Source organism: Episyrphus balteatus, chromosome 1 (genome assembly GCF_945859705.1).
Source record: "Episyrphus balteatus chromosome 1, idEpiBalt1.1, whole genome shotgun sequence".
In the NCBI taxonomy this organism is placed as follows: Eukaryota; Metazoa; Arthropoda; class Insecta; order Diptera; family Syrphidae; genus Episyrphus; species Episyrphus balteatus.
Genome location: NC_079134.1, coordinates 43,007,859 through 43,902,366, shown reverse-complemented (window position 1 = coordinate 43,902,366; position 894,508 = coordinate 43,007,859). Strand labels below are relative to the sequence as shown.

The 894,508-nt window shown below is 31.1% G+C and overlaps 27 protein-coding genes and 2 long non-coding RNA genes across 56 annotated transcripts; 12 read left to right on the top strand and 17 right to left on the bottom strand.

Annotated features, from left to right (window-relative positions):
- Positions 1 to 4,455: 4,455 nt before the first annotated feature.
- On the bottom strand, positions 4,456 to 26,590 carry LOC129918645 (nidogen-like). Its single transcript, XM_055999308.1, has 8 exons — positions 26,571 to 26,590; positions 26,329 to 26,492; positions 26,033 to 26,266; positions 25,766 to 25,946; positions 24,413 to 24,706; positions 24,199 to 24,345; positions 6,825 to 7,097; positions 4,456 to 4,477 (listed from the first exon to the last, which is right to left on the bottom strand). The coding sequence occupies exons 1-8, from the start codon at positions 26,588 to 26,590 to the stop codon at positions 4,456 to 4,458; spliced, it is 1,335 nt and encodes a 444-aa protein (XP_055855283.1).
- LOC129905840 (nidogen-like) lies at positions 24,587 to 35,318 on the bottom strand. 2 transcript variants are annotated; one of them, XM_055981440.1, is made up of 9 exons: positions 34,945 to 35,318; positions 34,393 to 34,640; positions 28,258 to 28,554; positions 28,016 to 28,192; positions 26,555 to 27,958; positions 26,329 to 26,492; positions 26,033 to 26,266; positions 25,766 to 25,946; positions 24,587 to 24,706 (listed from the first exon to the last, which is right to left on the bottom strand). In XM_055981440.1, exons 2-5 carry the CDS (start codon positions 34,618 to 34,620, stop codon positions 26,705 to 26,707), a joined length of 1,956 nt encoding a protein of 651 aa, XP_055837415.1. In that variant the 5' UTR covers positions 34,621 to 34,640; positions 34,945 to 35,318; the 3' UTR covers positions 24,587 to 24,706; positions 25,766 to 25,946; positions 26,033 to 26,266; positions 26,329 to 26,492; positions 26,555 to 26,704. The 2 variants fall into 2 exon arrangements, with proteins under 2 accessions (XP_055837415.1, XP_055837416.1); XM_055981441.1 differs by lacking the exon at positions 24,587 to 24,706 and having other exon boundaries at positions 25,274 to 25,943.
- Positions 35,319 to 65,793: 30,475 nt separating this feature from the next.
- On the bottom strand, positions 65,794 to 503,877 carry LOC129905836 (mitogen-activated protein kinase-binding protein 1). 10 transcript variants are annotated; one of them, XM_055981427.1, is made up of 19 exons: positions 503,668 to 503,877; positions 503,427 to 503,533; positions 199,374 to 199,858; positions 97,165 to 97,256; positions 82,594 to 82,837; positions 82,320 to 82,529; positions 79,998 to 82,255; positions 79,643 to 79,935; positions 79,459 to 79,583; positions 78,926 to 78,976; positions 74,926 to 75,025; positions 72,178 to 74,796; positions 68,973 to 69,074; positions 68,737 to 68,903; positions 68,586 to 68,667; positions 68,444 to 68,524; positions 68,172 to 68,375; positions 67,924 to 68,110; positions 65,795 to 66,079 (listed from the first exon to the last, which is right to left on the bottom strand). In XM_055981427.1, the coding sequence occupies exons 3-19, from the start codon at positions 199,440 to 199,442 to the stop codon at positions 65,920 to 65,922; spliced, it is 7,044 nt and encodes a 2,347-aa protein (XP_055837402.1). In that variant the 5' UTR covers positions 199,443 to 199,858; positions 503,427 to 503,533; positions 503,668 to 503,877; the 3' UTR covers positions 65,795 to 65,919. The 10 variants fall into 10 exon arrangements, with proteins under 10 accessions (XP_055837406.1, XP_055837402.1, XP_055837403.1 ...); XM_055981430.1 differs by having other exon boundaries at positions 65,796 to 66,079; positions 79,998 to 82,252; XM_055981428.1 differs by lacking the exons at positions 503,427 to 503,533; positions 503,668 to 503,877 and adding an exon at positions 495,995 to 496,203.
- LOC129905837 (60S ribosomal protein L15-like) lies at positions 91,741 to 92,468 on the bottom strand. Its single transcript, XM_055981437.1, has one exon. It carries the CDS (start codon positions 92,380 to 92,382, stop codon positions 91,768 to 91,770), a length of 615 nt encoding a protein of 204 aa, XP_055837412.1. The 5' UTR covers positions 92,383 to 92,468; the 3' UTR covers positions 91,741 to 91,767.
- LOC129918553 (nidogen-like) lies at positions 201,756 to 212,308 on the top strand. Its single transcript, XM_055999198.1, has 9 exons — positions 201,756 to 201,779; positions 205,265 to 205,555; positions 205,619 to 205,795; positions 205,853 to 207,070; positions 211,396 to 211,442; positions 211,503 to 211,663; positions 211,726 to 211,956; positions 212,122 to 212,224; positions 212,305 to 212,308. The coding sequence occupies exons 1-9, from the start codon at positions 201,756 to 201,758 to the stop codon at positions 212,306 to 212,308; spliced, it is 2,256 nt and encodes a 751-aa protein (XP_055855173.1).
- LOC129905838 (nidogen-like) lies at positions 218,335 to 220,634 on the top strand. The gene is made up of 2 exons (XM_055981438.1): positions 218,335 to 218,684; positions 218,751 to 220,634. Exons 1-2 carry the CDS (start codon positions 218,437 to 218,439, stop codon positions 218,968 to 218,970), a joined length of 468 nt encoding a protein of 155 aa, XP_055837413.1. The 5' UTR covers positions 218,335 to 218,436; the 3' UTR covers positions 218,971 to 220,634.
- Positions 304,942 to 305,605, top strand: LOC129905839 (nidogen-like). The gene is made up of 2 exons (XM_055981439.1): positions 304,942 to 305,272; positions 305,351 to 305,605. Exons 1-2 carry the CDS (start codon positions 305,031 to 305,033, stop codon positions 305,568 to 305,570), a joined length of 462 nt encoding a protein of 153 aa, XP_055837414.1. The 5' UTR covers positions 304,942 to 305,030; the 3' UTR covers positions 305,571 to 305,605.
- LOC129918409 (nidogen-like) lies at positions 343,628 to 365,938 on the top strand. The gene is made up of 7 exons (XM_055998959.1): positions 343,628 to 343,852; positions 348,368 to 348,664; positions 348,729 to 348,905; positions 348,962 to 350,158; positions 364,906 to 364,952; positions 365,021 to 365,184; positions 365,805 to 365,938. Exons 1-7 carry the CDS (start codon positions 343,628 to 343,630, stop codon positions 365,936 to 365,938), a joined length of 2,241 nt encoding a protein of 746 aa, XP_055854934.1.
- LOC129918326 (uncharacterized) lies at positions 371,981 to 379,474 on the top strand. The gene is made up of 6 exons (XM_055998840.1): positions 371,981 to 372,194; positions 375,891 to 376,021; positions 376,357 to 376,515; positions 377,068 to 377,625; positions 377,691 to 377,853; positions 377,920 to 379,474. Exons 1-6 carry the CDS (start codon positions 371,981 to 371,983, stop codon positions 378,396 to 378,398), a joined length of 1,704 nt encoding a protein of 567 aa, XP_055854815.1. The 3' UTR covers positions 378,399 to 379,474.
- Positions 503,878 to 509,367: 5,490 nt separating the features above from the next.
- Positions 509,368 to 530,834, bottom strand: LOC129905835 (uncharacterized). Its single transcript, XM_055981426.1, has 3 exons — positions 529,874 to 530,834; positions 510,278 to 510,358; positions 509,368 to 510,221 (listed from the first exon to the last, which is right to left on the bottom strand). Exons 1-3 carry the CDS (start codon positions 529,923 to 529,925, stop codon positions 509,626 to 509,628), a joined length of 729 nt encoding a protein of 242 aa, XP_055837401.1. The 5' UTR covers positions 529,926 to 530,834; the 3' UTR covers positions 509,368 to 509,625.
- Positions 530,835 to 535,696: 4,862 nt separating this feature from the next.
- LOC129905832 (P protein) lies at positions 535,697 to 615,694 on the bottom strand. Of its 4 annotated transcripts, none has more exons than XM_055981422.1 (12): positions 551,795 to 551,903; positions 551,337 to 551,440; positions 546,139 to 546,298; positions 545,994 to 546,063; positions 545,794 to 545,932; positions 542,280 to 542,962; positions 541,965 to 542,219; positions 541,580 to 541,909; positions 541,171 to 541,518; positions 540,960 to 541,107; positions 540,805 to 540,913; positions 535,697 to 536,183 (listed from the first exon to the last, which is right to left on the bottom strand). In XM_055981422.1, the coding sequence occupies exons 1-12, from the start codon at positions 551,860 to 551,862 to the stop codon at positions 536,099 to 536,101; spliced, it is 2,499 nt and encodes an 832-aa protein (XP_055837397.1). In that variant the 5' UTR covers positions 551,863 to 551,903; the 3' UTR covers positions 535,697 to 536,098. The 4 variants fall into 4 exon arrangements, with proteins under 4 accessions (XP_055837397.1, XP_055837396.1, XP_055837399.1 ...); XM_055981421.1 differs by lacking the exon at positions 551,795 to 551,903 and adding an exon at positions 614,184 to 615,694 and having other exon boundaries at positions 535,698 to 536,183; XM_055981424.1 differs by lacking the exon at positions 551,795 to 551,903 and adding an exon at positions 561,753 to 562,249 and having other exon boundaries at positions 535,702 to 536,183.
- On the top strand, positions 551,320 to 552,152 carry LOC129905834 (uncharacterized). The gene is made up of 3 exons (XR_008770665.1): positions 551,320 to 551,684; positions 551,752 to 551,977; positions 552,042 to 552,152. It is a non-coding gene; the product is annotated as an uncharacterized LOC129905834 (long non-coding RNA).
- A 14,453-nt stretch (positions 615,695 to 630,147) lies between the features above and the next one.
- Positions 630,148 to 645,047, bottom strand: LOC129905831 (P protein). The gene is made up of 10 exons (XM_055981420.1): positions 644,373 to 645,047; positions 636,712 to 636,862; positions 636,431 to 636,642; positions 635,948 to 636,375; positions 635,683 to 635,886; positions 631,611 to 631,726; positions 631,086 to 631,551; positions 630,538 to 631,033; positions 630,387 to 630,480; positions 630,148 to 630,320 (listed from the first exon to the last, which is right to left on the bottom strand). Exons 1-10 carry the CDS (start codon positions 644,566 to 644,568, stop codon positions 630,236 to 630,238), a joined length of 2,448 nt encoding a protein of 815 aa, XP_055837395.1. The 5' UTR covers positions 644,569 to 645,047; the 3' UTR covers positions 630,148 to 630,235.
- A 9,112-nt stretch (positions 645,048 to 654,159) lies between these two features.
- Positions 654,160 to 658,959, top strand: LOC129905828 (uncharacterized). Its single transcript, XM_055981417.1, has 6 exons — positions 654,160 to 654,377; positions 654,446 to 654,700; positions 654,761 to 654,968; positions 655,030 to 655,222; positions 658,471 to 658,656; positions 658,711 to 658,959. The coding sequence occupies exons 1-6, from the start codon at positions 654,306 to 654,308 to the stop codon at positions 658,901 to 658,903; spliced, it is 1,107 nt and encodes a 368-aa protein (XP_055837392.1). The 5' UTR covers positions 654,160 to 654,305; the 3' UTR covers positions 658,904 to 658,959.
- Positions 658,901 to 665,702, bottom strand: LOC129905830 (probable 39S ribosomal protein L24, mitochondrial). Its single transcript, XM_055981419.1, has 4 exons — positions 665,520 to 665,702; positions 665,292 to 665,448; positions 659,148 to 659,537; positions 658,901 to 659,084 (listed from the first exon to the last, which is right to left on the bottom strand). Exons 1-4 carry the CDS (start codon positions 665,601 to 665,603, stop codon positions 658,969 to 658,971), a joined length of 747 nt encoding a protein of 248 aa, XP_055837394.1. The 5' UTR covers positions 665,604 to 665,702; the 3' UTR covers positions 658,901 to 658,968.
- A 756-nt stretch (positions 665,703 to 666,458) lies between these two features.
- LOC129905829 (F-box/LRR-repeat protein 15) lies at positions 666,459 to 673,297 on the top strand. Its single transcript, XM_055981418.1, has 2 exons — positions 666,459 to 667,324; positions 672,946 to 673,297. The coding sequence occupies exons 1-2, from the start codon at positions 666,630 to 666,632 to the stop codon at positions 673,109 to 673,111; spliced, it is 861 nt and encodes a 286-aa protein (XP_055837393.1). The 5' UTR covers positions 666,459 to 666,629; the 3' UTR covers positions 673,112 to 673,297.
- On the bottom strand, positions 673,175 to 680,171 carry LOC129905827 (geranylgeranyl transferase type-1 subunit beta). Its single transcript, XM_055981416.1, has 7 exons — positions 679,802 to 680,171; positions 679,565 to 679,715; positions 676,533 to 676,692; positions 676,311 to 676,474; positions 673,900 to 674,052; positions 673,726 to 673,844; positions 673,175 to 673,666 (listed from the first exon to the last, which is right to left on the bottom strand). Exons 1-7 carry the CDS (start codon positions 679,924 to 679,926, stop codon positions 673,429 to 673,431), a joined length of 1,110 nt encoding a protein of 369 aa, XP_055837391.1. The 5' UTR covers positions 679,927 to 680,171; the 3' UTR covers positions 673,175 to 673,428.
- Positions 680,172 to 689,612: 9,441 nt separating this feature from the next.
- LOC129905826 (uncharacterized) lies at positions 689,613 to 690,522 on the bottom strand. Its single transcript, XR_008770664.1, has 4 exons — positions 690,403 to 690,522; positions 690,068 to 690,264; positions 689,789 to 690,006; positions 689,613 to 689,727 (listed from the first exon to the last, which is right to left on the bottom strand). It is a non-coding gene; the product is annotated as an uncharacterized LOC129905826 (long non-coding RNA).
- Positions 690,523 to 691,762: 1,240 nt separating this feature from the next.
- Positions 691,763 to 699,766, top strand: LOC129905825 (SWI/SNF-related matrix-associated actin-dependent regulator of chromatin subfamily A-like protein 1). The gene is made up of 9 exons (XM_055981414.1): positions 691,763 to 692,406; positions 692,467 to 692,818; positions 695,990 to 696,345; positions 696,407 to 696,557; positions 698,461 to 698,625; positions 698,691 to 698,841; positions 698,912 to 699,043; positions 699,101 to 699,295; positions 699,366 to 699,766. The coding sequence occupies exons 1-9, from the start codon at positions 691,866 to 691,868 to the stop codon at positions 699,564 to 699,566; spliced, it is 2,244 nt and encodes a 747-aa protein (XP_055837389.1). The 5' UTR covers positions 691,763 to 691,865; the 3' UTR covers positions 699,567 to 699,766.
- Positions 699,767 to 701,971: 2,205 nt separating this feature from the next.
- LOC129905824 (uncharacterized) lies at positions 701,972 to 703,105 on the bottom strand. The gene is made up of 2 exons (XM_055981413.1): positions 702,987 to 703,105; positions 701,972 to 702,876 (listed from the first exon to the last, which is right to left on the bottom strand). The coding sequence occupies exons 1-2, from the start codon at positions 703,026 to 703,028 to the stop codon at positions 702,142 to 702,144; spliced, it is 777 nt and encodes a 258-aa protein (XP_055837388.1). The 5' UTR covers positions 703,029 to 703,105; the 3' UTR covers positions 701,972 to 702,141.
- Positions 703,106 to 706,428: 3,323 nt separating this feature from the next.
- Positions 706,429 to 708,316, top strand: LOC129905823 (cryptochrome-2). Its single transcript, XM_055981412.1, has one exon. The coding sequence runs from the start codon at positions 706,646 to 706,648 to the stop codon at positions 708,233 to 708,235; it is 1,590 nt and encodes a 529-aa protein (XP_055837387.1). The 5' UTR covers positions 706,429 to 706,645; the 3' UTR covers positions 708,236 to 708,316.
- A 6,278-nt stretch (positions 708,317 to 714,594) lies between these two features.
- LOC129905816 (serine/threonine-protein phosphatase 2A activator) lies at positions 714,595 to 719,455 on the bottom strand. The gene is made up of 6 exons (XM_055981407.1): positions 719,345 to 719,455; positions 718,974 to 719,254; positions 715,310 to 715,652; positions 715,147 to 715,247; positions 714,981 to 715,088; positions 714,595 to 714,924 (listed from the first exon to the last, which is right to left on the bottom strand). The coding sequence occupies exons 1-6, from the start codon at positions 719,376 to 719,378 to the stop codon at positions 714,760 to 714,762; spliced, it is 1,032 nt and encodes a 343-aa protein (XP_055837382.1). The 5' UTR covers positions 719,379 to 719,455; the 3' UTR covers positions 714,595 to 714,759.
- Positions 719,456 to 721,051: 1,596 nt separating this feature from the next.
- Positions 721,052 to 726,907, top strand: LOC129905818 (thioredoxin reductase-like selenoprotein T homolog CG3887). Its single transcript, XM_055981409.1, has 3 exons — positions 721,052 to 721,384; positions 721,466 to 721,754; positions 726,487 to 726,907. The coding sequence occupies exons 1-3, from the start codon at positions 721,227 to 721,229 to the stop codon at positions 726,646 to 726,648; spliced, it is 609 nt and encodes a 202-aa protein (XP_055837384.1). The 5' UTR covers positions 721,052 to 721,226; the 3' UTR covers positions 726,649 to 726,907.
- Positions 726,908 to 728,789: 1,882 nt separating this feature from the next.
- Positions 728,790 to 737,707, bottom strand: LOC129905803 (collagen alpha-1(IV) chain-like). Its single transcript, XM_055981382.1, has 6 exons — positions 737,353 to 737,707; positions 734,391 to 734,439; positions 733,360 to 734,328; positions 732,805 to 733,301; positions 729,182 to 732,746; positions 728,790 to 729,125 (listed from the first exon to the last, which is right to left on the bottom strand). Exons 1-6 carry the CDS (start codon positions 737,370 to 737,372, stop codon positions 728,865 to 728,867), a joined length of 5,361 nt encoding a protein of 1,786 aa, XP_055837357.1. The 5' UTR covers positions 737,373 to 737,707; the 3' UTR covers positions 728,790 to 728,864.
- Positions 737,708 to 749,875: 12,168 nt separating this feature from the next.
- On the bottom strand, positions 749,876 to 762,788 carry LOC129905804 (collagen alpha-1(IV) chain). Its single transcript, XM_055981383.1, has 7 exons — positions 762,620 to 762,788; positions 762,171 to 762,438; positions 756,044 to 756,092; positions 755,016 to 755,972; positions 754,462 to 754,958; positions 750,841 to 754,405; positions 749,876 to 750,783 (listed from the first exon to the last, which is right to left on the bottom strand). The coding sequence occupies exons 2-7, from the start codon at positions 762,197 to 762,199 to the stop codon at positions 750,523 to 750,525; spliced, it is 5,358 nt and encodes a 1,785-aa protein (XP_055837358.1). The 5' UTR covers positions 762,200 to 762,438; positions 762,620 to 762,788; the 3' UTR covers positions 749,876 to 750,522.
- Positions 762,789 to 763,605: 817 nt separating this feature from the next.
- LOC129905802 (collagen alpha-1(I) chain) lies at positions 763,606 to 800,605 on the top strand. Its single transcript, XM_055981381.1, has 9 exons — positions 763,606 to 763,801; positions 763,932 to 764,126; positions 794,661 to 794,843; positions 794,907 to 794,951; positions 795,016 to 796,778; positions 796,838 to 799,600; positions 799,653 to 799,767; positions 799,828 to 800,051; positions 800,126 to 800,605. Exons 2-9 carry the CDS (start codon positions 764,001 to 764,003, stop codon positions 800,328 to 800,330), a joined length of 5,424 nt encoding a protein of 1,807 aa, XP_055837356.1. The 5' UTR covers positions 763,606 to 763,801; positions 763,932 to 764,000; the 3' UTR covers positions 800,331 to 800,605.
- A 4,392-nt stretch (positions 800,606 to 804,997) lies between these two features.
- On the bottom strand, positions 804,998 to 805,996 carry LOC129905819 (uncharacterized). Of its 2 annotated transcripts, XR_008770661.1 has the most exons (3): positions 805,928 to 805,996; positions 805,298 to 805,867; positions 804,998 to 805,205 (listed from the first exon to the last, which is right to left on the bottom strand). XR_008770661.1 is itself a non-coding variant. In XM_055981410.1 (2 exons), exons 1-2 carry the CDS (start codon positions 805,974 to 805,976, stop codon positions 805,578 to 805,580), a joined length of 339 nt encoding a protein of 112 aa, XP_055837385.1. In that variant the 5' UTR covers positions 805,977 to 805,990; the 3' UTR covers positions 805,227 to 805,577. The 2 variants fall into 2 exon arrangements, 1 of the variants encoding a protein (XP_055837385.1); XM_055981410.1 differs by lacking the exon at positions 804,998 to 805,205 and having other exon boundaries at positions 805,227 to 805,867; positions 805,928 to 805,990.
- Positions 805,997 to 819,138: 13,142 nt separating this feature from the next.
- On the bottom strand, positions 819,139 to 819,600 carry LOC129905820 (uncharacterized). Its single transcript, XM_055981411.1, has 2 exons — positions 819,538 to 819,600; positions 819,139 to 819,477 (listed from the first exon to the last, which is right to left on the bottom strand). Exons 1-2 carry the CDS (start codon positions 819,584 to 819,586, stop codon positions 819,188 to 819,190), a joined length of 339 nt encoding a protein of 112 aa, XP_055837386.1. The 5' UTR covers positions 819,587 to 819,600; the 3' UTR covers positions 819,139 to 819,187.
- An 8,152-nt stretch (positions 819,601 to 827,752) lies between these two features.
- Positions 827,753 to 887,362, bottom strand: LOC129905801 (bridge-like lipid transfer protein family member 1). 14 transcript variants are annotated; one of them, XM_055981373.1, is made up of 50 exons: positions 886,932 to 887,361; positions 867,049 to 867,184; positions 866,831 to 866,974; positions 866,642 to 866,769; positions 866,208 to 866,584; positions 864,528 to 866,151; positions 864,272 to 864,466; positions 864,086 to 864,205; positions 861,720 to 861,968; positions 861,497 to 861,653; positions 861,154 to 861,433; positions 860,905 to 861,096; positions 860,515 to 860,847; positions 860,243 to 860,447; positions 859,906 to 860,171; positions 859,616 to 859,742; positions 859,114 to 859,209; positions 855,246 to 855,835; positions 851,301 to 851,439; positions 851,050 to 851,247; positions 850,251 to 850,980; positions 849,982 to 850,189; positions 848,165 to 848,345; positions 847,933 to 848,097; positions 847,613 to 847,862; positions 846,707 to 846,800; positions 846,479 to 846,582; positions 846,273 to 846,421; positions 843,846 to 844,340; positions 843,649 to 843,781; positions 843,461 to 843,587; positions 843,274 to 843,401; positions 842,948 to 843,209; positions 842,656 to 842,896; positions 842,458 to 842,597; positions 842,213 to 842,396; positions 841,814 to 842,149; positions 839,491 to 839,577; positions 838,721 to 839,419; positions 838,458 to 838,659; positions 837,556 to 838,399; positions 835,161 to 835,317; positions 834,326 to 835,089; positions 833,566 to 834,265; positions 830,697 to 831,263; positions 830,413 to 830,637; positions 830,099 to 830,354; positions 829,838 to 830,038; positions 829,648 to 829,775; positions 827,753 to 828,444 (listed from the first exon to the last, which is right to left on the bottom strand). In XM_055981373.1, exons 1-50 carry the CDS (start codon positions 887,049 to 887,051, stop codon positions 827,971 to 827,973), a joined length of 14,907 nt encoding a protein of 4,968 aa, XP_055837348.1. In that variant the 5' UTR covers positions 887,052 to 887,361; the 3' UTR covers positions 827,753 to 827,970. The 14 variants fall into 14 exon arrangements, with proteins under 14 accessions (XP_055837348.1, XP_055837349.1, XP_055837354.1 ...); XM_055981374.1 differs by having other exon boundaries at positions 855,246 to 855,823; XM_055981379.1 differs by having other exon boundaries at positions 842,656 to 842,884; positions 855,246 to 855,823.
- Between the last annotated feature and the right edge of the window lie 7,146 nt (positions 887,363 to 894,508).

The window sequence follows — 894,508 nt, the reverse complement described above, 5'->3', positions numbered from 1 at the left end:
CACTTCTCTTTCCAGAACCGGTGTTTTTCTTTGGAAAGTTTGAAATCATTTCGATTGTTCTTTAAAATTCTTGTTTTTCAACCAACCTTTCGCTATCAGTTTTACTATCTTTTGATCGATTTGCTGCACTTTTTTAACGGGTGATGTACCAAATTAAATGTAATTTAATCAGCAGCAGTACATTCAATTTACCTTGTTTTCACTAGGAAGAATTTTTGGCACAGTTGCTATTGTTCACTGCAATGTGAATTCAGAGGGAGTCTTGTTTTTATGTGACGATTGAGATTTCTATTTGATCTTCCAGTTATTCTATTGAAATTTTCACATTGAGTAAAATGATATACTATTGCAGAATCACAAATTGACTGAACTTTATCTACTTTTTTTCATTATATACAAATACATCATAAAAAAAGTTGATCCTATTAAAGAACAAAACCTTTAATTGTTTTACATTCAAAGAAAATTAAAATTCAAAAGGCTCTTTCACACCTTCTGGCATACATAATTTATGCATTAAGCGGGTGCAATCAATTCATTCAGAAGCATGTCTTTTTTCATAAAAAAAAATATTAAAATCGTTTCATCCATTGATTGGTTATCAAAACCAAATAACCATCCATCATTCAGTCGTAACATTATCCCAATAAATGCATCGCCCTCAATACTCCAACATTAATTTATTACCCTTTGATTGGTGTTTTTGTAGGCGATAATCGAACCCAATTGAATGACAATGCAATCGTTAACCTTTCAACAAAGGCCGAACCTACTATAAAAATGTAGGCTTTTAAGATAAAAATACCAAAAAAAAGTGTTAAATGGCTCTCACCTAATCATCATCACACTAGACAGTAGACATAGAGGACCAGTTGGTTTTTTTTTTTGTAAAGTCAAAATAGTTTTCTTCTTCATTGGTAGATAGGTACGTTTACATTGGATAAGCTTACTAGGTTACGTTCTTGGAATTTGCTTAACCCTTTTGGAATTTTTTCATCTAAAAAAATGCTTCTCATTTTTTATTTATTTCAAATCTAAAGAACTAAAGAATACCCTTTTTTTGTGTGATTTATCCTTAAGAAATTAATGTCTTATTGACAGAATGAGATATTGGTGAAATCTCTTGAATTTGTTTATTCATATTTTCTTTTCGATTTGGTTAAGTTTGTCTATTCTATATAACGTCTTGAGTCTTCAGTCTTGATAGAGGTTATTTTTAAGCTCATCTACAATATTATAAGGTTTGTCGGAGAGAATCAAAAGTGATAAATTAGGGCTGGGTGGTTTACTGGAAATGAGAGATACCATGTTGCCTAATTAATTTATTCGATTTTGATGAAGGAAATGATTAATAAATCGAAATGCTAATGAATATGTTAACATGGATCAAAGCGAAAATGTCAAGAGGTGAGTTTTATTTAAAGAAGGAATTTTAGGCACACCAGGTACCTACTATTTAACCTCTCAGGAGGGAGAAGATTTTAAAATGAAAGATATTGAATATAATAGTACATGACGGTAATCTCTTAATATACTTTGTTTCGATAACGATAGGCAGTATTATACAAAGTCAAGTGGACCATCTTGAACTGACTTGAATTTGGTATAAATTTTTGCATACCTATATTACTCCAGTCAAAGCGTCATTTGACCTTGCGCAGAGAGGCACTGTCAGTTTTTATTTCATGGATCGATAGGGGTATATTTAAAAGGCTTAAACCCAATTTCTCACCACCTGATCATTCTTTTTAGCGGAGTTATTCACAAAAATGCATTTTTTGGGATATTTTACTTCTAAGCTAATATCTTTGCTCCAGATTGTCGTAGACCAAAAAATAAACATACATTCTCTTCCTTATACTATTTTCTATAGTTGTATGTAATTTCATTGTATTTGAATGAGTAAATACAAAATGGCAGTTATTTAAAGTCAAATTCTTGCTGTTAAAAAACACATTTTTGTCATTATTTCGAAAAAAGCTTATATCACGATTGACATTTTTCCAATTTATTTTGTAGCCCTATTCATGTCCTGCATTTTACAGAAGAAATCAGCTCTTTATCACCAAAGATGGCCGAGCAATTGATAAATGAACGCATGCAAAACCGGTGCGAAAACACCCAAAAATTGGGAATAACTCGGCTTCAGAGTGTCCTACGACAAAAAATAAAGCTATTAATTGTTCGTTACAACATTTTCTATCGATTTGGTGCACATTATTTTTGTTGAAACAAATAAAAAATAAGTTATATTAAGTCAAAGACGTTTTTTTGTTTAGCAAACTTTTGCCTTATTATTTTATAAACAGTGCAAGTATTGGCTAACAAAATAAAATATTGTTGTAGCCCTTTAAATTATCTACAATTTAAAAAAAAAATTAGCTCTCTACGACCCACACGAGCCGAGAAATTAATTTTTTTAAAAAGTTCCAAATGCCCAACGAAAAACATGAGACAAATCCTCTTATAACAAGAAACAATGAAAACAACCCCTCTCACTGAGAACTATTATTCGACTTATAAACAAGGGACATATTTTTTAAATTTTCTTACGGAATGATGCTTTCTTAAAATTATAATAACTCGGCTCGTGTGGATCGTAGAGAGCTAAAATTGTAGATAATTTAAAGGGGTACAACAGTATTTTATTTTGTTAGCCATTACTTGCACTGTTTATAAAATAATAAGGCAAAAGTTTGCTAAACAAAAAAACGTCTTTGACTTAATATAACTTATTTTTTATTTGTTTCAACAAAAATAATGTGCACCAAATCGATAGAAAATGTTGTAACGAACAATTAATAGCTTTATTTTTTGTCGTAAGACACTCTGAAGCCGAGTTATTTCCAAAAAAACGATATTTTTGGGTGTTTTCGCACCGGTTTTGCATGCGTTCATTTATCAATTGCTCGGCCATTTTTGGTGATAAAGAGCTGATTTTTTCTGTAAAATGCAGGACATGAATCGGGCTACAAAATAAATTGGAAAAATGTCAATCATGATATAAGCTTTTTTCGAAATAATGACAAAAATGTGTTTTTTAACAGCAAGAATTTGACTTTAAATAACTGCCATTTTGTATTTACTCACTCAAATACAATGAAATTACATACAACGATAGAAAATAGTATAAGGAAGAGAATGTATGTTTATTTTTTGGTCTACGACAATCTGGAGCAAAGATATTAGCTTAGAAGTAAAATATCCCAAAAAATGCATTTTTGTGAATAACTCCGCTAAAAAGAATGATCAGGTGGTGAGAAATTGGGTTTAAGCCTTTTAAATATACCCCTATCGATCCATGAAATAAAAACTGACAGTGCTTCTCTGCGCAAGGTGAGGCCCTTTCTTTCGTCGCGACGCTTTGACTGGAGTATATCGGAAGATTTATATGTTTAAAAATAATATCTTAAAGTATTTTTGTAAAATTTCAATTTTGTGAAAAGTTATAGACAAATGAAATTTTGTACGTCTTTTTGTAAAAGAAGGAATGAAAAAATAAAAATTAATTAAATTTGGTACACCAACACTGTGTAGGCTACACACAATACTAAATGTACACACAACAATTTACAAAACAAAATGTTTAAAAAAATGCATTTATAAATAATTGAGTTTGTAAAAAAACACTTGAATTTTTACTAATTTCTAGGGTATGTGGGACAACCATTTTTCGAAATTCGAAATTTTATAAACTTTCATTATCTGAAAGAAAGTTTTATTGCAAATCATAAGAAACAAAATGATGCATGTTTAAACGTTGCCGCAAATTTATTTTCAATGGTACGATTATTTGCATATTTTTATAATTTGACATTTGTTATCGCTAGAAAAAAATTTAGAAACTAGAATTTTTTCATCAAATGGCTTATAGCTCTGAAATTGTCGGGTGCCTTTAATGGTCTTAGAAGAAAAATACCGTTGTTCCAACTCAGCTTTTTGATTTTTTTTATTCACTAACTAAATTTGAAGTGAATTTTTTTGAAATAATTCCCAACCCACTCGAAAAGTTTTTGCTACTAAGCCTCCTGGCTAGAATTTTGTGGAACTGTCTTATTATCACTGAGAGACAGAGCGATTGGCCTGAAGTCTCCATTTTGGCGACTGTAAGCTGGCTGCTAGTGACATCTTGTTCTTGGCTGTTGTGTAGTAAGTGTTGTAGAAATTCGAGGATGGTTCTTCGGCTTCGTCTTCACTCTTCAGCGATGACTTCGTTGGTGGTATTGGATTCCACAGAGGATTATGATGCTGCTTTGGTATCGAAGGATCCGACGAGTACCTTGTTGCTCTGTTTTTTGACGAGCTTTCTTTGTTTGTGAAATATTTATGCAGTTCTATATTCATGAAACGAACGTTGAGTTTATTGAGTTCCGCTTCTTTCTTGGCAAGCATATTTATTTCTTAACATCAAGATGTGTACGCTGTTCATTGAACTCCACTGGGTGAGCTCTCCTTTTATGGATTCCTTAGCCATTTGCTGTGGTAAAGGTCCTCGAACAAAATTGGTAAGAATTGGTTGCTTTGATTTTTGAAGCGGGGATTGTAGAAATTGGTTTTCGGGGTTAGTGGACCCAGAGTTATTGTGTATCCGAGGCTGTGTGTTATTATTTGGACCAACTAGTTAAGGATCAAGGGGGTGATAGCCCCAGAGATCCCCCTAGGCTAGGGATTACCCAAGGTAGTAATTTCATAACCTAGCTGTTATATCTGATTTTAAGAGGGCACGTTCAGTGAACTCAAAATAGTATTCAATTTGAATAACTGGCAATTCGGACGCGACCTGCAATTTCGAATCATTTTTGAAAATGTAAAAAAATTGTCAACTTAAGTTACTCGAGCGCTTCACATTAATCTGACAATTATGTTACGGAATATTGCTAATTTGACAATTAAAAAAAAAAATAATGAGTAAGTTTTTGAATAAAACAATCTTTTTCTTTTTGTTATTACGATATTCCAAAATAGTCATACATTTTTTTAATGTTTCTGGTGTAATTTTTTTGATTTTTCCACAAGTTTCTTTTTCACAAATACACTCATGATTGTAATGAATATAAAGCTTATTTCATAAAATTCACAAAAATATTTGAGAACCTAATAAACAAATCAAAGCGTGTCGTCCAACTTCAAAAACGAGCCCGATATTGTGATCAGCTGAGATGGCGAAATGTGATATCAGACGCTAGAGTGGGAACTGTTCTAGAAAGTGAGAGACTGGGAAAGAGTGAGATGGAAATCCTTTCTCCCCATAGGATTTTCTAACGCAATTGAGTAACGCGCGAAATCCCTTCCTGGGCTCCCCTACTATTTAAAAAACTACTTCCAAGAATTCGTCAAGCATCTTCGCTATTCATTTTCAGTTAGTCATCTTACGTTGTTAAAAAAGATAAGTCATCGAATTAATGTCCAATTAATTTAAATTTACTTGATTCTATTGAAGCGTTTATAACTACTGAACGCACAGCTAAGAAAAAAACATTCAAAAGCCACGCGCCAATCCGGTCTTATCTGAAATAGAGATTCGCGCATGATAAAATGCCATACTGCAACAAATCACTTCTCAGAAGAAGTAAGAACAGAAGTACTTCTCAGATTATGTGCTTCCACACACACACAGGAGGAATAGAAGTACATAGTTTTAAACAAATCTGGTTGTACCAAGATATTATTCTTGGGTCTTATCATCTATAATCCTCTTATCAAACACTTACCTTTACTTATTTTCCTGTAATTTTAGCTCTTTTTTCCCCTTTCAACTTTGATTTTATACCTCCTAAAGTCTGATATCATGAACTGCGAACAGTCATAATCTCCATCACCACCGTGCTTCGTTGTCATTATTGCGTCCACATGGAATGCCCTTCTTGCATGAAAAATCAATTTTCAACTTTGAATAATGGACCCGAGGCACTCATAAATAAGTGCTTTTTTTCACGCGGATGATTTCGTAAGTTGGAACTATATGAATCTACACATTGAGATTATTATGATGATTATTATTATGGCATTTGGGCAGCCAGGGAGAGAGAGATTGCTCTCCCTCCTCCTTCATCATATTATTATATCTGTCTATACTTTTTTACTAAGGTAGTTTCAGCAGTCCTCCCTATAGTGTCGGGAAAAAAGGACAGATACGAAGGTCGTCGTTCAGTGCATAGAAGAGGTAAACCAACACGAAAGATATCCATCGGATTTCTCAATTTTCATACCCCGCAATACAAAGTTGGCATACAAGAGTGGTGCTTGAAATACACCTTCTACAGTGGGTCGAACGGAGTGAAAGACGCTTATGTCAATATTTGTGCCCCAAAAGGTTTTTCTCTCTATGAAAAAGCTGGGTGAATCTGGGATAAAAAACAAACGACGACGGAGGTAAAGATAGACGACCGACGAAGCTGATGGAGGCCATGAGTCTTCTTGAAATAACTAAAAAAAAAATATATATAAATAAAATCAGAGAGGTGGTAAATTTTAGGCTGCCCAGACGAGTTTTTTTTTGTTTTCTTTTAATAAGAAAAATTTGTAATGCTTAGTTTTCAAAGGCTGAGGTAAGCTCGCCAGAAATCAAAGTTCGCGCTGAGGAAAGAAAATTAAAACTCAGAGAGAAATAAAAAGACCGAATTCTTTAAATTATATTAATGCTTTTTTATTCAGAAAACCAATTAACTATTTTTCTTAATTTTATATTATATGTACGCTCTAGTTTTTTGGCACATTACTCCTGAATCACCCTGTATAATAGATAATATTTATAATTTATGGTTATGGGGCGTTTCGGTGGCGGTAAGTTGGTGGACGATTGGGGTGATATGGGTATAGCGTACCACTTATACTCGGCAGGGTTGATCTTGGCATTGGCTCTTGGCGGTAACATTATACCGCCGCTTGCGGCGCTGCTGATTGCTGCCGAAACGGCTGTTAGGACGGGTGGCAGGTTCTGCGGAAGTGGCGCATTTCTTTGGCGATTTCGCCATGCTTCCTCGGCTACCTGACGCCGAATTCGGGCGTTTGTCATTTCGATGGTCGTCGGTGGCTTTGGTATTATAGGCTGCGATGCAGCCTTTTTATGAGTTTCCACTACTGTCTTCGTTTTTACCCTGAAGGTGAGAAATGGGAAAAAATCTGAAAAAGTTGTGGCGTTAAGAACATCTTTGAGAACTTTTACCCTCTTTTGATGTTTCATTTCCTTCTGTTCTTCTTGAACTTTTTTTCATCCTTTCCTGTATACTGTTTCGCGTTACTGACCTTCGACCGATGCACGGCGGCGATATTTGGGTGTAAATATAGGATCACCATGTTTTTGGTTCGCCGATAGTTTGATCTGTTTGTTCTCTTGTACTTGGAGAGCTTGCTAGTGAAGTGTCGTTTGAAACTGTAGAATCACTTAAATCTACAGCAACATGTTTCATTTCCAACGTTCTAATTATTATTTTTTGTTTTAATTTTTCCTGCTGATACCAATTTATTTATTAAGATATGTATTTATATTTTACACAGTTAGAGTGGAACACAAGACAATTTAACAACAATTAAACAAATATGACTCTATATTTCCTTTATCTGCATTCAGTGCATTGTTGTCTTGTTGTATATAAAAGTTTCAATGGTATCAAGCTTTCTACCATCTGAGACACTTACTAACAGGCGAAAATCCGATTACCGATTTCTTTGAATCGTTGTTTTTGAAGTTATACATCTTTTGGGACGTTGGAGTATGAAATTTCACATTAAAGTTATTTTAAACACACTGGTCACCTTGTTTAATAGATAAGAACTCATAGACATACAAATTGCATTGCAAACGAACCCAATTCTTATTGCATTGGCATTTAAGAGATGGCTCGTAAATTCAACTTAGCCTCGAAGAAGTATTTTTTTTTTTTTTGAAATAAAACAAAATGTGTGTCAGTTGAATCTTTTTATCTATTTATCTTTAATCGTACAAATTCAAATATAACTGGGGACTGACTGGGGTGGATAGAAAAAAAATGAAAAAATAAATAATTGCGTGGGAAAGTGTGATGAGATATTATTTTTCTCTCGACGACGGATTGGTCTCACGCAAAATCAAAGTTAGATTCGGACACTTCTGTTAATAACTTAAATTCTTCCGTGCTCAATTTTATATAGATGTTGTAGCTAGAAGGTATGGGATTTGTTAATTGATAGTCATTATGGTGTGCGTAAAAGCTTCTTCTTTAGCTGTTGGTTTTTTTTAAGAAAAAAGAAAAAATGATAGTTGTTCTGATGATAGAGATGATGGAAAAATAATTACATCAATTACGCCAGTGAAAGCCGTTTAACACGAAAATAATATACTTTCTATTTTTCTAGTAGTTTGGTTTTTATGAAAGGGTTTATATTATATTGCTATGGAAGTGGTTAAGAAATTAAAAAAAAAAAGAATATTGAAAACAAGACCTCAGTTGAAGTGACTCTTGAAACATGTTTTTCAGTGAATTTTGATCCCGAGCTAATGCAACATCTTTATCCGGAGAGATAACTCAAGATCAATTTGAGTATACCTAATATAAAAAAAACATAAATAACAATAAAATAATTGCTATCGCATATCGTTTTTAATATATGATTAACTATTTCAGCCTCGACCAATTTCGAATATGGTATAGCTTAACCTTTCGAATTTCTTTATGCCTAGCTTCTAATGCTTTTTCTGAAAGGTCACAACTCACAAATATGCAAATGAAAATACAAAAAATTATATCTTCCGCATGGACAAGAACCTTATGAACGCTGCTAGGTATGTGGTACAAACTGTATTTGGAAAGATACATAGTTTTCGAATCTTCCCATAATTTCATGAATCTTTTCAATTGTTGTGATTTTCTTTTCTCTTGAATATTATCGCGAAGCTGCGTAAAAATTCGTTGCCAATCCATATTATCTCCGAACTCAATTTAGGATCTGAAAAAAATCTGCGGGCCGTATTTCCGTCATTGATTGTACCATAAACAGGTTTATCCTAAAATTGTCTTGAATAGCGGGCGTAAAAGGTAATCTGTAGGAAATATGCATCAAGCAGTCGAAACGTTTGATCCACGAATATAGCGATGAAAGTGAAAGGTCCAACTTCTTATCTGCTAATAATGGCACAAGAGACAAAACTGCTTTTAATACAACATAAAAGTTTGTATTTACAAATACAAACGTTTTCTTATAATTTCTGTATTCGGATTTGCCATCAAAGCCCTATGAGCCAGTGTTGTAAAAGGATGCAATCTCTTGGGAAAGCATTCTTTGCAATGTTTTTTTTTTTTTGTAGTTCGCATTCTTGACCTTACTATTTAAATTTAAAAAAAATTCTCAAATCGATTAACAAGAGCTCCATACGAATTTGAAAGCAATGTTTAATTGAATTACTTCTTCTTAATTTCCTTAATTTCTTTCTTATAGTATCATTCCATTTTTGCGCTGCGTTGCAAGAAATCTAAGGCCCCAGATATTTTCACATAATCTGCCAAATACTCAAAATTCGCATCAAACAATTTAAGCACTTATAATTGTTTACAAAGTTTGGCAAGTTTACTTTGGTGATTATGTCTTAGTCTTATCGAATTTTATAATGAATTCTGACACTTAGTTGTGGGATATTTGAAGTGTGATCGCAAGTATTAGCTTTAAGAGCAAAAAATTTTTTTGTTCTTAAATTGTTGACGCGATTATATTCCACTCTCAATTTTTTCTTCAGATGAATTTATATCGTGGCTCTTAAAATTGGTTTCCTTCTTATCTAAACTCTGAAAGCTCTTACGAAATTCGACCCCTTGTATGTGACTGTAGCGCTTATGTTTCCACAATTTAAGCCATACATAGAATGCATTTCCTGAATTAAGTCATTAATTCGATTGTATGAGTGTGTTCCATCGAAACGCTTACAAGCTAAGGCAATCAACTATATTTCAAAGTTTGCATGAAGCCAGTGATATGGCGTGAATCCTAAAAACCTACGATCTTTTCTGAACAGTAATAAAAAAAGTAAAGGGCCTAAATTGCTACCTTGTGGTATTCGGGAATTAACAAAGAATTAGTTTGATTTAAAACCGTTAGAAAGCAGTTAGTAGGATCTATTCAATAGATAAGATTGAAGCCATGTTATAAGTCTTTCACTAAATCCAAGGGCTCGTAAATACACTGGAAGACAATAAAAAAAGAGCAAATTAAAAGGTGACAAAAATTGATTAAAACTTTTTTTTTTAATGAGGTCTTAAGAGCTGATTACTTAAATAACTCCCATTCCTTGAATATATATCTTTCAACCAAACAAAACCAACCTTATTTTACTTGAATATGCTCTTACCTTTTTTTAACTAATGAACCTCATTTTTAGTCACTCTTCAACTCAATGTCCAATCAAATGAAAAATCCTTGTGAAAACCTGATGCCATTAAAAGACAACTTATGGTCTAGGATTTAACATTTGCATCAGGTTTCCCACAGCTTTTTGCATCTTTTCTATCCATCATCATCATCATTGCCATCGTCTGCAACTAATTACGAATGCAAATTGAAATGCAAAGTATGAAATTATCTAGGTCAAGGCTTTTATTGTGTCTATTTTCAAATGTCCCGCAATGTCTTATACATTAGCCTGCTCCTCTTCTGTCTACAATGGCCATTCTTATTACACAACCAACCATACAAATACCATAATACTATCCATCAGTTAAACATTCTTATGACGCTTTTGTGATGGCTCTTATCTTACGTCCTTATAGACACACCGGGAGACCTTGCGGGATACTGACTTAATTAAGACCTAATGATGGTCTTCTGGTCACAGTAGAGAAGTTGTTAAACGATGGTTATTTTTGAATCTATCCTTATATGCGTGTTTGTGTGTTTTTAGGTGTACGAAGACGTGTCAGCGTGGGTTGAAAACACCTTTTCGATATGGCAGCCAGGGAACGACACATGGGAATTTATATTTGTAACTTTCTGGGTGATGTCGTTCTTGGTTAATTAACTCGATGATCAACGAAGTCAACAATTTAAAAGGCAAATGTGTGCTACCTCACCATCAATCAGGCCTCAACATCAACTGTCCTGAGTTTGGAGTATAGTGTGGGCTGTGGGGGTATAGATATGGTGTGTTGTGGTTCGTGGATGGAAGAACGTTTAAATTTAAAACTGTGAATATTGAAGTCAAATTTATGCAAAAGAAATTTTTATTTAATCACTTTCAGCTGACAAGCGTTGGAAAATTAAGATATTCTTCATTTTCGCAGAAATTGTTGTGTATATTTTGAGAACAGTATGCGTTGCAGGATTGTGAAGAAGAAAATAAATGTTATTAAAAACTAAAGTTTCTTTTACTTACTCATAAGTTATAACTAAAGCCTAGTACGCAGATGGGGAAAAATTTTATTTCGCATACAGATTTTTTTTCGGAAAAATTTTGTCCTGAATATTTTTTCATCTATTTAAATCAAAAAATAATATTCTGTTTTTAATAGTGGAAGATTGCTAGACAACTTGGAAGTCGTCCAGATTGAAATATGGAAGTGGTCCAACTTCGGTCGGTGCCGATGAAGAACATCTCTCCGATGAACAAGGCGTGAACTGGGAATTTTCCGAAAATCTGTTATTCCTTGGTTCGATTTCCGAGAAGAGTTTATCGTTATGAGGAGATCGGAAGCACCATCACAGCAGCCCCTGGAAAACTACACCCTTCTAGCAAATCTAGATAGAGTTTTTAAGCAACATGGTTCCACATCAAAACCTAATTCTGCAGGAATTCAACACAAGACAGCAAGGAATGATTTTTATTTTTGTTTATCCTTACAAGTATGATATTTTTTTAGCAAGTAAAATTTTTAAGTTAAAAATTAAAAAAAATTAGTATAATTGAGAGTACAAATGAAAAAAAATGTTTAAACAAATTTATTCTATCTAATAAAAATATGTTCCATGAAATTTATACAGATTTAAAAAAAATGTACACAGTACACGTACTCCATTCTCCATAGCAACTGCAAACTTTTGTAATGGACTTGTGTGCTGTAATGAATGGCCTAGTCCCTAGTGTCTTTATTGGGAATCAAAAAAGGGTTCCACAAATTTAAAAATGTTGCCAAAAAAAGATTCAAGATTCAATCTCTTTCAAATATAGAATTAAAAAAAACAAATTTGCCCGACTAAGAAACGAACACGAACAAATAGGTCGTAATAAAACAACGACCAAAATTGTCGTATTTTGTACTCTGTAAATTACAATTGCTCAGATTTAGAAATTATAAGGTCGAATATTAAGCCTAGTTTATTAATTAAATAATAAAATTATATTTCATTCAATTATCTTCATTTTCTTTTTCTTATGTTGCAGGTTCCAATCCCTACTATAGGAACTTGATTTTTTTTTTGGTGCTCCTGTGGATATGTTTTTGCCTTTTTTGTTTACATTACAATGGCAAAATAGGATAAATTGCTAATTTTTTTACCTTTACAACATAAATTATTTTTTTCTTTTTTCTGTATGCTATTTTAATTTTCAATTTTAGAATTAAGTTAGATTTAAAGCAATTAAGTATTTTATCTAAAATAAAAACAAGATATTTCATGATTTTATTTTATGATGTGGTTGAACATGCTCCCCTCGTAGAACGGTCATGTTCAATGATTCTTGGTTTTATTTTTTCTATGCCACGACAATGATGATGGTGAAATACGACCTTTTCGGCTTTATTCACGTTTACTTTGAGCTGATATCTGTCAGGTAAATTCACAGGAAATTTCTTTTACTGTTTTGGATTTTCTCAAAATCGATATAAGTCAGGGATCTCGGTTAATAAAAAGTTCTTCGCCTTCGCGGGTTATACATTTTTGGTAATCATTGTTGAGCCTCATTTTTATCTCTTGGATGGTGTTCGATGGTCGAAACCGATCCAATAAGTGTATTGTGGAGCTATCGGAATCGGAAGGCCTTCACTTTCATGAATTTTTATTCTGTCATCTATGAGATTTTCGTAAGCTGGTATGAAATCTAATTCCGTTTCCACCTCAGACGACCATCTTAAGTTTTCTTGGAGTTGTTCTACTAATAGGGTCGAAATTGTAGGTGGTGGAAAACGGACCGGTGGTGGGGTGTTTTTTATCCTTTATAAGGACCACATCCCAATTTTTTTTTTATAATTTGGGGATGCCACGCGACCCACACTTTGAAAAACACTGATCTAAATATTCGACTAGAAATTCCCTATTTCATTTCTTACAGCGTGGAAACAGAAGACAAGCATTATTTCCCTTTTTAAATTATGCGGAAATTTTTTGAAATAAGTACTAGATGTAAGTTATAATTTAGCGGGTGATCTGCGTACTGCCAGGATAAAAATCCTCGCTAAAATTTATCTTTTAAGGAAATGTCTATGAAAGATAAATTTTATCGTGATCTGCGTACTAGGCCTTAACAATAAAATTAATTATAAATGTTGAATAGCTAATTAATTAGTTATAAATTATAATTATGATCAAACATTGTCAAAATGGACCGATTAATGGATAATAAAGTGTTGAAAAGTACGAGTTTCTATTAAGGGGCCTTACTTCAAGATGAAACAACTTTCAATTTGGTAAAAAAAAAAAATATCGAATAAAATATTTTAGTAATCGAACAATGAAGAACAAACTGCGAACAACGAATTAGAATTTAAAATAATTGAAAATCCAAAAACAAAAATTGGAGTCATTCCATCTTAAAGGCCAAGTCCAACTTAAGACAGCCATCCGTATACTATAGTCAACAGATAAGTGTTCTAAAAAGTGTAAAGTTGAAAGATTTGTCTTTTTCAAAAGATCTGGAATTAGAATATTATTTGTCCTTGCAAATAATTTTTTAAATTTCTTATGATGTTATCACGTAAAATTATCTTTCGTTAACCGTCCTAACAGACAACCAATTTTGTTTCCATCACTGCTTTTTCAATTTAAAAATTAAAAAAAAAAAAACAGTTGAATTTAAGCAATTACAAAAGAAAAAACCGGGTATTCATTTATAAAATGTTGCAAGAAGATGCCATTTTCCAGATTCGGCAATTTAACTTTATCCCGCAAAAAACTCGCATTGCTTCTTAGCAAAAACGTCCACTCGCACGCATAACAAATCATACCTAAAATTTCATTTTAAAATGTTGAAATTGCTCTCCACTAGGGCACAAGTTGGTGGGATCCTACCATATCCAACCCTGTCGCGAATGACGGAGGACCACATTGGAATGCATTCCTATCTTTCAGTAGCCTCTTTGCCAAATTAGGTAAGAAAAATGCATTGAAACGGTCACCTTTTGTGCATAAAGCGCCCTTTGCCTTGTCATTGATATGAGACGACCAATTTTTCTTTATATTCCAGCTACCCAACCCTTGTTCGAGATCAATTGTGGTTCGAAGGCGCCTTCTTCATTGGATTACTGATGCAAGCATAAATGATCGTACTCCCCGGCTTAGGTCTTTTGCGTACATTTTCATGAAATGCGCGTTGTCAGTTCTAAGGGTTTTTATCATAGCATTAGTTGACATATTGATCAATGCTCATGAAACCAGTGAATGCTCTGAAAATTCCTGTTATAACTAAGGGCTTTAGATGAATCACTGATAGCTTCTAAGGTAATTGGAGCTTGGAGCTTTTAACTTATGCCAATTGGGTAGTCAATATTAAATAAATTGTGCAGGTATTTTGACTCTCAGAACGCATTTGCGACACAGAGAACTGCTCTTGCTCGTAATTCACTTTGCAGGCGTAAGAAAAAATTAAGCTAGTTCTAGTAGCATCTGGTGTTATAAGCTTTTTTACTACACATCCTGTTGCATCAATGCAAACTAATACGGGACCTTTTCATAACATGAAAACATATTGATGGTTTTTATTTGTCCAAAAGTGACAATACCTCGAGAGCAATCTTAGGATCGACATGCATTCTCTCACATACTTGCTCTCTTTTCTTCTCTCTTCAATGATGGGTTCTCCTAAATATTTTCCTCTTCTCCTTCTTCAGAAATTTCTTCAGAAGTTTCATTCTGGGAAAATTCTTTTCCTTTATTCCTTTCTCCAACGTTTAATTGGGAAGGGTCTTTACAGCCGGAGAGTATTTCCCTTAATTTGTATCTATTGCAAGCAACCATTGAGTATAATCTAAGTGGCTTTAATTTCGAGCCCAAGTTTTCCGATACTATTTCCCATCCATGGGGGTAAGCCTTGTTGTGTCGGATGGGCTTACGGTGACTAGTACTATGAAGCTTAGAGCTATGCGATCGCGAAGCTTGTTTTCGCAGAAGGGCCTCCCATGGTCGACAGATCGAAGCGGAGTAGGCTGTTGCTACTAATTACCCCCCCCCCCCCCCCCCCTTTCAACAAACGACGGTAGCGGAAGAATTCTATTAAGAATCAACGCTAGCGTCACCAGTTCCAGTAAGGCCGAACTATTTGGTGAACACCTTATACGAGCTACTCAGACATATTCAGAGCACAGGTCTATAAGGAGCGGCTTAGCCAACCTCTCGTCATTCGAGTCATCAAAGGGCCTGGCCCTCCAGGTTGGGGGCTTCTGCCGTGTCGGGGTAACTGCCCGACCAGACGTAGGATGTAGTTATGGATTGACGAAAAGCCTCGGAAACGGACGGATTTACTTATGATGACCCTAGCAAACGTATTAAGGACTATTTCCCACACATTCGATTTTTTTGAAACTGGTTTTCCATTAGGTTTAAGTTCGGTTTTAAACTTAATCAAAGGCTTCAAAAACGTAACTAGTGGTTTTTTTTTATTGGTCTACCAATCTTGTAAGACATTTTTTAAAAATTTTCATAAAGAAACGAACAGAGCTGCAATCACAAAAAATTTTAAAAGCACATTTGATTTTCGTATGTGCTTCCAAATGTTTTAGCAAATTAGGTCCTGCCTCGGATTCTAAAACTTTGTTTTACAGTCTTTTACCTTATGTGTCTTTTCTCTTGTACAATATTTAGCACTCAAAATGTTTTCGAAATGCTGCTTTTCAATATTTGTTGGTAAATTTGATAAGCATATCGATGAAATGAAATTTTTGAAATACCTGAGTCATTCTACTGTTATTCAAAAAGAAGGTGCATTGAACGCTTAAGAACTTCACACACAGAAGTAATATAGCTTGTTACACACTAATTTGTACCTGGAATAGTTCCTCCAGTTTCTTATCCTAACCCCTGAGACAAAATACATTGTTTATTGTATAATTCCAACGAAACCATTATTCATTTTAAAATAACCAAATTATATCCCCGATCAAGAACCCTTTGGGATTAATATTCCCAAAGACAAAATGAGGTAACCCAACCTTTCACCATATAATCATCATAAGCATAGTGAAACACCCACTTTGGAACTTGAATTCTCGTTATTATATCTCCCATCCAATATTTGTCCATCTGTTTGGTATTTAATTCTAGCTTTTTTGCTAGTTTGATATTAATTAAAAACCTATTTATTACATTTAATAACAGTTGTTTGTGTATTTTAAGCCGACATGCTTTGTTCAACAGACTGTAGTTGTAAATTAAAAGAAGGTTAACTCGACTTCAATGCATAAATTATCTTATATATTTACCTGACACCTCTCTGCCCTGACTTGACGAAGGTGTTGATAGTTAAATGATGCCTCTCTGAGGCAAAAAAAAAAAAAACTGAGGCGACACAGACAATATAATTCCGAGTATGAAATTCCATTAACATTTTTGACAGCAATGCAGCACAGCAACTTTTTAAATGCAGGAGCCCACAAAACCATCATGATGGGATGAGAATGGAGATTGCTATCGACACGTACAATTGTTGTGCATCAGAGAAATGAAATAACAGCGCGTATAGTCTCCACAAGCCATGACTTTTTCGGCATCAAAAAGGGTAGAGGGAGAATGCATCATCATAATTTTTTGGACTCCACCAAAATGGGGCTACACAGATGCTGTGACCTATCATCATCCTCTTGTCTTAAAGGTTTGGTCGGTTTTTAGTGGGGACGGAGCCTCTTAACACATAAACACGTTCCGCGTAAGGTAATGTTGAAATCCCATAAGGATAAGAATCTCTGTTTGGAGCTCAGGTAGAATGTAATTATAAGCGGCCGCTCTTTTGCAGTTCATTTTTGTTTATGATCACCTCATTGGGAAAAGACTGTAATCAGTTTCAGGTCAGCACCTCAAGCCCAAGACGACCAAAGATTCCCATCCCATTTCCCATTATGTATGGTTGATGTGGAGCAGACTTCATTCTTCGATGGCGGTTGAGTAAATATATCACAGTCACCTAGTAGTTATCCTCGTTCGTGTATGTAAGTGTGTAAACTGTGGACGAAGCGTGCGTTGGAAATTAATCGCACCCGCCATTTAACCGGCTTTTGCCTGGTAAAATTGATTGAAATTAATTTGTTGTCGACCGAGTTGAATGCGGTTCCAAAGTGTCTGGCGTCTGGTTGGGAAAAATTATGAACTTAACCAGCCTAGTGGTTTAGCTTTGCAAAAAATGAATTTAAGTGGTGGACTTAAATTTTAAAAATTAACTGTCATGAGTAGGTACTTATTATTGGAAGTTGAGGGTACTTTTTTTATAGATTTATTTTCTGGATTTAGAAAAGTGTGTTAATTTGAGACTTTCGAAAAGTAAGCGATATATTTTTTTTTGAATTTGTTACATAACCCTGCCTATTTACTTTTATTTTCATTCGAAAAGTGATCGTCAATAAAGATCTTCTATAGAAGCGGAAGCCGATAAAATAAACCCAATTAATATTGAAATTGCAGTTATGCCAAAATTATTTTAAGCCTCCAAGTAATTGAGGGATGCTAAACTGGATGAGGTTTTAAAAAATATTCAATTTAACGTAAAATAAATATTTTTTAACCCACAAAAAACAATAATTTATTTGTTTAAGATATGTATTCAGTGCCGGTTTAAGCAATACCGGCGCCCCTGGGCAAGATTGCAAGTGGCGCCTCTAAAAAAAATTCATCTAAAACAATTTTTTCAAATATTTTGTTTTTTTCACTAGGAGAATAAAAAACTTGCAGCAAGCTTCTTAATGATTCCAGGCGCTTCCGGACGGCCAATCGAAAACGAAATACCTTTATAAATATTAGGTTTGTTCGTTGTGAGCTCTAGGGCACTCTGGGTCGCTCCGAATTTGCTGTCAAGCGTTTTTTGTAGCTCCTTTTTCAACCAGAGTTATTTCCTCTGTGTTCGATGTTCGCTGATGAAACTAAAGCTCTGAGGTGTTCGATGTAAAATGAAAACCCGAGAAACTTTGATTTTTTTCACAGTTAATTGACATGACTTAGAGTGCCCTGGAGGGGGGAACAACGAACAGACCTATTTTTTTATTCTCACACACCAACGTAGTTTTTATGAGAAATGGAGAAGCTGTCAATTTTTGGCATTTCTGGATTTTGGGTTTTCGGGATTTTGTGTTTTTGGGTTTTCATTCTTCAAAAAGTTAAGGACAAACAATACGAGCGCCGTTGAAAATGTAAAATAGAAAAAAATTGGGGCGCCTTTGTGAAAGTAAAAATAAATAAAACGTCGATTGGAAAGACTTCGTTATTTATATAACATTTGTAAAAGTTCGGGGCGCCTGCGGCGTCCCTCAATTCTTGCGCCCCTGGGCGACGGCCCAGGCTGCCCCCCCCCCCTAAAACCGGCCCTGTATGTATCAACATGAAAAATAATTCCTCCTTCCATCCTTGGAAGTTATACTGCAGCCATTTATGTTAAACTGTTAAGGAAGAAGTTGCTCTGGTCATTCTTGGGGATTCTTTTTCAAGGCTTATGTTTACCACCCTTGAAACGGTATTCGGTATGGTTCAAAAAAAAATCCTCGGCGGCGGTTTTGTAAATTTTCCCTAAGAGGGATCGAGTAAAACGGACTTCGGATTAGCATAGTCGCATCTCCAGGTTAGAAACTTTTTTTCTGCTTGCCCAAAAATACCCTGTCACAAGCAAAAAATAAAAAGAGCTGCCCTGAGGGTGCGACTGAATTCCAAGTCCATTTCGTTCACGTAAGGTTTTCTAGATAAACTCGAAAAGAGATCACAGACAAGCTGACTCAAACATATTTTTTGAGGTTATCTCGAAAACCTGACGTAATAGGGCAAAATAGACTTCGAATCTGGTTTCAGCGACCCGAAAAAACATGTCATTAACATAGTCGCAACCCCCAGGACAAAACTTTTTATTTCATCAGTTATGTAGAATAATTTGGAAATCAGAAAAAGACATACCATCTTGATGCATTATGTTTCAGCGAAAATTTTCTGCGCAATGAAAAAGATGAAAACAAAAGTGTTAAACAATTTAATTGACAGTTCCCGAATTAAACAGATTTCGAAAAATAGAAAAATAGGATAGCAAAAAATAGGCAAAACATAACGCCTATCATCGAAGCAATCGCTTTCCTAGGGCGACAGGAGTTAGCTTTACGTGGGTATCGTGATAGTGTGCCAATAGTTATGCAAAACAACTTCACTGGACCGAACGAAGGAAATTTTAGAGCTAATTTTAGATTTAAATGGTAAACCCGAAGAAAAACTTGAAGCCACATTGCAACTTGTCCGACAGGCATGTGACGCATCCATGCTCCGAAAGACCTTTTTCAACGGAAAATGAAATATGTACTATAGTGGACGAATGAAATTGCCGATGTTAGTACCATTTGTCACCAAGTTTGTTGTCCCTAAAATTAAAAGAACTTTTGCGGTCTTCTTAAAGAAATGTACCAGGACACTGAGGTGACAAAATAAGGGCACTCATAATTTGTTGGCGCTGTTCTTATCAGGACGGAATTAAAAAAGTTTTACTTAAAGGAAAGTTAATATTTTATACAAATATAATAAATTTTAAGCTAATTTTTCTTTTAGCAACAAACCAATCAACATTTTTGTCATAAAATTCAAGAGGAACCTGATGACAACGAAATTTTTACACGGAAATGGAATATTTCCTATGCAACAAGACTATAACAACACATTTACATAACAAATCATTAATACAACCTGCACCAACACAATCGACTTCCACACATACACATAGTACATCAACACAAAGCACAGCAACAAATACCACAACACATAGTACACCAACAAATACACAAAACTCATCAATACCTGAAACACAAACACAATCTACGATAACACACAGTACACCGAAGAAAAAAAAAAAACGGGTGTATATTGAAATGCACTTTTTACGAATCACTACGAGATTTTTTGCGTATACATATTTTAAAAAGACCTAGTCATATTCTAAAATGAGTCTTTTATTTTTTAAATCAAAATTTCAAAAGATTTAAAATGTTTTTTTCAAGACTCTAGAATTTATTAATATTTAAAATTGAAGAAAGCATCCATTTTAAAATAATTCTTGAAATTAAATAAATTGAATTCTAGTCCCGAAGAAGAATATAAACATTTTCGAAACGTCGAAGAAGACTTAAAAAACATTAAAAACTGACCTAAAGCCCACCTATGCACAGTGTAAAAACAACATACATGAATGTAAACAAAAACCAGTTTCTCTTTAAGCCTAACCCTCCCCCTAAATGACTGTGCACATTTTTATGAGTTGGTACTAAGCACAACAACAAAATTTGCCTTAGAAATTAACTTTTGTATAATTTTTTTTTGTGGAACCAAAAAGTGTTTTGTCTTTTTGCGCACAGGTGCGACACTCATACAAAATTTTTCGTATTCTAGGATGCCAACCGAAATTAGGAAAAAACAAATTTTTTATATTTGGATTTACAAAATCAAAATTAAGCGCTTCGATGCTGTGTTTTCCTTCGTTATGGATAATTTGAATAATTTTTCATTTTCTGAAGAGGCAATTAAGTCAATAAAGGGAACCATCAAAACTTTATGTTTGAGGTTGAAAAAATGGCCAAATGTGGTCGTCATAGAGAACGCTTTGAAAGCAATAACACGGTGTTACAAAAATGAGGTTTCAAAATATACGCGGGCGGAGACCTATCAGGTTTTGTAGAGCTAGTCGCACTGATTACGAAACGGTATTTGAAAATCCCCTAACACCCCCAAAATCTGGAGTTACGGGCAAAAAACGGTTTTTTGGACCTTCACCCATTGAAAAAATTCTAGCTTCGACAATTTTTACCCATTTTCGATTTTTTTTACAGTTTCTGATAGAAGATAAATATACCTTTTTTAACAATGCATAAAACATGTAACTCGGTTAAACCACTTAGAATTTATAAGCTGTCAAAGTTCAAAAATTCCATTTTTTTCGTCATTTGCCCAACTTCGGCATCAATTTAAAGTATATGTTTTCAAAAGTACATGCTATTTAAAAAATATATTCTAAAACTATATCTATTTCCCAATCAATCGAGATATTTTTTATGAAAATGTAAAAAAATCGAAAATGAGTAAAAAATTGTCGAAGCTAGAATTTTTTCATCTACAACATCTTCGTCACAAACCTGCTACATTTGCGCAGCAAAACCATCTGAAATGAACATTCAGCCGAACTTTTGCAAAAGGAAGTGGACCAACAAGCAATGTCCTTTGGGTTAAGTCCGCTACACTCTTGGATCCGGTTTATGGAATGTATCCTACACATCGCTTATAGACTAGATGTTAGATGGCAACACGGCCAGAAGATTTTTCAGAGATGAAGAAAAAACTGCTGAAATTACAGGAATCGATATTGAAATCATAAAAATGTTTCACATTATTTTAGAGAAACGAGGGAGCTATCAGAAACTATAGCTGGTTTTATATGCCAGCAAGTATTCATAAAGTTAAATATTAAAAACCATTTTTGATAGTGGCACTGTAAAAGCCAAGGTTATGGAAAAAATAGCCAAAAAATAAAAATCTAATAAGAAAGTAGTTTCCTTATTTTTCAATTTTCTCAAAAACTAGAAGGCATAGGAACATATGGTTTTTAGTGTTTGATAAAGAGTGAATTGAAGCAGTTGGATTTATAAATCAATCTTGTATTGATATCCACAGTCTTTTAAAAAATAGTGTTCTATGTGTTTTTTAAAACTTTTTTTTCCAAAATTTTGACTTTGAAATGGGTTATTTCAAAAACTATTTATTAAAATAACTTGATTTAAAAATAAGAATTCAGTATAAAATGTTGGCTTTTGAAAAAGGTATCATTCATAACTGTAAGTGTTGCCATCGTTTTTAAATATTTTTTTCTTAATTTTAAGTAATTTTTTAGAAAATTGCCCCTTCCTCTTAAACGGGGGGAAATTGACCCCCTCTCCTGTAGTAAAAATTGCTTGTATTTACCTCCTCTATAAGAATTCGTTAAAATTCCTCACCTTATGAGTTATCGTACTTTTGCCCATAAATGACCCCCATTAAACCTCTTTTGGTTAAAAATATGAAAGAATATTAATAAAATCGTTGTTTCATTTCATTTTGTATATATTTGATATAAATTCTATAAAAAAAAATCCTCGAAAAGTTATAGGTAATCTGTGAGCGTTATTAATTAATGACCTGGCAAGTTTAACCTTATATGAATCAAAGTTAGTTAAATAGAAGATACAAAACCTACCAAAGATAACTTAAATTTCTCATCTGCAACGAGTACCTCAGTTATTCAAAAAACCACAAAATGCAAATTTGAATACGTACCTATATGTATTTTTACATGCATACATCAAAAAACAATTTATAAATCAAAAATATTCACCAAAAAAAAAAAATAAATGTTATGATATTTATATTTGTAAATAAAATGCAAGGTTTGGTATTGCCTCAGTTCACGGTCTCGGTTGTGCGTTTGCGGAAATATTTCATTGTACTACGTATAATTATAACTCATACACCTTCCGCTTTTGCTGAGGCATCATACAGCTGGTTTTTGGTGGTACATATTCATATATTGTTTCCTGTCTAGGTCCGGATTTCAGAACGGAAACCGGAATATTACAAAATGTATTTTCTTTTGTTTTCGGTGTGATAAAGGATTAGCACGACACAATATTATTAATTATGTTTTGCTGTGGTCAGTTGGAAAAAGTTGCTCCCAACTTTGTTAGAGCTTATAGCTCATACCAGCTTTGCATTTAATGGAAAAGAGAAAAAAAAAATATCAACGAAATGCCTTTTTAGACTTATAACAGCATTTCCTGTGATTTATTTTGCTCTCGTTATGCTGTGTTACACGAGAAACAACTAGAAATTTAATTAAAATGAATAGTAAATTGCGGGATATGTAGAATTGTAGATATGTACATATCTTTTCATGTAACATGTAAACTACGGATGATACAGAAACAGAAAGTGACACATTAGCTTGCATTTGTAAAACCAGAAATACCTTTTGATGGATTTTATCTTTTTTTTAATAACTTTTGTTTTTAATAAATTTGTGCAGCCTTTTAAGATGGGACTGCTCATCAGGGTCTGGAAATTTATGCAAAGAGAAAGTCCTAACAGCCCTGACTTTTTTCTCATGTTATCAGGGAGTTTATAATATTATCTGCTGTAACTGACATCAAGGAAGAATTTAGAATAGATTTTGTGGTGGCAACCTCGCACACCGGAAACTGAATAGCCATCAATGAACTGGCCAAGGAATCAGCTGATGATATTGTCCAGGATCCTTCAAAATTGAGAGAGTACCAATTTTCTTGACATTTTCCACAGATTTTAGAAGTCCTCTTTTTACCAACGTAAGACTGTGCCCCCATTGCAAAAGTCAAAAATGCCCCGTAAGAGCCTCATAATTATTAGGTTCAGAAATCGCTTATACATACCGGTGGCCAAAAATTAGATCAGAAATACAGAAAACAAGTGGTACTCCACGAAATTTCACAAAGTTTCTTTAAATCAAACTAAGCTTCTTTCTCCATCCAATCTTTTCCTTAATAAGGCCACGATCATACCGAAAAACGCATATTCAAATGTGCCCCAGTGTCAAATGTACCCCCGCTTACCTTACATATAATAATTATTTGTGTGCTGATTTACTAAGGAAATATTTTTATAAAAAATTTGTATATATATTTGTTACATTATAATTTATTTTTTATATAATTGTTTATTAGTTAATAGGAAATAAAAATTATAAAATTTCTCAAAGATTTCCACAAAACGAAATAAAATATTTAAAACTATATTAACTTTATTTGTTTACAACTTTTTTCAGATGATGAACTTCGATTTGGCAAACAAATACTCCCCAACGGACATTCACCATTATTCATTTGACATGGATTGATGCCTTGAGGACAATAGTTTTCTAAAGCAATTAATTTATTCACGTAACCTCCTGGCTCACAATGTACACTTGGATGGCGCCTTCCATCAGAATCAATACCTTCTATTGTCTTGCTATTAAGATTTTATTTTAAAGAAACAAAATTATAAGAATCGTTTTAATTAAAAAAAATCAACATACCTGCCGCCATCATACCAATATATACTATCGTTGGTGGCAGTTATTCTATCTATGCGTAATGACGTTACCGTAATATTTCTAACCTCCTTCGAATGAAAATCTATGCACATAAGTTTAGATCCTTGTTTACGATCATAACAATTAAAGCATAAATCCCCACTGTTGGGAAGCACGGCCAACGTTTGGGCATCTAGTCCGGATGGTAATGTGAAAAGAATCTCACGAGCGGTACCGTCCAGTTCAGACATTTCAATTTTTGATGAAAATCGATTGTTCAGTATCCAATAAAGTTTCCTAAAAGAAAAGCATTAAGTTATTTAACTTATTAACACCTTTTTTCATCAATATTAAGACACAAACTTGAATACATTTTTCAAGATTATTCAGTAAACAGAAACAAGATATACATTAGGATGGGTAAAAAAAAAATCGAAATTCGAAGGTCCTCCGTTTCGCAATTTTCCATTTTTACATCAAGCTTCTACGAAAAAAAAATCATTTTTTTGACTTTTTAGCAAATTTTTTTACATATTCTTGTAGAAAATTGAACGCTCTACAAAAAAGTCCTTATAAATTTTTTTCAATCATCTAACCGTTTAGTAGATATGTATTTGAGGTCCAAAAATCGAGAAAATCTTTAAAAATTAGTTGTTTGTTCTTAATTTTGTAACAAATTGAAAAATTATAATAATTAAACGCGCATGAAATATTCTTGTAGGAAACAGATTGCTCCACAAAAATGGTCTTATTATTTTTTTCATTAATCTAACCATTCTAAAGATATTCGAGGTGAAAGTTAAAAAAAATTTTAAAAATACTTTTAAAAATTTTCCAATTGACTGAAACTTCATTATTTTCAAGTTAACAAGATGTATTCTTGCAAAAGCTCAAACGGTTAAAGCATCACATTGATTGCTTTAACCGTTTAGAAGATATTCGTATCCAAACCAATGCCCACTGATTTCAATAGTTTTCTTATGACCATGCGTTGCGATTTGGATACGAATATCTTCTAAACGGTTAAAGCAATCAATTTGATGCCAATGAATTTTTTGTAGAACGTTTAAGCCCCTACAAGAATACCGAAGTAGCTTAAATTTTGTTGGTCTTATTAACTAATCTTATTACGTAAATACGGAAAATAAATCCTTAATCACCCTGTGCAGGTACCAATTTATTATTTCTACCAATAATTGAAAAGAAATTTCTAAATTAATGTTGTTTTAATAAAACAACTGCCATCTCAATAATTTTAACCCATCAAAAAATCTATTTTTTAAAGGTCACAGTGAATAAATTAATAACGGAAGTAAGTAGATATGTGAGTTGAAGAATCAAGAAATGTGTACTTACCCTCTGATTGGGTCAACAGCAATGTTTCTAAGAAAACGCAAACTTTCGTCGGCCACCAATACAGTTCTCATCATTGGATTGTTTAAACTGGCGACTTCTATTGCGCTCTTTTTATAAGAATGCCAATAAACAAGTCTAGATATTGAATCAATTGCAAGTCCTTGTAAGTCACTGATATCTTCTGAAAAGAGGTTAAATCAAACGCATCAAGATAATGTTTTTTTATGAAAATAATTTTTTATTCAAGATTTCATTGGAGAAACTTACCTTCAGTTATAAATGAACGACTATCTGTACCATCATAAAAAGCGCTTAAGATTTTACGAAACTTATAATAGTAGACTCGCCCTTCAATGCAATCTATGTCAAATTGCAGGCCATAATTGATTAATTCAACAACAGTTTTAAGTTTTCCATCAAAAAATATTCGCTGTATTCCATTAAATTCAACTGAAAGAAGAAATTCAGTTTTTATGCATGTAGTTCCGTTGCCGTGATATCCTGGGGAAAAACAGGAAATTATGTTTATTCTATAATTCACGTGTTAGAAAAAAGATACTTACCAGTCTTGCAAACGCAGGTATTTGTACCATTAATCGAGTGACAGTTAGCATTTAGATGACACAAAGATGGGTTTTTTTGACAGTTCTCTTTCTCACAAACATTTCTATTGTTATCGCTACTGTAGAAACCAGGATTGCATATGCACTCAAATGACGCTCGATTACTGGAAAAAAAATTACAATGATATTAAAAATTCTAGTCTGGAAGAAGAAAGAATAAACTCACGTTTTAGATCGTATACATGAAGCATGATCGCCACATAAATTTGGATTCTGTAAAATGTATTTTTGAATAGTTTAATTTTTGTTGATATTGCTAACAATAATAATATTATTAATAATCCTTTATTGTTGATGAGTCAAAAATTTATAAGTGTTAATTAAAAAATATAAATATATAGGCACTTACGTCATAACAATCTTCTCTTTGTTCAGTGGCAGAACTAAAATCATCATCCTCAAATTTACGGACGCAATCGTACTCATCTTGGTTATTACAAAAACATTCATATCCACCAAAAACATTAACACAGTAACCATCGTCACTACACGGTTTTAATTCGTTTTGGCATTCGTCAATGTCGACGCACTCGACACCATCTTCCGTCACATTCTCCTTCAATCCAATCGCACAAACGCATTTATATGATTCTTCATCTGGAACACAGCTACTAAATTTCCAGCAGTTTGCTAAGCCACTAAAACAAGGGTTCAATATATCGTCATCACCAATTTTTGTAATCATCTTAGTACTACGTAGAGAATAATCATCTCGATTGTAGTTCAAAGAAGTTCTAGAAACTTTTTCGAGAGAAGTTCTTTCATCGGGATGAATATCGTATTTGTAACATGTGTAGCATGATTCAAAGGATATGTTTTGACTTAACTGAAATTTAATAGTTTTGTTCTTCGAAGGAATCTCAACATAATGTTCTACTGTTGATGAAATTGTATTGCGGGATGAAAATTTTAATTCTTTGGTATAACCCGGAATTTCAATTTCTTCGTCATACTCGATCTTCGGTACAAATCCATTTATATCGATTTTAACTGTCTGCGTACGATCATTAACTTCAAATGTTTGATTGATGTGCAGGATCTCACCAGACTCGAAAATCAATTCAGAACTGTGAACGAACTTACCACCGGTCCACTGGTAGCCATTCATAAATTTCGGTGATAGTGGTTTTGCAAACAGCCAGCCAATAGAACTAAAAACTGGCAAAGCCAACTTTAACTGATCCCCCAATACGTAATTGATTGAATTGATGACAGTTGTACTATTGCCTGTTTCTATATTTATGATTGATAAAAAACGCTCAGATTTGTCAATGGTACCATTGTTAATTTTTCCACTTAGCAATCCAGATATGCTGATGTTCTTTGTATTTCTGATGCATGAATGTCCATTTCCGTAGAATCCTGGAAAACACTGGCAATAAAATCCTTTAAATTTATCGATACAAGAAGCTGAGGAATGACATGTTCCACGACCAGCTTTGGCACAAGACATTTTGATAATTTTATGAGTATCTTCATCGGATATATTTGAATCAAAATCTAGCAGACCAACACGATATAAGAAAACTCCATTGATTCCAACATTCGACGTCTTACTAAAATTCCTAGCCTTTGAAACGAAAATAAATTATTACAGGACAACATAAATAAATTAATGAATTCTAACATTATCAGTTCCAGATCCATTTATCATGAAGTGTCTTCCATCAGCCGAAACAAAACCCGCTTGAGCTGGAAAATCTAGAGGGCCACTTTGTCCCGATTCACCCTGCAACCAATTGATACCATCTTCCGGGTAAATAAACTGAACATAGGATTCATCTGAGTTGCAAATTATCACAACCTTAATTTAATAAAATTTTAATCTTTGTTAATACTTCATTAATGTTAAAGTAAGTTAAAATTTACCTGGAAAGTATTCAACCTATCTGTTTTAGCATTATAATATCCAACATTCTCCCAAGTAGCCACGTATAAAATTGTGGCTTCAAAGTTGTTGGAATATTTTCTGCGAACTAGACTATTAGCCTTTTGTAGTTTCTCATGATTCTGTGATTTGAAGAGACTGATAATGGTTGAGTTACTTGGAACCGATGTATCTACGTTTGCAAAAAATGGTGCAATTGATGGATTTCTCCCTGGATATTCCAGATTAATGAATTCTGGGAATTCTTTATCAAACGTTAGAATTCCATTTGTGTTGATCTGAAAAGAAATTAATGTTAGAGAAAATATCCAAAGTACGAGTATGTATTTGTTTTGAAATCACCTAACAAAAATATTGATACAAATCAAGCAAGTAGGTACCTAACCTATTATCTCCTAGTGGATTAAAGAATTTCAACTTTTTCATGGAGTATTGAGAGGAAACTAATAGCAACCAACTTTGAAAACTTTGGGATACTATTAAATTTAGGAGAAATGTAGAACTGTCGCAAGAAAAGAGGGGACGTATGAGCACTTGAGGGGGATTTCACGCTCCATATATCGCCATTGATCCAGAATTGGATAGCCTGGGGATAGATATTGAGATCCCCGGTGCTTTGTGAATAGTGAAACACTTGCAGATGGATCTCTCGCTAGTTGAGGATACCTTTATTCTAGATGATAAGACCCATTTGCCAGATAAAGCCAAAATAAGTCATGAAGGCGACTTTGGATCGCTTAAACCCTAAAAAATTGACGAGGATGAGACATCCTCCTTCAGTGAAGATGTACGTATGTATTAACATTATCATAACTTGATTTCAGGAAAGAAACGGGCATATGAAGAGCTCGATATGCGAAAGGAAAGAGTCAATCTTTTCCTTAAGTATGATCGTGAACTCCACGTAAAGAAACTAACGGAGCAAAATCTAAAAATAAAAATAATAGAGGAGGAACTAGATATAATGTGGAATCGAAAACGGTACGAAGAAGAAGAACATGCTCTTAAAGTGAAAAAAATTCGTCAAGATATCGAGCAGGCAGAAGTTTTGTTTAAGATTTATTTAAATCTTATCCCTATACAATGTTAAATTTTCTTAAAAATTAAAAACTGTCGTTCTCAAAAAATGTATTTTTTTATTCATAGGTTTACAAATTTCAATTAGTGAAATGTCTTTGAATAAAAATGTCTTTGAGGAAAAACTTCAATGGGCTGTGGATCTTCAATTCCATCATCCCAAGGATCCGATTCTAGTCCAATGTTATATAAGATAGCACATGCTGGAATTATTCGGAGATAGTTTTGTCTGACACTCAAAATAAAGGCACGGAAATCGTCTCTTCAACTTTCCAATGGACATTTCAACGCCACTCCTCGTTTTCTTATGAACTTTATTATATTTCTTTTGTGGTTCATTAATTGGATTAAGGATTGGTGTATAAATGTAATTTTTCTGACCATAACCACTGTCACCGAGTAAATGGCCTATACGTCGGTAGTTTTGCTCAGGATTTACTCTAATGGCATTGCTTTCAAATATTCTCGAATCATGACCGGAGCCAGGCCATTGACAAATTATGTCAAAAATTTCATTCTATGGTCCACTAACTATTTGCAAGTTGATCGAGAAGTATCCCTTTAGGTTCCTAAAAACCGCAGCATTGTTTCCTCCTGGACTTAAAATTGGAATATGGGTGCCATCAATCAAGACTATGATTCCGGGGAATCCAGCTTTTCCATCAAAAATAGTTAACAATTTTTTGAATCAGATCAGAACTTTATTAGTGCACATTCAGCGATGAAATATCGAACACAACTTGGAATTTGAAGTGAGCTGTCAAAAAGCAATCCGTCATTCGACGTATTCTATGGGTCACCCCTTTCTGTTCTATCCGTCAACTTCTACGGATTGATTGACAAACGGATTTTGTGGGTTTGGGGATTGGGCCTTTATGTATTGTGAATATTTTAAAAACACACCCTTGTTGAATGAGTTTCAGTCTGTCTCTGTCACGTCACCGATCTTGTGGCAGATAGGTCATAGGGGGATGTACGTCGTTTAATAAAGAAATTACAACAACGATGTCATGGCACGTCGTCTGTGGTTTTCTTATGTATTTCAGGGGCATTTGTAGTTTTGTGAAATCGTTTGGTCCCACTGATTTGAAAAAACCTCTACCATAAGACCTGTTCTGACAATTTTTGTTGGACAGATTATAATCACTTTTTTATGAGCAAAATCAAATTATTTTGAGTTTATTTGAACATTTTATCAATAAATACCTTTTAATTTTAAATAAACCAAAGAAAATTAAAATTTTTCAAAAAAAAAAAAATTCATACCAACCGTTTTTGGGCACGAGTACGATAACTTAGGCGACAATAATTGATAACGATATTTTGTAGAGGAGTTCAATACAATCATTTTTCACTATGGGAAAGGGGGTCTATATCCCCCCATTTAGGCGGGAGGGGCAATTTTCTAAAATATAACGTAAAATACAAAAACAAATATTAAAAAATAACGGCAACACTTACTTTTATGAATGATACCTTTTTCAAAAGCCAGAATTTTATACTTAATTCCAGTTTTTAAATCAAATTATTTCAATTAATTTTTCTTGAAATAATCAATTTCAAAGTCAAAATTTGGGCAAAAAAAAACACATTAAATACTACTTTTACCAAGACTCTGAATTTAAATACAAAATTAATCAATGAAATAATCCTATAATAAAAAATGATTGTATTAAACTCTTCTACAAAATACCGTTATCAATTCTTGTCGAATAAGTTATCGTACTCTCCCCGTTTTTGGATATTTTTCCATTTTTGAAAATTTTTTAATTTTCTTTGGTTTATCTAAAATTTAAACGGTATTTATTTTTAAAATGTTCAAATAAACTTAAAAGAATTTGATTTTGCTCATAAAAAAGTGATTCGAAGTAAGCGATTTACAGTTGCAAAAATGTGGTCTTTTATTTCATTTAAAAAGTTCAAACCCTTACATCAGAAAAACAGTTTGATGAATAAATCTGAAACCTTGCAGATTAATTTCAGGTCTATTAAGTTTCAATAAAATCAAGCTTGAGTTTAGTCTTATCACCCATAGTTATAAAAAAGCGGCACATTTTCAAAAAAAAACCGTAAAAAGGCCTATTTTGATAGCTTTTCTAAATTGATCTCAAATGTAAGAAAACATTTTTTTTTTAACAAAGTAAACTTTAATTCTTTGTAGAGAATTAAATGAAATTTTCAAATGTATCCTTAAATTTTCTTTACAGTGATCTGTTGTTGAGATATTGATAAGTCAAAAGTATGGTTTTTGGTTTGATGACTGATATTGCACCCTAAAAAAAAAATCGTATAAGTTTGAAACAAAAAGAATCTAAAAGCCAAAATGTTTTTGAAAAGTAAAAAAAGCATTTACAGTAAAACCCGGATAAGTACCTCACCTTAAATGCCCCGTTTTGATAGGCACTAAAACGGGTCAGGTACTAACAAGAACCCGCTTAAGTGCTCATAGGCACTTATCTCTTTATTTATTCAATAATAAAAAATAACATGTTTGATAACTAAAAATATATTCTTCACAAACAAAATTTACTTTGAAAGTTTAAAATAGCTAACAAGTTAGTTTCTACCTTTAGTAAAATTTTTGAATTTCAGAGCGCTATAGCCAACAAAGTTTTTCTTATTGTTGAAACTTGTTTCAAATGTGTACTTTAAAGAAATTTCTGCAAGTAAATTCAATTATAAGTATTTGAAATAGGAAGTAATTAAACGGGGAAGGTAGATAAGCGAAAGGTACTCAAGAGATGAGTTGTATATGAAAAAATCCTTAAAATTTTGGTTCTAAAAAAACAAAGCTACTTATGCGGGTAAGGCACTTAAGCGAGAGGCACTTATCCGGGTTTTACTGTAAACAATTCCAAAGATTCAGCTATTTTACCATTAGAAACATTATCTTTCACGTACTTTTTATTTACTCATGATACGACCATTTTTTAACTGAGATACAGAAAGTCACTTAAAGAATCACAATTTGTGTTTGTTCCCTTAATTTTTTTGACTAGTGTAGTTATCATACATTCATGGACTTGGACAGTATTTTCGTATTAATTTATATTAAAATTGACAAAAAAAATATGTATTTATGTATTGGAAATTCTTTTTCTGAATGTTGCGTGATTTACCATGGAATTCCCCATTTGTATAATTTCTCTTGTCTGTGCTCTTAGTCAAAGAATATTAAAACAAGAGCAAGTCAGTATTGAAAATTTGTCAACACGTTTCACCAAAATGTCCCTACTTTTTACTTGCGATGTAGGTACTATAATAGGGCAAGTTTAGGATTCGTAAAAAAAAAATCGAACTCGAGATAACAATCTTACGTGACATTACGATGATGGAGAATTCCAAAAAAGGTGGATGCGGCAATTCTGTCTGTCTGTGTGTCTGTCAATTTTGGGTGATTCCCTAGAGGGGAAATTGAAATTTTATTTTTATGACCGAAACGGTACCTGCCATATAACGGAAATAGAAAAGTTAATTTTTTCAAAAACGATATTGATTAAAATTTTTGTGTGTAGTATTACACATAAGAGCCAACTTTTGAAATAAAAAAAATATATATAATATACGGTTTTTTTGATTTATGAATATCTCGTACAAGACCAACCCGCTTTCAAAGAAAATTTTTTTAAAATTTTCAAAAAGCAAACTTTTGGATTTTTAAAAAATATTTCAAAATTTTTTTTCGAAAAATCAATTTTTTGAAAGCGGGTTGACGAAAACTTTTTAATTTCGTTTTTATGCGTAAATTAATTATTTCTTCAAAATGGCATACCAATTTTTTATATATAAAAAATTATTTTATTAAAAAGCGGCTATAACGATTTTCGAAAATTTTTTTCTAAAAATATTTTTTTTTATGCAAGAAATAAAATGGCATACTTGGTTTTTTGTAAAGGATCATTTAAAACGGTGTTTTATTTTATTATAAAAACAGATTTAATTTTTACTTGCTCTATATAGGGCAAGTATTGGTTTCGTGTAGAAAAAATAAATTCTAAGTTTTAATCAAAACCAACATTACGATGATGGAGAAGATCAAAAAAGTGGTTTTCGTCATGTCGTCCGTCGGTCTGTGCGTCTGTTCGTCCATCTGTACATCGAGCTAGGGCCTAAACGGATGGATGGATTTACTTGAAATTTGGTACAGATGATTTTTGCGTAATTTCCTAGGTTCCTTTTTTTTAAGTTTTTCAATATCTCCTTTTTAATGCATACCTCCCATATACCGTTTTCGAGGTATTGCAATTTACTCGAAAACGGGTCTTACGATTTTCATTAAATTTGGTGAACGTAATAATCTTATAGATTCTAACAAAAGCGTTTTTAGTTTTTCTCAAAAAATTCGGAGAACGGAAAAATGGCGTTGCCGTATTTCCAAAATTGAATTATTTTTTAAGTTCATATATTTCATCAAAGCACAAGTCAATCAATATTCAAAGTTTACAGACATCATTTTGAAGTATAAAATGTAAAAAAAAAATTAAAAAAGTTTTTTGTTTTAATTTTTGAATTTTTTGAACTTTCGATTTTTTTAATTTTTTTTTTTTCTTGGCACTAAACAAAATCTTTAATTTCCAATAGATATTTAAGATAAAGATACTTTGAACTACAAGAGGAAGTACCTGCGACCCAGTCGTGCATTTTATTTTATACTACTTATGAAATTTCTTCAAAATATAAAATTTTAAATTTTTTTTAATAAAAAGCTTTAACATTAGAGGTACTTTAAGCATAAGAGCAAGTACGTGCGACCCAAGTCGTGCAATTTATTTTTAAAGATCTGTGATCTGCTGATACTGGTTTTTTATCTTCAAAATTATGTGTCACAGTATGTGAATGATGGGAAAATATTCACACGTAGCGACAGTATTGTGAAATGTGTGATACTTTTAGACTAACTATTTTTCAGACTATAAGAACCTTTAATAGTTACACCTTACTTTAGAAGAAGAAAACCCCTTAAAATTATAACTTTGTTTCACTTAAGTATTTAAATATTTTATTTAAAAAAAAAAATGCTGCAGCTATCATAAACTTACATAAATTTGATGATATCTTTTACTATAAAAACTGATAGGTATATCTAATTCCATCAAACTGTATTCACTATCGCCTGGCTCAAGCACCTTTATCTCAGGCTCATCGGTATACCGGTAAAGCTGCTTAAAATTCAACAAGTCGTTTGGATGTTGTGTTTGAACTTGGTTCAAAATTTGTAGCACAATCATTATGCACAATAACTTTTCAAATTTATAATATCTCGTCATTTTGCTATGAAAACTTTAAGCTATGTATTTTTTAAGTATAAATTCAAACTCAATATTAGTTTGAATTTATAATTAAAAAATACATAGTTTAAAGTTTTCATAGCAAAATGACGAGTTATTATAAATTTGCAAAGTTATTGTGCATTATGAATGATTGTCATCATCATTATTGTGCATTGTGATGATGACAATCATTCATAATGCAGAATAACTTTGCAAATTTATAATACTCGTAATTTTGCTATGAAAACTTTAAACTATGTATTTTTTAATTATAAATTCAAAATAATTCTTAGTTTGAATATAAAATTAAAAAATACATACACATTACACGGGTATTATGTTTATTTGGTTTGCAAGAAACTGTGAAACTATTGTTTTTTTTTTTGTCTGTAATTTTTATCCAATTGGTATTGAGGTTATAAAAATTTTTTAAAAAAATGTAGATTAAATAAAGAAGCAAACACACAAAATATAAATTTCACTGATTAAAGAAACACCGAATCAAAAGATGTGCGATCTATGTTTCTACACTTTGTCAAATGATTTTAATAAAATCAAATCTTCTTTTAAATGACCGCTGCAAGAACCAGACCCGGTTAGTCATGATCAGGTCGAGTGACTAGAAAACTGGTATACGTGACATTCAAAAGAACTCGTAACAACAATTTGACGGATTTTATGTTCAAAATTAAAAAATAAGACAAACAACGCACATAGGAGTATTTCGATCAAAAACCTGAACAAAATTATTTTTTGAAGTAAAACTAATAATTTTTGCTAAAAATTATTATTTATGGACGGAAATAATTTTTTTCAGCAAAACTTTAAAAACGCTTGTGAGAAGAAAAACTAAAAAAAATAGTATGAAATTTAATACACCCAAAATGTGAAAAAATTAAATATCTAAAATATTAGACCTTCTAGAATGGAACCATTGTGATTTTTAGGTTAAGTGAATCCAAATGCATTAATATCAATAAACAAATTTCTGGAAAATGTTAACAACCAGTTAAAATTAAACGTAGGGCGTATGAGTGATTTTTCTAAAAGTGAAAATTTCACTCGCAAATTATTTTGTTAATCGCAAAAAATCGCACCCAATTTTTTGATATTAAATTTAAAGAATAGTCAAAGTTATCATAAATCTATGTATCGAAGCAGAATAGGAGGGAATACATACTATAACAAAACACTTAGACTTTAAAAAAAAGTAATAAAAATATCTATATGTGGCAGACTCTTTTCCCACTGTCATTTACTCAAACAAAAAAAATTTAATATTTCCATAACTACTCTTTAATTATTATTCAATACCTGCAATTGTATTTTTCATATGAAAATTTAATGTTTAAAAGCACACTTGCTCACAATCAATCTCTAAATATACTCACCAAATCAGCAAAAATTACAAAAAAAAATTCCAGAAAATAAACAGCTGACTTTGAACTTGTTTTGACAAACCAAACACTTTACCACAAAAAAAAAAGTGCATCATATGATCCCATGTATATTTAGCATCCGCTTTGTAAAAACTTTAATTCAAAATTTTGATTTTTAGAAAATCGACTTTTGTCCAGCTTTTCGACCAGAATACTCCTATGTGCAACGCATAAATTTTGGTTGCAATATTTTGGTTAATAATGTGATTCCGTTGAATTGGTTTTAATTTTAGAAATGAAGTTATTTGTTCATAAACTTATAAATCACTTTAATTTATAAAGACTCAAATTGTAACAAAGTACTCTTAGAAGATATATGAGATAGAATTATTAAAAACAATATAAATTCAATACAAACTTAACAAAAGATAAAAAATAGGTTATTTTTTGGTAGAATTATAAAATAAAACTGGATGATGACGCTGATTGTTTGCTATCATATCGTTGAATCACCACTTGTTTTTGGATTTTCCAATCGGAGTCTAACCTGTTTTAAAGGAATTAATATTGATCAACGATATACAGGGTGTTCCGGATTATGATGAGGGCATTTCAAGGGGTGATTTTGAGGTATATTATACACTGCTAATCATCAGGTTAGCACACCTACTATTAGTTTTATATATTGGATTGTGTTTTAATTCTTGTAGCTTATTTTATGAACGCTATTTTTCTCATCTTTATTTCAGAAAATATTGAAAAAAAAGTCTTTCGGTAAATAGGCTCTTATTTAAAATTAAATGCGTCAAAAATACAAAAAATTTTATTTTGCTGGAAAAATTTAGGAAAAGTTAAAAGGTAAGTTCTAACCAAGTTTTGTTAAAATCCAACTATTTTTGTAGAATATAAAAACCTAAACATTTATTTTTACATTTTTCTCATTGTTTATGAGGTTAAAAAAAAACAATTTGAGTAAAAGGTGTCCACATTTTTTGAATATGACGATTTTCGATAACTCTTCTCTTGCCACAAATTGTTAAAAACCAAGAATTAATGGGCTTTAAATGCAATCTATGGTTGTCTGCGAGTGGGCGATGCATAGCCAGGGTTTTTCTTCCAGGCATTTTACCTTTTAATTTTTCATCGTTTTTACGTTGGAGCACCTACTTCAAAGCTACTTTGCAGTTGTCCCCTTTCTGCAGGTTACATAATTTATATCAGTACAAGAATTAAATTATTATTATAAAACTTGGCCTAATTGTCAATTTTGGCGGATTCTTGTCTTGAGTTGTATACAATATCAATCATTGAATGAAATGGAGCATTCCCCAAATCAAAAAAGATGTTGTTTTGAAGTTCATATCCTAACAAAGATATAACTTCGGTCTGTACTATTGGAATTAAATATTTACTGTAGGTCACGCAAGTAATTCTATCAGAATAGTTTCGTACCGAGTCATTTTCGTTATCACTAATAGGAAATTATGAATTTTGATGTCATTCAATCGATGGCTCTTTCCTCGAAATGCCAGATTACACGCATTATATTGACATCTAAAACTCGTTTTATTACTTTTCATTAAAATTTTTTTTCATCGCTCAAAGACTCTTTTAAGCTTTTGATGGGACAAATATTCTAGTGACTAGTTTTGAATTCCATAGGCTACATTTTCTAGCCTTTTTTAAAATTTTTTTTCTCTGCCTCTCTCTCTCTCTCTTTTAGTATGAAGGAAAATGGCAGAACAGATTAACTTCAAATTTTAGAATCCTCCCAGAAAATTAAAAATGTTTAACCACATAAAAATAAAATAATTTCCAATCGAATATTTGCATCACTGCTAATAGCCAGAGCCTATTTAATATTTTCTCATTTCCATCAAGCTCATATTTCCATTTGGTGCATTTGCAAAACAGCAATCGATTCAATTTTATTGCATTATCGGCAATTAAAACGCTGAATAGACTGAAAAACATCACAAATGGCGCGACTTGTGCATTTCTAAAACATGCAATTCTGCAGACTAACCTAAAATAAACACCACCATCGACGACTAAACCACATCCATTTGACTGACTCCCCCTATCTTGTGATTGTGGGCAGGGGCAGACATTAACTAACATTGAAGAGAATATAATTTTATAATTACAGCTGCTAGTTATTTGAAGTGCAATGATCCATGTAGAGCATTTGGTTAAATTCGCTATTTCACCCAGAGGAGTGTGGACTCTGGAGGACTTTTATTTTTATTTTTTTTGTTTTAGAGGAAACGAGAAAAGGCTACTCAACATTTTGAACCTTGGCGTTGTGCCAATGAATTGAAGTGTCTTCAGGCGGACAACGACGACGGACGAAAGCCAATTGTATTGCACACATCATCATGCATAAGCATAAGATACTAAAAGTGTTTATATCTGCGAAGTGGCAAAGTGTAGTATGCTGTGCTGACCTCAATGTAAGGTTCATGCAAGCTTTTATTGAAATAAGTTAGGGAGCATGCATGCATATATGACTGCAGGGCTCCTACTACCTCTATTTTGTTTGCTAGACGAAGAAGAAATATTTTTCCATCAAGGTCTGCACATACATGCATACATACTTCAGACAACATTTTCAATATAAAGGTCAGCAGCCTAGTTTTTTTGGGTCTGTTTTGATATTTTGAACAAGCTGATTGCTTTCAAAGTTCATGTTTTCGATTAGATGGATTTTTGTTGTTCAATTTTCAAAGTCAAAACAAAGGATAATTGCCAAGAATTTGAATAAAATTTGCAATTTTTTTTTAATGCCAACCAACTATGAGGATATGAGAGCATCCTCAATAATTCTGTAAAAAAAAACCTAGATTTCACTGTTTCTTCGAGCTAAGAATAGGTATAAGCAAATAAGACTTCTCTCAAAAAAACCAAGAAGGCCCTGTTCTCTTAATAGATTCTGTTTCTTGTTTCTTTGTTCAGTGTTAAAAAAAATCTATACAAATTAATAATAGTTTGGTAGATTTTAAAAAGATATACCCAAAATGCCTGGATGTTCTTAACCTGAAAAGCATCTCACTCGTGTGACACTCATCCGTTCATATGTTTAATGAACGGATGAGATGGCGATTCCTAAGAACTTGCAATAGGACTGATTTTTCCTCTAAGGAGAAGGATCTTACACTTGTTAAGGAAGCATTTCATTCCTAATACCATTAAGAAGTCGAAATTTTTGGGTTTACGACGGATACCCTGCAAATATGGCTGTGGACAAACATTTTGGAGGCTCTTTCGAAAACTTTGAGCCAAGCTATTAAGAACACAGAAAATGATTTCTACAATTCAATATTCCTTGAATCGTACCACTGCTTCAAGCTAGTGAGAGACTGAGACATACTTGGGGTTCAAAAAATGTTTTGGAGAAGGCAAACAAATTTATTGGCAATATTGGGAGAAATTGGTTGCCTATCAGTATCAGGAGGAGCTTAGACTTCAGACCCCATAGGGCTTCAAAAATCGCAAAAACCGTAACTGACTCACTGATTCACTGACAGATCATCAAAATTATGGAGAACTTCCCGATATCGTAGAAACTTGAAGTTTTACACGGTGATAGGACTTCTGGTGTATACAAAGGAAAAAAAATTGAGATTTTCAATTCAGGGGGCGTGGCAACCGCCCATTTCCGCTGAATTTTCATAAAATATTATAGAGCACTTCTGATTATCGTAGAATCTTGAAATTTGGTAGAACGGTAGAGCTGGTAGTTTATACAAAGTCAAAGTATTGAGATGTAAAAGTGTACCAAGTTCTAAAGTTTGGGTTCAAATTCGTATCAATAAAATTTTGATTGTTTACTTGGCAATTTTTGAAATAACTTTCAAAATCGGTAACTAAAAGAAAAATTGTGAAGAGATACGAATTTGGACCCAAACTTTAGAACATGGTACACTTTTACATCTCAATACTTTTTGTGCCAGTGTTAAAGTTCTTTCGATGACGTTTTATTGAAACAACCGTTTAGTTTAATGGTTGCAATCGGACTCTCTGCAGTTCCATAGACCAACCTGGAACTTCTTTAAGAACTTCCAAAATGCATTACTCAGCTTTGACCTACTGAGTTGCATTCTGGAAGTTGGCTTGGCCCACTGAGCGTTGCGTCACATTAAGTGTGACACACAACTGCCATTCTGCATAGTTAGTATGCAGTAGGAACAGTGGGTTAGGTTGTAAGGTAATGTGGGCATAACACCAGCATAATTTCAACATAGGAGAAGGCTCATTTTTTAACTGTAATGTTTTTGTTGTGATTCCTTTTGCTTGAAAAATTGGAAAAGTACAATTATTTGAGGCCTGCCGCACGTTTTCGATTGTTTAAATAAAAAATCCAAATCGGCTTTGGAAACAAAAGAATCCATAAAAGATTCAAAAGAACTAAAATATAAACTCGATGATCAAAACTGAATTTATAGGCTTTATTGGAGATATGAAAAATCTTAGAAGTATTAACTTCAGAAAAAATTTCAATTTCTTATCTTAAAACAACAACTACAAAAGCTTTTCAAACAAAGCTTTAAATATTTAGAAAGAACTGAGTTAAGTTTTAAACAGTTTTTAAAAATGTTTCGAATCAGACAGCGAAATAATGTCACATCAAAATTTCAGCACATTCTTATCCAAGATTTAAAAATAAATGGTTTCCATGAATCAAATTAGCTTCAAACAAAGAGCTATCTGAAAATCAATTAAACCAATAAGATCAGAAATACAACAAAGAGAACCTTGAGGATAGGAAAGGTGACTAAAAGCAACCAATTAACTTTAGGAAACAAGGTTGACCTGAAAATAAAAAACTTTTTTACGGAAAAAGTCGCGAAATATCTCTTTTGCACCGTAATCCTGAGATAAAAAGTTTTAAGCTCGAACTTGGACATTTAAGGCAATAATTAAAAAACCAGAAATCATTGTCGAAGCACCAGCCTTCGAACTGAAAATTAAAATTGGGAAAGAGTTTAAAAAAAACTTCGGATATATTTTTGTCAGTGTAGGTATACCAGAGTGTTGACAAAATAAAGCATCTCAACAATTTCGGTATTATTGCATTGTTTTCACGCAACATGAATAGCCTTACGTACAGACGCTTTCTATGGAACATGTTTCAAAGTATGATGAAATAAAATTATAAAAATATAGGAAAGGTAGGAATATATCTATTTATCCATTTGTGAAATAGGTACTGAGTTAATAATGAATTGTTTTTAGGAATTTGTTTGCAAGTGAAAAATTATCAAACTCTCCTATAAATTGGCTTGAAAGTTGGAGGACAACGAACAATGTGCATTTTGTTATTATGCGCATGTTCGTAATTTTCATAAGTTCAATTTGATTTGATTTTATTCTTTCTTCAATGAAACCGAATAAAGCAATTTACCTATACATATATTGCTAAATATTTAATTTATAACTGTCAATACTTTTCTTCATCCAAGGATTTTTTGTCTACAGCTATTTCAATTGATATGTACTTGTTTTGGAGAGGTATTAAACATTATTTTGAAATTCTATTCACAAAAATAAAACCTTTTAGTTAAGCCCTGAATTCTTAAAATGCTTGACATAAATAAAAAATGTCAATTTATAGCACATTTCCTGAGCTCGAAATAGGTTCAAGAACTAAAAAGCACACACATTGAAGAGCTTTTCTAGAATTTCACCACAAAACTCTCAACTTGTTGGAAAAAAATTGCACGAGAGCAATGAGAGATAGACTTGCATTGAGAAACATCCCAGTTTTTCTCTTAAAGTGTTATTATTTTCGGGCAGTTTTTCGTTAAAACTGATAATAAAATATTCATTTCTCCTTCTACTATCATTGTAGAGTTATTTTGAGGGATTCGTATAAATATTAATGAAAAAAGTACCTACACTAAAATTTGTGCGATGCCTAACATTTTATTTTATTGTATGAAAGGTGGTTCTTGTTACAGAAATTGAACACGAAAAAAACATTAATATTTGCTAGGTGCCTTCAAGTCTTTGATAAACATGGAAGATTCATAAATTCAATTGCAGAATACAGGTCTAAAAGCAAAAACAGTTTTAGCATTTGACATTGACAGTTTGTTCCATTGTTCAGATGGAAAAGTAAAACGAAACGAAAAGGAATGAAACAGAGTTACGTTTGTTTTAATAATATTGTGTTGATGTGTTTATAAGACACATTACATAGAAAAGATCTGTTTCATTAGTTAATATTTTAAGCCTTCAAAGTCGTAAACTATTTGAGCTTGATTTGAAGAGCTTGAATAGTCGAAACTGACTAAAATACATGAATTGCTTTCAGAGTTTCCTTTTCAATTTTTTTTTTCAGTTTTATTCATTGCAACAAAAAAGAGCAATAATTCCTTACATATCTGAATTTCTCTGTTGAGTTTTCGAAAGCATTGTACAACTGCATTTTCTTCGGTTTGTTCATGATCGCTTCTATTACTTTCCAAACTGGTGCTTTGCGCAGAGGAGCTATTTACAATGTTAATTGGATTCCATACCGTACTGCCTTTTCATACCAAATTTCTGGATCTTCCTTCGCACCGCTTGCGCAAAATGAAAAAAGCTGCCATGAATAATATCGGAATAAATTCTGCTCCTCTTCCTTATCGAATGCAATTAAGAAAAATTCCGGCTGCATATTTTCCATTCCCGCAGCTCTGCGAATAAGTTCCAAAGCACGTTGGCAGATGGCACTAGACTTGTTTGGGAGCAGGCGGTACAAACACTGACGGACCCGATTTGATAAAAATACATGGATTACCTATAGTTAGCAAAACAGTGCAGGCTGTAGGACCAAACTCTGTTGCTGTTGCTGGTCAACCTATTGCGGTGGGACTGAGAACCGAATATAATTATTCGGTCCTCGTCATCCATGCCCTTGTAGGCGAGCAGCAAGTTTTCCGGGTTAGCAGTTTTGGTCATTAGAAGGTCTCCCGGAATGTCTATATTAGCTCAAATTTTAGGAACCGCCAACGTCTGATGACGACGCTTGCATTTCCTCGCCACAACCTTTCGAAGGGAAGGTCTTGGCAGACATCTTTCATGGCCCTTAATGGTAGTGTTCTAGATGTTTCGGTAAATGTAGAGACTGACATTACTCGAGGTATTTCGGAAAGTATCGGAGAAAAGTCTATTTTTCAAAAGAGGAAAAATCTAAGTATGAAATGTATGAAGATCAATACAAATGATCTGGTTTTGATTAAGCGAAGCTCTGAAAATATCGATGTTAGGCAAACAGGGTCTTTTCTATTACATCCGGATTTTTTTCAACAATATAATTGCATCATTTCTTTTTTATAAAAAGCGGGCACTAAAGAGATAAGTCTACCCTTAATATAGTGAACACAGTACGAGCATTAGGAAAAAAGGGAGGGGTTTGAAAGGAGATGCCGATGAACATTAGTTTTGAAGTTCGAGTTTTGAAATGCGATGGAAAACAGAGACGGGTAATGCGTTCCACATTCGTGTAGTGCGGTTGAAGAAAGAATTTCTGTATGAGCATTCCTTGAAGCGCGAGTATTACGGTTTAATTGTTTGAGGGGAGGAATGCAGCTAGCTATTTCTTCTGAACATTGCTTATAAAAATAACGATAGAACAACGTGAGACATGATACGTTACGACGCACGGTGCGGTGCTCAAGAGACGTAATTGTATCAGTTATTGACCTATCACTTATCATTTTTATAGCTCTATTTTGTGTTCTATCCAAGAAACTGAACGACGTTATTGGAGCACCTGCCCAGATGTCGGAGTTATACTCGAGCTTTGGACGAATTATAAATAATTTCTAGATCAGACGGGGAGAAAAATTTCTTGCATCTTCGAAGGAAACCTAAACATTTCGCACCCTATTTAGCGGTGTCAAATATGTGTTCATTCCACAGAAGGTCGTTTGTAATGCACATACCGAGAACTGAAAGCTGTTTGGTTTCCTCGATGCAAGTACCACTCATGGAAAGTGGCATGGAAGGAAGGTTTCGCTTTAATGAAAGTAAACACCATTGTGTTTCTGAAGCATTAAATTCTACGCGATTTTTTATTCCTCATTGGACAATGCTATCGAGATCAGAATTTAATGAGCTTATCATATTAAGCCGTTCAAGATCCACATCCGAAGAACACGGGCGAGAATCAGGAAATGAATATGAAAAACTGAGGGTACTTTCATCAGAAAAACAGTTGAGTGGGTTAGAATTAGCAGACAGGATATCATTTATAAAAATGAGAAAGAGAGTCGGAGACAAAATGGAGCCCTGAGGCACACCAGCATTTATTTTGTGGGTTTCAGACATGAATCCATCCAATACAACTTGTATTGAACGGTTCGCAAGGTAATTTCTAATCCAACGAAGCAGAGATTCATCGACGCCAAAAGCACGCATTTTCGAAAGAAGAGCTTGATGCCAAACTCTATCAAATGCCTTTGAAGTATCAAATGCAACAATCTTACTTTCTCCAAAACGATGTAAAGATTTGTTCCACTGCTCGTTGAGATAAAACTATCAGATCACCAGTGGACCTGTTGCTACGAAAGCCGTACTGCCGGTCATTAAGAAGCTTTCGTTCCTCAAGATATTTCTTAAGTTGGAAATTAATCAACGTTTCTATGATCTTGGAAAGAAGGGACGTAAGTGCGATCGGTCGTTAGTTTGAGGGTGAGGAAGATTCACCTTTTTTAGGGACAGGCTGGACAAATGCTGTTTTCCATCCACTCGGGAAGAAACCAGTAGAATAGGACAGATGAAAAAGCTTACGCAGTGGTTTTGCCAGCGTGGAAGAACACCTCTTCAGAACGATGGGGGGATACTATCCAGTCCAGCGGATTTGTGTATGTCAAGATCTTTAAGAACTCTTGCTACTGTACGAGTGCGAAAGAAGATTCGTCCCATGAATTCGTTTACGCGCTCAAGTCCAAAATAGGCTTTTTCAGGGTTACGAGGTATTAGGACTACAGCCACGATATACCAAAATATAATAAAAATTGCTTTGAAAACATATTTCTTGTCTTAATAAAATAATTGATAATATAGACAAACAATTTCAATATGATTCGAGAAATTGTATGTTAACACATTAAATAAGTGTGCTACATTTATACAGATACATAAATTAAGATCTCATTCACGGTTAAGATAGACATCAGGGAAACATTTTAGTGATGAAGAATATTGTTTTAATTTCGATTTACAATACGCATCAGCCGAATAGGTATGTATGTATGTACCGCATAAGTACATAAGGTATCTTCAGCTTTCCTTTAAGAAGGTGTATATTACCAGGCGACACCTGTGGAGTCTGTACTTTTTCCGTGGGTAATAGTCCCAGAACCTTAACAAATTTTATGGCCATTGTTTAACGCCTATATTGATTAATTTATTGATATACATTTTATACTAACCAATGTTTTTTGATAACTTCCGCAAACTGGCTGGTTTAAAATGCAAATCATAAATGCATTGACACTTTGCATAAAACTCAACATTTTCACCCTTAAAATAACAGTTTTAATTCCTTCCTTAAAGGAAAGTTGAGCTCGAATATTTAACAGTAAACCTATCATAAAGACCTAGAGTTTAATACTTTTGATAATCTATAACTTTTGCTTTTATCAAATAAAGAAATTCTTAGTGTGTGGTAATTTCACCTTCGTTTTTCTGTACTCCCGGTTGCAGTCGTCTATATTATATTTCCCATTCTTCTCTTCTGCCACATTCTTGCTGTGATGCCAATCGAAATGTTTTTATATCACAATTTTTCACTTAACTTTATTATCATATCACTTAAGGGACATTTTGATATCATTTGCATTTTACCGTTTGACTATTATGATAAGAAAAAAAAATATATATATATAAATGAACAAATGAAAGCAATAACTTTGGCTTTAGAGCCCATCAGAGATTTAACTTTTGCTCTCTTTGGCTTTTCTGTGTCAGCTTATGTTGTCTGCAGTGTTGCCAACCCGTTCAGTCAAAATTATGCCTCACTTGGAAAAAAATTATGCCTTTTCAAATAAATTATGCCTCAATTTAGATTTTTTAGCTTATGTTTAAGAAATTATTCATAAAAAGTGCAAGTACACAAAACGAAATGTTTAATTAACTAATTTATACATTAAGGCAACTTATTTGTCACAAAACGGCAGCTTATTTTCTTTGAAAGGAATCTTTCAAGACATTGCTTTTCATAATTGGAAGCAATTAGCAATCAATTTTTTTCATCAACAAGAAAAAATCGCGGTTTAGACCTTTTCATAGCAAAAAAATTACTATTTCCAGATTATTTTTTAGTAAAATTGATAAGTGTCGACAAAATTCTTCGAAAAATTAAACACTATCATGTGTTAGGTAAATGGTAAAAAAAAATTCTGTAAATAAAATTTCAAACACCTTTATTTAAAAAATATAGAATATATTGATTTTTAGTCATTTTTTATCAAAATATTGGAATGAAAAAAATTATGCCTTTTTGGCAAAAAATAAGCCTCAATGCCTTAGCTAATAAAATTATGCCTAAAAGGCATAATTATGCCTCAGTTGGCATCGCTGGTTGTCTGTACTGTGCCACATCAGTTTTATTTTTAAGAGCGTTGACGAGGTTAAATGGCACCACCAACCAACACAATACAAGAAGTGTAAGCCCATCAAAATGATTTGTAGCTCTTTTGTATGCAAACACAGATTCGATATCGTTCTGCAATCATCACATCAACTTAAGGTTTTAGCAATTGTGATTGTGAGTATTAAATGGAGATTTCAACTGTAACGGCCATATTATTCACTAGTTTAAAAAATACATCTGGATGAAAACAATGTCAAATGTCAAAAATAAATCCAATTCCATAATATTCACTAATTAAATACAATCTTAAATCCAATTTTTCAAATCCAATCTCGTTAAATCCAAACAAATTTAAACTGCTCTCTGGAGGTCTGTTTAACTTTATAAATCCAGATGTAAAATTCATTTTCACAGTGTTCAGTTGTTTTTTCAAGTATTTTGTGAAGAAAAAATAAAGATTAATGCAAATCACACAACATTTATTGAATAATCACTTAATTTTTTTTGAGTGAATAATATGAACAAAAAATTAAATCCTTGGATTTATGAAATTCAGATTTAATGGATTGGATTTAAAACTAACTTTAATCCAAACTAAATCCAGAGTGAATAATATGGCCGTAAGAATGTATTTTTGTGTAGTAAAATCAGTGAAGGGATTTAGGGTTGGGCGTAGCAAGCTCTAAACGAAGCTTGTCACTTATTTCTTAACAGTCTTCAGGTATTATTCCATTTCAAACATCAAAACTAGACATATACTCGTAAAGGCTTAACTACATTCACCACTTTTTGAAAAAGTACAAAACTGAAAATATTTTTTTTCTCGCTAGCGGGATATTTTTGTAAAAAAGAGTTTACAAATTGATTGTTGGACGGAAAAATAAGCATTCTGCATCATTTATTTTAATTTTCTAGCCCGAAAAACCATACAAAAATGCGTTTGAAAATTTTCACTTTTGTACTTTTTCACTTTTTGAGCCAATGTAGTTAAGGCTTAATGCTTTGAGGTATGAGTGTGTGATTTCTTCTTCATGCCAGCAGCGCCGTTGTGATGGAGGAGTCGGTTTTCTTAAAAGCATTCAAAAGTTGAAAAAAAAACCCCATAAAGAGTTTCAATTAGTGTTTTTTTAATTCTTGAAAACCCAGAAGTCAACATCAATACAAAACACAGAGGTCACTGTCACCATGCACCACAGGATGCGAAATACGACTTCTATACTAGACTCCTGCTTTGATCTAACCTATAACAAGTCGAAACAACTTCTTCCCCGATGCTGATGCTATGCGATGGCTCTGATGGTGGTTAAGTAAAAAGTTTATGGTCGTCACGGTCACGGTAGTGGTTTTGTCTATGTTTTGAATGACTGCGGAGAGAAGTGTACGTCGACGTGTTCAATTAATCGGTTGCTGTTACCGCTGTTTATATGACTTTTGGCAGTTAAAGTGATTGTAATTAATTGGTTGGTAATTGTGGTCTACACCTCGGATGACCATACCTACTCAAAGCATCACCATCATCATCATCATCATCATGTCCTGCTGATTGGGTTGAGTGGTTGATAGACATTGATGTTGTGCAATCAGCACTATGTGCAGTGTGAATTGTTTCGAATAGAAAATTTGGCTTTGAATTATTTTAAGATAAATTGCATGTTTAGTAACTTTACTTAATTAAATTGAAGTTTTGCATTTAGTTTGTTTTTTGTCTTAGAGTGAAAATCCGCAACCACCAAAAATTAAAAGGACGGTAGCATTAACGAAGGGTTAATTGACACACCTCTCAAGGACTCTAGAGTGTGGGAGATTATTTGCGGGGAAATGGCTATGTACATCTTTTCACCAACTCAAGCCAAAAATCGGTTTTATAATCTAAAGCGAGCATATGGAAAGAAAAAAGATGAATTAAAAGTAACAGGGTCCGCGTGAATAAGATTCGATATTCGACTAATGGAAAAAGTTTGAAGAACTCTTCGCAAGATACACAGCATAACTTTCATCAGGAAAACGTCGAACTTCGGCGGAGAGAGAAGACGCTGAAGTCGAAAACGTTACCATAGTCAGCTAGCCCGAAACTCCTACCTTAGTTGTTAGCCGATAGAGTGCAGCAGAGCTCGAAAATATAGACGAAATCCAAAAAATAGAAAAGAGGAAAGGGATAACTAATAAGCCTGCATGAAGCACGAGAGGGAAGGCAGTTGTTTCAAATTTGAATGGAGAAACTGTAACTTTTTCAATGTAAGGCTTCCATTTAACAGTTTTCAAAAAGGTATAAAACATCTTACATATTATTTAAAATTAATTTTAGCTGAGTTAATTTAAGATTGTCGCAAGTACATCAGCATTAACAAGAAAATCATGACAAAAACAGCAACAGCGTTACAAAAGCAGACGAACTATTTAGAAGAAAATGGCTTAAAGAACTTGGCGGCACAATAGTATCAAATTAATTTAGCATTACGAAAAGGCATCTGTAAAACATGTATGATGATGAATTAGCTGTGGACAATTCTGAAGAATTAACATGTTTTCAAGTCCAGTTCTAATTCGCAAATCTATACAAAGTAGAGTAGAGGCACTTTTCAAATGAAAGTCTTGGGAAAGATTTAAATTTTTTTAACTTCGCTTCAATCCGCGAAAAGAATTGAAAAGCTGACGAGATTACAAAGCCAATATCCCTATAACATTTAGCCAAAACTTCGAATCGGTAGAGTGACCTCGGGTATTATAAAGCGTAGGTACAAATAAATAGGTCAAACCTCTCGCTCGCTCAAGAAGAGGGTTAGAGATCATGAAATAGATGTTCACTCAGTCCAAAGTTATGCGGTAACAAACATAAAAAAAAAAAAAAAAAAATACAGACGAATTACCTCCTCCTTTTTGGAAGTCGGTAAAAATGATACAAATTGACTTAAGCTCTATTAACTTATTGGCACCGATGTAAAAGTAATAATACAAAGTACTTCCTCAAATTATTATTCATCTTGAAAAATTAAAAATGTACGAATTGGTTGTTTGTTTTTTATTTTTTATATATATGTATATATTCTATTTTGTTGGCAGCTGGTTATCTATTATTTAGTTTTCAAAGACTAAATAACAAATGTCTTTTTGATCGTAAGGAAGTGGAAAATTACACTGTTCAAGTTTTTTCAAAAAAAATTTTGAGACAAGTTTTGAGACTTGTTCGAAGTCGTACCGATAAATCGAAAAACTAATGATGCCAAATGATTTCTCAGGTCCGAAATAGGGGGAAACAGTCAATAGCGCACTTGTCAAAGATTTCGACTTGCACAGTGTTATCGATCAAAATAAAAAAAAAGTATGTGAAATTGAGAATTTCTTACATATTTATACTAGAATATTTAACTTTATATATTTTCAGCTGGGTTTTGTTATAAAAAATAATTAATTGAATATAAGAAAAATCATTTTCAATCAAAATAGTGGCAGTAAAAAGTCCCATTTAACACATTTAAACCTGATTCGTACAGCAATAAAATAAATTTGATCCCTTTTACTCCAGTCAAAGCGTCATTTGACCTTGCGCTGAGAGTAGGGTTGCCAACTTTTTTAAGAAAGAATAGAGTATATTTGATTTTAGAGACGAAAAAAGAGTACATTTGAAAAAAGAAGAGTACCTTTTATTTCAAGTCTTGAAAATGTATTTTTTTGTTCTTCTTGCCGTACATAAAATTTTTTTGTTGTTTTTAACATTATGTGTTGTGTATGACTCCAAAATTTCAAATTCAAAATTCATATTTTTTTATTTAATATCAAGCAGGCCTAGGCTAGATTCAAAACGTTCAAAAAATGTATTGTCTCTAAGCAGGTTTCATATCATCTCTGTCATAGGTGTCTTAACAGGATACTGCCTCAAAGGTAGACACGCCATAAGACTTGGCGTACCTAGTCTCTAACGACTTCTGTAGCAGTTGCCTTGATGAGGAAGAAGAAAAAACAATCCAACATCTTCTCTGCTCATGTCCTGGCTTTCCAGTTGACGTAAAAAATACTTGGAAAAATATTTCTTAGAAGATACTAGTGAATTAATTAATACTGACATCTTCAACCTTCACCGCTTCATTAAAAGCTCCAACTGGTTTAATTAGTCAGGAGTTTCCTTGCAAAATCATGGTATCACAAAGGACCAATAAGTGGTCTAAGTGTGTCAGTCGTTTTCCTTACCGCCATTTCTACCTAACCTTATTTATTATCTAAAACCTTAAGATTTTCTTTGGTAAAAAATCAAGGTATTAATATTTGAGCTTTTTATTTCTTTTTATTTCGATGAATTAACATTGCAAGGTCAAGAAAATTGCATCAGTTGCGATTCATTTTTTCGATTAAAAAAAAAACAATGTTTAAGTTTTTCAAAATATGTAGCTTTACTCCTTAGAATTAGCAAAAAAAATAAAATTTTAAATCTGACTAAGAAACAAACACAAAACAAATAGGTCGTACTAAAACAACGACCAAAATTATTTTGATTTGTACTCTCTAAATTACAATTGTTGAAATTTAGAAATTATAATTTCGAATATTTTAAGCCTTGTTTTTTTAAACTTACGGCCATATTATTCACTAGTTTAAAAAATACATCTGGATGTAAGGAAATTGAAATGTCAAAAAAATCCAAATCCATAATACTATCATACAGAGAAAAGTCATTTTTAACTATTTTCATAGTTAAAATCGGGATAACTATTTTGGATTTGGATTTATTTTTGACATTTGACAATTTTACATTAAGATGTATTTTTTAAACTAGTGAATAATATGGCCGTTAATAATACAAATTTATGTGGTGGTACACACAGTCTTAAGTAAAAAAAGAGTATTTTGACGTACTCTATCAGAGTTATAGATTATAGAGTACACATACTTGAAATAGAGCACAATACTCTTTTTTAGAGTACGGTTGGCAACCCTAGCTGAGAGGCACTGTCTGTTTTTATTTCATGGATCGATGGGGGTATATTTAAAAGGCTTAAACCCAATTTCTCACCACCTGATCATTCTTTTTAGCGGAGTTATTCACAAAAATGCATTTTTTGGGATATTTTACTTCTAAGCTAATATCTTTGCTCCAGATTGTCGTAGACCAAAAAATAAACATACATTTTCTTCCTTATAATATTTTCTATCGTTGTATGTAATTTGATTGTATTTGAGTGAGTAAATATAAAATGGGAGCCATTTAAAGTCAAATTCTTGTTGTTAAAAAACACATTTTTGTCATTATTTCGAAAAAAGCTTATATCATGATTGACATTTTTCTAACCTATTTTGTAGCCCTGTTCATGTCCTGCATTTTAAAGAAAAAATGAGCTTTTTATCACCAAAGATGGCCGAGCTATTGATAAATGAACGCATGCAAAACCGGTTCGAAAACACCCAAAAATATCGTTTTTTGGGAATAACTCGACTTCAGAATGTCCTACGGCAAAAAATAAAGCAATGAATTGTTCGTTACAACATTTTCTATCAATTTAGTGCAGATTATTTTTGTTGAAACAAATAAAAAATTAGTAATATTAAGTCCAAGTCGTTTTTTTGTTTAGCAAACTCTTGCCTTATTATTTTCCAAACGGTGCAAGTATTGGCTATTAAAATAAAATATTATTGTAGTCCTTTAAATTATCTACAATAAAAAAAAAATTAGCTCTCTACGACCCACACGAGCCGAGAAATTAATTTTTTAAAAAGGTCCAAATGATCAACGAAAAAACATAAGACACATTCTCTTACAACAAGAAACAATGAAAACAACCCCTCTCACTGAGAACTAGTATTCGAATCATAAACAAGGGAAATTTTTTTGAATTTTCGTACGGATTAATGCTTTCTTAAAATTATAATAACTCGGCTCCCGTGGGTCGTAGAAAGCTAAATTTTTTTTTGAATTGTAGATAATTTAAAGGACTACAATAATATTTTATTTTCTTAGCCAATACTTGCACCGTTTGGAAAATAATAAGGCAAGAGTTTGCTAAACAAAAAAACAACTTTGACTTAATATTACTAATTTTTTATTTGTTTCAACAAAAGTAATCTGCACTAAATTGATAGAAAATGCTGTAACGAACAATTCATTGCTTTATTTTTTGCCGTAGGACATTCTGAAGTCGAGTTATTCCCAAAAAACGATATTTTTGGGTGTTTTCGCACCGGTTTTGCATGCGTTCATTTATCAATAGCTCGGTCATCTTTGGTGATAAAGAGCTCATTTTTTCTTTAAAATGCATGACATGAACAGGGCTACAAAATAGGTTAGAAAAATGTCAATCATGATATAAGCTTTTTTCGAAATAATGACAAAAATGTGTTTTTTAACAACAAGAATTTGACTTTAAATGGCTCCCATTTTATATTTACTCACTCAAATACAATCAAATTACATACAACGATAGAAAATATTATAAGGAAGAAAATGTATGTTTATTTTTTGGTCTACGACAATCTGGAGCAAAGATATTAGCTTAGAAGTAAAATATCCCAAAAAATGCATTTTTGTGAATAACTCCGCTAAAAAGAATGATCAGGTGGTGAGAAATTGGGTTTAAGCCTTTTAAATATACCCCCATCGATCCATGAAATAAAAACTGACAGTGCCTCTCTGCGCAAGGTGAGGCCCTTTTTTCCGACGCTTTGACTGGAGTATTTATTGAACCAAACGTCAAAATTTAATCGTGGTGGAAAATTTAACCGACATTTTAACGCAATTCGCACACAGCCTTGAAAAAGATTAGAACATTATTTATATTTTTTAACAGAAATCTAACTAAATTTTATCATACGTTCGAAGCGTTAGGGAATTGTTTTCTGCGGTTATTTACTTGTTGCAAAATATATTGCTGCTGGTTTTCAACTCTAGTAATTTCATTTTTATTTAATCTTCCACTTGAAAGACTATCACTATTCTATACGACTAAGTTCTATATCAGTGACAGCGCAAAATTCCTCTCTTCATTAGAGCGAATGATAACTCTAGAAATGTTTGGTGAAAATATCTCAGGACCAAGACTTCCAAGACTCTTTTGGTAAGGAGACGTTTCTTTTGATGTCTCACTCGATGAATTTGGGGAAAATTTTTAAAAATGCATTTTTTTCGGCAAGGGGTTAACCTTGATTTTTTGTCGAAAACGTGAAAAAATAAATTTGTAATTTTTTCATCTAAATGCATAGGCCTGTTCAATGTGAACTAATAACTGTAAACCAAAACTTGTTTCGAGACTTTAATCAAAAGATGTTTGCCTCCTAATGTAGGAAAAAATATGTTCGGATTCAAATAACTCAGCAACCAGACCTAAAAAAAACTTTTGGTTTTCAGTTATGAATATGGCTTTAGAAGACCTTTCTTTTGATGTCTTACTCGATGAATTTGGGGGAAATTTTTAAAAATGCATTTTTTTCGGCAAGGGGTTAACCTTGATTTTTTGTCGAAAACGTGAAAAAATAAATTTGTAATTTTTTCATCTAAATGCATAGGCCTGTTCAATGTGAACTAATAACTGTAAACCAAAACTTGTTTCGAGACTTTAATCAAAAGATATTTGCCTCCGAATGTAGGAAAAAATATATTTAGATGCAAATAAGTCAGCAACCAGACCTCAAAAAAACTTTTGGTTTTCAGTTATGAATAGAGCTTAAGAAGACCTTTCTTTTGATGTCTTACTCGATGAATTTTAGGGAAATTTTTAAAAATGCATTTTTTTCGGCAAGGGGTTAACCTTGATTTTTTGTCGAAAACGTGAAAAAATAAATTTGTAATTTTTTCATCTAAATGCATAGGCCTGTTCAATGTGAACTAATAACTGTAAACCAAAACTTGTTTCGAGACTTTAATCAAAAGATATTTGCCTCCGAATGTAGGAAAAAATATATTTAGATGCAAATAAGTCAGCAACCAGACCTCAAAAAAACTTTTGGTTTTCAGTTATGAATAGAGCTTAAGAAGACCTTTCTTTTGATGTCTTACTCGATGAATTTTAGGGAAATTTTTAAAAATGCATTTTTTTCGGCAAGGGGTTAACCTTGATTTTTTGTCGAAAACGTGAAAAAATAAATTTGTAATTTTTTCATCTAAATGCATAGGCCTGTTCAATGTGAACTAATAACTGTAAACCAAAACTTGTTTCGAGACTTTAATCAAAAGATATTTGCCTCCGAATGTAGGAAAAAATATATTTAGATGCAAATAAGTCAGCAACCAGACCTCAAAAAAACTTTTGGTTTTCAGTTATGAATAGAGCTTAAGAAGACCTTTCTTTTGATGTCTTACTCGATGAATTTTAGGGAAATTTTTAAAAATGCATTTTTTTCGGCAAGGGGTTAACCTTGATTTTTTGTCGAAAACGTGAAAAAATAAATTTGTAATTTTTTCATCTAAATGCATAGGCCTGTTCAATGTGCACTAATAACTGTAAACCAAAACTTGTTTCGAGACTTTAATCAAAAGATATTTGCCTCCGAATGTAGGAAAAAATATATTTAGATGCAAATAAGTCAGCAACCAGACCTCAAAAAAACTTTTGGTTTTCAGTTATGAATAGAGCTTAAGAAGACCTTTCTTTTGATGTCTTACTCGATGAATTTTAGGGAAATTTTTAAAAATGCATTTTTTTCGGCAAGGGGTTAACCTTGATTTTTTGTCGAAAACGTGAAAAAATAAATTTGTAATTTTTTCATCTAAATGCATAGGCCTGTTCAATGTGAACTAATAACTGTAAACCAAAACTTGTTTCGAGACTTTAATCAAAAGATATTTGCCTCCGAATGTAGGAAAAAATATATTTAGATGCAAATAAGTCAGCAACCAGACCTCAAAAAAACTTTTGGTTTTCAGTTATGAATAGAGCTTAAGAAGACCTTTCTTTTGATGTCTTACTCGATGAATTTTAGGGAAATTTTTAAAAATGCATTTTTTTCGGCAAGGGGTTAACCTTGATTTTTTGTCGAAAACGTGAAAAAATAAATTTGTAATTTTTTCATCTAAATGCATAGGCCTGTTCAATGTGAACTAATAACTGTAAACCAAAACTTGTTTCGAGACTTTAATCAAAAGATATTTGCCTCCGAATGTAGGAAAAAATATATTTAGATGCAAATAAGTCAGCAACCAGACCTCAAAAAAACTTTTGGTTTTCAGTTATGAATAGAGCTTAAGAAGACCTTTCTTTTGATGTCTTACTCGATGAATTTTAGGGAAATTTTTAAAAATGCATTTTTTTCGGCAAGGGGTTAACCTTGATTTTTTGTCGAAAACGTGAAAAAATAAATTTGTAATTTTTTCATCTAAATGCATAGGCCTGTTCAATGTGAACTAATAACTGTAAACCAAAACTTGTTTCGAGACTTTAATCAAAAGATATTTGCCTCCGAATGTAGGAAAAAATATATTTAGATGCAAATAAGTCAGCAACCAGACCTCAAAAAAACTTTTGGTTTTCAGTTATGAATAGATCTTAAGAAGACCTTTCTCTTGATGTTTCACTCGATGAAATTTGGAGGAAATTTTTAAAAATGCATTTTTTTCGGCAAGGGGTTAAGCTTGATTTTTTCTCGAAAATGTGAAAAAAATAAATTTGTAATTTTTTCACCTAAATGCATAGGCCTGTTCAATGTGAACTCATATCTGTGAACCAAAACTTGTTTCGAGACTTTAATCAAAAGATATTTGCCTCCGAATGTAGGAAAAAAAATATTTGGATGCAAATAACTCAGCAACCAGACCTTCAAAAAAACTTTTGGTTTTCAGTTATGAATAGAGCTTAAGAAGACCTTTCTTTTGATGTCTCACTCGATGAATTTTAGGGAAATTTTTAAAAATGCATTTTTTTCGGCAAGGGGTTAACCTTGATTTTTTGTCGAAAACGTGAAAAAAGTAAATTTGTAATTTTTTCAACTTAATGCGTAGGCCTGTTCAATGTGAACTCATATCTGTAAACCAAAACTTGTTTCGAGACTTTAATCAAAAGATATTTGCCTCCGAATGTAGGAAAAAATATATTTAGATGCAAATAACTCAGCAACCAGACCACAAAAAAACTTTTGGTTTTCAGTTATGAATAGAGTTCAAGAAGACCTTTCTTTTGATGCCTCATTCGAAAATTTTCAAAAACATTTTTTTCGTTAAGGGGTTAACCTTGATTTTTTGTCGAAAACGTGAAAAAAATAAATTTGTAATTTGTTCACCTTAATGCGTAGGCCTGTTCAATGTGAACTCATAACTGTAAACCAAAACTTGTTTCGAGACTTTAATCAAAAGATATTTGCCTCCGATATTTGCCTCCGGAAAAAATATATTTGGATGCAAATAACTCAGCAACCAGACCTCAAAAAAACTTTTGGTTTTCAGTTATGAATAGAGCTTAAGAAGACCTTTCTTTTGATGTCTCACTCGATGAATTTGGGGGAAATTTTTAAAAATGCATTTTTTTTTTCGGCAAGGGGTTAACCTTGATTTTTTCTCGAAAATCTGGAAAAATAAGTTTTTAATTTTTTCACCTTAATGCGTAGGCCTGTTCATGTGAACTCATATCTGTAAACCAAAACTTGTTTCGAAACTTTTGACAAGAATATCTGCCTCCGAATGTAAGAAAAAATATATTTGGATGCAAATAACTCAGCAACCAGACTTTAAAAAAACTTTTGGTTTTCGGTTATGAATAGAACCTTAGAACCCCTTCCTTTTGATGTCTCCCTCGATGAATTTGGGGGAAATTTAAAAAAATGCATTTTTTTTCGGCAAGGGGTTAACCTTGATTTTTTCTCGAAAATCTGGAAAAATAAATTTGTAATTTTAATTGTTCAATGTGAACTCATATCTGTAAACCAAAACTTGTTTCGAGACTTTAATCAAAAGATAGGGTGTTTTCATAAACGTCTGCCTAACTTAGGCCTGCGTTAGTCGTTCATAAAGTCAGATCTGCGATCGGACTAACATAGTCCAACTGCAGTTCTGCTGTTCATAAACGTCAGCATGTCGTCAACATCGCGCAGATTGCGCAGCCAAAATTTTATTGCTGCAGAACTCAAAAAGAAATTTATTTGACTCTTGATTCGATTTTTTTTTGTTAATAAATGTAAATATTGTTAAAAAAAAATGTGGTGCAAAAAATGTTTCTTTTTTCATTTTTCGAAAAATTTAAATTTTAGAAAATTTCGAAATCGTGTTTTTTGAGAAAAGGAGTTTATATTAATTTTTTTCTTATTAGGGTGGCTCTAAAAAATGTTATCTTCTACAAATGAATTATCCAAAAAAAATCAACGTGGATATTGTTTTGACCAAATTATCGAAGAAAAAAAAATTTTTCCATTAGGGTGGTTCAAAAATTTTTTTTTTAATTAATTACAAAAAAAATTATTTTTCACTGCAGAGAAAGTTTGTAGAACATGGTTTATGAAATATAATGTAAAATTGGGGTAGGTATTTTCGAAATAGGGGGATCAGAAAAATGGTATAGGTATTTAACATTTACGCTTGGAATTCAACCAAATTCAATTTAATTAATTTGGCATGAATTTAATATTACTATAGCAAAAACGCACTTAACAAATTTTCTGTGCACTAAAAATCATTTTTTTTTTCAAACGCATTAAAAACTTTCTTGAACACCCTAATTTAAAATATTTTTTCCATAGATAATTTGTTTTAAATGTGAACTACTCGGTGTTTTTAATATTTTTTTTTAGAAGAAAGTATTTTTTTTATTAGCCACCCTTATGTAACACGGTTTACAAATTTTTCGTGTTATTAAAAACAATATTTTCGGGAACTGAAAAAGAAATTTTTTTCGCTTAAACAAAACTCATTCTATGGTAATTTTATTATATTTTTTTTCTGACGTTTATGAACACTCATCAGTGACTGCTGAAAATTGTACAAACGCAGGCCTGCAATTATTCTGCAGAATTGGTGTGTTCATTAATGCAGCAAAGCAGAAAGACGATTGGACCGACGCAGATTTCCGACGTTTATGAAAACACCCATATTTGCCTCCGAATGTAGGAAAAAATATATTTGGATGCAAATAACTCAGCAACCAGACCTCAAAAAAACTTTTGGTTTTCAGCTATGAATAGAGCTTAAGAAGACCTTTCTTTTGATGTCTCACTCGATGAATTTGGGGGAAATTTTTAAAAATGCATTTTTTTCGTTAAGGGGTTAACCTTGATTTTTTCTCGAAAATATGAAAAAATAAATTTGTAATTTTTTCAACTAAATTCAAAGGCCTGTTCAATGTGAACTCATATCTGTAAACAAAAACTTGTTTCGAGACTTTGATAAAAAGATATCTGCTTCGCTATGTAAAAAAATGTATGGTTGGAAATATATTGGTTTGTATTATGAATATAGCTTAAAGAGATCTTTCCTGCCAACTGCAACATTTTCAATTTTATTGTTTTGGGCAGATAACATTTAATTTTTTTTTCCGATAGATTCATAGTAGATCGGGAATATAACTCTAACCGTTCGCGTACACTAAAACCGAATTATCGGCCGACATCGGGTCGGAACTACTCGGACGACTTTCTCGGACGATCGTCTGCATACACTGCTTCCGATCTAGAACGGCGCTGCCGGTCTATAGTCTGGCTTTGTGAAACTTGAAGTGCATATAATAATTGTTTTCAATGGAATATTTTGAAGAAATTAATATTTTTCAAAGTTTATACCGCCAATTTTAGCAAAGAAAAGGCTTTTAACAATATCTCTGTATAAATCAACCCGACAACGGACGAAAAATCCAAACAAGTTCGGATTATGCCGGTTGATCGGTTATAATCGGGTGTCATCGTGCGTCAACGGACGATATCGCTTTCAGTGGTGTACGCACTCTCTTTTCTTTCTATGTGTTTGGTTCGATCGGCCGAGTTCGGCCGACAACGTCAGATCATACTTCGGCCGATGACGGATTTGGTGTACGCGAGCCGTAAGGACCAATTTATACACAGTGCATTAAATTTAAAGTCTCCTATAAATTTTAAAATTTGTATTTTTAATTATTTTTTATGGGGGTTTTAAATATAATGGAGAGTGAATAAATCGGGCCTAAGTAATTTGTATTTCTCGCATAAAACTACTAAATAACCCTCAGACTCCTTTTAAAAAAAATCCATTGATTTCAATGAAAAGAATAAAAAAAACCAACAAAATTTCATTAAAATATTTATTTTTCTTGTTATAAATATTCTTATTAAATGTCATTAAAGTTAAATTGTTTACCAATAATTTATACAATGTAATCGTAAAAATATTTTTATGTATAATAATAATTATAATATTAATAATTATACACATTATAAATGGTATTGAATCAAAACTTCTTAGTTTTAGTTTTATTTTATTTTATTTTTTTAGAAATATCGGTTACATTTGATTTAATGTTAATCATATTTGAAAAAAAAAAAAACAAATGATTTTTGTTATATGAATTCATTTTATCATAATATTATGATAACTATTATGAAACTAAATGAATCATTATAAGTTTTTTTGTATGTATATAATGTAAATGGAAAATATATTACAATTGATTAATATTTTATTACTAATGTAATTTACGAATCAGTATTTGAAGACAATCATTAATGTTTTATTTGTTTTTTTTTTTTTTTTAATTCACAACACAAAATAAACACCCATTGTATAACACAATAGTTCACATAAATCGTTATACACAACAAAATATGCATACACAAATCATTACTTTTTTTTTTTGTTCTTTTAAGTTTAAATATTTGATTTAAAATGTATATAACTACTTTCATAAGTATATTAATTTTTATTTTGCGTTACTTTAATGAAATATTAATTCTTTATTAGTAACTCATTACCAGTCATTTGTTTTATCTATTAATTAATTTAATTATTATTATTAAAAATAAAAATAAAAACAAAGATTATGTTTTTTTGTTTTTATTTTTTACCCAAATCAATCCCTGATTCCCGCCAAAGTCATAAGTATTTTTTTTTTTATTTTGGCACAATTATAACACAAAATAAAACATTAACAAATTCAAAAAAATGTGCATTAAAATATATATAATAAAAAATTAACTTTATTTGTAATTATTTTTATTAAAAACCTATTAAATTGCATTAAAACTAAACAACAACTTTAAAAATGTATTTAAAACAAAGGAAACAAAACACAACTTGATTGATTTTTTTTTTATTTGGAAACAATTTTTTAAAAAAGATTTTTATTATTGGACGGATGTGCTGTGCATCTTTTTTTTTTGCTTTTTTGTATATTTAATTTAAAATATATATTTTTTTAATGAAATAAAAGTTCAAGTCCATTAATAGTTTAACACAATAAAAAAGGACGAAACTTATTTCAACATATCATTTATAATGAATATTTTTATTTAAAAAATAAAAGATATTTAAGGGATATGTTTGGAAAATATTTTTTGTTAGGACAGTGATGTCTTTTGCTCTCTATTTGCTATAAAAACACAAACGACAGAGTACATCAATTAAAAAGTTTTTAAGGAAAGAAAACTTGGTACGTGCTCGTGCAGTAGCTGCTATCAGTTTGGATCGAATCAATTTAATTAACTTATGTGTGCCTTTGGTAAACCAATTCATTTGTTGGCTTTTGAAAAACTTTGATTTTTGTGTATGGTTTTGAAAAATCATTCACTAAAGATAACTAAATAAGAACCTTTAAATGCCTAAAGATCGAACCATTTTAGAAATTTTCAGATGCAAATTTTTTTTCATCTGAACTGAAAGCACTTAACGTACCCCTTTTAAAAAAATTTTTATAACATTGCAAAAAACACAACCATTTTACTAGAGGAAAAGTTAAAAATTGTATATTCTATTAAAATTATTATTTAAAAAAAAAAAACATTTTTACTAACATTGGTATATTTAGTTTATTTCAGGGAATAGAAATTTAAAATTAAGCTGAAAGGGTTATTTCAGATTACATATATTTTATTTAAAATCTTGTCTTGCCTTCTTATTTGGCTAGTTTAATTGCGTACTCAAATCCTGCATTACTATGAAGCGGAAGAGAAGTCTCCAATTTAAAACTGATTGTGTTAAAAAGGGTAGAGTACAGATTCCCCAGAACCGGACCTAAACAATCCACAAACAAATAAGGTCACAAGAATTATGTTATCAAATCGGCTTAAAATTAGCGGTAAGTGGGCTTTTCTTAGCATGTGCTCTAGCGGCTGCCTTTTCTACCTTCCTGTAATTCGCCTACCATTTCTTGAATTAAAAACAAAATATATCACATTATGATCTCGATGTGCCTCAGATTGACCAAAGAAGGCGGCGCAAACTTCTCGGTTTTTTATTGCTGCATTTTTTTGGGCCAATAGAATGCTGGTGTTTTCACGACAAAGAGCGACTATGTAAAAAGAGAAAGTTGTTTGGCCAAACTAAACTGAAAAAAATATTTTTTTTAGGCTCACATGAATTCTACCAGCAAAAGGAATAATATTATGACAGATAAACAGAAAGGAAAGTTAAACGATAGGTAAATGGCAGTCGTAAAGATTAACGAGGATCGTTGAAGTAAAACGATTATCGTAAAACGTAGTCGCATTTCAACGATAATCGTTTTACAAAATAGGGCCCCAGGTTTCTCAGTGCCTCTCCAACTAAAACATAAAACCCTAATTGAAGTAAGCTTTAGATTTAATATAGAGAACAAGCTCGAAAAAAGTGATAGTTGCCTAAAAAGTCGCTCTTTAGAATGGAATCAAGGAATTCATGGATTCTACACTATGGGCCCTATTATGTCTCGCGACACGGAAAACACTCATGCAGTCGTTTTCCAGAACTACGACGTTCCGATAATGCGGTCAAAATTAATTAAATTATGTGCCAATATCATTTTTAAAACGCTAAATCGCTTTTTAAAGGGTCAATATCATTCATTCGCCAAACTTTTCTAGCGATTCCCAATTCGCGAGCCATAATAGGGCCCCCTTTTTATTTTTTGTAGATAAGGTGATACCTGTTGAAGTTTCAAACACACTTCATTGAAAAAACTTAAATTTGAAAGCATCTACTTCTACATTCAGTCCTATTGTGAATATTTTTGTTCGCCCGGAATTTTAACAGCTATCAAGAATTTCACCCGAAAGGAATTTACATTCTCAGCTAATCTAGTTTCTTGTTCGGCACCAAAATTCAAACGAGAGGAGAGCTGTCGGATACCTCGCAAATTACCTGAAAAAAGGTTGAAATTAAAGGGAGATGTCCGAACGTGAACAACTTTTCGCCCGGAACTCACAATAGTAGAAAAGTGAAATTAAATTTTGCCGGGTGGAATCTTGATCACGTGAAACTCACAATAGAGCTGATTATGTATTTTCTATAAAGAATATCTTGTTCACAAAATTATGAGAGAATGACAGAAATCGTTCTTCCATAATTTTAATTTTCAATGTTCATGAATAGAATCTTTGAGAAATATAACTTTATTTGTTTCTACTTTTATTTCTTTGGACTTTCTATTAAAACAATACCAACGCTGATGTATTTATCGTACTTAAGAGATTTCATTCATTCAGGTTAGTATTGAGGAAAATCCAAACTTATTGATTCGAAAATGTTCACAGTTTGGTATTTGACCATTAATTTTGACGAATATTAAAAATAAAGAGTTCCTTAAAAATCTATTGTTCAATGTTAAAGTCCCAATGGATGTGCATGGATCCAAAATGGACTGACAATGTAATTGAGTTTACTTTTAAATTCACTTCTGCATCAATACGCATGTAAGTAAATTAAAATTGTTGGAAGTGAGATGATCAAAAAGACATCACATCTCCAAGAAATGCATGATGATGAATACGTGAAGTCATAAGGCCACAGATGCTAAACGATCGGAATCTAACTTTCTTTCTCAGATTAAATTGATCGTGTCCTCAGTGAAAGCAAGGCTTATAATAATTATGCCAGTGTTAAATTGATTTAACACAAATAAAAGGTTATTAGATGAAAATTCATCATATGTTTAAAACGAAAGTAAAGAAAAAGCTCAAAGGGATCAAAAAAGCGAGTTTTGTTATTCTAAAATCTAGCATATTCTCTGGCAGAAAAAGGCCAATTCTTAAGATTTTGAATTTATTTAAGTGCAAACATTTTTTTATCTGACATTTCTATCAGATAACACAAAAATTAAAGTACACGAAATTAATTGATTGAGCTGACCACTACTAAAAACAAAATTAAAACTTCAACAGTGCCAATTATTTCTATCAAACCAACAAGTTCCGATCGATAATTTCAAACTGAAAATATTTTGTGATATAAACAATAAAATTGGAAGACCTTGGAATAAATATTCCAACTTTCGTAACAGACAATAAACCATTTCAAGATAGTTGAAATTGTCAGCACAATGGCAACTATTGTTTGACAGATCTGAAAATATTGTAAAATCTTGCTATCTTTTATACTAAGCTTTATACCCCGATTCTGCCCCCATAGTCACAACTTGTGAGAGTCGCAAAAAGAATGTTTTCTTCGTTAAGTTGCTGTAAGATGTGATATGCTCCATAGGAGATCACACTTTGAAAATTTTTGGGACTTTGGGGAGAATAGTGTCAATCTACGACATGTGACTATTACAACTACCACTATAACGTTAGTCGTTTGTACTAAAACCACAAGAAGATGACTTGCTCTAGGAGCGCCAATTTGTGTTAAATTAGAAAATTATGTAACTTCGCAGTTAACTCAGGGCTCTTCGCCCTTCTTCAGTATGACACGATAATTGCTATACTCAAGCCTCAATTAGTAGTTTAAGTACAAACGACTAACGTGATAGGAGTCAAAAGCTTGATTATATTAAAAAACTTAATAATTTAATAATTGTCTGATTGTGGCCAATAAATCATTTTGCCTAACTTCATAATTGCATTTATTTTGGCCTAAGTATGTAGTTCAATAAATTTAAACGTAAATTAAAAATTTACTTCAGTTAACTGATCACGTAATGCAGGTTCAAGTAGAACAAATCTTTCACTAATATGCAGTGGATATTTTGAAAATAAAAGAAAAGCTTTAAATATTTCTATAAACTTTGCAAATTTGCAGGATAACTTTTAAAGATTTTTAATAAGATGTAAAGTGAGAATAATAAATTCAAATACATATAAAATTTGATTATATTAATTACGTAGGGCATTTGGCTTCGTTCATACTTATTTTGTTTTCTTCTTTGATATAATACACATACATAGTATTTTTTTTGTTATTTGAAAAACAAATTAATAAATGTTGTTGTTAATGATCTTTAAATTCTATTTTATTTCGCATTATGATTTTTTGTTTTTTTATTTTTTTTTGTTATAATAAATACAAATACACTTATTATCCAGTTCAATGTGAATTTTTTTTTAATAATAATAAATATTGCATTTTTTTACTTTGAAAATGTTTTCATTTTTATTTTTGTGTTTTATTTAAATAATTTGCTTATAGAAATATATATTAAGAGCATTTATTTGTTAACATTTTAGTAAGTTTTCTTTGTGTGTTATTTCTTTTTGTTTTGTTTTAGTTATTATTTGGAAAGCCACATGAATTAATATATTTTCTTAAGCAATATAAGATTTTTGTTTATTGAATAAAATTTAATTAATTAATTTGCCACATTGTTTACTTTTATAATTTTTTTTTTTTAATTTTTTGAATAAAAATTGCAGTTCTCTTTGATGGAAGCATGCTTTTAATAGATTTTCTTAATTTTGTTTAAATCTAATAGTTGCCTTGAAAACACATTTAATCGCTAAAAAAGCGATGGCAAAAGAGAATTTTTTAAAAAAATGTTTTGTTTTTATTTATTTTTAAAAGCTTATCGTGCAATATTTGGCTTTGCTTTTTTTTTATAATCGCCAACAAAAGGGCGATATATGCATTTTGCATTAAAATTTATTTAATTATTATTAATTTTTATTTCTTGTTAATGACACAACTTGAAAAGCTTATTTTCGATATAATTTTTCTATACTTTCTCTCACATGAAATTGTAATTTCTTTTTTTTTTTTTCTTTCATCTCTCTTTGTCTTATACAATTTATATAAATAAGAAATTAATTTTATTACAGTATTTTTCTTAATAAATATGAATTTTCTGTTTTTTTTTTCTAACGAAACGAAAATCAAACATTATACAGAACTAGAAAATAAGTTTAGTACAATGTAAAAAAAAAATAAAACAGAAAAAAAATTATATTAGTTTAGTTAACTAGGTATACTGTATTCTATTATTATTATTTAATTTATTTAATGTTTTTTTTTTTTTAATTTTTAATTATTTTACTTATTAAGTCTTAAGTTTATTTTACACACTAGGAGTTATTCTCACAGTCATCGGGTTTGTGCTTACTTCGGACATTGCTCAGTAAATCGGCGCAATTATTTACCATTGTTAGAAAATCACCATTTTCTAGGTTTACTTCATTGCCGGAAAATGATGACGAAAGGGTTTGCGATGAGTTTTTATCGTTTCTAAAAAAGAAGAGATTTCATTATTTAAGTTAAAACAAAAAATATTTAAATTGATAGGTTATGCTTTTTTATAATCGAACTTCTCTTTACTTTGGAGGAGATGAAATATAAAAATGGACGTAAACGGTACTGGCCATAAGGGAAGAGGTTATTTTTTTTTAAACGGCTCTCATATATTTTATACATCATTGAAAAGTTCTTAATATCTTCTTTCTAAAATAGTCGAGAAATCTAAAATGGGTGAAAATTTGACGACTCTAGATTTTTTGCAATGGCTGAAGGTCTAAAAAACCGTTTTTTGGCCCTAAGTACAAATTTTAGGGGTGTAACGGAATTTTTAAACACCGTTTTATAATCAGTGTAACAAGCTTTACTATACATGATAGGTAAAGTACGCGTATTTTTAGTTTCACACAATTTATCCGTACCATTATAAAAAAATGAAATTTTGCAACGTTTAAAAATCCATAACTATTTTTCTTGTGCACTGTAACTGTACTAAGGTACTAAGAGTTTATACAATTTCAAATCGAATATAAGGGTCCGGTTATAGCGATCAGGAAAATGAATCAGGAAAACATTTCAAATAGATATTTTGTAATGTATTTATTTGTTTTCCTGATGCAAATTCATTTTTCATGCCAGCTGATTGACATTTCACACAAATTTTTTCCTGTTCCAATGCATACGAAAGAATTTTTCGTGTGTATTTCAATCAGGAAAAAAAAAGAGTAGGTAGATTTTGTATGTGTCAACTGACATAAGTTTTCCTGATCGCTATAAACGAGCATCAGGAAAAAATATTCAATATCAATTTTATACTGTTTTTTTTTTTCCTGAAGCATTTACTTGATCGCTATAAAAGGTGCGGCGCCTAAGAAAAATGGTTGTCCTACATAACCCAAAAATTAGCAAAAAATTCAATTAAAAATCAATTAATAATAAATAATTTGTTATTTTTTGAATTTTTTTTTTTGTAATTTGTTTTGTGTACATGTGGTAATAAATTTCATTAATTTTATTTTTCATTATTGAGATAGTCATTTTAACAAAAAGACGTAAGAAATTTCATTTGTTTATAACTTTTAACACAATTTAAGTTCTTCAAAAATACTTTGGTATATTATTTTTAACATAATATAAATCTTGCGATATATGTGTGAAAAATAAAGTATCAAATTTAAGAAAGTCGGTGGCCCACTTTAGAAAATTTGACTCTTAGCAAAAACTAGAGATAAAAAAAGAAGGATTTCTTCGCTTCGGTTTAAAATCAAGTATTCTTCAGTGATGCGAATTTATACCGTCTGGGGTAAAAAATGCCTGAATAAACATCCAGCCACCCAGAACAGAAGCAATTACTTTCGAAATTAGAGAACTAATTAAACGACAAGTTTAATGTGAGGCCACACAATTATAAATACTGCCTGTAATCTTAAGGGCTGCACGCAGCCTTTACCATTCATCATATATTCCAAGTTTTAAACTAAAACAATTGTATAAAGGGGCAAAGTATATTATCCTCTTACTGGAACAAGAATCTTCATGAAGTTACAACAGTGGTGAAGAGAGAAACTGATAGTATGGTTGAAGATTATAACATCGTTAAAAACAAAATGATCAGTCATGGAACCAATTCATCTGTTCAAGCAAAACTATTTTGTAACTGCCTTATAGGTAAGGTAAAATCTGTTTTCAGAAGGCTCTCAAAAATATAACGAAGGGAATTCTTTTTGTTTAACAATTGTCCATCCCAGTACTAAGCAAGGTTTATGAAAGCATATTTTTTGTTATACAAAGACTAATAACTGAATATGTGGCAGTTCATTTACAACAATCACACTTACTTATTCGTTATGTTGGTTAACATTTGTTGCGTCATAATCACAGCATTTTCCAATTCCTTTAGCATTAAATTATTATTGCCAGTACTCGTTGGTGAGTCTTCGCAATTTTTTAATTTTGCATGCAGCTGCATAGCAGCAGTAGTTGTAGTGTATAATTTATTTATGATATTATACACTTGTGATTTTGCTAAAAATATAAAAAAATTTAATATTTTATAAACAAAACTAAACAAATTATATTAACTTACGATCAGATTGATCTATATCGCGGGAAGGGAAATCTACTGGTTCAAAATTACCACGTGATTTCACCACATTTGGACTATTCATGACAGTTTTCTTATGATCTAGAGATAAATTTCTAGGACGAGGAGGCACAACAGGTTTGCTACCATGCGTCGAAGAGCTACCTGGTGTTTCTTCTGAACTTGAATCATCTTGTTGGCCAGATCCTATAGGAATACAATGAAATAGATTAAAAAACAGTACAATACAAAAAAATTAAATTCTAGTTCTATACCATTGTTAAATGAACTTTGAAGACCTTTGCGTCGACTAGACGTGATTGTTGTTGCTTTGTTGTTATACTGTCTTGATGCAGCTGAAAAGGAGATACAAAATGTTTAATTGGATATCAGAAAATGGATTGTATTTGAAATTACCAATTGGACCATTCGATCTACTTTGACTTTGGGGTGATGGCCTGGATCCGCCTCTGAGTGCCTCTTCAGGCTCCGAATCGCTCTTTAAATATAAATACAAATGAATTACTGCATTTTTGTTTAAAGAATTAATTTAAAAACAAGAACTTACTGCATTGTTTAGGACATTCATTGAACCACTTTGTGTTGCCAAACTAGTTCCTGGTGACTTAGGTCCTTGAAGGCTGTTACGTTTGCTAACCGAACGTGAAACTGGACTGGGCCTATGATTTGTTCCGGTCTTTTGAAGCTGTGCAGGTGTTCCGTTGGACTTGGGGCCTAAGATAAATACAAAAAACAAAAGTATTAATGACAAAAATTAACTGATTTAGTCAAATTAAAACTCACTCTTGCCCATATTTCCCATATGAAGGTCACTCAATGAGCATGCACGACGTATTGAAGAATCCTCAATTTGAACTGGCATAAGGTTCTTATTATTATTGGATCCTATAAAATATTAATAATATATATTTAGTCAAAATAATATACAAATAATTAATATTTAAAATATAATTTTGAAATTCATAACGATGTGCTTTTAAATTTATTTAACAACAATTTTCAATTTGAAAGACGAAATAAATACATAACTCAACTGATTCACAACAAAATTAGAATAAAAATAATACAATATTTTTAACTGAATAGGTGTTTCGTTGTGTTTGAATGATCATTTAAAGATGACCACATCAAACAAGGTAGGTACCTACTATGAATAAATTAATCAACTACGATCGTTCTGTTTAGAGAAATTCAAGTAATTACGAAAATTTCATTGTTGGTTGAATATACCTACATAAAGCTAAATCTGTATAGCTTGAAAATGAATAGAGCGTGGAAGACTTCATTAAATATAGAACAAATTTGGATAAGTGTTCAATGTTCATAATATATGAATTGCATGATCAAAGGTAATACGAGAACAATGTTTAATACGACTTAAGTCATCGATTTATAAAATGCAAGGGAGTTATACGGTTCAGATTGTATTGTTAGTTTGAATAAGTATTTAAGAGTAGGTCATAATAGGCTATAATTAACTTGAAAAAAAAATCAATCAGAAAAGCAGCTCAAATGATGTCACAATAGCGTAGGAGGATATAAGTATAAGTGTAGGTGTGATAATATCACCTTCTTAGTTATTTCTTCAATTCAATATAGGTATTGGTCATATGCTAATTTTTAGATATACAGGCAAAACACTAGACGGACAGTCCGGATGACAAAGATTTTTCGCCTAAGAATCTTAAAATTAAAATTATAGAAATCAAATCTACATACGCGTAGTCTAGTTAAAAAAATTTCCACAGTTTTCAAATTTGTATGTATTTATCTGAAACATTTTTGTCAATTCAGGAAAAGCGTTATAAATAATGCTAAAATTTACGCATTAAGAAGTTAGAGGGAATGTTCCTTGAGTTTATTCAGCATTTTCAATAGTTTGGTGAGGTATCAGCAATGAAAGTGCCAAAAAAAGTAAGGAATCTCTTAAATGATGGTTTAATCGTAGAAAATCTAGAAAAACTAGAGATCCATTCTTGCAAACTAATTACACGCACACAAGAATGGTTGAGAGATGTAAGTCATTAGGTCTTGCTCATTCATTGGGTGGTCATGGCACAAACTGTATTTATTTTTACACTCAAGGAGCTAGACTTCCCTTAACGCATCGACAATAATACAAATAGGGAGCGACTTTAAAGGGATATTTATGTCCGAATTACAACGCGTTCCAGATTTGTGTTGGCTTTGATGGAGCGACCGAAAAGTAAGCTTATGAGCATTCCTTGAAGTGCAATTATTACGGTTGATTTTTTGAAGGAAGGAATGCAACGATAAGTCTATTTTTTCGATGTACTAAAGTAGGAAGTCTATTACATTGTTTAGAGAAAACTGACTTAGAAACTAAAAATAGGTAACAAAATAGATATTTTAATGCAAAATTCGAGAAAACTTTTTTTTTTTCATTTATACGACACACGCCAGAAGAAATTTTTCGGACTAAAGTTTTCAGCAATGGTATTTTTTTAGACCTTCTGTTAGTGTTTTCTTTTACAGTAAAACAACACAACTTTTGACCGGGATCATTGTTCTGTAACTTTTATCACGGTGCGGCGATAAAAATCCATTTCATTCAAAAATGGTTACATAAGGTTACAAAACAGTGGTACAGGGTTAGGTTAAGTATAAGTGGCTGACAACTGTGAGGTGTTCACACCAAAGCCAGAATCTATCAACTCTTGCTACTCGTCGAATCATTTTCAGCTTTAAATGAAACGAACACGCCAAGCGTGCCTGCCTACACGGTAGTGACCTTTACGAGACATATTAGTTATTAAGTTTACGTTCTTGGATCAAACAAGACGTTAGAGGCGTATATGTTTATTCAACAGGTATAATGCTGAAAAGATAGAGGATATTCTTAAGGGTCCTAAGTCACATACAAAATTCAAGTTATACCTTGATTACAAATGTTTTTCGGGTGAGTATCTCTGTTGTTTATCACTCGAAAGCTATCTTTTTCTTAGACCTGCAGGTGCAAAGGCTCCAAGCAACTATTGATATAAGGTATAATAGCTCTGTAGGTGGTTTGGATATCCTTCAGCAGGGTTTCATGAATGTTTTTATTGTCCGACAGCGAACAGAGAATCAGACTAAGAATTACCCAAAATTAACTATATTTAGATGTTTCAGACTGAGTGTGGAACAGACCTCATACAGGGTTCCACAATCGACGCCATAGATAAAAACCATGGGTTAGTGAAAGTTTTTGCTTCGCATTCGGGTTATGTTTTTAAAAGTCGTCTTGTAGGTTTTAAAAATTTTAATTTTATTCAAACAAAAATTAATAACTATTTGCATTTGTTCCACAACTTTTTCCTTTTCGTCTTAGGGTTTCAGGTCTCATAGTTTCCCAGTGTACCATGCTAATGGTTTTTTTTTCTGCATAAAATTAAAATATTAATCCAGTTGCAACCAGATGGAAAAACAAGTTACACAAGATGACTAATTCGGACTTAAAAATACTAATTTCGACGCCTCAAGACCGTGTAATTTTAAGCTCTTAGTATTATATTTTTGAGATTCTTAAATTATCATATTTATTTACAAAAAGAATCCTCAAGCTTGAACAATTGAAACCATTGTTGGTAAAGCCGTGACCCAAAAAGCAAAGAACAAACAAAAATTGCATATTTAAAGCCTTTTCAAAAATATTTTTAACAGTCCAAATAATAATTAAAGAATTAATACCTTATTTATATTTCGTATTAATACAAATAAATTTGTTTTGAATGAAAAAAAAAAGAAAAACTTATACAGAAATAAATAATGTCCGAAAGTCTAATCCAATCCAATTCATTTCCAATTGTTTCTAGTAACAAAAAAGTATTAAAAACAACAACAACAAGAACACAGTGCCAAATAATATTTCACTCATAATTGAACCGAAGAAAGAAACTCATCAAATGTGAAGTAACCGAAACAATCAAAAACAACCAAAAGAAGAACAACACTCGAATCTATCTATTTTTTATAGATTGCTTCAAACCTTTGTCCTTGCCACCGCAATCAATTCGAATTTTCTCACTCTCATGTTCATTATCTGTGCTCGTTATAAAATTGTAAGCTTGCAATTTAACACTTTCTAAAACATCTGGAAGACTTATGTTCCTTGTCATTTTACTATATTCACTACTACCATCACTACCACAACCAACACGATTCTGTTCAGTCTCAATATCTCGCTCGATTCCACGAGCCAATTTGTCAAAATTCATAGTCAAACTTTTGACATAGCCTTTTTCCTTGGAATTACACTCGAATGGCTTCATACGGTTCTCAGTAGCCAAACGAATCTGTTCGAGCTTCTTTTCTTCCATTTCAATCAGTTTATTTATAATATCTATCTTTTTGGCAATATTTCTACACTGATTGCTAGTGTTATTGTCCAGCGATGGCTGAAGCACATAAGTCTTTTCATTTTGGGAATTCTTCTTGCTTTTGTCATCTTGAACTTCATCCATCAACGGTGCAGGTTTAGTATAAAGCTTCAGACTATCCATATTGTTATCCCTTTCGTTACCATGTTCGGAAATGTACATCTCAAAAGACTTTTCTTCGTAGTCAGTTCGATTTTCACTCGATCTGCTGCTACTGCAGGACGAGGATCGCTTATCACATGGCGTGTACTTGATTTGGCTCACAGTATTGAACCGAACTGATATCTTCGGTCGACTGCGAGATCTCATACTCGAAGCCCGACGAGATGCTCCACCATCGGTATTCAATGATTTCTGACTGGACTTCAAACAACTCCCAGTGGAACTAAGAGCACCACTGCTAGCACTGGTTCGCATGCTCTGTTGTTGCTTTTCACGTTCAAATTTTGCCAAGTTCCGTTCGAACTTACGTACTACACTTGCCGTTCGAGAAGGAACTTTCATATCCTTTATGTCCACATCAAAACTACAGGATTTCTTCACCGAGGTTGGGGGTGCACTTACTTGCGGTGTCGTCGTTGTTGTGGCTGGAGGAGGAGCTCCTCCTCCACTGAGAACCGAGGAAATCAGACTTTGTGGCTTTGCCGGGACAGGAGGCTTTTCGCCAACCGGCTTTTTAGTGAACATATAATCATCATACTCCTCGTTTGTTAGAGGATTTCTTTTCTGCCTCTCAGAGGCAAATTCTTTGCTCAAGCTTTTATTCACTCCAGAGTTATACTGAGCGTTTTTGTATTTCATTGTTGGAATATCATCATCATTTGTGGGAGATTTTGGGGGCAGACAATCGGACAGACGGGGATAAGTTTCAGATGAATGTATGGTGGGGATGCTTGTTGGTTGATTTGACGATGTTCGAGGCTTTTCAGAGAATTCATTCAGACCATAGCCGGAGACATCAAAAGCTTCATATGTGGTATTTACAGATTTTTGTTGCATGTAAAAGTCTAAGGAACTATAAGTATTCGGACTAGAGCCATATGACTTTGACACATTGTCCATTACTCTTTCGTGCAACAAATGAGTGCATGGATTTCGGAGGCGTTTTTTATCGAATAGCATTTCGAGAGGAGCACTCTTGCAATCTGATTCGTCTGACAAAATACTCTCCATGCTGTTGTAGTAGCTGACATCTCCAAACTCATCGGATAAAAGACTCTCCTGACTCTTCTTATCTGGATACTGGGTAAGGAAAAAGCTGGCACTTGAATGCCGTTGTGTTTCAAGGAACTTCGCCTCTTCCAGATGATCTTCATTTGGTTTCTGGCTTGTTGGATCATCGTTAAGGATATCTGACAACGAGACATTTCGGTGAATCGACTGATCGTAGAATTCCTTGTAGATGAAATATTCGCTAACAGATCGCTTCGGTATCGTTGTAGCTTTTTTCTGATGTTTTTTGCAGACCTTCTTCTTTCGCCCATTGCAGTGATTCTTTTCATAGTCTAGGTCAAGACTGCAATTCTCTAGAGAATCTGAGCTAAAGTTACCTTCTTCATCCTTGGGAGAGTCCTTGTCTTTCTTTTTTGCAGCTCCACCGCCATGATTATGTGGCAGAGGGAGACTTCTGGTATTACTCAAGCTGTGCGGTACCGATGCTGAGGTAGATAGTACATTCGTTAGAGGTTCATCAAGATCACCATACTTTTTGGTGATCTCTTGAATCATTCTTTCAGTATCTGTGTGGATCATATCGAGGATTGTCCTAGCATCGTCGGAATATACCGAATGTCGTTTCGGTTCGGTAAAGATTATGTTCTTATTGTTGCTCGGAAGATTCCGCCAGTCGATTTCTTCGTGTACCGGTGAAACGGGACATGATTTATAATTTTTCAAAATACTTTGACTCTTGCGAGACTGAGACGATGACTTTGATTGGCTAGTATTATTATTATAGTTGGAAGAAGAATCAACTGATTCATGATTGGTGGAGGATTTTGTCGACGATGATTTAGATCGTGGACATGTGGAGGAATTAGATTTTTGTTTTGCTTCTATTTGAACAGATGATGGTGTTAAAGTGGTGGTAGCTGTGTAGACGCCAATATGGCGTGGATACGGAGGATAATTTTGATGTAATTGACGCATTACATTGCAGTTCTGTGTGAGAACTGCTTTCGAGGCAGCACAATTAAAGAAGAAATTGGAAGAAGTTTGTGTTTTGTATCCTAAGTTTTGGATTTGTATTTGAATACCATAAAAGCGCAGCATGTTTATAGAGGAATATACATAAATTGGTGTTGAAAAATTTTAGGACGAAAGATGTTTTTATATTTAATATGAGAAATATTACTCACCTGCTTTTATATAACGATTTGGTGTTCTAGGGGTTTCTGAGCTTGCAGCTAAACTAAGATCTGATATGCTGTGACTTCCACGTAACGGCCGATAACCAACCTTAAAAATATATTTCAAAAAAGTTAGTAATAAGATAAAAACATCAACTGAAATTGTAAATATGAAAATTAACAGGCAATGAGAACACGAGGTAATGACAAATAAAAATGGTTTATGGCAAAACAATTAAAAAAAATTCAAATAGTGGGTTAGGTATATGCAATTCCAGTAATAGCAGCATTCGTTAAACTTTAGTCAGTCAAAATAATTGGTTTAAGTTTTGTTTTATTGAATATTTTTAAAAATTTTGTTTTTTTAGTTTAGTTGAAGGCTTCAGCGAATTATTAGATTTATTTATAGGCTGTTTTATTCATGCTTTGGCTTGTTAAATTTTTGTTGTTAATCATTGTTTTGAAACAACAAAGTTTTTAATTTAGAAAAAGAATTTCTGTTCCTAAAAGAAATTTCCTCTTTCATAACCAACATTATTCAACGATTGTATTATAGTCCAGTAATTTGATATCGCGTCCGCGTTATCAGTTATAGAGGTCAAAAGGTCACTAAAATCAGTTTTTCGCATATATCGTCGGTGAAACCAGAAAAGTGTGTAACTCCAAATTTTATAAAAATTAGATTTGAATGCCATCTGTTAGACACACCTAATATCTACCGTTCCTTAAACTGAGAATCCCCTTAAAGTTCATAGTTTTTATTTTATTAGCAAATTAGAAAATGAAAACGCATACAAATGCCTTCAAACGATTTTGTTTTTTTCTCTCCTATAAAATTTGCTAAAATGGAGTTACACACTTTTCTGGTTTCACCGACGATATGTCGTGACCTGTTGCTCGGAGGTCAATACTGGTCTATGGAAAATCTGTTCGTCATAAAATTATCTACAAATATTGCCTTATGCATTTTTCTGTAAATCCAATCGTTTTCGGAATAGAGCTGTTTCAAGCGCAGGCATAATATATGATACGTAATAATAGGTTTGTTTTATTTAAGAGTGAATAATTCAGTATTTGAATACTGAAAAATACATGTGTAATCTCTTTTGCTTTTTATTAATTCGTTTTTATAAGTTTCACTTGTGACCGATATTCAAACTAACTTACTAACTAACTAACTAAGTTACTTAGCTACTAACTAACTATTTAATAAAATCTTAGCAATTAATTTGGACCCTCAGGTCAAAATTACCTACCCTGAGACGTTTTGGTCTTAGGGTAAAAACATTTGAGGGTCAAAACAACCCAAATCAATCTAAGGCTACTTCTAAGAGTAATATCGTAACTTTGAACAAATTTATGTAGTTTGAATGACTACGTTATAATATAGTCCGAAATCGGTTGGATTTACAGAAAAATGCATAAGGCAATTATTGTAGATAATTTTATGACGAACAGATTTTCCATAGACCAGTATTGACCTCCGAGCAACAGGTCACGAGATAAATGCGAAAAAAAAATTTTCGTGACCTTTTGACCTCTATAACTTCTAACGCGGACGCGATATCAATGTATCAATGTCGATTTTTCACATCTTCAGTGAAGGCCAGTAGGAATTTTTCTGCAGATTGGGGTAAAAAATGCCATAAATTACTGGGCTATTATGTGACACGTCAGTAAGTCAATTTTCAAAGCTTAAACAACTGAAAGCAAGTAAATATTAATTGTTTTTAAATATAAGATTATAAATGCACGATTTCAACTTTTATCTCTTGCCTTCGTGAAATAACTCCCAAATGAAAAAAAATTATCTAGAGCATAAGATCTGGACATACATATACTTCGCTCTTTCTTCATCAGGTTCCGCGTTAAAATTGTGATCTTTGCTATAGCCGCTTCAAATCCCGTCAGGAGAGGAAGGCTTTGAACTATGATTTACATGGAAAAGGTTGTGTTTTTGAGTTTGGAATTTTATAACTTTTTAACGGTTCATCTAGTATAAAAATGAACGCTCTACAAAAAAGCTCTTAATAATTTTTTTGATAAACTGCCCCGTTTCGAAGTTATTCAACTTTAAAATAAAAAATGCAATTTTTTCTTCATTTTTTTTAATTTTTTTGACGAAACTTTTAGGTTTTTCAAAAAATTTGGCAAACTTTTCTAATATTTGTATTCTATGTTGTGTTTTGGTTTCACAGATCCTTTTATATAACTCTCAAACCCCTAATACTGTTAAATTAGAATTTTTCAATAAATTCGAATTATTCATTTTTTCAACTAAAAATTATTTTAATTAATTTTTCGCGTCGGTTTTTTTTAAATTTAATAAATGCAATTTTGTAGAGCGTTCAATTTTATACAAGAAAATGATTAAATCTAGCCTTTTTGATGAACCGTTAAAAGGTTATTAAATTCCAAACTCAAAAACACAATCTTTCTCATGTAAATCATATGGGATATAGAAATTTGCGATGCGGCGGTATTTTATGTTAATATCAAGGGCTGAAACTTTTACAGTGATTTCTTTTCGTCATTTCCAACAATATTTTCGGTATAACTTTGAACAAAAAAATAATTTTTTTTTTGAATCAGCCTAATGTAGATATATCGCACCCTCAGTGCAAAAGAGCGATAAGTCAAAAAATGACATTTTTGAGATAATGATGAGGAAATGTTGCTTTTTAAATTTGAAGGGCTTGTTGTTAACGTAAACGGAAAATTCGAAAGATTATGACTGCTTTTATCCAATTCCTACTATATTAAAGTCAAACTCAATTTAAACAATTTTAAAAAATAAATTTATTAAAACTACAAAATAAACATAATGGTACTTGTAATAGAGCTTTGACTTTTTGGAAATTGCTGTCCCATGGAAAATTATAGGGGAAAGTTTAGAGTCAGTATGTAATTTGCAGAAGCGTTTTCTCGAAATTAACTTTTTTGAGTTCTCGCTCTTTTGCACTGAGGGTGCGATATGTAAATGAAGGTTCTTAGTATGTGGATACTGATTTTCAAGCAAAGTCCAAGTTTTAGAATTGACCTAAAAGATCCCTCTCTAAACCATTCCATTCAAGTATAATTCATGTGAATCGGTTAATTTTGTGCAAGAGATCTGCGCAAACCCATTTGCTGAAAAGAAACTTAAATATTTAAGTAGAACATACAATCTTATTCCCTACTTTTTCCTCTGCGTAAATTGTCACATAAGGATTTATGTAGAACTTAAATGTTTAAGTTTCGATTCAGCAAACGGTTCTCAGAGCTCTTAGTCTATGTATGTCACAATGTTTGAAATTTTTGAACTGACATTAATATCAAAAGCAAAATTATCTTTTAAATATGTTTTGGCTGATACTGTATAACAATTAATGCTGCAAATTTTGAAAGATGATGATGCGAAATAATGACGAAAATATTCCAATGGACCCTTAACGATGCGATGGTATATGAATGTATTGTGTTTTTACAAAGTGTTTTTGTTTTATGATTTTAACAGAGTGTTTGTCAGGAATAAAATACTGATTTATTTTTTGTTAAAATTTCTTTCTCAGGGATTAGAATCGAAAGTAGAATCGAATAACATATCAGAACTTCAGCTGTTTCCGTCTTTGCTAATATCAGTTCTTATTTTCTAACATTTCATCCGATTTGAGTTGAATTTCTTTTATGCATTGAAGTTATGTGTCACATCTATTCCTCATGATTTAATTTATGTTGACGAAAATGATTGGCAAAACTATGTAGGAAATAACTTCCCGGCAAACACCCTGTACTAAAAATTTCTATTTCAATGAGATTGCATTGTTGATTTTTTGTGCATGCAAAATTCTAATGCAATTCAATTTAAAACATTCATAACGAATTATTGTTTAAATTTAAAGTTATTAATCTGTTAAAAAAATCAATATTCAGTAAAAAAAAATGCAAAGCTGTTAGAATTCTGCTTTTTTTTTAGAGAAATAACTCTCCATATTTTGATTTAATACTCAAAAGTATTATCGTCTCTCACCTCTGGTATTGCATTATTTTTTATAATTCCATTTTTGAAATTTCTTTGACCCTAAAAACAATAATTGTAAATAAAAAAAAAGAAATAAATGAAAAAAATAAAGACAACACAAAGACAAAATACAAGAAATAAATAAAAAATAAATATGTAAGATGACTTAGAAATGAAACACTAAAGTACATCTAAATTACGAATTTAGGAAATGAAGTTGATTATTCAAGATGAGAATGTTACTATCTTGAACATTCTTACAACTGAGAACTCCAGCAATTTATGACTTTGCTCAGCCAAAATCCAAGAAAACATATGGTCGCTTCTTATCACAGAATCGAAATCTTAAAAAAATCAAAGGAAAACACGTAGGGTTCCAATTTATTAGTCCAATTTTGAAAAAGGGAATTAGTCTCTAGTGTTGGACCCTTCAATTTTGTCCAAATCTAATGCCTATAAGCTAATTCGAGTTTCGATTTCAATTGATTCCGTGATAAGAGTAGACCATTTGAGTTTATTAAAACAAAATTCTGAAAACTTACATTTTCTAGCTTTTGTTTGGCTTCGCTTATGACCTTAAGAAGTTCCTCCTTCTTTGTACTTGTATATGACTTTGTTATTGATGGTGATTTTTCTGTATTATGTTTGGCACTTATACTTCGGCGAGCTGTAAACAAAAATGTTAATATGAATACAATTCTTTAATTTCATTATAAATGGACAAACTTCTATCTCCTCGTTCTGGGAATCCACCGGGTCCATCTAAAGCTTGTTGCAGGAAACTGGATGAAACTTGTGGAATATTTTCCGTACTACCACCTAATGTTGATGCTATTGATCTGTCGGCATTTTCTCCACTCGGTGTAGATCCTTCATCTTCTGTATCCGAGGTTCCGGTTCCAGTTCCTGTACTGGCAGTATGTGATCCACCACTGAGATTAAGTCCAACTTTTTCAAAGTTTTTCCGTCGCATTGATTTGCGAAGTTCTTCTTCATTCATGGCATTGACTTTGAATTCACTGAAAAATAGACACAAGCATTTAAAAAATTGAACTTGTACAAGAAAATCAACAGAACTTACGTTGGTGTTCCTGGGGAAATAGTTGGATAGAATAATCCATGATCTGAGCTAGTTCTCTCGCCATCGGATATATCCTCAACATCACCATCATGGTCATTATTCGACTCAAATCGCAATGATGGCGCAACTGTTGTTGATGTTTTCTTTTTTTCCGGCACCGGTCTCATGTTACCATTTCCAGTCACTCCGGCAAATTTAATCTCCCGCCTTGTCTCCATGCCACTATCAATCGAACTATCTTCACTCAGATACGTTTGATTGTACATAATATCCTTCGAACTGGCACTATTGTAATCCGAAGTTTGTGTATTACCAACCATTCCTCCACTATACGGTGGCGCTCCCAATGGACTCTCCGAATTACTTCGCAAATCCAATGTATCCGAGTCAATTTGACCACGTTGAGCCCATCGACCTCGCGGTTTGGGAACCCCTACAACTTGACTAGGACTGGAACTTAAACTTGGCGGTGCATTTGTTGGCTCTTCGGTTGTTGATGTTTTTCGTTTCGCCCATTGAGGTAGTTGGCCAACATCGGAGAATTTATAACCAGGAGTTAGAGGAATGTCATCCATGAACATACGACCAGGTGACATGCCGAATTTCTCCTCCTCTGGAATTGGAGATTCTACGATGATCTCTGATATTGGACGTGCCAAAGGTGGGTGACCGGATCGTAGTCTTTGTTGCGAAAGTCTCGCTTGCATTGTAACAATCATATCGTGTGGAATCTGCCACACGAATACACAACCATCGCCACTGGCCGAGATGAGATATTTACAGTCATTGGTGAAGGCAAGTCCTGTTACCAGTTCACTGTGACCATACATCCGAGCCATGCACTCATTCGAATAGTAGTCATAGACAGACAGAGTCTTATCTGTAGACGATGTGGCAAGGTAGATGCCACTCGGATCTAGACTCAGTTTGATCAGACTTCCATCTTCCGAATGAGACCCTTTGAAGGTCTTCGTGTGTTTCTGACTCTGGGTACTGTAGACTCTGATATTTCGATCTTGACATGCAGTCATAATGTGTTTGCTATTACTATCCACTTCCATGTCATAAAGAGTCGTCTTCCCTGAGCAGTTAGTACCCCGAAGGAATTGACCATTCTGGTATGTTCGGAACATAATCGATTTATCACATCCACATGAAATCATTTGGAAGGTCAAACCACTGCCGACAAACTTCACCGAAGTAATACTGCTCGAATGATCGTCCAGCGTCTGGAGAATCACATAACCCTGATTAACATCAAAGACATGAATCAAACGATCTCGACTTGCACTGGCCAGTAGTTTCCTATCGATCTTGTCATTACTGTACTCCAGGCACAGTACTTCAGAGTCATGAGCCTCTATAATCGTCAGCATTTTCAAATTTGCCAAATTGTAAATTCGTATGTTGCCACTTCGGTCACCGGTAGCCAAATGACTCAATTCAGGGCTAATTTTCATGCAACGCACACCATTTCGGGAATCATAACTCGACTTGTCTGTAGCCATTACCGAGTTATAACAATCCCTTATGAAATTCAGTTCTTCATCGATGTACACAACTTTTAAAAGATCCTTACTGTAGATATTCTTACGATAGATCTCATTGTTGGAACAATTCTCAAGACCCCAAACCCTAATTGTGTCATCTGAAGAGCATGTTAAAAAGCACTCCTCAGGTAGAGTTTGAGAGGTCTCCCGTTCTAAATTGTATGGCACAGTTTCGACGCCCCAAATGCACGTCGAATGATACAAAAACGAATGACTCTTGCCAACTCGCTTAATATCCCTCATATCCCAGATGTATAAACTGTGATCATTATACACACAACTAACTTTGGCTCGTGATGCATCATAGACCATTGCAACACAGTCTGGATATTTGGCATTATGTGGCACATTCATTATGTGATTGATATGTACTCCAGCAGCCACATCGACACCCAAATAATGGGTTCTTGGCAATGTGGTGACATATTCTAATGTGCTGGCATTAAAAATTCTTATTATAGATTCGGCACAACCGACCAGTATGAACTGGGCATTAACACAAATGCAATTAGCACTTGTCGTTCGACAGGCTACCCATTTGTCAAGTAAGCGGCGGGAATTGAATTCAACCAAATGACCTTGGCGAGTTATAGCATAGGTGCTATCAAAGAATTCACCTTTGCCACAGGCTACAGCGCAAAAGTCATTGTTACGTAGTTCACCTAGAATGGCACTTCGGCCCATTAACGGCACTGGATCTTTGTACTGCTGGGAAAGAAAACAAATTCATTAAATAAAATTCAATATGGGAGGGATTTTGTGATTTCCATACCTTTCGTCCTCCATCAAGATACCAATATTTGACGTGTCTATTGCCTACAGTTACAAAGTAGCTACCGTCTTCGCTAAAGCTTACCGCTGATACTTTGGCACTAACTTTGTTTGAGGCCATCTTGAGATTGGACTTCCAATCGAAGACATTGACTATCATGTCAAGTTGTGATCCAACTGATACCAGGTACTTGCCTGTTGGTGAGAAGGCCTATAGAAAGAAAAAGTTATAAATGTGCGTTTGAGTGGTTTCATATATAAATTTTTGTGCTTACCACACAACTGACTGCTTGTTTGTGACCAACAAACTCAGCAACCACATTGCCACCAGTTGTGTCCTCCAAATTACCATTGGGTGAATCTAGTTCCCATACTTTGATGGCAGGATTTAGGCCACATTCACCTGTTGCCAGATAACGACCACATCGTGAAAATGCGACAGCGGTGATCGCTTTTCTTGATGTGTTCACAAGGTAAGCTTGAGTTTGCTTTTTGGCATTGAACAATATTACGGTGCACCTGGGAAATAAAAGAAAAAATAAAATAAAATATGTCCTCACAACGTTTTTTAAGAAAAAGAAAGAAAAAAATAAATCAAAAAAACAAAAGGAAATTCAAATGGCAAAGAGGAAGTCCTTGATGGTGGTGTGCCTGTGTGGCTGCTTGTTCGCGCGTAAGCTATTAAGGAAGCTTTTTGCTGAGAAACGAACGAATACAAATACGAATGAATGAATGAACTCTTTCTTCCCTCCAACAAGGACGAAGTTTTATATTTTTGTTTTTTTTTTTTCGTTTTGTTGTATCAAGCAAAAGATTCAAGGAATGGATTAACTTTTGTGATGAGTTTTTGCTCTGGCACAACGGATACCAACAAAACTGTGTTTATTCCGGTTTTGAGGTAAATCTTATTTTAAATAAATGCTGCTTCTTGGTTCTTGGCATGGCGGCGAAAGGGTGGGTTTAAAAAAAAAAAGATTAAGTGCTCATGATGGAAACATATATTTAAAAAGAAAAGAGTAAGAGTCGTTATAAATTAATGTCTGTTTGTGTGGAACGACATGATGATGATGATGGTTGCAAAGGTAGACAAATTATGTTGTAATTAAAGTTGAACATCGTTTTATAAACGAGTGTGATTGCAATGAAATTGATTTGACTTCATTTTTTTTTTTTATAAAAACGAGTTATTAATAGGTTGATAAGGTGAGTTATTATTTTTTGCATAAAGGAACAACTCAAATTTTTTAAGGAGATGAATGCAACTAGCTACCTACTTCATTAGAGCACTGATTAAAAAAAAGCGATAAAAAATAGGCAGGTTACATTCCGACATCTTCGAAAGAATCTATTGATTCAGTAATTGAACTATTTCCAATCAGTTTTAATGCTCTGTTTTGTACTCTATCTAGTAGGAGCAAAAATGTTTGGGATGCGCTTGACCAGATATATTAATTATAGTCTAGCTTAGGACGGCTTTATAAACAGAAGCCAAATCAGAAGAGGTAAAGAGTTTCCCGCATCTTTTGAGGGAACCTTAGAAATTAATTTTTGGCAACTTAAAATATATGGTGCATTTAAAGTTTTGAATAAGAGGTCAATTATGAGTGTAAGAAAGAGTCAGAGACAGAATGGAACCCTGGGGCGTACCAGCATTTAAGTTGTGAATATCAGATTTAAAAACATCCAACAAAACATCTATTGAACAACCAGAAAGGTAAATACTCCAAAGGTGAAGGCATTCATCGATAGAAAAGCAAGCATTTTAAAAGAGCTTGATGCCTATCAAACGCTGTGGAAATAACAAGCGAAATATTCTTAAATCCTCCAAATTCTTTTTCACTTTTCGCTGGGATAATCTGTCACCTGTGAACCTCTTGCTACGAAGCAGAACTGGCGGTCATTAAGGACATTTTTCTCTTCGACTTATTTCATGAGTTGGTGAACAATCAACTTTTCAATGACATTAGAAAGAAGAGAAAAGGAGGAAAATTCACATTTTTAAGGGAAAAGTTGGAAAGATGCAGTTTTCTACTACTCGGGAAAAGTGCAGAAGAATGAGATAGATGGAAAAATTGTTTGAATTGGAATTCAGAACCTTGATACTATATAGATCAGCAGATTTGTGTGCATTCAGATTTTTAAGAGTTCTCGCTACCAAATGCGTGTGCAATAAAAATATGTGCTTCTTGGTAAAGTTTACAATCTCGAGTTGAAGCCAAGTTGCTATTTGTAGGGGAAGAATTGGCGGTTAAACTGTGCTCCTAGTAAGTTGGCTTTGTGTAGAGAATTCAATTGGAATATCGTTGAAAACGATCGTTGGGATGGGACCGATTAAATGTGTCAAGCGAGAGTACTTGGCCAATGCACATGCAGGCTTACGAGGGAATTTATGTTCCCGGGAAAATAATTTTTGAAATTTTGTTTTATTAAAGTGTAATTGGTGTCATTGTCTTTTAGGGTTATGAATAATTTATTGTCTAAATAATCTACCTCCAAATAATACTTCAAAGACTCTTTGATGTCCAACTATTTCAATCCAACTATGCATTCCTCTCAATTTGATGATGTCCTTAAGTTGAATTTAAAAGTAAAAACTACAAATCGGATAACTTAGGAATTAAAACGAAGATAAATGACAATTCATTAAACTTTCCCTTCTAAATGCTCTTAAGCGGTATTAAAATATTATATTTTATGACCATGAATTGACTTATATTTGTGTTCAGATCGACACATAATCATCATCATCATCGTCATACATGTTCAACAATACAAAATAGCACTTCATGGATGAGAGCACTGCAGAGTATAAATAAATAATTCCCAATGGCTTCTTCCGGCAGAATATCAAAAATGGACGGTATTCAATTTCACTTCATCAACCACAATACCATCATCCACCATTCATATATACTATATATATACCTCCGTTGAGGATCCCAAACCATTTTAAGTCAACCGAAAACTCACGTACACGTCGCGTCTCATCTCTTCCGCGTCTGTCCGTCTGTCGTGCCAGTCAACTTTTCGAATGAGAGGGTTCTCTTGCATTTTGGAAATTGCACACACCATGTCAATGGGTTATGACATCCCATCCATGCATAAAGATACATATTTTCAGCATTTTTGGTCGATATTATGACGGCTTTGGAGAGAGTGGAGGCATGTTGCGGTACAAGGAGAGGTTCAATGCAGAACCTCCTATACCTATACGATTTTGATGCCTCTTGGTTATGGTTTATTTTGGGTTCACTCGAGAGTTGAGCCTTATACCCAACCAATAACAACAACCCGAAACCCACTGCGGCAGAGATTATTGAATTGGGGACAATTTTCTCGTCGATTTTTCGCTTGAAGAATCTTTTACCTGTGGAAATGGATTTTCGCCACCTACAATGTTGGGCATCAACCGGAAGCCAAACAGGAGGTTTAGTCCTTGGAAATATTGTCAAATATTATCCACAGATTAAATGTTTCCAGGTAACGATTCAATTTGCTTCGCTAACATTGCAACGTTAACGTCAACTTCAACGGTGTAAGTCGTTGCTGTGTCGATGTCGTCGGTCGTGCAAGATGTCGAAATAGTTTTTACTTAAAAATTTCCCACAAGATGCTGGGTTAAAAGGTTTAAATGTGGGGGCGTGTATATTATTTTTTTTCTTACTTTTTTTTGGCCAATTTCTTTTTAAATCTCTCTAGAGATTTTTACCTGATTTATGTTCTTGTGGCGCTACGTGAGGTATCGCATAAGAACACCATTTTTGTGGGTAAGTGCTAAATTTAAGGTGAGTAACTGTTACAATATATTAAAGGTATCTACACGTTAAGTGCAGTAGGTACCTAAATCAAAAATGAAAGGTCGAATTTTTATTAAACGCTTTAATACTTCGAAGTGAAAGTTTTGATAAAGATTTTATGGTTGCAAGTGGACCAAACTATACTCAAATTTGTTTTAGAAAAAATCAGTTTCGGAAATTCTGCTCTCTAGGAAAGTGTTTAAACAGGTTTTTGAATATTAGCCGAAGTATTGTTATGAAACACTTCTCAAGGCCCAACACAACATATTGTGCTTAACGAAAGTTATAGTTAGCAAGTCCCATAAGACTGTGTGTTTACGCTTACTTTAAGCCCATGCGAGCTCGTGCTCACTCCCTTTGGCAGTGATTACATAGCTAGGAGTGACACTTTTTGAATTTTGGAAAACGACATTATATTAACATCTTTTTGAGCACTTATAATTCACACCCAGTAAATATAAAAAGATTTATACCAGCCAAGCAAACGAAAAGCACGCTCAACCAAAACAGGATAAATAATCTCAATCTGTAAAATGAAACACACGGGCTAGCAGCCGGTGAATCCAAGTACTTGGGAACGAAGCCAAGTTCAATTGTTTGGACATTTATTAAAGGATTTTATGTCAAGCTTGTTTCCAATTAGATGATGATAAATTGTTCGCTGAGTGAACAAGTGAATGGGAGATGGGAGCCAAAAAACGGTTATGGACAAAATGAATTTTCGGGCAATGATAAGGTTGTTGACTTAGGCAGATTAAGCTAAATATTTTGGAAGATATGTCAACTATTTATGGGGTCGGGGACTCTTATCCTAGGAAAACAATGGTTTAATAGTGGAATTGTGATTTTGCACGTCGATTACAAAGAAGAAAGTATCAATATTACTGGCGGACACTACGCAAACATTCTGCATAATTAAAAAGAAGCCATCAAACTATAAAAGGAGAGAAAAATGAAAAAAAAAGTTTTCTGCTTTTGCTCAGTGGAAAAAATATTTTTTTTAGGACTTAAAAAACTTTTTGACCGATGTAAAAAGTGCATTATACTTAAGGGAGAGTAAATAGAAAACGAATTAATGAGTCTTGGCGACGAGGCTCAGTAAGCTCTCAGATAGCAAGCTGCGGTTCCTTCAAGACAGCCAAAATTGATAGAACTGTCTAACAGCTCGAATTAAAAAAAATTCTTATACCAAACAACTTAGGAGAAGAATATAAGGCCATTTTTTCCGCACAAAGTAGAAGCTATAGTCAGTGGATACTTTATCACTCAGGAAATTAATAAAAAGTAAACAAGAGGAAATCAATCCTAACCGGATTGCTCCAGGAAAATTGAAAGTCGTTTTATATTGACGAATCTCAGAATGAGAATTGTGAATCTGACAGCTGAAAGGGGGGGTGAAGAGGGGAAATAGTGGTAAAATCTCAGATTTCATGATCTATTTGCGTCTTGAGATTCAAAAAAATGACAAAAAAATGAATCTGAGATTCAAGAATCTGAATCTCGATTTTTATCAAGATTCACGCATACAAGCACACGCACTTTCACACACACTCCTCTGTTTGACATTTGTCTGAACATTTCACACACACTCCTCTGTTTGACATTTGTCTGAACATTTGTTGTTGTTTTATTTTTTTATACACATAGATTTCGTACACAATTACAAAACTAGATTTCATATTCTATTTGCAGTGGAAAATCTGAAATTTTTACACAAAAATCTCAAAAGTCAATAGAAAACGACATAACATGATTACACTGGTCGGCAAAAAACACAAAAAAGTCGGGAGCAAGAACTTTGTAAGTTGATTTTAATTAACTTTAGTGTGCTTAATTCAAAACTGTTTACAGATTTATTCTATCACGTCTAGTTTTTGAGCTACACTCATCACTATTTTCGCTATAAACTCCCAAAAACTAATTTCCAATTTAGTTCTTTTTGATGTTTAGTCAAAAATATATATATTTTCCCGTAATATGTTGCTTTTTTTAAGTCAAAAACAGAAGACGCAAACTGGAATTTGGTTCAAAAACCATTCATTACTTTGGAAAAAAAGAAGCAAGATTTGGAGATATTTATCATAAATTTCTTTTTTCAATATCTTCGAGAAAAAAAATAATTTTGAAAAAAAATAAGTAACTTAAGGACTTTTTAATATGGCGTTTCGAAATTGCATAAGTAGTTTTGGAAAAAAATAACTTAACGGTTATGTAATGTGACGTCAAATGTACCCAAAAAACGTGTTTTTGACCTGTTAATATTCAAGTATTTCGAAAACGTGACGTGCTAGTGAAATTTTGACTTCGGATTCGGACTCAGCACACAAAAATCCTTTAGAAAAGTAGGGTTTGCTTCCTGATCTATTTTCGTTGCCGACCAGTGTTATTGGAATATGGTAAACTATCAACTTCATAGCATGGAAGTTTGAGTTATCTCGGGAGAGTTTCACCGTACCTGTGAGCTCACTTCTCCGAGAAGTAAGTGGAGCAATTAGTAACATTTGAATAACTGAGAAGCACAAAAGTCACTCCAATCACTATTTCTTTCATCCACGAAATTTAGTCCAGTGCATTTATAATTTGACCCAGCAGTTTGTACCACCCCCAAATTTTGTTTGCTCATTCGATAGAGCATTGGCTGAATATCATTACCCTGATTTTTCGCACTCGCGAAATTCACCTTTCGGCGGCCATCTTGGATTTTAGTTTTTGTTGAATATTTCGATTTCTATTTATCCTACATAAAAGTTATGTATACAAGAAACGTAGGCAATTCGCGTCTTTTATGTTAAGAACAATTTTTCGATATTCTGAATATTAAAAAAGTTACAAGCCAACAAAGTAAAAAAACCAGAAAAAAGTGACAATTTTAAAGTTTTGAGCAATTTTTATCAAAATGATATTCAGCCAATGCTCTATCGAATGAGCAAACAAATTTGGGGGTGGTACAAACTGCTGGGTCGCCCATATGTGCCCTTAATTATGAAAGTGGACTAAGTCACTGCTAAAAATGGCATCAAATCTAGCCTAAAAAGAATTATTATTTAAGAGGTAAAGTTTATTTGAAAGCAAAATTGCAGTAAATAAACTTCTTTAATGCCCCTCTAGTGATTTCATAAAAGAAATATAATTAAATCGTTATAAGAAAATTATTATGTAAGTAAGTTATGTAAGTACTTCAAACAATGCAAAAAGTGACTTAGTCCACTTTCATAATCATGGGCACATATATGAACATCATAAATGCACTGGACTAATTAACTCAGCCAAAAGTCTAAGATTCGCTTTTCGGAGTGATCGAAGACCAGTTCTTTTAGTCGATTGTTCTGTTTAGTTCGTCATATCTTCATCATGAATGAAGCGTTGTACTCTTAATCAATAAGATGTGGAGAATTTTTTTTAAGACTTTATTGTTCCTAACCTCCTCGCAAATATGGACCTATGCTTGTTTTTTTTTTTTTTTTTTTTTTTTCAACTTTTTTTTTTTTTTATTATACTACCACTATCAAGCAGCGTTACCGTTAAGCGACTTTAGTCGCTATTAGCGACCTTTTTGAAGCCTTAGCGACCAAGCGACGACTTCTTATTTAAAGCGACTTTTTCACTAATTTCATAATAGCGACTTTTTTTTTTCTTTCTAAAAATTGTATTTCTTTTTTAATTTTGAACATTTAGAGCTTCAAATTTGTGTTTCTTTTTTCGTTCTGAGTTTTTTATTTTTATTCAACCCTTTTGGACCCAGCGTTACTCTCATGTAACATATTTTTAAAAATTCGTAAAAAATATTCCATTAAATATTTTTTTTAGGTTTCGATGGCTTAATTGAAAGATAATAATGCCTATTTATTTATTTAATATGTTAAATGGTTACATTAGAAATAAACTTAAATACTAACAATGGAATTATTAAACTACTGGATTATTACAAAAATTTAGTCAAATATCATACCTTTAATTTTTGTTAATCGAAAAAGGGACTGATATTCACATTTTTTTCTTTTTTTTGCAAACATTTTTTTATATATGGTCATAGTTTTGAAAAAAGATATAGAAAATGTTAATGCAATGAAAAAAAATGTTAATTTTCAATGAAAAAATTTAGTGAGCACAGCATTTTGAAGGCAATTTAATCTTCTTTTTTTCTTTGGAGCAATGTTTATGTCTATCTCAACCCAAAAAAAATGTATAACTAAAAAAACAAAAAAACTCAAAAATTCGATTTTTTTGATATTTTTTTTATGATTGTTTCGACTACTGTGGTATGGAATTTTTTTCAATTTTCAATTTTTTCAATTTTTAAAAAACATTATTCCAATAGGAAATTTAATTCTCTATAAAAAATTTTATATGCAATATATCAAAATTTTGCTTGGTTTACGAGGTATATTGAAAAAACCAAAAAGGGGGCTTTTGCACCCCTATCTTCAGTTTCCACCCTCTCATTTAATAGCACTCCGCAATTTTATCTTCTTTTATAACTACGGTGACCATCCATCCCGGTTTACCCGGGACTGTCCCGTATTTCTACAGCTTGTCCCGGGTTTTTATTTAAGAAACCCGGGACGTATAAGTGTCCCGTATTTTGTAATTTGTCCCGTGATTGTCCCGTATTTGCACATGCTCTGATTTTTGTATTCAATATTTTAAAAACTTTGTACGGAAAACAAGAACAAGAAAACAGTGGTTGGAAATTAACATTTATCTAATTTTTCGGATAAAGCATTAAGCCTAGTACGCTGCTGAAGCAAAACGAAAATTTTTCTAAGTCTCCTAAGTCAAAAAACTTTTGCTGCAAGAAAAATTGCTAGGACAAATAAATGGATAAGAATTTCGTTGCCTAAGCTCCTCCGTATTGTGAAACGAAAAGCAAAATTTTGTTAATGATTTCGTTGTGTTGGTTTTGTATGAAAATTTTCGTTTCGCCTCTAGACTAGGCTATAGTTTTTTTAAATGTTCGTCAATTATTTAGTTCTAGTTTCTGTTTGTCTGGTTGCTACACCAGCTCTCCCGATTTTGATTAAATATTGATTTTTTAGAAGTTATTAACAGACATTATTATAAAACCATTTTCTTGATTTCTGATTTCGTAAACGACTTAAATGATTTCAACGAAAACGCTCCCAAAAAATCATTCTTGATATCAAAATAAGGAGAAAAATTATTTATTTAAAAAATATTGAATTTTTTTTGGAAAAATCAATATTTTCAAAACGATCCAATGAATTTTGTATGTGTCCCGGGTTTGGCTTCCAGAAATATGGTCACCGTATTTATAACCCATTCAACGATTCCTGCAATAAAAACCCGTGAACGTCTTAGTTCCTTTCTAAACTACATAATCAATAGCCTATTAAGATCCTAAAATGAAGACTGCTTTTTTTTTAGTTTCTAATTTCGTTATTGTTAATGAAAACTTTGTTTCAAGACAACTTATGTTTATTTTTCTATGTAAAAACATATGAAAACGATTTAGCGACTTTTTTTTTTTAAATAGCGACTTTTTCGACAAAAAAGCGACTTTTTTTCAATTTTTCAGGTTAGCGACCTTTTTTTTCTAAAAGCGACTTTTTTAGCGACCTTTCAAAAATTTTCGACGGTAACGCTGCTATCAAGAGGTAAAAATATAAAACACCAATTTCATCATCAAACAGCTTATCGCTTCCTGCGCAAGTGAGGACGATTCTTGCGCTTCCAGGCAGCGCGACGTGAACCACCAATGGTCTGAGAGTACCTGTAGCCTTTTCCAATGCCACGGGAGCTCTTGCCAGCTGAAGTAAGTCCACGCAATTCACGATGCTTGTGCACGTGCTTGCAGATCCAGTTGATTTTAGGATCACGACGAAGGGCATTGTGATGGGTATCGATCAAGATGACTTCGAAATATTTGTACGAAGCATCTTGAGCGATCCAGTAAGAGTTGAGTACTCTCAATCCACCGAGTCTGCGACCAACACGTTCCTCAGCAATAGATTGCAAGCAACGAGTAGGCTTCAATTCGTTAACACCATGGCTCTTGGGTTTACCATAAGTGCAACCCTTTGGCACTGGACGTTTACGACCTCCACGACGAACACGGATACGGTAGATGACGAATCCTTGTTTGTTCTTGTAGCCCAAACGACGTGCCTTATCTGGGCGAGTTGACCTCGGCGAGCGGTGCAATTTAGTCAATTGACGATATTGCCACACGCGAATACGGAGCAAGTAGCGCATAACATCGCTCTGCTTCTTGCGATAAAGTTCTTGCATATAACGATACGCACCCATTTTTGCGACCTTTCACGACGGCGATAGACCTCTTGGGAAAATTCGCCTTCACTCCACAAAGTTAAAGTGAAAAAGCATGAACTGACTTCTGCTAGTTCATGCTGTATTTTTTGTATCTACGAAAGTTTAACTTCAAGCTGGAACGAAAATTCAGTTTGTTACTTTTAATCAAATTAGAAAATGCTGGTTGCTTGCATTGGTAAATATTTAATCAAAGTAAATGAGTTAAATGCCTGATAAGACCACCATTGAAATAATTTTCGTTCATTCACTTCACACTTGGTAAATGGGAACACAATGAAGTAAAACTTTATATTTTACTTTTAGTTTTACCGCAAAATTGAATGGAAATAAACGGACTTTGGAAAACGTTTCCAAACCCCACACTTTTCTTCTTTTTTTTTTGTGATAACATACTTTCCTCTAATACATTTGAAATAGAGTGGGTGAATTTTATGGGTACGAGGACGTTTAAAGAAAGAAAAAAAAAAAAAAAAAACTCCAAGAAAATTGCCTGGAACCATGCCATTGAATTGGCACAAGTACACTTTCTGTTCTAATGGAATACAACCGCACTGATGAGGAGAACCACACCAAACTTCATTCAACGAAAAAAACAGAAAACAAAAAATAATAATAAAACGAACGAGGCCACTTTTGTTCCAAACTAAAAACTATAATGTACTTGGGATTCCATTGATTGCAGCATTGAAACGGATCAGTGTACTCAGTTTGTCTGCGTTTTTTTTCTTCTTATCTCTTGCCACAACTTAGCTACCACCTTCACATTTTCAAGAGGGAAAACAAAAATTTTTGAAGAAATTTTTAAAAACTATTTTTCGTGGAAGTGAACACATTGTTTGGAATAATTTTATGAAGTACTTTGGCCAGTACTTGAGAAATGATTTGTTAATGAGGTTTCAAGACAATAAAATGCTACAGGTACCACAGTAGTGCAATATTGTTTTGAATTATTATTATCAAAACAAGTATTTTTAAAATTTAATAGTAGTAGCTTATAAAATAAATGTCTGAGTGTTTAGGAGTTTGTTGTTGTTTGAATAAAAAAGCTACGTTTTTAGTGACTGTAAGAGTTTTTTGTCAAAATTCAATTTCAAAGTTAATTTTTGTTTTAGAAGCAATATTGAAATGTGGATTCCTTTTTTGAAATAAATATTTCCTCCTGCCAGATGCTCTTCAGCATTGAGACACCATCAAGGAGGTAGCGGAAACCATCATAGACAACAAGCTATTCTAGGAAACAAAGAACTTGTTAAGATGATGATGCCAGATAGCGCAAATGATGCAGTACAAAACAAGAAATTATAGAAAATTTTACACTCTACAAAGTAAAAATTAAAGAGCTCTTCAATGCTAAAACAAGTCTATTTAAGCATTGTCATATTACCACATATTTGAATTTGTTTATCACTTAGGAAATATTAATTTTAAGTTCATTGTCATCGTAGAAAAGATTCTTTGTAAAAAGTAAGAAGGAATAATGGTAGAATTCGGATAAGAACCGAGAGCTTTAAGATTTCTTTGGTTAAAAGGTGTTTTTTCGTGGAGGGTGTTTTTAAATAAGTGCCAAAATGCCAATAAGGGTATTCATGTAACGATAGAATTCCCACAAGAAATATTTGCGTAAACGTGGAAAACAAATAGCTGTTTGTTAAACGTCAAATTGAACTTATAAAATTTGTTCAATTAAAAAAATAAAGTCAAGCTAATTTTGCAAATACTATGCATTAATAAAAAAAATGTTATTTGCTCAAATAAAATAATATTCTCTTTGCAATATTACCATATTTTATTTGTGGTTATCTGAATAATAAGACATCAATCGCGTTCAAAAAGATATTCCAGATACGGGTATGCCAGATGGCCTATCCGATAGGTGATTGAACTCACCCAAAGTTTATCAGATTTTTTTCTATGGTTTCTGCTTCAAATTTGTGAGATAAAATTCAATGATTTGCAGAATATTGTTCCCATACAAATTTTGACAGCTCATTTCTACCGGTTTCTAATGGGTTTTCCGCGTTTACGTGAATACCTTTAATGATTCTTTAGCGTATTAGAGTTTTATTTGTCATGGGAGCCAATAGAAAAATGAGCCTTTGGTAAAAAGGTTTTATTTATTTTTTGAGTCAGTGAGGGAAACATAAGTAATATGATTATTATGTCCTCAACTCCATATGCGTTACGCCTAGGTATGATATGTGGGCTAATCAGTTAGATGCTGGCATGCCCTTGCTAAGATATACCTCATATCTGGGCGAAATGCATATGAATTGAGTTGAGGTCAATTGAACTTTTTAATAGGTGCGTCCCACCAAGGGAGATCTCTGAGCGCTCAGAGATTTTTTAAGTAAGACAAAAAATCTCAGCTGAGCGCTCCCTTTTTTTTCTGAGATTTCTGAGACGAAAATTTTTTGGATTCAATTTCTCTTACTTTATTTTTTTTTGTTATTGTTTTGATTTTTTTTTTGTGGTATGCAGTTATAAAAATGCTAAAAACATGAAAAATGTAATAAAAATTTGAAGAAAATGTTATTATTTTGAGCTTTCTTCACGAAATAACTTATTTTGAAATAATTTTGTATCACAAAAGTTGCAGTTGTGTGAAGTGGCGGTTGAAGTGTTGGATTTGAAAATTGGATTCATGTGAGAAACTTGTCCCACAAAATTGTTTTACTCTCTTCCAAAATGAAATTGAGCCCTCAGAGATCTCTTCTTGGTGGGACGCGCCTAATATAATTAATTCCAATCACTCGACTTAAAAATAAAAATAATTTTCATTATTTTTTTCCTTTGTTTTACATAAGTAATATGGCAAAATTCAGTTTGAAAATTGGTACCCGATTGATATCTTGTAATATTGTTAAGGGAAGGAACAAAGAATCTAGGAAGGCCAAGGGAGAAAAATGAAGAGATTTTGAACTGAAATCTTATTCGGATGTATTTTTGAGACTTATTATCATCTTTTTCGACAGATTTCCTATACTATTAGGGAATTGAAACCCATTAAGGATAAAAATTTACGCATAATGAGAATCAATTGTTTTTTAAAAATATTTTTTTCCTAGCTTTTACATTGACATAAAAAAGGAGTAGAAATTAAACTCTTGTAAATGGTTTGATGGATCGGTTTTAAAAATTAAATTCACTATTGAAGATACGTTAAGATGTAGGTAAAAGAAACTTGGAAGTTATGTATGTACTTTGATTTGAATAGTACGATAAGTCCCAATTATGGTAGTAGAGTCGAAAGCGATGCTGTGAATTTTGGAGAAATCACCACTGCAATTTTATAAAGCCAGATTGCACGATTCAACGTTGACGATGATAGCCAACATTTCCGACCCTCAACTTGTGTCATATCTAAACTTAGGTTCAATAAAGAAGCTGGAGCTGACTCCCTCACTGAAGTGATATTTAAAGCATCAGGCAATATCAAGGACCTTTTTTGAAAAATTAAAAAATGTTCTTATAAATTTATTTAACTTTGACCTCGGATATCTTTCAAATGGTGAGATTAATAAAACAAGTTTATGAGACGTGTTTTGTGGTGCAATATGTTTCCAACAAGAATATGTCTTGTCCGTTTGATTACTATATGTTTTCAATTTGTTATAAAATTAAGAACAAAAAACGAATTTTTAAATGAATATCTTTTAAACTTTTTTTGTAGAGCGTTCAAGAAAATGTAAAGAAATTCGCTAAAAAGTTGATTGATAAACAAATGATTTTTTTTTATGAGATTGATGTAAAAATGGAAAACTGCAAAGCAGAGGATCTGCTCATTAATATTAAGAGCTCATATTTCATGAGTATGTTCTAGAGGTGTATAACAATCGAATTTTCGGCCACCCTAATGGACAGTCATAACTTGGATTTAGTAAAAGGACTTCCTCTATCCAGACTCTGCAGACAACCATACCACCGCTGAAATCAATATAGGGATTACTACTGCTAACCTCTGCTACTTTGATTTGAGAATGCAACTGACCAGCAAAGCCCTCGTTCGAGCAACTTAAGTGTCACTATGAAAGACTCTTATCATAATGGTGCAGAGGCATGGGCTTTGACGAAGGCGGCTGAAAACTCCTTGGATTATTTCGAGAGAAAAAGTTCTTCGGCCGATTTTTGGGTTCGTCTGCATTGATGATAAAAGGACACTACACCCGAACAAGTAAAGGTGCTGGGTCACCGGTGGTGGCTAGGACATGTGGAGCGCATGGAAAACAATGCTCCAACCCGGACAATTTTCGACTCCAACCGAGAGTGACGGCGCAGTAGAAGAAGACCTCTCTTTAGGAGGTGCACGAAAGTAAATCAACTTGGGGTGGGCGAAAGTGGAACCAGCTGTCTAAGGACAAAGCTGGCTGGAGAAGCTTGTTAGTTGAGGCCCGAGTTCACAATGGATTGTAGCGCTGCGTCACCTTTATGTGCTCGTCACATATAGTAAGTAAGCAAGTAAGTACCTCTATACTTCTTAAGTATGCTTCAGGTCTAAAAGGCTATCTGGCGAACCATGTATTAATTTTGTCTCACTCAAAGTATCCTTCAATGACATTGGATTTCAGAGACTAGGAAAACTAACTCAATGTCACTTTAATATGACAACGCCTGTTTTTGTATACAGGTACTCTGCATTTCAACATACAAAATACAAAATACATCGGGTTAACATTTTTTCTATTGGCAGGAATAGATGCTTGAAATCTTTCCATTTTTTTTTATTTTTAAAATTAATCAAATAATTTGTTTGAAACTCACCCAGCTGGATAAGCTAAGAGCCCGCTTATTGGTGAAACATCTAACGCTGCATTGCTGCATACTGTTAGTCCAAGGACTTTTTTCAGTTTTATCTAGAAATATAAAAAGAAAAATTATATAATGTTTGTGACATACTTAAAATAAAGTGATTATTAAATTTTATTCAAAATTATTACGCTTTAAATTCTTTCAGAAAAAAAAAATACCAAAAACAAGTTATCCTATTAAAGATCCTTTAGGGATCTATTAATCTATTTATTTTTAAATGATTGGCCTAAAGGTAGTTAATTATAAAAAGGATTCCTTTTGTCCATCTTTGAAATTCAACTAAATTATTCAAAGAAATATCATAGAATTATACCTCAGGGGAATACTCTGGGGAATAACAATATTCACAAAGTTAAATTATAGTCCAGACAAAATAAAAATAAAAAAGGGCAAACCCAGAAATAATTCGCATAGAGCGGAAAATTGGTACAGAGCATTTATATGTCGATTAAAGTTACATGTCAAAAATCCCCAAAAGTCACATGTGTGCATAAAAAGTTATTCAAGTTTTAATGTCGAAAATTTAGGTTTTTCATATATAACATTGAAACGGGAGAAGCTATCAAAAAAAAAAAAAAAAAAAATATAGCTATGGATGACTTGTAGGTTTTGTAATTCCCTAAAAAAAATGTTATGACACTTTTTTTTCTATGAGATAGCTATCGTGTTTTTAAAACGTGTTTTTAAAACGTGTCAAATGTCGAAAAAATCGGTTTTTTGCCTATTACTCTTGAACGATGAGTCCTATCGAAAATATATGAAAAATCTAAATTTTCGACATTAAAACTTGAATAACTTTTTATGCAGACATGGGACTTTTGGGGATTTTGGACATTTTATTTTAATCGGCATTTGAATGCTCTGTACAAATTTTCAGCTCTATGCGAATTATTTCTGGGTTGAATGGCTATTTTGTCTGGACTATTAAGTCCCAAGAGTGTATAATGTTTAATTTACAAGACAAACTTTATGCATCCGGTCATTTAAAAACTACCTCATAAACGACAAATAAAAAACATTAATAAAATTACAAGTTTAATTATCAAATGTCAGTACCTATCAATTTTTTCCAATTACACAACAAAAACCTGCTGACGCCTTCTTCATTCATACAAACGTGTCCATTAAAGACACAAACAAAAACATTAAAAATCTTAACTTAAAATCACTTCATTCATTGGAATAATAATACAAAAAAACAAGAGCCAGCCTACTACCTACATACTTCAGATTGTGGGGCACAATTGAAGCTCGAAGCGATACATTAAACACACAAACAACAGAAAATACGAAACAGGTGTTGTTGCAAATGCGTCAGAGACCCCCTAAACTGTTTTTTTTTCCACCACGGGGCTGTGAGATGCGCCCAAAGTCACAAGTGTATAAAGCTTCAAGCCTTGAGACCATAAACATTAAAAACCACACACAGGCGTTGTATAGGCTTAAAAAAATTATATGCCTCACCCAAAAAGCACTTGACGCGCGGCTTAATTTAATAATAAGTCGCATCGATTACCTAAGAATTTTTCGTTATTCTGTCGGCGAAATTGAATCATATAAAATGGGAATGCAGTTAATTTAGTTTTATTACCAAAATCGGTTCAGTTGTTTATATAGTAGATTAGATATGTCTTTGATTAACAAAAGAAACAAACCGTTTAAACTTGTCTGCTGCACTGTTGTTGGAATGAACTTTTTTCTAGGCCAACAAAATCAAATCAAAATAATCAACTTGCTTGGCTTTAGTGCAGACAGAATATGCTTCGAGGCATTCAAAAATCTGAACGAAGAGCTCTGTAGACATGTTGGGGATTTGTTGATTTTTTTTTCTTCTTCTTATTTTGAATACCTTTTTGTTGATTTTTTTGTTTCGTGTTTGTTGTAGTTGAAGCAGCAGATAATAGCGTGTGTGGGCTTGGTGCTTGTTGTTTTTATGGCGAGCGATTTTTTTTTTTTTTTGTATTTGAACACATCTGGGTGAATTTTAAATTCCTGCGTGCAAATTCGATCAATGGTTATTTGGTGATGATGATGATGATCAGCAGCAGCGGCAGCATGATAATGATGCCACATGAATAAATTCATAGAGAGCCATTAAATTGTAATGTGGGAATCGCAAAAAAAAAAAAACATGCTTTGACTTAGACCTTGACTTGAAGGTCGTTTTTTGAGAGAGAGAAAAAACAACAATAGACAACAAAATAAATTGAATTATAAAATTGATAGACGGGTGTAAGTTAACGAGGTCTTGATATGAATTTAGGATAATGAAATGGAAATTTTGAAGCGATTAATAGTGACGAGGGTTGAAAGAAAAAATGGATAAGAAGTTCTAATAAAAACAAATTATATTTTTTATTAGTTTTGATGGTTGAACACTTTTAAATCATGTTAAGTTTGAGGGCATTTAAAATGTGTTATTTTGTGAAAGGGTTTTTTTTTATTACCTTTAACCTTTATAAGGACTGAATATTTTGAAAATGTTACTGGTAACAGTGAAAATATTCGAAAACACAATTCCATTTTATTTTTATTTTTTGATTAGGCTTCAAGTGTTGGAACTTTGAATTCGAGTGCAGCCTTTATCACTAACATATAAATCCTTTCAGAATGTAGAAGTATTTATGATCAAGTTCGTTTTAATATGTGTTCAAATAAAATGCTCCTTCTCGTCAAAATGTAGGCAGGAATGCATGGGAGTGTGAGTGTAAGTTAAAATAACCTGGGGTTCTAACGAGCTGTTGTGAAAATTTGTTTTGTCTGTTAGTGAAAGGATGCCAGGTTATATGAACTGCATATAATGATTAAAAAAAATTCTTCGAATTTTTCAGTTTTTTCATTTTCTGAGAAAATTAATTATAATGTAATATATAAGTAATGTATATTTTTTTTAAACCATCAGAAAGTAGAGATTTTAACGATTGTCAACCGCTTTTAAAAAAAAAAAACTGATATTTTGACACGAGAATTTTCGACTGCAAATTAGGGTGTTTTTTTTATATTAAGTCAAAATAAGGTGAAAAAATAAATATTTTAAATCAAATAAATTACAGTGTATTTGGGACAAAATAAGGTAGTTTTTCACCTAATTTCGTAGAAAAACAATTTTTTTGAAAAAAAGATAAAAAAAACTTAAAAACTTGGTGAATTTTTAACATAGGTAAATTCACTAGTTTACAAAAAAATTAAAATTTTTTGGACACCAAGTGCCATTATACTTTTCGTATAGATTTGAGGAAACTCGAAAATCTTATCTAAAAAAATATTTATGTATTGGTTTTCGAGATATAATTTTTCAAAGTGCCGAAAGGCATTGGCATCGTTTCGGCTCCAGTTTTTTAGAAGTTCTTGAATATTGACTGATATTAAGGATTGTTACTTCTTGCCTCGTTTATTGTTCTCTTATTTTTATTTCATGCAAAGTAACTAACAATTTTAATAGACAAAATTTTCCTTTTGATCATAAATAATTTCCTGGACGTGGGCTAGGCATTGCACGGCACAAACTCAATGCGTCAATTTTGAAGGGCAGCCGCCATTTTGTTATTTTTTTTACTTAAAAAAAATTGTTTCAATACTTCATAATATAATCATTGGAAAATGGCTTCTGTAAATGAATAAATTTGTTATTATGAAAAAAAAAACTAAGACATAATTAGTGATGTGCCTCTGGTATATACCAATCGGGTGGGTATTTATAAATGGGTATTTACCGGGTTTATACCGGGTAAATACCAAAACGGCGGGTATATACCCAAAATGAGGGTATTTACGATTTACGGACGAAAATGAAACATCCTACTAGGGGGAGGAGTGATGTCAGGTAATAATTTTTGCATAGAGTCCATTACATGCCCCTTAGAACGTTTTTAATCAATACTTTTTTTTTTTAATAAGCTTTTACTAACTTCACTTGTAACAAACAAACTAACTAGCAATTAAATAAAATCGAAGAATGATTTCCCAAAACCAGAATGTTTGAGCTTTATCTTTTTTAAAATTTTGGAATTTTTCATTTGATCCGTTAATTTTTTCCGCTAGTGTCTTTAATTAAATAAAACTTTTTTATATATAGACCCGTTTTCAAGAAACCAAACAATAATAAAAGTGGGCGTGGCAGTGGGCGGATTTTGCTTAAATTACTTTTAAATTTTTTATCTTGCTCATAACTCTGAAAATTTCATTTAAACCTATACAGGGTGTCCCAAAAGTTAACGTCGAAACGATAACGGTAGATAGAATAGGTGGTGAAAGTTATCAGAAAAATAATAAAAAAAATCGCAGCCATATATTTTGTGAGTTATGGGCATTTGAAAAAAGTCGAAAAAATGGTCACCCTGTGAGGGTTTTTCATGTGCCGTGACTACAAATCTTAATTTTTCTCATTTCTTTCTTTTGCTACGCAACCTTTAATGCTACCAAATGCATTCAAAAATTTTAACTCAGTTGCATCAGCTTTAAAGCAAATATTACTTATTTGCCCAACTAAGTACTAACAAATTTTACATGGCTCTAATTCAACCGTAGTGTAAAAAAAATGCTCTACGATGTTTCGGCAAGTTACCTTAAAAGTTGGTGTGTTCAATTCTCTTTTCAAAATGGTATAACATTGTTGACAATACTCCATAAATAACCGAGATAAAATTTTTTTTCTTAAGAAATCTGACTTTTTTATTAGGTAATTTTCCCATATTATTTAAGTTTTTGTGTTCTGAAAGGTTCTGAAAGGGTTACTTGCGTATAATAAGGCCTTAAAGAAGTTGTTGAAGGTGTTGTAGAAAATGTTGAATTTATGCATACAAAAAAAGAATTTATTGAATTTTATTTAATTTTTTTTATTTTCTTTTGATTTTTTCTGTTTTGCATTTTCTACATATTATTTTATTTATAGCTTGTCGAATCGAACAAAATGGACCTTATGCAAGTAAAATTGTTACTTGGGCTTTAATGTTTATATAATATACCTATGGGGCCTATTGCAGAGCTTACTACATTGTTTACATCAATGACTTTAAACATTAATTGCGGCGGCACGTTGGACTTCCCGAAGCATTTTTTGAACATTTGCACTTTTTAAGCCATTAGATATATTTCCCGAATTTCAATCTGATTCAATTATTGTTTGAGGTTGCTGATATAGTTGATGTAGTAACTCTGAAACAGGGACCTGATGACAAATCGAATTTGTAGCGATTATGAGTAAATACCCGTATTTACCCTCGTTTTGGTAAATACCCGGTATACACCCAGGGTATAAACCCACAAATGGTATATACCGGGTATTTGCCCATCACTAGACATAATATTAGATAACTATTCAACTACTTAAAAGCAGCAACAAAAGTTTATTTTTCGCGCAATTGCTCAATCATGCGAAAACGTGATGCAAAATTGTATCAGAAGAAAAATGAAATGAAGCGAATATTTGGCAGATATTGGTTTTCTTTTTACTTTCCACAACTTCTTGCATCCTTTCCAGATACTTTCATTAAAAAGTCAACGAGGTACCAGGAAGATGCAAAATTGTATCATCAATGCCTTTGAGTAGTGATATACATTTCCTAAAAATATTCGTTACCATGTCATGTATTTCCCCGAAATGAACCATTTGTTTTTGCAGTCACCATTTCTTCGTATAACTCATTCAAACATGAAACAAGTTGTGACATTTTGAAATTAAATTATTTAAATTATTTTGATTCAAAGAAACACACTTATTTTTTTATTTTCTTGTTATTGATTTCTTCAATCAAAATTGTGACATCATTTTGCATAATTTCAGTGTTCAATTTATTTGAGATCTATGTCAAACATTAGATATCTCCACCACTTCAAAGCTCTTGAACACTGACCCACGCGACTTTAAAGTATAAATAATAAAATTATCTTATTTACACGTTCCACATTCACATTCACAATTGTGTCATTAAAATTATTATAATGAATGACAATTTTTCAAAATTGCCCTCCTAGGGTTAAAGTATTGGTTTCTTGGAAATTCAAAACATTTTTTATAGATACAAAAAAAAGATAGAAATATACATTTGTTGTATTTGATTTACTTTTTCAATTTGTTCTCGAAAACTCCTTTCTGGATTTTGCTAATATTTTATTGAATAAAAAATAAAGGTCAAGTTTGTGCGACCCCTTGGTTAGCATTAATCCTTCTCTAATGAATACTGAGAGAAGTAAATATAATTGTATATCTCTGTGGTGTGATGATGATATCACTTTGAGTAAATAGATATTTTTTATTTGCTTTTTTTTTTCTCTTGCATGTACCACTGTACTGACTGTAGATAAAAATGACGTTTGACAGTAAGCACCAACACTATAAGTGTGGATTTGTGTATTTTAATTCATAATTCATTTTCATAATAAAATAAAAAAAAAATCTTGTTTTTATGTCAATAAATTAACGTGCTAAATGTGTAAACTTACAAGTTTTAAACAAATTGTTTATTTATTCTACATATGTAATGTACTATGCAATATGTTGCTAATCAGTGAGGGAGGACAAGCGCAATGTTTTATTTATAAACAAACTTGGAGAATGAACAAATAGCGATAGATACGCCATTTGACTATCAATATCATGTCAGTTGAGTTAGATTATTTGATCATAAATTAACATAGAATTTCATTTTTCACGTGAAAAATATGTTTTGGTTTTCGATTTTATTGAATTGAAAAATTTCAGATTGGTTTGCTCATGTTTTTTTTAAGAGGCCAAAATAACGAACAGTTATTTGCACCAGTGTTGTGGTGAAATTCGCCGACACGTGGCTAAGTTAATGACATTTTTGGTTTCAAACTTGACGTTTTGCACCTGGAAAAAAATTGAAATGATATTCATCATTGTGCTGGAAAATCGAAGTTCAGTTCTGTTCAGTTCTCATTAGAATTGAAACCGGAAGTCAATCTTTTGTGTCGATACTTTGATGAATTGATTAAAAATCAACATAATCTTAATCTAAAAATTCTTTTGAGCTCAATATATGCAAAGATAATAAACAGAGATCAGAAATAAATCTCAACCTTTTGAAAGGTTCCTTAATAACTCTTATTTGTCGCCATTTTCAATAAAGGTCATAAAATAACCTTTATTTTTAAAAAAGAAAAATTTCGTCAAGGCCTGAGAGAAACCTTTATTTTGTATTTTTGTATGTTTCGGCCAACCAGTAAGATTTATCGCTGAGAGAAAAAAATAAATCTCATCTGCAAATGTATCAATTCCAAGAGACATGGGAGTGGTCCCATATTCTCAGTTACACGATAGTGGTATAATCCGGTTTTTGGATTTTTTTTTTTCAAAATTCCGAGAAAACCGCGTTTGAAAGTTGGGGTAAAATTTATTTTTCGAAAAATCCCCGAATCTTTGAACGCTCCTGGAAGCTAAACCGCTTGAGAGCAATTTTTGGGAATGATGCCAAATGAGAGCTTGTGTCATGGGCCTACGCTTTGCACATTGTCAGATTTTTAAAAAATCATCTTCCATGATAAACCGCCACATCATGCCTATTTTTTCAGAATCGGACTTAACTTTTTTTTTACCTTTAAGTTCTTCCGGTTTGAGAACGCGTGCACCTACAGGGATGAGAGTTGTACCCAAATGTAGGTCAGAGTCCCCGCTACCTTTTGGCATCAAAAATTTTGTTTCAAAATTCCGAGATATAGCCATTTGAAGTTGGGCTGGCGAAAACGCTTCTGGAAGTTGAACGCTTTAACCTAGATATTAGAACATCGGTCTCCTGAAATATTAGAAATTGCATTGATTGTGCTTGTCGTCCCAGCAACTCAAATCAGAGTTGAAAACACATTTTCGTCTTTAGATTTTACTTTAAACGAAAAGAGATATAATCTTGGGTCTAAAGAACTTTGAGAGTCTATTTAGTTCATACATTATTTAATACATAAACTTAGAAAAACCATCCTTTTCATACTTATTTTTGCAATATAAAGACATTCTTGACATATTCGACATTTTATTTTGAATTGACCATTTTTGATTTATTTTCAGAGAAAACGGTTAAAGGTTGACCTGTTCCATTTATTTTTTTGTAAAAATCTCAACCATTGAGAGATATTTAAAAAAATAAAAAATAAATCTCAACCGATAACCTTTATTTTTAAAAATAAATCTCAGACCTTAACCGAAACTATTTAAAGTAATGTGGTAACTCTCAGAGAGAAACCGATTGAAAATAAAGGTTGACTGTTATTTCTGGTCTCTGATAATAAACATAAGATGATGCATTTAAAATAAAATGCACGACTGGGTCACACGTACTTTCTCTTAGAATTCAAATTGCCGAATATATTTAAGACTTTTTTTAAAAATTATTTCTATCTTCGTGACCTTTTTTAATATACAATATTAACTCCTAAGTGGGCTTGAGGTCAATTTTGTTTATCCTAATATTTAAATATTAGGATAAACAAAATTGACCTCAATCCCACTTAGGAGTTAATATTGTACTTTTTTAAAAGTTATAACTTTTTAATGAAATGTAGCTCTTAGCTTGAAAAACAGTATGTATTTTTAGAAAAATATTTTCAAAATCAAACAGCCATTTTGTAAAAAAAATTATTCTTGAAAAAAAAAATTAAATAAAGTTGGTACTTGGTAGGTATGTCATTTTATTGGAATAATAAATCAACACATTAAACTAAAATTAAAAAAAAAATTCGATGTCCCATTTTAGAAATTAGATTTTTCAAAAAATTAATTTTCAATTTTAGTTTAAAATCAAAAATTATTTTTTTTATCAAAATTGTATTTTGGACTTATATTTTGTATTTTGGACCTATAAAAGTGATTACCTATAAAAGTGATTACAACACATACAAATTTTCCAGAGTGTTGTTTATCATGTCTTACTAAATTCTAAATGCTGATTCCGAAAACAACATTAGTTTTTTTCTAGCAACTCTAGTTCTTGAGTTATTCATACATGAAAGGGCATAGAAATTCATACAAATTTTTTTTGTTAAAATTTTGTATTATGTAAAAATTTTTTTTTATATTTTTATTTACTTACTGAACCAAAATACAATACATTCAAAGTAAATTTTTCCAGCAAAACTTTAAAAACGCTTGTAATAATAAAATCTTAAAAAAAAAAATAGTATAAAAAAACTAGAGCTCCTAGAAAGCAACCAGTGTGATTTTTAAACTTAGTCCAAATGCAATAGGTTCAACAAAAAATTTTCTGGAAAATAATTTTTAAAAATACAAAAAAATTTTTTTTTGAAAACTACGATTATTTTGAAGCTTTTTTTTACTGAATTTATGTTAAAATTATAAAAGTTATTTGCAAGATATTCCCAAAAACGAATTAATCGTTAATATCGTTCAAATTAGATTATCATTAAATTATTTAATTAACATTAAATTAATTATTATGTATAAAATTTTGTAATCCTTTTCCCCGAAATAAAACTGTCTTAACTTGTACTTAAAAGGATCAGGAATTTCAACATTATCTTGTCATTTGGCCTTGAGTGAGACAAAGAAGATCTAGAACGTTTCGTTCAAAAATCTATATTTTGAACAGAAATGTTCCAAATATGGTTTCTCTTTTTATAATTTTACCAAATAATATTTTGCTTCCTGACTTCATTGTTAAGTTTTTAGTAAGGTACATTAAAAAAATGAATATATGTATGTATCAAAATAAAGATCTCAACAAAATTCAACACATTAAATAACAATTTTTTTTTCATATTGTTATTGTTTTCATGCTTGAATTAATATTTATAAAACAACTCACATATTTTTATGAGTCTATATTTAAATTTTTTCTAGTAAAATCAAAAACAATATCAAAACCAAAATAAATCCAAAAAAGACCTTGAACTTTTGAATAATAAGTTCAAAAGCCCTTGTGTCTACCTTCCATCAAGTTATCTAACTTTATCGGCCTGTCAACCTCATACTACACGAAACGTGTTTAGCTTTATTAAAAGTATCCAAATAAATTATGATTTTACGACAATGCTTAAAGTTAACTTTTACTGTCAGACAACACGCGTTGCTACTACCAACCAAAAAATAAAAAAAAAAAACAAATACCAACCAATGATGTAACATCCACAATTTATGTCCAACCAAGCGCAGACATGGCTTTGCAATTTAATTATTATTAACAATATAAATTCGTTCATCATTCGATTCGCAAAATAAACGTCAACAATACATTATTGGTTTGCAAAAATTGATAATAATTATTATGTCTCCAACCAACAACGAGTTTGCCAAAATTATATTTAAAGCAAAATAACAACCATAAAAGGTTATCCGGCAACGCGCGGTAGAAGCAGTAAAGTACTTCCCTAATTAAAGCGGAAGCCATTGTCACTAAAAAGGTAGAGGGGTTCAACTTCCACGTGATTTTATCGTAAAAGTTTGAAAAATAATTCTTTTATATTCATCAAAAGGGTTTAAAAGTTTACGGTTAAGTTAACATCAGTGACGCTGATTTTAGAGAGTGAGAGGGTACCTACTTTATTTTGTGATGAACGTGTTGACCATTCTCGTGCTTGTTATTATTTTTTTTTTTAATTTATTCATGTTAATGGTATAGTAGTGTAGTCAGAGAATTTAATGAATTTTAACACATAAAAATGGCTCGTTTGTGAAGAGGAAAATTGATTTTAAAAATAATATCTAATTTAAATTAGTGAGAAATAAACTTTTTTTGAAATAAAGAAGCATAAATTTACTAACAAGGCGTCCAAAAATAAAATTAAGGAGAAGATTTTTAATTATGTGAAATATTTTAAGGTACTTTATTATGAAATTAAACAATAACACAACAAACTTGAAAAGCATCCAAAACTTGAGATTTTTTTACGAAAGTGGCGTGGATAATTGTCTCCATTTTAAACAGTCGATGTTTTTGTTGAAATTGATATTGAACTATAGTTTCTTTATTTTTATACGTTCCTACTATACGGTACTTGATAAGTTAAACTAATTTGGCGTAGTGAGCGTTTAAATTAAGAAAGAAAATCATAACTAAAATTTTGTTAGACTCTGTAGAAAGACTGGACAAAAGTATCGAACGCATTAGTGTAAAAATGCATTATATGTGAGTAAAAAATGCATTATATGTGAGTAAATTTTTAGTCTTTGGTGATACTTAAAGACTAGTTGAAGCAGAACATGTTTCTTTTAAATAATAAATCTAAACAATATTTAATTTCAAATCCAACGATGTATTTTTTGTGAAATCCGGTTGAAAATTGGCAGAGAAAAAAGTGTAAAAAGCTTCAACTAAGAAATTGTTTTATACATCGCACAGTGCGGTATTTTGACCTAAAACGTGATCATAAATAAAATTTCTTAATTTTGCCCCCCCAGGATTAAACCTATGTCCCATAAAAGGTAGAACCAGGCTACTTTTTAGTTCCATGGAAGGTAAATCTATCTATAAATTGGTCAACCCAGTTCGCGACACCATCAGTTGCAAGTTGCAATAATGGGTAAACACGATTTTTTCTGCGATTTTTATAAAAAAAGTGAATTTTCTAAGTATTTTGTTTTTTTTTTTTTACTTAAAAGTGATTTTACTGAAAAATTTTGATATGGACATTGAAAATCAAGGTATTAATTGTACCTATTCTAAAAAAAATTTAATTGTGTATGCAACTCTATTTTATCATACGAAGGGGTTGAAGTACACACTTAAAAAATTTGCACTTTTTTTGTTGTTTTTTTTTTTTAACATTAGTGTTTTGAAATAGCGCAACACGCCGCAACATGTTCTTAACCTATATATTAATAAACTGCTAGATATGCAGAACAATTTTGCATTTCAAAAGATTGCCCAAGTTTGCCACCCCGGAAATAAGGGCTCTTTGAAAAAAAATCCTCAAAAAAGAACCTTACTAATAGATTTTTATATTATTCCATTGAATGTATTATATAAATGAGAAAATTTCTACAGGGATACCTTTAGAAATTCAGAAATAGTATTTCAAATTTCAACAGAAACAGTGCAGTAGTTTTGAAGTTATGAGGTTTGAAAACGTTATTTGTGAGGAGAACGATTTAAAGTTTTGAACTCTGGAATAAAACATTCGTAGGCGAAGTATTAAAATACTCATAACTTGGTCAATTTGGCTCCAATCGTCCTAAAATAATATTCTTGAGATATAATGCATTCAGATAAAAATTTTAAAAAAATGCAAACAAAAAATTTTAATGCAAATAAAAAAACAGAGTTTTCCAGGAAAAAAGTATGTTCCAGTTTTATTTTTTATTTTTTTAGGATCATTGTTATTTATAAAAATGAATTCTTTAGTATTTGGCATAAAACTACATCATTAAATAATGATAAAAAAAGCTCCATGATATTGCTAAATTTTATACAGAATCAAGTAATTAACGAAAAAAGTTTTTTTTTTCTAAATTTCATCTTTAAAACTTAATTTCTCAAAAACTACTTAATGAAACAACTTGAGTCAAAAAACAAAATAAAGAATAAACTACTAGCTTTAAAAAAAGTTATAGCACAGGACTTTACGTGCATTTTTTCGATTTTTAATAAGCAAAAAAATTTTCCTTCTAAATAACTTTTTAGTCATTTGGTACCTATTTGATGTGAAAAATGTGCCCAAATATTTTTGGCCAGGTTTTAGACCAAAATACCATAAAAATAAAATAAAAAGATCTGAATGTCTTTTGTTTTACTAGAAAAAAAAAATAGTTTGAAAATTAAGAAGTCATTTATGCAAGAATTAAGAATGCGGACTAGTTACTGGTATTTATTGAAAAAAACAATCTCAAAAATGTTTTTTTTTTATTGTTTTGATTTTTAGACAGATTTTTCTTGATAGCAGCTGTGTTTTTCTACACCTTATTAAAGTGCAAGTCCATCAAAAAATTGCTGGAAAGGAATATTTAAATATCGAAAATTTGTTCATCATTTTTTGGCTTTATATTAATTGAGAATAAGTTGAGAAAGGAAAATTCCTGCACTAAAACAGAAATTACCGAAAACAGCACTTTATTTTTACCTTTGAAAAAGGTAAGGTACTATTAAAAATTGATCTTTTCTGGGCGTGCATATGCAAACCAAAAAAAATATTAATTTTTACATTTGAAAAAATGTTTATGAAGAAAGAAATAAAAAAAAATCGCTTGAGCCATAGCTTATGCTGGGCAGTGGCGTACGTTGAGTCACCAAGACTAAATTTTGGGGCCCCATTCATATTTCGGGGCCCCTTAGTTACAAAAAAAGTACGTATACGCCATAAATTTTTGTTGTTGTATGGTTTATTTATTTTTAGGTTTATTTTAATATGTTCGTAATGCACTTTGCTATATTTATTTAAAATTTCAATCATAAAAGTAGTAAATACTTGTACTAGGGGCCAACAAAATTAAATATTTAGAGACCCCTAAAATAAAATTTTATTTAGCTTAGAATTAATAGTTCTTGGGGCCTCTTTTCTGAAGTAATATGCACATGTATATATTTGATTTTCCATCATCAAACATATTTTTTTTTATTGTGGGGCCCCTGAAAAATTAATTTTGGCGCCCCCAAAATTAAATATTTAGAGGCCCTTAAAATAAAAATGTTTGAAGCTTAGAATTGATAGTTCTTGGGGCACATATTTGATTTTCCATCATCAGACATAATTTTTTTTTTTAATTTGGGCCCCTGAAAAATTAATTTTGAGGGCCCCAAAATTTAATACTTAGAGGCCCATAAAATATTTTTTTTTTAGCTTAGAATTGATAGTTCTTGGGACCTCTGTTCTGAAGTAATATGTACACATTTGATTTTCCATCATTAAACATAGTTTATTTCTTTTGGGGGCCCTGAAAAATTATTTTTGGGGCCTCAAAATTAAGTGCTTAGAGGTCCCTAAAATATAATAAAGTTTTTTTGGAGCCAAGAATTAATAGGTATTGGGGCCTCTGTTCTGAAGTAATATTCGGAATGCCACCAATACCGTAATATTTTTATTTTGGGCCCTGATGTATTTATGTTGGGGCCCCTGAATTGATATTTAATTTTCCATTTGATTATTTTGAGCCACTGAAGTAATAGCTTTTGAGGATCCTCATATAATATTTGTCATGCCATCAGAAAATTTGATGAATATTTTTGGGCTCCTTAGTAATAGATTTTGGGGCCCCTAAATTAATATTTGATTGCCTCTCAACTAACGGGGTTCCTGAAAAAATATTTTTTGGGACCCTTCATATAATATTTTTGGAGCCCCGAAGTCATATTTTTTGGGGCTATTAAAGTAATATTTAGTTATCCATCAACAAATGTAATTTAATTAAAAAAAAAAACAAAACAATTTTTTTTAATTTAATTTTTTTTGAGGCCCTGAAATAAAGGCTTTTGGGGCCCCTGGCCTGAAGTTGTTTTTTTTTTTGCTTTTTTGGGGCCCCTAATGTATTATTTGTGGTTGCAAAGATTTTTCAAGTAATAGTTTTTGGGGTCCTAAGATAAAATTATAATTTTTCTTTTAAAAAAGCTGTTTATTTTTTTTGGGGCCCCTGGGTTAATTTGTCTCCCTTGTATTTCAAATACATTTTAATTTACTTCGTAACTCAATTTATGCTAACAGTTTCCTTCTCTGCATTGTCTCCAGTGGGAGCCCTGGGGTCGGTCGGGGGCCCCGGGGCGCCGCCGCTCCGCTTGCCCCAAGGGAGTGTACGTCCATGATGCTGGGATATAACGAAAATAATTGATCTTGATCTTGGGTTAACTATGGGCAAACGAACCACGCTGGTTTGCTAAAAAAAATTGCATCTGGGGCGCCTTGTTTCAAACTGCAGTAAGTTGCATTTATTAAATAAAATTATATTATTTCATGATAATTTATTTTTTTTTAAATACTTACTGTCTTAGCTTTCGTAAACTTAAGTGTTAACTGTTAAACTGACCCTTAACCTGCTTTTTCTTCGCGCAATTCTACACAACACCTTCATAATACTGTTTTTAAGTAATTAAAATATCTGTCATGATGTCACTATACTTGTTGAATTAAAAAATTAAACAAAAAAAAAAAAAACTAAAAACCTGGCTGAATGTCAAGTTGAGTGTATATGGTTAACTACTTAATGTATCTTGGCGGTAAAATCAAGCCAATAGCAAACAACCGCAACCACAACAAAAAGAGTGGCAGTTGCAGTGGCATAACATTTACGACAAGAAAAAAAAAAAAAAGAGTTACAAGAAAAAAATACCGTCAGTACGGGTGGATGCGTTCATTAACCTTATTATTACCATAATGTTGATGTTATTTGGCAATTGGCTGCTGGTATTAGTAGTAGGAAATATCCAATCAGAACCTAGAACGTATCTAATTTATTATTATTATTCTTATTGTGAGAGTGTTCAATTTTATATAAGCTTATTATATAGAAAAAATATTTATGTATTTTTATTATTGGCAAGCCACTAGATTATAACCACTATTCAAACAAACAACCGTATCTATAGTCTCTTGAAAATGACAGACAGGATAGATAGATAGCCATAGACAAAAAAAAACTCACACCAAAGTTGACTTTCCCATTAGGCTGGTTCTGGTGTGCCTTTGGTCTGTGCATTTTCAGTTCATTTTGATGGGTGAGTCGAGTCTGAGTATATTAATGTACTTTCAGGCCAAAAAACATAAAATGGAAACTGCAGTTTGTTGTTTTTCATTATTTTTTTTTTTTTTTTGTTTTTGTGAGGTTGTGTATACTACATCATTACCGTTAGTCATTTTTGCCAAGTTTTATGGTTCTTTTGTTTGTATTTGTTGGGGGAAAATAGAACAAAAACTTTAAATAGTACAAAAAGCGATGTAAGTGTGTGTTTGTCATATAGAGAGTATTATGTGGATGAAAAAAAAAAAGGATGACAAATTATGGGGTCATTATCGTTTTATTTTAAGTCTTTTTAGTTTGTTTGTTTATGTTAAATGAATAGCACCTACCTACTTTCTTAAATGATAGACAAAGAAGCTTAATGGCAATGAAATGTCTACATCAGACAGAGACTCGACAAGACTGCAGTGGGCAAAATTTATTACACAATGTCAAGATGGCAATAGCTATTTGAGAAGAGGTAAAATGAAGAACTATGTAATTTGTGTATGTGTTTTTGGTTAAAAGTCTTGTCAATCTAGAGGACACTTTAGGTTAAAAATTTTTGGAAACACATTAAGGATTTTGTGGTCTTTTGTATGTGGATTTTGTTATTGTTACCTTTTTTGAAATATGTTTAAATGATGAATTTTTCGAATTGTAAAAAAATAGATAAAGAAGATAAGTCTAGTAAATCTGACACAAGTTTTAAAGTTATTTTCTTTATAATATGTTCAATGAATAGTAAAGTCTATTAGAAAAAGTTGGATGGAATGGTGTTATTTCGCGGACAAAGCTCAAGCGGGTGAAGCTCAAAAATATAGTGAAAAAAATTGTTTGTGAAATATCATCATATGACACATGTTTCTAAGGTATATTTTTGATCAATACGATTGCTGGGTGGCTTGTTTTTTTTACCTCAACAGGTAAAATATAACCGAAACCCATGGGAAAAACATGCTACACTGATGAAATTCGGGATGAAGGTCTTAGATAAAGCAGGGACAAAGGATTCAAAAAGTTTTTAAAATTTTTTTTGGTGATAGGGTGTTTTTTTTTATGGGTTGAGTTATGTGTGAGAAAGGTATCATAACAGCTGACTTATATCTTATTTATTTTTAAAACTTGGTGAATAAGTTTTGGTTGGTAAAAGAATTAAGAATCTATAAAGTGTACAATATTATCTTGAGTGAAAGGGTGTTTTTTTTTAAGAAATTATGAAATTCGGAATAAGTACCACAAAACCTGGGAAAAAATTGTAACACCAATGAAAATTGGTACAAATGTTTGATTTATAACAGAAACCAAGAATCTAAGTAGTCTATAAAAATATTTTAGGGTAAAGATTGTTTTTTTTGAAATAGGGAAAATCCGCGATAAGTCCGATAAAATCAATGGTATAAAAGTTAATCTTACGAAATTTATTCAAAATGTTGTCTTTTCCATGGGAATTACGAATAAAGTAAAACTATAAATTTTATTCATGTGAGAGAGTGTTTTTTAAGGTGTAGAGAAAATATGGGTATATTTGAAAAAGTTTATAATACTAGAGTAATATTAGTGGTACACTATTGAAATTCAGGAATTATGTTTAAGATTAGAAACACGAATCTAAAGTGTCTATAAAAATATCATGGTTAAAAGGGTGTTTTTTTTGAGTGAAAACAAAAATGATGGGTGACCCTAATGAAATTTGGTGAAAACATTGAATTTGAGACAGAAAAAAAATTTAGGTGAAAGGGTGTTTTTTTCGAATAGACATTAAAATCGGTAATGGTCCCAAAAAATAATTAATTTTAGTTTTGGTTTTGATGACAATTTTAACGTTTATACTTAAGTTCTTAGACGTTTTACATGAATTATTGGCTTTTTGGGACCAATTACAGATTTTACTGTCTATTCGAAAAAAAACACCCTTTCACCTAAATTTTTTTTATAGACTTTTTTTAATCCTTGGTTCTTATCCCAAAAGCAAACTTTTTGCCAAGTTTCATGAGTGTAACAATTTTTTTTTATTTGTTGATATTATGTATGTATACTATTTACTTGTACTAGAAAGTAAAATTATAAAAATCGGAATAACCTGAAAAAGTTAAAGCCATTAAAGTACATATTACCTAAAATTCTTTTAAAAAATTTGTACATGGATAAAATTTCACACGAGTCAAGAGAATTCAAAATTAAATTCGAAACGAAAAAAGTGTCAACTTGGTTTGGGAGATTCAAACGGAGGATCCTACTTTAAAAGGCCTAAACATTTTTTTTTTAGATTTTTTTAGCACAGAAAAAATAAACGTATTTGAACGCAACCAATTTACATGATTTGTACAAAATCTTATAAATTGCAGTCTTTAATAATTAAGTTCAAAAGTCCCAAAGTGAACTCTTCTGTAATTGATCGTTGGTTAACATAGGACTTTAACGATTTTTAATTCGCTTTTATTAGCCTTGCTTGTAACTAACTAACAATGTAATAAAATCTTTTAACTAAATTTTGACCCACTTCCACTTATCTTATCGAACTGAAACTTTGTACATATATGTAGTTCCGATGACAACACAATATTTTGGTAGTCCGGATCCTGGGGAAGGGCATTGGGGGTCTAAACACCCCAAATCAATTTTAGCCTACTTCCAATTGTCGTATCGAAATGAAACTTTGTACATATAGGTATATAACTCATATGACTGCACAGTGTTTTAGTAGAGGGAGGGGCATTCGGGGGTCGAAACACCACAAATCAACATTAGCTTGCTTCCAATTATCTCAGATAAGAGTAAAATGTAAAAAATAAAATGTATAGTTTAATAAACTAAAAATACACTTTTATCACGCACTAAAAACTATAAAATAATTTAATTGACTTATAGGAAATGGTTCGATCAAAAAGCGTAGAGCGCATTTTTGTTGCGTGTAATTTTATAAAGTTTGAACAAAGCGCTCGACGCTTTTCGATAAAACCATTTCCAAGAAGTCAATTAAATTATTTTATAGTTTTTAGTGCGTGTTTTTAGTTTTTTAAACTTTATATTTTATTTAACTTTAAGTTTTGTATTGTTTTTTTTTTTTCGTGCAAACGATATACAATAAAAAGTAGCGTATTAAAGGGGATTAAGGAATTGAGTTTGATTCACAGACTTTATCACATTTTGCTTATCTTTGCAAAAAATGAAAAAAAAAAAAAAATAGAGACTAAAAACCTTTTATAAAATTGGTCACTTTTTGAAAAAGTAAAAATATTTTTTTTATTCACAAGCGTTGAATGTTTGCTAAAACAGGAGTCGAATTTTTTAACTTATTATGTTTTCGCTTTGTAAAAAAATCAATTTATTAATTCTGATATAAATACAATTAAATTTTTCCTTCACACACATGTTTATTTTCATCGTAATCGCATCCGGAAAAAATACAACTAGATTTTTATATTCGGTATAAAGACGCATAGAAAAATTTAAGTTTAAAAAATTTGTTATTCTTATACTTCTACTCCCAAAACTAGTTCCCTCTTTAAGTGCACCTGTTTTACTTACGATTTTGTTAAAAATTTTTGTTTGCTTACCTGAAAAGAAACAAAAATAAAAAAATTATTAGATTTATTTTGTTATACATTTTAGTAAATTTTAAATTTCACAATTTAATTTGTTTTAATGGTAGCTAGGTTTTTAGTTAATTTTTGGTGCACCAATCTTAAATTTAAACACATAGTAAAAAAAAACATTAATATATTTAATTTTTTTTAAATTTGAATTAGAATTTTCAAATAATATTTTTACTTGCTATATAGGGCAAGTATTGGTTTCGTGTAGAAAAAAAAAATCGAGGTTTTAATCAAAACCAACATTACGATGATGGAGAAGATCAAAAAAGTGGTTTTCGTCATGCCGTCCGTCGCACATAGGAGTATTTGCAGTAAAAACCTGGTCATAAGTTGATTTTGTGAAAATCAAAATTGACACCAAAAAGTTTGGCAAAGTGGGTGCAAAATAAACATGTGTCAATATGCTGCACTGATTTTTTTGTTTTTCGATCGTGTCTTGTAAAAAAAAAGTGAACTGTTACATCTACCTCATTTTTAGTTGAATGCGAAGTATTTTTTTAAGTGTTATTCTATATGCGATATCGAAGTGTTGTGATAGAAATCTAAAAAAAATTAAATGGAGAATTCTTCTGCAGTTATTTATTAACGATATTAATAAAGTTTTGAAAATGTTAGATGGTTTTTTCTATTTTAATTCGGGCTTAGAAGTAGTATCTAAAAACTTGATATTTTTGGTAAGTTATTATTTAAACTTTAATGATTTTGTTTTAGTATACCCCGTTATTCTGCAATTAATTGAAACTTATGAGTTAGTTTATATATTCTTTAACACAATGCAACAAAAATTGGGTGCTCTTAGGTGCCCTTTAGAGAATCGAGGGTCAATTAGTTTTTTACTTTCTCATAGAAAATACTCCTTACTTTATGCAACTTGTTTTATTTTTAAATTAAATTTACCGATGTTATTAGTGTATTTTATTTTGGGTGATCTTAATTAAGTTTGGGGAAGAGAGAAAAGAAACTGAGAATTGCGTATTAGGGATGACGAAAAAAATTTGAGAAAAATAATGTCGACAGGCGGAGTACAGGCCATTAATCAATTTTTTTAGTTTTTGGTAAAAAAATAAAAATAACAAAAACTAGGTTTATATTGTATTTTCTTGTAGGAATACTCATTTTAAACAGAAATAATAACAAAAACCACGAAAAATAATTATGGCCAGGTTTTTGATGAAAATACTCCTATGTGCGTCGGTCTGTGCGTGTGTGCGTCTGTGCGTCCATCTGTACATAGAGCTAGGGCCTAAACGGACGGATGAATTTGCTTGAAACTTGGTATAGATGGTTTTTGCGTAATTTCCTAGGTTCGTTTTTTTTTTAGTTTTTTTAATATCTTTTTTTAACGCATATCTCCCATAAACCGTTTTCGAGGTATTGCAATTTTCTCGAAAATTTCGATTGAATTTGGTGTACGCAATACTCTTATTGATTCTAACAAAACTGGGTTTTTAGTTTTTCTCCAAAAATTCGGAGAACGGAAAAAAATTAACATATTTTTTAAGTTCATATATTTCTTCAAAGTATAAGTCAATTTTATTCAAAATTTTTAGAAATCATTTGTAAAATGTAAAAAAAAAATTTTTAAAAGTTTTTGAAAAAAAAAAAAATTTTAATTTAATTTTTTTAACGTTCGATTTAAAAAAAAATTTTTTTTCTCGACACTAAACAAAATCTTAAATTTCCAATAGATATCAAAGATACAGATACTTTGAACTACAAAATTTCTAAAATGGAATTGACGTTTAAATTTTACTTTAAATTACTTAACAAACAAACAAGTACACTGCGACGTATACGCACTATTTTGTGGAAAAAAATTAATTCGATTCTAAATTTATAATACAAACGCCTTTATAAAACAAAGAAAGCACTATTAAAAAAAGTTGTTAACTTATTTATCGGCAATGTACTATATCAAGGAAACAGCAAAATCTTAAACAAAGAGCTTACGTAAAAAAAAGTATGAAGAATTAACTAATAAAAGCAAAACCTGAGATTTATTTCCTTTAGTTATTTAAAAAGACACATGCTTGCATAATTTTAGTACCAATTATGATAATCTTGGGTTAATCTCCGATTCCACTTAACTCATATTTTAACCAGTTCAAAAATCTTAAACAATAATGAATAATTCTTTCGAATCAATGACAAATTTTGGAAAAGGTTGAATGAATATATTGTTTATTATTAAACAATACGGTCAGCGCACTCTAACTGTTGGGATTAACTGTTTTTTTTTTTTTTTTGAATTCAACATCGACACAAGAATAACAAAAACAAAAAAAAAAACTACCAATATACAAGTTTGTCAAGTATAGTCATAATGTATTTTCTCGTTCTAATTCCGTTCCAATAAAAAAACCGGTAGATTTGTCAATGCTATCTTAATAGTCTGAGAAGTAGCGTTGGAAACATTTTTTTTCTTCTGCGAAGTTTGAACTTCTTCATTTCCTATTTATTGAATAAAGAATATAAGTATAAAGTGCGCAAAGACAAGTTCGACTTAAAAGTTCCAATTTCCTGTAATATACAAGACTTGGATTTTTTAGCAATAACCATAGATAGAATGTGATAACCATTTGCAACGTGGTTTCCTCAAACTATAAAGCTTACTATGACACAATTTTCTTCACGATGACAGAAAAACTGGTTGTCGACATTCATTTCTAAGTGGCGCAGATCATAAAAAGTAGACTATTGAAGATTCACGTGGCTGCTAAGCAAGTATATTCCGTACTTAAAAAAAAGTTTCAATCGAATCGCAATTTTTGTTGTAATTCTGAAATGATTACGAATCACGCGGAGCAAATAGACAAAACAATCAAATTTAATTGACAAAACCTGAACGCATTAGAGCAGATAGATAATAGTAATTTACAAAAGGGATGCCATAAACGATCAAATAGTTTATACAAAAATCTTAAGTTTTTTCACGACTACGCATCAATGTTATAGTATTTGTTCGTGTGTAGTGAGTTACTTTTACACGAGAGAAAATTAACGAAACGTGCAATGGATTTGAAATGAAATATTTAAGTAGGTATCTTTATCTAGTAGATATTTCGTATGAGAAAAAGATTACTTCTCTCAGATAAAAAAAAAAAAAAAACATTTCACTTTTGTTTTCACTTTGTTCAACGACCATGATAGAAACACAAAATAATAAAAAAAAAAAAAAAAACATTTTGTAGAAATAAAAGAAAAAAATATATAAAAAATAGAGTAAATAAATTGTGGGAACACCAAGTTTGCATTTCGTGCTCAGTGATACAATGATTCAATTAATTATGTTATACAAGATAAATAAAGATTAAATTGATTATGACGATTCCATGATGGAAATGATGATGCATTATAACATCTGGCTATAGCATTTGCGTGTGAATTATTTTATTATTCGTTTAACATCGGATATCCGGATGACAGATTTTTACTCAGCATGATTTGATTTAATTATTATTTTTAATTCGATTGATGAACGTGACATTTGATTTAATATTTTTTTTCGATTTTTATCAGATTTATCAGGATAACAGTTATGTTTGCGAAATATCAGCAATAGCTTGCATTTGAACCCAGATATTTTTGACTTACAGTCTAAACAATTTTATGGCTTTTGTTTTAAGCAAGCAGAAATAAAAATAGGAACCTACTTTTTTCTGCAAAATCTGAGTTGATAGGATTATATTGATTTCATATGTAAATTTTTTTAGTCATTTCCAAATGCATCGTGCAAAATCTTTAAGGCTAAACATTAAGAGGGTCGTTCTAACTGGGAAATAGCTACAGAAGCAGAAAGGCTGAATTGTGTAATTGATCATTGGCTGTTGGCCAACGAGCGAGTCAAAAGTGACATAAAAAAACATACTTCGTGAAAATTTGACAACATGAAAAGTTATTGAATAAATGAATTTTGGAAATAGGAGTACGACAAGTGCAGCAAAAAATGAAGGTGGACTTAGGCCATTCTTACGAAGGTAAATGTGGACAACCTGCGCTCTCGCCTTCGCTTCGTGAAAAGAATGGAAAAAAACTTTATGTTCAACGATGAGAAAAAGTTTCATTTGAATTGTCTAGGCGGTTTTCCAATTTTTCTTTTCTTAGAACCAAAAAAAAACACTGGACTACAAAAATTAAATTGAGTATAAGTGATTTTGAAAGGATTCTGACTTGAAATCACGGAGAGAATTTTTCTTCTCATAAGCGTTCTACCTGTCTTTTTCGTGCGAATAAAACACTTTTGCACTTTGAATAACTCGTAGACATAGAGTAAAACAATTCAAATGGTTGTTTGATTCGGCTGAAATTTTAAGGACTTGGGTATTCTACGAAATAATGGCTTGCACCAAATATGATTCTGTTCATTAATTTTTACGCGCTTTTTGGGTGATTTTATCAAATAAAAAGTAAAATTTCAATATTTACAATTTGTCAGGTAAAGATTTTTAAAGAAAATGCGTTCTAAAAAACGAAAGATTATATCAAACAAAATTAAGATTTTCAAAAATTATTTTAAAAATTATTTTATCAGATTTTTCTTTTTTCAAAATATTTTTTGTTTTTATTTTTCAATTTTCTCAAAAACTAGAAGACATAGAAACATATAAATTTTCACTGTTCGATAAGGAATCAATTGAGGCAGTTTTCTGTGTGAGTAATTTTTTTTTATTAAAATTAACAGTCTGGAGTTTTTAAACATTTTTTTTTCGTCTATTTTTAACTTTGAAATCGATTATTTCAAAAACTATTGGTTATAATATATTGATTTAAAAATTAGAATTAAATGTACAATTTTGTCTTTCGGAAATGGTATCAATTATTACTGTAAGTGTTGTCGTTGTTTTTTAATAATTTTTTTTTATTTTGATAAATTTTTTTTAGAAAACTTCTCCTCCCACCTAAACGGGGGGAGATAAATTCCTTTCCAAAGAAAAAAAAATGTTTGTATTGAACTCCTTTACAAAAACCCGTTTTCAAATCCTGGCGCCCAAGTTATCCTACTACGTGCCAAAATAACATTTTTGTTCTATACCTAAAACTTCGAATTTTTGTATCTGGGTTAAAATCGTACAATTTTTTTTTTCTAAGCCAATTTTGAACTGATTTTCATAAAAAATACCTCGTTTGATTTGGAAATAAATATTATTTTAGAATATATTTTTAAAACAGCATGTTGTTATAAAAACATATACTTTAATTTGATGTCGAAGTTGGGCAAATGACGGAAAAAAAATTTAATTTTTGAACTTTGTTAGCTTATAAATTCTAGGTGGTTTAACCGAGTTACATGTTTTATACATTGTTCAAAAGGTATATTTATATCCCATCAGAAACTGTAAAAAAATCGAAGCTAGATTGTTTTTCAATGGGTGAAGGTAAAAAACCGTTTTTTGCCCCTAACTCCAGATTTTAGGGGTGTTAGAGACTTTTTAAATACCGTTTCGTAATCAGTGCGACTAGCTCTACAAAATGTATATACTTTAAAACCTCATTTTTGTAACACCGTGTAATTTTATGACGAACAATTTTTCTATAGACCCCTATCGACCTCCGAGCAACAGGTATGCGAACAACAGATTTTCGTGACTTTTTGACTTCTATAACTTCTAACGCCGGCACGATATCAATGTCAATTTTTTACATCTTCATAACAACGAGCGCCGCGCCGTAACGAAGGTGTATACCAAAATCCAGCCCAATAGGAATTTTTCTGCAGATTGGGATTAAAAATGCCTAAAATACTGGACTACTGTTTGTAATGTCATTCTAGTTAAAAGTTCGTGTTAAGTTATTTCTCAAAGAAAAAAAAAACAAACAAACGGAAATATGGCTTTGCCGTGTTTTGGGAGAAACTGACATTTTGGTTATACTCGCGTCTTTAAAAGCGGAACATTATGATGATGATGATCAAAAAGAAAAAGTCATAAAACAAGAAATTTTCGAATTTCAAGCTCCCATGAAAAAGTATTGTTCTGTCTTGAGCTTCTAAGAGAGGTTAAAAACTCCTGAACTCAATTTTGTGCAATTAGGTGGGTTAGAAGATCCGAAACAAAAAATTAAAATTTAGGACACAGCAATGGAAGTTTTACCCTTTATCAAAAAATAAGCCTTTGTGTTCTTGTTTAAAGTGTTCTTAGGGAAAATGTTCAAATTTGGTTTTTTGTAACTTTTTGAAAATGTCATAAGGTCGAAAAACAAAACAAAAAGCAATCTGTTTTATGAAAATTTTCGCAGAGTTTTTCGGAAGTAAATAACCAAAATTGACAAGTGGCACAACAAAACCTTTTGGTATTTCGTAACATAGCATATAAAGTGCTTGAAAAAACCGACAACTGCAGTATAACGAAAACACAACCGATCAATCTGGTGGTAATAAGTATTCTCATTTATTCAAGTAAATCTATTCTACTCTATAGCTATGTATGTCTTATATCTATTTTACAAATATAAATGTATTTGTCTTAATCTACTTAAATTACCTTATCTCTAGTTTTCTTAAAATCCTAAAATAACAATAAATGTAAATATAAGATAGCGACGCAAGATACAATACATCCTCAATCACAACCATATTGCTCACAGATGTATGTCATAAAACACAATCTCTGAGCAATTACGGTTATGTTTGAAAGGGATCGACATGACCTAGCGTCGCTATTTATTTGTTCGTTTAATTCTCTACAGATAATTGAACATACTCCCGCCATTGGCATCATTGAAAATGTGTCAATTTAATGATTTTAGGGTAATGCTGATCTTCAGGAACGTCGTCGTTGGAAATTGGTAGAATTATTGTGGTGAAGATGCTGTATGTAGCAAGTGATGATTCTGCAAAGTATATATCAACTGGATACAACGATTTGAAATTATTCACCAGTGTCTTGAAGAGTTGTACAATGCACATCAGACGTTGTGTCATACCATTTTAATTTAACATCGAGGAGGAACCTTTGATGTCTTCATATGATGTCTTCTTGTGAGAATCCTAGACTCCATATGCAAGAACCAGTGTCAGAATTTTCTTCTTTCAGAACTCACTTATTCCGTTTGGTAAGATTTGCAAGTTTTAACATCTGGTTGCAAATGCTTCATGGATTGGGATTTGAATAGTCGATAAATATGACCCTTGTCATTATTTAAATCCAACCTTTTTATCTTCGTTTATTGACCATCTTACTTGTCATTATATTGATCAAGTGTGTTTAAGTCATCTAAGAAAGTGTGGTGTTACTGGCAAATTCGGTGCACACCAAGGTAATCATCTTTCGAATATATATACGTTTTTACTGAACTCGAATTTTGTCAACTATGTTAATCCTAGATGATTTTATCAAACACTCCACTGCATTCACTGGTAATATCATATCAGGATACAATTTTACTGAATCAACCACTTAACTCTTCTAGTTTTACCAATTCCATTGTTGTTGTTGTTTCCTGGTCGGTCCAATGCTTCCTTCGGTTCGAGATAAATTTACTTGTTATTCTAAGATAATGTTATCATATTTTTGCTTAGTGAAAATGCTCGTAAATAATTTTTACAATATTTTAATTCAAGCAATTTTTAAATATAGTAAATAAATTCTTTAATTATTCGAGATATTACAATGAATTAAGCCGATTTTTTTACATTTTGAACTTGTATGGAGCATGTACTTAGGTATAACAAATACTTATAATATTTTATAAAAACACGAAATCAATGAATTTATTGTTCTGAACACGTACTACATCAATTGAATCATAAACAAGATATTTTTCTTAAACATAAAATGTTATACAAATTTAAATGTTTATTTGACATATATTGTAATTTCTTTTTCAAATAACTATACAATTTTTGATAATTAAATTGAATATTTTATTGTTCAGTTAATTTATGTTAACAATATTTACTACAATTAAATTCAAATTATAACTGCGAGATATATTTTTTCAGTTATAAATATATTACTTGTTTTGTATCCTTGCTAGGAAAAGGACGAGCAATGTACTCGAATTTGTCGAAGTCCCATTGCTTGTCCTTGCGTCTAGTGTGGGATAGAGGCCAATTTAGCCAAAGATATTCTTTGATTCCCTGCCCCCTTCCACGGCTATAGGGGTATAATTTCTTTTTAAATATTATATTTTGAAATAAAATGAGCAACAAGATGTCATTGGCAACACGAAAATTATTTCTTCTTTTTGAAGCTTTTGCAATAAAAAATAACCATCTTGTTTCCGTATTGTAAATATTACAATTTTTTAAATGGTTTGAAACTGCAAATATTACCGTTACTTTGCCAAATCCAGAACTTCTTGACAGTACTTGAGAACCTGAAATATAGAGCTTTCGATTAATAATTTTCTTTAAATAACATATAACCATGCTGCGAAAATAAGTATAGATAGTAATCAATGCTTTGGTAATTAATAAAACATCTTCCAGGAACATTTCAAGTTTATTTTCGGCCCATACGACTACTTCTCTGTTCCCTTTATTACTACAATATTTGCGAAATACTAAAGGCGATTTTAGCATCATCATAGGGGGTGATTCTTCATATAAACCCAAAACAAACAAGTAAGAGTTTTCATTCAACAATAATTTCAATTCCATTTTGATATCCTTTGATATATCAAATAGTTTGAAAAAATACTTTTGCAAAAAATCTTCATTTATATTCCAATAATAAAGGTTAGTGGAAGAAAGAACTTTTAAACAAAATTTCGAAACACCAACTGTTACGAAATTGGAAAACTCTATGTTCATTTGATGTTTTAAATTTATTTTAAAATGAAATTGAAGTTTTTGATCAATATTATCAAAACCTGTTGAAATTGGAACACTTACGGTTTCCTTAACTTCTTGTTCCGCGGAATCCTTGCATTCCTTTAACATACAACTATTTAGGGAATTAAAAAGTATTCCCATTAATTTTAGAGTTTGAGTTTTCGTTGGAACATTAACTATAAAATCTTGTTCATCAGAACTTAAGCAACTAGAACCTATTTCTACTGCTGATGGGTAAGCAATCCCATCAAGTTCTTTTTCATTATATATCAGATTTAATTCTGACATTTGTAGATCTTGAGTGTCACTTGTATTACCAAAGATCATACTTTGTTCTGTTTTAGAACAAATCAATAGAGAATCTACCCTTTCGACTTCTTCAATTTCTTCCTTATCGGAATCTTCATAGTTCAAAATTGGTAGAACTTTAATTTCGATTGGATCACTAAGGATCCTGTTTACTTCTTTACTGAAAATTGGCGTTTCATTCACCAAAGGACCATCAAGGGTCACATCATGTTCCTCCGCTTTGGAAGATACAAGTTTTTTATTAGTTTGAAGATTCACGTCATGTTGTTCTTCGTAAGAACATGCTTCGCTCGAAAATAAGTGCTCTGCTTCAACTGACGAATCACTAAGGATAATCTCAGTTTCGGTACTAGGAATCTTTTTTTCTGCATGAAGCAAAGTATTGTGATTGCCATTGCAAATATCACAGGAACCTTCGCCACAACTTTTGCTTAAATGTTTGCCTTTCAAACATTTAAAACAAAGTTTATTTGCGATTAACTTCTTCAACTTTTTCTTGTAGCTCAATTTAATAAATTTGGCACATTGATGAGTGAAATGAAAGGAATCACATCCCATAGCGCAATTATCGATTGAAGGTAAAGATGCCTTTAAAATAGGCTTTTTTTCTTGATGGGCTTTTAAAACTTGAGATAAGCTATCCTCCAAAGGAACCTTTTTCCTTTGAACTTCTGCAATATTTGAGAGCTTGGTTTGGCGGGTTTCGAAAACAAAACGCTTTTCTTCTGTAGCTTTTTCAGGATTTTTCAAGTCAAAATCATTTTCTACTGACTCTTGAGAAGAACACTCTACAAGGGGTTTCCACAACATACACTCTTCTCGAACATTCGAGAGTTGCGTTTTGGAACCAAACGTAAAGTTTGTATTTTCACACTCTTCATTTGAAGCTGTGTCAGAAGTTTCTATAGAAGGGCAATTGGATGTAAAGTTCCCGCTTCTTTTACCAAAGGTACAGTTCCTCAGTAATGGCCCTTGAGGTGCAATTTCCTCTAAAGGAATTAGTTTCCTTTTTTCTTCTCGCATATATGAGAGATATGTATCTGAAATACTTAGGATGTTTCTAAAAGAAGAATAATCCCCAACTGAATTAGTAAGAACTCTTTCGGATTTTTTAATTAATAATTTGAGGTGTTCTGTTGTCTCATCCTCCGATCCAGTTTCTGACACATATTCATCAGATAACTGTTCGGCGCAATCTCTTGCCCTAAGAAGAGAACTTAAGCCTTCAGTGCCTGTTAGGAAGTCCTCCAAAACTTTCTCAAAGTTTTTAATGGCTCGTTTGAACCTACTAATCACTTTGCTCGACACCTTACTTAATTTTGAAGCCTCATTTAATTTACTCCAAAGGTTCTTACCCGATTGTATATTGTTTCTTACCTTTGCAGCGCAGTCCGTCCTAAGGTATTGCATGTTACCACTGGCTCGTAAGTCTGAGTCGGTTTCCTCAAACAGCCAATCCCAGTGGTCCAGTTGTAGTTTCCATTCAGTTAATTGCTTCCTTCTCTCCTCAAGGCTGGCCTCAAGCATTTCCCTTTTTAAGCTTAAAATATGTTGCCCGATAATATATTGGAGTTTTACAAGAGACATATTTTTAATTTATACGCGGAACACTTAGAGAAGAAAGAAACAAAACACGAACTTATAAGGACTTGTTCCTTATTAAACTTTGACTACACGCACTTTAGAACATTTTTTTTTTTTTTTTATTAATATTGTGTGCTCGATAAAACACTAGGGGTCACCATGAAAAAACCGACAACTGCAGTATAACGAAAACACAACCGATCAATCTGGTGGTAATAAGTATTCTCATTTATTCAAGTAAATCTATTCTACTCTATAGCTATGTATGTCTTATATCTATTTTACAAATATAAATGTATTTGTCTTAATCTACTTAAATTACCTTATCTCTAGTTTTCTTAAAATCCTAAAATAACAATAAATGTAAATATAAGATAGCGACGCAAGATACAATACATCCTCAATCACAACCATATTGCTCACAGATGTATGTCATAAAACACAATCTCTGAGCAATTACGGTTATGTTTGAAAGGGATCGACATGACCTAGCGTCGCTATTTATTTGTTCGTTTAATTCTCTACAGATAATTGAACAGTGCTGAAAAACTTATAAAAAAATATAAAAGTTGTAAAGATCTAATAAGACGGCTTATTTGATGAAAGAAATTGATTGGTTCAACTAAATTGGCTTCTTATTTTAAAGCAAAATCCAGAAAGTTAAAGTACTAGGTACATATTTATTCAATAACACACAATAAAACAAAGCATTACAATTTTTTGTATCTACTCAAAGATACAAAAGAATGCAAAAAAATTACATTGAAAACAATTAACTACTTGTATGAATCAGTTTTGTTTTAATGAATTAAATCATCCATTTTCTTATAAAGGTAAATTAAATCTATTAAAAAATAGTTTATTTGATATTATATTAAGTATTTTCTTCTGTTGTTGAAATGAAAAGTGGAATGACAGCAACTTTTAATTTTAATTGAATACTAGTTTCAAAAGTCCAATATTTTGAACTATAATGAAGTAATATATGTAAGCACATATTAATTTATATTATTTTTTTTTATGTGAAAGAATAAAATCGAACCTTATTTAACAGAGATACTTAATGGATTTTTCAAAAAACAAATAAAAAGGTCATACATACAATTATTCAATGTCAGATTAAATCGAAGACGAATTATTGAAACCCATGAAATCACCAGAATCTTCAACATAAAACAAATGATATCATTGTGGGTGTGTGATCAATCTTCGCGGATTTTTTTTTTTAACTTTTATTCGAATACAAAAAATCAATTTTTGCCTTAAAATACTGTCTCGCATTTTTACCTGCTTCGATAAAATTTATCAAAACAGCTGGATTTTTTGTGTGTTGCGAATTAATTTTTCAATGCTTAATATAGTTTGTTATAAGCAAGGTGAAGGTCGGTCTCGAAGGTGTGATATAATTGAGATGCTATTCAAGTCGAAAAACTAGTCAGGGTAAAGCTTGTAGAAATATAAATATCTTTTACAAATTTCGCAGCAGGTAGAAAACAGTTTTACGGTTAAAATCTTTTCCAGATCAAAATTTTTATATCTTTGACAAATCATGGGCTCCGTTTTCAATTTTTGGCTAAAATTGACAATTTTTGACGAAAATTTAATAAGAAAAATACGTGTTGAATCCAAAATAGAACAGCTAAAGTTCTACTTTTCGATTGATGCAATTTTTGCAATCATTTTTGGTCTAAGCAATAAATTTTACGATGCCGAGAAAAGTGGATAGGCACGCGTGGATGGAAACGCGTTCTGCTTCGAGACACAATTTTAGATTGTATTACATTAAAAATTAAAATTCCAAAAATAAAAAATAATGACCGCAATATTTGACCACCTACTGTGATTTTAATTTACGTAAAGACTTCAGAAAATTAGGCTTCCGAAAAATTTGCAAAAAATTGTGCGAAAAATTTCTTCAATTGTTGTTTTAATGATTGCTAAAATGCTCCATTAAACAACCAACATCATAGATAGAGATCTGGTTTTTGTTCTTTTGTGTTTAAATAAACTTAATTAAATTTAATCATCCATTGTTTGCAGTTGAACATATATAACAAAAAAAATAATAAAAATAATTCTATTCATATTCTTAAATCTCTCACTCTTTCATGTCCAACTTATAAAATTAGATAGATGATGTAGTGCTTTATCTATGTTATTAAGTCAGCATTAAAGCTTTTTTTCATTTTTAATTTTTTTTTTAAGTAGGTGTATCCTCCATAACAAGCAGAGAGCCAATTTTTTAAATCTAATTAAAATAATCCTTCAACTCTCATTCATAAACCAACTGTCGGATACCATCAACATGATTATAACACCCAATTTGGAACCTGAAAAATCTCACATAACAAAATTCCCGTCCATATAAATAATGGTAGAGTGTTTTTTTTTGTATCTAACATTTTTTTTCATTGAAAGTTCATTGTTCATGTTAAGATAATTGAATCGTGCTTCCACTTTATTTAATCAATGTTGCCATTTGATTCATTTGAGATCGAGAAAAAAAAATGAATTTTGATAAAATCTACGTTGTTTGAGTTTAGAAAATCTTAAAAAAAACATCAAGTTTAAAGACGATTCTATGCGAAAAATGCAGTCTATTTTATAAACTATATAGAAAAATGATCACTGTGGCGTATACGTAATAAATTTATATGTCAATGAAAATATTTTTTTCGATTCAATTTTTATATGTTTTTATTTTTATTTTTGCAAAGTACCTATTCTTCTTTTTTTCAACGATTGTTATGATCTCGTATCGGACAATAACTTTACTTCTTTACATTGAATGATGGTTCAAACTCGTTGATTTGTTGCAAATTTTTGCAAAATTGCAAAGGGTCAAACGATGTTTGTATGTTTGTTTGTAGATCAAACGTTAAACGTTCGATATAATTTATTCAACGGGGGTGTAAAGTATTAATTTTTAATTGAATTCTAAGTAATTTGTATTAAACTGGAGGAAATTTGACGAAATTATGAGTTTTTTTTTTAATTTTATTTATGAACGTTTTATAGTAGTTCTCAAAAGTTCAAAGAGTTTTCCCCACAACTCATGTTTTCAAAGTTGGTGCTCGTTATAACTTAAAAATTACTACACCGATCCTTTTGAAACTTTAGTCACTTTTTCTGTACGAGTTAACGCTGGAGTGCTTTTTCTTCGTTATTAACACATATTTATTTCGCTATTAGTTTCCCACACTAGAAAAACTAATATTTAAAGAATATTCAAGTGAAATAATAAAAAAAAATCCTCTAATTTTTTTAGATCTTTATTTTGACACTAGATGGCGCCCCAAGAGGGTTTAAGTTTTTTTTATCATTTGAAATAGGTACATATGTGTTGACTTATGAAACCATTTTTTTGATATAGACTTGTCTACATTAAACAACGTTTTCAAAAAGGTATAAACAATTTTTCTAGGACCAGGGATTTAGTCAGGACATGCATGAATTTTTTGGTTGTATTTTACTTTTCATGCTATTTAGTACAGGTAAAATAGTAGGTACATAAAATCAAGACATAAAAAAAAAATTATTACACTCATGAAACTTGGCAAAAATTTTGCTTTTGGGATTAGAACCAAGTACAAAAAAAGTTTATAAAAAAAATTTGGGTGGAAGAGTGTTTTTTCGCGGACAAGAGGGAGGAGGTGAAGGTCAAAAATATATTGTTTGTCGATTTTTTGATGCTGAATCTAATGACATAAAAATAAAGTCAATACGATTGCTCTAAGAAAAGTTATTGCCGATTAAAAACAAGGGTGCTTGTTTTTTGACTTCAACAAGTAAAATATAACCGGAACCCATGTGAAAAACATGCTACACTGATGAAATTCGGGATGAATTTTTTAGATAAAATAGGGACAAAGGATTCATAAAGTTCTTAAAATTATTTTTGGCGAAAGGGTGTTTTTTTGATGGGTAAAGTTGTGTGTAAGGAAGGTATCATAACAGCTGACTTAAATTTTATTAATTTTTAAAACTAGGTGTATGGTGTAAATGTTTTGAAGAATCTATAAAGGGTACAAAATTATCTTGAGTGAAAGGGTGTTTTTTTTTACGAAATGATGAAATTCGGAATTAGTACCACAAAAACTAGGAAAAAATTGTTACACCAATGAAAATTGGTAAAATTTTTTCATTTATAACAGAAACCAAGAACCCGAACAGTCTATACAAATATTTTAGGTTAAAGGGTGTTTTTTTTGGGAAATAGGGAAAAATCCGCGACAAGACCGATAAAATCAATGGTATAAATGGTACCCTTACAAAATTCATTAAATATGTTCTCTTTCGCATGGGAATTACGAATAATGTAAGTCTATACATTTTTTTTATGTGAAAGGGTATTTTTTAAGTAAAGAAAATAGAACTATATTTGAAAAAGTGTGTAACACTTGAGTAATATTAGTGGTACCCTATTGAAATTTAGTAATTATGTTACTTTTAAGATAAGAAACAAATATAATGGTTAAAAGGGTGTTTTTTTTTGAGTGAAAACAAAAGTGATGGGTAACCCTAATGAAATTTGGTAAAAACATTGATTTTGGGAAAGAAAGCAAGAATAAAGAGTTTTTATAAAAAAATTTTGGTGAAAGTGTGTTTTTTTCGAAGAGGCAGTAAAATCTGCAATTGGTCCCAAAAAGCCAATGATTCGTGTAAAACGTGTAAGAACTTATCTATAAACATTATGAATAATATGCCTTAAATGTTCCAATATGTTTTTCTGCAATTTTATTTTATTATTTTTTTTTTGTAAACTTTTTATTATTTAAACTGTTATTTGAGAATTCATTTTTAGGTAATTTCAAAATATAAAGAAAAAAACTTGAAATTCGTCTCTTGAAGGGATTTCTCCCGAATAGTACCTACTTTAAAAAAAAATTTCGATCTTAGTTCCGATTATGTTTTAATTAAATTAGCTGCTTTAATTTGTCTTGTGATTACAATTATTTTGTACACATATTTTTTTAGGTTTTGAAAACTATCTAAGTGGTAACCCTACAATAATTCTATCAACTCCACTTAAATGAAAAAATAATAAATTAAATAAAAAAAAAAAAAACAACTTTAAAACAAACAAATATGAGGTCATATTTATATTTGCATATCGTCACCATGCCCCATTCTATTTGAAAACGATCAAAACGAGCTTGTTAATTAAAATTTTGTTATTCTATTTAACTTGTATAGTTCAATGATTATATTGAAATACAAAAACAAAAATTTGAAAAAAAAAACATTTCTACGAAATACTAATGACTGCAATATCCGTAAGATACATTTTTAAGTTCATCATCATCATCATCATTATTTCATACCTGATATGCTGCTACATCTTCGTTGCTATACAAAGGTACAGGTGATGAATTTCTTGGTGCAAACATTTTGTATTAAAAAAAATAATAAATTCTTCAATTGAATAGATTTTTTTGTTGTATGTATCTATTTTATATTCAACACTTTTAGGAAATTATTCACATAACTTTTCCACAATGAATAAGTTTTTTTTTTTAAACAATTTAAGGACACACATGCAAAAAAAAAACGTTGCAAATTATTTATTTTTTTTTTCACTTTCAAATGCAACAACAAACACAATTATACTGCCTTCAGGGCTAATTTGAAACAACTTTCTTCGCTAGGATGATTTTTTTGCCGCATATTTACATAGAGAAGATACATACGACGATAATGATAATAAAGACGATGATGAATATTTTTTTTTTTTTTTAAGATATTGTGCATTAACTTATTGCATTTTACCATCCAGATAATTTCAGATAAAAGCAAAAAAAAAAAACACAAATAGCGAATGCCGTAGAATAATACAAAAAAAAAACACGAAGAAAATTACTTTTTTTTTAATCTTTCTCTTCTTTTCTTTTAAACAAATAACTTTTCCTTTTTTTTTCGAATGAATGTTGCACCACCACCACACTATTTGGGATGTGTATCTTCAAGATGATAATCAGGTTTGTTTTCTTATTTCTTTTAGGTTGCTGCAACTAAAAAACAATGCCACCATCACCACCGCCAACATCGTCTCAGCATACCACCATAAAAAGTAGCTGCAACTCGGTTGCAATCATCATCATCGTCTGTCGCACCACACCGAGATGTGCAAGGTGTTATTTTGGCCGCCCGAAGAGAAAGATATGAAAACTTTCATTTGTATCTTATTTTCGTTGTTGTCTCGATTAAGATATTATTTATGTTGATTTTTTTTTTTGACGTGACAAACAACAACAACAACAAAACTTTCTTGTTAAACTTGGTGGAAATTGTGTGATGGCAGATCTGTAGCGGGTATCTTTTTGAGCAATTCCGACTTTAATTAATTATATTTTAATCAAGAAGACAAGGTAGGAGAGTAAGGGTGAACAGGAGGGAACCACTCTTTCACTTAAAGATACTTTTCTCGTGACACTTAAGATACTTTTCGTGACATATAAATTACAAAAAAAAAAATCAAATTCTATGTATTTTCGTTAAAATTCGTTAAAACTGAGATTTAGATACTTTTGTATCTATGAGATACATTTGTATCTATGAGATACTTTTTGTATCTAATGCAGTAAATTCAATAAAATTTCGATTCGACAGTAGCCTGACGCAATTAACATGCCGCTCGATTGATTTTTTTTTTCCTTTTCTCAAGACACGGGTAATCATCGAACGCACGGTCAGAGACGATTATATTATTTTTATATTAAAGCGAAGCTTACGATTAATTTCACGACTTCTTTCAAACTGAATACCAGGTTTGACTTAAGACAGTGAGCGAGCTGCTGCTGCTGCCCAAGCCCAATCCAATCTCAATCCGAAGACGGAGGCAGGTATTTTTTTTTCTTGGGGTTTTTTTTTTGTTGTCTCTCTGTTGTTTTGTTAAGTTTGTAGGTAGTTTTTAAAGTTATTTATTATTCAATTTTTGTATTTATTTTATTTTTTTTTCATTTTTGTTGCTTTCTGTTCGAATATTTTTCAAATCACGTAGAAAGGTGTGTTATTTTTTTGTTGTTGTTAGAGTTGGAAGTTGATTCTTAGCAAGCACATGCAGCACAGGTGAGCTGCTCTCTCAGTAATACATAAAAGCAGTGTTGACAGGCCTATGTGGAGTTTGGAAGTTGGAAAGGAAGAATTAAAAATCATGACAGCGCGACGTGCGTCGTCGTCGGACAATGACGACGACGACGACGATTTTTGTCGACAACAACGCACGACGACGAAGCACACAAGCGAGGGAGGAGATGAATTGCAAGCAGACTTTTTGTATCTTTTTATCTTCAAATCAAGTTTGGTCATAATATAATTATTATAATTTTCAAGCTCTAAAGGTGAATTTGTTGTATATACTTTTCATTTTGGAATTTCTTTTAATAGATATTATTGACAGGGTTTTCGTTTCGTTGTCGTCGTTGTCCGTCGTTAATTCGTCGCCATTCAATTGAGTTAAAAGTGAGTTGTTTGTTTATTTTGTCGTTTAATTTGTCAATGAAAAAAAAAAAACCGTTCTCTATCTACACTCTGCTAGAGTTTAATGAGGAAAAACAGCAGGTGAAGAAAAGGTTGGTGTTCAACACCAAGAAAAAGGAAAAAAAAAATAAATTAAGAAAAGTTGTTTTTTAGTTATTATTTTTTATTTTTTTCTAACATTTCTTTGTCGTTTTGACTAATGTGGCGATTAATTACTGCATTTTATAAAGATGGAAAGATTTCGAAAGTAGTATATCTACTAAATAAAAAGAGACAAGATTTTTTTGATTTTAATACATTGTAGGTAGGTATTATTGAAGCAATACAATTTATGATGATTTTATTAATGGAGAGGAAAATTTATTGTCTAAGTTGAGAATGAAACAAAGCATAAAAGTTGAAGAAGTAGCGTTTTGTTGAATAAAAAATGTAATGAAGACATTTTACGCTTTGTGGATTTTGTATAGCGATTTATATTAGATGTCATTATAGTTGGATACGAATTAATTTTTACGAGTTGTAGCCTTTTATTTTTTTGTATCTTTTCTTAATTCTTTAAAATTAAATCGTTACTCCTCAAAGATTATAAGTTTAAAATTTTGAGATTATTATTATTTTTTTTTTCATTTTAATCTTCAGAAAAAGTTATTATAAAATTATATTATGAACCTTTAAAATGTGTTATAATTTTGAGTGCAAAGACGAATGAACTTTCCTTGAATATAATTTGGTTCTCAATTTTTCATGCAATATTTTTTAAATAAATTAATGAATATTAACTTGACGAAAAAAGCACGTGGTTATGTGAAGTAGAGCTGAAGCAAATCATATACAGTCGACTCCTTCTAAGTCAAACATTTACGGGATGTCATAGGTAATTAGTTCGAGTTAGAGGGAGTTTTTAAAAAAATCGAGTTAGAGGGATAATGACTAATACTTTTGGCCAAGGCTGTAGATTATGGAAAAAAAACCAGACGCTGATCGAGAATTTTTTTTAAGTGGATAACTAAATTTCACATGAAAAGTGAAAGGCATCTGGTTCTGGCAAAAACTGTGAGTCCTTTATTTTAATAAATATAGAAACATTAATTTTTTAGACCGATAAAACATTGAAAACAAACAAAAAATTGTTCAGGATGTATTGCAAAAAAAAAGTCATGTGTGCAATTCACACTTGGTAGAAGTGAACCTTAAAAAATCATTTTTCTTGAAAAAAAAAAACGAAAAAATCAATCTTTTTTTGCTACGATCACCTTAAAGTCGATTATTTTATATGACAACCTATAATTAATTTTATATCATCTGCTTATTATTTAAGCTTAAATATACAGGGTGTCCCAAAAGTAATGGATCAAACAAAATATGCTGATAGGCCAACTTTAGGGCTCTCAGAATTTGGTAACTTCTTCATCCCAAATCCTTACGGTTTTCGATTTAATGCAGTTTTTGTGAAATTTCGAAAAATCCCGACTTTGCAACAGTATTTTGCTTCCTCCACTCATAATTGATTTTTGTTTTTTACAATTCTTTCACTAAAACATTGCCTGATAATATGAAATAATTAATTAATCAAAATATTTCGCATTTCATACGCCATTTTGCTGCAAATTAATTAACAGTTCCATGTTTTATAAAAACTCAATTTCTTTCTTTTCTTTCAGAGCAACACCCTGAAAAAAATTTGTATGGTGTGGCACTGGTTTATTATTTTGAAAACTTGCCGTGTTATTGCAGTTTTCAAAAATGTATAAAAGTTTCCAAAGTTGAAGTTAGAACTGAAGATATTACAATTTAAAAGCAACAAAACAGAGCTTTTCAGAGAAAAATAACAAAGACAAATAAACACATTTTCTCGACTGTTGTTTGTTTATTTCTTTTTGAACAAAAGCCTCGATTTTTGTTTGTTATTTTTCTCTGAAAACGTCTGTTTTTTTGCATTCAAATTGTAATATCTTTCGTTCTAATTTCAACTTTGGGAATTTTTATACATTTTTGAAAACTGCAATAACACGACAAGTTTTCAAAATAATAAACCAGTGCCACACCATACAATTTTTTTTCAGGGTGTTGCTCTGAAATAAAAGAAAGAAATTGAGTTTTTATAAAACATGGAACTGTTAATTAATTTGCAACAAAATGGAGTATGAAATGTGAAATATTTTGATTAATAAATTATTTCTTATTATAAGGCAATCTTTTAGTGAAAGAATTTTAAAAAACAAAAATCAATTATGAGCGGAGGAAGCAAAATACTGTTGTAAAGTCGGGATTTTTCGAAATTTCACGAAAACTGCATTAAATCGAAAACCGTAAGGATTTGGGATGAACAAGTTACCAAATTCTGAGAGCCCTAAAGTTGGCCTATCAGCATATTTTTTTTGATCCATTACTTGTGAGACACCCTGTATAAGATGTTTCAATCATATTTGTATGACATCTAGAAAAAAGTTACAATTTTTTTAAAGCCAACCATGTAGAAATTTCAAACTGAGATTACGGTACCTACTACCTACACTGGTTGCTGGTCATTGGCAATTAATAGATCTCAACATGTGTTTTGAGGTATTTTTCAAGTTTTTTTTAAATTTAATATTGAGTAACTTGTAGATCAAATGAAAGATTATACTATCAGCATGATTTATAAAGTTAAATTATTTTTTTCCGCATCCATTATGTGCTCTAGATCAAAAGATATAACGTGTCTAGAAAAAGAACATCTTTTCACCGCTATCTCGGAATTTGGAGTATGAAATTAATTGAAATTTTGTACAATTATGATTTACTTAATTAACTATCTACAGTATAAATTTCATTAATGTATCTATTAAAACAAAAAAGTTATAATCAATTGATTTTTCCTGTCGCTTTTTCGTTTCATCTTGTTTCAAATCACTACGGTACTAAAGAAGTTATCGCTTCAAAAAGTTATGGAATGCGAACAGCGATACGACAAAGGAAATGAGAGCTTTTGAAAAACCGACACAAATCGGTAATAGGCATGCAAATTCGCTGGAGTATTCAATCCTTTATAAAATTACTTTATTTTAAAAAGGCTGAAAATAGTCCAAGAATCTAAAGAATTTGTTCGAGTTAAAAGGGAATTTTGACTTAGGCTACGGCCACGTCCTGAGCGGCTGAGCGTCTGAGCGGCGATCCTGAGCGGCAATTTCAAAACCCTAGAGGTGCAAAATATTCGATGAGTATTCGGCTCGCACGCGGGAGTCCCAGGTTCGATTCCTAGAAGTGCCTATTTTTTTTTATTTTATAATTCTAAATAAATTAAAGTTGGTATGCAGTATTGTAGTTAATATAGATCAACGCCTTAAACCAAAATTTCAAAAGAATCTAATGACCTGTTTTCGAAAATTTAATTTTTTAACAAAAAAAAAAAATTCAACATTTTTTCAAAAATTTAAAAATGCATTTCTTCAAAATTGTATTTTTGATTTATACTATGATTATATACCTAAATGCTTTTGTATAAAAAATTTTAATAAAATTTAATAAGTCGTTTGAGGGAAATTTAGAGTTAAAAAAAAAAAACAGTTCAATGACAGGTACCGTTGCATTAAAAAAAAAAGTTAAATTACTTTTTTATAGCCACTATTCAAAGGTTATAATTTTTTTTTATGGTTATGTATTAGAAGAATTATTTTAAAATATGACTGATCAAAAAAACTGATGGAATCCATGCATTTGTCGCAGCAATGTGAAAAAAAAACTTAAGATTATACAGTTAAAATAATTTATTAAATTAATGGGCTTTTTTGCACTTTAATACCAATAACTTCCTAGTAACTCTAGATTTGATAAAAACTGTTACCATTCTGCAATCCCCTTTGGACGCGCATATTTTTAAAAAAGTTAACCACCTACGTTCCTATAGATTTTTTTTATACCACAGGTGTTTAAAATTTTTCATAAAATATTTTTTTTTTTTTTTTTCATTTTGCATCGAAAAACGAATTTCAATATTTTTTTCAAAGAAATTTTTAAGTGCTTATGGTTTTAGTCAATTATTGTAGAAAATTATAAAAAAAAAGAAATTAAAAAAAATTCATTCATTCTTGGCTGTGGTGAACGAAAACATAAGATGATGAAATTTAAAATACACTGAACGAAAACAAGCTAATATTTTCTAAATTGGTTGCGATAGAAATTTTTTCTATAAAAATGCTAATAGCTACATATATCTTTAACATTTTAATCATAATGGATTCTCAATTCGTTTTTTGCTATAGGTTTTTTTGTTTCGCTCAAATATTTCAAAATTTAATTAAAAAAATGTTTTGAAAAATTTTTTTTTATTTCGTATCCCATTTTGCTGCAAATTAATTAACAGTTTCAAATTATTTAAAAACTCAATTTCTTATACTTTTATTTCAGAGTAACACGCCGAAAAAAATTTGTACGGTGTAACACTGGTTTATTATTTTAAAAAAATTATCTTGATATTGCAGTTTTCAAAAAGGTATAAAAATTTGCAAAGTTGAAGTTAGATTGAAAAATATTACAATTTGAATTTAACAAAACAGGGTTTTTTTCAAAGCAAAATAAAAAATAAACACATTTTTTCGAACTATTCTTTGTTTATTTCTCTTTGACTTCAAAAAAAAAAAGACTAGGACTTTATTTAATGGAAACGAAAAGTAAAGAGAAATGAACCGTTCAAAAAATAATTCTAATATATCTATTCATCAAAGGTCAGTTTTTTAAATAAAAAGATTTTCCCGAAAAATAAATTCGCATCTAAGCATTTTGAGTAATTAGTGTTTGAGATTTTTATAACTTCAAACATTAGACGTGCCCTTATAAATATGGCTTCTAACGCACGAAAAACACTAACTGCTAGATTAATAAATAATTTCTCCCAAGTTTTGTTTTAAATGAAATTAAATATTATCTATTTTTAAAATGCTAAACACGACTAAACTAGACATGCAACAACTTATTTCAACCTTTAACAATGCCCTATCAAGTTTCAAACATCTGAAACAATTCTCAACACCTTCCCATGCAACAATGGTCTTTTTGTTTGCATCCAAATTCAATTTTTGCCTCCTGCATTACAGAAACAATATACCTACCTACAAAAAAAAAAAAAAGGAACTTAATCGTCAAGATTTTCTACTTCACCGCCATCACTACTGTCTGGCTGCGACCCGACCATACGGCCATATAATACCGCTACGCCCCGAGTCGGTCTCTGCGATCTTTAATCCGCAAGACAGTCGGAACAAATCCATCCAAAAAATACAAAAAGTTTGAAATTATTTCAGTCACGTCAGTGTCTGAAGCTATTTGAAGTTACAAAAAAAAAAAAAAAAAAAAAAATCTACCAAAACTGCGGTAAGGCAAAGAATAGATAAAATGTTTTATCTGACAGACATACCGAAGGAGGTGAACAAGTGACTTGTGGATGTGAGCGGTAAGTATATCGCTATCCGCCCGCCTGTCAACATTTTTTTTGTTTTTGTTTTCATTCGACTTCAGAGACATCTAGTCGTTGGAAATGTACAATAATTTTTTCCGGTTGAGCTCAACTCAGCTCGAGAGTATATCTCTTTTTTGGATACAAAACAATAAACACTTCAAGTAACAACTTACAGCGAGAAGAGATAAATGTAGTGTTGTTTTTCTTATTATTCTATGCTTGTATAGAAAAAAAAACTGACTTTTATATCTTTTTTCTATTTAATATAATACAACTACTGTGTCGGTGGCGGCATGGCGTTCAGTTTCCAGTTCATGGAAAATTCAAAGACGGAAATTAACATGCAACTTGTATCTAGCCGAACGGGCCAAAAGTTTAACCCCCGAACCAAAAACGGCTCTGAATGTGGAGATTGTGCTTGACTTGAACAAACCGCCATTAGCAGTAGTAGTTGTTGCTGTTGTTGCTGCTGCCACTGAACGCCACTTTACAGACATATGAATGTTTAAATTTTATTCTTAACGAATGCTTGCCTTCGAAACTTGTCTACTATCCATTCAATGCAGTGCAGATACTTTTTTTTTTATCTAAACGATACATTTTTGCTATTGTGGGTTTCTCAAATGTTGTAAGTTTCATTTTTCTTTCGATACTCAGGTGTAAAAGTTTACTCATAGCTTGAAACTCGTATTATGAAAAACTTGACGAAAAATTCACAGATTTTAAGATACTACTCATGTTGCAGAACAAAAAAGGCAAAGTCACAAGCCCAAGCCTTTGTTAGGCTTACAAAAACATGCAAAACAAACTTCTTATACTTGGAATCAATAAAGGATCTTGAAAATTTGCAAATAGCCCCTACCGCAGCGCATCAACCCAACATATCATCATAAGACAACAACAAGGAAATAAATAAAATAAAATAAAATAAAATAAAATAAAATAAAATAAAATAAAATAAAATAAAATAAAATAAAATAAAATAAAATAAAATAAAATAAAATAAAATAAAATAAAATAAAATAAAAAATAAAATAAAATAAAATAAAATAAAATAAAATAAAACAAAATAAAATAAAAAATAAAATAAAATAAAATAAAATAAAATAAAATAAAATAAAATAAAATAAAATAAAATAAAATAAAATAAAATAAAATAAAATAAAATAAAATAAAATATAATAAAATATAATAAAATAAAATAAAATAAAATAAAATAAAATAAAATAAATAAAATAAAATAAAATATAATAAAATAAAATAAAATAAAATAAAATAAAATAAAATAAAATAAAAAATAAAATAAAATAAAATAAAATAAAATAAAATAAAATAAAATAAAATAAAAAATAAAATAAAATAAAAAATAAAATAAAATAAAATAAAATAAAATAAAATGAAAATAAAATAAAATAAAATAAAATAAAATAAAATAAAATAACATAAAATAAAATAAAATAAAATAAAATAAAATAAAATAAAATAAAATAAATATAAAATATATAAAATATCTGAGGATTCAGAAGAACAAATATACAAGCTAATAGTGAAAATAGCCAACCAACCATCTGCACTCTTGACAAATAAGCCAATTGGCTGAATGAATGAACGCAGGAAGTACTGAATATTGATTCAGAACATTCACAAGATCGATTAAAAGCGTCTGGTTTGCATTAAGAGTCCAAGGGAAATAAGTAAATTAACCAAAATATAAGTACGCAGTCTTAGCCATACTATCGAAATAAAAGGTTTGACAACTCTTACTTTGTGCTTTATACGGTTTTGGGAGGGTTAAATAACGTAGGTTTTCCAGTTAAGGTGAATGGGCTAAATGTACACTATTTAAAATTATAAATATAAAAAGCAGATGCTCTACCATTTTTCCAAAATCTGGACATTATTTCTTATTTTTTAAATCAAAAAAGTTTAATGCATATGTACAAAGAGACCTTACTTCCATTGGGTGGTTTTCTTTACACCTGAGTGTAAATCGTCACTTGCACATATTTACCGTTTAAGTGTGAAAAGTGAAACTTTTCAAAAGCAAACCATAGAAAAGCTTGCATTCACTTGAATTTCTGTATATTTTTTTTCCTCTACTGATCATTAAATCACCAAAATTGGTTGCATCGTTGAATGTTAAAGCTATTTGCAACATTTTATGGATAAAAGATTAACACGGTTGTTTCTATTTTAATTTATATTTTCTATTAAAATGCATTCAAGTTGTTGAATCGACTTCCTTTTGTGAAAAAAAAACTGAAAAAAAAATTGTGACAGTTTAGAGCTTTAGGAATGCTGCAGTACAATAATAAGATATTTTCCCTTTTCAGGCATTTTTTTTGTATTGTTTTGTTTGGCTTATTGAAAAGGAAAAAGAAGCAAAAACTTGCGTGACCTATTTGTGTGACATGACAATAGGGAACATATTGTCCTAACAAGATGTTAAAACTGTTCTGTCATCATCTAAGAAAAAATAAAAAGATGAATAGTTTTTTCTTCTTTCAGAGATGAAAATTGAAAGAAAAAAATGCTTTTCATTGTATTAGTTTACTTACTATAAGGAAAAAACTAAAACGCAGCAATTGCTTATAGTTCTATGGTTTTTTGTTTCAAAGTAACAAAGATTTTGACGTTTTTGCTATTCGAGGATTCTTTAAGAAATACACAAAAAAAAAGAAAAAAAAAACGAACCTATTGTTCTCTTACTGGAAGGATTTTTTTCTCTTTCATAATAATTTTCATTCAAAAAAAATAGAACGAAAATGCTTTAAATTAAAACAAAAACTCTGAAAGCTCTTAATGCCGCAGGGTAATTTCAAGGAAGGTCTTATATTTGTGCAGGAATGTGATGTAGGTATATTTTTTTAAACGTAAAACTTGGACTTTTAATGTTAACCATGAATATTACCAGAGGCTAATTCTGCGGTTGGTAGAAAAACATGCTGTATGACATTGTGTATAGGAACAATTTTTTTTTTTAACATTTTGTTTTCATAACCTGGGAAAATTAACTTTTTCAGCGCGTGGCAGCACAGCATTTTTAATTAGCATACAAAAGTTAAACTGTTCCTACAATGCTCGTAGGAGAATATTGCTTTTCATAATCGTGAATAATCGTATACACTGAAAAATTTTTTTTTTTATTTTACATAGGTAAATACATGATATACAAACATAGGTATTTTCTCTAGAGCAATTTAATTTAAATCCGTAAAGTTATTTAAATATTTCAATAACATTTTAGGCTTAAATATTTGTTTTCTAGAAGAACGTCTCATTTTCTAAAATTGTATGTTTTGAAAAGCTAATTTTTTTACCCATTATAGATTTGATTCAAAATTGCAGGAAGAGGTAAGAACAGCTGGCATTGAGACTTATGAGAGCTGAAGCCGGCGCACAGTGTGACAAATTGCTCATCTAGCGATTTTCTAAAAAATTATTTAAAATTAAGAAAAAAATATTTAAAAACGATGGCAACACTTACAGTTATGAATGATACCTTTTTCAAAAGCCAAAATTTTGTATAGAATTCTTATTTTTAAATCAAGTTATTTTAATAAATAGTTTTTGAAATAACGGATTTCAAAGTCAAAATTTGGGAAAAAAAGGTTTCAAAAAACACATAGAACACTATTTTTTTTAAGACTGTGGATGTCGATACAAAATTGAATAATAAATCTAACTGTCTCAATTCATTCATTATCAAACACAAAAAACCATATGTTCCTGTGCCTTCTAGCTTTTGAGAAAATTAAAAAATTAAGGAAACTACTTTCTTATTAGATTATTATTTTTTGGCTATTCTCGATAACCTTGGCTTTAACAGTGCCACTATCAAAAATGGTCTTTGATATTTAACACATAGAGTTGGTTGGGAGTTTAATGTGTCTGAAAACAAAAATGAGATGGCCCTGTAAGCATTAAGTTAGCATTTGGTGGTGCAGGGAATTAAATTTTAAATTTAGACACCTAAACATCAAAAATTTGCTGTCTTAAAATCTCGAAAATAGTTTTTAAAAAACCGGAATAAAGTTTATTTAATAATCCTGTTAATGGCAACAAATCGACACAAAAGACGCTTCAAATTAACATTACAATCCTTATAATTTTGTTTTTGATTATTTCCATAGTGGTTATTTTTCTGGGAAGCTTGTTCGAAAATTGAAAAAAAAATTATGGTTGTCGCACCTATGCGCAGCCACTTAAAATGTAAAAAGAAAGCTAATATATCAAGCCTTAAAATACATACAGTCTTCCATTGGAATAATGCGGAATAATTTTAAATTTTCCCCTCTTAATGTAAAAATTAACAAAAAAAAAACACGATTTTTCAACTTTTAAGCACAATAGCAAAGCATTGAACATCATATGAATTGAGATTTTACTTAAATGTATATGCTCCTATATTATATTTAATAAAAATAACACAAAATCTTCAATAACAATTTAAAATACACTAATCACAACGGAGTAGCCAAAGCACCTTTAAGACTCAATTTCACCTCAATTGATCACAAAATCCAACTTTGAGATCAGTTATTTTTTTTTGTTTGCATTATCCTCACCCAAAAATTTATTCATACTTGCTTAGTACATGGTATTAGCTGCACAAAAAACCGGTGTTTGCCTAAAGTCTTGCTAGTGAGTTTTTTTTTAAAAAAATTATAATTATAGAGGTATTTCAACAATCTAAGTAGCCAAAATTATTTTTTTAGTTTTTTTTTTTATTTTATAACATGCAAATTACTAAAATCAGTTGTTTTTGTTAGAAAAAAATTTTTTTACGAAATAAATTTTTTTACAAAAAAAAATTTTTTTTTCAATGCCCAATATACAAAACTAGTTGATTTCGGGAGAAAAAAGTCTGATTATAATTTTTTTAATATTAATTATGCAAATATATTAAATTTTCTATGTGCTGAAAATTCGCGCAACTGCAGTATTCTGCAGCTGAACTGTTAAGAACTTGTTAGGTAAGGCGTTCAAATTTCATATAAATAACAATAATTGCGGGATCTAGCAGGATACACAAAGAAATGTCTTTTCATATATAAAATTCTTAAAAAAATTATCTTTATTTTGGCCTCTTTTTGCCCATCACTAAAAAAATATTAAGGTAAAACAAATTTCATAAAATGAATTGCATTTGAAATGTCTTATACCAAATTATTCTTACTTCGTGACCTTTGTTGAATTAAATATTTAATCCTATGTGGGCTTGAGGTCTTTACTTAGCTTTATCTAATTTATAAATCCGACGTTTCGAGTGTGTTTACACTCTTCTTCAGGGCTAAAAATTTTTTTAAAATCAATTAAAAATGCTTATTACAACAAAAATCCAATTTACTTACATTCTATTTAATCTAAAGAAATTAATCTTAAGATCTTCTTAATCTTTGTTTTGTTTTTTGGTTTTTTTTGCTTAAATATTTCAAAATTCAAAAATTAAAAGTCTTGAAAAAGACGTTTTTAATCATTGAAATTTCAAAATATAAAAAATTTTCAAATCAATTTGATAAGAAATTCAAAATTTCTTATCTAATATAATCTACAAAATCAAGTTAAGTTTAAAAACTAAACCTAAATTTAAATTTACCATTAAATAATACTTAAGCTAAATTTATCCTTTGAACAAACTGACTATAAATATTACTAAGTCCTTCACAATCAGATCTTCTATTTGCCCTGAAGAAGAGTGTAAACACACTCGAAACGTCGGATTTATAAATTAGATAAAGCTAAGTAAAGACCTCAAGCCCACATAGGATTAAATATTTAATGTCTTATACCTGTAGTTTCTATATCCATCGCTATTTTCACCAGAAATAGTTTAAACACCGGAATTTTAATAAATAGCTAATACTGTCCCAAGACCGCGCAAATCAGTCCTGCCTAAAAAATGTTCAATGATTAAGTTCCGAATAATTTTTTTTTGGTTTCCCACATTTTGAGAAGAGTGGGGTTTCAGGATTAAATATCAATTCCACAAATGACACTTATCGGCAAAGAGGAGAGTTCTTTTGGAAAATGTGTCAGTACAACCTTATAAATGGGCAACTGGGAAACAAGTTAAAAAGCCGAATAAATGCTGAATATTTTCGAAAAATGGTGGTTGGAATGGATTTTGGCTTTAATATTTTGCTATTTGTGTATAAGAAACTCTTTGAATTGCACAGAGTTTTCTAGGGAGAATGGACGAAAGGCTCTAAACAAAGAGATTTTCGAATCCCAGCCCGAAAGTTCAAGACAAAAAGAATACCGAAACTCTATTGATATATGTTTAACGTTCTTAAGTTAAGATTTCTCAGACTTTATCCAGCAATTGCAGTTTTCGTTGGAATATTGTTTTTTTTATAAACTTGAAATATTCAATTCATCGACAAAATGGAATTATTTCTGGAAAATGTTCGCTACATGATTTTTTATGACCTTATAGAGTGGTCTCCGGACCGACAAAGAGATCATAACATCGTTAAAAAAAAGAAAGAAGAAGGAATTCAAGCTGTGACGGGTTCACTCAAAAGCGAGCCACCTAGAGGTCGCTCAAAAACAGTCTTGTGAGAGTAAACCTTAATACTGTGCAAAACCTGATAGAAAAAGATCTTCACGTGAAATATAGCAAAAACAAGACATGACTATGTAAGGGTTAGTAAGACTAGCTTATATTCACATAAATTTGTAGACGCTGAAAAAATTCGTTACTATTGTTGTCGGTAAATGGTAAAAAAAATTGATCAGAAGTGCTTATACTAGTTATGTTCCAAACTTGCATTGGCTCATTTAAATTTCCTGTTTTCAAAAAATCAATGATTGGTTACATAAAAAATAATTTCCATCATCTGAAAAAGCGGTTGGGCCACGTTTCAAACCTGTCAACTTCGGACTATTCGAAAACCTTTAACAAGTGGTTTTAGTTCAGCGAATGCACAAGTTCAAACCTATCAAGCGCAAGTATTTTGAAAAGCAATTAAGTTATTTCTGTTCAAACATTTCCGTTTTTAATTACCATTTCCCAAAACTAGCTAAAGTTAGACCAATGCAGACTTAACAAGGTGAAAGAGAACTGCTATGTCAGTATTAATCATTCGAAAAGCATTAGTTAAAGAAAAAAAGAAAAGAAAAAACAAGACTATTCTTTGTTGCATATTGCATTGTTAAATTTATTGCCAATGGTCATATATGTTCAAAGGTATTCCATCATTTTAAAATATTCTCTGCACACAAAGCACTACTAAACATCTACAGTTTATATAGAAAAAAAGGCTTTCTCTGAAAATGGTAAAAGAATCTATAACAAGAAATTACCTAACAAAACGTTTAAAAAATATTTAACTTATGTACAATGCACGTTACAATAATAATAATAATTATGTATATTATTCTTTTCCTTTAAAAAAAAGTACATATCTCCAACCTAAAGCTATTGCTAGTTGGATGTACATTTATGTCAATTATAATAATTAATCACTTTGACCATATGCCACAAACGTGCCAACAACAATGGCTATTCTGACAGCAAATAAATGCTCTTATAGTTGCTTTTGCTAGATATAGCAAAATTGTCACAATTGACGATTTATGTAAATTGTCTTTACCAAGCCCATAATAGCCATTAAACATACTTACTACCAACCTAAAAGATGAAAAAAAAAAAAAAATAGACATTTCCCTGAACAATAATAAATTTTAAAATGGCTATAACCACTCTAAGTACAAATGACGAGAAATTCTTTTTCGTTTCGTTTGCATTGCATTTGGTTGGAGGAGATTTTTCAAAACAAACAAAAGTCAAACATGTTAAAAATCACAAAACGCGCAATTTGTGTTAAGTTAAAATTCACAACACACGATTTGAGCAATCAACTATCCAAGAGAATTGGAATTGGTATTCCACAAAATAGAGACAGATACGAGAGGAATTTGACAAAATATTTCATGGTGTGAATGTGAAGCTAAAAACACACCCATTTATTGTCGTATCCTGTCAAGGACACATTGTATTTGATTTCACATGGTTTAGTCATGTAGATAGACCATTACCACCCAAAGTTTTGGATACTTTTTTGTTGCAAATCAAAATAAAAACACAAACAGTGATGCCCAAGGGGGTCTTTTAGTTTCTTTGATGGTAAAATCTAGTCTACTTTGCTGACGACTGTGTTTCTTTTTATATTTTTTTTTTGAGAAGAGAATTATTATTATTATTTCTTTGGTCATTTTGATTGGTCTGACATAGTGACAATGGAATTTGATAGTTTTTTTCTTCTTCTTTTTATTTTTCTTTATGGTAAATCTTTTACCATAACTCTGTGAAATTAACAATATTTGTGTGTTTGGAAATGTCGCCTGATTTTATTATTACTTTATGTTTATATAGATAGTTTTTTGTCGCGTCAGCATTTTTTTTGTCGTCCTTGTATCATAATATTTTATATAATTTAATGAAACTTGAAGACGATAGTCGAGCCAAATAAGACAAAAAAACTTTTAATTGATGGTTTTTATACTATACAGATTCTTTAAGTGGGATAGATGATGCTTGAAAGAGATATGATATCATTCTTTAATGATGATGACCGAAGACTACTGATATTTGGGATTTAATTTTGGAGTTTTACTTACGATATTGTTTTTTTGAATGAAATTGTTTTTTTTTTTCGCTTACCTGAAATGAAACAAAAATAAATAAACACATTATAAGATTTATTTTTATTAAAAGTTTGAAAATTTAAAAATTAAGGAATTAATTTTTAGGTTTTGAAATAAATATCTGTTTTTCAGAACATGTAGCCCAAAATCATTAAGGTGAAACATTTTTTACTCAAACATAAACAAGCAGGTAATAATCTTGAACAGCTATTTTACCGCTGAAAATCTAAAATATTAATACTACTAAAATCATAGAGAGTATTCCCGGAATGACTTCTTGACCATTATAATAGTTCTTATTTTTTACTTGCTCTATAGGGCAAGTATTGGTTTCGTGTAGAAAAAAAAATCGAGGTTTTAATCAAAACCAACATTACGATGATGGAGAAGATCAAAAAAGTGGTTTTCGTAATGCCGTCCGTCGGTCTGTGCGTCTGTGTGTCCACCTGTACATCGAGCTAGGGCCTAAACGGATGGATGGATTTACTTGAAACTTGGTACAGATGATTTTTGCGTAATACCCTAGGTCCGTCTTTTTAGTTTTTTAATATCTCTTTTTAAACGCATACCTCCCATATACCGTTTTCGAGGTATTGCAATTTTCTCGAAAACGGCTCTTACGATTTCGATTAAATTTGGTGTACGTTATTATTGATTCTAACAAAACTACGTTTTTAGTTTTTCTCAAAAAATTCGGAGAACGGCGTTGCCGTTTTTCAAAAATTGACATTTTTTAAGTTCATATACATATTTGATCAAAGCACAAGTCAATTTTATTCAAAATTTTAACACATCATTTTGAAGTGTAAAATGTAAAAAAAAAATTTAAAAAAAGTTTTTGAAAATTTTTTTTTTTTTAATTTTGGATTTTTTTTAACTTTCGATTTTTTTTAAATTTTTTTTCTCGACACTGAACAAAATCTTTAATTTCCAATAGATATAGTGTATAGTGAAGGCTTCAGATAATAATACTATTTTGATCAACGAACAGCCAAATTAAATGTAGGTATATCTAAATTTATTATAAAACACTTAATGAATTTTAATAACACTAATTTACTTTTTTTTATCCATAACAATAGATATGTATGTATATGCAATTGATACGACAACTCAACTTATAACTTCAAACAATACAAAATGCACGATTTTCAATATTACCTCAATGTTTAAAACCTTTTATATTTTTACTAAATCTTATACAAAGATTTAAAAAAATATAAAATTCGTTCTTCGTAATAAAAAATAAACAGAGTCTTAAAAAAATTAGAGCTCCAAAAAAAGTACGCAATTAGATTTCTTTTATTAAAATGCATTTTTAGAAAAAAACATTTCAAAATCGTCGGAGCCCCGTTTTCAAAGACATGATTTTCAAAAAAAAAAAAACAAATTTCAAATATTTTTATAAATCCAAAAATTATTATTCAAAATTTAATTTTACTATAGATTTACATTAAAAAGCTAAATATACAGGGTGTCCCAAAATTTAACGTCAACACAAAAATGGTAGATAGGGTGACAGTTACCAGAAAAATAATAAAAAAAATCGCAGCAGTATATTTTGTGGGTTATGGGCATTCGAAAATAAAACACCCTGTGACGGTTTTTCAAGTGCCGTGATTACAAATATTTAGTTTTCTCAATATTTTCTTTTTCTACGGGACCTCAAAATGAACCGTTGTGTAAAAAAAAATGCACTACGATGTTTCGGCAAGTTACCTTAAAAGTTGGTGAGTTCAATTTTCTTTTCAAAATGATACAACATTGTTGAGAATATTCCATAAATAACGGAGATAAAAATTTTTTTCTTAAGAAATCCGACCTTTTTTATTAGGTAATTTTTCCATATTTTTCAATTTTTGTATCCTTTCAGAACTGAATTTGTATTTTTAAAAGTAGAAAAGTGCTGATTTTTTAAAATATAAAAGAAGTTTAATTAATTTTCTTAAAATAATAGTTGGTAGACTACGTTTTAGCAAAGGTTTATGAATGAAAATAGTAGAAAAATCGATCCTTTTGGTGTTTTGACCGGAAATGGCGACCGTTAAACACTGTGTACCCAAAGAAGGTTAATGTACATAGAACCTTATTGTACTAAATTTAACTATCGCATGGTTGAGCAATGAAGTCCTATATCATTTTTAAAGTCAAATTTAAGGGTTAAAAATGCGTTTTTATTAGTTTTTTTAAGCTAAAATCTTAAATATTTCGAATTAACTAATCGAATTATAAACAAAAAAATCAAACTTTACAAACATTTTGTTTGATGGTGATTTTTTTTTGCATTCTCTTTTGATTTTCTGAATCACCTATAGTTACGGTGACCATATTTCTAGAAGCGAAACCCGGGACAGATACAAAATTCCTTGAATCGTTTTGAAAATATTGATTTTTCAAAAAAAAAAAAAATAATAAAAATTGAATTTTTTTAAAATGAGTTTTCATATTTTTTATTTTTTTTGATATCATGATTTCTACAACGATTTGATGGGAGCATTTTCGTTGAAATCATTTAAGCTGTTTACGAAATTAAATCGAAAAAAAATATTTTTTTAATCAAAATCGGGAGAGCTGTTTTTTAGCATTTTATTTTTTTAAATGATTTTGAAATTGTATCATCATCATTAAACTTTTAACATGTGCTTAAAAGTTTTTAAATTTAGCTGGGTTCTTTACTCTAACATATGTTGTTCATTATTCAAAAAAACTTTTCCTGATAAAGCTTTTCAACTTTAAAAATACAAGCTGACACTAAATAATTGGCACAAAATTTTAAAAACTAAACCCCCTAGTCTTGAGGTGAAACGAAAATTTTCATATAAAACCAGCACAAGGAAATACAAAAATTTAGTTTTTCTTTGCGCATTTACGCAGCTTAACCAACAAAATTCTTAACTGTGTTAGAATATTTGGAGAGTCTTCAATCGTTTGTTAGTGACATTTAAATGTCCAAGTATCTAATTTTTTTTGCCAAAAGAGTTTTTTGCCTTGAGACTTTTTTTCGTTTTGCTTCAGCAGCGTACTAAGCTTAATGCTTTTATTGGAAAAATTAGAAAAACTTTTAATTTAAACCAACCAACCACTGTTTTTTCTTGATTGCCGTTAAAAGTTTTTAAAATTTTGAATAAGAAAATCAGAAAATGTGCAAATACCGGGACAAATTTTAAAATACGGGACACTTATACGTCCCGGGTTGCTTAAATAAAAACCCCGGACAAGCTCTTGAAATACGGGACAGTCCCGGGTAAACCGGGACGGATGGTCACCGTACCTATAGTTTCTATTCTATTGCATAAAAAACTGTAAGACATAAACTAACCTTATTTAAAGAAAAGGTTTAAAAACATACATTTTGAAGTTCTTTTTTTGAAAGACCCATTGGTAAAACATGACAATTTTTTCCCATGTCTTTTTTTGACACGATTTCGTCAGTTTGTTCTAGGATTTTTACAAGTTTCAGAAAAAGTCCTCCGGTGAACTTATGCTTTAGCGGTCACTTTTTCTGCTACAGTCAAAAATTTATCCATGCGCAAATAAGTTTATTATCCAGTCGACTTCTTTTATTTTTCATCTTTCATTTATTTTATTTTAATTTAATTTAATTTTTTTTTCTAAAATAAATTCTAAAATTTTGTGAAAAATATGTTTTTCCTATTTTGACGAAAATCAAACAAAAAAATTCTTTTAAATTATCTTGAGGGATTCAAAAGATTACAATGAAAATATTTTTCTTTTTTACGATCAAGGCAATAAATGTCACCTAATAAATGCGCATTTACCAACTTTTATTTTTGAAAAATTTTATGAGTTGTTTTTCTCTTTCAACAAATGAATTCCCCAGAGAATGTAATACAGTGGGCGTCTTATATCGCTACAACCTTGGGTTGAAAGTGCAAAATCAAACAAAACTAAAACTAAAACCAACAAAAAATACAATCAAACAAGTTTTTACGACTATTAGGATGCGGTATCTTTGTAGCAACATTTTTTTGTGTGTTGAATCAACAACATTTCCCAAAAGTCGATCATAATTTTTTGTGGAATGAAAACAAAACAAAACAAACAAAAAAAAAAATGCGTCATGTGGGAGTCTAAATGGTGCCTTAAATATTATAATTTAAAACGCAGAGCACAGATGTTGTCATGAAATATTCAAGCATTAAGGTGTGAAATTGGTGAACACACCGGATATTTTTTTTTCTTTATAGATCGTAATCTAAATGTGAAATTCTGATTTTAAGTGGTCAACATTTTGTGATAATTCTATGGCCGATTGTGTGTGGGGGGAAGCCACTCACTGTCAGATACAAATTTGTAGCTTTCTTGTTTTGAGATTAAGATTATAAAGTGCAATAGAAACCTTCCAAACACCAGATAGATACTTCATCACACCAAATCGCGCCACAGATATCTTTTTTTCTAGTTGGTACTTTTTTGTGGGCGTTTACAACCTCTCTGTGGCTTTGTTTGAAATCAAATACTCGTTACATTTGCTATACAAATGAAATTACGATAAATTATCCCCGCAAATTATAAAAATGAGATACCTACTTTCTTTAGTGGTTGGTGTTGTTTTTTTTTTTTGTTTTTTTATTATGGAAAAACATCAGCAAGCTGGAATTTATTTTGGGGGCGGATAAACTTAATTTATTTAGATTTTATTTCATTTTTTTTGTATTTTGTAAGTTTTTTTGTTGTTGTTTTTTTTTTTTTTTTAATTGCACGAGACTTTAAAGTGTGTTGTTATTTTTTTTTTTTTTTGCTTTTTTCTGTGGAGGTGGTCATTATTACTCGAGGCTAAAGTTATCTTGATTGAGTTGTTCAATTAAGAAATAGAGTAAAGTGTGGCCCCTCCTTATGATGGCACTTGAAACAAATTTAAAAATTTATTTTTTGTTTGTTTGTATGTCTGCAAAATGAATAAGACACTGTTGTTTGTTTTAATGGTGATTTCATTTTGATAATTTTTACAATGTTTGCTGAAGAATTGTAATTGCATTATTACGTTTGAGTACTAAAAAATAGAAAGAAAAATATAACGACCATTTTTATTTTTAATTTTTAAGTAGACTAAATGTAACGAATAGTAACCAAATAATAATGAAAAAATCATGCTCAAATGTCTACTTGAGCTATCATTAAGTTGAATGAACAAGAATAGACATAGAACAAAAAAATGTATTTCTTAATTTACCGGAAAAAACCCAAAATAGTAGGTACTAAGACGAAAGTTCACCGAAATATTGGTGATCACCTCAAAACAATTGATGACGTCTAGAAATAATATTAATTTAATTGATGCATTGTTATATCGTAGTTTAAGGACCAATTTCTACAAAAAAATTGTTTTATGCATGAAAGAATTAGTGATGGGAACTATCGAATGATTTGAACTATCGATAGTTAGTAACGGAATGATTTGAACTATCGAATAGTTCATTCATTCATTCATTCATTCATTCATTCATTCATTCATTCATTCATTCATTCATTCATTCATTCATTTATTCATTCATTCATTCATTCATTCATTCATTCATTCATTCATTCATTCATTCATTCATTCATTCATTCATTCATTCATTCATTCATTCATTCATTCATTCATTCATTCATTCATTCATTCATTCATTCATTCATTCATTCATTCATTCATTCATTCATTCATTCATTCATTCATTCATTCATTCATTCATTCATTCATTCATTCATTCATTCATTCATTCATTCATTCATTCATTCATTCATTCATTCATTCATTCATTCATTCATTCATTCATTCATTCATTCATTCATTCATTCATTCATTCATTCATTTGAATACAAACTATCGAATAAAAACCATCGAATGAACTATCGAATCAAAAAAAATATTCGAATAAAAAAACTATCGTTTAAAGCCCATTTGCTTATACGACTCCATACGTATTTATGTATAACATAAAACCCTATGTTCCACAAAATGCAAACTACGTCCTAAATCCCACTAAGTTGAATATAAGTGGTAAGTATAATAATAAGGGGGAAGAAATAGTAGAACATAATCTGTTATGTTCTACTTAAGCACTTTTATTTTATGAAAAAAAGCATGAATGTCGCTTAAAAAATTGTTCTCGGTACTAAAAAAGGACATGAATTGTCAATTCAATAAAAATAAACTTACATTCATTAACTTTAACCATCCCCAGATGTTACAATTTACATCACAGTTTTTTGTATGACGTTCATTATTTTGTTTTCATATTTGTTTGATTAATTTTGACACACCAGCACATTTACACACACACACAGGAATAATTTTTGTTTAACCAACTAACCCTTTCGAACCCAAGCTATGAAAATCAATATTAAAAAATGTTTTTTCAGTATTATCGTGCCAAAAACATCACAAACATATGAATAGCAAAATATTATGTTCCAAAATAATAAATAGCAAAACTAATGTGTTATTTTCATGCTACATGAAAGTAACATGCACTGCCTATGACCACCAAAAAAAGTCGGACATGTGAGAAAATAATTTTTTATAGAACAATAATGTATGCTACTTCTTCCAAGCAAAAAAACAAAACACTTTCTGGATTAACATTTTTTATATCTTTTTTTTTTCAAAATTATGACCATACATAAAAAAAAAATTTTTTGCAAAAAAAAAAAAAAAAAATATGAATTTCAGTCCCTTTTTCGATAAAAAAAAATTAAAAGTATGATATTTGACTATTTTCTTATACTATTCCATTAACTAGGCATTATTATCTTTCATTTAAGCCATCGAAACCAAAAAAAATTATTTGAAGGAATATTTTTTACGAATTTTTAAAGATATGTTACATGAAAGTAACGCTGGTACCGAAAGGATTAACACATATTTTTGCATCAAATATACAGTTGAAACTCGATTAACCGGGATGGTCGGGACCGAGCTCATTACGGATAATCCAAAAACCCGGATAATAGAACTTTTTTTTCAAGAAAAAATTTATATGTATTTAAGTTTTAATTAAAAAAAAATATATCAACAACTAGAAAACAAACAGAAAATTATTCCATAATGCCTAACAATTAATTTTTTTGTTTGAATACCTATATAAATCGTGGGCAAAAGCCAAAACCATGAATCTTGAAAGTTGTAGTTTTTAGAAAAAGTCTTCAAAGTTTTGGAAACTCAAGCAATATTTACTCCAGTCAAAGCGTCGGAAAAAAGGGCCTAACCTTGCGCACAGAGGCACTGTCAGTTTTTATTTCATGGATCGATAGGGGTATATTTAAAAGGCTACAAAATAGGTTAGAAAAATGTCAATCACGATATAAGCTTTTTTCGAAATAATGACAAAAATGTATTTTTTAACAACAAGAATTTGACTTTAAATGGCTGCCATTTTGTATTTACTCACTCAAATACAATGAAATTACATACAACGATAGAAAATATTATAAGGAAGAGAATGCATGTTTATTTTTTGGTCTACGACAATCTGGAGCAAAGATATTAGCTTAGAAGTAAAATACCTATCCCAAAAAATGCATTTTTGTGAATAACTCCGCTAAAAAGAATGATCAGGTGGTGAGAAATTGGGTTTGAGCCTTTTAAGTATACCCCTATCGATCCATGAAATAAAAACTAACAGTGCCTCTGTGCGCAAGGTCAAATGACGCTTTGACTGGAGTAATTATGGAATCTCGTGCAAAGGAAATTGATAGTTTAAGCTTCTAGGCAACAAATGGAGGATTGGGATGGATAAAGGGAATAGAGGGATCGATAAAAGTTAAATGATGCAATAAAAGGAAAATGTCAAAAAATGCGGTTTTGGCATTGTGCCGAAGAATGTTATGAACTTTAAAGAAAATTAAAAAATTGTTGCATTATTGTGTGACTGGGGTCTTACCCAATGTTTTTCTTCGATTTAATTGAAGTAAATGCGGTGAAATAGCATATATCCTGATATGTTTTCCAGGAAAATTCTACTTCCAAAAAACAACTAAGTAAAAAAAAAGACCCTCTACAAAAAAAAAAAAAAAAAAATTGAAAATCTTTTCTTTATTTTTGACTGCCCATTTTGTATATTTTAGCAAAGTTTTCATGGGCACACTACTTTTATTAAGTTAATTTGTCAAATCCATTTTGTTTTGTATTGATAAAACTTTACGTGATCTTTTATTTGCCCTTAACAAAAAAAAACTTGACTTGCTTGACTTACGGTTTTCCAACTGAAGCCAAACATTATCCAATACAAACCTAGATACAAAACAAAACATGCGTGTCTGTAAGATTTAATAGATACGAAATTCCGTTAGTTTGGAGAAGTGAAGGATCTTCCTCTGTCCTCATGTAACGGATAGTAGAGTTTATTACGGATAATACAGTTTAAATAAATACATTTTCTTTATTGTTGAGAAAGAATGTTAAATAATTTCATCACGGATAATAGAGCGTCCCGGTTAATCGAATCCCGGATAATCGAGTTTCAACGTACTTTTTTACACTTTTCTTCACCAAGATAAAGATACAAATATTAATATTTAACAACAATGTTATATTTTAATTGCTAAATTGCTCAAAATCAATTTAAATTAGTTGACGTTTCTTCTGTTTTGACTTTTGTTTTTGAAGTTCTCAGCGATTTCTATCATGAAAGTAAATCCTTGTTAAGTTCAAAATAAGTATTTTTTAGAAATGTAGAATAAACTAAAGAACTATGCTCGACCTAGCTAAGATTCAAATTTAGGGTCCGTATGAGCAAATGGGCCTAAGAAAACTATTTGAATGAAAAAAACTATGCGAATGAAAAAACTTTCGAATACAAAACTATCGAATGAAAAATCTATTCGAATGAAAATAGTAATTAAATGAATGACTGATTTCAAACTATCGAATGAATGAATATTTTACAACTATCGATATTTTGATAGTTTTTATTCGCCAATAGTTGAGTCCGATTGAACGTCGGAAAATACCATGCCGCCGCAATTAGTGTTCAAAGTCTGATGTAAACAATGTAGTAAGCTCTGAAATAGGCCCCTGAAATCGTAGTCGATACGAAGTCTACTTTTAGACCGCTGAAAACCCTTTTTTGTTGAAAACTCATAAATGTATGAAAAACTTTACTTTACTTATACTTGTTTTCTGTTTTTATTAGCGTTAAACAAAACACATTTTGAAGATTTTTTTGTTTTTTTTTAAATAAAATCCCTTTTAGAAAAACCATAATCCATTTTGAAATTTTATGAGCCAGTTGCTAAAACGAAACATATATTTTTGCATAAAATGTCATATAAAAGCAGACAACGCTAAACAATTTGTTAAAAAAAAAATTATAATGTTACTACAAATGTCATCAATCATATAAGTGTGATTGGTAGTATGTGTTTGTGTTGACAAAAATTATTCTCAACTCACCAACACATACTTTTTTCTAAACTCAAAAAGCTTTTTTCTTTGAAAAAAAAAAAAATATATATATATAAAAAAAATCAAAAACTAAACATCTCGAATAATATTTGATAATAAACAAAAATTTGTATCGCTGTAAATACATAGTTGACCTTCAAACTATTTCAACGAACCTATATTCACTTTTTGCGTGTATCTATCTATTAGTTATCTGATATACAATTCAGATTATTGTTTGTTGACACATTTGACATGAAATAATTGTTTTAACATGATATAGAAGAAGCTTCTATATGCTTTGAAAGCCTCCAAACTTATCTATTGCTATACCTACATTTTTTCTATTTTTTTTTTTTTCAGTAAATAAATTCGAATGATGTGTGTTTGTTGATAAACAATAAACACACATGTATAAAAAAAAAACTATATTTTTTGTTTTTCTTTTTCTTTTCTAATTAACATTCAAATGATTTTTCACACACGAGCTATACAAAAATGAGTTTATTTATTTGCTATCACTATAGGCGTACTCTTTCGAAAGGTTAATCGTTGTTTTGAAAAAATTTTTTTTTTTTTAAAGAGAATACTTTATACACACGAATCTATAAATGAAAACGCTTCATAAAGAGTCTGACCTTTTTTTGATTACAGCAGTGTGTGTTTATATAATGTAAAAAGCATCAAGTTGCGAACTTTGGTTTAATTTAAATGTTCATTATACACGCAAATGATAGACATGAAATGCATCAAAGATGTAAAGAAAAGGGAATTATTAATTTGCAGTTCTTAAAAGATTCTGTTTTACAAAAAAAAAAAAAATAATAAATAAATAAAATGTAGAAAAGCATCGTGCAGAAGAAAAAATGAATAAGTCGCAAGATTTTGCTTTTTAAAATTTTAAAATCAAAGTATTGGGGGACTGTAGAAAAACACAGATCTGTAATTAAAATAACCACACCTGGGACTAATGAATAGAATGCCAGATTAAAAAAAAAAAACGGAAGGGGGCTAATGTAACCTGTTTTTTGAAAAAGAAAATGTTTTTTCGTTGATTTTCTAATTTTTCAGTATATCCTTGTCACAGTTTTAAAAATATGTATGGGAAAAAAAATTCCTTTGAAATTAAAAAAAAATATTTATTGCAACTGAAAAAAATTGCATGAAAAAAAAATTTATTGCAACTAAAAAATATTTGCATTAAAATAAATATTTATTGGAAAAATAAAAAAATTTTGCATTAAAAAAAAATATTAGGTATTGCAACTGAAAATTTTTTTATTGCAAATAAATAGTTTTGTGCAATGATTTTTTTTTCAATGCAGAAATTTTTTTTTAATGCAAAATAATTCTATTTACCTACAGTAAAAATTTTATTTTTAACTGAAAAATTTTTTTTAATGCAAAATATTTTTATTTAGAGTAAACATTTTATTTTACAATAAAATTTTTACTGTAAATAAAAATATCGCATTAAAAAAAATGTCTGCATTAAAAAAAATCAATCATTGATTTTTTTTTCAATGCAGAAATTTTTTTTTATGCAAAATATTTTTATTTAGAGTAAACATTTTATTTAACAATAAAATTTTTACTGTAATTAAAAATATTGCATTAAAAAAAATTTCTGCATTAAAAAAAAATCAATGCACAAAATTATTTATTTGCAATAAAAAAAAATTTTTTTAATGCAAATGTTTTTCAGTTGCAATAACATTTTTTTAATGCAAATTTGTTTTATTTCCAATAAATATTTTATTTTAATGCAAATATTGTTCAGTTGCAATACAATTTTTTTTTCAGTTGCAATAAATATTTTTTTTTTTTTAATTTTTAATGCATTAAAAAAAATAATTTCTTACAACCCTGATCCTTGAACGTTTCATTTTCTTTAGCAATTAGTTTTTGGGTCAAAATAAAACTTCATAAACTTTTCTTAAACTTATAGGTTAAAGTAATTTGACGTTGCCCATTAAGCTAAACCTTTTTTATACCACCGTACCCACTCAATTTTTTATTTTAATTTTTTTTTTTTTTATAAATTTTTACGACTACAACATTTAACCTTTAGTTCTCTTCTTACATCCAAGTAGCAAGTAAAAGTTACATAAAGAAGATTCTTCAAAAAAAAAAAAAAAATCACTCATACGCCAGAGTGCACATTTTTTTATGCAACTGATGGAATAATAAATGTAAAATTATTTTTACTTGACAAATTAAAAATACTTGTGAAGGTTCTTCTTTTTAAAGAATCACTTCACAATTACAAATCTTAACATAGAATAGTCTTTCAAACCATTAGTATAAAGTTTTTTTTTCTATTTGTGTGTTGTGTAAAACTATTATAAATATTTAAACAAGGTTGTGAATTGAATATAGCGCCTTTACGTCATTAAAAATGCATTCACTCTGTCAAAGTAGTACAAATTAAATAGATAGATAAATACAATATTATACAAAAATAATGAATATTTATAACCTGCTGAATGTAGCACACTCAAAATGTATCTCATACTCAATTAAATTCAGTTATTTATTTTTTTTTTTTTTTAATTTTGTTAAAACTGTCATGTTCCACATCAATACAAATTCCACAACTAATCTACATCTACGTTGTGACTTAAACAAAACGAAAAAATTAAACTAATCCTCAATAATCATTTAACATCGTTTTTCCACTTTTTTTTCATAATTATATTTATTTTTTTTTTTGTGTTTAAATTTCAATTAAGGAAATATATTCTGAATAAATAATAAACTTTAACTAGCTTAACATATGAATTAAAGTCTCTCACAGTAGCTTGAACAAAATTTTTATAGGAAAATACAAAAATCTATTTCGTAATTTAATCGTTAGACCCGTTTGTCACATTTTTTTTTTTTAATGAATGAAAAATCTATACTCTACGTACACACATTAAAACGGATTATGTAAATTCAAATTTATTTATTTTTTTTTTCATTTTTAAGTGAACATAAATATTTGAAACTATAAAATCCAGTTTATATTGTAGGTAGTAAAAAAATAATTTTCATTTCCAGAAATCGAGAAAAACGACTTTATAACGTGCTCTCGATACAAATTGATATTTATTTATGTTTGTTCTGTTATTTTTTTAGTAGTAAAATTGTATCAACGAAAAGATATAATAATAAAAAAAAAAGATTTGTAAATAATAATAATTATTATTTACATTCACAACACGTTTTCGGAAACAAAAAAAAAAATTTGTCTCTCATATCGAATATGAAAACGATTACACTTAGAAAAAAAAAATCTGTTTTTAAAAAAGTATTACTTTCGTTTATAAATAAAATCAAGTAGTATTGACAGTATTACAATTAATATCGGGTAGGTAATTATTTTTTCGTTATTTAAGATGCTCTTAAAAAAAAATACATGCAAATTCATCCAGTTTGCTTGAAAGATTACATTTCACACAAGAAAACATTTTAGTTTATATACAGGGTGTCCCCCTACAGTAACTCTCTATCTGCAAAGTTGATACCTTTAGCGATGATTTAAGAAAACGCTTACTTTGGTATGCCTTTACTCATGTTAATGTTAATAACTCCGTTAACACTTATGATAAAAACTTCATTAATGTCTTGATTTATAGAAGAAATGCTATTCTTTGTACAAAAATTAAAAAAATGTTATTACTTTTTTTTATTGCTCAGATATTAATTTTTTAGTGGAATTATTTTTTTCTTACCCATGATAATTTTTGACTTTGGGGCCGATTTTCTTCGATAAATGTATTATAACCATAGTGTTTTATAAATTTATTCTTATGAAGAAAACAATAATGAATAAAAATGTTGTTCACAAGTTCGCCAGAAAGCTCATAGATATTTGAGAAAACCTGCACCAGGTAAAATCTCAAAAAAATGTGTTTTTTTTGCTTTAGTCAAAAATGGGTACGAATTAAAAATTTATTTTGACTTGTGAAAAATAATTTAGCTGCAACACCGGAGGAAGGGCTTTGCACTTCCGCAACCTAGTAAAATTATGTGAGAAATGTTACAAGATCGGCAACACTGTACAGTGGCAACACTTTTTGTGTTGAGCTAGAAAATTTTTTAAGTCAAAAATAGTCCGTCAATTTCATTTTTCTAACACTTTTACTCAATAGAATTTCAAGTTCAATCAATTCACCGAAATGGTCAGTAGCTTTTTTTATATATATAATTTTATTGATTACAAATAAAAAAAAATTGAAAAAATAAAAATCTGATAAGAAAGTTGTTTTCTTATTTTTCAATTTTCTTAAAAAGGCATGGAAACATATAGTTTTCATTGTTCGATAAGTAATAAATTGAGCCTATTTTTTAAAAAATCAGTCAATTTTGTATAAAAATTCGCAGTCTGGACAAAAATAAAATTCAGTAAGTTTTTTAAATTTTTTTTTTTGTCTATTTTTAACTTTCGATTATCGATTATTTAAAAAACAATTGATTGAAATATATTGATTTTAACATTAATTTTTAGCCGATTTTAACAAAAAAACACCTTGTTTGGTTTGGAAAGAAATATTATTTTAGAATATATATTTAAAACAGCATATTATTTTGAAAACATATATGTACTTTAAATTGTCAGCTTATAAATTCAAGGTGGTTTAACCGAACTACATGTTTTATACATTGTTAAAAAGGTCTAAATGTCTTCTATCTAAAACTGTAAATAAATCTAAAATGAGTACAAATTTGACGAAGCTAGATTTTTTTTTTATCTTCCAATGAATTTTAATATTATTAATTCGAATGTATGTAAGATAGAAAAAAGTTATGTTGTAACGTTTCGAAGATAGAAAATTTTCAAAGGTCTGAAAACTCAAAAACGTTACGTCATAGATTTTGTTTGACTTCGGATTCGAATTTAGAATATTACAAAAAATTCTTTTCAAACGCTTATGCTTGCTTCTACATGAGCCGCCATTTTGAATAAAAAAAAAGTTGGCAGCTTTTTCTTACTATTTTCTTGAATTCTTGTCAAGAAATGATTTTTGATGCCAGAAAGTACCAAAGCTACACTGAAACAACAGCTAACAGATTTTCATAATTATGGGGAAACCCCCATTTCCGTTAAATCTGTATATATTTTCACTCAAAACTTAACCCTGTTTTCATTAAAAAAAGAAAACGAAACAATTTAAGTTATTAAATAAAAAGTGTACTAAAGTAAGGAAAATTTTTTCTAAGTGTACACATAAATAATATACGATTTAACGTTTGGCTACATCTTTTACGCAACACAAAATTCTATGACCTCGTTGAAAAAGCTTCTTTTTTTTTACATTTTGACAAAATAAAAAAAGATTAAAAATATTATAAAATTATTTACATAAGACTTTTTAGAAGACTCATTTAATCAATAAATCAATAGAATAGCGGCTGGCATAGAATTTTATGTTAAAAAGAAAAAAAAAAAAAAAAAATATGCAGATTTTATTTTTTAACACAGTGTGATAGAAAACCCCAGACAAGGAGTGTTAAAAAACATAACAATGAGATGAGAACTAGGGTTTTGTTTTTATTTATTTTTTCTGTAGCTGTCTCCATGTGTCAAATACCATGTCAATGACTTGCTCCACATATAAAAGACTGCTCTTCGCAAAACATGGGAAAATTGGAATAGTGGCGATTGTTTAAGTGAATGACAGGTCGTTCGGTCGGTCGGTAGATCTAAGTTGAGTAACAAAAGCCATTTGTTTCATGAAATACCTGTTCTAGGTTGAAGTAGTTTTTTTTTTTCTATTATTTTTTTTTTGTTTAAATTTTGTATGTTAGCTGGAAAAAAAAATCATTGAGTGAGAAAAACCATTGTCAGGGTGATAAAATTGACACCAGCTAGGTTGGCTTTGTATAGTTTTTGTTTTTTTTTTTTGTATTTTTTCTGTTACGAGTTTCATGTCTCGTTAATTGGTTGCTTTTGTTTCGGCAAGTTTTCTTTTGGGGGAAATATATACATACCTACTCTGAATGAGAATGTCCGGCAAGGGAATATGAAACTATATGAAACGAAATCTGCTAAGTGAATAATGAGCTTTTTTATGTCATTTTCTTTGGTTACTTTGTTATTTGAAGCAAAAGCAAATGAAATGACACATGGTTTGGTGTTGGCATAATTAATTAGAACATATTGTAGTAGGTCTTTTATATAAGCTGTTATTGTTGGAATCTTATTAAATGAAGCTTTTGAAGATTCTTTTGATTATGACATGACCTTTGTTTTTTGTGTTTTTTTTTATAATAGTTTTGATGACCTCAGTTGCCTTTTAAAACAAAAAAAGATGTGAGAAAGAAATTTTCATATTTTTACGTAGCTGATTTTTGTTCATCTTTATAAAGGTGAATGAAAACAATACGTGAACTAGCGTATTGTTATATATAACACCCTATTTCGACAAAGATTCTACTTTCTAAGAAAATGACGACTCAATAATGCTTGAGAATTTTGGAAAATTTTTGACATGATAACGCTTTTTAAATTGATGAACCATGGCAGCATCCACGAAAAGATTTTTAAATATTCAATAATTAAATAGGGTAAATAGGGGTAAAATAAAATTCCAAAAAAATTGGCTATTTTCTAAACACGATGTTGTAAAAAGGTTTTGAAAAAATTCTAGAAAAAAAACCAAGTTATAAATGGTTTTTTAAAACTTAAACATTTGGTAGACCTTTGACAAAATAGATGTTATAGATAAGGGAAATTTTTTTTTGACAATTTGAAAAATTGCCACTAAAAGATAAAATTAAAAAAAATTGGGGTCTAATGCGGATTTTTTTTTTAAATCTCGAAATATGATTTCTTGAAAAACACCTACTTTTTTAGGTGTATTTTTGGGTGGTTTTTTATTTTTATTTTTTCGGAGCTTTCAAAAATTTCAAACTTATAGGACACATAAGTTATGGCCATGCGCATGGAATTTGTATTCTAAGATGATTTTTGACTAAAAAAAGGGAGAAAAAAGTTTTTCTGCCCCAAGTTTTTTTGGACGTTTTTAACATTTTTTTTTTATCTTTTTTTCGTGAACAGATGGATAAATGAAATTTATACTGTAGATAGATAATAAGCAGAAGTATATTTCTACGAAATTTTTATCAATTTTTGTAAGTTCTATTTTTCAAGACGTTCTATTTTTTGATATAGAGCCAATAAACATTTGATGCTGTTAATATAACCTTTCATATGATACCTATATCACACAAAACGGTACATTTATTGCAAGCTACACAATGTAAGATTAAAAAAAAATTAAACTTCAGAAAAACCTCAAAAGACCTTTGGAGTAATCTCACTTTGAAATTTCGACATGGTTGGCTTTAAAAAATTCTTACTTTTTTTGTAGGCATCGTAGAAATATGAAGCGTCATATAAAAGGTGAAATAATAAGCTTTCAGATAATATAAAATTTATTGTAGGGTTTGGTATAAAAAAATAGAGTTAATGGTGTTAGAAGAAAAAAAAGTTTGATTTTTTCACTTTTTTTTTAGATAATTTCTTTGTTTTAACAAAATCATCGTCGTATTTCATTTTGAAACATATTCATATTCGGGTGTTTCAAAAGAAACCAAAAGTTCATAAAGATTTCTATTTGGTATTGATCCTGCGAAGAAAAAACTCTTATTCAATTTTCTACTGGTTTAGGTTCGGTCACTATCTTGGTTCAATTTTATCACATTTATCACAATATATGTAATTTTCTATTATAAATTCTATTTAAAAATCTAATAAATAACAATAATTCTTTGATTTATTATTATCAGCCCATTTGACTATTGTTCGGACCCATAAGCAAATACAATAGAAACAAACATCACCCACACAAAATAAAAAAAAAAGAGAAAAAATTATAACCTTACCAACTATAAATTGCAAATTATTTCATTCAACTTGTCACGAAATGCAAAAAAAAAAAATGAGATTCTACCTACCTACCTATCTGATGTACGAGTATTTGAAGTGTTTTTTTTTTCTGTTTTCATCTTTAAATATAGTTAAGTGAATAATTACATGCAAAATGTTAGTTAAAAACAGAAAATACAAATCTAATCACGTCACACATCTTGAGTTGGTTAGAGAGATTCTTATTCAGATACAAAACTTATAAAGCTAAAAAAAAATCAATAAATCAAATTGTTATATTGCTTTTTCTGGAATACTCAAATATACTATTAAAGGTTTGATTTATTTACAAAAACAAAAAGTTAGTTGAAATTTATTGGATGGTGCTGACTTTGGGTGATGATTCCATAAACGATTTGTAAATTTATTATACAGAATGTTGGTTTTGTCAAGGTTAAAATAGAACTTCCAGTTTTGACATATAAAGTCAATTTAATTTTTGTGTTAGTTTAAGGTAAAAGAGGAAGTTTGTTGTTTTAATTGAGGTATTTGTTTAGAATAAAGCCATATTTTATTATTTATTAAGTGGTTCCTTATTGGATTTTATAAGAATTAGTAAGTTTTTTTTTTAATTGAATGCAAATTAGATCCAAAAAAATGTAAATAAATACGAAAATTGGTGTTTTTTTTACTTTCATCTATTTTGAATTCATATTTATTCCGAATAATATTTGTAATCGTTTAAAAAATTGACATTTATATCTTTGAATAAATTGAAGATCGAACTAATAACACTGTGTTACAAAATAAAAATCATGTCAATTACTTTGGAAATGACCTAGCAAAGGTTGTAGGAGAAGGTATTACTGAGCACATCATATTTCGGCACTTGAAATTTTTCATAGATCCTCCAAATTTTTCACCGTTTTTTAGAGTTCGGAGACCGTTTAAAGCTTCATTTTGTATTCAAAAAAAAAAAAAAAAATATTTTATAAACAGTTTAATTGTTCTATTTATGTTGAATAAAAAAAGTTTTAATTCATCAAAATTAGTTAGACATTGTGAAAGTTGTGATTTTTTTACTCGAGATAGAAATTTCAATTTTTTGGGACAATGAAAGAAATGAAAAATTAATTTCTCTGTTCATAATAATGGTAGAACATTTTTTATGGTTTTAATTTTTAGAAAAAATATTATTTTTTGTAACTACGTTTAAAAAATTTTGATATCGATTTTGGTTGCTCAGATATATATTTTAAATACTGTTCATTTTTTCTTGCCCATTATAACACTAGCAAAAAAAAAAGTGTCAATACTTTTGACCGGACCTGCCTATCTTTATGTATTTTGAAGTGCTGAATCCGAATCCGAAGTCAATTTTGCCCAAACAACCTCAAAATATTGATAAAATTTCAAAAAATCATGAAAATTGGGGTTTTTTGCAATAAATTGAAATTTCTTTCTCGAGTAAAAAAACCATAACTTCCACAAATTCTGACTTTTTTTAATGAGTAAAAGCTTTCTTGATTTATAAATAGAACAATTAAACAGTTTATAAAAAAAACACAAAATGTAGCTTAAAACGGTCTCCGAACTCTAAAAAACTGTGAAAAAATGTTGTACTTTTAGATTCAGCCCATAAAATCTACACCCAATTAGGTGCTTGAGCATAATACAAAAATATTTTCAAAAAGAACAAGTACTCCTCTGTTTAGAATTGCAAAAAAATCTGAAATTGACCGAAAAATGGTTGAGTAAATATCGTTGAAATCTGTAAATTATTGAAAAACGGTTTATTGAAGATAACCTGCTATTTTGAGGGTCTATGAAATATTTCAAGTGCCGAAATATGATTTACTCAGTAATACCTACAACCTCTGCTAGGTCATTTCCAAAGTAATTGACATGATTTTTATTTTGTAACACAATGTAATTCAATCAAAATTTTATTTGGTCTGTGCCCTCAGAAACACTGTGGCCAATTGACAGAGAAGCTTTTGAAAAAATTACTAAAAGAATTATGCAATATTTTTCAAATCAAAAACTTTTGTATTGCCATGCAACGGGTTTCTGTAGTTCGGTTCAACAGGATATGGAATGCAGTCAGAAATGTATTGCACTTTTCGTGGATTTATAAAAGTTGATACACTGAGGGAAAAAACATATTAAAATCAACGAAAACCACGTTGATTCAACTATTTTTCGGAATGATTTTGCGTTGAAGACGAAAATTTTAAAATCAAAGTAGAACATGGTTAGTTTAAAGTAGTTTGCCGTTATAAAACATTTTTAAATCAAAGTTGTTTCAACTTTGAAAAAAAGCATCAATTTATTAAAAAAAAAGAAAAAATTGGCAGCCGCTGCACAGTGGGACGAATGTATGGAAAAATCGGCATTTCTAATATCTTATGTTTTAGTGACTGAAACTACGCAAAGTTGCAGTAAGACGTCTATTTACACCTAAATCTATGAATTAAACATGAAAACCAGATAAATGGAAACGTTTTAGCCAGGAAATTCATTTTTATTTAATTAAAAGAGTTGAGCAGCGAACTTTTTTTTAGGATTTTCTTTTTATTATTATTTTTTCTTTTCTTTTAAATAATTTTAATTTATGTAAAATAGAACTAATAATAGTATAGATAATAAAACACTATAATGTGAATATTCAAACAAATAAGAAAATAACAAAATGAAGAAACAAAACATTTTATTCATTGTCGATTTCGGAGGTATGACTTAAGTCGTCCGGGTTAAATTCTAGGGGAAAACTAAGATCTCTATAATTTTTTGATGAATATTGGTATATATCTCGATCATAATTTGATATATGTGAACTTTTTGACCGGAAATTTGACAACTGCTAAAAATTTTTGCATTTTTATAGAATTTGATCCCATCATTTTTGATTAAAATGGTAAAATGTTATAAATAATATTGGTTTAAACAGCATTTTTTTGTTTTAAATTGATGTTATATTCAGACTAGAATTCAGCCATTATTCGTTAGCGCTTATGAACCGATTCAGTCTTCTAGAAGACTGCTCCATCTTCTACTTTACTTTGAGGCAATAAAATTTAGTTACTTCCTGTATTTGAGCTTCTACATCTCCTGTTGACTCCTCTAAGCCAAGAAGTTGTTGAATTTTCAAACAGAACCCATCAAATCGTCTGTTTTCGCACTATCCAGTCAAGTTTTTAAATTTTGGCCATTTTTGATATAGGGGGTCGAACCTAAAAAACGCGATTATAAGTACTTGGGGCAAATTGGGGCAAGTTTTTTTTCTTGATTCCTTTAGAGGACACTTTCCTGAGTATAAAACCATAAAAACCCCAGAGAGCCTTTTAGGTGTAAAAAAGAAAATCTTACTCAAAGTCAAAAAATTTTTTTTTTCTACCAACACTTGGAAAATCACTAATAAAAACAAAACTCAACAAAACAAAACATTTTTTATAGTAAAATATTAATTAATATACCTTGATAAGTGTTATTATCCATAATTAAATTAATTTTTTACCGCACAAAAAATTTTGGGAGTAAGACAAATTACAACCTGATTTTTCACCACCAAAAAAAAATTAAACTAGACAATGTTTAGCACTCTATAACTTTTGCACTAATTGGACAACGCAAATAATTTTGATGCAGTTAGAACCTAAATATATTTGGGATGACATACCAATCACTCAAAAGTACCGCAATAATATTCGATTTTTTTATTTATTGCTATGGGTCGTCCCACTGTGCGCTGGGGATCGAACCTACAACTCTTGGATCTCTAGGCAAATGCTTTACCAACGTGCTATCTCACTGTAGAAAATAAGAGTGATAAAATGCAACAAAAACTGAAGTCCGAAAAAAATAAAAAACATTCTTACGTTGTTTCAATTTTATTTTAAAGATGTTTCATGTTAGTTTTTTCAACATTAAATCAACGTTGAAAATATTACATTTTACGTTGCGTTTTTTCCCTCAGTTAACCACAATTTTATTTTTTGAAAAAGCTACAAAATTCGGCTAGAATCTTTCTTAAGTAATCGAAGTCAATGGATACTAACGTACGAGTACCTCAACGATCAGCCCTTGGTCCCATTCTTTTTTTGAAGTGAAAACTTCTTTAGTATCGTAGTGAAACAGGATGAAACGAAAAAGCGACACGAAAAATCAATTGATCATAACTTTTTTGTTTTAATAGATAGATGAATGAAATTTATACTGTAGATAGGTAATAGAATAAAGTTTACTTGTGCAAAATTTTAATTAATTTCATATTCAAAATCCTGAGATAACGGTAAAAAGATGTTCTTTTTCTAAACACGTTATATATTTTGATCCAGAGCACATACAAATTTGAAAAACAAAATTTAGTACGCATGCTGATAATATTACCTTTCATTTGATATGTCACACATAACGGTACGTGCTCTATAAGTTACACAAAAAACTTGTAAACAAATTCTTTTTTTTGTAGGCATGGCAAAAATATGATTGAAGCGTCATATAAAAGGTGAAATAATAAGCTCTCAGATGATATAAAAATTTTTTTATAGGTTATCATTAAAAAAAAACGGATTTAATGGTGTAAGAAGAGCAAAAAAAAATTAATTTTTTTTCTTTTTTGATAAAAAGTGATTGGGTTAAAAAAATTCTAGCTTTTTTGTAGATGTTGTATAGCCATGGTCGATATAAATTTATTGCGCTGAAACAAAAAGCTTTCAGGTGATATAAAATTTGTTATAGGTTGTCATATAAAAAACATGGTTTTAAAGGTGATGGAATAAAAAAAAGCAGATTTTTTTTGCAATACAAATTATTTTTTAAGGTTTCGCTTCCACCACGTGTGAATTGCAGACATAATTTTTTTGTTTTTTTTTTGGTTTACTCTATATTTTTAAGAAATGTTAATGCTTTCACTGATGACTTAGCAAAAGGTTAGAATGTTGATATAAATTAAAATGCGTCTTTACAATGGTTGTGCTTTGCAAACCATAATCTGGTCGTTAGTAACAAAACCAAATTAATGCTTTTTGGTTAAGATTCAAATATGTTAGCTGATATCGAGGCTCTATTGCAAGTAAAATCTTCTAAGAGTTTCTGTACCTATATTAAATCAAGAATTACTTAGATCAAACTCATGTCCTATATTTCATTCTGTTTAAGCTTGTAATAGTGCATGTTTTTGTACAGAAATATGATAATAAGAAAAAAATAAAAAACTTTCCACAAGATTGATTTTTTTTTAAGGTACATTTTCTTTTGCTTGAAGAGAAACAAATTTCTTTGGAGCCAAATTACATTTGAAATTTTAAATTAATACTCGTACAAAAGAACCTACTTTCATAGACTAAGACGTGCAATTTATTTCTCCCGTGAAAAATTGTAAGTCACTCCAAAAGTATCAAGTCGTGTCGTATCAAAAGTAAAAGTATTAAGTTGGAGTCTAAAGAAATTTGAAAGGTTTCTTCAATTTTTGTAAACTTATTACACTGGTCTGCAAAAAATCTTTTTTTTTCCTCCTTCAAATAATTTTTTGAAATTATGAAAGATTAGACTTAATACCTTACCTTACCTTAATCTAAATCTGGTTTTAGAAAAATTCTAGCACGTACCATTTTTTAAAAAATGATTTTAGAAAAATATGAGTACTTTGTAGAAAATAACCCTTTTAAATTCGGTTGAACTAATACAAATATAAAACTAATATTCGTATTGAGCTCAAATTTGGAGAACTTATTTCACATAACATGATCTCTCATATGACACGAAATTTGTATTTATTAATTAAAGTTTAGACACATTTTAATATACTCATTGACAAAAATAGCAAACATATTGAAATCCTGCAGTTTTTAATAAATCCCACATGAACAAAAACACCCTAATTAAGGAAAATGTAAAAACTCAAAGCCCGTTATGTAAAAAAAATAAAAATATGTAAAGAAAACTATAATAAAATACATTTAAACTAATTTATACGTGTTTTGTAATTCTATATACTATTATTCCATCAAAAATAAATTATCTGTGATAAACCATTTGATACACTGCCTTCTAAAGCTTCAAATTTGTTTCTCCTAGGAACAAAAGTATACTTTTCTTACGGTTTTTGAATCGAACCCGAATTACACAAAAATCTAGCACGTCAGAATTTTGAGATATACGCGTTAGACAATCACAAAATCAAGTTTTTGTTTAGAAAATCACAAAAAAAAAACTACTGTATCTCATAAAGCTGATCCAAATTTTTTGAATTCGGATTCAAAGTCAGTATACTAAAATCTATTACAACAGTATACTTGGAAGAACAGTTCTTGGAAGAAAGAAATAAATAGTGACAAGTTTAGTTGAAAAAATTTACATTACACCAACAAATTGTATAAAAAAAAATTGCTTCGAAAGCAGCTAAAAAATGGGTTTTTGAGATTTTTTAACGGGAATATCTAAAAAAAACGTGACGTGCTAGACCAATTTTTACTTTTGGATTCAGAATCAGCACACAAAAATCCTTTAGAAAAGTATAGTTTTATTAAAAGGTGGATTTCCTCGCAGACCAGTGTTATAGGCGGTTGAGAGCTTTAAGGTGACAGTCTTGTTTCTTCGTGAATTCGTCAAAAATCAGAAACTCTTTGACTAAGGTCTAATAAAATTTTCAATTTTCTATGTTAAAATCCTAAATATCTAATGTTATTTGAAGAGTTTCTAAAGACCATCTTTAAGCTCTACCTAATGACACCTCTGACCTAAAATACCTGTTACTGACATTTGAGTTGTTGATAGACCTAAATATCACAGCTGTTTGAAAAGTTCACGTTTCGACTTATCAAGTAGCTATCAATGCAAAGTGACGATAGAATTATCATAACAAAAAATTCCGTATCAATTAAACGTACACCTCACTGTCAAGTAACAATTGCATCAATATTAATTTTTTTGTTGTTATTCTATTTTCTTGACGCCTCCATTTCTATCAACCTATTTAATAGTCAACCAGCAGAAATATCTAGAAGAGTTAAAAAACGATCTATAAACTAAAGAACATGATCAGCAATCATTATTATCATTGTGGTGCCGCTGCCAGTTTGACATGCATTTTAAAGTTTTTCGTTTTTGTGTTTTTTTTTTGTTACACAAATGCATTGTTGTATGCATTCAAATGCGTTTAAAGTAGTATACAAGTGGCGTCATAATCCGAATGCGACTGAATCGTCGTCGGGTACGTCGACACAGACTTGATCTAAAGCCCAACCCAATTCGATGTAAGAATACCAAATAAAAAAAAGGATCATGACACAATTCAAGGGTTGAATTAAAAATACCCAACTATCTACTATTTACCTTCCTAGACTATGAATTATGATGGCGGACTTTGGGAGAAAATAAAAAAAAAAAAAAAAAGAATCTAATTTAGTTGCACCCGCATAATTGCCTCCAGAGAGGTTTATTCCAATTTTATTATTACCCGTGCGAAAAACTATTCGTTTTACGTATGGTGCAAGGTAAGGCAAGGCAAAACAAGGCGCCCCACTGCATAATGAGGCTTTAAATTTAATTTAACTCAGGGAATTGGTATTAACTTGTCATGCCAGAAGGCTGCTTCGGGGGCCTATATCTACACTTTATATAAAACGCCATATAGAATGTACAATTTCATTAGGTATACGATGTGAGACTGAGAGTGCTGCTGTGTGTATACCTGGTGTACATAAATAGTTCTTGCCATTAAATTGTGTGCACCTCATGAACATTCATTTGCAATTTAAACTTTGTCTGTACAACTTGCAATAGGTTTAGAAGAGTGCACATGAGCTGATTTGATACAACAGACTAAAGCATCCAGGCACTGGAGAGAACATTTTTAGATAGTGCTGAAGCTGCTATTAAGATAACTGTTTTCAATCACTCTGTCTGCTTTTCCACTGAGCAGATAAAAGCTGTGATTGCTCTTCAATATCGCTGCTCACTGCTCACAATCACGCATTACAAAAGTCCAACCCAATCAAATTTGATCCGTTATATTTATTTTAGAATGATGAAAATGACACGCTCAAGTCAACAGAGGAAGAAGAGTAAAAATGTTTTATGCTCTTTAAAATTTTATAAGTTGCTCTCTGTTCTAGCTAGAATTTTTTGAACTCGATCAAATTTCATTAAAAAAAGCAAAAAAAAAAAACATTTATTTTTATGTTCTCAGGCTATGGACTCAGTTTTTTTGTTTGACAACCTATGTTAAACTGCAAAACCTCGTAAGTCTAAAAATTCGAAAAAATATTATTAATGCAAACAATTCAGAAAATTCAGAGCTATCTTTTAGTATATTCAGCTTAACAATGTTGTTCTGAACATTTTTCAGAAATGACAAAATTCAAACACTCGTATTGATAGATCCCATACAAAAACAAGAAACACAACATTTTGTTTTTTGATTTCTGAAAAACTTGCAAAAACGACTTACGAGGTTTTGTAGTTTAACCGTCGATATGAAAGCTTATTATTTCACCTTTCATATGAAGTATCAATCTCATTTCAAAGATGCCTACAAGAGAAGTTAGAATTTTTTAAAGTCAACCATGTCGAATTTCCAGACTGAGATTACGATACTTCCCACACTGATGGCTGTTCATGATCAACAGATCTCCACTGGTGTTTTGAGGTTTTTCGCAAGTTTCTTGATTTAACATTGTGTAGCTTGTAGTTAGTCTACCGTTATGTGTGATATACCAAATGAAAGGTAATTGTATCAGAATGCTCATAAAAGTTTAATAAAATTTCTATCTGCTCTTGGTCAAAAGTTATAACCTGTTGAATTCTAAAATTTTATTTAACCGTTATCTCAAAATTTTGTTTACTAAAATGATTGAAACTTCGCACACATATAGTCGTAGTCATAATCTATCATTACTCCATATATTTTATTCCTGTATCTATTACAGAAAAAAAGATAAAAATAAAAAAAACGATGAAAATCGGTTAAAAACGGTCAAAAAACGTGTTTTTTAAAAACTTGTTTCTTCCGTTATTTAGTCAAAACTCAATAAACGATTCCAAGTTTTTGCACATGTATGCATAAGGCGAAAACCTACATATCCTATAAGATTTGAACGCTCCAAAAAAAAGCTAAAAATCAAGAACTACCCAAAAAATACCCCTAAAAAACAAGGTTTTTTCAAAAATTCATATTTCGAAACGCAGAGTGTTGGAAAAAAATTCGTATCAGACGCTTAATTTTTTTGTCCCTCATTTTTAACCTGGCATCTTTAGAATTGTCAAAAAAATTTTCTTTACCCAAAATCATCATTTTGTCATAGCCCCAACACGTGTACAATGTTCAAACAAAACCTTATAGCTTAGTTTCAAAATTTTTTTAGAATTTTTTCTTAAATGCAGTTGTTCTTAAATTAGTCTCATCTATCTATAACAAAAAAAATTAACTCTCTACAACTTTGCGTTTAGATTTTAGCCCAAATTTCATCTTTCCGTTTTACCCCTGTTTACCCTATTAAATGACGGAATTTTTAAAAATCCTTCATTTGGATTAAGCTTTAGGTTATTATCTATTAAATAAGCTATAGAAGATTTTTGTATCTCTATTACATAGTTTATTTTTAATTTTGAATTGAAATTTTTTGCCGCACTGCGGAAGTGCGAGAGTCTAACGTTAGAAAATGGCGTCACTTTTTTGTGGTGGCTGCCATTGTTCATCGATTTATAAGACGTTATCACGTCAAAAGTGATTAAAAATAGCAGCTATTAATAACTGTTTTTTATATGCTGTTCACTGCTATCACTGCTCTTTAAAAATCGCTCTATTTTTAAAATCTCAAAATCAGATGACTGAAATGTCAAAATATTAAAGCACCGCCCAAACAAATTTTTCACACTTTGATATTCGTACGAGCCGTTATTTTACCCTCTCCTGATTGACCAACTTGAACCTTTGAAAATTATTTAATCAACTTCGGAAACGGATATTGCTTTTTGCACCTCGTAAGGCAGTCTCTTTCGCTCCTTGATCAAACTTTCTTCTTGTTTATCATTCCTTGAAGATCCGATCCGCCCCTGGGTAGCTCTTTAAACATAGGTTATTTATATTTTTTTTTTATTTTATAACATGGTTAAAAATGAAAGTGCCTTCAATTTTCCAAAGCATAGATAACTTGGTACTTTCGAAAGGTCTTTCGTTTTTCTTTTTTTTTTCTGCTTTATCTTTGTAAAGAATCCGCCAAAGTTACAGCGCCGCCACATATCGCTTGGGGTCTGAACTCCTGTGGCCTTATGAGTCTGGGCTGGTGCTGGCAGTTTGTTAGCGGAATATCAAAAAAGCAAATAACAAAACACCCACTCGAGAGGATTGGAAAGAGAATGCGAGCCTAGATCCATGTCTTGATTTATAGCTTGAATGTCAAGTAAAATGGTACAAAGCGGCTGCGGCGGTGATGGTTGTGATGGTGGCTAGGAGATCTATTCTCATAACAACAAATAAAAAAAAGTAAAAAAAATCCAAAGATAGATAAAAGCTTGAATATATGGTGTAGAGCATGCTCCAATCGGAAACAGGTATATCATCAAACAATCGCGTTTACCGTTAGATTTACCTGCATATATGAATGTGTATATGTGAAATATACTGAACACAATATTGATGTTCGCTTCATCAACACTGAATCGTGTCAGCTCACAGGGTCTGGCTTTTGTGAAGCAAAGAAAAAAAAAAAATAGCACCATTCAACAACGTGTGTCCTCAAATGGATAACTGCATATGGATTGGTTAAGGAGATAAAGAAAGTCTCTCTATACAAAGCATCGCACACACAGAATCTATAGAGCGCGCCTCGGGATGGAAAATTCGTATTTCATTTGAAAAAAAAAGGAGTTAGATTCACAAAAACGGATAGTTGATAGCTGATTTATATGGAAAAAGTGAAGAAATATAAAATTGAACGACTTCTGGTTGGCGGTCGGCGCAACGACAGCGGCGGCGGCAACAACGACTGAGTTGGGCTATATAACGAAAGTGGCTGACGGACTACATTTTCTTTTATATGGAATTTTATTGCCTCAGGGCAATAAATCTGTGTTTTTTTTTTGATAATCTAGAAATTGATTGAATCCTATTCGGGTATTGTTATTAAATGGTGACGGTGAAAGTGGAGGTGGTTTGACTTTTTTTTTGTGTATTTCACAGAACAGTTTTTTTTTAAGTGCTAATGTGAAATCATATATATATTAAATAGGGTAATTTCCTAACAAAAATGTATTGAAAAAAAAAATTCTAAAAAAAAGCCTCAACAATATCTTAGAATTAAAATTGAATAAAACTAAAAGCAAATCCAGCTTATTTCAAATGAAATTCTGTAGAAAAACAATTTCAATGAATTTTTTGGATAAATTTCTATATATATTTAAATATATTTCTATATATTTAATAGACCGGAGCTCCAGAGCAAAAATAGAACAAATTCGTTCAAGAGCTTTTATTGCTGATTATGATTCCTTGGCATAAAAGAATACTCCAGCCAAAAGTGCTACTAAATCCATTGGTGCATTTTTGAGAAAACGGCAACACTGGTCGGTTTTCAGTTTTTTGGATTTAACTCGAAAACCAAGCTTAACCTTCCGAAGGCAAGGCTTTTTTTCTACGTGAATAACATCATCATTGTACATAATTATTATTTTTTTGATGAATTAAAAAATAAAAACTTTCAACAACATTTAGACAAATTAACTAACTGACTTCAATATAATTCAGTTCTAGAACTTTCGATAGAAAATTACAAAAACAGAACCAAAAGAATATACCCTTTCACAAGAGGTGGGGTGATGGGTAACCCCACTTGCCTTCGGAAGGTTAACTTTGAAATGGTTCAAAGATACTTTTCATAGCAAATTAAATTTTCTGTCAAGTTAAGATGGTTAAAAAATTTTAAAAATTATTTCTTACTAAAATTCTAACCTAAAATCAAAGAAAAAAAAAGAGAAAAAATTGACTACTTTATTTTTTTTTACTAAATCAAGGGGCATTTTGTGTATGTAGCCGGTACGTCCAAACTTTGTACTAATGAAATAAAGAAGAAGTAAAATCCTTTCATAATATGCAATTTTTAAAAATTTGCACTTTTTCTAAATTTTTGACTTTTTTAGTTAAAAGCAAGTTTTTAAAACTCGATAAAATCGTATTAATTGGTAACTTTTAGACTTTTAAAGTAAACATACTTCAAGGGATTGATTTAATATAAACTAAATATGACAAACAAAAAAATCTATTTGCATCCTTATGGCCTTGTGTACAATTTTTTATAAATACGGATCGAATGGATGGACGGAGAGCCATTAGCTTTGGTCTATTGCAAAGAAGAACATTTAATACCAACTCTTTTACTGTTTTCAATGGCCAGAAAAACAATTCTTGTAAAATCAGCGACCAACGAAAAGTTTCTCTTGAAAAACGAAAAAAATACTCAAATGAGCTTTAAACAAAATAGCCCAGGTAAATTAGTAACTCAAATTTCGCGGACAAATAAAATGAGGCCTTTATCGTAAATGTAACCATCCCATTTATCTGGATCAGTTAAAACTAAATAAAATAATAGAAGATTTTATTTGATCCCAAAGAAACAAAAAAAAAAAAAACATGATGAAAAAGCCAACGTCACAAGTCCCAAAACTTTTTTTATCTGCGGACAAATCAATTCTCTACGATGTCGCGTTTAGATTTTAGCCAAAACTTCACCTTTCCGTTTTACCCCTGTTTACCCTATTAAATGACGGAATTTTTAAAAATTCTTCATTTAGATTAAGCTTTAGATTTATTATCTTTCAAATTAGCTGTAGGAGATTTTTGTATCTCTAATAGTTTATTTTTAATTTTGAATTGAATTTTTTTGCCGCACTGCGAAAGTGCGAGAGTGTAACGCTAGAAAATGGCATCACTTTTTTGTGGTGGCTGCCATGGTTCATCGATTTATAAGACGTTATTAGCAGTTCGTACCGACTCTTTTGCATTACAAAACAAATGTTTCTGTTAAATTTGGCCAAATTTTTGCTTTTTTTTGTATTAAATACAGTTATTTTACTTGTAATTATTACAAAAAAAATAACAAATATTGAAATTTAGAAAATATGCCGAAGATAGTCTCTAGCGGAATGGCCCTTTTGATTAAAATTTTTTGTTTGAAAATCATTATTAATGGTGCCTGCCATAGAACCGCTTTTTTCAATTTGATTTCAACAAAATTTCAACTAAAATTACAATTAAATTAAAAATTGCATTTATATAAGTTTAATAAAAATCAGAAGTTAAGTAATTTTTGGATTTTTAAAAAAGTTTTGATTTTTTTTTTTTTTTTTTGAAAATCAAATTTTCGAAAACGGTTCTAGATGTTGATTAGTGATTTCTACAAAATGGCATATATAACAATTTTATTTTTAAACATTTTTTCTAAAAAATTATTTATAAAAAAATAGTTTTTAAAAAAACGGCTCTAACGATTTTGAATTTTTTTTTTCTAAAAATGTATCTTAAGATATCAAATAAAACTGCATACTTGTTTTGGAGGGCAATTTGATTTCAGATTTTGTTTTATTCAGAATTTTTTTTTTTACTTTTTTTTTAAATTTAAAATGTAAAAAAGAATTAAAAATTTATTAAAAAAAAAAATAATTAAAAAAAAAAATTATTAAAAAAAACTAAATTTTTTAATCTAAAAATAAAAAAATAGTTAGATTATTTCTATTAGGAACCGTTCTATGTACGTAGCTTTTTTTTCAAAAATTTTCAAAATTTTTTAAAAATAAAAAAAAAATTGGTATGCTTTTCTTAAGAAATAATTGTTCGACATATAAAACGAAAAAAAAAAAATAATTAACCTGTTAAAAAAAATGATTTTTCAGAAAGAAAAAAAATTCAACAAAAAGGGTTTTGAAATTTTGTATACATTTATGTTGCATGCCAACATTTTGGTCCTAAAAATTAAATTTCAATTCAACAATCGTCGAAAACACATAACTACCAAATTTGAACTAGATCGATTCAGTGGTTTGGGCTATAACCTTTTTTTTAGGTGAGACTAGTATACGAACCCAGACCTCTGACGTCATAGTAAATCACACTTATCATTGCACCACGAAGTACTACTGGTTCAATAGGACAGTGCTAATTAAAATTCTTTGGTTTCAAAGTTTTTTTACTTGCTCTATAGGGCAAGTATTGGTTTCGTGTAGAAAAAAAAAGTTGAGGTTTTAATCAAAACCAACATTACGATAATGGAGAAGATCAAAAAAGTGGTTTTCGTCATGCCGTCCGTCGGTCTGTGCGTCTGTGCGTCTGTACGTCCATCTGTACATCGAGCTAGGGCCTAAACGGATGGATGGATTTGCTTGAAACTTGGTACAGATGACTTTTACGTAATTCCCTAGACCCGTTTTTTTTATTTATTTAATATCTCCGTTTTAACGCATATCTCCCATATAACGTTTTCGAGGTATTGCAAATTTCTCGAAAACGGCTCTAACGATTTTGATTAAATTTAGTGTACGTAATACTATTACTGATTCTAACAAAACTGCGTTTTTAGTTTTTCTCAAAAAATGCGGAGAACGGAAATATGGCGTTGCCGTTTTTCAAAAATTGACATATTTTTAAAGTTCATAAATTTCATCAAAGCATACGTCAATTTTATTCAAAATTTATAGACATAATTTTGAACTGGCGAATGTAAAAAAAATTGAAAAGAAGTTTTTGAAAAAAAATTTTTAAAAGGTTTTTGAAAAAAATAAATTTAAATGTAATTTTTTTAACTTTCATTTTTTTTTTTGTATTTTTTCTCGACACTAAACAAAATCTTAAATTTCCAATAGATATTTAAGATAACGATGCTTTGAACTACAAGAGCAAGTACGTGCGACCCAGTCGTGCATTTTATTTTTTCTGATGAACTTTAACTTATGCAACAATATTTACAGAACTTACATAAAAAATCAAAACTAATCTAGACTTCTAATAAAGACAATTTCTTATTCATAAAGGTAAGAATAGAATACAAAATTTGAACTATAAACTGGACTAAAAATAGACAGCAATGCGGAGTTTATTCAAAAAAATATTCTCCAATTTGTTTGTCACGAAATCTTTGTTTTTATGCAGACCCTTTGTTTTTATAAGAACCCTTTATTCACTCAACTATTGAATATTTAGATAGTTTTTCAGGAATTTCTTCATTGGTAATGTTTTTCAGGACAGAAAAAAAAATTGTTTTAAATTGTGAAATAAACTCTCAAAAAAAAAAATAAGAAAAAAATACAACGAACAATTTGTATTTCTCCAAATTCAAAACAAAAAAACAAAATCACAAGAATGAATTTATGTTAATTGGACAATTTGATTGCAAAGTCAATAAAATTAAATAAAATAAAAAACAAAAACATCGAACCAATCACATTAAAAGAAATAAAAGCAAATGAAGAAATAAACAAATCACGATTTTTTAAAATAGATCAAACTAAATACAATCATGTCCCTTGTTCAAGAAAAAGAAGAAAAAAAAAAAAACAAACCAACCTTCTAAAAGGCACCCATTGAATAACATAGAAAAGGTATCTAAATCTATATCTTTGTATCTGGTTGCAATAAAGTAAGATACGAATGCAGTAAATTTCTTCTTAAAGAAGAATACACTTCAACAGATGACTGACAACTAAAAAAAAAATGAAAAAAAAAAAAAAAAAAACAGGTTAAAGATAGATTCAATACAAGGTAAACTTAAAAGAAGAAGAAGAAAAAAAATCTCATCAAAAATGGGTCAATCTCAATGATATCCTCTTTTCTAAGACTCGTATAAGAGTTCCACATCATTTGGTCTTTTCTATCACATTTCAATGAATTTTTTATCTATCTATCTGTATCCAACATGTGGTAAAAAAGTGTATCAAATGTATTATCTACTATTACAAAACTTCAAGTATCATCTTCAATTTGTAAAAGTAATTAGAATCTCAATGTAAAAAATAAAAAAATAACTACATCCTCATTTTTCACAAAAAAAAAAAAAAATCATAGGTAACCACATAGCTATATGAATAAAGTATCTATAGATACAAGTTTTATACTTTTTGAAATTTATACGGAAAACGGAACAATCCGCCCTAGATAACAATGATAGAAAAAAAATGGAAAACCACAATATTTTTTGGGATGCTTTCAAAGTTTGTTTTTTTTTTTTTTGTTTATTTTTATTTTTATTTATGCAAAAACAATTGCAAATAGCCTTGAACTTTTAAGAGGATCTCAATATTTTAGGTGACCATCTGTATTTAATATCGATGGAAAATATAGACCAGTGCCGAAGCCTTCAAAAACATTAAAAAGTAAGAAAAAATCATAGTAGGATGAAATCCGATGGAAAAGGAGGTGAATATGATAAAAATGAAAGGTAAAATAAATTACGGGCGAGCCGAGTTCGGGAAGTGGATGGGTTGAGTTTTTCATGGTACAAAATGGTATAAATCTCGATTTCCGGCAAAACTACAAGCCGTATGAAAAAAAGTTGTATAGCAAAGTTGTAGGTGATAAAAAGATCTACAACTTTTATGCTAACAATTTTTTCACATATCCCCAAAATTTATGTGAAAAATTCAAAAAACCAAATTTTTGGTTTTTTATTTTTATCTTTTTCAAAAAATGTTTTTTTTTTTATACGAAATTTGGTGAAAACCAACCGTGTTGTGTCCCAAACACAAAGTAATTTAATTGATTTAAAATATTTATTTTTTAACCTTATTATAACTTAATATAAAAAAAAAACACCCTAATTTTCAATCGAAAACTCACGTGTCAAAAAAATCGGTAGGCAATTTGTTTATTAAAATCTCTATTTTCTTATGATTTAAACAAAAATTTAAATTAGTATACCATAGTGCATGTTCTCGGAAAATGAAAAAAATGAAAAAAGCTAAAATTCAAAATTTTTTTATCATTATGTACAATTTTGGCCGATTTGTTAAAATTTACACGTTTATCACTCAAAAACTGTAAGATTTTATGTAACATTGATAAATGTTACGGTTTTTGAGTAATTAAAGTGTAAATGTTAACAAATCGGCCAAAACTGTAAAAAATAATTTAAAAAAAATTCGAATTTAAGTTTTTTGTATTTATTGAGCACTATCTGATGGTATCCTTTTTTTTACAAAACAAATTTAAGCCTTGGTGAAAAAATAAATAAATTGTGTGGTTTAAGTACTAAGTTGTATGGAGAACAAAATTTAAAAATGCATTTTTCTCGGAATGAATGGACTTGTGCTATTTTTCCCCTGGACCCTTCATTTTCTTTTCGTATTGACACAAGTGTACACACAATTTTAATATGTTGCCGAAAAGCATCGATAAATTCATGTCAATGTCAGTTGTATTGGCACTAGTAGAGTTGAACGGTTAAAAGGTATTGAAACTTTTCGTTTTTAATATTTTCCAACAATGAAGTCAAACTGATAATGTGAATGAAAATGCAAATAAAAGGAAATAAAATAAAAATAAATAAACAGGGGGAACAGTAAAGGAAGAGTATAGGTAGAGCCAGGAGGAAGAAATGAAAAAGATATTCTTCGGAAGTAATTTAAAACATTTTCTAAAGTAGAGGTAGTGAAGATCCAACGAAGATTTACGATGGGAAATTGCCGTTAATTTGGATTGGGACAAAAAAATGCTTTCAAAACATTTTGAAGTCCTATTTTAAGCTTGCCTTCATAACATTTCAACTTAGTCAAAAATTAAAACTGCCGAATTATTTGACTGACCATCTTCCTCTACAAAATCGACAAGATTTTTGGATCCAGGTGTCATACATAAATTAATTTGACCTGATAACAGTTAAGCACAGTTGAATTGTCCAACTTTAGATAGTGAAACAACAGTAATTTTAAATTTCCAATTTTGTATAATTAGGAAATCTAGAACACATTTCACAAATTAGAACCTCAGGTTTTTATTTTTTTAAACTAACCAAATTGTTCCCATATTGAGAGACAAATTTAACAATAAAAACACCAACAAGCGACTTAAAAAGCTTATATCGTAGGTCTCATAAGGAAACCTCGTAACTCCACTTTTTTTCAAAAATGACTTTTGAATGCCATTCTTTAGAAAATATGTCAGCGGAGAAACCCAGAAAATTTGGGGTCATTCCAAACACTCTAAATAGACTTAAGTTCAAATTTTGCACAGCGCGTTTCTTCCCAACAAGTCTGTTGTTTGTTTACTCTTTCGTCTCTCCTGTAAAATTTTGATTTTGGGAGTTACGAGGAGTTAGGAGAACTAGACCTTGTTGAAATATCAAAAATATCAGGAATGATTAAAACATCGTTTGGTTCCAAAAAGCACTCAAAAACAAATTCGAGTCCGTGATCAAGATGTTGGGTTAGAATTTGCCAGAATAGATAAGTAGCCTTTCTGATACAAAATTTCCAAAAAAAAAAACTACCACAGTGTCCACATAATTCAAAGAAAAATTTAAGGGAAATAAATTAATTCGCTTTGAGATCATTGAAATTTCAAAAAAAAAAAAAAAAAATAAATTTAAAAAAAAAATCCAAAAATTATAAGTTTAGGTACCTACTTAAAATTTTTGGTACAAATTTTTTTGTGAAATCGGCTGATTGGTTTACGAGAAAGTCAGAAATCAAAAAACTGTTTTTATGGCGGGTTTCGAAAAAAATATATTTTTTTTTCCAAAGTAGGACTTTATATCGTTGCTGTTAAAGAAAACCAGCATAACTAAAAAATCCAGTTTTTTTTAGTTGTTAATTCCAGTATACTGCGAACAATACATTCTTAAAGGATTTGCATCCTATCATGCAGCTGATAAATAGTTAAGATAGGGTAAGTATTTTAGTTTCGTGTCAAAAATATTTTCAAAGTTTTGGTCCAAATTAATATTACTATGATAAAGACGTCCGAAAGAGTGGTTTGGGTACACATGATTTTTATAGAATTTTGAAAGTTGTTTTGTTTTTGTGCTTTTATATTTTTTTGAAATTAACCGATTTTGATTTAATTTTACACATTTAATATTGAAAGCAATTGGAATAAAACTTCATTTTCATATTTTTTGTTTTGTTTTAAAATCAAATAACAAAAAAACCATTAGAGATGTTTTTGAGAAAATTTTTTTCCACTTTTTTCGATTTCTCTATTTTTATAATGTTATGCACCATTGTTATCTAAAGTTTGATTTTATATCAAATCCCAAACTTGCCCCCTATAATACCTATATGCTTTGGTGTGATGGCCTCTCACGACAGAAGTTTTTTTCAGGGGCACTGCTTTTTACGGGAAAATGACAAGCAAAGTTCGGAGTTGGCAGACAATTTTAGACAACCTTGCATTTTTGCAAACTTTTTGCACTCACACAGAAATGGTTGAGTGAACATTGTCCCTTCATTGAAAATAAATATTAATGATTGCAACGAATAAAAATCAATTGTTGAATTTTGTTTGAATTCATAAATATAAGAAATATTTATCACGATAGCTTTTCCGTCCACAAATTTGCTTGGTCGAATTGCAACACGAAAAATGACCACTTATATCAAATTTGAAATAAATTTTCTTCATCTTCAATTCGTTTAGGTAATCAAATTCTCCTATTTGAAAATCATCAAAAACTATTTAACTTATGAAGAAATTTTTACGATTATCAGTATTGCAACAGAAATAACAAATATATTTCCTAGGTTCATTTGAATATGTTTAATGCAGCTGAACTGAAAAAAAAAAAACAACAAGAAAATGCAAGAAGTTGAAAGAGGAAGCTTTAGCTATGTTAAGCAAACGAATTATGAAAAAAAAAAAAACAACGTTAAATTATGGTCCTACCTATTTCCTACTGAATCCAACAGAAATTGATGAAAAATGTCAATAAAAAACTCCCAAGACAATAACACAGACATTTTGAATGTAATTTGGCTCTAAGACATTGTTTACATCAACTGTTAATGCCAATCAATTGTCTTGTTTATTATATTTCTGTCTTTCTTTGGCTAAATGTCAAAAGTGCACAATGGTCACCCTATCTATCTCATCTGATTTGACAATTTCCCCTTATCCCTCTCTTTTTACCCTTCTCCATCTTTGAATTGAAGAACAACACAATAAAAAAAAAAAAAAGTAAACAAAAACGTTGAAACAAATATATCGACAGTTCGAAAGCTTTTTTTTTTAATTTTTTTTTTATGATTTAATGTGAGAGAAAAAACTTACCTTTTCACATCTGACATACTTGGCATCGGTGGCAATGACTCTTGTTGCCCTCATCCGTGTAGATGTCATAATAATAATAAAAAAAATCAAAGAAAAATTGAGGTTATTCCAATAAATAACAAGAAACTATAGAACAACTATCACTTCATTTATCTATCATTTAGATAAAATTTATAAAATCAGCACTTATTGAGACTGCGAATAGGTATAATTATTTTCTCAAAAAAAAAAAAAAGACAAATAATTCAATTTTATTTATCAAAGAACAAACATTTTGATGATGGCGATAATTATTATGATGACACAATAAAACCGTTTGTCTTATCTTATTTTTTTTTTTTTTTTATAATTTTTATTTCTTTTCTATGCAACTTTGATTCACTGCCAAAAATGAATAACAACACAAATAAGGGTTGTTTTTTGACACTACCCTAATTCAGATGTCAATTTTGACAAATTGAAAACCTTTAATTTCCATTTCATTTCGAATTTTTCAAATAAGAAGAAGATAAATAAAAAAAAAAAAACAACGACAATCATTAAAATGAAACCAAATTTGTATTTTGTACACACGATCTGAATACGGAAAGAGCCGGCTTTTAAAAATGGCTAAATACGCCACTCCAAGTAGCAAACCATCGGACAAAACTAACTAAATGCGCGGAGAAATTACAATTCATTCGGCGGAATACAGAATAGGGAACGTTTAAGTTTTTTTTCTGTTTTTTTTTTTAGTATGGTTTTTCTTTCGAATTCGAATGGAATTAAACTTTCATGTTGTTGTTGTTGTTTTTGTTGTTGGTGATAGTAGTAGTTGTTGAGTTAAGTTAAGTGTTGGTGAACATAGAGAAAGAAGCAGATCACTAAATACAAAAAATACTAAAAACAGAAAGAGGTTTCAAGTGAGAGGCGCATTGCGCCCAACAAATCGCGTTTGCGTTCTCAACAAATGCGATCAATTGCCAAAGAAGAGGTAAAATTGTTATGCGCAACCCGCAAAAAAGTTTTTCCATTCAATTCGTGTATTTTTCTCTCTCTCTCTTTTACTATTTGTGTCTGTCTCTGATGAAAATGTCAGTACAGTACTGTGTAAAGATTGACCGCATTTTAAAATCTTGTTCTTAAAACCTCGCATCTTAAAATCTCGCATTATGAAATCTTTTTTATCGAAATCTCGCAATTTCAAAATCTCGTTTACCAAAATCTCGCAACATTAAAATCTCGCAAACTAAAATCTCGAAATTTATAATCTCGCATTGAAATAAAATATTTATTAATTCGCGCGCGCGACATGATATTGCTAGCTTAGGAAAGCCCAGAATCTACCTCTTCTGTTTTTTCGTTTTGTTTTGAAGAGATAAATAGAAAAGGAAAAGGTTTGTTAACTGTCAGGCGCCTATGCCAGTTTTTTTATAGTGTTTAGGGTCAACTGTAAAATGTTGGAGTCAAAAGGACTTAATGCATATGAATTTGTTGTATTCGACCTTCTCTTTTCATTTAATCTGTTGCTTATACATTTTGCTGCAAAAAAAGCAATTTAAATTTAAGATACTTTACGCTCTAAACTAATTCTTCTAATGCGAGATTTTGATATAGCAAGAATTTAATGAACTTGCGAGATTTTTTCTAAAATGCGAGATTTTAATATGCAGGATTTTGAAAATGCGAGATTTTGTTATGTGAGATGTTAAAACTGCGAAATTTTGCTTTGGGTTTTAAGGTATCTAGGGGAAGTAAATAAGTCTTTTGAAAATTAATTTGCGAAATATGGTGCAGTTTTTTAACAAACAAGAAATTTCTTAAAACGTTCAGTTTCATCTTCAACACAATCAAATTACACTGGCTTAAAACTGATAATGTTTTCAAAATTGGAATTTCATCAAAATTCCTTCGAAAGACGATTGTTTATTATTGTGCCGCTGTCTTGCTTTAGCCAGAAAGATTACTTTGAAACACTTCTTTAATAACATTAACGAAATTTCAGTTTCGACGATGAACTTGGTTTTGTTTCACATGAATACAATTTGTATCGGCAATTAATTTTGCAGAGGAATTAAAGCTGAAACACAATCACGCTTTGCCGTCGATTTCAACTATAGGAAATCTGTGTATCCTCACAATGACGCTTTTCTTACGTACGCTTTTTTTGACAAACGTAAGGAAACGTAAGAAAGCGAGCAAAAGTTCAACCAGACTGAACTTTTGCTCGCTTTCTGACATTAAACAGACATAGTTACAGTCACCCACATTATTATTGCGCCAAATGTGAATAAAATAAATTGCACGACTGGGGTCGCACGTACTTGCTCTCATGCTTAAAGTAACTATAATGTTAAAGCTTTTTATTCAAGAAATTTAAAATTTGATATTTTGAAGAAATTTCATAAGTAGTATAAAAAAATTAAATCGGTTTTTATAATTAATTAAACTCCGTCATACATTATCTTAAAAAAAAAAAAAACAAATATGCCATTTTATTTCTTGTATAAAAAGGTATTTTTAGAAAAAAATTTTCGAAAATTGTAGGAGCCGTTTTTTAAAAAAATAATTTTTTATATATAAAAATGTTTTAACATTTTTCAAAAAAAAAGTTGGTATGCCATTTTGAAGAAATAATTAATTTACACATAAAAACTAAATTTCAAAATTTTTCATTGATCCGTTTTCAAAAAATTGATTTTTCAAAAAAAATTTTGAAATATTTTTTAAAAAACCAAAAATGCGTTTTTTGAAAATTTTCTAAAATTTTAATATTATCTTTAGTTACACACTTTTGTATAAAAATTTTCATTTAAATCGGGTTAATTTTGTACGAGATATTCAGAAACGAAAAAAAACCGTTCTATGACAGGTACCGTTAATAACGGTACAAAAAATATTTTTTTCAAAAAATTTTAATCAAAATCGTTAGAGCCGTTTTTGAAAAAAATTAACTTTTCTATTTCCGTTATATGGCAGGTACCGTTAGTTTTGGTCATAAAAAAAAAATTTCAATTTCCCCTCTAGGGAATCACCAAAAACTGCTAACTACCAAGTTTGAAGAAAATCACTTCACTCGTTTAGGCTGCAGCTCCAGATAGAGACAGACACACAGACAGACAGACAGACAGACAGACAGACAGACAGACAGACAGACAGACAGACAGACAGACAGACAGACAGACAGACAGACAGACAGACAGACAGACAGACAGACAGACAGACAGACAGACAGACAGACAGACAGACAGACAGACAGACAGACAGACAGACAGACAGACAGACAGACAGACAGACAGACAGACAGACAGACAGACAGACAGACAGACAGACAGACAGACAGACAGACAGACAGACAGACAGACAGACAGACAGACAGACAGACAGACAGACAGACAGACAGACAGACAGACAGACAGACAGACAGACAGACAGACAGACAGACAGACAGACAGACAGACAGACAGACAGACAGACAGACAGACAGACAGACAGACAGACAGAATTGCCGGACCCACTTTTTTGGCATTCTCCATCATCGTAATGTCATGTAAAATTGTTATCTCGAGTTCGATTTTTTTTACGAATCCTAAACTTGCCCTAAACGCAAGTAAAAAAATAAATTATATTCAGAATATCGAAAAAGTGTTTATAGGACCTTGTCACAAATGTGACAAATGACGCATTTAATTTATTTTGAATTCTTTCACTTTTAAATTACCGACGAAAATGCCCAATAAACGGATGAACGACAAGAAGCATAAAGAAAATTTGTTATTTTTAAATTAGTATTTTTTTCAAATGACATTTTATAAAATAAAACAAAAACAAATTTCCTGTTTAATATGTTTCAAATACATTAATTAAAAACTCAAAACTTTGAGCTTAACATTTTTGCACGAGGAGGAACTTCCTGACAAAGTTTGAGCAAAATCTAAAATGAGACAACAATTTCGATTGAACGATTTCATACGGAATGACATATTTTTCATTCCAAAAATATTCATTTTGTTTTTCATATTATCGTTCTGATCGCTAATTCGATGGTTAATGTTACAATGTATTTATATGAAAAAATATCGTTTCTGTGTAAGGTTGGAAATATTTCAATATAACCTTTTAAACGGGCCTTGTCAGCTAGATGATTTTGTTTATGTTGTAAAGTAACACGTGCAACAGCTATATGTTCAAAACAAGTGATATTGAATCAAAATTAAAATGGAATTTGTATTGATTTCAATTTTATATAAAGAGAAAATGAATTGTGGAATGTTGGCATCTTAATGGATCCGTAAAATATTCTAAAAAAATGTAAGAACTAGATGAGTTTTAAAAAGCTATTCGTTAATTTTTTTTTCACAGCACTGTAACAACTCTGGTGTATACTTTTATGTGTTTTTTTTTTCTTGTTATCATGGTTGATTCTCAGTTCTCTTGTACATTTTTCGTGGTTTAAATGGCCCGTTTTTCGTTGTAGTTAAGTCTTTGCTGCTCGTCTGCTTTCTCACAGAATATTAAAATAAAAAAAAATAAAAACATCAAGAAAAGAGAGAGAAAGAGAAATGATCATTAGATTGCAACAATAACAAAAAAATAAACCAACAAAAACAACGATTGAAATGGAAATTTGTGACGAACGATGACAGCAGTGTTTCCTTTTAACCAGGAAAAAGGTTGTAACTTTTTTTTAGTTAAGGGGCATTTTTGTAGAAGGTCTCTCAATACTCAAATCTACCAAACTCTGTAAACTGAACTCTATAATTTTCGAACGATCATAGTTCGACTCGTGAATCGTGTTCATGTTGGTAGAACGGCAAAGAGTTTGCTTTGCAACAAACGAAAAGAGGGGCGGCGAGTACTGAAATAACGAATGTCTAGTTATTTGTAACGCTTTTTTTTTCGATGCTGAAATGGGGTCCGCATGGCTGGGTGTTTTAATGAACCTCTTGTCGCGCAATATTAAGTTAGTTTACTTTTTTAAAGCTTTTTTTTTTTTGAATTTTTCATTGAAAGGTTTATGGAGTTGGTGTAATCTAATGGGTCTATTATAAAAAATAAGAGAGAGAGACAGGGAGTAACGAATTAACTCAAAAAAAAAAAAAAAGAAAAAAAACTTGATTGCGGAAAATATGCAAATTTACAGAAAAGTTGATTGCGTTGCCATCACTTGCCATAACCAAGAGTGTTTAACAAAGCAATTTGATGAGTAAAGTTATCATCGGTTTGTGATTTATGACTTTAAAGAGCTTTTTGATGGAAATGTTTGAAGCAATTTAATTTTTTTTTAGTTCAAAATTAAAAAAAAAAATTTACTCGAATTTTAGAAACTGAAAAATAAATAAAATGCACGACTGGGGTCTCACAGACTTGCTCTTAAGGTAAAAGTAACTCTAATTGAACAAAATTAGTTTTAATAATTAATTAAAAACCGTTTTAAATTATTTTTTCACAAAACTAAGTATGCCATTTGAATTCTTGTATATAAGAGAATTTTTAGAAAAAAAAAAAAATTTCGAAAATTTTTAGAGCCGTTTTCAATATTTTTCAAAAATAAAGTTGGAACGCCATTTTTAAGAAAATATTATTTAATACATAAAAACTTAGTTTCAATAAAATTCATCAACCCATTTTCAAAAAATTGATTTTTCAAAAAAAAAAAAAAAAATTGAAATATTTTTTAAAAATCCAAAAATGTGTTTTTTGGAACAGACAGACAGAATTGCCGGACCCACTTTTTTGGCATTCTTTATCATCATAATGTCATGTAAAATTGTTATTTGGAGTTCGATTTTTTTTGCGAATCATCGTAGTAAAAATTGGATTCCCCAATATTATCGACTTCCTGGCAACGCTGCTGATTGCAAGTCACTTTTTCCTTTAACCGGATAAGAGAACTAAAAACACAAACAAAAAAAAAAAATAACAAGGATCGCGTGCAACTTGAGACAATCTTATATAGTCACATGCTAATGTGATGCGGGTCAAAGTAAAACCAGTTAAATAGGTGAACGTTAAATGATGATGATGATAAGTAGGTCATTTTGAGAGTTCGATTTATTATTATCTGATACTAGAATTGTGGATTCTTATATATACCTAGAATATCTTTTGTCTTTTTAATTGAAAGGGGAAACTAAGATTGTGGGATTGCGGAAATAGATATGAATGTTTAAGTTAATATGTATCTTTTGCGTCATATTGATTTCTTTGGTTTGACATTTTTATTGTTATTAAAAAACAATGAATAGGTAAATAGCAATATTGGTTAGTTAAATTTGTTTAAAATGAAATTTAAAACTTTGAACTTATAGGTAATATGTATACATTTTGTGTGGTCGAGTTCGATAGTAATAATGTTTCTATTTTTTTATTCGTGGGCATTTTTTTTTTGTTTTTTTGTTTTGTTTTTTTGTTTTTTTGCTGTTATGAAAATGAAAGACTATTTTTTATTGTTCGATATTGTAACAATTAAGTTGCGTTGTATTCATTGAAAAAAGTTCTGAATTTGGTTAAATTGAACCACTACGCTAGCTCAGTAAACTTTAAATTTTTGGAACTAAATTAGCATCGGAAAAACCGATCCAGTTTTTATCCGCTTTTTCTTATCCGCTGCGTATAAAAATCGTGTAATCTAACGAGCCTCGATGTTAAAGCAATGTTGGAAAAAAAACACAATTACATATATGTGGTCCATAACAGATAACACTGTGTTACAAAAATGAGGTTTTAAAATATACGCGAGCGGAGACCTATCACGTTTTGTAGAGCTAGTCGCACTGATTACGAAACTGTATTTAAAAAGTCCCAAACACCCCCAAAATCTGGAGTTAGGGGCAAAAAACGGTTTTTTTTAACTTCACCCATTGAAACAAATCTAGCTTCGTCAAATTTTTACCCATTTTTGATATTTTTTTTCAGTTTCTGTTAGGGATAAATATAAATTTTCAACAATGTATAAAACATGTAACTCGGTTAAACCACCTAGAATTTATAAGCTGTCAAAGTTCAAAAATTCCATTTTTTTCGTCATTTATCCAATTTCGACTTCAAATTAAAGTATATATTTTCACAACAACATGCTGCTTTAAAACTATATTGGCTTAGAAAAAAAAATTTTACGATTTCAACCCAGATACAGAAATTCGAACTTTTAGGTATAGAACAAAAATGTTGTTTTGGCACGTAGTAGGATAACTTGGGCGCCAGGATTTGATAACGGGTTTTTGTAGAGGAGTTCAATACAAACATTTTTTTCTTTGAAAGGGGGGTCTATCTCCCCCCGTTTAGGTGGGAGGGGCAGTTTTCTAAAAAAAAAATTATCAAAATAATAAAAAATTATTCAAAAACAACGGCAACACTTACAGTAATAATTGATACCATTTCCGAAAGGCAAAATTGTACATTTAGTTCTAATTTTTAAATCAATATATTACAACCAATAGTTTTTGAAATAATCAATTTCAAAGTTAAAGATATGCGCAAAAAAAAATTTTTTTAAACTCATTTTATACTATTTTTGTCCAGACTGTGAATTTTAATTAAAAAAATTACTCACACAGAAAACTGCCTCAATTGATTCCTTATCGAACAGTGAAAACTTTATGTTTCTATGTCTCCTAGTTTTTGAGAAAAATTTTTTTGCCCCTAACTCCAGATTTTGGGGGTGTTAGGGACTTTTTAAATACGGTTTCGTAATCAGTGCGACTAGCTCTACAAAACGTAAAAGGTCTCCGCCCGCGTATATTTTGAGTGTTACACCGTGTAATTGATAATAATTTAATTTGGCGGAGGATCTCGAAATTCTGTAATTTGAAATTCGAACTGACCTAATTTGCGAAATTATCTCATTTAGGCTATACTTAAAACAGGCTTAATACAAAAAAAACTACTATATTTTGACCCAAGAAGAATGGGCGGTTTCGTCTCATCGCACAGTTGTGCTTTTGATGCCTTTTGGCGTCAAAACTTTTTAACGGCAATTTTCTGACGAAAAATTATAAAATTTGTTACCTACACGAGAAAACGAAAAAATTTCCAACTTCGTTTTATTAAAAAATGGAGCACAAAAAAAGCGTTTAAATAGAATTTTATTTTTCAAAATAGTAGATTATATAAACTAAGCATTTTAAATTTATGTCAAAAAGAAGCTCGATCTTGGATCTTTCAAAACTTAAAAAAGTTTTAAGATTAAACAAAATCCAAAAAATGCCAAATTAATAAAAAGTTATTTCTTGGATTTTTTTAATAAGCATAATTTTAACATCTCCTGTATTTATCGTCAAACAAAAATTGAATGTAAACAGGGGCGTAAAGTCCCTTAGGGCAAACGGGGCAGCGTCCCGGGGCCCAGGCCGACCCCAGGGCCCCAAATGGAGACAATGCAGAGAAGGAAACTGTTAGCTTGAATTGAGTTACGAAGTAAATTAAAATGAATTTGAATCACTTCGGATATCTACAAGAAAGACAAATTATGTCATTCAGTGTAATGTAAAATGCATTGGTAGCCACACAATATATATTGATTTGATAAAAAGGTTACCCCAGGGGCCCCAAAAAAATAAACTGCTTTTTTAAAAGAAAAAATTATAATTTTATCTTAGGGCCCCAAAAATATTACTTGAAAAATCTTTCCAACCACAAATAATGCATTAGGGGCCCCAAAAAAGCAAAAAACAACTTTAGACCAGGGAGGCCCCTTTGCTTCGGGGCGTCAAAAAAAAAATTAAATTAAAGAAAATTGTTTTTTAAAATAAATTACATTTGTTGATGGATTACTAAATATTAGGAGCCCCAACAAATATGACTTCGGGGCTCCAAGAATATTATATGAAGGGTCCCAAAAAATAATTTTTCAGGAACCCCGTTACTTGAGAGCCAATCAAATATTAATTTGGGGGCCTCAAAATCTATTACTAAGGAGTCCAAAAATATTTATCAAATTTTCTGATGGCATGACAAATATTATTTGAGGATCCTCAAAAGCTATTACTTCAGTGGTTCAAAACAATCAAATGGAAAATTAAATATCAATTCAGGGGCCCCAACATAAATACACCAGGGCCCAAAATAAAAACATTACGTTATTGGTGGCATTCCGAATATTACTTCAGAACAGAGGCCCAAATACCTATTAATTCTTGGCTCCAAAAAAATTATATTATATTTTAGGGGCCTCTAAGCACTTTATTTTGAGGCCCCAAAAATAATTTTTCAGGGGCCCCAAAATAAAAAAATTACGTCTGATAATGGAAAATCAAATACCTATGTATTTATTACTTCAGAACAGAGGCCCCAAGAACTATCAATTCTAAGCTAAAATTTTTTTTATTTAAGGGGTCTCTAAATATTTAATTTTGGGGGCCCCTAGTACAAGTATTTGCTACTTTTATAATAGTAATTTTAAGTAAGTATAGCAAAGTGCATTACGAACATATTAAAACATTAAAATAAACCTAAAAATAAATAAGCCATACAAAAAAAATATATGGCGTATACGTACTTTTGTTTTTGTATCTAAGCGGCCCCCAAATATCAAAGGAGCCCCAAAATTTAGTCTTGCCCCGGGGCCCCGGCGATTCAACGTACGTCACTGAATGTAAATATAATATATACAATATACTTTGCTAAAAGATTTTAATATATAGGTAAATTCCAATCCGAAGTAAAATAAAAAATCTATGACTTCATGCATTTGCGATTATATTTTTCCTTTCTTTAATTTTTCTTAAGTGCATAAGTATCTCGTGCAGCGAAAACTCTATTAGTTAGTTTTAGTATTTCTATACATATATAATTTTATATAATTTTACTAAGTAAGAAACTTTTTATTTCAATTTTTTTTTTCTAAAATTGTAAAAATCAATGTAAGATACTTCTACGTACAAAATATTAAAAACATATTTAAAAAAAAAAAATTTTTTTTCAATTAAATTTTTTAAGAGGCATTTTTGCTAATTTACTAATTTTTAATATGGCTTGAAATTTTGTGAAAAAAAAAATATACATTTAGATTTTTTTTTTGTTTAGATTACAATTTCAATAATTTTTTTATGAAGAAAATAACTTTCTGACCTTTTTTCTAGATTCACCTTTGTTAACCCTACTTTTTAAATTTAATAATATTTTTTTTTACACCTCAAAAGCCTTGCCAAAATTAAGGGTTTAAGTGTGGCAAACAAATTTTGCTTCAAATAACTAAATATTTAATTGCGGTGTTTTGTAGTAAAATTGTCAAAACTTCTTTAAATGACCCGCATAAGAGTTCGATTTTTTAAAACTTTCTTGTTAAGGGGGGAAATCCCTCTGGAAATCTTTATTTTTGCATTAATTTTTTTTACCTAATTAATTCATTTATCAACCAAAGAAACTATTTTGAGTGGTCTAAGCTTTGAATGAAGCCTCAAAAGCTCTTAGAAGTCCCGAAATCCATGGCCTCCGAACCTACCACAGTACGAAAACGAAAACTTTAAACGCTTTTTCCTCGAAACGCGTTTTTTTCCGCGCCGTGCAACGTAACTCAAAAACTAATGAAGCTATCGACTTGAAGTTCAATAAAATTTTTACAATAAATATTTTTTTTTAATAATTTGTTTATAAAAAAACATTGAGTTTTTTCGTTTTTTTGGTATCTAATTTTTATTTTACAATTTTTTTTATAATAAATTCTATATTGGAACCGAAAATTAAAAAATTTTGAATTATTTTCGGAAATGTTAAGTATTAAAAACCTTTTCTTAATATTTTAAAATTTATTCATTTATAAAACAAAATTTAATATGCATTCAAAGAATGACAAATTACTAAGGTATGTAATCAAATAATTTTTCAAGAAGATGATTTTACAGAATTAAAAAAATTAAAAAAGGATTTGCAAAGCGCGCGCTTTTTAACATTTTCCAAACTCTTTTTTAATTTTTTGCAGAATTTTGAAAAACAGAATTATGAAAAGCAGAATTTTTAAAAACAGAATTTTGAAAAACAGAATTTTGAAAAGCAGAATTTTGAAAGCAGAATTTTGTAAAGTAGAGTTTTGAAAGCAGAATTTTGACAAAAGAATTTCGACCCCAACCCAAAAAAATATCTTTTTTGATTAGAGCCGCCATTTTTTTTTTTGTACTTCAAAAAAATTGTATCAATACTTCATAGTGTCAATAATATCACATACTTTTCCAAATTTCAATAAATGCTTTCAGTTTTCCAAAAAAAATTATTGAAGTAAAAATTTTGTTTTTTTTTTTTTTTTAGTTCAAATTAAAAAAGAATTGAATATTCCATAAATATTGTAAGCATAGAAATTATTCAAATCGTTTAAATAATTTTTGTTTGTCTTTCCATAATTTAAGAGACCAATTCATATTTCCTCCTCATTCTTTCGTCCAATCAAAATTTAATAATTGTCCAAATGATTGCCCACATTACCAGAAGAACACAAAAAGTCTACAAACATTGACAATACTGATGGTGTTGATAATTAAATAATGCTGAGCATACAACGAATAAATTAGGTATTCCCTTTTTTTTTTGTCATCTCTTCAACATCATCACATTGCATGAAATGATAAAAATTTGTATATTTCTATCCTTCGCTGAAAAAATCTCAGAGGAATTTATTTTGCAAATGAATCTCTCAAATAAATTTGTATCTTAAGGATGTGTTAATGTCCCTGCAGGCTAACGAAGAAGTATCTTTTCATTTCTTTCTTTCTCTCACTCTCTCTCTCGCTCTCTCCAGCATGACAAAAATATCATGGAAACTTTAACAAATCATCGTGAAAATCATCATCATCATCCACAGCAGCCAGTGAAGGCATCCATTTAGAAAAAAAAGAAGAAAAAATAAAACAAGACACGAAAAATAATTACTCAGGATGGCTAAAATTGCCTTTGGAATTAGGGTTAACGAGCAAAAGTAAAAGTTAAAAGTTCGTGCACTATGGCGGCGGGCCGCGGCGCTCGCTGGCGTTGCTAAGATAAATCTTTGGATTTCATATGACGTGTGTGCTCGTTCAGTTGAAACAGCATCAGGAAGGAGTTTCTACATTTCCCATATAACTATGCCAACTCACAAAGGGAACAAAAAATATTATAACATAGAAAGAAAGAAATGAACATTATGGAAATGTTACTTGCGAGTGCAAGAGCGGATCTATAGGGACTTGAGGTGGATTCGTGTCTTTTTGAAAACATGAACTACATTAATAGCCTTGGACGTAATACGAGCACCGACTGTAAGTTTTGGTGCCTCAAGACCAGAGTTGTACAAATATCCATTGAAAAACAATGCATTTGATATAAAAAAAAAAATATTTATTACAACTGAAAAAAAATTACATTAAAAAAAAACGAAAAAATTATTGCAAGTAAAAAAAATGTATTGCTAATAAAAAAATTTCTCCATTAAAAAAAAAAAAAAAAAATAAATGCAAAATGTTTTCATGAAATATTTTTTTTTAATATTCGTCGAATTTCTTATTAATTTTGACTATTTGGCCTTACATTCGGTTCAATATTACATATAGTTGAAATAGCTTATGTAAGGCCAAAATAGTCAAAATTGAAAAGAAATTTGACGAATATAAAAAGAAAAAATATTAATAATGAATACATTCATTTTGCATTGAATTTTTTTTTTCAGTGCAGAAAATTTTTTATTTGCAATAATTTTTTTTTGTAATGCAAAATATTTTTCAGTTGCAATAACATTTTTTTTTTAATTTTTTTTTTTTTTTTTTAATGCAAATTTTTTTTTCAGTTGCAAAAGTTTGTTTTTTTTTTTTTATTTGCAATGAAAAACAAACGCATAAAAAAAATGTTTGTTTTACATTACTGCTCAAGATAAGAGTCGTCCTCCAATTGTTTGGAATATCACAATTATCTCATTTCCCCTCCTCAATTTAACTCACAAAATCCGTCCCTGACTTAAAGGATGCTCATTCATCCGGTCGACAACGTTCTTTCATTTCTTTAGATACTTTCTATTTAAAACTGTACCTGCAACGGAAATGCAAAACTTTCTGTGTCTCTACTTCTGTAATAAATCTACTTCTGCAACTATGATAAATAACGGCAACTTGCAATAACAAAAAAAAAATAATAATAAAACAAAAGAAAAGAAAACCAACAAAGTTCATGTAATATGAAAAGTTGCAATGTAGCATCATGTAAGGTACTCTGCTCATATTTCTATTCTCATTCCATTCAAATATATTTTTAAATTAACAACAAAACAAAAAAAAAAAAATAATTTAAACTTACCCGGCCATACAGTTGTTCATCGTTGCGAGCTCGCCTGCGAGTAGGCGCACGAATTACTGCCGACTCCATACTATTCCTTATTTGTTGTTGTTTTTTTTTTTTTTTTTTGGTTGTTGTCTATGCTATACGATCCAAAACATTTGCGATGACAAAATAAGATCCACAAAGAGGAGGTAAACAAAAAATTACGATCTGTTGTTTTGAATTTACGATATTACTTTTACGTTGTGGAAGTTATATGTATTTTAACCGTCAAATGTATTGCATATTTTTATGAGTTTTTATTTTGTTGTTTACATTTAGGCATAATTTCATCTTATTATTCTAGTGATTGTGACAGTTACAATAATTATCATTTTGAATTTTAGTTATACATTATATGCAATTTTTGTTGTTGTTGTTTAATTTTTAGGCAGAATACATATTTTTTTTTTTTACAAATGTGTGCGTTGTGTTACAATTAAGGCATCTTAGTTAATTGATATCTGAAATGAGATAAAAATAAAAATAAGCTTACTTCCAGTCATTAAAAAAAAATGCCTTCTAAATGTTTTCAGAAAAATCCTTTAAGTTTACAGCCAAAACCAAAAAGTTATAATTCGGAAGTATTTTTATTCTTTCATTAAAAATCTTTTCAACCAAAGGCTTTTTTTATATTTGTTCCTTTTAAGGGGGAAAACCCTCTGGATTTTTTTTATTTTTGCATTATAAGTTTTTTGCCTAAAAAAAATGATTTATCAACCGAAGAAACTATTTTAGTGGTCTTAGCCTTAAATGAAGCCTCAAAAGTCTCCAGATAGTCCTGAAACCCAAGCGTTCCGAGCCTACCACAGTACAAAAATGAAAACTTTAAACGAATTTTTCTCGAAACACGTTTTTTTCCGCGCCGTGCAACGTAACTCAAGATCTAATGAAGCTATCGACTTGAAATAAAATGCAAATTACTCGTTAACTCATTGGTCATTGCATGAACCTAAAAGTTTAATATAATTTTCAGAATAAATATTTTTTTTACAATTTGTTTATAAAAAAACATTGTGTTTTTTCGTTTTTTTGGTCTCTAATTTTTATTTTACACTTTTTTTTTGCTAAATTTAGGTTCATGCAATGCATATAAATATGTTTAATTGGAAAAAAGTTTCTCTTTTGATTATAAATAATTTACTTGACCTGGGCATTGCACGGCTCAAACGCGAGGCATCAACTTAAACGGCTGTAGAGCCGTTTTTTTATTACTTCATGTATGTATGTATTTTTCCAAATTTTAATTATTGCTTTCAGTTTTCCAAACAAAATTCTTGAAAAACTCGTCATCCAGAGGGATTTCCCCCCTTAAAATAAATTTTTAAAAATGTTTATATAAAAATTACATGAGTAATATAATAAGCTTTCGAGAATCTGGAATTTTTTATCCATTCGATAGAAAAAAAATTAAGCTAAACTGAAAAAAAACTGATTCAAGAACACCTGAAGATATTATTTCCAACAAAATGATGACTCTTAGCGATTCAATATCAGCGCCAGTGTTGCCAGAAAATTTTAGAGGCCGAGCGTCTTAAAACAGTCTCCCAATGTACCAGAAACTGAGGATGCCACTGAAGAAATGTGCACTAATAAACCTGGTTCATCAAAAATATATCCCAACCGGAAGCCAAGACGACGCACAGTGGTTCTTTTTGTGTTTTATTGGCGTCAAAATTCATTTGCACGGCCATTTCTTGACGAAATGTCATGCAATTTGGTACACTGAAGGATATTAGTATGGAGAATACGAAAAAGTTGCCAACTTATTTTTATTCGAAATGGCGGCCAGAATATGCCTTTAAATGGAATTTTCATTTGCAAAATATTATATTGGCTAAATTCATGTCAAAAAGATGTTATATATTAGATTAAGAACTCAAATATTCATATTCCATGAAAAACAATCAGAAAATTTTGATAACAAAGTCCAAAAAGTGCCAAATTAGTAAAGCACACTTCTAGACCTCTTATTACGATATTTCAAGGATTTATTTTTTAAATTAGCACAATTTTGACATCTCTTCTATTTACATATCATAAAAATTAAAAAAAATTGGGGTTATACAATTGCCAACTATGATTTTTAAGAAAATTTGAGAAAACATGATATCATGAAAAATTTCAATGTTCAATAAAACTGAGAATTAATTTTTTCGGTGAACCAAAATATACTTTTCTAATACATTTTAATATTCTTAATTTAAATCCGAAGTCGAAAAAAATCTATGACGACACGGTAACTTCATTTTGTATAACTATGAGGGTATTTTGTCCTACAGCGGTATCTACCACTACCAACTTTTTTCTAAAGTTGTTGACAAACCCATTTATTTTTTTATAACTCCATCAACAATAACTATGATACTTATTTATAAGGTACCGGTAATTTTTATATCGAGTAAACTGTTATAACAATTAATAGCTTATAACAGCGGTGGTAACAGCAGTTTCCAATGTATTTATCTTCCATCGCTACCAATTCCTTTAAAACAACATTAGGTATGTACCTCGATTGGAAAATCCAAGAACGAGTGGTGATACGACGATATGACAGCAAACAATCAGCGTCATCATCCAGTTTTATTTTATATAATTCTACCAAAAAATAACCTATTTTTTATCTTTCGTTAAGTATGTCTTGAATTAATATTGTTTTAAATAGTTCTGTCTCATATATCTTCTAAGAGTACTTTGTTACAATTTGAGTCTTTATAAATTGAAGTTTGTATATAAGTTATGAAAAAATAACTTCGTTTAACGGAATCAAATTATTAACCAAAATATTGCAACCAAAATTTATGCGTTGATTGTCTTTTTTTTTTTAAATTTTGAACATAAAATCCGTCAAATTATTGTTCTTGTTTTATTAAATCGAGTTCTTTTGAATGTCAAGTATACCACTTTCCTAGTCACTCGACCTGATCATGATTAACCGAGTCTGGTTCTTGCAGCGGTCATTTAAAATAAGATTTGATTTTGTTAAAAATCAGTTGACAAAGTGTAGACCCATGGATCGCACATCTTATGATTCGGTGTTTTTTTAACCAGTGAAATAATTATTTTGTGTGTTTGCTTCTTTAGTGTCTTATCTTAGCTTAAAATTTGATTTCAACTATTTATTCTACCTTTTTTTTCTTTTTAATTTTTTTTTTTAAATTAAAGAAAAAAAAATAATAGTTTCACAGTTGCTTGTTTAACCAAATAAACATAAGACTCGTGTATGTATTATATAAGTCTTAGTTTGAATTTATAATTAAAAAATACATATTTTAAATTTTTCGTAGCAAAATGACCACTTATTATAAATTTGGAAAGTTATTGGGCATTATGATTGTGCTAGAAATTCTGAACAAAGTTTAAACACAACATCCAAACGACTTGAATTTTAAACAGCTTTACCGGTATACCGATGAGCCCGAGATAAATGTGATTAAGCTGGGAGATATTGAATACAACTTCATGGAATTAGATATCCCTATCAGTTTATATAGTGAAACATACAATCGAATTTATGTAAGTTTATGAAAGAACAACATTTTCTTTATATATGTAGGTTTAAAAAAAAGGAATAATTTTTTGAAAACAATTATATTTTTCAAGAAAAAGCGAAAAAAATATGTCATTTTGTAAATAAAAAGTTGGAAAAAAAATTATACCCTCTAAAAGCCTAATATTTTTTTCTAAGGAATAATTTTTAATATTTACCACAGTTATGTCAGTACGACACCTACAAAAAGAACTGGAATTTTTCGAATTTAATCAGTTTTCATAAAAAAAGTTTAATCCAATACTGTGTCACTTTATTGTAATCCTCATTCAATTATGAATTAAAAAAAATTAGAAAAAAGGTTAATACATATCTCATAAAATAATTTACCAACAAATCCAGCCAAGGAAAAATTTAAATAAAGAGGTTTCTTAGAGAAAAAAATTGTTCTTTTTTTATTTTTCGAAATAAATGAATGAATAAATTTCATTGGTTCATTCATTTCGAGAAATAAAAAAAAAAAAAAAAACAAAAAATAGCATTGAATTTTGGAAACTAAAAGTACAATAATACATACAATTTTGAAAAAAAATATTTCGAGTTTATGTTTCCGATTTTTTTTTTATTTAAATTTTGATTGATCATGAAACTTTTTCATAAAACAGCTTTATTTAAAAAAAAAATAAAAGGTTTTTACTACACAAAGGTATAGCACGTTATTGTAGCTGGAATCATTGATTGCTTTGACCAAAAATAACGGTACCGGAAAAGTTTAGTCTTATCGAAAACAGCTCAAATGATATTTTTAAATAAATCAAATATTAGTTTGAAGACAAGGTCTTATCTTTTAATGACATTTTATTTTTTCGTAAATCGTTACTTAGATCCGTTTTTGTTTTATTTTTTTTTAATCTGATTTTCTCCTAAACGACTAATTCAATATCAACGATTTTTTTATAAATAAAAAAAACATTTATACAAATTAAATACAAAATTAAATTTATATAAAAATATTTAATTTTTTTTTTGAAATATCAATTTTCGAAAACGTGACATTGGGTGGTATGCGAAATGCTTTGTCTCAGTCTCAAATCTCATTATTTTGAGCTTTTGCTAGCTAGCATTCGTATGCAAAATTGTTTTGATACAAATCTCACAAAAATGAGATCTATCTCATTTGAGATGTTTCCGTAGGCAGAAAAAAAGCTTTGTCTCATTCAAATGAGCTTAAGATCGTAAAATGTTGAGAGTTGAGACTGGAAATTAGCTCTCTCAGGAATAACAATGGCTGAGTATTTAAATGTTTTTGCTCCTTTTGTGTCAATAGGAAATTATTAAATGCTATAGGTTTACCCACACTCAAATTGAGGCCTTAACAAATTATTTTTTTTTTTTTCAAAACAGTGATACTTTTCGGGTGGTGGTTTAACTAAGTAATAAAACCAGAATGATAATATTTTTTAATTTGTTGCTGTTTTCAAAGCGGAATTGCTGAAGATTTCAAAATCGATCGAAGTTCAGTTTCAAGTTTCCCGTTGTATTGCGGTCATATTATTTTTCCTTTAAGCCTTAACTACATTGACCCAAAAAGTGCAAAAGTGAAAATTTTCAATCAACTTTAGTATATTTTTTTCGGGCTGGAAAATTAAAAGAAATGATGCAGAAAGCTTGGTCTAAAAACAATTTGCATACTCTTTTTTTACAGACGAATTCCGCTAGCGAGAAAAAACTCCGATTTGAATGCTATTAAAGTGTTTTTTTTTTTTTTAAGGACAGGATTTTGACTTTTTGCCAAAAAAGTGTATTTTGTTTTAATAAAATTCACAAAAAATATTGGTATCATCGTTTTTTGTTGTAGAGTTATCACAAACACTGCTTTCGCTTGAAGAAAACATTTTTACAATGAAATGTTTTTTGACACTGAGATAGTGAGATGAGACAAACCTCTTGCATACCAAATTGAGCTTTGTCTCATTGCAAATGCTCTATCTCACTATCTGTAGCTCATTCTCAGAGATCAATCTCATAAGACTGAGACAATGCTTTCTGCATACCACCCATTGAATTTTTTTGGAAAGTTTGATTTAAGTTACTGATTAGTAATTGCAACAAAACGGTGTGTATCAATTTTATTTAAAAAATTGTAACTCGAAAAATTATTTATAAAGAATTTTGTAGTTTAAAAAAAAAACGGATCTAACGATTTTGAAAATCCCTTTTCTAAAATTTCATCTTAATAAAAACAAATTAAACTGCATACATTTTTGGAGCTCAATTTTATTCAAACGGTTGTTTTTCATTTCAAGAATGATTATAATGTTTTTTTTTGGGGCGTTCTCCTTTATATACTTTGAAAGTTTAATTTTAAATTTGTTTTCAGATCAACAAAAATGGAATTTTAACGTTTGATAAAGAATTCCCAAAATTCTTTAGTGTAGAATATCCAGGGAAAATTCCATCAATTGCGCCATTTTTTGCAAATGTGGATATAAGAGTGCGTAATAATTCAATCAGTCTCTTTAAATCACAAGATAATGAGAAACTACAAAAGGCTAATAGTCTTGTTCGAAGAAAATATTCCAAAAACTTTGAAGCCACAATCTTATACGTGGCTACTTGGGAGAATGTTGGATATTATATTGATCAAATAGAAAGGTTCAATACTTTCCAGGTAAACCTACTTTAACATTATTGACGTATGTATTAACAAAGATGAACACTGTATTCAATTTAGGCTGTCATAATTTGCAACTCGGATGAAACCTATGTCCAATTTATTTACCCAGATGAGGGTATCAATTGGTTTAATAGTGATTCTGTGGAGTTTGGCGTTCGAGATGTTCTAGCTCAAGCGGGTTTTGTTTCGGATGATGGAAGATACTTCATGATAAATGGATCTGGAACTGAAAACGTTAGAATTTTTCATTTGTCAATGTTATAAAGTAACAATTTATTTTAAAATTCAAAGGTTGCGAATTTGAGTAAGATGTCGAATATTGGAATCAATGGAGTCTTCTTATATCGTGTTGGTCTGCTAGGCTTTGATTCAAATATTTCCGATGAAGATAATAATGGAATTATCAATGAAAATGTTTCCTTAATGTCGTGTGCCGAAACTGGTCGTGCAACATGTCATTCCTCAGCTTCCTGCAACGATAAAACTAAAGGATTTTATTGCAAGTGCTTTGATGGATTCTACGGAAACGGGCTTTCATGCATCGAAAATACAAGGATCATCAGAATTTCTGGATCGCTAAGTGGCCAAATTAATAATCTTACTATTGATAGGGATGTGAAAGTTGTATCAATAATAAGTATGGAAAAAGGTGTTAGTGAAACTGCCATCACACCAATCAGTCACATATTGGAGGGCCAGTTAAAGCTGGCTGTACCAGTTTTCAGTTCTTTTGGCTGGCTGGTTGCAAAACCACTATCCCCGAAATTTATGAATGGCTACCAGTGGACCGGTGGTAAGTTCGTTCACAGCTCTGAATTGATTTTCGAGTCTGGTGAGATCCTACACATCAATCAAACATTTGAAGTTAATGATCGTACGCAGACAGTTAAAATCGATATAAATGGATTCGTACCGAAGATCGAGTATGACGAAGAAATTGAAATTCCGGGTTATACCAAAGAATTAAAATTTGCATCCCCGAATAAAATTTCATCAACAGTAGAACATTATGTTGAGATTCCTTCGAAGAACAAAACTATTAAATTTCAGTTAAGTCAAAACAGTTCCTTTGAATCCTGCAACTCATGTTACAGCAACGAAATCGATGTCACGAAAATGACTTCTCTTGAAAAAGTTTCTAGAACTTCTTTGAAATTAATTTCAGTTCTGTATACTTATTCTCTACGTAGTACTAAGATGATTACAAAAATTGGTGATGACGATATATTGAACCCTTGTAGCTTAGCAAACTGCTGGAAATTTAGTAGCTGTGTTCCAGAGGAAGATTCTTATAAATGCGTTTGTGTAATTGGATTGGAGGAGAATGTAACGGAAGATGGTGTCGAGTGCGTCGATATTGACGAATGCCAAACCGGATTAGATCGGTGTAGGGATGATGGTTACTGTGTTAATTTGTTTGGTGGATATGTATGTAATTGTAATAACGAAGACGAGTCTGATTGCGTCCGTGAATTTGAGGATGATGAACAAGGAGAAGATTGTTATGACGTAAGTACCTATATTTTTCTAATTTTTTTTTAATAACAAAAACATTTAGAAACCAAATTATTATCACCAAAAGATTTCCTAAACTTAAAAAGGTTCGAGTACCTTAAGCCTCCTAATATAATATTAATTGTATGTATATGCAATCGTTATCAGTGTAACATGACAAATAAATACTGATCCCCGGTTTCTCACTCAAGTCTGCTTGAACTCCAGAAGTAATCAAAATATGGTAATTTATTACAATTATAACAGTTACCTATAACACTTAAAACAGTGTCGCAAAGGACCACAAAGTTTGCAAGTTTTTCTTAACGTGTTGCGTCGCACACCGGGTCAAAACTACCATTTTTGTGGCATTAAATCAGCCGGTAGAGTAATAAGCCTGAAACTTTTTGAAAAATATCGTAAGACCATTGGCTTAATATATTCCAACCAGAAATTGACCACGCCCCCAAAAAAACACTTACTTTGAAATCAATTCTAAAACAATTGATTGAAACAACTCGATTTAAAAATTAAAACTGTAAAAATTGCCGTTGATTTTTAACATTTTTTTTTTTTTTATTTTTTTGTTATTTTTTAGAAAGTTGCCCCTCTCGCCTTAAGGGGGGGGGGGCATCTTGAGTTATCGTACTCTTGCCTTGAATAAATATGAATATTTTACGAAAAAAAAACATCTTTACGTGGATATATGGAAAACATCTAACATCTTATCCGATAATTTTCAAAAAAGAAGTTGATGGAAACATTGACATAGGCATAGAAAATGAAAGACCGTTTCTTTTTCTTGCTGGCCCAAACAGCTGCGACAATTCCCGTATCGGCCAATGTCCTGTGCACACCGCAACTATTCTGCTAATGTCTTTACTGGGTCTGGAGATCAAATCATTGGTTTTGGATTTATTATAGTTTAGTGTCCAAAATGACGCCGTTAAGCTGAGGTAGAGGAAAGGCAGGGTTTTTGGTTTTAGTTGTAAATAGCATCAATTTCGTTTTACTTTGATAAACTCCTAGACCACAGCTCGTAGCCCAGTTGCTAACTTTTCTCAAAGCCTTGTCAGTGATTTCACTGATCAAGGGTAGAAATTTTCCTGATACTAGAATGACCAGGTCATCCGCATATGCCACTGCCTTCACTTCACTTCTCTCAAGCTTTACGAGCATATTTTTCATGACTACAAGTCATAAAAGGGGGGAAAGAACGCCACCCTGAGGTGTACCACTGTTGACGCATTTAGAACAGTGTGAATTTCCTAAACTTGTTTGAATTCTTCTCTCTTTTAAAATGGATCGTGTTCTCAATTGTTGGAACGACTTCATGGAGGGCTGTTTCCGTAGATTTGCCATGTATAGTCCAGTAATTTTAGGCATTTTTTACCCCAATCTACGGAAAAATTCCTACTGGGCTCAATTTTGGTATAGACCTTCGTTACGGCGTTGTTATGAAGATGTGAAAAATCGACATTGATATCGCATCCGCGTTAGAAGTTATAGAGGTCAAAAGGTCACGAAAATCAGTTTTTCGCATATATCTCGTGACCTGTTGCTCGGAGGTCAATAGGGGTCTATGGAAAATATGTTCGTCATAAAATTATCTACAAATATTGCCTAATGCATTTTTCTGTAAATCCAACCCTGTATTTTAGTAAAGACTGTGGATTTCAATACGAAGTTCATCGATAAAGTAAACAGCCTCAGTTATTTTTTTGATCAAACTCTGAAAAACATTATGTTCCTATCCCTTCTTGTTTTCCTAGAAAATTGAAAAATAAAAAAGCTACTTTCTTTCCCGATTAAAAACAGAAATTGAATTTTTAAAGAAAAAAATCATGAGCGCCGCAGCACCGCTGCACCACCGCCGCACAGTGTGCAATTTTCGCAATCTAGCTGTACTTTAATGAAAAATATATGTCTCCCAAATCCAACAAAATTGGTATCAATGGAAAGGTAAAACCTCAGACAATAGAATGGCAAAAAAAAACAACAAGAAAACAACTGTATTTACCGTTCCACAGAATCACAAACATCAGCTTGGTTTAAGAGAAAAAAAATTTAAAGGTCATTGCTTTTCTTGTGTCACTTTGATAAGAGCGTGGTGAAGTAAAATAAAAGTTGTGTAAATTAAATTTATTTTTTTTATTTTAAGTAACATTTAAGAAATATTTAAAGTAAGTTAACTTTTGTGTGCACTAAAAAATAAAAAAATAAAAAATTATTTGTGCGAAGACCTAAAGAGTGTTGTTTTTTTTGTGTTCTTTAACTTTGTGAAGCGTTTTAAAAATGTATCCTCGTGTATCCGTCCTGTTTTTGGGCTTAAATTTTCCGTTGATGTATTCTGTGTTAGAATTCGTTGACTTTTCTTGCGTCAGGAGTGCGAAACCATTAATTTTTTTTTTTTTTTGTTCAGGTACATAGGCCAAAAACCAATTTTTTGATCTTTTGAAAAATCGTACATCCCATTTTTACAAATTGAAAATTATTTTTTTAGATTCTTGTTGGCAAAATAAGACAAAAATATTAAATGAAATTTTTCGATATTTTGCTTCGTTTTCGAAATAGAGACAGTTTAAGAACCAACTCCCAAAATCGTTTGCTCGATGTCGGCTCTTCCCCACCCATTGTGGTACATTTTGTACTCGTATACCACATATTGGACATATAGTTAGATATATAATTTTGAAAATCAATAAAACCCTTGTAGAAATATAATACTTAACCAAATTAAGCTGGTTTGCATCAAAAAAATTAAGTTTACTTTGAATTAGAATTAAGTACCGCTAGATTGGCAAAATTGCACACTGTGCGCCGTTTGCAGGAATTTTCCCCGCACCCACCGCCGCACCACGACTGCAGCACGTCCGCACTATTTCATTTTGAATGAAAAATTCGGTGCACGACCGCCGCACCACGACTGCAGCACGTCAGCACTATTTCATTTTGTATGAAAAATTCGCCGCACCATGATACATAATTTTGGAATTTTGAAAAATAAAAAAAAAACTACCGACGAGAAGGAGATTCGAACTCGAGCACTTTCAATTAGAAGTCCAACGCTTTAATGACTCGACCACCAAGTCATGTTTGCATGAACTGGCAATTTGTTACTTGAGGCAAAATAACATTGAAGACTTAAACATTTGTATGAGTACGAGAATATAATTTTTTTCATACAAAATGAAATAGTGCCGTCGTGCTGCAGTCGTGGTGCGGCGGCGCGCGTTGGTACAGCAAATTTTTTTCATATTTTTCATTTTTTCAAATTGAAACGGTGCGGACGTGCTTTAGCGGTGGTGCGGCGGTTTAGAAATTTTTGATCATAGTGCGGACTTGCTGCAGCGTAGGTGCGGCGGTCAAAAATTGCTGCGGACGTGGTGCAGCGGTGGTGCTGCGGAATTCCATTTTTACTCGGGTTACCAGGCTCACTCATTTATTTTGAAAACAATTGATGGAAATAACTTTGCTAAAAAAATTTAATGAAGTGTATAATTTTAGCTTTCGGAAAAAGTATTGTTCATAAATGTAAGTGTTGCCGTTGTTTTTTAATAAAATTTTTTGATTTGAAGTATTTTTTTCAGAAAATTACCCCTCCCGCCTAAACGGGGGAAGATAGACACCCCTTCCCATGATAAAAAATGATTGTATTTAACCCTTCTACAAAAAACCGCTATCAATTCTTGGTTGTTAAGTTATCGTATTTTCCCCTCAAATGTTTCTTTTTTACATGAGAAAAACTGAAACTGCGAAAAAAAATAAATTCAAATGGCCATATTTCGGTTAATTTTCAATGAAAAAAATGAATAAGACCAGCATTTTAAAGAAAATTTAATCTTCTATCTTTTATTAAAACAATGTTAATGCTTATCTCAGCCGAAATAAGAGACACAATAAAAACAGTAAAAAAAATCGATTTTTTTTATTTTGTTTGTGTTTGTTTTGTTTTGGTAAAAAAAATTTTTTTATAAATTTATAATTGTTATGGGAAATTTAATACTCTACAAAATGTGTTAAGTGCAATATCTCAAAATTTTGCTTTGATTATGAGATATATTGAAAAAATCAAAAAGGCGCTTTTGCGCCCCTATCTTCAGTTTCCACCCTCTCATTTAATAGCACTCCGCGGTTTTATCTTCTTTTCTAACCCATTGAACGATTCTTGCAATAAAACCCGTGAACGTCTTAGTTCCTTATTACCCTGTTTTTTTCGACATAATCAATAGCCTAATTCAAGTTATCAAGTAATAATTTATTATTTTTAACTTGCATATTATTATTGTTAGCTAAAAATATCAACAAAAATTACACTGTACAATAAATACATTTTACAGAATCCAAAACTATGCAGCGATCATGGTTCCTGTATACGATCAAATATGTGAGTTTATTCTTTCTTCTTCCATACTAGAATTTTTAGATCAATGTAATTTTTTTCCAGTGATCGAGCGTTATTTGAGTGCAAATGCAATCCTGGTTACAGCAGCGATAACAACAGAAATGTTTGCGAGAAAGACACCTGTAAACAAAACCCATCTTTGTGTCATCAAAATGCTAACTGTCTCTCGATTAATGGTACAAATACCTGCGTTTGCAAGACTGGTAAGTATCTTTTTTCTAACACGTGCATTATAGAATGAACATAATTTTCTGTTTTTCACCAGGATATCAAGGCAGTGGAACTACATGCATAAAAACTGAATTTCTTCTTTCAGTTGATCATAGTGGTATACAGCGATTATCTTTTGATGGAAAACTTATATCTGTTGTTGAAAATATTGATGTCAATGGATTAGACATAGATTGCATTAAAGGGCGAGTCTACTATTATAAGGCATGTGATATCTTTAGCGCTAATTATGATGGTACAGATAGTCGTTTATTTATAACTGAAGGTAAGTTTCTCCTTCGAAATTTTTAATGCAAAATTATAATCATGAACATATCTTGATGCATTTGATTCAACCTCTTTCCGATAATGGAAGATACCTGTTCCTCTTTCGGACTTGCAATCGATTCAATAACTAGACTTATTTATTGGTATTCTTATAAAAGTAAAGCAATAGAAGTCGCCAGTTTAAACAATCCAAAGATGAGAACTGTATTGGTGGCCGACGAAAGTTTGGATTCGTTTAAAAACTTTGTTATCGACCCAATTAGAGGGTAAGTGCACATTTCTTGATTTTTCAACTCACATACTAACTTCCGTTATTAATTGATTCACTATGACCTTTAAAAATTAGATAATTTTTATGGGTCAAAATCATGGAGATGGCAGTTTTTTTTATCAAAACAACATTAATTAAGAATTTTCTTTTCATTTATTGATAGAAATAATAAATTGGTACCTACACTGCCGTCCTAAGCAAAAAGGGCGCATATCCATTTTTGTAGTTTTGAGATAAATGCATTTTACTGACAAGGGAAAAGGTTGAGAATTGTAAGTGGGCTCAATTTCAAAAATGATTTTAAGCAACTTGTAGTATGAAAATTATAATTTTTAGCTTGCACAATAATTATATATTGTTCAAGCTTCCCAAATACGTATCTAAATTTTTTTTTTAATTTTAGAGTTAGTAATAAATGCATTTTTCTATTTAGGAATACAGCGGAGTAATATTGTTGAGCTCATCTTCATTGACTAATTTGAGCCACTTGGAATTGGAAATGCGCTGTTTTTAGTTTACATATAAATGAGGCATTGTTTCAGGATGTCAAATATGCCTTTAACTCAATTTTGGATTTTTGGCTCATGCGCCCTTTTTGCTTAGTACGGCAGTACATATACAGGGTGCTTCAGGAGTTATGTGCCAAAAAGCTAGAGCGTGTAGGTTGAGTCGGGACAAGAAAAAATGGTATGGGAGACCGTCTATTCCCCCTCGTTTAGCGGGGAGGGGCAATTTAAAAAAAATCGATTTAATTTGGAAAAAAATTACTTAAAATCAACGGTTACACGATTGTTTAAAAACAAATAAGAGCATTCGAATTTTAATATTTAATATTTTGACTTTATTACTAGCAAGTAGATTATGAAGGAAACAACTAAACTCAACACGTCCGTTCATCAAAATTCCTTCGACTAGACGACTCTTTTTCTCGTTCTTTTTCTTATCCATGTTTCTCTTCGGCAGTCTTGCCGTGTAACATTCGGCTATTCTGCTTCGGTGACGTCTCGGCACTACAGTTCACATTTATGGAAGTTGTATCAGTTTCTATTTAGCAATCAGCTCCATCTTTTGGTAGACTTAACCATTTCCGCATTCTATTAGCCCAGTCGGGATGTACAAAAAATTAAGCTGAAATGGAAATAATTAGATCGTGCAATTTTTTTTCATAGGAAGGTAGAGGGGATCATTGAGAGCTTAAAACCAGTTTTTCGGGAAAATCGACCTTGTGCTTAAGCCGCCATCTTGGATTAAAGGTAAAACACGTTTTAGTGAATAACTCGGCCATTTTTGATTTTTGACAAAAATTATATATGTAATACTTGATTGACTTAATTGATGCCTAGCAAGACAATTAAGTCTTTCAATTTTTCAAATCGCTTCATTAATGCCTGAGATATGACCAATTGTTTATAACTCACTCTCTCTTTTAAGCTTTTATTATAAACAATTGGTCATATCTCAGGCATTAATGAAGCGATTTGAAAAATTCAAAGACTTAATTGTCTTGCTAGACATCAATTATAATATTTACTAATTTTGTATAAAACGAAACTTACCGATTTTGAGATAGTTCCTTTTGTTTATAAAATTTCAGAAATTTGCAAAAACTAACATTGCAGCTAGATTTATCATCCCCAAAAACATATGAAAACACTCCCATATTGCGTGGATCTATGAAACTATAATCAAAGCGGGTATAAAGTTTAAGCTGAGTAGGGGTATAGTTTTTTCAAATTAACTGGAAAAATATGGGTCATATAGAAAAATTTATTAAGATAAAAGTTATAGAAAATAAAATTTTTTACAAGTATTACATATATAATTTTTGTCAAAAATCAAAAATGGCCGGGTTATTCACTAAAACGTGTTTTATCTTTAATCCAAGATGGCGGCTTAAGCACAAGGTCGATTTTCCCGAAAAACTGGTTTTAAGCTCTCAGTGATCCCCTCTACCGTCCTATGAAAAAAAAATGCACGATCTAATTTTTTCCATTTGAAATGTTTAATTCGACTGGGCTATATCTGATGCAAACACAGAACGAAACTTTTTCTGAGTTCGTTGGGCCTCTGGTATTAGAGCTGTAGGAAACCGTATGTATTCGTTACTTAAATGCGGGTATTCACTTCAGTAACGAGTAACGAAACGTTACTGCCCAAATAATTTCGTTACTCGTATGTTTCGTTACTAGTACTGAACAAGTAACGAAACATGCGAAACATACGAAACGTGCGAAACATGCGAAACATACGAAAAATACGGAACATACGAGTAACGACGATACTCCAATTCCAATACCAATTTGGATTGGATATACGAAATGCGAAACGAAAACAAAATGGTACACTGCATTTGTCGTGTGCGCATTATTTCGCATCTCGTATCGGTTCGGTATCATCATTTATGTATTTTACGATTTTGTTGTTCTGTTTTTGTGTATGTATATCAAAAGGAGTAAATAAGAATTCTGTTTCTTTCTCTTTCGTACCTGTTTTTTATGGACATGTGGGAGTGATATATGTGAAAGTGTGTTTGAGTGTAGTGTAGATACATTCCAATTAGAATACCAATTTGGATAGGTATACGAAATGTGAAACAAAAACAAAATGGTACACTGCATCTGTTGAGGCGTAGCCGTACTTGTATTCTGTTTTCTCCTTTTGTAATTAATAAAAAGAATTTTTCTTTTCCTTTGTTTGATTTGTTTAATTTATTTTATTCTTTAGTTTGATTCAAACAAATAATTACAATTTTGATTTTATTCGTGGTTTTAAGTTTTTGTTTTTTTTTTCTTTTGATTTCAAGTAGGTACTACTTTCTTGCTTGTGTGTGGTGAGGTGGTGTCTGGCATGAGTGACGACAACTTTGAATGAGAATATGGAATGAATTTGACTGAATGAAATGATTGAATGGTTTTTTATTTTAGGTTGGCTGCAATGACAATTTTTAAGTTTGGACCGGGAGGAAACGAAACATGGGCGTGGTCGGGAATGAGGATAATTTGCGTTCCGCAATTTTCCCTAAAACTGAGTACGCTTTTTACGTATTCGTTTGCGGTTCCCCTTGGTAGAACATTCTGAATTGAACAGCATTTATCGCATCTCGTATCGGTTCGATATCGGTATCATCACTTCATCACCACGACGCAACCAATCTGTTTATGGCCTTTGTGTTAATAGTTGATATTTAGCTTAAGAATGTACAAAAGTTTTTTGGTTTTTCAAAAAATTAGTTTATTTTCGGTGCAAAATTTTCAACACAAAAAAAGCAGAGAAAACGAGGTTTGAAAATCACTCTCAATAGAAAAAATAAATGAAAAATTGTTCGACATGGTTGTATTGAAGTGTTAATATTTCGAGATCTGCGCGTTGCACTTTTGAAATAAAGGTCTCTAAAGAATTGTGATAAGATTACTGAAAGAATATAAACAAAAAATTACCCAAGTTTTGTCTAAAAATTTGGAAAAAAATCAAAAAAGTTTCCACGTTTGATTAAAAAAAAAACGAAAAAAATTCAATATAGCTACCTTTAAACTCTTATTACATGAGAATGCCGCAACTAATTTAAATGTTTATGACCTTAAAATGTAGCTTAGATTATAGATATTGTTTTTGGTTTTTTTCAAAAAAAAAAAATTTTACACCCTTATACCAATGTACGAAACATACTTAAAATACCAAACATACCAAACGTATCAAAGACATGAAATATACGAAATGTACGAATTACACGAAGCATGCGAAAGTAACGAAAGTAACGAAACATGCGAAACACCCGAAACACCCGAAACATACGAAAGTAACGAGTAACGATATTATTGATGCGGGTACTAGTATCAAAAGTAACGTATACATGCGGGTACTCATTTTGTCGTTACTTTTACAGCCCTATCTGGTATATCTTCAATTAGATATCTGTCATAACCAAGTGATCTTGTTACTAAATATGGACCTCTCCAACGTGCGTCTAACTTACGTATCGGTGGCTTGAATAGCATTGAGGACTAGCACCATATTTCCACAAGACTACTGTGGCCTAATTATGGAATACGATGCCGATCGATTTGGGATCGAATTTGAAGTTTTGTATTATTGTTTTCGCTTTCGATCGTATCGTTGTTTTACCTTCCCATCGATTTACGACACCTTTTTCTTGGCGGATTTTTTGTTTCGACCGACGAAAGATATTTTTGCTGGTACTTTTAATAAAATGCTTTCAGTTGTTTATTTTTGTAAACATAGGTATATTAACATCGCAAAATAGTGGTGATATTATTTTTTCTATTATAGGTGATATATGTAATTGTTTTGTTATTTTTCCCCAAACTATGTGAAGTAAAATCTTATTGCCGATCAAATTTTCTCAGTAAATCATACATTTTACTTCGAAAAAACACAAAGCGCCTTTAAGTTAGTAGGTACACATTAAGAATTTTTTATTTAATATTTTTCAATAATTTGGAATGAGAAATTGATATGAAAAAATGATAATAAAATATCAAAAAAATTTCCAAAATGTGACATTTAAATATCATCCTGATAATAAAAATATTGTTTTAACATTTTAAGTATCATAAAACACATTTTATAGAGCATTTTTGGCTGATATTTTAAAAATGTTAATTTGATATTTGAAAAATGTTAAATTGACATTGTTTTTTTTTTCGGTGTACATTTTATATTATTTTGAAGCTAAAGAAAAGAAATTCGTGTCCACAGGCATTACAAAACAAATCTAATAAAACCAGCAGTCATTTGGCTGGAAAATTGGAAATATTCGCTTTCGAATTCCATAATTAAGATTCATAGACAAAAGAAATACCTTTCATTTGATAAAAATATTATTTCTGTATATCCATTATTACGCATTCTACGATTAATTGTGCGAAAAAATAGTTGAAATTTTGATTTTGAAATCCGAAACTTCAAACTTAAATATCTCCAAAACCACAGTAACGAATTGCCCACATAATGTGCTTATCGTCACCTTTCATTTGATACCAATTTCGTTAGTGCACACACTGGGCCCAAAAATGTGACATCTCCTTTGATACTCTCAAGTGGGTAAGAAGTTTTTTTCTCAATATAATTGTGTTTAGACATTTAATTTCAGAAGCAAAACTTGATGGATGGAAAACAAAGAAGAAAATGAAAAAATAAAATGTAATAGGTACCACAAAAAAAAAAAAAATAAAAATGAAAAAAAAAAATATTTTTTTTTAATACCTCGTTTAGACTTTCACAATCCTTTGACAAGTCTGCTCAGAGCTTCTAAATAAATTAAAAGCCTGCAACAATAATACACATTTTCAAATTTTGAATGTTGCTTGTTTCTATGAGCCATTAAAGACATGTTATGAGTCTCTCTAATCAACCTGCAAATGACTCTTCTAAGGCCTATCAAGCTTCTCGGGTGGACCAGATGGGCTTCTCTATGGTCGTATACAAGCAATATTTCTAAAATCGAAACAGCTTCATTAGACCCTTGTGGAAGTAAAATTGTTAGTTGGGACGTTTAAGCCTGTTTTCACTACAGTATCCAAATGAGATAATTTCGCAAATAAGGTCAGTTCAGATTTCAAATTAAATTTGTTTTCTATACAATTTGACATTCGAAATGACATAATTTGCGAAATTATATCAACTGGGAGACTAAACTAAACAAAAATCCCCAAAAATTACAGATTTTTTTTTCAGTATTTAGAACTGATTGAGGTCCATCCACGGTGGAATTTCGTAAAAACAAAACAATATAAGGACCACCCTAATGTGCGTATTCTTAAATTTTCCGTTCTTGACGAATTGAAAGTCAAAAGTATAGTTTTTGCTTTTAATGATTGTACGATCATATTCACTTTAATGCGAAAAATAGCTGATATCTTCAAATCAATTTCAAAAAGATCAAGGGGCAATTTTTAAATAGTCAGATAAACCTCAGTTAGAGGTTATTCCTAGGAATATTATATCTATTTTTCTTATATTGACTTTATTAATTTGATAGTCTAACTGATGATTGAAAAATCAGGGACAATAAATTATTTTGTTTCTGTTTACTGGATAGTCTTGAAAAATTTATTCAAGTTGGTGTTTTAATATTGATGAAAAAAGGTGTTAAAAAGTTTAATTAGATGACCTCAATGCTTTTCTTTTAGGAAACTTTATTGGTTAGTGGGCATTAGGAATTCTTATAAAGTCCAATCAAAAATTGAGATGTCTGAACTGGACGGTACCGCTCGTGAGATTCTTTTCACATTACCATTCGGACTAGATGCCTATACGTTAGCAGTGTTTCCAAACAGTGGGGATTTATGCTTTAATTGTTATGATCGTGGAAATGGATCTAAACTAATGTGCATGGATTTGCATTCAAAGGAGGTTAGAAATATTGCAGTAACGTTATCACGCATAGGTGGAATAACTGCCACGAACGATAGTATATATTGGTATGATAGCGGCAGGTATGTTGATGTTTTTAATTAAAACTATTGTTATAATTTTGTTTCTTTAAAATAAAATCTTGATAGCACGACAATAGAAGGTATTGATTCTAATGGAAGGCGCCATCCAAGTTTACATTGTGACCCGGGAGATAACGTGGGGAAATTAATTGCTTTGGAAAACTATTGTCCTCAAGGCATCAATCCATGCCAAATGAATAATGGTGGATGTCCGTTGGGGAGTATTTGTTTGCCAAATCGAAGTTCATCATCTAAAAAAAGTTGTAAACAAATAAAGTTAAAATAGTTTTAAATATTTTATTTCGTTTTGTGGAAATCTTTGAGAAATTTTATAATTTGTACACTGCCGCTCATCTGAATAGGTTCACATTTTAGTTCATTTTACATTTGGCCTGTCTTGGTATTTAATGCAATGGCACATCTTTTTTATGTATGTAACGAGAGAACATCTTTATGCGCTTAGTTTAGGAGAAAAAAAATGGTCTTGGGGCCTACCGTTCTTCTCACACGGTAGCTAGACCAAATCTAGTCATAAAATCAAGCATATTTTTTGGCTCATCTGAATAGGTTCTAAAGCAAAAATGTTAATAAATGATGAGTTGCATCGGTCTGTTGGACTCAAAATTGTGTCTGTCAATAAATCTGATTGTGTATAACCTGTAAGGATGAAAACGGGTCGTGAAAAATCTTTAGGCGCGGAAAAAATGTGGAAAATAAAAGAAGCCTTTGAATTAGACTGAAATCAACGATGCATTGGGACAAAAATTAACACAAGTTAAAATTTAGTATGCAGTTATTTGCGCAATATCCAAGGGTATAGAAACAACATTTACAATCGAAGTTGCTTAGCCACAACATTGGCCGATAGGTGTGAAATGATCTGAACAGCATGACTTCGCGCTAAAAATTAAGCTGAAAACCGGTATGAAATGCAGTTTAACGACGGCAAAACGGGTTGTCAGAATTGGTAAACATTTGAGGAGAACAAAACCTCGCAAAAATTATCACTTTACAAACCACGAACAGAAACTCACCTCCAATAAAAAAAAAAAATTGTCGTGAAAGTCGAATTTGCTATTTCCTCATACAAAACTTTTTATCTGCAATATCAAACAGAGTTTTTTTTACTATTGGAGGTGAGTTTCTGTTCGTGGTTTGTAAAGTGGTAATTTTTGCGAGGTTTTGTTCTCCTCAAATGTTTACCACTTCTGACAACCCGTTTTGCCGTCGTTAAACTGCATTTTATACCGGTTTTCAGCTTAATTTTTAGCTCGAAGTCATGCTATTCTGATCATTGCACATCTATCGGCCCATGTTGTGACTGAGTTACATCGACTTTTAATGTTGTTTCTATACCCTTGGATATTGCGCAAATAACTGCTTACTAAATTTTAACTTGTGTTTGTTTTTGTCCCAATGCATTGTTGGTTTCAGTCTAATTCAAATTATTCTTTTATTTTCCACATTTTTTCCGCGCCTTAAGATTTTTCACGACCCGTTTTCATCCTTACAGGTTATACACAATCAGATTTATTGACAGACACAATTTTGAGTCCAACAGACCCATGCAACTCATCATTTATTAACATTTTTGCTTTTGAACCTATTCAGATGAGCCAAAAAATATGCTTGATTTTATGACTAGATTTGGTCTAGCTACCGTGTGAGAAGAACGGTAGGCCCCAAAACATTTTTTTTCTCCTAAACTAAGCGCATAAAGATGTTCTCTCGTTACATACATAAAAAAGATGTGCCATTGCATTAAATACCAAGACAGGCCAAATGTAAAATGAACTAAAATGTGAACCTATTCAGATGAGCGGCAGTGTATTCACTATGTATTTCGTTTTCGAAGATTTTTTTTATTTTTATTCATTCAATAGCCCTTATAGTCCGGTCAAATTAAACTAAAATAAGGGGGTGAGGTAACATAAATTTCCAGCAAGCTGAAAGTTGGTAGAATTGTTGGAAACACCATCATAAATTAAATCTAAAAAGTCCTCATCAATCCGAGACCCGGAAAAAAATTTGCTTGGGGTCAAAGGTCATAAAAACGGTAAGTCTTATCAAAAAATTTTCAATGCGAGAATTGTAGACCAGATTATTATCATATATAAAAAGTGTCTTGACACTTTGACAATAACTGCTTACTCAATTTTAACTTGTGTTTGTTTTTGTCCCAATGCATCGTTGGTTTCGGTCTAATTCAGAGGCTTCTTTTATTTTAAACATTTTTTCCGCGCCTTATGATTTTTCACGACCCGTTTTCATCCTTACAGGTTATACACAATCAGATTTATTGACAGACACAATTTTGAGTCCAACAGACCCATGCAACTCATTATTTATTAACATTTTTGCTTTAGAACCTATTCAGATGAGCCAAAAAATATGCTTGATTTTATGACTAGATTTGGTCTAGCTACCGTGTGAGAAGAACGGTAGGCCCCAAGACAATTTTTTTTCTCCTAAACTAAGCGCATAAAGATGTTCTCTCATTACATACATAAAAAAGATGTGCCATTGCATTAAATACCAAGACAGGCCAAATGTAAAATGAACTAAAATGTGAACCTATTCAGATGAGCGGCAGTGTATTTTTAAAACAGCATGTTGTTGTGCAAATATATTAGACTGATTCAAAAAAAAATTTTTTTTTGTTCAAAGCATTGTTAAAAATATTGTTGGAAATGACAAAAAAAAATACTGTAAAAGTTTCATGTTAACATTTATTACCGCCGCATCGCAGATTTCTATTTCCCACACGATTTGTATGGGAAAGATAGTGTATTTGTGTTTTTATCTTTTGAATGGTTCATCCAAAAGGCTTGACAAAATCATTTTCTTTTATAAAATTGTCCGCTCCACACAGGTAAATTTTCCCAAATTCATGGCCAAAACTACAAAAAAAAAATTTGCGATTTGTTGTTTTTTTTTAATGCCATGTTGTTTACAAATAACATAAGCTTAGAACCTGATTGATCATGCGATGCAAATTGTAACTGTTTAATCAGTAGATGCTTTCAAAGTAGAACATTTTAATTAACGAGTGCAGTAGCAAGGTTGGTTTCTTATAAGAAGTAGTTTGCTTTATTTTTTATTTAATTTTTTTTGGCGATTTTTAAAATAATTAACATGGATTCTGTTGCTAGTGGTATGTTAAAAAAAGATAATGACAAAGATAATCCAAAATTTTAAGTCTAAAGTAAATTTTAAAGCTTTTTAATATAATGTGTTTGAGCAGTAAAAACAAACAAATTTTTTTTCTTTGATAATGAAGAAGTTAAGTTGATTTGCGTTTTTCTGTACTGAAAATAGTGTTGAAAAATAGTTAAATGTTTCCTTTATGGGAAACAATCCTAAAACATTGCGGTTTTTTGCGACTTTTTATAATATTGGCTTCAAAAGGTGTTGGGGACGGTGATTTTTTTTTTTTTTTTTTTAATTAGATTTTTCTTTTTTGACACAGGATCGTAATTAACTTTCATTTTTCTTTCAAGAAATAAGCTTTCTGAATTTTTAAAAAGCTGTTCGTCACGTGACATTACAGTAAAAATTTATTTTTTTGGTACCAAAGGTTGAAATATTGAAATTTCGGAGCAAATAGAGAAAAATTTTTGATTTTGCATATATGAACATAGAATAAGATGGCTGAGTGCCTCCAGAAATAACAACACCTTCTTAAAACAAAATATAAATTGGTTGCAATATGAAATATCGTTTCCATGCTGAGCCCATGGCTTTGTTGGACGGCCTCAAATGGATTTTTCAGACCTAAGCGAACGGTCAAAGAGACGTAAAACAGAAGATTTACGTTCTAACTATAATGCCGAAGAATTAAGCTATGCTGCGCCATGCAACTGTGAGAAAAAGGGAAACTCGTTCATCAAATGTAATGAAAAATTAATATTTTCAACTCCTTCACGTGCTGAAAAATATCAAAAGCTTTGAAAAAAATTGACCAGAAAATTATTCCATATACAGCAGAAGAAGCACTTTCAATAGTTGTTGAAGGAAAATTAACTTAGTTTCATAATAACCATATGTATCCAAACTTAAGCCTCAATAAAATTTATTCATTCATTGGACAGCTCGGCGAAGAAGCCCAAGAATCACGAAACAAAGATATAAAGCGTTTCGAGAAAGTTTCCCAAGAAAATTTTCGAGGCAGCAAAATATGGAAGATGTGTTTTATAATCTCTTGGTCTCTTCTGACCCATTAATAAGTGGTTTGAGAAAACTAAATCCTAAAACAAAAAATGCGTTTCCCTCTGAAATACTTCAGTTTCTAATAGAACCAGAGATCGAGCAAGCAGACTTATAGTTACAGTTTCACAACTCACAACTCACAAGTCATTGAATGATATACACACACACAAACTCACACTCATGTTTATTTATGTATATAGTTGTTATCTATGCCTGCATTATTTATTTATTTATAATAACGACTGTTCAACTGTTTTTTTCAATCTATTGAATGTATAAATATTGTATTATTAAATGTCAAATGAAAGAAACCCTATGGCGTAAAGTAAAAAAAAACGACTTTTTTCATTTTTTGCTTCTTTTTTGTGAATTTTCGTGTAAATTTACTTAAAAATGGTGAATTTTATGGAAATTATCTTATTTTGATATAATCATGCAATAATAAATTGAATAAACACAAAAAATAATTTTGGCCATGTTTTTGGGAAAATTTACCTGTGTGCGCTCTACAAAAAAGCTCTTATTAATTTTTTTGGTTTACTCCCGCGTTTCGTAGTTATTCAACTTTAAAATACAAAAAGTAATTTTTTCTCATTTTTTTACGATTTTTTGACGAAATTTTTAGGTATTATCAAAAAATTTGGCAAACTTTTCGAATATTTGTATTCTATGTTGTGTTTTGGTTTCACAGATCCTTTTATATAACTCTCAAACTCTAATACTATCATATTAGATTTCTTCAATAAATTCGAATTATTCATTTTTTCAACTAAAAATTACTTTAATTAATTTTTCGCGTCCGTTTTTTTTTTTTTAATTTTATAAATGCAATTTTGCGTTCAATTTTATACAACAAAATGATTAAATCTAGCTTTTTTGAAAAGATAAAAAATTCTAAACACAAATACCTACACAATCTTTCCCATACAAATGGTATGGGAAATAGAAATTTGCGATGCGGCGGTACTAAATGTTAACAGTAAGGGCTGAAACTTTTACAGTATTTTTTTTTCGTCATTTCCAACAATATTTTCAACAATGCTTTGAACAAAAAAAAAAATTTTTTTTTTGAATCAGTCTAAAATATATACTTTAATTTGATGTCCAAGTTGGGTAAATGACGAAAAAATGGAATTTTTGAACTTTGACAGCTTATAAATTCTAGGTGGTTTAACCGAGTTACATGTTTTATACATTGTTGAAAAGGTATGTTTATCCTATGTATGTTTTATGTTTTATTTAAACAAGCATATTAAAAGCATGAAAAATAAAATAAAATCCAACAAAGCCATGCATGCCCTGACTAAACCCCTGGTCCTAGAAAAATGATCTATACCTTTTTGAAAACGTTGTTTAACGTAGACAAGGACCTCATCAAAAAATTTTGATTGAAAAAAATACAACAAAATCTGAAATCAAATTACCGTCCTAAACAAGTATGCAGTTTTGATTGATATATTAACCCTCTGTAATCACACCTCTTTTTTGCGAATTTTGTTTATACTTTTTCATGTCTTTAGAACTTTTTTCGGTCTCACTATTTTATAGAGAATCATATATGAAATTGATGTAGAATATTCCGAGGAATTTGATCATTGTTTTTATTAGCTTTACAACAAAAGCAGGATTTTGTTTTGTTATTGTTTCGCAAATAAATCAATGATCTGATCTGGATCACGAGGAAAATAAAACACAGCTATTGTATTCACAATTCAAAAAAATTTATTTTCACCCTTATAAAGACACTTCTTTGTGACCACTTTTAATTTTTGTCCTGCCAAATTCGCACCCGTGTGCCGACAGAGGGTTAAGATGCATTTTAATAAAAAAAAATTTCAATATCGTTAGAGCCGTTTTTTATAGAACTAATTTTTTATAAATAATTTTTTGGAAAAAAATAAATAAAATAAAATTGGTATGCCATTTTGTAGAAATTACAAATCAACATCTAAAAAACAAATTTTCAAAAAAATATAATGTCCCGTTTTCGAAAAATTTATTTTTCAAAAAAAAAATTTCAAATTTTTTTTAAAAAATCCCAAAATAATTTTTTTCGGAATTTTATTTTTGGCTTATATTTGAGTTATTTAAGTGCTTCTTCACAAAAAAGTCACAGAATTAAAAAAAAAAAACTTACTTCCAAAATAATCAAAAAAAAAAAAAAGTCAAGCGCTCAAAATATTATGCTAAATTTTAGCTAATAGGTATATAAAATTCTATCCAAAATCTTGGATCAAATGTATTTGCGAGAGGATTTTGTTTCGGAGCTTGAATAAAGCTCAATACTCTACAATCAGGCATGTCAAGCTCAATGGTTACGAGGGGCCAAAACAGCGAGATCAAAATTTGTATGGGCCGCAGATAAAAACTAAAACAAAGTTTTTTATAAAACGACATAAAAAAAAAGAAAGATTATTGTTTTTCATTTACAATTTTTTTCTCAGACCTAGTTGACTGAAGTAACTATGCTCGCATCGACATGTGCTGTACTCTGTACATACCTTGCGCCTACTTTGAAAATAGAAATTGAAATTATATGGCAGTTTTCAAATTAATAAAATCGGGCATACCAACTTCAACGAATTTGGAACTTACACCGGAGTCACACTAGAAATTGCTCGCCGCCATTTCCATATTATTCGGCATTTATTCTATGTTATGGAAAAAAAAAACAAGAAAATCATGAGAACTTTTCTTTCAAAGAGATAATAAAGTTTGGATTTTTTCGCGGAGTATTTTTGATACAGCCGACGACGACGAAACACACGACGCAAATTTACCTAAATTTGACATATTACATGTAGGAAAGTCAAATTCTCGTTTTTCTTCTGATGTCCCAGAAGAGCTATCTAATAAAGTTTCATTTGAATGCTATAACTTGGTCACACGTTCGAAATATTATGAATTTCCCTTACAGTTTTAAGTTTTCCTACATCTAGGTATAGTGGAGTAACTAAAGCTCAAAAATTGGCAATATTAGGGAACCCGGCCGAACAGCTTAGATTTTGATGGTTTTTTTTTTCAAACGTCAGTAATTAAAAATGCTTTAAAGTCTATAGATTAAAAATTGCCGGTGTTGCCGTTTTGATTTTTTAAATTTAATTGAAGATTTTTGTGAACAAAAACAAATTTTTTTCAAAAATTTTTCTTAAATTTCATAAATTAATTGATGCCAAAAGATTGTCTAGGAAATTCAAGGAAAAAAAATATATGGGAGTGAGGGACAATCTTTCATCGTTCAAGCGATAGATGCAATTTTCTTATTAATTGACTTCAAACACAAAAAAAAATATTTGAACACAACGGCAACACCTACAATTTTTAAATGTACATTTTTAAAAAGCTAGAAGCTTAGTCGTATTTGTAAAATTAAAACTAAGTTAATTGAATTAAGGACTTTTGAAAGAATGATAACTCAACTCAGATTTTTGAAAAAAAAAAATTATTGAAAACATTTTAACATGTGGTTTTTAAAACTTTTTCGTAATATAAAATGCATTTTTTTTCAATTTTTTTTTGGCCACATTTATTATGATTTTAAATTATAAAAGGAAATGTCAATATGTATTGCGGTTTATGAAAAAAATTAAAAAGTATTTCATTTTCGAAGAACTTTTTTGAATAGAAGTTTTGGAAAAAAATTTAACTTATTTTTTTTTTTAAGTTCAACTTCTAAATATAAAATTATTTTTTATTAATTTAATAACCCTTACTGTTGAAAGCTAAATAGCAAAAAATTTAAAGTTCTTATTTACCAAAGTCTTTGAGAAAATCAATTATTTCAATGCAAAAATTCAGTTTTTATCAAAAAAACCCATTGAAATTGAAGTAATTTTTAATTTTTTTTTTAACTGTAATATACAGGGTGTCCCAAAAGTAATGGATCAAACGAAGTATGCTAATAGGGGATCTTAAGGGCTCTCAGAATTTGGTAACTTGTTCATCCCAAATCCTTACGGTTTTCGATTTAATGCAATTCTTGTGAAATTTCGAAAAATCTCGACTTTGCAACAGTATTTTGCTTCCTGCTGCCATTATTGATTTTTGTTTTTTACAATTCTTTTACTAAAACATTGACAAATAATTATTAACAATTAATTAATCAAAATATTTTTTATTCCATAAGCCATTTCAATGCAAATTAACTAACAGTTTCAAGTTTTATAAAAAATCAATTTTTTACTTTTATTTGAGAGCAACACCGCAAAAAAAATGTCTATGGTGTGAGAATGGTTTATTATTTTAAAAAGTTGCCCTGTTATTGTAGTTTTCCAAAATGTATAAAAGTTTCCAAAGTTGCAGTTAGATCGCAAAATATTACAATTTGAATTCAACAAAACAGGGTTTTTCAAAGCAAAAATACAAACGAAAATAGAGGCTTTTGTTCAAAGAAAAATAAACAAATAACAGTTCGAGAAAATGTGTTTGTTTTGGTTGTTTTTTGCTCTGAAAACCCCTGTTTTGTTGAATTCAAATTGTAATATTTTGCGATCTAACTGCAACTTTGGAAACTTTTATACATTTTTGAAAACTACAATAACAGGGCAACTTTTTAAAATAATAAACCATTCTCACACCATAGAAATTTGTTTTGCGGTGTTGCTCTCAAAAAAAAGTAAAAAATTGATTTTTTAAAAAACTTGAAACTGTTAGTTAATTTGCATCGAAATGCCTTATGGAATAAAAAATATTTTGATTAATTAATTGTTCCTAATTATTTGTCAATGTTTTAGTAAAAGAATTGTAAAAAACAAAGATCAATTATGGCAACAGGAAGCAAAATACTGTTGCAAAGTCGAGATTTTTCGAAATTTCACAAGAAATGCATTAAATCGAAAACCGTAAGGATTTGGGATGAACAAGTTACCAAATTCTGAGAGCCCTTAAGATCCCCTATTAACATACTTCGTTTGATCCATTACTTTTGGGACACCCTGTATATTACCTTTGCCTCTTCGGAATTCAACTGATAATATTTATGGCCAAAAATTTTTTTAAAATAAATTCATATTTTATTAGAAAAAGTTAGGAAAAATGTCATTTAAAATTTTTTTTTTAAATTCGGAGTTTGAGGACCATTTTTTCAAAAGCTCTTCATTAAATTTAGTGGATTTAAATTTAAGAGATAAGAATGAGCTTCTGGCTTTTTAAAAATGTATTTTAAGATATTGTAGGTGTTGCCGTTGTTTTCAAAATATTTTTTTTGTGATTGAAGTCAGATTATGAGAAAATTCCATTTTTCGCTTAAACCATGGAAGATTGTCCCTTACTTCTTATACTTTTTTTCCTCAAATATCCTAGAGAACGTTTTGCTATCATTTGTTTTATGAAATTTAAGCAAAAAAAAATGGTTTTGTTCAAAAAAAATTTAATTTTAATTTTAAAAAACAATACGGCAACATCGGCAATTTTTAATCTATAGACTTTAAAGTATTTTTAATAACCTACGTTTGAAAAAAAAAAAAATCGTCAAAATCAGAGCTGTTGTTATGTTATTCAAGTTTTATACCCTTTCAGAAAAATGGAAAAAAAAGTATTTTCAATACAGTATTTTTAAAGAAATTTCCTTTGATAAAAAAAGACACATAATACTAGCTTTAAATATAATTATTGACAATAGAGTTGTAGTTTTATACAAACATAATTATTAAAGTAAAAAAGTAAATCAATTCTAGGAACACAAATCAAACTTTTCTTAAACATACAAAATACATTTTACAAAAATTTTCAAAATCAATATAAATTTAATTTTTTTTGCAATCCGTTTTAGGTACGCAACATGGTTTAAATCAGATTGTTTATTCAATAAGTGTAGAGTTTTGTCTTCTCTCTCCTTTTTCCGTAGCTCCTAATAAGGTTTCTAGATTAATCAGCATTAGAAGGTTGACTCTTTATTAAGTTGATCTTTTAGAAATTCATAGTAAAACCTCTTTTAAATAAATCTGTATTTTAAAGTTCTGTACAGAATTTTGATGTACAGAATTTTGACTTTCAGAATTTTGTTCGTACAGCATTTTGCATATACAGAATTTTGACAAACAGTATTTTGGCATAGGTACAGTATTTTGAATACAGAATTTTGCAACATACAGAATTTCGACCCCAACCCGATATATTCTTTTGAAAAAGTGTATTATTTTATTGCATTCATGATTTTATTACTATGTTGTGTATTTTAAGAGAAAATGGACATACGCCCTTTTTGCTTAGTAAAACACATAAGATGTGCAATGCCGTGCTAAGCAAAAAGGGCGCATATCCACTTTTGTGGTTTTTATTAAATTGAATTTTATTGTTTCTGGTTTTTGCACCTTTAAAATAAGTATTTTTAAAAATTTTAAAATATTATGGAGAAACCTACGCCCTTTTTTAATAAGTAAAATACATAAAGAGTGCAAATGTGCTCTTTTGGATAAATGAAAAGAATCGGAAAAATTGCCATAATTTTGTATTTAACTTAATCCAATAAAATAAAAGATGTTTCATAACATTTCATAAGCAAAAATAGACATTAATTCATAATTCAAAAAAATAAAATAATATAAAAAAAAAAACAAACAAAAAAAACATCAAAAATAACACTAGTTTACAAGAATTTTGTTGCCAAAACAAAAATATATTTTTCTGAAGGTTTTTGGTGTGCTGAACTCGAATCCGAAGTCGGCAACAAAAAAAAAGTTTAATTTTGTTAACGAGTGTAATAATTCAACATGAAACATACTAAGTAACTTACTAAAAATGGTTTAGCATTTTACTAAATAGTTTAAATTTTTTCGCTAATGTATCTCAGTCATTTTCCAAACAAAACGGGACGTGTTTTCGAGATATTAAGCCAGTTTTCTGGTAAAATCTGGCTTATGTTTTTCTGGTTAACGAGATACCTCGGGGAATTTGTTTCGCGACAGGCATTTCGATCCCATATTTTATGACATTTGCTTTCAGAAAACTTAATTCGGTATTACGCACATAATACTTGGGTTTTACCACCAAGGGCAAAATGTTTTTTTATGGGATGCTTCAAATCATGACTTGTTTTTCTGCTTTACTTTTACAGTCGCAAAATTTGTCATTAAATCTTTTTTTTTGTGCTTTCTTATCACTTTCATTCGAGAAGTAAATATGTATTTCAAATGGTTTAAGGAACTTGTCACTTCACTATCAATACTTGGCGGAAACTTATTTGCCTGAGGACTGACACATTTGCGAACAACATAGCTAGTGACAAAATTGTTACATATTTGTATATTTTTCTATCAAACAAAAAGATTGCCACAACAAATTTTTCGCGAAATTTGTGACAAATTTTTAAAAAACTCCTGACAATTCATTGTCATTACAATTTTTTTAATGATACCACAACTTGACATTTCTAAAAAATATTTGTATGACACAGAATTTACACAATTGTCAAGTGGTCATTTACAAAATTGAAATAGGTACCTGATGGTAAAAAGATTCGGCCGAAATAAATATTATTATATTTTATCGTTTATTTTACAAACATATATTAAATCCAAAAAAAGTATTCAAAGTTTCTTCTGAAATAACGAAAACTACTTTTTAAATGGTTTTTATATCCTTTTTTTTTGAAGATTGTTTAAGTCGTTTTTTTTTTCTTTATAATATTTAGTGTGTAGAAATTTTCAAAATTTTTCAAAAACGAATTAATCTACACATTTAAACAAAATTTTACCCCTTTTGATTTTCAAAAAAAAAAAATTGAAATTAAAACAAAAAATCCGAAATTAATATTTTTGAAAATTTTTCTTAATTTTTAAACTAAAGTTACTGATTTTAAGTAAAAAGGTGTATGAACCAACAAAGTTGTTAGATACTAAATAAAAATGGACACATACGCAAAGAACTATGGCTTATGTGCCTTTTTTGCTTAGTAAATGGTTCATACGTCCTTTTTGCACAGTATCATGATAGAAAATGGATATGCGCCCTTTTTCGTTTGCGTTTTTGAGCTATTTCAAGTTGGAAATGCGATTTTTTTATCTCCCCCAAAACTAAAGTGCTGCTTAACGTTTTCAAATATGCCACAAACTCAATTTTTTGATTTTTGGCTCATACGCCCTTTTTGCTTAGCATGGCAGAATATTGCAAATAAGGAGACTTGTACTTAGAATAAAATCAAAAAGTGATTCACCTCTTTCATTTACGTCAGTACTCCCCCATACTGTGTGATGAGCATTAGCATCACTACCAATTAGGAGATCTACTTTTTGGCTCGCTGCTGCTGCGATCATTCGCCCAAGTGTCTCTCCTGGAGGCGAAATTTTCCATACAAAATTTCGTTAACGAAATCCTGAACGGAAAATTCTCTTTGCTTTTCGTTTTTCAGTACGCAGCTCTAGCGAAAAATTGGAGAGTTTTCACTCATTTGTCACTTACTTTTTACTATCCTGTGTATTTTTCTTGATTCCAAGAGCAGTGACGGTTTTTTCACTTTTAATTCATTTATTTCTTGCTTTAAAAATTACTTTCTGTTGATTTTTCTTGATTTTAAATTAATTTTGAATTTTTTTATTTTGACTTTGACAGAATACTCGATGATATTTTTTCGTTGGCATTTTCGTTAACGACATGAAATTTTTTCGTTTCGCATCAGCAGCGTACTAGGCTTTAATCCAAAAAAATTAATTTTTCTATATTAAATTTTTAATTGATACAACTAAAGCTTTTGTTAAAAAAAACTGTTGAAATTTTTGAGGTTGTCATTTTAAACAAAGTTATTAGTTAATAACCGTTCAACACTGTGTTATAATAAACGTAAACCACTTTTATTTAACTAATTTCCGGAATGATTTTACATTGAAATTTATTTTTTTTTTTCAAAATTGAATCAACGTTGACTAGTGATGGGAACTATCGAATGATTTGAACTATCGATAGTTAGAAACTGAATGATTTGAACTATCGAATAGTTCATTCATTCATTTATTCATTCGAATAAAAACTATCGAATAAAAACTATCGAACAAACTATCAAATTAAAACTATAGTATAAAAAAACTATTCAAATGAAAAAACTATCGATTAAGAAAACTATTTGAATGAAAAAACTATCGTATAAAAAAACTATTCGAATGAAAATAGTAACTAAACTATCGAATGAAAAAACTATTGGAAGGGAAATAGTAACTAAATGAATGAATGATTTAAAACTATCAAATGAATGAATATTTTACAACTATCGATAGTTTGATAGTTTTTATTCGATAGTTCTCATCACTTACGTTGACCATACTACATTTTACATTGCGATTGCAGTTGAATGTTTTTATCAAAATCGCAGGGACCGGTTTGGAGAAAATTACCTTCCTATATTTTTAAAGAAAATTCTTACATGGGAGGTACCTAAATGTATGGTTCAACTGTACTACTATTACTAAAAGTACGAAAAGTAGGATGAAATAAATTTGCGTCACACAGGTTTGTTACAAATAAAAGCGTATTTCTTCTAAAAACAAAATATGAAATTAAAAGCAGAAACACAATCACGCTTTGCCAAACGCGTTTCGTTGCGTTACGTTGAGAAATCCTCAAAGCGCGCTTCTGTCACTTTGACTTTGAACAGCTGATTGAAACATAAAAACAGCTGTCAAATAAAAAAAAAAACACAGTCACTCACAAAACTATTGGGCCAAGTTTTTAACTTAATTTAAATGTTGGAAAATGAAGAAAGAAATATTATTGTATTGAAAAATACATAAAAATTGTTTTATTCCTTAATCCTATAGTTATAAATGCAATACCAATCAAAATATATTCTTTTTTAAAAAGAACTTATAATAAAACTCAGTCTACCACATCAGGGGTCGAATTACGGCATACGTTCGTTAACGTATGGTTGCTATGTGTCCCTATCTTTTTATACTAAATAAATAGAGACACAAATAGCAAAAACGTTAACGAATGATCGTAATCGTGTGCGGTAATTCGACACCAGCTTTTAAAAGTTTTCATTAAAAAAATGTGTAAGAAATCAAAAAAAAATGTTCATGGCCTTATTATATTTACCACTAAAAACGACTTCTTACTAATATGCCCATGAATCAATTCCTTAAGCATAGTCCATAACAGTAAAGAAACCCTTCATTTGGTTAAAAAGCTAGTTTCCACCTTTTTGCCTTATAATTTTCTGTCAGGAGGGCAATTTCATAATAAAAATTGTCTTACCTTTCAAAAAAATTTACTAAAAATCAACGGTTACACCTATTTTAACATGTTATATTTTTTTGTAAAGCCAAAAACCTTTTCTTTTATACTATTTTTAATTAAACATGTTTTTAAGATGTTTTAATTGAAAGATGAATGACATTTATACTGTAAATAGGTAATTTAATAAACTATAATTGTGCAAAATTGCAACTAATTTAATATTCAAATTCCTGAGATAACGGTAAAAAGATGTTCTTTTTCTAAGAACTTTATATCTTTTGATCTAGAGCACATACAAATTTTATTTATGCTTAATACGCATGCTGGTGATATTAATTTTCATTTAATATATCACACATAACGGTACGTGCTCTACAAGTTACACAATCTTAAATTTAAAAACTTGAAAAATACCTCAAAACAAAAAAATTCTTACTTATTTTGTAGGCATGGTAGAAACATGATTGAAAAGTCATATAAAAGGTGAAATAATACGCTTTCAGATGACATAAAATTAATTATAGGTTTTCATATAAAAGATATGGATTTAAAGGTGATGGAATAAAAACAAAGCTAGATTTTTTCGATTTTTATTTTTTGCAAGAAAAATAATTTTTTAAGGTTTTACTTCTACCACGTGTGAATTGCACACATGATTTTTTTTTTACTTGCGCATCCTTGTGGTTGGTTCGAATATTCATGTTTCATTTTCTGTTAGACTAACAAAGTTTTATGTAAAAATAAATGGAAAAAATACATTTTAAATTGATTAAGATTTATTTTGTATAATAATTTATTTTGGTGTACCAGAGAATTGAACAATTATAAACAAAATCGTAATCCTATTAAGGGGCTTTGTTTCCAGCCATTTCACATTCTTGGCGGTGTTGGGCAGAAATTTATCATACTAAATCTTTTTTTATAATATTTTAAATAAGTTTATTTGATAAAATAACAAAATTTATAAAAGTTTTGTGAAACACAAAAATGAATTCACTTAACTTTAATTAAAAGTTTTTTTCTTTTTTAAGAAATTTCAAATTTGCGGACGTAAATTGAGAAAGGAAAGTGAGTTTACGTCCGAAAACAAAACTGAACGAAACTGAATAATTAAGTACTTATTATTCAAAATTCAGTGCTGTTATGTTTTTTCAAACAACAGAAAACCGGATGCAAAAGAGTCTTGGTTTTCTTTTTTTGTTTGAAAACACATAACAGCATTGAATTTTGAAAACTTAATTAGTACTTAATTATATAAAATTTTGAAAAAAATTAGTTTGAAATTTTTCTTTGTATTTTTTTTCAGTCTTTATTTCGAAAATTATTTTTCAAAAGCTATTTTATAAAACAGGTTTAATTAAAAATATTATAAAAGAAAAGGTTTTTGGCACGTTAAAATAGGTGTAACCGTCTGATTTTGATTGAAGTAAAAAAAAAATAAAATAAACATAAAAGTACGAAAATAAATTGTTACCTTTTTTTTGTGAAACCATTGCAGCAGCTTGAGATAAAGGAAATCTGCAAAATGAGCACATCAAATTGTTGGAAATTAAATGATCTTTAAAAATTGTCATTAGTTTTTTTTTCAATTAAAGTTGTAGAAAAAAAAGCTATGGCCCTTCAAAGAATTTTTTCTTGAAAATGTACATCTATTTTCAAGTATAACTTTCTTATTTTCAATTTAACAGAAAAAAGTACCTTAATCAAAATTGTAGGTAAATGAAATATCTACAAAATGATAAATAAATAAATAAATAAGCTTTCCTGCGACATAATCGATTGATTTTTTCCTGTCGCTTTTTCGTTTCACCTTGTTTCAAATCACTACGATACTAAAGAAGTTTTCACTTCAAAATTGACAAAGGCTTGTTTGATTACCTACCAGAGAACCAAACGAGTCGAGTATTGTTTACGAACATCGAGTACTTACTCGAAAAAAACGATCTCGAACAAACAGAATCTAGACAACTCAAATATGTTCGAGCTTTCCTGTTTTACGAGTATGATGACTCGTAAGTAACCTTACATTTCAAACGAGTTCAAACGATCATTTTTCTGTTCGAGTAATATCGAGTAAAATGATCGTGAACAAAATGTTCATGATCAATGTGATCGAAGAGAAGAGAATCAGTTTGGTACACAAAAGCAAGTCACATTTGTTTTATTAAAATTAATTAATTTGAAAAGATAATGAAATGAAGAAAAATATATTAGAATAAAAAAAAAAAAAATGGAACCTGACTGTCAGTCGAGCACCTTACCCCTACCCTCTAGTTCAGTCTTTTATAAAAATAATAATGCAAAAGGAATTTTTTTAGTTTTATGTTGTAATTTTTTTTCTCTGTGTAACGTCATTTAAATTTGTATTAATTGAAAAGGGGAAAAAAGGGGAAAAAACGGCGCTATTATTTCGAAAGGAAGGACAGTATTCTTCATTTGAGAACTAAAATTGTAGAGGGCACTCGAAGGCAAACCAACTAAATCTTCAATTTAATGAAAACTAAGCTAAATAAAAATGATTAAAATTGCTTCGCTAACGAGCCCCATTACAATTAGCCTTAATGTTATTTAACAATATAATTTATGTTTTTAGGAAGTATTAACCTTCTCGTTTAATATCCATAACAATTTAATACTGTTCACAATTTTTTAACACCCGCTATCACTATCGCAAGTTCACACCTTATAACTGCAGCGATAAGAAAACTGTACCTTTTTTTATATACCGATTTTGAATGGCTATTAAGAAATGAAAAAAGGGGTAACCGTCAAATTTTTTTTGGTTTTGGTTCGATGGGAGATTGTAGAACGTTGTTTAATCATTGGATTTAAAAAAAAACTGACATTTATTATTATTAGTATTATTAGAAATGCCCAATATTTACAACAAGACAATAGTCGGTTTCGAATCCAAAATGTATAAATTTATTTATCAAAAATAAATAGGTCTTGATTACTTGATTTTCCATTTTATAATAATTTTTCAAGTCCAGTTTTGAAACAGTTTTTCTATCAGCTACTATTTTGTTTGTTTGTTTATAAAGTAATAATATTCCTCAAATAAAACCCCTTGTGGTTTTATGCCAGTTATTCCTCTTCATTTGAATAGATGTATCTAACAGTATTTACCACCGATTTTAATACACTCTTTAACAAATGCCTGCATTCCAGAGCCTTCTACAGTAACCCTTTCATGCAGATTTGTAATTTCCCCAATATACCTACCCGAAAAAATAGTAATTTGTTTTTAAATTAAAATAACCTGCTTTAATTGCAGTTGTACCGCAAACAACTGCTAATACTAATACCTATTCAAATTTCTTATAGGAGTTCTTTTTTGTTCTAAAAATTGATATAGGTACGTAAAAAGAAGTTTTTTATAACAGTGTTTTTCTTGAATGCGAGTTTCTTATATACGATTGCTTTCAAAGTTTAATAAAAGGAAAAGACATCGTGTTTTTGATTGTGTTTCTTATAACCAAGTTTTTCTTATATAAATAATTCTTATATCCGTAAAATACTGTAACTAGTTTTTTTTTTATGAAAATTTTTATGTAACAAAAAAAATTAATAGTTAATTTAAAAAAAAAAACATGTTTTTAAAGATTTTTCCTGGTGCAGGTTTTTCCAATCATCATAAAATGTATGTACAAGTTCTATGGAAAATTTGTAAATGACTTTTTTGTTCATTATTGTTTTCTTCATTAGAATAAATTAATACAACACTATATTTAACACACCATTTATCGAAGAAAATTCGCCTCAAAGTCAAAAGAAGTATATATGGAATTTCCTTTGACAACCTACTTAGATTTCGAACTCTTGTCACGGTCTTTAAAATTATCTGTACGCGCCAGCCTTCATACCTTTATGATACATTCCAGTTCTCGCTTTTAAGACGAATAAATCAAATCATTATTCCTCGCTTCTCATGCCTTACGTCCGAGCGACAGTTTCTTGTTAATGCAGCTCGTTTATGGAATTCCCTTCCAACACATGTTAAGAATGTGGACACAGTACGGAAATTTAAGAAAAACTTATTTTTATATTACTCTATGTCCTAGATGGGGCCCCAGTTTAATGATTGCTATTGATGTTGCTGCTGTTCTGTTAACTTGTTTTCTTTTGCTATTAACTTTGTTCATGTAATTTTTAGGGGATGTAAATATTATAAATTGCTTCTATTATTTCTTTTAACTTTTATTTATATTTTTTTTTTTTTTAATTTAATTGAAGATGCCTTTTGTAATTTTCCTTAATTAGCACTTAATTATAAATAAGAAGTAAATCTTAAAATTAAGTTGATTTAATAAAATAAAATGAAAATGAAATGAAACTATCACGGGTAAAAAAAAAAATGAACTGCATCTGAGTAATCAAAAAAGATATTAACATTTATAGCAGTTTCAAAGAATAACATTTTTCCTAATAGTCAAGATGTTAGCGAAGTTTCTATTTTTAATATTGACGGGAAATCAACATTAAGATTAGTAAAAGCACATCAAATAAAGCTTTTTCTTAAAAAATCGCTTAATCAACTTTGCAGATTGAGAGTTTATTTAGAACCATTTTTTTTTTTCATATAATATACCCCCCAAAATCACGTCTTGAAATCCCCTCATCATAAACCAGAACACCCTGTATATCGTCCTTCAATATCAATTACTTTAAAACAACATCACCTCAAAAGATCATGTTAGACTCCGATTGGAAAATCCAAGAACAAGTGGTGATTCAACGATAGGACAGCAAATAATCAGCGTCATCATCCAGTTTTATTTTATATAATTCTACCAAAAAATAAGCTATTTTTTATATTTTGTTAAGTATGTATTGAATTAATATTGTTTTAAATAGTTCTTCTAAGAGTACTTTGTAACAATTTGAGAAGTTTGTATATAAGTTATGAAAAAATAACTTCGTTTAACGGAATCAAATTATTAACCAAAATATTGCAACCAAAATTTATGCGTTGATTGTCTTTTTTTTTTAAATTTTGAACATAAAATCCGTCAAATTATTGTTCTTGTTTTATTAAATCGAGTTCTTTTGAATGTCAAGTATACCACTTTCCTAGTCACTCGACCTGATCATGATTAACCGAGTCTGGTTCTTGCAGCGGTCATTTAAAATAAGATTTGATTTTGTTAAAAATCAGTTGACAAAGTGTAGACCCATGGATCGCACATCTTATGATTCGGTGTTTCTTTAACCAGTGAAATAATTATTTTGTGTGTTTGCTTCTTTAGTGTCTTATCTTAGCTTAAAATTTGATTTCAACTATTTATTCTACCTTTTTTTTCTTTTTAATTTTTTTTTTAATTAAAGAAAAAAAAATAATAGTTTCACAGTTTCTTGTTTAACCAAATAAATATAAAACTCGTGTATGTATTATATAAGTCTAAGTTTGAATTTATAATTAAAAAATACATATTTTAAATTTTTCGTAGCAAAATGACCACTTATTATAAATTTGGAAAGTTATTGGGCATTATGATTGTGCTAGAAATTCTGAACAAAGTTCAAACACAACATCCAAACGACTTGAATTTTAAACAGCTTTACCGGTATACCGATGAGCCCGAGATAAATGTGATTAAGCTGGGAGATATTGAATACAACTTCATGGAATTAGATATCCCTATCAGTTTATATAGTGAAACATACAATCGAATTTATGTAAGTTTTTGAAAAATCAAAATTTTATTTATACATATATGTAGGTTTAAAAAAAAAAGGAATAATTTTTTGAAAACAATTATATTTTTCAAGAAAAAGCGAAAAAAATATGTCATTTTGTAAATAAAAAGTTGGAAAAAAAATTATACCCTCTAAAAGCCTAATATTTTTTTCTAAGGAATAATTTTTAATATTTACCACAGTTATGTCAGTACGACACCTACAAAAAGAACTGGAATTTTTCGAATTTAATCATTTTTCATAAAAAAAGTTTAATCCAATACTGTGTCACTTTATTGTAATCCTCATTCAATTATGAATTAAAAAAAAATTAGAAAAAAGGTTAATACATATCTCATAAAATAATTTACCAACAAATCCAGCCAAGGAAAAATTTAAATAAAGAGGTTTCTTAGAGAAAAAAATTGTTCTTTTTTTATTTTTTGAAATGAATGAATGAATAAATTTCATTGGTTCATTTCGAGAAATAAAAAAAAAAAAAACAAAAAATAGCATTGAATTTTGGAAACTAAAAGTACATTAATACATAAAATTTTGAAAAAAAATATTTCGAGTTTATGTTTCCGATTTTTTTTTTATTTAAATTTTGATTGATCATAAAACTTTTTCATAAAACAGCTTTATTAAAAAACAAAATAAAAGGTTTTTACTACACAAAGGTATAGCACGTTATTGTAGCTGGAATCATTGATTTCTTTGACCAAAAATAACGGTACCGGAAAAGTTTAGTCTTATCGAAAACAGCTCAAATGATATTTTTAAATAAATCAAATATTAGTTTGCAGACAAGGGGTTATCTTTTAATGACATTTTATTTTTTCGTAAATCGTAGATCCGTTTTTGTTTTATTTTTTTTTTTAATCTGATTTTCTCCTAAATGACTAATTTAATATCAGCGATTTTTTTTATAAATAAAAAAAAAACATTTATACAAATTAAACAAAAAATAAAATATTTTTAAATAAATCAAATATTAGTTTGCAGACAAGGGGTTATCTTTTAATGACATTTTATTTTTTCGTAAATCGTAGATCCGTTTTTGTTTTATTTTTTTTTTTTAATCTGATTTTCTCCTAAATGACTAATTTAATATCAACGATTTTTTTTATAAATAAAAAAAAAACATTTATACAAATTAAACAAAAAATAAAATTTTTATAAAAATATTTGGATTCACCTTTAGTTATAGTGTTTTTATCTGTTTTTCCTGGTTTTTATCAAGTTAAAAAAAAAAATAAATAAAACATTAAAAGTGAAATTTTAAAGTTGGAATTTTGTTTTAAAAAACAATTTCTGCTTAGCTATTCATTTTTTGGTGTTAAGTTGTGATTTTCACATTGTGTTGTTCCAGAAAATTAATTGTAATTCTTTGTTTTCTGCAAACTAAATTTTAAAAAATAGTATTGCATAAACACAAACATGCCGATTTCAATTGCATAGTTTTAGGTTATTATTTATTTAAATTTGAATTATAACGGCTGCTAAAATGAATTCATTATCGGTAAAGAAATTATTGGCGATGGAGAAAGAATGTGTTTTTGTTGGTTATGTGATGGATTTGCCCATATGAAATGTGCTGGTCTTAATGTCAAAATAATTGAAGGTCTTCTTTAAATTGGTAATGGTTTACGCTGGTTCTGTAAGAACTGCAACTGCAAAAAAACCACTGATTTGTTTCAAGTCCTAAAAAAAACTTTTAATGATATTTCAAATGATTTGAAAAAAATACAAAAAAGTTGTCGGATTATGAATTGCTTTTCAACGACATGAATTTCGAAGACAAGGATTTATCGCCAAAACGTAAGAAGACAGAAAATAACGTTATCTGCGTTAAAACAGGGTCGAGACTATTTCTCGCAGCTCCTTCGCTCAACACCAATAATTGAAGAAATCCCTAATTCTCGCAAAAAAGATCTTCTTCGGGTGATAAAACTGCTAGCTCGCAAACCGTCGCACACTGGGGCAGCTCCATAGAGATCAGTGCGCAAAAGGTCACTTTTAAATGTTGTCAAAAGAAGAAAAAACTTTTTCTTTTCTGAAAGTATACAGTATTTATGATATGAACACGCGATCAAAGTTGACAAGTTCGTTGTGAAATTTGCAATTGGGAAAAAGTACATAAATGAGTTCCTTTTGTTTTTTTAATAACTTTGTTATTTATTGTGCCATTTAAAATATGTTCATGGAAGGTACAGATGTGAAGATTTCTTTTTTTATTTTAAAAATGAAAAAAAGAATTCTTGTTAAGGGATATGAAGAGCGAGGGTTTTTTTAGACGTTGTTTTAGTTTTTGTACAATATCTTCCGTGGCGGAAAAAGTTTAGCAAACCTAATAATTGGCGAAGACTAAGACATACTTCTTTAGTAAGAATGTGAAAGCAGAAGTGCTTAACTTCTGCCGCCTATTCTTTTTTTTTTCATTTTAGAAAAATAGTGTTCGCGATGGGGAAAATACGATAATTTAGGCGACAAGAATTGATAACGGTATTTTGTAGAAGAGTTCAATACAATCATTTTTTACTTAGGCGAGAGGGGCAATTTTCTAAAATATGACGAAAAATTAAAAAAAATTATTAAAAAACAACGGCAACACCTACAGTTATGAACGATACCTTTTTCAAAAGCCAGAATTATACACTTAATTCCAATTTTTAAATCAAATTATTTAAATTAATTGTTCTCTAAATAATCAACTATAAAGTCAAAATTTGAGAAAAAAAATTAAAAAAAAAAAACACATTCAATACTATTTTTACCAAGACTGAATTTAAATATGAAATTAATCAATGAAATAATCTGCCTCAATTAATTTCTTATCAAATTCTGAAAACCATATGCTTCTATGACTCCTAGTTTTTGAGAAAATTGAAAATTAAAAAACTACCTTTTTACATAAACATAATGTTTGCAAGCAGTATGTCCCGTAGCAACGCCCCTACTTAGGCTCACTATTATAGTATTACGGGTGGGTGCGATTTTGGCTGTACGCAAATTTTCTTTAAAATTTAAGTTTTTCGAATCCAAAAGAAATTTTTGTACATAACCAACCTTGCCCCCACCCTAAATCTTTTATTGTGCTCAAGCAGGGGGGTTGCAGAGGGATAGCATGCGGGACAAAGAGGGTCCCAAAATTAGTTGAGGCAGTTTATTTCATCGATTAATTTCATATTTAAAGTCACAGTCTTGATTAAAATAGTATTCAATTTGTTTTTTCAAATTTTTTTTCACAAATTTTGACTTTGAAATCGATAATTTCAAAAACAATTGATTGAAATAACTTGATTTAAAAAATTTTAAAACTCAAAGTAAGTGTACAGTTTCTGCTTTTGAAAAAGGTATCATTTATACCTGTAAGTGTTGCCGTTGTTTTTTAAATAATTTTTTTTTTTAATTTTTCGTCATATTTTAGAAAATTGCCCCTCCCTCCTAAACGGGGGGAGATAGACCCCTCCCCCTCCCATAGTAAAATATAATTGTATTGAACTCTTCTACAAAATACTGTTATCAATTCTTTTCCCCTAAGTTATCGTACTCGTGCTTTTTTCCTGTGTAAACACGCAAGTTTATGTTTAAGCAACTTTGTCTTTTCTTAGTAAAAATTAAATTTGAGCTCATTTTTACTATTTTACATAACTATTAAACACAAAAAGTCACTTTAGACTCTTCAAAATAATTTATCGCACAAAACCATTACTTTTGCCCCACTGTGCGTCGGCCCAATAGCTTCCGAAATGGATGAGGGTGTTAGTTGTTGTTGAGAAGTCTATCAAAAATGCAGTTTTCGTATGAACGTCGTATTTCATCGTTTAAATTATTTGCTTCTGATCCTACTATTAATCTTATGTTGTTTCCTGATTCCTGGCCAAAATTTACAATTGCTCATGAATTCAAGAACAACCCTAGAAAAGAAAACGTTGGTAGATTCCCAGTTTTTGATAATAACCCATCCAAGGTTCAATATACAAATTTATCATCAAATTTCTTCAAACATTATTGCTGAACCTAACTAAGACCATGACTTTAATTTTAGTAAAATCGATTTAGTAAAGTTAGAACAATTTTTTATTCGATTTTGAATGGGCAAGTGTCTTAAGTATAAATGATGTCTATGCATGTGTTGAAAACTTTTATGCTGTTTTAAGTAATTGTATTCATATTTTTGTGTTCCTGTTATAAGAAAAAAAAAACAAATCCTCCATCAGTAAATTGGTTAAATAAGGATCTTAGACGCTTACGAAACTTTAAAAACGCATGTCCCAAAAAATGGAAAAGAACGAGTTGCATCTAGTTTTAAATACGTTACTTACACTATCGCAAGCTAAAAACACAAGTTTAAAAACATCTTGCAAAGCCTACATTTATAAAATTAAGTGCAATTTATCAGGTAATCCGAAATCATTTTGAAAATATGTTAACTCCAAACGAAAAAGTTCAACATATCCGTCAACCGTGCAATATAAAGATAACATTTCTAGCTGTGATAAAGAAATTAGTAACATATTTGCAGATTTCTTCCAACAGACATATACCTCGAGCAATCCTAATTACTGTGATTATATACATTTAAGTTTTCCAACCTGTGATATACCTTTTATAAGATTGACTGAAGCGAAAGTAGTGCAATATATTGACGAATTAAAAAGTAACTGTTTGTCCGGTCCCGATAATATTCCGTCCATATTTGTCAAAGCAAGCAAGTCCTATATATGTTCTGTAATTACGTATATATATAATTGTTCACTGTCAACTGGTGTTTTCCCTGAGCTGTGGAAATCCTCATTTATCTTCCCTCTTCATAAGAGTGGAAATAAGAATAACGTTGAAAACTATCGAGGAATTGCGAAACTCTCATGCTTACCAAAATTATATGAGAAAATAGTCTGCAAACATATTCAATTTTACTGCCAAGGATTAATTTCTCCTGAGTAGCATGGATAGATAGATAGATAGATAGATAGATATTTATTCAATATAATAATTTTTTACATAAAGTCATTGAGAAAAAAACTTGAATATTTAAAGGCATGACATATCTGTCGTCTGCCCGAGTGGCAAAATTGCTTGAATCTTTTACAGTTTTTTTTTTTTTTTTTTTTTTTTTTTTTTTTTTTTTACTTTAAGTGTTAATAGGACTTTTAGTTTAGTTAAAACAAAATTTATATATAATTTGTATGCATCATAGTAGATTAATAGGACTTTTAGTTTAGTTAAAACAAAATTTAGAGATACTTTTTAGCTTGCCAGGATTGATTTTAAATTGATTTTTACTATTTTAAAAGACTTCATTAATTATTTTGGATCTGTAAGTGCTGGCTTCCGTGTAATAATCAAAAAGTAGCTTCCAATCATCACCATTCAGAAATTCACGCACCTCTTCCCTCTCTAAAACATTTTTTCCGAAGTAGACTCGCCTTATTTCCTTTAAAATTGGACAGATGCCGATGAAATGATACACATCTTCCCGTGCTTGTAGGTTACACAAGTTGCAAAGACCTGGGCCATCGTTTCGGTGCGGCATGGCATTCAGCTTGATCAGCTCACCTCTGATTTTGAAAATCGTCCCAATGACATAGCATGGGTTCTGCTTGCAGAAGTCAACTTCAACAAACCTATTGGAGTTTGCTAACAATGTTAACATCAATCTGCAAAATGGCCTCCAAACTGATGTTTTCTACGCTGATCTTAGCAAAGCTTTTGATAGAGTATGCCACTCCATACTATTTATTAAATTGGCGGTTTTCCTGAATGGTTTCTTGACTGGATAAAAGCACTAACACAGTTTGTCATCTTTAAGAAAAGTATATCTAAGCAAATTGATGTCTTATACGTAGTTCCACAAGGTAGCCATATTGGGCCACTTTTATTTATCCTTTTTCTCAATGATATTTCTAAGGATATTTCGTATTGTAAAATCCTCAAATTTGCTGACGACTTCAAAATTTTTTACGGTTATACGAACCCAAATGGCTATTTGTTTCTACAACACGATATTGACTGAATATTTGAATGGTGCAATACAAATGGAATGGAACTTAACAAAAAAAAAGTGCAAAGTAATGTCTTATTCCAGGAGCAGGAACCCCTATTTATCTTACTACTCTGTTGAAGAATACATGATCGAAAAAGTTGAACATTTCAATGACTTAGGAGTCTTATTTGATACAAAGCTGTCGTTCAACCCTCATATTGACATCATCACAAGCAAGGCAAGTTCTCAAAAGAATTCAATGATCCTCATATTCTAAATGTTCTCTATTGTGCTCTCGTCCGTCCCATCGTTGAATATTGAAGCTGTGTATTAGACTGGGCCAAAAAAATAAAATATTTTTTTTTTGAAAGTTACTTCGAAAATCTTGTTGAGGATGATGAAAAAAAATTTGGTGAAAATTTGAGCCGTTAAAAATAATTTTAAGAAGTCTATCATCGGTGTTTTTTATTTTTATACATGATATAATGTGTTACAACAGAACTGCTAGACGATCAAAGTAAAAAAAAATTCTGTTCATTTTTTCTTATATAAAATTAAATTTCCTACAAAAGCTTCTTGGACTATCGAAGTGTTTTTTCAATTTGACTGTTTCACTTTGGAATTTTGTGATGAGCAAATAAGTGAATAGAATAATAAAACCACGACAGATTCAAATAGGAAATTTAATTCTCTACAAAAAAGGTCTCTTAGTAATTTTCCCTAAATTGAGTTCTGAAGAAGTTATTCACGATTTAAAAATTGATTTTTTAATTTTTTTTCTCGATTTAAATCGTGAATAACTTCTTCAGAACTCAATTTAGGGAAAATTACTAAGAGACCTTTTTTGTAGAGAATTAAATTTCCTATAAAAATCTGTCGTGGTTTTATTATTCTATTCACTTATTTGCTCATCACAAAATTCCAAAGTGAAACAGTCAAATTGAAAAAACACTTCGATAGTCCAAGAAGCTTTTGTAGGAAATTTAATTTTATATAAGAAAAAATGAACAGAATTTTTTTTTACTTTGATCGTCTAGCAGTTCTGTTGTAACACATCATATCATGTATAAAAATAAAAAACACCGATGATAGACTTCTTAAAATTATTTTTAACGGCTCAAATTTTCACCAAATTTTTTTTTTCATCATCCTGAACAAGATTTTCGAAGTAACTTTCAAAAAAAAAAAATTTTATTTTTTTGGCCCAGTCTACTGTGTATGGTGTCCTAGCTACGACGTAGCCATAAATAAAATTTGAAAGTGTTCAAAAACGCTTTTTACTTTTTGCTCTTCGACATCTCCCTTGGGACCCGAAGCTAAATCTTCCGACTTATGAAAATCGCTTAAAGCTTCTTGGACTATCGACACTTAAGAAACGGAGAGAAGTCACCAATGTTCTTTTTATCTACCAATTTATATCCGGATCAATCAATTCACCTTCTATCCTCAGCATGCTGAACACCAACACTCGCCCAAGACTTACTCGCAACCCTTCATTTTTACTTGCGATATAGGTACTATAGGGCAAGTTTAGGATTCGTAAAAAAATTCGAACTCGAGATAACAATTTTACATGACATTACGATGATGGAGAATGCCAAAAAAGTGGGTCCGGCAATTCTGTCTGTCTGTCTGTCTGTCTGTCTGTAAGAACCTCGAGCTACAGCCTAGGCTACTGAAGCGATTTTCTTCAAACTCGGTAGTTAACAGTTTTGAGTGATTCCCTAGAGGAGAAATTGAAGTTTTTTTTAGGACCAAAACTAACGGTACCTGTCATACAACGGAAACAGAAAAGTTGATTTATTTCAAAAACGGCTCTAACGATTTTGAGTAAAATTTTTCTGCTTACTGTTACAGATAAGAGCCTCCTTTTACAGTAAAAAAAATATTTTTTGTACCGTTATTAACGGTACCTGCCATAGAACGGTTTTTTTGATTTATGAATTTCTCATAAACGACAAAACAGATTTCGACCAAATTTTTAATACAGAAACGTTTGAACAATCATTATTTTAAAAAAATTAAAATTTTTCAAAAAACACATTTTTGGATTTTTAAAAAATATTTCAAAATTTTTTTTTGAAAAATCAATTTTTTGGAAACGAGTTGGTGAAAAAATTTGAAATTTTGTTTTTATGTGTAAATTAATTATTTATTCAAAATTGCATATCAATTTTTTTTTTGAAAAATGCTAGAAAATTTTTATATATAAAAAATTATTTTTTTAAAAAACGGCTCTAACGATTTTCGAAAAAATTTTTCTAAAAATTCCTTTTTATACTAGAAATAAAATGGCATACTTTGTTTTTTTGTAAAAGATCATTTAAAACGGTATTTAATTATTTATAAAAACGGATATTATTTTTTTTTTTTGTACCACTAACGAAATTCCGTGAAAATATCAAATTTTAAATTTTCCCTTATTTCGTTCAATGAAAAACTTTAACATTAGAGTAACTTTTACCATAAGAGCAAGTACGTGCGATCCCAGTCGTGCAATTTATTGTATACGGCTTCATCCAGAGTTAACTATGGAATTAATGAGCCTGTTAATATTATGTGCATGAACTTTAATCAATACTATCAAAACATAGATTTTAATATATCAAAAAATATTTTGAATTGTTAATTATGATTTCTTAAATTTTGTACAATAACTATTGTTACTATTTTAACAACTTAGACACTTAGTCTGTAGTTGAAAAAATAAATAAATAAAGGGTAAAATATACATAAGAAAAAATATTTAATTTTTTTTTGAAATATCAATTTTCGAAAACGTGACATTGAATTTTTTTTGAAAGTTTGATTTAAGTTACCGATTAGTAATTGCAACAAAACGGTGTGTATCAATTTTATTTAAAAAATTGTAAATCGAAAAATTATTTATAAAGAATTTTGTAGTTTAAAAAAAAAAACGGATCTAACGACTTTGAAAATCCTTTTTCTAAAATTTCATCTTAATAAAAACAAATCAAACTGCATACATTTTTGGAGCTCAATTTTATTTAAACGGTTGTTTTTCATTTGAAGAATGATTTTAATGTTCTTTTTATGTATGTTCTTTCGGCAAAAAATATTTTTTTTTCCCAAAACCTATCCTTCCGTTAAAGATTGTTACCTTCGATTGATGCCCTTTCAACTATTAAGTCATGTAGGTCTCATATTAAACGGTGCTGGGGCGTTCTCCTTTATATACTTTGAAAGTTTAATTTTAAATTTGTTTTCAGATCAACAAAAATGGAATTTTAACGTTTGATAAAGAATTCCCAAAATTCTTTAGTGAAGAATATCCAGGGAAAAATCCATCAATTGCGCCATTTTTTGCAAATGTGGATATAAGGGTGCGTAATAATTCAATCAGTCTCTTTAAATCACAAGATAATGAGAAACTACAAAAGGCTAATAGTCTTGTTCGAAGAAAATATTCCAAAAACTTTGAAGCCACAATCTTATACGTGGCTACTTGGAAGAATGTTGGATACAATATTGATCAAAGAGAAAGGTTCAATACTTTCCAGGTAAACCTACTTTAACATTATTGACGTATGTATTAACAAACATGAACACTGTATTCAATTTAGGCTGTCATAATTTGCAGCTCGGATGAAACCTATGTCCAATTTATTTACCCAGATGAGGGTATCAATTGGTTTAATAGTGATTCTGTGGAGTTTGGCGTTCGAGATGTTCTAGCTCAAGCGGGTTTTGTTTCGGATGATGGAAGATACTTCATGATAAATGGATCTGGAACTGAAAACGTTAGAATTTTTCATTTGTCAATGTTATAAAGTAACAATTTATTTTTAATTCAAAGGTTGCGAATTTGAGTAAGATGTCGAATATTGGAATCAATGGAGTCTTCTTATATCGTGTTGGTCTGCTAGATTTTGATTTAAATATTTCCGATGAAGATAATAATGCAATTATCAATGAAAATGTTTCTCCAATGTCTTGTGCCGGAGCTGGTCGTGTAACATGTCATTCCTCAGCTGCCTGCATCGATAAAACTAAAGGATTTTATTGCAAGTGCTTTGAAGGATTCTACGGAAACGGGCTTTCATGCATAAAAAATACAAGGATCATCAGAATTTCTGGATCGCTAAGTGGCCAAATTAATAATCGTACTATTGATAGGGATGCGAAAGTTGTATCAATCATTAGTATGGAAAAAGGTGTTAGTGAAACTATCATCAAACCAATCAGTGACATATTGGAAGGCCAGTTAAAGTTGGCTCAGCCAGTTTTCAGTTCTTTTGGCTGGCTGTTTGCAAAACCACTTTCCCCCAAATTTATGAATGGCTACCAGTGGACCGGTGGTAAGTTCGTTCATAGCTCTGAATTGATTTTCGAGTCTGGCGAGATCCTAAACATCAATCAAACATTTGATATTAATAATCGTACGCAGACAGTTAAAATCGATATAAAAGGATCCGTACCGCAGATCGGATATAACGAAACAATCCAAATTCCGGGTAACAAAAAAGAATTAAAATTTGCATCCCCGAATACAATTTCATCAACAGTAAAACATTATGTTGAGATTCCTTCGAAGAACATAACTATTAAATTTCAGTTAAGTCAAAACATTTCCTATGAATCATGCAACTCATGTTACAGTAACGAAATAAATGTCACGGAAATAACGTATCTCGAAAAAGTTTCTAGAACTTCTTTGAACTACAATCCAGATCAATATTCTCTACGTAGTACTAAGATGATTACAAAAATTGGTGATGACGATACATTGAACCCTTGTAGCTTAGCAAACTGCTGGAAATTTAGTAGCTGTGTTCCAGAGGAAGATTCTTATAAATGCGTTTGTGCGGCTGGATTGGAGGAGATTGTGACGGAAGATGGTGTCGAGTGCGTCGATATTGACGAGTGCCAAAACGAATTAAGTCCGTGTAGGGATGATGGTTACTGTGTTAATGTTTTGGGTGGATATTCATGTTTTTGCAAAGACCCAAACGAGTCCAATTGCGTCCGTAAAATTGAGGCTGATGATTTAAGTTATGCCAATGAACAAAGAGAAGATTGCTATGACGTAAGTGCCTATGTTTTTTAATTTTTTTTTAATAACAGAAAAATTTAGAAACCAATTATTATCACCAAAAAATTATCTAAAATTAAAAAGGTACGAGTACCTTAAGCCTGCTAAACATTTATAATGTTTATGGTATATGCAATCGTTATCAGTGTAACATGACAAATAAATACTGATTCCCGATTTCTCACTTAAGTCTGCTTGAACTTCAGAAGTAATCAAAATATGGCAATATATAGTAGACTGATTCAAAAAAATTTTTTTTTTGTTCAAAGCATTGTTGAAAATATTGTTGGAAATGACGAAAAAAAAATACTGTGAAAGTTTCAGCCATTAATGTTAACATTTAGTACCGCCGCATCGCAAATTTCTATTTCCCATACGATTTGTATGGGAAAGATTGTGTATTTGTGTTTAGAATTTTTTATCTATTTATGCTAAACTATCAGATGCTAAACTATATTGTGTTCAATTTAAATTTTCAGTACTGACCTCAAAAAAGAGCTGAGGTGCAAACTCTGTTAACAATGAAACTTTCTATGTTATAGATTGATGTAAGGTGTCTAATCGAAATGCTTCTCGTATAATTTTAACTACAATAGATAGGGTTCCCCCGACCAAATTTCGAAAATCGATTTCTTGCGGTCACCCTAATTTGTAGATTATGTGTTTTTTTTTACATAATTCAATGCAGTTTTTATTTCTCAGAGGTGTAATTGAAATTTTTTTTTTAATTTGGACAAAAATCAAAAATAACAGTTTTTTATACTTAACTCCTCTAAAATGTAGTTTTTGAAATACATTTTAAATTTATTTTATAGCCCATGATGTTGCACATCTTAATATTTTTTATGGAAAACATCATGGCCAGAGATACCCAGAAGGAGATGGGAAAATTCTGACGTCATACTAGTTTGCTTACAAGCTTTGTCGTACGCTTTTGGCTAAGTATGCGTGAAAAATCGTACACTTTTGGCTAAGTATGCGTGAAAACACTGTGGTTACATTGTGTGTGTTTTTTACATTTATTCACGAATACAAAAAAATGACAACAACACGAAATAAACAAGTGGGTTTTGGGTGGTAAACCGTCCCATCTCCTTTGGGTATCTCTGATCATGGGCTATCGCTATAAAATCAATTTCAAAAAATACATTTTATAGGAGTTAAAGTTAATCTTCTTCGTTGGCTAAAGGTCTTGTTTGGATTCTATCTTTTCTTCTGTGTCGACGTTTCACGTGTGCCAAAGAAGAAGATTAACTTTATTTAAAAAGAAAGGTCACGGAATAAGGAAGTATTTTTTATAAGAGTTAATTGATTTTGGTCTAAATTAAAAACAAAAATTAATTACAGCTCTGAGAAATAAAAACTGCATTGAATTATTAAAAAAAAAAAAAAAACACTTAATCTACAAATGCTATGAAAATTTGTTTAGATAACAAAGACCATTTGACGAAAATAGACAAAAAACAACAATATTTTCTATATACATATATCTACCACTCTTTTGAGCGCACTACCTTTGAAACGATAAGTGTTACTAAAATATATCTTCAGCTATTTTGTGGAAAACGTTATTATCTATGATATGAGTTAAAAATATATGTCAAAAAAACTCATATTTTAGAAGCTAGGTAAAAAAGTTCGCAATTTTTGAATTTTGACAAAATAAAAAAAAAAAAATTCTTTTTTAACGACTACTTTAACTAAACAAAAAACGTAGTTATATAAAGACAACTTTTCGATAGGACTCATCGTTTAAGAGTAATAGGCAAAAAAACGATATTTTCGACATTTGACACATTTTAAAATCAAGATATCTTCCTAACGATATCTCGTAAGAAAAGAAGTGTCATAACATTTTTTTAGGGAATTACAAAACCTATAAGTCATCTATATACTTTTTTATAGCTTCTACAGTTTCAAACTTGAATAACTTTTTATGCACACATGGGAATTTTGGGGACTTTTGAAATTTTACTTTAATCGACATAATAATGCTCTGTACCAATTTTCAGCTCTTTGCAAATTATTTCTGGGTTTGCCTTTTCTTATGTTTATTTTGTGTGGACTATAATTACAATTATAACAGTTACCTCAAACACTTAAAAATAGTGCCACAATGGTTAGTCACAGGTCCCGTGATCACAAAATTTGCAAGTTTGTCTAAGCGTGTCGCGTCGCAAACTGGGGCAAAACTACCATTTTTGTGGCATTAAATCAGCCGGTAGAGTAATAAGCCTGTCCTGAAAGCGGACATGAGATTTTTTTAGATTTTTGAGGGTAGTTAAAGAATATCCAAACAAAGATTAAAATGAAAAAAATTAGCCTATTACCATTTATCGCTAAGATGAACAAGAAGCTTCTTTAGTGCATATCCTAAAATTTGCCCCTCCATAGAAAAATACCATTATTTCGTAGGTATATATATTTTTTGTAATGGATTGTTCTGATTTTTAATAATGATGGATTCTAAAATCTTCATGCAAAATTTGGTTCATCTACCATAATTTTTAAGGGTTTTTCGGCAGTAAGTTTGCAACTGTTATAATAATATGAGTTGACAGATGAAAAACAGGTATAACTTTTTTCAGAGACGTCGGATTGTCTTGATTTTAGATTTTAGATTGGAATCAGCATTTAGAATTTTCTAGACTCCATATGAGCTGGAAAAATGAGTGACGCAAAGTGGTTTTTTTCCATTTGAAAAAGGTCAATTTTGATGGCCCCGATGACTTCAATTATGAATCCATCAAAATTGAACTTTTTCAAATGAGAAAAACCACTTTGCGTCACTCATTTTTCCAGCTCATATGGAGTCTAGAAAATTCTAAACGAATACCTTTTTGTTGCTTGTTTAAAGTTGGTTTCTTTTGGACTTTTAATGGGTTAAAATGATCCGTGCTGTTAATTACTCTGCGAAGTGTTGAAACACTTGCAGAAACACCAGCTTTTTGTTTGATTTTTGCCCCAGCAGAGCCAAATGAATTGGAGGCAGATCTCAAAATTTCTCATCGATTAACTGCTATTTTTGCCGTTTTTTACCTTAATTCATATTTTTCCTGCGAACATTTCAACCTTTGATTTGCGAAGATATTGACCTTGAAAGACCGTGTGTCTATTCAGTTGACGCAATAAAAAACTGCATTTTTCCATATGGGACGCTTTGTAAGAGAACACGAAAAAAAATAGCGGTACTTTGAGAATTATTCTTTCTGATTTGGTTTCTCAACATCGCAAGCTAACTGTAAACATCATCAAATGTTGCATGAAAGCTCAATCTTAGGAAAAATTGGACAAAATACCTTTGAAAATTTGTGTGCTTATTCAGTTGAAGCGTAGTGTACCAAAAGTTGAAGGCTCCATATTTAGATTTTTTATTTTACAATTTTTTACTTCACAATTGGCAAATTATAAACACCTTACAAAATTTCAGACACCAAACAATTCTACCTAGCAAAATTCACCCTTCAAATTCACCAATCAGGCTCGTTCATTCGTGATTTTTTTATAAAAGAAATTCATTTTTATAAATTTGTAAATTTTTTAAAGATTTGACCTTGTCCAACAAAAGTTGAAAATTTTTATGGTTAGCAAAAATTAGCATGAAAACTTTGCATTTCCGCAAAGTACAATAATAATACAGTGTAACTGCACTAAAAATGTTCCTATAATTTACTAAACTTATTTTATAAACATAGGAAAAATCGCAAAAAAAGCAGTTTTTTATGCATTGCTTTTCTACCTCGGATCAAGATTTATGTAAAAAATTCTCACTTTTTTTCTTGAACCACTTTATGTGGTAGTTGCGAGTTCTAAGCAAACTAATTCAAAATAAACTTAATAACTTCATCTTCTCCCCTGTTTTTGCCAAAACAAATCCACCTTTCATAAAGTTCTTCATTTTATATGGTCTGACTTTGCCCTACAAAAAGTCAAATATTTTGAAGGTTAGCAATGAAACTAAACGTGTTCTCAAAGAACAATAGAAACACAAGATAATGCCTTAAATCATTAGCCCTGTTCCATTGGAGGTGGTAGTTTACTACTAGTAGATGTTTAGGTTAATCTAGTACTATCATCTACTCATGCTCTTCTTCCCGAGTAGATACGATTTGTATTGAATTTGTTGAAAGTGCTTTCCATTGAAAATCGCTAGTAAACTACTAGTAGTACTTTGCCACCTCCAAAAGGAACGTGCTATTGTGCTACAATTTGCTACTATAACTATAACAGGGTGAAATTTTTTTTTTTTGTCCACTAGCACTGGTCAACAAAATTTAACTTTTTTTTTGCCACAAGAACCAAAATATACTTTTCTAGTAGTTTTTGGGGTGCTGAATCCGAATCTGAAGTCAGAAAAATTTGATTGGCCTCCGTTTTTGAAATATTACCGTTATAAAATGCTAAAAAACGTCATTTTGGCTGTTTTCGAGGTTCTGTTTTAATGTGGGGTAATTCATTACAAACAAATTTGTAAAGGTGATTATAAGAACAGATATTCTTCTTTCAAAAACTGTTTAAATCTTTCCGATATCTCTTTTATTGCTCGAGATATCTTAAGTTTCAGTTAAAAAGCTAAAGAGAAACTAAATTTAATCTAAAGTTTAAGTCACTGGTCACAGAATTTTTGCCACAAGAACCAAAATATACTTTTCTAGTAGTTTTCGGGGTGCTTAACTCGAATCCGCAATCAGAAAAATTCTATTAGCCTTCGTTCTTGAAATATAACCGTTATAAAAAAACTTTTTTTTGTATTTTATAACGGTAATATTTCAAAAACGAAGGCTAACAGAATTTTTCTGATTGCGGATTCGAGTTTAGCACCCCGAAAACTACTAGAAAAGTATATTTTGGTTCTTGTGGCAAAAAAATTTTGATTTGGTTGGCCAGTGTTGTTTCTGATTCAAAGACCGCTACTTAAATTCTAAATATCTCGGGCATTAAAAGAGATATCGGAAAGATTTAAACAGTTTTTGAAAGAAGAATATCTGTTCTTATAATCACCTTTACAAATTTGTTTGTAATGAATTACCCCACATTAAAACAGAACCTCGAAAACAGCCAAAATGACGTTTTTTAGCATTTTATAACGGTAATATTTCAAAAACGGAGGCCAATAACAATTTTCTGACTTCAGATTCGAGTTCAGCACATCAAAAACTACTAGAAAAGTATATTTTGGTTCTTGTGGCAAAAACCTTGTTGACCAGTGTAGTCAGTCAACGCACTGTGTGACTTGTTGCTGTGATTGACGATAAAACTAACGTATAATAAAGTAGGCGTTGTGGTTCCTCAAGATAGTTGGCTGTTTTTTTTTTTTAATTTGTTTGTATGAAATGGCTCTGCAGGCAGGATGGGGTACTCATAACCCATCTTGCCCCCAATGGGAATAATTTAGTTCTTATTTTAATCTTTGAACAACAACAACATCTTGAAGGTGCTACCACCAAGTGTTTTTATGGCTAGAGTTACAGTACTGTTTCACGGACGCCAATCCGATCATCAGACTCCTTTATTCCATTTTGTATGTGGTGCTTAGTCTAGTAATTTTTCATTTAATTTGAAAAACTTTTTCCGTCACACTTGAGTATTGAACCTAGACCAAGCGAGTTCAGAAGCCAGTACACTACGCACTGCGCTACCTCTCCCACATGATTAGCTTCACCCAATTGTAGGCTTTATAGTTTATCAACATTCAAAATGAATAGACTTAGCATTTTTACTAGCTCTTTCAAGTATGTATATTGTTATTCGGCTCTTTCATGTTTTTCTCCATACACTTAGGCATAGCAACAATTCGTTGCATATACGAAAGGAGGAAAGTAATTAGAAAGATTTTAGTTCTTATTTGTTTTCCGTAAAAATGAGTGTTTAATTTAATATTCAAGAATAACCAATGAACGAAAACAGCAAAACGACGAAGAGTCTCATCATTAGAGATGAAAGTGAAGAAGATGAAGGGTGGATATTTTACTCATGATGTGCAAGATGGGTTCATAATAGCTGTGCAGTAATATATGATGATGATGAAGAAGTCACCCATGTCTGCGAGTTCTGCCAGCTCAGATAATCGTCATTCTCTGTGATTATTCTCATCACCACATCTTACCTCGGGGGACATTTTTTTTTACTTTAATTTTTTTCCCCTAAATCTGTTACCAAAAGTTCCTTATGACACCAGATATTAGAATAATAATAATTAATTGTTAATTAAAAATAAATTTGATTGTTTCACTATGTAAAATTTTATATTGTTAACGTTTCAAGCTTAAATACCCCATTTCTCCCCCACTTCCGCTACTTCATTATTTTGAACTTTCATATATTATTGTTAGTTAAAAATATCAACACAAATTACACTGTACAATAAATACATTTTACAGAATCCAAAACTATGTAGCGATAATGCTTCCTGTATACGATCTAAAACGTGAGTTTATTCTTTCTTCTTCCATACTAGAATTTTAAAGATCATTCTAATTTTTCTTTTTATTCCAGTAATCGAGAGTTTGAGTGCATATGCAATCCTGGTTTCTACAGCAGCGATAACAATCGAAATGTTTGTGAGGAAGAGACCTGTCAAAAAATCCCATCTTTGTGTCATCTAAATGCTAACTGTCACTCGATTAATGGTAGAAATACCTGCGTTTGCAAGACTGGTAAGTATCTTTTTTCTAACACGTACATTATAAAATGAACATAATTTCCTGTTTTTCACTAGGATATCACGGCAACGGAACTACATGCATAAAAACTGAATTTTTTCTTTCAGTTAAATTTAATGGTATACAGCAATTATCTTTTGATGGAAAACTTACAACTGTTGTTGAAATTAACAGTTATGGGGTGGAATTTGACATAGATTGTATTGAAGGGCGAGTCTACTATTTTAAGTTAGGTAAAATCTTTAGCGCTAATTATGATGGTACAGATAGTCGTTCATTTATAACTGAAGGTAAGTTTCTCCTACGAAATTTTGAATACGAAATTATTTTCATAAACAAACATTATCTTGATGCGTTTGATTTAACCTCTTTTTTATAATGGAAGATATCAGTAACTTAGGAGGACTTGCAATTGATTCAATATCTAGACTTATTTATTGGTATTCTCATAAAAATGCAGCAATAGAAGTCGCCAGTTTAAACGATCCAAAGATGAGAGCTGTATTGGTGGCCGACGAAAGTTTGGATTGGTTTAGAAACATTGCTGTCGACCCAATCAGAGGGTAAGTGCACAGTTCTTGATTCTTCAACTGAAATACAAAATTCCGTAATTAATTTTTTTCACTATGACTTTTCAAAATGAAATCTTTTTTATGGATCAAAATCATGGAGATATCAGATTTGAGTTCCAGGCCCTTTTTTTTTATCAAAACAACATTATTAGGTGATATGCATAAAAAGGTAGTACTTACTTAAAATAAAAGGTGAAAGTAAATACTATGAATTCTAGTAAAATGTAAAATTCATATTAGGTATTAACTTAATTTCGTATGCATAAAATAAGTACCTGCTAGCAGGCAAATACTTTTAGTAGAAACTAAGAGCCATTTTCTTCACTATTGCTCAACTTGAAGCAAACTTGAGAGTTGACTTCAACTCGAAGGTTGAAACAAAAGATGAACATTTTGTTTTCTTCACTTATTTTTCTCAACTCTCGAGTTTGAAAAACAGAATTTGGCCAACTTCCAGTTTGAAAAATATCTCTGGGATATTTGTGACAGTTTATACAAATGCTGTCAGTTTCAAATTTAAAAAGCAATCGAGTAAGTCATTAAAATTGAAGTTCTGTATTGTATTGCAATTTTTTTTTGTCAAAATGTCAAATTCATTTTAGTAATAAATTTAAATGCATTTTGCTTTGTTTTTTTTTTTTTTTTGTTAAAATAAATTTCAAACGAATAATTTCTTGTGTTAATGTGTATGTGTGCGCAATGTTGACGGGATGTAAAAAAAATCGACGGAAAATGTGAAGGATAATTTTTTGATGAATAATATTTTGCAATTGGAAAATATGTTTCCATAAGTTTAATTCTTAATTTGTCCATGAAAACAGGAAAAAAGAATTTTCGCCACGATTTAGCATTAAAAAAGAAGAACAAAATATGACATTTCACAGAAAACTCTCATGTTTGCTCCCACAACTTCTGGTTTTGCTCTACTTCCGAAGTTGAGCAAAACCAGAAGTTGACCAACTCGAGAGTTGAGAACCAAAAGTTGAAACTGTCAAATTTGAGTGAAGAAAACCAAAATCACAAGTTGAGAATAAAAACCCTTAACTTTTAGTGAAGAAAGCGGCTCTAATTTCATCCAATACTAGAATTCACCCAAAAATGATAGTAAATACTTTTTTTTTTAGATGATTGGTACCTATTCGTTTCGTATTTAACCCTAGAAGGTATGCTGCTGAAGCGAAACGAAAATTTTCTTACAAAACAAGCACAACGAAATTGTAAAGGAAACATTTTTTTTTCAGCTTGGCCTACGAAATTCTTACCTATCGCCGAAGGCGCCCCGAACTTTTACAAAAGTCTATATAAATAACGAAATCTTCTGAATGATCCCAGACGCTTCCGTAGAGCCAATCGAAAACGGCATTAAATAATTAAACGTCAAACTAATTCTCCTATGTCGTTTCCGATTGGTTTCACTCACGGATTCACTCATTCTGAAATCGAATGGAAAAGGTCAAATCGCTTCCACTCAATTCTGTATTTTGTGTTTGTGTTAGTTTTTATGTGAAATTTCAAATATTAATTATTTTTTTTTTTTCTTCAAACGAAATATTATAAACTAATTTTCAAAAATGGTAATATTCAACCAATTAATGGTTTGCAAATTATTTTAAGTAAGTATATAATGCATTTATTTGTTTAATTACAGAAAACAATAGCAATTTGAATGAAAACCAAAAAAAAAATACTGATTGAGTGATTATTTTGACTTTTGAATATTCATGTATTACTGATTCTTGATACTGATTTTAAATCGAGAAAAGAATTTCTCTTCTGAGTTGTCAATTTCAATTCAATAAAACGGCTTCAAAAGACTTCCAAATGCTTCCGAACGCTTCTGGACGTCCAATCGAAAACGACACTAGTGAAAAAACAAAAACATTTTTTTTTTTGATTTTTCACCAAACAGAATTGAATGGAAGCGATTCAAACTTTTTTTTATTGGATTTCAGAATGAGTGAATCATTGATTGATTCCATTCGAAAACGACATTCATGTAGTTGAAAAAGATTTTGAAAAAATATAAAAATCATCTGTACCAAATTTAAAGAAATTCCATCCACCCGTTAATGCTGTGGAAATGTGTACAGATGGACGCACAGACGCACGGACGGAAATGCGAGACCCACTTTTTTGGAAATCTCCATCATCGTAATGTTGGTTTTGATTAAAACCTGAAATTTTTTTCTCGACACGAAACCAATACTTGCCCTTTACAGCAAGTAAAAACTTGTTGTAAAAAATTTACTATTCATTTACAATAATGACTTACGAATAAATTGTTTACTTAACCAATCCACATTTTTCCTTTCATATTGATAAAGTTGTTTAAAATTTCACTCTGAGTCCGATAAGCGATTTTTATAAATTTTTTGGTAATTGATACATAAAAACGCTGGCATTTCGACAAATATTAATAACCATCCATTTTTAAAGAAATACCATGAATCGATTGCGTCAAAATATGACAGAAGACTGCTATTCATAAGTTTCATGGCTTCATAATTGCGATTTTAAAACAAAAAAGTATATACATACTATCAATTTTACAAGTTGGTATTTTGTAACTTTGAAAAAATTAGTAATTACTGAAGAAAAAATGTACTTACTAATTTTTATGCATACGGAATAAAGTATTTCTGAAAAAGTCCATCCTAAAAAGTAGTTACTATGATAGCAAATACTTAATTTTCAGCATTTACTTGATTTGTATGCATACCAAAAATAGTATATACTTAAAAATTCTCTAGTAAGAGCATTTCCTGTTTTTTATGCATATCACTCATTAATTAAGAATTTTCTTTTCATTTATCGATAGAAGGTTAGGTAGAAATGGCTGTCAGGAAAACGGCTGACACACTTAGACCACTTATTGGTCCGTTGTGATACCATGATTTTGCAAGGAAATTCCTCACTAATTAAACCAGTTGGAGCTTTTGATGAAGCGGTGAAGATTGAAGATGTCAGTATTAATTAATTCACTTGTATCTTCTAAGAAATATTTTTCCAAGTATTTTTTACGACCACTGGAAAGGGCAGGACATGAGCAGAGAAGATGTTGGATTGTGTCTTATAGCGTGTCTAACTTTGAGGCAGTGTCCTGTTAGGACACCTATTACAGAGCTGATATGTAATCTGCTTAGAGACAATACATTTTTTGAACGTTTTGGATCTAGCCTAGGTCAGATCTCCTTGGTCGTTTGGCATGTTATAATGTTTGACCATCTTGTGTTTGTTGCCTCTATAGCTTCTTGTTTCAGCATAAGTTTGCACGTTGCGATTGGTATACCAATACTTGCCTTGTTGGGTAAAATTGGTATTAGAGTTCCATTTGTTGCGAGTTCATCTGCTTCGCAGTTTCCCAAAATATCTAAATCTATAACTTAAAAATAAAATATTTCTAACACAGTAGATTTTATTTATTTTGTAGAGAATTAAATGGAAATTTAATTTAAATGCATTAGTCCTTATTCGTTAAATTCTGTTGGATAGCCGCCATTCGGTTGGAAATGTTCAGAAACAATTTCCCTATATTTTTTTTTTTAGTTTTTTATTTGACCTCCTTCCTTTCCCGTATATAACGTGAAATTTACATGCAAAACGTATCCTTTGATTTGTATATATGTAGATAGTTTTATATGGGATGTCCCATTGAATTCGCGGATTCAACTGGTAGACTAAGCAGTTGAAACAAAAGTCCCCAAAAATTAGGTATACAATTTTTTTTCGGTATTTGGAACTAATTGAGGTCCATCCATCGTTGAAAGTAGCCGACGAAAGACAAAAAAACTTTGGCAGCGGATATCTAAGAAACAAGAGTCAAAAATTGATTTCTTTAAATGGAGATTTGTTGTCATTTTGATTTTGAATATGTGTCAATTCAAAAAAAAAAAAAAAAAATTTCGGCAATATCTAAAATTTTTCAGTAAAAATAAAACTTGGGCAAGCTCTGTGGGCTCTCGAATGGACATTTTTAAATGAAATTGAATCAGTATGCTTAATTTTCAAAACTCTTAATGTGCTGTCTCTTAGTTTTTCGATTTTTTGTTTAGATCATTTGGCAGCGTTTTTTTAAATCATCGCTAAAGGGTATCAACTTTGCAGATAGAGAGTTACTATAGAACAATTTTTTTTTCTTAGAATATACCCTAGAACCATCTCCCAAAATCCCCTTATTTCATTCCGAAACACCCTGTACATATGTATATGTATGTATATTAGTATCAATATAGTGTCAGTTTGATTCTTTTGTTTCAGGAGTTAAGTCTAAAAAAGCACAAATGTTGAATCTGGAAAAATATCCATATTTTTTTTGTTTTTTAATACCTAATATTTTTAAAATTAAGTTTTTTTTTTGCATAAAATCTCTTCTTCGTCATCTCTTAAATAATTTAAGTTTTTTTTTTATTTAAAATTTACTAACTCAAAATTTAAAAATCTAAAAAAAACAAATACATGTACATATATTGTTTTAATTTTTTTTAAATAATCTTGGATTTTACATCCGCGGCCAATCGTCGCCCGAGAGTTGTTTTGTCGTAAACGCCAAAATGCACTTTTTTAAACTGGATATGTAGTAATAGGTTTTAGAACGTTCTCTTTTCATTTCTGTTATCAGATTTGTCCTATCGTTTACCGTTACTGAGATAAATAGTGTGCATTTTGTCGTATATCCACAAAATAAGCATCGGATTAGCGTTGGTTTGTCGTAAGCGCCAACTTTTGGCGTTTACGACAAAAATTCTATGTATTTTTCAGCTTTTTTTTCTTCAGTATTGGTTTGTCGTACGTCGTACAAAACAGATAGGGTAGAAAATTTCGATCTTGTTTTGTCTTACATGTATGTAGGTATATGACCCAAATAGAATATAAACAAATATAATAAACCTACTAGAAAAGTATTTATTGAAAATAAGGACTTCATGTGCTATAAGGACAATGAATTTAAAAACTAAGGGCTGCATTAAGCTTTGCGCTACTTGAGGTTTTGCACTATTCCTAGAGGTGCAAGGAAGAAAAATGTGCATCTGAGAGACATCTCAATATTTGTATTTAATTTTGTCATGGTTCTTGTCGTTTGTTCCTGCCGCTAGATACTTGACCTCATCCTCGGTCACAAGTTCAATTCAATTTCACAAGTACCGCTTATAAATATGTACACTTGTTGATCTTCTATCGAACACAAGATCAAGAAGTCGACCGTCGGTCGCGGGCGCCGCTTCGTTCAAGCGCGTTGTCTTGAGCGAAGTGAAAAAAGGTGGCAGTTTTATTGTTTTATTGTTGTACACTTATTGATCTTGTCACTTCGTTCGCGCGCACTGTCTTCAACGAAGTAAAGTGAAAAAAGGTTGCTGTTTTATTGCTGTATACTTATTGATCTTGTATCGAACACACAAGTTCAACAAGTCGACTGTAGTCGTGGGCGCCGAGCCCGTGGCGCCTCTTCGTTCACGCGTGTTGCCGTGAACGAAGCGAAAAAGGGTTGCTGTGAGTTTTGTTATTGCACCCGCTCGCAAAAACACCTGCTGGTCGAAAATTATTTTTTTAAGGCGCCATTGTTCTTCGCTAAATTTGCGTTATTGTTTTGCAAATTGATGATACTGATGATACTTTTACACTATTTTATAAAGCGAGCGGTAGAAAAGTGGAATATAAAAGCTCATCAATATTTAAAACATATAAAAAGTCTACCATAGCAACTCCTGTAAATTTATTCAGCCAATGTCTTCAAATTACTAAAAAATCTAACTCGATAACTAAGGATAAGATTATTGATATTAAAAGCCTTTTCATATTTATGCCTAAATCAGACCAAGAATATTATAAAGCGTCAAATCAAAATATTAGAATAAATTCTTTAGTTTGATATTTATTTAATTTACCTACTTTTATTTATGACCATATATTAATTTATTAATTTAACCAAATTTGGTTTATTTTTATTTTATTTCTTTCATATTTCATAGCCATGGGATGACTTTTATTTTTTGTTAAGACATTTTTTAAATTTTTTTATGTTTATGGTCATATTTTTTGGTTTTTCTTTATTTTAGATATATTTATTTTAATAATTGAGCCTCTAAGTCAAACCAATACTACTTCTATGTAATAAGAAACTATTTTTTAAATATTTAATTAATAAATAAAAACGAACTGTGAAATTTTTTTTATTTATTTCGTACGTGCGCCTACTTTGTCGTACGTGTACGGGATGGAAAAAAAAGTTGATTTTGGTGGCGTTTACGACAAACTGATTTTGGATAAAAACCTTGATAATTTGAAAACTAAAATAGATGTGACAATTTTGACAACATAAATATAAAGAAGATATCGCACAAAATATTCTATTAAAAATTGAAAAGAATCTATCGGCCAGTTTTTTTTTTATAAAAGCTCAAACCTTAAAATGCGATTTCCCAAAATTCCAAAATTGGCGTAGGTATACGACAAAACAATTCTCAGGCGACGCAATATTTTCAAAACTTGTTTTTTTTTTTTTAATTTAAAAATCTAAAAAATAGCACAACACGTAGAGTCGTAGATCATTCAAAATACTTTATGTATATTTTGTATTAACTCAAAAAAAAAAAAAACATTTTTGAGGAATTTATAAGCTGCCAAATGATCTAAGCAAAAAATCGGAAAACTAAGAGATAACACATTTACAGTTTTGAAAAGTAAATATAATAATAATAATAATTTTAACTATATGCCTGTAATACCTAAGGTCTTTTAAATGCATAGCACGGCACTAGTTAGAAGGAATAGAAAAATAGGAAAGAATTTTTTGTTGGTGCAGTGAATTGAGAATAAGATGATTATTATCTCATAAAATCCCACGGGTGGCTGCCAAGCTGGAGGATAAAGAAAAGAATGCTGCCTGAGGTAGGGCCCAACCCACACCTCTAGGCCACCCGCAATGATTCAATTTCATTAATAAATGTCCATTCGTTAGCCCAGGAGAGCTTGCAAAAGTCTTATTTTTATTGTAAAATTTTACACATTGTCGAATTTTTTTTTTATTTACACATATTCTAAATCATAATGACTAAAATCTGCATTTAGAGAAATCCATTTTTTATTCTTGTTTCTTAGATATCAGCTGCCAAAGATTTTTTTTGTCTGTTGTCCGCTACTTTCAGGGTCATCCTTAATGTGCATATTCTTAAATTTTCTGTAAAGTGAAATTTAAGAGTATAGTTTTTGCTTTGATGACTGACATTGCAGTCTAAAAAATATTGTAGAAGGGCCAAACAAAAGTAACTTGAACCTTAATATAAAAAAAAATAGAAAATTTTGGTTTTGGGGTATTTTTAATGATTGTGCGGTTATACAATTTCATGGGAAAAATAGCTGATATCTTCAAATCAAATTTCAAACTGATTAAGAAAATAAATTATTTTGTTTCTGTTTACTGGATTATCTTGAAAAATTTATTCAAGTTTGTATCTTAATATTGATGAAAAAAGGTATTGAAAAGTTTAATTAGATGCCTTCAATGCTTTTCTTTTAGGAAACTTTATTGGGCATTGCGCATGAGCCTGTCGAGTGAGGGTCCATCCCAATCGAAAATTGAAATGTCTGAACTGGACGGTACCGCTCGTAAGATTCTTTTCACATTACCATTCGGACAATTTGCCCAAACGTTGGCCGTGCTTCCAAACAATGGAGATTTATGCTTTAATTGTTATGATCCTAAACAAGGATCTAAACTTATGTGCATAGATTTTCATTCGAAGGAGGTTAGAAATGTTGCAGTACCACCATTACGCATAGATAGAATAACTGCCGCGAACGATAGTATCTATTGGTATAATGACGAAAGGTATGTTGATTTTTTTTTTAAATAAAACTATTGTTATAATTTTTGTCTTTAAAATAAAATCTTAATAGAAAGACATTAGAAGGTATTTATTTTGATGGAACACGCCATTTAAGTAAACATTGTAACCCGGGACAAGTGGTGGATAAATTAATTGCTTTGGAAGACTATTGTCCTCAAGGCATCAATCCATGCCAAATGAATAATGGTGGATGTCCGTTGGGGACTATTTGTTTGCCAAATCGAAGCTCATCATCTGGAATAAGTTGTAAACAAATAAAGCTTACATAGTTTTAAATATTTAATTTTGTTTTGCTTATGAATTTCTGTGAAATTTAATTTTTTTAATAATTTCATTAAAATAAAATATTATAATAATTTTTCATGTTAAGAATAAATGTAATTTAAACTATATAATTTTATTATTCTAAAGGCTTAACTACATTCACCACTTTTTGAAAAAGTACAAAAGTGAAAATATTTTTTTTCTCGCTAGCGGGATTTTTTTGTAAAAAAGAGTTTACAAATTGATTTTTGGGCGGAAAAATAAGCATTCTGCATCATTTATTTTAATTTTCTAGCCCGAAAAACCATACAAAAATGCGTTTGAAAATTTTCACTTTTGTACTTTTTCACTTTATGAGCCAATGTAGTTAAGGCTTAAGTCTTTATTGTTTGTTTGTTTTTTATATTCGATTTTTTCAGTGTGACTATTTTATAAATTCATCTTTTTCGTACCAACAATTGGAACAAAAAAGAAAAGGATTTCGCCTGAGAAACAGTCGTAGCTTGTCATAAGTCAATGACTGGGGTAAAACATGTGCTTGTTCCTTATATGGCATCCAGGGAAAACGAATCGCTGGTAAAATATCATCAGAACAGAAAAAAAAACAAAACAAAACTTAGGTGATTCAAATTGAGTTTTATTTGATTTGCCATACTGTTCTCTTATTTATTTTATGTGTTACTTTGTGTCTGGAAATGATCATCATTAGTCAGCTTGTCTTAATTTTAATTTTTTTTTCTCAAAGAAAGGACTTCCGCTTTGGTATGGAGTAGAAAATAAAAGATATTTTTTCGTTTTGAACTGACTGACGTATGAGATATGAGAATCGAATGCAAAAATATTCAATAAAATTCTTAAAAAAGCGGGAACTTCCAAATAAAGATCTTTCATAAGAATCGAGAAAAAAAAAAACAAAACAATTTATGAGTAATGTGGATATTTTATTTATTTTGTTGTTTAATTGTTTTGTGTAAATTTGTATTGAAACTCTGGTGTGTTTGACCTTAATTAATATCTATGTCAATTTGTGGCAATTTCAGTTCAACAACATAGACCGAGAGCCCAGAGCAGATTTTGGGAGTTTTTGGATAACCGAAAATGAGTCATATGTATGTGTAGGTAATAGCGTCCTGATGAAGAATTCGAAAGTCTGGCAGGTTTATTTCACGGCATTCTATGGTTTATGGGGAGTTGAAAAATGCATTTTTTCCGATTTTTGTGTCGAGTATATAACCACTTTAATTCATATAGAGCCGATAGAGGGCGATACCTTGATTGCAAAAAGTTCGGTCCCAGACGTTTTATTCGCGGAATTACCCCCGCCAGACGTCCTTGAAGATTCGCGAAATGGCGATTTTCATACAAAAGTCAGAATATTATTTTTTGCAAGATATATAATCGTCTGGTGGTACCTATTAAAAAATCACCACTACCCCCTGATAGAAAATAAATTAGTGCCAGACGTTTTAACCACGGCATTACCCCCGCCAGACGTCCTTGAAGATTCGCGAAATGGCGATTTTCATACAAAAGTCAGAATATTATTTTTTGCAAGATATATAACCGTCTGGTGGTACCTATTAAAAAATAACCACTAGCCCTTGATAGAAAATAAATTAGTGCCAGACGTTTTAACCACGGCATTACCCCCACCAGACGTCCTTGAAGAGTCCTGAAATAGCGATTTTCATACAAAAGTCAGAATATTATTTTTTGCAAGATATATAACCGTCTGGTGGTACCTATTAAAAAATAACCACTAGCCCTTGATAGAAAATAAATTAGTGCCAGACGTTTTAACCACGGCATTACCCCCACCAGACGTCCTTGAAGAGTCCTGAAATAGCGATTTTCATACAAAAGTCAGAATATTATTTTTTGCAAGATATATAACCGTCTGGTGGTACCTATTAAAAAATAACCACTAACCCTTGATAGAAAATAAATTAGTGCCAGACGTTTTAACCACGGCATTACCCCCGCTAGACGTCCTTGAAGAGTCCTGAAATAGCGATTTTCATACAAAAGTCAGAATATTATTTTTTGCAAGATATATAACCGTCTGGTGGTACCTATTAAAAAATAACCACTAACCCTTGATAGAAAATAACTTAGTGCCAGACGTTTTAACCACGGCATTACCCCCACCAGACGTCCTTGAAGAGTCCTGAAATAGCGATTTTCATACAAAAGTCAGAATATTATTTTTTGCAAGATATATAACCGTCTGGTGGTACCTATTAAAAAATCACCACTACCCTCAGATAGAAAATAAATTAGTGCCAGACGTTTTAACCACGGCATTACCCCCACCAGACGTCCTTGAAGAGTCCTGAAATAGCGATTTTCATACAAAAGTCAGAATATTATTTTTTGCAAGATATATAACCGTCTGGTGGTACCTATTAAAAAATAACCACTAACCCTTGATAGAAAATAAATTAGTGCCAGACGTTTTAACCACGGCATTACCCCCACCAGACGTCCTTGAAGAGTCCTGAAATAGCGATTTTCATACAAAAGTCAGAATATTATTTTTTGCAAGATATATAACCGTCTGGTGGTACCTATTAAAAAATAACCACTAACCCTTGATAGAAAATAAATTAGTGCCAGACGTTTTAACAACGGCATTACCCCCACCAGACGTCCTTGAAGAGTCCTGAAATAGCGATTTTCATACAAAAGTCAGAATATTATTTTTTGCAAGATATATAACCGTCTGGTGGTACCTATTAAAAAATAACCACTAGCCCTTGATAGAAAATAAATTAGTGCCAGACGTTTTAACCACGGCATTACCCCCACCAGACGTCCTTGAAGAGTCCTGAAATAGCGATTTTCATACAAAAGTCAGAATATTATTTTTTGCAAGATATATAACCGTCTGGTGGTACCTATTAAAAAATAACCACTAGCCCTTGATAGAAAATAAATTAGTGCCAGACGTTTTAACCACGGCATTACCCCCACCAGACGTCCTTGAAGAGTCCTGAAATAGCGATTTTCATACAAAAGTCAGAATATTATTTTTTGCAAGATATATAACCGTCTGGTGGTACCTATTAAAAAATAACCACTAGCCCTTGATAGAAAATAAATTAGTGCCAGACGTTTTAACCACGGCATTACCCCCACCAGACGTCCTTGAAGAGTCCTGAAATAGCGATTTTCATACAAAAGTCAGAATATTATTTTTTGCAAGATATATAACCGTCTGGTGGTACCTATTAAAAAATAACCACTAGCCCTTGATAGAAAATAAATTAGTGCCAGACGTTTTAACAACGGCATTACCCCCACCAGACGTCCTTGAAGAGTCCTGAAATAGCGATTTTCATACAAAAGTCAGAATATTATTTTTTGCAAGATATATAACCGTCTGGTGGTACCTATTAAAAAATAACCACTAACCCTTGATAGAAAATAAATTAGTGCCAGACGTTTTAACCACGGCATTACCCCCGCCAGACGTCCTTGAAGTCGTTATTTCGGGACTTTTCAAGGACGTCTGGCGGGGGTAATGCCGTGGTTAAAACGTCTGGCACTAATTTATTTTCTATCAGGGGGTAGTGGTGATTTTTTAATAGGTACCACCAGACGATTATATATCTTGCAAAAAATAATATTCTGACTTTTGTATGAAAATCGCCATTTCGCGAATCTTCAAGGACGTCTGGCGGGGGTAATGCCGCGAATAAAACGTCTGGGACCGAACTTTTTGCAATCAAGGTATAGCCCTCTATCGGCTCTATATGAATTAAAGTGGTTATATACTCGACACAAAAATCGGAAAAAATGCATTTTTCAACTCCCCATAAACCATAGAATGCCGTGAAATAAACCTGCCAGACTTTCGAATTCTTCATCAGGACGCTATTACCTACACATACATAATGACCCATTTTCGGTTATCCAAAAACTCCCAAAATCTGCTCTGGGCTCTTAGACTAACAGCTTTTTACGGTTTTTTAAACGTAATGTTTTTTGTAAACCACTGAGTTTGTCGTTTTTTTTAACGGTGTTGCAATTGAGATAAGCCTATTTACACTTACCTCAATTTGTTTGTTTTATCAGTTTAAGAATTTTATAATGGTTTAATAGTCAATGAGGTGTATATCGAAAGTCGATCGAACCACAATTTTATATACGAATTCATTTAAAATATATTTAAGTAGATTGTAGTAGCTTCGGATGAAAAGAAACTACTTCTTTGAATTCTTAAATAGAACTGATTTAATTTTATTTTTTAAGCACTATTTATATCAAAAAGTTTGTTTACATTCGATAAACAAACTTTGCACAGAATAGGTGATTAATATAAAATTTGTTCTTAAAGTAAATTAATATTTGAAAATGATTTTAAAACTAAGTGGATTTTATGAATTTCATGAATCGCCACAGTACTCGCCCTCTAGTGACAACGATATCTGTCTGGAATATGAACACGTCTACCGCTTCTTGTAGTCTGAGTGGTTGGTATCTGAGGTGGAGTAGGTGTTAGATTTCTTTCTTCGATTTGGTGTTGATCATTTAAAAGAAATGCTGGTTTAAGGCGATCAATGGAGATGTTTTTCTGATGTCCTTTGATTTCTAGTGTGAAGTATTTGCTTGTTTTTGATTTCACTAGATATGGGCCATCATAAGGTTGTTGTAGTGGTTTTTTTACTGCATCGTTACGAACAAAAACATGACTTGAATGTTGAAGGTTCTTATCGATGAAAATTTTGGTTGAACCATGACGTTCAGGTTGAATAGGCTTAATATTTTGCATATTATCTCGAAATTTGTTGAGAAAATCATGGCTTGATGAAGAGTCAGTTGCAATAAACATATCGCCTGGGAGTCTCAATGTTGTTCCATAGACAAGTTCAGCTAAAGTTGCTTTAAAGTCTTCTTGTAGGGATGATCTTAGGCCGAGCAGAACAATTGGGAGTTTGGCAACCCAATCTTCTGTTTCATGGCATTTGATTGCTGCCTTCAGAGTCCGGTGGAATCGTTCTATCATTCCATTTGCCTGGGGATGATAAGGCGATGAACGGTGTCTTTTGATGCCCAGAAGTTTTGACAGTTCATTGAAAAGAGAGGATTCAAACTGTCTTCCTTGGTCCGTCACGATTTCTTTAGGGATTCCAAACCTGGAAATCCATCCAGAAAGAAATGCTGTTGCCACTGTTTCGGCGGTGATGTCTGGTATAGGAATAACTTCTGGCCATCTTGTGAAACGATCAATACAGGTTAGGGCATACGAGTTTCCGGCTGAGTATGGTAAGGGTCCAATAAGATCAAGATGAACATGATGAAATCTTTCTTCGGGAGGTGAAAAATTTGCAATTGGAGATCGGATATGATGTTGAATCTTGCTTTTTTGGCAGCTTAGGCACGTTTGAGACCATTTGCGACAATTCTTCTTCAAGTCAGGCCATATGTATCGTTCTTTTATCATCTGGGTAGTTTTCTTAACACTGGGATGTGACATGTTGTGGATTGTATTGAAAACTTGACGTCGTAGATCTGATGGAATGTATGGTCGTGCTTTGCCTGTTGAAATATCACAAAAGATTTGGTGATTTGTATCTGGTAGAGTGATTTGCTTCAACTGTAGAGACGAAGAAGTAGAGTTGAGGAGGTTCTTGAGTTCTTCATCGGTTTGTTGCTTATGAGATACATCGTTGTAATCGATTGAGGATGGTGAAGAAATGGCGTTAAGTCTGGATAAAGCATCAGCGACTACGTTGTCTTTGCCGCTGATGTGAACTATATCAGTTGTAAACTGTCCGATGAAGTCCAAATGTCTGAGTTGACGAGGGCTTGATTTCTCTGGCTTTTGTTGAAAAGCGAAAGTAAGAGGTTTGTGGTCAGTGTAGAGAACGAACTTTCTTCCTTCCACCATATGCTGGAAATGCTTGATTGCCATGTAAGCACTTAGCAGCTCTCGGTCATAGGCACTATATTTCCTTTGTGTAGGTGAAAACTTTTTTGAGAAGAAGCCAAGAGGTTGCCAATGGTTAGAAACAAGCTGTTGAACAACGGCACCTGAAGCAGTATCGGTTGCATCTGTCATGATTGACAATGGAGCGTCAGAATCTGGATGTGCTAGGAGAGTTGAGTTGGCTAGAGCTTCTTTACAGGCTTGAAAAGCATTTTCTAGTTCGGCCGTCCAATTGATAGGTGTGTTATCATTTTTCTTGTTGCCACATGGATATGCATGAAGTGGAGCTTGGATTTGAGCAGCATTTGGAATAAAACGTCTGTAGAAGTTAAGCATGCCCAAAAATCTTCGGAGCTCTTGGACTGTTGATGGTTTCTTGTATGACATGATGTTTTCAACTTTGGATGGCAATGGTTTGAGTCCTTCTTCAGTGACAAGATAACCCAAGAAGCTTACGGATGATGATTGGAAAGTGCATTTGGAAGGATTGATGGTAAGACCAAATTCTCGAAAACGTTGGAAAAGCTGTTTGAGATGATTTTGGTGCTCTTCAGATGAGTTTGATGCGATTAGGAAGTCATCAATGTAAGGAAAACAGAAATCAAGGCCCCTGGTCACTTCATGAACGAATCGTTGAAAAGTTTGTGCAGCGTTGCACAGACCAAAAGTCATCACCATGAACTCGAACAGTCCAAAAGGAGTGATGATAGCTGTTTTTGGGATATCTTCTGGTTCCACAGGGATCTGATGGTAGGCACGAGTCAGATCTATGACGCTGAAGACTTTCTTACCCTTCAGATGATGAGCAAAATCTCCAATGGGAGGCATGGGATAGCGATCTGAGATGGTTATAGCATTGAGTCTTCTATAGTCGCCACATGGACGCCAGTCACCATTTTTTTTCTTGACCATGTGAAGAGGACTCGCCCAGCTGCTCTTTGATGGTCGACAAATCCCTTGGTTGATCATGAACTCAAATTCTTGTTTGGCTGTCTTTAGCTGTTCCGGAGATAGACGCCTTGCTTTTGAAAACACAGGAGGTCCTTTTGTTTGGATGTGGTGTGTCACATTGTGCTTGGTTTTAGCCAACAGATTCGTCTTGGTGATGTCTTGAAATTCATTCAATAAATCGTAAATGAATGACGAAGGATTTATTGTTTGGATGTTTGCGGCACTTGAAGATGTTGTTGCGCCAAAGCCATGTGTTTGAAGACTTGTTTTTCGATCAATTAGTTTCTTGTTTTTAACATCCACTAAAAGATCGAAAAAGGACAGGAAATCGGAACCAATGATTGGCTCGGTGACTTGGGCAATGATGAAAGGCCAGGTGAAGTTTCTTCGAAGACCAAGGTTGAGGGACATCAAACGCTCTCCATAAGTTGGAATTTCAGTGCCATTTGCTGCATAGAGAACACGGTTCGATTGATTGTTCCGCTTTTCTATGCTTGATGGTGGAATGACGGAAATTGTGGCTCCAGTGTCAATGAGAAAACATTTATTTGAAGATTTCTCATTGACATAAAGGCGACTTATGGTGTCTGCGGGCTGGCTAGTCGCTGATTGCTGTCCGCAAATTAGTTTCCCGTCTGAAACTGGCAAGGTTCTTGGCACTTTCTTGCTTGTTTGCCAAATCGACGGTGGTAGTAGCACATTTTTTGATTTCTTGACTTTGATTTATTCCGGATAAAATTTTTGGAACGTGAATTGCTTCGGCTTCTGGATACTTTAAGTTGCTCAATATCCTTTTGAAGAGAAGCAATCTGATTTTTTAACTCAGAAATTTCAGAAACATTGGAGGGCTTTGAGACAGAAGCAACATCTGAATTGGAATAAACGTCAGAAATTTTATCTGCCATTTCTGCCAAAGTCTTGAGGTCTTGGTTGGCACTACACGACAGGATGGACTGGGTGGTGTTCGGCAGCTGCTTCATCCATAAGGTTCTTAGGATGTCTTCAGAAATAGTGGATGACGCAAGCTCTCTCATCTTAGAAAGCAGCTGAGTTGGTCGTCTTCCATCGAGAGTAATGCCACTGAGAAGGGTCTGGAGTCTTTTCTGCTCAGATTCTTGAAACGCTGCTAGAAGTCGATTCTTCAGACCATTGTATTTTTCTGTAGCAGGAGGGCTGGTGACTACATCTCGAACTTCGGTCAGGACATCTGCTTCAAGGTTTCCAACAAGAGTGAAATACTTTGTGACATCAGATGTGATTGCACTGGTGTGGAGCTGGGCTTCAAGCTGGAGGAACCACAGGTCAGGGCTCCGCTTCCAGAATGGTGGCACTTTGATGGAAACTCTGCCAATAACCTCTTCTTGGACCTTGTCTACGGTGTCAGGCATTGTGTTGGTGTCAACTGTCGTATGGGTTAATGATGGCACCTTACCGTTGGTCGGGGGATACCTTCTTAACTGTGTGTGAATGTTTTGTGTGAGGCACCTTACCGTGGGTCGGGGGATACCTTGTAAATTGAGTGTGGTACCTTACCGTTGGTCGGGGGATACCTATTAGAGTGTTTACTCGGGGTCACCAATGTAGTAGCTTCGGATGAAAAGAAACTACTTCTTTGAATTCTTAAATAGAACTGATTTAATTTTATTTTTTAAGCACTATTTATATCAAAAAGTTTGTTTACATTCGATAAACAAACTTTGCACAGAATAGGTGATTAATATAAAATTTGTTCTTAAAGTAAATTAATATTTGAAAATGATTTTAAAACTAAGTGGATTTTATGAATTTCATGAATCGCCACAAGATAATGAAACTGGTGTTGAGGTGATAGCAAATAGGAATGCCTGTAGGATATTTAGAAAACCAAGCAATATCATCTAACAACAATATACTTGCAATGAAGCCATTTTCATTGATAGCACTGGTCGGCTTGAACCAAATCATATTTTTCTAAAGGATTTTTATGTACTGACTCCAAAGACAAAATTTCAGTGGCATGTCATGGTTTTGAAATGTTAATATTACAAGGTCTTTTTTTTGGCTCCGTGAAGCCAGAACTGCGACCTCAAAATTTTTGAACCAAATTTGTCTAATTCGTTTGTCCACCGTTTGTCCATGTTTGTCCACCCAAAATTTTCGTTTGTCCACCATTCAAAAAAATTTTAGAGCAAATTCTTTTTTTTTATAGGAAGTCTGAAAAATGAAAAATCGTCTAAAACGCTCAAATTTTGAGATAGACGTATAAAACCAACTGCAATCGTTTGTCCACCTCGAGTTCTATGTACACACCAAATATTATCGTTTTTCCACCCCCCGTTTAGGAGCAATTCCAAAAACAAATTTTGCACTGAAAAATTGAAATTCCCCTAAAATCCCCAAAAATCAATTTTCATCAAAAATTCAAACTGCTGTCGTTTGTCCACCTCGAGTTCTTTACGTATACCAAAAATCATCGTTTGTCCACCCTCCGTTTAGGAGATATTCCAAAAAGAATTTTTTTATAGCAACTCAAAAAAAAGTACGCATACACCACAGTGTACCTCTACTGAAAATTAAAAAGTCCTCAAAAATTATTATTTTTTGAAAATTCAAACGGCAATCGTTTGTCCACCTCGAGAAATGGATACAAACAAAAAATCATCGTTTGTCCACCCCCCGTTTAGGTGATATTCAAAAAACAAATTTTGTACTGAAAAATTCAAAGTCCCAAAAAATCTCCAAAAATTGACTTTTTTCAAAATTTCAAATTTCTGTCGTTTGTCCACCTCGAGTTCTACACGTATACTAAAAATCGTCGTTTGTCCACCCTACGTTTAAAAGATATTCAAAAAACAAAATTTGTACTGAAAATTTCAAAGTCCCAAAAAATCTCCAAAAATTGACTTTTTTCAAAATTTCAAATTTCTGTCGTTTGTCCACCTCGAGTTCTACACGTATACTAAAAATCGTCGTTTGTCCACCCTACGTTTAAAAGATATTCAAAAAACAAAATTTGTACTGAAAATTTCAAAGTCCCAAAAAATCTCCAAAAATTGACTTTTTTCAAAATTTCAAATTTCTGTCGTTTGTCCACCTCGAGTTCTACACGTATACTAAAAATCGTCGTTTGTCCACCCTACGTTTAAAAGATATTCAAAAAACAAAATTTGTACTGAAAATTTCAAAGTCCCAAAAAATCTCCAAAAATTGACTTTTTTCAAAATTTCAAATTTCTGTCGTTTGTCCACCTCGAGTTCTACACGTATACTAAAAATCGTCGTTTGTCCACCCTACGTTTAAAAGATATTCAAAAAACAAATTTTGTACTGAAAAATTCAAAGTCCCAAAAAATCTCCAAAAATTGACTTTTTTCAAAATTTCAAATTTCTGTCGTTTGTCCACCTCGAGTTCTACACGTATACTAAAAATCGTCGTTTGTCCACCCTACGTTTAAAAGATATTCAAAAAACAAAATTTGTACTGAAAATTTCAAAGTCCCAAAAAATCTCCAAAAATTGACTTTTTTCAAAATTTCAAATTTCTGTCGTTTGTCCACCTCGAGTTCTACACGTATACCAAAAATCGTCGTTTGTCCACCCTATGTTTAGAAAATATTCATAAAACAATTTTTTTATAGCAATATAGAGGGCATATATTAAAATTTGTTCGTATAGCCTACACTAGAATATCGGCAAACGACTAAGGCCATGCTTAAATGAATCAAATATTAAACTTTAACTATGTAAATAATTAATTAATGAACAAATAAATACCATAATAGTAAATAAATAAATAATAACAATATACACCAGAATATGAAAAAAAAATAACTGAAAACTTACAAAGAATATGCCAGATAGTATTGTTGTTTACCGACTTTCCATTTTACAAAATAAATCGCTCAAGATTCTGTAAGAATACATACATACATATATATATTAGAGACAATCTTGACCTGTTTAATGATGGATACCTTTATCGATTTTATGCATACAAAGTCTGAAGTGAATTTCCACATGCAACCTCTACACAGTTAAAACTGTTTACACATTTATTATCTTTAATATTTTTTCTTAAATTCCACTTTTTATGTTTAACCATTTCATATTTCATAAAACAAGACTATTATTGTACATTCGAACTCTTTACAAAATGTGATATACTTTTTTCGCTTTGATAAATATTCTTTTGCTACAACATAAACGAACAACACCATCTGCACTAAAATAACAACGAACATATACTGACTTTGCATAGCAACAGACACTTGCTGCTTTCGATCGTGATTCTGTGGCTAACAGGACCATCACGCCACCAAAGTGTAGTTGTTCTGTTGACAGTGGCATTATGAATTAATTATGGGACTTTATTTTATTTATTTTTTACTTTATTTTATTTTATTTTATTTTATTTTATTTTATTTTATTTTATTTTATTTTATTTTATTTTATTTTATTTTATTTTATTTTATTTTATTTTATTTTATTTTATTTTATTTTATTTTATTTTATTTTATTTTATTTTATTTTATTTTATTTTATTTTATTTTATTTTATTTTATTTTATTTTATTTTATTTTATTTTATAATTATTATATTTTATTTTATTTTTTCACTTTTGTTCGAAACGTCGATCAATACGTATGCACGTTTAGTTGTGTCTTTTTGTAATTCTGTTTACTTATATATCGTTTGTGAGTTCGTTTACGTACTTTGTTTATTTTTTCAATATTATAACTGTTTAGTGTGTTTGCACTGTTTTTAATTTGTTAATACTTTGTCAATAACATAAAAATAAATAAAAATACAATTAAATATGCCGGCTCAATCTAGAACTACTTCCGATTTCTTGTTTGAAATTTTAAAACGCTACCAACTCTTTGATAAGGACCAAAACTTGAAACCAAGGTCTGACGTTGTGTGGAAAGAAGCGTCCATTGAGTTGAAGGTTTACTCTGGGGAAACCCTTAATTGTATGGTAAGAAACAACCGCTGGGATCTTCAAACCAAACTCAGGCGTTTTTTCGGTTTTCCCCAATATGAAAAAATTGATGATGTCGACTCTCCGGACCAATCAATGGAAGGTTCTGAGTACCTGCCAATTGAAAAATTGAAAAATGATGGTAACTTCGGGTGTCCAAATATGTTTTTAAATTTGGATTTGCCGGCCGAACAATGGAATGATATTAGTCCAAAATTGAAATTTTATAAAGGCAGGGCATGCAGGGTACTTCAAGTTGGTTGGACTGATGTTTTAAGTAAGGCAATTTATTTAAAAACTAAAATTCCCTGTGCTTTCAGCTTTTCATCGGCGAAAGTTTGCGATTCTTCAGAGAGCAGTAAATACTTAGAAATAAGTGGATCGTGCCATGAATGTGAATCGAAAATAAAAGCTTATTGCCTTACTAAACCACCTTCAGACCAGGGTATAACCTTGAGAGTTCATATGGTGGACACAAGTGGAATTCCCCATACCGGTAAAAGAAAAATAACGGGTACGTACCGCAAAGAAATTGGCGAGGAGTTGATGGGAATGAAAGCCAGACAATGGCAGTTAAAAGCTGCGGAGGACTATGCTTTCGGTGATCCTGAGCCACCATATATGCCCCGGAAGGAAACTTTAAGAAAGATCAAAGAAGAAACGATGAACAAAAATTTGGGAATAGATCAAAATACGACAGCAATTGAATCCATATTAAACCTGAAGCACACCATATATTCAGGTATTATTCGGGATGTAGGTATTGATCGCTTTCATTGTTTTTATTGGACAACTTTGCAAATGACAATGTATAAGGATCTTATAAAAACAACAAACAAAATTGAAATTGATGCCACGGGTCAGTTAGTGAAGTCGATTAAAAAGAAAAATGGCGAATTGCTTCACATCTTTCTGTACCAAATTGTACTTAAGGGTATTCAGGGTATTCAACCTGTGTTTCAAATGCTTTCGGAAAAACACGATACTAATTTCATTTGCTATTGGTTGCGGGAAGTTTTAAGGGACGGAGCACCCATTCCACCTGAAGTCGATTGTGACTACTCCATGGCCCTTCTTAATGCTACTTGTTTAGCTTTCAATGAGTGTAAACTGGCCATATACATCTCAGATTGCTTTTTGTATCTGACCGGTAGAGCTCTGCAACACTCTCTGAAATGCTATATACGAATTGACATCGCGCATTTAATTAAAATTATTTGCAAAGAAAAGGTCTTTCAGGGAAAGCTTTATAAGGTGAAAGACTTTTTCGTTCGTTCCGTAGGAGTCATGACAAACTGTACACAAATTAATGACTTTAACGAACTTCTGGGTGCAATATTGATAGTGGCTTATAGTGAGTATACGGGCAAAAATGATCTTGGAATAAGCTCATTATGTCAAGAGCGGCAAGACTTTTTGCTCGATAGAATCGAAAAATGTTCCATCGCCGAAATAGATGAGAACACTGAACGGGATTATGGTGGGTTAGAAGAGGAAAATATGGATATTGTTAACTATTTTGAAACTCTTCACAGCACCGTCAAAGAAAAGTTGAAGGCAACTAAGAAAACGTCTTTTTTAAATGCATTTTATTGTCCGGAAATTGTTCCGCATTTGCTGAAATTCGCAAAACATTTTCCTTTATGGACAAATGTCATGGGTCAATATTTTCCCAAAGCTTCTGGTGTAGCTTCATCAGCTCGTTGCGAAGCATATTTTAAGGATTTGCAACACTCAGATTTGGGGGGAAGTTATCAAGCCTTACGTGTTGACAAATTCTTGGTGAAGCATATAAGGTCAATCGATAGCATATCGAAGCTAGAATGCGCAGCTCGAAAACGTAAAGTGGAAATTGCTGCCCTTGATCAAAGTGCAGCAAAACCAAAAATTAAAAAAAAATTAGATCACTCGAATGAATTAGACAATTCGGGTGAAAACGAGCATTTAAATGCGCAAGAAAATTGGTTTGGTCTTAACCCAGACGCAAAAATAAAAAAAAATGTTTCAGAAAGTGCGGAAATAATTTGTGATGATCAAAAAAGAGGAAAGTTTGTTAGAGCTTGTCCGGACATAAGACTAACATATAATCGGCCGGTACTTAGGAAAAACAGCGGAATTCTTTTGAATGGAAACTTGTGTAGTTCAGTCATTTTGAACGGCACCAAAATTTTTCCGCGAAACACTTGTGCTCTTGATTCACTACTCGAAATCTTAGCAAGCTTATATAGATGCTATCCTGCTGCAAAAACGATAATGGATGAGAATGCAGACAATATTGTTTTTTCCTTCATTATAAAATATGCTAACGAAGGGGTTTCTCCAAGCTTGTATGAGGATAGAACAGTTATTGCACTCACGTGTTTTGATCTCAAAAACAATATTCTCGACTGTTTTACAGCGCTCGGACCGTTTTTGGAGAAAGCGCTAATAAACATCCCAACTGCGATTATTGAAAGCAAATGTATGGGTTGCGGGCAACTAAACACTTCTCCACAAACACTTTTTGAGCTTTCTGAAAATGATTTTGAACTCAACTTCCATGATTCTTTTCTGGCGTTTATAGGAGAATGTTTTAATGTTCAAGATGCGAAATGCGGCTTGTGTAAATCGACTATACATGTCAGCAAAACGACTCAACAGTTTTTATTTTTCGAAGTCGATTTATTCTTTGAGTTGCGAAAAAAATTGATCGTTAAGACAATAACATTAGAAGAAATTCCTATAAAAATTGTAATTAACGATCAAAATTATGTATTAGGAGGTGTTATTTCGCATGTTCCCGGGCATTTTACTGCATTTTGTAGAGAAACATCAGGATCTTGGTCAGAATATGATGACAGGTACCGCACAAAGCGCAAAACCGTACAAAATGCAAGGAACACCTTCTACACAAATTTTGTTTTTTGAATATCTTTTAAACGTAGGGTGGACAAACGACGATTTTTAGTATACGTGTAGAACTCGAGGTGGACAAACGACAGAAATTTGAAATTTTGAAAAAAGTCAATTTTTGGAGATTTTTTGGGACTTTGAAATTTTCAGTACAAATTTTGTTTTTTGAATATCTTTTAAACGTAGGGTGGACAAACGACGATTTTTAGTATACGTGTAGAACTCGAGGTGGACAAACGACAGAAATTTGAAATTTTGAAAAAAGTCAATTTTTGGAGATTTTTTGGGACTTTGAAATTTTCAGTACAAATTTTGTTTTTTGAATATCTTTTAAACGTAGGGTGGACAAACGACGATTTTTAGTATACGTGTAGAACTCGAGGTGGACAAACGACAGAAATTTGAAATTTTGAAAAAAGTCAATTTTTGGAGATTTTTTGGGACTTTGAAATTTTCAGTACAAATTTTGTTTTTTGAATATCTTTTAAACGTAGGGTGGACAAACGACGATTTTTAGTATACGTGTAGAACTCGAGGTGGACAAACGACAAAAATTTGAAATTTTGAAAAAAGTCAATTTTTGGAGATTTTTTGGGACTTTGAAATTTTCAGTACAAATTTTGTTTTTTGAATATCTTTTAAACGTAGGGTGGACAAACGACGATTTTTAGTATACGTGTAGAACTCGAGGTGGACAAACGACAGAAATTTGAAATTTTGAAAAAAGTCAATTTTTGGAGATTTTTTGGGACTTTGAAATTTTCAGTACAAATTTTGTTTTTTGAATATCTTTTAAACGTAGGGTGGACAAACGACGATTTTTAGTATACGTGTAGAACTCGAGGTGGACAAACGACAGAAATTTGAAATTTTGAAAAAAGTCAATTTTTGGAGATTTTTTGGGACTTTGAAATTTTCAGTATAAATTTTGTTTTTTGAATATCTTTTAAACGTAGGGTGGACAAACGACGATTTTTAGTATACGTGTAGAACTCGAGGTGGACAAACGACAGAAATTTGAAATTTTGAAAAAAGTCAATTTTTGGAGATTTTTTGGGACTTTGAATTTTTCAGTACAAAATTTGTTTTTTGAATATCACCTAAACGGGGGGTGGACAAACGATGATTTTTTGTTTGTATCCATTTCTCGAGGTGGACAAACGATTGCCGTTTGAATTTTCAAAAAATAATAATTTTTGAGGACTTTTTAATTTTCAGTAGAGGTACACTGTGGTGTATGCGTACTTTTTTTTGAGTTGCTATAAAAAAATTCTTTTTGGAATATCTCCTAAACGGAGGGTGGACAAACGATGATTTTTGGTATACGTAAAGAACTCGAGGTGGACAAACGACAGCAGTTTGAATTTTTGATGAAAATTGATTTTTGGGGATTTTAGGGGAATTTCAATTTTTCAGTGCAAAATTTGTTTTTGGAATTGCTCCTAAACGGGGGGTGGAAAAACGATAATATTTGGTGTGTACATAGAACTCGAGGTGGACAAACGATTGCAGTTGGTTTTATACGTCTATCTCAAAATTTGAGCGTTTTAGACGATTTTTCATTTTTCAGACTTCCTATAAAAAAAAAGAATTTGCTCTAAAATTTTTTTGAAGGGTGGACAAACGAAAATTTTGGGTGGACAAACATGGACAAACGGTGGACAAACGAATTAGACAAATTTGGTTCAAAAATTTTGAGGTCGCAGTTCTGGCTTCACGGAGCCCTTTTTTTTGGTATTTTTGGCGTCAAATTACATCGATATAGGTAATATAGGGCAAGTTTAAGATTCGTCCAGACATGACATAACGATGATAGAGAATGTCAAAAAGTGGTGTTCCGATCTGTTTGTCTGTCTCTATCTTGAGCTACATCTCGAAAAATGTGTTATTTTTTTACCAAAATTAACAGTTCCAAAATGCACCAAAATGGAAAATCTGTTTTTTTTTTTTCAAAAAGCTGTAATGATTTTTATTTATTAGTTATTATTGAATTTTCCGTTGCAAAATGCAGTTTTTTTAAATCCATAACATAACATCTTAAATGTTAGTTATGGAGTTACTTACTTATTTTTGTACTTAACGAAACTTTAACAAAACTTTTGTAGTCATTCACTTACCTGAAAATAAAAATAAGAGGATTTTTTTTAGATAATTGCATTTTATCAAAGTAGTTAAAAATGTTAAAATAGTTTTTAGTTTTAGTTTTTAAATTATTGTTCTATATGCATAATTTCTGTAAATAAAATCACTGTGACGTATGCGTAATATAGATATTTGGCAATAAAAAAACTTCAACAATTTCAAATTAAAAAAAAAAATTTTTTTTTGTTCATAATATTATCGAAATGTTGTTGGAAATGATGAAAAATGATGCCCTTAACATTAACGTCTCTTACTTTGGTAGACACTTTGTGGCGGATTAAAAATCATGTAGTTCGCATGGTTTTAAAGCTATTGAATTTTCCGGGGTATATTTAAAAGGCTTAAACCCAATTTCTCACCACATGATCATTCTTTTTAGCGGAGTTATTCACAAAAATGCATTTTTTGGATGTTTTACTTCTAAGCTAATATCTTTGCTCCAGTATGTCGTAGACCGAAAAGTGAACATACATTCTCTTCCTTATAATATCTTCTATCGTTTAAAGGTAATTTCATTGTATTCAAGTAAGTAACTACAAAATGGCAGCCAGTTTAAGTAAAAATTCTAATTGTTAAAAAACAGATTTTCGTTTTTATTTCGAAAAAAGCACATATAATTTGTCTAACCTATTTTGTAGCCCTCTTAATTTCTTGCATTTTAACTAAAAAACTCTTTATCACCAAAGATGGCCGAGCAATTGATAAATGAACGCAAGTAAAACCGGTCCGATGACACCCAAAAATATCGTTTTTTTGGGAATAACTCGGCTTTTTTCTTACAACATTTTCTATCAATTGCACATTTTTTTGTAATATTAAGTCGAAATCGTTTTTATTATGCACACTCTAGCCTTATTATTTTGCAAACGGTGTAATTATTGGCTAACAAAATATAATACTATTTAAGACCTTTAAATTATCTATAATTAAAAAAAATAAGCTCTCTACGACCCACACGAGCCAAGAAATTAATTTAATAAAACACGAGTTAAATCCTCTTATAACAAGAAACAATGAAAATAACCCCTTCTCACTGAGAACTATTATTCGACTTACAAACAGGGAAATTTTTTGAAATTTTCTTAAGGTTTAATGCTTTCTTAAAATCATAATAACTCGGCTACCGTGGGTCGTAGAGAGCTATTTTTTTTAAATTATAGATAATCTTTTAGCTCTGATTTTCAAACGTCGGTAATTATAAATACTTAAACCTCTATAGATCAAAAATTACCGCTGTTGACGTTGAAGATTTTTGTGAACAAAAAATTTTTTTTCAAACATTTTGCTTAAATTTCATTAATTAACATATGCCAAAAGATTGTCAAGGCAATTAAACGAAAACAACTATGTAGGAGTAAAGGACAATCTTCCATCGTTTAGGTGATAAATACAATTTTCTCACAAATTGACTTCAAACACAAAAAAAAAATATTTGAACACAACGGCAACACCTACAATATTTAAAAATACATTTTTAAAAAGCTAGAAGCTTATTCATATGCATAAAATTAAAATTAAGTCAATTGAATGACGGGTTTATGAAAAAATGGTAATTAAACTCAGATTTTTGAAAAAAAAAAAGTTATTGAAAAAATTTTAACATGTCGTTCTTTAAACTTTTTCGTAATATATAATGCATTTATTTTTGAAATTTGTCTGGCCACATTTAATAATATGATTTGAAATTATAAAAGGAAATGTCAATATGTAATACAGTTTATGAAAAAAATTTAAAAGTATTTCATTTTCAAAGACCTTTTTTAATAGAAGTTTTGTAAAAATATTTAACTTATTTTTTTTTTAAAGTTCAACGTTTAAAAATAAAGTTTTTTTTCATTCAATATCCCTTATTGTTGAAAGTTCAATAGCAAACATTTTAGTTCTTATTTGCCAAAGTCTTTGAGAAAATCAATTATTTCAATGCAAAAATTCAGTTTTTATCAAAAAAAAAAATCAAATGAAATTGAAACAATTTTTAAGTTTTTTTTTTTTTTCAAAACTGTAATATATATATTACCTTTTCCTCTTTGGAATTCAACTGATACCCATTTAAATCTTGATTGTTTACTTGGCAATTTTTTAAATAACTTTAAAAATCGGCAATCAAAAGAAAAATTGTCAAGAGAACAATCAAAATTTTATTGATACGAATTTGAACCCAAACTTTAGAACTTGGTACACTTTTACATCTCCATACTTTTTGTGCCAGCATAATTTCAACATAGGAGAACTTGGCTCTTTTTTAACAGTAATGTTTTTGTTGTGATTTCACTACTTTTTGCAAGGTATGGATGTAGAATTGAAAATCTCTATATTTGATGAAAATTCAGTGAAAATGGGCGGTTGCCACGCCCCCTGGCTAAAATTTTCAAATTTAAAATTGTTTCAATCAATCCCTCGAAGTATGTTTACTTTAAAAGTCTAAAAGCTGAAACACAATCACGCTTTGACGTCGATTTTGACAACTGCAAAAAGTTCAACTATAGGAAATCTGTGTAACCTCACACAATGACGCATTTCTTACGTACGCTTTTTTTGACAAACGTAAGGAAACGTTAGAAAGCGAGCAAAAGTTCAACCAGACTGAACTTTTGCTCGCTTTCTGACATTTAACAGACATAGTTACAGTCACCCACATTATTATTGCGCCAAATGTGAATACAAAAAATAAATTATTGCAAAACTATGTGTGTTTTTTAATTTCTCTTTATAGATTTTGCACAAAAAAACGACATCGAGATATTTTAAATCAAAACAATTTACGTATTAAAAACAAAAAAAAATTAATGATGTTTTAGACTGAGTTTTATTGTTAAAAACAATATAAATTGATTGGTTTTGTTTTTATAACTATAGGATTAAAGAATAAACAAATTTCTATGCATTTTTTAAACACATTAATATGCTTTTTCATTTTTCCACAATTAAATCAAGATAAAGACTTGGCCCAATAATTTTGTGAGTGACTGTGTTTTTTTTTATTTGACACCAGATTTTATGTTGCAATCAGCTGTTCAAAGTCAAAGTGACAGAAGCGCGCTTTGAGGATTTCTGAACGTAACGCGACGACGCGTCTGGCAAAGCGTGATTGTGTTTCAGCTTTAAAAGTTACCAAATAATACGATTTCAAAATTTAGAAAAAGTGCTAATTTTGGAATAGGTAGATTTAAGTTGTTTATTGACAAAAAAAATATTATCAAAGGATTTTACCTCTACTTTATTTCATTAGTACCTACAAAGTTTGGACGTTCCGGCTACATATACAAAATGCCCCTTGATTTAGCAAAAAAAAAATAAAATCGTCAATTTTTTAACTTTTTACTTGCGATATAGGTACTATATATCAAGTTATGTATTCGTACAAAAAAAAAAGTTGAGATAACATTTTTCCATGACATTACGATGGTAGACAGTGCCAAAAAAGTGGGTCCCGGAAGTCCGTCTGTCTGTCTGTATAAGGAGCTATAGCCTAAACGGATGGACCGATTAATGTCAAACTTGGTATGTAGCGTTATTTGGCGACTCTCCAGAGGGGTTTTTGGAATTAATTTTTTTGGACCAAAAATAACGGTACTTGTCATATACCGATTTTAGTAAAATTGAAATATCTCGAAAACGGCTCCAACGATTTTGTTTAAAAAATTCAAATGTTAGTTTTAAGCTAAGGTCTATCTTTCAATGAAAAAAAATTTTTTTTGAAAATCATTATTAACGGTACATGCCATAGAACCCTTTTTTTCAAATCCGATTATCTCCGAAACCGCTTATTCGATTTCAACGAAACTTTTTGTGAGAAAGCATTTATATAATCTTAATATAAGCCAAAAATAAAATTTAAAAAAAAAAATATTTTTGGATTTTTAAAAAAATTTTGAAATTTTTTTTTTGAAAAATCAAATTTTCGAAAACGGGACATTGAATTTTTTTGAAATTTTGTTTTTAGATGTTGATTAGTGATTTCTACAAAATGGCATACCAATTTTATTTTAAAACTTTTTTTCCAAAAAATTATTTATAAAAAATTAATTTTTTAGAAAACGGCTCTAACGATTTTGAAAATTTTTTTTCTAAAAATGCATGTTAATATATCAATCAAAACTGCATACTTGTTTTGGAGGGCAATTTAATTTCAGATTTTTTTTCATTTTTTTTAAAAAACGAATTTTATTTTTTTTTTTTCAAATTTCTATATAAAAAGTCTTAAAAATTTAAGCAACTTTAACTCTAAGAGCAAGTTCGTGCGACCCAGTCGTGCATTTTATTTTCTTTGATTTTAGGTTAGAATTTTAGTCAAATATAATTTTTAAAATTTTTTAACCATCTTAACTTGACAGAAAATTTAATTTGCTATGAAAAGTGTCTTTGAACCATTTCAAAGTTAAGCTTGGTTTTCGAGTTAAATCCAAAACACTGAAAACCGACCAGTGTTGCCGTTTTCTCAGAAATGCACCAATGAATTTAGCAGCACTTTTGGCTGGAGTATTCTTTTATGTCAAGGAATCATAAATCAGCAATAAAAACTCTTGAACGAATTTGTTCCATTCAAAAGGGTCTATTCAATAGACTAATATCTTGTTGAAAAATTGATTTTTTCTCTTTCTGGGGAATAAGTACTACTCGTAACTGACTATTTAACTGACCATTGAAAAATTGGCCCTAAAAAATGAATTTCTTCCCCTTTTATGACTAAACAAAAAAAACAACATATTTTTAAAGATTTTTCTTGGTGCTGGTTTGTACAAGCATCATAAGAACAAATTAATACTATATTTAACACACATTTATCGAAGAAAATTCGCCTCAAAGTCAAAAATTATCATAGTTAAGAAAAAAATTAACTGCATATAAAAATTAATATATCTGAGTAATAAGAAAAGATATTAACATTTTTAAAATGCAGTTTCAAAGAATAACATTTCTTTTTAAAATCAAGATCTTGGCGAAGTTTTTATCATTTGTATTAACAGAGAAATTATCATTAACATAAGTAGAGGAATACCAAAGTAAGCTTTTTCTTAAATCTTCGCTTAGTTTTTTTTTCAACGGACAACGGAATTTACTGTAGAGCAATTTTCTTCATAGAAAATACCCCAAAATCACCCCTTGAAATGCCCTTATCATAATCCGGAACACCCTGTATTTCGTCCATCAATATCAATTCCTTTAAAACAACATCACTTCAAAAGATCACGTTAGACTCCGATTGGAAATCCAAGAACAAGTATTGATTCAACGACATGACAGCAAACAATCAGCGTCATCATCAGTTTTATTTTATAATTCTACCAAAATATAACCTATTTTTTATCTTTTGTTAAGTGATTTATAAGTTTATGATAAAATAACTTAAAACAAATTTAACGGAATCGCATTATTAACCATAATAATGCAACCAAAATGTATGCATTGATTGTCTTTTTTTTTTATTTTGAACATAAAATCCGTCAAATTATGTATTGTTCTTGTTTTATTAAATCGAGTTCTTTTGAATGTCAAGTATACCACTTTCCTAGTCACTCGACCTGATCATGATTAACCGGGTCTGGTTCTTGCAGCGGTCATTTAAAATAAGATTTCATTTTATTAAAATCAGTTGACAAAGTGTAGTGTACATGGATTGCACATCTTTTGATTCGGTGTTTCTTTAACCAGTGATATAAATATTTTGTGTGTTTGCTTCTTTAGTGTCTTATCTGTTTATTTCAAACAAGCTTTAAATTTGATTTCAACTATTTATTCTACTTTTTTTTCTTTTTAATATTTTATATCCTCAATAGCAATTGGAAAAAAATTACAGAAAAAAAATAATAGTTTCACAGTTACTTTCACTTTAACCCAATAAACATACAACCCGTGTATGTATTACTATTACATAAGTCTTAGTTTAAATTAATAATTAAAAAATACATTTATTTTAAATTTTTCATAGCAAAATGACCAGTTATTATAAATTTGGAAAGTTATTGGGCATTATGATTGTGCTACAAATTCTGAACAAAGTTCAAACACAACATCCAAACGACTTGAATTTTAAGCAGCTTTACCGGTATACCGATGAGCCTATGATAAATGTGCTTAAGCCAGGAAGTAATGAATACAGTTTTATGGAATTAGAGATACCTATCAGTTTTTATAGTAAAACATATCATCGAATTTATGTAAGTTTATGATAGCTGCAGCAATTTTTTTTTTTTAAATAAAATATTTAAATACTTAAGTGAAACAAAGTTATAAACTTTAGGGGTTTTTTTTCCACAAAAGTAAGGTGTGCCAATGAAAAGTTCTTATAGCCTGAAAAATAGTTAGTCTAAAAGTCGCACACATTTCACAATACTGAATATTTTCCCATCATTCACATACTGTGACTCATAATTTTGAAGATGGAAAACCAGTATCAGCATATCACAGTAATCTTAAAAAAAAAGTAATGACATTTTCGTGAAACGTTTTGACCAATTTTCGATTCTGACTTGCTGTTGTTTTTTTAATTTTCTCTGACAACAGAATGTACAGATGGGGAATTCCATGGTAAATCACGTAACATTCAGAAAAATGTCTAATACATGAATAGATTTTTTTTGTCAATTTTAATATAAATTAATACGAAAATACTGCCCAAGAGAAGTAAGCCATTTACAGCTGCAAAAATGTGGTGTTTTATTTCATTTAAAAATTCATATCCTCACAACAGAAAAACTGTTTGAAGAATACTTTCATAATTATGTAAAACATTTTTCTTTATTTTTAGCAATATCATTTTAACATCTTTAAAAATCAAATTAAATATCTTTTATATCAATTCAGCAAAAAATTCTGTAAAATGTGTTTTATGACAGTTAAAATATCAAAACAATATTTTCATTATGTATTATTTTCATTATGTAAAATGTATGCATTACTGAGAAAATTTGATCGGCAATAAGATTTTATTTCACATATTTCGGGAAGAAAATAATAAAACAATAACATCACGTACAGCTGAGAGCAAAAAAATAGCAGCGCTTTGAAAAATATTTTGAATAAAGCATTAAACATTAAAAGAGCTTTGATTTTGGATTTTTTTTTTAAAGAAAAACTACTTTAACTTCATTAAAATTTAAGTTCTAGTAAGAATGGAATTTAATTTATTTCTAATAAGCGAAGAAATAATCCAAACACAAAATAAACCTCAAATTAAAGCGAGCAAAATAATAGCAGTGATTTTCTTTTTCTATTAAATTTAAATAAAACAAGGGCGAAAAATATTCATTTAAACGGTATTTTATTAGAGGAAAGGTATTATTCCCCCCCCGCTATGACCGTTATTTTTAATTAACGCTTCGCAACGACCATCCACGAAGTCGTAAAGTCCCTGAGATCTTTGAGGTGTTATAGATCACCAAACCTGTTCAACAACGGTTCATAACTCCCGTTATTTTAAGTTTTGGCTTCAAACACATCTTCAAAGACTGAGTAGGTCACTTCATGGCCTCAATCTTCACAAAACTTGATTAGTACTTCATGACATAAAATTTTGAAAAAAATTAGTTATTCTCTTGAATGTTCTCTATGCTGATGAGAGCAAATTGGTTCTTTATGGTGATTTAGGGTCTCGGCAATTTGTGCGACGACCACGGAAAAATAAATTCAACCCTAGATACTTTACAAAAAAATGACAAGATATTTTTGGATCCGGTTTTCTGTTTTAGTTAAAAAACAAGTTAGAGCATCGAATTCACAAATCTAAATTATTACTTAAATACTTACAATTTAAAACAAAAAATTAGTTTGAATTTTTTTTTTCAAAATTTTGATTTTGAAAATTAATTTTTTAAAAACTATTGCATAAAATGGCTTATAATTTTTGTAAAAGATGAGGTTTTTTGCTTTACAAAAAAGTATAACACATTATTGTAGGTGTAACCATTGATTTTTAATCATTTTTTTCTTAATTAAGTCAATTTTTTTTTTAAATTGCCCCTCCCGACTAAACGAGGGGGAATAGTCCCCAGCTCCTACACGATTTTTTTCTTGTCTCAACCCAACCTACATGCTCTAGTTTTTCGGCACATTGCTCCTGAATCACCCTGTATAAATATTCCAAATAATATGAAATTGAATATAAACAAAAATTTATTTTTTGCAACTAAAAAAATTTATTGCTAGTAAAAAACTACTTTGCACAAAAAAAAAATTTATTACAAATTAAAAATGTTCTGCACGAAAAAAAATCATGCAAATGAGAGCTTTAATTTTTTTTTTTTCAATGCAGAACATTTTGTAGTTACTATTTTCAGTGCAACAAGTACATATATTCAGAAAACAAAGTTCCAATTATGGTTCAGGGATAAAATTCGGCATGAAAGTTTCATTTGTAATGAGAGCCAAGAACCAAAAGAGTGCATCGAAATATTTTGGGTGAAAGGATGTTTTTTTCTATTAAATTAAAATAAGAATGATAGCTATTAGTATCCGGGGAACCAATTACCCTTAAAGACCTCTCAACACTCCATGAAAAAGTTAAAGTTCTTCAATCCACTAGCAGATAATAGGTTACAGTTTCTTAGGTACCTACTTGCTTGATTTTTTATCAATATTTTTGTTAAGTGATTCGAAAACAAGTACATACTCGTAGTTTGGATATTTTCTCTAACATAAATTTGTTTTCAGATCAACACAAATGGAATACTCACGTTTGATAAAAAAATACCATATTTCTCAGATCGACAATTTTCAAGCAAAATTCCATTAATTGCGCCATTTTTTGCGAATGTGGATACATCGGATTCAGGAAACTCAACCATTATCAGTCTCTTCAGATCACAGAACCATGAGAAACTACATAAGGCTAATAGTCTTGTTCGCAAAAAATATTCCAACAACTTTGAAGCCACAATTTTATACGTGGCTACTTGGGAGAATGTTGGATATTATCATGCTAAAACAGATAAGTTGAACACATTCCAGGTAAACTTTAACCTACTTTAACATTAATGACGTATTAACAAAGATTAAAATTGTATTCAATTAAGGCTATCATAATTTGCAACTCGGATGAATCTTATGTTCAGTTTATTTACCCGGAAGAGGGTATAAATTGGTTACAGGCTGAATCTGGACAAAGTGGAAATCTAGATTTTCCAGCTCAAGCGGGTTTTGCTTCGGATGATAGAAGATACTTCATGATAAATGGATCTGGAACTGAAAAAGTTAGAATTTTTCATTTGTCAATGTTGTCTAGTAACAATTTATTTTTAATTCAAAGGTTGCGAATTTGAGTAAGATGTCGAATATTGGAATCAATGGAGTCTTCTTATATCGTGTTGGTCTGCTAGATTTCGATTCAAATATATCCGATGAAGATAATAATGGAACTATCAATGAAAATGTTTCTCCAATGTCTTGTGCCGGAGCTGGTCGTTTAACATGTCATTCCTCAGCTTCCTGCATCGATAAAACTAAAGGATTTTATTGCAAGTGCTTTGAAGGATTCTACGGAAACGGGCATTCATGCATCAGAAATACAAAGACCATCAGCATTTATGGATCGCTAAATGGCCAAATTAATAATCGTTCTATTGAAAGGGATGCGAAAATTGAATCAATCATTAGTATGGACAAAGGTGTTAGTGAAACTGCCATCAGACCAATTAGTGGCATATTGGAGGGCCAGTTAAAGCTGGCTGTACCAGTTTTCAGTTCTTTTGGCTGGCTGGTTGCAAAACCACTATCCCCGAAATTTATGAATGGCTACCAGTGGACCGGTGGTAAGTTCGTCCACAGTTCTGAATTGACTTTTGAGTCTGGTGAGATCCTACACATCAATCAAACATTTGAAGTAAATGATCGTCAGCAGACAGTTAAAATCGATATAAATGGATTCGTACCGAAGATCGGGTATGACGAAGAAATTGAAATTCCGGGTTATACCAAAGAATTAAAATTTGCATCCCCGAATACAATTTCATCAACAGTAGAACATTATGTTGAGATTCCTTCGAAGAACAAAACTATTAAATTTCAGTTAAGTCAAAACATTTCCTTTGAATCCTGCAACTCATGTTACAGCAACGAAATCAATGTCACGGATATAACTTCTCTCGAAAGAGTTTCTAGAACTTCTTTGAAATTAACTCCAGTTCCATATTCTCTACGTAGTACTAAGATGATTGCAAAAATTGGTGATGAGGATACATTAAATCCTTGTTTTATAGCAAACTGCTGGAAATTTAGTTACTGTGTTCCAGATGAAGAATCATATAAATGCGTTTGTGCGATTGGATTGAAGGAAAATGTGACGGAAGATGGTGTCGAGTGCGTCGATATTGACGAATGCCAAAACGAATTAAGTCCGTGTAATGATGATGGTTACTGTGTTAATGTTTTGGGTGGATATTCATGTTTTTGCAATGACCCAAACGAGTCCGATTGCGTCCGTAAAATTGAGGCTGATGATTTAAGTTATTCCACTGAACAAAGAGAAGATTGTTATGACGTAAGTACCTATATTTTTTAATTTTTTTTAATAACAGAAATATTTAGAAACCAAATTATTATCACCAAAAGATTTCCTAAACTTAAAAAGGTACAAGTACCTTAAGCCTGCTAATATAATATTTATTGTATGTATATGCAATCGTTATCAGTGTAACATGACAAATAAATACTGATTCCCGATTTCTCACTCAATTCTGCTTGAACTCCAGAAGTAATCAAAATATGGTTGTTTATTACAATTATAACAGTTACCTATAACTCTTAAAACAGTGTCACAAAGGACCACAAAGTTTGCAAGTTTTTCTTAACGTGTCGCCCCGCACACTGGGTCAAAACTACCATTTTCGTTGCATTAAATCAGCCGGTAGAGTAATAAGCCTGAAACTTTTTGAAAAATATCGTAAGACCATTGTTTAATATACTTCAACCTAAAATTGAATACGCCTCCAAAAAACGCTTTTTTGAAATCAATTCTAAAACAATTGATTAAAATAACTCGATTTAAAAATTAAAATTAAGTAAAGAATGTCGGCTTTTGAAAAAGTATAATTTTAAGTTAATTTTTTAAAAAGTTGCCCCTCTCGCCTGAACGGGGGGAGGGGCAACTTAAGTTATCGTACTCGTGCCTTGCATTGATCTAAATAATTTACGAATTTAATTTAAAAAAAAAATGAAGTGCAATTCATTGGCAGACAACGCTTATTCTATCGGAAAGGAAAAAAGACGTCCCTTACTTTGTTGGACACTTTGTGGCGGAGTCAAAAATAATTAATCTCATCAATTGTAGCTACTTTAATGATAATTTGTTGCGCAAAAACTTATTTTGTAGCTTAACTTAAAATTTCAGAAGTGCACTTCCGGTTTGTAGAGACATTTTTTAAAAATCACATTTTTAAATTTTGTATTGCCTTTTTAAACTTCAAAATGAAATAGAAAACGACTGAGAGGAGCTACAAAATTAATTTTTGCGCAACAAATTTTGTTTTGCAAAGCTAGCCGAAAACAATTATTTCACCAACGAACTATCGGCTGAAGCTATAAGCTACATTTTTAGAGCACGGGTTGAAATGCTTAGCCTCAACTGTATGCCTCATCGCCCTGATCTCTCACAAATTTGTGGTTTGTGTAACAGAAGAGAAGCTGAAGACACTCTCCACTTTATTGCGGTTTGTCCAATACTTCAAGAGATAAGAAGATTACATTTAGATGAGAGCTTTATTTCCCCAATTCGTTTGCGCGAAATACTTAACGGTGCCCAAGGGTGGTCTAACCTATACAAATATTGTAAACATGCGTTGACTTTTCGGAATAGTTACTTATGAGAAATTCTAAAGTTATCCCAGCTATTGCAGTTTAAATTATGTTATTTTTTTTTTGTGTTTCAAATCACTTGAAAATTGATAACATGTTTAAAGTTTTTATAAATTTTGAAAAAATGTATTTTGTGTTTCAAATCACTTCAAAATTGTTACTTATATTTTCAACTAATTGTTAAATTTTTCCTTATTTAATAAGTTTTTATTATTTTATTGAATTTTGTTCATTAGCCAATTTTTATAAATTATTTCAATATTTTCTATATATTTTTTTCTTTCTTTATTATGAAATATCATATCAGGCAGACGGCAGAATTGCCACGTCCTTATTCTTAGGAATAAATATTGTAAACCATGTTTTATGAAATAAAGAATTTTATCTATCTATCTATCAAAGCTAGCCGAAAATTCAATACATAATTCAAAAACTATGCGAGCTACAAATTTTTGGTTTACGCAATAAATTAGCACTTAATTAGCTACAGTAAATGAGATTAATTTTTTTTTTACTCCGCTCTCCGCTACAAAGTGTCCGCCAAAGTAAGGGACGTCTTTTTTCCTTTACGATAGAATAAGCGTTGTCTGCCAATGAATTGCACTTCATTTTGTTCAATGTTAAATTTTCCAGATAATTTAATTTAATTGCAAGAATATGAAGGACCTACAGTTTTTGGTCTGCTAAGCAGAGATGCAATGTCCCCAAAAGTAAGGGACGTGAAAAAAAGAATGAAATTGAAACAGAGAATATCTGGAAAATCTAACATTAAAAAAAATTAAGTGCAATTTATTAATAGATAGCGCTTACACTATCGTATGCATTTTTATGTTCTTACCAACAATTCAAAGTAAAAATACAAGCTTTAAAATGAGACCATGAGACTTTGAATACAAATATTTTGTTCACTGCAATTTTTGTTTTTAATATATATAATTTAAACTTATTATTGTAAGCTAAAAATATCACCAAAAATTACACTGTACAATAAATACATTTTACAGAATCCAAAACTATGTAGCGATCATGCTTCCTGTATACGATCTAAAATGTGAGTATATTCTTTCTTCTTCCATACTAGAATTTTTAAGATCATTGTAATTTTTCTTTTTATTACAGTGATCGAGTGTTTGAGTGCATATGCAATCCTGGTTTCTACAGCAGCGATAACAGCAGAAATGTTTGCAAGGAAGAGACCTGTAAACAAAACCCATCTTTGTGTCATCCAAATGCTAACTGTCACTCGATTTATGGTACAAATACCTGCGTTTGCAAGACTGGTAAGTATCTTTTTTCTAACACGTGCATTATAAAATGAACATAATTTCCTGTTTTTCACTAGGATATCACGGCAACGGAACTACATGCATAAAAACTGATTTTTTTCTTTCAGCTAATCATAAAATACAGAAATTATTTTTTGATGGAAAACTTATAACTGTTGTTGAAAATGAGGATGCCAAAGGTATAGACATAGATTGCATTGAAGGGCGAGTCTACTATTTTAAGTTAGGTAAAATCCTTAGCGCTAATTATGATGGTACAGATAGTCGTTCATTTATAACTGAAGGTAAGTTTCTCCTATGAAATTTTGAATAAAAATTATATTCATGCACTTATCTGTAATGAAAGATATCAGTGACTCTCACGGACTTGCAATCGATTCAATATCTAGACTTATTTATTGGATTTCTTCTGCTAAAAGAGCAATAGAAGTCGCCAGTTTAAACAATCCAAAGATGAAAACTGCATTGGAGACCGACGAAAGTTTGGGTTGGTTAAGAAACATTGCTGTCGACCCAATCAGAGGGTAAGTACACATTTCTTGATTCTTCAACTCACATACAAACTTCCGTTATTAATTTATTCACTATGACCTTTAAAAATTAGATATTTTTTATGGGTCAAAATTATGGAGATGACAGTTATTTTTTTCTAAACAACATTAATTTAAAATTTTCTTTTCCTTTATCGATAGAAATAATTGGTATCTACATATGAATCAGTGATTGTTAAAACAACATAAGTGACAAATTTTTTAAAACCACATTTATAACTGTTTTGCATTGCTTATGGGTAGAACTAGCGTTGAGAGCAAAATCAACATGATTTGATATTTGGATCATATAAAATTTCGAGGTTAAAATACGCATTGATTTTAGATCTAGAGCATATAGATATTTGCCTGGTGTCCGAAACTCATTTCTCCAATGGGCAAAGTCTAGATAATGTAATAGAAAACTATTCATGTTACCACGCTCCACATCCAGCTGACAAGGCAAGAGGTGGATCGGCGATTCTTATAAAAGAAAGCTTAAAACATTATGAAGAAACCAAGCTTACTAATGAAAATATGCAAGTAACAACTATTAGTATTGGTATGAAAAAAGAGTTTAAGATAGCAGCTATATACTGCCCACCAAGGGGCTCCCCGACAGAAGATGACTATACAGATCTATTAAATCTTCTTGGGCATAACTTTTTTGTTGGTGGAGACTTCAATGCGAAACACACCCATTGGGGTTCAAGACTTATATCAACAAAAGGCAAACGACTTTTCCAAGCAGGCCGTAAATACAATTGCGAATTCTATTCCTCCAGGTCGCCAACTTACTGGCCTTCCGATACTAACAAAATACCAGACCTTATTGACTTTTTCGTAGCTAAAGGAATCAAACGAAATCACATTAGTGTCGAAGGAAATTATGACCTGTCATCAGATCATACTCCAGTGATTCTATCACTAAGTGAATCGGAAGTAATAGAAAAAAGTAATCCGAAGCTTGTAAATAAGAAAACAAACTGGAGTGATTTTAGAGAAAGGCTTTTAAGTTTTATAAATTTAAGATCTCCCATGGATACAATCGAGCAAATTGACCATGAAGTGGAACAATTTATTGCTGATGTACAACAGGCCGCTGAAGAAAGTTCTCCAACATTTTCTAATAGAAGACAAAATGAAATAAAATATCCTTTAGAGATAAGAGAGTTGATAATAGATAAAAGAAGAGCTCGAAGAAAATGGCAAAATACTAGATTTCCAGATGATAAATCAACGTTTAACCGTATAAGCAACAATCTTAAAAAACAAATTTATAAATTCAAAAATGATTCACTCAGTACATTCCTAAAGAATTTAATGACTGATGCTTCAACCGATTTTTCGTTATGGAAAGCAGCCAAGCGCCTGAAAAGACCGCATTTACAAAACTCGCCCTTGAAATCTCAAGATGGGAAATGGATCGGTAACCCAAAAGAAAAAGCTAACCTTTTCGCGGAGAATCTTGCGAATGTTTTTAAGCCATACCCAACAAACGCGGCTGAAAATAGCTTACAGTTTGTTGATAAGAAAGATGAAAGTGAAATACTAATTGTAAGATTAAAAGAAATAAAAAGTATGTGTTTACATCAACTATCGAATAAAAAAATCACCAGGTTACGATCTAATTACTGCCCAGGTTATGAAAGAAATGCCATTGAAAGCCTTCATAAAACTCCAATATATAATAAATGCATGCACGGTATGTCCCACACCATTGGAAAATTGCTGAAGTTATTGTCATACCCAAGCAAGGTAAGCCACCTACAGAAGTGACGTCTTACAGACCAATATCGCTTAAACCAATTATAGCAAAAGTTTTTGAAAAACTGCTTCTGAAGAGACTTAGCAAAATTATAGAAGAAAGAAGGGTAATCCCAATTCATCAGTTTGGCTTTAGAAATAAACATTCCACGATAGACCAAGTTCATAGAATAACGGGTGTAATAGAAAAAGCATTAGAAGAAAAACAAGTATGTTCAGCTATTTTCTCAGATGTTGCTGAAGCCTTTGACAAGGTTTAGCATGAGGGACTTGAGTTACAAACTGCAAAGGGATCTTCCCAGACAGTACTATGAAATATTAAAATCCTACATCTCAGACCGATTGTTTAGAGTAAGGTACGATCAAGAATATTCGGAATTGAAGAAAATAGAAGCCGGTGTACCACAAGGAAGTGTCCTAGGTCCTACCCTGTATTTACTATACACAAGGGATATCCCAGTTGGTAATCACACCATAATGGCTACTTTTGCAGATGATACCGCAATTTTGTTACCCGACAAATGTGTCTCTAAGGCAGCAGTAAAACTACAAAATGCCGTCGACACAGTCAGAGATTGGACCGAAAAATGGCGTATCAAACTCAATGAAACAAAATCTTCACATACCTATAAACTTTACAAAAATTCCAATATTCATTAATAATCAAGCTGTACCTTACGCCATTACGGCCAAATACCTTGGAATGACTTTGGATGCAAGGCAAAAGTGGAAAGAGCACATCAAAAAGAAAAGAACTAAACTTGAATAATATAAAAATGTACTGGTTACTTGGTAACAACTCTGATTTATCAACCCAAAACAAAATAATGCTGTATATCGCATAATCAGAGACTGCAAAGTCATACCAATTCTGAAATGGTGTCCGTCTTGAATACAAGAAACCATGTTCGGAGATTAAGAAGAACCAAGCCTCATAAGCTTATGGTCTAAAAACACATGGGAAAGTATTAAAAGTTTAAATTTTCCCCAAAGTGATTTTACAAAGTTAAGAAAGAAAAATCTGATGTCGATCTCTCAAGATTGGTCCTGATAAAGAGGTGGTTTTAGTGGTTAAGAGTCCCACTCGAATACTGCCAAGTGTCTTTTAAATGGAATTGTATCTTTCAAAATGTTCTTGTTAATAAATTAAGTTTTACTATGAATTTTTCTCTGCATTTAGATTAGGTATGAATCTAAGATAGTGCAATATTATTATTGGTAATGCATCTTGCAATGTGTGAAGGATATTGAATTTAATTTTTATTTTGAATATAAAATTCGACATTTTGTTCTAGAGTTTTCAAGCTATTAATACCAGCAAAGAATTGAAAATGCAAACTATAAAAAAAATCGTAAGTCTTGTCTTAAAAGGCTTCTAGTTTGGGTTCTATTGGTTTGATATTCAAGATCAAGGTCTTCAAACTCATCGAAAATTACAAACCATGATATTTTGCACTTCAAATAAACATTAAAATTTTGACAACATTGAGGCAATCAATAAAAAGTGTAAAATGCAAAAATGCATTTTATCCGTTTTTGAAGTACGTCTAAAGAATAAAACTTTTGGACAGTATTAATAAGACTTATTCATTGCTGGGTCGCGGAACGTCCACGCTCAATTTGGATTTTTGTTTTATGTTCTTGGATTTTATATATTATATATACCATTTTCGAATTTCGAAAATCTAATGATGCAGTTAATTGTCGTGAATTTGTCGTAAATTTGTCGTGAAAGAAAAAAATTTTTCGCGCCCGTTTTTTTAAAAATAACCCCTGGTAGTGCTAACTCGACAATCAAGTTAGCATTACCACCCCTCAAAAATCTTAATACGAGCTTTAAATGGAAAAAAAAGTATGCCAATAACTGTCGTGTTTTTGTCGTAGACAGATGGCATGAAAAAAAATTTTTTTTTTCAAAATGCTTAATTGCTATAAATTTTTCCATAATCTACTGTCCCTCGATGATTTTTAATAGATTATGCACAATAAAAATTTTTCCCACCCTTATTTTGTAAATAATGCCCAATTAAGTGAATTACCCATATGAATTTCCATATGAAAAATGAAATACCAAAACCTAGCACTACCATATTAAAACTTTTTGTTTATGGCACTTTTTGATGAAAATTTGTTATACACAATTGTCGTAAGACGTCTACTATCAAATTCAGTCGCGTCCTTACTTTAGCAAGCTGAATTAATAATGCATTTTTATTCATTTCTTTTTTTTCTAATATTTTGGATGTAATATGACTGTCACAACAACATATCTTCAAGTAATTAAGTGATTTTGACTCCCAACAAAACGTTGGGTGTTAAAACAACATATAAAATACATTTATTTTTGTAAAAATCTCCTTTGATAAAGATATTTTTAAAAATTTTTTAGCTAGTTACAACTCTCAGCACTACCTCTAAACCAATTTTAAAACTTAAATTGTCAATGCAGCTTCGTCGTCAAAAGTACAGAGTTTTTTGTCTCTCCTAAAAAAAAAATAAAAATGTTACTTATGGTGTTTTAACAATCACCGATTCATAAAAAGGGTGATGTACAAAAAAGCTAGAGCGTATAGGTTGGGACTAGGCAAGAAAAAAATAGCATGGGAGGGGGGGGGGGTTGATTTCTATTCCCCTTCGTTTAGCGGGGAGGGGCGATTTAAAAAAAATTTACTTAATTTGGAAAAAAATTATTTAAAATGAACGGTTACACCCATAGCCGTAGCTAGGGTTTCGTTTCGGGGGAGAGGGGGGGGGGGGGGGGTAGCTCAGACTAAACAAAATTTTTTTTTAGAAATCACAATACTTTGTATCAACTATATGTAACTGCAGTCGATTCTAAATCCCGCTAAATCAAATACTCATTTGAATTGTGTCGAAGCGAAAAATTTGCCAATATCCTTTTTAAGTATTTTTTTTAGGAGAGGAATTCGTAGTTAAAAGTTTAAAAAAGCCCTGCTTACGGTAAACGAATTTAAAAATGGCCGAATATTCAGCGGCATCTCTAGTTTTGTAGGTACAAAGAGTGATAAGTTGGTTGATATAAATTGCGAGCGTTAGCGAGCAAGAAAATTTTTTTTAAGAAACAAATTTTAACCATTCTAAGGCTTTATAAAAAAAAATTATTTCGTACAATTTAATATATAAAACATTGAAAAATGGACTTTTTCTTGCACTGAAATTTCGTAGGCCGTAAATACAATTGCGAATTCTATTCCTCCATTTCGCCAACTTACTGGCCTTCCGATACTAACAAAATACCAGACCTTATTGACTTTTTCGTAGCTAAAGGAATCAAACGAAATCACATTAGTGTCGAAGGAAATTATGACCTGTCATCAGATCATACTCCAGTGATTCTATCACTAAGTGAATCGGAAGTAATAGAAAAAAGTAATCCGAAGCTTGTAAATAAGAAAACAAACTGGAGTGATTTTAGAGAAAGGCTTTTAAGTTTTATAAATTTAAGATCTCCCATGGATACAATCGAGCAAATTGACCATGAAGTGGAACAATTTATTGCTGATGTGCAACAGGCCGCTGAAGAAAGTACTCCAACATTTTCTAATAGTAGACAAAATGAAATAAAATATCCTTTAGAGATAAGAGAGTTGATAATAGAGAAAAGAAGAGCTCGAAGAAAATGGCAAAATACTAGATTTCCAGATGATAAAACAACGTTTAACCGTATAAGCAACAATCTTAAAAAACAAATTTATAAATTCAAAAATGATTCACTCAGTACATTCCTAAAGAATTTAATGACTGATGCTTCAACCGATTTTTCGTTATGGAAAGCAGCCAAGCGCCTGAAAAGACCGCAGTTACAAAACTCGCCCTTGAAATCTCAAGATGGGAAATGGATCGGTAATCCAAAAGAAAAAGCTAACCTTTTCGCGGAGAATCTTGCGAATGTTTTTAAGCCATACCCAACAAACGCGGCTGAAAATAGCTTACAGTTTGTTGATAAGAAAGATGAAAGTGAAATACTAATTGTAAGATTAAAAGAAATAAAAAGTATGTGTTTACATCAACTATCGAATAAAAAAATCACCAGGTTACGATCTAATTACTGCCCAGGTTATGAAAGAAATGCCATTGAAAGCCTTCATAAAACTCCAATATATAATAAATGCATGCACGGTATGTCCCACACCATTGGAAAATTGCTGAAGTTATTGTCATACCCAAGCAAGGTAAGCCACCTACAGAAGTGACGTCTTACAGACCAATATCGCTTAAACCAATTATAGCAAAAGTTTTTGAAAAACTGCTTCTGAAGAGACTTAGCAAAATTATAGAAGAAAGAAGGGTAATCCCAATTCATCAGTTTGGCTTTAGAAATAAACATTCCACGATAGACCAAGTTCATAGAATAACGGGTGTAATAGAAAAAGCATTAGAAGAAAAACAAGTATGTTCAGCTATTTTCTCAGATGTTGCTGAAGCCTTTGACAAGGTTTAGCATGAGGGACTTGAGTTACAAACTGCAAAGGGATCTTCCCAGACAGTACTATGAAATATTAAAATCCTACATCTCAGACCGATTGTTTAGAGTAAGGTACGATCAAGAATATTCGGAATTGAAGAAAATAGAAGCCGGTGTACCACAAGGAAGTGTCCTAGGTCCTACCCTGTATTTACTATACACAAGGGATATCCCAGTTGGTAATCACACCATAATGGCTACTTTTGCAGATGATACCGCAATTTTGTTACCCGACAAATGTGTCTCTAAGGCAGCAGTAAAACTACAAAATGCCGTCGACACAGTCAGAGATTGGACCGAAAAATGGCGTATCAAACTCAATGAAACAAAATCTTCACATACCTATAAACTTTACAAAAATTCCAATATTCATTAATAATCAAGCTGTACCTTACGCCATTACGGCCAAATACCTTGGAATGACTTTGGATGCAAGGCAAAAGTGGAAAGAGCACATCAAAAAGAAAAGAACTAAACTTGAATAATATAAAAATGTACTGGTTACTTGGTAACAACTCTGATTTATCAACCCAAAACAAAATAATGCTGTATATCGCATAATCAGAGACTGCAAAGTCATACCAATTCTGAAATGGTGTCCGTCTTGAATACAAGAAACCATGTTCGGAGATTAAGAAGAACCAAGCCTCATAAGCTTATGGTCTAAAAACACATGGGAAAGTATTAAAAGTTTAAATTTTCCCCAAAGTGATTTTACAAAGTTAAGAAAGAAAAATCTGATGTCGATCTCTCAAGATTGGTCCTGATAAAGAGGTGGTTTTAGTGGTTAAGAGTCCCACTCGAATACTGCCAAGTGTCTTTTAAATGGAATTGTATCTTTCAAAATGTTCTTGTTAATAAATTAAGTTTTACTATGAATTTTTCTCTGCATTTAGATTAGGTATGAATCTAAGATAGTGCAATATTATTATTGGTAATGCATCTTGCAATGTGTGAAGGATATTGAATTTAATTTTTATTTTGAATATAAAATTCGACATTTTGTTCTAGAGTTTTCAAGCTATTAATACCAGCAAAGAATTGAAAATGCAAACTATAAAAAAAATCGTAAGTCTTGTCTTAAAAGGCTTCTAGTTTGGGTTCTATTGGTTTGATATTCAAGATCAAGGTCTTCAAACTCATCGAAAATTACAAACCATGATATTTTGCACTTCAAATAAACATTAAAATTTTGACAACATTGAGGCAATCAATAAAAAGTGTAAAATGCAAAAATGCATTTTATCCGTTTTTGAAGTACGTCTAAAGAATAAAACTTTTGGACAGTATTAATAAGACTTATTCATTGCTGGGTCGCGGAACGTCCACGCTCAATTTGGATTTTTGTTTTATGTTCTTGGATTTTATATATTATATATACCATTTTCGAATTTCGAAAATCTAATGATGCAGTTAATTGTCGTGAATTTGTCGTAAATTTGTCGTGAAAGAAAAAAATTTTTCGCGCCCGTTTTTTTAAAAATAACCCCTGGTAGTGCTAACTCGACAATCAAGTTAGCATTACCACCCCTCAAAAATCTTAATACGAGCTTTAAATGGAAAAAAAAGTATGCCAATAACTGTCGTGTTTTTGTCGTAGACAGATGGCATGAAAAAAAATTTTTTTTTTCAAAATGCTTAATTGCTATAAATTTTTCCATAATCTACTGTCCCTCGATGATTTTTAATAGATTATGCACAATAAAAATTTTTCCCACCCTTATTTTGTAAATAATGCCCAATTAAGTGAATTACCCATATGAATTTCCATATGAAAAATGAAATACCAAAACCTAGCACTACCATATTAAAACTTTTTGTTTATGGCACTTTTTGATGAAAATTTGTTATACACAATTGTCGTAAGACGTCTACTATCAAATTCAGTCGCGTCCTTACTTTAGCAAGCTGAATTAATAATGCATTTTTATTCATTTCTTTTTTTTTCTAATATTTTGGATGTAATATGACTGTCACAACAACATATCTTCAAGTAATTAAGTGATTTTGACTCCCAACAAAACGTTGGGTGTTAAAACAACATATAAAATACATTTATTTTTGTAAAAATCTCCTTTGATAAAGATATTTTCAGACTAAACAAAATTTTTTTTTAGAAATCACAATACTTTGTATCAACTATATGTAACTGCAGTCGATTCTAAATCCCGCTAAATCAAATAGTCATTTGAATTGTGTCGAAGCGAAAAATTTGCCAATATCCTTTTTAAGTATTTTTTTTAGGAGAGGAATTCGTAGTTAAAAGTTTAAAAAAGCCCTGCTTACGGTAAACGAATTTAAAAATGGCCGAATATTCAGCGGCATCTCTAGTTTTGTAGGTACAAAGAGTGATAAGTTGGTTGATATAAATTGCGAGCGTTAGCGAGCAAGAAAATTTTTTTTAAGAAACAAATTTTAACCATTCTAAGGCTTTATAAAAAAAAATTATTTCGTACAATTTAATATATAAAACATTGAAAAATGGACTTTTTCTTGCACTGAAATTTCGTAGCAGAAAATTGACAGGTACTTTCTATCTATTGAGTTCTAAATGAAATTAGTAATTCTTAAAAACCAAAATTTTAAATAATCCAAGTTGTTTCACATGAGCTAATTACACTGGTCAACAAGATTTTTGTTACAGAAACCAGGGTATACTTTTCTATAGGCTGAGCTCGAATCCGAGGTCAGAAAAATTCTATCACATCACGTTTTGGAGATATTCCCGTATATTCAATATATATTTCAAAGTTATTTTTTAGCGTTTACTTATTTTTAAATTAAATTTGTAACAGTTTCTACAAGAATTGTGTCAAAATTTGAAAGCGATTGGTACAGAACTTTTCGATATTTGCTATTAAAAGCAAATAAATATGAGATGCCCCAAACACTTTGATTTTAAGTTATGATTTCTCGAGGAAGAAAATAGATATTTAAAAGATTTAAACGGATTTAGAGAGACAAAACTTAATTCTTTTAGAAACTGTTACAAATTCAATTTAAAAAAAAATGAGTAAACGCTAAAAAATAACCCTGAAAACTGGTAAAAAGCGGCATTTTCGATTTTTTAACGGGAATATCTCAAAAACGTGATGTGATCGAATTTTTCTGGCCTCAATGCTTTTCTTTTAGGAAACTTTATTGGTTAACGCGCTTTTTTAATACAACAATTAAAATGTCTGAACTGGACGGTACCGCTCGTGAGATTCTTTTCACAATACCAGAGGACCTAAATATCCAATCGATGGCCGTTCTTCTCAACAGTGGGGATTTATGCTTTAATGGTTATGATGGTGAATTTAAGCTAATGTGCATAGATTTTCATTCGAAGGAGGTTAGAAATATTGCAGTAACGTCATCTAGCATAGATAGAATAACTGCCACGAACAATAGTATCTATTGGCATAATTACGACAGGTATGTTGATTTTCTTAATTAAAACTATCGTTATAATTTTGTTTTTTTTTTTTTTTTTTTTTTATAAAATCTTAATAGCAAGGCGTTTGAAGGTGTTTATTCTGATGGAACACGCCATCCAAGTATACATTTTGACCCGGGATATTACGTGGATAAATTAATTGCTTTGGAAGACTATTGTCCTCAAGGCATCAATCCATGCCAAATGAATAATGGTGGATGTCCGTTGGATACTATTTGTTTGCCAAATCGAAGCTCATCATCTGGAAAAAGTTGTAAACAAATAAAGCTAACATAGTTTTAAATATTTCCTTTTGTTTTGAATTTCTGTGAAATTTAATTTTTTTAATAATAATAATTAAAAAAAGAAAAATATAATAAATACTATAATGATTTTTCATACTAAGTTATACTTAGTATTTGAATAAAGCTCATTGGAATGAAAAAAATAAACAAATAAAGCTAACATAGTTTTAAATATTTCCTTTTGTTTTGAATTTCTGTGAAATTTAATTTTTTTAATAATAATAATTAAAAAAAGAAAAATATAATAAATACTATAATGATTTTTCATACTAAGTTATACTTAGTATTTGAATAAAGCTCATTGGAATGAATAAATGTAATTTAAACTAAGTCTTTATTGTTTGTTTGTTTTTTTTTTTTTTTGTTATATTCGATTTTTTTAGTGTGACTATTTTATAAATGCATCTTTCTCGTACCAACAATTGGAACAAAAAAGAAAAGGATTTCGCCTGAGAAACAATCGTAGCTTGTCATAAGTCAATGATTGGGGTTAAACATGTGCTTATTCCTTATATGGCATCCAGGTAAAACGAATAGCTGGATAATGTCTTGGTAAAATACCATCAGAACACAAAAAAAAAAAAAATAAAAAAAAATTAGGTGATTCAGGTTGAATTTTATTTCATTTGCAATTCTGAAGTTCTCTTAGTTCTATTATGTGTTACTTTTTGTCTGGAAATGATCATCATTAGTCAGCTTGTCTTAATTTTCATTTTTTTTTCTCAAAGAAAGGACTTCCGCTTTGGTATGGAATAGAAAAAAACAAATATTTTTGTTTCGTTTTAAACTGACGTATGAGATATGAGAATCGAATGTATAATTATTTAATAAAATTCTTAAAAAAGCGGGAACTTCCAAATAAAGATCTTTCATAAGAATCGAGAAAAAAAACAAAACAATGTATGAGTAATTTTGTTTTATTTATTTATTTTGTTGTTTAATTGTTTTGTGTAAATTTGTATTGAAACTCTGGCGTGTTTGACCTAAATTAATATCTACAACAGTCGGAAAAAGTATTTTGACAAGATGAACATTTTTCTAACTGATGAGAATAATCTGTAACGGTTAAACATAAAATAAGGAAGTTGACGGTTATTTATTAAGTATATTATGGTGAATCGCGATAAAGTGAATTCTTCAAAATGCTTCAATTTTTTTTAGTGCATTTTTTTCATTTTTTGTCCATTTGTGGTAAATTTTGAATAGTATAATAACATTTTTGTGTTTGTATATTTGGTAATTTTTAGTTTCCCGCGATAAATTCAGTTCTCCACAGATTTTTTAACAGACACACAGAAGTTATGACTTGCAACAGAAGATGCACTAATTTCAATGTTAAGTTCCGCCGTTTTGCCCAATTTTTTACAAATCGGGGCCTTAACAAGTCTATCAGTAGTATACGTGCTTGAAACACGTAAATGCATTGCCTTACCTTACCAACGTTGGAAAAAAACGTTTGTCAAAATACTTTTTTCCCTCAAAAATTAATACTTTTTATACAAAAAATGCAACCACGAAGCATAATACCAACTATATGACTGACATTGACCATCGTGAGATTCACCATAATATACTTAATAAATAACCGACAACTTCCTTATTTTATGTTTAACCGTTACAGATTATTCTCATCAGTTAGAAAAATGTTCATTTTGTCAAAATACTTTTTCCGACCATTGTATGTCAATTTGTGGCAATTTCAATTCAACAACAGCTTTTTACGTATTTTTTTTAACCGCTGAGTTTGTCCTTTTTTTTTAAACCGTGTTGCAATTGAGATAAGCCTATTTACACTTACCTCAATTTGTTTGTTTTATCAGTTTAAGAATTTTATAATGGAAACAGTTAATACATTTTATCGAATATACACCCCCCCTAATAAAATGGTTTAATAGTCAATGAGGTGTATATCGAAAGTCGATCGAACCACAATTTTATATACGAATTCATTTAAAATATATTTAAGTAGATAATGAAACTGGTGTTGAGGTGATAGCAAATAGGAATGCCTGTAGGATATTTAGAAAACCAAGCAATATCATCTAACAACAATATACTTGCAATGAAGCCATTTTCATTGATAGCACTGGTCGGCTTGAACCAAATCATACTTTTCTAAAGGATTTTTATGTACTGAATCCGAAGACAAAATTTCAGTGGCATGTCACGGTTTTGAAATTTGTATATTAAGAGGTCAAAAACACCTCTTTTGTTGGTATTTTTGGCGTCAAATTACATCGATATAGGTTAGGTAATATAAGGCAAGTTTAATAATTCGTCCAGACATGACATAACGATGATAGAGAATGTCAAAAAGTGGGGTTCCGATCTGTTTGTCTGTCTCTATCTTGAGCTACATCTCTAAACACTGAAGCAATTTAGTTCAATCTTTTTGATAATGTGTTATTTTTTGTACCAAAATTAACAGTTCCAAAATGCACCAAAATGGAAAATCTGGTTTTTTTTTTCAAAAAGCTGTAATGATTTTTATTTATTAGTTATTATTGAATTTTCCATTGCAAAATGCAGTTTTTTTTCTTAAACCATAACATAACATCTAAAATGTTTGTACAAAAATATTGAACTGTAAAAACTAGTTTAAATATTTTATTGGCCATTCCTAGGTTCAAGTAAATAATAGCAAAAGTGTTTTTGTTTCTATTTAACTTAGCTTATATTGGAGTTAGTTATGGAGTTAGTTATGGAGTTACTTACTTATTTTTGTACTTAACGAAACTTGAACAAAACTTTTCTAGTCACTTACCTGAAAATAAAAAAAGGATTTTTTTTAGATAATTGCATTTTATGAAAGTAGTTAAAAATGTTAAAATAGTTTTTTAGTTTTAGTTTTTAAATAATTGTTCTATATGCATAATTTCTGTAAATAAAATCACTGTGACGTATGCATAATATATTTGGCTATAAAAAAACTTCAACAATTTCAAATTAAAAAAAAATTTTTTTTTGTTCATAATATTATCGAAATGTTGTTGGAAATGATGAAAAATGATGCCCTTAACATTAACATCTCTTACTTTGGTAGACACTTTGTGGGGGAATCAAAAATCATGTAGTTCGCATTGTTTTAAAGCTATTGAATTTTCCGGGGTATATTTAAAAGGCTTAAACCCAATTTCTCACCACATGATCATTCTTTTTAGCGGAGTTATTCACAAAAATGCATTTTTTGGGATATTTTACTTTTAAGCTAATGTCTTTGCTCCAGTATGTCTAGACCGAAAAATTAACATACATTCTCTTCCTTATAATATTTTCTATCGTTTAAATGTAATTTCATTGTATTCAAGTAAGTAACTACAAAATGGCAGCCAGTTTAAGTAAAAATTCTAATTGTTAAAAAACAGATTTTCGTTTTTATTTCGAAAAAAGCACATATAATTTTTCTAACCTATTTTGCAGCCCTCTTAATTTCCTGCATTTAAAAAAAAAAACTCTATCACCAAAGATGGCCGAGCAATTGATAAATGAACGCAAGTAAAACCGGTCCGTTGACACCCAAAAATATCGTTTTTTAGGAATAACTCGGCTTTTTTCTTACAACATTTTCTATCAATTGTACTTTTTTTTTTTGTAATATTAAGTTGAAATCGGTTTTTTGTTAAGCAAAACTTTGCCTTATTATTTTGCAAACGGTGCAGTTATTGGCTAACAAAATAATATACCTACTTTTAGTCCTTTAAATTTTCTATACCTAGTCAAAAAAAAAAAAAAAGCTCTATATGACCCACACGAGCCGAGAAATTAATTTAATACAACATGAGACAAATCCTCTTATAACAAGAAACAATGAAAACAACCCCTCTCACTGAGAACTATTATTCGACTTATAAACAGGGAATTTTTTTGAAATTTTTTTTACGGTTTAATGCTTTCTTAAAATTATAATAACTCGGCTACCGTGGGTCGTAAAAGGCTATTTTTTTTTTATTATATATAATCTTTTAGCTCTGATTTTCAAACGTCGGTAATTATAAATACTTAAACCTCTATAGATTAAAAATTACCGCTGTTGACGTTGAAGATTTTTGTGAACAAAAAATTTTTTTTCAAACATTTTTCTTAAATTTCATTAATTAACATATGCCAAAAGATTGTCAAGCGATTAAACGAAAACAACTATGTAGGAGTAAAGGACAATCTTCCATCGTTTAGGCGATAAATGCAATTTTCTCACAAATTGACTTCAAACACAAAAAAAATTTGAACACAACGGCAACACCTACAATATTTAAAAATACATTTTAAAAAAGCTTGAAGCTTATTCATATGCATAAAATTAAAATTAAGTCAATTGAATGACGGGTTTTTGAAAACTCAGATTTTTGAAAAAAAAAAAATTATTGATAAAATTTTAACATGTCGTTCTTTAAACTTTTTCGTAATTTGGCCGCATTTAATATGATTTGAAATTATAAAAGGAAATGTCAATATTTTATACAGTTTATGAAAAAAATTAAAAAGTATTTCATTTTCGAAGAACTTTTTTTTAAATAGAAGTTTTGAAAAAATATTTAACTAATTTTTTTTTTATTTTAAAGTTCAACATTTAAATAAAAAGTTATTTTTTATTCATTCAATATCTCTAATTGTTAAAAGATAAATAGCAAAAGTTAAGCATTCTATTTGCAAGGTCATTGAGAAAATCAATTATTTCAATGCAAAAATTCAGCTTTTATCAACACAAAATCCAATGAAATTGAAGTAATTTTGAATTTTTTTGTTTTTCAAAACTGATTACCTTTTCCTCTTTGGAATTCAACTGAATGTATTTATGGCCAAAAATTTTTTGACGTGATAACGTCTTATAAATCGATGAACCATGGCAGCCACCACAAAAAAGTGACGCCATTTTCTAACGTTACACTCTCGCACTTTCGCAGTGCGGCAAAAAATTTTAATTAAAAATAAACTATTAGAGATACAAAAATTTTCTATAGCTTATTTAAAAGATAGTAACCTAAAGCTTAATCCCAATGAAGGATTTTTTAAAATTCCGTCATTTAATAGGGTAAACAGGGGTAAAACGGAAAGATGAAATTTCAAATTCAAAATTAAACGTCATTTTTATTCATTATTGTTTTTGTTTTCTTGTGTTCCGCTGTAAATTGTATCTCAATTTTTTTCAAACATCTTTGACAATTGACAATTGATTTTTTCCCTATCTAAGGAATAAGTACTAACTGACTGTTAAACTGAGTATTGAAAAATTGGCCCTAAAAAAATTAAATAATTATTATCCTCCCCTTTTATGACTATTTAATAGGGTAAACAGGGGTAAACGGAGAGATGAAATTTGGGCTTAAATCTAAACGCGAAGTCGTAGAGATTTTTTTTCTATAGATAGATGAGATTAATTTAAGAATAACTGCATTTAAGAAAAAATTCTTAAAAAAAATTTAAACTAAGCTATAACGTTTTGTTTGAACGTTGTACACGTGTTGGAGCAATGACAAAATGATGATTTTGAGTAAAGGACATTTTTTTTTCAATTCTAAAGATGCCAGGTGAAAGATAAGGGGAACAAAAATTAGGCGTTTGATACGGATTTTTTTCCAACACTCTGCGTTTCGAAATATGAATTTTTTGAAAAACACCTTGTTTTTTAGGGGTATTTTTGGGTAATTTTTGATTTTTAGCTTTTTTTGAAGGGTTCAAAAAATCTCAAACTTATGTGCAAGAACTTGGAATCGTTTAGTGAGTTTTGACTGAATAACGGAAGAAACAAGTTTTTAAAAAACACGTTTTTTGACCGTTTTTAACCGATTTTCATCGTTTTTTATTTTTATCTTTTTTTCTTTAATGGATACAGGAATAAAGTATATGGAGTAATGATAGACCATGACTACAACTATATGTGTGCGATGTTTCAATCATTTTCGTTAACATAATTTTGAGATAACGGTAAAATAAAATTTTAGAACTCAACAGGTTATAACTTTTGACCAAGAGCAGATAGAAAACTTATTAAACTTTTTTGAGCATATTGATACAATTACCTTTCATTTGGTATATCACACATAACGGTAGACAAACTACAAGCTACACAATGTTAAATCAAGAAACTTGCGAAAAACCTCAAAACACCAGTGGAGATCTGTTGCCCCCCGAACAGCCACCAGTGTGGGAAGTACCGTAATCTCAGTCTGCAGATTCGACATGGTTGACTTTAAAAAATTCTAACTTCTCTTGTAGGCATCTTTGAAATGAGAAATTGATTCCATAGCCTGAGAACATAAAAATAAATGTTTTTTTGCTTTTTTTTAATGAAATTTGATCGAGTTCAAAAAATTCTAGCTCTTTTCGGAGATTCATTGACTCATTTTAAAAGCACACAACCTGTTTTCTTACGACGTTATCACGTAAAATCATCGTCCGTAAACCGGTTTTACAGATAACCTCTTTTTAAACATAAATTTGTATTTAACTTCGAAAATGTTTAAAAAAAGACATTTAAAACTTTTTAATAACTTTTTTTTTTCAAAAATTTTGAGTTAATGACCCTTCTTTCAAAAACTCTTGAATAAATTTAGTGAATTTAAATTTTACAGATAGATATCATGTAATATTGTAAGTGTTGCCATTCTGTTCAAAATATTTTTTCTTGTGATTGAAGTCAGTTTGTGAGAAAATTGCATTTATCGCTTAAACAATGGAAGACTGTCCCTTACTCAAAAAAACAATACGGCAATATCTGCAATTTTTAACCTATAAGGGTTAAAGTATGTATTTTTAATAAATCGACGTATGAAAATAAAAGATCATCAAAATTGGAGCTGTTCGGCAGGGTTCCCTAATAATTTGCTTTAGTTTCTCCAATTTTAAGTGTGAGTATTGTACTAATGCATTTTTCATAAAATGTATGTATAAGTTTTATGGAAAATTTGTAAATCACTTTTGTTTATTATTGTTTTCTTCATTAGAATAAATTAGTACAAGACTTTATTTAACACACATTTATCAAAGAAAATTCGCCTCAAAGTCAAAAATTATCATGGGTAAGAAAAGATGAACTTCCTTTAAAATTTAATAACTGAGTTATCAAAAAAGATATTAACATTTAACAAAGGCAGTTTCAAAGAATAACATTTATGCTAAAAAACAAGATCTCGGAGAAGTTTCTATCATTAATATTGACGGAGAAATTATCATTAACATAAGTAGAGGCATACCAAAGTAAGCTTTTTCTTAAATCTTCGCTAAGTCTTTTCAACGGACAACGGAGAGTTGCTGTGGAGCAATATTCTTCATAGAATATACCCCAAAATCACCCCTCTGAAATGCCCTTATCATAATCCGGAACACCCTGTATTTCGTCCATCAATATCAATTCCTTTAAAACCACATCACCTCAAAAGATCACGTTAGGCTCCGATTGGAAAATCCAAGAACAAGTGGTGATTCAACGATATGACAGCAAACAATCAGCGTCATCATCAATTTTATTTTATAATTCTACCAAAAAATAACCTATTTTTTATTTTTTGTTAAGTAGGTATGTATTGAATGAAGTTCTGTCTCATATATGTATCTTCTAAGAGTACTTTATGAAAATTTGAGTCTTTATAAATTCAAGTGATTTATAAATTTATGATAAAATAACTTAAAACCAATTTAACGGAATCGCATTATTAACCAAAATTTATGCATTGATTGTCTTTTTTTTATTTTGAACATAAAATCTGTCAAATTATTCTTCCTGTTTTAGTTCTTTGGAAAACAATACCGAATGTCAAGTATACCACTTTCCTAGTCACTCGACCTGATCATGATTAAACGGGTCTGGTTCTTGCAGCGGTCATTTAAAATAAGATTTTATTTTGTTAAAAATCAGTTGACAAAGTGTAGACACATGGATCGCACATCTTTTGATTCGGTGTTTCTTTAACCAGTGAAATAAATATTTTGTGTGGTTGCTTCTTTAGTGTCTTATCTGTGTATTTCAAACAAGACTAAAACTTCACAGTTTCTTTCAGTTTAACCAAATAAACATACAACCCGTGTATGTATTACTATTACATAAGTCTTAGTTTAAATTAATAATTAAAAAATACATATTTTAAATTTTTCATAGCAAAATGACCAATAATTATAAATTTGGAAAGTTATTGTTTATTATGATTGTGCTACAAATTCTGAACAAAGTTCAAACACAACATCCAAACGACTTGAATTTTAAGCAGCTTTACCGGTATACCGATGAGCCCGAGATAAATGTCCTTGAGCCAGGATATAATAAATACAGTTTGATGGAATTAGAGATACCTATCAGTTTTTATAGTAAAACATATCATCGAATTTATGTAAGTTTATGATAGCCGCTGCAAATTTTTTTTTAAATAAAATATTTAAATAAATATACACATTTTTTGCGTATCATGAACTGTTTTCGAGATATCGATAAAAAAAAGTCAAAAATTTAGGACATGCCATTTGTTTTTTGACATTATCTATTTTTTGGTGAGGAATATCCAAAAAATTATAAAATCAAATTTGTAGACCCTGTTTATAAACAATATAAACAAAAAATATGAATCAATCATTCATTATACTTTATTGTTTTCTACACATTTGCATTTTTTTTGCTTGGCTAAAAACGCATATTTATGTAAACCTTTGACCAAATAATTGTTTTTGAGTAAAATATTCCACAAATTGACTCTGTTTAGTGAAAATAAAACAGTTTCAATTTTGTATGCCAAATTTGGTAGTTTAACGATGTAAAATAACTTAGTTCTTGTTGAAAACTTTAAAGCTCTTTCGTACATACATACAAATCTTGGATATGTAAAGTTATGTTTTTTTTCAAAGAAGTTTAATGAGTTAGGGTTTGCAATTTGTATAAATAAAATAATATAAGGATTGAAGCAAATTACAAAGTGCACACTCAATACAAAAAGCCAGTATACTGCATTTACAAAATTTGGGTTAATAAAAATTGGGTAAAAAAAACCATTACGAATTTCTTCTCATTATTTATTAAATAAATACATACATATGTATGTGTTACTTATATTGTAATATAAACGTTAAAAAAAAAAACATGAATGATTGTTTTTTTCACAACCGAAAGAGCGGCTTGCTTAGCGGTGAACGCGGACAAACCGACTTTGCGGCCGGCTGGAAGTCGTAATTACTGTCAAAAAAAAAAAATAATAATATAAATACGAAATTGTAGGTCTACAGGGTCTTAAAATTTGATATTAATAATTTTTTTGGATATTCATCACCAAAAAATAGATAATGTCAAAAAACAAATGGCATATCCTAAATTTTTGACTTTTTTTTTATCGATATCTCGAAAACGGTTCATAATACGCAACAAATGTGTACACATAAAGACACAAAAAAGCACTTGTAAAATGTTCGTATCTCGTCGGATAGTCGAGTTATTGTCGAAAAAACAATTTTATCCTTTTTTTTCAAAATGGCGGAAAAAGCTCATAGGAAATCTTGGTCGAAAACTTCAAGTTTTTAAGCATCCCCTACAAGCCAACAATATATCCAAAATTAAGCTTTCTCGGTCATTTTGCATTTCTATGCCGTTTTTTTCCGACGAAATGACTGGCCTACAAAGTTATAAGCTTAAGGGGTTTACTTCTACTAAAGTAAGGTGTGCCAATGAATAATTCTTATAGCCTGAAAAATAGTTAGTCTAAAATTCACACACATTTCACAATTCTGTCGCTACGTGTGAATATTTTCCCATCATTCACATACTGTAACTCATAATTTTGAAGATGGAAAACCAGTATCAGCAGATCACAGTAATCTTAAAAAAAAAGACTTGTGTCACTCGAGGACTGCCGAGGTAAAGCTATTGCATTGCATTTTTTATCGACTTATGCAATTGTAATTTATTTACCTACACTATCTACACAAAACCAATGATTATGTTTTTTTTTTTATCTACCTATCAATTCATATACAACAACAAGGTCACATTTGAAAACATGCATACACACAATCTCATGTCATAAACTTCTCCAGACAAAAAAAAAAAAAAAATAAGAAAACACAAGAATACTTTTTCTCTTCTGATTTAATATCGCAAGCGCAATGCAACGCTTTACTCGTTCACAAATCACAAGAAGTTGAACAAGAAACAGAAGAATGGGAAGAGAAAAGAAAATACAGATAATTTTTTTTGCTCCTGATTTATTCTGCAGACACAGCATTTATGGTCTTCTTCCTTACTCCTCTCTTTGTTGTCTAACACAATTTTTATAACCCTCTCTGTCTGACTTAAGGAAGTTGAACAAGAATCAAAAGAAAATAATAAAATACATACACACCATACCATTAAGACTAAGGAAGATCCTCTCCAAAACAATCACTCCTATAGGCTCCCTAAAAGGGCCTGATAACCAATGGACTGAATCTTGTCAAGACAGCTTAAAACTCCTGGTGCAAGCTCACTTCCCAGGTAGTAACTCTGAATTGGAAAATGTTTCCACAAACTCTTTGCACTCATTTTGTGAAATTCCTAGAGAAATTATTACGAAAGAAAAGTTGATCTGGGCCATCAACTCCTTCTCTCCTTATAAATCTCCAGGCCTGGACGGCGTCTTCCCCTTGATGCTGCAAAAAAGTAGTGAATTCATTATTCCATACCTGATCTCAATATTCCAAAATAGCCTACAACTGGGATATGTCCCTAAAACATGGCGTGAAGTCAAAGTTGTCTTTATACCTAAAGCTGGTAAATCCAGTTACACAGAACCAAAAGATTTCAGACCTATCAGTCTAACTTCTTTTACACTCAAAACTCTTGAAAGATTAATCGATATACATATCCGCAGTTATTTAAGACCGTAGACTATATCACCCTTTCAGCATGCATACACAAAAGGTAGAAGTGTAGAAACAGCCTTACATTGTGCAGTCAGAACAATAGAAAAGTCACTTGTGGTTAAAGAATATACCCTCGCAGCATTTCTAGACATAGAAGGAGCATTCAATAATGTTCATAATAGTGCAATTGAAAAAGCACTCACTGATCTTAAAATAGAAGACACGGTCATAAAATGGATCGTGTGCATGTTGAAAAACAGACAAATAAATAGTGAATTAGGTGGGTCACATATAAAAATGTACGCATCTAGAGGAACTCCGCAAGGCGGTATTTTATCACCTCTTCTTTGGATTTTGGTGATGAATGAGATTCTCATCAAACTGAATAACAGCGGTGTCAAGGTTATAGCCTACGCAGACGATCTAGCTCTTCTAGCGACAGGTAAATACCTAACCACTGTAAGCGAACAATTAGAAAGCGCATTATCTAAGGTCAGTAACTGGACCAGGAGATGCGGTCTCAAAGTAAACCCCCTTAAAACAAAAATGGTACTTTTCACAAACAGAAGGAAAATTCCTCCTTTTGCAGTGCCAAAAATTGATGGCACCCCACTTAAGATTTCGGATAAAGCGAAATATCTCGGAGTGATCTTGGATAAGAAACTTAACTGGGGTCCAAACATTCAAGAAAGATATAAGAAAGCCACGTTTGCACTTTACTCATGCAATCAAATTCTTGGCAGAAACTGGGGACCAAATCCTAAAATAATCATGTGGATGTATACCGCCATTGTCAGACCCATTCTGACTTATGGCAGCTTAGTCTGGTGGCAAGCTCTGGAGAAATCCACGAACTTGAAGACCCTAATCAAAGTACAGAGAACAGCATGCATTAGCACTACGGGGGTGATGAGGTCCACTCCAACCGCAGGGCTGGAAGCAATCCTTAATCTCACTCCCTTAGATCTATTTGTACAAGAATTAGCAGCAAACAGCGCCCTACGACTCAGTCAAACCAACATTTGGAATACTAGTCAAAACGGCCACACTACGATCCTTTCTAACTACGTTGGCAACAACGTAAGTACAGATTACATGACCCCTTACTTAGACTTCAACAAGTCTTTTAATGTCAGTTTCCCAAACAGACAAGATTGGGAAAACAGTGTACCTTTCTCAAATGAGTCGACTATCGCCATCTTTACTGATGGTTCGAAAATGAATACTGGGGTTGGTGCAAGTTTTTACTCAGAAAACCTTAACCTTGCCAGTTCTTTCAGGCTCCCCGATCACAGCAGTGTCTTCCAAGCCGAGATATTGGCAGTGAAAAATGCTGCTAAACAAATATACATGATGGCGATATCACCTGCTGACATCACCTTTTTCATTGATAGCCAAGCGGCAATAAAAGCGATTTCTGCCACCTTAATCAAGTCAAAGCTTGTTTCTTGCTGTCGCGAAGAGCTTAGGGTTCTTGGTATGCAGCATAATGTAAGACTCTGCTGGGTTCCCGGCCACAGTGATGTGTTCGGCAACGAAAAAGCGGATGAGCTTGCAAGGGAGGGCTCAGTTCTTGATCCCTCTCTCATAGACCATAACATCAGAATCCCACAATGTGAAATAAAACGAAATATTGTCAATAATATTTCACAAAAAACAAATGAAAGATGGAACCTCCTAGAATCCTGCGGTCACACCAGGAAACTATGGCCGAACTTCGACGAGAAAAAATCAAACAAGATCTTACTACTTAGTAAACCTTCCTTAAGATCCCTAATAGGCATCTTAACGGGACATAACCTACTAGGATACCACAAAAAGAAAATGGGGCTTAGTACGGATGATCTATGCAGAGGCTGCGGTAATGAGGACGAACAGGAAAACACTGTTCACTTCCTCTGTCACTGCCCAGCACTCTGTCGCACTAGGAAAAAATTCTTAGGAAACTACTTCTTTAATGAATTAGAAGAACTTTCGGAACTTTCAGGCAATAGCCTACTGAACTTTGTAAAGTCCTCCAAATGGCTCGAACAACCATAGCATTCATAGGTTATCACTTTTTCATGAAGTTACAATACTTCAGGGTATCACAAGGGATCTACATTGATCTAAGTGTGACGGTAACAAGATCAACTGTCAGCCCATTTAACCTAACCTAACCTAACCTATTATACACGTATAGCGAATTTTATCTATGTGTGGGATTTAATAATTTTTCGTTACGAAATTTCTTGGTTAGCTCCCCATGCCAGGCCTGCGTTAAAATCTATGCAATAGCTTAAAAGTAATGACATTTTCGTGAAACGTTTTGACAAATTTTCGATACTGACTTGCTGTTTTTTTTTTTTATTTTCTCTGACTAAGAGCACAGACAAGAGAATGTACAGATGGGGAATTCCATGGTAAATCACGTAACATTTAGAAAAATGTCTAATACATAAATAGATAATAGACAGAATGACAGACTGACAGACAAATAGACTGACAGACTGACAGAATGACAGACTGACAGACAGACAGACAGACAGACAGACAGACAGACAGACAGACAGACAGACAGACAGACAGACAGACAGACAGACAGACAGACAGACAGACAGACAGACAGACAGACAGACAGACAGACAGACAGACAGACAGACAGACAGACAGACAGACAGACAGACAGACAGACAGACAGACAGACAGACAGACAGACAGACAGACAGACAGACAGACAGACAGACAGACAGACAGACAGACAGACAGACAGACAGACAGACAGACAGACAGACAGACAGACAGACAGACAGACAGACAGACAGACAGACTGACAGACTGACAGACTGACAGACTGACAGACTGACAGACTGACAGACTGACAGACTGACAGACTGACAGACTGACAGACTGACAGACTGACAGACTGACAGACTGACAGACTGACAGACTGACAGACTGACAGACTGACAGACTGACAGACTGACAGACTGACAGACTGACAGACTGACAGACTGACAGACTGACAGACTGACAGACTGACAGACTGACAGACTGATCAAATGTTAATTTGATAGTTATCATCAATATTTTTTTTTTCGTTGTTGGTGTCCCACGTTATTAATCGGACACAAGTTTTAAGAGTCCGACAGTTTGAAGTTTTTTGTTGTGAAATTTAGAAAGTTAATTTGTTCCATAAATAAAAAATTATAAGTTTTAAAAATTAGAGATAAAGCCAAACATTTGCTCAATATTTTGAGGAAAAATTTGAAAATATTTAGGTAACAAACAGTGCCATTTATTGTTGCAAAAATAAAGAATAGATGCATGCTTAAATGTTAATTTATTTATTTTAGCAATCACAGTGGGATATTGTTCTCGTCTCTATTACTCCAGTCAAAGCGTCATTTGACCTTGCGCATAGAGGCACTGTCAGTTTCTATTTCATTGATCGATAGGGGTATATTTAAATGGCTTAAACCCAATTCCTCACCAACTGATCATTCGTTTTAGAGGAGTTATTCACAAAAATGCATTTTTTGGGATATTTTACTTCCAAGCTAATATCTTTGCTACAGTATGTCGTAGACCAAAAACTGAACATACATTCTCTTCCTTATTATATTTTCTATCGTTGTATGAAATTTCATTGTATTAAAATGAGTTACTACAAAATGGCAGCCCCTATCGATCCATGAAATAAAAACTGACAGTGCCTCTGGCGCAAGGTTAGGCCCTTTTTTCCGACGCTTTGACTGGAGTAATGTTATAGAATGCCAAAACGAAGATATTGAGCAAAAAAAATTTCTATTAGCATTCATTCCGAGGTTTACCCTTTTTTTCACCTTATTTGACTGTATTAAAGTTAGAGCATCGAATTCACAAAACTAAATTATTACTATTATTAAATTATTATTATTATTTTGAAAAAAATTTTTTTTTTTCAAAATTTTGATTTTGATAATTCATTTTTCAAAAACTATGGCATAAAATGGCTTAGGTTATAATTTTTGTAAAAGATGAGGTTTTTTGCTTTCAAAAAAGTATAACACATTATTGTAGGTTAGGGTGGGCCAAAAAAATCGAAAATTTTTTTTTTGATTTGGTACTCCGAAAAATCGATTGCTAGACCCCTCTAGAATATACACACCAAATATGAGCTCTTTATATTAATGGGAAGGTCCTCCGCTTTGCAATTTTCCATTTTTACATCAAGCTTCTACTAAAAAAAAATTATTTTTTTATTAATTGACTTTTTAGCAAATTTCTTTTCATATTCTTGTAGGAAATTGAACGCTCTACAAAAAAGGCCTTATACACTTTTTTCGTTTATCTAACCGTTGAATAGATATTTGAGGTCCAAAAATCGAGAAAATCTTTAAAAATTCGTTTTTTGTTCTTAATTTTGTAACAAATTGAAAAATTATAATGATCAAACGCGCAAGACATATTCTTGTTGGAAATTGATTGCTCCACAAAAAAGGTCTTAATAACTTTTTTCATTAATCTAACCATTCTAAAGATATTCGAGGTCAAATTTTAAAAAAAATATAAAAACATATTTTATTTTTAAAAAATTTCTAATTCACTAAAACTTCATTATTTTCAAATTAGCAAGATATATTCTTGTAGGGGCTTAAACGTTCTACAAAAAATTCCTTGGAATGAAATTGATTGCTTTAACCGTTTAGAAGATATTCGTATCCAAATCGCAATGCTTACGGGTCATAAGAAAACTATTGAAATCAGTGAGCATTGGTTTGGATACGAATATCTTTTAAACGGTTAAAGCAATCAATTTCATTCCAAGGAATTTTTTGTAGAACGTTTAAGCCCCTACAAGAATATATCTTGCTAATTTGAAAATAATGAAGTTTTAGTGAATTAGAAATTTTTTAAAAATAAAATATGTTTTTATATTTTTTTTAAAATTTGACCTCGAATATCTTTAGAATGGTTAGATTAATGAAAAAAGTTATTAAGACCTTTTTTGTGGAGCAATCAATTTCCAACAAGAATATGTCTTGCGCGTTTGATCATTATAATTTTTCAATTTGTTACAAAATTAAGAACAAAAAACGAATTTTTAAAGATTTTCTCGATTTTTGGACCTCAAATATCTATTCAACGGTTAGATAAACGAAAAAAGTGTATAAGGCCTTTTTTGTAGAGCGTTCAATTTCCTACAAGAATATGAAAAGAAATTTGCTAAAAAGTCAATTAATAAAAAAATAATTTTTTTTTAGTAGAAGCTTGATGTAAAAATGGAAAATTGCAAAGCGGAGGACCTTCCCATTAATATAAAGAGCTCATATTTGGTGTGTATATTCTAGAGGGGTCTAGCAATCGATTTTTCGGAGTACCAATTCAAAAAAAAGAATTTCGATTTTTTTGACCCACCCTATTGTAGGTGTAACCGTTGATTTTTAATCATTTTTTTCTTAATTAAGTCAATTTTTTTTTGTAATTGCCCCTCCCGACTAAACGAGGGGGAATAGTGCCCCCCCTCCCATACGATTTTTTTCTTTTTCTTTTTCTTTTTTTTTTGTTCAACCCAACCTACATGCTCTAGCTTTTTGGCACATTGCTCCTGAATCACCCTGTATAAATATTCCAAATAATATAAAATTGAATATAAACAAAAATTTATTTTTTGCAACTAAAAAAATTTATTGCTAGTAAAAAACTATTTTGCACAAAAAAAAAATTTATTACAAATTAAAAATGTTCTGCACGAAAAAAAATCATGCAAAATGAGAGCTTTAATGTAGTTACTATTTTCAGTGCAACAGGTACATATTTTCAGAAAACAAAGTTCCAATTATGGTTCAGGGATAAAATTCGGCATGAAAGTTTCATTTGTAATGAGAGCCAAGAACCAAAAGAGTGCATCGAAATATTTTGGGTGAAAGGATGTTTGTTCTATTAAATTAAAATAAGAATGATAGCTATTAGTATCCGGGGAACCAATTACCCTTAAAGACCTCTCAACACTCCATGAAAAAGTTAAAGTTCTTCAATCCACTAGCAAATAATAGGTTACAGTTTCTTAGGTACCTACTCGCTTGATTTTTATCAATATTTTTGTTAGGTGATTTCAAAACAAATACATACTCGTAGTTTGGATATTTTCTCTAACATTAATTTGTTTTCAGATCAACACAAATGGAATTCTAACGTTTGATAAAGAATTCCCAGGATCCCAAGTAGTCTTAAATCCACAAAATTGGCTCAGAATTCCATTAATTGCGCCATTTTTTGCAAATGTGGATACATCGGATTCAGGAAACACAACCATTATCAGTCTCTTCAAATCACAGAATCATGAGAAACTACATAAGGCTAATAGTCTTGTTCGCAAAAAATATTCCAACAACTTTGAAGCCACAATTTTATACGTGGCTACTTGGGAGAATGTTGGATATTATCATGCTAAAACAGATAAGTTCAACACATTCCAGGTAAACTTAGCTTATTTTAACATTAATGACGTATTAAAAAAGATTAAAATTGTATTCAATTAAGGCTATCATAATTTGCAATTCGGATCAATCCTATGTTCAGTTTATTTACCCGGAAGAGGGTATCAATTGGTTTTATATTTTTTTTAGAGTAATTCCAGCTCAAGCGGGTTTTGTTTCGGATGATGGAAGATACTTCATGATAAATGGATCTGGAACTGAAAACGTTAGAATTTTTCATTTGTCTATGTTGTCTAGTAACAATTTATTTTTAATTCAAAGGTTGCGAATTTGAGTAAGATGTCGAATATTGGAATCAATGGAGTTTTCTTATATCGTATTGGTCTGCTAGATTTTGATTCAAATATTTCCGATGAAGATAATAATGAAATTATCAGTGAAAATCTTTCTCCAATGTCTTGTGCCAAAGCTGGTCGTGCAACATGTCATTCCTCAGCTTCCTGCATCGATAAAACTAAAGGATTTTATTGCAAGTGCTTTAAAGGATTCTACGGAAACGGGCTTTCATGCATCAGCAATACAAGGACCATCAGCATTTCTGGATCGCTAAGTGGCCAAATTAATAATCGTACTATTGATAGCGATGCGGAAGTTGTATCAATAATAAGTATGGAAAAAGGTGTTAGTGAAACTGCCATCAGACCAATCAATGACATTTTGGAGGGTCAGTTAAAGCTGGCTGTACCAGTTTTCAGTTCTTTTGGCTGGCTGTTTGCAAAACCACTATCCCCGAAATTTATGAATGGCTACCAGTGGACCGGTGGTAAGTTCGTCCACAGTTCTGAATTGACTTTTGAGTCTGGTGAGATCCTACACATCAATCAAACATTTGAAGTAAATGATCGTCAGCAGAAAGTTAAAATCGATGTAAATGGATTCGTACCGATGATCGAGTATGACGAAGAAATTGAAATTCCGGGTTATACCAAAGAATTAAAATTTGCATCCCCGAATACAATTTCATCAACAGTAGAACATTATGTTGAGATTCCTTCGAAGAACAAAAATATAAAATTTCAGTTAAGTCAAAACATTTCCTTTGAATCCTGCAACTCATGTTACAGCAACGAAATCGATGTCACGGAAATAAATTCTCTCGAAAAAATTTCAAGAACTTCTTTGAAATTAATTCCAGTTCCGTATTCTCTACGTAGTACTAAAATGATTACAAATATTGGTGATGACGATATATTGAAGCCTTGTGACTTAGGAAACTGCTGGAAATTTAGTAGCTGTGTTCCAGACCAAGAATCTTATAAATGCGTTTGTCCGGCTGGATTGGAGGAGATTGTGACGGAAGATGGTGTCGAGTGCGTCGACATTGACGAATGCCAAAACGAATTAAATCCGTGTAGTGATGATGGTTACTGTGTTAATGCTTTGGGTGGATATGAATGTTTTTGCAAAGACCCAAACGAGTCCGATTGCGTCCGTAAATTTGAGGTTGATGAACAAAGACAAGATTGTAATGACGTAAGTACCTATATTTTTTAATTTTTTTAATAACAGTAATATTTAGAAACCAAATTATTATCACCAAAAGATTTTCTAAACTTAAAAAGGTACATGTACCTTAAGCCTGCTAATATAATATTTATTGTATATGCAATCGTTATCAGTGTAACATGACAAATAAATGCTGATCCCCGACTTCTCACTCAAGTCTGCTTGAACTCCAGAAGTAATCAAAATATGACAATTTATTACAATTATAACAGTTACCTATAACACTTTAAACAGTGTCACAAAGGACCACAAAGTTTGCAAGTTTTTCTTAACGTGTCGTGTCGCACACTGGGTCAAAACTACCATTTTTGTGGCATTAAATCAGCCGGTAGAGTAATAAGCCTGAAACTTTTTGAAAAATATCGTAAGACCATTGTTTAATATATTCCAACCTAAAATTGAACACGCCTCCAAAAAACGCCTCCTAAAACAATTGATTAAAATAACTCGATTTAAAAATTAAAATTAAGTAAAGAATGCCGGCTTTTGAAAAAGTATAATTTTAAGTTAATTTTTTAAAAAGTTGCCCCTCTCGCCTGAACGGGGGGAGGGGCAACTTAAGTTATCGTACTCGTGCCTTGCATTGATCTGAATAATTTACGAATTTAATTTAAAAAAAATGAAGTGCAATTCATTGACAGACAAAGCTTATTCTATCGTAAAGGAAAAAAGACGTCCCTTACTTTAGCGGACACTTTGTGGCGGAGTCAAAAATAATTAATCTCATCAATTGTAGCTACTTTAATGATAATTTGTTGCGCAAAAACTTATTTTGTAGCTTCACCCAGTCATTTTTTATTTCAACTTAAAGTTTCAGAAGTGCACTTCCGGTTTTAGAGACATTTTTTAAAAATCACTTTTTTAAATTTTGTATTGCCTTTTTAAACTTCAAAATGAAATAGAAAATGACTGAGATGAGCTACAAAATTAATATTTGCGCAACAAATTTTGTTTTGCAAAGCTAGCCGAAAATTCAATACATAATTCAAAAACTATGCGAGCTACAAATTTTTGGTTTACGCAATAAATTAGCACTTCATTAGCTACAGTAAATGAGATTATTTTTTTTTTTGACTCCGCTCTCCGCCACAAAGTGTCCGCCAAAGTAAGGGACGTCTCTTTTCCTTACGATAGAATAAGCTTTGTCTGTCAATGAATTGCACTTCATTATGTTTTATGTTAAATTTTTCAGATAATATAATTTAATTGCAAGAATATTATAAAGGACCTACAGTTTTTCGTCTGCTAAGCAGAAATGCAGTGTCCCCAAAAGTAAGGAACGTAAAAAAAAAATGAAATTGAAATAGAGAATGTGGAAAATCTAACATTAAAGAAAAAATGAAGTGCAATTTATTAACAGATAGCGCTAACGCTATCGTATGCATTTGTATGTTCTTACCAACAATTCAAAGTAAAAAGTACTTTTTACTTTACTTTTTACTTTAAAATGAGATCATGAGACTTTGAATACAAATATTTTATTCATTGCAATTTTTGTTTTTAATATATATAATTTATTTGATTCCGTTTTTTTGCTCCTAAGTGTATTATTGTAAGCTAAAAATATCACCAAAAATTACACTGTACAATAAACACATTTTACAGAATCCAAAACTATGTAGCGATCATGCTTCCTGTATACGATCTAAAACGTGAGTTTATTCTTTCTTCTTCCATACTAGAATTTTTAAGATGATTGTTATTTTTCCTTTTATTCCAGTGATCGAGCGTTATTTGAGTGCGTTTGCAATCCTGGTTTCTACAGCAGCGATAACAACAGAAATGTTTGCGAGGAAGAGACCTGTAAACAAAATTTATCTTTGTGTCATCCAAATGCTAATTGTCACTCGATTAATGGTACAAATACCTGCGTTTGCAAGCATGGTAAGTATCTTTTTTCTAACACGTGCATTATAAAATAAACATAATTTCCTGTTTTTCACCAGGATATCACGGCAACGGAACAACATGCATAAAAACTAAATTTATTTTTTCACATCAATATAACTATTACATAAAGCGATTATCTTTTGATGGAAAACTTACAGTTGTTGTTGAAAAACTGTATCCCACACATATAGCCATAGATTGCATTGAAGGGCGAGTCTACTATTATAAGAAAGATAAAATCTTTAGCGCTAATTATGATGGTACAGATAGTCGTTTATTTATAACTGAAGGTAAGTTTCTCCTATGAAATTTTGAATAAACAATTATATTCATGAACAAACATTATCTTTATGCATTTGATTCAACCTCCTTTCGATATATAGATAAAGATATCAGTAACTCAGAAGGATTTGCAATCGATTCAATATCTAGACTTATTTATTATCTTCCTTCTCATGAGAGAGCAATAAAAGTCGAAAGTTTAAACAATCCAAAAATGAGAACGATATTGGTGGCCGACGAAAGTTTGGGTTGGTTTAGTGACATTGCTGTCGACCCAATCAGAGGGTAAGTGCACATTTCTTGATTCTTCAACTCAAATACAAACTTCCGTCATCAATTTATTCACTATGACCTTTTAAAAATTAAATCTTTTTTTATGGGTCAAAATCATGGAGATGGCAGTTTTTTACTTCTGATATAGGTACTATATAGTCGTCCTAGTATTGAAGTGCCGTATACGCCATTTTTACATTTTTGGGAAATCGCATTTAAATGTTCGGAAGATAATTGCGAAAGAACTAACCGCTGGTATTTTTTGATATTTTAGTATGATATATAATTAAAATGTGTCTTTTATATACATGCTATTGGACATCTGCAATTCGTTTTGTTTTCAAAATAATTAAATTTTTGTCCAAAATGAGTTTGCCGTATACCTACGCCATGAAAATCAGAAGTTTCTTTTATTCATATACACGTACGTCAAAGAAAAACATAACGTACGTCAAAACAATTCTCAAAATTTTCTTGCATTGCATGAAAAATTTGACGTAAATGCCAAAATTTCTTGTTTTTGTCAAAACAATAGTGAATATCTCGGCAACGAAAAAAGATAGAAATAAAATGCACGACTGGGGTCGCACGTACTTGCTCTTGCAGTTCAAAGCACTTTTATGTTAGTCTACTTGTAGATATTAAAAGCTGCCTCTAAATTAAAAAAAAAAAAATGATATTGGGGAAGAGCCGACATTTAGGGCAAAAATTTTGTGAAATGAAAAAAATTTTTTTTGTTATTTGACTTTTTTGAGAAAAAATAAAAATGCAGTTTTATTGCCACTGCACTAAATATTACGTATACAAAGTTTAATCAAAATCGTTAGAGCCGTTTTCGAGAAATTTGCAATATCGTATTTTTTTGTATGGGAGGTATACGTTCTAAACGAGATAGAAAAAAACAAAAAAAAACCAACTTTCAGAATTTCATAAAAATCATCTGTACCAAATTTGAAGAAAATCCGTCCACCCGTTTAGGCTGTGGAAATGTGTACAGATGGACGCACAGACGCACAGACGCACAGACGCACAGACGCACGGACGGAATTGCGAGACCCACTTTTTCGGAATTCTCCATCATCGTAATGTTGGTTTTGATTAAAACCTCAATTTTTTTTTTCGACACGAAACCAATACTTGCCCTATAGAGCAAGTAAAAAAAAACGGATAGCAGATTTGAAAAGAGCAACTCCGAAAACATACGATTGCATACCTAGTTCAAAAAATGCAATTTGGCGTATACGGCACTCCAATAGTAGGGCGACGATATGTATATCAAGTTATGCATTCGTATAAAAAAAAAGTTGAGATAACATTTTTCCATGACATTACGATGATAGAAATGCCAAAAAAGTGGGTCCCGGAAGTCCGTCTGTCAGTCTGTCTATCTGTATGTATAAGGAGCTTCAGCCTAAACGGATGGACCGATTGACTTCAAACTTGATATGTATGAAGGTAGGTAGGTTAGGTACCTACTTGTCATATATCGATTTTAATAAAGTTGAAAATGCTTAAAAACGGCTCCAAAGATTTTATTTGAAAAATTCAAATGTAAGTTTTAAGACATGGTCTATCTTTATACAGGGTGATTCAGGAGTAAAGTGCCAAAAAGCTACAGCGTGTAGGATGGGTCGAGACAAGAAAAAATCGTATGGGGGGGGGGGGGGGGGTGTATTCCCCCTCGAGGGGCAATTTAAAAAAAGTTGACTTAATTTGGAAAAAAAAAATTATTAAAAATCAACGACTATACCTACAATATGGTGTTATACCTTTTTTAGAGCCAAAAACCTAGTCTTTTACAAAAATTTTAAATGAAGCCATTTTATTGCATAGTTTTTGAAAAATTAATTTTCAAAGTTAAAATTTTGAAAAAAAATGAAAAAATATTTTTCAAATGGCGTAATTGCAAAATTATTTGAAAATCCCAAATCCAAAATTTTCAAATTTTTATTTAGTTTTATTTTCATTCATAAGAAAGTGGGAAATTTTTGTTTGATAAAATAATTTATTATTTTTAGAAGTGCTATTTACTATTCTATTTATCGAATTAGTAACGATGAAACGCAAAACTATGATACGCACGACTATGATACGTGTAACGATGTTACGAATTCAAATAATACGAACTTTTTTTGTGTGTTGTTTTTGATCTGGCAACAGTAAGGAACGTTGTGAAATAATGACAATAATGAAACACAAGATGTCGTCGGTTTAAAGGAAAAACTCACTAAGGTCCAATTTATTCACACTCCATTAAATTTAAAGTCGCCATTAAAAAAGGGAAATTTTAAAATTTGTATGCGATTTGACAGTTTTATAATTTTTAATGGAGCCTTTAAAAATAATGGAGAGTGAATAAATTGGGCCTAAGTGCTACTGAAATCCTATGTAGTTAGTGAGTTTTTCCTTTGGACCGACGATGTGTAATCAGATTGGTCAAACATTAATAAATAAACCAAGCAGAAGATGGGATTGCTTGAAATTTTTTTGATGAGGTTTCAGAGAATATGTATGAATACGAAAAAGAGGTCTCAGGTCAGATGTATATGTACATGGGTTTGACAACTCATGTTTGTAGGAATAATTTTAGAGAAGAAAAGAAATAAAACTGGAGGGATATGCTTCCCTTTGAGGCAACTAAACTGGTACAAAATAATGTACATTTGGGCTTTTGTGGACCTTGAAGGTTCTGATATTATGTGGAAATTTTTTTTCGAGATTTAGGTAGGTACTGTCCGTGCATCTGTGGGGTTGAAATTTTTGAAGGAGTTTTATGTGAGTTTACATTTTTTTAATGTAAATACCCCGCATCAGTAGATGTACTTCAAACTTGAAACTTTATGAGACGTTGTATGGGTTTTTTTTTAACAAAAAAAATATGTAGAATTCTTTTTTCCCGTAAAATATTCTACATGCCGCACACAGGTAAATTTTCCCAAATTCATGGCCAAAACTACAAAAAAAAAATTTGCGATTTGTTGTTTTTTTTTAATGCCAAGTTGTTTACAAATAACATAAGCTTAGAACCTGATTGATCATGCGATGCAAATTGTAACTGTTTAATCAGTAGATGCTTTCAAAGTAGAACATTTTAATTTACGAGTGAAGTAGCAAGGTTGGTTTCTTATAAGAAGTAGTTTGCTTTATTTTTTATTTAATTTTTTTTTGGCGATTTTTAAAATAATTAACATGGATTCTGTTGCTAGTGGGATGTTAAAAAAAGATAATGACAAAGTAAATTTTAAAGCTTTTTAAGATAATGTGTTTGAGCAGTAAAAACAAACAAATTTTTTTTCTTTGATAATGAAAAAGTTAAGTTGATTTGCGTTTTTCTGTACTGAAAATAGTGTTGAAAAATAGTTAAATGTTTCCTTTATGGGAAAAATCCTAAAACATTGCGGTTTTTTGCGACTTTTTATAATATTGGCTTCAAAAGGTGTTGGGGACGGTGATTTTTTTTTTTTTTTTTTAATTATATTTTTCTTTTTTGACACAGGATCGTAATTAACTTTCATTTTTCTTTCAAGAAATAAGCTTTCTGAATTTTTAAAAAGCTGTTCGTCACGTGACATTACAGAAAAAATTAATTTTTTTTGGTACCAAAGGTTGAAATATTGAAATTTCGGAGCAAATAGAGAAAAATTTAACGGATTTTGATTTTGCATATATGAACATAGAAGAAGATTGCTGAGTGCCTCCAGAAATAATAACACCTTCTTAAAACAAAATATAAATTGGTTGCAATATGAAATATCGTTTCCATGCTGAGCCCATGGCTTTGTTGGACGGCCTCAAATGGATTTTTCAGACCTAAGCGTACGGTCAAAGAGACGTAAAACAGAAGATTTACGTTCTAACTATAATGCCGAAGAATTAAGCTATGCTGCGCCATGCAACTGCGAGAAAAAGGGAAACTTGTTCATCAAATGTAATGAAAAATATAATATTTTCAACTCCTTCACGTGCTGAAAAATATCAAAAGCTTTGAAAAAAATTGACCAGAAAATTATTCCATATACAGCAGAAGAAGCACTTTCAATAGTTGTTGAAGGAAAATTAACTTAGTTTCATAATAACCATATGTATCCAAACTTAAGCCTCAATAAAATTTATTCATTCATTGGACAGCTCGGCGAAGAAGCCCAAGAATCACGAAACAAAGATATAAAGCGTTTCGATAAAGTTTCCCAAGAAAATTTTCGAGGCAGCAAAATATGGAAGATGTGTTTTATAATCTCTTGGTCTCTTCTGACCCATTAATAAGTGGTTTGAGAAAACTAAATCCTAAAACAAAAAATGCGTTTCCCTCTGAAATACTTCAGTTTCTAATAGAACCAGAGATCGACCAAGCAGACTTATAGTTACAGTTTCACAACTCACAAGTCATTGAATGATATACACACATACAAACTCACACTCATGTTTATTTATGTATATAGTTGTTATCTATGCCTGCATTATTTATTTATTTATAATAACGACTGTTCCACTGTTTTTTTCAATCTATTGAATGTATAAATATTGTATTATTAAATGTCAAATGAAAGAAACCCTATGGCGTAAAGTAAAAAAAACGACTTTTTTCATTTTTGCTTCCTTTTTGTGAATTTTCGTGTAAATTTACTTAAAAATGGTGAATTTTATGGAAATTATCTTATTTTGATATAATCATGCAATAATAAATTGAATAAACACAAAAAATAATTTTGGCCATGTTTTTGGGAAAATTTACCTGTGTGTGCCGGTAAAATAATTATTGGTATATAAATGAAGCTAATTGCAATAGGTATTGCTGTGATTGAATGGACTCTCGGTCTAACAATAAAAGCACGCATTCGCCCGAGTGTATCTTCTAGGTTCCTGCTATGGAATTATGTAGGTACCTACAAAAAACGTTTTATAACATCATAACATGATTTCTTAGCGCAATAAGTTCGAGATGTTAAAGGACAACGGCAAATTGAAGGTGCTACCACCAAGCCTTATATGTGGAGCTAAAGGTATTCCACGGGTCGCAACGCAACCCGCTACCGCTCTGACAACCCACCTTTTTTTGTTTAAAAAAATTCTTAAAACTTCTCATGTAAGTTTTTAAACTATCAAGCAAGATTTTAAGTCAAAAGTAATTCTACCAATCTAATAACTTGACATATTACAGTACCTACTTAAGAAAAAAAGAAGCAGCACCACCCCTAGCTAAAGAGGTCAGAGACATACTAAAAATTATTTAAAAAAAAATAAACAAATTTGTATTTCAGTTTCAGTTGTTTCAATTTGGTGCGGGAGTTTCATTTTTGTTATTAATTTATCGAAGCAATCACCAATAAGAAATTTGAATTTTTTTTTTGTAGGTCCGAACATTTTTAAATATGTATTTGAAAAGTAATTTCTATTGGCTGGTTATTTTTATTTATTTAAATTTAAAGAAAGCCCCCACCTTGCGGAATCTACCGAAATGTGAACATTTGTTTCTTTAGTTTGTTTTTTTTTAGTGAGGAACTAACCTCCTTACAGAAAGGGTCTGCATATTTTTTCGTTATAAATAAAATCCGCGAATGGGTCGCATGTATTTGCTCCCAAAGCAAATGTATCCTTTATTTTATTCAGGACATTGTAAAATTATTTTTTTTTAGAAGTAAGTAGGTACATATATAAGAAATACTTATTATCATTTTAAATGGTCTGAGGATAAGAATTAGTTGCTTTGAGAAAAATCACAAGAAAAAGTTTAAGGAGCCTTAGAGCCACTTCTTAATTTGTTTAAGAAGTAAATATGTAAAAGGTAGATACATATATTATACAAGGTGATTCAGGAGGAATCGAGGAATGTGCCCAAAAGCTAGAGCGTGTGGATTAGGTCGGGACTAGAAAAATATCGTACGGAAGGGGAGGGTTTATTTCGTCTCGTTTAGCGGGAAGGAGCAAATTAAAAAAAAAAAAATGACTTAATTTGAAAAATAAATTAGACCAACAAAAATGTGCTATACTGTTTTGTAAAGCCAAAACCCTAGTTTTAAAAAAAAAATTTTAATAAAGCCATTTTATGGTATTGTTTTTTAAAAATAATTCTCAAAATCAAAATTTTCAAAAAAATTCGAAAAAAAGTTTTAACTAATTTTTTTTCAAATTTTAGTTAATTAAGTACTAATTTAGTTTTTCAAATTTAATTGTCTTGTTTTAAGACAAAAATAGAAAACTGAATTCAAAACTATTTTGTCATTTTGGAGAAATTAACAAAAAAAAAAACAAAACTACTTTAAAAAAAAACCTCTTTACTTTTGGTTTTTAAGTGGCTGGACTTGTTGAAAAATTAATTTACTAAGCATATACGATACCTTTCGTCTATTATTTTTTTAAACATTCAGACTTGGATTAGCCCTGAATTGATCAACATTTTTCATTGGATAACACCTGAAAACTTACCTGAGAATTTTTCTTACTACTTCGGGGGCTACCACCGCTCATGGATTCTTGCTGTAAGGGCCTTAAGTGAATAAAACCGCAATTTTTTAATGAAAAACGAACAACAAATAATAATGTATGTACATCCCAAAAATAAATTAATGACAAGAAAATACAAATACGAAAGAAGAGAATTCAAATACTATCTAATGGTATAATTCTCTTGAAACCTTTAAAAATCACAGAATACCTATGATTTAAAAACCTTTTTTATTACACTGTGCAAGTCGAAATCCTTGACAGGCGCGCGAATAACTGTTTCGCCCTATTTCGGACCCGAGAAATCCATTGGCATCATTAGTTTTTCGATTTATCGGTACGACTTCGAACAAAATTTTTTATGAAAGTTTTTTCAATTATTTTGAGAGTTTCCCACTGTTTTTAGTCATTTTTCAACCAAAAACAATATTTATATTGCTAATAATTCTGCTCAAACGTTATTAACTGCCAGTAGAAAGACATTATAAACAATTTTGAACAATTTATTTGAAAATTTAGTGATTTTTTTGAAAAAATTTAAAAAAATCGAAATATTTTACATTGTTAATCGTTTTTTTCGCTGTTTTTGTTCTCTTTTGCACAAATACATTGCATGTTTTCCATTAAAAATTAATTTAACTGTTAATTTAGCGTTGGTTAAACTTCGACAGTCTATCGATAGCATCGATAACAAAAAAATATCGAGTATATCGATACTTCACAAAACTATCGATAGTTTCAATACTTCCAAATTATTTTACCACAAGGCTACCGATATTATCGATAGCTTTGAAATTAATTAAACACAATTTGAACTACAAGTTGAGTTTTCGTTTGACATTGGATAAAAACAACGAATTAACATAGTGTTTGGTAGATATCGATAGTTTCCATTATCGATTGTATCGATAGTTTTGAGAAAAAACTATCGATAATATCGGTAGCCTTGTGGTAAGATAATTTGGAAGTATTGAAACTATCGATAGTGTTGTGAAGTATCGATATACTCGATATTTTTTTGGTTATCGATGCTATCGATAGACTGTCGAAGTTTAACCAACACTAAATTAACAGTTAAATTAATTTTTAATGGAAAACATGCAATGTATTTGTGCAAAAGAGAACAAAAACAGCGAAAAAAACGATTAACAAGTAAAAAATTTCGATTTTTTAAAATTTTTTCAAAAAAAAACACTAAATTTTCAAATAAATTATTCAAAATTGTTTATAATGTCTTTCTACTAATAGCAAATAACGTTTGAGCAGAATTATTAACAATATAAATATTGTTTTTGGATGAAAAATGACTAAAAAAAGTGAAAAATTCTCAAAATAATTGAAAATCTTTCAAAAAAAATTTTGTTCGAAGTCGTACCGATAAATCGAAAAACTAATGACGCCAATCGATTTCTCGGGTCCGAAATAGGGCGAAACAGTTAATCGCGCACCTGTCTCAAAAAAAATTTTCAAAAAACTTGCACAGTGTTATAAACTGCTTGCTTTATTGTTTTTTCATTAAAATAAAATAATTTTATTGAGTTAATGCCCTTACAGCACGTTATTAACAAATTAAGTCATTTTTTTTTAAATTTGCTCCTCCCCGCTAAACGAGACGAAATAAACCCTCCCCTTCCGTACGATATTTTTCTTGTCCCGACCTAATCCACACGCTCTAGCTTTTTGGCACATTCCTCGATTCCTCCTGAATCACCTTGTATACAGGGTGTCCCACAGTCACCGCCCCAAACGAAAACCATGGATTCCTGAGGTCATTTTAAGTCGAAAAACTTAAGAGGTAATTTTCTCGTTTTCGTCCCGTTTTCGAGTTACCACGGTTTTTATGATTTTTGTTCTCTTTTCCCTTATCTGGCTTTATCTTTGCCAAACTACGTTTGATTTGAAAAATTTTTTTTACAACCAATCAAGAATTTATTACAGTTTTAGTTTGTCTCAAAACTTTTTTTTCTGCGGACAACCGTTTCTCCACAATTTTGCATCAAACACAATTTTCTTCGTTTTTTAAGTTGTTTTTTACACTTTCATATCATTTAAGTCAAAAAAACACGTTAATGAGTATTAATTTTTTGTGCTTTTTATTAAAGCCCAGTTTATTTTCATAAAAAAAAAATAAGTTTTATTTCATAAAAAAGGCTACTGAAATTAATTAAAAAAAATAAACAAACTGAGTGAATTAAAAAAAAAATAATTTTTAAATACAAAATTTATTTAAATGAATTAAAACTTTTTCTGAGCTTTATTTATTTGTTCTTTTCTTAACCACAATAGCTCAGAAAAAGTTTTTAATTCATTTAAATTAATTTTTTATTTAAAAATTATTTTTTTTTTAATTCACTCAGTTTGTTTATTTTTTTTAATTAATTTCAGTAGCCTTTTTTATGAAATAAAACTTATTTTTTTTTATGAAAATAAACTGGGCTTTAATAAAAAGCACAAAAAATTAATACTCATTAACGTGTTTTTTTGACTTAAATGATATGAAAGTGTAAAAAACAACTTAAAAAACGAAGAAAATTGTGTTTGATGCAAAATTGTGGAGAAACGGTTGTCCGCAGAAAAAAAAGTTTTGAGACAAACTAAAACTGTAATAAATTCTTGATTGGTTGTAAAAAAAATTTTTCAAATCAAACGTAGTTTGGCAAAGATAAAGCCAGATAAGGGAAAAGAGAACAAAAATCATAAAAACCGTGGTAACTCGAAAACGGGACGAAAACGAGAAAATTACCTTTTAAGTTTTTCGACTTAAAATGACCTCAGGAATCCATGGTTTTCGTTTGGGGCGGTGACTGTGGGACACCCTGTATATATGTATCTACCTTTTACATATTTACTTCTTAAACAAATTAAGAAGTGGCTCTAAGTCAAAGTGAAGAGTATAGTTTTTGCTTTGATGCATTCTAAAAAATATTGTAGGAGGGCCAAACAAAAAGTAACTTGAACATTAATATAAAAAAAAAAATAAAAAAAAATTTGAAAATTTTGGTTTTGGGATATTTTTAATGACTGTGCGATTATATTCATTTTCATGCGACAAATAGCTAATATCTTCAAATCAAATTGATTTAGAAAATAAATTATTTTGATTCTGTTTCCAGGATTATCTTGAAAAATGCATTCTTTGTCTTAATATTAGATGGTCTCAATGCTTTTCTTTTAGGAAACTTTATTGGATATTGATGATGAACCCAAAACATCCATCCCAATCAAAAATTGAAATGTCTGAACTGGACGGTACCGATCGTGAGATTCTTTTAACATTACCATTCACTGCTTTAAAGTTGGCCGTGCTTCCAAATAGTGGGGATTTATGCTTTTATGATGGTGGATTTAAACTAATGTGCATAGATTTTCATTCGAAGGAGGTTAGAAATATTGCATTACCACCATTACGCATAGATAGAATAACTGCCACGAACGATAGTATCTATTGGTATAATGACGACAGGTATGTTGATTTTTTTTAAAATAAAACTATTGTTATAATTTTTGTCTTTAAAATAAAATCTTAATAGAAAGACATTAGAAGGTATTTATTTTGATGGAACATGCTATTTAAGTAAACATTGTAACCCGGGACAAGTGGTGGATAAATTAATTGCTTTGGACGACTATTGTCCTCAAGGCATCAATCCATGCCAAATGAATAATGGTGGATGTCCGTTGGATACTATTTGTTTGCCAAATCGAAGCTCATCATCTGGAATAAGTTGTAAACAAATAAAGCTAACATAGTTTTAAATATTTCCTTTTGTTTTGAATTTCTGTGAAATTTAATTTTTTGTAATAATCTCATTAAATAAATAAAAAAAAGAAAAATATAATAAATACTATAATGATTTTTCATATTAAGTTATACTTAGTATTTTACATTACATTACATATTAAACTAATCTGAAGATAAATCTCCAGACTAGAGACACTGCAGCTTCGGAATCTAGGTCCATTTTGCTGATACAACACGAGACATTAATACAACACAGAAAGACAAAGAGAGAAAGAACGAGAGAAGAACATACAACACTGAACTACGTGGCACAGAGGATGAGACATAGTTGAAAATTGTCTCATGTTATCGCACAGGTGGCTTCAGTTAAGCTGGCGATTTAGAAAAAACTTCTGAGCCGACCGCTGGGTTTGAACCCACGATGTCTGGCTCTGAAGTCATCTATCGATTCCTCTGTGCCATGGCCACCTGCGACTTAGTATTTTAATAAAGCTCATTGGAATGAATAAATGTAATTTAAATAATTTTATTATTATAAGACTTTATTGTTTGTTTGTTTTTTTTTTTTTATATATTCAATTTTTCAGTTCGACTATTTTATAAATGCATCTTTCTCCTACCAACAATTGGAACAAAAAAGAAAAGGATTTCGCCTGAGAAACAGTCGTAGCTTGTCAATGATTGGGGTTAAACATGTGCTTATTCCTTATATGGCATCCAAATAAAACGAATCGCTGGATAATGTCTTGGTAAAATATCATCAGAACACAAAAAAAAAAATTTAAAAAAATTAGGTGATTCAGGTTGAATTTTATTTGATTTGCCATTCTGAAGTTCTCTTAGTTCTTTTATGTGTTACTTTGTGTCTGGAAATGATCATCATTAGTCAGTTTGTCTTAATTTTCATTTTTTTTTCTCAAAGAAAGGACTTCCGTTTTGGTATGGAATAGAAAAAAAACAAATATTTTTGTTTCGTTTTAAACTGACGTATGAGATATGAGAATCGAATGTATAAATATTCAATAAAATTCTTAAAAAAGCGGGAACTTCCAAATAAAGATCTTTCATAAGAATCGAGAAAAAAAAAAAACAATTTATGAGTAATGTGGATATTATATTTATTTGTTTTGTTTAGTTGTTTTGTGTAAGTTTGTATTGAAACTCTGGTGTGTTTGACCTTAATTGATATCTATGTCAAGTTGTGGCAATTTCATTTCAACAACAGCTTTTTACGTTTTTTTAAACGTAATTTTTGTTTGTAGTTTTTTTAACCGTGTTGCAATTGAAATAAGCCTATTTGCACTTACCTCAATTTGTTTGTTTTATCAATTTGAAAACCTCATAATGGAAACAGTAAAAACATTTTATCGATTTACGCCCTTAATAAAATGGTTTAATAGTCAATGTCAAATTATAACTGAACTTATTTAAAATGTATTAAAGTAGATAATGAAACTGGTGTTGAGGTGATAGCAACTAGAGATGCCTGTAGGATATTTAGAAAACCAAGCAATACTCTTGCAATGTAGCCATTGGTCGGCAACGAAAATAGAGCTTGAACCAAACCATACTTTTTTAAAGGATTTTTATGTACTGCATCCGAAGACAAAATTTTTACTCGCATGTCAAGTTTTTAAAATATGTGAATATTAAAAGGTCAAAAACGCGTTTTTTTGGTACTTTTGGCGTCTAATTCTTTCACCGTTAAATTTTTTTTGTAAAAAGGGGAAGGGGACCTCATTGAACTTGGTGTGCGAAACTCAAAGCAGCTAAGTGAGGATAGAGCTAGCTGGAGAAGATTTCTGGTTGAGAACCGAAAGGTATAGCTAGTTTTTTTTTACATGTTATATAGGCAGGTAATATGAATCAAGTTTAAGATTCGTCCAGACATGACATAAAGATGATAGAGAATGTCAAAAAGTGGGGTTCCGCTCTGTTTGTCTGTCTGTATCTATCTTGAGCTACATCTCGAAACACTGAAGCAATTTAGTTCAAACTTGTTAGTAATGTGTTATTTTTTGTACCAAAATTAACAGTTCCAAAATGCACCAAAATGGAAAATCTGTTTTTTTTTTTTTCAAAAAGCTGTAATGATTTTCATTTATTAGTTATTATTGAATTTTCCGTTGCAAAATGCAGTTTTTTTTTTAAACTATAGCATAACATCTAAAATGTCTGTACAAAAATATTGAACTATAAAAACTAGTTGAAATATTTTATTGGCCTAGGTTCAAGTAAATAATAGCAAAAGAATTTTTGTTTCTATTTAACTTAGCTTATACTCGTATTGGAGTTAGTTATGTTTTGTACTTAACGAAACTTGAACAAAACTTTTCTAGTCACTTACCTGAAAATAAAAAAAAAGAATTTTTTTTAGATAATTGCATTTTATGAAAGTAGTTAAAAATGTTAAAATAGTTTTTTAGTTTTAGTTTTTAAATAATTGTTCTATATGCATTATTTCTGTAAATAAAGTCACTGGTGACATATGCGTAATATATTTGGCTATAAAAAAAAACTTCAACAATTTCAAATTAAAAAAAAACATTTTTTTTTGTTCATAATATTATCGAAATGTTGTTGGAAATGATGAAAAATGATTAAAAATGATGCCCTTAACATTAACGTCTCTTACTTTGGTAGACACTTTGTGGCGGAATCAAAAATCATGTAGTTCGCATGGTTTTAAAGCTATTGAATTTTCCGGGGTATATTTAAAAGGCTTAAACCCAATTTCTCACCTCATGATCATATTTTTTAGCGGAGTTATTCACAAAAATGCATTTTTTGGGATATTTTACTTCTAAGTTAATATCTTTGCTCCAATATGTCGTAGACCGAAAAGTGAACATACATTCTCTTCCTTATAATATTTTCTATCGTTTAAATGTAATTTCATTGTATTAAAGTAAGTAACTACAAAATGGCAGCCAGTTTAAATCAAAATTCTAGTTGTTAAAAAACAGATTTTCGTTTTTATTTCGAAAAAAGCTCATATTATGGTTAACAGTTTTCTAACCTATTTTGTAGCAATTTTAATTTCCTGCTTTTAAAGAAAAAATCAACTCTTTATCATCAAAAATGGCCGAGCAATTGATAAATGAACGCTAGTTAAATCGGTGCGATCACACCCAAAAATAGTTTCTCCAATTTTAAGTGTGAGTATTGTATTAATGCATTTTTGTTCAAACAGACCCACCTCAAGAAGCCGTGTTTAGAAAAAAATGTTTTTTATGCATACAAATACAAAAAAAATAAATGACAATTTTTTGAAAAAAAATCGAAACACTATTTTTTGAAATCGGGCGGAGAAACTATCTGGTTTTGTACAGTTTCTCACCCTGATTACGAAAGGCTATGTAAGAATCTGGATTAAGGGGTAAAAGGACGGTGCTTTGGAACTTCAGAAGATGAATAAATAAGCTGATGAAGATAGGTCAAATCGTTTTATTAACACGCCTTTGAGCTAAAGTTTGCATCTGAAGAAGTTGGATACCTTGTTCATACAGTGGCAAATTGAAAGGATCGGTCCAAGGAAGACCTTTAAGAGCAAAGCGTACAAAATTATCTAGAAATTCGATTCGGTTTTTAGAAACTTCGTTAAAAGGACTCCATACTGGTGAAGCGTATTCAAGATGGGATGGTATAAAGATAAAGTAACAAATGGATCTTCAAACTCCTTTGATCAACGCAACGTTTAAATAACACCAAGCATTGAGCTCGCTTTATAAGCAATGAAATCCAAAAAACGCGCTCTATCATACCTACAAAACCAAGAAGTACACTTTAAATAATTGATGTAACTAGATTTTATATGAAAATTATCTTTAACTAAGAGCCGATTTTTCAATCTTCTAATACACAGTCAGTTAACTGTTCGACAAAAAAAGTTGTTAGGCTCATAAACAGCCAGAAAATAACATTGAATTTTTCAATCAAGACAAATTTATTCTAAAGAATAACTAAAAAAAATTGTGAAATTCAAAAATATTCAAAATTAAACGTCATTTTTATTCATTATTAGTTTTGTTTTCTTTTGTGCCACTGTATTTTTTATCAAAATTCTTTCAAAATAGCTTTGACAATTGACACAATAATTTTGTTAAGATTATTCCTTAGAATAATTTTCATTCGTCTCTGAAAGAAGTAGATAGTTTTATTCCTAGGAATAAGCTATATAGTCTATTTAATAGACCGGAGCTCCAGAGCAAAAATAGAACAAATTCGTTCAAGAGTTTTTATTGCTGATTATAATTCCTTGGCATAAAAGAATACTCCAGCCAAAAGTGCTACTAAATCCATTGGTGCATTTCTGAGAAAACGGCAACACTGGTCGGTTTTCAGTTTTTTTTTTTATTCAACTCGAAAACCAAGCCTAACTTTGAAATGGTTCAAAGACACTTCGCTGGCTGATAATTATAGGGTTGTATGTCAACTCCCCTTTGTTTTCAGAAAATCGATTTCAAAGTTTTTAAGGCTGGTTTTTGGATAAAGTAGTTACATAGCAGTAAAGCATTGATGCAATCTTATAAAAGACCTTAACTAACTCACGGAACTCATTTGTATAGCATTTTTTAGATAATCTCATTGTGAATAAGTCTGTCGTTGGAATTTTTGGTTTACAAGAGTAAAAATGGAATTATGAAATAAAAACGGCACCGACCTCTTTTCCAAGATGGCGGCTGTTCCCGATGTCCTATCATCCCAAAAAATTCACTTTTACGATAAGGACATACAACCAAATACGTTCCATGAAAAAATGCAATTTGATTTACTTATTTGCTTGGGCTATTTTGTTTAAAACTCATTTGAGTATTTTTTTCGTTTTTCAAGAGAAATTTTTCGTTGGTCGCTGATTTTACAAGAATTGTTTTTCAGACTATTGAGAACAGTAAAAGAGTTGGTATTAAATGTTCTTCTATGCAATAGACCAAAGCTAATGGCTCTCCGTCCATTCATTCGATCCGTATTTATAAAAATGCACATACACAAAATTGCACACAAGGCCATAAGGATGCAAATACATTTTTTTGTTTGTCATATTTAGTTTATATTAAATCAATCCCTTGAAGTCTGTTTACTTTAAAAGTCTAAAAGTTACCAATTATTACGTACGATTTTATCGAGTTTCAAAAACTTGCTTTTAACTAAAAAAGTAAAAAATTTAGAAAAAGTGCTAATTTTTGAATAGGTACATTTAAGATGTTTCTTGACAAAAAAAAAATTAAAAATTGCAGATTATCAAGGAATTTTACCCCTACTTTATTTCATTTGTACAAAGTTTGGACGTACCGGCTACATATACAAAATGCCCCTTGATTTAGTAAAAAAAATAAAATCGTCAATTTTTTAACTTTTTTTTCTTTGATTTTAGGTTAGAATTTTAGTCCAAAATAATTTTTAAAATTTTTTAATTTTTTAAAGTCAAAAATTATCATAGTTAAGAAAAAAATGAACTGCATATAAAAATTTATATATCTGAGTAATAAGAAAAGATATTAACATTTTTAAAATGCAGTTTCAAAGAATAACATTTCTTTTTAAAATCAAGATCTTGGCGAAGTTTTTATCATTTGTATTAACAGAGAAATTATCATTAACATAAGTAGAGGCATACCAAAGTAAGCGTTTTCTTAAATCTTCGCTAAGTTTTTTTCAACGGACAACGGAGAGTTACTGTAGAACAATTTTCTTCATAGAAAATACCCCAAAATCACCCCTTGAAATGCCCTTATCATAATCCGGAACACCCTGTATTTCGTCCATCAATATCAATTCCTTTAAAACAACATCAACTCAAAAGATCACGTTAGACTCCGATTGGAAAATCCAAGAACAAGTGGTGATTCAACGATACGACAGCAAACAATCATTGTCATCATCAATTTTATTTTATAATTTTACCAAAAAATAACCTATTTTTTATCTTTTGTTAAGTATGTATTGAATTAATATATTTTTAAATAGTTCTGTCTCATATTTCTTCTAAGAGTACCTACTTTGTTACAATTTGAGTCTCTATAAATTAAAGTGATTCATAAGTTTATGAAAAAATAACTTAAAACCAATTTAACGGAATCACATTATTAACCAAAATATTGCAACCAAAATTTATGCATTGATTGTCTTGTTTTTTATTTTGAACATAAAATCTTTCAAATTATTGTTCCTGTTTTAGTTCTTTAGAAAGCAATACCGAATGTCACGTAAACCACTTTCCTAGTCACTCGACCTGATCATGATTAACCGGGTCTGGTTCTTGCAGCGGTCATTTAAAATAAGATTTGATTTTATTAAAATCAGTTGACAAAGTTTAGACACATGGATCGCACATCTTTTGATTCGGTGTTTCTTTAACCAGTGAAATAAATATTTTGTGTGTTTGCTTCTTTAGTGTCTGATCTGTTTATTTCAAACAAGCTTAAAATTTGATTTCAACTATTTTTTGTACTTTTTTTTTCTTTTTAATTTTTTATATCCTCAATAGCAATTGGAAAAAAATTACAGAAAAAAAAATAATAGTTTCACAGTTACTTTCACTTTAACCCAATAAACATACAACCCGTGTATGTATTACTATTACATAAGTCTTAGTTTAAATTAATAGTTAAAAAATACATATTTTAATTTTTTCATAGCAAAATGACCAGTTATTGTACATTTGGAAAGTTATTAGGCATTATGATTGTGCTACAAATTCTGAACAAAGTTCAAACACAACATCCAAACGACTTGAATTTTAAGGAGCTTTACCGGTATACCGATGAGCCCGAGATAAATGTGGTTAAGACAAGAGTTACTGACTACAGTTTGATGGAATTAGAGATACCTATCAGTTTTTATAGTAAAACATATCATCAAATTTATGTAAGTTTATGATAGCTGCAGCAATTTTTTTTTTTAAATAAAATATTTAAATACTTAAGTGAAACAAAGTTATAAGCTTTAGGGGTTTTTTTCTACAAAAGTAAGGTGTGCCAATGAAAAGTTCTTATAGCCTGAAAAAAAGATAGTCTAAAAGTCCCACACATTTCACAATACTGAATATTTTCCCATCATTCACATACTGTGACTCATAATTTTGAAGATGGAAAACCAGTATCAGCAGATCACAGTAATCTTAAAAAAAAAGTAATGACATTTTCGTGAAACGTTTTGACAAATTTTCGATACTGACTTGCTGTTTTTTTTTTAATTTTCTCTGACTAAAAGCACAGACAAGAGAATGTACAGATGGGGAATTCCATGGTAAATCACATAACATTCAGAAAAATGTTTAATACATACATAGATTTTTTTTTGTCAATTTTAATATAAATTAATACGAAAATACTGCCCAAGTCCATGAATGTATGATAACCTTCACTAGTCCAAAAAATTAAGGGAACAAAAACAAATTGTGATTTTTTGAGTGATTTTCGATAGGCTGTATCTCAGTAAAAAATGGTTATATCATGACTAAATAAAAAGCATGTGCAAGCTACATTCCTCTAGTTTTAGGATTTGAGAATTAAATATTTTGTTCTAATGGTAAAATGGCTAAATCTTTGGAATTGTTCAAATGCCAAAATTTTTCAAATATTTTTTGTTTTTACTTTTCTATAAAAAAAGTGGGAACATTTTGGCTGCAAGATTCTTTTTGTTTCAAAGTTTTATGATTTTTTGAAGTGAAAACTTCTTTAGTATCGTAGTATTTTGAAACAAGATGAAACGAAAGAGCGACAGGACAAATCAATTGGTTATAACTTTTTTGTTTTAATAGATAGAAGAATGAAATTTATACTGTAGACAGGTAACACCGGCACACAAAAAAAAAAGTGTCATGTATCAGGAACCAGACCTATCTTTCTATATGTTTTTGGACCCGCTGAATTTAAATTTCAAGTCCGTTTTGTCCGAACCCCCTCCAGTTTTGAGAAAAATGCAAAAAACTCCAAAAAAGTCAAAAAAATTCAAACAAAATGCAGTCACAGCTCAAAACTGGAGGGTGACCGGGCCAAACGGACTTGAAATTTGGATTCAGCGTGCCCAAAAACATATAGAAAGATAGGTCTGGTTCCTGGTACATGACACTTTTTTTTTGTGTGCCGGTGTAATTAAATAAACTATAAATGTACAAAATTTCAATCAATTTAATATTTAAAATTCTGAGATAACGGTAAAAAATGTTCCTTTTCTAAACACCTTATATCTTTTGATCTAGAGCACATACAAATTTTATTTAACTTTAATACGCATGCTGATACTGATACCATTCATTTGATATATAACACATAATGGTGCGTACTCTACAAATTACACAATCAATTGAAAAACGTGAAAAATACCTCAAAATACCTGTGGAGATCTGTTGCCGATGACCATCCACCAGTGTAGGAATAGGAAGTAGTGATGGGAACTATCGAATGATAGTTAGTTACTGATTGATTTGAACTATCGAATAGTTCATTCATTCATTAATTTATTCATTCGAATAAAAACTATCGAACAAACTATTGAATAAACTATCGAAAAACTATCGTTTAAAAAAAAAACTATTCAAATAAAAAAACTATCGTTTAAGAAAATTATTTGAATGAAAAAACTAACGTATAAAAAAATTATTGGAATGAAAAAAAATATCGTGTAAAAAATATCGAATGAAAATAGTAACTAAACTATGTGCAAAAATGGAAGGAGCTACGATATACATCACTGAGCCAAAAAACAACGTAAAATCAATGGAAACCACTTTGAATCAATGCAAAATCAGTACATTTTTAGCCTAAAGTGGAAAATGATTGAATCAAAGTAGCACACTTTAAATCTAAGTTGTGTACACATTAAAAAAAATAAAAAAAAAAAGTAAAACTGGCATCCGCTGGGGATCCAACCTGCTACACCTGGGTTGACAAGCTTGTGCTTTACCACTGTGCCATCTCACTTATAAAAATTGATGTGACAAACTGTAACTTAAGCATAGGACGCTTTTTAGAAAATTAATGAACATATTTTTCAACATTGATTCAATGTAGAACGTATTAAAAATTACTATGAGTTTTTTTTTATGGGTGTACATAAGAGATACATACAAACTAGCCAGGGTTGTAAAAATATCTATTGAAAAAAAAATTTATTTAAATTAAAAAAAAAAAATATAAATATTGCAAATAACATAAACTTGCATAAATAAAATTTTTTGCGAGTAAAAATATTTTGCATACAAAAAAAAATTGGTATTACAAATTAAAAATGTTCTGCAAAAAAAAAAAATCAATGCAAAATTTGAGCAGAAAATGTTTTATTTGCCTAGTAATTTTTTGTAAAGAAAAATATTTTTATTTGCAATTGATATTTTTCAATGCAGAAAATTTTTTATTTGCCTAGTAATTTTTGTAATGAAAAATATTTTTATTTGCAATTGAAATTTTTCAATGCAGACAATTTTTTATTTGCCTAGTAATTTTTTGTAATGAAAAATATTTTTATTTGCAATTGAAATTTTTCAATGCAGACAATTTTTTATTTGCCTAGTAATTTTTTGTAATGAAAAATATTTTTATTTGCAATTGAAATTTTTCAATGCAGACAATTTTTTATTTGCCTAGTAATTTTTGTAATGAAAAATATTTTTATTTGCAATTGAAATTTTTTTCAGTTACAATAAATATTTTTTTTAATGCAAAAATATTTTATTTGCAATAAATATTTTTTTTAAAAATGCAACGTAAAATGTAATAAGGTCAACGTTGAAATATTAAGAGGCCCAATATCTTAAAATGAGGGTTACATATTGTACTAACAATGCTAAAAATTTGATCCTTTTATCACAAACTGCACAATTATTTTTCATACTTTTACTCTTGCACCTCACTCCTCCAAAACATTAATTTGTATGAAAATTTAATAAAAAATAAAAGCAAGTAATTTAAGTTTTGCATGAAAATTCAGTATTCCATGGTAAATATAATTCATTTTTTGATTCTCATACGATGTATAGAATATATATGCGGTTCAAAAAAATGCAAAAATTTTCCATGTGGTGCAATTGTACCATTTCAAATGTGTTTTTTCTCACTAAAAAAACACCCTTTAACATGAAATATTTTGATGGACATATTTTATTATTTTTTCTATGGTATATGAAACGTCCACACAAAATTTTAACAACCTACCACTTTTTTTCAAGGAGTACTAGGAAATATTCTGACTCTTGCTCTTTGAGTAAAAGACAATTCATTAAGAGTTCAATAACTTTTTATATGATGGTCGAGACATTTTGGTAATGATTTTATTCAATCGGGCGTTAGAAAATACCTCGAAATCATGTATAATATAAATATAAAGGTTTCATTGCCTATAGGTACTATGATAAGCAACAAATCGAGTGCAACACAGAAAAAGTCTTGTATCTACCCTTCCGGATGGAATACAAGGTGGCCCAATATCTCAAAATAACTCTTATATTGAGTACTACCAACGATGTTAATTTCATGCTTTTATCACAAAGTGCACGATTGAACTTTTTTTTAATGCTAAGCCGCCTCACTACATGAAAAATCTTTAAATTAAAATTGAAACAACGTAAGAATTTTTTTTATTTTTGTCAGACTTCAGCTTTTGTTGCATTTTATCACCCTTATTTCCAACAGTGAGATAGCACGTTGGTAAAGCATTCGCCTAGTGACTCAAGAGTTGTAGGTTCATTCCCCAGTGGATGCCAATTTTTTATTTTTTTCCAAGTTGAAACATCTTTGATTTAAAGATGTTTTATAATGGCAAACCAGTTTAAACTAACGATTAAAATTTTCGTCTTCAACGCAAAATCATTTCGAAAAATAGTTGAATTAACTTGGTTTTAGTTGATTTTAAGTTGTTTTTTAATTCAGTGTAATTCACATAGCCAAAGTCCCAACGAATCCCATTTGCATCTGCAACAATAATGCAGTTTTAGGTTGAGAAGTCATTTAAAAGCAAAAACAAGCTTATTTGTATGCTGAATCAAAAAAAAAATTAAAAACAAATTTAAACGACTAGGTACTTCAAGTGACTAAACAGACACACGTTCTCTTAATGTAGTTACTATTTTCAGTGCAACAGGTACATATTTTCTTAAAACAAAGTTCCTCATAAATGGTTCAGGGATAAAATTCGGCATGAACGTTTCATTTCATAAAGATGATAGCTATTAGAATCCGGGGAACCAATTACTCTTAAAGACCTCTCAACACTCCATGAAAAAGTTAAAGTTCTTCAATCCACTAGCAGATAATAGGTTATAGTTTCTTAGGTACCTACTTGCTTGATTTTTTATCAATATTTTTGTTAGGTGATTTCAAAATAAATACATACGAGTACATACTCTTAGTTTGGATATTTTCTCTAACATACATTTGTTTTCAGATCAACACAAATGGAATTCTAACGTTTGATAAAGAATTATCAGAATTCATTAATCTGGAATATCCAGGGAAAAATCCATCAATTGCGCCATTTTATGCAAATGTGGATACATCGGATTCAGGAAACTCAACCATTATCAGTCTTTTCAAATCACAGAATCATGAGAAACTACATAAGGCTAATAGTCTTGTTCGCAGAAAATATTCCAACAATTTTGAAGCCACAATTTTATACGTGGCTACTTGGGAGAATGTTGGATATTATCATGCTAAAACAGATAAGTTCAACACATTCCAGGTAAACTTAACTTACTTTAACATTAATGACGTATTAACAAACATTAAAATTGTATTGAATAAAGGCTATCATAATTTGCAACTCGGATGAATCCTATGTTCAGTTTATTTACCCGGAAGAGGGTATAAATTGGTTACAGGCTGAATCTGGACAAAGTGGAAATCTAGATTTTCCAGCTCAAGCGGGTTTTGCTTCGGATGATGGAAGATACTTCATGATAAATGGATCTGGAACTGAAAATGTTAGAATTTTTCATTTGTCAATGTTGTCCAGTAACAATTTATTTTTAATTCAAAGGTTGCGAATTTGAGTAAGATGTCGAATATTGGAATCAATGGAGTCTTCTTATATCGTGTTGGTCTGCTAGATTTTGATTCAAATATTTCCGATGAAGATAATAAAATTGTTTCACCAATGTCTTGTGCCGAAGCTGGTCGTGTAACATGTCATTCCTCAGCTGCCTGCATCGATAAAACTGAAGGATTTTATTGCAAGTGCTTTGAAGGATTCTACGGAAACGGGCTTTCATGTATCAAAAATACAACGATCATCAGCATTTCTGGATCGCTAAGTGGCCAAATTAATAATCGTACTATTGATATGGATGCGGAAGTTGTATCAATAATAAGTATGGAAAAAGGTGTTAGTCAAACTGTCATCACACCAATCAGTAGCATATTGGAGGGCCAGTTAAAGCTGGCTGTACCAGTTTTCAGTTCTTTTGGCTGGCTGTTTGCAAAACCACTATCCCCGGAATTTATGAATGGCTACCAGTGGACCGGTGGTAAGTTCGTTCACAGCTCTGAATTGATTTTCGAGTCTGGTGAGATCCTACACATCAATCAAACATTTGAAGTAAATGATCGTACGCAGACAGTTAAAATCGATATTAATGGATTCGTAGCGAAGATCGAGTATGACGAAGAAATTGAAATTCCGAGTTATACCAAAGAATTAAAATTTGCATCCCCGAATACAATTTCATCAACAGTAGAACATTATGTTAAGATTCCTTCGGAGAACAAAACTATTGCATTTCAGTTAAGTCAAAACATTTCCTTTGAATCCTGCAACTCATGTTACAGCAACGAAATCGATGTCACGGAAATAACTTCTCTCGAAAAAATTTCTAGAACTTCTTTGAAATTAATTCCAATTCCGTATTCTCTACGTAGTACTGAGATGATTACAAAAATTGGTGATGACGATTCATTGAATCCTTGTTTTAAAGCAAACTGCTGGAAATTTAGTAGCTGTGTTCCAGACGAATATTCTTATAAATGCGTTTGTCCGGCTGGATTGGAGGAGAATGTGACGGAAGATGGTGTCGAGTGCGTCGATATTGACGAGTGCCAAAACGAATTAAGTCCGTGTAGGGATGATGGTTACTGTGTTAATGTTTTTGGTGGATATGAATGTTTTTGCAAAGACCCAAACGAGTATGATTGCGTCCGTAAATTAGAGGATGATGAACAAGAAGAAGATTGTTATGACGTAAGTGCCTATATTTTTTAATTTTTTTTTAATAACAGAAAAATTAGGAAACCAAATTATTATCATTAAAAGATATCCTAAACTTAAAAAGGTACATGTACCTTAAGCCTGCTAATATAATATTTATTGTAGAGTTATAAGCCTGAAACTTTTTGAAAATTATTGTAAGACCATTGATTTAGGGCCATTTTTTTCACTCGGAGTTGAACATAACTTGAGATTTTTTATATTAAAAATTCTCAAGTTTTGTTCAACTCCGAGTGAAAAAAATGGCCCTTAATATATTCCAAGCTGAAATCAATTCTAAAACAATTGATTGAAACAATTCGATTTAAAAATTAAAATTATGAAAAGGATTCCGGCTTTTGAAAAAGTATAATTTTAAGTTATTTTTTTATAAAGTTGCCCCTCTAGTCTGAACGGGGGGGGGGGGGGGGGGGAGGCAACTTAAGTTATCGTATTCGTGCCTTGAATATTTTACAATAAAAAAACTTTTACGGGGATATATGGAAAAACATCTAATCTGATTTTTGTAAAAAAGGGATAATTTTCAAAAAAAAAAGTTGATGAAAACCGCAAATATCCCAACCCTTTTTTTGCAGTTCCATAACAGACAACCTTAGCTTCATGGTTGCATATAAATTTTGCCTTGGAAAGCTTTGGAACACAATTAAATCGATTAAGGTTTGCAAGGCAAAAAAAAAAACAATAATTAAGCATTAAGTATATATTGATAATTGGGCTTATTTATATGTTATATTTTATGGCATTAATAAAAACAAATTAATCCATTTTTAAAACATTTAACTGACATGACGGCGACGTTTTGTAGGTTATTTTCAAACTTTGGTAAATAGTCTGTGATACTGTAGTTTTTTAATTTATTTAATTGTTTAGTTTTTCCGTTTAATGAATAATTATAAAAGTGCAATATAAAAGTTAAATTACTAAATTGTAAATGTCCCAAAAGGATTTCGTATAAATCAAAAATGTAAACAGCTTAGTCCAATAAAAAATTACCCTTAAAAAAGTTGGAAACGTCGGGAAAGTTTTTAACAATACTTAAGTGTTTTTTCATAATTTTTTTTTTGTATGACCAAGAACAATTTTAAAAATTAAAAAAAAAAACTTAATAGGTTCTCACATACCAGAAGATGAAGGTACCATATTTAGATTTTTTATTTCAAATTAAAAAAATTGGCAAAAAATACAAACTTTCAGACACCAAAGAATAGTTTTCAGAAAAAAAGGAGCTCCCTTAATCGGCTTAAAACTTTAACAATAATAAAGGTGGGGTATTTAATTAAAAATAATAAATAACTTCGAACCCATACGAGCATTTTAATTTTTGGTCGTATTTTTTTTTTTTTTATTTTTTAATTAATATTATAAAACTTCAAGAATATTATTTTCATGAAAAAGTGCCACAGTGATCCTGAACAAGTTTAAGGTTGACGTATAATGACGACAAAAACTAAAAATGAGGCTTTGTTCTTGAAGGCCTCAGCAATTAAAATCATCAATTATACCTAATTCACGAAAAATACACGTTTATGGAGGATATAAGCTAATCCGCTTTTGGTAAAAACGGCTTATAATTGCTGAGGCCTTAAGGAACAAAGCGTCATTTTTAGTTTTTGTCGTCATTATACGTCAACCTTAAACTTGTTCAGGATCACTGTGGCACTTTTTCATGAAAATAATATTCTTGAAGTTTTATAATATTAATTAAAAAATAAAAAAAAAAAAAAAATACGACCAAAAATTAAAATGCTCATTTTTTATTTCAACTTAAAGTTTCAGAAGTGCACTTCCGGTTTGATCAGGCCTGTAGAACCATTTAAAAAAATCACATATTTAAGTTTTGTATTGCCTTTTTAAACTTCAAAATGAAATAGAAAATGACTGAGAGGGGCTACAAAATTATTATTTGCGCAACAAATTGGTGCCGTGAAATAAAGCCGAGCGAAATAGCTCCGAATTAACAAATTCGGCGTTATTTCACTTTACAAAAGCGAAATAATGCCGAATTTCAATATTCGGTCTTATTGCACTTTGTCAAAGTGAAATAACGCCGAGTCCCAACTGAGAAATAAGGCCAAATGTTAAAAAAGTGAGCATAAAAGCAGACGCAAGTTAACCGGTATGTTCCCCTTTTTCTTATTTTCAAAGGCAATACCAATTTGGGACTTATGTCCATCCCATCGAGGTAAAGGTTCCAAAAAGTTTTGGCTCGTATGTGCCTCTTAATTTTTCATTAACGTAGATTAGTTTCAAAATGTGATAAAAACGTGGCGCAGGGACATAAGGCCCAGGGACATAACGCCCACTTTTTATTTATGGGGACCCAAACGCGAAGCGGAAAAAAAATTTTGACCACGGGAGTATCAATTTTGCGGTGTGAAAATAAAAATTCGCGCTTCGCGTTTGGGTTCCAAAAATTAAATAGATTCTCATGTGGGTAAGCAAATTTTTTTCCGCTTCGCGGTTGCCAAGTTATAACACAAACATATATTTGTTGTTTGGTATACCTACACTTAAATACAATAATAATACCCAGTACTACACTCCTGCTCAAATTTAACGCACATCATATTTATTTTACAGAAAATTCCTACTATTACTTTGTCTCACAGTATCGTGGTTATTTTCTCAAATAAGACAGGAGTGATCTTAAATTGAAGGTATGGAGTAAAATGTTTGTGGGGAAGATTTGGAGAGATATGCTGAAGTCTATCTGTCAACCCGCTAACCTTTTAGAGATGAGTCATAAATTTTCATGAAGTAAACTCTGCTTTACAACACCTACGGAGTTAGTGAGCTCTCCTAGACCTACTTTAAATACCCAAAAATACTTGACTGATATCCTCGAACACCATGCGGTTCCAATCACCCCTAGATTTGGTCCACAGTTCAGTCTGATGCACGATAATGCATGCTAGAGTGGTTTGAAAATATCTTCAAGATTAAAATATGCCACCCTTGAATTGACCACACAGATATTCGGATTTGAATTCAATAGAACATGTCTAGGAAATGTTGAAAAAAGTGCATTTGCGGGCGAAATCCACCTCCAAGCATTCTTGATCCACAGAAAATTGGAGTGAAAGAAAAGTTACAATAAAACCTTCAAATGTTAATTCGTGGAATGAATAGATGACTCCAAGTTGTCATAAGCGCTAGAGTAGACAATGCCAAGTATTGAATAAAATTATTGGAAAGAACTGTCACGTGCTTCCATTTAAAAAAAATTTTTTTCTTAAAAAACAAAAATTATTTTAATATCAGTTTTCAGACCTTAAATTGCTAAATTTGGTTCATCTTTTTTTTGGTTGATAATACTGTTGCAGTTTAGCATTTTTCTGACTTGCTTAATAATAACCAAACACAAAAAAATACAACAAATAATTTAAAAGCCATTTTAAATAAGATGTAAGGGCATGACTAAAGAAGAAAAAAGTGTGCGTTAATTTTGAGCAGGAGTGTATAATAGGGCGTATAAACAGTTAAGTATGTTTGGAGGCTGGGGACATGTTGCCCTGTTTTGGATACACTATAGGGTAGGCGTATGTGCCAATAGGGTGGGTCTTATGTCCAACCTGAGTTTGACATAAGCCCCACAATTAGTTTGGAAATTATGTCTCACTTAAGTGGGACTTAAGTTCCCACAAATATAAAGTAGCTGTTATGTCCAAGGGCCTTATGTCCCTTTGCCAAGAATATGGCATTTCAAAGCAAGCTGACGGCGTTATTTCACGGCACCCAACAAATTTTGTTTTTCAAAGCTAGCCGAAAGTTCATAATATACCGTAACATGGGGTTACTTTGCTCCGTTTTTTGCACTATTTTTAGAAAACCTCTTAAAAATGGCAGAGACATTTTTTTATCTATTTGTTTTTTTCTTTTAATTCATTGATAAGACATGAAATAATGCATTAATTCTAAAAAAAGCATTCAAATAACAGTAAAAATATTTTGTTTTTTAAGTTGAAAAGTGGGGCAAAGTAGTCCAAGGGACGGGGTTACTTTGCTCCACCTGAAGTTTTTAACTATACAACTTGTATTTAAAGAGCTGGAGCAAAATTAGTATTGTATTTTAAAAGCCCTGGATCAAAGCTTCAAATCAGTCAGAAAAAAAATTTGTAGGTACACACACAACTCTTTTTTTTACAAAAAACAAAACAGCCTCTTTTATTTCATTAATTGATTATAAATAAATACGAATTTAAAGAAAAAAACAGAAAACTTCATTAATTTAACCAAAAATAGTTTAAAATAAACATTAATAACAATTTACAAACGAAAAAATTGTTCACTTTTAAAAACAATAAAAACATACATAGAATTAAAAACACATTTAATTATAAAAATAAATTGCTTCTGGGGCAAAGTAACCCCAAAACAAAAAAAAAACTGCTTAGTCACATAAAAAAAATGCAATAATTATTATTTATTAATTAAACAAACAAATGACAAGCGCAGAGTAATAACAAAATAATATCATAGCTAGAATATTTGTACTTACTTTGTAAATTATCACACAACTGGTTTTATACACCAAATTTTTCACCTAAAAAAAAACACGAATTTCCTACCTCAAATTCACAGGTCAACTGCTTCTTAAAAACTGCCGGCAGATGGTCCGTTGCAACACGTGGCAGATGTATATATGTGTGTGTGTATATTACAGTAGCTTCGATATAGAGAATCTAACATTTCTGAGCGTGAATCAAGAAACTAACTTTTTTCGTCAGTGGCGCAAAGTTACCCCCGCCGGGGCAAAGTAACCCCATGTTACGGTAATTCAAAAACTATGCGAGCTACAAATTTTTGGTTTGCGCAACAAATTAGCATTTAATTAGCTACAGTAAATGAGATAGGTAATTTTTTTTTTTTTTGACTCCGCCACAAAGTGTCCTCCAAAGTAAGGGACGTGAATTTAATTGCAAGAACATAAAGGACCTACAGTTTTTGGTCTGCTAAGCAGAGATGCATAGTGTCCCCAAAAGTAAGGGACGTGAAAAAAAGAATAAAATTGAAACAGAGAATATCTGGAAAATCTAACATTAAAGAAATAATGAAGTGCAATTTATTAACAGATAGCGCTAACGCTATCGTATGTTGGTATGTTCTTACCAACAATTCAAAGTAAAAAGTACAAGCATTTAAATGATGTCTCTCAAGTTAGCAGAGCAAGGTCAGCAGAACATATGTTTTGTTATTGGATCTTTTAGTGCTTATTAAGTGCTAATTAAGTGCCCCAAAATTAAATTAAGTGCTCCACTACTTTTGGAGAAAATTAATGTTCTGCTAACTTGATTTAAAGTTAGCAGAGCAATTACCCGAAAATGCCCTAAACTGCTCGTAGAAAAATCGGGTTTGGTATAATATTTAGGTGCTAATTAAGTGCTCTACGAATCCCAAAAAAAATTTCCAAAAAAAATTTTTTTTCCAAAAATAATTTTTTTTCTGTTATTTTCGAAAAAAAATTTTTTTTTTTTTTTTCAAACTCTCTCAAATAATTAAGTGCTTAACTAATATAAGTTAAGTACCCCATTTTCCGAAGAATTTTCCGAGATTTTTCATTAAAAAAAAATATTTTAATTTTTCATACAAATTCGTGTTCTGCTAACTTGAATTTTGATTTTCTCAAAAAATAAATTTTTTTTTGACAAAATTCAAATGGAGTAATTAAGTGCTCGACTAATTTGAATTAAGTACCCCATTTTCGGAAGAATTTTCCGAGATTTTTCATTAAAAAAAAATATTTGCATTTTCCATACAAATTCGTGTTCTGCTAACTTGAATTTTGATTTTCTCAAAAAATAAATTTTTTTTTGACAAAATTCAAATGGAGTAATTAAGTGCTCGACTAATTTGAATTAAGTACCCCATTTTCCGAAGAATTTTCCGAGATTTTCCATTAAAAAAAAAATATTTTAATTTTTCATACAAATTCGTGTTCTGCTAACTTGAATTTTGATTTTCTCAAAAAATAAATTTTTTTTTGACAAAATTCAAATGGAGTAATTAAGTGCTCGACTAATTTGAATTAAGTACCCCATTTTCCGAAGAATTTTCCGAGATTTTCCATTAAAAAAAAAATATTTTAATTTTTCATACAAATTCGTGTTCTGCTAACTTGAATTTTGATTTTCTCAAAAAATAAATTTTTTTTTGACAAAATTCAAATTAAGTAATTAAGTGCTCGACTTATTTGAATTAAGTACCCCATTTTCCGAAGAATTTTCCGAGATTTTTCATTAAAAAAAAATATTTGCATTTTCCATACAAATTCGTGTTCTGCTAACTTGAATTTTGATTTTTTCAAAAAATTCCACTTTTTTCGACAAAATTCGAATTGAATAATTAAGTGCTCGACTAATTTGAATTAAGTGCTCCATTTTCCGAAGAATTTTCCGAGATTAAAAAAAAAAAAAAATTGTCATTTTCCATACAAATTCGTGTTCTGCTAACTTAAATTTTGATTTTCTCAAAAAATAAATTTTTTTTTGACAAAATTCAAATGGAGTAATTAAGTGCTCGACTAATTTGAATTAAGTACCCCATTTTCGGAAGAATTTTCCGAGATTTTTCATTAAAAAAAAATATTTGCATTTTCCATACAAATTCGTGTTCTGCTAACTTGAATTTTGATTTTTTCAAAAAATTCCACTTTTTTCGACAAAATTCGAATTGAATAATTAAGTGCTCGACTAATTTGAATTAAGTGCTCCATTTTCCGAAGAATTTTCCGAGATTAAAAAAAAAAAAAAATTGTCATTTTCCATACAAATTCGTGTTCTGCTAACTTAAATTTTGATTTTCTCAAAAAATAAATTTTTTTTTGACAAAATTCAAATGGAGTAATTAAGTGCTCGACTAATTTGAATTAAGTACCCCATTTTCGGAAGAATTTTCCGAGATTTTTCATTAAAAAAAAATATTTGCATTTTCCATACAAATTCGTGTTCTGCTAACTTGAATTTTGATTTTTTCAAAAAATTCCACTTTTTTCGACAAAATTCGAATTGAATAATTAAGTGCTCGACTAATTTGAATTAAGTACCCCATTTTCCGAAGAATTTTCCGAGATTTTCCATTAAAAAAAAATATTTGCATTTTCCATACAAATTCGTGTTCTGCTAACTTGAATTTTGATTTTCTCAAAAAATAAATTTTTTTTTGACAAAATTCAAATGGAGTAATTAAGTGCTCGACTAATTTGAATTAAGTACCCCATTTTCGGAAGAATTTTCCGAGATTTTTCATTAAAAAAAAATATTTTAATTTTTCATACAAATTCGTGTTCTGCTAACTTGAATTTTGATTTTCTCAAAAACTAAATTTTTTTTTGACAAAATTCAAATTAAGTAATTAAGTGCTCGACTTATTTGAATTAAGTACCCCATTTTCCGAAGAATTTTCCGAAATTTTCCATTAAAAAAAAATATTTTCATTTTTCATACAAATTCGTGTTCTGCTAACTTGAATTTTGATTTTTTCAAAAAATTCCACTTTTTTCGACAAAATTCGACTTAAATAATTGACTAATTTGAATAAAGTGCTCCATTTTCCGAAGAATTATACGAGATTTAAAAAAAAAATAAATTTTCATATTCATACAAAGAATGTTCTGCTAACTTAAATATCATTTTTCTGAAAAATATCCTGCTCTGAAAGACTCTATGTTCATTTTACTTTATTAGACAAATCAGTTGTGTGGTGGGTCTGGTAGTAGAGTACCCAGACGGGAACTTATCAGCACCAGGTTCGATTCCTGTGTTTTCAGTAGTTTTGTTTTTTTTTTTAGCAGAACACGAATTTGTATGAAAAATTAAAATATTAAAATGGGGTACTTAATTCAAATTAGTCGAGCACTTAATTACTTCATTTGAATTTTGTCAAAAAAAAATTTATTTTTTGAGAAAATCAAAATTCAAGTTAGCAGAACACGAATTTGTATGGAAAATGACAATTTTTTTTTTTTTTTTTAATCTCGGAAAATTCTTCGGAAAATGGAGCACTTAATTCAAATTAGTGGAGCACTTAATTATTCAATTCGAATTTTGTCGAAAAAAGTGGAATTTTTTGAAAAAATCAAAATTCAAGTTAGCAGAACATGAATTTGTATGGAAAATGAAAATATTTTTTTTTAATGGAAAATCTCGGAAAATTCTTCGGAAAATGGGGTACTTAATTCAAATTAGTCGAGCACTTAATTACTCCATTTGAATTTTGTCAAAAAAAAATTTATTTTTTGAGAAAATCAAAATTCAAGTTAGCAGAACACGAATTTGTATGAAAAATTAAAATATTTTTTTTTTAATGGAAAATCTCGGAAAATTCTTCGGAAAATGGGGTACTTAATTCAAATTAGTCGAGCACTTAATTACTCCATTTGAATTTTGTCAAAAAAAAATTTATTTTTTGAGAAAATCAAAATTCAAGTTAGCAGAACACGAATTTGTATGAAAAATTAAAATATTTTTTTTTTAATGGAAAATCTCGGAAAATTCTTCGGAAAATGGGGTACTTAATTCAAATTAGTCGAGCACTTAATTACTCCATTTGAATTTTGTCAAAAAAAAATTTATTTTTTGAGAAAATCAAAATTTAAGTTAGCAGAACACGAATTTGTATGGAAAATGACAATTTTTTTTTTAATGAAAAATCTCGGAAAATTCTTCGGAAAATGGGGTACTTAATTCAAATTAGTCGAGCACTTAATTAATCCATTTGAATTTTGTCAAAAAAAAATTTATTTTTTGAGAAAATCAAAATTCAAGTTAGCAGAACACGAATTTGTATGGAAAATGCAAATATTTTTTTTTAATGAAAAATCTCGGAAAATTCTTCCGAAAATGGGGTACTTAATTCAAATTAGTCGAGCACTTAATTACTCCATTTGAATTTTGTCAAAAAAAAATTTATTTTTTGAGAAAATCAAAATTCAAGTTAGCAGAACACGAATTTGTATGAAAAATTAAAATATTTTTTTTTTAATGGAAAATCTCGGAAAATTCTTCGGAAAATGGGGTACTTAATTCAAATTAGTCGAGCACTTAATTACTCCATTTGAATTTTGTCAAAAAAAAATTTATTTTTTGAGAAAATCAAAATTCAAGTTAGCAGAACACGAATTTGTATGGAAAATGCAAATATTTTTTTTTAATGAAAAATCTCGGAAAATTCTTCCGAAAATGGGGTACTTAATTCAAATTAGTCGAGCACTTAATTACTCCATTTGAATTTTGTCAAAAAAAAATTTATTTTTTGAGAAAATCAAAATTCAAGTTAGCAGAACACGAATTTGTATGAAAAATTAAAATATTTTTTTTTTAATGGAAAATCTCGGAAAATTCTTCGGAAAATGGGGTACTTAATTCAAATTAGTCGAGCACTTAATTACTCCATTTGAATTTTGTCAAAAAAAAATTTATTTTTTGAGAAAATCAAAATTCAAGTTAGCAGAACACGAATTTGTATGGAAAATGCAAATATTTTTTTTTAATGAAAAATCTCGGAAAATTCTTCCGAAAATGGGGTACTTAATTCAAATTAGTCGAGCACTTAATTACTCCATTTGAATTTTGTCAAAAAAAAATTTATTTTTTGAGAAAATCAAAATTTAAGTTAGCAGAACACGAATTTGTATGGAAAATGACAATTTTTTTTTTTTTAATCTCGGAAAATTCTTCGGAAAATGGAGCACTTAATTCAAATTAGTCGAGCACTTAATTATTCAATTCGAATTTTGTCGAAAAAAGTGGAATTTTTTGAAAAAATCAAAATTCAAGTTAGCAGAACATGAATTTGTATGGAAAATGAAAATATTTTTTTTTAATGGAAAATCTCGGAAAATTCTTCGGAAAATGGGGTACTTAATTCAAATTAGTCGAGCACTTAATTACTCCATTTGAATTTTGTCAAAAAAAAATTTATTTTTTGAGAAAATCAAAATTCAAGTTAGCAGAACACGAATTTGTATGAAAAATTAAAATATTTTTTTTTTAATGGAAAATCTCGGAAAATTCTTCGGAAAATGGGGTACTTAATTCAAATTAGTCGAGCACTTAATTACTCCATTTGAATTTTGTCAAAAAAAAATTTATTTTTTGAGAAAATCAAAATTTAAGTTAGCAGAACACGAATTTGTATGGAAAATGACAATTTTTTTTTTTTTTTAATCTCGGAAAATTCTTCGGAAAATGGAGCACTTAATTCAAATTAGTGGAGCACTTAATTATTCAATTCGAATTTTGTCGAAAAAAGTGGAATTTTTTGAAAAAATCAAAATTCAAGTTAGCAGAACATGAATTTGTATGGAAAATGAAAATATTTTTTTTTAATGGAAAATCTCGGAAAATTCTTCGGAAAATGGGGTACTTAATTCAAATTAGTCGAGCACTTAATTACTTCATTTGAATTTTGTCAAAATAAAATTTATTTTTTGAGAAAATCAAAATTCAAGTTAGCAGAACACGAATTTGTATGAAAAATTAAAATATTAAAATGGGGTACTTAATTCAAATTAGTCGAGCACTTAATTACTTCATTTGAATTTTGTCAAAAAAAAATTTATTTTTTGAGAAAATCAAAATTCAAGTTAGCAGAACACGAATTTGTATGGAAAATGACAATTTTTTTTTTTTTTTTTAATCTCGGAAAATTCTTCGGAAAATGGAGCACTTAATTCAAATTAGTGGAGCACTTAATTATTCAATTCGAATTTTGTCGAAAAAAGTGGAATTTTTTGAAAAAATCAAAATTCAAGTTAGCAGAACATGAATTTGTATGGAAAATGAAAATATTTTTTTTTAATGGAAAATCTCGGAAAATTCTTCGGAAAATGGGGTACTTAATTCAAATTAGTCGAGCACTTAATTACTCCATTTGAATTTTGTCAAAAAAAAATTTATTTTTTGAGAAAATCAAAATTCAAGTTAGCAGAACACGAATTTGTATGGAAAATGCAAATATTTTTTTTTAATGAAAAATCTCGGAAAATTCTTCGGAAAATGGGGTACTTAATTCAAATTAGTCGAGCACTTAATTACTCCATTTGAATTTTGTCAAAAAAAAATTTATTTTTTGAGAAAATCAAAATTCAAGTTAGCAGAACACGAATTTGTATGAAAAATTAAAATATTTTTTTTTTAATGGAAAATCTCGGAAAATTCTTCGGAAAATGGGGTACTTAATTCAAATTAGTCGAGCACTTAATTACTCCATTTGAATTTTGTCAAAAAAAAATTTATTTTTTGAGAAAATCAAAATTCAAGTTAGCAGAACACGAATTTGTATGAAAAATTAAAATATTTTTTTTTTAATGGAAAATCTCGGAAAATTCTTCGGAAAATGGGGTACTTAATTCAAATTAGTCGAGCACTTAATTACTCCATTTGAATTTTGTCAAAAAAAAATTTATTTTTTGAGAAAATCAAAATTCAAGTTAGCAGAACACGAATTTGTATGGAAAATGCAAATATTTTTTTTTAATGAAAAATCTCGGAAAATTCTTCCGAAAATGGGGTACTTAATTCAAATTAGTCGAGCACTTAATTACTCCATTTGAATTTTGTCAAAAAAAAATTTATTTTTTGAGAAAATCAAAATTCAAGTTAGCAGAACACGAATTTGTATGAAAAATTAAAATATTTTTTTTTTAATGGAAAATCTCGGAAAATTCTTCGGAAAATGGGGTACTTAATTCAAATTAGTCGAGCACTTAATTACTCCATTTGAATTTTGTCAAAAAAAAATTTATTTTTTGAGAAAATCAAAATTCAAGTTAGCAGAACACGAATTTGTATGGAAAATGCAAATATTTTTTTTTAATGAAAAATCTCGGAAAATTCTTCCGAAAATGGGGTACTTAATTCAAATTAGTCGAGCACTTAATTACTCCATTTGAATTTTGTCAAAAAAAAATTTATTTTTTGAGAAAATCAAAATTTAAGTTAGCAGAACACGAATTTGTATGGAAAATGACAATTTTTTTTTTTTTAATCTCGGAAAATTCTTCGGAAAATGGAGCACTTAATTCAAATTAGTGGAGCACTTAATTATTCAATTCGAATTTTGTCGAAAAAAGTGGAATTTTTTGAAAAAATCAAAATTCAAGTTAGCAGAACATGAATTTGTATGGAAAATGAAAATATTTTTTTTTAATGGAAAATCTCGGAAAATTCTTCGGAAAATGGGGTACTTAATTCAAATTAGTCGAGCACTTAATTACTCCATTTGAATTTTGTCAAAAAAAAATTTATTTTTTGAGAAAATCAAAATTCAAGTTAGCAGAACACGAATTTGTATGAAAAATTAAAATATTTTTTTTTTAATGGAAAATCTCGGAAAATTCTTCGGAAAATGGGGTACTTAATTCAAATCGAGCACTTAATTACTCCATTTGAATTTTGTCAAAAAAAAATTTATTTTTTGAGAAAATCAAAATTTAAGTTAGCAGAACACGAATTTGTATGGAAAATGACAATTTTTTTTTTTTTTTAATCTCGGAAAATTCTTCGGAAAATGGAGCACTTAATTCAAATTAGTGGAGCACTTAATTATTCAATTCGAATTTTGTCGAAAAAAGTGGAATTTTTTGAAAAAATCAAAATTCAAGTTAGCAGAACATGAATTTGTATGGAAAATGAAAATATTTTTTTTTAATGGAAAATCTCGGAAAATTCTTCGGAAAATGGGGTACTTAATTCAAATTAGTCGAGCACTTAATTACTTCATTTGAATTTTGTCAAAATAAAATTTATTTTTTGAGAAAATCAAAATTCAAGTTAGCAGAACACGAATTTGTATGAAAAATTAAAATATTAAAATGGGGTACTTAATTCAAATTAGTCGAGCACTTAATTACTTCATTTGAATTTTGTCAAAAAAAAATTTATTTTTTGAGAAAATCAAAATTCAAGTTAGCAGAACACGAATTTGTATGAAAAATTAAAATATTTTTTTTTTAATGGAAAATCTCGGAAAATTCTTCGGAAAATGGGGTACTTAATTCAAATTAGTCGAGCACTTAATTACTCCATTTGAATTTTGTCAAAAAAAAATTTATTTTTTGAGAAAATCAAAATTTAAGTTAGCAGAACACGAATTTGTATGGAAAATGACAATTTTTTTTTTTTTTTTTAATCTCGGAAAATTCTTCGGAAAATGGAGCACTTAATTCAAATTAGTGGAGCACTTAATTATTCAATTCGAATTTTGTCGAAAAAAGTGGAATTTTTTGAAAAAATCAAAATTCAAGTTAGCAGAACATGAATTTGTATGGAAAATGAAAATATTTTTTTTTAATGGAAAATCTCGGAAAATTCTTCGGAAAATGGGGTACTTAATTCAAATTAGTCGAGCACTTAATTACTCCATTTGAATTTTGTCAAAAAAAAATTTATTTTTTGAGAAAATCAAAATTCAAGTTAGCAGAACACGAATTTGTATGAAAAATTAAAATATTTTTTTTTTAATGGAAAATCTCGGAAAATTCTTCGGAAAATGGGGTACTTAATTCAAATTAGTCGAGCACTTAATTACTCCATTTGAATTTTGTCAAAAAAAAATTTATTTTTTGAGAAAATCAAAATTCAAGTTAGCAGAACACGAATTTGTATGGAAAATGCAAATATTTTTTTTTAATGAAAAATCTCGGAAAATTCTTCCGAAAATGGGGTACTTAATTCAAATTAGCCGAGCACTTAATTACTCCATTTGAATTTTGTCAAAAAAAAATTTATTTTTTGAGAAAATCAAAATTTAAGTTAGCAGAACACGAATTTGTATGGAAAATGACAATTTTTTTTTTAATGAAAAATCTCGGAAAATTCTTCGGAAAATGGGGTACTTAATTCAAATTAGTCGAGCACTTAATTACTCCATTTGAATTTTGTCAAAAAAAAATTTATTTTTTGAGAAAATCAAAATTCAAGTTAGCAGAACACGAATTTGTATGGAAAATGCAAATATTTTTTTTTAATGAAAAATCTCGGAAAATTCTTCCGAAAATGGGGTACTTAATTCAAATTAGTCGAGCACTTAATTACTCCATTTGAATTTTGTCAAAAAAAAATTTATTTTTTGAGAAAATCAAAATTCAAGTTAGCAGAACACGAATTTGTATGAAAAATTAAAATATTTTTTTTTAATGAAAAATCTCGGAAAATTCTTCGGAAAATGGGGTACTTAACTTATATTAGTTAAGCACTTAATTATTTGAGAGAGTTTGAAAAAAAAAAAAAAAAATTTTTTTTCGAAAATAACAGAAAAAAAATTATTTTTGGAAAAAAAATTTTTTTTGGAAATTTTTTTTGGGATTCGTAGAGCACTTAATTAGCACCTAAATATTATACCAAACCCGATTTTTCTACGAGCAGTTTAGGGCATTTTCGGGTAATTGCTCTGCTAACTTTAAATCAAGTTAGCAGAACATTAATTTTCTCCAAAAGTAGTGGAGCACTTAATTTAATTTTGGGGCACTTAATTAGCACTTAATAAGCACTAAAAGATCCAATAACAAAACATATGTTCTGCTGACCTTGCTCTGCTAACTTGAGAGACATATTTAAATGAGATCATGAGACTTTGAATACAAATATTTTATTTCATTCATTTCATTCATTTTGTTTTTAATATATATAATTTATTTGATTCCGTTTTTTTTGCTCCTAAGTGTATTATTGTAAGCTAAAAATATCACCAAAAATTCCACTGTACAATAAATACATTTACAGAATCCAAAACTATGTAGCGATCATGCTTCCTGTGAACGATCTAAAACGTGAGTTTATTCTTTCTTCTTCCATACAAGAATTTTTAAGATGATTGTTATTTTTCCTTTTATTCCAGTGATCAAGCGTTATTTGAGTGCATATGCAATCCTGGTTTCTACAGCATCGAGAGCAATAGAAATGTTTGTGAGGAAGAGACCTGTAAACAAAACCCATCTTTGTGTCATCTAAATGCTAACTGTCACTCGATTAATGGTACAAATACCTGCGTTTGCAAGCATGGTAAGTATCTTTTTCTAACACGTGCATTATAGAATAAAAATAATTTTCTGTTTTTCACCAGGATATCACGGCAACGGAACAACATGCAAAAAAAACTGAATTTCTTCTTTTAGAACACGTTATTTTAAGACAAAAATCAAAACTGTAGACGGGAGTTAAAATGTACTGAAAAGAAAAAAATATTGAAACTGTAAAAAAAATAATAGCCACAATGATTAATGTTTATCGTATATTTTTAAAATTAAAAAATCTTTCAATTTAATGTAAACTTAAATTAATTTTCACAATATTTAAAGAAAAATATGTACATAAAAGGGTTATATTAGTGTATTTTAGATGTTTAGTTTCACTAACAGTAAATTTTCCAGCGTTTTTGGAGCAAGGTTATATCTTTTTTCACTTAAAATTAAAGAAGAGAAAGCCCTCTCTACAGTCACTTGTGTTGCAGGAACTCCAAATACAACTAGCCCCAGCTCAAAAATTAAAAGAGATTTCAATTTAACTTGCTGGAAAAATACAAGAATATTGGTTTCTAATGGCAAACGAGGGTAGACCAATTCGAAATTTTCAATATCTGCATAAAGTTTTGGTAATATTTCACTGTTGAGTTCAACGTTTAGATTTGCAGTTTGCTCATGTTCCTCAATACTATTTAAATATAAATTTAACAATGATTCGTCGGAACTTCTTGCTTGACGTGAAGAACTTGGAAGTTCATCGTTTTGTTGAGGAACTGAGACAGTTCTCTGTATAAAAAAGAAACAGATTAATTTCAAACAAATTTTACTTGAATCAGGGACAAAACAAACAAAAAATAAAATGCACGACTGGGTCGCACGAACTTGCTCTTAGAGTTGCTTGAATTTTTAAGACTTTTTATATAGAAATTTAGAAAAAAAAAATAAAATTCGTTTTTTAAAAAAATTAAAATAAAATCTGAAATTAAATTGCCCACCAAAAAAAGTATGCAGTTTTGATTGATATATTAACATGCATTTTTTAGAAAAAAAAATTTCAAAATCGTTAGAGCCGTTTTTTAAAAAATTAATTTTTTATAAATAATTTTTTGGAAAAAAAGTTTTAAAATAAAATTGGTATGCCATTTTGTAGAAATCACTAATCAACATCTAAAAACAAAATTTCAAAAACATTCAATGTCCCGTTTTCGAAAATTTGATTTTTCAAAAAAAAAATTTTCAAATTTTTTTTTTTAAATCCAAAAATTATTTTTTTGGAAATTTTATTTTTGGTTTATATTTAATATTATCTTATATATAAAAAAGAGTTCATTTAGTGTGTGTGGCCGATAAACTCGCGTTTGGCTGGTCCGATTTTGTTAATTTTTTTTTTGTTTGAAAGATATTAATGTAGATGGTTTGTATCAAAAAAAAAATAATACCTTTTCTCGCATCTTTACATAGCTGTCAATTTGTACGAATAAAAAAACACTCTCGCTTTTTAAAAATTTTAACTAAGCTTAATTTGTAAAGCTTTCAAAATAATTAAAAAAAGCCTGATTTGAGTGAAACAAATAATTATTCGTCTTGAGACATTAAATCCACATATCGTGAAACCAGAAAAGTGTGTGTGTATGATGACACCATCAATCAGAGTTATGGTTTGTATCTATTATATATATTTCTCCTGTGCGTTTGTTTGTGACCTTACTCCTAAACGACTAGACAGATTCTTCTGAAATTTTGTGTAAAAATGTATGTGAAAGGGTCCATCCGAAACAGGTTTTATTTTATAATTGAACCCGGTAGGTGGCTCTGCTGTCAAGTTATAGGCAAATTCCAAATTTGGGGTCGAATAACTGGACAGATTTTTGTGAAATTTTGTGTTATAACAAGGTTCACTCGGGACAAGTTTTGTTTCATGATTGGACCCAAGTTGGGACTGTTATCAAGTTTTAGGAAAATTGCATATTTTGAACGAGCGACTGGACAGATTTTTGTGAAATTTTTTGTGTCTGATAAAATTCATTCGAAACATGTTTTGTTTCATAAATTGGACCCGGTAGGTGGCGCTGTTGCCGAAGTATGTAGAGACAAATTTCATATTTGGAGTCCAAAAGACAGATTTTTGTGAAAGTTCGTTTGTGTGATAAGGTCCATCCATGTTTTGTAAATTATAATTGTATGCGGTAGGTGGCGCTATTGTCAAATTATAGGCAAATATTCGATATTTGGAGTTCGAAAGACTCGACGCTGTTGTTAAGTTATAGTTAAATTACATATTTGGAGTCCGACGGCTGTATAGACTTTTATGAAATTTTTTGCGTTTGATAACAGGGGCCGAATTACGGCACACGATTACGATCATACGATAATGTTTTGACTATTTATGTCTCTATTTAATTATAAGAAAACGAAAGGGACACATAGCAACCATTCGTTAACGAACGTATGCCGTAATTTGACCCCAGGTTTTGTTTTATAGTTGGACCTGTTACATGGCGCTGCTGTCAAGTTATGAGCAAATTCAATATTTGGGGTTCAAAGAGCTTATATTCAAGGCTAACAAAACAAACATGATTTAACTTTTTAAAATGTTATTTCCTCAAATAAAATTGTTTACCACTAAGCTATCTCACAGTTGAAAATTGGTATGATAAACTGAAACTTAAAATTTGTTTAAGTTGTTTCAACTACCAATTTATTAATACAATTTCCGCATTAATTTAAAATGATTTAATCTTTTTAAGAAAATGTTTAAATATTTAGACGTATGTATAGAATTAAGACGGAATTTTTTCATTTTAAGTGGGTTTTTTTTTAATTTACAAAGAAAGATCGCTACTTTTTGAATTTCCTAAATAGCCAAAAAATATCAAATTTTAGTAGCGATTGCAAGTGATTGAAAGGATTTCGAGGCACATAAGATTTTGTTTTTAAAAACATTTTTTTTTACTATTTGACGCAAAAAAACCCTTGCCAATAACAGAAAAAAACAGTGGCATGCATACAACATACATATCGCCTGGGAAAGCAAAACTATTCTAACTCAATAGGATCTTTTAAGGACATAGATTTTGCTTTCCCATGAAGATTTATGTTGTTATACCTTAATAATAATATTAATGAAACTTCGTACACATTCCAATTAAAATTATAATAGCTGTCAAACAAACGGTTTGCTTTTTTAATACTTCATACAATTTTATGTTTGTGCTCCATATATCAAGTTGTGGCCCGATTCTTTTGTATTGGAAAAGGTTAACACATTACAAAGCCAAAAATTGGAAATAAATACTAAAAAATGCGGAACGAAGTCCGTCGGGTGAGCTAGTTTATTATATAAATGCTTCTTCACAAAAAGTTTCGTTGAAATCGAATAAGCCGTTTCGGAGATAATCGGATTTGAAAAAAAAAAAACGGTTCTATGGCAGGTACCGTTAATAATGATTTTCAAAAAAAAATTTTTTCATTGAAAGATAGACCTTAGCTTAAAACTAACATTTGAATTTTTTAAACAAAATCGTTGGAGCCGTTTTTGAGATATTTCAATTTTACTAAAATCGGTATATGACAAGTACCTCTGGAGAGTCGCCAAATAACGCTGCATACCAAGTTTGACATTAATCGGTCCATCTGTTTAGGCTGTAGCTCCTTATACAGACAGACAGACTGACAGACTGACAGACTGACAGACTGACAGACTGACAGACTGACAGACTGACAGACTGACAGACTGACAGACAGACAGACGGACTTCCGGGACCCACTTTTTTGGCATTGTCTACCATCGTAATGTCATGGAAAAATGTTATCTCATTTTTTTTTTTTGTACGAATGCATAACTTGATATATAGTACCTATATCGCAAGTAAAAACATACAAGACAAGAAGGAAAATCGATTTCCTGTTTTAATTTTGTACCTGTTTTATACTTAATAAATTCTTAGCAATTTTTTTTTAAGTGTGTTTAAGCCAATGTTTTTTGATTATTGTTTAATATTAAATTAAGTCTCGGGTCCAAAAAAATTGCACTAAGCATTGAGACATTTTCCAATACCAGACTTTCCCGTTCATTGAAATCAGTGGGCATTGGTTTGGATGCGAATATCTTCTAAACGGTTAAAGCAACCAATTTGAGGCCCAGGACTTTTTTGTAGAACATTTAAGCCCCTACAATAATCCATCTTACTAATTTAATAATAATGACTTTTCAGTGAATAAGAAAATTTTGAAAAGTAAAAAAGTTTTTATATTTTTGTTTAACTTTGACCTCGAATATCTTTCAAATGGTTAGATTAATAAGAAAAGTTAATAAGACCTTTTTTGTGGAGCAATCTGTTTCCTACAAGAATATTTCATGCGCGTTTGATTATTATAATTTTTCAATTTGTTACAAAATTAAGAACAAAAAACGAATTTTTAAAGATTTTCTCGATTTTTGGACCTCAAATATCTACTAAACGGTTAGGCAATTCAAAAAAGTGTATTTAACCTTATTTGTAGAGAGTTCAATTTTCTACAAGAATATGTAAAAAAATATTGAAAAGCGGAAGACCTTCACATTAAGATAAAGAGCTCATATTTGGTGGGTATATTCTAGAGGTGTCTAGCAATCGAGTTTTCGAGGTACCAAATCAAAAAAACGAATTTTGATTTTTTTGACCCACCCTACTATACAACTTTCATCATCCTATCTCTCTCTATAAACGTGACGTCACACATAGGAGTATTCTGGTCGAAAAGCTGGACAAAAGTCGATTTTCTAGAAATCAAAATTTTGAATTAAAGTTTTTATAAAGCGGATGCTAAATATACATGGGATCATATGATGCACTTCTTTTTTTGTGGTAAAGAGTTAGGTGTGTCAAAACAAGTTCAAAGTCAGCTGTTTATTTTCTGGAATTTTTTCGTAATTTTTGGTGATTTTATGAGTATTGTTAGGAAATTGATTGTGAGCAAGTGTGCTTTTAAACATTAAATTTTTCATATGAAAAATACAATTGCAGGTATTGAATAATAATTAAAGAGTAGTTATAGAAATATTAAATTTTTTTTGTTTGAGTAAATGACAGTGGGAAAAGAGTCTGCCGCATATAGATATTTTTATTGCTTTTTTTTAAAGTCTAAGTGTTTTGTTATAGTATTCCCTCCTATTCTGCTTCGATACATAGATTTATGATAACTTTGACTATTCTTTAAATTTAATATCAAAAAATTGGGTGCGATTTTTTGCGATTAGCAAAATAATTTGCGAGTGAAATTTTTACTTTTAGTAAAATCACTCATACGCCCTACGTTTTATTTTAACTGGTTCTTAACATTTTCCAGAAATTTTATTTATTGAATTTAATGCATTTGGATTCACTAAGCCTAAAAATCACAATGGTTCCATTCTAGAAGCTCTAATATTTTAGATATTTTATTTTTTCACATTTTGAGTGTATGAAATTTCATACTATTTTTTTTTAGTTTTTCTTCTCACAAGCGTTTTTAAAGTTTTCCTGAAAAAAATTATTTCCTTGCATAAATAATAATTTCTAGCAAAAATAATTAGTTTTACTTCAAAAAATAATTTTGTCCAGGTTTTTGATCGAAATACTCCTATGTGCGTCACCTAAATTTAACTTTAGTTTTTTTCTTTTACTGACATTTTTTTATTCTCTTACATTTGAAATGTGTCTCGCTTTCACCTTATAAAATTGACCATCTTGAACAGTTTCCAACATTGACAAAGCAACAACAATGCAAGAAAATCAAATTCAGATGACGTCAACAATATGCCGGGTGTATATTATAGCGTAAATTTGTAAATCTTGGTTGTTAGTAACCAAAAGACTTTTATTTTTTTCTCTCAGCGATAAAAGTCACCAAAAGACTTTTATTTTTTTCTCTCAGCGATAAAAGTCATCTGTTGACCAAAACCTAAAAAAAAAAGAAAATAAAAGTTTCCCACTGACGGAAACCAAAAAAAACACTTTTGTGAGTGAACCGGTTATTAAGGGATCGTAAATAAAAATCTCAATAAATGTGTGTTATTTAAAGACCTGCGAAAAAGTTGACTTTTACTTTCGATCTCTGGAAAATGGTATAAAGCGATTATCTTTTGATGGAAAACTTATAACTGGTGTTGAACATAATGATTTTCGCCCGGGTTTTGACATAGATTGCATTGAAGGGCGAGTCTACTATATTAGACGTGATATTTTTAGCGCTAATTATGATGGTACAGATAGACGTTCATTTATAACTGGGGGTACCTTGTAACGGATTTCGATGGGCTTATTCAATGAAGAGCGATGACATGCTTTGCTGCAGCTATCTTAGGACCACAGGTTCCCTAAAATCAACCACAACACACTAAATAAGATGTCTAGCTAGCAAATTACGGCTCGGCATGCACCGAAAAAAAAAACCAATATCAATTTAACATTTTTTAAATATCAAATTAACATTTTTCAAATATCAGCAAAAAATGCTCTATAAAATGTGTTTCATGATAATTAAAATATCAAAACAATATTTTTATTATCAGGATGATATTTAAATATCACATTTTTGAAATTTTTTTTGATATTTTATTATCATTTTTTCATATCAGTTTTTCATCTGTTTCAAATTCCAATTATGTTTTTCAATACCACTTTCATAATGATATTTTTATTGTCAACTTCATACAGAAAATACATTTTTACCATTTTTTTGATATTTTAAAATATCAATCGGTGAAAAACTTAACGGGATATTTCTTGGAATGGAACTATTAGTTTTGTTCTCATCTCATTGCAAATCACTGACTTGTGCGAGCACGTTGTAAATTAATCGGGAAAAAAATAAAAATGGAAAAAAAAAGTAGTGAATGTGACGATTTGTCTAAAAATGACAGTGAAAATATTGTCACTTACAGTGACTGTATTGTATTAAGCGAAGATGAAGTTAAAACACTTTATTTAAATGCTAAAAAGAAAGAAGAATCTGAAGCCGAGGCTGCAGGAGACCTACAAAATTTGTTAAAAGAGTGGGATTTAACAGAAACCTATGATGAGTTAAAATGTAAGTACCTACTTAACTTCTTAATTCTATTTGTTTTTTATAAAATTATTAAATTTGTTTCTGCAAAACACAAATATGTTATATTCATATACATTAGGGTGGGTCAAAAAAATCGAAATTTTTTTTTTTGATTTGGTACTCCGAAAAATCGATTGCTAGACCCCTCTAGAATATACACACCAAATATGAGCTCTTTATATTAATGGGAAGGTCCTCCGCTTTGCAATTTTCCATTTTTACATCAAGCTTCTACTAAAAAAAAATATTTTTTTTATTAATTGACTTTTTAGCAAATTTCTTTTCAGATTCTTGTAGGAAATTGAACGCTCTACAAAAAAGGCCTTATACACTTTTTTCGTTTATCTAACCGTTGAATAGATATTTGAGGTAAACAAATCGAGAAAATCTTTAAAAATTCGTTTTTTGGTCTTAATTTTGTAACAAACTGAAAAATTATAATCATCAAACGCGCAAGACATATTCTTGTTGGAAATTGACTGCTCCACAAAAAAGGTCTCGTTAACTTTTTTCATTAATCTAACCATTCTAAAGATATTCGAGGTCAAAGTTAAAAAAAATTATAAAAACATTTTATATTTTAAAAAATTTTCCAGTTCACTGAAAATTCATTGTTTTCAATTTAACAAGACGTATTCTTGTAGGGGCTTAAACGTTCTACAAAAAATTCCTTGGCATCAAATTGATTGCTTTAACCGTTTAGAAGATATTCGTATCCAAATCGCAATGCATACGGGTCATAAGAAAACTATTGAAATCAGTGAGCATTGGTTTGGATACGAATATCTTCTAAACGGTTAAAGCAATCAATTTGATGCCAAGGAATTTTTTGTAGAACGTTTAAGCCCCTACAAGAATATTTCTTGCTAATTTGAAAATAATGAAGTTTCAGTGAATTGGAATTTTTATAAAAATATAAAAAGTTTTTATATTTTTTTTAACTTTGACCTCTAATATCTTTAGAATGGTTAGATTAATGAAAAAAGTTAACAAGACCTTTTTTGTGGAGCAGTCAATTTCCAACAAGAATATGTCTTGCGCGTTTGATGATTATAATTTTTCAGTTTGTTACAAAATTAAGACCAAAAAACGAATTTTTAAAGATTTTCTCGATTTGTTTACCTCAAATATCTATTCAACGGTTAGATAAACGAAAAAAGTGTATAAGGCCTTTTTTGTAGAGCGTTCAATTTCCTACAAGAATCTGAAAAGAAATTTGCTAAAAAGTCAATTAATAAAAAAAATATTTTTTTTTAGTAGAAGCTTGATGTAAAAATGGAAAATTGCAAAGCGGAGGACCTTCCCATTAATATAAAGAGCTCATATTTGGTGTGTATATTCTAGAGGGGTCTAGCAATCGATTTTTCGGAGTACCAAATCAAAAAAAAGAATTTCGATTTTTTTGACCCACCCTAATATACATATATACATACATCGATATATTTTGTAACAGTAAATCTACATTTTGTGGTACCCAGTTCGCACATAAGTTGTTTATTTTGATATTTTGTAATATCAATTGTACATTTTAGCTTTCAGAAAAAATGTGGAATTGATATTAAAAAATATCAAAATAAAGAATTCATGTGCGAACGGTACTCAGCTGTCACATAAGTTGTTTATTTTGATATTTTGTAATATCAATTGTACATTTTAGCTTTCAGAAAAAATGTAGAATTGATATTAAAAAATATCAAAGTAAAGAATTCATGTGACAGCTGAGTACCGTTCGCACATGAATTCTTTATTTTGATATTTTTTAATATCAATTCCACATTTTTACTGAAAGCTAAGATGTACAATTGATATTACAAAATATCAAAATAAACAACTTATGTGCGAACTGGGTACCACAAAATGTAGATTTACTGTTACAAAATATATCGATGTATGTATATATATTAAAGTAATAAAAATTAATAGTTTTCAAGAATAATTATTCTTGTTTGTATTATAAAAAAAATCTGAGTTTGTTAGGTATACAACAATTGGATTCCAAGTCAGGTATGAATAAACAAATGTTTTTGTTAAAAAAGGTACAAAAACATGGTCTTCCATTTTTTTAAAATTAATATTACAAAATTAAAAATTTTTTGGACACCAAATGCAATTATACTTTTTATATAGATTTAAACGCAGAGAACTCGAAAATCTTATTTAAAAAAAAAATGTTTGTGGATAGGTTTTCTTGATATGATTTTTTAAAATTTTTTATGGTTGGTTTTCCAAGCATAATTAGTGTTCGCGCTATATCTTGAGTCATAAATGAGCAATCTCACCACAAAGACCGGCACTTGAAACTGAATAAATAAGGAAAAAGAAGGTACTCGGGTCTCTGGGTCACTTCAGATGAAGGTATTAGTGCAATGAATCTAAAAATTAAAAAAAAAATCAATTTTTTAAAGGAAATTTTAACAAAAAAAATTCTTTCTGAAAATAAAAAATTCAAAATCTTTCGAACCGTCGCAGTTTTTTTTCAAAGGTCAACATTCAAATATATTATTATTTTGTCTCCATTCGAAACTTTTTTTGTTGAAGGTTAAATAGAAAAAAATTGAAGATCTTGTTTGTCAAAGTCTTAAAAAACAATTATTTCAATACAAACATTCAGTTTTCATCTAAAAAAAAATATAAGTAGTTTTTATATTTTCAAAACTATAATACATACATTTTCCTCTTCTGAATTAAACACCAAACTTTTCTTTAAGATTAATTCATATTTTATTACGAAAAGTATGAAAAAAGTCCTCTAAAGTTTATTATATTATTTTTTTTTTATTCTGTGATTGAGGACGCGTTGGGGTCAAAATTCTGCCGGGGTAAAAATTCTTTTTTTTAAACTCTGCTTTTCGTAATTCTTTTTTTCATAATTCTGCTTTTTTCAAGAAAATTCTGTTTTTCAAAATTCTGCTTTTTTTATATTGTCTTTCAAAATTCCGCTTTTTAAAATTCTGCTTTTTAAAATTTTGTTTTTCAAAATTTTGCTTTTCATAATTCTGTTTTTTTTTTTTTTTTTAATTCTGTCTTTAAAGTTCTGTTTTCCAAAGTTCTGATTTTCATAATTCTGTTATACAAAATTCTGAAAAAATAGAAAAAAGCGCGCGCTTTTTAACATTTTCCAAGCCCGGAATTTTGTAAAACAAAATTATGAAAAGCAAAATTTTGAAAAACAAAATTTTAAAAAGCAGAATTTTGAAAACCAGAATTTCGAAGCCAGAATTTTCACCCGCTCCTATTGAGGACCATTTCTTCAAATGGTTATTTGAATTAAATTTATCAAAAATTAAAGTTATTCGATTTAAATTTAACATATAGTGCAAGTGCTGTTCCTTCTGTTGAAATTGGTCATTTATGACTCGATATTTAGCCCGAATACTAATTATGCTTGAATAACAAAAAACAAAAAACTTTGAAAAATCATATCTCGAAAATGTACCTATCCTTGCAATTTTTTTCAATGTGACTTTCGAGTCTCTGAGGTCAATGTACGTTTGAAAAAAATAGTGGTATTGAGTGTCCATTTTGGCTGTCAACAAGTGTAATTTTCTTTAGTTTAATAAATGTTAACATCATTTTTCGTCGGACTTGTGCACATTTATGTATCATAAAAACCTTATTCAAATAATAATCACATTACCTTATATTTTTATGTTGTAATACTAAATCTTCTTTTAACAGTTTGCGGAATCACGTTTGAAAGACTCCGATACCTCAGTAAGGAAGATATAGATAAAATTTTTCCTGGGAGAGAAAATATAGGTCTTCAGGTGGAATTCAAACATAAGCTGTTTTCATGGAAACTTAAAAATGTAATTACTTAATTGCAATATTTATGGGATATATTTTTTTAATGCAAACTCGGTGTGTCAGGTTTTATGGAAATATTTTTGAATGTTTAAAGTCTAACTGTAAATAATCATAATAATAAGCGTAATATTCAAAATAAACGCATTTGAATTTTCGAAATATATTCATGTCTGCACAGTTCCATTTTTTTTTTAAGAATTGGGATAAGGAATACATGTATTTTCTGTTTAAATTTTGACATATCGGGTTTGTGTATTATCACAGATTTTTAAGTCTTGTCTTAGTACCTATTTACTTTTTTTAAAATCTGTTTTTTTTTTTTTTGTAATAAAATTAGTTCCCCGAAGAAATACCAACAGCAACCACAATATCCTGTCATTCAAATGTTTGCAGTTGGCTAAAAAAAAATGAGACTGGGCCTAGTAGCAGTAGTGCTCCACAGTCCAGCTATTCAATAACATCGAACAGCTCCGAACTTTTAATAAAGCAAATCACGGTACATACATTCATTTATCCAAACTTATTTAGATTCACGTTGAAATGGGTAGTTTCACAAAAAAAAAAGTTTGACCTCGAAATGTTCAAAGCTATATTTCGTTCCGTTTCTGCGTGAACCACGTATCTACACAGAAAATTTTGTTCAGTTCTTAAAAGAAATATACATTTTTCTTTAAATTAAAAATATAAATTGAACAAAAGGAAATGAAGTTGTGTTTAAGACATATTGATTGAGTTGTTTCTTAACTAAAACCCTTGTATCTATTCTTTCTGTAAGTTTGAGAGCAATGTTTAAGAGAAAAAACAAATCTTTAAAAAAATGTATTTACGAGGTTCAAGCAGAAACGGGACGATTTGTTCCTTTTTTTGAAAAATTCACCATCAAAATGTTACTAAGATATGCTTTTTTTAAATAATAAAAAAGTGATGAGAGTTGTTCCCAAATTCAATTATAAAATACAGCTTTGTGTTGTGATATTATCCATTTCAAAGTGCGGTGCGAAAGATACATAATATGATGTCTCTATTTAAATATAAATTTTTACATTAGCATCTACGGGAAATTCTAACAGCATCATTTGCTGGACAGGGCTTACTGGCTTTCTACAAAAAACATAATAAACTGGAAAAAGAAAACAGAAAAATTCTTGTGAATACCATCGTTGAGTTTTTTTATGACTCCACAAAAGATATATATAATGCCCCAGGATCGAAACATTTAGACAAAATAGCCGATCAAATAGTTGAATTATTCCCAACCGAAAAGAAGGATATTTACTTCATTGCAAGACAGCCGCACGAAAAACCAAATCCAAGCGGGCTTCTGTTCAACAGGTTTAATAATATTAACCGGAACAAACGAAAGCGTCCGGTAGACCAAACATTGGATACAAAAATTTTAAAAGTTGACACAGAAGAATTTAAACCTGAGATTCAAAATGTTTCATTAAAAAATAAAATGAAAATAATGCAAAATTATGAGGACGAAGCACTCGAATATTGGAAGAAAACGTACGCTTACCGGCGCTCAGAAATATTAAAACTCAAGAATATATCTGAGATATTTGAGGAATACCCCTTTTTTAAGCAGGCCGGGGGAGAAAAATTTGTAAGATTTTAAAAATTATTAAAGATTCGATTTTTGTTTTTGAATTCTAACAATCCTATTTATAGATTGACTTTGACTTCGAAACTTTGTATCCATCCCATCAGTTCGACCTCATAAATATTTGGAGTGAGATTGAAAAATCTCTAAATACGTTCTACGGAAAACACATTAAGGACAAGCAGTATAAATTATTATATGAAAAATTATCTTTCAAAGATATTGATAAAAGTAAATTTAAAAAATATCTTTACTCAAATTCATACAAATCAAAATAATTAATTTAAATAATTTCAGACTCCAAGGATTGCATTATGGTTATGCTGTTGAACACCGTCTTAAAGCCGACGTCGAGAATTACAATAAAAAATCAGGCAAGTACATCCGTTAAAAAAACAACTATCAGTGATGCAATAAATAGTTGCATAGTGCATATTCATACACTCAATGACCTACAAAGAACACGCGAGGAAAAACTTAAATTTTATATGGAAACAAAAGGGACAATCCAACCATATATGATCGTAATTGGTGAGGATATAACTAAGTTGGCTGAGTTTTATGTAGTAATTGGAGAATCAATTTTAAAATTTACATCTTTTATTGCTGCTTTCGACATTTGCTTTAAGGCGTTTCACGTTTTTGAATTGTGCTATCCAAAGGAGTCTCAGTTGCTTTGGCTTTTTGTTCAAAAATTTATTTTTAAAATTAAAACAGTTCATGATTTTAAAAGTTCAGTATTAAGTGAATTTTTAGAAACCTTTAAAAATTATTAAAATGTTATGTTTCAAATGTCTATTTGATTTCGAGACGTTGGCAGGCCTTGTTACACATTTTAGATTAATTCATGGGTTAAATTCAACAGATATTTATTCATGTATATATGACAATTGCAATCAATTATTTTCAAACTTATCAGCTTTTAAAAAACATACAAAAACAATTCATTTAAAAATTAAAAATCCAGTTAAACTCCCAACTTTAAATTCAATCAATCATTCTCATTATGTTTTAGAAACCGTAGAAGGCAATAGTGAGCCAATAATTGCACCGTCAACATCATCTGTGCAATCTCACATAAGCTTTTCTCCAATTATTCCTGAGTATTCATCTCTTAAAAAATCAATATCTTCTTGCTGTGAAGAATTTTCCTTAAATTTGCACACAAACAATAATTTTACCAGGAAAGATGTTATTCAAATACAGGAAGGCATTACTAAAATTACTTTAAATATAATCAATAGTATTAAAACTAAGATTATGAATTATATTCCAGACAAAGAAATGGATGATCTTATAGAGTTTTTCGATTTTTGTGGAGAACCGTTTTCAGATATGAAATCTGAGTATAAACTTTTCCAGCGAATTCTGGATTCTAACAAATTTGCAAAACCCCAAATGTTTACTATCAATAACGAAGTATCTGAAATAATCTTACAGGGAAAACCAACACTAGATGCAAGTAATGTACAAGGTTGTATAATGCCAATTGAATTTCAGTTTCGTAAGTTTTTTGAGCTTCCTGGTGTTTTGAATCAAACACTTAACAATTTAAATTTATTATTAGCTGAAAGTGATATAACACATTTAGTGAATTCATCTTGTTTCAAAAATACGGCTGTTATCTATGCTGGTAAAACTATTATACCATTTTTCTTATACTTGGATGATTTTGAGATAAATAACCCATTAGGTAGCCATGCTACTGTCGATTCAATTTGTGGTGTATATTACAGTTTCCCTACGTTACCCCAACATCTTCTCTCGAATTTAAAATATATTTTTGTAGCAGCTTATTTTAAGACTAAAGAAAAAAAAATATACGGCAATGATCCATTTCTTCGGCCTTTGATAGAAGTTTTTAAATCATTAGAACAAAATGGTACAGTAAAACCCGCTTAAGAGAAACCCTCTTAAGAGAAAAATCCGCTTATCGGAAACACTTTTGTCATCCCCAAAAATCCTTTTTCAATTAAAAGAGGTTCGTTTAAGAGAAAAACCCGCTTAAGTAAAAGAGAAATTGTGAAATTTTGCCGTTTCACTTAAGCGGGTTTGACTGTATAGTTGTTCAAAATGAAACTGGTTCTCATCAGATTTTTTTCGTTTTATCTGCAGTTCTTGGCGATAATTTAGGCCTTAATGATATTCTTGGATTCACAAGTTCATTTAACTCAAACTATTACTGTCGTTTTTGCATAAGAGAAAAGAGTGAAATGAAACTTGACTGTGTAGAATATCCTGAATGCTTAAGAACTGAAGAAAATTATAATGAAGGGTTGAGAAAAAATGATGTTAAGCAAACAGCCATAGTGGCTAACAGTTTATTCAACGACTTACCAACTTTTCATATAACACAGAATTTCGCTGTAGACATCGTTCACGATTTGTTTGAGGGCGTTTGTAGGTATGATCTCTGTGAAATATTATTAAATTTTATTTTGGAACGTAAATTTTTTTCTTTAGAAGTATTCAACTACAGAAAACAAATGTTTGTCTATGGTGAAACTGAGATAGGAAATTTATCTCCTCCTATTGAATTAAACCATTTGAAAACCAACAAATTAAAAATGTCTGCTAGGGAAATGATGACATTTACGCATTTTCTTCCATTATTAATTGGGGATTTGATTCCTGCAGAAAACGAAGTCTGGAATTTTTTCGTAATTCTGTTGAAAATAATTGATTTGCTATTATTGAGCCGATTTGATTCAAATATTCTTAAAACCCTTGCAGAACTAATTGAAATGCATAATACAAAATATTTGACCCTTTTTAAGAAAAACCTTAAGCCAAAATTTCATTTTTTAAATCATTACTCTAGAATTATTAAAAAAACTGGTCCTTTGAAATATATATGGAGTTATAGATATGAGTCCAAGCATAAAGAAGCTAAAATGTATGCCAGAAATATATCGTCGAGGAAAAATATTTCTTATTCGCTTAGTATAAAATCATCGCTTAAATTTTGTAATTTCCTATCAGAACATGAACAAGGCCTGCCGCATGAAATCAAATACGATAAATCTATTTCTTTCAATATCAATAAAACAGTTTATAATATAATAAATTTGGAACAAGTCAAATCTGAATTTTCAAAAGCATTATTGATTAAATCCGTCAATTTTAAAGGAACAATTTACAAAGAAGGATATTTCCTTACTATAACACAAAAACACAAAACAGAATTGTTTGAAATAAAACAAATTATTTTGGATAACATGGAAAACCCTCATGTTATAGGGGAACAGTACGAAATACAAATGTTTTCTGAACATTACCAGTCGTATTTTGTTGGCCCGAAACTTAATGTATATAAATTAATGAATTTAAAAGTTTTTAGTGGTCCGCCAATTCATTTATATTGTATAAATGATGGTTCTCTTGTAATAAGAAATAAATTATTTTAAGTAAATGTATGTAGGTACATCACTCAGAGAAAAACATAACTATGTTAATAGTTAACACCGGGATAACTATTTTAAATAGTCGTTATTGACTATTTAAATAGTCACGTACGACTATTTTAATAGTTATATATGAATATATAATAGTCAATAATGACTATTGAAATAGTTATTCCGGTTTTAACTATTAAAATAATTATGTTTTTCTCTGAGTGTAATTTATAACAATCGATGTAAAGTGAATTGAATTTTATTTTTAAAAATTGAACTATTATTTTTTATTTTTAAAAATTGAATTAAATGTTAATTTTAAGAAATCAAATTAAATAAACAAAGTTATTTTTATTTTTTTGTGTTATCAGTTCAAAGTTCAAAGGCATACAATAAAAAAAAAAAAAAACAAAAAAAAAGTTTATCCTTTTTTACACCTTAGGTACAATGGCAGAGATAAATCGTAATAGATAGGTAAGTACATATGTATAATAGCTGCGTTCTTTTGGGAATTTTTCATCTACTGCTTAGTACTTACAGCTCTTTTAAAATACTTTTTCAATAGAGCAAAAGTATTTCAAATTAGATTTAAGTACTAAGCGGTAGATAAACGTTCCTAAAGGAACGCAGCTAATGCTAAGTTAACAATATTTAATATCAATTTGATATTTTTAATATTATATTAACATTTTAAAATATTGATTTTTACATTAAAAATGTTAAAAATCATATCATTTTAACATTTTAATTATCAATATTACATTAAAATTTTTAAATCATAATTGATATTAAAAATGTAAAATTGCAATTTTAATTTTCAACCTACAATAAAAAAATGTCAAAATGATATTTTTATCATATCAAAATTGATATTTTAAATGTTGGACGACTTTTGTCACTGAAAAATGTTAATTTGATAGCTGTTATTATCAAATTTTTTTTTCGGTGTGCTTGCTTCCACCAAAGGCCAGCTCGTCGGTGGGGTAGGTTCTTGCACCTGCCGCTAGACTACCGCACATTATTTATCATGCCGATACAAAAATAATAAAATTCCTAATTTCAATACGCAACGAAAATTATTCTTCAAAATCTCTCTAAGTCGGATCCCTTGGTGTTAATGGGGACCCCGAGTGTAACCCTCCCCTCGTCCCTTTGAAACCAAAGAAACACCTTGGTTATTGATCCACTCTTAATTTAATGTCAATAACCCCTAATTTAAAATGATAAAATTCTTACGAAACTATCATTACATCATCTTGTTGCAGCATCACTAATGCCCTTCTCTTGCCCCTAGCACAAAATTATGTTTACTCCATAATGAATCAATTGAGAGCCAAACAAACAAAATAGTCAACTGACTTATTTAAATTCATAAATGTAAATAATGTTTATTCAATCCAAAAAGAAAATTATATAAATTCAAAATATTTTAAAAACTTGTCTACTCATCGCAAATTTATTATTAAGAAAATGAAATTAATAAAGAAAATCGTATATATAAAAAAAAATTTAAATTCCATAAAGTTCGAATACTTTAAAGTTTAAATTAATAAAATTCATTTGATTTCAAATGAGTGAACCCTGTACCTATGTGAGTTGAGTGAAAACAACAAAATACAGCAAAAATTTTAGAAAAAAAAAATGCACGATCAACTTTACTTCACGCTTTATATTCAAGAATGCTTTAATTTAAGATCCACAGTTTATTAGAGAAAGCTCGCTCTCTCTCTCTTGGATTGTTATTAGAGTTTTTTTTAATCTGTATGTTTCTATTTTTTTTATACACGATTATCTCTCTCTCATTTTTTTTTTATTGTTTTCACTTACGCTCATGCTCATTAAACACACACTTTCATAAAAAAGGATTCACTTTTGTACTTAGTAATTTTATATATATTAAGATAGAAATTAAGATATTTTAAATGTTTAAGTTAGAAATTAAGTTTTAAAAATTCTCATCATAAAATGTCGTTCAATTTGATACAAAAAAATAAACAAAAATGACTTACCCGCTCTCCAAAGATGATGTGCACAGCATCCCCGTAGTTGTCGGAGCGCTAATTTTTTTTTTTTATATGCGCAGCTAATTGATGCTCTATGTTGGATATAAACACAATGCACAAGTTGAACGATAATTTGAATTATGATTTGATGAGAGACACAATAAGTTATTGATAAATTATAAGGTTTGATTGAAGTTTAGGATGAACGATAACGATAATAATAATGTTGTTTTTATGATGGAGTTGACGAGTTTGTTGGTTTTTGATAGTTGGATTGTTGAGTATGGATGTGTTGTACAAATTCTGATTTTGTATCAGATTTATATAAAATCTTGGTGTCGCTTAGACTAAGTTTAGATGAAAACGATTTTAAGTATTTTAGCTTATAGTTGTATTCTTGATTTTTTTTCTCTTTTTGTTGTTGTAAGATCGAGTGTATGATCTTGCAGGTGGTTTGTTGACTGTAGAAACGAGTCACGTAAGCTTGTGATGCTCTTATCGCTTGAGTTTTGATCATCCAAACTTACTTTTATTAATCTTGATCGTTTAATTGGTTTGAAGCGATAAATTTTGAAGATCTGTTGTTATGTTTTCTATATATTTAAAATGTTTTTTGAGCAAAATGTTAATTTTTGGATTTTTGACGAATTAAATTCGAAAAAATAGCCTATTTTTTAATCAAAAAAGTTACCGAAAAAATTTTGGAATTTTGAAAAGTTTGGAATGCAATTAGTTATATTAAAACCTGTTTTTTAAGATTGTGTGGAAAAACTATACTTTTGTTTTAATAAATATTGAGAAAAATTGAAAAAAAAAAAACAAAAAAACGATTTTTAAGATTGATTTTTCCGTAAATGACAGTAATATTGAGGAGAAATAATTTTCCATAGAAATCAAATTATACTTTTCTAATGGCCTTTGATCTTCTTAATTTGAATCTAGCAATAGAATAGCTCTAACGTGCAAAGTTTTTGAGATATTGAATTTTGAACGTCGAAAACACTATTTTTGTGATGTTTTGGCATGGTAATATCTCAAAAACGTGATGTGATATAATTTTTTTGATTTCGGATTCGAGTTCAGCGCACAAAAAACCATTAGAAAAATATACTTTGATCTCTATAATTTTTTTGACTAGTGAACCGAACAGGACAGAAAAAATCGACTGCCTTGTTCGGTTTCACTAGTCAAACCGAACAGGACAGAAAAAATCGACTGCCTTGTTCGGTTTCACTAGTCAAAATTTTTTTTTATAGAGTTGCCCTGTTATTGTAGTTTTCAAAAAAGTATACAAGTTTCCAAAGTTGCAGTTAGATCGCTAAATATTACAATTTGAATTCAATAAAACAGGGTTTTTCAGAGAAAAAATACAAACAAAAATAGACGCTTTTGTTCAAAGAAAAATAAACAAATAACAGTTCGAGAAAATGTGTTTATTTTTGGTTGTTTTTTGTTCTGAAAAACCCTGTTTTGTTGAATTCAAATTGTAATATTTAGCGATCTAACTGCAACTTTGGAAACTTTTATAATTTTTTGAAAACTACAATAAAAGGGCAACTTTTTAAAATAATAAACCATCCGCACACCGTACAAATTTTTTTTGCGGTGTTGCTCTCAAATAAAAGTTAGAAATTGATTTGCAGTGAAATGGTGTAAGGAATAAAAAATATTTTGATTAAATAATTGTTCCTAATTATTTGGCAATGTTTTTGTTAAAGAATTTAAAAAAACAAAAATCAAAGATGGCCGCAGGAAGCAAAATACTCTTGCAAAGTAGGGATTTTTCGAAATTTCACAAGAATTGCATTAAATCGAAAACCGTAAGGATTTGGGATAAACAAGTTACCAAATTCTGAGAGCCCTTAAAAAGGCCTATCAGCATATTTCGTTTGATCCATTACTTTTGGGACACCCTGTATAAACATATGATATATAATTTCAAGGTATTTTTTAATGCTGATTCCAAAAAATCTAAAATCAAGGCAATCTGACGTCTCTGAAAAAAGTAATACCTGTTTTTCATCTGTCAACTCATATTATTTTAACAGTTGCTAACTTACTAAAATTATATGTATTACGTTACATTAAGAATAAAAAGAATGCAATGCAAAAAGCATTCATATCTATGACAAAATGGTATTTTTTGAGAAAAGGGGAAATTTTGGGATAAGCACTAAATAATAAATCTTGGAATTAGTGCTAATAGGCAAATTTTTTTAGTTTCTATCTTTGTTTGGATGTTCTATAACTTATTTCAAAATCTAAAAAAAATCTCATGCCCGCAAGTCCTAATTTTCCTGGTTTGAAGATAAGGTGCAGATTTTAAAAATTGAAAAACCACACTTTAGATATTTGTGTCAGACCAACATGAATAAGGTACATTACTTTTCAGAGATGGTCAGATTGTTTTGTTTATGGGTTTTGTTGGAATCAGCTTTAAAAAATACCTTGAAATCATATGGGTTATGTTGGTACATATAAGAATCTAAAGTTTTTTTTATTATTTTTTTTAAATCTGCACCTAACTTTAGTTTAACCTGGAAAACTAGGATTTGCTTGGTGAAAAATAAAAACCATTAAAATATTAGTATTAAAATAGTTATAAGGCCGAAAGTCATTAGAATTAAGAAAAATGAAGTATAACTTAGAGTGCCTGTATAGGGCCAGTAAGTTAGTTGTAAGTAATTGATAAGTAGGCTAGTTTTTATGAATTTTTGTCTATCTTTAAGATAGTTTTAAGTTGATGAATAATAAAAATGAATTTAAAATGAAAAATGGCGGTTGCCTTTTTCTCAATCTGCGTAGGTTCAGGTTTCAAATCCGGGTGTAGTTAAGAAAGTTTTTTTTAAATAGTTTTTTTGTTTTTAATTAATAATTTAAATTATTTTTTACAAGAATATTCGGTAATAAATAAATAATTTATCAATAATGGGTAAGAATTAAAAATGTATTTTTGTAGTTTAAGTTTATTTCTGTTTAAGACCTAGTTACAACAATTATTTAAAAAGTTCTTCTTGATTTTGTGTGCTTGATAGAGCCCGTTTTTTAGATTTTATTGCTAATGATGGAGGTTCTCCAATATGATTACCAGATTCAATCTTGGCTAGGATATTTCACTGATTCAACTAGCTACTTCATGTTACGAACAAGATGACGCTCCAGCCGAGCCCCCACGAATTTTAAAATTGGCTGATGAAGAGTACGGTGATCATTGGACTGGAAGAAATGAACTAGTTCAATGATTTGCAAGATCTCCGAACTGCAAAGTATTGGCTTTTTTTATGAATAGGAGTGATAGCTTAGTCGCATGCCTGAGCTATGACCAATTACACTGGTCAACAAAATTTAACTGTTTTTTTGTTACAGAAACCGAGGTATACTTTTCTATAGGTTTTTGGTGTGCTGAGCTCGAATCTGAAGTCAGAAAAACTCTATCACATCAAGTTATACGGAGATAATCTCGTTAGAAAATCGAAAAAGCCGCTTTTTACCAGTTTTCGAGATTAATACTTAGCGTTTGCTTATTTGTTTTAGATAAATTTGTAACGGTTTCTAAAAAAAACTAAATTTTATCTTTCTAAATCTGTTTAAGTCTCTTAAATATATCTTTTCTTCTTCGATAAATCTTAAGTTGAAATCAAAGTGTTTGGTATATCTCAGGTATATTTGCTTTTAATAGCAAATCTCGAAAAGTTCTTTGCCAATCGCTTTCAAATTTTGACACAACGTTGCATTTACATTCCTGTAAATTCCTTTATTGTTTTTAACAAGAAAAAAAATTATATTTTTCTCACAAGTAATTATTTATTATAACTATCTAACACGGCAACGCTTATAAGAACTTACTAACGCAGTCAATTAATCTATCGTCCATCTCATATGCTCTTCCTAAAAAACAAGTTCCGGAACTGGATTGCCCCATAGAACTTGATGAGATATCTTCTGTTATATCCTTCTCAAAAGATCTTAAAACTCCTGGTTTGGACGGAATACCTTATGAGTTCTATAAAAATGCGAGCCAGTCACTGGTTGTTAAAATACATAAGCTATTTACCGAAATTTTTGAAACTGCAACAATACCATCGTCTTTCAAAAAGTCAATTATATATCCGCTTTTTAAGAAAGGAGATTCTAATGTGGTGTCTAACTATAGAGGACTGTCTTTTCTGGACACACTTTATAAGTTATTTACTACTGTTCTCCTAAATAGATTGACGTCTTGGCTGGAAAAAAACAATATCATAAATGAGTTTCAAGCAGCTTACAGGAGTAACTACTCTACTGTGGACCAAGTTTACAACCTTTCTTGTATTATACAGCTTCAACTCAGTCAAAAAAGAAAGCTCTATGCATTTTTCATCGATCTAAAGGCTGCTTTTGATAACGTGGATAGAAATGCCTTATTTTACAAATTATCGAATATAGGAATCTCTTCGAAGATGATTGCCATTATACAGTCTCTTTATCTAAATACTGCTGCTGCTGTTTGGGATGGTATGGGTTTGTCGGATTTCTTCTCCACTAACAAAGGTGTTCGACAGGGTTGTGTACTTAGCTCTCTGCTCTTTGTTCTCTTTTTAAATGATCTGAATGCCAAACTACCTATTGGTTTAATTGTAGATGGTCTTCAAATTAATGCCCTTTTGTACGCTGATGACATTGTCCTCTTATCGGATAATCCTTCCAGTTAACAACAACTTATCAATGACTTCATAACATACTGCAATATGTGAAACCTTGAAGTTAATCTTGGCAAATCTGAAGTTGTAATCTTTCAAAATGGAGGTAGAAGAGCAGCTTGTGAAAAATGGTTCTTCAATGGTACTGAAATAACTGTGTCAAACCAATATAAATATCTAGGCGTAGTTTTCAATTATAATATGTCTTGGAATGAGCACTTAAATAACAGATTAGGATCATCCAAAAACTCCATCAATGCGACATGGTCAAAGCTACTGATTGATACATCTGTGCAACATTCCACTAAGTTTAAAATATATGATGCTGCTTCCAGAGCTATAATATTGTTCTGTGCACAGATATGGGGATATCGTGAATACAACCAAGTTGAAAAGCTGCAACGATTTATTATAAAAAGATGTTTCCTGCTACCAGATAACACACCTAATTATGCTTTACATATCGAAACTTGTCTACCTAAAGCTTTTCTAACGTCTTTTAAGATACACTTTTGGTACATAAGAAGAACCTTATCTCTTCCAAATGGTATATTACCTAGAATCTTATCTGAATCTGTTATTGCCAAAAAAATCTTCTGGGCTAAAGAATGGTTGGATATTTTTCATGGAGTGTCGATGGATTTTTCTTTTGACATAAGTCTACATGAATGGCATGGACTGCATAGTATTCTTCTTTCAAAGCTGAAAGAAAAACACTGGAACGAATTTACCACCAGTGCCATACATTCTCAATTCCATGATGAATACTGCAACTTATTGTACTCGGAGGTTCCAAACTATTTTGAAGACTTCATCTTCAAAGCCCGTTGTAGTCTTCTTAATATTAATGGAAAAGCGTTCCAGAGAGATAATGATGGAATGTGCACACTTTGTAATATGGATGCATCGGAAAATACCTTTCACTTCGTCGGAACCTGTCCAATTTTCAAAGGGTACAGAAAAAAATTTTTTGGTAGTCACGTACTCTCCAGATCTCAGTTTCTCAACGTTCTAAATGGCAACTGCTACTCAAACCTCTACAATTTTTTAAAAGCTGCTACTAAATATCGCACTCCAGATTCAGTCAATTTCGCCCTAACACGTTAGGTTTCTTAGATATATCTTCAAAAAAAAGTCAAAACAAAAAAAAACAAAAGTTCTTATCTGGAGTTGCGACTAGGTTTTTCATATAGTTTTTGGGTCGCTGAAACCGAATCCGAAGTCCGTTTTGCCCCATCACGTCAGGTTTTCGAGATAACCTCAAAAAAAATTTCTCTGATCTGGATGTGCGAATATGTTAATCATATAGTTTTTGGATCTCCGAATCCAGATTCAGAGTCAATTTCGCCCTAACACGTTAGGTTTCTTAGATATCTTCAAAAAAAAGTCAAAACAAAAAAAAACAAAAGTTCTTATCTGGAGTTGCGACTAGGTTTTTCATATAGTTTTTGGGTCGCTAAAACCGAATCCGGAGTTTGTTTTGCCTTATCACGTCAGGTTTTTGAAATATCCTCAAAAAATGTGTAAACTAAGAAAAAAAAGTTCTTATCTGACATTTTTTGGGGATATCTCAAAAACCTGACGTGATACGGCAAAATAGACTTCGGATCTGGATTCAACGATCCAAAAACTATATGATTGACATATTCGCACACCCAGATCAGAGAAAAAAAAATTTTTCTGTTAAATCTTAAATTTAAAAAGTCATAGTTTCGAAAAGATCTACTATGGACATTTATGTTGATTTAACACAGTAATTCACTTGAGTTAACTTTATTTGTCAATAAATTAAACACAAAAAGGACATTTATAATGGTTTTTCTTTTATTTAAAGTTTCAAGATTTTTCGTGATATTTTTTTAGGTTATCTCGAAAACCTGACGTGATGGGGAAAAACGGACTTCGGTTTCAGCGACCCAAAAAATATATGAAAAACATAGTCGCAACCCCAGGTCTGGACTTGTATTTTTTTTTGTGTGGCTGTGTAATTGTTGTAAACAGAAATAAACTTAAACTACAAAAAAAATTTTTAATTCTAACCCATTTTTGACTAAAGCAAAAAAAAAAACAATTTTTTTAGAGATTTTACCTGGTGCAGGTTTTTTCCTAAATATCATAAAATCTATGAGTTTTCTGGCAAACTTGTAAATTACTTTTTTATTCATTATTGTTTTCTTCGTAAGTTTATATTTATAAAACACTTTGGGACATATTCATAGTTAAACTAAGCTCCGGGAGACCCTGTATGCATACATCTAAAAATAGTTTTTTTTTTTTGGGTTAGAAAAGTGTTCTTTTCCATTTCATCAAATATACGATATACCAAAAAATGCGTTGCCGGAAAATGTCCATAATTTAAAATCTTCAATTAAATGACATTGAAATCAATATTCTTCAAGTATTTCTAAGTATTTCCGAGAACGCTCTAGGATTAAAAATGAGCTGATTTTTTTTTATAGTTTTACGATTTTAGTAAAAAATATTTATCAAATGGTGTAATCCCAATATCATTTGAAAAATACTAAATCCAAAATTTTCAAATTTTTATTTAGTTTTATTTTCATTCATAAGAAAGTGGGAAAGTTTTGTTTGATAAATAACACGGTGTAACACTCAAAAAATACGCGGGCGGAGACCTATCAGGTTTTGTAGAGCTAGTCGCACTGAATACGAAACGGTATTTGAAAATCCCCTAACACCCCCAAAATCTGGAGTTACGGGCAAAAAACGGTTTTTTGGACCTTCACCCATTGAAAAAATTCTAGCTTCGACAATTTTTTACCCATTTTCGATTTTTTTACAGTTTCTGATAGAAGACAAATATACCTTTTTAACAATGTATAAAACATGTAACTCGGTTAAACCACTTAGAATTTATAAGATGTCAAAGTTCAAAAATTCAATTTTTTTTGTCATTTGCCCAACTTCGGCATCAATTTAAAGTATATGTTTTCAAAACAACATGCTATTTAAAAAATATATTCTAAAACTATATCTATTTCCCAATCGATCGAGGTATTTTTTATGAAAATCACTTCAAAATTGGCTTAGAAAAAAAAATTTTTCGATTTCAACCCAGATACAGAAATTCGAACTTTTAGGTATAGAACAAAAATGTTGTTTCGGCACGTAGTAAGATAAGTTGGGCGCCAGGATTTGATTAAAGGTTTTTGTAGAGGAGCTCAATACAAACATTTTTTTTCTTTGGGAGGGGGGTCTATCTCCCCCCGTTTAGGTGGGAGGGGCATTTTTCTAAAAAAAATTATCAAAATAAAAAAAAATTATTAAAAAACAACGGCAACACTTACAGTAATAAATGATACCATTTCCAAAAGGCAAAATTGTGCATTTGGTTCTAATTTCTAAATCAATATAATATTACCAATAGTTTTTGAAATAATCGATTTCAAAGTTAAAAATAGGCGAAAAAAAATTTGTAAAAACTCATTTTATACTATTTTTGCCCAGACTGTGAATTTTAGTAAATAATTACTTAGACAGAAAACTGCCTCAATTAATTCCTTATCAAACAGTGAAAACTATATGTTTCTATGTCTTCTAGTTTTTGAGAAAATTGAAAAATAAAAACAAATAAAAACAAAAAATATTTTGAAAAAAGAAAAATCTGATAAAATAATTTTTCAATTTTCTCAAAAACTAGAAGACATAGAAACATATAGTTTTCACGGTTCGATAAGGAATTAATTGAGGCAGTTTTCTGTGTGAGTAATTTTTTTTATTAAAATTCGCAGTCTGAACAAAAAAATATAAAATGAGTTTTAAAAAAAAATGTTTCCCCTATTTTTAACTTTGAAATCGATTATTTCAAAAACCATTGGTAATATTATATTGATTTAGAAATTAGAACCAAATGCACAATTTTGCCTTTTGGAAATGGTATCATTTATTACTGTAAGTGTTGCCGTTGTTTTTTAATAATTTTTTTTTATTTTGATAATTTTTTTTAGAAAAATGCCCCTCCCACCTAAACGGGGGGAGATAGACCCCCCTCCCAAAGAAAAAAAATGTTTGTATTGAGCTCCTCTACAAAAACCTTTAATCAAATCCTGGCGCCCAACTTATCTTACTACGTGCCGAAACAACATTTTTGTTCTATACCTAAAAGTTCGAATTTCTGTATCTGGGTTGAAATCGAAAAATTTTTTTTTCTAAGCCAATTTTGAAGTGATTTTCATAAAAAATACCTCGATCGATTGGGAAATAGATATAGTTTTAGAATATATTTTTTAAATAGCATGTTGTTCTGAAAACATATACTTTAAATTGATGCCGAAGTTGGGCAAATGACAAAAAAAAATTGAATTTTTGAACTTTGACATCTTATAAATTCTAAGTGGTTTAACCGAGTTACATGTTTTATACATTGTTAAAAAGGTATATTTGTCTTCTATCAGAAACTGTAAAAAAATCGAAAATGGGTAAAAAATTGTCGAAGCTAGAATTTTTTCAATGGGTGAAGGTCCAAAAAACCGTTTTTTGCCCGTAACTCCAGATTTTGGGGGTGTTAGGGGATTTTCAAATACCGTTTCGTATTCAGTGCGACTAGCTCTACAAAACCTGATAGGTCTCCGCCCGCGTATATTTTAAAACCTCATTTTTGTAACACCGTGTAATTTATTATTTTTAGAAGTAGTATTTACTATTCTATTTATCCATTAATTAACTCAAGAGAATTCTATTTTGCTCATGTATAAGTGATTATACGTAAGTCATTAACATCTGCAAAAATGTGATGTTTTATTTCACCTCAAAAGTTCGACTTCAGAACAGAAAAACTTTTTGATAAATAGATATGTAAATTTTCAAATTTATTTCAAGTATATTAAGCTTCAATAATCAAGCCTCATTTTAATCTTATCGTCCATAGTTACAAAAAAAAAAACGGTACAATTATTAAAATACCTCAATAAGCTTTTTTTAGGCTAAGTTAATATTATTTAACAATAATTTTTTTTGTTTTTTTAATTACAGAATTTTTTTTCGGTATTTGGAACTAATTGAGGTCCATCCACCGTGGAATTTCGTAAAAAAAAAAAAAAAAAAACAATATAGATCAGCACCTTAATGTGCATATTCTATAATTTTCCGTTGTTGATGTATTGAAAGTCAAAGTAAAGAGTATAGTTTCTGCTTTGATGACTGTCATTGCAGTTTTAAAAATATTTTAGAAGGGCCAAACCAAAAGTAACTTCAACCTTAATATAAAAAATTAGAAAATTTTGGTTTTGGGATATTTTTAATGATTGTGCGATTATATTCTCTTTCATGCGACAAATACCTGATATCTTCAAATCAAATTTCAAATTGATTAAAAAAATAAATTATTTTGATTCTTTTTACTGGATTATCTTGAAAAACGTATTCAAGTTTGTGTCTTAATATTGTTGAAAAAAGGTGTTGAAAAGTTTAATTAGATGGTCTCAATGTTTTTCTTTTAGAAAACTTTATTGGAAATCCAGCATTCCGAGTATTGGAAGTCAAGTAAAAATTGAAATGTCTGAACTGGACGGTACTGCTCGTGAGATTCTTTTGACAATACCATTGAAAGAAGATGTCATATCGTTGGCCGTGCTTCCAAAAAGTGGGGATTTATGCGTAGTTGTTCTTAATCCTTTATGGGAACGTAAACTAATGTGCGTAGATTTTCATTCGAAGGAGGTTAGAAATATTGCAGTAAAGTTACCACGCACGTATGGAATAACTGCCACGAACGATACTATCTATTGGCATAATTCCGACGGGTATGTTGATTTTCCTAATTAAAACTATTGTTAAAATTTTGTTTTTTTTTTTTTAATAAAATCTTAATAGCTTGACAATAGAAGGTGTTTATTCTGATGGAACGCGCCATCCAAGTATACATTGTGACCCGGGACTTTTCGTGGATAAATTAATTGCTTTAGAAGACTATTGTCCTCACGGCATCAATCCATGCCAAATGAATAATGGTGGATGTCCGTTGGATACTATTTGTTTGCCAAATCGAAGCTCATCATCTGGAAAAAGTTGTAAACAAATAAAGCTAACATAGTTTTAAATATTTCCTTTTATTTTGAATTTCTGTGAAATTTAATTTTTTTTAATAATCCCATTAAATAAATAAAAAAAGAAAAATATAATAAATACTATAATAATTTTTCATGTTAAGTTATACTTAGTATTTTAATAAAGCTCATTGGAATGAATAAATGTAATTTAAACTATATTATTTTATTATTCTAAGGGCAAATTTTTCAATAGTCAGATAAACCTCAGATAGAGCTCATTACTAGGAATAAAAGTTTTTTTTATATTGACATTTATTCTTCTGATAGTCTAACTGACGATAGAAAAAACAGGGCTAAGTCTTTATTGTTTGTTTTTTTTTTTTTTTATATTCGATTTTTTCAGTGTGACTATTTTATGAATGCATCTTTCTCCTACCAACAATTGGAACAAAAAAGAAAAGGATTTCGCCTGAGAAACAGTCGTAGCTTGTCATAAGTCAATGACTGGGGTACAACATGTGTTTGTTCCTTATATGGCATCCAGGTAAAACGAATCGCTGGATAATGTCTGGGTAAAATATCATCAGAACACAAAACAAAAAAAAAAAAGACACAAATTAGGTGATTCAGGTTGAATTTTATTTCATTTGCAATTCTGAAGTTCTCTTAGTTCTATTATGTGTTACTTTGTGTCTGGAAATGATCATCATTAGTCAGCTTGTCTTAATTTTCATTTTTTTTTTCTCAAAGAAAGGACTTCCGTTTTGGTATGGAATAGAAAAAAAAAACAAATATTTTTGTTTCGTTTTAAACTGACGTATGAGATATGAGAATCGAATGTATAAATATTCAATAAAATTCTTAAAAAAGCGGGAACTTCCAAATAAAGATCTTTCATAAGAATCGAGAAAAAAAAAACAAAACAATTTATGAGTACCTAATGTGGATATTTTATTTATTTATTTTGTTTAATTGTTTTGTGTAAATTTGTATTGAAACTCTGGTGTGTTTGACCTTAATTGATATCTATGTCAAGTTGTGGCAATTTCAATTCAACAACAGCTTTTTACGTTGTTTAAAACGTAATATTTTTTGTAAACCGCTGAGTTTGTCTTTTTTTTTTTTAACCGTGTTGCAGTTATTGAGATAAGCCTATATACACTTCCCTCAATTTATTTGTTTTATCAGTTTGAAAACCTTAAAATGGAAACAGTAAATACATTTTATCGATTTACGCCCTAAATAAAATGGTTTAATAGTCAATGTCAAATTATAACTGAATTCAGTATCATAATGAAACTGGTGTTGAGGTGATAGCAACTAGAGATGCCTGTAGGATATTTAGAAAACCAAGCAATATTCTTGCAATGTAGCCATTTTCATTGATAGCACTGGTCGGCAACGAAAATCGAGCTTGAACCAAACCATACTTTTTTAAAGGATTTTTATGTACGTTTTTGAAATATGTGAATATTAAGAGGTCAAAAATGCGTTTTTTTGGTACTTTTGGTGTCTAACTATTTCACCGTTAAATTATTTTTTTGTAAAAAGGGGAAGGAATAAGGCAACCTCATTGAACTTGCTGTGCAAAAATAAAAGCAGCTAAGTGAGGATAGAGCTAGCTGAAGAAGCTTTTTGGTTGAGAACCGAAAGGTATATGATTACAGAATAGAAAAAAATTCTGGCTTTGAAAATTCTGCTTTTCAAAATTCTGCCAACTAATATGTACAAAACAAAAAGGTTCTGCTGAGTCGGTTTAATTTTTCATAGCATATATGCGATTACTAAACAAAAATACACCTCATTAATGTAATTCAAGTTTAGTACTTTCCGAACTGTTTCAAAATACTTTACATGTATTCAAATAAGGTGCGATAAAAAATATTTCTTTTATTATTCAATTTTTTGAATATTCGTTTTTATTTGATAAATTAATAAATTTTTAACTATTTTTAAAAAAATATTTATCATTAAAATCCTATGCTTAATATTTTCAAATTTATTGATTTATCTAAACCAAATAAATATCAAAAAAATTAACAAATTAAGTAAAGTATAAGTAATCAAATGATCAGCAAAAATTTTTCAATTCAAATTTTTTGCACAATTTTGAAATCAGAATTATGAAAAACAGAATTTTCAAAAGCAGAATTCTTAAAAAATAAACTTTATTTTGAAAATTTAAATTAAAAAATTGTATTTTTTAAAACAGTTCCTACAATTTCAAAACAAAACAAAAATATCTTTGTTATACAAGTAATTGAATGGTATTCTTTGTTTTGTTTTCTTTATTTTAAAAACAAATTTTAATACTTTTTTTTTACATTTAAATTAAATTTTTGTTTTATTAAATGTTACAATTTTCCAAGCAACTTTTATTTTTTGTCCTTTTTTTGTTATATGCTTATATCCTACTTCTGAGTACCAATTTTAATGGAAATCTCCTTTTTCTATGAAATAGTCTCCCAAAATATAGAATATTCATAGAAATTTACGTCATTAGAAGATTTGCTTGGTAAACAAGCATATGCCAATAAGAATAACAATGCTTCATTTCCGGGTAAAATTCTTGTGGAAAAGTTAAATGGAGAAATGAGTCTTTCGCTTTCAGTTCATAACTCATTTCTGTTGAACTGTTTTCTTGGTTAAAGGAAATATTTGTAGGTAGGTACAGGTTTGTGTAGAAAAATTCTGAGAAATATTTTCAGAGCCTGGCGAAATTAATTTATTTTCAAAAATTGAAATCAGCTGCAAACCATAATCGATTTGTTCATGATTATGAACAATGAAGGAAATACAATACATACCTAGCTTGGATTCTTCTAAAGCTATGTTCTTTGGTACTATTAACTAGGTGTCACCTTTTTTGATTACACAGCCACACAAAAAAATATAAAAGTTCTGGTCTGGGGTTGCGACCAGGTTCATATAGTTTTGGGGTCGCTGAAACCGAATCCGAAGTCCGTTTTGCCCTATCACGTCAGGTTTTCGAGATAACCTCAAAAAATGTCACGAAAACAAAAATATTTTTTCTCTGATCTGGATGTGCGAATATGTTAATCATATAGTTTTTGGATCGCTGAATCCAGATTCGAAGTCAATTTTGCCCTATCACGTCAGGTTTCTGAGATATCCTCAAAAAAATGTCAAAACTAACAAAACAAAATTTCTTATCTGGAGTTGCGACTAGGTTTTTCATATAGTTTTTGGGTTGCTAAAACCGAATCCAAAGTCTATTTTGCCATATCACGTCAGGTTTTTGAGATATCCTCAAAAAATGTCAGATAAGAACTTTTTTTTTGAGTTTAGACATTTTTTGAGGATATTTCAAAAACCTGACGTGTACGGCAAAATAGACTTCGGATTCGGTTTAAGCAACCCAAAAACTATATGAAAAATCTAGTCGCAACTCCAGATAAGAAATTTTGTTTTTTTGGTTTTGACATTTTTTTGAGGATATCTCAGAAACCTGACGTGATAGGGCAAAATTGACTTCGTATCTGGATTCAGCGATCCAAAAACTATATGAATAACATATTCGCACATCCAGATCAGAGAAAACAAATTTTTGTTTTCGTGACAATTTTTGAGGTTATGTCGAAAACCTGACGTGATGGGGCAAAACGGACTTCGGATTCGGTTTCAGCGACCCCAAAACTATATGAAAAACTTGGTCGCAACCCCAGACCAGAACTTTTATATTTTTTTGTGTGGCTGTGTTATCCTTCGTATCAGGACATTTTCTCAAGGTTTTTAGCCACATTTACATCTTTCCTTCAATTTCTGTTTACGAAATTCAAAGGAACTATTTACAACCTGCTAATGAACTCAAATCTTAATTGACTGAAAACAAAAATCTGTTGTTCTAGTTCGAATTCCCATTCAAAATTTTCTAAGTTTTGAAACAACATCTTTTTCTGAAAATTTAATAACAATTATTATCGATTCGTAATCAACTTCTCAAAATACAATCTACATCACTTCCCTTAGGACTTTATTTAAATAAACTTCAAATTGTGCAAGTAAACTATTAAGGTTCTCACAAAACAAAATTAACGCATTTATTATCCATTTGACCTGAAAACGTGTTCAATAAAAAAAAAAAAAAATGTATCATATTTCTAGGAGAACTATATAACTACATTACCTTAAACTAAAATATCAGGCAAATAACTCTCACTTTGCTAAAAGGAAATTCCCAGGTGGTAACTTGATTCAGGTTTTTTTTATTCAGTCTTTTTTAATTAAAGAAAAAATACAAATAACCAAAATGAAACTAAAAACGAGACTTTCAAGGCTGTTTCCCATTCCATGACGGCGGTGGCGTACAGTGGGACGACCCATAGCAATAAATAAAAAATTCGAATATTATTGCTGTACTTTTGAGTGATTGGTATGACATCCAAAATTTTAGGTACTAACTGTATCAAAATTATTTGCATTGGCCAATTAGTGCAAAAGTTATAGAGCGCCAAACATTGTCAAGTTTGATTTTATTTTTTCGTGCTGCAAAATCAGGTTGTAATTTGTATTACTCTCAAAATTGTTTGTGCGATAAAAAATTAATTTAATAATGGATAAGGTATTTAAATTAATATTTAATAACAAACAAATTTTTGGTTTTGTTGTTTTTTTATTCGTGATTTTCCAAGTGTGGATAGAAAAAATTTTTTTTTTACTTTAAGTAAGATTTTCTTTTTACACCTAAAAAGCTTTCTGGGATTTTTTTGGTTTTATACTCAGTAAAGTGTCCTGTAAATGAAACAAGAAAAAAATCTTGCGGCAATTTTGCGCCAAGTACTTAAAATCGCGTTTTTTAGGTTCAACTCTTTGTATCAAAAATGTTCTTGCTAAAACGTTTCCATTTATTTGGTTTTCATGTTTAATTCATAGATTTAGGTATAAATAGACGTCTTAATACAACTTTGATTAGTTTCAGTCACTTAAACACAATATATTAGAAATGCCAATTTTTCCATACATTCGTCCCACTGTGCGGCGGCGACGGCGGTGCAACATAAATATTTGCAAATTGGGACCACATTATTCCCACCATAATCTATACACCGCGCATACCGGTCGCAGCAAATATGCATGCAAGCGCGTGTGCAAAACATTCCTCACTGCTCCACATTGACTTTTAAGGTGCAAAATGGAAATCTCACAATCCACATCCTATAGAATGACCATTTGCAGATCACAAAACTACTTTTGCTAGCTCTTTTCCCTTTCGGTGCTCCCGATAAATGGACGAAATGATTGCTTTTAGAATAAAATTGAAGAAATACTTAGTTGCTATGTGCATACAATTTTCATAATAATTGTTTTCTTGGAAGTGATTTAAAAAAATAAAAAAAAAAACTGCCAAATTCATATCACGTAACATTGGCGGTCGGTTGATCCGCTCGCTTGTTGCCGGCCGGTTGAAATGACAAATCGAGAAACTTGCAGGTAAGTTTCTTGTCTAAAAGGCTTCCTTCCCTTTTGCGTATTGTCGTCACTCGTTGGTCGTGGTCGACGATCTTTACACTCCAGCTGAATTTATTTGCACTGTATATCGATTGGAAAAGTGCATTCTACTTTACAGTATTGGCAAGATAATTTGAATTGAGGTTGGTAGTTTTGGCTTAAAAGTAAGTATTTTTAGCACTTTTAGCATTTGCGGAGGGTTGCCGAGTACTTGCACGTATTTTAGGGATAACACTCGATATTTTTCACATAGAAGCTAAAGCTTGGTGTTAAATTAAGTTTTTTTGTTTAGTTTAGTGTTTTTTTTTTTTAATTTAAATAGGGTTGCCACATTTGTAGGCCTACTTTTTTTAATATTATTTTCATATTTTTTTTACCTTATAAAAGCTTTTGTTTGGCCTTTTTTTTCAATCAAAAAAAAATGTTTACATTAAAAATTTCCTTTAAATCATCGTGCCCCTCTGTAATTTTACATTTTTTTTTATTTTAAGAACAATTTTTACTTGATTGAACATATTCAAACTCGGTTATGATGGAACAGTCAAACTAGATGAAAATTGGAAAAAAAAGACGTCACAAATTTTTTTGATTAATTTTTTTTTTCAAAATTCTTAGTTTTGATGACTTCTTTCCCGGTTCTATATGATAAAATATTTAAGTGATAAATTTAAAACAATTAAATTTAAATTATCAAAACTTTATTCAGGGTTGTAAAATTATCAATTAAAAAATAAGTGGATTTGATATAAAAGTAAAAATATTTGTTGCAATAAAAAAATTTTGCATTAAATATAAATTTTATTGCAACTGAAAAATATTTGGATTGAAAATAAAATTTGTATTGCAAATAAAAAATTTTATGAATTTAAATAAAATTCCATGCAAAATATATTTTTTTAATAGTTGTCGAATTTCTCAGAATTTCGACTGTTTGACCATACATAAACGATTATAATATTGAAAGCTATGTAAGGTCAAATAATCAAAATTGAAAGAAATTCGACTAATAATAAAAAAAAAAAAATATTTAATGTACACATTTTGCATTGAATTTTTTTTTCCTCAATTCAGAAAATTTTTTATTAGCAATAATTTTTTATTAATTCAAAAATATTTGTATTTGAAATAAAAATTTTATTTTCAATTCCAATATTTTTCAGTTCCTATAACATTTTTTAAATGCAAATTTTTTTTATTTGCAATAAATATTTTTTTGTAATGCTAATATTTTCCAGTTGAATACAAATTTCTTTAAATGCAAATTTTTTCAGTTGCAATAAATATTTTTGTAATGCAATTTTTTCTTATTTGATATATGTAAATATTTTTTTTTAATTTGTAATGGAAAACAAATGCATCGAAAAAAATAAATGATTTTTTACAGTCCCCCAGTCCTCAAAAGGACTTCTTTCAATTTTTTTTTTTTTTTATTTTAAAGATGGGAACAAAATTCTGGCTTTTTAAAAATGTGTATTCTGAATATTGACGGTGTTACGTACTGTTAAAATTATTGTTTGTAGTCAATTTGGGAAAAATTGCTTTAACCGTTTATAAACAGTGGAAAATTGTCCCACGCTCCTAATATTTTGTTCCTCAAATAACTCAAGCAGTCTTGTGATATCATTTTATTTATGAAAAAAAAAAAAACAGAAAACTAAGGATCTTTGTTTAGGCAAAATTAGGTGCACACAACTCTGTCAAAATTTGAACTATCAAATTTGACGCCTTCCTCCACATAATCAACAAGTTTATATGGGCTTTTACTAGTAAACTGGCAAATCTCTTTACCAGACGAGTTTTTCCGAACACAATTTTGTGTTTCTGATAAGAAAGAAATGAGTCCTAAACAATAAACATAGGTGAAAACTACTCAGGCGAGGCGATAGAATCTTAAATTCAAAATTTGTAACCGTTTCTAGCAACATTTTTTACTTATGTTTTGTTCAAAGACCAAAAACTGTCACTGAGTTTTATTTTACCTGAAAGTACCTTATTTTTGTATAATTTATATTTACTGATTTGTTCTTCTTGTACGTGCAGCTCCATGTGGTGGAAACAAAAAAAATGTTTTCACCATCATAATTATTCACCTAAGGAAGTTTTCACTGTATTTATCTTGTCAGCATAAAAACTTTGATAATTCAATCTGTTTATAACAAAAAATAACAACTTTAAGGTTAATTTTTCAAAACGCCAATTTGACTTTTGACACAAAGTCATTTCATAAATAAATCATTTGACAAAAAACCGACATTTCAAGGATTACATCTTATTCCGTAAAACCTTACATCATTTTATTCATTATTATTTATCCATAAAAGGAATTTTCGTGTGGCATAAATATTGCTTCCGTTTTCGTTGTTTTAACAAAAAAAAATTCTAACATTCGACCGACAAAACACAAATTAAATTCAACATTGAACCTATCCTCCGCACCATATATGCGGATGAAATTGAGAAAACAAAAAATAAAAATATAAAGTTTGTTTGACAACTTTTTTTTCTGGTTTTGCTTGCTTTTGAATGTGCGTCAACAAAAAGATAAAAACAAGCAGCACATGAGCTCAAGTTCTAACAGTTGCAATACAAACAAAAGAAAAAAAAAAAAATAAGAAGATAAAAGTAAGAATATAAACAAAAAACATAAGACAAGTATCTCACGTAAATATTTACACTAATTAAGTTCACTTTTCGCTCAGCGCACAAGGTGAGTGTACCAGCTATAAAGTCGAGAACGTAGGGTTGTAAATAACGAAATTAGAAAGAACTGTTTTGGCAGAGTATTCAAATATACAAACACCCTTTTTTTCCTATTATTAAGGTCTTATCTCAAAAACGTGATATTGCTTTCGATATCTTCAAGTTTTAAGGAGTTCTAAGGTTCCGCAATGCAAAAGCTCAGGACTTTTAAATACTCTTATGCATACTAGGCTAGAAGATTAAGTTTCCTCATTCTTAAATTCAATATCATAAATTGTATTTATTTATTTTATTTTATTTTATTTTATTTTATTTTGTTTTATTTTTATTTTATTGTAAACAATGTTTTTATCAAATTCAACTTATTCTCCCCGACTATTCCATTTGCTCTTGACATCGAGGTGGAAACGTTATATTAGAGTGGTAAACAAAAAAAAAAACAAATAGCACTTGGTACTATACTAGGAGCTCTAAAAGTTCTTTGGCTTGGTACCTCAAATTCAAAACCCTTATTTGTTGATTGGGTTGACACTATTTTTTTTTTTTTTTTTTGCTTTTAAAAAGAGTTACATAAATGACTTAAGCGGTGCATGCTGTTGATTTTCTTCTCTTTTTTTTCTATAAATACTGTTGCTGCGTTTAAATAAAAGCAAAGCAAAAAACACTATTATTTTCACATTTCGTTATTTATTTATTTTTTTTTTGAATCTTTTAGTTTTTTTTTTTTTTTTGTTTTTTAATTTGTGCAGCGTTCCAAAAAGCACCAACAAACTATATGTTGAAGTACATTGGAAACATTATATAAAAACCAAAGAAAGACTAATGGAATACGAGAACGGATACAAATAGAAAACACACATTATTGTTGATTCACGACCGTGAAACATCGAATACACGAGTGACAAATGGCAAATATACATCTCTCAGTGATATCTAGTTTCGTCACATATTCGAAAAAATTTCGCCATTAACAGAGTTTTTTATCTGTAAATAAGGTTTTTAATTGAATGGAGATTTAGTGGATATTTGCTTTTGGCGTCAAAAATCATTTGCACGGTGATTTCTAGATGAAAAGTCCTGAAATTTGGTACGCAAAAACATACAAGTATGGAGAAAACAAACATGGAAGCTCCAAAAATGGCGAACAGAATAAGTTTTGAAATAGAATTTTCTCTAAAAAAAAAGTTCCTATAAAAGCTAGAAATTTAGCTACATTCATGTCGAAAGGGTGTTCAACTTTAAATTTAAGTATAATGAAGAAAAATCAAACATTTGGAAAACAAATTTCAAGAAAATACAAATTTTTAAGTTTGAAATCGATTATTTCAAAAACAATTGGTTGAAATATATTGATTTAAAAATTCGAAGTTAATTTACAATTCTGCCTTTCGGAAATGGTATCACTTATAACTGTAAGTCAAAAATGGAATTTTTGAACTTTGACAGCTTATAAATTCTAGGTGGTTTAACTGAATCACATGTTTTATACATTTTTGTCAAGGTATAATTATCTTCTATCAGAAACTATAAAAAAATTTTGACGAAGCTAGAATTTTTTCAATGGGTGAAGGTCCAAAAAACCGTTTTTTTGCCCCTAACTCTAGATTTTGGGGGTGTTAGGGACTTTTTAAATACCATTTCGTAATCAGTGCGACTAGCTCTGCAAAACGTGATAGGTCTGCGCTCGCGTATATTTTGAGTGTTACACAGTGTTATTTTATTTTTCTTTTAACCGAAATATATTTTTCTAACTTTAATGTTCTTTATTCGAATCCAAAGTAAAAGAATTTTCAAAAGACAAAAATAATCTTGAAGTTCTCATGTCCCAAAAACGTCATCATAGGGTTTTTTAGAGTTCTAATTCGAATTTAGAATATTATTAAATAACGTAAACAAATTAATATTTTAAATCAAATAAATTACAGTGTATTTGGGACATAATAAGGTAAGTTTTCACCAAATTTCGTAGAAAAATTTTTGTTTTTGAAAAAGATAAAAATAAAAAACCAAAAACTCGGTTTTTTGAATTTTTCACATGAATTTTGAGGTTATGTGAAAAAATTGTTGATACAAAAGTTGTAGATCTTTTCATTACCTACAACTTTGCCATACAACTTTTTTCTATAGGATTTGTAGTTTTGCCGGAAATCGAGATAACCATTTTTTACCATTAAAAACTCAACCCACCCACTTCCCGAACTCGACTCGCCCGTAATTTATTTTTCCTTTAATTTTCACCGTATTCACCTCCTTTTCCAATGGGTTTCATTCTACTATGATTTTTTTTGGTTTAAAAATTATCGACCCTGGTCTATTAAGGAAGGTAGATAGTTATAACTCAACTTCTATATTTGAAGCATCTGAAAAGGCACATCGGAGTTAGAATTTACGTTATAATTACATTTTTTAATGACTTTAAGACTGCACTTTGCTTCTTCTCCATAAAACTGAGTAAAGCAACATAGACGCAGTAACTTTTGGGGGAACTCGTCGACCAATTTTAAGGCAAGGTCAACAATTTTATCATGACTTAAGCCTAGTACAAATTTGTAAAGCAAGTCGTAAATCCATAAAAATTTGTATTTTGTGTTCAACCGTGAACGTTCCTGTGAACCTTCATGAGCGATGAAGTAGTTCACGTGCAAAATGTACAAGAATCTTTTTCACACAGATGAATTCTTAAAATTTTGAATTATAGTACGAGTTTCTATGTCTTCTTTATATTTTTTCGAACAAATGAATTTGAAAATTGAAGAATAAAAAGAATATGGGTATTTTGTTGATTGGATGCGTATTGATGAGATCAATAAACTTGAAGTGAGTACCAGCAAGTGGAGATGTGTTCCTAGTCACTTCACCAGAAGTTTTGTATACCATGCTTTACAGAAACTAAATGGAGTAATTCAAATAAGTTAGAAGTATTTCGAATGCTTTCAACTTAAGTTTAAGCTTCCCTATAAGATTAATTTTTGTTAGTCTTTGGCTTATAGGTAAGCTTAAACTTTAGATATCTCAGTTAATAAAAGAGTTATCGGAAAGATTTAAACAGTTTTTGGAAGAAGAAAAGTTCTTACAGAAAGCATTTCAAAAAATTCTGAAATAAATTGCTACACATTATAGCTCAATCTCAAAAACTATAAAAATAACATTTTTTTGCGTTTTATAACGGTAATATTTCAAAAACTAAGGCCAATACATTTTTTCTGACTTCGGATTCAAAATCAGCACCCCAAAAACATTCAAAAAAGTATATTTTGGTTCTTATGCAAAAAACAAAAAGTTGAATTTTTTTCACCAGAATTATCATTGTAGCCAACCAAAATATTGATTTCATCAGGTTATAACTGAAATATTATTGGACGTAGAAGAAAACTTAATATACCAAAATGTAGGAAATTTAGAGTTGTATCAATGTTATTATGAGAACTATTTCGCTTAGATGAACCTAAACTGAAGAAAAGTGTAAAAATCACGATAATCACCGAAAATTTTACATATTTTCGTCAATAACTTTGTATAAAGAAATTTTACAAAAAAAAATTATTGAATACAAAAATTTAAGAATACAATCTTCTACAAAACAAGACAAAAAAATCCATTCTACTATAAACAGAAGCCGAGAAAATCACAAAAACGCATTTTTCAAAATGGCGGCCAGACCACACGTTTTTGAGACAAAAAAAAATATATTTTTATTATTTTGTAAAATCAAAATTTTTCTTTGATATTTAATTTTTCGATGAATTTTCTTAAAAATTTAGTTTTGTGTCCACTAATAAATGGCTTTCAGTGAAAAACACCTAACTCCCCATTTACACTCCCTGTATCTCCTTTTACTCTGTGTAATGAAAGATACAAAACTATTAATGGTGAAATTCTTCAAGCTTTTCGAAGGCATAAGTAAATTTCACAGCCATCTATTGCTCTTAACTCAATGTTGCCTTTTTTAAGGTCTATTTTTGAGTTTGCATTACTTTTGTTGTTGTTTTTTTATTTTGTATTGCGTTGAGTGAAGGATAAGTACTTGAACTTGCAGCGATTTCTTAGCAGCAGCGCTGCTTTTGCAATGGATGATAAATTCAAAAATAATTCTCTATGCAAATAGTTTGACAACGTTCTTTTGCTTGTCAAAGATTGCAATGGATCTTGTTTGTGCATCTGCTGGAATGCAACCTCATCTATACTAACAACTTTTGATTTGATAATGTTAGTTAGTTGGTTGTGTTCATCATCATAATGCAGCAGTGATAGCAATTAGAGCCAAAGTAAAATAAAGAAATCTAAATGGATATTTACTTCAAGAATTTTGCAAGGAATAAAAAAAAAAAGATTAAGAGTATGGAATCCCCCCATCAAAGATTTAAATGGTTTTGAGAAAAGAAAAGAAGAAGTGGATATCAAAAGGATTTAAATCATTAAATTCCACAGAGATTTTAGTTTGAAGAGTTTTATTGAGGACTTGCGAGGATACACTTCATTAGTGTGTCAGTTAGAAAATGAACAGCACATTTTTTTTTATCAAGGTTTGAGTGAAGAGGTGAGTGTAAATGAAAAAAAAAAAAAAACAAAATATATTAAATGACATGACTAAGGTTGTATTTTATTGAAAGCAAGAAAAAATTAGCAGGTATAGGATTTTGTATGCACCTAAAATGTAATAAAATAAGTAATTTTATAAAAATCAATTTTTCTTTAAAACAATAAAAAAAAATTTAATTTAATTTATATTTTTAAACCTAGAAAGAAAACCCCGGTGATATTGTGAAATATATTCTTCTACACAAACTAATAGCTCAATTTATTAATTTTTGGTTTCATGCAAATGGCATGGAAATCTAATCCCTAAAAATAAGAATAAAATATAAAAGTTCATTTGTATTCACGTCAGAAATGAACAGTAGATTTAAAATTAGTTATTTGAAATGTATTGATTTTGAAACCTATTAAAATGTATTTTTTTTGTTATCAAAATATATATTTATTTATTGTATTTAGTTAGTTTTGGAGTTACTAACTTGTTTTTATACTTTTTGAAACTTAATCAAAATTTGTCCAGTCATTCACATACCTGAAAATAAAAAAAATGGATTTTCTGTTAGATAAATACATTTTATTAAAGTGATTAAAAATGTTAAAATATTTTTAAGTTTTTCTTTAAATAATAAACATATAATTTTTGTAAATTAAGTCACTGTGTCGTATGTGTAATATTTTTGCCAGTAGAAATATATTGATTAGACTAATTTGTAGCTTTTTAAATGCTTAAATGCCTGAACAGTTTTTTTGTTTTTCAAAAATCAGCTTAAACAAGACTGAATTTAGCGGACGAAAATGCGAAAATTATTATTTTTTTGCTGTCCAAAATTGTTGCTAATCTTTTAAAACTTTTAATTGAAATAAAAAATTACTGGGATGAGCTCCAAAACCGAATCCGAAGTCTATTTTGCCGTATCACGTCAGGTTTTTAAGATATCCTTACAAAAATTCCAAATAAGAACTTTTTTTTTTTAGTTTAGATATTTTTTGAGGATATTTAAAAAACCTGACGAGATACGGGAAAATAGACTTCGTATTAGGTTTTAGCGACCCAAAAACTATATGAAGAACCTAAACGCAACCCCAGATAAGAACTTTTGTTTTTTTGTTTTTGACATTTTTTTGAGGAAATCTCCGAAACCTGACGTGATAGGGCGAAATTGACTTCGAATCTGGATTAAGCGATCCAAAAACTATATAATTGACATATTTGCACATCCAGGTCAGAGAAAAAAATTTTTTTTTTTCGTGACATTTTTTGAGGTTATCTCGAAAACCTGACGTGATGGGGCAAAACGGATTCAGCGACCCAAAAACTATATGAAAAACCTAGTCGCAACCCCAGGTCAGAACTTTTAAATTTTTTTGTGGTGGCTGTGTAATTGTCGTATTTTCGTCCACTTACTTCAGTTCAGTTTTCAGTATTATAGCGGAATTATTTTTTGATAAACCGACACGAAAAATTATATTCTTATTAATAGTAAAAGAAATTTGGCAGTTAAATAAAAGGGTCTGTGAGAGCAAAAAAAAAAATTAGAATACTATAAAATTGAAAGATTTGAGAAATTTTTTTGATAAACTTAATAATTTCGTCAAAAAATCGGAAAAAAATGAGAAAATATAATGTTTTAAATTTTAAAGTTAAATAACTTCGAAACGTACAGGTTTTTAAAAAAAAACTTAAACTTTTGTAGAGCGTAAATTTTTTCTTCTAGCTTAATAAGGCTAGAGTCATAAAAGAGTTATAAAATTCATTATCAATAAAAACTAATTGTTTTTAGCAAATTTCAATGCAATTTTGCCCACTTTTCGTCTGTTCTAATCAGCAAACATTTATTTTTCTACTTTAAATTTTGTTATTTTTTTTATATTAGCTTCTTATTAAAACGGTGCCGGTGGTGTGACAAACTTTTCAAATATACTGATTTACGTTTCAAGCTAAATTTAAGCCATAACAGATACTTTCTGCTATGAATAAAAATAACTTTGCATATTCTTTCATCAATATGTTCTGTTTAAACCGCAAAGTCCATAAATTACATAACTGTTTTATATCCAATTCAAGAAAGATTAACAAAGAGATTAAGAATAAATTAATTGCATAATTATAGACATTCAGCAAAAAAAAAAGGTCAATAAAACGTACAACTAAAGCAAAACATATAAACAGTTTATGCATAATAAGTTACAACCTAAAAGACTAAAAAAAACAAAGAAATAAAACCTCAAACAGATGCTGGTAGGTACTTTTCAGTTCAGCTTTGTAAATGACTCATGTACCGTTAAACCTCGATCGTTTGTCACTCATCATAATTTATGTTTTTTTTTTTTTACTTGAAAACTATGTAGTCATTTGTCACTATTGTGGCATAAATATTCAACCATTTTAAACGGGGCTATTGGACTAAAATTGTACTTTTTTTTTTTGTTAAAATATCAAAGCCTCAAGAATGAAGTTTAAGTATACTATTTACCAGTACCTGGAAGAAAGAAAAAATGTCATTCAGCGGACAATTTGCGATTGTAACGACAAAGTGATGATGTTGACCATCATTCATTTCTCATTCAAAGTCTTTGTTTATGAATAGAAAAAAAAAAAAGTGAAGTTATCTTAAAGATACTTTTTTCAAGTTGAAATTTAGCACCGACTTTACCGGCAGCGAAGCGGCCAACCGGCTTATAGAAACGGACAAGCAGTCACCATACCGTGAAATGATTTCCGAGATTGTTTCGGAATTTCTTACAGCTGCTGCGAGTGCTGCTGTAATTTCCTTGTTCTCTTGTGTAGCTGGCTTCATTTTTTATTTTCTTAATTTTTTTTATTTTTTGCGGTTCCACCTGTGGAGCTCTATTTCAGCTCAAGAAAAGCTGAGATCATCATCATCATCATCATGTTCTGCTTCTCGACTTTAAAGAAGAAGAAAAAATCAACTTAACCAACAAAAACCAAGAGATCCAGTACCTAGTGGCGATGATGTTTGGTGGTGGTAGTGGTTTTCTTGCAAAATGAGTTTCAGTTTGTTGAAAATTAATTGCATTTGCCACCGAAGAAGGACGGACGGACAGGCGAGATGATGATGACGATGATGTTGGCTAATGTATATATAACACTCTTGCGGATGTGAAAGAACAGCACAACAAGAGTACAACCAGCTCTTTGCCACTTCTTGAGTTGAAAATTGACTCATTTAAAGTCAGACTTGACTTGGCAGTTTAAAAGACAAAAGAAGAAGAATTGTCTGTGAAAAATTATGCAAATTGAAGAGAGAGAGAGGTGGAGTTCAACGACTTTCGTGACATTCAGCTGAAGTTTTTAATGTCTCCCGGGCGACCGACCAAGTTTGTGAGTATCCAGCACAAGAGTGCCCGGGCGCCACCTTCACATCATCATAATCATTCTCATCGTGGCACAACAACACTTATTTATATCGCTTCTTTTACTTTTTTTGTTTTGTTTTATTTTTAATAATTCGAGCAAAAGAGGTGTCGTCTGATGGTTGAGGACTTTTCTTTATAAGAGTATATGAGCACTTTTTTTGTGAATGGTACCTACACACGTACTTTTGTCAATATGACATTTAATTTTTTGCATCCATTTTTATTACATATATGTGAGCTGTTGCTGGTATTGTATCTTAAAATTGAAGTGCAACCAAGTAACTTGAAACATTATGGTGCTTACATTTCCGCCTTTCAATTTCACTCAGCTGTCACTCTTGTCAAATATTATGATGATGGTGATTCCGGAAGCTAAGTGATTAATTGTGTTTTTTTTTTTTTTTTTTTTTTTAAATTATAAAATATTTTGAATACCGTTATTATATTAATGCGTGAAGACGAAAATGAAAAGGCATTAAAAGAAGTAGGTATTTGTGAATCAAATTAATTGAATGCTTTCATACTTGAGTATAATTTTTAAGTTTTTTTTTTTTTTTTTTTTTGAACAATCATCGCAAATTACTGCGAGCATAAATTGGGTCAGAAGAAATTTAGAATTTTTTGTTTTAAAAATATGGAAAAAGTTAACGACCTTATAGCGGTTAGCCTTGGGTTAAAAAAAAATTATAAAATGAAAAGAGAACAATAAGTTATTTAAATGATTAAAAATGAAACAATAAATTTCGCATCCGGCAGGTTCAATGTTTTGATGTACATATTTAACGGTTCTAGAATTTTAGGTATTTGAGAGGAGACTGGGAGGTTTTTTCTAGCAAATTGATAAAAATCAACTCCAGAAGTTTAGAAGTAATTAATTATTATAAATAAAAATCGTTGCTTTGCATTTTGAGAAAGATGGGTCGGTATATATATCTTGTTATTTTCAAATCAAAAAATATTTAGAAATAATAAAATAGAAAGCACGACTGGGTCACACCTACTTGCTTTTAAGTTAAAAGTTGATTGGAATATTTACCTTTTTTTTTAAAGAGATTTTTTTAAGAAATTTAAAAATAATATATTTCCTTAAATGTTTTTGGCCTCAAAATTAAGTATGCCATTTAATTTCTTGTATATCAAACAGTTTTTTGAATTTTATTTTTTGTAAATCGTTAATTTTTTTCACAAAGAAATTTAAAAAATAAAAATTGTTATTCTATTAAAAACTAAACTTTAATTGACACGTAAAAACAAAGTTTCAATTTAATTAATTCGTTCGTTTTCAAAAAATTGATTTTTCCAAATATAAATTTCAAAAATATTTTTTTTTAATTTTTTATCATTTTAACATTGAGTCTACAACACGGTCTTTGCAAAAAAATTTTCGTTGAAATCGTTGAAGTCGGTTATCAGAAAGTCAGAAATTGAAAAACTTTCGTACCCTGAATAACGGTCTAAAAAATATTTTTTAATTTTAAAAGTCCATATGACGTTAAAGAATCAAAGTTCAAAACGACCAGATTTTGAAAGCCCATATTTTATCCAATTTTAGCCACATTCAATTTTTGTGACCATCATATTAAAAGTTAAAGTATTTTCTTTTCTCCTTCAAATGTTCAATATCGTCGGACTCATGGGAAAACCTCGTAACTCCCAAAATCAAAATTTTACAGGAGAGACGAAAGAATAAACAAACAACGGAGTAGTTGGGAAGAAACGCGCTGTGCAAAATTTGAATTTAAATCGATTTAGAGTTTTTGGAATGATCTTCAATTTTCTGGGTTGCTCTGCTGACATATTTTCTAAAGAATGGCATTCAAAAGCCATTTTTGAAAAAAAGTAAAAAAGTGGAGTTACGAGGTTTTCTTATGAGACCGACGATATTTATAAATGCTCAAAGTGCAAAAATAAACTGATAAGTAAAAACTTCAAAAATTTCGGTTTTTTTCTCTCTTTAAAAATAATTTTTTTTTAAATTTTTTAATATACATATTTTATTTTTTTTTTTTAATTACACCGGCACACAAAAAAAAAAGTGTCATGAACCAGAAACCAGACCTATCTTTCTATATGTTTTTGGGCACGCTGAATCCGAATTTCAAGTCCGTTTTGCCCGGTCACCCTCCAGTTTTGAGAAAAGTGTAAAAAAGACCCCAAAAACTACCTTTTTTTGAGTTTTTTGCATATTACTCAAAACTGGAGGGTGACAGGGCCAAACGGACTTGAAATTCGGATTCAGCGGGTCCAAAAACATATAGAAAGATAGGTCTGGTTTCTGGTTCATGACACTTTTTTTTTTTGTGTGCCGGTGTTATTAAAAGGATGCATATCGATAGGTAATTTTATTTTCTACAAAAAGTTAGTAAATACAAATTTTCAAATTCGGCTTGGTTTTCAAGTTATAGACAAAAACTCGAAAATTAATCAAGAGAATCGAATCTTTATAAATTATCCATAAATTTTAAGAAAAAGTATCTTTTAATCTTTGTCAGGAATCAGACTACATATATAAAGTTTAAAACTACAAGAATTCGAAAGATTTTGAATTTTTATTTGAGTAAGAAATTTGTTTTGTAAAAAAATCGATTTTTTTTTAATGTTTTGATTCATCGCACTTAAACATAAAGTGACCCATCAAAATTATTCTTGTGTTTGTTTCCTTTTTATTTATTAAGCTTTTTTTTTTATTGGTCATTTATTACTCAACATATACTAAGTATGCATCGAAAACGACAAAAATTTTTGAAAAATCATATCTCGAAAACGTACCATTGGAATTTTTTTTAAATGTGATTTCCGAGTCCTTGAAGTCAAAATACGTCCATTTTGTCTATAAACCAGTGTAATTAATAGCCTCATAGAGGGAATAAAATACCACTCTGAGGAGCACCTCTATTGACACAGTTGGTCTTGTTTGTTCCTAAATCTGTTTTTTTTTTTTTTACTTCTTGGGCCCCTACTTATTGTAGCCTTAAAGTAACTACATTATTTCCATATTAGCATATACAGCCATGGACAGAGAAATAGCACACTGTTGAGAAAAACCATGCGAATCGAATTTTAAATATTAGGAATGCTTTTTATAATTTTTTTTCTTTTTGTATATTATCGAAATAAAGTGATGGAGACAAAAATATCTTAAAAGTACCGTTATTTTCTATATTTATTTGCACTAGCAATATAATGCTATTTCTGTCTCTTTCGCTAGTGGACACAGAAATAGCACACATTTGTTTAACCGTTAAATTTTTATTCCGCGTTCAAAATTTGTAGACGAAAATGCATTTATTTTATTGCTTCTATTTAATTAACAAGTATTTTTGAAAAAAATAGGCAGAAAAAATTATTAAACTGCGAAAAAAGGGAGAATTACTTTCGATCTTCATAGTCAAGGGAAAAATCCTTCTCAATTAGCTTAAACTCTAAATTTTCGAATAAATGATGGATAAAGCCATTTAGTTAGAAAGAGCAAATATAAATTTAAACTCTGAAATTAAATTGCGTTTACTTCTTCCCCGCAAAACTTCCATACGAGTGGATAGAGCGATCACAAAGAAACGCAAATGTAGCCCTTTTAAGTCATCTCGCACTATTTTGCCCGAAGTAAATATAGAATTCGGTGAAAAAAGTGTCAAGCTGACTTTTAAGAAGGATACTTAATGATGCTGAGTTGTATAGACAAGTAAGCAAGAAAAATCCAATGATATAAAAAGACACATGTAAGATCACTTTACATTAGCTAAAAAACATCTGAGTAAAAACATGCAGTTTTGAATGAGAGTCTTTTGGAGTGATGAAATAAAGGTTAACCGCATTGGAACCGATGACAAAACATTTGTCCATCACCCAAAATGTTAAAAGGACAAGCCAAAGTATTATCTCAAGACGATGAAACTAGGATGATAGGATTTGATGGTCTGGGACGGATTTTCCTGGCATGGTAAGGGCCCATTGGTTAGGTGGATGGCAGAATTGATAAATTCTTTTGTGTTAGTATTACATTAGAATACCAAAGAACCATATTTCTCGCCAGTTAATTAGATATTCATAAATGACAATGGCCCAAACATGCATCAAAAATAGTACAAGATAGGTTTTCGGACGAAAAAATCGATATTTATACCTAGACATCTCAAATTCACGATCTTTACCCCATAGAAAATTTATAAATTGATGTCAAGGTTAAGTTTGAGGAGAGAAAATTCGAAAATTCAAACGATCTTTGGGCCAGAATCAAAGAAGCGTGGTACCGTACCCCACAAAGTGGATACCAGACGTTAGTTGAAAGTTTACCAAAGAGGTGCGAAGGAACTTTGAAAAACTGTGGTCTACTAACAAGTTACTAACTTAGTAGTATCGAATTTATTGGAAATTGTAAGAATTTTTGCTTAGAAATGATTATTTTTATGATTTTCGGAATGTGTGCTATTTCTTTGTCCACAAGAAAAAGGGTATTCTCTACAAATTATAATTTTTAAAAATTAAATTGAAATTAAATAATTTATAATTATTAATTGTATGAATCCCCACAAGCTAATGCATGCCCTGATATAAAAATTATAATATATAAGTTAAAAGGTCCCAAATAAATCTAATTTTTGTAAGAAAAATCAAAAGTGTGCTATTTCTTTGTCCATAGCTGTAGCTTTTAGCTCAACTTTAAGAATGGGCTAAAAAAAAGTTACCAAGCTGAATACTAATATTCTCCTACTGCAAACATAATAAAAAAAAAAAATGAAACATATATTCTGTCCTAAAATGATTGGTGCCAAGGGAACACATTATTGGCATAACCTTGACGAGTGTTTTAACAAAAAAAAAAATTCTCAAAAGAGGGAATACATATTTGCAAAGTGCGATTGTGTGGTTTTGGTTCTGGTATGTGATTCTGTTGAAATTTCGTTCTTTTTTTTTTGTAATACTTAATGCATAAAGTTAAAAGCTTGTGAACTGGTGTGGAATATAGATCAACTGAAGTGTGCCTCTGCCCTATTTTTTTTTCATCCCTTTGGAATCGATGTAAATTAAAAAAGAAAATATTTATAAAAAGATTATATTATGATATATTTACTCTGTTTTTCATGACTTTATCAGGAATTTAAGTTAAAGAAAACGACAATCAATTTATTTATACCTACATTATTTTGCCTCATAAATAAACACGATACACATTTAGATTACAAAGTTCTTAAATCATTTTCGTCCTGTTGCTTTCGAACAGATACGCTACCCTTTTATGTTTTTAAAAAAGAAATAAAATAAAAAAAAAAAATAAAAACAAAGAAGAAATAATTTTAATTTTTCAACTTGTTCATACAACTTATTTGAATAAAAGAAATTATCTCATAGAAAAAGTTTTTGATTCACAATTTGTTTGGCTGCTTGTGGTAGGAAAATTTATTATTATAAATTTTATTTTTGTCTTTAAATTGAAAACTTAATTTTACTTTCAAACAAAAAAGAATCAACTAGAAGGCGAAGCATAAATTTGGCTTGGTAATAAAGTTTTTTTTTTAGTTCTTAAACGAAAAAGAAGGAAGGACTTTTCAAAAGAAAGAAATTGTGAATACCACAATAGTAAAATGTTGTTGATGATTTTGTTTAAAATTTAAATATTTAAGTGAATGTTATCCTGTTGAAAAAAAAAAAACTTGAGAACGGAGATATACATATAAGTTGTTGAAACTTACTTTTTCAAGTTCTTACATTAATTACCTACAAAATATTTTTTTTTTTTTTTTTCAAGTGTGTACCAAATTTTCTTTTTGGCTTTGGGTAGTTCTTGCCCAAGGTTCTTCTTAAATAAGGACCATTTAATATAAGAATAAAAAAAAAAACTTTATGCAACCTTCAACAACTATAGGAAGACAGTGAAGGCTATGAAGATTGCAATAGAAGCGTCAGATACGACACCAGAAACCAAAAAGTCATGCCTTCAAGTGAATACCGATAACGCAAAAAAGAAATGAAGAAGAAATGCGGCCAAGTTTAAGTAAAGAATACCCCAAACTACGAACACGAACAAGAGGGCGCAATATAGCAATGCAATAAAGGAGAGTTGCTCAAGAGATTTTTTCAGCAAAGTTCATTTACAATGCTCAAGGTCTTGTGGAAAAGTAGGACACGACCGGAAACACCAGTCATTTCGAAGATCGCTGTTCTATGCATTTACTTGAGTTTTTCTATGTTATAATGCTTCGGGCCACGCGACGAAGAATTGGTCACACAAACGCTCTCTCCATAAAATCATTTTTGATTTAAGATCCAATTTTTTTTTAAAGGTCTTCTTTACCTGCTATTCAATCCAGCTCAATTTGGTTTCCACAATGACGCCTTAAATTCTTCTCTCCTTTGGCATGGATATAATCCAGTTTCTATTTCAAAAATTGCTAAGGACTCGAGAATAGATTCGATTAGGACACTGTTAAATAGGCCTTTTACATCTAAGAATGTAGCTAGGGTATAGCTTTTCATTGATGTAGATCGTATTCTCCAATGTTCGAAAGACTTCATGATTTGATCTTCATATAAGTAGGTAGGACATAGTTTAAAAATGCCTCTGAAATATACCATCAGGATATGGAGATTTCTACGGCGCAAAATTAGTCGGAGAGCCGAGTGAGTTTTTATGTCCTGAACGCCTAGACCCTAGACGATTCTAATGTTAACTGAATGTTTCTTCATGAAACTAAGGTTCTGAAAAGTCATTTACCCACAACAACATGCTGTTTTAAAAATATATTCTAAAATAATATTTATTTCCAAATCAAACGAGGTATTTTTTTTATGAAAATCAGTTTAAAATTGGCTTAGAAAAAAATTTTAGGATTTCAACTCAGATACAGAAATTCGAACTTTTAGTTATAGAACAAAAAAGTTGTTTTGGCACTTAGTAGGATAACTTGGGCGCCAGGATTTGATAACGGTTTTTTGCAGAGGAGTTCAATACAAACATTTTTTTCTTTGGGAGGGGAGTCTATCTCTCCCCGTTTAGGTGGGTGGGGCAGTTTTCTAAAAAAAAATTATCAAATTAAAAAAAAATTAAAATGGCAACACTAACATTAACAAATGATATTATTTCCGAAAGGCAAAATTATACATTTAATTCTAATTTTTAAAACAATATATTATAACCAATAGTTTTTGAAATAATCGATTTCAAAGTTAAAAATAGGCGAACAAATTTTTTTTTAAGCTCATTTTATACTATTTTTGTCCAGACTGTGAATTTTAGTAAAAAAATTACTCACACAGAAAACTGCCTCAATTGATTCCTTAAAGAACAGTGAAAACTATGTTTCTATGTCTTCTAGTTTTTGAGAAAATTGAAAAATAAAAACAAATAAAAACAAAAAATATTTTGAAAAAAGAAAAATCTGATAAAATAATTTTTCAATTTTCTCAAAAACTAGAAGACATACACTTCGCGTCACTTGAATAGAAACAACAATTTTTCTTTAGAAAATACCGATTGGCGCTTCGGTGAGGTAACTTAGTAGATTTTTGGTTTTGTATTTTCAAAGAGGAACTTTTAATAAACAATGTTGTAAAAACAAAAAACCCAAAACAGAAACCGTATGGCTTCTAGTTGCGTTTTTTCGCATTACCTCACAAAAAACAGTGTTTTTTTTGCGTCACTTGAATAGAAACAAGCTCTTAAATTAGATAAAAATGATGAAAAATCATGGACAACACTAATTTTAGTAAAGCAGTCTTAAACTTTGACATTATTTGCACATTATAACCAATTATGGGCTACGAGCTACCATTAGGCATCACAAAAAATGCATAAAGAGAATTAAACATTGAAAATGCACTTGTACTGTACACAATCGTGGACCTAATTGGAGAAAGTGACTATAGTGTTTGGTAACTTCTTACAAATTAACAAAATGACATTTTCTACAATTTAAGGTTTGAGTAAGTGAAATAAACTTTCGTTTTCATCCGGAATGCATCTGTTTTGTTTCTATTGCGTTGTTTTTTTCTGGAACTCTCCTTGTGCAATCTCTAAGAGGGTTGTTTTTCCACGTTCCTAAACTTCCCAAGAGCTTCTTCCATTATTTCTTTGTAAAAGTTTGCATCTTTTTTCGAAGCGTGAAGCTTCAATTTTCCTATTGCACATCATAAAAACAAAGCGTATTACTATAACACATTTTATTGCCCTTTATTGGCGATGCGATAAAAGTTATTCTTTCATAAACCAATTAAATAGGACTAATATAAACGTGGTCCATCTGAGTTGGTATGTTTTCCTTTAAAATACCACTCTTTACCTCACTTCTTTTCAGTTCGAATGCAACTATAAAATAGTTAACTTTTTTGTAATCTTAGTAGAACTTAAAATGTTGTTATTTTGCATTTTGAGGCTTTTTAAATGTTGTGCACCTTTTATAACTTCCATGATGGAACAAACCAACACATTACCATCGCAGTAACACCACGTTTTTGACCGATTTTAGCGACAAAGTGAAGGAAATTGCTGCTAGTTTTTAAATTATTTTTTTCTCTGCTCTTGATTTGGGTCTCACCTGTCTTATTTTTTTATTCAATCACTAGTTTACGATATTTCAAAAATATTCTCATACAAATTTGGCAAATTTTCCAATATCTTTCGCGATTTTGCATAGTGCAAGTGCATTTCCAATGTTAGCTGCTATTTATGCATTTTCTGTGATGCCTATTGGTAGCTCGTAGCCCATAATTGGTTATAATGTGCAAATAATGTCAAAGTTTAAGACTGCTTTACTAAAATTAGTGTTGTCCATGATTTTTCATCATTTTTATCTAATTTAAGAGCTTGTTTCTATTCAAGTGACGCAAAAAAAACACTGTTTTTTGTGAAGTAATGCGAAAAACCGCAACTAGTAGTCATACGGTTTCTGTTTTGGGTTTTTTGTTTTTACAACATTGTTTATTAAAAGTTCCTCTTTGAAAATGCAAAACCAAAAATCTACTAAGTTACCTCACCGAAGCGCCAATCGGTATTTTCTAAAGAAAAATTGTTGTTTCTATTCAAGTGACGCGAAGTGTATCATTTATTGCTGTAAGTGTTGCCGTTGTTTTTTAATAATTTTTTTTTATTTTGATAATTTTTTTAGAAAACTGCCCCTCCCACTTAAACGGGGAGAGATAGACCCCCACCCAAAGAAAAAAATGTTTGTATTGAACTCCTCTACAAAACCCGTTATCAAATCCTGGCGCCCAAGTTATCCTACTAAGTGCCAAAACAACATTTTTGTTCTATACCTAAAAGCTCGAATTTCTGTATCTGGGTTGAAATCGTAAATTTTTTTTTCTGAGCCAATTTTAAACTGATTTTCATAAAAAATACCTCGTTTGATTTGGAAATAAATATTATTTTAAAATATATTTTTAAAACAGCATGTTGTTGTGAAAATATATACTTTAATTTGATGTCGAAGTTGGGTAAATGACGAAAAAAATGGAATTTTTGAACTTTGACAGCTTATAAATTCTAGGTGGTGTAACCGAGGTACATGTTTTATACATTGTTGAAAAGGTATATTTATCTTCTATCAGAAACTGTTAAAAAATCAAAAATGGGTAAAAATTTGATGAAGCTAGATTTTTTTTTTTCAATGGGTGAAGTTTAAAAAAAAAACCGTTTTTTGCCCCTAACTCCAGATTTTGGGGGTGTTAGGGACTTTTTAAATACCGTTTCGTAATCAGTGCGACTAGCTCTACAAAACGTATATTTTGATTGTTACACCGTGTTATTATAGAGAACTATAATCTTGAAACTTGGTAGAATGATATAGCTGAGATAGAGATAGTTTATACAAAGAAAAAAAAAATTAAGATCTGAGAATTTCAGACAGGGGGCGTGGTAACCGTCAAAAAGCTGTTTCCTTAACAAAAAGTGATAGAAAAAAAAATTGATACTGGAATAGGTAGATATTGTTATCTTATATATAAAAGTCACACATAAAAACAAAAAGCTTGATCAAATTATGAGTGGGAAGGTCCGTGTGAAAATGCATCCTGCCTGACCTTCGAAGTAAAAAATTCCTTATCTATCCTTTACCATTTTGTTAGAGGAGTCTTACAAAATTGAGACCATTCGCATTTCTTTTTCCATACACAAATATGTGCGGAAAAGTAACATAAACTCTAAAAAAAAAACTAATAAACAATATTTATTTTGTCATTTGTAGAAAGTATATTTCCCCAAAAAGTAGATCACTGGACCACTGCATTTATGTCTTCCGTATAATACACCTCATTCCCAAGATGTGGTATAAATTCTTTTTATGGAAGAAGTGGCGCTCCCTTTATCTTTTTCAAAGAAATAAAAACAAGATTCTCATACCTCATAGCGACAAAGACGACGAAGACGACACAAAAATGCCAACAATTGTGAAGATATCTTTTGATACTAAGTGTGTAAGTCAATACGCCATAACGAATGCCGTCACACAAAATCCAAAGAAAAAAACACACAATACAAAACCGACTCCGCATCACTACCAACAACAACAATGACAATGTGAATATTTTCTTTCGCAGAAAGAAGAATACAGCATTTCGAACACTCTAGTATTTGGATCGCCAAACTCTCCCTCTGTTACGAGGAAAATTATTATTATTATTATTTTATTTGTCTGGATGTAAACTTGAAACTTTCTACACATCTTAATATTCTTTCGTTGCCGTTGAGTCAATTGTCAAAGTGATGATGTCTCCGAGACTTCTTTCCTTTCACATCAGACAACAAGAAGAATCAGTAAAACATGGCTTGACATTCCTCAGGCCACATTGTGATATTGAATAACCTTCTCACAGGCTCTATCAAAGCATAGCGTTGTGTCGTCGTCGTCGTCGCGCCTGAGGTGTGTCTTGTTTTCTGTATCTCATCTCAAGACCTCAAAAGAACTATGTTTTCTCTGCAATTTCTTCGTTGGCATTCATCTTGAATGCAGTTGTGTATATAAAAATAACGAAATAATAATTCATAGTTAAAAGATGATGTCTATTTCGCCCATAAATTTCCTCAAAGGCGTAGTTTTTTTTTGCATCCACGGAAGAAAATATAGTGAAACTAGGCAACGCTCAGGGAGGTGTTTAATTGCAATTAGGAAAAATCTTTTCTTTTTTTTTTTTAATTTTGTGGAGCTTAGTTATTATTGAAAAGAATTTTTTTTTTGTAGAAAGGATTCCTTTCATTACAAAATTAATTTCATTAAATAGCGACTTTTATGTTTATTAATACAAAAAATTATTAGGTAAACGTTGAATTATGGGAATTCTTTGTTTCATCGGCTTTCAAAATTCCGAGAAAATCGCGTTTGAAAGTTGGGGTAAAATTTTTTTTCGAAAAATCCCCGAATTTTTGAACGCTCCTGGAAGCTAAACCGCTTGAGAGCGATTTTTGGGAGTGATGCCAAATGATAGCTTGTGTCATGGGCCTACGCTTTGCACATTGTCAGATTTTTAAAAAATCATCTTCCATGTTAAACCGCCACATCATGCCTATTTTTTCAGAATCGGGCTTAACTTTTTTTTGATCTTCAAGTTCTCCCAATTTGAGGAGAGTGGTACCCAAATGTAGGTTAGAGTCCCCCTTTTGGCATCACAAAATTTTTTTTTCATTTTTTTCAAAATTCCGAGATATAGCCGCTTGAAGTTATGAAGGATAAAACGCTTCTGGAAGCTGAACGCTTTGTCCTAGATATTAGAACATCGGTCTCCTGAAATATTCGAAATATCATTGGTTGTGCTTGTCGTCCCAGCGACTCAAATCACAATGGAAAAAACATTTTCGTCTTTAGATTTTACTTTGAACATATTTATTTTTGCAATATAAAGACATTCTTGACATATTCGACATTTTCCTTTGAATTGACCATTTTTGATTTATTTTCAGCGAAAACGGTTAAAGGTTGACCTTTTCCATTTTTTTTTTGTAAAAATCTCAACCATTGAGAGATATTTAAAAAAATAAAAAATAAATTTCAACCGATAACCTTTATTTTTGATTTTTAAAAATAAATCTAAAACCTTAACCGAAACTATTTAAAGTAATGTGGTACCTCTCAGAGGGAAACCGATTGAAAATAAAGGTTGACTGATATTTCTGGTCTCTGGTTTCTTGACTAGGAATTTTTTGTGGATAACAGAATTTAAGCTTTTAACTATATAATAATAAAATTATTAAAATATAAATAATCTTGCACTTACAGCCAGGGTTGTAAAAAATCATTTCATTACTAATGCATTTACTCTCCATTACAAATGTAAAAAAAATATTTACTGCAAATAAAAAAAATTCCATTGAAAAAAAAAAATATTTATTGTAGCTGAAAAATATTTGCATTAAAAAAAATTTGGTATTGCAACTGAAAAATATTTATTGCATCTAAAAATATTTAGCATTAAAAAAAAATTTTGTTCGAAATGAAAAAAAAAATTGCATTGAAAAGAAAATTGTATTGCAAATAAAAAATTTTCTGCAAAATTGCAAAAATTAAATGCAAAGTGTGTGCATTAAATATTTTTTTTTTTTTGAATATTCGGCGAATTTCCTACAATTTTGAATATTTGACCATAAATTAGGTTCAATGTTATAGTTGAAATAGCTTATAAATGGTCAAATAGTCAAAATTGTAGGAAATTGGACGAATATTTAAAAAAAAAATTGAATGCACACATTTTGCATTGTTTTTTTTTTCAATGCAGAAAATCTTTTATTTGCAATAAACATTTTTTCCAAAATATTTTTATTTGCAATAAAAATTTTATTTTCAATGCAATTTTTTTTTTCATTCGCAATACAATTTTTTTTGATGCAAAATATTTAAAGATGCAATAAATATTTTTTTTTTTCAATGCAAATATTGTTCAGTTGCAATAAAAATTTTTTTTAATGCAATTTTTGTTTATTTTCAATAAATATTTTTTTTTTTTTTAAATTTCAAATGCATTTTTTTTTTAATTGATATTTTTACAACCCTGCTTACTGCTCAAGTAATTGAAAGACCTGCTCAAGTACTCAGTAAAGAACTAAGGAACATAGGCGAAGACCGAATTTTATATCAATTTTAAAATTCTACAGAAGACCGAATTTTATATCATGGTTTATTCTGTAGAAAACCTTGAAGAAATCAAGCAGACAGAGAACAGTTATTTTGTCTAAATCATATTCACATCTCATACCATCAAGTGCAGTTTGGCAACAATGATCTGCCTGAAAACCCGATAGAAATAGTGATAGCAAGTTGAACCTGACTTAAAATCTGAGAAAAAATATAGTCTTGCAAGGCAATTTAATAAAAATAACACAATTCTATCATAATATCAACTGTTAAAATGTTCATTGTCTGCTAAAAGAGAGTCTGCCAAGAGCACGGAGAATATTGGTTCGAGGCTGACATCTTTATCAAGCCACTTTGAAACATCCTGGTATTTATAAGCAGAATTCAGTATTATTCTTGCACCCATTATTTCTACTACTTCACTTAATCCCCACACGGTAATTATTTTGCATTATTTTTGCCTATTTGTTTTGGAATGGTGAAACCGTTGTTCGAAGCTTTTCAACAACATTGAGTCTATTCAGTAAACTATAAATGTACCGCATCTATAAAGGACTTATATCCGTTATCACTTCAGCTGTATAGGTACATCTTTTAATCCTCTAAAACGTATCTCATAGGTTGTCAGGTTAAGCATTTTGTTTGAAATTTCTATTGTTTCATTTTTAAGTAGGTATTTACGGTGTCAATATGGTGGTCGATATGGTTTATATAGAATAAAGCAATACAATAGAGTTCACGTCCTTTCTCTGCTAAACCACTTTTATTATCGCACTTAATTTCAAAATGTCAACATTTTATCGCAATAGTTTCACTTAATCTAAATCATTTTGGTTTTTTTAATTAAAAAAAAAGACTTCCTTTTAACGATGATCTCTTTTTGAAAAAAAAAAGAAATTTTCTTAATTTTTCTTAAAGTCTTAAACACTTCATTTTTACTTGCGATATAGGTACTATATATCAAGTTCTGCATTCGTACAAAAAAAAAAAGTTGAGATAAGATTTTTCCATGACAATACGATGGAGAATGCCAAAAAAGTAGGCCCCGGAAGTCCGTCTGTCTATCTGTATAATAGTACAGGTAAAATAGACATTTAAAAGAAAAAAAAAGGTTACACTCATGAAACTTGGCAAAAAGTTTGCTTTTGGGATAAGAACCAAGTACAAAAAAGTCTATAAAAAAAAGTTGGGTGGAAGGGTGTTTTTTTGCGGACAAGAGGGAGGAGGTGAAGGTAAAAAATATACTGAAAAGAAATTGTTTATCGAATATCATCATATGACACATGTTTTCAAGGTATTTTTTGATGCTTATTCTAATGACATAAAAATAAAGTCAATACGATTGCTCTATAGCCGATTTAAAACAAGGGTGCTGGTTTTTTGACTTCAACAGGTAAAATATAACCGAAACCCATGGGAAAAACATGCTACACTGAAGAAATTCGCGATGAAGCTTTTAGATAAAGCAGGGACAAAGGATTCATAAAGTTCTTAGAATTATTTTTGGTGAAAGGGTGTTTTTTTGATGGGTTAAGTTGTGTGTGAGGAAGGTATCCTAACAGCTGACTTAAATTTTATTAATTTTTAAAAATTGGTGTAAATGTTTTGGTTGGTATAAGAATTAAGAATCTAAAAAGTGTACAAAATTATCTTGAGTAAAAGGGTGTTTTTTTTTTTAAGAAATGATGAAATTCGGAATTAGTACCACAAAAACTAGGAAAAAATTGTAACACCAATGAAATTTGGTAAAAATGTTTCATTTATAAAAGAAATCATTGGCTTTTTGGAACCAATTGCAGTTTTTACTGTCCCTTCGAAAAAAACACCCTTTCACCAAAATGTTTTTTATAAAAACTCTTTATTCTTGCTTTCTATCCCAAAATCAATGTTTTTACCAAATTTCATTAGGGTGACCCATCATTTTTTTTTTTTTGTAAAACACCCTTTTAACCATGATATTTTTATATACACTCTAGATTCTTGTTTCTTATCTTAAAAGTAACATAATTGATAAATTTCAATAGGGTACCACTAATATTACTCTAGTATTGCACACTTTTTCAAATATACCCATATTGTCTTTACTTCTAAAAAAAACACCCTTTCACATAAAAAAATTTATAGACTTACATTATTCGTAATTTCCATTGCAAAGAGAACATATTTAATGAATTTCGTAAGGGTACCATTTATACCATTGATTTTATCGAACTTATCGCGGAATTTTCCCTATTTCCCAAAAAAAACACCCTTTCATTGGTGTAACAATTTTTTCCTAGTTTTTGTGGTACTAATTCCGAATTTAATCATTTCTTTAAAAAAAAACACCCTTTCACTCAAGATAATTTTGTACACTTTTTAGATTCTTAATTCTTATACTAACCAAAACATTTACACCAAGTTTTAAAAATTAATAAAATTTAAGTCAGCTGTTATGATACCTTCCTCACACACAACTTTACCCATCAAAAAAACACCCTTTCACCAAAAATAATTTTAGAACTTTATGAATCCTTTGTCCCTGATTTATCTAAAACCTTCATCCCGAATTTCATAAGTGTAGCATGTTTTCTCATGGGTTTCGGTTATATTTTACCTGTTGAAGTAAAAAAACAAGCACCCTTGTTTTCAATCGGCTATAACTTTTTTTATATTGACTTTATTTTTATGTCATTAGAATCAGCATCAAAAAATACCTTGAAAACATGTGTCATATGATGATATTCGACAAACAATTTCTTTTCAGTATATTTTTGACCTTCACCTCCTCCCTCTTGTCCGCGAAAAAACACCCTTCCACCCAACTTTTTTTTATAGACTTTTTTGTACTTGGTTCTTATCCCAAAAGCAAACTTTTTGCCAAGTTTCATGAGTGTAACTTTTTTTTTTTATTTCTTGATTTTATGTACTATTTTACCTGTGATATAAGGTGCTACAGCCTAAACGGATGGACCGGTACTTGTCATATACCGATTTTAGTAAAGTAGGTATTGCTCAAAAACGGCTCCAACGATTTTGTTTAAAAAATTTTAATGTACGTTTTGAGGCAAGGTCTATCTTTAAATGAAAATTTTTTTTTTTGAAAATCATTATTAACGGTACCTGCCATTGAACCATTTTTTTAAAAATCCGATTCTCTCCGAAACTGCTTATTCGATTTCAACGAAACTTTTTGTTAATAAGCATTTATATAATTTTAAAATAAGCCAAAAATAAAATCTAAAAAAAAAAATAAATTTTGGATTTTTTAAAAAATTTTGAAAATTTTTTTTTTGGAAAAATCAAACGTGATATTGAATTTTTTTTTGAAATTTCGTTTTTAGATGTTGATTAGTGATTTCTACAAAATAGCATACAAATTTTATTTTAAAACTTTGTTCCCAAAAGTTGTTTATAAAAAATTAGTTTTTTTTAAAAAACGGCTCTAACGATTTTAATTTTTTTTTTCTCTAAAAATGCATGTTAATATATATAAATCAAAACTACATACTTTTATTTTTTTGTTTTTATATGCCTACATTACCCAATTTTTTATATAAAAAATCTAAAAAATTTAAGCAACTTGAACTCTAAGAGCACGTTCGTGCGATCCAGTCGTGCATTTTATTTCCTAATGACATCCATTTTTTCTTGAAATTTAATCTGATAACTTTAAAACCCTTTTAACTAAATAGCAACTCTCTTTTTTTTTTTTAAAGAAGAGTGCAATCACTTTGAACTGTTCACAGCTAGAAACTTAAATACAAAAAAAAATATAGAAACTAGGAAAACAAGAGGACAATTCATTAAAGGGAAATATGTTTCACTAGAGATAGAGCTAGATAGAAAAATAAAAAAAATAGTTTATACAGCATACATTCTTCTTCCGACACACATTTCTTCGGTATTTGATGCGGCATGCTTTGAGTCTACATCAAGCCTCTATATACATATTTGCATATGAAAAAAAAAAAATGCATACATGCATAGATACATCTATGTATATTAAACGAAAAAGGCATGAAAAGATAACCTCGTTTCAGGCTATTTAGAAGGAAGAAAAAAAATATAAACTAAAAGGCTATGCTCTCCAACTACACATCAGGATAGGGCCGATATGATGAAGTTGCATTTGCCAGTTGACATAATGCCAGTAGGGCATTTAATCCTGATTTATTTATTTTTTTTTCTTACTTTTTTTTTAAATTTCTTATAGTTTCTCTTGAAGGCAAAAAAAAGGAGTTTATAGAAAAATTAATTATTGAATTATTTTGCGTAAGGAAGCTTGAAATGATATATTTGTAGCAGGCACACTCTATTTCTTTTTTTATTTGTTAAAAAAAAAAAATTCTATGAATTATAATGAATGCAGAAAAACATTCATTAAAATATGATTTTCGTCCTTTTCTTCAATTTAAATAGAGGTGGTCCAAGGCTTTAGAAAATGTTTCCGCATTTTATTTTTAAATATTAAAACTATTCACTATGAATAGAAAAAAAACTACCTACAAAGTAAAGCTTTTCACAAAATTAAAAGAATTAAGAAAAGAAAGAAAGGAGGAAGTTGTTAAATCGTTTTCATATAAAAAAAATAAAAAACAAAAAAAAAAAAACACGTAAAAAAATAATTTTAATAATGTAATCCACGCCCTTCGCCACTTTTTCATATCAAAAAAAAAACTTTACTTTGAAAAAGGCTTCTCTCTATTGAATTTATGTTTGTGAATTAAAATTTCAACGAGAGATTATCAAAAATAATGAGGGCAAATAATAACGAGGTCATAAACGAGAAAACCCTTAACTTTTTTTTTTTCTTACTTAAAACATCCAAAACATTATACTCATCGAAAGTCGAAAGGAAGGCAAAAGTGAAATCGATATTTTCTTTTTGGCGAACAACTTGTAGCACACCTTGATATAATAATCCACCTTTCGTAAATATATAAAAATATATTTATACGAGTTTTAAATGTACGTAACTTATATGAACCTACCGACAAATGTTATGTAGGTTCAATTCAGTAAGAAGGGTTGCAAATATAATATCCTTTTTTATATGGTATTTGATTTAAAAAGGAAAAAGTTAGCTGGTGAGTGAAAGTAGGGAAAGAAAGAACATGATTTTTTTTCTTTGGTGGGTTTTTGAAGATGATTTCAAACAAACAAAAAAATTACTATTCAAATCGAGAACAGGATGTTTAATGTTTTTTTTGTTTTATTTACAGAGCTTTTGATATTGAAATTCAACCTTCTCTGCATTATACACAAATATCCTTATGAATAATAAAAGATATTAACGTTAGGTGTGTGATTTTGGCAAAAGAGTATAATACTGTAAATCTTAAGATTTATATGAGGATGTTTTCTTGTAATGCGGCAAAATTATCATGTGGTAAATGTATTTGAGAGAAAAGGTAAAACACATTTGTGGTTTAACATGACACGAGTATCCAGGAGTAAGGACATTTGTCAGAAGTGAGAAATACAAAATCCTTCTTTAAATAAAACTATACTTTTCTAAAGGATTTTTGTATGCTGACTTTAGTGTGCTGATTTTGAATCCGAGCTCAAAAAATTGCGGTCAGCTCTGGTTTTTGAGATATAGTGTTTTTTTTTGAGATTTTATAAAACAAAAACTTGATTTTGTGATACTTTAATGCGAATATCTTAAAATCCTGACGTGATAGAATTTTTTTGATTTCGGATTCTAACTCAGCACATCAAAAACTATAAGAAAAGTATACAGATTCAGATTTATTGTTTCTAGGAGAAATAAATCTGAAGCTTTACAAGGCAGTTTTTTATTATTTTCTTTACATATTTGACTTTTTAATATTTTTTTGATATTTTACATTTTCCTTAATTAAGGTGCTTTTCTTCATGTAGGATTTACTAAAAAGTGAAGGATTTCGAACTGTCTGCTTTTTTTATTTGCAAAGGCTACATTTTAGCAATTTTGAAACAATTTTTTTAGTAACTTTTTTTAAGTTTTCTCTTGCATATAATACATACTTTTAAAATATTTTTAAAATATCAATAAAATTAATGCGAAAGAAAATAAAACTATGTAAACATAAACTATATAAAATTGTCTCATGTTATCGCACAGGTGGCTTCAGTTAAGGTGGCGATATAGAAAAAACTTCACGATGCCGGCTCTGAAGTCAACTACCTATTTGTATATGCCATGGCCACCTGCTTTTAAAAAATCTTAAAAAGATAATATAAAAATTTTAAAGTTATTAAATTGGAGAGTCTCCAAAAAATTTCCCATAATAAATATTTAATAAAAAAATATGAATGTTAACATACATATCTTTAACGTTCATTGATTCAGATGGATTTTTAGTGCATCATTACCTGAAAGAGATAGAAAAAGATTGAAGTTAAAAAAAATGAAATTATCTTATTTTTAATTTTATTTGTTAAATCAAAACATTTTACTCATTTGCTAATGGAATGAATACAAATTAATAAAAAAGATAGCAAAGAACTTTTTTTTAAGTGCATCTTATTAATATTAAACAGTGGAATTCATGTTTTTTTTGGAGCTCAATGAACTCAATAAAAATATTGATTAAAAAAAAATCTTTAACAATTTAAGCGACTTGAATCTGAGATTAATTACCTGCGTCACAGTGCATTTTTTCATAAATAACACTGGTCAACAAAATTGAACTTTTTTTTCTGCCACAAGAACCAAGATATCCTTTTTTAGAGGTTTTTGATGTGATAAACTCGAATCTGAAGTCAGAAAAATTTGATTAGCCTCCGTTTTTGAAATATTACCTTTATAAAATGTTAAAAAACGTCATTTGGGCTGTTTTGGACTTTTTGTTAAAAAAAAAAACTTTTTGTGCATTTTATAATGGTAATATTTCAAGAACGAAGGCTAATAGAATTTTTCAGATTCCGGATTCGAGTTCAGCTACCCAAAAACCTCTAGAAAAGTATATTTTGGTTCTTATGGGAGAAAAAAGTTCAATTTTGTTGGCCGGTGCTGTTTCTGAGTCAAAAACCGCTACTTTAAGTTTTAACATCTCGGGAAGTAAAAGTGATATCGGTAAGATTTAAACATTTTTTGGAAGAATAAAACCAGTTCTTATATAGGCACAAATTTATTCATAATGAATTACCCCACTTAAAAACATAACCTCGAAAACAGTCAAAATTACGTTTATTTTGCATTTTCTAACGGTAATATTTCAAAAACAGAGGCCAGATTCCAGTTCAGCACATCAAAAACCTATAGAAAAGTATATATTGGTTCTTGTGGCAAAAACCTTGTTGACCAGTGTAATTAACCCTCGGTAATCAATCTTTTATCTATCACAAGGTGAACAAAAAAGCTATTTCGCGAACGTACGAGTACACACTATGCAGACATTTCTCTAACATATTTAGTATTTAGAGACCTCAAAACGCCGGGATCTGAATTTTTCTACGGACCAATTTACGTAACTATACAAATGTGCATACATTATCTCTTTAAAGATTCAAAGCTAAAAGAAAAAAACCTTGTTACCAATTTTTCAAAAAGAGAAAGTTAATTCTAAAGTTAACATGTCAGTTTGAAGTACTCTTTAAAAGTTCTTCAATTCCATTAAACTGCCCTTCTTCAGTATAACCTTGAGACGAATAACAAACTGGTAAACCTTATTTTTTAAGAACCCAACTACTTATCTACTATGTCCTTTTTTCGAGAGAGAAAGATATAACAATTACCCTTCACATGAAAGTAAGAAAAAAAAAATAAATATTAAAAATAAAAAAAAACCCATTGAATTGGCTTCTGCGTAAGTAACCTTCATTACAGAATTTTAAATTTGCACTTCTTTTATATTACAAAAAGATAAACTAAAGAACATGACTAGGTTTTATGTTTTTGCTGCAAGAAAATATTGGTAGAATTCTAAAACTTCCAGTTTGATTGGAAAAATTCGTTCGACTTTCTTTAACGTGCTTGTTTCAGTTTTTTTCACAGTTCTCTTGACTTGGAAGAACTTCTAAACTTTTTTGACAAGATAACGTTTTATAAATCGATGAACCATGGCAGCCACCACAAAAAAGTGACGCCATTTTCTCCCGTTCCACTTGAAATTTTTCGCAGTGCGGCAAAAATTTCAATTAAAAACTAAAAATAAACTATTAGAGATACAAATATCTTTTATAGCTTATTTGAAAGATAATAACCTAAAGGTTAATACAAATGAAAGATTTTAAAAAATTTCGTCATTTAATAGGGTAAATAGGTGTAAAACAAAATTGCAAAAAAATTGGCTACTTTCTAAACGCAACAATGTAAAGAGTTGATTTTTTTTTAATCGATAGATAAATTCATTCCAAGACTGACAATGGTATTGAAAAAAATTCTAAAAAATTTCAAAACCAAGCAATAAATGGTTTTCTAAAACTAAAACATTAGGTAGACCTTTGACGAAGTAGTGATTATAGGTAGGGGAAATTTTTTTTGACAATTTAATAAACGTCATTAGAAAGATAATTAAAACAAAGTTAGGGGTCTAAAACGGATTTTTTTTTAATTCTCTGCGTTTCGAAATATGAATTTTTGAAAAACACCTAATTATTTTGGGGTATTTTTGGGTGAGTTTTTATTTTTTTTTTTAATTTTTCGTAGCATTCAAAAAATCTCAAACTTATAGAACATGTAGTCTATGACTGTGCGCATACGAATAACGGGGAAAACAAGTTTTTTTTGTCCCAAGTTTTTTTTTGACCACTTTTAACCGTTTTCTATTTTGCAAAAATTTTTATTTTGCAAAATTTTAATCAATTTTGCTGTCACAATTTTTAGATAACGGTTAAATAAAGTTTTATTTTTCAACAGGTTATATCTTTTGATCTAGAGCAAATACAAATTTGATTTAACTTTATTAAGCATCCTGATAATATTACCTTTTATTTAATATATCACACATAACTGTACATTCACTACAAGCTACACAATGGTAAATTTAAAACTTACGAAATACCTCAAAACACCCGTGGATATCCGTTGATCATGAACAGCCACCAGTGTGGGAAGTACCGTAATCTCAGTTTGGAATTTCAACATGGTTTGCTTGAAAAAATTCTAACTTTTTTTCTAGGCATCGCAGAAATAAGATTGAAACGTTATATAAAAGGTGAAATAATGAGCTTTCACATGATATAAAATTTGTTATAGGTTGTGATTGAAAAAAATTGATTCAATAGCGTGAGAAGATAAAATTATATGTTTTTTTTTTTGGTTTTTTGATGAAAATTGATCGAGTTAAAAAAATTGTAGTTTTTTTTGGGTTGGGGTCGAAATTCTGTATGTTGCAAAATTCTGTATTCAAAATACTGTATGTCAAAATTCTGTATGTGCAAAATGCTGTACGAGCAAAATTCTGAAAGTCAAAATTCTGTACAGCAAAATTCTGGTTGGTCAAAATACTGTATTTTAAAATTCTGTACATCAAAATTCTGTACATCAAAATTCTGTAAAAAAGCTGTAAAAAAAGATATTTTTTTACAGCATTTTTACAGCATTTTTACAGAATTTTGATATACAGTATTTTGCCGTACAGAATTTTACAAAACAGAATTTTGCATGTCAGTATTTTGTAAATACAGCATTTTGACGTACAGAATTTTGTATTTACAGTATAATGACGTACAGAATTATGGTCTTACAGTATTTTGACCCTACAGAATTTTGTCGTACAGAATTTTGACAAGCAGAATTATGACCCGCTCCCGTTTTTTTTTTTTGTAGATGTCTAATAGACATGATCGATATATATATATTTTGAGCTGAAAGCAATAAGCTTTCAGGTGGAAAAAATGGATTTTTGGGTGATGGAAGTTATTTTTTCACTTTTTTCATAAGAAATGATTTTTGTTTATAAATTATTTTAATACATTTTGCACATTGTAAAAATTTAAAAATTGGCTTTTTTTGTAAGCTTTTAAAATAAAAAAATTAATATAATGAAAAGAAAAGAAAAAAGCTATTTTTTTTTAGCTTTTTTCTTGTAAATTATGATTGTTTGAAATAAATAAACGCTTCAATTGACTCATTTCAAACAAAAGCACACAACCTGTTCTCTTACGACGATATCACGTAAAATCATCGTCTGTAGACCGGCTTTACAGACAACGTCTTTTTTTATATCGCTTCTATTTGCTAAGTTTCTAATGTAGTCTTTAATCTTAATTCAAAATTTAATGAATATCTTGAACTTGAATTTTTTTTTCATGAATCCACAACTTTCGCTTACAAAACAAGTCCAAAGGTACCAAGTTTTAAAATGGGGGCCCTTAAGGATCGTTGCAGCAGCCAGCATCCCCAGCTTACTGAACACTAACCATTAAGCCGACAAAAGCCACAAGGAGAAGGCACTTAAAAGTCCATGAACGTGTAGATTACATGGTTGTACTATAACGTACGTGATGTACACCGTATTGTACACTTTACATGCGGACTTTTCAGGTCTTTTCTCAATGTTTTTCTTTCTGTTATTTTTCCATCTTCTAACCATCATCCCTACGATGTGTAGATACCTAACAACTTGCAGTTCTTATTTCTACATTTATGTAGGTCAACAGATACTTTGTGGCACTTGAAGTGCAGACGAATAAAAAAAAAAAAAAACTAACAAAAAAAAAACCTACGCGAGAATGCCCTTTAAACATCCAACACAATCTTTTTTTTTCAGTTTTGCCTGCTTTCTTGGTTCGTTCTTCGTTCATATGATTCAATTATGTTCAACTTGCCGTAAAATTATTTTTTTATAATTAGCTTCTAGCCAAAGATCAATACTTGAGTACATAGATACGTTGACGACCGACGACGACGCAAACGGCATGTGAGTGATGCAACCTTTTAAAGCAATATCAAATGTAAACAATTTTATTTTTTTTTTTTTATTTTTGCTCTACAAACGCAAGTCTCAAAACCTAACCACCCTGAATCACCTGTTTGAGGTGAACTGCTATTTGAACAGATATCTAAATAAAAATTTGTTCACAGGGCTCTGGCACTTTTTCAATCGTTTCAATCGGTCTCTATTAATAGCTTTAGCTATCGATTTGATGAATCATTAATCAATAGACAAGTGTATCGCAATAAAAAAAAAAAAAGAAAACAAAAATAAACGGAAATTTTTGTAAGCAAAACCAAAGGCAACGCCTGTGGGTTTCTAAAAACAAAGTTACGATTAATTGTTTAGGCTTTTTTGGGATAGTGGTGGTGACGAAGTTTTTCTTTCTTCTTCTTTTCGAGACCTCGAGGAACAGTTTTTGTGTTTTTTTTTCTCTTGTTTGTTTTGCAATTTTTGGAAATACTTTATCCAAACCTTTTGCCATAAATTTATGTTTATTTAGCTTAAAAATACTTTTCTTTTCGAGATACACAACTTTGGAAGCTGATTTATGCTTTACCACAAAAGTAAGGGATAATTATTTCATTAATAAACTTAAGTCCATCGATTCGTTATCTTTTATAGTATGGTAAACATTTGATTAATGTCCAAGGACAATATCGAAAGCACTTTTGCAAAGTCGATAGGTACATATACAAATTGGGGTCGCCTGGAGGGCTTATAGCTACTACATAAAGCCTTTTGAGTATATCATAGTTAGTAAATTGAGGTTAAGATAATATGATTGAATAATGCCCATTTTGCAAAGTAGGTAGACAAAAAAGCTATACAAATTTAAGATACATTGTTTGTGTAAAAACTGAAAAAATATTACAATATTGCGTCCTTTTTCAAAATTTTCGGAATTTCAACGCAACGAGAATCGGAATATTGTGTATTGTTTCATATATTTTCATTATTTGGAAATTTTTAAAATCGTCAAAGAAAATTTCGTCTCGCTCTAGTCTCGTCGTCTCGCAATATTGTGAATGAGGCATTAGGCTATCATTTGCGAACTATGTATTTCAAAAAGTTTTACGTTTTTTTCTTTTTCGAAAAATAGTAAGACTTGTGGCCCTGTATTATGAAGTAAGTGAAAATTAGGAATACTGTTTTACTGTTAAAGAACTAGTGAAACAAAAATTAATTTGAGAAAGGTTTTCTACAAAACATTCAGTGAATTTACTAATTTAGTATACGGGTAAAATAGGCATTTAAAAAAAAAAAAAAAATTTTACACTCATGAAACTTGGCAAAAAGTTTGCTTTTAGGATAAGAACCAAGGACAAAAAAGTCTATAAAAAAAAGTTGGGTGAAAGGGTGTTTTTTGCGGACAAGAGGGAGGTTGTGAAGGTCAAAAATATACTGATGATTTTTTGATGCAGATTCTAATGACCTAAAAATAAAGTCAATACGATTGCTCTAAAAAAAGTTATAGCCGATTTAAAACAAGGGTGCTGGTTTTTTGACTTCAACAGGTAAAATATAACCGAAACCCATGGGAAAAACATGCTACACTGATGAAATTCGGGATAAAGGTTTTAGATAAAGCAGGGACAAAGGATTCATAAAGTTCTTAAAATTATTTTTGGTGAAAGGGTGTTTTTTTTTGATAGGTTAAGTTGTGTGTGAGAAAGGTATCATAACAGCTAACTTAAATTTTATTAATTTTTAAAACTTGGTGTAAATGTTTTGGTTAGTACCTATAAGAATTAAGAATCTAAAAAGTGTACAAAATTATCTTGAGTGAAAGGGTGTTTTTTTCAAGAAATGATGAAATTCGGAATTAGTACCACAAAAACTGGGAAAAAATTCTTACACCAATGAAAATTGGTAAAAATGTTTCATTTATAACAGAAACCAAGAACTTAAAAAGTCTATACAAATATTTTAGGTTAAAGGGTGTTTTTTTTGGGGAAAATTCACGATAAGTCCAATAAAATCAATGATATAAAAGGTACCCTCACGAAATTCAATAAATACATATGTTCTCTTTCTCATGACGTTTACGAGTTTCATGAAATTTAGGAACTATGTAACTTTTTAGATAAGAAACAAGAATCTAAAGTGTCTATAAAAATCTCATGGTTAAAAGGGTGTTTTTTTGAGTGAAAACAAAAAATAATGGATCATCCTAATGAAATTTGGTGAAAACGTTGAATTTGGGATAGAAAGCAAGAATAAATAGTTTTAAACAAAAATTTGGTGAAAGGGTGTTTTTTTCGAAGAGACAATAAGATCTGTAATTGGTCCCAAAAAGCCAATGGCGTCAAAAATCATTTTCACAGCCAAAAAATCATGAAATTTTGTACAGAATATTATTAAATAATATACCTATAACATTACGAATGTTCAATAAATTTAATTTTTCAAATTATACTATTCTAATGATACTTTTCTCAATAATTGAATTTTCGAATCCGAAGTCAAAATCTATATCATCGCGTTTCAAACTAAAAACTTATTTTGAAATTGATAAAAATATGTATCTCAAAAACGTTACTTTACAGAATTGTTTTTTACTTCTGAATCGAATTTAGAATATTCAATTCTATCCATCTTTAAATCGAACCACCGAGATTCAGACTTATACCAATTCAAAGAGTCACTTTTTGCATTGAGACCTTTCCAGTCATATACATATGTACATATGTATTAAAGAGGTCCTTATATTGTTTTTTTTACGAAATTCCACGGTGGATGGACCTCAATCAGTTCTAAATAGCGAAAACAAAATTCTGTAATTTTTGCGGATTTTTATTTCAACTACTCAGTCTTCCGGTTAAATCCGCGAATCTAATGGAATATCCCATATTAAACTACCTTTAAAAATCAAAGGATACGTTTTAACCGGTGCAGAAAATAGAAGCCGTCAATTTCCGATGCCCCATTCACAACATTTCTTCATTCTTTTTTTAAGAATGGTTCCCTATACAAAAATTTAACTCTATTTTTTGTATAAGAAATCATCCATTCAAATTTGTCAGCTTAAACTTTAATTTTAAAATAAATGTTTGTAAGTTTTCTCACAATAGAATCAAATATGGATCATATTAAATTATAGTTTGAATTTTTTCCCCTAGTGTTGAAAAGATTTGCTCTCATAAAAAATATCCAAACAAATCAGAAAAAAAAGCTTTTCTAAAACAAAAAAATTGAATTTAAAAAAAAAAAAAGACATGAATTTACAACAAATACTTAAACCAAAAGAAATTTCCTTTTTAAAGAATAAACACATTCTATCGTCAAGATGCCTTGTAAGTTATATTTACAAAATCTATTAGCATAAATTTCTTCTTGTTGCAAAATTTATTTATGGCAAAACGTGTGGAAATACCGTTATATGTATTAACTCTAAATCGGTAGACATATTGGCAGACTTCTTTCTTTTATGCATACAGGCACGAACCTATTTAAAGTACAACAACAACAACAAAAATATAAAACAAACCCACCTTAGGTCTTGTAAACAATACAACAACAAAAACAACAAAAGAACATATCATGTGGAAAAACTTCCTTTGCATTTATCGATATGTTAGCTCGTAACTTACTTTATACTCAATTTTCAAAAAAAATTTAAAAAAATGTAAAAAAAAAAACTATTGAAACTGAAACGTGCATATTCACCTAGAAATGCAACGGAAAAGTGCTGTCAGTATGCTAATGAACTATAATATTGTTCGACACGCTTCACAAATTACTTTACTCCTCTCAATAGCTAGACACTCTGTAGTCTATAGAGCACGAGTTTATGAGTTACTTTTTTTTTTGTTTTATATTATTTTTTAACAACTCGCTTGTCTGCAAAAAAACATTGTGTTAAATGGGAAATGGCTTTCCAAAACACATTTTTTATAACATATCCATCACTTTACACTCATTAAGTTGAATATAATAATTCGGATTAAATGATCCTTCGTTTTTTGTTTGTATAAAATTTCATGTGAAACAGGAGTGGAAACATTCATAATATGATTTGTTATTATTATTTTTTTTTTTTGTTATCTTTTTGAAAGTACCACTCCCACAGTATACATAAATGCCGGCTCACATTAATCAACGTTCTGATAAACATCATTTTGCTGGCACGAAAGTGAGATTGATTCAGAAAATCAATTTTCCTTGCAAACATGCACATCCACACTTCCATATGGCACATAACTCCAAACAACATACAAACCCTGAACTAAAAAAAAAATAAAAATAACGAAAATCAAGTGAAACGAAACGAAACATGAACTAAAGAGCTTAGATATGAGGTAGGTAGATGAAGTGAGTTAATTTAATTAAACTTTCCGTCGATCTGAGTTAATGTTTGCATATGCATAGCAGACATTTTTTTTTTTTTTTTATTTTGTTTTTAATTTTATTTGATAGTTTCCTTTTTTGCATACCAAAAAATTGAATAGGTAAAAAAAAAAACATAGTCAAATGGTGCACGAAAGTAGATCGACCTGGCGGAACAGTGGGGTTTTTTGACTTCCTATGTAAAATATTTATAACTTTTATAATTTCATTAAATATTTTTTATCAAATTTATTTAGACTTATTTAGCTTTATTAAGAGTCCGAAAATTTTAATTTTTCCTCTATGTCTCATATGAGCTTTGAAAGACATTTTAAATTCGATTAAGAGCCCTTTTTGGGCACATAAATTAGACAAATTCCAACGTCATTGGTAAATTACAACAATATTTGGTTTGTTCAAGGCAAGAAAATTGAATGGTGTCCCAAAATCTCTGCTTTAAACAGAAACTCTGAATTTGTAAGGTATGTATTAATAAGACGAAAATCGTATATGAAGCAATTTTTTTTTATTCGTTTTAGAGTTATACAGCTTTAATATTCTTGGTTTTTTTTATTAAAAAATGGACAAAATACAGTCACCTTAAAAATTCAAGCTAAAAAAATTTAAAATTATTTTTGCAATTTTTGATTTCTAATTTTTGTTTTGTTTTTTTTTTCAATACCACCAGCCCGTTATGACTTTTATTCGGAAAACAGTTAATTTCGATATTAGAAAAAAAAATTGTTGAAAGGGAATTTGTGTTTGTAGTGGATAACATAGGGTCATATTCATAGACACTTTCTTAGCCTTTCTTAGAATACTGGAGTTTATCCTATTCAAATAACAAATAAAAAAGGATAAACTGGGTCATAGTATTTAAACTCTACATCAAGCACTACCTATGCCTCCAAACAGGTATAACAAAGATTTTTTTTTTTTTGAAAATCGTTAGCCATTTTTTTTAAATAATTTTTTTCTTTATAGAAAAATTAAAAAAAAATTTCAAAAAGTAATAATATTTGGTTTGCCAATAAAAAGCAAATATTAATCCAAATTTAAAATTAAAAAAAAAATTAGGCGAAAGGGTGTTTTTTTCGAAGAGACAGTAAAATCTGCATTTGGTCCCAAAAAGCCAATGATTCGCGTAAAACGTGTAAAAATTTAACTTTAAATGTTTAATTTGTCATCAAAACCAAAAATAAAATCAATCATTGGCTTTTTGGGACCAATTACAGATTTGACTGTCTCTTCGAAAAAAAAAACACCCTTTCACCTAATTTTTTTTTATAAAAACTCTTTATTCTTGCTTTCTATCACAAATTCAACGTTATTACCAAATTTCATTAGGGTTTTCCATCATTTTTGTTTTCACTAAAAAGAAACACCCTTTTAACCGTGAAATTTTTATAGTGACTTTAGATCCTTGTTTCTTATCTCAAAAGTAACATAATTCTTGAATATTAATAGAGTACCACTAGTACTACTCTAGTATTGCACACGTTTCCAAATATACCCATATTTTCTCTACACCTAAAAAAAACACCCTTTCACATGAAAAAAAATTAAAGTTTTCTTTTGTTCATTATCTCCATAAGAAAGAGAACATATTTATTGAATTTCATGAGGGTACCTTTTACACCATTAATTTTATTGGACTTATCGCGTATTTTCCCTATTTTTCCAAAAAAAAAAAACACCCTTTAACCTAAAATATTTGTATAGACTTTTTGGGTTCTTGGTTTCTGTTATAATTAAAACATTTTTACCAATTTTCATTGGTGTAACAATTTTTTCCCAGTTTTCGTGGTACTAATACCGAATTTCATCATTTCTTTTGAAAAAAAACACCCTTTCACTCAAGATAATTTTGTACTTTTTATAGATTCTTAATTCTTATACCAACCAAAACTTTTTCACCAAGTTTTAAAAATTAATAAAATTTAAGTTAGCTGTTATGATACCTTTCTCAAACACAACTTAACCTATCAAAAAAAAAACACCCTTTCACCAAAAATAATTTTAAGAACTTTATGAATCCTTTGTCCCTGCTTTATCTACAACCCTTATCCCGAGTTTCATCAGAGTAGCATGTTTTTTACATGGATTTTGGTTATATTTTACTTGTTGAAGTAAAAAAACAAGCACCCTTGTTTTTATTCGGCAATAACTTTTCTTAGAGCAATCGTATTGACGCGAAAAAACACCCTTCCACCCAACTTTTTTTTATAGACTTTTTTGTCCGTGGTTCTTATCCCAAAAGCAAACTTTTTGCCAAGTTTCATGAGTGAAACAATTTTTTTTTTTATTTCTTGATTTTATGTACTATTTTACGTGTACTAAAAGGAAATAAAATGCTCAAGTTAAAAAAAATATATGTGTTAAATGGGTGCTAAAAACAAAAACATAAAATTAATGTTTTAGAAAACTAACATGATTTTGAGGTAGAAGCTAAATATATAATTTGATTTGTTGTATTTTGATCAATTTTGTAAAAATTTATTTTATTTAACATTGTAAAATTAAATTTCAAATAATTTTTGTATATATTTTCATGAAAACGCCCGTGTTCATGCGATCTTTGGGGATTTGTGAAATGTGGACTTGTGGGAATCCATCAAAAATCCTGAGCTGAAGAAAATCAATATAAATTAAAAATAAAATGGACCCTACATGGACCCGTAATGGTTTTTTTATGCTTTTCTTTTTTATCTAAGACTATTCTAAGGGTCATATATAAATCAAAACAATTTAAGTATTTTATTTTTAACACAATACATACTTTTTTTTTCAAAAAGTAAAAGTTATATCAATAACTTTGTAAAAAAAAAATTAATTTTACCTAATAATTTTCACTGTCACAAAAATCATTGTAATCCTTGTTTTCATATCAAAAATCCCACTGTATATATTGTTTGCTCTCAATTCAGGTGTAATTGGGGTGTGTCCACTACACATTTAAGTATTTGTCTGGTACTTTGTGTGTTGGTCTTTTCCACAATGTTAATTTAGACAGCATGTTTTTTTCTTTTTTTTTGTTATTGCCGGTTTTTGTTATTATTATTATTATTTTTTTTTGTTTATTGTACTTTGACATGGAAGACTCACCATTATTTTGTTGGGTGCATTGAACAGATACTAACAATAAATTTGTTAAAAATTGTTATGTTGATGTTTATGTGAGGGGCAAATGACCAGGTATTTTAATAGACAGTAGTTTGTGTTACAAGAAAAGAACCAAGTTCATTTTTGAAAAAAAATTTAAACCTTTTTCTTTCATAATATTAAAAAAAAAAATTCTGCCTTCTATAAGTTTTCTATAAGACTTCCGATAATAAGAATCTTAAGCTCAGCTTATCGAATTTAAAAGTCTTCTACAGTAAAAATTATGGAATTATAAAAAAGAATCGTAGAATATAAGTGCATGAAACTGAAGAAGTTTTATAGAAGTTTTAAGTTCTATAAAGCTTGCGAGTGTAAGTTTTATGGAACTTTGGAATTCTATGATTTATATATACAATTTTACAAGTGCAGTTTAAAAGTTGAAGATCTTATTTCTCCATATTCTATCACTACACAAGCTCTTCACTAGTTTCTATAAAATTTCTTAAACGAAACTTTTTAGAAGCTTTGCTTTACATTGGATTCTAAATTGCAAGCAAATTCCAAACACCAAAAGGATACAATTTCGTTCCTATTCTTTCCCACCACAATGTTCCTACTCGCATTGTTGATTATTATTTTCGAATGCGCATCTTTGCTTCCGACATGCATCTGAAATAGTTTCATGGTTGTGTTTCATATGGAATTTAGGGTAAGTTCTGCCAGCAGACATACTTAAATAGAATTACACCTTTTATCAACCCAAATGAGCGAGTGAGTCATTTAGAGGCCAAACACCTTTAACCTGTGTTCAGTACACACCATCAACATTATATAGTACATAAATGTGGCGACACAGGGCGTAGACTAAACCACCAGAGTACATCAGAGCACAGACCCAGTCGGGAATGCCGCGCACCATCAGTATATGGTAAATTCGAATTTTATTCCAAATACTTGACTGTTTTGTCTAGGAAGCTACATGGTTCCGTTCGGTTGGTTGTTGTTATTGGTATGTAGTTATAGCTTACGACTTTTGTATATGACTATAAATTTGTTCGAAGTGCATTGCCTTACCTTCTGTTCTGATGGTAGTATAGTCAGGAAAGCTAAACTAGCTTCCTCTATTGAGACTCGTAATGTTGCCATCCCTTGTGGAACTCGTACTCGTATAATAATGAAATTCAGGACGGGAGGACGAAACTTCGTGTCTAGAACGTCTGTTTTTATGACAATGAGAGGGTGAGAAAAAAATAAAGTTTTCTTTTTTGATTTATGAACTACTGCAAGGATATACTCGACTTGTATAAGTGACATGATGGCGAGTTCTTTGAATTCATCCAAATTAAATAAATTTAAAAAAAAAAAAAAAAAAAAAAAAAAAAAGTGGGTAGGATGTATACAAATTTTGTTTTGTTTTATTTTATTTATGTCTGGCAGAATGCATGCATGCATGTGAACAAAGCTGATTAATTTATTGGGACAAGTTTGGCTAAGTAACGGTTGTGTGTGTCTGTAAGAAATTTTCATTTATGAAAGAAAATGGAAAGACACGCCTGGGTCGCATGTAAAGTGAATGTTTTTTATTTTTATTTGAGGTAAAATTTAAAAATGGGTGAACTTTCAAGTTGTCATATTGCATTGGTTTTTACTTTTGACATTTATGATCAGTTAAGTCTGGAAAGTCGTCATGTATAGATTTTATAGCTTTACTAAAATGGACCAGATTAAGTACATGCAGAGACTGCAGTTAATAATGCCTGTTGGCAAAACGCATTGAGGTGCAGTAAGTAAAACTATACCTTAGTGTTAAATAACCCTTTGAGAGCAGACTAACGGCAAATTAACGTCAAATATGAAACCACAAAAGTTATTTGCGAGCAAGATTGCTCAACACCCAGTTGCTAACCAAATATAATATGAACTTAATTAATCGTCTTTATAAAAGCTGGTTAATTGTGTACTTGATCACTTTTTTTTTTATTAAATTCGACAATTAATTAGTTTTTTTGGGACCATAAAAAAAAAACTACAAGAAGGTTAAATTTTTCATTTTTTTGTTGGAAATCGATATGTGAGAAATGGAAAAAAAACACCTTTCAGCGCTCTATAAAAAAGATAACACTGGTTTACAGGCGAAATGGGCACGCAATACCACTATTTTTTTTCCTAACGCATATTTTGACAATAGGAACTCGTAAATCACAATAAAAAAATGGATAATTATCGAGATATGATTTTTCAAAATTTGTTATCGTTATTTTTCCAAGTAATGGTACTTATTATTCTTGAGTAATAATAATCAATCTAAACCGAAGAACTGGCACTTGAAAGGTGGATGAATAAGTAGGAAACACTTGAATAACTTTTCTGGATGTTTAAGTCAAACAAATGAAAACATTGTTCATAAATCGATTTTTTAAAGGAAATTTTCTATAACTTGAGCCAAAATTGAAAATTTGTATTTAGTACGTTTATGTAGAAAATTATACATTTTTATTAATATTACCCCAGTGCCGAATCCTTTAAAATATTAAATAACAAAATAAAAATCATAGTAGGATGAGAACCATTGGAAAAGGAGGTGAATATGATAAAAATGAAAGGGAAAAAAATTTACGGGCGAGCCAAGTTCGGGAAACACGGGTCGTTTGAACACGATACTACTCGAAGTGTCTTGCACTCCAGATTTTTTGATGCAGGAATGTTCCTTGGGGTCTAAATAAAAAAATCTTTTATCGAGCTATTCGTTTTTGCAAGAAGAAAGAATTCAGCTTAATTTCAAAAGTTTTAAGGACATACAAAATATTGAATTAAATATTTCAAAATTTCAAAATAATTTAAAATAAAATTAAAATGTTAAAGAACAGCTCTCACTATTTTGATTAAAAAAAATTTTTTTTTTTAATTTATTAACACTTTACCTATTATAAAACCGATTTCTTGATTTCTGACTTCCTCATAAACAACTTAAATGATTTTTACGAAAATGTTCCCATAAAATAGTTTAAGAAATCTTGATATCAAAAGTAGGAAAAATTATGAAAACTCATTTTATTTACTTTTTTTTTTTTGAAAAACCAATGTTTTCAAAACAATCCAACGAATTTATTATCTGTCCCGGGTTTTTCCCCTAGAAATATGGTCACCGTAACTATAGCATACTAATGTAAATTTTTTGTACACCATCAGAAAGTAGACATTTTAACGAACGAAATGCTTACCGACTTTTTGAAAAAAAAAAGCTAATATTTTGACACGTGAATTTTCGATTGAAAATTATGGTGTTTTTTTTTTTTTTGATATTAAGTAAAAATAAGGTGAAAAAAAAAATATTTTAAATCAAATAAATTACATTGTTCGGACATAAAAAGATAGGTAAGTTTTCACAAAATTTTGTAGAAACAAATTTTTTTTTTGAAAAAGATAAAAATAAAAAACCAACAACTCGGTTATTTGAATTTTTCACATAAATTTTAAAGCTCTGTGAAAAAACGGACTGGTCTATAAGGAAATTTTTTCAGATAAATTTATTCCCAATTCAAACATGACAATGGACTGGTCCGTATTATAAACCAACTGTTAAAAAACCTTGAATTTCAATACGCATAGGGACACAAAAGTTTTTTTTTTGAAAAAAAAAAAAAAATATTCCGAAAGTTTTTTATATTTCTCCATGGCGACTTATTTAACTGGCTAAACCAAATATTATATAATTTTTTTGTTTGTCATAGTCTTGAATATTTTTTTGAGAACTTTCAACTTTCCAGTTTTTGAGTAAAAATCCTTCAAAAATATCTTGTCTTGATATTCTTTTCTTCTTTTTGAAGAGCTCGAAAACTGTTAGGGCGAAAGTTTTTTACTTGTTCGTAAGTATCTTAGCTTTATCTGCAATAACAACTGCAGTTTTTGATGAGCGCTATCTCTCGAAACGATAGTCAAAGCTGAGAAATTCTTTTTAATATAAATGCTCAATGTCAATGTTAAGACTTTCTTTCTTCAGCTCAAAACGGCGCTAAACAACGCTTATTGGGCTTTTCTATACGGGTGCTCTAGAGCTTTAGGGAGCTATCACCATTTCTACAATTTCTATCATAGTTCTTTAACTTCCCTCTCCAAGATGACTTTAACTTGCCCCTCTTAGGCTTGGTTTTAGCTTAGTTGGTGAGCCCATGCAAAAATTGTACTTTCTTAGGGAGAATCAACAAACGTATAGACAATTTTCATTTCATTCAAATTAAAATTTGAAACAACTTCATTTGGAGCTTTGAGTTTTTTTCATAACACAATAATAATAATATTCAATAGAGCGCAAGTGCGTGCATCGCATGGATTTTTGTCCATACATAATAAAGTAATTAAGTATTCAAATTCTTTTCCGCTCGACTTAAAAGCTATAAAATTAAATAATTATACCTCCTTTTCAGCTAACTTCTTAACAATCTTTCTCACAAGTACAGCTATATTTTTATTTTTTGTTATTTTCAAGGAAAAAGTTTTGAAGCTAGATGAAAAGAGGTAGTACAGGTAAAATAGTACATAAAATCAAGAAATAAAAAAAAATTGTTACACTCATGAAACTTGGCAAAAAGTTTGCTTTTGGGATAAGAACCAAGTACAAAAAAAGTCTATAAAAAAAAATTGGGTGGAAGGGTGTTTTTTTGCGGACAAGAGGGAGGGGGTGAAGGGACCAATTACAAAATTTACTGTCTCCTCGAAAAAAAAACACCCTTTCACCAAAATTTTTTTTATAAAAACTCTTTATTCTTGCTTTCTATCCCAAAATCAATGTTTTTACCAAATTTCATTAGGGTGACCCATTCATCATTTTTGTTTTCACTCAAAAAAACACCCTGTTAACCATGATATTTTTATAGACACTCTAGATTCTTGTTTCTTATCTTAAAAGTAACATAATTGCTAAATTTTCAATAGGGTACTACTAATATTACTCTCTTTTTCAAACATACCCACACTTTCTTTACTTCTGAAAAAAAAAACCCTTTCACATAAAAAAACGTATAGACTTACATTATTCGTAATTCCCATGGGAAAGAGAACATATTTAATGAATTTCGTAAGGGTACCATTTATACCATTGATTTTATCGGACTTATCGCGGATTTTTCCCTATTTCCCAAAAGAACACCCTTTAACCTAAAATATTTGTATAGACTTTTTGGGTTCTTGGTTTCTGTTATAAATGAAACATTTTTACCAAATTTCATTGGTGTAACAATTTTTTCCTAGTTTTTGTTGTACTAATTCCGAATTTCATAATTTCTTAAAAAAAAACACCCTTTCACTCAAAATAATTTTGTACACTTTTTAGAATTTTAATTCTTGTACCAACCAAAACATTTACACCAAGTTTTAAAAATTAATAAAATTTAAGTCAGCTATTATGATACCTTCCTCATACACAACTTAACCCATCAAAAAAACACCCTTTCACCAAAAATAATTTTAAGAACTTTATGAATCCTTTGTCCCTGCTTTATCTAAAACCTTCATCCCGAATTTCATCAGGATCAGTGTAGCATGTTTTTCCCATGGGTTTCGGTTATATTTTACAACAAGCACCCTTGTTTTTAATCGGCTATAACTTTTTTAGAGTAATCGTATTGACTTTATTTTTATGTCATTAAAATTAGCATCAAAAAATACCTTGAAAACATGGTTCATATGATGATATTCGACAAACAATTTATTTCAGTATATTTTTACCCTTCACCCCCTCCCTCTTGTCCGCAAAAAAACACCCTTCCACCCAACTTTTTTTATAGACTTTTTTTGTACTTGGTTCTTATCCCAAAAGCAAACTTTTTGCCAAGTTTCATGAGTGTAACACTTTTTTTTCTTTTTAAATGGCTATTTTAAATGTACTAAGGATAGAATACAAGAGTTAAAGGAAAATGTATACACACTATCCTCGTATTTTGTAGGTGCGTCAAATAGATTAACTTTAATTTTTATATCCAAAATAAACATTTTTCATGCGATACCGTCAACTTATCAAAAAAGTGCCATCAAGTTGTCATTGCGTTGGTATACCTTGACAAAATTTAAATAAAAATGGCTTCTCATATAATAAAACTACCGCACAACATCATCATCGTCACAGAGAGAATCCAAGTGTCGAAAAAAAAAGTTTATGCCACCGACACGGACGACCAACCGTTGACAAAATAAGTATTCCCCAGCTTACGTTTGTCATCCGCCAACTTGTGCTGTTGTGCATAAATGAAACTTTTGTTTACATCAAAATAAAAATGCAAAAAAAAAAAAAAAAATAGCAACCATAAAACCAAAATTTCAGTTTCACGTCAGTCAACCAAGCCAAGTGCCAGTAAACAGTAAACACACTGCCAGACAACTTTATACATTGTTGTATAGTTGTTGGCATTCAAGCGACTGAGGTGCGCCATCAGACAGAGATTTATTTCAATCTTTTTTGTTGTTTTTTTTTTATCATATCTGCACTGATTAACATATTAATTTCCATTCATAAAACTTCAAATTAAAATAAATGCACGGATGTTAATGCCACAAAATGAGTTAATTTAACAAATAAAAAAAAAATAAATGCAATTTTTATGATTTTTTTTATACTACAGTCTTACTCGTATAGACCGTTGACTTTTCAATTATTGAAACTCGTATGTCTTCGTTTTATTTTCGCCATGGGATCGATTTAATCCTGGTATAAATTGTAATTTTATGAAAATGTAAGTTTGGTGAAATTGATATGCAAAGTATGATTTATTTAACGGCGACAGAAAAAATAATGTGATTTTTTTCCATACCACAACCGTTTTTTTATTGAGTGCATTTCTTGTTTCAATCAGAAAATTTACATAATTTATTCGTAATTCAATGTCGTTTTTTATCTATTCTATGAATTCACTACTTCGAGCACAACTTTCATTGGAAAGAAACTAGATACATTACATAGTAATTTGAAGAGCTTGCTGCAGGCTCAATTTCCAAATTATCGACAGCTAAAAAAATAAAATAATAAAATAATATAAACAAAGCAACAAGCTGGCGAAGAACTTTGGTCTAGATGACTTCCACTGACTTTTGGATGTTCTAGACTTCAAGGCCGCCAGAAATTCTTTATGGCGATGACTCACCTTGAAATTCCCAAAAAAAAAAACTTGGACAAAACAGATATTTACAAGGGAACTTCTTCTTGTTTAAAAAGTTCTTCTTAATCCTCCTCCTGGTTCTCTCGGTAGACATTTTAATGAGGTCCAAAAATAGACCAATAAAATTCCGGTCGCAGTTATCGAGAGAAGCGATACGGATTGAACGGTTTTCTCTAATCGTTGGCAGCTATAGTGAAGCTGAAGTTCATTCCTGGCTTTCTGAATACAATTCGTCTCCCTTTTGGGGGGACAATCCCCCATTTACATCTCAAGAACTAATTTGTCCCCCATAATTGAAAATGTGAAATAGGGTTGTAAAAAATCAGTCAACTTAATGCATTTGTTTTCCATTATACATTAAAAAAAAAATATATATATATTTATTGCAAATAAAAATAAAATGCACGACTGGGGTCACACGTACTTCTTCTTATGCTAAAAGTATAACTCTAATGTTAAAGCTTTTTATTCAAGAAAATTAGGGAAAATATAAAATTTGATATTTTCAAGAAATTAAAAAAAATAAAATCTTTTTTTGTAATTAATTAAACACCATTTTTTCAAAAAACTAAGTATCACAGTTTATTTCTTGTATAAAAAAAATTTTTAGAAAGAAAAATTCGAAGATCGTTAAGAGCCGTTTTTTTTTAAATAATATTTTGTATATAAAATGTTTGTAACATTTTTCAAAAAAAAAGTTGGTAGGTTTGCCATTATGAAGAAAAAATTAATTTACACAGAAAAACGAAATTTAAAAATTTTTCCCAAACCCGTTTTCAAAAAATTGATTTTTCAAAAAAAAATTTTTAATATTTTTTAAAAATCCAAAAATGTATTTTTTGAAAATTTTTACATAACCTTTAATTAAACGCTTTTATATAAAAATTTTCGTTTAATTCGGGTTAGTCTTGTACGAGATATTTAGAAACAAAAAAAAAACCGTTCTATGGCAGGTACCGTTAACAACGGTACAAAATATATATTTTTTATTTCAAAAGTTGGCTCTTTTGTGTAATACTATATACACAAAAATTTTAATCAAAATCGTTAGAGCCGTTTTCGAAAAAAAAATTAGCTTTTCTATTTCCGTTATATGACAGGTACCGTTAGTTATGGTCCTAAAAAAAAAAAAATTTCAATTTCCCCTCTAGGGACTAGCAAAAGACTCTTAACTACCAAGTTTGAAGAGTATCTCCCTAGTAGTTTAGGATCTAGCTTGAGCGGACAGACAGACAGAATTGCCGGACCCACTTCTATAGCATTCTCCATCATCGTAATGTCATTGTCTGATTGTTAACTCGAGCTCGATTTTTTTTTCGAATCCTAAACTTGCCCTATAGTTACGGTGATCATCCGTCCCGGTTTACCCGGGACTGTCCCGTATTTCTACAGCTTGTCCCGGGTTTTTATTTAAGAAACCCGGGACGTATAAGTGTCACGTATTTTGTAATTTGTCCCGTGACTGTCCCGTATTTGCACATTTTCTGATTTTTTTTATTCAAAATTTTAAAAACTTTGTACGACAAACAAGAAAAACAGTGTTTGGAAATAAAAAGTTTTTTCAAATTTTTCGGATAAAAGCATTAAGCCTAGTTCGACGCTGCTGAACCAAAACTAAAAATTTTCCTAAGTCCTAAGTTTTCCTAATCATTTAAAATATTATTATAATGTTAAAAAACAACTCCCACGAATTTAATTGAAAAAATATTTTTTTAGAAGTTATTAACATTATAAAACCGCTTTCTTGATTTCGTAAACGACTTAAATAATTTCTACGAAAACGCTCCCATAAAATCGTTTAAATCTTGATATAAAAATAAAGATAAATTATGAAAAGTCTTTAAAAACTTTAAATTTGTATATAATTTTTTTTTTTTTTTGAAAAATCAATATTTTCAAAATGATCCAACGAATTTTTAATCTGTCCCGGATTTCGCTTCTAGAAATATGGTCACCGTACCTATAGTACCTGTATCGCAAGTACAAAATTGCAATAGAAAAAATATATATTGCAAATGAAAAAAAAATTGGATTTAAAAAAAAATTTATTCCAATTGAAAAATATTTGCATTAAATAAAATATTTATTGCAACTAAAAATATTTTGCATTGAAAAAAAAATGTAATATCAACTGAAAAATATTTGCATTAAAAATAAAATTAATATTTTAAATTAAAAAAAAAAATTGATTGTTAATAAAAAATTTTCTGCATTGAAAAAAAAATTCAATGCAAAATGTGTAGGGGAAGTGGGGGCAAGACCGCCTATGGGGGCAATACGGTTTTTGTACTATGTTGTATGAAAAAATATTTAATTGGCAGGACTTTTAATATAAAATAAATGGCTTCTGGTAAGATCGCTTATGTCTGTAAGTATGAGAAGGTTTGGTTGAAATCCCGAAAAGTTATAGTAAATTTTGTGATTTTTCATAAAGTCGTCATGTTTTGTGTGGAAAAAATTTTGTAGGTACTTTTTTAAATGAAATATTTAAAAGTCTTAACTTTTTCTTTTTTTGTAATAAAAGTTGATAACCGATGAAAATATAGCAGACGGCTGTGATTATTGCAAAAAGATAAGATTTTAAGATAGAAACGGTTTTATTATCAACATAAGTTGAAGGGGCGGTCTTGCCCCCAAGACGGTTTTTTGTTAGATGTTTTTTTCAAAACGTATTATCTTTTGTACAGTATTTAAAAATTTTTTTTTAATGATGGGATTTCCTACAAAAAACACTAAAGTTAATGAATAAACACTTTATTTTAATTAAAAGATGTTTTTTATTGGTTTTTAAGAGGGCTAAACACTAAAGGGGCGGTCTTGCCCCCACTTCCCCTACTTTAATTTTTTTGTTTTTAATACTTAACAAAAACCAAAAGTCCCTTTAACATAGGTATAATAAGAAAGCAAAACTCAATATATCAAAAATATTAATAAAGCTACTCTCCTTTGAGTATTTTTTTTTTTTCAAATTCATGTAAAACTGGGTTTACTGAGTTGTCTTTCTTTTTTGAAGTTCCAAAAAACTTTCACTTGGATACTATTCTTTTTATCTGGCAATTTAAAAAGAGACATTGCTTTCGAAGTAATCTTTATTAACAAGTCGCCAATTATCATGCAGGTAAGTGGTATAATAATAACAAATGTAATATATTATCAATTACTGATGGCTTAAAAATCTATTAAATATATTGCTCACATTCTGTTTACGTAAAAAAAAAATTAAAAATAAAATCTCTCGAATATAATTGACTTCTCAAATCAGCATCAATACTGTCAGAGTTGTAAAAAGTTAATTTCAAGCTAGTTAGTAATCCTTTATCAACTGTCGCCAGCGTGTCGTCTTGGTCGTCTTCCTTGTCATTGAAGTGACATCTATAATGAATCAACTTCAAGGAAATATCCTGACGATAAACAAGACACTACTAATTTATTAGATTTTCTCATCGCATTTTATTGCATTCCATAAGAAATCAGCTTTCAAATGACAATTACTTTCTTAATTAAAACTTTTTTAATCCTGTGCCTTCGTGTTCACTTCTATATAGTACGACAAATGACCTATAAAGATAGTTTTGTTGATTTTTAATTCTCACGACATTGAATGACAATTGTTTTTTTTTTTTTTTTTTGTAGATATTTAGTTTTAATCCTCCACAAAGTCTTTTGTTTTTAATAATATTCACAAAAAAAATATATTTCACAGTTTTCATTGAAAAAGCTGCATGAATTAAATATCGAAAGACCGAAAATCCACAAACACAAGATTGAATTATATTTTGGATCAAATTGATAGAGAAAACCCTCTTCAGAGTTGATTGAATTGGGTTGGTTCCAAACAGCATCCTGAGCAGAGTTGGGTAATCGAATCGTTAATTACATTACATGTAATTACAGGGTAATTGCATTGTAATCGAATTACTTTCCCATTACAATGGAAATGTAATTCGAAATGCAATTACAATTAAATTACCGTGTAATTTTATTGTAATTACATTATGAAATTACAGAAGTAATTGCATTGTAATTAAATATTTTGGAATTTGAAAGTAATTATATTGTAATTGAAACTCTGAAATTAATTTCTAAATTAAATTAAACATTTTATTTTAGTCAAATGAAACAAAATCATTCAATAAATTAATTAATATTAGCTGTGTTTTATTATTCCCGTGATCCAGATCAGATCATTTTATTTGTTAGCTATACAATAACAAAGCAAGATCCTGCTTTTTTTTGTAAGAGAAATGAAAACAATATGATTTGATCTGGATCACGAGAATAATAAGACACAGCTATTATCATATTACGCGAAAAGTTACAGTAAAATTACTGGTAATTTATTATGTTGTACATCAGGAACAATGGCTTTGCAACTTGGTACATGCAACTTCCCACATGCAACTTGCCACATGCAACTTGCCACATGCAACTTGCCACATGCAACTTGCCACATGCAACCTGCCACATGCAACTTGCCACATGCAACCTGCCACATGCAACTTGCCACATGCAACTTGCTACATGGAACTTGCAACTTGCCACATACGGCTATATCTCGGAATTTTGAAAAAAAATGAAAAAATTTTTTTTGATGCCCAAAGGTAGCGGGGACTCCAACCTACATTTGGGTACAACTCCTATCCCTGTAGGTGCACGCGTTCTCAAACCGGGAGAACTTAAAGGTCAAACAAAAGTTAAGCCCGATTCTGAAAAAATAGGCATGATGCGGTGGTTTAAAATGGAAGATGATTTTTTAAAAATCTGACAATGTGCAAAGCGTAGGCCCATGACACAAGCTATCATTTTGCATCACTCCCAAAAATTGCTCTCAAGCAGTTAAGCTTCGCGGAGCGTTGAAAGGTTCGGGGATTTTTCGAAAAAAAATTTTACCCCAACTTTCAAACGCAATTATCTCGGAATTTTGAACAAAATCCAAAAACCGGATTATACCACTATTGGGTAGCTGAGAATATAACCTTTCATATGGCACCACCCCCATGTCTATAGGTCAAAGCGTTCAGCTCCCAGAAGCTTTTTCGCGCCCCTAACTTCCAACGGCTATATATCGGAATTTTGAAGAAAAAAAATTAATACAAAATTTTTGATGCCCAAAGGTAGCGGGGACTCTAACCTACATTTGGGTACAACTCCCATCCCTGTAGGTCCACCCTTCACATGTGGCATGTGGTTTTTCTTTGAAATGTTGAAGGTTTAGATTTTGGTTTTATTTTGTTTTTAAAATATAATTACTTTAAAATTACAATTTTAATTACAATGCAATTACTTTTGTAATTTCATCGTTTTAATTACAATAAAATTACACGGTAATTTAATTGTAATTGCATTTCGAATTACATTTCCATTGTAATGGGAAAGTAATTCGATTACAATGCAATTACTCCACTAGTAATTGCATTGTAATTAATTAGTAATTAATTACAAATGTAATGATTACTCCCCAACTCTGATCCTGAGAGAGTACCGAACCGACCGACCGATGACGACCGTCAGTAAGAGGTTTTTAATTTCAAATTAAAATTGCTTTGCTCAAGGACATCACTTTCTTGTTTGCATTGAATGTTGTTCTTGGCAATGTAGAAGCTCGTATGACACGTGGAGCATTGCCTGAGGTGGATATAGAGAGAAGATGTGAGGTTCATAAGTTGACAACACACATGTGATACAGGATATTTGATGGACATATTTTTTTTTTAAACATATAGTTAAATTTATGTCTCCGATCTGGGACGTTCACCATAAAGATATAAGTGAATATGAAAACACTTTTTGTACCTTTTTTCTCACTCACCTTTTTTATATTGTATACTTTTTCTTTTTGGTGAAAAAAAAGATGTTCTTGATTAAAAGTGCACTTTTCAAACATGAAAACGGATGAGAAGTTTAATTTAGGAAGCAATTTTAAAGATAAAAGCAAACATTTACCCTCAAAACAAAATTTTAAAAATTGACTTTATTTGAAATTGGATATTTCCTTCTTTAACAAAGAAAGAAGACAAATATTGTCCAAAATGTTTTCAAATATGTAAAAGAATGAAGTCGTTTTTTTTTTTTTGTGTGTGTATGTATTTGGGAAAATTTGGGAGTCCAATTTTGTTTGTTTGTCAAAGATGATTACGAAGGGTTGAATATTTTCATGGAATTATTCATGGTTTTTTTGAGAAGGACCCAGACATAAAAATATTGAGATTGAAAGCAAATTAGATGTATTGAAATAAAACAGCAAACAATAAGTGTGCTGGTATTAGACACGCATGTAAGCGATTTAGGCTATTGAGATCAAATATTTTGAATCTTTTAACTTATGGTTTTAAGAATATTTGACAGTTTTTTTGTATCACCCGCTATTATTTCATGAAAAAAGTATTAACTAATATCAAGCATATCTTTGAAAGTAACAAAAAGTTACTGTTTTTGCTTGCTATACTACATAATAATATTAGGATATTTCCATCGTAACTCGTGTGACACAGTTACTTAATTTTTTGTTCCTGGCTTGTGTACTATTCACTTAATAAAATATTTAATAGCTTCAACCCCTAATGTATTTATTTGTTAATATTATGTTTTAAATAACATTTTTCTAACCTGTCTTTCAACGTGACAAGCTTTTAAGATTATATGTAACGGGTGTGACGTTAGAAAATCGATTCAGTCTGCTTCGGTGACTTTAAGAAGCCATAATGTGGAAATTAATAAAAACAAAATGTGTTATTATAACAATTCAAACATGTAACGGGTGTGACACGTTTTTGTAACTGATGTGACATTGTATGAAAAAACGTTTTTATAAAATACCGTACCGTTTTGGAAAAGTATAGATTAGTCTCGGCAACAAAAACCTTGTAGGTACACTTATGTACGCAATGAATTAAATAAAAATGTTTGGTATTAAGTCAAAATAAAGTGAAAAAATAAATATTTTAAATCAAATAAAAATACATGGTATTTGGGACATAATAAGGCAACTTTTCATCAAATTTCGTAGAAAAAAAAATTCATTGAAAAGAATAAAAATAAAAAACCAAAAACTTGTTTATTTGAATTTTTCACATACATTTTGAGGTTATGTAAGAAATTTGTACATACAAAAGTTGTAGATCTTTTTATTACCTGCACTTTTGCCATATTACTTTTTTCTATAGGACTTGTAATTCTACCGGAAATCGAGATATACCATTTTCTACAATTAAAAACTCAGCCCACCCACTTCCCGAACTCGGGTCACCCGTAATTTATTTTATTATCATATTCACCTAGTTTTCCAATGGGTTTCATCCTGCTGTTATTTTTTTTTACTTGTTAATGTTTTTGAAGGCTTCGGCCCTGGTCTATAGGGTCAGAATCTGAGTATACATTAGAATAATTATTGACGATTTTATTTTTTGTTTTTAGATTGATGTTATATAAAAAAAAACCAAACTACTATGAAATAAATAAAGCTAAAAGTAAAATTATTTAAATACCATCATTTAGTTTCTTATAAGTACGTTCACCTTTTTCCTACATACTAACTAACCAACTAACTACTTGTTTATATTACCATGTGACATTTCTGTAACAAACCAAAAAAGGTCACACAAAAACACATATTATGAAGCTTGCAAATTTCTTTTGTCTTTAATAACTTAATTTTTAAATACTATTTTATCGAAATAGTACAACAAATTTCGCAGAAATGGCGTTACAAGTATTTTATTGACATTTTATTTTGAAAGTTTTGTTTTTTTTTTTTTAATATGTACCCATGCTTAAAAAAGATAAGAAATTCAGAAAAAATATTTTTCGCTCTAAGCTTACACACTACACACGGTTAAAAATTCTGGAGTATTTTCTAATCCTTTTTGGGTTACATTGTAGGTCTACACCAGAAATGTATTAAAATTTAATACAAGACAAATATTAAATTTTTTTAGTTAATAAAAAATGTTTTAAAATGTAATATAGTTGTATTAAAAAATAATACAGTTTATATTAGAATTTAATACAAAATGTATTAAATTTCAATTATTACATATTAAAACTTAATCTTTTCATATTAATTTCTAACAAGAATTTTATTAAAAGATAATACAAAACTTTTTCAATTCAATACCGAATGTATTTAAAGTTAATAATATGTATTCTTTTCCTAAATTCATTACTGAAAATAAATATTAATCATAAATAATATTATAATGGTGATATTATTGTCTCTATTTTATCTGTTTCACAAACTGTGGCATGTAAAATCTTATTGCCGATCAAAATTCATCTGCAATGTATGTATTTTGCTTCGAAAAAACACAAAGCGCCTTCAAATTAGTAAAAATTTACAAATATTAATTAGATACCTATATATTTTTTTTAGAAAATTACCTCAAACAATGGATTTTTTTCATTCTTAAAATGACTGCTGCTGACCACAGTACACATAAAATTGTCAAAACATGACAATTTGGCGACCAATGTCAGCTACCGTAAATCTTATTTCTTTTATTTACCGACGAAAAACGCACAAAAACCGAAAAACCACGCACACCACCAATTTGTTAACAATTATTTAACATTTTCCGCGGAGAAACACAAGGAAATTTGTTATTTTTTAATTTATAATTTTTTCAAATAACATTTTATAAATTAAAACAAAAACAAATTTCCTGTTTACTGCGATTGAAATATAAAAATTAAAGGCCGACCTGACAGATTGGTGCCCATTTTTGACGAACAAATTTTGACAACGTTCGGAATATATTACCTTATTATGTGTGACAGTCTGCTGACGTTTGATTAAAACTTAATATTCTCGTATAACAATTTAATACTTTTTATATTAGTTTTTAATACATTTTTATTATATTTTAATACAATTATATTAAAATGTAATACAATATACTCAAATATAATACAAAAATATTAAAAATTCAATACAAGATTTGAATTTAACCCACGGAGGTAATTTTCTAATAATTTTTGTATTACAAGTAAACCAGAAAAGTGTGAAACTGCATTTTAGCAACTTTTATAGGAGAGCATTAAAACCTCATCGTTTTGAAGGCATTTGTTTGAGTTTCCATTTTCTAATTTGCTAATAAAATAAAAAAAACTATGAACTTTAAGGGTATTCCCATTTTAAGGAACGGTAGATATCAGGATTGGCTAACAGATGGCATTCAAATCTAATTTTCAGAAAATTTGGAGTTACACACTTTTTTGGTTTCCCCGACGATATGTCTTACCTTTATAAATATTCAAGTGCTAACATGTCATTAATTTTAAAATATACGTTCTTGACATATAAAGGGTTAAGGCAATACAGAAAGTTGCTCTACTGGAGGTAATGATTTACATTTTGCAAAATCTTTAAATGCCGATGGGATATCCAAATTCTAAAATATTCTTCCACATTTCATCACAATATCTACCTACATTTACCGCATATTGGGAAAAAACCTAAAGTAACCCCATTTCAAATACATTTGATAGTGTTAATCAAGAATTTCTTTGAAGTGAGTTTGTTAACTTGTTTGGTTTCAACCAACTTACTACTTTATTTAGAACTATTTATCGAGTATATCTTAACAAACAGTTTAGTTGGGGAGCCAAAATTAAAATTTTTGTTTAACTAATTGAATGCAGGTTTTAACTAAATATTCAGGGTTCAAAATTAGTGGAGTCTCTGCAACTCCAAAAAACGACTTTTTATTCCTTAATGATCATTATAGCTATTATTTGTTTAATTTTTCACTTACCTAATTTTTTCTAAGTCAAGTTTATAAAGTTGAACAAAATTAATATTTACCTGAAAAAAAAAGAAAGAAAGTAATTTTATTAAAATCATTTTTATTAATTTTGTTTGTATTTCATAAAAAAAAAAAAAAATATTAAGTTCATGTTATGTATTTCAATAAAAATTCACAATCACCAATTAGATAATCACAAAATAAACAAAAACATCTATAAAACGTTTTATCCGCACTTAAGTGACACCATTTGGCTTCAAATTAACGAACCCACATAATAGATGGTTGGTGGTGCCTTCTCTTATAGACATGCAAAGAGCCAGTTTATTTATGTTCGCAAAGGTTCAACCATTGCCTTGGATATCTACTTTGTATTATTTAACACGCTAACAACACCCAAGTATCTCCATAGACTGAATAATTGACGTTTATCGCTAGTTTTTGGTGATTTATTTTGCGGTCGACCTTGATGTTTTTGATTGGTGGTTAGTTTGTTTTTGTTTACTTGTTGAGTTGTTAAAGTACAATGCTTACATAAAAGAATTAGGGCAAATGCGTTGTTACACTTATCAAAACAACAACAACAAAATAATTTAGTAACGATTTTATCGTGAGAATGTAAATTGAAGAAGCGTTTCGCAAATTTACTTAAAGGAAAATGGAAAATAACTTCTTAACTGTTTTTTTGTTTATTTGTTTGATTAGGTACTTATTTTGAGAGCAAAAAACACTCCCTTACCTATAAATGGTACCTATTTATACAAATAGCTTTGCATGTTCCTCTTCGAATTTCAATAAATCAAATTCAATATTTAATTTTAGGCGTGACCGTTTTTGTTAACAAGAATCACTACCACACCTTCTCAAGAAGAGCGATTCCCATAAAAACAATTAAGTAAGTAATGACCGGTAAAGTCTGAATTTTTTTTCTTTTTCTTCGAAAAAAATAGAGTAATTGGCACAAACATAGCTAATTTTCTTCCACCATTATGGAGAATCCATAGTCATAAATTTCATACCCTTTCTTGCTCCAATAACTTTGACTTATTGAACCGGCAACGAAAAAAGCAATAAATCTTCGTAACGCCCGAAAAAATATGAAAAATTCTTGTAAAAGAATGCTTGAAATGCATAAAAGGAGTGGCAATCGAATCTATGGCACCGAAATAGAATAAAAAAAAAAAAACAAACCGACAAATTATATACATTTCAATTCATTGCAATTACACCAAAAGCATCGATTTTTGCTTTAGTTTTAAGTTCAGTAGCGTATCTAGGTTTAAAATGGGCGGAAAATTGGAGAAGTTAAAAAATATATGATTCAGAATTGTAAAATATCTGGTTCGATTCTTCGATATTTTTTTACTTGCTCAATATAGCAAGTACTGTCGAAATTACGATGGTTCAGAAGTCCTAAAAAGTGGTTTTCGAAATAAATTCCTTAGTCGATCTGTGTATCCATCTGTATACATTTTTACAGCCTAAACGGGTAGAATGATGTAATTCAATCGAAAAGTGACAATTCCCGGCCTAAAATGCTTCGAAGCCACCGCCATCACAATCCAGCTCGAAATGGGCGAATCTTTAACCGTTATCAGCATCTACAACAAATGCACAGCAAGATTGAATGAAATAAGACACGATCTTCAAATCCTTAACCAAACTGCCAGCAGAAGTACATATGGACTCATCGGTGGCGACTTCAATGCAAGACATCAGCGATGGATGGATACCGAAAACAACAATGATGGGAATACTATTGTCAACTGGCTGGACGATAATAGTGATCAACATTCCCTAGTCATCATCTCACAACCTAAGCCCACATTCCCAAGAACACCATCAACGCTAGACTTCTTTCTTGCAACTTCAAACCTAGTATTCATTCTTCCAGAATTGAGAAACTATATCTGCACAACACTCACTAGTGACTCAGACCACGAAGCAGTTATCCTCTCAATAAATCTACAACACCAGATCTTCACAACAAACCAACCAGAAGAAGGATTCATCAACTATTCCAAGCTGGATGTTCCAAGGCTTCAGAGAGACATCGATGAGGCAATCATTCTACCAGCAGAAAACAGTAATCTTCAAAACCATCAGATCGATGCTGCAATTGAAAACTTGGAGAATGCTGTCAGTACTGCCCTAGAAAATCAGAAACAGCGAAGGACTTCAAAAGATAGATACCAACATCTGCCCTTATATATCCAGAACCTCTACCACCATAGACAACGGCTAAGGAAATTGCTCCAAAGGATTCACCAGAGGGAGTTAAATACCAACAACAGCAACTACCAAACTGTACTCAGCGAACTCAACTGTGTAAACACTATGTTTAGGAACTCAGTACAGCACTTCAACGATATTCAGCTACAGAAAAGACTCCAAGCAATCAAGCCAGGTCCTGACACCTTCAAGAAAATCAACAGTGTTATCGGGAAGAAGCCTCCTATGCCAGTCAACATCACAACACCTAATGGCGAAGTTACAACTAGCGAAGATAAAGCGAAAGCGTTTGCCGACTATTTTGAAAATCACTTCAAGCCGAACCCGCCTTTGGACCCTGAGTTTTTAGAAGAAGTCAACACTTCAGTGCAACGCGCCAAAACTGTCACTGAGACCAGGCAATTCAGCGACAACAATATTGCCAGCGACCCCACAGACAACTCCGAGCTTACCAACCCAGATGAAATAAAGGAAATTCTACAAAGAAGCCATCAAAAGAAGTCAACAGGACCAGATAACATCTCTAATTTTATTCTTAAAAGAATACCTCATTCAGCGATAATTTTCTTGGCAATTATCTTAAACAACTGTGTTGTCAATTGCTACTTTCCCAGCAAATGGAAAAAAGCTAAAGTCGTGGCCATACCAAAGAAGGAAAACAACAAGGACGTCTCTGGATATAGGCCCATTTCACTTCTAAGCAATATGAGCAAGATACTCGAGGAGCTAATACTTAGGCGGCTGAAATCTTTTTGCAGCGACAACTGCATAGTGCCAGATATGCAGTTTGGATTCCGTCAAAAGCACTCTACACTCCATCCACTCCTAAAACTCCAACACGATGTTGCCGCCTCCCTAAACGGAAACCAAGTCACTGTCGGATGTTTTCTCGACATAGAAAAAGCATTTGACAGTGTCTGGATTGAAGGACTTATTCACAAACTATTCCAGCTAAGATTTCCAATTTCACTAATCAAAATTATTTACAGCTTTCTTCATTCCAGATCGTTCTTTGTACAATTAGGAAACAGCCAATCAACAATGAGGACAATCAATGCCGGAGTTGCACAAGGATCGAAGCTAGGACCATTCCTCTTCAACATTTACACATCCGATCAGCCCCAACCAGAATTAGCTCAGAATCTCTTGTTTGCAGACGACTCTCTCACGTACGCGAAGTCGAAGTCACCCATATTAGCCGCAAGGAAAGTGGAAGCCCACATAAGACAACTTTACGAGTTCTATAAGCGCTGGGGCTTCAAAATCAACACAGCCAAATCGGAACTAATATGCTTTAGACGACCAGCCACCCCAGGAAATCCTAGAATACGCTCAGCCAGGAACTGCAGGAACATCAAGATAAGCCTTCCCGATGGAACACAAATTTCAGCAAAAAATAACGTCAAATATCTGGGAATACAATTCGATGAGAAGAACCGATTTAACCCTCAAGCAGCAGCCGTTTTGAAAAAAGCCAATTTCGCCTTTCATCGCATTCATCCGCTTATGCGGAAAAGAAACGGACTCAGCCAAAAGACAAAGCTTCTCCTGTACAAGCAGCTCATCAGGCCTATCATCACCTACTGTTTTCCTATCTGGTTCACGGTGACAAAATCCCATCTAAACAAGTTAGCAATACTGGAGAGGAAGATCTTAAGGATCTGTACAGGCATGCACTACGACAGGATACGCAGGAAACACGTCAGCAATAAGAGACTGTATGAAGAAGCCAAAATTATAAAACTCGACAAATATCTTATCCAATCAAGCAGAAGATGCCTACAGAACCTGAGCAATCATCCAAACCCAATAATAGGAAGAGTAATAAACCAGCCAAGACATCCTAACCAGCGGTACCTAGAAGCTAAGGAACTTTTGGATGAGGATCTTATATCAACCAACGACGAAGAGAACATCCCCTTCTACGCTGATCCTGGATCAGCTCACTATCGTGGCTGAAAGCCTCACCTCTCCCTAATCCAACCTTTACAATGACAACCGGACCTGAACAACCCGAGTTAAGAAGCTGCCAACAGAATTAATATTTAAAACAAACACAATGACAATTAACTGTAAATTTAGCTTAAAAAAAAAAACAATGTAAAAACGTTAGGCCCCTTTTGTGCCAACATATTACTAATATAATCAATGTACATTTTTAGATTACTAGCTTTAAGCAAATTGTATATATAATAACTGTTCAATAAAAATATCGTTAAATCGTTAAATGTTATTCAAATTTGGTTCAGAGCATTTTTTTAATAAAATTAGAAAAATTGTTTTATTATTTTTTTTTTTTATATATTACTTATAACGTGTACCTTCCGGATTGGGGACAAAATACCGAAAACTGAAATCCCGAAAACCCAAAATCCCGAAAACCCAAAATCCCGAAAACCCAAAATCCCGAAAACACAAAATCCCGAATGGGATCCGGAAAAATTATATAAAATGAATATAATTTTCGGGATTTCGGTTTCGAAAACAATCCTAAGTGTGAAATTAAGGTGTTAATACGTAAAAAACAATATATGTAAGTGTATGATTCCGTTAATATCTCTTTTTTACATGATTTCAAGTTCTTATTTTGCTTTCAGCTTACTTTGATATATTGTACTCTAATTTATGATAATTTCTCCTCTATTACAAATGGAAGAAAATTCGTTAAGGTCTTTATTCACAGATTGCCAAAAAAAAACCGTATATTGATACTTGAGAAACCTTCGACACGTAAAATTTTAGCCTTAAAAGGCTTAAGGGGTAATAACACCTTGTAAACCACGAAATCGAGCGTCATTTTTATCACCGTATAAAACAAAGAAGAAATATTATTTTCTTTTGGTGTTTATTTAGTTTAATTAAGTATATTAATGGGTAACAGGATAGGCTAATGTTAAATTTTTTTATGATGTGAAATTTTTTAAATGGCGGTGTAGTTCATGGTGATAGTAAAATCCTGTGCTCCCATGCATCGGGCGACCAACTAACTCCTACAGTTTTTTACCGATTGGGCTGAAATTTTGTGTGGAGCTTAAAAATACTATTTTTTTGAAATATTAAAATTTAACGATTTTATGGTCTTTTTTTCAACGAATTTTGTTTTTGGAATGAAATAATTTTTTCAAACTAATGTTATTTCTTTAAAAATTAATATTTCAAAAAAATTCTACGTAGTTAGTTGTTAGTTAGAGTTAGTTGGTCGCCCGATGGGAGCACAGGATTTTACTATCATCCGGAACTACACCGCCATTTAAAAAATTTCACATCATTACAAAATTTAACATTAGCCTATTCTGTTACCTATTAATATACTTAATTAAAATAAACAAACACCAAAAGAAAATAATATTTCTTCTTTGTTTTGTACGCTGATGAATATGACGCTCGATTTCATGGTTTACAAGGTGTTATTACCCCTTAACATAAAAAAAATTTAGTTGGTCAAAACAATTTTTAATTTAAAATGCAAGTTTAATGTTTTTTGCAGAAACTCTCATTATTATAAAAAAAAAAAAATAAAATGCACGACTGGGGTCGCACGTACTTGCTCTTATGGTAAAAGTAGATCTTATCTTAAATCTTTTTATAAAAAAATGAGGTAAAATTATAACTAGATTCAATTTAACCATTTCCCTTATGTAAAAAGTACATACAATCTGTTTTTATAAGTAACTAGCTAACCCCACCCGCTTCGCTGAGTGCATTTATGAAAAAAATTGAACCTGTGTGAAAATAATTTAAAACCGAAAAAGTGAATTTATATTTTTCTCAATTTATTCTAATGTTTTTTGATCAGTACCTCATATTTTCAACAATAGACTTTGCGTTTTATGAATTTTTAAAGCGAATGTTTAAAATCAAAAAGCAAGTCTAATGGAATCATTTAAATTCGATGAATCAAAACATCTTTGTCTTTGAATTTTCTTTACGGCAAGTCTGGTACCATTACAAAGCTTAGGTTGATTGATATTCCGAAGCAATATAATTGGCGATCCTATTGCGGAGTTCCTGGTTAATCGAAAGAATTCTATAACTCCGTCGGGTAATTAACTGTACATAGTTAAAAAAAAATTTAAAATACTGAACAAAATAATACGTTTTGAAAAAACATCTAACAAAAAAAGTTCTTGCCCCTACATGGGGGTATTTATACACGAACATTGTTCCAGTATTTTTTGACTTTATCGCAAATCTATCAAGGTGAAATCTAAAACTGATTTTAAGTGCACAATTGTTTTCTCATCCACACAATAACCTGACACTGCTGCAAAACTTTGCCAATTGAAATATTTATTACATATAGGTGTTTTAAATGCAACTTAAGAGCAGAGCGAGCTGTACTGTTACCATTAAATAACGTAGCATTAATTCCAGAAGAAGTCAGAGCATTTTTTTTTTTTATTTTTTAGATGTTGCTATAAATAATAGCAAAAATATTTTCCCCGTACCATCAGGAACATATGAAAAAAACAAACCCAAACTCTGAATGATCACACCTTGTTTAATTGTTTCGTACACATACTTTTGTTGATCATTTAACTTCGGCACATTAGTTTACTCAAACATTTTTAATTCAATGCAATCAATCGTCCTTCCACTTGATCAAGAATCGTGCTCTACACGATTTGGAGCAAACATTCCAAATTGTGCCCGTGTTTTATTCGTAAAAATAAAACCGAAGATCAGAATTTGATTATACATTTCATGTGCGTGCAGCCAAATTCGCACCCGTGTCGCATTGTAGTCTGATCTTGAGATTTTCAAGCTGCAACAACGTTTAAAGAAATTTTCCTTTGCTGATCAGAAATTCACCAGCTTTTATTATTTTATTAAACAACATTAAGATCTCTTAAAACCTCAATTTATTTCCTTCCCATTATATTTAAAATCGCAATTAAAAGTTAAAAATCTGTCAAATCGCATACAAATTATATAGTTTACCGTTTAAAGTTTTCGATTTTACGTTATAATCCACAAAAAATTAAGAATTGAATATGGAAATATGTATGTAGAAATGGTCACACTGATACTTAAAGTATGTTTTGCTGACCAAACAAAAACACTTAAATAAAGTTAAGTATTTTCCTGATTAGGTTTAGGTATTCCACCATCAGCTTACATTAAATGTAATGTCACACGACACGCTTTCGATTTGCTATCCTGAGTAATGTTTTCTTAATAAAAATGCCAAAGTCAGGCTTTAAACGATAATAATTAATAATTATTTTGAAATTTGTGTACACATTAAGCTAAGTATTTTTTTTTTTTTAAGCGAGAGTGTTTCTTTACTCGTACAAATTGACAGCTATGTAAAGATGGATGAAAAGGTATTATTTTTTTTTTTTGATACAAACCATCTACATATTAATACCTTTCAAACAAAAAAAATTGCCAAAATCGGACCAGCCAAACGCGAGTTTATCGGCCACACACACTTAACGAACTCATTTTTATATATAATCGTTTAAAAAAATAATTTTTTATATATAAACATTTTCTAACATTTATTAGAAAAAAAGTTGGTTTGCCATTTTGAAGAAATAATAAATTTACATTTAAAAAAAAAAAATTCGAAACATTTCAAAAACCCATTTTCAAAAAATTGATTTTTCAAAACAAAATTTTGATATATTGTTTAAAAATCCAAAAATGTGTTTTTTGAAAATTTTCTAACATTTTAATATTACGGTTAAAAATTTTCTTTTTTGTAAAATTATACACAAATTTTTTTATCAAAATCGTTACAGCCATTTCCGAGTTATTTGATATAACTTGAAAAATGTGTATGGGAGGTACACTTTCTAAGTGAGATATAAAAAAAAACAAAAAAAAAAACAACTTTCAGAAATGGAGCGGGCGGCCACTGCAGAAACGCTCAACTCATCGAGCTAAAGAAAATCTCAAATGAGAAGTGAAAGAGGGCTATTGGTAGTTACGAAAACAATAGGTCTTCCCGTCCGTTATTTGAGTCTTTTTCCTGAATTATTAGTAGTTTTGCATATACTTTGGGTTGTTGTTAAGAATCTATCAAGCTTTCTCCAAAACACCGTTTTGTATATAAATGCTAATGACTCATATTTTTATTTTATAGTGAAAAAGTTCCTTAACTCATCGACCGACATACCTAAGAACGAGACTTTATGAAAAAACTCATTTTCAACGCTTAACCTTAAAACGGGCTGCATGACAAAAATGCAGCCTATTTGTAATAATAACACAATTATGCTATATTTGCATTAGTTCTCACTCCAGCACAAACTTTTTGGTACCATTTGGTACACATTTTGCATTTAATCCAACAATAATTTGGATTGGATCAAGAAAACTTTTGCAGATAGAAGGTACAAATACAATCTGCAAAGTCCTCTTCATCAGAATCATCAATTACAGTATTGTTTGGCGCCTGTTGCTCAGCTTTTTGGAAGATTTAACGGTGAACTTCTTTTTTCACTTTGTTTAAGCTACCAGAGCTTCCAATTTCGTCTTGCCCCCACTTCCCCTATATCAATTTTATTTAAATTTTTTTTTTCTTCTTAAACAAAGTAATCAACTCTTTCAAAAATCAAAAATTCTCTTCAATATTTACCACAACATGTATTCAAGATAAGTTTGTATCTTATAGCTTTGTGTAACAAGAGAAAATTCAGGACTTGCAATTTATTTTATTTTTAAGTCTCATCATTTCGTAAAAAAGGGGTATTTTTTAACAAGAAAATATAAATAACTTTTGTAATTGTAGCGATACAAAAAAAAGTTGTATAGCAGAGTTGTAGAGAATTTTAAGGTGAACAATCTTACCTCAGAAGGTTTTTTTCATAATTTTGATATAAAGGGCTCAAAACTTAAAATTTGTCTTTTTTCCGTTTTTTTTTTTTACTTTTTTTTGAGCCGAATTTCCAACAGGACATTTTTTGTCAACAAAAATTAAGTGCACAGAAAAAAAATATCAGATAAACTTTTGCGTAAAAAAGAAGAAGAAGACAATTCATGACCTGGTATTTTATCATATCCTTTAGATATTGCAAGAAGAACATTTAATGTACTTAAATTTACTCTATAGATCTATTATAGGTATTCGGTTTCATCAATTTTTTAGCTGAACTCAGTGTTTAAGGACGGTTGTTGTTATTTTTTTTTTTTTTTTTTGCTCTAACCTAACCAAAGCATTTTTTGAGATATGCTATACTCAATTCAGAATAACGTTCTAGTGATTTTTATTAACCTTTTGATTTTCGTTCATTTGACTGTCTTTTTATTTTCCTAACTTAAGTCTAGTATGTAGCTAAAGGAAAATTTTCATACAAAACTAGCACAACAAAATCGTACACGAAAATTTTGTTCATGCATTTTTACTTTCACAATTTCATCCCAACCTAAAATTTCGGAAATGTGCACATTTTCAATCAATTTTTGTGTCCATCATGTTTTTTCGCTGTAAATTTCAGTCAACTGTTAATTACATTAAAAAAAGTTTTCATATACGAACAATAACTGATTGCTCTATTTACACCTCCTCAATAAACCCATCCCTGACAATTTGATTGATGAATTTTGTGTTCAGTCAATAAAATTAAGAAACCCAACCAATCTTCTTTCCAGCATCTGATGGGTGACTGAACTCATTACTCTTTCAATCAATTCTTTAAACATCTACAGTTGATTGTCAAAATGAAAAATTTGTTGAAGTAAAATTTAATTGAATGTGAAGTCTTTGTAAAATGTAAGAAATTACATTTCCGGTTACATTCACATTATCCTTTGTATGAGAATGAGACAGAAGCAAATAATATAGACAATGAGAAATTTAATATATGACTGTTTTCAATGTTGAGAGAAAAGTTGGAAATAACTTCTTTTTTTTCATATCCACTTCTACTGCATACTCATATGAGACTAAAGGTGTGCTAATTTGTGATGCAAATTATATTCTTCACATACATTTTTTTTTATCTACTCAAGTAGTTTAATGGTAGCATAGTATTTTGTCGCGATTCCTCTTCTTCATTTAATTGAAGCTACTAGAAGATGTATGATGAAGATGAAGATACCATTCATTACATTGCGTGCAGATGAGATATTGCCATAGGCGCTGAGGATGAAGAGCATATTCATATAGCGAAAGTATTTGTAGAGATAAAAGCAGTTTAAAAGCTTTTGCAAGCAATTACAAATACAGTCGTTACCAAATAAATGAGTATACGTCGACTTATAATTTTTATTAATTTTATTCTGCAATTTGTAATTTCAAAATTTGAATTGTTTCTTTTTTAACAATTTCAGCAGTATTTTATAGTAGCTGCGTTCCTTTGGGAATATTTATCTACTGCTTAGTACTTAAAACTACTTTGAACTACTTTTGCTATATTGAAAAAGTAGTTCAAAGCAGCTCTAAGTACTAAGCAGCAGATAAATATTCCCAAAGGAACACAGCCAGTATATAGCATCTAGTTTCAGAAATGCATCACAAAAATTGCTTTTGCATGGAAATCTCCTAAATGCATATTCCAAATGGTTGACCAATTTCCAGGTAAACTGTCGGCGACACTGTAGTGCATTTGCATTACAGAGAAACAGCACATATGTATTATCCTGTCACTATAGAAAAATCCTTTTTTCTATAAAAAAATAAACAAAAAAGATACTTTAACTTTTTTGTTTGTTGGATTAAGCTTAAGGCATATGCAATTAAAGTTGAATGAACACATAAGATGTTTCATTGAAATGTGTGGTCTGGTCAGTGCAAATAGAATTTGTATTCTTTTATTCTTTAGGCTTTTTCCCATTACTTTTTAGTTTATGATGGTTTTATGAAAAAAAGCTAAATATAAAAGTTAGTAGGTATTTATGACCTACTAATCTTAGAAGCTTTATGCATTAGATGGAATATTTTTAAAATTTTTGAAGTGAAAACTTCTTTAGTATCGTAGTGATTTGAAACAAGATGAAACGAAAACGCGACACGACTTCAACTTGTTATAACTTTTTTGTTTTAATAGATAGATGAATGAAATTTGTACTTTAGATAGGTAATTAAATAAACTATAAAAATGTTCAAAATTTCAATTAATTTTATATTCAAAATTCTGTGATAACGGTAAAAAGATGTTATTTTTCTACACACGTTATATCTTTTGATCAAGTGCACATACAAACTTGATTTAACTTTTATACGCATGCTGATAACATAACCTTTTATTTGATATGTAACACATAACGGTACGTGCTCTACAAGTTACACAATCTTAAAAAAAAATTTAAAAATACCTCAAAACACCTGTGGAGATCTGTTAGCGATAACCAGCCACCATTGTAGAAAGTACCGTAATCTAAGTTTGAAATTTCGACATGGTTGGCTTTAAGAAATTCTTACTTTTTTTGCAGGCATCGCATCGTAGGAATACGATTAAAGCGTCTTATAAAAGGTGAAATAATAAGCTTTCAGATGTTTTATTGGTGTCATTTAAAAAAAATGGATTTAATGGTGTTTGAAGAGAAAAAAGATTGATTTTTTTGCTTTTTTGATGAAAACAGATTGGGTTCAAAAAATTCTAGCTACTTTTGTAGAAGTTGTATGATGTTGTATAGACAAGCCATATAAATATTTGGAACTGAAACATAAGCTTTCAGATGATTTAAAATTCATTATAAATTGTCATAACAAAAATGAATTTAAAGGTGATAAAAGACAAAAAAGTTATGATTTTTTAAGGTTTCACTTCTACCACGTGTGAATTGCACACATGATTTTTTTTTTCTCTCTCAAAAAAATATGAAAGCCAAAAAAACAGAAGTTGTTATCTGGGGGTGCGAATATGTTCACGTCAGGTTTTTTTGGTTTGTTTGGTTTTTGGAGGATATCTCGGAAGTCTGACGTGATAGGGCAAAATTGACTTCGAATCTGGATTAACGACCCAAAAACTATATGATTATCATATTCGCACATCCAGATCAGAGAAAAGGAAATTTTTTTCCGTGAAATTTTTTTTAGGTCTCGAATTTTAAAAATTTCCAAATAATGAAAATATATGAAACAATATACACAAATTTCCAAATAATGAAAATATATGAAACAATATACACAATATTCCGATTCTCGTTGTGTTGAAATACCGAAAATTTTGAAAAAGGACGCACGAGACGACGATTTTTCGAAAACTAAATTTTAATATAAAAATATTCTTGACAGCTTATATGGATAAAAGTTTTCTCAGTTTAAAATATTCGAGTTAGCTGAGGTGAGAAGGTGATTGCCTTTTTAAGGCCGAAAGGCATTAGTATTAAGAAAAATGAAGTATAACTTAGAGTGGCCGTATAGGGCCAGTAAGAAAGTTGTAAGTTATTTATAAGTAGGGGAGAGTGGGGCCAAATGTAACACTTTTTTCTAAAATCGATGGTTCTCCTACAAATTTGAAAGTGGGTCAACCAGACCTTTTTTAAATTAAAGACCCATGTTTTAGCTCCAAGATCCATCATAAAAATTTAGCAAAACATAACGGTAATGTTGAAAAATAAAGCTTCCAAAAAAAAAGTCGTGTTGTTTCGACTTACCCCACATACGGGGCAAAGTGTAACACACACCGGGGTAGGTTGTACCAAGAACTAAAAATAAGAGAAAAATACCTTTATTTGTTTATATTTATTTATTTTTAATTAATAACAATAAAAACAAACCTCAGTCATTAAATTTTGGTGCAAATTTGTTAAAAGTGGAGCAAATCCAAGATTTCCAGAGAAAATTTGACAGTAGTCTTAAATAAAAGTTATTCGAATTCATAAATTGTTTTATAAGCTTTATGAATTCAAGTGGTGGTTCAAAAATGTGTTTCCAATTTCAAAATAAATACAAATTCAATTACAAGCATTCATATTCAGGGTTGTTAATTATATTAGGTAAACAATTTTTCAGTATAGGTAGGTTTTTACATGGTACAACTTGCCCCGGAAAAATGTTACAACTAGCCCCAGCATGAAATTTGGCACATAAAATCAATTAAAAAAAAAAAAGCGAAACTGATATAGACTTAACATATACACGCAATTTGAGCCAAAACACAGTTGCATATAACAAAAAAACACTTAGCACTCTATCTTTTTCGGGTAAAGAGGTAGACCAAAAATAAAATTTAAAAAAGAAGTTACAAACATGCATTTTTTGGGCACCACTAGTGTAACTTCTCACCCTGTAGTCTAATCTTCATCTGAAGAAAATGTGCCGGTAGATATGCAAAAATTGAGCATTTTTCTCCTTTACGCGTTTCTTAATATTGAAAGGAACATCGCTTTTTTTAGCTGTTAATTCTTACCCCTGTTACATTTAGCCCCACTCTCCCCTAGGCTAGTTTTTATGAATTTTTGTCTAGCTTTAAGTTTTAAGATGATAAAAAATAAAAATGAATTTACAAAAAAAAAGGTGATTGCCTCCCAACCTCTCCGCCCGGAGTTCGATTCTCAGAAATTTTTTTTTATTTTTGTTTACTTTATAGAATAAAAAATCGCAGTATTGTGGATTTCCATACGATCTGAATACGATTTTTATAATTCGAAAACGTTCAGAAAAAAAGTCTCGCTCTTGTCTCGTCGTCTCGCAATATTGTGAATGGGGCATTACTCATCACTATTTTCGCTATAAGGTCTCAAAAATTAGTTTTCAATAAAATTCAGTTTTATGTTGATTTTTTTATATATTTATCACTTAGATTTTGAAATATCATAAATACCCTTTGCCAACATCTATTAAAAAAAATATAATAAAAAATAAGGCTGATGTAATTTTACGTCAAAATTACTCAAAAACCGCGTTTTTGACACTTTAATAGTCAAGTTTTTACAATTTTGACTTCGTATTCAGAATCAGCATACAAAAATCATTAAGAAAACTATGGTTTGGTATTTATTTTTAAGCAAAACGCGAATTAATTCTACATTTCAACAACTTTCATGTTAAATTTCCAATTTTCATTCAGTAAATGAGGATTTTCCTTACGTATTGTTTAATGTTTTTAAAGATGATGCATCCCAAAACTTTGTTTCAGTAAACAAGAATTTTTATTAACTAGCAAAAAGGTGTTATACTATATTCCTTTATCGAATAGTATGGAATTTTCTTCTTAAACTCACTGACTATAGAAAAATATTTAATTACTCTTTGATTACAGACGCAAATTCGAGGAATAGAAACACATTTATATATCAAAAGTAATAAAGATATTAATCCTTTTCCAAAAAAAAAAAAAACAACATAAAATATTTGAATATTTCACGCTTATTTATTCCATTTATGAATTCAAATTAAGGTCATCCTTTGTTGAAGAATGCAAGTTAATTTCGCAAATTTTATACTGAAATAGAATTGAGTAAAAAAAAATCACTTTACCTAATGAACCTAGTTTAAATAATAAATGTTACAAACAAAAATTTTACAAAAGCAAATTTATCTATCTACTGACTTTTCAATTCAAAGGACCTTCATCTAGTTCCCTTTTGGTATTTATAACCTCTTTTTCTTTCTCCACCTTAAAAAAAAACCTTTTAACCAATAAAAAAAGGAAGGAAAAAAATGAAAGCCTTTTTGAGATAACACAGGCAATTGCATTTAGTTTATTCTTTTTATACGCTCATTTTCTTTATAATTTCACCTTGGCATGCAATGAAAATTAAGGATTCCACCATTAATCTTGTTCCTTTTTTGAAAGTGTCTGTAGTGGATTCACTTCTCTCTTCTTTTAATTGCAATTATTCCAATCGCGTTCAATCATTTTCATATACGCAAACGTTTGGAATTACTAAAGAATTTTGTGTTTTTTTTAATGAGAATGACCTCACATTGATTTTCACTTTTATAAATTGATTTTGTATTCTTTCAAAAATAGCGACATGTTGATGTCTTCCTTTTTTAATTAAAAAAAAAATGATACAAGTTAAGAGAAAATGATTACTGTGATTACTTATAGCATTAAAAATAGTTTCCCAATCTTTTACTTATTCTTTTGTTACATTGAATTTCTTAAAGATTGTTTTTAATTTAATAGAATTTTAATAAAATATAGTTTGACAAAATTTTAATCCATAAAATTTAATGTTTTGCAGTGATAACTGTCAGAAAAACAAAATTATTTTTGTGATAACAAAAAATGTTTCAACAAACTTCTTCACCACAAAAATTAACAAAACCACAAACGATTATTATCCAAAATGGATATCAATCAATTTGTGCCGCTTGGGAGATTTGAAAAGTTGACGAAAGCCGTTGTTGGTGGTGTTGAAGTATACGAATATAAAAAGTTGAGGCCATAAAAAAAAGTTTAGAAACACATAAACCAAAACAAAATATACCCACTCACCTCATGTAGTTGAACTTTAGGGTGCCTTCAAAAATATTTATGAAGATAAGGCTCAAAGTTTCTCTCACAAAGCACCAAAACTTTTTGTATTGAAAAAAAGAAGATAAAGTTTTTTTTTGGCACACAACCACAACTTTTTTTTTTTTTGAAAAGTAAAAAGTTCACAACAAAGACGAAATAAATAGTTTTGTTGTTTATTTTTTTTTTCTTTTATTTCTTTTAGTTGCATACATTACTACTGAATATTAAAGTTTTAAATAATGTTTTATGCACAAAAAGGGTAATCTTTTATTCTGTCGGATATATAAAAAAAACAGAGTTTACTCAAGGTGTTTTGTTTGTTCATAATGTAGTTGGATATAAATTATAATAAAGAAAACAAAAGAGCTTGGAAATGAAAAGTCTATTTTATTTCTCATTTCACTTCCTCAAAGAAAAAACAAATTTTTAAAAATTCTAAGGGTTAAAAGAAAAGTGAAAAAGCTTTTATTATTTATGGCTTATGCCTACGGGGCGTAAAACTCAAATTTTGAATAGAGATTGAAATTTTAATTTTAAAAAGAAAATGTTTAAACTTTGTGTGCAATATTTGAAATCATAAATCTGTAATTGGCTTTGTGTAACTTACAATATTAGTGTAGATAAAATAATGAATAAAATTCTTAGCTTCTTTCAATTTATTATTTAGGGAAAATATCAGAAAAGGTAAAAAAAAAAAGTTGAAACTTTAAATTTTCTAAATATCTACTTTTAAAAATTAAGGAAACTTGTATCAAAATATGATAAATTTTTGTATGAAATTTTTGTTAAATTTAAAAAAAAACTCTACAACTTTTTCACACTAATTTTTCTCATCTCTTTAAGTTTTTAGGATTTTTTTTATGAGAAAACACTGTGAATAAAATCAGATTATAATAGCTCTTCATTCATAACACAAAAAATTTAATTCAATTTTGTCATTAATGTCATATGAAATGTAAAAACGGATTGAAACAACGAAAAAAACCTTTTGAATGATTTTAATCTTCAAACTGAGAATGAAATTTTGTTTAGGTTATTGCACCTAATTTTTGATTTTTTTTTTTTTTTTTTGAAAATTGAAAAATGTTTTTTTTTGTTAATAAAAAATTTCAAGAAAAATTTGGTTGGTAGGCTATTCCGAAGAAATTATTATTCGATACATAAAAACAAAATTTAAAAAAAATGTTTTCAACCCATTTTCAAAAATTAAGACTTTAAAAGGTTTTATGTTAAAATTTTCGATGAAATCGGCCGTTTGTGAAAAAGTCAGAAATCGAGAAAACGGTTCTAAGGCAGGTACCGTTAATTTAATAACGGTTCAAAGATATTTTTTTTTTTAATTTTAAAAGCATTAATATCTTTGCCACAATACACGTATTTTTTAATCAAAATCGTTAAATTCGTTTTTGAGAAAAATAACACTGCCAAACACACAAAAATTTTCCAGACCGTTGTGTATCATTTCTTACTAAATTAAGGGTGCTGATTCCAAAAATAACATTAGTTTTTTTCTAGCAGCTCTTGTTTTTAAATTATTCATACAAGAAAAGGCATAGAAGTTCGTACAATTTCTTTTTTGTTTAATTTTTTTTTATTTAAAAATTTTTTTTTTGTATTTTTATTTTAATTACTGAACCGAAATACATTACAATTAAAACAAATTTTTCCAACAAAACTTTAAAAACGCTTGTAATAAAAAAAACTTAAAAAAAAATAGTATGAAATCACCCCCAAAATGTGAAAAATAAAAAATATAAAAAAGACTAGAGCTCCTAGAAAGCAACCAATGTGATTTTTAGGCTTAGTGAACCCAAAATGCATTAGGTTCAACAAAAAATTTTCTGGAAAATGTTAAAAAACATTTAAAATAAAATGTGGAAAACTTAAATATTTCAAAAAAATAGAGCTGATAGAAAAAAACGAATATGATTTTTGAGCTCACTGGTCCCGAATCTATAAAATTAGACATAAACCTTTCTTGAAAATTTTAAAAAGTTGAAAATTGTTGGCCAGTGAAATCTTTTCTTTTTTAGTCATATGAAAGGGTATACCGTTAATTTTGATGCCAAATAAAATTATTCCAGGCATTGCATATTAAAATCTAAAATAGTAGGTAGATCAGTACTATTTAAAAAAAAATGTATTGAAACAATGCGTTTTAGAATGATAAAGACTTAGGTACTTAAATTTCAATTTAAATTAGGTCGATCGTATAGACCAAGTATTACAACGCAAAATAAGGTTTTAAAGTAGGTATCTCTCGAGCATGAGTAACTAATTAATAATTATCTTATCCTGTTTTGATTTCAGAAAATTGCCAAACCCTTTATATTTATTTATTAACAACTTTCATCTTGATATTGGTACGACCGAAACAATAAAGTTAATTATTATTTTCATGACCAAATCAATTTTTTGATAATTCAATGTAAAATCAGGTTTGCACCTTGCAAATTGGACCACGCATTGAAATCGAACTTGTTTTTTATTTTTTTTTTTTTATTTCTTTACAAGTAACAGACTGGATGAGTAACTTTCACTTGAATTGTTTTCAATTTTTTTTCCTTTCAACTTACTTCTAAAGTTTAAACCTATTTACACGTTTTAATTTAGAAGCTGAAGTAGAAACCTACATTAATGTATGTTAAATCTATTGTTTTAAGTTTAAAATAAATAAAAAGCTGTTTCATTTATCCAACTTTTAAAGGCGAACATGTTGTTTTACTTAAATGTTTACACAATCAAGAACTTAACTAAATATTTCTGTTTTTTTTTTAAATTTATATTTGTTGTTTATTTGCTAATACATAGCTTACTCTGCTTCTAATATCGCAGCTCTATTTTTTCTACTGAATTTTCTGTTATCTTATCGTATTTTACAAATTGGTATAATTGTTTACGAATAGTATGACTAAAGTACAAAACGAAACGTGTGCGCGGTTAAAAGTTATTAATGATATAATATTTTTGTTGTACACTGATTAGGTCATCGCCTTATTGGACGTCATTTGAAAAAAAAATAAATATCGGTGGTTTTTTTCGATAGAAAACTATCAAAGATTCTATCAACAAAGATAAAAAAATATTTTCTTAAGATCTAAGAATTTTTTAGAAGTTTACTTCATTTCTAAAACATTTTAAAGCTAATGAAAAATAACAAAAAATTTAAAATAAAAACTTAAGTTCATGAAAATCTGTACATTCACATAAATTTTTCCTATTTTCATTTAAATTCTATGCTGTTCTCGTTCTCCACTAAAAACATGTCACATAAAATGGTACATGTAAAAAATACCAAGCCAATCAATGTGTTTTTTTGTTCTATAAACTTTTATGTGTTTTGATTGTTAAACTAGAAAGTAAAACCAATGCAAAAAAAAAAAAAACAAAAGTGTCTGGCAATGCACTGTCACTTACAAAATTCACGCCACTGTCAACTCCCATGTACCAAATAACACAAAAAAAAATAGTAGAAAAAAAAATCGAGAACATTGGGTCTTTGCCAACATGAATTCCAATTGTTATTCCCAAGTCTAGAGTTTATATGCAAATTGCTGCGACAAAATAGTTTCCCTATGAACGCAATTCAAAAACAAACTAGAAAAAAAAATATATAATAAAATCACTAGAATGTATCTTTCTATAGCTCATCAAACCACAAAAATGGAAAAATAAAACAAAACAAAAAAAAAAAGAACCGAATCGAAGATTTAAATGTCCTTTATGGTCCTCAAAATGTGATGTTGTCGCATGTGTGTGGCAAGAATATTTTCTCTGGCTCAAATGTGATTGGCCAGTAAACTAAAGATGTCTTCTTCTTCTTCTTCTAAAACCGGAAATAGCTTTCGTCTATTGATGCACACATAAGTAGATATGTGAAATTCTTCATTCTATAGCCTCAAGAGTAAATAAAAAAAAAAAAAACTCTCCAAGGAGCAACAAAAAGGAGATAAAAGAGAAGAAACACAAAAAAAAGCATACACTTTAAAGTGTTTGAACTCTGTGATTTATGTCATTGTTGTTGTTTGGTGCAGCTGAACGTGCTTTGCGTTGGAAAAATTCGCTAACGGGACAAATTGACAATCGATGCGATGTTATGCTCTCTAAAGGTCAATAAACTATCAGTAAATAGAGAACAGAATTTAGAGAATGTTGTCTTGAAAGTGAATATATACGAGGTATTGATGTTTGAAGTATACTATTTATGTTAAGTTAAGTAAGAAGACATAAGATAAAATACGACAAAAAAAATTGCACGTATTTGCAGATGGAGTTGAACAGCTAATGCAATTTTTTTTCTATTTGATTAATGAAATATAGTGGTGGAAAATTAAATACGACTCTTATAAAATTCTATATCAGTCCTCTTATATTTTTTTTAAGAAACTAAAATTGAACTGCAAATAAAGAATTTTTGCATTAAAAAAAATATTTTTTGCAACTGAAAAACATTTGCATTAAAAAAAATTATTGCAACTGAGAAATATTTGCATTAAAAAAAAATGTACTAGAAATAAAAAATGTTTCATTAAAAAAAAATTTGTTTATGCAACTAAAAAATATTTGCATTGAACATAAAATTTTTATTGCAAATAGAAATATGTTCTGCATTAAATAAAAAAAATCAGTGCAAAATGTGTTCATTAAATTTTTTATTAATATTCGTTGACAATTTTGACTATTTTATAATATTACAGTTGAAGTAGCTAATGTATGGTCAAATCACCAAAATTGTACGAAATTCTACGAATATTAAAAAAAATATATTTAATGCACACATTTCGCATTACTTTTTTTTTTTTGTCAATGCAGAAAATTTATTATTTGCAATATTTTTTTTTGAGGAAAAATATTTTAATTTGCAATAAAAATTTTATTTACCTATAGTAAATAAATTTTTTTATTTGCAATAAATATTTTTTAATGCAATTTTTTTCATCTGCAATAAATATTTTTTAAAATTTCAAATGCACTTTCTTCAATTGATATTTTTACAACCCTGTAATGTACCTTCATGGAAATGTAAATAGCACCAATTATAATTTTTAATAAACGAAACAATTTAAACAATTTGCTTTTGTGAGTTTTATTTAATTTAAGCAAATTTAAAAAAAAATGTTTAATTCGAATTAACTATGGGAAGGGTTTTTCACTGCACTTTTGAGTAAAGGATGCTCATTTTTAAAAATTTTTGAAAAATTAAAGTTATATTTTTGACATTTCCAAGGGTTTGGATTGTTCCAAAAAGATGATTTATAACGCTATGAATCATGTGATGCAGCATTATTTTTTTCATTATATTTTTTTTTTCACTTTGTTTACTTATTAGCCTGACCACGGGCAATTGTTTTTAGGTGCAAGAATGTAACCATGTTCCCCTAAAATATTAAAATTCACAGTCTATTCAGGTTGTGATTTTTATAAGTGTCTGTATTCATGGACCAAAATTTTGCGTCTTAGTAAGGGTATGACAGCATCTAACTGATGAGCCCACTGTCATACCTGGGCGAAACGCATATGGAGTTGAGGTCACTTTAACTTTTTAATAATAAAAAGTTCTTAACTTTTTAATTGAAGCAAAAGAATATGAATATAGATAGAATAAAGGAGCCGCGAGTAGAAATAATGCATTCAAAACATCTAGAGAGAATAAATTCGAGGTTTTTTTTTGTAATTTGAACTAGTGTTGTTTCTATGTTTACCTATTTACTTTATTAAACAATTAAAATAAAATTAAGTTGATATTTGCTTCAGAAAAAAGAATTATTCGCAGGTCGCAGCTCATATAAATGGCGCTTTTTTTTATAAATACACAATTACGACGATTCAACAGATTTGTCCATTTCTCGATATTTCTAATCTAGCACCTGATCCCAAAAATCCGTTATTTCTTGATTTTTCAAATAAAGGGAAAAAATAAAAAAACAATATTTTTCTCAAAAATTCATAGGTACTTGATTTTGGGGGGAAATTTATTCAAGATTTCAAAACACTCCTTTATTATCTTGTGCAATTAGCGGTTCCTGAGATTGGTGATTAAATCACATCTTTTGATTTAAACTTTACTAAAAATTGATTATAAACTGTCTTAAAAACCAGTGTACCACGTTCATAAATTTTGGAGTTTATTTTTATTATGTTTTTTTTTTTTTTTTGATACTTTAAATTAATTATTTTGTTTGTATTTCTTAAATGTACGTTTCATTTTATTTTTAATTTACAATGTTTTTTTTTAGTGTTCGTTTTTTGTAGTAATTATTTGGTAACTAACTACTAACATTGTACTTAGTGATGAGCCGGATAAAACAGTTTTATGTTGGTAAATGGTCGCATATTATATAAGTGCTTTTCGGCTATGATCTGATAATGTAAAAAAAGATCCTATTCCGTTTAAAGTTCGAATGTATCGAACTTTTAAAATTAATGCTGAATGAACAAATTATTCTGTCCATATATTGGTTGAGTTGGAAAAATTTTTTTCAAGTTTTTAGCCAAAAAAAAAAACCGGAAAAATTTCGAAGTTTTTTTTTGCTACCTATTCAATATGATCGAGCGGAATAAGTAGCTTGAACATTTTTTTTTATCGCAAGATCTCAAAACTAGAAAGTTCGAGTTTTTTTTTTAATTCCAGTACGACCATTTTTAAGGGAATTACAGTCATTTGAAAAATTAAAAAAAATTGGAATTTCTTTTGTGTCCCTTAATTTTTTCCGCTATACTCTGTCCGATAAAAATTAGCATAAAATAAAAAAATGTGTTTAAAAAACGGTATGTTGCTAAAAGCCACCAAGAAACGAAAAGTTACCTTAGAACTCCGAAATAGTATTTACAAAATTGATTCTCGAAAACGTATTATCAGTTGAAACTTTTCCTGTGAAATTGGCAAAAAAAAAATTCCTTCCAGCTTAAAGTCTTTGTCGTATTTGAAATAAATCACTTAGCGCGAATAGAAAACATTCAAGTGAGTCTCAAAATCGATACACATACATCAATTCTATTAAAGCATAAAACTCAAGACCTTGGCCATGCCACCACTTTGATGTTGATCGGCAAAGACTGTTGATTTTTTTCTTTTCCATTACAAAACATAATTATTTTATTTTTCAGTTGAATAAGTGCTACAAAGAGCATAAGTCAAAGAACAAACAGAAGAAAAATAAAAACAAAAGAAAAATAAAAACAAAAAAAAAATAAAGAACAATCCATCACAGTTGTAGGTATTGGATTGATTGTGTTGTGTTGTCACACGCAAGTGCGATTGCAAAAGTTATTTTTTATTTAACTTTATTTTGTATTATTTCCATCTCCGTTTACTTTTTTTTTCTATAAAAAAAAATGCGTTGAAATTGAATTTTATTTCAGAGTGAGGATGAAATTGATTTTTTTCGCTGATTTTCTAGAATTATGACCTAAATCTGTTTCTGTTTTATTTTTTTTTATTTGGTTTTTGTTTCCATTGCAGGTGGGTTTCACTTAAATCGATAATATGCATAATAATATAGTACGTTTTTTTTTTGTTTTTATGAAGCAGATATATGCAAGTTGTTTGATATATTTCAATTTTGAAAGGAATCCAAAATCAATGGAATATATTTTATAGAATACGAGATACTGTTGAAAACTATAACTCATAGCTGTCATAATGTTGATGTACATTCAGGTGTTTAAGCTTCTTGTTTGTAGTCTGGTCGTACTTCTTTTTATAAAAAAAAAAACTCGTTAAGAAGAATCAATATCGACTTCGACTGTCAGAAGCCATATATATGAAACAACAATCTACAGTATGGGTCTCCAAGATGAATCAAAATCGAAATATTAATATTAGCTTAGAGCACTTAATTGTGAATGGTACACTGAAGCGAAAACTACAAAACACAAAAATGAGTTCGGAGAAAAGAAGTACAAAGGTATGTAGATCAAAAACAACAAACCTCGTTGAATTTGTCTCAAAAACACTAAATATTCTTTAGAATGGGCATGAAGTTGACACAGTTCACACGAACTTTTCGAAAGCCTTTGATAAAGTATCACACAAAATCCTTCGTCTTAAACTTGAAGCTCTAGGATTTCCACTAAGCTTTATTTTTTGGTTGACCTCATACGGGGAGAACCGCATCTACAGAGTTTTGTTTCGTTGCTCCCTCTCTAAACCAATTTTCGCCACATCTAGAGTTCCTCAAGGTATTCATCTTTGGCATCCTCTTTTTGTTCTTCCAGTCAATGATATGATCTTAAAAGAGATAATATCAAAATTTTCAAGGAAATTTCGACTCAATCTGAGTCTAATCTTCTCCAAAACAACCTAAATCGCTTTTTCAATTGGTGTTCACATAATTTTCTAGACTTAACCTTGCGATGACAACAGGGGCGCTATACCAACACGGACTGTATTTTTCTTTCTTTGTTTTTTTTTGACAATTGTTATTTTTTTTTTTCTTATGAATTGTCTATTTTCTGTTTTTGTTAAGGTCTATGAAGTGTTATGATTAAATAAATAATTTGTATTATACCTAAAAGGGTTTTTTTAATACGAGCACTCCATATAAATGCACCTTACCATGACCGTCTGAATCTAATTGAATTGCAGCTTTTAGCCCAGCGTCGCCAAATACACTTTGTCCATCGATTGCTCATAAAAAATATTGACTCATCTTGTCTCCTACGAGAAATCAACCTTAACTCAAATCCCCGAAGTCTTCGCTCTCCCCTGATATTTTACTTTTCTCGTCATCGAACCAATTATGGCCATTTTTAACCAATGTCCAAAATGCTAAGGCACTCGAACGAAGCGATTCCCTCCTTTGACTTCCATATAAGTAAATCGTCACTTACAACAAATCTCCGGAATACCCTACTGCACTAACCATTCCCATCTTATTCCCCCATATGAACACCTCCATCCAAAACCCTTTAACATCTCTTTGTTTTTAAACCTTGGTTTATATTAAGTTATTTTAAGTTAGTTTTAATTAGTTTTTAAGTTATAACTTGTACTAAGCTCAAATAAACAAATTTTTAATACCAAAGAACAAACTGACAAATCGGTTTCCCATCAAGAATATTTTTGTTTTTGTCTGTTCTCGAAATATAAACCTTTTGAACTATGATGAAAGCCATTTAATTACTTAAAACCATATTCATTCTCTTTTACTGCTCTATATTTATTTATGCCTTCATTTAAGCTTCATTACCTTGCCAAAAAAGCAAACCTCATATCATAAAAGAGTGTTATTTTACTGTGACATTTAGAATTCCCGTTTTTCATGACATGCTTTTAAAAACATAATAAACCAACAAAAAAAAACTCGATTTGAATATGAGACCAAGTGACTACCTTCCTAAACCTCTTTACCTACCTTCTATTGTATTGTGAAATTTTCAAATGACGGTCGTTCTAAATTTCTTCCTTTCTTTTCATCTCCATGATTATATATATAGTATTTTGCAATCCGTCATGTCATTCAAACTAAAAGCTTCATTTGCATTTGTATAAATGTGTATGTAATCCTGAATTTTAAAATTATTTTCACACAATTAAAATACAAGAAACAAACAAACAAAAAACCACATTTTACATCAAAGCTTAAATAAATGTATGCACACTGTCACGGATACGCGCTATAATATGTACTATACATGTCGGTGTGGTAGAAGAAATATACATTAATTATTTCCAATGCGCACACAGTGAAACGTTGGTCTATTTTCATTTTTATTTTTTACCTGGCAGAACACGCAAATTTCAAATTATAAAGAAAAACAACAATAAATGTATGTTATTATAGACGCACGATCTATCTCTACAATTTTTATAGGAAACTCGCTTTCATTAGCACGTTTCATTAACAAGTTTATAGCATAGCCACCATTATTGCACCGCAATACTCAAAGAATGTTTGGTACAGTGCGATTTGCTTGATTAAACTGCTTTTTCAGTGACCACTTTTATGTGAGGTTATTTCAAAGATAGCTTTTATCCATTTCCTGTTAACCATACCATGTTTGGTTATTAATATAGTTAAGTAAAATTAAGAGTTCTGAAGGCTTAATAAGTTTATGCAAATTGCATTTTCAAAAGAGTAGACTTTTTCTCAAAATATTGATTTCAATTGAAAGGATCCCGGAACTGTAAAAGAAAACTTTGAAACAAAAAAGTTAGGTTCATCACTTTGGCCTTTCGAGTGCGCCATATTTGAAAAACTTTAATGGACCTTTTAAGGCATATACCAAGGGGAAGTGCAATACTCTGGAAACAATACCTCACTTTTCAAATGATTATAAAATGTCTAAAAGTTATTGAGGAACATACCCACTTTAATACAAACCAGTTAAATACTTAACTTTTTTTCCTACGCCGCCGGCCGTAGTCATGGATAAACATTCAGCGACACCAATCCTACAAGTGATTTAGTTCATGGTATAAAAAGACAAGATATGATCATTAGAGCCGCCATCTTATAAAATGGGGTAATAAGGTTTTGACGTTTAAATTTGGCAAAGTCAAAAGCAACAACAATTTCCAAGACAAATTTGTTTACAACAACAATTTCAATGGGTAGCTGTCAAAACCTTAAGTAGCCATTTTTAAGTTTTGACAGTTCTCGATACAGAGTTTTTTCTAATGATCATACCTACTCTTTTTACACCATGATTTAGTTGACACTTCAAATTCAGGTTCCACAGAAGTGATTGCCGAAATAATTAACCTACCAAAACCGAAGAAATCAGCTAGACCGAATGGTATTTCCAACTTCATCATGAGGTGACTCCCGTAAACATAAATGATATTCTTAGTTTTCATCCTGAACAACAACTAGTTCCCCAAAATATAAAAAAAAAACTGCAAGAATTGTGGCAATTCCCTAAATCGATGCTAGGAACATTATCTCCAATTACTGGTCAATCTCTCTTATCTAAGTAAGCTAACTCTTCGAAGAGCTGACACTCTGGAAGCTCAAGAAGTTTGCAGCTATAATAAAATCATACCATACATGCAGTTTGGGAGAAGTGCCCAAAGGTGCATCCGCTCATGAAGTTTCATCAAGACATATCCCTCAGCTTTGAGTGGAGGATCGAAAATCAAAGGTGAAGTACATCAGAGCTGGAGTTGCTCAAGGATCAAAACATGGCCTCTTTATCTATAGCAAACTGACGTCAGATTAACCGCCTTCAAGTTAGTGCGAGAATCTGCTTTACGTCGACGATTCACTCACACACTGCATACAGTGAAATTCAGTGGGTTGAAATCTCGTCTGATCGGGGAATATGATAATTTGGAGGAACGAAAGTTTGTTAGGAACAATTTGATTCGTGGAATTACTTTTTTTTTTTTAGAAAATATTAGAAAACGCTTGCAAAAATTGAAATTGAGAATTTTTAAAATTCTTTTCAGCAGAGAGCTTTTAATTGTTCAAATGTATTATTATTATTATTATTATTTATTTACATATAATTAAAATTACAATGCAAATATAAAGGAAGAAAAGAGCCTAGCTACAGAAGACTTCCAGCTCTGATAGAGACGTTTTGATAAGATAAAAAAAAAAAAAAGGTTTAAGTAGATAATTGATTGGTAATCTAGTTTATATAGAGATTTTAGTTTTATTAAAAAAGTTGAATATTTTTGATATATTTTCGTGACTAAATGTGCTGAGTATAGTGTTGACTGTTTCGTTGTTGGCGAGAAGGGTGTTGAATTGATTGGATATAATGCATGCGTTTTGTCCGAGCAGGTGGTTTATGTTTAGTATGTTGTTGCATGTAGTGCATATAGGTGGGTCAGTTCTTTTTAATATATGTTGATGAGTAGTGGCTGTATGTCCTAGTCGAAGGCGAGCGAAGGTGGTGTTTTGCGCTTTTGAAGTTGATGCAGGATAGACAGGGGTTTGGCGGTCTCTGTTTGTTGTTGAGTAGTGGGTAAGGTTGCAGTGCCAAGTTTCAAGACGTTTCTTTAGAATTAAACTGTCGATGTGTCTTTTTAGATCAAGTTTGGAGTAGGAGTTAAAAAGATATACAGGAGATTTCGCTGCTAGGTTGGCTTCGATATCAGCGAGTTCGTTGCCCTGGATCCCAATGTGGCTAGGTACCCACATTAACTTAATTGAGATTTCATGTTTAATAAGCAAATCCCTTATATTATTTACGATGTAAGATCGGTGATTGGGGTTGATAACGGCGTTAAGTACCGAGAGGCTGTCCGAGCATATAATTGTTTTGTTTTGTGTGTCTGCTAGTTTTATGGCTTCATATATAGCAAGTGCTTCCGCAGTGAAAATAGATGAAAAAATAGGGAGGATGCCTCTTTTTAGTGGTGGTCCATTTTCAATAGTGATTGCAAACGCCGTGTTAAATTTAGATTTAGATCCATCAGTGAATATTGTATTCCATCCTTTAGTTTTGAGGTTTGAAATAATTTCCAGATAACATTTGTGGTATATGAGGTTGTTAGTTTTACACTTCTGATATTGGGATAAATTTAATAGAACAGAACTTGTTTTAAAAATCCAAGGTGGAGAAGTTTGTTTATTTTGTTTTATACATTCGAAAGCAATGTTCATTTCTCTTGCGGTGAAAATTACTCTGGAGATCGTTGAAGGTGTTCGTTTTACTTTGTTGGATTTTTCTGCTAAGGCGATGTCTTTGTTAATGATCGATTTGTTTGAGAAGGAGAGTTTAGGGATCAGCTTCATAAAAACTTCTTCCTGCCTTTCCTCTAGGGTTGGGAGTCCGGCTTCAGCCATGATGTTTTGGATACGGGTTGTAAGATATGCGCCAACACTATTTCTCGCTGCTTGGTTATATGGTGATTTAAGGATGTTAAGAGTGGTTTTAGGACACTTGCCATATACGGATAATCCATAATCAATTTTACTTAATATTAAAGAACGTGTTATATCACATAATGTGTTAACATGAACGTCTAGTTTCTTACTTGATAAGTAGCTTACAATTTTTGCCCTACTTGCTAGGCTTTTTTTTAAATCATTACAATGAGGTTTCCAATTATATTTATTGTTGAAAGTAAGTCCTAAGATTTTTAAGTTATTAACATTTTCAATGTTGATATTATTGAGATTAAGTTCAAATTTACAGTATAGTTTGCGACAAACATGCAATGTCTTACATTTATCCAGAGAAAGTTTGGCACCAGAGGTGGTACACCAGTTCAAAATATCATTTACTACGTTGGAAAATATGTTTTTTACTTTTTCAAGGTCGTTCATTCTGCAGATTATATAAATATCATCTGCGTATATGCAGTGGTCTAAAGTTTTATATTTTGTTATAATTGAACTCAATTCATCAAAAGCTATTATAAATAATATCACAGAAAGGGGAGATCCTTGGGGAATACCATTATAAAGAGGTCGGGAAGAGGAGAAGGAATTGTTTGTTTTGACTGAGATTTTACGATTGGAAAGGAAGGATCGGATGTAGTTAAACATCTTTGGGCCTACACCCCAATCTATTAATTTACGTAAAATAAGGTGAATTCCAACCCTGTCGAATGCTTTTTCGAAATCTAACGACAACAGTGTAACGTGGTTCCGGGCAGATAGAGCGTTTGAAATATAGTGGTCGATGTGAAGTAATGCGTCGGCACAACCTCTATCAGGTTTAAAAGCTACTTGGTTTAAGCTTGTAAGATTTTGGGAATCTATGTACCATAAAAGTCGTTTGGCAATTATTTTTTCCATTACTTTGGAGGTGCAAGAAATGAGCGATATAGGGCGGTAGCCATTTACTAAATTAATTTCTTTGTTAGGTTTTTGAATTGGTATTACAGTGGCTGATTTCCAATTTTGCGGGATAATACCGGTTTCATAGATGTTATTGTATAATCTAAGGAGTCTTACCTTGATAGATGGGGGTAGGTTTCTCAGCATGGGGTAGGAGATACGATCTCTGCTGGGTGTTTTGCCTTTTAAATGTTTAAGGCAACAATCCAGTTCCATCCCTTCAATTGGGATCTCTAAATGCTTGGCTGGTAGGCTGAGGTTAGATATATGAATGGGGGAATGATTGAGAAGGCTGTTTTTCAGTGAGTTGAAAGAGTCAGAGAAATTTGAGTTGTCCGAGAGATTAGACCAAGTTTGAGCAAAGAAGTTACTTATTTCGAGGGGTGATGAGATGGTTCCGGTTTGAGTTTCTATGCATTTAATGTTTTTTGGAACAAAACAACCCGTGAGAGATCGGATATTGTTCCAGATTTTTGTTGTAGAAGTGTTAGGATTGATTGACAGGGTAAACTCTTTCAAACATTTGGCTTTGCTCGATTTCATCTCTCTACGAAAGAGGGCATTAGCTTTTTTAAAAGCAATCAGGTTTATTGTGGTTGGGTGTTTTTTGAAGAACTGCCAAGTTTTCATTTTCTGTTCCCTTAGGGCTTTTAAAGTAGGGCTCCACCATGGGACTTGTTTTTTTGTTATTACTGGATGACTTTGAGGTATTGAGTGGTTGGCGGCATATCGAATGCCTTTCTGAAACAAAGCGGCTTCTTTATTGACATTAGTTGAGAGGTCCTTGTTTAAGAACCAGCTCTCGACGCTTGATTGAAATTTGTTCCAGTCGGCCAAGTCCGTTTTGAATTTAGGAGAAGGTGGAGAAATTGATTCATTGCCGGAGTTTTTATTAAGTGTATAAATAATAGGATAGTGATCACTATTATAGAGATCGTCTAGGATATTCCAAGATGAGTAAGGAAAGATTGTTGGTGAGCATGCAGTAATGTCGATATGAGTGAAAGTCCCGTGGGTAGAAAAATGCGTAGGAGAACCGTTGTTTAAGAGCATAAGATTTGTTTTTAATAAAAAATCCTCTACAATAGAACCTCTTTGGTTAGTAGTCGGGGAACCCCAAATAACATTCCACGAATTAACATCGCCGGTAAGCAAGATAGGTGTGTTTATTTGACTGACTATGTTTTCGAGGTCATGACTTGTAAATGTTTGTTTCGGTAGGATGTATATGTTAACAAGAGTAAATTTAAGTCCCAGATTAATTTCTACAGCTAGAGCTAAGATGTTAGAAGTAATGTTGATTTGTTTATGTGGAATATTATTTTTGATAAGAATTGCAATACCTTGCTTACTGGTTGTGTTTTGAGGTGAGTTAAGGAAGTAGCCTTTGTAGGATTTATGTGTAATTGGTAAAGATGCAAAAGCACAATGTGTCTCCTGAAGAGATATAGCACATGGCGATTGATCTTTAATTAATATACTAAGCTCATCGAAATTGTTAATATAGCCTTGTATATTCCATTGGAGAGCTTTTAATGAATAATAAGATTGGGGGTAGTTAGAGTTTGGTGTGTTATTAATATTTCTGTGACTCCGCTGCCCTGGGGTTGGACCATCGGAGTCCCCGGAGGGACTCCGATGGTTCAATCCCAGACCAGCAGAGTCTTGTTTTGGAAAAATTTTGTTACTGTTTTTAAATGTCATCATCGTCCATATTTGAATCTTCACAGTAGTAATCGTTTTTATCTATTAGGGTTTTTGCTAGAAAAGAGATGGGTGATGTGTTGGGGGTTATTGAGGTCCTGGCTGTTGCCGGGGATGCAGGTTGAGAGTTAGTAGAGGTTGAAATATTTATTTGTGTGTTAGAATTATTTGAAGGAGAAAGTGGATTTTTTGAGGGTTGTATAGAGGGTGTTGGTGTGGGTTGTGTAGATTTTGATGAATTTTCTGTGTTAATGTCGGAATGAACGATCTTTTCTACTGTATTTATTTTACTATTTACATTAGAATTTAAGTTAGTGTTAGATATAGAGGGGTCAGTATTTATTTGAGTAGCTGAGATGGAGTTATTTTCATTTGTAGATTGCGCTGGTTGGTTGTTTTGTTTCGAAATTTGATTTTTGATTATAACGGCTATGGAGGGTTTTACGAAAGGGTTTTTTGTTGGTGCAGGTATCATGTGTAAAGTGGGATTGTCGTTAAAAATTTGCCAAGCTTCACGTACTGTACAACGCCGCATAGATTTAATTTTATTAACTGACTTGTGTCGCAGAAAAGAGGGGCAGGCAGGATCGTAGGAAGTGTGGGATTCATCCTTACAGTTAACACAATAAACTCTAGTACATTCATCGTGTGGTGGGGGTAGGCAACATTCTTTACAAATCTGTGCATTTGTGCACCATTTTTTTGTGTGTCCTAACTTTTGACAATGAAGGCACCGCATTGGATTCGCTACGTACTCCTCGACTTTACAATTCAAATATCCGATTTTTATGTCTGTTGGACGCCGAATTAAGTCGAAAGTTAAAATCGCACCGCCTGTAGGGATTAAGTTGTCCTTATCTTTCCTAAGTACTTTTTTAACTGAGATAACTTTATGTTCTTTGAGTTCTCTGAGGAGTTCCTCTTCAGATATATTTATAATGAATTTGGAATATATTCTTCCTTGAACAGAATTGAGGGACGTGTGGGATAATATTTTCACTGGAATTGAGTCGATGTATTTTGTCTTTAGGAACTGTTCTGCCACGGAAAGACATGAGACTTTAACTAAGAGGTCACCCGAGCGCATGGGTTTAACCTCTAAAATTTCCTTTGATATAAATTCCATACCGCGATTTATTTGAAAGGGGTTATAGGACGCGAGAGGCTTAAAGTTGTCACCGTTTTTTTCTAATCCCGAAATTATAATAAAACGAGGTATATTATCATCGTTGGTAATATGTGTAGGCATTTCTGGGTAATCTTCATCACTTTTTTTTTTGCGTTTAGTTTTGGGGAACCGGCTAAGAGGGACTTCATGGTCTAGCTCTATATACCGGTTTTGTTTTGAGGGGTCTCGACCCCTACTCATTTTGATGTCACTTATTTGCTAGGAATTAATTGTTATTACAAAGCGTAGAAGGAAATCAAATTTATGAATAAATTATTTGGTTTTAAAAGAAAAACACGTGCTTAGATTTGACACTATGTGGTTTATCTCTTTCACACGTCTTTACACGGCGTATGCCAGAATACGAATGTGTGTTCAAATGTAGGTACTGGTACTGTCTCTAATCATATGAGGCACACTGTTTAATAAAAAAAATTCCCGCCATCTACTATAGTTGCATATCTAATAATGCAAATATTTTACATCTGAAAAGCTAAAGATAATGCAATCTATTTTAAGAATAAAGTTTTATTTAAATATCTTTGGCATTGAAAGGATATGTAAGAAAAAAACGCATAAAAGTTGTTGCAGACAACTAATTGAAACAGATTTTCTCCTAATCTATAAAGCATCAAAGATAAAATGATTTTAACCTTAACCGAGTTGTTTCTTTGAATAGCATAGTTCATGTTATGTATATTGCTTGCAGACTTGGCATCAGGTGATATGAAATTATTATTGGATGTAGCTTGTTTGCATTTCTGATAAATACGATGGAAATTAAATATCGATTTTGTTGGTGGGTGAGTTTTCTTTCAACTAGAACAGTGATTGACGGTGGTATAAAGCTTGATTTAGGAAGAAAGTAATGACATTAAGGATGCTCAAAGATCAATTTATGACAAATAATCACAAAAATGCAAATTTCAATAATTTTGATTAAGACCAAACAGTCTAAGATTCAAGAATTTGAAAACCTTGCTACAGAACAGTTTAAAATACCAGACGATGATCTGGAAACAAGAGCGATCACGGAACTTGTTACCGTAGAAGATCCCAATGTTGGAAATATCGAAATAATGCAGGTTTTCTCATGAAGGCATTGCAAATAGCTAAATCGGTTGCGGGAAAGCTATCTGGGTGCAATTAAGGGTAACTTTACTGAACATAAGCGACTTAGCACCACTGAATGGAGTCTGATGATCGGGTTGGTACCCGTGAAATAGCTATAACTCCAGCCTATGAACTTGGTTGTAACACACACAAGTTCTTGTTGTTCATTCAAAACCTTCAATATGAATTGATTACACAAACAGCTGCCCTGCAAGTATGAAAGCTATACACAAACCTCTTCTAGTAACTTTATTATTATCAGTCATGCAGAAATTATTGGTGAATAGCTTTCATTAGCTTCCTTGAAACATTCAAATCTTAGAACTTGAAATCAGAGTAGAGGTAACTTGGGGTACAAAACCCTTTCAACGAAAAAAAACCTTCAATTTCGAATCTGGGTATAAGATGCCTCTACAGAGCATTAACATTCAAATAAAGGAGAAGAACTTAAATAAGCACATGAATCATATTCAAGCTGCCCAGAAAGGAAAATAAAGACGGATAAGGAAGACTGACTTATTATAGTCAGCGACTGTTTGGATATGATTTTGTAGAATTCAAGCAAATGATTAATCGCATGACACCGATCATTCACAAACCCTCAACAGTAGAGGAAGATGACTATAAAGTATAAGCCTTTCTAAAAAAAAAAAAGCAACGCAAAATACGACGTGAGGACTATTCTTTCCAACGCAACGTCACAGCAATATTTGAAAAGAGACCATCTTTAATTCGACGAATGGAAGACTCATGCTACATGACAAAATATTAAACTTTAAAACGCTAGTGAGTACTCGATTTTCAACCCTAACCCTTTTAAAGAATGCTTGAAGGTTTCCAAGACCAGTAAAAATAATTGAAAGTTTGAAAAAAATAAAGCCACAGAACCGTGATGTCGAAAAACTTTTATTTCAAGGCCGTGAAACATTTTGAAGACCTTAATTTCTTGGAGAAACCAGCACAAAGTGAAGAGAATCTGCTGATGTTGAAATTATGCTTTTCAAAATTTTGAAATGGAGTTGATAAAGCCCATCAAGTATTTACCAGAATGCAGAACCAACGATATTGATAGTGCCACGATATTTATTGAAAATAAACTGGATAACATTTGTAAAAGGATTCTTTAACTGATGTTCGGTTCAGTGTAGAACAATATTCTTCTTTATCTTTCTGCTCGAAGGTAAGTTGACGGATTCGAAAGTGAAGTAGTTAATCATTGCTGATGATGGAACCATCAAAAGGAAAATGGAAATGGAATGCCGCATTAGCGCCAAAAAGACAGAATTATCTATGCTTTCCATTTTCTAACACAAACGATCCTATTTGGGACATTTACTTGGATGAAACAGTAGTTCTTGTGATGACGGCATCAACCATTGCGTGGAGAAGTGTCTTCTTCTGTGACCGAAAAATGCCTGCTAAACTGAAACAAAAACTCTTTACACTGCAGTTGTTCGAACAGCACTTACATAATGGTTCACAATGTTTGGCAATGTGCAAAATATATGAGAGTAAATTGACAGCAGCTGAGATGAAAATGCTTCGCACAAAAGCAGGAGGAACAATTAACCATTTACTTAAATCAGATGTAAAAAAAACTTCCGAAAAGCCTTCTAATCGCCATGTCTTCTGCAAAATATCCCACTTTAACAAATTCGTACTTTTAATATGTTTTCGATCAAAAATATTTTTTCTTCTTTAAGTTTCCAAATTCAAGAATATTCTCATCTCGTTTTTCATCTCAATTTCATTACTCACTTCGACTAAATAAAAAAAAAAATAAATAATCTGCAACACATGTTAAGTCTAAACACTTAACAAAGTCTCTGACCCCCATTTGTGATGGTGATTCGTTGTTTCATAACATCACACATAGAACACAAGCTGCACGTAAATATACAACAACACATTTGATCCATTATATAAAAAAAAGTCATGATAAAAAACCCTATAAAACTTGTCTACGTCATTGTCTAATGATTTCATCGCAATAAACTTAACAATTTTACGGAACTATTTACACCACACACCGCCACCAAAAAAAAAAAAACCGATTCCCTTTAATTTAATTACACCTCAAGAATGAGCTTAGGTTACACAAAAACGAAAGAAAAAAAACATAGACACGTTCCATCGTTCCTTCATAGATTATTGTAAGGTAAATTGTTATTTTGAGTCGTCATCAATATAATTTATTAAAGACTTTTTTTTACCTTGCGTTTGTTGGAGCTCTATGCACTCAATGAACGAACAACAACCCGAGCGTATCGATTAGAATTATTGGAAGATTGTTTTTTTTTCTATGTTTATTTCCAATAAAAAGTTTTTCTCAAGTGTCATCGAATTTTTATTGTCTGAGAGTTGGATGGAGGAAGGGAGGTCTGTGAAGGATTGGAAGACTGAACCGCAAGGTGATAAAATGAAATAGAAACTTAATGATAAGCACTATTCGTGAGAAAGAGCCTTGTGTTTGAAAAATGTCATAGCAAAACAATGTGACACTAGAAGAAGATGCGGACACATGAATAACATGGAAGATAAATTGTTAAGATAAACAGTGCTGTGGAAAAATAAACTTTTTTTTCTTCGAATTAGCCATTTACTAATGTTTTGTTGTATATCTCTTTATCTAAAAGCTGGTACTTTAAAGCTTTAAACCTAGACTCTGAATTCTAACTTAGCTTACTTAAACTGTTTAAGGCCACTTCCGAAGAAGTGGAAAAACCTTTATGACCTTTTGTCGGCTATGCACCCATTTCTACCGACTAACAACAGGCCCAAAATAATTGCTTAGAGTGAGACCACTCTTTCTCAGGGATTGTTCCAATCATTCACTAAAACTTGATGGAATATAAAATAAGAACAATCTTTTACACACTACTGTATTTGGTTAGGCTTTGAGTAAAGGTGTCTGATACATTTACCTTTGACATTTTTTGCAAGTCAGCAGACACATGCTGTGGTTCAAGGCGTATTTTCTCAAGAATGACAAGAGTCTCTTTGAGAAGTAGTAGAGCTCACAGATAGATTTATATCTTCAGGTGAAATATTATCTGAGACTCTGCGGCAGATAAATTGCTGCATGATAACTTTTTATAATAACTTTGTTGAGTAAGTCAATATAATATTATGATGCTAAAAGCACTTCCATTATGCTTCAGAGAGAGAGACGAAAAAAACATCTTGCAGATGTAGAGACTTCTACTCAATTTTGCAAATAAAGTATACCTATGTCAAGTAGAATGTTGATTTGCGTTTTAATAAATTTATGCTTGATAATTTATTTGCTTGTTTGTGCATTGAAAGTGTGATAATTTATTTTTTTGTTAGGTGGGATGGTGGAAATTGTTCTCACCTAAAGGTATCCCATAAATTAGCAGAGCAATCAAGTTAGAACACAGCTTAATGCAAAGTTAGATTTAAATTTAGATTTAAATTCATAATTGGAGCACAAATTAAGTACATCTCTTATGTTTAATAAAAAAAAATACACCGCTTATTAATTTGCTTTTAAAGTTTCAAGTTGCGACACTTGTTTAAAAACTGCATTCAAACATTTCGTAAGTGTTTATTTTTTCTAAACATAAATATTGCAAGTAGAAATGAATGCCTCTTTTATTAATCAGGGGTCGAATTACAGCATACGATTACGATCATTCGTTAACGTTTTTACTATTTGTGTCTCTATTTATTTAGTAGAAAAGGATAGGGACACATAGCAACCATACGTTAACGAACGTATGCCGTAATTCGACCCCAGGCTTTTTATTAAGTGCGAATTTACGAATCCAAAAAAAAAATTATTATTGATAGTTTTTGAAAAATAAAAATACCTACTTTCCCATGAATAGAGCCCTCAACAGTTAAGTACCTACTACTCGTCTACTTTGAATGATGTGAATTCTGCAGCATTTTTTTAAATATTCTGATAATTGAGCACTTATTTCGCACTGGATGAGTGTGAGTATACAAGATGAATTATTATGCAAACAAAAAGTTGAATTGTTTATCGGTAGTTGCTTATTTGAATGTATAACTATGATTGGGAAAAGGTAGTTTGATTTCAAGTACACATCCTTATTAACCGTGTACTTCTGAGCATTTAACACAGCATGCGATGCACCAACTCGCAGATAAACATGCCCGTGGAATAGAACCTTAGCATTGTATACCCGATTCTTTAGATTCCTCTGAACTGCATCAACTACACCATCGTCTAAATGTTCACATCAGGGCAAATTTTGGAAAAAAAAACCTGGTACCTACTTTAAATCGCCTATTCTTCAAGCCGTATAAGACTGTATATATAGAGGTGTATGTTTAGTTTTCGCATCCTGACAGAGATCGTCCGCCTGACGATGGAGAATAGACGATGCTCAATCATGGTCGACTTAGACCTAATTTCTACCTTTTTTTTTTTTTTTTTTCATTGGTTTAAAGGGATTTTATGACATTCAAAATATATATCGTTAATGGGATTGCAAGTGTTCAAGTATCTAGGAAATTAGAAAAAACTTAAATCAAACAACAATCAAATTTCTGTACATAGAAAATCATGTATTGATTAAAACTACAAGACAAAGATTTGGATGTACCTAATTTAAACTTAATGTTTTATGTTTCGATGAATTAAATGAATACGAGTGTAGAAAAGTAATTGAATTACCTTGTCAGAGTCCAGTCTTAAAAGAACTTCGTTTGAATGATGTGAAATTTTCAATACATTCCAATGCCAATACAAGTTTGAATGAAATCCGTCTTATTTAAATTTGAATGAAATCCGTCTTATTTAAATTTGAATGAAATCCGTCTTTTATTTAAATTCACTTCACATAGAATGGATGAACGTACCATTATATTTTGATGTATTTTGAATTTCTTCTTTAATTTGAATGTATGAGCTAGACCAATTCAAAGTCAGCAATAAAACCTAGTATAAGTTTTTCTACTTTTATAAATCAAATGTTAAAAAAAAGAAAGTCTCAATAAACTTAAATTGAATTGAATTGAATTTTTTTAAACAACCTGAAAGCTAAAGATGTTTATTCAACTAATATTTGTTGTGAACTGAACAATAAGGAAATTGTTACTATGATATAGTTTGAAATTTTGAAGTAAAAAAAATTTAAGTTGTTTTGTTTTAAGAAAACAGAACAGTAGTTAATATTGAACAATATCTACCGGTAAAAAAAAAGGACGAAAACAAATAGAGCAAGAGCTTGCAGCTGATTTTGTGGATGAGAGGTATCCGTTCTATATCGATACTATAATCAGGTCCATTCATAGTCTACTTGTTTTTTATTTTTAAAGGAATCGATACAGTTTTCAGCCAATTCTATTAAAAAAGTTACTGTGGAGTCCCTCTTTTGTGAAACCATGCTGATTAGCAACGATAAGAGATTAAACATAAAAACATAAAGATTCACAAATAATAGCCTCAAAATGCTTGATAATCTGGTTATAGGCCTATAATTTTTAATTTCGTCTTTTTTTTCCTTTTTTATGCAGAGGGATTATAAAAGAACTTTTTCAAATAGACGGAAACACACAAGAAGACATTGAAAAGTTGAAAAGAATAGATAAAGGCAATGACAATTGACGGACACATTTTTTAAAAATAGTAGACGTTATACCATTAGGACCAGGTACACAGCTATGGTCAAGGTTAGATATTTTTCAATATTGTCAATATTTGTGACAACAATAAATTAAGCTTTGAAAAATTAGTCTTTTTTTTTTTAAATTAAAAGAGAACAATTTTTCACACAATTCATTATCTAGATTATTAAAGTTGTTAAAAAGTGAACATATTAGAGATGGGTGATGATTATCTTCAGGGACTAAGGACTCGGTCGATTTTGTTATTTTAATATCGTCATTATTGGTAGTAAATACTAGATCAAGCAATTTTCCTTTATTATTCAAAACATCGTTTAGTTGAACTCTGAAAGTGTAACTCCAATAGAAAAATAATGCACTAGCGAAAGAAAGATAATTATATTTTCAATCAGAAAGATCCTTGAACATTTTCTGAGCGACAAATCGTTCTCGAGATATTAGGTTTTATGCGTTTTTCAAAATGGCGGACGCCCGACAAGACCAATCAATACGCAAAATAAGAATTATAATCAAAATAAACCCCTCTCCAATACTGCATCCAAACTAACCTCATGTTTCGTACAGATCACCTCCTTTTAACTCCGTATTGACTGAACTAAAGGTTCTTCTTACAAAACGTTGTTGCTTGGAAATCAAACATTTCAGTTACTGACTTCATATTTTGTTTTTAGAATAGAAAAGGATTGCTTTTTTTTAAATTGTTGAAGGTTTAAGTTTGCGCAATAACGCATTTAGTGTGGGATTTTTGTTTTGGCTTGATTCGGTACAACTATTAGAAATTCATTTTTTGTTTTGCTCACAAAGCCGCAATTCCATTCAGAATTCAATCTTTATTTTAAATTTGTATAGAATGTCAACGCCTGGCTTTCATTTTTCTGTTCTTTTCATATTTTTGATTTCTTCAACTTAAAAAGATGTTTTTGCAAAAAAGGTTTTTTTTCAGGCGATTATCTTCATAAATGGTAGGTACGAGCTGCACTGTGATGCACTTGATATCTTATTTCGTTGTCGAATATACTATCCAAGTGTATATCAAGGCGCTATCGGGATATGACACGTAAAATGCATTTGAAATTTTGTTTAATATTACATCTAGTTCTATGCAGTTAGGAGCTAAAGAACTAGCAAAGTCTACCTTCACTATCTACAGTTCATGTAAAAATAGTAAGTAAAAATTCAATTTGTATAAGTTTTTTTCTTCAAGTCTATTTATATCATAAAATCTAATAATCTAATTTTTTGGAACGCTTTGTAAGTGATTTGATGATAAATACGTTGGCATAGTAAGTACATTATATATGTATGTACATTCCTTTACACTCCAACCAAACTAAGTGATAATAAACATATCAAAAGCCTTGATGTTGATGTACATAGGTTAGGTATGTAACATAAGAACACAACTCACTCACTTATCACTTATTTCTCCCTGAACATCCTAAACAAGGTCATAAGCCTTTTTTCTCAGCTACTACTTTACTTAAGAAGTTTGTGTTATAAATTTATTATGATTATTAATTAAGATAAGTTATCTTTCAACTAAAGTCTCATTAAAGAAGAAGAAGCCAAAAACCTAACGCTTGTGGTATCAGAGTTTACTCTTTTCATGTTCGTTTCACTCAAACAAGAAAACCTCCTTATATAAGTCGTCTCTGTCAGATTCCAACTGAAACAGCAAAGACCAACAAAAACTGAAATGTAAAGAAATGAAATATTTAATGAATCCACCTGTCATTGCGTGTTGTAAAGTACCTAAACTATTTATCGCTCGTTTCTTTTTCTAAAGATCTTTTTCGACGACTCCAAAAGAAGACTCATGAAAAAGTCTTCTTAAGCCAGGCAGCAGTCAAACCCCAAGCGAATTCATAAGAACAAACACAAAAATGAAGAAGAAAAATAATATAGAAGAAAAAAATAAAACAGAATCCAAGTTAAACGCATGAGTGTAATTATCTCCTCTGTCCATGTGGAATTGTGGATATCTTTGGCAGTGGCGTATCGAAGGGGGGCTCAGGGGGACTCAAGCCCCCACACGAACCTTTTAAAATACTCTGATTTTTTTTTAACATTGGGCGGTATTCATAGAAACTGTTTAAGCGGTTTCTAAAAGAGACTTCAAATAACATTGGATAAGCCCCAGTCTAAGATAAACTGAGGTCTAAAAATGACTATGAATTTGCCCCATTATGTTAAACTATTTTAACATTCAAACTTAAGTTTTCAAAACTTGTTTATATAAAAAATGAACAAATCTCCTTATTATTTCCCGGCTATAAAAAAATTATAAAAATTATAAAAATGCTTGACTGAGTTGCACGAACTTTCTCTTAGGATTCAAGTCGCTACAATTTTCAAAAGTTTTTATATAGAAATTTAGACATGTGAAAAAAAAAACATAAAATTGGTTTTAATAAAAGAAAAAAACAAAATCTTAAATCAAATTGAACTCCAAAACAAGTATAAAAAGTAAAAAAATTAAATAAAATTGGTAGGCATGCCATTTTGTATTAATTACTAATCAACAACCCAAAAATAAAATAAAATCAATTTCTCGTTTTCAAAAATTTTATTTTCAAAAAAAAAAATCAAATTTTTTTAAAAATCCAAAAATCAATTTTTTCGAAATTTCATTTATATTAAAATTATAGAAATGAGTCAAAATCATGAAGGTTAAAAATGTCAGTATCTGTTTTATAAGAAAAATAACTCATTTTTACTCCTAGAGCGTTCCCGGAAATGACGTTTTAACCTTTAATATTTTTTATTTTTTTTTTTAAATCGTTTTCCCTTATATTTTAATAATTTCAAAAATACTTTGTATGGATAAAATAAAATCTATCAACAAATTGCTTAAAAAACTTCTATGCCAGGAAAGTACTTAGTTTTACCTTTGATTTGATACCAACAAAACTCCTTAGCTCGTCCACGAATACCACCAAAAACAGGACTTTAGCCAAAAGTTGATGATTAGCGCTTCTAACCTTAAAACGAGCTGTATGACAAAACTGTCAGACTTTCATCCGGAAGGCCTTTGAATTTTGATAGCTGACAATATCACCCTTAATTGGATACCAATATCGTCTTTTAACTCTATGAAATGCACAATGCACTTTACCACGCCAATCGTGCCAGGATGCGGACGGGAAGACCTGTGGTTTTCGTAACTACTAATAGCCCTCTTTCACTTCCCATTTGAAATTTTCTTTAGCTCGATGAGTTGAACGTTTCTGCAGTGGCCGCCCGCTCTATTACATGTAACATGAGAGTAACACATTAGTTTCGCTATTTATTATTTTGGAAAATAACTTTTTGCTATTCATATTTCTTAGTTGTGATGTTTTTAACACGATAATACTGAAAAAAACATTTTTTAATATCGATTTTCATAGCTTTACTTTTCTTTCGATCTTCATAGTCAGGGGAAAAATCCTTTTCAATTAGCTTAAACTCTAAATTCTCCGAATAAATGATGGAAAAGAATTTTAAACTCTGAAATTAAATTGCGTTAACTTCTTCCCCGCAAAACTTCCATCGAGTGGATAGATAGAGCGATTCCAAAGAAACGCAAATGTGGGCCTTTTAAGTCATCACTTTTAGAAAGGATACTTAATTATGCTGAATTGTAGAGACGGGTAAGCAAGAAAAATCCAATGATATAAAAAGACACATCAAAGATCGCCTAACATTATCTAAAAAAAACATCTGAATAAAAACATGCAGTTTTGAATGAGAATCTTTTAGAGTGATGAAATAAAGGTTAATCGCATTGGAACCGATGACAAAACATTTGTCCATCGCCCTAAATGTAAAAAGGACAAGCCAAAGTATTATCTCAAAACCATAAAACTAGGAGGATAGGATTTGATTGTCTGGGGCGCATTTTCCTGGCATGGTAAGGACCCATTGATTAGGCGAATGGCACAATTGATAAATTCTTTTGTCTTAATATTACATTAGAATACCAAAGAACCGCAGAATACCAAAGAACTATGGACTTGGCCTTATATCTTGTATAAAAAGTATAATTATACAGATCTGGCACCTGAATAGTTTGTAAAACATTATGCTGCTATTACTCCGACACCAAATGAAGCTTAAATGGGTCTTCCAACAGGATAATAACCCAAAAAACACTAGCAGAGCAGCCAGGCAATGGTTTCAAGATACTATGATTGAGGTCATTAAGTCACCTGCTCAGTTTTTCAGACCTCAATCCCTTCTAGAAACTTTGGGGGGATATAAAAGGAGATGTGTCTTAAGCCAAAACTTAAAATAACGGGAGCTATGAACCATTGTTGAGCAGGTTTGGTGATCTATAGCACCTCAAAGATCTCATGGACTTTAAGACTTCATGGAAGGTCGTTGCGAAGCGGTAGTTAAAAATAACGGTCATGGGAGCGAATACTACCTTTTCTCTAATAAAATACCGTTTAATTGAACTTTTTTCGCCCTTGTTTTATTTAAATTTAATAGAAAAAGAAAATCACTGCTATTATTTTGCTCGCTTAAATTTGAGGCTTATTTTGTTTTTGGATTATTTCTTAGCTTAATAGAAATAAATTAAATTCCATTTTTACTAAAATTTAAATTTTAATGAAACTTAAGGAGTTTTACCTAAAAAAATTTCCAAAATCAAAGCTCTTTTAATGTTGATTGCTTTATTTCAAATATTTTTCAAATCGCTGCTATTTTTTTGCTCGCAGCTGTATGTACATAAAAAATTTATTTTAATAAAAAGAATAATTCAAAAGAACGCAGTCCTTATATTGTCTTTTTTTTACTAAAATGCAACTCGCAATATTTTATCTTGACTTATAGGCAAGTCCGAGGTATTATTGGGGGTGTAATAGGTTCACAGGTCGAGAAATGTAAAGACCATCTTGGTTGTCACTTTAAGGAAGATCGAACTTTTTTGGTATTTTTTCACCAAGAAGTGTTCTCTTGTCCATTTTTCCGGTTCCGGCATTGCATTCCTCATTTCAGGTAATTTTGGTAAATTTTTAAAAATCGTTCAAATCATTAAAATTACAAAAAAAAAATCACTTAACAACCAAAACAGCACACAAGAAATTAATAAATCCGGCAGATTTCTCTTAAAAAAAATAGAATCCATTGTTTTTATTCAAGTACTAAGCGCTAGACTACCGATTTTGAGGTCCTAACAAATATTGAGTCCTAACTAATACTCGGTACCAATTTGACAGTACTAGGGCTTAGAACTTTTGTGAAGAAATCATTTGGTAGTGATTTGAGTACTAACGATTGGTATAATAACCAGGTACTAGCCGATTTTGAGGAGCTAGCTAGGATCAGGTCCTTACTAGTACTCGGTCCTAAATTGACAGTTGTAGGACCAAGTACTTGGGTGAAGAAATGAGTTGGTACTTATTTGAGTACTAACTTTAGGACTAGGACCGGTTTTAGCGTTAGGACTCTGTGAAGATATCGGCCCTAAGTAAACAATCAAAATTTTGGTACACTTTTACATTTCAGTACTTTTTGTACCAGCATAATTTCAACATATTAGAACTTGGCTTTTTTTTTAACAGTAATATGTTTTTGTTGTGATTTCACTACTTTTTGCAAGGTATTGCTCAGATAAAATGGGCGGTTACCACGCCCCTTGTCTAAAATTCTCAAATTTTAATTTTTTTTCTTTTGTATAAGCCACCGGGTCTACCATTCTACCAAATTTCAAGATTCTACGATAATCTCTAAAATATTTGATTTAAATTCAGCGAAAATGGGCGGTTACCACGCCCCTTGATTTGAAAATCTCAAATATTTGATTTTTTTCCTTTGTATACACCACAGAGCCCATCAATGTGCCAAATTACAAGTTTCTACAATAGCGGGAAGTTCTCCATAATTTTGATGTTCTGTCAGTGAGTGAGTGAGGGAGTGAGTCAGTCAGTTACGTTTTTTTCCGATTTTTAAAGCCTTATATCTCAGAAACTACTCATCGTAGGTAGCTGAAATTTTGTGAGGAGTTTGATTTTTACCAGATTAACAAATGAAGCAAGTTTGAAGTTTCTAGCATCTTTGGTGTGAAAGTTAGAGGAGGGTCGAAAATGGCCTGAGTTGTTTCCTGTAAATAAGGGTGTAGTGCCAAAGTTGCTAGAGAACTTGGCTGGGCCCCTTGATTAAAATATATAAATAAATTCAATTTTTGTAAGAAAAATCAAAAGTGTGTTATTTCTTTGTTCATAGCAGCTGTAATTAGCAAGTAAAAATGACTAAAAAAATTTACAGGTGAGTCCCCTTCCAAATTTTTTTTCTGGATACGCTACTGATCTTTGGCTGAGCTCGTGAGAGTTTAGATTACGATGGTGGTGTTGACCTTTTTTATATTTTTTTTTTTTTCTTCCATGGATTCGATTCAGGGATACCTTTAAGAGGTTATCCTTTCTTCTTTTTCCTAACGAAATCTAGAAATTCATTTATTTACATATTGTGAATCTTTCCCTCACTCCACTTACCTTTTTTTTTAACAGTTTTTCTTTTATCTCGCGTCCATAAAAATGATGACGATGATAATAATAATAATGATAAACCACACCAACAACAACAATCTTTGAAGGTGAATCTGTGATTAAGAAAAAAAAAAAACAAGAACAAAAATCTTGTTGGAATAAATTATTTTTTGTTTTCTGTTTGTTCTTTTCTTTTCTTCAGCAAATCAAATATACAACAAATTTGTAAGAAAACAACAAAAAATACCGAAAGAGATGAATGAGAGATGACAGGACACAGCTTCAAATAGCAGCAGGACGAGACAACGACACACAGACGACGAGTGTAGATTTGTTTTTTTTTTCTCTCTTTTTTCTTTAACAATAAAAAAGAAATGGGAAGGAAATATTTTTTCGATGAAAAATTGATTTACTCACTCTCACAGATGGCAAATAACACTTTTCACTGTTATCTTATCTGTAAAATAAAACAACGACGATTAAATTTAATTTCTTTATCAAATTTTTTTTTGTTTTCACTAAACTTTTTTTATTCTTTTTTAAAAATTTGCAGCAGACGGAGAGAATTTTTTTTTTTTGTTTTATTTTCGCGCAAAATATTAGCGATAGAATGATTGGAGAGCAAGTGGTTGCGAGTGAGACAGAATGATAAAATAACTTTACAGACGAGGACAAAAAAAAAACCAATGATGGTAGATTTTTTTTTGCTTGTCGTTGGTGGTGGTAGTGGAGAGAAAAGAAACCCTTTTTTTGTTACACTTTTTTTTTTCTTTATCCAACTTGGACAATTTTTCAGAAATCTTTTTTTTTCTTCTTGTTCTGACAGAGAGAATTTAAATTTTATTTATTTGAAATTAGAGATTTTTTTTAACAAGTATTTTCTTTGCAGAAATGGTAAAATAGAAGAGATGCACAAACACCATAAAGATTTATGCAAAAAAGATGGTAAACCGCGACGTTTTTTTGCTTGGAGATTTTTTTGTATTTATTTTATTCAAAAATAAAGAAAAAAAAAGACGAGACGACGACGACTACACGAGAGAGAGACACTCTTTGCTTCGATTCACAACGACATCACAAAATCAACTTGATTGGATTTCGTTTGGGTTTTTCTTGAAAGGTTGTCGTTCAACGTCGGTTTTTGCTGTTGGTTTGGTTCGCTCTGCGTCTGCACAAAAAAGTTTGTGGAAAAAAAAAACTAAATGGAGAGATAAAATCCAATAAACAAAATTATTGTGAATTGGTATTTTATTTTTTATATTTCAATGTTGGTTAACATGACTTAAGGTTCGTTGAGTGTGGCCCAATTAGACAAGTTAGACAAAGGTTTGTGTATTTGATAAGTGTTTACAGTGACATCTTGTGGTGAGAAATAGAACTATATTGAGCAATTTAGTTAATGTCAACTTTATGTAGATTAAGGTGGATACAGAATGTGTTGATATCCAAAATCGTCTCACAAATGCCCAAATGTATATTTTTAAACAAATTTATTCAATCTGGATTTAGTTTGGATTAAAGTTTATTTTACATAAATCCAATCTGTTAAATCAGAATTTCATAAATCCAAGTATTTAATTTTTTGTTCATATTATTCACTCAAAAAAAATGATGTGATTATTCAATAAATTTTGCATAATTTGCATTTATCTTTATTTTTTTCTTCACAAAATACTTGACAAAACAACTGAACACTGTGAAAATAAATTTAACATCTGGATTTATAAAGTTAAACAGAACTATAGAACTCCAGAGAGCAGTTTAAATTTGTTTGGATTTAACGAGATTGGATTTAAAAAATTGGATTTAAGTAGTGAATATGATGGAATTGGATTTATTTTTGACATTTGACATTGTTTACATTCAGATGTATTTTTTAAACTAGTGAATAATATCGCCGTTAGGATTCTATTAGGAATCGTGAGTCGAACTTTTTCGGAAGCATTCATATCGAGATAGGTATTTCGATTTGAAACTACATCGATCAGCCCGGAATGCAGTCCAAATAAAAAAAAAAGGATGACAATACGGTTTTTAAAACGTCAAATCGCTTATTGAAGCCTCAATAACTATTTTGATACGTCAAATTTTTCTAACGATTCGGCTAAATTTTCGAGAGAATTTTGTATGGGAGCTATAATTGCTGTTTTTTGAATTTCTATTTAAATGATGGCAGAGATGGCTTATGTTTGACGGAAGGGAGTTAAAATAAGAGATAGAGCACTGACCCGTTCTGTTATAAAATAAAATAAACTTTGGTTGTTGTGTCTAAAAATCGTTGTTGTTGTTGGTTTTGCTAGATTTTGTTAGTAAATGCTAACTTCCATACAGTGTTTTAACATGTCCAAAACTGCCCCGGTGATATCCAAAGCCAGGGCCGTCTTTAACTAACTAGGGGCCCTTGGGCATACTAGAATTTGGGGCCCTTTTGGAAAGTAAAATAAGTACAATGGTTGGCTAAAAGGCAATGGTTGGTAAAAAAGGGGTGCCAACGCAACTAGCACAACAGCTTCTATAAATTGAAATCTCGCAGGTTCTACTTTGTATACAGCTTGTATTAAGCTTGCTTCAGAATTTAACTGCTTATAGAAGTTCGGACTTGTTTAACAACTTCTTATAATTTGTTTAAATACTATTAAAGAAACTTAAACGAAGAAAGACTGTTTTTCTTATTAGCCTGTTTAATGAATTTATAGAAGCTTTACAGAAATTACAAAGTTTTGTATTTGATATTTGGTTTTGATATTAAATAATCTAGCTCGGATACTTTTTGGTTTTGACATTGAATAATTTAGCTCGGACATTTTTTTGCTATTTGAACTGATTAAGTTTTTGATTTCATTAATGAATATACTAGGATGGCCGAGTGGGTAGATTGGTGGACTACCACCAAGCAGATACGAAGTTCGATTCCTGGGTGTGGTAAAAAAATTATATACTTTTAAAATTATTATTAATAGATATACTAAAAACTAATGGAATGTTATGTATGTATAGTATCAGATCAAAAGATAAAATTCATGATTTAAAACCAGTTAAAAAAGAATTCTTTTTTGTTTTTGAAGCTTTTTTTTAAATTTCGATAAGACATGTATTAAAGAGCTATACAAGCTCTTCCGAAGCTATCTGTCAAATCTCAAAGCTTCGGTAAAGCTTCGTTTAAGATCCTTATAGAGGGTCAAATTTGTATAACGTTCTCCTTTTTCCATGCCCAACAACCTTACCAATGTAGCTTTTGTAATACCTTAACCGAAGCTGAAATATTAGTTGGGAATATATCGTTCCATATAAAGTACCTAGTGTCTTTATTTTTGGCAGGGGGTGCCAATAATACGTGCATTGAGATATGAAACGTTGCCACGCCACTGCTAATTATTATACATTTTATACTGCCAATAATTATAGCCTGTATCCGTTATAAGTTTCAGTTTGAAGAATTGGAAAAAAGAGCTCAAACGGATTGATAGATTTGCTAAAAACTTGGTAGGTACAGACGATTTGTACGTGATTTCCAATAGTCGTCGTTTTATTTTATTTTAATGTCTCCTTTTTAACTGATATCTCCAATTTAAAGTTTTCGAGATATTGCAATTTTCTCAAAAACGGATAACGATTTTGCTTTGAAAAAAAACCATGTAGGTAATGCTGCAAATAAGGCCGCACTTTTGAAATAAGAAAAATATTTTTTTGGACCGTTATTAAAGGTACTTATACTTGCCATAGAACCGATTTCTTAATGTAAATTAAAATTAAGAAAACTAAAAAAAAAATTATTTTTGGATTTAAAAATTTTTTTGTTGAAAAACAATTTTTTTAAAAGTTATTTAATGAATTTTATGTGTCAGTCTTTAAATACGAGAGCAATTCGCAATTCAAATTAAAAAATGTTTATGGGTGCCAACCATTGTGCCATGGCGTTTTCCATTGAACCAAAACATGGATGTACTGTCGATGAGACGGCAATAGTTTTTTCTTAAACGATTTCCAACGGAAAAAGTATTGATGTTATTTTGCCGACGAATTGATTCTTTTATCGTCTTTTAATACGAATCTACACATATTTTAACACTGATTTTAACACGCACTACAAATTTGACAGTTTGGCAAACGTCAAACGAAATTATTATTTAAGGAAAAAGATAATGGAAGAGAATTCGTTGTTTTTATTAATAAATAATAAATAATAATAGTGTCTTATTTTTTGGAAAATTGAATTTGGGTTTGGTCGTTTGGATTTAAAATTTTGTCCGCATACAACGCCACATAATTTGTTTTCATTTTGAAAACATATATTTTGAATATAGGTGTAGAAAAAGCTAAAATTTTTTGAAAACAAAAATGATGCGTCACCCTAATGAAATTTGATAAAAACATTGATTTTGGGATAGAAAGCAAGAATAAAGAGTTTTTGTAAAAAAAATTTGGCGAAAGGTTGTTTTTTTCGAAGAGACAGTAAAATCTGCAATTGGTCCCAAAAAGCCAATGATTCGCGTAAAACGTGTAAGAACTTATCTATAAATGTTTAATTTGCCTTCAAAACCATAAATAAAAAGAATCATTGGCTTTTTGGGACCAATTGCAGATTTTACTGTCTCTTCGAAAAAACCACCCTTTCACCAAATTTTTTTTTATAAAAACTCTTTATTCTTGCTTTCTACCCCAAAATCAATGTTATTACCAAATTTCATTAGGGTGACCCATCATTTTTGTTTTCACTCAAAAAAACACCGTAATAACCATGATATTTTTATAGACTTTTTATGTACTTGTTTCTTATCTTAAAAGTAACATAATGGCTTAATTTCAATAGGGTACCACTAACATTACTCTAGTAATACACACTTTTTCAAATATACCCATATTTTCTTTAGGCACTTCTAAAAAAAAACACCCTTTCACATAAAAAAAATTTATAGACTTACATTATTCGTAATTTCCATGGGAAAGAGAACATATTTAATGAATTTCGTAAGGGTACCATTTATACCTATTTCCCAAAAAAACGCCCTTTAACCTAAAATATTTGTATAGACTGTTTGGGTTCTTTGTTTCTGTTATAAATGAAACATTTTTACCAATTTTCATTGGTGTAATAATTTTTTCCTAGTTTTTGTGGTAGGTACTAATTCCGAATTTCATCATTTCTTAAAAAAAAAAACACCCTTTCACTCAAGATAATTTTGTACACTTTTTAGATTCTTAATTCTTATACCAACCAAAACATTTACACCAAGTTTTAAAAATTAATAAAATTTAAGTCAGCTGTTATGATACCTTCCTCATACACAACTTAACCCATCAAAAAAACACCCTTTCACCAAAAATAATTTTAAGAACTTTATGAATCCTTTGTCCCTGCTTTATCTAAAACCTTCATCCCGAATTTTATTAGTGTAGCGTGTTTTTCACATGGGTTTCGGTTATATTTTACTTGTTGAAGTCAAAAAACAAGCACCCTTGTTTTTAATCGGCAATAACTTTTCTTAGAGCAATCCTATTGACTTTATTTTTATGTCATTAAATTCAGCATCAAAAAATACCTTGAAAACATGTGTCATATGATGATATTCGACAAACAATTTTTTTCAGTATATTTTTGACCTTCAGCCCCTCCCTCTTGTCCGCGAAAAAACACCCTTCCACCCAACTTTTTTTATAGAATTTTTTTGTACTTGGTTCTTATCCCAAAAGCAAACTTTTTGCCAAGTTTCATGAGTGGAACATTTTTTTTTTATTTCTTGATTTTATGTACCTACTATTTTACCTGTACTAACAAACAGCCGCTGAAATGACCTAGTATCGAAGTAAAATTAAATTTAAATTTTATCATCTAAATCCAAATATTAAAGAAATACAAAGAACATAAACATAAACTTACTTAAGACACCATAACATTTATTTACATTTACATATTCCTATAAGTACATTTATAATCATACACATAAATAATAATAGTTTTCGTTTAAATATAAATAAGCATTTTTGTTTTAACAATTTAACATAAATTTATTCTTACATACAAAAGCGTATTTAAGTAATTTCTAAATTTTACAAGAAGGTAAAGATTTGTCTAATTTTTTTATTAAAAAACGATAGAAAAAAAATTCACAAATTTTGCCTATCAAATCAAGCATCTTCATTATAATAATTACACAAATTCACAACCCACCCTAAGTAACTATTTCAAGTCTGTCCATTTTTGTCGTTACTCCAATTCAACATCCATAAGTTCTTCTGTAATTTCACCTTTCGTTTTTCTCGCTGAAACTGCTTGTCGCGTTGCCACAATATTTAACCTACTCGCTATTGATGCTATTTCGTTTAACTTCTCCTTACTTAAAGGCTGTGGAGTTGTTGTATCTTCTACAACAATTGGATCCATAGTAGCCATTTTGTAGAGTTGTTGTAATTGTTTTAACGATGATTCTGGAACTATTGGTGCTGTTTTAACATATCCCTTTTTTGTTATTTCATTTATCGAATTTTTATTTTGATATTTGCTAGAATTTGGCGAATCATTCCGTTTCTTTGTTCCCGTCCATTCACCGAACCATTCTCTTAACCAACTATAATCATTAGGAGATGGTGTTGTTGTTAAAGGACGAGGTGTCGTCGTTGTTGTTGTTGTTCTTCGAATTTGTCTGTAGTCATTTTGATTGACCTGACGTTTACTATTCGAACTATCATCATCTTGATTCATACCAATTGGTCGAGTGTCCTTTTGAGGACCAAGTTCAACTACAACTTGAAAGTCGGCATGTTCACCCAAACGGAATCCAAATCCAAGTCGAGAATCGGTTCCTAAAGAAGGAGTAATAGATTTAGTTTTGATGTACAAATTTGATAATGCAGCTTACCTTTTCTAATTGGAGGAATATTTGAGTAGACTAGAGATAAAATAGATGGAAGTTCCTGGGGGACAATCAGTGCTTGTGTTACTGGAAAGTAAAAAAAAACGAATTAGTACCTTGTTTTTAGTATCTATTTATATTTGAAATTAATTAATTTTAAAATTTAAATTTAATTAAATTTAAAAATTAATATAGGTAAATGTTAAACCTACAATATTTATTGTAAAAGAAGTGGAAAATTAAAAAAATTGTCTTTAAATACTCCTGAAAAACTTTGCATACTCAAATTTTCTTAAATCTCTGGTTTGACTGCAATGGTCAATGAAAATAAATTGCACGACTGGGGTCGCACGTACTTGCTCTTATGCTTAAAGTAACTATAATGTTAAAGCTTTTTATTCAAGAAATTTAAAATTTGATATTCTGAAGAAATTTCATAAGTAGTATAAAAAAATTAAATCTGTTTTTATAATTAATTAAACTCCGTTATAAATTATCTTAAAAAAAAAAAAATGCCATTTTATTTCTTGTATAAAAAGGTATTTTTAGAAAAAAATTTTCGAAAATTGTAGGAGCCGTTTTTTTAAAAAATAATTTTTTATTTATAAAATTTTTTTAACATTTTTCAAAAAAAAAGTTGGTATGCCATTTTGAAGAAATAATTAATTTACACATAAAAACTAAATTTCAAAATTTTTCATTGATCCGTTTTCAAAAAATTGATTTTTCAAAAAAAAATTTTGAAATATTTTTTAAAAAACCAAAAATGCGTTTTTTGAAAATTTTCTAAAATTTTAATATTACCTTTACCTAATCGCTTTTGTATAAAAATTTTCATTTAAATCGGGTTATTGTTGTACGAGATATTCAGAAACGAAAAAAACCGTTCTATGACAGGTACCGTTAATAACGGTACAAAAAATATTTTTTTTATTTTAAAAGTTGGCTCTTATGTGTAGTACTACACACAAAAATTTTAATCAAAATCGTTAGAGCCGTTTTTGAAAAAAATTAACTTTTCTATTTCCGTTATATGGCAGGTACCGTTAGTTTTGGTCATAAAAAAAAAATTTCAATTTCCCCTCTAGGGAATCACCAAAAACTGCTAACTACCAAGTTTGAAGAAAATCACTTCACTCGTTTAGGCTGCAGCTCCAGATAGAGACAGACAGACAGACAGACAGACAGACAGACAGACAGACAGACAGACAGACAGACAGACAGACAGACAGACAGACAGACAGACAGACAGACAGACAGACAGACAGACAGACAGACAGACAGACAGACAGACAGACAGACAGACAGACAGACAGACAGACAGACAGACAGACAGACAGACAGACAGACAGACAGACAGACAGACAGACAGACAGACAGACAGACAGACAGACAGACAGACAGACAGACAGACAGACAGACAGACAGACAGACAGACAGACAGACAGACAGACAGACAGACAGACAGACAGACAGACAGACAGACAGACAGACAGACAGACAGACAGACAGACAGACAGACAGACAGACATACAGACAGACAGACAGACAGACAGACAGACAGACAGACAGACAGACAGACAGACAGACAGACAGACAGACAGACAGAATTGCCGGACCCACTTTTTTGGCATTCTCCATCATTGTAATGTCATGTAAAATTGTTATCTCGAGTTCGATTTTTTTTACGAATCCTAAACTTGCCCTATAGCACCTATATCGCAAGTAAAAAAGGTGTATGGCGTATGAGTACTTTTTTTGCACGAAAAAATTCTTTCGCCCACAACATAAATTTTCTACAAACAAATATTTCGTTAAATGTGATATACACATAACAAAGGTTTCATAAATCTAGTGGATGGCTTTAAAAGTGATCATTACATTCAAATCTTTTTCATTAAAAATGTGATAATTTTTTTGTTTAACTGCATTTTAGCTAATAAAAGAAGACCATTGTAAAGCGTGCAAATAATCGCATTATTTACTTCCTCTGCATACAGTTTTTGCATCTTCAATAAAAGAAGAAAGCCAGAATGTCATCTTTACATGCGAACTAAAAAACTATCTTTTATCTAAATTACTTGCAACCGCAAGCATTACAGACAACGCACGATTTGTGGAACTAATAGTGTGAACTCTTAATGGCCATTATTTTCTATTGAACAAATATTTTTGTTTGTTGATGTTTCTTTTAAAGGAAAAATACAAAAACAAATCGAGTTTTTTTTGTCGATCATTGTGTTGTTCGTTTTATTATTCTCTTTTTCTTAGTTTTTTTTTTTATTTATTTTTGTGGTAGTATGTAGATAGAGCACAAAAAAACTATATTGCACATAATTAACAAATATCTTTTTACAAATTACAATACAGTTTACTGTTGATCAGTTGCAACAACAATAACAACAACGTAACTTATCGAAGTATCTTTTATTATTTCTTTGAACGTTTGAACTGCGATACAAATCAAGTTTTGTTTTTGTTTTACCATGTAATATATAGAAAATGACTTATAGTCTGGAAGATAGAGTTATAAATAAAAAAAAAATATTTTTAATTGGTCTATAATATTATTTTGTATAAATTTAAATCGTTAATTTTATTATTATATGGTCTTCAGATTAAGTTGATGTAAAATTACTTGTAGCCCAATTGCCCAATTTTATTACTACTTTGAAAGTTTGAACTGCTACAAATCAAGTTTTATTTTTTTTTTTTACATGTAATGCGTAGTTAATGACTTATAGTCTGTGATATATAGTTAACCCTCTGTCGGCACACGGGTGCGAATTTGGCAGGACAAAAATAAAAAAATTACGATTTTTCAAAAAAGTTGTCACAAAAAAATCTCTTTATAAGGGTAAAAATATATTTTTTTGAAATTGTGAATGCAATATTCGAATTTCTCGGAAAATTCTACATCAATTTCATATATTATTCTCTGTAAAATATTGAGACCGAAAAAAGTTCTAGCGACATGAAAAAGTATAAACCAAATTCGCACCCGTGGTGTGCCTTATTACGTCACAAAAAAGAGGTGTGCCTTCAGAGGGTTAAGAATGAATAAATATTTTTAATTAGTCTACTATTGTTTGGTACAAATTTATATCTTAAGCTTTATTACTACACTGAAGAGCATAACGTTGCATTGGGCCTCAGATTAAGTGATGAAATTATTTTCTTGTAGCCTGATAATATTTTCAGTATTTAAACACATTGAGCCCTGATTTTTCCATCGTCAGTTAGACTATCAATCATCGTCAGAAGAATAGAATCAATATAAAAACATTTATTTAGGAATAAGCCTTCCTTAACTGGGGTTTATCTGACTAATGAAAAATTGGCTTTTACTTGAAAACAGATATATTTTTTTTCTTTTTAAACAAGCCTCTCTGTTTTTGTTAAATTGAAATTGCAATTGATACTGTTTTTGAAAACTCCACTAACAGAGCAAGTTTTTTAAATAATATAACAGACTAAAAGTATATTTTAATTCAAAATTCGAAATTGCACATAAACTGCATTTAATCGAAAACAAATAAGAATTGGTATGAAGTTACAAAATTCTGAGAGCCCCTAAGTTGCTCTTCAGCATTTTTCGTTTGGATCATATCTTTAGGGAAAATACACGAGTGGTTCAAATATTGAACCCGGAGTCCCGAAGGCAGTGCAAATGCTCTGCCGATCAAGGGAAACCGTAATCTGCAAAAAGCGACAAAGATTCAAGTGATCCACAGAGCAAAAGGCTTTCGGAAAAGCGAGAATTACAAGACAAGATACGTGATCAACACCGAAAGCTAGTCTTTATAATATAAAATAACACAGTTATAAAAAACACTACAGTAAAATGATACAGTGCTGTTCAGCAAAGTTCTTGAAATTCATGATAGCTGCTGGTTTTGTATTCACATTGAAGCGAATACGTTCAAATACAGAATCAAAGTTAATGTTACTATGAATAGAAGGAAGATCTTGAATCGTAAAAAATAAGCCAGGCACCTTATACCTACTTATAAACCTATTTTTCGGTATAATAATCATCATCACTTTTGTGATGACATATGGAAAATTTTAATTTTTTAAATGGGAGCGGGTCATAATTCTGCTTGTCAAAATTCTGTACGACAAAATTCTGTAGGGTCAAAATACTGTAAGACCATAATTCTGTACGTCATTATACTGTAAATACAAAATTCTGTACGTCAAAATACTGTATGAACAAAATACTGACTTGCAAAATTCTGTTTTGAAAAATTCTGTACGGCAAAATACTGTATTTTCAATACAGTATTTTTAAAGAAATATCCTTTGATAAAAAACACGAAATAGTAGCTTTAAATATAATTATTGACAGTAAAGTTGTAATTTTATACAAACATAATTATTAAAGTAAAAAATTAAATCAATTCTAGGAACACAAATCAAACTTTTCTTAAACATACAAAATACATTTCGTCGCCCGAGAGTTGTTTTGTCGTAAACGCCAAAATGGACTTTTTTAAACTGGATATGTAGTAATGGGTTTTATAACGTTCTCTTTTCATTTCTGTTATCAGATTTGTCCTATCGTTTACCGTTACTGAGATAATTAGTGTGCATTTTGTCGTATATCCACAAAATAAGCATTGGATTAGCGTTGGTTTGTCGTAAGCGCCAACTTTTGGCGTTTACGACAAAAATTCTATGTATTTTTCAGCTTTTTTTTCTTCAGTATTGGTTTGTCGTACGTCGTACAAAACCGATACGGTAGAAAATTTCGAAAGAAATTTTAAAATTGTTTTTTCTTACATGTTTGTATATATCCGAAATAGAATGTAAACAGATATAATATACCTACTAGAAAAGTATTTATTGAATATAAGGACTTCATGTGCTATAGGGACAACGACTTTAAAAACTATGGGCTGCATTAAGCTCTGCGCTACTTGAGGTTTTGCTTTATTCCTAGAGGTACAAGGAAGAAAAAAGTGCATTTCAGAGACATCTCAAATGTTGTGTTTAATTAATGGTTCTTGTCGTTTGTTCCTGCCGCAAGTATCTTGACCTCATCCTCGGTCGCAAGAACCGATCTGACACAATATGGAAGTGGGTGTGGCTCATAAATATTATTGTTTTGTTATTGCACCCGCTCGCAAAAACACCTGCTGGTCGAAAATTATTTTTTTAAGGCGCCATTGTTCTTCGCGAAAAAAAGGTCGCTGTTTTATTGTTTTATTGCTGTACACTTATTGATCTTGTATCGAGCACAAAAGAACAACAAGTCGACCGTCGGTCGCGGGCGGCGCTTCGTTCTAGCGCGCTGTCTTGAAGTGAAAAAAGGTCGCGGTTTTATTGTTTTATTTGTTGTTTCTTTCATGTTTCATAGTCATAGAATGGCTTTTAGTTTTTGTTAAAAAAATTTTTTTTTAATTTTTTTTTTCCATGTTTATGGTCATATTTATTGTTTTATTCTTTGTTTTTAATCTATTTATTTTACTACTATGTAATAAGAAACTATTTTTTAAATGTTTAATTAATAAATAAAAACGAACTGTGAAATTTGAAAATTTACTTTTTTATTTGTCTTGGTATTGGAATGTCGTACGTGCGCCTACTTTGTCGTACGTGTATGGGATGGAAAAAAAGTTGATTTTGGTGGCGTTTACGACAAACTGATTTTGGGTAAAAACCCCGATAATTTGAAAGCCAAACTAGATGTGACAATTTTGACAACATAAATATAAAGAAGATATCGCACAAAATATTCTATTAAAAATTGAAAAAAATCTATCGGCCAGTTTTTTTTTTATAGAAGCTCAAACCTTAAAATGCGATTTCCCAAAATTCCAAAATTGGCGTATACGACAAAACAATTCTCAGGCGACGATTTTACGAAAAAATGTCAAAATCAATATAAATTTAATTTTTTTTTCAATCAGTTTTAGGTATGCAACGTGGTTTAATTCAGATTGTTTTTTTTAAATAGTGTAGTTTTGTTTTCTCTCTCTTTTTTCCGTAGCTCCTAATAAAGTACCTAGATTAATCAGCATTAGAAGCTTGCCTCTTTATTAAGTTGATCTCTTAGAAATTCATAGTAAACCCTCTTTTAAATATATCTGTATTTCAAAATTCTGTAAAAATGCTGTAAAAAATATCGTTTTGATAATGTAAAAAAGTGCGCCCTCACTTTTTTACATTATCAAAACGATATTTCTTACAGCATTTTTACAGAATTTTGATATACAGAATTTTGATGTACAGAATTTTGAAATACAGTATTTTGACCAACCAGAATTTTGCAATACAGAATTTTGACTTTCAAAATTTTGTTCGTACAGCATTTTGCACATACAGAATTTTGACATACAGTATTTTGGCATACAGTATTTTGAATACAGAATTTTGCAACATACAGAATTTCGACCCCAACCCTTTTTAAATGTATCATAATAACGTATAAAACCGTATAATAAAACCAATCCTTATCCTCGTTATAAACATATGGAGTTATTGCCTCATATTTGACCAAATTCGAAAAAAAAAATTCACCAACATTTTTCGAACAGTACTGGTCTTTAGGTACCTTGGCCCTTAGTAATAGACCCCAATTTATCAAAAGTCGAATTTAACAAACAAATTAATGGTAATAAAACATTTGTCTAGCTTTAATTGGCTTAGAAGCAGTTCACCTATAACTAAGTCGATTTTAAAATCATAGCACTTTTTTATTTTGAAAGTGAAATGTATTTTTTATTTTTGTTTTTTAAATCAAGCTTCACTTTACTTACTAAGGGCCCTTAACTTTGTGTAACTTTAGGTGAAATTTTTTTTCTTTTTATATAAAATGTCGCACATGAGCATATTACTTGGGAACGCAACTCAAATGCTAAAAAGTAATTTATTTTTGTTTTTTTTTAGCGAAAATGTATGATATTTGATTTGAGTTAAAGGCTACTATAGACATCAGATTTTTGAATTTCAAAACTGACAAATTTATTCATGTGAGAAATTTTCCTTTAGAAATGAGTTAGGTACCACGTAGATGTTTCCATTTTAATGCGGTCAAGTCCCTATTTTTCATTTTCGGTACGACCTCTCAATACATTTGCATTAATAAGCCTTAATGACACCACGCATAGTTTCTTTTTACATAAAATCCTATTTTATTAAAATCGTCGAAGTTGTTTTAGAAACTAAGAAGATTTAAGGAAATCGATCTAGCGATTGCCATATTTTATTTTTGAAGCATCCCATTTAAATTAAAAATCTACGTCAAATACCTATCCAAGATGCAACTTTGTCTCCCGAACTATAAGAGATTTTAATATAAGTTACTTTTATGGTATTTCTTCCACTCTCGATCTCGATGCTCTGCATCACCTGAGTACCTGAGTGTTGGTGGTGATGGTTAGTATTATGCATTATGTAATTTTTCTACAGGTAGGTATATATTACTCTCTGAGTGAGTCGGATTGGAATTTCTCATGGAATTGAAGTCAACTTTTGCGGTTCATTATGAAATATTTTATGCTTAGCCCAAAATAAAGGCGTTGACGTGAGCTGAGTCAGTGGGATGGTTCGGGTTTTTTTTTTTTGTTTTCTTGTCAAATTGATTTTATCAATAAACGCATAATTTACACCAAGGTGACAAGCATATTATAAATTTCATTAATAGCTAGCCGAAGACAGCATTTTAAAAGTTTTGATTTAATGATAAGAACGAGCCAAAGCCTGAGGCTTTCTTAATTTATGTACCTTACATAGAATTACACTGAATATCATTCATTTAGAGCTTAGGCTCTTTATTTTAGGGCCTTAATATTCACAAAAAAAGATAAATTGAAAATGGTTACAAAATCTGTAGTCCTTCGCTCTAACACATTTGAGGTCCGATTTTTTTTTTTTAATAAAAGTAAAATTCTTTTTAGCATTTAAGAATTCCCTTCAAAAGGCTTTATAGCTCCAAGATGCTGCCTATAATGATAAGCTCTGAAAATCAAAGGTCATAACTACCACAATCGTTATACTTAATCTGATTTCCTTCAAAAAACAAAACATACAAAATAAACATTTCAAAGTTTTTCATTTGCAATTAAAATTAAAAAAAAAAAGTTATAAAATTGTAAATGATAAAAAGAGAATTGTATGTATAAATCTATGAACGATATAAACAATCATTGAACTTGCTGACCTCCTGGAAACATCAAACTTTTAGTTGCGGCAATTTGTTGGCAAGCAAAATAGATTTTGTTGTTTTTATTTATTTATTTTTTTTTTTTGCAACTAGGTTGATGAACGTTTGTGTGTCATTGTGTTGATTGAAGGTTTAACTAAATCTCTAACTAGTTTAACAAAAGAGATATAGATATTTTTTCTATTAATATGCTGCCAACAAAAATACTGCGACTACGCATTTGTGAACAAGTTTCTTTTTGTTTTGTTGATATCTTTATAGTTATCTATGATTTAATGCTTATAAGAGTAGTAAGCTTAGTATAATTAATTGCCATTATTTGAAAATGGATATAAAAGCGAACAGAATGGTGATTCTATAAAAAATATGGATTTTGTCTTTTAAGCCTTTCGAACCCAAGCTATGAAAATTAATACTAAAAAAATGTTTTTTTTCGGTATTATCGGGTCAAAAACATCACAACTAAGTAATATGAATAGCAAAAAGTTATTTTCCAAAATAATAAATAGCAAAACTAATGTGTTTTTCTCATGAAACATGTAAGTAACATGCACTGCCTATGACCACCAAAAAAAGTCGGAGAACTGAGAAAATAACTTTTTATGAAACTATAATGTATGCTTCTTCTTCTAAGCAAAAAAACAAAACACTTTCTGCATTAACATTTTTTATATCTTTTTTTCAAAATTATGACCATATATAAAATTTTTTTTTTTTCTTTCTCGACAAAAAAAAATTAAAATTAAAGGTATGATATTTGACTAACTTTTTGTAATAATCCAGTAACTAGGCATTATTATCTTTCAATTAAGCCATATTTACCTAAAAAATTGTTTAATTTAATATTTTTTACGAATTTTTAAAAAAAAATGTTACATGAGAGTAACGCTGGGTCCGAAAGGGTTAAACAAATAAGCTATGAGTTCTTTCTTTTAAACTTCATACATTCTGACAGCGGTGCAACTATGCTGCCATCCCAGTAGATCTAATACACTTATTGCTAAAGGTTAATCTACTGCCACTTAATCCATTATACTGCGCATTTTAAAATCAAAATTCAAGCTTATTAATGCCCACACACCTTTTGGAAGTTGTGATTAGTACTTCAGACAAGAAACAGAGATTTTTTGTTTTGGTTTTATAAATCAGTGCTGCGTTAACTTAAGGATGCCCACATGTTCTTGCAAATAGTAGGACTCAACCTTATCAGTGTGCTAAAAAATAAATGCTTTACAGACCTTTCTTAATTCTTACTGAAGAAGAATATAAATTGGTAGACAATTTCAAAAACTTTGAATCTTAATGGAACGTCCCCAAGGATATGATATATTTTGCTGACGGAAACATTGGAATTTGAGAGAATGGTGCAGTGGCATGCTTCCTACTTCATTCTTCCAGTTAAGTTAGCCCAAGTCTGAACTCAAGAATTTGTCGCAGTCCGGCTTCAATAAGAGTTCTGCAATGAACGTTTCCAATTCAGATTTCAACAACTTTGATAAATAGATTGAGGTACAGATGGATTTTTATGGTGCTAATTGTGCCCTTAGAATGCAGAAAGAAATATGAAAGGTAAGACAAATTGAGATTGAAGTAAAATGTAAAACCAAGACATTTATTTAGGCTTATTACAAACTGGGGTTTTAACTTTTTTATGGCCTGACAAAACAGCAGTACGGATAAAAATAGCAGTGCAAATAAAATAACACAAAAATTCATACAAATCCGTCAAATTTTTGTTTTTCTCAAAAACTACACACATTTTGCACTTAATCAACGAGTTTTTGGATTGGATCTCGAAAACAGTTGAAGGCAGAAGATACAAATCATCACTTACTGTATTATTTGGCGCTAGTCACTTATCTTTTTGGCAATTTTAATGATGACTCTCCTATTTCATTGTTTTTTAGCTACCAAAGCTGCCATTTTCGCCCATGGACGGTCTCTCCCCAGTCATATCATATCTGATGTTAAAGAATATTTTTTATTTAATTTTATCTTTACGACTCCTTCTTTCGCAGAAAATACTTTTGAATATTCACTTTCTATTATAGAAAAAGAAAAGTTAAAAATTTTAATTTTTTCAGTGTTAAAAACACTAGTGACTTTTCACATGAACGATAAAAATTTGATGAAAAATCACAAAATTTACCGTAATTTTTCGGCGTATCCTCATCTTTGAGGATGATGTGTAACGCAATTTTGTAAAAAAAATCGTCATAAAATTATAAAACATTTTTTGCAACACAATTCACCAGAGCAAGTAAATCAAGTCGTGCATTTTATTTTTATTTGCAGTAAGAACGTTTATTCGATGAACCAACTTTCGAGACAGCCGTGATAAAAACAAGACTTTTCAAAATTTAAACGAGCAATAAAGTGAATGATTGCTTTGTGTTTTTTTTTTCGTTATAATAGAAAAACCAAGATATACACTGGATAAAATATTTGTGGCATCAGTATGTCTTTTGTTTGCTGAGCAAAGCTGAGCTTTGACTTCTTTCAAAGGCTTTTTACTGAAACATCTTTTTGATTACTTTTACCAATTCTTATTTCTGTCTCTTCCTTTGTATCCTTGGCTACTTTCCGCGGCTTCTTAGATGTAAAAGTTGAGCAGTAAACACACATAACATAATAAACCATTTAATTTTGTCCCCAAAAACTTATTTTTGTATTTTTAAATTTCCAAAAAAAATAAAATGATCCACTTTAAAATAAAAACCAACTTTTAATTCCAAACTGATTTCTTAACCTTCCAAACTTAATCAAATGCAATAGAGCATTTTAATTATTTTCACACATATATTTTTTTAATTTTTTAAATTCAAATTTCATAGATTTAAAAATCAAAACTATACCTGACCATCTCAATGAATAAATTTATTTTTATCTATTAATTGTTCCATTAGCGAAAACAATAATAATTGACACAGTGACTTGCGTCTACCCAATTAAATCTCATTGCTCAAACCATGAACGTTGACTCGAGCACCGACACAGACAAATTAAATAAATTAAAATGCTTTAACTACTGCAGCAGCAATATGTTACTTAATCAACTTTAACCATAAACAGCTAATAAGTTAAAACGCACGTTTTATTCTTTAGGTTGCCTTATGTACGAGTATATTAAGACAAAAGAAAAAAAAAAATATTTATGCTAATTGAGTTTGCATGTAATGGGCGATAGGAAATAATATTTATTCAATTCAAATGCTTTAAGATTTTACAGTGGATCATAATAAAATTCAATACAAAAATACCATTCAACAATAAAACAATAACAATATAGGAAGTTCAAATTAACCGAGGTTGGGAATTAATTTTATATAGAGACAAAATGCATAAATCGATAATATTTACATTTCTGAGCGAAGGGTATCAAAGAATAAACTATTCAGCCTTGACACGAACCGCATATTTTTGGGCTTCCAAGAGAGTCAACCAAAACCGGCATGCATAATGTGCGAGATTAAGATGCCTAGACGTGAGGTACGTGTGTTTCATTTAGTAAGCGAGCTGGTGGCAATTAAGATATGAATATGTTTTAATTTTAGTTGATATTCTACATCTTGTCATTCAACTTATGAATACATTATTATATAGGCATATATGTACATATTTAATGTTGTTTTCAATTTATCAAAAATAAGTGTCGAATTTAAGTTCAAGAGATCAGGGATTATTCTGTAAATTTAACGATTTAGTTGATTAATTGCAAGTAGACCTATAATAAAAAAAAAATTCGAATACAATATCTTGTATAACTAAAATGAAAAACGTTTAAAACTTCAATTTAGAACCACACTGAATCTTTCTTTTGAAGGCTTGATCATAACTAAAAAAAAAATCACACGTGGTAGAAGTGAAACCTTAAAAAATCATTTTTCTTGCAAAACAAAATCGAAAAAGTCTACCTTTTTTTATTCTATCACCTACCTATAATAATTTTTATATCATAGCTTATTGTTTCAGCTCAAAATATTTAAATCGACCATATCTATACAACATCTACAAAAAGAGCTAGAATTTTTTGAACCCAATCAATTTTTTCATCAAAAAAGTACAAAAATCAATCTTTTTTCTCCCATTAAATCTATTTTTTTTTTAAATGACAACCTATGATAAATTTTATATCATCTGAAATCTTATTTCACTTTTTATATGACGTATCAATCATATTTCTACCATGCCTACAAAAAAAGTAAGATTTTTTTAAATCCAACCATGTCGATATTTCAAACTGAGATAACCGTGCTTTCTACACTGGTGGCAGGTCATCGGAAACTACAGATCTCCACAGGTGTTTTGAGGTATTTTTCAATTTTTTTCAATTTAAGATTGTGTAACTTGTAGAGCACGTATTGTTATGTGTGATATATCAAATAAAAGGTTATTTTATCAGCATGCGTATTAAAGTTCAATCAGATTTGTATGTGCACCAGATCAAAAGATATAACGTGTGTAGAAAAAGAACATCTTTGTACCGTTATCTCAGAATTTTGAATATGAAATTAATTGAAATTTTGTACAATTATAGTTTATTTGATTACCTATCTACAGTACAAATTTTATTTATCTATCTATTAAAACAAAAAAGTTATAACAAGTTGAAGTCGTGTCACGTTTTCGTTTCATCTTGTTTCAAATCACTACGATACTAAAGAAGTTTTCACTTCAAAATGTTTCAATAGAAATAACTTTCATTTTTAGCGAAGAGAAAAGGAAAACTTAGGTGACACAATCCATTAGTGAAACCATGTGCGATGTTTATTACAAGCATTTCTTTCTAAAAACGTCTCAAAATATCTAGAATTCTCTTCCTTGAAAAAAACAGCCATTCACAAAAAATATTTATTTAGTATCTATCAACATTCTTCGTCCTATCCCAAACGGCCTAATTTTTTGGTAACTATGATAAAAGTAGCGTTGTTCCCAAAGTTCATTTGTTAGTACATATATTGAAATAAGCACACTTCCATACATGAAATACTTATCACATTTTAAATTTTTGGTTTCATCTCTAGATTTAACCTTATTCCTAAATTTAAATCCTATACAATTCAAATTGAGATTTTGCAATAATCCTTTCTCTTCAAAATTTGTAATACTGTTTCATCTAAAATAAAATGCACGACTGGGGTCGCACGAACTTGCTCTTAGAGTTAAAGTTGCTTAAATTTTTAAGACTTTTTATATAGAAATTTGGAAAAAAAAATAAAATTCGTTTTTTTAAAAAAATGAAATAAAATCTGAAATTAAATTGCCCTCCAAAACAAGTATGCAGTTTTGATTGATATATTAACATGCATTTTTAGAAAAAAAATTTTCAAAATCGTTAGAGCCGTTTTTTAAAAAACTAATTTTTTATAAATAATTTTTTGGAAAAAAAGTTTTAAAATAAAATTGGTATGCCATTTTGTAGAAATCACTAATCAACATCTAAAAACAAAATTTCAAAAAAATTCAATGTCCCGTTTTCGAAAATTTGATTTTTCAAAAAAAAATTTTCAAAATTTTTTTAAAAATCCAAAAATATTTTTTTTTTAATTTTATTTTTGGCTTATATTTAGATTATATAAATGCTTCTTTACAAAAAGTTTCGTTGAAATCGAATAAGCAGTTTCGGAGATAATCGGATTTGAAAAAAGCGGTTCTATGGCAGGTACCGTTAATAATGATTTTCAAAAAAAATTTTTTTCATTGGAAGATAGACCTTAGCTTAAAACTAACATTTGAATTTTTTAAACAAAATCGTTGGAGCCGTTTTCGAGATATTTCAATTTTACTAAAATCGGTATATGACAAGTACCGTTATTTTTGGTCCAAAAAAATTAATTCCAAAAACCCCTCTGGAGAGTCGCCAAATAACGCTACATACCAAGTTTGACATTAATCGGTCCATCCGTTTAGGCTGTAGCTCCTTATACAGACAGACAGACAGACTGACAGACTGACAGACTGACAGACAGACAGACAGACAGACAGACGGACTTCCGGGACCCACTTTTTTGGCATTGTCTACCATCGTAATGTCATGGAAAAATGTTATCTCAACTTTTTTTTTTTGTACGAATACATAACTTGATATATAGTACCTATATCGCAAGTAAAAATTATAGAATTATTTAAATCGTAATTCCCATATGACAAAATCTAAATTTTGAATAAGATTTGTAGGCATGTCTATAATTTATATCGCTGATTTTGCAGGTGGCCATGGCACAGAGGAATAGATGGATGACTTCAGAGCCAGACATCGTGGGTTCAAACCCAGCGGTCGGCTCAGAAGTTTTTTCTAAATCGCCAGCTTAACTGAAGCCACCTGTGCGATAACATGAGACAATTTTCAACTATGTCTCCTCCTCTGTGCCACGTAGTTCAGTGTTGTATGTTCTTCTCTCGTTCTTTCTCTCTTTGTCTTTCTGTGTTGTATTAATGTCTTGTGTTGTATCAGCAAAATGGACCTAGATTCCGAAGCTGCAGTGTTTCTAGTCCGGAGATTTATCTTCAGACTAGTTTAATATGTAATGTAATGTAATATCGCTGATTTTTTGGGACTTATCACAGATTTTTTCCGTTTCCCCAAAAATCACTCTGTGTCAGCTTAAATATGTTTTAAATATTGTCTTGATTCATGAGGGCCATTTTTGTCACAGTTTTTTTTCCAGGTAATTACGTCTTTTAAATTCATGAACTCCGGCTGCACTCACAAATAAAATGCACGACTGGGTCGCACGTACTTGCTCTTGTAGTTCAAAGCATCTTTATCTTAAATATCTATTGGAAATTTAAGATTTTGTGAAGAAAAAAAAAAAATAAAAACAAAAAAAAAATCGAAAGTTAAAAAAATTCAATTTTTTAAAAATTTTTTGAAAAACTTTTTTTTTAAATTTTTTTTTACATTTTACACTTCAACACCTATGATGTCTGTAAATTTTGAAAAAATTGACTTATGCTTTGATGAAATACACTCCGCTTCAACTGAATAAGCACACAAATTTTCAAAGGTATTTTTTCCATTTTTTCCTAAGATTGAGCTTTCATGTAACATTTGATGATGTTTACAGTTAGCTTACGATGTTGAGAAACCAAATCAGAAAGAATAATTCTCAAAGTACCGCTATTTTTTTTCGTGTTCTCTTACAAAGCGTCCCATATGGAAAAATGCAGTTTTTTTTTGCGTCAACTGAATAGACACACGGTCTTTCAAGGTCAATATCTTCGTTGTTTATGAGAGTTTTGAGGTGTTTGGCATACCAAATCAAAGGTTGAAATGTTCTCAGTGAGATATTGTCATTTAATTAAAATTTAAAAAAAGTAGTAGATTCAAAGCTTTGAATACTGTCGACAGAGCTTAAATTAATTTGCTAAGGGAACAAGTACTGACCGGGTCTGCTATAGCTACCAAAATTGATCGGAGTTTTAGTGTGTTGCCTATTCGTACCTCAAAAATAAAAGTTCGTACAGGAAAAATATGAATTAAGGTAAAAAACGGCAAAAATAGCAGTTAATCGACGAGAAATTTTGAGATCTGCCTCCAATTCATTTGACTCTGGGGCAAAAATCAAACAAAAAACTGGTGTTTCTGCAAGTGTTTCAACACTCCGCAGAGTAATTAACAGCACGGATCATTTTAACCCATTAAAAGTCCAAAAGAAACCAACTTTAAACAAGCAACAGAAAGGTATTCGTTTAGAATTTTCTAGACTCCATATGAGCTGGAAAAATGAGTGACGCAAAGTGGTTTTTCTCATTTGAAAAAGTTCAATTTTGATGGATTCATAATTGAAGTCATCGGAGCCATCAAAATTGACCTTTTTCAAATGAAAAAAACCACTTTGCGTCACTCATTTTTTCAGCTCATATGGAGTCTAGAAAATTCTAAACGAATACCTTTCTGTTGCTTGTTTAAAGTTGGTTTCTTTTGGACTTTTAATGGGTTAAAATGATCCGTGCTGTTAATTACTCTGCGGAGTGTTGAAACACTTGCAGAAACACCAGTTTTTTGTTTGATTTTTGCCCCAGAGTCAAATGAATTGGAGGCAGATCTCAAAATTTCTCGTCGATTAACTGCTATTTTTGCCGTTTTTTACCTTAATTCATATTTTTCCTGTACGAACTTTTATTTTTGAGGTACGAATAGGCAACACACTAAAACTCCGATCAATTTTGGTAGCTATAGCAGACCCGGTCAGTACTTGTTCCCTTAGCAAATTAATTTAAGCTCTGTCGACAGTATTCAAAGCTTTGAATCTACTACTTTTTTTAAATTTTAATTAAATGACAATATCTCACTGAGAACATTTCAACCTTTGATTTGGTATGCCAAACACCTCAAAACTCTCATAAACAACGAAGATATTGACCTTGAAAGACCGTGTGTCTATTCAGTTGACGCAAAAAAAAACTGCATTTTTCCATATGGGACGCTTTGTAAGAGAACACGAAAAAAAATAGCGGTACTTTGAGAATTGTTCTTTCTGATTTGGTTTCTCAACATCGTAAGTTAACTGTAAACATCATCAAATGTTACATGAAAGATCAATCTTAGGACAAAATTTACAAAATACCTTTGAAAATTTGTGTGCTTATTCAGTTGAAGGGGAGTGTATATGGACTTAAAAAACATGTCAATTTTTGAAAAATGGCAACGCCATATTTCCGCTCTTGGCATTTTTTGAGAAAAACTAAAAACGCAGTTTTGTTGGAATCAATAAGAGTACTGCGCACACCAAATTTAAACGAAATCGTTAGAGCCGTTTTCGAGAAATTTGAAATACCTCGAAAACGTTATATGGGAGATATGCGTTAAATTGGAGATATTAAAAGAATAAAAAAAACTGACCTAGGGAATAACCTAAAAAGCATCTGTACCAAGTTTCAAGCAAATCCATCCATCCGTTTAGGCCCTAGCTCGATGTACAGATGGACCCACAGACGCACAGACGCACAGACCGACGGACGGCATGACGAAAACCACTTTTTTGATCTTCTCCATCATCGTAATGTTGGTTTTGATTAAAACCTCGATTTTTTTTTTTCTACACGAAACCAATACTTGCCCTATAGAGCAAGTAAAAAGTGTCACTTTCCACCTGAGCGTGCAAGCGAGAGCGCTTGATCGGCCCTAGAGTTGGTTTGTGTCACATGTAATTCTCTTCTTCTCCATGGGCCGATGCGTCTGAGTTGAAGAGAGACAGTAAAATGTAAAATTACCAATTAAGCACTTTATTTTGCGGTTTTAATTATAAGGTCACTGAGGTGTATGCGTAACTTTTGTTTTCGTACTAATTTGGAATTTCAACTCTTCTAATTTTAAATTATGCTGCTTAAGAAGAGTTTTAGTTATCAGTTCCAGGCCGTAGAATGGAAATAAAAGTTAATTTAGCTAACTTACATGAATTTTAAAAACTCTTGGTTTCTTAATCCTATAATGCCACAAATTCAACCTGCAGACTTTTGAAGTCTATATCATGAGCAATATAAGAAAGCACCTATCAAAAATTCCTACTCGAATGCGTTTCGCCCACATATGACAGTGGGCTCACAGTTAAATGCTATCATAGCCTTACTAAGATGCAAACTTTTAAAATTGAATTTATATATTCAATTACTCCATTCAAAACAAAAGTAAGTTTTAATTATTTTTTCTTTTGTTTCGTGATTCCAACTATTTTGTTCTAATACAGTGCTAGAAATATGACATGGAGGCCAATATATTGACGTTCTGACTAAATTTTGTTAACAAAAAGCCTAGGTAATTCAATTATCTAATGAAAGAAAAAAATAAGAAACCCTTATAACTAATGCATTTAAGATACAAATATTGATTTGCATATATTGTGAAAAAAATCAGAAATTTGTAAAATAATTATGAAGATAAAAGCCGTGTTTTATTGGTACTCAGTATTTTACTGAGTAAACATTTTATGCTTTTTACACCATCAATTGTATAATTTTTTTAATTTATTAATAATCCTCATTGTTTAAGGGTTAAAAATGTATAAGTTTAGAAAAAAAAATTTCTCTGTAAGACAACAAATAAAAAACTTAGCAATCATTTGTTGTTGTTTCCCGTGCAAAATTTTACTGAGCTAAATACTAAGTTACCAATAACACATGGCCAAAGACTTAGTGAGTTTGTTTTCAAACTGAAAAACCTTAGTTTAGCAAAAGTGATGAAAGAACTGCATTACCAGCAGCATTAAAACGAGGTTTGCAAAAATCACATATGGTTCAGAAGTTTATAATAATAATAGTAATAATTTTAACTAAAAAAATATCACTTATGATTTAATACTCTAAGCAACTTTTGAAATAAGAGGTACGTTATGTTTAATATGAAAAATTTTCTTAGAAAAAATTGTTATGCCAGTAAACCCACTCACTCATCCGTTTCAAAAACACTGATTTTTCAAAAAGAAATTTCGAAATTTTTAATCCAAAAATTATTCTTTCGAAATTTTAACATAAGGCTTATTAAACTGTTTTGGTTGAAATCAGTTATCACTTACAAGAAAGTTAGACATCAGTGGCCTATGCTGCAGCTCAAATAAAGGCAGACAGATAGAAAAACAGACACACAGACAGACAGAATTAAGAAATCCACTTTGTTTTTCATTCTCTATCATCGAAATGTCATGTCTGATTGTAATTTCAAGTTCTGTTTTATTTTCCGAAGCCTTAACTTGACCTATAGTTCCAATATCGCAAATAAAAAAAAAAAAAAACGAAAAAAAAAAATAGGTATATACCATTTAATTTCTATGTTTTTCAAAGAATTTAAGAAACAAAATATAAAATTGTTTGAACCGTAAAAAAATATTATTAATAAATTATAAATCCTACACTCTTTTCAAACTTAGTATGCAGTTCTGGTTTCTACATTCCAATGCTTAATTTTTCAAAAGCTCCAGTTTTGAAGTGAAACAAAATTAGTCCTCCAAAAACAAATAAAAACTCAAAATTATATGTAAAATCACGATTTCACTTTTGGTTTTCTGAAAAATGCCAAAAGGTATTCTTATTTCCTATTAAAAAATCTCTTTATAATGAAAATGTTGTTTTTTAGAACAATTTGTATTAGAACAAAAATTAGTGTCGAAGTAAATGAGATGTCAACGAAAAAGTCAACCCTAAAAACAATTCTTACCACGTCCATTTTAACATGTTCTTTAGGGATAGGACAAATATTGGTTTAGTGGTCTAAATAAAACTGCAAACTACATTAGGTACATATATATAAATAAAAATTAAGATATCTTTTAGCCTTGATGTCTGCCGCTAGCACCCTAACTAATATAGGTGATAAGTTTGTCGGTCATCATAAACGAAAACTTCAAAATTTTGTTGTCAGTTTGTCAATTTCATTGAAAAAAATTAAATCACTGCTCTAATTATTTAATTAATGTTTGAACTTTTAAGATACTTACTACTACTCAAGGTCATCAAGATAACCGCAACAAGAACACAGCATCGAAACATGTTTGCTTTGAACCAATTTCTGGCTTCGTTTTTGTATATCTTAAATCTTTGTTTGAATTTTTTTTTTTATTTAAATTAAAAAAAAAAATAAAAATAGTGTGAAACTAAAACACAAAATAGCTGAAATGAATTCTTATATATTTTTATTTTTTATCTTTTCGACTTTGATTTAAAATTCATTCATTTCCACATATACACACACATAGTCGTTTAAACGAATCAACAAAAAACCAACATAAAATATAAGATGATGATTAGAATGCGTGTTGCTTGTTTTTTTTTTTACTTTTTTTTATTTTTTATGTCACTCTTCAAATCACTCTCACTTTTCAAGAAATAGCAGCAACATTAGCGAGCGCGGTGCGGTGAGTTCAGGTGCTGCGAGCGCCGCGTATCGGTGCTTTTCAATCTGATGGTGACTAACCTTGTATAACATAACTTGAGCACACACGTAGGAATTCTCAATGAAACGTTGTTTTATTTTTTTATTCAAATTTGGATAAATTTATTAGTTGCAGTTGGTTTTTTTTTTTTGAAATTTCTTATCAAAAGTGGGATAATGGCTTTTAATTGTTTAAACTTTTTTTTTGGTTGTAAATGTATTGCACGAGAGGGAAGGTATAGAAAAATGAAAGTGAATCGTATTTTTTTTTTTTTTTTTGAAATTTTTATTTAAGGAGCGCGAAATCTGAATTCGATTGCGTGTTGTTTGCGATTTTTTTCATTGTGATTAATTTTTTTTTGAAAGACGTTGTGACGACTTGGTACAACGACGACAACGACGAAAATGTTAAGCGTCACGACAAGCGATAGAGAAGAAGTGTTTTGGCCAACTGACGTTACGGCCAAGTCGGACTCCGTTGCTGGTGGTTATGGGCTGCCTATCTACCTACTACATGAGCTCTGAGTTGAGATTTACTTTTGATATTCGGTTCGCTGTTTATTATTTTTTTTTTTTTATTTTTATAGGTATATTGTTGTAGTAGTGGTAGGGTTCGGTTCGGTCACTCTCTCTTTTTTTCCAATTTGCAGACATTATTGGGTGATGGAGGGCAGCTGTGGAAACGGCGGCGACTGGTTGAAGGGTAAGGTATATGTTAAGTATCATGAAAAATTCACGAATACAAATATTGTGATTGAGACAAATTTTTATGATAGATTGGAAAAAAAAATGTTGCATAGGTAGTATTTACACTATGAAATTTGCACAGACTATTGGGTAAATAGTGCAGCAGTTTTTAAGATAAATGCATAGCATGACAAAGTATTTGATTGTTTGATTGAAGATGAAGACATTTTAAATTGTATTTATTTGGCAATTCTTTGATCATTTTGTTTTAATGCAGTTTGTAAAGAATTGCATTACATAAGTTCTAATAATGAGTATGTGACATCACTCATGCCCCTCAATTGTGTAATACTTACATGCAATTGGGTTCTTTAAAAAATGTATTGGTTGAAAATTATGATTCATCGAATAATTTTATGGAAAAGTTTAATCGAAAAGACTTGTAAAAGCAGATACTGGGCCATATAATCCTCCAGAATTAATACAACAAGGGAAAGGAGAGCAATGAAAAAATATTAAAATTAAGTGAAAGCACTTGATTTATTTTGGGATTAAAAATTTAATTCGACAGATAATTGATATTATCATTTAAATATCAGGAATCTTGTTTCACCTCTTCTTCTAAAAGCTTACAGAAAAACTGGTGGGAGATGATAGTGAATGTAAGACGGGTAAAGTTATATTTTTATTCTGATAATTGTGTAAACAATTATCTTAAAATTAGATACAAAGACGTAAACAAACAAATAAAAAGAAAATGTGGATTCAAAGTACTGATTAACCGGAAGCATTGCTGTGTATTTTCTCTAATTGATGATTTTGGTCAATGAGAACTTCGATAGTGAAGATTATTTTTTACATTTTAGAAAATACCGATTTATAAAAATACACTTTCAAATTTGTAAACGAAAACATATTTAGACTAGGCGCACACATGCGATTTTGATCGCGCGATTATTCAGTCGCAAATAAGATGACAACAATTTCAATGACTGTAGACCACAATTTTCAAATTTTTAATAGCGGGAAGCATGTGTGTGCACAGGCATTGAAATCCTTGTGATCCATTTTTGCGACTGAATAATCGCGCGACTAAAATCGCATGTGTGCGCCTAGCCTTAAGTAAATCGAAAAGCGAATTAAAACACAATAAACCTATGTGCGAAATTCCAAGTTGATACTTTACTTACATTTTAAAAGATATTGAACAAAAAAAAAAAAAAAAACACTTTTATGAGAAAAAGCGAATAATGTTTTTAGTTCTTGTAGTGTTAAAAGCAATTTAGAGTTGCCTTATATTTTTATTAAGCTTTATTCTTTGTGTATGAAAAACCCTTTTCTCAAAATAAGTTGGGCCTAAGAACAAGAAAACCGACAGTCTAATAAATAGACAAAATTAAAAAAAAATTTATTTTGGTAAGTACGAATTTGGGTACTAAGCCACTTGAATCACAGAGACAATTTAGAGGTCAGATAGTAATAAATTGTATATTAACAAGTTTATTCTTTTTCATTTTTTTACTTTAAGAATAAAGAGCCTAATATTTGAACCCATTACATGCCACTGTACTCAATAGAGTACAGTTTTTTAGAACAACTAATTTTTTTTTTCAATTACAATAACATTAAGTGTCACAATTGATTCCTTCAAAGTAAAAGTAAAAAATTGGGAAAAAAAAGTTCAAAAAACACATTAAATACTGTTTTTGTCAAGATTGTGGATTAGAATACCCAAAAAGGCTGATAACATAAAGTGTCACAATTGATTCCTTATCTAATACTGAAGTCCATATGTTTTAATGCTTTCTAGTTTTTGAGAAAATTGAAAAATAAAAAAAATTCTTTTTTATCAGACCTACTCGAGATCGTACTTCTGGTTCCACGAAATTTTATTTTGAAAATTATCCATATTTTTTAATGATGTTGTTGATGATGCAGCGCCTTATAATATTAAATATCGGATAAAATAAAAATTATAATCTGAGAAAAAGAATCTTTTTTTATTTTTCAATTTTCTCAAAAACTAGAAAGCATTGAAACATATGGACTTCAGTATTAGATAAGGAATCAATTGTGAGACTTTATGTTATCAGCCATTTTGGGTATTGTAATCCACAATCTTGACAAAAACAATATTTAATGTGTTTTTTTGACTTTTTTTTCCCCAATTTTTTACTTTTAAATCGATTATTTCAAAAACAATTGTTTGAAATAACTTAACTTCAAAATTAGAATAAAGTGTACAGTTCTAGCTTTTGAAAAAGGTATCATTCATAACTGTAAGTGTTGCCATTGTTTTTTAATATTTTTTTTATTATTTAAAGTCATTTTTTAGAAAATTGCCATTCCCGCCTGAACGGAGCCAGATAGACCACCCCTCCCATATTAAAAAATGATCGTATTTAACTCCTCTACAAAATACCGTTATCTAATCTCGGCGCCATAGATATAGTACCCTCCCCCATTTTTCCTTCACTTGTTTTGGTACGATCTTTTTTTAAAAATTATTTTTCTTTTATCAACTTAAGAAGAATTGAGCAATATAAAAGCATGGTTTTTATAGTAAATTTGATGAGGAATACGATAAAAATAATTTTAACCCTTATAAAAAACAGTAAAACATAGTTTTAAGGCTTTTTTCCCAGCATTTATGAGTAATTTCGAATTCTAACGCCTGGGAATCAGTCAAAAATATTTTTTTTTGAAAAAAGAAAAATTAAGGTAAGTAGATCTATTGATACTCAATACTTTTTACTCAAACAGCTTTTCGATTAAAAAATTATTTAAGCTTTAAAAAAATTAAAAAACTAAAAGAGCTTATTTTTTTAAATAAAGGGGTGCGCACATCATCGAAAAATTCTGAGAAAATTAGGGTAGCATTGTTTTGTGTCGAGAAAACAAGTTATCGGTAGAGCAAATCAAAATAATGAAAAATAATTTTTTTGGTCCACCCTAATATGCATGCATGAATAAATGATTTCTTAAGTGACAAAAAATTAAATTGAAAAACAACACGCAACCAAAAAAGTTAAACTACATTTGTGAATGCAATGAACATAACTTTTCATATGCTCTTTTTGTTTTATCGCCTTCATAAATTGACCCTTTTATCCATTAATTTCCGATATTCTATTCTGCTTTTTTATCTTTGATTTTGTTCCACTTCAAATTCACTCAATTGAAAAAAATACAACTTTTAATCGATAGCAAAGCAACAGAGCACTCATAAAAAAATAAAAGAAAAGTTCGCTATTCAGCTCTTTTGTTTGACGATTTTCTAGACTACATGCTAATTTCAATTGAACAAAACAAAAGTTTCTCCCTTCCTAACTTCAAATTAAATCATTCAAGGTTATTTGCAAATATACCATGTAAAATCTATCGGAAGTCAAGAAGTTGTTAATTAGCAGCACAATAGATATTTTGGTATTATTTTTGCTAAAGTACTTACATAAATGGTATTGCAGCAATATCGAACTAAATATTCATTCTCTTCTATACACAATATCATTATGCAAAGATTTAAACCAGTTTTCCAACCAATTAATTTATAAGATTAGCTTTTGTTTTATTACTTTAGAAGTGTTTATTGGTGTCTGCAATAAATCAGGTTTGAAAGAACTTATGGAAATAATAAATGAATCAAATACTTGAAGTAACTGGTACTATTGCATAAGTTGGAGATAATCTAGTTTCTATGGGCATAATAAAGAATTTAATTTCATATAGAAATTCAATTTATTCAATAAGTAAACTAAACGAGTTGCATGTTGGTATGTTTGTATATTGCCTACATGAAAAATATGCATATAAGAGTAATAGAGTGTCGGTAAGTGATGTTGGATATCGATACGATGGGGTTGTTGGCTTATTGCACGAATTTGGAAGTAACAATGTGCTGTTAGTTCAAGAAAACCGGTGTTTACTTTTAATTTTCATTTTCTTTTTTTTTTGTAATTTAGTGTGTCAATAGTGCTTTTTTATTTGGTTACTAATGTAAACTTACTTGGTGTAAGTAAAAATAACATTCGTTGAGCGATGCATTTTTTTCTTTTTGTTCAAAAAATAAAGTTGGCGAAGAGAAGTCAACGTACGTTGTTATTTGTGGTATTTGCTCATAGCATTGAGCCTTATATGCATCTTTGACTATAGCCTTAGAGTCTAAACTACAAACAGGGTTAAGTCTAAAGTAAGTTTGTTATAGTCAATAAGGCAAAGTTGCTTGAATAAAAAAACAATTAAAAACCATTTTTTTTAATTTTGAATTGTATTTCTTTTATTTTTGTTTCCTACCTTAAAATGTAATTAAAATATAATTAAAATTATGCAAAAATTAAATTTGGTAGTACAGCAATTTTCCATATTCGTTTTTTATTTGATTTTTTTTTTTTTAAGAAAAAATATTAATTAGAAAAAAAAATATTAAATCAAAATCAAAACTTAATCGAAGGTACTGCAGCACAAAATGTGTTTGAAAAAAAAAAATATTTATAAATTGCAGCCAACGTAATACATATTATACAATACATATACAATAATAAAAACTTTTAAGAATAACAAAATTAAAATTAAGGAGTTTAATTAAATATCTAATAATATTATAACATTTACTAACTAAGACATAGTGCGTACTATTTTTTTTTTCAACTTTTTCTTTTGTTTAACATAAATCGCATAACATTTCTTTTTTTTTTATGTATCAATAAAACTATCTCTAGTTGTTAGTATAACAAATATTTGGTGTAAAAATAAATGTTTATATATATGTATCTCTTTGAAAAATATAATTATATTTTTTTTTTTAGTTTCTTCTTAAATTCGCATTGTTTATTAAGTTTTTTACAATCAATGTTTTTTGTTTTTGTTTTTAGAATGATTTAAATTCATTGTTTTGTTGTTTTTATAAGGACAAATTTTGTATTTTTTATTTTAAATACCTATTAATTTTTCATCATGAATTTGAGTGAGTTTATTATCAATTAATATGCAGATTTCTAATGCATATCTAATATCTATGCAAATAACGTCTGTTTTATGATGATCCTTATTTTGATATTAAATTCATTATTTTAATTCGTAATTTGTGTACTTTTTCGATGAATTATCAATGCCATTGGAATACAACATGTGCGATCATAAGATAGACAGTTGCAACTAAAATACTTCCTATCATAACTGGGAAGCCAACTCTGTAAAGATAAATAAGGAAAATGTTTTAGTTAAAGTATTTCGTTAATATCAAATAAAGATATGTAGGAAACGGTTAAAAAATAAATTGTAAGATTGTTTTTACATATAATTTTAATTTCGCCAAATTTGTCAGGATTAAAAATGTCCTCAAACAAAAGTATTCCGAATACCAAAATCAAAATGAAAAATGGCCACAAAATGTATAGCGCAATCAAATACGGGTTCAACTTCGGAATGAATGCTAATTGATTCAATCAACGGCGTATAAAGGGGGGGGGGGTCACGGGGTCATGACCCCCCCCAAGAACTCAAAACTTAAACAAGAAATTGTTGTGTTCTACTAAATTCTTTTGAGTACGATGATTTTCAAAATGTCGAAGTTTTATAACAAGAACGAAAATGAAAAGTCAAAAAATTTGTTGGTATTCAACCGAATATTTTTTCCATATCTGGGGATGTGGTCATATTTTTAGCGAACACTATGCTGGATTAGGATTATTTTAATTCGTTCGATAATATAAGACATTGATAGGCTACAAGTTAAGCTGTGCTGTAGAGCTTTGTATGGATTTAAAATCCAAATAATTTTTTTAATTTTGACTAAACCGAGAATAGATAAGAATATACAACCTCTTCTAAAGGCAAATTAAATATTTAAGCAAGCTTAGGTCACTTAAAATAATCTCGAATATCGATTTAAGAAAAACTAATAAATATAACTGAATATGTTTTATATTTTAAACCGCTGATAAACACCTGAAAGCTGATTAAATCAGAGCCGAATATTATGAAATCCTTCGTAAGTGATCTTAAGCATTTCTTTAATTAGTAATGCCGTTTGAAATTTCGAAAAAATATCTTAACTATACTCTGTCCGATAAATATTGGCAGTACAGGCCTTATGGGAGAGCTTTTTCAAAAACAATGGGACCTAACGATTAAAAAGCAATTTACGAAAAATATGCCCCTGAAACACACAAGAACACCACAGACGTGCCATGGCATTGTTGTTGTTATTTCTTTATTAAGCGAAGTACACACTCCTATGACCGATCTGCCTCACGATCTGTGGCAGAATGAAACTCAATCATAAAAGCTGTTTATTAAAAGTATTCACAATACATAAGAGTTACCATTGGTAAACTTTCTTCATAAACTACTCCTTTTTCTATTATTTTTCTGAAAGAGCTTTCAGGATTAATGCTTTTTTCAAGCTTTTTGAACGAAAAAAAGCATATGTGTTGTCGTGGTGTTGGTGGCTATTTGATTTTTATTTTGTGTATGTAGGAAAACAGTTAATGTCAACATTTTAACATTCATTTTAAGATTTCAACAGGCAAAATTTTGTACCCATACTTGGGGTCGGCCTGCGTCTTAAATGAGTGATTTTTTTATTTGTTATTTTGGTGTTAAACGAAAAATTTATTTTTTTTTTTCGTTTTTGTGAAATTTTACTGACAAAATGGTACCTTTTCGAAACATTTTTTTTTTATAATACGGCATCGCTAAGTGAACTTTTTTATGTGATAGACATAGAGATGCAAATGCCCTACCTTCCCTGTACTGCCAATTTTTATTGGACAGAGTATAGCATAATTTTGTTTAATATTTTCTGTTACGCCAAAAATATTTTTTTGTCCTTACTATTTTGACAGAGGTACTTGAATCCTGTATCGTCTTAAAAGAAAAAAAAAAACAAAATTAAAAAAAAAAATGTATTTTCAAATGCAATTTTTTTTTTTGCAAAACCTTGCGATTCGTTTGCCTGAGGTTAGGAAGACAATTAATTCGAAAGTTATCAGTGTTATTAGACTAAAAAGATTTTATTTAAACTTGTAAAATAATTCTGGACTATCGGAAAACAATGCAGAGTTGTTTAAAGGCAAGGGTGCTTTCATAAATGCATGGTTGCGCAAGTCTGACGAATGCAAAGCTTTCATTAATGCAAATGACAAATGTCAGGTGCTCATAAATGTAAAACGCAAATATTTGCAGCGCAAATGTGCAAATGAAAAAATTCTCATGCGCAATGAATTTAAACTTGAAAAAAGAAGGAACATGACGTAAAAAATGATACAGCTTTAATTTATTTCTCAATTCTATCAAAATTTTGAATGGAAATTCAAAATTGAAGTCAAAATAACAAAAATAGCCGCCAAATTCTTGCACATAATAAATTTGTAAACATTTGGAGAAATGTTAAAAAAAAAGGATTTTTTTCTTAAAGGGTGGAATTGGTTTATTTTGAAGAAGAGGCTGAATTGAAACTTCAAACTTTTGATAAAAGACCCAAATCAGAAAAAATGTTCTTAGATTCAAAGTAAAATACATGCGCAAATAGTTTTTCTGACATTAGTCTGATCGCAAATGACCGCATGTAAACAAAGCAACCATGCAATTATGAAAGCACCCCAAATTATTCAATCGAAGTACTTGTACATTACACTGTATTTTAAGGACAGGATGGTCTTAATTGGTGAAGATTTAAGGCTAAACAAATAAAAGCAAACGAATCACACAACGTTTTTGTTTGGTTATTCTTAGAACTCTTCGGAACTGTTCGATTCGAAATGCAAAACAAACAAATTTTAATATTTTTAATATTTTTAATTTAAATAGCACATTTTCAAGTTTATGCCTACTACCAAAACTATTGTAAAAAAAATTTTGGCTGACAACCCCCCTCCCCCCCCCCCAAGAAGAAAACCTGTATACGCCCCTGGATTCAATAAACTAAAATAATACTTCAAAATATATTTTTAAACGTTGTCAACGCTATTCGTCAAAAAACTGTTTTTTTTTCATATTTCACTCTTTCAAAGATTTCAAAATGCAAATTCTCTACTAAAGACTGCACGATTTATTCATCTTGTACCCAAAATTAAAGGTCTAAAAATAGCAATAATTTTATCTTTGTCTATCAGTTAACAAGATCCGAAAACAATGGCAAAATAATTTTTGGTCCCAAAATTGAAATTTTAAAAATAAAGATGGACTCTCGTTTAACTATACCGAAAAAAAAATTTAATAATAACAGCTATCAAATTAACATTTTTCAGTGACAAAAGTCGTCCAACAATTAAAATATGTATCAATTTTGATATTTTATCATATCATTTTGCCATTTTTTAATTTTAGGTGGATAGTGAAAATTTCACCTTGACAATTAAAATATCAATGTTGACTAGATTTTACGTTTTAGTTTATTATAATGAAACCTATTTCTTTCTTTTTCTTTTTATTTTATTTTTATTATTTTAAGTATTTTCTTTCTTTTTTTCAAAACAATATTGAAAGTGAATATTCTTTACAAAATAGTGGTGATATTATTTGTTTCTATTATAGGTGATATAATTGTTTTGTTATTTTCTCCCAAACTATGTGAAGTAAAATCTTATTGCCGATCAAATTTTCTCAGTTAATCATACATTTTACTTCGAAAAAAAAAAACACAAAGCGCCTATTAAATTAGTACAAATTAAGAATTTTTTATTTAATATTTTTCAATAATTTGGAATGAGAAATTGATATGAAAAAATGATAATAAAATATCAAAAAAAATTTCCAAAATGTGACATTTAAATATCATCCTGATAATAAAAATATTGTTTTAACATTTTAAATATCTTAAAACACATTTTGTAGAGCATTTTTGGCTGATATTTAAAAAATGTTAATTTGATATTAAAAAAACCTTATTTTAAAAAAACCTAGGTAATTGAATTCTCTCATAAATAAGAAAATGAAAATACCGTTATTGACAGAGCTTGTCTAAATATTTCAAGCTTTTAGAACCGATCAAATACGATGAAATCAGGGCGATCTATAGAAATTGAAATCATTTAAATTTGTCAAGAATGGAACTTTTAATGTTACAAATTTTAGTATTAATTCATAAAAATTTTCTTTAAAAAACACGTTTCGAAAAGGTCATATTTGCAATAAAAAAAATATATATATGCTACTCGTTTATAAAACCAATAGCACGATATACAGATGTAGAAATATAAAGAAATCTAAAAATTATGAAATTTTTCTTAGTAAAATGTATTTAATTTCGACTCGGACAAAATATTTAACAAAATTTTTGGGGGTTGATAATGCTTGACAGAAATAAATATTTAGAGGCTTAAAGTTGTAGCAAATCTCATTTGCGTTTTGGCCAATATGTTCGAAAAATGCAGCACTGTTGCATTTTTATAGGTTTCTAGAAAACAAGTTTTAATTTTAAATTAAATTAAGAGGCAAAAATAGCTTATGTAAATGCTAAATTATCTGCTTGTTTAAAGAGCTAGAACTTTGTCAAGAAAAAGAGTGTTACTTAACTAAATTGGGCTTTATATTCTAAGATTTCCATTATTTATTATTTTGGGAAAATCTCCTAGACAAGGTCCTGTGAACGCTAAATTGACCGTCTTAGAATTTAAAGATCAGAAGAGTGCAAAACAGATTAAAATCACCATATATTTGACTCAAACCCGATATTATTTTTTAGAGGTCTTATATCCAAATTTTTTCTTACTTACCTACATAATTTAAGTAATTTATCTAGCCAAAAATTTTGATTCAAAAGTAAACTGAATGACATAACCTTATTTTTTTAAACATCTAATAACTTACTTAAAGTATTCCAAAAATGTGAATCTATAACCATGTTGTTCAGCTACACCAGCACACACAACATTCGCTGAAGCACCAATTAATGTGCCATTTCCTGAAAAATACGACTCTAAGTTAACAATTATTTATGGCACATTTTAAAATCAAATTCCAACCTCCCAAACAGGCTCCGAATGCCAAAGCCCACACTAATGGTTGCAATGGTAAGTGCAAGTCTTTGTTTTGTGCAAGTGAAATGGCAATTTTAATCATCATTGTCGTCAATGGAATATTGTCAACAAAAGCTGATGCTATCGCAGATACCTTAAAATGAAAATCAAAATAATTTACACTTTTTCTCCAAAAAAAAAAATCAAATAAGTTTACCCAAAGAATAAGTAAAACTGCAACAGCCAATCTATGTTCTTCTCCAACAGACAAAATAACATTTACTGTCATTTTGCCAATCCAATCAATCAAACCAAGTTCTGATAGTGACTCCATTAAAATAAATAACGCAGCAAAGAAGAGCAAAGTTGACCATTCCACACGAGCTAGCACTGATTCCATGTCTTCCCGATCAGCTAAAATGAGTAAAAGAATTGCTCCAAGAAGGGCAGTCCAACCGAGTGAAAGCCTCTGCATTTCTGGTACCGAATGCAAGAAGAACAAACTGATGACAAATACCAGAGCAACTCCTGATTTATACAGCAATGACTTGCTTCGAATGGGATACTGAAAATTAACCAAAAATTTTGAAAGAATTCTAGAAATTGGTAATTTTTGGAAAACCCACTTTAGCCTGCAACTGTCCAAGAGTCTGTTCATAGGTGTCACCCTCAGTGGCCCCTGAATTAATCTTCTTCTTGAGATTTCTCTTCAATCGATTGACTTTTCTTGTCAGAGTTTCACGGACCAAATCTTCATCCTTTGAATACGAGGAAAGAGATGCAGCAGCTCTCTGCCAGACAGTGATTTCATGACGTAATTCCTGTACGTCTTGAGCTTCATTGAATCGGAGATCATTGATATTTCGGAATTTGTAACGTAACTGAATGTACGTTTGAACCATAACAACAAGGACTCCGATCAGCATATGAGCTGTGAAGACTGTAAAGTTGACTCCCTAAAAGTTCAAAATTTTGTTAAAATCCTGGAGAATAAAAAACTTTAAGCCTTACATTTTTGGCAATAAAACTGTTCGAAGCAATGATAACGTTTGGAGGGTCTCCAACTGGAGTCAAAGCTCCACCGATATTGGAGTAGATGATCATGCACATTAGAATTGGCACTGGATTTAGACCCATAACTTCACAAAGACGTATCGTGACTGGTGTCATTAAGAGGACTGTCGTCACATTGTCAAGAAATGATGACATAACGGCCGTAAACAAACAAAGACAATTGATCAGAGGCCAAACTTTTCCATTTGTGATCTGAAATCAATAAATTAAAAAACATTCTACACAAAAGTCTCCACAACTCTATACACAAACCTTATAAGCAAACACAGCAAGATAATCGAAAATACCAGTTTCCGACAAAATAGCCACCAATATCATCATTCCAAAGAGCAAAAGAAGTGTTTCCACATCGATCCACGACATGATCTGTGCCATTGGTGGACGTTCATCCAAGGCTGCTAGTATACCAATCGCCATGGTTGATGCAATAATTGCAGCAAAAGTTCGATTTACTACTTCCCAAATGATCATTATGTACAAACCGCAGAGGACTAGAGCAGCATAGACAACACCCATATCCTTGTTGATTGGAGTGTCATCATAGCTAAACTGCAGTGGAATACCTCGATTTGCATCAGCTTTCATTCGAATTCGTAGGGCAGCTTTCTCACTGGGGATCTTTGCAAATCTAGCACTGTCGATTGTGAACACCTTTGATCGACGCACTTCAGGGGCAAAGTCAAACAATTCCTCATCTAGCAAAGGAAGTTTCCAAACTTCACTGAGATTTTGGGTGTGGGTAATTTGAAGTTCTTCCTGCAGCATGGATGTGCTCTCATTTGATGTGGTTAGTTCTTCTTTACCAAGATATAAAAGCTGCACGAAAACATATAAATAGCTGGTGGTCAGGTTGTTGGTGGTATGGGCTGAAGCAAATGCACCATCTAGCGTTACACCAAGGCGAAGTCCTTTTGGTATATTGCTAACGATGAAGTCTAGAATAAATAAATTCGTATTGAAAATAAAACCATTTAATACATAAAAAACTTAAAATATATCAATGAATGATGAAAGGCCTAAAAAACCACATAATGCTATACACTTTGACTGAAGCAGATGCCCCCAAATTTAATAAAGAGCTTGTAATAAAATATTATTTTATAATTATATTTTTGAAATACTAACTGTAAATTAAATTCGAAAAAAAAAATCTAAGTTGGTATTACAGTTAAAAAAATGTATTTAAAAAAAATAATTTCATTTTCATAGAATTTCTGCAGTTCTGTTCAAATTTTTTAATGTTTGAAGTAAATTTTTGAGAGAATTGTTTCTAAACGATGGAAAATTTTATCTCGCTCCCGTTAGATTTTTATCGTTAAATAACTAAGACAACCTTTTGATATCAATTGATTTTTGCAATTTAAACAAAATTTTTGAAAAAAAATGTTTTTGTTCACAAAAATCTTAAAATTAAATTTAAAGAAACAATACCAGGCAATTTTTAATATTATAAAGGTTAAATTTTTGTCTAAAATTGCCACAGTTTGAAAAAGAAAATCATCAAAATCGCAGCTGTTTAGCCAAGTTCACTGATTTCGTCATTTTCTGAGCTTTAGTTACTTCAGAATAAGAGACAAATTGGAAAGCAGAACAAAAATATTTTTTGTCAGATTTGTTTTTTGTTTTTTTATTTAAATCTACTTCCTTTATGTAGTCTTTTTTTGTTTTTTTTTTTTTTTAGTCTCTTATAACGAATATCTCCCAAAATTTTGAAAATAAAGCAATGTATATAAAGCAATAAAAAAAAGGCACTAACGATTTTATTAAAATTTTGTTAACATTATATTTAAATCAATTAAAATAGAACTGGAATTTATAACGTTTCAAAAAAAAAAACTCCTTCTTTGCTAAAGTTGACATAATATTTTATTTTATTTTTACACACAATAGCAAATACGTTGGAATCAGATGTATATTTTATTTTCTTGCTTTAGAAATATAATTAAAAGAAAACCGCTTACCGAACTATTTTTTTTTTAAATAAAAGCATTTCATTGAAACATAGAACTTTTTTCAAAAGTTTGAATAAAAATCGTAAAAAAGAGAAAAGTAATGTTTTCCCAACCTGGTGCATAACAGTTGCTATTATTTTCAGTCCGTTGTGAGTAATAAGGTCTTATTTGAAAAAATATCAATTTGAGGTTGAGTGTTTTTAATCTAAATCGAGAATAGGAATAGGGGTTTATATTTCCATCCAATGCATAAATTGTCTGAGCAAAATACAAAACATTACATAGGTTAATTCATAACATAGGTACATAACATACATATTTAATTTTTTTTTTTGAAAGTATGCTATTGTAAATTTATTTTGTGTTTTTCATGTTTTAATTAAACATAAACTTGAAGTAAAATTAAATGAAAGTAATCATACATTGTGAAACAAGGACTTAATTTTCTTACTTAATCGAGTGCAGGCATATTCACAAAGAAAATTCAAGACTGAATCGTACTTGCTCTTATAGTAAAAGTTGGCTTTGTATGTAAAAATTCTAGGTATTAAAAATAATTTTAATTTAAAAGAAAAAGAAAATAATACATACATTTTAAAATTATAGTAGATTAACTAAAGCAAATTATTAGAAAACCCGGCCGAACAGCTCTGATTTTGACGATTTTTTTTCAAACGTAGGTAATTAAAAATACTTTAAAGTCTATAGATTAAAAATTGCCGATGTTGCCGCCTTGTTTTTTTAAATTAAAATTAAATTTTTTTTTGAACAAAACCATTTTTTTGCTTAAATTTCATAAAACAAATGATAGCAAAAGATTCGTTTAAGCGATAAATGCAATTTTCTCACAATATGACTGCAAAACACAAAAAAAATATTTTGAAAACAACGGCATTTTTTACATTTTTAAAAAGCCAGAAGCTCATTCTTATCTCTTAAATTTAAATCCACTAAATTTAATTAAGAGTTTTTGAAAAAATGGTCCTCAAACTCAGAATAAAAAAAAAATGTTATTAAAAAAATTTAAAACGACTTTTTTCCAAACTTTTTCTAATAAAATATGAATTTATTTTTAAAAAAATTTTGGCCATAAATATTATCAGTTGAATTTCGAAGCAGAAAAGGTTATATTTATCACACTTTTGAAAAAAAAAAAAATAAAAATTACTTCTTGCATTGAAATAATTAATTTTCTCAAAGACTTTGGTAAATAAGAACTCTAAATTTTGGCTATTTAACTTTCAACAGTAAGGGTTATTTAATGAATACAAAATAATTTTATATTTAGTTGTTGAACTTTGAAAAAAAAAAAATAAGTTAAATTTTTTTTCAAAACTTCTATTAAAAAAGGTTCTTTGAAAATGAAACACTTTTTAATTTTTTTTCTTCTCATACAAATCTTCTCATACAAATAAAGTTTGTTGGGATAATATCTTTATATATATAAGGTCCTAAGTCACAAAATTGTATTTTCGAACTTTTGATTGAGTAAGAATAAGCTCTTTCTTTAATTTCATATCAAAAACATAGATCTAAGATAACTGCTTCATATAGAAATAAGCTGGTCAATACTCAAAAAGTTATCGATTTGCATGCATTTTTCAAACTTCAATCTCATTTTCCAAAAAACTACAGTTTGTGACTTAAGACCTTATTGCTTAACACAAAAGATATATTGTCTGGAGCAGCCGCCTATTTAAGATCTCCATTGTCTTTAAAATTTCCGATACTCTTAAATATTTCAAAAACCTTATTTCAAACAGTATTTTAGGCTATGGTTCATTAAAACTAGTAAATACATTATTTAAACTCACCTTTAGGTATTTGTGCAGGTGGAACGGAAAGTAATTTTCTTTCGACAACTTTTTCATTTGTTGTCATCAAAAATCCAGTAAAAAGTCCCCAAACAATCAATAATATTATTATTTTTGTCCATTTTGGCCACTTTTTCTTGTAAAAAAATTCAAAATTTGTTAGAATAACAAAAAACTACCAAAATAGAAAACCAACTCACCTTATGATCATGTGTTGTATCCATCATATCATCTATTTGATGTGAATGTTCGATTTTGGTATTATGCCCTCTAAAAAAATAATAATATATTTAATGAAACATTGAAAAATTTAAATAATATTAACATTAAGACAATTTCTTTTACCTGCCATCTATTCCATGCATTTGGCCCAATTCATTTGTAATATTTATTCTAATAGGTGCGTTGGGATCTATTGAATTATTATTGTGTTGAATTGTAGCCTCATCCAATGCATTCATATCTTCGGATGGAAGAGGATCTTCATCTTGAAGAGCTTCGCCTGCTAAAAATAAAAAAAAGTTAATTATTTATTTAAATAACGAATTGTAAATATTCAGACTTTCATATCGAATTCAAATTAATAAATTTTTACAATAATGTTTGCGTGTTATTACTTTTTTGCGGGACAATTGCGATCATCTTCACACAACCACTTTATTTTTCTAACTGAAAATAAAGAAATAAAAGAAATTCCTGGATAGCTATTGAGAAGTGCCAGTGTTATATCCCTGCGAACAATGAAAACTTGGGCACGCACATCATTTCGTCCTGAAGGAGACTCAAGGACGCAGTTGTATATATACCTATTGGAATTTTTGTTTTTAGAAGATACATTTTCTTACAGAAGCATTGAGGAGATATAAAAACACAAAGAGTGTGATACTCTGTGTGGGAAAGTGAAAAGGGAACAAAAGTAATTAAGCTGAAATCCTGTTTCGGGAAATTGCCTATTTTGGGAAGGTTACAATGTTTATGGTGGCCTTGATGAAGCTTTTGTACATAAAAACTTACCATGGCACGAGATTGAGACAACAAACACGACGCGACGGGACGAGCAGAAGCTATGTGAATAAATTATGATTTAGATGCTTTTTTCAGGACTTGCGCTTATGTGGATTCTACAGGGTTTTTATTGGGACAAACGTTAAGACTAAAGTCTGTTATTGTGTTTTGCAAATAAAAAAAATATATAGGTCATTGGGGAGGATGAAATGCACGTGTTAATGAAGTGAATTGGAGCATATTCCAAAAATAGACAAAATAACAAGAACAATGATTTAGAAATCTCGTATAGCAATATTCTGAAGTTTGTTTTATTTGCCAGAGTTTCAAAAACAATTTGTGGCAAAAAGGTATAGGAATTGGGTTAGTGAAATGTTGAACGTATATGCAATAAAAAATATTCTTTGAATCCTATACCTAGTTAGCCGGAGACAGCAACCCTGATACTTCCCCTTTTTTTATTATCTGTTTCATGTCTTGTTTCATTTGCGAAAAATAAATATTTATATAAAAATACCTGTAACGTAAATTTAAAAAAAAAAAATAAGAATAAAAATACGTATACGCCATAGTGCACAATGCACTGAATAACGTACAAATAATGTGAATTAATGTCATACCCATTTTTTTTTCATAAAAATTTTCAAACATTTGAAAAAAAAATTGTATGATATTGAAAGAAAACATCAGTCGACTCGACACACAAAAAAAAAGTTTGAAAAAAATTGTTTAAAAAAAATGACATAGAATTCTTATTGATTGTGATTGTGAAACAATACTCGTAATAAAGTGTTCATACTTCAAATTTAGTTGACCACAAATATTAATACATAAAATCTCATCCGCATAACAAAATCAAACCAATTCGAAAGCCCAACGGAATATACTTTCCTGAATATATCGAATAGACTTCAAATTCTGCTCAAAACAGTTGCATACCTGTAGGTGCAAACGTACTGTGTGAGATAATAATTTGATATCTAATGAAGCATCATTGAACAGAATTTTATGCTTATTTGGGAGTAAGGGACATTCTTCCATTAAACTAACTTCAAACACAAGAAAAAAATATTTTGAACACAACGGCAACACCTACAGTATTTTCATACATGCTTTTAAAAAGCCAGAATCTAATTTCTATCTGTAAAACTTAAATCCACTAAATTTAATCAAGAGTTTTCCAAAGCATAGTCCTCAACTCAGAATTTTGGAAAAAAAACGTTATTAAAAATTTTTAAATAGCACTAAAGCAAAACGAATTTAAAGCTGCATTACATTAAATTCGTATCATCCTAAACAAAATAAATTCATTTTACTATCATGCTATTTAAATTCCATTAAGAGCCAATTTTTCAATCTTCTAATAAACAGTCAGTTAACTGTTCGACGAATAAAGTTATTAGGCTCATAAACAATCAGATAAAAACATTGAATTTTTCAATCAAGAATAATTTATTCTACAGAGGGCCAATTTTTCAATAGTCAGTTAAACAGTCAGTTAGTACTTATTCCTAAGGATAAAGAAAAAATCAATTTTTCAACAGGCAGATATAGATTATTCCTAAGAATAAAACTATCTGATTCTTTCAGAGACGAATAAAAATTATTCTAAGGAATAATCTGAACAAAAAAATTGTGTCAGTTGTCAAAGCTGTTTTGAAAGAATTTTGAAAAAAATACAGTGGAATACAAGAAAACAAAAACAATCATGAATAAAAATGACGTTTAATTTTAAATATTTTTGAATTTGACAATTTTTTTTTGTTATTCTGTAGAATAAATTATTCTTGATTGAAAAATTCAATGTTTTTATCTGATTGTTTATGAGCCTTATAACTTTATTCGTCGAACAGTTAACTGACTGTTTATTAGAAGATTGAAAAATTGGCTCAGAATAACAAAAAAAAATTGTCAAATTCAAAAATATTTAAAATTAAACGTCATTTTTATTCATGATTGTTTTTGTTTTCTTGTTTTCCACTGTATTATTTTCAAAATTCTTTCAAAACAGCTTTGACAACTGACACAATATTTTTATTGAGATTATTCCTTAGAATAATTTTATTCGTCTCTGAAAGAAGCAGATAGATTTATTCTTAGGAATAAGCTATATCTGCCTGTTGAAAAATTGATTTTTTCTCTATCCTTAGGAATAAGTACTAACTGACTGTTTAACTGACTATTGAAAAATTGGCCCTAAGTGAATAAAATTATAAAAAAGAAGTTAAAAATATTTATCAAATATGTAGCTGAAATTAATGGATACAATAAAAACATAGTAAATTCTTTATTAAAAAACATAAAGTTAAAAAAGATTTTAAAAATTTAACATCATTAACTCCATCTATCGATAACCCGTTTATACACATAAGTACACCGAAAAATAAACCAATATCAATTTAACATTTTTTAAATATCAGCAAAAAATGCTCTATAAAATGTGTGTTATGATAATTAGAATATTAAAACAATATTTTTATTATGAGGATGATATTTAAATATCACAATTTTAAAAATGTTTTTTGATATTTTACTATCAATTTCTCATTCCAAATTATTAAAAAATATTAAATAAAAAACTCTTAATGTGTACTAATTTCAAGGCGTTTCTTCGAAGTAAAATGTATGATTTATTGATAAAATTTGATCGGCAATAAGATTTTACTTCACATAGTTTGGGAGAAAATAGCAAAACAATTATATCACCTACATAAAATAGAAAAAATATTATCACCACTATTTTAAAAAGAATATTCACTTTCAGTAATGTTTTGTTTGATTTTAAAGAAAGAAAATATTTAAAATAATAAAAATAATAAAAAAAAAAAAGAAAGAAATATCATTATAATAAACTGAAACGTAAAATCTAGTCAACATTGATATTTTAATTGTCAAAGAGAAATTTTCACTATCCACCTAAAATTAAAAAAATGTCAAAATGATATGATAATCATATCAAAATTGATATTTTAATTGTTGGACGACTTTTGTAACTCAAAATGTTATTTTGATAGCTGTTATTATCAAATTATTTTTCGGTGTAGTTCATTCGTTGGATTAACTTATTCTTTAGGGAAAATATTCAAGAAGTATTTTATTAAATTGGCTCCAAATACATCAAGGAATAAAGTAAAAAATCTTATTGAAACAGTTAAAGATAAAACAGAAACTATTGAAAAATCAGGAATATATTCGGTTATTTGTAAAAATTATGATGAAGTATACATTGGTCAGACAAGAAGATTGTTAAAAACTAGATGGTCAGAGCACTACAAGTCAATTTACTATAAAACATTAAAGGAGTCCACTACTGCTGACTATTATGATAAATAATTACCATGTTATAGCTGTCTTTCGTTTGTTAAAACAAATTAATAAACCTAAATTATTAGATGCGTATGAAAAAGTTTACCTCAATAGAACAAAAAATATGAAAAAAAATAAAACATTCGACCGATCTTTATAACACAAATTTTTAGTACCACTTTCGACCAAAGAAATATTTTAGAAAAAATTCTAGATGCATTTATTAACTTTTACTTTATGATATTTTTAGTTTATTACTTTTTTAAATTATTTTGTTTATGTTTAGAATTTAACGATAATAATTTATTTAAATAATTTTAGATTTTGCTAATAACACTGGTCGGCAACGAAAATGGAGCTTGAACTAAACCATACTTTTCTTAAGGACTTTTGTGTGCTGATTCCGAATCTGAAGTCAAAATTTCACTGGCACGTTAAGTTTTCGAAATATTTAAATATTAACAGGTCAAAAACGCGTTTTTGTAGTACTTTTGGCGTTGAATTTTGTCACCGTTAAATTTTTTTTCTCAAACTACATATGCCATATTCAAAAGCCATATTTTATCGTCTTAAATAGGTTTATTTTAATTTTCAAAATTATTTTTTTCTAAAAGATATTTGGTATAGAAAGGTATGATATCTCAAAATCTTGGTGGTTAAGGTAACTTATTGTTTTTGAAGCAGATTTGAATTAAATTTCAGTTTTCGACTCCTGATTCGGTTAAAAAAATAGCCAAATATTACGGAAGAATAATATTTTTAGATCAAATGTCAAAAAACATTTCATTTAAAATTAGTTTTTGGGACTTTATAGCTAAAATTGTGATGAGCAGAGCTCAAAAACCAGACGTGATGGAAAAATTCTGTAAACTGTTTTGAATTAAGCACACTCAAGTATATTAAAATCACCTTACAGAGTTCTTGCTCCCGACTTTTTTTGTTTTTTTGCCGACCAGTGTAATCTGAAGATGGGACTTGTTACTCCCGAAAACGTTAATTATTAATAAATAATATTCTTGTATGAGTATAAGAAGTTTGTTTTTAAATTAATTTTAAAAACTTGTTTCAAAATCATATAAGCATTTTGAACTAGAACAAAGATAACGGGTCTGTAACTTTACTTCATTTAAAGTTGATCAAAATTTGTTTGGACTATGATTGGATGATTTTCAAAGTCTCCACTTTACATTGAAGCTTTATCTAAATATTAACACCAAAGAGGTAAAACTTACCATGAAGCCGTTCATGTTCCTGCCGGAATGACGCAAGGCTGGGATCTTGACGAATTTTCTCTGGCAGTGTTCGCCATATCTGCAACGCGCCTTCGGTTACTTCACTGGAAAATACAAAAAACAAAGAATTCACTATAAATAACACTCATTAACATGTTAATTAAAACTTTAAATTAAATAAGCATTTGATTTAACATCCAGATATCTTATAGTATATAATTCAAAGTTTTTTTTTTCTGTTCGTTCAACTGTTGTAGGTGTCGTTTTCAATTCTCTGCGGTTATATCATACAAAACATTATCTTGATCACTCAATCAATTTAATTTTACAACCACTCAATCGAAGAAGGTGTGTTTTAATAAAAATTAATGATGTATTAAATGAACAATTTTTCAATTATAAGTACAAAATTAAGTTTTGTAAAAATATAGACAAGAAAAAAAAAAATGTAACAATACTCTGACAACAATGATGTTCTTCGTTCTTGTCGTCGTCGTTGTCGTCGTTGCCGTGCACCACACCACATTATTGTAATCAAAGCCTCAAGACTTTCGAGAGAACATTTAAATAAACTTTTAGGTGTTCAAACGACGTTAAACTGGAAGGCACATTCATCGGATTTCAAACAAAAAAATTAGCACGTAATATGGTTTTGTTGAATGGTTGTAATTTATCTCAAATAGCTAAAGTGTCAATTATATCCAGGTTATTATACGCTATGACTTAAACAACATTTGAAAAAATTCTTTTGACATAAAAGACACTTTTTTTGCCCTGCGATATTGATGGATGAATAACCGACGAAATGTTTTACAGTATTAAATCGTTGATTGTATTAATAACTCAATTAAAGTTGATAGCGAATTAAGTCGTTATGATACAGATAAATAATTGGGAAAACTGTCAAAACATATAGATTGATAACCTTGTATTTTGGAAAGATAAAATGGTCTTGTTTGAAATATAATCATTATCTTTTAGTACAAATACCTATTTGGTTTATATGAAGACGTTGATTATTTTTTTTTTTTTTTTACTTTTTGATAAGAAAAACTTAAAATTGATATTTAATTGACATAGTAAATACAAATATAAACAAATAATATAAACATTTTGCAGTTTAAAGCTGTTTTACAAGTTTCTGACTATAATTTTACTATAAAGCAAACAAAATATGTTTTATATGTCATTATTTGTCACTTTTTCAGATTTCTTTTTTCAACATTGAACAATCAAACATTGCAATCTAAGAGTTGTTTTTGTCAACACTGTCAATTATAAAAATAATTAAGATTTTTTCAAGAACAACACTATAGACTAGTTCAAACTTACTGGGTAAAGAATCAGTTCAATTATCTTTTATATTGAAAAGATATAAATACATTAGATATCAATCTATCAAATAAAATAAAATTTTAATCACGTGAAAATGATAAGATAAACAAACACAAGTGTTAGACTGATAAGGTTTCTTAAAACTGGTGAAGATGAATTAATTAATAACCCCTTAGGTATTTTTAGGTATTAGGCTAATCCTAATAAGAATAGTAGTTTTAGTAGAAAAGTTAAAAGTTTGAGAAGTTAAAAGATCTTTTAATTAAAAAGTCCAAATATCACACCAAATTAAAAACGAATATTTATCGCAAAAACTTGTAACCGAATAATTATTTAGAAAACCTTTTTTTTTCACAAATTTGATTTGAAAGGCACAAGGAGCCAAAATACTTTTGAGGTTCTTCTTGAAGTTACAATTAAGTCAATATTAATCAGAATAACAAATAAGCAATAAGGTCTGAGTGGGTATTAAGAATCTTAATTGATTCTTCGTCCTTTTAGCCATAGTTTTGTTCCTTAATTTTCTTGTATTCTTAAATTTCTTGTATTGCCTATTTTAGTTTATCATTGAAAGCTTTTTTATTTACCTATGACCTCATCGTGACCAATACAATGGCGTATCAGTCTGTTCGATAGAAAACTTTAAGTGGTTATGACCACTTGATATCTTGCATTTTTTGAATGTTCATATAAATTTTAGAGTATTGTTCTAAAATATCACTTTGGGAAATTAGCGTATTCATATAGACGTTTTAACTGAGTATATGATATTGTGTTATGAAACGGGCCCGTTTCATAACACAATAACGTTTTAACTGAGTTTAAAATGCGTTTTTTTCAAAACGGTGTTTTCAAAGTCGGTGAGGAAAATTTCTCCGAAACGGCTAGACAATTACCATTTTGTGTGACACTTTAAAAGGTAAATATTTTTGAAAAAAGAAACGATTTTTTTTTCTCCGGGAAGCTGACATTTTGCCAAAAATCAAAATTTTAGTTTTTTTTAAATTTAAATTTTCGTTATTCATCTATCCTGAAGATGTATCTTTTTTTTTACTTGCTCAATAGGGCAAGTATTGGTTTCGTGTCAAAAAAAAAAATTCGAGGTTTTAATCAAAACTAACATTACGATGATGGAGTAGCCCGCAAAAGTAGTTTTCGTCATGACGTCCGTCGGTCTGTGCGTCGTCAAAAAAAGCTGTACATGAAGCTGCAGCTTAAACGGCTGAACGGATTTTCGTAAAACTTGGTGCAGATGATTTTTTCGTAATTTCCAAAGTTTTTTTTTTTTGTTTTTTAATATCTCGCTTAGAACATGTACCTCCCATACAACGTGTTCGAGGTATTGCAATTTTCTCGAAAATGGCTCTTGCGATTTTGTTTAAATTTGACTCAAGTAATGCTATACGTACAGTTAATATAACTGCATTTTTCGTTTTTCTCAAAAAATACGGATAGTGGAAATATGATATTAATTTTTTTTTTAAATCGCCGATTAATGAGTTATTCCAATTTTTTCGAAAACGACGATTTTTATTAAATTTAACACACGTTATGCTGTACGTAAATCTAACATAACTTCGTTTTTAGTTTTTCTCAAAAAATATGGGTAACGGAAATATGGCGTAAGAAATAAAAAAAAAATTTACATATTTCTGCATTCTTTTCTTATGAAACTCCTCAAAAAATCAAATTATAACTAATTGAAAATATTTTTCCTAAAAATCTTTGACATAAAAGCTACTTTTATCATAAGAGCAAGTACGTGCGACCCCAGTCGTGCATTTTATTTTTTTTTTTTATTTGAATTAATTTGGATCAGAAATATCTTCCTCGAGGCTATACAATTTTTGTGGAGCTCCTCTAATAGATCTATATTACAAGTACAATAGAACCTAATATTTAAAAAAATATCCTGGGCGTAAACTGCCAAAACCGCGAAGCTTGGCTGTGAAAGGGGTTAAAACGGAATTAGAAAACTGGTATTTATTGGATTTCGATGAGATTGTGAACTTTTTGACCGAAATCTAGACTTTTGGTTCGTGCACAACATGAAAAAGGGTTAAAAACTGTTTAAAAAAGATAACTGATTATGATTACATTATTATCAGATTTCAGGTTTAACCCCTTGTAACCCAACATCGTAAATTTTAAAATTAATAATGTAAATCGAAAGGGCTTTAGCTATAATAAAACACGTATTTTTTAAAAATTCAATAAATTCATTATTTGCTCAGTTATTTCGAAATTTACGCAGTAAAAAAAAAAAGTTTAAATAATTTATTTTTGTATATAAATGCAAAAATTCAAACAAAAAGCTATCTAATATTTATTTTTAGGCGCATTCCTAAAATCCAAAAATAAAACCTAGTTAGTTTATGCACGAAAAATATTTTTTCTGATTTTCGTAGTTTTTACATAAATTTGCTTGTTTTCCCAAAAAGCCGAACTTTCAACATTAACTGCCAATTAAAAACTATTGGTGCTATTTATTTGAAATATGGTGCATTATTTCGATAAAGCAATTCTTAAAGATTATGTAAGAATTATGTAAGATTATAAAGAATAAAAATATGTTTTTTACAGCTTTTTGGCGATCTTTTTCGGTTTGTTACAGAAATGTCACATGGGGCCAGCGTTGCCAACCCATTCAGTCAAAATTATGCCTCACTTGAAAAAAAATTATGCCTTTTCAAATAAATTATGCCTCAATTTCAATTTCTTAGTTTATGCTTATAGTCTAGTAATTTTAGGTTTTGGGGTAAAAAATGCCTAAAATTACTGGGCTATTAAAAAATTATTATATACAAAAAGTACACAAGTACACAAAACGAAATGTTTATTTAATCAATTTAAACATTAAGGACCAATTTTTCAATAGTCAGATAAACCTCAGATAGAGATTATTAATTAGTCCGGTCAAATTAGACTAAAATAAGGGGGTGAGGTTACATTAATTCCCAGCAAGCTGAAAATTGGTAGGATTGTTGGAAACACCATCATAAATTAAATCTAAAAAGTCCTCATCGATCCGAGGTCTGGAAAAAAATTTACGGGGGGTCAAAGGTCACAACAGATTTCAAAATTTTTTTTACGAAAATGTGCAATAGCTTTGCAGTTTTTAAAGTATTTATGTACTCATACAATTATTGTAGAAAATTATAAAAAATACAAATAAATAAAATTCATTCATTCGTGGTTGTAGTGAACGAAAACACAAGATGATAAAATTTAAAATACACTGAACGAAAAAAAGCCAATATTTTATGAACTGGTTGCGATAGAACTTTTTTCTATCTGTTTTTAGAACAGTCATAAGTGTAGCCATCAGCCGTTTTAGGGTTGTCCATTCTCTATTGCACACCCTGTATATATTCAGACATATTCTAAACAAAAATTCCCAGGGAAATGGTTTCGGGAGAAGGGCCCCAATCGGAAAAATGGCGAAAATTTTCATTTTTTTTTTGGTTTCCCATATTCTTAACCATTGAAGAACGAAATTCAAGCTAAAAAAATAATGAAATTTCAGGAACTTTTCAGTTAGGAGTTTTTTTTCAGGATAGGCCAGATTATGACGATTACAACTCAACTTCAACTTTTTGAATCGTTATACCTAAGAAACGGTGGGTCTTAGGAAAAAAAGTGTCATGACACTTTTTATATATAATAATCTGGTCTACAATTCTTGCATTGAAAATTTTTTGATGAGACTTACCGTTTTGCTGAAAATCGTGAAAAACCAGTTTTTGTGACCTTTGACCCCCCGTAAATTTTTTTCCAGACCTCGGATCGATGAGGACTTTTTAGATTTAATTTATGATGGTGTTTCCAACAATCCTACCAATTTTCAGCTTGCTGGGAATTAATGTAACCTCGGATGTCTAAATTGACCGGACTATAATAGGAATAAAATTTTTTATATTGAAATTTATTCTTCTGATAGTCTAACTGACGATTGAAAAATCGGGGCTAAACCAACTTATTTGTCACGTAACGGAAACTTATTTTCTTCGAAAGGAATATTTCAAGACGTTGCTTCATATAATTGGAAGAAATTAGCGGCCAATTTTTCTCTCCAATAAAAAATATTAGCCTATTTGCAGCGTTTTAGACCTTTTTACAGCAACAAAATTAGATTCTTTTCTAGTAAAAGTGATTAGTTTGAAAAAAAAAAATTCTTCGAAAAATTAAACACTACCAAGAGTTAAATGGTAAAAACAAATTCTGTAGATAAAATTTCGAACAACCTTTATTTAAAAGATATAGAAAATATTAGTTTTAAGTCTTTTTATCAAAATATTTAAAAAATTGTAAGAAACTTTTAAAATATAAATCAAGAGTAGAATGAAAAAAATTATGCCTTTTTGGCAAAAAATAAGCCTTAGCTAATAAAATTATGCCTAAAAGGCATAATTATGCCTCAGTTGGCATCGCTGCATGGGGCTACAAGGGGTTAAAATTGAACAAATAATAATATTAAGTTTAAAAACGTATTAAAAGCTCCAACTGGTTTAATTAGTGAGGAATTTCCTCACAAAATCATGGTATCACAACGGACCAATAAATGGTCTAAGTGTGTCAGTTGTTTTCCTGACAGCCATTTCTACCTAACCTAACCTAACCTAACCTAACCTTAAAAACGTAAACGGTCACTGTGGTGTATGCGCAACTTTTTTTCTTTATAATTTCTTCTATGCAAAATCTTAGATCTTCTAAATACAAATTAAATTGCAATAGCGAAAACTGAGAGTTAAATGAGTATTATAGCAACCAACATTTTGTTTAAGGCTTACTCATAAACTTTTTCAAATACATTTGTACGGAGTGTAAAATTTTGATATTCTCTTTGGCAGTAATCAAACAGTAGCTGTAAATATAAGTTTTTTGGTTGATAAATATTTAAGCCTTATCAATATGATTTTGGCGCCATATATAAAAAGCTTTTGCAAACGTTCTTTTAGGGTTGACATTTTTTTTAATTTAAAGAAATTTGGTAGGAAAGGAACTTCTTAATTACAAAAAAAAATATGCGTGGAAAATAATTATAAAATTTAAGTCAATGACACGCAGTTTTAAATAGTTTTAGTTTTAAAGGAAAAATAATTTAGAAATCGTAAGAAGCTCCTACCAGTTAAAATTAAAGTTAAATCAAAGAATTCTCTTTGAAATGGGACATAAAACAATACAATTTCTTAACTAAGTTTAGATTTTTACTAGAAGTTATAAGAGCAAAATGTAATTGATTTAAAAAATTTACATGTAATAATAAACTGGACAGTGACCTGCTACTTTAGAACATTCTTAGTCTATCAATGCATTGAAATTATCTAAATAAAACACATGGTCATTTGTATGTCTAATTTTAGAAAATGCGAAACTCGTCTCATCCATAAATAAATTAGCTTTGGTATAAGGTACGTAGGCAGTTTAGATTGTTTTATCTTTCCGCGACAAACCAAACAAAACAAAATGCACTCACGATCTGATGAAGTTCTTTGAAAACTTTGTATTTATCAGTCGTTTCTCACAATTAAAATGCAAAAATGATCGCTTCCTCTTCTTGTAAAAAAATAAAAAAAAAAAAAAACAAAAACAATAACAATATAATATTAGATCATTGGGTCATTTGACAGCACAGACACTACACTCTCTTATGTCAAAACCGGTTTTTCCGTGTGATGGTCGCACAATATGATGGTCCATCATAATATTACCCAGCCATATTATCAATTGAATAAGTGACCGAGACCCCAGATAGATAATAATTTGAATATATACATATAATCTGTTCGAGGCTGCGAAAAGCGCTATTGCAGTTGCAACATATACTCAAACAAACCTTCTGAAACCATATCATCGTTATTCACGTTACGGTCTTTGAAAGAAATTCAAGTTAATATAAATATTGTCAGATTGAACTGTCATTGTCACTTTTAAGATAATTTGCCTCAGACAATTGTTGCAATGACAATACACAGCTGCCATATACATACATAACGTGTGTCTTAAGCACTCACTTTAAACAAATGTTTTGCAGTGAGAAAGGCTTTAGTGTATATTAACAACATTTTCTGACATATGCCTTGCAAAATCAACAAGTAACTTCCGTTTTATATAAATGACCATGATTTTCATATTTTAATTTATTGTGTGAACTTTTCATTTAAATAGGGGAACTCGTGTCTCATGAACATAATGTATATCTACTTGAATAATGTGCATGTTTTAATGCATTTTGAAACCTAAACTATCAGGCCAAATAAAGTGCAAGCATCCATGGTAAAAATCTATATTTTTTGGATTTGGATATGTAAAGCTCCGCAAAATAATCGTAAGCGCCAAATTAGATTTTGGAATTATGGATAACATTTAGTTGCATTTTTTCAACACTTAAAACGAATAAGATATAACTTTTTGTATTATTGATATCAACAATTGTTCAAGAAAACATTTACATCAAAATTGTCTCCAATAAGTCTTGAAAAAAAAAAATATACATATAAAGATTTTTCTGTAAACAAAAAAATCGTAAGCTTACGATAATTTTGCGGGAAGGGCTCGTTATGACAAAAAAATTCTTTGAAAATTCCGCAAAAAGTAGTAAAATATCAACAAAAACATTACGTTTAGAAAAGGTACAGAACTCTATGATGTTGGAATTGGGAAACCTTTACTATCTCCAAAAAAAAAAATCTCAATCGGATAAAATCTCCAGAAAATTTTTGACCCCATGGACAAAATCTCCATGGGGAAAGGGATCCAATGGACAAAATCTCCAATAAATAATTTTTTCTCCCATTTTCTCCAAATCCCCAAAAATCTCCAAATAGCAAAAACAAAAACGTAATAGAATGATAAAAAAACACTGTAAGGCAAAGTAAAATCAGGTCTAAACACGACAATTTTAAAATCATAAAGGTTCCTCTTTTAAAACGGAACACAAAAAACTTGCGCATCTGAAATTTTGGGATTTTCGCTCGGAGATTTTTTTTTTTGGAGATTTTTTCCTGGAGATTTTGTCTATACCCAGGTCTGTCTTGGGGATTTTGGCTTTGGGGATTTTCTCTTTGGGATTATGGGTTTTGGTCATTCATCACCAACCCGTTGGAATTAAGTCTAGTGAAATATACTTTGAGATATAAAAGGGAAGAAAGTTCTAGGAATTATTTTTAAATTTCAATTGATTAAATACTTTTCAATTATTGAAAACAATCAAATTTCAAATATCACGTTTTTTAATAAATTGCCATTTAATAAAACATAGCTAATAGTTTATTGAATGAACCATTTTGAATAGAACAAATTCGTTCAAAGGTTTTCATTTATGGATATGATTCCTTGCCATAAAAGCATGCTTCAGCCAAAATTGCTACTAATTCCATTGGTGTATTTCTGAGAAAATGGAAATACAGGGACAGGCCGGTTTTTTGTTTTTTTTTTTTTATTTCATTTTATTGTTTATTTCACTCGACCAACTAATTTTAAATGGTTCGAAGATTTAATTCATAGAAAATTAGATATTCTATCTAAATCAAGTGGTTAAAAAGTTTAAAAAAATTAGTTTTGACTAAAATTCTAACCTAAAATGCTTGCTTTTTGGTTTTTCAACTCAATCCGTAGAAACCTTGTACTAATAAAATTAAGTAGAGGCAAAATCCTTTGATAAATGCATATTTGAATTTTTTTCAAAACGAAACACATTATTTCTATTAAATAGAAGTTAAATACAAAAACCAAACAATTTTTGCATTTAAAAATATAATTCAAGTAAAAAACAAAAATAAATCACACATTTTGTAGGTATTGAATTTGGTTTAATGCATTAACATTTAAAGCATTTTCGATTTACATTAACATTTATTTTGCAATTCTTATTTTCAACAAAATATTTTAATGACAAACAAATTAAATTGCAATAAATAATTCCTGATTACTTTCAAATGCTTTTTTTTTCATTGCAATTTTGGCAACTGAGTGAAAATTTTGCCGCGAAGCACATTTTAGGTAACAAATATATTTTTTTTTTAAACGTATTAGATATTGATTAAAAATAGCGTAAAAACGTATTAGATATTGATTAAAAATAGCGTTAAAATCAGGAAAAAACACTTAATAGCGGTTTTTTTTTTTTGAGAAAAAAAGTTTTTATCAAAAGATAGAACTAAAAATTTGTAAAAATTGCAATTCTAATGACTTTTTAGTTAATGATAATTTTTTATCTTATTTGGTTACCTTACAAAATTAATTAACTAGATATATTTTTCGGATTTCAAATAATCAAAACGTCTCTGAAAAGTACCTTAAAAAAGTGTTAAATAAAATTGTCAAGCTTAAAATCAAAACGTCTCTGAAAAGTACCCCAAAAAAATGTTAAATAAAATTGTCAAGCTTTAAGCTATCGACTATCCAGTTTGTTTTTTTATCAATCAAACTGAATGAAATGTCAAAGTTGAGTGATCGATTTTGAGGATCAGAAATTTTCTAAAAAAAAAAATCAAAAATACATAAAAATCGCATATTAAAACCATATCACAGCAAATCAAAATATTATTATATTGCAACTATTTGTTTTTTTTTTCAGCTCAAGGTAAAATCAAACATTATCACTTCGTAGACAAGACATGCAAGCTGTCGTTTTTAACTTTGAATTCACTACAACCCACTGTTTTATAAGAAAAAAAAAAAACAACAACAACACAAATAACAATAAACTTCACCCAAAGTGTAAGTAATTTTCCACCAATATCACTTACACCAAATATGAAGTATGTATAAGTACGCAGTGAGAAAACAAAAGGTGGAAATTCTGATTCTTAAATTACTCCTTAATCAGTTATTTCCGTTGCTTGTTTTTATTTTTTTTTTGTTGTTGTTTTACTTTTGCTTTTTTTTTAGAAAAGTATAAGTATGTTTTATTATGAACTGCATTTTATATTTATGTGCCAATTAGGGAAGATAATTGGATAATTAACAGAATTTATTTTCAAGTTTCTGATTTTTTAAAAATAAAATATAAGTTATGAAAGGCTTTACAGAAAAAAAATATTTTTAGAGAAAAGATTTTAATACTAAGGATTAAATTACTTTTCACTAAATTTTCGAATCTCTGGACTGGAATCCGTTGGATCACTCATACTCATTTTTTTTTTTTTCAATTCCACCTCGGACGAGGCTTTTTCGTATCAAATGAAATTAAGGATCGGTTTAAGACCTTAAAGTGCACTTTTCGTGATGTAATTTCCGACGTTTTTCTTTAATCTTTTTTTTAAAACAAAAAAACACTTTTCTGATTTATAAGTGTACTAAAACAAACAGAGTCTTGCAAAAAATAGTTTAACACGCTTTAAGCGTTTTACGCGGTCTTACGGTAAACTAACTAATGCGGTACACCAAAACTCCGAACGGACCAAAACCGAGAGAATAAAAATCAAAGACCTACTATTCTATCACTGTCCGTGGAAGAGCAGAGACAAAGCTTTATTAAATTGGAATTGGAGGGACCGTCTACTCCTCCATAATGTAACTGTGGTGGCGCGGGTATAATATTATTGTGATCCGGCCTTAATGATGACCGCAGAGCGAGAATTTGATTTAATGCATTGGGACTGGTGTTGAATACAACAGAAAAAAAAATCAAAACAAAAAACAACAAATAACAAAAAAAGAAAACAGGGGATTAAGCAAGCTACTGTTTATTTAACAATGGGGTCAAAATTTGTTTTAAGTGGCAAAAGTAAAAGTAAATTCATATAAAAGTTTTGGTAAGTATTTGAAATTTAGGTAAGGTTTCAAACTAAGCGAATTTAAGATCCAAACCTTTTCATAGAGCTCAAGATCAACAATGCCTCAGGCTCTTATAATTATTCCTGTGAGAGTCATACTCTTGAAGGACTTACCAATTCTCGAAGACAATACCACTGACCAAAACTCGAAGGGATTTAGGCTTGGTTTGAACCTAGAATCTCAAAAGTCATAGTTTATCAAAATAATCCTAACGCCACCGAAAACTTTTTTTGAAAAAGAAACTAATTAACAAAACACCCTTTTCGGCTCCACTGTGTGTGAAAGTCGCTGTAGCTGATTTGATTCGATTGTAAGCGTTGCATTCTGCTTTCAACGCTTTAAACTGCCTGTCCGTCTATTCTGCTGATTCCCCAAGTGAATGCATATGCACAAGCTGCTTCCAGTTTATAGTAGCTCCAGTGTGCTCCGATTACAGTAATATATAAAAATGTACTAAGCATAGAACATTTAGGTCTGATTAAACTTTGACATGACGATGATCACCATCAGCGACTGAAAGACTGACGCGACACGTTGATGATGACAATAATAATAATGATGATAATGATGATGTGACCATCATCGTGGTCATATTTTTATTTCTCGGGCACACGTTTGTGTTCGTTTTGATGTCTTTATTTTTTGTACTAAAATTTTATTAAATACACATGAATAATAAGAAATAATTTCATTTAAAATCTTGGATTGTGCATAGTTTAGAGATGCAAATCAATGAAAAAGTTGATACTTTAATGTTGTATGTTATAAGGGGGTGTGTATTACAACACTTTTATTATATTCCTCGCTTAATTGAAACTAGTATATGACTTACTTAGATGGGAGGAAGATTCAATAAAATAAAAGTCAATTTATTCGATCTTCCTTGATTGTTTTGTGAGAAATTTTAATTGAAACGTGGTTTTTCAAACTACATATATGTAATAAATAGGAACAATTATTAAGTGATGAAAAGGAAAAGTTTTGAAATCAAAAGTCTCCATTTATAAATTTAAAATATTTGAAAAAAAAATGCAAAAATTGGTCTAACATCTTTTAGATTTTATTTGTTTTTCATATTTGGCGGATTGTGATTTGAGTATTTGGAAAAATGATAATAACTTTTTAGTTCAATCTTATATGTAATATTTGATAGCTCCACCCTTCAATCTATAAGAGAGTGTAAAATATTTATTTAATGCAAAATAGTAAAATTAAAACAAAATCAAGGAGGGCACTTTAAATATTTTTTTTTAACTGCATTTTAAATAAAAATTATGTTAAAAAAAAAACAAAAATAAATAATTTATTCCTAGCCTTTTAAGTCTAAAGTAGTTAAATAAGTTTTTTTAAAGATTGTTCCTGTTTTCTCAAGTATCATACATTGAATAAGTTTTCTCTTAAACTTGTTTAAGACTTTTATATTTATTAATGTTTTCTTCATAACATAAACTAATAAAACACTATCCCCCGTATTTATTAACACATTTCTCAAAGAAAATTGGCCTTAAGTCAAAAATTATCATTTGAAAGAAATATAGTCTAAGAGCCCAGAGCAGATTTTGGGAGTGAAGGTATAACCGAAAAAAGGTCATATTTATGTGTAGGTAATAGCGTCCTGAAAAAGAATTCGAAAGTCTGGCAGGTTTATTTCACGGCCTTCTATGGTTGATGGGGAGTTGAAAAATGCATTTTTTCTGATTTGTGTCCAGTATATAACCACTTTAATTCATATAGAGCCGATAGAGGGCGATACCTTGATTTCAAAAAGTTCGGTCCCAGACGTTTTATTCGCGGCATTACCCCCACCAGACGTCCTTGAAGAGTCCCGAAATAGCGATTTTCATACAAAAGTCAGAATATTATTTTTTGCAAGATGTATAACCGTCTGGTGGTAACTCTTAAAAATCACCACCGACACCGAATTTAAAAATTTAAAAATTTTTTAAAAGATTTCTTATAAAAAAAAAAACCTATATCAAGTTTCTACCCTTAATATTAACAAAGAAATAGTCATTAATACGAGTGAGTGAAGGTATACCAACTTTGCAGGTAGAGCTTTTCTGTAGAACATTTTTTTTCTAACAATATACCTACCCAAAAATCACCCCTTAAATATTCTTCATCTTACTACGGGACACCCTGTATAGAGGAAGTTCTTACAATCTACAAATAAACTAATATAAATGGTTTTTGAACTGCATTTAATTTTTATTGCCTCTCTTTAAAATACTTATGTATATACAAAAAAAAATTTGAAAAATATCAAATTTGCGAGATTTTCGGAAAATAACTTAATCTAGTTTTTAAAAATCAAACAATAAGCGTCAGTTTTCGAAAGTTTCTTCATCAAGTGATCATCACAAATTTTCTAATGTTTATATTTCCTATTTTCGATAAATCAAAACTGTGGCAATAAGACAGAGTAGCTTATGTCGATTTAAGGAATTTTTCTACATTTAAGCGTCAATCATAGCTAAATTTCTGTAATTTTGTTTTTAAATTAAAATTTACCTATATGTAATGAGCAGAAAATGCAGATAAGAGTTGATTGGTTTTCAATTTTTTTTTTTTTATTTTTGACTTAAGCTTCAGAAAATTAGTTTTTTTTTTATTTTTTTGAAGAATCTTTGGAGAGTTGGCACTTATTTCATTTTAGAAAAAAATTTTAAGTAATTTTCTTAATTTGGCACGAGTTTTCCAAAATAACTCCACTAAGTTTCAAACCAACGAAACTCGAATCAGTGCTAGAAAAATTCTTACAAAATTTACAAATACATACTTAATATTCTTTAAAAAAAAAATTGCATTAAAATATGTACGAGTAATACCAAATCCTATTCTTTTAATACCCTTTAGAATTAATAAACTTGATGTCAGAACTGCTCTCTAGGCCGCTTCTCAGCTTAGTGCATCAACAAACAATGGCCCTCAAGCCTCAACTTTTTGAATTACAAAGGGTGGGTCCGCTTAACAGATAATTCAAGTATTGAGTGCTTTTCATGAGATCTTTTCCGATCAGTGAACAATTTTCCAATGAATAAGATACATGCTACTATCATTAATAAAATGGTCTCATGATGTAGTTTATTTAAATGGCGGCCATTTTGAATTTTGCGCAAGCGAACTAATTCTACATGTTTGAGCGGAACATGGTTTTCATCTTCGGGCATTTTCCTAACTAGTACCACAAACCATGTAACTTTTCTATAGATACCATTTGATTGCCGTAGAGGTCGTTCAGATTAGCTTCAACTAATAAACGTACTAAACCGAAAGATCCACATCAAAGCCACCTTCTTTCCTTTCTTAGTCCTTATTTATTATCTAGATTCCAAAAAAGAGTAAAAAAAAGTTTGGGGTTTAAAAAACCGTAAAGTTATTAAAACGAATTTTTTCAAATAATTGTATGCTCAACTGTTTTGTGCAACTGCTTTCCTTTCAATTGCTTTTTCATATTGGTTTTCACAGTCACAGCTCCGTTGTTCATTATTATAGACATAAGGTCTAGTCAAATTATATCATGTAAATTATATGCAATGATCCAATTTAGCAATATCCAGTTAAAAAATGCATCCCCAAACTAGTTTAAAGCAAATTCTTAAACTTTCACTCATATTTAAATGGAAAATTAGACATAATTCGAACAACTCATTTTAGTTTAAACTGTCAGTTACGAATCACTTAAAAAACGCATTTGCAAGAAAGATGATTTTTTTAATTCAATTACAAAAAAAAAACTAGTCCAATTAAAGAGCGTTGATTTCTTTATATACCTACATAGTTCCCTAGAAACAAAAGGCCAACTCAAAACTACTATATCAAAAGCATTCCTCTGTCAGAGAAACAATTTGCGCTAACATATCTTACTCACCATCACACACAATCTTACAAGTGCAATGCACACGCCAACGCGATTTTGCATTACTCCAACGCACTTCCCAGTTTCCAACTTGCTTTTTTACCCTCCACATAGCACATGAATGTTTTTATAGTATACAGCTTCAGAATTTTTCCACAAATAAGAATATTGATTATTTGTAGTTTCGTCTTTATGATAACAATAGAAAAAGTGGCATCTAGAAATAATCGACCACAATTACTACATAGTAGGACAGTCGTTAGAGTAAAATTGACCCAAAATAGTTGGATGCTGATTTTACGAGGGGTGTGTAAAAAAACGATTTTAAAGTACAGTGATAGCAGTGCCCAGCATATAAAAAAGTAGCGATTATTAGCTGTTATATTTAATCACTCTTTAAATATCAGCGAAAAATTACTCTATAAATTTCTTCCTGATTTGAAACATGATTGGAAATATGCAATAAAAAATTAATAAAATGTAAGTTACTATTTTCGAATTTTTCAATAGGAAATAACATAACACGTTGATTCGATTAAAACTTCTCTGTTTCATCGTCATCATCCATCATGTTAATTTTTTCTCTAAATCATTGCTTTTTTTATCGAATCAAATTATTAGATATGAAGAACAAAAAAGCAGGGAAATTTTAAAAAGCCAAGAACATTTTCTGGAAAAGAAAAAGAATCAAGGAACAGAGAGCAGTTTTGCTTATAAAAGCAGTGAAATCTTTAAAGCATCGAACATTTTACTGGTCTCCCTTTTCACTTGTTCTTTTCATGTTTATCATAATAATCATAAGAAAGAAAAAAACAAAACAGACAAAGCAAATTAGATTGACAACAAAAGATTTGATACAATTTTTGGTTTATCTAACCGTTTAAATGATATTGGAGGTCCAAAGTTTGAGAAAATCATCAAACATTTTTTTGTTCTTCATTTTGCAACAAATTGAAAAATTTTAATAAACAAACGAGCAAGACAAATGTATTCTTTTAGGAAAGAGATTGCTCCAAAATCAGAGATGCATGAAATTTTCAGTCAATCTTCTGATACATATTTTCAGATTAATAATGGTTGTTATTGTCGTTATTAATTCCTACTCCCGGATTTAAAATTACCCCGAAAAGCAAGAGTCACCGAACTTGACAACCAGAACTTTTAGTGGCTACAAAGACAATATCCCGATCAAACCGCTTTGTTTTGACAGAGTTAAAGTCCAGATTTAAGGTACTACTTTTGATTTCGTGGAAACACATATCAGCTCTTTCGTTCGCTATCACAAAAAAAAATTGTGAAAGAGCATAATTTGAGCTAACTATGTTTTGTCCATGTTCTGTAACTTTTATCACTGGCGATAAAATGTTTAAATGACTTTAAAATCCATTTTATCTCATCAAAATAAAAGAAATTTCGTTCAAAAGGATAATTTCTTAATTCAAAAATAATTCTGAATTTAATAGAAATTTTGCTTTGTTTATTGAAAAAAAAAAATGGATTTTAGAGACGTTGAAAAACGTTTATCGCCAGTAATAAAGTTACAGCACAGAAGCCCTGAATTCAAAATTCTAGCAGCTTTTACTCACACTTTTTTTTGGGAATTAAATATTACGATTCTTTGAATGCGCCGATATTGGAATATACTTCGTTTCTTATTTATTTTCAAAATTTTAACTTATTTTTGGTGACTTAGTTCAAATTTTAATAATATTTTGTCCCACTGTATAGTGATGAGATTAATCGACTTCCCTCTGTGATGACATGAATGAGTGTAAAGTGCCAAAGCAAACGAATTACCACAACTTTTTGTATTTATAGTACAGTCATTCTCTCATTTATAAATGGAGTATAGATAGATAAACTTGGGGGTGGTATTATTATATTGCATTTATTAATAGAGATGGTTAAAAATGCAAAATAATTTATTGTATAGTATCGTTTCTATTTAAGAGCCCTCTGAAGAATTAAAATTGCAATAATTCATGATCCACGCAATTCTCTGCTAATAAAAACCTTCCATTTTATCGTAAGTACTCTCCTTAAGCGGATTAAAATTTATTTTTATGTGGCAATTAACAATTGCCAAAACAAAAACAATTGATAGACTAACTGTACTTACTAATAACTAATGATGATACATATCAAACACACCTACTTATTATACACTGTAAAAAATCAAACTTGTAAATTAATTCTTAATTTCTCAGAACTCATATAACAAACACGAGCTGAGTTTAAGTTTGATGTAATCAATTAATCTTTTACGGGTTTTCTTTTCTTTGAAATTAATTGAGAACTACCCTCGGTGCATTAATTTATTATACTATCTTTTTATCGCTTGTTATATCATAATACTTTGCACTTTATTATTAATGTGTCATTTTGTTTGAACATCTTACTCAAACGGAGTTGTTTTAAAAAATGCATTATTGTGCAAAAAAAACACAATGTACAAACAGATAAAAAAAAAAAAACAAAAACTTAGAGCTGGTTTATCTTGATTCTCGGACAATAAGATAATAAGAAAAAATCTACCTATTTACATAATGGCCGAACAAATATTGAAACGTGATATATTATTATCTAAAGATGTTTACAAGCTGTAGGAAAAATAACATAAATCAAAATAATTGATTCAAGTTAACATATCCTGGAGGCAACATTGTATTAATGTGATTATTTTCAACTTTTGGATAGATGTTTTAAAATATCAATACCAATACGAGAGTGGCAAAGCTTAAAAGTTGCCCTATAATATACCTACCTTAGGCCGATCCTTATTTGCTTTTCTTTCGAAAATTAATGAAGACATCAGAATCGTCTCGAAATAAATAAAAAAAAAAAAATTGTTACACTCGGGGACAGACGCGGTAAAGCTATGCTTTACATTATTTACTTATTTTTTATCTATGCAGTATTTTTTTTATATAAATTCAACTACTTGTCTATTAAATTGGTTTACGGATGATAATTTTACGTGATAACGTCATAATTTATAATTTTTAAAGCTTAATAGTAATTTCGATTGGCAGTCCGGAATCATTCTGAAAGCGTTTTATTCGCACAAAACTGACAGTTTTGTATGAATAAAATTTTTTCAGAATGATTCCGGACGCTTCCGGACTGCCAATCGAAAACGCCATAATACTATACTATAAAAAAGAGAACAAAATTAATTAAAATTAATTAAATTAAAAATTAGCATTTCTCATTTTTTGTATATGCAAAAGTATACAAACAAAATTATAAATTCAATAATAGTAGAGTAACTAAAGCAAATTATTAGGGAACCCGGCCGAACAGCTCTGATTTTGACGATTTTTTTTTCAAACGTAGGTAATTGAAAATACTTTAAAGTCTATAGATTAAAAATTGCCGGTGTTGCCGTATTGTTTTTTAAAATTAAAATTAATTTTTTTTTAACAAAACCATTTTTTTTTCTTAAATTTCATAAAACAAATGATATCAAAAGATTCTCTAGGTAATTTAAGGAAAATATATAGAAGGCAGTAAGGGACAATCTTCCATCGTTTAACCGATAAATGCAATTTTCTAACATTCTGACCTCAAACACAAAAAAAATATTTTGAACACAACGGCAACACCTACAATATTTTAAAATGAATTTTTAAAAAGCCAGAAGATCATTCTTTTCTCTTAAATTTAAATCCACTAAATTTAATCAAGACTTTTTGAAAAAATGGTCCTCAAACTCAGAATTAAAAAAAAAAATGTTATTAGAAAAATTTAAAATTACTTTTTTCCAAACTTTTTCTAATAAAATATGAATTTATTTAAAAAAAATTTTTTGCCATAAATATTATCAGTTGAATTTTGAAGCAAAAAAGGTAAAATATATCACACTTTTGAAAAAAATATGAAAAATTACTTCAATTTCAATACTTTTTTTTTATTAAAACTGAATTTTTGCATTGAAATAATTAATTTTTTCAAAGACTGTGGTAAATAGGAACTTTAAATTTTTGCTATTTAACTTTCAACAGTAAGGGTTATTAAATGATTAAAAAATAATTTTATGTTTAAATGTTGAACTTTAAAAAAAAAAATAAGTTACATTTTTTTTCAAAACTTTTATTAAAAAAGTTCTTCGAAAATGAAATACTTTTTAGTTTTTTTTCATAAACCGTAATAGATATTGGAATTTCCTTTTATAATTTGAAATCATAATAAATGCGGCTAAAAAAAATAAAAAAATAAATGCATTTTATATTACGACCAAATTTAAAAAACGAAGTGTTAAAATTTTTTCAATAATTTTTTTTTCAAAAATCTGAGTTCAATTACCATTCCTTCAAAAGCCGTTCATTCAATTAACTTAATTTTAATTTTACATATATGACTAAGCTTCTAGCTTTTAAAAAATGTATATTTGAATATTGTAGGTGTTGCCGTTGTGTTCAAATATTTTTTTTTGTGTTTGAAGTCAATTAATAAGAAAATTGTATCTATCGCTTGAACTATGGAAGATTGTCCCTCACTCCCATATATTTTTTTTCCTCGAATTTCCTAGACAATATTTTGGCATCAATTAATTTATGAAATTTAAGAAAAATTTTGGAAAAAAAAATTTTTTTGTTCACAAAAATCTTCAATAAAATTTAAAAAATCAAAACGGCAACACCGGCAATTTTTAATCTATAGACTTTAAAGTATTTTTAATTACCGACGTTTGAAAAAAAAGATCATCAAAATCTAAGCTGTTCGGCCGGGTTCCCTAATATTGCCAATTTTTGAGCTTTAGTTACTCCACTATAAGCCTTATATTTCTTCCAAAGAATTAAACTATAACTAGAGCCTATATATGTTTTGTAAAAAGTATAAAAATCATTTTTTGAAGTCACACATTTTTCATGAAAATAGCGAAAAAAATTAACTTTTTTTTTCTTTTTTTTACATCATGGTGTCAATATTTTTGCATGACAACCTATAGTAAATTTTATATCATCTATAACCTCAATCGTGTTTGTACGACATCTAGAAAAAAAAAATGGAATTTTTCAATTTTCATCAAAAAAATAAACAAACTTTTTTTCCTTCCACCTCCATTTGGTCCATTTTTTTTTATTTGAATACTTTTAATAAATTTTAAAACATTAAAAAGCTTATCATTTTATTTCATTTAATTCAAATTACCTACATACATACGTCAAACGGAGTAGAAAATTAATGAAAATAAAAATTGAAAATTAAAAGGAACCATAAATAAATAATGTCCTTTAATTTCTGGAATGATTTAGGGCGATTTTATTCACTAAAAGTTGAATTCAACTTGAGGATTTTTAGTTTCAACTTTAGAATTTTTTTTTATTCACTGAAAGTTTACGATTTCAACTGTCAATTTCCAAATCTAGAGTTTATTAACATTAGATTTTCTCAACTGCCGAAAATATCAGGAGTTTGCCAAGCAAACTTGAGATTCTACTTCTAAATGTCATATTTTATTTTTACTTGCGATATAGGTACTATATATCAAGTTATGCATTCGTACAAAAAAAAAAGTTGAGATAACATTTTTCTATGACATTACGATGGTAGACAATGCCAAAAAAGTGGGCCCCGGAAGTCCGTCTGTCAGTCTGTCAGTCTGTCAGTCTGTCAGTCTGTCAGTCTGTCAGTCTGTCAGTCTGTCAGTCTGTCAGTCTGTCAGTCTGTCAGTCTGTCAGTCTGTCAGTCTGTCAGTCTGTCAGTCTGTCAGTCTGTCAGTCTGTCAGTCTGTCAGTCTGTCAGTCTGTCAGTCTGTCTGTATAAGGAGCTACAGCCTAAACGGATGGACCGATTGATGTCAAACCTGGTATGCAGCGTTATTTGGCGACTCTCCAGAGGGGTTTTTGGAATTAATTTTTTTGGACCAAAAATAACGGTACTTGTCATATACCGATTTTAGTAAAATTGAAATATCTCGAAAATGGCTCCAACGATTTTGTTTAAAAGATTCAAGTGTTAGTTTAAAGTTTAGGTCTATCTTTTAATGAAAAAATTTTTTTTTGAAAATCATTATTAACGGTACCTGCCATAGAACCGTTTTCTTCAAATCCGATTATCTCCAAAACTGCTTATTCGATTTCAACGAAACTTTTTGTGAAGAAGCATTTATATAATTTAAATATAAGCCAAAAATTAAATTTTGGAAAAAATAATTTTTGGATTTTTAAAAAAATTTTGAAAATTTTTTTTTGAAAAATCAAATTTTCGAAAACGGTACATTTAATTTTTTTTGAAATTTTGTTTTTAGATGTTGATTAGTGATTTCTACAAAATGGCATACCAATTTTGTTTTTAAACTTTTTTTCCAAAAAATTATTTATAAAAAATTAGTTTTTTAAAAAACGGCTCTAACGATTTTGAAAATTTTTTTTCTAAAAATGCATGTTAATATATCAATCAAAACTGCATACTTGTTTTGCAGGGCAATTTAATTTCAGATTTTATTTTATTTTTTTTTTAAGAAACGAATTTTATTTTTTTTTTCCAAATTTCTATATAAAAAGTCTTAAAAATTTAAACAACTTTAACTCTAAGAGCAAGTTCGTGCGACCCCAGTCGTGCATTTTATTTATTTTGGTGTCAAATACAAATGTGGATAAAAAAAACTTATTTGAATATTACATTCTCTCGTATATATGTAAAAAAAAAAAATGCATAAGATTAAATGCAAATAAAAAATTGTGTGTGACAAAAATGTATGTTTATTTTCTAGTTGTAAAACAACCATTCGTTAGAAGAAATTCAGAAACTTAATTTACAATGACGCAAAGTTCAAAATTACATTTGAAATTGACAGCATTTTCATTAAATGTCACAAAAATCCCAAGGATATATTTAAAACAGCAAGTTGACCAACTTTTGAATTCAAAATATGAAGTTGATAAGAAAACGAGTGAATAAAACAACTTTCCAACTTGCGTTTCAACTGTAGTTTTGAAGTCAACTCAAAAGTTACCAAACTTAAGAGTTTTCTTCAAGTTGAACAATAGTGAATAAAATCGCCCTTAGTATTTTTTGGAAATTTATCTATAAAAACTTTCAAATAAAATAGGAATGGTTTAATCGAAGCTATACACTGCAAACAATTTCGTTTTAAATATTAATGAACATTTATTTAATACATTAAAAATATAAGAAACACTTTTATTTTTTAGCTCAGCTATAAGTTTGTTCAAACATTTTTCTGTTTTAAATATACATATTTTGTTAAAGATACAAGTTTTCGTACCTGAAGGCTTTCCCCGTTTCAGGACTTTTAGCAGATTGTAAACTATTTTTCATCTATTCTTATTGGTACACATATACATTTCTGATTTCTAATTTACATTTGTATTTCCATTAAGAAATCTTCAAATTTAACAAAAAAAAAAAATATCAGAACACAAAATAAACTATCTTTGCCATTCCTTAATCGAATTTCAAAATAAATACCCATCTTCACTCCATAAGCAATTTGATCACTTAAAGAAAACCAACATGTTACGGACCTAACAAGTCAAATAGGTACACAAATTTAAATGAATATGAAAGATATATTAGCTTCCTTGTATCGTCACCATCGTCATCGTCTATGGGTTATGACTGGGATAGGTGTTGAAAACTCGTGTGTTGATATATGTTTATTCTCAATTGAAAGCAATAACTTATATAGAATTCAGATGCAATATTGCTTGCACCCATTAGACAACCATATGCAATTATATTGAAACCCTATAATGTATGAAAATGTTTCTGTTTGTCCAACAATTATTACTAGACTGCACGTCAAATCACATAAATGCACGCTGCTATACAATATTGTGAAGAAGACCCTGGTTATAGGCAGAGGAACGTGATATCTTGATAAAAACGGAATTAGAGCGTGAATCTTTTTCGTTTAAATCATATAGAGAATATTTTATTACTTGATATTAATTTTTTTGCCAGATGAAATATTAATGTGAAATGAATTGATATTTGTTCTGAAATGAAAACAGATGTTTTTTCTACTCTTTTTCATTATCAAACGAGAATGTTAATTATAAGACCAAAAAGGATTTATTATTCTAGTAAATCTGCACGCAACCGAATCTTTCTGTTTATCGATTTTTGTTTTGTGTATTTTTGTTTCAAAAATTAATTGAATGAAAAACCACAACATTTAACTCGTGTGGGTTATTTTTAGGCAGAGAAGAGAGGTAGACATAAAATTGAAAGTATAAATATTTAAATGGCTACGTTGAGTACCTTCGTATACATATAAGAAAAAATATAGTTATATAGCTGTGGTAACCACAGCTTTTAAAATTTCAAAAGAAAAGCTTGTTGACAGCAATTGGATTTTTTTTTTCTTTAAAATTAAATTTTCCTTTTTGTGCTTTGCTTCTCTTTGGGGAGTCGATGTTATGTGATTAAATATTAGGGTGGGTCAAAAAAATCGAATTTTTTTTTTTGATTTGGTACTCCGAAAAATCGATTGCTAAACACCTCTAGAATATACACACCAAATATGAGCTCTTTATATTAATGGGAAGGTCCTCCGCTTTGCAATTTATCATTTTTACATCAAGCTTCTACTAAAAAAAAATAATTTTTTTTTTATTAATTGACTTTTTAGCAAATTTCTTTTCATATTCTTGTAGGAAATTGAACGCTCTACAAAAAAGGTCTTCGACACTTTTTTCGTTTATCTAACCGTTGAATAGATATTTGAAGTCCAAAAATCGAGAAAATCTTTAAGAATTCGTTTTTTGTTCTTAATTTTGTAACTAATTGAAAAATTATAATAGTCAAACGCGCAAGACATATTCTTGTTTAAAATTGATTGCTCCTAAAAAAAGGTTTTATTAACTTTTTTCATTTATCTAACCATTCTAAAGATATTCGAGGTCAAAGTTAAAAAAAAATATAAAAACATTTTATATTTTTAAAAAATTTACAATTCACTGAAACTTCATTATTTTCAAATTAGCAAGATATATTCTTGTAGGGGCTTAAACGTTCTACAAAAAATTCTTTGGAACCAAATTGATTGCTTTAACCGCTAAGAAGATATTCGTATCCAAACCAATGCTCACTGATTTCAATAGTTTTCTTATGACCCGTATGCATTGCGATTTGGATACGAATATCTTCTAAACGGTTAAAGCAATCAATTTGTAGCCAAGGAATTTTTTGTAGAACGTTTAAGCCCCTACAAGAATATATCTTGCTAAATTGAAAATAATGAATTTTCATTGAACTGGAAAATTTTTAAAAATATAAAATGTTTTTATAATTTTTTTTTAACTTTGTCATCCAATATCTTTAGAATCGTTAGATTAATGAAAAAAGTTAATAAGACCTTTTTTGTGGAGCAATCAATTTTCAACAAGAATATGTCTTGCGCGTTTGACTATTATAATTTTTCAATTTGTTACAAAATTAAGAACAAAAAATGAATCTTTAAAGATTTTTAAAGATTTTGGTTCAAAATCTTGTGAACAATTTTGCTAAAATTTAAAGGCATGTTAAATGTAATATAAACCATATTTGGAATTACAATGCCGATTCTTAATTTCAAATTATGTATTGTGTTTTTTCATACAAAACTATTTTCAGGAAAGTCCAATTGTCTTGGTTTTAATTCCCTTTCCCTGAAATTCATCATCGACATGCTGTTCATTTGTTTTTATGCAAAATACACAAATGATGGACTAAGAATCCACAGACATCTTGAATGGCTCTTTGATTTGGATGTAGGTATAAGATGTGAAATAACAATGCACTTTCTTAAATTAGGATTGAAATATTATATTGATTGAATTTTCTTTCACAATACGAAAAAGTTAAGTTCAAAACGATTTAAATTTTGCCTTCTGTAAGTAAAACGCACTTGAAAACTCATACTTTAAGTGCATAAAAGCACTTCTTGTCATAGCAACTTCCTGAGATCGATTTATGGGAATAAAATTTAATATTTTAAGCGTTGACGCGTTGAGAATGAGAAGGATTTAAGTGAAAAATTTCGAGTTTCGAGTAGGTTTTCGTCGTTTAAAGTTTTTGGTTTATAGTTTTTTATATGAAAAATAAGAGAGATTTAGCTAACTTCTAAACTAATGATAATGACACTAAATGAAACGCAATAACACCAAAATTTAAGTTGTCATTTTTACTTTTTACCCCTTCTAATTCTCAATTATTATTATTTATTTTTATGTTATTTACGATTGATGGCCTTTCAAACCATATTAAGGTCTCATTTAAATCGCTTGGTTTTTTTTGGGCATTTTCCTTTATAAACAACTTTATTTATTGGTTTATATTCATATGTTTTTTTCTAAATTTTGTACTACAATTTTGAAAAGTAAAAGTCGGTTCACATGAATAAAGGCTAAAACAATAATTGAGGATTGGGGATTGGCTCCAACTGGAAGCTTGAAGAATTATTATTTTTTAACGGATTTCACTTGATGAAATGTCATGAAATATCCTGCCTTCATATAGGCATACGAATAAAAATTTTACCCCACTCAAGCCCACTTGCTTTACCTTTACCTTTCCCACTGGTAAAAGTTTTTTTTTTTTGGCTAAAATTTTTCATTTTCTCAAATAATCTATTTCACCTGTACTTTCTTAGCCAAAATTTTTAATGAATTTCTTATTATTTTATTTATATTAATTTTAAAACTGCCTATATTAAGTGAACCACATTTCTTGCTCTTTTTATTGACACTCTTTAAATTTCTTGGAAAGTTTAGAATCTACCATTCACTATTTTTTTAACCATTTTTAATAGTACCTATATAATTTTCAGGAATTTTTTTAGACATTCAAAGCAAAGTCTTAGTATAATGGTAATACAAATTAAAAAAAAAAAAAATAAAAACATTAGGATTAAAAAATATGTTTTTTTTACCAATATTTCTAAAATAGGATACCTACATAAAAAAACATTTCAAATCATTACAGTGCCTAAATTCTATAGGCTCATAAAGTTCAAAGCAAAACATCTACAATCGAAAATTCTCCGAGTTTCTTAAATAAAATGGTAAAAACAAAATTTAGGGCAAATAAAGCTTTGGTCTGCCAAAATGATACGAGTTTTGCTGATTTTCTTATTTCTATCTACTTCGAATTTTTTTCTCTCCTAAAAGCCCCGCAGCAGCTCCAGGTGACATGAATTTTAGTTTTCAACCAAATAGGTACTAACTATGTATCAAAATAAGTTTTTCAAAAATTGAATTTTGGCACGACCTCCCTACTATATACTTATATGTAGTAACAGTAGGTACTACTATGTGTTTCAGACATAAGGTTTATTTTTTATTACGGTTAAGCTAAATTGGACAAAAAATGCAGTCGCGGCTAAGCAATTTACTTGTTAAATACAACAACACCTTAGCTGAGGGTTTAAGTTAAGGTTAGCTTAGCCCCACGCCTTGACTAAGTCCGAGGGACTAAGGTGTTGTTGTATTTGAAATGTAAATTGCTTAGCCCCGACTGCGTTTTTTATCCAATTTAGCCCAGTCGTAGTAAAAAATACACCTATTAAAAGAAAATTCTAAACGAAATTGCTTCTTATTTAATTTTTAGTCCTTTTTTATAAAAAAAAAAACAATTCTTAGAACATTATGAAAATTTGTATAGTGAAAATCATTTCGGGGGGGGTGGGGGGGAGCTTCATGAAAATTCATATTTAAATGAAGTTCATCTTAAAACATAAATTAAACAGAATTTAATTGAATTCCAGTTATTTTAAATATATATCACATTGTTTTAATATGGTGGGATTTAAGGAGGGCATCATCTTAATCTAAAGTGTTCTTTTTTTTCTCCGTGTACAAAATGAAATATAAAATAACCTCCAGACACTTTATTAATAATCTGGAACTTTTATGATATGTGTGTGGAAAAAAACCATTTTTCAAATACATTAAACTTTGATAGCTTAGATATTGGTTGTTTATTAAAACTCACCTCAAAACTGGTTTATTTCTTAAACAAACTCCATAGATAATAATTTGTGGACATAACTCTATAATTTATAACCATTTATTCACCTTAACATCTTCGTCAATATTAATAGACGCACTCAGAAGTCTTCCTTATCAAATTCATTACTTAATCTCCAGCTATCTTTCTATCCAAAAATAGCAATGAAGTAAACAGCAGTCAAAATAAAAATAACAATTCATTAAAATTGTTGGATTGTTTTAAAATTTGTCAAAATCATGCGTCAAAAATAATAATTTAAGCCCGATTTGTTGCAATTTTTTGGCACAAAGATTATTACAGAGATCAACTAATAAATTTGATAAGAAAGACTTATGAGTGTTACTTCAATTAAAGCTTAAGTAAATAATTAGATATAGAATTATTTGCAAAAGTTATTATCTTTTGCATTTGTTTTAAAAATAAACCAGTTTTCAGGCGGTTTCAGCAATAATTTATGTCAACAACTAGGTTATAAAAAATTTAAGCATTCCAAAAACTGGTATTTTTCCACTTTTTTATTACACAAATACATAGTCCCTATCATATAAAAAAAACACGACAGCAACCAGTAACGTTCAAATTACTTGATAGCAGAGAACGGAAAACAGGGGACGAAATGATAGAATTAACTTTCAGTTAATAGTTTTTTTTTTTTTTTTTGAAAACTTTGATAGATATATTTCGAGAAAATTTCAAAAACTAAGAAATGTTATATGAAAGAGGAGACAAGAATATCAAGGAGGAGACAAAAAAAACCTTAGAAAGAATTAATTAATTAAAGAAATCACATCAAATTTCAAGAAAATCCTACCCTTTAGGAATGGTTTTCAATCGACCTTTTTATCATCCAGTTGCATCATGCTTTAATTTTTTCGTGGTCCCGATAGAGTGAAATTTTTTTTAATTTTTTTGTTCCATATTCCGTCAAAAGTCGGGCTTGTCATATGTCAAGAATTGGGTTTTCTTAAATAAAAGGGTAGCACATGCGTCTCCTTGAATCTTAACTCTCTGTAGGCACACCTCTTTTTTGCGAATTTGGTTTATACTTTTTCATGTCACTAGAACTTTTTTCGGTCTCACTATTTTATAGAGAATATTATATGAAATTGATGTAGAATTTTCCGAGGAATTCTAATATTGTATTCAAAATTCCAAAAAAATGTATTTTCACCATCATACAAACTTTTTTTTGTGACCACTTTTTATTTTTGTCCTGCCAAATTCGCACCCGTGTGCCGACAGAGGGTTAAGCAATATCAATAAGCTACTGCACTGTATTTTGTTCATGCTTAGGTCAAAATCGATTAAGGGGGGGAAATCCCTCTGGATGACAGCTTTTTCAATATTTTTTTATGAAAAATTGAAAGCATTTATACAAATTTGGAAAAGTATATGATTTTATTGAGATTATGATGTATTGATGCAATTTTTTTGAAGTAAGAAAATAACAAAATGGCGGTTCTGCAGCCCTTCGAAATTGACGCCTCGAGTTTGCGCCGCGCCGTGCAATGCCTAGGTTCAGCAAATTAATTATAATCAAAAGGAAATTTGTTTACCATTGAAATATGTTAATACGCATTGCATGAACATAAAATTAGTACAAAAAAAGTGAAAAATAAAAATTAGAGACCAAAAAATCATAAAAACACAATGTTTTTTTGTATTCAAGTTGCTAAAAACAATATTTAGTGTAGGTTTAGTAGTGACCAATGAATGGATAAATAAATAAACACGGAAAAAAAACGTGTTTCGAGCAAATTGAGTTCAAAGTTTTCGTTTTCTTACTGCGGTAGGTTTGGAGCGCATGGGTTTGTGGACTATATAGGGACTTTTAAGGCTTCATAAAGGCTAAGCCACTAGTTTCTTTGGATGATATATAAATTAATTTTTTTAAGGAAAATATGTAAGAGGGATTTCCCCCCTTAACAGCCTTGGCAACAATTTTCATTGAAAAAAACATGCTGAATCGTATTGAAAAAGAAGATATTAATATTAATTTGTAAAATTTTCTTTTTTTTTCAAGTTTGGAGCGCCAAAATTGAATTTGCCTGGGGCGGCAAAAGTCCCGGAATCTTCCCAGATTCTAGATATTTTTTCTTTGACACTGCCTTCAGAATATTTAAGAAGCAATGGCCCAAATGGGCCAAACTCAAATCCCCAAACCCAAAATCCCCAAACTGAAATCTCTAGCAGCAAAATCTCCCAAGAGAGAATCCCCACAGCAAAAATCTCCAAGCCAAAATCTCCAAAAAAAATATGTTTAAGTAGTGAATCATGATTTCGTGGAGATTGTGGCAAAAAATTGTTTCTTTGGAGATTTTATCCATGGAGATTTTCTCTTGGAGATTTTGGATTATTTTTTTGGGAGATTTTGTCTCATGGGGATTTTTTTTTTTGGGGGGATTTCGAATGACTTCCGGACCAAATTTGAGAAATATTTAAGCATAAAAAACCGCTTTCAAAAATGGTTCATGAAAAGGTGTACACTGTACAAAGAGTTAAGTTTAGGAGCGTGTAAAATGTTCAATGATCCTGTTTGGCGATAAAAAGCCTACTGCCTCCTGGAGTATTTTCCTCATAAATAAGTGCATTCCACTTAAAAAATGACGGACAGAATAAACTTTTAAATAATATTTTCTTATTCAAACCAACAATACAATGAAAAAAACTCAAAGATTTAATTTTCTTTTTTATTTAGGTAAAAAAAAAACCTATGACGTCACCTTTTTGGAAATAAGATTTTCAAGATGAGACGTGGCGACATAGATTTTTTTTACTTGTCGTATGAATTTAGAATATTAATAAACTATTTTGAAAAAGAAAATTCTATTGATACGCTTATTCCGTCCGCCATATTGATTTAACAAAAAATGGCATTTTTTTTGTTTTTTTAAATATCTACTAATATGCTCAGTGTATCAAATTTCATGACTTTACGTCAGAAAATGGACGTTCAAAATAAGATTAACCAATGCTCACTGATTTCAATAGTTTTCTTATGACCCGTATGCATTGCGATTTGGATACGAATATCTTCTAAACGGTTAAAGCAATCAATTTCATTCCAAGGAATTTTTTGTAGAACGTTTAAGCCCCTACAAGAATATATCTTGCTAATTTGAAAATAATGCAGTTTCAGTGAATTAGAAATTTTTTAAAAATATAAAATGTTTTTATATTTTTTTTTAACTTTGACCTCGAATATCTTTAGAATGGTTAGATTAATGAAAAAAGTTAATAAGACCTTTTTTGTGGAGCAATCAATTTTCAACAAGAATATGTCTTGCGCGTTTGACTATTATAATTTTTAAATTAGTTACAAAATTAAGAACAAAAAACGAATTTTTAAAGATTTTCTCGATTTTTGGACCTCAAATATCTATTCCACGGTTAGATAAACGAAAAAAGTGTATAAGACATTTTTTTGTAAAGCGTTCAATTTCCTGCAAGAATATGAAAAGAAATTTTCTAAAAAGTCAATTAATAAAAAATAATTTTTTTTTTAGTAGAAGCTTGATGTAAAAATGGAAAATTGCAAAGCGGAGGACCTTCCCATTAATATAAAGAGCTCATATTTGGTGTGCATATTCTAGAGGGGTCTAGCAATCGATTTTTCGGAGTACCAATTCAAAAAAAGAATTTCGATTTTTTTTACCCACCCTAATGCAACATGTTAGGGGAGAGTGGGGCAGTTTTGAACACGGGGCACATTTGAACACTGCATATCAAATTTTAGTATATCAATCTTTTTTAGAAGTATTTCGATATTTGAACCCGTCAACACGATATCCATAAACGTCAACGACTTTCCATCGTTATCTCGGCTGACTTTCAGATTTATAGGTGGAAGGTGATTTTTATAGTGGTTTTGCATTATTTCAGTTTTTTAGTTGTAAGAGTTTAAAAAAAAATTGGTACGTGATTTCAGAACGCAATACAGTTTTTGTTAATGGTTAATGAATTTTAAACTAATTGACGGTGAATTTTTGAATGAATATATTAATGTTAAATATTTATTCAACATTTTATGTCGTTGACACAGTGGGGGAAGTTTTGAACAAGTATGGTGGGGCACTTTTGAACATGTTCAAAACCGCCCCGAGCAGTTTGTATCAGACATTTTAAGGACACTTGAATGAGTTTTATTTAATAAATCGTAATGCTCTTATAAAAAAAATAATGAAACTAGTATTTGTGGGAAAAATTAAAGAAAAAATGGGAATATGTACAACATAATTGAAGATTTAAAAAAATGTCTGAATTCTTCAAGTTCTGCTAGACTGTTCTCGATGAGAACTCGATTATATACCGCTTAAGCGTTATAAAATTAAAGTCAAGCTACCTACACCAATTAATGCTCCTGGCACATGAAGAACATCCGCTTTGTTAACATTTGGATTTAATGTCTAGAAATATACCTATCTATATATATGTATATTGAAAATAAATCTATTTTACTCTGAGAAGCATTAATATATTTTAAATGAATTTTTCTTGGTTTTTGTTTTTCTTTTGAACTTATAAATGTGATAAACTGATAACTATAGTTTAAATTTTAATGTTATTTTTTTCTGAGTTTTTATTATTTGTTGGTTAATTGAATATGATATAATAATCAATTTGGAGTTTTTGTATGTTCTTATTAAAAACTAATAAAAAGTTAAGTATTATTTATTCATTACAACGAAATTAATACTGATGTTCAAAACTGCCCCTTTCATGTTCAAAACTGCCCCATACATGGGGCACTTTTGAACATAAGATCTAATATTGGTTAAAAATTAAAATTAAATATAAATAATATGCTAAAATAACCAGATATAATTTAAAATCGAAGTTCAATATCACTGCTTCATATAAGTAAACTTAACAGATCAATAAATCGAATAAATATCTTTCTAGCAGTTCCGAAAGCAAAAAGTGTTCAAAACTGCCCCACTCTCCCCTATTTAAAATTTTTACTTTAACCCATTTTTGGGATCCATATTTTTTAAAGGCGAGTAACCTATATCATGTTTTTTAAACATTTTTTAAACAAATTTAAAAAAGACATGCAGATTTTTTTAACAATTTATAAAACAAGTAGTTTTAGTAACGAACGTTTAACTCAATAATTTCTGTTTTTTTTTATATAAAAGTAACTCCTTGATTGTTAGCTGTCAAAAGAAATTACTTAAAGGCTAAACCACAGTATCGGAAGAGAAAAGAGATACCTAAAATAATAAAGTAATTATTTCAGTCATATCTGAGTTTTTTTCTGATAATTAGGATAATTTATAATTTGTGGAAAATTACCATTTTTCGAATGTTTATTCATTTTGTTTTAAGACTTTAAATAACCTTGACTCTATTATTTACATAAATTATAACTCAAACCGCCTGAAAACCGGTTTATTTCTTAAACAAACGCAATAGATAATAATAATTTGTAGATGTAAACCCACAATTTATATCCAATTATTCACTTAAGCTTCAATTAAAACATCTTCAAAATTAAAAAAAAGACACTCATAAGTCTTCCTTATCAAATTTATTATAGTTAATCTCTGCAACAATCTTTGTGTCCAAAAATAGCAACAATAAACTAAATAGCAGTAACAATCAGTAAAGATAAATGAAAAACAAGATGTTTATACAAAATTATCACACAATGAATCTAAAAATAATATCCAGTTCAAAATTAATGCGTGGTAGCCAAAACCCTGAATAACAAACAAAACCACAACAATAATAAGAGTATATCTTCTTAAATACGACAACTTAAATAAATTGATAGCTCCTGGATGTGTGTTATTTTCCTTAATAATAGTGAACTTCGCACTTGAAATCAAGCCCCCTTGGATTTAAGAGGGGATGAATTAGGAATGTTTTGTATGTATGTAGGTATAGTATTTTGCAAATAATATTTAAATTAATCAAATTAATTGCGTGAAGATTTAACGTAAGAGATTGGAGCCATTTGTGGGCAGAGCATCTCAAACAGGGTATTTCGGCTTATTATTTTTTGGTCGATATTTTTGATGAAGGAATTAAAACCTAAAAATTAGAATTATAAAAGTGTTTCATTATTGGTCTCATTAATTTATATTTTTTAATTCAAAATAAACACAAAATTGTAGAAGCTACTTGGTTTATGCCTACTCCGTAGATTTATTCTTCCATTTTTTTCGTTTTTATCACGGAAAACCAAAATCCTTTTGTTAATATAGATTATTTCATGCTTTGGTAGAATTTTTGGAATATTACCTCTGCAGTCCTTATTTTTTGCACTACACCTTCTCTAGTCTTGAAAAAAGGGTTTCCTCACCCTTTTTTTAACTTAGAGTCCAACTACACTACAGCTTGGAGTTATAAGCCTTATCCTTGATTTTGCTTTGGTACATCAGTGCCGGAACTTCTGTTATCCTCTTGCAATTTCAGTCCATTAGGTAGTGATCAGCGAGCCTGTGTTGGTTCCTCAGAACATTTAGAAGGATCGCTGTTGTATCAAAAGACATGATTTTTTTGTAAATAAGAAGTCATCTCAGTACCAAACTTTTGACCTGAAAGACTTGTTCCATAATAATAACTTGGGAAACATTAGTACCTTTCCCAGAAAAATTGGAAAGTGGTTTCAAAAGAAACTCTAAAATAAATCTAACCAGCAGCAACTTCTAAATTGTTTGTATAGTGAACTTTAATCAGTCAATAGTGCTCATGAACTAAACTTCTTAAAACAACAAAACAAAATGCAGGACGAAAAACAATATCGCAACAAAATCATTACTGTTAAAAAAGAGCCAAGTTCTTCTATGTTGAAGTTATGCTGGCACAAAAAGTACTGAAATGTAAAAGTGTACCAAGTTCTAAAGCTTGGCTTTAAATTTGTATAAATAAAAATGTTTATTGTTTGCTTGGCAATTTTTCAATTAGCTTTAAAAATCGGTAATTTTAAGAAAAATTGTCAAGAGCACAATCAACATTTTATGTATACAAATTTAAAGCCAAGCTGTAGAACTTGGTACACTTTTACATTTCAGTACTTTTTGTGCCAGCATAACTTCAACATAAAAGAACTTGGCTCATTTTTAACAGTAATGTTTTTGTTGTGATTTCACTACTTTTTGCAAGGTATTGCAATAGAACTTAAAATCTCTATAATTGATGAACACTCAGAGAAAATGGGCGGTTACCACGCCCCTTGTCTAAAATTCTAAAATTCTCAAATTTAAAATTTTTTTTTTGTTTAAACTACCAGGTCTACCATTCGACCAAATTTTAAGGTTCTACGACAGTTAGAAATGCTCTATAATATTTGATGAAAATTCAGCAGAAATGGGCGGTTGCCACGCCCCCTATCCAAAATTCTCAAATTTTAAATTTTTTATTTGGTATGACTTACTAGCTATACCATTCTACCAAATTTCATAATTCTACGATAATCAGAAATGCTCTATAATAACACTGTGTTCGAAAATGGAACTTTTTTTTTCGACAGAGGGCTCTCATATCTACTAAAGATAATTCGAGTATGCTGAACACAATGGCGTTCTTAGTTTTTCTGGATTAGGTCAAATAAGAAAGATTTTTGCGTTTGAAATTTTGTTTGCACATGCCAAAACTGAGGGTATAAAACACCATATATTTTCCAACTTTTGATTTTTTATCGATGAAAAATGACGCGAAGTTTATTTTTTTGGAAGTATTATTCGTAAAAGAAGTTATTTGAAAAAAAATCTGTCGAATAACTATTTAAATCATTATTTTATGGCAAAAAACGTCGACTTTTCTTTCACTTTTTCTTACATTTTTTAACTATAAAGGTACAAATATATGCGAAAACTCAACATTTTTTTTGTACACACCTTTTATGTGTTAGTACTCTGGAATATTATACATATGTAGATGTAGATATTTAATTAAAAAATCAGGCATGATATCAATATTTTTATTTAATTTTTTTTAAGTTCAAAAAATCATTTTTCTTTCAATTTGTTTTAAAATTAAAACATATTTACTATTACTTCCATCTGCATTATATGAGCTCACATACACAACACATAATATATTTGTCACAGTCCATCTTTAACTTAAGGGGGTTTTTCACTTAAACGAACCCCGTTTAACTGAAGAAAATATTTAAAGATCAGAAAAGTGTTTCAGATAAGCGGGTTTTTCTCTTAAGAGGGTTTCTCTTAAGAGGGTTTTTTTGCTACTTGAGCCCATAGGCGTTTTGCCCCCTTCCGATCTTACCTGATATTCTAGAATATGTTTTTTACTTAAGGTTCAAACCTTTAAAATTCATTCTTTCACAAGAAAATACTCTTGAATAATCAACTTTCATTATAAAGAATAAGTTAAAAACTTCAACTATCTCACGGTTAAAAGTGCAACTTACTTTTAAAATAAACGGTAACGATTTGTTGAAAAATCACAAGAGTTTCGGCGTTTCAAAAAAACATGCTCATACTTTCAGACATGGTCGATCATACTAAAAGTTACTTTTTCATATTGCAAGGTTTGCCAGTTTTATTATTATTTTTTTTTTTTTCATACAACATAGTAAGAAAACGATTTTGCCCCCACTTTCCCTACATATGTATTGCATTTAAACATTTTGTAATTTTTTATTTTATAAACTAAAAAATTTAAAAAAAAACAGTGTTTTACTGCTACTTTTTCACTCTAAAGCTTAACCAATATTGTAGATACAGTGCGGTTCACATGGTTAGACGCACCAATTTTCGTTTACATAAATTTCATTTTTTTTGTGTGTGTGCAAGAATAACCAAAAAAATTGTATTTATTAGAATGGTTATTTAGTTCTTAATAGAAAAACAAAAAGAAATAGTGGGTGAGTGGAAGTTAACGGTAATTTTTAGTCCTTCTTGTCTGTGATGTAAGAAAAAGGGCAGCTTTTTTCGGTTCACATGATTAGACGCACACCTTAAATTAGTTAGTTTGGCGAGATCTATTGCACTGATTTGGAAGATTAAACATCAAGAAGTTATTTTTTAGTGATTTTCATTCAAAATCTGTTAAAAAAAATTTCTGAGCGCGAAAGAATAAGGGATAAATGACGCGTTGGATTCCAAAGGTCTTTCCATTAGCCCCATTGCCAAAAAAAATAGGATGAAGTGACTATTTCGAGAGAAATTATTTAAAAAACAGTGCCTCCTACGAAAAAAACTTCAAAGGAGGAACAATAGAAGCTTTAACACATCAGGAAAAATGAAAATTTATGAAAAAAGCGTCGAAAACAGCTCTATCCCCGAGCAAAATTAAATAAAAAGCTAGGCTAACGGGAAGAACATCAACTTTTCGGTGAATTTTTTTGAATGCTGAACATCCTAGATTAAAATTAAACTTAAAATAGTTTTCAAAAAGCACAATTTGAAAGAAACAGCGGATGGAGATCGCACGTCTTCACATAACGTGGGAAACAAGTTTTTGAAGTTTTTTTAAATTGGGGAAATGTGTTTTTTCTAATGAAAAAGAATTTAATTTGAATTGTTCTCATGGGTATTTCCACAACTTTCACGATTTTCACAAGGAGGAAAAGTTTTTGACACTTCAACATTCAAGAAAAGGAGGAGTAATGGTTTTGGGAGCCATTTAATATTACATTCGATTTAGTTTTCGTTTCAAACCGCTCTTTTTTTTCAAACGGCGTTTTTTAAAGACTATTTTTAAGTTTAATTTTAATCTAGGATGTTCAGCATTCAAAAAAATTCACCGAAAAGTTGATGTTCTTCAGTTCTTCCCGTTAGCCTAGCTTTTTATTTAATTTTGCTCGGGGATAGAGCTGTTTTCGACGCTTTTTTCATAAATTTTCATTTTTCCTGAGGTGTTAAAGCTTCTATTGTTCCTCCTTTGAAGTTTTTTTCGTAGGAGGCACTGTTTTTTAAATAATTTCTCTCGAAATAGTCACTTCATCCTATTTTTTTTGGCAATGGGGCTAATGGAAAGACCTTTGGAATCCAACGCGTCATTTATCCCTTATTCTTTCGCGCTCAGAAATTTTTTTTAACAGATTTTGAATGAAAATCACTAAAAAATAACTTCTTGATGTTTAATCTTCCAAATCAGTGCAATAGATCTCGCCAAACTAACTAATTTAAGGTGTGCGTCTAATCATGTGAACCGAAAAAAGCTGCCCTTTTTCTTACATCACAGACAAGAAGGACTAAAAATTACCGTTAACTTCCACTCACCCACTATTTCTTTTTGTTTTTCTATTAAGAACTAAATAACCATTCTAATAAATACAATTTTTTTGGTTATTCTTGCACACACACAAAAAAAATGAAATTTATGTAAACGAAAATTGGTGCGTCTAACCATGTAAACCGCACTGTAGGTAGCTACTGCCTATTCGTATTTGTAAACAAAGCCATATTCTATCCTATAAAAAAAAATTTTTTTTTTTAATTTTTTTAAAAAATTTTTGAAAAATTAAAAAATTTTATATATATATATATATATATATATATATATTATCTATATATAAGATATATAGATTATCTATGTGTATAGATGGATATACCTTCAATAAATGTATTAATAACAAGATCAAATCGCTGCATTTTAATTTAAGTAATACGAAAAATATTAGAAATATTGAAGAAAAATCGACGTTTTTTTGCCATAAAATAATGATATAAATAGTTATTCGACAGATTTTTTTTCAAATAACTTCTTTTACGAATAATACTTCCAAAAAAATAAATTTCACATCATTTTTCATCGATAAAAAATCAAAAATTGGAAAATATATGGTGTCTTATACCCTCAGTTTTGGCATGTGCAAACAAAATTTCAAACGCAAAAATCTTTCTTATTTGACCTAATCCAGAAAAACTAAGAACGCCATTGTTTTCAGCATATTCGAATTATCTTTAGTAGACATAAGAGCCCTCTGTCGGTTTTTTGAACTATCACAGTGTAATTGATGAAAATTCAGCGGAAATGGGCGGATGCCACACCCCCTGAAATTTTCAGATTTTAAATTTTTTTCTTTATATAAACTACCAGCTCTACCATTCTACCAAATTTCAAGATTCTACGATAGTCAGAAGTGCTCTATAATAACACGGTGCGACACTGAAAATACACCCGAGAAATAACATAGTGTAGGCTGTTCGTATGGTCGAATAATGCATAAAAATATTTTTGTTATATTTTTGGAACCCTCCATTTTTTTTTTATTTACAAAAAACCATTTTTACAGACCTTACGATGTAATCTATCAATATTTCAGTCATTTTTCTAACAACTCTCAATATGTTATATGTTTTTGGAAAGAGGATTTCCAGACCTTTTGAATGATGTATATAAGTCTATTGTTTAAACAAATTAAGTGTAGGTTTTTATCCCACAAATCTTGAAAAAGTGATTTTTTCCCCAATTTTTTCAACTTTACCCAATTTTTTTTGCAAAATAAAACAAACAAAAAAGTAAAGTAAGGTTATATTCTGAAAGAATATATATTTAGGCACAAATTGGCATATTTTTTTATTGTATTTGACCAAAACTGCGGAATCTATGCTATTTTTTCGTAAATAGAAAATGTGGCTTTTCATGATGTGAATTGCAAGGTGCACAATAGGGTGTTCATTATTTTAAAATAATAAGAATTTCTATGCTCCTAGGATCTTATATGGTTGGAAATAAACTAAAAAAAATATTTTCCAAGTTTCAAGTCTCTAACTTAATTTTAACCTGTGCCGGCAAGCGGTTGAAGTTTCTTATGGGAATAACTTGGGGTTTCTTGGACCTTGTTCGATCAATTTTAAATTCCAGCCAAACCATTCGTTCAAAAAATTTAAAACTTTACAGACTCAAATTTAATAAGTGTAGCTATTATGTGAAAATTTTTCAGATTTTTAATTGTTATAATTTTAGAGATTTAGCTTGGTAAAAAAAGTCATTTTTTCAGACTTTTTCAAAAATCGCTTTTTACACGTTTAATGCCAAAAATTTAAAAAACATACATTTTCATTCACAAATAAGCATAGCATGTATATTTAAAATGCAAATTCAATTCATAGTTATATAAAAAATTAATTTTGTATTCATTCTTCAAGTCACATCGATATTCAAAAAACGTGTTCCCGATTTAAGAAAAAGTACTGTAGTAAATAAACAAAAAACTAATTAATTATATAACTTTGAATTGAATATAAATTTTAAATATAAATACTACGCTTATTTGTGTTTAAAAATGTATGTTTTTTAATTTTTTGACATTAAACGGGTAAAAAGCGATTTTTGAAAAAGTCTGAAAAAATGACTTTTTTTACCAAGCTAAATCTCTAAAATTATAACAATTAAAAATCTTAAAAATTTTCACATGATAGCTACACTTATTAAATTTGAGTCTGTAAGGTTTTAAATTTTTTGAACGAATGGTTTGGCTGGAATTTAAAATTGATCGAACAAGGTCCAAGAAACCCCATGTTATTCCCATAAGAAACTTCAACCGCTTGCCGGCACAGGTTAAAATTAAGTTAGAGACTTGAAACTTGGAAAATATTTTTTTTAGTTTATTTCCAACCATATAAGATCCTAGGAGCATAGAAATTCTTATTATTTTAAAATAATGAACACCCTATTGTGCACCTTGCAATTCACATCATGAAAAGCCACATTTTCTATTTACGAAAAAATAGCATAGATTCCGCAGTTTTGGTCAAATTCAATAAAAAAATACGCCAATTTGTGCCTAAATATATATTCTTTCAGAATATAACCTTACTTTACTTTTTTGTTTGTTTTATTTTGCAAAAAAAATTGGGTAAAGTTGAAAAAATTGGGGAAAAAATCACTTTTTCAAGATTTGTGGGATAAAAACCTACACTTAATTTGTTTAAACAATAGACTTATATACATCATTCAAAAGGTCTGGAAATCCTCTTTCCAAAAACATATAACATATTGAGAGTTGTTAGAAAAATGACTGAAATATTGATAGATTACATCGTAAGGTCTGTAAAAATGGTTTTTTGTAAATAAAAAAAAAATGGAGGGTTCCAAAAATATAACAAAAATATTTTTATGCATTATTCGACCATACGAACAGCCTACACTATGTTATTTCTCGGGTGTATTTTTTTTTTTTTTATTTTGTAGCACAGTGTAATTGATGAAAATTCGGCGAAAATGGGCGGTTACCACGCCCCCTGAATTGTAAATCTCAAATTTTCGATTTTTTCCTTTGTATACACCCCAAGTCCTATCACCATGTAAAATTTCAAGTTTCTACGATAGCGGGAAGTTCTCCATAATTTTGATGATCTGTCAGTGAGTCAGTGAGTCAGTTACGGTTTTCGCGATTTTTGAAGTCCTATATCTCAGAAACTACTCATCGTAGAAAGCTGAAATTTTGTGAGGAATTTGGGTTCGGCCAGCTGGGTTCTGGCGTCTTTGATGTGGAAGTTAGAGGGGGGTAGAAAATGGCCTGAGTTGTTTCCTGTAAATAAGGGTGTAGTGCCAAAGTTGCTAGAGAACTTGGCTGGGCACTACCGTGCCCCTTGATTTAAGGACGAAGAAGTAAGTATGTAGGTACATCCGCAAGATTTTTTTGTGAATCAAGATATTGTTCTTAAACATAAAATAAATGAGTTTAAATGACACAATGCAGCAAGTTACTAAATAAACTGTCCAAAACTACTTATCGGAGTATGTTCAGGAGGAGGAATTATCCTTTCTGAAGAAAAATCAACAAACCACAAGAACTGCATAAAGTATTTATGCATAGTTCGAAAATGGAAAATATCCTGACAATTTCAAATAAATCAATTTAGTTTCCAATACAAATTAGCAGAGGTGTACATTAGGGCGTTTGTTATTTTTGAATTAAATTCCTAAGTAGAAAAACTGTTTCTAAATAATAAAAAAAAATCCTCTAATTTTTCAGATTTTTATTTTGACACTAGATGGCGCCCCAAGAGGGTTAAAGTTTTTTATCATTTGAAATAGGTATGTGTTGACTTATGAGGCCATTTTTTTTAGATATAGACTTCATTCTTGTCTACATTAAACAACGTTTTTAAAAGGTATAAACCATTTTTCTAGGACCAGGGGTTTAGTCAGAACATTCATGTTTTTTTTCTTTTGGTTGTATTTTATTTTTCATGCTATTTCATTTTTCATATGCTTGTTTTAATAAAACACGCTTGCTTTAATAAAACTAAAAAGCCATGCATGCCCTGACTAAACCCCTGGTCTTAAAAAAATGATTTATTTCTTTTTAAAACCGTATAAAGATAAGAACCTAATCAAGAAATTTGATTGGCCTCATAAGGCAACATATACCTATTTCAAATGATAAACAAAACTTTAACCCTCTTGGGGCGCCATCTAGTGTCAAAATAAAAATCTGAAAAAATTAGTGGATTTTTTTTTAATTATTTATAAACAGTTTTTCCACTTAGGAACTTGATTCTCGAAAAAAACCTAAATAACGAACGCCCTAGTGTACTGTACATACCATTGGGACAGCCAAGGCAGAGCCCCAAAGCCAACAACGGATTCCAGGGCCCCACGAGAAATAATGTACATAGTAAAGAAAACTGTTTAAATATATAAAATCTTACTCAGATCCCAAAAAAAAAGTCTTGGGTTTCATTTGTGAATTAAACTTTAAGATACCATTATTGATATATCACTCGCTGAAATTAGAGGAACTTTTAAAAATCAATTTTTTTGGCAAAGACTTAATTTTTTCTCAAAAATCCAAAAATCCGGGAAACATTTGGTTTTCAGTGAATAAAGCTTGGCAATCAAGAAAAACTGAAAAAAAAAAATGTTTTAATTTTTTTTTACTTAAATGCAACTCATATGTCAAACCAAAACTAGTGTCATCGAATTTTAAACATTGATAAGAGCTATAAAAGTATTAAGTTTAAATTTTATATCTTATATATCAGGATTATTTTCAACATTATTTTTTAACGTGATAACGATGAACCATGGCAGCCGATACAAAAAAGTGACGCTATTTTCTAGCGTTACACTCTCGCACTTTCGCAGTGCGGCAAAAAATTTAAATTCAAAATTAAAAATAAACTATCAGAGATACAAAAATCTCCTAAAGCTTATTTGAAAGATAATAATCTAAAGCCTAATCCAAATGAAGGATTTTTAAAAAATTCCCTCATTTAATAGGGTAAACAGGGGTAAAACGGAAAGATGAAATTTGGGCTAAAATCTAAACGCTTGGTCGTAGAGAAATGATTCTTTTTGTTATAGATAGAAGAGACTGATTTAAGGATAACTGCATTTAAGAAAAATTCTGAAACACCGCTATAACCTTTTGTTTGACATTGATCAGGTGTTGTGGGTATGACAAAATGTTGATTATGGGTAGGGAAAATTTTTTTTGACAATTCTAAAGGTGCCAGGTGAAAGATGAAGGAAAAAAAAAATTAGGCGTCTCTTACAGATTTTTTTCCAACACTCTGCGTTTCGAAATATGAATTTTTGAAAAATACCTCCTTTTTTAGGGGTATTTTTGGGTAGTTTTTGATTAATAGCTTTTTTTTGAGCGTTCAAAAAATCTCAAGTTTTATGGGACATGTAGGGCTGATAAATGCGCATACATGTGCAAAAAAAAGTTAAAAGAGTTTTGACTGAATACATAGAAAAATAAGTTTTAAAAAAACAGGTTTTTTGCCGTTTTTAACCGATTTTCATCGTTTTTTATTTTTACCTTTTTTTCTTTAATAGATAGAGGAATATTATATATGGAATAATGATAGACCATGACTACGACTATATGTGTGCGAAATTTCAATCATTTTCGTGAACACAATTTTGAGATAACGGTAACATAAAATTTTAGAGTTCAATAGGTTATAACTTTTTACCAAGAGCAGATAAAAATTTGATTAAACATTTATGAGCATCCTGATACAATTGCCTTTCACATAACGCTAGACTAACTACAAGCCACACAATGTTTAATCAAGTAACTTGCGAAAAACATCAAACCACCAGTGGAGATCTGTTGCGCCATGAACAGCCACCAGTGTGGGAAGTAGGACCGTAATCTCAGTCTGGAAATTCCACATGGTTGACTTTAAAAAATTCTAACTTCTCTTGTAGGCATCTTTGAAATGAGATTGATACGTCATTTGAACAATAAGCTTTCAGATGGTATAAAATTGTTTATAGGTTGTTAGGGAAAAAATTCATAATAGCATGAGAGCATAAAAATTAATTTTTTTTTGCTTTTTTTAATGAAATTTCATCGAGTTTAAAAAATTCTAGCTCTTTTTGTAGATGTCTCATAGACTTGATCTATATATACACTGCGCGTCACTTGAATAGAAACAACAATTTTTCTTTAGAAAAAAGCGATTGGCGCTTTGGTGAGGTAACTTAGTAGATTTTTGGTTTTGCATTTTCAATGAGGATATTTTAACAAACAATGTTGTAAAAACGAAAAACCCAAAACAGAAACTGCATGGCTACTAGTTGCGTTTTTTCACATTAGGGTAAGCGGGGGTGCATTTGACACCGGGGCACATTTGACTTTACGTTTTTCGGTATGATCGTGCCCTTAATTAACAATAGTTTGGATGAAGAAAGAAGCTTAGTTTTGATTTAAAAAAATTTTGAGAAATTTCGCAGTCTTTCATTAACTTTTCGCGAAGTACCACGTGTTTTCGTGTTTTCTGTATTTCTGATCTAATTTTTGACCACCGGTATGTAAGCGATTTCTGAACCTAATAAAAAAGTTTTTTTGATGGTGAATCAATTTTTTGATAGTACTATGCTTAAAGTTAAGTAAATTAAAACCAGCTTTTTAAAAAAATAGTATATTAGTTATTGAAAAAAAAGAAAAAAAATTATGAGGCTCCTTCGGGGCACCTTTGACTTTTGCAATGTGGGCACAGTTTTACGTTGATTTTGGGGAATTATATGTTTAATAAACTATTTAAAAAAAATCGACATCGTTTAATTTTGAAAGATTTAAATGGGGAGATTTTTTGAAATATTTTATGTTTTTTTTTTGTTTTTTCTTCTTCTTTTTATAAAATAAATCTTTGGATTTATTTTTTTCGTTATATTGTTTAGTAGATTGTTTAAAACCAAAAATTTATTTTTTTATTCTAATTAAACAATGGACGAGAAAGATCCGCTGATAGTTTTAAAAATATAATGCACACGATGTGGGGTTTAATCCACCATTGTCAAATGTACCCCTTTTGAAGTCAAATGTGCCCCGGTCCTGGGGCACTTTTGACAAAATGACTCTTTTTAGAAAACATTATTTTTTTAAATGTTGTAATGTTGTAAAACAAAAAAAATTACTGTTAGTATAATCTTGAATAGTCAATAAATCAAATACAAAGGAATACATTGGAAAACATTAACAGTTTTCGAAAATACAGACCTTTAAAAACTAAGTGTCAAATGTACCTCCTTCTCCCCTACTTCATAAAAAACAGTGTTTTTTTTGCGTCACTTGAATAGATAAAAATGATGAAAAATCATGGACAACACTAATTTTAGTAAAGCAGTATTAAACTTTGACATTATTTGCACATTATAGCCAATTATGGGCTACGAGCTACCATTACGCACCACATAAAATGCAGAAATAGAATTTAACATTGAAAATGCACTTGTACTGTACACAATCGTGGACGTAATTGGAGAAAGTTATAAAAGTGTTTGGTAACTTCTTACAAATTAAGAAAATGACATTTTCTACAATTTCAGGATTGAATAATGGAAATAAACTTTCGTTTTCATCCGGAATGCATCTGTTTTGTTTCTATTGCGTTGTTTTTTTTTTGGAACTATCCTTGCGAAATCTCTATGACGGTTGTTCTTCCACGTTCCTAAACTTGCCAAAAGCTTCTACCATTATTTCTTTGTAAAAGTTTTCATCTTTTTTGGAAGCGTGAAGCTTCAATTTTGCTATTGCACATCATAAAATCAAAGCGTATTAGTAACACATTTTAGTGCCATTTGATGCCGATGCGATAAAAGTTATTTTTTCTTAAACCAATGATATAGGACTAATATTAATATGGTCCATCTGAGTTGCTATGTTTACTTTTAAAAAGCCACTCTTTACCTCATTTCTTTTCATTTCGAATGCAACTATAAAATAGTTAACTTTTTTTTATCTTAGAGGAACTTAAAATGCTGTTATTTTGCATTTTGAGGCTTTTTAAATGATGCGCACATTTCATAACTTCCGTGATGGAACAAACCAACACATTACCATTACACTAAAACCACGTTTGTCACCGATTTTAGCGGCAAAGTGAAGAAAATTGCAGCTAGTTGTTAAATTATTTTTTTCTCTGCTCTTGATTTGGGTCTCACCTGTCATATTTTTTTATTTAATCACTAGTTTACGATATTTTAAAAATATTCTCATCCAAATTTGGCAAATTTTTCTATATCTTTCGCGATTTTGCAAAGTGAAAGTGCATTTCCAATGTTAGCTTCTAATTATGCATTTTCTGTGGTGCCTAAGGGTACCTCGTAGCCCATAATTGGTTATAATGTGCAAATAATGTCAAAGTTTAATATTGCTTTACTAAAATTAGTGTTGTCCATGTTTTTTCATCATTTTCATCTAATTTAAGAGCTTGTTTCTATTCAAGTGACGCAAAAAAAAAAACACTGTTTTTTGTGAAGTAATTCGAAAAAACGCAACTAGTAGCCATACGGTTTCTGTTTTGGGTTTTTTTACAACATTGTTTGTTAAAGGTTCCTCTTTGAAAATGCAAAACCAAAAATCTACTAAGTTACCTCACCAAAGCACCAATCTCTATTTTCTAAAGAAAAATTGTTGTTTCTATTCAAGTGACGCGCAGTGTACCTACAAAGATTTAAAAAATGAATAGGGAAATTATTTTAAACTTAACAGGGGGCTTTGAACTTTTAACAATTCAATTTAATCGAACTAATTTTCAACACTTAAAAAAAAAAAGTGGAAATCAGTCGCAATAACAATCTGTTTTGGTAGCTAATCAACAGAAAGCTTAAAAAAATTGAATTGAATAACAACAAAAATCTCTCTACCCGCATCTTCCTAATATACTCGTACCTAATGAATAATACATTTGTAAAATTTCTTTATTATAAAAAATCGTGTGACCGTAAAATGTATGCGAATTTAAATGTGTCGTTGCTTTTCTTGCGTGTAAATCATCAAGCATAATGATGATGGAAAACATTACACACAAACCTATAACACAAACAAAAAATAATAAATTATTAACAAAACGGAAACACATGTCGGCCATTGTTTATGTTTTTCCTTTGATTGTTAAAAAAGAAAACAAACACAAATTAAAAAACTATAGCATCTAAAGTACACACACAACAAATGATGGAAAATGGAAAATGCAAATATATGCGAACATTTGCATCGATTGTTTAAGCCATTAATTCGATCAAATTACTGGCGAATTGACGAAATCAATCGCCACATCCGCACACATAATGTCAGAGATGCAACGGAATCGATAGCTTTGCAAATGACAACAGCAAGAGAGTGCCGATATAGAGATAATGTGTGTCTGACTGAAAGTCTGTTTTGTGTGTTTTTGATATATTTATAGCCGTGTCCCGTGTCAGCCGCGGCGTCCGTCGATTATATTGTATGTAATTGGCAAACAGTTGGAATTTTCTGTTTTTTTCTAATTGACTGCCAATTACGCTACTCAATGAATGCGTAATGGGTATGGTTTTTGAAATGCGCTGACTAATGAATAAAATGTTTAACATTCTTATACTAGAACAAAAATTTGATGTTTGATTTCTAGAAGTCGTTAGTACCTATTTCATTGAAAATTATATTTTGCAGCTAAAAGAATGCAATTAGAGATTTTCAAATGTTTTTGATATTGTAGTTCCCCGCGGCACAATGGCAAGTGTGATGGAATGTCACGCCAGATTTCAAATTTCAAATCCAGGGTTACACACTCTTGTAAGGTATTGAAAGATCTCCAAAAGCCTCATTGTAAGGAAAACGTGCACCTTACCCTAGCTGTTGGGACTTGGCACAAAATTGAAGGCGCGCTCTATTCTTGCAAACTAATGGGAGTAGGTACTTTATAGGTTTTTTCTTCGAGTCTTCCTCCAAGAGTGCCTAGTATGAAATTGGTATAAAATAAAATGCACGACTGGGTCGCACGAACTTGCTCTTAGAGTTAAAGTTGCTAAATTTTTTAAGACTTTTTATGTAGAAATTTGAAAAACAAAATAAAATTCGTTTTTTAAAAAAATAAAATAAAATCTGAAATCAAATTGCCCTCCAAAACAAGTATGCAGTTTTGATTGATATGTTAAGATGCATTTTTAGAAAAAAAATTTTTTAAATCGTTAGAGCTGTTTTTTTAAAAAACTAATTTTTTATAAAAAATTTTTTGGAAAAAATGTTTAAAAATAAAATTGGTATGTCATTTTGTAAAAATCACTAATCAACATCTAAAAACAAAATTTCAAAAAAATTCAATGTTATGTTTTCGAAATTTTTTTAAAAAATCCAAAAATTATTTTTTTGGAAATTTGTTTTTTTGGATTATATTTAAATTGTATAAATGCTTCATTACAAAACGTTTCGTTGAAATCGAATAAGCTTAAAACTATAATTTGAATTTTTTAAACAAAATCGTAAGAGCCGTTTTCGAGATATTTCAATTTTACTGAAATTGGTATATGAAAAGTACCGTTATTTTTGGTCCAAAAAAATTAATTGCAAAAACCCCTCTGGAGAGTCGCCAAATAACACTACATACCAAGTTTGACATTAATCGGTCCATCCGTTTAGGCTGTAGCTTCTTATACAGACAGACAGACTGACAGACTGACAGACTGACAGACTGACAGACTGACAGACTGACAGACTGACAGACTGACAGACTGACAGACTGACAGACTGACAGACTGACAGACTGACAGACTGACAGACTGACAGACTGACAGACTGACAGACTGACAGACTGACAGACTGACAGACTGACAGACTGACAGACTGACAGACTGACAGACTAACAGACTGACAGACTGACAGACTGACAGACTGACAGACTGACAGACTGACAGACTGACAAACTGACAGACTGACAGACTGACAGACTGACAGACTGACAGACTGACAGACTGACAGACTGACAGACTGACAGACTGACAGACTGACAGACTGACAGACTGACAGACTGACAGACTGACAGACTGACAGACTGACAGACTGACAGACTGACAGACTGACAGACTGACAGACTGACAGACTGACAGACTGACAGACTGACAGACTGACAGACTGACAGACTGACAGACTGACAGACTGACAGACTGACAGACTGACAGACAGACGGACTTCCGGGACCCACTTTTTTGGCATTGTCTACCATCTTAATGTCATAGAAAAATGTTATCTCAACTTTTTTTTGAAGTTATACTTCTTATGGGAGGGTGGGTATGAAAATTTACTTTTTGACAAGAATGTCAAAGGGATTATGACGCGATCACCCTGGGTAGCAGGGCTGTCGTTTCACCTTTAGAGTAGGTAGTACTTTAGTATTTAAAAATGCAGTACGCCGCAGTACGGCAAACATAAAACACACAACACGTTGCAAGTTACATGTTTCATGTGGCAAGTTGCATGTGGCAAGTCGTATGTGGCAAGTTGCATATGGCAAGTTGCATGTGGCAAGTTGCATGTGGCAAGTTGCGTGTGGCAAGTTGCATGTTCCAAGTTACATGTGGCAAGTTGCATGTGGCAAGTTGCATGTGGTAATTTCCATGTGGCAAGTTGCCAGGGTTGCAAAAAGCTCACATTTCAGCTTAGCTTAGCTCATTTGAGCTGAGCTGAAAGTAAGCTGAGCTGAATTAAAAAAAAAAAATCGAAAAACCGGATTATACCACTATCGGCTAGCTGAGAATATAAGCTTTCATATGGCACCACAACCCTGTCTCTAGATCAAAGCGTTCCAACGCCTATATCGCGGAATTTTGAAGAAAATGAAAATAAAATTTTTTGATGCCAAAAGGTAGCGGGGACTTTAACCTACATTTGGGTACAATTCCCATCCCTGTAGGTCCACGCGTTCTCAAACCGGGAGAACTTAAAAGTAAAAAAAAAAATAGGCACGATTCTGAAAAAATAGGCATGATGTGGCGGTTTAACATGGAAGGCGATTTTTTAAAAATCTGACAATGTGCAAAGCGTAGGCCCATGACACAAGCTATCATTTGGCATCACTCCCAAAAATTGCTCTCAAGCGGTTTAGCTTCCAGGAGCTTTTAAAGATTCGGGGGATTTTTCGAAAAAAAATTTTACCCCAACTTTCAAACGCGATTTTCTCGGAATTTTGAAGAAAATCGAAAAACCGGATTATACCACTATCGGCTAGCTGAGAATATAAGCTTTCATATGGCACCACAACCCTGTCTCTAGATCAAAGCGTTCCAACGCCTATATCGCGGAATTTTGAAGAAAATGAAAATAAAATTTTTTGATGCCAAAAGGTATCGGGGACTTTAACCTACATTTGGGTACAACTCCCATTCCTGTAGGTCCACGCGTTCTCAAACCGGGAGAACTTAAAAGTAAAAAAAAATAGGCGCAATTCTGAAAAAAAAAGGCATAATGTGGTGGTTTAACATGGAAGGCGATTTTTTAAAAATCTGATAATGTGCAAAGCGTAGGCCCATGACACATGCTATCATTTGGCATCACTCCCAAAATTTGCTCTAAATCGGTTTAGCTTCCAGGAGCGTTTAAAGATTGGGGGATTTTTCGAAAAAAAAATTTACCCCAACTTTCAAAACCGATTTTCTAGAAATTTTGAAAAAAGTCGAAAAACCGGATTGTACCGGAATTTTTTTTTATGATAAAAAAAGAAATATTTTACTAAAAAAATAGAAATATATTTACTATCAAAAACACCAAGAGAAAAGATCACGAAAAATTATCTGTCTTATTTATAAAAATATCTATGTGTTAAAATAATTCCATTAATAACTAGAACCAAACATCTTAAGCTATGGTGTTTTATAAAAGTTTAAAATATCTTCATATTTCATTATACTTTCTAAATAAAAATCAATGTATCCTCTCACCCATCACAGCTCAGCTCAGCTCAGCTCACCTACAAAAATTGACTTAATTTGGGAAAAAATTAAAAATCAAATTTAAAAATCAACAGTTACACCAACAACAACGTGCTGTACGTTTTTGTATAGCCAAAAACTTGTTCTTGTTTTTAAATAAAGTTGTTTAAAGCTTTCATAAAAAAGTACCTTTGTTCTTTTTCATAATTTATCGAAAATGGCAAGATAGTTTTGGATCCAATTTTCTGTTTTGAAATTTGAAAACTAAATTATTACTTTATTACATAAAATTTTGAAAAAAATTACTTCCAAATTTTGTTTTCACTTTTGTTTTTGGCCTTGCAAGAATGTAAAGCACGTTATTGTTGGTGTAACCGTTGATTTTTTTCATACATTTTTTTCCAAATTAAGTCAATTTGTTCATAGCTCTGGTTTTTCATAATTTCGAGTTTTCATAACTTCGGTTTTTTATAATTCTGGTATTCATAACTTTGTCGGTTTCCCATGTTAAAGGTCATATTGAAAAACGCTTAATAAGCATAAGCATTGCCTTTTATACTCTTTCATTTTGTAAAACTAAAAAAAAAATTGTATATTTTCTGGCTGGCACGCATTTTAAGCACGGGGTTCAAATGATTGCAAATCTGAAAATAATAACAAATGTATTTTGTAAAATTTTTAACATGGGAAACTTTCACAAAAATTTTCTCAGTTTATTTGCTTTCCAAAACCAATAATATTTTAGTAGTGCAGACTGAACTGTTAGACCGATTCTTCGAAGCTGGAAGAGCTACAATTACCGCAAATGGATATCCTTATCCAATCATCACATTATAGCTTTCCTTGTTCTTAGAACCTTTCAACTAAAAATATTTACAAACAAATTGCTGCTATTATTGTTTTCTATACATTTCTCTTTCATATATTTTCTAGATTTCTTGGTATAATTTTTGTATTTATTTTGAAATTATGTATAAACTTTTTTTCATTCTCATTCTTAACAAAAAACATATTCAATTGAATCAAGTACCCTAAACAGCATTAATGAAGTCAAATATCAGATTTATAATATCATCAGATGGAAAAAAAAACAATCATGTGTGCAATTCACACGTGGGTAGAAGTGAAACCTTAAAAAATCATTTTTCTTGGAAAAAAAAAAATAGAAAAAATCTAATTATTTTTATTCTATCACCTTCAAATCCATGTTTTTTATATGACAACCTTTATAAATTCTATATCATCTGAAAGCTTATTGTCTAAGCTCAAAATATATATATCGATCAGGTCTATAAGACATCTACAAAAAGAGCTAGAAACTTTTGAACTCGATCAATTTCCATCAAAAAAAGCGAAAAGAACATGTGTTTTTGTCTTCTCACGCTATTAAATGCATTTTTTTCCCTAACAACCTATAAGAACTTACACCATCTGAAAGCTTATTATCTTAGCTCAAAATATATAAATCGATCAAGTCTATGAGACATCTACAAAAAGAGCTAGAATTTTTTAAACTCTATGAAATTTCATCCAAAAAGCAAAAAAGATTACGGTACTTCCTACACTGGTAGCTGGTCATCGCCAACAGATCTCCATAGGTGTTTTGAGGTATTTTTAAATTTTTTTCAATTTAAGATTGTGTAACTTGTAGAGCACGTAACGTTATGTGTGATATATCAAATAAAAGGTTATGTTATCAGCATGCGTATTAAAGTTAATCAAATTTGTATATGCACTAGATCAAAAGATATAACGTGTGTTGGAAAAGAACATCTTTTTACCATTATCTCCGAATTTTGAATATTAAATTAATTGAAATTTTGTACAATTATAATTTATTTAATTACCTATCTACAGTACCATTTTCATGCATCTATCTAGTAAAACAAAAAAGTTATAACAAGCTGAAGTTGTGTCGCGTTTTCGTTTCATCTTGTTTCAAATCACTACGATACTAAAGAAGTTTTCACTTCAAAATGAAAAATTGTAAAAAGATACATTTTAAAAAATGATTTAATTTACGACAAACAAATTGAAAATTTTCATAGTTCTTGAATTAGGTATGTAAGGAAAATGCTGAGCTATAGTTTAATATTGTTACTTATTCATGCAGTAAGAATTATAATGAAATTTGAAATTGTACCTGATAGAAATAAAATGTACAAATTTGGGAAAAAAAAAGAGAAGAAATCAATACTCCTTATAGTCTTTAGTTAGTGTCAATTGGTTGATGTAACTTAATTCAATCAGACATTCAATATTATTATTCAATAGTAATGTAATACATTATTCATAAATAATGTATTGACAGTAAGTAACCCACCTAAAATAAGGTTTGAAAAAGTTTATTAAAAAATAATATGTCAATGATCCGAGACCAAAAGAGACATTTTGATGAGCACGAGATTTAAGGCATCATGAAATTTTTTAATTATCAATAATAATATAATACCAATAATACCAAGGCATTTCTCTAGATTAATAGACAGATAAATATAATGCAAGTGTTTTCTGCCTTTGTTATATAATGTTTGATAAAATACTTGGATTTAGAACCTAAGCTCAAATTCAGAAAGCTCCAATTCAGAAATCAGTTAAAGCTATTACATTGGTCTGCAAAATTTATCTTTTTTTTTTTCTCCTTCAAATAATGTTTTGAAATTATGAAAGATTTTACTTTCCTTAATCTAAATCTGGTTTCAGAAAAATTCTAACACGTACCATTTTTTTTATTGATTTTTGAAAAATATGAGTAGTTTGTAGAGAATAACCCTATTAGATTCGGTTGATCTTGTACAAAAATAATCAAGTTTTTTTTTTTTTTGGAAAATCTTAAAAAACTACTATATCTCAAAAACTAGAGGTTACCGAAATTTTTTGAACTCGGATTCAAAATCAGCACATCAAAATCCATTAGAAATGTATACTTTTGTTCCTGGGAAAAAGAAATATAATTTTTTAAAGACCATTTTCTTTATATTAAGATATGCTAAACCTACTAAACATACTTAAATTGAGATAATATCTCGGAGAAGAAAAAAGATATTGAGAAGATTGAAACTGAATTTGAAAGAAAAAAATAAGTTCTTTCATAAACCGTAACTAGTTTAGTTGAAAAAGATTACCTTATGTTAAAATATTGCTTCCAGAACAGAAAAAAAATGGGTTTTTGAGATTTTTTTTACGGGAATATCTAAAAAACGTGACGTGCTGGGCTAATTCTAACTTCGGATTTGGAATCAGCATACAAAAATCCTTTAGAAAAATATAGTTTTATTAAAAGGAGGATTTCCTTACAGACCAGTGTTATTAATGTCATAAAAGAATCAGTAATGCCCTTAAATAAATTATAAACTGTCAGCTTTGTTAAAAAATTTCAAACTCTATTGATTTATAAACAAGTCTGGATATTGCATCATTTCAAAACATGTGCTATAATTTTTATTTGTTTAACATTAAAAAACAATAAATTTATTAACAATAAGACCGCTTGTCAAAAGTGATTATAAAACTTATGACAATACCTGTTTTATTACAAACTTTCAATACAATACAATTATAACCATTTTTAAAGTTTTAAATTGTTATGAACTTTGTATAAATTTTTTTCTAGAATCAAACAACTTCATAAAGGTACACTATACACATTAATGGACATTGTCCATTTTGTGTAGAGATCTTACAACAAAAATGCCGCATTTCATCACATTTCCATCCAGATATGCAAATCTTTCGAGAAGTATGTACTTATAGTTGTATCATAACATTTCTATCAATTTGAATGGTTCTGGTAAACAAAACACACGTGAGGCGACAGAGTGTCATTCCAGAAATATACATTGCATTGACAGGGTTTATTTATTTTTATTCTTTTTTTTATTTTGTTACCAACCCTATTTTATATTTAAATAAAAAAAAATAATAGAAACTACTACAGCAGATGCATTTAAATTTATACACATTTGTACATAAGTGAAGGTGTATGACTAATATTGATTTAATTAACTAAGTTGCTACCCACAAGTTCTGGTAATAAAAAAACTTGGAGAAGAAGAAATAAATAAATAAACATTCAAATATGAAGTCCTTGTATTATTTTTTTTTTTTCCTCCACAAAAATTATAAAAATAGTTTTTAAACTCTATTCTTAAAACCAACTAATAAAATAATTCCATTTTACAAAAATTTATAAGTTATTTTAAAATAAAGTTAATCAAGCTGAATATTTCTCAGAATTTATTCGAACCTATAAATATCCGTTTTACCACCTTTCGAGACTTACAAGTTACAACATCAATTAATTGATAGAATTATTATGGAAAAAAAAATTATTAATTTTATGTATACACGATCTAGTAAAATAGTTTCGCATAAATGAATTTTTAATAATAACTGAATGCGGATGAATAAAAAATGTAAGTTTGCTGCTTTTATTCAATGAATAGAACGTTAGAATCGATTAAACATTTTTTTTTTTCGAAATAAAATTGTTGCTCATTTTTTTTTCGTTCCGCTTTTCTGCCTTTTTTATTTCTTGGAAAAATTTATAATTTATGGTAATATTAGGTTTTCAAGGCGTTTTTTATCAGTAAAAGAAGTCATTAAATTTTCGAATTGTATAACATCTCAACAAGGATTAAACACAAAAAAAAAATACTTTTAAGTATAACACAAATTTATTTAGGTATTCAAGCACTCAAACAAAAACATAAAATAGATAACACTGCACAACAAGGTTTTGGATGAATAAACTATACAATACTTTTTTGGGGTTTTTTGTTGTGCTGAACTCGAATCCGGTTTCAGAAATATTCTATCAGCTTTTTGAAGTATTGATTTTAGAAAATGCAAAAACACGTTTTTTGGCGGATAGCTCTGGTCAACAAAATTTGACTATTTTTATTATGAATAAACCGAAATACATTTCCAATAGTTTTTGGTATGCTTAACTCGTTATAATTTGCGAAAAAACGTGTTTTGGCTGTTTTTGAGGTTATGCTATGATGTGAGGTAGCTTATTTCAACACAATTTTTAACTTTCTATAAGAAATGTTTTCCTCCTTTGAAAATCTGTTTATATCTTTCCGATATCTGTTTTGTTATCCGAGATATCTTAAGTTTTGTTTTGGATAATTTTATCAATAACGTTATTTCAAACTGCAGTAACATCAAATTAAAATATCTCGGATTGTAAAAAAAATTTGCAAAGATTTAAACAGAATTTTTTTCCGTGTTTTTTAAGCACTTTAATAACACTGGTCGGCAAAAATAAAATAGAGCTAGAACCAAACCATATTTTTCTAAAGGATTTTTTTATGCTGAGTCCGAATCCGAAGTCAAAATTTCACTGGCACGTCACGTTTTTGAAATACTTGAATATACTAACAGGTCAAAAACGAGTTTTTTGGGTACATTTGACGTCAAATCACGACACCTAAAAATATTTTTTTAGCAAAACTTCTTATGCAATTTCAAAACGCAATATTTTATCGTCCTTAATATATTTACATTTTTTTCAAAATTAATTTTTTTCCTATTGCAAAATGAAATTTATGATATCTCAAAATCTTAGTACATATCATAATGAATGTTTTTTTTGATCCAAATTCAAGTTTGCTACTTCTGATTTGGATTTTAATAAGCAACATTTTAAGGAAATATGTATTTTTTCGATTAGACATCAAAAAGAATTTCATAGAAAAATATTTTTTGATATTTAATAGTGAAAATAGAATGATATGAGTATAGCTCAAAAACTAGACGTGATAGAACAAAACTGTAAACAGTTTTGAATTCAGCACACTAAAGTGAACATATCCTGGTCAGATACCAGTGTTGGAATGGTATAGTGTAACGATGTGTTAAGAGGCAGTAAGTATGCTGAATGTTTGTCCTTGCACAGTAACGAAGTAGTTCAACGGCCACTATGTTAGGCTACGACTCCGATTTAGCAACGCAGTGTCTACAGCCCAATAGATCAATAGAGGACCCGCGGTGAGCAAGTCTTTTGTTCGAAAGGGTACCCGTGATTGTAGCTTTACTTTTGCTTGATTAGAGTATATAGACCTTTTGCTAGAATAGCTTTGAGATGTAGGAATGCTGAATTTTATCCATCACCTTTGGTAGCAGCCGCCAAGCTACTGTCATAGGATTCAGTTTTTATACAGCATCGCAGTGCCTGAAGCTAGTTCATCCAGCAGAAAACTTGATACCCTATTCTCTTATGGAGCATCAAGGGCTTGATTGAAATAGGACTGGGCAGTTGTAGAGGAAACGTTCCAGTCTTTCTTTTTCTTTACGAACTATTTCGACTGCAAAGGACTTCTAAGTAGAATTTGGAATAGCTATGGATTTAAATTGCATCTACAGCCATCACTTCACTGCTTCAGCATCTCGACGAGAAAATTCAAACAATATACAGAAAAATTGGAAAAGTTGATTAAATTGAGGAGTTAGAGTGCACTCAGTGTTTATTTAGTGAGTCTATGTTCAAGTTGTAAGAGCCACATAATCCATTCACAATGAATATTCTGTATTACAAATCTTTTTTTTTCACTCCTCGTACGACATGCATGAGTCATGACAAACAATAAATGTGAATCTTTCCACTAGCCTACTATATACAATTGCACTTTAAATTGGATTATTTAATTATAGAGCTGAATACTCAATAAAGCGAAGCTGATTAAAATTTGTAGGTACTCATAATACCGACAATGCTTATTTTGTATGTTTTCTTTTCTTAAAACTTTTTATATTTATTTGTATATTTTGGTAAGTTCTTAAAATATTGGTGGGTACGCTAAATGTTCTAACAGTCAAGTATTGAAAGTAGTAAGTTGTTTTTACTAAGGAAGTCCGACGTGTAGGGGGTTGCGTGTTTTGTTGAAGGCTTGCAGATTGGTTCTAGCCAAAGAGCCTCACCAAATATGTGAAGTGATTAAAATAAAACGACACCAAAAGTTCAATCGGGATCATAGTTTTAACCTGTCGTATGTGGGACCTCGCTTAATTAACTCACAAGGATACATTTTGTACGGTTTGCTCCCAAATTGCAAGTCTACAACAAAACACGGAGCCTCCTACACCCTGCTACAACTAGCCGAAATCGCATCTAACATCTCGTGAGCAGTTTTCCAGTGACCGAGTTGTATGAAATTTGGAGCAAAACGTTAGGTGTGAGTGAATAGTGAACTCACTCAATGTTTCATTATCTAACGGGAGTAATTCGAAAATCTTAAATGTCATCAGGGAAAAGCCACCAGAAAACAACGTAAAATAAATGGAAACCACATTGACTTAGGTAATTATTATTCGGGATGATTTTGCGTTGAAGATGAACTTTTTAAAATCAACGTGGAAAAATGGTAAATTTTTGGTGGTTTCGTATCTTAAAGCCACTATAAATCAAAGAAGTTCATCTCTGAAGTAAATTCAACTTAATTTATTCTTTCTCTCAGTGGACAAAATTGTCGCAATTAACTATACAAAAAAAAACAATATTTAAGGCGCAATAAAGAATCTATTTCTAAGAAACAATAAGAAAGAACAAAGTTGTTCAAAAAGAACTGAAATATTTGGTTAATTGAGCGTTCCAGGAAGATTTTTATAAATTATTTTGAAGGTACAATTCGTCGGCGTAAAGCAAAATTGTTCTAAGTCACAAAAAGCAAATCTTACAGGGGAGGAATTTTAAGTTTCAAATTGGTTTAAAGTGACATTTTTCTGCTCGTTCGTCATTCAAGTTATGTTTTTTATAAAGTTTGTTCTTTTCTCTTGATTAAAATATACAAGTTTACCTTATTAGTAGGTGCATACTATTTTTAAATATTTTTTAAAACTAAAAACCCAAAATTAAACATAGAACAATTCCTATACAAGTACGAACTTTCCTTAAATAAAAAGTGGACTTAGAAAAAGATAGAATGGGACTTAGAACAATGAAGAATACTCTGGTCTCATTTTCAGAAGGCTACTTACCCGTGTTTATTGTTCTATGTCCCATTAAATAATATTATCTGCTGAAAAGACAAAACCCTTTTCAAATTCTGAAAGAGCACCCTCAAGTTAGTAAAACTGCATCATTATCGGTAAAAAGTGGATTTAGAACAATTTTGCTTTATGCCGGCGAATTATTAAGAAATATTCATATAAAAACTTTGTGGTAAGTTCATATACAGTAGGTGGCCACATGATTATGACCGATGAAAATATTCACAAATTTGTTTCGCTAAAAACTAATTATATTTTATTTTTTCTGTACTGTAATTATTATTACGGCTTTCTACTATAAAGGTAAGAGTGTCACGTCCTTCTGTAGTAAGAAAAATTAAAGAATAAATAGGCTTGGTAATTTTCCGGGGATGAATTCCACAAATAACGCTCTTTGGGGATTCTCAGCGAAATGCTGCAGAAAACCTTATACCAACTGGTGGAAAAGCTTAGTGGTGAGTGGCTGAAATTTTACAAGCACGGAATAACAACTCATTCAGGTAAAAACAGAGTTTCCTAAAGAATAAAGTCATTTTTGCAACAAAAGGAAAACAAACGAAACATTGAAAAAATGGTGGCCTCCTCTATCGTCATCAATTTATTTACTTTGGCTCTTAAAAAAAAAAAGCTTAGTGGCATAATGTTTTATACAACCGTAAGTTTTTAGCGTTCTAGTTAGAGAATTAATGAAACATTTTTGAAAATTTTCATCGGTCATAATCATGTGGCCACCTACTGTAATGTAATCAACCCTTATGACTAGGCTGTAATTTCAGACAAACAGGGTGTATTTTTGGAATTTTTGTAATTTGTAGGTACAAAGACTCAAGGAGCAAACTTCTATGTTTGGCCTTATGAAACTGAAATATTTCAAAATATTTGAGCATTCGGCCTTAGGTCATTTGATTTGACTATGCTTTGAGAAGAAAAAAAACCCTAGCAAAGGCGAACTTTAAAATAATTTTAAGTTCTGCGAAGCCCGCTATGCACGACTTTTAGATTGATGTTGATTTTTTTCGAACCTTCTGCTGAGGTATTGTACCAATTTTGGAAAAGTTTAATTTTCTCAAAAACGGCTCCGACGATTTTTATAAAAAAAAAATCAAGTAGGGGAGAGTGGGGCACATTTGAACACTTTTTGCTTTTACTCCTTAAACCCAATTTCTCACCACCTGATCATTCTTTTTAGCGGAGTTATTCACAAAAATGCATTTTTTGGGATATTTTACTTCTAAGCTAATATCTTTGCTCCAGATTGTCGTAGACCAAAAAATAAACATACATTCTCTTCCTTATAATATTTTTTATCGTTGTATGTAATTTCATTGTATTTGAGTGAGTAAATACAAAATGGCAGCCATTTAAAGTCAAATTCTTGCTGTTAAAAAACACATTTTTGTCATTATTTCGAAAAAAGCTTATATCATGATTGACATTTTTCTAATTTATTTTGTAGCCCTATTTATGTCCTGCATTTTACAGAAAAAATCAGCTCTTTATCACCAAAGATGGCCGAGCAATTGATAAATGAACGAATGCAAAACCGGCGGAAAACACCCAAAAATATCGTTTTTTGGGAATAACTCGGCTTCAGAGTGTCTTACGACAAAAAATGAAGCTATTAATTGTTCGTTACAACATTTTCTATCGATTTGGTGCACATTATTTTTGTTGAAACAAATAAAAAATAAGTTATATTAAGTCAAAGACGTTTTTTTGTTTAGCAAACTTTTGCCTTATTATTTTATAAACAGTGCAAGTATTGGCTAACAAAATAAAATACTGTTGTAGCCCTTTAAATTATCTACAATTTAAAAAAAAAATTAGCTCTCTGCGACCCACACGAGCCGAGAAATTAATTTTTTTTAAAAGTTCCAAATGCCCAACGAAAAACATGAGACAAATCCTCTTATAACAAGAAACAATGAAAACAACCCCTCTCACTGAGAACTATTATTCGACTTATAAACAAGGGAAATTTTTTTAAATTTTCTTACGGAATGATGCTTTCTTAAAATTATAATAACTCGGCTCGTGTGGGTCGTAGAGAGCTAATATTTTTTTTAAATTGTAGATAATTTAAAGGGCTACAACAGTATTTTATTTTGTTAGCCAATACTTGCACTGTTTATAAAATAATAAGGCAAAAGTTTGCTAAACAAAAAAACGTCTTTGACTTAATATAACTTATTTTTTATTTGTTTCAACAAAAATAATGTGCACCAAATCGATAGAAAATGTTGTAACGAACAATTAATAGCTTTATTTTTTGTCGTAAGACACTCTGAAGCCGAGTTATTCCCAAAAAACGATATTTTTGGGTGTTTTCGCACCGGTTTTGCATGTGTTCATTTATCAATTGCTCGGCCATCTTTGGTGATAAAGAGCTGATTTTTTCTGTAAAATACAGGACATAAATAGGGCTACAAAATAGATTAGAAAAATGTTAATCATGGTATAAGCTTTTTTCAAAATAATGACAAAAATGTGTTTTTTAACAACAAGAATTTGACTTTAAATGGCTGCCATTTTGTATTTACTCACTCAAATACAATGAAATTACATACAACGATAGAAAATATTATAAGGAAGAGAATGTATGTTTATTTTTTGGTCTACGACAATCTGGAGCAAAGATATTAGCTTAGAAGTAAAATATCCCAAAAAATGCATTTTTGTGAATAACTCCGCTAAAAAGAATGATCAGGTGGTGAGAAATTGGGTTTAAGCCTTTTAAATATACCCCTATCGATCCATGAAATAAAAACTGACAGTGCCTCTCTGCGCAAGGTCAAATGACGCTTTGACTGGAGTATTTTGCCAAAGCTTGAACGAAAAATGTTCGTTTTCTTGATCTGTAAAGTTTACTAACATTGAACAGTAACATTAAACTTCGATTTCAAAGAACATTTGGTTAGTTAAACAAATTATTTATATTGAATTTTGATGTTTTAAAAATATAGGCTCTTATGATCAAAAGTGCCCCCATGGAAGGGGCACTTTTGAACAGCAGTATTAGTTTCGTTGTAATGAATAAATAATCCTTAACTTTTTATTAGTTTTTTTAATAAGAACATTCAAAGTATATCATAATCAATTAACCAACAAATAATAAAAACTCAGAAAAAATAACATTAAAATTTAAACTATAGTTATCAGTTTATCACATTTATAAGTTCAAAAGAAAAACAAAAACCAAGAAAAATTAATTTGAAATATATCTTAGAAAAATGGTATTCATACCATTTATGCTTCTCAGAGTAAAATAGATTTATTTTCAATATCAATAGATATATTTCTAGACATTAAATCCAAATGTTAACAAAGCGGATGTTCATGTACCAGGATCATTAATTGGTGTAGTTGGCTTGACTTTAATTTATATAACGCTTAAGCGGTATATAATCGAGTTCTCATCAAGAACAGTCTAGCTGAACTTGAAGAATTCAGGCATTTTTTTAAATCTTCAATTATGTTGTACATATTCCCATTTTTTCTTTAATTTTGCCCACAAATGCTAGTTTCACTATTTTTTTTTTATAAGAACATTACGATTTATTAAATAAAACACATTAAAGTGTCCTTAAAATGTCTGATACAAACTGCTCGGGGCGGTTTTGAACATGTTCAAAAGTGCCCCACCATACTTGTTCAAAACTGCCCCAACTGTGTCAACGACATAAAATGTTGAATAAATATTTAACATTAATATATTCATTCAAAAATTTACCGTCAATTAGTTTAAAATTCATTAACCATTAACAAAAATTGAAATGCGTTTTGAAATCAGGTACCAATTTTTTTTTAAACTCTTACAACTAAAACACTGAAATAATGCAAAACCACTATAAAAATCACCTTCCACCTATAAATCTGAAAGTCAGCCGAGATAACGAGATAGATATCGTGTTGACGGGTTAAAATATCGAAATACTTCTAAAAAAGATTGATAAACTAAAATTGTATATGCAGTGTTCAAATGTGCCCCGTGTTCAAAACTGCCCCACTCTCCCCTATGTATTAGTTTTTTAAATAAGGTCTATCTTTTAATGAAATTTTTTTTTATTAGGTACTTACTAACGGTACCTCCCATAGAACCGTTTTTTAAATTTCCAATTTTCTTCCAAATTACTGGTTCAATTTTAACGATTTTAAAAAAATTGAAATTTTGATTCTGCCTATTGATTATAAGTTTCTACAAAATGGAATACAAAATTTATTTTTAAATGTTTTTTTTTCAAAAAAAAATTATTTATAAAAAATTACTTTTCTACCGATTTCGAAATTTTTTTTCTAAAAATGCGCATCTTTATAAAATACTCGTAAATTAAACTTCATACTTTTTTTGGAGCTCAGTTCCATTTAAAGAGTTGTTTTTTACATTTGAAGAACGAATTTTAAGTTTTTTTTTTATAAATTTACCAAATTTCTATGTAAAAAGTTGTTAGTTCTAAGAGCAAGTTCGTGCGACCTAGTCGTGTATTTTATTTTTTCTAACTTGCATATTTTTTTATCTTTAAGAAAAAAAGCTGAGTAAAAAATAAAGTGTTTTAAAGTTTATTTTTCAAGTTTTTTAAACGTGTCGGTAATGACTCGTGTGCTTAAACTTTTTTGACATTAATGATACCGAGAGTATACCTTTTTGAATACGAAATTTTCAATGAATTTAATATATAGAAATTAAGTATTGTTTAAAGTACGATTTCGTATGTCATTTTACCAATGTCAAAAATCATAAACTTAAAATTGAAAAACTTAATTTTAAACCAAAAAAATTTCTTTCATGTTTTATTTTTTAATTTTTTTCTTATACTAAGCTTATTTTGTATTAAGTTAAAAAAAAATTAACTTACTGCGGTTGTATGTGAATATCCTTAAATTTCGATTTATTCCGTCTCATTAAAATCCTTTTGCCGACCTTAACCCGCATTGTTGTATTGATAAGACTATATCTCGTGTGCTTACACGTTTTGAAATATTTCTTTTTTTTTTATGACACACCAACTGATGATGACCTATTGCCCAGTCGCACGATATAACAAAAAAAAAAAGTAAGAGGAACCAAAACCACCTGAGGATAGGTACTTTCTATATATCTGAATTTTTTATATTTATTTGTAGGTTGTATATGTACTCAAAGATTCACAATGATGGTTTAAATAAATTTCATGTGTAGATATAGATTGTATCTATAGGTAAAGCAAAAAAAAAAATATACTTCACACGTGTCAATATAGATGAAGGGGATGAATAAAAAAAAAACGTTGAACTCAAATATATATATGCGTTTAATCAACAAAAAGGACGTCGTGGATTTATTTCATTATATCGAAAAACAACAAAAATAAACAGTTTGATAAATAGACGTTACTCAATCGACTTTAAAAAAAATAAAAACACACATATAGGTTTTATGTACAGACACATTAGCCGGGAGGGTTGTTTTAGATTAAACGACAAACAAAAAAAAATAGCAATAATTCAAGGAGAACGATATATAGACTAGCCTTATTTTATTTTTAGATTTTATTATGAGACGCGTTAAGCTGAGCTTTTCTTTCTTGTCACTTTTTTTTTATAGGTGCTGCTTGCTTCAACACTTACACTTGTCGTACATATATCTTCTTTATCACATAATTTGGGTCTTAATTTAAATGTACCTAATGCAAAAAAAAACTCGTCGTTAAAACAAAATAAACAAAAAGCGGAAATACGTTAAATCAATACCATCGATTCTTTAGAAATACTTTTTTTTGTTTTATTGAATAGTGTCTCAGTTTTCAAGGCAAGACGACAACGATGACGGTTGTTTTAAAAAGAATTCAAAATTTCAAAGAAAAACTTAAAAAATTACAACGAACAGACAATTTCTCCGAATACGAACATCCTCATTCCAACATGGATATCCTTTTTAAAATAGCTTAAATTTGTTTTAATTAGATTTCTTCATTTTATTTATCTTTCCCCGGGATTAAAATTTCATCCGACTTTCCTTTTTGGGGGGGATATCTGTATAATTTATCATTTGTGAGTTTTGAGAAATTATTTCGAGTTTTCACACTTCGTCTCACGTTTTGAGAAATGACAGATACATGGGTGTATCTCTCTTGTGAATCCTTAAATATATCCTTTATCCCGGAAAATTGAATTCACCACTTAAAATAAACAGATGATACAAAATAAAAAATAAATATCTCACGTTTTCTCGGAGCGACTTGTATCCCGATTCGCGAACAGAGAAATAATAAAAATGTATCTTCGAAAGTATCTCTTAAAGAGCAGAGCCCCAAGGTATCTATCTTTATGTGTATCTACTATCTACTCTGGCGGACGAACCGTTTGCATCGAAGGCCGGAGACTCAATAGCAGTGTTGTGTAGCGAACACGACGAAATTTACTCAACTTGGCCGGTTTGCTGTTTAGCTGGATGTATTGTTTGGCCAGCTCGGCAGTCAGCCACCACCAACCACCTCCTCAAATTTATACTCCAATGTGTATCTTCCATCCATTTCTATTCGGTTACGAGTATTTTTTGAAGTGTATAACACATTTTGTATCTTTTCTACCCATTTCAAAATGTGGGTTGTTGTTGATGAGAATACTATATCCAGAGGGTTGTGGAAAGAGAATTTATGAGGAGAGGTTTCAGCTATTGGCTTCGATCATAGATGTTGTGCATGTTGGTCACACAAGGTGCCATCAATTTTATTATTATTATGATTTGTTGCTTTAGACTCATGTTTGGTTTTGTATTGTGTTTAGCTTGTGTATAGTTGTAGGTGGCATGGAAAATTATGTTTTGTATGTCACCTGTAAAAGTGGGGTGTTTCAAAGTGCAATCGAAACAAAAAAAAACATATTCTCAAAATTTGTTCTGGTGCGTGCGTCTTTCTGCAAGTTCAATGAAAATAATATAGTTTCAAGTTGAAGTGCATATAAGTAGGTAGTAGAAAGATGGAACACACTAGTTTTGAGATTCAATATTTTGAAGGACTTAAAGGGAAAGCATAGTAAATGTAATAGAAAATAGCAAAAAGTTATTGAAGTTAAAATAAGAAACCTACGCACATGAGAAAAAACTTTTAAAGTTTATTTATGTAGGGAATTATTATAGAACTTCTTCAGTAAAAAAAGGTTTCCGCACATTCTCATGAAAGTTATAAACATACACATGTTGAAATTAAAGTGGAATGTAAATTTATTGTTATAATGTTCGCATTCTCTTGACCTATAGAAATGGAAAAGTTTTTTTGTAGTAGAATTCTAGGAAATTTTGGAATAATTTAAGTAAGTAAGTAAAGTAATTTCCATATACAGAAAAGTGTGGTCAAGTATATTTCTGATGTTGACTTAAAATAAAAAAAGAAATTTAAAAAAATTATCTTTATGTTAATACATCAGTAATTGATTGCCATTGATGGAGTTGATATGCATTTAAGTTTATGGTATTGTTTTAAAACATTGAAACTTGTATCAGCTAAATTCAATCACTATACATTTATTACATTGTTATATTTATTATTAAGCCTTTTGTTTGCGAATAGGTCACTATGGCGTATACGTACTTTCTTTTATAATTTCAAATTGACCAAGTTCTGTACATTTTTTAAATTGGTAAAAATATTTGTATACAAAAATATGATGTATTAGTTGTTGTATATAATGATTGTTTGAATTTCTGACTTCTCGGGACAGGTGTTCGACCAATTAGTAATTTATTAGTTTCTAATATCTCCTTTCCAATTTGTATGGTGTTTAGTTAAAAAAAATGTAAACACTTGTTTTCATGGTAAAATTTGCAAATAATTTTTGATTACATAAATTGACATAAGTTTAATAATTTTTTAATTATTATTGATTTTAAGAACAATGCAAACACATGTAGAATTAGATGTTAAAAATAAGAAATCATCTGTTTAAAAAATTTTGAACTCTAATATATAGAAAACATTTTGGCTCCGCGAAATCAGGCCCCAGGAAATGAGGCCCCAAAAGAAAAAATGAAATAAGGCCCCAAATTGGGGTATTTTTTCATAATGAAAATATGCCCCAATGAAACAAGGCCCCATCGAAATGAAAAAATGCCCCAAAAATAAATGAAATAAGGCCCCAACTTGTTTTGAATTTTTTTAATAAAATGAAATAAGACCCCAATTTTTCTTTTTCATAATTAATTTATTTTTGGTAATGAAATATCACCCCAAACCAACAGAACCATCTTTATGGACGGAACTTTTAAAATTGTTCCTCAAGGATGTTTCAAACTGTTGTTGTGTTTTTTTTTTTTTGGTTATTCTGTTACTTATTAATGCTTTTTTTCAATGATCCCTGATGGTTTTTTACATTGAAAGGCATTTGTTTGCAGTGCAGCACGATGTTTACATTAAAAAGCATTAGAAAGTAACAGAATAGCTGAAAAAATCGCGCGATTTTTCAGTTATTCTGTTACTTTCTAATGCTGTCCAATGTAAACATCGTACTGCAAACCATCAGGGAGTAACAGAATAGCTGCAAGAAATCGCGCGATTTCTTGTAGCTATTCTGTTACTCCCTGATGGTTTACTACACGGTCTTAACATGAAAAGGCATTAGTTTGAAGCACGATCTTAACATTGAAAAGCATTATTAAATAACAGAATAGCTAGCTTTTCAATGTAAAGATCGTGCTGCAAACGAATGCCTTTCAATTTCTTGCAGCTTTTGTGTTACTCCCTGTTGGTTTGCAGCAATACTTTACATTATAAAGCATTAGTAAGTAACAGAATAGCTAAAAAATCGCGCGATTTTTTCAGCTATTCTGTTACTTACTAATGCTTTTCAATGTAAAGATATTGCTGCAAACCAACAGGGAGTCCACAATATGCGGTACTTTGCCAATTCTGGGTCCTTGATAAGTTTAATTTTACAACAGTTTTTTTGAAAGATAATTTAGTATAGCATTTTTATGTAAATTATGAAATATGAAATAAAGCCCCAAATTGTTTTTAAAATAAAATGAAAGTAAGCCCCAAAATAAGTATTGGGGTCTAATTTCATGGGGGCCTTATTTCGTAATGAAATTATGCCCCAAAAACAAAATGAAATAAGGCCCCAAAAAATGAAATAACACCCCAAAATTTGAGAAATTTCGTTGATGTTGTTTTGTGTGTATTTTTTTGGGGCCTTATTTCATTTTTTTATTGGGGCCTTATTTCCTGAGGCCTAATTTCGCGGAGCCAAAGATTTTGAGCTCCAAATTGTGTATCAAAGAATTTTTAGACAAAAAAAAATATATAGAAATTGTTAGAGTGATTTTTTTTTAATGTTTTTGTATTTAAAAATATTCAAACATTTTTCTAAAAAAAAACATGGTATGCAGTTCTATAGAAATTATTAATCAACACATTAAAACAAAGTTTCAAGAAAATTCATTGACTCCTTTAAAAAGTTGACTTTTCAATAAAAAAAATTTAATCCAAAAGTTTTTTTTTTTTAATTTTGCAAAGCTTTTAATACAGTGACATAAGACGCTGTAAAAAATGTTTCGTTGAATCTTGGAGTCCAATCCTGCAAGAGTGAGTTTTTCTGTGTAAGTTTTTCTTTGCCTTGTTCGCAATGCAATTTACCCTTTTTTTTCGTGTACACATAAAAACTAACTCTTATAAAATAAAAACAGGGGCCCACTGTTGTGTCGTTTATTTTTCAAAACAACGACCTTATTTGCAAACGAACAATACAAAATTTTAATGACAATTTTTGAGAATAAGTGTTTCCATTTTTATTTAATATTTAATGCCACCGTTAATTTTGGACCTTAAAACAAAAATTTATCTTTCCTCTAGAAAATATCCTTAGACCTTAAAATTTCACGTTTAAAAAAATCGTTTGGGTTTGGGATGTACCCGAGTAAATATGGAATTCCGGCTCACAAACGCTGCACCACGTCCGCACCATTTCATTTGAAAAAATGAAAAAATATGAAAAAAAATCCCTGCACCAATGCCGCACCGCGACTATTCCACGTCCGCACCATTTCATTTTGAATGAAAAATTCGGTGTATCACCGCCGCACCACGTCTGCACCATGATCAAAAATAGAATAGAATAGAAATTCTCGTACTTAAACAAATGTTTAAGTCGTCTTCAAAGTTATTTTGACTTAAGAAACAAATTGCCAGTTCGTACAAACATGCTCTAGATACTCTGGTTCGAATCTCCTGCTCGTCGGTATTTTTTCATACAAAATAAAATGGTGCGGAAGTGAAGCAGTCGTGGTGCGGCGATGGTGCATCGAATTTTTCATTCAAAATGAAATGGTGAGGACGTGGTGCAGTCGTGGTGCACCGCGTTTTTTCGCTAAACGGCAGTGGTGCAGCTGTGGTGCGGCGGTCAAAATTGTGTTTCTTTTTTTTCGTTAAAAATTAAATTTCTATTTTTACTCGGGTAGTCCGAAATAGAGACAGACATACACACATACCTACATTTTTCGCATCCTCATTGTTTTCTCAAGTTTGAAATGTTTACAAATTCAATTGAAAGCAAGAATGACGTTCATTTCAGAAAATTAAAAAAGTACTATTCAGTTTAAAATATCTTGAATTGTCAAATTCAGATACAAATAAAAAAGTTAAATAAACCCTTTTAACTTAAAATTTTGTAAAGGAGAATGGGCAATTTTGTATGGAACTTGGACGTTCCGCGGCCAAGAACGATTTTGTTATTTTTTGATGTAGTTAAGTCTTACATACATTGTGCAGAAGTTTTATCCTTCTAACGTTCTTCACAAACCAATAAAATGCATTTTTGCATTTAAAAGTTAATGCAAATTGTCTCAATGTTTAAAATTGAACGTGTATTTTAAGTGCAAGATATGATAATCTGTCATTTTCCCTGAGCCTGAAGACCTTTATCTTGGATATCCAACCAATAGAACCCAAAATATTGGCTTTTTAAAACATCAATTTCGAATCTATTTTAAGACTTTTTCCTCAATTTTTTATTTGTTTTTTCCTTTTAAAAACTCAAAAACAAAATCTTGAAGTGGTTAGCTTAAAAAGCTTATATTTTGAGTTCCATTGGTCGGATATTCAAGATTGAGGTTTTAAATCATAGAAAAAATGACATAAAATCATATTTCATAATTTAATTAAAATAGCAATTCAATTTGCCCTTCGCATATTGCTCGATGCATTAACAACACTAACATTGCAATATCTTCCATTCCAAATGCAATACAACGAAACGGCCATAGTAAAAATTTTTCCTACGTTATAGTTCTCTCATTTGATACCAATTTCATTACTGGCCGCTAAACGTCCAATATGCCCATTCTCCTTTGTAAATTTAAAAATAAAATTCTTTCTTAAATGAAAAAATAAATGTTGAAATAATTTTAAGGCCAATAGCACAGGAAAATAAGTAAATTAAATCGAATTTTTCGCGGGACAAAATTTTTTTCATGGAATGTGTTCGGGTGGTTGTCCTTATTATCATAAATGTCAATTTGTTGGGATGTTTGGAAGTCGGGAGCAGCTGTCATCTTGGGAAAGAGATTGGTATCGTTTTTTTGAATAGCTCCATGGAGCTATCATCATCCCAACAAATTGACATCTATCTATGATAAGGACAACCACATGAACACATTCCAAAAAAAAAAACAAATAATGTTGTGATTTATTAAGTTTCATTTCTGGCATTTAGACTATGATCGTGATAAAGTTGATCTTTTAAGTTCACTTCGCCAACTATATACAAATTGTGATTTTTAAAGATACCCACAAGCATTATATCTATTTGGAAATCTATATAATTTTTATATTTTTTAGAACAGAACATAAATACGTTCTTCTTTTTATTACCATTAATTATTCAAAACCATATAAGTTTTTAGTGGAATTTTGTACATACGATTTATAATACTTTGTACCTATATTAATAACAGAACCCTTTCTTTAAAGCCATGCGTTCGTCTACCAACTTATCATAAATTCATGAAACTTTCTTCGGATATCCTTTTTTTTTTATTCTCTTTATCTGCTAGGTCATGTTCCAGGAGCGTGAGAGAAATTTATTTAATCCACGTCCTTCAGTCTGTTCCTACGTGCACAATTTCAAAGGGCATTTTTTTTTTATTATTTCTTGGTCATAATCAGGAACATGGCAAATGAAAGTCAATAACCTCTTGTCAGGGGTGGATTTAAAAAAAAATTCTTTAAAATATGCAAGAGACAATTTTTCGATACAAATCACAGATAAAAGCAAGCCATTAATTTTGTTTCATTAATGTTTTGAAATTGTTCTTAAGCTTTGTTCTAAAGTTGGGAGTCTTTCTCACAACAATTAACCTTCTGTAACTTCTAACTTTGCTGCTATTAAGGCTAATAGAAAGTATTGTTGTTCCTATAAAGCTTCATAGAAGGAAAATTGTAAATTGATATGTTAATTTAGCTCTTCTTTGCACAGTTTTGAACATATTTGTTCAAATGTTTGTTGTTCTATGTGCATTTACCATACTGGTATAAAGAGTGTGCCCTCGGCATTTAACCTTGTCATTGTGCATACGAAAGGTTGGTGATAAATCCGCCATTGGTGCTATTACCACAGGAGAGATGCAACACGTTTGCATTACGTGTATTTTTATCATCACTTAATGTAAAGTTGATGCACAATGCACATCAAACAAACGTTTTTTTTTTTCTCTATTCTCTCCATTTTATTTAATAAAAAAAAAAAAGAAATTTACTAAAGGTCATGCAATTTAATACACCTCAGCTCAGTTCAGGTGAATCTATAAATTCAACCAGAGAAACTGTCTTTGATGTTCTCATATTGCTAAAGTGAACTCTCTCGCATATTTTGTTTTAATGTTAAACGGTTGTCAACTTGATGCGCGACATGCGCGCTCCCTTGGGTTGCCGTTGTTGCAGCCCAGCAGCAGTTCAAGCTCCATTAAAGAATTGGAACGTGAAAAAAAGAGAGAACACTGTGAGCTATTTTACATTTGATATGACGATGACGTTGGAATTATTAACCTTATAATAGGTATCTACTTTAATTTCAATACACTTCATCATAAGCGTCACTATGGCGACAAAGACAAAAAAGGATTAATGCTTTTTATAGAGATCTATGTATTTGTATATTTATCTACCTGATGGTATTAACGTGTTTGAATGTCATTACAGATTGAAAGAGCTGCATGGAATAAAGTAAAAGACTTAAATGTGACTTAAATAGATGAAAGTATAAAATTTTATGAACGCCAGGAATGTGGATGTGAAAGGATTTCTTAGAAAAATTGACTAGATAGGATCTGTTAAAAGTTGTTTGACATTTATCTCTTAGCACTGAACAGTGGTCGAAATTACATAAATATTATTCGAAAAAAAAAATATTACGTATACACCACAGTGACCCCTAAAAATCGTTCGATTTTTCACATAAATGTTCATTTACATTCAAAGTGAAGATTCGAAATAGTTAATACGAATTTCTTGGTGTGAAGTTTGAGTTGAAAAAGAGGAAGGTAAAAATAAACAAAAATAAAGAATGAAATCTTCGGGCAATGAATATATGCCTCATGATTTTTAAGTGGTCTCTAATTATGAATCTTATGACATTAAATGGTATGGTATTAGTTTCGAAAAGCTCTTCAAATGCAAAACATTAAATTTGCTGCATAATATCATACAATTTCTCCAACCAGAATATCTTTTTAACACAGTTCTATTCCCTCGATATAGGTCTGGTAACCTTTCACTTCGTTTATCATATAAGTTCTTAAGAATAATAATAATGGGTCAAGTAAACTTCTCTATAGGGTGGACGTTTTAAGGTCTTTAAATTAAGGGTTTCGTTTTATTTTTAATATATAAAAATCTCGTGTCGCAGTGTTTGTTATCAAACTCCTCCGAAACGCATGGACCGATTTATATGAAATTTTGTACACTTATCGGATAAGTCTGAGAATCGGCCAACATCTATTTTTCATACCTCTAAATTGTTAGGGTGGTCGAGCAAAATTTTGTTATATGTTTTTAGAACGATTTTTATGAAATTTTTTGTATATATCGGGTATGTCTGAGAATCGGCCATTATCTATGTCTCATACCACTAAATGGTTAGGGTGGTACAACATTTTTTTTTTGTTTTATATATTTTTGGAACGATTTTTATGGTATTTTTTTTTGCATATCCGGTAAGTCTAAGAGTCGGCCAACATATATTTTCACACCACTAAATGGTTAGGGTGGTCCAACCAACATTTTTTAAAATTTTTTTGGAACGATTTTGTGTGCATCTGTGCATATCGAGTAGATCTGAGAATCTACCAAAATTTATTTTCATAAAAATTAAATGGTTCGCCGTGGAATTCCTTAACGAGTAGTGCACCCGGTTTTTGTTATTTTCGATTTTGTTAACTCTCCGCTCATAAAAAATTGAAGAAAGCCAAAACCTGTTAAAGGGAAAAAATATTTTTAAAGTGGAGTTAAAATGAGCATAAGAAAGAGCAAGCCACCTACACAGTCTACATATGAAACGAAATCTTAAACAAACAAAAAAAATAAATACATTTTGACTCCGCATTTCATCAGCTCTATAGAAAAGTTTTATTATTTGTGGAAATAACATTTTCAAGATATAATTATATTAATTAGAATTGGACTAAATTGAAACGGGAAAGTCAAAAGTTTCTGAGGTAACAAACATAAAAACGAAATACTGTCGAATTTATAGCCTTTACATTTTTAGAAGTTGACCACAGCAAATTTAAGTCTGGTAGCTTTTAATTGCTGCTTTATATTGTTTTCAAGGAGTTAAAAACAGTAAATTTTCAACTCATATGAATAGGTAAAATTCATACTATTTAATATTCTAAATGCAGGAATTGATGCTTTAAGCCTGAAGACATCAATCGTGACAATGCGATCAATACATCTCAAGAAGCACATTCTTTTATTTAATAAATACCTATATTTGATGTTATGCCCCGATTTTTTTTTTTTTGCAAAGATTTTCACACTCGAAAATTGGAAGTAAATAGCAGAAAAGGTGGAACGAAGTCCGACGGGTCAGCTAGTATCCAATAAAATAAAGGATAGAAATTTTGGAGATTTAGACCCATCGATCTGTGGATTATGTATTTATTTTAAAAGTTCCTGAGTCTCAAAGTTCACAATAATGCACACATTTCAAATGAATTTGAGCGTCAGTTTTATGACAATGCTTTTCGACTATGGAACTCTCTTCCAACTCATTTAAAAATGATAATCTGTACTTCTCAATTTAGTAAAATGTCAATAGAATTTTTTAAAGCGACTTGATACAATTTATTAAGGGACTAAAGTAAATAATGGTGATGGTGTTGATGAAAGTGTGTGTCATAATCTTGAGCTTTCTTTTTTTTTCTTAATTTTATTTTGATATAATAAAAATAAATAACTAATTATTTTCTTTGAGGAAATGAATATTTTATTACTACTGATATTTGTTCTAAATTAAAATATAATGTATCTTACTCAGTAATTACATTACATTACATTGTATAAATAACTATTTATACAAAGAAAAATGTAAATAATCCAGTCAAGTAAGGATTCAACCTCGGAATAGAGAGGATATTAGGTACACTGAAAACGTCAAGCTATAGCTGTCTGTTCGTGTTGGTTTTTTATTCTCTTTAGATTTGTGATTAAAAATACCTTGTTTCATGTTTTGCATTTTTATAACACGCCAAAATATTTTTTTGTTTAATTTTTCAACTTTTAAAATTGATGTTGATTTCGTTTTCTAAAACGTACATACATACCTAAAACTAGATTTTCGAAATTTTCTTCAAAAATATTTTTGGAAAAAAAATTTGCTATTCAAAAATGGTTGTTACACATTTATTTCCCATCAATGACTTAATCCAAAAAGTACCAACTGGATTTTTGTAATCAATTTTTACCAAAAGAGCCGTTTTTTAGAAAATTGAGATGCATTCCTCGATAATTTTATAAGGAAGTATATAATAGTTTTCATATTTAAAAAAAAAATACGTATACGCCACAGTGACTCGCAAATCTTTTTAACTGGTTTATCTAAAAAAAACTTCCCAAGAGGTAGCTTACTCTACTAATATGGAATCCAACACATAAGTATGGAGTCGGTTGAATAGAAAAAAAAACACTTTTAATATGTTGAAGAACGTTTATTTCAATTTCTTAAATATGTCTTTAAGAAAAAATATGTTTATTATGGGATCATCAGTCAACGATCTATAGGTGCATATTGAAGCTTTTAATTATAAAATAAATAAATACCAAAATATGACTTTTCAAAATCAATCAAAATTATCACAATCAATATTTATCTTTTAGTCAGCGCAAAGTGTTAGTTGCCATAGCACAACGTCTCGTAATAATAAAAGATTATGAGATGTTTAACATTAACGTCATTACTTTGAATTCAAAATAGAAAATACTCACCTCAATTTTTCAATTGGATGTTCAATATTAGAATGGTGTAGCCATTGCAGAATATCTTGCATTTTTGAATTCTTAGAATCAGTCATTGCATCAATTTGCGACATGTGAACTTATGCAAATGAAAATAAAAAATAAAAAGAACCAAGATGCACTCACTTAATCATTCATTGTTTGAGTTTTTTTTATTTCTGTTTTTGTTTTTTTTTTTCTTATAAAAAGACTTTAGACATAATTTGCATTTTTAATTTTTAAATATTAACAGGAACTTCGATTCCAAAAAAAATATCACTTCTCAAAACACTCACAAACACTATTTATAAAGAAAAAAAAAAGAAAAAAAAAATCTTATTGCTGATCATAATATTTGTTACCGAGTTGTCTGATGGCTGGACATTTAATATTTCTGGAAAATCACAAAATGTAGGTACCTATATTTAGATTTCTTACCTTTGGTTATAGTCTGGGAGGCTGTGTTATTAATGATAGTGCTTCATTTAATAAATAAGATTCAACTTTGAACATTTTTATCTGACAAAAAGTCCAATCCTTTGTTCTTTTATAAAATACGAAAAACCGAGGTTTCGGGGTTTGGTCATTTGTGAAATTCCATTTCGCAGTTTGAAAAATTATTTCAGTTCAGTCTAGCATATCTTGTTTTTTAATTCTTTAAAATCTACAGCGAAAAGATAATTTGTTGTGGGTTTATTAATCCTTCCGAAAATGCAACTTTACCTCCTGAATTCTAAGTTTTATTCCAAATATTTTGAATATTTTTAAAACGTGGAATTTTCCGTGGAATATTTGGCATATTAAAATATTAATTAATCTTTTTTCAAGTAGACATTATAGACATCTAATGAAAAACTGCATCTTTCGTATGTATGTACGGTACGTATGTTTAAAAATATTGAATAAACGTGTAACTTTTTGCATTTGAGTTGTTTTCATCAAATTCGTTTTATTATATTGGAACAGTGAATACAATAATTTAAATATTTTAAATCAAAGTTGCATTGTGAAATAGCTTTATTTCATAACTTTTGATAAAAAATCTATAGTGTTTACATGATAACAGAAAATAGGGCTAATAAAATAAGCTTTGTATTAAAAGGCAGTTTAGCTACTACAGATATGTGTTGAACCGTCGCGTCAACGCATCATGCAGAAGTTGAGCTGCCGAGGCATCGGGGTAAGATTTTATTTTGGCGCCTATTTTATCTTGATTTTTATCTTCCGAATTTCTGAGCCAAAGTGCTATTGGTGCCTTTGCTTTGCTATAAGGTTCCTATACCACTTGCGGTTTGAAATTAACGCCGGTATAAAACTTCTTAGGCTATTTTCTGTAGCTATTATTAGAATCTTTATTGGCACAATGAAAATAAAATGCACGAATGGGGCCGCACGTACTTGCTCTTGTAGTTCAAAGTATCTATATCTTAAATAACTATTGGAAATTAAAGACTTTCGTTAAATTAAAAAAAAAAAAAAATAAAAGTAGGTACCTAAAAAACTTCCATTTTAATTTTTGTTTTTCAACAACTTTTTAAAATTTTTTTTTTACATTTAACACTTCAAAATGACAAGAAATATCTGTCTGCAAAATTTGAATAAAATTGGCTCAGTCTTTGATGAAATATTCGACATTAACTAAAAAATATATCAATTTGGCAGAAAACGGCAACGTCATATTTCCGTTCTCCGAAATTTTTGTGAAAAACTAAAAACGCAGTTTTGTTCGAATCACTAAGACTTTAACGAACACTAAATTTAATCGAAATCGTTAGAGCCGTTTTCGAGAAAATTGTAATAACTCATTACCGATGCACGGGAAGAGCCGACATTAGTGATTAGAAAAAAAAGAAACTGTCATATTTCCACTATCCGTATTTTTTGAGAAAAACTAAAAACGCAGTTATATTAGATATACGTATAGCATTACTTGTGTCAAATTTAATCAAAATCGTTAGAGCCGTTTTCGAGAAAATTGCAATACCTCGAAAAGTTTGTATGGGAGGTATACGTTCTAGGCGAGATATTAAAAAACAAATAAAAAACCAACCTTGGAAATTACGAAAAAACTATCTGTACCAAATTTCATGAAAATCTGCCGAGCCGTTTAGGCTGCAGCTACTTTTACAGATGGACGCACGGACGCACCGACACGCACAGACCGACGGACGTCATGACGAAACCCACTTTTTTGGACTTCTCGATTATCGTAATGTTAGTTTTGATGAAAACCTCGAAACTTTTTTTTTTACGAAACCAATACTTGCCCTATAGAGCAAGTAAAAATTCTCCATAAACATACTTTAATGATGCTAAGAAGTTGTTTTTACAGACTTTACGATGTAATCTATCAATATCTCATACATACTACGCTTGTTTGTGAATAAAATGTATGTTTTTTAATTTTTTGGCATTAGACGTGTTAAAAGCGGTTTTTGAAAAAGTCTGAAAAAAATGATGAAATGAAAAAATGCTCACATGATAGCTACACTTATAAGGTTTGAGTCTTTAAAGTTTTAAGTTTTTTGAACAAATGGTTTGGCTGAAATATAAAATTGATCGATCCAAGAAACCCCATGTTATTCCCATTAGAAACTTCAACCGCTTGGCGGCACGGGTTAGAATGAAGTTAGAGACTTGAAACTTGGGAATTATTATTTTTAGTTTATTTCCAACCATATAAGATCTTAGGAGCATACAAATTCTAATTATTTTAAAATAACGAGCGCCCTATTGTGCACCTTGCAATTCACATCATGATATGCCATATTTTCTAGTAACGGAAAAGTAGCATAGATTCCACAGTTTTGGTCAAATTCAACAAAACAATACCAATTTGTGCCAAAATAAATATTCTTTCAGAATATAAGCTAACTTTATTTTTTTGCTTGTTTTATTTTGCAAAAAAAATTGGGTAAAGTTGAAAAAATTGAGAAAAAAATTACTTTTTCAAGATTTATGGGATAAAAATTTGTTTGAACAATAGACTTATATACACCATTCAAAAGGTCTGGTAATCTTCTTTCCAAAAACATATAACATATTGAGAATTGTTAAAAAAAATGACTGAGATATTGATAGATTACATCGTAAAGTCTGTAAAAATGTTTTTTTGTAAATAAAAAAAAAATGGAGGGTTCCAAAAATATAACAAAAATATTTGTATGCATTATTCGACCATACAAACAGCCTGCACTATATAATTTTTCGGGTGTATTTTTTTTTTTTATTTTGAAGCACAGTGTAATTTATCTTCATAATGCAAGAACTCTGCAAGGAGTAATTTCATATATTCTCAAGTTCGTTATTGTAATAATTTATTTGTAAAGATAAAATGCTTAAAACAGAATTGGCAAAATTTAAGAAAATCGGGCATCATAAAAAACACACATGTGGTTCAACCATAACTAAACAGCTGCAAATATCCAATGATTATTTATTTTACTTTAGAGCACAAAAAAAAATTGGACTGATTTATTTCTTTCAATTTAAAAATGGATTTTTATCGAATTGTAACTGTTACCATATTTTTTCTTTTTTTTTATTTCAAAATTTCATTTGAGATTGTTTGGACCAGTTGAGGCTGTCTTCTCCGTTACCGTCTTTGTTAGTGAATAATTAAGCTTTATCATGAATCCTTAAGACTCACCAAGTCTCAAGAAGAGATTGCTTCTTCAACGAGATGAACTGGAAACAAACGTGAACTTTATTTTTTAATTTTACTTATTTTCCAATTTAAGGTTACTAAAACGCTTTTGCGTAAATATTTGCGATGAAATGTATTGAATCGTTCACAAGGAGTAAAAAATGTTGAACACGGTTCTATGACAAATAACTTTACTAATAACAGTTCAACAGTTTTTTAGTTTGAAAGAACGATGAACTTCATACATAATCTAAATCGTTTCAGTCCTTTTTAAGAAAAATCAATAGAATATCACAAAACTCAAAAACACCAAGTTTGAAGAAGCGATATTTAGTAGTTTTGACTCTAGTTCAAGAAGGTATGAAGCTACAGACTTACATACATACAGGCTGACAGACAGACAGCCAAGCAAAAAAAAAATCAATAAATAGCATAATAAAATTTCTAAAAAACCACGTCTAAAAAGTGAAAAATTAGACTTTTTTTGGTTTTAAAAATTTTTGAATTATTGTTTGTATCAGATGAGTTCTCTTGTATTTTAATTTAAGAAACTATTCTCATCTTAAATTATTATGTGGTGTTAATATTCGATAGCCGTGATCATATTTATGTCATTTAACTTAACAGAAGAACAGTAATAAGTGGCATTATTAACAAGAATTGGTTTAAAACTCCTCATTTTTACGAATTCTAAAACAAACTTCATTACGTTAATATTTTTTATTGCATTAAATCCCTAAACTACATTTTATGTATGTAAGTAAATACTCGTATAATATAAGAATCCTTTTTTTTTTTCTTTTCAATGCCACGCATATAAAATATGTGCAACCATAAGGTACGCTGTAATAAGTGCAACTTGTCCAATCATCATAGGGAAAGCAAACCTATTTAAAAAAAAAAAAAATTACTAAATTAATAGAAAGCACTCAAATAAGTTTAATAATTTTTACTTCAAATATCTTGTAAAAGATATCTTGTATCCATGCTGTTCAGCCATACCAGCAGACAAAACATTAGCAGATGCTCCATAAAGAGTTCCGTTTCCTGAAATCAACAAAAATGTCAAAAATATGATAAAAAAAACTTTCTACATTGCCATACCTCCTAAGCAGCATCCAAAAACGAGTGCCCAAACTAAAGGCTGAAGAGGCAAATCTAATGTGTCCTTTGCAACTAAAGACACCACAAGCTTTACCATCATAGCTGTCACTGGAATACTATCAAGCACAGCCGAAGTAATTGCAGAAATCCAAAGAATAATAAATACAGCTGCTGCCAATCGATGTTCCTTGCTGACGAGCAAGATTATTTTCTCTGTGTGGTTTCCAATCCAAATGAAAAGACCAAGTCTTTCTACACACTCCATCATCACAAACATAGCTGCGAAGAAAAGCAGTGTTGTCCACTCAATTCTATGCACCATAGCGTCCATATCATTCCGACTGGATATAATCATTAGAAGGACAACACCAAGTAATGCTACCCAACCAAGAGGAAGAGTTTGCAAACTTGGCACTGATTGCACGAAAAACATAGAAATCACAAAGACCAGTGTAAAGACCGATTGAATCAGAAGAGTTTTATGTCGAATTGGATACTGAAATTCAAGAAATTAAAAAGAGGTTTCTAAGGAATCTAATAGCTCTTACTGCAGCTTTAAGCTCTTCCAAAGTTCGTATATAAGCATCTTCCGATCCAACACCAGTTTGCTTCTTCTTCAATTTGTACTTCAAAATTTCAACTTTCTTCAATAGCGTTTCACGAACTATATCAACATCTTTCGAATAGGTTTGCAAAGAGTTAGCTGCTCTCTGCCAGATTATGATTTCCCGACGAAGTTCACGAAGAACTTTTGGTTCATTTACTCTTAACGAATTAATATCCCAAAATTTAAGTCTCATATAGAGACAGCTGAAAAGAACAGTCAAAACTACTCCAGGTAAACAGTGGGCCACAAAATTGGTGAATGTTACTCCATTTCGTGATATGAAATGATTTGAGCAGACTATAATGCTGATGGGATCACCGATGGGAGTTATTGCTCCACCGATGTTAGCGTGAACTATGATACCCATTAGAACTGGTACAGGATCAATTTCCATTACTTCACAAAGTCTGAAATTTAAACAAGTTTTATAGATAAGTACAATCAAATTCATCAAAAGTAATATGACCTTATGGCCACAGGAGTCATAAGGAGCACAGTTGTCATGTTATCCAGGACAGAAGATATACAGCATGTTGTTATCAAGAGGCTGTATATAAGAGGCCAAATTTTACCGCCGGAAATCTGGCAAGGAAAATAATTTAAAAAAATATTAAAGATTTCAGTTCTATCAGCAATAAAGGTAAATTTTTTGAATTTGTAGAGTATTTATTTAAATATTTCGTAACGTTGAAGATGTCGAATAATAGAATCAAAAGTCATTTTCACAGCCATTTCTTGACAACAAGTCATGAAATTAGGAACACATCAGTCATATTAGTATGGGAATATGAAAGATCTGCCAATTTGTTTGTAATTAATATGGCTCCAAAAATTTCTTACATAGTATTCAATTCATAAAACAAAAATTTTAATTTAATGCTTTCATTAATTTTATAAAAAATGTAAACGAGAATTAAAAGTGTAACAACCTGAAACCCGTTTTAAGTGGTTTTGATTTTCAAGCTTTGAATGTTATTTAGTTTCCTGTGTAACAAAGAATTTTTAGAATTTCGTAATAAGAAATTTCAAAATATTTTCAAATAAAAAACTTGGTCCGCTGTTCTTAAATAAATATTATTCAATACATAAAACAAAATTTGAAAAAAAGTATCAACCCGTTTTCAAAAAATTAATTTTTCAAAAAAAAAAAAAAACTAAATTAAAAAAAAATTCAAAACTGAAGAATTTTAAAATAAATTTAAAAAATAATTAATATTACGACTTTTTAGATGCTTGTGTTTAAAAATCGACTCAGTCGTTTATGAGAGAGTCAGAAATCAAGAAAACGGTTCTATGGCAGGTACCAATAATAACGATTAATTTTTTTTTTATTCAAAAAGTAGGATTTTATTCTCCACAATGCACGTGGAAAATAAATTAAAATCTTTAGAGCCGTTTTTTGAGTCATATGGCAAATACCTACCACTAATGTTGGTCCAAAAACAAATTCTACGGAATTACCAACTAAAAGTAATCTAAACTAAAAGTAATCAGTAGTTATATTTTGACTTTTTTTTCTTGATTCAAAATATGCTCTCCAAATAGATAGATTTTAATATTCTAAATTCGAAAACAAAGCCAAAAATGTCCTTTTTGAAATTCTGCATTTTAAAATGCTATAAAAAGGCTAAAAATCGTTTTGCAATTTTTTGAACGATTTTTCAGCCTGTGTACGTTTTAATAACGAATTTTACATACAGAATTTTGAAATACAGTATTTTAGTCGAAAACTTGAAAACGATTATGATTAAATCTTCGTCCAGTTGTTAGACACACCAATTTTTGATTTCTCCTTTGGCATTTCGAATCAGTTATTTACATAAATAAAAAAAAAAATCTGGCTTATTTTTTTTAAAGAAATTTCTGTTTTTTACCGAGGAGGTATTCAATTCGTCTGTATTTTTTTTTTTTTTTATGTTTGTTACCGCATAACTTTAAACTGAGTGAACCAATTTTGATAATTCTTTTTGTATTTTAAAGCTGGTGGCTGCAGTGTGGTCCCATTTTAATTTCGTTCATTTTTAGCCATAGGAACTATTTTAAAAACCATAAAACCCAGTTTTGATCCATGGAAGTCGGTTTTGTTTTTTTTTGCTAAAAATGATTATTATGTATTCTATTTTTCTTCATTCTGTTTTTTTTTTTATTCTGCTTTTCAAAACTCTGCCAAGATATATTTGAAAAAAATTCTTATTCTATAATCTTTTTAATAGCATACGTGCGTACTAAACAAATATACACCTCATTAATGTTATTCAACATATGTACTTATGTAACATTTGGTGCTTGATTGTTTTATGTACTATTCCAAATATTTTTCAAAATGCATAGACTGACTTTCTTACAACTCACATCTAAATAAATAGCCGCTGAGAACTAGTTACAAACGATGTTCTGTGATACAAACATTTTTTTTTTTAATCAATTTAATAAATTTTTAATTATTTTTCAAAAATATTTAACATTAAAACGTTTTCTTATTATTTTTAAATTTTTTTTTCATAATTTTGTAAAACAGAATTATGAACAACAGAATTTTGTAAAACATAATTTTAAAAGCAGAATTTGGTTAGACAAAATTTTGAAAGCACAATTTTGTAAAAAATATTTTCACCCCGGCAGAATTTTGACCCCAACCCGATCTATACATAACTCAAAAAACTGGTTTTTCAGGAAACGAGTTTTAATTTTAGTTTGGACCTATTTTTGTATAAGTTTCTAAAAACGAGTGCTCCTTCTTCATCAGTTTTTAAAGCTAAGAAATGGCTTTCTGCAGGGTTAAAGTTTACTTTATTCCAAAAACTTCTGCATTAATAACTCAAAATTCGTGATTTTTGAGTTAAAGTTTCATTTTCGTTGGATCAAATGAATCGTTTATTTCAGAAACGACATAAGTCCATGAGCATAAACTTTTCAGGAGCAACGAAAAACTGTTTTTTACTTAAAATTCCACAACACTTCAAATTTAGAGTATGCCGAGTTATAATCTAGCCTAAGATGCATTTAGAAATCTTTAAAATATAAACTTTTTTTTAGGTCTTTGCGGGTTTTTAAGCCTTTAAAGTCGGTGGACTTATGTCGTTTCTGAAATAAACGAAATTTTTGTGGTAAAACTTTTGTTTTTATTTAGCTATAGTTTTTGAACCCTACTTTCGATTTTAATAAATTAAATAGCAGTAGATAGAGTAAATCCTTACCTTTTTATAGATGTATAACTTAAAGGCTTGCGTGTCATGATGTTTGCCAAAAATATTTAAAACTGGTAAAATGTCATATTATTCAAGAGTTAAAAATGCTGCCACCACCAGAAATCTGGCTATAACTTTTGAATCCTGAGTACAATTTTAATGAATTTAATAGATATAGATAGAGTAATTCTTTACCTTTTTATAGATATATAACAAAAGGGGGTGCGTGTCAAGATTGCTGCCAAAATAATTTAAAACTGGTAAAAAGTCATGTATTTAACAGTCAAAAATGTTGTCACCGGGTGAAAATTTTATATATATTTTGAACCCTTTTCTTTCAGTTTTCGTATTTTGGGGGGTCCGACATACTTAATTTTTTTTTCAGAAGATGAATAACTATACATAAATGAGAAATTTCCAAAAAAAAAAATTTTTGGAAAAAGTGGACTTATGCTGTTTCTGAAATAAACGATTCAAATAATATTAGAGGTTTTGACTAAAATCGGATAGAGTTAAGAAAATTACTTCGGTGTTTGTTACCAAAAAGAGGGGCAACAATCTATCTTCTTATATGTATAATATGCCGACGAAATCATCGTTGCGAGCACTTAAGAGAAATTTGTTGAAAAGGTGGAACAGCTGATTAAATTTCATTTTGAAAAAAAAGAATCTTGGAGACATCACTAGTTAATAAAGGATAATCAAGGGAATGATAAGGTATATCAAGAAGAAGAAGTACATCGATACTTCTCTGATGATAAATCTTAAAGATTTGAAGAATTCCAAGATTCCAATTGATCCAAGGTACTGAAAAAGCGATAACTCAAGGCCCATTACGAACAATTTGCTCTTTAATGCGAACAACAGTCGACCGGATATAGCTGCATCAGTTTCTATTTTCGCTACCAAGACAAGTTAACAAACTCAAACAAATTCGACAGAACTAAAACGTTTTCTTAAATATCTTCATGGAACATAAAATTTTAAACTCAAATCTAGCAGATTTGCCTATCCCGATAATCTTAGTCGGGCTACATCTTCTTAATAAAAGAGAATCTTTCAGTAAGATATGCAAAATCCAGACATGCATTATCCAGCACAGAAGCTGAATTTGTCGTCTTGTCTGAAGCATGTTAATAAGCAATTTGACCATTTTTTACTGTTAACTGTCTAATACAACTATTCTATAAATTTTGCTAAGTTCTAGTAGTTCTAGATCAATATGAGCAATGAAACTATGTTAGACTCGTAACGCGTTATGAAATGCCAAACGAACAAGAAAATAAATAAGCCTTTTTATAAAAACCCTCCGTTCCTGATTCTCGTTAACACACTAAATTCTGTAGGTACCTCAAAAGTCAAAACTGCCAAATAATCAAAGATTCCAGTTTCCGTAAGTATAGCTACAAGAATCATCATCGAAAAGAGCAAAGTTAACAATTCCATATCCATCCAAACAACGATTTCTTCCATTGTCGGTCGGTCACCCAAAAAGGCCAATATTGCAATAGAAGCTGTTGAGCAAACTATTGCTATAAATGTCCTATGGAAAACCTTAAATGTTAAATTGATCATAATTAGCTTTATTAAACTACAATATTCATCTTTTCCTTACCTCCCAAACTAACAAACCATAAAAAGCTGATAGTATCAAAGTAGCTAGCACAATGCCTTGTTCAATATTTATCACCAAAGGATCAAAGAAAAGCTTCAATGCAAATCCCGAAGAAGTTTCATTTGTGAACATTTTCAATCTCAATCGAGTGTTATTATCATCATCCAATTGAGATAATATTTCTCGGCTAACAAAGAAAGTTCTGTTTTTCGAGTTCATTGAAGTTGTGTCGAATTCGTCTTCAGGAACTATTGGCACAATCCATGGCTCAAGTATATCCTCAGCAATTTCACTATCATTCCAATTCATTAATTTCACCACTTGCAATTGGACGGTCAAAAAGTCTGCAGTTGAATTGTGGGATTCATCGAAGGCACCAAGTAGAGTGATCTTAAAATTTCCCATAGGATTTCTTGGAAGAAAATAAACTATTTTGAAAAATTATTTAAAATATATTTTTATTGAAAATGTAAATTAAATTACGTTTTTCTTCATATTCAGGTACTAAAAGTTGCTGATGCATCAAATGTTTCTCATGAGTACTTAACAAAGTTAGCGTTGAAAGAAGCCAAAATATCAAAAGGCAAATCTTTTTAATTAATTTTTCATTTCGAATTTGCTTCGAACTTTTTCCACCACTTTCAATAAACGGTTGCTGATGGTCAATAATTGAGTTGTGGTTTTCGCAATTTGGACTATGGATGAATTATTCAGTACCTACTCTTCTTTAAGAATAAATTAAAATAAAAATTATAATGGCTTACCTTTTTTCTTCACAAGAACAGCTTGTTAGTCTTGCTTTTGGTTTGTAAGTTTTCAAATTTATATATTCCGAACCATCTTTGATGTCATTCAAAGTTGATTCGATTTCGTCACTAGAACTGACATATCGTTCACCATTTGGAGTAGATGAACCTTTGGAAAAGAATTTTGTTTTTAATGTTTATTGTTTCATTCACCAGTATTTCTTATAGTGGAGTAATTAAAGCTCAAAAATTGGCAATATTGCCGTTGCCGTTTTGATTTTTTAAATTTAATTAAAGATTTTTGTGAACAAAATAAATTTTTTCTTAAATTTCATAAATTAATTGATGCCAAAAGATTGTCTAGGAAATTCAAGGATAAAAAATATATAGGAGTGAAGGACAACCTTCTATCGTTCAAGCAATAGATGCAATTTTCTTATTAATTGACTTCAAACACAAAAAAAAATATTTGAACACAACGGCAACACCTACAATTTTTAAATATACATTTTTAAAAAGCTAGAAGCCTAGTCATATTTGTAAAATTAAAATTAAGTTAATTGAATTAAGGGCTTTTGAAAGAATGGTATCTGAACTCAGATTTTTGAAAAAAAAAATTATTGAAAAAATTTTAAGATGTCGTTTTTTAAACTTTTTCGTAATATAAAATGCATTTATTTTAAAATTTTTTTGGCCGCATTTATTATGATTTGAAATTATAAAATGAAATGTCAATATGTATTACGGTTTATGAAAAAAATTAAAAAGTATTTCATTTTCGAAGAACTTTTTTTAATAAAAGTTTTGAAAAAAAATGTATCTTATTTTTTTTTTTTTCAAAGTTCAACATCTAAACATAAAATTATTTTTTATTTATTTAATAACCCTTACTGTTGAAAGTTAAATAGCAAAAATTTAAAGTTCTTATTTACCAAAGTCTTTGAGAAAATTAATTATTTCGATGCAAAAATTCAGTTTTTATCAAAAAAAAAACCCGTTGAAATTGAAGTAACTTTTAATTTTTTTTTTTTCAAAAGTGTGATAATATATAATATTACATTTTCTGCTTCGGAATTCAACTGATATTATTTATGGCCAAAAATTTTTGTAAACTAAATTCATATGTATTTCATTAGAAAAAGTTTGAGGACAATTTTTTCAAAAACTCTTATTTAAATTTAGTGGATTTAAATTTAAGAAATAAGTATGAGCTTCTGGCTTTTTAAAAATGTATTTTAAAATATTGTAGGTGTTGCCGTTGTTTTCAAAATATTTTTTTTGTGTTTGAAGTCAGATTGTGAGAAAATTGCATTTATCGCTTAAATGATGGAAGATTGTTCTCTACTCCCTTATATTTTTTTTCCTTAAATTACCTAGAGAATCTTTTGCTATCATTCGTATTTTGAAATTTAAGAAAAAAAAATGGTTTTGTTCAAAAAAATTTTAATGTTAATTTTAAAAAACAATACGGCAACATGCAATTTTTAATCTATAGACTTTAAAGTAGGTATTTTTAATTACCTACGTTTGAAAAAAAAAAAATCGTCAAAATCAGAGCTGTTCGGCCGGGTTCCCTATTAATTTGCTTTAGTTACTCTACTATTATATTCTATTTTTATGAATATTTCTTTAACTTGGAGGTGGTTGAGAAATTTTAAAAATTTTTATTCTTTGAGTATGAAATCAGATGAAATCAGATCTGAACGTTGGCCAAGTGAAATATTACCCACATAAAGTACTAAAATAATCAAAAGAGCATTAAAGCTGATCTATGAATCAATAACGAAGGAAAATTTCTTTCTTCGATAGTTTAAGTCTTGAAATTGTGGTTCTGAGGTGACTGCTGTTCCGAAACATAGATCCTGAAATTTCGTTTTCACAGAAGGAACGTAGGAAGTCCAGTTCAAACGGCAATAGCTAACAACATGATCCAACACAATCGGGAAAAATTAGAAGGAAACAAATGCAAGGACACCTGCATTCAGTCAACCTCAGATATGGAACACTTAAAATCGGGAGGACTGCGGAACATTTTCTGAAGTCATATCGCCAAGACTATCTTTGAAATTCTTAAGGAAAAAAGTAGAAAGTAGGCAACATTTAGTTCAACACTCGGAAAAAACAGCTTGCATGAGAATCTCCTGAAAAAAAATTCAAAATTGTGGAGAAATATAATTGAGGCAGATTCAGCGTAACTTGAGAAGAGCTGGAAAGAGTTGAAGTACATCTTCGAAATTTTTCATTGTTGCTGTTTTGTTTAGCCTCCGCCTCCAGTTCCGAAATAAAACTCAATAGTTTTCTTGTGAAAGATCTATATATTTCGGCAAACAAGTGCCATCTACAGGATTTTAAAATAGTATATATCACATTTTATCTTTTTAAATAAATTTTAAGTTCAAGTATTTATTTTTTTAGAACTTATTTTGTAAATTTATGATCGTTTTCTGTTCCTTTGTTTAATATTTTTATTTGTAATGAGAGTTCCTAAAAAAAAATTACTTGAATTAAAAGATGTCTTTTGTTGATTTTTAACACACCAAACACTAAAGGGGCGGTTTTGCCCCCACAGCCTCTACAACCATGACAACAACGCAGCAGAGGAATCCCTCATATTTTTTATATATGTACATTAGGGCGTTCGTTATTTTTGAATCAAGTTCCTAAGTGGAAAAACTGTTTCTAAATAATAAAAAAAAAAATCCCCTAATTTTTTCAGATTTTTATTTTGACGCTAGATGGCACCCCAAGAGGCAATTTTTTTAGATATAGCCTAAATGTAAAATTTTTTGATGAGGTTCTTTTCAAAAAGGTATAAACCATTTTTCTAGGACCAGGGGTTTAGTCATTACGTGCATGTCTTTTTTGGGTTTTATTTTATTTTTCATGCTACTCATATGCTTGTTTTAATAAAACCATGCTTGGTTTAATAAACCCAAACAAGATATACATGTCCTGACTAAACCCCTAGTCCTAGAAAAATGGTTTATACCTTTTTGAAAAGGGTACATAGTTCAATCCTCAATCCTTACCACCATTGCTTTGACTTCTACAAAATCGATCGTACCGTGGTATTCAGAAAACAAATCAAATAATTTTATTTTTTAAATTGAGTTTCGAAATTGCGTAAATATACATACTTGTTCATTAATTAATTATATTTATGTATATTGACTAGTTCATAAAATTTGTTATCAGTAGTATCAGTGCTAAACATATGAAATTAGTTTAAGAGTGACACCTTGATTAATTTATTAATCAACAAACTATGTTGACAGTACTTCATGCTCTACTTGATATGATATTGTTATAGAAAGGTTAACGTTAGAACAAACAAAACGATCCATAAAACTATAAATTTATTATCAACAAAATGTCACGCATAGTTTACATTTGAATTTAAAGCCCATAATTATAATTAGATTAATTATTTACGGATACATGCGTCAGATATTGTCTGTCTGTGAATTTATGTCATCAGATAACAAACAATTTAGTATTTAGTGGTGAATTTTTTTTCGTATTCAGATTCTATTAAATAAGCTGTGAATTTCGATAAAAGTTTCATTCATCTGCTTTTTAATTGAGTCGGATATGGTAGGTTAACATTCCCTCGGAATAGAGCCATTAATTTAGATATTATGTGATAATTTGACATTTACTTGCATGGTTTGTGTTTGAGATTTGTAGAGAGATTGTTCCAATGGATTATCATACCGGTCCGGAGAGATTTTGTTTATACCTAATGTATTTTCTAGAAATCGTTATTTTATAAATATGTCCTGAATTCTTGTCTGAAAGGATGTGATAATCTAGATAAATTTGTAAATCCTCTCAAGTGGCTTAATAATATTTTAATTGGACCTAATCTGAAAAGTCCACCACTGCCTATAAGTACACACTGCGGCACATTGTGATCCCACCTTTGATAGGAAAAATGGCAGCCTCTTGAGCACATGCTCAATAAAGCCCAACTATAACTGATTTGCACCGTTTATAAATTGAAAATGAGTGATGAGAAAATTTATAAATAATTTTAGAGAAAATCAGTTGAAACGCAGAAGATGGTCGAATGTGGGGTTTGGGAAAGAAAAAAGGAAACGAGGTAAAATAAAATGCACGGCTTTTGTATAGTAGGGTAACTAAAGCAAATTATTACTGAACCCGGCCGAACAGCTTTGATTTTGACGATTTTTTTTTTCAAACGTAGGTAATTAAAAATACTTTAAAGTCTATAGAATAAAAATTGCCGATGTTGCCGGATTGTTTTTTAAAATTAAAATTAAACTTTTTTTTGAACAAAACCATTTTTTTTTGCTTAAATTTTATAAGGCAAATAAAAGTAAAAGATTCTCTAGGTAATTTAAGGAAAAAAAATATAAAGGAGTAAGGGACAATCTTCCATCGTTTAAGCGGTAAATGCAATTTTCTCACAATCTGACTTCAAACACAAACAAAATATTTTGAAAACAACGGCAACACCTACAATATTTTAAAATACATTTTTAAAGAGCCAAAAGCTCATTCTTATATCTTAAATTTAAATCCACTAAATTTAATTAAAAGTTTTTGAAAAAATGGTCATCAAACTCAGAATTAAAGAAAAAAAATGTTATTAAAAAAATTTTAAATGACTTTTTTCCAAACTTTTTCTAATAAAATATGAATTTATTTAAAAAAAATTTTTGGCTATAAATATTATCAGTTGAATTCCGAATCAGAAAAGGCAAAATATATCACACTTTTGAAAAAAAAAATTAAAAATTACTTCAATTTCAATAGGTTTTTTTGATAAAAACTGAATTTTTGCAATGAAATAATTAATTTTCTCAAAGACTTTGGTAAATAAGTACTTTAAATTTTTGCTATTTAACTTTCAACAGTAAGGGTTATAAAATGAATACAAAATAAATTTATATTTAGATGTTGAACTTTAAAAAAAAAATAAGTTAAATTTTTTTTCAAAACTTCTATTAAAAAAAGTTCTTCGAAAATGAAATACTTTTTAATTTTTTTCATAAACTGTAAAACATATTGACATTTCCTTTTATAATTTCAAATCATAATAAATGTGGCCAAAAAAATTTAAAAATAAATTCATTTTATATTACGAAAAAGTTTTAAAAACGACATCTTAAAATTTTTTCAATAATTTTTTTTTCAAATCTGAGTTCAGTTACCATTCTTTCAAAAGCCCTTAATTCTATTAACTTAATTTTAATTTTACAAATATGACTAAACGTCTAGCTTTTTAAAAATGTATATTTAAATATTGTAGGTGTTGCCGTTGTGTTCAAATATTTTTTTTTTGTGTTTGAAGTCAATTAATAAGAAAATTGCATCTATCGCTTGAACGATGAAAGATTGGCCCTTAATCCCTTATATTTTTTTCCTTGAATTTATGAAATTTAAGAAAAATTTTTGAAAAAAATTTGTTTTTGTTCACAAAAATCTTCAATTAAATTTAAAAAATCAAAACGGCAACACCGGCAATTTTTAATCTATAGACTTTAAAGTATTTTTAATTACCAACGTTTGAAAAAAAAGATCATCAAAATCTAAGCTGTTCGGCCGGGTTCCCTAATATAGCCAATTTTTGAGCTTTAGTTACTCCACTAGTATAGAAATTTGAGAAATGTGGGTACCTCTACCTATATAAAAATTAAAAAAAAAAAACATAGAATTCGTTTTTCAAAGCAATGAAACAACATCTGAAATCAAATTGTCCTCTAAAACAAATATGCAGTTTTATTTGCATTTTTAGAAAAAAAATTTTCAAGATCGTGAGAACCGTCTTTAAAAACTAATTTTTTATAAATTTTTTTTTGGGAAAAAAGTTTTTAAATAAAATTAGTAGATATGCCATTTTGTAGAAATCACTATTCAACATCTAAAACCAAAGTTTCAAAAAAATTCAAGGTCCTGCTTTCGAAAGCTTGATTTTTCAAAAAAAAAAAATGTTCAAATTTTTTTTTTAAATCCAAAAATTGTTTTTTTTTTTTTAATTTTATTTCTGATTAATATTAAAATGATATAAATGCTTTTGTATTTTGTTGAAATACAATTAGCAGTTTGGAAGAAAATCGGATTGAAAAAACCTCCTCCTTTTTGGAAGTCGGTAATAAGTGTTTTGAACTGCAAGCGCAACTTTATTTTTTTAATAAGCAATCAAAAAAGTTGATGAGAAAGTTTTTGAGTTTTAAAATGTTCAAAATTGCATTTTTTTCTTTGAATCTTTTACTCGAAAATTATTATATATAAAATGTAGGTAATTAAAAAATAAGGCAATGGCAGCAAATATTTGGACGTGTATCATAAAAAAGTAGAATTGCAGTGCCTTCATAACTATAGTTGCTGAATGATCCGAAATCAAAAAATTAAAATTTATTTGTAAAATAATAGTTTTCCCCATGTAACGCTGGGAGTGTTTTTTTGAAATTTCAACCTTTCACTTTTCTGCAGAACTTTTAAAAAGAAGAAAGCTCTCCAGCATTATTTCGTTAAATTTGTGAAAAAAGTGTTCAAAATTTCAAAAGGATCAGTGCAGTAGTTTTAAGTTATGAAGAGCACCGACTCTGAAAATGTGAGTTTTTGGGGAACACGCTTTGATATTTAAAATTTAGGTATAAAACGTTCATAAAAGAAGTGCAAAAATACTCAATTTTGTCCCAATATTCTTTAGATATTATGAATTCATTAAAAAAAAATGCAAACAAAATTTAACTGAATTTAAATTAGTTAAATTGATTGGTTAAGAAATCAAATTTAAACATTTTCAACCTTACACAAAAATACTAAACTTTAACCCAATCGCTTAATGAAAGTAATATTTGCCTTTTTACCAAAATTTTCCAATTTTTTTTCTGTAAAAATCATTTGAACTTTTTTTCCTGCAACCCCGCTGCTTGGACTCATCAAAGGAGCAGGGCGGTTGTATGACCTACCTCCAAACCGAATCAATATGTTAATATTAGAAATACTTTCGCTGTATTCATTTCTATAGCTTAGAGAAAGTATGAAACAATGTCACATTAAAACCACAGGATTTTTTTTTTTATTATATTCCTAACTCACTAGGAATTCTACTAACGTGAATAAAGTACCCATCAAGTGGGAACTAAGGAACATCAGTAGACTAAGTTCCAGGAGTTTTATCATCACCATCAGTATTCAACTTGTTAGTGGTTCGTAGGTTCATTTAATTTTACCTTATAACTGACCACAATTTTGTTTGTTTGATTGCAGTATTGTATTTAAACTATCACTGACGTTTAGTTTTATCAATACATTGTTTAATTCTACACTCCTGCTCAAAATTAGCTCACATTTCTGTACTTTTAGAGTTAGACCCCCGTATCTTACCCCTGTATCGCAAAATATCAATTGTTTATCTAATTTAATTTTCGATTTTATCAGAACTTTTGATCACAGCCCAACACCTTACTGGTTTAAAATATGTTCACAAATATTCATCAATAGATAAGCTAGTCAATTTTTTTCGAATCTATTAAATTTTTGTAGCTTTAATATATATAATCTGTCTATTATCTTCCAAATTCTAGATATCAATATAGAACATTACTGATACACTTATAGAATCAAAATCGTGAGTCCCCTAATTGCAAGCTTCTTTTGAAAAGCACAAAAGCAAAAGTGATTACAATAAAGAAATTATAAATTACCATGTAAACGATCGTTCTCAACTTGAAAAGATACCAAACTAGGGTCCTGTCGTATTTGCTCCGGTAGTTCCCGCCATACTTGCAACGATTCTTCGGTTATTTGATTAGGAGCAACTAAATTGAATAAGGATCTCCTTCTTTGTGGTTCTGTAGCACGATTTCGACGAAATACTTTCAACTGGTCGCGTATACCCATTTTTTTATGATTTTGTTTTAGTTGTTAGCGGAAAAAATACTTCAGTCACAACAATATATCAGAAAATTTTGCAAAAACTATGTTATCTTATTTAAAAATTGTATGTTGCACTAAAAGAATAGTCACATATTAAAAATTAATTAATTTCACATATTATTATGTCAAGACCATTTACAGAAAATTAAATTTTCCAAAAAGCTCTTTTTTTTCTATATGGATATTTAAATAAATTACACAACACCCACAATACAAAAATGAAAAAAAAAATTCGATGAGAAACGATAATCCTGGAAAGTATTTATCGCCCTTTAATTAAAAACTGAACTGAATCCAACTTCTTTAATGAAAACAAAAAGCAACAACAACATTAGTCGGACGAATGGACATCATGAGTTAAACTCGTAGTTCCGTGCCTTAGGTCCGTTCTCTTTATACTGACTACTGGCTGGATTTTAACAACAGAACACTCAACCGTCACACCATAATTGCCTATTACAACCACCACCACCCAGTGAGCGAAAAGTCTAACAAAAAAAAAACAAACAGTGAAAACTTATTTTTGGCAAAAGGAGAGCTTTTCAGTGGATTTTTGTTTGTATCTACTTGTTGTACCATGGGAATTGGGGGAATGTAATAAAAAACAAACAAAACAAACCCTGTGAATGATATAGAAAAGCTTGAAAGGGAAAGTTGCATGGCTATTAGCTGTTTTAGATATAACAGGTGTGTTGAAAGTTAGGTAGAGGTAATTTCTTTTCCTTTTGGGTCTACAGGGCGTATGCGTATTTTTTTTTTTTGTTCTTGAATTTCTGAATGAATGCAAGTTGAAACATATGAAAAAGTTCAATATAAGTTCATGTGTGACCTCAACTTCGTTATCATATGAAAAAAGTTTAGCTTGCGCTTTATTTATTGTAGTTACTTAGTTTTATTCGAAAATATTAAAGGAAAAAAAGTAATGGTAGACAAATTTGAAAAAAATAGACATTTTACAATGATTTTTTTTTTTTTATTTTTGTACGTTACTTTTTCTTAATTTTTTGCAGATTTTATGTAGCAATAGTATAACAACACATGAAAATGTCATTGGTGTTGAAACTGTTGAATTTGGTAAGAGTTGAAACAGTTGAAATCTGCAAACGTCAAAAGTTCAGGACTAATTAAGTGCAAGTTAATTATAGTAATTTCAGCATTTACTATAAAGTGTTTTTGAACTTTGTACATAAAAAAAAAACCTTAAGAAATATAAAGAGAAATATTCGAGAAATGTAAAGCGTCTCTAGATGATACAACCATAAACCATTATAATACAATGCCGAGTTGTACCAATATCGGGACGAAACATTTTTAAAAGATTACCCACTATACAATGGGCTTATACTTTTCTACTGACAAAAATGCTCTAGAAGTTAAGTTAGTATATATTGGTTTTGTGTCACCAAATTCAAGGTTTTAATCAAAACCACCACAACAATGAAGGAAAAGTCAAAAAAAGTGGTTTTCGTCATGTCGTCCGTCGGTATACACATATCCGTGTGTGCGTCTGTTCATTTTTGCTTTCATCTGTACATCGAGCTAGGACCTAAACGGATGAATGGATTTTCTTGAAACTAAGTATGTATTGATGTTTTTTGCGTAATTTCAAGACACTTTTTATTTTATTATATCTCAAACTGAACAAATTGTATACAAAATCGTTGTACCAAATGCAAAATTTCTAACAACTAAAATTTAGGGAGTAGTTTTTTGAAATTGTACAGAGAAGTTTTTGGAGTTGATTCTTTAGGACCAAAAATAACGTTGCCTGGCAATTTACCATTCTATGAAAAAATCAGGTGTTAATCCTATCTTTTACTGTAAAAATTTTCTTTTCGAGAATCAGTACTATAACGGTACCTGCCTTGCAACCGTTTTTTTAATACGCTTATATTAGCTTCACTTGTAAAGCTTAGTACGCAGCTGAAGCGAAACGAAAAATTTTGAATTCTAATGCCGACTTTTCACGAGTCGCACAATTTGTCGCACGGCTAAAATCGACTAGGGTTGTTCTATGGGGATTGTCACTTTAGTCACCTGCGGCTTATGTTCACACGAGTCGACTTATGCCGAAAAGCTTAGCCGCACGGCAAAAACTGACTCTTCAAAAGTCGGCATAAAAAGTCAACAGCGAACATGTTTATGAAAAAATACCATCGGGTATTATAGCAAAGTAAAAATAATAAAAATACAAATCAGAAAATTCAAGAAAAAACATCAGAAAATAAGTTTTAAAGCAAATACAAAACAAATTTAATTTCGTTCAAGATTTCGTTAGCGAAATTTTGTATTGAAAATTTTGTTTCGCTTCGGTTACGTACTAGGCTTAACTAACTAACTAACTAACTAACTGACTAACAATAATGTAATAAAATCTTGGAACTTAATTTTGAGCCACTTCCAATTATCGTATCAAACTGAAATTTGGTACATATATGTAGTTCAGATGACAACACAGGTGGTCCGAACCCTAGGGGGGGCATTTGGGGGTCGAAACATCCCAAATTAATTTTAGCCTATTTCCGATTATCGTATCGGAATGAAACTTTGTACATACGTATATGTGGCTCTGATGAGTGCACAATATTTTAGTGGTCGGGACCCTGGGCAGGGTTTTTGGGGGCTAATACAACCCAAGTCGAACTGAACCTACTTCCAATCATGATAAGACTAAAAAGTCTTTATGATCTTACCATATCCAATAAGTCAATTAAATTATTTTATAGTTTTTAGTGCGTGATAAAAGCGTATTTTTAGTTTTTTAAACTATTTATTTTATTTATTGCTATATTTGATACGACTAATTAAATTTCAACTAAATTTTTTAAACAAAAGTATTTACATAATATATTGTTTTGATAATTCGAAAAAGTCAGATTTTGGATTTAAAAAAAAATGTTTTTTTTTTTTGAAAAATCAAAGTTTGAAATTGAAATATTTTTTGGACATTGAAGTATACGTTTAAGACCCAAACTTGATGCCGAAAAACTAAAAACGATTAAAAATAGCTTTAAATAACTGTCGACCTTAAATTTAAGGGTTCAATGCATTAAAGCTGAGCAGCATTTTAAAATTCATTTGAAAATATGCAATAAAAATTGTAAAATTTTTGAATTTTTGTCTAATCAATTTGACCTTATTACTGCCAAGCACTATCATTCAAATAATTTCGCTTCAATAACAAATTGTTTGTTTATCCAAACATTCCCAAAATTTGAAGCGTGAGATTTAAATTTAATCAAATGTTATTTTTTCACTCTGCCATATCTTATCTTTGTCTCTGATGCCATTTAAACCTCCTTGATTATGTCGAATTTTTGATTTTTTTTATTATGTTTATTTTAATTGAATTATTGACAGCAATGCTATGCCGGCTATCATCAAAATTGAAATCGAATGAAACTTAATTGTATTGTGTTTATTAAATACGAAAAAGCTTTCATTCCAACAAAGGTAGGTGTTCCTATTTCTTTTTTGTCGTGACGTCACAGCTCTTAGATTAAATAGTTTCATATGTGTCGAATGGTAAACTTTTTAAACAGCTGATTTTTCTTGTTTGCGTATATTTCCAATGACTCGACTCTGAAAGAGGAATGTCAAGTCCACTCGTTCGGTGTTGTTTCCATGGTTTCTTTTAAATATCGGTCTTTTCTTACTTTGTATATGCACTGCATTATGTATTTATCAAACTAGAACAGGAACTACCTTCATTGTGTTTTTTTACTTGTTCTATAGGGCAAGTATTGGATTCGTGTAGAAAAAAAAATTTGAGGTTTTAATCAAAACCAACATTACTATGATGGAGAAGATCAAAAAAGTGGTTTTCGTCATGCCGTCCGTCGGTCTGTGCGTCTGTGCGTCCATCTGTACATCGAGCTAGGGCCTAAACGGATGGATGGATTTGCTTGAAACTTGGTACAGATGCTTTTTAGGTTATTCCCTAGGACCGTTTTTTTTTATTTTTTTAATATCTCCTTTTTAACGCATATCTCCCATATAACGTTTTCGAGGTATTGCAACTTTCTCGAAAACGGCTCTAACGATTTTGATTAAATTTGGTATACGTAATAGACTTATTGATTCTTACAAAACTGCGTTTTTAGTTTTTTTTCAAAAAATGAGGAGAACAGAAATATGGCGTTGCCGTTTTTCAAAAATTTACATGTTTTTTAAGTTCATATATTTCATCAAAGCATATAAGTCAATTTTATTCAAAATTTACAGACATCATAGGTATTGAAGTGTCAAATGTAAAAAAAAATTAAAAAAAAAAAGTTTTTCAAAAAATATTTTAAAAATTGAATTTTCTCCACAAAATCTTAAATTTCCAATAGATATTTAAGATAAAGATACTTTGAACTACAAGAGCAAGTACGTGCGACCTAGTCGTGCATTTTATTTTTATTGATTCTTAAGTTTTGTTTGTCAACAAAGTTCAGCTGTTAAATGCTATCGATGTTTTAGTATGTATTTTAATGTGCTTCCACTACAAAACAAGTTGAGAGTTTTTCAATTTGTTAAAGAATAACGAATGTTAGAACTTTGAATCTAGGTGCGGTGTTAATGCATTTTGGAAAAGGCAAACGTGACAAGGACATTCGCCTTGCACTTGTCGTGTATTGACTCAATAATTATTATTTTGGAATTTTTCCTTTCGGTAAAGTAAAAGATTAGTAAATGATGAGTTATTGGAATGTAATCAACTAAAGGTATGTATGTTTCTTTGTTCGTCCTTGGCATAGTGGATATTGGAAGGGTGAGTAGAGGGAAGGTGTGGTAGTGAAAAAAAAACTAGGCGATAACACCCTCTTGGGTTAAATTAATGATGTTTGGGTGTATAGGCAATTTGGTAAGTATATGAGTTAATGTGTTGGGATAATTACAATTTGAGGATAAAATTGCTAAGCAGGCGCGTAAGCACAGACTATAGATAACGATCGGAATGAAACGTTGTCTCTCAACTTTTATGTTTAGAGACTTGTTTGGTTTCCAGATTTGTTATATTTAACGTTTTTATTGTATTTTTGAAACTAGGAAAATGAAAACATAATATATCATTTAAAAAGATATCATATCATTAAAATAAATTTAAAAAAAAAAAAACCTGACCTCCATGGAATGAAACTTGGATTTATGGTTTTCTCGTGAATTTTATGCAAGACCAGCTTTCGAATACAAAAAGAATTTTAAATATTGGTTCCCTCATTCCAAAGTTATGAGGTAAAAAACATAAAAAAAAAAAATACAGACGAATTGATAACCTCCTCCTTTTTGGAAGTAGTCGGTTAAAAAGGAACTGCAACAGGCTTTTATTAGAATAAATTTTTGGTTTCTGTATTCCGAATTATGCACTTTTTTGTGATTTTATACCTTTAAGATGAGTCATGGATAAAAAGCATATATCACTGCCTTTTTGCTAATAAGATTTCTTATAATTTGACTCTTATAACGTCTCTTTATGCTTAATGGCATTCAAAATATTTCTTTTCGAATTTCTTTATAGCTCAGGGCAATTAGTCAAAATATGGGCATGAAATCGCATTTTTCGCGGGACAAAATTTTTTTCATGGAATGTGTTCGGGTGGTTGTCCTTATCATAAAAGTCAATTTGTTGGGAAAATTGGAGGTTGGGAACAGCCGCCATCTTGGAAAAGAGATTGGTAGCGTTTTTATTGAATAGCTCCATTGTTATTCATTTTAACAGAAAATGACAAAGGTAGGACTTATTAACAATAAAATTATCTAAACAATGATATACAAAACAATTCCGTGAGTTGATTAAATAAAATTTTATAGTTGGTCAAAGTGCGGGTTTGTATCGCAAGGTTGGGACAAAATGACATTTTTTCATATATCTGACGAACTTTTGATTTGTTTGGATAATTCTTCAAGAATGAATTATAGTACTTATAATTACCTATAAAATGAGCCCACAATCGTTATTGTCACCATCGTATTGTAGAAGTAATCTAACTCCGAAACTCTCCATGTACTAGTCAAAAGTGAGAAAAAAGCTAGTTTTTTGCTAGTAGGCCGAGAAAATTTTGGGAGTAGAGGTATAACCAAAATATAAGTACGCAGTTTTGCTGCCATACTCGTGTTAATGTCGATTTCAAAGGTCTGACAACTCTAATTTTGGGCTTTATACGGGTTTTGGGGGGTTAAATAACGTAAGTTTTCCAGTTAACGTGAATGGGCTAAATTTATACTATTTGAAATTATAAATATACAAGCTGATTCCCTATTATTTTTCCTAAATCTAGACACCCCAATCTTGAGGATGTGACCAATAGAACTCAAGATATAAGCCGTTTATACGATTATGTTTTAGAGGCTTTTTTGTTTCGATTTTTGTTTGTTTATTTGAATTGAAAAGCCTGATATGGTTAGTTAAAAAAGCTTATATCGTGAGTTCTATTAACCCCATAGCCGAGATTAAGGTGTCCAGATTTAGGAAAAATAATAGAGCATCAGCTTTTATATTTATAATTTCAAATAGTATAAATTTAGCCCATTCACGTTAGCTGGAAAACTTACGTTATTTAACCCCCCAAAAACCGTATAAAGCCCAAAATTAGAGTTGTCAGACCTTTGAAATCGACATTAACACGAGTATGGCAGCAAAACTGCGTACTTATATTTTGGTTATACCTCTACTCCCAAAATTTTCTCGGCCTACTAGCAAAAAACTAGCTTTTTTCTCACTTTTGACTAGTACATGGAGAGTTTCGGAGTTAGATTACTTCTACAATACGATGGTTACAATAACAATTGTGGGCTCATTTTATAGGTAATTATAAGTACTATAATTCATTCTTGAAGAATTATCCAAACAAATCAAAAGTTCGTCAGATATATGAAAAAATGTCATTTTGTCCCAACCTTGCGATACAAAGCCGCACTTTGACCAACTATAAAATTTTATTTAATCAACTCACGGAATTGTTTTGTATATCATTGTTTAGATAATTTTATTGTTAATAAGTCCTACCTTTGTCATTTTCTGTTAAAATGAATAACAATGGAGCTATTCAATAAAAACGATACCAATCTCTTTTCCAAGATGGCGGCTGTTCCCAACCTCCAATTTTCCCAACAAATTGACTTTTATGATAAGGACAACCACCCGAACACATTCCATGAAAAAAATTTTGTCCCGCGAAAAATGCGATTTAAATTACTAATTTCCCTGGGCTATTAAGTTTGTAGCACAAATTCTGTCCTTCAAGAGTTAAAACTCTTCATTATTATACATTTTGCTTGAATGTTGACTCTTATGACAACTGAAATCTTTCAACATCGAGAAAGGGGTTGATCTATAGATCGTTTTGAATCAAAGATGCGCAAAAGTTCATTTCATCAAGTTGTTTTTTTTTACGAAAAAAAAAAATCAAAATTCAATTGGAAAACTAAAGAAAAGTTGTTGAATTTGGAATTAACGTTTTTTTATTTGTTATAAAAATGAGAAATTTTAAAGATACATGCATAATTTGTATACTCTAACAGTTTTACCAAATATTTCCTAGTCCTTAGGGACTTAATCCCCCAAAAAATAAAAATACTTTTTGATGAACTATTAAAAAGTTATAAAATTTCAAACTCAAAAACACAATCTTTCCCATGTTAATTATATGGGAAATAGAAATTTTTGTTAATATTAAGGGCTGAAACTTTTACAGGTTTATTTTTTTGGTCATTTCCAACAATATTTTCGGTAAAAAAAATTTTTTTTTGAATCAGTCTAATTTTGATACTTATATTAAGAGCTTTACACTTAAATATTTGTAATCGAAAGTTTACTTATTAAACTGAAAACCATTTACTTATAAGATTATTTCAAGAACGCCAGTTGAACTTTTATTATTTTTATACATATTTTTAAGTTAAAGTCTAAATCCTTCAGGTATAGGTATGGGGTTTACATAATAGTTAAGCTGGACATATCTTCGTCTTTTAAGAAAACCAACACTACTTGAAAAATCTTAAATCTTCAGAAAAGCTATTTTAAATTTCCATGTTATTTTTCAATTTTTGATTCTGCTTTTATAAATTGAAGAAAAATTATCAGCTGCTTGATAGGATGCAAAACCTTTAATTTTGTACTGAATTTACGAAGATAAGTAAAGTTTTGTACCCAGTATATCGGACTGCAAAAATGTTAAGCCTTTATTATTCAAAGTAAATAATATTTTTTAATTTAATAATTAATTTTAATAATTAATAATATTTTTTAATAATTTAATGGGTTTTGAAATTATGGGTAAGGCCGTGGTTAAAACGTCTGAGACTTATTAATTTACTATCAAATCAGATGGTTGTATTTAAGGGGAAAAAATTTGTTTAACTCTTTTCTGAAAATCCAATTCAGGATTTCAATGACGTCTGTTAGGGTCAATGCCACGAAACGTCTGGGACTCAGATTTCTGTAATCGTGTTATTTTTCCTGAATTGTTGGTATAACATACATATTTGGTTATACCTCCGACATTAACAACTGATTTTTTTACCATTTTCGGGAACGAAAATGGTAAAATGGGGGATGCTGCAAATAAAACGTCGGCGATCGAACTTTTTGAAGTCACGGTATCGCCCTCTATCGGCTCTATATGAATCAAAGTGGAAATATACTCAACACAAAAATCGGAAAAAATGAACTTTTCAACGCAATTTTGGTTTTGATGGTGAGAAATGCAAAAAAAAGTTGTTTTCGTCATGCAGCTCTTTACGGTACGATACCTATTACAGATTTTAAGTTTAAAGGTATATCTACAACGGCCACTTTCTGCAAAAGGTCCAAAAATTAAAAAATTTTCAAACTCATTTTGTGACAGTTTTTCCGACCACAAAATTAAAAACAATGATGCAGAAAGCTTAATTTTTGGTTTAAAAAACAATTTTTGTACTTTTTTCCAAAAAAAAAAAGCGCTAGAAATAAATAAAAAAAATTTTACTTTTGTAAATTTCCCACTTTTTCACTTTTTAGGAGATTTGATGTCTCCCTAAAAATATAAGATGGTCAAGAGGAAGTACTGTTGCACTGGTTTTTGTTTTTTTTTTTTCTATTGAAATCGAAAAGGAATTTTTTGAGAAAGATAAGTAGTTATTTTTGTTTCTTAAAATGTTCAACGTAAACTATATTCCAAATAAGTTCAAAGTAAAATTGAGATATAAACATTTCTATCTTCAAGGAAAGGAAAAAGGACGTAGTCTTTTTTCAATATAAGCCTAACATCTAGCCTCAATATTTATTTAACATAACACCCCTACTATCACACCAATTTCCTTTCAAACTGTTCAAATACTTGAATGACAGTTGATTGTTATTATGACTTGTACAACATTCCTTAGCAATACATAGTCATTCTCATTTCTGAAATCCTTTTGTTGTGGCTCAGACTTTACTTTGTGTTACCCCAGGAATGTGTCCAATCACAAATTGAGTGAGTTAAAAACTACTATAACTCACACGAATACCAACGACTATGCAGACTATACTCTTTTAATAGTTATTTTAGACTTGCATAGAATAGTTTCATTCATTCAACTTGACACAGTTTCAAGAAACGTGGTGCAAAAAAAACGTGCCACACATTTATCCTTGAAAGAAGTATATAATATATTAAATTAAAATTTGTTATTTAAACGATTAATGTCCTTCTTTGCCGGTTAAAAAATTGAAAAAGGAAATTCAAAATGTCACAATGGGTTGTGGAACCTCAGCAATTCTAGATTCTCCACAAACTGACTCGTTATCTGTTGCCCGAGGACGAATGGTAAATTTTCCATTCGTTAAATGTAATTAATTTATTTTACTTAGAAAATTGTTTATGGTGTAAAATAGAAAAATAAAAATTCCGTTGATGAATTTATACATTTGGACGAGGAAATAAGTGAAATGGAAGGACTTTGTCCAGGACCAAGGCTAGCAACTGCTGAAGCGTGGATTGAACATTTACAGGAAAAACGTGACGCTTTAGTTTTAAATACAGATTTAACACAATATAATTCAGCCAAAGACCAAACAGTGACGGATTCGACAGTAGTTACAGTTAATCAGGAATTCATAAATGACTCCCCCAGCAAGGATCTGACGAGGGTTGGGACACTAGAGAAAGACTCATTGACATTTTGTTTACTTTATAGACTTTTCTTTCAGCTTGTGATAAATTTAGGAGTTTTAACGGACAAACACAAGGCTTCAGCTCAGGAGGACTTCTTTGCAAACATTAATAAATCTGCTCTCGAAGTTGTATCCATGCGGTACTATAATGAAATATTGGATCACACAAAGTCAAGAGTTAAGCTTCTGACTGAAAATTATAGGACTCTTAACGAATTGTATGTACAGCAGGATGGAATAATTGGTAACTTTTAGAACGTTATGCCACATTCATTCATAACATTTTTATGTTTTCCCAATTTAAGCTCTCATAAGTGGCGGAACTTATATGACAAGTTTTGAAGAAAGCTTAGATTCTCAGCTTGAAACTGCTCGTGATGTTCGTGATAAGTTAGGAAGTACTTTAGAACAATGGCGCATATGTGGTTTACTACTTAGAGCTTGTTCTAAATCGGCATCACAAGGATTGCAATTTTGGAAAAGTATAAAGGCTTTAAGGTAAACAACTTATGTACATATTTACTATATATTAAATCATAGCTATTATTTACATTTATGGGTATAATGTTAGTAGGCGTTTAGAAAATCGATTAAAAATGTTTTATATCTAGATAATAATCATAACTATATTGTGGATGATACATTTTAAGTTTTTTGTTGAACATGATGATGAAATGCATGTTTACCACGCTATTTGACATCAAGGCTATAGTCGTTGGATAATAATTGCCCATGCAATAGATTCTCATGGGGCAAAGTAAAGGTTATGACAGGCTTAATTGCTGCTTTATGGGTAGTCCTGTGATATAAAAACCTATATCGTCGGTGAAACCAGAAAAGTGTGTAACTCCAAATTTTCTGAAAATTAGATTTGAATGCGATCTGTTAGACAAACCTGATATCTACCGTTCCTTAAACTGAGAATCCCCTTAAAGTTCATAGTTTTTATTTTATTAGCAAATTAGAAAATGAAAACTCATACAAATGCCGTCAAAACGATTTTGTTTTTTTGCTCTCCTATAAAATTTGCTAAAATGGAGTTACACACTTTTCTGGTTTCACCGACGATATGGTTATTTTAAATACTTATATTACGTGTTATAATAGTTTTTCTATTTTGTGCAAAACAAACAAAAATACTTTCGTTAAGCTTTACAACTTCTTCAATGATTTTTCTTGGAAAAAGAATTAGGTACATGAATTATTTGCAAATCTTAAGTTTTAAAGTTCTTGTCCATTTTATCCTCAACCCCATAAAATTTCACCAAATGCTTGATCGAGGACATTCATAAAAGGTGCCATCAGTTATATAATTTGCGCTGAAACATTTTAACATTGATAACAAATACAAAAATAATTAAGTGTTATAAAATGAAATCAAATAAATGGTATAGCCCAGGCAAATTAGTTAATCAAATCGATTTTTTGGCGGGACAAAATTTTTTTCATGGAATGTATTTGGGTGAATGTCCTTATCATAAAAGTCAATTTGTTGGGAAGATAGGATGTCGGGAGCAGCCACCATTTTGGAAAAGAAGTTGGGACAATTTTTATTTAATGATTAATTTTTATTCATTTTAACCAAAAATTTCCAAGGACAAACTTATACACAATGAAATTATCTATAAAAAATGGTATACTAATAAACAACGTAAGGTAATTAAATTAAATTTTGTTGAGGGAAAAATGACATTTTTTCAAATATCTGGCGAACCTCTGAATTGTTTGGGTAATTCTTTAAGAATGAATTATAGCACTTTTAATTATATTTCTATAAATGTAATTAACCTTGTCCTTACTTTATTTTTGGAAAAGATCTACCTATGTGCAAAAAATTAAAAAAAAAAAATAAGAATACTTTATTTTTTTTTAATTTAGAGAACTTCTATTAACCGCTACGATAACAACAAAAAGTTACGCATACGCCCCAGTGAACCTCTAAAAATGATGATTAAATAAAGAAACTAGTTGATTTTGGGGTTCTAGGATCTTGGAATCCTAATAAGTAAAATACTTATCAAATAATAGCTGCATTAATTTTGGAGCATTTATCTACTCCTTACTACTTAAAGTTGTTTTCAACAATTATTCAACTTTATTGAAAAAGTAGTTAAAAGCAGCTTAAATAACTAAGCAGTAGATAAATGCCTCCAATGATACGGAGCTAATAATGTAATACAATCGTCGCTCTACAGTATTTAAATTTTGTTGAATACAAAAATTAACAAAATGATAATGCGTCAGTGTCCTGAATCCTGAATGTCTAAAAATCCTAATGTTATTATGCAAGTTATAATTATATATAATGAATGATGTTGACGAATACTCGTGCATTGAAAATTATGTTTCTTTGGTGAATATTTTAACATTGAAACATAGTCAGAATAGAGTAGCTAAATGGATAGAAAGCTCTCAGTATTTAATAAAAGGAAACAAATTTTAAATCACTTAAAAATTATAGAAATAAGCTTGGTTTCCGGAGTTTTTTCCCTCTTAAATAATTTTTGGCCAATGAAAAACACCCACTTACTGTCCACAGTCAAAATTCGAAGATTTTCTGGAGAGACTTTTAAAGTTTTTTAGAGACAAGTGAAAATTAACAACTATAAATTCGAGGTTTTAATTAAAACTAACATTGCAAATGATGGAAGTCCAAAATTTTAAAAGACATGTCTTGTAATAACACTGTGTTACAAAAATCAGGTTTCAAAATGTACGCGGGCGGAAACCTATCACGTTTTGTAGAGCTAGTCGCATTGATTACGAAACGGTACATAAAAAGTCCCTTACACCTCCAAGATCTGGAGTTAGGTGCAAAAAACAGTTTTTTGGACCTTCACCCATTGAACAAATTCTAGCTTCGTCAAATGTTTACCCTTTTTTTTAGTTTCTGATAATAATACCTTTTCAAAAATGTATAAAACATGTGATTCTGATAAACCACCTAGAATTTATAAGCTGTCAAAGTTAAAAAAATTCCATTTTTTTCATCATTTCCCCAACTTCGACATCAATTTAAAGTATGTATGTATATATGTTTTCAAAACAACATGCTGTTTTAAAAATTAATTCTTAAATAATATTTATTTCCAAATCAAACGAGGTATTTCTTATGAAAATCATTTCAAAATTGGCTTAGAAAAAAATTTACGATTTTAACCCAGGCACAGAAATTCGAACGTTTGGGCACCGAACAAAAATGTCAATGTCAATGGGGTGTTAGGGACTTTTTAAATACCGTTTCGTAATCAGTGCGACTAGCTCTACAAAACGTGATAGGTCTCCGCTCGCGTATATTTTGAGTGTTACACAATGTATTTTCATTAGATCGGGAATCTTTTCTACAATATAAGTTCTGGGTAAATAGCAATTCAAAGAAAAAAATTATAGATTTTTTTTACATTATTCAAAAATGACGTTCCCATTTCAGTTTAATTATCAGATTTGTATTGCTACCTCTCTCAATCCCGAATAAATTTTTATGTTTCTTTATAATGAGCATTTTACTGGAGCAGCATCTCTGTAACAGACATTACTCCCATCGCACCATCTTCTTACAGTCTTTTTTCCAGCCTTTTTCATAATTTGGAATGAATACCTTTTTAATTTTATCAAATCCCTTTTAAGTTATTTTAAAAATGTAGTGAGATTTCCTTCCGTTAGGTTTATGAAAGAAAACATCTACTCTACATCTTCTTAAAATGAAACATTTTGCCAATTTACAAAGAATTTTCTTTTTATTTCAGATCACCCAAAGATGTTATCCATCTCGTCCTCGAATGCCGCAACAATACTCAAGCATCATTGATAGCACTTGAATGTGCTCAATTATCGCTGCCAAATGTTGAAATTAAATTCGTCAGCAATCGACAAGTATTAGCTGTAAAACACATAAATACTTATATGATAACTGATATAGCCGATGAGTTGAGGTAACTTTTTAATCCTTCCAAAAGTTTATTTTACTATTTCACTATATTCCACAGATACAACCATGTAACAAAAGTTCTTGAAACTTACGAAGAGAATATGCAAAACGCTTCCAGTTGGTTGTACGAAACTTACAACTCAACACTGCGTAAAGACTTTGATAAAGCAGAATCAACAGTTAAGACGTTATCAGGGAAGCTGCGCAGTCATAGGCATGAATTATTCATTAAGGAAACTGAACGGAAATAGTTTTAAATTTTAATTTTGTTCTTGTTTTTATTGCTTAAAGAAATATATAACAAACATTTTACACATTAATACCAATAAGACTTCTTTGGAACTCCTTCTTCGACTATGTTCATTTGCTCCATGATGTCCATCTCAAAAGTGCATAGTTTCGGCTCAAATGTTATTTCACCAACAACGGCAGCTAGAAAAAAAATTTGAACTCATTACATGATTATTGCAGAGTGACAAGTTATTAGAGTCTTACCAGTTGTGTCTTTCTCTCGTTCCAAATATGCACCTTTGGTTTTATAGTCGTGGGTTTGGTTATTAGCATCGGGAATGGGGATTATTCTTCCTGAACGAGTGGACACTCGCACTTTTTCACCTTCTTCTGTGAAACGCCATTCAAAGTCGGTTCCTTTCAAATCTGAGGGATCGACTAAGCGGATATCCCGATCGACTCTCAGAGGTGCCTCTGATCTGATGTAGATTCCGGGGAAATCTTTCTCAGCACCAACAATGCGGTAATGCCAGTTGGTACCCTCGCATATTACCCAATTCCTTTCGGGTATCACTTGGGTAATGATGCCATGTTTGCCTTTGTCTTTGCCAGTGAGGACTTCAATACGATCTCCACGGAAGTAGTTCCATTCCTCTAAAATATATCAAAACCCAGAAATAAACACCCAAATCTAATATGATCCTGAACTTTGCAGACAATTAGTCTTCTGAGGTTTGGACAACCACCAAAGTCGCAAAAAATCGTCCGATTTGGGCAATCGCTTTGTATTATTAAAATCTAGGGGCGATGTTTTTTGTTTTTTTTTTTTTTTATTTGTCTTAACCAGAGATCAGAAATAAATCTCAACCTTTTGAAAGGTTCTTTAATAACTCTTATTTGTTGCCATTTTCATAAAATAACCTTTATTTTGAAAAAAGAAAAATTTCGGTCAAGGTCTAAGAGAAACCTTTATTTTGTATTTTTTATGTTTCGGTCAACCAGTGAGATTTATCACTGAGAGAAAAAAATAAATCTCGTCTGCAAATTTATCAATTAGAACATCGGTTTCCTGAAATATTTAAAATTACATTGGTTGTGCTTGTCATCCTAGCGACTCAAATCACAGTGGAAAGCATATTTTCATCATAACATTTTATTTTAAGCAAAAATAAATATATTTGGCGCCGAGTACAAAGGTGTTAAGTCAGAAAATGTATGTAGTTTTGAGGAAAATGAAATTGAAGTTTCAATTTTTGTTTGTAAATCTGAATATTATTATTTTTAAAAAGTAATGATGCAGAAACATCATTTATAAGATCTATTTTAATATCCATATGCTGTTGACCAGAAAATGACCGTTTTAAAAAAAAATTTGTGGTTACTTAACACTTTAGAGCCATTTAGTCTTCAAAAATATACTTGGTCCAAAGGTGTTAAGTCAAGAAAAATCTTTGTTTACATTGATAACAAGGTTTAATTTATAAAATAAAGTTGGAAATATTAATATAATTAATTTAGTCTAAGAGCCAGGAGCAGATTTGTTGCGTGAGAGGTAACCGATTCATATGAATGTCAGAGGTAGCGTGGGTCATGGTGATGACGAATACCTTAGTCTGCCTGCATTTATTTGGGGCGTTGTCGAGAAAAAGCGCATCAAAAGTACCATTTTTCTGAAAATCGATTTAGTGAGGGTAACCACTTAAAATTTATTGATAACCAACGCCACATACTCACTGATAACAAATATACCAATGGCAGACATTTTAAGTGCGGCCAAAGCCCCGGCAGACTGTCCCGAAAATACGTTTTTTTTTGGCGTTTTTAGACTTTGGGGTAACCACCTAAAATTAATCGCATCCTGTAGCGGTGGACTCCCTGATAACAAAAATACCCATGGCAGACATTTTGAGTGTGGCCAAACCCTCGGCAGACGGTTTTGAAAATGCAGTTTTTCTGAAAATTGATTTATTTAGGGTAACCACTTGAAATTAGTCGCATCCTGCAGCGGTGGACTCCCTGATTACAAAAATACCCATGGCAGACATTTTGAGTGTGGCCAAACCCTCGGCAGACGGTTTTGAAAATGCAGTTTTTCTGAAAATTGATTTATTTAGGGTAACCACTTGAAATTAGTCGCATCCTGTAGCGGTGGACTCCCTGATAACGAAAATACCCATGGCAGACATTTTGAGTGTGGCCAAACCCCCGGCAGACGCTCCCGAAAATGCAGTTTTTCTGAAAATTTATTTATTTTACTTTTTCACATAACTCGCGTTTTATTGGACCTAGCAGAAAAAATTGTATAGCAATCTTAAAGATAATTGAATTTCCTACAGAATATGTTAGATAAGTTTTTTCGATTAAACCTTCGGTTTAAGAGTTAGGGTGGTTTTTTTGAAGCAAGTCAAAGGGTGATTTTCTTATTTTCGTCATATCTCTTTTATTTGAGCTTTTTTAAAAATTAATTTGAAGTAAAAGTTGTAGATCTTTTTATTACCTTCATTTATTACATTAACGGTTTTTCGATTTGACAGACCGTTTTCGATATGTAGGAAAAAAACTTCAAAAAGTTTGCAATTTTTTATATAGGAAAAAGGTTCTACATAGTACAGGGTAATTTGCAATAGATGTAACAAAAACCTAGGCGTGTAGGTTGCACTCAGGCAAGAACAAAATTGTATAGTTTTAAGCGGGGAGGGGCAAAAAGATTGCAATTTTTTTATATAGGAAAAAGCTATATAAAAAATTGCAAACTTTTTGAAGTTTTTTTCCTACAGATCGAAAACGGTCTGTCAAATCGAAAAACCGTTAATGTAATAAATGAAGGTAATAAAAAGATCTACAACTTTTACTTCAAATTAATTTTTAAAAAAGCTCAAATAAAAGAGATATGACGAAAATAAGAAAATCACCCTTTGACTTGCTTCAAAAAAACCACCCTAACTCTTAAACCGAAGGTTTAATCGAAAAAACTTATCTAACATATTCTGTAGGAAATTCAATTATCTTTAAGATTGCTATACAATTTTTTCTGCTAGGTCCAATAAAACGCGAGTTTAGGTTGACTGTTATTTCTGGTCTCTGGTCTTAACAAAAAAGTTATGTACAAAAAACGCAAAAAACCACCAAAAAATTATTAGTATTTTCATAAAATAAATGGCAATCGCTTCTTTTTATCAAAATCTTGGGGTGATATTTTTTGTTTTTTTTTAATTTGTTTGCTTAACAAAAAATGTATGACCAAAAAATGAAAAAAAAACTATATTTATTGGTTTTTTGGGCTCCATACTATTATAGGACCCCTGAAAAAATTTAAAGTCTTTGGCCTCAGAAAAACTAAAGGGATTTTTTAAATGCTAAATTAATAGCATTATTAACTAGAATTTAATTTCAAAACCGCAATCCGACCCAGCCTAGGCAATCTTTCAGTGGCTCAGACAATCAGACATATTCAAACAATATTCTGTAATCTTTACTTTAACCTTTGACGGGCCCAAGAAATTATGTATATACATACATATATGAAATATGATGTTTTGATAGTTAACTATTTCAAGAGTCCCCTGTTGAAGACAAGCCTCTTTTCCAAACTCCAAATAGTCAAAAAGCCGAAATTTTGTTCACTTCTTTTGCAGCTTAAAGCCTAGTACGCTGCTGAAGCGAAAAGAAATTTTACATACAAAATTTCGTTAACGAAATCCTGAACGAAAAATTTCGTTTCAGTACGCAGCTCTAGCGAAAAATTGGAGAGTTTTCACTCATTTGTCGCTTACTTTTTACTGTGCTGTGCATTTTTCTTGACTCCAAGAGCAGTGTTGACGGTTTTTTCACTTTTAATTCATTTATTTCTTGCGTTAAAAATTATTTTCTGTTAATTTTTCTTGATTTTAAACTAATTTTGACAGAATGATATGATGATATTTTTTCGCAAGCATTTTCGTTTCACATCAGCAGCGTACTAGGCTCAAAGAAGTATAATCTTATAGGTGCTCTGATAAACATTCTTTTTAAAAGCCGATAATGCTGTTCGTTCTTTTAAGCAGCAATTGGGCTCGAAAGCAAAATTGTTAGTTTGGTTGATGAAAATATAAATTTAAAACATTAAAAAAAAAACAAAGATACATAAATAGAAAAAATTGAGAATAAGGGGCAACGAACGCCTCTGCCTTAACAAGAAAGATATGACCAAAAGACTTAATATTTTTAAAATAGGACCCCTATTAATTTCTTATTTAAATTTTCACCATGCTATGCTTTCCAAAATAATATGATAGGAACGAACATGTTTATTCGAAATTTTTCTTTAGTAGGTATTGTTTAGGCCTATTTGCTCATACGGATCATAAATTTAAATCATAGCTAGGTCGAACATAGCCTTTATGTTTTACTTAGTCTATTCTAAGTTTCTAAAAATTATTTATGTTCAAACTAGCAATGTTTTACTTTTATGCGAGAAATCGCTGAGAAATTCAAATTTAAAAGTCAAATCGATACGAACGTCAGTTATAATTAATTTTTTTTGAGCAATTAAACTGAAACTTTTCAACAATTTTGGTATTTTGTGGTTTTTTATTGCAGAAAATGGTTTATAATAGTGAAAGTGGCAAAAAACTAGTGTTTGATTTGATAAACACTAAAAAAAAAAAATTATTCATGTGAAGGTTTTTTCATGTAAATGTGTTTGTGCGTCACAATAAGGCCCATTTGCTCATATGTAGGTACGGAATATATGTAAATTTGAATTTTAGCTAGGTCGAACATAAAACTTATGTTTTACTTACTTTATTCTAAGTTGCTAAAAAATATTTATGTTCAACCTAGCAATTATTAACTTTCATGCGAGAAATAGCTGAGAGTTTCAAATTAAAATGTCAAATCGACTCAAACTTCAGTTAATTTAATAAATTTTTGAACAATTTATCGGAAATAATTTAACAAATTTGCTATTTTATCTATTTTTATTGCAGACAAATTGAAATATAGTGAAAGCGGCAGTAAAATAGTGCTTAATTTAATAAAAACAAATTCTTCATTTGAAGGATTATTTTTGTGCATGTATTTGTGTGTCGTTGTGTGTGTGTATTGTGTGAGGGACTTTTAATAACAAAAAATTGTCAAAACTGTCACACGAATTTGTGCGGCAAATTGTACCATCTGCTAATGGTTAACGCGTGTGAAATTAAGTCAACCATTCTTAAACAGATAATTGTTTTTCATTATACACCCAAAATCAGTTTTTAAGGGTCGTCATTTCTTTTTTTCTCAATTAAAATTGCTTAGACAGAACATAATTTCCCTATGATCTACTATTTCCTCCCCCTAAATTATGTTAAACTTAGTCAGATTTAGGGGCTACTTTTAAGTTAGTGCAAACCGATATGTGGAACATAGTCCTTTATGTTTTACTTAAATATTTAAGTTCCGTTTCAGCAAATGGGCCTAAGTGACAGAAAATTGACAAACATTTCTATAAACATTTTTGCGGCCAATTTTACCATGGTCAACATGTTTAAAAGTGAGTTTAACATTCTTAAACTAATAACAGATGTTAATTTTTTAGACAAAATCATTTTTTAAGGGATGTTATGGCTTTTTGTTCAATTAAAATTTCTTATGTAGAACATGAAATCCTTATGTTCTACTATTTCTTGCCCCTAAGTTATGTTAAACTTAGAGGAATTTATGACACAATTTAAAGTTCATGCAAACGATTATGTACAACTTAAGGGTTTATGTTTCACATAAAGATTTAAGTTCCGTTTCAGCAAATGGGCCATGAACCATGTTGAAAAAGAACTTCCAAGTTAAATATCCAAGACTACAAGGGTTGTATTTTATTCAAAAAATACTAAAGGGTAAGCAAGATTTTATATCCAATTGTGATGCAGATAGTTTCCGAAAAAAACTCCGAATGGATTGCATCAAAAAATCTTTAAACATCCATGGAAGATGTCTAGTTTGCGGTCAAGCAGAAGTTCTTTAGGAAAACAGATTGCGTTCACTATATTATTAAGTGCAAAATATGGACCCATTTAAGCTGCCTAAATCAACTAAATAAAACGAAACAGCAAATAGAAAATGCTTATTTCATTTATAACTGCGACTTGTGCTCAAGGTGGCTGACGAGTAGGGAATGAGTAAATACATACAATGAACCAAATCTATTTGCCGTAAAAATTAAGTAAACTCTGCTTTTTTTGAAAATAAATGAATCATAAATGGCCATAACTTTTTTTTAAGACAAATAAAAAAGAAAAACTAAAAAATATGGACCCTAGATTTTGATAAATCGAAGCGATATCCGATTAATTATTTTTTAAATCCGGCGAGTTTTGCGACTTTGGTGGCTGTTCAAATCTCAGCAGACAAATTGTCTTCAAAGTTTAGACAAAAAAAAAAACTGCTTACCAATTGGTTCAATGAACACTTTTTTGCGGATTGTTCCAGGAAGATTCTGCTGACGGAATTGTCCAGTCCATGATCTGTTGGTTGTGTATCGGAACTTTTTGCGCTCTAATGTTTTGGGCAAGTAATTGGGTAAACCTCTTGGTGTTTTCCAATAAACCTAAAGCGGTTGTTATACAATAAACTGAGTCAAACCATGTGAAACTTTTTTTTGATTTTTATTGAACTCACTTGTCGCTTGCTGCGTTCTATATATTGTTCGGGGAAATTTGAAAAATTCTTCAATTTACTAACAAGAAATTGTGTTAATTTCATTTTATTTTTTGGTTTTTATTATTTTTTGAAGATAAATAAAATTTAACCACAAAAAAATTAAAGTTCCATGAACAAAATTTATATCTGTCAGAATTGAAATGTCAAAATTGACAGACAACCAAAGAAATAAATTTTGGGAGGTGTTTGGAAAAACTAAGGGTATGATTACATTACAGTGAATAATTAGCTGCGTTCCTTTGGGAACATTTATCTACTGCTTAGTACTTATAGCTGCTTTGAACTACTAGCCCAAAAAAAATATTCATATACTGTGAAATCCCCATTTCAAGTCTCAATAAAAATACATATATTATACGTACATACATAGAGCCCAAATTATCTCATTCCGAATGTTAAATCGTATAGAAATAAATTTAATTTGAACTAACCTAATTTTTGACGTTTGTTTTCCATTTTTTTACAGATCGAGAATAGTGATAAAACTTATCACTTCACAGTTTCACAGATCAAGAATTGAACCCCCCTGCTGATTGGAGTTGGACTGAACCATGGTATAAAAAGAGAAGTTATGATCATTAGAAAAAACTCTGTATCGAGAACTGTCAAAACTTAAAAATGGCTACTTAAATTTTTGACAGCTGCCCATTGAAATTGTTGTTGTAAACAAATTTGTCTTAGAAATTGTTGTTGATTTTGACTTTTCCAAATTAAACGTCAAAACCTTATTACCCCATTTTGTAAGATGGCGGCTCTAATGCTCATACCTTGTCTTTTTATACCATGGCACTGAACTCCTAAAGAGTGTGCTCCAAATGAAAACGGTTACACTAAAATAGTTTTTTAAAATATCTCAAACAAACAAACCTTGGTACACTTCCGAACAAAAATCTCCACATACTTCTGCAAGTGACAGCTCCAGCTGACCGTTTCAAATTTTTCTCATCCCAAAACGAAGAAAAACAAAAAGTTTGTCCATAGTTCTCCCCCAAAAAAAAAACAACATAAACAAAAATTCATCAAGTTTTTTACCATCAATTAATCGTCCAAATTAAAAATTGCATAAAAATGTCATCCCAACAAAACAAATGCAATTCAAATTCCTTCAATCTATTCGATATTAGTTGGGAAGATGTTCTATTTCCCAAATTAGCAATTCATTTATCATTAAAAGATTCCTTCAACCTACGCTGTTGTTCGAGGACATCGAAAAAATTCATTGACGAATCATTTCGTTTTAAAAAAGTTATCAATTTTGCTGGAAATAATTCAACCAATATTAATTTAGCTTTTGCCGTACTTGCGCAAAACTGTCACAAGCTAGAGCGTCTTTATTTGGCCAAATGTGAATGGCTTGTTGACGATCTAATGTTGAGTGTTTTGTCTAGAAATAAACGTCTTAAAGTTGTTAATTTGAATGAATGTGTTCGATTGACACCATTGTCATTGCAACCAATCATAATCAATTGCAAACAGTTGCAAGTTTTGAATCTTTCGAAATGCGATTGGTTGACAACGGGAACTGTTGATGCTTTGACACTGCATCAAAATAACATTGAAGAGTTTGATATATCTCATTGTTCGACAATTGGCGAACGTTGTTTGGTTATATTCTTCCGGAAGATGAATAAGCTAACCATTCTTTCGTTGGCCTTCTCCCAAAGTGTCACCAACAATGTCTTGATACAAATTGCCAATTTTTGCAAGTCACTGGAGCATATAAATTTGTCTGGATGCAGTGCCATCTCAGATCAAGGAGTACAGTAAGTATTTTAAGAATTTAATCATACGGTAGAATGAGTTGCAACAAAATAGATAAAAAGACAAACTTCTTATACTCAAACAAATTATTTATTTTTTTAACAACAAACGCTTTTGGAGATAACAATTCCCATCTTCAGATTATTATAGGAAAAATTAAATTTTATTTAGAGCCAATTTTTCAATCTTCTAATAAACAGTCAGTTAACTGTTTGACGAATAAAGTTATTAGGCTCATAAACAATCAGATAAAAACATTGAATTTTTCAAGCAAGAATAATTTATTCTACAGAATAACAAAAAAAATTTGTCAAATTCAAAAATATTTAAAATTAAACGTCATTTTTATTCATGATTGTTTTTGTTTTCTTGTGTTCCACTGTATTTTTTTCAAAATTCTTTCAAAACAGCTTTGACAACTGACATAATATTTTTATTGAGATTATTCCTTAGAATAATTTTTATTCGTCTCTGAAAGAAGCAGATAGTTTTATTCATAGGAATAAGCTATATCTGCCTGTTGGAAAATTGATTTTTTCTCTATCCTTAGGAATAAGTACTAACTGACTATTTAACTGACTATTGAAAAATTGGCCCTTAGAGCCAATTTTTCAATCTTCTAATAAACAGTCAGTTAACTGTTCGACGAATAAAGTTATTAGGCTCATAAACAATCAGATAAAAACATTGAATTTTTCAATCAAGAATAATTTATTCTACAGAATAACAAAAAAAAATTGTCAAATTCAAAAATATTTAAAATTAAACGTCATTTTTATACACGATTGTTTTTGTTTTCTTGTTTTCCACTGTATTTTTTTCAAAATTCTTTCAAAACAGCTTTGACAACTGACACAATATTTTTATTGAGATTATTCCTTAGAATAATTTTATTCGTCTCTGAAAAAAGCAGATAGATTTATTCTTAGGAATAAGCTATATATCTGCCTGTTGATAAATTGATTTTTTCTCTATCCTTAGGAATAAGTACTAACTGACTGTTTAACTGACTATTGAAAAATTGGCCCTTAAATAATAATAGTTATTAAAATTTTAATCAGATTTTTATCAAACCGTTATCACAGTGTGGCCAATCACGAATCTAGCTGGACAAAATTAATAACTCGCGTTAAATCGACTTTTTTTCTAAACAGTTTTAAACAAATGAATGTGAATAGATAAAATTCTATAAAAAGAAAGATTTTTTAAAAAGAAATCTATAATTTCTGCAAAAAGTGGGTCAAAATAGTAATGAAGAAAATGCATTTTTATAGTATTTGAACTTATGTTTCCATAAACATATTCTATGATTGGATATACTTAATTATTTTAAGAAACGCTTGAAAAATCTCAATAAATAAAAACTCTATTGCTATTCACGAAAAAAGAGAGGCAGATAATTAGTTTTTATTAAGAAATAGAACTTTTACACACGTTTTTGACATGTGACATACATGATTTGTTTTCTCAATATCATGCTTTAAATTAAAATTTTAGCAATGATTTTAATTAAATGTTTCACAATCATACAAAATGGCATCACCTTTAAAAATATCTGCAGATAATTTAAAAAAGTAACTCCTTTTTGTGCAATGCAAACTTGAAACATAAGGGCCTATTAAAAACAGCTGTGTTTATATTTTCGATGTTTTTCAAGCTAATAATTCTCTGAATTTCTTCGTGACCCTATTTCTGGCCTTTTACACTTGCTTGCTTTTTGCATTGAACTTGTTTAAGATGTTCCGACAGAAAAGCATCATTAATCAATGATAATGCCTCATAAGTTGAAAATTCCAGTGGTTTAGTGGTTCCATAGGATCAGAACTAAATCTTTTATACATTTTGATCCTTCACTCAAAGAAAATTTTGATAAATCCTTATCGGTTTTATTGGAATATGCTTTTTCATTTTTGCGGAGAGCGATTCTACTGATTTTAACTATTTCCTTATGGATAGGTGCACTTAGGAGACTTTTAACCTTCCGTTTGTTATATTTTTCCCGTTTTTTAATTTTTAAAAATTCTTTTCTACTTTTGTTTCACTATCTACTGTTTTTGTTTATTTAGTTACCACATAATATTGGTCAAGTAAAATGAAATTCGTGTTTAAAGAGCGGTCCAATGTGTCTTCCACCTTTTTTGTCTTTTTTTCGCTTATTTTGAAGCACAAAACTTTTATATATGTTTTTAATTTTTGTTTATCGTCAAAAATGTTCCAAAGATGATACCTGCTCATTAAAAGTTCAAAAAAACTGTCTTTTCGATCTTATTTGGCAGTTTTGACAAATTTTTCGAAAATTTGTTTTTTTGAAAATCTTGACTTCATTTTGAAAAGTGAAAAAAGTTGTATGGCGGTCGAGAAAACGCGAGACATGTAACTAGCTAATCTTAATGACAACACTCTACAAAACATTAATCAATTAATTTCAGACCGGAAAAATGCGGAAAAATTAACTTTACCTCTATTTGAAAAACAAAGATATTTTTTTTTGCACTTCCTAGCCTTCTTACAGAATTTTTTTTTTTTTTTAATAGTTGCAATGCTAATTAATAAATAAAAATTATAATACTTTACCTCCAAATGTAGATTGACAATAAAAAAAAACAATTACAACAAAAAAAATACCACAGCGTTTTTAATCGTCAACCAAACTCAAGCGAAAAATAGAATACTTTGTATTATCTATATCCAACTGTTGACAAGAACCAACTTTCAAGCTTAGCTTACACTAATCCAAGATGAAAACAAAAAAACAAAAAATGAATTACAGTTTCCAATTGTATTGAGAAGCTCAACTCATGATTTAAAAACATGTGGCTAAACTTTTTTTTTTCTATTTTGTCCAGTCAGATTGGCGAATTACCACACTGTGCGTTATCTTAGAATCAAAATTGGTTCTAATTTTTCAAATCTAGTTCAAATCCATTCTGATGTCCCGTAGGCTTCCTTTGTAGGTCCTTTTCTTTACAACATTTTCACTCACTACTTTCCATCTTCGATAGGTGCTTCACGTAGTATTCAATACGCGCCTCTCATGAAAGACCCCATGAAGGTCTTGAATTAATCAAATCTCACCTTAATCAAGCGATTACTTTTTTATCTCACTCAACTTCCTAAAGTGCGAATTAATATGTTTCAGAAATGCTTCTCTCAGAAGTCATTACCTGGCAGTAAGATAGAGTAAGCAACTTAATATCTCTATACAAGGCAATACAATACGGGATTCGGGATCCCGGCATATTTTTTGATCCCGATAATCCCGGGATTATAGCTCTCCATCTCCAATCCCGGGATTTTCGAGATTGGTAGCTAAATATTCGCATACAAAAAATGACACAATTCTGGAAAAAAAAAATATGTAAAAATGGAAAGAACTTTCCTTACTAGTTGATTGTGGAATAGCTTTCTTACGATGATTGAACGCTTTGCACTTTTAAAACAGAGCATTCAAAAATCGCTTATCGATCTCAATCACCCTATAAGGTTTGAAGAAACAGATTTTGATTTAATAAATGAGATTATTGAAGTACTGGCTCTAATAAATTAACAGTTGAATTTCTTTGCCCTTCTAATTCTAACTTTGTACAGCTGATGATGCTCTTACATTTCCTTTTAATCAGTTAGAATCGAAAACTTTAACAATAAGTAACAAACTGAGGACAGCTTTTATCAATCGCTTGAGCTTGCGGCGGCGAGCAGAGTTATCTGGTGTTCTTGCTCATCTACAGAACTCAAAAGTAATTTAAGAAAACTCAATCCCTATGAAATAAGAAATTTATTTTCAAGTCCCAACAAAATAACATTAATAAAGCAAATTACATCAATTTTAATACGTGTGGGTGCTGTCAACGATGACTATATTCATGAAACTGAACCTGTTGCTGTCCCATTAAGCTGCGAAGAGAAACTTTCTTTGAAAGAATAATCATAAAATGAAGTAAAAAATAGTCTCAAAAACATAGAACCCCACAAAAATATTTAATTAAGCTATCAAAAGAGAGATTCTGCATTTTGAAGACGGGATAAGAGGAAAATACCTAGAGCAGGCACATGAATATTTAATGTCCATCCCTCCAACGAGTATTGAACCCGAGTGTACATTTTCTGCTGCTGCAAGTTTTGGAACCAAATTTAGAAGCAGACTTGCAGTCAAAACATTGGATCCTTTGCTTTTTATTCGATTTTATTATAAAAATAATTCCAAATTTATTTAATTTAATATTTATTTATTTTTTAAATTACTTCTTAACTAAAGCTACAGACTGAATTAATTATGAATTAATATTTAAAATATTTAGTTTTTGTTTAGAGCTATAATGTTTTTGTTTTACTTGTTTTGTTTGTTGTTAATAATAAAAATTAATGCATGCATTGAGTCTGAAAATATTTTTCAAATCTCAAGGAAAAAACTGCTTTAACTGTTTAGAAGATAATCGTATCCAAATCGCAATGCATGCAACTATTGAAATCAGTGGGCATTGGCTTGGATACTTATATGTATCTTCTAAACGGTTAAAGCAATTAATTTGATGCTAAGGACTTTTTTATAGAACGTTTAAGCCCCTACAAGAATGCATTTTGCTTTTTTGAAAAAAAAAAAAAAATGAATTTTCAGTGAATTAGAAAAGATTTGTAGTTTGTCTTTATGAATTATTAAGTAAGTTTCATCTACATTTCTTATCGATAATATTGGAAGGTCTGACAAATTGTTTTTGACATTTGTTTCAAAACTAGCAATAAAACAATTAGCAGCAAGAGCGGCAAGAGGGTGTCCCATTGCTAAACCACTATTTTGTTATTAAATTGTATATAATTCGTGGAGAAACATCGATGTACTAGATGCATGTACTCACTTACCTTTAAATCATTAAGCGTATTTAGACATACTATCGATGTCAATAGAGGCTTGAATGTAGTCTTCTGGTATGGTGATATTTCATGTTTGATTGATGACTTCATACGAATTTTTGACATATAAGCCGATTGTTTGTTCAAATTTAGCAAATTCCTTGGATAACCACTTTGCTGTGTCATGAACTGGTAACCCAATTCCTCTGCAAATTTGCCTCGTTTTTAGGTCACCTGCTTTCTGGATCTTAGGCTGACCATAAAGTTTTGTTTTCTTATACTTTCTGTTGCATTTCTTCAGAGTTAATTTTCAAGGCTTGCCAACAATTGACTTTTGATTGTGGGTTGTTTATTAAAGCATAGCTCCCGTTGTTAAGAACGGTCATAACTTTATCATTGTACTCAGATTTATTTAATATAATTAAATTATTATCTGCTTTAAAAATTATTATGTTGTTTGTTTTAATCTTTTCTTATAGACAAAATTCTAGATGCATTTATTTACTTTTACTTTATCATATTTTTCGTTTATAACCTTTAAAAAATTATTATTAAAAAACTTAAAAAAAAAGATTGTTTAGATTTTAATGACAAAACTACTTAAATAAATTTTAATTTTTCCTATATAATCTGAATATGTATGAGAATTGTTATTTCCGAAAAAGTTTATTGTTAAAAAATAAATAATTTGTATGAGTATAAAAAGTTTGTCTTTGTATATATTTTATTTTAAGAAACCAAAAATTTTCCATTTATAATTCTTTTCTCTTGACAGAACTATAACCATGGGATGTCCAAATCTAAAATCCCTAATGGTTCAACACTGCCCCGGAGTAACGGAAAGAGTTCTGGCACCTTTGCGTGGTCGAATCCACATAGATCGCCCCACACAATGCTACAACCTGCTGGGATTAGCCCAACGGCTTCGAGTCCAGGTTTGAAGTCCCTCAAACCTCTCTAGCCCCAATAATTAGCAATAAATTCAACAAAAAACCAGGATCGAATTCGTTGTATACACAATATATTGTGTACCTTATCTACTTTCGTTTTCTTATATATTTTATTTATTTTTATCTTATGTGTATGGCATATTTATATATAATAAAAAAGAAAAAAAAATCAAGTACTTGCAAAGTTTCTTTAGTTAATACAAAAATAATCACTTTTCTTTTTGCGTGTATCTTCTATCTGGTGGTTGCTCCTCTCACTTGAAACTTGATGTGTGCGACGAGCTGGCGGTCAAGTGTGGGGGAGCGTTTCAGTGTGAGGTAGTTGTTAGGCTATCGACATTTTCTGTTCGCCATTTCTCGTGAATTTCTTTCAGGCGCTTGTAGACTCGGACTGAGATATTGAGACTGGGCATAACTTCGGATAGACCAGGTTCGTCGATAAAGGATAGACCACAGAGGCCAAAATATGTGTGGAACGGATCTGTGCATGAGCTTGGCCATTTGGCAAAGCCACCAACTATTGAATCTTGTGTAGACATAATGAACCTAAAAAACCAAGACTTTTTTAGTTAAAAAAAAATGACTTATGTGACAAAGTCACTTACTTCCGATTTGCATCAAAATCTGTTAAATGGAATCCATTCAGGATTTGTAATGATGCACCAATCCAAAACGAATAACATGTGTCAACAGGTTTGTTGGGTCTTCCTTGGAATCCATCAATCTGAATTAAAGTTGACTTTAAAAAAACTAAAAATATATTTAAATTTTTTTTTTACCTGACGAAAGATAAGCCAACGTTTGATTCCTTCAATTGTGCTTTCACTTAGCTTATCTAATTGACCACTTAAATTCAATGCTGCAATTGCGCAAAATGTAGTTCCTCCATGAGATTCAGCTTCAAAGTGTTGGCTCACACCGTAATCGTAGCGCTAGAAAAGATTGTAATTTAAAAGACTTGTTTTATTAACTCCTCTAGCTTGAAAATATTTTAAGGATAAAGCTTGTTATAGCGTTAGTTTAGTTAAAGATTTGCACACCAAACCCAATGTATCAAATCTAATACGAATATAAATATAGCGGACTAGAAACATGTAGCGCTGGAAACTAATTCCATTGGCTGATACAACACAAGACATTTTAATGCATCACAGAAAGAACAACAATATAACATAGAACTACGTTGCATATATGCGACAAGGCAATATATAGCGGTTATTCACAACCGAACTTGGCGGTTCTTAGATTTAAAAACAAAACTGTAAACCTAATTAATTATATTGCGATTGACGTCCGGCATTTTCCACATTCATTGATCAAACATTCCTGGGAAAAAAACCCATTCTTTCGAAGAAACAACATTTGGAATAGCAGTGGAAACACTCCTAACCCAATGAATGCAAGCAAACGCCAGCTTTATTGTTTGTTTCACGTGACCAAAATTCCACCCAGAAAAATTGAATTTCACGTTCGGAAAAATCGCCGTATTTGTCTTAATACAAGGGATGTTTTCTCGAAGGTGCGAAACTATTCAATTCTTTCTTTTCCTCCAAAAAATTCAAAAGTAAAATAGATAGTTTTATTGTGATCCTTAAAAAATATTCAAGAATTGTGCGAGTGAAACGGAAATTAATAACATGATTCAGATCATTGTTTTTATTAGCTTTACAACAAAATTAGGATCTCGCTTTGTTATTGTAACGCTAACAAATACAATGATCTGATCTGGATCACGGGAATAATAAAACATAGCTAATATTACCTACACATGTTTTGGAATCACTTTGACAACAACAGAACTTTTTAGCCTAAATTATTTTTTAATTTGGGGTCTTCCAGTGAATGAATTTTGATTATCTGATTTCGCATGATCCAGTAACAAGTTATGAGAAGCACTGCAATTCTACTATTTTCCATTGTATTATTTTTAATATTTCTTTGTGAAGGTTTTACATAATGTTCTTCGAATATAATACTTTAATGTACCATCATTTTTAACTGTCTTCACGAAAATAAACCTTCTTTGGTACGAATTAACCTTACACCTTGACAAATTGACTGTTTCATATGCAAAGCTTCAATGAACTTCAGATAGATAGATAAAAAACTTTGCGATATAAAGGAAGGGCTTTCGATTTGACAGGAGTGAGATGAAGGTTTTCTGAACAACGTGATCTTTTTCACGAAAAGACCTCATTCATTATAGCAATGCCATATTTTTTCTCCCCGAAAGGGCGATTTATCAAGAGCTGTACATCATCAGCGCATATATGAATTAGATAATGCTAAACAACACTAAGTAACTTATTTAATAGGATAGATCCCTGTGAAGCTCAAGTTAAAACATTAAGGAAGAGTGTCAATTTACCACCACATTTGCTACTACTCTGAACAAAGCTTAAATTGATTACGCAATTTCTCTAACAAAAATGAATTGCTAACAGAGTGACAAGAGATTTCAAGAAGTCTAAAAGCTTAATAGGAACAGGAATGATTGAAAATTATTCTAAAGGAAACTCAGATGTAGTCAGAATGGTATTAAATAAATGAGTTATAACACGCATTATATACGGCAGCAAAAATTTTACAAACTTCGGTTTGCAATCCAGATAGTCCGGCAAACATTCGTTACATGTTGAAAGGAGACAAACAAATTGATTTTATTAAATCGAGTGTTCTAATTTCTTTCTACGTACCTACAATTTCAAAATGAAAAGTAAAATGATAAACAAAAAATTTGACACAAATCAGATATGGAAAAGAGTTTATCAACCCCTTTTGGTATGAGGTACGACGTAACTGCTTAAATATTTCGTTAAGAACCAGACGCTGTATAAAGCCCTAAATATCTGAAATATATACATAATGTAGCCTTGCCTAGACTGATGATTGTACTTCTGGCATAAGCGATAGTACGTTTTATGGCTCGTTTTGAGTGCCATCTGTTTTTAGTTTTGATTACCAAAGTAATTGAAAAAACAAGACTAATTCAATGAGTCACTCTTACAGCAGTTAAAATAAACACCACAAGATCTGTTCTTTGAATAAATTGTTTCAAAACATGTGTGTTTGCATGTGCTATAAATTTAAATGCCTAATTCCAAAACATATGTAAATCATAAAAAAACTTATCTAAATCCCTTAATTCTACATTTTTATCAACAAAAATGAACAAAAAATCTCTACTTACGATACTTTTAATGATATAATCGGCCATTTTCTCTTTATCAACATCTCCCCAGTAATCAAGCATCGCACATATCGCAGCAGCGCAATATACAAATCTCATATCATGTTCGTTACCCTCAACTGAGGCGCTAAAGCTTCCATCAGGTCGTTGAACAGCAGCAACTCCTAAAAAAATATATATATAAAACATTGAAATTCAACTAAAATGAAAATCCTTGCCCACCATCAACAATAGCTTTTCGATCAATGCGACTTAAATCATCGCCAAGTGTGGCAAGAGTTGCTATTCCAGTGTAGGTCATTGCAAGATGTCCCCATTGATAGCATTTAGCGTTAGCTTGCAAGACTTCATCGTCCGATAGGATTTTCAATGCCCTTGAGCCCTGGAATTAAAAAAAAAATACACAAAATTTAAACTCGTTGTTAACGCCCGCAATCAGCTCAGGGCCGTAGCCAGAGTAGAGTAGTGAATCTGTTGTTGAAGGTAAGTTAAAGTAGCATGATACAACGGAATTGCAAGTCTATTTTGTAGTTTGTACTGATGTATGTTTCAAACAAACTCTTTCGGATAAGTGCTTTCAAGCAAGGTATTTGCTACGAACTTGTACAGGTTTTCGAACATAAGTTCAGCCAATTTATTTTTTCAGGTCCCGATAGGATGCGAAAATTCTTCAACAACCTCAATTTCTAAGCTGTTCGAAAACCATGGTCTGCAGATCTAGCATCAAAAATTTCTAAATTCTTGAAATAAGAAACTAAATTTATGAACATACTTGAATTATTTCTTTTTTATAATGGTAGGATCGAAAATTTCAGTGTAAATATTTCTGCTTTCATCTTTAAAACTCGAAAATACTCGCTTAACTCTATTACCTCAATTTAGAGAAAATGCAAATTAGTTAGCTTGAGTTAACACGGTAGAAGTGAATTAATTTTTATTTGAAAGGCCAGAAATATCAGAGAGTTGGAACGGCAATTACTGTAATATTGGCGACTAATTGTATTGTATGCTTATTGTATGCAAAAAAAAAAAGATTTTTTAACAATTTTCGTTTTTGGAAATAACAATATCTTGTCAACGATCAGTTGGTGGAAGTGTCAACGTCACGGTGAGAACTCCCTCTTAATAATTAGGGAAAAACGATGAATTTAATTTAAATAGGCCACGAAGAACCTAATTCAACAATAATCATTTTTATCAAAAAAACAAAACCGACTTGTATGGATCGATGGATTTATGGTTTTCTCATAGATTCTATAGTAAAAACTGGACAAAATTGAAATGGGATCACACTGCAGATAACCAGCTTGCTAATACAAAAGTGTTTCATCCAGTCTAAAGTTACAAACATAAAAAAAAGACACACACGAATTGATATAACTCCCTTTTGAATTTTTTAACTTCTGATTTTCGATGTTTAAAAATTCCAAATTTGTTAATCACTTTGTATTGTATTCCCTTCCGTGCGTTGTTGTATACGGATATGACCCATTGACTCGTAAATTCTCGTACAAAAGTGTCTAACGCAGCATTGTCAAAAATGCAAACATTTAAGTTTTTACCTTAAAGGTAATTTTTTTTAATTCACGAAGTTAACAAAATTTAAAATATTAGGAAAACCATCTCTTTCAACCAAATAGCTTCCAAGATATTGCTTTGCAATCAACGCCAATTTTTTCGAATATGTTTTAGATCCGTCATGTCAAACTCAATGGTTACGAGGGGCCAAAACAGCGAGATCAAAATTTGTATGGGCCGCAGAAAAATGTAAAACTAATGTAATGCTTTCCATTTACCATATTTTTCTCAGACCATCGTTAGTTAGGCTGGATCATATAATTATGTAGGTTACTCATTCCCCTTAATGACAGACATATCGACAGGTTCCTACTGTTAAATTCGCAAAAGATTTTACATACATGGCAGTTTTCAAGTGTAAAAAAACTAAAAAATACTTAGCTAGTTGCATTTGAATGCCATAACATGTCACATATTCGTTATTTTATGAATTTTCTTTGCGGTTTTAAGTTTAACTCAGATAAATGTTTTGCTGCATCTAGGTATCATGAATTATAAACTCTGCAACCATTCTAAATAACAAAACACGCTGGTGTAAAAGTTTTTATCATCAAAAACTAAAAAAATTCCCAAGACCCAGAATAGTTTGGTAGGTTAAATATGTAGAATATTTCCTTCCTAATTCACTTAAATAAATCACAGAACTAACCCTGATTTAAGCCACGTGATCTTACAAAATTTGTATATTTTAAGTACATGTTCCATATTGGTTAGAAAAAAAAAGGAGGTGCATGTTGTCGAAGGCTGTGAACACAAAATCTAAGTTATAAACTTAAACTCAAACAGGGATATTTATTAGATTTTTGTGCACTTAAACACTGGGGAAAATTATAAAAAAAAAATGTGGACAGGGCCGCAAAGTAATTCGTTGTGGGCCGCAAGTTTGACATGCTTGCTTTAGATAAAAGTTTTAGTACAGGTAGATTGTGGAGAATTTTGACGTTCAGGAGGAGAAGGTTGGTTGGATATTTCCTCTTACGAAAACAACAATTTTCAACATCGAACGTTTATCTTAGATTTTTGATAGTTTAGCATTTTGCATGGGAGCTAAAATTTAGCATGATTTCCATACTAGGCAATGAAGTTAGACTTTTGTTTAATTTAGTGTTGATATTATATCACTGAGACATACATTTTTTTTTTCCAAAAAAATACTATAATTTAGAGTTTACATTCCCTAATGTGGCTGTCCAAAATTACAGGATAAATGCAGGATAATACAGGTTTTATAGCTAAATTACAGGATACAGAATTTACCTTCCAAATACTGGAGTATCCTGTAAAATACAGGAAATATGGGAACCTTATGCATTAAGGTAAGACACTTTTAAAGTTAGTGCATTTCATCCTAACTTGGAAAACGCTTCGCGCTATTTCAAAAAATAATCTTATTTCAAAAGTGTTTTAACTCTTATAAATATAAGTTATTTTCAAAATTTTTGAAATAAGGTCCTTTTTGAAGGTATGGCATCTTTTCAAACTAGGGCATTTGAAGGTAGAGCATTTTTATTTTAAGGCAGGGCATTGCCCCTCATTGCCCCTTTCTCTTCCTTCCCTGTCTACGGGCCTGAATAAGCTCAAGTTAATCAAACAATAACCAATTGTTGCCTCAGCGAGTTTTTGTTTGTTGATTTATAAGCAAGTAAACAATATCAAATGTCTTTCTTCCTACTTACTTGAAATCCGCCACATTGTAGACCGTTTTTATCGGGAATTACTTGGCCACCATAAATCCAGTCTATGATGCCATCTCTTGTATGATCTTTAAGCATATCCAAGGAGTTTAATATATCAAGGCCACATACTGCGAAGAACGCAATTGATCCTCTGCAAAACAACAAAAAACGCCAACAGATGAATACAAATTCGTATTAATCAACTTGAATTATTTATATAAAAAAAAAAATACATACCTTGTTGAATCATGCGAGGCCAAACGTGCTGGCAGCAAATTTAAGAATTGTAGAAAATATTTTGCATGTTTTCTGTACAAAAGAGGCTCTTGTTTATCCTCATCAACAATTAGTGCATTGTACATTGTTGTATTTTTTTCAAAGGGACAATAATAAAGTTGAAAAAAGTGTGGGGGAATATGTAACAATGAATTTGGTGAGGATGGAAAAGAGAGAATTTTTGTTTGATGCTCAAAGAAAGAAATATATCTTTACAAAATGCTAGTGCGCTGATGACTAAATTAGATTTTTCATAAACATCATATTAAAAATCTTTTACTTCTTTATTTGCCCCCCGAACAACTCTTTTGCCAACGTAAAAAAACGATAAAAAAAATATTTCTTATCAAAAATGCAAGATGTCAAAAATTTGAAAGGTGTTTCGTTGACGTTTTGTGTGGGTTGACACACAAGATAGGTCTGTTTGGGTACTGCCTAAAACAGTAATATTTTTACTTATTTCAACTTTTTTAACCCAATTCCTGTTTGGGTACTTTGAAATTGAGCATTTTTTCACAAAAAAGATGGCGGCGAGAGAGAAAATAATTTCCCCTTCTTGCGATTTTCTGCCCAAAAAATTTCGTCGGACAAAAATCTGAAATCTGTCAAAAGGTAGTGCTTTCTCTGTTTTACATATTCAGTCTTGTCGCACAACATAAACAAAACAAACTATAAATATGACGGTGTGGTTTTAATTGTAATTTATTGCGTTTTAGTGGCTTTGTGATCAAAATATATTATAATATTCGAAGTAAAAATTATAAAAATAGTGTTTTGATATTTTTTGTTTCTTTCTTTGTTTACATTTTTTGATGAAAAATAAAATAAACTAAAAACATGGCGGTGTGGATTTTTTTGTGTTTTTGTTTTAATTTATTAAGTTTTAGTGGTTAAATGCTTAAAATATATTAATATTTGAGGCAAAAATAATAAAAAATTGTTTGAAAAAAAAAATGTTTTGATATTTTTCGTTTGTTTATTTTTTTTTTCTTTGTTTACTTTTTTGGAAGCAGAAAAGTTTGAACAAAAAGCGTTTGGGTACTTTTGGACAATTTTTCTTTCTCTGAGAGGATTTCATCCCCACTCCTAAAAATTTGATAGGTTTCATATTTTTGTACAAAAAGAACCCAAACAGACCTGATTTGTGACAGGTGAAATACAGTACCGGGCGTGGACAGTTCGAAACAAAATAACTTAAAAAGAAAATTATTATTTTTTTGTTGAATATTTTTCGAATTAATTTCAGAGAAAAAATAGAATTTTGGGCCATCTTGAAGGGAATTTTTTCTGGAAATCATATTCTTTTAAAAAAAATCAATTAATTTTAATCCTTCTTTTTGACAGACTAACAAGGATTACACACTTCTTGGAAGATTTGACATCATCTCTCAAACGTCAAGCTGAAAGTATTTGTTGTGTTTATTTTTGTTACCGAATACCGTATGTTCCTATTTATAGCCTTTTTCACTAGAGTCCAAATGATAGCCCGTTTTTACTAGACCCCAAAAATTACGTAATTTTGCAAATTAGGTCAGTTTGACTTTCAAATATTAAAACATTCGAAATTTATATCTTTACAAAGTGAAAACGCTTTAAGTGCAGCTTTGGTTCAACTTTGGTTCAAGACAAATTTTTGGCTATTTTAACATATATATGGACCTTGAACCAATGCTAAACCTCAGCTTTATCACCGATTATAGCCGTTTTTTATTATCCCACCCCAACTAGCACAACAGCTTCTATAAATTGAGATCTCGCAGGTACTACTTTTTATACAGCTTGTATTGAGCTTGCTTCAGAATTTAATTGCTTATAGAAGTTCGAACTTGTTTAACAACTTCTAATAAGTTGTTTAAATACTGTTAAAGAAACTTAAACGAAAAAAGCTTGTTTTCGGAAAAGCCTGCTTAACGAATTTATACAAGCTTTACAGAAATTACCAAGTTTAGTATTTGATTTTTGGTTTTGATATTGAATAATCTAGCTCGGACACTTTTTGGTTTTGGCATTGAATAATTTAGCTCAGACATTTTTTGTTTGACATTTCTGCTATTCGAACTGATTAAGATTTTAATTTCATTAATGAATATACTAGGATGGCCGAGTGGGTTGAGTGGCGGACTGCCACCAAGTAGGTACGAAGTTCAATTCCTGGGTGTGGTAAACAAAATTATATACTTTTAAAATTATTATCAATATATATACTAAAAACTAATGGAAAAATATATATAATTTCAGGTAAAAATATAAAATTCATGATTTAAAATCAAATAAAAACCAGTAAAAAAGGATTCTTTTTTGTTTTTGTAGTTGTTTTTTTTAATTTCGATAAGACATGTATTAAAGAGCTATACAAGCTCTTCCGAAGCTATCTGTCAAATCTCAAAGCTTCGGTAGAGCTTCGGTAAAGCTTCGTTTAAACTTCTTATAGAGGGTCAAACTTGTATAACGTTCTCCTTTTTCCATGCCCAACAACCTTACTAAAGTTTAAAAGAAGCTGAAATGTAGCTTTTGTAATACCTTAACCGAAGCTGAAATGTTAGTTGGGACATGATCCATATAGATCAATAACACTGGTCAACATAATTGAACTTTTTTTTTGCCACAAGAACGCAGAAATACTTTTCTAGGGGTTTTTGATGTACTGAATTCGAATCTGAAGTCATTGTTCTCCGTTGTTAAGATATTACCGTAATAAAATGCTAAAAAAATGTCATTTTGGCTGTTCGAGCAGCCAAAATGAATTACCCTACATAATAACATAGCCTCGAAAACAGCCCAAATGATGTATTTTGACATTTTTTAACGGTAATACTTCAGATTCGAGTTCAACACATCAAAAAACTATAGAAAAGTATATTGTGGTTCTTGTGGTGAAAACCTTGTTGACAAGTGTAATTAACAAGTATAACAACAACTACATGAGATCTTGCTTTTTATTAGGATCACGAACCGTGATCTTGGTTTTCATTCGTCATTCGTGATCCTGATGAAAAGCAAGATCTCTTGAAGTTGTTGTAATACATATTAATTAATGATCTATATGGATCATAAGTGGGACAATAAAAAACGGCTTATATATTCTTGCCCAACTAACATTTTTGCTTCCGAGTTTCGAGCCCAAAGGGCTATTCGCACCTATAAAGCTGGTATCATTGACCTATTATTATTATTTCCCAAATATTCCATTTTTTTATTCTTGCAATCTTGGTTGCCTTGTTCGATTTTAACAATTGCCGCTTTGGAGTCTTCATCTTCTTCGCAAGTTAGCAAGGATGGTGGTGCAAGTCCATCCAAGCCGAGTAACAAAGGAGCAGCTCCAGCAGCGGGATCAACTGCATTCAGAGTTGTGGTAAAAGTTGATGTCGGTGGGTCACGCATCGGTCGACGGTTAACACGCTTATAATAACCGTGTTGTTTAATCATATGTGTTTCTTCTCTTTAAGCAGTGGGAAGTGTGTGTTGCAGTGGGTGCACTGGAAGTTCTTTTTGGGAGGCACTTTTTGCGATCACTTCTTTGTTCTTTCGCTTTGATGTTGATGGAAGTGTGTCAATGACTGCTGACGGTTCTTCCGTTGCTCGCAAGGGGAAACTTAAACAAAACAAACATAGATTAAACATTAAATATTAAATTTTGAATTATATGTAATGTAACGATGAATTACCGAACTACTTTTAAGATAAAAGTCTGAACACACTACCTGCTACAGTAAAGGTAGAAATGTGAACGGACCTTTAGTAATTAAGAAACTACCCTCTGAACGCATCCAAAGAAATTCCCTCGACTGCTGAATATCCCAAAATATCCCACTGGACTGGAAGTATGAAGCGCCCCCTCTTGGAAAGGAAGCTTCGAGAAGCAAAGACGAGAACCTTCGAAGACATTCTCGAATTCCGAATTTCAGGTATAAAAGGGCACCGACCGGACAGTTTAATCTCGAAAGTGAAAGAGTACAGTACAAAGTGAAATAAAGTGTTGCGAATTGTTAGTAGTAAATAAAGTGATTTAAAAGTGTGTTTGTTTGAGCGAATAATAAAAGTAAATTGAGTTGAAATAAAGTGTGTTCTTATTTGAACGGAAATATAAGTGGAAATTAAATAAGTTTTATCGTGAACCCGGAATAAAACGTTACATTGGTGTCAGAAAAGTGGAATAAAACTTATTTATTTGTGCGAATCAGATAATTTCGCGAATAAAATAAAAGGTGGGCGTGTGATTTAACAATAAACAAAGTGTAAACATTTTGAAATAAGTAAAAGTGCTCGCGTTTTGAAAAGTTAAAATGGGTAAAACACTAAATCAGTTAAGTTTGACTGAGCTGAAGGCGGAATTAACTAAGCGAGGTCTTCCTACTGCTGGATCGAAAAATGATCTCATTATTCGTCTACAGGATTATTTAACCCAGAAAAACGAAGATTTGGATACATTTCAATTCGAAGTTGAAATGATAGAAGAACGAGTAAGTACTAGTTCCGATATGTCATCCATGATGGCTGTTCTCCTTGCAAAATTTGAAGAACAGAAAGATCAAATTGAGACACAACGCAAAGAACAGAAAGATCAAATGGAACAACAACGTAAAGAACAAAAGGATGAACAGAAGAATCTTCTTGAAAAAATTGAGGCACAACGTACCGAGCAAAAGAACCTTCTAGATGAACAGAAAACCCTCATCGAAGGTAAGCTTGATACGATCGAGAACAAGTTTGTTGCTCTTGATGCTTCCATAAAAGACGTTGCAAAACAATCTCAAGAAAAAATTGAGAAAGTTGAAGAAAAACTCGAGCAAGTAGATGGAAAATTCGAGAAAGTGGATGAAAAATTTGAAAGAATAGAAGTTAAAATCCAAAGTTTTACCGAAGAACTTGACAAAGTTCGGAAAATTAAGATTCGAGAAAGTTCTGGTGAGTATCCAAAGAAGAAGGAGATCCATCCACCAACCTTTGATGGACAAAGTTCTTGGTCAATCTACAAGAAACAGTTTGAGGCAGCTGCCACAACCAATGGCTGGGATGACGAAGACAAATGCATAGCGCTGACTCTTGCTCTTAGAGGTCCTGCTGCTGAGTTATTACAAACTTTACCACCAGAGAAGAATGGTAACTTTAACGCTCTTGTTCAGGTAATTGAAAAACGCTTTGGAGATGGCCATATGCAAGAAGTCTTCCGCGTCCAACTGAATACAAGAGTCAAGAAAAGAGGAGAAACTCTGCAACAACTCCAAGCTGATATTGAAAGGTTGGCTCATCTGGCATATCCGAAAGCAGGAGACGATATTATCAGTCAGTTTGCGACAGAAGCCTTTATTCGTGCTGTATCTGATACAAATCTCCAGCGAGCGATTCGGACAGCCGGAAAACATTCCCTTCCTGAAGCATTAGCGTTCGCACTAACTATGGAAGCAGCAGAACAGGCTTCTCAAGGCGTTCATCGGGTAAGAGAAGTTGCAGTGGAGGAATGCTCTTGTCAAAAACTCGCAATCCAAAGAAACCAGCGAGACGGAGCTGCTCGATGCTGGAACTGTAACAAGACCGGACATCTCCAGCGGCAGTGCAGATTGCCACCAAGAAGAACTGCTTGCGAACACTGTGGAAACAGGAATATTGCCCAACAACAGGTAAGCGATACAATCGACGCTCATCCTCAACTTGATTCCCATTCGAAACGAGTAAGAACCAACGTCGAGGGGCAGAAGCTGGTTTCTGGTATCGATGGCCCCAGAACCACAATTCAAGTCTCACAGACTAAACGAGACAACAAAAGTCTGACAGTGGAGGCGACTATAAACAACAAACAACACGTGGCTACAATTGACACCGGTGCCACCGCCTCCATTGTACGAAGAGACTTGGTGAAGATGACATGGCTACATAACACCAACAGCTACCGTCTGAAGACCGCCACAGGAGAAGCAGCAAGAGTGTACGGAGAAGTTCGTCTTAAGATCCGTGTAGCTGAACTAGAGTTTTCACATGTGTTTTTGGTGGCAGATATATGTGACGAGTGCATCATTGGAATCGACTTCATGAAGGAGCATGGAATCATTTTGGATATAGGTAATCAAGTCCTGAAATACAGAAATGTAGAGATTCCAATGGTCTATGGCAGCGAAAACTCAACAACAATTAGAACTGTTATCAAAGAAGACATGTGCCTGCCTCCTTCTTCAGAAGTTTTTGTGTGGACGAAGTTAAAGGGGAACTGTGGAAGCCATCGATACCTCATGGTCGAACCAGAAGTTGAGCAGAGTTCCGAAAACATCATCATCGGGAAGACTCTTGTGGCACCAAAGAACAACATGGTACCTGTACGGATACTTAACATCAAACCGTACCCAATCAAGCTTAAGAAAGGAGAAGTTGTTGGCCAATGTGAATCTGTGGCCGCAATAACTAAGATCAACGAGGTGGACACACAGATGACTATGAACTCGGAGAAACTAAAGAAACAAATTCTCAATTCAGACAACCTGAGTCAACATCAGCTTAATGTTGCGGGAAGGCTTCTTCATGAATATGCTGATATCTTCTCTTCACCCAGCGGGCAATACGGCCGAACACAACTGGTGCAGCACCGAATCGATACAGGAGACGCTAGGCCGATTCGTCAACCAGCAAGACGTCTCCCCTTGGCCAAACAAGGTGAAGTTGAAGAAATGATAACAACAATGAAGAAAGACGGGCTAATCGAAAATTCCAAAAGCCCTTGGGCATCACCGGTAGTTCTCGTCAAAAAGAAGGACGGAAGCACTCGATTTTGTGTCGACTACCGCAGGCTGAATGATGTGACGAAGAAAGACAGCTACCCACTGCCAAGAATCAGCGATACTCTAGATGCAATGGAAGGAGCACAATGGTTTTCGACTTTGGATTTGAAGAGTGGCTACTGGCAGGTAGAAATTCATCCAGAAGATCGGGAGAAGACGGCTTTCTCCACAGGAAATGGTCTGTGGCAGTTTAATGTCATGCCGTTTGGGCTATGCAATGCCCCAGCTACTTTTGAGCGCTTAATGGAGTGCGTTTTAAATGGATTAACCTGGAAATCTTGCCTAGTCTATTTGGATGATGTCATCGTTTACGGGAAAACATTTGATGACCATTGTGAAAACCTAAAGGCTGTATTCCAAAGGCTACGAGAAGCACATCTTAAGTTGAATCCAAAGAAATGTGCACTTTTCAAGACCGAGGTTAAATATTTGGGGCATATCATCTCATCCCAAGGAGTAATGACTGATCCAGAAAAAGTTGACACTGTGAAGAATTGGCCAACCCCTCAGGACAAGCATCAACTTCGGAGTTTCCTCGGTCTGGCAACGTACTATCGACGGTTCGTGAAGGATTTTGCGAGAATCGCCAAAAGCTTGCACCAGCTTACGGAGAAGGGTAAACCCTTTAAATGGTCAGGTGAGTGTGAGAAAAGCTTTCAGGAACTGAAGCTACGGTTATGTGAAGCTCCTGTGTTGGCCTATCCGACTCCAGGCAAACAATTCATCATTGACGCAGATGCAAGTAATGTTGGAGTTGGTGCTGTTTTATCGCAAGTTCATGACGGAGAAGAAAAGGTCGTTGCCTATTTCAGCAAGGTACTCTCGAAACAAGAAAGAAACTATTGCGTGACCAGAAGGGAACTTCTAGCTCTGGTATTGGCAACAAAGCACTTCCATAAGTACATCTATGGACAGAAGTTCCTTCTTCGCACAGATCATGGTGCACTAAATTGGCTTTTGAACTTCAAAAATCCAGAGGGTCAAGTAGCAAGATGGATCGAGATACTCCAGACGTATCAATGTCAGATTCAACATCGAAGAGGAAAGCTACATTCAAATGCAGACGCATTATCTCGGCGCCCGTGCAAGCAAGACTGCAAGCATTGCACACGGCTAGAGGAAAAGGAAGTTGTCGCTGTAAGAAGAACGAGAGCTGATCCCATTTGCGGCTGGAGTAATGAAGAACTCAGGATGGCCCAACAGGAAGATTCAGACATCGAACCCATCCTTGCATGGAAGGAACATGAAGAGAAACCAGAATGGGCCGACATATCCGACCGAAGCCCCAATCTCAAAGCATATTGGGCACAATGGGACTCACTTCATGTGCAAGAAGGGTTACTCAGGCGTAAGTGGGAATCCGCAGATGGTAAATCTTATGTAATGCAACTAATCGTACCTCAGTCAAAGGTTAATGATGTTCTCCGAGAGATGCACGAGGGAACTTCTGGAGGCCATTTAGGCATCAACAAGACGCTGGAAAAGGTACGCCAGCAATTCTACTGGTTACGTATGAGAGAAGACGTTGAAAAGTGGTGCCGAAAATGTGATACTTGTGCCGCTAGCAAAGGACCAGCTAGAAAAATGCAAAGCAAGATGCATCAGTACAATGTGGGCACACCTTTTGAGAGGATTGCAATAGACGTGGCAGGTCCTTTTCCCGAAACCAACAAAGGAAACCGGTATATCCTCGTAGTGATGGATTACTTCAGCAAGTGGACTGAGGCATTTGCCATCCCAAACCAGGAAACCAAAACAGTTGTGGATAAGATTGTCTTTCATTGGGTGAGCAGGTTCGGAGTACCCATGGAACTTCATTCCGACCAAGGAAGGAACTTCGAATCTAAGATTTTTCAAGAGGTTTGCTCACTCCTTGGCATCAAGAAGACGCGAACAACACCGCTTCATCCACAATCTGATGGGATGGTTGAGCGATTTAACAGGACACTTAAAGAACACCTGTCAAAAGTAGTCAACGATAATCAACGAGACTGGGATCGACATATTCCATTATTCTTGATGGCTTATAGAAGTGCAACACATAGTTCTACTGGACATACACCATCGGAAGTCCTTTTTGGTTCTACAATACGGCTGCCAAGTGAGATAAAATTCGGATGTGTTCCAAATGAGCCACAGGAAATAGATGAGTATGTTGATAACCTGAAAGAAACACTGGCTGACATTCACCAACGGACAAGGACAAATATAAAAGCGTCTAGTGACAGGATGAAAACAAGATATGACGCACGAGCGACAGCAACAGGGTTTCAAGAAGGAGAACTTGTGTGGTTTTACAATCCCCACCGACAAAAGGGACTATCACCGAAGCTACAACAAAACTGGGAAGGCCCTTACACAGTAATAACCAGAATCAACGACGTGGTTTACCGTATACAGAGAGGGGTAAGAGGCAAATTAAAGGTAGTTCATTGTGACCGTTTACATCGTTATAATGGTGAAAGAAGCAATGGAGTTGTTCGGGACGAACAATCCTAAGAGGGGGGCAATGTAACGATGAATTACCGAACTACTTTTAAGATAAAAGTCTGAACACACTACCTGCTACAGTAAAGGTAGAAATGTGAACGGACCTTTAGTAATTAAGAAACTACCCTCTGAACGCATCCAAAGAAATTCCCTCGACTGCTGAATATCCCAAAATATCCCACTGGACTGGAAGTATGAAGCGCCCCCTCTTGGAAAGGAAGCTTCGAGAAGCAAAGACGAGAACCTTCGAAGACATTCTCGAATTCCGAATTTCAGGTATAAAAGGGCACCGACCGGACAGTTTAATCTCGAAAGTGAAAGAGTACAGTACAAAGTGAAATAAAGTGTTGCGAATTGTTAGTAGTAAATAAAGTGATTTAAAAGTGTGTTTGTTTGAGCGAATAATAAAAGTAAATTGAGTTGAAATAAAGTGTGTTCTTATTTGAACGGAAATATAAGTGGAAATTAAATAAGTTTTATCGTGAACCCGGAATAAAACGTTACAGTAACAAGGACTACTTTTTGTTTCAACAGATGAACTTAAATCCTGAGGGCGAAAGTAATGATCTTGACTCCAGCTCTTGTGATTTGATATGGATTCGGGAAGGGTACCGCAAATTCATTGTAAAGCTAAGGAGATAAATAATTAAAAAGGGAAACCAAGAATTTAATACACAAATTATTATCTCACCGGTTGACTCCATGAGTTCTCCCCAACACAATTGCTTTCTTGTTCTGAGATCTCACCCTTTGCTAGCATCTTTTCATCTGTTCTGATGTCTTCTCTGGAGAGCTTGAAAAGTCTTCAATTCAGGTCTGGTTTGGGGGGTTCAAACTTTTTCGTGATCGCATTTTCCTATTGAAGAGCTTCACAAGTGAGTTACCTTCTAACGCTATCTAGCCTTCATTCTTAAAATAAAAAAAAACATTTGTTATTCAAATCCAAATCATTTTGTTAAAGAATTCCTACCTGAAATCTTTCTTTAGCGAGCGCAGTCTCAGCTATGTTGGCAAATCGATTCCTTCTTTGAGCTGTAACGTTTTAAGACATCTTCTTGTCGGCGATGCTCTAGCTCTGCTTCTTTAGGTTCCAAGGTCCCATTTCATGTAGGGATTCCAAATGAATGTCAAGGAATTGTGTTGGTTCTGTTTTTAGGTCGGGGACGCCTGAAAAAAAAGTATTTGTTTAATGAACTTTAAGATGCGATCTAATGAAGAAAAATCAATATTATTAAGGTTTAGAAAATTTGAAATAAAACTATGTAAAGAATTTATTAGTATAATGTATTTTTAATTTGTTGTTACCTTTTTATTCTTGGGAAACTCAAAACTCCTTGAACAATTTTTGTAAATAATTAAATTGTTTTTTTTTTTTGTGACAATCAAAAGTCACAAAACCTAGATGTCAAAATACTATTTCCCGCTGCCCTACCAAGGGGCGCCACCATAGCTTGAACCTGGTCCTGGCAGTCCATATATAATAGGTCAATGGCTGGTATGCTACCCATGGTAAAAAATTATCAGTAAACGCTGATATTTATACTTCTAAGAAACATCTTAGGAGTATCTTATAGTGGGATTATAGGTGCGATGAGAAAATTATCTATAAGCATACTATAACGATGTTGAGAAGCGTTTAATCCTATAGGAATCCACGACAAATAATATCCTTAGAAGCTTCTTATTATGATAACAATTTTACTCTTGTAAAGCTTTACAGGTGTACAAAATGTAGCATCTGGAAAGGTTTATAGAAGCTTCTCGATTGTTCTTTGAAGGACGCCAAAATATGTAGTATTTTAATAAACTGCAACTTATGCGAATTGCGTTCCACATTCAAATAAACACGACTAATGTCGAATTCCTTTCAATTGAAAAATCGAATTTTCGGCGATCTCGAAGCGAATTTTTTCTGAAAATCATGTTCCATAGAAAAAAAATTCGCCTCAAACGAAGCAGAATTCGAATTTTTTTTAATCCTTCTTTTTTGAGAGATTTACACGGATTGGCACACACACTTGGAACATTTGACATTTCTCAAACGTCAAGCTGAAAGTTTTCTTCGTGTTGTTTGTTTATTTGAGAACACCAACTTCAAATAAAGAGAAAATTTTAATTGAAAATCGTATTTTTATTGCGGAAAAATATTAAATAAATAAAAAAAATAATGTGCGATCAAAATATATTTTTTCCTGGCATAGTTCTTGTGAAAAAGTCAAATTACTGTGACTTTTCTTCTCGTAATTATCGTCAGAAAAATTTTTCTCTGTAAAACCACAGCATACGGCCAAAATAATAACCTTCTACTTCATCTTCACTCAGATCTTAATAATAACTGCAATTTCCCTTTGATTCTGATTAAAATAAATCTATATTACCGAAGAAAATAAACAAAATTATTGATCAAAGGAATCTCTGGTTTTATTTTGCAGAAATTGTTTTGGTTTCAGCTTGACGTTTGTGTAAAAATTGTTGTCAAATGACACACATACAATCGCAAAAAGAATTCGGTCTGTTTTCATGTTCCTTTTTAACACCAAAAATTCGATTTTTTTGAGGCGATTCAAAAAATTGAAAGGAATTCGACATAAAATACACTGACGACTGAGATTGTTTGTCTCACTTCCTTGAACACACCTAATCACTTCAGAAAATTGAACATGCCAATTTTTCCCGCTAACAAGTGTCACAAACAAAAATAAAAAATCCATTTATCCAAATTTGTTTAAAATTTTATTTAAATTATATTTAATTAAAATTTCCATATAATGTCCACATGTAGTGCTGCAGAAATTGCTGAAAAAAAGCGTATCGCATTAGAAAAATTAAAAGCCAAAAAAAATCAAATTCCGAACAAACCAACAATTGTACCGCCAAAGAATTCAGTTCACCCACCACAAACAACAAATTCTTCTCCATCTGCATCAGCCTCATCCGCTCCAAAAACAATAACAAGTCCAGTGCAAACTTTTTACAAATCCAATTCAGAAAATAAAGCATCAGATTTTTTAAAAGCTATCAAACAAAGTTCAACATTTGCCAATCGAAATGAGGCAAGAAATTCAACACATCCTTACACGAGACCTAATGGCAATAGCAACAGTCCACAGCAGCAGCAATCTTCAGCTGGGAATAGTGTGTTTAAAAATGCTCTCACAACAGACAATAAATCAAAAATAGCACCGGTTTTTGTCCAGAGTGTTTCATGTACCTGTTATTTGATTAGTTGCTATCGATTCGCCGTCAATCCGTCGGGATATCATACACAACTTATTGAAGTCTTTAAATCAATACCTTCCAAGGCTTATGGTTAAAATGATGACTTTGTTTTGTGTTAACAAAATCTAACTGAGTCATTCTCTATTTCAGATGGCAATACAAGAATCTGGAGCTTCTCTGTAAATGACTATCAATTAGTTCAGGACAAATGTGCTGGCTTAAAGCCGTACGTTGTAATAGGAGTTATTCCTAAAAATATATTTAAACTTTGTCAGACACCAGTTAAAGAGCCAGATCCCTCGTGTCTAGCTTCAATCGAACCCAAGCTTGTTGAGAAACTATTGCCTTTTCAAAAAGAAGGAGTTACATTTGGAATATCGAAGCATGGTCGGGTAATGATTGCCGACGAGATGGGACTTGGAAAGACTTATCAAGCTTTGGCTATAGCTGACTTTTATCGAGAAGATTGGCCACTTTTTATTTGCACAACAGCTTCAACCAGGTAACTCTCACTTTTAATCTCACATATCATGATCCTGAACATTGCAGACAATTTATCTACTGACGTTTGGATAGCCACCAAAGTCACAAAAGTCCGATTAAACGGCGATTGCTTTGTATTATCAAAATATAGGGGCGATTTTTTTTTTCATCTGTTTTAACAAAAAGGTTATGGCAAAAAAAGGCAAAAAACACCAAACAAATAATTGAAAAAATTATTATCTGCAGTAGTGGACCGATCTTCATAAAATAAATGCCAATCGCTTCGTTTTATCAAAACCTAAAGGCGATATTTTTTTAGTTTTTTTGTTTTATTTGTCTTAACAAAATAGACCGATTTCAGATACGGTAATCGATTGTTCGTACAAAAATTTCTATTCCATATTTTTTTTTTTCAAATTTTCATTGACCTTAACAAGAAAGATTATTACCAAAAGGTTAACAGCCTTATTCATTAGAATCCAGGGAAATTTTTTACATTTAGGCATAAGAACTTCATAATAATTTTATTCATGCGAGATTTTCCAGGTCGAGTTGGTCTGAAGTAAGAGCACTCAGTCAGTGTGTGAAGGGTCTCGGGTTCAAGTTCTGAAGGAGCATTTTTGTATAAACTCCTGCTCAAAATTAACGCACACATTTTTCTTCAGAAGTTATACCCGTGCATCTTATTTTAAAAGGCTTGCAACAGTATTATCAACCAAAAAAAAGATAAACCAAATTTAACAATTCAAGGTCTGAAAACTGATTATAAAATAATTTTTGTTTTTAAGAAGAAAAATTTTTTAAAAATGCAAGCGGGTGACGGTTCTTTCCCATAAAATTGTATGCAATACTTGGTATAGTCTCCTCTAGCGCATATGACAACCTAGAGTCGTTTGTTCATTCCAATAATTAACTTTTGAAGGTTTTGTTGTAACACTTCTTTCAGTTTTCAGTTGATCAAGACTGCTTGGAGTTGGATTTCGGTCGCGAATGCACCTTTTCAATATTTCTTACACATGTTCTATTGAATTCAAATCCGGATGTCTGTGTGGTCAATCCGAAGCTGGAATATTAAAATCTTGAAAATATTCTCAAACCACTCTAGCATGCACTATCGAGGGCATCAGTCAAGTATTTTTGGGTACTAAACTTGGAAGGCTCACTTACTCCGTAGGTGTTGAAAAGCAGATTTAAAGTAAAGTCCTGCTATTATGCCACAGTATCATGGTTATTTTCTCAAATGAGAAAATAGTGATCTTAAATTCAAGGTATGGAATAAAATGTTCGTCGGAAGATTTGGGGAGAGATTTGCTGAAGTCTGTCTGTTAACCCGCGAACCTTTTAGAGAAGAGTAATAAAATTTCATGGAGTTAAAATAAATAGGATGTGCGTTAAATTTGAGCAGAAGTGTATTTTTTTTTATTTTGAAAATTGTAGCAAAACAAAATTAATTAAAAAATAACACTTTTTCCGAAACTACATATAAATCATTAATTTAATGTGAAAATAACAGTTTTGATTTAAAAATTTCCTTATGTAGGCACTATTCAACCCCCAAAAGCGTTTAGCTTATAATGTCTCTATTCAACGTTGCATAAGTTTTATGAATAAGGTTTTCGTGTTCAGAGGCATTATAAAGAGTGCATAGCGTAATGAATATGGCTGTAAATATTTTCAAAATGGGACACCTTTTTTAGTTTCCTATTTAAATTTCTTTGTGCATTTAAATTTCTTTGTGCATTGTGTATTACAAAAAGTAGCATCGCCAACACTGATGTTGCTAAAAGTATCAACTCCAAAACCTAATTTGAGAAAACAACATCGACAAAACTAAATACAAATCTGAAAAGCCAGACGATAGAATAACACTAACATTTTTTTAGTTCTTTTCTTTAAATAATTTATTGCTTTTTTTGATGAAAATAAAGTAACTTTTTACTGTTTTTTTTTTTTTATTATTCATTCTCTGAGACGAACTTGTTGCGCTTGGACGTGACAAAATGAAGAAACACTGTTAAGAGCAATATTGTCTGTTTTTGAAAATATTTCAAACAAAAGATATGAATTGATTTGTCAGGAACCTTATTCTAGCGAAATTCGCAGTATTTTAGGGATAAAAAAAAAGTTAAATACGATCCTGATTTTTGGGAAAAATTTAATACTTTTCTGATTGATAAGCATGTTTCTGATTCATGAAGTTGATCAAAGATTGGTTTTGATAAAAACTAAAAAAAAAAATGACGATGTTGGCGACAAAATGAATTTCATTGTCGATGCTTTAAACATCTTTAAACATCCATAGAAGATGTCTAGTTTGCTGTCAAGCAGAACTGGGCAGAAAAACAGTACACTGTAGTAAGTGCAAAAATTGGACGCATTTAAACCATTGAATAATTACAAATAGAAGTGGACACCCAGGGAAACTTCCGCTGTAAAGTAATTGTCGCTTGTATCGTGCATTGAATTAAAAAAGCAAATCCAACAATCCAAAAGCAAAGCCAACAATCCAAAAGCAAATCCAGCAGCCATAACTTTTTTGTTAACACAAATAAAATTGATAAAATGAAGCGATAGCCATTTATTTTTTGAAAATCGGTCCATTATTACAGTGGTGGCGAAAGTCCAAATTTGTTTAAATCATTTTTTTTTTTTTTAATTTTTGGCCATAACTTTCTTTTAAAGACAAATAAAAAAACTAAAAATTATCGCCCCTAGGTTTTGATAAAACAAAGCGATTGATATTTATTTAATAAAAATCGGTCCATTATCACAGTGGTGACGAAAGTCCAAAATAAAAAAAAAAATGTATGTGTTTTTTTGTTGCGTTTTTTGGTTATAACGTTTTTGTTGACAAATAAAAAAAAATTAAAAATATCTCCCCTAGATTTTAATAAAACGTAGCGATTGCCATTTTTTTATGAAAATCTTTTCATTATAACAGTATTGACGAAAGTCCAAAATGTTTGTAAATAATTATTTGGTGTATTTTTTGTTGTTTTTTGTCCATAACTTCTTTGTTAAGACAAATAAAAAAAATAAAAAAATATCGCCCCTAGATTCTGATAATTTTTCAAAATCGGATGAGTTTTGCGACTTTGGTGGCTGTCCAAACCTCAGCAGACTAATTGTCTGCAAAGTTCAGTATCATTTCATATCTTGATTAATTGTATTTCTTTTTTGTCTTAATTAGAGATGCCTGGGAAAACCATGTACAAGAACTCCTCCCATCTGTTTTAGTTCATAACATTTGTGTTCTAAGTACAAAACAGCAATATATTGGTGATGCGAAAGTACTTATAACCAGCTACAATCTAATGGAAAAAAGTATGGAAATGCTTTTGGAGAAAAAATTTGGTGTTTTAATTCTTGATGAATCACACACACTCAAGAATAGCAAAGCTAAATGCACTGTTGTTGCAGATAGATTATCTACACAAGCAAGAAGGGTAATTCTATTAACCGGAACACCTGCACTTTCAAGACCTGTTGAATTGTTTAGTCAATTGCAAATGATTGATCGAAAGTTTTTTAATTTTATTGACTACAGTAAGTACTTCTATTATGGCTTTTAAATATTATAGCTGGAATAATTGTTTTATTTGTTTAGCATCAAGATATTGTGCTGGAAAGCAAACAAATTTTGGTTGGGATGCATCCGGGCAATCAAATCTAACTGAGCTGAAAGTTGTACTCAAATTAAAATTCATGGTGCGTCGAATTAAAGCAGAAGTTCTTCCTCAGCTGGCTGAGAAGTTAAGGTATGTTAAAAACAAAGTCGTTCATTTATTTGAAGCCTTTTTTAATTGATGCTGACTTTTGGAAGTGAATAGACCCGAAGAAATTTCACACTGATAATAGGAATAAGTCTTCAACTTTGATATTGATTGATGTTACTTTATAACCCGAAAAGTCCGTCCCGAAATCTGCAGAGTTTTCCGATGTAATTTTGTTTTGCTAACCGAATTCCTAGCGTAGTGCTTAATGCAAATTAAAATCCAAGTTACGACGTTTAACATCTTTATATGTATTATAAGACTTAAATTTTGGTATGTTTTCGTTATACACATCATCAATCTACTGCGATTCTACCACGTTTTCTGGAGACTTTGTTTGTCGCTGAAATCTGTATCCGTGATAGTAAGTCTTAAGCTTTGGTGAACCTTCCAAACCTCGTCTGGTTTTAAGACATTCTCTTTCTACCAACGCTTGGTAATCATGGTTTATATTTTTTTTACTGTAAGGCAAGTTTAGAATTCGTAAAAAAAATCGAACTCAAAATAAAAGGTAGGTTTTCTGTGGACCCCTCTGTATACCTGCCTCTATCTCAAACTACAACCCAAATCAAGAAAACGATTTGTTTTAAATTTGGTAAATGAGAGTTTTAATAGATTTCCTGTAAGAGAAATTAGATACCTGTCATATTGTAGCCAATAGGCTATAGCAAGAAAAATAAAGAATAAACCGGTTTTGGAATTTTCAGGGGATGAATTCCAGAAAAAAGACACTTGGGAGATTGTTAATAGAAAAGCTTCAGAAAATTGTGTACCAACTGGTGAACAAGCTTAGTACTGAGTGCCTGGATCATAACAAACTTGGAAAAATAACTCATTCATGTACGAGTATTAAAGAGAGTTCCCGAAAGAGTAAAGGCATTTTTTAGGAAAAAGGCAAAGAAACGAAATATTGAAAAAGGGTTGTGTCCTTTATTTTCATCAAATTTTGTGACCCTTTAAAAATGAATTAAGTGATGGCGTTATGTCTCACATAACAGTAATAATAATCTCTCTACACAATAAATATAATAAAGTTATTTTTGAGGATTTAAATTAAAGAATTAGTGAAAAATAAGTGACAATTTTCATCGGTCATAAATGTGGCCACCTACTGTATTTTCTCAATAATGAAATACACACTTTTTTTTTTGAAAAATACTAAAAAATTTATAAAAAAATTTTATATCAAAAATTGTTTTTTTTTTTCACTCAAACGATTTTCAATCTTTTTTCTCAAAATTCCAAATTAAATGGCATAGTCGTCCTAAGTAAATTTGCTATCGTCTATTAATCGTCCAAGCATAATCGTTTTCATGATGATAATCGAGTTAGAGAAAGCAAAAAAAAAAAGAAAGCGTTATCGTTTGCGACGATATTGATTATTTATTGAAGTTACGATATTGAGTTACGGAATGACCCCAATGTTGACCAGTATTATGTATTTTATTGTTATTTCAATAATTCCCTTTTTTACGATAGAATAGGGTTGGTTTTGTCCTCATTGACCATTAAATTCTTTTTAGCCATTTTCGATGGTCACAAAAGCGTCCCTGATATCAAACTGTGTTCTTCCTGTTGTGTTATTATGGTCGGCATATGCAAGCAGTTGGAGAGACTTTTGAAGTATTGTGCCTGGAATTACGAGTTTTTTTTTCAAGAATGATTTAAAAGAAGTCACGTGAAATCGGTGCGCCTTATTTTGAACTTTTTTTGGACATGAAATGTATCAGTGATTTCTTTACCGAGCATGACGAATCGAACAATTCAGTTGAATTTTTTTTCATTGAAAGCAATAGATTGTATAGAAATAGCGTTTAAAATTCAAACAATCGAATTAGACTTAAAGAGTTAGACCAATTTAATTTTTTTGTGTTTTTATTTTCCAAAGAGAAACAGTTGTGCTCGATCCATCACTCCTCTGGCATGGCTCGGACGTAGACAAAACCTTACAAACGTATACGGACGATTTAACAAAAAGTAAAGGCAAAGAAAAAGAAACCATACTTCTTAGATTTTATGCGGAAACAGCTGCTGTTAAAGCACGTGCAGTGTGGTAAATTTAAATTAATACATTTGAAAGAAAATAAATATATTCAAATTTATTGAATTTATACACAGTGAATATCTCAAAACTCTCATCAAACAAAAAACGAAATTTATCGTATTTGCTCATCACAAAGTCATGATGGAAGCTATAAGTGATTCATTAGAAAAACAAAAAGTTAATTACATTCGAATTGATGGAAGTACCAGAAGCGATGTCAGAAGTGTAAGTTGCAAACTATCCGTTTTGTTTTTTGATAGTAAACCTGATTTGATTGATTTTAACTTTTTTGCAGGAAATGGTTGATATATTTCAAAATAAATCATCATGTAGAGTGGCTGTACTATCATTGAAAGCTTGTAACTCTGGTATAACTTTAACTGCAGCCGAAACTATTGTCTTTGCTGAATTAGATTGGAATCCAAGTGTAAGTTTTTGACATTTGTAAATAAACAATAAGTTTAATTTTTTTTTTAATTTATAGACATTGGCTCAAGCTGAAAGTAGAGCTCATAGAATAGGTCAAAAAGGTTCTGTGACTTGTAGATATCTTATTGCTAACAAAACAGCGGATGATATCATTTGGAATATGCTTAAAGAAAAACAAGATGTTTTGAATAAAGCTGGACTTTTTTGTGAAGATTTACAAGATGCTACACATTCTTCAGCTCCCTTATCGGTAAATCATAAAAATTAACATGGCATTATATTATTTTAATATTCAAATAATTTATTATTTTTGTTTTTAGGTTAGACCAATTGAAAGTTATATGACTCCAATTAAAAAAGTTAATAATGCAATACAAAAACCAAACGAATCAACAACAGCAACGACTATCAAGCCAACGTCAAATAATTCGACAGCTCGTGAACCGTCGAGAAAAATTGAAGAGAATTTCGAAGAACTCTTCGATGAAGACGATGATGCTTTCACAGATTTGAATTTTTGATTGACTGTAGATTTGTATATAATGTTTTGTTATCAATCACCTAACCAAATTTGTTATACATTAGAATCTTAACATTGCGAATTTTTGTTCATTAATTTTGTATTTTGAACATTTTTTTATTAGCTCCATTACTCCAGGAATGCATAGATTGGAGAATACTAGGTATTGCCTAAAAAATATATATTTTTGTTATAAAGTGATACTGAATTTCTGTTTCATTTGTGGGCAGGGAACACTTCTTTTCAAAAACTTCCAAAAGTAGAATTTGGATTGGATTGGATTGAGACCGCAATAAGTAAAGAAGAAAAATGTAAAAATCAATAAGAAAACTTGAAGTAAATTAATTCGACTTTTAATTTTGATTTTTGTTCTATTATTCTTTGCATTTATTTCTAATTAGCATCTTTCTATCCTATTGCAATCAAGTGGAATCAATGAGGAATTTTCATCTTATTTCCAAAACTATAAATTCGTCACAAGGAAATCTCTTATGTCAACATAAGATGATTTTTTTATCAATTTTTTTTTTAATAGTACAAATTTTTAAGACCAAACAATTTATCGTTAGTTTGTTGTGGTATATTATTTTAACTTTCATATAAAGTATTTCACATGCCCTTATGTAGGTAAAGAGGGCATCGAAAATCGATTTTTTTTTAAAGAAAAATCGAAAAAACGAGGTTTTGAAAATTTTGGTTTTAAAAGAGTTCTTTTTTAAAACATTCGTGAAAATAGGTTAAGTTGTTTACGGAAAAGTCAGAGATCAGAGTTATGACAAGTAAGATACATTTCAATTTTTTTTTTTTAATACATAAACATTTTAAATAAAATCGTTAAAACCGCTATTCAAACAAATGCATTTTCCCGCATCGGTTATATGACAAGTAAAACTTCAATTTTTCATCTCCCTAGTTGGCATAAATTCTACTTCTCCGGGGTAGGTTCTAGGTCGAGATAGAAGCAAACACTCTGACAAACAGAATTGCGGTAACCATTTGTATACCGTTCTCAATCATAGCAATATTATGCAACGATTGTTAGATTTACTTAGATAATTGTTTACAAATCCTTACTTGTCCTAAAGATAGTACAAGAAGTCGAATGTGAATGTGTACACAAATATGCTTTTGTAGTAATATATGAATAGAAAAAACTCGTATTATATATTTTTTTTCAAAATAGAAAAAATAAGGAGTTGCACTCCTCACTATTTGTTTCCAAGTTGCCATGAATACTAATTTAAAATTGGAATTTAAGCCCGCCAGAAAAGCAATTAATCCCCTCCCCCACCCCCAGCTTTCAAAAATCATCCACCGTTATTACTCGTTAAAATTAAGAACTTGAATATCGGACAGAATTAGTCCCCAAATGGAATTCATTCGAAAGTGATAGAAACATACGCAGACCTTGTTCCAGCGACGTCAACCGTCAAAATTATCAGCTGAATTTAAACGTGGTCGCGTGTCTTTGGACGATGAAGCACGTCAAGGAGGGCTGATAACAGCAGCCACAAAGAAAACCATCGATACGGTCAATACGATGGTGTTCGATGATATGCGTATGAAGTTTAGTGAAATAGCTATGAGGATATTCGAACAAAAGCTTCACAAACTTAAAAAAATTGTATGTCGAAAGCGATTCGGGTCCAGTGAAGAAGTGGAAAAAGACATAAATGAATGAATGTTTTGAGGATGATTTTTGAAAGAATTCCTGCAACCAAACCAAATTAGATAAAAATTTCAAAATTGTCATATCGTCGGCTTAGAGTGTAAACCTGCTAACTCCACATAAAAATTGATTTAAAATACAAAAAGCTTTCAAATCTTATCATCCATTCTTTTACATTTAATAGTATGAAATCTAAGGAATAACTTTATGATGTCTTGAATTTATTGAAACATTTAGATATATTTTATTTTTTAACAATTTTGTCACCAGTGCACTGGTGACTCTGCAGTGTAAAAGTGGAGTTAGCAAGTTTACACTCTAAGCCGACCGACGATATAAGCTTATGAAATTTAAGCCTTTGTGGAATTTATAAATTTTCCCTGACCCTATGACTGCGTCAGACCGAGAACTTTTCACCTTGCGAATCACTACTTTGACAATTTTTGTCTCTCGGTATTGGCCCTCTTTAGCAGTTTCCAACATTGGTTTTTCTTTCATTAGGAAAGTTACTGCCGAGTTTCAAATATTCGGCCCTAGCGAGGTAATCCGTCATCCGAATCGGACAGTTTTTACCTGTCAGAAACACACATCGAAGCATATTTCGTATGAAATCAGAGAATTTCCACTCCGACGGATTACCTCGCTTGGGCAGATTTTATACTCTGCCCGAACCCTTTGTTTCAAAGTCCATTGATGGTTTCACATGGAGAAATTTTCATAATACAGATAAATGCTTTCATTTTTTTTTTCTTTATTTACTTAATTGTACATATAAACAGAAGATATTAAACAAAAATATATTAAAACTAGCACTGTCAAATAACATTACACTTAAGAAATTTAAACTAAATAATTTGAATATAATGCTAACAATACAACAAGACTAACATAATTTATGAAACTTAAACTAACCAAACTCTTGAGTTGATGTAACCATATTTTCTAAATTAAATAAAGTATATTGATCTTCCTGAGAAGAAAATCCTTCAGATTGTCGTTGAATCATTGGCAAACGGGTTGTATTTTTTGGTGTTTCATTATACCTCTCTGGTTTATTTCGAATGCCAGGAGAAGGAGATCTCCTGTGGTCTCCCTCGTTCCTCTGTGTACTAGAAACACTATTTGAGAATATCGGCGGTAGCTCAAAGCTTTCCTCTAAGCTTCTAGAAGCATTCAATAAACCAGAAAAGCCAGGTAAAATCTCTGTGGATTTAGGTTGAGATGGAATAACAGTAGCAAATGTATTGTCTGCTGATGTATTTGATTGTGCAGTCATTTGTGTATCATTGATAATGACAACCTTAGGAGAGTTGCATTCTGAATCTGACGAACCATTTATCAGGGGCGGCAATGGTTCAATGGCTTCTGCTTTTCTAGTTAGCCATTCAATTTTGTATTTACGCTGCGAACGTTCCTGCCATGCCAAGTATTTAGCTTGCGGATTTGAAAACAATCGAGGAATGTTTACTTTTAACCATTTTAACTTTTTACTTTTTTTGTAAGTTGATAGTTTGTCTTTGTACTTTTGTTCAACTAAATATACTAGATTGCATCGGCGAAGATCAACTTTACATGGCACTGTCATGCAGTGTTTAATAACTTGTTCGTTTGTTATTGGAATTTCAGCTATTTCATCGTAAATCTAGATAAACAATTATTAAAAGTTACATTCAATAATTTAGTGAGAATGAAAGAAACTTATTGGAAAGTTAACAAATAGGTTATTATCATTTATATATTTTATTTACGTACATCCAAGATATCGGCTTCGGCCAATTTTTGGAAAATATCCATTATTTATAATTTATTAAAGCAACAAAACAAACAAATAAACATTGAAAAACATTTTTTTAAATACATTTTTAATTTTGTTTATCGGTCAAAATTGTTTGACGTTTTGTTTTTTTTTTTTTTAATGGCGTCTTTTTTAAATGAGTGCATCCAGTCTGAATTTATTCATTTAGGGCCCTACTCACACGAGTCAATTGCTTTTGTTTTTCTTTAGTTTTGTAAAAATAATTTCATTCAAAAAAAATTATGCGTTTTGCTTTTGATAAGGGTTTTTGAAGCTCTTTTGATAAAAATGAAACTTCATTCTATTAGATATTGGTTAAAGGTATAACTACAACGGCCACTTTTTGCAAAAAGTCAAAAAGTGGATACTTTCAAACTCATTTTGTGACAGTTTTTCCACTACAAAATTGAAAATAATGATGCAGAGAGCTTATATTTTGGTTTAAAAAACAATTTTTGTAGTTTTTTTTCCAAAAACAAATAGCGCTAGAAAGAAATAAAAATTTTTTACTATTGTAAATTTCCCACTTTTTCACTTTTTAGGTCATTGTAGTTAAGGCCATAAACAAAAAATACCAAGACTGGAAACTCGGCGTTGTGTTCGTGTCCGATGTGTGGTGAATGTCGTGAATCTATAAATGTGTGGTGTTAACGTCATTTACCAACGTGGTGGCTTTCACATATATTCACAGACAGCACTGTACACAAAAGGGTTTTGGGGGGAAAGACGTACGAAAGTTTCCAGTCTTGGTATTTTTTGTTTATGGTTAAGGCCTTAACCACATTGGCTCAAAAAGTGAAAAAGTACAAAAGTGAAAATTTTCAAATGCATTTTTGTATAGTTTTCCGTGCTGGAAAATTAAAACTTATTATTTTTTGGACTAAAAAATAATTTTTATACAAAAGTGAACATTTTCAAACGCATTTTTGTATAGTTTTTTCGGGCTGGAAAATTAAAACAAATGATGCAGAAAGCTTATTTTTTGGTTTAAAAAACAATTTGTATACTCTTTTTCACAAAAAAAATTGTGCTAGCCAGAAAAAAAATATTTTCACTTTTGTACTTTTTCAAAAAGTGGTGTATGTAGTTAAGCCTTTATACCTTTAAGACTTTATATTCGTAGCTTTTGAAATGCGAATTTGCACTAGAAAGCTATTGAAATGTAAACTGTCATATATGACAGATGAAATCATGAAATAAAAAAATTGTGTTTTGAGTGGTTTAAATAATTTTTTTCCTTTCGCTTCAGGTGCGTACTTCTCTTTCTTCTTCTTCCTTTTTCTCGGCGCTGTTATGATCTCGATGTCGAGGGGATCATAACCTTCCCACGTTACTGCTTCACACTAGTGATCCGCCTGTGGGGTTCGCCGGGTTGACCTCAGAAATCGGCGGCAAGCCTCCCGGTTTTGTATTGTTCCGTTTCTGAGGCCAACTGAATGCTGGTGTTTTTGCATTTGCTTGTACCAGGAGTTTTTAGGCCTACCTTTCTTTTTATTTCGTGTTGGAACGTTATATGATATTGCTTTTTTGACGGGGTTCTCAGGATCTCTCCTTTGAACATGGCAATACCAACTGAGTCGGTCGTGTTCAATTTTTTGGGAGATGGTATTTTTAACATGAAGGCTTCCTCGGATCTTTGTACTTCTAATTCTATCAAGCTTTGTTACTCCTGCTGTCATGCGAAGCATCTTCATCTCAGCTGCCGTTAACTTACTCTCATACTTTTTGTACATTGTCCAACATTGTGAACCGTATGTGAGTGCTGGACGCACAACTGCGGTGTAGAGCCTTCCTTTCAGCTTAGGGGGCATTTTTCGATCACAGAAGATAGCAGAATTTTCCCGCCACTTCATCCACCCTACGCTTACGCGATGATTGATATCGTCATCACAAGTACCTTCGTTATTTATCATAGACCCCAGATATTTAAACTTTTCACACTTGGGAAGCACTACACCATTCAAATAAATGTCAGGAATAGGCCTGTGTGGATCAGAAAATGGGCAGCATAGGTATTCTGTCTTTTTCGCGCTTATGCGGTACCCACTATCTTCTAGAACATCCACCCATACATCAAGTGCTCGTTGCAGGGATATCGGGTCTTCACTTATGATGGCTCCATCGTCAGCAAAGAATAACTGATGCACTTTTGGGTCCGTCACTTTGCCTTGAAGCAGGTAATCAAGAACGGTAATAAAGAGCAGAGGACTCAAGACGCTCCCCTGGTGTACACCTACTGTGATTTCGAATTCTTCGGTGACTCCAGCTGCACATCTTACTTTAGTAACTGCTCCATCATACATGTCCATAATTATCCGCACATAGGTTTCCGGAACTCCTCGTTGTCTGAGGGCCACCCATATCAGATCTCGTGGTTGTCGATCGAATGCTTTTTCAAAATCAACCAATACCACATGCAAATCCTCCAAGGAATCTCGATGTTTTTCCATAATGATTCTGATACTCTGGATTGCATCTGTGGTTGATTTACCCGCAACAAACCCGGACTGGTCATCAGATAGCCTTATTATTTTTCGCAGTCGGCTACCCAAGACTCGCTCAACGATCTTCATGGTGTGTGACATCAGCTTAATCGAACGGTAATTATCACAGCTTCGAGTATCACCCTTCCCTTTGTATATTGGAAGAAGATAACTTTCCCTCCATTGATTAGGCATTCGATCACCTCGTATAAGCTTGGAAACAAGAACCATGAGCCATCTAGACCCGATGTCTCCCATCTTTTTCCAAAACTCTGAGGGTATTTCGTCCAGCCCAACAGCTTTTCCCTTTTTGGAGTATTTTACAGCCTCACTAACTTCTTCGACTGTGACATCGGATACTTCGCTTAAGTTAGGTGAAGCTATTGGAAAGTGTAGCCTTGGAAATTGTTCATTTAGAAGTTCGTCACAATACTGTCGCCACCTGTGGAGGATTTCTTCGTTTTCCACAAGTAGTTGGCCTTGAGCATTGTTAATAAACTTTGGCGAACAGATCTCCTGAGCATTTCTTCTTCTTTGAGCGGCTATTTTGAAGATGAAGTACTTTGAAGGTGCGTACTTCTCTTTAACCTATAAAAATCTGCAAAATAAACATTTCTGTACAAATTATTTTCCATATTTTTTGACAAGCTGAGTGACGTTTAAAATGACATTTTATATATGTATACAAAGATTGCATTTAAAAAAAAACTTATGGGATCCAATTTTGTGAGACCAGCCGCGTCTTCAAACCACCGTGTCTACCTACCAATGGTATACTATTCTGTTACGAACTTAAAGTTTCCATTTTATTCTTCAACATCTTTTGTAGCTCAATTTTTTCTAAACTACAAAAATACGTGTGCTCTCTTTCTTTCATCTTTCATGAAGAGGACAAGCATTTAACAAAAAGAGAAAGAAAATTAGCCGCCGTCAAATGTCATAACAAATTCTATAAACAAAAAATAAAAACGTGAATTTCCAAAAATTGCGAAATAGCAACGCATATTTCCATAAACGCATTTGGCCATGAAGCAAAGTAAACTTTTATTCATCTACCAAACCAACCACAACAGAATCATATTTCATCTTTAAACTTCATCATTAGTGTTTTAAACAAAATCTCAAACAAAAAAATGGAATCAAATCACACCGTAATTCACTGGTTTCGCAAAGGCTTACGAATCCACGATAATCCAGCTCTCGTAAAAGCATGTGAACTAATTAATCAAAATTCAAATTATAAACTCCGTCCAGTATTCATTCTAGATCCAGCTATTCGCAAATGGATGAGAGTTGGCGCAAATCGTATGCGTTTCCTACAAGAATCTTTACTACAACTAAACGAGAATCTCCAACGTATCAATTCACGATTATACGTTGTTCGGGGTATTCCCGATCAAGTATTTCCAAAACTACTCAAATCATGGAATGTCAAAGTCCTGACTTTTGAAACTGACATTGAACCGTACGCAAGGAAGCGTGACGCTTCTGTTGTCAAGTTGTGTAATGAACATAATGTGGAAGTTGCCCAATTTAGTTCCCATACAATTTACAATCCAGAAATTGTATTGCGTCGCAATATGGGAAAACCTCCTCTAACCTATCAGAAGTTCCTTTCACTCGTTGAGAAACTGCCAGTTCCTGAACCGGCTTCCGAACCGGGAAAGCTTCCAAAAAGCAATCAACCTTCGGCAGACGAGGAGGAAACACTCAATCCAAAGTGTTATGATCCACCTTCGATTGCCGAGGTTATTGAGCGGGTTCAGGAATTGGGAATAAATAAGTTCCCTGGAGGTGAAACTGAAGGTCTTCGTCGTTTAGACGAAAGCTTAAAAAATAGCTCATGGGTTTGTAGTTTCGAAAAACCAAATACATCCCCAAACTCTCTAGAACCCAGTACAACAGTTCTTAGTCCATATCTCAAATTTGGATGCCTTAGTTCTCTTTTGTTCTATAAAAGACTTAAGAAGATCCTCGAAAAGAACTCAAAGCACTCTAAACCGCCAGTCTCTCTCATGGGTCAATTGATGTGGAGAGAATTTTATTACACTGCTGGGGCGGCTGAACCTAATTTCGATCGAATGATTGGGAATTCGATTTGTTTGCAAATTCCTTGGGAAAAGAATGACGAGCATTTAGAAGCTTGGGCTCATGGTCGGACAGGGTATCCATTTATCGATGCGATAATGCGTCAACTTCGTCAAGAGGGTTGGATACACCATTTGGCAAGGCATGCTGTCGCGTGCTTTTTAACCCGTGGAGACTTGTGGATCTCATGGGAAGAAGGACAGAAAGTCTTTGAAGAACTACTACTCGATGCTGATTGGGCATTGAATGCCGGCAATTGGATGTGGCTTTCTGCATCGGCATTTTTTCATCAATTCTTTCGTGTTTATAGTCCAGTTGCATTTGGAAAGAAAACCGATCCACAGGGTAATTACATAAAGAAATATGTACCGGAATTGAAAAAATATCCTAGTGGAATTATCTATGAACCATGGAAGGCATCGACTATTGCACAAATGCAATATGGTTGTGTTATTGGGAAAGATTATCCTAAAAGGATTGTCATTCATGAGACTATTCATAAGGAAAATTTGAAGAAAATGAGTGAAGCTTATAAGGTTAACAAGGATGTGAAAGGAAATGCAAAGCCTGAACCTGAAGGTGGAAAGCGGGCGGCTAAATCTTCGAAACCTCCAGCCAAGAGAGCGAAGCATTAATATTTTTTTTTTGTACTTAAATTGTTTAATACTCATTTTTTGTTCGCTTTTTTATAATAAACACTTTTTTTGTTTAAATAAGTTCTTTGTTTTTTTTTTTTGTATAAGGAAGAAAGTTTCGAATATGTCAACAACTATTCGCATCATGGAAAAGCTGATGAATTGGGTGCTCCCTAGTTCCATTCGGAATATTATGTACCTCATTCTAATCGAAAGGATATCCATTCTAGCGTTAACACACAATCTAATGATAACTTCATTAAGTTTAATTGCAGCTGTAGTTTCCAAGAGAACCAATTGTTTTGCCACCTTTCATACCTACCAGAGAAAATCGTTGTGCGTTGAACTCAGCGCACTTCAATTGTAATGTTCACTTTGATTGTCCATTCGGTATCATCTTTCGGATATTGTTTTGGTTTGGGTCTACCAAAGTGCAATAAGACAATAATTGAATTGCGTGCTGACTCTTTAAAAGTGCCGACGATTATCCACTGAGGAAGATGGGCTCGCGACTATCGGAATGACACGACAAGTTGAGTCTTAATTAAAACATAGAGCACAGTAGTTTGTCTTTAAATTTAATCACTGCGTAATTCCATAATATAACTCTTTTTATAGTTATAACTTATAACACAATGCACAAGTTTAATACTGATAGACTAAATAAGAGCTTTGTATTATTGCAACCTCTCATAGAGACAGCCTGTCACCGAACCCTTTCGAAGTCTGAAAAAGGGAATGGTCTTCCAAAGGAGGGAGATTATCGAAGAAGGAAATTTGAAGGGGGATTTGCGTTTTGCCTGCAATTGCTAAAATAATAGCAAAAATTGTTATGGAACTCATGAAAGAATACCTGGAAGCCACACTTGATAATGAACAAGCAGAATTCAGCGCTTTTACCTACTGTATTGATTGCAATTGAGATCCGTGAAATCAAAACTTGATAACGTGTTAATCCCGACTGCACGTAATTTTCATTAATTGCACGTCTTCTGAAATTTCGAAAAATCTCTAGATTTAACTAGGCCTTGTCACGAATTTCATTCGCATCGGAAATTTTGTACGATTCCCGAAAAAATAATAAATTTGACACTTCGAACGTAATCCGTGATTGTTTTTTCAGGAGTCGTAGCAAATATCCAATACGAATGGAAATTGTGATGAGGCCGATTATTAACCTCTCGTTCCCATAATTTTTTTTTGTTTAAAATTCTTTCAGTTAAAAATTGGCAATTAATTGGTTGGACTAAAGATCATATAGGTAACAAGTGTTTATGTAAAAAAAACTAAATTTCTAAAATTCTTTCCTATACGAGAAACATAAAGGCTATATCTAGAGGTAAACCATTTAAAACAGTGTTTTCGTAATTTTAGAATCAAATTTTAATACTTCTTTACTATCTTTTAAAATTAATGATAAAATAAATCAGATTATTTTTTTATGAATGCTACGAAATCTTTAACATACTAAACAAAAGCAAGTTCGTGCCATCCACTGATGCATTTTTTAAAGTAGTTTAGCTACGCAGTTTTCTTATAAACTTTTAACTACCATCTGGAATATACAGAGTACCAAATTTCTCTGTTTCCAACGTTCGTTCTTTTTAAAAATAATCTTTTACTTTCTTTCGGATCATTTTCATGTATGAATATCAATTTTGACTAGCATCAACTAAAACGAACGATATTCTGAGAACTTTTCATTTGGGAGCCCCGTTTTCCCGAACACAATTCCCTGGGTTTTCATTCAGAATAGGGCTGATAAAATGCATTTCACATTTTGCTCTGTTTCTTTCTTTGAATTCAAATTGTTTATCTTTCGTTTTAAGTTCAACCATTGAATAATTATATATAGAAGTGACACCGGAAAAAACATCCGCTTTGTTTGAGGGGTGGCGCTACAATCGTTACAAGAGTGGCACCACAATCGTTTTAGGATTGTGTATTCGATGGCCGAAAAATTCCTTAAAAGGACTTTTGGTTACTAAGTAACCACAACTACTATATTATTTATATTTGGTGTATTTGTATTAGTTTTGTTTTGTGTTAGAAGTGTGTTTGTTTATTTTTGTTTCTGTAATATTCAAATTGAATTTATTTTTAATTTTTGTAATATTTTGAATTGAACATTTATTTTTGAATGTTTGATTCTTATGTATATTTGAAAGGATTTTGTTTTTCTGTTTTTATTAACGACAAGAAGATTTTTCTTCAACTATAGAGAGTTTATTTAATTTTGACTAGGGTGCTTTTTGTAATAATATGTAGCTGTAGTTCACATTATTTAAATGTTGTCTGCATGCACTGTAGCATATACTTACTATTTTCTTAAACCCCATATGCAAGAGTAGGTAAGGATCAAGTTCTTACAATATGGCCATATTACACATTATTTTAAAGTATTTTAATGCATATTTCAAATATTTTAATACAATACGAAACTATCTCGATTATTTGCTTAAAATGATTTATGTATGCGAACAAGAACTTTATATTTACGGCTTTGTTCAAATTTGCAGTTTTTACAAAATGTTAAATTTTGGAAAAAAAATCTTTTCGTACCATTTTTGGATACTTTTCTCTGTTTTTAATTTTTTTTAATCTAAAATTTAAACGATAATAATTAATAAAATGTTGAAATAAACTCACAAGAATTTGAGTTTATTTGAAAAAAAAAACTGTAAAAAGGTCTATTTTGATCGCAAATGTATGAAAATGTGGTTTTGGATAGTTCCAATGATTTTCCTATTTCACCATTTGAAATAAAATATTTGGTTCTAATATCCTAAAACTAGAAGAATGTAGCTTTTACATGCTCTTTATTTTGTCATGATACTATATAGTCAAGCTATGCATTCTCACAAAAAAAAAGTTGAGATAACAATCAGACATTGCATTACTATAGCCCTGTTCCATTGGAGAATACTAATAATTTTCTCGAAAACGGTACCAGTAATTTTGTTTAAAAAAATTATAAAATAGTTTTTGGGCAATCATGGAAATTTTTTAAAATTATTATTAACCTACCGTAGAACCGTTTTATTCAAATCTGATTTTCTGCCAAACTGCCAATTCAATTTTAAAGAATTTTTATATAGTTTAAATATTTATATAGTTTAAATATAAAACAGTAAGACAATTTGGAAAAATAATAGTTTTTGGATAAAAAAAATTGAACACTTTTTTTTGAAAAATCAAATTTTCGAAAACCGGAAATTAATTTTTTTTGACATTTTAGTTTTGAATGTTGAATAGTGATTTCTACGAAATTGCATACCAATTTTATTTTTGATTTTTTTTTGTTTTAATTTATTTATAAGGTTCCAACGATTTTGAAATTTTTTTCTACAAATCTTTCTTAGTAGAAGAAATCAAATTGAATAGGTACTTGTTGGAGCTATCACGAATTCTGCTTTGTTCCTTTAACTTTTTGGACTAGTGTATAAAAACAACTCAGGTTAAAAGCTGCACTCGTTATGAAACTCAACTATTAAATTTAGCCGAGCGTTAGCCTTGTACCTGAGTATTAAATTGTTTATTGGTAGAGTGAAATATATATAATTCAGTTAAATATTTAAGTCAGCCTTAAATTTGATTATTGGTAAGGCCCGTAGAAAATAAAATTTACTAATTATAAGTTTTGGTGAATAAAACTTCTTATTCAGATTTCTTTGGCACAAATTTATTTGTCATGAAGTAAAGTTATCAGGTGGAGTTTCGATTCAGCAAAAAAAGGCGCTAGTTGTTACGCATTTTATAATATTGCCAAAAAAAATATAATATAAAAAAATAGCAATCTCTGTGGAGATACGAACTCAAAGAGCAAAAGTAAAGAGCAATCACCTTGTCACCTACGCTAATAGGACTATTGAAATAAGTGTAACTTTCATGCCCTATAAGCTATAACGTGCCTAGGATATACAACAATAATTATTTAATTTTGTTCAATAGACCAGGGTCGATAATTTTTGAAACCAAAAAAAATCATAGTAGAATGAAACCCATTGGAAAAGGAGGTGAATATGATGAAAATTAAAGGAAAAATAAATTACGGGCGAGCCGAGTTCGGGAAGTGGGTGGGTTGAGTTTTTAATGGTAAAAAATGGTATATCTCGATTTCCGGCAAAACTACAAATCCTATAGAAAAAAGTTGTATGGCAAAGTTGTAGGTAATAAAAAGATCTACAACTTTTGTATCAACAATTTTTTCACGTAACCTCAAAATTTATGTGAAAAATTAAAAAAACCGAGTTTTTGGTTTTTTATTTTTATCTTTTTCAAAAACAAAAATTTTTCTACGAAATTTGGTGAAAACTTACGTTATTATGTCCCAAATACACTGTAATTTATTTGATTTAAAATATTAATTTGTTCACCTTATTTTGACTTAATACCAAAAAAACACCCTAATTTTCAATCGAAAATTCACGTGTCAAAATATCAGCTTTTTTCAAAAAGTCGATGGGCATTTCGTTCGTTAAAATGTCTATTTTCTGATGGTGTAAAAAAAAATTACATTAGTATACTATAGAACATGTTCTAGTAAAATTCAAAAAATGAAAAAAGCTTGAATTCGAAAAAATTTTTGTATCATTGTTTACAATTTTGGCCTATTTATTCAAATTTACACTTTAATTACTCAAAAAACGTAAAATTTATCAGTGTTACATGAAATCTTACGTTTTTTGAGTAATTAAAGTGTAAATTTTAATAAATAGGCCAAAATTGTAAACAATGATACAAAAATTTTTTCGGATTCAAGCTTTTTTCATTTTTTGAATTTTACTAGAACATGTTCTATAGTATACTAATGTAATTTTTTTTTTACACCATCAGAAAATAGACATTTTAACGAACGAAATGCCCATCGACTTTTTGAAAAAAGCTGATATTTTGACACGTGAATTTTCGATTCAAAATTAGGGTGTTTTTTTTGGTATTAAGTCAAAATAAGGTGAACAAATTAATATTTTAAATCAAATAAATTACAGTGTATTTGGGACATAATAACGTAAGTTTTCAACAAATTTCGTAGAAAAATTTTTGTTTTTGAAAAAGATAAAAATAAAAAACCAAAAACTCGGTTTTTTTAATTTTTCACATAAATTTTGAGGTTATGTGAAAAAATTGTTGATACAAAAGTTGTAGATCTTTTTATTACCTACAACTTTGCCATACAACTTTTTTCTATAGGATTTGTAGTTTTGCCGGAAATCGAGATATACCATTTTTTACCATTAAAAACTCAACCCACCCACTTCCCGAACTTGGTTCGCCCGTAATTTATTTTTCCTTTCATTTTTATCATATTCACCTCCTTTTCCAATTGGTTTCATCGTACTATGATTTTTTTGTACTTTTTAATGTTTTTGAAGGCATCGGCACTGGTCTACAAATTCTCGTCGTTAATAAAAATGTTTTGTTTTTAGTTTCGAGTTACTATGGATACATTTATAATGTCAAATAACTTTTTAATATTTTTGTTTGATATTTGTGTAATTTTGTATGTATGAGTAAAATTTCCGTATTTTCTTTTTTCATTTATAGGATGTCGATGTGTCGATAAGATTTATTTTTGTTTGATATTTGTTTTATGTTTTATGTGTGAGTAAAATTTCCTTATTTTTTTTTCTAATTTAGGATGTCGACATGTCGATACGTTTTATTTTTATTTGATATTTGTTTTCTAATGTTTGTGTTAGTGAAATTTCCTTTTTTAAAAACAAATTTTTGGAAATATAATTTTCTAGGACAAGCCCCATTCTCTCTGGACATTTTTTAGTACATCTGATTGCCGAAAAAAATAAAATTCTGTGGCGCTAGAAACTATCGGTGTCACTTCTATAAATAATTATTCAATGGTTCAACTGAATTTGTCATTGTGAGAATTCTTTTATTTTCTTCATTCAAAAACAGTACACTTTTTGAACAAATTCAAATTAACCAAGTATTATTAAAGTCTCACCTGAGTGTAGAAACATTTTATTTAATGTCGTTAATAACGGTTTCTGAGTTTTCAACCAAAATTAAATACTTATCAAAATAAAAATATTTTTTCGAAACTTTTGTTTTTCCATAAATGTTCCTTGTGTCTACATCGGAAGTGAAAACAGTTGAACAACGGGCGGCAAAGATAATTGTGAGTAATGATTTTCTAAATAAATGATCAAATCGAATTCAAAATCGCATAAGAAATTGCTTATATATATACAGAATCATCAAATCTTCAAAGTAAAGTTAATTTTCAATACTTTTATATACGATAACACTTTGTGGAGAATTAGATCAAGCTGGTTATAAAGTTCCATTTGCATTTTAAACCTGAACTTCTATTTTCATGTAGAAAAAAATCCACATCATTTATTGAAAAATTTTTTATTCATAGAAATGTTGTAATATTATAATAAGTATAAGTTTAAATTATGTAAAATATAATAGTTTGCCAAAATGTGTTTAAAACTACCGATATAATCAATCCTCAATAAATAACGCAACATCAATTCAATCAGAATTTTATGAAAAATCTAAGTTTTCTTTATTTCCTCTGTTGGTAGTTTGACTGGCACAGCAGCAGGAGGTGGCATAACTCCTAATCTCGCATTTGGCAAAGGTGTTCCAGGCTTTACTGGCTTAAAGATCATTAAGTTTCCAAAATAAACATGTTGAATAACAGGAAACTTGGAGAGAATCTAAAAAATAAATCAGATTAAATAGATTTTATAATACCATAAAAGCTTGTGTGTACCTCTTTTTGATACATCTTAACCAATCCTGAATTGATTTTTATCCAAGATGGAACTGCCGATATACTCCACAATTGATTCGAATGTTCAGCAAAATGTCCCGTTTTTACCTAAGAAATTTATCAAATTAATAAAAAGGCTTTAATTTGATAAAATATATATTGTTGCCTGAGATATATAGTCGATGCAACTTATGAACATGTACGAATCTTTGTAATCATCAATAATATTCTGGTCCAGGAATTTTGATGGATCAAACGGACTGCGAACTAAGAAAAAAGTTAAATAATGGAGGTGTTTCTTTAATTAGATGACTATTTTTTAGACTAACATGACAATTGAGCACTTCCCCAAATGAATGGAACAAATTGGTAATCGTCCAAGCTCCATACACCCTGACTACCAGCTGGTTCCATTCGGTAGGTTTTTTGCAACTGTCTTACAAAGACCAAATATGAATTGAATAGTTTCAAAGCACACGCAACGTTATCTTCTTCAACGAGAACTTTGGTTTTGAATAGACAACAAAGAAACATTACGAAGGCCAATTCGTGGCCGGTTCCATAATCAATACGAGTTGGATTGCCAAATGACTCTTTTAAGTAAACATAAAGTTCGTTTATAGAAGTGCAGTTTTCATCTGCAAGTGCTTCGACTAAATAACCTTTAGCATTCTGGAAATTAGAAAAAAGTTTAGCAAATATGTACACTCCTTTTTTTCATCAGAATAGGTACAATACTTTTCAAATCTTCATTATTCTGTTTTTTCTTACAGTGTAGGAAAAATAATAGTTTGTTAGCAGAATCAACAAAAAAAAAAAAAAAATAATTCAAAACGTGTGGTTATTTTTCTTGTTTCTTCATGGCAAAACATTTCATATCGAAAAACTTTTTTTTGTTGTTTCATCAGAATAGGTACACATAAAGAATAATAAAAATGTCCCGTCAATGAAATAATTTAAAACCAAGTACTTCTTAAAAAATTATTTGGGGCATTTCACGTGAAACCGACAAATGTCGTTGGACGTCAAATTTGTTTATATTTGGTATATGTATTCCTCTATCGATTCAAAAAATACATCTGGAAGGATTTTGAATTTTAAGGCCTAATAGTGGAGTAATGGCCTTCTAAAGTTTTGGAAAACTGTTGGGTTGAGTTCATTTGAAAAATTTAAATAAACTAAATGAAAGGGTAACAAAATTCTTTTAATGGTGGATTATATGGAAAATTAAACGTTCTATTTAAATATGAATTTGAAATTGATAAATTTTTTCAATATAAAACCGGAAGTTGACATTTCAAATCCAAATTTAAGAAAATTCGACACTTTTGATATATTTTTTACATAGTCTTAAAATAAAGCTTAAACAATTTGTTTATGTGCCAAGTTTAGAGTGGGATATCTATTCGTTTAGAAAATATACATATTTTAGGAAATGAAAAAAAAAAAACGGAAATAAGCAATTCATTTTTAGTTTTAGGTATCTTAGCCTATTTTTGTATTATATTTTCTTTAGTATTAATGCTACCTATATACAATATGGATAGAATATATCAATTTTGAAGATTTGACCTCAACTCGTTTACTATTAATAGTGCCATCTAATATTATTAGAGAGCATAACTTAACCATTTAGTCCAAATAGAAAAATAAAACGCACCAACCTTTAACTTTTTTTCAATCTGAAATGCAGACTATCGTCTTTTCTGAAAATAAGTTTCAGAAATAATTTTTTGTACGACCTTACGATATTCCAATTCTTTTCTGAAGATTTTAAGGTTGCTGAACTCTAACCCGTAGTCAAAAATATTTTACTAGCCTCCGTTTTTGAAATATTACCGTTATAAAAAAAAAAAACTTTTTTTTGCAAAAAACTTTTTCTCAAAAACGAAAACAAATAAAATTTTTGCTGACTTTAGATTTGAGCTCAGCACCCTTATAGTCTAAGAGCCCACAGCAAATTATGGGAGTGGAGGTATAACCAAAATGTGGGTATGCAGTTGTATAGCCTTAAGCGTTCTAATAACGAATTCAAAAGTCTGGCAGCTCTAAATCGCGGCTTTATAATGTTTTTCCAATTCATATTATAAGCTAAATTCAAACTTTTTCGTATTCTTTATACAGAATTTGATGCTGTGTCATTTCCACTAAACTTGAAGACATCAATCATGATGTTGCGAACAATAGAGCTCGAGATATACATAAGCTGTTTAAGCGGCAAAACTCTCCAAGAATAGAGCCGATATGTTTGGTATATCTTGAGTTTTATTTGTTGCGTTGCCAAGATTGAGGTATTCAGGCTTAGGAAAAATGACAGAGCATCAGTCCTTATATTAAGAATGTGAATTTGTTTTTATTTAGTCTACTCACATTAATTGGAAAACTCACGTTGTTAAACCCTCTCGAAAGCCATATAAAGCCACGATTTAAAGCTGCCAGACTTTTGAATTCGTTATTAGAGAGCATAAAGCTATAAAATTGCATACCCACATATTAGTTGTTATACCTTTACTCCCGAATTTTGCTGTGGGGTCTCGGACTATTCGTATATGTAGTAAAAATGGATCACATTCACACTTCGCTAACTTTTTTAGCCGTACCATGTTTGGTGGTTCCTTAATTCGTTATTTTATTCATTAGGCCGTCTGTTAATTGCGTTTAATAGTTAACCCCGTGTACAATTTTTGACACTATTGAGGTGAATAAAAAATTTTCTGCTGTTAAAAATTTAATGGGATCTGGTTAAATTTAGGTTAAATTTTTTTTGCAGTTGGTTTTGTTTTGTTTTGTTTATTTTTTTTTATTAAAAAGGAATATCATGCCAGAAAAGAGAAAATTTTGCACGGGGTTAACTATTTAACGCAATTCACACACGGCCTTAGAGTGTTTTCGCCCAAATTAAGGGGTAATAACACCTCGTAAACCACGAAATCGAGCGTATTTTCATCACCGTATAAAACAAAGAAGAAATATTATTTTCTGTTGGTGTTTGTTTAGTTTAATTAAGTATATTAATAGGTAACAGAATAGGCTAATGTTAAATTTTTTAATGATGTGAAATTTTTTAAATGGCGGTGTAGTTCCGGATGGTAGTAAAATCCTGTGCTCCCATCGGGCGACCAACTAACTCCTACAGTTTTTAACTGATTGGGCTGAAATTTTGTGTGGAGCTTAAAAATACTATTCTCTAGTGAAGTACGTAGGATTTTTTTGAAATATTAAAATTTAACGATTTTATGGTCTTTTTTTCAACGAATTTTGTTTTTGGAATGAAATAATTTTTTCAAACTAATGCCATTTCTTTAAAAATTAATATTTCAAAAAAATAGAGAATAGTATTTTTAAGCTCCACACAAAATTTCAGCCCAATCGGTTAAAAACTGTAGGAGTTAGTTGGTCGCCCGATGGGAGCACAGGATTTTACTATCATCCGGAACTACACCGCCATTTAAAAAATTTCACATCATTAAAATTTAAAATTATATTTTTAATATACTTAATTAAAATAAACAAACACCAAAAGAAAATAATATTTCTTCTTTGTTTTATACGCTGATGAATATGACGCTCGATTTCATGGTTTACAAGGTGTTATTACCCCTTAAGCGATTTTAATTCACCCATGTTTTAAAAAAAAATTAGTATCATTATTAAATTGAACTTAGGAAACTCCCTAAATCTACAAAAATATTAAAGATAACAAGGGTGTACCGTGTACCTATTCTGATGAACAAAACTATAGATTTACAAAACTTAAATTTTTCCCTTAAATATACCTACTTTATAAAGAAAAAAATGGGAAAGTTATGATCTTTTTAGAAATAATCTTCACCGTTGCTTGTCCTAGCATCTTAAACTAACAGAAAATAATAAAACCTTATTGGGTCACGCACCAATATTGGGGATAAACGATTGATGAACATTTGAAAACTTGTGTACCTATTCTGATGAAAAGGAGTGTATCTAAGGCAATGAGTAACAATAACTTCTTACCTCTTCCATTTTCTTAAACCACAAACGATAGGCCTGATTGCCGAAACGTTGGGGTTCTTCGAAACGGGGCGTCTCTTCGAGTAATTTATTGAATTTCTCAATCATTCCAAGAAGATTTTGCATTGTTTTGGAAATGTACATTTCGTCGGTAAGCTTTTTTCCTTGAATAGCTGTACTAATGCCATTGATGAAGCCAATTAAATCATAATAGGCTTGAGACTTTTGCCAAATGGCCATATCCATTACAGATTTTACACATTTTGATGGTTCGCTGGTGTTTTCTGATGACAGTGATTTTGTTTTATAGAAATATAAGGGTTGTTGATTAAAAGTGAAAATTTTTTAATGCAATTTGATTATAATTAAATTACCTTCGTTGACTAATGATTCGCCCGGGTGCTCCATGATATAAAAAAAAACGTAAACAAGAATTTTTGTAGTTTGCGGTGCGGCAGACCGACCTTGAAATGTCAAATATGTGATTTTCTTATTAATGAGCATAGCAGAATGTTGAATATTTTAAGGTGGATACTGAAGCCATACGCTGTACATGGATTATCTACAAAATTATTAAAAAAAAAAATGTCCAAGTAAAATTTATTAGTGCTAGTTGTACAAACGTAGTTCAGCCTTGTTTTATTAATTTTACTTGCTCATTTCGGAGAATTGGCTTTGTTTCGAGCATGGATTTGGTTATTCAGAAATATAAGTACCTTTAACCAGTGTTAAACCGCAGCCCTAACCCAACTAACATTTTTCAGCTTCGGTTAAGGTATTAAAAAAGCTATATTTCAGCTTCTTTTAAACTTTAGTAAGGTTGTTGGGCATGGAAAAAGGAGAACGTTATACAAGTTTCACCTCTATAAGAAGTTTAAACGAAGCTTTTCCGAAACTTTGATTTGGTTATTCAGAAATATAAGTACCTTTAACCAGTGTTAAGGCTTGGACACACTGGAGGGTATGCGGTAGCGGTACGGGTAGCGGTGAGGGTACTTGTATGAAAAAAATTCCAAACTGACACATCAACGTTCAGGTGTGGAATTTTTTTAGTACAAATATCGTTACCGCTATACCGCATACCCTTCGGTGGGGCCAAGCCTTTAAACCGCAGCCCTAAAGCCTATAGTACGCAGATCACGCTAAATTTTAGCTGACATTTTTTTCTCCGTTTTTTTTTTACTTTTTTTCCAGTGTGACAAATACTGCACGAAACTTGGCTGCAATTCTTGTATAAATTTTTTTATTTTTCACAGAATTTTGCATGGTATTTAATAGCCTGTTTTCACTAGAACCCAGTTCAAATTTCAAATTAATACGATTATAATAAAAGCCCTATTCTGGCAAACCTCACAAGTTATGAGAACATCACACAAGGTGATCTGAATTTGATTTTGTGAGGTTTTCGCGTCACAAAAACTTTCGAATTTGTGATCTTCTTTGAAGGAGGATTTTTGCTAGTAAGAAGTTTGTGAGAAATAAATCCTCACAAAATCGAGTTATGATCACCTTGTTAGGTTTTTGTGAATTGTAAGGTTTGCCAGAAAAGAGGGGTTAGCTCGATCTGCGTTCTACGTACCACCGATTTCAGACGGCTGAATCAAGCTTTGGCTATTTCGATCTTGAACCAGTGCTAAACCTCAGTTTTTCCACCGATTTAAGAACATACAAGTTGATGATCCACGGATTAAAAATTTGTGCCCTCATTTCAGCGGAGTTGTGCGCAAATTCATCTAAAAAATCACACATTCATTTCCTTGTAAATTTTTTGTCTGTCACATTTTAGCAGATGAAAACTAAAGCCTAGTATGCTGCTGAAACGAAAGGAAAAATATAAAACCAGCATGTACTTGAATGTAGACTTCTCTTTTTTAAATTTTTTTCATAGCACTACCGCCTACCTTTTTGGTGTGGTCAAGCCTTAAAACATAATTAGCACTGAATACATTCATTTTGTTTTCAATTTCTTGCTCCATCTGCATTCTCACACTCTCAACACCATCACGCCCTCTGTACCTGATTTCTAAAAACACCACTTAAAAAAATCTGACGTTTCCATTATCAGTTTTTCTTTTCTACAAAAAAAAAGCAAAAATCATTTTTAAGAAAATTTGCCTCTGACGAAAAACGTTAATTTTCTTGCAAAAATAAAAAAACATTTTCGTCTTTGATTGCAAGATTTGCACATTTTCTTTTTTTTTACAAACTAAATCATTATTTAGAGAATTAGTATAATTAAATCCAATTAAGAACAAAATGGGCTACACAAGCAAAAACGTTTCAGTCATTCTATTTGCATTAATTGGTTTTCTATTAATTGGACATAATCATTTTGGTGCCGATGCCGAAAAAGAAATTCCAATGACAAAATTTGGCCAAAATGTTGGCGGACCAACTATGACTTTTCTTTATTGGTGAGTTGTCTTGCAAAGAATCCAAAAATGCAAAATGCAAATTGTCAGCGAATTTGGTTAATTTATGATAATTTCCCACAGCTATTCGTGCGGCTATAGAAAGGCCTTCGATGACTATGTGAATATTTTGAGTGAAAAATATCCACAAATAAGCATTCATGGGGCTAACTATGATCCGCCAGGCTTTAATATGTACCTCTCCAAAGTTGTATTCTTCCTTAAGATCGTTTTGATTGTTATTATCGTTTCGTCGTTTGATGTCTTTGGCGCCTTCGGTCAACAGGCACCTGGCTGGTGGAAGCATTTAGTTGATAACAAATTGTATGCGTGTATGATGATATTCTTTGTCGGTAACATGCTTGAGGCACAGGTAAGATATAAATGACCTTTGACCACTGCACAGTGGGTTACCCCTATTTTTTTAATCAAACGCCTATATTATTATTTTATTTGATTTATTATTGCAAAATAATAGGTTCATATCAAGTCAGTTTTTTTTAAATTTGATTTTAAACAATTTTAAAAATAAAAAAAAAAAATGGTTATGCCGGGCATAGAACGTGACTGCCAGGATAACCCGTCCAGCATCTCCCAACTAACATTTCGGCTTCGGTAAAATTATTACAGAAGCTATATTTTAGCTTATTTTTAACTTTAGTAAAGTTGTTGGGAATAGAAAAAAGAGAACGTTATACAAGTTTGACCCTTTATAAGAATGTACTTATAAGGTCTATAAGAAGCTTAAACGAAGCTCTACCGAAGCTGTTAGATTTGACAAATAGCTTCGGAAGCCCTTGTATAACTCTTTAATTCTAGTCTTATTGAAATTATATAAAAAAAACAACAAAAACAAAAAATTACACTGGTCAACAGGGTTTTTGTTGTAAAGTTTGTATACGTTTTTGAGATATTCTCGTTAGAAAATCCAAAATGCCGCTTTTAACCAGTTTTTGAGGTTATTTCTTAGCGTTTGGTTGTTTGTTTTAAATAAATTTGTAACGGTTTCCTTGGATCGTTTTGAATATATTGATTTTTAAAAAAAAAATTCGATTTTTTTAATTGACTTTTCATAATTTTTCCCTATTTTGATATCAAGATTTCCTAAACGATTTTATGGGAATATATGGAGAGTTTTTAATCGTTTGTCACTCCCATTTGTTTGTCCAGTCAATATTTCTTGCAGCAACAGTTTTTTGACTTTGGAGACTTAGAAAAATGTTCGTTTTGCTTCAGCAGCGTACTAGGCTTACGGCCGATTTCTTCACAGAGTCCTAGCGCTAGTACCGGTCCTAGTCCTAAAGTTAGTACTCAAATCGGTATCAACTCATTTCTTCACCCAAGTACTAGGTCCTAATACTGTCAATTTAGGACCGAGTACTAGTTAGGACTAGGTCCTAGCTAGCTCCTCAAAATCGGCTGGTACCCAGTTATTATACCAATCGTTAGTACTCAAATCGGTACCAAGTGATTTCTTCACAAAGGTCCTAAGCCTTAGTACTGTCAAATTGGTACCGAGTATTAGTTAGGACTCGGTATTTGTTAGGACCTCGAAATCGGTAGTCTAGCGGTTAGTACTTGAATGAAAGCAATGAATTTCATTTTTTTTTAAAGATATCTTACAGATTTTTTAATTTCTTGGGTGTTATTTCCGGCTTTTTATGTTGATTTTAGTAAAATTAATGATTTTTTAAAATTTACCAAAAACACCTGAAATGAGAAATGCAATACCAGAACGTGAAGAATGAAGAAAAGAACACTTCTGGATGAAAAAGTAACAAAAATGTATATTGAACTTTCTAAAAGTCAAAACTAAGTCAAAAAAGATTATCTTTGCGTAGGCACTCTGCATTTGCATTTCTAGACGTACCCGACAATGCTGAAACCATTTACCATTGTTATACTCAGACTTGGAAAATAGTAGCCTACGACTACTCCAAAAGTATGATCTTTCGACTCCATTTTTTTGGGTGGAACAAGTTTTGAACCACAGTATCACAGATGGATGTTCGACATCAATCTTATAGTTTCGAACCCAAACTAATATGTTTGTTCCATTAACAAATTTTTTTGAAGGCTATGTGCAAGCTCGTCTACAAGTAATGTTAAAATAATGCGATTTGCACCGATGACTTCTATGAGAAACTCACCAAAAAAAGAAATGCGCCTTAAAATACTGTTATTTTTATTGAAATATGTTGATTTATACATCTATATGCAAACTGTTTATGTTATTTCTTAATATTATTATTCCTGCAGGGGACTGGTAGTTCATCCGTTGCCAGCCCAGATTATTGAAAAAATCCCTCGTCATTGTTCGTGATCTGGTTATGAGATTTGCCAATTTTATTTATGTAGATCATAACATTCTATTTTTGATTGTGACACTTCTTGATTGAACTTAAATTTCTTTTTTTTTGTTGGGTTTTCTTAAAATTTATTATAATTTTTTTATTATTTTCTCAATGATACCATTAATTAAACGTTTTATGTATATTTGTTCTGTTTTATTTGTTGAAATTTCAAAATAAAATAATTTCAAACATCAAAATATTGTCAAAATGACAGTTAGACCAGTTTTATACGATTAAATTCTTAGGACCGCGTTGTGAACTTAGATCAGGTCCTATAAATGTGAAGAAATGCTCAGGTACTAACTTTTCTTTAGGACCGAGTACCAGTGCTAGGACCTGGTCTAGCTAGACCGGGTACTAAGCTCGCTTAGTACTCATGTGAAGAAATTGGCCGTTAATATTTTATCCGAAAAATTATTAAAATTTTAATTTCCAACCACCGTTTTCTTGTTTTTGCATAGAAATACGGGACAATCCCGGGTAAACCAGTACGGATGGTCACGGTAAATATCGTGAATTTTACCTTTTTATAACTTTCCAATAGTTTTATCTATTATTAACACTGGCCAACAATTTTCAATTTTTTTAAATTTTCCAAAAAAATTTATATCAAACTTTAGTTTTTGAAATGTTTTCATATTTGGGGGAGTGTTCATACTAATTTTTAACTTTTCATTATTTTATCACATTCATTTATTTCTAGGACCTCTAACCTCTATTTTTTTTAATATTTTAGTTTTCCACATTTTGGGGGTAACTACTTGTTAACAGTTTTCAGAAAATTTGTTATCGAACCTAATGCATTTGGGTTTACTAAGTTCCTTTCTAGGAGCTTTAATTTATTATTAGATATATTAATTTTTCACATTTTGGGGCTAATTTCATACTATTTATTTTTAGTTTTTCTTATCACACCTTGAAAACAATGATTTGCCAAAAAATATTATTTCGAATGTAATGTATTTCGGTTCAATAAATAGTATAAAAATACAAAAAAAAAATTAACAACAAAAATTGTATGAATTTGTATGCCTTTTCATGTAGGTATGAATAATTTAAAAACTAGAGCTGCTAGAAAAAACTAATTTTATTTTCGGAATCAGCACCCTCCATTTAGTAAGAAATGATATAAAACGGTCTGGAAAATTTTTGTGTGTTGGGCAGTGTAATAATTTTAAAAGTATATAATTTTTTTTAAATCATCCAAGAATCGAACTTCGTATCTGAATATTCATTAACAAAATCAAAAACTTAATAACTTTAAACCGCAGGAATGTCCAATTGTCCTTAATTATTCAATGTCAATATCAAAAAAAAAAATCATGTGTGCAATTCACACGTGGTAGAAGTGAAACATTAAAAAATCATTTATCTTGCAAAAAAAAAAAATCGAATAAACCTACCTTATTTTTATTCCATCACCTTTAAATCCATATTTTTTATATGACAACCTATAATAAATTTTAAATCATCTGAAAGCTTATTGTTTCAGCTTAAAATATTTATAACCACCATGTCTATACAATATCTAAAAAAAGAGCTAGAATTTTTTGAACCCAACCACTTTTCATCAAAAAAGCAAAAAAATCAATCTTTTTCTCTTCTAACGAAATTTCAAACTGATATTACGGTACTTCCTACACTGGTGGCAACAGATCTCCACAGGTATTTTGAGGTATTTTTAAAATTTTTCAATTAAAGATTGTGTAACGTGTAGAGCAAGTACCGTTATGTGTAATATATCAAATGGAAGGTAATCAGAATGCTCAATAAAGTTAAATAAAATTTGTTTTTGCTCTAGATCAAAAGATATAACGTGTTTAGAAAAAGAACATCTTTTTACCGTTATCTCAAAATTTTGACTGAAATTAATTGAAATTTCGCAGAATTATAGTTTATTTAATTGCCTATTTTCAGTATAAATCTCATTAATCTATCTATTAAAACAAAAAAGTTATAAACAATTGATTTTTCGTGTCGCTTTTTCGTTTCATCTTGTTTCAAATCACTACGATACTAAAGAAGTTTTCAGTTCAAAAATGTCCGAGCTAGATTATTCAATTTCAAAATCAAATACAAAACTTGGTAGTTTCTGTAAAGCTTCTATAAGTGCACTAACCGAAGCTAATCCGAAAAACAAACTTTCTTCCGTTAAGTTTCTTTAACATTATTTAAAAAACTTATTAGAAGTTGTTAAACAAGCTCGAACTTCTATGAGCAATTAAGTTCTGAAGCAATCTTTTAGTTTAACGTTGTATTTTTTTTTCTCTTTGTAAAAAAAACTGCAATATTATTTTTTTTTATATGTGCCCTTAATTATGAAAGTGGACTATGTCACTCCTAAAAATGGCATCAAATCTAGCCTAAAAATAATTATTATTTAAGGGGTAAAGTTTATTTGAAAGCGAAATTGCAGTAAATAAATTTCTTTATTGCTCCTCTAGTGATTTCATAAAAAAAATATAATTAAATCGTTATAAGAAAATTATTATGTAAGTTTTTCTTTAAAATGACTTAGTCCACTTTCATAATCATGGGCACATATATTGACTTTGAATGGCTATTAAGATTTAAAAAAGAAGGGGTAACCTCCTAATTTTTTTGATTTTGGTTTGATGAGAGACCTTGTTAAATCATTGAATTTAAAAAAAACTGACATTTACTTTTTTTTATTTTTTTACCTTTGGCGGTACCCACTGTGCACTGAATAAAATTAAATCAAATTAAACTAATGTTTTCCCAATTTTGTAGATGGTATCTTCAGGAGCATTTGAGATCTCATTGAACGACGTGCCAGTATGGTCCAAACTGCAAACAGGAAGAATTCCTGCTCCACAGGAACTGTTTCAAATCATCGATAGTCAGTTGCAGTTCTCGGATAAGATTCAAGAGAATCCCGATTTTGTCAAATAAAAGTCTGGTCATCTAACGCCCTTGTTAGAGTAGAATTCATACATAAATTAATAATTAATTATAAATATTGTTGCAATTTCTGTTTCCACACTTATATCCTTCTTTTGTTTTACATTTTCCATTTTTTTTTTCAAACGAACAATAAGTTAAAATATTCTTGATGTTTTTTCAGTTGATTGACGATACAAAACAAAATATTTAGAACTTAATGCCAAATAAAAACTCCGGCTTTGTTCTATGAGCCTTTATGATTTACATATATCACTGTTTTGCTTATCGTTGATTTCTTGTTTGTTTTGGTGTAAAAAAAATAAAATAAATAAATACTTGCTTCTACTTTTGATGTAAAGTAAAAAATGTAAATTCGTGTAAATTCGATAAATAAAAGAAAACTTGAAAAAAAAAAATAAATAAAATGGATTTTTAAAAGTAATCCATCACACGTGTAACAAACAACTCTGTCGTCATTATATTTAATTTGAAAATATGTACCTTATAATTAAATTAACGGTTAGCTTAGCATACCCGCCGCACATAAGTCGATTTGAGAGATTTAGGCGGCCAAAAGTAAATTTTTCAAATTAATGGTAAAGTTATTTATCATCCGGATAATTCCATTAAAAAGTGGACACGAAATGTGAACAAATTATGCAAGCTTTTTTTTATGTTTTTTTTTTCTTCTTTATTATAAACCCTTATGACATTATTCCGTTCAGTTTTCAGATCGCTCACTTGTAGAAACTGCAATAGATACCGGAAGTGTCGCACCGATCTGCATTATAAGGATGAATCGCAACATTAAATGTGTCTAGGGTTTTTGGACTGTTTTTCATTTTTCACCATAGTTAGTAAAGGACATGTTCGGGACACGTCCGGGACATGTCCGGGAAACGTCCGGGACACGTCCGGGACATGTCCGGGACATGTCCGGGACACGTACGGGACATGTCCGGGAAACGTCCGGGACACGTCCGGGACACGTCCGGGACATGTCGGGGACACGTCCGGGACATGTCCGGGACATGTCCGGGACACTTTTGGAACATGTCCGGGACACGTCCGGGACATGTCCGGGACACGTCCGGGACATGTCCGGGACACGTCCGGGACATGTCCGGGACACGTCCGTTTGTGATCAAATACCCCAACAACGGTCCTTTTTATGTCCTTTTCAAGATTGTTGGAATTGACATTTTAATGATCCAAAAACGGAAATATTCATCCGAACCACCTCCCTAATTATCTCGGTTCCTCTGTTTGCGATAATTTGTGTAAATGTCCCATGTACAGGACATGTCCGGGACATGTCCGGGACACGTCTGGGACATGTCCGGGACACGTCTGGGACATGTCCGGGACACGTCTGGGACATGTCCGGGACACGACCGGGACATGTCTTGGACACGTCCGGGACACGGCCGGCCGTGACATGTCCGGGACACGTCCGGGACACGCCCGGGACATGTCCGGGACACATCCGGGACACGTCCGTTTGACCCCAACAGCGGTCCTTTTTATGTCTTTTTCAAGATTGTTGGAATTGATATTTTAATGGTCCAAAAACGGAAATATTCATCCGAACCACCTCCCTAATTATCTCGGTTCCTCTGTTTCCGATAATTTGTGTAAATGTCCCATGTACGGGACATGTCCGGGACATATCGTTATTTAAATAACTTATTAGAAGATGTTAAACAGGTTCGATCTCCTATAATCAATTCAATGGAGCAAGCTTTATACAAGCTCTATAAAAGTTATTGCCAGCTAGATTTCTATTTACAGAAGCTGTTGTGTTAATTGGGTTTACCTGTCCGAAATGTCAATGGGAACTTTTATCTAGATAGAAAAGCTTCCGAATAGGCTCCGATCAGGCTTACAGCGTGATTACTCCAATTAAGCATTATGTCCTTTTCTGTCTTTAAGTCATTAAAGAAATTACTACTCAAGTTCTCTCACACAGAAATTTTATTGAAACAAATGTATTCTTTATTTAACAATCTGTGGCTTCTAACCTCTGATCAATTTCAAGTGTAATGATTTAATTAAAAAAAAAAATGACAAAGGTCTAAGGTCTGAAGGCTATTTTTTAAAAATAAATGCTAACTAATATTATAATTCAAAAAAAAAAAAAAAAAAACAGCTTAAATGAAAGACTTATAATTTAAGTTCACTTTGTAACATTTACAATTAAATTTTTTTTTCTGGAATTATTTTTATTACGCCGAGTTCTTAATACACACTTGACATCTAGAAAGTCGTTGTCTCATAAATCCAGGTTTCAATGTTTGCCTTTCTGGTGGAACAAACTGTTCGTTTTCATCGACAGTCACTAACCAGAAACTGGTTTGTGATTCAAAGAAATGACAAAGACCTTCTTTGCCATTGCATTCGATAAATGGAACTGCTCTGAAATCTTCCAAACATGATCCAGGTGATGAGAGATCTTGTCCACCACCGCTATTTCCAACATCAATGTGCTAAAAGTTTAAAGGGGTTATAACATAAATTTATAAAAATATCTAAAAATTGTTACCATAAGGAAACTGTAACCAATCCAAAGCTCATCCCAACCTCTGGGACAAGTTGGCACCGCTATAGTCTGACTGTGAACTGCAATCACATTGGCTGGTACTTCGCAAACAACACATCGAGAAATGTATTTTTGCATTTCAGTAGTCTCAACGGGCATCACTGGAATTGATTCCGATGTTGATAGCCAGTAAGAGCGGTCAGACCTAGTATTCACATTGCAAATGTTATTGTTTCCACAGCTCATAAATGGCTGTGTTGAAAAGTGATGGACACAAGAACCAGGTGATCCAAGATCTTGGGTGTGTGGGTAGTCATGGCTGTCAGTGTAAAGCAGGGAATAACCATTCCACATTTCAACGTGACCAGCATCGCAGCGTGGGATTTCTGCAGATTGACTGTGTTTTACAAGCATTATTCCAGTGAAATAGCTAGGAGCTTCTCCACAAACTTTTCCTTGGTTTCCCTTTTCTCCAGTCATTCCTGTAGCACCATCGTAACCAGGAGCACCAGGTACACCCAAATTTCCCTTTGGACCTGGTCGTCCCATTGGTCCGGGTAAGCCTTGAGGTCCTTGATCACCTTTCTCACCCCGTTCACCTTGTAATCCGGTGATTCCACGGATTCCTTCAAAACCTCGTTCACCTTTTTCGCCATTGTTTCCTGGTCGTCCAGGCTCACCCTTGGGTCCAGGTGTTGGATACGGCCCTGATTCACCCTTTTGACCTCGTGGACCATATAATCCATCACGTCCATCGTGACCTTTAGGACCTAGAGATCCTTTTTCTCCTTCTCTGCCAGTTGGACCCATTGCACCAGGTAATCCAATGAAGCCTACATCACCCTTTTGTCCTTGGTATCCGTCACGGCCTGATTGACCCTGAATACCTCTATTACCCTTGTCACCTTTTTCTCCTTCAAAGCTTGGCATACCTCGATCTCCCTTATGACCTTTGGTTCCCATATCACCCTTTTGTCCAGTAAGTCCAGGTAATCCATCTTGTCCGTCTCGACCAGCTATACCAATGATACCAATATCACCCTTTTCTCCTTGCAGACCTTGTCGACCAGGTGGACCCCTGGCTCCATCTATTCCAGCTAAACCAGCCCAACCTTTCTCTCCCTTTTCACCGAAAGCTCCAATAGCACCATCACGTCCACTTCTTCCTAATCGTCCTGGAAGACCCTTTTCTCCCTTGATTGTTAAACCTGGTAAACCAGGCTCACCATCTGGACCAGTGTCACCCTTTTCTCCTTGAGGTCCATCCAATCCTGGTAGGCCAAAAGGTCCTGGATAACCACGTTCACCCTTTTCTCCTTGACTTCCAGTGATACCAATGCTTCCTTTTTGTCCCATAGCTCCAAGAACTCCAGGCTGTCCTTCTAAACCTGCATCACCCTTATCTCCGATTATTAATATAGGTTCAGCATCTAAACCACTTAGTCCTGTGTATCCCTTGTCTCCCTTCATACCAGTTTGACCAGGAATACCGACAAAACCTTGATCTCCTTTTTCGCCTGCAAATCCTTCTAACCCATTAGCACCTGGGTTACCTTTTTGTCCAACAGGTCCAGCGAGACCTTGTTCTCCTTTTGGTCCAGTCTCACCAGGCATACCATCTAAACATGGAGAACCAGGAATACCTGCCAAACCGGCGTTTCCTTTGTCACCCTTGTCTCCAATTGGTCCTGGATATCCCTTATCGCCCTTCATTCCATCAAAACCAGGTCGTCCCATTTGTCCGGGAATACCATCGTCACCTTTTTCTCCCCGTTCTCCAATGGCACCATAACCGTAGTTACCAGGTTCTCCTTTAGGTCCGGGTGGACCTTGAAGTCCGTTAAGACCATCAGCACCCATAAGTCCATATGGACCAGGTTCACCTTTGTCTCCCTTCTCAGATTCATGACCTGGTGCTCCAGGAGCTCCTTCTAATCCCTCAAGACCCATATCACCTTTTTCTCCATCAAGTCCGGGTATACCATCGACTCCGGGGACACCGCGTGCTCCAATATCACCTTTTGGACCTGCAAATCCTTGTGGTCCAGGGAAACCCTGTGGCCCTTGAAGGCCATTGTCGCCTGCAAAACCTCTTTCACCTTTGTCACCCTTAGATCCCGAAAAACCAGTTCTACCTTGAGCTCCTCTAATACCAGGAAGACCAATATTTCCTGAGGAACCCTTAGGGCCATCATTGCCAACTTCTCCGTTCTCACCTTTACGTCCCGGCATACCAACTGGTCCAGAAATTCCAGGCTCACCCTTAGAGCCTTCTCGTCCTTGTATTCCATCTATACCGGGCAAACCTTTTGGTCCATCGAAACCTTGAGGACCAAATGGCCCAACGTTACCTTTCTCTCCTTCATCTCCAGGGAAACCTGGAGCTCCAGGTAAACCTGTTTCACCCTTATCTCCAGGATATCCAACTTGTCCATCGTTTCCTGGCAAACCATAGATCCCCTGGAAACCACGTTCTCCCTTCAAACCATTTGGTCCATTATTACCAATAGGTCCGGGTGGACCCACAAGTGATATTCCTTGTTCTCCCTTCTGACCAGTTTCTCCCAATAATCCCGGAAGTCCAGGCAATCCGTTTTGTCCCGGCAAACCTGGGAAACCAATTGGTCCTTGAATACCCTTAAAACCTCGACGACCGATAGGTCCTCGTGGGCCAGCCAATCCAGGTCGACCAACTACTCCACGTTCACCTTTTTGTCCGGTTCTTCCATGATCACCTTTCGGTCCCACAGGACCAATTGGTCCCATTCTACCCTCGACACCTTTGTCACCCTTGAAACCTTTTGGTGGCATCATCAGTAAATCAGGTGGGCAAATACTTGGTTCTCCCTTTTGTCCAGATGGACCTTCAAATCCTTTGTCACCATCTTCGCCATCGAAACCTGGTATCCCTCGTTCACCTTTGATACTATCTCCTTTTTGTCCTGGCATTCCATCTCTGCCTGGATATCCAGGGAGTCCTGATTTACCCATTTTTCCTTGTGCTCCCTTAAATCCTGGTGGTCCAGGTTCACCTTTTTGTCCTTGCAAGCCATATTTGCCAATTTCTCCTCGTCCACCTTTAAGTCCTCTCAGTCCTGATGGACCACGTTCTCCCTTTGATCCTTTCTCATTTACAGTGAAACTCAAATCCACAATTTGATCACGTCCGGGAGGACCATCGGGTCCAGGTAATCCTGGCAAACCATCATTTCCTCGAAGACCATGAGCTCCGATTGGGCCTTCAGAACCATCATCACCATTTTCACCCGGGAAGCCTACTTCTCCAGTTTCACCAAGAGTTCCTTGTAGTCCAAGTTTTCCATCTAATCCACGTTCTCCTTTGTCTCCTTTAGCTCCATATGGACAGTCTGTACATTTTCCACCAAGGTCTCCCTTAAAACCTTTGTCACCTTTCTGTCCTGATAATCCAGGGTAACCTTGATTTCCCTTGTCTCCGTGTTTTCCTGTTGTACCAGGTCTTCCAGGCTTTCCCAACTGAGATCCACCTGAAACACCTTGACTTCCTTGAAAACCACGTTCTCCCTTGAAACCCTTTGCTCCAGGTGTTCTGAAAAGAAACAATGTATGAAAAATTAAATTCCTCAAATAAATATTACAAGAATTACCCCGAAACCCCGGTGTCACCTTTAACGCCTACTTCACCAATTCCAGGATTTCCAGATACACCCTTTTCTCCTTCGTGTCCAAGGGGTCCAATGTAACCTCGAGGACCCTGTGCACCCACATTACCTGGCCAACCCTTATCACCTTTGTCTCCTCTCTCTCCAGGTAGTCCTTCCAAACCTTCAGGTCCAGTCACTCCACGATTACCTTTTTCGCCGAAAGGTCCACGTGGACCTTGTGCACCAGGAGTACCGTCTAAACCAGCCGCACCTTGTGGACCCTGGAAACCTTGTAGACCTTTGGGACCCTGTGGGCCAGGAGCCCCTCTTCCACCACCAGGAGCACCTCTGGCACCCATAAAACCTTGAGCGCCAGGTGTTCCAGGAACTCCAGGTTCTCCCTTTTGTCCATCAACACCATCCAAACCGCGCGCGCCAATTTCTCCGCGATCACCTTTCAATCCAAGTGGTCCTGGAGCACCAAAATCTCCTTGACGACCCTACAAAGCAGATACAATTTCATATTAGGATTACAAAATATTTAAATAATAGACTTACTCTTTGACCAGTCGGTCCAGGAAGACCCTTTTCACCTTTGTGTCCAATGTTACCAGCTTGTCCAGCTAAACCAATGTCACCCTTTTCACCAAGTAAGCCCTTGTCACCAATCTCTCCCTGTTCACCTTTTACACTTTCCGATATATAATCACGGTTACCACTAAACGCCTCAAACCTAGCTGGCTCTCCTTTTGCTCCCTTTGCACCCTTCATTCCGGGAACAGGCATAGCGATACACATGTCTCCTTTGTCTCCTTTGATACCAATAAAACCAGTTGGACCCTTATCTCCATAAGTTCCATTAAAACCACGATCACCCTTCAGTCCTTGTTCTCCCTTTTGTCCGGGTAGCCCAGATGGTCCATCCATACCAGGTTCACCTCGATCACCAATATCGAATTCTCCAATTTCTCTTGCCGGTTCTCCTTTGTCACCCTTCAAGCCAATAAATCCAGGTAAACCTCTTGGACCAACCATACCGGCTAGTCCGGGTAAACCAGGTGCACCATCAGTTCCATTGCAACCATCAATTCCGTGAATACCAGGTGCTCCGGGCATACCCACAATACCTTGTAAGCCTCCTATTCCCGTTATACCGGTAGAACCAACTAATCCACGAACACCTTTCTGACCGCGAGGACCATATGGACCTGGGTCACCTTTTTGTCCCTTTTCTCCTGATGGTCCTTCCATTCCTGAATAACCTGTATCACCTTTGGGGCCAGGAAAACCTTGTGGTCCTGGGAAACCATGATTTCCCTTTTCAGCGAAACATTTTGGTATACAACTTACATTTCCTGTGCAATTTTTCGGTTTTTGACCGTTTCGAAAGTTTGTGGGATTTTCGACTATGGCATAGTTATTAAAGAAGGCATTAGGTGGTCCTTCGGGTTCGGGTGGGCTAAAAAGTTCTTCACTCTCTGGGAAAGCATAGTCATTATCATTTTCATCAGTTGTTTGATCGAATTGCTAGAAAAATGAAGGTATTAGGCTTTTATTTTGAATAGTAAAATTTTTATTATGATAGTTACTGCTTGTGCTCCAATAAAAGTTCCGAATAGAATTGCTGCGAGCGCAAACCTGTAATCAGAGTTTTAAAGAAATCATTGATTAAACATGATAGAAATACAATTCATAAGAACATATAGAGGTCACAGGGAATAAATTAGTTCTTTCACTTCAAACGAAAATTGAACGTCTAGATCATTCATGAAAATAATTTACAAGATGACCAAGCAAATTTCATATCCTAATGCTTAATTCCTCACTTGAAAAATGAGTTTAAAATTATTCCTCCGCATTTCCTGATATGTGCATGAAAGTTATCACCATTTTTTGTCCTTTACTTTTGATGATTCATACCCCAAAAGAGATTTTTTTGCGTTACTAGAATACAAAAATCCTAGCATTGTGACTTGCCTTGCAATTTTTAAATGATAAAAAAAACACCTACCAGGAGAATTCTTTTTCAAATATTTTCTGATTTTCAGCTGTTTTCATTCGATTTGATACACAGATGCTATACCAACATAACTCAAAAAATTGTATTGAAATTGTATTTAACGATATACCTGCCATCATATGATCAACATAAAAACACCACTTTTTTTATAAAATGACTCTAACGATTTTGATTAAACAAAATCTGTGGACTTTCGCAAATAAGTTCCCACTTTTGAAATCGGTAACACTTAAAATGTTTGAACCATTACACTGTTAAATATTTAAAAAATAAAGTCGGACGGAAACCTATCACGTTTTATAGCTGGATTTTTATCCTACAAAACTAACTATAGTGGGTGAAATTTTTCTGATCTCCTTGGTTACAGTTTTCCCACCTTTTCAAGACTATAAGACTGTAAAAATAAAAAAGTTACGATATTTTTCGTTTTAAGTGTCTCTATTCAGTTTTAAATTAAGTCCCATAAATGATACAAATAAATACAAAATAGAGCACGTATACGCCACAGTGCACGTGCACGTGCACATCGCAATTAAATAACACTTCATCTCAATTAGTGTTTATTAATAAACAATATTTCGACATTTTTGAAAAATAATTAACAACATGAATTCGTTCAGTAGTTCCTTGTCGGTTTGACAAAAAAAAGTGCATAGAGGAAAAATCGAAAACATTAAAGGTGTTCAAAATTATGTCGCATTTCGACACCTTTTTCGTTAAGACGCAAGGTTGGCATAGTCTATGCATACCTAAGCTAAGATCGCATTTTTTTTGTTTGTAAAAATTTACTTAGATTATTCATAAGGCTTACAATAAGCTTAATCAAATCACTGTTAGTGAAACAATAAACTAGGTAGGTATTGTGTTAGTAAAGTGTGTTGTTTACCTAACTCCATTAGTTTAATTTTTTTTTTGCATTCAGGATCTGGAACGAGCAGCACATATATTCATAAAAGTCAAAAAGCAAACTTAGGGAGTCAAATGCTCAACCCAACACGTTTCATCAAAATTTAAAGGTTCATTTTCGAAGATTCTCCGCTAATTTTAATCATGAATAATAATTTCAATTATGTTAAATGGAAATTTCTGATTTGGGCGATTGTATTAGATATTCACTAAAGTCTAACACTTGCACCAACATTTCATTTTCGAAAAAAATGAAGTTACAAATTTTGCGCGTCATAGACGATTATAGCGTTAGTGTAACGTGTGCAAAGCATGTATTTAACTCCAATGTTTTCGACAATAAGATTTTGATAGGTATTTCCTAGCGAACCAGGAATTCCCATTTTATTCATAATTAAAATTCAAGAAAATAACACAACACGAAATTAGGAAGTTTATTTTGTTCTCTTGTAAAATTTGGTACAGTGAAGTTACACCGTTTGCACGCGTCACGGACGGTAGATATGCCTCCATATTTCTTTTCTTTAAGAGTTTTGTTTTAGTTTTTACTCGGTAATTTATGTCTTTCATGCATGTTATGCATGACTATAATCGAATAGATTTTTACCACGACCGCTAGTCCGAGTCACACCTTTGAAGCTGGTTGCCAGCCGCGCAAAGCTATGAGTGACCGTAAAAAACCCATTCTGATTATTTCATCAGTAGGAGAATATTTATCGGCGGTAAACTTCAACTTTTGGTAGCAAGCATCGCGTACCAGCTGGCGGACTTAAACATATTTAACTTTTGGGACTCATGCAGCAGTGGTATTTACTAAATCTCGTGGTTATGAGATTCTCTTGTAATTTTTACATCCCATAGAAATTTTTATATTATTAAGGTTCTGCTGGCACATTGGAAAGTATACGTTTGCGGTTCTTGACTTGGGTACCTATTCCTGTGCGGTATAGACTGAGGGAAAAACAACTTTAAATCAACGGAAACCACGTTGATTCAAATTATTTTTCGGAATGATTTTGCTTTAAAGACGATAATTTCAAAATAAAAGTAGAACATCGTTAGATTAAAGTGGTTTGCCGCTATGAAACATTCTTAAATCAAATTTGTTTCAACTTTGAAAAAAAAGCATCAATTTTAATAAAAAAAAAAAAAAAAAACAAAATTGGCAGCCACTGGGGATCGAACCTACAAGTCTTGGGTCACTAGGCGAATGCTTTACCAACGTGCTATCTCTCTGTTGGAAATTAGGGTGATATAATGCAACAAAAGCTAAAGTCAAAAAAACATTTCAAATTTTCTAACGTTGTTTCAATTTTAATTTAAATATGTTTTATATGTTAGTTTTTTCAACTGTACAACACGAATATGTTATACTTTTTGCGACGGTTATTTTTGTAACTCGTCGTTATTTTTGGTTTAAATTGAAATTTTTATTTTTTTTATGACAAATCTACCACAGCTAAATTCTGTAAGTCATTTAGATAGACAAGTTTATTTGCCTTTATAAGAAAACTCTGTGAAAAATTATAAGAGACTCCTTTCAGAACTTAAGTCTTGAATTATGTATGTATTTTTCAATTGTTTAGTTTTAGTTTTAAATTAATTTATTGAACTTTTTAACTTACCACTTTAAATGGGGACTCATTGCCCCAACTTGGTATTTTAAGACACTTCCTGTACGAGCACTTCTCTTTTTTTATATTATTTTAATTTTATTAAATATATCCAAAAACAAAAAATCAACTATCACTCATGTAATTTTTATGATTTTTATATAAAGAGTTTTTTATTATTTAGTTGCATTTGTTGCAACAACTTTTTATCGAGGTTAAAATCGATACCGACCGCATGGATTTTTTATATTAATTTTTTTTTCGAAAACTACAAGAAACGACAGCTTTTTTAAAAAGCAATGCCGATCATGTGTATAATGTTGAACATCCGGGCGGCCGTTCGTCCGTTAAAGGCGACAATATACTAATTTCGTCTAAATCGCAAATTGTTCGCAGAAGATGAAACCGAAACACATGAATATAAGTTGACAATGGGGTCATGAGCATGTTGATAAAGCTTCCTCCGTTTCAGATTGCCAAATTTTATTTTATTTTAGTCTTGAAAATGTAATGGAGAAGTTGGTAATATAATTCAAAGATTAGAACACCATCACATAAACTGGCGGGAGATTAATAAGTGATGGTCAATCAAAAAAATTTTTTTTTTTTTTCATTTGGTATGCTTAAAATAGAAAACCAATTATTTAATTCAATGCCAACGCTTTAACGCGTACGAGTACATTTTGGAAAGATAATAATACATACTTTAGTTAAACAATTGCATACATTTTGTTTTTAAGAAAATAATAAATTACAAGGATTTGAAAAAATTAGCATTTAAAGAACAGAACTTTAAAAGCAGAAATATAATTTGAGTTTTCTAAATATTTCAGTAGATTGTTAGCCTCGGAATGAAGACTAATGCCCACTTTTCACGAGTCGATTTTAGCCGCACAATATGTCGGTCGACTAGGATTTTTCTATGGGGATGTCACTTTAGTCGCCTGCGACTTACGTTCACACGAGTCGAAAAGCTTCGCCGCACGGCAAAAATTGACTCGTTAAAAGTCAACATAACCATCCAAAAGCCTTGCAAAGTTTTGTTTGACAGGCGCGCGAATAACTGTTTCGCCCTATTTCGGACCCGAGAAATCCATTGGCATCATTAGTTTTTCGATTTATCGGTACGACTTCGAACAAAATTTTTTTTAAAGTTTTTTCAATTATTTTGAGAGTTTCCCACTGTTTTTAGTCATTTTTAAACCTAAAACAATATTTATATTGCTAATAATTCTGCTCAAACGTTATTTGCTACCAGTAGAAAGACATTATAAACAATTTTGAACAATTTATTTGAAATTTTTTTGAAAAAATTAAAAAAAATCGAAATTTTTTACATTGTTAATCGTTTTTTCGCTGTTTTTGTTCTCTTTCGCACAAATACATTGCATGTTTTCCATTAAAAATTAATTAAACTTTAAATTTAGTGTTGGTTAAACTTCGACAGTCTATCGATAGTATCGATAACAAAAAAATATCGAGTATATCGATACTTCACAAAACTATCGATAGTTTCAATACTTCCAAATTATTTTACCACAAGGCTACCGATATTATCCATAGCTTTGAAATTAATTAAACACAATTTGAACTACAAGTTAAGTTTTCGTTTGACATTGGATATAAACAACGAATTAACATAGTGTTTGGTAGATATCGATAGTTTCCATTATCGATTGTATCGATAGTTTTGAGAAAAAACTATCGATAATATCGGTAATCTTGTGGTAAAATAATTTGGAAGTATTGAAACTATCGATAGTTTTGTGAAGTATCGATATACTCGATATTTTTTTGTTATCGATGCTATCGATAGACTGTCGAAGTTTAACCAACACTAAAATAACAGTTAAATTAATTTTTAATGGAAAACATGCAATGTATTTGTGCAAAAGAGAACAAAAACAGCGAAAAAACGATTAACAATGTAAAAAATTTCGATTTTTTTTAATTTTTTCAAAAAAAAAACTCCAAATTTTCAAATAAATTGTTCAAAATTGTTAATAGTGTCTTTCTACTGGTAGCAAATAACGTTTGAGCAGAATTATTAACAATATAAATATTGTTTTTGGATGAAAAATGACTAAAAAAAAGTGGAAAATTCTCAAAATAATTGAAAATCTTTCAAAAAAAATTTTGTTCGAAGTCGTACCGATAAATCGAAAAACTAATGACACCAATCGATTTCTCGGGTCCGAAATAGGGCGAAACAGTTTATCGCGCACCTGTCTCAAAAAAATTTTTCAAAAAACTTGCACAGTGTTATTCTTTTCTTTTGTGACATGGTATTTTTTACCGACTTCCAAAAAGGAGGAGGTATTAAATTCGTCTGTTTTTTTTTTTTTAATGTTTTTTACTTCATTACTTTGGACTGAGTGAACCAATTTTGATAATTCTATTGCAAAGCTGGTGGCTGCTGTGTGGTGCCATTTCAATTTCGTTCAGTTCTGGCTATAAAAACTGAGAAAACCCATAAAACCCAGTTTTGATCCATGGAAGTTGGTTTTGTTTTTTGATAAAAATGATTATATGATGTAGGCTTCCTCCGATCTTCGTAGGTATTTATTTCTTATGAAGCTTCGAAGTATGAAGAAAATTGGTCCTACAAATCTATAGATAAATATTCGAAAAAAAAAGTTGTTGAGGAAGGAAAAACACACAAACCCAAAAAATTAAGGGAACAAAAAAAACATGATTTTTTTGCTGATTTTCGATCTGTACCTATCTCAGTAAAAAATTATCGTATTATGACAAAACAAAAAGCATGTGAAAGCTAAATTCTAATTCTAGGATTTGATGACTAAATATTTTTTTCTAACGGTAAAATAGCTAAATAGTTGGAATTGTTGAGTAACCAAAATTTTCCAATTTTTTTTGTTTAACTTTTCTGGGAAAATTTTTCTGATAAAATGATGAATGAATATTATTTTAAGAAAGGCTATTTATTTGGCTTCAAGATTCTTTTTGTTTCAAACTTCTACGATTTTTTTAGACTGCAATATCAGTCATCAAACCAAAAACCATACTTTTGACTTTGATTATCAATATTTCAAAAACGTATCACTTTATAGAAAATTCAAGGATACATTTGAAAATTTCATTCAATTCTCTAAAAATAATTAAGTTTGCTTTGTTATTATTTGTTTTATTATTTTTGAGATGAACTTAGGAAATTCTATATGTTTTTGGGCTTCAGCACATGCACCAAAAACATATTGAACTTAGGAAAGCTATTAAAATAGGCATTTTTAAGATTTTTTTTAGAATCTATGGGTGATTAGATTAAACTGAGGCTTAGTTATTGAAGCTAAAGATACCTGAAACTAACCTGAAAAGTAACAGATCTATTCATTAAACAGTTTTCTATTGTGAGAGTTTGAACTTTTGAGATGAAATAAAACACCATATTTCTGCAGATCTAAATGACTTATTTCTAATCACTTTTTTATGACTCATTTCTAGTCACTTTTTTTATGAGCTTCTGTTTTTTGAGTTTATTTGAAGATTTTATTAATTAAAACATTGTTTAAAATTTAGATAAACCAAAGAAAAATCAAAAATTTTCAAAATTAGGAAAAAAATCCAAAATTGGTATGAAAAGTTTCTTTTTTTTTTAATTCAACTTTTTTGGAAACTTTTAATTTTTCCTTGCTTAATCTAAAAATTGAATGATATTTATTATGAAATGTTCAAATAAACTCAAAAGAATTTGATTTTGCTCATAAAAAAGTGATTAGAAATGAGTTAAAACAAAAAAAAAAAAATTAGTGATTTTTTTACTGATTTTTGATAGACTTTTGAGATGAAATAAAACACCATATTTCTGGAGATCTACTCAAATTTTATGTTAAGATTGACTATTTAATAGTATATTTGGAGAATAATTTAATTGAGTATGGAATAGTCATACAATTAACATTTTTTAACTTTTTAAGTAGTTATTCCGATACTAACAATTTTTGTTCTCTAAGGGCCAATTTTTCAATAGTCAGATAAACCTCAGATAGAGCTTATTCCTAGGAATAAAAGTTTTTTTTTTTACATTGACATTTATTCTTCTGATAGTCTAACTGACGATTATGAAAAATCTGGGCTAAGTGTTTTTTGATACTAAATTAAAGATTCAAGAGATTTTATTTGCATATCTTGAGTCAATGGGTTGGAAATTGAAATAAAGTAAGAGAGACTGTAAATCTCTTGAGGATTTGGAAAGAACATTTTTTTCAAACTTTTTAACGAAAAACACAACTTACCATGCACATGCACAGTTTGACAGATAAATGCAATATAATGATAACAGTCAAAATATTTATCTACCTTAAGTTAGAAGAGTGATACCAAAACACAAGTAAATTTTGTAGCAAACTATTCAAAACGGTTGGATATGAAATGTTATCACATATTTTATAAACTTTTTTCTGCGCTTTTGTGTGACATCCTCTAATCTTTCGCAAGTGTGTTTCGACCATAAAATACTTTACGAATAAATCTTACTTATGTCATTGTAAGTGTCAAATTGACTAATTCAGACAATGACAGAGACGGAAATACTAATCAAGGCGAAAGAGCTTAATTTGACATTTATGTACAATGTACATGGTTAAAATTGCAACGGTTTAAAAACGAAATAAATTGCCTTTTATTTTGTACATAATTTTTTTGTTTCCTCCTATGATCAAGTAATCAATTTTCATTGATGTGCGTATTATCTCACTCATTATAATTTTGGCTGAAAAATGATAAGGAGCATTCTTCTCATAATCAATACGACCTCTGTCTTTTTGAGAGATCACACTTATACAGTTTCTACAAGAATTTTTTTTTCCATATATTTCTGATTATACAAAAAAATTAAATAACCTATAAAGCACGTGTACTGATTCTTATAAATGTGAAATGGAAGTAAGGGTATTATATAAGATAATTGAGTACAATCAAACGCAAAATTTTACATGAATACATTATAGTACAGGAAAGTTAGTAAAAAAACAGGCATATTGTGGAACGAAATACAGGACGGCTGAATTTTTCAAATCTGAAAGAGGGGTATTAGAAAAGCTTTAGTCCTGGTTTTCGGGACGGCAACCCCCTGGCGAAATCCGCCATTTTGAAAAACGCGAATCTATCTATATCTCTAAAACAATTGGTCCTAGAGAAATGGTTATCAGATCAAAGTTCTTGGAAATTTAATTATCTTTTTCTTTGTGATACATCTTACCCATAGACCTTCATATTAAATACCAGGTCTCTTGTAGCGTTTTAAGGCTAAAAGAAACAGGTAGTTGGAAGGCAAAATCTTTTGGTCACAGTGACACAACAAATTTATTACCATCGGATATGCTTCTGACACCCACGGACTACTGCACCCCTATTTTGAATACTGTAATGAATTGCAAGGTCAGCTTCCCGTCGAGATCAGACTGGGAAGAGGGCATTGTGACGAGAGGGTTCGACACCTGCATTTTCACTGATGGCTCAAAAATGGACTGTGGGGTCGGTTCGGGTGTCTACTATGAATCCCTCAATATCTCAAAATCCTTTCGACTACCAAACTTTGCCAGTGTATTCCAAGCGGAATTGCTGGCAATTAAAGAAGCTTGCAAATTACTTAGAGTATATCCAAATCAAAACCAAAATATAGCTATACTAACAGATAGTCAGGCAGCTATAAAAGCAATTGCTTCGGTCACGACATCCTCCAAATTGGTTCAGCAGTGCAGAGAGGAACTCTCATTGCTGAGTGGAAGCCTCACAATCACTCTCATCTGGATCCCAGGTCACAGTGGTTTTGAAGGCAAAGAAAAGGCGGATGAACTGGCCAGGCAAGGATCAGCCCTTCATGAGTCACTAGCAGAAATAGTTAACATTCCCATAGGAGTCATGAAGGGCGATATCTTCTTAAAATACCTAACAAAAGCTAACAATAGGTGGCACAACTTGACTAGCTGCGTCATATCCAGAAAAATCTGGCCCACCTATAATAAATCCAAAACATATGACCTAATCTCTAGACCCAGAAAAGATATCAGCAGAATCGTTGCGGTGTGCACAGGACATTGGCCGATAGGGGAACATGCAGCAAAGTTGGGTATACCGCACAATACCTACTGTCGCAGCTGCTTGGACCAGCAAGAAAAAGAAACGGTCTTCCATTTCCTATGTCAATGTCCCGCCCTTGCTAGGAATAGATAACATCTCAGAATCAAGGATCAAAGACTTGATCTCGTTCCTAAATGCAACAAAGTGGATTTAGGACTGCCTAACACTTGTTTTTCCCTTTTTTTAAAACCAATTAAAAAATGTATTTCAAATAAATCCAATTATCACTCACAGGTTTCATAAGTTTTGGTATCAAAACGGCGCATCCCGCGCTAATTGGGTCAATCAAACATGGTTTGCCTTGACCGCCATCTCTACCTACCTACCTTGTGATACATTATTTTTCTAAGCGGGCAATAGTTTTGAGGTTATGTGGTTTTTATTTTTTTTTTTCGGCTTTTTTTAAACTTTTTATTATTCCCGGTAATAGTTACATAATTTCTTAAACAGTAAAAGTTATAGACCATCAAATTTCAAATAATTTGGTATATTTTTTAAAGTCATGCGATGTATGATTCGAAAGTTATTGATCTGAAAACTATAGTTTTAGTACGGGAAATTTAGTAAAAAACAGGCATTTTGTGGAACTCTGTTTTTTTTTTCAAATCTGAAAGAAGGGTATTAGAAAAGCTTAAGTTCTGGTTTTCGGGACGCCAACCCCCTGGCCAAAAAGCGCCATTTTGAAAAACGCGAATCGGTCTATATCTACTTAACTATTGGCTTTACTGAATAAGTTACTCAACCAAAGTTATAGGTAGTATAATTATGTAACTATCATATCGACTAAGAAAAATTAAAAAAACCGAAAAAATAAAAAATAAAACGGCATAACCTCAAAAGTGTTGTCCTCGCTGAAAAACTGTGAATGCACAAGAAAAGTTAATTATATTAACTACAACTTTGGTTAAGTAACTTATTCGGTGAAGCCAGTAGTTAGGTTAGGTTAGGTTGAACGGGGTGATAATCCGACAAGTCGAGTTATCCCACTCGGATCTCGATGGATCCATTGTGATCCCCAGGGTTAGGGTGGGCAGGAGTGAGGATGGGTAAGGGAAGGGTTTATTGGGAATTAGGTAAAAAAAAGCCAGTAGTTAAGTAGATATAAACCAATTCGCGTTTTTCAAAATGACGGTTTTTGCCAGGGGGTTAGCGTCCAGAAAACCAGGACTTAAGCTTTTCTAATACCCTTCTCTCAGATTTGAAAAAAAATCAGTTGTCCTGTATTTCGTTCCACGAAAAAGTCTATCTTTCCTGTACTATTATACATATAGTTATTTAAAACAAATCTGTTTTCAAAACGATTAGCCAACATTTTTTTTGTATTTTAATTGTTTACCACCTCACATGACCATAAGGGCTAACAATAATAATAATAAAAATTAAAAATGCCCAATTGTGTCATTGGCTTAAAGTAGAAGATTTCGACTAACAGGTATTTACTAACACAATGGCCCGTATGCATAAAAAATAGTACATACTAGCAATATGAAATTAGTATCTCAAAAACTGAAACCAACCAACAAACAGAAACAGACTTCCATGCAATCAGAAAATTAAATTTTCGTTTAAAATGTAAAAAAAATTATTATCTAGCCGAAAAAAATTTGCATGCATGATATAGATAATAATAGTAGCAGAGTGTGAGGTGTTAGCTGTCGTTAAGGAAACTCACACAACAGCTCATATTGACAGTGCAGTAAAATTGATGAACTTCTTATTTATCATTTTCATAATTATTTATAATCTATTGCGTGTGGTCTAGGTGCTTTGGTTGCAAAAAAGATTATGTTGTGCACTTGATTTTGTTTAGTAGTTACTATAGGTTTTGATACTTTTTGACACGGAAATTACCATCAAATTCCATTTAGGGTTTTCCCAAAATTCTTATAAGAAGTTCTGCAAATTGGCAGTAGCATAATCTTAACTAACTTAACTTTTTTGATTGAAAAATAAAAAATTTTCAAATTAAATTCCAAAAAAATCCAAAAACATTAAAATTAGGTAAAAAAGGTAAAGTTAAGTATAAGTATCATTTCAAAATTTAATTGAAGGGTCATCCAACCAAAAATTAAGATAAGATTTTTTTTTTAATATTAGCAACATTGCACACAAATTTTGAAATTATTTAAAAGAATTATGTTCTTTGAGAGATAAGACTCTATCATGTTCGAATGATTAAATATCAAGGCTGCAAAGTTTTTTTTTAAGAAGATGACTGCATGTTTTATAATTTTCTTATCAGTTGTCACTATTATAATTTCTTCGTTTAAAATGTGAGTATTTACAAATTAGACGATTTCTGTGACATCGTTCAGGAAAAATTGTATAGAAACAATATTTGGGTCACCAAAATCAGATTGAAGTTCTCAGAAACATACATAATTGTAAAGGATGTACATAAATTTAAGGTTGATTGTGTGATCTTTGATAAAATTTCTTTTACGTTGTTAAAGTTATTTGAAAACGTGCCAAGTAAGTAAGCTAATCAAAGCTCATTACATAATTGAAATATAATCTTAAAATATGGCCCTAGTTTTTTTTTTTATTGAAGACGTTTTCCATAATGATGATAATGAATGATGAATGATTTGTTGAAATTTGTATATAGTATGTAATGCATATCTGCGTAAATGGTTTATGGTATGGATATTCAGTCTCGACCTAGCACAAAAAAGTTAGGTTTTAAAATGCACCCTTCTTGACTTGGCCCGTAAAACTTTTCCCCGATCTATAACAATTTATTTTTTAAGAATTTCCATTTCAGAAAATCCCTATGATCACATTATGTAGTAGACTGGGCCAAAAAAATAAAATATTTTTTTTTTTGAAAGTTACTTCGAAAATCTTGTTCAGGATGATGAAAAAAAAATTTGGTGAAAATTTGAGCCGTTAAAATAAATTTTAAGAGGTCTATCATCGGTGTTTTTTATTTTTATACATGATATGATGTTTTACAACAGAACTGCTAGACGATCAAAGTAAAAAAAAATTCTGTTCTTTTTTTCTTATATAAAATTAAATTTCCTACAAAAAAGATCTAATTGAAAATTTTCGTCAGACGAGCCGTATTCGAGTAATTAAGCTTTTTAAATCGAAGTGTTTTTTCAATTTGCCTGTTTCACTTTGGAATTTTGTGATGAGCAAATAAGTGAATAGAAAAATAAAACCTCGACAGATTCTTATAGGAAATTTAATTCTCTACAAAAAAGGTCTTCTAGTAATTTTCCCTAAATTGAGTTTTGAAGAAGTTATTCACGATTTAAATCGAGAAAAAAATTAAAAAATCAATTTTCAATTTCAAAATTGTCTAATTCACTGAAAATTCAATATTTTCAAATTAGCAAGATGTTTTCTTGTAGGGAATTAAACGTTCTATAAAAAGTTCCTTGGCAGCAAATTAATTGCTTTAAAAGAAGATATTCGTATCAAAACCAATGCCCACTGATTTCAATAGTTTTCTTATGACAAGTATGCATTTGCGATTTGAATACGATTATCTTCTAAACGGTTAAAGCAATTAATTTGCTGCCAAGGAACTTTTTATAGAACGTTTAATTCCCTACAAGAAAACATCTTGCTATTTTATTTGTTTGGCCTAGTCTATATGTAGTATTGGTGTAAAATTGCATGGAAATTGTTTTTGCAATCGTTTTTTTTATGCTGAAATCAAGTTTCGCCGAAAACCATGCCTTGAATCAATATTAGAACATCGTTATCCTGTTCCCAAACAAATACTTCCCATAGTCAGGCTGGAATCAAGTAACTTTTAACAATTCGGACAAACGAAGGAGGCATCTTTCAAATTTAAGAGTTAAAAACTTTACAAAACAACAAATAATAAAGACAATTTAGGGCCAATTTTTCAATAGTCAGTTAAACAGTCAGTCAGTACTTATTCCCCTAATTCGTTTTTTTCAACAGGCAGATATATCTTATTCCTGGGTATAAAACTCTATCTGCTTCTTTCAGAGACGAATAAAAATTATTCTAAGGAATAATTACAACAAAAATATTATGTCAATTGCCAAAGCTGCTTTGAAAGAATTTTGACAAAAAATACAGAGGAACACAAGAAAACAAAAACAATTTTTAATAAAAATGACGTTTAATTTTGTATATATTTGATTTTAACAATTTTTTTTTTTGTTATTCTGTAGAATAAATTATTCTTGATTGAAAAATTCAATCTTGTTATCTGATTGTTTATGAGCCTAATAACTTTATCAGTCGAACAGTAAACTGACTGTTTATTAGAATATTGAAAAATCGGCTCTTAAAAAAATAAACTCGGGCTGGGTCACTGTGGTGTATGCGTAACATTTTTTTTGCGAAACTCAAACGGTTAATAAATTAATTAATCAATAAATAACTTCGGTTTACTTTTTGTTTCCAGTATTATTCAGAGTGGTTACTTTTGTGTAAAGATTGTATAATGTATATAATATATATAACCCGTTGGTCATTACTACAAGGTGGGTATTAAACATTAGATATTTCTTTTCAGTGCCACTCGTATTTAAAGAAGCAAAAAAAGTTTTCCAGATAAAAAGTATTCGAAGTAAATCTTGACTCATATAACCCTTTAAAAAGTGCATAGTTATTTAAGAAACAAACAGATCTAAGCTGAAATTTGAATGAGATCAATCTGTTAATATGTACTCGAGTTGGTGTCGAAATACTATATTCTATAGGGGTATCATAATAATAAAAAGTATCATCATAATACTGTAATGCAAAATTCTGCTTGGTCAAAACACTGCATTTCTAAATTCTGTTTTCAAAATGCTGTAAAATGGCTGAAAAATCGTTTTGATAATGTAACATTATTTTTCAGGCTTTTCAATAGCATTTTAATAAAGAATGTTTTAAAAAGAGATTTTTTCAAGAATTAGGTATCATATCAAATTTACTTCTACTACTCGATTACAAAATGGTTTTTATAAACATTACCTAAATAATTGCAATTCCAAATACCTGTTTTTAAATACTATTTTCATCTTCCTTTTCTCCTTTTACATTTTTTTTATATGTGTGTGCTTATGTTTTTTGTATCTAATTCTTATTTTTAACATATAATACAATATAAACCTAAAAAGTAGGTAATAAATAAAACATGGCTGTTAGCTCACCATTATTTCGCAAAAAAAAATTTCAAATAATTTTTAAAAGCAAACTATTTACTGTTATGTAGAAATTGGTCACTGTGGCGTATGCGCAACATTTTTTTGATCAATTAATTAAATAACTAAGGGTAACTTTTGGTGTCTTCTATCTTATTATTATAACATTAGTCTTAAACACACAGTTGGCATCTTCATTCAACAATTTTTTAGTGCCAGTTTTTATTTTTGTAATTTTAAATGTACTGTTATTCCAATCGTCTGAAAAAAAGAAAAAACAGAATTTTTCTTTAACAAAAATCTCACAGGATTACAAAAACAATGAAAAAATCTACGAATGTGGGTTTTGACTTTAAAAAAATTGGAGGGTAATGTAAGCAGTAAGCTGTAGATAAATGATAACAAGCCGAAGCAAACACTTTCAAAGTATTTTCTAATTTCTTTATGAAAAAAACTGAAAATTAAGAAGGTAGGTACTCTGAAGAAAAGGACATCTTATTTGAATTGAACTTAAAACAACTTTGAAAAATATAGCAGTGTTTGTTAAATGCTTATTTTGTTTTTACAAACTTGAAAATTTGGTGAAAACATCACAAATAAGAGCTTACCGTTATTATTCTCAACATTAACCAGAAAAATCATACAAAACTAGTTAACTAATCTTAAATGTTGCAACTTTTTCGCACTCCCATCTTCTCCAAGAATTGTGTTGTATATTGCATTAAACCTTTGACATAAAATGTTTAAATATTGAGATATTTTGCTTATGAGATATTTACCTATACAAATTTCAAAATTGAAAATAGATAATTTCGAACGAAATAATGTGACTGAACTGATTTGACTCATTCAAAATAAAGTAGGTACTGCTATTTTCTTATCCAAATTCATTTTCTGCAAATGATGTGAAAATTATCCCATTTCAAATACAATGGGAAAATGATCTAAAATTGTCCTTCTTTATTTATGTAATAAGAAATACATATCGCCAGACTGACATTTTGCTTAGACCAGTCTGACCAACTTTTAAATTCCAAGCGGGAACTTTCCTCAAAATAAACCCAAAATATTTGTTTTATTTCTGTTTTTTTTGTTTTGTTTTATTGTGTGTAACTACAATTTAATTAGTTTAAAAATTGGCTTATGTTTTTTATGCTTGGCACATAAATCATAAAACATTTAAATTATATTTATTTTTAATTTCATAAAAAAAAAAAATTACATATAAAATTTTAAAAACTAAAAATTGTAATTGTTCACCATTTTATTTATTTATTTTATTTTGTATGTTAAACATTTTGTTTCTTTTTTCTAAAAAAAAAAAATTGGCAGTAAATTTGTTAAACCAACTTACAGGCAGCATTTATTTTTATTCGTACAAACTGACAATGGATTTAATTAATATTTTATGCGGAATTTATTATTTTTTATTAACATTAAAAATGTATATAATTGTATTTTGTTTATTTGTTTTATTTTAAATCGCATAAAAAATAATTTGGTGTATAGCACTTAAGGAAGAATAAAAAAAAAAAACTTTAAACAAAATTATAATTATAATTTAATATTACAAAAAGGAATTAAACAATTATGTATATATTTATGTATTTCACAATACATAATATAGTAAAGGTATAAACAATTGGCTGTGTTTTTTGTTTTTTTATTATTATTTTCTAAGCAGTATATTACAAAAGATATCTCTATTAACTGGGGTCATTCTTAAGTATAAACAATCTAAAATTATTTTTTTATTTTTCTTCTTCTAACAAACAAACAAAAGTTAATTTTAAGTTAAAGTGTACAAATATTATTACAAAATGAATAAAAAATAAAAAAATAATAAAAACAAAAATGGTGGTAGGAATACGTAGAGTTCATTCTTATCTGAGAATTTTTTCTTTTTTTAAATTACCGATTTTTGGGAAGTTTTTTTTTCTTTTGTTTGTCTGTAGCCTTGGACTTATGTCGAATTCTTAATACAAACTTGGCATCTTGATACCCTCTGTCTCAGGAATCCTGACTTAAGTGTTTGCTGTTCAGGTTTGGTAAATTGTTGACTTTCCTCGACAGTGACCAACCAGAAACTGGTCTGAGTCTCGTAGAAGTGACAATGTCCCTTGGCACCATTACATTCGATGAATGGTGTCGCTCTGAAGTCTTCAAGGCAGGAACCAGGTGATGAGAGACCTTGTCCACCACCACCGTTACCGACGCCCGTGTGCTAAAGAGAGATATTTTTATAGTTTTATCAAAAAACAAAAACTAACCTGAAACTTACCATGGCAAAACTGTAACCAATCCATAGACCTTCCCATCCTCCAGGACAACGTGGCACCTCTAGCGATTGACTGTGTATGGCAATGACATTAGCTGGGGCTTCGCAAACCACACAGCGCGAGATGTATTTCTGCATCTCGTAATTTTGTACTGGCATCATTGGAATGGCAGCTGAAGTTGACAGCCAGAAAGTACGGTCGTTTCGTGAAGCATAGTTGCAGACATTGTTTTGGCCACAAGCCATAACGGGCAGTGTTGAGAAACGACGAACACATGATCCTGGTGATCCGAGATCTTGATTGTGTGGATAATCATTTCCGTCGACGTAGAGCAGAGAGTATCCATTCCACATTTCGGTGTGACCCTTCTCACAACGTGGGATTTCTTCGGTTTGACTGTGTTTGACAAGTAGAATTCCAGTTAGATAATCAGGTGCTGGGGCGCATGCTTCTCCTTGTTCACCCTTGATTCCAAGAAGTCCGATAGCACCATCGCGACCAGGTAAACCAGGAAGACCCATGTCTCCCTTTGGTCCAGGACGTCCAGTTGGTCCGGGGAAGCCTTGTAGACCTCGATCACCCTTTTCTCCGCGTTCTCCTTGGATACCGACAAGACCGCGAACTCCTTGGAAACCACGATCACCCTTTTCACCGTCATGTCCAGGCTGGCCAGGTTCACCCTTTGGTCCGGATGGTGGCACAAGTCCAGGTTCACCCTTTTGTCCTCGTTGACCGGGAATACCATCGCGTCCATCACGACCCTTAGGACCAGTTGAACCCTTTTCACCCATGGGACCCATTGGTCCGGGAAGACCTTCAAGACCAATCAAACCACGATCTCCCTTAATACCTGGATATCCATCGAGACCACGGACACCTTCAATTCCTTGATTACCCTTGTCACCCTTTTGTCCTTCGAATCCAGGTAAACCACGATCTCCTCGCTCTCCGGGATATCCGAGATCACCTTTAGGTCCGATTGGTCCAGGGAATCCATCCATGCCATCCTTTCCAGGAAGACCCATTGCACCACGATCACCCTTCTCACCTTGAGGACCCATTTTACCAGGCAGACCAACATTTCCTGGCATACCTGCCAATCCTGGAAGACCCTTTTCACCCTTGATTCCAGGACGTCCGACCATACCTTCACGTCCATTCTTTCCTGCACGTCCGGGCAAACCTTTCTCACCCTTAATAGCAATTCCAGCCAAACCTTGTTCACCAGTTAGACCCATGTCACCCTTTTGTCCAGGGGCACCACTCAAACCAGGTACACCTTGAGGTCCAGGGAAACCACGTTCACCCTTTGGTCCTTCACGGCCAGAGAAGCCAGTATTACCTTTAGGTCCAGTCGTTCCAGGAAGTCCAGTCATGCCAAATTCACCAGGTTCACCTTTCTCGCCAATGATTGTAATGGCTTCAGCATCACGTCCACTGGGTCCAGGATAACCACGTTCACCCTTAAGACCAGGAGCTCCAGCAATACCTGTAAAACCTTGATCTCCCTTTTCTCCAGTAGTTCCAACGAATCCATCCAAACCAGGTTCACCCTTCAATCCCTTTGGACCGGGGAATCCTTGAGGTCCTTGAATACCAGGTTCACCAGGCAAACCATCAACGCAAGGTATAGCGGGAGGAGCTGGTCTTCCAGCCAGACCCTTGTCACCCTTGAGTCCTCTTTGTCCTGGATATCCGCGTTCACCTTTCATGCCAGGCATACCGGGTGGGCCATCAAATCCATCTCTACCAGGTTCACCCTTCTCTCCAATTGGTCCAGCCATTCCATATCCAGGCATACCAGGCATACCTTTGTCTCCTGGGTAGCCAGGGTTTCCATTGCTTCCATCAATACCACGTAATCCTGGGGGACCAGGTTCACCCTTTTGTCCCTTTTCAGATGCATCTCCAGGCAAACCAGGTGCTCCTGTTAAACCAGGTAATCCAAGGTCTCCCTTAACTCCATCTAATCCAGGTAATCCATCGGCACCAGGAGGTCCAAGTGGTCCAATGTCACCCTTCAAACCTTGTAGTCCTTGAGGTCCTGGAGGACCACGGAAGCCAGTCAAACCATTTTCACCATTCAAACCACGTTCTCCCTTATCACCTTTAACACCAGGAATACCAGTTCTTCCAGGAGTTCCTCGAATACCAGGAAGTCCACTTGGTCCAGTAAAACCTTTAGGACCATCGATACCAAGCTCACCACGTTCACCCTTTAATCCAGGCATACCGACTAATCCAGGGTTACCAGGTTCACCCTTGGCACCTTCGCGACCTTGTACTCCATCAACACCGGGTGAACCTCGAGGTCCAGGAGGTCCCATTGGTCCGACTGGTCCTGTATCTCCCTTTTCTCCCAATGGTCCAGGATAACCTGGAGCTCCAGGTGTGCCAAGATCTCCCTTTTCTCCAGGATAACCAACTTGTCCATCAGCACCAGGTAAACCAACACTTCCTGGCAAACCACGATCTCCTCGTTGACCAGGTTGACCGTCATTACCTCTTGGTCCGGGGGGTCCAGTAACTGCTATACCTTGTTCTCCCTTTTGACCACGTTCTCCGGGTCTTCCAGGCAATCCTCTAGCACCATCCTTTCCAGGAGCTGCTGGGAATCCAATAGGTCCTTGATTACCTTTCTCACCTCGAGGTCCAGTCAATCCTCTGGGTCCAACAGGTCCATTAAGACCTTGATAACCTTGTTCACCCTTAGCTCCAGTTCTTCCAATGTCACCCTTTTCTCCCATTGGTCCCATAGGTCCTGGACTGCCTTCGTAGCCCTTTTCACCCTTGTTACCCTTTGGTGGCATCATACTGCGATCCATTTCACAAGTACCAGGTTCTCCCTTGAATCCTCCAAGTCCAGTATCACCCTTTTCACCCTTTTGCCCATCATAACCAGGACGTCCTTGTTCTCCTTTGATGCTGTCACCTTTAGGTCCAGCAAATCCATTTCTACCAGGTGCTCCTGCAGCTCCATCTTGACCAGGTGTTCCAGGGAAACCTTTGTCACCTCTTCGGCCAATCTCTCCCTTAACTCCAGGCAAGCCCGGCTGTCCAATTTCACCTCGATCACCCTTTAATCCGGGGTAACCTTGTGGTCCACGTTCACCCTTTGATCCCTTCTCGGTGGCAGTTAAATTCAAGTCAATAATAGCATCACGTCCAGGAGGACCATCAGGTCCGGGTAAACCAGGAGTACCATCACTACCTCGGTCTCCAATATCTCCCATAGGTCCAGGTAGTCCATCGTCACCACGTTCACCAGGCATACCACGTTCTCCGGTTGGACCACGAGTTCCGGGTAAGCCATCGGCACCATCAAATCCTCGTTCACCTTTAGTTCCCTTTTGTCCTGGTGCACAGTCTGTACATCTTCCACCAAGGTCACCCTTTGGTCCAGTTTCACCCTTTTGTCCAGGTTGTCCAGATCGGCCAGTGTCACCCTTTTCTCCTTGCCTTCCAGGACGACCAGGTGAACCGGGTTGTCCAAGTTTAGAGTCACCAGGTACACCAACAGCTCCAGGGAAACCACGTTCTCCTTTTCTACCTTGATCACCAGGACGACTGTAATTAAAAAGATTATAAGACTGATCTTACCACTAAATAAAAATATAGCGCACCCTGGTGTTCCAATGTCACCCTTAAGTCCAGGCAATCCAATTCCGGGTGTTCCAGGCTCTCCCTTCATACCTTCGGGACCGGGTGGGCCAGTGTGTCCACGTGGTCCAAGTGGACCGGGGTTGCCAGGTTGTCCAAGATCTCCCTTATCTCCTTTTTCACCAGGTGGACCTTCCAAACCAGGTCGACCAGCCAAACCGGGACCACCCTTAGGTCCGGCAGGACCAGGAGGCCCTGTGGGACCGGGGTATCCATCTAAACCTTTTGGTCCAGGCTGTCCGCGGAAACCACGAGGACCTTTAGGTCCAGATGGTCCTGGAGTTCCCTTACCACCACCGGGAGGTCCAGCGGGTCCAATTAAACCTTGTGCACCAGGCAAACCTGGTCTTCCGGGTTCTCCTTTCATACCTGGAGTTCCGTCCAAACCTCGTAAACCAATCTCTCCGCGATCACCTTTTTGACCTGCTGGCCCAGGTGGACCAAAGTTACCTTGACGACCCTAAATAAAGCATTGATATGAAACCAGTTATAATATATGTACAACTTAGTTACTTACTCTGTCTCCAGATGGTCCAGGAAGACCTTTTTCACCTTTAAGTCCATCACTTCCGGGTGGCCCAGCATATCCAATATCACCCTTGTCACCTTGTAATCCTGGCTCACCTTTGTCACCTCTATCACCTTGTGCTCCAACCCATGGATGTGGGCCATCTGTGAAATGTTCATCAAGCACCGCTGCTGGCTCTCCCTTTTCTCCCTTAATTCCCTTAATTCCAGGAACAGGTTGTGCAATACATGAGTCACCTTTCTCTCCCTTAATACCGCGATCACCACGAGGACCGGGTTGACCATATGTACCAGTATCTCCACGATCACCTTTTGGCCCCTGAGGTCCATCATTTCCGGGCAGACCAGATCTTCCCATAAAACCGGGTTCACCCTTGTCACCCTTAGCAAAATCACCAATTTCTTTAGCCGGTTCACCCTTTTCTCCCTTAGATCCTGGATTACCTGGATAACCTCTTGGACCAACCATTCCAGGTAGACCATCCAAACCACGCAAACCATCACTACCGTTACATCCGTCCTTACCAGGGATACCAGGTGCACCAGCTGCTCCCATATGTCCTTGAAGACCACTTACTCCGGGAATACCAGGGAAACCGGTTGAGCCTCGTTCACCCTTATAACCTCGGGGTCCCAACAAACCTGGATCACCTTTTTGTCCCTTTTCACCTGGAGGTCCATCAATACCTGCATAACCTGTTTGACCTTTGGGTCCAGGCCGACCGGCTGGACCTGGCAAACCACGGTTACCCTTTTCGGCGAAACATTTGGGTATACAACTTCCGTTTCCAGTGCAATTCTTTGGAACTTGGCCAGTTCGATAGCCGGTCGCTGTGTCGATTATAGCATAGCTCTCGTCGATTGGAGGTCGAGGTGGTTCTCTCAGTTCGCTGTTGGGGATAAATACACCGCCACTGCTGCTACTTCCACTTTCTCTCCAAAATTGCTAAAATTAAATTAAAAAATAGATAGATAGTAAGGAAGTGCAATCTATGAGGGTATAGGCGTGTTTATTACGGCTTCAGTTTCTAGAAGGACTCCAGCTAAGATTACAGCAATGGTAAACCTGAAATAAAAAAAGATATTAAATTTAAAAAATAATTTGGATAAATAAAAAAGAAAAGACTTTTTAACAAATTTTGGCAGTGGAAACTTTAAAATAGTATTTTAAAAAGGACAACATTAAATTGACGAAATTATAGGTGGGTATGGTGGTTACAAAATTTAAATTTTACCTGCATTAAGAAAAGAAACTTTTTAATGTTTTGTTAAGCAGACCGTTTTGAGGCAAATATTACATATATGTATCTCTCTACAAGTTTAAGTTTCTAAAAGATAAAGCATACACATTTCAAAAATAAATATATCTAATTCCTTTTCACTCTATACCTAGCCTACATTCTTGTACAACTATTCATCGAACTAACTTTATTATCTTTCAAAAACATTTCTAGTTTCATATTTATAATTTTGGATGTAGGTACAAGTCGATTTTGCTGAAAACGGCAAATTTTGGGATTAGGATTGCGACTTTTAAGTCACTTGCAGCTTACAGTGGGTAAACAACTGGAGACAATACAGAGAAGGGAACTTATTATAAAATAGTAACGAAGCAAAACGATAAGATATTTGATTGGGATCACTTCGGACACGAGAGAGAAATTATATTCTTCAGTGTAATGCATATTGCATTGATACCCAGCCACATAATATACATATATTACTTTTTTGAAAGAAAAATTAAATATCATCTTAGAGCCCCAAAAAAATTTACTTGCATAATCTTAGCGACCATCAAATAGGAGCCCCAAAAGAAAAAGTATGGCGTATACGTACTTTTTTTATTTTTTCTTATTTGATATGTATGTATATCTAAGCGGCCCCATACATCAAAGGGCCCCAAATACTTAGTCCTGCCCCGAGGCCTGGGAACTCAACGTACGCCTCTGTGTAGTGTAGCGGTATTGGTAAAGGAACACAATTCTATAGTACCGCAAAGGTATTCGGTAGCATACAATTGTATAAAATTCCAAAGCAGATGGTGAACATTTAGGTGTGGAACTTTCTTCTTACAATTACTTTACAATGCTACAGGATAACTTTCCGGAGTGGTCATTCCTAAGCACCACTTGCGGTATAACTCAAATGTTAAAGCTTTTAATTGAACAAAACTATGGAAAATTATAATTCGATTTTTTTAATTAAATAAAAATATTAAAATCGTTTCGTTTAAAAAAAAAAAAACATTTTTTGTATATACAGGGCGTCCTGGAATGAAATAAGGGCATTTTTCTACAGTAACTCTCTATCTGCAAAGTTGATGATTTAAGAAAACGCTTACTTTGGTATGCTTTTACTCATTTTAATGTTAATTTCTCCGTTAATACTTATGATAGAAACTTCATTAATGTCTTGATATTTAGAAGAAATGCTATTCCTTGTAACTGCATTTAAAAAATGTTAATATCTTTTTTTATTGTTCTGATATTATCTTTAAAGTGTATTCATTTTTCTAACCCATGATAATTTTTGACTTTGGGGCCGATTTTCTTCGATAAATGTATAACATATAATAAAGTTTCTATCATAAGTATTAACAAAGAAATTAACATGAGTAAAAGTATACCAAAGTAAGCGTTTTCTTAAATCATCGTTAAAGGATATAGAGGGTTACTGTAAAACAATTTTTTTCTAAGAACATATCCTAGAATCATCCCCCAAAAATGCCCTTATGTCATTCCGGGACACCCTGTATACAAATTTTCTTACATTTTTCAAAAAAAAATTGTTATGCCATTTTAAATAAAATTATAAATTATTCAAAACATAAAAACAAAGTTTCGATAAAATTCATCAACAAGTTTTGAAAAACTTGAGTTTTTAAGAATCCAGTTTTTGAAAAATTTTGTAAGTATAAAAATTTTGATTGAAATCGGCTTGATCGTTAACGAAGTTCATAAATAAAAAAAAAAAAACTGTTCTACGGCAGGTACCATTAATAACGATACCTACATATAAGATGGCTCTTATGTGTAATACTACACACAATCTAATCAAAATCTTTAGAAGCGTATTTGAAAAATTTTATATATCCGTTATATGACAGGTACCGTTAGTTTTAGTCATAAACAAAAAATTTCAATCTGTTCTCTAGGGAATCACCTAAAATTGTTAACTACCAAGTTTGAAAAAAAATCGCTATAGAAGTTTAGGCTGCAGCTGGAGGTACTTACAGACGGACAGACAACAGAAAAAGGGTGTTTTCATAAACGTCGGAAATCTGCGTCAGTCCAATCGTCTTTCTGCTTTGCTGCATTAATGAACACACCAATTCTGCAGAATGTTTGCAGGCCTGCGTTGGTACAATTTTCAGCAGTCACTGAGTGTTCATAAACGTCAGAAAAAAATATAAAAAAATTACCACAGAATGAGTTTTGTTTAAGCAAAAAAATATTTCTTTTTCAGTTCCCGAAAATATTGTTTTTAATAACACGAAAAATTTGTAAACCGTGTTACATTAGGGTGGCTAAAAAAAAATACTTTCTTCTAAAAAAAAAAATAATAAAAACACCGAGTAGTTCAAATTTAAAACAAATTATCTATGGAAAAAATATTTTTAATTAGGGTGTTCAAGAAAGTTTTTTTATGCGTTTGAAAAAAAAAATTATTTTTAGTGCACAGAAAGTTTGTTAAGTGCGTTTTTTGCTATAGTAATATTAAAGTCATGCCGAGTTAATTAAATTGAATTTGGTTGAATTCCAAGCGTAAATGTTAAATATACCATTTTTCTGAGCCCCCTAATTCGAAAATACCTACCCCAATTTTACATTATATTTCATAAACCATGTTTTACAAACTTTCTCTGCAGTGAAAAATAATTTTTGTAATTAATTAAAAAAAAAAGTTTGAACCACCCTAATGGAAATTTTTTTTTCTTCGATAATTTGGTCAAAACAACATCCACGTTGATTTTTTTGGAATTCTTCAAGCAACTGTAGAAGATAACATTTTTTAGAGCCACCCTAATACGAAAAAAATTTAATATAAACTCATTATCTCAAAAAACACGATTTCGAAATTTTCTGTGTCATTTAAATTTAAATTTTTCGAAAAATGAAAAAAGAAACATTTTTTGCACCACCCTTTTGCTTTTCATTTTTTTTAACAATATTTACATTTATTAACAAAAAAAATCGAATCAAGAGTCAAATAAATTTCTTCTTGAGTTCTGCAGCAATAAAATTTTGGCTGCGCAATCTGCGCAATCTGCCCGATGTTGACGACATACTGACGTTTATGAACAGCGGAACTGCAGTTGGACTAAGTTAGTCCGATCGCAGATCTGACTTTATGAACACGACTAACGCAGGCCTAAGTTAGGCAGACGTTTATGAAAACACCCAAACAGACAGAATTGTCGGAGCCACTTTTTTGGCATTCTCCATCATAGTAATATCATGTGTCATGTCTAATTGTTATCGAGTTCGATTTTTTTTTCTAATCTTGCCCTATAGTACCTGTATCGCAAGTTAAAATAAAATTGAATATCCAAAATGATTTTGTTATAATTTTTAGCATTAGAGTTACTGAAACGTTTTTGTAGAAAAATTTGCATTCAAATCAGTACCTATTTCGTTAACGAGGAAGCCAAAAAAAAACAGTGCAATGAATACTTTTTTTATTTCAAAAGTGTAATTTTATTTGACGTATTTTTTTAATCAAAATCATTAGATCCATTTTTAGAGAAAAACACGTTAATTTTGGTCGTAAAAAGTTTCAATTTCCCCATTAGGGAAATGAGATATTTTTCACCTCATTTGTTTAATGCAGAAACAGAATGAGCTAGAATTTGTAGTTAGTAGCCCTGTTTCATTGAAGGTGGCTGTTTACTCCAGAGTAGAAATCTAGTACAGATCATTTTTTGTTAATTTTAGTACTAGATCTATCTCATGAGTAAACTACCACCTCCAATGAAACGGCCGGCTAATATCTAGGAACGCACTCTTAACTCTACTGTCAGATGTCAGTATGTCACTTTAATTTGGTCAGAAAGAAAAACGTTTGCAGATAAAATATGGCTACTTTTCCAATATAAACACAACGTATATGAATATTTAATTTTAAGTATAAAAAGGCTTGCATTTTAAAGGTGATACATACATATAAGGTTTTGATTGAATAAACTTGAGAAAATATATCAAATTGTAATAAACAAATAATAATACCTGGACAACAACTGTTTGTAAACAAATGGTTAAACTACTTTGTTGTTTTAATTTTTTTTTGATGAATCTCATATTTTTGTCGGAAGAATTTTTTTTTTGGACTAAAATTCGCAAGAAGTTGAAGTTGTTTGTTCTCTCGTGAGAACTTTCTTTTGTGGAAAACTACACATCTTTAAAGTATCCAAAGAGGAATTGGGTTAAAAATGTTAAAAAAGTAGATAAATTTTGATTTTATTCAATATCTAAATAGACATTTTATAACACTCATTAATTCTTATAAAAATTAAAAATACCTACATCATTTTGCAATCATCCCAATTTAAAATAAGCAAAAAGTAATTATTGCAAGAGTTTGTATGTAACTTATGATTCCTTAAGATTTAAGGCACATAACAGATACAAAGAATTACAACCTAAAAGAAAACATTAGAACGGAAGAAAAATGTGGTAGTATTTTTAAATTAATAAACTTGAGCTAAATTATATAATTTCCTGTTGTTTGTTTTCAGTTTCATAGATCTTTAAGTAAATTACATTAAAAATAAATGTTTTTTCTTGTGGTGATAACGTTTTTGTTGTTTTAAACTTAATGAGATGCTTTCGTCCAGCACAAAACTAACTAATTTTTTTACTTCCTTAAATTTCTTTTCTACTCTAAGGCCAGGTGTGAACTGGGTTAAATAATATTTAGCCGAGGATAAATTTTTAACTTTTTTATGTGAGTTGATTATAGAATTTATCTTTGGTGAAACAAAAGGCTCTGTCAAAAAGGTATCCTCTGAAGAAGCATGATACATATCAAAAGATAGCTGAAAATTTATCTTTTCACCTTCATAGATCAAAAATTACGGCAGATAGCCATGTCTAAATGATTTTGTTTTATTTAATTTTTATTGTTAATTTTGAATAAAATCAATTCTTATCTAAAATCTAAATCTAGTGTCAAAAATTTATCCCAGACGAAATTTTAAACCTAAATATTTACACGGCCTAAATAAAGAAATTTAAAATTAAACTTCAAAGTACTTTAACATAAGATAACTATTTGCATAGCTTTAGAAAATGGGATTAGTAGCAAAGCTCGAGCGTAGTTCTCATTCGTTCTAATAGAATAAAACATTCATAGAAAATACTGAAAGCTTTAGCATTGTATTCCATTTCCATATATTCTCATTTTGGTAAAGTAAGTTGTTTTACAAATGTTCAGTTTTCCAATACCTACTACAATGGACCAATCCCCTTAAATCATAAACTGAGAAATTTAAATTTGGTTGCATAGATGTTGTGGAACTCATTGAGTTATTATTGATTTCACATGAAGTTAAGTAAAAACTTATTATGTTCCACAAACTTACTAATTTTTAATTTGATAATTAATTTGAGTTTTAAAAAATGCAAAAATTCAAATGAAAGTATAAAAAGAAAAAATTAAATCCAAATCAAAAGCATTGTTAATAATCTGTTTACTTTCCATTAAAATAAAGTAGTAAAAAAAAACTGTTCTCTAAAATAAAACTTGAAACTTTTATTGAACAAAAGAAAAATTTAATATAATTAAACAAACCTTTTGTTTAATGAATTAGTTGCAGAAATACAAATTACATTTAATTAAGTATTAAACAAAAAAAAATTATTAATCCGGAAGTGATGTCATAATTCAAACATATATTTAAACTGTTATACTGATAAAATCAAATCAAAACTATGTCACACGACATTTTGTTCCAATTCAAAACCGGAGCTCAAAAAATGTAAAACTCTACATCCGACCCAATTCCATTTTGTCAAAATGTTGTAATATTCGATTAGATTCGATAAGCCGAACAAAAAAAATTAATTTTTCGTTATTTTAAAATAAATTTTCCATAAATTTAAATTTACTAAAAAAATATATTTTCCACAATTAATTTGAAACTTACCTTTTTATATGGGGTCCCATTATCCCCATTTATGTAGTTTCAAAAAATTAAATTCCTAACTGAGCACCTTTTCCTGATATTTATTTTATCCTTTTTGATAATTGAGAAATCTTTTTTGCACAAAATGATTTTTTTTGTTTAAAATATCACATGGATTCGTTGAAAATAAAAAATGTCTACAGATATTGGTACATTGAGTGATCTCACATATATCTACTTTTTTTCGTGTTTTAAAATTTTTTAAAAATTTACTTTCGGGTGTTTTTTTCTGAAATTATAAATAAAAAAAATCACTTTAAAAATTTGAGAAATTAAAAAAAAATTAAATATTTATCTTAAAAAAAACCGCACATAACACAAAATTTTTCAAAAAAACAAAAAAAAAGCTGATGCAAAATTTTTTGAAATTTTTTTTTTATATGAAACCTATATTCTTTTTTTTTTATTACTTTGTAAAAGAAAACCCCATCCACCCTTGAATAGGAGGGAACAGCGGGTTCTTTCCTTTTTGCGATCTGACGCGATGGATCGACTAGAGCGTACTGATCTGGAGCGAAATCACAACGGAAAAATCCTCCTAACAGCCAGCTAACTCTAGAAGGCAGCAATCAACTAACTATGCTCAACTCACAAATAGTTCACACAAGACGCAAACGAGGCACCAAAACTACATATATCATACAGTAGCTACACGGCTCCTCTCTACACATACATTCATAAACCAAGGGGAGAATGCCTTTGGATTCCAGATTGCTGCTGCTAGACGATCGGCAACAGCCAGCAACCAGCGCCAGATCCAGAGCAAGCAAGCAACCAGAATCAAATATACACCAAAACCAAAAGAGCACAATGCCTCGTGTACATGTGGAGCGCGATATGATTATGAAGATGATACCGTAAGAACCACCACGCACCACCACACCAGAAACACGATCGCTCTGGATGCCGTACAATGTATATATTTTTTTTGTATTCTAGATACATTATTCTGGAGCAAAAATCAAAGACTTCCACTCCAGCGCTCCTCTGGCCCATTTTTATGCGATAATGTTGGGTGGAAGAGGACGATTGCGAGATCGATTCGCGCAGAGGATCGCCTCTACCGAACATGAATTCCGGCCGGCAGCGGCGCGGTGCGAGGCGGTACGAGAGGGTGCTAAGGGAGGCATGTGGTGTGTGGGGTCAAAAAGCAAGTGATATGGATTCATAAAGTGCTACAAGTGTGCGCGTCGTCATTTCAACGCGCTGAAACAATACATTGACATAATGGAACGAAATGATCTTCACTAATGTAGAGGGTTGTTTTTTGCTTTGAGGCTACATAGCTGACGGCAGCAACGGGAATATCAGTATTGTGTTCTCTTTGGGAGTAGAGGAGCTCCAGACATTGCAATCTTTTGTATGTGTGTTGGGCAAAGCATTGGGCAAAACTGAAATTCTGTTGGGAGACTCGTGTTTAGTAACACTTCGAACGTTTGTCGATCTCCATGCAGGAGGAGTGAGTATTGCTCTGCTGCTTGGGATAATTTTTGTCCATTTATTTCGTTTGGCTTACAGAGAGATCTCTTCGTAATAGTTCGAAAGTCGGTTACCACAATTCTTTTGCAAAAGAAGTTTCAATCGTTGAGGAGGTAAAGACATATAATAAAAAAAACCTTTTTTGTGCGGAGATTTTCATCAAGATCGATGTGTTTTAAAATTCGGCGGGATTTGATTTAATTTTTTTTTATTTTTGTTTTTTTTTTTTTTAATTTCTTGTAGATCATTTTGATCGGTTTTTGGTGGACTTTTAGAATTTTTTTTGAAATTTGATTTTTTTTCTTGTGCGAAATGAAAACTCCCAGAGGCCTGTCCGGTCTCTTGGGCAGCCCAAACTTATCCTATATTTGGGCGGTGATATTTGCAATTTATCTGATATGCCTTTTGAATGGACGAGATAGTTTTGTTGATGCTAAGGTAAGTGATTGTAAAAAAAAAATATGATTAATTAACGGTTTTTGAGGTAGAAAAACTAGGTTATGGTCATTTATAATAGCTGTTAGAAACTTAACCAAGGGTTAATAAAATTGATTTTTATTGAAAATCAATTCAAATCTAACGGGGATAATTAGGAAGTCCATATAATGATGACAGAAGTGGAAAAATATATTTATTTTTAAACACAGGATTAATACAAATTAATCTCAAAAAAGGTTTATTCCCTTAATTTTTTTTATTATTTTTGTTTTTCAATTTTAAATATTAAATTTAAAAATTTGTAGGAGTCTATCACGTTTATTTATTTAAATTAAAAAAAAAACATTTTATATTTTTTGGAACTTTTAAAAAAGTGAAGTTCGTCGAAAAAGTCAAAACAAATTTGGCAAATTTATCTTCCTATTTTAAGCTTAAAAAAATTATAAAATTACCAAATTTTTTTTAATTTAAATAATTCGTTTCGCAATAATAATAATTTGTTTCGCAATAATATTCCTTCTCTGTAAAGTGCTGAACGCATTCATTTGTCATTTCTCGGAACTAAAAAAATTCCTAACGGTAACATCACTCCAAAACAAATGTCAAAATTGTAAAAGGAGTGAATTTGAACAATCAACTTCCAAATCACTCCATCTTTCAAATGGAGTAAACAAATTTTCCAAAATTAAACAAAAAAACACAAATTATATATATCCTGTGGAACGTGTTCATTTTGTATTTCTTGTTTTCATTAGAGAAGGAAAAACATGTGGAACGTATTTACTTTTTTGTGGAACGTATTTGCTCCTCATTGTGTTCGAAATTACAGTGTAAGGCCGTTTCACACGTTAAGCATAACCATCATATACCTCCTACAATTTGTAACTGTCGCATCTTGAAAAGTGGTCGAAAAACGGTGTGAATCGGAACGAAGTTGATAAAAAAATGGATTTCGTTCCAATTCACCATGTTTTTTTTTCACACGTTTCCATATTTTGTACTCCAAGATTTCAATTCTTAACGGCGAAATAAAAAAAAAATTTTAAACTTGATACTATCAATTTTCTTGTTCAACTTGGGTTCTGAAAAAAATTTGGTTTTGCTAGCTCTTAAATGTTTGGGTATTTTTCACATATTCAAGGAAATCAATGCAATTCCAAGGTAATCGGGCAGAATCTGTAAATGTAACACTATTTGTACTAGATTATCAACTCATTTATAGTTTAACGCCTCCAAAGGGATGCGGTTAATTTTACATTTTCATAAATTGAAGACATCGAAAAATTTGTCCGAAAAAATTGTAACCTTGTTCAATATCTGATAGCTTGGGTGACTTTGATAAGAGGAAGTCAAGGTCAAGGCATTGTGCACGTGGAGTCTATACTTACAAGAAAATAGAAAATGTTCAAATAATTTTTACTTGCAATTGGTTAATGCTCCCAGGGTTCCTATCAACAGAGTTCTTTATATTTAAAAAAAATAATATTAATTTTATCAGATGGTTAATAACAATTTAATGGAACACACAATTAAGGAAAGCAATGCAATTCCCAACGACTACTTTTGCAAAAGAGTAGTTGTAGATGAAGTACCAAATGTACTAAATCACCTACTCATGATCGGCTTCCTTCTCCAAAACAAAGCGGATATTATTTATCGATTAACAGAAAGTTCTCTTGTGTTTGTATAAATGGAAACGAAGAATCAGATCACACTATTTGTTCTTTTTGGAAGTTTGTACGGTGCCCTACGAAAAAAATCAGATGACGTACTTAGTTTCGTTTAGTTTTGTTTTCGAACGCAATAAGGCTGCTAACGAAGTCCTTCATAAGGATTACGATTTTTTTATCGTTGCTCATTTCTCTGGCATATTTAAATAAATTGTGATACGATACAATTTTTTAATTGTTTAAAAATGTTTTTCTATTCATTTTAAAATAAATTTTTTACGTCTGAAAGAAAATATGAACTGTCCAAACCGAAAAACAACTTGACAGATAAATGCTTCTGTTCTGTTAAAACAATTGACGTAAACGTATGCATTTGACAAAAAGGGAAAAATAGTTTCGTTATCTGCTGCTTAGTACTTAAAACTACTTTGAACTACTTTAGCTATATTAATTTGGTTAACACATTTTATTATCTTCCATCTATTAATGAACGTTTTAGTATTTGAGTATAAATGTAAATTTCCATGTAACATTATTTGAACTGGGATTCTTATTAAAATTTACCAGGTATTATTGGCAAGATATTGGAAATGTAATATTATCTAAAATTTTTTAGAAATTTGAAGACAACATTTGAAATGAATATATTCTATTGGGCTAATACTCATCAAGAAGTTGTTGTAGTTGAATAAAGTCTGAAGTTCTAAGCACTTTATAGAAACCAATGTAAACTGTAAGAAACCAATCGACACAGTAAATGTCATCTTGGTCCAAAATAATGCAACTTTATTTTCAGCACACGAAGTTTTAAATTTTCGACAAAATTCTCTAAAAGTTTCCATAAAATTTTATCGAAATAACAGGTTGAAGTAGGTTTTTTTTTATAAAGTAAGGAAAGAGAACAAAGAGTTAATATTCGTAATGTATCACGAATCTGTCAAAAGATATAAGGAGTCTATTTTGATTAGTTTGACATTTGTTTATACTGACAATAAAACTGACAAAAAAGCTGTCAATATTTGAATCTGAAAGCTTCGCCCATTAACCTATTTTATTGGCTTGATAATAAGCCTTAGACACTGTCTAATAGACAGTTTTAATAATACTTTAAAACACATCTCTAATACAGTGTTGCCAGGACCGGCTATTTATAGCCAAACCGGCTCCTTCAAGTTTTCTCCGGCTCCTTCTAATTCTGATTTCCAATTTATCAAAATTTGGCTCCTTAAGTTTTCATTTTGGCGATTTTTGGCTCCTTCAAAATTAAAAACTTTTATAATAAAAGAACTTGATTATTATGATCACACTTTAAAAGTCTTCGAAGTAGAACTAAACTTCTTCGAAGTAGAATCTGACGTCTTGCTGAAAAGCGGAATTGTGAATGTACCTACTTCCATTTTCATTCATATACATATGAGGCGTTCAGAATTATAATGGGTCAAATCCACTTGTCTTTAGGTTGGATGTTTTAAGGTCTTAAAAATTAAGGGTTTTGTTTTATGTCAAATAAAATTAAAGAAAGACATTTTGGAGATATAGAGCTATCGATCTGTGGAACATTTATTTCAAAAGTTCCTTTAGTTTCTGAGAAATAGCTTCTCAAAGTTCAGAGTAATGCACAAAATTCAAATGGACTTAACCCGTTATTATTCTGAACGCCTCATATTTTGTTTCCACTTTTCCACAATGTAGGTATATTTGTTTTGTCATTTATTACTAAAATAAATTAAAGAATCTAACTTGAAGTCTAATAAATTTAATACAGAGTATTATTTCTTTTTTTATTTTTTTTTTATTTTTTTGTTTATGTTATCATATAATCTAAGTTAATTTGAAGTTGAAAAAAAAAAAAAATGATGAAAAAAAAAATGGTTCAAAACACATTATTATGAGTTTTTATGAACAATTTTTGAAATTGGCGATTTTTGGCTCCAAGACTTCTAAAATTCGGCTCCTTGCCTCTAAAATTCTCTGGCAACACTGCTCTAATAATGAATAGCTAGGCAGTGCTTTATTAACCCTCCCTTTTAGGAGGTGGAAAAGTGCTACTAGTAGTTTACTAGCTATTTTTAATGAAAGGCACTTTCAGTGAAATCAATATAATTCGTATCTACTTGGTAAGAAGAGCATGAGTAGTTCTAGTAGTAAATTGTACTAGATGATCTACTCATGAGTAAACTACCACTCCGTAATTCTGTAAATCCTTATTGTTAGAAATCATTTTCTGATCCATTATTGTACATAGTTAAAATTTCCTTGTGTCAGGTGAAGTACTAAAAAGAGATATCTACTGCATTCTACGATTGTATGTATGAAAAGTGTATGAAAAAGTATGTATAAATCTTGCAGTTGATCAAAAATTCAACTATGCAGAAGAATGAGAAAAGTAAAAAAAAAAAGATATTTATAGGTCTGAAATTATAAGTTAAAAGAGTTTTAAAAATTTCGAATGAATACTATTATCTATGCAAGTAATTTGTTTTTTTTTTTGTTTAGGTAGTCCGAGGATAACAAAAATCTGTGGTTTTTGGTACAAACATGATAACTGACAATATGAATCATTTTCAGATATGCATTTTTTGCTTTTGAGTATCATGTGACCAATTTCTTGGGAAACGTATTTGGAGTACTAGGTCGAGCTTAAATCTAAAAATAGCATTGGCATAAGTGATTGACAACAATTCTATTACGGTCCATATCATGTCATGCATAACCAAACCATCAAATACGCAATAATTTTAGAAATTTGACAAATTTCAAAAATATTTCAGCATAGTTACCTTAAATTATTATATTTTCTTATCACCTAAACTTATAGGTCAAAAAATCTATTATGGATAACCTTTAAATCATCAAAGTCGATTTAGATTAGAATTTTTTTTGGTTCTTGCAAAAAAAATTAAGCGTAAATTTTTGTTTCAAATCACATGTGTTACTTAAGCTTTAATATATTTTTTGAATATGATGAATATTAAACTTGCGCGCAATTTAATATTATACATAATAATCTTATTAAGAACCTTCAACATTTTGAAATCATGCTTCCGGCAGAAAAACAAGCACAAAGAATAATATTAATCTATTTAGTCCATGGATGTTGTATGTTGTGATGGTGGTTATCGTCTTGCCAAGTGATAACCTTATTTCGCAATTGGTCTTCATGTGTGAACTTATTAAACAAAACAAAAAAAATTATACATACTACATATATGAACGAATTGAATTAAATCTGTCTGTGACTATGGTGAAATAATAATTGTTATTATTATCAAAACGGAAGACGGATGCAAGATATATTTAGAACATAATTTCAATTAATAATAATTTTAAATTTGCATTGCATTTTTAGCAATGATAAATAAATTTGGATTTCTTCATTATTATATTTTTTCGTTAATATTTTCCTTACTTAAGTATTCTATAAAACACCGAACGATTATTGAAGAAACCATAAAAATCAAAGTCACATCGGTTTTTTTTCCTTAATTAAGTTTTTATCCTTCACCATTATTTGCATTCAATAGAATATTAGGGGTATTCATGCAACGGTGTAAGCTCTGGGTAAACCTGGTTAAATGGTTAATATGGTAAACAAACGGGTCTAACCCATATAAAATTTTGACACATTAACCACTTAACCAGGTTTACCACCGTTTCATTATTTTTGGTCCAGTTTTAAAATCGAATAATTGGAACAGTTGTAAAGGTGTTGCTTGAGCTTAATGGAAATTACTCATAATTTTATTATTTACTCCATAACACTCATAGTATTATTTATTTAAATGGTCTTGTATCGTAGCAAAAGTGTTACATTTTCTTACACTTAAACAACAACTATACAGACTACGACGGTGACGACTATTATGTTGTCTCAAGTTTATTTAATTTAATCCTTTTCTGGCTTTTAACATTGAAGCTTTTGAAATTAAATAACGAAATTACATAAGAAGGTAGCCATTTTTTGTCTTTTTTCTTCCGCTGAGAGAATTTCATCAACCCGCTTGACAGGTTTATAGTTTTGTCCAAAAAGAAACCAAACAGACTTATTCAGTTAAAACAGGAAACAATCATAATGTCAAACTAGCAAATGTCAAAAATTAAAAATACATAGGCACTTCAAATAGACGTCAAAAATAAGGTTGAATAAGAAAAATGTGAACACTGTCATTCAATATTTTTATAATTTCGAGATTCATTTTTAGTGAATAAATGACATAAGAATTAAGATCCATCTGGAGAGACTTAACCTTTTAAGGTTATGAAGCAAGCTTGATAGTTCCTATAAAAGTGACTCCACTTAATTCCACACAAAATAAACACACATGTTAAAATTAAAGGGCTGAAAAATTTCAGAGTTTTTTTAAAATCTTTGCTGTCATTTAAAGTTAGAAGCCATCTTTTGACTTTCTTCTGACAACCAACCAAGCAGATCCTTTAACTTATGTAACTCTGAACATAAGCTCATGCCGTCATACCTATTTTTATATTGAATTTCATGAATTATTCTCAGACAGAACATTGAAAAAATGTGTTCATAAGTCGAACACTGAGACACATTCATCATTTTGTGTTGCCGCATTTTTTCAAAAACAAAACCGACTTCCATGGATCAAAACTGTGTTTTATGGTTATGGCAGTCACCAGCTTTCCAATACAAAAAGAATTATCAAAATTGGTTCACTCAGTCCAAAGTTATGAGGAAGTCGGTAAAAAGCAGCCTTCCTTTTGAGGTGGTAGACTACTCATGAGTAGATGATAAGTAGATCTAGTATACTACAATCAATTCATGAACTTCTACTTGAGTAGATACATAGTAAAATAATAGTAATAACTTCCGAGTTTCAATTTTTTTTTCAAGTTTGCGCATGTTTCAAAAACGGAGACCTATCTGTCAGCCCTTAAATTCATACATTTACTATGTAACAGTAAACAGGAAATTTTAATTTATAAAATGTTATTAAAAAAAATAATTGAAAAATAACAAATGTTATTTGTGCTTCTTTTCGGAAAATGGTCAAATATTAAAAAAAAATTAGTCGTTTGCGTGGTTAATACGGTTTTTGTGCGTTTTTCGTCAGTTATTTTAAAGTGAAAAAGTTCAAAATAAATTTGTCACTTTGACAAGCTCTTTGATTTTATGAAATTTAACACACAAATTTTGACAACGTGCGCAATATATTAACTTATATTTGTGTACTGTGGAGTAGATGGACATGTGTAGTAATGTACTAGATTTTTACTCATGAGTAGTATATCAACTCTTAAGGAACGCTGCTACAGGTACACAAACTGTCAACTGTGTATAGCTTGCTTATAATTATGAACCATTACCCATACCGCTATCATAAATGAGTGAGTAGATCCAAAGAAAATTACCAGCAGGCACACAAAAAAGAAGTTTCGAGTACAACGAACCAGACCCACTTATTTATTCCGATACTTTGAGTCCGACCCCGGGATCTGTTTGACCCTTACAGGTCCAGGTTGTTAATGGTAAGGTTGGTGTGACGTGCCCATAAGAAACATGAGAGTACAAGTAATTTAATTTTTAACATACAATATTTCCTTTCTGTTTAAATTTAATTCTAAAAATAGAATAATCAAATTAGACGGGTGGCGTATACGTAATTTTTGTTTTAATTTAATAATTTACAATTTTATATTACTCTTACCACGTGTCAAAACAAAAAATGCTTAATTCTATATACCGATAACGATTTCTATAATAAAAAATTATTTTTTTGCGATGGCGTCAACTCTAAAAATATTGAGTAAAATCTGTGTGATTTGCGTCTTCTATAGCTTATCAACTAAAAATTTTACATACAGCTTATATTAATAAGATCAAGGCAAAGTAATTTAAAATGGTGTTGTAATTGATACAATAATTTATTATCAAAATTTGCTTAGATTCAAGCTATTTTTTTTCTCATAAAATTTTTAAACAAGCTGTCTTTTAATCATGAATTGAGTTCTGACCAATGACAACATTTTTTTTTTTGGTTTTGTTTCATTCAAAAATATTCTGCTCTGATTGTATTATATTTAAGTGTTAAAGGTGACATCGAATTGTGATAGCCTCTTTAGTGCCGGCATATAAAAGTATGTGTTTTTAACGCTTATCTTTAGCTTATATTGTTATTTCAATTCAGAAGAAATATATAATTTACTTGGTTTTAAGTATAACGTACAAGTATGAAATGTAAAAAAGCCGACAAAAATTAAGAAAACAAAACCGTAGCTAAATTATCAACATCTTTAGGAAATAACACACACGCGTTATGATTTTTATTGCTCTACCATGTGCGATTCAATTTGGCAGATTTAGGAATGTAATAGAACACATACAACGTAATAGAACATCATATCAATTGATTGCACAATCGGAACCTTCTACCAAATATTGGAGTCTTAAGTCTTGATTAAAAGCACGCTATACTTCTTCAGGTCTTATTCAATCTTATGCACAAATTTCTCAAAACCAAAACTCAACTTAAATCTGTAGCTATCAGTTACCATACATATTTTACGCACTCTGTTGCGTGCATAATATCTTTACTACTTCAAGCTATATCATACTTGGTCATATCAAATTTAGCATTGTAAAAAAAAAATCTATGACTTAAGGCCCATCAACTGGCTCACTCTTTAAGTCAAGCATCTTATTTATTGCTCCAGAAATCATCGGATGCAAAACGATTCAGAAGAATGAGAGAATACAAAAAAAAAAAACTGCAGTTAAGATAATCTTATCTTTGTCCGTTCTTTCCATCATATGCACAAAACCGAATACATAAGCTTGGAACTGCAAAATATTGCAAAGGGTGTTTTTTTTTAATGCAAAGTGTGACAACGACGTACATATCTGACAGAAGAAGTTGTCGATGACAAACATGTATCATCCTTGACAAACACACGGTGATCTATTACAATTACGAGCTTAAAGTGGATGTTCAGCTATAGTTTTATATACTTTAGGACAATTTTTTAGTGCTCAGGAGGGAATTAAATCTCAAGCAGATTTTTCTTAAATTAGCTGTCAAAAAGTTTGATAGAAAATTGATAGAATTAGCCATCATTTAAAAAGTTGCAAGAGTAAGCCACCAAACCAACCTAAATTTTTCATTCAAAATCTTAGCTCTTCAAAGAATTTTACTTCACAAAAAAACACCCTTTAAAGACAATTTTTTCTTTAAGCCGGCTTTTTAACAACAGTTTGACCCCAACTTGTTGTGGTTGTGGTTTGATATTATAGGCACACATATTTTAAAGCAATAAGGAGCCTTAGGCAAAAGTGAAGTTTGCCCCATCTCCCAAGCATCACATTCGCAAACGATTGTGCTCCATAACATTCTATCTAGAAAGTTGCATTTTCGCTTACACGAATACACAGCATATTTATGTATATTTGCTTTCATTTGAAGATTCTTTGGCATTTTTTTTTTTTTGCTATTGTCAGATACGTCAGAAGAAGAAAAATAGCATAGCAAAACAATTTTTATATTGTCTCAAGCATTGTGTCAGTTTTGTTGTTTGTTTGTGACTCTGAGATAAAAAATAAAATAAAAACAAAAATATTTTTTTTACTTCTTTTGGTGTTAGATTTTGGGACATTTTGTTGAACGTCTCTGGTGTCTGGTGTTTGTCCATTGTCATTCTTTCACTGTCATTTTTGATTAAAAAGTGATTGAATTGGATTTGTTTTTTTCTACATTTTTGTTTTATCGATCGATTTATTGAAAAATAAAAAAAAAAAAGAAGTATCACACGGGCTTTAGAAATTTTTGTTTTTACGAATGTTTAGTGCTGGATGCGCTCATTTTTTTTTTTTTTTGAGTTCCAACTTCATTCTTTCATTAATTCTTGAACAACTTTCAAAGTTTTCTACAAATACTTTTCATTATTTAAAACAATATTGTATGTTCTTCTAATTCATCTGACGTTGAATGCTCTCGTAACAGAATCAGAACTAAAGTTTAGAGTTTTTAGGGCCTTATGTACTAGCTGTCAATGTCAGCTGTCACAAAAACCAAGAGGACTTTTATCATTTTTTGACAGATAACCAATCAGAGCCTTAACTCAAACGGATTTATTGAGTTAATGATCTGTCAAACAAAACCATATTTGCGAATTTATCTCAATTGAGATCAAAACAAATAAATTTACTTTAAAGTTTACGTAAATAAACTGACCCATATCCTTAAACAGTATTTTTACTCAAAACAATAGATTAATAACCAAAATATGTCAAAACTAAAAAGATAAATCTTTCCATAAATGGAATTATTAGGGTCGCACACAGATTTAAATTTGCTTCGCAAAAAAGAAACAAAACAAATAAAAAAATCTTACAATTGCATCGGATTTCCTCACCTACTTAACGGTAAACTAGTCCCACGGCCACGAAGATCAAGATCATGTTTTCACTATCAACGCCCTGGTGGTGGCGCGCACAGCCAGCATTGAGCATAGTGACACCTTAAGTACGCATGTAAGTGTGTACTTAGCTGAAATTGTCACCACAGGCATAAACAACAGAGAGCACAATTTTATTTTTCATATTGAAAAGTCATATTTTTATGGTTAGTTTACACTATGAACAAATGCTGTGATTTATTTTGAGACATATTTTTTTTTCTAAATGCGGTTTGAAGGAAAATACATCTTTTATAAAGTTTAACTGTAAAGAAAGTACATAATTCGTTTTGTCTACACAATAAATTTTTAGGGTCTTTCTCCTGACATAATAAAACAGTATGACTTCCTTGGAATAATAAACTACTAAAAATAGTTTTAAAATAGGAGAGCTTGGGATAAACTGTTAATGTTCTATTATTTTCATGTACAATTTATGTTATGACTATTCGGCACCAAGCAAATATTAAAGGCGATTGAGGGCTGGTGAATCCTAAAGGAACACAGCTATAAGAAAAAAAAATTTCAATGCTGTCAGGTGTAATAGAAAAATTGACACATGCAAATGTTGCTTGCATAAAGCTGTATAGAAGCAAAATTGTTAGTTGGGAATTGCTGCTACATTTAAAAATGCCCGACTCTCTCCTATTCCTTTTTAAAAGAAAGAAAATTCCCCTAAGATCAGAAATCTGCTGAGCACATCACCATTACCGGGAGTTTCACCTAAAACAACACGACACAAAAAACAACAGAAGTAAAAGAAATAAAGGAACCACACTGTGACATGATACACCTCAACCCTCACTGAGTATAAATAACAATTCCATACACATTCACCAAGGACTTTTAGCTAAAAAGATGGATGATGATGAGGATGACATTCTTGTTGCCTCCTAGCTCTCATTTGCCGAAATCATTCATCGCACTAAACGATGCATGCATGACCTAAGAACGATATGATGATGATATAGCAATTCACTAAAGATGGATGGATGTTTTGCATATGAATATTCCAAGTCGTCAGCCCACTTGTTGCTTTCTTGGTTTTTTGTTGATCTAAAAATACTTTACATGCATCACAGATATAACAAATAGCATCATCCAACGAAGATATTGCAGCCAATGTCACAGGCAAAGCAAGGGATTCTTACTAAAAAAAAATTCTAGGTGTATGATATGAAACTGACATCACATTGATTTGTGTGGTAGTGAGAAGTATGCTCTTCTCAACTACTGAATTGATGCACATTAGATTAAAGGAAGTGACTATTACACTTCACACTTCAGTGTCTGTTACAATTTGTTTGGATCAGATCTCAGATTCGGTTGTGCAAAAACAGTGTCAAAATGACATTTGATTGGGCCTCGGAACAACTTTTACGTAGTGGAAATATTTGTACAATAAGAAAATTCGAGACATGTCAACAGGATGACAGTTTAAAAGGATTTATAACAGTTATAACAGTTTATTTTAGTTTCAAATTACTTTCACAAAACAAAAGTACTTTAAGAACATTCCTAGTTTGTGAGCCTACAAGTACTATTCTAATTATTAATTCCGTTATAAACAAACTGTTATACTGCCACATGCTTATGCGCTTTATAATAATTTTGCCATTAATTTTACTAGAGGTTGACCTATATCCTAGCGCCTGCATTCATCGAATATTTGTACTCTAAAGTGATGCAACCCTGTTGGAATATAAGGAGAACAAATATATTTGTTTTATTTCTTGTGACATGTGTTGCATTTAATGCTGAATTTGAATCGTCAATTATATTTTGTAGTGTTGTTGAATATGAGAGTCCGTTTCTCTGTGCTATGAGACCAATTAATCAGAGATTGATGGGGTAATGCTTTTAAAAATAACTTAATTTTTTTTTCTTATGAGAGCTTTATGTTAATGAAATCAGATGATAAGGGTGTTGTTATACAAAAAAAAAAAAACACAGTTAATAAATATTATCTTTGATGTAGAAATTTATTAATTTGTCATGATGTAAAATAGAAATGCAACGTTTGTAAAATATGCGTCTTTTATTTTAGAAGCAAACATGACATGATTAATTTAAATTTAATTGTAATTCTTAAAAAATGACAGATATGGATAAATGATGTTTAATTTTAAACTGTCATAACTATAAACAAAATGCAATAAATATATTTGTATTTGTGCATATTATGTTCAGTAATAAACTATGAAGTGGAGTGTTCCTCTTGGGCACCAAAATCTACTACAGTATTAAATGTCAAGTCCTTCTGACTCCATTCGACTATTAACCGATATTTTATTGTAAATAGTTCAGAATACTAAGAAAAGTATAACATTTAAGTAATTACAGTCGAATATGACTACTACCTAAATGTGTGTTAGACTTTTACTGACTGGAGCTTGAGCTTCCAAGGCTCAACCATAAAAACGGAGAGCGAAGGAACGTTAAAAATGAACACAGCTCTCCAGTATGTGAAATTTATAAATTTATCAATGATTAATATGATGGAATATCCCTCCAGAGGTTGTTGTTGTGTTTACTCATCTACACGTTTTAGAAATACTTAATATTTCTTTATCATTGACTTAAGGCCCTAACCCATAGAATCCGTTGCGTCCATTGCGTTAATCAATCCGTTGAAGTTAACAGATGGGACAGAAAGGGGTGACCCATAGAATACGTTGCATGACGGATTGCTATTTGACAGCTCACTTCAAATTCCAAAGTGTAGGTATTGTAATTTTGCCCATACAAATCTTCCCATCCCCACTTCCCGACTAACAAATTTTTAAGTTGGGTAATCATGTAAGTTGGTAAATTCCCGACTACCAATTTTGAAAATCTGTTAGTTGGGTAGTCTCCGATTAGTTTTGTTATTATTTAAAAAAAAAAAATAAATAAAAACGCAACAAATTTTTGATTTTATTTAAAATTGTCTATGAAAATTAAATAAAACTGTTGGAATCTTCCACAAAAACAAATTTGTTCATACTCAAACACATCACATTTAAAAATATTATTATCAGTGACCCCAAGTTATTCTTATCAATGCACTTTGCTGCATTTCATTCATTAAACCCAGAGAGCGTGTTCACTGTCATGCAATTAATGCCAATTTGTCATTATCTATTTCTATGTAGAAAACTTATTAAATGATATATCTATCTATGCATTTATAAAGTTTTTTTTATATAGTACCTACGATCTTTGCCCACATTTTATCTCTTAACTTAGATACAGAGGATTGGATGAGAATGAGAAAACTCATTCATAATTTGACTGCTTCAACTAAGATTTATTTTCTTTCCTTTCCTATCTGCATACCCAAACGCATTTACATAAAATTTCTCAAATCAAAAGATTGGACAAACAAACCTCAAATGATAACGCAAGTCACCATTTTTATGAATGATGTCATCATCATCCAGGCGTCCGTTGGCAGATCAAAAAAACATGACTGACACTATATAGCGATCGTTTGATAGCTTACAATAATAATTCACAAGTGCATCAGTACAGCAGCGTTGGCGGTTGCATCAATGAATTGCAATGCAACCAAATGCATCATTTAAAACTGTGTGTGGCATGTGGCGCGCGAAAATCTCACTGAATGCTTCCATTCCATTTCATATTTCATCAGCAGAAGGGAATACAATCTTTTTGATTGTCAAACACTTAAATATTATGTGGTGTTCGTTTTAACATACTTTTCAACTTGCGTCAACAACTGAACTAGGAACGTTTGATCTATGGAGTGATCTGAATGATTAAAAGGACAATTAATTAAGCTATTCACTTTGGCGCGCGGTGTTGGTTAGTTTTAGATCGGATTTAATTTCATGGAATTTTTCAATGGGCCTTGTCTTGGTTTTTGCTGATTATTTCCTGATGATTTAATCTCTTTCAAGTGCCGATATGATGGTGTGTAGTTTCTATATTCTATTGATGAATTGTCTTTAATGCTCAATATTGTAAATTCAAATTCAGACAGAGGTCTATTTAGTTGAACTGTTCAATGAATTCTTTGACAATTCAAGAACAAAGTAATGAGTGGACATATATATTGGCTAGCGATAACAGAGCTCCGCTGCTAAAGAACCAACTCAACTATTAATTTGACTTCTATAAACCATTACAGAAGCAACACAAGTGTTTGTAAAGCTTTATAGAAGTAAAACTGTTATTCAGTTTCCGATCCCAATTTCTAAGCTAGAGGTTTATTTTTTGACAAGTTTGCCTTAAGGTACCGAAAAAGCAGATACGTCAATTCTATTCACCGTGCCAGTAAAGGAATGGGCATTTTTTTAGAATGAAATGCTGGGGTTTCTGTTTTTTTTTTCTATGGACTTTGGCATTACTATCTATAAATGTAAGTGTCAAAATTAATACGCATTTTGACATTACTGCCTCTAAAATTATAAGATTTAGGTGCCGTACTAAATTACATGCTCCCTCGACTCTGCGTTGCTTTCTCATTTGAACTTCCTGGTAAGAAAGAGATAGGAAATTTTTAAACTAATTTAAAATCTTTGAACTTTTTGAACAGAACTGTCAAAATAAGTCCGCGTAGTGAGGCGGGATATGTTTATTCAGCACCTACTTCGCTTGTTTTTGGTTCTGTCTGTTTACTTTATTTAATTAGCATAACTTTCAAAAGTGAGAGCAATTTCCTTGTAGTAGTCAGAGCAATATTGTCATCATCTCTCCATTATTTCTAAAGTAACTAAAAAAGTGCAAAAAATTTCTTCAGAAGGCCAAATGGTCCATTTCAAATTCCCACATGTGTCGTGCAAAAAATTATGAAAATTATGACCTGCACAATTAGATCATACATTTTTAATGCACTCATTTCAGTTTTCCAGTTGCAAATGCATTTTATCAAACTCATAGATCTGCTACAATTAACTTGTGACCTCAAAGCAATTTATCTTTTATTTCTTTATTAAATGAAATGTAATAAACACATTCGTTTGAATTTATTACTTTTCGCAGTCAATCGTCTAATATAAAATACTCTCTACAAAGAATTTAGCTGATTTAACATAAAAGAATATCATAAAATAAATTCTAAAAACTTCACATTGAATTTTTTTTTTCAAATTTTTATTTTAATAGATCTCATTTCAGTATTATTCCATCTATCGCGTGTGTACTCAAGTTCCAAAAGTTCTTGCTTGCATGTGTGAAATACTTTTTTTGTATTTTCAAACCTCCTACGAATCAAATTTTGTACTTTACATTTGTATGTTTATCACAGAAGTCTTTCTTTGATTCCCACAAGTAATAATTGTATTTGGATAAAAAACGATAAATGGCGCCAAGCGCATCCCGCGTTATGGAGGCGGCATTATTATAACAGATGCATTTTTTTGGAGGTGTTGAAGTACTTATGAGTATTTTACTAATGATTTTGATGATAGTACTAGATTATCGTTTTCAACTCATGAGTACTCTGCCACCTTCAAATGAACACGGCTATTACATAATCTTATGTCAAATCTGTATTACATAATTTTCATTAAAGCCAGAACTATAATTGGCGGATGGAGTCGGAAGCAACTGTCAATTGTTGTTGTTTTCCATAAGTTTTCATCCGACGAGTGCGCTCGCAACCGCACTCGACGGATGAAAACTCATGGAAAACAACAACAATTGACATTTAGCATCCGACTCCATCCGCCAATTATAGTTCTGGCTTAAGTTAAACTCAAGCCGAAAAGAGAAATGTAATGTTCTTAAGGTGACAACACATTTTCATGTCAATCATACTTTAATCTAATAATAAAATTTGACATCTCTATTAGACAACTTTGACAGTTCTAAATCTTTTTTTTTTTTCAAAATCCGATTCATCTTTTGACACTTTCAAAAGTCCAACTGTTCTGATAAACATGTAACGTGTCAAAACAATAATAAATGTAAATTTTAATCAAAAGTTCCATATCTTTATGTAAGTACCACAAGTGTCATCTTTAACTTGACATCGTTTTTGTTATGAATGAATTAACCCACTTAACTTGGCATGTTCTGTGTATTTATTTACTTTTTTGCTCATTTATGTATAATATGCACACTCGCACTTGCTTTAAAAAAGATGCAACAATCTGGTTTTATGAGATCATTGAATTTTTTTTTAGAAAAAAAAGGAATACTTACAACAAGAAAAAAATCATAAGCTTACATTTCTATATATTTCATGGTGCCAGTACTCAATTTGAAACAATTAAAATTAAGCTTGTGCAACTTTTCGCAGTCATATCACTTCATCTCCTATTCCTTTGTATACCTACGCTTTATAAGAACACACAAACATCTCATAAAAAACAGAAACAACAAAAACCAACAACTTGAGGGTCAAGCTAAAATGTACTAAACAAACAGAACGAAATCTTAGACAAAGAATTTTATTACGCCTACGTTTCGTTTTGTTATCAGTAAGCGAAAAAATTGCAGCGCTTAAATAGCTCTATATAATGGCTATGTTAAATTGTCAAATGCAACATAGATAAAAATAAAAAAATGCCGACACATTGCTAATGACACTGTCAGCTGTCACGTGTCATTGACAATGGTCGGGTCATTTGGTCAGACAAAAAAATCAGAACACTGCTACACAATCCGCAGTATAACAGAAATCTCGGAGAGAATCTCCATTATGTGCTGTACATAGCTTTGCTCCAGCTGCCGTTGATGCTGTCGCAAATGTAGGAAAAATCTGAATCAATTTCACTCGGGGAGTGCATTTACTTTCAACTGACCTTTAGATTGCATAGAACTAAAAGGGGGCTGCAGCTCCTTCTGTCATCTATACATTTGAATGTTAATGTAGGGTGCATCAGTGTATAATAGTGATTCCATATTTTGACCTTCAACTACTCGGCTTTAAATTAATTTAATGAAATTGAGCTCACCAGGAGGTAAAATACTTTGAATATAAAGTTTTTTTTTTTTTGTTTTCTACGTCTATAGTATCCGTCTCGGGAATGTTTTGTTTTTTAATGCTGTCAAGTTCAAGGAAATCAAAACGTTTGCAAAAATTTATTGTCGTGCATATGGACAATTTGCTTAGTTATGCAAATGGATATAGGTTGTAATATTAGATTGAATATATACACAGAAAACTTAATAATATAATAATAATAATATTTCTGGGCTATAGAAATGGAATGAGCATAGGTCAACAACTTTTAAAAGTCGCGGGAGGTGTGCTTGCACACTTATTTGACAGTTGGTGCGATGTGAGTTTTTGTATTATGTTGAATTGCATAATTTGACAAACAGGTGGTTTAATTGAAAGAATAAAATAAAAATTGGAAAAATTCCAGTGGTTATAGAAAACTGAGTCATATTAGTACGTAATTGCGTATGGATATGAATACACTTGCACCTTTGAAATCTGTCAATCATGACAATCATTAATTTAAAAGAAATAAATAACTAACATTTTAAGATCCAACCGGAAATCTGAAGAAAATATTCATACAATTTGTGTCTCACAACTGTGAAAACAGTTTAAAAATATCCGATAATTTAAAGATTGCTTCTCAAGGGACGCGCCTATTTTTATTGAAATGTCAATTTGCAAACATAAAAGTTCTGTTTGAGTACAGTCTTAAATTAAATTTTTCAACTCAATTCCTGTTTGGATGCTTTGAAAATTGAAACGGTGAAGTTTTTCATAAAAGAGAGCGCTAGCACTCGAGAGAGAATAGACAACTTGCCCCTTCTGGCGAATTTCAGCCCTAACAATTTCTTCGGACAAAAATATAAGTTCTTTCAAAAACCAAATTACAACAATATAAGATTTGTTTAATGTGTCTAATTTGATATATTTTCTTAAGTTTATTGAATTTAATCTTACATATATCGCTTTTATTATACAAGCTTTTTACAAATGAAAATTAAATAATAAAATTTGCTTGGTTTTTATTGAAAAAGTAGATCTTTTTGGCCATCAAAGGGTTCTTTCTTGCTTTAAAGATTTTAATTTGACAGATTTCATAATTATGTTCAAAAACACCTCAAATAGCCCAAATATTAGAAGTTCTCACCATTGCATTCTAACGTAGTGCTAAAATGAGAACCACTTTCTTTAACGGCGTATTTTTACTGACTTCAGAATGATTTGTGAAATCCTCAAACAGCTCTTTTGTTACTGCCATTTTGAACAGCTGATTGAAATAGTTTTTCGGAATTCAAAACTTAGACTTTTGGTAAAAAAAAACAAATATTGCAACATTTTGCCAAAATATTGTTGTATGATCACCGAGAATAAATATACTTTAACTATCCTCTGTCACCACTTTCATTTGTTAAACATTTTCTATAAAAAAAAGAAACAAATTTGAACCTCTTATTATTAAATATTTCTCAGCAAAAATACTATTTTGACAATTCATGACTCTTTCGTGGTCTTTTTCTGTCTACGAAAATTGTTCCTATCAATTTAATATTGACAGATTCATTCAAAGAAAAGTTGTGAAATTTGTGTATAAAAATAGTATGTATACGCCAGAGTGTCCATATTAAGAGATGTTTTTTTTAAATAAATACATTACATTGTAATGTAATAATTAGTGAATCGGATTGTCAATATGGAGGTTCTGAGTTAAAATAAATCTTATAAAAGCCTATAAAAAGCCATAGCCTCTGAGAGTGAAACTGTCATAAACAAGTGAATTCGGCAGACAATTGTATGTTGCCTTCATTCTTTCAAATTAAAAAATAGGCTCACAAGACACAAGGCCTTGTTCCTTTTTAAAGTCATCTTATGCCAAACATCATATAAACTATGTTGACTTCATATAATTGAAAGTGAAACAGTCATAAAATAATCTTTTTTTAGCTGTCAGAAAAAAATGCATTTTCATCAAATTTTCAAATCAATTTCAAAAAGATAATGTAAACAAAAAGAATCGCATTCCTGGAACAATTCCAAATCATATTTAAAACTTATTTTTTCACACTTTTTTAATTAACTTTATATTTTTGAAGATTTCTCTACCTCCAGGGGGAGCTACAAACTCATATCCCAAAATACCCACATGAGAATTTTGTAGCATTGTATAGTTCTACTTTTGTTTGTTTTGTAACATATGTTTGTAGTATGGGTATGTTTGATTAAATAACACGTTCGCAGAATTTTAAAATGTGCTGGAAATTATGTCAATTCTATTAATAAATAATGCAATATTTTTAATAGACGCCTGTGCCATGCCGGCTGCCGCCGCTACTAATGTTAAGTTTGCGCTGTATGATGTTTCTTTTATATACCTATAACAACTTTTACTTGTTCATCTAGATATTTCAGCTCGTATAAATCATCAAAACTGATCATCAAAGACAGCAAACGGCCCCCAAAAAACCAGTGCGTGTGGTAAAGAGACCCACAAAATTGAGCTCACATGGTTTTTATGGCATACTTCCGTTCGGTTTTGTTTTTTTTTTTTTTTAATATTGTATTTTTCTTTTTAAGATCAAAACTTTTTTGGAGTTAAAATATCTACCATTGTGTGTTGTTTGCATTCAAACAGGTTTAGTCCTTAAACACATTGCAGTTTTTCTGTATTATTTAGCCGCCAACCAAACAAACCAAACATTTAACCAATCATAGTCTGGAGAGTTGTGTTGGACATTTATAATTTCTTATAAGCAATCAAGGCAAAAGTAGGTAATAGAATGCTTGAAATAACGTAGTAAAATTTTCATTACAAACAAACTGCACTGCACTGAATGCACTCACTTTAAACGTCATTTCCATAGTTTGAAGTTTTGAACCAAAAACAAAAGTTCTGTTTGTGTACTATGAATATGTTTATCTAAAATCTTTATGTTTGCCATACAAAAGAGAAGTCTCTTGAATTCGATGATCGAAAAATTCAACTCTACTACCCAGATTATAACCATTGATGGTTCCTATATGCATCTTTTTTTTGCACTAGTTTTCTTTTTTAAACGTCTCAGGATGATGTCATATTTTTTGGAGAACATGTATCTTTTGGCAGACGGTGTATTATATTATATTTGTGTGGATGTCTCTCCTCACAGTTTATGTGTTACCAACCATACGAGGATGGCAAATGATTTTCCGAGATTTCAAATTGTTTATATTTTGTTTGCTGGTCGACTCAAGGCACGGTAAGACGAAAGATTTTTTTCCAAAGAATGTGGTTGGTTGAGTTATTTGATTTTTGTCTTGCATGTGGTCTGCAGACTTGAAGATTTGTATCCACCAGAAGATGTCAAAGTCACTTAATTGGGAATAATTAAAATGTATCTTCCTCCTCTTGTATATAAGAATGGTACCTAAATACAAAGTTGATAGTTTTTTTTTTAAGTTCTATTAATTTGTAATAACAATGAATTTCTTGTTTTAAATTATTTGCTAAAAAGAACAAAAGTGTAGAATTGTTTATTTATGGGCAATTGTGCTATTAATTTTACTCAAATTTATCATGAATTTGCATGATGGAAGCGAGTGTTTTTTTCTATTTTCAATTCAGAGAAATATGAGCTCATGACTACATTGAAACACTTCACGGTATAGAATTTTGTTATACATAGAAAATATTCGAGCTAGAATAAATCAAATGTGCCTTTTTATAAGGGGTATAAATACCTACGTTTTAAGGCTTTCACATACCAACATGAAGAACGACAAAATCGCTTTTTTTGTCGTCGACGTTCAGGTGTGAAATTTAGGTTACACATTATTCTATGTCCTAACGCCTATAAAGCTGTCCCCCCTCAACGACGACAAAAAATGACTCCGAAAGTGTTTTTGTATGAAAATAAAAATCCACACCTGAACGCAAATGTTAACGCTTATAAGCTTCGTTTTTTTTTGTTGAAATGTTGATTGGATAAAATGCAGATTCAACTGTAAAATCGTTAAAATAAATAATAGAAAATTCTTATGAGAACCGACCCAAAAACCGCATACGTGGATTCCGTCATGTATGGGTCGGTTCTCATTAGGATTGTGTATTTTATCGAGTTGTAAGTTAAATCCGTCAAGGTTACAGATTCTATGGATTGACCTTAATTAAAGCAAAACCTCTATAGGTGCTATCTCCCAAACCTAAAAGAAACACCCTTTCACCCTTTCTTTCACCTTCCACAGGGGTTTTGGCATATTTCACTGAAATCAAGTAATCAATACTTGATGGAGGTTGACTGTCAAAAGATTAATTTAATTAAATGCTTTAAAAATTTAACTCCTTTCATTATTTGTTTGCCTTCTATTTTTCGTTTCAATTTTATAAGGTTTGTTAGTTTGTTTGTATGTTTTCATTAAGAGACTTCTCTTTTGTAAAAAAAATTTTTATTTTTCTAGTTCGAAAAAGATATCAGATTCATAGATTCAAAGTACTCAAACAGAACTAATGTGTTTGGTCAACAAATTCAAATCATGAAAATGACGTTAAAAATGAAAGCATTCAGCTCAACCGATATGAAATTTAACTTTAATTTTTTATTTAGTTATCGTTGATATCTTAAATAAAAATTTATGTATATTTCACAATTGCGAATATTCAATAATTTTTCCTTCATTCCTTGTAAGAATAATTCACATTTATGCTTCAAAATATGGCACTATTGAGCACATGAGTAGGCAAGCAAACAAACTTTATTATATGACCAGCGTTTTGAAGGAATTTAAAAGATGTTTGTAGCCTGACATTTGCAGACATTTTACTGTATTTTTAAAATTTACTATACAACATGATTGAATCTGTCATCATGTTTGGGTTTTGTTCTATTGAAATAATATTTTTTTCTCAAAGAACATATCCTACATCAAAAACTGTTATTCTGTTTAATGTTCCCTTTCTTTCAACTTAATGTATTTTTGTTATTTGTTCCTGAAATTACAAAGAAAAACGAAGAGCATTTACTCAATTACCCATGCCAATGTAACATCTGAGATAATTTCTCACATAGAATTGTATATTTTTTTTAAAGATTTCTGTTTAACTTAATATATACACAATCTAGCCTGGTCAAAGCCCCAAAAAATTTGGTGAGTCAATATAAACATTTCTAGCCCCAGCACACCAGTAAAGGTGCGTTTTCAAAAGATGAATGGTAATTATCCGTATTAAATACTTTGATTCCACACCGAACCTAAATATAGATTCCCTCTGGAAAAAAAAATATAATAAACTCATCTAATGCACCTCTAAAGGAGTATTCAATGACCTATAGGAGAGTTATAGGATTGCAAAGTTGCAATGCACATCGTTTAATAAACAATTGGTTGTTAAATGGGATATTTTTTGTGTAAGCGTGTGTGGTGTTCAGCTGGAAATTAAATTGAGCACACAAAATCTAAACAAAAATCCCAGGAATTATGTTTATGTTTACACTTACAAGATATTGGCAAATAATATTTTTTTTTTTTTGAGGCATTTGCATATTTAAGTGTTCAAGTTTTTGCGGAATGAAGTAGTTGGTGGTGCGTGCAAAATTATTAGAACACAAGCCGGTTATTTCGTTTTTTTTTTGGGGTATTGAAATGTTTAAAGTCAAAAAGAGGGTGTGCAATACACAATGCAGCGTTATGGATTAAATGTTTCGCACATGTTTTGAAAAATCATTTGCATCATTGGAGAACGTATTTGTTATTTTCGTTACTTTTGAAATATTTAAAAGGAATATGGGAAACTTGAACCATGTTGGAATCCTAATCTTAATAAAAGGATTAATACAGTCACTTTTGTCCCTTTCGCCAATACAATGCTATACCATTTCCCTAATCGTTTACCTATTTTTGGCATTTTTGAACCATTTATCATGGGATTTTGAGACGTTAGCATATTTTGAAAAATGGGGCATTTTTTTAACAGATTTGTATGGAGCGCCATTATTAGAGATGTCATCAATTAATCGTCACATAAAAAAAAAATTGTGCATGTACAATATACACGCTATTGAAGTTATACTCCCACTCATTAAAATTCACTTTTATCAGTTTCATACAATAATAATACACATGTAGCCGCTGGGTTAGATGCACATGTATCAGCTGGGTTTTAAATAGGTAAATGTCATTTTGACATTTATGTCAAAGAAAATTTTTGCCATGATCGAAAATCCAGAAAAAAAGAAGTGAAGTAAAATAGCCGCGTTCAGCTATTTGCTTGATCTCAATCGAATTTGAGCTTTGAGGTTATTCCTAAAATCATTTGTTTTGTTTGAAAGCTTTTTACAGTTGTACGATGTTCCTTTCTATTTGTTCTATGGGGCAAAGCAAGTTCTAGAAATGCCATTTTAACAAGTATCTGCACCGTTATTTGACAAGGCTATGTGACACTTATAGAACTTCTCTCTACTTTTTTACTGAAACTGAAACTAAAGTAAATTTTCTTTTGATGTCGACCAATTCAGACTTTTATTTATTTATAATAAATAAATCTTCTTTTCTATTCAATATTTAAATTTATTCTTGGGAATGTACATAATTTTTTCGTCGGAATTCCCTGTATATCTACATTATAGCCTCATAAATCAACTTCAGGAAGCACGATCTGCTTTAGCTGTTCTTTCACAACTTGCAAGCATCAAGTCTCTAAAATTCCGGTTAAACTCTTAGGTGGCAGGCTGTTACAAAAAAAAAGCAAAAAACAAATACTGATCTATCAACGGGATACGGGATACTTGTGTATTATTTTAGTTTATTTTTTCGCCATCTTCGTGTGCATCATTGAGGGAATTACTTTACTATACAAGAAACCTTTGAGATATGCACAAGAGGAAAAACTCAACAAGATCTTTCTTTTCCAATGAGGAGAAAATGAGAAGGTATTTGGAATGGTAAATTATTGCAGATAGTCCTTTTGCGCGATCGTCCGCGAATTGCCTTGCGCAACAAATTGAATTATTAACCGCCCGCTGCCGACGATCAACGTCGTCTTCGTAGTTTCGCCAATATAACATTATACGTGTAGACCAGGCGGGTGCTTTCTAGTTCTCGAGATTAATTTCGTCATTTATTAAGAAGATTGAGTGGATATTAAGAGAAGGAGAAAAAAAAACAACCGCCGAGTGCAATTGATGCTAGAACAAATACAAGATAAATAAACATGATGCTTCACTATATAATTATAGAACACTTACCGGCTAGGTTCTTGATTCAACAGAGCACACACATGTGCTTTGTTTTAGAGACTTAGTTATTGCAACAGTTTTGATGATCTGTCGAACAGGGCAAATAATGTATTTGCCAGGGATACATATTTGTAGAGACGATGACCGGGAAGAAAGGAAAGTCAGATCTAGAGTTCCTATTGTCGTACATAAAGGGTGTTTTTTTGTATGCTTGCCTGATCGTTAGGATTTTTGAACTATTTTAATGAGGTCCATTTAGTTTAGGGACAAATAGGATGTGATCATGATTATGTCCACAGTTAAAATCATCTTCTGTCATTATATTTTTAGTACTCGTACAAAAGCAACTATTTCAGTTAGTTAGTTACTTTCTTTGTGGCTTTGGAAATTTGTAGTTGGCAACCATCAAATTGCTTTTAAAAGAATAACATAATAACAGCTTACTTCAATTGAGGATTAAACTACTAAAAGTAAATGATCTAGTACATTTACTGTCACATCTACTCATGCTCTTCTGGCCTAGTAGATGAGAATTTCATTGATTTTCATTAAAAGTGCATTACATTTAAAACTGCATTTCAGCAGAACGAACTTCAGGCAAATCAATGCAATTCTCATCTGCTCGGGCAGAAGAGCATGAGTAGTAAATGTACTAGATTTCAATCTCATCAGTAAACTACAACCTCCAAAGGAACGGGGCTTTCCACATATTCTGACATTTTCCTATTATAACTATTTTGTTTGACAATTTTTACATAAAAGTAACACCAATTTAGTGAGATAGCCTTGCTCTATTGGAGGTGGTAGTTGTTTACTCATGAGTAGATCTAGTACTACAATTAACACTCATGATCTTCTTATCGAGGAGATGCAAATGTCTAGTTGCTGTACTAGATTTCTACTCATGGAGTAGTTTACCACCCCCAAAGAAACGCGGCTAATAATATCAGTTGTGTTTTGAGTTCTGTTCGTTTACTTTATTAACAATTGTGACAGAAACTGATTTAGTAAGAGACTCCATATCTTAACTATCTTTAATAACAAATACGCAAAAACAAAAAATAGCTGCGTTCCTTTGGAAATATTTATCTACTTTTTAGTACTTAAAGCTGCTTTGAACTACTTTTTCAGTATAGCAAAGTAGTTTTAAGTAATAAAAAGTAGATAAATATTTCCAAAGGAACGCAGCTAATATACTAAATCAAAATATACTTGAATCTTTTATCAAGTTAATTTGACAGTCCCTTTTTATTAAAAAAATCTATTTATAACCCTATAAAATTATTAAGAATTCCCATACAAAGATATTTTGTAATGGAGCCTACCTACTTATAATTACTTCTAATCAAGTCGTTCACAAACCAACGAATGACTATTTCCTCCCTCGCATATATACAATATATTATGTCCCGCTTAAATTTCCAGTTCAAGGTGATCCATCATCTCATTCATCATTAGCACATTTGCAACAAAAACTTATATACATAAAAAATGGAGTGCATTTTAATAGAAATGCAACAATTTAATCAGTTCGTCCATATTATTATACTTTCCTTCTCTCTGTATTTTTCATTTGAACGCATTGTGCGTTTTTGTTCTGATGAATATAGATAAAACATAATTTCCGAAACTGAATCACAGCTGATAACCCAGTTTCAGAAAAAAAAATAAATTAAAATTGCGATTAAAATAATAATTGTTGTTAACATTTTTTTTTATAAAAATAAACATGCAACATTGTTGCAGTACCTTATATCTTCGTTAAGTTTAGTACAATATCCAATTAAGCTGGAAACACATTGGTTGGATGAACGAGTTTATTAATTTTTATGAAAATTAATTTTGCATTTTTATATACAATGAACTCAAAGAAAGAAAAAAATATATGTTTGTTTTCTTTTTTTTTTATATATAAATTTTATCATTTTTATGAATGGTTCCGCTTGAAGATTGATTACATGAACGCAAGATGCGACAAACACTCCTTCATTCATTATATTATTGTTTTTGTTTAAGAAAAAAAAAAAAACAAAAAAGAAAACACCATAGTTCTTGTTCCCGGATGCAAGAAATAATATAATGCTGATAAGATTTTATATGCATTCCATGCGCATTTAGTTCATTTAAACTTTTACTATAAAAATTGGTGCAATATAATAATGAATGCGTTGTATATGATTATATCTAAAAGTTTTAATGAGTCGCAAAGAATGTTAAGAAATTTAGAACTTTTGTTGCTAGAATTTATGATAAATGACATACTATTTTTATAAGCTTTTATTTAACTATGCTGTAAATTACCCTTTGTTTTGTATTATAGGGGTACTATAGGAGTACTTGGTGCGAAGTGAGATTTGTTATTCACGTTTCAATCAACATAGCTTTTTCTCATTTTAATTTAAATTTTTGAAATAGGGACAGTTGAATTATATTTACAGCAGTTGCTGAACACTTCTACAATTAAGTATTAACAGTTCGGATCGGAATGAAAAAGCACTTTTTGACAAATGTCAAAAAGACATTTATCTTCATTCTGTTTTCACAATATGACGCTGTTCACATTGATCGGACAACAGTGACTCATTTTGACATTTCTATGAGTTAAATGATTTTAAATGAGTTTGAAATTTTCTGTCTCTCTTGGCAATCTCTTTCTTAACACACTACAGAAACGTCAAAATTTGTTGGTGGAGTGAGGCCAATGTGAACACCGTTATTTAATGGTACAAAAATGACATTCTGTTTAGTTAGTTCTGTTTGATTAAAATTTTAACAAAAATGTTAAAGTCCACATCAGAATGGGGTATTCTTTCTCAATAATACAAATTTTTTGAAATTAGTATTATTTGAAGTTAAAAACTCGAATTTATTTCCTATCTTAGGCGTCTTAAAAGATTTAAGATGAGTAAAATGGGAAATCTGGCAAGCTAGTAAAGGGTCGGTTACAGTTTTCAAAGCACCTACAGCAATATATCAGCTCATTGAAATGAGTTGGCGTATTTTCACACCTAGCTAAGTAGCCAATTTAGATTCACTTCATCTGCTGACAACAATAAAGTATAAATAATAATGACTGATATTATAAATGCCTTTCTATATTTAGTACATTGCTTTTATTAATTTAAATATAATTTAATGAGAAGCCACATTTAGGCAAAACATAGTCAGATCTAATCAATTTTAATAAGTTAGCATGACAATTCTCGACAGATTGCTAACCATACTGCTGCCATTTGTTTCAATTTGACTCCTAGCGTCAAGGTTAACAAACTATTGAAATAGTTCAATAAAACACCATCGAGTCTATAAGTATCAGAAAAAAAATCAAACAGTAGCCTCAAATTGACTTCTTTAATTGCTTCAACTTAAACGAATTGTATATATGTAAAAGTGTAGAAGTTAATAAAATTTAAGTTTTCTGAAAGAAAAAAAAGATAGATAATAATAAACATAAATTTTCTCGATAAACAAATTTGTTCTTGTAATGAACTTTATGTCAATGAACTTCGGTTCTTTCTATAAGTTGATTATAATTCCTCAGTGACCAGGTGCTATGAATTTCAAATATTTATTTAAATTTTTACCAAAACCCAGTCTATCAGTTTATATAAATAAAATATGGTCACCATAATAATAAAAGTCCATATGTTCTGAGTCATTTTTATGGAAATAATAATAATGAAAATGCATTTTTCAACTTCATATCAAGAAAGATGAAATGCATGACTATTTTTAGGATTTCCCCCCTTTTGTACTTTAGTTCAACTGATTGTTCTGGTAGCTAAAAATAAAAATCCAAATCCAACTGAAAAGGATGAGCGTTGAGAACTATTTGTAATGCGTGTGTAAGATTTTCCCTCTTTTTTGAATTATTGGCGTGTGCCATGATGTGGGATTGTGCGTGTTCCCAATCTTTTTCCTATTTAAAATGACAAATGACAAATTAGTCATCATTTTGGTTAGAGTGTAAAAGTGGGTGATAGGAAAATTTAAAACACTTGGCACTGATCCACATAAATTTAAATGTGACCATGAAAATTGTTGCTCACAAAGTTACTAGACTTTTCATAAGGCAAGGACAAATACAAAACGCATTTTGTCGCGCCAAGATGTCTCGTAATTTTTTACGAACATTCGACTCTGCCAAATATATGTACATACCTATGTTAGTACTCATATTTCCATTCAACATCTTTTACTCTTCAGACAAAAAGGCATTAGAATTAGTCGGTAGATTATAGCAGCGTTCCTTTGGGGATGGTTGACTACACAAAAGTAGATGATTAGTAGATCTAGTACAACAATCTACCTCATATAATCCCTTCGAGTAGATTAGATTAAATGTGTAGTTTTATTAGGTACTAGATTTCTAATCATGAGTGGTCTACCTCATACAAATGAACGCAACTTATGCTGAGACCTCAACTAACAAACGTTACCCTATTCCCAGGTGTGTTCCATTCAGCTGCTTTGAAGTTCCATTTTTGACATATTATATTATGCTCTATGAGATCATAGCGAGTGGCTTCACAGGGACTGTCCAAGCGCCTATACAACAATTTCCCTCCTAAAAAGCTTTACAAATGATAACTTTGCTTTTGTAAGGCTTTAAAGAAGCAATATTATAAGTTCGGCGGCTACAAACAGAACTAACGTCTAAGTGTCAAATAGACATTGTGTCAAATAGACATTGTGTCAAATAGATATGTGTCAAATAGATAAGTGTCAAATGGACAGTGGCAGTGCAGCGCAAAATATGTATTAAAGTTTCAAAATGGCCGATCTTCAAATGCGATCTTTTGCTGAAACAGAAAATATGAAGCTGACTGTCGGCAACTTTCGATAACTTTTAAAGTGGTAAGATGGTGACGTTAGACACAATATCAAATATGTATGCAAATACACAACTTGCTTGCAAATGCTTTATAAAAGAACACCTTTAAGGCTGCAAATACTTCTATAATCTCTTATTACAAAGTGTTTTATTTAACGGTAAATAATATCTCATTCATTTAGTCATCACTTTTCAGTTTCCATCTGTCAAAGGTTTTTATTTTTCTCCTTTTTTCCTTCTTAAAGAAATGAAGTTTCATCTTGATAAAAGTGCGTATATACTAATGATTCTCATCGAGTCCCTGTTTTAATTGCAACCGCACGATAATACAAACCACACACATCGCCCTATATCTAAAAACTCTCTGTGTGGAACATAAATATACTAGTCTAAGATATTCAATTGCTATGCGTGCACCTACATTCATATAGCTGTATACATATATTGCCCTCCAATCATTTTAAACATCCGCACGAGTAACATCTTTGTGCTCCATCATCATCATCATTAATTTGTATATCTCACAAATTCATCAGGCTAATATAGAGCTCTATATAGTATACAACAAGTCTTTGACAAACAGGAGAGAGAATGAGGGTAGAAGCGTATGACCTTAGAGGCGGTAGAAGTAGAAGACGCCACTCTATACAAAATGAATAAGTTCATATCGCGGTTAAATTGGTTTCAATTGGAAAGTGTACCCCAAGTCTTGACTTTTTGACTTTCTACTCTGATGACAGAAATAAAAAATTTACCTACATCACTTTGTTTTGCATAAAATTACTTTTTTCAACCGAAAATTAAAAAAATTGTAGTAAGTTGAGGTTTTTTTTGACAGGTCCGAACGAAATTTGAGGTTCCGTGATTGAAAATTTGACAGTTAGTGATGGAAATGGCATTTTAAATAATTCTGCTTCTTTAAAGCTCTACAGAAGCAACATTAGCATCTGTAAGGCCTTATACAAGCATCACTATGTGTGTCGCATAAAGGCTTGGCCACACCGGAGGGTATGCGGTAGCGGTATGGGTAGAGGTAACGGTACTTGTATGAACAAAATTTCAAACTGACATATCAACGTTCAGATGTGGAATTTTTTTTCATACAAATATCGTTACCGGTACCCGTACCGCTACCGCATACCCTCCGGTGTGGCCAAGCCTTAAATTAACTTTTTGCTACCGAAAAATAAAAATGTAGTAGATGAGGATTTTTTAACAAGCCAGGAAATTTGACGTTCCGCGACTGAAAATTTGACAGTTAGTGAAGACAATATTATTTTCAACTATTCTGCTTCTTTAAACCTTAAGTAACAATAGCATCTGTAAGGCTTTATACAAGCAGAATTGTTAGTTGGGTTGGGCCTGTTAAGTTGTAACTACCTTGACTTTTAACCATTAATTTGAAGAGGTGAATTGACCTGCCACAGTTCTTCTGGAGTAGAAAAATACTCACCACAGTTCTTTAATTTTTCATTTAGACGTTAACCTATACCTTCGCTTAATTTTTTGTAGGTATGTAATCAAACGCAATGTGATTGTGAAGGCTTAAAAGGAGCCCCTGGTACAATTGGTCCAGAGGGAGTACAAGGAATGGAAGGAACACCTGGTGATGTTGGCCCTGAAGGTCCCATTGGTCGAACTGGTGAAGATGGTGACGTAGGCGAGTATGGTATGAAGGGAGACAAAGGACACCGTGTAAGTACATTAGTTTGTAGTAAAACTTCAAGTTACTACTATGCTTTTTTTGTCTGAATATAGGGTGACATTGGTGAAACCGGACGACCTGGACTACAAGGACCAAGGGTAATATTCACCACACTGTAATTGAAACGATAAAAAATCTATAAAATCAAAATAATAATTTTAGGGACCCCCTGGTGGTGATGGACCTCAAGGTCCCCACGGTATTGATGGGTGCAATGGACAAGAAGGAGCTATGGGTATTCCCGGTGAGCCTGGTGAGCTTGGTCGACGTGGTCCTCTAGGTAAACCCGGTCCATCTGGACCGACTGGTGAAGCCGGTGATGGTGGTACCAACTCTAAGGGAACCAAGGGAGTTCGCGGTACAGAGGGTCTAGCTGGTAGAAATGGTCCTGAAGGTCGTACTGGTATGAAAGGTTTCAAAGGTGACATTGGATTTGCTGGATTAGATGGACCTAAAGGTGACATGGGTATGCAGGGAATCAAAGGTGACAAAGCCGAACCCTATGACCCACTTATTGGAACTGGCCAAAAGGGAGAAAAAGGAGAGCCTGCCGAACAGGTTACTCGTTTGGGTGGTTTTACAAGACAAAATACCGAAAAGGGAAAGCGAGGCGATAAGGGTGGTCAAGGTTCTAAAGGAATGAAAGGTCTTATTGGTGAATATGGTGAAGTTGGACGTACTGGTCAACCTGGTCAGCGTGGTGATGAAGGTTCACCTGGTGAACGTGGTAAGCCTGGACGAGTTGGTGAGGCTGGTATTGCTGGTGAAAAAGGTCATAAAGGTGCACCTGGTTACAATGGAGCTGATGGTTACAATGGTTTCCCTGGTGGTATGGGTGAGCCAGGTTATGATGGTACTCCTGGAATTCAAGGACCAATGGGTCCTCCCGGTATTTATGACCCAAATTTGGATGAAATATCACCTGGATCTGAAGGACCTCAAGGTGATTTGGGTGAGCCAGGTCTAATGGGTGTTAATGGTATTCCTGGACAGCCAGGACGACGTGGACACATGGGTCCAGCAGGACCACCTGGTGATAATGGACTTGATGGAAATCCTGGAAAACGTGGAGTTTCGATAAGAGGACAGCCCGGAGATCGTGGTGAGATTGGTGCCCCAGGACCTCAAGGTGAAATTGGACCAGCTGGACCAATTGGCCGTGTTGGACAAAGAGGAAGTGATGGTTTGGATATATTGGGACCCAAGGGTTATCCTGGTGATGCTGGTCGACCAGGGTTACATGGATACAGAGGTGATCGTGGAGAAGCTGGTTTGCCCGGTGAGAAAGGTCTACCCGGTGAGGGAGTTGATATTGTTGGACCCCCTGGTGATGAAGGTCGTCCCGGTGTTCGTGGACCTCCTGGATCAGATGGTTATGATGGGCTCCCAGGTTATGTAGGAGATAAGGGTGAACGAGGAGATGACTGTGGCGTTTGCCCACCAGGCCCACGAGGTTTGAAAGGAGCAATGGGAGACAATGGTTTCGCCGGATTACCCGGTTTATCTGGAAAACCTGGTTTAAGTGGACCTAGAGGACCAAAAGGACAATCTGGACGTCCAGGAATGAAAGGATTTAAGGGTGTTCAAGGACCAAGTGGAATCCCTGGAGAATTAGGACGACCTGGTATTGCTGGTAGAGACGGTGGAGTGATAACTATTGGTAATTTACCTGGAACTGAAAAAGGTGATTATGGTGACCGAGGTGAACGTGGAGAGCAAGGTGAACAAGGTGAAAAGGGTTTCCCTGGATATCCTGGAAGAGCTGGCGCTATTGGAGAGTATGGTTCACGTGGTGAATTTGGTGATCCAGGTCTACCAGGACGTGACGGTTTAGATGGTGTAGATGGAAGAGATGGACAAAAGGGAGCTGCAGCAGATACTCCATTTTATTTCCTGATTGGTGACTCTGGTTTAGATGGAAGAGCGTAAGTTCATTTGAATATATCCATATATTTTGAATAAAATTAATTAATTTAATTTACAGCGGCCAAAAAGGAGAGACAGGAAGCTTTGGTTTGAAGGGTCAAAAGGGAGAACCTGGTCCAGGACCAATTATTGATAACGCAGGTGATCGTGGAGATAAAGGAAACAATGGCCCAGCAGGACCTGCCGGCCCCAAGGGACAAACTGGTGAAGAAGGTTTCCCTGGACCACGAGGTGACATTGGTTTAGTCGGTCCAGCTATTCAAGGAGCTCCAGGAAACAAAGGTTACCCAGGTCTTCTGGGAGACCCAGGCAGGCCTGGAGCACCAGGAACCCCTGGATTAGATGGTGCACCTGGTTTACCTGGTTTAGAAGGAAGGAAAGGACAAAGAGGAGATCCTGGTCTAAGCATTCTTCCCGGTGAAATTGGTAAAGAGGGTTACCCTGGTGTTAAAGGAGAAATGGGTGACAAAGGTTTTGCTGGCTTCCCTGGTCCTGTTGGTCGTGAAGGAATTCGTGGACCTAAAGGTGACAAGGGTGACGATGGTCCTCTTGGTTTGCTTGGTCTTGCTGGCAGAAAAGGACAGCGTGGAGATATAATTCCAGGTCCTCCCGGTTTTGTTGGTGAACCAGGTCGTGATGGTAGAACAGCACCACATGGACAAAAGGGACAGAAGGGTGAGATCGGACCGGTTGGACCAGTTGGTGTTCAAGGTGCGAAGGGAAATATTGGTTTACCTGGACGCAGAGGAGAAACTGGTGATGCTGGATTACAAGGAGTTCATGGAGTAGCTGGAAGTGAGGGTTATCAAGGTATTGCTGGTATGCCAGGAGATCGTGGTGATATGGGTCTTGACGGACTTCGAGGAGACATTGGACCTCGAGGTGAACCTGGACCTATGGGACCTAAAGGAGAACTTGGTAACTTGGGATATGTTGGTCGTTCTGGAAAACCTGGATTTAATGGTCGCAAGGGAGCAATGGGTGATCGAGGTTTTATTGGTGCCCAAGGTCGTAAGGGAGAACGTGCTTTTAGCGGTCTTAAAGGCGAGGAAGGTATTCCTGGATATGTAGGACTACCTGGATTAAATGGTCTTCCCGGTGCCAAGGGTGAACGTGGACCAGAAGGAGATTTGGGACTTGCTTTTGACGGGCCTCAAGGTCCTAAGGGAATTAAGGGCTTGGATGGTCTAAACGGTCTTCCCGGAATCAATGGATCAGAAGGTGAACGTGGTGACTATGGTGAAGATGGTCCTCAAGGAGAACTTGGTGAACCAGGTATGGATGGTTTGCCCGCTTTAAGAGCTAGAGATGGTTTATATGGACTCAAGGGTGAAATGGGACCTCGTGGAGACTTTGGACCTATGGGACCTAAAGGAGACTTTGGAGAACCAGGTTACTTTGGAAGACCAGGGCAAAAGGGAGAACGCGGAGATTACGGATTGGAAGGTGTGCAAGGTCTTCAAGGAGAACGTGGTGATGTTGGAGAAGAAGGTAGACCAGGACGCGCATATTCTGGAGTCGCACCAAAAGGACTCAAAGGTGAACCTGGTCTTGTTGGCCGAACTGGTGAGACAGGTGCACAAGGAATACAAGGAGAAATCGGATACCCAGGTGCTATGGGAGCACGTGGTGATCTTGGTATGATTGGTGGCCCAGGAATCGATGGTATGCCCGGATTCAAGGGTGAAATGGGAGATCGAGGTAACCGAGGTCCCCAAGGTGCCTACCCAGAAAACGTTGAGCGTGGTGATGAAGGTGAAGCTGGCTATGATGGACTTGTTGGACGACCAGGACGTGAGGGTCAAAAGGGTGCCCCAGGTGAACAAGGTGAATATGGAGTAAATGGTTTGATTGGTCTTCCTGGACCCGAAGTTGAAGGAATCAAGGGAATGATTGGTGATATTGGTTACACTGGTCCTCCTGGTAGAAATGGACTGCCTGGACACTTTGGTGCTAAGGGTGAACGTGGTGACACCGGTTTCAAGGGTGAACAAGGAGAAGTTGGTATCGCAATTCGTGGACGTACCGGAGATGTTGGAGATGTCGGTCCACCTGGTTTGGATGGTTCCCCCGGACAAAAGGGTGAAGCCGGTGAAGTTGGACCAACTGGACGTTTCGGAGCAATGGGTATGCGAGGTCCACGTGGTCCTGAAGGTGATATCGGTTGGAGTGGTATTGATGGTCTTCCTGGATTGGATGGTGACAAGGGAGAAGCCGGTGTCACTTTCCCATTCGAACTTGCACTTCCTGGCGATCGTGGTGAAGCTGGTTTGCCTGGATTCAAGGGTGAACGAGGTGAAGAAGGAGAAATGGGCGAAATTGGTCTAATGGGATACCGTGGATTAAAGGGTTTGCAAGGAGATGTTGGTGAAGAAGGATTAATGGGACCTGATGGAGCACCTGGTGAAATGGGTATGCAAGGTCCAGCTGGTTTCCCTGGCCGAAATGGTCTTCAAGGTGCTAGAGGAGAACGTGGTGATCGTGCTCCACCACCACCACCAGCCAAGAGCCGTGGTTTTGTATTCGCACGTCATTCGCAAACTATTCAAGTACCAGATTGTCCAGCTAACACAAACAAACTTTGGGAAGGTTATTCTATTGCCGGAAATATCGGCAGCTCTAGAGCAGTTGGCCAGGATTTGGGAGCTCCAGGATCTTGCTTGATGCGTTTCACAACAATGCCTTTCATGTTCTGTGATTTCAACAATGTTTGTAACTATGCTCAAAACAACGATGACAGCATGTGGTTGTCTACAGCCGAACCAATGTCTCTGACAATGGCACCAATCGAATCTAGGGATCTTATGAAATATATTTCAAGGTAAGTTTAGGAATGGTTTCACTATAGAATGGATATAAACTTTTACTTTTAGGTGCGTTGTCTGCGAGACAACAACAAAGGTTATTTCTCTACACAGTCAAAGTATGTCAATTCCAGACTGTCCAAATGGATGGGAAGAGCTTTGGACCGGTTACAGTTACTTGATGGTAAGTCCAATGAACGCTTTTGCATGAGTTATGTTTTAATTTGGTTTGGTTTACCTGTAGACTACCACCGATAACAGTGGAGGTTTTGGACAAAACCTTGTTTCACCCGGTTCATGTTTGTTGGAATTCCGAGCTAACCCAGTTATCGAGTGTCACGGACATGGACGTTGCAACTACTACGATCCATTAGCATCATTCTGGTTGAGTGTCATTGAAGAACATGAACAATGGACAGTTCCAAGGCAAAGTACCCTCAAGGCTGATCATACGAGCAAAGTCAGCAGGTACTAAAAGCTTATAACCTCTTTCATAACTGAGAGCATAAGTCTTATGTTTGTTTGGATTTTTTTTCTTTCAGATGTTCAGTCTGCCGAAGACGTAACAGCTCTTTGATTAATAGGGTCCCTATTGTACCACTTGCAACAGCTTTCAGACGTGGTGAAGAACGTGAACGTGTTTACATTCCACAACCACCAAGGCCACAAAATGCTTACCGTCCTAGCCCAAGGTACAACAGGCAAAGGCCAAGGCGTCCCCCACGCGATCTACAAGCATCATCGTAGATGATTTTTTAATAGTTCCGTAACGAATTTTTTGTTAAATTTTCCTCTTATTTCTAATTACTCTAAACTACTAATTTTTGTTGTCATATTGAATAATTATATAGTTGTGACGCTTTTTCGAGAAATGAGGATTAGACATTTAAAAATTAACAAAACGTGCCATTCTTTATTTTATTTGTATCCAAATGTTAAAAATGTTTAACTTTGTAGTTTTTGTTAGTTTCAAGATCAAAACTTCAGTCACACAAATAACATTTTCAACATTATTATACGAACTTTGTAGTTTTTTTTAGTAATAATTCTATTGAATAGTTTTTATATACCTAACTTTTTTTTCTAATAGATATACCCTAAATAGGTTAATCCTCAATTAAAATACCTACCGCTATATTTATCAATTAAATTTAATTAAATACAAAAAAGTGAAATGGTATTTTGAGAATGAAACTTACTGCCAAAAATGTAAATAAAATAAATAAATGTTATTATGATTCAATCAAAGAAAATAATAAAATCAACAAATGTTAAAATTATAACAACGAAAAATAAAATACCAATAAAAGAACCAAGTATTTTTTAAGTGAAAGTATGTTTTTTATAATCCATCAAAAAAAGTTTCTTGTTTTTTATTGTTTGAATTTATAGAATTTACAAGCCGTTATGCAATTTTAAGTTCTTTTAAACACTCAGACTGAGATTCCTGAATTTAATTAAACTTAAACTCGCTTACTTCATGACTTTTTCCTCTTGATGGCGCAACAATAGAAATATACAAGGCCCATGTTCAGCAGACAAAAAAGACGCTTCCACCGATACCTCATTTGTTGAATTATGCTCAATAGTTTAAAAGTTATAAGGGAACATACAACTGAATAAAAACCAAATTTTTTTCAAAAAATAAAAATAACTCAGCAACCAGACCTCAGAGAAACTTTTGGTTTTCAGCTATGAATAGAGCTAAAGAAGACCTTTCTTTTGATGTCTCACTCGATGAATTTGGAGGAAATTTTTTAAAATGCATTTTTTTCGGCAAGGGGTTAACCTTGATTTTTTCTCGAAAATCTGAAAAAAATAAATTTGTAATATTTTCACCTAAAATCATAGTCCTATTCATTGTGAACTCATATCTGTAAATCAAAACTTGTTTCGAGACTTTGGTCAAAAGATATCAGTTTCGGAATGTAAGAAAAATTAGGAAAATAATATATTTGGATGCAAATAACTCAGCAACCAGACCTCAAAGAAACTTTTGGTTTTCAGTTATGAATAGAGCTTAAGAAGACCTTTCTTTTGACGTCTCACTCTATGAATTTGGAGGAAATTTTTTAAAATGCAATTTTTTCGGCAAGGGGTTAACCTTGATTTTTTCTCGAAAATCTGAAAAAAATAAATTTGTAATATTTTCACCTAAAATCATAGTCCTATTTATTGTGAACTCAACTGTTAACCAAAACTTGTTTCGAGACTTTGGTCAAAAGATATCACCTTCGGAATGTAAGAAAAATTAGGAAAATAATATATTTGGATGCAAATAACTCAGCAACCAGACCTCAAAGAAACTTTTGGTTTTCAGTTATGAATAGACCTTAAGAAGACCTTTCTTTTGATGTCTCACTCGATGAATTTGTTTCGAGACTTTGGTCAAAAGTTATCTGCTTAGGAATATAAGAAAAAGAAGGAAAAAATATGTTTGGTTGGAAATATCTCAACAACTAGACCTCAAAGAAACTTTTGGTTTTGAGCTATGAATTGAGCTTGAGAAGACCTTTCTTTTGATGTCTCACTCGATGAATTTGGAGGAAATTTTTAAAAATGCATTTTTTTCGGCAAGGGGTTAACCTGAGTTTTTCTCGAAAATCTGAAAAAAATAAATTTTTAATTTTTTCACCTAAACTCAAAGGTCTGTTCAATGGGAACTCAAATCTGTGAACCAAAACTTGTTTCGAGACTTTGGACAGAAGATATCAGCTTCGGAATGTAAGAAAAATAAGGAAAAAAAAATATGCTTGGTTGGAAATATCTCAGCAACCAGGGCCCCTGTTCTGTAAGTTTATCACTGGCGATAAACGTTTTTCAACGTCTCTAAAATTCATTTTCTTCCATAAATAAAGCAAATTTTCTTTCAAATTCAGAATTTATGAATTGAGAAATTATGATTTTGAACGAAATTTCTTTTATTTTGATAAGATAAAATGCATTTTAAAGTCATTCAAATATTTTATCGCCCGTTATAAAAGTTACAGAACATGGGCACAGACCTCAAAGAATAACTCAGCAACCAGACCTCAAAGAAACTTTTGGTTTTGAGCTATGAATAGAGCTTGAGAAGACCTTTCTTTTGATGTCTCACTCGATGAATTTAGAGAACATTTTTTAAAATGCAATTTTTTCGGCAAGGGGTTAACCTTGATTTTTTCTAGAAACTCTGAAAAAAATAAATTTGTAATATTTTCACCTAAAATCATAGTCCTATTCATTGTGAACTCATATCTGTAAACCAAAACTTGTTTCGAGACTTTGGTCAAAAGATATCACCTTCAGAATGTTAGAAAAATTAGGAAAATAATATATTTGGATGCAAATAACTCAGCAACCAGACATCAAAGAAACTTTTGGTTTTCAGTTATGAATAGAGCTTAAGAAGACCTTTCTTTTGACGTCTCACTCGATGAATTTGGAGGAAATTTTTTAAAATGCAATTTTTTCGGCATTGATTTTTTCTCGAAAATCTGAAAAAAATAAATTTGTAATATTTTCACCTAAAATCATAGTCCTATTCATTGTGAACTTATATCTGTTAACCAAAACTTGTTTCGAGACTTTGGTCAAAAGATATCACCTTCGGAATGTAAGAAAAATTAGGAAAATAATATATTTGGATGCAAATAACTCAGCAACCAGACATCAAAGAAACTTTTGGTTTTGAGCTATAAATAGAGCTCACGAAGACCTTTCTTTTGATGTCTCACTCGATGAATTTGGAGGAAATTTTTAAAAATGCATTTTTTTCGGCAAGGGTTGAACCTTGAGTTTTTCTCGAAAATCTGAAAAAAATAAATTTGTAATTTTTTCACCTAAACTCAAAGGTCTGTTCAATGGGAACTCAAATCTGTGAACCAAAACTTGTTTCGAGACTTTGGACAGAAGATATCAGCTTCGGAATGTAAGAAAAATAAGGAAAAAAAATATGTTTGGTTGGAAATATCTCAGCAACCAGACCTCAAAGAATTTTTTGGTTTTCAGTTATGAATAGACCTTAAGAAGACCTTTCTTTTGATGTCTCACTCGATGAATTTGGAGGAAATTTTTAAAAAATGCATTTTTTTTCGTCAAGGGGTTAACCTTGATTTTTTCTCGAAAATCTGTGAAAAATATATTTGTAATTTTTTCATAAAAATGCATAAGTCTGTTCAATATGAACTCATATCTGTGAACCAAAACTTGTTTCGAGACTTTGGTCTCAGCTTTGGTTTCAGCTTCGGAATGTAAGCTATAAATAGAGCTTAAAAAGACCTTTTTTTTGATTATTGAAATAATGGAAGTTATTTTAGATCTCTTCGGAGAATTAAAAAGAATAGTATTTCATTTGAAATCAGAATTAGGAATCAACATTTATTTTTATAAAATCTAAAAACTTAAAACAAAATGAAAGCTATATTAATTTTAACAAAGTAATTCATAACAAGTAAATTTCAACACTCCCACTAAAATTAATGCTTGCCAAGACCTACAGCTTCTAAAAATTTTTTTATACTGTCTTTAGTGACGGCTTTTGTGAGAGCATCTGCTTTCATTTCTTGTGATGAAACATGAAGTAATTTAATTGATTGGTCTTCAATATGTTGACGAATGAAATGATGTCGAACATCTATGTGCTTGGTTCTAGCATGAAAAGTGTTTGCAGATGCTAGACTGAGAGCACTTTTGCTATCGCAATATAAAATTATAGGGGATAGCACTTTTTCGTCAAGTTCCTCCTTCAGTTGTTTGAACCACAGAGCTTCTTGAGTTCCATTACCAAGCGACATATATTCGGCTTCTGTCGTAAAAAGAGCAACGGTAGGTTGTCTTCTTGTGGCCCAAGTTATAGCACCACTTTGGTCTAAAAACAGATTTCCACTTACTGAACGTCTGTCATTCACATCTGAAGCCCAATCTGCATCGCAAAACCCTTGAATAGTAGATTTTAAATCTTGCTTGTAAATCAGTTTGAAATCCATTGTGCCTTTCAGATATCGAAATATCCGTTTAACTGCTTCCCAATGTGATTTCGTCGGGTTATTGCAAAATCGACTAACATTGTTGATTGCAAAGGATATATCGGGTCTTGAGACTTGTGATATATATAACAAACTGCCTACGGCTTCTCGATAAGGAACGTTTGTCAACTGCTCATCGTTTGTATCACATTTAACAAGCTTCTGACCAGGATCCATAGGAGTAGAGACGGCATTGCAATCCACCATGTTGAATTTTGTAAGCATATCATGGATGTGCTGTTCTTGGTCAAGTGTGACTTTTCCTTTTTCTTGTGTTATACGCATACCTAAGACAAACTTTGCCTTACCAATATCTTTCATGTGAAATTTTTCTAAAAGAGCTGTTCTTAAAGCAGTTTCCAATTTCTTATCATTTGTTACGAATGACTATGATTGAACAAATTGGAGGAAAGGATAGTGGGTGCCTTCATGGTTGCATGGTTGCTTTGTTTACATGCGGTCATTTGCGATCAGACTAATGTCAGAAAAACTATAGGTGCATGTATTTTACTTTGAATTTATGAACACTTTTTCTGATTTGCGCCATTTGTCAAAATTTTTAATTTGCACTTCAGCCTCTTCTCTAAAATTAACAATATATTATGTTAATTCCATCCTTTAAGAAAAACAAAAAAACTTTGTTTTAAACATTTATGTCAATATTTACAAATTAATTATATCCAAGAAATTCGCGGCTACTTTTGTTACCTTGACTTGAATTTTGAACTTCCATTCAAAATTTTGATAGAATTGAGAAATAAAAGAAAGCTGTATCATTATCTGAATGTCGTCGATAATCACTCAATTCATTGGTCAAGTAGTGTTGCATGAGTCCCGCATTCTCTTCGATTCCCGCATTAGTTCGGCGAAGCTCATGAATCGTTTCTTCGTAAGCTAACTTTTGTTCATTGAGTTCGCTCTTGGCAGCAGTCAATTCGGATTTGGAACGGTTCTCTCTTACGCATCACAGTCATGTGCTTTTCCATGTCTAGCAGTTTGTTGGATGAGAAATCACATTGTTTAGTGAGTTCACGAACTTTACTATCATACATTGACTCCCTTTCTTGACGATTTCGTGTTGACGTTCGATTTCTTGTTTAAATTTAACAATTCTAGCCTTGGCTTCGATTAAATCGGCACGAATGCGTCGCGATTCCCATGGACTTGGTGGGAGGGATGCATTTAGTGATGTATCCGCACTGGCAATGCGTATAGAATTTGCACTGTCGTTGTTGGAGGCTGATTTGTTGAAAGAAGTGTTTAGGCTTGTCACGATGACTATAAGTAAACATATAAAAAAATAAAATAATAATAAAAATAAAAATGAAAATTATTTACCTTCCAAGCAGACGTCCTCCTTCTTCGTGTTGTTGACGTTTGACTCCATTTTTGTAGGAGAGAGTTTCGTCAAAACAATGATGGCCGCCTCGTTAAGAGGGGAAGTTACAAAATCTAGAAAAGAAAAAAAGTAGTAGATTATAGAGATGAGTCTATTTGGTAAGGTAGAGTCGGGAGTAGATCTGTGGAAAAATAAAAGATTCATGGGATATAATTGTATTTCATTCCGGAAATGTAGCCGGATATGAAAGGCAAAAGGAAACCGATGAATTGTTGTTTCTCAAAATCTTCTATAACAAGTAGAAATTGGAAGAAATCTTTTTGGGTTATGGGTTTGTGTCCCTGCTATCACTACTATATTCACCTTGTGGTATAGGAAAAGCAACTACTATGACTGTATATCAGTTAGGCACATGATTGGAAATGATTATGACATAGGGAAGACACCTACTAGGGCTATATACCTGATAGGTACATGAATCACAGATGATGGTGTGTGAGGAATCACACCATTTGCAACCTGAAATATAGAGTCAGAGATAAATGGTGGGAGAAAACCTGGAACGATAGAAAAAAAAGAAACACTGGGTGGCAATAGCGTAGTTATCCACCAGTACAAGTAGTTTGTAAAAGTGGATTGATATCGTCGGTGGCTAGTACCAGCTACCAAAGTGATAAAAAGTTAAAGTTAGTTCAGCAAAACCAAGACCTTTTTTTTGTAAGGCAGTGCGTTTTTTTTTTGTATATTGTATATCCGGCAATAATTCGAATTGAATTTTAATTCAAAAATTAAAAAGAACCAAAACCGGATACTGATCCTCTGGCGAGCGAAGGAAGTTTTTTTATTGAAAAACTAAAAGTAAGAAAAATAAAAAAATCCCAAATCGGTAAGTGTTACATTATGATAATCTTAAATACAGTTATCTAACGTTCCAACGCGTTTAGGCTTTAACGGTGAAAGGGTCTCGAGATTTGGCGGTCACCGACAAAGTCAAACGGTCGTGGCCGCCAATATTATTTAACATTCCTCAAGTAAAATTTATTGAATGTACCTGAGAATTCTTTCAAATCGCCTTTCACTCCAAGCATTTTATTCAAAATTTTGGCGAATTATAAAGAAAGGAAAACTCCAACCTAAATTGCAAAGATAAATCTTGAAGACATATATAAGAATCCCAGATACGTGCAAAAGGCACTTCCACGAAGAATCCGCAAAATAAAACCGAAACTAAATTAAACAGAAATCATTACAAAAAAAGATATATTTATAACAGAAAAAAAAATGAAAGATAGAAAAAAATTAAAATCATAAAATTTTTTTTTGGGTGATATTTTCGTTTAAGAAATTAATAATTGTAAAAAAAAAAAAAAAAAATAGTTTTTTTAATAATTCAATTTTTTTTCAATTTTCTGTAATTCTTTTGAAAAATTTTAAACTTCAAAAAAAAAAAAGGATAAAAGCAAATACGAAATCCTTTAAGAGGGAAAGTTGATACCCGCTAGAGTGAGAAAACCCGACCCTCGGTGCCTTCGGGAAACGACGTCATAGAAGACGCAACCAAAAATTTTTTTTGTACTCCTAAACTGAGCTCAATTTAGGCAGGTGTAGAGTTTCGAAAATTTGAATTAAAAGGACACAAAGGTCCAAAATCCAGAGTGAGTTTTTGTATTTCAAAAGGTACAGGGGGATATTCACCTTGAGGTCCAATTGACCTTCAATTCATATTGGGGTTATATAGCGGAAGGAAAGTTTCTGTGTTAAATGTTTTTCGTCATAAAAAAAAAAAAAATCAAATAAATTTATATACTTTTTTATTTGAAAACTTTATTTTTGAGTTTAAAGAAGAATAAAGTAAAATTCAATATTTTTTTGAAAATAAGAAAAAAAAAAATAGGGTAACAATTAAAAAAAAAAAAAAAAAAAAAAAAAATATAACTTGTCATATAAAAATAAAATAAAGCAAAAATAAAAATTTTTTTTTGTTAATTAATTTATAATAAAATTAAAAACTAAATTGAATGAAAATTATCCAGTCAATGTTTGTCGAATCGTTTAAAATTCTTTAATAAAAATAAGAAAAATTATGTTTGTGAATCACCCAAACCGTCATGTGTTTTTCTGAGCTGTACACCAGCTTAATGGAATTCTAGGTTTTTGATTTTCAGGGGGGTGGAATGGGAGGTATGTGCCTCGGGCGATAATCCATAATGGGCTGAAGGACGCATGAAGGAAGATATCAGGGGAATTCAACAAAAGTGGAAATGGATTCCATGGTAGGGTGGGCTATGCGTTGCCCAACATCTGCAACGTCACTCCGAAAAATTTTCTTCGATACTTGGTGGTAAGCCGTATTTTTTTTTATGTGGTGGAGGGTTACCTGTGTGTAACGTTTTCGTTTTTTTGTGAAATTTTTCTTTGGCACGATTTATGTTTTTGTTACCTGGTCTAGTCTGACCGAGGGACAAGATCCCCCCCTATTCCGGCGAGTTGAGCCGTGCCTCGCGAGCGTGCCAGGTCCCAGAGTCAGACTCATCCCAAAAAAAAAATCCCATTCAATACATTTTTTTTATTTTTCCCTCCATTTTGCTTACCCTCGAAGTCTTTAATTTCCATATCCGGTTTCCATTCCGTTTCCTTTTCTGTTCAATACTTACATTAATAATTTTAGTTTCAGCTTCTTCCTTCGATTAAGGATCCGTTCTCACTTCATATCTTGCCTTTGCCATCACCGTTTCTTTACCCAACCTAAAATCCTAACCTCGCTTTTCTCCATTTTTATCCCCCTTCCCCCCCAGCTAGGACCGTAACAAAATGGCGCCCAACGTTGTCCATGTCTTATGTCCCATCAGTCATTTTTGGACTAGGTTAATCTTCTATCGGAACGTATGTCGTGATGAAGATCGCTCTTTAGAACGCTTCCTCACTAGCGACGGAACTTTAGATGAGGCCACCGACTACAAAATGATTGATATTAATGTTGTTCCTTATTACCAATGTCGTTGTGTTTAAGTCTAGCATGTCTTCATGTGGAAAAAAAAAACCCTTAGGTAGATTTCTGAATCGCGGCAAAAACTTGGATGCTTCTTCGTTGGTTACATAACGTTATGCAGTTGAAATTAACGAGAGATATCGTAAGTCTTGATCTGAATTGCTCTTAAGAATGTCGGATCAGCGTTACCGCTAAGCGACTTTAGTCGCTATTAGCGACCTTTTTGAAGCCTTAGCGACCAAGCGACGACTTTTTATTCAAAGCGACTTTTTCACCAATTTCATAATAGCGACTTTTTTTTTAATTGTATTTCTATTTTACCTCTGAACATTTATTCTTCTGAGATTCAAATATGTGTTTCTTTTTTCGTTCTGAGCTTCTGAAATCGATGGACTCAGAATAAAACAACTGAGCAGACCGAGTTGAATGCTAAACACAAGCATTTAGCAAGTGAAATTGAAAGAAATTTCAAACAAATAGAATAATGGCGCAAGAGTGCAGTAGTCTTTCTAGTTTTTTTTTTATATTAATTTAAGTTTTATTTCTTGTTTCTGTAGAAGAAAATTACAAGTAAATAGACAAGTATGCTTTAAAAATAATTCTGAGCGCTCAGAACAAGCTTTGTTCAGAGGCTGTTCAGATCGTGCTCAGAAGGTTCTGGCTCTGTTCAGAACTTTTTTCTGAGTCAAAAAAGAAAAACGCCTACCAATTAACTCATCCATTTCCATACCCACAACTTCAATTCAAACTCAAAGTCCATTACATTGCATGTGTGTAGGTAGGTTTGTTCTTTTGCACTGCTTCCACATTCCTAAAAAAAAATACCCACTAAAAAGATGGAATTTTCAATGGAATTGGAAAAAGAAAAAATATATTGGTAAGCTTGAAAGCCTTTTTTCATTTAATATTTTATTCTTGTTGAAATTAAATGTTTCATTATTCAAATTTTAACGGTTCAAGCGTAGCGTCCAACTAAATTTAAGTTGCTAAAATGAAGATTTTTTTATCTTAGTTTCTAATTTTGTTATTTTTTTTGTTGTTAATAAAAACTTTGTTTCAAAACAATATGTAAAAACATATGAAAACGGTTTAGCGACTTTATTTTTTCAAATAGCGACTTTTTCGACAAAAAAGCGACTTTTTTCAATTATTGAGATTAGCGACCTTTTTTTTCTGAAAGCGACTTTTTTAGCGACCTTTCAAAAATTTTCAACGGTAACGCTGTGTCGGATCAATTGCGACGATGCATCTCGAAAAGAAAGAAGAAAACAAGTCCATCAATCTTCAAAATTGTTGCTGCGACTGGTATCGACGCGAGTGTATGTCTTGTTCTGGATAGCTCTTGAGAAAGCCAGATCAATTGTGACATCTCAAATTGATACGAGACTCATAGTTAGTGCGAACTTGTAATGTATAAATGTCGTCTGATTATATGTATTTTTTTTATGCTTACCTACCACATACCAAGTTCGGCAAGAAAAAGTATTGAACCTTCATGCTTCTTCGGGTAATTCAAGTCGTCAAAAAAAAAAAAAAAAAGAGAAGTTGATGCCCGAGAACAGCCTCCTCATACACCCCCGAATGCTTATAATACACCAATAAATACAAAACAATTACAAAAATCAAATAATTTATTTTCCCTTTTTGTAGTTAGATATACACACATATACATACACACCTACAAAAAACAAAAAAAAAACTTAATTAGTTTTTTTTATTAAAAAAATAAAAGTATTTCAAAGAAACCAATATAGGTTAACTTTGGTAGCTGGGTTGTCAAACTTAGTTTCAAATATTCAAAGCAAAACTTAAATATATATTTGATTGTAGATATACCTATGTAAGCACTGTTTCCGTTCAGTGTTTCAATAGTATATTTGTATAATATTTATTTTTGATTCTTTTTTTTGTTAGTATCTATCGTTCCAAATCTTTTGGTAAGCTATATTTAGAAAACAATCCCGGCCAAAAGAAAAGTTTACATTTAAAAAGTATCTTTATCTACCATTGGCGTATACATGTAGCAATAAAGAAAAACAAAAAAAAAAAGAGAATAAAAAGCTAAACAAGAAATAAAGTTGAATTAAATGTTTTGTATCTCCACATATAGGTAGTTAACACATACATTACCCAAAGATTATATAATCGTTACATTTAAATATCTTAGATAGAGTTTAAAAGAAAAAGATTCGAATTAAACTTTTCAAATCTTTATTAGATTAGTTTTAACAAAGTTGAAGGTAGGCTTTACATTTTTTTTTGATCTTATTCATATCTATACAATCATTTATAAAATTATACAAATACAAACATACAAAAGTAGTTAAGATAAATCGTTCAACGTTTTTTTTTTATAAATTCACAACTGTTATAAATTCTGATAGATGATTCATTTGCTCACAATAAGATAGTTTTCTTTATACATTGATTAGATTTTTTTTTGATAGTTATTATTTAGTGTCTATAATTTCGTGTTGCTTAACAATATTAGTGTAGTCGTACTTCCAAGTAGAGATAAGAACGAAGAAGGTCCACCCGAGTGATGAGATCTGAAAAAAAAAGGAGAAAAGAGTAAGTAAAAGTACCACAATTAGGAATAGAATTATAACTCGGTCCGTAGCAAAGAAAAGAAATAACATGGCACCGATCGTAAATCACTCCCCGACTGGTAGAGGTTCCAGTATTGCTCCACCGGCAGCTCCTACGGCTGGAGTCAATCAACCACCGCCCTCAGTAAATCCTACAGAGGAGCCAGTTAGAACCGAATCGTTGTCAGCTCCTTCATACAGTAGCTTAACAGGTTTGGGGGGTTCCACCGAGGCGGAACAAGTTGATCATAGATTTGATTGGTCACACGACTTTGAAAATACTACGAGACGAATTCTAGAAGATAGAGCCCCAAGGGGTAACCACCCAGATCTAGCCTTAGAGCTTTTGCCCAATCCAATCCAATGGGATTCGGATGATATTTTTGGGGGCCGGAGTAAACCAGCTGAAGATGGTGCCAGGGATACAAATTTTCGTGCGAACCGTGACAAGTGGGAGCAGCTCCTAGGGATGAGAGTTAATGACGCTCCACGCAAGCGTGAGCACGCAAATGGCGTAAATTTTAACCAAGAATGGTATGATTTAGGTAGAAATGCTGGTCCACATACGGGCGCAATTCCAAAGGTCCGCAATGCAGCTGCTCAACCAAAGCAATCTGGTCAGGTGAACCAATTTCACCGTAGAGAAGAACTTCCGAAGGAATTAAATCCTCCTGTCGTACCGGCAAGGAAAAAGAATGATAATTTGTCGGTTAACACTGATTCGGGTCAAGATAAAATTAACATTTCTGCGGAGTTGAAAACAGTTATCAACTTGGCAGTAGTGGATGCATATGACTCATATACTAATTCATTGAAGGCAGAAATTTCTGAAGCTTTGAAAACAGAGATTCGGAAAAGTTTCCTAGATTTTATGGCTGACATAAATAAGACTGTTCGACCCGTACCTCCGTTGGAGGAACGGATTCCAAAACCGCCACCTAATGATATCAAGGCAACAGCCGCATATGATGCTACTCCAGCTTTTGTGCCCCAAGCCGCTCCGAGGCCTGCAAAAGGTAAAAATTTGCCGAACTCGGACGAACACTTTACAGCTCCTAGAGGAGAGTTTCCTCCCCCACGTTTTCAAACGTCAGGGTGGGATTATAGACCGCAATCGGTGGAGTGTCAGGCAACCCATTCCCAAGGGACTTGGAAGGAACCAGATATTCCCCCTGGATCTTGGCAACGTCATTTTTACCCGCAACATGCCAGGGTGCCAATCCGAATTGATAAATGGAGGGTGAAATTTGATGGGAAACCTGAAACATTAGGGGTCGAAGAGTTTATCTTTCGGGTTGAAACGCTTCAGTACCAGCACAACTGCTCCTGGGCTGAGGTTTTGAGAGACTTTCACTTACTGTTGTCAGATTCTGCGTACGACTGGTTTTGGCAATTTAATCAGTCATATCTTAGTTATGGTCTCAGACCGGATTGGCCAGCGCTTAGGGAGGCGTTGTTGCGCAGATTCCGGAATTCGAAGACCGATCTGGAAATAATGCGAGATATAATGGACCGTCGCCAAGGTGCTTGGGAGTCCAGTGAGGATTATTTTTCTGTTATAAATAAAATGAAATCTCAGCTCCGGATGCCAATCACTGAAGTGGAGTTAGTGAGGGTACTGAAGCGTAACCTTAACAGTCGGATAGGGCCACTTATATATCCGCAAGCGGTCAATACCATGGATCAGCTTCGTACGGCTTGCAAGGATGCTGAGACGGCTTTCCCTCATAAGGAAAGGGATGGCCCGAAGCCATCAAGACCGCCCGGGCGATTTCATGCCAATGAGTTGGGGTTCTCAGAGGAAGATCCTTACTACTCTGACGAAAACTTAGCGGCCTTCCATCATGCGGGAAATCGTGCTGTGCCCAGAGAGCACGCAGATCCCAAAAAGTTAGTTTGTTGGAACTGTAGGGATAAGGGGCATGTTTGGTTGGATTGTCCATTGCCGGTTCGCAATATATTTTGCTACAAATGCGGACTCGAAGGAGTTATTAAACCAAAATGTCGCATCTGCCACCCGGAAAACCAGCAGACGAGCGCGACGAACCTGGGGACGTCACGTTCGACTCAGCCTCCTCAGCAAACCCAGGGAAAGAATTAGGAGATAACATAGAAAATACTCAGATTAAAATATTGAAAAGAAACTTGCCAGAAAATAAAATAGAATATCAGAGATTAACCGAATTAAAACCCTTACATTTAAGAATTAAAGAATATGAACAAACCCGAAATAGAATTATGAACAATACAAAAGAGAAAGCTTCGAGTAAAATTTTAAAAACACGAGAGAGGTTTCAGAAGAGAAAGGAAGATAAACAACACTTATTAGCCACGGTTATAGACATTAGCACAGATCCTAGGCCGTATGCGAAGGTTTCCATGGGTGGAAAAGAAGTAATGGGACTTCTAGACAGTGGCGCATCGGTCAGTATATTAGGGAAGGACTGTGTTTCCTTTATAAATTCTATAGAAATGAAGATACAGCCTTACAAATCGAATGTCAAAACTGCTGATGGAAACAATCAAATGATTATAGGTAGAGTAAACATTCCGGTGACATATAAGAATAGCACAGAAAACGTCCTCTTTTATTTAGTACCCAACTTAGATCAGGAGATTTATTTAGGAATCAACTTCTGGAAAACATTCAAAATCGCGACAAACATAGTAAGCACTGTCTCAATTCCAGAGAATAATGGAGATTTATCAAACGAACACCAGCTTTTGCCTGAACAGAAGTCGCAATTGGATGCGGTCAAGCAGAGGTTCCTCGATTTTGAGCGCCACGGACTGGGTAAAACAACTTTGGCGGAACATGTCATAGATACCGGAGACGCCCTCCCTGTTAAGCAGAGACACTACCCTGTTTCTCCAGCGGTGCAAGACCTATTATATAAGGAACTGGATCGAATGTTGGAGCTTGGAGTGATAGAGCCTAGCGAAAGTCCTTGGTGTTCACCGGTTGTACTGATCAAGAAACCAGCTGAAAACGGCACTATCAAACACCGATTTTGCCTGGATTCACGCAAGGTCAACGCGGTGACCAAAAAGGACGCAAACCCGCTACCTCACATCGAAGGGCTCCTCAGTCGCCAGTCAGACACCTACTTCATAAGCAGTGTGGACCTTAAGGAAGCTTTTTGGCAGATTCCGCTCGAGAAACAGAGTAGGGAAAAAACTGCGTTTGCGGTACCGGGGAGACCCTTGTACCAATTCACGGTCATGCCTTTTGGTTTGTGTAATGCAGCTCAAAGGTTATGCCGTTTAATGGACAAGGTTATCCCTGCACGACTCAGGGAGAGTGTGTTCGTGTATTTAGACGATTTGTTAATTATATCACCCGACTTCGATACTCATATCACTCTGTTAGACCAAGTAGCCGAATGTCTTAGAAAAGCTAATCTCACCATCAACTTAAAGAAATCCAAGTTTTGCTTCAAAGAGCTAAAATACTTGGGTTTCATAGTTGGTGGTGGGAAACTAAAACCGGATCCTGCAAAAATTGAAGCGGTGACTAATTTTCCCATACCGAAAAATTCTCGACAAGTGCGACGGCTGCTCGGTATGGCTGGGTGGTACAGGCGCTTCATTAAGGACTTCTCCAGCTTGACCGCTCCCTTAACCGATACGCTCAAGAAAAAAAATGTAAAGTTCAAGATGACGGATGAGGCCATGGTTGCATTTGACCAATTGAAGGCAGCCTTAACATCGGCTCCGGTTCTCATTCATCCAGACTTTAAGAAGAAATTCTTCATTCAGTGTGATGCTTCAGATTCTGGAATTGGGGCAGTGCTGTTTCAGAAGGACGAAAGTGAAGCAGAATTTCCTATCTCGTATTTTTCGCAAAAGTTGAATTCTTGTCAAAGGAACTACACAGTGACCGAGAAGGAGTGTATGGCGGCCGTGATGGCGGTGAAAAAGTTCCGTCCCTATGTCGAAGGCATGGACTTTACTGTTATCACAGACCACGCCAGTCTAAAGTGGCTGATGAACATGAAAGACCTGAACGGTCGTCTAGCTCGATGGAGTTTAGAGCTTCAATCCTATGTCTTCGACATAGAGCACCGGAAAGGTACACTCAACGTCGTTCCAGACACTCTTTCTCGGGCCCATTTAGATTGTCTAGAAGTTGCGGAAATAGCCACCTTGATAGATCTGGAGTCAGAGGAGTTTCATTCGGAAGAGTATCAGAATCTAATATCGACAATACAAAACCATAGTGCCGATTTGCCAGATGTAAGAGTTGAAGACAATTATGTCTATAAACGAGCTCTACCGGTTGATGGAGATGCTACCTTATTCCATAACGAATGGCGTTTATGGATTCCTTCAGGTTTGACGGAAGAAGTTATCAGATTGACTCATGAGCCCCCGCAAGCAAGCCATGGCGGCATCGCAAAGACCCTACATCGTGTAAGGCAGTTCTTTTACTGGCCAAACATGGCCACACAGATCAAAAATTTTATAAATAAATGTGAAATTTGTAAACAAAGTAAGTCGTCTAACCAGATTCTTCGTCCACCAATAGAGAATAATTATGTCACAGAACTTCCGTTTCAAAAGCTATTTGTAGATTTTTTAGGTCCCTATCCCCGATCTAAAAAAGGAAACGCTTATGTCTTTGTAGTCCTCGACCATTTTTCCAAGTATGTGTTTTTACACCCGTTACGTTCAGCTAACACTTCAAGCATTATTAAATTTTTGAAAAATGAGGTATTTAACGCGTTTGGAGTACCACAGATAATTCACTCCGATAACGGGAAACAATTTATTGCTAAAGATTTCCAAAATTTTCTAAAAGGCTATGGAATTCGACATTTCAAAACCGCCTATTATTCGCCTCAGTCTAACGCCTCCGAAAGAGTGAATAGAACACTGTTGGCGGCCATACGTTCATATCTGAAAGAAGATCAGCGCGACTGGGATGTATACATAAGTGACATCGCATGCGCGTTGAGAAGTTCGGTCCACTCTTCGACCGGGGTGTCACCGTATTTCGTTCTTTTTGGAGTTAATATGATGACCCACGGCAAGAGCTACGAAATCATTAAGAAATTGAATGCAATGAACGATGGCGAACTCTTCACTCTACCGAGGCGAAATCGACTGCAGTGCATTAGAGAAAAGGTCCAAAAGAATATTTTGGAAGCAAACGAAAAAGGTGCAAAAAGATATAACATCCGTAGTCGCAATGTCCGTTTCGTACCTGGGCAGGAAGTGTTCCGACGAAACTTTGTGTTAAGTGACTCGTCGAAACACCTTTCCTAAAGGTTATGCCCTAAATATGTAAAGTGCCGAATCGTTAAGAACGTCGGCAAGAATACTTACGAATTGGAAAATCTATCTGGGAAGAAGATAGGCATTTTCCACGCAAAGGACATAAAGCAATAAAGATCTGTGATTATAACACCTGTGATATAGAATAAGCGACTACTCGACCTAGTTTCCCTGTGCAATAGCTTCATTTACTTATTTATTTATTTTTATTGAATTATTTATTCGTAGAGCATAAATATATTTATTTATTTATTTATTAGGGCATATACTATATTTAGTTACATATTTATTTATTTATTTTATTTATTTATTTATTTATTTTGTTTATTTATTAATAGTAGATCATGAATTATTACGTTAACAATTCACTTGTTGATTTAAATTATTTAATGAAAACATGCAATTTAATCGTTCTTGAAGAATGGGAGATGTTATGTCTCAAGTACAAAAATTTTGTTTGAAAAAAAAAAAAAAAAAGCTTATTTAATTTGTTACCTCGTTTAATGTTCCCTATCTATGAGGTTAAGAAATTTTTTTTTTGTTAATTTATTATTGTATTCAATCTGCACATACTCATTCGTTTGTATATTTCATTAAATTATATATTTTTTTTTGTACAACCATTGTCGTTGATTTCTATTAGTTGCATAAGTCTTTGATCAATTATTGTATAGTGTTATTCATTATTTATTTTAGGTGGTGGTTTATTTTGTATTATTTATTTATTATCTATCTCCTATCTGTTATTTATTTAAACTCTAATTGTTATATCAGTTACTCTTCTTGTAACTATATTTATTTTGGTTAAGTTTGTACTACGTCCTAGCTCGACTAGTTTAAAAAAAAAAAAAAAAAAAAAAAAAATGAATTCGAGATTCAATAATCCGAATCTGGATTGTTATCAAGATTCACGCATACGAGCACACCTACTTTCACCACACACCTTTCTCGTTTGACATTTGTCTGAACGTTCGTGGTAGTTTTAATTTAAAGTTTCCTTTGTTCGCACAGATTTCGTGCGCAATTACAAATCTAGATTTTATAATCTATTTGCGGTGGAAAATCGGAGATTTTTACACAAAAATCTTAAAAGCAAATGGAAAACCACCTGAGATACCAACTAAGGTATTCTGTAATTGAGGCCGCAGACGTACATGTATGCCCTGTTCTTCCACCTTAATAGATACTTCCATTATCAGTGAAGAGATTATTCCAAACCAAAAAAAAAGAAAAAGGAAAAAAAAAATCCCAACCAGTCACACAATATTTTTTTTTTGAACCTATTTGCATAATATTTATGTCAAGAAAATCTCCTTGAGATAAATCAGATAAATTATATATAAAAAAAAAAAATATATTAAGATGTAGAAAAACAAAAACTACGAAATCTACCTTCAATTAAGAATCGCATCCCAAGTAAAAAAGCGATCGGTTAAATCATTCCCTTCCAAAGTGGGATCATTCCTCTGCCAACGATATTCCAAAACATAGTAGAAAGATGATGTACGCCCCTGTAAAAGAAAAAAAATTATTAAAGGTACTGTAGAACAAATTTGCAATAATAATGTTTTTAAAAGAACTTAAGCAAAAAAAAAAAAAATAAGTACAAATCATAGCCCGGCTATTAACGTGGGTAACTCCCCACGGACAAATACCCCACACACCTGATGCTTATTGAATAGAAAATTTTTGAAGTCAACTTCATAAAATCAAAATAAAAAGAAAAAAAAAAAAAGAAAAAAAGGCGTTCACCGGCTATTAGTCGACCCAGTCCTCCTCCTAACCGGTGTTTTGTTACGAATGACTATGATTGAACAAATTGGAGGAAAGGATAGTGGGTGCCTTCATGGTTGCATGGTTGCTTTGTTTACATGCGGTCATTTGCGATCAGACTAATGTCAGAAAAACTATAGGTGCATGTATTTTACTTTGAATTTATGAACACTTTTTCTGATTTGCGCCATTTGTCAAAATTTTTAATTTGCACTTCAGCCTCTTCTCTAAAATTAACAATATATTATGTTAATTCCATCCTTTAAGAAAAACAAAAAAACTTTGTTTTAAACATTTATGTCAATATTTACAAATTAATTATATCCAAGAAATTCGCGGCTACTTTTGTTACCTTGACTTGAATTTTGAACTTCCATTCAAAATTTTGATAGAATTGAGAAATAAAAGAAAGCTGTATCATTATCTGAATGTCGTCGATAATCACTCAATTCATTGGTCAAGTAGTGTTGCATGAGTCCCGCATTCTCTTCGATTCCCGCATTAGTTCGGCGAAGCTCATGAATCGTTTCTTCGTAAGCTAACTTTTGTTCATTGAGTTCGCTCTTGGCAGCAGTCTATTCGGATTTGGAACGGTTCTCTCTTACGCATCACAGTCATGTGCTTTTCCATGTCTAGCAGTTTGTTGGATGAGAAATCACATTGTTTAGTGAGTTCACGAACTTTACTATCATACATTGACTCCCTTTCTTGACGATTTCGTGTTGACGTTCGATTTCTTGTTTAAATTTAACAATTCTAGCCTTGGCTTCGATTAAATCGGCACGAATGCGTCGCGATTCCCATGGACTTGGTGGGAGGGATGCATTTAGTGATGTATCCGCACTGGCAATGCGTATAGAATTTGCACTGTCGTTGTTGGAGGCTGATTTGTTGAAAGAAGTGTTTAGGCTTGTCACGATGACTATAAGTAAACATATAAAAAAATAAAATAATAATAAAAATAAAAATGAAAATTATTTACCTTCCAAGCAGACGTCCTCCTTCTTCGTGTTGTTGACGTTTGACTCCATTTTTGTAGGAGAGAGTTTCGTCAAAACAATGATGGCCGCCTCGTTAAGAGGGGAAGTTACAAAATCTAGAAAAGAAAAAAAGTAGTAGATTATAGAGATGAGTCTATTTGGTAAGGTAGAGTCGGGAGTAGATCTGTGGAAAAATAAAAGATTCATGGGATATAATTGTATTTCATTCCGGAAATGTAGCCGGATATGAAAGGCAAAAGGAAACCGATGAATTGTTGTTTCTCAAAATCTTCTATAACAAGTAGAAATTGGAAGAAATCTTTTTGGGTTATGGGTTTGTGTCCCTGCTATCACTACTATATTCACCTTGTGGTATAGGAAAAGCAACTACTATGACTGTATATCAGTTAGGCACATGATTGGAAATGATTATGACATAGGGAAGACACCTACTAGGGCTATATACCTGATAGGTACATGAATCACAGATGATGGTGTGTGAGGAATCACACCATTTGCAACCTGAAATATAGAGTCAGAGATAAATGGTGGGAGAAAACCTGGAACGATAGAAAAAAAAGAAACACTGGGTGGCAATAGCGTAGTTATCCACCAGTACAAGTAGTTTGTAAAAGTGGATTGATATCGTCGGTGGCTAGTACCAGCTACCAAAGTGATAAAAAGTTAAAGTTAGTTCAGCAAAACCAAGACCTTTTTTTTGTAAGGCAGTGCGTTTTTTTTTTGTATATTGTATATCCGGCAATAATTCGAATTGAATTTTAATTCAAAAATTAAAAAGAACCAAAACCGGATACTGATCCTCTGGCGAGCGAAGGAAGTTTTTTTATTGAAAAACTAAAAGTAAGAAAAATAAAAAAATCCCAAATCGGTAAGTGTTACATTATGATAATCTTAAATACAGTTATCTAACGTTCCAACGCGTTTAGGCTTTAACGGTGAAAGGGTCTCGAGATTTGGCGGTCACCGACAAAGTCAAACGGTCGTGGCCGCCAATATTATTTAACATTCCTCAAGTAAAATTTATTGAATGTACCTGAGAATTCTTTCAAATCGCCTTTCACTCCAAGCATTTTATTCAAAATTTTGGCGAATTATAAAGAAAGGAAAACTCCAACCTAAATTGCAAAGATAAATCTTGAAGACATATATAAGAATCCCAGATACGTGCAAAAGGCACTTCCACGAAGAATCCGCAAAATAAAACCGAAACTAAATTAAACAGAAATCATTACAAAAAAAGATATATTTATAACAGAAAAAAAAATGAAAGATAGAAAAAAATTAAAATCATAAAATTTTTTTTTTGGGTGATATTTTCGTTTAAGAAATTAATAATTGTAAAAAAAAAAAAAAAAAATAGTTTTTTTAATAATTCAATTTTTTTTCAATTTTCTGTAATTCTTTTGAAAAATTTTAAACTTCAAAAAAAAAAAAGGATAAAAGCAAATACGAAATCCTTTAAGAGGGAAAGTTGATACCCGCTAGAGTGAGAAAACCCGACCCTCGGTGCCTTCGGGAAACGACGTCATAGAAGACGCAACCAAAAATTTTTTTTGTACTCCTAAACTGAGCTCAATTTAGGCAGGTGTAGAGTTTCGAAAATTTGAATTAAAAGGACACAAAGGTCCAAAATCCAGAGTGAGTTTTTGTATTTCAAAAGGTACAGGGGGATATTCACCTTGAGGTCCAATTGACCTTCAATTCATATTGGGGTTATATAGCGGAAGGAAAGTTTCTGTGTTAAATGTTTTTCGTCATAAAAAAAAAAAAAATCAAATAAATTTATATACTTTTTTATTTGAAAACTTTATTTTTGAGTTTAAAGAAGAATAAAGTAAAATTCAATATTTTTTTGAAAATAAGAAAAAAAAAAATAGGGTAACAATTAAAAAAAAAAAAAAAAAAAAAAAAAATATAACTTGTCATATAAAAATAAAATAAAGCAAAAATAAAAATTTTTTTTTGTTAATTAATTTATAATAAAATTAAAAACTAAATTGAATGAAAATTATCCAGTCAATGTTTGTCGAATCGTTTAAAATTCTTTAATAAAAATAAGAAAAATTATGTTTGTGAATCACCCAAACCGTCATGTGTTTTTCTGAGCTGTACACCAGCTTAATGGAATTCTAGGTTTTTGATTTTCAGGGGGGTGGAATGGGAGGTATGTGCCTCGGGCGATAATCCATAATGGGCTGAAGGACGCATGAAGGAAGATATCAGGGGAATTCAACAAAAGTGGAAATGGATTCCATGGTAGGGTGGGCTATGCGTTGCCCAACATCTGCAACGTCACTCCGAAAAATTTTCTTCGATACTTGGTGGTAAGCCGTATTTTTTTTTATGTGGTGGAGGGTTACCTGTGTGTAACGTTTTCGTTTTTTTGTGAAATTTTTCTTTGGCACGATTTATGTTTTTGTTACCTGGTCTAGTCTGACCGAGGGACAAGATCCCCCCCTATTCCGGCGAGTTGAGCCGTGCCTCGCGAGCGTGCCAGGTCCCAGAGTCAGACTCATCCCAAAAAAAAAATCCCATTCAATACATTTTTTTTATTTTTCCCTCCATTTTGCTTACCCTCGAAGTCTTTAATTTCCATATCCGGTTTCCATTCCGTTTCCTTTTCTGTTCAATACTTACATTAATAATTTTAGTTTCAGCTTCTTCCTTCGATTAAGGATCCGTTCTCACTTCATATCTTGCCTTTGCCATCACCGTTTCTTTACCCAACCTAAAATCCTAACCTCGCTTTTCTCCATTTTTATCCCCCTTCCCCCCCAGCTAGGACCGTAACACATTACTAAAAATGATCAAGTCATCCACATAGATTGCAACGTATATTCTTCTTGATTCATCAATCTTGTAGTATACACATTGATCCACTTCAGATCTCTTTAGCCCAATTTCTTTAAGTCCCTTGTCAAGCTTTTGATTCCATATACGGCTAGCTTGTTTTAGTCCGTATAAAGATTTTTTCAATTTACAAACTTTATTTCCCTTTGCAAAACCTTCTGGTTGGATCATATAAATTTCATCTTTTAAATCGCCTTGCAAAAAAGCTGTAACTGCATCCATCTGTGTTATTTCCAGGTCATATTTTGCTGCTAAACTGAGAAGATATCGTATCGTGCCATACCGCACTACTGGAGAAAAAGTTTCTTCATAATCTATTCCCAGTTTCTGAGAACAGCCTTTTATGACAAGTCGAGCCTTGTAACGTTCAATATCACCTTTGACATTTCTCTTCGACTTAAACACCCACTTGCAATTCAATGCCTTTTTATTATCTGGGAGATCGCATAAGATCCAAGTTTTGTTGTTGATTAGGGCATTATACTCTTCTTTCATTGCTTGTTTCCAAACCTCAGCATCAGATCTTTCTTCAAGTTCACGAACACTATTCGGATCATCGAAAGATTGTGCATCTGCTGACATGTAGGTAACGAAGTTCGGATAAAAAACAGTTTCTTTTCTAACACGTGTAGATCTTCGAACTTCATCTGACGGACCTTCAAAAGAATCGGAGCAATCTTCGAAAGAATCGGAGGTATTTAAGTTCATTTCTTGATCTTCGTTAGTAGAATCGGAGGTATTCAAGTTCATATCTTCATTAGTACTTTCCAGGGGAAATTCGGGAAAACCAAAAAACATTTCACTCCCTGAAGATAACTCTTCAATGTTTTTTTCTGATTCATTACCTTCTTCTGTTGTTAAAACTTCCGGATCTGGGAGCAAAACAATATGTTGGTTAGTTAGATATTTACCTTGACGTTCTTTTCTATTTTCAATAAAGATGACATCTCGAGACTTAACGATCGTTAATGGAATATGTGTCATTGCTTGAGAACCAAATACTCTAATATGGCTCATATCTGGTTTAGCACCTGACCACAATTCAAAAGGAGTCTTGTTTGGAAGGCTTCGATTGGGAGATCTATTTATCAGATAAACAGATGTTGAAACGGCTTCGGCCCACAATGCTTTTGGCAATGACGCATCGAACAATAAGCACCTAGCACGCTCTACAATTGTTCGATTCATCCGTTCAGCGACAGGTCATCTACGAACGTGAGGAAATATCTTGCACCTCCGAGAGAGTTTGTTGACATAGGCCCACATAAATCTGAATGGATGATATTCAGGACAGTTGTTGAACGGTTTGTAGAAGTTTTAAATGGAAGTCTTGATTGTTTGCCCTTGATACACACAATGCATTTTTGTCCCACCTTATCAGAAAATTCTATTCCGCTCGCCAGGTCTCGTAATCTTTTCAGACTGTCTTCGTTTATGTGTCCCATACGACGATGCCACAAGTCAAAACTATTTTCGGTTGATGACATAAAGCTGGCTTCTTCAGGTTGAAGGTTAAGCCGGTACATATTACCTTCTCGGTTTGCTCTTCCTATGACATCACCTCTGTTGTTAAAGATATCACAACCATCGGAACTAAACTTTACTGTGTTGCCGTTTGATATCATCTGACTTACAGACAACAAGTTAGTACAAAGTTCTGGAACAAACAACACGTCTTTGACAACAACTGTTCGAATTTGCTTTCCAATGACCAGGTTCATTGATAAATCGCCCATTGCTTTGACTTCAAGATGAGTGTTATTGGCAATTATAACTTGATTTCTTGACGGAGCCCTAACGTTTTCAAGATCTTCGTCATTTGAAGTCATATGTGACGACGCACCAGAATCGATGTACCACTCATTTCGATTAAAGCTTTTGGCAGCAAATGAAGTGCACAAAACCGAATTTGAATGGCATTTTCCTTTAGGACAATCTCTAGAGTAGTGACCAAATTTGTTGCAAGAAAAACAACGAACGGATTTGGTACTACGCTTCAATTTTGAGTTCTTGTTTTTCGTCCCACCAAACAAAGCTGAATTGGCGTCATTCGAAATTTTGTCATATTCAACGTCTTGAAGTAATTTCGTCTTTACAGAATCACCAGTTATTTCCAAACCAGAACTTTCTAATCCCATTATCATTGGAGTAAACTTTTCTGGTAAGCCTGCCAGTAAAAGAGTTCCAACCCAAAGTTCGGAAATATCCATTCCAATTCCCCGAAGTTTGTGAGCTGTAGAGACTATTTTGTCGACATACTCCTCCACAGATGCAGATTTCTCTAACGTTGTTGTAATTAACGTTCTTAACAGTCCAACCTTTCGACTTAGACCAGAGTCCAAAAATGCTTTTTCCAAAGCATCCCAGACTTCTTTTGCAGTTTTTGCACTCCTGATGTGCACATAATTTATTGGATCCACCAATAAAATAATTTTTGCTTTCGCCTTGTTAAGTTTCTTGGCGTCGGTTTCAGTACCAAGAACGCAATCCCAAAGCTCTTCATGCTCCAGATAAGTTTTCACTGCAAAGCTCCAGTTATCATAATTCTCTCTTCCTCTCAATTTTTCTACCAATGGAATCGGTACTCCGGCGGCCATTTCTTAATAACCGTTGAAAAATTTTTCAAATTCAAAATTTTCAAATAAAACAAAAAATTTTTTTGATTCTTATCCAAAATGCAATTAGGTGGCCTGGGCCCATAACCTATTGAAATAATGGAAGTTATTTTAGATCTCTTCGGAGAATTAAAAAGAATAGTATTTCATTTGAAATCAGAATTAGGAATGAACATTTATTTTTATAAAATCTAAAAACTTAAAACAAAATGAAAGCTATATTAATTTTAACAAAGTAATTCATAACAAGTAAATTTCAACATTGATGTCTCACTCGAGGAATTTGGAGGAAATTTCTTAAAATGTATTAATATTGTCAAGGCAAATCTAGAAGTTTTATAAAGAAAGTAATTAATTAGTTTGTATTCCTTCCATAAGAGATATAAATGTATATTTTAAACAATTTTGTTGTCAATTTATCATTTATGGTAATGTAGTTCTGCAGTAACGCAGTTGTAAATATCTTATTATACTGTAAATATAAACTTAATTGAAAAAAAGAGAATAAAATTCAGCTAACTATCAAAATATTTAGCTGAAAAACTCTGTTGGAGAATTACAATAATACAAATTTTATCTATTCTTATGATAACGCAGCCAATCATTGGTAACGCAAAAAACACTCGCACCTCTTTCATTGACCTTGAAGTTACTAATTTATTTAGCTGATTGGCTACCAATTATTTAAACAGTTACAAGTCAGACCAAATGAAGCACATTTCATTGAGTTACAATAGCTTTCAGTTATTTTCACATGGTAACGCAGACTATCTTAGAGTATATTCCTTGTATTTGTTTTAATATTATGTGAAATAAAGATCTATTGGGATGGGAATAAAGTTGAAAACTCATTACTTTACAGTGTTCAATAATATTGCCGCCGAATAAAAGATATTATGAGAAATCCCATAAGACTAATCCTCTGGGACAGCAATATTTTGTGTGAAAAACAAATGCGTTACCAATATTATACAACAATGCTGCCGTGATTTGGGAACAATTCAAAAAACATTTGGTTTATGTTATTTTTTGTTGTTTACGTAAATACTGTTCTATTTATAACTTAATATGGTTTTTCCACTAAATTGTACTTTTTCCTCATGAAAAAATAAATTTAACCACAGGAACAACTTTTTAGGCCTCCAAATAGACTTTTGGCCCAAATCTCTAATATTATTAATAAAATATTCAAAATTTCGCCAATCATTATCGCCAATCATTATTAAATTTGTAACTTAACCTTCGCAGCATTGAAACATTTGTTAATACTCTTCTGTCGCACACTTAAACTCTTAAGACCTCTTTACATATTAATAACCTTAGTCCCAATTTAACTCAAGAGATAAGCAACTATTGAATATTGTTCTACAATTACTACACTTGCGAATGCTTCCATGTTATCATTTCAAATAATTGGATAGGTCAGAGAGAAATGAGTGTATTAGCGTACCTACATACATTATGTTTTTTTTTTTTGTCAAATCCTAAACTTATTTGTATTGTATTGTACCATACTGCCTACTAAAAAAAGACTCGTGTCAATGTTATATTGATTTGAATTTGTTGATAAGTTTATCAGCTTTTTTTTTCTTAGTATTGCCAAAAAAAGTTCATAATTAAAAGGTCAGGAATAAAGTTGTGTGATGATTACTTCATCAATTTTTTTCTTAATTGAGTAATACGAATTATTTAGTAATTTGTTTCTACCCCAGCTATTTCTCTTGAAAATATTATTAAGAAAAAGAAGAAAGAATTAATCCTGACAAAACAAAAGCTATCCCAATCTCCAAAAGTAAACCTTTTATCCCAAACTTTCCTCCCATCCTATTAAACTCCTGCGAAATTGAATAATGTCACTCACGCAAAAAATATGGGTATCATCTACAATAATACTTTAACGTGGGATACTCTTATAGATTCGCTTATTTCTAAAATATATGCTTCACTTCGAGGACTGTCTATCATAAAATCGTATTTTCCAAACGCAGTAAAATTAAAATTGGCTAAAGCACTTTATTGTACCTATATTTTTATATGGTTGCAAATTGTTCGCTGATCCTGACTCCTCAACCCTTCAAAGGTTTAAGGTTGCGTTTAACTCAATGGTCCTATTCGTTGTTAATTTAAGAAGGAACAATCATGTATTGTCCTAGGTTTTTGAAATTTTAGGTAGTAACTTGGAAAACTTACTTAAATATCAGTGCTGTTTCTTCCTCTTTAAAAATAATTCTTAACAGGACTCCGAGATATTTATTTGAAAAATTAAATATATTACTAAATTCTTACCTTTCACTTTTGCCACTTTGACTTCACGCTGGCAGTTCTTTGTTCATGCTGTAAGATTTTTTAATTATCCCAGTCATCTGAGGGCTGGAATCGATTATTTTATAAACTTTGTCATGAACATTTCTCCTATTTGAATTGAAAGATTATAATGACATGTCCCATGAGAAATGTCCGATGTCTCATGGGACACGTTTGAGACCCATTCGGGACACATTCGGGACACGTTCGAGACACATTCGGGACACATTCCGATACGTACGGGACACATTCGGGACACGTTTGGGACATCGGGATACATTCGGGACACGCATGGGACACGTTCGGGACACATTCGGGACACGTTTCTTAGCCCAACCTGGTAAATCTCAACCGAAACTAGTTACAAATTAATAATTCCAAAGTTATTAATAGTTTAGAGGACTACATCATAAATGAAAAAAATCAATTTTTGTATTAATAGGTTCCTTTAATTTATTTTTTGTTGCCCTTCTTAAAATACGTAACAATTAGAATTAATTAAATATTTAATTTTTTTTTTGGTTAAAAGCTTATTTAAATTCTAAACATTTATTAGTTATCTTTAATTTAATATTTAATATAAATTGCGGCACATTAATTAACATTTATTATTTTTAGTTTTGTTTTAAGTTAGACCACTTATGTCTAGTTCGAAGATTTCTTTGATGAGTTTTCTATTTTATTCTCTTTAATGAGTGTTAGCAATTGCAACATCATTATGGCCTGAACTTTGTCCAATGGATCCATAAATCCACGTTGCAACCACTTGGGAATTGTTGTACGTGCATGTGAGAATCCCAATTTATTTAAAATATAATCAATGCCGTAAGGTTCGATTGATTTGCCAGCCCAAGATAGTAAACGAACAGTTGGCTCTAAATGCCATGTCTGACACTCAAAGTGACGATAATCTCGGACAAATGATTCCAAGTCAATTGTGGTGGCATCATTTGAATTGGCTGCTTTCTTATCACACGAATCGACTGAATCTACTGATTCGGTTTTTTCGTTAGACGCTTTCTTCTCCTTAGCTATTTCTTCAGTAACTAAAGGTTTTAGCTGGATTCTTAGATTTTGCGATAGATTTGGTGATGCAGCTCGAACTGATTGAACTCCAATCTGGAAAATAATATAAAATTATAGCCATTTTTAAATTTAATTTATTTCAATTCGTTAAATACTAACGTGAATAATTTTTATACATATCTGAATAATATTTAAAATCTAAGTTAATTACTCTAAACTAAGGTCTAAGCTGTTGAAAAACATACTTTTGAATTTATTGCATTTAAAATTATTGTCATTTACAGACTCAATACAAAAGGAGTCTTATACTTGTGCGACTAGATTTTTACTGCACAATTCCCTAAATAATATTATGTCTTCTTGTAACAGTTAACAGTCAGAAGTACATTTAATACTTTTGAAAAGCTTAATGTCATCAGCATAAATAAGGACAGACGAATTTTTAATGATTGAAACAAAGTCATTTATAAATAAAATAAATAAAATTGGACCTAAATGGCTGCCCTGACGCCTGAATTGACAACAAATTGGTTCGAACACATATTACGAAATACTACACCATAAAACCTACTTTTTAGGTACCAGAATATCCAATTTAAAAAACTATTATTATACACAATCGACTTGTCCACGTTTTTCAAAAACTTATAGCTAAACGAAAACACGTGAAGTTAAAAAAAATTAGTAATGGTAGACATTTTTTTTAACTAAACCATGTTGATGATCACATAATTGACTTACAATGAAAGGTGGTACATTACATACAATTGACTCAAATATTTTTGGTATCGCAGGTAGTTCATTATTATTATTTTTATTCTATTATTATTATTTATTATTATTCGTTTTTAGGACACCTGCACTTTTTCAGATATTAAGAAAAAGCGAACCTTCTAAAGACTTATTAAAGAGACCACATAACGGATATTACAAATGTGAAAAAAAAATTTTTAAGATAGAGGATGACACACCATCAGGGCCTGGACTGAAACACTCATCCAGTTTCATGTTACTTTGTGTTTAATAGAGTTTAAGTAAGGGAAATTACGAAGTGTTCTCTGAGTTTGAATCTTCGAAATCTTCTTTAAAAAAGCTTACAAACATATTTGAGATAACCTCAGGTTCATGACTAGTTGACGATGAATTTGACATAGAGTTTGGATAGCAACTATTTTTTTCATACAATTAAAAAATTTTCAAAAACTATCAAAATTTTAGAGATGTAATTTTCTTATAAATAATTTGAGTGCTCTACAAATAATTGTTTTATAATTAACAGGATATTAATTTTCTTACCTTTTCCTTTTCTTTGACATAAGAGGTTATCAAGTCATGAAGGAAGAAAAATGCATCAGCATCAACAGTCACAAATATATGATCATCAAACTCTGTGATAAAACTACAGATAACTTCTGGTTTCCCATCTGAGAAATAAATAAAAAATATGAATCATTTTAGGAATCCATTAGACTTTTAACAAACTCACCAGTTGGTTCCGGCGTTGTCGGTCCCTGTCTATGTTCAGTCTTAAAGTTAAATTGGAGGCTTGGCAATGCAAATATAACCTCCCGGTTATGGTTATGCTCAAGTGACTTTGATGAATTAGTCGAACCACCACTTCTGGTTCGTTCAATGGAGTTTGTAGCAATTTCACGATCTCTTTCCAAAATTGGGAAACGATCAACAGCTAGGGTGAGACATTTCGATAAATCTTAAAAATTCACATTAAAAAAGCCTAAAACCTTACCATCAATTTCACTATTGGCAAATGCATAATGGAACCATTCGTTTAGAGTTTTAAATTGTGGTGGAAAGATGATATTTCGAGTGATGCGACTAACAATTGCCATCGAATGATTCTGTTGTTGGCTCTGTGTGTTTTGGCCTAAACTAGAAGACAATGTTTCGGTGACAATGACTTCTTTTGTATCCTGTGACTGATGTGCTTCAGTGGCGAAATTAATAGATGGAGCTTTTAAACTAAACAAAGCCCAAGATTTTGACTGAAAATAAAACCTTATTAACCAAATCGACCAAAACAATAAAAATGTATAATTTTACTTTAAAGTTGATTCCATGGAAACAGGCCAAGGATATATTGTTTCCATGTAATTTTGCACTTCCACCTAAGATATTGCCATTTCGTCCCAAACGAGTTACTAAAGTTGGAACTACCAAGCCCATTGCTTGGTCCAGAGGTTTCTGCCAGTGTCTGTGATGTCTGGCATCTGTGTTTGCGTTGTCAGCTTGTGGCAGACAATCTCCATTTGTTTTCTTCTTTAAATGCTTTAAAAATGAAATAGACAGTTAAGATGTTTTTTATGAATTTTTTTTAACATATTTACCTGTCGTCTCTTGGTACTTGAATTTCTATCATGTAATCTCGGTTCAAGACTTGAAAATACCCTCTTCGATGATTTAAATTGTTGTGTAAAGAATTCTTCTAATTTATAATACATTTTCAAGAGATCAGCTGTTGTTGATTTCGAAATCATTATTTGCAATTGATCCCATGACAAATCACCATGGATTAAGATTGTTGCACGAGGTTTTGTATGATGACCTCCTCCTCCAACAGCACTTACTTCTGATGACGTTTGTGTCTTCCATTCATCTTTCATGGCCGCCGAGAAGGAACTTACTCGTGTCATTAGTACAGAGGTGCCCATATAGTCAAGTCGTAGCTCTAAAGCCATAAAACTCAATCCCATGGTGTGATATGGTGTCACACCAGATTCCTCTTTAATATGGAAACGGGTATTGATTTTGTTCACTTCAAAGCTACCACCGACAATGCCACCTTTAGCGTCGAGCGATGATCCACCCAAATAAATGCCACTGTACATTTTTTTATAACCAGTGCTGCCAATGCTTAGGCGACCATCGCTTTGGAAGTCTTTTGTTAGCCAAACCTATAGGCAGACGAGATTAATTATTAAAAATGAAAATTATTATTGGCGCCCAGTATGGGGCACTGAATTTAAAAAAAATAACTGGATACTAATTTAAAGTTTCAGAAAGAAAAGCCAAATATAAAATGCAATTGATGACAATCTTATGAAATAAAATAAACAATGAAATACGAAGATGAAAACCCATTTGTTGATACGAAGGATTAGGAAAATAATGACAAAATTAAGGAAGGAAAGAGACACTGAGTTTTAATAACACATTAAGCATTAAGATGAGATTTATTTAAGATGACTGGTAGCAATTCTTAGAAATCGGCCTTAGAGCAGCTTTTTATGTATATCTGCGGCTCGTTAACAAGTCGACAAACAAAATTGCCGGAGCTAAGGGATAACCCGCATTTAATTGTCGTGAAGCCAATGCATCTACAAAGAGTGAAAGTTTGGTGCGAATTGTGGAATGGTGGTATCATTGGACCATTTTTCTGTGAAAATGAGGTTGGGAACAACTTTTCGGTCAATGTTGTGTATTACAAATCCATGTTAACCGGCTTGTTTTTAACTAAAATTGAAGACATTTTTGTTAGAAACCGTGAATATTCGGTATTGTGCCTACAAAACAGAAAGGATTTAAGTATTGAAGATCATAAAATTTTAGAAAACCATGAGCTACAACAAACCATTAACAAGGCGAAGTCAGAAGAGGCCTCGAATAGAATATTAAATTGAAGCACTTACACTGCGTGTAAGAGAAACACACATATTGCATAAGATGAAAGCCATTGGTGCTTTAGCGAATCAAATGAAGGGTCTAGAGAAAATACGGCACATGTCCACTTTTAGTCAAAAACTAACTAATGATGAGGTCTTATAGTAGGTATTTATTCAGCACTATCTGATGGCATCCTTATTTTTAGAAAACATTACATTACATTTACATCTAATCCGAAGATAAATGTTACGGACTAGAAAAACTGCAGCTTGGGAAACTGAGTCCATCGACTGTAACAACACAAGACATTAATACAACAGAGGAAGACAAAGAAAGAAAGAACAAGAGAAGAACATATAACACTGAACTACGTGGCATAGAGGGGAGACGTGGTTGAAAATTGTCTCATGTTATCCAACAGGTGGATTCAGTTAAGCTGGCGATTGGGCTCGAACCCACGATGTTTTAGAAAACAAATTTAAGTCTTGGTAAAAAAATAAATAAATTATGTGCCTTTAGTACTAAGTTGTATTGGAATGGACTTGTGCTATTTTCCCCCTGGACCGTTCAAATATCTATGGCGGAATTTTCAATAAAAAAAGGTGATGAACTTTTTAAACATTTAAAAATGTTTTGGGGAAAAAACAGTTATGTTCTAATGATTTGCTTTGGTTTATGTCTGTCGAGTTTCTATTATGTAATTTTCTTTGTTGTTTTTGTTTTGATGTTTTTTATTTACAGTATTTTTTGTTATGAAGACTGTATTCAGTAAAATGTTTTCTTTTTTAAATAAATTAACGCGACAAGCAAAAAATAACAAATGAAATGAGAAGAAAAAGTAGAATTAGAATTGAATAAATATTACTCGTGAAGCGTGGCTAAACAAAAAGTCTCTGTACATATAAAAACGGCTGATATTGGCTTCAAATGACCATGAGCATTATTCATAGGACCACGAGCATTACGATACAATTCTTGTATTTGGCAAAAGCTAATGTGTTTCACATTCTGAAAAAACAAATTTGTAAGCATATATTTTCATGGACTACTAGTCGTAGACTGCGACCACTTCACATGACAAATTACATGATTTCAAAAACCAGTTACATGATTTCAGTAACCAGTAGCTAATTTGATTGTGTGGTCAGCGATAGAAATTCTTTTGTTTTGAAGTTTTAGGTTCTAAATTTAAAGGGTCACTATGGCGTATGTGGAACTACTTCTTAGTAAAAAACTTAAAGCAACAAATTTTAGAAAGTTATAATAAACACAAATAAGCAAAATACAATTCAATAGTTTAGATATTTTTAACAGAATATCGTGGATGTTCATTCTTCATATAACAACAAAATGGACGAAAATTGAAATTGAAATTTTAGGTTTTAGATTCACATTTGCTGAAAACAGATTATTTTCAATTTGGAAGCGTGCATTGAATGTAATAGACTCGAATAAATTGCACTACTAAGATCTATTAAACAGCATTCAAATTTCTTTGAATTGTGTCAAAAATATTACCAAACCTCAAAAAAACCCTATGATTAAAAATATTTTTCTTTTTTTTTAATTAACAAAAATAAAACTCCATCTTACCACATTGCCCATAACGTTGCCCATATTCATTTGAACATTCAGTCTTGTAAAATTAACTGCAAACAACACCAACGTTTCCCATGCTGTTATTTGACTCTTCTCCGATGGTGGCGTGCTTGATTCAGCCGACGATGATTTACCCAATGCCTGCAGCTTATCAAATTTCCTCAAATCTTTGTCAAAATCTAATGTCATACTATCTTTGCCATAGTAGGGATCTTTAGTTGAAGTTTGTTGCTTATCACGGAATTCATTCAGTACTGGTGTTTTCATGTTGGCTTCTTTCGGTGTAGATGATCCAGTCAAATCTGTGTCATAACAACCACCATGATGAACACTCAAGTCTCCCAGGAATAGACGCCGCACAATGCGTCGTCGATACCATGCTTTGGGGAAAGCAAGAATTTCTGTTAGCCGACGCATATCGTACTTAAACGATGCACTTCCAATGTCTACAATTGTGGAAAATCGAATAACAGCTCGTGATTGATCTATGGCACGTTTCGAGCTGGGTGAAGGTTCAATGTACAACTTTCGACATCGGGTAATATGGAATTTAACAAATTCAACATTAATGCTAAGTGAATCTTTACGTTCGCTGTCAGTGAGTGGCGAGAATTGAGCTTCTTTTGTGTTGGTCTTTTTGCCACCGTACGGATGGAAGATATAGACATTAAAATCAGCCAAGCAACCAGTTACACTGAAAAAAAAAAAAATCATTTACAAAAAAAAGGACTTTTTTATCAAAATTAAAACATACCTTAACCCTCCTGATGGAATCTTATCTTTTTCAGCTTTCTCTGCATCATCTGCTCCAGCCTTATCGTCATCTTCGGATCGCTTTGAACTGAAAACTATATCCAAACTGGGAAGTTGCAACATGCACTCTACTCTGGACACTGGCAAACAGGAGAATCTAAATGCCGACGGTTGCATATGGAAGTAAACTATAACATCAACTGGGAACGAAGCATATGTCACGTAGTTTGTTGGCAAAATATCCAGGTTTACAGGATTTGCTGCTGATGATGTTGCTGAGCTACTATCAGCCTTAAATGGAATTGGTTCAAGTGTTTGCTCTAAGAATTCTAAAATATGTGGTGAGATAATAGTTTCTTCAGGAATACTCTGTAAAGTCATCCAAGCGAATAGGGCAGCTCTTTTACTGCCAGTTCTACGGAACATAGAATGACTATCACCCGATGCCAGACGTGTGGCTGGGTCTTCGGCAATTGTCTTGGATTGATAGTGCAGTTTAACATCCAAGCCGGGTATATGAAAGATGGTTAGATCTGAGAGAACTTGGTTATTTGGATTGTAACGCATCTTGCTTTTGTCTCTCTGTCGCCGAGAAGGTGTCGGACTGCCCCAGTCGTTGCCAATGCTTCGTTCACGTTTGTGAGTTTTCACAGTTGTTGGACCGCTGACAATAAATCGCTCTTCTGTTGACTCTTTTGTATGAAGAACACACTTTCCAGAATTCACTAGGACTTTAATGTCCAATTCAAAATCAATGTTGGGTTCCTATAAATAAAAACATAACAAAAAACGTATTAAAATGCGGTCAGGGATGAAAAAACTGTGTAAAGTAATACCTGTTGTTTTTGTAGATAACTTCCATGTTTCTTGCGCATTTCTACCGATGTTCCATCAATATCTATTTCAGATGGTGATTGGTGATCAAAGCCCTTCCAGTCGACATCGCTATCTGGCATTTCGTTATCAGTATCGGCGTTTGGAAGCGAAGTTTGTCTGCGAAAAAAAAATTAATTAATGTTAAAAATTAATTAAACTTCGTGAGACATTTTTTATTTAGAGGCCTTTGAAAGAAGCATTTTTTTAATTCTTTATTTCAACTTCTTGAGAGTCAAGCATGAACCAGTGAAGTAGTGTTTGAAAAGAATTTTGTATAGTTATTCTTATTAAGGCGTAAATTGAACAAAATAACAAACAAACAATTGTTTCCCCATTGAAAATAAAATGCACGACTGGGTCGAACGTACTGTCTCTGGCAGTTCAAAGCACTTTTATGTTAGTTTAGTTGTAGATTTAAAGAGCTGCCTCTATATAAATTTTAAAGACATTTTGTTATTGTCGGGGAAGAGCCGACATTTAGGGCAAAATTGTGTTAAATGAAAAAACTTTTTTTTTGTTGTTTGACTTTTTAGAGAAAAACGAAAATGTACTTTTATTGCAATTGCTTTGAATATTACGTCTGCAAAGTTTAATCAAAATCGTTACAGCCGTTTTCGAATAATTTGCTATAACTTGAAAAATTTGTATAGGAGGTACACTTTTTAGGCAGGATATAAAAAAAAAAAACAAAAAAAAAAAACAACTTTCAGACTTCTATAAAAATAATCTGTACCAAATTTGAAAAAAATCTGTCGACCCGTTTAGGCTGTTGAAATGTGTACAGATGGACGCACACAGGTTTTGATTAAAACCTCAATTTTTGTTTTGACACGAAAACAATACTTGTCCTATAGAGCAAGTAAAAACATTATGCAATAATCCGAGGTACCCTAACGTTTACACATTTTATTTTCAACTTTAAATGAAAACATACATACTTCAAAATTATTTTTCAAATAAAAATCTATTGATTAAGCAACAAAAAACTACAAGAAAAACTAATTTTAATCAACAATTCAATTCTAGGTCGAATTTTCAAATCTCTATTTTTTAAACCTAAGGGTGAACTATGAAATTCAAACACAAATCTTGCGTAGATGATTTAGTTTGAACATTGATCTTTTGATGGGACATAGAAAACCTACAACGCCACTGTACTTTTTTAAAAATTCAAATATTTGGTGTTGAACAATTTTCGACATTTTTGAAAAAAAAAAAACGCATAAAATTCATTTTTACCACTTTTGATGTACAGCCACTGCTCTTTTCTTAAAATATTATTCGAATACATATTTGGTGTTTAACGGTTTTGAACGTTTTTGGAAAAAAAAGTTCAGCATATGCATTTTCAATACTTTTGATGCAACACCACTGCACTTTTATTAAAATATTAACCAAGTATTTGGTGTCTTAGACATTTTTGAAAATAAGTGCAGCAAATGCATTTTCAACACTTTGAATGCAACGTAATGCACTTTTCTTAAAATTTGAATCTATGAAAGAAGCAAAGTGCATTCACTTGCATTTCTGACAAGGTATAATATATGTTGAAAGTTATGTTTTAGGAAAGACCTTTCTAACGAAAACACGTCTTATCGGTTATAAACAGAAAATAGGAATAATATTTATTATTGAAAATAATTGATAACAAACACAAAACTATTATACAAATAATTTAACAAAGTGTTTTACTTGTTACATTCAAATTTCAACAATATAACATGAACTTCTTAAGTTTAAAACTGAAAAAAGTCCAAACATTTTTCACCTCGCACAAGCTTTTTGAAGTTGCGAACTTGGTTTTATACTTTTGGTACAACATCGTAAAAAATTTAATTTTAAGAATTCCATCATTTTCTTCTTTTATTTTTTTATTTTTTATAAATGAAATCGATAAGTGAATTGAAGGGTTGTAAGTCTAAAGGGTCTTATTGCCAAAATCTCAAAAATCAATATTTTAATTAAAATACAATCTAAGTGCCAAGCCTTATAATATCCAAATGGATTCAAGTGCCTACTTCTTTACAAACACACAAATAAAGTTGTGAGAGTTAGCCCTGTTACTTCAATCGTCAGTTAGACTATCAGGAGATATAAAAAAAACTTGTACTTTATTTTATTATGTTTTTTTTTTTCGTTCATCTCTAAACTATAAAAATGGCACTAAGACCCTTTAGACAACAGCACACCAGTTTTCAATTTAGATGGATTTCAACTCCATTTTAAACGTAATTTAAATGTGAGTAGAAGCTAGATAAGACTTCTTTTTAAATAGACAGTTTACGTAATAGGGAAATATCTTAGACCGGTTAGCAACTACAATGCTTCAATATTGATATTTTTGTATAAACTTACCTCATTGCCTCCGAGAAAGTAACTCGATTTGCACCACAAGCTCTTAGCGAAGCACTTCTCGAACAACCCGATGCTGGTGTACTCTGCAAACTTGATATCTCATCATTCGAAGCAATCGTATCGAGCTTCTTGCTGTAAACGTCATCCAATGGTTCCTTACTCAACGAAGGACCAACATATGAATACGAACGATTTGTATTCTTAAGCGTCGATCGTCGAATAGATGGTCGTTTAAACTTTTGTATAATATCACGACGGAAGTACTTATAACACAGTGCTTGTAATTCTTGTAATCGACGTTCTTCATGCGCCACAGTATTATGTGAAGCTCCTAATGTTCGCAAATCATTTATGATTTTCAATTGCTCAGCCATTTCCTTCTCCATCATAAATGATCGCTTTTTCGAATCAATCGATGGATCAAACACAAACGATGGGAGATTCTCGAAATCTCTTCGACGAATTATGGTCTCTTTATAGCTTTGATCACCTTCATCGCTATCCGGACTTTCAATATTAGTCTCTTCATCTTCTGACCCCGTGAGCATTGTCAGAGTATGACCTAGCGAGGATAATTGTTTGCCAATGTTGATGTCCAAATGGATGTCAACACCTTCCATTTGCCATTTCACATTCAAAAGCCATTTGGCATTTTCTCCTTTCTTGGCTGCTGCTGTTCTAGAACAAACTTCATAGGTACCTTCTGATACAACACACAAATTCATTATATTTGTGTCGCTCATATTTGGTTTCCAGTCGTCAAGAGTTGTTTCAAAGTCGTCAGCGAATCGCAAACAAAGGCCAGAGAATCGACCTTTGGACACAAGTGAACCAGAATTGCAAGCTAGAAAATAATTAAGTTATAAATCTTGTTTTAATAAATTAGAGCTAGAAATTTCAACCTGAGATGATTGTATTCTCGAGAGTGATGACAACAGCTCCTTTAGGTTCGAAATCTTGATACGATCTGGTGCCCCAAGACTGAGCAACTTGATTGAGTGGCAAACAAATGCCCATATCTTCCACCGTCAGTTGCAAAAACAGAGTCGATAGATTCGATGAAGCAATATTGCTGAATTGACCGAAAGGAACTCGATCAAACATCTTAAAAGGAAGAAATATTAAAAAAAAAAAAACAATGAAGAGAGTGACAGGAAGATCTTACTTGATTTCCATATGAATTATCATAATTCAAATTTGCCCTTTTCTCAGCCCAATATTCGTAGGCATTCTTGTAATTCAGCCAAACCAGAATGGCTTTATCTACAGCCACAGGTTGAATGTAGATCAATGGCCGCTTGAGTTTGAGTAGAATTAGCTCCTTGTCTTCATTTAATAATTCATCCTGGAATGCATTTCGAAGACCAATTGTCGTGTGGAAAAATGCATATTGTTGGAATTCAGGCTCTGCCTCGTCGAATATTACATTTTTAATTAATTGTCCCAAAGAAAGATTAAAATCAATGTGTGCTTTGCCAAACATTTTTCTATCATTTCCTTCTCCAACATTCTTCACTCGATTTGATAGATGCAATTCGAGTGTTCCTGTTTCGAAACGAACAGCCGATGAACAGGGTGTTGTTGCTGTTAGTTGAATACGCTTCATTGATATATTTAATGAAAAAAGTATTCGTTTCAGTGAAGATTCTTGAACACTGTCACTATCTTCTGACCAAAGTGGCACTGGTTTTTCACCACCGTAAACTTTTTGTAAGACTTCATTGATTTCTTTCATGAAAACTTTTTGAACAAAGACGAGATGATTGAGAAGATCTGTTGTCAGACATCGTTCGAATTCACCAATTTCAGCAGATGCATTTACATAACCACCTTGTCGAAGGATAATGCCATCGATTTCGGTATCCTGTTTGAAATGATAAGAAAATAATAAATTAAAGCATTTTTATTAAGGATTTTGTAAAGCACATTTTTTACCTCTTGTCTATTTTCTGGAATATATTCAGCGCTTACATGCACTGGAGGCAGAGCGATACAAGCTTCTGAAGGTAAATTAATTTCATTCTGAAAGAGAGAAAAAAGATAGTTGAAATAAATTTTGCATAACTTGTAAGGTAGGTAGGTAGTAATCAGTAAGCACTATCGGAAAAATCTGGGAGTAAATTTAGTCAAAATAAAATATAGTCTAAGGGCACATACAGAAGTCTTTTGCTAAATTATAAAAGGAAAAACTGCTTTTTTGTGGAAAAAGGGTTTCAGGTAGGGTAGTGTATACATACTTCGTCTTCCAGTAACCTTACAATTTTTTTATGACTAGCAAGCAGCATTTTAAACATAATATGGAACTGAGTAATTTGTAATGAAAGCGCAAGTGAAACTCCGCTTTTAAAGTCTTACAATAGAAGAGATAGAAATGCTGCAGATTCTGATTTTTTCAAATTAAGACTTCCCGTAAATGATGTTTTCGTTGAAGGGAGATACAAAAAAACGTTTCGCAGGATTTTGAGCATTATGGAAGCACTTGCTACATAACAAAACTGCTCGGCTCAGAGCAAACGAATTTCATGGCTAGCAAAACAATGCAGTAAATTGGAAAAAATCCGAGAATCGCAAAACGAAAACTTGAAAGTATGACCTGTTAGACCTTAAGCCAGAAGTATAATTGGCGGATGGAGTCGGAAGCTACTGTCAATTCTTGTTGTTTTCTTTGACTTTGACGATAAGTTTTCATCCGTCGAGTGCGGTGGCGAGCGTTGTTCCCCTCCGTTTCATCCGACGCTTCAGTCAATTATAGTTCTGGCTTTAGAGTTTAAGGGGATGATAAAAAGAAAGTGAGCGACCATTATCTATGCTCAAGAAACGGAATTGCAGATGAATTTTTGGATGATAAGAAAAAGTCATACAAGATGTTCTACTACAAAATGAAAACCAAAATGGATTAAGTATCATCCTGAACTAAAAGACTCCAGGTCCAAAAGTTATTCTTCATTTTTTCTTAAGACCTTGGAAAGACTAATAGAAACGCACATTTGCTATTTTTAACGACACCTAATGTGAATTATCAGAACAATAAAAAGCTTGGCAGTCAAACTTAATGACAGTGTTCTCTCGCAAGCCCAATTTGCATACATGAATGACTAATCAGTACAGACAGCATTGCACGAAGTGGTAAGTTCGATTGAGATGTCGATTACAAAGAATTTACTTGGGAGCATTCCTAGATATTGAAGGAGCTTTAAATTTGGCAAGCACTTCACTCCAGTGGTGATTCTGTCAAATGGATTAATTTTATGCTTCAAACTAGACACGCAAATACATAAATGGGGGAGTAAGCGGAAGGTCAGAACTTATAGATTTGCTCCATAGAGAGGGGTCGTTAACCAGATCGAGGACAAACTAAGACAAAACGGCATAAAAGTCGTGGCCTGTTAAATATATACAATCAGTGGTGGAAATGAAACCTAGATTGATTACTATTTCGTTTTTTTGTTTTATGAAATTTTGTTAAGTAATACTGAGAGAGTCGAATGAAAAAGAGAAGTAAAGAAGAAGTACACTTAACTTAAAAAAAAAAATTTACGGAGAGTTATACTGGGAAATGGAAGAAAATTCAACCTCGACTGCTATACCCTATTGCACCCAAAAGTTTTCACTTCCCGTTTTTTCACCTTTTCAATTTGAAACTTTTCGAAATTCAAAAAAATGTTATGTAAATCGCTTGTTAGTGATACGAAAAAATTGCATTATGTATAATAACTTGCTAAATAGTGATTGAAAAGTGGTTGGTAGAATAGAACCCTGGGGTTGTATAAAACATGAATAAGAGCGGAATTATCTTAAATAAAAAATGGCCTGAAGATACTTTCGCCAAAGGTTAACATTGCTTAAGGGCGGCGGAATTTTTCACAAATAACGGATTACTAAATGAATAGATTACTCGGCTATACTTTCTAAACTAAAAGCTTCACCTAATTTAAGAGAGATATCCGAAGAAGTTCTTCAGAGCTTTGAAAAAAAAAAGAAAGAGAGACACTGGGTTCAATCGTTCATTTTTCTTGTTTCAAAGCTTATAAAAGGCCGAAAGCGAAAGCTACCTAATTCTATTCTACAAACTAAAAGCACCCACTATTCTCATCGTTTCTTTTCTATACATTTTATTGACTAATCGCTGGGGCAGAATTATTTCATTGTATGTTAAATGCGAAAGTCTGTGGAGATATATACCCTTTTATTTCGTTCCTCGTTGAAATTTGGGACTTATTACTAAAACAGTTCTAGGTTTGGTAGAAAAAAAACTCACCTGAATTTTTGTGGTAAAACTCAATGTATGCGTTGGCAAATCAATAACAAATTTCGCTCTATGACCAGTAACTCCAGTCGAACTAACATGATTCATTCGATATTGAGCTTGCAGCGATGGTAATAATGCTGCATTTATAGATAAACTTTGCAAAAGCACATTGAACTGCATAACCAATGGCTGAAGTAGTCCATTCTGGGGCTGAGTTGATTTCATTGTAGATGGGAATTTCTTTTGTGAATGTGGACGTTTCTTTTGATCACGCACATGGAATGGTGATTCAGGTTCTTCATGTTGTCTTGGAGGACGTCCTGAATTTCTTCCAACTCGAAGTTCCTAAAAATACAATATTTTCTTAAGTATCTTTGAGTATTTTAAAATTTTCAATATAAATTGTACCTGTAAAGTCGATGATAATTGTTTTGAACTCCTTGTCATCATACCATGCAATGCAACAGGATGCTGAGGAATTTCTATATTAACTGGCCCAATAGAAAGTAGACCACTGTTTTTATCCTTGCCGCGTTTTGTCAAACTTGAATAGAGTGTTTGACTCTTGCCGACAGTCACTTTGACCACAGTTCTTTAAAGGACAGAAAATACGTTGGTTCGGATATTTTAAGGATTTATTGTAAGTAACTTACTGTTGACTAGGAGCAACCCCTTCTAACAAAACAATCATTGCTCTGCCTACTTGACCAGTTAATGAACATTCCAATGATACTGGTCTGGCTTTTTTGCGCCATGTTGCGCTGCTATTCAATGTTGTTATCTCCGCTTCAAGCTAAATAAACATAATTTTATGACCAAGGGCCCTTTTTAGACAAAATTGATCACCCTACCTTTAATCCACTTAACATAGCAAGAAGACGAGTCTTATGTATCTTTGCCACTCCAAAAACAATCAAACGTGTTCTCTCTTGCATAGTGCTCTCTATAAGCTCCCTCTGTTGTGGCAGAGGTGTTGGTGCATTAGTCAAATCATCATCATCCTTTTCATGACGCATATAAACAAACGCATTCTTCTTCGCATGTTTATTTGCATCATTCGGCTCCGTAGACATAGATGTCCTGCGAAAGTAGCTTAAAAAACTATTGCATGTGCAAATAGACAAAAAACACATTTTATATTACCTTTGAACAGTTTTTGTTTCTGGCATTGTTCCATACAGTTCCAGCAAATGGAATATGGTTTTCCAACAATTTGGTGTATCCATTGGTGGCAGAGACCCATTTATGCCATTCTTACCAAGACCTTGGTAATCAGCACTCACACTCAGGCCATTGTATGAAGCCTTTGATTCCAGGGAAAGCTTAAACATTTGATGTTCACTAACCGATGTGGTTGGACTGTCACGAAGTGGAGATGAACTCGATTCAGTTAGGTTGGTGTATCCTGGATGAAAAAAACTTAGTTTATTTACAAGTTTTTGTTGGTAAAAAAGAATTTCCCTGCTTACCCAGTTTACCTTTGACAGATTTTCCAGTGGAACGTAACTTTTGGGCAAAGCTTTGTGGACGATTTTTAGCATTTGGTGATGGAGTTAGCTGAATTAAAGGTCCAATACCTACCACTCGAGTTTTGCTGCTGTAAAGGTTTATACAAATAAAGACACTTATGATCTTTAAGAAAAATGGGTAGCTTACTTAGTTATAGAATTTGGTAAACCAATCATCTCATTGAATTTATCATATCGTTCATCAGAAGAATTCTCGTTGTGGGTAAAACGGTCAGATATAGAACCAAATGGCATGATGTCGTTTGGCTCAGAAGCTTTACATATAAATTGTTGTCAATCAATTTTGCATTACTTGGGAATATTCTTAGAACTTACCTAAACTGCATTCATCTTTAGCAGTTGACTTCTTGCTGAGATCAGGTTGATCATGGAACTCATTTTGGGCATCTTTAACATTCTGATACATGTTGCTTATTTGATGCAAAAGACGTAGCAGGGGCATGTTAACCTTTAAGAAGACCAAATCAATTAGAACTATCCAAAGTTAAATCATATCCAAAGTTTAAACATACCTGCTGTGATATGAATCGAATATTTAGACTAAAATTGATCACTGTGCTCGTGTGTTTCTTCAACTGCCTTCTCGACATGTAGATAACATTTTGTCGAGCTTGATCAACCATACCATCGGACATCTTTAAAACTTCCAATTCAATGCCTACACGTTCACAAAGAAACGATGGAGTATCTAAGATAATTGATGGTCGTCCATTTGATTTTTTATTCATTTTAGTAGGTTTATTTTTCTTATCGCCTGCTTCGCTCACAACAATATCAACTCGAATTGAATCAAAAGTACCAATTAGAGAAAGATTTGTTCCGAAGTTTTCTAAAGATGATATGTCAGCATTTGAAATTTTATTCACCATTTGTTGAGGCATTACACCCAAGCATGTTAGGAGAGGTTCAAAGATTAAATGTGCATCGAGAAGTTTTATTGAATCTTGGAAAATTCCACGAGTAGGGAATTGTTCGGCAATTTTTGTTGGTGCTGGACGAATTATTTCCTGAATTGGAAAAATGAGAGTTAACAAATATTATTTTATGAAACAAATATTGGTCTTGTATATTCATTTTAGCATCTTAATAGTATTTTCAGATATATATGTAGGTGGTCCACACTTGTATGGGGATAACAAAATTTTCAAAAGGTGGAACCACCACCTAAATTGATTCCACATCCTATTAGTGCCATAATGTTGAATTTTTAGCCTTCTACCTTATATTCGATCGATATTGAAAAATTGCATTTTTTTTTAATTAAGTAAAAAAAACAAGATTTTTTGTTTAGTTCATTGTCGTAGTCGCATCTTATATTTTTTTTTTAATTACCTAAGTAAAAAAAAAAACAAGATTTTTTGTTTAGTTAATTAGCGTAGTCGCGTCTTAGATAATGCTAGCGAAAGTTGTTGTTGATAATACGATGTTTTTGTTTGCACTTCTTCCCGTCACACTGGAGCCTTATAAATTATTGCTCGTATTTTTTAGAAGAATTTATTTAATATGTTTTCTAAAAACGATTTATAAATTAAATATTCAGTCTTAAAGCTGCAAAATAATCAAGATTACGTATTTGTTTTTCCAAAATTCAGCGACCAAATGTCGTAAAAATTCTTTTTTGAACCACCCTAATATGTATGTATATCGATTCATAAATAATAACCGCATAGTTTTCACTAATAAAAATTGATTACAGTGAAAGCTTAGTGCTAAAAGTTAAAAAAAAAATGGTTTGAGAAGTGCAACACTACATAAAAATTTAACATCGGGTCACTGTGACGAATGAGTAACATTTTTTTCATTGATAAATTTGACGGCAAAGCTTATAACGCAGATCGCAATATAATTCAGCTGATTTTTTTGTCTTTATTTTTATTCCATGAGCTAAATTGTGATAGACAAAAAATGTGAAATTTTAACTCGGCTTAATTTAAAGGAAAATTTTCTATGGGAGCTTAAAAATAGCTGGATCTTTAACTAGGCTTAATATAATATAAATCTGTTAAATAAAAAGGAATATTTGAAAAAACTCGATGTTTAATACTCTGATGATTTTTTATTATTCGACAATGGAAAAACAAAAATCGGGAAGCCTCTGAAGAAGGCTCGTTTTTAGGAAACCAAAATTTTGTGAGTTTTTAAAACCCATCTGAATTGACTTATTCTTTTTCAAATCACTACGTACTGGTCATAACTTATGCTTAGTGGTCTCTGGGATCAAATCTGATCCCCTATTTTGAGTCGTCAATAGAAAAAAAACGAAATCGGGAAAGCTCCGAAAAATGCACATTTTCGCAAAAATCCTGATTTCTTAAATTGTATAAAATCCCGCCTAGAACAACGTTTTTTACAATTTTTTAGTGTTTACTATATTTATTAGAACCTTGAAAGCTATGAAGGACCCAAATTGAGAACTTTTCTGTAATAATGACGTCGTTTATGGGGGGATTTAAGAAAACGTTACTTTGACATATCCTGACCATTTCAACAGAAATTGCAATTCTAATATTTCACTTAAAAACTTTATTTATAATTTAAATTTTAGATAAAGTACTAGTCTTTAAGAAAACGTTTCTTTGACATATCCTGACCATTTCAACAGAAATTGCAATTCTAATATTACACTTAAAACTTTATTTATAATTTAAATGTTAGATAAAGTACTAGTCTTTGTAAATTCATTTAATTTATGTCGGTATCTAATTTCAATCCGTAGATATCTGTAATCTAGGTGTTTTTTTTTTTACTTTTTTTTGTTTACAAATAATATTTAAATCATTCTTTTTTATCTACAGCACACAACCAACGTAGTTCTTTGAGTAAGCTGCTTCTTAAGATTTCAAACGCAAATTTCATTAATTGATTTCAATAAGGGAATTGTAATTTAATTATACATAACTATTAGTTAGATTGCATTAAAAATCAAAAAATTAAATTACCTTGTCAGATAAGCCATCTAGTTTCTTCTTTATTTCCTGCTGTTTGGCCATCCAAAAGTAAAGATCCTCCTTTTGATTTTCAGCTCCCGACCAGAATTTATTCACTGAATTTGTAGAACTTAAAGATCCTTCTTGTAGAGTTCCATATTCTTCAAATAAAAATATTAGTATAAATTATAAAACTGTAAACAAAAGTATTTATTTACCAATTTCTGGCACTTGCTTTTCAACCAATCCCGATATAATTGGAAGCATTTGAATACTAGAGCGAGAAGAATTTCCATGTGAAAAGTTTGACGATTTAAGGTGTCTAAAAACAAAATGCATATTTTAACATTAAATTTATAAAATTTTGTAACCCAATCCAATTCCAATTCAATTGTAATGTCCAATTTATTTTTGATTTTGATTTTATATTTTTATTCTGTACCCACCCTTTTCTAGATGGTTGCAAGTGTGGTGAAGTTGATGCAGATCCTTGTACATTTGCAGCTTCATTCGGGAATCCCAATCCAAATTGTGACGAATCTAAAGGGTGCATGATGATGGAGAAAGAATAAAATAGCACACATAAGAAGAGTTCATTGGTTGTCTTGGGAGAAGCTCAAAGTTCGATAGACTATATTTGTAGATATTTTTATTTTTTATGTAAGCACATTTCAACCAAAAAAAAAAAAAATCTAAAACACAAATTCTTTTGTCAGGATACATCATCGTTTGAGTGTTTTGACAAAAGGAGCAAAAACACAAACTACACACAAAAGTCGATGCGATTAAAAATATATATAAAAACAAAAATGTGAAATATGCAAAACCCAATAAGCCAATAGTGATGACGATTATATCGACTTTTGTGCAAAGTCATGTGTAGTCGCCGCTCTCAATTATTTAGGTAGTGCATTGAATTTTTTTTTTCTTTACAAATTTTGGATGAATTTGTGCTCAGCCAAATGATGAACATGGAATAAAAATTCATTTCGGGATATGATTGTGAGGAATTTTGTAAGAAAAATTTAGCTGGAACTTGATTTGGATGTGGTGGACGCAAGGATAAGGTTGATCAATTAAAAACCAACACAAAAAATACACAAATATATAATTGGTTCTTTCAAAAAAAAAAAAAAAATAATCACACACACATAAAAAACACATACCTTTGGTGTTCAAAATATATAAAAAATAAATAAATATGGTTAATCAATATCAATATTAGTAAAAAAAAATAAAAACCAAGCTGAAATGTGCTACAAAATTGAGAGTTGGGAGGTAACATATTTATAAGCACTCTCTCTTATGCTCTCTTTAGATACAAATGAAGGAAGGCGTTAATCAAAAAATACCAATATGAGTTCGATGCTGTGCTTGCCCAAGTAATAAAGCATTCTCACTCTCTTCTGGATTCTCTCCAGCTGTATTGTAAGCACCGATGTCTCCTTCACCCTCACATTCACCTTCATCGCATTCTTCTTCAGTTTGAGCAAACGAAAAGGTTACATTTGTTGGACGGGCTAGTTTATTTTTGTATTGATGTTCAAACAGTATTGGATTGTACAGAGTATTTTTCCATTGTCGACTTAAAACAATTATTCCCTAAAACAAAAAAAAATCTTTCATTATTGTTCCCTTTTGAATTTTTTTTTTTTTTTTTCAGTATTCTTGCCTGTCGAAGTGTATTCAAATGTGGAATATCTCCTTGTTTGAATATGTGTTCAATTTTTTGTACACCTTCATCAAGTACCAACTTTTGCATGATTGTACATAGCTGACAGCTTGGATCTTCTTGAAGAGTTTTGGACAAGAGTGTGTAATTGCTTGAGTAGCGACTCTAAATAATGAGAATAAGTATAAAATTATTTCAAATTATTAATTTGTTAACTAAATACTATGTGTACCTTTTTGATCTTGCGAATTTTTTCGTTCTCCAAAGCATCTGCCATAAGACAAGCAGCCACAGAAGTATGTCGAGTATGAAGAGCTCTTGTTAAAGAGACGATTTTAATAGCCAATCTATTGCTAGGATTCATCCATGCCGTTATAGCTGGCGAAGCTGTACTTAGCAGGTTCCAGTCGAGTCTGCAAAAAATTAATATTGTAATATTATGTGTTTTCTATTTGTTATAAAGTAACTTTGTAGCGGAACTCAAAATATGGAGTCTATTATAACACCCTAATTTCTGTTCAAGACTTCTACTTGATAAAACCCTAATTTATATAATTTCGACATACTCAGAGCAAAGACCTTCATATAAGTTTGTTGGGAGCTCTTGGCGCTGGGATAACTCCCCGACAGCAATTATAATCTCTAAAAACTAAGAAACACTTTCAAATAAAATGATGATAGAGCATTCCATGGCAATTGCTAAACTAGAGGAATATCTTGAAAACTTCGATGGGATCTTGAGATCATATCGATAAGACACAACAAAGATTCATACACTTCTGCAATAAAGGCTTGTAACTACATTGTACTCAACTCATAAATTGGAACAGCTTTGCGAAGCCTTTACTGAAATAAAAGCCGATGTGATAATCACACATGAATAGCACTGGTCTACAAATTCTATTTTTTTTTTTTTGTGCCGACGCTAAACTATACTTTTCTATAGGTTTGTGAAGTGCTTAACTCGAATCCGAAGTATCCTATCAGCTCCTGTTTTTAAAATATTACCGTTAGAAAATTCAAAAAACCGTTGACTAATTTTGAAGTTAACAAGATTATCCCTACAAGACCAAAATATACTTTTCTGAAGGTTTTTGTATGCTGAACTTACCGTGAGAAAATGCAAAAAAAACGTTTTTTTACCACTTTTGATATGATCTTTTAATTTGAAGAATTTTTTTTAATATAAATCATAACGGTTCCTATTCCTTCTTTTAAGACCTTTTTGAATATTTGCGATATTTTTTTTATTGCCGGAGATATCTTAAGATGAAGTAAGAGTGATTATCAAAAAGGAGATGAAAACGTGATATTAAAAGTTCTTGAAAGAAAAAAACAGTCCTTATAGAAACCGTTATGATATGAAAGCATAACATTAAAAGTAGTAAAACAACGTATTTTGCATTTTCTAACGGTAATATTTCAAAAACGGGAGCTGATAGGATATTTCCGAATTCGGATTCAGCAAATCAAAATCCACCTATAAAAAAGTGTATTTTAGTCTCAGCATCAAAACCCTTGTAGACTTGTGTAATGATTGCGACGTTTTTCAGGAAAAATGACAGTTTGATCTGAAGAACAAACGTTTCGAAACAATACTTTTATAAAATCATAGACAAAAACTGTGACCAACAACGTTAAGATTCCCTTGAAATTTTCAACCCCAAACATCGTCGTTACACAGTCTTCACGGCGCGGCATCACTTCCAGAAACGAAGTTAGTTGATTCCGCGGACCAGATTGTCTTCAGGAGTGTAACTGGAAAAAACTAGGATTTACAGAACCTTAACCGAGAAATTCTTGTTTCAGTTCCGAATCTGCTAGCAAACCAAGCCCAACCGGAAAATTTTGATACTTTCATATTTTTACCGATTTCACACACATGACAGATCCTAAAGGAAACACTCTAAAATTTTAAATAGAATTTGAAATCGCCAACAAAACCTTCAAAACGAGACATCTACGATTATTCTATACAGGATTGTTTAGAGATGCTTGTTCAAATATTCTTTATTTGTAAGGAAAATTACACTAATTGAGTTTACTTACCTTGTAAAATCAATTTTTCGAGTAATTGGTACACAGGGCGGAGCAGCAAAATTAAACCAAACTGATTTAAGATCGATAACACAAGAAGATGTTTTATCTTGTTCTTTGACATTCGGTACAACCTTGTCAAATTGCTCAGGTTTTTTCCCTTTTCCTTTTTCTACATCTTCGTCAGTTGCTTTTGTGCCTGCTTTAGGACGACTTGTATCTTAAAATAAACATTTTTTAAGAAAAATAAAATAAAAAAAAAAAACTCATATTAATCTCACCTGGTCCTTCCCTATCCGGAATGATAATATTTTCAAGAGCATGTGCGAATTTCTCTTTTGGCGTCTTTGGAGTTGGTGGTTTCTTTGTTATTAACCTCCAAGCTGATTCGGCTTTCGAATTTGAAGAATCTGCTGTAGCTGTTGTTGTACTACCGACAAAATCATTTATATTTAAATTCGTTACTCCAGTTGCTGGATTTCGCATATCAATATCTTCCTTGGTGTTTTCAGACTTTTCAAAATGAGACCTTTTAACGATCTTCACACCAACTCCTTCTAAACCACATTCAAACATAATAAATCCAATACTATCAATTCCGGTATTTTCAGGCATTTTCAAGCAATCAAACATAGCTTTGCTTTTATGTTCGGGAATTGCAGTAACAATTACCGAAGATTCAAGAGGCAACATGCATTCGGTCTTTAGTCGTCTTAATTTAGCATGAGCTCGACCGATATCAAGAGTTATAACTAATTCTTCGAGCTGTTTCTCGGATGTTTCAATCAATATGGGTTCACCTTGAATGTTATCGGGACGCGTTTGGGACGAAAGTTGAGCCAACAGGGCTCGAGTGCCTTTCATAATTCCACCTTTTTTATTGTTACTTCCAGATCGAACAGTTTGTTGAATATAAACATTATGCATTGATGCTCTTGTTGTCTTGCCCAAATGGAATTTCGTTGAAACTCCTTCTATGTAGAATGTCAATAAAGACACACAGCTTAGATCCTAGAGCGAGTAATTTATTCTCATTTAAATAAGATTTTTAATTAAGAATAATAAAATTCCAATACAAACCTGAACATTATCCAAAGCTGCAACAGAAATCACTTCTTCAATAATTGACGATTGAAGTAAAGTGATACTGACTTTTGGCAAAACAATTAAGCCTTGAGTCTTTGTCGAGATACTCTCTTCGTAGACATCACTTAAAAATGAATCACCAGGACCTAGAAGATTCCTTTCCGTTGTGGAACGCTTGGAATTAGAATGAACCTGTGAGGGTAAATGCAAGTAAAATAATGTTTTTACAATTGATAGTGTCTTACCTGTGACCAGTAGCTTAGACTTTGGTCACGTTTCAAGATGTTGTCGTTTTTAACTTTACCAATACAAGATGAATGGATAAAATTAACTACAGATAGAAGATGCATTGAAGATATCGTTGGTATTGTGGCTTCAACCATTCTGAAAAATTTCAGAAACGAAACAAATTATAATCAAAAGTTTACTTGAAGTATTCGACCACAAATGATTAATAAGGATTGATTTATCCTGGTTTGAAATAGAAGACTTTTTTTGAGGTGCAGACAAAAACTATTTTCGGCCACAAAATACGCCAACGGGGGGAAGCATTGTTATAGCGAGTTTGTATTTTTTAAATTTTAAAACTCAGGATGAAAATATTATATTGGAAGTAAGACAAGTTCGAGTTACGGAAAAACGAACATTCGAGGAGAGATCTTGGCAAAGAGAAATGTCTAGTTCTGCATGTTTGGTTTGGACGATGACACAGAATTGGGAAAAACATCAACGCAATAATATCATTATGAATATATCTACTGTGCCTTGTATTTTACTTAAACAAAAAAATGATCAAAGATTTATTGAAATGATCGAATTTTTATATTTCAAAAAAATAAATGTCAATATGGGTTTCCAATACAATCGGGCTTTAATTTTTAGCAGTTTCATTATATCAATGCTATTAACACTGACTTTATCGAAAATGGTAATTTGTTCTGCACTTAAGATAGAGGTTAGTTTTACATAAAATATTTTATCTTTTTCAGAACATTTACAACAAAGAAGATATTAATGCATTTGGTAAGTAGGTTTCCATTTTACAAAGGACTTCAAAAGAATTTAAATGAATGGACATCGAATGTTTTCAATATAACAAAAACTATAAAGTGCTACTAGCTGTCTATTTAACCACTGTTAAACCGATCATCAGAATTATTAAGCGGTGTCTAGAGATAGGCTAGAACTAGCGTTTAACTGTATTCATAGCTGATGTCCTCCACACTACGCTTAAGATGCCATATAGGCCAGGACAGGTTTTACTGTTAGTTACAAGTTAGTGCAAAGGTCTTTGACTTTGGTCTCTCATGATTTAAAACTGAATAACGTCTTAGTTAGTGAAATTAGCTTTTTAAGACAATTACTTTTTGGATATAACACTGCTCAACAAAATTTGACTTTTTTTTTGCCACAACAACCAAAATATACTTTTCTAGTATTCTAGGTGCTGAATCCGAATCTGAAGTCAGAAAAATTTGATTGGCCTTCGTTTTTGAAATATTACCGTTATAAAATGCTAAAAAACGTCATTTTGGCTGTTTTCGAGGTTCTGTTTTTATGTGGGGTAATTCATTAGAAACAAATTTGTAACGGTTATTATAAGAACTGATATTCTACTTTCAAAAACTGTTTAAATTTTCCCGATATCTCTTTTATTGCTCGAGATATCTTAAGTTTCAGTTAATAAGCCAAAGAGAAACTAAACTTAATTTAAAGATTTAGTCACTGGTCACAGAATTTTTGCCACAAGAACAAAAATATACTTCTCTGAAGGTTTTTGGGTTGCTGATTACGAATCCGCAATCAGAAAAATTCTATTAGCCTCCGTTCTTGAAATATAACCGTTGTAACATCAAAAACTACTAGAAAAGTATATTTTGGTTGTTGTGGCAAAAACCTTGTTGACCAGTGTAATCAACCTGAACAAAAAAAATATTACAGCACTTTTGTTGCCAAGATGGAACTATATCACCTATTTCGTAGTTATTTCTTGGTGGCCTCTAAATTCTTTAAAACATCAGAATATATCTTGTAGATCAGCCAGGATTCCTTTCCAGGGTAAGGCAATATTCAGGACTGTTCTAATTTCCATTCGAATTTAAATTTTCTCCCGTTATCGAAATTTAGCTGTTTTGAATTCCGTATTCGAACACATTTTGCGGCTTCATAGATGTTTCCAAAAACGAACAGTTCTACAATCCGACAAATGTTTGTCGTTTTCAATACGGGTAGCAATTTGCTACCAGAAAACAATATTCTCCAACAAAAAAGTAGAATGGAAATCAGAACAACCGTTTTCAACCGTATGAATTCAATTTTTGCTTTCGATTTCAAATTCAAACGATTATTATATCATCCGTGATTGAAAGTATTACTCAATGGATAGTCCATTATTGAAACCTACTCTATGACTAAGTGTCCACCCTAAACGTTTTAGTCCAAAAAAGTTGGTCTCACAATTCCGTCCGTGCGCCTGTGCGTTGTCCATCAGTACACATTTCCACAGCCTAAACGCGTGCACGAATTTTGTTCAAATTTGGCACAGATGATTTTTATAGAATTCTGAAAGTTGATTTTTCTTTGTTTTTTTTTTTTCGTTCTCAGTTAGAAAGTGTACCTCCCATACAAATTTTTCAAGTTATACCAAATAACTCGAAAATAGCTAAAACAATTTTGATTAAACTTTGCAGACGTAATATTTAAAACAATTCCAACAATAGTTTTTCTCAAAATAAGTCAAATAACAAAAAGAATTTTTTTCATTTAACAAAATTTTGCTCTTAATGTCGACTCTTCCCCAACATCAACAAAATTTCTTTAAAATTTATATAGAGGCAGCTCTTAAAATCTACAAGTAAACTAACATACAATCGCTTTGAAATGCAACACCAAGTATGTGCGACCAAGTCGTGCATTTTATTTAACATACATATTTCCCTTCTTCTTACTAGATATATATCTGCGCCTAGGTATACAGGTAAATAAATTTTCGAGGGTCTCACTTTAGTTGCAAAATGATGATGAGTCTATCTAATAGAAATGTAGAGGAAACATATCGTTTTTGAGATTTTGCCATTGATATGTTAGATAAACTTGATTTCATATTTCTACATCAAAAGATTCCATGAAAAATGTCTGGAACATGGCTTAGTTTTACAAAAAAAAAAATACAAAAAAACGGAAACAACAACAATAAGTGACGCACACAAAACTAAAAACTGCTGTTATGTAAAATATTAAAAAGCAGATACGTCAGTTTTTTAAAGCTAGAACCTTTAGGCCTTCGTTTTTAAGTGCTTTATTTTATGAATAACTTTCGTCGAATTGTTAGAACATGCCATTATCAGTTAAAAAGCAACAGATTTCATTACTGGATTAGCGAAATAAAATGTTTAACTTTGCAAGTTATTCTTAAACGGTCACTGGCGTATGTGGAACATATTATTCGGTTCCGAAAATGAGAGAAGTAAGACATTTCTTTTATTTCAAATTGCCGAAAAAGTAAATAAATGTGATTCTGCTACTATATGAAACTCTAGTCGCCAACTATTTGGTATAAGGTTTACATAAGCTTGATTTTGTATTATTTTTTCAAAATTCATATTTATACTCAAGATTACTTTGATTTCAATTCACGAACGATCGAGTTAAATCTAACTATTATTTTAGATGGTCACAGCGTTACTGCTTTGAGCGATGATGAAATATCATATGCATTGAGCGAACTTTCGGTTGATGATTTAAATACCTTAAGTAAACTTATTGATGTTCTAAGTCAAGAAAAGTAAGTTAAACAGGATATTAATTTAAAAAAATGGAGATTAAAAATAAATTATTGTATAATCTTTAGTGAAATCGGTGACGAAAACGACTTCAACTCTTTGGAAATGTCAGGTTAGTGCAGTTCACTTTTTAAGAAAATAATACTGTCAATTAAACCTATCTTTCCATTTTATTTGTTTTGTTTTCTGTTTAGATAACTTTCGAAGAGTCAAACGTGAAAGTGCTGGAACATTTCTAAAAAAAGAACAAAACGATATGATTTCTAACGTAGATGAAGGTTACATACGCCAATTGGAAGAATCTTTTCCGAATATTATTGACCAATCAAATCAAAAAGACAAAAACCATATTCGTGTTAAACGAGATTAAACTATGAAATTTTAATAAAACAATTAAAAAAAACTCACCTTTGTAACCCCTCGAGCATAAGTGGTGTCAAAAACACATTCACTTGTCCCTTCAATCTCGCCACAACAGATGTACACGATGCCGATTCTGTTTGCAAACTCATAAACTCTCCATCATCAAAACCATTTGTTGATTTTTCATTTTCTTCTTCCTTAAGCAAAACACTTGGATCCCATGGATGACTTTTAGGTCCACCAATAAAAGTCGTCGAACTGCTACTCCCCGAACTATTCTCATAACGGGGAACAACTTTTATTTCCTTCCAACTTGAGTATAAATCAAAATGTGGTATCATTTTGCTTCCAATATAAGTCAAACCACCTTCTTCGTTCTCATGAAATAATGGTGTCGAAAATACATCTGGACCCGAGGGAAACGAACATGCTGTCCAATTGAAACATTTCACTTGTGACAAATGATTCAGATAGCTGGCCATTAGCAATGGAGAATCAATAATGGGACGATTAACTTGCATATGAAGATTTATAAGTGCAACATCTTCTTGTGAAGACATTGCTGAAATAAATGAATTCGACGATAAAGATGGAGTCTCCGATGACGAGGCACGCGAATCAACCTGTTTGGAAATCTAGAGATTATTTTATATAATTATTTGTTGTTAGTCTTGGTGTTTTTGTTAAGTTTAATAAAAAATATTGTTCAATTTTGGTGGGGGGAAAATAAAGGAGTATTGATAGCAAAAGTATATAAGGCACATAAGTCAGCCATAAGAAGAAGCCGAAAAGTGCACTAGATGGAACTTTTTTTAATTAACCAATTAAGGAAGAGCAGGGGTTTTTTATCATTCGAAAAAGTTTTGTCTCTGAAATGGCATGAACTATAAATACAAATGAGATTACATACGATCGATATTAGAAAATTCTAATAAAATCTATGGAAAAAAATACAAAAACATGCAACAAAAACTAGGTTAGTGTAGAGATTTTAAAATGAGAAATAAGAAGCAAGGACTTAAATGAATGACTGGGGTCGATTGTGTATTTAATTGCAGAGGAAAATGAAATGAGTTTGATACTAGGTGTGTTTTTTATTACAACCGGTCTTAACTGGACAAAAAAAACGCAGTCTGGGCTAAGCAATTTACATGTTAAATACAACAACACCTTAGCCCCTTGGGCTTAGTTGTTTAGCCCGGAGATTTCTCTGGGCTTAACTTTTTGAAGAGTTTTAATTCTGTGCTGCCAAACTAATTTTTTCATAAACTGTTAAGAATTTGTTTAAAAACGTGAAAACTCACGTTTGGAAGGACAAAATGTATTAAAATAGTTTTGTATCTCTTTGTAAAACATACATGAAAAATACAAGAAAATGACGAAAGCGAAAAATATGACAACTCTAAATTTTTGTTGTGTCTGCTGTTTTCGGAAAATTCAATATACGGTGCTGCCAAGATTTCAGGTTAAGCCCCGAGGCGTTTTTTTTGTCCAGTTAAGACCGGTGGTAATAAAAAACACACCTACTGTTTGATACATCTGTTTACAGTTAAGTATCAGTTCCAATTTTTTTTTTTTTTTTTTGAGAACCAGATACAGTTATTTTTCCAAGTGGTAGGAAACTAAAACATACTTTTTTACATCGCAACATTATTGTTATCAATAGTTAACTATTTATTTGCCACAAACATCTTTAATTTCGATGAAATGCACAAAACACTTTAGGTACCAAGCTAATCGTGCCTGGGTGCGACCGGGAAAAACTGTGGTTTTGGGATACTACTTCTAAATGAAATTTGTTTTGATGATATCACCCCTATTACGGTTAGCGTGTGCCATAAAACAGACGACTTGCTCTAGGAGCGCCAATTTTTGTTAGATTAAAAATTTAACTTCGCAATTTTCTCCGCTGTCCGCTCTTCTTTCCTATAACACGATAATTGCTTTACTCAAGCCCCATTATTGGCTTCCAGAGCGAGTCGTTTTTATTTCGTTTTATGACAAACGCCAACTGTAATAGGGGTGAATATCTATTTTTGAGATATGGGTAGACAAAACAGCCGCTGATTCCATTTTCCATACAAAAACTGAACATGAGATTCATAAATTTTTCGTTTTTCTTCATCAAGATCTTCAGCTTCCCAATAACTCTAGAGATCATATTGCTGCATAGACCTTAAATAGATCTCGTGCTGCCTAATAACTAGTGGAGATTGTTATAAGGTAAATATATCCGCCATCTAATAAATACGATGGAAAGGACACGGCAAAATAAAATTGAAGAACCACAACATTTACTATGGCGACTGTTAACATAAACAATGAGGTCCGGAGGTTTTGCCATAAGATATAAAGGAAATACATAAGGATTACAGACCTCGAACTGAAGCCATCAAAAAAACATCGTAGCTAAGTTTCAAGCCCTACAAAATGCTTAAGATGACTTGACTTCAAAAACAAGGAACAAAAACAGAGTTTTCTCAAAAATTTCGAATTTTCGACATTTAAAGTTGTTTACCAGGGTATTTGTCAAAGAAATTTCTTCTCGGACTCTTTGCGCTGAAACTTTTGGGAGCATTGTGTAACAAAGGGCGTCAAAAAGTTAATTATACAAATTACTTTTAGTTATGAATTGAATTTACAAAAATATCCAAACGAGTTGACTTTTTTCATTTTTTTCTCACTTTGGGTCGAATGTAACCCATGTTGGTCAGACCAAATTACTGCCAGATAAAATGATTCCTGTCTAAATCCCCAAGGGATTTTTTTTTATATAACTTACAACATTTTTTAGATGACTAGATTCATTATGTCGTTAACCCTAGGTCTAGTATTAGAAATCATCATTTAAAACACATTTAGATTCAAAATTTTACAGAAAAGCTCCTGATGATGGACCTTTAAAATCTAGTGCTAACTGAGTTTCCACAAGAATGTTATTTTTTCTTAGCGAATTCTAAAAACAAATACAAAATTTTTTACTTTTGAATAAATGGGAAAGTTACATTCATGAACAGTATTTTTCGTATACATTTTTATTAAAATTGACAAAAAATATCTATTTATGTATTGGAAACTTTTCTGAATGTAACGCGAGTGTTTTTTTCGACCAAATTTTATGCAATTTACAGTGAAATGGTTGAAGGTTTTATTTTGGGCAATTTCTGTTTTGCATACCTAAATAACTAAGAACGCATTAATATCTTTTCAAAAAATAAAGTCGGGTTGATGTTTTACCTAGACAAAAACAATTTTTTACACGTATGTACATACATTTATTTGTATAAAAATGATGTTCCTTTTTAAAAATCGTGTACATATTTAAAATTTCTAATACCATAACGTTGCTTGAAACCATTTATTCATGCACATCCATTTCAAATGAGTTTATCTCTACCTTCATTTTATAAATCTCATTCTAAACATTCAACAAGTAAATTATCAAAATTCATAATTTTCTATTACAACATAAAAAAAAAATATTAATAAAAACGAGCAGTTTGTGACATTATCTTCTAAAACATTCCAAGTGAGAGTTTTTTTGTTTGTTGCATAAAAATTTGTTTTATTTTTAATCCTAGGCGCGTTTCACCTAATATTTTATTAAACAAACTCAAATAAAATAAAATAAAACTCATAGAATGAGAAAATAACTGATAATAAAATACAATTTATTAAAAATTTGTTAGACCAATTTGAAAACACATAAAAAATACATTTTTCAAAAACAACATAGGATAACATAAAACATAGAATTTAGTTTTGAATTAGAGCTTAGTTCAAACACAAAGAAAATATAAGTAAAGATGGTAAAGGGAACCGAAAAGAAGAAGGGAAAACATAAACTCTTTTTATTCCTTTTTGCTAAAAATTAGTTGTTTTGTTTTTTTGATTTGTATCTAATTCTACTCACATCATGTACGAAATGGCGAAACTCTGGTCGTGATGAGATATTTGTTAGTTTTCTAAGTGGAGTTGCAAGACCATGAATGCGTCTCACGTCTTCGTTCTATGAAATTGATGATTAAAAGATTTTTGTTGCTTTTTGTTTTTTTTTTTTTTTTGCATTCGGTTTGTTTTTTTTTTTTTTATTAATTTTGTTTTTCAGTAGAGAATATAACAAAATTCAGAAATCAAATGAAAACGTAAAAAGAGACAAAGTGAGGGAAAATGAATGAATCTGCATGCAATCTTAAAAAAAACTTAAACCCAATTGAATGATTTTTATGTGTAACAGAATGATATATATGTTTTGGAGAGCTATAAACTTTAAATATAATAGAGAAAGAAATTTTTTTGAATAGTAAAAGTAACAATAGGCAAACAATTTTTGTTTTGTTTGTTTTTTTTTTTTAAAGAAAAAAAAAAAAAACTAAAAGTTGTACCAATTGATTGGTTTTGGTAGCATCACTTACCAACTCCATTGTGCTTTGGGGTCGTTTTGGTAGAGTTTTGTTGTTGCTTTCAGGAGGAGCATGAATTTCTAAATCACTACGGAATGTTGATAGTGTGAGGCCACCGACTTCATTTTGAGCACCAATGCTGTAAAAATAAGACAAAAATTAAAAAATATGCAGTAGGTATTAAAAATGGCTTTTGTTAATGAAAAGAAGCAACTAATTCACGACATCTTAAAAACTTGCAAATGCAATTACAAATGTTAAGAAGCTGTTCTTTAAGTTCAACGGTTATTAGTTAATCTCACCTCAAGTCCGACGAAAATCGTTTCTTTCCTGAGAAAACAATAGAACCATTGCGATTTTTCATTGATCCTTGTGATATAACATTTGAAATATCTTCTTCGGCGGAGAAAAACATCTCAGATGGATTTTCCGATGTTAGTGATATAGTCCTCTGGACTTCTCTTGTCAAACTATCACCACTTAAATCAGTATGATGACTTGGAATGTCAGCAACTTCAAACTCGAGTGGATGTGAATGTGGTGCGGAATGAGACATTTCTTCAGGCATCTAAAAATTAAACAATTGTTTAATAAATAAATCAAAATTACACTGTAGATATGGTTTCTTTAAAAACTCACATCAATTTCATCTTCGACATTAACATCCCCAGTCAATCGTGAATCTGATACACTTGTTTTCGGAGGTGTTACTCTTAGACTTTGAGTTTTTGAATCCGATCCCCGCCTTAAAGACATAGTTTGTGATTCATTTGACTCTTGACGCAAGACTTTTTTCGATGGACTATCTAATAGTCGAGCATATGGAACCTCTACAGAATTTTGTCTATAAAAATAAAGTTTAAATTAGTTTCTATAATTAAAACGAATCCACTTCGTAGGTAACGATATACCTAGTGGTAGTGAATGAATACCGTTGGCTACGTCTTTCTAAAGTATTTGGTGATCCAACACTTTCACGTGATTTTCGTCCATTAATGTCGTTTGGTTTTTCGGGTACTTTAAATTTGCTCGAACCAATGTCTTTGGTAGAAAGTTCTGATTTTTTCAAACTGCCACCATTTCGACTATCCATTGCTGGACGATAATGTTTTCCTTTTCCAGTGAAATCAGAATTATCATGAAGGGATACGGTTTGTAAGCTGTACGGAGGGGTATGGAAAACCAATTGCCCTTCATGCAAAATACTCTCACCAAAACCAAAATCTTTGGGATTATCGATAACGCTGGAAGGAAAAAAAACATGAAATGTGATATGAATTTTTAATAGACACAAAACATACTGATATCTGGCAATATTGTAATTGTCTTGGACATCCTGGGCAGATGGCTTGAAAAACTTCATCCCATTGCGATTACTTCCAAAGAATGCGCATCCACCTATACACCCACAACGTGCAATCTCTGTGCTGGCATTGTTGCCAGACCAAAGGAACCAAAGACGTTTCGACTTAACATCATGTTCTCGAAGGAAACTATTAAAAATAATATGGATAAGCATTTTTCGAGATTATATTTCAAAAACAGTTTACTTATGCTGAACTATATGCAATTTATGATCTGGAATTGGAAGAGCTGATGCTCCTTCCAATAAAATTGGGCCCAATGAAGTACACCCAACTTCTAACCAATTTTCAAAGAGTTCCGACTCAGAACATCTTTTGACATCCGAATAACTATCTCGAAGTTTCCGAGAACCATCCTCTTTCGAGTCGCGACGTTGTGAAAACGAATTTGAACTTCGTTTCGGTTTGATTTGAGGTTCAGCACTTTTGCTGTCGTCTTTGCGATGTTTTCCAGAACGATTACTTCCTACAGTTAAAGACATTTTTAGTAAAAATTTTTGTTATTTACAAAAAATGTTACTTAACTGACCTGCGGTATTGGTATTACTGTAAGATGTAGCCATGCTTGTATTACAACCATTGTTCAGCATAAATAAGCGCAAAAGTATCGATGGAAGTAAACCAGAAATGCCAGATTTCACACGTTGTCCATGAAGATTACAAGTAGCCAAACGAATTGGTGAGATCTAAAATATTATAAAAAATTAAAAAAAAAGGTTTAAGCATTTTTTTCAGAGAAGTTGAAAACTTACCCAAGTATGCAGAGCTGTTCCACTTTCAATTAGATAAACATCTACAGCATCCACTGAGACTCTGGTCATTTTATATTTAATGTCTTCAGCTGATGGGCATTTGTATTTGTTTTCTTCTTTGGTTTGAGGACATTGATTGCTAGGTACGCCATGATGACAGTTGCGGACAGTTTTTGGTGATTTTAAACAGTTTTCTGGATCAACAGCGAGAAGAATGAGGGTTTCCAATCCAACAACGGTGTTTACAAGCTAGTAGGTGAAAAACATAATAATTGAAATAAAATGCACGACTGCTCTTGTAGCTCAACTACTTATATATTAACGAAGTACTTAATTAAGCCTATTGGTTTAGAAATCAAAAATTTAAAAGTACTAAAATAATTTTTTTACAATTTTTTTTGTGAAAAATTGTGCACACATTACCCTAAAGGTTGATAAGAAGTATAAGTCAATAAATTTTGAATTAAGTCAATTCGTTTAGGCTCTAGATGAATTTACAGACGTTAAGCCACACAGATGGGCAGATTCATGGATTCATGACGAAAACTATTAAATACTATACTTTTATGAAGGTTTTAGGGGTGCTGAACTCGAAACCGAAACCAAAACCGAAATCAAAAATATAATATTTGCCTCCGATTTTAAGGGGAGGAATTTAATTTCTAGAGGACTGATTAAAAAAAAAAGCGATAAAAGAGAAAGTGTGGTTATGGCAGGTACCATTCATGGATACATTGAATTTCAACGACAAAACAAATCATTAGGTTTTCGAAGCATTGACTTCTTTCTAAAAGAGAAAGTGTTGTTATGGCAGGTCCCATTCATGGATACATTGAATTTCAACGACAAAACAAATCATTAGGTTTTCGAAGCATTGACTTCTACTCGGTTTTCAAGTCCGCATTTAACAATACTGTCAACATCTGAATTCAATAAACTTGTCATACGCAACCGTTCCAGCTCTACATCCGAAGAGCAGAGATGTTAAGTTGGAAACGAATATGAGAAGCTGGGGGTTGAGTCGTCGGCGAAACAATTCAGTGGATTAGAAGTTAAGGATAAGATGTCATTTATGAATGTAGGAAATAGAGTTGGGGACAGAACGGAACCCTGGGGCGCACCAGGATTTATGTAGGGAACATAAGATTAAAACCATCCAACACAAATTGTATTGAACGAACAAAAAGGTAATTACTGATAAGGCATTCATCCATACCAAAAGCACGCAACCTGATGATAAACTGTATCGAATGATTTAGAAATATCAAGCGCAGTAATCTTAATTTCTCCAAAGCAGTGTAAAGATTGATTCCACTTTTCGGCGACATTATACTATCAAATCGCCAGTTGATCTATTGCTACTGAGGAGGCTTTCGTTCTTCGAAATACTTTTTAAGTTGACGGTTAATCAATGTCTCTATGACCTTGGAAAGTGCGAAGGTTATTGCAAGTATGTAATTGGAAAGGAAGGAAGATTCACCGTTTTTTAGGACAAGTTTGACAAATACAGTTTTCCAATAACTAGGGAAAATTCCAGAAGAATGAGATAGATGGAAAATTTTGCGAAATGTTTATGCCAACGTAGAAGAACAACCATTTGGAATATCTTTGGGGGATAACAACTGGGCCAACGAATTTGTGTATATCGAGATCTTTAAGAACGCTCGGTAAATTTTACACTCTCGAGCTCGAGAGGAGCCAAGTTACTATTTGGAAGCGTAGAATTGGCGGCAAATTGTGCTGCCAGGAAGTTGGCATTGTCGAGGGAACTGATAGTCGGAATATCGTTAAAGACGAGCGTTGGCACCGACGCGTCGTAGGTACGACGATGTGGTTGAGTTATTTATGTTCTTCACTTAACAGAGGACCAAAAATGTTCCCTACTTTTTGGGCATCATTAGTATATCATTCAAAAATTTGGATTTCCAAATGTGAGCGTTATATTTCTGACCCGTTAATTAATTTTCTACTGTAAGGTTGTTTTTATACTTTCGAAAACATTCTTCTCTCATCATTATCACCTCTTCATAACTCCAATCGAATCACGAATTTTCTTTGGGGGTATACTTTTAATTCTATGAGGAATCAAATCTCTCATGCTGCCGTTGAGAATAACGTTAAAAACAGTTGATGCATCAACGTTTCCGTCCAAAAAGACACCAATTGAAATTTCGAAAGAACTCTTACAGCCATACCAATTGGCTCTATCAAAACGCCAAACCTTCCTTTAGGTGTTGTCTGGCTAGATTGTCGAAGCCAATTCGAATTATGAGCATTCAAAACGTCCGCAATCGAGGATTTTGGGAACTAAACTATTCTCTAAAGTATTTTTGTACTTTAAACTTAAATCAAATAATTGCACAAACCTGTGGCACAGTAAGCTTTCCAGACAATTTTCCCAATTGAATCTCAACCAACCAAGAGTATTCTAATGTATCTTCGTCAAGAGCACATCCTTCATTGCTAAACATTGCATGTCCTCGGACCTTTTTCAAAATATAAAAAACGAGCATTTTAGAACTTCTATGAAAAATTATAAAAAAAATTCATACTTGAACAGCAGACAACAATAAATGACCTTGATTAATGTGCTTATCTCGATTCGGTCGAACAAGTGCATCGGAAGTTATTAAATACGATGGACTAACTAAAACCTGCAATTCAGTTCCAGTATATCGTTTATTCATTTCGAAACCAAGTCGTTCGATGAGTATCACAGGACATGGAGGATCATTATCATTACAATTCTAAAAAAGAAAAATTAAACATAATTTAAAAGAATGACATAATATGAATATTAGTACAAACCTTCATTAAATGAGCTTGAATATCATGAATAATCACAGACACAACAACTTCCAATGGCCTATACAAACGCGGATCAAAAGGTTTTTGTTTCTCTTCCGGAACAGTAACCTCCGATATGGATTTTGTAGCAACGTCTTTGTCTTTACCAAGAAGTTGATCTTTTGGATTTGTTGCGGTGGCTTCTTTCATTTGTACATTAGATTGTTCCATGTCGGTGAAATTCTGATCTTCACCAAAAATGTTCTCCTTTAAATTATAAAAATTTCTTAGTACACTTCCATAAGCCATCATCACCGACGATCCAATCTCAAGTTCCACCGTCACCTGATCAGCAGGTAATGTTGCCGGATCAAATTTATACGATTCACTTTGCCAATTCGCAACTGGCGACTTTCGTATTTTAGGTATTCTCATTGGACTAAGTAGTATTTCTTCCTTTTCCGGTGTTGTAATATCAGCTTGTGGATCAGGACCTTGTGGTGGAACTGGATGATAAATATACTGAATTGACAAAGCAACTATTGGCACAGTCCAACAATCTATCCAACCAGCACTTCGTTGGCATATCTTTCGCCATTTTTTCGAATATAATTCTGGTCGATTTTTTATCTTTCCACCTCGTGTTAGCAGTCTTGCATTCTCGTCAATAGCCAAAACTATTGGCCTTGCTGAAGAAACTTCTGGCAAATACATACTCAAGTCCAAACCTTCGCCATGTATCCAAAATCTAAGTGTTACAGTTTGTGGCAAGAAATCATCAAATGGCAATGCAAAACTTAGATCGAATAAATCTCCACAGAAAGCCAAATGATGGTTCTCTTGATTTGCTGATGAACAATCAATCCAATTGTATTCATTACTCAGGGTGAGAATTTCAAATTCATTAAGGAGAATTGTAAATTTGCAAGTGTATGGCACAAAGCTGAGAATATCTGGTCTTGATTTATTTGCCCAATCTTCTATAAGATCCTGGAAGAAGCATTTATGCTTGTAGACTATAAAAGCAGTTGCTTTACATCCAGTCAGATTAATACTCCAGTCTTGACTGTCATTCCATTTATTTGGATAGTGGATTCGTACTTTATACTCTAGTGATTCCAATTCGGCTAAGCTGCGATATTGTAGACTTGTCGTTGCCTCCACGTGAAATAATTGGCCGGCAATTTTTGATGTATAACCATCAGCCTGGTTGACCCAGGGTATTGTTACTTCTACGTACGATGCTGGACCAACTGTTATATGCATGGCATTGGTTTCTTTGTCTTTGGAGAAAAGTATGTCAATTGTAGCTTCACTCAGGACACATAGACAAACATCGAATGACTGATAACCACGGAGTTCTCCTGGCAATGGTGCGGGTGTTTCTTTCATTTTTTGCCAGTCCGGAGGGAAAAAGAATTTGAACAGATGGTCACGTTGTCTATCGGCCCAGGGACCATAGCTGAAATCAGTTCCTTTTTGGCATTTAATGTCAATGCCCCAAACTGGTGGAGAGGGTTCAACTATGTCACCATTTGCTAGAGTGAGGTGTACTGGTTCATCGGGAACAACTCCTGCCTCGTCCATATAGAAATACAAATCCATGCAATTGGACATCATTACAACGAAACCCTCACCCATGTATCTGAAGCAAAGAAACAAACTTAAAGGTTATTCCAAAATAACTAAAGGAATACTCACCTTGGTGGTTCATCAACTAATCCAGTATATTTTGGACTTGGTGCAAACATTACTTTGGCATTCTCGACTTTTGCTTTGACAAAATGCATAAAGTGATCCAACCGACAGACAGCTGGTTTTGTACTATAAGTGCAATGTGCTTCTTCCACAGAAATTGATAGTGTAGTCGGTGTCAATCTGTTGCCGAAGACAAAACGACCAGAGCAAATGTCAATTTTGATAACCGGAATTAAATCCCTCCATGTTGTGGCTGCCATAGCTTCGGAACGTTTTTTACTTTCTTTGCTAAATGAAGCAGCCGCAGTTTGCCTGGAATTTTCCAAATTCATGGCATGCTCTTTGATTTTGTTACGCTCCTCGGCTGAGAGATTTTCCGTCTGTAAACGAAAGAATGATATAGTTTCAAAGCTCTTCTTTTCTATTGTATTTCTTACCGGAATAAACATGGATGGTTTTAGACCAAATGTTTTCTCTAAATGATCATAAAGTTCAGATCGATTGTAGATATGAAGCTCGAATCCATTTAATTGGACAGAAAGTCTCGTGTCAGAATGTGATAAATCTATTGATGGAAAAAGAAATTTCATACAATTGCTTCCTAAAATCAATAGAGAGACTTTTACCTTCTGATACATCCTTGGGAACATATGATCGCCACCATCGGAATATAAAATATCCATCTTGAATTCGAACCGAATAGTCGAAACATACGTAAACGAAATCACGGAACATTATTTTTCCAGCAAGTGGATTTAGGGAAAGTGAACCTAAAAGAAATTTATAGTGTTTTCAAGACTTTCCAAATAAAATTGAATTAAAAAACCTTTTTTTTTTAACTTACCAATTTTGAAATATGTGCCTTTGAAGAACCATCGATTTACAATTTTTGTAACGATTACGCCAACAACTCGGGAATTGTAGAATGTAATGTATGTGACCCAGGTGATTGAAGTTAGCAGAGAACACAGGAGCCATATCTACAAGGATTAAAAAATATATAGAAGATTTTGTTAATACTTTTTTTGTTGTACTTTGCCTTAAAAGTAATAGAAACTAAAGTAATTAGTTTAAAAGATACTATAACTTTTGTGACCTAAATTGTTTGTGAAATAGTTGAGAGTGGTTTTGACTAATGAAGACACATACTATGACCACTGATGATTACAGTTGGTCTATTGGTCTGAAACTTCCCTGATCAAATACCTGTGTGAGCTTGGTAATGTAATGAGTGTTAAGTGGTGGTAGCTTAGTAGCTGAATGTTTGTCTCGTCTCTTCAAAGAGCAACGGACAAAGTTTTTTGCACTCTTGCCTCATTAAATTTGTTGGACCTATTGCTAAAAGTCTTAACATATAGAGGTGCTGAATTTGATCCTACGCCTAAGGTACCAGCTTTATAGTAAGTGACAGGCTACCTGCTCTCTTTCACCACCGTAGGGCCAGAAGCGAGCTCATCCAGTAGTATACCCGATTTGCGTTTGTCTAAGAGCTAATCGTATTAAGTTTTGTTTATGAAATTTATAAGATCAAAAATTCTATTGTAAGAGAGGTCGCTTAGGTCATCCAGGACTGCGACCTCCAAACTAGTCTGATTCTTTTGTCCATATTTGCTCACCCAAAATTTTCGTTTGTCCACACTTCAAAAATTTTTTAGAGCAAATTCAATTTTTTTATAGGAAGTCTGAAAAATGACAAATCGCTTTAAACACTCAAATTTTGAGATAGACTTACTATAAAACCAATTGCAATCGAATGTCCCACTCAAGTTATTGAGGTCCACCCTATGTTTTATCCAAAATTCAAAACAATTTTTTTTATGGCAACTTTCATACTGTACTTTTTTTAAATCTCTTTTTTTTTCAAAAATTCAAACGGCAATCATTTGTCTAACTTGAGAAATGGATATGGAATGGACAAACGACAGAAGTTTGAATTTTTGAAAAAAAAAAAATTATTTTTGGTGGTTTTAGGGGACTTTTAAATTTGTAATACATATGTATGTACCTACTATGTACACTGTGGTGTATACGTAATTTTTATTGGAAATTTTCAATAAAACATTTGTTTTATTTTGATAATATTTTTTAAACGTGGGGTGGACAAACGACGATTTTTTGGCATATACATATAAAGAACTTACACGTATACCTCAAAATTTGAGCGTTTTAGGCGATTTTTCTTTTTCAGACTTCCTATAAAAAAATTGAATTTACTCTAAAATTTTTTTGAAGGGACAAACGGACAAACGAATTAGACTAATTTGGTTCAAAAATGTTGAGGTCGCAGTTTTGGCTTCACGGAGCTTGAATTTCACTTTAGCCTACTAGGGTAATTCCCATGCTAAAGCTAAGACCTGAAAGTTCTATTTTTCATACATTGACTTATTTGACATCTACATATAGTTTTGATATCAATTAAAATGACTACATTGCGAATAGCGAATATTGATATTCAGTATTGTTGGGATTTTTGATTATACCTACACAAGCCTTCTTAATTTCTAACACTTCAGATTGAAAATCGCTTGAGTGTTTGGAAGACGATATCATTATTGGTTTTCATGATGTTTAAGAAAACACCTGACTAGCCATCTATGAAAATGGTGGTATCAAATTCTTTTTCAACCAGTTTTCCCTCTTTTGTTCTCGGGAATGAAGCAATACTCATCTACTCGAGAATTTTGCTATGGCCGTATGACTCGGATACCAACAAAGTTTTTTTTTATTCTCACTGCACTTCAGGATACTTTTCCAGGGGAACGTGCGAAATAAGTGCAAGTGCATTTTAGTTAAAATTTTAAGGTACTTCAAATTTTAAGGTATTTCAAGTTTACTTATGTTTTCTTAAGTTTTCTGGATCCGATATTCACATCTCTTTTTGATTTATATAATATTCATAATTAACTCCACTTTTGTTACTTCTTTTCTTATGTAAATAATGACATATAAAAAGTACTCGTAAGTGTGTTAACAGAAATTGTTCGGCTCAAAAAAAAAAAAAATAATAATAATAATAAGCTCTTATTGTTCTTATAAACTTTTGTTGTACATATTTATTTTATGACAGTAAATTATTTGTTTATTTAGTCTACTTATTAAAAGTAAAAAGTATCTCCACTTTTTAGTTTGAGTCATATATAAAGCCAAAGCAATCAATCAAAAATTAACAAAAAAAAACATTTAACTTAATCAGGTGTGTTGTTCTGCTCTTCATTCTTCTTAGACTTATTTTTGAAATGGCTTCTTTCAAAAAATCAACCATCATGTTTTTGGTTCTTGCAATAGTTACTATCATTTCAACTGGAACTGAAGGAATTTTAGTACGCGTAGAACCGTGCAACGAAACTTGTGATCGTATTAGTCGCGAACAAGATACCTGTTGCAGAAATCATGGAAACGCTTACTCTGCCGGATGTAGACGTGGTCAAATGATATGTGAAACAGGATAAAAATGATATTCGATTAGGAAATGCAGAGTATTTTTTGCTGACTTAGCTTTGAAAACAAATAAAAAGGTGAGACTTAATTAAAAAAAAAAAAATCATATCTGCTGAATATTATGCCTTGTTTTAGTTTTAATAAAAGTATACAATGTTCTAAGAAAAATATATGAAATACCAGGTCGTTTGAGAATAAAAGAAGAGATTCAGATCACAGTCTGTACTTTAAATCGAAAAGGAACAATCTTTACAAAAGACAAGACCCCATAGGATCTATGGTACAACAGCCATCCAAATAACCAAAAGATAAACGAAAACAAATGAGTTTTCAAGATGAAGAGGAAACCGAACGATCCAATCGAACGTTTCAAGGCACGATTTGTGTGCAGTTGTTGCAGTTGCAGAAACATTAAGAGCCTCCGCACACTACAGACTTTCAATGGGCCGATAGTTTAGTCGGGTTGGGCTCCTAGTGGGCGCACAGGCAGCCGACTAAATAGTTGATTAGGTAGGAAATATTTTTGTTTGAAGGCAATTGTGTAGCAAAACAAATATTTTTTTCGGTATCGTAATAAGTATGAAAATGTATGAAAGTGCGCACACTACAACGATTAAGTATCGGCCTATCAAAAAGTTTGTGTGATCGAAAAAATAGTTTGTTTTGCAACATAATTGCTTTCAAACTAAAATATTTCTTACCCAGCCGGGGCTCTTAGTCTAATCTTTAGTGATTCGATTCACATCTTTGAGAGTACCTGAGCTGAGCTGAGGATGTACATGATCTCGATGTTAAAACGGCTTTTATGAATCTGACAAGGTGTCAATCATTTTGGTTCTTCAACTTTTCATTTAGACTCCTGTGTATTTTTAAGTAATAAAAATAGAAAAAAATTAATAATGGTAATTTACTAGTATGTGGATGATGGAATTTTTAATGGGGACCATCAATCTGCTAAATGTATCTTTTTTTTCTCGTTCAAATATTTTTTTGAAATCATAAACGATTTGACTTTTTTGAATCTAAATCTGGTTTCAGAAAAATTCTAGCATGTACCATTTTTTTTTAAATGATTTTTGAAAAATATGAGTAGTTTGTAGAAAATAACCCTTTTTATTCGGTTGACCTAGTACCAAAATGAAACTATTATTCGTATTTAGCTAAAATTTGGAGGACTTATTTCTCATAACATGACACCAAATTTGTATTTAATTATTAAAGTATATACACATTTTAAGATACTAATTGACATCAAAAATATTAAAATCCTGCAGTTTTTAGTAAATCCCACATGAACAAAAACACCTTTATTCAAGAAAATGTAAAATCTCAACGCCCAATATATATAAAAAGTCAAATATGTAAAGAAAACTATAATAAAATACATTTAGGAATATCTTATTTTGTGATTAACCATTCTATACACTGCCTTGTAAAGCTTCAGATTTGTTTCTCCTAGGAACAAAATTATAGGTACTTTTCTTACGGTTTTTGATTTGCTGAGTTCGAATCCAAAGTCAAAAAATTCTAGCAAGTTTTTTCCAGTTTTTTTTTATAAGGAAAATCTAAAAAAAAACTACCTACTAATAGTCGGAGAGGCGACCGTCGAGTTACTTAGCTCATAAGGTTAGAAGTTAAAATTGGTGTCAAATGAAAGATAAGTTGATACTGAAAATAAAAAAATAGGGTTGCCACTTCTAAAATGGGAACTTCCATGTGGCAACCCTATTTGAAAGGAAAAATTGTCACATAACTAATACATTCATATCTTTGTTGTTTGGCCAGATAAAAAAAAAATCTGAAAAGCCAAACGAAAGCCAAAATAGTAAAAAAAAAATAATAAAATAATATAAAGAACGTAACCCTACAAATGTGGCAACCCCATCCAAATGAAAACAACACTGACAAAAATCTTCTTTGAACAGAACAGTATAACTTTTTATGCACTAGAAAGCTAAACTAATCACCAAATTTTAGATAATACTCTCTTCTATCTAAAAAATGTCGGGTGCCACCTCGCAAATGCAGACAAGTACTCGGCAACCCTATCCAAATGCTAAAAAACCCAAAAATCACTTGTTTTTTGGCCGAAGTGTATAATATTTGATGGAGTTAAAGGCTGTAAAATACATCATGTTTAGCTTAGACTCTCTTCTATCTAAAAAATGTCGGGTGCCACCTCGCAAATGCAGACAAGTACTCGGCAACCCTACTCAAATGCTAAAAAACGCAAAAATCACTTGTTTTTTGGCCGAAGTGTATAATATTTGATGGAGTTAAAGGCTGTAAAATACATCATGTTTAGCTTAGACTCTCTTCTATCTAAAAAATGTCGGGTGCCACCTCGCAAATGCAGACAAGTACTCGGCAACCCTATCCAAATGCTAAAAAACCCAAAAATCACTTGTTTTTTGGCCGAAGTGTATAATATTTGATGGAGTTAAAGGCTGTAAAATACATCATGTTTAGCTTAGACTCTCTTCTATCTAAAAAATGTCGGGTGCCACCTCGCAAATGCAGACAAGTACTCGGCAACCCTATCCAAATGCTAAAAAACCCAAAAATCACTTGTTTTTTGGCCGAAGTGTATAATATTTGATGGAGTTAAAGGCTGTAAAATACATCATGTTTAGCTTAGACTCTCTTCTATCTAAAAAATGTCGGGTGCCACCTCGCAAATGCAGACAAGTACTCGGCAACCCTACTCAAATGCTAAAAAACGCAAAAATCACTTGTTTTTTGGCCAAAGTGTATAATATTTGATAGAGTTAAAGGCTGTAAAATACATCATGTTTAGCTTAGACTCTCTTCTATCTAAAAAATGTCGGGTGCCACCTCGCAAATGCAGACAAGTACTCGGCAACCCTACTCAAATGCTAAAAAACATTAAAATCACTTGTTTTTTGGCCAAAGTGTATAATATTTGATAGAGTTAAAGGCTATAAAATACATCCTGTATAGCTTAGACTCTCTTCTATTTAAAAAAATGTCGGGTGCCACCTCGCAAATGCAGACAAGTACTCGGCAACCCTATCCAAATGCTAAAAAACCCAAAAATCACTTGTTTTTTGGCCAAAGTGTATAAGATTTGATGGAGTTAAAGGCTGTAAAATACATCATGTTTAGCTTAGACTCTCTTCTATCTAAAAAATGTCGGGTGCCACCTCGCAAATGCAGACAAGTACTCGGCAACCCTACTCAAATGCTAAAAAACGCAAAAATCACTTGTTTTTTGGCCAAAGTGTATAATATTTGATAGAGTTAAAGGCTGTAAAATACATCATGTTTAGCTTAGACTCTCTTCTATCTAAAAAATGTCGGGTGCCACCTTGCAAATGCAGACAAGTACTCGGCAACCGTATCCAAATGCTAAAAAACCCAAAAATCACTTGTTTTTTGGCCAAAGTGTATATTATTTGATGGAGTTAAAGGCTGTAAAATACATCATGTTTAGCTTAGACTCTCTTCTATCTAAAAAATGTCGGGTGCCACCTCGCAAATGCAGACAAGTACTCGGCATTTGCGAGGTGGCCCCCGACATTTTTTAGATAGAAGAGAGTCTAAGCTATACAGGATGTATTTTATAGCCTTTAACTCTATCAAATATTATACACTTTGGCCAAAAAACAAGTGATTTTAATGTTTTTTAGCATTTGAGTAGGGTTGCCGAGTACTTGTCTGCATTTGCGAGGTGGCCCCCGACATTTTTTAGATAGAAGAGAGTCTAAGCTATACAGGATGTATTTTATAGCCTTTAACTCTATCAAATATTATACACTTTGGCCAAAAAACAAGTGATTTTAATGTTTGTTAGCATTTGAGTAGGGTTGCCGAGTACTTGTCTGCATTTGCGAGGTGGCCCCCGACATTTTTTAGATAGAAGAGAGTCTAAGCTAAACATGATGTATTTTACAGCCTTTAACTCCATCAAATATTATACACTTTGGCCAAAAAACAAGTGGTTTTTGGGTTTTTTAGCATTTGGATAGGGTTGCCGAGTACTTGTCTGCATTTGCGAGGTGGCACCCGACATTTTTTTAGATAGAAGAGAGTCTAAGCTATACAGGATGTATTTTATAGCCTTTAACTCTATCAAATATTATACACTTTGGCCAAAAAACAAGTGATTTTAATGTTTTTTAGCATTTGAGTAGGGTTGCCGAGTACTTGTCTGCATTTGCGAGGTGGCACCCGACATTTTTTAGATAGAAGAGAGTCTAAGCTAAACATGATGTATTTTACAGCCTTTAACTCTATCAAATATTATACACTTTGGCCAAAAAACAAGTGATTTTTGCGTTTTTTAGCATTTGAGTAGGGTTGCCGAGTACTTGTCTGCATTTGCGAGGTGGCACCCGACATTTTTTAGATAGAAGAGAGTCTAAGCTAAACATGATGTATTTTACAGCCTTTAACTCCATCAAATATTATACACTTCGGCCAAAAAACAAGTGATTTTTGGGTTTTTTAGCATTTGGATAGGGTTGCCGAGTACTTGTCTGCATTTGCGAGGTGACACCCGACATTTTTTAGATAGAAGAGAGTATTATCTAAAATTTGGTGATTAGTTTAGCTTTCTAGTGCATAAAAAGTTATACTGTTCTGTTCAAAGAAGATTTTTGTCAGTGTTGTTTTCATTTGGATGGGGTTGCCACATTTGTAGGGTTACGTTCTTTATATTAATTTATTATTTTTTTTTTTACTATTTTGGCTTTCGTTTGGCTTTTCAAATTTTTTTTTTATCTGGCCAAACAACAAAGATATGAATGTATTAGTTATGTGACAATTTTTCCTTTCAAATAGGGTTGCCACATGGAAGTTCCCATTTTAGAAGTGGCAACCCTATTTTTTACTTGCGATATAGGTACATACTATATATCAAGTTATGCATTCGTACAAAAAAAAAAAGTTGAGATAACATTTTTCCATGACATTACGATGGTAGACAATGCCAAAAAAGTGGGTCCCGGAAGTGCGTCTGTCTGTCTGTCAGTCTGTCTGTCTGTCTGTCTGTATAAGAACCTACAGCCTAAACGGATGGACCGATTAATGTCAAACTTGGTATGTAGCGTTATTTGGCGACTCTCCAGAGGGGTTTTTGGAATTAATTTTTTTGGACCAAAAATAACGGTACTTGTCATATACCGATTTTAGTAAAATTGAAATATCTCGAAAACGGCTCCAACGATTTTGTTTAAAAAATTCAAATGTTAGTTTTGAGCTAAGGTTTATATTTCAATGAAAAAATTTTTTTTCGAAAATCATTATTAACGGTACCTGCCCTAGAACCGTTTTTTTTAAATTCGAATATCTCCGAAACTTCTTATTCGATTTCAACGAAACTTTTTGTGAAGAAGCATTTATATAATTTAAATATAAAAAAATAATTTTTGGATTTTTAAAAAAATTTTGAAAATTTTTTTTTGAAAAATCAATTTTTCGAAAACGGGACATTGAATTTTTTTGAAATTTTGTTTTTAGATGTTGATTAGTGATTTCTACAAAATGGCATAGCAATTTTATTTTCAAACTTTTTTTCCCAAAAATTATTTATAAAAAATGGTTTTTTTAAAAAACGGCTCTAACGATTTTGAAAATTTTTTTTCCTAAAAATGCACGTTAATATATCAATCAAAACTGCATACTTGTTTTGGAGGGCAATTCAATTTCAGATTTTATTTTATTTTTTTTTTTAAAGGAATTTTATTTTTTTTTCTAAATTTCTATATAAAAAGTCTTAAAAATTTAAGCAACTTTAACTCCAAGAGCAAGTTCGTGCGACCCAGTCGTGCATTTTATTTATTTTCAGTATCAACTTATCTTTCATTTGACACCAATTTTAACCTCTAACCTTATGAGCTAAGTAACTCGACGGTCGCTGCTTGGACTATAGGTATCCTCAAAAACGAGAGCTGATCGAATTTTTTTGAATTTGAAAACAGCAAAAAAATCGGTTTTCGAGATTTTCTAACGGGAATATCTACAAAACGGCGTGTTAGGCCAATTTTGACTTTAGATTCGAAATCAGCACACAAAAATCGTTTAAAAAATTATAGTTTTGTGTATTTATGCATAAAACAGCTTATGTCACTAAGATCTTAGAACGATTTCATTTTTCAGAACCAAGTAAGTTTTGTTGAAGTTATTCATTATTTATTGTGTTAATTCTACTTTAACATTTTCATAACTCAGTTTTTATGTTTTAAATCAAGTTTGTTTTTGAGAGTAATTCAATATTGTTTTTAAAATTAATTTTCATTCTATTAAATTCTTTTACATTGTTCAATTCGTTTTCTTAATAAATATTTTCTTTCTTAATTAAATAAGATTTATTTAATATTCAATTCCTTAAAAACAATAGGTTATGGGCCTAGTCGCGAATATTAATAAAACTTAATTTTTGATTTTGATTGAATTTTTTATTTGAGAATTTTCGAATTGGTTGTTTCTGATTTATAAGAATGGATTTAGCGAAGCATATAAAGCTTTTGGCTAGTGAGTCTGATTGGCCTATATGGAAGAGGAAAATCAGAGATTTGCTAGACTATCATGAAGGCGCTCTAGACGCAATTGATGGTATTCTGAAGAAGCCGGAAGAACTAGCAGCAACTGCTAAACCAGATGAAATCAGCTATTATAGAGAACAGAGCAATTTATATAGAAAAGCAAACAGTTATGCGAAATCCATGATTACAAGCTCGGTTACGGAAGAAGTATACCAAAAGATCATGGATAAAGAAACCGCACATGAAACATGGGATGCCCTGAAACAACAATTCGAAGCAACTTCAAAGGATCAGTTGTTTAAGATCTGCACTGATCTTTTTGCATTCAACTGGAACCCAGCTCAAGATGTGTCGATGCATATTGCAAAACTAAGAAGTTTGTGGAACGAACTGAACAGTGGTCTTAAAGCGAAAAAGCAACAGGCATTACCAGATCTCATGTTAGTATGCAAAGTATTGCATATTTTGCCAAGTTCGTTCGAAACCTTTAGATCAAGCTGGATGCTGCTTACAAAAGATGAAGACAAAACGTTTGATGAATTGACTATGCAGCTGTGTATGTATGAAAGGAACTTCAGAAAAAGAGAAGACACTGAAAACTTGGCTCAAGAGGCATTAGTTGCAAGATTTGACAGAACGAAGCAAGAGATTCGACAAAAACCAAAAAGTACAACCCGAAGCAAAAAAGATGATGTCTGTAATTTTTGTAGAAAGAAAAAGCATTGGGTTCGAGACTGTAGAAAGTGGATAGCTGAAGGCAGGCCAACAAGAGGGTTAGCATCAAGCAGCAATAAAACTAATCTTGTTGATATTAACGCATCTCTAGTGTCAGTCTGCAATGATGCCTATGCAACAGAGTTGAGTTCAATGGATTGGTGGATAGATAATGGTGCCACAAGACATGTCACCAACTGTCCAGACTGGTTCATTGATTTTGAAGAGTTTGAAAGCCCTTGTAGAATTCAAGCTGCTGGTAAAGAAATATTAAGCGCTGTTGGAAGTGGAACGATAAGAGTGAAATCAACCCACAACAACAAGAATGTGACACTGAATAATGTATGGTATGTTCCGACATTATCACGCAATTTGTTTTCTGTTTTGGCTGCTCAGGACCGAAATCAAAATAGTATTTTCAAGTCCTCAGCTACAAACTGTTGGCTTGATGTAGATGGCGAAACAGTGCTGTGCGGAAGTCGACAATTGAATGGAACACTATACAAAGCATCCATTATACCAATCGTTTCAAGTGTGAAGTCTAGCATGCAATTCAATGTAGCCGTTGAAGATGAAAACACACTGCAGCTTTACCATGAACGATGGGGACATCAAGACAAAAGACATGTCAAACAAATGCTTGAGAAAGAATTAGGGATCAGAGTCAAGTTGGATCAAAATTTATGTGAACCATGCATTTATGGTAAAGCACACAGGTTACCATTTGGAACAAGGAAGAAAGCCACAACACCAGGAGAGCTGATGTCAACTGACGTGTGTGGTCCTTTTAGTGATTCCTTCAAAAAGAAAAAGTACCTGGTTGTTTTCAAAGATAGCTATTCCAAGTTCCGGTATGGATTTGCCATAGAACAGAAGTCAGAGGTCAAGAATGTGCTAAAAGAAGTTATTGCTCATGCAAAGATGTTGGGCCATTCCATAAAAGAACTACTCAGTGACAATGGCGGTGAATTTGATAATGCCGAAGTTAAACAAATTCTCAGTTCAAACGGAATTACGCACAGATTGACGGCCCCATATACGCCTGAACAGAATGGCGGCAGTGAGCGTGAAAACCGGACCCTGGTAGAGATGGCAAGAACTTTTAAATACTCTAACACAGAAGCAAACTATCCAGAAGCAATTTGGGCGGAGCTTACAAATTCAGCAGTTTATATTCTCAACAGAACTGGAAAGTCTTCAGTGGACGGTGTAAGCCCGTACGAATTGTGGATAGGTAAAAAACCCAGAATCAAGCATTTGAGAATTATTGGATCTACCTGCTTCACTCATATTCCAATCCAGAAAAGAAAGAAAATGGACAAAAAAGCGGTTAAAGGCTACCATGTGGGGTATGATGGTGATGAGCGTTATAGAATCTACATCAAAGAAGAAAACAAAGTAATCTTATCAAGAGATGTAAAGTTTCAGGAAAATCCGATTATATGTGAAAGATTTGTAAAACTACCCCTTCGAGATATTGAACTAATCAGCAAAGAACAGCCAGATATACCAGACAATACAGAAAATAACATATATTCAGATGAGTACGAAACTGGGGATGAAAACAGTTTTCAAAGTGAAGAAAATAGCTTTCAAAGTGAAGAAAACGATATCCCGCAAGAAAGAATAAGTGAACGACTAAGAGAACGATCAACTTTAAGAAAACCGCAAAATCTTAACGATTATGTAATGGCAGCAGAAGATTACATCAATTCTTCATCAAATCCTGAAACCTATCAAGAAGCAATTAATTCCAAGGACAAATCTGAATGGAAGAAAGCTATGCAAAAAGAAATGACATCTCTTCATGAAAATCAAACTTGGAGATTGACAGATTTACCAAAAGGGGCTAAAGCAATTTCTTGTAAGTGGGTTTATAACTTAAAGAGAAATCCAGACGGCAGCATCGATAAGTACAAAGCAAGACTGGTGGCCAAAGGATTTAGTCAAAGAGAAGGTATTGATTATAGTCAAACTTTTAGCCCGGTAGCGAAATTGGGAACTATTAGATCAGTTCTTAGTATTGCTGCAAGCGAGAAGATGCATCTTATCCAGTTTGACGTGTCAACAGCCTTCCTGTATGGAGATTTGGAAGAAGTTATTTACATGAAGCAGCCCAATGGATACCAAGATGGCACTAACAAGGTATGTGAGCTTAGAAAAAGTTTATATGGGTTAAAACAATCATCAAGGTGTTGGAACAAGCGTTTCGGCAGCTTCATTTCCAAACTTGGATTCAGAGTAAGTGACGCTGATCCTTGTTTGTATATGAGGGAGAGAAACGGGAAGAAAATCATACTTGTTCTATACGTAGATGATGGGCTTGTTGGGTCAACCGATGCTCATGAACTAAATACATTCATTGAAGAGCTGAAAACAGAGTTTAAAATTATCTCAAAGAAAGCTTGCTTCTTTTTGGGATTAGAGATAGAACAAAAAGAAGACAGAATAAAAGTCAGTCAAAAAGCGCACGTGAGAAAAATTCTTTTACATTGTTCAATTCGTTTTCTTAATAAATATTTTCTTTCTTAATTAAATAAGATTTATTTAATATTCAATTCCTTAAAAACAATAAGTTTCCATATCGACAGCTAATTAGAAATCTTATGTAGGTATTTTGCAGTTGTGTTTTCCTAACCTACCTTCAAAACACCCCTAACCAAAATATTTTTTAAACTATTTTCGCTCTCTTTATTGCAACCAAATCTCTTTTTCCAAATGTTTTTTTTTACCATCCAAACGGTTTCTTTATCTTTCTATTCAAATCATACTTTAATTCATCTTCTCTGTATTCTACAAACAGACCTATGCTATAAATAAAAAATCAACAGGTGTAACAAGAAGAAAAAAGCAATACAAATCTACAAGTATAAATAAAACATCAATTTATTGAGGAAGGTCAGTAAAAAACCTGTTGTATCTAGCTTGCTTTAAATAAGTCAATGACCTACATTTAGAATGCAACACAAGAAAGTATGTTTACCATTGCAAGACCTGTTGAACTTTGTTATTTGTTTACTTTTTTTAAGCATTTCACTCAAATCAAAACAAAAACAAACAAAAAGGTCTCCAAGCGCATGTACAATTCTCCAAACAAATTAATTTGGTTTTCTGTCAGTCAGTAGGGGAAATTTATTCTCCTACTTAAACTCTCCATGTTTTTGTTTTCATTTTTTTATCAACTACAGTCTACAGATGATGCGAACTCTCCACTCTCCATATTTTTGTTTTCTTTTTATTTTTCAGATGATACGAGTACTCCATTTGGTTTTAGGTAAACATTTTAGAATTTTTTTTTCTAGATCGTTTATTAGGTCTGTTCCAGACTTTTTGTGCACTAAATTAAGCAGTCTATCAATGAGAGTTGGGAGCAGTGTTGCCAATAGTGCAGATTTATCTGCATTTTGCAGATTTTCAACACATTCCCAGACTTTTGAGAACCATAAATCTGCAGTGCAGATTTTATCTGCAACTGAAACTTAATGTTTCAATAATAAAAATGGACTTTATTTCAAGAAATCCAGTAAAATGGTAATTATTTAACTTCAGTTTTCAAATCAGCTGGAGTTTGTTCATAACGTTCTGTATTTTTTCTTCTTGATTTCATTTTCTCAAATGCAAATTGTAACAAAACTCATTTCGATTTTGATTTTATAGAGGAAAAAGCCTAACAATACAATTGCACTGGTCGGCAAAAAAACAAAAAAAGTCGGGAGCAAGAACTCTGTAAGGTGATTTAAATAATCTTGAATGTGCTGAATTCAAAACAGTTTACAGATTTTTTCCATCACGTCTAGTTTTTGAGCTCTGCTCATCACAATTTTAGCTATAAAGTCCCAAAAACCTATTTTAAATGAAATGTTTTTTGATATTTGATCTAAAAATATTATTTTTCCGTAATAATTTGATATTTTTTCAACCAAATCAGGAGTCGAAAACTGAAATTTACTTCAAATCTGCTTCAAAAACCATGAGTTACCTTAACCACCAAGATTTTGAGATATCATACCTTTCTATACCAAATATCTTTTAGAAAAAAATAACTTCGAAAATAAAAATAAACGTATTTAAAACGATAAAATATGGCTTTTGAATATTGCATATGTAGTTTTGCGAAAAAAAATTTAACGGTGATGAAATTCAACGCCAAAGGTACCACAAAAACGCGTTTTTGACCTATTAATTTTTAAATATTTCGAAAACTTGACGTGCCAGTCAAATTTTGACTTCAGATTCGGAATCAGCACACAAAAGTTCTTTAGAAAAGTATGGTTTGGTTCAAGCTCCATTTTCGTTGCCGACCAGTGTTATTAATGAACACTTCTAGGGAAAAAGCTATTGATACAAATTTAACAATTTCAAATTTTTGACACGTGTTCGTAAATTTTTTTGAAATCTAGTCTCCCAATTTTTAAGAAATCTGCATTGCAGATTTTTTTTCGTCGTTTTTGCAGATTTTTCAAAACATTTTAATGGCAACACTGGTTGGGAGAGAATTCTCTCAGAAGGAAATAAAACTACGAAAGACTGCCAAAAAGTCTGGAACAAGTTGAACACCATTATTCAACACAATTTCATATTTTATGCTTAAAGCCTAGTACGCAGATCGCGCTAAAATTTATCTTTCATACAAGTTTCCTCCAAAGATAAATTTTAGCGAGGATTTTTAGCCAGGTAGTACGCAGATCACGTGCTAAATTCGAATTCTCATCTACTACTTTTGCAAAAAGTCTATACTCAATTTAGCTCGCGAAATAATGCTCAGCGCATTTTTTCACAGATAAATTTAGACATTTTTGTGGTTGTTTTTGTTGCTGCAAGGAATAAGAGGCAAAAAAAACCTTGGAATATATAAAAGAAGAGGAATTAAACAAAATGAGAGCGTAAAAAAGGTATTCTGCAGGTAAAAAAAATATGTAATGTAATATTGAATGTAAGCTGGTATAAGTAAATGAAACTGTGATTCAGCCGTTATTTTTAAATTTAAATTTATCTTGGCTTTTAGCGAACGCGTGTAGAGATAAAAATTGTAGAGATAAAATTTAGTTTAGCGCGATCTGCGTACTGGGCTTAATTCGATAAACATTAACACTTTTTTAATGCAAAAAACACGTAAACGCGATTCAATTTAAAAATCACTACAATTTGATTTGTTTTCATCTTTACTTATTTGTTTGACATACGTCAACTTTTCATTTGACAGAACTCATATTTCTGCCGGAAGAAATTCTTTGGGCTAAATTTGTCAGGGTGGGGAAATTTTTTACTCTCTCGTGTGCGCTCTCTTCTACACAATTTTTGAAGTTGGGAACAGACTCTGACCAAAAATAACCAAATATAACTAAATTCGGCAGTTGCAAACAGAGTGTGGAACGGACTTATTATGCTACAAAATTGATATGCCTATCTACATATCTCTCTATTTGATCTTAATTTTAAAAATATCACTTGAGTCTTGGAGTTCATGTTTGCAGAAAACTTCTGATTCGATGCTATTCAAGCTTCTTATTCAATTTTAAACAATTGATTTGTTCCCGGAATCTCAGAATTTAATTAAAGAGCAAAGAATAAGCAAGTGAATTTGAGATTCATGCTCATATTTATTGCAAGCAAGTCTTAAAACTTTTCACAACTGGGAACGGGAAGCAATTCATTAAAAAAAAAGATAAGAAATAGAACTATGTAGACAGTATTAGTATTCAATACTTTGCGAGCTTATGCAGGAGTCATAAAACTATTTCTTTCAAAACATCTACCTATGTATAGGCTCGTTCCATAAATGTTTTCATCATCAGCATTTATGTGTTTTTATAATAATGTACATGATGAACTGAAACTTTATTTGTTAATCTTAGAGATTTAAAGAGAGCTTAGATAGACGAGACCACTTATCACTCGTTTTAAGTTTGCTAGTAATTCTGAACAACAAATAGGTACAGATATACAGAAAAAAATTAAATTTACAACAAAATATTTAATTTGCCAAATTATCTCATTTAGGCTGTTGTGAAAACTGACTATTTTACATTAATGTTTATGTATAATGTTTGGGATACAAGAACTTTAAAAAAAATAGTAGTTTGAATATAAAAGGAAGAGACGGTAGTGCGAAGTTTTCGAGTGCAGTAAAATACAATTATAGTACTTTCCACAGCACCCCAGCACTGCGCTTCACTCTCAATCAAAGAAAAATAAGAAAGAGAGGAAAATGTTGCGTACTTTTACTTTCTAAAACCTGTGGCCGAACGCCGAATTACGGCATTCGATTTGGCAAGAGTAAGATAACTAAGGCGGTGAAAATTGGTAACGGATTCTTGTATAGGAGTTATATACAAGCATTTTTTTTTACTACGGGAGGGGAGGGGGGGGGGTGGTTTATCTTCCCCCGTTTAAGAGGGAGGGGCAATTTTCTAAAAAAAAAAACTAAAAATGATAAAAAAATATTTACAAACAATGGCAGCACTTACAACTATAAAAGACTTTACTTTTAGGGTCCTCTGTCCTCGTAAACCAAAACTTAAAACTTCGTTTTAAAATTAATATTAAGTTTATAATTCTAGCTTTTGAAAAAAGTTTCAATCAAAACTGTAAGTGTTGCCGTTGTTTTTTAATAATTTTTTCTTATTTTAAGTATTTTTTTTAGAAAATTGCCCCTCCCGCCAAAACGGGGGGACATAGACCCCCCCTCCCAGAGTAAACAATGATTGTATTTAAACCCTCTACAAAATCTCATTATCAGTTCTTGGTGCTTAAGTTATCGTACTTTCCCCTCAAATGATTCTGTTTTACTTGAGTAAAACTAGAAATGCGAAAAAAAGATAGATTAAAATGGCCATACTTCGGTTAATTTTCAATGAAAAAATTTAGTGAGTACAGCATTTTGAAGGAAATTTAATCTTCTTGGAGCAATGTTTATGTCTATCTCAACCCACAAAAAATTTACAGCTAAAAAAGCAATAAAACTCAAAAAATCGATTTTTTTGATATTTTTTTTATGATTGTTTCGACTATTTTGGTATGGAAATTTTTTTTTCAATTTTTAAAAAACATTATTCCAATAGGAAATTTAATTCTCTACAAAATGTTTTATGAGCAATATATTAAAATTTGTCTTGGTTTACGAGGTATATTGAAAAAACCAAAAAGGGGGCTTTTGCAACCCTATCTTCAGTTTCCACCCTCTCATTTAATAGCACTCCGCGGTTTTATCTTCTCGTATAACCCATTCAAGGATTCCTGCAATAAAAACCCGTGAACGTCTTAGTTCCTTTCTAAACTACATAATCAATAGCCTATACTGGCTTTTGAAAAAGGTATCATTCATAACTGTAGGTGTTGCCGTCATTTTTAAATATTTTTTTTTATTTTGAGTTATTTTTTAGAAAATTGCCCCACCCTCCTAAACGGGGGGAGACAGACCCCCTCCCATAGTACAAAATGCTTGTTTTCTACAAGAATCCGTTACTAAATTTGACCGCATTAGTTATCGTACTATACCCTACGATTTCGATCATACGTTAAGGTATACACGGTAATGTTTCTATACGTTTGTACTGATTAAATAGAGACAGCAATAGCCAAAATGTTAACGTATGATTGTAATCGTATGCCGTGATTCGTTATATTTTTTAAAATTTGATTTCGCGAACATGAATACCTATTATAAAAGCCAACAACAAAACAAAAGTGAGCATTGAGATTAGTTGAAAAGATGTTTCCGTCCTGAGAACATAAAATATTTCGTTGAGGGCAATAACTTTCGAAGCTCGTCTAAATAGATCAAAGTGTTCGATTCACTAATTTTATTATTCTAAACTGACTACAAAAATTAATAGGGAAACAAGTACAATGGTCGGAAAAAGTATTTTGACAAAATTAACATTTTTCTAACTGATGTGAATAATCTGTAACGGTTAAACATAAAATAAGGAAGTTGACGGCTATTTAATAAGTATATTATGGTGAATCTCATTAAGGTCAATGCTTTGCTTCGAGGTTGCATTTTTTGTATAAAAAGTAGGTACTAATTTTTGAGGGGAAAAAGTATTTTGACAAACGTTCTTTTTCAACGTTGGTAAGGTAAGGTAATGCATTTTACGTGTTTCAAACACGTATAAAACTGGCACACTAGTTAAGGCCCCGATTTGTAAAAAATTGGAACTTAACATTGAAATTAGTGCATCTTCTGTTGCAAGTCATAATTTTGGTGTGTCTGTTAAAAAATCTGTGAAGAACTGAATTTATCGCGGGGAACCTTAAAATTACCAAATATTAAAACACAACAATATAATTTTACTATTCAAAATTTACCATAAATGGACTAAAAATGAAAAAATGTACGCATTTTGAGGAATTCACTTTAAATCGCGGATTGACTTCAAAAAGTCTGGATTTAGAAATGCCATTCTTTCAACAAAAACTTTGTTAGCAAAAGTACCTTTTGCATTGAGCTCGAAGAAGACAATTTTACCATGTTTATGGGAAGAGAATACAGTATTTATCTCATAAAACAAAACTCAAAAAAAATTGAATTCTCAAAGTTACATGTTGTTGTGCTTTTCGCTTCTGGAACAAACTTGAGCAAATTTTTACGGAGCTTCAACAGTTCCTTTGCGTTTTCCGGATCATTGAGATAAAAATTTGTGAGAATGTGATCCATAAAACTTTGTTTTTGAATGAAAGAAGCATACCAATATGTTCCTTTGAGAATTCAGTTTTTTTTTTCAATTTTTGTTTTATGAAATAAATACTGTATTATCTTCCCATAAATATGGCAAAATTGTCTTCTTCGAGCTCAATGCAAAAGGTACTTTTGCTAACAAAGTTTTTGATGAAAGAATGTCATTTCTAAATCCAGACTTTTTGAAGTCAATCCGCGATTTAAAGTGAATTCCTCAAAATGCGTACATTTTTTTCATTTTTAGTCCATTTATGGTAAATTTTGAATAGTATAATTATATTTTTGTGTTTTAATATTTGGTAATTTTAAGGTTCCCCGCGATAAATTCAGTTCTCCACAGATTTTTTTAACAGACACACCAAAATTATGACTTGCAACAGAAGATGCACTAATCTCAATGTTAAGTTCCAATTTTTTACAAATCGGGGCCTTAACTAGTCTGCCAGTTTTATACGTGTTTGAAACACGTAAAATGCATTACCTTACCTTACCAACGTTGAAAAAGAACGTTTGTCAAAATACTTTTTCCCCTCAAAAATTAGTACCTACTTTTTATACAAAAAATGCAACCTCGAAGCAAAGCATTGACCTTAATGAGATTCACCATAATATACTTATTAAATAGCCGTCAACTTCCTTATTTTATGTTTAACCGTTACAGATTATTCTCATCAGTTAAAAAATGTTCGTTTTGTCAAAATACTTTTTCCGACTTTTGTATATGTAATTAAAAAATTTTACAGGAAAACCCCGTCCAACATTTTTTTTTTTGGATATGCTACTGTGCTTTCCGCTGACGAAATGTCCATTAAGACTCTTTTAAAGACCTCAAACAAGCTATTACGACGCCAACTGTTTAATATAGCCCACAATAGCCAGACACAAAGTTTTGTGTAAAAAAAAAAAATAGAAACAACCACTTGGTCGTTTAACCAAGAAGATAATGTACAAGTACAACTGAGTGTAAAGAGAAAATAAAAAACTTCATTTTGTTATCTATTTCTTTTCCCAAGTGAATGACTTCCAGAAAAAGATTACATTCAAATGCAAACATTTATTGAAAACTAATAATTGTACCTAATTTGGATTCTACTCGAACATCGTTATCGCTAAAGGCCTCTAATCCATTGAACAATATTATTTTATCAGACAATTCAGCATTGAAAAAAACAACAAACATTCCTTCAGATTAGTCATACAAAAGTTGTGAACAACAATAATTGATTATTTTCTTTTGTTCAACATTTTTAAACAGAAAAGAAACCATTGAAATATCAATTTTATTCATAATTTAATTATTTTGGCATTAAAATTAATAATATTTATTTGCGAAACTGCGCACAAAGATAAAAGGTTTTGCAAAGAAATTGATTTTTTCCATTTCCTTACCATTAGCGCATCCATTTTGAGATTTTCCAAAGGAATGTTTTTGGTAGCATTCCATTTGTCTGCCTGCGGAAATCCCAAATCCAATTCGGGTTCCATCGTGCTACTTAAATAATCTGCCATTTTGAATTTTATTTATTTATTTGATTATTTTATATTAAATTCTTTTGTTATTTTATTGAATTTAATCTTCATTTTTGATAAAACAAAGGTTTGAACGAAGAAGACATTTGGGCTTGGCCATAATCTCACTTAACACAACGAACACACACACACAAAATATGATGTATTTTTTCTTTTTTTAATTTTTCATACAATTTTCTTTATTTTTTCATTGGTTTTATATAATCAATCGATTATTGATATATTATAAAAGATATTTATAATAATTTTTTATTAGAAAAACATAAAAGAAATTAAGAAAATTTAGTATTTAAAATGCAATTGTGAATTTTCACTCGCGCACTCAGCCGACATTTTGAGAAAATTTTTCGCATTTGATTTTGCTGTCAGATTTTTGACAGTTCAAATTTGAGAGATGTCAAAAAAATGGGTGTTGTTGTCAAAATTGTAGGAGAAATTGGAGAGATTTCTCCTGTTTTTGGAGAAAATTCTCCTTTTTATTGACAGTTTACCAAGTTTGAAGAGTGCGTTCAGTGAGAATTTAAAGGGTTGGTTTACACTTGGAAAACTAAGGCATCGTTTAGACTTTGGTGGTTTATTTAATTTTCGCATTCGTTCTACATCAAACAAAATACAAAGCGTAGATATATCGCTGCCTCAAAACTATAATGTTCCATGTCGAAGAAATGGATAAAAATGACTTTTTTATATCAAAAATTTCGTCTTTTCAATGGCTACAAGACTGTGTCCACAAAAAATTTATTTTTGGCTTAATATAATATTTATGGCCAAAACAAATATTCACTTCTCGGATATAATGGCTTATCCTCAGTACTATAAAGTTCTTAGTTGACATAGAACAATTTGCCTCATTTGAACCCCATATACAAATGACTACTGTTAATTTACATAGAACATTTTACATTTGAGTAATGTATCTGATTTATTATTTAGAAAATACATAAATAATTAATTAAACTATAATGCTGTATATACATACATGTTGATGACAGCCATCAAATGAAAATAAAATGGAGGCATGCACTCATCGAAAAACTTAAAGAAACTAGAGCCCTCTATAAAAGCTTCACGGAACTAACAGCACAAGTACTCCATATATTATATCCTCTATTATTGAAAAGTGAAAGAAAAATTGTATGAAAGTACCCAAACGCTTTTAGTTTAAAATTTTCTGTTACTTTTTCAACAACAACAAAGATGTAAACAACGCCAATTAAAAAAAAAAAATAAAAAACGATAAATATCAAAACATTCTGTATTGTTTTTCACACATTTTTTTTATTTATTTTTTCATAAAATATTTATAAAATAAAGCACTTAAGCCTGGTATGCAGCTCGCGCTAAATTTTAGCTCCCATACAAATTATCGAAAAATTTTAGCCGAGCTAAAATGGATCCCATACAAATTATCGATTACTTGTATGGGAATTGTATCTCGGCTAAAATTTAGCTCGAACAGCGTACCAGGCTTTAACCACAAAAAAAAAAGAAAAAAGCCACACCGCCATGTTTGTAGTTTGTTTTGTTTATGTTGTGCGACAAGAAAAAATAAAGAAAAACAGAGAAAGCACTACCTTTGACCGATTTCAGATATTTGTCCGAAGAAATTTTTTGGGCAGAAAAAAAAGGAAATTGTTTTCTCTCTCTCTCGGCCATCTTTTTGTGAAAAATGCACAATTTCAGAGTACCCAAAGAGGAATTGGGTTAAAAATGTTGAAAAAAGTATAAATATTTCTGTTTTAGGTAGTACCCTTTATAATGCACAAAAAAAATGAACCTGTTCATTCTTTTGTGAAAGCTTTTCAAAAAAGTATTAATATTAGATCTGTTTGGGTTCTTTTTGGACAAAAATATAAAATCTGTCCAATTTAAAAAAGTGGGATTGAAATCTTGAAAAATTGCGTACTTACCTACATATGAATTAAATTATTTATTACTGAATTATCATTATTTGGACTTAGGATAGGAATTAGTTGAAAATAAATTTCATTCTATACAAATAAAAAAAATAATTAGATAATAGCCGTGGTTTATTATGCATGTGGATTATTATGTCAGGATTTACACACAAAACAATAACAACACGTGATCCTGCTTTCTATCGGGATCATTTTCAGTGAACCAAACAATTAGTTCCTATTTGGATAAGTAGATGGCTTTTGTACGTCCGTCGGTGAAGAGAAAAATAAGCGATGGAGCATGAATTGGACAATGGACAATAAAGAAATATGAGCGAAAAAGTGATGAATATACAAATCTAATTCCATAATAATAGATATTAAGAGAAGATGTTATAGCCCAGGGTCGATAACACTGTGCAAGTTTTTTGAAAAATTTTTTTGAGACAGGTGCGCGATTAACTGTTTCGCCCTATTTCGGACCCGAGAAATCGATTGGCGTCACTAGTTTTTCGATTTATCGGTACGACTTCGAACAAAATTTTTTTTGAAAGATTTTCAATTATTTTGAGAATTTTCCACTTTTTTTAGTCATTTTTCATCCAAAAACAATATTTATATTGTTAATAATTCTGCTCAAACGTTATTTGCTACCAGTAGAAAGACATTATAAACAATTTTGAATAATTTATTTGAAAATTTAGTGTTTTTTTTTTTATAAAATTTTAAAAAATCGAAATTTTTTACATTGTTAATCGTTTTTTCGCTGTTTTTGTTCTCTTTTGCACAAATACATTGCATGTTTTCCATTAAAAATTAATTAAACTGTTAATTTAGTGTTGGTTAAACTTCGACAGTCTATCGATAGCATCGATAACCAAAAAATATCGAGTATATCGATACTTCACAAAACTATCGATAGTTTCAATACTTCCAAATTACTTTACCACAAGATTACCGATATTATCGATAGTTTTTTCTCAAAACTATCGATACAATCGATAATGGAAACTATCGATATCTACCAAACACTATGTTAATTCGTTGTTTTTATCCAATGTCAAACGAAAACTCAACTTGTAGTTCAAATTGTGTTTAATTAATTTCAAAGCTATCGATAATATCGGTAGCCTTGTGGTAAAATAATTTGGAAGTATTGAAACTATCGATAGTTTTGTGAAGTATCGATATACTCCATATTTTTTTGTTATCGATGCTATCGATAGACTGTCGAAGTTTAACCAACGCTAAATTAACAGTTAAATTAATTTTTAATGGAAAACATGCAATGTATTTGTGCAAAAGAGAACAAAAACAGCGAAAAAACGATTAACAATGTAAAATATTTCGATTTGTTTTAAATTTTTTCAAAAAAAATCACTAAATTTTCAAATAAATTGTTTAAAATTGGTTATAATGTCTTTCTACTGGTAGCTAATAACGTTTGAGCAGAATTATTAGCAATATAAATATTGTTTTTGGTTGAAAAATGACTAAAAACAGTGGGAAACTCTCAAAATAATTGAAAAAACTTTCATAAAAAATTTTGTTCGAAGTCGTACCGATAAATCGAAAAACTAATGATGCCAATGGATTTCTCGGGTCCGAAATAGGGCGAAACAGTTATTCGCGCGCCTGTCAAGAATTTTGACTTGCACAGTGTAATTTTTGAAACCAAAAAAAATCATAGTAGAATGAAACCCAACAGGAAGTGAATATGATAAAAATGAAAGGAAAAATAAATTACGGGCGAGCCGAGCTCGGGAAGTGGTAGGGTTGAGTTTTTAATGGTCAAAAATGGTATATCTCGATTTCCGGAAAAACTACAAGTCCTATGGAAAAAAGTTGTATGGCAAAGTTTAAGGTAACGAAAAGATCTACAACTTATGATTTGACAATTTTTTCACATAACCTCAAAATTTATGTGAAAAATTAAAAATTTTTTCTACGAAATTTGTTATGTCCCAAATACACAGTAATTTATTTGATTTAAAATATTTATTTTTTAACCCCATTTTAACTTAATATAAAAAAAACACCCTAATTTTCAATCGAAAATTCACGTGCCAAAATAAAAGCTTTTTTAAAAAAATCGGTGGGTATTTTATTTGTTAAAATCTCTACTTTCTAATGTTGTAAACAAAAATTTACATTAGTCTACCATAGTACATGCTCTCGGAGAATGCAAAACATGAAAAAAGCTTAAATTCGAAAATTTTTTTTATCATTATTTTCAATTTTGGCCTATTTATTAAAATGTATACTTTAAAGCCCAGTACGCAGATCGCGCTAAACTAAATTTTATCTCGACAATTTTTATCTCTACACGCGTTCGCTAAAAGCCAAGATAAATTTAAATTTAAAAATAACGGCTGAATCACAGTTTCATTTACTTATACCAGCTTACATTCAATATTACATTACATATTTTTTACCTGCAGAATACCTTTTTTACGCTCTCATTTTGTTTTATTCCTCTTCTTTTATATATTCCAAAGTTTTTTTTGCCTCTTTTTCCTTGCAGCAACAACAACAACCACAAAAATGTCAAAATTTATCTGTGAAAAAATGCGCTGAGCATTATTTCGCGAGCTAAATTGAGTGGAGACTTTTTGCAAAAGTAGTAGATGAGAATTCGAATTTAGCGCGTGAACTGCGTACTACCTGGCTAAAAATCCTCGCTAAAATTTATCTTTGGAGGAAATTTGTATGAAAGATAAATTTTAGCGCGATCTGCGTACTAGGCTTAATTAATCAAAAACCGTAAAGGGCCCAACCCATAGAATCCGTTGCGTCCGTTCCGTCGAAGTTTTCAACTGACAGCTCGATAAAATACACACGTTCTTATGGGAAGCGACCCATAAGCGACGGATCGGACGGAGACGGATGGATATGACGGAAGAAGTAGCCCAACTTTCTACTTTTTCATCCGTCGTATCCTTTGACATTGGTTGTCAACAATAGACCAGTTCGATTTTCTGTTTCTGAGTGCACGTCGGGGAATTTCAGAACTAAGAACTGTGTTCTTATCTTCTCCGATTTTATGAATTGTGAACTTTAATTGTTTATTTGTGAAGAAAATGTAATAAAAGTAACATTTAATGATATATCTCATAAATTATATCAATTAAATACTCAAATTCTGTTGTAGAGTTCAATTTGACTGTGCCAAAGTCATACCTACAACTCATAATTTGTTATAAAAATTGTTTTTAACTGAAGAGCAAGTACCTACATGAAATCTAGTCGAGCATTTTATTTTATCAAAAAAAAGAACAACAATAAAAGTTAAAAATTTCTTGCTTCAGAACTTCCTTAGTGCACATTCAGCGATAAAATATCGAACACACCTTGGAATTTGAAGTGAGCTGTCAAAAAGCAATCCGTCATACGACGTATTCTATGGGTCACCCCTTTCTGTCCCATCCTTCAACTTCAACGGATGGATTGACGGAACGGACGCAACGGATTCTATGGGTTGGGGCCTTAAGATTTTATGTTACATTGATTAATGTTACGGTTTTTGAGTAACATAACATTTTGTCAATGCTTTAACACGACAAATACACTATACATTTAATATTATTTGAAGGTTTGGAATTTCAGCTAAAAATATTCATCATAATTATATATTTACGAATTTTGTTTCTTTCCATTTTTAATATTAATAATAATAATTTAAACTATATGCCTGTAAGACCTAAGGTCTTTTAAATGCATACTGCACGGCACTAGTTAAAAGGAATAGAAAGATGGGAAAGATTTATTGTTGGTACAGTGAATTGAGAATAAGATGATTATTATCTCATATAATCCCACGGGTGGCTTCCAAGCTGAGGTGTAAAGAAAAGAATGCTGCCTGAGGTAGGGCTCGAACCCACACCTCCAGGTAAGGAGTCAAGCACTACATGCACTGCACCATTGCCATTTTGTTCATTTTTTTATACGACAACCTTCTTTCATTTTAAAATCACGAGGAAACTGAGTGAATTAAAAAAAAAAGAACTAGCTTTTAAATAAATAATTAATTCAAAATGATTTAAAACTTTTTCTGAACTTTATCAATTTGCTCAAAAAAAAGTTTTATTTCATTTGAATTAATTTTGTTTGAATTAACTGAATTAATTTCAGTTTGTTTATTTTAAAAAAATGGCTTTCAGTATTTATTTTTTTTAATATTTTTTTTTTTTTGAATAAACTGGACTTTAAATAAGCGAAAAAATTAATGCTCATTTACGTGTTTGTTTGAATAAAATTTTAAATCATTAGACACCCAATTTTTTTCACACGTATCTATGTATATAAACCAATTTCACCTATTAGTTAAATATTTTTTGTGAGCTTTCAAAAATTGTTTAAAAAAACAACTTACCTTTAAAAAACACTTTGTCACAGGCCTTTTATATTCAATTTTTTAGAAATTTTCAACACGTCTGCTATTCTTCAACAATTTTACCTATTGATTAAGAAACATCAACTATGTACGACTTACAGTTTCTAGAAAAAAAAAACTAAAAAAATAATTTGTTTTTGGAATAAATATTTATTGTCATATTAGCAATATGTATTACTTTTTGTTTCTTGTTTTTTTTTTTTTTTTAATATTTAATAATAACATTATATTGTTACCAGACTAACTTAAAATGGAATATTATGTTCTCCTATTACATTTCGTTTCGAAATGGAATTACAATAATTTTAATTATTTAAGATACCTACAGCTGAATTATTATTATTATTATTATTTAAACAGATTAAACAAATTTTTATATTTAATTAAATTTTAATATAGGATATTATTAAGATACATAGTTTCTTCATTTTATTTCGATACATCTTATAGTGTTTGTTAAGTTTATTTAACTTTAACATACACAGTAGGTAAATTATATTTGTATGTATTTTTATAATTTTTTTTTTAAATTTGCTTTGTGCAATTTTATTATTATTAAAAATTACGATTTTATGATTTATGTTTTTTAAACTTAAATTAAATGCGCTTATATTTAAGAGAAAAAAAAAAGAATGTAAATAAGAAAAAAAATACGTAACAAATATTTTAGAGAAATCACTTAATATTACAGAGAAAAAAAGAACAATGAAGAAAATACATTATGAAAAACAAAATAAAAAACAAAAAAAAAATATTTCTTAAGGTTAAATTGTATTCATTCCTTTTGCTTAGTTTATATCATTTTTTTCATAGTAGTTATAGTGTTTTTTATTTGTTTTTAATTTTATATTAAACTTTGGCGTCATTAATGTTATACGTAATGATATTTTACTTTCTTTGAAAAAAAAAAAAAAAAAACAAAAATTAATATAAATAATTAACAAGAAGACAACATGGTTTTCAATTTATATGGAGAGGAGTATGCATACAATTATAGATTTTTTTTAGTAAGTTTTTTTTTTATTTTTTGAATCTTTTTCAAAAAGACAAAATACAAATTTGGAAGTAAAAGTATTGCCATTAATATGAGATTTACAGATCACACTTTGTGGTTTAAGAAAACAGGAAGTTATTATTATACTTTC

Excerpts from the sequence above, each read along its gene's own strand:
- LOC129905831 (XM_055981420.1), bottom strand. The coding sequence starts at position 644,568 with ATGGGTATACGCGACCAGTTGAAAGTATTTCGTCGAAATCGTGCTACA. Across the intron at positions 636,376-636,430 it reads ACCTGAATATGAAGAAAAAC|TTTATTTTCTTCCAAGAAAT; the intron begins GTAATTTAATTT and ends TTTTCAAAATAG. Across the intron at positions 631,552-631,610 it reads ATGACTCCTGTGGCCATAAG|ACTTTGTGAAGTAATGGAAA; the intron begins GTCATATTACTT and ends TTTAAATTTCAG.
- LOC129905839 (XM_055981439.1), top strand. The coding sequence starts at position 305,031 with ATGTCTGAACTGGACGGTACCGCTCGTGAGATTCTTTTCACAATACCA. Across the intron at positions 305,273-305,350 it reads TATTGGCATAATTACGACAG|CAAGGCGTTTGAAGGTGTTT; the intron begins GTATGTTGATTT and ends AAATCTTAATAG.
- LOC129918409 (XM_055998959.1), top strand. The coding sequence starts at position 343,628 with ATGACCAGTTATTGTACATTTGGAAAGTTATTAGGCATTATGATTGTG. Across the intron at positions 350,159-364,905 it reads AAGAAGAAGATTGTTATGAC|AATCCAAAACTATGTAGCGA; the intron begins GTAAGTGCCTAT and ends ATACATTTACAG. Across the intron at positions 364,953-365,020 it reads TCCTGTGAACGATCTAAAAC|TGATCAAGCGTTATTTGAGT; the intron begins GTGAGTTTATTC and ends CTTTTATTCCAG.
- LOC129918553 (XM_055999198.1), top strand. The coding sequence starts at position 201,756 with ATGATACTTATTTATAAGGTACCG. Across the intron at positions 205,556-205,618 it reads AAAGGTTCAATACTTTCCAG|GCTGTCATAATTTGCAACTC; the intron begins GTAAACCTACTT and ends TATTCAATTTAG. Across the intron at positions 207,071-211,395 it reads AAGGAGAAGATTGTTATGAC|AATCCAAAACTATGCAGCGA; the intron begins GTAAGTACCTAT and ends TACATTTTACAG.
- LOC129905837 (XM_055981437.1), bottom strand. The coding sequence starts at position 92,382 with ATGGGTGCGTATCGTTATATGCAAGAACTTTATCGCAAGAAGCAGAGC.
- LOC129905803 (XM_055981382.1), bottom strand. The coding sequence starts at position 737,372 with ATGAGTCCCCATTTAAAGTG. Across the intron at positions 734,440-737,352 it reads ATGAGTCCCCATTTAAAGTG|GTTTGCGCTCGCAGCAATTC; the intron begins GTAAGTTAAAAA and ends CTCTGATTACAG. Across the intron at positions 732,747-732,804 it reads GGTGACACCGGGGTTTCGGG|AACACCTGGAGCAAAGGGTT; the intron begins GTAATTCTTGTA and ends GTTTCTTTTCAG.
- LOC129905801 (XM_055981367.1), bottom strand. The coding sequence starts at position 887,051 with ATGGCAGATTATTTAAGTAGCACGATGGAACCCGAATTGGATTTGGGA. Across the intron at positions 842,598-842,655 it reads CTATGTTAAGTGGATTAAAG|CTTGAAGCGGAGATAACAAC; the intron begins GTAGGGTGATCA and ends ATGTTTATTTAG. Across the intron at positions 831,264-833,565 it reads GCAACGTTATGGGCAATGTG|GTTTGGCTAACAAAAGACTT; the intron begins GTAAGATGGAGT and ends GTCTGCCTATAG.
- LOC129905835 (XM_055981426.1), bottom strand. The coding sequence starts at position 529,925 with ATGTTTCGATGCTGTGTTCTTGTTGCGGTTATCTTGATGACCTTGAGT. Across the intron at positions 510,359-529,873 it reads CTTGATGACCTTGAGTAGTA|TAACACAAGCACTGATTGTC; the intron begins GTAAGTATCTTA and ends TTTACTTTCCAG. Across the intron at positions 510,222-510,277 it reads TATTCCTCCAATTAGAAAAG|GAACCGATTCTCGACTTGGA; the intron begins GTAAGCTGCATT and ends CTCCTTCTTTAG.
- LOC129905804 (XM_055981383.1), bottom strand. The coding sequence starts at position 762,199 with ATGGGGATAATGGGACCCCATATAAAAAG. Across the intron at positions 755,973-756,043 it reads TCCTTCTAGAAACTGAAGCC|CAATTTTGGAGAGAAAGTGG; the intron begins GTAATAAACACG and ends ATTTAATTTTAG. Across the intron at positions 754,406-754,461 it reads GGTGACATTGGAACACCAGG|TCGTCCTGGTGATCAAGGTA; the intron begins GTGCGCTATATT and ends TTTTAATTACAG.
- LOC129905819 (XM_055981410.1), bottom strand. The coding sequence starts at position 805,976 with ATGGAGTCAAACGTCAACAACACGAAGAAGGAGGACGTCTGCTTGGAA. Across the intron at positions 805,868-805,927 it reads GGAGGACGTCTGCTTGGAAG|TCATCGTGACAAGCCTAAAC; the intron begins GTAAATAATTTT and ends GTTTACTTATAG.
- LOC129918645 (XM_055999308.1), bottom strand. The coding sequence starts at position 26,590 with ATGTGGCGATCATGCTTCAT. Across the intron at positions 26,267-26,328 it reads TACCTGCGTTTGCAAGACTG|GATATCACGGCAACGGAACT; the intron begins GTAAGTATCTTT and ends GTTTTTCCCCAG. Across the intron at positions 4,478-6,824 it reads AACCCTGCCGAGTATAAGTG|CAAATGGCTAAGGAATCCAT; the intron begins GTACGCTATACC and ends CCTTTACCACAG.
- LOC129918326 (XM_055998840.1), top strand. The coding sequence starts at position 371,981 with ATGGAAAAAAAAAGTAGTGAATGTGACGATTTGTCTAAAAATGACAGT. Across the intron at positions 372,195-375,890 it reads AACCTATGATGAGTTAAAAT|TTTGCGGAATCACGTTTGAA; the intron begins GTAAGTACCTAC and ends TTCTTTTAACAG. Across the intron at positions 377,854-377,919 it reads TTTCAAAGATATTGATAAAA|ACTCCAAGGATTGCATTATG; the intron begins GTAAATTTAAAA and ends AAATAATTTCAG.
- LOC129905838 (XM_055981438.1), top strand. The coding sequence starts at position 218,437 with ATGTCTGAACTGGACGGTACCGCTCGTGAGATTCTTTTCACATTACCA. Across the intron at positions 218,685-218,750 it reads TATTGGTATGATAGCGGCAG|CACGACAATAGAAGGTATTG; the intron begins GTATGTTGATGT and ends AAATCTTGATAG.
- LOC129905820 (XM_055981411.1), bottom strand. The coding sequence starts at position 819,586 with ATGGAGTCAAACGTCAACAACACGAAGAAGGAGGACGTCTGCTTGGAA. Across the intron at positions 819,478-819,537 it reads GGAGGACGTCTGCTTGGAAG|TCATCGTGACAAGCCTAAAC; the intron begins GTAAATAATTTT and ends GTTTACTTATAG.
- LOC129905830 (XM_055981419.1), bottom strand. The coding sequence starts at position 665,603 with ATGAAATTAACACAATTTCTTGTTAGTAAATTGAAGAATTTTTCAAAT. Across the intron at positions 659,538-665,291 it reads AGTGTTCATTGAACCAATTG|AGGAATGGAACTACTTCCGT; the intron begins GTAAGCAGTTTT and ends GATATATTTTAG. Across the intron at positions 659,085-659,147 it reads ACGAGAGAAAGACACAACTG|CTGCCGTTGTTGGTGAAATA; the intron begins GTAAGACTCTAA and ends TTTTTTTTCTAG.
- LOC129905832 (XM_055981421.1), bottom strand. The coding sequence starts at position 614,260 with ATGCGGGTTAAGGTCGGCAAAAGGATTTTAATGAGACGGAATAAATCG. Across the intron at positions 541,519-541,579 it reads TTGGACAGTTGCAGGCTAAA|TATCCCATTCGAAGCAAGTC; the intron begins GTGGGTTTTCCA and ends GTTAATTTTCAG. Across the intron at positions 536,184-540,804 it reads ACATTTTTGGAATACTTTAA|AGTTGGCTTCCCAGTTATGA; the intron begins GTAAGTTATTAG and ends TTATCTTTACAG.
- LOC129905802 (XM_055981381.1), top strand. The coding sequence starts at position 764,001 with ATGAAAACTCCCAGAGGCCTGTCCGGTCTCTTGGGCAGCCCAAACTTA. Across the intron at positions 764,127-794,660 it reads ATAGTTTTGTTGATGCTAAG|GTATGTAATCAAACGCAATG; the intron begins GTAAGTGATTGT and ends AATTTTTTGTAG. Across the intron at positions 796,779-796,837 it reads TCTGGTTTAGATGGAAGAGC|CGGCCAAAAAGGAGAGACAG; the intron begins GTAAGTTCATTT and ends TTTAATTTACAG.
- LOC129905823 (XM_055981412.1), top strand. The coding sequence starts at position 706,646 with ATGGAATCAAATCACACCGTAATTCACTGGTTTCGCAAAGGCTTACGA.
- LOC129905840 (XM_055981440.1), bottom strand. The coding sequence starts at position 34,620 with ATGACGAGATATTATAAATTTGAAAAGTTATTGTGCATAATGATTGTG. Across the intron at positions 28,193-28,257 it reads ATAGGTTGAATACTTTCCAG|GTTGTGATAATTTGCAACTC; the intron begins GTAAATTTTAAC and ends TATTAAATTAAG. Across the intron at positions 27,959-28,015 it reads ATGGATCTGGAACTGATAAT|GCTAGGAATTTTAGTAAGAC; the intron begins GTTAGAATTCAT and ends TTCGTTTCAAAG.
- LOC129905825 (XM_055981414.1), top strand. The coding sequence starts at position 691,866 with ATGTCCACATGTAGTGCTGCAGAAATTGCTGAAAAAAAGCGTATCGCA. Across the intron at positions 692,407-692,466 it reads AATACCTTCCAAGGCTTATG|ATGGCAATACAAGAATCTGG; the intron begins GTTAAAATGATG and ends TCTCTATTTCAG. Across the intron at positions 699,296-699,365 it reads ATTCTTCAGCTCCCTTATCG|GTTAGACCAATTGAAAGTTA; the intron begins GTAAATCATAAA and ends TTTTGTTTTTAG.
- LOC129905816 (XM_055981407.1), bottom strand. The coding sequence starts at position 719,378 with ATGGAGCACCCGGGCGAATCATTAGTCAACGAAG. Across the intron at positions 719,255-719,344 it reads CGAATCATTAGTCAACGAAG|AAAACACCAGCGAACCATCA; the intron begins GTAATTTAATTA and ends CACTGTCATCAG. Across the intron at positions 715,089-715,146 it reads GCATCGACTATATATCTCAG|GTAAAAACGGGACATTTTGC; the intron begins GCAACAATATAT and ends TAAATTTCTTAG.
- LOC129905824 (XM_055981413.1), bottom strand. The coding sequence starts at position 703,028 with ATGGATATTTTCCAAAAATTGGCCGAAGCCGATATCTTGGAT. Across the intron at positions 702,877-702,986 it reads CCGAAGCCGATATCTTGGAT|ATTTACGATGAAATAGCTGA; the intron begins GTACGTAAATAA and ends TTGTTTATCTAG.
- LOC129905829 (XM_055981418.1), top strand. The coding sequence starts at position 666,630 with ATGTCATCCCAACAAAACAAATGCAATTCAAATTCCTTCAATCTATTC. Across the intron at positions 667,325-672,945 it reads ATCTCAGATCAAGGAGTACA|AACTATAACCATGGGATGTC; the intron begins GTAAGTATTTTA and ends TTCTCTTGACAG.
- LOC129905836 (XM_055981427.1), bottom strand. The coding sequence starts at position 199,442 with ATGGAGTCGGCAGTAATTCGTGCGCCTACTCGCAGGCGAGCTCGCAAC. Across the intron at positions 68,904-68,972 it reads TATGGGAAATATGGGCAAGA|GCCCCAAGTCCAACGGAACA; the intron begins GTGAGTTTTAAT and ends TATTTATCTTAG. Across the intron at positions 68,376-68,443 it reads TCAAAGTTCATTTAACAATG|GATCTGGCCAACAAGATGAT; the intron begins GTATAGAACTAG and ends GTATTCCTATAG.
- LOC129905828 (XM_055981417.1), top strand. The coding sequence starts at position 654,306 with ATGGGTTGTGGAACCTCAGCAATTCTAGATTCTCCACAAACTGACTCG. Across the intron at positions 654,969-655,029 it reads ACAGCAGGATGGAATAATTG|CTCTCATAAGTGGCGGAACT; the intron begins GTAACTTTTAGA and ends TCCCAATTTAAG. Across the intron at positions 658,657-658,710 it reads GATATAGCCGATGAGTTGAG|ATACAACCATGTAACAAAAG; the intron begins GTAACTTTTTAA and ends TATATTCCACAG.
- LOC129905818 (XM_055981409.1), top strand. The coding sequence starts at position 721,227 with ATGGGCTACACAAGCAAAAACGTTTCAGTCATTCTATTTGCATTAATT. Across the intron at positions 721,385-721,465 it reads ACTATGACTTTTCTTTATTG|CTATTCGTGCGGCTATAGAA; the intron begins GTGAGTTGTCTT and ends AATTTCCCACAG. Across the intron at positions 721,755-726,486 it reads GTAACATGCTTGAGGCACAG|ATGGTATCTTCAGGAGCATT; the intron begins GTAAGATATAAA and ends CCAATTTTGTAG.
- LOC129905827 (XM_055981416.1), bottom strand. The coding sequence starts at position 679,926 with ATGTACAATGCACTAATTGTTGATGAGGATAAACAAGAGCCTCTTTTG. Across the intron at positions 679,716-679,801 it reads GCCTCGCATGATTCAACAAG|AGGATCAATTGCGTTCTTCG; the intron begins GTATGTATTTTT and ends GTTGTTTTGCAG. Across the intron at positions 673,845-673,899 it reads GTTGGCTTATCTTTCGTCAG|ATTGATGGATTCCAAGGAAG; the intron begins GTAAAAAAAAAA and ends ACTTTAATTCAG.